Source organism: Lissotriton vulgaris, chromosome 5 (genome assembly GCF_964263255.1).
Source record: "Lissotriton vulgaris chromosome 5, aLisVul1.2, whole genome shotgun sequence".
NCBI lineage: Eukaryota > Metazoa > Chordata > Amphibia > Caudata > Salamandridae > Lissotriton > Lissotriton vulgaris.
Window position 1 is genome coordinate 131,333,084 of NC_141693.1, and position 1,153,433 is coordinate 132,486,516.

General features: G+C 45.2%; 1 protein-coding gene and 1 long non-coding RNA gene across 4 annotated transcripts; both read right to left on the reverse strand.

The window, feature by feature from the left end:
- Positions 1–329,130: 329,130 nt before the first annotated feature.
- Positions 329,131–803,750, reverse strand: RXRA (retinoid X receptor alpha). Of its 3 annotated transcripts, XM_086921053.1 has the most exons (14): positions 803,484–803,748; positions 626,741–626,863; positions 572,777–572,875; positions 457,946–458,202; positions 443,949–444,017; positions 418,949–419,099; positions 411,830–412,009; positions 387,802–387,858; positions 367,790–367,959; positions 357,115–357,244; positions 353,760–353,892; positions 352,667–352,758; positions 348,556–348,661; positions 329,131–336,274 (listed from the first exon to the last, which is right to left on the reverse strand). In XM_086921053.1, the coding sequence occupies exons 3-14, from the start codon at positions 572,790–572,792 to the stop codon at positions 336,127–336,129; spliced, it is 1,509 nt and encodes a 502-aa protein (XP_086777179.1). In that variant the 5' UTR covers positions 572,793–572,875; positions 626,741–626,863; positions 803,484–803,748; the 3' UTR covers positions 329,131–336,126. The 3 variants fall into 3 exon arrangements, with proteins under 3 accessions (XP_086777179.1, XP_086777181.1, XP_086777180.1); XM_086921055.1 differs by lacking the exon at positions 387,802–387,858 and having other exon boundaries at positions 803,484–803,750; XM_086921054.1 differs by lacking the exon at positions 626,741–626,863 and having other exon boundaries at positions 803,484–803,740.
- Positions 803,751–1,026,684: 222,934 nt separating this feature from the next.
- LOC147710366 (uncharacterized) lies at positions 1,026,685–1,028,391 on the reverse strand. The gene is made up of 7 exons (XR_015295619.1): positions 1,028,318–1,028,391; positions 1,028,127–1,028,209; positions 1,027,950–1,028,029; positions 1,027,797–1,027,864; positions 1,027,645–1,027,714; positions 1,027,478–1,027,557; positions 1,026,685–1,027,194 (listed from the first exon to the last, which is right to left on the reverse strand). It is a non-coding gene; the product is annotated as an uncharacterized LOC147710366 (long non-coding RNA).
- Between the last annotated feature and the right edge of the window lie 125,042 nt (positions 1,028,392–1,153,433).

Consider the following 1,153,433-nt stretch of genomic DNA (forward strand, 5'->3'; position numbering starts at 1 on the left):
GCTTAAAAGCAGTGGCTGCAACAAGTGTAAGTCTTGAACAAAGTGAGGGTATCATTATGGGATTTCCTGTAAAGGTATATGTACCTCATTCAGTTGAAATTCTTCTTACCAGAAGTAGGACTCAACATTTAACAAGCAGCAGATTAACAAAATATGAGAAAAGAATTCTGGGATCAGATAATGTTTCTATTGCAAGGTGCGTTAATTTGAACCCTTCCACACTGTTACCAGATGGAGTCGTTACTGAGGTAAATAATGAAAATGACATTGATCATGAATGCCTGGATGTTGTAGATTACTGCACAAAACCACGTCAGGACATAAAAGATGTTCCTTTGCCTGAATCAGACATAATCTATTTTGTGGATGGGTCTTGTTTGAGAAATGATGAAGGGATTCTGAGAGCAGCATATTCAGTGTGCACAGTTTCAGATGTTGTTGAGGGTTCACCTCGTGAAGGAATTCGTTCTGCTCAAATTGCAGAGTTAATTGGTCTAATTCGAGCCTGTGAAAAAGCAGCTGGCAAAAGGGAAACCATAGTGACTGATAGTCAATATGGTTATGGCGTAGTTCATGACTATGGACAGCTGTGGTCTCAAAGAGGTTATTTAACCTCTGCTGGTTCGCCAATCAGAAATGCAAAATTGATCAAGAGATTGATTGATGGCATTCAGTTACCAGAACAAATTGCTGTTGTTAAATGTGCAGCTCATAAGAAAGGCGATGATTACATCACTAAAGGGAATGCATATGCAGATGAAATTGCAGAGTACTGCGCGAAAAACAATTATTCAATCAATCAGGAAAAAGACAAAAGTCACACGATTAATTCTCTCATGCTAATTTCTGTAGTTGAAACATGGCAAGAAGTGAAAGATTTACAAGATGAGGCAGATGATGAAGAGAAAAACACATGGTTAAAAAATGAATGCAGACAAAGGGAGGAAGATGGAATTTGGGTTTACAAAGATGGAAGGCCTGTAATGCCAAACTGTATGATTGCTGACATGGCACGGATGTACCATGGTCCAGGACATCTAGGGAGAGATTCTATGATTAGATTATTCAAAACATGGTTCAATACAAAATTCAGAATAATTGCGGAGTCACTTTGCCAAAGATGTTTGACCTGCCAACAGATGAATCCAAATAGGAGAACTGTTGTAAGTTTGGGAACCATAGGGCGGGAGGGTGGTCCTTTTACCAGATTACAAATGGATTTCATTGAGATGCCGATGCATAACAGACTAAGATATGTATTAGCAGGGCCGGACTGGCATTTGCGGGCACCGGGCATTTCCCCGGTGGGCTGGAGGGGTGGGGGCCGGTTTTGTGGCCGCAGGGGGCCACTTTTCTTACAGCGTGCCGTTTTTTTAGCAGCGCTGCAAAATCGCCCTCTGTAAGAAAAGCGGTAGCAGTGCTTTGCCGGTAACAACCCCCTCCCCTTCCGGTACCTGGGCCGGTGGAGAAGCAACCTGCCAGGGCTGGTTGCTGGTCTCAGTCCGGCCCTGTGTATTAGTATTCGTTTGTCTGTTTTCAAGATGGGTAGAAGCTTTCCCAACTCATCACAATGACTCAGTCACTGTGGCAAAATTGCTTCTGAGGAAGATCATACCTAGGTACGGATTTCCAGTAACGATTGAAAGTGATTGTGGAACTCATTTTGAAAACAGATTGATGAAACTGATTTGTGAAGCCTTGAACATAAAGCAAAAGCTGCACTGTGCTTACAGACCAGAAGCATCAGGTGTTGTTGAACAAGTAAATGGAACTATCAAGAATATAATTTCAAAAATGTGTCTAGCCACAGGAGTGAAGTGGACAGATGCGCTTCCACTTGTCCTAATGTCATTAAGAAGTACTCCTGAGAAAAAGACAGGCCTTAGCCCCCATGATATTGTGATGGGAAGAGTAATGAGGCAAGCATTTGTTCCAGTTGGCAAATTAATGAGTATTAATGATAGTGCAATCATTTAATATTGCTAGAACCTGTCTGATGTAGTAAATTCTATATTTCATCAGGTGGGAACAGATGTAATCTCAAAGGAGAAAGTGCAAGCCCATGATTTATTACCCGGAGACTGGGTAAGGACCAAAGTTCATCGAAGAAGAAACTGTTTAGTTCCAAGGTGGCAGAAGCCGAGACAAGTGATTTTGGTCAAAACAACTACTGAATCACAGCGCCGGGAATCCCTTTGTTGGGTAGCTGTTTGCGCTATACAAAATAAATAAATAAAATAAAACAAGTGCTGTTAAATGCAAAGGGTTGAAAAGGTGGGTGCTCGTGAGCCATACAATTTGTGTACCACCTCCTGAAAATCCTGATGAAGACAGTGAAACAACAACTGATTCAGATTCAGAGGGAGACCCAGAAGATCCCGAGTCTGATGATCAACAAGAAAATCAACATTGAGAAAATCTAGATGAGAATCAGAACTTGAATGAAGAAGATCTGAATATCGAAACTAAAGAAATCAAAGGATTAAATCAACAAAGTATCTAGTCAGGGAGGTGACTCTGAAAGAAATGTGAAAACAAGAAATAGAAGTAATTACTAGAAAGACAAAAAGAGTAGTAAAGCCAAAGCAGAAGTATAAGTCCCCAGAGTGGACCTATATTATTATCCTGCCAATTGTAGAGGTTGAGAGCAGTAGTCGGGAAGACTTGGAAGAGCTCAGTGACAAAGATTGAAATTGTTTAATATTTTTATAAGGGTTTTGTTTCCTGGCATAAGGCTGAAGAAAATTTGTTAGGTGACTTTAGGTCGAAGAAATTGTGTTTAGTTGGAAAGCACATATTTATGTGACACAAGGTCGAAGAAAAGCTGTTTAGGGTTTTATTCTAAAAAAAAAAAATTTTAAAAGGGGGGATATAGTTTATAGTTTACTCACATTTTAAATTTTTGTTTTTTCTAAGTTTTCTAGAATGCCTAGATCAGATACTTCTAGGTGTTCGATACTTAAAAGATGTTGCAAAATGACTTCAATTTGTGTGATATTATTAATCCTAGTTTGGTTAATATTAGCTGTGGTTTATCCTTTTGATGTTAATAAGCAAAAACGTAAGACTAATATAACAAGTAAGGTAGATCCTAAACATGAGAAACATGCTGGCAAGTCTAACAGAGTTATTGAGCATGATCCAGTGATTCATCAAGATAGATCTGTTGGAGATTTCTCAAGCAATTCATTTTCAAGGCTTCTGTCTGAATATGTTAAAGTTATGAATGTTAAGGATTGCTATGTCTGTGTGAAACTACCTGCTTCTGTTTCAGAGGGAGTGACCTATAATATGTTACCTCTCACTTATGGCATTACTTGCAGTGCAATTGCTAGCTTGTTTTATCAAACTGGTCGCCTGGAATATTATTATTCAGATTTTGATGAGGTTTTTGCAAATCTTAAAGTTGTAAATAGCTTGAACAAAGTGAAACCTGCGAAACAGATAAGGGAATTCTTTTTAGTTACTAATGAACTCAACTATGAGTATGCATATAGAAATAATTTAACATGCAAAATGAGAGCAGAAGAAAAGACTTTCCTGAGCATGGTTGAGGAGAGAAGGGCTGTTTACAAGAGAAATGAGATGTTAAAGCATGCTAAGTCAAAGTATTGGCAAATGGAGGATGCTAAATTAAATAGTGTTAACACAAATGCTGCTATTCATATTGACGAACCAGTTAGTGGTAAATTTTGCATTAGAAGAGATAATACACTCTACGATAACTTTTTTGTGGGTGCAAGTCAATGTGAGGATACATATCGTATCATAGTGGGATGGGGATTTAAAGGTGATAAGGATCCAATTTTCCCGGGGATTTATTTTATTTGTGGCAATAAAGCATATTTTAGCCTCCCAGACCATTGGTATGGGACATGCTATCTTGGCTTAGTTTTTCCAAAAATTTTCCATGTTGACAGAAATGAAAAGGGTACCTTTGAATTTGGTGAACATCTGAACCTGAATAGGTACAAGAGAGAAAGTTTTACAGAAGTTCTGGGAGACATCTTTGGTGCTGTTATTCCTATGGTAGGAATTACCATGAATTCAATCAAAATTAGAAAGGTTTCTACAAATGTAGATAGGTTGTCAACAGATACTGCAAGTGGTTTCCAGTCAGTAAACACAGAACTTGTTGCTACCAGAAGCATGGTTATGCAGATTCGTCTTGCATTAGACATTCTGCTTGCAAAAGAGGGAGGAGTCTGTGGGGTCTTACATGTCCAACATTGCTGTACTTATATTCCTGACAAGAGTCTGAATATAGAGTCGTTTATCAAGAATATTACCGAGTTCCATGAGGAAATAGAATCCATGGAAGAAGAAAGCTTTACTGAACGAATTGGGAAAAGAATGGAGGCTATAAAAGAATGGTTTTCTGAAGTTGGAAGCTCCATCATTGGCAAAGTGCTCTATCCAGAAATTGTCATCATTATAGTGATAATGCTGCTAAAAATTAGCTGTTTGGTTCACAAAAGGAAAAAGCATCAGAAAGAAAAGAGAAGGATTTTCAAACTTAGAAAGGAACAAGAGAAGGAATACGAGTTAGAGGAAATGCGAAGGGCTCAGTTTGAAAGAGATGACCAGACAGCAGAAACAGGGGTTTAGGGAGACTAATATCGAGAGAATCCAATATGTGACGTCTCCAAATTGGGTGAAAAATTTTCTGAAATTTTTGGGTGTTGTTTGGTGATTTTTAAAATCACCAGATGAGGGAGTTGATGGAGCGAGCTTCAGAAATTATTTTATTCTGACTCGTGAAATGTATTCCCTGTAACATTAATTAATCTATTAATGAATTGTTGCATGATTTGTTTAACTAATCCAACTTAGTATAAGATTGCACACACTTGAACACGCCGGTCTAATGACATGTGCTCTTGTTGTATTTGGAGAAGTGTGGCTCACGGTGTAGAGCAGGCAGACCCGGAAGCTGAGGTCAGACCCGGGACCAGGGTTCAATTCCCGACGCGGCAGGGTCTTGAGCTCAAATGTCCACGGACTCGATAATTCTCGCTTCGGTGCCTGCTCTAATCATGGGTTCTCAGTCTGCAACTCTGGGCATTAAGCTTGCTTAATCTCCACAACGGCCCCCCTGCGGCGGGATGCCTGGCTTTCACCTTGGGGATGCCCTGTAGGGGCTATCTCACAGGGAAAAGCCAGGACGGGTTCCCAAGGCAAGCGCCGGGAAACCTCTGGGTAGCTGTGCGCTCAATAAATGCAATAATAATAATAATACATGATTATTATTGTTTTGTTTGTCTTGTTTGTCCTATTGTCCTTGTCACTATTAATATGCGGCTGATCATTTTATGGCATGTGCTTTTATTATATGTGCTTATATGTTAGTCTTATGTTGTGATTGTCTGTCTGTGTATTATTTTATCATCTTTTTACTCTTTCAGAAATATAAAGACTTCAGCTGGACTATATGAAGAATGGTAGATATTTTATGTGTTGCTTTATTTGTTTGCTTCTGCTAGATATCATTTATTAATGGGTTAATTATTAGCAATGGTCGGGTGGGTAACAGAAGGGTTTATTTTACCTGAATTAATCACCTTTTTGTGTTTGTTTAAATACTAGCTCGAGTGAAAGTTTGGGGCCTAGTGCTAATGAAAGTTGGTTGGCCTGACAAAAGGAGCAGAGTGCAACGTGACGATCTTGTCATTTTCAAAAAACTTCCACGCACGGAAATGTGCAGAAGCTCAAACAATGGTTGTACAGAACAGCTCCGAAAGCAAAAGCGTCAAGGCCGAGGAAGCGTGTAGAGGCAGCTTGGCTAAAATCCTGGAGGAAATAAACTGAAAAACTTTTGGTTTAAAGTATCAACTTTGGGAAGCCAGTGTTGCTTCGTCTCAATGAACAATGACATAATGATGTCATAGGGACTGATGCGTTGACCTCTTGGTGGTCTGATGGACGTCAACCAATTAGGTTGCTGTATTTTACTAAAATATAACATTTAGGGGCTGATTATGATCGCGGACGAACTTGCGTCCGTCCGCGATCACTGAGGAGGAGGGGACATCCGCAAGGGCTGCGGAGTCCACTCCTGTGCGATTAGGATGTGACCGCCACCCTGGCGGTCACATCCTCTGTTTTTAAAATTGCGGCGGGTGCGGCTTCAAGCTGCACCCGCGGCAATGTGAAAAATGCAGTCATTGCATTTGCATGCAGAAAGAGGCAGGCACCTTGCGGTGCCTGCCGCTTTCTGCATACAAATGCAGGGGGGTACCATAGGTACCCCCCATGTGCACCACCTACCCCCCCTTCACCTAGGGGGCCCGCAGTGGGCCCCCGCAGTGAAGTTACACATGCTTTTCCACGGCGGAAAAGCCGCCGCGGAAAAGCATGTTTTACATCCCATCCTAATCTGTCTGACGGTGTCGGAGAGACACCGTCACCAGATTAGAGCTTTTCCGCCGCGGTTGTAAGCCAGCCGCGGCGGAAAAGCTGCGGACGGAAACCAGGATCCACCAGCCATCCTAATGTGGCGGTGGGTCTTTGGTCAGTCCGCTGCGGTTTTTCCGCATCCTCTGGGCCGGCGGTGGCTTCCGCCGGCCCCGAGGATGTGGAAAAACCGCAATCCTAATGAGCCCCTTAGTTAGATTAGTGGGTCAGAAAGGTATAAAAGTTAAGCCTCTTGAGGGGAGCAGTGCTGACTGTTTCCTGAGGGCGAAGTGCTGTCCGATTTCCTATGGACACGTAAGGACTCAACTGTTTATTAAATCTTGTTTTCTTTTCAGGTCAGAAAGCTAACTTAGGGAATAGGGATGATGTTTTCTTTAATTCATTATTCTATGCAATGTTGATTGTGTCGAACCTTTGAGCCAATGATTAATTGAATAAAACTGAATTAATAAAATTAAATGTTTGATATTAATAAAAAGCTAATAAAGTTTATGAAATTTGAGAATTTTAAAAATGAAAGACTTTAAACGTCAAGCTGGTCTTGATTTTTGAGTTGTTACCATCAGTTTAAATCCGTTGGCCTCTATGGTCTAATTAAATGTTTCTTTGATAATTCATGAATAAAAATGTTATACTGCAGTTGTAAATATGTACATATGAGTTTAATAGTGTAGTGAATTAGGCCACATGATTCAGCTTCATGATTTTCTGTCTTTGTGCATGGGCCTGGTTATTGATTAGTTTGGTGAGTATTAGGTAGTGAATAGTGAGTTTAGTGACGCATGTGAGACAGAATTTCTATAGTGACGCTGGGACACACAAATAGAAGGGCCTGAAACAAACACTAGAGTACAACAGGATGACGTAAGACGGCGTGGGTGAGTGATTCACTGGTGAATGAAATAAATGAAATGAAATGAAAATGAGTTTTGTAAAGCGCAGAATAGCTGCCCGGAGGCGTCCCAGCGCTGAAAGCTAACAAGTGTTGCCCGTAGGGCTGAATACAGGAGGAGCAAACTATTTGTTAAACAGGAAAGTTTTTAAATTTTTCCTAAAAGAGGTGAAGTCCGAGTTGGACCTGAGGTGAAAGGGTAGACTGTTCCACAATTTGGCCGCGTTCAAAGAGAAGGAGCGGCCTCCTGATCTAGATCTTTTAACCTTGGGCACAACAGCCAGTAAGGCATTGGTAGATCGAAGTTGTCTGCTGGGAAGATAGGGGGTAATTAAAGGGCGACTGATCAGTGGCCCAGTTTCCCAAAAAGATTGATGAGCAACACAAAGGGATTTGAAGTGGAAATGCAGAATGGCTCCTATGTCTAGTCAAGTGTCACAAAAGTGAGGCAAATTCTTTTTTTCGATGTACTTTCCAGCGCTAGAAATAACGCGAAAGTAACGCAAAGCAATGCATACAGCTGGGCCAGGGGGCCTAGTATGGGTGGAGCATGGATATTCCATGTCACCACACAAGGCTTCTGACACTAAACCCTATTTACTAAATAAAGTATATAGGGTTTCGTGTCAGAAAACTGCACCCTTTTAAAGTAGGCGCAACAAAGCAGTAAGGCTTTCATTTTTCCTTCCTTTTCCGAATTTTTTACATGTGCTGCACTTTACAGCACACATACTAAGCCAGTCTATGCATAGTATTTTGTACTGGAAGAGTACCCTTCCAGTACAAAACCTATGCTAGACTCACAGAGACAGTCTTGCAAAGATGTCTCCGTGGCGCACGGCAGCTGAAATCAGCCCCGGCGCTAGGGAAATGGGAGTAAAGTGTCATATTTCTGTAAATATGGTTCTCTCCTCCTCTCTCCTTTTCACGCAGTGCACCATTTGCATCTGCTGCACTGCACTGTGTGAGTAAGTGGTAAATTTGGCCCTTAATATCTTATTATTCTAGTCCAAGAACTCAAGATCTATCGGTTTTAAAGGGGCCACCCAATGTGGAGAAGAACAGTTTTCTTTATCCAGCCCTGCATCTCTAAGCAGAAACAATAGATGTTCCAGAATGTTGTTTTGTCTGATGATGTCAGGTTGGATATAATGATGTATTGTGACATCGTGCACTTTGTGACCCCTTAAAGACATTTCATTGACAAAAAAGGTTGTATTCTAGAATGGTACGAAGACTTTATTAAGAAGTGAAAAGACTGGTCCTTCAAGGTGGCATGGTGGTATAATGTATGCCATAATCATAGACTGGATACTGCTTTTGTATTTCCTATTCATTTGGCAGCAAAACGTTTGGACCTTTGGCTTCCTATCACTTTATACCTTGATGTATGTGCTAAACGTTCTTTTCAATTGTGCCCTACTCAACAGGAAGTCGCTAAGCCTCCTTGATTGACCTATATGTTCCCTAATTCTTCATTAACTACTGTACTATATTTTTCCTGTTATTTACTGTATTTGGTTTTTTTTTATGCCTCACTTGTTCATTTGGAGTTTTCTGCAATTATTCGTTTTATTGCACTGCAATGACACCCTTTATTTGATCAATAAGCTTTTTCTGAACTGAAAGAAAGGCCAACTATGTAAAAAACCACAGAGAAACTGTAAAGATGAAGACTCAGGAAACGGTAAGTTGACTTTATTGAAGAAGTGGTACAGCCCACCAATGTGGAAGGACCGTGGAGAGGACACAACGCGTCAACTCCCAACCGATAACCCAAATAACACCAGAATCAGCTGCCATTCCAGAATGCCAGATGATCGCATCAAAATACAAGAGCACGAGGAGTGGGGACGGGTGCCCAGGGGGAACAAACGCGGGAAGAGGACAATCTAGAACTTTCCACTTAACAGAGACAAAGGTGGAAACAGTGCTACGTTTAGATAAAAGTTAAGTTAGGTATGGCTCAGGAAATGTGGAAAGGAAAGTTTGGCCGCATTATAAAATCCTTCCATTACTTCAGGATATAGACACATTTGAAGCAAAGTTCTTCACTAATTGGATGGTTGTCTGGTCTTATTTTACACGAAACAGAGCCTGGATTGGCTGGGAGTCGGTGAGAACCAAGTTATAATTGATGTTTTTTTGATTGTGTTTAATTGCATATGGTGCACAGTGATTGGGTGATTGTACTTCTGTGTTTCATTGTCTCTTATGGAAAATGACTTATTTAAAGTACCCCCAGGCAACCCACATTTTGGAAAATCGCTTCACTCAGACTAATTGGTGCTCAGCGACTTGAGTCACTTGCATTAAATGAGCTAGGCAGAGCAGCAATGTCAGAGCACATGAATGTCACGAAAGAAAAGAAGTCCATGCTGTAAGGGCTACTCGATGTGAAACTGGAACTCCCATCTCTCAGTAGAATCGATGGCAAGAAGCTTCAAGAGGACAACGCTTCGTATTCTCTTTTCACAGCCTGCCTGATGGGAAACAAGATGGAGGAGGCTTAATTGTGCACCCTGAAATTGTATGGTTGACTTTTATATACGTGCACCTAAATTTCTGTAAACAGGGGATGTTGGATGGCTGCATATTCCTGATGTTCAAAATCACCACAAAATATTAAGTTGCTATCTGGGTGGCTAATTTACAAGCCTATTGAGCCGCCTGTGCGTCACTTTGTTTGATGCAAGACCCATATCTACAAGTCCACGCAAAGCCACTTTGCGCGTCTTTCCATGGCATCGTAATTATGGAGCAAGGCAAAGCAGCGAAAGTCGCTGCGTTGCTTCACTCTGCGTCAAAAAGATGTTCCATGGGCGCTGTGGTGGGGTTTCCCACGCACCACCAATGGATTTTGACCCATTCCCAGATTTATAAGGACTTGTAAACCTTTGAATGCGTTAAAAGCGTACACTTCCCCAGGGGAAGCCGAATGATGAGAAATAACTTTATTTCTCCTCATTCTTTCCTCTGTCTATGTTTGCTGCGTTCTGCAGTGCACAGAGAAGGAGGAACACGCTTCCATTGATTGTTTGTGTGCAGGAAGGTGTCCCTTCCTGCACAAAAACAAATAATTCCTACTACGCAGACACCCTTGCACCATGGTGCAATGGCATTATAAAGATTGTGGGGGTTTACCCAAATTACCCTCCTCTGCCTGGGCAAGGAACACAACACTGGAAAGTACACAAAGTGGTAAGGAGGGATCAATATATATTGATCTTTTTATAATAGGGGACTATAAATTCCCCTATATTAGAGACAATGTCCTATAATTCAATGTGTTACTTAAACAAGGAAATGATCACCTACCATTGAAAACTGGATTACATATTTTAATTATTGTAATCCGGGGAGATACTTCATCCTGTTCATATAACACAATTTTCAAACGCAAAATACACAAACACACACATATATATATATATATATATATATATATATATATATATATATATATATATATATATATATACAGATATATACACATAACAAGGAAAACTAAAAACTGTATTCATACAAATAATTCGTAATAAGTCATTCCTTTTCACCCAATAGGTCAAACTAAGAAAGGAGTGTCCACCTATTCCATACAGGAAGTACACTCTGAGGTAGTCCTATCAAACACAATCGGTTCTCTTTAGTCGTGAACCTAAATTTCAAGATTGGGTCAAAAAAAGTAAATTTCAAAATTCATTCAAATAATATCATCAGACTCCTCCTTTTACAATGTGTAGACGCGGACGCGTTTCGGCCTCCAGAAAAATGTTGGCCTCCTCAGGACAAGGGTGAATGAAGAACTTAAATAACACGAATCAGGGTGCCTCAACTCGCACCAGGTAATTCTCGTGCAAAGTACTGTAGCGTAATCCATTCGCCATCTAAGACGCACTACTATAGGTCAGCAGTCACCTCCTCCAAAATCAGGAATATTTTCTTAGTCAAACCGGGAGCTAATCACTTTAACAAGTCTCCATCATTCTGCCAGCCAGACTCGCCTGCATCGTGCAATGGCGCCTGCATTGGTAACCGAAGCAGCACCAACGCAAATCAGCCAGAACGGCACCAGTGCAGTGTGAAAGGGCAGCAATGTGCCATATACCATAAATACCGTGCATTCCTGCCCTTTCCTTTTGACCAAGGACATCACAGCAAAGTGACTTCCTGCTCTGCGTCAAAAACTTGCAAATGAGGTCCTGGGTGTATACAGACCATATGACAAAGCCTATTTGGCCTTCTCCCGCTACTAGCCATTCTAAGGCCCAGATTAACAAAACCTTCCCACAACGCAGCACAGCACTTAGAGTTGCATGAGAGGGAGAGATCAGGAAAGCTACTTTACTGGTTGAAAAGGCAAGAACTCCACAAAAGACATGTGGGAGAAACACAGAGTGAGAAGGGAGAGCTGCTTGTTGAGCAATGAGCCATTGTCGAGGCCTTTGCCTCTGATTCTGGGGAGCCCGCGGAGTCCGGCCTTGATAATGCTGCGCTTTGGTGGCTATCACCCAGAGACATGCTAGATGCAAAAATCGGCACAGTTAGCTCTCATGTCAACCTTTTACGTCAAGCTCTACGAAAAGCGTTTGAGAGGATTACAGAGGCAGAGACTAGGGTGTCCAACGTTGAGGATTCTGTGATGTCCCTTTCGCAGAAGGTCACTGCACTCATGGCTGTGGCCAAAGACCTGGCAGCACAATCGAAGATGCGGAGGGCTGTTCCCACTGAAAACCTACGGTTTGTGGAATTTCCAGAGGACTGCAAGGTTGCCTCAATGGAGAAATTCTCACCCAGTGGCTCCAGTCGATTGTACTCCCAGAGACCCTTTCCTCCTGCTTTGTAATAGAAAGGGCCCATAGACCATTGGTGAAAAAGCCTCAATCTTGCATTGCTGGGAAGCGACACCTTCGAGACCACAAAACACCATATATGCTGCTCTTTCAGATGTATGTATGCTCCAATTCTCAAACCCTATTTTTTGACACCCTGAAAGAGGTCTTTTTGTGGACAGATCAGCTGGTTGCAATGAAGTCTCACACCCACCACACCTTGACTCAGACTCGTCCTTGAGTGACAGATGCTCTCAGCCTGCCAAGCCTGTAGGGAAACGTCAGAATCGGTCCCGCTCATCCTAGCGGAACATGCTTCGTCATGAATGCTAAGAGACCTCCATCGACACTGGGAGCTAAGATTGCACTCCTTTGAGATGTATTTGGGCTGACACTGTCTAGTGTATTTGACTGAACATTGTTCTTTGTGTGATCGTGATGTGGGCATGACTTATTCGGCTGCATCTTTGGAGCAACACGAAATAAAAATCTCTAGAGAAGGGTTCAGGTTGATTGTGAGACATAGGGATCCATTGGATAGGCCCTCCTCTCGGCCCCGCTGGGGTCAGTTGCTAGCCTTTTCTGCGACAGATACTTCAATGTTTGTGAGGTATAGGGGAAGGAAGGGATGGTTTGTTCTAATGTTTTGTTAGTTGTTACAATGCACAGGCCCTCGCGCCCGCTTGACCACAGCACTCTGTGTTGTCACCCTTGCCATTTCCACCCTAGATCTAGATGGCTGACACAGGGCCAATTGACTCCATCGGGCATGTCCGCGTTCTAACATGGAATGCCCCCTTTAGTCCTAGACAAGCTTAAGTGACGAGTAGTGCTTAAACAGGCTAAAAGGTTACAAGCAGACATTCTCCTACTACAAGAGGCACACCTCTTGGGGTCCAAGGTCCTGTGCCTAGCTAAATATGAGAACACACAAACATTCGGCTCTGGGTTCATGAACAGATCACATGGTACAGCTGTTCTCATCCATTGCAGCATCCCCTTTAGGTCCATGGTAGATATTATGTCCATGGTGGATACGTGTTTGTAGCGGGTATGTTTCCCGCGCAGCCACCTCGGTGGCAGTAATACATGGCAAGCAGGCAGGGCTGCTGTCAGGCCCCAGAGAGGTGGCTCAGAGCTTTGCCAAGTACTAAAAAGACCTGCAGCTAGACGAGCTGCTCACTGAAGAGAAGCTGTGTACAGCCCTGGGGAATTGCTTCCCGGAAAGGCCCCAGGACCTAATGGCTTCCCCAGTGAGTTTCTTAAAGCTTATATGCCGTAGTTGTGGGCACATTTGTTCGGGGAAGTCCATACAGCGCTTAAAAAGTCACTGCTCTCCCTGGGCTACTCATCACAATATAAGATGTGCCTTCAATGCCATGGCCTTTGCTGATTGACTGAGATTGCCCACAACTTTGCTATAGGCCGGCATTGATAAGGCTTTCGACTCCATGAACTGGGAGATCTTTTTCACTCTTTACCAGTGACTCAGCCTTAGGCCATGATTCCTTTCATATATTCAACTATTGTATACTGATCTAACAGCCTCAGTCCAAGTGGCTGGTGCAGTTTCTGCTCTATTTCCTATCCAATGAGGCATCAGAAAGCACAGCCTATTTCCCCCCCTATTGTTTGCCTTGGCAATGGAGCCTCTGGGTGCTTGGGTTAGAGTGGTACCACCCAGGTATGAGAATTTGAATGCTCTATGGGAATATCTGACAGAATTGCTCTATATGCTGCACCCAACGTATTCTTCATGACAGACCACGCGTCTTTGTGACTTTGTATTTTACAAATCATGCAAGTCTTTGGTGAGACCTCCGGACTGTATATGTATGTTCGCAAGAGCTGGCAGTGATCACAGGGGTCTTCAGTTCCCCTGGCGGTCCCCAACAAAGTATCTGGGTGCCCTGGGTGGGGCTAGGACACTTAGACTAGAGGCCAGACCTAGGGGGATGGGGGGATGGTGTCCCGGGCCGAAATAAGCCTGGGAGGAGGGCCAAGCAGTCCCCCTCCCGTTAAAAAAAAAATACTCACACTCCCTTTACATCATTAAAAAAAAAGGCCGGGCCCGCGGGATGGGGGATGGGGTCCCCAGGCAGAAATCAACCCTGGGAGTGGCTTTTCTGCCCTATTGAAAAAAATGCCTGGCCCGAGGGATGGGGTCCACGGAGCCAAAAACGGCTCAGGAAAGGGGGGCTACACAGCCCCCACTTAAAAAAAGATATTAAAAAAAAAAGAAAAGGAGAGGATGGAGCTTAGCGCACATCCAAGATGGTCGCCTGAGCACAGGGCTCCCCGGACCCTCGCCACCCTTCGCTATCTATCCTGAAGTTATCCTGATCTCTTGGACGGATTCTTTGAGATGAACCTCGGCTGAGTTCATAACTCTTTTCAAATCTTAAATCGGACTTGGGCAACCTAAACTGTGTCGATCTGAACTTCTTGGGCCCACCGGGAGGCGAGCCGGGGACTGGGCGACTCGTGGATCCGGGACGGAATCGAACAACAACGGCAGTGGGGTCTCCTCAGTTGCCCCTTCATCACTTTCGGTTTCGTTCCTGGATCCCGACACGGTCTGATTGTGAGACCGTATCCCTCGGCTCTGGGCCATTCCAGCCTCTATCTAATTCAACCACTGCCTTAACTCTGCAGCCTTTTGGATCACTTTTGTACTTTTGTTTTGGCAGTAAGAGCCGGCTTTTGTGGTGTATTGGTGCCCGGCCTGATGGCGGCCATTTTCACCAGGTCTCGCGGGCCCTTCTGGGGCGCATCTTCCAACATGGCTGGTAAGGGTGACGCTGAGAAGCGGAAGACGAAGGCACCTCTTCGTGGGGGACTGGTCCAGACTAATGTCATTGATCGCTACACTCAGCCCAAAGGATCCCCTGTGACTCTCCAGTCGTACCCCTGAGGATGCCAAAGAAGACCCTTCCGTCCCTGTTGATCTGTCCCTGCAGGACATCATGGGCGCCATCTCCAATATGAAGGACACCATCGGTCAGCAATACGAGGCACTGGCTCGTAAAATCGACACGGTCGCCATCGATGTCACCTTGATTAGGGCCGACCTGTCCAAGACCAATGAGAAAGTGAAGTCATTGGATCTGAAGACTTCCAGCCTCACGACCGATGTGTCGGAACTTCAGACAGAAGTTGGTAACTTGAAATCGGCCAATGATTTGATGTCCCATCGGCTTGAGGAGTTTGAGAACAGGGCGCGACGCAACAACATTTGCGTCATAGGTGTGGCAGAAAATCCCGAGCCTCACTCGGTAGATCTCCTGGTCGAGGATCTTGTCGTGAAACACCTTTCTCCCTCTGGACTCAGCAAGTTTTTCGCAGTGGAGCGTGCACATCGTGTGCCGGGTGGAAAGCCCAAGCCGGGCGCTCGTCCGCGGCCCATCATTGCGAAACTCTTCCACTTCAGAGATCGAGATGCGATCTAGCAGGCTTCGAGAGTACATGGCCCGGTAAACTTCGAGAACTCCTCTGTCAACTTCTTCCCGGACTTTACCCAACATGTCCAGAGACAAAGAATGGCCTTCCAGGGGGTAAAACGACGTCTTCAGGACCTTGGTATGAGTACGCTATGCTCTTTCCTACTAGGCTTCGAGTGGAGTATGAGGAGCGGACTTTCCTTTTTGATCGGCCGGACAATGTCAATGACTGGCTGGACACCCTACCTGGCCGAGGTGATCGGACGGAGCACCCTGGCGGTGCCGAAGGTGGTGAGCCTACACGGAAGTGACTTTTTTGGTCCCTGTCCTCCGAACATTAGACTTTTCTCAGCTGGGTTCTATTTCTTCCTAATATGTTTCATTGCGGTCCACGTCTGGGTGGCGGGTGGCGACGGGCCTCTTTCCTCCTCCAGGGTCTTTTTGTAGAGTGGGGTTCTTAGGGCGACAGGCACACTGCATGTTGGGGTGGCATTTTGGTCTATTGCAGGGGTGCAGGGAGGGGGGAGTTGTAACAGGTGTTGGTTGGGGGGTGGTTTGGGAGTGTGTTTTTTCCTTTCAAGGCGACAAATTGATCTTTTCCTTGCTTCAGGTGTCCGGCTCTTTGTGGGGTGACCTATGCTTTACTTGTGGGGATGGGGGGGTAGTGGGTTGAGGTTGGTATCATGGAACGTCAATGGATTGGGGATCGTATCAAACCGGGTGTTGTGTTACAATATTTGTGTCGTTTGTCTCCTGATGTGGTACTCTTGCAGGAAACGCATTTGGTGGGAAATGTGTGTCATGCTCTAAACAGGTGGGGTTACCGACTGGTTGCACACTCGGGGTTTACTACTGGTTCTAGAGGGGTTGGTATCTTGATCCGGTCTTCTCTCCCCATCGAGATAGATAGTGTTATCCTTGATGATAGAGGGCTCTACGCCGCTTTCACCGGTAGGTGGGAGGGTAAAACTCTTTCCTTGGTTACAGTATACATTCCCCCAGGTCTCCAGACCTCTACTTTCTCTAATGTTAGCCGGATGATGCTGGGCCTCCCTGACAGTCTCCTTCTTATGGGTGGGGATTTTAATTCTGTGCTTTCAGGCGGGTTGGATCGCCACCCTCCCAGGACGCTTCCCACTTCCCAATCTTGGCTCGGTGGGTTCTTAGGCACTTTTGGCCTGGTGGACTGCTGGAGGTTAATGCACCCGACGCAATGTCAGTACACCTTCCATTCCGGGGCCCATGGGAGTCTATCCAGGCTCGATTATGTCCACGGTCCAGTCTTCCTATGTCAGGGAGATCAGACATTTGGCCCGAGGTATTTCTGATCATTCTCCTTTGTGGCTTAGTTTTGACACGGGGACACACGCCGCGGGGCGGATTTCCCCTATCAACCCATGGTATTTGCATAACCCCAAGACCCACAGTAGTCTGATAAAGTCCCTAGATTCTTACTTCCTGGAAAATGAGGGGTCAGTCCCGTCCTCTGTGTCCCTGTGGGAGGCCTTCAAAACTGTCATTCGTGGCCAGGCCCTATCCTTAATAGCTGAGACCAAGAGGGCCCGGAATATCGAGGTTGAGAGTCTGGAGGCAGAAATATTTGAGCTGGAGGCCGACCTGGAATTAGGCGTCACCCGGGAGAGACTCCACGCCCTTAGTTTGAAGCAATTTCATTATAAATCCAAGGTTACGGATGCCGCCAAGACAATGTTTAGGGAACAGCAGGGTAGACTGTACGATGTTGGTGATAAGGCGGGCAAATTGATCGCATGGCTTGATAGAAAGGAAAGAGCGAATCGTGTGGTCCCCGTGATACAGACTTCGGATGGTGTGTGCGTGACTGACCCTGGCGAGATTGTGGAATGCTTTGCTGACTATTTTCGTGTGGTCTACTCCCCGGTGTCCGACAGAGACGAGGATGAATCTCGTTTACTGCTGAGGGACATTGCTTTGCCTTGTCTATATGAGGAGGACCGAGAGCGCATGGAGGCCCCGTTGTCGGTTGATGAGATTGCTACCGCGATCCGTTCCCTCCGTTCTGGTAAGGCCATGGGCCCTAATGGCCTCCCTGACGAACTGTATAAACTGCGCCTGGACAAAGTTGCGCCCTACCTTCGCGCAATGTTCAGGGAGTCACGTGAGCTTGGTGCCCTCCCTTGTGATCAGCGTTTGGCAACTATAGTTGTGATCCCTAAGGAAGGCAAGCCTCGTGATCGTTGTGCGTCGTATCCGCCTATTTCCCTACTGAATGCCGAGCCTAAGATCCTTGCCAAAGTCCTTGCCAATCGTTTACTCACTGTAATTTGTGACCTGATCCACCCGGATCAATCCGGTTTCATTCCGCACCGAAACACTGCTCTCAACTTGCGGCGCCTACACGGTGTTCTCGCTAGGGCGGAGTCTCTATCGGAACCGGCCACCTTGGCTTCCTTGGACGCCACGATGGCTTTTGATACGATTGAATGGCCATCTTTGGGCCACTCTGGCGAAGTTTGGCTTTGGTGCGGACCTTATTAGTTGGGTTAGACTTTTGTATTCAGATCCGTTGGCTCAGGTCATCGTCAATGGCAGAGTGTCCCGGTCCTTTGCTCTTGGGAGGGGTACGCGGCAGGGATGCCCGCTGTCCCCCTTGCTCTTTGCTCTTGCTCTCGAACCACTCGCAGCCTGGCTCCGTTGGGAGCCTTCGATAAAGGGCATCCAGTGGTCCCCCGATTTTGAAGATCGTGTTTCGTTGTACGCCGACGATATCCTTTTATACCTTACCTCCCCTCGTAAATCCCTTAACGTCCTGTTTGATGTTCTCACTTCTTTTGGCAAGAACTCCGGCCTGATTATCAATTGGTCCAAATCGTGTGTGTATGTCATCTCGGGCGGCCTTCCCCCCCTTGCCGAGTAGGTTTCCCATTCAAATCTCGCAATCAGGCTTCAAGTACCTGGGAGTCTATATATCGTTGGACCCGGTTGCCCGCTACGAGCACAATCTCCTCCCTCCTCTCCAACGACTGAAGGTGAACGTGGCTCAGTGGCTTAAACTGCCGTTGTCGCCACTTGGTCGAGTGGCACTCTTTAAAATTATGTTGCTGCCTCGCTTTCTCTATGCGCTTCAAAATTCTTTTGACGCTATTCCGGCGGCGTACTTTCGGGAAGTGGAAGGTTTACAGAGGAGGCTCGTGTGGGATGGTCGTGCTCGCACCGCTCTTGCAAAACTCACTCTCCCCTGGTATGATGGGGGCATCGCGCTCCCGAACATCAGGAGGTATTACTGGGCCTCTCAGTTGTCCGCCATCAACCATGCTACGTATGAACCTGGTCTGGCGCCTGCATTCGAGATGGACAAACATCAGTTGCCCGGTGGTAACTTCAATAGAGCACTCTACTCTCGGACCGCGGGGAGGAACCTCACGGGACCCACTAAGGTTGCGGTGCGTGTGTGAAAAGATGCAAATGTGGCTATGGGATGGAATGATCGATTGACGCAAGCGACCCCATTGTATGCATCGGAACACTTGGGATGCCTCTGGACAACGAAAGGTTTTGAGAACTGGGACATGATTGGTATCAGCAGAGTGGGTGATCTTTGGGTGAAGGGAGCGGTGAAGACCTTTGCCATGCTTCAAAGTGAGTACGAGTTGGGAGAACGAGAGTTCTTCAGGTATGTGCAGGTTCGCCACGCTTTGCTATCTGTCTTCACAGCTGGTGAATCTGTTCCTGAGTCGTCCCCACTCGAGGACCGTATACTTGATGGTCATCTGCCCGATAGTACAATCTCCTTGATCTACAAGAAACTAATTAACAATCGGGCAGACCTTCTTGTGCGTCTCAGAGAGGTCTGGTCCGGAGACGGGTTGGAGTTGGACGACGAGGACTGGTAGGCCGCCTTATCCTCCCCCAAAGAAGTCACCATTCCGGCCCGTCTCCGTCTCGTCCAGCTCAAGATTCTCCACCGTGTATATGTTACGGGTCCTCGTTTGGTCGCGATGGGTTTTTCCCTGGATGGGTTGTGTAAGCGTGGATGTGGTATGAGTGCTACCTTTCTCCACATCCTCTGGGAGTGCCGAGAGGTGGCGGCGTATTGGCAGCGGATGCATGCGGTCATGGAGGGTGTTACCGGGTTTGCTCTGCTGCCTGAGGCCCATAGATGTCTGTTGAATGTGTGGGAGCCAAATGATTATAACATTGCCCAGGACCGGTGGGCGGTACTGGGGAACATGATTATGAAAAGAGATATTGCGCAGTTGTGGGGTTCCCCGCGGCCTCCCACCGTGTCGGCATGGAAGGAGAATATGGACTGGTGTATGTTTAGAGAGAAGATGGTATATTTGGCTAGGGGCAAACCTAGGGCGTCGAGCAAGATCTGGGGTCAGTGGAACGCCTACCGAGGGAACATTTGCACACCTCCCCTTGAAGACACTTTGGACATTCCATCCTCCCCCTGATCTGGAGGTTCCTGGAACGATTTATTCCTTTTTTTCCTATTGTCTGACTTCCCCACTGCCTTCCCTTCCCGATTATCTTTCATGACCTCCTGATCTGTTATTTTGTACTGTGGGTCCCCCCCATCGGAGCTTGACAATGTCTATAACATCACTTGCCTTGAGCCTTTTTCTTTTGTTTTCTTCCTCGTTTTCCTTAAAAAAAAAAAAAAATTCTATATCCTGCCTACATCCTGTGTTGCCGAAAAGGTATCCTGTGTTAAGTTGGACCACAGAAGAGCGGTCGCTTCTTTGTGAACTACATACATTGCCTTACATGTCCTAGCGGCCGGCCCCTGTGGTTGTAGGCCCATACTTGTAATGCTATTTTTGCACAATGAAGTTTTTCACAAAAAAAAAGAAAAAAAAGAAAAGATCCTCCGGCTAGTCACAGGAGGCCAGGCCCCATTCACTACCACTCTGCAAAAGTGCCTCCTGGTGCACAGAGGGTTGGTGGACTAAGTCCCCTTGGGTCAGAGGGTCTTGGAGGCCAACCTGTTACCTCCAGTAAGTCCCACACAGTGGGATTGCTTAGAGGTCTTCGGAGGCCACGCCTCCTTTCAGTACAACTCTGCAAACGCGCCTCCTGGTGCACTGCTGGTTGGGGGGGTGAAGTCCCATTGGCTCCAGATAGTCCTTAGGAGCCAAAAAGCCCTTCTGTTACCTCCACTAATCCCACACTGCCTGATAGCTGAGAGGACTTCAAAGGTCAGACCCCTTTCACCACCACTCTGAAAACACACCTCCTAGTGCACTGCTGGTTGGGGATAAAATCCCCTTGGCTGCTAAGGGACCTTTGGAGCCAAGAAGCCCTCCTGTTACCTCCAGTAAGTCCCTTACAGAAAGATTCCTGAGAGCTAGTCTGAGGTACCGCCCCTTTTCTCCACCACTCTGCAAACGTGACTACTAGTTAAATAATCATAGAAATTCACTTAAAAAACCAAAGAATGCAGAGATATTATAGTTAGGAAATAGAATTTTAAAATCCTTAGAAATTCACTGAAAACACCAAAGTTGCATGGACATTTCTTTTAGGAAATCGAATTTAAAAAACCTTAGAAATTCACTGAAAAAAACAAAGGTTACAGGGACGTTATAGTTAGGCTGAGATTTCACTCATACAAAGTCAGTGAAATTCAGTAGTTATAGTTTCCTGAGTTAACCATAAACAATGCCCCTGCAATGCACTGCTTATGACCTCACATATTACATCACTCTTGACATGGTCAGTGACATCACTCATGACTGGTCAAATGACATCACCGTCCCAGTACCGTGTCCCCACCCTGAGCCCTTAAAACTAACCTGAGCCCCACTACCTTCACTGCGTCCTCTCCCGATCCTTCCTGTTCCTGGGCCTGCCCATCTTCTCAGCTTCTAGACCGTGCATTGCCTCAACCACACATATGCGTCGTTAAGACAAGCATGGTTGCACTTGCATTGGAATGGCAATCCTTGGCTCTGCTCGCATTGTTAAGGATGTTTGCCTTCACTCTTGCAATCACTCACCACTCACCTTCGAGCTTGTGCTTTTCAAAGTCATACCACCTGCAAACATCTTTTTCTATATTCCATCTAAGGTCCCTAAATTATTGTCTCTCCCAGCCTCCATCTTCAGCTTCAGTTCCTGTGGGTATCACAAGTACCTCTATTCTGGAGTCTAAGGGCTTCATTTACAAAAGTCCTGCGCCGCTGGAGCATCACTTTTTATGATGCTCTGGTGGCGCAGGCCTCCTAGTCATATCTATGAGGCGACGCAAAGCCACCCTGTTGGCTTTGCATGGCCTCCTTGATATGGAGTAGAGCAAAGCAGCTCAAAGCGACGCGTTGCCTTACTCTACATTAAGGAGGTGTTCCATGGGCATTGATGTGGGTTTTCCCACGCAACACCCATGGGTCTTGACACATTCCCAGTGTTACAAGGATCTGTAAACCTAAGAATGCGTCAGAACTGTGCGCTTCCCCAGGGGAGGCGTGACAAGGAGAAATAACTTTCTGTCTCCTCATTTTTTCCTCTTTCTATGTGTGTTGCAGAAAGAGGAAAATGCCTCCAATTATTGTTTTTGTTCAGGAAGGTGCCCCTTCCTGCAAAAAACAATTGTGCCAACAACACCATTGTGCAAGGGTGCATGCTTTGGCGCTAGGCACCGATTAGTGCGCAGGCAGAAGGGATAGGAGTGCACCATATTTCATTAATTCGGTGCATTCCTGCCCTTTCTGTTTGACGCAGGGCAGCGCAGAATGAGACTTGTGGCGCTGCCCTACACCAAAAAGTAGTTAAAGAGGACCTAAGAGTCTTCTAAGCACTGCCTGGCCTAGGGAGAAACCTCTTCTTTCAGATCACACGCTGCCTCTCCTCTCACAGCTGGATTGACTTTGCCATGCCGCTCAGCAGCGGCTCTCATGTCTCCTCAAGGGAGGCGAGAAATAGTTATACCTGCTCCTGTCCTGCCGCACAGCTCTTCTTCCTACATTTGCAGGGCTGATGATGAGTCCCTAAGGTGAGGTAAGGTACCATCATTAGGAGGCAGCAAGAAACTCAATATCACAACTCAGAGCTGTCCACACACTTTTGCTTTGGGTGGTGGGAGGTGGAAGAGCCAAGTCAAATACGTGTTTTTTTAATCAAAAAGTGAGACAGATACTCAAGATCCTCAAATATTTCTCGACACATCTTTAACTTTTTGAGAGTTTTAAAAATACCCAAAAACGTATTATTGAAGCGTTCCGTTGCATCTCTGATTTACTGGTGATGACTCCCAATAAATTGTGGGGCATATTATCAAGGGGGTTTATCTCCGCTTTTTTGGCTTTAAAAGCCAAGAAAGCGGAGATAAAATTATCTCCCTGTTACCTAGCTGTCGCTAACACCAGTTAGCGATAGCTAGTAGGAGATAGCGACCATCTTGGGCCCCGCTTTGCATGTCAGTGATATTTATCACTAATGACATGCAAAGTGGGCGGGCCAAGATGTTAGCGACTGGAAACAGTTGCTAACATCGCTATCTCCTATTAGAAACTTTTGGAGTTATTCGCGCTAAGCGCGAATATCTCCAAAAGCTAACACCTGCCCCTGAGCAGTTCTTAGCCATGTTATCCAATGGTAGGTGGATAACATGGCTAAGAGCATTAGCTCGGTAATGCATGAATATCGCTGACTTTTCAGCGATATTCATGCATTTCGGCCGATTTTTATAGCTTAGGAGATAAACCTTGATAATAGCAAGGTTCCTAAGCGATAAAAATATCGCCGCTAAACCAACATAGCGATAATTATCGCTAGTTGTTGGTAATATGCCCCTATGTTTCTTGAGACCACTATTGTCTCCTGACCCCAAAATCCCACCTCTGGTCTCATCAGGGAAACTGGTGCATGCAAAGAAAGACCAACAAGCTGCAGACAGAAGCTCCAAAATCTACTGGACAACAGTGACAACCAATCACTGAAAGTGAAACCCAGGGAAAGCATAATCTGCGAAACACGTGCTCTCATCAAACCCTTCAACTACATGAGAAAAGCCATATTAATAGCATACCCTTCTCTCTCTGTATCAATAATATGCCCTCATCTCTGGTACACCTGGAGCACGTATGGTAAGTCAGAGCTCTCAAGTTTTCTAATTCAATGTGTGAGTATCTTATCCAGTCTAGATTTTCTTTTCATTTTGTTTTCATTAGTTCATTTCATTTCATTTTCATTCTTTTAATTTTCTTTTTCTTTTTGTTTTCATTTTTCTATTCATTCTGATACCTGTGCCCCCTGATAATCTATCCCATTATATTTATGCCATTCTCACTCCTCTGCTTCTTAAGGACCACGGGATGTGTCAGGAAGATGCTGTTTCTCAGAAACAGCTTCATACAGGGAGACCAGCAAATTTCCCCAAAAATGTTGTGAATGCAGGAGAGCGAGGTGCCCTGGAGAGAGGCCTATTAATCACACAGAGGCTTAAGGCCAGCACTCTGTGACGCGTGCTGGCTTCCTGTAAGGCGCAGGCTTCCCCTTATGGTGGCCTTATGAATCTAAGGAGGACACTGAAAAACTAACCCCCAAGGAGATTCATGATTAGAAGAGGATGCAGTTTCAACCCCAGCCAAGCTTAGCTCATCCTTCGTTGGGTGGTCATGCCTTTTCCATAGCTGTCACCTCCTTCTGGGACTTACATGTGCCTCTCACATGCCTTTACAGATCTGGAACATTCCTATCCCTCTCGCCTCTCCCCAGCTCTGCTTCCCCATTCTCTTAATTCATCTCAGGCCATGTGGGTTTTCTTGCCTTGCCATATGTTAAGAAAATGGTTGTGTTTTTTTATGGTTGAGGAGTGTGCCTTGAACACCCCATGCCTCATTAAACGTTGTTCCTGAAGAATGCAAAATCTTGAAAGTACAGATTTTACCCTTACTAGTCACTGTGCCTGTTTCAGTTTATGTAAACGTGTTTCATTTTTACATGGACATTGCTCACGCTGCTTAGGGCACCTTGTTTACGGTTCCAACAGGTCTTGTTCATTAAATCATAGAACATTAAGCAAAAAGAGTGTGGGGCATATTACCAAGGGGGTTTATCTCCACTTTTTTGGCTTTAAAAGTCAAGAAAGCGGAGATAAAATTATCTCCTTATTACCTAGCTGTCGCTAACACCAGTTAGCGACAGCTAGTAGGAGATAGCAACCATCTTTGGCCCCGCTTTGCATGTCAGTGATATTTATCACTAATGACATGCAAAGTGGGCGTGCCAAGATGTTAGCGACTGGAAACAGTCGCTAACATCGCTATCTCCTATTACCAACTTTTGGAGATATTCGCGCTAAGCGCGAATATCTCCAAAAGCTAACACCTGCCCTGAGCAGTTCTTAGCCATGTTATCCAATGGTAGGTGGATAACATGGCTAAGAGCATTAGCTCGGTAATGGATGAATATCGCTGACTTTTCAGCGATATTCATGCATTTCGGCCGATTTTTATCGCTTAGGAGATATACCTTGATAATAGCAAGGTTCCTAAGCGATAAAAATCGCCGCAGCTCGGCGATAAAAAAATCGCCCCTAAACCAACCTAGCGATAATTATCGCTAGTTGTTGGTAATATGCCCTTTAGGGACATATTAACAAGGGCCTTATCTCCACATTTTTGACTTTAAAAGCCAAAAAAGTGGAGATAATATTATCGCCCTATCTACAAGGGGATGCTAACATGCATTAGTGCATGTTAGCAGCCTTTTCCCCGACGCCTCGCTCTGCATCTCTAATGAGATGCAAAGTGGGCGTCACTGGGCGTACCTCACACAGGGGGACTTGTAAAATATCGCAAAGTGCACATCGCGATATTTACAAGGCGGCCCACAGCATTTTAGCAGATGTTATTTTTTGGCGAAAACCGCGGTTTTTGCCAAAAACTAACGACTGCTAAAATCCTGACTAATGTATGTGTAACATGGGAGGTGGATTATTGTGTCACGACCATAGGGTCGTATCATCAAGCATATCGCCGTTTTGCAGGTCACATAGCTGAAAAACCAGCGATGTTCCCTGCAAAACGGCGATTTCCCCACTATCACTGGGATTTATATCGCCATTGCGCTATGCGTTGTTAATACAGCGCAAGCATGGCGATAAATTTCAGTGATAGTCGGCGTTAACAAAAAATGCGCTAAGCGCGGTCAGCGGTAATTAACGCTGATTCTTGTTGATTTGCCCCTAAGATAGTGGTGGTACGTGGATGGAGAATGTGACTGGGTTGATGGAGTGGACTGAAATGTACTGAGTTGACATTCATCATCCATAATGATGGCTCCCCTCCTGCATTGAGCCCTGGGGGACCACTAACAGCCTCAGGAAAGCACCAGACTCTATCAGCCTTTCTATCACCCATTAGTCAGGTCGATGCTACATACAAAATAAAAGTCTGGTGCCTCCCACTTGGTGGCAATTATGTCATGTTTACAATAATCATTTAGGAAGAAATACAGATCCACTGTTTTTCAACAGAAAACACGGATCCAGTACATACCACACCGGGTATCCCAGGCCCTTTACTAAGCCAATTACAATCTGTAGATCCTGTTCAATAGTTACCTCATGATCAGACTTTAGGGGGATCGGTTTACCAGCAGACCAATGCAACCCTTAAGTGCCAACATTATCATGTGTCATGGCATGGCCGGCACTCGGCATGGGCAGTGTGGGCCGCTGACCAGGGCCCCGCAGTCAGACCCCCAACTTGGGGCCTCGCACCAGTGTGACATAGTCAGGTCACGGACTGAAAGGTGCCATCTTGCAAGTGCGCCACCTTAGGGGCCCCCCTCCCATGGCCTCACTGTTGTGGTGTAGCGATGCGAACACATGGGTGGAGGGCAGTCCCAGTTGCAAGAAGGCATATTCCTCAATTTTGTCATGCAATTATGCCTTCTCCCCCCATCCACGTAATCACAGCGGGAGGACTATTGCCCGGCAAATTTGGCTCCCTGGCAGTTTTAACCATCTCTGGAGATAAGCAACCGTCACACCTTCAGCCCTTTATGAGCTGTTAAGAGATGCTTGTAGGTGGCTGAGAGGGAGGGGCTGCAGCTTCAGGAGCAGGGGCATCTATTGAGATTCAGACAGCCCTGAATGGGTCAAGTTTATGCAAATTAGAGGGGCCTTGCACATTCCCCTCCTGCCCAGGGTCCCACAAATCCTAGAACCGGCCCTGTGTCATGGGCTGTGCTGGACTACACTTCTTCACTCAGGAGACCAATGGGGATATTTAACATTTGTTGGCGCGGCATCACCTGCACAAATCAGGGGTGAGGCCACCTTTCCGGACTCCTGCTTCCCCTCTTCAATGGGAGCTTAGAAATGGAGGTACTGGGCTCCCGACTACAGAGACTATCAAAAACCTCTGACCGGATGGCCTGTCTGCCACAGGAATGACTGGTCATTGTTATGGTCACTCTCCCCTTTAATTAGGGTGTAGATAGGGAAATCACACAATGGCCCACACACACAGGAAGAGTGGCTATGCGTCAGGGATAATGCCTTTTGTTTCTGAAAAAGTTCCTGCATTGGAAGTTTGTTTTCAGAGAATAAAGGGGCATGTTATCAAGAACGGCGCTAAAATTATCGCTGCTTTAGCGACAGGAAACTGCAGCTAAAGCGGTGATAATGGGCTTGATAATATGCCCTTGAGAATTCCCATGGAAGTCCATGTTCACACCAGAACCTGGGCTGCTATGGGAATTCACAACGGCATATTATCAAACCCATTATCGCCGCTTTAGCAGCAGTTTTCTGCCGCTAATGCGGAGCTAATATTATCGCCTTTTCTTGATAATATACACCAAAAAACGTTGCTGGCAGGCGCATCACATAAGACGCTCTATATGTCCTAGCCCAGGGAATCATATATGAGGCATGGTGGTCCCAGGCTGGAAAATCCATAAAAGGCTTCGTGTACAGGGAGAAAACTCCCTGCATCTCATGACAATTAACTTTTTTTTCAAGAAAACGATAACACTTTTTGAAAAAACGACATGAATCCTTACATGTTATTTTCCCATGATATTTATGTCTGTTTTATTCTGTACTTAGGACCTCATTACAAGTTGCCTAGGGTTTAAAGAGGACATGCAGGGGTTGCAATTAGCAATTCCAGACGGTTTCTCCTCATTAACTCTGGGTCTTCTCTGAAGAATTTCCGGGAATGGGGATTTACCTTCTTAATCCAAAATTACCAGGTCAAAAATCGCAAACCGTTCTCATTTTCAGAGATTTTTCCACTCACACACACCATCAGTAGCTGAGGATGTGAGCGGGAGGGGGCACCGTGGACAATGGGCGGGAGCATGTCACAAAACCACGTAAATACCATATCAGAGGCAGAATGTGTGCTTTACAAAATTACAATAGCTAATAAAGCAACATCATATAAATAGGGGTTTATAAAAGAGGATTTCCATTTTATTATAAAAGACATTCAACGCTGTGTGCTCCTACGTGACACCTGTGTGCTAAAAGTATGTTTTCTTTTATTTGAACAATGTGTGGTGTTTGTGGAGAGGGCAGAACTCTTTTCCTTAAAGGATGTAATGTCTAGGAAAAGAGTGCGGGAGTCATGTCGGAAAGTGAGGTTATGTGATGGCGAGGCTTTGAGTGGGGAGATGTGAAATGCATCAATCGAATGTCTGGATGGGGTGTTTAGGGACATAACCTGCTAATTCATGAGCCTGTGTCTTGACACAGCGCCCTGAGGGATGTGCTTTGAACACTGTCCAGGTTCTGGGAGCCTCGCCTCGCTCTCTTCCCCTCACACCTCGTCAGGAGCAGCGGCTGAAGAGCCGGTGTCTCCGGGGGAAGTCTGTCTCTGGGTGTTAATGGCTCCCTCTGCCGCTCTGTGTTTGTTTAGCCTCTACCCCTGGGTGTAGGTGTAAAGTGGATGTGCGCATTAAGTGTGATCTGTGTGTGAAGGGGGGTGGAGGGGGGGGCGGGGGGGCTTGTGCGCTGATTCACGAGTCGAAGGCAGGTTTGACTCATGGGAAGCAGAGGTGGCAAGCATGAAAGGGCTCTGTGTGCCAGCACCTCCTGGAAGGAGGGACCAGCACCCGGCCAGTCTGATAATTAATCCCAGAGAAACCATGGCATTATCAAAGGGGACATCCAGGGAGAGGTTAAAGTCCAGTTCTCTATAGCCAGCCCAGCATCCCTAGCGCTCACCAACAATAAGCATTCCAGAATGTTTCCTTGTTTGATGATGTCTGCTTGGGTTTTGGGACCTCCTGTAACATCCAGCGTCAGCCAACGTAAAAGTAAAGTGGGGGCTGGAGGGGACAGGAAATAATTTTTTTAAGTACCTGTCACCGACAGACGCCTCCATGGATCTCTGCTCCCGGCGGTCAATGCAAAAGCATAGGCTCATTGCCCAATCAAGATGCTCCTCTCATGCTGTACCTAGCATGAGAGCAGCTCCAGGATTCGTCAGAGTGGCCTGGTCTGCCGCTCAAGCAATGCATGGGAGTCTGTGCTGTTTCTCCAACCCAGCTGTGCAACACAGCTGGGTTCGATATATAGAAGTGCGCATGTCAGTGTGGCTGGACTAAGATGGCCGGTCAAACCGACTTGCGCTCTTTACATTACCCATTACTCCTCCCACTTTCATGGCCCAAGCCGCCCCAACCAACACTGGCATTGGCTCAGTCAGACACAGAAAAGTAAAATTATATTATTGTTTGATTGTCATTTTATTTTTCTGTAACTGACTTTGACCAGTGGGTTGATGCTCCTCAACCATTAAGGAGGACCTGCACCTGGTAACATCCTTCACCAGACGTCCCCTTTGAAGAGATGACTTAGCTCACATTCCAACCCAAACACAGCTCATTACATCCTGTGACCCTCTATGTGCAATTGCATTACAAATATCAGTAGCATAATACTGGAGTTCAATGGTAGAAGATAACACACCAAGGGAGAAAGGGGAGACTTGGAATGAAAAGACAGAACTCGCACTTTCCCCGTTACGGACGGCTCTGGAAACTCTAGCCCACCCTTCCTTATAGGGTGCCTGTCCCCCGTCCCACTTAGTCACCATGCCATACGCCACATCAGCCCACTCCAACCCCGCCTCTGCAAACCACTTAAAACTGCACTGCCTGAACTCCTTCGCGATCAACTTTCCCCTAACCTCTCACCCAAAGCAAAAAAAAACTTGAAACTAAAACTGATTAAACAACATCCTGAATCGCTATTTGTGGACATCTATCACTGCGCAACCAAACGACAAGTAAAAATGGATCTTCTCTTCCACACGGAAAGACCCGAAACATGGAACTCCATCCTCAGACCGCAACTCAATATCACTAAAATGATTAACACGTCCCATAGCTGTAAACTGACTTTCTCAGCCCCTAACCTCACTAGGCGAAATGGGAACATCACTGCGACCATCTACTCCAATGGCACAGTCCTGATACAAGCTAACAATGACAACCTAGAAACCTTTGATGCTCTCTTCCCATCCCTCTGGGCTTCCCCCTCCCACGCACTCCTCCCCTGCCCACTCATCCTCCTCTCCCTGAAGAACCCGACCCGCCAACAGAACTCACCCTCCATACCGGTGCACCCTAGTAATAATACCTGCCTCCTGCCGCGAGACACCACCTCCAACACTACCAGAGAAAACAAAACCCCTCTACCCCCCTCCGGCAACCTCCCTCTCCCAACCCCCGCCCTCCTTCCCTCCCAACCCACTTTGAACAACCTCAACACACAATACGTGAATACAAGTCCCTCATGCAATTTAACATCCACGCCACAACATGGCCCCCACCTCCCCGCACCACCGACCCCGCCTAGATCGCCCACAGACACCTCACCCACTAAAAAGCAACCTAACAATGAAAGGCTCTCCCCCCCAGGCTTAACTTTACCGCACAAAGCACCCACACTGACATAGAGACTGGGCAGCGACTCACCATGCTAAAAGCCAAATTACCACCATAATCCAGGGTCTTAGTGAAATCCTTACCAACCTTGCTGCACCTATAAAGCCTCACCATTACCCTTCCTTCCCCTCTCCCTCTCAACAGAGGCCTCCCAATGATCCCCATCTGGAAGGGATCTCTAGCCCCCTCACTCATCAGACACAAACACCAAAAGAACTAGAGATGTCACTTCTGCGAGTGAAGGGGCAGCTCTCGCTTCCTCAGACGACAATCTTATTACTACTATCCCCCAATCCAAAATACAGGTGATGACTGGACTGGGAAGAGAACAGGACCCTCCAAAACCCCCCAGACCCCCGGCCACATGCACTATCACCCCCACGGTCTCCCTAATGATAAAACACAACAACAGAGACGTCCCCCACAAACTGCATGCTCATAAGCTGCAGATCATCCACAAGTATGCCACAGAGCTAGCAGAATCAATCCTCACCCACGACCTAGACATAGCATTCATCACTGAGACATGGCTAAATGACTCCTCCTTTCCACTCATGGATACTCTTGTCCCCCCTGGCTTTATTATCACCACAAAGATAGAAAAGATCAAAGGGATGGAGGCATAGCCATCATCCACAAAAACAATATTTCTGTGACGGAAATAGACTCCTTCACCTACAACACCTTTGAGTGCCTAACCCCCAACATTAACACTAGCAACAACAAAACACTCATCTGTCACCACATTTACCATCCCCCAGGCAACAACACCACATTCTCTGAACACCTGTCTGACCTGATTGCCCACTGCTTTCTCCGAGATATGAACAACCTTATTCTGGGCGACCTCAATCTTCACTGGAATGAAGAAAGCAACCTGCTAATCCTGAACCTGAAGGAGCTGCTTCACAGCAACAACCTTACCCAACACTACTTAGTAGAAACACATAACAAAGGAGCAATCCTAGACACATTGTCGTCCAGCACAACACTGTCATGATAGACCGCATCCTGCCCGTGGACTGGTCCGACCACCACTTAATCCTTTTCCACCTCACTCAACCTATCACATCTAAACCCCCTACCCAAGACCCTCCGAAATGGACTAGAAACTTCACCCAGATTAACATGACTGACCTAGAGGGAAGGGTTTACTCTCTCCTGACTGCTTCCACGGACGATCTATTCACAACAGAACTCACCGCCAACTACGATTCAGAAAAGGGGGTGGTGATGAACAGAGTGTCTGAATTAAGCAGACCACTCTAACCCAGTCCAAAGATCAGGGCTTGATCCATCACCGTTATTTATCTCACTGCACCATCCCAGCTCAGAACTTGGCTATATGCAAATCAGTCTGTCCCTGGCCCAGTGCATCATGGGAACAGGGCAGACTAAACTACCAAGCCAATTCTTCACCAGAAAGGAGACAAGCTACTGGGGACCGGTTTCTGGCATTTCAGCCGTCTTCGGCCCGGCTTGCTTGAATCCCGATGGTGCAGTGAGAAAGGGACTCATGTCTGAGTATACCCTGCCACACCTATAGTGGCCAAAATCGATTCAGAAAAGGGGGTGGTGATGAACAGAGTGTCTGAATTAAGCAGACCACTCTAACCCAGTCCAAAGATCAGGGCTTGATCCATCACCGTTATTTCTCTCACTGCACCATCCCAGCTCAGAACCTGGCTATATGCAAATCAGTCTGTCCCTGGCCCAGTGCATCATGGGAACAGGGCAGACTAAACTACCAAGCCAATTCTTCACCAGAAAGGAGACAAGCTACCGGGGACCGGTTTCTGGCATTTCAGCCGTCTTCGGCCCGGCTTGCTTGAATCCTGATGGTGCAGTGAGAAAGGGACTCATGTCTGAGTATACCCTGCCACACCTATAGTGGCCAAAATCGATTCAGAAAACCTCAGGGAACCTCAGGGAACCTCTGTGCTAAGGAAGCCTCTGCTGCCCAGACGCCTACCTGATTACCTGGTGAAATCTGTACCTTGCTGACTGCCCTCCCGCCTCCCGCCTCCCGCTGCCTGTCTCCCCTGCCATCTCGGAGCACGGTAGCCGAGAGGAGCGCGGTCGAGGGGGAAAACTACACTTCCCAGAATTCCGAGCGGCGCACGCCGCGTCATCTGCGCGCCAGGAGGCGCTGAAATAGCGCGTCACCCCGGTCGAGGGGGGGAACCTCTGTGCTAAGGAAGCCTCTGCTGCCCAGACGCCTACCTGATTACCTGGTGAAATCTGTACCTCGCTGACTGCCCTCCCGCCTCCCGCCTCCCGCTGCCTGTCTCCCCTGCCATCTCGGAGCACGGCAGCCGAGAGGAGCGCGGTCGAGGGGGAAAACTACACTTCCCAGAATTCCGAGCGGCGCACGCCGCGTCATCTGCGCGCCAGGAGGCGCTGAAATAGCGCGTCACCCCGGTCGAGGGGGGGAACCTCTGTGCTAAGGAAGCCTCTGCTGCCCAGACGCCTACCTGATTACCTGGTGAAATCTGTACCTCGCTGACTGCCCTCCCGCCTCCCGCCTCCCGCTGCCTGTCTCCCCTGCCATCTCGGAGCACGGCAGCCGAGAGGAGCGCGGTCGAGGGGGAAAACTACACTTCCCAGAATTCCGAGCGGCGCACGCCGCGTCATCTGCGCGCCAGGAGGCGCTGAAATAGCGCGTCACCCCCGTCTCGCGGGACGCGAGCGGGACGCCGGGCGAAGCCCGGGCCAAGGGCGGGCCCGTTTTAGCCCGTTCTAGACTGTGAGAGACTGGACTGGGCCACCCCTCTTACTCCCATCCTTTAAACCGAACTCTGGTAAGGTAAAACACTCCTATATTTACAGTGTAATCGGACTATTACTGTTATAGATATCACCAGGGCCTCGCTGCTAATTATTGTGTGACCGATATGTCAAAGCAAAAAACGCCTGTCACCCCGGCTAATACAATGCACAACTACCTGGTCCAGGTAGGGACAAAAATCAATAACAATCGGAGGTCCTCCTTGGGTATTGGGGATTCGCCACCTTGTGCTCAAATTAACCAATCAGGGGTATTTCAGTCTGTCGCTGATGATTTCACTGTCACCGACCCCATCGAGGACCCAAATGAGCGCTCTACAATTAATGTATCCATGGCCTCTACTGACCAACAACCTGACCCCTTTGCAGATTTAATTAACTTAGAAGATCAAGACAAATCTGTTACAATTGAGGAGTTAGCTATAGAGACCATTACCCCTCCTACACCGGTCCCCGCTCCAAGAGCCAAAAAAGGGATCACTAAGGCACCACCTAGAAGAGGCGGCCTACGCTCTAGTAAAAACAAACCTGCAACCCCTCCCAGACGAGCAAAGAAAAGGGCAGAAGACGGGATAAGGGAGGAAGAGTATGAAAATGTAGAAGGGGAGGACATCCTCCTAAATAAGCTCATGGGTATATTAGAGTCCAAACTATTAGGATTCATGAAACCCCTCATATCAAAAGTAGATCAACTAGCCAATAAGGTCAACAAGCTAGAGACCCTCTTAAGGAAAACTAATGAGGGGGTGGGGGAAATTTCAAATCTAGTAGTAACCAAATTCGAACAAATGGAGACTGTGGTAAAATCACTCGGGGTGAACATGAGTACTTGCTTACAAGCTCCTTCCGAGCAAATCCAACAAGCCAGCTCTATGCACGATAATACCCCTGACACGGCCCTAATTCCAGATACAGCCCAACTAGTGGGCAATACTATCCCTGAGATCCTAAACCCAGAAACTGCCCCAGTTGAACTAATTGTTGAAGCCTCGCCCCTGATCTTAGTACTAGCAGACACACCTTTGCTGAAAACTGGACAGATCGAGTCTCCAGATTCCTTAAGAAACAAGGCTCTCCAGTGGCTTAGTAGTAATATGCACATAACTCCCTGGGGGAAGGAAAAACTATCTGACGATCTGCTCACAGCAAGAAGGGTTAGGTGGATAGGTACTAAGGCGAAGAAATTCCAAGGGGATTGTGTGGTCTTAAACTTCAAGGGCCCTGAAGTCCTACCTGACGTCCTACGGAACATCCTCCCTCCACAACGTAGGACAGCTGAAATAGTTCCACTGACACTGGATTTCTTCTATAGCAGAAGAGGTCTAGTAGCTAAACCTAGCATACTAAGAACAAAATGGACAGTTGTGGGAAATAGTCTGGCCAGGTCCAATCCAGTATGCGAGTGGGGGCTAAACTTGGACAACCAATACTCTGTGTTAACTGACCTAAACGAGTGTGATTGACTCTCATGTGCCTCCCCCGTCCCTCTAGATATGCAGTTGGACCAAGGATATGCTAACACTCCCATGTTAGATGAACCTTCATTAGTCCCTGATGTATTCTGTACTTCCGTCCTAGAGGAAGTAAATAGAGTTCAGATAGAACAGGAAAGAATACTGGAGGTAATTGAGAAGTCACCAACATTGAGTAGAAATGTAACACTAGGAATAGATCCTGTAGAACCATTAAATATCCCCGATATTGACCAGACATACCTCCAAAAGGCTAAACCACAATTATCAATTATTTCTTGGAACATAGCTGGAATTACAAATAAGCTAAACATTCCAGACTGGGTCGACTTCATCAAGAATTACGATATTGTTATGTTCCAAGAAACTTGGTCGCTTACACCAATCTTCAGGCAAGGGTATTTGAACTTTTACGTCCCGGCCACAAGAAATCGAGTGGGACGTCCCTCTGGGGGCCTGTTAATTTGGGTACGCCAAACTCTGAATTGTTCGGTTAAACAAAGGTCCATACCCTCTAACGACATTTTGGCACTTGATATTACCTGGCAAAATGGTCAACATCTAGCCCTGTTTAATCTTTATTCAAGGGGAGTTGCCAGGGGTAAACCATCAGAGACCCTAACGTGCCTTGAGAATCATATTGAATTGCTACCAGACCCTACCCATATAATAATAGGCGGGGATTTCAACACTACCTTTGAACCCTTAGGTGAGGAGGATAAGATCCTGGCCGAAGATGAGGATACCAAGTGGGGAATTCCCCAACTAGATATCCCAGCAATTAGGAAATGGAGCACAGTAGCAATCCAACTGAAAAGTTTTTGTCTTTCTAGAGGACTTAGAGCAGTCAATGGTCGGGCATTGTCAGATTTTATGGGGAAAAATACCTTTGATAATGGTCGATCGGCCACTAGGATAGATTACATACTCCTGGATGTAAGGGCTTGGGATAAACTGGTAGATATGGAAGTGAAGGATAAAATTGAAAGTGATCACAATCCTCTGTGCCTGACACTACATACCTACCACGACAAACCCGAGCATCCTAGAGAGGATCACATGGTTACGCAGGACCTTGTAAGTTCAAACAACTCCCGACATTTGAAGTGGAGTATGCTCCTAGAAGATATTGCCAAAATAGAGACTCTAAAGAAAGTAGTGGTGGCCGAAGTTGCTAAGATTAAGTCTCATGATGGACAGACTGATTTTACTGACTATATGATGGCTGCCCATGAGATACTTTTTTCCAAAATCCAAAGTTTTTTCCTTAAAAGAACAGCCCCAAATAAAATGAAGAAAGCCCAAGAAACTAGAGGGTGGTATGACAAGAGCTGTAGGGCAGCACGAGATAATCTTAGCAGGGAACTAAGATCAGGAGGGCCAGTAGCAGTAAGGCTGGCAAGAAACCAGTACAGACAGGTTCAAAAATTAGCTAAGAAGCGTTGGGATGAGGATTGTTGGCGAGAACTCAAGGAGGTGTGTGCCTCCAAGGACTCTAAGCGCTTCTGGGCTTCAGTAAAATGGGCAAAGGGTGGCATAGCACCCCAGCCTACTAATAATGTCGCAAAAAACAGTTGGATAGAATACTTTCAACCACAGTATGCCCGTAACCCCTTGTTTAATAATGTTAGTCCTCCCCCGCAAGTTTACTACAAAGCACCTATATTTGTTGAGAGGGATGTGAGTATTGTACTGGACTGTGTAGCAGGGGGGAAAGCCCCAGGCATGGATGGAATTTCGGCTGATATTTTCTTATCGGACCGGAAGTCCTGGTGTAGCTACTTTACAATGCTGGCTAATGCGGTGGCTATGGGAGGGAAAGTGCCTGCTTCATGGAAGGGAGCTGAAATAATTCCCATATATAAGAAAGGTGACCGATCCCTGGCTAAAAATTACAGGCCCATTAGTTTGATCGATACAGCACAAAAGCTAATGGGCCGATTAGTGCAAAATAAACTGCAGCAATGGATCGACGAAAACAACATTTTGTCATCTTATCAAGCTGGGTTTCGGCCCTTAACTAGTAGCGTCGACCAAGTCCTCCATTTTCTAACAATCTATTGGAGAAATGTCACCTTGAAGAAGGGGACATTGTATGCAGTTTTTGTAGATCTAAAAGCCGCTTTCGACTTGGTCCCCAGGGAAAAACTCTGGCAGACCCTGGCGGACGCAGGCTTAAGCCAGGAATTGCTCACACTCCTTGTTCGCCTACACGAAAACAATTTTGCAAGGATACGTTGGGGCAAACAAGGAGATGTAACTGATCCCTTTCCGGTTGAACGTGGGGTGAGACAAGGGTGTGTCCTAGCGCCAACCCTCTTGTCTATCTATATAAATGGTATTGTTGAACATCTAGAGAAGATTGCTAGTGACGCCCCAGTATAGCTGGCTCTCGTGTACCAGTCCTCATGTTTGCAGATGATACACTCTTACTTTCCCGCACCCCCAGTGGGCTACAAAAAGTGGTTGATGCCTTTGGTGTATATTGTGATGAAAGGGGCCTGGAATTGAACACTACCAAAACGAAATTCATGTGCCTCAATCAGCAGTCCACTTTTAAGGGTGTAATAAAATACAAAGGCACACCCCTAGAAAGAGTGGACTCTTTTTCATACCTAGGTATCACTCTGCAAGAAAACATGAGCTGGAAACAACACATAACCACAACCCTACTAAAGTTTAGACAGCTAGCAGGCGCTATTTCCTTAAAACACCGCACCTCACTGACAAAGCCTGTAAACTGTGTGATGGAAATTTATTCCATGAAAGTCCTGGGGGCTTGTTTATATGGTTCTGAACTATGGGGGTTCTCAAACTTGAGAGAATTGGGCCGAGCGGAAAACAGGTTTTTACGAGGGATCGTAATGGTCCCCCAAAGCACACCAACAATCCCGTTAAAATTGGACCTGGGAAGGAAATCTGTTGAGGACATAGCGAGGCTTCGGCCCCTCCTATATTGGAGACGAGTTATGGTGACCCCAGAATTAGGCCACTATGCAGCAGCATTGATGGATGTCGTCAAATTTGACCGTTTCCATAGTATTCCATGGTTAAGGGAATTGCGGGGACTCCTTACAAAATTGAAACTGGACTTTCTATGGGACAACAAAGATCCGGCCTGCTTCCCTACTAAGGAAAAGCTAAAAGACCTATATTGGGAAATGGTATATTTTACAATGTTTAGTGACAGCACAAGCGCTAATTTTACATCTCGCTTTTTAAATACAAAAATGTACCCCTCTTATGAACCTTTCTGGGACCTAATTGAAAAACCATACGATAGAAAACTTTATTTTCAATTTCGCATTGGTACACTTCCTTTGAATGCGTTCAAGAGGCATTGGTCCCTGGCATGGGATGAGCATTGTCACCATTGTAATGAAGAAACTGAACACATCTCCCATTTTCTGTTTTGTTGTTCTCTGTACTTGTCCCCCAGACGTAAATGGTTAAAACCGGTGTGCTTAAAGTTGGGAACCCGAAGCCAATCTGAAGCCCTTAGGATACTTGAAACAGACTGTTCAACATTACTTGTGGTTGGTGTAGCAAAATTTTTGGCTTGGTCGTGGCTAATTCGTACCCGATCATTAACGGCTATTGCATCATAATGAAATTATGTAAATCTTCAATTTTGCTTTTTGCGACATGGATTATTGTTTTTTGTCTTTTAACTTACAGAAATTTTACTTTTTAAAGTGTAATAAGGTGTTGTAATTTCGATGTACTTTTTACTATGTATTATTCGACATTTAATGTTTAATATGTATTTTTAGAAGTATTTTTTATATATAGTATTTATTGTATTAGGGTTAGGTGAATGCTTTTATGACAAATGTCGAATAAAGCTTTATAAATTGAATTGATTCAGAAAAGGGGGTGGTGATGAACAGAGTGTCTGAATTAAGCAGACCACTCTAACCCAGTCCAAAGATCAGGGCTTGATCCATTACCGTTATTTATCTCACTGCACCATCCCAGCTCAGAACCTGGCTATATGCAAATCAGTCTGTCCCTGGCCCAGTGCATCATGGGAACAGGGCAGACTAAACTACCAAGCCAATTCTTCACCAGAAAGGAGACAAGCTACCGGGGACCGGTTTCTGGCATTTCAGCCGTCTTCGGCCCGGCTTGCTTGAATCCTGATGGTGCAGTGAGAAAGGGACTCATGTCTGAGTATACCCTGCCACACCTATAGTGGCCAAAATCGATTCAGAAAAGGGGGTGGTGATGAACAGAGTGTCTGAATTAAGCAGACCACTCTAACCCAGTCCAAAGATCAGGGCTTGATCCATCACCGTTATTTATCTCACTGCACCATCCCAGCTCAGAACCTGGCTATATGCAAATCAGTCTGTCCCTGGCCCAGTGCATCATGGGAACAGGGCAGACTAAACTACCAAGCCAATTCTTCACCAGAAAGGAGACAAGCTACCGGGGACCGGTTTCTGGGATTTCAGCCGTCTTCGGCCCGGCTTGCTTGAATCCTGATGGTGCAGTGAGAAAGGGACTCATGTCTGAGTATACCCTGCCACACCTATAGTGGCCAAAATCGATTCAGAAAAGGGGGTGGTGATGAACAGAGTGTCTGAATTAAGCAGACCACTCTAACCTAGTCCAAAGATCAGGGCTTGATCCATCACCGTTATTTATCTCACTGCACCATCCCAGCTCAGAACCTGGCTATATGCAAATCAGTCTGTCCCTGGCCCAGTGCATCATGGGAACAGGGCAGACTAAACTACCAAGCCAATTCTTCACCAGAAAGGAGACAAGCTACCGGGGAGTGGTTTCTGGCATTTCAGCCGTCTTCGGCACGGCTTGCTTGAATCCTGATGGTGCAGTGAGAACGGGACTCATGTCTGAGTATACCCTGCCACACCTATAGTGGCCAAAATCGATTCAGAAAAGGGGGTGGTGATGAACAGAGTGTCTGAATTAAGCAGACCACTCTAACCCAGTCCAAAGATCAGGGCTTGATCCATCACCGTTATTTATCTCACTGCACCATCCCAGCTCAGAACCTGGCTATATGCAAATCAGTCTGTCCCTGGCCCAGTGCATCATGGGAACAGGGCAGACTAAACTACCAAGCCAATTCTTCACCAGAAAGGAGACAAGCTACCGGGGACCGGTTTCTGGCATTTCAGCCGTCTTCGGCCCGGCTTGCTTGAATCCTGATGGTGCAGTGAGAAAGGGACTCATGTCTGGGTATACCCTGCCACACCTATAGTGGCCAAAATCGATTCAGAAAAGGGGGTGTCCCTTGCTCATTGCACCATCAGGATTCAAGCAAGCCGGGCCGACGACGGCTGAAATGCCAGAAACCGGTCCCCGGAAGCTTGTTTCCTTCCCAGTATAAGAATTGGCTTGGTAGTTTGGTTTGCCCTGTTCCCATCATGCACTGGGACAGGAACAGACTAATTTGCATACAGCCAGGTTCTGAGCTGGGATGGTGCAGTGAGCTAAAAAACGGTGATGGATCAAGCCCTGATCTTTGGACTGGGTAAGAGTGGTCTGCTTAATTCAGACACTCTGTTCATCACCACCCCCTTTTCTGAATCATTTTGTCCACCATAAGCGTGGAAGGGTATACTCAGATGTGAGTCCCTTGCTCATTGCACCATCAGGATTCAAGCAAGCCGGGCCGACGACGGCTGAAATGCCAGAAACCGGTCCCCCGAAGCTTGTTTCCTTCCCAGTATAAGAATTGGCTTGGTAGTTTGGTTTGCCCTGTTCCCATCATGCACTGGGACAGGAACAGACTAATTTGCATGTAGCCAGGTTCTGAGCTGGGATGGTGCAGTGAGCTAAAAAACGGTGATGGATCAAGCCCTGATCTTTGGACTGGGTAAGAGTGGTCTGCTTAATTCAGACACTCTGTTCATCACCACCCCCTTTTCTGAATCACCGCCAACTACAACACAAACATGACATCCATTCTAGATCAAGTAGCCCCCTTAAAACAAAAAAAAACAGGAACACCTCATCCAGATCTTGGTTCAACACGGACATTAACAACAAAATAAGACAACTAAGAGCTACAGAAAGACTATGGAGGAGCAACCCCTCCTCAAACCTACTCGAAGAACTCAAGCAACCCGAAGGAAATACAAAAAAACACATCAGCAGTGAAAAATCCACCTTCTTCTGCGCCGCCCTGGACAACGCAAAAAACAGGTCCAACAAACTGTTCAAAATCATCAAACAACAAACCTCCAAATCCCCCGGCATCCTCCCTACAGGCCTCTAAAGACTTGTGTGAAAACTTCACCAACTTCTTCAAAGATAAAATCACCAAGATTGAGCTCTCACTGGACATCAACATCAACCTCATCTGCAAAAACTTGCCTCCAGCAGATAGCTCGCCCAAGTACCCCACAAAAACCTGGAAGTCCTTCAACCCCATCCAGGAAACCGAGATCCTCAAACTGATCTCCACCTCCAAACCAGCCTCTCACGTCCTTGACCCGATTCCCACCGAACTGACCAAAAAAACTGAGTCTCTCTAGAGCCCCGTTCTGGTGCAAGATCATTAACAGCTCCCTGGGAACCGGTATCATACCTGAATGCCTCAAAGTTGGCCAAGGCACGCCACTACTAGAAAACACAGGCCTTGACTCAAAGGAACTGAATAACTTCAGACCCGTCTCCAATCTCCCCCTCCTATCCAAAATCCTGGAAATATGTATCCTCCAAGAACTGACTCAGCACATGGATAACATCAACCTTCTTGACCCCCACCAATTGGGTTTCAGAAAAGGCTACAGCATCGAGGCCGCAATCCTTAACATCACAGACGACATCCACAAATCCCTTGATGCTGACCAATGCTGCCTCCTCATCCTCCTAGACCTATCGGCAGCCTTTGACACAGTTGATCACCAACTTCTCATCAAGGCTTTACAAGAAAGGTAGGAGCTGATGAGGTGGTCCTACGCTGGTTCTCCTCCTTCTTACACAGCACTCACAAAGGATAAAAATAAAAAAACTTAACCTCCAACCTACACCCTGTCAACAGGGGCGTCCCCATGGTTCAGTGCTCTCACTTCAATTGTTCAACATATACCTGGAACCCCTCACCGCCCTACTCAAAAATGCTAACAGCCCTTTCCACCTCTATGCAGATGACACCCAAATCTATCTTGAAACCTCCTCCATTGATGACTTTCACAGACTAAATGTCACTCTAAAAGAAATCCAGCATTGACTGTCGCTTAACCACTTAAAACTCAACCAAGACAAAACAGAAATGCTCCTTATCTCCAACAAAGAGGAAAACCCTCATATTTCAGAATGGCTAAAAGCTTTGGATGCTCTTAACGGCAATCACACACTGACCCACTCTGTTAAATAATTAGGAATTGACATAGACTCAAAACTCAAGATGGCCAATAACATCAAGAACTCCGCAAAGAGTGCCTTTTTCAACCTGAAGTTACTTAACAAATAAAACCATTCATCCCAACCAACGACCTCAAACAAGCCACCCAGTCACTGGTGCTATCCAGACTCGACTATGGGAATGGCACCCTCACTGGTACAACAAAATCTCACCTAGCCCCCCTCAAAACTACTCTCAATGCAGCAGCTAGAATGGTAACTGGAAACAGGAAATACGATCACATCTCACCAGCACTCAGAAAACTAAAATGGCTCCCAATCGAACTGCGTGCCAGATACAAAACTGCCTGCCTCACACATAAAGCCCTGCACACAGGAAAACCTGAGTATTTGGCTGCCAAACTAAAGAGGGCTGGTCATACAAGGAACCTCAGGAGCTCCAGTACCCTACTACTCATCTCCATGAAAACACGCAAACAAAAATCTGCTGCATGGTCCTTTGCCGGCAACGCACCCAAAATCTGGAATGCCAACCCAGTCGGTATCAGGACTATCCCGTCCTTCACAAAATTAAAAAACAACTTAAAGTCCTTTTCCTCAACCGCTCCCTCCCGAAGGGATAGCCGCCACCAAAACGCTATCCCCTGCCTCTTCGTCTCCCCCTGACATTATAGCTCTAAGACTTACCTCCTCCCTGCTATTCGACCCCCAACTGCTTCTCCCCCCCTTAATTAGTTCCACCCCAAGACAACATGCACTCTATGAGGTTTCTCAGGACTCACGGACTACCTTAATGCTGCTCAGCACACTTGGACTTCCGAACCTATTATGTAGAATCCTGCTTTATTGAATCAACCCCAAGACAACATGCGCTCTATGGGTCCGATTCACAGAACTAACTTAAGACAAAATCCTAAACTTACTACCATTTTGATATTCACAGAAGGCTCTTACTCATTTCGGTATTCACAGTAGGAACTTACTCATTTCGGTATTCACAGAAGTTAGGACTCCTAACTTTAGGACTCCTAAATGCCTTCTGTGAATACCTAAAGTCTTAAAATTAGGATTTTTCTCAGTTTAGTAGTAGTAAAGTTAGGACTCCTAATTTCTGTGAATACCGAAATGAGTAAGTGTCTTCTGTTAATACCGAAATGAGTAAGTGCCTTCTGTGAATATTAAAATTAAAATTGGAGTCCTAACTTTACTACTGCAAAATTGAGAAAATCCTAATTTTAAGACTTTTGGTATTCACAGAAGGCATTTAGGAGTCCTAATGTTAGGAATCCTAACTTCTGTGAATTTCGAAATGAGTAAGTGCCTTCTGTGAATACCGAAATGAGTAAGTGCCTTCTGTGAATATTAAAATTGTAGTAAGTTTAGGATTTTGTCCTAAGTTAGTTCTGTGAATCGGGCCAATACTAGCTGTCTATATGCCACAGAATATTTTTCAAGGATATGTGCCTAATGCATAGTGGCCTTCAGGGCTATTGTCCTTACCATCTTCATAAAATGCTCCTTCTTCATATACATAAGCGCAAATTTCAGTCAGCCAGTCTTCATCTTCTTGCCGAACGCAAAGACAGACTTAGCAGATAGAGGGCCAGATCTTTCTCTTACCTGACAGCCAAAACATGAATCTCTGTGCCGTTGAAAATTAGGAAAAGCTCTAGTCATGATGATTTCTAAAAAATCCTAAAACCCTAATTATTTCAATTTCCCTAATCTGTTGCCACATAACTCCTCCACAGCGAAATCAGTTCAATTATGGCAGGGATGCCATTTTTGGTAGCTGATGTGCACTGTACATAGCATTTTGTTCATTCATTGCTTCTTCAGTATTGCCTGCTTATTTTCTTGATTCCCTTCCAACGGATCCTAGGGCCTTATCTACAACAAAGTATTGCAGCGCGGTGCCACAAGCCATTTGGCTGTGCCACGCTGCGTTACTTCGGAAGTAAAAGGATTCATCATATCTACAACGATATGACGGGTCCCTTTGCTCTCCCCAACGCTGGTGCACAATGGGCTGCAATGCATCGATGCAGGCACCCTTACACCGTGGTCCAAGTGTGTTTGCGTTGCATGGATGATTGTTTTGGCCAGGAAGGTATTGCTTCCTGCACAAAAACAATCTCAAGAGGATTAACATTCTGACACATTTCTATGTTTACGATTTCTCCTAAATCTGGAAATGCGGCAGAAACCATGGGTGTTGCGTGGGAACATACACAGCAACACTCATGGCACATCCCTTTCACATAAGTACTGTGTGTAAAGGGGCATGAAAAAGCGGGGTGGCTTTGCGTGTCCTTGTAAATATGCGGCATCAAGATGAGTCGCCGGAGCCTCACAAAAAGAGACGCACCAGTGGTGCAAGGCGCTTGTAAATAAGCCCCCCTGCCTCCACCCAGCCCCACAGCCGATATTGGCGGTCCTCCTTTTTTTATTTGATTTCCTCTGTTTACATTCTATTGGCTGACAGATGTGCGATGAAGGACCACCCCATGCACACTTCTTAGGTCTCTCTGCGCAGTCTCCCCTAGCTCAATCTCACTCAGGCTTGATCAGGGCCAATCCCAGTTGTCGGCTCTGTCACTCCATCCCTGATGAGATAAGGGACCTCAGAGCTTATGGTTTGCCCTCAGCTGCACTTATTTCTGGCAGGTCACTGTCTTACCCCAAGATGCCTCCATTATTCTCCATCACGGGTCCTCTTTCTTGGCCAGGTGTTTGAGGCTGATGGCGGTGCCTCAAAAGCCATAGAGCCATTGGGGTGTCTAGACAGCCATTCATCATATCGCTGCCCGGGCCTTTGCCGAAAGAAGGTATTTGTGGACTTCTGTTGGGATGTTCAGCAGAAAAAGTACAGAGCAATGCAGTGAGTCCTTGACAGAAGTCTTAAGAACGCTTTTTAATTACAGATACAACCGGCAAAGGCAGATAACTTTCACCCTGAGCATGGTGCCTGACTTTCACAGGTCTCACACATTCTCATATGCTCAGTAGGGCCCAGAAAACCTGCCAGATGATGACAGATTCAATATTTTGTGGCTAGAGGGCCTTCAGCCTAAGGCTGCCCTCACCTGCACACATGAGCCATTGTTGATTAGCTCGTTAAGACGTCATCATTTTCGGGTACTTCTTCCGTGCCACATAGTTAAACTCAGTGAGAGACATAGTAGATAGACTAATAAAGAAAACGTCAGATCGTGTGTCCCTGAGATCTTGAAGGTGTGCGCCATGTGCACTGATGACAGGCCATTTCACAGTTTGGCATAGAGATACCTTTAGAAGTCTCGCCAGCCTCATGCTTTCCAAACTAAAATCTGAATGAAAATATGCAGATAAAGTTGCTTTCAGTCAGCGGTCTTTACCCATTGGTCTCTTGAACTGTCTTTATATTTTGCTTCCTACCAACGCACCATTTAGCCAGGTCAATAGGTGATGGTGAACCCACTTCATCTATTGCCTGTCTTACACTGGGAGTGGCAGCATTTTGCCTGCTCACATGTGCAACCCGTTTACAAATGAGTGCACTTCAAGGCCATTGGCTGTTGTGCCTGGCTGGGGTGATGGGTCGCTTCTTTTATTTTTGTATTTTCACATTTTAGCCTTTTTTTTTAAATTTGCATATTGCTTATGTTTGTGCAAAAAAAGATGGGAAAACCCACGACAAGCTTGCCGCGGCCAGACCAGTTGCCTTTGCCAACGCTTATTTAGATTGATTCCACATTCTTGTTCCACAATCGCTCCGCTTGTCGGGGTTCTGTTTTTTTAAGAGGGAAACACGTTTTTAATGTGTTGGCGGCGAAGACGTAAGGGATTTGCTGAAATGACAAACTTGAAACCATTTTTGTTATTAAGTGCAAGCCCAGCTATTGCGAGTGCGAACATGATCTGGAAAGAAAATAAGCATACTTTTTTTTCGAAATTATGTTCTCTATTCTCCATTTGGAAAAGTCCAAGTTCAAAACCATCTGGGATTTTTTATCCCTTAAAAAAGCTGAAGTTGCAATTTCGCCGCGGTTCGATGCATAACAGTTTCCACTGTAAAATGGAAAACAAAAAATACAGAAATAAATGTTACCCTTCTTTCCACCTCCCCGCTTCTCCCACCTTTACCCATGCCCTCTCAAATTATTGTTAGTTCTTCTTTTTTAGCCTCAGAATGTGCCCACACTCCTTACAGCCATGCAGTGATCTCACCGCTCACTGCTCAGCCTACATACAACTTTTTCTGAATTAAGTGGAAAGTGTAAAATCAGACAAAATCAGACAAAAATGTTTTCTTGTTCCTAGTTTTCAATTTGCACCCCCAAGCTACCAGGAGGAGTAACATTTATTCCTACTTTTTGCTCCAGCACTTTCCCTAATGCTATGAGAAAAAATGGTTATAGAAACAGTGCTTCCTAGTTATTATCCATCAGGGGAGGAATGAGAGCTAGCAGTAGAGATGTCGACCTTGGAATCGGGGAACTAAAGCCCCCATTAGGATGGCACTTTGCCCGCCCGCCATCCCCGTGCAAAACGGGACCGCCCGCCATAGGAGCGGCGGTCTCGCCTTGGTAATTAGGATGCGCCCGCCAGTGTGGTGGGCGCATCCTGTATTTTTACCATTGCGGCAGGCGGTGCTGAAAGCGCCGCCCGCCGCAATGGTAAAAATGCACGTTGTGCATTTCAAAGCACAACATGACAGGCACTTTGGGGCGCCTGCAATGTTGCACTTTGAAATGCAGGGGGGTATGTGCACCCCCAACCCCCGAAGTCCCAGGGGGCCCGCAACGGACCCCCGCATGGAGTCTCCGCATGCCTTTCCGCGGCGGCATTGCCGCCACGGAAAGGCACGTCTGAAAGCCCATCCTAATATGGCTGGCGGTGTCTAATAGACACCGCCACCATATTAAACATTTTCCGCCCCAGTCGCAAGGCGACCGGGGCGGAAACGCGGCAGACGGTCTTTCCGTCCGCCACGGTCCACCCCGCCACGTCCCTTGCGCCATCCTAATATGGCGGGGGAATTTAGGTGCGGATGGCTTGCGGATTACCCCCGCCAGGCTGGCGGTGGCTACCGCCAGTCTGGCGGGGCAATCCGCCTGCCCTCCTAATGGGCCCCTAAGAATGAATCCTGACTCAGCGCAATATCCTGTGATTCTGGACTAATTCACATAATCTTCTACCCATAACAAATGGAAAGTTTGCAGATATGAAACTTTAAAAAAACAAAAAAAAATTAATCACTCACAAATTGACCAGAGACGGTAATATACACACTGTACCTGCTTTCTACTCCCCTGGTGCACTATGGTATTCAGGGCCGTACTGGCCATGCGGGCACCCAGCATTTCCCCGGAAGGTCACTAGGGTGGGGGCCGGTTTTGGGTCCCTGGGGGGCAGGGCCAGACTGGCTACCGGGCGTTTTGGCATGCTGCCGAGCTGGGGACTGATGTCACTGTGGTGGGGGCTAATTTTGTTGATGGTGACCTGCGTGTGCTACGATTTAAACAAAGCAAAACGAATTTTGTTCAGCACATGCAGGTCCCCATCAACAAAATCAGCCCCCAGCTCGGCAGCATGCCAAAACGCCCGGTATCCAGTCCGGCCCTGCTGGGGGGCCCTTTTTGTTACAGGGGGTCGGCAATATCGGCCCCCTGTAACTAAATCGGCCCTCGCAAATTGCTTGGCTGGACTCCCCCTCAACCCAGGGGGGATGGCGTCCTGAGCAGTTTGCCAGGGCCGGTTTCTGTTCCCATGATGGTATTATAGGAGGGGCTGCAGATTCTTGTGCAGCCCCTACTGTTATATTGATATTGCTTGTACTGCAGAGGGCGGTCCTCATTTGCATGGGGGCGGGGCTCATGGAAATTAGGGCATTACTTGGCCCGTGCACCCATGCCGCATTGGGCAAGTGGGTGCAGAGGTATACCAGTGCCCACAAAAAGGTGGTGCAATGTCAGTGTGCCTCCTTCAGGAATGTCCCTGAAGGGTTGAAAGGAGCTCCCATGGACCCCCCAGAAATTCTCCTGCAGGTGGGTGCAGTCACTCACTGCACCGCCGGCAAGGGTATCTCTGACCCCACTTCAAAGTTCAAGCAGATTGCCGCCGGCACAGAGAAACATGGAGCGGTTTGTAAGAAGCCACTTTGTATTTCAGTGAATGCGTTGCTCCAGGGCAGTGCAAGTTTGCATCTGACCTGAGGGCAGCGCATTCATCAAAATTGGGCACACTGCCCCAATCTGCGTCAGGCGCACCTTTTGAAAGGTGTTCCGTGGTGTAAACACACACAGCGCACCATATAAAACGGGCCCTGATGTTATGTGCAAACTGTAGCTGAACCAGGCGCGGTGCGTCCATTGGCAATGCAATTGTATTTGCCAATGCTCCTTACCTTTACCTTCCGTCCTCGACTACTTCCTCACCTCACGCGTCACGCTGCTGAAGCCTGGGGGTGGGGCGACACCGGCTGGGCTGCGGCAGCTTGTTTGAGTGGCACAGGGCTATAACCAGCCCGAGCATGCGCAGAGCACAGGCTTCCACCTTTACAAGGGACCCAAGGGTGCTGCTTCATGCCGCCAGGGCCGCGGCAGCCCCCGGGTCTAAATGGACGATCACGGTGAATACTAACTGTGCCCCTCCAGCAGGACCGGACTGGCCGTTGCGGGCACCGGGCAATCCCCCAGTCGGCCGCATGGGTGGGGGCCGGTTTTGGGCCTCAGGGGGCCGTTTTTGTTACAGGGCCGTTTTTTGCAGCATAGCTGCAAAAACGGCCCTGTAACAAAATCGGCCGAAAACCGCCCCCCTCCACCCCCAGGGAGGGGGGGCAGGCCGAGCACTTTGCCAGGGCCAGTTTTGGTTCCCAGTCCGGTCCTGCCCTCCAGGCGCAGTGCAGCCACTTCACCGGCACACACAGTCACGCTAGACCCTCTGCTGGTGCGTGTAGTGAGTTCAGTGATTGTCTGCTGAGTCTGACTGCTGGCTGGCTTCGTCACGTCATCACTGTGACCACCTCAACTTTTCTATCTTGCAATAAACTTCACACTTGAAGTTATTCTATTTGTGTTGTCCATCATTGCAACACTCGCGCAGACTAATTGCCGGCTCGCAACTCTTATGATAAAACTCGTGTCAGCGCGAAACGGAACATTAGGAGGAGGCCTGGAAAACTGACTATGAGGCCTGCGAGACGAGTGCCAGGGCCCCTTCTGGAAACGGGAAGAAAGGAAGGGAAGAGAAGGAGAGGAGAGTTGAGGAGGGGACAGGATGGGAGGGAGGGAGAGTAGAGAGAGGAGAATTGAGGGGAGGGGAGGAGAGGAGGGTAGTGGGAAGGGTAGAGAAGGGGAGGAGAGTACATGAAGAAAGTGGAGCTAAGGAGAGGAGGGGCGGGCTGGGCTGGGGAGGGTGACCGGCAGAGGAGGAGAGGAGAAGAGGGGTAGGGGATGGGAGAGGAGAGGAGAGGAAAGGAGGAAGGGAGAGAGAAGGTAGGATGGAAAGGCCAAGTACAGAAAGACGGGCAGGTTGAGCAGAGAATGAAGGGAGAGATGGAGGAATTAAGGCACCCACTTCTACAGTCTTTAAATATTACCATTCTACATACTGTGGTAATTACTGTGCATTAATACCTGTGTACCGGTCATTACAGATTTATGGCCAATCACTGTGTGACTTCAGTGAAGCCATGCAGTAGCGATTGGCCATGGCTGTGTGTGTGGTGACGTCCCAGGCGCAGCACAGCCCACGTCACCGGCGCACACAGTCACACTAGACCTAGTGCTGGTGCGTGTAGTGAGTTAGTGACTGTCTGCTGACTGCTGGCAATTGCTTTATTAACCTTCCTGCTTTCTCAAATTTGCTTGAAAGTGCACCATTTTTCTTCTCTTTTTTCAAAATTTTCTCTTATGGTTGTTAGACGGACCGGGAGGGTCGGCCGAGGACAAGGGGAGAGGTCTCCGGGGAGAGCCGTCTCCAGCGATCGTACAGACGAGTAACTTCCCCCCCCCCACAGATGTACACCACACAAAGATAAGATTCAACGTTCTTTATAAGCAATCTTTAAGTACGGTGGAATGGTACAAGGAGGTCTGGACTCAGGGGTCCCCTCGATTCTAGTCTCTTGGTTAGGGAAAGGGGTAGCGGGACAGTCTTGTTACCAATCTAGTAGGTGCGATGATAAGATGGATAGCTCACAATCCTCGAGCTCGGCGTTCTGGATGATCGGGCCGCGGCGGAGCCAGCAGGTCCCGAGATGATCGATGATAGCGACGGTCCGCGGCAGAGCCAGCAGGTCCCGGTGAAGGTGGTAGTTACAAACGGTCTGCGGCCACGCCAGCAGGTCCCGACGAGGATGAAGGCTTCAGAAGGTTGCGGCAGCGCCAGCAGGGAAGGGAATAGTTCGCAAGGCAGGGCTACGGCAGCGCCAGTAGTCCGTCAAGGATGAGTTCTTCACTGCGTCTCTCGACTCCAGGATACAACTCCCTTCCTGCTCTGGAGCTGCCCCAGTTATAGGCCTGGCGCCCTTTGATGTCCGGACCCTCGCATTTGGAGGTCGGGAGGTCCAGGATGAGGGAGTCCAGACACCCAGCAGGGGGGTGGAGCCAGCGCCTGGGGGAGCTGGGGGCGATCGGCACCTGGCGGGGGAGAGCCATCGACACTTCTTTCTCCCATTGACCTGCCAAGTGGTCCGTTCACCTCCTGGGTGGATGGTGGTGCCGGGATGTCGGGGCCTGGCCAGGCCCAGGGTTAGGGTCGTTCTGAGGCCACGCGGCCTCGTGGTGCAGGGTCCAAGATGGCGGCCAGGCCGGCCGAGGGGGCCGGTAGTGATTCGGCCCCATGATGCAGAGATGTCCGGGGGCAGGAGTCCCGTATGAGACGGGGAGCGGGTGGCTGCTGTGGGTAACACCTGGAGGGCCGGGTTCGGGCCCTGTCATGCGGGGAGGGAGCAAGCCCTTCACGTGGCCTGTCCAACAATGGTGGTTAGGGCTCACGGCGCAGTATGCCAATCAATTTACGCCCTACCACTTTCAATTGTCACCAGCTGCCCCTGAGCTGAACTATGGTGTTTTTGAGCCCATTCTTACCATGCTACTTGGAAAGAGGCCATTTGATTAAAAACAATACTGACCATTTGAACAGCAAACAGCGCAAGCTGCGTATGTGATAAGTGTTATTATTACCCTACTCAGTAGCAACAAAGGAAACCTCAAGCCTATGGGTTTATTTGTCAGTGGTTGTGCGGAATCTTGCATGGATATTGTGTACAGCATCCACAGGCTTTTCTAATGGTAAGTAAATCAACACAATGCTTTGTGTCATTTTGCACCACGTGAGCGCCCCTGCAGAATCACATTACCTAACCCTCTTGGTGCCTGCCCACTGCCCTGCAAATTAAAGACGGATGTGCGGTAGAATCTCAACCCAGTGAGGTCACATTCGAGTTTACCTTGTCCTACTCTGTACCTCACTCTAGTCGTTCACTTTCTCAGACTTTACCCGTTGCTTGACCATCCCCCACCCCCTTGCATGTTCTCTATGCCTGTGTTTTGCGCTTTGCTGCGGAATTTAAACGCGTGACCAGATGCATAGAAATAACAGACCTTCTCCTGAAAAATGATCCACCTCGCGCCCAGCCGGAGCTTCCTGCCCTGATGCCCAGGGGAGGAATTTAAGGTAAATATTATTAAAAAAAAAGGACTTTCCTTTGAAGGCGGGAGGATTAATACCTGCTCAGAGTTGCAGAGGGTAAAATAGGGGACTCCTGGTGGAGTGATTGTAAGGTGGGGAGGGGGATTCGAAGGTAAGACATGGGGCTGGCATTTCTCAAGTTAATGTGCAGCACAAGGAAGTGGTTTCACATGTTTTCGATGCTCGCAGTTGCTTCATTCCAGAGGAAGTCGCTAATTGAACTACAATCTTCTGACATTGCTTTTCTAAACTCCTTTCCGTCCAGCTCGCTCACCCCAATAAACAAGATCATGTTCCAATTTATGCCTAGAAAAAGTGTAGTCTGGGTCTGTTGTAAAGCATTCTAAAACCCTTAGGTCATTCTCTATTTGTTTTAAAAACAAGCATTAGCAAAGTCAACGTTTTAGGAATTCACCTTTGGGAATTATTGACTTTCCCGATGTTTTTTAGGGATGCTGTGCAGCACGGCTAAAGAGGAAGAACAAAAAAGGTGCTATGATGCAGCCTTAGCGGTCATGTCAGTTTTGTACATATATGCACCACACATGTAGGTGCCTATAAAATGTACAGGGCTTTTTGTGTTTTTATTTACTGATCCAATTTTTTGTTTTATTAAAGTGGTTTGGGGGAAGCAACAAGAAGGGCGGAGTTCGAAGCAGCATGGAGGGTACGGGGAGAAGCACACAGTGAGAAAGAAATGTGGAGGAGAAGCACACAAAGGCAAGCACAACACGGAGGATGTGGGAGATGAACACAGGTGAGAGTAACATGGAGTATGGTGGAGGGGTGAAGCAAAGTACACTCGGGAGGCAGAAGGAAAACACATATACTTTCATGGAGTGATTAACCAAGACGGAAAAAGGAGTGACTGCTTAGTAGCAGTAGAAGGACATAAGTAATGAGGCCATGCTCCAGGAGAGGGACAAACACAAGAAGAGTGTGTTTGTAGGCTGCTTTATTAAAATTATGGCACATACTGTGATGAACACTACATTTTCATATTCACACTACTCAGCAATTAAAATGCACATGGCAATCAAATATGAAGTTTACGCAAATGTGAATCTCCCTAACGAGCCCTCACCGTAGTGTTCACAGCAATATCCTACCATATAGTTCCTTTTCAACTTTCACATATTGTTTTTTCTATAGATATCACAGATGGTGAGCAGTCAAAATATCGAAAATTAAATATCGAACTACACTAATATCGAGGTGACAATATCGAAGGGACAGAATATCGATGTTAAGAATATCGATGGACAGAATATCGACCCTAAGGTAAGTAATATATTTTTTTATATCTATGTAAGTAAAATCGAAGTTAGTAATATCGATATCAAATATATCAATGTTACTAATATCGATGTTACTAATATCGATATTTATATTATTGTTATGTATTTTTTTAGGTATTTAATATGTATGTGTTATATGTGTTTTTGTTAAGTGTTCTACTTGTTTAAAAATATATGTATACAATTTTTATATGTTAATAATGTTTTTTAAAGTTATTTTTGTTTTTTAGTACCCTAGCGGGTTGTGGGTTTATAGGGGAATACGGTGGGAAGTAATTTAATGATACTAAATTAATTATTAATTTTTATTAATTTTTAGGAATTATAAATTAATTTTTATTATTTTTGTGTATAAGTTCTGTAGTGGGTTGTGGGTTATTAGGGAAATAGGGTGGGAAGTAATTTATTTGTAATTAAGTAATAATGTATTTTAATTAATTGGTATTGATAATTATATTATAGTTAATTAATTGATAATTGGTAATTAATTTATTCATTGGTTATTCATTTTTATTAATTGATTAATTGGTAATTATGTTAAGTGTTTTATTTTATTATTGGAGTATGTTGTGCGTTTATAGGGGAATAGTGTTGGAAGTAATTGAAATCTAATTAAGTAATTATTCATTTTATTGTTGGGTATTGATAATTAATTATTGGGCATTAATTATAAATTGGTAATTATTTTAAATTATACTTTTTTGTTATGAAAATTAATTGGTAGTTAAATATTTTTAAATATGTATTGATAAATGAAAGTAATATATTATTAAGTAATTATTAATTGGTAAATAATGTTTGATGATCATTATTTTTGATATAAAAAACATTTAATGGTTCAATATTTGTTACTTGGAAATTAAGTTTTAATAATTAATATGTTTGTTGTTATTCAAATTATTTTATTGTTCAATATTTATTATTTGGTAATATTTATTTATTAATTATTATTTATTGGTATTTAATAATAATTTATTGTTAATTAATTTTTCATTGGTAATTATGTTTTTTTAATAATTATGTATTGGTATTTGTAAATAGTTTAGAGTTATTTAACCCTTTCGATGCTGGTGACGAGCTCAGCTCGTCATCACCCATGGGTGTCGTGTGCTGATGACGAGCTGAGCTCGTCATGAATAATGTAAAATATGAATGACCAGCACAGCGCAAAAATCCCCGCAGCAGCCATGTGGTTAATAATGAATTCATTAATTATTTTAAAAAATTATTTTATTTATAAGTATGTTATTTTTAACTTCTACTCTATCCAACACTTTCCCAACTATTGCACTCTCTGGAGTTGGAATATTTTTACCCCTACGCTATGCAACACTTTTCCTGCTGTTGCACTCATGGAGTGGGAATAGTAATTTTTACCCTCCCGCTATCCAACGCTTACCCTACTGTTGCACTCTCTGGAGTTGGAATAGTAATTTTTCCCCTACGCTATCCAACACTTTCCCTACTGTTCCACTGTCTGGAGTGGGAATAGTAATTTTTACCCCGATGCTATCCAACACTTTCCCTACTGTTCCACTCTCTGGAGTTGGAATAGTAATTTTTACCCCTACGCTATCCAACGCTTTCCTTACTGTTACACTCTCTGCAGTGGGAATAGTAATTTATACCCCTACGCTATCCAACGTTTTCCCTACTGTTGCACTCCCTGGAGTGGGAATATTAATTTTTACCCCTATGCTATTCAACACTTTCCCTACTGTTGCACTCTCTGGAGCTGGAATAGTAATTTATACCCCTACCCTATAGAACACTTTTCCTACAGTTGCACTCTCTGGAGTGGGAATAGTAATTTATACCCCTACGCTATCTAACACTTTCCCTACTGTTGCACTCCCTGGAGTGGGAATAGTAATTTTTACCCCTACGCTATCCAACACTTTCTCTACTGTTGTACTATCTGGAGTGGGAATAGTAATCTTAAGCCCTACGCTATCCAACATTTTTCTTACTGTTATTTTTTTAAAGTTGGAATAGTAGTTTTATTCCCTCTGCTATTTAATATTTTTTGTATTATTTGAGTTAATGTAATATATAATTAATTTTCAAAATATTAAAAGCAAATTAAGGGGCATATTATCAAGGGGGTTTATCTCCGCTTTTTTGGCTTTAAAAGCCAAGAAAGTGGAGATAAAATTATCTCCCTATTACCTAGCTGTCGCTAACACCAGTTAGCGTCAGCTAGTAGGAGATAGCGGCCATTTTGGGCCCCACTTTGCATGTCAGTGATATTTATCACTAATGACATGCAAAGTGGGCGTGCCAAGATGTTAGCGACTGGAAATAGTCGCTAACATCGCTATCTCCTATTACCAACTTTTGGAGATATTCGCGCTAACACCTGCCCTGAGCAGTTCTTAGCCATGTTATCCAATGGGAGGTGGATAACATGGCTAAGAGCATTAGCTCGCTAATGCATGAGTATCTATTAGTTTTCAGCGATATTCATGCATTGCGGCCGATTTTTATCGCATTTGCGACAAACCTTGGTAATACCAAGGTTTATCTGCGATAAAAATCACCGCAGCTCGGCGATAATTTTTTCACGCTAACCAAGCAATAGCGATAATTATCGCTATTGCTTGGTAATATGCCCATAAGTTTTTAAAAATGTGTTATACATAATTATATAATTTTTATTTGTTATTGTTTTATGTGTATAGATGTATTTGTAATTTATAATATTTTTTAATAATTTATAAGTTATTTAAAGAATTATTAAAACTGATTATTAAGTAAGTATATATATTCTATATTTAGGGGCCGATTCGGGAAAAAAAGCGTCCGTCTGAATCGTATCCGGAGCCCTCTCCGTACGAGTCGTACACGTCCGTCCGAATCGCGTAGTATGATCTGTATCTCGTCAATCCGTCTGAAACGTCGCAAACCGTACAAATTGCAAGGGTGAAACCGTACGACACGAACCCTCACAGTGAACCATACGATTCGTAAACATGCTGTACGACCCGACGACTACAACCTGGACCGGAGTATGAAGACGCGATTTGTACGGTCCACGTCAGGTAAGGGCGATTCGTACGGACAACCACACAATCACACACACACCGTACGGTGCGTACACCCCATGATCGCAGGGGTACGGTGCGTACCCCTGCGATCATGGGTGTACTCACCATACCCCATGATCACAGGGGTACGCACCGTACCCCTGCAGACATGGGGTGTATGCACCGTACCCGAGGGGGGGGGGGCGTTCTGTACCTGTTTCGAGGCAAACTCTGCTTCTCCGGACGTTTTGGGCTCCCGTAAAAAGAGCGTCGTACGGTGCGTACCCAACACTAATTGTACTTGCTGGGTCAGGAAGACCTGCTTCGAACTGTTCGGATGTCACGTACAGTGGGTTCCGAGGGAAAATCGTGCAGAGATTAGAGTCGTACGGTCTTTGTCCGATTCGTACGGAGTCCTGCTCCTGGTACGAATCGCACTTCATCGTACGTACGGGGACGTTGCAGGGTACGATTCGTACTGGAAAAACGCTCGGTACGGCTATTCGGAGTGGTTTTTCCCGAATCGGAATCGGCCCCTATATGTATATGTTTAATTAATGTTTTATTAAATTATATATATTACCGATTAATTTTAAACATTATAAAATATTTTTAACTATGTGTATTTTATTTATAAGTATTATTTAGTTTATTTTACATATTTGTTTAACTAAAAAAACTATCTTTTTATTAACCATATTTTTGACATCGATATTTTTTCCCCCTATATTTTTGTACTTACCATGTTGTAGATAGGATATTGATATTCCTGACATCGATATTCTTGCTCTGATATTTTTGTAGGTCGATTTTTTGACCTTCGATATTTGGTCAGTGATCCAACGCAGATAAATCAGTAGATACCTATAAGCGATGTGTAAATTTTTCTTAATTTTTATGACAGCATAAATGTGGACCACTACTTTACATGAAAATAACAATTGAGTAATGAGTTGAAATAGTTGTTAAAAAATGAAGGACTTCTACAAGACTTGACAGCCATATTGAGTTAAAAGATGTTGGGGGCTAGGGTGGTGGTGGTGGTGGTGATGAGAGTAGTGGTGATGAGGGTGGTTAGAGTAGTGGAAGGATAGTGGTGGTGTTTTGGCTGGTGGTAAGTGTGGTGGTGAGGGTGAGGATGGTGAGGGAGTGGTGGTGAGGACGATTATGGTGGGATTAGCGCGGTGGCAGTGATGGTAATGTTAGGTTAATTTAATTTGTAACATGCACAAATCACCCACGAGGGGTATTTTAGTGCAGAGCCGATCAAAAGCAAAGAAGAAACTGCTAAGCTAAAACAGAACTGTCTTGAGCAATTTTCTAAATTTAGCATGATCAGTGCACATTCGAATATGGGAAAGTAACCCATTCCAATGAAGAGGGACTAGGTAAGAAAAAGACCTGCCCCTTGAATGGGATATTCTGACCCATGGGACTGTGAGCAGGGATTTGTCACTTGATCTTAGAAGTCTGAATGGACAATAATGGGTGAGCTTCGAAGATAGGTATCCAGGACCTTTTCCTATCGGATAATTTTGTTTCAAGCAGCACATTTTAAAGATAATTCTTTTCTGGACTGGCAACCAATTAAATGAGCTTCTAAGGGGAGAGGATGCAGCCCCGGAAGGAAGATTGCAAATGAGACGGGGATGGTGAGGGTGATGGTAGCGAGGGAGGTGGTGTTAGAGTTGTGGTGGTGGTTAGAATGGTGGGGGTGATGAATATGGTGGTGAGTCTGGTTTTGGTTATGTTGGTGAGGGTGGCTGTGGTAGTTAGGGTGGTGAGGGGTAAGGTGGTAGTACTGGTAGAATGGTGGTGGTGAGGAAGATGAAGTTGTTGGGAGTTATGGTGGGGGTTAGGGTGATGTTTAAGGTGGTGGTGTTTAGGGTAGGTGGTATTGCTGGTTATGTTGGTGGTTGTTCAGGTGTTGGTGGTTAGGATAGAGTGGCGGAGGTTAGGGTCAAGCAGTGGGATTAAGGTGTGATGTTGATTAGGGTGCTGTTGGCTGCAGTTTCATTAGGTGGTGTTGGTTCGGGTAATGGTGAGGAGGGTGGTGATAGGGTGGTGGTTCTTAAGATGGTAATGGTGGTGTTGGAGGTAGTGTTAGGGAGGTGTTTGGGTAGTGGAGGTGGTAGGCTAGGTCGGTTGGTGGTAGTTAGGTTGGTTAGGGTAGGGTAAAGTTAGGGTAGGGTGGTGGTGGTTAGTGTGATGTGGCTAGGGTGAAGGTGGTGGTGATGGTTGGGGTGGTGGTGGGCACAGAACAGTGATGGTTAGGGCGGTGGTGGTGACTAGGGTCGAGTTGTGGTGGTGGTTATAGTGGTTGTGGTTAGGGTGGTGGTGATTAGGGTTGGGTGGTGATGCTGGTGTATAGGGTAAGGTGGGGTGTTAAGGGTGCTGGTGGGATGTGGTGGTAGGGGAAAGTTAGGGCTCTGCTAGGGTGGGGGTTAGGGTATTGATATGGTGGTACAGTGATAGTAGTGAGTGTGGTGGTGGTGGGTAGGGCAGTAGTGGTGGTTTTGATGGTGGTTAGGGTGCTTGTGGTTAGAGTGGTGGGGTGGTGGTTAGGCTGGAAAAGTTGATAGAGGAGTTGTGGAGTGGTGGTAGGGTGGTGGTAATTGAGTGGTGGTTAAGATAGCAATAGGGTAGTGATAGGGTGGGGGGGTTGTTAGGGTGGCAGTAGGGTGATGAGAGTGGTGGTGATAATAGGGTGGCGGTAGTTTGGTGATAAGGTGCTGGTGGTAGGGTGCTGGTGATAGAAGGATGCTGGTGGTAGGGTGATGGTGTAAGGTGGTGGGAGGACGGTGGTAGGGTTGTGGCAGTGGGTTGGTGGCAGTAGTGGTGGTTGGGTGGTGGTGGTAGAGTGATGGCAGCATGGTGGTGGCACACATACGTATGCAGGAGGCTGTTGGGGAACAAGCAACAATAAGGGCAATAGTGGAAGAAGAAAGTACCTCAATCTCAGCGCAAGAAGCTTGAGGACACTAATGAAGAACAAGTAATCAGTACTTGGTTCATGCCATGGAAGAGAGAAGGGAGCAACACTTGGGGTAAAGGGGGAGCAAATTTGCACCGGGTTATATGCCTTGTTTAAAAAGAGAAAGAAAACTGACAAACTAATGACTAGAAACACACGTTGATTGTGCTAATCTGTTCTGATATTTTATTTTTATAACATCTTTTTTTATAGAGGGTATAAAAAAAATACCCTCTATAAAAAAAGATGTTATAAAAATAAAATATCAGAACTGATTAGCACAATCAACGTGTGTTTCTAGTCATTAGTTTGTCAGTTTTCTTTCTCTTTTTAAACAAGGCATATAACCCGGTGCAAATTTGCTCCCCCTTTACCCCAAGTGTTGCTTCCTTGCTAGGGTTTATCCTGAATCACTGACAGATTATCGATTTCTAAAAAATCGACCTACTATAACATCGAGTCTCTAATATCGATAGCACTAATATCGACACCCTATACTTAACATGAAAACTACAATAATATCGAGCAAACTATATCGATGCACAAAAATATCGTCTACATAAATATCGTTAGCATTATTTTCGAATACCATAATATCGACATTCAATACTACATATAACACACTACAATAATATCGAATACAAAAATTTCGATAGCACTATTTTCGTCTATATCAAAATATCGATAGCTAAATTATACTCCATTTTTTATATATAACACCAATAAATCTATTCTCTAAGTAATACACACATTTCTAACGACTTCACTAATGTATTTTCTAATTATTAAGTAACATTTAGTGTACTAAATTGTGTTTTCGCAAACTGACGAAATTTGTATATAAACTCTTTGTAAACATACTTATTTAATACTTAGTACTCATTTTACATAATCTTTATTTATTACAAGAGTTTTTTTTTACATAAATATATCATTTTAATTCCTCAACATAAACTATATAAGAAAATATATCTTAAATGTTTTACTTACAAAAAATTCAAACTAACCAATAGTAACTCGTCTTTACATATCTGACCAATCAGATGGCAAACTTAATTACACATAGACTATATAAACCAATCACAAACAGCCATACAAGTTGCAGGATATATTCTTCGTGACCACATACTGCCAATTTTGGGAGCACCATCTATATTCTTCTCTTCAAGAAAATTCGTCCTGAAACTACAAGTAAGTAATCATATAGCCCTGTTAATAAATTCTAATGTTTTTTGTCTATTAATTATAGACCAAGATTAGTAACCTAATTTGTTATTTCTTTACGTACTTTACCTTTAAACAGACTCTACAAACAAATCAAATTATACTTCAACTTCAAGATACAGGACACTTTAAATTTAAAAAAGGTATCTACATATGTTTAACATTTACTTAACGTTCTTTGCCAATTATTGCCCTAATTTAAAACTCTATACTTTGTTTCTTAGCCTCTAAATCTAAATACATAGTGTGAAGCCAGAATTTTTTGAGGAAAAAACTTTACAAAGCTGTGTAAAAAATGTTTTCTTCCTGTTCTTAAATATGTTTTTATGTGCTTATACTCATAATACATGTATCATCCTCGATTCTTTTTAGCAATTAAGTAACAATGCTTTATAACAAATGTGTATTATTTATATAACATATAAACGCATTAGTAATTTTCATCAACTTTCTCTCTAAACAGAACTGAAAGGTACAGAAAAGAGATAATTCACATCAAAGAACAAACATTCTGCTACTACTATAATTTTCTTGGTAAGATCATAAATAAAACATAACTAGTCTTTATAAACTCTATGGAATGTACTAGAAATAAAATGCCTCTTTTTATGCATCTGTTAGTATAATCTTCCTGTTCTTAAATATGTTTTTTTGTGCTTTTACTCATAATACATGTATCACCCCCGGTTCTTTTTAGCAATTAAGTAACAATGCTTTATAACAAATGTGTATTATTTATATCACATATACACGCATTAGTAATTTTCATCAACTTTCTCTCTAAACAGAACTCAAAGGTACAGAAAACAGATAATTCACATCAAAGAACAAACATTCTGCTACTACTATAATTCTCTTGGTAAGTTCATAAATAAAACATAACTACTCTTTATAAACTCTATAGAATGTACTAGAAATAAAAATGACTCTTTTTATGCATCTGATAGTATAATCTTGGAAATTTCTCTTTTTAAATTCAAATAAACAAAACTATTTTTAGAGACGTTATAACGTAAAACACAAGTTACCAAAAAACAAATTGTAACTTTTCCTATAACATACTTAATTATTTCTCAACAGACCGTGGCAATAGAAGAACAACATCTAACTGAACAAGCATCTACTTTCGATAAATAGAACATTACTGGTGGTAAGTACATTACTAGAAGAATACTAGCTTTATTTAAAATCTTTTATACATTTCAGATTGTATTAATATTTGTATATTAACTTTTCTAGATACCAGAAGTCAAGAATGACTGATGATGCAAGATTTATTACATCTCAGAAAGGCAAATTTTTGTTATGCTATATGGGCTACATTTATACTCAGGAGAAACAAAAAGACCTTAAAGTGAATTGGAAGTGTACAAAATATTACTCCAATAAATGCTATGGCCGTGCTACAACAAGGGAAACTAGTGTTATAAATAGCACTGAACATAATCACCCACCAAACATTTCGGAAATAGAAGTGAGATCCACTCTTGAAAATATCAAGGAATTAAGTACCAGATCAGAACTACCTACCAACGTAATTCTGAAAGAATTACTACCTAAAGTTCCCAAAGAAGCAAGAGGTCAGCTACCATCTATTGCTACCATTAAAAGAACAATAGCAAGAACAAAAAAAGCAAGTAGACCCAATATACCAACTCCTAAAACTTTTGAAGAAGTCATAATTCCGCCAGAGCTTGTAATTACTCATAATGACGAGCCATTTATATTTTATGATACTCATAGCAAGGACAAAAGAATAATCATGTTTGCAACTAATAACAATATTAAAAAATTAACTGAAAGTACTACTTGGATGATGGATGGTACTTTTTCTATATGCCCAAAACCTTTCTACCAGTTATACACAATTCATGGGCAATATCATAATACCTGTATCCCCTTCATATATTGTTTATTACCAAACAAACAAGGCACAACTTACTCAGAAATCTTACAAAAAATAAAGGAACAAAGTTCTGACTACTTCCCAATGAAAATCATCATAGACTTCGAGCAAGCTATGATTAATTCTATTTTGAAAACTTACCCACACACATCCATTCAAGGATGTTATTTTCATTTCAATCAATGTCTCTGGAGACATTTACAAAAATCTGCCCTTAGTGTTGAGCATGCAACAAATATAACTTTTGCATGCCAAATCAAACATCTCATTGCTCTGGCATATGTACCAGTAACTGACGTGGCCGAACATTACAATTTGTTAATTGAAAGTCCTTTCTACACCCAAAATGAGCAAAGACTCACCCCACTTTTAGATTACTTTGAGGACAACTGGGTAGGAAGACTACATAGGTCAGGCCACAGACGCCAGCCAAAATTTGCAATTCCCTGGTGGAATGTCTATCTACCAACACTCAACCAAGAGGCAAAAACGAACAATGCTGTTGAAGGTTGGCACAATGCCTTCCTCTCTTCTACTGGACGTACAACACCCACATTACACAAGCTAGTCACAGCTATACAAAAAGAGCAAAGCTTTCAGGAACTACGTATGCAGCAATCAGTCATACAACTGAAACCAAAACTCTCTAGACAAACGGCTCAAATGTATTTATATCTTCAACAGCAAGTCCAACTATATCCTACAACAAGAGGACTGGAATATTTAAAAATGATAGCCAAAACATTGAACTAATTGCTATAACTAAATTAATTGATATAGATAAAACAATATCCTTAATCTAAAAAAAACATATTTTAATATAATAAAAAAATATTTATTTAGTCTAATTTATTTTTTAACACTATTCTAAAAAGACTAAATAAATATATTATTATATCACAATGTTTGTTTTTAAAAACTGCTTCCATCCAAATAAAATAACATAAATTTATAACTTACCTTTAAATAGAACATCATAAAGATAATCCTTTACCGACAATACAATGTGTAAATATCAAAGACTTAATCCAACAAATCATTAATTATGTTTTCTTTAACTCTGCAAAAACTATCCATCATCCAAATTAAACGACTATTAAAATGCCATTTAAAATAACGACTGTTATCTTAAAGTGTGAAAAATATTTCACAGAACTCAAAATATAAAGGAAGAATGTAAATCATCTCCGTTCTAACAACTGAAACACACTTCCTTTCCCAAAAAAAAAATTTATCGGAAACGGAAATAGCTGTTTCAAAATACGAGAAAAAAAAACAGCTAAACAATCCCACCGACATAACACTAACGAGTATCCCAGAATATATAAACATAACATTCCTATGTATTTTTAATTTAATTAAATTATACCACATACTCATTAACTCCAACTATTTTAAATGGCTCAAAAAGTCGTGAACGAAAATACGTATTGATTCCACTCCATTATATGTAAATAGTAATACTTTAATTACCAACCCCAAAATAACAAAATATAACCTTTAATTTTAATTTACAATACTTTAAAAATATAAAAGTAGATTCGTACCTACTCAAAAGTGAACCTGCTTCCAACCGCGACTTTCCCTTTACCAAAATAACGCAAAAAGACAAAGAGTGGTTACAAAATAAACGATCCAAATTATATGTAACTGTGAAAAGTACTACTATAAATGTCCATTATTGTTATATATATAGCTTGAAATTATGTGTAATGTTAAAAAAATTGTATAGTATATTGTGAATAGAAAATGTTTTTGCCTGTATAATAATTATATATTACATACTTTTAATATTTATTACATTAAGTATGAAAAAATAAAAATATTTAATGTAATATTTATTAAAATTATTATATAACTAAATGTGTAATATTGTATTTGTTTATCAGATTTAATTGTTTACAATATGACTAATATGTGAAAATTGTTATTATTAAAACGTATTTATTAATAATAAGAATCATACATAAGAATATTGTAATGTTAAAAGAATCATTGATGATGATGTACATGTTCAAATTAGGATATTTATATTATATTATAAATTTAAAAGTATTCATATGTTAATATCATCATCAGTATATCACTATATGTATTAAACATTTGTGACTTATGGATTTCATTACACATGTTTGATGTTTTATTAAGAAACAATAATAGTATTATGTATGTATAATATCATACATTGCATTATGTGAACTAACCATTTTTTCTCTACAAATTAAAAGTACTTATCAAGAAAATTACTGTAAAATGTGATTATTAAAAGAACATTGTCCTCCATTTTTGTTTATATGTATACCAAAGATAGCTTAATAAAATGTATATATGTTCGTATATTTCCAGTGTTGAATAAAAAAATTTCCAGGAAAGAAAACTGGTGTCATTATTTTGTATTACCTATGACAAAATCATGTTTATGTATTTTTGCAAATGTATTATAACTGTAATGTTCTATCTATTTCTATATACCACATGTAAAAAAATAACATACTATACACTGAAGTTATAACAATTATTAATCATACACCCATATACATATAATATCAATATTTGAAAGACTCATAATTAAATTTTTTAATATTCCGACTCCAATAACCATTTACTTTAGTTAATTGCTTCTCAAAAACCGTGATTAATTTACAAATCGAAATGCAATCACCATTTAATTAGAGTAAGTGCAGGACACAGAACATATTAAATTTACTCTTCCAACTCCAATTAACAATTAATTTAATTAACTGCAGGACATTAAATAATAATTAATTACTATAAAAAGGCAAATGTTAAAACAAGAATAATGTAATATCATTAAATTTAATTTAATATAATAAATTTAATTTAAATAGAATCTTAATTTATGTTTTCCCTGTACCCCTATAACTAAAAACTGACCCTGAAACCTAAAAATACCCCTTTACCCACAAACTGAAAACTGACTCTGAAACCTCACAAAACTCCTTTACCCACAAACTAAAAACTGACCCAGAAACCTAAAAATACCCCTTTACCCACAAACTGAAAACTGACTCTGAAACCTTACAAAACCCCTTTACCCACAAACTAAAAACTGACCCTGAAACCTTACAAAACCCCTTTACCCACAAACTAAAAACTGACCCTGAAACCTAAAAATACCCCTTTACCCACAAACTAAAAACTGACCCTGAAACCTTACAAAACCCTTCACCCACAAACTAAAAACTGACCCAGAAACCAACAAATACCCCTTTACCCACAAACTAAAAACTGACTCTGAAACCTCACAAAATCCCTTTACCCACAAACTAAAAACTGACCTTGAAACCTTACAAAACACCTTTACCCACAAACTAAAAACTGACCCAGAAACCTTACAAAACTCCTTCACCCACAAACTAACTAAAAACTAACACTGAAACATTACAAAACTCCTTCACCCACAAACTAAAAACTGACCCTGAAACCTAAAAATACCCCTTTACCCACAAACTAAAAACTGACCCTAAAACCTTACAAAACTCCTTCACCCACAAACTAAAAACTAACACTGAAACATTACAAAACTCCTTCACCCACAAACTAAAAACTGACCCTGAAACCTAAAAAAAGCCCTTTACCCACAAACTAAAAACTGACCCTGAAACCTTACAAAACTCCTTTACCCACAAACTAAAAACTGACCCTGAAACCTTACAAAACACCTTCACCCACAAACTAAAAACTGACCCTGAAACCTAAAAATACCCCTTTACCCACAAACTAAAAACTGAACCTTAAACCTTACAAAACCCCTTCACCCACAAACCAAAAACTGACCCTGAACACTTAAAATACCCCTTCGCACATACACAAAAAACAGACCCTAAACGCACAAAATGTACCTTTGATAAAACTACCCACCCTGATCCACTATAAAGTCTACATCCCACTCCTAAAAATATGATACATTTATTTATTTCATATCTACTACATTATATTTTTTTGATTGTTTTTACTACATACACAAAATACCTCAATTTAGAACAACAACATAATAGTGTTCATAATTTCGCATTTACATAATATTTATATAAAATTTCGAATTGAAACTAAAATAAAACACAAGGCGAAATTTTTACTTCTATGATTGGAATATACTTTGTTTATACACTACCCGCCCTTATCCCCTTGAAAGTATACATCCCACTCATAAAATAATTAGCCAAATATTTTTAGAAAATATATAAAAATATTATAATTACAAATCTATTTTAGTACATACACAACAGCAAACTTAAAAAATAAGTACTATATTCGAATAAAATCGATATCATTTCGCATAATTCGAAAATTTTAATTTAAATTTTAAAATTTCGCAAAATTAAATGATTTTGCGAAATTTTAATTTATATAATTACCCTATATATTTTTAAAACAATAGCCACCCTTATCCCCTATAAACTCTACATCCCGCTCCTAAATTTATTGTACAAATATTATAAAAATATAATGTAATATTTTAATATTTATAATTCTTTTTTGTACATACACCAAAATTTCTCATAATGTTTAATGTACTCCCTAAATTTCGATCTAATTTCGACTACTACTACAAAAAAATTTTAAATATCGAAATTTAGAAATCTAAAGGAAATGCGAAATTTAAAATTTAACAATTTCACTATACTTTTTTAAAACACTACCCACCCTTATCCCCTATAAACTCTACATCCCGCTCCTAACATTAATATACAATTATTTAGTAAAAAATGAAATATTTAGATATATTTACACAATTTAATAATATATATCCAAAAGCAAAGAACAAATAATTTAACAATACTCAATAAATTTATATAAAATTTCGCTTTTTTAAATAATTTGAATAAAATTTTGCAAATTTAAATTTTTAATTCAAAAGCGAAATTTATTATTCCATATTTACACTATACTTTTTTAATACACTACCCACCCTTATCCCCTATAAACTCTACATCCCGCTCCTAGACTTCTAACTAAAAATAATAAAATTAAATGTAAAAATTACCTTATATATAAACAACATTTAACTAGATCATTACTTAACATACTTTAAAACATCACTTTTACATATCGATATTTTTGACAATCGATATTTTCTGCATCGATATTACTGATTTCGAAATTCATGTCTTCGATATTTTTGACACACACATAAATCGATATTTTCTACGACGATATTTTTGTTTTCGAAATTTCTTACCATCGATATTTTGGACTCGATATTATGGTACATCGACATTAACAACTCGATATTTTGACTGTCTACCGTTTATCCTATTAGGCAGGGGCCCCCTTTTTTCCAAAAATAGAGAGAAGGGAGCAAACCAGCACATGCAGACCAATCAGGAACCAGCAAATAAGAATGACAAAGAAGCTAACAAATGGTAAGAAATGGGAGTGCTCCAAGTCCCTGTAAAATGTTTTAAAAAACCCCACTCTCCCACTCTCTCCCATGGCAGAATAAGAAGCAGCCAGTTCTCCCTCCCCTAAGCCAATCACAATGCTGCAATGCAGCATTGTGATTGGTCTAAGCGCCGTGAATCGGAGCTCAGACATGAAATGGGGGCCTGGGCATGTTCTCCATGCAGGCTGTAATTCAGCCTACATGAAGAACATGCGAAGTGCTCATTACTGTTTGACCGGCCGGCCAAACAGTCATTGCGCACTTGGAGTAGGCAAACCACTCCTGTATGTATGTAAACTTGTAAAGCGCACTGTTACCTCGTTACGTGGTGTCCTGGCGCTGTATACCGCTGGGGAACCCGTCCTGACTTTCCCGGTGAGAGGGCACCCCCAAGGTGAAGCCAGGCATCCCCGGCGCTGCTGGGGCCGTTGTGGAGATTAAGCAAGCTATTGCCCAGAGTTGCAGAGTGGGACCCATGGTTAGCGTAGGCACCTAGGCGAGAATTATCGAGTCCGCGGACATTGACCCAAGACCCTGCCGCGTCGGGAATTGAACCCTGGTCCCGGGCCGACTTCTGCTTCAGGGTCTGCCGCTTCTAACCAGTGAGCCACACTTCTCCACTTTCTGAGAGCAGAGCAGCCCTGCACGCTCTGCCAAGCTGCACAGCAGGAACAATTACAATGATAATTACTTTGAGTTATTATAATTTTATTTTTTCTTTCTTTCACTGCTTTGCAGCAGTGGGGTGACGCTCCTCTGCCTTAGCGGAGGAGCAGCTACTTGAGTGATGAGGGTTTTACAAACTTTTTCTCGATGCTGAATGATAGTTGGGAGGACAAAATAAGTGCATTTTAATATGAAGTGCCAAGAATCCATTGACACCATGGGCCAGATATAAGAAGCTTTTTAGTGTGTGCCAAAGGTCGGACTTGCAGCATCAGACTATTTGCTACTGCAAAAAAAAGGCCTTTAGGTATGTACAAAATTCTAATTGAGATTGGGTAACAATTTATTCAATCACAATTTTAGTTTGCAACCAAAATAACGATTCAGTATTGGGAAGGGGTGTGTTTAGGGAATCCCTTCCAAATATCGGATCAGAATGATATGTATTAATGTTTTGTGTTCGAAATCCAAATCTAGTGAAAAGCTATTTCCTTCTTTGAGAATGTTGAAAAAATTGTTTTTAAGAGTAGATAATGGTCCTGTGTTAGTTACATTTTTTTTTGCATTCCGTTACAAAAAAGCCTGCTTTATTTAAAAACAATCACAGACATGGTGGTCAGCTGAACCCAGCAGGCCACCATGACACTGATAGCTGCAAATCTTAGGGGGTCATTAGGATGGCGGGCGGAAACAGTCCGCCCGCCACCCTAACGGAGATCGGGACCGCCCGCCTAAAGGGCGGGGGTCCCGACATTGGCATTAGGATGCGCCCGCCACTGTGGCGGGCGCATTCCTCAAAGTAACATTGTGGCGGGCGGTGCTCACTGCACCGCCCGCCACAATGTCAAAAACAAATGCACGCATTTGCATACTCGAAGCGGCAGGCACCGCGCGGTGCCTGCCGCTGCGATTATGCAAATGCAGGGGGGTACCACACGTACCCCCCCCGTGTGCCACCCCCCTTTGCCCGTCACTCTGGGGGCCCACAGGGGCCCCCCAGAGTGAACACCGCATGCCTTTCCGTGGCGGCATTGCCGCCACGGAAAGGCATTGGGAAATGCCTATTCTAATATGGCGGGCGGTGTCTGATGGACACCGCCACCATGTTATCCCTTTTCCGCCCTGCCGCCATGCGACCGGGGCGGAAAACAGGCGGGCGGTCTTTCCGACCGCTGCGGTCCCCTCCGCCATCGTAATATGGCGGGGGGGAATGCAGGGAAGGATGGCGGGCGGATTGCCTCCGCCAGGGTGGCGGTGGCCACCGCTACCCTGGCGGAGGCAATCCGTCCGCCATCCTAATGGGGCCCCTAGTGTGCCATAATTTGTGACCTTCCTCATTAATATTCATGAGGTAGGTCGAATTGGGAGCCACTAAGATTCAGTATTTTTGCTAAGTGACCTAATAGTACATGGGTTGGTTCGCAAAATATCACACTGGTTACAAAAATACTAGTCACAAATTGCAGTCAGTATTTTGCAACCAGTTCTTAGTACCACCACGTAGGGCCCATCTCAGGTTATCATTCTCTTCAAGCTCAGATGGCACCATTGGCGATGAGGACGTAACCTCTTCTTTGTCTTTGCCTCCGGGGGTGTAGCTTCAGGGTGGTGTTTGGGATGTAACACCCTCCACCCAAATAAATGCACTCTTGGCTGAGTAGCTGGGAATGCTGTGTCTGTTGGTTTTTAACTTGTTCTGCAGCCTTGAATGGAGGCAAATGTAAACTTTTTTAATTCACAAATATTGGCAGTAGTAGGCATGGATAGCTAATCTATTCTTAGGTTTCCTGACATACTACTGATAATCAGACACCCAAAACATGATGATACGAATGCTTGCACATAGTCTAACCATGGGCAATCCCTCCCCTTTGCATTTCAGACCACTGTATTTTTTCACTGACTGTGCCGCTCTAGACAAAGGTTCTCATTTAGGAAGTGGCAGACAGATTAATGGCAAACAGTGCGGCAATGGACTTTATTTCCATCACCTTGCCTTTACTCCACCTGCCACATTTAGAGATGTCCAGTGGCTCCACAGAAATCTCTATAGATTGGCAGGCACCGCCATCCTTGCAGTTCCTGCCACAGTAGGAAAAAATTACAGACTGCTCGTCAAATATAATAGCTGGTTGTTAGCCTTTTCCAAAGTTGTTTTTATTTAAAAAAATATATTTTCCCAAAGTGGGAGTTTATTAAAAACAACTAATGACCTCCACACGCTGGGAGTGTTCTCCCAGGGTCTGGGGGTCACTTTTGCATTTCTATCACCCCTCACCACCAGGATATACCTTTCACTGACAGACCACAAAAGAAGCCATCCGACCTTCCACCTGAAATAGGTCAGATGGAGAAATTTTACACTGATAGAACAAGTTTTTCTATGTCCTAACCCAGCTCAAAATTGGGTGAGCAGGCCTTGAGTTGGGCCGACAGGATACTCCATCGCCATTCCAATGGAGTACCTGCCTGCCAAATTCTAAATAAACCCCAGATGATCACCTAATGCAAATCATACTCACTCTGCTACTCATGAGAATAGTCCGTCCCAAATCTTTTTATCTCACCCAAATACCCTCTGATTTTATTAGTCAGGAAATTTGAAATTCATCCCCAAATCTCACTAAGCTACACCCCTGTTTGCCATACTTGAGTGTCACCATTATTGCAGTCATATTTTGTCTCTTATGCTCAGAATTGACCTGCATAGCTCTCAGCTGAGTCCCCAATCACCCTACTGTGCCTCATACACAAATATATTGTTTTCTTAGCCTTTACTTAGAGGAGCTTCTTAAAACAGGGTTGTACAGTGTAGGTCCGGGAGTTCTAGACCCATGCCACATTTTATGATTAACCAGCGACTAGGTCGAGGAGCTCCTTTTACATTGACTCTATTTACATTTATCTCCTGAGGCTATTCTGAAAGTGTGCCATGGATCAATCAATCAATCAGGGGTTTATATAGCACGCAACTCACCTGTGAGGGTCTCAAGGCGCTGGGGGAGAGGGGGGCGGCGGCTCCGGGTCAGTCAAAGAGCCAGGTCTTGAGGTTCTTCCTGAAGGTGTGCAGAGTCGGGGAGCATCTGATGGTCACAGGAGCTCGTTCCGGGCCTTCGCTGGGATGTAGTAGAAAGCCTTCTCGCTGGTTCTGCTTCTGCGGTTGCGGGAGACCGCTGCCAGGGCAAAGTCGGCGGAGCGGAAGTCCCTCTTGGGTACGTGGAAGGATAGTCTTTCAATGAGGTATTTGAGTCCGATGTTGTTGAGGGACTTGTAGGCGTGGGTGAGGAGTTTGACGGTGCCCCTCTTGTTGACGGGAAGCCAGTGGAGGCCTTAGAGGTGTTTGGTCATGTGCTTGTGTAGCGGTGTCCCGAGGACGAGTCTGGCTACGGCATTCTGGATGGTTTGGAGTTTGAGCAGAAGAGTTTTGTTGATTCCGGCGTAGAGAGTGTTGGCGTAGTCCAGTCTGCTGGTGATGAGTGCATGGATGACGGTCTTTCTGCGGTCGGGGGGATCCATTTGAAGGTCTTGCGGAGGATGCGGAGGCAGTTGAAGCTGGTGGAGGCGACAGCATTGATCTTGCGGTTCATGCAGAGGGAGGAGTCCAGGATGATGCCGAGGTTCCAAGCATGGTCTGTAGGGGTTGGTGAGCTCCCGAGGGTGGAGGGCTGCCTGGTGTTGTCCCAGGCAGTGGTGTAGGATACGAGGATGAGGACCTCAGTTTTCTCTGAGTTAAGCTTCAGACAGCTGTCCTTCATCCAGGCTGCCACGTTCTTCATTCTTTCCTGGAAGCATAGTCTGACGCCTTTCTGATTGTTCATGAGCGAGAGAATGCGCTGAGTGTCATCAGCGTAGGATACGATGTTGAGCCCATGCTGTCTGACGATGGGGACGAGGGGACCATATATATGTTGAAGAGCGTGGGGCTGAGTGATGATCTCTAGGGTACTCGATGCAGATTTCCGTGGCTTTCGAGAGGAAGGGAGGGAGTCGGATCCTCTGGGTTCTGTCGGAGAGGAAAGATTGGATCCAGTCGAGGGCGGCTCCTTGGATTCCCGCGTAGTATAGTCTGGCTGTGAGCGTGAGGTGTGAGACGGTGTCGAAAGCTGCAGAGAGGTCTAGAAGGATGAGGGCCGCTGTGTGTCCTTGATCCAGTAGCTTGCGGATGTCGTCGGTGGCGGCAAGGCGACTGTTTTGGTGCTGTGGTTGCTGCGGAATCCGGATTGGGAGGCTTCCAGGATGGAGTTCTTTTATATAAAGGCAGTCAGCTGGGTGTTTATGATTCCCTCGGTGTCTATGACCGTGAATGGAAGGAGAGAGATGGGCCGGTAGTTTTTCAGGTCTGTAGGGTCGGTGTAGGTTTCTTGAGGAAGGGTTTTACCTTAGCCCCGTGGTTCCCAAACTGTGCACCGCGGCTCCCTGGTGCGCCGTTATGAGTTGCCAGGGGCGCCGCGGCACGATGTGGGCAACATGAAGAGTTGAGCTGCAGGGGCTCTTAGAAGGGGTGAAACAACAGCGATGCCTCATTAACATGCAAAAGGTCTTTTAAAGACCTGTGAAGTGCTCGAGTGCAGCTATGTGTGCATCCGGGATGCTGTCTCATCCTGGGCTGCCACACACAATGGGGCGGCGGAGGGGAGGGGTGGGGTGGGTGGTGGGGTCGGGGGCTGAAGCCCTTTGAGTCCAATGGGTGTTGCGCGTCCGAGTCTGAGGGCACAAAGAGAAGACATGGAATGCTTTCTTTTCTGCGTGAAGTTGTCCCCCGCAAAATTTGTAGAAATTATAATCTTTAATGCCTTATCCCATACTTTCTGCATCTTTATTTACAAGGACCATATCCCTTGGAACTCTCACTTGTCACTTATCCTTGTGGAAAAATGTACCGAAACGTCTGCTCTGGCATGTGACAGCCCTGCTCAACAATATGCACATCCTAACTTTGCGAGTATGGAATATATTTTCCTTGTGGGAACCTCCACTTTCCCACGATTTAAGCATGGAAAAGGTTTTTGCTAATCGGGCCCTAGGATTGTGAGGCTAGTCCTGGAGGCCGAACAAGCTCTGTGGGCTCCTAGCCTTCCTTATATCGTTTATTGCTAGCTCCATCCTGTACCAATCAATAATTTTCTGCTGTATCTCGAGTCACCAGCTTCTGCTGAAAACTTTTAGTATTTTAATCGTTGAATGGATGATAAACCCTACTCCGAGCTAAAGTGCTATTTTAACGCAGGTGGCTGTTTATACCAATTGGTAAGATTAGAGAGGGAGTATTGTTTGACCCAGTACAGAGATCGGATGGGTTCATTTACACATGTTATGTTTGGGGTGAGTAGTATTGCTAGTCATGTGAAATAAATACTTATTGATGATGCCAGAGTTCCACAGTAGAGGTGAGGGCAGGCCCGAGTCTCTGCTGAAGCAATTACTTTATTTTCACAAGAACAAGGGAACCCAAAAGGTATATCATAGGGACCATGGGCAGTATCAATTTACAAAAGACAATGGTCCCTATATGTGGACAGGCTAGCAACAAATAATAATCATACACCTAATAAGTAGTATGTTTCTTTGTCCAGCCGGACAAGAATTTTATTTTAAATGATCAAGTTCATAGAGGGGGTTTTAAGACCAAGATAACAAGTGGGCATAGCAGTGACCCACAACATTTAAGACAAAACAATAAAGAAATGGCCAAAAAGGCAAAGCGAAAATCTGTCTGTATACTATTGTTCAGTGCTACAGACTCAATCTCTTAAACATAACCATACCATTGCATCAAACAATATAGCATTCATCATATTGCATATGGGGTTTTGTGGTCGACGACGTTTCGATGCCTTTTTAAATTATGACATCATCATCAGGACAAGAATTATCAGCATTATTGTTTTGTTCAACAATTATTAACACAATGCCTATTATCGCATTACTTTACATGAAGGAAATGGGAGGCAAGGGGGAAGGAAAAACAGAAATTGTATATAAGTATCAGCATGTAAGGAACAATTTTAAAAACATGGGTGACTTGAGAATTGCGGCGAGTGAAAAACCATGCATATAGCTGAGTGAAGTCGATAATCGGCGAGTGAAGGGGAAGGTGGTGTATGTGAGTTCCAGGTCTCTATTAAGATCAATAGCAAGTGTGAGGGTGGAAAATACTAGTCACGGTTACTCGATCGTTCCGGTGATGAAAAGGCTAAATCGTGAATGGCGTGAAAATTTACTGTGGCTAAGTTCATTGATGTGTCAATAATCGCGGGCGATGGTACGTTGTGAATGGCGTGAAACAGTTATTGTGGCTAAGTCATTGCTGTGGCAGTAATCGCGGGCGGTGGCAGGAGAAGGAACCGAGTAACCTACATGTCAGTTTACTCGCTGGATGCCTCGTTCTGGGTTACTGATGAGAAACCGCGGGGCTATTGGCATTCTGAGGAAAGAAAAATGTGACGTTAACGGTACCGGTCTTTTAATAAAGGCGGGGTGCCGGATCGAGGGTGAAGGACACAGTTACCTTTCAAAACAATTCCGGGGCTTCCATCAGGGTTGTATGAAATCGCCAGGAGTGGAGCGCGATGGCTCAATCTAAAACGGAGCGGGCGGTTAGATACTTGCATGTAAAAGTATCAGGGTGCTCCAAACAGAGTTACCGGCTGGCAAAAGTCACTTACTTGTATTGGCAGGAGCACTGTGGCTAATACGGCAGTCTGATGGGAGTGAACTTTCGAGCAACCATGCGAGCTAGCTAATCAAGCCTCATGGTCTCTAAAAATCGATGATGGACTTACTGTGACTAGGTACAACAGTGCGGCGGCCATATTGGAGTGGTGAAAGGGATCAGTGTGATTGTGTAAAACTAATAATGCAGCATGCATTAACCGCAATATGTGACTCCTTTAAAAAAACAGTTTAAATGATAGAAATGACATATGACTGAGATCACAATAAGGAGGTCCAGTCTTCAAAAAGATTAAGGCCTTTTCTGATACTGTCAGTTTTTAAAATCCAATGCAGTTCCTCTTTATCGAGCAATTGGGAGAGATCTGCTCCTCTTGGAGGTGGTTTGATAATAGAAACAACTGTCCAAAGTAATTCATCTTCGCTGTGGCCTTTTTCGTGGAAATGTTCAACTAGTAGTGCATTGGCCGTGTTACACCGGATCCTGCTTCGGTGTTGGCCAATTCTTAGTTTTACTTTCTGACTTGTCTGCCCTATATAAATAAGCATGCAGGGACAGAAAATTGCATATACCAAATTTACAGAGTTACAGTTGGAAAAGTATCTTCGGTCAAATTTGATAGTACCATATTCAAAAGATTTTCCTTCAATAGTAGAGTCACAATAAATGCAATTCCCACATTTAGAATGGCCAGTTAAAGGTGGGAGACCCCATGCATCATTTATAGTCATTTTTAGGGGTTGTTTAGGCAGAGATGCTCTTACTAGGTGGTCTTTGATGTTTATTATAATCGCAAATAAGGAAGATGTAGGAATCCCAATATTTTTTGCAATTCCTACATGAATCCCGTTTTGCAAGTCCTTAATAGCGATTCCTTATGAATCGCTATTAAAGACTCGCAAAACGGGTCTTTGATGAATCTAGCTGTTAGTGTGCGAAGGGAGCAGGCATGGAGAGAAGGGTAGTCTGAGGACACAAGGGGAGCACCATGGATCGAAGACACAGTCAGAGGACACGAAGGGAGCAGGCATGGAACGAAGTGACAGTCTCAATACATGAAGGTGACAGACATGGGTAGAGGGCGCAGGAGAGGTCACAAAGGGAGCAAGTATGGGCAGAACGGGCACTCCTAGCACAGGGCAAGCCACAAGGCATAAAACAGAGAAGGGGGAGGGGTGTATTAAATGAATTTCGGCATGCGTGTTTGCCTGTTGGGTGCATTTTTCCTCCAGTATGCAATGATAACACCGTCTTAACTTGGTGGAATTTAACTCCAGATTAACCGAGAGTTCTACTGGGTTTGGTCTAGAATAGATTCGAAAAATGACGATGGCCCTGTCTGTAAACGCACAATTGAAGATGTTTTTGTTAACAAAATACACTTTTTTAAAATTTCATTGTAAATGCATATTCCATATATTCAATAGGGAATACGCATTTACAATTACATAAAAAGAAAGTGTATTTTGTTTAAAAAACATCCTCAAATATGCGATAACAGACAGGGCCATTGTCATTTTTCTAAACTATTCTGGACCAAACCCAGTAGAACTCTCGGATGGTCCTTGAAAGGGGAAGGCATTCAAATATTACTGAAACATCAGTTTGGTCACTGGCTCCAATACATCCTCCCACGCCTGAGTTCACAACGCATTTACATTCTCGATGAGAGAAAAAGTATCAGCACATAAAGCAAAAGTTTGTTTATCCCCTTTTACAACTGTTATCTTTTTATTTTGTTACAAATATGATAAAACACCTTAATTGCATCCCAATTTATTCAGGGAAAACAACAGGAAGTACTCCAGAGGTCGGGCTTACATCCTCACCCACCCGTCCACCGGTAAAAAAATGGGGGGAGCCACGGCCAACTGCCAATTAGATCAAGGGAGCCACGGGTCAAAAAAGTTTGGGAACCACTGCCTTGGCCTGTTTCCGGTCACTTGGGCAGATGCGTGATCTGAGGGAGGCGTTGATAGTCCTTCCTAGTTCGCGTGAGATGATGGTGGCGGCCCTGTGGAATATGTGCTGCGGGCAGGGGGTCCGTAGGGGCTCCTGGGTGGCTTTTCCTCATGGTAGCAGTGATGAGTTTGACGGTGGCGGGTTCCCAGGATGTGATGGTAGGCCTATTGGCGGGAGTGGGTAGTCGGGTGGTGTTAATAGTTGGTTAGTTGAAGATGTCGTAGAGTGCCTTGATCTTTAGATGGAAGTAGGAGCTGAGATTGTCACAGAGTTCCTGGGAGGGTGTGATGTCTGTGGTTTCGCAGGTGGGTTTGGCGAACTACTGTATGATATTGAATAGTTCCTTGGCGTTGGTCACTTTGGTCTGGATCTTGTCTCTTATGAAGGTCCGTTTGGTATCTCTTATGCGTTGGTGGTAATCCTTCAGGGCGATCTTGTAGTTGTTCTGTGATTCTGTGGTTTTTATGTTTCGCCAGGTCTTTTTTAGGCGTCTGCAGGAGCGTCTGGCCTCTTGAAGTTCGGTGGTGAACCAGGCGGCTTTTAGAGGGCGTTGTTTGGCAGGGTGGCCGAGGGGTGCGGGAGTGTCGGCGCAGCAGGAGATCCAGCAGTGAAACTCCCTAGCTGCAGAGTTGGTGTTGTTCGTAGTGATGGGGGGGTTTTGATGGGGAGTGGTGCTGAGGTGTTCCTCTGTGACCTTGCTCCAGTTCCGTCGTGTTGGGTGCGGGCGGGCTTGGGTGCAGTGGTGGTGTTGAAGGTGAAGTAGACGCAGTGGTGGTCCTTCCAGAGTAGTTGGGTGGTGTGGATGAAGCAGATGTTGGTTCCTCCGGCGAAGATGGGGTCGAGGGTGTGACCCGCTCTGTGGGTGGCTGTGTTAACAAGCTGCTTCAGTCCAAGGTTTGCGAGGAGGGTGGTGGAGTAGGGGTTGTTGCCGTTGTCGAGGTGGAAATTCAGGTCCCTGAGTAGAATTTAGTCTGTAGAGGTGATGGCGTGGGCTCGGCAATGGTGGGTGCGTGGTGCGTGCGAGGTCCTGGCAGCTTGTAGATGAGGGAGCCAAGTAGCGTGGTCCTGGGGCTAGTCTGGATATGGAAGTGGACTGTGTTGGGTGCCCTAGCTATGAAATGCTTTACATGCTGCTAGTTAGTTAGAAACGGATTGATATGTGACATGTGAGGCCTCCATCAAATATACTATAGATTAATTTGGGTGTAGGAGGTATTGGCTGTAGATATTGCACTGATCGATTTCAACAAGTGCCCTTCAGAAAACTACACAGGAGGAAATATTGGGTGCCAGACAGAAGAATGGCAGTGGGATCTCCACTCAGGTCCCTCAAAGCACAGCAGTTGCTCTTTAAAAATAGCATTGGCACAACCAATAGGCACAATGAAAAAACAACACACAAAAATATTCACTTTCTGAATAGACTGTATCTATGAGATAAATAATTTAATGTGTGATGATTCAGTGTACTTTTGTGACAAAAAATAGTCCCTCATGGTTTTCAAAGAAAACACTCCACAGAAGAGGAATGACACACCAAACAAACATCCAATAGCTTGAGGTGAAAATGATAGGGTTCTATAGGTGGAGCCAAAGCCCACTTTATGTATATTAAAAACAATTGGTAACAGTAGGTGAAGCAATTGCTGTGCTGTAGAGACAGAAATAAACAGTCATCCCAGCTTTGCTATGTTAAGAACACATTTGGGGGTTAGAGGCCTAGGTGGAGACCATTTCTCTGCTTTCCAGTGGGCAACATCGGCAATTAATGTTGCCTCTGCGTACAGTATGCCAGTAATTTCCCACAAGGTGCCCTGGAATCGAAATGTGCCTAGCTATGTAACGGTAAGTTTCAATTCTATTAAGGACACGGAGGCGAGGATTATGCTATATCTTTCTTCACTTTATTCTATTAATTTCTCCACAGCAGCGAAAATCAACACATAACACTTTCTCTTCCATCCATGGAACACATCCAACTGGAAACAAAGCAAAGTTTAAAAAAATGCTTGAACGGACTACAACACCCATTAGTCCATCACATAACACCAGTCCATAGTCCTTCCTTAGTGTCAGTACATCCTAGAAAGGTACTTCACCCTGGTTGTCCCTCCTCTTTCTTCACGCGAACACCTCAGAGTCACTGGTCTTGTTTGGCACCATCATGCCCTAAAACACAAGACACCGGTGTAAAAATTCTGAGAGACAAAGGCTCCATCAATCAATGATAGTCATGTAGGCAAGCATTCGTGTACCAACTATACAGATGTAAAGGAATTTTTTATACTTACCGCCGTACGGGTGGGTTCGCACCACGGTGCCGGGGAGGGATAATCCTCGCCTCCGTGTCCTTAATAGAATTGAAACTTACCGTTACATAGCTAGGCAAATTTCGATTCTATGGCAGGACCGGAGGCTCCGATTATGCTAATTCAAAGCTTACTCACCACTAAATGGGCGATATCCACCACTGGTTTAAAGTAGAACTGTTTTTGCTGGAGGTGGGTTTGATAGAACTCTGGCACTGCTGCCACCCTGAAAATAGGGAATACACCTATTACTCCAATGCACACAAGACATATGCTCGTTTAGATTATCTACTTGCTTCCACATCACTCCAGGCACTCACGACAGGGGTAGAAATAGGTACTGCATCTCTATCGGATCATGCACTAGTGACCGTTGTGTTTTCCCTCCCACCTGTTTCGCATGTGACGCGGAGCTGGAAGCTGCAGGAACCACTGCTACATTGTAAGGAGGTGGTCACACGTCTCCAGGGGGTCATAACTGACTATCTCGAGCACAATAGCAATACCGACACCACAATGGTGACACAATGGGCAGCGTTAAAGGCAGTGTTGCGGGGGGAGCTCATTGCGATTTCGGCGGCAGACAACGCCGAACGCGCGCGTAAAAGATAGGAACCTACGCAACAGACGAAGGAGCTGGAACAAATACACCAGCGGAAGGGGGACCCCCGGGTTTGGAAACAACTTAAGGCTATACGGCACCAGTTGGCAGCGTTGGAACAGGACCGGGCGGAGTATGCTGCCTTGCGGTTGAAACACACATTTTATACTGGTGGTGATCGGTGTGGGCGCCTGTTAGGTAATAGGCTGCGCGAAGTACAACAGAGACAGGCTGTGCAAGAGATTTACTCGCAGGGGGAAGGGCGAGTTACAGAGGATGCTGCTATAGCCTCAGCCTTTAGCGATTTTTATGCCACCCTTTATGCTGGGTCTTCCATTGTGGGGGAGTCCTTTCTCGCCTCCATCCCTCTCCCCGCACTCACAAAAGAGCAGGCGGACCTTTTAGATCGTGACATCAGGCCAAAAGAGGTCATAACGGTAATTTCTTGTCGTAAGCTGGCTAAGGCGCCTGGGCTGGATGGCGTTCCAGCAAGTTTTTATAAGACATTTTGTGCGCAAGTGACCCCCCTTTTGACAGCCCTTTTTAACTAATTTTCGGAGCCGGGCACGATCCCTAGAGAACTACTGGATGCTACTATTTCCGTTATCCTCAAACCAGGGAAAGATCTCTCGCAGTGTGTGGGCATACCGTCCTATTTCACTTCTCAACAGTGACCTTAAGCTTTACAACGGGCATCCTAGCGGCACGGCTTGCGCCTTTTATGAGCGGTCTGATTGACCCAGATCAGGCCGGGTTCATCCCAGAACGCCAAACCGCTGACAAGACCAAGAGGGCCCAGCACTTAATAGAGAAAGCCACACGTACGACCAAATTCATGATACTGGCGATCGACGCCGAAAAGGCCTTTGATTGGGTCCATTGACCCTACCTGTAGCGGGTTCTGGTGAATGCGGGCATGGGGGAGAAATTCCGCACTTTTGTTATGAACTGCTACAAGTTCCCAACCACGACGATCCGGGTCAATGGCTGTACCTCTCCCCAGTTGGCTATTGAACAGGGTACGAGACAGGGGTGCCCGTTGTCGCCCCTGCTCTTTGCTCTATACATGCAGCCGCTGGCGCAGAGGCTGCCGCTGGATCCAAAGGTGCAGGGGATTAAATTTGGTGGGTACACACACACTCTGTTTGTATGCAGATGAAGTGCTGCTCTCCTTGTCCCAGCCCAGGAAGTCCTTGACGGCCTGTCTTGAATCCCTTGAGGCGTTTGCGCAGGTGGCGGGCTTTAAGGTCAACATGAGCAAGTCGTGGCCCTAGAACTATTCTTGGACGGGTCCACGTGGAAATTTTTGCAGGAGTCCTTTCCTTTCCACTGGTCGACTGAAGCAGTCCCATAGATTAATTACGCGCGGCTGCACCAGAAGATCAAGCGGTAGCTAGGTAGATGGAGACACTTTCCCCTGTCGTGGCCGGGAAAAGTGGCGGTGGTAAAGATGACGATCCTTCCCCAGATTCTTCATTTATTCCGCACTATCCCTCTGCGGCCACCGATAGGCTGGATTCGCCAGACTCTATCGGAACTGGCTCAGTTCATCTGGAATGGTAAAAAAAATCGGATGAAGCTTAGACTTGCGACGCTTCCCCCCGAGAAGGGGGGTCTCGGCTTCCCGGACCTGCTTCTCTACTTTCAAGCGGCTCAGCTGCGCTTCCTTGTAGAGTGGAGCAGATGGGAGCCGGAGAAGCATTGGCTTTTTCAAGACCAAGCGGTTGCGGGTCGCCCGCTTCAGGAGATCCCCTTTCTCCGCCGGCAGCATAGACCCCTGTTCTGACCGACTTTTTGCCCCTTTTCTTGAGTGAAGGTGATTGAAGGTGACTTTAGTCTGCTATCATTCTAATAAGAGGATTACAACCTTAGACAGGGCCTATTTACAAGGTGTTTAATGCAATCCCCTACTCTTCCTTTCATTTTAGGGCTTATAAATCTATGTTAAGGGATAGATTCCTTAGTATTAGTAGTAATCCGTCCTTTTATAAGAGTGCTAGTATATTTCTGATGGAGTTATGCTTATTTCGGGCCTTATAGGCCTCAAACGGGAGAGACTCCATCTTTCTTTCTGCCCCAGCAGCTTGAGATGCTTCTAGGTCAAATGTAATGTTTTAGTTATGAGGTGTTGTTCGCTTGGAGAGAACCGGCTCAGGCTGGCCCTTATCGAAAGACTGTATTTTTCTTCGTGCTGAAGACATAACATCATATTACACAAGACAGAGGACCCTAGTACATTAGGATCATGCAAATGATAGACATATACTAAATAGTATGTATGACCTTTGTCCAGGGAGACAGGAATTTATTAATTAAATATTTTACTGGTTCATATAGTAAACATTTTATACAAAAGTGGGCACAGCCTGTGACCCACAAAGGACAAGACAAAACAAGTGAAAGCAAATTATGTAAAGGCGCACAAGGCGGTCTGTACTAGTATTCAGTTTTACAGACTTGGATTCATTTTTAGCAAACCATTGTTAAAGACATTTTTCGACTTTATAAAAACATATGGTGCTTTAAGTCGTCGACGTTTCGATGCAACTTAAGAATACAAGCACAGGCTGTGCCCACTTTTATATAAAATGTTTACTATATGAACCAGTAAAATATTTAATTAATAAATTCCTGTCCGGCTGGACAAAGGTCATACATACTATTTAGTATATGTCTATCATTTGCATGATCCTAATGTACTAGGGTCCTCTGTCTTGTGTAATAGATTACTGCCCAAGGACCCTAGTTTTATTCCTTTTGGGTTTCCCTTGTTTTGTCTAAAACAGAAGACATAACATCAGGCCGGCCGGCTGAGAATGTGTCCTTGGTACGGGGAGGTACAAGAATTTGGTGGGCGGCAGGTTACTGGCCGTAACTTTCCGTGCAGGAACAAGCTTCCATATTAGCGAACGCATGAGGTAGTGAGTCAGTCAGTTCATAGGCGGCAGCTAGTCGTTAGCATCAAAGCAATTAATTATTTCAGGGCAGACAGTCGCCATCTTGAAGTCCGAGAAAGACCGAGAAGCTAATACTCGCTTAGAAAGATTGAAGTCATTTTAGTTGGAGCAGCTGGCGAGCTTTGACATTAAGATCAGAGCATACAGAGTGAAGCAGTTAGTTGAGAGAACGAAGGCCAAAGTGGTAGAAACTGATTTATAAGAACAGTCCGTGATTGAGAGGAGAGAGGAGTAGTGCAGAACAGCAAGAGAGCAGCTGATGAGACAGAGAATAAGAGGAAGGTTCCAGTGACTTGGAGGGAAACGGAGGAGACAGAGCATAGCGGTGCAGACGTGTATCCGTGACTGCAGAGGTGTGATTCTAAGACGAGCCAAGGCACAGACGAGAAGGGAACCCAGATGACTGCTGAGTCCAGACTTCATATTCATAAGGTGACGTCGACCCTTTCTTATTAGTGTGCACACACACATTCTAACCTTTCCTTTTCCTTTTCAGGCTATGTGTTATAGTACAGTATTATATTGTTGATATTGTTAATGAATAAAGATACCTCAGTTCTTAGTGAACTAGTGTGTATGTTTTATTATCTTATGGTAAAGTTAGCCTTTCTTCTAGTCAGATGCTGTTATGTGAACGGATGCAATTCCCATCCAGGTAAATGGTAACTGAATAATGAGGAGGAGAGGAGCTCTTGAAATAAGGAATAATTCCTACACAATGTAATTTGGCCATTACCACAATATATATATATATATAAGACATTCCCGATAGGTATTAGATGTATGAGAGAAACTTCCCAACAGAGAGAGAGCTGAAGGTAGTCATAGGAAAGTGATTGTCGTTGTGTAGCGGCGTTAATGAGAGCATTGACTGTAGTCGATGTGTATACCCACAAGATTGTGGCTTGAGTGAGCACCGGGAGGATACGGTGCATAGTGAGATCGCCTCTAGGGAAAGCGGCGTTAATGAGAGCATTGATTGTAGTCAATGTGTATACCCACAGGATTGTGGCTTGTGTATGTATGAAATAGTGAGAGCACTGGGAGGACACAGTGTGTATACCCACAAGATTGTGGCATGAGCGAGCACTGGGTGTAATCAGTGTGTAATGGTAAGTAATCAGAACTGCCTCAGGGTAGATTAGTCTGGGCCCATGTGGCCGTGAGACTATATTGTATGAGTGTGGTGTTTTAGAAGATCTAAGCTTGTATGTTGCTAATTCCCCATCCTTAGGTAGGAACACAGATACCTGTTGTAAATAGGTCCTAAGGAGGGAGGTGGTTACGTTTCGGCTGGGTTAGTGGTGTCTTGGTGAGCTGATTCTATCTGGTCCGAAAATCCGGTGGTTACAACCCCCCCAACCTGTACGCTTCGTACATTACCAGGGTCTCCATGGAAGTGTGGGATAGAACTAGAGTCAAACATGAGCTCATCTCTTTTCCGTCGCCCCTCACACCCTTGTTGGATAACCCTGATTTTACACCGGGGCAAGACTCTGTGGCCTTTGCAAGATGGCATCCGGCATCCGGCGGGGTGCCGCTCTTTGTATCATCTTTATGTGGAGGGGGTGTGTTATCCTTTACGGATTTCCGACAGGTGTATATTGTCTGCCTGAGTCGGAACGGCTCAGATATCTTCAGGCTCGACATTGGGCACTTAACGGCCAGGTGTGATCCACAGCCGACAGACATCTATGACCATATGAGTACTGGTTAATCACACGCAAATCCGACAAAAAGCTCATCTCTGACATTTATAGAATGCTATAAGCTAAATACACACACATATATAGTTCAGGGAAGGCACAATGGGAAAGGGAGTTGGGACGGACCCTCAGCCATAAAGAATGGGAGGATATCTATTACAGGGCCCGGCATTTCGCATATCACATGGGCCTTACAGACACACTCACTAAGGTCGCAACATATTGGTATTACACGCCGGAGAGGCTACATGAGATTGACCATTCCAGGGAGGTGACATGTTGGCGGGGGTGTGGAGAGACAGGCACACTGGTCCACCTGCTCTGGGACTGTGGTCGGCTTCAGGGGTATTGGAAACAAATCCTGGACCAGGTGATGCCCATTTTGACACTGAGATCCCACTGTTCCCTTCTTATGTACTGCTAGGGATACCGAATCCCATCACATATCCACTGCGCTCTCGTCGGGGCCGCTTAATATCTATTGCCTTGGGTTCTGCGATCCAGCATATCCTGTTGCATTACCGCACTGCACACACTCCCACATTTCAGGGCTGGCTCCATCGTTTGTGGCATGTGTTGGGCATGGAGAAGCTTTCCTTAACATTGGCGGGGGAGGGTGCTAAATATTCTGAGCTGTGGCAACCCTTCTTGCTAGCCTTGGAGTTACGAGAAGTTACGTGTCCTCGCTATCTGCGTTAATTGCGTCTGTCAGAAGTGGACAAGCCGGGAAAGAGTTAAGGGGGCAGAGCCTTTGATAAAGGTGTGTAGTGGACTTGGGACTTGGGTGGTGGGTGGGTTGAGGGGGGATTTGGTGGGTGTGGGGGGGGAATGGTTGTCTTTGGTAAAAACTGTTCGCATCTACAGTGTGCCCATTCTTGGAATTGGCTCTATAGCATGCCATGGCTCTGTCAGTTTTATTGCCTGAGCTTTCTATTCTATAAAGTAATGCGGGGCCGGGCCATTGTTGTCTATGTATGCCTCCTGAAATGTCAATAAAGAGATTTAATACTAAAGTAGAACTGTTTAAAAGTGGAATCTGAGGACCAATCTGCAGCTCGCAGAAGATCTTCCATGCGAGCGCCTAAAGAAAACGCCTTTGAGGCCATGGCACCTATGGCTGAATGAGCTGAATGTGTCAATACCCGCCTCCTGTATGACCCAGCGCACCCACCTTGCAATGGTGGGGGGGGAGACTGCCTTGTGCGGTTTCTTTAAAGCAATCAGGAGCTGCCGTTCGCCCAGAGGGCGATGATCTAAGGTTTAGTCCTCGTAGGCCTTTTGACATTGCACCACACAGAGCTTTGGCATTTCCGCAAAGACCGGATAAGAAATTGTTCTAGAAGCAGACTTTGTACGCCGACCAACCGTAAAGGTCACCCCATCCGGGAAAAAAAAACCTGCCGAAATGTCGAGTGCCCGCACATCCCACACCCTGCAGCAAGAAACCAAACACAACAACATGGCCAGCTTAACTGACAGCTCTTTCAAGGAGAGGTACCGGTTAGGTTGCTAGGACAAGAATAAATTGAGTACCACATTAACATCCCACAGCACCTCGGTTCCGGGGGTAATGACATAGGAATGCCCCTCAAGAGTCTGCACACAAAAGGATGTTCTCCAACCGGAGTTCCATCAATCGTCTCATGACCCGCCGTAATAGTGGAATGCATCGTGTTGATAGTGCAGTACGCCCTACCGTCTGTTGCCAATTCAGCCAAGAAGTTCAAGATGTGAACAATTCCTGCGACCACGGGATCAAGTCCCGTCGAATACACCAACGTAGCCATTTCGTACAGGCAGACCGATAACGCTTTGAGGTGCTGGTGGCCCATGCCTTTGATAACAGAGACTCAGCTGGTCTCGAAAGGCCGGGGAGCGACCAACATCACCTGAAAGGTGCCATGCCATAAGAAGGAGAGAGCCCTGAGAAACCAGGTGATGCTGTTCTCCTTCCGGATTCCGAAGAAGGGGAAACAGGGGGAGTAGGATTGGAGAATCCCAAGAAAGTTCCAGAAGAACTGGAAACCACACTTGGTACCTCCAGAGTGGCATAATCAACACCTCCTTCGCCTTCTGGTGACGGACCTGAGCCGCTAGGCGGACAATCATGGAGAACGGTGGGAATGCGTAACCTTTCTCCTGACTCCACTTCTGCAGAAAGGTGTCCGTCGCTTGTGCTAGCTTATCCGGCCTCCAACTGTAGAATCTTGGGAGTTGGTGATCCAAGCGTGACACGAATAAGTCCACTGAGAAGAGACCCCAAAGGCCGGACAACCACTGAAAGACCTGAACATCCAGCTTCCACTGACTGGCATCCTTCAGATGTCGGGAGTGCCAGTCTGTGACCTGATTGGCCCGACCCGGCCAGTACTCCGCCGTCACCGAAACGTGATGGGCCAAGCAAAACCCCCAGAAATCCTTCGCCAATTTCGCCAGGGCTTTGGACCGGGAGCCCCCCAGGCGGTTGATGTAATGCACTGCGGAGACATTGTCCATCTTCAACAGGACACACGAGTGCACCCTGTCCCTGGTCCAGCTCCGGACCGCTAAAGAACCTGCCAACAACTCCAGGCAATTGATGTGGAGTTCCTGCTCGTTTAACAACCAGGCGCCTCTGGTAGAGAAATCGCAGCAGCGGGCCCTCCAGCCCGACCTGCTGGCATCCGACTCTATGACGATGTTGGGGGCTGCCCCAAAGATGGCCCTACCATTCCAGACATCGATGTGGGCTAGCCACCACGACATTTCCTCCTTGACCTCGTCAGACAGGGGAACCAACTGGCTGTAAGACAATCACATCGGGGATGGTGCAATTTTAACCGTTGCAATGTCCGATAGTGTAGGGGCCCCAGGAAGATTGCCTGGATGGATGACGACAGCAGTCCTACCACTCGGGCAATCTGGCGGAGGAAAATGTGAGTTCTGGACATGGTCTGATGCAGCAGATGCCGGATCTTGGCCATCTTGCGAGAGGGAAGGCTCAAGAACTTGTGGACCGAGTCCACCACAAAGCCCAGGAAAACAATGGATTGCGTCGGGAGAGAACTGACTTGTCCCCGTTGATAACAAAACCCAAACTCTGCAAAAGAGAAACCGTCTGTCACACCTAACCGGACCAGACAAATCATCCGAACCCCTTGGCCCACAGGAACTACACTGCCGGATGGAGGACCTTTGTGAAGCAGCAGGATGCTGAGGACAGTCCGAACGGAAGGGCGGTGAACTCGTAAATCTGCTGCCTCCTTTGGAACTGCAAAAAACGTCGATGAGGTGGATGAATTGGTATTACCAAATACGCATCCTTGAGATCTAGTCTCGCCATCCAGTCACCCGGCAAAAGAACATCCCGGAGGAGATGAATCCCCTCCATTTTGAAATGTCGGTACACCAACCATCCATTGAACTCCTTTATGTTGATCACCGGTCGCCGCCCCCCGTCGGTCTTCTACACAAGGAAGATATTGCTCAAAAACCCCCGGGGATGCAAAACCGGCCTACAGATGGCCCCTTTGCGCAGCAGTTCGGAGACTTCCTCGTCGACCAGACGGGAGTCCGCCTCTGAGAATGAGATAGGCCGAGGAAGACTCCTTTGGTGGGGCGAATCATAAAACTCGATGTGAAACCCCTAGATTGTTTGCAAGACCCAGGCATCGGTCGTGACCGCCCGCCATGCCTCCTGAAAGGACGCCAGCCGACCCCCAATACAAACCTGAGAATGAGGATCAGACTTACTGCTGGTCGCAGGTCCGCCTGCGTTGTTCCGGTATCCTCCACGGCCACGGAATTTTTGTCCCCTGGTCGGATAAAAGTTGGTAAAATTGGTGGACCCCCCTGGAGCCTTGTCCCCTACCGGGATTGGATCAAACGCTCCGTCCATCATCCCCTTTTGTTTCGCTTTGTTCGCCCTATGTTGGCAGGGTATGCTCAGACGTGAGACCCTTGCTCACTTGGCCACTGGATTCAAGATAGCCTGGCTGATGAGGATCATGAATCCGAAACCGGTCCCAGGATGCTTGTTTCCGGTCCAGGGAAGACATGGCTTGGCAGTTCGGGCTGGACTGTTCCCCTGAGGCACAGGGTCAGACTGATTTGCGTATGGCCATGTCTGAACTGGGGTGGCTGAGTGAGCTAAAGAATGGTGATGGATTAAACCGAGATCAGTTGACTGGGCGTGAGTGTTTGATTTGCTCAAACGCTCCGTCCATCATCCCCTTTTGTTTCGAGATTGGATTGCTGGCCAGGGACGGTTGCGCGGCCCCTGCCACGACCGTCCCCATTGGAAAAACGGTTCTGGAAGACCCTTTTGATGTTGGACTGGGCCTTGTCCAAACTCGTGAAGGTGGCTACGAACTTGCTCAGCTCCTTCTCAAAGGGGTCTCCAAAGAGGCCCCCTTGCGCAACCGCCCGGCCTCCAAAGATGCCAGGTCGCCTAACTTGGGGTCCAGCTTGATGAGGAGCGAGCGTATCCGTTCCGTCGAGAGGGCATAGTTGGCTTTACCTAAAAAGATAATTGCCCGCTGTGCCCAATTCGAGAGGACGTCTGGAGATATGACGGAGCCCGACACCTTCGCCTCCTCCGCCATATCCAATATTTTCATCATAGGCCCCACTGCGTCAAGATGCTTGTCCTGGCAGGATCCCCAGGAACGATCTATGCCCTTGCGGGGGTCCTTCATAAACTTGGCCAGGAAGGTGGCCATCTTGGAGTCAAGCTCCGGTGTGCAGGCCACCTTCCCTTTCAAGGTGGGGCGAGGACACTCAGCCCGCAAACAGCCCCTTGCTTCCTTCTCCAAGGGCTTGCGGAGGTGACCAGCCACGAACTTGGCCATCTTGTCCGCAGGCGCCCAGGCAGCTGACCTCGGGTGGACTATGTCGTCCGGGTTAAGCATGCCTGAGGAGTCCTGGGGCAAGTCGGCCGCCAAACTGGACGGGTGCCAAGACCGCGAAGACTCCTCTTCGTCGTCTGAGTCCGCTGGGGTGCCCCCATCTAGGGATGGCGAGTCCGGCCCAGCAGATTCCGCGGGAGTCGGGCCGGAGAAGGCACAGGGGGCGATTTGGACGACTTAGCGACAAAGGCGTCCCTGAGGCGGTCAAAAGCGTCATAATCTACCCCCTGGGTCCCCCAGGCCCTCCTCCACATGTCCCTTCTTAGGTAACAGGGGACCCTCCCCCTGGGGCAACGTAGGCACAGGGCCAGGAGGATCTAAGCGGGCATGGGCCAACTTGGTGCATTCCGCGATGATGCGGTTCGTAAGGCGCTCCTCCATGGGCGCCACCACATCATTCACACATTTAAAACAGAATCATCAACACCCTGAAAAAATTGGTCATCCAATGGAATATATTGCTGCTCCTCCTCATAGTACTCCTCTGCACTCATACTGGCTAAATTCACACAACCGGAGGACACACCCTACAGCTCTGCCCAAAACTGAGGTAACACCCCTTTCCTCAGGGAGCCTGTAAACCCTGAGTAATAACCACTAATGTACAAGGTTTGCCTGCACTCCAAGGGCTCACTTCCCCTGAAACACTGCAAGTGGGGCACAAGGGAGTAATTCCTTATTAATATGGGCAGTCCTCAAGGCTGCAAATATGCGGGAAGCGGGATGAAACCCCGACGTGTGGGCTGTCCAGGTCCCAAGCCAGCGCACCCTCAGGCAGCTCCTGACGGGACACCAGCGGCCACTCGGCGAGCTAAAGGCTCTCGGACACAATACCTGCCCGAAGGCGATTCACGCGGCGTTGCCGCAATACAGACCCCCGCCGGGGCGTGCCAATAACAAATGCGGGATTACAGAGCCCCCTGGGGCGTCACGGTATGGCGGCAGGGGAACAAGGCTCTCCGGGCGTGTGTCTCGTGGCACGTCTCTCTCACTCAGAGGAGACGCGCCGCAGAGACCAACGAGACCAGGGAGCTCCCTCTAGCGGCCACAAGAGGAGACCGCACCACTGGGGAAAGCCGCAAAAGGCACCTGGGTCCGTGTGAAAATGGCGAATGGTACAAAATTATCCAAAAAGATACAAACTGAGATTGGACTAAAACAAGGCTGTGTATTAGCCCCCCCCCCATTTATTTAACCTCTCTATGGCAGACCTCTCACCCCAACTGGATCAAGCAAATACACATCCTCCGCGCTTGGGAACATTGCCCATAACGCATCTCTCGTACGCAGACAATATAGTTTTGTTTAGTCTGACCCGAGTAGGCCTACAAAGAACATTCAATGAGCTCCTAGTGTTTGCTAATACCAACGCACTGGAAATTAACAACACAAAAACAAAAACTATGTCAGTCACGAACTGCACACGGTATAAGTATCAATTCAAAATGGGAGAGACAAGCCTTGGAATAGTAAGTACTTATAAGTACCTGGGGATATACATAGACAAAAGATTACATTTTCAATTTCAGAAACAATATCTGGAAAAAAGGAAATGGCATTATTTATGCTTTTTGCGCCATCGCAAAGAAACTATATGCTCCCTGCTTCACGCCACTAATATCAGTGATGGCTACAAAGCTACTACCTGCAATAACCTATGCAAGCATAGTGTTAAATGGTAAAGATGGAAAACTCCTAGATTCTCTGCAAACAAAGGCCTACAAAAAAGTCTTCAGTCTACCACAGGCAGCAGCCCCGGCACAGGTCCGGCTGGAATTCGGCCTTATCAAGCAGGAGATAGTGAGAAAATATGCCATGATTAAAACTTGGTATAAACTTTGGCAGAATCGATTTAATACATTAAATGACGCCCTGTGACAAGCCTAGGAAGATGAACCAAATTCAAGCTACTACAAATTCTTGAAAATGGCGTTGAAGGATATCAAGATAAAGGAACTTTGGGCACAGAACCCTTCCTTCCAAATCTTCCGTAGCATAACAAACAAGGCGGCAAAGCTTCAATCATTATTGAACGACAAATGTACCTTAGCAAAAAGATCTCACTGCTGGATGGTTTTTTAATCCTATACATCAGTCCGACGGGCGGAATACCTCGGCACAACATACTCGCCCCACTTGAAACGCAAGCTGATGGCAACCAGATTTGGGGTATTACCAAGCCTGGTTGATCAACCGGCATGGAGGTATACAGGTGTCAAATCTTGTAGCTTATGTGGTGTAGCATGGCAAGATTTTATCCACCTCATATGTGTCTGCCCCATATTAAAATCGAAACATGTTTCTCTACTAAAAAAGGCTTTTAATGACAGAGGAATTCACACTTGTAGATCTGCCATCATTAGAGGACTTGGTACAACAGACCCTCAGCTGACCTGTAAAATTATGAAATTCCTATTATTCTATGAGAAAAACTATGTGGTACTGCCAATACAGTAATGTTTAGGATCTTTATTGCAATTTGAAAAAAATCTTTTTTTAAATGTTTTCAATGATATTATTTTCTAAAACTGTAACTCTACAACAATCTGACGTTACAGAATTACGAACAAATTTTAATTGGTCTCATGATAAGGACACCGCTTCCGGTTTTCAGGACTAAACAATTACCATTTCTTTTCTTTTTTGTTTTATATACATTTGTAATCATTTTATATTGATACTTTACTTGTATTATGACATTCTTATGGTTTTAATTAACTTAAACAATAAAGAATTGGAGTGGCCGGGGAACCTGTCGGGGAGAAAACACCAAAACGAGCAGAGTCCCCAACAAGGCGAGGCAGAGACCCGCCAACCAAGAATCCACAGCGTTTAAGCACACAAGTAACAAATGAGGACCAGAAAGCAGTAAAAAGGTGACTTAGCTGTTGCTGCTGAGCAGCGAAGAAAGAGGAGCGACAACCAGGGTGAAGGACCTTTCTAGGATGTACTGACACTAAGGAAGGACTATGGACTGGTGTTATGTGATGGACTCATGGGTGTTGTAGTCCGTTCAAGCGTTTTTTTGAACTTTGCTTTTTTTCCAGTTGGATGTGTTCCATGGATGGAAAGAGAAAGTGTTATATGTTAATTTTCGCTGCTGTGGAGAAATTAATAGAATAAAGTGAAGAAAGACATAGCATAATCGGAGCCTCCGGTCCTGCCATAGAAACCATAAGTATTTAACGACTCAGGTGGAAGATGTGGCAGTGTTTTGTCTAAACCAGGTGTATCCAACCAGTTGATCTTGAGTTACCAGTAGCTTGCTGACACCTTCAGAGTAGCTCACAGACTTGAGTTCATTTTTAAAGCGCCGGGTCACATTTTCCTTTTAAAGTTAAGGGAAGGCTGTGTTTATTTTACATTATTAGTAATCAAGCTGCAAATAGCAGGGCCTGATAATGAACATTGCTCAGTGAGGTTTAGGACCCAGGCTAGGGCACAGAGTTGAAGAACTGAAGCACTGAGGTATTTAACTCTTAAAAAGGTCCTTGTCAACTCAATTTTGGATTATGACAGGAAAATGGTGTATCTGAAAGCTTTTAAACAGGAGAAAATTACAATGAAAAGATAGCTTAATGAATAAGTTTATCCTTCATTTTAAAAGAGGTGTATTTACAAACAGCATGGCCCGCCTCTCCCAGTGGCCAGTGGACACTGTGCCATATGTATAACTGAAAAATACAGTATTTTGTTTAAGTGGGAGAACTTTAAAGTGCAGAAAAATGTTCCATATTTTGAATAACATTTGTCTGCACTTAAAATGTTTCCCATGAAATAAAGTGGTTGTATGTTTGTGTTATACATGTAACGTTGCCTATAGCGAAAGGTATGACATGTGCCACAAGTACATACAGCACAGGCTCTCAGTCACCCATACACATATATCACATTCATACACACACAAATTCCTACATCCCCAAAGACTACACTCTCACTGACATACATGGCAGCTCTGTCATAATGGTCCTAGTCAAAGTATTTTTCAACCCATAGCATCTGACTCTATGGACTTTAGCCTTAAAGTCAATAAAGCGAACGTAAGGGTGTCTAGTAAAAGTGCACAAGATGTTTAACCTTAAGTAGCTCACAATGATTTTCACTGAACAGAAAAGGTTGGATACCCCTGGTCTAAACTCTCTAAACAACCATATAATGAACCAATCATTTCTAGGGTAGAATAGTGTAAATGCATGTTTTAATTTTCAGATAGGTCACATCGTTGATGGCAATATCGCATTCTTACAGTTAACATGTCCAAAATGCAGTGACGTATGTCTGTTTTGGCTTCAGTAAATTTGAGAGTGTTTCTACTAAGATTAAATATTGGACTCTTAAAAGTTCCTAAAAGAATTTTGTTCAAAGCACGTTTCATGCTCCAGATGTTCTATCTAAATTTGCCAAATAAGTTTCACCACACTTCTTCGACAATAAGTCTCCGATCCATACCATAATGCTTTTCTCACTACATTTAGAGGGAGTAGATGTGTGAAAGATAATTTTTGGTTGAAATCCAGCTTAAATTGGAACAACATCTATTGTTCTTTCAGAGGAAACTAAAGACATGACTGCTTGATAAAAGTTTAGCATAGTCAGGCTTGTATTCACATACAAATCTAATCCTACATTACAAGAGACCTTCCTTGGAGGGAGAATGTTGCCTTTGTCTAAATGCCAAATTAGATAGATAGATGACATGCATATAAAAGCACCACTTGCCATTACGTTTAAACATTTTTCATCCTGCCCATGCAGCACTTGGCCCATCCTGTCTGAAAAAGTGTAGCCCCTACACGACCTCTACTTTTCCATTCTTAGTAAAATTTACTAATACATAGGGGATGTCCACAAGAGAGTATGTAGTCTCAGTTTTATTTCTAAGACACTGTCAATTTAAAGAGAATACCAAATGGAAAAGTGGGTCTTAGTCTCTGGCTATGTCAGCCTGAGCGCATGTCATAGTATTGTAATATAACATTTAAGCATTATTGCCTTTCCCCACAAGGAAAACCTGTCATTAATTATCCTGGCGGAAATTATGGCTTGAGCCTGGGCCTGAGCCAGTTATGAAGGCCCATTATGAAAGAAGGGTAATTGGCTGTTTGTATTGCTGCAGAGGCATAGTCAATAAGACTATTGTGCACTGCGGGAGCAGGAGCTGTTTCGAACATAAAGGATAGAAAAACAAGCATTGACAAAGTCAATAGGCCTTACCTATGCTAGATCTGTTGACTTGTTTTCAGTCAGGCTATATAGCAGGGTGACTGAAAGAAAATAAAAAGCATTGTGGCACGGTCAAGGCTTCTGTACAACATGCTTAAAAACACATTGAAGAAGCTGAATAGCTTTTTTTTTTACACGGGAGGGGTGCAGGTGGGACATAGCATCAACAACGGGTGGGAGGTGGAAGGTGTGAGGAGGCTGGTTGGGCACGCCAAGCATCAATGGCTGGGAGGGGGCTGGGAGTGGATGGCTTTGGGCATCACCTCAATCCAAGCACGATCAACACAAGGACAATCATTTTTAAAAATCTGTTCTCGGTCCATGCTCCACGGCCGGGAGAAACAAAGGAAGAGAAAGTGAAAGTGGCACCCGCTGACCAATCAGGAGCCAGCAAATATGAATGACAATGAATCCAACCAATGGTAAGTAATGGGCGGGCTCTGAGCCCTTTGTATGTTCTATGCAAATGTAATATCTCACAAGCAACAGAACATGCGCTGTCTTAGGCAAAACCTAAATGTGTCTCTTTCTCCTGTGGCTCTTCCTTACCCTCTCCAGAACCTGCAGCGGGTTCACAGATGGTGTCCGGAATGCTCCCTTTGATTTTGGTACATCCTGCTTTAGTTCTTGGGAATGTTGTGCTGACATTCTCATTTTTTCTAGAATTTTATTTTATTTTTTTTATTTTATTTTACAGAGTTTTATATAGCGCGAACTTGCCCCGAAGGTATCGGGTATCAGTGGGCTTTACATAGTACCAGTTGCTTTACATGAAGACACATTCATTTTTGTTAGGCACGAGGAGATTAAGTGATTTGCCCAGAATCACAGGATGTTCAGCGTCATTGCCGAGACTCGAACCCAGTTCCCCAGATTCGAGGTCGACCGCCCTAGCCGTTAGGCCAACTCTTCTCCTGTTGTAAAAGTGGTGCAGTTACACTCATAAACCATCTCACCTACTTGTTGGCATTAACCGTATTTATACGTAAGTGGACTTTTTATGCGAGACAAAAAGAACCAAAGAGGATCAAACACACATTCTCACTTCATCAGTAAGAGACCGTCTGTGTTTTTAGGGACCACCAACTTTGCCTGCCGACAACCGGAGCTTCGCCTGCTGTTCAGGGCGGATAAACGGGCATGCTCCAATTCATTAATCTGTTCCCTGAAGCCTCATCTTCTTCGTTGCAGGTATTGAGAATGAGCGGATGGTTCAATTGTTCAGGCCGAACCTACCACTGTGAGCGACTCATCACATAACTGCTGTCCAGTTGACTGGACACACAATGCAACCCAGCTCATGATTGTAAATGATCTAAGCTGTATTTATGGTTGCAGTGCGAAACATAGTACAACTCCACATCAGTAATTTAATGCGCACTGGCATTGTAAAGTTGTTTTCTCATGCATTGACAGTGTTGTGAAGTTCTCCCCCAAGAATCATCATTAATTTGGAGACAAAAGGCTATAACAATATCTGAAGCAAAGAACATCATGTTGAAAAAGGAAACATCGGTTATACAATGTTAAATTACGTTTTAACATACATTTTCTACCTATATAGTCATCATGGAAGATATGACTATACCACTACCTTTCCTATATTCGCCTGGGGAATCTGTAACAAAGTGGAAGGATTGAAAGAAAGGTTTTGAAGCCTACTTAGACATATGGAGAAATATTTACTGCTTCATGCAAGTTCACAATGCTCAAGTGTTGCTTGAGGACAGGTGATGATGAATTCTCAAACAACTTTTACCACTTTTTGGACTGGACAATGAAGAAAAAGACTATGATGACTATGAGGTGGCTATGTAAAAAGAGGAAAGAAGAAGTTTAATGAAAGGTTTACTTTTCTTAATGAAGGCAAGAATCAGGCGATTCAGTGAACAACTTCATGGCTGCTTTAAAACAATAGGCATCTACTTGCAACTTTTAAAGTTTTTATTATGAGATGTTTTAATATCAGTTGGTGCAAAAATGTATCAACAAGAAAATGCAGGCGGAATAATTAAATGCTGAGCGTTTAACTTTGCATAAAGCTATTGAGAAAGTAGGGAGAGCCGTAACCACAGATGAAGGATTGAAGGAAATGGCTGCTGCAGATGCAGGAAGAGTAGCAAATGTACAAGGGGCAATCTATAAAACTAATAAAGGAAAAATAGATACTCAATCTGATCTGAAAAATGGTAACTTCTGCCAACAAAGATATATCTTGGTATAAATTTGGCTTGAAAGGTCATTTTTCCTATGATATCAATGGTCCAGCTGGTGGTCAACTGTGTAGAAAATGTAAAATGGAAGGTCATTTTGCGAGTGCATGTAAGACTAAAGGTCGGAACATTCCTGGAAAATCAAGGAATTCTAGTGCTTCCATTGGGGATGACAACACTAATAGCATATCTGCAGAGTTTGTATTAGTGAAAGTGGTACTCCAAACAATAAAAGTACAGGTTAGGGCTGATTCTGGTGCTCACTACAACTTAATTAGAGAGTAGTATCTCGCTAAATTCTCTGACCATGTTTTGAGTCCTCCTGACATTAGGTTAGTTATTTATGGCATCACAGAGCATATATAGATGTCTTCTAAGGTGTGGATTGCTAAGGATGGACCTGTTAATACATTCGTATCCGAATATGCCAGACAAAGTTTTGGGTGCGAAGGCAAAAATTAATGCTATGCTTGATGATAATTAAGAAAAATGATTTCCAGAAGTGTTTAGGTAAGAGTTAGGCTTGCTCAAAAGATTTTCACATAAATTGTGTTAAAGGAATGGGTGACTCCTAAAGTTTAAAAAGTGCATTGTGTGCCTTTTGCAATGAGATACGTTGAGAAAGAAATTACAGAGATTGTGTGATAAAAACATCATAGAGGAAATTGAGATGTCAGAATGGTTAGCTCCTGTTGTTCTAGCCAAGAAGAGTAATGGATAGTGCTGATTGCATGTGGATTTCTGATACTTGAATGTAGCGATTTGGGTGATAGACATTATCTGCCCTCTTTGGAGCCGTCATCAGCATATCATCAAATCTCTTTGTAGCAGAAATCCAGAACCTTGACATCTTTCATTTCCCCTGAAAGAGTATATCTATGTGTGTGTATACCTTTTGAGTTAGCGACAGCTTTGGCTGTTTTCCAAAGAGCAATGCATCAACTGTTCCTGGGGTGTAAAAAATATAACATACTTTCAGGATGACATCATAGTATTCGGGGAGAACAAGAAGATTGAAGACAGGATTTTCAACACTATGTTGAACATTTTACAAGGTTTAACCATCAGATTGGGCAAGCATACCATTGGAATTGAAGGAGTGGAATATTTAGGGCACTGGTTAAATGAAAATGGTCTGTCTCTCAAAATGAAATTAGTTAAGGTCATTGAAGAAGCTTTATACCGCCATTGTAAGGATCAGCTGCGATCTTTTTTCGGACTAGCAAATTACTACTCTTGCTTTATTCCGATGTTTGCTGACAAAACAAAGTGCATGAGAAAATTGATGTTGAAAAACACTAAATTTGACTGTTGTGGGGGATGTGAAAGTGAATGTGATCAGTTGAAGAAGAGCTTAGTAACTGCTTTAATATGGAAGCCGTTTAACACGCATGAAAAAAGTAATATCAGCCCAGATTCTAGCAATGTAGGCTTTGGTGTTTTGCTGCATCCAAATCTTTGAGGGATGCAGAAGTAACTTATTCCACATTTTTGAGGGTGGTACAAACGTGTTGGGTAGGTACAAACCATTTTAATAGATTTGTGCAGGGTACTGAAATTGTTATTCCGGCTCATCATCATCTGTTTGTTGAGGTTTTTTATCACTAAGGGTGCCAGTGATACAGAAGGCCCCTCCATCTCTGCAGCGAGGTTTAGGGATGGGCTGGCTGCCGTAGCCCAATGGATGACGGATAATTGCCTGCAGCTTAATGCAGGCAAAACGGAGGTACTGCTCCTTGGAAAGAACACCAACTACTGGAACCAACACTGGCGGCCTCTGTCGTTAGGCACCATTCCTCCTCCCAAATCCCTGGTCAAAAACCTAGGTGTCTGGATGGATTCATCACTCAATTTCCAAACCCACACAAAAAGAGTAGCGGCCACCTGTGTGGGCTTGATGAGGAGCCTTAATCCGATACTTGGCTTCTTTGATTCCAAGGTCCGTCAAACAATTATACAAGCCACTATTCTGTCCCGCCTAGACTACGCTAACGTGTTACTCCTGGGCGCCAGCAAAGCTGAGATTGCGCGCCTGCAGCGCATACAGAATACCGCTGCCAGAACGTTGGTTGGACTTCCCCGTAGGTGTTCGGCTAGAGCCACTATACGGAAACTGCATTGGCTGCCGATTGAGTCCCGCATCCAGTTTAAAGCTCTTGTTATGATCTTCAAAATTCTCAAAACTGGACGGCCTGAACTTCTCTGCCCTCTCCTCTCCCCTTATGTGCCACAGCGCAATTTGCGCTCTCTTGGCCAACATTTCTTGACAGTTCCCCGCACACAGTTAGCTCGCACTGGTGGACGCTCCTTTAGAGTTCTAGGAGCCAAACTCTGGAACAGTCTGCCAGCAAACGTTCGCTCTATGGAAAACCTGTTGGCCTTCCGGCGAGCTGTCAAAACCTTTCTGTTTCCCCCCCTTTAGGTCCTTGATTTCTGGCTCCCTCCCCCCCAGATGATGATTCTGTGGTTCTTTAGCGCCGGGACGCCCCTTTGCTGGGGCAGCTGTTGCGCTCTACCAAATTTTAACTTAACTTAACTTAACTTAGTGCCTCTACACGAATATCACACTGGGTGATAAGAACGGTGGGATATAGTGACAAGATGTAGAACGTACCAGTCTTGGCAGACTGTCTGTCCCGGTTGCATTCTAAGGAATACTGTGGGTGTGAGTCGAGTGAGAAAGAATGGTTGGTGGCTTTCATGAATGAGGTCACTGAAGGATGCATCTCACATAATAATTGGGTTTGGGCAGTGAGGAAAGGTGTGGTGTTTCAAGAAATCAGAAAGTATATTTTATAGGGATGGACAGGCAGCTTCTAATTTTGCTGAATGTTATCATAATATAAGTATAGAATTTTCAGTGGTGGAGACATATTATGAAGAGGTGAGCTGTTGCTAGGGCCTGAGGTTTTCAGAGGTCACATTTCGACATTTGCTCATGAAGACCACATTGGGAAGAGTGCTACTAAGAATAGGGTGAGAGCTAAGTATTGGTGGCCAGAATTGAACTGAAGTGTGGAGAGAAGCATAAGAGAATTTGCACAGTGTATATCCACCTATGAAGACCGATAAAATGGATGTCCCTTAGAAAAAGATCAGGTAGGACATTTCAGGGTCATGTAGTGTGTTGGGTACATGTCCCAAATATACAGTTAGTTGTTGATTATTGTTGGAAAGGGAACCTTTTGCAGGGTTACCTCGAACCTTTTGCCTTCCTCCTCCTCTTTTTCTGACCTTTTTATTGGTTCTAGGACTCTGAGCACTTTCCCACTGCTAATCAGCGCTAAGGTGCATGTGCTTGTTTCCTAAACAGGTGTGTAATTGGTGTATTCCTAATTGGTATATTTAGCTTACTGGTAAGTCTCTTGTAAAGTGGTATACAATAGGCCTGTAACCTAAATCCTACTAGTGGGCCTTCAGAACTGGTTGTGTCACCCACACAAGAAGCCATTCAAACTTTTATCAGGCCTGCCATTGCAAGGCCTCTGTGCAGTTTACTGTCACTTCAACTTGGCTTTGAAAACCTCTTGCCAAGCCTTAACCTCTCCCTTAGTTACGCATAAATCCCCCCTAAGGCCCACCCTAAGTGACCCTTTGGGCAGGGTGCTGTGTAAGTAAAAGGACAGGTAGTTTTATGTTTTACATGTCCTGGTAGTCACAAACAGCCTATTTCATTTTTCACGACAGTGAGGCTACTCCTCTCATAGGTGGGCATTAGGAATCCCCTTACATACTTTTCAGTGGTAATTCCTGATTAGAGAAGAGTAGCTTTATCATGTTTGGTATGGTTGGAATAGTAATGATAACTCCTCTTCAATGGTAAAGTTGGATTTAACACTAATATTTTAGAAATGCTACTTTTAGAATAGGACATTTCTCTGCTTCTTACTTAGCTCTGAGTGCCTGCGGCTTGTCTCCAATCCACTTCTGGCCAGGGTGACAGATACACTTTGGGCACACTCTGTAGACAGCCACCACACAGGAAGAGCTAGAGATACACCTGCATTCCTAGGCTGAGAGGGGAAGAGGAAGCTCACACTTACATCTGAACAGGCTGTGTCCTGCTCTCACACAAAGGGCAAATGTACCCCCGACTGGTAGCATGGAGCCAGTGCTGGACTAAAAGAGATCTTTGTGCACTTCAGAAGGATTTTCAAAGTCAAGCCCCAGATCAAAGGCACTTTGGGGTATAAGTATTAGAGTCTATCAAATCAGCACACTACTGGACATGGAAGAAACTACGCTGGAGTAAAGGCTGCTGTGCTGACGGTTTCAAGGAACTGTTGCCCTGCTTGGTTACGCTGACATGGTGCCTGCTGGCCTCTGTCCTGCTACAAGAACTACAACTTTCCTTAGAGTGACTCCAAGGAAAGTCTTCTCTAGTCACCTTGCATATATTTCCTTTACACCGTCACCTTCCTGGCAAAGACCCAAGCTCCGCTCCGATGGGAGTCAAGCTCTTCACCAGGTAAAATCGCGGTTCCTGCTTTAGGGTGTGTGGAGCCCTTAATCACTCTGCCCCAGAGTGTGTAAAGAGGCTAGTGTTGTTCTATATCAGTGCAGGTGGAGCGCTCTGCAGTGTCCTCACCGCAGAGTGTGTTAGCGCTTCATTGCGTGCGATTCACAGTACCTTGGACACGCGGCAGCCCCCCTTCATGACCCAGGCCACCACCTGGCTCGCACTGCTCACCTCAGTCCCACTCATTACCATTCGAGCATGGATAGAGCATTCATACCATTCCTCGCGGAAACGTAGCACACATTATCCGGTGTGCCTGACACTGGAAGACTCTTCAGCTGTCCACGGCGGGACTGTAAAACAATTAACATACGTACTGGCATCCCCGCCATTGATTTCCTGTGGGCGGGCCACTCACCATGCGTGCTATAACAAATGCACCCTAGGCAGCTCGCTTCACATACTTAATTTCTTTAACTCAGACCAGAGCAGTTCTTAAGGACTTACTGTGCTCCTTGCAAATGAACCTCTATGGTTACATTACATCTCTGGCATTAAAATCAGGCCAGGGTGGCCCCAATGTTTCAGTGGTTCCTACCTTCATTTGGACTGCTAGACCTCTACTGCAGTCTTTGTGGTCGGGGCTATAAGATACAAACTTACCGTAAAAATTCTAAAACGAGCCCAGCTGAATTCAAAACATCACTTTTTCATTCACTAGCAATCTCCTACAATTTAAGGAGAACTGCTTCGACGATTAATCCTTTTATAAGTAATATTGTTGGTTTACCGTTTGGACTATTGCCATTTTTGACCTAATACTGTTTTTGGCCTGATTTAGTTAAACACTTAGGGCCTCGTTTATGAAAAGTGACGCATCACTGCAAGAAGACAGCAATGCTTCACTTTTCATTGCGCCCTCCTTGCCACACCAATGATGCATCATATTTACAGTATGACGCATCATGTTGCAAGGAGTTACAGATATGTCAGTATTTCTAACGTATCTGTAGGCACAAAAGTGACGCATTGCTGGAGTGTGTCACAAAAGTGACGCAACTCCAGCAATGGGTCATCATACATGGGCAATTTCTATGTTAAATATGCCTGTGTCAGTCTTACGCCTGCCATGAGGCAGGAGTAAGATATTGACGCATTTGCATCCTAGAAGTGGTGCAGTGAAATCTTATAGATTTCACTGCGTCACTTTTACGACCCTTTCTTGTGTCGGAACGCCCCCCATGCATACATTATACCTGGTGCAGGTATAATGTGGCGCAGGGGTTTTCAAAGTGACGCATCTGCCTAGATGCGTCATTTTGTAAATATGGCGCAACATGTCTACGCAACGGCGGCGCAAAAGTGACACAAGGGTCCATAAATAAGCCCCCCTATATCTCATAATTAGGGGTACCTGTTTTATGTTTTTTTTTTTTAATTTCCGTCTGTATCTATCCATATTTGTTTTTGGGCCATTTTATTGGTTTTTATCCATATTTATTTTGTGTTTCAAGAATAAATGTATCAGCAAAATGGTATATTTCTGCGTTTAAATAACCCTTCGATGTGCACTCAAACATGGATTCCTGTAATGCTTTAGCAAACTAAGCAGCCACGTATAACAAAAGACTACACTCAAAGGTACATATTAGCATCATACTACAAATATATGTTAACATATGGCTGTATTGAAGGAAATCTCATCCTGTATTTTAACCCGCCATGCTGTCTGCCTGCTCAGCTGTTGCCTAGAATTCATGAAAGGCAGCATGGAGAGTTTTCTGTCTGTATTTATCTGTAAAATTCAGTAAAAACGGGAAACCAGAAGCCCTACTCATAATCAACTGATTGGGTTTTTGTCGTTAAATGCTTGAAGAAAATTGGTGTGGGCGTATCGAACCACTTCTAATAGCGCTCCCGGCAAGATGCCTTTTGAGATCCTGAGAGGAAGGAGCCCAGGATGCTGTTGTCTACGGTTGCGGGAAGGAACACGTTGGATGACAATGATGTGAGAGACTTTCAGAGTGTTTGCATGAATGGTTTTTTGGCGACGATTGAGTGCATGTGAGGAAAGAACGTAAGAGGAATAAGGGTTTAGAAAGTTTATCCATAAACTGTTAGTTTGAGTGATGGTAATGTGTGGAATTGCAAAAATAGTGGCGAAATTGCTTACATGTCTTATGAATGGGGTAAGTGATGAAGGAGGTGAAGGAGCTGGGTTCCACATTCTAGACTTACTCTGGAACCCCTGGCCGATGGGTCTTTGTTGCCTGCTTGTAAGTGTGAAGGAGAGAGAAAATCATTAGTCAATTATACATTACCATTGACCATGACCATAAAGGAACACTGACTCCTGATCCAAATTTTAGTACATGTATTATAAAGCCAAGAAAATGTGGGCATACAAACACCTCAAGACAAGAGTGTAAAGGTACAGAGGCACTAATACATAACCAAACCTACGAGTGAAATTTAAACGGTGCAACATGCACAAAATAACCAATTCTAGAAACAGTACACAAATAATTATTGAGCCTACATCAAGAGCCCTCTTCATTGGCGGTTTGTAGAAAGAAAAAACACTAATTTGTCCCTACACTACTGCTAGGGTGACATCCTACTTAACATTTCCCCAGGCAAGTTTCCAGAAAAAGGTATCAGAATATGAAGTCTTCCTAAGAAGCGCACTCAAGTAGTATAAAGCTACAGAGCTCGTTCTAAGATGCTCTCTTCTCTCAAAGTTTGGCAGAAGTCGAGTCCCTATTGTATTGGGGTTAGGGACACTGTCCCTAACCCCAATACAAAAATCAAAGATCACACCCCCAAGCTCATCACGAGACCACCTCATCCATGCAGGTGCCTCTTGTAGGTAACTTTCCATGAAGCAACAGTGCTCTCTAGCTCTTGCTCAATGACCTTGGTTCTCAGACCTTCTCAGACGAGAAGGAACACCTCCTACATTATCAGCGCTGCTGTTCAAAGGCATCCTCTCCTCCCTATATCTGTCTAGTTCCTGAAACAAAGACGTTATTCTAACTAATGAGGATGAATGCTTGCACCTGCAACAGAGACGTGAGGAGAGGAAAATTCCACATACACGTGAATTCTATTAGCAACCTTCAACGTGAAAGTGAAGAGGGAAAAACAAAAATTAGGCCTACCGAGTTCGGCTAACATAAGAATAATGCATAACTTTAGAACATACGCACATATGAATCATTAATATCAACACATTACATAAGAATTAGTATCTAAAACGTTCATTAGTCATTAATATACTTCTACACGTTAAAGTTTCATCTAAACACGTACAATAACAACGTTAATTCTTTATCCAACATGAAGAATATGCCTCTCACTCCACTTACACGTTATTACAATACACGATCTAATAACTTAATGTTAATGTGACAACAGATCAATATGGGTGCGGACTAACTGTGATTATAATGCACCCCTACAAATGAAAGAGCAAAATTGCGCTGTATCAGAGGTATGAAGTTTTGTGATGGGACGCATCCAGATTTTCAAATTTTCCATCACAAAAGAACCTGTTGCATTCTAAGTGGTTGGATACATTTGTAATGTATTAAGTGTGTTCATGAGAATTATGGTTTAGTATTCTTAGTACCATGTTTCATGGTGTTTTGTTGTTTTATCTTCGCTGTCAAGGGAATGTACTTGGATTGTTTATTATAAGGAAGGAAGATGTGTTGCATCCTGCTTTGGTTGTAGGGAATGTTGTGCTGACATTCTTGTTCTGTTTTGAATGTTGAAAATGCAAGGGGACGCTGATGTCAGTTGGGTGGCGGCTCACCCCTGGTGGGGTAACACCTATAAACAATCCCACCTACCTGTTACCATTTTGAGTGATTATTCATCAGTGGATTTGTCAGAGGCCCAATCAATAAAGAACAACGTTTGTTTACAGTTTTAAACTGGCAGGGTCGTTCTTACAAGTGCAAAATTCTTTCCACCCTACAGTGAATGTGAACATTATTTCTGAAACAAACAGTTTTTTGGAGCAAATCTCAATTGAAATGAAAAGTCAGTCCTGCCATAAGCTTAACGGGCGCTTTCTATTAACGATATTTTTTTAACTTCCAATAAATTTGGTCTAGCTTGCAGTCCTTACCTCATTAATTATCACTTCCTTAACAGAAAAACCATGCACTTATCACTCAATGGGTCACCTAAGCGATTATCAGCAATTGTCAATGCACCTCAATGTAGTCCTCATAAACTAACTGGAATCTGCTGCACATCAGTCAGAAACCTAGTCAGAATAATGTTCACCTCTCCAATGGGTTTCATTAAATAAATTAAATTAAATAAATAAATAAAATATTCCTCTTAACACACCGACGCTGCTATCTGTCATCATTCTTCTTAGATCAATAACTTTCCTCGCAGTCTTATAGTGGTAATCAACTCACGCCAAACTTATATACACACAGGGGAAGATTTACTAACGTTTCATGCCATGGACCATGCACCAATGCGCAACTCAGGACCTCAGTTCCTCAAAAACGCCTTTCTTATTTATGCCCCCACCAGAACCCTCCGCTCTTCCATTGCCCTCTACCTACCAGTCCCGCGCACAAAACCTTCCTCCTGGGGAGACAGACGCTTTTTGGTTGCCACCGCCAGACTCTGGAATACTCTCCCCCTCTCCATTAAAAACAGTCCCACCCGCACAATCTTTAGGAAACAATTGAAGACTTGGCTCTTTGATCAATAAGTCTCCTCCAGCACTTTCCTGTCTGGATCTACAGTCCTCATGCGCCGAGACACCCCAGGGTATTTGCGCGCAATACAAATCACCTAAACATAAACATAAACAATGCAACGCAGGTGGGCAACTTGCTGCACTGTCTTGCATGAAGGGGAGTAATCAGGAATGTACCATATTTACAAAGATCTGGGCCCATATTTATCATGCTTTCACGCAACAAAACACAGCAAGACAACTTGCTGTGCTGTGTGAAAGGGAGAGGGCAGCAATGCACCGTATCTAGGAGATATGGCGCATTCCTGCACTCTACCTGCGCTGGCGCACAATCTGCTGTCTGGCACCAGCACAGGCACCATTGCATCATGGTACAAGGGTGCCTGCATTGAAGGCAGCATTGTTTCTGTGCAGGAAGGAACACCTTCCTGCACAAAAACAATCCTCAGAGGCTTTGTCCTCTGTCTAAGAGTGCTGCTAGAAAGAGGAAACAACAAGGAGAAATAAAGATATTTCTCCTCCTTGTGCCTTCCCTGGGAAGGCATAGCATTTTGATGCATTCCCGGGTTTACCAGTCTTGGTAAATCTGGGAACGCACCTACATCCATGGGTGAATGTGTGGGGACACCCACGCTCCACCCATGAAACGCCCTCCCATTGTAGAGCCACTTGCACTGCCTTGTGTTACTACAGATTTACCAAGCAACGCAGGGCCATGCAAAGAGACCTGGTGCTGCTTGGCAAATCTGACTTAGGGAATGCGTTGTCCTTGCGATACCCTTAGTGACACAAGAGCAATGCAATCACGTTTCAGTAAGTGATTGGGACGTCTCTCATGATAAGCCGAAGAAAGATCCTGCGTAGAACTGGGAAAACTGAGAGCTGAGAGAAAAGCTCCTGGGGCCTCATTTATGAGAAATGACGCATCGCTGCGTGAAAGCAGCGATGCGTCACTTCTCAGTGCGCACTCCTTGCGACATTCCCGATGCGTCATATTTACCGTATGACGCATCATGGCGCAAGGAGTTACAGATACATCAGTATTTCTGACGTATCTGTAAGCGCAAAAATGACGCATTGTCTAGAGTGTGTCACAAAAGTGACACAACTCCAGCAATGCGTCCTTTCACATGGGGCAAGCCCCATGTGAAAGGGCCTCCGTCAGTCTTACGCCTGCTGTGAGGCAGGCGCAAGATTTTGACCCAACGGTGCCCTAAAAGTGATGTAGTGAAATCGCATAGATTTCACTGCGTCACTTCTACGACCCTTCCATGCGTCAATACGCACCCCTTGCATACATTATACCTGCCGCAGGTATAATGTGGCGCAGGGGTTTACAAAGTGACGCAGTGGGTCACTTTGTAAATATGGCGCAACAAGGTGCATTTTTTATGCCACTGGTGCGTCACAAAAAGTGACGCACCGGCGGCGTAAAAGTGACGCACAGCCTCATAAATGATGCCCCTGGTTTCTAACCCACGCTGGTTGTGAAATGGGAACAAACGTTCTCAAAGGAGTCTCTCAATCTTTATCTACTCATTTCACCTCAGCACTAGCCCGACATTCTATTGCTAAAAAGGATTTCCCCTCTTCCAAGCAGTAAGTTTATATACTTAACCATAAACCTCATGATGGCTACAAAAGCACCAAAAATATTTACATAATTTCCCCACCCATCCCTACCCTCCTGTCTACAAGCTTGATCACTACTGCCAGTGGTCCCAGATTCACCAAAAAAGGGCACCCTTATGGAGAGACTCTCTTAACCCCTTCCATGCTGATGACGGCCGGGAGCCGTCATGGTACACAGTGCTCGTGTGCTGATGATGGCTCCCGTCGTCATGACCGCACCCGCGATCGGAATGTGCCGCATGGGCGCAGAATCGCGGCCGTGCCCAAGGGGTTAAAGTAAGACTCCCTTGTGGAAAGACATCTGTCTCTTAGGAGCCAAGGGAAAGAAATTTGTGTAGAATCCCCCCACACAGAGAATGCAGCAATCTCATCTTCAAAATATGCATTATAGTGGTCTAATAAACTTCATGGTAACGTCCTATATAGTGAAATACTCCCCTCTGGCACCAAAGAACAGCATCTGTTCCCTGCCTTACATAAACCGAGGATGCTACTATCCTGTTTCCAAGATGGTGTCCGTTTGTGACGCATGAGATGGCTTTGAACCAGTTCACTTCATTCACCTGAACTGACCCTCCTGTTTCACATTGCAATTTCTGGTCCAGCAGAACTGGGAGGTGCTGAGAAACTCCCTCCTCACCACTGTGGTATGTCTCGAAGGAGAACAGCCAGGGTGTTTTGGCCGCACCAGTTGCCCGAGGAAATTAAGATCAGACAGATATTTTAGCAGGCTGTATATTCCAACCAGAAACTTCCCAGTGTTAAGCCTTGCAGAGACCAACATGTGTGCAGCTGTAAATTGGAATGTCACACAACCGCCCGCTGGCGTCCCTGCAATGGGGCCTCGGTGCTTTCCACGCATTGCATTATACTGTTTTGGCAGCAATGCAAAAACAACTATTTGTACTGAACAAATACCAGTACCGAAATGTAACTTACATCATAAGCAATACAACAGCGACTTGCAAAACAAATGCACAGGCTCAGTTGGCAGGTATGAAGATCACTTACAAGGAGAGACGTTGATACTTTTATCAATCTAAGGGGCAAAAGCATCCAATATTTCTTATATTGGAAATCCATGGTAGAAGCTCTGTTTCAATATTGTATCAGCTAAGATAATCTATATACTCCAGAAAACTTTGAAAATATTGGGCTTATTTAAGTAAAAATGTCATGCCCTTCTAGCCTACAGCTTCTACAGCTTCCTATCCTAATAAAAAAGCATTAGAAATGCCAATATTTGTGGCTTTAATGTGCTGCACTTTGTATTCTCAAAGGCGCTCTGCTCACCCTGCACTCACATGGGCAGAGACTTGTACCACTGGGGTATTGGGAATAGGAGCAAAAAGCACAAGAGAACGTTGCCTGTGCTGATCCTGGGGAACATGGCACAACCAAGAGTGCATAAGACATGGACTGAAGGATGTGAGAGGTCGCATAGGGCAGAAGTAGAAAGCTGAGATACTCAGGACAAGTGCCAGCAAGTGCCTTATGCACTCCCATCAACTCAGAGGCAAGGAAGAAATGTTGTTAAGCTCTTCAAAAGGGAGTCCCAGTGAGCTTGTTGATATGCAGCAGAAGGTAAGTCCAGTGTTGCTGGAGAAACTAACATTTCTATTGAGAGCCGGAGGGGCTGGAGGTGTGTCAAACACCAGTGACTGTCAAGTCAACCACAGGTAGAGATCTCTGGTTAGTTCCCTAGAACCAACATTTTCATTTTATCTGCATTTAACTTCAGATGTTTATTGATCTTCCAACATGCGATGTACACTAGAGAGCTAACCTGCTCTTCTGGGCAACGTTTCAGAAGTGCACACACTGGTGCAGATTCTTCTCTTCCGGTTTGGACGTCGGTGTTGCAGTTTCAGCGGTGCACACGCCAGGGAGCTGACCTTACTTTCCACAATTTCACACACCGTTTCAGTGGTGCACACACTGGTGCAGGCTCTACTCATACAGTTAGGACATCGGTGATTCCAATTAGATCTCATAACGGTTGAATATCAGGTCTGAACTTCCTTCTTATGCAGCCTTCCTATGTACTCTTTCAATAGCGTGCATACATACTTTATTCAGTTTAGTGCTTGAGATTTTACATGCCCAGACTACATTGTAGTCTGGTACTTGGGTCTTACGCTTAGACTGCCTTCTTTTCTCTGTATTGTTCTTCATCTACTTTCACAAGAACTTTTTCTTTTTAGTGCTTAACCCCTTCATTACTTACCAAAGGTTAGCACTACACTTGCATGCTACCATTTTGCCAGGAGATTTCAGAACACTGAGGAGTCAGTTGAAGACTATGTTACAGATCTGCGTAAACTTGCTTTTACATGTAAATTTGGCAGCCTAACTGATGAACATGTCACAGATTAGTTCATAGTGGGTTGTGGCATAGAAATGGTAAGAGAGGAACTCTGATTGAAAGATGACCCTACATTGGAAGAAGTTCTTGTAGTAGCTAAATGTATAGAACATTCAATAGAGTGTATTGGTGTTATTAAAAAAGGAAAAGATTAGGGGGTTAATGAGATTAGAGAAAAGGCAGAGGGTTACAGTTAAACCTGAAGTGAGTGGACTCAAACATATGCCTGCAACTCTGCTTAAATGTAAAACCAAAGGGGCGTAGCCTAGAGTTAAAGTGATCTCTGTGGATGATGATCTTGGGGAAAAGGGTAATGATTTTATGTGTGGACAAATTGTGCTTCAAGTAGGTACCCACAGCAATGGTAAACACAGTCCAGTTGTTTGTGTTGAAGGAGAAACAACTAATGTACTTTTTGATTCAGGAGCAAAAATTACTATTATCTCAAATGAGTTTTTCTCCAATAAGTTGGCGCACAAAATCAAGTTGCTCCAACCTGATATCAAACCATGCACATATGGTGGGGAGCCGATAAAGTTGTGTGGATATTTTACAGGGGTTATAGATTACAAGCAATGCCTCACATGTGGTAAAGTCTATGCTTCTGAGAAAGGTGACTGCATAATTAGTTGGTCACATCAAGGTGATTTGGGGGTGATGCTTGATCCTGGCAGCACCTCACCCATACGACTCAAGGATCGTTCTTCCCTGGAAATTCATTCCTTTTCTGATCCACAATTGACCTCTCAACTCAAGGTGAAATTGCCCAAAGTGTTCAGGGATGGGTTAGGATGTTTGAAGTCTTACAAGAACGAAATCGCCTGGTGGAACACGCAAGGCCAGTTTGCTGTAAAGTTAGGAATGTTTCAAAGTGAGAGCTCACCTTCACACCAAGGAGATAAACCTTGACTTGCTCAGGGGTTAAGCAAGAAAAACTTGAAAGTCCCACTATCCGATTGACATCTGAACACCAACGTCCTCTAGGCGCTGTAGCAAAAATAGTCTGTGATACCGTGTCAAAGGCCACCAACAAATACAACAGGACTAAGGCTATCTGTTTACCATGATCTTGCCCCAGTTTGACTGAGTCCACTACTTCCACCAGTGCTATCTCCGTGCTATGGGGAGGTCTGAGACCTGATTGTGACACATGCATTAGAGAGTGGTTGACCAGGTAGCTAGAAAGCTGAAAGTTGATTTGTTTTCAAGCATTTTTGCTGTGGCAGGAAGCAAGGCAATAGGCCTCACAATCGCCAGCTGTAAACAATCTGCAGATGTTCTTTTCTGCAGGGGTATCCCCCAGCCTCCTTCCAACATAGTGGAAACTTGGCCGATTGGATTGATAGAATAAATACGTTAAAAGTGGGGTTGATCGACTTGAAAAGAACCCACAAGACTAGCACGCAACGGGAATCATCCAGTGAGCCCGACCTACAAGCCAGAATAGCCTGTTCAGATTACGCCATTGAGATCTGTGAAAATTCACAAAGATTCTTTTCTACTAGTCTTTTTTTTTCTAATCTCTATATTGCAAGAAAGAGGATTTAGGTTCAAGTTAGACACAATTCTAGTAATCTTGTCCTCATAAAAATTTAATAGATCTTGGCATAATGCAGTCAATGCAGTAAAAGACTGAGCAAGAGATGGAGGTTAGAGGGAGTGCCTGACCATGTTCGAAATTTCACAATAATTATTTTCTGAGAGAATGCATTCCGAAAAATAGGAGGCCCGAGCCTGTCTTAACCTGTGGTACTGCTTCAATTTCAGCCTATAATTTTCCTTATCCTCCAAAGAGTAGTTATGTCTCAAATGCCTTTCCTGGTTTTTACACCATTTTCTATTAGCAGCTAGTTCAGGGATGACCGAGATCGTCTCATTTGGCCACAGCCCTTTTTTAGTGCCAATTCATTTGCCATCTCTAAAAGCCACCGATTGGTGCCTAGAGTGTCAACCTCAATATCCCCGCTCAGTCTTGGTAGCGTATTAGCAAAGAGAGATTCCATTTCAGGTACTTTAGCCTTCGCCCATTTCCGATAATATCTCAGACTGGTGCCAGCCTTTGTCTTACTGGTAACATTGTCCCAGGTGAAATAAACAAGGGAGTGGTCAGATCAGGGAATGGAAAGAACTTTTTGGACTTCTAAATATCCATTTGATCAAATGAGGTCCAGAATATATGGCATGCCTGATGGGTGGGACAGTTTGAAACTTAATTTAGGTCAAAACACTTACGTTTTTCAAGTAAGGTGGTCGCTTGAGTGCCTGTGGCACTATCAATAGCTGGATTGAATTCACCCAGGAGGGTTAAGTCTGATTACTTAACTAAGTAGTTAGCTATTGCATCATCCAATGTGTTAAAAAATGTCCTGGGGAGCCTGGGGGCCAGTACACCAGAATCACTGCCACCTAAGATTGCACCAAGGTAGATATACAGAACACTAGGATCTCCACAGCTATTAGGTTGGGAAGTGGAAAAGTAGTACATTGAAAGAATTTCTAAACACAGTGGCTAAACCACCACCTCTACCGCACATTATGTCCTCATGGACAATAGAATAATTGGCTGGAAGAGATTAAGCAATCTAAAGTGCTGAAGTATCATTTGTCCAGGTTTCTGCTGAAAATAATAGATCAGTCTGATCCTCACTCCAAAGTCCCTCTCGCAGTAGTACTACTTAAAGCTCTTTTCTGTTTATCACATAATAATGTCTCACAGCAGCTGTGCTTTAATGCCAGACCTAAAATGAGAGCTTAGATGACCAAAAAGATAAACCTGATGGACAAAGGTGAAAGAACAACCAGGGTGAGTTGAATAATATAGGCCTCATTATTGAGGCCCGACACTTTTGCTCTGCCGGAACGTCACTTTTTTGACATTCCGATGGCGCAATGTGCCACTGGTATATCAATAAGGCCACGTACAGCCACCTTAGGTAGCTTTTCATGGTCTTATAAATATGTGCTCCTTTCACGCAGAAATCTGACCCCAGGCGCTTCATGGGTGCTGCTGAGGTCGTTCCTGGCAACATGTATGGCTTTTTGACACTGCCGTAGATTTACAAGAAATCGTAAGTCTGAGGAAGCGCCAAAAACCTACAGAGGTGTAAGGGTGGCACAATGAGGAGAAATATATTTATTTCTCCTTGTTTTTCCTCTTTCTAAGTGTGCTGCATTCTGTTACACACATAGAAAGAGGAAAAAGCCTATTGTTTTTTTCTGTGCAGGAAGGTTTTTCTTCCTGCACAAAAATAATCATCCCGCAACGCAGGCACTCTTGCACCATGGTGCAAAAGTGCCTGTGTGACGGCGCAGGGGAAAATGACAGGAATGAGAAATATCTAGTAGATACAACGCATTTCTGCCCTTTTCTTTTGCCATAGGGCAGCGCAGCAGGAAGGCCTGCAGCACTGCTCAACAGCCAAAAAAAAACATAAATGAGGCGCCTTATTACCAAGTAAACTGAGCAGATGAATTAAACTGCACTTACTTTCATTTCTAAAAGACCAACCAAAGATGTTTTACATATTAACACTTACTGTGACTGACAAGTCGCCCGTACAGGCAGGACCGATTGCAATGCACAACAAGACACACTGCTTAAAGTCCCAAATTTGTAGGTGGGTGACACAGGAAAAGAAACATTGTAAAGCTTTCAAACAGACAAGACCATTCCGAACAGAAACCCTGTAAATCAATATAAAACAGGAAAAAACTGCAACATGGTTGGATACATTTAGAAATTGTGATGAGTGGTTGTGGTGGTCGTCTTTGAGACAAATACAGATAAGAAATACAAAAAGTAAAAAACATATTGTATACATATTTTAGGGGGTGGAGAGTTATCCAGGTGTCTGGTTTCCAATTCTGAGGTAGGCTTGGCAGTGGAGAGTTTGACCTTTGTTGGCCCTTTGTAGTCACCTTTCAGAGAAGTCTAGGGTTCTTTAAGTTCACTTGTGAAGGAGTTCAAAGAGAGTGCCATGAGTCCAGTGAACAATATGATAGGGAGGAAGTCTGATGCTGTTTAGGAAATATGGGGAGCTTGTGATTGGTTGAGGGCAGATTGCAGGAGGGGATGTAACATGTGGTGCATTGAGAGAAGTAGCATGGGGAAGGACAGTACATGGCCTTTAGCACCAGGCTGTTTCTGGCAGATAGCCATCTCATTGTGGGTTGATAGGAAGAAGTGAAACAATGGGGCTCCTTTAGAGCCTGGTAGGCAGACTGACATCTCGATGAGTCGACACGCGCTTTTGTAACCTGCACGTGTCACTTTCTCCTGTAATGCACAGTTTGCTACCTCTTGTATTTGTTTGCTCACGGTTGTCACTTTTGCCTCATGTAACAGCGTTTGCTTTTGTAATTTGTTCACTTGTAATGTTCTCATGTATCAGTTCTGTTCCTATTGTGAAGCGCTCTGACACCTTTGCGCTATATAAAAACGCATAAATAAATAAATAAATTGCAGTGGTGCAATGGCCCTTAGGTCTGGCTATAGACAGTGTTAGCTGTCTGAAAGACCTCATTTCATGAATTCTTCAAAAAAGCGCAATAGGAGTACAGAGCGAAAGAATAAGTATTTGTCAGCCCCTTCAGACAGGAATTTTTGCATATTTTTTTTAAAGTTTGCCACTGCTTTGATGGGCTGTCAATCAAGGCCATGCCTTTTGTTGTCTCCTCCCTTTATATTTTTGTTTTGGGGAACCAATTAGTCCTTTGGTCAGGCAGTATGTATTCTTTAATGTATTTACTTTGATGAGACAACATTGTTATTAATAAGTTATCGTTTTTTTGCTTTCCTTTCGAGGTCTGCTGTTGGATGCCTTAGCCTGTCATAAAGGCACAGTGCTGTTGACAAATCACCCTTGTACATTTGTTTGTTTTACTTCGCTGTCATGAAAACATGTTTTTGTATTTAAGGCATTTTTGTTCACAAAGTGTGCCCATAAGCTTTCTTAAAAATGAATCAAAAACACTGATCCTTATTCAAAAGTATCAACTATGCAGTATTTTGATGTGTATACTGTTTAAAATCAAAATGCATAGTTCATCTTCTTTCTAAACCCTTTAAAAAATATTCTTCTCTCACAGCATAGTTCTAGTTACAGACGGTTTTAACCACCTTGCATAATCTCAAGCCATCACTACCCATTACACACTATACACCGCGACATAGTCCATACAACATGCAATCGTCAGAAAAGGACTTTGGTTCATCCATTGGTTTGTTTGACTTCCCTAGTCTACCACATGTAGCAAAAATGCCTGCTAAAGCTTACCTGCCAGTCCTACTGTCGCTATTGTACCATGCCTATCTACTTACATACCGACCTACCGTAGCAACCATATTACACCTATCATAGCTAACTTACCATATCATACCTAACCTACCATATCTAACCTACGGTACCTAACTTGCTATATCTACCTTCCATATCTTCTAAACCTAACCAGGCTACCTATCTACAGTATTATATACGACATGAACCATGCCTAACATACCTACCAATCCCACTATACCTTATCTAACATGCCTAACCTATCATACTCTTCCACCTGGCACACTTTCCATACTTACCTGGCTATTACACCCACTCTACCATACCAAGTCAACAATACCTGACAATATCTACCTTACCTACCTAATGTAGGTATCTAAACTACATGCCTAAATGTCATAATTATCTACTGTACCTACCAAGAATGTATACCGTTCCTACCCTACCATACCGACCTACCAAACAACCATACCTACCCAAAATACATACCTAAACTACCATATCTACCTTCTTTATTTACCACACATAGAATACCTAACTTGTAATACCAAAGTGACCATGCCTAACCTTCCATATCCAACTTACCATACCTAAACTATCTTAACAACCTATTATACCTACCTCCTATGTGTACCATACATAGTCTGCCATATCCAATTCATCATACTTAACCTACCATAACTGTCTATTATACTAAACCTGCTTTATATACCATATTGCATACCTAACCTACCATACCTGACTATCCATAACCTACCACACCCACCCACATACCATTGCTCTTTTGCCATATCTACCATGCATACCCATCTACCATATCTAACCTACATACCTGCCTAATAACTAACCTGCAAAACCTACTTACTATACCTACCATATGTACAACACCTACACTACCACACCACTCATACCTACCACTCATATCTACCATGTGTACCCTACCATAGTTAACCTAACAACCTTCAATACTCAACCTACCCTACCTAATCTACCTCCATCTATGTGGTGAATGTATCTCATGCCCTCACTGAGATGATAGTTTTGTGAAATAGGAGAGAGTTATGTTTATGTTGAATTGGACAACATTGAATAAGAAGTCACCCACCACTTCCCCATTACATCCGAAATATTCTTTTGCACAGGCTGCACCCTGTAATTGCCTGAAACTCTGGTCGGCCACGCCGGTTGCCCAGCTACACCTCTGACTCCCTCCTGTCCGTTTCGCTGACGACCAGTCATGCTGAGACGGGCAGCTCCTTCCAGCCTCAGACTCTGCACACCCCAGCAAGGTTACAGCTTACCTTGAGGGTACAAGGTGTGCAACACCAAGGCTCTTGTTACATAGTGCATTCATGCCACATCTTTCCCAAATCAAAGGGAAAGCTCACAGAAGGAATAAAGCGCTCACCACACGCTAAAGTTTCTAAGTACCTCAGGACAGGATACCAAGCCCTGGGAGATCCCTGACAGGCAACAGGACAGCACACAGGGTACTTGCAGGAGGACAAAAGGCAGTACTTCCAGCAGGCCAGCAAGGCAAAGATCTAGTGGCGGGTTCTCCTGGCAGCATAAAGCTTCTTCTCTGGCCAGAGGCAGTCTGTAGAGCCAGCAGTGTCTGGTTACAAGTCCACACAGTGTCTTTAATTATGGGGTGATATCCCCTATACTTATACTGCAAAATTCATTGTTCTGAGGCAATTCAAACACTTTTTAGAAGCTCCCAACACCCCTTTGTGAATCCTAAGCCTTGGCCCCAGACACACTACAGGGGGGCAGAGACGGCATTGTAAAAGGCAGGCACAGCCCTATTCAGGTGCAGTTACAATTCCTCCCACCACTATAAATGCAGCCAAGATCTAGTCTGCCTAGCGCTGAGTCACCCAGGAAAGGCCGGAAGCACCTCAACCCCCTTGTGACTGTCTAGAGTAAATGCACACCCACTTTCCCCTGTCATTCTAAACCAGACGGTGAATACACATCCAGGCAGGGCACACAGACTCATAAACAGACAGAAATGCTCAGTTCTAAAAGTGACATTTCTAAAATAGTAATAACAAATCCGGTTTCACCAATAAGCAGGATTTATTACTACTATTACAAACATACAAACATAGCCACGCTACCCCTTTCATATCAGAAATGACCACTGAAGCACATATCAGGGAATGCCCAGTGTAAACCTATAATAGGTCAGCCTCACAGCAGTGAGAAACCAAATAGGCTGTTTGTCACTACCAGGACATGCCACACAGTTAAGGCACAAGTCCTAGCCTTTACTTACACAGTACCCTGCCCATAGGGCTAGCTAGGGCCTACCTCAGGGGTAGGGGCGTTTCGGATGTGGCAACCACTTTGCATGCCACGTCACTGAAGCACTAACTAGCCTCGCAGGCCCAGCAGCAACAGAGGCTTGAGACAGGTTTGAAAGGCTACTTTGATGGGTGGGGCAACAACGCTGCAAGCCTACTAGTAGCATTTAATTTACAGGCCCTGGGTATATGGAATACCACTGTACAAGTGACTTACAGGTAAATTAAATAGGCCAAAAAGGTGTAGACCAATCTTACCAAGTTTACAAGAGAGAGCACATGCACTTTAGCACTAATCAGCAGTGGCAAAGTGCTCAGAGTCATAAAACCAACAAAAACAGGTCAGAAAAAAAGGAGGAAGGCTAAAGGTTCTGTGATGACCCTGCAAAAAGGGCCAGGTCCAACACATAGATATCAAAAATTGTGCAAAATGGATTTGAGCCGGGTTTTTGCAGAGCTGTAGCACTTTTGGAAATAAAAAAAGGCCCCAGTATATGAACTCATTTCCTCTTGAAGTAGCTAAATTTTCAAAGCTCCCTGTGTAAATTAGGCTCACTCCATAGTCTTATGGTCTTCCTGACAGTACATTTTCCACATGGTCCTCGCGAGACAGCCGGACAACTGCTGAAAACAGAGATGCTGAGGCCCTGCAATGAGTCAGTCCGGGTAGCAGCAAGCCAAGTGTTTCTCCCAGACGTGTGAATCATGTTTGAAAGCATTGAAAACCAGACATTACACAGAAGTAATAAAAACATTGTTGTCTCAGCTAAAACAAGAAACCAAGGAAAAGAGTGGTAGGTTCTCCCCACGCAAAGGTTTTTCTCACAGCACTGCCTTCCTGCTGGATAAATTACACTAGAGGCCTTTCTCCCAAGATAGGAGTGAATGTGACATTGTGTTGGGTTGGGCATTAGGACCCTGAAACAGAGAAAGGAACTGCATGACACCACTTCCTGTCGACAGTAAGAACAGGAAAGGGGAGAGGTAAAATGACATAATAGAATGCAGGCAAGGCTGCATGAAAGGAGATAGAGTGGCAGTGTGGCTCTGATAAAGACACAGCCTTAGTTCAGCTATTTGTTTCCTGTTGTCTGTCCTTACCCTTGACACACTGGTATAGGAGCCCCTTCAATCCTCCCTGGGCAAGGCTTCCAAAAAACAGTTATTTGTATCTTGGTATTGCCTTGATGCCTGAAGCATTCCTCAAAAGATATTTATTGTGAACATCAATACTAACCCTCCTAATGTCCATGACTATGCCCAAGTAAATCAGGGTAGCACAGACAGGGATAGCACCAATAGGAAATGCATACATTGCCAATAGACCTGATTCAGGCAGGAGACTAACAATTTGTTAACTGAAAAAGAAGCAATATTTTTGGATGTCTCCTGTCTGAAATTACTGGTCCTTTAATAGCAGTGAATGGGGGGAGAGGAGGGGGTGGACATTCTTCTGAGTCTTTTTTTAAGATCTCTCACTTTCCTCTTCTTAAATGTTGGCCTGTATGGAAATAGTCACAAGAGGCATCCAGGTTGCAACAAATGGCATCAAAAAAGTTCTTGCAACTAAGGGAAGGGGAGCACCGGAGGGTTAGAATGCCTATTGTGCCTGTGGTTCTGAAAATCCATGAGGTGGAGCTGGCATATGCATGAATTTCTCAACTTGCCATAGATGCTCAGGTTGGTAGAACACGGTCCGACCCAACTCTCTCAGCCGCTAATCATGAAAACAGCACATAACTTAAGAAAGCTTCCTCACTGCACCATAGGAGCGTCGCCCCACAGGAAAAATAAAATGATAGCACGTTATTATCATTTTATTTTTCCCATACTGACTCAGTTTTGTTATGTTTTAGCGGCTGTCAGCCAGCAGGGGGAGGAGCGGTGGGCACTTTCTAAGTGCGCATGACAGTTTAGCCAGCCGTCTTGGACCGGCCAAACAGTAATGCGCACTAAGCATGTTCTCCACCCGGCTGTATTGCAAGGTCGGATGGAGAACATGCACAGGCTCCCCCTCCTTGTCTGAGCACCGGCCTAGGCCGCTCGGACCAATCATGATGCTGCTGTCATGCTGGTGACAGCAGTGTCATGATTGGCTAGGGGAGTCTGGAAGCCTGTGTACTTCCTGCTTCGTGTGTCATCAACAAAATAACAGATGAAGGACAGAGGAGAGGCGGCGGGCGGCAGGTAAATGAAATGTTGTTTTTTTAACCACTTATTTCCCCTGCTTCACTCATAGTGCCTCGTAGCAGGCACCACTGTTTCCTTAACATATTCAAAAGGCAGAGAATGTTTGCTTTAACTATTGTTGGGTGTTAGATTCTTAAAAGGAGCGAAATTAGATATGAATCTGAAAGATACACTGTATGATAAAAACCCCAATTGATATGTGGTGTGGAAATTGGAGTAAAATCTGCAGGAATGAGGTCAGATTTTTAATAATATTTTTTTACGATTTGAATATATCCTTTGGTTTACGTTTACATTCAGGTCTGGTTCTCATTTGCTTTGAGGAAAAACAGGAGGCATAGGATTCGGACGCATTCCCAGCTTTACAAATCTTTTTTCATCTGGGAATGTGTCAGGTTCCATGGATGTTGCATGGGAACGCCCACAGCAACACTCATGGAACACCCTTTTCACTCAGAGTAATGTGTAAAAGTGGTCCCAATTTAAAAGACCATGAAAAGTCATGCAGGGTGACTTTACGTGATATTGTAAATATGGGTAAGGAATATGACTCATTACAACGCAGGTATTACTCCATGTTGTAAATTACAACATGCCATTGCATTGCATACTTTTACCACCCATATGCATTTACCATGCATGCCATTACAATGCAAAGGCATGCGTGGTAAAGGTATATATGTGGTAAAAGTATAAAATGTAAGTGACACTACCCTGCCCTACCCTAGTCCCTAATGTAGTACCCCTGCACGACACTCCCCAGACCCCCAATCCTCTCCATACATTAACACTACCCAGTACAACCCCCAACACTATCCTAAACCCTAAAACACTACCCTGCACTACACAAAAACCTCGACACAACCCTAAACCCTAAACCACTACCCTGCACTACACACACACCCCAACACTACCATAAACCCTAAAAAAATAACCCCCACCACAGGCCCAATCCCCCTTACCTCTTTCTCCTTGTGGTTCCTCACTCCTCCTCATCGAGGTGGATCGTCATTACATCACATGCGTTATAAAAGCACATGCGATGTAAAAAAATGCGTAGCAATGGCTACGCTTTGGTACATCGCATACGTTGTAACGCTTGCGATGTAATGACTTGCGGGGAAACAGCTGCGTTGTAATGGCTTTTTCCCATGGGTAAACCCATTTCACTTCCGGTGTGTCAGAAAAAGTGATGCACTGGCAGCAGAGTGGGCTTTTAAATGAGGCCCGCAGTTCCTAAAAGTGATGGATTCTTGCGTAATACCATCATGGGAGAATACTATTTTAGAATTAATAGTCCTTTCTAATAAGGAGAGGATATATACCACAGATTGAGGTTTAATCGATAGTTTGATGTGTGACTACCTTTCAATGTATTATGGACTAGATTCACAAAATGTATTCTGTCCCTTACCAAATTAGTAATTTTTTGGGAGCACTGCCTACTGTGTTTTTTTATCTATTTAGTGTATGTGCAGAATAATAAGAAATAAGCACATAATGGCCCAATCCAGAAAAAAGTAGGAAAAATATTGATGGAGTTCTCACCCTCTCCTCATCATATTTAGCGTATTTTTTTTTAAACACATAGGGCCTCATTTGTGAAAAGTGACGCATCGCTGCGTGAAAACAGCGATGCGTCACTTTTCATTGCACCCTCCTTGCGACATGCTGGATGCGTCATATTTACAATATGACGCATCATGTCGCAAGGAGTTACAGATACATCAGTATGTCTGACGTATCTGTAAGTGCAAAAATGGAGCATTGCTTGAGTGTGTCACAAAAGTGACGCAACTTCAGCAATGGGTCATTTAACATGGGCAAGTCCCATTTCAATGTGCCTGCGTCAGTCTTACGCCTGCTGTGTGGCAGGTTACGATATTGACACATTTGCGTCCTAGAAGAGGCACAGTGAAATCTCATAGATTTTACTGCGTCACTTCTATGAGGTTTACTTGCGTCAGAACGCCCACCCTGCATATGTAAAACCTGGCACAGGTGTCATGTGGCGCAGGGGTTTACAAAGTTACGCATCTACCTAGATGCGTCCCTTTGTAAATATGACGCAACATGGTGCATTTTTTACGCCGTTGGTGCATCACAAAAAGTGACGCTGCGCAAAAGTGGCGCAAGGGCTCTTAAATAAGCCCCATAACATTCTCAGGGATGCTCCTGGAAAGCTGTTCAAGCCATGTTACTCTCTAGGCCAGCTCCTTAACTCGCTGTACAGAGCTCTCCATAGCGCAGAACTCGGAACAGTGGGAATCGCATGCCATGTGCAAATGCACTTCTTGTCTCTGCTGGGATCATATTTTCCTCATAGAGAACGCCCCTTCTTGTACAAACCCTCCCCCCAGCAAATCTGATGGAGATATGTTCCCCTTCCCTCCCTAGGAGAGAATTTAAGCCAGCCCTGTGCTGGAGTAGTTTTAAATCCCTTGCCAGGATGGAAAGGGGTGGATTGTAGTTTGAGAATGCCCACACACTTACGTTTGAGGGTGTTCCCTAAAGTTCCCTAACCTTCTAGGTGAATCACTCCTTGGAATACAAACTGAGTATCCTTTTGAGTGGGATGTACTGCCCTGCACCCCTAGCAGAGATCTCCATCCTCTTAAATGGGCTTACACTTTCCAGGAATCTCTTTGAGAATTCCTGGCAATTGCAAAACATGTGAATTCGGCTGTTGCTCCCTTACCCCTCGCGTCCTTAAATTAAACAAATTGTTGTTCCTTTTTTTGGAAGCCCAGGAAGCTGCCAATTGCTGCTAGGCCGCTCCGTTTTACAAAAAAGCCCTTTTGCACAAGTAAAAAAAATCACTTTTTAAAAAATGTAGACCTTCAAATTTGAAAAAAGTTTATAAAATGGGGCCCGCATCATTCTGAAGATGCAGGCACGTATGGTGATGCATGCATGCGCATACGTCATCAGCATCGGTTCGCATGCAGAATGGGTGGGCCGCCAGCAGTCATGATGCAGACATGCATATGTTTGCGCAATTGCACCTTTTCTCCCCCAGCATCTGCAAACATCGTTGGGAAAGCCAAAAAGTAAAAAAAAAAAGGCGTTTTGGCATTCCTTGTTATTTATGTAGAAACAATAATATTCTGTCATTTAGAACATTAGTTCAGCTTCCCCTTGCTTGTACCCTAATCTGTTCGACCGATCTAACCATGCAGAGGTCGATACAAATAAAATAAAATTTAACTGCAGCATTTCAGTATTCACAGGCCGCTCAAAGTCACACATCTGCGGTTTTTTATTTAAGCAAATTTAACGCAGAACTAGCGTTCACCACAGGGAACATGTTTCCGATTTTAAAGTATACGATATAATGTTGAGTAATTACTCTTACGATTAGTTCAAAACTTGCACATCTGTACTGACTGTAACAAACACAATCAGCCCAGTTTATATGAAGGTTTTTGTTTCAAGCAGGAAAGAGAGAGCCCATCTGGTGGCCGGTCCTCTGGTCCCGAACTGAGAGGGAGCTGCCAGGGGCTGTTTGAAAAAGAAAAAAAATCAGCCAGAGTTTCTTCATAGCTTGCCAGTGACATCATCTAACATGGCTTAAATCTGCAGCGACTGGTGCAGGCTCGGGGGCCCGAGGGCTGTTGTCTTAATAAAGCGAGATCAGATGGCGCTCGCGCAACCCCCTCTCTCTCTTCCTGCCCTCACAGTCACCCCACCCTGCAACCTCCCTCCCACTTTTGGATAATGCTCTCAGCTATCTCGTGCAGGGCCTCAGAAGTGTCTTTTACAAAAAGAAAAATATTGAAACCTTGGCAAAGCTATGAGCCAGATTTACTAAAATTTTGCGTCATGGTTGCAACAATTTTGTGGCGCATCCAGGGCACAGAACGCTAGTAAATATTTACAAAGCCACGCAAGGGGACATTTGCACCGCCTTGAATGGCTTTCTAAGAAAAATGTAACACAATGCTGCAGGTTGTGCTGCATTGCGCTAAGTTTCATTCTGGGAGGCGTTCCATGGGTGGAACACGGGCATTCCCAGGCATCCACGTGCTCTCAACAAGGCAGGAGCTTCTAAGCAGACGAACAGTCACCGCCAACACTGTTCAACCCATATAATCGCCACCATGGTTTGTAGGGTTTTCTTTGATGTCACGGCTGATGGCACCGCCTTGGGACTCATCGAAATGGAGGTGAGCGTGAGCAGTCTGGGCGCTGATGAGTAGGGAGCCCCGACAGGGAGCTCCCGGGACAGGGATCGCCTTTTCGGCAAAATATCCCTGAAAGTGGCCCATTTCGATTCCAACACACCCAGGGAGTGGGTGGCTGCAGCACTGCGATTCCCCAGTGCCACCTGGCTGCCGTCCCCGCCGGTAATAAAGAGGAACCGCAGATGGCATCGGCGGAGCTACGTCACCCGCCATCACTGCTGCCGAGGCTGATCCACTGCCCGCGGCTGCCGGCACCTCCCCACACTACACACGGTGAGTACGGGCGCTCTCGGAGACCCCCAGCACTTCAGCGAGCCTTGCCTAGCCCCTCGCAGGGCGGAAGATCGGAGCGGAGTTGGCGGCTAGCGATGTGCTTCTTGAGGGGTGAGCGCAGCGCTGGTTGCATGGGGTCTCCACTGTCTGCTGTCACGCACCGCGGGATGGTAGACGGTGAGTGGGGGCACTGCTGATCACCCTGGTTTTCCCCCAGATGTTCTGGTATTGACGGTGGGGGGCTCCGATGACCTGTCCCCCCACCGGTCTTGAACTCTCCAGGTCAGATGCGCGCTTGCTGAGCACAAGATGGCGGAGTGCTCCTCGGCAGCACTTGCTGTTTAACAGTGGCTTTGGCTTCCCTCCTCGTTCATGGATTTCTGTCGTCCCTACCTATTCTGAGGCTCGCTCCAGTTCTCGGCTCTCCTTGTTGAACGGGTCGTCAACCTGATGTCCTTGTGGGACTGTGCCTGTGCACGCAAACAGCAGACATTCTACTGCCCTCACTTGGTGCTGTGACTGCGTCCCCCCCTTCGACCCCACTTAATGGAACTCTGCTCTCATGGTTTATGGGTCCTGACCTGGGTGCATCTTGCCATCTTGAGATGGTTTCTATTGATGCCCACAACCCGGGTCCGCCATTATGTGGATTCTTGACCTTTCCTTTGGTCCATTGGATTCCATCCTGCCGACCTTCAGTCATTTCTCGTTTGCTGGACTGCCTTATCTCTTTCTCCCCCTCAGGTCCCCCTCTCTCCTCTCACCAATCTCAGCCTCCGACTCTTCTCCCACACATACCGCTCTCTACCCTTTCTTAAATTTTTTTTTATTTCCCTGTTAACTCTGTAAATATGTGATATATACATGTCCAGCCTAATCGCTAGTAAAATGTAATCCTGAGTGACCCTTGACCTTGCTGGTAGGTCGCTCCCCCACCACACAGGTCCGCCTCTGTGTCCTGACCCTGCCCCAGCTGCCGCTGCTGTAGAAGTTGAGGCCCTCCTCCACCCGCAGGCTACCACCTGCGCCTCCACCCTGGTGGCCAGTGGTATGCCTTAGGTTTGTATCACTGTCGCTGTCTGTCTGTCTTCCCTGTACTGCCCATACTGTCTTCTGGTGTCTGTGACCACTGTTGCCTGTCTCCCCACTGTGCCTGCATTCTTATCTGTGCCCATTCTCTTGCCTTCTGCTCCCCTGATTGCACTCGTTTTTCTTGCCTTCTGCTCCCCCGATTGCACTTGTTTTTCTTGCCTCTGCTCCCCTGATTGTACTCGTTTTTCGTGCCTTCTGCTCCCTTGATTGCACTCGTTTTTCTTGCGTTCTGCACCCCTGATTGTACTCGTTTTTCTTGCCTCTACTCCCCTTTTCTGCCTCTGTGCCACTTGTTACCCCCCGTTTTTTGTCACCTTTCTGCCCTTTCTTGGGACCTTTGTGTCTCTGTGCCACTCGTTTCCCCCCGTTTTTTGTCACATTTCTGCCCTTTCTTGGGACCTTTGTGCCTCTGTGCCACTCGTTTCCCCCCATTTTTTGTGACCTTTTCTGCCCTTTCTTGTGACCTGTCTGCCTCTGTCCCACTCGTTTCCTCCCGTTTTCTGTGACCTTTTCTGCCCTTTCTTGTGACCTGTCTGCCTCTGTGCCACTCGTTTTCCCTCGTTTTTTGTGACCTTTTCTGCCCTTTCATGTGACCTTTGTGCCTCTGTGCGACTCATTCCCCTCCGTTTTTTGTGATCTTTCTGCGCTTTTTTGTGACCTTTGACCCTGCTTGCAGACAGGTCGCCTCCACGCCGCTGCTCGTCACCTGACTGCCTGGTTCCTGCCTCCTTGCTGCCTCCTTGTTTCCTGAGTTTTTCCCTCCCCTCTGCCCTGTGCACCAGTTCCCCCGCCCCCCTCGCCGCTCCTGATCCGACCCTTTCCCGCCGCTGCATCCCTGCGGCCTCCCCCCTGCACGCCTAAATCAATGCCCTCCTCTAGAAGCCCAAAGCGGACCCCGAGGACCAGAAGAACATCCGGCCCATCTCCCTGCTCCCGTTCCCGGCAAAGGTCATCGAGAAAATCGTCAACATGCAACTGGCTCGCCACCTCGAAGACAACAACATCTTGGACCCATCCCAGTCCGGATTCAGACGAAACCCCAGCACTGAGACAGCCCTCATTGCTGCCACAGACGACATCAGGCGCCAACTAGACAACGGCCAAACATCAGCCCTCATCCTCCTGGACCTGTCAGCCGCCTTCAACACGGTCTGCCATCGCACTCTAAAGACCCGCCTCCTAGAAGCCGGAATCCAAGAGAAGGCTCTTGACTGGACCACCTCCTTCCTCTCCGGAAGAACCCAGAGCGACTGCCTCCCACCCTTCCGATCCGAAGCCACCGACATCATCTGCGGCGTCCCCCAGGGCTCATCCCTCAGCCCAACGCTGTTCAACGTCTACATGGCCCCCCTCGCACAAGTGGCCCGCCATCACGACCTCAACATCTTCTCCTACGCTGACGACATTCAGCTCATCCTCTCCCTCACCAAGGACCCACACACCGCCAAAACCAACCTCCACGAGGGAATGAAGGCAGTCGCCGATTGGATGAGGAGCAGCCGTCTGAAGCTGAACTCGGACAAGAGGGACGTCCTCATCCTCGGACCCACCCCCTCAGCCTTGGACGACTCCTGGTGGCCGACCACACTGGGAACAGCACCAACACCCACCGACCATGCACGCAATCTAGGATTCATCCACGACTCCTCCCTCTCCATGTCTAAGCAGGTCAACGACGTCTCCTCCTCCTGCTACAACACCCTCTGCATGCTCCGCAGGATCTACAAGTGGATCCCGACCGAAACAAGAAGAGCGGTGACACAGGCCCTCGTCAGCAGCAGACTGGACTACGGCAACGCACTCTACGCAGGAATCCCAGCCAAACAACTATGACGACTACAACGCATCCAAAATGCCTTCCCCCAACTGATCGTCAATGTCCCCCGCCGCAGCCACATCACCCCCACCTGAGAGACCTACACTGGCTCCCCGTCGACAAGAGGATCATCTTCAAGCTCCTCACCCATGCACACAAAGCACTCCACAACGCCGGACCAGCCTACCTGAACAGCAGACTCAGCTTCCACATCCCCATCCGCCAGCTCCGCTCTGCCAGCCTCGGCCTCGCAGCTGTCCCCCGCATCCAACGGACAACCTCCGGCAGCAGATCCTTCTCCTACCTTGCGGCCAAGACCTGGAACACCCTCCCGGCAGACCCAAGAAATACTCGCCTTCAGAAGACTCCTCAAGACCTGGCTCTTCGAGCAGTAGCAGCACCTCCCCTCCCCTCAGTGCCTTGGGACCCACACGGGTAAGTAGCACGCTTTACAGGTACTCTGATTGATTGATTGATTGATTGATTGATTGAGCAAATCTATTTGTGTATATATATATATATATATATATATATATATATATATATATATATATATATATATATATATATATATATATATATATATATATATATATATGTATATAGAGATAACTCTAACCACTATTATATGTAGTAGACCCTTGTACTCACTCCCATTCCTATGTGATTCTTAGAGTTTATCCAGTTTCATCTCTTCCTTGTGTGACTTTACAACTTGCACAATTGCATTTTTTTCTGTTTGTATCTTTTATGTAACTCATGTAATCCTAAATCCTTATATTTCGCAACTGGTTCTTTTTTAAAGCACTCTGACACCTTCGGGTAATGTTCGCGCTATATAAAATCGCATTAAATAAATAAATAAAAATGGATTTCAGGCAATACCACATTTACAAAGGTTTGTAAACCTGGAATTGTGTGAAATGACTACACCTTCTAGAGGATGGCGTAACGAGGAGAAAAATCTTTTTTTCTCCTTGTTATTTCCTCTTTCTATGTGTGCTACATTCTGCAGCACACATAAAGAATGAAAACGCCTAGAGAGATTGTTTTCATGCAGGAAGGTGCTGCACGAAAACAATTCTCCTTGCACTGCAGGCATCCTTGCACCGTGGTGAAAGGGTGCCTGTGTTGGCACTGGGCTGCCTGAATTGCCCCAGCACTATGAGTAGCAGAAGTGCCCCATATCTTAGTAAATATGGAGCACTTTTACTCTCTCCCTTTCACGCAACGCAGTACAGCAAGTTGCACAGGGGCGTAACACAGGCCCCCCCATCCCCAGCGGTGCGGGGGGGCACCGAGCTACAGGGGGCCCCCTCAGCACAGTACACAGGCCTGAGTGCTCTGGATTAAACCTGGAGCGGGCCCCTCCTTGTACTTTGCAGGGTGGACCCTTAAACTTTTGTTATGCCACTGAAGTTGCCTTGCTGCATTGTGTTGTGTGAAATGTTAGTAAATATGGCCCAGTATCCCTGAGAGTGATGTCTTTATGCCGTTTGCTTTAAAGGGATGTGTAGGGAAGTCAGAAATCACACAAGGAGGTTGTAGTTGATAGACGAAAAAAACATTGCTGTCCAAATCATCCACCGATTGAGTAGGCCCATTAAACAAAGAAACTCTGCTCAAATTCCACACAGAACCACCATCAACCCTGACCGCATTTCTAAAAACTTCAATAACATTCCTAGGACTTGACCAAACAGGAAAACCTTTACTCACACCCTCTTTCTTTTTAATGCGAACAGAATAACCCACCTTAATAGAACGACTGAACGTAGAACCAATTCTTTTGACCATGTCATGTTTCATTTTATCCTTATACGACTGAACCCTATGTTGAACAGCTTCAAAATCTACCTTCAAACAATTTTCAAAACCAGCCAAGTTTTTCTTTAGCCACCAAGGAACTAACTTTGTGATAGGCTTCCGTCCTCTTAAAAGCTCAAAGGGAGTAACCAAGGTCACTGAGTTGGGAGTCCTGTAAGCTAACAACATAGATTGCAAAGCATTCCTCCAATTCAAATTACCCTTGATAGAAAGTTGTATGGCTTCTTTGATCACACGGTTGTACCGTTCAACCTGGCCATTTGCTTCAGGGTGGAAAACTGCAATCTTCCTATGAACAATACCGCATTTAACAAAAAACTGTTCCATTTCCTTGCTCACGAACTGCGGACCATTGTCAGTCACAACTTCCTGAGGAATGCCCTCTCTGCAAAAAATCTCATCTAAAAATTCTATTACTTGACACGAAGTGACCTCTTTAACCATCTTGACCTCCGGCCATTTGGAATAATAGTCTATAAGTACAATACCAAAAGCCTCCTGTTTTGGTAAACATCTAAAAGGCCCAATGATGTCTATCCCCAGTTTCCGCCAGGGACCTGAAGGTAAATCAATGGGGCATGGTTCTGGACGTAAAGCAACAGCTGTTTTGTCACCTTTAGAACAATAAGAACAGGAGCGCACAAAATGGTCCACACAAGAGTCAATACCTGGCCACCAGAAAGACTCCTTTAGACGTCTTCTGGTGAAAGATATCCCCAAATGTCCCTCATGAGCAATTTCAAGTAGAGAGTTTCTAATAGGAAAAGGTGGAACAATCTTGTCACCCCGAAGAATTAAATCATTTTCCACAGCAAGTTCTTCTTGAACCTTAAAAAAACCCATCATATTTCCAGATAACTTCCTCTGTTCCGGCCAATCATGCGCCAGATACTTCTTGACACTGCACAATTCCAAATCCTTACTCATTTCTTCCATCCAAACATCCTCCAGCAAGGAAGACCGTTCACCGCACACTAAATTGACATCAAGAAAAGTGAAAGCAACTTCACACTCCTCTTCGTTAACCACTCCAGAAGGGTTTGTATCAGAGATCAGTCTGGACATGCAATCGGCATGTACATTCGCCTTGCCCTGAACATATTCAATAGTGCACTGAAAAGATTGCAATCTTGAAGCTAATCTTGCAAGACGTGCCGACATAGTCCTGCCTCCACCTGGAGCCATGAGATACACCAAAGGCTTATGATCAGTTTTTATCAAGAATCTCGTACCCCACAAAAAAGGTCTGAAGTGCTCAGCTCCCCAAACACACGCCAGTAACTCTCTTTCTATGACAGAATAATTCTTTTCGGCATCTCTCAAGGCTCTTGACGCATAGGCAACAACCCATTCTTTCTCACTATCCTTCTGCAGAAGTACTCCACCCAAACCAGAAGAGCTTGCATCTACCATAATGATACATTTCACGCCAACAACAAAAGGTTTGAGACACGGAGCATTCACAATAAACATTTTCAAAGACTGAAAAGCATGTGTCATTTCATCAGTCCAAACGAACTTAGCATTTTTCTTCAATTAACACCTGAACGGGTCAACCTTTACCGAAAAATTTGGGATAAACTTAGCATAAAATTCGATAAGACCTAAAAAGGCCACAAGTTGTTCTTTCGATGTGGGCACAGGAGCATTCGTGATGCTCTTAACATGATTTTTCTTTGGTTTGATTCCCATTCCACTAATAGTATGTCCTAGGTATTCCACCTCTTTTTGCCTAAATTTGCATTTGTCAAGACGTAGTGTAAGACCTTTCTCCGCTAAAGCAGCAATCACACACCATAGATTATTGTCATGTTCTATGTCATCTTTTCCATGCACCAAAATGTCATCCTGAAATGCTATGGCACCACTCAAACCCTCCAAGGTATCCTTCATTAACCTCTTGAACACTGAGCTGCACTCGCCAATCCAAAAGGCATGCGACAAAACCTGTATAAACCCTCAGGCGTGATAAATGCAGTTATGTTCTTGGACTCCTCAGCAAGTACCACCTGATGGTAAGCACTGGCTAGATCAACGCACGAGAAAACCTGTGCACCAGCCAGTGTTGAAACCATCTCATGGAGGTTGGGTAAGGGGTGCGAATCCACCCAAATGGCACCATTGACACTGCGGAGGTCAATGCATAATCTGAGTTCGCCATTGGACTTAACCGAAATTACAATAGGGAAAACCCACGGTGACGACTTTATTGGTTCAATTATGTTTTTCTCACATAAATCTTTTAGCATTTCTTTAAGTTTGACTCTATAGGATAAAGGAACATTCCTTACTCTATGCCTCACAGGAATGGCATTCTCATTTAATTTGATGACATGTTCGAATCCTTTATACCGACCCAAAGTGCCACTGAAAACAGTGGGAAAAGATTTACGTAAATTCTCTACAAGTAGTGATCTATCCCCAGCAGCACTTGAAACATTCAACGGTTGCACAACATAAACAGGAGGATTAGCCCTGGGATCAATTTTCATCCCTAATTGATGTTGGTGTGGCCAACTTAAAAGCGACAACCCAGATCTTGACACATAAATATTTCCTGATATGTGTTGGTCAGAAAATTGTATGTTTGCAATAAAATAACCAATTAGATCAATTTTGTGGCCTGTGTAGCCACCAGGAGATACATCAGATTCAAGTAACTTCTTATTTGGAAATTTGTCTCTAAAAACACTTAAAGAAATGATGGTATACCATGCACATGAATCTACGAACATTTCCAAACTCACTTCATCAATAGTTATAATACAAGATGGAAATTTAGTGCAATCTCCATCCTCACATACATTGATAACAGTGTTAACTTGAAATGTTTCTTCATCATCCAATTGATAACCTTCGCAGCATTCATGTATACAATTCATCTTCCCCGGTAATGACCTACAAAATTTTGTAAAATGGCCCTTCTTGTAGCACTTCGAACATGTTTTCCCTAAAGCTGGGCAATTCTTACAATCTTCTAAATGTCCATCACTTCCACACCTAAAACATAATAGTTTTGAGGTTTTCCTCTCATATTTTTGATTCCTGAACCTGTTATCATTTCTAGGAGAAAATTCATTTCTCTGCAAAAAACTTTTCTTAGACTTATCCAAATCTTTAGGTACACTAAAGACATCACTTTTATCATTGCCCCTAATCTCCTTGACAAATTTCTCTGAGTGTTCTATAGACGTCGCAATATCTATGGCATTATTAAGAGACATATCAGAGGTTGTCCAAAGACGTTCCTGCACTTTTTTGTTATTAGTTCTCATCAAAATCTGGTCTATTAATACTTGCTCATAAGATATGTGTTCGAAATCACACGTAACAGCCAAGGATCTTAACGCTGAGACAAAATCCTCTACAGGTTCATCTGTACGTTGCTTCCGAGAATAAAAGATAAACCTCTCCATGACAATGTTCTTTTTCTTTCCATATCTTAAGCTTAACTGTAATGAGGCATATTCATACACATTAATGTTCCCCGGATTTACTAGAGCTGGTAATGTTTTGAACTCTTTCAAAGCTATACCACCCAAACAATGTTTTAAAAGTGACAGCTTCCTTTCTGGTTCACACTCCCCTTCTTCCAAAACATCTACATAAGCTAAGAAAACAGGTTCCCAAATCTCCCAAGCCAAGGGTGGTTCACCAGGTGATGACAAAAATGAAGGAGGAGGTACAATACCAGACATGTTAATTCACATATTTAACACACTATGTGTAAGTTTAAATGTAGAATAAGAAAATAAAAAATAAAAAAATAAAAATATATATAATTCCAAGTTCAAACTTTAAAGTCACAATAAAAAATTTAAATTACACAACACGCAGTGTGCGTGTCACTGAAAACCTTCCGATGGATAAATATCTTCAGTATGATTTATGATTTCCTCAGCGTGATGCAAAACACAATTAGACGATGACTCTGAGCGTTGTTGTGATCTTCGCTGTTATTTCACGATTGAGAAGCGTCTCAAAACAACGAGATCAGGAAGACTTGAAAGATCGTCTCTGAAAAGCTCGTCTCTACTGCTCCCAAAGTTGCGCGATGACGTCAGACGTCGCATTGATCAGCGCCGTCTCAAGTACTCATGCGCGAACCTATGCACGCGTATGCTGGTAACGAATGCTCGCGAGTCAAAGTTGGCGCTTTCAAAAGACGCCACAAAAAAGTAAGTAAATAATCCTTAAATTCCCTGTTGAGAAAACAATGATCTTCCACCTCCCTTAGAATAGCAGTGGTCCAACGCTGTTCCGTATAAATCTTGATAGCGCTGAACGATTCTTATGCAGAGGTGAAATTCAGAACAATAAAAAAAAAATTAAAATCTTGTTCCACCGAAGTCCCTCTGACGCAGGTAACGAAGATCCCGCCCGTCGCCAGTGTAGGGAAGTCAGAAATCACACAGGAAGGTTGTAGTTGATAGACGGAGTTTATTCAGATCCTCTCGCCTTCAGTTCCAAGTCAGTAATGCAGATAACAGTTCCAAACCTTAACTCCCCACATTCTACATATTCAAAGAATAACAGTGTCCCCAAAGCACGAGCTTGTGAACATATGTACATTCCCAACAGGATGTGTGTTCGTAGACTGGCCAGAGTTCAAGGTAGAAAGAAGCCCACATCCGCTGAGATAATTATGAAATTCTGAGGAAACATTTGGCAAATTTCTGCTGGAGAAAAATGTAAATGTAAAGTCAGCAGAAACAACTTTTAAAAATCATCAACATTTTTATTCTGGGTGGTGGCTATAGATAAATGTTCAGCATATTTAATTTCCACATTCCTGGATGTTCTGTGCAGAAAACAAAGGAATTTAAATATGTAGGGTCTTCTTCCTTACACCCGCCTTGTTTCAGATAAAATGACTGATATAAAGAGGCCGATTCACGAAAACAGTAGCAAATCTGCACCCTCAGATTGAAGTGTACATGCAGATGCAAATCTACTATTTTTTGTAATTTTGTAATTGTAGATATTTTGAAAAATACGTCTAGGGACTTTATTTTCATATTGATTTCCATTGAAGTGAAGGCAAGTTTTAGGTAGGAGAAAGCTAAAATCAAGCCATTTTGAGCTTTCAAAATTGGGAGTCACTTGCCTGAATCTGGTCTGTTGCCAAATATGTGCTAGGCAGAGGTTTCCAGGCACACTTCTGGAAATGTCATGTGGCTATTCCCAAGGGCTACTTTTCCCCATGTACATAGTTATACATAGCAGAGAAGTCCACAAAGATATGATGGAGCGCCATATGAAAACATACACTTTTTGCTTTTTGGAGTTGCGCTACCACATGAGCCTCGCTTGCAAGACACTCTTGTATACAGAAACGGGCTTGGAGCCGGCCCCTTGCTTACCATTTGTCGGCTTACGTGGCACTCTTCTTTAAAGCCTCGTAATTCGTCAAAGCAGGCTTAACATCATTTCCGTTCCTCTCTGGGGAGCAGGGACCAAGCACTGACTGATTAAACTTAATCGGGTGCTCGTGCAATCTTTTCCTGCCAGTATACAGCTAACGGACTTCAAACCTGCCAGAGGGGCTTTAATGAGACACCGGCACTGCTGCCTTCGCCGCTGCTCCACCGCTGCCTGTCACCTCCCCCCGCCGCAGCCTCACTCCATCAGCGCTGCCGCAGTGTGGGGGAGAAAGAGTAAAACTACAACTCCCAGTGGCCTCCGCGACCGAAAGTCGCGTTGAGGCGGAGCGCGCCAGGAGGCACTATAAATCGGCATTCACCTGCTGGGGAGCGGGTGCTCGGGCAATCTTTTCCTGCCAGTATACAGCTAACGGACTTCAAACCTGCCAGAGGGGCTTTAATGAGACACCGGCACTGCTGCCTTCGCCGCTGCTCCACCGCTGCCTGTCACCTCCCCCACCGCAGCCTCACTCCATCAGCGCTGCCGCAGTGTGGGGGAGACAGAATAAAACTACAACTACAAAGCTTTTGCTTTATAGACCACCTGGCCCTCTTGGCTCCTTTACTGAGGATTTGCTATCGATCATTTCCACACTGAGTCTTAGAGCAAAACACTGCCTAATACTCGGGGACTTTAACATCCACATGGATAAGGGCGAGGATTCTGAAGTGCAAAAATTTTTGGATATGACATCGTCGGTGGGACTTCATATGTACCTGCAGTCTCCTACACATGAGAAGGGGCATATTTTAGATCAAATTTTTCCGACCTTTCCGGTGGTCCTTTCCTCCCTTGCCCCAGTCCTCTGGTCGGACCATTTCCTAGCGGATTTTGCGTTAGTACATCAGCCAGTGGCCACCCGCATTTCGAAGCGGCTAGCTGCTCGCAGCTCTAGAGCCTTCCACAAAGTCACCCCAGCCATGATCACCCAGGCTTTAGAAACCCATCCTTGTGTTTTTACGGGTAGTCTGGAGGACGATGTGGTGTGTTTTCAGAATTGGCTCACTGCGCGTTTGGAAGCCTTGGCACCACCTCGCCAAGTTAGATTTGAACTGGCAAGAGCATCAGCCCCGTGGTTCCCTGCTGCTTTGGCGGCCAAGAGAAGGCACTGCAAGAGGCTGGAGAGAATTTGGAGGAGGCACTATGATACATCTGCTAAGCAGTCTTACAGAGTAGCAGTGAAAGAATATCACAGGGAGATCGTTGCAGAGAAACAATCCTTCTTGGCCAAAAGGATCGAGGAAGCAGATAGCTCCTGCAAAGAGATCTTTAAGATTGTTAAAGAATTCACCTCTCCCTCCTGCTGTACTCCTGCGTCTGCTTTTTCGGAACCTTGGATCATGGAGCTTGCAGTATTTTTTACTAATAAAATACGTACTATCCAGTCAGCTTTGCAAGGAACCCAGAACATCGTGAGTACAGGTTCAGCGGTCGACGGCCTTTCCATCCCCTGGTTATGCCCACCAGCTATGTATATGGATTCCTTGGGCCCTACCCTGCACTGTTTTCCCTCTATAGAGCCTCAGGCCTCGCTTGACTTTTTGTCTAGCCTGAAATCTGGCTCTCCACTGGACCCTTGTCCTGCCAAGTGTCTTGCGACCCTGGCACCTGCCCTTAACCCGATCATCAACCCTCTCATTAATGCATCTTTGAAGTCGGGCAAAGTCCCCTCCTCTTGGAAACAGGCCCTAGTTCTTCGCCTCATTAAAAAACCGAATGCAGATGCCAAACTGCATTCCAACTATAGGCCAATCTCGCTGCTTCCTGCCCTGGCCAAGGTCACTGAAAAGTATGTTCATACCACCCTTACCAACTTTGTAGAGGGTAACTCCCTATTACATCAGTCACAGTCTGGTTTTAGATCTAACCTGAGCACCGAAACTGCTCTACTTGAGGTAACTGAGACTGTGAAGGAGACCCTCGACAGGGGTGGAAAGGCCCTGCTTGTCATGCTTGATTTGTCGGCCCCCTTCGACACCGTCCCCCACGACCTCCTCCTAATTAGACTCTGGGAGATTGGGCTGCGGGGAACGGTGTTCGCATGGTTTCAGTCTTTTTTGGCCGATCGGAGACAAACGATCTGGGCTCCCCCTTTCTCCGCCCTGATGCCGCAGCTTGAGGTAGGGGTCCCGCAGGGCTCCATACTTAGTCCCTCCCTCTTTAATATCTTCCTTACACCTCTTGCGGCACGGGTGGAGGAGCTAGGGGCCCAGATCATATCCTATTCGGATGACACACAGCTCCTGTTCACTTGTGACAGGGGCTGTGACTTCGATGGAGCAGCCATTCGGAAGTGTTTGGAGTTTGTGTTTGACTGGTTCGGGAAAAGTGGCCTCAAATGCAACTTCGACAAATCCGAGATATTGTTCTTTGGTTGTCCTGCTGACCCAAGATGGAAGCAATGGTGGCCTTCGGCCATGTTTCCCCCTGCCAGCGATTCGGTCACAGCTAAGAACCTGGGTATGATGGTTGACAACACTCTTTCCTTCAAAGCCCAGGTTGCTGGCTTGACTGGGAAGTGCTTTGCCATCTTAAGGATGTTGCGTAAGTTTTTGCCCTATTTATCTTTGGAGCATAAGAAAATCACGGTGCAAGCATTAATAGGCTCGCGCCTAGACTACGCCAACATCCTTTACTTAGATCTTCCTGAATATCTGCTGACTCGTCTGCAGATAGTTCAAAATTCTGCAGCCAGGGCAATCTTCGGTCTTGATAGAGCGCGCAGTTCACCCAGGTCACCGAGTTCACCAATTACTTACACGCACTGGGCCCTGTCGTGCACTAATTTAATACACCATTGACATTTGGGGTGAACTGGGTGATGGTTTCTGTTGCACGCTTCTATGAGCAATTAAGGTTTGGTTTTACACCTCTGCTTACCATGTACCTGACTTACCCCAGGCACAAATACATATGACAGATCTGGAGCTATTAGGGAAAATAGTAGACAGGGATCCTAGGAAAAATACTCTTTATGCTTCAAAACATACTTATCCACAATTTTTCTTGTAAAATGACCACAGACACCTGATGAAGTTAAAAGTTTTATATATGAATTCAAAGAGAATATGCCAAGGCAAAAAGCGATAAGCAGAATAATACGTCACACATCAAAATCAAAAACACCAGATAACTGTGCATTAAGACTAGGACCATTTGAGTATATGGGAAAACTAAAGGTAGGAATTTTTTAGAACAAAACTAGTCACTGAAATTTAATACTAGGACATAGGGTATGAATGGGACCTAAAACATATACTTAACCTAAAATCTTTAAACTATTCTTGCTAAGTTCACCGCAATCGTTCTAAAGGAAAGGGAAAAATAGGAACATACTAATAATTTGACAGTTCAGCAAAGTTCTAAAGGTAGGGAGAGATGTGGAACAAGTCTAATAAGCAAAACATATATGGTTTGGCATTTCAAGAACGGATATCAAAAGTCAAGATTTATTCCTTTTTAGAAGAAGGAAATGAGTTTAAGTTAAGTGAGAAAAGACTATGAGAAAACGCGAACCTACCCCTTATATTTACCTAGATAGGAGTGAAGACTAACCCTGGCCACGGGTCAGTTCGGAAAGACGGGGACAGGACCCTCAAGGAATTGGAATACCAGGATGTGAGCAGGTACAGCCCACGGACAGATCAAGACAGGATACCCCTCAGGTTCTGGGTCGAGACTGGGCCACCCAGGGTACGACCAACACCTACAGCTTCGGACAGCAACGCCTGCGTTACCCCCTCTCCTGCAAGTAATCCGCCAGTAACCCCGATTGGGTTTTCGAATTTCCCAGCAAAGTGCTTCGCCAGCACTTAGGACTATTTCCACCCCTTAGGAGTTTGTGGAAAGTATGGACAGAGTGCTCCGCAGCACTCTCGGATTGAGCACCTATAGAGTTCGTAGGGTCAGTGACAGGTCTGCTACTCGGACAAGTCGGACAATTTTCCTAAGCTAAACTAGGGCAGTTATACTGTTTTGGGGTACCTTAGACCACCCACTAATGTTGCCAGTGACAGTTTCCCACATTATGATTGGTCAGGAGAGGTGGTGCGGTCATTACCACCTCCTAGAATTCAGTGTTCCCATCATTATTATTCAATTTTGCACACCCACCCCTTGGGTTCACGTTCCCATCCATAGAACACAATAGAAAATACGAGTGTCCAAGGCATAGTAACAAAGTCTCTGGGTTTCAAGGTGAGTTTCATCATCTTGTGCTGGGTTCTCAGGCGCATTGGGCTTCAGGAGCCAGCTGGCTGATTTCAGCTTCTGCGCAGTAGAGTTTCTCCCAGGTCACATGGAAATACTCAGAGGAGCCTCATCATGGCGCCGGTTATGAATTTTCCAGCCCCCAGAGACGTGATACATGCAAAGTAAGCGAGAACAAATTAAAATCACACATAAAATGGTCACACTGTATACCGTGATGAAATTCTAAACAACCCTTATTTTATAGTGACTATAGCATTACTGTTTAGTGCGGAAAGACAGATAGGCTGAAGCGGCGATAGCAAGCAGAGAGCGTGGTGAGAGACAAGCGGCCATTTTTGCATCATTGCGCATGTGCAATACAATCCCTCCAGAATGCGAGTGCGTCACATCACATGGGTATGACCGACGCATGCGCAGACTGAATTTCAGCGAAGCAGCCGATTCTTTAGTGCAAGCTTCGTTAATATGGAAAAGACATACGAGCAAGCATCCTGGGGACACCCGCGTGTTTGGGAAAACGTATAATAAATGACGAACAACTGGTTTAATAGGATTATACATTAGGCGAGGTTCTTGTATTAGAGCAAGGCGCTTTACGTGCGAATCCTTGCTCCATCAATCCCCTCTTTGATGATATTTACTATCATCACCGCATAAAGGAAACAGATGCCAACTTTTTCATTCATCCACATCACTCATTTGGATTTCAACAAACTTATTGTTGAGTTTTCTTTCAGCTTCTCTATGAGAGTGGTGATTTTTCACCTTTTTGTAGACTTAATTTCTTAATTCTTCTAATTCTAGTTCATCAATATTTCTCTTCACCCCCCTCTTATGCTCTAGAGACTTCTTTTTGCATTTCTGGCATTTGCAACAGATGAAGATAATCAATACGACCACACCTATCACAACTATTGGCATCAGTATTTTCCACAAAATATTTTTACCTAGGTTAGAAAACCAACTACCTATAGAGGAGAGACCTCCAGTCAGTCTCGTCCAGGCACTGTCAACCTCCAATGGTTTGAGTTCTTTTTCCAAATTAGTTATGTTCTTCACATATTGTTTTAATTCGATACTTTTATCAGGAATGTAAGTGCAACAATGTTGCGCTTTCAGCATTCTACAGACTCCGCCCTCTTTTGCTAATAGGGTGTCAAGAGCAAGGCGGTTTTGCAAAACCATTGATCTGATCGCAACCATTTCAGTATTGACCATCAGGAATCCAGCAGCAGTGTCCGTTGATCGCCGGTCCACTACTGTAGACAATTTGCAGATTCTATGAGTGTTCAGAACTACCCCCATTCCAGGTATCAGTGCACTAAAAATATCACCTATAATTTCACCTACACTTTCACGTTTACTACGCACTAAGCCATTAGTTTCTTCATCGCTTCCAGCAGCATTATTCACATGGTATATTTTCGGGAAAACAATGCCAAAGTAGCAGCTTCCATACCAGTGATCCGGCAATTTGAAATAAGCCTTGTTCCCACATATATATTATATTCCGGGAAACACAGGTTCTGACCCATTTTTGAAACCCCAACCTCCAATTACCTTGTAATTATGTTCACACTCGCTGGAACCGATGAATACATTGTTATAGTACTCTGTCTTTTCCCTATGGATACAAAGTTTCCCTTTTCGTTCAAAATCCAGCAACAAGGCAGGATTAGCTTCGCCTTGCGAGGTGTTATCCATGTGCTCAGCCCACTTAGGGATTCTATCCTTTTCGTCATTTGCCTTCTTTTGAAACTTTTCTCTCCTTCTGTCTGCCATCTTAATGAACATCTTTTCCTGCTCTTGCAGAGAACAGGTCAGATTATCTTGTCTTGCTTCATCTAAATCTATGTTGCCTATAGTCAGAAAATATTCTCCCATATAACGGGTCACGTCACTTTTAGTATGTACAAGGTTCAGGTGTCCTCTAATAGGAAGCTCAGAAAATACTACGTCAGCATTTGAATAATAGTACTGTAAAGTGCTCCTATAAAACAAGCTAGCTAAAATACTACAAGAAATTCCATAGGTTAAAGGTAGATGGTGATATGTCACGCCTTCAGCCACTGAGGTAGGTAGCTTCATGCAGACATAACAGTCCTCTATTTCCATAGCTTCTACGTAATGCACCAACAAGTTAGCAAAAACATTTAAATGTGTCCTGTTTCTCATTTTGTGAAAGTGTAGTCCATCCTCATCTGATGCTTCTAAATTAGGTCGTGTGTGTGTCAGTCTTACTTGTTTGTCGCGTCTTTCTAAGCTTCGTGGTGTTTCTGCAGTCTGTACAGCCCCTACGTCTACTGATTCTGGTTCAGTAGGGGACAAGTTAGGATTTTTACTTATCATAAAAGGTAGAAAAACTGTTAGTCCTATCCACATTACTATTAGCATTGCTATACTACACAAGCATATTTTACAGCAAGTTTTAAGACACCCACATCGGGACCTTCCAGAGACATTCGGATCAGACATGTTTATCTTACAGGTGGCTTTTGCTACCCCTCTTCGTTTCTTTGTACCAGTGGCTCACTTCGGGGCTTTCTCAAGGAGGGTCTTCGTCAGAACTCCGACCAGCGATGGACTCTTCGTCACTGTTGCCACTATGGTGGGGCTCGTCAATTTCCTCCAACACAAAGTAAGTCCATTCAGGGCTCCGATACAGTCGGTTCTGTTTCTTTACTCTGTCGCTCTTTCTTAGCGACTTGCCTTGGGCTGCCTTTCTTTCACTTTCAGCCCTTTTTCGGTCTTTCAGTTTTTCTTCGACTGTCTTTAGTCTGAGCCTCAGTCTTTTGACGTATCGGGGTGCACTTCTGCCTCCGTGCCTCCCGGTGGTTGAGGAAACTTGGCCTTCTTCGTGCACTCTCTTTACTTTTTGTTGTGGCACTCCTGTTTCCCTACCTGTCTGACTCGTTCCAGGTCTTTCATCTATTTCTTCTGCCTGGTCCCTAGTCTGACCCTGCTCAGATTCAAATCGTACTTGCTTTTTATTTCTCGTTGTTTTTATTTCGGTTGTCTGAGCACGTTGATCTATTTCTATCTGTTCCTGTTCATGCTCTTCAATCTCTTTGTTTTCTTCTGCATGAACGTCAGCTCTAATTACTATCTGTCCCTCCCCAGTCTCCGGAGTTTCAGGAGGAGTTTCGGTGTCTTTATCTGACCCTACTTGACCTACTTCCTGATCAGGTGTGATGTGATTCTCGTTGACCTGATCTTCCTCTTCTATTTCTAGCTCACCTGGACTATCCCACTCACTGTCTAAGTAGGAATATTTCCTGGTTCGTATTGGATCATGAACCTGGTCGTCGGCAGGGAACCATTCAACGTCTCGACTTGTGCTCGGCAGTTCGATGTCAGCTAGCTCCGGACTCTCCTCCTCGGGAGCTTCTTCAGCTGCGCTGCCTTCAGCTCCAGTCGCGTTTTCTCCAGTTACCCGCTTTGTGTGGCTGGCGTGGATCCACTTCGGTACACCAGCACACTTTACAGCAGTTGTAGTGACGAGGATCACTTGTCGTGGCTTTCCCCACCTTGGTTTCAGGCAACTGCTCCGGGTGTGTTTCTTTAACGCCACCCAATCTCCTGGTTGCAGTTTATGTGCTGGAGTCTTTGGCCACTCGTCAGCTGTCTCTCCAATCTGCTGAGAGAGAGAACGCACTTGGTCACCCAGCTGCTTGCAGTATTCTAGCACCATATCATCAGAAATGCTTAGCAGTTTGTGTCCGGGTACCCATGCCTGTCGCATCACTCTTCCCATTAACACTTCATGGGGGCTTAGGCCAGTTTTTCTGTTCGGTATACTTCTCAAACTCATCAGCACAAGGGGCAAAGCCTCTATCCAGTTCATTTTTGTGGAATCACACATCTTTGCCAAGCTGGATTTCAGGGTGCCATTTATTTGCTCCACTACCCCAGAAGCCTCTGGACGGTAGGCACAATGCAGTCTTTGCTTCATTTTAAATGCTTTACAGAGTTCTTCTAGGACATCGTTGGCAAAATGCCCACCTTGGTCCGTTTCGATTGTCTCAGGAATTCCGTACCTAGGTATCAACTCCCTGAGCAATAATTTGGCGGTAGTTAGGGCATCATTTTTCTTTGCGGGATATGCTTCCACCCACCGGGAGAATAGGCAAACTATGACTAGGATGTATCTATACCCTTGACACCTAGGCATTGTTATAAAGTCTGCCTGCATTCTGACAAAGGGACCTACTGCCTTTCCAACAGTACTCTGTTCTACCACAGTCTTTTTTCCCGCATTGAACTGCTGACACACTAGGCACCTCTGGCAAAGCCTTTCCGCCTGGTTCCTGAACTTTGAATTACAGAACACCTTGTCAAACATTCGACACATTGCGTCTCTTCCCATATGTGTTGGTTCATGTATCATTCTGATCATGGGGTCGATCAAGCTATCAGGCAGTACAGGCACCCCAGTCGAGTTTACCACCACACCATCATCTCTCAATTTGCATCCATTTGCTGCCCATCTGCCTTTTTCTTGCCTGTCTGTTGCCTGTTGCAAATCCTTTAATTCTTCCCACGTTGACACATTCTCAAACAACATAAGTTGGCAGCTGGTTCCACCCCACAACGCAATTTGGAGGGACATTTGGTATCGGGCACAAAACTGTGCAATTTGGTCAGCGTACCTATTACCGGCGGTCACATCATCATTCCCAGATTTGTGAGCCGCACACTTGACCACAGCCAATTCTTTGGGCAATTGGATAGCTTCCAGTAAGTTATGCACCACCTTTCCATTTCTGATAGGGGTGCCTGAGGAAGTCATGAATTCTCTTTGCAGCCATAATTGGCCGAAGTCATGAACAACCCCGAAACAATACTGGCTGTCGGTGTAAACAGTTATTCTTTTGTTCTTACCCCTCTTACATGCTCTGGTTAACGCGATGAGTTCTGCCACTTGTGCAGATTTCACCTCGCTCAGGTAAGATGCTTCTATGGTTTCTGTCAATGTGACCACAGCATAGGCAGCACACAGACTCCCACTCTCATGTCTCAAACATGAGCCGTCCACGAACATTGTCTTATCCCCATCAAGTAATGCTATTTCCCGGATGTCCGGACGGGGCTTTGTACTGAACTCAGTTAAATCGATGCAATTATGTTCCCCTTCCTCTTCCAGTTCTACATCCAGAGGGACAGGTAACAACGTCGCAGGGTTTAGGACATTGCACCGGGAAATGGTTACATTTTCAGCACCAATCAAGATTCTCTCATACTTAGTCAGCCGACTAGTTGTGAGGTACTGGGTCTTAGTTCTAGTCAGTAGGATTACAACAGAATGAGGAACATACACAGTGACGTGATGTCCCATGACAATGTTCTCACTCTGTTCCAGACTGACGCAGGTAGCAGCAACTGCCTTCAGACATCCAGGTAATCCAGCAGCCACCGGATCTAGGGTGGCCGAAAAATAGGCCACCGGACGTCTAACTAATCCGTGCTCCTGGGTCAGGACTGAAAGAGCACAATTCTCTCTCGTGTCACAGAATAGCTCAAAAGACTTAGAGTAATCAGGCATACCCAATGCAGGAGCGGTACATAGACAGTTTCTCAATGTTACCCAAGCGTTCATGCTTTCACTGTCCCAGCTGGCGGGGTCTTCTACTCCTTTCTTGGTCATTTTTATCAGGGGTCTTGCTAGCGCTGCAAATCCTACAATCCATTGTCTACAGTAACCCACAACTCCTAGGAACATTCTCACCTCTTTCTGAGTTCTGGGCAGTTCCATTGCTTTAATTATTTTGATTCTTTCTGTAGTAACTTTCCTGATTCCTTTTTCTATCTGGTGCCCCAGATACTTCACTGAGTTTTTACAAAATTGTAACTTGTCAGGTGACACTTTATGTCCTCCTTTTCCTAAGTGATTCAACAAGGCAATTGTGTCGGTGACACAGTCCGTTTGGGTTTTAGATGCCACCAATAGGTCATCTATGTTCTGCACCAAAACAGACTCTCTCGGCAGCACTAGAGTTTCAAGGCACTTCTTTAGTATCTGGTTGAAAATCGATGGACTTTCAGTGTACCCCTGGGGGACACGATTCCAGACATAGATATGACTGTCAAATTCAAAACTGAAAAGGAACTTGCTTTCTGGATGCAATGGGATGGAAAAGAATGCATGGCACAGGTCGATGACAGTGAACCATTCTGCATTCCAGGGAATCTGATATAGTATCACTGCAGGGTTAGGCACAACCGGACAGCAAGGCACAACAATTTGGTTTACCTTGCGCAGATCTTGCACCACCCGGTACTTTCCACTAGGCTTTTTTATCCCAATGATAGGCGAATTACAGGGACTGCTCATCACTTCCTCTATTATTTCTGCTTCGAGCAACCTGGTAATCTCAGTCGCTACTCCTGCTTTCACTTCTGCACTCATTTTGTACTGTCTGGTTTTGGGATATACAGCATTCGTTTTTATTGTTATCTTAACTGGGTCCACATTTGCCATTAATCCTACATCCTTTCCTGTGAAATCCCACACTTCTGGTACCACTCTTAACTGGAGCTCTTCAGGTAAATCCTCAACTGTTAAAGGTTTGATATCAGAATCTTGTCTGACCAACATCAGTTTGTACAGACCATCTTCATCAGGGGTCTGTATTTTGACGCCTTTTGGTGTGCAGTAGATGGTACAATGCATCTTGCACAACAAATCACGTCCTAACAGGTTCACGGGACTGGAATCACAGACTACAAATCTGTGCATTTCTTTGAAATTTCCTATAGAAATTTCCATTGGTTCAGTTACTGGGGTACTTATTATTTGATTGGAGACGCCCACTACTTGGATCGCTTCTCCCGAGAGGGGTAGGTTAGGAACATCCACTGTTCTTACAGTAGATCTGGTAGCACCAGTGTCCAACAGAAAGGTGACGTCTTTTCCCTCAACCTTTCCTTCAATGTATGGTCCAGTCTGGTCTACCGGTAAGGAGGCGCCAAGCACGCACTCCTCGTCCTCCCCTCTCAGGCCCCGTCAATCTTGATTTTCATAGAGGAAGGTGTCATTTAACAAGTACTGTGGTATGACTGCATCTCTTTCATTCTCGACTTCCCATACTTCCGCCCTCTCATTCTGCTGACCCTGATTCTTAAAATTTTGTCTAGGAGCGCGAGGTACTGGAGGTAATTTTACCTGTTGCTGGTTCTTTCTTGTCCCCTCTTTCTGCACCTGTGGAGTTAAACCATTTACAGGGGCATTACCGGCCTGCAGGTGTGGACACTCGTCTCTCCAATGCCCTATCTGGCCGCACCCGTGGCACGGAAACTTCTTCATAGCCTCTTCTCTACTCATTTTAGTTCGGGCCTTCCCTCCTCCCCCAACAGTGGCACTCTGAGCATTATTATTAGTATTTAATTTGCTTAACTGTTTCTCCTGCTGTTCAGCTAATTTCACCTGTGCCCACATTACCTTTTCTTTGAGAGCCTTCTTTTTATTTTCGATTTCATCTTCGCAGTATTTTGCGTACTTTAGAACATCATCTATGGGTTTTCCCTGCCAACTGATTTTATTATCTCGAATCCATTGTGATATTTCAGGTCTTAATCCTAACACAAATCTGTAACTGAAATGGGTCATGTCTTTCATGTCCACATTATCGATACCACTGTAAGTTTTGAATACTTGCAGTAATCTTTCATAAAAGGAATGTACAGTTTCATCACGTTCTTGGGTTGTTCTATCTATTCGGGTCCAATCTGTCTCTTTTGCGGGTACCTTTTTCTTGAGGTATTGTATGACTTGCTCATACTTCCTCATTACTTCAGGTGCGGGAGCCCCTGTTTTCTCATCTCTTGGAAATTCTTCACTGGGCCAATCAATTTCAATTTTGCAGTCGGTCCACAAATCTACAGGGACCACAATGTCGAAAAACCCATCCAGGTCTTTCAGAAGACATTTCTGAACTTTTATAAAGCGTTCAACCTGCCTGTACCAATCAACAGGTTTATCCCGTAATTTCGGAAAGTCATTTGTAAATGACACAATATCCTGTCGAGACCAAGGGACATGGACATACTTTCCTCCCGGGACCTCTCTCATGGGACACAATTTTTCTGCGGGAGTTACTTCTTTCAGCATATATTCTGACGCTTGTGATTTCGCTCTACTGTCTTCCTTTTTGTTTGCCCACCGGGTTCTCCATTTTCCCACATCCCCCCATTTCTGCAAGAGCTTTAATAATTCTTTTATCTGGATCTGTTTTCCCATCACATTCAAGCTTTCTAAGTCTTTGTCTGCAAAATCTACTCGGTAGGGTTTCTGAAGAATTTTGGAGCGACTGACATCTATTCCCATTTCTGTGGCAGTGTCCATTAACCTTTCGTGGAGCAATCTAGCGTTTCGGGTAAGATTTTTACTGATGAACAGCAACTCTTCTTCACTGAAGGAGTTTAGGCGTTCCACTCCCACATTTCCAGCCATCATCTCTTCTATTTCTATTCTTAATTTATATATTTCTAATGCTTTTGGTTGGGGAGTGGTCTCTTTCTCCAGCTCTTTGGTCCATCTGTCTAATTCTTCTGGGGATACTACTGTGGCACTCCTAACCCCAGATGCACCTTCGATCAACACCTCTTTTGGCCTACTCTGACTTCTTGCCCCCGACATGCTAGTCCTAGGTTCCCTAATGGGCAAATCCATCAGAACCACTGATTCACATTCACTCTCTTGATCGTCATCTATGACTACTTCCTTTCTCGAGGGTGGGATGCTAGGAGTAGGTACTATTGGGGAGATAACAGGAGGACGAGGACTGGCCAGGTTATCCCTATACAGAGGAATAGCTGGACCAATAGTTACTGGAATAGTCAGGGAATCAGGATGGGGATGTATCTGGGCAATGGTTCGAACTAAATCCTCTCGCTGTCTAGCCAGGGTCTCTTTCTCCTTTTCTCGTAAAGCCTTTTCTGCAGAATTGTCATGCAATACCTGAGGTACCAAGGGAGGATAAATACTTGGAACAGTCGGAGTGACCAATCGGGGTGGACCTTCTCCGAACGGCTGATAATTTGGGACCGTAGATTTAGGTCTACAAAACCCATCCCCGTCACTGACTTTACTGTCCGTACCCGTTCCATCTGTATCACTATCCCTCCTACATCTGGGATATTTTGAAAATGGGTTTGGAGATTGCACAGGTTCCGATTCTGCAACATAGGGAGGTGGGTTTTTCATTAACAAATCTTCTAGGTGTTCATCCTCTGAGTCCCCCACGGGCATTAAGTGATGGGTCTTTTCTTTACTTTTTCCTTTCCTCTCTTCTAATACCCCCATCATTGGAAACAATCCTTCTGTCATCATGTTTTGCCTCCACTGTTTCATTTTCTGCTCTTTGGTTTGCGCTTGAACCCTCGGATACCATTTACTTATTCCTTTGTCCATCCGGGGTCTATCTCTCTCCAGAGCCTCAATCTCCCATTCCTCCAGGGCTTCATACTGGGTCAACCTAGGTCTAGGGTGTAATTCATTCATGCGGGTCCTTAGGTTAAACAGGATCCGACCATTAAATGTACCTTCAACAGGGAATGCCAGGACTCCGTCATCTGCAGTATACTTTGCCCAGTTTTCTAGCCAGACACAGGTATAGTACCCTTTATCAAACATCATGAAAGAGGCAGGAGTATTTGGCGGGGGAATGAGCACACCTTCCCTCGTTCTAATGGGTTTATCAGTTTTGAAAAAATTCTTTATTTTATCAGTAAATGACATTTTCCTTTTTATTCCATACATCATGTGTGGTCTACCTCGCAAAATCTGATCCTTATGAAATCCTAGATACTTTGGATTTGGTATAAAATCTGGATACCACATATAATTTTCCAGACTCTCTTCTAACTCGGCCTGATTAATTTTGTTTACCTTTGTGCTTCCAATGCTAGCGCGACTTCTATTTCGTAGTAACCAATCAACTTAGAGAATACAAAATCCTTAACCAATGGGTGCGCGGCCTTTTCGCAAGACAGAGTCTCACGCTTCGGCACTCACCCCTCCTTCACAAATTCGGCTTCACTACACACCCGCTGTTTCGACCAATACCAGCGCGGCACAGAGTGACGTCAGAGCAGTCTTCCGACCGACTCCCTCCTTCACAAGGTAACGGAAACTTTTTACTCTCTCTAAAGTGCGAATGCAAATTTTAGTCAACAACACGCAACGTCTGCCACTATGTCTGAGTGTTCTAAAGAGATAAAAGAACTTTCTTTCGCTGCTAGTAAACCACTTCTGTCTACTTTTCATTCACTCTAGGTAGACTTCTTTGCCTACCCTCACACACGAGTAATATAGAACCCGTTATTCTTCCGACTCATCCACTTTTGTCAGGGATATGTACTGAGCCGGGTTTTCACCAGCGAACTATTTTACTTACCAGTCAAGCCTCGAAGACCCTACTACTCCTTCCGTATGCGACCCTTACTAGGTGATATCGCAATGAAAGTTTTATAACGGACTCGTAGCTATCATTTACTCAGATGCAAACAAAGGTCCTAATTAGTGCTTTCAGTTATTCCTAACCCTGCACTAATGCCTCAAACCAGTGACTTCAACAGCTAACCGGATTCTGCTCACCGATAGCTAAATACTTCCCCGGGGATTCGGACTACACTGAACACTTACAAACAATTTTTCGGTTAATATAGCATACACACTAATAGCAGCAATGCAATATTCATATACATAGACATATATATCCTTAAAACATTAAAAAAAAAAATCTTTAAATCGATGTAATAAAAATCAGCAGCATAGAAATTTCAGCAGCACATTTTATATTCACGGTTTATTTATCAGCTATCCTGTCTACCTAATCTAACTAGTCCAAACCATCCTCTGCTTACCAGAAAATTACTGATAGAGCGCGCAGTTCACCCAGGTCACCGAGTTCACCAATTACTTACACGCACTGGGCCCTGTCGTGCACTAATTTAATACACCATTGACATTTGGGGTGAACTGGGTGATGGTTTCTGTTGCACGCTTCTATGAGCAATTAAGGTTTGGTTTTACACCTCTGCTTACCATGTACCTGACTTACCCCAGGCACAAATACATATGACAGATCTGGAGCTATTAGGGAAAATAGTAGACAGGGATCCTAGGAAAAATACTCTTTATGCTTCAAAACATACTTATCCACAATTTTTCTTGTAAAATGACCACAGACACCTGATGAAGTTAAAAGTTTTATATATGAACTAGCGGCCCGTCCCGACGTTGTCCGGGTAAAAAAAGGCTAGGCAGCAATGGTTTTATTATCATTGTACATTCGTCCCACATGATAAGAGAAACATTTTGAAGCAGTGTCCCCAAAGGTCCGTTTTTCCGAATAGAGCATATTGAATCCCTTTCAAGGGAAACTGTTAGAGGCAGTTCAAAGGTAGAATGTGCTCTTTTCCCAGCTGTTAGCAAAGTGGCAGCTATTCCAGATGAAGCAACAGCTAGAGCCAAATTCCCAGAAGATCGAACTTTGGCAAGTATGAGGTTGATTAGGTAAGTCTTTCCTGTGCCACTGGGGGCGTCTATGAACAATAGTTTGCCTTGCTTCTTTTCAACACTATCAACTATGGTGTTGTAGGCGAGTTGTTGATCGGGAACTAAGTTAGGCAAGTGTTGAGCAAGGTAGTTATTTAGCTCTGGAATATTGTGTGCGGTAGCGATATTGTGGTATCCAGTTAGGTTAGTTCGGACCGCTGGCGGCAGGCTGAAATCTTGTAAGGACTTCTCACTTAATAGATACAGTGAGTCTTCAATTTCTATAAGTCCTTGGTTTATGATTTCATTGTTGATAGCAGCCCGTGCCGACGTTGTCCGGGTATGAATTGTTGCCGGCCAGTAGTATATTGTTTTGTAGGATTTCGTTTTGATAGCATTTCTTATCTGTGACAGGCCTGTGAAACGCTCCGATTCACAGTGCACTGCTGATGCACTTATGAGTGCGCGTTCAGTAGTGTGTGAACTCGAGTTTCCCTACTTTATATTTCTTTGCAATATTATATAGCGCAAACTCGACAACATGGCATGAGCACAATTTACGTTACAGAAGAACACATTCATTTGTGGTAGGCACGGGGAGACAAAGCGATTTGCCTGGAATCACAGGATGTTGAGCTGATGCCGAGATTCGAACGTAGCTCACCAGCTCTAAAGTTCGCAATTCTAGAACTTGTGGCGGGAGGTGTGTCTAAAAGTGTATGTTGGTGCTGGCCATCAATGAAAGAGACCTGTGCATTTTTCAAATGGGTGGTGAAAAAATATGAGTATGTTGCTGGAGATGTGGGCCGCCGTGCCACCAATGTACTTACCGGGGGAGGGTAAACACCGATTATTCCGCAACTTTCTTTCCGCATACCATCACTCCGCATACTTTCATTACGAAAGTACCATGACTCCGCAATGCCATTATAACGCATGGCATTACATTTTATATGCTTTAACTACGCATACATTTACAACAAAATTCGTTGTAAATGCATGAATGGTAAAAGCATGGTTTTTTAAATGTTTGGATAAGGTAAGTATGGGTATAGGGGTATATGTTTTGGGGTACTGAGGTATATGTTTTGGGGTGTTTGGGTATTTTAGTGGTTCAGATATAGTTTTGGGTTATGGGGTACAGGGGTAGTTTTAGGGTTTAGGGATAGGTATGGGTTTTGGGGTACAGGGGTATTTTTAGGGTTCAGGGCTAGGTTTGGATTTTGGGGTATAGGGGTATTTTTAGGGTTCAGGGGTAGGTTTAGGTTTTGGGGTACAGGGGTATTTTAAGGGTTCAGGGCTAGGTTTTGGGGTACAGGGGTATTTTTAGGGTTCAGGGCTAGGTTTGGGTTTTGGGGTACAGGGGTATTTTAAGGGTTCATATATAGTTTTGGGGTATAGGGGTATTTTTAGGGTTCAGGGGTAGGTTTGGGTTTTGGGGTACAGGGGTATTTTAAGGGTTCAGATATAGTTTTGGGGTATAGGGGTATTTTTAGGGTTCAGGGGTAGGTTTGGGTTTTGGGGTACAGGGGTATTTTAAGGGTTATGGGGTAGGTTTGGGTTTTGGGGTACAGGGGTATTTTAAGGGTTCAGGGCTAGGTTTGGGTTTTGGGGTACAGGGGTATTTTTAGGGTTCAGGGCTAGGTTTGGGTTTTGGGGTACAGGGGTATTTTTAGGGTTCAGGGCTAGGTTTGGGTTTTGGGGTACAGGGGTATTTTAAGGGTTCAGGGCTAGGTCTGGGTTTTGGGGTACAGGGGTATTTTTAGGGTTCAGGGCTAGGTGTGGGTTTTGGGGTACAGAGGTATTTTAGCGTTCAGGGGTAGGTTTTGGTTTTGGGGTACAGGGGTATTTTTATGGTTCAGGGCTAGGTTTGGGTTTTGGGGTACAGGGGTATTTTAAGGGTTCAGGGCTACGTTTGGGTTTTGGGGTACAGGGGTATTTCAGGGTTATGGGGTATTTTAGGGTTCAGGGGTAGGTTTTGGTTTTGGGGTACAGTGGTATTTTTAGGGTTCAGGGCTAGGTTTAGGTTTTGGGGTACAGGGGTATTTTTAGGGTTCAGGGGTAGGTTTGGGTTTTGAGGTACAGGGGTATTTATAGGGTTCAGGGCTGATTTTGGGGTATAGGAGTATTTTTAGGGTTTAGGGCTAGGTTTGGGTTTTGGGGTACAGGGGTATTTTTAGGGTTCAGGGGTAGGTTTGGGTTTTGGGGTACAGGGGTATTTTTAGGGTTCAGGGCTAGGTTTGAGTTTTGGGGTACAGAGGTATTTTAGGGTTCGGGCTAGGTTTGAGTTTTGGGGTACAGAGGTATTTTAGGGTTCAGGGGTAGGTTTGGAATTTGGGGTACAGGGGCATTTTTAGGGTTCAGGGCTAGGTTTGGGTTTTGGGGTACAGGGGTATTTTTAGGGTTCGGGGCTAGGTTTGGGTTTTGGGCTACAGGTGTATTTTTAGGGTTCAGGGGTAGGTTTGGGTTTTGGGGTACAGGGGTATTTTTAGGGTTCAGGGCTAGGTTTGAGTTTTGGGGTACAGAGGTATTTTAGGGTTCAGGGCAAGGTTTGAGTTTTGGGGTACAGAGGTATTTTAGGGTTCAGGGGTAGGCTTGGGTTTTGGGGTCTAGGGGCATTTGTAGGGTTCAGGGCTAGGTTTGGGTTTTGGGGTACAGGGGTATTTTTAGGGTTCAGGTTAAGGTTTGGGTTTTGGGGTACAGGGGTATTTTTAGGGTTCAGGGCTAGGTTTGGGTTTTGGGGTACAGGGGTATTTTTAGGGTTCAGGGCTAGGTTTGAGTTTTGGGGTACAGAGGTATTTTAGGGTTCAGGGCTAGGTTTGAGTTTTGGGGTACAGAGGTATTTTAGGCTTCACGGGTAGGTTTGGGTTTTGGGGTACAGGGGTATTTTTAGGGTTATGGGGTAGGTTTGGGTTTTGGGGTACAGGGGTATTTTAAGGGTTCAGGGCTAGGTTTGTGTTTTGGGGTACAGGGGTATTTTAGGGTTCAGGGGTAGGTTTGGGTTTTGGGGTACAGTAGTATTGTTAGGGTTTAGAGCTAGGTTTGGGTTTTGGGGTACAGGGGTATTTTTAGGGTTCACTGGTAGGTTTGGGTTTTGAGGTACAAGGGTATTTATAGGGTTCAGAGCTAGGTTTGGGTGTTGGGGTATAGGGGTATTTCTAGGGTTTAGGGATAGGTTTGGGTTTTGGGGTACAGTGTTTATTTATAGGGTTAAGATGGGTTAGTGTTTAAGGGTGTTGGGGTATTTTAAGAGTAAGGGTGGGTTATGATCATGGGGTGCAGGGGTATTTAAAGGGAGCAGGGTGGGATTAGCACACAATGTGAGACATGGCCACACGCCCCTAGTGTTTGTCACGCCCCCAGCACACGCCTCCAGCTCACGCCCACAGCACAATGCAGACACGCCCACAAGGGACTACTTTGCTGGCACGGTTCTTTTACCTTTTAAATGTATATGGTGGGCGTCTGTATAGCCTATGTCCTTCTGCAGCATCTGCCCTTTCCAACGCTGTATTGGGTGTTGTGATTGGCGCTGTGGTTCCCGAGTTTACCTTGCCTAAAGGTGCAAGTTCTCTCTTTATAATAGTAGTATAGATTCAAAGAGAATATGCCAAGGCAAAAAGCGATAAGCAGAATAATACGTCACACATCAAAATCAAAAACACCAGATAACTGTGCATTAAGACTAGGACCATTTGAGTATATGGGAAAACTAAAGGTAGGAATTTTTTAGAACAAAACTAGTCACTGAAATTTAATACTAGGACATAGGGTATGAATGGGACCTAAAACATATACTTAACCTAAAATCTTTAAACTATTCTTGCTAAGTTCACCGCAATCGTTCTAAAGGAAAGGGAAAAATAGGAACATACTAATAATTTGACAGTTCAGCAAAGTTCTAAAGGTAGGGAGAGATGTGGAACAAGTCTAATAAGCAAAACATATATGGTTTGGCATTTCAAGAACGGATATCAAAAGTCAAGATTTATTCCTTTTTAGAAGAAGGAAATGAGTTTAAGTTAAGTGAGAAAAGACTATGAGAAAACGCGAACCTACCCCTTATATTTACCTAGATAGGAGTGAAGACTAACCCTGGCCACGGGTCAGTTCGGAAAGACGGGGACAGGACCCTCAAGGAATTGGAATACCAGGATGTGAGCAGGTACAGCCCACGGACAGATCAAGACAGGATACCCCTCAGGTTCTGGGTCGAGACTGGGCCACCCAGGGTACGACCAACACCTACAGCTTCGGACAGCAACGCCTGCGTTACCCCCTCTCCTGCAAGTAATCCGCCAGTAACCCCGATTGGGTTTTCGAATTTCCCAGCAAAGTGCTTCGCCAGCACTTAGGACTATTTCCACCCCTTAGGAGTTTGTGGAAAGTATGGACAGAGTGCTCCGCAGCACTCTCGGATTGAGCACCTATAGAGTTCGTAGGGTCAGTGACAGGTCTGCTACTCGGACAAGTCGGACAATTTTCCTAAGCTAAACTAGGGCAGTTATACTGTTTTGGGGTACCTTAGACCACCCACTAATGTTGCCAGTGACAGTTTCCCACATTATGATTGGTCAGGAGAGGTGGTGCGGTCATTACCACCTCCTAGAATTCAGTGTTCCCATCATTATTATTCAATTTTGCACACCCACCCCTTGGGTTCACGTTCCCATCCATAGAACACAATAGAAAATACGAGTGTCCAAGGCATAGTAACAAAGTCTCTGGGTTTCAAGGTGAGTTTCATCATCTTGTGCTGGGTTCTCAGGCGCATTGGGCTTCAGGAGCCAGCTGGCTGATTTCAGCTTCTGCGCAGTAGAGTTTCTCCCAGGTCACATGGAAATACTCAGAGGAGCCTCATCATGGCGCCGGTTATGAATTTTCCAGCCCCCAGAGACGTGATACATGCAAAGTAAGCGAGAACAAATTAAAATCACACATAAAATGGTCACACTGTATACCGTGATGAAATTCTAAACAACCCTTATTTTATAGTGACTATAGCATTACTGTTTAGTGCGGAAAGACAGATAGGCTGAAGCGGCGATAGCAAGCAGAGAGCGTGGTGAGAGACAAGCGGCCATTTTTGCATCATTGCGCATGTGCAATACAATCCCTCCAGAATGCGAGTGCGTCACATCACATGGGTATGACCGACGCATGCGCAGACTGAATTTCAGCGAAGCAGCCGATTCTTTAGTGCAAGCTTCGTTAATATGGAAAAGACATACGAGCAAGCATCCTGGGGACACCCGCGTGTTTGGGAAAACGTATAATAAATGACGAACAACTGGTTTAATAGGATTATACATTAGGCGAGGTTCTTGTATTAGAGCAAGGTGCTTTACGTGCGAATCCTTGCTCCATCAGTCTAACTAGAAGATCTAGGGCCAGCAATCTCCTTGTCTCTCTGCATTGGTTGCCGATTCGTAAGCGCATCTTCTTCAAGACCCTAACTACAGCTTTTAGGGCGCTTCACAATTTCGGCGCTGAATATCTACAGAGAAGGGTCAATTTCTATCTCCCATCTAGACCTCTGAGATCTGCTGCCCAGGCCAAGGCTATCGTCCCAACAGTGAAGCGTGCTCGCTGTGGAGGTCGCTCCTTTAGTTACCTTGCACCCCGTCTCTGGAACACACTGCCCTTGACGTTGCGGACGTGCACCAATCTCTCGGTTTTTAGGAAGGGACTTAAAACTCATCTGTTTGCTTTGCAATGCTACTATGGTTAATTCTGGTTATTTTTTTCCGTTATGGCTGTTTGTTTGCTGTTGGTATTATGTGTGATGATCTTTAGCGCCGGGACGCTCTTTGGAGCAGCTGAGCGCTCTATAAAACAAACAGTAACATAACATAACATAACTCCCAGCGGCCTCCGCGACCGGAAGTCGCGTTGAGGCGGAGCGCGCCAGGAGGCGCTATAAATCGCCATTCATCTCCCGCATCGCGGGAGCGTGCGGGGCCGCCCGGGCTAAGCCCGGGCAAAGGGCGGGCCCTCTGTGGCCCTCATGGGCCTGAAGAGGCCGGGACGGGCCACCCCCCTTAACATCTACTCATCAGACACCCTGGACACAAGGTAACCTGCGTGCTAGGTACACAGTATATAGTAATACATCCACATCATAAGGATGAATAAAGTAAGGAAAACCCCGGTGGCAACGAGATCCACAACAAGATTAAAATCTGTTAGCACGCCACTACCTACCATAACCGCTATAGAACTTATGTTGCAAAAAACTATTGGCGTAGTGGCGGACGCCATACAGGACACAGAGAGACGACTTTCATTGACTCCGAACTTGTGCTTTCCAGACCTGTCTCTGCACACCACCGATAACACACACATCATGGACGCCACAATTAACTCCCAGGAATCCTTGTTAATGCAGTCATTTACAGATTTGCCAGGTTCACATATTAAAGATAACACACTGAGAGCTTTGTTCACACGCCCTGCTGGGAATGACATGGAGAGTAGTCCTCTGGTGTTGACCCGCCATGGCAACAATATAAGTTGTCTGCACACATCGTCTTCAGACCCAGAGGTCCAATTAGTGGAGGATTCAATACCTGCCACTCAACCCACGTCTGGGATAATTCATGATCCTTCAAGTGTAATTCAGCATCACAGGAAAAAACGAAAGACAAAACTCCCGTTGAGGAAAACCTATCGCCCAATAGCCAAACCGAAATATTCAATTAAAGATATATGGTCAAAACATAGACAGGCGAAACTTACCACAAAAATGACAGATACACTCCCAAGTGAGAAGAGTATTACAGAGAGTAACTCGGTTAAAGATCAGACAAGCCTGTTTTTATGTGCCCCCCCCCCTCTCTTTCGGTGTAACACGTAAGGCAACCAACACAACCAGCACCTCTGCACCCGGCAGCACCAGGGCAGGTAAAGCCTAACTGCTGATAGTACTTTGGACCTTACCCCCCTATCACATTAAGTCCTAAAGGGGACCCCAGGAAACCTTCTGCAGGCACCTGTATGCCGTATATGGGGTTTTCTCCCATAGGAAAGCATTCGCCATAAAGAGGCATTTAAGTGAACAGTTTACTTACCTGTGGAAATCGATATCTTAAAAAGTACATACTTGTTTAAGAAGATCTGGGTATCAAACTTTATAAAAGAAATAGGAGTTATTTTTCTAAACTGGTCTCAGACTTATTTTGAGTGTATGTCTCAATTATTGGCACTGTGAGTGCCACAAATGCTTAGCACTGCCCTCGGATAAGCCTAAACTGCTCACCCACACTACCACAAAAAAGAGCATTTAGTGTAATATTTGTTTTCCTCCGTAAACCAACAAGGGTTGTCTGGGCTCTCTGCACACTGAATCTCGTTTTGGTGCACTATATCGAGAGCCAGCCTCCTACACACTCCACTCAACACTACTCCAAGTGACGCCACTCCACTCTGCTCCATTCTACTCTACGGTGCGCCATTGAACTCTACTCTGCGCCACTGCACTCAACGCAAATGCACTCTACACCACTTTACTCAAAACGAATGCACTCTATGCCACTTCACTTTATGGCAATCTACTTTGCACCAATGCACTCTACACTACTATACTCTGCTGTGCGCCAGTGTAGTCTATGCCATTGTACTCTACACCAATGCATTCTACATCAGTCTATCCTACTCTCCACCAGTGTACCCTATGCCACTGCTCTCAACACTACTCTACTCTACAAGATTCTATGCCACTGCACTCCATGCCAGTGCACTCTCCTCCACTCTACTATACACCACTGCACTCTATGACAGTCTACTCTGCAAGACTGGACTCCATGCCACTGCTTTCTAATCTGCACCACTCTATGACAGTCTACATGCACCACATCACTCTCTGTCACTGCACTCTATGCCACTGCACTCTACTCAGCACTACTGTACTCTACTCCAGTCTACGGCACTACACTATGTCACTACACTCTACACTGCAACACTCCACCCTAACCTGCATCCCACGCCACTCTACCCTGCATCACTCCACTCTTTGCCACTTCACTTTACGTAACTCTATTCTGAAACACTGCACTCTCCGCAAGTGAACTCCACGCCATTGTTCTCTGCACCACTGCACTCTATGCCAATGCACTCTGCTCTGAAACAATGTACTCTGCGCCAGTCTATCACTCTAAGCAATAACATTCTACACCACTCCACTCTTCATCACTGTAATCTACCATGCGCCACTCCACTCCAATCAAAGCCACTGTACTCTTAACCACTTTACTCAGAACCAATATACTCTTTGCCACTACACTCTATGCAAACGACTGCACTGGACACCACTACTGTTGACGCAATGTTAATTGCATATGAAGAAATTAACCCGAGAATGTGTTTACCAGAGGACTCTAATTCATCAAGACCATAATGATTTAGCCAGGCTTTTATTTAACATTCTAAGACATCCTCTTGGTTGTAGGCTTAATCACCATCAATTAAACTAATAAAGTGAACTAATAGATTGCAGTGCTTTATGAAAGGCAAGACAAGTAGTTGAGTAATGCTTCCTTCGTAACATGAAGTCATCTGGTAACTTTATGCATATAGTGAATATAGTGCTGAGCGATGGCAACACAATACTATTTCCCCAAACATTCGGTCCATCTGCCCAATTTTGAGTTGAGTGGACTGCCAGATGACTTTTTTGGTTCCTTCCTGCCAGGAAAAAACTCCCATTGTGCTGGGGTTATTAGTTCATACTTTTCCACAGACAAACTCCTGCTTCGAGAGTTTGTTTTTGAAAAAGCGACAACTTTTATAAGTTCAGGTAAGCATCCCTCCACAATCTCGGATGCAAAAAAACGTTTAAATGGCTGTGTATAAACCACTGTGCCTCCAGTTCATGCAATCCCATAGAATTCGCCACAAGCGGCCAGCAGTGAAGTCTAAATTCGGAGGACAGAGTAAAGGCAGCGTGGCAGACATAAAGTCCTCCACCACCCTAACTTCTTTTACTCCATCCAACAAAGTCTACATCTGGGACATGGTACAGTGGTTCTTAAACTTTTGACTGAGCCCCCATTTAATCATTACTGGAATCCATAGACCCCAATGAATCATTAGTGGAATCCAGGGTCCCCCCACAGAGTCTTACAGGAAGTTGCGGTCAGCGACCCACGCAATTTTGATGACTTCAAATGCAAACAATATACAAAAAATACAGACAGAACCATTCATAAAAAACAAGTAAATTATGAAACATTTTAGTTGATTCACAAACAACTATAAAAGTCTTGCTTTAATATCAATGGGCAGGGGAAAGCTTTTCTAAATTCAATAAGGCCACCCATCATACATATTATATTCAGTTTGATGCAGTACTCCCACAAATCAATCTGGGGATATCAGCTTAATTAATGAGCCTCCAATCTCAAATTCCTTTGCATTTATAAAATGGTCTAAAATGTTAGGTTTTACATTTTGCTGGTTCATTTATATAGACTTTAGTAATCTGTAGATAGTATTTAATTTCACAAGCCATCACGGACTCCCTGAGTGGGCATCGTGGACCACCAGAGGTCCTCGGACCACAGGTTAAGAACCACGGCCATAGTATTTTGTTCTAGTAGGGTACCCTTCCAGTACAAATCCTATGCTAGACATTAAACACCCACCCTTGCACTACTGGGCAAGGATTTGTACATGGCACTAGGCAACCTAGAGTTCTCCAGCATAGGGGTGAGGTTCCGTGAATTCTGAACCCGTTTTATAAAGGTCATGGTTTCATTACGAATTTGATAGTAGCGGACCGTAACTAGTGAGTGCAGCAAGTACGAGTGATTTCGCCATGTTAAACCGATGGCTTCACTATGTATTTACGGATTCCGTTCTCAACCCTCGGGTTCCATTTTGTGTACGGCAGCCATTTTGTGGTTGCCCTCACATAGGCCGATGACTACGGCCGAACGAGTCTTTGGTACACGTACATTTTAGCTGACCCCTAGGTGACCTGAGCGAACTGACCCCGTTGCCTGTAGCTAACCTTGTTAAGCCAGTTCCTTGTCCGGTAGCTGATCGAGATTAGGATCAAAGAACAGGACATTGTTGAGTTTATTACACACGCACACACCCTTTATCTTGTTTCTCATCTGTTTCTGTTCCTTCTTTTATGGCCTGTTTATGGTTTGGGTTGTGGTCTTTTATTATGGGTTTGTCCGGCCTGTTCGAGAAAGAATGTTGGGCTTTCCCGTGTAATTGATGGTGGGCTGGACAACTGAAAAGTGGGTTTGTCGTCATGTGATACCTTTTGTAATGATGCTTATGATTGGACAAACTGTAACTAGTGGGTGTTTGTACGGAATGTGATTTTTAGCATAAAGGATGATGTCTCGCAATACGAAAATTTAGCAGTCTCTAGCGAACCTACTTGTGTCGTACTTCATAGACTTCTGTTCCTGGTTGCAGCCAATAAATTTGATCTTTAACGTCACTGAAAAGTATCCCGTGTCTCTGTATTCTAAGACAGGTGAACTCGAAGACTTTGGGCGTGCCCCTGGCACCGCTGGGTTCTAAAACCTGGTTCTTTAGTGGATGACAGTAGCAGTGCCATATATGTGTAGATATGATGCTGTGTGGCAGTCTCCCTTTCAAGCAGTGTATCACCTTATCTTACTGTGCTACGTGATTTCTAAGTAAATTTGGCTCTAGCAACACAGGTATGTGGAGAGGATTATGCATTAATTGCACAAAATGCGCTATGCGCTGATGTGTCTCAAGTCTACACCCTTCGGGCATATCAGCAACAAGAAGCGATAATCATCGCTAAGCGCGCCTAGCGCATTTTAACTTAACGCTGGCTATCACTGGATTTTATCGCAGAGATAGCGTGCTATCAGCAACGCTTATCTCCAATGCAATAGGAAATCCAGCGATAGAGGCGAAAATGTGCAATTATCACTGGAAACCCAGCGATAACAGCACAGCGATAGTCAAATCCTTGTTGATAGGGCAGGGAGAACTCATCCCTACAACCCACCTCCCATTGGACATAATGGGTAAGTCAAATTGAAAGCAGGCATAAACAAAGCAGCAATAAGCGCTGTTAGTGATATTATTATCGTCTCTAAGCAGGTTTGCGGCCAGATTGCTGATAGGAGTAAGTTGTGTTAGCGACATGTCTCACGTTATTTTAGTGAGGAACGCCTACTATGCATCTCATTAGCGCTGAGATGCTGGGCGTTAAGGAAACAGGCGCTGAGGCATGGACTCACGCGATAGCATGACCTTCATGATCATGCGATAAAATTATCGCCGCTTTTTGCCCGAAAACGGACGCTAAAGCAGCGATAATTTTATTGCAGCGCCTTGATGATATGCCCTGTCATTCTTCTGTAACTGAGTAATAGTAACTTACATTACTCGTTTGATACATCTGTTTGCAGAATGGGTTACTTAAATAGTAGATAGTATTCTTAGAATACCATCACGTGTTCAATGGGCATACGGAGACATTACCTGCATGATAGTGTTCAGACGTGCAAAGATACTTCGGGGCAGATTTACAATAACTGGCGCATCCCTCGGGATGCGCCAGTTATTGTGCTCTGCAGCTCCGCCACCTATGGTGCGCAGCATTTACAATGTGGCGCACCATGGGGCAAAAACGGCACAGATGCGTGACGCATCTGTGCCGAAAAGTGCGACGCAGCTCCAGAAATGCTCTCGGGCCCTAACTGTCCAATGCTGTGTCAAGCCTTACGCCTGCTTAAAGCAGGCGCAGGGGTTTGGCGCAGCATTGGCCTAAAAGTGACTGAGTGAAATCTTGTAGATTTCACTCAGCCACTTTTAGTAGGCGTTCATGCGCAGGAACGCCCTCCCTGCGCCGGAACGCCTCCTTATGGTGCAGGGCTTTACAATGTGACGCATCTCCCAGATGCGTCACGTTGTAAATACCCCACACCATGGAGCATCTTTTGCGCTGCCGCTGCGTTACAAAAGTGACGCAACGGAGGCGTAAAAGAGGTGCAATGGGCTTGTAAATCTGCCCCTAAATGTGTAACACTAATTAGAGCTGGAGCACTCCATATGCTGCTTGATTGCCAACCCATGTGCTGGGGAGGGCAGCTGTTACATAGCAACTGTTGAACATATTGTTGTGCAATGCTTGTTTTTCAATGGATGTTTTGACAGGAAGATTTGCGCAGTGTGGCTTACTTGATTAATAGGAGCTGTCAGGTGACATGAATTAATGTTGTTTAAGGTACCTTAATGTACAGGAAATGGGCTTACTGCACTACTTCTGTGAACAAGTCCCTAGGGACTCACACTCTGGGAATATTTCTCCACCCATTGATTATGGGGTTTGCAACCCGGAGACATTCATCTTCCCACAAGGTCTTTTTAAGTATTTCAGACTCCATTTTTCAATTCAATCCATCTTTTTCCGGGTTGAAACAAACCATAAAAGCACAAATATAAAAATGCATAAAGTTTTGTTATTGCAATGTATCATACAATTCATTGCATAAAGTGACTTGGTGCATAAAATATTAACATCAGACAATAAATATCATTAAGAAATGACAGCATGCATGTGGCATCCTGGGACAGTCGTAAAAAGAAGAGCCGCCCATCTAGTGTCCTCCACCTAGAAAAGTGTGAATGGGGCTTGGGCCTTGAGTCAGCCTATTTCCCAATTACTCTAACTTGTTTTACCACAGAGGCCGTGAATCTGTAAATAGTTGAACAAACCTCATCAGTTTGAAGCACCTGCAGGTGCTCCAATGGCTCTAAACATTTGCAAATGTTAAGACTCCTCAACAGAGGTTTTAGGATACCTATCTCTGTTCTTTATACAGGTCACAGAAGAAAAACAAGTGCAGATCACGACAATCTTGAATTGTATGGACATGGTATCAAATCTCTAGTAATGTATACATTTGCAGGATAGAATACCAAAGGATGAGCCATACCAAGCCTAAATCTTAACAAATAAACCCTCTGCTGGCGTGGCACTTTCCCTAGTATGGTTCCATGCTAGAGGCGGTGCTTAGCTGAAGGTATTTCAGACTCAAATCGTCCAATCTAGACCCTTCTGTAGTGCAGCACAGTCTGTTCTCCTTCTAAAGACTCACTGTTGTGATTTATATCCCTGTGCTTTCTCAGCAGACAGGCATGTACATATATGTAAAGTCCACAGATGGCCTTTTACCAACTACTGCAACATTCAGGAGCAAAAGCACAACAACAACCAACAATATAATGTAAAAGTCTATCAGCGACCGCTGAGCCTGTTACCAGGCGAGGTCGCCCCCACACACCCCTGCTACTGCCTCACTGGCCTTGCTGCCGGCTGTGCCCTCGTTTTTGCTGCCTCGCTTTTATTGTATTGTGCCCTCGTAGCGCTGACTCGTTTGTTCATTCTGTTGTGCCCTCGTACTGTTTATTGTGTTGTGCCCGCGTATTACTGCCCCGTTCATCTGTTGTGCTGGTTGTGACTCTGCTGTGCCCCCGTTCCCCCTTCCTTGCTGCCTGTCTTTATCGTTTTTCGTTTCTCTCCCACAGGACGGGACGACCCAGTCGCCACAGAGCCACCCCCTACCCTCCTTTCCCGCTCCTGCCTCCCTGTGGCCCCGCCCCCCTCTTGCCCATTCGCCGCCCCGCTCCCGCCACCCAGCTGCTCCTCCCTCCCGGCTCCTTCTTATGACGCCCTCGCCTACGCGCAGCGGGCGCGCCGATTGTGCGCCGAAGGCGTGCCAAAGGCAAGCCCGTCTGCGCCCGTCTGCGCCTGGACCGAGCCCAACGCCAGGACCCCTGGCCCCCACCGCCTATGCAAGACTACACGACAGACCTACGACGCCGCCGCCCTCAACGCACTCAATACCGGACGGAACCCCGCCTGCTGCCGGGCCACCCCGAAATGCTCTCACAGACCCTTCACCTGCAGAACCTGCAAGGTCACCTGCCTCAGAACATGCAACGCACCCGCCAAGCCTAGCACCAGCAGCAACCTCAAGTGCGTCCTTCTCAACACCCGATCCATCCACAGACACGCCGTAGAACTCTGGAACCTGCTCGACACAACATCACCAGACGTCGCCTTCCTCACGGAAACCTGGATGAACGCCACCTCAGCCCCAGACATCGCCATCCCAGACGGATACAACATCATCAGGAGGGACCGCATCAACCAGACCGGAGGAGGTATCGCCATCGTCCACAAGAACACCATCCGCATCAGGACCGACTCCAACGACATCTTCGCCGCCGCTGAGCACCTCCACTTCCAGATTCACACCGACCCAAAGACGACCCTCAGAGGCACCCTCATCTGCAGACCCCCGGGACCACACACACAATTCAGCGAAGACATCACAGACTTCATCAGCCCACACGCCCTCCCCTCCGCTGACTTCATCCTCCTACGGGACCTCAACTTCCACCTGGAGAACAACAAGGACCGCAACACCGCCGCCCTGTTGGACAACCTCCCCAACCTCGGACTCAAGCAACTGGTCAACACCCCCACCCACTACGCCGGCCACACGCTTGATCCCGTCTTCTCATCCAGCAAGCACATTACCTTCAGCCACTCCACCGGACTCCACTGGACCGACCACAGCTGCGTCCACTTCAGCTTCAGAAGAACCCCAACCCACCACCACCCGCAACAGGTTCCTCACAGAAGCTGGAGCAAGATCACCGCCGTCCAGCTCACCACCTCCCTCAGCCAGAACCCACCCGCCCGCACAACGGACCTCAGCAAAGCAGCCCTCAACTTCACCCAGTGGCTAACCTCCTGCGCCGACGACCTCGCACCACTGAAGAACCCTCCCAGCAGACCCAGAAGCAAGAAGGCCTCCTGGTTCACCAACGAACTCAAAGACTCCAAGAAGACCTGCCGCACCCTTGAGAAAACTTGGCTCCTCGACCAGACCACCGACAACATGACCGCCCTCAAACACGCCACCCGCAAGCACCACCAGCTCATCTGCACCACCAAAAAGAAATCATTGAAGGCATAACTGGACAACAACGCCCACGACAGCAAGGAACTCTTCACCATCGTCAAGGAGTTCTCCAACCCCAGCACCGGCAACAACGACATCACTCCCTCACAAGATCTCTGCGACTCTCTTGCCTCGTTCTTCCACCGCAAGATTGCCGACATCCCCAACAGTTTTGGCGCACCACCCACACACCCAACCGCCGAACCATCGCCCCCCACTGCCACCCTCCGCACCTGGACCACGATGACCACCGAAGACACAGCCCGCACGATGAACACCATCCACTCCGGATCTCCGACCGACCCCTGCCCCTACCACGTCTTCAACAAGGCCGACTCCACCATCGCACCCCAACTCCGAGACATCATCAACACCTCCTTCGACACCGCCACCTTCCCGGAGAGCTGGAAGCACGCCGAGCTCAGCGCCCTACTGAAGAAACCTACAGTGGACCCCACCGACCTCAAAAACTTCCGCCCCATCTCACTCCTTCCTTTTCCTGCCAAAGTCATCGAGAAGGTCGTCAACAGACAGCTTGCCGCCTTCCTCGAGACAAACGGATCCCTCGACCCCTCGCAGTCCGGTTTCAGAGCCAACCACAGCACCGAGACCGCCCTCATCGCAGCCACCGACGACATCCGAGCCCTGCTCGACAACTGAGAAACAGCGGCCCTCATCCTCCTGGACCTCTCCGCAGCGTTCAACACTGTATTCCACCGCACCCTAATTCGGCGCCTCACCAACATCGGCATCCAAGAGAAGGCACTGGAGTGGATTGTCTCGTTCCTCGCCGGAAGAACACAGAGAGTCCAACCCCCCATTTCGATCCGAGGCCACCGAAGACATCTGCGGCGTTCCGCAAGGATCCTCACTCAGCCCCACCCTCTTCAACGTCTACTTGAGACCTCTTGCCGCCATCGCACGCCAACACAACCTCAACATCATCTCCTACGCCGACGACACCCAGCTGATCCTCTCCCTCACCAGAGACCCCGACACCGCCAGAACCAGCCTACACGAAGGGATGAAAGACGCCGCCGAGTGGATGAAGGACAGCCGCCTGAAACTGAACTCAGACAAGACGGAAGTCCTCATCCTGGGACCATCGCCCTCCGCCTGGGATGACTCCTGGTGGCCCCCAGCCCTGGGTAGCGCTCCCAAGCCAACAGACCACGCACACAACCTGGGCTTCATCCTGGACTCCTCCCTCTCGATGACCAGACAAGTCAACGCTGTCTCCTCATCATGCTTTCACACCCTACGAATGCTTCGCAAGATCTTCCGATGGATCCCAACCGAAACCAGGAAGACGGTCACTCAGGCCCTCGTCACCAGCCGATTGGACTACGGAAACACCCTCTACGCCGGAACCACAGCCAAGCTACAGAAAAGACTCCAACGCATCCAGAACGCCTTCGCCCGACTCATCCTGGACATCCCCCGACGCAGCCACATCTCCGGCCACCTGAGGGACCTGCACTAGCTCCCCGTCAACAAGAGGATCACGTTCAGGCTCCTCACCCACGCACACAAGTCTCTCCACGACCTGGGCCCCAAGTACCTCAACGACCGCCTGACCTTCTACACGCCCACCTGCCAGCTACGGTCCACTAGCCTCGCCCTCGCCGCCGTACCACGCATCCGAAGAGCAACCGCCGGAGGCAGATCCTTCTCCTACCTGGCGGCCAAGACATGGAACTCTCTCCCCATCCACCTTCGGCTGACCCAGAACCCTCTCGCCTTCAGGAGACAACTCAAGACCTGTCTGTTCGAGCAGTGGCAGACCCCCTCCCCCAAGCGCCTGGAGAACCTTCCGGGTGAGTAGTGCGCTATACAAGTGTTATGATTGATGATTGATTGATTGATTGATCTTTTGCACTGCGACTTAGGATGCCAGACACTGACAATCTTTCAAGCATGTTCCTAAAAGGGAACTGTGTGCTAAGGGCCCGCAAACAAGGGACACTAGATAAATCTGAAAAGGAAGCAGACAGGCTAATGGGCAAGTCACAAATCTAAAAAGCAAAGACCCCATATCCCGTTTCTACAAGAAACATTGAGGTCTTCATTATCAACGATAAAAAGAGTCAAATATTCAGGTATCCAGTACTTGCATGCAGAGGCAATTTTTCTGTGAAATTCACCCAGGAACAACAGGTGAATAAGTCAAAGAGATACACTGGTTACAAGCAGTCATTGGAAATTGCTCTGTTGGATCGGCCCATGAGCAACAGGGGAGCAGCTCACAAACATGCATTGCATATGGGTAGTCAGGACCACACCACATGTGTGGACTAGTAACACCCAGCTATCAGAAATTATATGTAAAGTCCACCCTGCAGTGACAGGGAGCGACCAAAAGGCACGTACTGGATACAGGCAGTCTTCACAAATGCCCTGTAGGGTCAAGCCAGGACCAGCTTGTTCAAATCAGCAAAGCAGGTACGGGGCGCTAGAGGGCGCACGACCTAATGGCCGCACTTCTGTGAGGCTCTGGCTGCCTGGCCAGAATAATCCTTCGTTTCTCCTTTTAATCTGCAGATCGGCGCCTAAGAATCACACCGGAGTTTGGTCCACCTACGCTGCTGAGCCCGTCCAACTCTGGAGCTGATCTGAGAGCTAGCGCCTGAGATATGACGCCGTGAAATATCCCCGGAGGGCACCGGGGCGGAGAGCTGCTGCAGCGGACTGGACACCGGCCTACGCGAGGCCGCGGCCTTTCACGAGGCGTCCAGGCCTCGAGGGCGCGGAGAACAGCCCACCGGGTGTGCAGACCACCGGAGGCTCACCGGACATAAACGGAGGTGAGTCGCACCAACCTGGTTCCGCTGCGGGGTGAGGAGACGCTGGGAGCCGCATCTGTGCTTCGCTGGAGCAGCGGGCTGCATTCGGCGCCCGCCGCCCGGACCTTGCTCTCGCTGCCCTGCCTCACAGCGCACCTTCCAACTGGAGACCCGTGGCCCGTGCGGACCTTTGCTGCACCGGTTCCGCTGCGGGGAGAGGAGACGCTGGGAGCCGCATCTGTGCTTCGCTGAAGCAGCGGGCTGCAATCGGCGCCCACCGCCCGGACCTTGCTCTAGCTGCCCTGCCTCACGGCGCACCTCCCCACTGATGACCCGTGGCCCGTGCGGACCTCTGCTGCACCCGGGCGTGTCGGCTTGGGGACTGACGGATGGACAATAGAGGCCGCTGAGGTGTCTGCATTGCGGATCCTACCGGGGAGTGTTAACCCGCCCCTCCCCCCCTCGCGCCCATTTGCCGCCCGGGTGCTCCTGCTGCCGGGGCCCCCTTGACCATACCCCGGAGAACTGCTGTCAACGCAGGCTTGCTTGCTTTACCCCGGCCCTTGGGGACGGACGACGGAGGGGCTGGTCATCGCGCCGGCCCCCCTGCTTACTCCATTGACAAGACGCTGCCACGGTTGCCCCTGGGGCACTATATCTGGGACGGCCTGCGCGCGGGCTCTGCTCGTGGGGACTGACGGACCGCCCACTCTTTCCAACCACTGGGTGCCAACAGCTTGGGCACCATGGGCAAGAACGATGCCAAGCAGCCCAAACTGTCCTTCGAACCTGCAGCTTCGAAGAAACCAACGCGTGGCGCAACGGGCGCCGGGACCTCCACGGGGCAGCCAAGCACCGAGCCCCCTCCTGCGGTCATAACACCTGAACTGCGCCTGATCATCGAGGAGATGCGTCAGGGCTTCGCAACAGTTGTTGACAAGGTTGATCGGCTTTCTTCCAGGATGGACGGCGTAGTACAAAAAGTGGAGGTGCACGAGGAGCGGCTATCTGAGGCGGAGCGACGCATTTCCACGGCCGAAGACACTGCCGCGACGCACGACACACGCCTTACTCGCATGGACAATATCCTCAGGGTGATAGCGGCGAAGAATGAGGAGTTGGAGGCGAGAAGTAGACGCAATAACATCCGCGTCACGGGGGTGCCGGAGTCCACCAACACTGGACGCATGGAGGACTATGTTGAACGCATACTGCAAACGGCTGTGGGCAAGGAGGCCTTCTCGAGTCAATTCATAGTTGAGAGAGCGCACCGCTCTCTGGGCCCGGTCCCCAAGCCAGGAGCACAACCTAGGCCTATCATCGCCCGGTTACTCAACTACCGCGACAGGGACGTTGCCCTCCGAGCTGCCCGCACGCATCGGAATTTATCCTGTGATGGTGTGCAGTTTTCACTCTACCCGGACTTCACGCCCATGGTGCAGGACCAGAGGAAAAAGTTCCTGGAAGTGAAAAAGAAATTGAGGGACATGCAGATCGACTACGCCCTTCTGTACCCGGCCCGGCTCCGGGTGACCCATCAGGGCAAACAGCACTTCTTTACGAACCCACAGCACGCTGAGGATTATGTCAAACGGCTTCGCACTGAAAGGAGAGACAGGCGTAACGAGGGTGAGGATGAAGCGGGAGGGAATCCTGCTGAACAGGATGAATGACCCCTAACGGCGCCATCATGAAGTCTCTGCCACTCGCACCCTGTCGCACTGCTGGAACAGGGGCTGGGGGCTGCTGGCGGTGTCCCCGCCCTGGCTGCTCCGAGGCGGCATGCTCCTTCCGTGTTTGTTTTGGGCACCTGCCTCGCTGTGCCATGGACCCCCAGCGGACTACTAGCCCAGCTGGAGCGCACTGATCCTTACATTGACTGGCGCCTGGGGCGCACGCACTGATAAAAAAGCAGGTGACTGTGCGGGTGGCAGCTGGGAATGGGACGGGGTCACTGAAGTTATTATTGTTTTCTACACTTGGAGAGCTGTGGGTCCGGCACTGATGGCTTTTCGCTGAGGCTTACCTCTGCAGGACTACTTTAGGCCAGGCACCACCCCTTCTTCTCTGTCTTCCCCATATGGCATATGCGGGAGGGGAGGGGAGTGTTGGGGTGAGTAGACGTGTACCTCTGATGCCCCCAGGAGGGGATTCCCCACATGGTTTTACTATGGTTATTGCATACGGGGTTTGGGAGGGGGGGAGGAATTGTAATACTGGCAAGTTTGGGTTGCTTCAGTGGGTTGGGGGAGGGTTCGGGGAGTGGGGTTTCTGTTACTGTGAACGGAGTGAGGAGGACTGTTTACTTGTTGGGGGGGGGCTTGTTGGGAGAATGACTGATTGTGCGGATGGTAGTCATGGCATGTGTGTTGGGTCTGGACGTGCGGGTTGTGGCAGTATGACTGATCGGGACACTCGACGATGCTATGCGCGTTGGTTTTTGGTACAGGATGTGGCACCACAGGGTGCTGGAACTCTTTGCACTCATTGGGTACAGGGATGTGATGTTGAGCACGGGTGATCATATGTTGAATACTGTGTCTATAGTGTCCTGGAATGTCAGAGGCCTTAATAATCCGCGGAAATGTAGGAATGTGTTGGGATACTTAGATAAACACCAGGTGCAAATAGCTCTACTCCAGGAGACTCACCTTAATCCACGTTGCATCCCTCGCTTTGCAGACAGATGGGCGACTGTGCGGGAGTTCTCCTCCTATTCCACCTATTCCAGGGGTACTGCCATTTTGGTTAATAAACGGCTAGCGTTCCAAAAACTGGGTGCTCGGACGGATAGTGAGGGGAGATACGTGATCCTCTGGGGGAGACTGGGCACTGATGTTGTTATGCTTATCAACTGTTACGCACCCAACATTGACACGCCTGGGTTCTTCTTGACACTATGGGGACATGCACTTGAGGTCGAGGCCACACATGTAGTCTGGGGAGGGGACTTTAATCTTTCCTTGTACCCGGGGGCGGACAGGTCAGACGGTAGCGGACAGTACAATGCGAAAGCCAGGGAGGCGTTGCGGGGCATACTGGAGGAAGCGGGATTGTTGGACAGCTGGAGGCACTTGCACCCGGGGGCTAGGGAGGGCACCCACTTCACCACACATGCACGCTCGTGGGCCAGGATTGATTACTGCTTCGTCTCACGTGGTCTTGCTGGTGGCGTCGCCAAGGTGCGGCACCTACCCCGAACATATTCGGATCACTGCCCTGTGCTGACCGTCCTGGAATTGCCTGGATATGCGAGAATACGTCCTCCGTGGCGGCTGTTCCCTTCGGCCCTCCTTGACCCGGTATTCAAACAAGAACTTGGAGAGGAAATCGAGGCCTTCTTCCCTAGGAACAAGGGTTCTGTCGCTAGGGTTGAGACGATCTGGGAGGCTTTCAAGGTCACAGTGCGCGGAGTCACAATCTCTAAAAGCTGTGGCGTGTTGCGGGAAATAGTGCGCACGCTGACGGGTATTGAGTCGGAACTTAAAGCGTTAGAGGCGGAGATGGTTGGAAACCCTTGCCCTGAACTGGCGATGGCATTTAGAGCCAAGTTATCCGAATTTGAGGAGGAGGCGGCCAGGGAAGCCAAATTCCGTGGTAAGTACTGGACGGCTCGACGCTATTGCGAAGGAGATAGGCCGGGTAAAGTTTTAGCAGCGCTCACTAGGCACCAGCGATTTGCCACGCATATACTGGAAATCACTGATGGCGCAGGCAGAACTCATCAGGACACTAGGGGGATACAGGACACCTTTCTGCAGCATTATAAACGGCTGTATACCACGCAACAGACTGAAGAGGCTGACCTCGGTGGGTTCCTCGACGACATTGCACTGTGTTGGCTGAGCGATAGTGATAGGGCTTTCTTGGGGTGCCCTTTTGAGATTGACGAGATCCGAGATGCGATCATGTCACTCAGTAACGGAAAAGCCGCGGGACTGGACGGCCTACCGGCCGAATTTTATAAATGCTACATGGACATAATGGCACCAGTGCTGAAGGAGGTGTATGAGGAGTCGCTGGAGGAGGGGATACTACCGGGCTCTATGAGGGAGGTGGCAATCACTTCACTGCTTAAGCCGGGGAAAGACCCGAAGGATACCGATGCCTATAGGCCCTTATCGCTGCTGAATTGCGACGCAAAGATTCTAGCGAAGGTACTCGCGACTAGGTTATCCCTACTTATGACTACCCTGGTGCTGCCGGATCAGGCTGGATTTGTCCCGGGCAGGGCTACGTCCCATAACCTCCGCACCCTGTTCTCCCTCATACCTACAATCTCGCCGGACCTGCCGGTCGCTGCTGTATTTCTGGACGCCACCAAGGCGTTCGATTCGGTGGAGTGGGGCTATCTCCTGGCCATATTGGGCAGGATGGGCTTCCCCCGGATCTTCATTGCCTGGGTGACATTGCTTTACACCTCTCCAGTTGCTAGGGTCATCGTCAACGGAGTGCTGTCGTCGCAGATGCCGATCACGAGAGGGACCCGGCAGGGTTGTCCATTGTCGCCCCTGCTTTTTGCCCTGGCTATTGAACCCCTGGCTTGCAGGATCCGGCAGTTGCATAAGGACAGCGCCTTTAATTGCAACCAGAGACAGATAGGCATATCCCTCTATGCGGATGACGTTACCCTATATGTGCGGCGCCCGCAAGTACACCTCAACCCCCTAATGAGAGAATTCGTGTTATTTGGCGGAATCTCCGTCGTACACATCAACTGGGAGAAGTCGCAGTTCTTCCCCCTCACGCCCTCGGTGGCCCCTTTCCCCCTTGATTACCCGCTGGAGTGGTGTAGTACGGATTTGAAGTATCTGGGAATTGTTGTGTCACTCGCTAAGGAGGACACGGTCCGACTGAACTACGGGGTGGCCATCTCCAAATTAGCCGATAATGTAACTCGCTGGTTGGCCCTCCCACTGTCGATGGCGGGAAGGGCATCCCTGATAAAAATGGTCATCCTCCCACGCTTCCTATACCTCTTTCAAAATATACCCTATTACCCGGGAGCCTACTTCTTCAAAAGACTCCGGTCCGAACTGCTTCGCCTATTTTGGGGCGGGAAACAACCGCGCCTCAGCTGGAAAGTGTTGACACAACCGTATGACAGGGGTGGATTCGATGTGCCTGACTTGGAGGTGTGTTACCTCAGCGCGCAGGCGCAACATGCTTATTATTGGATCAATCCCACCCCCTTTATGCCTCAGGTGGCGGCTGAGGACTGGATAGTTCACCCACTGCCGCTCAAGGGCATGCTGCTGGGCCAGATCGGGGATGTTGAGACGCCTGCCACTACTGTAACTTGTACCATGGACGCTTGGCGGAGGGTGACTAGATTACTGGAAGCCCCCATGCTCTACTCACCGGCGCTGCCCCTTTCGTACCATCCGAAGTTATCCCTCCTGACGGAAAATGGATTTCATTCCATGTGCAACCGCATCCAACTTCATACCTGGGGGGACTTATTTCGTGAGAAGCAGTTCCGCACTAAGGAGCAGTTCTTTGGTGCTACTCCCCCGACGCCAATGGAGGTCTTTTACTACATCAGGCTCCGTCAGGGTATGAAGGAGATAATTCCTGGCTACCCGGGGGAACCGGATACGGTCCTGCCGCTGCACATCATGCTAGTCTCGGACGGCAGACATTTGGTGTCGAAGCTATATTCGGCCATTCGAGAACAACGGCCTCCTGCTCCGTCCAAGGCACGTACTGCCTGGGACGCTGACCTACCCGCTGCTCTCACTGATGAACAGTGGAGATACTGCTGCTCGGTTACCGCAAGAGTCTCCTCTAGTTGTAGACTGAAAATTATCCACTACAAATTTGTACAACGGTATTACTATACCCCGGTTCGGAAACTGCGATTCCAACTGTCGGATGACGACAGATGTGCGCGGTGCCGGGCAGAGGGCGCAGGTTTCCTCCATCTGGCCTGGGAATGTGGAGCAATTCGGGAATACTGGGAGCAGGTTCATGCTGCTTTGCAGGTGATGATCGACGGCCCTCTTGACCTGGAGCCGGTGGTGATGCTGCTGGGTTATACCAAAAACATTCCCAAATCGGATCGCAAGTTTGTCGATCTCGCGCTCCTTCTAGCTAAACGGAGGATTGCATGCAGATGGGGGAGAGGGAGGGCACCCAAGTTTAAGGAGTGGCTGGACGACCTTAAGTACTGCCAGGACCAACATGGCGTTTATGCGGACCTGATGCCTGCCCGCTGTAGACCCAGGGACTTTTGGTCCCCCTTGCAGGCTTACTGGCTGTCCCTGGCTGCCGGCAGCGACTCCTCTGGTGAGGACGAGCCGATACCTGGCCCATGAGCGTGAAAATGCACATTACACTGCACTCACCGCAACACATACCGCCCGATAGATTGGCCCTTGACCAACAGAGCTCCACCTCACATATTCCTCCCATGGTTGGTTCCCTGGGGCGCGCAGCGGCTCCCTATCCACTGGGCACACTCATACCATATTGTTACACTGGGCGCCGTGGTTGTCTCACTGGGCGACGACAGGGAGACTTCGGACCGATGACATTACGAACTCCTGGTTTTCCTTGTGGAGGGGATACCTGACTTCGAGGGAGGGGGGGTCCCCCCCCTTGCTAAAATTGCACAGCTAAGATGGCGGGGGGAGGGACGCAGGCACAGTGGCTTCTGACTCCGGGACATTGCTGGAATTCATCCATATTGTACCTTGCCCAGTGTAGACGATGGTTGTCCGCTGAATGTACCATGATCGATACTGTACAGGATAATTGCTGATGTTACTGTCATGACTATGTGCTGCACAATGTTAATAAAAAAGGTTTAAAAAAAAAAAAAAAAAAAAAAAAAATCAGCAAAGCAGGTAGGTGTTGCTCCCGAATATTATTGTCAGTAGGAGAGTAGTGTGGCAATATTTCCTTCTCTGCATAAGTCCCTTAGATTTGTCGCCCATACATTTGCTGATTTTGTTCTTTTACTTTCTGTATGTGTAATGTGAGCCTGTACATGTGCTCTGTGAGCATGAAATGAGGTGAAATTAGTCACAGACTTGGCGTGGTCCCCCCCCCAACTTTTTGCCTTCAGACCTATTGTTTTTACTGACTACATTTTTGATGGCCATATGACACTTGGCATTTTATCACTGCTAACCAGTGCTAACGTTATTGTGCTCTTTCCCTAAAACATTGTAACATGGTAGCATTGGCCCATACCTAATTGGCATATTTAATTTACTTATAAAGCCCTAGTAAAGTGCACTATATGTGCCCAGGGCCTGTAAATTAAATACTACTAGTAGACCTGTAGCACTGATTGTACCACCCGTTTTGGTAGCCCTTAAAACATGTCTTGGGCCTGCCATTGCAGAGCCTGTGTGTGCAGTTTAAACTACAATGTAGACATATTAAGATAAACCCTTTGCCAGACCCAAACCTTCCTTTTTAATACATATAATTCACCCCTAAGGCCGGCCCAGGACAGCCACATGGGTAGGTTGCAGTGTACTTAAAAAATCGGACATGTACTTTAAAATGTTATATGTCCTGGTAGTGAAAAACTCTTAAATTCATTTGTTCACTACTGCAGAGCCTATCTCTCACATTGGATAACATGGGAGTTACCTTAATGTATTTAATAAGTGTAATTTCGGGATGATAAGAGATAATCCCATCAATTTGATGTTTCTGGAATAACAATTTAAAATCCTACCCTACGATGAAGTCAGATTTTAAGTTGCAATTCTGAAAATGCCACTTTTAGAAAATGTTCTTGCTTTAGTCATTTGGTGCATGCAGCCTGTCACTGATAACATGACTGGGTGTAGTTGGCAGTTGGGATTTGTGTATTCCTCCTAGACAGCCACACAATAGGAGAATAGGTTTGACTGAGTGGGCATCACTGGCAGGATGGGAGGAAGGAACTGGGCCCAGCCTCACTTACACCTGAATAGGCTTAGTCCTATCTCTGCACACAGGGCTTCATACCCCCTGTAGTTAGTCTAAAGCCAGGGCAGGGAAGGCAGGGCATCTGTGTACTTCAAAGGCATGCCTCTAGAAGCTTCTCACCAGTTCAAAGACACAACCGTGTATAAAAGAAAAACCTCAGACACCACCACTTCAGTACCCTTCTGAACCTGTGGATACTCTGTCATGAAAAAGGACTGCTGTGTTGCTGAATGACTGCCTCTCTGCTGGACTACTGCTCTGAAGGAACTGCTGGCCTGCTGTGCTGCCCTACTGCCTGCTGCCCTATTGCCTGGGTGAGAAGGACTGAACCATTATCTCTTGAACCCAGAACTAAGAGTGACTCCAAGGCCAAGTTGGCTGGCCTCCTGATCTGAAACCTCAGGGACATAACAGGCGTCCAACCTCCTTTCACCTGCACCTTGACTCTGTCATCTGTGAGTCTACCTTGCCAAGTGATGCGACCACAGTCCTGGATGCTTGGAAGTGGACCTAAGGGGCATGCCGGTGAAACTAACACATCTCCTCAACTGAGCGGCTTCCCCCAGCAAAATCGCTGCATCACTGCTGCTTCGTGTATTGGACCCGTCGCTTCCACAGCCCTCGGACCCAGTGCTGCGCCTCCATAGTACAGGCCCTCACATCTGTCATCGCTAGCAGCCTAGACGACGACACTGGACTCTGCATTGCAGCCTCACAGCTACCTGGAACCAATGTATTGCTTGCTGCACACTGCATTTCCGACGCTGGACTTTGCATTGCAAGCCCCGTTGAGGTGATCCTCGATGACAATGCAACATGACCTTGCACCGTAGCCTCAATGCAGCTCAGAAACAACGCATTGCGTTGACTGAGCGAGCATCTTCGACGAGGATCCACACCACGTCCACAACCAGGATTTATGGGACTCTGTTCAGCAGGCCTATCTGGGTCCCTGTTGGCAGCACGCACTCCATCGTAGTCGGCCTTAACTTGTGACTTTGTACCAATGCGGCGTTTGTGCTTCTTGTCCATATTTTCAATAAAAACCTTAAAATTCAATATCACCTGTTCTATTTATTGGATTTTTTTTGTTTTGGTCTTCCCTTATTTATTAAATTAAGCTCTATTTGTTTACCTGGTGTGGGAGTCTTTTTTGGGTGGCGTTTTCAGTGTTTTACTGTGTGAAGTGTTGCACAAATACTTTACACATTGCCTCTAAATTAAGTCTGACTGGCCTGTGCTAATCTACCAGGATGTTGAGCACAGGTCAATTTGGTGTTTACTTGTGCCTTACCCTTTCTAAAATTGGCGTTGCTTCTTGACCAGGGCTTACACCCCAATCAACTAGTAGCCCAATTTCTACCACATTCACTCTGAGGTTTTTGAGTCAGAATTTGAAGCTACAAAGATCCCACTACAAAGAAGTTTTTCATCTCATGGAGCCCTCATAATCTACATGACAGCTGGGGACATCTGGAAACCAAAAAAGAGACTAAGTCCGAACATAGGATTTTGGACCAGGGTCAAGAGATGAATTCATTTGAGTAGCAAAGCCATCTCAGCTGCTACACAATTGAGCTTTTGTAGCTTTCAGTGCCAAAATTGAAGGCTTCAGTGGATGCTTGATGGCAGCATCTGATTTTGAGAGACCTTCACTGGTTTCAGTATTGTGCCTTGTCCTACCGGAAGAAACTTAGAACCAAAAAAGAATGAAGTCTTAAGGTAAAAGTTTTGACCAATGAGGCTCACAAGGCTACCCACACCCCTCTCCAAAACGATCGACCTGAAATCACATCTAGGTCCTGGGCACCTGAAAACATTGACTTTAATTGGTACTTCATTGTTTCTTGTGGTTTAAAACTTTAAAAATCCAAATCTACAATTCCACTAAACCATTTTGTGTAATTTTGCTAGTTACACTTTTCTTGTTGTTTCGAACATGGCTTGAGAAATTTATTGTGGGAGTTCTTAACTTCAACATTGTTTTGTGCTACACAATATGATGCCTTTCTTATGAGATTAGCCTGCTGCTTATGCCAGTGGCGGCTCCTTGAGGGAGTGCTGCGGGCAGTGGGGTGGGGCGGGGAGCGGCAGGGTGGGGGTAGTAAACTTCGGCATACGGCCGAACGGAGTTAAGTCAATAAATAAATAAATAAATAAAACGAATTACATTGCGCGTGCTGCATCGCCAGTGGGACAGATTTTCACAGTTACAATATTGTTCATTCGACCTACCAGGATTTAGGGACGGTCGCCTTTCTTCCCAAAACAAACTTTCAATCTTCGCTCCACATCGTTCTCCTTGTTTCAAGCTCCTCCTTTTCTTATGAGTTCTGGTGATGGTCCCTCCATCTTCTTGAGGAATCAGAACATCGTTGACTACCACTACGAACCCTAGAAAGATTGTACTATATATAAATGAGCCATGTTGTTCTTGTTTTTACGCTATACAATTTTTATCAATGAATTTCTTTCATGTGTATATAATAACTTTGATGAGAGCACCGAACACATTTTCTAACTACACACTCATTGCACAGTCACAAAGTAATTGTTTTCTTTATAAAAAATGTGTTTATGTATGACTTATTATAACTAATGATTAAAATAACAATTTGATTAAATTGTATTGATTGTATTGTTTTCAACTGTGGGACCAGGGTTTCTTGTACACATCCAATAAAAGTGTGGTAAGCCTCATGGAATAGTCAGGGTGCATTTGTGGGCAGCTGATTTTTCAATATTCAGATGCAACCTGTTTTTTAAGTAACACTTTTTGTCGTCAGCTAGTAAGTGCTAGAAGTAACATATTCACAATGGGGGATACAGGTGATTTGATTCTTGTAACATTGGCTATGGTCTCAGTTTAGATAGTAAACACCAGCATAGTCCAGGATCTACTCTATTCTGCTTCTACTAATGAAGCAATTATTCGATGGCCGCGATTCCTATAACCTTCTGTAGTGTGGGAGGGAATAGATTTGGTACTTCAGAGAAAGTATCTAGAAGTTGCCTTCTACTGCCTAGAAGAAAGCCATCCAAGAGAAAGATTGCTAAATACTCAGGGCCCGAAAACATTCTTATCTTCTTCCCTGGGTGGATTTAGAAAGCAGGAGGACATTTTTTATAAATCCACCCGTAATGCGACCATTTTATCCAGAAAGCAAGTATTGGGATACAATGGTGGTAGGTAGCCACCTTATCATGTTTGGTTATCTGCTTAGATATGAAATAGACTGCATGTTCCACTATTTTCCATAAGTGGATCCAGATGAAAACTTTTCAGTAAGACTAGTTCTTGAAGACGAGACACAATTTCGGGGTTACACTTGCAGATCAATAGCCATATTCAGGTGTGTTATCCTCTTTTGGACTTCACAAAGTGGGTTTTATACTGAAAGAGTAAGTTGTTTCGCCTCAGAAAAAAAGATTTTCCTTCTGGAAAAATATTTAAAAAAATCAGACTCTCACATGCCATGCCATTTTTCTGTGCATTATGTAAAATTGTGCAAGTGGAAATTCGATTACAAATTCACAAAAGTTTTCTAGGAGGACATCTGGAAACCTGAAACATGCAACTTTCACAGGTTGCCGGAAAAAACCTAAGGGAGTTCATCTGCACCCATGCAAGGTTATAATCTCGAGGTGCAGATTTGCTCATCTTCAAACCCAGAAACTTCAGAATTTTGAGGCATTGGTGGAATTTGTCGTAAGTTCTCCACAAAAAGCATACAAGCCCTGTCAGAGTTACTACTACTGAATATTAGGATTTTGCCCGGTAAATGGGAACAAGATCCGTATTTATGTGCACTGTTGCCTCCAAATGTGCTGATGGCAAACTTTAGTGTTTTTATATACCATGATACAGTATTGCTATCTTTGTAATTTTTCCTTTATGCATTACTCTAAATCACAGAAATATCAATACAGTAAATGCATATAATTGTAGCAGCACTCTAAGTGATGGTTTCAGAATGTTTTATTCGCAAAATGTTTACAGACATTGGCCTGTGAAAAATTTGAGGACAATAAGGCTGAAACCTACCAAGGGGCACAAGTACGGGATGCTCAGGCATGACCTCACAATATTTCTTTCACGTTTATTTCCAGGGTCAATCTCCTCTTCTCAAGGGGTGCTGTGGATTGCATGATGTCCTAACTGGCAAAGAACTTTGGCAACTTTTCTTAAAGGTCTATCTTTCTTGTCCAGTGCTAAACTAGTGAGATTCTGTCTCCAAACACACACTTAATTTACCAGTGTAAGATCAAACTAAAGTAATAGTTTTTAGGTAGAGCCTAGTTAGTGCACATGAGCTGTCTATATGCATGCTGTATCTACTCTGTAGACTTCGAGCATGACCATCATTTTAATTTCACTGTTTCCTGTTTGCTTGGCCGCTGTATTTCGTCTTCTCTTGCTGGTGCTGCCAGCTGCAGCCAGAGGTTTCCTGGAGGGACGAGGGTCCCAGGGACAGCCCGTCTTTCGCTCCACTGACGAGGCCATCACCCTGGGAGAGGACTGCAACTTCCAGGGTGCAACTTAGCCCAAACAGCTGCCGTGAGTGAGGGGGAGGTGTGTCCATCGTGCATAAAGCGCTGCCTCTCCACCCGCGGCGCGGGACGAAGCCCGGACCAAGCCCGGACCAAGGGTGGGCCCGTCTGAGACAGTAATAGGCTGGGCTGGGCAACCCCCTAAGAGTTTGATTCTAGGGACTCCTAATGTACAGTTTTTGGTACTAATGGGATTTGTCTGATGAACTTATTTTCAGTAAGTATCAGGGCATTGGATGGACTATGCCCCCAAAGTTCTTCCCCATATAAAAAAGCCGACCTGGCTTGTACTTTGCAAATTTTTAGCGGTGGGCTTGTGGCCTTCAAAACACAGCTCTTCTGAACTTTCAATATTCCCCCTATTGCCTGAACTAACTTCAAATTGGCCTTGTTTATTTGGAGGCCCCATTCCATCTTATCATTTAACGATAGGCCCAAGTAGTCAAAAATATGAACCCGCTCAAGCGGCCTATCATCCATCAATGGATGTGGGCAAGTAGTAGAGTTGGCATTGAAGACCATATATTTAGTTTTGTTAATATTAACTACAAGGTTCCTCTTTTTACAAAACTGACTGAATTCCTTTAACACTCACTGCATCCCCATTGGTGAATACGAGAGGAGCAGGGTGTCATCCGCAAACATTAGTGCGGGAAATATGCGTGATGATATTCTAGGGGAATCCAGATCCTTTACGGCAAGAAGATCTTCAATTAGACCATTTAGGAAGAGGGAAAAAAGGGTCGGTGCTAGCACGCAACCTTGCCTTACTCCCTTTCCAACAGGGAAGGGCGCTGTTAATTGTCCATTCTTGCCTTATCTTACTCCGGCATATGTGCCCTCATGGAGGCGTTTAAGTTGGAAACAAAGATATGGCAGAACTCGTGTCCAGCAGGATACTCCACAGCTGGTCACGGTCACCATTGTCAAACGCAGATTTCAAATCCACGAAGGTAAAATACAAGCGCCCACCTCCCAAGACCACATGCTTCCAGTAAATTAGCTGGAGCCTAAACAATTGGTCTACAGTTGAAATTTTGGCTCTCAAACCTGCTTGCAACGGGGTTAATACCTCACGGTCTTCCATCCAATCCTGTAACCTACCTAATAATACCCTCCCATAGATTTTCTGTGTAACATCAATAAGGCTGATGGGCCTGTAATTCGCGGGCTCAATCAGGGACCCTTTTTTATAGATAGGGCCAATTTCCGCGCCTGCCCATGTGGGTGGCGCTGGAAGGCCATGCAAAATTGCATTGAAGAGAGATAATAAATATGGGGCCCACACTATCTGCTCATTTTTAAACAAGTCCCCAGGGATTCCATCCAATCCTGGGGCTTTATTGGGTTGTAGCTTTGCTAAAGCAGATAATACCTCACCCATAGTACACAGGGGTATATCCCGTGAGGGTTCAAAGTTAAAATCACACAATAGAGCCTTACTAATACCTGAATCAATGGGCATGCTTGAGTATAGTTTCTTTAAATTTAGATGCCAGGCTTCCTCATCAATGTTTGGATCGATAGTGGTCCTACCCTCAATTTTTCCCGAGTGCACCAAGTTCCAAAAACTTCTACTATCTTTTTGATCTAAGGCGTTCTTGATAGCCTGGCATCTATCTGCTTCCCAGTCAGATTTAGCTTTTGTAATTATTTTCTTACATTCGGCCCTGGCTTCCTGGAATACAGTCATTGTCACCCCCCTTAAGTGAGAGCAACAGAGCTTTTTTTGATAAGCTACAGTTCCTGTTATACCAGGATTTTTTATCGCTGCCGGATTTATAATTATTAGGCCCACTATTAAAAAGTCCGCCAAAATCCAGACCATTTCCTGGTGGATTTTTCCTAGGTCACTATTAGGGCCTAAAGTCGATTTATTATCTGTTAAAAGACTAACTTTCTCTAGCAACGATATAATGCTCGTGTACAAATCTGACATGGTTTCCGGCGATTGATTTATTTTAGCCCAACAAATTTGTCTCCCTCCTTCAACAACAACCAAGTTATTTTGCTGGGCATTATCATGAGCTCGACCTGTTCCTCCCATCTGGAAATCTAGCATTACGACCAAAGAGTTGTGATCACTTTCACAGCGTACATCAACGCTGAAATCGGCCGCATTATGCCAGATCTCTACGCTAAGCAAAAGGTAATCAATTGTTGAGACTCGGCCAAGTCTCTCAAAAGTGGGGCACCCCGGGTTGTCGCCCGGGAACCATCCATTACAGGCCCATAGGGAGAAAGTCAGGGTTAAAGATGTTAGCTGAAGGACTAAAGGTGTCCACCCCCTGGTTGGGTAAATATTAGAAGCCGGAATTGACCATGTGGCGGCGTCCTCATCACTAGTTATGAATTGTGTGAGGCCATTAAGGGGCTCAAAATGACAGTTAAAGTCCCCCCAATTAAAAATAAATGTTCCCCTCAAGTGTACTGAGGAAATTTGCCAGAAAGTCTAGGGTCGGAGAGGTCACACCATGCTAGACTTGCCTAGAGTAAACATTAATAATGGCTAATTTCGGGAGATTACTGTACAGGAGGATACACGTAATATCTCGAGAATGCGTATCTACTCGCTTTATCTTACAGCCTAGTTGGAAACCCACCCATATACATAGCCCCCCGATGGTCTACCCTTTGGTCCCTTAACTGCCGCCTCACAATATGCCACAAACCCCACTCTATATTGTGGGTCTACGGCCCAAGTTTCCTGGATTAGGCAGATCTCATGGGGGTCAATGTAATCCCCCCAGTCAGGCTGATCTAATTTAGCTGCAAGGCCAGCAATATTCCAAGATAAAATTCTTGAGCCAACAGTGGCGAATTGTTTGCCACAACTAGAGTTTACCTCAAATCTATCAGCCAATCCCTGGATACCAGTTCCATTAGTGACTGGCACTAATCCCTCTAAACAATGGTCAACACCACCACTACCACGGTTTGTTGCGTTCATAACAGTAAGGTTCGTCGCCTCCCCCACTGTATTAGACAAGGGTGGTTTTCCATCATTAATGACCCGCTTCATTATTAGGGCATTTATGAAGGATTAAATCCCCATCGCCCACATCCCTGGGAATAACACTTTGTTTAGGCATTGTGTCCAAACAGATAGCGGAAGGTGCCAGTCAATCCACCAGATCCAGTACACTAAATCTGTTGCCGAGTGGGACAGGTGACAGTTGTACTCTACTCCCCCCATCTACTATCTCGTGTGGTACAACCGTCCCCCTAGACCTACCCCTGATCCATTCATACTGACCATGGTTGGGCATGTGATCTGGTGGGATGTAGAAGTAACTTAGGTTGCGAATCTGGATGGAAGAACGTAAATATTTCATAAAACCCACACAAACATGTCCAACTGCTCTGGGATCCTTAAAGTTGATAACAATACAATCCCCTACAATACTTTTTGGTCTACATCCTACCCAACTCACTCTTCTCACAAATAGGATATGACATTGGGCATCTCTAAGAAGGCGTCTATTATTGTTCAACCAATGAACCGTTTTGTTTTTTAATTGGGCATACGATTTAGCCTTTCCATGTTCCAGTTCTGGGACACCAGTCAAGACAGCAACGTATGGTGCACAATCAGGGGGTAGATCTAAGTGTGGATGAGAGTTCTTTGCGTCTATCCCAGCATGGTTTCCCTTGGGAGTTGTAACCACTTTCTGGGACTGGGCAGATCCCAACAACAATTCCCCATGTTTGTGATGCCTGTCACATAGTACCTCTGGGCCCACTAAGTCACTCATACCCAATGCTTCATCCCACACTACTGTGTGGACCATAGATTGCACAGCCTGGTTTGGATTCGAGGGGATATTAGAGCTGGCAGATGCCACAGAACCACTTAATCCCTCCCTCATTAAGTCATGGGATTGGCCACAGTTCACCATTTTATTCTTGATACCACCCAAGGTGGTCACCGTCAGTTCTTAAAATTTTTCGAGCCTGTTCTCAATTAATAGAAGTCTTTCTATTAGAGGCTGTAAAGAAGTTGTTATAAGACCACCTATTCTTTGCCAATAGGCATCCTCTATGTGGGGCAATCCATTAGGTGTGTCAGCCTCGTTCATACTGTTAACAGCAGAGCATCTCTCCTGGGGTATTTCAATAATAGGGGTTGCCATAGTGCTAGACTTATTTGGTTTAAGATTTTTGGGCTTTCTTCCCCTCTGCTGAGCACCCCCTCGCTTCCTCTTGGGGATTGCACCCTGCGTCTGCTCAGAAGGTTGTGGGGCATCTTTATGGCCATCTGTTGCACCGTAACAGGGCCACTAGTCCAATTTAATAGTGGATTACTCAACAATGGCACTAGTTGTGAGGACTCGCCATCTAGATTAGAGGATCCAGTAGCTATGACTTGCAGTTGGCAGATACTTTGGCTTGATAGCCTGGAAGCAAGAACTGTTTGAGGGTTTTTCTCTGGGGTGCATGCACTCATTAAACCCCCAGAGATGAACGTTTAGTAAAAGCAGGATCCATAGAGAGGCGACGCTCTGTGATGGCAATTTCATGGGCCAGAACAAATGTAGCCCTCGTTATCAATTGATCAAGGGTCCCGGCTACATAACTGACCACAGCAGCTTTCTTCCCCTTTCCCTCGTGACCAGACATTTCTCAGTCAATGAGTACAAAATAACCAGATGTAATTAAGACACCTGGTAGTTTGCTATGGGGGCATCAAAGGGGGGGGCCCAGTCCATCCTCCCCTGGTCTCCAACGGGCTCAAATGGCCCGCCCTTGGCCCACGCTTCGTCCAGCGCGCGCCCGTGCGCGTTCCGCGCATCGGGTGCTGCGAGGAGTTATGAAGCATCTGGGAGGGGCTGATGCGTCTCAGGTGCTGCGGGCTCTAGCTTCCTGGGACGTTGAGTCCTTCTCCAGCGGCGTTGCTGCGTTTTGCTAAAAGTATCCCGGGCGAAGCGGGTGCCGTTAGGAGTTATGAAGCGTCTAGGAGGGGCTGATGCAGCTCAGGTGCTGTACGCTCCAGCCTCCTGGGACTTTCAGTCCTTCTCCGGCGGCGTTGCTGCGTTTTGCCAAAAGTATCCCCAGCGAAGCAGCACCCGCACAGCGGGTGCCGCGAGGAGTTATGAAGTGTCTGGGAGGGCCTGATGCGGCTCAGGTGCTACGGACTCTAGCCTCCTGGGACGTTGAGTCCTTCTCCAGCGGCGTTGCTGTGTTTGGCCAAAAGTATCCCCAGCGAAGCTGCACCCCCAGAGAACTACTGGGAAGAAGGGGAAAACCGCCACCGGCATGGGTGAACACATTGAGGGACCATTCAATCTTGTAAAACAGAACGAGCAGATAAGCCTGCCGATAGTATGCAAGATGGGAACTTTTGGGGTAGACTTTAGATAATGATGACAACCCTCCTGGAAACCATCATGTTAAAAATAACCAACGTAGAAGCTAGGCTAGCTAAGGAGGAGCTGGTTAGCAGTAAACATTTAGCTATACCGGCAGATAGTATTAATCCAAGGGAACGTCCTCTGCCTAGTAGGGGGGCAGACATTGGAGTCGGACCATCTTCTAGCTCCACCGTTACTAGACAAACCCAGCACAGGAGTAAAACCCTTAATACTAACATACCTAATACAGCCATTCCCCGTTTGCACTGGGCTATATCCCCCTAAGGATGGTCTTATTACAGTAGTCCCTAATAATTCTGTTGTTATAGAAATAGGGGCACATATCGCCGGGAAGCACGATGGAAATAAAGAAACTGCAGAGAGAGGTATAAAACTTCCAGGAACAGCAAGATAAGCCCCATAGCCCTCAGTTAAACTTAAACCTACCCCCAGAAGCAACCCCGTATACGGCAGTTCTTGCAAATGTTCCCCCTTTACCTGAGAATGCATTTGACCATTCCCTTCATTATTTAACTATGAGGACTGGTTTAAAAAAAATCCCCTTTTAGACACCCCACTCTAGTATATAATCGTTTTGATGCCCCGTACTCCCTGGAAGACATTCATTGACTTCATCCTGGAATTTCTGCCAATCATAACTGTGTAACTTCTAGGCACGTTAATGGGGGTAATTCTGGATTGACTTTAACGGGTAACAATGATGTCCCCGTTAAACGTTCTGTTGATAGTGATAGGGATGAGGTTTGTGGGCCTATGGACCTGACGGCGGAGTCTCAGGCTGGTCTCCAGGGTAATTCGAATGACTTTTTTTCATCTAGACATTTAAACAAGGTCTCTGCTGAAAGCGAGGGAGCCGAAGTACGAGGGTTTACGGCTTCAAAGAATGAGATACAGATCAATACCCAGGGTGCATTAAACACCCTTTCTCCCCTTAGACATCCAAATGAGGGTTTACTGGGGACAGCAATTCACCCTCATAATTGCTCAGTGGATGTCAAATCCACTATTTGCAATATTGCTGGGATCTGTTCTAAGCTAAATATCCAATTGTGGTGGGAATTTATTTTAAATTTGAGGTTCTGTGTTTCCAGGAGACATGGACCAAGGAAGTGATACACCTGAACGGGTATAGGACATACCATATCCCAGCAGTCGAGTATCGGAGTGGTTGGGCTAAGGTTGGGCTAAGGTTGGGCTAAGGGCTAAGGGTTGATTGTGCATGTATATATTGAGTAGCATGAACACGAAGAAAATAACGATGCTTGCCAATGATGATTATCATCAACTAATCAGATCGGACATGTTCCATAGCTTTGGTTAAGTTTTATAATATTATTCCTCCAGGACAAGTGGGAACAGTCATAAAAAACATGACACAATCGTTGAAATTATTGGGTAAAAGTAAGACGAAAGACAATGTTAATACTCGCTGGGGTTTTTAACTGTACGCTATGTGAGAATGCTGGGGATAATTTATGTGGAGCCCTAAGGGAAGAAGGAGCATGCTTATCTCGTTTTAGGCATACTGTTTTGGGCGAGCAGCTAAACAAATTTATTTTCAGTTTTGATTTAGGCTTTGTAAATGAATTATGCCCAATGCCTGCCCCTTTGCCTTGGACATTTAATGGCAGGGAACTTTGTTCCACTATCGATTGCGTTTTAATATCCAGTAATCATGCACATAGCTTGCACTCCTTCGATGTCTCAGAGAACTCACTTAGTGATCATTTTCCTCTTTGTCTGGCTATTACATTAACCTCTAGAAAAATCTTTATAATAGCAATGATCAATTGCTACAAAATATAGCCATAGGGAGTATTAATGGGTACTCCCTCTGTTGGGCTATGGTAGATCAAGTAGCATTGATCCAACTAGTGCTAGGTAAATGTAAACTAAACATAGAGACGTGCCTGAGTGAAAAAGTTGCCCCTGATAACATCTTAGCTTCATTTCTGCTAATAACCAATGTAATAAGAGAGTCTATCATCAGATGTAAAAAGAGCAACGGATCCCAGAATGTGTGGTTTTTGATTCAAGGTGTACTCAAGCATATTCTCAGCTAAAAAAAGCTGCATAAAACCTGAGAAATATGCTGGATATAAGGTCCGCTAGAGGGACATACAAACAAGCATTAAGGGACAGGAAAATTACATTGAAGAAGGAGTCATGGGAGGCATTATATTCAGCCTCAGTAGCTAAAGACAGTGCATCATTCTGGAAGGCAATCAGGGCACCATTCTTATCCAGACAGGCTGGTCCGACGATCAAGATAGCCATAACCGAGGAACAGTGGATCAAGCACTTTGCTGAGGTATACAATGGTGAGGGAAATTCTGATATGATGGATAATAATGTCCAGGATGTTCATGGTACAAATCACTCCTCTCATCACAAGGAATTAATGTTTACCTTAGAGGAAGTGGAGCGAACATTCCATGCGAGTCTGGGTGTCAATCCTCCTGGACCAGATGGGGCCCCCGTAGATATGTTTAAATCAAACATTCCTCTGTGGGGGACCCTATTGGTACAGGTGCTCAATGCCAGCTGTAGCACTGACTTTCTAACCACGTGGGTAGAATCTTGTATTGTGCCCATTTTCAAAAAGTGGGACAGACAAGATCCGGGGTGCTACAGGCCAATTTCCCTGTTGGATTCCATAACGAAGGTAGCAGGCAGAGTTATATTTGAACGTCTTCAGGATTGGACTGATGATAGCTCTGTTCTGTCGGACCTTTAATATGGCTTCCGGGCCAGTGTGGGGATGGTAGAGCAGGGCTTGAATCTTTCTCTTCTGGTGGGGAAGTACACAAGGGCCAAGAAAGGGAACCTATTTTTAGCATTCATGGACCTCACAGCTGCTTTTGACTGTGTGGTCCACACTAAACTATGGTCAATATTAGTAGTTATGGAGGTTGATGTAAATATTATTTATTTTCTTTGACGTTTTTATAGTGATGCCAAGGCACGTGTGCGCTGTGGTCTGAAGTGCGAGTGCTCGGCTGCCCTTCCGATTAGGAGCGAAGTCAGGCATGGTTGTGTTCTGGTCCAGTTACTTTTTAATTTGTATATAAATGGATTGGGGGAGGCTCTCCTTAAAGATAATAAAGACTTCCCCCAAGTAGCCGGCTGGCCCAATACCAGCCCTCCTGTATGCTGACAATGCGGTGTTGATGTCTCACCCACTAGTAGGCCTCCAGCGCGTTCTGGATAGTGTTTGCCCTCTTTATGAAAGATCTAGGTTTAAGGGTAAATTCATCCAAAACCTTTATTATGCGCTGCGGTAATGGTATCAAGAAACATAAGGATATGTTTGTTGCAGTACAAAAGATTGGGGCCACTAAGAAATTCTCATACTTGGGCATTCTCTTTGCCCACAATGACACCTGGGCACAAGCAGTAGCAGCAAAAAAACTGGTACTTCTACGCACTACATCTGCCCTAACGGTCTTTGCCAGAAAACTGGGCAAAAGACCCCCCAAGGACCTCATTAAAATGTATAAGGCAAAGTGTGTTTCAGCTACAGTTTATGAGAGCAGGGTTGGGGGGTTTGTTAACCTGCTCCCAATTCAGAGAGTAGAAAATTCCTTCTTAAAATATATTTTATCTGTCCCGAATGGTACCTCAGCTTGCATCTGTCATGCAGAGTTAGGATTTTCCTTTATCGCTGATCTTATCAGGCTTGAGCCTGTCCTATTATGGCACAGGCTCTGGACTAAAGGGGAGGCCAAACTGAATAGAGATATCCTCTTAGACATATTAAAACTGGAGGGTGCAATGAGGATACCATGGCTAAGATATGTTTATAATTTTTTTTAAGATCTTGGCCATTTAGAGTATTTTACCAATCCTATCACTCTGGGGCAATATCAAGGAAGGAATTAAGAAAAGATGGTATTCTGCTGCTAGATACCCTTAGAATGTCCTCTGAGATCTTAAAACCCACAGCCCTGCATAATCAGATGGTTTTAATTACTTTTAATATTCAACCCTATTTAACCTTTGTTCCTGGTGCATACAACAGGTTTTTATTAACTCGATTTAGGTTGGGGGTCTTGCATCGAATAGTTACTTTTCCCATTATGAACGAATAGTCTAAAGACCTCCAGCCTTGCCCTTGTGATAATACCTCCCCTCAATCTACGATTCATGTTACTTTTTTTGTAAATTTTACTCTGTTGTAAGTAGCCTGCTTCTAGTACCCACTTTAAAACAGTATGGGCTCCGCCAATGTCGTCCTGCTTTCCTGGTACTACGATACCTAGAAAACGAGAATAGTGCTTTTAGGATAACAATTTTTCTGAAAAAAGTTTTGAGCCAAAACAAACACATACTTACCTGATTGTTTTTAATAAGATGAGGGCTTCTGTAAGTTTAATACTGTTTTAACTTTTTTGAATTGGAGTTTATGTAATACTTGATATGATTTGTAATGTATGAAATGTTTAATGTATTTCTAATGGTGTGCTTTTATGATTGCTTATTTAATCAATATAATAAAATCTTCTTTGAGTTTGAGTTTATTTGTTTTCTTTGTGTGCCGTTGTGAGAATCTGACTTTTCAGTGGTGCATTGGCTGTATTTGTCCATCCTTTTGGTGTTTGGTTACCTCCCAATGCTACTGGCCCAATTACATGTACTCATTCCCACCTGTCTATCTAGGTTAGTAGCAGTGCACTTTTTTTTTTTATTTGTTATCGTTTGTGTTTTTGGAATGGTATGTTTTGGCGCTTTTCGAGTGAAAGTTGTAGCATGTGTATACAAAGTTTTTTGATTAGATGTTTTTTGAGCCAACACAGCTTTTATTTTAGCAGCATGCCACTCTTCAGGTTTCATTATTTTTACAGGAAGTAGCATGTGTGCTTTTGGAGGAGGAGCGGGTTAGCATGTGTAAATAAACTTGAATTATTTATATGCTAGTGGAGCCCACATGGTTTTTGTTGTAGCAGCACGGCGCCCACTTCACGGATGCCACGATTCTGGTTTCATATTAATGTTTTGTTTGTTTAATTTTGTTACGCTGCCATCTTGCTATTTCCAGCTCCGAGTAGTGTGAAGCAAGTGGCGCAGGACCGGGTTCAGGTAAGTGATTTCTTATTATTGGAGCCCGCGCAGCATTTGTTTTAGCAGCAAGCTGTGCTTCTGGTTTCATATTTGTTTTTTAGGTCCCACCTGCTTGCCCCTCACCACCACTCACATAGGTGGAAGAAGTTACTATCGTGCAGAGCTGCCCACCAAGAGAGCATGGATCCCCTCACAGAGTCTCCCTTCCCCCACCAGCTTGGACTGCACCTTGGTCAAACACTACGCTGCCCCTGGCCACGACCACAGCATGTAGCATTTTCAGCGCCCCGCGAGACTGCACGCGAGCTGCATGGAGGAGAGGCGGTCACTCTGCGGCAGACCCTGTTTCACTTGTGCTTTAAGCAAGCTTTAATCGTTGTTCAACGTATATGAGCAAGTGCTCTGCGTGGTTTGAGTTAACTTTGTGTGTGGAAGTAAATTTTGTCTTGCTTTGGGCGTAGCGTGCGTGTGGCCACTTGAGGTTAACACTCGGACTAAGGGCTTGTGGTCCGTCTTTACTAAGAATCTTGCTCCCCACAGGTATTGGCGGAATCTCTCCATGGCCCATACAACTGCCAGCATCTCCTTCTCGATCACGCTAAACTTTTCTTCATTGGGGGCTAGGGACCTGGATGCGAAGCTGACAGTTGACATCTCGCCGGTCTCTGACCGTTGCATTAAGACTGCCCCTAGACCCCGGTCACTGGCGTCTGTCGTGAGGATTGACTCTGCACTGGGGTCGAATCCTTTTAGAGGAATGGTGGCACTCATCTCTTTCTTCAGTGACTCAAACTCCGCTTGTTCCTCCTGGCCCCATAGGAATTTGTTCCTCTCCTTGAGCAGCTGGCGTAGGTGATGCGTCTTGGATGCAAAGTGGGGTACAAACTTGCTGTAATATTCAGCCATTCCCAAGAATGACCGAACATCTTCCTTCTTGCTCGGGGTGGGGGCATCCTGAATCGCCTTCATGTTGGCTGTTTTGGGTTTGATCCCTTCTTCACTTACTTCATGACCCAGATACGTGACTGACTGTACTCCCAATTTGCACTTCGACCATTCCGCTGTCAACCCATTGTCCTGCAAGATTTTGAGTACTTTGTGAAGTTTTTCATTGTGGTCGTGCATGGACTTTCCCATCACCAAGATATCATCTTGAAAGAACTGGACGTCGTCTACGCCTTTCAGTAACTTGTGCATCATCTTCTGGAAGACCGCGGCCGCCGATGCTAGGCCAAACGGCATCCGTACGAATTCATAACAGCCAAACGGCGTGATGAACGACGTGAGATGGGTGCACGAGGGGTGTAACTTTACTTGGTGATAGGCCGACGATAGGTCCACTGTGGAGAACCATTTGATGTTCTTTGTCTTCGACAGCATCTCGTTTATGCGCGGTAGGGGAAACTTGTCGATGATTATGTTCTTGTTTAATTCCCTAAGGTCCACGCACAGCCGGACCTTGCCGTTCGGCTTCTGGGCCACCACCAAGGGAGAAAGCCACTCCGCACTTTCTATGGCTCTGATCACTCCTTCCTTTTCGAGTCTGTCCAGCTCCTGCTGTACCGCTTCTCTGCTCCGGAATGGGATATTTCTCACCTTGTGCACCACCGGAGTCGCTCCTTCTTTCAGCTTGATAAGGTGCTTGTATCTCGTCAGCTCCCCTATTTGGCCGTTGAATACTCTTGGGTATGCTCGTTTCCACGAGTCGACGTCATCTCTTTTGTCCATATCCATAAGCAGGATCTTCTTGATTCCTCCCGGGTTGAGTTGAATCCCTAAGGCACCTTGGTCTTTCCAACTTAACACGGAGGGGCCTTTCTCCGCTATGTATAACTTGCACATGGCTTGGCGGCCTCTGAACTCAAACGATAGGGGGCAATACCCCAACATCGGGATTTTCTGTCCAGTGTATGTGACGGGTCGCAAGTCCATGGGGTGTACATTCTCTCCGTGCTTTGATACGAACTTGTCTTCCCACACCCTTCTTTGTATTATGGAGATGGGAGCACCACTGTCCGCTATCATTTCCAATGGTATTCCTCCGATGTGCATGTCCAATCGGGGCTTGTCGGTTCCTGATAAGCATGGGCGGAAAATCCGTTACGCTCGCGGATTTTGCGGATTTTCGGGAAATCCGCAATCCGCGAGATTTGCGAATTTCCCGCAAAATCCGCAAATCCGCGAGCAGCGTATTTTGCTCGCGCTGCTCGCACTGTTCGCGTGAGTTCGCGCCCCGCGAATAAGTGCAAAATTGCAGAAATACGATCTTAGCAAAACTGAAAGTAACTACTTACCAGGTTCAAAAGTTCAGGCACATCATTAGTAGCCATTTCCTGTAGTGCTTCCTGAGGGGCCCCTCCAGAGTTCAGTTGCCAGTTGAAACTATTATGTGACCCTGCTCTGAACCTCAGAATAGTTACACATATGCCACAAAGGTCCTGAATTACAGCTAAGGGAGACAAGCAGGAGCCAGGCTGGAAGTTAAAATCCATTAATCAGCCCCTAATTCATTATTGTCAGTTGGGGCAGGGCAGGTGTTGTAACTAATTTTGCAACAATGAAAGCACTTAGCAAGTGCAAAAGATCACTAATCAGGGCGCACTAAGGAAGCAGGTGCCAGCTAAAAAAATATTCTGTGACACATTAATCAGCCCCAAATTAATTCAGGTCACTTGAGGCAGGGAAGGTGTGCTTTGCTTTGCCGAAAATAATGTACACTGGACAACCAGAGGGTGTGGTGATGAAACAGAGGGTGGCATGGGTGGGCCAGAGGGTGGCATGAGTAGTCAGAGAGTGGCAGTGGTGACAGAGAGTGGCAGTGATGAAGAAGAGTGTCCCAAACAGGCTGGACACGTAGAAACAACAAGTTCGCAAAACTTGCGACCCGACAGGTAAGTTCGCAAATTGCGAAATTGTAAAAACCCTCGCGAACTGGCAGAAACACGGGCGAACACAAAAAAAAAAAATCCGCAAATTCGCGGGAATTCGCGGATTTTGCGGATTGCGAATCCGCAAATCCGCAAAATTCGCGGATTGCCAATCCGCAAAATCCGCTCATGCTTAGTTCCTGACCCTTCCATCTCCAGAACCTGGACGTCTATGTACAGGATTTCTTCCAATTCTTCTGTTTCCTCCGACTCAGTGGTTTCGTCCTGCTGCTCTTGGTCTACGTACTTGATAGATGTTCCCTTGGGTTTGCGGCGGCACACTTTTTCGTAGTGACCGAATATTCCACAATATGAACATTTTGCCCGGAATGCTGGGCACACTTTATCGTTCCCTAGGTGCGTAGCACTCCCGCACCTGTAGCAGCTTTGACGTCCTCCTTTGTTCGCTCTCTGATCTGCTGGATTTGTAGTTTTTGGACGTCTGCTTTCCTGATTTTTCTGCAACTCTCTTTGCCTGGGACGCTCTCCTCTCCCTTGCGTCATTATCTTGCATACCGTCTGCGTACTTCCTGTTTCCTTTTTGGCGGCTTGGGCGCAGCGTTTGGACAGTTCGACCTTCTTTACCATCGCCCAAATTTCTTTGAGAGGGGCATCTCCATTTACCCATAGTTTCTCCTGGACATGGGTGCTTGATGTGTGCATGATAATCTGGTCCCTGATTAGGTCGTCATGTAGTGTGCCAAACTTGCATGTGAGTGCCAGTTTTTGCAGGGCTACCACGTATTCATCTACCGTCTCATTACTCTTCTGTTTCCTTTGGAAAAAATTGTAACGGTCAAGTGCAACACATACGACAGGTCTGAAGTGTGCATCCAGGTCGGCAATGGCGTGGCTGAATACGTCAGTGTCCGTGGCGTCCCTTTCTACTTTTACGATGGTGTCGTAGACCCTTATCCCTTCCGGGCCCAGATTATGTAACAAGATCTTTTTTCTTCTTTTGCTGGAGTATGGCGCACCTGCTTCCTCCTCCAACGCGTCGAGGTAGTTGAGGAAATATCTCTTCCAGTCCTCCCATAGCCTCTCCGGTTCCCCTGAATTGGTTAGGAAAGGCACGAGCTGTGTGAGGGACGACGACTGTACCGCCATGTTGTCAGCTCTACGTCTGGCGGGCTGGATGGGGATGGCTCTCCCCGGGGGGCTACCTGGCGCGGTTTGCCCTGCTGGGTCCCTTGCCTCAAGGTCTCCGTCACTGTCTTCTTCTTGCAGGGCGTACTCGGGAGCAGGTAGTGCCTGTGCGTCTTCCTCCCCTTCTGCCAGTGAGTCTGCCACCCCTTCGGGGCGAGTGTTGGACGGCTCCCTTCCGCCCTCTCTCAGTTCCGCCAGCTTGCCAAGCTCAGCTACTCCCCGCAGAGGCCGGTGTCCCCTCTAGCTCCTACACTGCTCCTCACTGCGTGGGCACTCTCGCTATGCTCGCTTGTGTGGCGCCCGGTGGGGCCTGTGGATGGGAGGGCTCGGCCCCGTGATTCTCGGTAACTGGGGCGCCTGCAGGCCTACCTCCTCACTCAGTGCTCCTGCCGTGCTCCGCTGCCTGAGGAACGCGCTGTACTGCGCTCGATGGGGTCCTCTGCCACGCTCCGTGATTTGTTATGCTGCCACCGCCGGTCCAGCTCCCTCGGCGTAGCACGCTGCGTGTGGGTCGGGCGTCATGCCAGAAGCCTCGTCACCATTGTAATAGTGTGAATTTACTTAGACCACACGGTGCAAGTTCAACTTGTTATTTATTTAAACGGAGCGCCGGGAAACACAACCATTTGCTTCGGAACGGTCGGCGCCAATGCCCTAAGATGGCCGCCTTCCGTTTCCGCTACTCCCCTTCCTGTTCAGCCTAGCGGAACACTAGAACGCTAAAGCGTTACCACAAGGATGTTCTTAACATCCGTTATATGCTACTTGAAACCTGCCTCGGGGCTTTCAGCCCCGCTATGGGTTGAAGCTCTGCTGCCACAAAACCAATGTGAGCAGCTTGCCAGTCTCCGTTTGTCAGCATGTATGGAGACAGTGGGTAACGTGTCATTTAGTGTATGTTGTTTTGTTGTTTCTTTTGTTTCTGGACCATCTAAGCGGAGAGTGCTGCGGCTGAGAGCGGCCATGCTTTGCAGGGGAGGTGGCGACACCGCATCAATTAATACCTTTGCTACAAGGCTGTCATAGGAAACCATTAGCTTACTTGCTGCAGAACATTACTGTACCTAACTCAGACAGGCATTGGCATAACCAATAGGTCTCGCTTTTGGGACCTTATAAGTATTTAGCCATGCAACAGTTTATGTTGTTGCACCAAGGATATTATGTTGCATAACTAAATACTTCTAAGTCCCGAAAGCGAGACCAATTGGCTATGCCAATGCTTGTTTGCATAAGGTGGACTCAGTACTTTGCAAAAAGGCGCAATCCACAAGTGTGGGACACTTTTATTTACAGTGCCTGGGCCTATTTTGATCCCAATCCAACCCTGGGTGGGTAATGTTTATGCATTGTCCTTAACCTTTATGCATGTCATGGGGTGTACATATGTACTTCTGTCTCATTGTTTCTCTGGCAGATGTGAGATGACTGTGAGATGAGTACAAAAAACACATCATTTCAATGTCAGATATCGAAAGAAGTGGCTGGTACAGCAACCCTGAGTTATCTTAGGCAGTCTGAGATTAACAGAACACAGGGCAATAGGGGATTGAAATGGGAGGGTAGTTTGCCATCTTTGACACCTCCAAAGTAGGCTTCTGTAGCAGCAAATAACCATTGCATGCTTCCATATCTGGAAGACTGATGCAGATGTGATAGAAAGATTCAGCAATTCTATCAATATAGGTGTTAACACAGGAGCCCCGAGAGGTCGGTGGCCATGTTTAAAATAAATACATGGACGTGATGCGGAAGGCCCAGATTACCGGGGGGGGGGGGGGGGGATATGCATGGGCCCAATATGACGAGGAGTTTCGGGCTCGCATAGCGTGGGACCCTGAGGCAAAATGGGGCGAGCTGGACACGGACCTGTGGCAGCATACGATGGGGCTACCTGGGTCAGGGAAGGCCATTTTTATGGCCAGCGGGCTACCCATAATGTATCAGCCCTTTCAGGGCCACCCCACCCGAGGAGGGGTGGGGGTCGGGGAGGGGACAGTCGGGTTCCAAAGAGGCCTGTTGGGATTATAATAAAGGATTGTGCACACGGGAATATTGCAGGTTCTGGCACGAATGCTCGGGTTATGGGAAGAGTGGGCATGCCTTGGTTAAACAACGCATTTATTACAACGCACTACCATTACATCGCAACCATTACAACGCAAACCATTACAACGCATTGCGCTGGGGGGCCCTCTAGGATAGGGAATATATTTAATTTACTATCCAACACCTTCCCTACTATCCACGGGGACTGGAGTTGGAATAGTAAATTAAATAATTCACTATCCAGCGCCTAAAAGCACTATGCGTTGTAGTGGTATGCGATGTAAAAATCGTGTTGTAACAGCAGGCGTTGTAATAGCCTGCGTTGTAGTGACACCAATCCGCTGGGTGGGTCAAGGTCAGCAGCAAAGGAACCAGGTGGGGCAGGCCGGGGGGTTTCGGTCAGGGAATCAGCAACAGATTGCGGGTGGGCGAGGGGCCAAGGGGCCTGGGCGGAAGGGCTCGTACACCGGTTAGAGTGGACAAGTTGGTTGCAGCCCTGCGGGGATATCCAGGCTGCAGAACGTTTGCAGGGTGAGGTTTCTAGAAGGGTTTTGACTTGGGTATGACAGACCAAGGACAAGATAGTGGGCTGACAATTTAAAGTCGGCAAAGGAACACCCTGAGGTGGTGCAAGACAAATTGAACAATAAAGTGAGTGAGGGCCGCATGGTCGGACCCTTTGAGGATTGGCCTCTAAAAAATTTGATTGTGTCACCTATTGGACTGGTGCCTAAAAAGGAGCAGAGCCAGTTTCACCTCCTTCAGCATCTGTCGTGGCCCGAAGGTGGCTCGTAAATGATTTCATTGATGAACAGGAGACCACGGTGTCATATTAATCGGTTGATGCAGCCATGTCACTCGTGGTGACCGCGGTCGCAACGGCGATGATGGCAAAGTGCGCCATTAAGTCGGCTTTCCGGCTGCTTCCAGTCCACCCAGACGATTGGGACCTACTGGGGATCCAGTTTAAAGGGCACTGGTATGTGGACAAAGCACTGCCGATGGGCTGCTCTGTGTTCTGCGCACTGTTCGAATGTTTCAGTACGTTCCTGCAATGGTTGTTCAAGGAACGGACGGGTCACCAAGGAGTAACTAACTACCTGGATGACTTTTTCTTTGTGTGCACCCCAGGCTCCGCGGACTGCCAGGATGTGCTGGACAGGTTCCAAGAGATCATGAGGGAATTGGGCGTGCCACTGGCACTGGAAAAGGCGGTGGGGCCCAGCACGGCACTTTCCTTTCTAGGAATTAAACTGGATACTGAGGCGATGGAGGCACGCCTACCAACAGACAAAAAGCAACAAACATTGGGGCTGCTGGCAGCTATGTTGGCATGACACAAGATCACAGTGATGGACATACAGGTGCTATTGGATCACCTGAACTTTGCATGTAGTGTTGTGAGAGTAGGGCGGACCTGTTATGAGGGCTTAATGCTGGGTACCAACACAGACAGTAAGTATGCCTGTATTAAAAATATTACGATAAGAGATCCTGTTCGATAACATATATACGGTATCATGGCACTGATGTTTTTTGTTTCAAATGTTTGTTTGAGTCTAATTCAGATCTATGCATATTTTAATCTGCAACAACTGTACATTGAAAAAGTTGACATCTTTACCATTGCCATGATACTCAAACAATGCATTACCCTTGCGTCACCAGGGCTCTTGTGTCTGCCAACAATAACATTTGTTATGAAAAAAAGCAGGCTCCACAAGGGATGTGACTGAGCCCACAGGAGTGTGTGGCCACAGAAAGTAGTGTGAAGTTGAGAGTTGAGAGCAGAAAAACTGTAATCTGGTGAGGTAACCCGTATCATGCCATCTGTCAGGGCTGACATTCAAGTTCCACAGCAATGTCATATTGTTTAATTTTGACTGTCACATTGCAAGTTTGCACCTGGTATGTGTGCATTACCACTACCACATTTTCATCATAATAAGTAACAGAAACAATTAAACCATGTAGTGTCTTGTTTCATCATTACCCACCTTAAAACAAATGCTGTGTAATTTCTGTACGTCTCTGTCTCCCCTCTGCTGCGCTTGGCCCTTGTGTTGCTGGTGTTGGTTGTCCTGGCTGGTTTTCTTCCTCAGGCTCACTGTGAGGTAGTTCCAGGGGTATGCCTCTAGAAGTTGCAAGGTTGTGCAACATGGCACGAGTGGCCACAATTTTGCAGCATGTATCTGGCCTGTACTACAATGCCCCTCCAGTTTTGTGGAGGAGGCGAAACCTACTTTTAAGTAAGCCAAAGCTCCGCTCAATCACATTGCGGGCGGAAATGTGCGCTGCATTATATTGCTGCTCACTTAGAGTACTTGGATTTAGGCATGGCGTCAGTATGAAGGAGTACACATTGCATGCGCTGTCACCTACAGGGTAGAAAGCAACAGATTACATTACTCACTGCTATGTTTCACCATGACCCAAGAGTCTGCAAGACAGTGTTACATATGTTTACCAAGCAGGAATCCTTTGCCAAAATCACCCCCAAGGAGACAAGTGTGTATGCCACTGTGTCTGAAGATGTAGGAATCATGTGTACTGCCAGGGAAACTAGCCACTATGTCTGTGATGATGTGTTTAGAATTGCAGATGACTTGTATATTTAGTGAATGGTATGATTTCCCATTCCTGTAAATGTACTCACTGAGGGGGGCATATGGCTACATGCGTCCCATCAATGCAACCAATTACGTGGGGAAATTGTGCTAACTGATAGAAATCAAATTTGGTTTGCTGCAATTCCTGTGGTGTTGTAGGAAACCTTATGTGGTGGTGTATCCTCTGCAACATGGTGTCAAGGAATGAGTTGAAAAAGCTCAATAGGGCACTTTGGGAAACCTCTCCAGTTGCAGCTATTACACCCTGGAAGCTACCTGATGCTAGGAGTTGCAGAGAACATAGGACCTGCACATGAGTGGGGATGGCATGTGTCCTGTGAGTCTGATGCTGCAGTAGGGTATCTAATTCAGCTATCAGATCATAGATCATTTCTTCATTCAACCTATATTTGTCATATATCTCTTCATCTGCCTGCCCCACCAATTTAACACGCACTCTAAAAATGCACTCCTGTATCCTCCTTCTTCTTTGTGCTGCTGCTCGTAGCCTCATCCTCCTCACCATGACGTACAGTGCTGCCATTGTGAAACATTCTGAGGCCTTATGTACCTGTTGAAATGCTTTTCCAATGGTTCCAACCTGATTAGATAGTATCACCTGGTTACCACCTGATTTGAATTGGTGGTATTTTGCGAGTGCAAAATTATGATTCCCAGGTCATTGGCAATTTGCAAATTGTTCATGCATAGGTTTGCAATTACCAAACAGTAAATCACTAATACAGATTCGCTATTTGACATTCACTAAATAGGTAATCGCTATATTTTTAAATACGAGGGAAAGTCTGTAAATTTGGATGATGCATTGCTTAGGGCTACTTTGCGATTGCAAGTGGCCGATTTATGCAATACGCTCTGTTTGCGAACGCAAAATAGCTTAATGCATGTGCCCCATTGTGGCCTATTTAAAAACTGCATCCATTAAATAGTAATACTAAAGGACTACAAAAAGCAATTCACTGACCTACAATGCAGAGATCTATGCATCCACCTCTGTCTCCACTAGCTTTTAGGTGCAGAGATCTCCGCCTAACTGCGGAGATTTCAGCACAAATAGATATACGTTTTGGTAGTAAATGTGAACGGGAAAAGAGGGATTGGCTGGAAAAAGCAGAATACATACGACTAAAAGGGAGGAGGTTTGAAAAGAGTAAGGAGGGGTTAATAAAAGGTTAGGGGGGGATTTAGCAACAATCAATAATCAAAGAGAGTGGGGGAGGAACCACATGAGTCTATCTACCAGTCTCCAAGAAAATTGTTTAGGAGACCCTCAACCACACATTCACGGCTGGTGGAGTATATTATCTCCGCTCATGTGATTCAGTGGATAGCATCATGAAGGGTCTATCACATGAGTGTCCTTTTCTCCAAGTGATTCAATAACTTCCAGCAGGAGGGAGACTGTCAGGGTGTTGACAGCAGTATATCTTTTAAAAATATCTCTTATCCAGTATGGAATTTGTTATCATGAAAAAAACTGGATAGGGATAAGGTTATAAATGGGTCAGTGTTTTTGTGGATAAGTTACTGGTCCACAACACCTCTTAATCAGGTCGACATGTTTCGGCCAGTGTGTGCCCATATGGGTCTATTGGCCTTCATCAGGACCATGTTGGGAAGGCCTAAACCTTAGGGTACTTCCTTAGTAATGTGAGTGAGTATGTTAACTCACCGTCTTCATCACAGAGCACACTTTGCTCGAGACAAGTTGTTGTTATAGACAGGCTTAGGTCCATAACTGGGAGGGAACAAGAAAAGACAAAAATAAAAATGCATCGTTAAACAATATAAATGATCCCCTACACACCCGTTGTGACACTCGTAGTTATCTAACTGGACTTCTTCCAGGGACACTGCTGACAAGTATGCATCCAGGTGTGAATAAAAACCATTAAACCTTAATGAAACTCAAGTTAAGCATAACTCCATGCTGCTAAGAAACATATCCCACAATGGTAATGAGGGGAAAAGAGGCATTTAAGTTCCTGGGGAGCAATGAAAGGATCACCATGGTGCTTCAAAGTCACCATTTAACTCACCATACAAAAGGGCTGTCCTGCGCAGTGCTTCCACGTCTCACTCTCGTCCCGAATGGTAGTCAGCTGCTTTAAGAATGTTTAAATAGTCTACCGGATTGCTTCCATTAGAAGCAACTGTTGGCAAACTGTATTAGATGGATGATGATACTGTTCCAGTGACGTGAATGGCCGCTATTAGCTAAGCGTGCGGCTGACGTAAAATAACCCAAAACGACCCAAAACTATGTTGATCGTTTTCGGGGTTGTGCAGATGGCCATAATTAAAAATTACTGTGCGGTTGCTTTCTTAATAAAGTGATTCATTATATTTATTGACAGGGGAGCACAAATGAAATGGAGATAAAAATACGTGCCCAATTATAATGGCCCAGGGTAATCTACAATGAATGCACAGCCTTTAAAAAAAAAATAGTAAACACAATAAAAATACCATCACGTGAAAATATGACATCTCTGGTATACCACTGGAAATGGTATTAATAATGGGGGTCCGTGCTGTATTCTCATGTACACTGGCCCATGGTGATCTATATGGAGAATACCTCATTTTGTAAAATACTAAACAAGGCGAAGATTCTTTCATGTGAAAAGGGGATATCTCGAGAATAGCGCTGGTTGTGATGTTAATAATCGTAGTCTGAAATATTTTAGGGTTGCCTTGTGTAGTCGTCATTTTGGTACGAAAATAATTCTCCGGGCAGCAATTCGCGCTCTACAAATTCACATCCTATCCTATCCTATCTTTGCGGATGAAGATTATTCACTCTTCCTATGGAGTATTCCAGGGTAGGGCTGATCACAGAACTGTCAATCAGGAGTGAACATTAATACATTTCAGGTTCTTCCAAATAACTCATTTAAATTCACTTGGTTCTCTCATTATGGGCTTGGCAAAAAGAACTCTTGGATTCTGAAGTCCAGTGGTCCAGCGAAACTGCAGGCCACCTGGTGGACATTCCCAAACGTCTGTGCCAGGGAGCAATTTATTTGCCTGTTTCAGCCTGTGGATGGGTTCTTATACTTTCTCTTTCTGCTTAAGAACTGACAGGAGACTTTTAGAAGGTAATCTCCAGGATCTGTCCAACTGACTATCCACCCTGAGTACGCACATTTGCATGTGTCTTCCCTCTGAGCAAATCAGCATTTTCTAAGAGCTGCCCCATTTAAATTCACAGTCTTTTTTTGGGATCAGAGGCGAGCCCAAGTGTATTTACCAACATCCTGGCACCTGTCTTGTGTATACTTTATGTCAGAAGCTAATGGTTCATTCACTGGCTGGTTTCAACCAGTTATTTTAAGGAAAACATTTTCACTGTCTGCAGGACTCCACCATATTAAAGGTGGATTCCAAAGATGTAAAAGGCACACATTAGTCCACATTAGCAGAGGGAATTTGTGGAAGTCAAGTTCAACACTGTTTGTGATAAAGCATTACTTCCCCTTCAGAAATTGATAATACTTCTTCCATGTCTCCAGTGTTTTTTTTCAAATAACAAAACCAATTAAAATTCATTCAATGCATAACTTTATGTAACTTTTAAATCATAACAATAAATATAAAATATTTAAATGTTGTCCCCAGTGCCTTTTGTCCACCCATTCAGCCCTTCCATTACCTCCAGTGATAGCTGGCTCTTCTCTACCCAGACCGGGGTTTGGAGATTTACCCTCCTTCACCCCATGTCCTCCGACCAGACATCAGCCTATAGGGTTTGTAAGTCATGTTCCACTCCCTATCCAGTCATGGCTTGTGCACCAGATGGTTGTCATGTAATCCATTTGGATCAAGCTGTCTGTATTCCAGGCCATTCATAAATTCACTAAACCCATGTGGGAGGTGTTGGAACGAGCAACTGTATGAGCATGCCTGTGTTAACTGTCATTACAAGGATCATGAAAGTAGGGTCACTTTGCGCATGGTTTTTCCTTTCAGCTGAGTTTTCTCGGTGTTACATGTCTTCTCATTGGTTTGAGTCTTGGGACCTTTGAGGTGGACCTTTTCCCCTTTTGTGCTTGATGTATTACCTGTGGACAGCTGTGATGGGTGAGAAGCCTCCGACTTTCACCCTGAGTAAGTGGGTTCGCTCAACCCTGTATATGGCTTATTGGCTGGCAGGACCTCTGCTGTCATTTTTAGTTCAGGGTTGCTCTGAAAACAGCATAGCCGCTCCCTGGCCAAAGACCAGGGGGCAGGAAATTATACTCAGCCAACCTTTTGATTTAAAAATGGATATGCACCCATCCACTAAAGAGTCAGATAATTGCTATTCACAAACTCCACTTCTAAAATTATTACAGCCAAAAAGGACCCAAAACAGGAGTACATTTACTCTGGCTCCGAGCTGGAGTAAGACCAGCACCACTCATGGCTAATCAAGGGTACTGCAACACCCTCCCATTGACCATAGACCATAATGGAGGTAGGGAATTACAATAGAAACCCATGGGAAATAATGTTAGAAGAATACATAAATACATTTATTGTGTTCTTAAAAAATGAAATATAAATTATAAATAAATACCATTTTTTTCACTACCTTTCAAAAATTTTAAACCTTTGTCACCAAGAAGCTTCAGATAAGTCCATCAATTAAAGCCTATACTAACTCTCTAGCATCATATAAATTTGCTGAGTAACCAATTGCACACATTTACATTTCTTCAAGGTAGCAGCCACCCTGGCCGGTGGGCTTCTCTCTTTTATCGCTATCTGCCTCTCCCGTGGCTTCACAGTACAGAAGACCCCGGTCAGCCAGAGGCCCCTCAAGGTCATCATTAACCATCCAGGAATGATTGTGTTTTTTAATCAACAAGTAGATAAACCGATTTTGTAAAATTAAAAAAAGAATGTGAAAGCTGTTCCCAATAGATCACGCCCACTTCGCCTACTGTCCTCAAACACTCCATCCATTGCTCATGTCTAGTTTTTTTTCTTTCTAAATCTTACCATAAATTGTGAAATTATACCCGATGCTAGGCAAAAAGGATTGGCATGTGACTGTCACTGCTGTTGCTAGAATGTTCAATGGAAGTTAGTGTGCAATGTAATCAGTTGTCATCCAGAATTCCATGGCAGAGGTTTGAGCATTCCTATATCTCGATGTACCTCCTTGCAAGAGATTCAATAAAATGTTAAGCAAGCATTGGCTCACATTAACATTAATGCGTCGCGCACAATGGCTTTTGCCAATGTTCGTGTGCAGATGGAGGAAGATGCCTAATACGATTAACAGCAACAGTGTCCAGGCAGCAGGAATGTGAGCAGAGTCCCGCCGGGCGGGCAGAGGAGCATTAAAGTGTTTAATTGTGTGATGAGTGGCTGCACTTCTCAGAAAAACATCTGAAAGTGTCACGATTTACCATACTTTACCTAATGTTAAATAGCCCCTTGTGCTTCCTAATAGAAGCAGAAGGATACACCCAACAGAAGGAGCATGAGGCTAAAATACTCATGTAGGTTGATCCAAGATGTGATTGACATCTTTACAGGCACAAGACAGAAAGGTCCTGAGACAAAAAAAAAGCTAATGGCTGAAGTGGGTACGCGATAACCCGTTATATCTGTACATTATATTTCGTTTTATAAACAAAACCTAACAATAAAAAAGGATCTGAAACGTAGCTGTTAGTTCGAACATGAAAAAAGTAAATATCCTGGAAAAGGACCTAAAATATATTTTTAGGGCAAAAATAGTTGTAAAAGAATGGATGTCTGTACCATACAGGCCCGTACCATGCATGCCTCTTCCACGCAGCCTTTTACCAGGCTTACCTTTACCATGCATTGTAAATATATATTAGGTAAGTGTGTATTTTTTTATAACTTAATTTATATTTCTACTTGTAATTTATATTCTATATATTTTTTAATATGTTCCTTTTTGTTTGGGCGGTACCCCCAAAACCCATGTTTTTCATTTATTCGCAACTTTCCTTTACCATTACCCACCCCTAAGCTCTAAGGGCCTTATTTATGAGAAGTGTTGCATCCCTGTGACAAAGCAGCGATGCGTAACTTCTCAGTGCGCCCTCCTTGCTACACCATTGATGCGTCATATTTACTGTATGACGCATCATGTCGCAAGGAATGACTGATACGTCAGTATTACTGACGCATCTGTCGGCGCCCAACTGATGCATTGCTGGAGTTGTGTCGGAAGCGTTACACAACTCCAGCAATGTTCCTTTCATATGGAGCAGGCCCCATGTGAAAGATCCTGTGTCAGAGCAGGCGTAAGGTTTTCATGCAATGGCGCCCTAGAGGGGGCGCACTGAAATCTTATAGATTTTAATGCGCCACTTCTACAAGCCTTTGATGCGGGGAATGCCCACTCTGCATACATTATACCTGGCGCAGGTATAATGTAGGGGTTTACAAAGTGACGCATCTGCCTGGATGCGTCACTTTGTAAATAGGGTGCAACGTGGCGCATATTTTACGCCGCCGATGAGTCACAAAAAAGTGGCACAATGGAGGCGCAAAAGTGACGCAGGGGCTCATAAATAAACCCCTAAATTTACTCTTATCTTCCTTTACCACCAACTGCCCCATGAACCCTAAAATTACCCTTACCTCTCTTTACCACTACACTCACCAACACCTTTTTATCAAATAACATAATAATTGTGTTAATTAAAAAATACTTAACGTGCATGGTAAAGGCAGGTGTGGTAAAGGGACAAATACCTGCATGGTACTTACCTGTGTGATAACAGCTGCGTGCTACAGTCATTGCGCAGTAAAGACTTTAAGCCTTATTTATGAGGCCTTGCGACACTTTGCACCGCTGGTGCATCACTTTCTGTGACGTACCTGTGGCGTAAAAAACGCGCCATGTTGAGCCCGATTTACAAAGTGACGCATCTAGTACAGACATGTAAAACGCTTTTTAGATATTTCAGATTTAAAAAGAGCCACACACGTCATTGCTAAAATGCAAGATAACCAGAAGTTACATTAAAAATGTTGACACACACCAATTTTCAACCATTGAAACAGTCCTGGTGAGTCTCGATTGGACCCAGAATACATCTTAACCAATTGTTAAGATTGCAGTCTCAAATGCAAATTGCCAGAACTGATTTATTTTTGTTGTAATTTTGTAGTAATTTTTTTTTAGTATAGTGCCATAACCCCCACGACTGATTCCCGACTTTCCCAGATATAGGTTTGCCCATTGACAGCTGTCTCTGTGGGGTTGATGTAAACGTTTCCAGATAGAAGAGTAAGTCATCATGTCGAATGGGTGAGAGGCGCGCGGGCCCCAGACAACGGCGAACATTCTACTGCATAAGCAAACTTTCCGAAACTCTGCTCGGCCTGGAAGCGATGTGCGCTCTGCAGCGGGCGAGAGCTGCACGAAATGTTTGCCAAACCATCTGTTACCATGGCGATGTTCTTTGTTGGCCGACTCAGCCAAGCATCTGTTGCTACTTGTGAGCGGATACATGGGAGCTTCTACTGGTACAATGCTGCCATCTGGTGGTGGACGACTTCCTCAAGAATACAAAAAACATTAGGTTTTGGATCAGAGAAAACACATTTTCCCTGCTAGAATATCAGAGGTGAAATTGGCTATAAGAAAATCAGGAATGTACCCTACATGCAGAAACTCTAATACATATTGAATTTGTGTCAGTGGAATGCAGAATGTGTAGAGTTTTGGAGTTTGATGCAGAAGGCAGAGCAGTGAGAGGGATTATACTAGAATGCCTGTGTTATCTGTTTCTACTGAATGAAGATTTTTTTTCCAACTTGTTCTCTTCACGCAGCCATCTTTATTTTCACAGGAAAGGTCAGATTTGTAAAAAAAAAAAAAACCCTGCGCAAAGTGTAGATAAAATATCCACAGATTTACGTGGATTTTATTACAGATCTTGGGTCTGCAGTCTGTTGGGGTCATGGCCCGTGGGTGTTCAGAGACCCACCAGAGATGGAAAGCCCACCTGCAAGATACGTACAAGTTCTGGTTGTGATGGGTTTATAAATAATACAGCAGGTTTTAAAGATGGTTCAGGCCCAGGACCTCCTAGAGGGATCATCAGAATGGCTGACATGTCGTCATATTTCTTCAGACCCTGGATGAGATGTGCTGCAGCATGAAGGCAACCAACACAGAGTCCGAGAGACCACAGAGCAGTAACCACCATCCAAATGTGAGAGTATGAGGGCTCAAACATCATTTATTTCTGGAATAAGCTATGTTACCTTCTTTAGAAGAGAGAACTATTGCCAGGTCACTTATCTGGCAAAGCGTTCCTTGCGGCTGAGGCTGAGTCCAGGGTGAATCTAAGGGACTTAACATTTGGTGAAAATTGGGCTTCAAAACCTGCATGGTTCATGTTTATGTAATTGATCTAGATGATATTATGTTATGGTATTGGTGTTTTTCTAGTGCACTAATCACCTATCAGAGTATCTAGGTTATCAGTAGCAGGTGTGTAGGTTGCAGTGTTTCTTGTTTACTGTTTTTAATTAATAGCAGGACATCTGTTTTGGTGGGTTGAACTTCAGGTAATGTAATTTGTACTTGTAAAGCGCACTAATACCCCAACTGGGGGGTCCTGGCGCTGTAACGCATACCGCTGTGAGAACCCTTCCTGGCTTTTCCCTGTGAAATGTCCACTCCTGGGCACCCCCAAGGTGAACCCAGGCATCCCAGCGCTGTTAGGGCCGTTGTGGAGATTAAGCAAGCTGTTGCCCAGAGTTGGACCCATGATTAGAATAGGCACCGAGGGGAGAATTATCTGGTCCGAGGAAATTGAGCCCAAGACCCGCCGAGGCAGGAATTGAACCCTGGTCCCAGGCCAGACCTCTGCTTCAGGGTCTGCCGCTCTAACCATTGAGCCACACTTCTCCACTGGACACTGGTAGACACTGGACCTACCTTGAGACCCTCCCGGGTGAGTAGCGCGCTTTATAAATGCAGTGATTGATTGATTGATTGACTGGACCACAAGGTCTGGATTATATGCAGGCAATGTTTGAGGTGTTGGATGCCTGAAGCAGAGGAGACTTCCAAGTAGAATCGAGTATCATCAGCATATTGGTGATTCTCGATACTGTTACCTGTGAGCACAGCACCAAGTGGCTCCATGTAGAGGTCGAAGGTACAGGTGACATTATTGAGCTCTGGGTGACTCCACAGGTGATAGGGACCTGGAAGTGCCCAGGTAAAAAAACTGGTGTTGGTTGGAAAGATAAGAGAAAAATAGTGAAGGGAATAAAAATAGTGAAGGGAATAAAAACAGTGAAGGGGATTGCAGGTGAATCCCATTCGCTCCAAGATTCATGTGAAGGTTGGTTGGTCAACTATGTCGAAGGCAGATGAGAGGTCTAACAATATCTAGAGGCAGGGATTATCTTCATCTGTGGTCATGGAAGCATCATCTACCATGCGTACAATAGCAGTCTTCCTGCTTCACCAGCATGATCTACAACCGACTAGTAGTCATGCAGGATATGGCTAGCATTAATGTAATTTTGGAGTTGAACATAGACTGTTTTTTCAATGATCTTGATGATGAACGGTACGTGGTTGATGGGCTGGTAGTTGGCGAGGGCATCAGGGTTTGGTGTAGATTACTTTATCTGGAGGATCTAGCCTGTCTTAAGAGCTTCTGGGAATATTGCTTGAGTAATAGAGAGAAATTGACAACGGTGAGAGAGCATCCCCACAGAGAGCTTTGATGAAGGATGAGGGCAAAACATTATCTTCTTTTTTGAGGGAGTTCAGCATGTCTTTGAAATATGCAAGAGATAGGGCTTGGAAGGAGGACCATTGCAGGATTCCATGGAAAGGAGTCTCAGATACAAAACAGCTGTGTTGTTCTTGATGTGCTGTTGAATCTTCTGTATTTTTTACTTGAAGAAGTGGTTGATGGCATTGCACTTTTCTGTGGAGTGAGTCTCGCATATTTTCAGTGCTTGAATATCTTGCAATGTGTTCTGCTTCCATTGCTGGTTCATCATTGATGGTGTTGGTGCAGTACTTTGCTTAGGCTGATATGATGAGCTGTCTGCATATTGTGAAAAGGGATTTCAGTATTAGGAGGTCCTCTGAGGTTCATTGCTGAAGGACTGCTTATTGTCGGAAAGGTCTTTAGAGTAGCAGAGTGCTAGAGGATTTAATTTGCACTTGCATGATTTTATTTGGGTCTGTATAATCACATCATTTTCCCAAAAAGTGTTTGAGTTGTTTATAAGGGTGTTGGCATTGAATGTGGAGTTCATAGGGTGAGAGATGTGTACATGCATTAGGTCATCTATTGGAACGCCTTTGAAGGATCTGAAGGTTTGGTCTCTATTGGGCTGACCTTGGTTTTCTAGTAGGATGCAGAGCAGGGCGATAGGTATGGTGAAGTGCTCAGTCCAGTGCGCTGGTATGGGTGGCTGGCATTCGATTTTTGGGGACATTGAAAAGGCAAGGTCAACAATAAAACCCTTGGAGCATATTGGTTATGTGACATGCTGTACCACATTGAGCATGTTGAAGAGGGTGAGGATAGAACTTTTTGATGTTTTTTGAGTTTATGTTGTCTGGGAGATTAAAGTCCCCCAAGGAGTGGTGTAGACATGCTAGATGGATAAGGTGTCGAGGAGAACTGAAAATTCATCAAGCAAGGTTTTTAGAGCGCACTACTTACCTGTAAGGGTCGCAAGGCGCTGAGGGAGGGGGTGTGAGCAGTTCTGTTGGGGTCATTCGAAGAGCCAGGTCTTGAGATCCTTTCTGAACGTGTGCAGTGTCAGGCTGTGTTGGATGTGAAGGGGGAGTTTGTTCCAGGTCTTGGCTGTTAGGCAGGAGAAGGATCTACCACCTGCTTTGACCCCGTAGACACGAGGGACGGTGGCTAGAGCGAGGTCGGCTGAACGGAGGGTTCTCTTGGGGGCATGCAAGGTGATTTGTTCATTGAGGTATTGGGGTTCGGTGTTGTTGATGGATTTGGAGGCATGTGTGAGCAGTTTGAAGGTTATTCTTCGAGGATTAGTCTGGCTGCAGCATTCTGGACGGTCTGGAGTTTGCAGAGGAATTTTTTGTTGATTCCTGCATAGAGACCATTTTCGTAGTCCAGTCTGCTGGTGATGAGTGCGTGGGTGATGGTTTTCATGGAGTTGTGGGATCCACTTGAAAGTCTTGCGAAGTATATGGAGGGTGTTGAAGCATGTGGAGGATACGCCATTGATCTGGCGGTTCATGGTGAGTGAAGAGTTGAGTATGATGCCGATGTTGCGTGCGTGGTCCACTAGGGTGGGTGGGTGGTTTTCCGAGGGTAAAGGGCAACCAGGTGTTGTCCCATGCCGAGGGGGTGGAGCCAAGGATGAGAACTTCTGTTTTCTCCAAGTTGAGCTTCAAGCAGCTGTTTGCTCATCCATGTTGCGACGTCTTTCATCCTTTCTTGGAAGTTGCGTCTGGTGATGTTGGGTTCCCTGGAGAGGGAGAGGATGAGCTGGGTGTCATCAGTATAGGAGAAGATGTTGAGTCTGTGGTTTCTGACGATGGTTGCGAGGGGGACATGTATATTATGAACAGTGTGGGACTGAGGGAGAATCCTTGGTGTACTCCCCATCTGCTCTCTGTCAGTCCTAAGAGGAAGGGCGGGAGTCTTAGTCTCTGTGTTCTGCCTGAGAGGAAAGATTGTATCCAGTGTAAGGCTGTTCCTCAAATGCCGGCGTTGTGGAGCCTGGTAGCTAGTGTGCGGTGGGAGACAGTGTTGAAAGCTGCTGAAAGTTCAAGGAGGATGAGGGCTGCCATGTGGCAATGGTCAAGGAGGAAACGGTTGTCGTCGGTGGCGGTGATGAGGGTGGTCTTGGGGCTGTAGTTACTGCAGAATCTGAATTGAGGGTTGTCTAGTATATTGTTGGTTTCTATGAAGTGTCCTGGCTGGGTGTTGATGGCCTTTCCGATGACTTTGGTGGCAAAACGGAGCAGTGAGATGGGCCTAATGTTCTTGAGATCCGTCGGGTCTGCGGAGGGTTTCATTAGGAGAGGGTTGACTTCAGCGCATTTCCATTCGTGGTGGAAGTTGGCAGTCTCGAGGGAGCAGTTGATAATTGGGTGTAGCTCGGGTGCGATGATTGTGGTGGCCCTGTGGTAGCTGTGCGTCGGGCAGAGGTCAGTAGATGCTCCAGAGTGGATGCTCTTCATTGTCTTTACGGTGTCTTCTGTGGTGAGAGGGGTTCAGGTGAGAAGGGTATGTTGGATGGATTCGCTGGGGGTGGGAGTAGAGGCAGTGCAGTGGTCTTGGTCATCAAAGTTGTTATTGAGCATCTTGATCTTGAGGTGAAAGAAGGAGCTGAGTTTGTTGCAGAGGTCTTGGGATGGAGGGGCATTGGTTATTTCGCTGCTGGGTCTGGCGAACTCTTGAATGATGGTGAAGAGTTCCTTGGAATTGTGGGCATTGGAGATTATTCTGTCTTGGAGGAAGTTTCTCTTTGTTGATTTGATGAGTTGGTGGTGTGCCATGATGGCTACTTTCTAGGCAGACTGTGCTTCTTGGGTTTTGCTGTTTCTCAAGGCTCTTTCCTTTCTGTGTACACAGTCCACACGATGGGTGCTGTAGCATGACGGAAGGAGGACGTGCGAAGATGTAGTGGTGAATCACATGACAAGGTCTGCGATGTCTGGTGCTTGGAGTACTGCCGAACGAGCATTAATGAGCATGAGTTGGAATATGTGTTTTGTATCTTGAGGGGGTGTGTGCAAGATTGAGTCTTTGTATTGTGTAACTGCTATGTGAGTGTTTGGGTCCCCTAGGTCTGGGTGTGATTTTGTAGATTGACAGTATGGGGCGCAGGGTGAGACACATGATTATATCTTTCCATGTAAGTTTCACTGGACTAGGCGTTCTAGACCAAGGTTCTTCAGGCAGTGCACTTATCTGTATCTGCCCTTTGGCTGATATGCAATGACGATGGGACTCTCTGAAGAGCTGACTGAAATAGGGAGAAGGCAGGAAGTTATATCACTGAGCTATGTCACTGGATGATGAGAAATCCAATCAGTCACTAAAGCTGAACTTTAGAGGGAAAATCCAGTCAATCACTAGAATTTAAGAGTGTGGGGATAGGGTTAGGCGCCACTCAGTAATAAACCTATGCAGTATTCAAAAGTAGATGTGGGTGAACATTTTCAGAAAAAACATGTGAAATCTGCAACTTCTAAATTACAAATACTGAATAGATTCACCAGATTATGCCAAATCTGTCTTGCTATGCAAAATCCCTTGGCTTTTGTAGCTTTTGGGTAGTTGTTTTGTGCAAACACGTAAAACAGCGCAAAATACCAAACCAGTAACAAACTTTTGCAGGTGAGAAAACAGCAAAATACCACTAATTGGTGCATTGTACAATTCCGGATTACGCTAAAAGAAATCTCCGAACTCTGGACTTGAGTTGAGCATGCTCGAAGGAACTGAGACCATAAGACTTAAAAAAGATAAGAAAGGCTTTATTACTAGAGTTGAGGTTCACCAGTGGTGGTCTACTCAGAGAAACCTCTGACAGTGGAACTTCGGTGCCAGCATTCTCTACAAGATAGAGAGAGGTCATAACTTACCAACTTACCAAGACGGAACATAAGACAGGTTTAACACTTCCTTGACCATACAGAGATTAAAACAACAAATAAAAAAAATCAGCAAGTGTAAATAGATCACAGACAATGCACATTCTGGTGACAAACCTTTTGCGGACACTGGCCCTCCATAGGCAGAGGTTAAGCACACACGAATTTGCAGTGACAAGATTTCCCCTTTTTGGATGAAATGTGCTTTACACAAGACTGAAATACACCACTCAAGTTCATTACCATGCCTTTTATGTACTCTGCACAGAGGAACCATCATTTATTAGTCTTCACCAGCCTGAGATATATCTTCCAAATTAAATCCACCATCACCACCCAATCAGTTAACAATTTCAGAAGACAATTTAACAGTCCAGTACATGTTTCTCCATTGGTTCTCTGCCTTGTAGACAACATTCTGTTCACTTCTTCACCTGATGCACTTTATAAAAGGTAGACTTTATCTTTGCATGCAGAACCTGGTTTCTTCTACCTAATCCAATATCCACCTCAGTTTTGAGTTCACAGACACACCATTTTTCAATCAAACATTTACTTGCATTTGCTTTAGGGCACATGTATCTTTCTGCAAAGCTCAACTGAATGCAACATATTATTTTTTCCTCTCTTGTTCTGTTCATCCCACAAATTTACCCAAGCCAGACATAACAAAGTGTTCACATTTTGACCCAGCAAGAAACAATCTATTACCTTTGTTACACTGTGAGGTGCTGTGCTATGTGAAAATAAAATTGTTCTCAACTCTTCATCCTCTGGCATTAGGCATTCTAATGCACACTAAATTCAGACTTTAACAATGCAATTGGTTCTTTCTGTTAGCATGTAGAATTGCGGGTGGTGTAAAGCAAAGTGATGCAGAATAATGCCTACATCCCGCTAAAAAGTCCTGCAACTCTGGAGATGTAAGTTGAATTTCATGGTCACTGGTAATGCTCAATGGAAAATTTTCTCTGTCAAACTGGTCCTTATCAGATGTTGAGATGTTATCTTATTTATCCTTACTTTTAGCAATTGGAATTTTAATACCCTTAATCTCAAAGTAATTAGATGAGTAATTGGTTAAAACAATCGCATAACCATGTGGACGTGGCCTGAATACAGAAATACCTATGAAATCTATGGACAATTAGGTGCATCAGTGGGCCTAACGGATTTTGGTGAAGATTAAAAATGTATCAAATAAAAGGCAGAACAGCCTATCAGAAAGATCATGGCTTGACCTCAACTTTTATTATGCCATTTTCGAGTAATGAATGCTTTTTAAGTTTCAAAGTCTTTGAGGTATGACCTCATTGCATGATGACATTCCCATCTGAGATTTAAATGAAGAACATGTTTTAAGAAGAGGAACATAATACTTTTTGCTGAAAGTTGTGAATATTTCAAGATGTAATGCTTTGGCATTACAAGAGAAATTAGTTTTATGCAAATATGAGTTACTAATTGGTTTATGTCATTTTAGATGAACGTATTGGACCAGAAAAAAGTCATATGAAATGTATTAAGAATGCACCTATTCAATGGGAAAATAACTATTGGGTTAATTCTTTAGAATGCGCGAGTATTCTTTACGATTTCTACCTGGTTGTGCATGTAAAACAAAGCCTTGAAGCAGTTTCTCAGGAAGAGGGACATTTTTGAGTGGAATAAGTCACATTAGAATTCTCTTGAAGGAGTCAAAAAGGATATTTTTTCTGGCCAAGCTCTCATCTATATGGGGAACAGACAATGGCATTTCGTACCCAGAGACTAGCAGATTATAAGGATTAAGGGCCTGATTCCGATGGAGCGTTGAACCCATGGTGGAGGTGAGATGGTGTTTGGGGACTACCGCACCAACGGTCCGACCGCCGTATTACAAATATGACGGTTGGTCTCCAGAGGACCGCCGCAACCGCCAGGGCTCTGTGAACCCTGGCAGTGGCACAGCAGTCTAGAGAAGCAATATGCTTGTGGTGCTGCTGCGGCACTGCCAAAAGTATATTGCAAGTTTCCCCACAGCCAGCCTTTTTGTAGCTGTGAGCCCGCCATAAAAATGCAGGCAGTGGGAAAACAAAGGGGGCCCTACAGGGCCCCCTTTGGCCCCTGTGCCTGTTCACTGTGCACATGTTGTGCCCCGTGTGTGCATGCAACCCCCTTTCCTGGACAACATGGACTGAACAGCCCATGCCGTGCTGGAATGCCTTTTAACACTCCCAATGAAGTGCATTTCTTTTAGGCACCGCCGTGGGACTGCCTCGCCACCTGCCCATCAGACCATGAGAAAACTCATAATCGGTCGTGCGGCAGTGAACTTTGGAGGTGTAGGAGCAGGCCGGTGGCATGGCGGCCTACTCCCACACCACTAAAATCATAATCCGGCCCTTAGTGTTCAGTAATGTATTCAAGCTTTAGGGCAGCTGAATTTTTCTAGCAATATTTTTGTGGCATTTCCTCCATTATTACAGGAGCTCATAACTAGTTTATCATTAAATGACTCGTCTGGTTCAATAGTGTTACATTTGCCTCTTTTATCTACAGATAGAGGTATGCCTCAAATCATATATCTTACAGCGCTCTCGTGTGTTTGCTAGGTTTAGGCTATATAAATATAAACATACATACAGACATACATTCATAGATACTTGTGCTGCCACTTGCTTGAGTTTTACTTAGTGTCCACTAACTATGTATATTTCTTATTTAGAAATGAACACTTTGTGAAACATTAAAATACTATAAATCCTCTTTGTAACTACTGACATAACCTGAGGATTGGAATATGGATCTAATTTGAACTTCAGCAGCCTTTAATGCCTGCACATTGCCTAAAGGTACACACTTTCTAATGTTTTGTGCCACTATTAAATTGTTTGTTCCCTAAAAGAATCTGTCTCATTCCATACTGACTTTCTTGAGTTGCACCAGGTCTGATATCTACCTCTCATAAATTAGCATCAGTCTATTCTTTAGCAAACTTCTTCTTGAGATTATAGTGTTTGGAGAACCTACGTCTGCCATACATGTAATGCTTCTGTTTTATGTGATGACTGTTTAACATTTGACTACCACGGAGGCCACGGACGGAGGAGGAAGCACAACAAGGCTGGTGGTTGATTGGACCCCCCCAAATACCCTTCCATCTAGTGTTGGCCCATGAGGCACTGTTCCTCATCATAATAAGCATACTACATGAGTATCTTGTTTAGTAAGGGATGTGTATTAGAATATTAATTTTATATCCATACACATAGTCCCCTTTTTTTTCACTTTTTTTGTAAATACACCCACTGTGGCGACTCTCTAGTGAGTGACAGGGGGATCTCTTACCCCGGTCCTGACGAAGGGGCATGGCGCCCCGAAACATGTCGACCCACACAGGAAAGTAAGCTCATAACCCCGCTTACTCTTTCCGACTTCACGTTTTTAACAATACCAGCCAGTGTTTATTAAATAGTTTTTGTATCACTAGGCCAGGTATTTTTTAACATCACCTTCATATCACTCCTGACCCCACTGACACTCACTCCAATTCACTCACATAGCACCAACTTTAAAAAGGTGCTCCAGCGTAGTCGCTTGTCGCAGCACTGCCCCGTCTGGCAGCCGGGTGGGAAGACCCTGATGATGAAGCATGACACCAAGGGCCCTTTTGGTGTGTGAGGGGTATTTTAAACAAATGTGTGTATTCCAGAGTCATCAGGATACATGCAAAAAAAACCTTGAGGTGGACCCTTTTGATTACAGTTGTTTAACATTTCCTCCATCATCATTAGATCTAACATTAGGTTATCAAAACTCTTGTATACTTTATAGTTCTGAAAATAATCCACCATAGCCCTTTTATCTTTCCTGATACCCTACACAATATTGTGAAATGTGCACCCCATCACAATTCCTGCATTGTTTACAATAGCTGGGCAAAAGTAACATTAGCACAATGAGAAGGAAGTCCTCATTTAGTGAAGTGTGTTTACTGATCGTAAGATGGAGCATACCACATCCTCAAGTTCCTCTTTGCTGTAAGTACCCTCTGTTTTTATTATGTCACAGCAATTACAGAGCTCTAAACCCAATTTACCTCTTTGACTAGTCTATAGCTTCAACCATGCGTTTTGCAATTGCTATTGTTTGATCCAAACTGGAGATTGTGCATGCTGGCAACCTCTCCTGCACATTGTTGCAGAACAATACACTATTATTTGATCTCTAATTAGTTGAACTGAGAACTTTTTCAGATTCCCAGAATGTTGCCAGTTTACCTGCTTCCACATGAATCCACTCCATGTTGGTGAAGCTGTGTGTACACCCTGGGTCTTTTTATTACTTTGCTGGACTCTGCTAGAAAAAGGATTCTGCTTAAGTGCTGTGGATGCAAGGTGTGGCATGTATTGTCATAAGTGGTTTAATTGTTTGATTGTCTAAATCCCAAACTAAATCCAGTATTCGTAAAGCACAAACTACTCACCCCTAAGGGTCTCAAGGCGCTGGGGGCTGTCAGGGAGATTAAGTGAGCTATGGCCAGGAGTCACATGGTGCTGAGCTGAGCTGCCGCCGGAGCTGGAACAGTGGGCCCTGCGCTCCGGAGTCAGCTGCCCTGGCGGCTGTGCCACACCTCTCACTTATGGGAGGTACACTCCTGCATAAGTTGCTCTTTGCTGTGAAGTTCTTTTCTTCAAAACCATCTGTAACTCTAAACATTGTGAGGCTGCCCTTCATGCTGATCTTCTGCAAATTCCAATACAGTGCACAAAGTGCCTCCAAAACATGGGAATCTGGTTCGTTATTTTATAAGGAAGTATTTCCATATTTCCAACCCCAATGGGTCTCTACATTGGCATCCACTAATAGCCACAGTTTTATTTAAAATCCTCACATTGGTATTCAAATGTCTACATGGGCTTGGTCTAGTCTATCTTGTGTTACACTTCGTTGGCATTTTGTTGACAGGACCATCCTGTCTTCCACTCAGTTTTTACTAACTGTTCCTGCTCAAAGGGAAATCTTGTGCCAACAGGAAGTTCTCATTCCTAGGCCACAGACTCTAGACACAACTGCCAAAGGTAATGAGGTAGCAACAGTACTTACCATTCAAAGTGCTATCAAGGCTGCCTCTTCTGATGACCACCTATTTGTGTTGGTTCAGTGATAGGTACTTTTTTTCCCCTTTTTGCTCGTTGTGCCTAGATGCAGCTAAATTCAATACGTGTACAATGTAAATAAGTAAAAAAGGACTTCAAGTAGCTGAAAGTCCAAAACCAACTTTCCAACTTTCGCGGAAGCTCATGTGGAGTGACTAAAAAACAGTGGCCACATGACATTGTGTAAATCAGCAATATCAATGAGAAACAGAAGAAAAGTATAACCACTGATAATTTGAGTTGGGGCTCATAACAATACAGCCACATGCAAACTCACACATCAATCTCCAAGGACTTAGAATACAGCACGGTTAGTCCAACATGGTCAGAGGAGAAGGAGCTTTTTTGTGTAAATCTGCCAGTGTACCACAAAAATATCCTAAAATATCATGTGGTGACACTAGACCTTGGTGGCAGACTTTCTCCTCGGCAGAGTTCTTCTTGAGACATCACTCCACAATCAGCCACAACCATGCATGTTCACAATCTTGAACGCCAGAAACATCCCAAAGTGTTTAGAAATTCTGTGACATGGGTAACCAAGAGGGTGGCTTGTGTACATGGTCCCAGCGACCACAGCTTGTTGCCAACAACAACATTTTAATAACAGAGAATGCTCTATTTTGTGAGCCTTAATCCACACCTTTCTCTCACACTCCTGCTGTGTCCCATATTCTCACCCTGACTACCTTAGATGATTCAAAATTCACCTTAAGCTTTTCCTGCAGACCTGTCACTCTATCTCTGATTTCACCCCCATAAACAAAATACTAGCTAGCCTGTTTCAACCAGAGAATTTAGACTTATGTCACCCAAGTATCTAGAAATGTATCTCCACAGTAGTAGAGTGTAGTGAGCTTATATTTCCTCACTGTGCTGTTCATGTCATTCATCTAATTAAATCAAGCTAAATTAGCAAGCCTGATGCTGTTCAGGAAAGTGCCATTAAATCAATGTAGCATCCCATTAGCTTCTTGGTGATCAACAGATATAGTCTTAAGCAACATTCCATTCATTCCTTTACTCCTAATCTAATGGCATAGCTGGACACCTTTATCTGTGTCAAACCATCTAGGAGAATCTACCCTTTTTTTTACAATAAATTGCTAACACTCCTGGCGGATACTCTGGGAGTCACCCACACTTCTGGCCATCAAAAGTCATAGCAAGCATGGCAAAATAATTTGTATTAATTTCCCAAAGAGCAGAGTTGGACCAAACACTTCAGTCCTTCTTTAGCAGCCAGCATATTTTCACAAGGACTATTTTCAGACCCTTGCCATTTTCAAAGCATTTTACACACTCGCTCACCATCATATCACTCACCCTATTCTACTCGAGCACCAGTAGTCACTTCCCACCGTCTGCTTTCTCTCATTTATATCAAGATATCTTTCATCAATTAACTCCAAGGTTCACTCCCTCACATCTTCTAGCAATATCACTCTCTTCTCCGGGCTTTTACACCTCGTGCAAGAGGTCTGCAGATGGGCTCCATTCATGTGCTACACACTGCGATAAACTAATCAGGAGAAACTTTTAGAAAAACACAAGCAGATCCACATTTTATTCTGAAGATGTGTTTCTTGTAGCAGGGCTGCAGGTATACGTGACAAATGAATGTTGTGCAGTGATGTCAGAAGGGAATTCTAGAGCATGGAAGCTGTTAGTCCCCAGTGTGTATACATGGTAGATTGTCTGTATGTGCCTTTACTGTCAGATAACATATTTTACAGATGTAGCAAAGTTGATGTACAAAATGACAAACAACAGGTGAATGTGCTCACTCTGAAATGGATAGTGATAAAAACTTGCATGTTAAAATACACACAAAATATCCTCTTAATCATGGAAACAAAGGTTCTGTTGGTGATTCATACCCTACCGTTGGGTCCCATTTTGATATCAGTACATGGGGAAGCATTGCTGGAAACTGTAGGTCTTGAATGTGGGAAATGTGCTACCCAATGAGACTCTGACTTGCAGCAGGATGAGAAATTTGCCTAATTCAGAGTATAATGGTTAACTTATCTGATGCTTGGTGTATACCACAAAACTGGGGATGACCGGAAAATACCACAATTTTGCCCCCAAACAAAGGGCCCGATTCACAGAAATAACTTAAGACAAAATCCTAAACTTACTACTTTTGGCATTCACAGAAGTTAGGATTTTGTCTTAAGTTTGTTTTAAGACAAACATAAGACAAAATCCTAACTTCTGTGAATACCAAATGTAGTAAGTTTAGGATTTTATCTTAAGTTAGTTCTGTGAATCGGGCCCAAAGTACTGCTCTATGCCTAAAGTAGCCTTGTTCTGAACTTCTGTGGAAAGAAGTCAAAAGTCGGTTATTAAAAAATGCATCTATTTTCTGCCGTGAATGGAGTTAACTGTTATTAAATATCTATTTTGTAGCATAGATAAAGATAATGTATTTCAAAATGCGTATGCAGGGCTCCACAGAATCAGAAAAAAAGTATTACTATATATATAAAGTTAAGGTATTATCATAATCTTCACATTTATATAAATGTAAATTAATGGTTCTTACGTATGCACATCCTAGAGAGTTCAAATACACTCAGGGGCATATTATCAAGGGATTTATCTCCGCTTTTTTGGGTTTAGAAGCCAAGAAAGCAGAGATAAAATTATCTCCCTATTACCTAGCTGTCGCTAACACCAGTTAGCGACAGCTAGTAGGAGATAGCGACCATCTTGGGCCCCGCTTTGCATGTCAGTGATATTTATCACTAATGACATGCAAAGTGGGCGTGCCAAGATGTTAGCGACTGTAAACAGTCGCTAACATCGCTATCTCCTATTACCAACTTTTGGAGATATTCGCGCTAAGCATGAATATCTCCAAAAGCTAACACCTGCCCTGAGCAGTTCTTAGCCATGTTATCCAATGGGAGGTGGATAACATGGCTAAGAGCATTCGCTCGGTAATGCATGAATATCGCTGACTTTACAGCAATATTCATGCATTTCGGCCGATTTTTATCGTTTCAGAGATAAACCTTGCTAATAGCAAGGTTTATCTGTGATAAAAATCGTCGCAGCTCGGCAATAAATTTTTATCGCTAACCAAGCAATAGCGATAATTATCGCTATTGCTTGGTAATATGCCCCAGAGATCTCAAGATATCGCTAGCTAGTATTCCACTTGTTTCGGAAGGGTCAGAGGAGAATCTAGAAACGAAGGAGCATATTACCAAGCAATAGCGATAATTATCGCTATTGCTTGGTTAGCGATAAAATGTTATCGCCGAGCTGTGACGATTTTTATCGCAGATAAACCTTGCTATTAGCAAGGGTTATCTCTGAAACGATAAAAATCGGCTGAAATGCATGAATATCGCTGTAAAGTCTGCGATATTCATGCATTACCGAGCGAATGCTCTTAGCCATGTTATCCACCTCCCATTGGATAACATGGCTAAGAACTGCTCGGGGCAGGTGTTAGCTTTTGGAGATATTCGTGCAAAGCACGAATATCTCCAAAAGTTGGTAATAGGAGATAGCGATGTTAGCGACTGTTTCCAGTCGCTAACATCTTGGCACGCCCACTTTGCATGTCATTAGTGATAAATTTCACTGACATGAAAAGCGGGGCCCAAGATGGTCGCTATCTCCTACTAGCTGTCGCTAACTGGTGTTAACGACAGCTAGGTAATAGGGAGATAATTTTATCTCTGCTTTCTTGGCTTTTAAAGCCAAAAAAGCGTAGATAAATCCCTTGATAATATGCCCCGAAGGGCTTTATTCATAGTTTGCCGGATGGGATACTGTGGCACAAAGATGTCTGCCGTATTACAACTGCATTATGGCCTAAGACACTTTGGTGGTGTATCCCAACTGCAAAACTCTAACTAAGCCTTTTAAATTGCCAAAATTATCATTATCAATTATTATGAATTTTCCTAAACCTGCGAAAACATGCTGCTAACTTCGGAAGGTTAATCTGACAAGAAGGAATACTCAGTTAAAGTCACCCTTTCAAGAACAGAAGCCATATCCTCAGGTGTGCCTTATATAAGGATAGATTCCCTGTTCGTTATTTTTTATTTCAAAATAGGTTCACCACCCGATATGGAATCACCACATATTCCTTGGGTGAGGTTGTGTTTACAATTTTCAAATCGACAGCAGGGGCAGATTTCTATGTACAAGCAGATGGTACCACTAGGTAGGTTGGCGCCACAGGTTGAAAAAGGATTCAGAACTCCAGAAAGTATCAGCAATGTCTCAAAGAAGAAATATTTGGCTGGCGCTCAGAATTAGAATATTTGTACCTAAAAAAATATTTCATTGGATTCAAACACCTCTTGAAGGAATCTTTCATTCTTTACATTTTCCTGTACCACATTGTTAAGCCCCTTTTCCCTTCAGATATTTTTATTCACAAACCGTTTTCTGGATTTTGCAACATGCTTGGATTGATGGACCCCATTAGACCACCAATTATTCGCTTGGTGGTATTGCTTGCTAAGAGCTATGACCATGAATTTCCTGTTCTTATTATTAAAATTACCTTTCATGGGCAGTCGGAAATTTCCAGCGCCGACAGCAAACATTACAGTAACCATTGGTAAATGTTAATGCACAACAGACATCCTTAATTAATTGACCAGGTATTTTTTAGGATTCATCATTCAATATTTTGAATGTAATTTCTGAGAGAATAACTAGATCACGAGATGTCTACCCTATGTCTAAAGTACAGACACCAATGCCAGGAAATCATTTGAAGTATTAAAGTTGGAATTTGTTCTCTAAAATGCATTGCTGTGAATTTTTCAATTTAATCTATGATGGATCTGTTTCATTTATTGTTACTAATGGTTGACATTAGGCAGATGTTCCCAATTTTCATTGCTCTTTTCACTCAAAACATAGCATAGCATCATGAGTTTGTGTGTAATTCCATTCTTGCTGTTTCTATGTTCATGAGCACTGGGCTTTGTTTTTGACATTATTATTTAGCTGCTCTGCTGATGCCAACACTGTGTAATGATGGGTGGTGCATTACTTGTAGAATCATAAGTTTGAAGTTGTATGGATTTGCGAAAACTAAATGCTGTAGATTGATTTTCTTGAAGTGTTATTCAATATACTCACTTTGATTTGTTGGTATTGTGAAATAAATTTACAAAATCTATTGTATTGACCCCAGTAATTCAGTTCCGCTTTAGTGCTCAAGTCAGAATACATTATTGTACAGATATGAAATAACTCAAATAGATTCAATTATGTGTAGTGGGATTGCTGCAAATTGATTCTAACCATACCCCCAGACTCAAGGAGTACATTTCGAATTGCTAAATCCCAATTTGTTATATAAATAAGCTCTTTTACACTTCTTCAAAGTCTTTCGCTGCCTATATTTGTTTTGAAGCCTCTGAGAGCTGTGCAAAACCATTTGTCACTGGTATTCAAAAAAGAGAGAAAAACGAGTATACTAGCCATTATTAACTTTCTCTTTGTGCAAAGAACTTGCTTAATTCATTTAGCATTCCAAAACTTCCCACCAATCAATGTGAGTTATTTCTTTGCTGACCAACCCTACATTTCCTTAGCAAGAGATCTCTTTTCCAGCTCCACAAATCTATTACCTTGACAAGCTTACCATTTCCTCTTGCACCACAAACTTTGCAACACATTTTTCCTCCACTCTCTTCTACGACTCTCAAAATTGCAACCTTAACAAACATTCCTCAGTGAATACCCACAAATGAAAGACGAAGCACAACCTTGTTAACAGCTGCAACCTTTACACATGGGCTGAGGGAGCATGCCCCATGCTTTTTCAGTCGCAAGTAGAGTGTCTGTCAAGGTGAACAAAGGTCAGCCTGACAGACACTCTTCTTCTTCAGGTCAGGCAGCCAGGAACTAGGCATGCACTAAATGTGCATGCTCCTGGCTGCCTCAGTTAAACTTTACCAGGCTGAGGATTTCACCGCCCTGTTTGCGTGACCTCGAGGGGAGCTTCACTCATTGTCTCAGACCTAGGTGCTTTAATTTTAAGTATCAACAACCTCAGTTTAAAAAAGAGGGTCCAAGGGCAAGTTTAACGACCCAAACTAGATATGTGCCCCTACTTCAATAACCATAACAATAATTATATCTAGGAGTCAGGAAGAAAAGAAACTCACTGTGAAAACCAAAACCTCAACATGCACAAACAAAACGTGGATTAATTAAAGGTGGAGACCCAAGTATGCACCCAAGTATGTCAAGAATATATGTGAGCTAAGGCTTGCGGGCATGGCTAAATTTTCCCATCAGTAGCCGCTCTGTACCGCCCTTATTGACATCATTTGGGTACTCCTTGCCCAGGAGACAAAGAAACACAGCCTATTGTTATTATTACGGCTGTTTGAAAAACCTTTTGATATAACGTGATGTCAGTACTAGATCCTATGGATGGTGTTTTTAAATATAAGTGTCGACTGAAAAAGCAGTGCAAAAAATAATAAAAAGTGTGAGTGAAAAATTTAAAATTGGATAATACTGAGTAGATGTTAGACTTTAATTTTTCTCTCAGTTTTCCAAATCTTAAAACTAATAAAGTGCAAAAACAGATTTAACATAATATCTGTAGGCAATGATGGTCGACATGTTTCAGCATTATAATGGTATAGTACCAATGCTTTCTTCAGGACCCGATGTTAGCTACTGCTATTATAAAGTGAAATTAAAAATGTCACCTGCAAAATCCAGGTCAAGTAAATCCACCACAGACTTTTTTTGCATCATGTTGAGGAAACGAACACACAGGAGAGACATAAAAAAACAAATACACATTAGCATATTTGTCGACAAATACACAATACCATGATGTAATCAGAGTTTAAAGCATCATGTTACGGTATTTCTTTAATATCACTACGTCAACAAAGTTGTACCACTGTAGGATATCATAGCCACTCATCCATTAGTTGTGGTGATGGCGCTTCACCCCACCTGGCTGCAGCTCAGGTATAGAGGAGCACCGCTCTGCAAAAAAATATAAAGAGACACTCGAGAGCAAAGATAGGTTGGGCAGTAATTAAGCGTTGTTTTATCATTTTTTGGGGGTTATCAACTTGTAGACTACGACTCGATTAGTCTCACTATTTTATAAGTCAATAAACTTCTTGGGAGAAGGGTATCGATGCCCCACAGGCTGATACACACTCTTCGGCAAACAAACTTTTTTGTTAATCATATGTACAACCTTTCACTAATGGACAGGGACTATATTTGTCCATTAGTGCGGTACAATAAAAATTGTTTTACTCTCCACCTCTCTTCCTTGACTTTTTATGGCTTTAAGGAGAATGTAGAAATCGAGGCACACCGTGTTTTGATTGAACTGGTTTGTAGCAGCCACAAAGGTTATTTTCAGTAAACCGCAATTTTCTTAAAGACGGCGCCATAGGTTAAGCCAAGTGTTATCTATAGGAGCGTATGAAGAGCACTCAGGCACTCGCGATATTGTTTAAACGCCATTTGTTTTGCAAGGCAAGTGCACATAGAGCGAACACACCATTCTGGGAATCATCAGAATCACTTGAGGCGTCCTCTGAATTGGAGGTCGCATAAGTGGAGCCTCCCCTACGCCCATTTCGATTGAATGCCGGTGCTGTATAGGACTCACTCGTGTAAGGATATATTTTCTCTGTAGAGAATTTGGCCAGATCTTTTTTAAATTTCTCTAACTTGGCAAACAGAATCATTTCTTTAAAATCCTTGTTATTTTTGTTGCTTTCTTCCTGTCCATTTTTAAATAAGGTGCTCTTCACTGTGGCTTTAATTTGTCCTTCCAATACCTGTATTTCTACAAGTATTTTGTCTGCTACTCTCTTTGCTGTTTTTATAATGAGGACTAACCAGTCCCGTGTGCACCTCCAAGCTATCATGGACCAGTCCCCGATGAACTCCTTGTCATCTAGGAATAGTCTTGGGGCATTGTTTAAAATAAGCCCTGAAGGTGCACAATTTCCACGCAGATATTCTGCCATAGTGATGCCATGAACTATGGTTCTAGAATGTGATTTCTTGAGTATGAGGACCTTAGCCCACCCATCCTCATTGCTACTAGATGCCACAGGAATACAGTCTAGCATACACGGGTTCTCATCTAGTATATTTTGTACTTCTGCATCTTCGAATGCCAAGCCCCAACTTGTAGCCATTTTTGAATTAGAATAAAAAACGAATCAAATGTGTCTAATAAATATCACCCAAACAAGGCGCTTAGGAATGTCTCATTTACAAACACTGAGTTAAATCATTAAGAGCGATAGGCAAGACTAATCGTATTTCGATTGTCTATGATTAAGAAAAAAGGACCCGCAGCCGCGGCTGCACTATAACTGTCAACAACCTCAGTTTAAAAAAGAGGGTCCAAGGGCAAGTTTAACGACCCAAACTAGACATGTGCCCCTACTTCAATAACCATAACAATAATTATATCTAGGAGTCAGGAAGAAAAGAAACTCACTGTGAAAATCAAAACCTCAACATGCACAAACAAAACGTGGATTAATTAAAGGTGGAGACCCAAGTATGCACCCTAGTATGACAAGAATATATGTGAGCTAAGGCTCGCGGGCATTGCTAAATTTTCCCATCAGTAGCCGCTCTGTACCGCCCTTTTTGACATCATTTGGGTTCTCCTTGCCCAGGAGACAAAGGAACACAGCCTATTGATATTATTAAGGCTGTTTGAAAAACCTTTTGATATAACGTGATGTCAGTACTAGATCCTATGGATGGTGTTTTTAAATATGAGTGGCGACTGAAAAAGCAGTGCAAAAAATAATAAAAAGTGTGAGTGAAAAATTTAAAATTGGATAATACTGAGTAGATGTTAGACTTTATTTTTTCTCTCAGTTTTCCAAATCTAAAAACTAATAAAGTGCAAAAACAGATTTAACATAATATCTGTAAGCAATGATGGTCGACATGTTTCAGCATTCTAATGGTATAGGGCCAATGCTTTCTTCAGGACCCGATGTTAGCTACTGCTATTATAAAGTGAAATTAAAAATGTCACCTGCAAAATCTAGGTCAAGTAAATCCACCACAGACTTTTTTTGCATCATGGTGAGGAAACGAAAACACAGGAGAGACATAAAAAAACAAAAAAAAACAAATACACATTAGCATATTTGTCGACAAATACACATTACCATGATTTAATCAGAGTTTAAAGCATCATGTTACGGTATGTCTTTAATATCACTACGTCAACAAAGTTGTACCACTGTAGGATATCATAGCCACTCACCCATTAGTTGTGGTGATGGCGCTTCACCCCACCTGGATGTCGCTCTAAATTTGAATCATTTGAGACCCGCAGTTCTAGTTCTGGAATTAGCTTTTTGAGTGTATTATTAACACCACTACTGATGTGAAAGACCAATACAACCATTCCAAGTGAGAGGGTTCCACACTTTGAAGTGCAATAACAACAGACTGGTTATTACTAGTATAGGCACTTGTATATCGAACTATGTAGATTGCATCAACATGTGACTCTAGCAATTCAATCGCGAGCGCATATAGGGCCCGATTCACAGAATGAACTTAAGACTAAATCCTAAACTTACTACTGTTTTGGTATTCACAGAATAAACTTACTACTTTTGGCATTCACAGAATGCACTTACTACTTTTGGTATTCACCGAATGAACTTACTCATTTCGGTATTAACAGAAGTTAGGACTCCTAACTTTAGGACTCCTAAATGCCTTCTTTGAATACCGAAAGTCTTAAAATTAGGATTTTTCTCAATTTAGTAGTAGTAAAGTTAGGACTCATAACTTTAGGACTCCTAAATGCCTTCTGTGAATACCGAAAGTCCTAAAATTAGGATTTTTCTCAATTTAGTAGTAGTAAAGTTAGGACTCCTAACTTTAGGACTCCTAAATGCCTTCTGTGAATACCAAAAGTCTTAAAATTAGGATTTTTCTCAATTTAGTAGTAGTAAAGTTAGGACTTTAGGACTCCTAAACTGAGAAAAATCCTAATATTAAGGCTTTCGGTATTCACAGAAGGCATTTAGGAGTACTAAAGTTAGGAGTCCTAACGTTACTACTTGTGAATGGGTGTCTGAATACATGTGAGAGTGTGTGTATGTGTGCCCCCCACCTCCCTGGTAAAATAATCAGCCACCCAATTGCTAATTCCCAATTCCCAAAGCACCTGCAAATGTGGGGTAAGATGAAATCCAAACGTTGTTAGAAAATAAAAACCACGTAGTTGTGGTCCATCTGGAAAACACAATGACTCTAACACTGCTGGAGCATCAATTTTGTGAAGCTCCGGAGGTGCAGTGTGCCGGCCCATATTTACAAGGCCACGTAAAGCCACCCTGTGTGGCTTTTCATGGCCTTGTAAATATGGCCCCTTTCACGCATTACTCTGTGTGAAAGGGGTGTTCCATGGGTGCTGCTGTGGGTGTTCACATGCAACATCCATGGAATCTGATGCATTCCCCTATTTACAAGGTTTCATACACTTTTGAATACGTCAAATTATAACACCTCCCCAGGGGAGGTGTTAAAGTGGGACAACGAGGAAAAATACCTTTATTTCTCCACATATTTTGCTCTTTGTATGTGTGCTGCATTCTATAGCACACATAAAAGGAGGAAAACGCCATCAATGATTGTTTTTGTGCAGGAAGGTGTTTCTTCCTGCACAAAACAATCATCCCTGCAACGCTGGCACCCTTGCACCATGGTGCAGGGGTGCCTGCACTGGCGCTAGGCAGTCAATTGTGCACCAATGCAGAGGAAAGCACAGGGATGCATCGTACTGCTGTAATTACAATGCTTCCTTGTACTTTCCCAATGATGCAGCTAGGCACAGCAAGATAGTTTGCAGCACTGCTCTGCGTCATTTTCTAGTACATATGCCTGAAGTCTTCTACATGGATCTTGAGGGCATGATTTCCTGCCCATTGTTCATCTTTTGGCAGGTCACTAGAAAGCTGGCATAGGTTTTCTTGATCTCTACCTCAGTGACCAAGACAATAGTGTGTCCACTAAGTGTCTCTCTGTCTACATGGATTGAGACCTCAGGGCTTGTCTAAGAGGTCGAGGTGCATGCATAGTTCACCCCTATTTTTACAGAGAGCAGCTAATGCCCTCTCTATCCAACCTATGGTAGACTGACTGTGGAAGCAGCATTAATTTATACTTAAGGGTACCCGGTCTTGGGCCTGAGCAGGCTCCAAAACCACAGGGTTCGACATGCATCGACCTGGACGCAGTAGGGAGTTGTTGGACTTAGCAACTATATCAAGGAAACCTTTAAAGTAATATAAGGTGCCTTGCCACATACACTTTATATGCTATAACTTCAGGAGTTTGGACAACTGGGACACAATAGCAAACTAGACCTTGTTGAGAATCTACTAGAGCTGTACACTACGCTGATTGACCTTCAACGGTCCAGTGCCTGCAGCACAGACAAAGGAACGTGACACCTGGCATGCCCTTATCTTCTTCACCGTATACAGTTTGGAACCAGGACCAGAGGAAGGGGAAGAACTGACCAGAAATTGTTTTTCGTGTAGGTTAGGGAATTCCTGCACAAAAACACAGGCACCAGGTGTAAAAGAAGCACCTCTAGAACCTCGGATCAGAACACTCCAGAAAATAGACTGCCCTGCTGTCTGAAGAAGAAAGATTGGACCTGCTTGCCTTGAACCTAGGCTCCCAGAAGTGACCCCAAGAGTTATTTGTCTGACCTCATGTTGAGCTACAAGGACACAAGCTTTCAGAGGCTTTCCTGTTACTGTCCAGCTAACCAGCACCAACTGGTCCTTACTGGACCTGCTTGAACCCTGCTGCTGGCCTCTGCTGGAGTGAGACCTTGTCCCCAGGAGGTGTGCATCAGATCCTGGACCTTTGGCTGGCATAAAGTGTGCTCCTTCTGAACTCAAGCTGAGGATGCAAAAGCTTTGGGCTCCTTGCAACCACAACGCACCTTCTTTGAGCTGAGGAACTACTTTCTATAATGACTGCCAAGTAAAAGCTACAGCAAGACCTGCTCTTGGTGCTGACAGTGAGCTCTGGTGTCGACAGCTATCACGAAGCTCCAGTGAGACCTGCACTTTGCAATAGCCCATGATTACTGCCAATGCAAAGCTCCGGTGACAACCAGCTCTGTGAGACAAAATAGTGACAGTACATAATGCCTGACCTGTGAAGAAAATGGCCCAAATAGGGTCACCCGGGTCACTCACGACCACCTCTCAGCCTTCCATACCAAATGAAGAGTCGGTCAGACAGTAGAGAATGCAAACCAATACTTGTTTATTCAAATACACTCACAGTGGAGCCCAGTCTGCCCCATCGCTTTGGAGTGCTGCACAGGGACTGACATCAGCAAGCATAACGATACATTATGTACACATCGAAACCAATGAAAGCACGCCCACCATGGAATTTTCCAAGCAGATGCAGCTGGCAGTAAATTACAAAGGAGTAAGTTTCAGTTCTCAGGCCGAGCACACATTATCTGCTATTCAAGGTGATTCTGCCTGTGCCCACCGCTAGACAAGTGGGAGAAGGCTTCCATCTAAGAAGAAAGGTATGCGTTAATAGGAAAAGTGTATTCATTAGTGTAGCAGAACTCAGCTCCGAAGAAACATTGAAAGTGCAGTTTCTCGGAAACGGCAAAGGATTAGTTTCGATTAAGATTTAAAATAGCGGCCATACACAAAATGGGGCAGCGAATGCTAACTTTACATAAACAATGCTACAGCATGTTTTCTATTCTAACACCTGCTCCTCGTGCCAACAATGACCTTCTTATGCAAACGTGAATGGCAGCTCCTTGCGTGGGCTTGAGAGGGTTATTCTTCAGCAGAACAATTCTGATCCCTGTATCTGACACGCACTCTATTATAGTTGGCCTGAAGTTTCAACTTTAACCCAGTCCAGCATGAACAGATTACCACGAGTGGCGCTTTGTGCTTTTAAGAGCTATTTTCACGTAAAAAACTGTCAAACTCTGACTCAGAGCGGTGTTAATTTTAACCTGCAATCATTGTAAAAAGTAGCTGCCAACCGCCACTCAGAAAAGTCCCTCGCCAAACATTTCTGACCTGCTCATTAGGAAGAGCTGTGGTACCTTCTTAGATTCAGTGTCCTGTCCAACGCTTCCTTCACTTGCATCAAATACAGCACCATCCTTCAGCAAGACAAATGTACCCAGGCTCCTCTAAAGAAATCGACCGCCTCATACTTCAACTCTGTGTGTTCTAACCTACCAAAACCTTCATCCTTACAGAATACTTTCATGTCCCTGTTGAATTTTCTTCCCACTTTATCAATGATGGCGAGCTGAGCTGCCCTCCTCCACTACCTCCGTGGGATAAATTCCATCTACTTGACAAAACATCCAGACCACCGTTGTCTGATTTTTATTAAGGCTTTCTTCATCTGTTTCAACAACGCTAAACCTTTACACATCACTAAGCCATTTCCCCTAAATGTAAGATGAACACATTTAGGCAGATGTGACACTGAAGTTGTTCAAACATTTCAGCAACTCTCCCCTATGCATCCTACCCTTCCCGTACCAAGAGACCTTAAACAAACGAGTCGTCGAGCCCAAGATTCAAACCTTCCCCATATGTATTTCATGCCTTTCAGCCCATTTCATGAACGATTGTCCGAGTATCCGTAATGATAAATCCGTCATTTCCTGCCCGACTACTGCACCTGAAAAGATACATATGTAAGTACCAAGGAAAATTACATTTCATCAATACACTTGATCCCCCAGCAGAACATACTGGCGATAGCAATCTGAAGACCTTTGCCCCAACTGCATTATCCTATCCCTGTCCCAAACTGCGCTGAGTTCGTTACCATCACGATCTTGAACAAATGGTTTCTGAATTCACCTGGGGCTTCCCTTAGCTTAGCCAAAGCCTTACTCATAATCCAAAGCAATTGACCGTGAGTCCCCATTTCCCAGTATATCTATAAAAACTGCCCCAAATCCATGGTCCTTAGTTTTCTTTAGCTTGAGGCCCCACTGGCCTGGACACAGGGCTGCCTCAGAGTAAGCCTTCAGTAACACTATTTTTCTTTTACCTCTTTTATCAGTTTTAGATTGTCTCAGTCTCCCCTCTACACTGCCTAAATCCCTCCTCCTACCCCCCACTTTCCTCCCATCCAACCCTGGCACTCCTTTTCCGGTGCAGCAAACTTTAAGGCAGAGTCCACTTTCTGGCAGAGTATAGTACAAACCAAACTATGGGGGTCATTAGGATGGCGGACGGACTTACGTCCATCTGCCTCCCCCGAGGTAGAGGGACCTTCCACATGGGCAGTGGCGGTCCCTCCATGCAAATTAGGATGTGACCACCACCCTGGCGGTCAAATCTCGTACCTTTAACCTTGCGGCGGGTGCTGCTTGAAGCAGCACCCGCAGCAAGGTGAAAAATGCATGTTTTGCATTTACATACACAAAGCGGTAGGCACCGTGCGGTGCCTGCCGCTTTGTGCTTGTAAATGCTGGGGGGTACCATAGGTACCCCCCATGTGCACCCCCCACCCCCCGACACCCTGGGGGCCCGCAACGGGCCACCAAACCCCAAAGACCACATGCTTTTCCACAGCAGAAAACCCGCCGCGGAAAAGCATGTTTCCGCATGCATCCTAATATGGCTGGCGGTGTCTGATAGACACCACCACCATATTAGAGCTTTTCCGCCGCGGGACCGCGGCGGAAAAGCTGCGGACGGTCTTCCTGACCCCCTGCCATCCTAATCTGGCGGGGGGTCTTTTAAATCACCGCAGCAGTGAATCTGCATCCTCCGGGCCGGCGGTGGCTTCCGCCGGCCCGGAGGATGCGGATTCACCGCAATCCTAATCGGCCCCTAAGTGTGTGACCTTATAAACTTTTGCAACATTTCTTGTAATACGATGTAAAAGAGTGCTGCTTCGTATATTATACAGCACAAATACCAGTAAAAAGTCAATGCATAAAAATAGCTAATTCAAAGGCATAAATCAGCCTAATTTATTTCTAAAGTCTCCAGGCAAACCACACTTGAAATGGAAACAATGACATAAGCTTTTGAAAATTATCTTGTCGCCATAGATGACAAATCGTTTACTGCTGAAAGAAAGGCTTTAATTTTTTGGTTGTTAGGAGATACCGGCCAAGATCTTTTTGATACTCCTCCAGAGGTTGAGGTGCCACATGGCTAATTTATACCATGGGACAAGTATAAAGAAGAAATTACATGATTAGAAAAACATTCCACAGAAGAACACGGTGTAATGCTGGAGCTTCATGGATCATCCAAACAAATTAATGTGGTCAAGAAAGAGCAAAGAAATACACTGCTGAGCTAAGGATTCTTGCAGCAAATTGTGCATTTATAGACCAGATTGACATTTATGTTAGAAATCAGTTTGTTTTTAATTGTGCGTTGAAAAAAGATTCAAGAACGCCTCTTAGTGTGCAGAATTCCTAAGTTGTCAGAGGTTTTAGACATTTCTAAAAGTATCGAGACGTGAACTGTCTCAGCAGAAGCTGTGGATGCGTCTAGTACTATACAAACGGTGTGTGTTCCACAAGAAAAAGACATGGGTGTCAAATATCAGGTGAAAACATTTTTTGCATGTTATTTGTGTGGGTCAAGGTAAATATGGGGAATAAAACAGACTGTCTGCTATTGGAAAACATTGCGGCAGTTGCAAAAATTAGAGCATTTTCAAAATGTTTGTAGAGTTAACAAGAACAAAGGTGAAAACGTAAATGCAGTCAGTAGAATTGAAAGAAATCTCAAGAGGTGGTTAAAAATGTAGTACTTACAATTGATGAGAGAGGATGTAGCCAAATGTTACACACATTTGAAGGACCATTGGGATGGGCACATACTGGAGAAGTAGGTATACATCCATAACTATCTTATTTAGTTTTGAGAATGTTGTGGAGAAAATTGGAAGGGAATTGAATGGATAGCATCAGATGTAAATTCTGAATCTTATGAGGGTTTTGATATAACTTTGGTTAGATAATTTTATCCGAGAATAGAGCTGTTAAGTTGTTCAATTGAGACCGACTTTTTGGTATTTAGGAAAAATGGGCATCATTTTAAAACACAGAACTAACCATTATGTGCTTAGTGGGAAACATGTCTCCATACACAATTTTTAGATGAAGACTGAGACACCACTCTGGATGGTTATAGTAAGGTGCTCCGAGATGTGCCCCTCAAGTATAGTTATTTCAAAATCCTTCTGGAGAGGGACCTAGGCCCTGGACCTTGGACCGCTATATTTGCCCTACTGCATGGCACCTCTGACCTCCCCTCCATGCCATAAAATGTTAACAAAAGGCTTTCCACAGACCTATTAGTGGCCAAATTGGCGATATTGAGTCATTGGAAACCATCCCAATCTCATCAATTCAGTCCTGTCTGGACAGCATGTATGATGTGACTGCTTTTGGAGAGAATCATCTATAAGTTAACCGATAAGCAACAGATCTTTGAAGATATCAGGGGTACAACCCTCAATGATTGCTGACACCTGTTACCCCCCGTCCGGGAGTACCTTGCATCTCTCATTTTACTCCCACTCCCTGGGGGATTCTCCCCATATTATCCTGGTTCCTATAGTTGCCCTCTAGTTGTCAACCCGTGCCACTCTCCTGCCCCACGGACCAAATGCTTTGCACCCCATGTCCCAAGATACGGAACCCACATGGAGTGGCCTGCAGGATACCAAGACTCACCAATGTGCCAATCCACCCTCACTTGCGACTTAGATCCAACAGGCCCGTTGGCAATTCTGCACCCATCGCTTTTCCCCACGTAAAAGGACTGTCCCTACTACCACTAATGCCCTCCCTTAGAATTCACCTTCCCAACTTATTTGAAGTTTATTTCACCACCTTCTACACCTGATATCTGAGGTTCTAACCTTGTTGTTTATTGATCTACCTCATATGGTTATTGGCCCCCATTGGGCACAGGTTGGTGGCACAAATGTTATACAGTTCTCCCAAACCTGGAAAAGTGGCTATATGGTGTGAGCGCAAATATTCTGATGACTCACCCTGAATACATTTTAAACCAGCCAGAGGAAGTATACACACTCAGTACAAACCAGTAGCGGCTGCTACGGGACAGTTTTGGTGAGGCGAGTAGGGTTTTAAAAAAACAAATACAAAATTAAAAGACAATAAAGAAAAAATAATTTACCTGTCGGCCTCAAACCTCTTCCGTCGACGACACAGAAAACAGGTAGCACATAGGCTCACAGACTTTCCTAGCCAATCACGATGCTGCTGTCACCAGCATGACATTTAACAACAAGGGGTGGTGATGGACAGAGTCTCTGAATTAAGCAGAATACTCTCACCCAGTCAAGAGATCAGGGCTAGATCCAACACCGTTTTTTAGCTCACTGCACCATCCCAGCTCAGAACCTGGCTATATGCAAATTAGTCTGTTCCTGTCCCAGTGCATGATGGGAACAGGGCAAACCAAACTACCAAGCCAATTCTTACACTGGGAAGGAAACAAGCTTCCGGGGACCGGTTTCTGGCATTTCAGCCGTCGTCGGCCCGGCTTGCTTGAATCCTGATGGTGCAATGAGCAAGGGACTAACATCTGAGTATACCCTTCCACGCTTATGGTGGACAAAATATTTAACAACAAGGGGTGGTGATGGACAGAGTCCCTTTTCTGAATCGTCACCAGCATGACAGCAGTGATGTGATTGGTCTGAGCGCCATGGTTCGGTGCTCAGACAGGGAGTGGGAGACTGTGCATGTTCTCCACCCAATCTGTTCAATACAGCCAGGTGGAAAACATGCTAAGTGTGCATGACTGTTTGGCCGGCCCAAGACTGTGCAATACAGCCAGGTGGAGAGCATGCTAAGTGCTCATAACTTTTCGGCCGGCCCAAGACTGTGCAATACAGCCAGGTGGAGAGCATGCTAAGTGCTCATAACTTTTCGGCCGGCCCAACTGTCATGCGCACATAGAAAGTGCCCACCACTCCTCCTCCTATTGTGTGGGCAGCCCAGCCCCGCCCCACTCCTACAGAGCTAGTAGTGAAAAATAAAATGATAATAACATGATGTTATTATCATTTTATTTTTCCTGTGGGGTGGTGCTTCTCCACGATGAGCCATTGCTGGTACAAACGAGAGAGACTGGTGTGTTTGTTGAGGAGAATGTTTGTGGAGAGAGTGAAGAGAGTGGACAAAATGACTTTCAAAGTTCAAGGCCTGTGGTTCTTAATGAGAATGGTTATGATCAAAGTGGTGGTGTGACAACTGATAAAAGTAAAAGAACACAGCGCATTCCAGTAGGGTCCAAATGACTATGGGGCAGATTTATAAGCCCCCTGCGCCACCAGTACGTCACTTTTTATGACGTACTGCTGGCACAGGGGGCTCTTCCATATTTACAAGGACAGGAAAAACCACCCTGCGGGACTTTTCCTCTTCTTGTACATACGGCCCCTTCACGTGCAGCACTTTGCGTTGAAGGGGCGTTCCATGGGTGTTAGTGTGGGTTTTTCCACCCAACACCCATGAAACAAGACACATCTCGCGATTTATGATAAATCGTAAATCTGGAGATGCGTGTGAATGCTACGGCACCCTAGAGGTGGCCTAGCGAGGCGCAACAATGAGAAATGTTTTCTTTTCTCCTCGTTTTTAGGTCGAGGACTCCGTCGCACTGCGTAAGCAGTGGGCGGAGCTCCGACATTTTATGTTTCTTAGTGTAGGGGGCTTGAACCCGCCCCTCTTCTCCATTGGCTGGCCTCGTAAATACTGGCCAGCCATTGGAGGAGATTGGCGTCACTCCCTTTAAGCCCCGTCTTTTTCGGATTCGAGGGCGTTCTTTCTATCTGTGACGTCATCCGTCACTCAACAAAAAACACGCCCGATTCCGAAAATGTCGGAGCCCCTTACATCCATCCGCTTGCTTCGTTGGCCATTCTTCTTCATTTTAAGTTACATTTGAATAGTCTGTAGTGTACACAGTGCCGGGCACACTCCAAAATGGTAGCTTGTTATATAGTGCGAACTTGGCCAATACATTTTGAGCGTTTTACACGAGCACCAGATTACTTCATACAAGGTCAAATACGTATTTATTTTCCAAGTTTAGTTAGGCATAGCAAGATTAAATAATTTTTTCGGAATCACAGGAGGCTTATGCCACCAAGTGTCACTTGAACACGCCTTCCTGCCTATCCGAAGCCGAGTGCTTACGGGGTTGCTCATTGGAATGACCATCTCTTTCAGGTCCGCCCCGCCAATAACATGTAAGGACTTGGAGTCTGATCTGCTTTCATTGGCCTCCCAATATGATAATGAAAAATTTGTCATAGAGGGGCGGGGATGCCCCGGAAGCGGCAGCTGAATGCACTACGGATATGAAAAACAGAGGGCGAGATTTACTTGAGGTGCACATGACTGGTTACCTGGCTGCTGCTTTCTCCCTTACTTTCAGATTATCGTTTCCACAATCTACAGCCATTTCTACGAGGAAGTTGCATGCTGGTTTTAACAGCCTGGATTCCTGCTCCACCTTGATTCCGTTGTATTTCCTCAGTGGGACTCTTGCTCAAACCTATTGCTCCTGGCTCGTAACACGGGCAATGCCTAAGAAAGACAACAAAAAGCAGGTACGGGCCTTTGCCAGCAGCTGTGTGCCACTGACAGTTAAAACCATACCCTCTTTCTCTTGGTATATTGTTTGATAACCTCGCTACATATTCTTTTGAATTTAGAGGGCAAGTGAATAATGTGGAGTGACTTTGCAGAAAGTGACATCACATTTCCATCCTTCCCTAGTAAATTTCTGCAGAGGTTCGCCTTCCACGGATCGCTCTGTGAGGTCAACGTTATTTGTAAATGGGAACGTAGACCTTCCATAACCACTTAACTAAGTGTCTGCCTGTGCCCATCTTGTAAACTGCTTGCACCAGTGCATGGGTGTCTGGTTCTGTCCCATTGATGACCAGTGTTGGCGTAGGTAATGTAGGATATTCGCATTTGTAAGAAAGTGGTCTGGGGAGTTTGTGTTAATTGTATAAAATCTTAGTGTGACAATAGTGTCCGTCCTTAAATAAATCACCAATGGTGGACACACCCTGGGCAAATATGGTGTATCAGTTTGGTAGGTGTGAGGGTGCCTATCAGGTTGGGCAAACCATTAAGAGGGATATTTGGGAAATAAGGAATTTATGGTACGTGTGAGCCGGAGTGCAACGTTCCAGTATGTAAGGGTGTCATAAACATCTGTTATTCAGCGCCTTGAGACCCATGGGTGATAAGTGCCCTTTACAAATACACGTGTTATGTTGTGCAAGAGTAAAGGCAAGTTAGGGGGCCTCGTACACCTGCGTAGTAGTAATGCATGTAAACTCCCAGTGGGCAGTTTGGACGGCATATACCCTATCTCTTGCATATGGAAATTTGCCAGCCAGTATGAAAGCCACTGTATTGGGCTGCAATGCAAAGACGCTGAATATCGAGGGCGCACAATCTGCCACTTTCCGGTGGCAGCTGCAGCTTTGAAAGACCAATGTAGTAGTAGCTCAGTCCTCATATTAGATCAATTAGAAAAGAGTCCAAAGTTTTAAAAACAGAACGCAGAATCATGATTGGAAAATTCACACAATATATAACGATTTAGGGAACATTACTATTTTGGAGAGGGCTAATCTGCCTGTCACTATAAGAGGCAGGGCGACCCAGAAATTCACCTGGGCTCTTAGCGCTGAGATGGCCTTATATAAATTCCTTTCGAGCACATCAGTGTGTGTTCTATGGATTTGAATGCCAAGATATCTAAACGTGTCAAGGGCCATCGGGATGGTTTCTGTGCTTACGGGTATCCTGTCTTGTGTTTCTCAGTGCAGCTAGTAGGGTATTCTAAATGTGTGAGTCTGTACATTTTAGTGATTCACTTTAAAAATAAAGTTTTTGTAGCATAGATTGAGTGAGCTGAAAAGCATTGGTAGATTCCATATTTTGTTGGCTGGTACAGTGTAGCCAGTAGCTTGAGATGAGTGGTGCAAGCTTTGTGAGGCTTTATACATAATCCTTAGTATTTAGTAATTTACTCTGTGTGGTACTGGGAGCCGGTGAATGTTCAGTCAGCGCTGGTGAGGTTGATCTAAAGTTTTCTGAGGTGAAGGCAGCTTCCCCCGGCTTGGTTTTGAATCCTTTGTGTTATTTTAATTTGAAACATTTTCAGATCTTCATGGCTATTCTTGCAAAAATCCTGTTTAGGGTAGATCCTTGTCCTTGTAAGTTAAGTGAGATTAGAACAACAGCGTGGGTTTTCTCTGCATGTACTGTTTCTAAATGGCGCTAATAGCCACAGTTTTTCGGAAGGGTCAAAAGACATCCTTGTCGACCATAATTAAAAAAAAAAAATTGTTACCCCGCCCCCTTCCCCAATTGTTGGTGGTTGGCCCAAGGTTTTGATCCACTAAATACAAGAGCGTTGTGTTTGTGCCCTGTAATTGAAAATTAGGGTTTACGTTTTCTCCCTGTTGCAGAATTATGTCCATACTCCAAGTGATAATGTGTTCCAAATAGACATGAACCTAGTTTAGGGAAAAGTGATTCATTTATGTTGAGGAAGATTTGAGTCATTCAGACAACAGAAACTGATGTTGATTTGTGCAGAGGAGGGGAAAATCATATAAAGAGTGTTGATACTTTAGTATCTCCCCAGGTTAATGCTTTCCACATGGACTGACTGACTTGCTGTTTAGGTCGAAGACTGCGTCGCACTGCGTAGCAGTGTGGGCAGAGCTCTGAGATTTTATGTTTCTTAGTTAGGGGGCTTGAACCCGCCCCTCTTCTCCATTGGCTGGCTTCCTAAACGGAGGCCAACCATTGGAGGAGAGGGGTGTCACTCGGTTCAAGCCCAGTCTTTTCCAGATTTGGGGCGTGTTTTTTGCGTTCTTTCTCACCGTGACATCATCCGTCACTCAGCAAAAAACACGCCCCCCAATCTGAAAAGGACGGGGCTTATCTACAGCTACTGCAACCGGAGGCTTTGGATTATACTCTCTTTCTTCGCTGTTTATTAAGACAGTTTCACAGCAGCCAATTAAAATGTAACATTTGAAAAAAAACTACATTTCCCAATATTCTCTTTATACGACGTCACCACTACTACTCCAATCAGATCACGAGTCTGCCAATAAGACAGTCAAGTGCTATCTTTCTTTGCTGCTCTGTCACAAAGATACGTACTCCTTTTATGCTGTATGCAATATTGCTTGTGTTTTTTGTACCGCACTTGAGGGCACGCAGTATACGCCCTCAGGGCTTATCGCCGCTTGCTCAGCATCCAATGTGGGTGTTTTGAAGGCTGGAAGCAGAGTGCTTGTTGCTTGGGCCTTTGCTCCTCCTTTAAGCTTGCCGCACGCTCCTTGAGCAGCGGGATACCCGGGTCATATCAGGTGGTACGAGCCATGCTGCCTCACATGAAGAGAGCCTTTCTCTCCACGCTGCAAATCAATATTGCCGGAGGGCTTGTAAAACGCTTCCTTACGCTTGTGTGGGCAAGATACACGCTATTACAGGCTTTGCCTGAGGGATTTCTCTGTCATCTGTCGTGCCTCCTGTGACCTGCCCATTTCTTCTGTCTTTCATTGACCGGGGATGGCCTCCTCAGCTGCCTGTGTCAGCATTTGTGCGGTCTACCCTCCCCTCCAAAAGCCCTAAAGCCCAATGTGACGCACCCGTTCCTCCACCTCCTCTAGACTTCGACACGGATGCTATCATCCACCTTCGCTCCTCTGCCTGGACCCCCTCCAACCAAGGACTGACTACGTCCATGACCATATCCGTAAAGGTAATGATAAGGCGGTCCGCTATAAGCGGTGATTGTGCCCGCCGTTTTCGTGCCTCTGTTTCCCTGCTTGTGATCCGGTGATTGTGCCCGCCGTTTTCATGCCTCTGTTTCCCTGCTTGTGATCTGGTGATTGTGCCCGCCGTTTTTGTGCCTGTTTCCCTGCTTGTGATCCGGTGATTGTGCCCGCCGTTTTAGTGCCTCTGTTTCCCTGCTTGTTGTATGTTGATCTCTTCCACTGAATAGCTGTGGATTCAGCATCTGTTATATGCTTGCTCCCCTGGCTGTTCTTGCTCCCCTGCCCCCTGGCTGTGCTTGCTTCCCTGCCCCCTCGCTGTGCTTGCTCCCCTGCCCCCTGGCTGTGCTTGCTCCCCTGCCCCCTGGCTGTGCTTGCTCCCCTGCCCCTGGTTCTCCAGTCCCCTTGCTGTGCTTGTTCTCCTGCCCCATGGCTGTGCTTGCTCTCCTGGCCCCTCACTGTGCTTGCTCTCCTGTTGTGTTTGTGTGTGGTTCTGTGTGTGGGGGGCTCTGTGTGTATTTAGGGGGCTCTGTGTGTGTGTAGGGGCTCTGTGTGTGTGGGGGGGGGGCTCTGTGTGCGTGTGGGGGGGGGCTCTGAGTGTGTGTGTGGGGGCTCTGTGTGTATGGGGCTATGTGTGTGTGGGGGGGGGCTCTGTGTGTGGGGCTCTGTATGTGTGGGGCTCTGTGTGGATGGGGCTCTGTGTGGGTGGGGCTCTGTGTGTGTGGGACTCTGTGTGTGGGGCTGTGTGTGTGTGGGGCTGTGTGTGTGGGGGGCTCTGTGTGTGTTTGGGGCTCTGTGGGTGTGTGGGGCTGTGTGTGTGGGGGGGGCTCTGTGTGTGTGTGGGGCTCTGTGTGTGGGGGGGGCTCTGTGTGTGGGGGGGCTCTGTGTGTGGGGGGGCTCTCTGTGTGTGGGGGCTCTGTGTGTGGGGGGGCTCTGTGTGGGGGGGTCTCTGTGTGTGGGGGGCTCTGTGTGTGGGGGGCTTTGTCTGTGTGGGAGGCTCTGTGTGGGGGGGCTCTGTGTGTGTGGGTGGCTCTTTGTATGTGTGTGGGGCTCTGTGTGGAGCTCTGTGTGTGGGCTCTGTGTGTGGGCTCTGTGTGTGGCTGTGTGTGTGTGACCCTGTGGCTCTGTGTGTGTGTGCCATGCTGCGACACTTCCTTGTGGGTCTGCCCCTATGTTTTTTACTGAAATGTAATATTTATTTATAACCGTAATAGCTTGTTTTTCTGCTAAAAGTAAGACTCCACAACACATTTCATTTTGATTGCATTACTCCTCAATACATTTCTTGTTTTTTTAAGTTATATTTTACTTTTTCTTATTCACTATGGAAAGGAAGCTGTGCGCATTGAGAAACGGTGCATTGTTTACTTCTATTCCTTGTTCATTTTCTGGAAAGGGGCGACCACTCGGTCCCCCCGAACGTATGGCAGAGTACCACGATCCCCCCGGGAAGCCATTTTGGGCGGGAGGCGAGTCTCGGCTGGTATGCCCGAAGCGGCGTAGCCGGGGCGCGCTTTTTCCCGCCCTAAAGTGGGCTGGCCTAGACACTGACGCGGCTGGCCACACCCTCGGGGCAGGCAGGGGCGGGTTTACGCCCGCCCTGAAGACGGATAAAAGGGGACGCAAGACCAGAAGGCATCCTCTTGTTCCTGTGCTCTGAAGCTGCACCTCCTCGCTGCACGTGAGCTCGAGACGGGACGAAGAGCCAATTTTGAGCATTGTAATCTTTCTTTTGTCTTTCAGATACTCTGTCGGAGAAATGCCCAAGAAAGGCGGGAAGAGTATGACGACTGAACAGATGCTTCGGTTTCTCATGAAGGAGATGACCGAGCTGAAGAAGCGGGTGGCAGAGAGAGAGGGGGAAGGGGGGCCGGAACGTCCTCCGGCCGGAGCAGCTCCAGGTGGAAGAGCCAAGAGGCCAAGGAGGGGAGCAGCTGGGGGAGACGTCCCGGTTCCCTGTACCCCGCTCGAAGCGCCAACCCCAGTACCAGTGGAGGGGGATCCGATTCCCGTGGTGGTCACCCCTGTGTCTAATGAAGATATGCCGCCCGAACTGGCAGCACAACTAGCAGCGTGGTTGGGCGAAGGTAGTGAGGACGCCACGGCTGTCGACGCGCAGGCGCTGATGAAGCAACTGCGTGAGAAACGGGATGCAGCCAAGGTATCCGCGCCGGCTGGAATTGTTGACAAGCCACAAGGGACGATTACGACCGCAGAGGCAGCGTCCGGTGCAGGTAAGCGGCCATTGCCGATTGCGAGGGATGAGTCAGCACCCTCTCGTAGGGAAAGGTTGGGTCAACATGTGCCTTTGGCAATTAAAGAGAAGATTTGGGCGGGGGAATATGTGAACATCTTCTCGTTGCTTGTTGATCATTATGAGGTGGAGCATGTTAAAGGCCAGAAAGACCTCATGCATCCGAGTGTTTGGCGCGCAAAAATGGCCGCCTTTAAAGTAAATGAGAATATTGGCAATTGGGGCAAAGCATGGGGGATTTTTACGTCAATCTTGGGGGAACGTAGGCCCGAGTTGCTTTCCGAGTTGCCGACCTATCAGTCGCGAATCATGGGGTACTCGACATCACACCAGGGTAACCATTGGTTCTGCTACGACAATCTTTTTAGAAAGGCTAAAGAGCATAATAAAAGTTTAACCTGGGATTGTTATGATTCTTTGACATGGGATAAAATGAAGGAGACAGGTATGTTGAAAATGCCATTGGTAGGGAGTAATGTTGGCGAATCCTCCCGCCAAAATGCGGGGACGCCCTTTCGATCAGGTACGGGTACCGACGATCACTCGAGACCTGCCGGCAATACAGGAAAAAGGGGGTTCTGCTGGAATTTCAACAGAGGTAAATGTACTAGGCCCCAGGGATCGTGTAAATTTAAACACGAATGTAGTGGGTGCGGGTCGTCCCATCCTGAGTCCACGTGCAGAGCCAAAACGGGTGATAACGGGGGTAAAGGAGGCGCCAAACAGGTCTAACATAGTCCGAGGGGCGCCTTTACCTACCCCGATTGATACCTTGGCGATGATTCCATGGCTCAGCGAATTCCCGGATCGTACTTCTGCTGGGGTGCTGCGGAACGGTTTTTCGTATGGTTTCCGCATCCCAGTAGGGGACTTTCAGGGTGTGGAAAAGTGTAAAAATCAACTTTCGGTCCTGCAGCATGCGACCGTGGTACAAGATAAAATCCGGAAAGAGGTTACTCGAGGTCGGGTCGCCGGCCCGTTTAGTGTACCCCCGGTGCAGAATTTTGTTTGTTCTCCTTTAAGGGGTGGTCCCCAAGAAGGACCCGGGTGAGTTCCGTCTGATTCATAATTTATCAGCTCCACGTGGTCTTTCTGTGAACGAGGCAATAGACCCGGAAGTGTGTTCGGTGCGGTACGCATCCTTTGATGAGGCCGTAGCCATTTTGAATCGCCTGGGGCCCGGGGCGCTGATGGCAAAGTCAGATATCGAGTCAGCGTTCCGGTTGCTCCCGGTACACCCAGACGACCAGCGTCTCCTGGGTTTCATGTTTCAGGGTCATTATTACATGGATAGGTGTATGCCGATGGGGTGCTCTATATCTTGTGCCTATTTCGAGAAATTCAGTAGTTTTCTACAATGGGTCTTCACGAAGAAGACGGGTTTCCAACATGTAATGCATTACCTTGATGATTTTTTGTTCCTTGGGGCAGCCGGGGATCTCGAATGTGGCCAGGCCTTGGCCGAATTTTGTGTGTTAATGAAGCAGTTTGGTGTGCCATTGGCACCAGGTAAGACGGTGGGTCCTGCGACTTGCCTCGAGTTTCTGGGGATCGAGTTAGACTCCAGTGAAGGTTGTTTTCGTTTACCAGCTGACAAAGTGTTGAAATTCAGGGCAGCCCTGCAGATGTGTGTAAATGGATCCAAAGTTACGCTGCATCAATTACAGCAGTTAGTGGGACAGTTGAATTTTGCCCTGAGGGTTATACCGATGGCCCGCCCCTTTTCCCGTTCAATTGCCCAAGCTATGGTCGGCCTAAAGGAGGGTCATCATCGCACAAGATTATCGGCTGAGGTCCGCCAGGACATGCGCATTTGGTTAGCATTTCTGGCGGATTTTAATGGTCGAGTCGTCTGGAACAAACCGGCCGTGTCCTCTGAAGAGCTGGGGCTATGGACAGATTCGGCAGGTAGCATAGGTTTTGGTGCCATCTTCGGCACAAAATGGTCGGCACAAAGGTGGCCGGCATGGTGGCATGACAATGGACTGACAACTAATATTGCTTTCCTGGAACTTTTCCCCATTTTGGTGGCCCTGAGAACCTGGCCTGTAGGGTTCAAAGATCACTCTGTGGTATTTTGGTCTGACAATATGACCGTGGTCGAGTGCATCAATAGCCAGGCAGCACGATGTAAACTGATTTTAAGACTGCTCAAAGAAATTGTTTTACTGTGTATGCAACTGAATGTGCTATTCAGAGCACAACATGTCCCGGGGGTAATGAATCGGGCGGCTGATGCACTGTCTCGTTTTCAAATGCAGGCTTTCTCGGGTTTCCTTCCCGCAGCGGACCCGGAGCCGGCACCCTTTCCCGAAGCTCTCTGGTCTCTCGGTGCCCCGAACTTCGTCACCTCGTGGGAGAGAGTCTAGCACCAAGAACGAGGAAGGCATATGAAGGGGCGTTTCGGTCCTATTTAGCCTTTTTGGGGTCTGGGAAAGAGGGGCTTTGGGGCCACGAGGAATGGGTAGTGAATTTTATGATGTCCTTACGTAGGGCTGGGAAATCGGTGGCTACGGCCCAGAGGCATCGGGCTGCCATTTCCTTTGTTGCCAGGGCTCATGGTATCCAGGACCCGACAGCGTCTTTCGTTGTACAGAAAGCGCTGCGTGGGTGGCAACGCCTTGAGGGTCGCAGAGTAGATGAGAGGCGCCCGATAGGTTTGGATAGGTTGGCCCAGTTGCTGGCCACACTCCCTGCCACATGTTCATCTCAGTTTGAGACAGTGTTGTTCCGAGCCGCTTTTTCGCTGGCATTTCATGGGGCGATGCGGGTAAGCGAATTGGTGGCAAAGAGTAAACAGGATGTGACAGGGGGTTTGTGCCGGGAACACATTCAGATCAGAGGAGAGACAATGACTGTCTCCTTTGTCAGGTCCAAGACCGATCAAGGCGGGATGGGTGACTGCATAATCATACGCAGGATTCCCGGGTCCTCCATGTGTCCGGTAAAGTGTTTAGAAGACTACCTAGCACGAAGGGTGGCATCATGGGGGGGGACCTTGTTGAGACACGCGGACGTCACCCCACTGACAAAATTTCAGTTTCAGCGGGTGCTTGCGATGTCAATTGCCGCTGCGGGCTTGAACCCGGGCGAGTTTGGGACCCATTCCTTTCGGATAGGGGCTGCTACAGAAGCTACAGCTAGGGGTCTTAATGTTGAACAAGTGAAACGAGTGGGGCGTTGGTCCTCCAATTGTTATAAGAGGTATGTACGGTTGCACATGTTGTAAAGCTGTAATGATGTACTCACGCCTCTTGTTTTTGTTTGGTTTTCAGTTGCGCAAGCCTACGAGGCGGGGCGGACTATGCAGTCGACCCAACACCGGGCCAGCGGTCAGACATCACCGGCTGTGAAAAAGGAGGTGTGGGTCGTGGGCCACTCATACGTGAGGCGTGCCGCGGACGTATTCAAAGCAGGTGACTTGATTCACGTAGCTGGGGAATACGGGTACAGGGTGTCCTTCTTCGGAAGAGGCGGTCTCTGTATTGACCAGTTTCAAGCATTCTTCGAGGGTTTGTTAGGGCGGACGAGGTCACCGCCGTCTATAGTCATAGTACATCTAGGGGGCAATGATTTGGTCACCACCGGTAGACGACTTCTCCTGGAGGCAATGCTTTCCACTGTAAGTTGGTTGGCGAGGAGAGTTCCGGGGTGCACAATTGCGTGGTCCCATATGATCCCACGAAAGGTGTGGCGGGGGGCTATTTCTGTTCCTGCTTTGAATCATTCTGTTAGAAAGCTTAATAACAAAATGAGTAGGTTGTTCCGTTCCGGGACATTGCATTCTATTTCGCATGGCTGTATTAATGATGACAGTATGTATTTGGGGGATGGTGTGCATTTGTCTCGGGTGGGGAATGAGTTACTCATAGGAGACTTCTTAGCATGGTTAAAAACGTTATAACATGACCTTTAGGTAGGAGCTTTGTGGGGGGTCCGGATAGCCGGTCAACTATCCGGCCTGTGGCGGTAAGGTCATGATCGGTGAGCACTAATTGGAAGATCCCTACGAGTGGGCGTCACCCAACAAGGATGGGAGCGCTCGGGAGAGGTGGCCATTGGCCCCTCAACGGGGAGGCGGTCCCTTCTAAGGATGGGTCGCCGAAAGAAAAGGAAAGGCGGTCAAGGCCCCTTCCTGTGTAGGAGGGGTTACAGCCCCCTCCTGGGGAATTTCCCGGGGCCAGTGACGTCTGCGACGGCAGATGTGGTAAGTTGTGCGGGGTTTGGGGGGGGGTCTACGCTACCTTCTAGATACCTCACACGAGTCCTCGAACGACCTTTAAGTGGCGTCGAGTTTTATTGGTGCCCCCGTCAAGTCAAGGGAAATTGGTAGTTACACTTGAGGTACGCCTCTGTGCTGTCGCCCCTCACAAGTGGGGGGGTATTTCTGGTTAGGGATCTTGACACCGGTTACGACCTTGCCGTTGGCCCTTAAACGTTAGGATGTACAATTTCAAAATTTCAAGTCAATGTTTTGTAGGATGTTAGTTCGGCTAGGAGAACCTCTGTATTAGAGAATCTGTTAAGGTTAGCCAAACGTCGCAATGTGGTAATGAAATTGTACATTAATATGAAACTGTTGATTTAATGTTTAATTTTGTTTTAATAAATACGGCCGGGGAGGGTCACTCCCTCCCTCTTCCAAAAACTTCAAGAACTGTTTCCGGTTTCCCTCCTTTGGGGATTGTGTTGAGAGGGGGTGGCGGGTATCTCAGCCATATGGAAAGGGGCGACCACTCGGTCCCCCCGAACGTATGGCAGAGTACCACGATCCCCCCGGGAAGCCATTTTGGGCGGGAGGCGAGTCTCGGCTGGTATGCCCGAAGCGGCGTAGCCGGGGCGCGCTTTTTCCCGCCCTAAAGTGGGCTGGCCTAGACACTGACGCGGCTGGCCACGCCCTCGGGGCAGGCAGGGGCGGGTTTACGCCCGCCCTGAAGACGGATAAAAGGGGACGCAAGACCAGAAGGCATCCTCTTGTTCCTGTGCTCTGAAGCTGCACCTCCTCGCTGCACGTGAGCTCGAGACGGGACGAAGAGCCAATTTTGACCCACCCACCAGCCCCTGAAGACAGCCAGTTGTTTTGAATAAAAGTTGATTAATAATTTTAAGTTCGTTACAGGTTGTGGTATTATCGTGTTGATTTTGAGTATGTAATAAAGAATGGTCTATGTCATTTATGTTTTGTGATTAAAGAAATTCGGCTTAGTGTTCATTTATAAGCATGCTTTTAATACGGTCATAGTGGCCAATGTTTTTTGTTTTAGTTTAGTAGGTTAGTTAGCATTGTCGTATTTATTTTGGTCGGGCGGTAAGGTCATGATCGGTGAGCACTAATTGGAAGATCCCTACGAGTGGGCGTCACCCAACACGGATGGGAGCGTTCGGGAGAGGTGGCCATTGGCCCCTCAACGGGGAGGCGGTCCCTTCTAAGGATGGGTCGCCGAAAGAAAAGGAAAGGCGGTCAAGGCCCCTTCCTGTGTAGGAGGGGTTACAGCCCCCTCCTGGGGAATTTCCCGGGGCCAGTGACGTCTGCGACGGCAGATGTGGTAAGTTGTGCGGGGTTTGGGGGGGGGTCTACGCTACCTTCTAGATACCTCACACGAGTCCTCGAACGACCTTTAAGTGGCGTCGAGTTTTATTGGTGCCCCCGTCAAGTCAAGGGAAATTGGTAGTTGCACTTGAGGTACGCCTCTGTGCTGTCGCCCCTCACAAGTGGGGGGGGTATTTCTGGTTAGGGATCTTGACACCGGTTACGACCTTGCCGTTGGCCCTTAAACGTTAGGATGTACAATTTCAAAATTTCAAGTCAATGTTTTGTAGGATGTTAGTTCGGCTAGGAGAACCTCTGTATTAGAGAATCTGTTAAGGTTAGCCAAACGTCGCAATGTGGTAATGAAATTGTACATTAATATGAAACTGTTGATTTAATGTTTAATTTTGTTTTAATAAATACGGCCGGGGAGGGTCACTCCCTCCCTCTTCCAAAAACTTCAAGAACTGTTTCCGGTTTCCCTCCTTTGGGGATTGTGTTGAGAGGGGGTGGCGGGTATCTCAGCCATATTAGAATGTTTGCATGCAACTTGTTGCCTAATGTCGAAGACAGGTGGGTGTTTGGATTCCTGGTGGTGGCTGCATGAACGTCGAGCTGGGCCTAGCTGATACTTCACCTTCATCTTTTGTCTAGAAATATTCACCACAACAAAGAGTGTGAGGGCCCTGCCAAGGGGTGCCACCGACCTACTGCAAAGTACCTGGCAAACTGCCTTTGAATTAGGCTGAGGGACGGTTCAGGAGGCGAAAGAGAAACTTATTTTATTCCGTTTCGCCCTTAGCACTGAACGTCCGAGTGCCATTGCTGTTCTTAGCGCCACTCTTAGACCTTCGAGGCGCCTGCGAACTGGAGGTATTAGACCTCGAGAACCCTCAAGCAAACTGCTCTAATGACCACCTGATAATCGTCAAGCGCCTACAGTGCATCTAGTTGGCAGCAAGCACTATACAAGATATATCAATTAATCACTGCTTAACTACAGGTTTCCCCTTTGGTACCGTTTTTAAACATACCCCCCAGCTGTCAATTTTAAGTACGTGGCTGCCCCTGCATAAGACACTCTCTTCTTTTCTTTCTGTAATTATGAGATGCAAATGTTTGACGTGTTTATAGTGAGATGGCAAGCCAGTGACTGCAGCTGTGCTGGAGGAAGCATTCCAGGGCCAGTGTGTTTACTGTAAAATGAAAGTTTTCCCAGAATGAAATCTCAGAAATTAGGGCCGGTTCTCATTAGCAACCACAAAGGTCAAAGCCCCTGTATGCATGTCACCAATTTAATCAATTACAGGCCCACCATGCTCATCAAGGGTGTGCGTGGGTCTGGGGCGGCCACGAAAATGCAAACACGGTCTTCAGAGGTTGGTACAGCCTTAGTGTTCTGTCTAATTCACAATGCTTCTTATTTTAAAATGTATTTTAATTCATTACCTTTCAATGTATGAGTTTATAAAGCTTACAGCACAACACTTCTGTAGATTTTACAAAGCTATTTTTAAAGGTACTTTTCATGTCTTATATTTACCTCACAAAACTGATTTTGAAGCAATGCATGTTCATGAAAGTATTTGCAACTAGTGATAAAAGGAAAATGGAATGGGTAAAATAAAAATTAAGGGACAAACTTATAAAGAATCAATAAAATGCAACCAAAGTGGCAGAGCTGCTTTGTACGAAAGGGAGAGCGCCAAATGTCTCTATTTTTCTCCCTGCCTGAGCTGGTGCACCTTGGGCTGTCTTGTTCCAAAGCACTCTAGCACCAAAGTGCCACTGTGTGTGATGTCAAGCATAGGTTTTGTACTGGAAGGAAGCGGAGAAAATATTTGCTGCAAATCCAGATCTACCAATGTTGGTACATAGGGATTTGTGTCAAAACATCACAGGTGGTTGCATCATAATAAGCATGGACCACCCATAATACACCCCTTAACTTTTGGGCTTATTCCACAGGCAAAATATATTTTGCGCTTGAAATCAAATTTGAAGTCAATACTTTTCGCCGATTTGTGTCCCTTCTTGAACTCAAACCTGATACAGTGTTGACGAATGTGGACCTAAATGTGGAAATAGAATCTCTTTTGAAGGGTCTCATTAACATAAGGAGCTCAAATCTATTAATTTTACACGCAAGATTAGTCTGCAACTCAAAAATATCGACTAGCTTACATTTTCATGGACAATTTAAAAAAAACTTCTGTCCTTCAAATGTTACCATTTTAGAACTAAGGCTGTATTAGGAGACAAGATGGGTCAACTGAGGAACTAGAACTGAAGTGAACAGAAATGGTGGACTTAGGTTGGGATCCTCCCATGAATGATTTAAAGCCCTTTAAAAATATATTATTCCGTCAATGACTAAAAATCCATACTTCCTACACATTTTTTAACTGGATGGGTTCATATCTGCATTAACACCTCAATGCTCTTTTGTTTTAGCCTGCACCATAGGAAATGTTTTCAACTCACCTCCGACTCCCTACAGAATTGTTTTCAGGAAGAAAATACTCACTTTTACCCTGAAATGAGAACGGTAGCAGTCTAGTTGCTCATAGTTCATTAGAACATTGTGGTGAAGCTACAAAGAAGACCTTTTTGAGGAATCTGCAAAAGAACAGTGTGGAATCAGCTGGCACTCAGCTGTCATGTTTCACACAGTATGCCAGACCTTATATTCTGACACGAATGAGGAAGAGATTTGAGAATTTATACCAAATGTGTCCTTATTTTACCTTTGCAGAGCTCTAACCGCAATTCCTATGACAAAGTGATCACCCTCATTTACATCAGTCAATTCAATTCAAAATAGTCTTTATTCGATATTTTTCAATCATAAAAAGACATTTACAAAATTGACCCCCCACACCCAGCAAAATACAAGATCCACAATAAATCATTTCAGTTTAATCTAAAATTATCAGACTAGCTCTTCTCTATTTACAACATTTTTAAATATGTTATATTAAAAAAGATTAAAAACAATTATTAAAAGACGAAATTCATCGATGCAAAATATATCAGTTGCTCAATACAGTGTGCAAAATCGGATAGCAGCATGTAACGACCAGCCCTGGGTTATTCCAAACTCATTGTACGGGCCCGAATTATCCACATCCAGTGAAGAAATTTCGACATGGCTATAACAACTGGCTGGGAGGTATCAGTTCTTAAAATCCTAGCAGCCTCACTAGCAGTTTTAAGGCCCAACTGAGCGCAAATCGGTTTTAGCCATGATCGTCTGGGTGTGTTATATTCTGGGCAGGCAAACAACACATGCCCAATATTTTCCTTTTGATCAGGACAAAAAGGGCACCCCGAAGTTTGATTCTCATACCATTTTGCAGTTAGGGCATTTAATTTTAGTGTCCCCACCCTCAATTGATGATACTTCTTCCGGTCCCCTGGGACAGTAATCCAATCCCAGTAAGGTTCTAGGACTGGTGCATGCTTGAGTTCTAAGAAGTCAGTAGTAAAGGATCGTTCAATACGACATCCAAAACACTTAGCCTCAACCATGCTCCAATACAGATCTCGTAGTATTTTCTTAGGTGGGAAGACATTCCTTACATGGTCGTCCCATAATGGAGAGAGACCCATAGCCATATAAATTGTTTTTACCTCTCTCATCCATAAAATATTTTGAGCTTTGTCCAAAGCTCTAACCTCGAGGAAACCCTGGGCGTACTGGGAGAGTTCTGGGGTAACCCATAATCTCCTCCAGTAGGCTACTGATCTGTATTTGGCTATATCCTCGAAGCTATGAGTTCCCAAATCATAGTGGAGAGGTATCAAAGGAGTTGATATTGGTAAGCCAGTAATGTTGCGGAGGAATTTATTTTGGGCTACCGTCAACTTTGTAAGGTTACTGGGCCCCCAGAGTTCAGCCCCATAGAGGACCGCTGCTCCAACTTTTGCATTATAAATCTTTAAAACCGGAGTAATAGGTCTGTATGTGAGGAAAATAATTCCTTGGTGAGTGCTCCTGTCAGTTGTGCATGCCTCGTAGCCAGCTGGTTGGTGTGCTGTTTCCAATCTAGTTTGTATGACAGGGTAATGCCCAGGTAATTAAAAACTTGGGTCTGTTCTAGTTGCACCCCGTCCATGATAACCTTCCCTCTGATATGTTTCCGTTTGTGCAGAATCATGAATTTTGTTTTAGTTGTGTTGATGACAAGACCATGGTCTGCACAAAACGCTTCAAAAACTCCAATGGCCTTCTGGAGTCCCTGTTGGGTCTTTGATATTAGTAGGGTATCATCCGCAAACATCAACAGGGGGATCAGTTTTCCGGCCAACTTAGGTGCGTCGGTCGGTTGTTGTTCGAAATACCTGATCACCCTGTTGATGTATAGCGAGAAAAGAGTTGGGGCTAGCACACATCCTTGGCATACTCCCCTTGCAATGGGGAATTTGTCAGTTACGCTACCCTGCTGATTCCATCGAACTTGTGCAAAATTGTTCTTGTGCAATCTGATTAGTAAGGACAAAATTTCATTTGGGATGCCCTGTTCTTGTATAACGTTCCACAACTTAGCACAAGGGACCAAGTCGAATTCTGATTTTAAATCAACAAAGGCTGCAAAAAGCATACCCCCCCCAAGAAGCACTACACGCCAATATAATAAAACAAATCTAAAAACTTGATCGATGGTACTAGTGTGACTGCGAAACTCTGCCTGTAAGGGTGACAGTATGTCCTGTTCATCTATCCAACCATGGATACGCTGCAGTTCAAGCCTCGCCAATACTTTTTGTATGCATGCGATGAGGCTGAAGGGCCTATAATTGCCTGGGTCCGAGCATGCCCCCTTTTTAAAGATTGGGATAATCTCGGCTCCCTTCCAAGTCTCCGGAATAGGCGAGCCCTTCGCAATACCATTGGCTAGCAGCTGGATATAGGTGGCCCAAAGGTCCTTGTCATGCATAAACAGATCTGCAGGAACAGAGTCCAAACCTGGAGCCCTCCCTTTTGGAATGTTATTTAAAAATTTTAGGACATCAGCTTTGGTAAAAGATAGGTAACTAGCACTCGCAGTTGTATTTACGAGTACTTCGCACCCTTCTTCGTCTCCATCCTCAGGAGCGAACTGGGACGCATAATAGGAAACCCATGCGTCTGGTGACACATGGTTCATGGGTTCTCCTCTTTTGGCCCCCCTTCCCCATTTGACGATGTTCCAGAAGGAGGTCATAGATCTTTCTTTACTAGCTCTTAATAGATCTCTCCAGTACCCTTCCTCCCATTCCCCCTTAGCCCTAGTTTGTGTTCTCTTATACATGACGGGCATCCTTTATCTTAACTATATATTTTGTCTTTACTGCATCAGACAGGGCCCTGTAGGCAACCCTACAGGATTTATCGTACCATTGATCCTCCTTCCTTGCTGCCCTGCACTGTTTTTTAGCAACTTTTTTGACAAAGAAGAATTTTAATTTGTTAAAAAACACATCATGGATCGTGCTAACATCAGATTCCGGTGTCTCCTTAGTGGAGTTGCTCCTTAATTCTATGATAGCCTGGGTTGCTAGGTCCCTCATAGCTGTTATACTTTGCTCGTTAGTTACACAGTTGGACCATCTAATACGTCTATTGTCATTTGAAAGGGCCATTTGGACGTTATCCCTCGATTCATCGCTTTTCGATAGAGCAAACAATTTAAATAACAGAATTAGTGGGTCGGGGTCACTTTCGGCCCTTGGCTCTATCCACATATCATCGACGCTGGACCAATTCTCCTTATTAATGAGGATATAGTCGATACGACTATGTGATATGCCATTATTATAAGTAAGGGCGCCCTGTTTATCAGAACCCGTTCTTCCATTAGTGGCCCGTAGCCCATGCTCCATATATAGAACTTTTAGTTGTAATGCAGCCTCTGTCCACTTTTTAATAGGTATTAAAGACAGCTGAGGGATTTCCCAGATATAGTCCTCTTCTACCGTAAGATCTATATCATGGTTGTCTAGGGGCTCAAAACAGCAATTAAAATCACCGCCAACTATAACATTGGCGTTCAAACAATATTGTTTTAAAAGAGAATCTAATTGGTCAACTGCCTCAGTGGATTTACCACCTGGTAGCCCTCTTGAGTAAATGTTAAAAATATAAAGGTCCTTACAGTGAGGTCGCTGTAATTTAAGCAAGAGAATATCGGGACTATAGTAGCCAGTTGGAGAGCAGAATGCCCACTATTCTGTTTTACCCATGTCACCAGGCCACCCTTTGGCCTTCCCCTTAAACTCGGTGTAGCCGGGATATAAAAATGTAAATATCCTTGTATAGGTTCTGGGGCTTTCTGCCAAGTTTCCTGGAGAAGGATTATGTCCTTTGTGTCCAGGAAAGTTAGCCAGTCCAGCGATGTCCTTTTACTTTTTAGACCTGCGATATTCCATGACACCAAAGTGTATTGTGCCGAAACATTAGCATTAGGGGATTCAGTGCTAATGGATTGGCTGACCATATATTGTTGAGATGGAATACTTTCACTCGTGTTATTCTCAATTCACACCAAGTTTGAAGATATTTTTACATTTAAACTATGATTAGTTATGTGGCCAGATCGGCCTGTAGGGTCATAAACTTCCTCAAGAACCACCAGAGTATCTTGTCTGCTCCTCGCTTTTATCTGGGATTTCGGAGTATCAACTATCACGGCGTTTATCTGGACCATCGGATCTCTCGCTAGGTAATCATCAGGGGGAGTAAGGCGAGCAGTGTTACGTCCCCTACCAAGTCAATCACAGTTATTCAACCCCGATAGAGCCTCATATCTGTTTCCTAAAGCCATTCCCCATTCATTACATGGTACTTTTATTCCTCTATTATTTCTAACAATGTCCCACACAGGTCCCGGAGTTTTAGGGAATGTTACATTTTGTTGTTCGCCATAGAAGAATTTGAGAGTGAGGGGGACAACAGTCCCAGATCTTCTTTGTGGCGGAAAAATATTGGTTAGGACATTGGGTAAAACAGCCAGGTGGGAAAAAGTCACTGTGACACAGTCTCCTCTAAACCTTTTTGGTCGGTTCCCAATCCAAGCAACCCTTTTCACCGTCTTAATTTCGCCCGCAAGCTGTTGCTTTCCTCCTGGTGCCATCTGCATGTTTTCTGTTAACCAGTGGAGTGCTTTACTAGACAACGATGCTGGGGATTCCGATTGACCATTCACTAGGGGTGGTACATTAGCCAATACCAATACCACTGGAGATGCCTCTTCTATAAATTGAAGGGGATCAATTTCTTGACATGTTACAGTCGGTATATTTGGTATTTCTGGGCCACCATCTGTAGCCACAGGATAGTTATTAGTACTTGTTGGAATTTGAGCTGGGCAAACAGATGGCGTCGGGCCGTTCCCCTTCTCTGTAGTACTCCCCACATTATCCTCAGCTGATTGAGCCGCTTTTGTTACTATTGTTGTTAATTTGTCAACCTCATTCAGAACCTGGTTCTGAATTCCATTCATTATTTTTACCTCTGCATTTAATTTATCGATTTTAGCAACTAGTGGCTTAATGATAGATTTGATTTTAGAGTCTATCATATCAGCAATCCTGTAAAGCAGATCATCGTCCCAGTTACATTTCTCGCTGTCATCCCCATGTTCAATGGTTCTGACCTTAGTTTTCCCGGGAGGTGTTGCTCTTTTTTTCCTCATTCCTGATCGTAGACCTGTCCGTTTTTGCTGAGTTTTCCTGCTGTTCTCGCAGGTCGAGTTTCCTGTTCAGAAGAGGAAGAGGGAGCATCGTCTGAATTTTGGACACATGTCTCATGGTCAGAGTCTATATTGTTTTCTGGGTCAGTTAAAGCTGAAGTTGCTATATCGACTGCCTGGAAGCTGTTTTGATCGTGGTTGTGACTTGGGTGTACAATGATGTCTATCAAGTCAATAGGAGCATCCAGCAATGGAGTGTCTATCTGTGGGGAAGTTTGAGTTGGGTTCAGGAGCTGCAGATTGGGAGACTGGCCTAACCCCAGTGACTGTCTCCTTTCGCTGTTGATTTTCGCAACCACCTGAACCAAGTAGTTGTCCATTGTTTTTGAAGCAATTGGAGGCTGTTTTTTAGGCATATTATGCACCAGATAGAAAAATTCCCACAAACAGTAAAGTAATAAAAAGTTCTCTTACTTGAAAGGCAGGGGGTATGGCCCAGTCCAGTCACGGACAGTCTTGGACTGTCTAAGACTGTCCGCCCTTTGTCCGGGCTTCGTCCGGGCGTCCCGCTCGCGTCCCGCGTTGCGGGCGATCCCCAGCTTTCTAGCGCCTCCAGGCGCAAGGTGGTGACGCGCTCACTGAGCGCCGAAGCAGTGCCCCCTGGGAAACCGAGTTTCTCCACACAGCGGCCGCAGGTGTAGATAGCGCAGCGGCGGGAGAACTCGGTGTTGGGAACCAGTGTCCGGCGGGAAGCAGGGAGGAGCTGCGGAGATTGCCCAGAGGTCCGGTGGAAAGTGAGTTGCCCCAGCAGAGTTTCACAGAAATGCCCAGCTGGTCGGGCGGTCCCCAGCTTTCTAGCGCCTTCAGGCGCAAGGTGGTGACGCGCTCACTGAGCGCCGAAGCAGTGCCCCCTGGGAAACCGAGTTTCTCCACACAGCGGCCGCAGGTGTAGATAGCGCAGCGGCGGGAGAACTCGGTGTTGGGAACCAGTGTCCGGCGGGAAGCAGGGAGGAGCTGCGGAGATTGCCCAGAGGTCCGGTGGAAAGTGAGTTGCCCCATCAGAGTTTCACAGAAATCAGTCTCCTCCAAAGGAAATTATTTCAACTCTACAGATCATATTCCAACAACATGACACTCAAGTGTGCCGCACAACTGTGATGAACACATACATGACAGAACCCTAGTTTTTCATTAGCAGTCTGTGGTTAAGCTGCAGTTGCACAGTAGTGAATTAACAGCTTCTGGAGTTCTCACGATAATTTCAATGAGAAAATCATGAGAGAAAACCATTTTCTTGCATTTATGGTTGCTCAGATACCTGCTGGGGATCAGGTTCTACCTTAAAGTCAACTCAAACAGTTTAGTAGCAAATTTAATCATATTGTTCTCTTAACTTTGTAAAAATATTAATGCTAATAATATGGTTTTCTTTAATGTCATTGTATGTTTGTTTAGTGTTATGTTTAATTTGTGGTTGAACTGTGTATGTTTTAAATTATTTAGAAATTATTGTTTCAAAAAATGTATTATTTGATTACACTTTTTTACTTTTGGATGCCGTTGGGTTTGTAGGGTAATAGAGAGAGGTGCTTTTCGATGGAAAGCAAATGATTGTATAATGTGTTCATTAATTATTGTATAAAAAAGTAATAATCCATTATTTTGTAAATTTCTGTCCTTTCATATGGGTTGTTAGTTTGTTGGGTTAGTTGGACAGAATATTATGTTCTTTCATTTATAATGTTAATTATATTTAGTTTATTGTTTGGTAATTCATTAATGGGTTTATTAATATGATAAATTAGTTATTAGATTATTTGTTTTTAATACTTAGATATAGGTTTTTGGATTTGTGGGAAAATAGGGTGAGTAGTGTCTTACTTAAAATATATTTAGTCATATATGTAATCATTTATTTAAAGAATATTAAGGCATTCATTATTTATTCTTAATGAATAATATATTTATAAAATAGTAGTGTATTATTATTCACAATTATATTATTGTTGAGAAATTTAGAATTGTTAACATTTGTAATATTATAATACTTACTTCTGCCTACTTCCCCTCCTGGGGTATAAGCCATCACTCAGGACTCTCCAGCCATCGTTGCCTAGGCTTTTCTTTAAATCTTACTCAAGGTGTAACCCTTCTCCGTGCAGTCAGCCTTGAGGTCTCATCACCAGGTGTTTCTTTTCCTGTTCCCTTGAGGGTACCAGGTCAGGGCTTCCTTGGTGGAGTTTGATGCAGGCTTGCGGAGTGTGTGACCTATCCAGCCCCAGCGTCTTTTCCCAATTTCCCGATGAGCAGAAAGTTAGAAAGTCTGCTGCCGTAGGTCATTTTTCTCAATGGTGTTGGCCAGCGGATTTGGAGGCTTTTCCTCAGACGGGTGTTGATGAAGGTCTGAACTTTGTTGATGGTGATCACTGTTGTCCTCCAAGTTTCTGCTCCCGACAGAAGCACCAGTTTTACATAGGTGTTAAAAAGCCTGACTTGTAGCGTTACGTTTTTGGAGCTCCAGAACCTCTTTAGCTAAATGAAGGCAGCCCTTGCTTTGCAGATTCTTGCCTTGAGAAAATTATTATAGGTATCATTTTATTGTAGTATTTTACACTAATATAGTGTGAAGTATAAATCTGGTTTGGGCATACATTTTAGGTAGTAATTATATTTTTTACAGTTTACTGAAGATAGATTTAGGCTTTTACGAAATTAATCGTATTAGTTTATTCCATATAACATGTTTGTTGTTATTAAATTTGACTGTGGATATCTGTAGTCAGACATATAATATTATCACTTTATTTTTAATTGGTATATATTTAATTTTTACTTTCTTAAAATGATTCACTACATTAAAAATATGATTTTAAGATCCTCATTATGATAGCATTCGGACTTTCGTCCGACCGCTATCAAATAGTAAATGGGACAGTCCGACAGGCTGTCAGCGGTCCCGCCATAGGCATTAGGATGCGACCACCACCACGGAGCTCGCAATGCCCATATTTTGCATTGCGGTGGTTGCTGCTGGCTGCAGCAGAGGCCGCAGTACAAAATAGGGACACTGCACATATCCCTGCACTATGTGGCAGGCACGGTGCTGTGCCTGCATATAGTGCAGGTATATGTAGGGGGGCACAATAGGTGCCCCCCCAGGTCCCATATCTGAGGGCCAGGAGGTAAGGGGGGCCTGCCACAGGCCCCAAATGTCCCTTTCCACCAGCCTTTTCATGGCAGACATCATAATCCCTACAGCGGTGCCTGACAGGTACTGCCACCATTGTAGGGATTGTGGTTCCCTTTGACGCACCGGCGTGGTGATTGGTCTTTCTGACCTCCATCCATCCGCCCGCCATTGTAATATGGCGTGCAGTATACTGCGTTGTGATGGCAGTGAGAACACTACCAACAGGCTGTTGGTGGCGGTCTCACCATCATCGTAATCAGGCCCTAAGATATTAATACTTTAATAAATTAAGAATTTTAAGGTTTAGTAAATTAAACGCAATTATTTTATCTATGGTGTATGTTTTACTTAAATAGTAAATATACAATCATCAGGTTTCCCTAATAGTTGTTGGATTGGCTATAGGATAGCAAATCTTAACTCCCATAAATCAAAAATATTCCACAACCATAGTAGGCAGTTGGTTGTTTGATAAGAGTAGGACTTTGCATTTGGGAAATCCATTTGTATACTGTAGGGCATAACTATTGTGCAAGGGTTTGTGTTTGGCATAGTTCTTCATAGGTATGTTTTTTGTAATATTTCTATAAATTGCTATAACATAGGGTAGATCCTTCCAAGAGTATCTAGAAGGACTTATGCCACCCTTTAGCTACCTTATCCATGTTTCCCTTCATGGGATAGTGTACAAATGTACGTATTTCCCCAGGTTATGTAGTACTTAGATGATGCCTGTGCTTTGAACTGCACATGATATAAACCGAAGTATTTTCATAAGAGCCTAAGAAGGGTGTTAGTTTTCCTCAATGATTGATAGAATAACAACAATGATTTTTAAATTGCTCATGTTAGTGCTGAAGAGTTTATGTTATCTGTTTGGAATTTTTTTACTGAATTAACAACTTGTACTTTGGTTATGTTTAGAAGGTTCTTATGTTCTTTCGCAATCCAATTTTTGTCATACAACCAAGGATCAATATTTGTCACTGCTTGAAATCACCTTAAAAGTTACCATAATCCCTCAAATTAGCATGGTACAACCAATAAATAATTTTTGGTGACTAAAATCTGTTATTACCCTATCTATATGCTCCTATTTGCGATTCTCAAAACCAGGCATTTACTACAAAGCATTTAAATAGGACTAACGTGGTGGAGGTTTTATGCAAACTTTCACTTAAATAGTCCCATGGTAAAAATATAATTTAACCAACAATTTAATACATTTCAATTCAAATATAAAGGGTCTGGTTTATAATAGCAATATAAGGGATGGGAACTACATAGAAGTTTTTGACCTGGGAGGAGTAAAGCCCTCTTCTTTGCCTCAGGTATTTAATACCAGTCAATAAATACCCAAGAGTGCCCTCCCACATGGATAATAACTGAGCAGGTACTCCCATATGCTATTTAAGTGCAGACTGGGGGGGACTAAAACTATGGAGTCGATTACAATGTCGTTCGGAAAAGCTCCGAATGGCATCAGGTTCGCCCGAATCCGATTCGGAACCTGCCTTTCCGACCAACTCTGACACTTTTCCGAACTACCGATAACGATGTGTGGAAACCATTCGGACTTTCCTACTCGATTCCGACCGGCATTCGGAGTAACTGAGTCGGTCAGAGTCGAATCGCATCGGTCAATTAGAGATGTCAGATTCGGGCACCCTTTCCAAATCGGTAGTTCTGACACAGATCGACTGTCGGAATCTGATTTTGAAGGCCTGTAGTAAGCCCTCATTCACCCGGGGGTCTCTGAACGGGGCCCATGGGGGTACCCACGGGTCTCCATGTGGGAACCCATGGGTCCCCCATACCATGCATGCACAGTATGGTAAACACCATGGGGTGCCCGCCACAGGGTGCACGATTTTCTGCATGCACCCCTTTCTTCAATGGGAGCCTGTGTAGTTGGTCGGAACACAGGCTCCCATTGAAGTCAATGGGAGTCCGACTGAATCATTTTGGGAACCATGGTAATCAGTTGGGCTGACTCCACGGACCCGAGTCGGTGAGAAAGCATTCCGAAACTGATTCGGTAAGAATGCTTTCCGAATTACTTCATATTCGACCTCTATATCTGGAAATGGCTTATTTCACTGATAACTTATGAGCAGACAAACATGATGTACTGATGTGTCTTAACAATTGTACTCAAAATGGTAACATCTGTGACCCAGACCCCTATTGTAAAAGGCAAAACATAAGTCATAATAATGTTAGTATACAATCAAGCTCACCAGAGTGTTTTTTTTCAAATATAGCTACTTAGACAATATTTGATATTTATACATTTTATTTGACACCTGATTTGATCAATACAGTCATTGATCCCATTTCTGAGTTCAGTGAGATATGGAACACAGGATTTCCAGTAGACATTTTTTCTATATATCCAGAGTTAGGGCCAGATTCACAAAGGTAAACTTACTCTTCTGGGTAAATTTACATTTTGTTTTTAGGTATTCACAAACTACGAGTTGATATTAAATTTACGACTGTGGAGACTTCACAGTTGAGGTGGAGAACTCCACACTAAGGGGGTCATTAGGATCGCGGACGGACTCAAGTCCCCCAGAGCATGAGGGAACGTCCGCATGGGCTGCGGCGTTCCCTCTGTGCAGATTAGGATGTGACCGCCAGGGTGGCGGTCACATCCTCTATTTTTAACATTGCTGCGGGTGGAGCTTCAAGCTGCACCCGCAGCAATGTTAAAAATGCATGCACAGCATTTGCGTGCACAAAGCGGCAGGCACCGCGCGGTGCCTTCTGCATTGTGCACGCAAATGCAGGGGGTACCATAGGTACCCCCCATGTGCACCCCCCACCCCCACTACACCTAGGGGGCCCGCAATGGGCCCCTGCAGTGCAGTTACACATGCTTTTCCACGGCGGAAAAGCTGCCGCGGAAAAGCATGTTCCCAAGCACATCCTAATCTGGCTGACGGTGTCTAAGAGACACCTTCACCATTTTAGTGCTTTTCCGCCGCGGTTGTAAGCCAGCCGCGGCGGAAAAGCTGCGGACCTAAACCATGACCCACCAGCCATCCTAATGTGGCGGTGGGTCCTGGTGGGTCCGCAGAGGATTTTCTGCATCCTCCGGGCCGGCGGTGGCTTCCACCGGCCCGGAGGATGCGGAAAATCCTCCATCCTAATGACCCCCATAATACGATATACCTGTCCTATGTGTAAGTTTGCCTTTGTGAATCAGGCCATTGGTGTTCGCCATTCAGGTGTTGTATTTATGTTGCATTGTTAATGAAGAGGTGCTCTGTGAATTAAAATAACATAAAACTATCATCCAGAAAAGAGATTCATTCCCTCAGAATCTTCTTTATTAGACATGATTCATGCTTATTCCACTGCAGGTGGAATTAGCAGGCAGTTGCACTATTGAGTTTGATAAGTAACAACCTAAAAATCAATTTTATATATTCAACCATGTTCTTTCATGAGATTATTTTCATTATTGTTAGACAACACTTCATGAAACTGCCCTTTTCCCATATTCTAACGCACAACATGTTTTGGGGAGACGTCTTTAGTGTGATTGTGTCCTTGGCAGAGATTTTTTAAGATGTAAAAGTATGATGGAGATCTTGTTGGCTCCATTGACTGAAAGCTTCCTCTGACAGCCCAACAGAGTTGGGGCAATCAGAGGAAAGGCATTACTGCCCACCTTAATTAGGGTGGAAGTTGTGATGTAACTTTGCTGTCCATGAGTTACAGAGAGTGTGCTTGGGAAATTTGAAGAGCTTTCTAAAGTTTCGTGAGCAACCGTCAAACCCTTTTTTGTACCTTGACATGAATCACCATGAAGGCAGTTCCTGTCAAGGTACAGAGAACACAGCTGGGCAAGAGGCCAGAGGTGATCTCTAGATTTGACAGACAATAGTCTGTCAGGATGATGGACATAACACATACAAAGTTTTCTACTATTGTTAAGAAAATCCAATCCCAGTAATGATTTTTTGTGCTTTAGCTTCAACCAGGTGGACAAATCAGGGCTCGGATCACCAGTAATATATAAATTAGTAGAAGATAACACTCCATGCATGTCCTGTTGGACAGTCTGAGCCACATCAACTTGCCCCAGGAGGAAGACAGGGAACGGAAAGGATTTCCAGGCAGAGTGGTCAACACCTTGATTAGAGACAAGGCATCATCAAACTTAAAAACTTTACAAAAACATGGAAATGGCTCAGTTGGATCAAATTGGACCATTTTGGAACCTACCACTACCAGCTCACAAGGTATACCACTTCATGTGAGCTCTTGGCAATACTAAATTGACTGGGTGCTGGGTCCTTTCAAAGCGTGTGGGCTAAAGTGTCATGCATATCACAGCCTGCACTCTCCGCATTTTCACCCTGAACGCCATCCTCGAATCAAAACAGTACCACATCACCTCAGTTTACAAAAACATGGACAGGTTTAGGTTAAGTAAAGATTCTATCAATCTAAAGAAGTATCAATTTCCCAATGTAATGGGTGCACCGGACTGCATCCTTGTGAATGTAAGCTCATCAGCAATCACTGCTCACCTCCAAATGCAAGAACACCTACTCTATCAATGTGTAGCCCATACAGATTTTTGAACTTCTTCTTCACCAATGTTGCAGCTAAGTACCCTGGGAGAGAACACAACTTAAACATCTTCCGCAGCTCCACTATCAGTCACCAGTTTGAGAGTGATATTTATGGAGATGTCTACTGCTTGGTAAAGTCGCCATGCTGTATACAAATTAACAATACTAAAATATTATGTGATAATTGTTATTGTAAATGTATAAAAAATAATCCAGTAGTATATAAAACAACACCTTACATAGCTGTGTCATGATGTTATGTGTCTACATTTGTTTCATAGTATAGAAAGAAATGCAATCAACATTGTAAATGTATATTAATATCGAGCTGAGATAGCTGTAACAATCTTCTAATCAGATCATTATTCAAAATGTATTCATAAAAGGGCATATGCATCAACAATCGGTAATACATGTCGGTAATAGCGAAAAAAAAGGAATCGCTATTAAGGACATGCAAACCGCGATGCATCAAACTATTCGGTAAAAATTACCGAATCAGTAAAAATCGCTATTAAATAGCGAAAGTACTTCAGCGAGAGTAGCAATTACCGAGTTAGCAAGTACCGATTCGGTATTAGTGAATCCGGTATTTGCGATTCCGGTAATAGCGAAAACAGGAAAATTACGCTACGCATCGGAAGCAGGCCGATGACATCACAACCAGGAAGTAGGACAGCCACAATGCATTCAGTGGTCGGAGTAGCACAGAGGAGGAGGCAGAGCACAGGAGCTGAGGACCCAGACAGAACCAGTAGCAACCAGGACTAGGGAAGCAGGACAAGATGGAGAAGGAGGCCCCCCAGCAGGGAAAGGACACACACCGAAAGCAAAAACGCAAGTTTTCTGATAAGGAGCTGGAAATCCTAATAGAGTGTGTGACCAGCAACAATGACCGACTGTTTGGGAAGTTGTCGCTGAAGGTGCCAGAGGCAGAAAAACGAAAAATGTGGCTGCGCATCAAGGACAAGGTAAATGCCTGCGGAGTCACCCATCGCAGCATCGACGACTTAAAAAAACGCTGGTATGACCTGAGTAAGAGGGCCAAGGAGAGGATTGCGCAGAGGGTCAAGGATGCTGCTGGCACAGGAGGGGGCACATTCAATGTGACGCCTAACACAGCCCTGGAGAATCTAGTGGAGTCCACCATAGAACCGGAAGCTGTTGTGGGGGTCACACATCTGGACACCTCTGGTGCTGTGGAAGGAGGACAAGGTAAGAAGCATGGCAGCGTAACAATGCAGCGTGTACTAGGTCCCTGCCCAATCCCCGATGCCAGACCCAGTGCACATGTAGCGTTGCCCTAAACACATACCCTCACCACTGTGTTGCACCATGGGAGTTGTAGTCAATACATGAATGGGTGCATGCCAGAGCCCAGAGATGAACACAGCAGCAAAGGGCCAAATGTCAGTCAGAAAAAGTAATTTATTGTGAGATGCCACAGCTATTTTCACATACTACACCATGATAATAACTATGCACTGTTTCACACACAGATGCATCCCCCATCGATTCTGACGACAGTGCCCGCCTCGTCATCTCTGAGACGCCAGTGTTGTCAGATGCGGAGTGCTCACAGGGAGCTGAAGCCATGTCCTCCCCTTCACCACCACGTCGGACGACACCACCACCATCCCTGCGGTCCAAGACACCACCACCACCACCACCATCCTTGCGGTCCAAGACACCACCACCACCACCAGTACGGGCCACTCCGCAGAGCCGCAGAGCAGATGTTCCCTCCCTGTCCGTGATGGAGTCGGATCACAGTTCAGCACCCCAAAATGTTCCACGCCAGGCTGTCGTCACTCCTACCAGCCAAACTGCAGCACGACAGCGCATCAGGCAGAGGGCTGTTCCCCCGGGTCGGGCTGCTGCAAGACCAGTCGATCTGTTCGAAGGGTACAGAGTTGTGGAGACCCGGATGCTGCGTGTCCAGCGCCTGCAGGGGAGACACATGGGTGCCATGAAACTCTCCATGACCAAACTTTGCAACAAACTAGGCAACATGACTGACGCTGTGCATGAGCACACCACTGCCGTAGCTGCCGGCAACAATGAAATCAAGCTTTGCCTGCAAGAACTGACACGTGCCGTAGTCGCAGGCCAACAAAGTGAGCGCCGGCGTCACAGGCAGATCATGCTGGCAGTGAATTCAACTAACAAGGCCATTAATAAGCTGTGCAACAGCACAGCTGTGCTGTCCCGCAGGTCTGTGTCCCTGCAAGTGGACCTAGGTCATTATTGTGGGGATGTGGCAAAGGCCCTTGAGAGGGTGACCACTGCAGTGGAGCAACTGCAGCCTGGGTCAGCCAGTGTCAGCAGTCTGGAAGCGGAAGAGGGGAGTGAGGCAGCCTCCAGTGTCAGCAGCGTCTCCCTGTCGGAGACCAGTGGGAGGAGGCGCAGTGGGCGCAATGCAACTGCCACAGACTCCCATCGTGGAGAAGCCGAGGAGTCACAGGAAGAGAGACTGGGGGTACGCGGCAAACGGAAGTGAACATGTGGCAAAGTCACACTGTCCTTGGTGACGTAACCATGGCCAGACTAAAGTGCTGCACGCATCACCCGTTCTGAGAAGGGACAATTTAAGTTAGACTTCAACTGCAGCAGCAGCATGTTTGTGTTACGTATATCTGCACCACTCAGGTGTCCATGCCCATTAAACCCTTGCAAATCTGATCCTGTTGTCAAGTCACTCTCTTACCTGTCTCAGAAATGATTCCGTGTGATGTATGTCCGCCTCCGTTGCCCTTCAGCTGTGTTGGGCACATGCGCCTGTCGGTGTTAGGGGGGTGGTTGCTGTGTACGTAGTTCATCCTCTCCGTCCACCTCTATGGGTATCCCCCTGCGTGTGGCGATGTTGTGCAGGATGGCACACACAGCAATGATCTGGCAGCAGGTCACTGGGTCGTACTGCAAGGCACCTCCAGTCTTGTGCAGTATTCGGAAGCGGCTCTTGAGGTTGCCGAATGTACGCTCAACCACATTCCTTGTGCTGATGTGTGCTCTGTTGTAGCGCTGCTGTTGCGGTGTAGCTGGGTTGAGGTAGGGATATTCACGCAATGCGTATGCGCTGTCACCTGCAGGATGGGGAGAGAATGGTAATCAGCATGAATGAAAATATACATGTGGGGATGGAGTGGATGGAGAGTACGATGATGCATCTATATGTACCTAGTAGGTGTCCCTCTCCAAATTCACCGTTGATCAGGCGCCTGTGGAGGCCACAGTGACGGAATATGTAGGCGTCGTGTGTGCTCCCGGGGAATTGGGCTACAAGGTCCGTAATGATGTACTTGGCATTGCACACCACCTGCACATTGATAGAATGATATGACTTCCGGTTGCGGTAAATGTATTCGGTGGCTGATGGAGGACAGATGGGGACATGCGTGCAGTCAACACACCCTATGACATGGTGGAATTGTGCCACCTGGTAGAATTCCTGTTTTTTGCGGGTCAGCTGCTGGGGGGTTGTGGGGAAGGTGATGTGGCGATTTATTAATGTCAGCATTGTCTCCAAGAACCGGTGGAAGAAGCGTGATAAAGCACTTTGCGACACGCCTCCAGTCTCAGCTATTACCCCCTGGAAGCTTCCAGACGCAAGCAGGTGCAGGCAGCATAGGACCTGCACATGGGCTGGTATGGCGTTGGTCCTATGGGTCTCGTGCTGCAGTAATGGTTCCAGGTCTGCTATTAGGCGCATTATCATGGCACGGTTAAGTCTATACTTGTCGTACACCTGTTCCTCGGTCTAGCCCAGCAGAGTGATGCGCACCCTGAAGATCCTGTCCTGGATCATCCTCCTGCGCTGGGCCTGGCCATTGATCCTCCTCTTCCTAGCAAGCACGTAGAGGGCAGCCATTTTGGTTGACATGTGGGGTTTCCCAGGGCATTTATGAAGGGTTACTGATTGTCAGCACCTGCTGAGGGGGTTTAAATTTTTTTTTTCTGTTCTTCAGTTTACTTTACCTCCTGATAGTGATTCCCCTTATTTTGCTCATGCTAAATAGCGATTTTAGGAATTTTCGGTGTTAGCGACTTTTCATGCATACCATTGCGATTCGTTAATAGCGATTCGGTATTTCCGAAGTCAGCTTTGGGGTTCGGTAATTCCGATTGTCTGTTTTGCGATTCGGTAATTTACCACTGGGGTTTTTTTAGCGAATCTTTATTTTTTACCGATTTATTGTTTGATGCATAGCATTTTCTGGTTTTGCATTCGGTATCGGCCTGTTTTACCGAATCGGTGTTTTACCGGGAGGTATTTTCGTTGATGCATCTGCCAGAAAGTGTTTTGTAACATCAATAGAACCATATGTGTGAACAAGACAATTGTTGAATGATTAATATTTGTACAATGTCATTCATATCATCATTGTGATGCAAAAAATGTGTTTAGAGCACCTGGTGGCCATTTTCTATTGATGAGTGACTCTCCTGGCTTGCACTCTCCAAAGGTTTGATAAAATGGGTCTGTGAAACTTGATTTACCCTAAATTTAATGGGTCATCATGTTGTCTTTTCAGGAGTTTTATTTTTTTTATCATTCATGGAAATGGTTCTTATTACTAATTTAGTTGGGGTGGACAGAACTCATGGAGTTTTACTCCACGGAATCATGCAGTGTTACATGAAAACTCCATGAGATTCTGTGGAGTTCTGCGAACAGGTGGAAATAGGCACGTCGCAATTTTTTGCACCAGGAGCTTGTTCAGCACTGAAAAATCATGCTGCACTAGAAGGCGCTATTTCTCGAGTTGGTTTTGCTGTCGCTCAAGTAGATTTTCTACTCAAGCTGCAGATTTCTCACTGCAAATGGTTACGATCGGCCTGTTGAGAAAACCTTGCAGGGTGTCCTCCTAGCGCCTAAAAATCACACTAGGGACTCCAATTCTCGCTCACACTCGCGAACTTACATGCATAACACGGAGTAGCCAAAACTCTGCAAACTCCACTGACGAAGCAGAATTTATCGCCCACCCCTATAATTTAGACATATTTATTCAAATTTTGTAGCATTTATTTATTTTTATTACATCTTATTTTAGCATAGGAGATGGACATTCAAAATGTTAACATGTGATTTATATTTTGATCTGGAACAATTGGGTGGGATGGTTAGAATTGTTCTAAGGAATATTCCACATATATTGGCAGAGGTTGGTAGAGTCGGACAGGATTACACCCTTTATAAAAAAAAAAGGTGGAACTGAGTGTGCCACCATCTATTGCAGGCCACTGGCATTGCAAGAACAAAAGGCACATCCAATATTGCTGGACTAGTGTTATGGCTCTTGAAGGAGAATTACATCGCATTTGGAAATAGGAGATTACGGACCAGCAGTTAAATATATTTTTTCAATGTTATTATGCTTTTAGTATTAAATAATTGTATTTCATAAGCAAAATATCTTACCTCTATATCTGAAAAGGTTTGCAATATGTCATATTAAGAATAATAAGAATTGGCTTGGTAGTTTGGTCTGCCCTGTTCCCATGATGCACTGGGCCAGGGACAGACTAATTTGCATGTAGCCAGGTTCTGAGCTGGGATGGTGCAGTGAGCTAAAAAACGGTGATGGTTCAAGCTCTGATCTTTGGACTGGGTAGGAGTGTTCTGATTAATTCAGATACTCTGTCCATCACCACCCCCTTTTCTGAATCATATTTCAAATGTGTCATTTATTTACACATTTGTCATATTTCAATAGACTATTTCATCATTAATCTAATGTATTAATAAGAATAAATAACATTATAATAAATCAGAAAATATAAACATTTTATTTTTAGTAATATTAACATTAAAATCATTTATTTCTAAGTTGATGACAACATTTTTTTACGATGAAAACTATTGAAGCATATAAGCAAACCTATCTTATTTTAGTTAGAATTTTGAGGAAATAATTAAAAAATTTTATGTCATACATTTGTAAAGTTTATAAAACAGGTATTTGAAATAGTTGTGCGTTTACAGGATGATCACCACCAATTGAAGTAACAGGCTTGAGGATAAGAGAGAAACAAAAAATCAGATAAGTACATTTCTTATTCTTGTTTCTTTTTGTGATTGTAAAACATTACTTGGATTTACACAAATTCTTTTCTGATTTAAAGTTTAAAAAAATGTATATTTGAACATAATGTCACCTTGTAGTATAAATGGCTTTCTAAAAAACATAGAGGCCTGATTTAGAGTTTTAAAGATGAATTACTCTGTCACAGATGTGACAAATCTCCAGTCCACCTGAACGACCGGATTTTCGGACCAGATAGAATCAGCTCACCAAGACACCACCAACCCGGCCGAAACGTAACCACCTCCCTCCTCAGGACCTACTTACCTCGGTACCTAGATACCTTCTCTGGGGATGGGGAATTAGCAATTTACAAGCTTATACTATTAACAACACCCCTAAATCCATAGGGATTACTAGAAACAATCAGTAATGGCTACGGAATTCCATATTCTACACCACACTCATACCTTATAGTCTCGCGGCAACTCAGGCCCAGACTATGCTACCCTCCTCCTCATAGTGAAGGGGGCAGTTCTGATCATTCACCATTACACACTGACCTCAATCAGTGCTCACGCAAGCCGCAATCCTGCGGGTATACACACCGTATCCTCCCGGTGCTCACTCAAGCCGCAATCCTGCGGGTATACACACCGTATCCTCCCGGTGATCACGCTGCCGCCACAATCCTGTGACGATACACACCGTATCCCTCCGGTGCTCTCACTAACGCTGCTAGACAACGCTACCTTCAACTCTCTCTCTCTCTTTGTTGGGAAGTTTCTCTATATATATCTAATATCTACTGGGGATGTCTCATACACAATATTATATTTTGTGTGGTAGATAGATAGTTCAATCCTCTCACACAAGAATGGCCAAATCACAACATGCAAAGGTTATTCTCTGATTTAAGCGCTCCCTGCTCCCTTGCTCAGTTACCACTTACCCGGACGGGAAACACATCCGTCCACATAACAGCATCTGACTAGAAGAAAGGTTAGTCTCATCATAAAAACAACACCTGCACAGTGGTTCACTAGGAACTGGGGTCCCTTTATTACACAATAGCAAATTATAATGATATAACACTGCAATATAACATATAGCCTGAAAAGCAAAGGAAAGAATTAAGATGTATGTGTGTGCGCTAATAAGAAAGGGTTGACGTCACCTTATGAGTACGAAGTCTGGACTCAGTTGTCATCTGGGTTCCCTTCTCGTCTGTGCAATCACGGACACACGTCTGCACCGCTATGCTCTGTCTCCTCTGCTCCCCTCCAAGACACTGGAACCTCTCTCTTATTCTCTGCTTCGTCTGTTTCACTCTCGTCGTTCTGCAACACTCCTCTCTCCTCTCTGTCACGGACTATCTTCACCTTCCAACTTCGATCTTATAATTCAGTTTCTGCCGCTCTAGTATTCGTCCGCTCCACTAACTTCTTCACTCTGCATGCTCTTATCTCAGTATCAAAGCTCACCAACTGTTCCAATTAAAGTAACTTCAATCTTTCTGAGAGATTATCAGTATTCGGTCTTTTCAGACTTCAAAATGGCGACTGTCTGCTCCAAGTTGATTAACTGCAAAAATGCTAACGACTAGCTGCCGTCTACTAACTGACTGAATGAACACTCCTACTCTCTGTACTTTCGCTAATATAGAACCCTGTTCATGCATGGAAATTTCCAGCCAGTAACCTGTCGCCCACCAAATTCTTGTACCACCCCGTGCCTAGGACACGTTCTCAGCCGGCCGGCCTGATGTTGCGTTTTCGACAAGAAAAATAGAGTCATTCGATAAGGGCCAGCTCAAGCCGGTTCAAGCGAAGAACACCTTATAACTAAAACATCACATTTGACCTAGAAGCATCTCAAGCAGCTGGGGCAGAAAGAAGGATGGAGTCTCTCCCGTTCGAGGCCTACAAGGCCCGAAGTAAGCAGAAAGATGAATAACTCTATCAGAAATATACTAATAACCTTACAAAAGGACGAAATAATACCAATATTAAGGAATCTATCCCCTAACATAAGCTTATAGGCCCTAGAATAGAGAAAAGAATAGGGAATGATGTCAAGCATCTTGTGAATAGGCCAAATCTAAGGCTCTAATCCCTCTATTAGAATGATAGTAGGCTAAAGTCACCTTCACTCAAAAATAGAACAGAAAACCCGGCAGAACACCACCCTATTTGCAAAGTCATTTATATCATATGACACTTCTAATAGGGCCGTCGGGATATCCGTCATGTTTGTGCCAAAGTAACCTGTCTACAAAACTTTAAGCCAGGCTGCACATTTGTAAAAAAATATTCTCTATGATTTTTCTTAATGCATCAGCAATATGTATTGATATTTATTGGCAACTAAATATATTGTATGTCATTTTCCACAAAATGGTGATGTTATGGTTGCACGAGTGCTAACAGGCACTTGAGAAGGTGATTTATTCATCTAAAGTTAAGTGTGTTGATTGTGATGGCTTTAGACACAATGCTGCTAAATTTCAAAGATAAATCCTCCTGGCAAGAGAAGAAACTGGAGTACAATATTGGTGGTTTTCTTGTGGTGATATGTTTTTTGGTCCTTCATGAGACATTCTGCTACTAGAACGATGCCCATAAATGAGGGCCTTTGTTGAGTCAAAAAAATCATTGCTACCAATCTGAGGGATGTTAAAGTGGGCTTAAAATACAATTCAGAAATAGTTTTTTGTTGAACAAAAATACAAGTGACTTAGCAAAAGTTGAAAGATGGGCTAGGTTTCTGTAACATTGAACTTGATTTTCTATCCAAGTAGCTGAAATTAATTTTTTATGCGGTCTAAGGCATATTTGTTCACTGTATTTTGCATAAATCATTCAAAAATGTTTTGAATATCGCTCACATCACAACTAGAGGTGGCATGGTGAAATTAATAATGCTGAATCTAAAGCTTTCAACATTAAATATAAAAATGAATTACAGAAAACAATATAATTCATGAGATTTTTAACAATGACAAATAATATGTAAAAATACTACATTGTCATCAAATGTTGATGAGATCAATGTGTTTTGAATGAATTATGCAACAACAACATTTTTAAATCATTGGCGCATGAAGAAAGACAATCTACTAGTAGAATTTCCAAAAAAGACTGGTCCTATTAAAGCAAAAGTCAGGCTTCAAACTACTCATAAAGTGAAGCAACAACATATGTGAGTGTGGCGTGTTTAAAAGAATAATGAAGATAATGCAGAGAATTGAGCATACTCAAGATTTAATATGTAGGTTATTAGGCAATATTTATGTTAAAGTACAGGATAGTGCCTTTAATTCAGCCAGTACTGGGAGACCAAGTTACTTACCTTTGGTAAGATTCTTCATGGTGCATATCCAACATCAGATCCCTCATCTTTAGAATATCCCCAAACGCCAAGCTGGATCTTGAATCTTTCACAGCAATCACTCCAAGGTACCAGCAGGTTGAGTCATCACACTCTACAGTGACCTTAAATAGAATACTGAAATGACAGTGTAGAGACGTATATAAGCACAAGCCCTATGGGACGACCTCAGTTTTTCTTCACACTTTCCACGCCCTCTGACAAAGACCATCCATGCCAACAGTGTGCAAATCTAACTTGTAGTCTGGCTACAATGCTAGGCCTTCACTCTACAAAATGGAGAGGAGGGAGGGTGGTGAGGAATTGGTGGTTACAGAGAGAATCCACACAAAAAGTGTTTTACCGAAGTGTATATATTCTTCTGATGAATATTTATAACCACAGATTCCTCAAAGTGGAATACATACCAAAGCTGTATCTCCCAGAAGGTGGAGGTTTCGAGGAGTGGACTCACACCAAGTAGTCCTGCAGCACTGATGAGTCTCAATAGCATTCTCTACAGACTTAACTGTTGAGGCAGTAGTGCTTGGTAACCTGGCAGATATCCATTAAGGGAACACCTTTCACCAACACAGTCACAATGGCCTTGAGCTCATTCTTGGCTAGGTTATAGCATGTTTTTATGCATGTGGCGATCAACCTGGACAGAATTTGTTTCTGCACCACCCTTCCCTTCTTAGCACTAGCAAAGCCCACCAAAAACTGGTTATTGACTCAGCACTCCTTTGTATGCGCAATGTAAAAACATAGAGCTCTGTTTGGATCCAGCTTGTGAAGACTCTCCTCTCCCTTTCAAAGGATGTGTGAAGTCAAAAAGGCAGGAAGGGTAATCAACTGGCCGATTTAGAAAGGGAACATAGGTTTCAGGAGAAATGAAGCACAAATCAGCAGCACCAATATGACAACTTCTGCAGCACAATGACACAGCGTGCAAAAGTGATCATGATGAGAAACACTATTTTAACAGATAGTTGCAAAAAAAACCTGTGCATGGACTTGAAAGGCATACACATCAAGAACAAAAGGAACAGGGTGCTGGTGGAAACATGTATGTGAGTAGTTTAAGAAAGTTCATCAAAACTGGTATTTGGTAGATGGATCTCTAGCTGCAAGAATTACATCCATTACTTCAACAGGTTAATCACAATTGCTCAGGTGCCGCCACTCAATCTCCACACCTGGAGGTGTGGGTTTGGGAGATTAAAGTGCAGGACTCAACCCTTTTGCTGATACAAGAGGACTTTCCAAAGAGGAAGACAGATTTGAGGTAGCAAAGGGAAGAGGTACAAAGGACCTGCACCCCCTGCAGATGGAATGTGCCCCCAAGCTTGCATCCTGTGGAAACTCCAGTGTGCAGCAATCGTGACAGTGCACATTTGCGGCAGGGGTGAAACATGCACCAAAGGCACATGTCACTGGTTGAAGGTGCCTGAACCACCTCCGGATGAAGGTACCATTTGTGGTCTACCATCTGATGTCTGCTCAACTTGCCTGCCCTTGTATTCAGTGAACTCCGCAAATAATGGGCTTCTTGGGAGACCACCTCTAGGTTCCAACATGTCCAAAAGCACAGCACTTCTTGACAGAGAGTCCATGACACCTCATGCCTTACTTGTTGCAGTACCACATGGCAGCTGTGTTGTCTGTGAGGACCTGAACTGGCCTTCCTTTGAGGGATAAAATGAAGGGCTTCCAAGCCAATTGGACCTGTGTATGTAAAACAATTTACATAAATCAAAACTCATAGGTCCTCGTCACTGAGGTAGATTTTTCTTCTTTATCTAAATTTCTTCAACCACTTTTTATAAACACGCAGTCAACGCGTTTCGCCTTACAAAGACTTCATCAGGGCTGCAACCCATAAAAGATGATAATGAGACACAACACAACATAAAACAACCACATAGAAGCAAATATAATACAGATCCATACACATAATCAAAAATAACAAAATCATACTAAGCCACAAACATAAACATTACAAATCTAGAACATTAAAGAAACGTTCAAAAGCAATGAAAACAATGAAAAATATATTGAAAACAACACTATGACGTTGGCTTAGAAACAGACATTTTAAAATAAAAAACAGCCATCAGACCATCAATTCAAGACCGCTATATCAAAGCCATGTTGCAAATAATGTTAAAACAAGTCTAACATTTAAGAAGAGAGGCATTTACATATAAAAGCTTCCATCTGGAAATAGGAACAAGTGTCCACATCGAGGGAATAAGGAAAGATATAAAAGATAAGAGAACATGCAAACATGAAAAGGAGATAGGAAAATATCTGTGAAAAACCATATTAGTGATCCAAAACAGGGTAGTTAACCAGACACCCACTATGTGTAAACATTCAGTTTACAAGGTACATAGCCACTCTAGTAAGCTTGATAGAACTTTGAGGGTCTTAAAAAGATTGTAAATCCACCGGTTCTCCACACACTCATAATACGCAGGGAAAAATCAACCACTACAACACAAAAGTTTAAAACTTCACCCAAATACAAATGAATCACACATCACGGTGCCCAAGGGAGTGAAGAAAGCGAAGGCACACACTACCACCCTCCATACATAAACTGCGACTTACAGCAAGGTAACAGCAATTCACCACTGTTAATCATAGATCTATTCAGTCAGAATATAATGCAGAATACTTAAACATGTAATTCAACATATCCACACTAGTTCCTTCCACACAGCTATATTATCATGCATAAGGCAACTGGCCAGGGTAACTCACAGGTCTTAAAAGAACTCACACAGCTATATCACAGTTCACCTACATGGTGCATGAAACATTTCACTTGTAACCTAGGTTTCCTTATAGCTCCATGTAATCTATGTGTCTCTAAATGATACAATAATGACCTCAAAGAGGAGTGTATCTACCTTATTATATGTACTCGAAAATGGGGGGATTTCTACAGCTGACAACAGTTGAATACAACAAGCAGCACCTCGAATCAAGGCACCCTGATTCATCAAATGGCTGCCAGTACATTAGTAAAACAAAAAAAACTGGGAGAATCTAATAAGACCCCATACTAGTCACCCATATAACACATGTATATTCTGACAAATGAAAAACGAAAACACAGTGTATGAATCCAAACTCACATCCTGTGGTTGGAGTCCTCACAGAGCGAAAAACCCAAACTATAGTACTGTTTTACCCTTTATACCTTAACCTTGTCAGACTTGAGATATACCCATGGAACCCACTCATCTAGCCCATAATGTGTGTCAAGCAAAGCAAAACTCATCCATGTATGGCTTCGACTAGGTCATGTCCCAAAGTAATCTACTGTGGTATTAAAGAGAGAACCAGAGTCTTTTAACTTCAGTGCCCCTCCTCGCCACCCCCGTAACTAGGCTGTTGGGGCAGCATGTTTGTACGGACCCGGAAATACTTCTCGCGCACCGACGAAACCCTTACGTGTGTGGTTGCTCACTCTGCTCCTCATAGAGGCAAAAAAATAACTAAGAAGGAACTAAGTGCCTCGCCCTTCCTGCCAATTAGACCTTTGGAACAGCCAGGTCTTACTGACCGGGAAGTAATTCTTGGACATCAACAAAACAGTCACGTGTGCTGTCACTCACCAAGTCTCTCATAAAGGCGAAAAACTAGCTAAGGGCCTGATTATAAGTTTGCCGTGTGGGAGCGGAGGAGCATACCACCGCCAGTTCCCACACCACCAAATCTCAACGGCAGCTCGTGGTCTGGAGGGCAGTCCTTTGGCGTTCCCACAGGTGTGCCTATTAAAGAGGCACCGCAATGAGAACACCAAAGCCTGTTCTTGATTATTATACAGATGGCAAGAGGGGATTTTGCGCATAAACAGTGTATTATAATATCAAAGAACTTGTGGATCCCTCTAGTTAATGCTCTAAGGTAAGATACCACCCTTGCCTACAGTTGTAGCCACGGACAAACAATGTATGTCTGTTTAAACAATTAAGAAATTCTCAACCTGAGCAATACTAGGGAGATATCTAAGAATCAATCAACCAAAGAACACTCTTCAATTCAATAACAGTAAATATCAATAGAAGTGTTTTTCCAATAAGTCTTCGTTATTTCTTCATTTTCTTTCAGTCACTCAGTACTATTCTTTCAATATTTTCATAACATATTGTTCATTGCCAATGCCATGCCAACACGTGTTTCGTCTAGCTTTGCAGCCAATGGACTTCGTCAGGGCTAGAAGCACGTAGAACATACATTTGATTACCATTATTGAAATCAAAGGTCCCATTGTGATACAAAACAAATATTACATATCCTAAGTGTTGTTAATGGACATGATTAACAAGTAATAGAGATCAATCTCTGACCACTATTTATCCCACATGATCCAAATAATGTTAGCAAACAGAATTCATCATTTCTACTGGCTCAGATTTTCTGAAAAAGAGCCTGTACATATGGGGGAATACAGCACTTTATCTCAGAGGAAGATTTAAAAAATACGAACGGAAATTGCTCAGCCAATGATTTAAAACTAGATCATCAGTTTGTTATGCCAGAGAATGTGAATAACCAGACAAGATGCTGTTAGTATTAATTTCTAGGCATCTATTTATATCTTACTCATCTAAAAATTAATCATTTAATGACCGATGTTGGACTTACCAGTAATTATTACTATGATCTGTAGATTGGCGAAACCACAAGGAGTACAAAATATTTTGAATCCTACAAAAATATAAGTTCATATTTAGTTCCAATATTTATTATTACCTATTAAAAGATCTATTGATTAAGAACTACATTCCTACTTGGAGTTTACTGAAACTAATTATAAAACATTTCAAATGCTCTGTACCGGTTTGTTTAATTAGTGAGATTATTGCTAGCCATCTTTAGTAGTGCACATAAAGCGTTACCCCCGTTAAGCAAATTAAAAACAACGATAGTATTTTTATTATGTTATTTACCTATTTCTTCAAGAAGAAAATTTTGCCCATATTAGTATGCTTCTGAATGTTAATATATGTGTATATCAGATGACCGCGTATTATAATAACATATAGAGACACACATATAGATAAGTATACAATGATGAAAATTATTATATTAAAGGTAGCCCTCTAATTAAGGGCAAAATAAGGCAAACCTTAGAGTACATGTTAACCACAAATTATTTTATGTACCTCGACTATAGTTAGTAGTCACCGAAGCGGACGATGCTATTCGGCTGAATAGAGGTAGTACGGTAATATAAAGGTATATCTATAGGGCGATATTACATATTAGTGGAGTTCTTCCTATTTCAAATATATGTTGTAATGAGCATATGCTCTCTTACTAGTAAGGTAAACCTAGATTCTAAAGTAAAGAGACAACATGTAACAAATAACCTTCACTTAAATTAATGGCCTTTAAAAGCGGGCGCTTCCACTCGTCAATTAGAAGTAGTAGCCTATCAGTATATCTACAAGGTGAAAGAAATGCGTTACTTACCTGTAACAGCAGTTATCCAGTATTGGTGTCTTTCATAGATTCACATGCCTGAATCATTCCCCGTCGTCGAGACGGGAGCCTCCGGTACATAAAAAAGTAATGTCCTATAGACATACATAGAGAAAATAGGCCTAAGGGTCTCCCCTTAGTAGCCTTTCCTTGTCCTTATGCAAAAAGGACCAAAGTCTCAGAGTCAGCCAATCAGCTCCGACCTCCCTCTAGAACCTTCCTGGGAGGAGCCTCAGTCCCTCAGATTTTCGTACGCACCCAGCTAGGTAGACGTAATATTGTTAGAGAGGGATGTGAGTCCTTCCAGGGGAGGCGGGAGGTTTGCATGTGAATCTATGAAAGACACCAATACTGGATAACTGCTGTTACAGGTAAGTAACGCATTTCTTATCCAGTATTAGGGGTGTCTTTCATAGATTCACATGCCTGAATCAGAGTAGTTAGCAATAAGATATGCACATTTGTGATGCAAACTTGCTCTGCAGTCATGTTAGACAATACACATATTATCATATAACATGGGAATAATAGCATAAGCAGAATATCACAAGAACAAAGAATGTGCATACCTGGATGGCGGGATGTAGGAAGGCTCACCTCACTGAAAGAGATGGCGAAGCACCGCCTGGCCCACTGCTGCATCCTTCTGGAGTTCGAGATCCAGGCAGTAGTGTCTGGAGAAAGTGTGCGGTGACTTCCAGGTCGCCGCTCTGCATATGTCCAAGATCGGCACTCCAGCGAACAGTGCTGCTGATGTTGACATTGCCCTGGTGGAATGTGCAGTAACATGATCGCTCAACGGCCGTCCGGCCTTGTCATGGCAGAATGTAATCGCTGAGGAGATCCACCTCGAGATGTTTTGTTTCGTGACAGGCAGACCCATTCTCGGTCTGCTGTATGCCACAAACAGTTGTGAAGATTTTCTGAAAGTTTTAGTTTTATCTAGGTAGAACTTTAGACATCTCTTGAGATCTAAAGAATGTAGTGCTCTTTCTGCTGCGGTGGAAGGGTTCGCAAAGAAAGACCGAAGGACTATCGGTTCATTGAGATGAAAGTCCGATGGCACTTTTGGTATGAATTTAGGGTTCGGTCTCAGCACCACCCTGTCCTGTCTGAACTGCATAAATGGTTCCTGAATGGACAGAGCTTGTAGCTCGCTCACTCTCCTTGGAGATGTTAAAGCGAGCAAGAGCGCCGTTTTCCATGAAATGTACTTGATGGATGCTCGATGAATGGGCTCAAAAGGATGCCTCATGAGTTGGTTGAGGACTAGATTGAGATGCCATGTCGGAGGGACCTTCCGAGGCCTCGGGAAGGATCTATAAAGTCCCTTTAGGAATTGTTTGACTAGTCTACTGGACCACAGAGAAGGTCCTGTGAAAGTTCTGGTGAACCGTGAGATAGCTGCCAGGTGAACCTTTATGGATGCATGTGCCTTTTCCATTTGAGAGAGTAGGTTTTGTTGGTACTGTCTGCTCTCGCTTTTGCCAATACCTCTCTGCATTCCTGCGGGATATTCAGGCTATAGAACTCTCTGTGCTCAGGAGCCAGGCCGATAACTTGAGTGATTGCAGGTTCGGGTGTTGGACCTGCCCGTTGGACATCGTCAGGAGGTTCGGGTGTTGTCGTAGACGAATCGGTGTCCTGATGGAGAGTCGAAGCAGATCCGAGAACCAGTGTTGTCTCGGCCGGAACGGGGCAATCAGGATCAGGGTACAGGGCTCCGCCTTCATCTTCCTGAGGAGCCTCGGGATCATCGGAAACGGAGGAAAAGCGTACTCAAACACGCTGAACCAACCGATGGAAAAAGCATTTCCCAGTGACCCTTGTTGGGGATGCAAGCTTGTGTAGTTTGGGCATTTTGCACTCCCCTTGGTGGCAAACAGGTCGATTCCTGGGGCTCCCCATTGAGAGAAGATGTGAGTCAGTGCACTGTCGCTCAGTACCCACTCGTGGGAGAGGGATCTTTGCCTGCTCAGGGCGTCCGCGATGGTATTGTCCTTGCCTGGTACATAGTCCACATTGAGCGTGATTCCGTGTAGTACAAGCCAGTTCCAGATCTTCTGCGATTCGCGTGATAGAGTGAGCGAACGCGTTCCTCCCTGTTTGTTGAGATAGTGCATCGTCGTGGTGTTGTCCGTTTTGACGAGCACCGGGGAGTTCTGGATGCGTGGTAGAAAGGCCTGCAGTGCCAGATACATGGCTCTCAGCTCCAAAAGGTTTATATGGAGCTGTTTTTCCTGAGTGTCCCACTTGCCGCTGATCCGAAGGTCCTGGAGGACAGCGCCCCATCCTTCCAGGGAGGCGTCCGTGGTGATCACCAGAGGTGTTGCTGGAAGGAGAAATGGCAGCCCTACGGTTAGATTTTTGCGGTGCCTCCACAAATCCAGACTCCTGGATATTTTTGGTGTTATCCGTACAATGTCTTCGAAAGAGCCAGTACTTTGAGTCCATTGGCTCGCGAGAGCCTCCTGCAACGGGCGCATCCTGAGTGTGCAGAGAGGGATGAGGAGTATACAGGAAGACATCATGCCCAGGAGTGATGTGTAGGTCCTGACTTTTAGGTTTTTCTTTGCCGCCACAGCCGTGGCCAGAGATAATATCTTGTCTGTCCTTTCCTTCGAGGGGAAGGCTCTTGCGCACTCCGTGTCCTAAGTCGCCCCGAGGAAGGTAATTTTTGTCGAAGGGATAATGCACGATTTCTTGAGATTGAGAGTTAATCCTAGCCTCTGAAAAAGATTGGTGCAGGCGCTGGAGGATTAGGTTGCGCCTTTTGCTGAGGGTGCTTTCACCAGCCAGTCGTCTAGGTAGGGGAAGACTTGGTGACCCATTTGACGCAGGAAAGCTGCCACCGGTGCAAGGCACTTCGTGAAAATCCGCAGCGCGGATTTGAGGCCGAACGGCAGGACCTTGAATCGATAATGTTGTCCTGCAACCTCGAACCTTAGGAATTTTCTGTGACACTTGAGGATGGGGATGTGGTAGTAGGCATCCTGGAGATCCAAGGATGTCATGAAATCTCCTTTTTCTAGAATGCCTAGTATTTCTTGAATCGTCACCATCCTGAACGATTGGCTCCGTAGGAAAGCGTTGAGCGCTCGGAGATCCAGAATGGGCCTCCATTTGTTCTCCTTCTGGCGTACAAGAAAGAAGTGGGAATAAAAGCCTTTCCCTTTTTGGGGCGTTGGAACTCGCTCGATTGCTCCCTTCTTCAGCATTACAGAAATTTCCTGGAGAAGCAGGCGTAGGTGTTTGTGTGTCCGTCTGCGTGGAGGTGTTTTGGGAGGGATGGTGGTGAATTCCAGGGAATGGCCGAATCTTATAATTTGGAGAACCCACCGGTCCGTGGTGATGTGTTGCCAATTGGTGAGGAAATGGGTCAATTTTCCTCCAATTTGTAATGAGGGATAGGGTGGCTGGACTGGCTGGAGTAGTAGGTCACTGGCGGCCGCCAGTGCCTCTCTTTTGATTCTTGCCTCTGAAATTTGATCTTCCGTAAGAAGACTGACGACCTTGTTGTTGTTTGTGTTGGTATTGATTTTTGTTATTGTAGGAATACGAGGACCTGTTCTGATAGGAACCTCGATAAGAGGACTGACCTCTGGATCTGTTGCCTCGAAAGGACTGGTTCCGCGTCTGCAAAGTACCCAGTGCTCTGGCAATATCGGTGTCCTTCTTTATGGTTTGCAGTGCCTCATCGATCTTGTCCCCAAAAAGGTGCTGGCCGTCGAAGGGCATGTCCAGCACTTTTGATTGTACCTCCTGTCGGAACGATGTCGCCTTAAGCCATCCTTGACGGCGCAGGACTACTGCTCCAGCAAGTTGACGAAAGCCGGTCATGGCAGCATCAATAGCACAGTCAATTATTTCGGCTGCTGAGGTTTGACCCTCCACAAGCAGAGCCTTGACTTCACCTTGAACAGTGTCAGGCAGTTCTGCCAAATATGGGGCTATGTCTTCCCAGAGTTGACGATTGTAACGCCCCAACAGGGCAATGGAGTTGGCCACCTTGATGGTCATGGCCGATGTTGTCGTGAATCGTTTTTCGATCGTGTCCAACTTCCTGCCCTCTTTGTCCGGAGGAGCCGACAGAGGGGAGGAAGGGTTGCGGGAGTTCTTCTGGGCCGCCTGTGTAACCACCGAATCAGGTTTGGGGTGTCCATTGAGGCAAGCTGCCGCTGTAAGTGGGGCTTTGTATTTTTTGTCCAGGCGTGGAACAACCGCAGGTACAGAAGCGGGTGTCAGCATGAGTTTCTTGCCTTGCTCCCTTAGGAATTCTATTATCGGAATAGATTTCGTTGACTTCTGCGTCTGCTCCTTGAAATCGTGTAGGAAGCATTCAGTTTCCGTCGATTCCATAACCATATGGAACCGTTTAGCCGCCCTTTCCACAATTTTATGGAAGCCGCCAATATCCACAGGTGGTGAATCTGCTTGGCGTGGTTTAGGTGAAGCTGGGGAAGATGCGACATACTCATCCTCCTCATCATGGGCAGAGTGTATTTCCTGGACCTCTCGTTCTTCCAATTCATCCTCGTCTTCATCTTCGTCTGACGATACTACCACCGGAGGTTGGATTCTCTCACGGTGGGTTTGAGGAGGAGGTCGAGACTGTTTTGGGAGTGACGCTGACGCCGGGTTATTTACTGTAGGCGTCTGATTCTCACTTTCCGTCGCTGGTGTTTCCGGGAAGCGTTGCTTGTAATCTTGTATAAGGTATTTCAAATCATTGACAATAGAGACCGGTAGGCATACCATTGGGGTGACCTCTGTGCGGACACTAGTGTGGACGGAGTGTTCTTGGTAAGTGAACTCCTCCTGTTCTTCGTCAGTGCTTTGGCATTTGACATGAAGGTCCGATATGGAAGTAGCAGGATCCAGGTGATCTTCCTCTTCAGATTCTTCACTTTGGAAGATTTCTGGAGGTGGCTGCATTTCCACTTTGCTCGGAGACGTGGTTTCCGGCGTAATTTGTTGTTTGGTAATCTTGCCAGACGCAGAACTTGATGTGGAAGTTCCTGTCGTCGTCGTTGGTGTTGTCGACGGTGGTAGCGTGAGGGACGACACTTCTACGTGCTTGGATTTTTTCCATGGTTCAGAAAGGGCCATCGTCGACGACGAGTCCTCCGTCGACGGTGTCTTCGTCGACGGTAAAGCCTTAGTTGACGGTATCTCCATAGACGGCACCTTGGTCGTCGACGATGACCTCGACGTCGATGTTGTCGTCGTCGGTGCACTCGTCGACGGCGAGCCCGTCGTCGACGTCTTCGTCGTCGATGTCTTCGTAGTCGACGTCTTCGCCGTCGATGCCCCCGTCGACGCCTTCGTCGTCGGTATCGTAGACGGTGGGCTTTTCATCAACGTCATCGTCGACAATGGGCTCTTCAACGACGACGTCGTCGTCGACGGTGTAGTCTTCGTCGTCGACAAGGTCTTCGTCGTCGACGACGATTTCAGCAGTATAACAGAGGAAATAGGTCTACCTGCTGACGACGATGATGGTGTTGTCGTCGTCGACGGTGAAGGTGACGACGCTGTCGTTGTCGACACAGTGGTTGTCACTGAGGTAGTCCTCTGGGCATGTCTGCTAGATGACTGAGCAGGCTTCTTAAAGGTCTGGGTATCTTTGACAGACACTGAAGATGTCGTAGATCTTGCCTCTGAAGACTTCTTTTGTGCCTTCCTAGGAGGAGTGTCTGAGGGGCCAGGGGAAACTACCCTTGGCCTCTTCTGAGAGACTTCTGAGGTTTTAGAAACGCTACCCTCTGAAGATTCCAGGTCGTCTCTATCCTTAAGCCTGTCAAGCCAGATGAGAAGGCGACCTTCCCTGTCCCTTACGGTCTTTTTAGGGAAAGACCTAAATATTCTGCAGTCTGCAGGGACGTGGTCTGGATAAAGGCAGTATAAGCACAGGGCATGCTTATCTTCCACATGGAGCCTTTTCTTCCCACATGAAGAGCAGGCCCTGAAAAGGGCTTTCTTCTGGGATTCAGACATTGTTGAAAGCAATGGAAAGAAAACACTTACTGCAGACAAAGTGGACTGAAGTAATCCCTGACGAGATTGTAGAGTGAAGAAATCACTTCCAAAAGTAATTAGATGATTTTGAAGGAATCCTGAGGAGAGCTCAGGCTGGGGACTCCCTAGCATAACGTGCGGTAGAAAATCTGAGGGACTGAGGCTCCTCCCAGGAAGGTTCTAGAGGGAGGTCGGAGCTGATTGGCTGACTCTGAGACTTTGGTCCTTTTTGCATAAGGACAAGGAAAGGCTACTAAGGGGAGACCCTTAGGCCTATTTTCTCTATGTATGTCTATAGGACATTACTTTTTTATGTACCAGAGGCTCCCGTCTCGACGACGGGGAATGATTCAGGCATGTGAATCTATGAAAGACACCCCTAATACTGGATAATTAGAGGTAGTAGCCTATAGGTATATCTACAAGGCGAAATTATATATTTAAAAACCTTTCCTGCATATATATATATTTTATAGTACACATTCGCCCTCTCATAGGTTAACTCTCTATCTGTACAAAAAACAGAAAATAGAAAGTACCTCCGCTTCGATTAGAAGTTCACCGTAGCGGGTGGATCCACTCAGAAGATAAGGGGTAAAGACTTCTAAAATTATCTGCAAGACAAAGGTAGAAACATTAAGAAACTATTCCTGCCTTTATGTGGCCGTATATTCGAAGTTCGTCTATATAGTCTCACCTGGTAAAAAGTTTATAATCTCGGCATCTGGGAGTCTTTTCAATACTGGCGTCTAGCATCGTCGCCATCTTGGTACAGGCTATTTATACGAATTTGTGCTTAAAAAGCAAAAAAGGACTAGACTCGTGTATACACCGATTCTTTTTAATGTTTGTCTAGAAGTTAAGAGCTTTAAAGTTAAAGTAAGGTGAAATCTTTATCCGAAATCCGTATTATGCATATATTAATCGTAATGATATATAGTATCAGTTATCCATTTATTTGTTAGTATAACATACTCGCACTTGTCTAAAATGTGCAAGGCTGGAAGTAAAGAATGTCGCGGACGCCATCTTAACACTGTCTTTAGATAGAAAAATAACCTATTTAAGTGTTATGGTAGAGATATTCGAACATTATAGGGCTGATTCTCTCATTAGATGACACCTACGTGTAAAAAGTGAAGTTAAAACCATACGTTTACTATATGGTGAATATAAAAGTAGAGGTCTACTTTAAAATAGTACACTAATGTGAACGTATTAATGAGAAAAAACATGCTATATGAATATTGTAAGTCCACAAAACTACTATAACGTAAGTGGTATCAAAAAATATATCCATACGCTATATATAATAAAATAAACAATGTAGTTCTATTATTCCTATATACAGACAGCGGTCGCCTTCTTAACCTCTTCGATGCTATTGACGGAACGGTTCCGTCATGAGCTTCGGTTGGCCTATGCTCATGACGGAACCATTCCGTCATGAGCCCGTTGGCTAATTAGAACGTTCAGCACAGCGCATGAATCTCCGCCGCGCTGAAGGTGTTAACCTAGTATACCTATATGGAAATATTACCTAAAAAGATCATGCAGTTCAGGGCATAAAGTACTAAAAATTATCAGTATGTAATATTCAGTGCTCTACTTTTCAAGTGTGGCAAATAACTGTCACCATCTTGACCTAGTATACCAAGTATAAAATTCTCCTTAGTCCTCCAGGAAATATTACAACCTTATTTTGATGGCCGTTATTTTTATCGTACTAGGATTTTAGTATGCGTATTAAATCTAATAGGGATACTTTAATTTATGTTCCTGTTGATTTCACCAAAATTCAGAAAAGCCAAGCAATCAGTCAAACACATTGCTATTAAGATACATCTCTAGTGATTACTAGTTACATTCTAAACCTTGTAGTTAGGATCACCATGTTTGCATATAACAAGTTTATAACCAATTAAGCTCTATCTTATACAATTCTAACACAAATTGGTATTTTCTTATTACTATATTCACTAGATATATATATATATAGCATCCTATGTCAATACAAGTACATTTTGTCATTTATTTAAGATAATCATGATTCAGAAATGCCAATACAATATCTTGACTAGTGCATATACTGAAGATAGAATAAAACAAACACTTGTCTCCATATTATGCTGGTCTCTTCATCCTATGAATTTTTCATTTCTCATCCCAGAAAGAATTGCATTTCATCATCGATATTTATACCCTGTTTTACTGCCTGTAATCTAATAATCCAACACACTTCCGCTTGTCTCGCTTTGAGTTCTCTATTACGCCCTCTCACACTTGGGGGAATGCTCTCTAATCCATGAAAGGAAAATCCTTTTGTTGGGCAGTTAGCTGCATGTAATCCTATCGGGTATCTCTGATCCATATTTTTAAAAGCTCAATAGTGTTCTGCAATCCGATCTTTCATGCTTCTAATTGTGCTTCCTACGTAAATTTTTTGGCACTTACACACTATAATATAGACTACATATTTTGTTGTACAATCAATATGCTGTCTTATAGCACAAGTTACTACTTGTGTAACGATATATCTGTAAGAGACATTAGTTAGTGATAGATTCCTTACCTTAGAATATCCCCAGGCGTCAGACTGGATCCGCAAACTTTTGCGTAGCAGTACCCTTGCTCGTCAGTAGGCGTCGTCTGCGTCTCCGCGTCCGTCGTCGGCGTCGTGGGCGCCGTGATGACGTCGTCGGAGTACTTAGACGACGCCTCCGCGTGCTGACGTCAGTTCTTAGACACAGCTTTTCCGCGCCAGAAACGCAGACCTATGCCAAAAACCAACACTGGTGCCATGAAACTAGGGCCCTGAAAGGGGATGACCTTAACCCTAGATATCGATTCACAGAACGGGGAGGATGGGTGGGTCGGTAAGGAATCTATCACTAACTAATGTCTCTTACAGATATATTGTTACACAAGTAGTAATTTGTGCATCTGAAAGAGACACGTTAGTGATAGATTCCTTACCTTAGAATAGATACCCAAGCAATACCAACCCCGTGGTGGTGGGTCTACGAACCAATAATCATACCAGAAAGTCCTGGAGGACAGAACGGCCAAAGTAGCCATCCCTCCGGACTTGACTGTCCAGGCAATAATGTCGTGCAAACGTGTGTAGCGAGGCCCACGTAGCCACCTGGCAAATGTCCTGCAAGGGCACACCTCGGCCCAAGGCAGTTGTAGTTGCTGTGGCTCGAGTGGAATGAGCCCTCAGCCCCACAGGGGGCTTCTTCTTCGCCAAGGAGTAACACGCCTGGATACACAAGATGATCCACCGCGAGATGGTCCGATTGTGCACCGCTTTCCCTTTCTTAGCACCCACGTCACCAACAAAGAGTTGGTCATCCACCCGGAACTGGCGTGTGCGATTCAAATAAAATGAGAGCGCACGTTTTGGGTCCAGACGGTGGAGCCTCTCTTCCTCTCTCGAGGGATGCGGAGGCGGAAAGAAGGTGGGCAAGGTGATAGATTGCCCAATGTGGAAGGCCGTGACTACCTTGGGGAGGAAGGAGGACCTTGTCCGTAACACAACCTTGTCCGTATGGACTGAAAGGAAAGGAGGTTTACAAGATAGAGCCTGGAGCTCACTCACTCTCCTGGCAGAGGGGATGGCTACCAGGAAGGCAGTCTTCAAAGTGAGAAGGCAAAGAGGACAGTTGTGAAGTGGCTCAAAGGGAGCTACATCAGAAATGTAAGAACCAGGTTCAAGTCCCACTGAGGCATCACGAAGGGAACAGGAGGGAACGTATGAGTGATGCCCTTCAGGAATCGATTAACGAAAGGGGACTTGAACAAAGAAGGTTGATCAGGCAGCCTCTGAAAGGCTGAAAGAGCTGAAAGATAGCCCTTGACAGTGCCTAGAGCAGAGCCCTGCCGGGCAAGAGAAAGAAGAAAGAGGAGAACTTCAGAAAGAGGGGCATTAAGGGGATCCACAGCCTTTGCTGTGCACCATGCCACAAATCTGTTCCACCTGCAGGCGTATACCGACTTTGTGGAGGGACGCCTGGCTGCCAGAATGATGTTGCAAACTTCAGGAGGCAAGTCAAATGGCCTCATTTGTCGCCGCTCAATCTTCAAGCATGGAGGTGGAGACTGGACAGGTTTGGGTGGAGGACCGTCCCCTGCTGCTGCGACAGAAGGTCCTCCTGAAGAGGCAGACGAACCGGGGGATCGACTGACATACTGAGTAGCTCTGGATACCAGTACCTTTTTGCCTAGTCCGGAGCCACAAGGATGACTTGGGCCCGGTCGTGCTTGATCTTCTTCAGCACTCTGGGCAGAAGTGGTATAGGCGGAAAGGCGTACAACAGACCGCAACTCCACTCGTGACGAAAAGCGTCTCCGAGCGAGTGCCGCCTTGGAAATTCCAACGCGCAGAACTGATGACATTGCCCGTTCTCTTCGGTGGCGAATAGATCTAACCAAGGCTCGCCCCACTGCAGAAAGAGACCTTGTGCCACGTCCGAGTTCAGACGCCATTCGTGATCCATCATGCACCGACGGCTGAGTTTGTCCGCTCTGGCGTTCAGAGAACCTGCCAGGTGTTGAACCACCAGAGTCACGCCCTGATGTTCCAGCCATTGCCAGAGGCGCAGAGCCTCCTGGCAAAGGGTCCACGACCCCACCCTGCCCTGTTTGTTCAGTACCACATGGCGGTGGTGTTGTCCGTGAACACCTGCACTACACTCCCTCGGACAGATGGGAGGAATGCCTTCAGTGCTAGACGAATCGCCCGCAGCTCCAAAAGGTTGATATGGAGCCGGGACTCCGCCGGAGACCAGAGGCCTCTGATCTCCGCCTCTCCCATGTGGCCTCCCTAGCCCTGGAGGGACGCGTCCGTCACAACTACGTGCTCCGGATGGGGAAGGGAGAGGGATCTGCCGCTGACCCAATCGCGGTCCGTGGGCCACCACTGCAGCGGTCTCGCAGTGCCCTCCGAGATCAGGACATGGTCGGACAGGTTGCCCTGATGCTGGGCCCACTGAAACTTCAGGTCCCACTGCAGAGCCCGCATCCGCCACCTGGCGTGATGCACCAGAAGGAAGCAGGAAGCCATCAGCCCCAGAAGCCGCAGCGTCAACCTGACCGAAACCCGGGATAAAGGCCGGAAGATTGGACTCAGAGCCTGTATATCCCGAATCCGCTGTTCGGGTGGGTAAACCCGAAACTGTGCCGAGTCGAGAACCGCTCCGATGAAAAGGAGCTTCTGAGAGGGACACATGTGTGACTTCTTTTGTTTGACCCTTGTTTTTAAACTGAGGCCACTCGCAGACTTGCACCACTGCCACCTTACCCCCACTCTAATTTGGAGAGATCACCGCGTTTTCGCGGGTCCCTGCCCACTGTCTCGTGGTGGTGGCTGTGGAATTTTAGTTTACGAGCTGAACATCATCTGCGCCGGCTTGTCACCCACGCACAATGTACACGACAGCCATTTTAGGTATCATGGTGTCCCTGTCCACGATCGATCGCCAGCGCGCTCCTCTGACCCTGTAGGCATCCTCCGCGCACCCTGGCTCCCCCCTCCCTCCCTCACATGAGCATAACCCTTCTCCTCCTGTATGACCCTGTCCTTGGCAAATCACGCCCGCGCCTGACCAACACCTCCTCTCCTTCCATGAATACCCCTCTGTTGATGAGCCATCCCTCCGATGTTCAATTGTCCACGCGGCATGAATACCACTCCTTTGATGACCCCTTGCCCCGAGTCCGACTGTCCACACAGATCCGAGGCCATCGCCTAAGCCAGGAGATACCATTTACTGCCCCTTATTGTATGAAGTCACTCCTCTTCAAAGGGGCCACTATTGATCATGGCCTCCCCACCCCAGGGGATATGATCAGGCGCACACATCCTAAGAATCGGCAGAACACTCAGCTGCGTGATGACCCCCTCCTCTTATCAGCAGGTTGAGGACCTCTATTTTGGAGGCATGTGGGGTGGGATTGACACGAGGATTACGGGGATGTTTTTTCCTTACTTCACAATATCTTGATTGTAATAAAGAAAGGTCACATGCCATAAACCAGTGTATAAGAGGCCAGGCCTCAGAGAGGCTGAGAGAGCACCTCGAGACGATACCTTGTTGTCTGATCTGATGTGTTCTGCTCCGTCGGAATAAAACTTCTGTTTCCTGCCTTCTGGTCTCCGGCGCCTGCCTCATTGCTTGGTAATTTGAATGGTACAAAGGCGGTTAGCGCCGGGCAAATCTTGAAAAAGGTCTTAGCCTTACCCTTTTTCCACAAGGGGTGGCCCAAAGCGTGGGGCCCATCAGCGACTCGTGGATCCAGTGGGAGAGGTCCCGACGACAGAGTGAACGACTGCAACGATCGGGAGAGCTCGTGTCCGATAGACCCTCGTCTGACAGCCGATCATCCGACCTTCACTAGATCCGAACAGACCTCTCTCGAGTGATCTACGGTCCTGACTGGGAACCATCAGGAGTGCCACGAACATCGCGAAGAAGAGAGGAGGATGGATTCGGAAGACAGGAAACCGTCCATGCGGTCCGGGTAAGGTCGTGTAAACACGACAAACGGAGAAATGATTGTTTGTTTTGGATAATACTAGTATTACACTTTGTTGATCCCTCTGGAGATTCACCGTCTGCAAACGGAGAAACAACAGGCTCTCTCTTTGCAAACAGTGAAGGATAGGTAACGCAGACTTTTGTCCCCATTGTAATCCGTCGTGCCTATCTTCCTCCCCCACTGTTTTCCCGAACTATCGTTCGTGGATTGTTGTCTGGAGATTCTCTGTCTGCAAACAGGGAAGAACAAGGTCTCTCTTTGCAGGTAGAGAAAGAGTGGGTAACGCAAAACTTTAACACGTCGTACCCACTTATTCTCCCCACTGATTGTTTGATTGACCGAACATTGACTGTTCGGTATTGGTTCTTTTATGTTTAAAGCATTTTATTAGAAAGGTACAGCACGCACAGAAAGCAGTGTACAAACATGCAATGGGTGCCGAAAGAGGCAGCTCAAGATCAGAAATGCTAATGTCCCAGCCCTGGGGCTGTTTCAATGTCCTGCTCTTCGCACCATGGCCCATACAAGGCAAGATAAGAAAAAGGAAAAACAAGAAAAAGGCATTGCCCTATGGGCTTGTACCTCTATTAATAGAACAACATGCCCCAACCAACTTCCCCCCCCCACCCCGTCCAGTGCCGTGTAACTTGAAAGCAATCAATCATCCATCCTCTCACCCACCCCGCGTACGCCCGCGAGTCCCCGGCAGTCTCCACCCAAATGAAACCCTGCTTCACAAAGGGGGTGTAAGCCTCAGTAGTCTGAGGTACCTTGGGCATGTGATTTCGGTGAATTCTGAAGCCAACAGTGAGTGAAAGGGTTGCCACAGTTCTTCAAAACCAGTCACATCTCCTGCTAGCGTGAAAGACATTTTTTCCATCCCCAGAACATGCCACAACCTATGCAGCCAACCCGTGCGTGAGGGAATGTTAGTTGTGCGCCAATGAATCAGTATGTTTTGTACCGCAGAACCCAGCATAATGGCAATCTGCCTCCCTCTCTTAGATTTCAGTGGATACATTAAGTCATTTGGTAGACCAAGTAGGGTATACGCTGGAAAACGGGGCAGTTCAATCTCGAAGCATTTATCAATCTCGTCTAACACTGTCGACCAGTAGGCCTGCAGCACTGGGCAGTCCCAGAGGATGTGTGTCAGTGTGCCAACCTGCCCGCACTCTCGCCAGCACCTGTCGCTGAGAAGCCTGTTCATTTCGTGTAGTCTTTCTGGGGTGTGATACCAGTAGGTGGATATTTTTGTGAAGGTTTCTGTGAGGCCTACGTGGTAGGCCGAGTGACGTGCTCTGAATGAAATACGTTCCCATTCTTTAAGGCTAAGCGTTCTCCCCAGTTCTCTATTCCATCGCTCTCTACCGGGAATGTAGAAGTGGGACGACGGGAGCTGAAGCAGTTTGTATAGGTCAGTGATAAGTTTGGAGTCTGAGGTGCGGGTAATTAGCCATCGCTCATATGGGAGGAGCCCCCTGTCTGCAGATACCCTCACACTCGGCTGCAAGGCCCAGTGTCGTACCTGCCAGTATCTTATGCGGTCAGATTCTGTTAACTGATAGGAATCTTTGAGGCTGTGAAAGGGGATAATTCCATCCGCCGCGTACATGTGGAAGAGTGCCCTACAGCCCCTGTCCCTCCAATGCGAGAAGGCCCCTTGTTCCATCCCCGGTGTAAAGTCGGGATTGTCTACAATCGGCGTGAAAGGCGAGGGAAACGTGGTGAGGTCAAACGTGCGGTTTGTGGCGTCCCATACTTTCAACGGGACCCGTGTTATGTAAGAAGCATATAAATTCGGGGGGCGGTGTGGGCGGCGGAGAAAGGGTATTTCTTGTAAAGGGCGTCCGGCCACCGCCTGATCCTGGAAGAGCCAGTGTTTATCGGACTCCCACCTGCTCCATTCTACCAGATATCTTAATTGGGCCGCTTGGAAATATTTGCGGAGGTCGGGAACTCCCAGTCCTCCAGTTTCCGGTGTCAATGTCGTGAGAATGCGGCGCATTCGGGGTTTACGGCCTTGCCACACAAATCGGGACACGTCAGTTTGCATTTGCGGAATCCAGCCCTTAGGTGGTTGCAGGGGCAGTGCTCGGAATAGATACAGAATTTGGGGTAAGACGGTCATTTTAATCGCCGCCACTCTACCAAGCCAGGAAAGCGTGCCTTTGTTCCATCTCCCTAGTTCATCTCTCACCTTCTTGCCAACTGCCTCATAGTTAAGGGAAACCATGTTCTGCAACGTGGGAGCTAACGTAATCCCTAGATATTGCACCTGATCCTTCGACCACCGCAATGGAAAGAGCCTTTGTAGGTCGTTCCTCGTGGACAGAGTCAGGGAGAGGTCCAGGGCTGTGGACTTCTCCACATTCATCCGAAAGCCGGCTACTTTCTCAAAAGCTTTGAGTTCCGCCATACAGGCGGGTAGGGCCTGCCTCGGGCTTTCCAGCGCGAAAATAACGTCGTCTGCGTAAAGGCTTATTACATGGGTGAAACCCCCCATTCGTACACCGGTCACGGCCACGTTCTGCCGCACTCGCTGGGCAAAGGGCTCCATGTAGAGCGCGAAAAGAAGGGGGGAGAGGGGACAACCCTGTCTCGTGCCGCGTTCGATATCAAACCATCGCGATCCACAGCCATTCACGCGCACTGCAGCAGAGGGGGATTTGTAGCAATTAAAGACCATGGTTCGAAATTTTTCTCCCATCCCCAGCTTCGCCATGACTTGTTCGAGGTAGGGCCAGTGCACCCGGTCGAATGCCTTTTCCGCATCGACCGAGAGGAGCATACGTTCCCCTGGAACACGTGAGGCCTTTTCCAAGACGTGAACAACACGTTTAGTGTTGTCCACAGTCTGCCGTCCAGGCACGAAACCGGCCTGATCCGGTTCAATGAGGCCAGGGAGGTGCTGCGCCAGTCTCGCCGCAAGAATTCCGGTGTATAGTTTCAGGTCTAAATTTAGCAAAGAGATTGGTCTGTACGAGCCGCACTGCTTCCTGTCCTTCCCTGGCTTGGGAATGACAGACACTGTCGCTCGTAGCAGATCTGGAGTGATAGTCCCAGGGCCAGAGAAGGAGTTGAATAGTGTAGTTAAGATAGGGCTGAGCGTCCCGCAGAACGTTCTATAAAAGAGGGCTGTATAGCCATCTGGGCCAGGGGCCTTCCCTAGTTTGAGCCTAGAGATCGCCGCAATCACCTCCTCGACCCTAATCTCTCTCTCCAGATAAGCTGCCTGCTCTGGGGTCAGGGACGGTAGGGTCACCGAATCCAGGTAATCCTCCGCGTCCTCCGTATTGGTGGCGTCCGCTCTATACAGCTCAGCATAGAAGCGGCGAAAGGTCTCGGCAATTTCGGCGTCCCCCGTGATCCCCTGTCCCGCCATCCCTGCCAGCTCCTTCACTTGGCGGCTCTGATGGGCCACTCTCAATTTGGCTGCCAGCAGGCGGCCGCATCGGTCTCCCCCAGTATAATATGCGTGTTTGAGGCGCAATGCTGCATATTCCGCCCTATCAAGATCCAATGAGGACAAGAGTTTCCTCGTTGCCTTCAGCTGTTTCCAGACTCTGGGAGCCCCAGTGCGGCGGTGCACGGTTTCTAATTCCTTGACTTTCTGGGTGAGTTCGTCCCGTTTCCGTTTCCTCTCACGGTTATCTGCCGCTGAGATCGCAATAAATTCTCCCCGTAGTACTGCCTTGAGAGCCCCCCACTGAGTCGACAGGGACGTATCAGCGTTGGAGTTGTGCAGCTGATAGTCCTTGATCGAATCCGTAATGCTTTGCACCACATCTCTCCTATGTAGGAGGGTGTCCCGAAGCCTCCAAACCCCCCTCCGGGCTGAGCACGGGTGGAGATGTAGGGTCCCCGAGACTGGTGCATGATCCGACAGTGATATGACACCCATTTCTGAGGCCGTGGCCAGGTCACGAACAGGGCCAGAGACCAGTAGATAATCAAGTCTGGCATAAGTTTTGTGTGCATGCGAGTAGTAGGAGAAATCAGTGTCAGTAGGGTGGAGTTCGCGCCAGAGGTCATGCAGATCGGATTCAACTAACTGGGCCTTGAGCGCCTGCGAGAGTTCCCCAGCTTGTGGGGATCGCTGCGCCGATCTATCTTTTGCGGAGTCAAAAACCAAATTAATGTCCCCCCCTAGCATAATGTGCGCGTCCGGTGAAGCCGTGACCTCCTCTAGAGCCCCGCGTAGAAATCTATCTTGCTGGTCATTCGGGGCATAAACGGAGCCTACAGTGAACGTGAGAGTACCCACTTTAAGTCTGTAGGCAAGAAGTCGACCCTTTTGTTCTACAAATTTGTGCAGCACTTCACCTTTAAACGATTTAGACAGAAGAATAGCCACTCCCGCAGTCTTAGTCGCATTGGAGGAAAAGAACTGTGTAGGGAAATGGAGGGACCTCATTCTGTGGCAATCATTGGCTAACAAGTGGGTCTCCTGGAGCAGACAGATGTCCGCCCGAGAGTTTTCTAACAAAGATAGGATGGCCCTTCTTTTCGTGGGGTTGTTTAAGCCCTTGACATTCAGGGTCAGTATCTTTAGTTCTGCCATGGAAGGAGTGGATGAATCTGCTTATGTGTGCGAACCAGAGCGTGCGAGAACAGGACGACCTCTAAGCACATACGAATATCTACACTGGCATACACAGACACCGTAAAAGCACTGGACAAGGTAACTTCTAACTCTCCCTCCCCAACCGCCCCCATCCCCAACTTTAAACAAACCTCCCCTCCCTGTACTCCCAACCCCCACCTGAACTCCCCCAGATCCCTTCTCACCACCCTCAGCATCCCCCGGGTCATGCTGCCCTCCCGCACCAGTGCACCCAAAACCACTTGAAATAGTCCCGGACAAGCCCAAACGGACCAGTCCGTGGAATGTTACCTTAGTGGACGTCCAGCCACACGTAGTCAAACCTTCACTCCCCCCCCTTCAATCAAAGCCCGCTATAAAAATACTGCTACTGTGAGTTCCCCCCGGAACGTAGTTAAGCGGTCAGTGCCACCTCCGGTGGACCTTCTAGCACCGTAGACGCAGTCCGGACCGCAGCTTCTTGTTCCGCCCTGATCGCAGGAGACCCTGGCCTCCGTGCTGGTGCCGCTGTCCTCCTTCTCCTGTTCGTGGCACGATGCCAGCCATCGTCAGCTGAGCGCCTCCGTCCAGGCGTCTGGGAGTCCTCCTCCTCTGTGGTGATGCTCAAGATTTCGCAGGCGTCCTGGAGGTTTCGTACATGGTGCGTCTCTCCCTGCCACTTAAAGATAATACGAAAGGGGTGCCCCCATGAGTAGGAAGTCTCATGCTGTTTAAGAAAGTCCGTCACGATCTTGAATGACTTGCGCTTCTGCAGCGTGATCGTGGACAGGTCTTGGTATAAGGCGACAGGGTGGTCCCGGAAAGTGAGAGAGCGTGCCTTTCGAGCCTCCGCCATGATCTTCTCTTTCAGCGGGAAATCTGGGAGGAACGCTAGAATATCTGGAGGGGGGCCATTAGCTCGTCTGGTGGGACCCACCCTGTGCGCTCTGTCAATCCTAATGGGGAAGTCGTCCCCCTCTCCCAAGACCATGCGAAAGAGTTCTTGCAGGTATCGAACAACGTCTGGGTTCTCTTCCGAGGGTGGCACACCCCGGACACGAATGTTATTTCTTCGTGACCTGTTTTCCAGGTCTTCGTTGTGCAATTGCAGGTCAAGGTGTTGTTCTCGAAGGGTCAGAACTTCCTGCTGGAGAAGAGTGATCTCTTCGGCTTGCCTGTGCGTGGAGGTCTCCACAGTTTCCACTCTCTCGCCTAGGCCCTCCACCTCCCTTCGGACCTCACGCACCTCACCCGCTACCTCTTGTTTGAGGGCTTGGAAGTCTTCCCTAAGCGTTCCAAAGAGAGATTCCAAAAAGGATCTAGTCACCGGGGGTTCTGCCGCTGCACCAGACTGCGAGCTCCCAGCTGCTCCGGGCGAGGAAGAAGCTCTGTCCCCCTTGGTCTGCTGTCTGTTGAGCATCTCCGGGAGTGTGCGGTCGGTGCGATCATTGCGTTTCCCTCCTCTTTGGCCCGCCATGATCAGGCCTCCACTCCCGTCTGTGCCGTCCTGCGCGTGGGATCCGGGCTTCAGGGAGCCTGGTCCCAGCCCGGCGCCGGCGGCGATGCGCGTCTGTTCAAAAGGACCCGACCGGTCCCGGCCGGAAGCTTCTCCTCAGGCTGAAGAAGGGTGGCGTCGTGGTCTTCCCCACAGAGGTAGCCGTTCTCGACCCCAGTCGTTACGACCCTTGATACTGTGGGTTCCGGTCGCCCACTCCAGTTCACCTCTGGCTATTCTCGGTGTCCGTGCGGCCCGTGGGTCCTCCAGGGGCAACCCAGCCTGAGCCCCCCGTGCTCGTTGGGTGCTCCGTAGTTCGTCTGAGAGTTAGCCGAGGTAACGGGCACGCCGCTCGTCTGGGGGGGCAGCCGTGTCCAGTCGGTGGCAGACCACCTCAGCCAGGGAGCAACCCCGTCGGGCCCTGCCTTAGGACCTCTCTGAGGCCCCCTCCACCGCCCAGCCAGTACAACGGCGTGCGGCGTATGCCAGGGTCCAGCCGGCGATGCGACCGCTTCAGGCGCTCTACTCGATCCACCACTCCTCTGGGCCGTCCCACCGTTAACCGCGTGTTTCCCGGCCTGCAGGCCAAGTATCGGTCCAGGTCACTTGTATATTGAGAGGGTCCACCAGGTGGGCAGCAATGCTCTTTTCATATCCTGTCAGTTTTATATTGTTCACACCAATTTGTTTCAGTAGCTTTTCGGCCTGTTTCTGGGCTTCAACTTTCTGTTTTCTGGTAGGATCAATAGCATCCACCATCCATTTGATGGTAAAGTAGGTCACTGCTCCAAAATTTGCCAAACGGACCAAGAGCCTCGGGGGTGCTGTATCGCCCGGGCGGAGGGCTGCTGGTGGTCCTGGGGCGCTGTGTGCCTGGGGGGTGATCACGGATCATCCACTGCCGCCCGCTTCCACTAGGGGGCCGCGCCGCCAAGCGCCGTGCACGGCCAGGCCTCCAAGCCGGGCGCTCGCGCAGTGTCTGCCCCGGTCCCCTCAGCACCTCGGGGCACGGAGATCTGCAGGTCCCGATTGGGAAAGTGGCTGGGCAGGCGTTCCGCTTACCGGACCTACGGTGGTGTCCGCCGGGCAGCGTGGGCGGCCCGCCCCGGACAGCTGGCTTACGGACTCTTCCCGGACACCTCACCACTCCGCTCCCCTACGCCCGGCTGTGCAGCTTGTCGGAGCCTGGGAACCTCCTCCACTTCGGCGGCGAGTCCGCACCGCGCCTCTGGGTTGACCGGCGCCTCGCTGTTCCGAGCACTGACGGACCCTCGGTCCTCGCCGATCCCGGGCACGGCTCCCGGAACACGGTGAATTGCGCACCAAATCGAGCGCTGGAAGCGGCAATCCGGTCGTCGCTCGTTCCCCTCTCAGCGGAGCAGGTCTGCGGAGCTCCGGGGGGAATACGCTGCTGAGTTAAGGGCTCGGGCTTCCGATGGGGCCGGGAGCTCTAGCCGACCACGTCCTTCTACCCCGCCATCTTGGCCACGCCCCCGTATTGGTTCTTTTGAGGTATTCACGGCCTACAAACAACGTAGAATAGAAATATTCTGTCTAGTCTTTATCCGCCGTGATAAGATAGGTAGTGCAGACCTTTGTCCCCGTTGTAACCCGTCATGCCTATCTTCTCCCCACTGATTGGTAGCCTGTACAGCCCGGACCGCTTATTAGAGATGAACCATCCAGCTCCACTGGAGGGCACCCCTAATAAGGACATGTTCACTAAGCATGGACTAGTTGCTATAGCTTATACTAAGCTATGGCATAAATATACAAAGAAGAACCCCGAAAGTCAGTGGCCACTGATAGGTTCCTTTGATGAAAATAAAATAAAAACATTAGAAATAGCGCTCCAGAAAAATAAGACCACGCCCACTATGCTCGATAGTATTGGCATGTGGCGCAAAGAAACGGAACAACGACAGAAAAGAGAAGAAGCAAAAATAGGGAAAGAATTACGAAAGGCAGCCCACCTAGCCGCCAAGCAACTAGAAGAAGAAATAAAAGAAAGAAAAGAAGCTGCACAAAACCAAGAATCAGGGTCGACAGGTCAATGTCCTGTTAGGACCCCCTCTACGCTCTACCCTGAATTGCCCTCCAAACAGCGGGCGAACGATGAGTTACTGCTAGGTCCCCCAATCATCTACATGCCCCCTCCATATGCTCCCTGCCAACAACGCCTGCAGGCCCTGAGTACGAACGAGAACGGCCTTAGCGCTAGTGCACCAGCCCTCATGGCCTCCGCACCAGCCACATTAGCAGCACCAACAGATGCCCCCGGCTAGCGAGCACCCACCAGCCAGATCAAACAGATTGAGCAAAGATGAACGGGATGGGATTGACAAAATAGCAAAGACACTAGTGGAACGAAGGGAGAGCGAAGAGTACACTATGAGTATGTATAACTCGCATGCCAATAGCCACAGACGGCACTTCATTTTGCGATTCAGCTACCACACCCTGAACGCATATGAGGATAGGTATCAGAGTAAGGGCCCCGCTAAACTGACCACACTGTATAGGAAGATTGATGTCGGAGATGGGACTGAATGTGAGGCGACGGATCTCTTCATGCAGACGCTTGAGGTCTTCCGCCACCTCACGGAACAAAAACCAGAAACCAAGGTTACAGTCCCTGAAACGACCTCAGTAGAGGTAGCCAACACTATGATGCCCATCAGAGAAGCGGCTCCATATTGGATTCCGCCACGTGGTCTGGGGACAAACGATGATATTAATCACGCAGATGCAAAAGGGAGGGTTGTGTACAATTGGGTTTATCAACCATGGGACCGACAAGATATCCTAACCTTTAGACAAACTCTTCCCGATTTAAGAAAGAACCCGACAGCGTTCTATACCGAGATGAACACAGCTCTGGGTTCAACGATAATGACTTTAGCGGACATTGACTTGTTTTTCGGGTTATGCCTGCCTGCTGACGTGTGGAAGCAAATCCGGAAGGCTGACCACACAGATCTGTTCGGGCACACCTGGGAGCAACTCGGTGAACTAGATAGACAGCGAGAGCCTGGAAGGAAACCTGTAAAAGACATACTAGAACTCCCAGACAAATTAGTTCAGAAGTTAAAGACACTGATCCCAGAGAAAAAGGTAGATTGGTCGATAGTCATGGCCTGTCGTCAGAAACCCCAGGAAGATGTATCAGAGTACTTCTCCCGATTCGAGACAGTGTTCTCCGACTACAGTGGCCAAGACATGACCACCGCAACCGGACAACACCTGTTTGTACAAAACTATGTGAAGGGTCTGTCACAGGAGGTCTCCCAAAAACTGCAGACGAGCGAGAGTAGTTGGGGGGCCTCCAAACCCGCAGCAATACTACAGATGGCTCAGTATTACGAGCACCAGAAGAATGAGAATGATAGGGCGTCCGAGAAAAAGAAGAAAGATTTGAAAGAAAGGGTGATGATAGCCCAGATACAAGGTATAGCGATAGGACGGGAACCCCACAGGGGGAACTACCAATCGACCGCCCCCAGAAATCCACCTCCTAAAGATAACACCCCAACACCCCACACTGGACGTAGAGACATTAGCAATGCGCCTTCTGCAAAGGATTCGGCCATTGGAAATCCCAGTGTCCGGTTCTGCTAGAGATGAACAGAAATAGGGACCCCAGGGATGCGGTGGGTGGTCCGAGAAATAGAGGACAAGGACGAGGGCACACAAACGACACCAACAATGACAGATCAGGGAGATCGAACTTATTTGACCGCCCCCGACAGAACCAGTATCAGCTATCCGACGGTGAGAATGCCCCCGATTTTGCATAGGACTGCCAGGGGCAAGGGAGGGATCCAGTCGAGCTCTGTGTTGACCAGCAAGGTCCTTATGTCACTGCTAAGGTCCTGGGTACAGAGTCTCCATTTTTGGTAGACACTGGGGCGACACGTAGTGTGTTATCGAAACAACTGATTCCAAGGGCACCCTTGTCTGGCTCACACATTACATCGATAGGTTTCGATGGGACGCCCTCCACTAACCCCCTGTCTGTGCCTATCACCTTTGACCTAGAAAGCAACACCACTGACACAACATTTCTGCTCTCCTCCAACTCCCCCGACGCTATTATGGGCATTGACTTACTGAAACATTTTCGAGCTACCATTAGGTGCTCCCCAGATGGAATCCGAGTCATCCTGTACGACAACCCAGACATACCCAAATCCTGCCCCTCACGGCACATGTGCTCCATAACTGATGCTGACCTGTCCTTGCTTGATACCCTGCCTCCGTACCTATGGGCCAAAAATGACTCCGATGTGGGACGAATGATGATTGACCCTATTCCTATAACTGTAAGACAGGACGCTATGCTCCCGAAACTCCCACAATATCGGATATCGCCCGAGGGCGAGAAGGCACTGGTAGCAATCATTCAGTCTCTGGTGGATGCAGGAGTGGTCGAAGAAGTAGTTAGCAATGTCTGCAACAGCCCAATCCTACCTATTGTTAAGAAGCAAGGCGAAGGAGATGAGAAAGCGTACCGCTTCATCATCGACCTGCGAGAAATTAACAAAGTGGTTGTACCTCAGTACCCCGTAGTCTCAGATATCACCACCATCCTGACCCTCATCCCGTCCACTGCCACCACCTTCACTGTTATCGACCTCAAGAATGCGTTTTTCTCTATCCCTATCCATCCGGACAGCCGTTATCTCTTCGGCTTCACCCTGAAATCCCGCTCGTACCGATTTTGCAGAGCTCCCCAGGGGTACACTGAAAGTCCTAGTATTTACAGCCAGGCCCTCAAAAGACAGCTGGACGCTGTCCAGCTACCGGATGGAGTGGTGTTGATCCAATATGTCGATGATATCCTTTTGGCGGCCGACACCACCCCACTTGCAATCACAGCCACTGTTCAACTCCTACACTTTCTTGCGGAAAATGGCCATAAAGTTTCCAAAAAGAAATTGCAGTTCTGCCAGCCGCAAGTGACATACCTAGGCCATCTCCTGTCCAAAGAAGGGAGGAAACTCACACCCGACCGGATCCAAACCATCCTAGACACCCCCATCCCAAAAACACAAAAACAAGTCCGCTCCCTGGTTGGCCTAACCTCTTTCTGTAGACAATGGTTACCCAATTTCAGTCTCATTGTAAAACCCCTACTTGCCCTGTTGGCCAAAGATGCCCCCTTCCCGCTCCCTTGGACCCCTGAGTGTCAAGCATCCTTTAAGGAGTTACGAGACGCCCTCTGTTCAGCGCCCGTCCTGGGAACCCCGGATTACTCCAAACCCTTCTCCCTCTTCACCCACGAAAGGGAGGGGTGTGCATTGTCTGTCCTGACTCAGTCTATAGGTCCAAAGCAGCGCCCTTGTGCCTACTTCTCCGCCACTCTTGATCCTGTAGCCAGAGCTTTGCCCGCCTGCCTTCGAGCAGTAGCTGCCGCTGCTGTCTCTATCCGTCAGAGCGAGGGACTCGTACTTTCCAACTCCCTCACTGTGTTAGTACCCCATGCAGTCGACACCCTTCTGAACCAAACCAAGACTCAACATCTGACTTGCGCACGACTGACAGGGTACGAATTGACGCTACTTGCACCCCACATCACACTAAAGAGATGCACGACTTTGAATCCTGCCACATTGTTGCCCCTACCTGAAAATGACCCCGACGCTCCTCCCATACACGACTGTGTGACCCTTACTGACGAACAGACTAGGAGTAGAGTTGACCTCCGAGACACTGCTTTCACTGACCCCGATGGAGAGCTATGGGTAGACGGCTCATGCATCAAACTCCCAGATGGCACCACTTCAGCTGCCTATGCAGTCACGACGGCCCGAACAGTAGTTGAGACAGCCTGCATCACACAACGATCTGCCCAGGCAGCAGAGCTGATAGCCCTCACACGAGCATGCATCATAGCCACGGGGACCACCGCGAACGTATATACAGACAGCCAGTATGCCTTCGGGGTGGTTCACCATTTTGGGCTCCTGTGGAGGGAGAGGGGATTCCTGACGTCCCACGGCACCACTATCCTTCACGGAGATCTGGTTTCTGCCCTGATTGAAGTGGCTCTCCTCCCCAAACGACTAGCAGTGATCAAATGCCAGGCACACAAGAAGGTGACAGACTTAGTCGGACAAGGGAATGCACTGGCCGACATCACTGCACGAACCACAGCTGAGAATAGGACGATGACACGCATGTATGTAACCAGGTCACAAGCAGAGAAATGGACCGACGCAAGGGAAATGATCAGAGACATCCAGTCGGCCAGCACCCCTCACGAACTGACTAAGTGGGCAGGGGTGGGTTTGAAGGACGATGAGGGCTGCTGGCGAACAAAAGATGCAAACAAATGGTTGCTGCCTGACTCGTACCTGATCCCCATACTGACAATGGCTCATTCCCCCGCACACATAGGATCTGCACCCATGATCGAACTCATTTCCAAAGTCTGGTACAATGATAAAATCCCCGACTCAGCCAGACGCCTAGTCCAGCAGTGCCTTATCTGTCTAAAGCACAACCCGGGAAAGGAACTGTGGTACCCCGGGGAGGGTTCGGGACCCCCAATAACCCCTTTGAGGTCCTTCAGATGGACTACATCCAACTAGAGAGATGCCAAGGCTTGAAATATGTGCTAGTCATTGTATGCGCCTTCAGCAAATGGGTAGAGGCCTATCCAACCCGTGACAACACTGCCATGACTACTGCCAAAGTACTACTGAAAGAATTCTTTCCTCGCTACGGCCTTTGTCGAATTTTATGGAGCGACAATGGCCCCCACTTCATAACCGAGGTTATCCAACTGATCCTAAAGGGATTGGGGGTGAAACAGAGATTTCACGCAGTCTTCCACCCCCAATCCGCCGGCCTGGTGGAACGCCATAATGCCACACTGAAGTTGAAATTGTCGAAAATAGTGGCCACCACTGGACTTAAATGGCCGGATGCCCTCCCACTGGCCTTGTTATCGATGCGCTCCACTCCCACCAAACACCATTTGACCCCCTACGAGGTTGTATTCGGGCGACCGATGAACCTCTGGACTGCTCCCAAACCAACCTCCATTCATGACGTCCCGGACGTCCTACTATCTGATTACTTGTGCAAGTTAACTCAAACATTGTCTGTCATTCATCAACAGGTGCAGCAGGCCATCCCCGATGCTTCCAGGGGCCCCGGCCACGACATCCAACCGGGAGATTTCGTTCTAATACGAAACTTCCAGCGGACCAAGAGTCTGGAACCCCGGTGGACGGGCCCCTGGCAAGTGCTTATCACCACCCGGACAGCACTTCGAGTGGAGGGGAAGCGGCACTGGCTGCACGCACACCACTGCAGGAAGATCTCCTCGACCCTGGCCACGACAGACAACGTCAACACCCAAGAAGAGCTCCTGAACAAAGATCGACCAACATTGAACTGTTATCCCGATACTGAGGCACTTGAACTTGCAAAATTCTCTGACCCCACTGTGCCAACCAGAGAAGGGTATTTCCTGCGTCGAAAGGAGGGAGCTTCGGCTAAGTAGGCCACGGACTAAGTGGAATCTCAGAACGGTGACCTAAACGCAACCAAGGGTTACCGGGAGAGAAGCTAAACGAAGTCTGTGGTTCTGCCCGCTACCGAGCCCCTTGAAGATGATGGAAGCGCCAGATAAGAAGATGATGGAAGCGCCAGATAAGAAGATGATGGAAGCAACAGGAAATACCCACTATAGAAATCCAAAGACTGACAATTTGCACAAATCAAAGACAATAGCCATCTTTATTGTCTTCCTCTTCTGCCTCCTCCTCATGACCTCCTTCTGGCTTCTGGAGGAAAGCGCACCGGCTCATGAGGCATTGCTGCCCACTGCACGACCAACCCCTATGAAAGAGCATCACCTAATCTCCCTGTCGCCTCAGCTCCGAGAAAGGCGCAGGGAATTGTGGAACAATTCCTTCGTGCAACTGTTGCACCAACACAACCTTGCTGCAAATGCTACGAACTGCTGGATCTGTGGGTTGCTCCCGCATGCCACTGGACACTCAGTTCACGGCTCCTGCCTCGCCTGGTTGATCCTCATGCAAGAGAGCCACAAGGACAACGCCACTTCCAGCCAGACGGTGTCGCACTTCTACTCTGGGTTCTGGCTGAATAAAACCGGAAAGACCTCTGCCCCTCTGTGTCCTGCGCTCACCGGCGCCACCTTCCTTAAAGACATTCCAGCCAAAGAACGTATCGAAGTACAGGTGCTCCACAATCCAGCTAGATCCACCTTCTCTCATCTACAAAAACAAACTACGGCCACTCTGACTGTGGCTCTGTCTGTTATCAATGTCACAGGTCTTGTGTGTCTCGAAGGCCAGGGAACACAGCTGGTGGGTCGCAGTTCCTGCCGGGTCATCAGAACATTGGACTCAGTCGACCCCCCTTCCTTTGTTGCTTCTCCAAACATGTACTTTGTGTGTGGCACCAGAGCTTACACCTGGCTCCCGAAAGGTTGGAAGGGTATCTGCTACATTGCCTTCGTTCTTCCCCCAACGTATGTAGCCCCTGCTACCCATCACCGGCAGAGGCGTGCAAATGACATTGAACAAGCCGACTCCACTGGAGCACAGTTCCTGGATGCCGCAAAGGGACTTGTTCCTCTGTGGGGCCCAATGGCAAACAGCCGCGCTATCCGACACCTGACCCAGGCAGTAGAAACAACGATCAACATCACGGCTGGCATCCTCGCTAACAACACGGCTGAGCTTCAGGCGGTCCGCCTTGTGGCCCTTCAAAACCGCCTTGTTCTAGATGTTGTTCTAGCCGATCGAGGAGGGGCATGCCGCATCATCGGATCTAGCTGCTGCACCTACGTGCCAGACAACTCACCTTCAGTCTACAAAGCAATTGAGCACCTCCACAGACTTTCCTCGGAGGTTCACCAAGAACAAGAAGGATGGTCGCTTGGGAGCTGGTTTTTGGACACTTTGAAGGACTGGGGTTGGAAGTTGTTTTCCTTCGTACTGATACCTGTTGTGATATTATGTGGGTGTTGTTTAGGTATTCAATGTCTGCCATCTTTGTGCAGCTTCGTTTCTAACTGTATGTGCCCAAAGACTTTGGACCTCCGAAATGAGCACATGAGTCCCCTCTATGAAGTGGAAATACGTGGCCTTATGGGGATAAATCCGAACTGACAAGTTGGCGAGATATGTTAAAAGGGAGGACTGTGGAATTTGAGTTTACGAGCTGAACATCATCTGCGCCAGCTTGTCACCCACGCACAATGTACACGACAGCCATTTTAGGTATCATGGTGTCCCTGTCCACGATCAATCGCCAGCGCGCTCCTCTGACCCTGTAGGCATCCTCCGCGCACCCTGGCTCCCCCCTCCCTCCCTCACATGAGCATAACCCTTCTCCTCCTGCATGACCCTGTCCTTGGCAAATCACGCCCGCGCCTGACCAACACCTCCTCTCCTTCCATGAATACCCCTCTGTTGATGAGCCATCCCTCCGATGTTCAATTGTCCACGCGGCATGAATACCACTCCTTTGATGACCCCTTCCCCCGAGTCCGACTGTCCACACAGATCCGAGGCCATCGCCTAAGCCGGGAGATACCATTTACTGCCCCTTATTGTATGAAGTCACTCCTCTTCAAAGGGGCCACTATTGATCATGGCCTCCCCACCCCAGGGGATATGATCAGGCGCACACATCCTAAGAATCGGCAGAACACTCAGCTGCGTGATGACCCCCTCCTCTTATCAGCAGGTTGAGGACCTCTATTTTGGAGGCATGTGGGGTGGGATTGACACGAGGATTACGGGGATGTTTTTTCCTTACTTCACAATATCTTGATTGTAATAAAGAAAGGTCACATGCCATAAACCAGTGTATAAGAGGCCAGGCCTCAGAGAGGCTGAGAGAGCACCTCGAGACGATACCTTGTTGTCTGATCTGATGTGTTCTGCTCCGTCGGAATAAAACTTCTGTTTCCTGCCTTCTGGTCTCCGGCGCCTGCCTCATTGCTTGGTAATTTGAATGGTACAAAGGCGGTTAGCGCCGGGCAAATCTTGAAAAAGGTCTTAGCCTTACCCTTTTTCCACATGGCCATCTTGGGAGGGGGGACATTGCCGGCGGCGCGGTTAGCGCTCTAGCTGTTAGGCGCTCGGCGAGCATAAAGGCAGGCGCTTGGGCAGGTGAGCAGCCTTAACATCTTGATTAGAAGCCAGGAAAGATCTCGCAATCACAGCTACTCTTTGGCTAGCTGTACTGTTTAATTCATTTTTAAATTGCCCCGTTTTGCTGATATCGTTTGATTTTATTTTCTCCTTTGTCCCTTGTTTTCAAACTGAGGCCACTCGCAGACTTGCACCACTGCCACCTTACCCCCACTCTAATTTGGAGAGATCACCGCGTTTTCGCGGGTCCCTGCCCACTGTCTCGTGGTGGTGGCCATCTTGGGAGGGGGGACATTGCCGGCGGCGCGGTTAGCGCTCTAGCTGTTAGGCGCTCGGCGAACATAAAGTCAGCAATGCTGACGCGCAGCGTCATGACGCAGCGTCATCGCCGGAATGTCAGGGGACGGACACAGCCTTACTGGCAGTAGTGGAGGAAGCAAGGAGCATTCTTGATACAGGAGGGTCAGTGGCAGCGATCCTCCTGGACTTGAGTGCTGCCTTTGACACCGTAAGTCACCAGGTGCTCCTCCAACGCCTGTCAGAGGTGGGTGTGTCAGGGACGGCCTTAAAATGGCTGGAATCCTTCCTCTCCAACCGCTTTTACCAAGTCTGGGAAGGGGCAGAGCAGTCGACCCTGTTCCCTCTTCAATGTGGAGTCCCGCAGGGCTCATCTTTGAGCCCTACCTTATTTAATATATACATGACTCCGCTTGAAAGAGTGGTCGCCCCTTCAGGAGTGAAGATTATCAGCTATGCTGATGATACTCAGCTGGTGATAGGCCTCACCCAGCTGGTGGAACAACCTGAAGTTTTGCATGACTGCCTTGCTAATGTCCATCGTTGGATGTCCCACTCTGCCCTAAAGCTCAACGGGGAGAAAACTGAGCTGATGCTCCTGGGTAAATCCAGTCCCTCCATTATTGCTAGCTGTTGGCCCCGGTCTCTGGGTGATCCACCATCTCCCAAGAAGGAGATCAAGACCTTGGGAGTTTGGTTGGAGGAAGATCTGTCCTTTAGGACCCACGCCAGGAAGACCGCGGGGGTCTGTTTTGGTCTGCTGCGGTCAGCTCGCAAGGTGTTGCCACTGCTCCCTGATCCAGCGAGGAAGCTTCTGATTCGCGGTTTAATCTTGTCGAGGCTCGACTACAGGAATGCGATGTTTCTCAGTGCTCCCGAAGCGACTTTTAAAACCCTCCAACAGGTACAAAATGCAGCCGCTAGAGTGTTGATGGATGTTCCCAGAAGACATTCAGCTGCCCCGGCCCTGAAAACGCTTCACTGGCTCCCCGTTAAGGAGCGGGTGAAATTTAAAGCGTTGTGCACGGCCCACAAAATTCTGCATGGTAAGGGCCCCCCTATTCTCTCCACTATGGCACGCCCTTATAAGCCCACACGTCCTCTGAGTTCGGATCAAAGACATCTTCTGCAGTCAGCTAGAGTAAGGAGAGCTCGCTCTGGGGGCAGGCGTTTCTCAGTGCAAGTGGCGACTTTATGGAACTCCCTGCCCCTTAAGATCCGTTCAGAGCCCAAGATCTTACTCTTTAGGAAACTTCTGAAGACTCATTTGTTTCCAGTGTAGCGATTGAGCTGAGCTTTCTTCCTTGTTCTGTTCCGCGCCGGGATGCTCCTGGGTAACTGAGCGCGCTATAAATTTTGTATAATAATAATAATAATAATTCTGCACATTGATGGAGAACCCCAGCTGGTGCAGGATTTCCGCCGTAGTCTGGAGGTGGTTGACGACTGGCTGGGGCGAGCCCGCCTTCAACAACCAGTCGTCGAGGTAGGGGAAGACTGAGACCCCTAACCTGCGCAGATGAGCTGCGACCACCGCCATCACCTTCGTGAACACCTGCGGGGTGCTGGTAAGGGCGAAGGGGAGCACGTTAAACTGAAAGTGCTCGTGGCCAACCCTGAACCGCAGGTAATGCCGATGGGCTGGCAGGACCGGAATGTGGAAATACGCGTCCTGCAAGTCCAACGCTACCATCCAGTCTCCTGGGTCTAGGGCAGCTAAGACCTGAGCCAGAGTCAGCATTTTGAACTTCTCCTTCCGGAGGAAGCCGTTGACGTTCCTTAGATCCAAGATATGGCGTAGGCCCCCTTTGCCCTTCTTGGGTACCAGAAAGTAGTGGGAGTAGCAACCATGTCCTACTTCTTTCCCAGGAACTCGCTCGATGGCTCCCTTGGCCAAGAGGGCCGAAACTTCCTCCTGCAGGAGCCGCAAGTGATCCCCCGATACGCGGTGGAGTTGCGGTGGCATGGCTTGAAGAGTCGTTTCGAAGGGGAGGGAGTAGCCCCTCCGGACGATCTGCAGCACCCACCTGTCCGAAGTGATGGTGCACCAGTGAGAGTGGTGATGGCGAACCCAGCCCCCCACTGGCGTCACATGGGCCGAAAAGCACGGACTAGGAGGGTTTAGAGGCGGATGCTGCGAGGGAAGGTGTGGACTGACCTCGCCATTGTCCCCGACCGCCGTCACGGCGGTTTCCACGGCCGCCACCGCGCTGGGTGTTAGTCTGCGGCGAGTGGCTTGCGTTTGCTGGCGCGGGCCGAGAGGCCCAAGGACTTGGCCATAGCCCTGGAGTCCTTAAAGCGCTCAAGCGCATGGTCTGCTTTGTCGCCGAAAAGGCGACGGCCATCGAACGGCATGTCCATAAGAGTGTTCTGGACATCTGCCGAAAAGTTGGCGGACCTCAGCCAGGCGTGGCGTCTCACTGCCACCGTCGTTGCCATTGCTCTGCCCAGTGAGTCGGTGGTATCCAGCCCACACCGGATCGAATACTTGGCTGCATCTCGGCCCTCCACCAGGGCTTGGTCGAGTTTGGCCCGTACCTCCAAAGGACACTCTGGCAGCACATCCGCAACCGTCTCCCACAGCGAGAGGGTGTAGCGGCCCAAGAGGCATGCGGTGTTGGAAGACCGCAGTCCCAAACTAAGGGAGGAGAATATTTTCTTTCCATAATACTCATACCTCTTGGATTCCCCGTCCGGCGGAGCCGTCAGGAATGCGGTCTGGGAATTAGAGGCCTGGATGACCAGACTCTCGGGGTGGGGTGGGAGGACAGGAAACATGGGTCGCCCGGAGCCGGGCGGTGTCGTCTGGCCACGTTCCTATCTACGGGCTAACCCGTAGCGGGCCTGGACCAGGTGTCCAAAAGAACGTCGGTCAAGGCCTCATTGAAGGGCAGCAGAGGCTCGGGCGAGCATGACTGCGGTTTAAGGACCTCTGTGAGGAGGTTAGTCCTCACGGCCATGACGGGGAGCTCAAGGCCCAAGGCCTTGGCAGCCCTCGTCAAACCCACACCATAGGTTGCCCCCTCCTCTGAAGCCACGGTAGGAGGAGAGACAAAACCAGTGTCTGGAGAGGTGTCCAGGCCACTGGCCTCCCCAAGGTCTCCGTCCCAGTCCTCTTGAGACTGACACTCCCTGGTCAGAGGGTCTTCAGACCCCTCCCAATCCTCCTCCTCACCCATCTCCTGATACTCAGGGTTGTAATTCAATGGGGCCCGTTCGTAGAAGTGGAAATCTCCAAACGGCGTCGGAACCGGAGCAAAGGAGGAATCGGGGGCGGCGCCGCCCAAGGACGGCGCCGGAGGCGACACCTGACGGACCGACGCCGGGGGGGTCGTAAGGTCCACCGGTGACGATCCAGAGCCCGAGGAAGGTCCAGCGGTGTCCCACGACACCGGCCCCGAAGGCGCCGGCGGCGCCGGGGCCGCTGGACCTTGCGGCGCCGGGCCCAAAGGCGCCAGCGGTGTCGGGACCGTGGGTGCCGAAGCACCCGACGGCGTCGGGGCCAAAGCCCCCGACCCGCTAGGGCCCCCAGCCAGGTCCGCTGGGCCCGGAGGCACCGAGGAGCCCGTCGGAGGAGAAAGGGACCTCATGGCCATGAGGAAGCGCTCAATCTCCTCCGGCGTCGCGTCCTGCCCAGGGACCGGAGGGTGTGTGGCGGGACAAGACGCCCGCGACTCCGAAGGAGCCGCGTGGGCGGTGTCACCCGAACCCCCGGCCGCATCGCGCGAGCGTCGGGGGGAGTCGGAAGAGCGATGATGCCTCTTCGACTTCTTGTGCTTCTTACCTGACGACGACTTCGACCCGGAGGAGTGGTGCCGACTCCCGGAGCTGTGGTGGCCCCGTCCCCGCGACCTGTCCCTCGACCTCCCGTGGGACCGGGACTGGGACCTCGCGCGGCGCGGGGCCGACTGCCGGAGTTCGAGTCGCCTGCTGGACCGCTCCTGCCTGGCTTTCGAAGATAGGGCCCGGCAGTCGGAGCAGGCCTTGTCGTCGTGGTTGACGCCTAAACAGGTCAAACACAGGTGGTGGGGGTCCGTGACCGACATCGTGCGGTCGCACTCCTCACAGTGTTTAAATCCGGGCATCCCTACGGCACCGATCGGAGTCGTTAGACTTCGAAGAATGATCAAAAAGTTAGTAAAAAATTGAATTGGGTATCTGCTCTTTCCGGATCTGCGCTGGCTGGCGCGGAAAAAAGAAGAACTGACGTCAGTACGCGGAGGCGGCGTCTAAGTACTCCGACGAGGCATCACGGCGCCCACGACGCCAACGACGGAGGCGGAGCCGCAGACGACGCCTACCGACGCGCAAGGGTACTGCTACGCAAAAGTTTCCGGATCCAGTCTGACGCCTGGGGATATTCTAAGGTAAGGAATCTATCACTAACGTGTCTTTTTCAGATCTATATGTTGATGATCCATTATACGCAAAATCTTTTTTCTCCTTAATTGCCATTCTGCACATGCTGCAGTTATAGCATTTAAATGAACCCACATTATATGTGTGTAGCCAAGTCGGTTTCATAGCATTTAAATGAATCCACATTATATGTGTGTAGCCAAGTCGGTTTCACTTTATTATCCCTAAGGTAACTAGGGCTAATGATATTGCCCAGTGTTTTACCTTTTCTATAGGCTATGCTTGGATATTTTGGGATACATTTTTGTAGTTGCACATTGTTAGTAAATGCCAATGACGTTTAAGGATGCCATATATTTTATGTGACCACGGATGGTATCCCATTATGAGTTTTACAGGCATACCTTTGGTATATTACTTATCTCGTGATTTCAATGTGTCAAACCTTTTCAATTTCTTAGCTCGATTTTTGGCTTTTTTAAGGACATTCTGGTCATAACCTCTAGATAAGAATCTCTCTTCTATGTCTGTTATTACATGTGTAAAATCGGCCTCGTTAGAACAGTTTCTACGTGCTCTGTAGAACTCGCCATAGGGAATAGCATTTATCTGAGTTTTCGGGTGGGCACTAACAGCATGTAATAATGAATTACAGGAGGTTTCCTTTCTATGCATTTTACTCTTCAGTTTATTACCTTCTACAAATAACTCCACATCTAGAAAAATCAAAGATACCGCACTGTAACTCATAGTAAATTTAATGTTATTTGTATTGTTATTTAGAAAATCAAAACATTCTATTAATTTCACTACTCCACCTGTCCATATTAAGAGGCAGTCATCAATGAATCGTCCATAATACATTATGTATTCTTGCCATTCTGCCCCTGATTGGCCCCAGATATGCATCGCCTCAAACCATCCCATAAAGAGACAGGCAAAGGACGGTGCAAATCTGGAGCCCATTGCCGAACCACATGTTTGTTGGTACCAATCTGTTTTAAACATAAAGACATTGTGTTCTAGGATAATTCTAGCCATATCTATCAGCATGTTAGAGTGATCCAGAATTCCACTGGTCTCTTGTATAAATAGTATTGCATGGCCTCTAGTCCCAATTCATGAGGGATGCTGGTATATAGGGCAACAACGTCTATTGTGACCATAATCATGGTTTCATCCCAAGGCATATCTTTGATAATATTTAGAATATGCTTTGTGTCTTGTATAGTGGAGGGCAGATTTTCTACATATGGTTGTAGATATGTATCTACAAATTCTGACATTTTCTCGGTCGGTCCTCCCACCCCCGACACTATTGGTCTTCCTGGTGGTCTAGTGGCGTTTTTATGTATTTTTGGTAGACAATATAGACATGGAAAGTTAGGTCTATCTACTGTTAAATATTTGTACTCGTCCTCATTTAACAACCCTGTGGAGTACCAGAGTTTAAGTTGATCATTAATCACCTTTGTGATCCTGAATATCGGGTTATTATAAAGGCATAAAGGCAGGAATCATTTCTTAATGTTTCTACCTTTGTCCTGCAGATAATTTTAGAAGTCTTTACCCCTTATCTTCTGAGTGGATACACCCGCTACCGTGAACTTCTAATCGAAGCGGAGGTACTTTCTATTTTCCGTTCCGTTTTTTGTACAGATAGAGAGTTAACCTATGAGAGGGTGAATGTGTACTATAAAATATATATATATGCAGGAAAGGCTTTTAAATATATAATTTCGCCTTGTAGATATACTTATAGGCTACTACGTCTAATTTCGCCTTGAAGATATACTGATAGGCTACTACCTCTAATTGACGAGTGGAAGCGCCCGCTTTTAAAGGCCACTAATTTAAGTGAAGGTTATTTGTTACATGTTGTCACATTACTTTAGAATCTAGGTTTACCTTACTAGTAAGAGAGCATATGCTCATTACAACGCATATTTGAAATAGGAAGAACTCCACTAATATGAAATATCGCCCTATAGATATACCTTTATATTACTACCTCTATTCAGCCGAATAGAATTGTCCGCTTCGGTGACTACTAACTATAGTCGTACATAAAATAATTTGTGGTTAACATGTACTCTAAGGTTTTACCACTGCTCCCTGATCCAGCGAGGAAGCTTCTGATTCGTGGTCTAATCTTGTCGAGGCTTGACTACGGGAACGCGGTGTTTCTTGGTGCCCCCGAAGCGACTTTGAAAACCCTCCAACAGGTACAAAATGCAGCCGCTGGAGTGTTGATGGATGTTCCCAAAAGACATTCAGCTGCTCCGGCCCTGAAAACGCTTCACTGGCTCCCCGTTAGGGAACGGGTGAAGTTTAAGGTGCTGTGCACGGCTCATAAAATTTTGCATGGTAAGGGCCCACCGATCCTTGCCCCTATAAGCCCACACGCCTATTGCGTTCGGACCAAAGACATCTCCTGCAGTCAACTAGAGTAAAGAGAGCTCGATCTGGGGGCAGGCGTTTCTCAGTGCAAGTGGCGGCACTGTGGAACTCCCTCCCCTTTAAGATCCGTTCAGAGCCTAAGATCCTACCCTTTAGGAAACTTCTGAAGACCCATCTGTTTCCAGTGTAGTGATCGTTCGGTGCTTCTTCCTGTTCTGTACTGCGCCGGGATGCCCCTGGGTAACTGAGCGCATTATAAATTTTATATAATAATAATAATAATAATAAGGTTTGCCTTATTTTGCCCTTAATTAGAGGGCTACCTATAATATAATAATTTTCATCATTGTATATTTATCTATATGTGTGTCTATATGTTATTATAGAACAAAGTCATCTGATATACACATATATTACCATTCAGAAGCATACTAATACGGGAAGGATATTCTTCTTGAAGAAATAGGTAAATAACATAATAAAAATACTGTTGTTGTTTTTAATTTGCTTAACGGGGGTAACACTTTATGTGCACTACTAAAGATGGCTAGCAATAATCTCACTAATTAAACAAACCGGTACAGAGCATTTGAAATGTTTTATGATTAGTTTCAGTAAACTCCAAGTAGGAATGTAGTTCTTAATCAATAGATCTTTTAATAGGTAATAATAAATATTGGAACTAAATATGAACTTATATTTTTGTAGGATTCAAAATATTTTGTACTCCTTGTGGTTTCGCCAATCTACAGATCATAGTAATAATTACTGTTAAGTCCAGCATCAGTCATTAAATGATTAATTGATTAATTTTTAGATGAGTAAGATATAAATAGAAGCCTAGTAATTAATACTAACAGCATCTTGTCTGGGTATTCACATTCTCTGGCATAACAAACTTATGATCTAGTTTTAAATCATTGGCTGAGCAATTTCCGTTCGTATTTTTTAAATCTTCCTCTGAGATAAAGTGCTGTATTCCCCCATATGTACAGGCTCTTTTTCAGAAAATCTGAGCCAGTAGAAATGATGAATTCTGTTTGCTGATAATATTTGGATCATGGGGGATAAATAGTGGTCAGAGATTGATCTCTATTACTTGTTAATCATGTCCATTAACAACACTTAGGATATGTAATATTTGTTTTGTAACACAATGGGACCTTTGATTTCAATAATGGTAATCAAATGTATGTTCTACTTGCTTCTATCCCTGACTAAGTCCATTGGCTGCAAAGCTGGACGAAACACGTGTTGCCATTGCATTGGCAATGAACAATATGTTATGAAAATATTGGAAGAATAGTACTGAGTGACTGAAAGAAAATGAAGAAATAAAGAAGACTTATTGGAAAAACACTTCTATTGATATTTACTGTTATTGAATTGAAGAGTATTCTTTGGTTGATTGATTCTTAGATATCTCCCTAGTATTGCTCAGGTTGAGAATTTCTTAAAAGCCTGTTCTTGCACAGCATGGACTGTACAGTTTATTTCGGGCAGGAAAGGGAGTGCATGCGGACAGGGGGGCACACCATGTGCCCCTGCATGCATCCTCAGGCCATGAGGGAACAGGAGGCCCTGTATGGCCCCCTTAGTTTCCTCACCGCCACAGGTTTCATGGCAGGCTCACCGCCATGAAATCTGTGTCGGTGAGCAAACTTGTAATATGCCTGGTGATGCTGCAATGGCACCACTAGCATATTGCGGCCTCACACTGCCACACCGCCACCAGGGATCGTAGATCCCTGGTGGTTTCGGCGGTCCTACCACAGCAGATGTAATATGGTGGTCAGACCACTGGTGCGGCAGCCCCTGACCACCACCACCCCTCCAACACGATTTTGGCAGTCTTATTGACCGCCAAACATGTAATTAGGCCCTAAGAAAAAACAAATGGGTTGCATCAGCATATGAATAAGTGTGATGAAAAAAACACTAAATGTCACCTCTATTTTTTTATCGGACCACACCCAAAATCACAGTTAAGGAAGACGCAAGTTTGCCTCCAACGCGAGCAAAGAACCACAATGGTTCCAATAACCCGAATAGTAAAAAATGCAGTCATTCTAGCATGTAGGCTCACCTCCAACTCAAGGGTTTAGTCAAATGTCTCCACCTCATATATGTTGTTTTCAATTAACCATCAAAACAAAAGGTAGAGCCACAGAGATTCTTATAAAGTGAGGTACAATCAAACTCTTTCGCCACATGTTCAAGCTAACAGTTGGTTTTATGATAAACATGAGTAAGTGAAAAGGACAAAGCAGAGAACGGACAAACAGGATTAAAGAGTATAGTAAAGAGATGCAATTTCCCCAGAGGAGGTAGCAGGTTACATAAAACCTTTTATATGTACAAAATGTCATAATGCATTATAAGACAACATATGTAATCACGTATGGCCAATAAGAAGCTGGCCATTAGAGGCGGCCAACTTGAGAGCATTGTTGAAGTGATTACATCAGATGGTGCAGGGTTGGGTCCATTGATGCTTTTGTTTGTTTAATATGCAGCTTTCTCTCTACTAGAAACAAAAACATCCTGATCTCACTTCTCCCAGATGGCCACTGCAACCTAGACACATTACATCCATCACCACTTTCAGCTCTGGGTAGGGTAGAGAGAACAGACTGCCACAGAACATGTTGGTGTCCACTTGCGAACTCCAATGCAAGGTTCAAATGTACAAGCAGATACATGCGACCATCAGAATGCATGTGACCAATTGTCTAAGAAGCCTCAGAACAGACCGCAATAGAACACAGGTTTGTGCCAGAAACATCAGGATCATACACTGAATGTACAAGACCCACTGTGGTTATGGAAAAGGGTTGAAAAACTTTGAACATCATTGAGTCCAGGACGGCCACCCATGCATCAGACGGGACTTTGGCTCACTGATGAAAAACCCCAGGGATGACATAAGGGCTACCATCATTTCCAGGTGGTCGGTGAGTAACTACAGCGAGCCCACCTTCAGCACCTAGTCATCAATGTATGGAAATACATGTATTCTTAACCTGCGAAAATGTTCTGAACAGGCTAGGAGTTGGATGATGGCAGGTCCTTGGAGTGATGACTGAATTAGGTTTCCGCTAATCGGGATTGGCAAGAAGGGGACAAATCCAGCAGTGAATTATTGCGCTTGTGGCATCACTTGTCATTCACCTTCATCTTCAACTTATGGTAAGATGGCGACCTGGAGTGGGACTAGAATTTGCACTTTATCATAAAGTTAACAAAGATAATGTTAATATTCAACGTACTTTATTAAACATGTCTTACACAACACTTTGGCACATTGTTCTCATCCAAAGAATCATTTGATTTTTCAGTTGTGGCCGATGTGTGCATGGTATTTTCTGTTGATTTATTGTGAAGAATATCTAACATTGACCTTTTAGGTGTGCTGTTTCCTTTAGATTTGCAGTGAGGGTGCGCGCAGAGGAAATAGTAGAATTTTTATGCAAAAGTTCTTGGTTATCTTTCCTAAGACCAATTAATCAATAGTTTCATATAAAAAAAATATGGTGAATTGATTAGCACTGAGTGATTGATGAAAATTATGTTTCTTGGAACGTCCTGCATTTATTTATTATATCACCAAATTTAAATTTTATCTAAAGGCTCTTGCATGTTCATTAGGGATACATCGATTCCATTTTGGAAAGAATATAAACCTCCAATTTTTCTGTAAGGGACTACTAAATATTAAAATAGTGAATGCCCTCTTCCATAATGTAATGTAAAAATGCCATTTGAAAATTTAGTTTTTTTAGTTTTATGCAATTTTTGAACGCAGTAGTTTTCATGTCAGAATTCTGATGAAAGTTCCATTCTCTTGAGACATTGGATGATTATTTATGGGTGGTTGAGTAGTGACTACTCTTTCATTAAATGCAATAACTGACAATTGCTCTATATCTATGTCCTGAAACATTACAAAAATGATATCATCTAAGTTGGACAATTATGTTGTCAATGAATCCTGTGACTCCCTGTATGTTGAATTCTTCAGCAACAGCCACATGTCCTTATGGAAATGAACGCTTTGGGCCAATTCACAGAAATGTGAATTTACATGTGCAGATTTACTCATATGTAGATCTAGTCCTACAATTAGGTGTAAATCTACACTTTCTTGTCATTCACCAATTTTGAGTGGAAATTTAGAACTCAATGTAAGCTTAGGAATGTCCACCCTTGATCTCCGGCCATAGGTTTGTGAATTGTATTTTGTAAAACATGAAATAGTACTACTGAAGTACTAATTTACTCGCTTCAAAATAACTTTAGCGAATCAGGCCCATAATTATCAGGGCATACTACTCTTCCTCCAGTTAACGAGCAACATAAACTGCTTTGACTGCTCCCCAGAAAATGTAGATGACTAAATTGATCTTGATATTTTTATATTGTGCAATGTTTAGTGCTTGACACAAGGGATCAAATATATCTAGACATTCTATTTAAGTACAGGGTTTCTTCATGTCAGGTGAAAAAAAAGAGCATAACAAAACACTAATAAAGAAGACTATTCCGTTTGTTCTTATGATGGGTATATTGTTATGTGTAACATTATATGTAGGAGGCTTGCACAAAATAATGTTTACTACCAACATCTATATACTGAGTTGTAAGATAATATATTTTGTGTAAGCCCCTGACTTATTTTATGCTCCATGTGGCATGAATGTAAGACCAATCTTTGACAACAAAATGAACAAGTTACTTACCTTCGGTAATGATATATCTGTAAGAAACAGTAGTTAGTATTAGATTCCTTACCTTAGAATATCCCCAGGCGTCAGTCTGGATCCGGAAAGTTTTGCGTAGCAGTACCCCTGCGCGTCGGTAGGCGTCGTCTGCAGGCGTCCCCTGCGGCTCCGCATCCGTCGTCGGCGTCGTGCTGACGTCGCTGGAGTATATAGACGCCGCCTCCGCGCGCTGACGTCAGTTCTTTGCACACAACTTTTCCGCGCCAGAACACGCAGAGCCATGTGAGAACCAACACTGGTGCCAGTTGAAACTAGGGCCCTGAAAGGGATGTCCTTAACCCTAGGTATCAGTTCGCAGAACGGGGAGGATGGGTGGGGCGGTAAGGAATCTAATACTAACTACTGTTTCTTACAGATATATTGTTACCGAAGGTAAGTAACTTGTTCATCTGAAAGAAACAGGTTAGTATTAGATTCCTTACCTTAGAATAGATACCCCAGAAATACCAACCCCGGTGGCGGGTCTGCGAACCAATACAATCCTACACCAGAAAGTCCTGGAGGACAGAACGGCCAAAGAAGCCATCCCTCCGGACTTGACTGTCCAGGCAGAAATGCCTCGCAAAGGTGTGCAGCGAGGCCCACGTAGCCGCCTGGCAAATGTCCTGCAAGGGGACTCCCCGGCCCAGGGCAGTAGTAAGCGCCGTGGCCCGAGTGGAATGGGCCCTCAGCCCAACAGGAGGCTCCTTCCGAGGCAAAGAGTAGCACGCTTTGATGCACAGAACGACCCACCGAGAGATGGTCTGTTTATGTACCGCCCGTCCCTTCTTCGCACCCATGTAGCCAACAAACAGTTGGTCATCCACCCGGAACTGGCGAGTGCGATCCATATAAAATGAAAGCGCACGTTTTGGGACCAGACAATGGAGCCTTTCTTCATCCTTTGAAGGATGCGGAGGCGGGAAGAAGGAAGGGAGGGTGATGGACTGCCCGATGTGGAAAGCAGAGACAACTTTGGGCAGGAAAGAAGGTCTAGTTCTCAGAACCACCTTATCTGGATGAATGGACATGAAAGGAGGTTTGACAGAAAGAGCCTGGAGCTCACTCACACTCCTAGCAGAGGTGATGGCAACCAGGAAGGCCGTCTTTAAAGTCAGGAGATGGAGAGGACAGGAATGAAGTGGCTCAAAGGGAGCACACATCAAGAAGGTTAGAACCAGGTTCAAGTCCCACTGAGGCATCACAAACGGAACAGGTGGATACATGTGTGTGATGCCCTTCAAGAATCTCGTTACAATGGGGGACTTTAACAAAGAAGGTTGATCAGTCAGCCTCAGAAAGGCCGAAAGGGTAGAAAGGTAGCCCTTGATAGTGCCCAGAGCAGAGCCCTGCTGGGCAAGAGAAAGAAGGAAGAGAAGAACCTCAGAAAGAGGGGCAGAGAGAGGATCCACAGCCTTTGCTGTGCACCATGCCACAAACTTGTTCCACCGACAGGCGTATACCGATTTCGTGGAGGAACGCCTGGCTGCCAGAATCACATCACAGACTTCAGGAGGCAAGTCAAATGGCCTCAACTGCCGCCGCTCAATCTCCACGCATGGAGGTGGAGGCTGGACAGGTTCGGGTGGAGGACCGTCCCCTGCTGCTGCGACAGAAGGTCCTCCTGAAGAGGCAGGCGGATCGGGGGACCGACTGACATGCTGAGTAGCTCGGGATACCAGTACCTTCGAGCCCAGTCCGGAGCCACAAGGATGACTTGGGCCCTGTCGCGCCTGATCTTCTTCAGCACTCTGGGCAGAAGTGGTATAGGCGGAAAGGCGTATAACAGACCGCAACTCCACTCGCGCCGAAAGGCGTCGCCGTGCGAGTGCCGTCTTGGAAACTCCAATGCGCAGAACTGATGACATTGCGCGTTCTCTTCTGTGGTGAATAGATCTAACCAAGGCTCTCCCCACTGCCAAAAGAGTCCTTGCGCCACGTCCGAGTTCAGACACCATTCGTGATCCATCCAGCACCGACGGCTGAGTTTGTCCGCCCTGGCGTTCAGAGAACCTGCCAGGTGTTGAACCGTCAGAGTCACGCCCTGACGTTCCAGCCATTGCCAGAGGCGCAGAGCCTCCTGGCAAAGGGTCCATGACCCCACCCCGCCCTGCTTGTTGCAGTACCACATGGCGGTGGTGTTGTCCGTGAACACCTGCACTACACTCCCGTTGACAAAGGGAAGGAATGCCTTCAGTGCTAGACGAATCGCCCGCAGCTCCAACAGGTTTATATGGAGCCGGGACTCCGACGGAGACCAGATGCCTCTGATCTCTGCCTCTCCTAGGTGGCCTCCCCAGCCCTTGAGGGACGCGTCCGTCACAACAACGTGCTCCGGTTGGGGAAGGGAGAGGGATCTGCCTCTGACCCAATCGCGGTCCGTAAGCCACCACTGCAGTTGTCTTGCAGTGCCCTCCGAGATCAAGACATGGTCGGACAGATTGCCCTGATGCTGGGCCACTGAAACTTCAGGTCCCACTGCAGAGCCCGCATCCGCCACCGGGCGTGATGCACCAGAAGGATGCAGGAAGCCATCAGCCCCAGCAGCCGCAGCGTCAACCTGACCGAAACCCGGAATAACGGCTGAAAGATGGGAATCAAAGCCTGTATATCCTGGACTCGCCGTTTCGGAGGATAGACCCGAAACTGCGCTGAGTCGAGAACCGCTCCGATGAAAAGGAGCTTCTGAGAGGGACACAGGTGTGATTTCGGCACATTGATGGAGATCCCCAGCTCGTGCAGGAGGTCTGCCGTCATCTGAAGGTGGTGGACGACTGTCTGGGGCGAGCCCGCCTTCAACAACCAGTCGTCGAGATAGGGGAAGACTGAAACCCCCAATCTGCGCAGATGAGCTGCGACCACCGCCATCACCTTGGTGAACACCCGTGGGGCGCTGGTAAGGCCGAAGGGGAGCACGATAAACTGAAAGTGCTCGTGGCCTACCGTGAACCGCAGGTAACGCCGGTGGGCCGGCAGGACGGGGATGTGAAAATATGCATCCTGCAAGTCCAACGCTACCATCCAGTCTTGCGGGTCTAGAGCAGCCAAGACCTGAGCTAAAGTTAACATCTTGAACTTCTCCTTCCGGAGGAAGCCATTGACGTTCCTTAGATCCAAGATAGGACGTAGGCCCCCTTTGTCCTTCTTAGGCACCAGAAAGTAGTGGGAATAGCAACCACATCCTACTTCTGGCCCAGGAACGTGCTCAATGGCCCCCTTGGCCAAGAGGGCCGTAACTTCCTCTTTCAGAAGTGCCAAGTGGTCCCCCGACACACGGTGGATCTGCGGTGGCATGGCTGGAGGAGTTGTCTCGAAGGGGAGGGAGTAGCCCCTTCGGACGAGCTGCAGCACCCACCTGTCCGATGTTATTGTGCGCCAGTGGGAGAGGTGATGGCGAACCCTGCCTCCCACCGGCCTCAGATGGGCCGAAAGCACGGACTAGGAGGATTTAGTGGCAGATGCTGCGAGGGGAGGGGTGTCCTGACCTCGCCGCTGTCCCCGACCGCCACCACGGCGGTTTCCACGGCCGCCACCGCGTTGATAAGTCTGTTGCGGCGCGTGGCTGGCAGCACTTGTGGGACCGCCCCTTCCTTGGCCACGAAAAGAGCGAAACAAACCCGTTTGCTGGCGCTGGCTCGAGAGACCCAAGGACTTGGCCGTGACCCTGGAGTCCTTGAAGTGCTCCAGCGCGTGGTCCGCTTTGTCGCCAAACAGGCGACTGCCATCAAACGGCATGTCCATTAATGCATTCTGGACATCAGCCGAGAAGTTGGCGGATCTCAGCCAGGCGTGGACATCGCCCTGCCCAGCGAGTCGGTCGTATCAAGACCACACCTGATGGAGTATCTTGCTGCGTCTCGGCCTTCAATCATAGCCTTGCCGAGCTTAGCCCGTACCTCCGGTGGGCATTCAGGCAGCAGGTCCGCGACCGTATCCCACAGAGAGTGCGTGTAGCGGCCCAAGAGGCACGCGGTGTTGCAAGACCGCAGTCCCAGACTCAGGGACGAGAAGACCTTCTTGCCATACTGGTCGTACCTCTTTGATTCCCTGTCGGGCGGGGCCGACGGGAATGCGGTCTGGGAAGTAGAGGTCTGGATCACCAGACTCTCAGGGGTGGGATGGGTGGACAGAAACTTGGGGTCGTCCGAACACGGACGGTGGCGTCTGGCCACGTTCCTATCAACAGGTGAACCTGAAGCGGGCCTGGACCACGTGCCCAAAAGAACGTCAGTTAAGGCCTTGTTGAACGGCAGCAGTGGCTCCTGTGGACATGACTGCGGTTTGAGGACCTCAGTGAGGATGTTAGTCCTCACGGCCGCGACGGGGAGCACAAGGTTTAAGGCCTTGGCAGCCCTCATCAACACCACTGAATAGGCAGCCCCCTCCTCCGTAGCCACGGTAGGAGGCGAGACAAAGCCAGGGTTGGGGGAGTCATCCAGACCACTGGCGTCACCCAAGTCACCCGTCCAGTCCATGTCATACTGACACTCGCGTGTCAGAGGGTCCTCAGACCCCTCCCACCCCTCTCCGTATTCTACATCCTCACCATATTCGGAATCAACAATGTAGACCGGCTCCTCGGGGTTCACAGGCCCCATCGGCGCCGGACCTGGCGTCGAACGACGCCGGTCTGACTCCGCGTCCGGATTCGGAGAGGGAATGGGGACAGCGCCACGCGGGGGCAGCGCCAGGGGTTGCCCCGATGGAATCGGCACCGGAGAGGCCGGTTGACCAGCCGGCGTCGACCCTGAGGGTCCCTGCGGCGCCGGGATCGGAGCCGTCGGCGGCGCCGGGGCCGGAGCACGCGACGGCGTCGAGGCAGGATCACCCGAACCGCTAGGGCCCCCGGACGGGTTCACAGGGCCCGAAGGCGCCGCAGAACCCGCCGGAGGAGAAAGAGCCCTCATGGCCATGAGGAACGCCTCTATCTCCTCGGGCGACGCGCCATGCCCAGGGACTGCAGGGTATGGAGCAGGCCGCGTCGGCGACTCACGCGGAGCCGCGGGGATGGGGCCACCCGAACCCCCGGCCGCATCGTGCGAGCGTCGGGGGGACTTCTTGTGCTTCCTACCTGAGGAATCAGATGAATGGTGACGACTCCCGGAGCGCCCGTGACGACTCCGCGACCGCTCCCTCGATCGCTCCCTTGACCTCCGGCCGGACCGGGACCGCTCTCGACGCGGGGCCGACACCCGGAGCTCGAGCAGCTTGCGGGACCGCTCCCGCCTAGCTTTATTCCTCAAGGCCCGGCAGTCGACGCAGGCGTCCACGTCGTGGTCAGGGCCCAGGCACCGGAGACAGAGTCGGTGATGATCCGTGACCGACATCGTCCGGTCACAGTCGTCACAGTTCTTAAAACCGGGCATCCTACCGGCACCGTAAGAAGAGTCAAAAGATCAAAAAACTTGGTCAAAAGACCGGAGTACTGCACTTCTCGGATCTGCGCTAACTGGCGCGGAAAAAAGAACTGACGTCAGCGCGTGGAGGCGGCGTCTATATACTTCAGCGACGTCATCACGGCGCACGACGCCGACAACAGACGCGGAGCCGCAGGGGACGCATGCAGACGATGCCTACCGACGCGCAGGGGTACTGCTACGCAAAAGTTTCCGGATCCAGACTGACGCCTGGGGCTATTCTAAGGTAAGGAATCTAATACTAACCTGTTTCTTTCAGATATCAATATCACCATATTTTGCATAATTTCAGATTGAAAATCTAAATAGTGAAGTGCAATTGATGGTGACATAATACAGTGGCCTATCAAAAACATTTATCAGGATTAAATAATATAATAAACAAGATTAACCCAATATTTGGAAAAAATGTAAGTCCGCATGAGATGTTATATTTTGTCTGAATTTCCTTAATGAATGTAGTTTATAGAAAGAGTACCAAATACTTAATGATGGAATCCATTTGAAGGCTATTATATGGTTGCATAAAATAGGCTGCATATTCATCATGATTGCAGGTCTACAGGACAAACGTTTGGTATCATCCCATGATAATGGAAATCGAGAGTTCAAACTAATAACCATCAGCACATTTTTAAATTATTAATATTAGTGTAGTGGTTCATTTTATAATGAAGGAGGCATCAGACACATCAATATAACATTTAAATATTTACATCGCAGATTTTACCAACTGCTCTCATAATCTGGCGCTTAACTGAGTATTTGGGATTGTCTAGCCATTAATGTTATTTGAAAGTTTTCTAAGTTGTATTATGCATTATTTTATAACAGATTTATTCAAAATGCTATCATTACAGATGTTATGTCATACGTGGCAAAATGTATAAGTTGAATAAAGTTAAAATAAAAACTAAACAATACAGAAACTTTTAGGCAAGGATTTTTTAAATAAAATATAGTAAAAATGTCAAGATATCACATTGTAACTAAATATTTAAATAAAATTATACCGATATGTTAAAGAATTATGCAATTATGGACATAGTATCAATTAATAAACATTAAAAAGTAGCAGTACTTTCAATGTCAGGAAATATTTTAAGAAAAAATAGAATATTTAATACATTCACATACAATATTGAATCATCATGTGCTGTGTTGTATTGCATGTCAACAGTGACAGGTCCTTAAATCCCCTTAGCTAGGTGAGGACCAATAACTGCTGCAACCTACTCCTCCAGGTGAGTCATAGTTACTTCCCATTCCGGACCATTGCCATTCTGGACTCTTGCCATATCTGCATGTTTATTGTGTGCTAATGCCTCTTTTGTAATCGTGCCTACTTTTTTGCACTGTGTCACAATCCTGCTTGTAGGCATTATACAATTTACCTTGTCAAGTACACCTTTCCACAAGGCTCCTTTGCATACTAGTGGAAGTTTCCATATCACAAACGTTGTTTTTCAGACTAGTATCCTGAGATATTAATATTGCAACCTCTTAATAAGACAACTTTGCCATCCATTTTCATAATTATTCCTGTGTGTCTTCCAATGTTGTATTCTGAGCATCTTTCTGAGCACTGTTTGTTCAGAGGGCTCCTGCTGGGCTGCTTGCTGAGATTCCTGCTGGGTTCCTTGTGCCTCCTATTTCTTTGAACAGTCTGACATTCTCCTCCTACTCTCTTGAATATTTTTGTGTTTGCTCCATGTTGTGTGTGCTTTTGAATACATGTGTGTGTGTGTGCGCGCGTGCACTTAGGGATTGAATGGAAGTGTGCACACCTGCTATCTGCAATATACAAGTTCTGTACATGAATTATGGTTCTAGAATATCCTAACAAAAATATCTGACCAAAATATTATGTCATAAACATTGCTTACTAAAATAATACCCCACTGGAGTTCATAATAGTAACAATGCACCAGATGGGGTGATACATTTGTAAAAAATATTTAGTCAGATGCTATTTTTCCAACTTCAATAACGCTTACGTGACACCTATTCTCAGTGGGGGAAGCTTGCACTGTTGGTGCCTGGCTTGGAATATGCGATATTACATCGCATGCGCTACAACGAATGCGATTACAATGACCGTGTTGTTACAACGCAAACCATTACATTGCAAGTCATTTCTACGACTTGGTGTAGGGGGCACGCTGGATATAGAAATAGTATACTTTACTATTCCAACTCCAGTGTGTGCAACAGTAGGGAAGGTGTTGGAATAGCAAATTATACTATTCCTTAGTTTAGCGCGCCCCCTACAGCAAGTCGTAGAAATGACTTGCGAGGTAACGATTTGCGTTGTAAGCAACAATATGATTGTTGTAACGACCATGTTGAAATTACATGCGTTGTAGTGCATACAATGTAAACGCTGTTTCCCCTGGGTTGTGTGCTTGATGAGCAAATACTGATTCCCATGGAGTGCCTTCTCTGTGTCAGTGTGTGCACCTGTTTGAGTTCTTAGGCAGGAGGTTGTACTGACATTCTGTAACTATTTTGAGTGAGAGAAGCCCTCTTTTCTAGTGAAGAGGTTAACCATGGTGTTTCTGAGGCACGTTTGCACTGTTTCTGCCTGCCGGATTACTGATGTGTCTGTTTTGCCTGCACTATACCTGGTGTGTGTGTTCTGCTGCTGCTACTACTACTACCTTTGCTGTATCTGTTTTATGTTTTTGAGAGAGGGTTGCACTTCTGATGCTCATGTGGTAGCTGTTTTATGTTAGTGATCAAATCTTAAGAAACACATGTGACTATACAAAAGCAAAACGACTGACATGGCCAATGTGTTTTTGTTTCCTACCCTCTGTATTTGTTATGCAACATACATTCAAACCCAGCAACACACATTCAAACCCTGTACAACATTTGCCTCTGTCCAATATTTCTTCTCTCTCATCTGCACTTGCCCTCGTCACCCCATTTTTAAGCCTTGGATAAAGACAACGTAACCTGTCTGCAGGCAAGACCTTTTGTTTCCAACTCCCATCATATATTTAGAAAAGGTTCTGCTGCTCATGGTTGGACAGCTTTGTTGTCCATCTCATTTCCCTCATCCTGATTTAAGGGCTTTCCTCGAATTCCTGTTTCTGTCTTGTTCAGGAGCATGTGGGTCTCACTGTGTTTTGAATAATGATATATGTATCCTTCCACTGGTGACATCAGATCTCATTGGATGGTAGGGACTATTTCCTCTCCTTCTGAGCCTACTGTAGTAATGTATAAAGTATGTAGCAATGTATTACTGCACCTTAACAACTTACTTTAGAATTGAATAGGATTTGTATCTCAATGCCTGTGTTCATTTGTATATATTTGAGTGGCACCATGGCAATAGAACCTGGGGCAAGAGATCTGATAGTTAAGGTGGTCAATTGCACCTGACTCAGCCCACTGGATGGATGGGACCTTTTACCTTCTTGGATTAAACTTACTTCTTCATATTCAACTTTGATTCTACTTTTATTTGATTACAAACTTAATTTTACACCTACCCTCTCCTCCCACATTGCATTCTTCCCTCTTTTCTTACTCTGATGCAGCGCCATCTTGTCCCCATGAGCCTCCTTGTTTATTTACTTTACCTTATTGCTGCTTGCCTCACTATCGCCGGTGGCCATCTTAAAATGAATCTCTGAGCTTGACCGCCCGTTCACAGTGAATGCACTTCAAGCAACAAACAAAAAAGTGGCTCAGGGTCCACTCCACGAGATTCACCAAATTGTGGCACTGTATGACCATTCTAGTTTACCAGACACGGCTAATGTATACAGAGTTTGTATCGGTCTCTGCCCAAACTTATAATAGGAAAAGGCACAAGAAAACACAACCATAATAAACAACTACCCAGAAAAGCGAAGTCAACTTGAACTGTATTTATATTTCCAAAAATGCATCTCCATTTAAGAATTTGTAATACCATTGTTCATCAAGAAAATACAAGTATTTCCATCTGCGGTTCTTTTGTTTCTCTTCCGTGACAACACAAACAGAAGTGAATTCACAGCAATGCACAGAAGATTCCTAGTTGCTGAAACAAAAACAACGGAGGCAGCAACAACAAGAACAGAAACACATTGAAGGAGATAGTCATTCTAAAATAATTCCTGCTGAAGATTTAATTAAAGTCTTTTGAAGGAAAAACGTTAAAAGAGCCCCTACGCGGACCCCCAAGCTAGAGTGACATTAATTCCAAAAATACAGTGTTGAGCGTCAGACAATATGGTGGTCAAGATGTGTTACATTAACTGCAATGTTACTTACAGCTTGGTGCTGAAACAAAATCACATTGTGGGCGCCCCGGAAGTTCGCTAATGGTCTTTATGTGTTGGACTACCTGTTGTACAGCAGTGACAATTTTAAGAAAGGCTGGTGGTATTTATTAGCAAAAATCCAAACTAGTAGTTTTTTGCCGTACAAAGGGAAGTTCGGACGTTATGAAATTGGTTGATTTCATAACAGGTCAACATCTCTCAATGACAGGCAGCACCGGGCCTGCCAACCAATCAGAAACAAAGGCATGTTGGGAAATATTCAGACTGCCTCTGATGTGACTGGATATACATATGAAAAAAGTCCTGAATTTGTGAAAAGCCAATCTTCCTCAAGGCTCGGACATTTGAATTTTTCTAGACAAGACTTGTCAACTTGGAATCCTGAAATGCAAATGCACTTTCAGAATTTTGAGCCAAAATGGTATCCGACTGAATCCAAATTATAATTGCATAAATTTCCCAAACTCCCTCTTTTTATCTTTACCATAAAAACCCAATATTGATATTCCAAAGACGCCCAACTTTTTGTTGTTAGCTCAGCCTAAATAAGCAGGCTCAAATAATTCCAGACAATGAAAATTGAACTAGAGTATGGCATTACCAACAAACACTGAATCTCTGGAGACTTAAGGGTCTGCTATTTTTTGCCTTTATCTCCTTCGCACAAGCTCCAAAATGTACAGACATTGAGTGTGCATCAACTAACAGAAGCACAAATAACCCAACAACAACTCAATCATTCAATACAGAAACACATTGTCGAAGAATACGAGACGGATAAAATTACATTCGTACAAAAATAGATTTTTGCTTTACTTTGCTGAAGCTTAGGACAATTTTTCACTCCATTTTTTTTATGTATCAAATTATTTCTTAATTTTTTTCTTGCCCTGACTTTGCATCATGACTAAGGCGTTCCACGTACGTGGCTGGGAGTCGGGTAATAGCGACTATCCTGTCATTACCGGTCATCTGAAAATAGATGCACTACCCGGTTGTAGCAGGTCAACTAACTTTTGCAACACCCTGCCGGGCCTCCATAAGAGTGGCCGCGCCACCAGCCACCTCGTGCACCTGAAAGAAATGAGCACAGGAAAACTGAAAAGAATGAATTTTTAATTAATAAAGATGGAACTGGAAAATGTTTAAGACACTAAAAACTGAATGGGATGAAATTTATGTTGGTAACTATATATAACTGAGGAAGTGTATATATACAGAATTTATGTACAGCACATACATGTATAACACACACATATATCACACAATGTATTGACAGGAAATGTCAAGTTCCCTATTTATTTACCTGATGGGGACATCATCAGCTTCTATGCCACCTTGTTTGATTGAAAAATAATGGAGAGGCACTACCTGTGGGAAACTGCTTGGCCACGAGCAGATTGCATGGCAGCCTGGGTCAAACGCAACCACCCACACCGCATAAAAAATGTTCATTGGACTGTTTAAAAAATTGTGGTTAATATTTTTTAAACTTGTTTTTTACTTATTCTCTATGCTTTATAAACATGATGCACAGTGTGACTGCAGTTCAAAAAACTGACACTTAACAAAGTAGATATCAGCTGCGCACTTACGAATGGCAACCAGGAAAGAAGAGATGCTGGCGCGCCAACACTTGATGTAATTATTCCTATCAATGGCCCATGTGCTGAAAAGGAACAGCTAACTTGGTATGTGAACATCTATAAAGCACACAGCCAAACTGTCTGTTCAGCTGATGCAAGTCTCAAAGCCATTTACCAGTCTACCCCATGTTGACCACCCTTCTCACCTACAGTTCAGTTAGAAAGCACATACTATGTTACAACAGAAGCTTTCTGCCTCCCAAAGATAAAATAAAGACCTGGGCTTGCAAGAAGAGGCTCCCTTCATTGACGGGTTTGCACACATAGGTTCACGCCTCAAGCCCTCTGTTTTCAAATTCATCTGTTCACTCTACAAATGCATCTGTTTTGCAGCTTGCCAATCATAGCTACCAATGGCTGTTTAATTTGGTAATTTATAACAAAGTTCATTGCCCTTACAAGCTACTCGTTGCCTCCACGGCCAACGGAATGCTTGCAGCACTTGCATGTCAAGCTCATGGGGAGAATGAGTGATTGGCATGGTGACCAAGGGAAGAGCCAAAACGGTGACAGAAGTTCACTTTTCAAAACCACGACAAACTGTCAAAAAATCTTTATATATTAAAAAAAGCAAAGAAATATTGCCAAGCTAAAAGTGTATTCCATATTTCTCTATGCTCTTTACTGCATCATTTATCATTGCTATCAACCGTTATACTAACAGTTTGCGTTTTGCTTTGGTTTCATAATCTTATTTTTGTATTCTCATTTTCTTTATTGTCATTCTTGGAGCTTGGCTCCCACCTGAGTTTCAAGTGTCCACTCGCCACAGTTATAAAGGCACTTGTTTTTTGGGCCTGGTCCCACTACTTGAGACACTCTAATTACTCAGTAGACTTACTTTATAGCAGGACTTACTCCACATATAGTTTTTAACTTATCGATTATTAGAAGAGCAGACAATTGGCCAAGTTTAGGAAATTCTGCTGGTCTATGCCCTGCAGCTCAAATACTGACAGGCAAAAAGCCTGACCAGGTTAGCTTTGAGCCATCGTCCAAAGGCATTCCCTCAACTCTGTGCGACTTCAACCATCTTGAACAATTTGAAGAGAACCCAATAAGTCAATTGTTGCACGTCACAATATCGAATACAGAAATATTGTGCGACCGAATATTCTAGCAGAAATATCTTGATATTTTGGTAGTCACAATTTGTGATGTTACATTAGAGTACCACAATATTTAGAACCATTGGTTGTCACACACACTCAGGACTGATTATCCAACACTATTTTATTTAAGATGTGAGGCCTTGTAATGTGTAAATGAGAGGTATTTTCCTGAATGGTCCCATCATTCGGAATGTTTTGATGCTCAGTGGGAGTGCCCAGTGACTAAAGGCAAATGTGAATAGATTAGCCAGTTAGCAACTGACTAGAACAAACTATGTTTTAAGTAATTCTTCTGCCAGGAAATGTTAAGTCAATCAGTAACATTCTTGTAAATTTGCTAGGGCATGATTCAGTTCCACCTTGGTGCTGTAAAAGAGAGAAGACGAGAATTCTGACGGAAAAGCAAGTCAAATTCTACACTGCAAAATCAGGGTACCTTAGACTATGCTTACCAGAGTCACAACATTAAGGTTATGAGAATATTCCAGATTTTGAAGGATGGCCTAGGAGCTGATGCGTATTCTATCTCCTTTATTTAAGATATCTGATCAACAAAACAAAATTGTGATAAAAATATAAAAAAAATAATTTAGTTAATATCCAATTTTTAAGAGATGAATACATTTAGATAAGTACATTTATTGTTTTCTCTGAAGTAATATGTGCCATTTTTACATTCTATATTGGTAACCCCTGCAGATTTTTTACAATGTTTTAATCATTGTTTATATATGTAGGAGAAAGGGTGGAAAATGTTTTGGAAGCAGGGCCCAAACAGATATTAATTGGTGTATAAAATATGCTTATAGGGTAAAGATTGATGGAATGATTGTGCCTGAGGACTGATAATAAGGCAAAAGAATTTATTTTGAGAACCCTATTTGGCAGTTCAGGGAACAGCGGTAAAGCAGCTTCAGCTGCAAGACAGACATCCTCCTGAGTGAATACCAGCATTTTGCCCCTGAATTGAGGGATGAGGTAGCCCTTCCCGATTTGCGCAGAATAGGAATACTACCTCAGAAAGTTCAAACAGTTTTCCGCAGCACTATATAGTCCTTTAAGAACAGTCTGCTTATAGCAGAACCCAAAAGTGTGCAAACCCTAACATATTTCCTGATATTTTAGAGAAATATTGTTGTTTTTTTTAAATGTTTAATGTAAGCGGATTGCTTTGGTATATTTCTATATTTTCCATGTGAGTTTTTCTAAGATTTGTGAAGAATAGTGTACAATACAACGGAAAACAAACATAAAGCAATTGACAACACAGGCAGATGTTTGTGAGGGTTTGCCACAGTGTTTGATTTCCTTTCTGTCGAGGTGTTTTCGTTGGAGTCGTCTGGTAAGAAACATTGCACCAACAACTTACTAGTTTAGTAGTTTTCACAATAAAAGTGGACCTAACAGGCACTATGCCACACTTTCCCCATTAAGTGTCTCCAATAAGTTAACTGATCTAACTCCTGCAGAAATAAATTATGCAGGTGCATTGCTATTACTGATAGGGGCAGTTTGGCCTCTGGATTTCATTATATTTCCATCCTATAAATGGAGAGTAAGGTCCAGATGTAATGGTTGTTTTTCAGGATTTACGGGCACAGTGTTCAGCCAGCACTTGTGATGCAGTAGCACAGCATTACAAATGCTAGAATTCTGCAAAAAAGTGTGAAGGAACTGGGCTACCACATACTTCCACCTAAAAAGCAGCTTGCCGTGGACCCCGTAGTTTTTTTTGTCTATTTCAAATTAAACTGATTATTTTTTCTCCATATTTGTGTGATGAAAAACACTTAAATCAATGTGTCCCTAGGATTTCTTCTGAATAATAAAGCTATTCCCCAAAACCATTTTACAGACAAATTAAGCCAGCTGCCTCTCTACGCTTACCTTAGGTCTAATCGATTAATATTTTCGAAATATTACGTATCTTTTTGAGATCATGAACTTTACAATTACACGTTTTACCCGCCTGCAGGCAAATGGTGCATTTTCACTGGTATATGGTGGGAAGGGTTTGAGCCAGCATGGCTCGGATAGGAAGAGAGAGCAGCTCTACATCAACCATTGTGTAGCAGGATCATTATTTCTGCAAACAGTTGTCCTTTTCCTTTGCTCTAGCCTAATTTAGCTCTCTTCTTACCAGAGAATGACTGCCTCTCTAAGTCAGTCATTTCTAATGGCAGTGAATTCAACCAAAGTGCATGAGTTGAAGAACTCGCATTGTTTTGAAATACCCTCTCTGGGGGTGGATTATTTCACCTGCCAAGGAAACAGGTTCTATTTGGTCAGACAACATTGAGCTGACTCTCCCTTCCCCAACCCAGTGTACTCTTCACCCACAAGAGTGGCTCGTGGGTGGTAGCACTGCGGAATGCTCCAACTCGCTTTTTATTTTAACATATTAGTGCTGTACTGTTGGTGTAATTCAATTTCTGTAAAACACAAAGGAAGGACAGTCCCCCTAGCTGGTGGCAACCCCCATTTAGATACCATATTGGCCCGTTTTCGCTGCTAATATTTACGAGATATGTATTTTGTTCATGGAAATACTGAAGGGTGGCTGGCTGAAAGCATGGGCATTGCTGGAATCAGTTCAAGCAGGCCAAAAATGTCCACCTAAAGAGACCAAAAAATATGCTTGAAGGAGTTTTAAGCTTTGACATTCTGGCAATCCATCTGCCATCACTGATGCCACCTCAAGACTAGACAAAAAATATGAAGAGCCTACGACAGGCAATCAACCTTTTGCTTGTGTATGGTTGCCAGTGTCGCTACAGATGCCAGTGAAGCATCAAAGATGGGTGAAGCCAGGACAGTAATGCTGATTGATGCTCCTCCTCACATTTTCCAATCTTGCCTTGCTGTCTACTGTTGGTGTGGCGCAGATGGAGTGGGGATGAAGAAAGAAGCAAACTCCATGATGGAAACAGCAATACTGAGGTGGGCTTGGAACTCGAGCAACTTTAACACATCGAAAGACATATACAACAAAACAAAACAAAAAAAATGCCGAACAAGAAATTGAAAAAAATGATAACCTGTGCATTCAAGTTGGCTCATGTTTTGATTGACTAGCTCTGTTACCGAGTGAGAACAAGAATCTTTGGAAAATATAATCAAACATATTTCACTGTACACAAAGGAAAGTCAGAGCTCTGTAGAAGAACAGCACCCACACCACACTGCCCCGAACAAAGTCCATTTCAGGTGTGGGAGGGCAATAATATGTTGCTCAGGTCGATTTCCCATTTCTGTTGCTGAAGTCTAGGCTCGGTGGGTCCTTTCCTGTTACCTCATTCCCACCTTCGTACATACAAGGAAAGAAAGGCCAAGGTGCTGCTACCCAATTAGTCTGTTATGTTTTTTTCTGGGTAAAGAGATACAACAACTCTTTTTTGCTTCCCTTTTGAGGAACTTCTTTTTCTTTCTATGACACAATGTGGTCCTCGGGACCCTGCTGATGTGCCAGGACATAGTTAAAGTACAGCTTCATCACAAAGGACAACAGAAGCTTCTCCAACAACGACCAATATACCTTTCTTTGTGTCGGCAGAAAAGATATGCAAAATCAAACCCCAGGTAAGAGGTTCACTCCATCCCCCGCTTCCGCCCCTGCAACGTACGCCGCAGCAGTTCATAGTTCACGAATGGGGTGCAGGAGCACATGTCTGCTTTGTAGTGCTATGGGGATGAGTCAAGGCACCTCCCCGACACAGGTGGGGACTCTGGTTGTGACGCTGCATCTGCGCCGGGGGGGAGGGACAGCGTTCTCTTACTCGTATGAAATATTGTGGGAGAGAGAAGATGTAGCCAGGACACACTCCTTAAGTCATTTGATGGGGCGCTTCCAGCATTTCCATCAGGAAGGTGTCAATGGGTGTGTCTCCTATGAGCTTGAAGAAGAAGAGGTGCTCCAGACATTTCAAGCCGATGGAGCGCAGAGCTGGGAGCCTCAGAAGAAGCTTTGCAAATCTGCAGGGACGAGAAAAGTCAAGTTAGAAAGTAAAAGAATGGAACAGAAGCCACCCAACCCTACATAATGCACGTGTTCTTGCTTACTGTTGGCCAGTGCTGCATACTAAAAAATGTGGATAATTATAATGGGGTGGCCCAGTGACCCTCAGAACCTGGGTACCAAGATTATGCATATAACAGTGGTTCTGTCGGGAGAAAAGTCAATTGTTTTGTAGACCTAAATGGTAAGAAAAACTATCAATGCATTTCACAAATTATTTTAGAAATACAAGTTCACCCTAGGGCAGAATTACTTGTTAAGGGAGAAATAGGGGAAGGAAGGAAGAAACACACACCGTTTTGGATTTAATCCGAAATATTCATTATTTTTAGAAAATCTGTCATAGATGTGGCATTGGTGTACATGAACATGGGTTGTCCAAAACAAAGTTAACAAAAACGTACGGATAAAAGATACGTGCTTAAGTGAATAATGGTGACTTATAGTTATATAACACCAAACATCACTGAGATATTCACACACAACATCAATAAAAAACAAATCTTCTTGTTCTGTTTCTTTTTGTTGTCACGCGTTTGGAAACGAAGGGAGACGGAAAAGGAGGCTTCCAGCCAGTTTTGAGACCTTATCAGGGGGAACAATCCATACAAATCTTGCAAAAGTATTAAAATGTATCACTGGATAGTGACGAAGTTAAAACTTGGAGTAAAAAGACCTTTTTGAGAAAGCTTTTTATTGATGGAAATGTATGGCCTTTTAAGCAAGGAAGAAACAAGAATAATAAGAGTCAAGGAAATTTCACAAGCCCTGAAGAAGCGCAGTGGAGCGCGAAACACATGTTGGCTTTTTCTGATTGCTTAAGAAAAATAATTGACAACAAAAAGAAACAGTACAAGGAGATTTGTTGTTTATTGATGTTGTGTGTGAATATCTCAGTGATGTTTGGTGGTATATATATATATATATATATATATATATATATACACACACAAGTGAAGATTTGTACACATATCTGTAACGAAGACAATTTGATTGAAATTGATGAACTGCAATTGTAAATGAATTTTGGAAATATGTCACGTATTTATACTGAATGAAAATGTTTTTCTACCAAGTTTTTTCTACCATCTTTTTGTATAGACATAGGACTTTTTAGGGAGGATATTTAAAAATGTATATTTATACATGGTTTTTATGTGAATGCAAATTTTAGGACTATTTATATTTATAAATTATTTATAATTGGATTTTAGACATGAATTTTGGATAGTATATATGTCATATGTATTGCTTTGGTCTTAGGTTCGAACATGGTGACTTGATCAAATGTACCAATTATTTATTATATTTATGGTCCTTTGCGAATTTGCACTACGTGAGAACATAGTATCTCCCCATAAAGTGATTCTGGTCTAGAAGAGAAAGATGTCAAAACACATAAATTTATTTGCAGATATATAGGATTTACAGAATATTTTAATGAGATATCTTAATGAGTACAATGTCTGGAAAATATGAAACAGAAATTAGATATTTTTATTTATATTGTGGTGCCTTTGGGAAGTGGGATTGAGTTTGAGCACGGTATTATAAGTATTTTTTTTAATTTTATCTTTTGTTATAAGGAATTAGTCATGCACAAATGTATTATGGGTTAGCACAATTACTGACAAAGCATTGGGAGAAGTACTGTAAATTAGCTTAGGTGACATCTGTATAAATTAGGCATTGAATCCGACATTATTTGTAAACCACATTGGAATACAAGAAACGTTAATGGATTAAGCAGTGCATTTAAGCAGCAATTTTCCATGCATAATATTCGAACTTTGTGAGTTACAAAGACAAATGATTTGTGATACCTAAAGTATTTAAATTGTGAAATGTAGTATTTCTATTATGCACTGTAAAGGGGGCAGGATGCACACCTAGTATTCCTCATTTCTCAAGTTTATCTTCTTATGTCTGAAATATGAGTGCTGATTGAATCAAGTGCCATGCCCTATCGGCACTAAAGTTATAAACATCGCTGTCGTGGGGCTTCATCTCGCCCCAACCAATCGCACTGCCGAATGTGCGATTTCCGCAAGTGTTTATTTGTTTATTCACCATAATCCAAGTTCATCCATGTACTCCATAATATTCCATACTCATTTTAACTTATTCTCAAATTTTTATGCGAGTCCACATGCTGTGTGTCTATGCCATTTCCGATTTTTTACTGTTCACACTACGTCTATCCGGACTTTTTGAATGAACAGGACTGAAGCATTAATTCATGTCAGGCAGCGTTTATTCTTTAAAAAGTACCCAATGCATTTCGGGCTCAACGCCCTTCTTCGGGGGTCACTGTGAATAGAATAATAAATAACCACAATCACAAATTCTGCTCGTAACTTCGGTATAACATTACCTAATACTAACCAATTATAAATATGTTGTGCGATAACAAAGACGTTTTTATCACTTTAGCAAAACCTTGCGCGATGAATACATATGTTACGAAAGTGACAGACAGCCTACCTCATCCATTCCTTCCTATTTTTAAATTTTCCTTATTTGTCACATTCCAATATTTTGAAACCAACCCCTCACCCTGTTCAATACACGTTAATTTCTCAAGAAACCTTCCTACATCCCTCCAACCGGACAGCGTATCGATTATGTTTCGCTTCCAACCATATGCTCATCAGTCTACAATCACCCTTTCCCCACTCGTAAACAGTTTGAGAAATGCCATGAACCTATCTCTCATATTTACTCCCCCACCTCCGTTCTTAAAACCGCCATTGTTTCAAGACGTCTCCTCTCTCTATTCCCTCCCTTTCACCCTCGGTAATTGGTACACTGAACCATACCCTTCAGAAACACTCTACTTGACCCGTACCTGCCATGCGTTGTTAAAAACCGTCTGTCCTACTCCGTCTTCCTTCCCATCAGTCTCCTTCCCATGATCCCTCTCTTATTTAACCATTCATTCTGTCTGCCCAATAGGGAGGGAATAGAGAGAGCGATGTTTATAACTTTAGTGCCGATAGGGCATGGCACTTGATTCAATCAGCACGCATATTTCAGACATAAGAAGATAAACTTGAGAAATGAGGAATACTAGGTGTGCATCCTGCCCCCTTTACAGTGCAGTTTGTTACAGATGCCCTACACCAGGATTGCACCCAACGGATGAAGATGGAGACGATTGATAAAAAATATTGATAAAAATGTTGGAAAAACTCGAGTCTGCATGCTAGGAGCAACAACGTGGTTCATTAATGACAGTGTTAGAGACGCTCAAGGAGCTTACTTTGAAACGATCATGAAAATGATATCTAAAATATTCACATTCATTTATTGTTTGTATAGTGCGATTTACCATTGTTTTACACTTTTTATATTTCTGAGTGCCGAATTGGTTCGCTTAACTGCGTCGAACTGAATTATGGTAAATGCAGTCACTCATGGAGAAAACCTACATGTAACACTGAGAGGGTGAGAGGGCGGGAGATTCAAATCGAAGAGCCTTATTGGGCAGACAGAATGAATGGTTAAATAAGAGAGGGATCATGGGAAGGAGACTGATGGGAAGGCAGACGGAGTAGGACAGACGGTTTTTAACAACGCATGGCAGGTACGGGTCAAGTAGAGTGTTTCTGAAGGGTATGGTTCAGTGTACCAATTACCGAGGGTGAAAGGGAGGGAATAGAGAGAGGAGGCGTCTTGAAACAATGGCGGTTTTAAGAACGGAGGTGGGGGAGTAAATATGAGAGATAGGTTCATGGCATTTCTCAAACTGTTTACGAGTGGGGAAAGGGTGATTGTAGACTGATGAGCATATGGTTGGATGCGAAACATAATCGATACGCTGTCCAGTTGGAGGGATGTAGGAAGGTTTCTTGAGAAATTAACGTGTATTGAACAGGGTGAGGGGTTGGTTTCAAAATATTGGAATGTGACAAATAAGGAAAATTTTAAAATAGGAAGGAATGGATGAGGTAGGCTGTCTGTCACTTTCGTAACATATGTATTCATCGCGCAAGGTTTTGCTAAAGTGATAAAAACGTCTTTGTTATCGTACAACATATTTATAATTGGTTAGTATTAGGTAATGTTATACCGAAGTTACGAGCAGAATTTGTGATTGTGGTTATTTATTATTCTATTCACAGTGACCCCCGAAGAAGGGCGTTGAGCCCGAAATGCATTGGGTACTTTTTAAAGAATAAACGCTGCCTGACATGAATTAATGCTTCAGTCCTGTTCATTCAAAAAGTCCGGATAGACGTAGTGTGAACAGTAAAAAATCGGAAATGGCATAGACACACAGCATGTAGACTCGCATAAAAATTTGAGAATAAGTTAAAATGAGTATGGAATATTTTGGAGTACATGGATGAACTTGGATTATGGTGAATAAACAAATAAACACTTGCGGAAATCGCACATTCAGCAGTGCGATTGTTTGGGGCGAGATGAAGCCCCACGACAGCGGTATTTCTATTATGTCCATGCCTTGTGATGTCATTGCACTTGCACTTTAAATTGCGAATGAAAATGTAGGAGGGCGTCATCTGATCAAGGGCGGGAGCGCCCGAAACGCGTTATGACAGAGGTGGCTGAAATAAAATAATTGAAGCGCAATAACTTGGGACCACGCTCGTTTTTATCTGTGAAGACTCGGAATTGCCAAATCGAGCAAGAAGATATATATATATATATATATATATATATATATATATATATATATATATATATATATATATATATATATATATATATATATATAAGTTTTAGAGATGGCGCTTCCCTCGTGTGGCCATGCAATGGTTTGTTAGGTCAAATGTAGTCTCAACCAACATCTAGTTTTTGCAAAGCGCGTTCTGTCAAATTTGACAAGTTAGTAAAGAATGTTATTTGAGAGATAGATTGCTTATTGTAGTGGAGCAATTCTTGGAACAATTTAGGGAAAGTATGCAAGATATCTATCTTATTAAATTACATATAAAGTTCTTCAATGGACCCTGACACTATGCACGGATGGGTCAGCAACCAGAATACCTACCTTCCAAAACAGTTCTTTTAGGCTGCAAGTATTTATTAGATCAAAACGTGCCTCATATGGAATGCAAGTAAAACATTTAAGTTCAGTTTAAGCAATAGGAACATCCTAAGTGAAATACATCTCTTAAGGCCATCCAAGAAAGTGTGAAGAAACATTGAAGTGTTGTCTGTTTTGTAAGTAGGCTGCAACTGCTGATAAATGTATGCATATCGATGTGTATGCTAAACTACATTTTTGCAAACTAAGAAGATATTATTAAGATTGGGGTAAGGATGGAAACACTTGGCCAGATTCCAAAAGGTAAGTTTGAATGTGTAGATTTACTCACGTAGATGTACTGCTGCACTCTTTTGATAATTGACACTTTCGACAAAAGATTCACATTTAAGTGCAAACTTAAGAGTATCTGCCCCATTAATTGAGGGTGAGGAAATTTCTACGACTGGATTCACAAATGCAAAGTTACTATTAGTAATTTCCACCTGTTTATGGAGATCTCTGCTACTGGGGTAAAGAGCTCCTGATGGGTTACTGTAGGGAACTTTAGTATAGTTTATTATTAAATACAATTAAGTTAATAAAAATGTAGAAGAACTTTAAATCAGTATTAATGAATACAGACCTATGACTACTTAATGACAAATTTATAAAACACTACTTCAAAAATTAACTTTGCATTTCATTGTATCTCAACTTAAATATTTTTTTTTAATTTTAAAATATATTTTAACAATACTTCACCCACCCACCCACACAAACATTTTTATTTAATTTTTGAACAAATTTGGTTATAAGTAATGGTTTTAATTAATTATAACAATTTGCAGACTTTTTAAAGAGATTTACTTTACATTTATGTGTACTAATCAATTTTTTAAAATTGCATTAAGCTTCTGTTTTAAATTACGAATTAACTTAATTTAATTACGTTTACACTAATTCCTGGGGATGTTAATGGGCCTAATTCACAAAGGTAAACTTTCACTTGTGTGCAAAGTTTACTACTTTTTGGCATATAGAAACTACTTGCAGAGTATTACGACTCTACACTCCTTATACTTGCTCTTTTAAGGAAGTGTGTTGCAGTTCCAGTGGCTGTCCATGTGTGGTACTTGACTTACTCAAATGCTGGGTTGGATTACATTTAAGCCTATTTTGTCTCTATTATCGCTGTAGTAGGATTAGTAGTGCATTTTGTGAACTAGAATTGTCTAAAGCTCTCTTCAGCACTGGTAAATAGTGCTTTGTATTCATCAACCTTTTCTATCACCCGCACTGCAACCATATTGAAAAAGGATGCCGTGTCAAACATCGTGGAAATCTAAAGTCACGCCACAACTCTTCATTTCAGAGTGTCAAGCTATTCCAAATATGCTTTTCCTCTTCTCTTCCTCTATTTTCTCATATTCTCCCTTAAAATCTGTCTGCAGCTGTGCTGAATGAAGTGGTGAAGGTGTGTATCCTACTTGAATGTTGTACCTCAAGAGTTAGTCTCATCCTATCTGGAATTGGAAATGGCCTCATCAACGTTACCTTCTTTCCTATCACTGGCTTTGCTGTATCGAAGCGGAAGCACATCTAAAGGTCTGGCGAGTAGCTGCCCTAATCTTGTCTGCGTTTGAATCAGTAAGTATAGTGCATTGTCAGACATCTGTTCGGATTAGGGTGCGTCTTCCAAATCATCATAATGAGAAACTGCTTGGCATCGAACCTCAATGGGAGTTTGTTTCTTGGCTCCTGAGATTGATTGTCTTTTCTTGGTTGATATTTTTTCAAGATCTATCTTCTTTTTAAGGTCATCTGTCCTCATGAGATAGATGGTTTGGAGTTTGCGCCTCCTCATGACTGATACTCACTTTGAGATCAATCCTCCTATAGCCCGGCGAGTGTCGGGTTTTGACATTGATAGTACCAAAAACATGAACTGACCTTAAGTTCAAATTGCTGAAATGATCTTTAGTTTTTGGAGTGGTGGAATGGGCTAAGCAATGTGGATTTCAAAGAGATCTCTGCAGCACAAATGTGTACAGGCAAGTGAGAATGGCTCTTTTCATTCACATGGGCAATTCCTGATTCAAATCTTTTTCAGGCAGCCCTCCTCTAAGCTGTCCTCAAATGCTTCTTCCAAGGCTCCTAGTGTGAACTATGATGCCTTCTTGTGTCAACCCTGCTTAGTGAGCCCAGCAGCACTCGCTTCGGACCCTAAAAGTCTTCTTATACTGAAAGGCTTTACAGGCGCAACACTTAAATGTGTCGTGAACCTGAGGCAATCAGATGTTGTTGACCATGATGGACATAATTAGCATGAAGTATTTTCAATAACTATCTCACGTCTAATGTGACCTCATCCATGTGACGTCAAGATTGCTGAAAAAAATCTTGACATTTTCAACTCTCGGGTTGACGCTGTGGTTCCAAAATCGGCTTTTGTGTGTCAATTCCATCCATTCCCAAAACACATATCTTCAAACCCAATCACGGAAGAGTCTTTGTCATTTGCATTGTGGGCTACAGGGAAAATCAGTAAGAATCATTCTAATGATGCCTGTAGTTGAAAACAAAGGCCTTCTATTTAAAAAAAAAGAAATATGGAATATTGTCAAGCAAATACTATATAGCAGCAGATAGCAGAGAATGTGAATCTGCAGTATGCATAAGCTTCAGGCCACTGTCAGTTAGTAAAGACAGCATGACTAGTTGGCCCATATCACCCTTGCACCGATGTGTGGGTTGCCATGAACACAGGTACCATTGACTTCCATATCCCTAAGGGCACTACGCTTGTTTAGGAAAAAAGAAGATAAAGTGGCCAGTTCTACAAGCATTTGCTTGCGCTGAGTACTTCAAGGAAAAGACGAGTGGGTTTTTTGTTGGTGTCCTAGATTTACATTTTGTCATTGTGAGCAAACAGCTGGATCTCATTGTACTTAAGTTCTCTTTACTTTCATTAAAGGTGCTACAAAACACATCTGGAATGAAAACATACACTTTTACATCATGCTCGATTTGGCAACAGCATAATTGCACATGTGATCTATATCTTTAAGATATAGAATATGACCTGAAGAAGGGATGGGCAAAAACTTCACAAGTGTCCTAAACTGTGGTAATTCTGGCAGTGTCATTCTGTGGCCACATCTACAGACAACAGGATGACAAGAGAGAAGGATATAATAACAATCCCACATGCCAACAAAGCATTTCTTTCTATGACCCTCTGGCGAATTGTATCCTGTGCTGTGGGAATGTGTATGTGTATGTGCAACCTTGTGGCGTCTTCAGCCTGCTGCTGCTGTTGGCAAGATTTATGCTAGTAAAGAAGGAGAAACACAACAAATGACACCGCTGGAGCATTTATTCAGCATTAAAACGTACTTTACTATACACCCAGTTACCTAAGAGAAAAGAAGTGGCTTCTACATTTGTTTTTCTCTCCACTTGCACAAGCTCAGTGCAAATAAAAACTGCATTTACAAAATGGCAGGAAGCCAGCCAACATGGCGCTGTTTGTGCTGAGCTGGCAAGACAGAAAGAGGCCAAGGGCCAGGAAAAACAAAATGGACCATAAAGCAGCCAGGAAGCTCCACGTTAAACTGAAACAGATGACAAGACGTGCACTGCTTGGGCGATTAACTGTGAAGTAACCAGGCATTTCAGCACAGTCTCACCACTGCCCAGTGAAGCCACATTTGCAAAGATGAAACTGGGACTGTTAGGAACAAATCTGAAGAAATCTCTCTGGCTAGGAAGGACAGACCAGGGGGAGATGGTGGTATGGTGCAAGGAAACACTTCTGCAGGGGGAGAACCACCACAATAAAGGGCAGATGGTTTTGTATGACACCCAACGCAAAACCTCACAGCGATGAGAGTAGCAGGAATGAGTTTGCACATATTGTGGAAGTGTCTGGATTACGTGTGCCTTTGTAAATTCCAACACTTATAGAAACCCTAATTTGCATGAGTGTTGGAATTATGTGTCTGGGTGTGATAAAATCCAACAGTCCGAATATTCCCCAGATAGAAATCAGCAGGAGGAACCCGATGATAGATATAAGGGGAAAAGGGCCCAAAACATACGGCAACAGGACAGGAGGATTTCAGGGTAGAAAGCACCAAAATCCATAAGTCATTCTCCATTTGAACGAGGAAGCTTGTAGGTGGCTATATTTATAGTGTCTGATTAAAGAAATAATGCCAAAGATATAATTGTTTATCTGGTGCAAAAAATAATGCTATTTAACAAAGGAATTCTACCATTATCTACATAAGTTCCCGGAGAGCCACGAGAACGTAATTCCTGGTGACAGAGCACCTGCCAGCATTGTCTATGTGAAGGCGCCCTTACACCTCTTGTGACATCTCATGGAGCGGTAACGTTAATATACAAATGTTGTTTTGCAGGATATACTAATGGTATATTTTGTCAACTGCCCTAGGAGGGTACAGAGAACAGTACTTGTGACCGGCAGGCATATGTACATTTATAATATCACCCAGTGAGGTGATGTACATTTATAATATCACCCAGTGAGGTGTAACAGGGATCGTTCTAGTCCTGAGGAAGAAAGCCAAGGGGATGGCTTCTGAAACATGTCGACCTTGTAGAGGGTGACTCATCAAAGTACACCATCTACACCTCCCCATTTTTACTATTCTCAGCTAGGGAAGTCAATAAAGTATATTTTTTTCCACTAGCAAGAGAATTTTTAAACCATCACATATTTTTTCACGATCCCACGCACTACACATATACACTAATCACTAAATTAAGTGCTCCCGCGTCTACCTAGGTCATAGCACGCCCGTCCCGTAGAGGGGCGGGAAGACCCCAATGATAAAGCATGACACTGAATCAGGTTTCAGTGTGTGAGGGGTATTTTACAATTTTTTGAACACTGTCCTTCCTGTAAGTAAAAGAAGGTCTTTAGATTTTTTCTGACACCATCATTTATATATGATTAACACCCTCCGTAAGATTAAACGTGCACATATGCACGTATATATGTTTATGTAGATAATGGTAGAATCCCTTGGCTGAATAACAATATCAAGAGGAGGACGATTATACTTTTTTTCCTCTTCACTACCCCCTTTGATTTTGTTTAGCAAAAAATATTGCACCAAGAGCAGAGCACTCATTATTGAGGCCTTGGGGCCTCATTACGAGTTTGGTAATGCGGGAGCGGGACCGCACCGCTCGCACCGCTCGCACACTGCCAAACCCAACTGTCCACCAGATCAGGAGTTTTCACCTGTCTGGCGGGCCGTTCTATGGCACCACAAGGGGAACGTCAAAGGCAGTACCTGCACTGCATGGACTGCTGCAGTCCATGTTTTGCAGGTGCTGATGTGCATCCACGCAGGGAGGCACAGTGGGGCCCTATAGGGTCCCGTTTGTCTCCTCACGGCCACACTTTTCTTAGCAGTCGCATCGCCATGAAAAGTGTGGCAGTGGAGAAACTCATAATATGCTTGGCGCCTGGCGGTTGCGGTGGTCTCAGGGAAGCCCGACCGCCCTGGTCACAATGGGGCGTTCGTAAGACCGCCACCACTGCGCCTCCGCACTAGAGTCGTGATAAAGCCCTTAGTTATCTGTTTAGGACATATCTGGGCAGGGGCGGCTCCTCCGCTAAGGCAGGTCAGAAAAAAAAAAACGACAATGATAATAACTCATTGATATTATCATTTTATTTTTCCGTCCTTGCTCAGCTTGGTAGGGGCGGGACTACTTTGCTCACAGAGCAGGGCATGGGGGGGGAGTGGTTTGTCCTCTCCAAGTGCGCATGACGCTTTGGCTGGCCATCTCGGGCTGGGAAAACCCTTATGTGCACTTTGCACATTCTCCAATGCCCAGGCTGCCAATCCCTGGCTAAACGCCAAACCACAAAGCCGGGTGCTTCATGCCCTGGAGTCCGAGAAGCGGGTGAAGAGGACCGAGAGGCAGCAGCGGTACACAGGTAACTGTTGAATTTTTTCTTCATCCCCCCCCACCTCCCCTCCCATACGCCGTTAACTACCAGCCGCCACTGTATCTGGGAAACAAGAACATGTGTATTACCACAAACTCACTTCACATAAACCACCTAGCACATGTGGTGTCAGCTGCTGCTGATCCTCAGCCATGTTTTCTCCTTGGCTGCGTGTGACTGGCCTCCTGGTGGTCTGAAAGGAACAGTTTGGTGGAGTACACAGAGAAATGCATCCACAAGTAGACAACAATTTCCCAGTACCACCACTTTTTAATGGAAATGGGATTCAATCGCATTCCTGGGAATCCTGTACATTTCCTTGATTATTCTGAAGATGGCCCTCTTTTTAATGCCATTTTGATGTCTTTGAAGTTATACAGTCTGCCAAAAGAAAATAGAATTGCTGCCTCACAAGCAACAGAAAGCTTTGCCTTGGCTAAAATCCTAAACTGATCACTGCACATTGCCAATGGGAGCTGGGTTAGGCAATGCAGCGACTACAGACTGCTATGGACGGAAGATCCAATGATGTTGCCTTTTGGTCACTATAGGGAGGGCATGTACAAAGCAAAAGATTGTTGGGTAGATGTAGATTAGCAGTACAAGCAATACAAAGTGGCAACAAGCAAGTACGAACAGTGGATATGGGCTCTGGGGGTGTTAAGTTTGTGATTTAATGTGCCTAGTCTGAAGTCTTCTAGGGGGCTTTTATCTTGCGAAACCAGCTGGCGGATCAGTGTGGACCAATGACCTGGACACCCTCCCTTTACGAGGGGACAGAGGAGGTCCAGGCAAGCTGCCATGATGCCTTGGTGAGCATGGGATTATTTCAGTTTCAGCAAAATAGGGAGGAGAAAACTATTTAGAAGTCTTAAGACAGTCTGAAATATACAACCATACTTTTGTGGCAGTGGAGAAAAGGGTCTTCAAGACTAGGTTTGAGGGCAGGGGTTTATGACTATGGCTAAAAAAGTAAAAAATTCTGAAGGAAATGTCTACAAAAGTACACACTCAAAGTCCCAAATGCTGGGAAAACACTGGTAGAGATAAAGTACAAAGACTAAGTAGGCCAGCATCTATGAGAAGGATGAAAACTAAAAAAGATAACATATTAACATAAACATTATTCATTTTAAGAAAACGTGAATTGAACTGCCTAGTCCCATACAGTAACATGCTGCTACATGGCTCAGTTGTCCTTCTGAGCAGATCCTAAGAGGTGCTCCATCGATCATTGCTCGGATACTCACCTCCCAGGCTGGTCGGGGTACTTGTGTTTGCAGTATGCTTCTAGTGACGCGTAGACCTTTTCCCGTAGTGCTTCCACTTCAGCAGGATTAGACAGCCCCTTTGAATCTAGAAAGCAAACCATTAACAAGGTATAAACACTGGACACATTTACTTTAAAGCGCGTGTCGTGTATGTCTTCATTCAAAACCATGAAGCTGTTCCTTGATCTTAAATAAATTGAATGGAAAAAAGAATAGCTTGTAACTAAAGGGCACCAGATCTCGTATTTTCCAAACATTTGTGTGCTTAGTCACATAATCCCTCTGGTATCATATCAGTGTCCTTCCTGTAGCTGTGAAATCTATTTTGAAACCTGTGACTCAGCAGAAGAGGCCCCTCAGGTGAATCAAAAGCTACTTTAATGCAACTATACTTACCAAAGTAATCCTCACTTTAAGATGAAGGAATTATGTGAATCTACATAGGATTCATGGAATCCCCAAGTATTGCTATGAACATCAGTTTACATTAACAAACCGGCAGAAATTTAAAAGCAGAGCTGCCTCAGGGCGGGCCTTTAGGAAATTCAGAATTAATGCCACTGAATTTAAACCCTCAAAAAACTACGTTTTTCTTCCTTCGTCTTCCCCCCTCCTATATATGAATGTGGTACTCATTGCAGTAGGTAATCCCTAATCATTCCCATATAAACTCGGTAGGATTTGCTCAGGACAGTAAACCACAGCTCCAGCACTATATAAAGAAATGAACTGTGCCTCGCTTAACACCTGTAACCAACTCAATTAAATAATATACAAAGCGACCATGGTTCAAGACTGGATGCACACTAGTGCCAATGTCCACAGGATGTCACTGGCCATGACTCGAGGCCAGGCATGGGTTTCAGAAAGCTTAATCCATGTAACGTGTCAAACGGCCACCAGTTCTTTCAATGGAGAAATGCATTTGGGTGTGTCGCTAACATCTCACTGGAATATGTGCCAATGGCCAAAGACAATTAGCTAACATTCAATGGCAACACAGAGTCATGTACAGCTCATCAAGTCTCAAGTCTCCAACCTGCACTCGTTTTATTCTGCGGGGCCTTCTGGACCTTGGTCTTAGAAAGAATTCTTTAATCAAACACTACTGACTACCACCACCTGTGCAACTGCCTGTCCCCGCGAATCCCTCTATTCCATCAAATACTTTGCCTGTTCCCTCCACTGTTACTGGATTGCTGTCGTGATTCTAAGTTCCTTCAGCTTTATCAAGAGCCCAGCCACATGTTCTGGGCCAAGGAGATCTACATACTCCACCATATTCAGAGACTTCCTCTAATTGACAATTTATACTATGAATGTGGCCTGAAACATCAAGAATCAATTCAAAAAAATCATTTTGAGAGCATTTTAATTTTTAGTGTCCTAATTCCCTGTTTGGGGAACCTGCTAAAACGTAAATGAAAGAAAACTAAATGACTGGCCTTGTGGGCGGCAATATGTGGTAATTTTTATGCTGGTCCCCCTTTTTTCCCCATCCCAAAGAATAACTCATTGTCTGGTGCTCATACAATAAAAACTCTGCATATAAAAATTAAGAAATGCCAGTGTTGGTAAGTTAACCTCACTGGTTATTAACTGTTTGTGATCAGTCACTACAAGAATGTATCATATGAAATCTTAGGAACATACCATTCAGCAAAACTTTCAAAGTTTCTGAACTCTCAGTAAATAGCTAGTATGTTTAGTGGCTGAAGAGAACTTTTTGAAAAATGACATTTATTTGCAAATTTTGCTCCAGGGCAAAAGTAAGAAGTTGGCCCTAATCATTAGCTCATGGTATGCCATAACAAGTCCTTGGCAGACTTTACTGTGTCAAGTCTCCCTCATTGCTTCACATCATGCGCTGGTCATTCTGACCCTCCAAGGTCCTGGCGGACGGTCATCACTGCCCGGCCAAAAATCAATCGATCGCGTACAGCTTTCATCAGAGCATGTTTTTCAACCTTCACATCTCCTTAAAAACATTCTTTATAATGTTTAACTGAAAACAATACAGTGGTGAAAGCTAGTCGCTGCTCTTTAGTGGTCCACTATGTCGTATATTTGGGTGATACGACATATGTTTTAGAAACCCCCACAAATAAAACAGAAGTGGTATGGTTACATTGAAAGGAAAAGTGATCTTGACGTTTGTTATTCATATCCACACGATGATTGCTTTCTTGAGGCAGTGATTTAATTCAGATGTGCCTACACAATCACTTACCTCGTGGTTGCCTGATGAAAATACTGCGGCAAAGGAGGACAATGTCTTGAAGATGCAGACCTAACTCCAACTATGAGAAGCCTTGAGAGGTCCTTCTTGGTAAAGTGTTTTTTTTTTTAATTTTATTTTTAGAAGAAACAAACAACAACCCCCCCCCCACCCCCCCCCCCGCGGCATCAAAACAGCACATATGCACATTGACAGACTCATTAAGACACAACTAGAAGACCAGAGGTCACACTGAGATACATAGGCTTCTACTACACTTTACAAAATATCAGACAACAGCTAGCGTCTTATGAGCATTGGGCCAGCACCTACTCCTCACTGCATCTCCCCCGCGGCTCCGGGGATGACTCCATCCTCCTCCTCAGTGCCCGAACCCATTGCTGAGAATAACTCTCCACTCGTTCGCAAACAGTGTTTTAGATCCTCTTGCAGCATGTATAACTCGGATACTGAGAACTACTCGGTATCAATTGTTCTGGTGAATGTTATCAAACCTATATAGTGCAAGGGAATTATTACATTTGATTTGTTTCCCAAATGGTTTCCCACCCACTCCTACAAATGGGAATCCACTACAGAGGTTTAACATCACATAGATGTCACTACATCAAAATGACTGCTAATAAAGCCACTCCTGATAATATCACTACTTGTAAAGAGATAAAAACATGAGTGAGTTTAATAGTAACAGTTGACCAAAGGGTTTTTGTTTTATATTCAGAATTATAAATGGGGGCAGATTTAAGCAATGGATGTAGATTGGTTTGGTTATTGAGTAGACTTGGGGCCAGATTTTGAATTAATGCAATATTTATCGTCTCTGATAAAAAACGATACCATGGGGTATGTAATTTATCAGGTGCGATAAATAACACCTGTAAGAGTTCATGGGAGATAACATGCAGATTTTGGTGTTTAACACACTAAAACCCGCATAATGCGGTAAATACAATATGTTTTCTCCTGTTAAAACTTGGCAGGTTTGCCCTGTCGAAATTTAACAAGGATTGAGTTATTTATTATTGTACACCCAAGTATAAGCGTTAAGGGTTTGGTTAAGGGTTAATACACTTGACGTTGTGAACAGCGTACTTAAGGTAGAGGTATTGTGTAGTGGTGTTCTTACTACTATAATTTTGATGTTATACTATCTAGGTAGTTTTATTTCAATGGACTTGTATTCTTTTTAATGAGGTACCTCCGCCCCCCAAGTACAGAAAGAAGATCTCTATTTTTGGGAGACATGGCTTAAGCCGCTTGCCTATATATTATACTTTTTCTATATTACTCTCATAAAAGAAAAACTGAAACTCTGTCTCCTATAATATGGAGTGGATGGGTAAATTACTACAAGCTGAAAAAGATATCTTAGAACCTGGTTTGGAAGGGTCAAATACAGAGCCTGATACCCCATTTCTTTTAATTGGGGGGGGGACTGAAATCCTTCTCTTTTCATATGGTTTGGCTGGAAAACTGCTACAAACTGAAGGGGTTTATCTTTTAGTCTTCTTTAATATGGTTTTGCTGGAGCAACTACTAAAAACTAAAACCTCATCTTGTGTAATATGGCTTGGGTGGGGAACCTAACAAACAGAAATATTATCTTTTTTTACTATTGATTAGCTAAGGAAATACTTAAAACCAGAACATATAGGGATGCGCATTCAGGTGGGACGAACCTCGAGAATGGAATCATACAAAACCCGCCCTTTGGGATGAACACCGCATGAGCATCATTCTGTCTTTAACCAATCACTATTATCATGTAAAGCTGATGCCTTGTGGTGAAAGGATGGACAAATGGAGACGGTAGGGAGCGAGATTGCCAAAATGCGTGGTATACTCCATTACCTGGGTTGAAGAGGACGATCGCCCGCAGACAGCCCAGCTCCGTCTTGTCCATCTGCATGTCCCTCATCTTTGATACAAGCTCTGTGAGGACCCTGAGGAGGAAGAAGAGATGCTGACTCAGCATTGTGCATTTAAAGCTGCAAACTTTGGGTTGACAGATAACACGAAGTACAAGTTCCTTGCCCAAACTCTCAAAACAACAAGAAGGACCTGGCACCAGAGAATACATTTCTATTGGGTGATGGGCTACCATGACTATATACACACACCAGTGGTATATATCGGAGAAGTGGCAGCTCCATTGAGGCACAGAGAGTTTGATACCTAGGAAAATATTGTGCATAGAGGCTAGATACACATATAAAGTTGGCACATTGGTAGGAAGAATTTAGGGGTGAGGGCTGTTAGGGAGACAGACAGGAGGCATGAGTGTCTTTACTTTAGTTTAAAAAAATCTTTTCCATCGTGATACTGCACAATTATCTAGAACTTTAGAAGTAGTCTGAGAATATGCAAGATAGAATACCATTGAAACCGAATTTAAGGACCTTTAACCCCTCCCCTGCTGATGACGGAACCGCTCCGTCATCAGCTACAGTTGAGCTGTGCTGATGACGGAGCGGTTCCGTCATGGCCCAGTCGCCGCGCCTGCGCGGCGCTGATTTCGCGCCTGCGCGGGCGTTCTAATGAGCGGGGCGGGTCATGACAGAACCGCTCCGCCACCAGCATAGCTCAACCGCGGCTGGTGACGGACCCGTCACCAGCATGCGGCCGCCGCGCGGCCGCCCCACCCCTTTAGCACTGCGGCGGAATAGCCGCCGCAGCGAAGGGGTTAAGGAAAATTCAGGTGGACCAAAGTGGTTCTGCACTATTTTGGGGAACTACATTCCACAAGAATTCAAGTTTTTTGTAGGGGGCCTTCAGTCAATTGTACAATACAATATACCCTGAACTGGGCTAGAGGGGCTCCGGGCTGGATTGTGGGGCTCGACAACTACATAAAGAAGACAATCAAACTCAGGCGATAGTCAGGTGACAACAGAGCTGCATGCGCAACACAGTGTGTAGACGGACAGATCAATGTGGAACAAACCTGTCAAAGATGGCGCCCACCCCGGCGCTGTGCGCGCTGTTCCGATGTACATGGAGGCCGGTGGCGAGCAGGATTCCGTCTTTCACCGCTATCGACCGATGGGAAAACGAGGCGATTAAGAGCTCATTCCAGCCTACACAGAAAACCCAGCAACCAAGAAAACACCATGATTAGCATACCATGTGCAGTCAAGAGAATAAGAACATGTCAATATATCCGGAGAGCTCCCGGCATGCAGATCGATGCCAGAACAGTTCTGTGTGAAATGATAATTTCGAATAATTTATGTCACAATAGTTTTTATTGTTGTCCATCTCAGTTTTATCAAATCATGAGAGCTTGTCCGAAGCGGCCACAATTTGAACCTGCGATCTTTTCATGGGATACTTTAGTATAAATAAATAAATAAATAAATACTCGGATTTGTAGAGCGCAGCTTATCACACGCGAGGGTATCTAGGCGCTGCCCATAGGCACAGGGAGACTGAGTGATTTGCCCAGAATCACAGGATGTTGTGCGGATGCTGAGACTCGAACCTGGATCCCCAGCTCCGAAGTCGGCAGCTCTGGCCGTTATACCACATCCTCTATACTGAGGGCCTCTATGGTCAGGAAGAATGGTTTCCAAGCATGAATGTAAAAAAGCGTTCATGGAAAGCCTGCATCATGTGGTTTGCATTTAAAGAAAGTAGAAAATAGCTGTTAAGGTAGGTAATGGGTATTTAGGAGCTGTAGAACTAGTTCCGCGATATGCCATGTGCTATTATGTTCATTTAAGAGTTTGAGGAGCTATATCCTTGATTAGCCTGGTGTATTTATGTGCATGCCAAGAGAGCAAAGAAAAAATCATGGAGTGCCCATGTGTAGCAATGCTTAACAAGGTTCGAAAAGCGATCCCGGAGAGGCAAGGTGTCAGTATGTGCATTTAATGAGTGTGAAAAATGGATTACTGATATGTCAGGAGTTGCTATGTGCATTTGACTGATGCAGGGAGTAGGTTCTGGATAGGATGTGTGTGGGTATGTGCATTTAATGAATCTATAGAATAGATCTTGAATGGAGTAAGTGTTCTTATGTGTATAATGAGTGTTTAGAATAGATCATGGGTAGTCTAAGTATAGATATGTGCATTTAAAGAGTTCATGAAATAGATCTTGGATAGGCTATGTAGGTAACTACATTTAAGTGGCGCGGAGAGTAGATCTTGTATCTGGTATATGTGCATTTCATGACTGCATAGAACATATCCTGGCGATGCTGAGAAAGGGTTTGTATACTCAACAGGTTCAGAGAATCCATCCAGGATAGGCCGGTTAATCTACGAGCATTTCACTTGTCCTTTACTTACCACTTAAACAACACACAGTTCGTGTAAGTGGCCTACCCCTGGTAGCCGCCTCTTCCAGATGCTCTGGGCAGGTACATGTGCGCGACCTGCCTCCCAGCCATTCACCTTCTGTGTTATTGCAGTTCCATTACACAGTGACTGCACGAAGGGACACGTGCATCTCACTTAGATAAAGTCCAACACCCTGAATGTTTCATGAGCAGCTGCATGCTGGCCTCCCAGCACCCTGAATAATGCATTGAGCGACTGTTTTTAAACTATGTCAGGGGACCTGGTTCTGGGCTGCCACAATGAATGCAAGGGGCTCTGATTCATGACTCCATTTTCACATCTAGCTTTGCTCCACTTATCCTCAGACACGCCAACCTTTAGGCGAATAAACATGTCCATAAACTAGTAGACCACCACTCTCTCGCTTTCGCGCTCTCATTCGTGCAAGTTCTCTCTTTCTTTTTGACTTCACCAGAGTGACTCTCAAGTTTTCTAGGTCGTGATCTAACAAGAGGCAAAATTCATTTGTCATATTTTCATGCGTGTGATTAAGTAGAATGTGGCAACAACAGACATTTGTACATGTAACTTCATATCCTGAGTCTCAGAATCATGCTGTGGGGGTTCTACATTGTTAAAGAAAACTTATGAAAGGGGACGTTCTTGCCGTGGGGGGGTTGAGGGGTGAAGCTAGATTGTCAACGTTAGTGTAGGGACGAGAATGTGGGGGTGCGAGGTTAGGGTGGGGCCATTAAAAATCATTAATTGAACATCCACAAAGTGGTAAGTTTGTCAGAGTTCAAGATACATTTGCAGATGAATTCACTCCCTAGAAATAGATGAACATGGATCATGCCAGAGAAAGGATCTGGTGGCATTCCATGAAAGGAGTGGTCTGAACGACCCCACGTGTACTAGGTGCAATGCAACTGGACGCGGCATAGGGCGTATTATCACAATCCGATAAATGTTGCGGGTACTAATTCGGATTTATTCAGCTGTTACTCATGAAAAAGGTCCGCACACAAATTTGGCAGACTGAAGTGCGCCAGGAAATCTAATCGCTCGTTGATTCATTGTGGTACACTCTTTCTTCATTCCTAAAGTCAGAAATATACTCAGCAGGCAGGGAAACCCCCACGGCAGCACACCTACATCTTTTTCAAGCGCCCACAGTTCTTGCTTCAAAGATGAGGCACTGTGAGGCAGATTTACAAGCCATATGCGCCTCTTTTACCCCGCCGTTGTGTCACTTTTGTGACGCAGCGGCGGCGCAAAAAATGCACCATGTTGCGGGTATTTACAACGTGATGCATCTCTGAGATGCGTCTTGTTGTAAAGCCCTGCGCCATAATGAGGCGTTCTGGCGCAAGGGGGGTGGAGGGGCCTTCTGGCGCAGGAACGCCTCCTAAAAGTGTCTGAGTAAAATCTACGAGATTTCACTCAGTCACTTTTAGGCCAATGCTGCGTCAAAGCCCTGCGCCTGCTTGAAGCAGGCGTAAGGATTGACGCAGCATTGGAAGAATAGTCCCCCCAGAGCATTGCTGGACCTGCGTCGCGCTTGTGACGCAACTCCAGCAATGCGCCGCCTTAACGGCACAGATGCGTGACGCATCTGTCCTGTTTTTGCACCATGGTGCGCCGCATTGTAAATGCGGCGCATCATGGGTGGCGGAGCTGCAGCGCACAATTACTGGTGCATCCCTGCTAATTTGCAGGGATGCACCACTAATTGTAAATCTGCCCCAAAGTGCTTAAAGATGGGGAGAGGATGTGGACTTTGGAGCTGGGAAACCAAGATTCGAGCCGCGGGGTCGACTCCACATCCTGTGATTCTGGGCAATCACCTAATCTCCCCGCGCCTACCAAAAACAATGAATGTGTCCCTGTGTAAACGTAACTGGTGCTCATGTAAACCGCTCCAATACCTTCGGGTCGAGGGCGCGCCATATAAATCTGCAACAACAAAAAAGTTGGGCACATCAGAGATTCGGTACACGCTGCGCGCGCTCTTACCAGCCCGCAGCAGAATGACTTGATCGTCCAGAGGCAATTCAGAAAAGTGCGGGATCCTCTTTGCCCATTCGACTAAGGTGAAGAGCTGCTTGTCTGCGGCCTGGCAGATGTTGGTTACCGGGTCGTTCGGCTAAAAATAAACGCGCAAAAAGTTAATAGGTTTTATCTTTCCTGCGGGCACTTAGCAAAGGTGCATGGCATCAGCCCACAAGCAAAGCTGTGAGCTAATTCCAGGGCGACTCAACACCTACACCGAATGGCCACAGGGTGGCGCCAGAGCACAATAAATATTTTGAACCGCGCGTTAGCTCGCGATTTGAGAATTTTGTAGAGGGGCAGCAGTGTTACATTAACCTGGACTGCAGACAGTGTGGCATTCTCTATCGATCAGCCATTCTCTGGACCAAAATAATATGCAGACTGGTATGGAACGTATGGAATATTTAAAAAAAAGAAAACATGAGATAATCTGAGAAACCAAATGGAGAGATACTGGGGCATATTATCAAGCCTGTGAGCTAAAATTATCGCCGCTTTATCGGCCGAAAACGGCCGATAAAGCGGCGATAATGGGCTTGATAATATGCTCTGTGGAATTCCAATCGAAGCCCATGTTAGATGTCTTCACATCTAACATGTGCTTCGATTGGAATTCGATAGAGCATATTATCAAGCCCATTATCGCCGCTTTATCGGCCGTTTTCGGCCGATAAAGCGGCGGTAATTTTAGCGCACAGGCTTGATAATATGCCCCACAGTTCGAAAGGGGGAGTAAAGGAGGCAGAGGGGAAATTACACGAGGTAAACAAAAATTACGACAGATAAGGCAGAAAAGTTGAAACAAAACGACAGAAGGGGAACACTAGAGCACATGATAAAACAAAGAAAAACCTATGATGGACATAAAGAGAAATAAAATAAAAGAAAGCGCATTTTGAGGGATAAGAACAACATTTTAAAGCATAGGAATTATAGTAGCGTATTTTTAGTGCAAGTTTAATGAGTATAAACCGGAACAAACTACTTCCTGCAAAATAGTTCTCTGTGAGGGTTTAAAAGAGTCACTTGTTAAACTTTCACAGCTAAAATATAAACATAACCATTATTCCCCATTTCCAGTGGTAAGGCTTTTTGCCTCTCTTGGGCGAGCCCTGTCTGTTCCCTCTGGGTCCTGGGTGGGGACGGGGCTGTGAGTCTGCCTGCAGCTCCTGAGTCTCTCCCCCCATGGTGTTACAAGGTGAGGTGTTTCCAGAGCTGATAATATTGCTCCAGGGGTCACCAGTAGCTGCGAAGCCGTATGTTTTCTAATAGTGCAGCAGGAAACTCATAATGGGTCCCTAAATGTCTCACGGCAACCAGGTAAGGACATATCCATCAGAAGAAACAGATCTGACAGAGACTACACACGGTGCTGGTTTGCGAATTGGAGCCAGTGAGTGTTGGAAATGTGCCCTTTCTTGAGGATCACCCCAGATTCTAGCCCTATTTTTGTTAGTTTTAGAACTCTGTGCAGTTTACCCCTGCTAACCAGCAGTAAAGTGCTGGTGCTCCTACTTTCAAAATGGTAATAAATTGGTATACTAGATGCCATCATAGCTCACGAAGACACAATCACTATTGACCATATCCTTCCTGCTGACTGGTCAGACCACCATATCATTCTATTCCACATCAATCAGACATGCCTCCATCTACCCCGTACACAGGAATCCCCCCATTGGGTGAGAAATCTAAGACAGATCCCACTTGCCGACCTGGAAAAAAGGTTAACCTCACTCCTTCTCACCACTGCATGCGACCTTTCGATAACTGAACTCACCTCGCACTACAATGCAACAATGACTTCCATTCTCGACCTGATTGCCTCCTGGTAACAAAAAAACACCTGGACCATGTCTTCGAGATCTTGGTTCAACAATGACCTAAACTTGGAAAGAAGAAAAACTAAGAGCTGAAGAAAGACTCTGGAGAAACAACCCGACCATTATCCACCTCGACCTGCTCAAATTCGAACGAAGGGAATATAAAAAACACATCAAGAATGAAAAATCCTCATTCTTCTGTGATGCACCAAACAATGCCAAAACTCGACCAAAAGAACTCTTTAATATAATTAGACAACAAACTTCCAAGCCCCCCTCTTCCTCAGTGCAGGCCTCCAAAGAACTATGCAGCAACTTTGCCAATTTCTTTAATGAGAAGATCACCAAGATCTTGCTCTCCTAGGACGACAACCGCAGATTGCCCAACATAAGCCCACCCACCAGTAAAGAAGACCACAACCCACCCAGGCACCCCCCTCCCCCATCAACTGGAAATCTTTCGCTCCCATCTCAGAAGTAGAGATCATCAAATGGATTACCAGTTCCAAACCCTCATCACACTTCTCGGACCCTATCCCTGCGCAACACGTTAAGCAGCTCAAACTCACCCAAGACCCGCTCTGGACCAAGATTATAAATAGCTCCCTAAGTACCGGAGTCATGCCAGACTGTCTCAAAATTGGTCAAGTAACGCCACTACTAAAAAAAAACAGCCTCTGACCCCACCGATCTTAACAACTTCAGGCCTGTGTCCAATCTCCCATTTTTCGCCAAAATCTTGGAAAGATGTGTCCTCCTGCAACTAACCCAACACATCGAGAGCAACAACATCCTAGATCAATCAGGCTTCAGAAAAGGTTGCAGCACTGAGACAGCGATTTTGAATGTCATTGATGATGTTCATAAATCACTAGACACTGGTCGATGCTGTCTGCTCATTTTCATGGACTTATCAGCAGCCTTCGACGCGGTTGACCACAAACTGCTCATCAATGTACTGTGGGAAAGGGTCTGAGCGGATGAGGTGGTCCTACAGTGGTTTTCCTCCTTCCGTGCAGAACCGCACCCAAAGAATACAAATTGCAAAACTGCACATCAGACCTACGCCCTGTAAATAGGGGTGTTCCGCAAGGTTCAGTTCTCTCCCCATCACTATTCAACATCTACATGGAGCCTCTCTCAAAGATACTCAAAAATCTAACATCTCTTTCCACTTATATGCAGACGATACCCAGATCTACATAGAAATATCCTCCATTGATGACAATCAGAGACTAAACATCACCCTAAAAGAAATCCAACACTGGTTAACCCTCAACCACCTGAAACTCAACCAAGACAAGACGGACATCCTCATCATAGCCAACAAAGACCAGACCCCCCAAGTCACAGAATGGTTCAAAACCATTGACACTCTCAATTGCAGTCGCACCCTGGCAGACTCCGTAAAATCACTGGGAATCACTCTGGACCCAAACTTAGACATGGTCAAACACCTCAAGAACACCGATAAGAGCGCCTTTATTAACCAAAAACTGCTCAACAAAATAAAACCATTCATCCCTCCCATTGACCTCAAACAAGCTACTCAATCCCTGGTATTGCCCAGATTGGACTACGAGAATGTTACCCTGACAGGCACAGCAAAATCCAGCTGAGCTCCCCTCAGAACAACTTTAAATGCAGCAGCCAGGATGGTCACTGGAATAAAAAAATATGATCACATCTCTACTGCTTTCAGAGAGCTAAAATGGATCCCAACAGAAATGCGTGCCAGCTTCAGAACAGCCTGTCTCACACACAAAGCCCTGCACACTGGTAAACCTGCATACATGGCCTCTAACCTTAAAAGAGCCGGTCAGACTAGGAACCTCAGGAGTACTAACACTCTACTTCTCATTCTGCCAAAAACTCGCAAACAAAAAGCCACATCACGCTCCTTCTCTAGAAATGCGCCCATAATTTGGAACTCCATCCATATCAGGGCTAACCCCTCCTTTCCTAAAGTCAAAAGTCAGCTCAAAGATCTTTTTCTCAACCATCTCTCCCGAATTTGTACCTGGCGCTCTACATCGAACCTCGCACAGGGCAGCACACAATCACTTTATTAAGAGGACCTATACTTCACCTACCCCTTGTCTCATTCCTTTGTCCCGCCTCCCCGAACTGGATTCGTCACAAACTCAATGTGTTTCTTTTTTACTCTTTATGTTTGAACTGTACTCGGCACAAATCAATATGTTGTATTATTATCACTTCTTGTGTCTGATGGCATTCTGATACAATGTTGTAAAGCGCTCCGATACCTTCGGGTCTGGCTAGCGCTATATAAAAATCTAAAAATAAAGTCTACACTTGACTGGTTTATTTAATGACTTTAAGTCCTTAGTATAAGGTACCAAGTGTATCTACAGCCTATAAATTAAATGCTGCCTGTTGACTGCATCGTGGCATCCACTGCTGTGGCCCTGTAAAGCATGTCTCAAGGCCCACCATTGTAGCATGGCTGTGCAGTTGTAAAACTGCAAATTCAACCTGTCAAAATAACCCCTTTTGACATAAAAACCCTTTTTAACCCCTTCCCTGCTCATGCGAGCTCAGCTCGTCATGAGGCACACTGGAGCTGTGCTTATGACGAGCTGAGCTCGTCATGAATAAAGTAGAATAGCAATTTCCAGCACAGGATGGGAATTGCCTTAGCAGCCAAGGTGTTAAATATTAAGTCACCCGTAAGCAGGTTTTAATGCCAATAAGGCAGAGTGCATGGTATTTAAAAGTAGGGCGTGTAACAGTTTATGTTAAAGATGTATTTACAGTGAAATGGCCTACAAGCTATTTTCTCTATAGCAGGGTTGACTGTTTCATAGGAAAGCACTAGGATACAATATTAAGTTCAATAAATGTTATCTCCAGCTACGAAACTGCCACAGATTTTATGTTTGGACTTTTAAAAATATGTATTACTTGAAAGAGGTCTCCTCTGTCACAGGCAAATATCAGCTGACACTTGAGCAGGGCCATTCTTTAGTTTTGGCAGGCAGGCCCCAATCACAGTGGGTTTCTTTTTGACATTACAGTGTCAAAGCCTGTGTGGCTGGTCTGCTGGGTCAACATATAACATTTTTGGAATACTTCAAAGGAGGGAAACATAATGCTAAAACAATTTGTGTGTAACACTGTGGTTGGTAAAAACCCAGCTTTTGTTCTACCAGACTTCTGTCTCTGAGGATGTACGTTGTTACAACGCATGCCTTTACAACGCAGATTTTTCAACGCAAGTCATTACAACGACTTGCGTTGGGGGGTGCTGATAGTGAATAGTTTAATTTACTATTCCAACTCCAGTCCCCGTGGATAGTAGGGAAGGTGTTGGAGAGTAAATTAAACTATTCCCTATCCGAGAGCACCCCCCGGGCACAAGTCGTTGTAATGACTTGCGTTGAAAAACCTGCGTTCTAAAGGGACTGCGTGGTAAAAGTTGCGTCGTAAAGGATGTTTCCAATCTCTGAGGTTGTTGTGGGTACGGGACCTGTCGCAAACTGCATTTTAGAGTTAGGGGGAGGATACTAGCATTACCGTGATATACTCACCACACAGCCCCAGCCCTCAGAGCCCAATACTTTGGCCATCTTAAAAATGCCCAAAGTGGGTAGGGTTTACCCCATTTGTTAGGACCGCCTCAGGACTTATTCCCATCCACTAGCTTCTGCGAGGCATAAATGTGGCATCTCCAGACTCCCACTTTGGAACCCTCCTGAACCTGTGGAAGATCAGAAGAGGGCTGGACCTGCTGTCTCAGACCAGAGAAGAGCCCACAGGACTGGACAAGCTCTCCCTCTTGTACCTAGGACAAATAAGTGGACTCCGAGAGTCGTAAGGCTGGCCTCCTGTTTAAGCTAAAGGAATATAATAAGCTACACGAGGACTCTCTTTTCTTCCAACTGCTCAGATGTTCAATGGTAAATGGACTTGGACCGGATTTTGCTTGACATCCTTTGAGTCTCTGAGTGCCTCCCTTGAGTTCCTGGAGGGGTAGCTTTAGAAGTGTATTCCTGTGGTGGATTGGGACTTAAAGGACTAAAGTCAGAAGGTAAAATCTTTGACCAAGACAAACCAGGTTAATGTATCGGACATGCGCTCTACTGTGGTCAGAGACAAATTGCGTCTAGGACCTGGTCTACCATGACAACTGACTATCATTGGCACTTTGTGCTTATTGGCACTATTTCCACTTAATACTTAAACGAAATGTATCTCCAGTTCCCCTAACTGGATTGCTGTCATTTTGGTGTCATTTTGTTCCTTAAATTTGACTCTATTTTTCTAATTCGTTTGGCATTTTTTGGTTTTGCATTTTGACTTTGTTACTGTTTTAGTACTACATACATAGTTTATACATTGTCTCTAAGCCATCAGCTCTGTGCAATAGTTACTCGGGGGTGAGCTCAAGTTTATATAGTGTATACAGTGGCTCACCCTGACAAGGATTGTGATTATTACTTGAGGTAGGTACTTACCCCACTCAACAAATATTTCAATTTCTTACAGAGAGCATCGGTGCACTGGCTGCCTGAAGGCTATCCCTGCCTCCGACAATTTCCAGTCCCTGAACTGTGCACAGTAATCTTGCATCCGAGTTGAACTGGTCAGTTGCCCGTTTTCCCAGGTTGGAGATGTCTAGAGGGGTTTTAGTATTCACTGTTCTGTACAATTCTCCCCATTTGTTTTTCCTTTGTTGCTTCAATTCAGGTGCCATACCTTCCATACTTGTCAGTTTCTGGCGCTTTGAAACCATGTTCTAATGTCATAATTGAGACAAGGCTCATGCTCCTAGATTTTCATATCCCTCTGCAAGCTGTCTGGCAGATGCATGAGTCTGACTACTAAATCCTCCCACACATTTTTCTGGAACAATAATGTTTGTTGGTAAACTTTTATTGTCTGTACAGCTGTTTCCTCCAAGCACCTAGACACGATCTGGCCACTCACTGAGTCCAACTTTGTGGCTTACGGGCAAGCTCACAGTCACGGCCAGCAATGGGCAGGGCTTCCAATCTGTGGGCTGTTGAAGGAAGGGTAGATGCTTGTTGCAGCACTCAACACATTAACCCGTTGCGTGCTCATTACGAGCTCAGCTCGTCATGAGGCACGGTTGAGCTGCACTCATGACGAGCTGAGCTCGTCATGACCGTTGGAACGTTCACACGCGGGGATAATTTCCCCGCTGTGCTGAACGTTCGAAAACGGGTGTGGTCGTGACGAGCTCTGCTCGCCATGAGTGCAGCTCCACTGTGCCTCATGACGAGCCGAGCTCGTCACAAGCACAGCGGCGATGCGCGCAGCTCCCCCCCCCCCCCCGCACAGCAGGTGAAAACCCCCCGCAGCGAAGGGGTTAAAAAGGATCCGCTAGCTAAGCTATCAGAATTGGGACATCACGCCGTATCAGGGTATCAAAGCAGAGGCATTTGTTGCCCAAATGAGGTAGCCTGATGGACAGATGACTACAGCTCACAGAACTCAATCAACTGTTTCTTTTATTAATTAAAGCATGGGCTGGAAATACGCTCTGGCAGTTGCTTGGTGTCAAATGGCTGCCCACATAGGGTGGCTCAAGCAACCCACACGCTTGTTGTGGATATGATTCTGATGGATAGGCCTTGACAACATTAATTTTGGCATGTCAAAAAGTACTGGGTAACCCCTTAGAACCCCTTAGATGCCGGAGGCTTGTTAACTGCTTTACAGCTCCATCCTGATGAAGGCTTGATATAATCATCCTTGAGCAACAACACATCGATGCTACTAAAACACATCATTCAGCATGTGGACTAAATATGCACACACAACGACCCGACTATATGAATTGCAATTATTCACATCAGATAAACCATCCTGTAAATTGAATTAACTTTGCATCTCGTACTTTAAATGATGTGTGTTTATAAAGATAAATGATATATATATATATATATATATATATATAAAGTAAATTCGGACACTTTAACCACCGCTCTGCCCCAGTTCTCACAAATAAATTTCATCATAGAACAAAAGTGCAAAACACTTTAGGCACTTGTGACCTGTCTTGGTGACTAACCCTCAGTTATTAGGAAAGAAACAAAATACTAAACTGAATCAGAGAGCAGAGAGAGAGAGAGAGAGAGAGAGCAGAAATGTCTCCCTGAGACACGTCCGCTATAGCAAAATCTTGGTTTTACAACCAGGTCTGTTGTTTGCTGGGCACTTAGATTTATTTTAAGTCCAGTGCCAAGCGAGGCAAGAGAGTACAGCAATGCTGTTTACATTTTTTTTACAAATGAACCATTCTGCTGTTTTTGTAAATTGGTGACATTAAAATTTAGAATTAGTGTGGAATTGGAAACATGGGGGGCTGGTCCATATTCACCAATGGTCATAACAGCTCTAAATACCTGGACTTAGATAATAGTTGAAATGGGCAGAAATGGTACCTGCCTCATGGCAGTGTACTTGAGGATTGCTTTTCAATGAACTAAGCTTGGCCCTCTCCCTTACACATCTACAAGAAGGGCCTCTAATCTGAATGATACCAACGTTGACAGGCCCTTGCACTCTGACGATGCAGCGGCCTACGTCATAACTCCAGGGAGTCTTCAGAAGCTGCTGTGCACACAGTTTTATACGAAATCAACTTAATGCTGCAAAGCCAAACGTGTTGGTACAACTAGGAATGCATGTGAGAATGAACCATGGTTCTATTAGAGGAGCTTTAAGAGCAAGGTCCCTTGCATTACTACTTGGGTGGCATGTATGTTCAAGCTTTCGATTAGACTCATCCTGTAAAATCTGGATTAGCAAAGCTCAGTGCTAACAGCAGAGTCTGTTCTGATTCAGCCTTTTGTATGCTGGGAGTAAGCCTCTGAATCTTGCATCCTTTTGTTTTAAAACTGTATTTAATTATGGGCTGCCTGTACATCATTTTACACAGTTAGGTAAGGCATTAAATGCTCTCCTGACCCCACGAACCCAGCTATGTACAATGCAGTATACACATTCGCTTCTGTAATTCATGTATTTTGCACCATTTGCTTGAAACTCAAGAACCATGATTTCTAAAGAACGTCACACCACACAATGCACCAAACAGAAACTTGCAGTCAGCGAAAGCTCCATGCAGCCCTGGTGTGCACTCCAGTTTTGAACACTTTGGGTACTTTTGGTATCATAGAATACCACGTATTACATAAATTGTGCAGGAGTACATAGGAGCATTCCCTCTTTATCTTGGGGCTTAACCACTCACAAATCAGGGTAGGTCTTTGCACTCCATCCACATTACAAATGCAGAGGTAAAGAAGCTGTCGGGAATCCCACCAATTGTACCCCACAGACTGCACTCCACATAGGAAGTGGTGCACCACCAGTTTGCGCCCATGGGGTGCTCCTTAGGAGGCTTGGCCAGGGGTCCCAGGGAACTCCAAGCATCCCTCCGCTGGTTGATTTACTCACACACTGCACCCTCCTTGAACCTGAGGCCGGGTCCGCCAACTGCATTGGAAACTGGGCCGGCGGTTTCAAAGTGCTGCTTCTCTCCCTTAGTCAGAAATACATAAATTAATTCTCTCCTTTCTCTGGTATGTCTTGTATGATGCTGTACAATTATGCACCCTTCCCCCATTGTGATTGCAGGCTTCTGTTTCCTGGTGGTCTCTGTCCTCCTATATTCTCTACAACCTATGCTTGCTGGCCAATGGTTGTTGGGTCCCCAGTGGTAGCCCAACCTCTATGTGGCATCTCTGAGGATGGGATTGTCTGTTGGTCACTCTGGACAGCTTTATCTTTAGTATGCTGGACTGCATCACTAACCAACAGGGTGGACACGTGTAAAGGCCAACGTATGCCCAAAGGCAGCATGGCACGGACACTAACCCAAAAGCACAGAGAGCAGGCGCATCAACGGAAGGGATAAGTATGACCTCAACGCGTTCGGCTTCAGGCTAAGGTGCTCCAGTGTTCCTTCCTGTCTCATCTCGGGTTCTCTATAGGATGTTGTCTTCCATAGAATGCCTGGTGTATTGCTCCTCTATTCCACAGTAATGTTGAATGGTCTCTGTTCACAAGAGACAGCAGTTTGAGAGCACCAACGTGCCTATGGCAAGCCACCCATCTATACCACCTCCGCCAGGCCTTCAGCTGGGTGTCCTTCCCATGCTCCAGAAATCAGCACCAGAGCAAAACTGCTGAGAAGCAGCAGCCAGGGTTCTCAGGGAAGGGGGTTCCACCACATCAACCCGCCAGCTGTGTGTTTCGGTACCAAGTACCCCAGGTTCCACACCTATGTTTAGTTGGGAGGTCGACAGAACGCATCCTCGCTAGACACCAGCTTGGCCATCCTTGGGCTCGAGCACTGCCCGATCCCAAAAGGCATCAAAAGGCGCAGCAGAGAACATAATAAATTAGTCACAAAACTTTTACCCCTACACATACCATGTTATACAAGAGGTGGAAAAGTGCAACGAAGGGAGGTTGGGGAAGGAATGGCTGGACATGGGTATGGCGAAGAGTGGGCAAAAGCATCAAACAAGTCAATCAATGCAGCCTCTCCATGCATCATCCTTGCTGATAAGCAAGCTTCCTGGAGGAGGCAGCAGCTCGAGCTGTCACTCAGAAGAGACAACTTCTTTGTAAGCCATTCTATGCTTTTGATTCCAAGAGAGGATCACAAAACACGATGGAAAAAAGATTAACAAGGAGATGGCTGGTATTACTGCAGTGACATATGCTCCCTCAACAGAAGTAGCCCCTGGTAGCACTAATGAAGCATTCTTTCTGTTGAACTAAATTAAAAACGAAGAAAATATGGCACCACTCACCGAGCTGGGGTTCAATCCCATGTTCGCCTCAATGTAAGTTTCTGTCTTTGGCTCCACAGCGAGCTCAGCTTCCAAAATCTTCTCCACCGGCATTTCTTCGTTGGCACCACTCGTGGACTCCACCTCGTTCTCGCCTCGATCTTTCCCCCTCTGCCGCTCCTCCTGAACAGCTGCATCAAACAAAGAGAAAGATGGCGTGAGCAGCGGTGGTCAGACACCTACTGAGCACAGCAGCACATCACTGGAAGCGACTGGACCTCCAGTACAGATAAGTGAGTCAATAACAGCCAAAGGACCAATAGAATCGAACAGCGACTCGTCTGACAGCAAAGGCATCAACAAAACAGAGCAGTGAATGAAGAACAATTTGGGCACACACAGAGGAATCCAACATGTCATTGGCTACCTAGGCACCCACAGGACTATCTGGCATGTCATTGGTTACCTAGGCACTTAGAGGGTAATCCAGCATGTCATTGGCTACCTAGACACCTAGAGGTTAACCCGGGACCTTGTTGGCTGGCTAGGCATTAAGAGGTCAATACAGCGGGAAACATCCTTTAAGATGAAGCCGGAATAAAGCTGTGCCTTCACAGCGCCAGCAACGGAACAAATGCGTCTTTACCATGCATTTGTTCTCCAAGCAAGTCATTACAATGCCTTGCTTTAGGGGGCGCAATGGTGGAGTGGTGTTGGAATTAAAGTCCGAAACCTTCCCTACTGTTGCGCCGGCTGGAGTTGGAATAGTAAATTAAACTATTCCATTATCCAGCGCCCCACTAAGACAAGTTGTTAAAACGACTTACGTGCTAAAGATGCATTTGTTCAAATGACGGAGTTCCCCAAGCATGCGTGGAAAACTAATGCAAAATTCCATTACAATATAGTATCTCATTGGCTGCTTAGGCACCAAGATGGCAAACCGGCATCTCACTGGCTGCCAAGGCACCTATTACACCCACAGTGCAATCCAGCATGTCACTGGCTGCCTAGGCAACTAGAGAGCAGAGGAGTAAGTCTGAGCTACTACAAGCACCTCCAGAAGCTTGCGCTGAAGTCAAGAACGGACTGGGCACCTACAAAGCAGAGTAGCGAGTCAAGTGAAGCCCAGCCATTAACTGAGCTGAGGGGTCAAGTCCAGGCAGGCCCAGACAGAGCTCAGCTCTGAGTTAAGAGTGGTTCTGCCGCTAATAAATATCAGAAGTGAGTTACATGGCGACCAGGGACCTACAGTTCTATTCAGAACAAGCAGTGCTTTAAATGGGCCGGTACTGTCCGGTACGGAGTACCGGCACTTTTTTATTTTAGGAGGTAGAGTACTGGCACTTCTCAAGAGAAATGCTATACATTTAATTGGAGAGTACCGGTACTTCTCAGAAACAAGCAGGTACTCTGGTGCAGAGTTCCTCCACTTCTATTGTTCCATTTCTAGCACTGAGAACGAGTGTTCAATGTGTGCAGTTGAGTCGTAATTTATCGCTTTCCTTCTAAGTTCCCCAGTCTCAGGTGTTATATCGCACTGTGGTCCAAGCCCGCTTTAGGTCTGGGTCCCTGCCGAAGGAAGGAAAACATATCAATAAACTGCAGCACATCAGCCATCTCTGGGCGCCGCCTTCCTGCCTGATGGGAAACATGTTGAAAAGTATTGTGAACGATGCCTGGGTCCATGACACCGACCCGGCCCATCTAAGGATATTCTAACCCAATGGCCCTGCTCAAACACTTCCCTTGCCAGGATAGGCCTAAGGGTGGAGAGGGCGTTTGGTGGCCAACCTATCTCTCTGGCAAGAGTGACATTCTGGATTCCCTCTGTGGTCCAGAGTGTGGAATATGAAATGTATGGGTAACAGCGGCGTAACGCAAGTACCTGTGATGCAAGGGCGCCCCAAACCTTTCAGGAGACCAACAACCTTTCAAGAGCGGGCCCCATTTAGTCAAAGGAAAATGCATGTCTGTGAGATATGGGAGACTAATGGGGTTTATTCACATTCTGCAGGGGGGCCCCCATGTTTTTGTTGTTTTAGGCCACTGGTGGGTAACAGGAAAAGACACTTCTTAACCCTGTTTTTACATGCATGTAGCTCATTTGTTTCCTACTCCGCTCCTTCCTCTATTTCCATAGCCTTAAGCGACAGCTTACGCATGCGGATGTTTACAAAGGCGGCCACCAATCGCATGGAGATGTGTAATCAAGGGGTTTAATAGGAATGCTGGCTACAATGCATAACATGTAAGAGTCTACCGCGGTGAACACAAAAGCCACACCCGCTTCTAAAGCCCCAATCGGGTAGAACCATACCTGCTGTGCCACTAAGTTACCCCAAACCAGGTTCCAGCCCTGGTTCGACCAAATGTATGAATGATTTCACAACCACAAATAGCTCTTGTCGGAGAGAGGCTGATTACTCCAGTTTTGGGAAGCTGGCCAGCACATGCCTCCAAAAAAGTAGACATTAAAAACAGAGAATAACGAGGAAACATGTCAAATGTAAGAAATAATTAAGTCATTTAATTGCCAGACTTTCTGTCCCTTCTCACACTCTCCAAAAAAGACAATGTACTTTCACACTGGGCAAGCAAACCAGAGCTGGGAGCGGGCAGGGCTTGGGCATGCTGCCAGGTGGTACAGAACATCCTGACCCTGCACCACTGCTGGGACTGGAGGCCAACGCTCAGGACACAGCCCTGCTCCAGCTCCCTCCTCACTGGGAAGAGTTCAGCCAGAATCAACCACGAAAACAATTACTGTTGTTGTACTTATTAATTATGTTTATAATATTGCTATAAGATGAAAATAAGAAAAAGATGCAGAAAGTCAAAGAATAGTGAAAAAAGGGATGCTAGTTCTATAAAAGCTTCGACAGTGCTCACTTCTGCGGGTCAAATTGCATTAAAATTCACCAAAAGGTGCTCTAAAAGTATAGGATCCCCCACACCTGTATTTTTTCTGTGCAATAGTGACTAACAAAATATTTGAGGAAAAAATGAGTGGGGCTTAGGCGCCATCAATACAATGTCCCAACCGGGTAAGAACAGCAGTTTAAGGACATATCGGAACATTAGTTCAGTATGATTAATGAAAAGATGCTTTAGTCAGGCTTTATTTTGCACACAATGTCTAGACCGGATATTGGTGCAATTTTGTAATGGGGGCATTAGCCCAAAAACTAACACAGGGCAAAACCGGTACCGCTGTGGTCTGAATACAGCGGCAGTGTTATTCCCCATTTGCCTCCCACAGCAGGGCTGCACTGTGAATGCCCTGTATTGGTTGTGCGTTTCGCACCATGTTACAATACTAGTGGTCCTTGGTGTGTGTTTTAATGTTTGCACCTGCCAGTGTCAATGGTTCATCATCCCTGGCAGCTAGCTGTCTGTCTCAATTCTGCAACAAAATAATGAGAAAACATATTTCCAGTCGTAAACTGCTGTACAAAGTTAGCCTTACACTGACAGACGGGTACAGGACATTTGCAGGTCCCACGGGTATATTCTGGGATGGTTAGTTCAGGTACAGGCTGCTTATCCTTCATTTTTTGTTGACTTTTGGCAATTATGGGCACAGGGTCACTGGTGGGCAGCACTCAGTCCCTTGTAATGAATCTTAAATGCTGACATGCATTAAGAAGACCCACTTTTTCTTTACATTTCCAGCAGATGTGAACAGATCACTGCTGCACTTGCGGCCATTATTTAAACAAGCATTTGCAATGCAATAGGTCTCGCAGCTGCGAGAGTTTAAGCTATTAGTATTGTAAGTAACCAACGTTTCCAATAGTGTACCTGCTTGATTCACATGTGAAAACTAATACAAACCCTATATAGCTATTTTAAGGAAGTGTACTTTTGTATTCACATCATAACACGTTACAACTTGTAACAAGCATTGACAAGGTCACACGTTATAATTTCTGAAAAGTGTTTATGGAGAATGTTTTTACTAACCGCAGGTATAGCAGGTGCAGCAGCAGTGCAACCTTTTCTAACACAATTCAAGTTGATGTGTTTAATGGGAGTGTGAGTATTTATGTGTGTGAGTGACAGAGTACACATGTACTAAAGACTGCAAGGTATACTGTGAGAATGAGTGTGAAAGTGTGTAAATCGGTATGTGAGAGAATGAGTGTCTGGGAGAGAATGTTCGTGTGTGTGAGTGCGTGTTTGTGTGCGAGTGTATGTGTGCTATGCTTCCAAGAGTGCTGCTGGTCTGGCATACTGGAGGCTATTCTTGCCTTACGGTCAAGGGCACTAATGGCATATGGATCAATGGTATTACCCATGGCAAAATGCAGGCCCTGACATCCGGCACATCATTCTTGGCATAAGAGACTTGGTACTCGTTTTTCGGGGGACGGCAGATGGCACAATGCTGACCCCTGTATACTGAAGGTAATTTTTGCACACAACCCATGACTACTGGGTGGAGTATCCATTACATAATTCTGGCACTGGCTTATTGGATGCAATCCATGGCACAAGGCGAACACCCACAAAACAAAATATCCACCTTGGCATAGTGGAAGTATTTTGTTTACTTATGACATTTGAAAAAATAGGATCTACTCTTCGGAAAGGCCAGGCTTTCCTGGCACACCATGAAAGCACTGGGATATTGCAGGGCCAATGGTGTTTAGCAAATGTGGCCACATTTTTGAAAACTTGTCAGGGGAGAAGCCCACTCTTGCTGAACCCCACCTACAATAAGTTTGTTTACTCGTTTTGCTTGCAGGAATTCAGGGGAAGTATCACATCCACCACTTATAAAGCTCTTTAGCCAGCCTGGTGAGCAGAATTGCAGGGTGTAGAGAGGGCAGTAAAAGAGTCAAGTGTACACTGTGACTGCAGAAAGGAGGAGCTCAGGGATTTGGCAGTGAAATAATAGCATTGTCCAATCTTAAAATAGCTATAATCGCTTGCATTTCAAAAGTGGCTCATCTTGTCACTTGCTTCTCCTGCCTGTAATTTTTCCTGATATATAGTCAAATTTGGGCCATGTGGTCCAGGCTATTTAAAAAATTCAGAATCTGCCTCCCATGGCTGTTAGTAGCTGGTTGTGTGTGGGCTGCTGCAGTTGGGGAGGGCAAACTGACACTGCCGGTTACTACAGGAGTGAGGTTTGGCAGGAGGTTGTTGGTGCTTCTGCAACTGGCCGTCCCATCGGAGCACTGGGATGGGAGGGCAGAGCTAACGACTTATTCTGCACAGCACAAATGTAAATGGGGAAGAAACTAAATATGCACAGACGCCTTTGCAGCATTGCGTGGATACCATGGCCATTTTGAAAGAGAGAATATCCTTACTGTGCAGCTCTATACACCAATAGGATTAGCCTATAAATAAAAACATGGCCCACTCTGTAGTTAATGCACATAGTGAGCATGTCATGACGCTTCAGCAATATTATCAGCCAATATTATTACAGCATGGTGGAGGAGTCCTCCGACTGTAAACTGCCACATCATTACCTATTTGTAGGTGACCAAACTCCCCTCGGGAGCCAACAGCAGCATGACAAGCACTATTTCTCAATGGCAGCACACACCTGATGCCCAAACAAGTACTCTACTCAAGGTTACCAATATATGGTAAAACAAACTTCCTCTCTCAGGTGTGCTTCTCAAGACTCTTCATCTCACTCTTGCAGAATCCTTTTTGTCTTTGCTTTATCCCTTTGTCACACATTTCCCACCTTTCTTGCCCTCCTTTCCCCCTTTTGTATTTTTCTCTCTCTTGTTCTGGAACAAACTCTAATGAGTACAGGGCTCCAAAAATGAGAGCAGGTGGGTGCTACCTGCAAGCACCGCCTCAAATTAAGCGCTGCCACCAAGCCAAATATTTCAAGAACTGTATATAAGAGCTGCCACAACCATGAATATTTTGCAACATCCCATTGGTTAAACAAAAATTGTACCTTCTGTCAACAATGGGTCAGGAGAATTTTTTTGAACTTGCAATGATAAGCAAAATTTCTTGCCACAAAATGAATCAGTGAATGGCAAAAGGGTGTTAGATTTCTTTGTGAAAACGTATGTGCTTTGGATTAAAATCGGTATACACTGTTTTTTTGCTGTCACTCTACTCAGCTGTGAGTAGTTTAGGAACAGTGTCAAATCTTCTAAAAACATGTTTGCTATATTACAATACAATATAATATTATATAATACAAGGCACTTGTAGAGTGCACAGCTACCTCTGAAGAGGCGTCCAGGCGCTAGCGGTAGAGGTCAGAAAAAGGCAACGATTAATAGCCAAACACTTAAGTGCCCTCTAGAGAGGAGTCAAAAAGAGCAGAGTTTTAAGATTCTTTATGAAGACAGATTCAGAGTTGCTGCTCCCCAAACTGATAGGAAGAGCATTGCACGGTTTGGAAGCGAGAAAGAAAAGACCTGTTGCCTCTTCTAGCCTTAGGAAGGCGAGGCAGCTGAAACAGGTTGAGGTTATTAGATCTCAGGGATCTGATTTGACAATAGGGCTCAAATCTCCTCCTAAGATGGAGGGGTCCTTTTTGCATAAAAGGCCCTAAAATAAAAAATGAAAGCTTTAAATTGGATCCTTCTGGTGACTGGCAGCCAGTGAAGATGGTGTAGGTGGCATGAACCGAAACACGTGGAGGAGTCTTCAAGATTAAGCAAGCAACTGGAGTTCGGCATTGCTTATCAGCATTACATTAGGTATGCTGGCAAACCCAAATACAAGCTATTGCCATAGTTCAGTTTGGACGTAACCAAGGCATGGACAATCGTCTTGCGAAAGTCTTCCAGGATAAGGTAGAGCATCCTTTTTAGTGACCTAAGTGGGGTAAAACATGTGGCAGAGATAGCCTTAATTTGGGGCCCAAATAAAAGATTAGAATCAAATTTCAAACCTAGGTTTCTCACCATTGGTGCCGGAAGAGGGGGAGCACCTCATTCTGTCAGCCCTTCAATATTATTGGAAATGGGGCAAGAGTAGGAGGTGCGATGTATGATTTCCACCCCACCCCTGTCATTGTCCACCTGGTCAATGTGCTTTATTAAGAAATCAGGAGGAAAAGCCAATTATTAGCAGCCGAACAATCTTTAAGCCATGTTTCTGCTAAGAACATCAAGGTCCAGTCGTTCTCAGCACGTAAGTTAAAAACATCAATGGCATGTCTGGTAGGGATCGACAGTTAATAAGGCAAAGAGAAAAGGAAACGCAGGAGGGAAGAAAAACCATAGCACTGGCCCCACTAAGAGGGGTAGTTCCCCCGCCCCTACCAGAGGTCGAGCTAAACTTATTCGAATGGTCAAGGGAGAAATCACAAAGGGGACATTTGTTCCCACTCACTTATCAACAGGTGCCAGATCACACACATGTTTAAAGGAAGCAGTACACAACTCAGCAACTCTACCTTTGAATTCACCCGTATTAGAGCATGGTGGCAGGTCTGATCGGCAGCAAGGCTGGCGCTGGCCGCGGTCCGGACGCAGACAGGCGCAGACAGACTTGCCTTTGGCATGCCGGCAGTGTGCCCGCTGCGCGCGTCCGCGGCATACTGTAGCTTAAAATATATGGGAACCGCGATTCAAAAACACTGAAAATGATGTCTCCAAGTGGTATCGCGGCCACAATGCAGAAGCGTATAGTGCTTAGCACAGAGTGCAATCAAAACAGTATTGCAGGTCAGTAAAAGTGTCCAGAAAGTTAAATAATGAGGCGTTTTTTAAGAAGATTCCCCCCAGAAGTTCAAATTCAAATTTAATTATGCAACAGTCATTAAGCAGTGCACATGTAAATGTAAATGTAAATGTAGTTGAGCTTATATAGCGCACAGCTACCCGCAGTGGGTGTCCCGGCGCTTGCTTAGGGAACCCGTCCTGATATTCCCCTGTGTGATAGCCCCAGCGGGTATCCACAAGGTGAAAGTCAGGCATCCCGCAGCGAGGGGCCGTTGTGGAGATTAAGCAAGCTATTGCCCAGAGTCGCAGAGTGTGAACCCATGAGTCGAGAAGGCACCGGAGCGAGAATTATCGAGTCCGTGGAATATTTAGCCCAAGACCCGCCGAGGCGGGGAATTGAACCCTGGTCCAGGACTGATCTCAGCTTCCGGGTCTGCCGCCTCTAACCCCTGAGCCACACTTCTCCACATAAACGTTAAAATAGCAGAGAGCTAACTGCTGGGTGCCCGCAGCATACTGTAGCTAAAATAGTTATGGGGCTCGCGATTCAAAAACACTTGAGTGCGCGAAAACCTGAAAATGGCATTTCTAAATGGAACTGCGGTCACAGTGCAGCGCATCGTGTGCAGCACAGAGTGCAATCAAAACAGTATTGCAGGTCAGTTATATCAGAATATCTGGTTTGTCGAATATGCTTCAATTGTACAGCTTGTCACTTCTTTTTCTCATACCGACTACGATAGCTCCGATCCCATTTCTGGAAATGCTTGTCCAGCCCCATTGCCAGAAGTATGAGACCCCCTCGAAGTTAAGGTCTAGTTGTGCCCCTGATGGACAACCCCACTACTGCTCCCTCCACAGGCATATTTCTTGCTACTCTGACACATATTTTGTTGCATTTCTTGTATTGTGAAGCAAAAACAAACAATGGTATGTCAACTGTGGACTTCCTGTTCAAACTGTGCATATGTAACACGGTGGCACGTCGGCGGGTCTGGCAAAGCACTTCCTTAATAAAAACGCAAAATAACAAAGCAAAAAAATATTTGAAGAGGCTTGAAAGCATCAAATTCATTATATTAGGAGCCACTCTTGCACTGCAGTTCTCCATCACCATAGTGTATCTCTCCACATAGTGCTGCTACAAAGTAGATCCATCTGAAAAGGTCACACTGACGCACTTTATTTCAGCATGGGATTAATACTGTGTTTGCTGCCAACGGGATGATGCAAGCAACACTGGCAAAGGATTAATATCATCTGTTGAGATCAAGATGGTGCACAGCACGTTGACAGGATTTCGGGGTACTTCGAGGTGACTTTACGTATAGAGGAGTATACTGAGGGGACTTTGGTGTACCTCATGGTGACCTCAGTGTAACTGAGTATGTTGACGGGACCTTGGTGTACCTCACTGTGACCTCCGCTATAAATGGTTTGTTTACATGAGGTTGATGGAAACTACATTGATATCAAGTTAACAGTGGGTGTTCATACCCTTGGATGGCTTTACCCCTCCCATGCTCATGACGAGCTCAGCTCTTTATGAGCCACGGTGCTCCGGAGCTCATGACGAGCTGAGCTAGTCATGGCCCGTGGAACGCTAGCACGCTGGGCTAATTCCCCTGCTGTGCTGAGCGTTCCATTAAACAGGCGTGGTCGTGACGAGCAAAGCTCGTCATGAGCACCGGAGCACAGTGGCTCATGATGAGCTGAGCTCGTCATGAGCATGGGGGCGCTGTGCGAGCCCCCCACCCCCCAGCACAGCAGGGGAATAGCCCCAGCATTCAAAGGGTTAAGAAATGATTGTCCATGCGCACAGCTTTTTATATAATATTGATACTGTCTGTGTTGCAGTAAGACTCCCAATGTGTTCATGATAGTGACACAGGGTATGTCTTTTTATGCTTTTTTTAACAGAGTTTTATATAGCGTGAACTTGACCAAAAGGTATCTGAGCGCTTTAGAAGAGCACCAGTTGCGTTACATGAGGATACATTCATTTTTGTTAGGCACGGGGGATTAAATGATGTACCCAGAATTAAAGGATTTTGCGCGTCCTTGCCGAGACTCGAACCTGGTTCTCCAGATTTGAGGTTGACCGTCCAAGCTATTAGGCCACATCCTCTCCCATACACTGAAAAGAGAGAATGCCTAATCGGGTTTGAAAAACAGCAAGTTTACAAAAAAGCATTCAATATTACATTCACATAATGTGAAAAGGGTGTATTTTGACACAAGGTCGATATAAACTGTGTTGGCATAACCTGGCATGGTGCTTACGCAAGACTGATGTACAAAACAACTAGCAGTGCTTGAAGACCTACGGTTTGACATAGAGTAAGCATGTTGATATAGGGATGGTGCCAAGCATTATAATGTTGAGGGAAGGTGAGGAAGAATCTATTCCCAGCGCTTACCTTAGGCTGACAACACTGTTGATGTTAGGCTGATACAGCACTGGTTACCGGAAGGCTGGCATTTAATTAGGATATTATTAAAGTAACAGATGGAGCGGGGGCGTTCACAAGCGTTGGAACTTTAGATATAGGTAGATAAAGAAACTGATTAAAATGTGGACTAAAAACACCTTTTTTAATTTATAAAGTAGTTTTTCTAGAGGAACTATATTAAGATCAGCGCGATATTAATAAATGAATGTGTTATTTTATTATAACCAGGGTATGCTGTCTGAAAACTGCTACACCTAGGAACTAGATACCTTTGAAGACTAATTAAAAAATGCTGATGCAGGGCTGGATGTTTTTCAAACAAAAAATGTCAAACAAAATGTATATGTGATGTATAAGGTACAACTTCGATTAAACATTTAAAGAGACCGCTCAATATTTTACTATCACACAAATCCTGCACATTTGTATAGCAGCATCTAAGGCAGGCTTCTCCGACGAGTAGATTGCAAGCTTCTGGTAAGCTCTATAGCTACCTACAAGTAGCTCTCTTGTGTTCAGCCCACTCTACTGAATTAGATATTTTTCCTTTGCTAAATTAATTCTATGCATCCCAGTATTAAGAGCCTATATTTGAGACAACAGTATGCACATTTTCAGACGTCATACGCTGATGTTTGGAGAAATATGGTTGAATTTCCTAAATATATTTAAAGCTCAATGTTTGAGTGCTATATTATGCAGTACTGGGGAGACCTATTGCTATTATTACATTGGTGCCAGGGGCTTTGCAGCTATGGCTGTCACATGTATCGATAAATCTATGTTTATTTTTACATTACTGCTGGCAACCCTGCCTGATTCACTAAAGTGATGTGATCCCTGTGTTGTAAATAGCTTCTGTGTATTTAGTCTGTTTTCACTGTTTCCTACATGGAGCTTTAGCATGTTCTTATTGTAATGATTCCACCTAAGAATCCCAGCTGTGTCAGTTGCTGTCTGGCCAGATGGTGATCTGCTGTATTTCTCTGTGCTGCGAATAAACCTGTCTTCAACAACTCTCTACCTGCTTGGATCTACAATTATTGTTTACTACATTTTGGCGACAAGGACTAGTATCTGGCCAGATATTCAGAGCCGCAGTGGGACAGAAATTTACAGAATAATTGCGGCCTTTCACCGCAAAAGAATTCCGTGTGCATTATCTGAGTCATCTGTCTCATCGCCCTTTGATATTTGGATTTCGCGTCAAAATCGTGTCAAGGTGAGCGTTTTTCACGTTATTTGGAGGATTTTATTTAGACTATAAACTTCCTTCAATCAGTTACCTTGTTGCCTGGTTACTGATTCAGTCTGCCCCGAGACCTCCATTCTTCTTCGTGACAGTAACGCTCCTCGCGCAGCCTGCTTCCAGCGCGATCCCCATGATGCGATCCTTGTGACGCCGACCGCGTAAGACGCTACTCGTCTATTCATCTCTCGCGAGAATTCGACAATAAACGCTACTCACGTCTGATGTCAGTTTCCTTTGGACGCTGTTCTCGCCAGGATTCTACAATGAACGCTACTCACATCTGATGTCAGTTTCCCTTCAACGCTGTTTTCTCTCTATTTGCAGTTTTCAATCACCTCGGAGACAGCAAAATTCAACGCGTTTTCTCTAACAGACATCTGTCTCATTTTGTTTGATTCTGTAAACATTCATCGCAAGCATAATAAGTAAGGCAAATGTTTTTTATATTGTAACCTGGTTAGTGTGGAGGTTTATCACTCGAATAATACTCTCTTTATTTGTGTGTTTATACAATTACCAATAGTTTACAGTTAACTATGTCACAACAAGTCAATGTTGCACTTCCACCACAATTTCTCAGTGAACCAGGTAATCCTTCCACCTCCTGGGAGGATTGGATTGCTATGTTTTACAATTATATTGAAGCATTGGACGGTGAAGATTTTTCTCCTAAAAGAAAAAAGGCACTTTTGATGACAACTTTAGGTAAGGAAGGTCAGCAAATATTTAAGTATTTACCCCAAGTTCTACCTTCAGGATCTCAGTCTCCGCTTGATGAATTTAAAGAAGATGTCGCTAGACTTGAGACTAGATTTGCTAAAGAGGAGAATCTTGTTTTGCAAAGATATAAATTTTATAAGAACAAACAGCGAGAAGATGAATCCATTGATGACTTTGTCGCACGTTTGCGAGAACTCTCTGTGAAATGTAGTTTTGGCCAGATGACAGATGAACTCATTTGCGATCAACTAATTGTTCAATGTAACAATCGGAAAATACAGGAACGCTTATGGGCAGCAAAAAACCCAACTTTAAAGGTTGCTATTGAACTTGCGAAAATAGTAGAGGAAAGTGAAAATGTATGAAAGAATTACAAAAGAGTTGTCTCGATCTCAAAGTTGCTGAAATTTCTAACAAAACAGTTGTCTCTAGTGATAATAGCGATACTGAAAGCTGTGCAGTTGCTCTAGTTAGGAAAAAAGGGTATGCCTTTCAAAAAAAGAATGCCAGTCAGCAGTATTCTAAGTCTCAATTTAAAGTATGCTCTAGATGTGGTAGCAATTCACATTCTTCAGATGCGAAATTTTACTTCGCCAATAATAAGGAGTGTTTAAAATGTGGCAAACAGGGTCACTTTGCCAAAATGTGTAAAAATAGAAGCAATACTAGAGTGACTGTGGTGAATGATTATTGGGAATTGAATCGAGATGTCAACAAATTACTTGTTCTACATGATTCTATATGTTCTTGTCAAGACAGGAGAGAAAGAATTCTCAAAGCTGAATTTATAATTGACAAAAAACCTGTCAGTCTTATGGTACACACTGGTTCTAAATGGACCATCATTCCGATGTCATTGTTAAAACAACTATGGGGTCAGAGAATTTTATTAGATTGTGATATTTTTCCTTCTGGATATCAAGTAGAAAAAATTTGATCTTCTTGGGTATTTTGAAACTGAAATTATTTTCAAGAACAGATCTACACATGGTAAAATGTATGTCTCTGTTGATGGACCGGCCATTTTGGGTCGTATTCATCAATATGATATTCACATAGTTATAGATCCCAGGGCTGAGGAACCTGTAATGGTTGTGAATGATTCTGATGTGGATGATGTTCTTTTAAAGTTTAGCAATGTCTTTAGAGAACAATTGGGAGAATTACAAGGTTATTCTCATAGAATTTTGTTAAAAGAAGGGAGTGTCCCCATCCAACATAAAGCAAGAAGAGTTCCTTTTGCTGTAAGGAAGGAAGTGAAGGCTGTTCTGGAGGAAATGTTGCAAGGGGGGATTATTGAGCCTGTAGAGGCATCTCCGTGGATTTCTCCTGTGGTGATTTTCCAGAAACCTGACAACAAAATCAGATTTTGTGTGGACCTTAGGTCACTAAATAAGTGTGTAGTTGCAGATGTTTTTCCACTACCTAACATTGGGGAGCTGGTCTCTACCTTAAAAGGCGCTAAATTTTTCAGCAAATTAGATCTCAAATTTAGCCTGTTTTCACTGTTTCCTACATGGAGCTTTAGCATGTTCTTGTTGTAATGATTCCACCTAAGAATTCCAGCTGTGTCAGTTGCTGTCTGGCCAGATGGTGATCTGCTGTATTTCTCTGTGCTGCGAATAAACCTGCCTTCAACAACTCTCTACCTGCTTGGATCTACAATTATTGTTTACTACACCCTGCTGGATATCTTGACTGGGGGGCCCAATAATATAATCTTGTCCCATATGCTAATTATTACAACACAAATAATATTAGTAGCTCAAAATGATTTTCATTGAACATAAGTAGCACTTATTACAGAAAAGGTTGGTGACCACTGATCTAAAGGCTGTAGTATCAGATCGATGAGCAAAAACTCAGAGTGGGAATTCTAGTGAGTGTTAGTATGGAAAACAGTCTCAAAAGGTAATTTTCTGAGTTGCAAAATGTCAGCGCAGTCGTACAATGACAGACTTCATCTAACTTGTCCGAACAGGCACATATCACCGTGACACGCCTCTCTTTAAAAGGCTATGTTGTTTGGACATGTGCCACTTCAGCAATGAAACTTGACTACTGGACTATGGAGTGCCAAATGTACAGATCCATTTCTCAGAGCAGGACAGCCTGTAAACTATGTCATGGGGCTACTACTAGGCTGGAAACAGAGAAGCTGAAACACCAGTGGGATTAACAAGCAATCACCCTTATTTTTACAGATCTTTCAAGAACTCACCCACGCAGAACTCCTGAAATATTCTCGTTGTATCTGGCAACAAGACTGCAACCAGTTACTGACAATTTCTGACACAATATGCAGTCATGGATCCAACATTACAGAATGCCAGGTCACTTATATTACTTGATGAAAGAAATAAAAAAGGTAACTCTGTTATAATGAATTTAAAACTGAGCTGCAGGGACTGGACACTGCCACCACAAGCCTCACCACCAACAGAAGACCAGGCCAAAAGCAAGAAAGCTTGCTACACTAAAAAATGTGCTGCAATCTATTAAGTCTGGCTCCCCGCAGGACCCCCTGCGAAACTCAGACTTTTAGACGACTCTGCTTTAACTGTAATTCTAAAGCTTCTTAATACCTCTCTCTGAGTGAAGGCAACGTACCCCAAAATTGGAAGCACGCTCTTGTTCTCCCCCTCCTTAAAAAAGCTGATATGGACCCTTCCTGGTGGTCTTTCCTGAGCCGGGAAACCCCTCGGAGTAGCTGCACGCATTATAAGTCTCTTAAATACATAAATAAAACAAAAGCTTACTATTTGCTTCAGACCAACACAACTAGTCAAGAAACACATTTTCAAATGCCCATGCCTCCAAAGGTACACCAACAGATTCCAACCAGCCATGGGTTAGAGTCTAACACCGCATAGTCACCGCATGCATGGATTACTACAAAACTGCATAAATAGACCACCCCTGAATACTAAACTAAAATCCATGAGTACAAAAACACGCGGCCAGAAAGTGCCCTTTATGACGAAACCAGAACACACAAAACTCACTATAACGTCACATCATTACCGCCAGGTGCAGAACAGGATAAATTCAAAGTAATAAGTGCCATGCGCAGACCGTCCGGGGAAACAGTCCAAGATACCTAGAGAAATGGACACTACTGTCTAACTAGCACTACAACAACACATATAAGGTAAAAATCTGACAGTGGATATTCAAGCAGATTAAGTAGAGAATCAAGCCTTAGTGGGTGCAGGATCACAGCTTTGAAGAACCCTTCAATCCTATCAGAGGGCCCAGGTCAGCTGATTGCTCTCCAGGAAGAGTCTAGAGGAGAAGTCTGCAAACATTTTTGCTCTGAGTCCTCTAATGCTAGCAATGAAAATGCACCCTATGTTCTTTTTCATAGTTAGACTGCCATAACTGGGGTCCAGTGCCCCCTCACCAGGGATGGGGTGACTCCTGTGCTGTGAAACAGAGAGCAGAGAACTAAAGAAGAAACATGCCATCTCACGTAGGTGCCCGCTACCTCAAAGAAATGTAAATGAGTGCAATGGTTGGAGCCAGTGTAGGTTTAAATTAATGGTGTCACTTACCTTCATGGTGATAAGTATTTATTCTTTTTGAGAGATAATATGTGTGTCCTTTAAAAAGGAGTGCACTGTTTTAATGGACACATATAAAAATATTTACTCTCGATATAGTCTGAATGGTTGTCACTAAAGTTTATATTTTACAAGGACTTGTTATTTCTTGAACAGTATTTTGCAGCAGCCTATTTTGTAAAGTGTAATACAATTTTAAAATAATGACATTCACAGTCCTTTCTGTCAAAGACTGGGACCTTGTAGCACTATAAACAACTCACTGTTCCTCACTACACCAATCAGGATTTACTTCTGTGACTCTCTGGTCACACACAAAGACATCTGCAGTCATCACATTAGCCAACTGGTGTTTCATAAGGTAAAAGAGTATATTTCCCTTTGATTAGTTTAACTTGCTCTTGTTTTTCATTTGAGGTGTGTCATGTTTTTATATGTAGTCACCCAAAGGTGACAAAAAACAATAAAATGCCAATTTTTTCCTTCTTTTTAGACATGTCTTTGACTCGGTCTTCACACTCACTGACCCTGCCCATGCTACTCAGTAGTACCGAGAAGTAGGAGAAGTGTGGCTCACTGGTTAGAGGAGGCATACCCTGAAGCTGAGGTCAGACCCGGGACCAGGGTTCGATTCCCAACACGGCAGGGTCCTGAACCCAATTGTCCACAGACTCGATAATTCTCGCTTCGGTGCCCACTCTAAGCACGAGTTCACACTATGCAGCTCTGGGCAACAAGCTTGCTTAATCTCCACAATGGCCCCCCCGCGGCGGGATGCCTGGCTTTCACCTTGGGGATGCCCAGCACGGGTGATCTCACAGGGAAAAACCAGGACGGGTTCCCAAGGCAAGCGCGGAGATGCCCAAGGGTAAAATCGAGCACTATATAACAACACACATACATACATACATACATACATACTGTCCTCAAACTTTTTTTATCGGCTTTAACTGCTGCATGTAAATAAAGACAGCCTAGGATCGCAACTTTCGTGCTTCCAGGTTACCTTCATTTACATGTAATTGCAGACCCATTTTGTGCCCCGCCGCCCGGAACACATCCACGGCACCCCGAGCGAGCGCGCCCCACAGTTGCAAGACCTCTGATCTAGAAGATGTTGTGATCAGATAATCTTCAAGAAGTAGCAAGTTACAACAGACTCAGAGCCGATGTACTAAACATTTTTAGGGTTGCAACAGTTCGAATCACTGTTTGAGACCAAAAATGACCTTTTAAAATGTACTTAAGGCATTTACCGACTACTAAAATGGGTTTGTGACTCAATACTGAATCGCAATTTGGAAGGGGTGTGTTGTGGCCATCCCTTCCTAAGTAGACATTCAGTATCAGATGTATAAATGATTTGCTACCATAATCCTAGCCACAAAACTATTAAAAAGATTAAAACCCCCAAACTGGGGTGTTAACCCATCCAGAAAAGGGAAGGAATCCATGTTGAACCCCTTTGGCTTTGTGAATATTGAAAAAAGTTTGAGGAAGAATAGGCAGGGCTGAGAGGAACACTGTCAACTCTCAATTAAAGTTTAATAAAAAGTAAAAAACAAATTTTAAGTGCAGTCCTATTTCCTATAAGGAAAAGGGTTTGTACTTAAAAAATAACCTGAGGTTTCTTTATTAAAATACATTTACAGAAATGGTGGCTTGCTGATCCTAGCCCATCAGTCTTTTTCCCTGTCAGGGCAAATGTCCCCAGCCCAGTGATGTCTTGAATTTGGCCTAGTCAAGCAATCGATAGCAAGGAAAAGGAGCTTTCATCAAACTCTGCTACAAGCTAAAATAGGCCAACAGCGGGACCCTGAATCATCATCTCTGAGCAGAGATCACCAGCGGAGACCACTCTGTGGCTACGGACTACCTTAATACCTCCCTAGCTGCCCTTGGCCTAGCAGACCAATGGGAGACATCCTCCAGCTTCTCCCAAGTCAAAGCCTTATTAAACAAGACAGTCAAAACATACTCGTTGCTGGCAGACAAAGATGCATTTGAGTTGCAGTGCCAGGCCTGGCTCACAATGACGTCATATACCAAACTAGGACCGCAACCACACCTGGGCTCCGGCATCAAAGCCCAGATTAAAACATCATTCCTAAGATATTGCTTGGGCTGCCTTCCATTACCATTCCATCTGCCACCATGGAAGCGAAGCGGCGCAAGAGCTTTGCCGACTCTGCGGAAAAGCTCCCGAGACTGGGGTTCATCAAATCTGTATATGAGAGGCAAACCTAAAAGACTGAAGAAGCATTTTAATATCACTTTGGATCCAGAGGGGTTTACAATTGCTGAAGGCCTGCTAGTATAGCTAGCTTCAACTCAACAGACACCCAGCTCTGCTGCAGGCTCATAAAATATCTGATCAGACTTGAGCAGAAAATCAACCGGCTAGCTGAAGCTACGATTCCCACGGCCATTCAAGTCCCCTGATCAAATTTATACGCCTTGCTTTATACTTGTGCTGCACTGTCACTTTAACGTCTACCGGTAGCTTAAGTTTAACTGCCGGATTTGTATCCTATGGACAATGTATCACAATAAGCACTTGATCTTTGTATATCTCGCACTATGTCTCTAACTTTTGTAAACTGCCTTTTAATATCTTTTATGCCTTCAGCCTAAGAATATTTAAATGATATATATATATATATATATATATATATATATATATATATATATATATATATATATATATATATATATATAATGTTTTTATGTACATACTCAGTGTAATGGTTTTGATTAACTGTGCACTTATATTAAATAAACTGAAACTGATCCTAGCAGGCCATATAAAAAATGGGAGTGGGAAGTTTTTTGGAAGGTCATCTCATCTTCCTGAGACTAATCATAGATTCAGACAAATAAGAGAGATACCTCCAAACAACATCAATCCCCTCATTCTTTGTTTTTACAGCACAAACGGGGAAGCATCACCTGGTTTTTACTTAGAACTCTCACTCCCACCACTGCGTGGCACGCTTCATCCTCGAGTTCACGTCTGGTCGTCTATTACCCATGAATGGGTTCAACCCTTATCCTTTCACAAATGGAAAGGAGAGCTCTTGGATTTAGAGTCTGTGGGATCAAGTTTATTAAAATATTAAAATAGTCTTCAGCTTCCCTAATACTACCTTATTTACTTGAGAGCCGCTAGACTGGTTTAAAAACATACAGAGATGTGAGTGGAGAAAGATGTATCTCCCACATTTAAATATGTTGATATGTTTCAGCCGGAATCAAAAGTGCCCCTAAGGGTTTACCGGCTTTCTTCAGGACAATGAAGGATCGTTATAGATTAGACTCTCTTGGAGTCCTTCACCCTTACACACTTGTGCATTTGTTACGAATGTATCATTCACACATATACAAACCAACAATTTGGTTGACTGCGCTCGGGTAATTCCCAGCACCAGTTAGCTGCGAACAACATGGTAAGAACATAAACATATTCACTCAAAATTAAAGTCCGCTTTGGCGAACTGTCTATCACTGAATACTCTATTTCCTGTGTTTTCTGTCCATAGTCTGGCCATTAGGTGTTCGTACATATGGAACCACGAAGCCACCATTCGTGTGATTTTAGCCCATCAGTCTGAGTCACAATTTGCAACCTACTTCACGAATATTAATGAGGTAGGTCGTACTGCGACCCGCTCCGATACTTCATTTTGGGAACCAACCTATTGGGACTTCAGTCAGTTTGCAAAATTCCATCACTGGTCGCAGTTTGAGGCTAGTTTCTGCGACCAGTCCTATAGAACACCTGGCCCTGAGTCCCTAGAAACTTGAACTCTACATGTGTCACCTAATTTCTCACCAAATTTGAGCCTCTCTTAATCCCTGGTCATATGTGTCTGTGATTCTCAGCTGCCACCAGTCTTGATGACAAGCATTTGTTGGTCTGTTTGAGTTGCCATGCAGTGCTCTGAAGTGGTCACAAGCAACATATTAGCAGCTCTATGCAAGGAATGCATGAAATCGAAATTTGTTGCAGAAGTTCAATCAGACATGAGTTTGTGCGCTCCACATTCTAACCTAGGTGCCTGTTTCTCATGCCCAAGCGCCCATGCCCACTGTCCGCAACGGCCGCAATGCATCATGTATGGGTTTAATTTAACAAAAAAAATCAATATATATATACACACAGCGCTCCCACTCTATAAGGTTGTTTTGGGGGCTTTATTTGCCCTGTGTTCAACAAATTATTTTAAGCTGAGGGGTGGTGAGTGGGGGTAGCTTTACACAGCCGGCTGGGAGTGAAACAAACAGCCTTATAAAGAAGGAGGCACTGACCTTAATTTTCTCTGCTTCATCAATGAGCAATGCATCGCTGCATGGCAGCGGCATGGAAAGAGTTAAATTGGAATACCTTGCTCCTCATGCCTTCCCAGATGTCTTGTGTGCCGGGATGGATGGGGTTCCATCCCTGTAACAGAGTAAAATAAAAATAAAAAATAAAAAAATGCGTTATATTTTGATAATTTTAAATGTGATTCAAATGTCTTATATTATCACAATACATGAGGGAAGGCAGAGGAAGGTAAAAGGTCTCGGTTCTGTGAAGAGCTCTTGCTAGCCCACTCTCTGAAACAAGGTACATTTAATAATCTTTGTACCCAGCAAGGTCAATGCCAGTGAAAAGGGAACCTCGGGTTTTTGTGATGATGGGAAGGTTGCTTTCCAAGAACAAGAGCCCAGCCCTGTAGAAAGCAGAGGCTAAAACAGTAAAATGCAAGCAATCTGTTGTGTACAAAAGCGCCTGACCCCCGCCCCTCCAACTCCCAAAACACTTGGACAGTCAAGGTCAAGAAATGCCAGATTTCATCATACCAACACCAGTACCGGCACACCGCTGCCCTGTCGGGGCTTTATCAAAAATGCAAATACTTCACACTATTCACTAACTACACTATCTATTATAAGCTAGAGGAAGACAAAAAATGCATGCTCTCTCTGATCTTCACAATTATTATCTGAAAAGTTGCAATCACAGATTCCCGACTTCTGGAAAGAGAGGGACAAACTTAGAGAATTGGCTAGTTCCAGCAGGATGCATGAACATACTGAGCATGGGAAAGGACCACTCTCTCTGTAATGAAGCCAGCCCCCATATATTTCAGGGTAATGTTTAGCTGCCCGTCTTCTCAAACTGTATTTGCTGCCCACCTGGCGCTTAGGATAGAAAAGGTGCCATAATGTCAGGGTGACCCGCACACAAACAGCCACCCAGGTATGCTACGAGTCCCGGCCGACTAATACCTGGCACGGCGCACTGCAAGGATTTAAGTGGTAATGTTGCAGGTAATCCCATAGTCTCCATTTACATGGGGTCTTCTGTCAGATCGTAGTAGGGGCGAGAGGCTCAAAGGGCTGAAACAAAGTTTGCCACCGGCACTAAGGGAATTAGGCATACCCCAACACTTTTACGTATCTTAAAATTCAAACATTCAAATTATGAAGATTTAATACGTAGAACCTCGGATAAAGCCATTTTCAAATCTAAGACAAATACACATAAAAAAGGTGTGCATGTGTTATTCTGAAAACATGTCTGCAGCTACATGATAAATTCAAATTTAGGCAGTGGGGCTTAAAGAGGACTTTCCGTGTTTTAGGTGCAGACGTGAGCTCACGTAATGAGGCGTGCACACAGACATCATCACACATATATGCACTTTTGAAGAATGAACAAAAGACGCTGGGAGAGCCAACAGTTTTCAAAGGCGAGGCTGAGTGGCTTTGCCAATGCTTGTTTTGACATATTACTGTGGAATGCCATTATTTGGGTGGATTTGAAAAATCCGAAATTTCAGATGAATTAACAAGCAGGATAGCTCAGTGAGTTGAACCTTAACCACTGATACAGGCTTTGATCTCCATGTCCTAAGTTTGAATCCCTACAAGGCTGACTCAGCCTTCCATTCTTCTGCAGGACAGTAATTGAGTACCACAAACTAGGTAATCATAACATCCGGTATTTTTTCATTCTTTTACAGCACATAGAAACAGCAGAAGATGTGTGTGAAGCACTATTAAAAAAACAAGTTATTACAGTATTTGGATCAAAACTTACGTACGGCCTTCCCTCTTGTAAAATAGGACCCATAGCCTACATCCTTTCGCCCCTTTTGTTGTCTAAGTGCCTTTCTTGGCTTCATGTACCCCCTGGCTGCCAGACAGTGGATCACGTGAGGCCACTCACTAGCATTTCATGAGCAGGGGGAGGGGAGGGGGGGTTGTTGGGTGGCGCAGCACTGCCCCTGCTACCTGACAAAAGTTAGAATAAACACGTTTGACACTTTCTGTTCTACAGCTGACACTACTTCCTTCCACTACTAAGGACTGCAGAGCACATTCCAAAGTGTGGAATCTTTTGTGGCAAATATCTGGCCTCTGCACCCCTGCTTTATATCCTATGAACTTGCAGGTTAGGTCTTCCAAGTCTTGCCTGGAAGATGCTGCTATATTTATGTATTTATTTTGCTTTAGCTGAATGCTTATTGAAAACAGCAGCGCTGTTGGTCACCAATTATTACTTATCCCCTGTCTATGCACACTCAGGTTGGGGCTGAGGCGATGTGTGTGTGTTGGGGGGGATGTAAAAAAATAAGGATCATGCACTGTGTTCAAGCTGGGAGGGCGGGATAAGGCCCAGGGTCGCCATGGCTTACAGCTCAGTCTCTAGAGCATGTATTGTCCCAAAATGATATTTTCTTGTCGGTGCCTGACCCTTTAATGGAGGGTCAGGCTCTTTTATTCCTCACCATTCCTGATGTTGCTTCCATGGTCCTCCTGCTTTTAGCAAAGTAAGACAATTTGTAAGTGCTATTTTATGTAGAGAAATCTTTGCCAAATGTTTTGCCTCTGGGCTTTAAAAAAACATGCAATGGTTCTCAATATTAAAAATGTTATTGAAACCGACAGATAATCGCTTCATTGTTAGCGCATTTCACATTCTCTGGTTCACCAGCAGACCACGTGACTTCCAGTAGTCTCAAGGTTTGCATCAAATAGTATCCAGGCCACAAAAATGTTGGCCGACCGAAGTGCCCAATTAAACTTCCCACTAAATCAATGCAGATTAGGCAAAAGTAAACAAAACAGCAAGGCCCCGTTAGAAGACATCTGTTACTGGTATTCTTCCTGTGGTCTCTAACCTCTTGGAGAAGCTGTCCCCTCTGAGCGCAAGTATGTGGATGACATATTTTTATTTTATTTATTTTAAAAGTTTTATATAGCGCGAACATGACCCATGGGGGTATCAGAGTGCTTTACAGATTGGCAATATGTACATATGTAGCGCTAAGCTGGCTACAAAGCAAGGGAGCGCTGCATAAGGGAGGGTGTTTCAAAAAAGTATGATCAGAAAATAGAGGGTGGATCAAGGGGTACAGGCTGGGGAGGGGAGAGAAGAGGGGGAGGGAGAAAGCGAGAGTTGTGGCATGGAACACAAATGGTGAGATTAGAAGATACAGTGAGTGAGGGGGTCTTCATGGGAGGTCCAGCAGCCGGAAGTTTGCAGAGTCCTTCATTTTTCCAAAAATGTATGTTAACATACAGAGAATTTAAGGTCACTCCATTGCCTATCCAATCTGGGCTGCGGGGCACCAACAATCCAGTAAGTCAAACAATCTAAAAAGACCAGCTATCATACACCCAAGGCAGCGGCTCTTATCTCCAACTGAGCAATTTCAGCCACCTCCAGAAATACACAAAAATACAGAAACAAGTATCCATCAACCCAATACACAAATTATGTATGGCAACTGTTATTTCATTTACAAAAAATATATATAAAATCGAAATTTTAATTTCAGTGGCAAGGTTAAAGATTCCGATATTTGGTTTTATTTATAAAAGTGAACGCAATACGCCTGGGTCTAGCATACCGCTTTGCTCCTTGTGCAGTGTATCTTTTTTTCGGGCGCATATCCGTGCTTCAATCGAGGCACCAATCAACTATTCTAAGTTTTCTTTGTTGTACTTGCACTGCTCCCAGGATTCAGGCAAAGGATACCAGCTTAATTTTTATTTATCAATTTCAAATTCTTTCACATTTACAGGGTGTTTTAAAAAGTTCAATTTGACTTTTTTTAATGTATATATACTTTATGAATCACCTAAAATTACTAACGGCCACATGCATCAACCTATTTAGGAAGTGCAAACGGTGCGAATCGCAAAATTCGGCCATTTGTGATTCCTAAATAGGTTTTTGGGATGCATCAAGCATTTTTGGTAAAATCGCTAATTTTAGCGAATTCCAAAAATGCGATTGCTTTTCAGGAATCGCAAATTTGCGATTCCTTAAAAGCAATGCATGATTAATTTTAAAATTGCGAATTCGCAATTAGGGGGTGCAAATTACCACGAGGTTGAACCTCGTGGTAATTTGTGAAAATGTGTTAAAATGCTCTAATTTGCATTTAAAAACACTGTCATGTTACAGACACACAAGTCCTTAGGACATGTGTGTTTGAAACATGCACTCCAAAATACATTTCAGGGGTGCAGGGGGGTTCTTTGGATCCCTCCCTGCACCCAAGGAATGCATCAACATTTTGCGAATTCTAATTTGCGAATTCGCAATTCCCATTGATTCCTATGGGCCTTTTGGCCCATAGGAATCAATGGGAATTGCGAAATCGCAAATTGGAATTCGCATAATATTTGCGATTCGGTAAAAATTGCGATTTTTACCGAATCGCAAATATTATGCACTTTCAATCATGCATCCCGTTTTGCGATTCGTTATTTGCGATTCCTTAAAAATCACTAATAAGGAATCGCAAGACGTTTTGTTGATGCATGTCACCGTAAATGTTCTAAGCAGTCGCAGTTCTCTTGAGTAGGTGCTACCGAACCACAGAGGTCTGCAGACCCCAGGCCACTCAAAGCCATGCTTCGTCATTTCTAAAGTTGCACCATACAGGGCGACACACGCAGGTGATGGCTGAACATCACTGACAGATTTTTGACTTCTGACTAATTGCATTTAACTACTTCGAAGTAGGGCTGCCAAAAGAGGAAAGGCTGGAGCAGCTTGCCATGGGAAATCCCTTTGTAAGTGTTCCTCATCCCAGTCATTACTAGGCGAGCTGGCTCCGCCCCCAGGGGCGTAGCTGGGGGAAGGCAGGGGGTTGGGGTGTTACACAACCCTAATAAATGCACTCTGTAAAAAATAGTTGGGAGCAGGTGTGTTCAGCTGTGTACTGTGAGGTGTCTGTGGATTTCACCTAGGATTTTGATATGCATACACAGACTAAAATACACACACACACACACACACTTCCTCTTTGTTTTGAAGTTCTTTAAAAATGTTGGCTATTTTACAAAATATTTAGTTTTAAGCAGCCCTTTAAGCCCCTCTCGTGCACTCTGCTAGTCGTATAATGTATTTTAACATTAAATGCCAGCGTGATTGTTTGGAAACCTGAAGCTCGCCACCCACCAGCCTCATCTCCAATCTTACTGACCAACCAACATCCCTGTCCGCCCCAGGACAGTGCCTCCACTCGCAGACAGCCCCTTGACGAGCATTCACGGCTTTGAGTTCTTTTCTATTTTATGGCAGTATAAAAGGCGTCTTCTTTTATCTGCGTTCTTGTCGGCATTCCTGGCTTCATGCAGCATGTATGACCAAAGCATGTCATTCGGCTGGCTCCAAGAGTCTTTTAGTTCCAACTCTTATCTCGTGACATGAGAGTTCGGAGCCAAGAAATGCTAAATAAATAAGCCATATTGTGGACTAGGTTGAACTGCAAAATGTAGCACAGAAAGAGAGCTTCACAACGGCACAGTACAGAGCCAAAGACTGGCCCTGAAGGGGTGAAAGAATTCATCTCAATATCCAGAGTGCAGTTTGGGGCTTTGGTAAAGGGGACAGTTAATGTTGCAATGATGGCTTGGATGGTGACATAGCCGAGGATTTTGTCTCATATGAGGGAAGTAATAAAATTCCAGGAGAAGCCACAACACTATAAAGAAAACTTTGTTGTACGTTACACAGGTCCACAAACAGAAAGCCTTCATTCTATGACGTGTGTTAAGAGTGTATTAATCAAAGAGTGCACAGATCAGATAACATTTTCAAGGTTCCTAGCCAAAAAATATACTTTCGAAGGATTTGAGGATGATTTACCACAAATACTTAAAGTGAATTAAATTTTAGCCAGCATGGCTTTTTCTTCTTTGGCCCCGGAAGAAGGGTCCTTGACAGATGCAGTGGAGAGAAAGGTAGCTTTAAAATGCATATGAAATATTACGTCTCCCTAAGCGCTAGCACGTACATGGCTTAAGTTTCACAAGCACTACTAAAGGGCTTCAAAATTTCGTGCCACTGTATGTAAGAGAGAAACGACCTTCTGATCAAAATAGAAAAATTAGCACTATTCTTGTTGGATACTGACTGCATTTGAGTCATCATGCAGGGCTTCAACCGCAACGGGAGGCTTGGAAGCCAGGCGAAGATTGTTGTGGCTCAATCTCTGGAAAACAGATCAGACTAAGAGATCTTTATTTCATCGATTGCCCTTTATGGGACCAAAACGCTTTGCCATACAATAGACTGATATGGTCCAAAAGTCGGCCGAAGAGAAGAAGTTGCTTCATACCTTTTGGGTTTCTACAGGGAGGTAGTTATTTTTTTCCAGAAGAAACCAGGTCAATATTGGCAGGACACAGAGTGTCCCTTTCAAGGCAAAGCCCGTGCTGGGGGGGGGAGGTGGGGGGGGGGGGGGGGTGGGGATTGCTGCTCTTTCTGTCAAAACTCAAGTCTCAACCAGGTGGTCCCCAGAAAGGATCCGAGTCCTCACTATAAGGGCAGAGGGAGAAGGGTAAAACAATCCTATCCAAATGGCAGGCAGTAATAAAGGAGATAAAGAGAAAGAACAGGTGGACAAAGACAGAATCAACGCAATCATCAATTGGAAAAGGTTAAAAGCAATTTGGTATGCTCTCCAAACATTTGCAACTCATTTAAAAGAAGAGTTAGCCCTGATCAAGAAAGACAATCAGTGAAAAGTTATGAAACAAACGAGAGGGTAAAACAAACAAAGCTTTAGCGGGAACTGCGTCCGGAATTTTCTTGGGCAGAAAATCATCCGGCAACCTTGACAGTGATGTATACTCCCAGAATTCAAAACAGTCAGGCAAACAGGCTGTCGCAACTTGCCAACGTCAGCGTCTTATCACTGGACTCCGATCATTTTTAGGTGATAGTAGAGGTGTTTGTCAGTCCGTGGATTGATCAGTTTGCTTCGTTGAGCAATGCTCCTCTCCCTCAGGTTTGTTCAGAGATATTCTGTCAGGTGGTGTGAGTGGTGGACGCACTGCCAGTTCCGTGGCTGTATGGGATACTATATGTGTTTCCTCTCCTGCCAAAGTACTACAGAAGATCCGGGATGAGACGGCGCAAGTACTTTTGGTTGCTCCGTTCTGGCCTCAATGTCCACAGTTTCCACTCCTGGAGCAACTCGCAGTAGGAGTTTGTTACCACCTTCTGTTCAATCCTCCTTCTCTGCAATTGCCATTGCTGTCACCAAGACAGTTAGTCAACCTACATCTAACAGCATGGGAATTGAGAGGAGTGTACTGCAAAATCTATGCTGTTCTACGGTGGTTGTAATGGCTATTCAGGATTCCAAGAAGCCTTCTACATTGTTGGCAGTGGGCACATTTTGAAAAATTGGGTCCGGATAAAAGGCGACAAGCAAGCTCTTGTGATCAGTTCAAGATTCTGGACTTCTTAAGAAATGACTTTTTGTTAGGTCTAGTAAAGTTTATTTTTTCCGCACAATGGGCTACAATTAAGAGGTTTAATGCAGTCATATCTTGACGTTTCCGAGGCTGTCCCACCAGCTTCTGGGTTACTAAATAGCTTCAGACTTAAAAATAAGGTGTTCTCTACACCAGTAGTAAATAAACTGGGATCTATTGGTGGATTTGAGAGGTTTGCAACAGAAGCCCTTTGAGCCTTTGAACACAACATATATTGCCTGGATCGCCCTTAAATTAGCCTTCTTAGTTGCAATAACCTTTGCCAGGTTAAGTGGATTAGGATACTTGGTAATAAATGATCATATCTAAACATTTTACCAGATTGGATTGTAGTAAGATCTGATCCTAAATTTAAACCAACGTTCCAAAAACAACTGCATTATGCACATGTGACAGAGGTTGCAGGCGCAAGTATCCCTGCTTCTTTGGATATTAAAAGGGCCTTGTTTATTTATTTCGAAAGATCTAAGGACTTCAGATTATTAAATGCTTTACTTGTGCAGTATGGTGCTGCAAACAACATCCTCAAACCTAAATAGATGGGTTAACCTTCCATCTTACAGGCATACTTGATACTCCTTAGCACACGTGTAGTATACACTATTGCAAATATATACATGCGTTTCCACCATACATTTCACACACAATCAAAATAATTTTCATTCCTTTTATTCAGGGTTGGTTGGTGTTTATTTCTGGAGACGTCACAGCCGACACGTGTTTCGTCGTGTAAGGGAATGTAACCCACGACTTTTTCGAGGCTATTCTCCGAAATGTAGTTCGTTATTTTTTTAGGTGATAATTCCAACCCTCAAAGGGGTTCTTGTGGGGATATTGTACGTATTAGGAAATCTTCATCCGTGTAGTAACCAGAGTGTTGGTTAAGTGTATGGCAGCTTTTCGCTGCTATCTTTTCCGGAGAAATATTTGCCTCTTCTGCTTCTTCTATGTTGCAGTGGATTAGGATCCTTGGTAATAAATGATCATATCTAAACATTTTACCAGATTGGATTGTAGTAAGATCTGATCCTAAATTTAAACCAACGTTCCAAAAACAACTGCATTATGCACATGTGACAGAGGTTGCAGGCGCAAGTATCCCTGCTTCTTTGGATATTAAAAGGGCCTTGTTTATTTATTTCGAAAGATCTAAGGACTTCAGATTATTAAATGCTTTACTTGTGTAGTATGGTGCTGCAAACAACATCCTCAAACCTAAATAGATGGGTTAACCTTCCATCTTACAGGCATATCTATCAGCAAGAAGATAAGATGCTAACAACTTGCTAGCCGCTCGACAAGAGCAGTTTCAACTTCTTGGGTAGAATATGCAGGAGTGTTGCTACAAGAAATCTGCAGGGTGGCCACCTGGTCCATTCCAAACACATTTGTATCACACTAGAGATTAGAGTTAACCCCTTCAGCGCGGCGCGAATTTTCGCGCTGTGCTGAAGGTTCTAATGAGCCTATCGGCTCATGACGGAACGGTTCCGTCATGAGCACAGCTCAACCGACGCTCATGACGGAACCGTTCCGTCATGAGCATGGAAGGGGTTAAACAATGACAAATCTGTCAATTTGCTACTGGAGTGTTACAATGCTACAATAAAGAAATTGCATGCATGTTCTGTGGGTTAAGTAAATTTACCCAGAAGGGAGAATGTTGTTGGTGTAAGAATTTAAGCTTGAAAATATTCTTGCTTAGTAGTGATTGGGAAAATAAATTGCAAAGGGTTAATGCAACTTACTCAGACGTCGAAGTGGGCAAGGGTTCAACATTCCCAAGCTTTAATAATTTGATCAAATCAGTTCCCATATTTTTTACTTTAAAAAAAAAAAAAAACATCGTCCCTGAATGGCTGAGCTGCTGCAGGTCAAAAGGGAGAAAAAGAATCTCCTCTAATGTGAAGTGAGAGAAGACAGAGGCAGATAAAAGAAACTTTCTCTCCAGGGTGCCTGCTACCTGAAAGAAATATAAATGAGTGCAATTGATTAATCAGCAAATCTAAAGGCTGATTGGGAGCCAGCATAGGCTTTAATTGATAGAATGTGTAATTTATTTTTAAACTAATAACTTATATTCACTATGCTTTCTGTCACAGGCTTGTACCTCATTGCACTATGAAAACATGTCACTATTCCCCAGTGAACGGATCATGACTGAAATCAGTGACCGCCAAGTTACACCCACAGACATCTGATTCACTAACCGAACGTTCCTATCCAGAAAAATGTATTTTCCACAAATAATTTTAAGTTGGATTTATTTTCATGTAATGTGTGTGTGTTATATTTTATATGGAGGTACCTGTAGGTGAATATCCGTCAAAATAGTTACATAATATTGCATTCTTTTAGCTGCATCTGACCCCACCCTCAGACGCGCTGACCCCGCCTATTGTAGTGAGGATCACAATTCCCACACTTCTCTTTATGAACTTCGACCGCTGACCTTACAGGCAATATTAAGCAAGAGATCAGGCAGGGCAGGGAGTCAGACTACTGGCCACCCATCACCGTTTTTTCCATGGCCTTAAGATCAGCTGCGGCCCATGCAGGTAAGAGTGATGGGGGAGGTAGGGATTTCGACAGACGACGACAAGGGAAAATGTATTATTTATTTAATTTTTCCTGGTGGTCGTCTGTCAAAAAAAAAAAAAAAATGCCCCCACCGCTCATACCTGCACAGGCCTCTCTGCTTAAAATCAAAGTGCTGTTGGCGGCAAAACCTTGACATGGGCTTACGATAAAGCCAGAAGCAGGCTAGGGCTCCATGTGGGAGACCAGATCTATAGATTAATTTACAGCGTATAGATATATTCTAGAGCTAGTAGGTACAGGTCATATGGCACCATTCTGTGCAGACTTTAGCTGTGTTCCCTAAATCAGGTGAAAAACGTTTATGGGGTTAACCAGCCACCCCCTGCGACTCGATTTTGATTGCTGAACACCGGCCAGGCCAACAGGAAAGGTACTTTCGCATCCAACACATCTAACAGCATACAGGCCCAGCTCCAATTCACCGGTGAACGCTTTCGAGGCAGGAAGTCCGGTCAGCTTCAGCCATGCGTTCCACCGCGTCCTTGTCAAAAAGGGAAACAGGAGGTGAAACCCGCCTTTCTGGGTGACGAGTGAATCTTTGAGACCTATGTTGGTGTCTTTCTCTCACTGACCTCTAGGTGTCACTGCTACTCCAAAATCTATCTGCTCACTCCCAGACTCTTCTCCCGCCGACTGCAGGCAACAGACCCCGCAGGGACCCATATGGCGAGTAGGCAGACTGCAGTCCCCTACTTCATAATGCTGAACTTGGAATGACCAAAAAGTAACACTGCTGAAACTGTACCAGACCGGACTTTCACCCTTTCAGGACAATATGTGAGTTTTGATCCCCAACCCCTACACTGCCCGCTTTTCAGCGCAAGCCTTAGGGAAACTGTGCGTGCATGTAGGGTGGTGTGACCCCCAAGACCTGGGCCTCGCAGGACAGGCTCTGATATGATGGTGTTTGCACTAAAGATCACAAACAGTTCCGGATTCGATGGAGACAAAATTCATGACCAAGATCACCAGTGCGCAATACCCAACGAGGGGGTTAGAAGTGGTGGTGACCCCAATCCTGGACAGAAGCGGTTTTATATGTGATGGTGCCACCCAATCCCGGACTAGAAGTGGGCCGAGAAGTGATGGCGCCCGCGTGCCCCATCACGATCACAAGTAACGCTGGTTGCGAGTGATTCTGGGTGGAATGTTGACCCTTTTCACTATCACAAGTGGCTTTAGATATGATGGTGACCCATTCGCCATTAGAAATAACGCTGCTTGTGATGCTGGCCCTTGTCCCTGTCACAAGAAACTCTGGATGTGAAATGTACTCATGAGGAATAACTCTGTATGTGATGGTGGCCCCATCCACTATCCGAGGCGACTTTGGTTGTGATGCTGACCTTTCTTACACAAGTGACTCTGGATGTGATGGTGACCCTTTTCACTATCACAAGTGACTCTGGATATGATGATGACCCATCAGGAATACCTCTCGATGTGATGGAGGTCCCATTCACCATCAGAAACAACTCTTTTTGTGATGCTGGCCCTTTCCCCTGTCACGAGAGACTCTGGGTGTGATGGTGACCCCCTTCCGGTTTCGGAGCAGGTTACGATTGTCCTTGTCGGGAGTGGCTACGGGGCAGGCTCGCAGTGACTCCACTGCATGTGATGCTCCCGTCACTGACAACAGCAGCAGTGTTGGAAGCAGCCACTTGGGTGGGACCGAGAGGCCAGTTAACTCCCCCGTCTCCTCCTCGCAGGGGGAGAGGGCAGGGAGCACCGCCGGCCCCCCAGAGCGCTGGCGCTGCAGGGAGCATGGGAAAGGGCCCTCGCGCTGGTATTTCCTGCCTCCTGCGCGCGCCCGGTTCGGAGCCGCGTGCTCGTAGGAGCAGCGCACGAGAGGCGTCCGGGGCAGGGGTGAACCAGAGGCTACCGGGAAACGTGCAGTGGAGTATGAGGGAAAACAAACAGCGCCACCCAGCAGCGGCGCGGGGCAGCCGCCACCCCACCCTCCTGCCAGGCAGGCCGCGGCAGGGTCCGTGACTGCACGGACCTGGCATCAGGAGGCACGTGCAGCAGCAGAATGGCATTCCAGCGCGAGCGCCCAAGTGTAAAGTGCAAACTAAAGAGGGAGGGGGTGGTGACGTGTGGAAAACACCAGGGGGTGAATGAGAGAGCCAGGCACTGACTGACAGGAGGAGGGGTGGAGCCAGTGAATGGAGGGTACACAAGACAAACAGGGAGAGACACAGCGAGACGGAGAAGAGGAACATGAGAGAAGGGAAAGAGTGAGGGAGAGAAAGAGAAGCAGAAGATGAACGATAGAAGGGAGTGTTTAAATCGGAGAAGATAGAGCGCAATGGGAAGAGAGAAGATTAAAAAGAGCGATGAACCGGGAGTGAAGAGAAAAAGAGAGAGAGAAGGGGGAAAATAGAGAGAGAAGGGGGAAACGAGAGGCCAGAGGAAGAGGGGACGGCGGTATGAGGAGAGAGAAGAGAAGTTTGGAGAGAGGAAAGGAAATAGAAAAAGAGCTCTCGGGAAAAAGAGGGAAAGAGAGTGAAAAGGGGCAAGAGAGACAGAGAGAACAAGTGACGGTAGAAGAGAGGTACGTGGGGGGACAAAGGTGGAAACGGGAGAACAACAAAGTATTTCAGTGTAAAACGGGTAAATAGTGAGATTTAAAAGAAAGATATGAAAGGTAAAGGACCCAAGAAAACAACATTTATTCAGAAGAGAAGAGGAGAGGGAATATATCGGAGGGGAGTTAAGTAACGAGGAAATAAAAGGCAAGTCTGAGAGGAGTTGGAACGAGTCAGCACACGGACGACTGCTGCCGCAGCACCAGAACCACTGAAACAACAGCACAAGAACAGACCAGGATCCACGTCAGAGTATCCAACCACAATACCAGCCAAAGAACCACCAACCGACTTAGAGTCAGGCCCTCCAATAACTTGCCTTTGCCTGACGACGTCATGCTAAAACAAGCACTGGCAAAGACAAAAGGTCTCTCATTTGTGACCTACTAGACTTGCCAGTGGTCTGAGAAGAAAAATGCCGATCACATGGTTGCCCGAGTCCTTTTGTAGGCTGGCAAACTTTGCATATGCACATCTACAAAATGTCGCAGTTCTTTTTAAATCTTTTCATTTATCAATCAGTTGGATCTGCAATTAAAAAGAAAACACATCCAAAAGTATTTTTATTAGAGCACGGGTGGGAAGCAATATGGAGGGAGGGCATAAGCATAACAAGGAGCCAGAAGCAATACGGTGGGTGCGGTTGGGGAAAAGCAGCACAGGCCAGCGGGTGGCGGGAAACACCATGCAACTGCGGATGGCGTCAGAGAAATGAGAAAACCAAATGGGTGAGAGAGTGATCGCAATGTAGATCGGCAGAGAAAAGCAAACGTGCCAGAGAGAGCAGCTTGAAGCTGGGTGGAGAAGCACACACGGGAAAGAGCATTACGGGACAGGGTTCAAGCACATGTGATAAAGAACAACACGGAGCATAGAAGGGGGAAGAGAAGCACACTAGGGAGATAGCTGAAAAACACATGCACTCTCATGGAGTATTTAAATCAAAAGAGAAAAGCAGTTCCTTAAAGGTGAACAGTGGAAGGACAAAAGTAAATTGGTAATGCTCCAAGTGAGGGACAGACACAAGACGGACAAGCAAGCCTTCAAATAACAAGCAGGCAATTGAGAGTGACAATAAAGCCAACCAGCGGTAAGCAATGGGTGGGCTGCAAACCCCCCTATGTTATTGGTAAGCTCACAATATGTATTTTGCAACCAGAAACCTGTGCTGTCTGGTCGGTAGAACCTAATGACACAGACCTTAGAACAACACATTGTTCGGAGCAGTTTTTGAAGTCAAAAAGAGTGTTTTGCAGTGAAGTATTATAAATTACAATACATCATGTTTCTAGTGTTCTCATTCTGTGGATGACACAACTAATGTTTTGTTCTTCTCAACACTTGGTTGCCAGGCCATGCCACTGTTCTGCACCATCACCAGTTAACAAAGTTTTACTGAGCATTCAAGTTCGGGTAGGTCCTGTTTGCCTTGACGTGAAGTAAGGGTGCTTAGTGGCAATGTGTTCTGTCCCAAAAGCCAGGATCCTCTGATGGAACCCTGCATGGAGGGAGAAGCCTGGATCAGCATTCAGTGCCAGGAAGTCTGGGCAAACCGCCATGGACGCAGTGTATGGTAATGGCAGCAGAGGGTTGAAGGGGCCTTGGTGGGGGCTGGAATTGCAATTTAAATGGAGACCTCATCCTAAAGCGTGACTACAGCCGGGATTGATGCTCGCTATGGGCAATAAAAAATCTTTGGCCTCATGCTCTTTTATGGCTTTGGGGAGCAAAAGGCCGTACTTTTCGCACAACCTCAACTCAAGCTTCGTCCTCATAGTCAGAGAGAGCTTGGTGGGTCCGAAATGAACATTTGTCCATTATAGATGTGACAGGGGTTAAAACTTCAAGAAAAACAGATACAGTTGAAGAAAACCCATGGCAAGCAGCTCTTGATCTCTGTCGAACAGCATGAAAAAAGGAAGAAATGATAGTGTGCAAGGATTAGAATCTATGGTTCCAGTGAAACCACCAATGTTGCTTCTGGCGCTGTGATAGACCCATCCAGTGCGGTAGAGGTCTGTAAATATTTTCAGATCATGTACAGCGCCTGGAGACATTCAACTGGTGAGGATCCTGCAGGTAACAACATCCATTAGAAAAGAAACAACAGACTGAGATAAAGCAACAGGAAGTCTTAGTTGGTGGGGAAAAAATAGCAGCCAAGAGCTAGAATCAAGACTATAGAGCTTTGGTATTTGGCACCCCAGAAAAAGCCTGGGACCCTCAATCATTACTTGCTGTTTTTTTATTATTTAAATAACTGCTTTGCTGGAGATGCATTGCCCTGCTTGTCTGGAGCTAAAACCTAACTATAAATCAAATGACACTGATACATCCAATTCTGGGATTGCTGGACTAGTTTTAAAAGTCATCGAAACCTGCACACGCTTTGTAATAAGTAAAACCAATTGACACTGGAGGGCTGCACATTTTTGGCGTAAAACAGTAGGTGGAAACGCTCTGGGCTTAATACACTAAGTTTGCAACTAAAAAAATGCTCCTCTGGTCACCAAATCGGTACCACATGCTGGCTTTTTTTCAGGCCGATTTACCCGCCTTTTGCGAGGGCCGCGGCTCGCACGTGACCCGCGCAGAACGAGCTAGAACCCAGGCTCAGCGCGCGCGCTGCCCACGTCTCCGGCTCCGCCTCACGCGCTGGAAAATCGCCGTCATTGCTGACATTTCTGCGGACCACGTGCTGCCGAGTGTCCTCGACTCACCCCATACATCAACCGTGACAGGTACTTAAATTAAGCACAAAACAAGGCAAAGGAAAAAAAAATTATATCTTCCTAAACGCTGCCGCGAGAAATTCTTGTGTGGAGAATCATCATTCCTTTTACAAAAGAGGCTGCTTCCCCGCCCTCTGCCTGGCCTCTCCCCTGAGACCGCACAGGCAGGCAGGCAGGCAAGCCACGCGAGAGCCGGCTCCACGCTCACGGCAAGGCGTGCACAGAAACAACACACCGCAGGCCGAGCCCAGCACGCACAGATATCCAACGGGTACGACCAAGTAAAGTGGTACCCTCTCTTGTAACAGTTACACAACCGGGGACGTTTGCTGGTCGCAGTATTAATCTGGATTCAGTAAGTATTTTCAAGAGAGACTCAGAATTGATCCCATGTGCAGAAAAAAAAAAAGATTAGAGTGTCACAGACATTCCTCTCCACTCCCCCTCCCTGCAGCATGTCAACAACCACCATGGACCTATCTCCCCCCACCAGGCAGGCGAAATGGATGCCTCCCGTACACTTCAATGGGCTTTAACATCTTTCACCCTTCAAAACATGTCAATCTCGCCCTCCAAGAACACTGACATGATTTTGCAGTATGCAAAGTCCAAACCAGTGCTTTAAATGGGCAGGGACTGCCCGATACTCAGTACCTGCTCTTCTGAACTCTGCTGCAATACATTTAATGGGAGAGTGATTGCCGGCCCTTCCCAGAAGCAAACTGTACTGTGGGTAGTGAGTATCAACACTTCAGTATTTACATTTAAAGCACTGGTCCTGACGCGATCAGCGGTACCATGCAGCGGTCGTGCAGTTTAAGCGGTTTGTTCACCTGTAAGGCAGGCATCAAAGACTCCTGTCTTGCACATGGAAAGGTGAACTTTGGTGAGTCTTTCCCTTTTCACTCCAGGTATCAGAAAGCTACCTATGTAGTGCTATGAAGTGACTTCCTGCCACAAGCTAACACTTACAAGCCTCTATCCATATGGTTGTTTATAAGTGCAATCATTAATCCTGGAAGGAAGGATTCAAGAATCTGTGAAGTGAAGGGCAGCCTAAATTCAGTCCAAAGGAAAATATTTTGAACAAAGTATGGTTTTAAGGCCTTTACTGAACTTAAGGTGATCAAGACCAGCCCTTCAAATGGGCTGATACTCACTAGTACTTTGTAGAGGCCCTTCTCAGTTTTCTCCTAGAGTACCAGAACTTTTCCTTGAGTAAGGAGAGTACCAGTACTCCTAGTGGCAACAGGGCTCGGGCTCTGAAGTATGGGTATGTGCAGCACAAAAGCTGCTGAAAATGAGCCTTTCAGATGGGATGTGTTTGTGCCACTCTGACAAGCAATAGTGTATTCCTGTGCAGGGATGCTGCTGCATTGTTATTTTCTAATTGGCAACGCAACAGGAATTTGGAGATGTGGCTAGAGCGGTCGACAGTGGAACTGAGGAATCAGGTTCAGATCCTGGTGTGGGGTCATCATCCTGTCATTCTGGTCAACTCACTTCAAGAACAAATTACTTACCTTTGGTAATGCCTTATCTGGTAGAGGAGCCATGAAGGACACTAATCACTGGTGTGGAAAACTAGAGACCTGAAAGGGATCATACCTGTCCCTAGAAATCTTTTCAAAGAACGGGGAGGATAGGTTGGTCGATAAGGAATCTGCGGCTAGATATAGTCTCTACCAGATAAGGCGTTACTCAGGGTAAGTAACTTGTTCATCTGATCGAGACGTCTAGCCACAGATTTCTTATCTTATAATAGATATCCAAGCAATACCATCCCGGTAGTATGTCTGCGGACCAATTTCATACAAGGAAGTCCTGCAGGATCGAATGTGCAAAATGCCCATCCATATGGACCTGACTATCCAGGCAGTAATGTTGCAGGGAAGCCCAGGTTGCTGCCTGGCAGATATCAAGGACCGGAACTCCGTGGACTAATGCATTGCTCGCACCTTTAACTCACGTGGAATGAGCTCGCAAGCCTTGAGGAGGCTGCTTCTTGGCCAATGCAAAGCAGATTTTAATGCAGAGCAGGACCCACCTCGAGATGGTCCACTTCTGCAAATCCCGATCTTTCTTCGCACCATCATACCCCATGAAGAGATAGTTGTCCACCTGGAACTCGTGTGCGGTCAAGGTAGAGCAAATAACATTCTTTTTGGGTCCAGATTGTAGATTTGCTCCTTTTTTTAGAGGTAAGTGGAGCAGCGCAAAAAGTAGGCAGTGTGATAGATTGGCCACGTGAAATGGAGTGACCACTTTTGGGAGAATAGATTGAGCGGTAAGGTGGTTTGGATGACAAGGCCTGCAGCTCACTCAGTCTACGGTCAGATGTAATAGCCACAAGGAAAGCTGTTTTAATGATAGGAAACCTGAGTGGACAATCATGGAGAGGCTCGAAAGCAGCACACATCAAATACCAGATTAAGGTCCCACTGAGGCATGATAAATGGCGAAGGAGGTAAAAGATGAACAAGACCTTTAAGAAACCTATTTGCAATAGTGGATTTGTAAATTGAGTGTTGGTCAGCAAAGTCAAAAAGGTATAAAGAGCAGACAGATAAGCCTTAAGAGTGCCTAGAACAGAGCCCTGCTAGGCAAGAGAAAGAATGAAAAGAAGAACTTCAGAAAGGGGATCAAAGTATTTTTCTGTACTATGCCACAATTTTTTTCCAATAGGAGGCGTATACCATCTTGGTGGAGGGACACCTGGCTGCCAAGATGATGTTGTAGACTTCCGGAGGAAGGTTGAAAGCTGTCAACTGTTCTGCTCTATCTCCATGCAAGAAGGTAGACACTGGACAGGTTCGAGTGGAGAACCCTCCCCAGCTGCTGCAGAAGATCCTCCTGAATGGGCAGCCTGATCGGAGGATCAATGGCCATGCTTAGTAACTCGGGATACCAGACTTTCTGTGCCCAATCCTGAGCCACAAGGATGACTTGGGCCAAGGGCGGTACTTGATCTTCTTGAGAACTCTGGGCAGGAATGGGATGGGTGGAAAGGCATTTGGAGGCCTGTGCTCCACTCAAGACGAAAGCATCTCTGAGCGTGCGCCACCTTCGAAAACTCGAGTGCGCAAAACTACTGACATTACCCGTTCTCAGTGGATGCGAACAGTTCTAATCATGGCTCTTCCCACTATTGAAAGAGAACTTGCGCCTCCTCCGGGTGGAAATTCCATTCGTGATCCGCTAGGAATCGGCAGCTGAGTTTGCCTGTTCTGGCATTCAGAGAGCCTGCCAGATCTTGAACTATGAGGGATATGCCATGCAGTTCCAGCCATGTCCAGGGACGCAGGACCTCTTTCCTAAGGGTCCACTACCCCACCCCGCTCTTCTTGTTGCAGTACCACATGGTAGTGATGTTGTCCGTGAACACCTGCACTAGCCTTCCCTTTCTACCCTTGATAGAGGGTAGAAAAGGCTTTCAGTGCCAGATGGATCACACAGAGTTCCAACAGGTTGATGTGGAGTCCGGATTCCGTGGAGACTAGAGTCCTCTCTGATCTCAATCTCTCCCAGATGCCCGCCCATCCCAGCAGTGACGCAACTGTCACTCCTGTGAGATCGGGTCTGCTTCTGACTCAATCGCTGTTAGTTAGCCACAACTGTAGATCTTTTGCAGTTCCCTTCGAGACAAACATGACAAGGCAAAGTCCTGGGGTGTCCAACTCACGCATAGGAAGGCCTGACCTGATCCTTGCCAGATTTCCAGGATGTCCACAAAAGATACATTTATATCCATCAATTCTAGATGGAAACCATTTAAAATGTCAGTGGTTATCTTGAAAGTTTGGTGTGGATCTTGCTTGTATGAGCAACAGAAAGAAGCTGGGAACATCCACTGGCCATGTATGCATTTTGCTTTTGAAGACTGGAAGTGGATTTTGAGGGACCGTGAAGTAACAGCCAAATGCGATTTTTCAGATCCCTTGCAATAAGTTGCAGTGGAAGGACTAGGAAATGTTACTAGTTCCCGTACAACTAAGAACCTCATTACAAGCGCCTGTAGTCATGTTGTAATATTGGTTGCAATATTACTTGGCACGGGAGATCAATAGTTCTCTCCCTGTAATCCCCCAAGGAAAGGGAATAATATTAGGAAATTGGTACCACCAGATGTGAAGCCTTAATGCAGCCCTTTTACCAGTTACAAAGTCCTCCAAGTTTGACCCAGAGGGTTTGTCCCCAGATATCAAAGCTTTTGCATCAAGCATGCAGGCCGTGCTCATTATAAAGTGGGGAGGGCTCACCAGCATCCATAAATACTCCTAGTCCTGCACAACAGGCAAGCAAGCTACAATCATCTTCATGGAGCTCCTCAAAGGAAACTTCCCAACTCAGACCCCGCCCCCTTCTTTCTCAACTACAAGCCTATAGGCCACAACAAGGACTTCATTGATGAATTATCTGATCTCCTCACCATCTCTTTCAGCCAACAGGCCCATACCACTAACCTAAGTCACTTAAACCTCCCTGACAACTGAAGCATGAAAAAGACACCCTCCCCAACTTCATCAACACAGTCAATATTGTACATCATGACAAACATCTACATACTCCACATGCCACATCCAGACCTTGTCTTCGCAGCACCAACAACCATCCAGTGCAAGCCTCCCATACCCTTAGACTGACCACCCACACTGTCATCCCCATCACTGTGCTGATCATCCAACTACCACAATAACGTCAAAACAAGACCAAACATTCAGGTCCTTCAAAGACTTCTCTATATACAACCCAAAGCTCAAACTAATTTCTCATACTGCCATCTCTACATCTGACATCAACACCTTCTAAAACTCTTCAAATTATTTCAGAAAAACCGGATGAACACCAATGCAGCTACTACAACTGGAATATACAGCCAGAAACCTTCGGCACCTTGATACCTCGGAGACCTTACCAACATCATAAGCTTCATCCGTGGACAAGAAATAATATGAAAGAAAAACAGAACCAACAATAACCTTTACCTTCTGAAGTCAGTCCGTGTAACATGGAGACAACTTAACACATGAGCCAAAGCTAAATACTATTCCATCACCGTCAATGAAGCTGTCAACAGAATCAAAAAACTTGAAAGCAATCAAGAATTGTGCCATCTACCTCCCTGGTCCTGCTATTATACACTCCAGAGAAGTGCAATGCCATCATCTGACAGCACATAGACAACACCAAGCCTGTTTCTTGCCTAGAACACACTGCTTCCCTCTCAATGCTATAATAGTACCCTGCCTCTGAAATACCCTGCTGACACCCTCAAGTACACAGAGTATGACGATGAGAACCTACCTTCAATTTTCATCACTGCCTTCTTTTTTTTATGTACTCAAGGCCTTCACAGCTGTCTCTCGACTCATAGGTTTAGCAAACGCTGGAGGTTCATCAGGGTATCCTGGTCTCTGGACAACAGGATGGCATGTTTGTTAACCTGTGATAGGGGAATCTGCGTGTGCCACGAGCAGCCACACGTTAAGTGTTCATGACAAGGAAAACCCACACGTTAAGTATTCAAGACAAGGAAAATAGGGGGATTCATTGAACTAGGGCGCTGCCATAATACCCTTTGTATTTTATTTGTGGACTTTGTAAAGTGCTACTGACGCTCCCATGGTGGCCCCTGAGCACTCTTAGTGAGGAACGTTTGAGAGTGAGTGGTGAGATGCAATGATGTATGTGTGCAAGAACTTATTGAAAGAAAACTGGTTGACCACTGGCAGAGAGTAACAGAGCATCCGCACAAACGCTGCTGAATTAAATCCCCAACAAGATGATAAAACCCTGAAGAAGACAAGAGTCCTGAGAGCCTCGCTGAAGAAGCAAAAGCCAGTTTTAGGGCATGACTGGGCAACAATGGTTCTGCTATGACGTATGTTCTAATTAAATGTTTTTGTCTGCTATGATGGGCTATTCCACAATCCATGCTTAAGGGACTATTTTACATGTGAAAAGTCCACTCAATCATCACGCTGTTTGCCACATTCAATTCTTTATCTCTTATATGCATTCTATGTAGAAAGGATCCCTTTTTGGTACATTCCCCCACACTGGTAAAGCAAATGGGGCAGACTTTACTATGATAAAGAGAATTTGCGCTTGCAACCTATGTTTAGACTGAGCTAAATCTTTGGAAACTGACGCGTAGGCGGCCTGCTGGAGTCTGGGCCTTCTGTGCTGGGACACTTGGCTTTGAAGTAGCTAAGAGTTTTACAAGCCTTAATATTATTATTATTAAAGGCCACTCTGCCAACGCTTGTATTAAAAGGCCTCTTCCTGGTCTGACACTGGTTGCTTCTTGCATAATGCTGCTTTTCAAGCGCTTTCCTCTTGACAGCATGAGAAATGTGCTGCTTGTTCATAAACACTCTCGCAGGAAGCGCGACGCTATTGACAAGTGTCTTCCCGGAGCTGGGTGTAACTCAGTTACTAATAATATAAAACTGCAAAGTCTGCAACCGGAGACAATGCTGGGCACGTCCATTACATGATGCACAACCCCAGCCCTTAGTGCAGCGCACTGCAAAATTCTCACAACAGATACAGTGAGGGAGGACAGCTCAGCAGGATTTTAAATTAGGGCCAACATGTTCCTTTCATCTGTGCCCCACTCATTCCAGCTAGCCCTATCCATATATGTTTGAAGCACGACCATGTATAGGGCAGTGGGAAGGCAGTGTGGTAACCTGCTGCTCATGTGACTGCATGGGCCGCAGTCTGCAGTAAATTATACAGATGTTTTTACGAACATCTATGCTCCATGCAGTTGTCCCACAGCTAAGAGAACATGGGACATGCGCCTCCTCTTCTCCAGACAAAGAAAGTATAGGCTTGTCTTTAAGCACACTACTCACGTGTCACTCACTGGCGTAAATGTTCATACCTGATGCCGAGGCTCACTCTTAGCTCATCCTAACAGTTACTTTGACTTTACTGAAGTCTCACTCGTGAAAACCCATCTTTTTGTTCCTCAAACCACGATCCTTTTCAATCGTCAGACATTACTATTGCAGTCCACTGGACTCTGACATCTCCATATGGGACATTTCATATTAAGCATCTTCAGTCAACCCCTGTGCCCTGTAAGGTACAGGGGGCTAACATTGTCCAGATTTGCTTTAGCAAAAAAGTTCTCTGTATATTTACCATTTTTCTTTGATTTCAGATGCAAATATTCAGGCGACAAATCTAAGACCAACATCTTATTACAGGGGAAAAACAGCAGTGCAACGTGGTAAAATGCGGCCAGGTGAATATTTTCTTAATTTTCTACCACTGTATGAACTGCTGGTGAACTTTTCAAAGTCTTCCTTCTGAAATAAAACCTACAGCTCCACTGTTTCAGACATTTTGCAATATGAGAAATCGGCCAATGTGTGCCCGTTTTTTAATTCAACTGTGAAATGTTCGTCCATCTCTGGACACCAGTCTGAATGGATGGAAGTCGCTGCGATTGATAATAAGATTTTCACGCCAATCCATCTTTTTGAAAGCACATTGGAGCTTCACCCTTTTTATTCAGTCCCAAAAATCCTAACAGCATTTTTAAAGTGTCCCTCAAATTGTCTCGTCTTCCTAGAAATGCCTCTCAAAATGTTTTGGAATGGTGCATCCATGTCCTGCTGTATAGTAAAACACCATTTAGTTCCCAGGGTGCCTTGAAGGATTAGGTATATTTCATTGACCCCCAAATTCTCTCTGGTCCCTACTGCATTGACTTGAGTTGTTGCGTAATCCTCGCCCTCACCACAAAGCTACTGTTATGAATGACATAACGGCAGGCCTCTCATTGGCTATCTCTTTGAAGATGGCAAGGTTTGGACACAGGAGAAGTCTGCAACATTCTGAGCTGCTTTCTTGCACTGTGATGGACAATCACGCCTCTGAGGAGGACCTCAGGCCACAGGGATCTCATACAAAACCATCCAACGAGCACCAGAAGGGCAGCGTACGTGCTCCCAATCCCATGTGAGTCACTTCACACTGTGGGCTAGAGAGAAACATGCATCCACTTACCTCCGTTGAGCTGACCAATGGCTCAAAATATGACAGGCGCCTTTGCTCAGACATGACAGGAGAGTTTGCTTTGGAAGCCTTCTTGCAAGACAACAGGGATCATTCTTTGAGCTTAGGCTCTAAACGAGAACGAGCAATAGGGGCTCTCAAATACTGCAAGATGGTGGTATTGGCAACCCCCAATGCCCCGACTCCGTGGCAATAGCCCATGCAGTACCATCCAACTGGGATTCCTGCTCTGTGCCCAAGAGTACATGGCTTACATCCAGGATTTAGGCTTATGGCTCAATTTCTTGAAGCTTAAATATACAAAAATGAAAACTTACCTATGCAGAAACTACACTGTCTGTAAGAGACTTGCATCAGCAGTGAAATAAGCTCCAGAACTGGAACATGTATGGACCAACCAAGCCGCTCAATCTTTATTGGGAAATACCATCTTCAGGTATCTACTTTTTTAAAGCACAATGCCAATAAGTACCATTTATATATTTATTTTTCTGGGTGATTATATTTTTGGAGATGCACCCCACTAAAGTCTAAGAGGCAGACAGAAGCTGGAAGTGCATACAGTTCTGGGCTCAGTCTGTTGAGGATTGACTTGGCATGCCTGCATGTCCCAACTCTAGCCCTCCGCTTACGTGCGACTGTACAACACCCGTGATTGGCTTACCTTCCCTCTTCATGCCCATGGCAAGGCACTTCTGGTACCGGCAGTACTGGCAGCGGTTCCGCTGGCGTTTGTCTATCAGGCAGTCTTTGCTGTCCCGGCAGGTGTAGCTGAGGTCTTTCCGTACTGTTCGTTTGAAGAAACCTTTGCAGCCCTCGCAGCTGTAGACCCCGTAATGTTTTCCTGTAGGGAGGAGTAGAGAAAGGAGCATGTGGGTGATGCTACATCTGGCCAAAGACCTCTACAGGCATGCAGTGTATTATCTGACACATGAAGATGTGCTATATGTGGCTGCAACTGGCAGGCATGTATTGCAGTCATGCCCAAACATTGCTGCATGTGGCCGAAACTTGCTCAAAGACAACATGCAACAAATCATTCCAGACCCTGTTTCATGAGGCTGCAACTGACCCACCAACTTTATGTAATTCCCTAACTCCTCTGTGTACTGCCAACATTGATTCGAGTGCACAAACCCTCTCGGACTACAAAATATAATAAAACCAACTATATGTGACTGCTACAAAGAGGTGCCAATTCCAAATCTAACTATGTGTGGCCAGAACTAACCAAAGACACATAGTATAAACTATGTCACGTTCCTAAATCACACCACGTGTGCCCACGCAGTGCTGCCACCTGGACTGTACCTGTTCTGTGAGTGTAAGGGAACCACACATTGGTGCCACCTGGGCTGCACCTGTTCTGTTCTGTGAGTTTGAGAGAACCACGCAGTGCTGCTACCTGGGCGCTACCTGTTCTGTGAGTTTGAGAGAACCACACATTGCTGCCACCTGGGCTGCACCTGTTTTGTTCTGTGAGTTTGAGAGAACCACACATTGCTGCCACCTGGGCTGCACCTGTTCTGTTCTGTGAGTTTGAGAGAACCACAAAGTGCTGCCACCTGGGCTGTACCTGTTCTGTGAGTGTAAGGGAACCACAAAGTGCTGCCACCTGGGCTGTACCTGTTCTGTGAGTGTAAGGGAACCACACATTGGTGCCACCTGGGCTGCACCTGTTCTGTTCTGTGAGTTTGAGAGAACCACGCAGTGCTGCTACCTGGGCGCTACCTGTTCTGTGAGTTTAAGAGGCTCAAGATAGGTTGCCTACAGAGCTGTAACTTTTCTATTATCTCCTATGGGACAATATTCTTTAGATGATATTTAAGATACACGTTTGATGATATTTAAGCATTCTGGTAACAATATTCTGAAACTACACCTTCTGAGGGAAACTAACAGTGCTGCTTCCAAGGGACAAATAGCTTTTAAAACAAAGTCTTTACCAGGAAGCCTTTACCATGTAGGTAACTATGTATAACTTCACAATGGTATCTCACAGGGAGAGCCAGGAAGGGTTCCACAGCGTTATACAGCGCCGGGACGCCCTGTTGGGGAAGCTGTACGCTTTACAAAATACACTACAAAATACAAATACAAATATCTGTACCACACAGCCTTTACCATGCAGGTAAGTATGTGTAACTTCACTATGCACGTCTTTACCAAGCAGCCTTTACCATGCAGGTAAGTATGTGTAACTTTACAATGCATGTCTTTTCCACGCAGGTAAGTTTTTTTTGTTTTTCTATTATATAATTATGTTATTTTAAAAAAGGGTTTGGGTGCTGGTATGGTAAAGGGGGCTGAGGGTAGTTTGTAGACTTAGGGTTCGGCAATGGTAAAGGGAGGTAAGGGTAGTTTTAGGGTTTGAGATAGGCAGTGGTAAATGGAGGTAAGGAACATTCGAGGGTTTAGGGGTGAGAAGTAGTAAAGGGAGGTAAGGGAAATTCGAGGGTTTAGGGGTGAGAGGTGGTAAAGTGAGGTGAGGGTAATGTTAGAGTGTCGCAGTGGGTAGTGGTAATGAGAGGTCAGTGTAATTTTAGGGTCTAGGGGTGGGTAGTGGTAAAGGGAGATATGGGTCATTTTAGGGTATAGGGTTTAACAATAATAAAGGGAGGTAAGGGTAATTTTAGGGTGTAGTGTGGGTAGTGGTAAAGCTGAGGTCAGTAGAAAATGAAAAGCATGGCGAATTTGGAGGGGGTTCACCCCCCCAAAAAAGAAAAAATATATATATTTCATATATATGGGGGTTGCCTCCCCCTCAAAAAATATATATTCATTTATAGTTACCTTACATATACTTAGCATGTGTGGTAAAAGCAACTGCGTGGAAAAGGCATGTATGGTAATTGCATGTGTTTTAAAGTCAGCCCCCCCCCCCCCGAAATTTTTTCTTAGCCCCTCCCGAAATTTGGCTCTAGTTGCGCCTCTGACTCCATCTGTGTCACCTCGTTCCACTACCTCCTCCATAAACAATTGGGGATGGTGGGTTAGGGGACAAGGTACCATGGACGGAGAGCAGTAGAGAAGGAAGGGGGAGAGGACGGTTATAAGGGAATGTGGGAGCACACGGACAACACAGTACGTGGGAGGAGCTGGGCAAGCACATGGCAACGGAGGGTGGGCGGGTGGGGCCTGGGCAAGCAAATGGACAACGTGGGGTGGACGGGATGAGCCAGGGAAACACATGAACAACAGAGGATGGGCAGGAGCAGCGAGTAAAGCACATGGACAGTGCCGGATTAAACCTGTGGAGGCCCATACGCTGTCGAAATTTCAGGGCCTCCCTCGCAAATTATCTCCTAATACCCAATGCACCGGATTTTTTTACAAACTGACAGCTGCCAGAAGATGAGCTTTTAGGAGACAAGCTGTTATGTGAATCTGATGTCTCTGGTTTATGTACTTTAAGATATATTTTGAGCCGTTGCCTACTTTGCCTATTTGGTAATTTGGAACTGCACACGGACAACAGAGGGTGGACGCAAGGAGACAGGCGAGGAACACAGAGAAGGGAGAATTACAGACAGCTGGAAAACACACACACACTCTTGTAAAGTGGTTCGACAAAATGAAAAAAATATAGCCTGAAAAAGTGAGCAGTGTAAGGACACAGTAATGTGTCTATACTCATGGGAAGGAGAAACAAGAAGAGGATGGAAAGCTGTCCCTCAAGAGCGACAATGAAGCCAGGCAACGGTAAGCATGCATAGTCTGTGGCGAAAACTCAAAACCGGACATCATCGCATCTCTTCGAGGCTTCTTTAAGCTCTCTCTCAACCCGCGCCGATGGTTAGTAGTTTGTCTGGAAGCGAGCGCCGTTCCCAGCGGATTAACAGCCTTTGGGTTATGGAAAGAGCGGCGGAACTTGGAACCGGAGTGAAGAACACATCACTGTCAAAAGTAGGAAAAAGCAAAACATCCCCATGAGGCCACCCTCAAAATTACAGCATCTCTATGGCAACCCCAAGGCTGCAGAAGTAGGAGGCAGCGCCATGGCTGCATGTCTTCGTGATGTTTACCGACAAGAATGTCTTCTGCCTCACAGAGACTCAAGGATGACGGCTATATGCGGCCGGGCTTCACCCCAACAACTCCTGTGTGTCCAAACAAAAACCCTGGCGGGAAGGGGAGGAAGAAGAAAGAAGGGAGAGAGACAGAGAAAAGAGATAACGGGAGAAACAAGTTGTGGAGCGGAAGAGAGGAACACAGGGACGACGAAAGGGGAAGAGAAAAGGGGAAACAGAGGTGAGGAAGCAGATGCGCAAAACAAAGGAAATGACGGAAAATCCAGGAAGGGGAAGGAGATAAGCTGAAAGAAGGCAGACATAAAAAGAAAATGAAAGTAAAAGGGACTAGGGAGACAAGGATGTAAAGGGGAGCAAGAAAAAGAGAAGGAAAAATAGGGAGGAAGTCAAGGTGGAAAAGGGAAGCGAGAAAGGATGAGACAAGGACGGAAACAAGGGAGCAGCCAGGAAAAGCACAACGTGCAGCAGGAAAAAAAATAAGCAGATAGAGACGAAGACATGTGGAGATTCAAAGCAAATTAAAGAGGAAAGTTAGCAAAGTATGGAAAGGAGAAGAAAAAGTAAACAGGAAAAGATGCCGAGAGCTCCAGGAAAGCAGTAGGATACTGGAAAGTGGGGACCAGAGGAAAAGAAGACAATATAAAACAAGCATTGGCAAAGCCAATAGGTTTCGTGCTCGGGCTTTGCCAATGCAGACCTTTCGGAGGGTGAAGGAGCACACGAGAGAGAGCAAAAAAAAACACGCGCCCAGAGGCAAAGCTTAAAGAAAAGGAAAAATTGTTTCCTGACGTGGAGTAATGGAAAGATGCACAACGTCCAGTCTAAAGGATGGAATATGAGCTAAACTACAGAGGAGGGACAAACCCAGGAAGAGAAGTCTCTGAGTAAGATGCAAGGTAATGACGGTGACACGAAGGCATGCCAGCTGACCCCAAGTCGACTTCCCTACGTGTGCTTTTATGATGTAAGAGAAACTTTAGGTTGTCTTGTATTTCATAATGAACATCCTACAATGTGGGAGCCCTTTGTCATGCATAACCCTTGTTTTATCTACTCCCACCTAGGTTTTGGTATGATGGTGGACCCTACTTTTAAGTCTTCTTTCTCTACATACTCTAGTCTAATGTATCATGATATGTATGTGAGAAGGCTCCTTTGTACCAATTATATGGAACGGGTTACCAGTTACTTGTAATGTTTGTATTACAGCAAACCTTATACTTGTTTTGCATATCATATTGCTATATGTTTATGCACTCAATAAAATACTTTGAACACTAAAAAGAAAAGCATAAAAAAGCACCATTGCGGCAAAAAGATTAAATATATATATTGTTCACAACAGGCGTTCCACAACAGACGTCTAGAAGCCGTCCATAGGTGAGCCGTACACAAGAACTAGAAATAAAGGCTCATTAACAACTGAAATATACCTTCCACTTAAAGTTGTTGTTTTTTTTTTTTTTTAAAGACCTTGGTTGAGGCGTCATGTTCTAGATAAGCTGCACCTCATGTGCATCGTTCCGCCGTCATACAACAGAGTACGGTAACTTTTTGCCACGTGCTATACTTCCCTATCAGAAATGATCTGTGATTTCTAGAGGAAGAACATGCGTAAATCGCAGACACCCAAGCACTGCAAATAGTTTTTGCTAGAGAGCCATCTAAGCGGTGTCGTCCTGCGTCTTTATTAATCCACATTATCTTAACAACATTGGCAATAACAAAAGCAAGTATATCTCGCAAAACATGGAACTCACGTCTTTGACTTATCTATCATCCCGGATGCAAGTAACCGTATGCACCTGAACACCTGTGAGGGTCTAAGGAGGTCCTCCTTTAACACTCATGTAAAACTTACCTTTGGCAAGCGGATACCGAAGTCTCACCGTCGCATCTTTCCTTGGAGGGGAACATAGGACATTGACGGAGGGAACCGAGTAAGTCAATTAGGGATCACCATGGGAAGTAGCAGCTAATCTTGGTTTAGCCTTGGGTACTTCTATCAGTGCCCTTGCTATCCCTGGTCTCAGGGCTCTACGAGGCAGCGTCAGGAACAAAAAGCAAACTGGGCTCCAAAAATCATGTCTGCTGCATTTAGTTTTCATTTCAAATCCTTCCACTAACCCTTTAACAGCAAATAAGAGGATATTGAGGAGCTAAGAGTGGAACGCAGGGACAACCCAGGCACTATTGGTGAGTCAATGTCTATCGAGTAATCGTACATAAAAGACATCACTGGGATTTAGTCTGGAATGTCCTTATTCATTGCTGTGGATTAGAGACTGTAGTTTTAGCTTATGATCTACTGTATCACCTAAGACAAACTGAACACTGCATGAAATGACAGAACATGTATGTGTTGCCTTCTGTCTGGCAAGTGACCTGCACAGGACCCCTGTCTGTCAAGTTTGTCTGTCAACTTCAGGTCACTCTGCTGAACAGGGAAAGCATGCTCAGGCGTGCCAGGCACAAACACGGCAGTGTGCTAAGCACAGACTGAATCCTCCCCAGCAGATAGCATTCCTAGCTATCCATCTCCAAAAACTCTGGCTACTTTACCCTCCCTGCTATCCATCTCCAAAAACTCCGGCTACTTTACCCTCCCTGCAGACACCGCTCCCAAAGAGGATAACTGGGGAGGGTTCTCCTGTGCGGCATCAAGACATCACAAGGCAAATAGCTTCCTACATACCTACATACCAGATTCCTTATTACATGCAACACATTTACTGATAACACACTTTCCCGTTCTGCCCCTTGCTTACCTTAAAACCCTCAGGTATCCTGGGAAGGACATATGGTGCAACATTTGCATTTGGACAAACTAGATAGTAGTGCCACAGTCACGTTATATTCTGCATACGTCTTTGCTTTAAGGCAGCAAGATATGCTCACGTGTACGAGAGACCTGCCATAAAGACATTATACTATCCCCTAATGTGCGAAATCCTTGGGTAGTTTTCTAGGTCTAGCTTAAAAGCAGAGCTGTCTGCCAGGACTATTCTAACCTATTCTTTTAAGTATGCTTAAAAGTGGCCATTGGCTCCGCCTCGCTTAAGGAAGTGGTTTCCTCTCACCCCATACTATTGGTAGTCTGGTGTATTATTCTACTACCTATGTAGAGCTTGTATTACAATTCATGTGGGACTAATTTACATCTCAAAAGTAAACTGAATCACAACACATTTAATTCCTTATGTTATAGATGCACTGTATACGTTAAGCAGTTGTTTTTTCTTTTCTTTTCATTGCAGCAAGCTTTTAACATTTTAGTTAGAACGCAGAAAGCAAGCCTAACTGTTTGGCTTTGTCAATGCATGTTTATTTTTATGAAGCCTTATAAAAACATCTTAGCTTTCTAGGTGCCTCACAGTGGCCGTGTCTGATGCTCACGGAGTCCCTATCCATCCTGCTTGAAGTCAGGCCAGAGAGAAGACATCTCCTACTGATAGGACGTGGTTGGAGTTGGAGAGGTTGTCTGTAGAAGACAACCCTGTCACCCGGCCTCCACTAGCCAAGAAGTGACCACTGTGCTCCATGCTTCCAGGGACCACGTGAGCGCGAGCGCAGCTACTCAGAACACTTTCAAAAGGTTCTGGGGTAGTCACACGTGTGGGGGAGACTGCAGTTCTTTTTGTGTACTGTGAGAGCTCCACAGGGATCTATGCAAGGATCTCAGCATAAAACAGGTTGAAGACTTGGAGGTGGATGGTGCGGTTGCCCTCCTGTTTGATGCCAACTGGTGTTACCTGAGGATCGGTCCCCGCAGATGGCGCAAATGTGCTTGGTGAAGGACGTCATGGCTCCAGAAGGGTGCATGGGCACTTTAAGGACCCCATTTAATCCCAGGGGGGGTTTGATATCTTCCGGGCTGTTCATGGAGCTCATCGGAGAATTGAGCTACAAAAAAAGAAGGAAAGAGCACAATCGACCACATTAAAAACAAGAAGAAAAACAGAGACACCACTCTCATCGTACAATCAACCCAATGCCAGCCAACTTTCCGGTCACTAAGGGCGAGCAAGGGCTGGGTGCAACGAGCTGCCAACATTTCTTAAAACTCTGTACTGCCCACATCCTGCTCAATTAATTTTAGGAGGCAAAGCTGTACCACATGTTATTACACATCACTGCAAGGCTTCTAATTATAACTTCTTCATGAATGTGGATTTACAAAGTAAAATTCATTATGCAAGTGTGTCGCTGAATAGGACTGTTAAGAGAGATAGACAGGACATGAAACAATAAAGAAGAAACATAAATAGAATTGACAGAAGAGATAGATGTAAGTTATAGAAGGGATGTACAGACAGAAGAGAGAAGAGACAGACAGAAGAATAAACAGAAAAGAGAAGGGATAGGACTGAGAGGGAACTGCATAGACAGAATAGGGAAAAGGCAGAAAAAAGATTAAAGATATAGACAGGATAGAAATTAGATGTGATAGAAAAGCAGAAGAGAGAATATACATAATAAATAAACAAAAGAGAATTCAAATATAGTGAAGAGGAGACATAAAAGAGAAGGGAATGACAGGCTATAGATGAACTAGACAGATATAGGAAAGATAAGGGGCAGGCAAAAGAAACAGAATGACAGACAAAAAAGGGATATGGAGAAAAAAGAGGACAAGAGAGAAGGGACAGAGAGGCAAAGGGAAAAACATACGAGAAACAGAAAAAAGCTGCATTGGGAATTGTCAATAACAAGATAGAAGGGGCAGACAGAAGGGAAGTGACAGGGAGATTAAGCGGTAGACCAAAAAGACAAGATTTAGAGAGAGAAAGGGCACAAAAAAGAGAGAATATATAGACATAAGGAAAAGGATAGACAGAATAAGAAATGGTGCAGACTAAAGAACGCAGGGATGGACCAAAGAGAAAAGAGCTAGAGATAGAAAAGGGGTGGGCACACAACTGAGAGAAGATGTAGACAGAAAAAAAGCGAGGGGGGTAGACAAGGAAAGAAGGGATGTACCAAAGAGACAGAGAGAGGAGAACAGGTGGGCAGAGAAAAGACAGGCGATATGGACAGAAGATCACTAAATAATATATAGGAGTGATAAACAGAATATAGACTGATAAACAAGACCAACTTGATGGTGTCACTGTACCCTTTCATAACACCAGCTAGGTCTTACAGCAATCTTAAAACTTCTTAAATATGCACATAGCATAAAACACAAAGTGAACCAACGTAGATCCCAAATGCCGGGTATTGTTTTCAGGAGCATGGTTTATCCAATCTAACACCCAACATGCAGCCACCTGTTTTTACAGGGGATGGTGTGTGCAAAGATATTGATACCGCTCAGTGTCTTCTTGTGACTAAGCTTTGTCACAAAGCTCAGATGGGTCTATGCACAAGCTAAATCTGTCAGGTACACAAGAAAAGAAGCCTCATATGCCAGTACACACTATGCACTGCATTTGCTGCTCACGCCCTACCGCCTGGAGATTACATTAAAAAAAATGTATTATTAACACTCCCCTAAAGGAAAAGTATAAATGTCAAATCTGTTTTTAAGTGAAAATGAAAAAATATACTGGAAAAAGCAAAGTGACGTTAATTCAAATCGGTAAAAGATGAAATTATGCTTGCTGTAAAGATCAATATTACAAATTGGGTTAGGTCTAAGATAAGAAGTAGCGGTAGGGTTTAAATAAATGTAAGGGATATGTTAGTATAGCGGTAGGCTGAGAATCAGAGTTACAAATAGTTTGGTTAGAGCTAGGGATAGAAACTGTAAAGGGTTAGAAATAGTGTTAGGGTTGAAATTGTATGAGGGTTTGGGTTTGTGAAAGGGCTAGTGTTAAGATAAAGTGAAAGTTTGGGGTTAGGTTAGACGTTAGAGCTAGTGTAGGGGCTAAGATTAAGGATTGGAGTTAGGGTTAGGTCAGAGCTAGTAAAAGGTTAGGATTAAGGTAAGGTTAAGGGCTGGAGTTAGTAGACCTCCAAAAACCAGAATTTTGTTTCTAGTTCCAACAGGTCTAGTGACTTGAATTATCTTGTTGACTTCACTGTAATGTGCTTGATCCATACATAAACTCGTCTTAAATTGTGTGATACTACACAACTATGTTATTTCACGAGTCACCTTTTTCTTCATTGTCACATATAAGAGCACCTTCAAATATGAGTTTATTATGTCTGCTGTACAAAAAACTCTTTAGTGTGATTCAATACACTAAACGTTTACTCCATGTAGAATAAAAAGCTAGCCCACATATTGGCGTACACATGACTCCTAACTTGCCTCCTAGTTCACCCATAGCATTATCATCAGAGGGGGTTCAGAAATGCAGAAATGTTCCCTGTTCGTATTTCAATGCTCTCACTTTCAAGAAATCTATTACTAGAGCATGATGTGGTAGTGCAGGCAGATATTTTCCATTGAACTGGCCACAAACATTCCCACCAACATGCAGTTTTGCTGATCAAACTGTATAGTGTAAAGCAAATATTTATCATATGCACATCAAGTACAGTATTCAGATTTGTTTTGATCCTATTAAAATCTTTGTTTCCATCTCACTTGAGAATTTTACAAAAGTGCTTTTCTAAAGACAAATATATTCTTTGAAGTGTTTTCTATTTACTGAAATACATTTTGAAATCTCTGTACAATTAATTTCCAAGCTATTTAAAGGTGTGCACAGAACAATTTTAAGATAGTTCACTTTATAAAATCCTCTAACTCTGCAGACAGAGATATAAAAGTAAACACCAATCTCTAGGATAAAATAATCAGCAATCTGTAAGAGGACATGAGCTGACATTTGACCTCTGTCTTTGAATGCACGGAAAATGTGATGAAATAATAACAAGATTTAAAGGTACCTTTATTGCTCATTCACTTTCTGAATGAACAGAACACCTGTTCTTTGCCAGCTGGCGGTCACTTCCCAGCCCAGCCCATTAGGCCCTAAAAATAGCTCGCCCTGTTCAAATCTGACTCGACATAGCAAGTGGAGGAGTAGATTTCGTAATGCCTGGTTAGGGTTAGGTTAGAGGTAGTGTATTAGGATTATGGTAAGGTTAAAGTTTGGTGTTAGGGTTAAGTTTAGGTTAGAGGTAGGGTATGGACAAGGATTATGGGCAAGTTAAGGGTTGGAGTTAGGGATAGGTTAAATTTAGGGACAAGGCTATGACTAAGGTTCGGTTGAGGTATGGAACTCAGGTTAGGTCAGAGTTAGCCTTACAGTCACTGATAAAGTTAGTGTCTGGATCAGGAATGTTAATGGGCATTTTTAAAGTTATGGAATTCTTTATTATGGGTTCTTCAAGACAGCCCACTTAATGTTAAATAATTAATTCATTTGTATTCGTTGTGAAAAGAGCAATTGTTCACTATGACATTCGTTATTTTCCCACAGATCCCTGTTCTAGGACTGTTGCTAGAAAAGAATATATTCAGAAACGAATACAATGGTAAGCTGCGAAATTAATTTCAAGTCGTTTCCAGGCATTATGTTTTATTAATTTCCAATTACTATGAGGGTAAACTCAACAGGTGAAGGGTTTCATGGCTGCCACTTTGAATACCTTCCATTTCGCTTTAATGTGCACTGATTCAACTAATAATATTGGGTGAATGAGACTGGAGGGAAGGGGGCAAGAACGTGATGTGTACGACTGACTGTGATCACAAAAACGATTCGGGTATGTGTGCTTGTGTGTGTATACAGCAATGATTTCATTTGTATGTTTGCAAATTTCTTTGCAAAACAAAGGACGGTCCCTGCTGCTGCAACCTCTGTATTACCCTCAGGTAGTCAAACCCTGGGTCTGCTGGACCTTGGCGCACATGGCACCAAGAAAAATGCAACACCCTGCTGACAATTTGGTCCTGTTTTAAAAGCACAATTAAACCAAGGTTAAAAAAAACTGCTCAATGGCTCTTTGCAAAAATACAAAATCTAAGAAAAATTCCTATATACCAATTATGCAACCTTTCTGCTGGATGTCTTCACATCTGCCTCCATCTCAAAGATAGGCAGTAGCATGTAACCCTAGATTCAATGGTTTTAGTGGTCTGCTTGTGGTCATTTATAGAGGGTCATAAGAAGTCTCTTTCCTGCAGTCAGGAGAGCTTCTGCACAAAGGCCACCCCATCCTCTATCCGTCCTAATATGGGGAAAAGAATCTACTTCCACCCTATTTAGATTTCTAGAGTAACAAGACTGGGAGATATCTCAACTCTTCTGCAGTGACGGTGAGTGTCACAAGGAATTTCCTTCTGAATGGAGCCCTCCTTCGTTGCTGAAGTTGAAGTTGGGGGAATTTATAAAGCGCACATATACCAAAAAGGTTTCATGGCGCTAATACAGTCCGGCACAGAACAGGCAATCGAAGATTGTCAGGGAGCGCGTTCCAAAACCTAGGAGCCAAAAGGGCAAAACTCGACCCCCCATGTTTCTTCCTAACAAAACGTGGGACAACCAAAAACTTCTTGGAGGAAGACCGTAAATTTCTAGGAGTGTAGGTTAAGAGCCTGGATGCCACATATTGGGGAGCTAAGCCCGCCAAAGATTTAAAATAAGACACCCCAGTTTAAATTGGCATCTATGGGCAACCGGCAACCAGTGCAGTTGCCTCAAAAGCGGAAGAGCTTGATGGAATCTGGACCGACTATAAATCAGCCTAGCAGCCTGATTTTGAATAAGCTGTAGTCGGCTAAGTTCAAAAGCAGGGATGCCAATATAAAGAGAATTGTCTTAATCAGCATAAGTTCTTTTCGGTGCACCACTGCAACCCTGCCCCAGGATCCACAGTGCCAAAGCAAGCCCTGCCAGGTCTCCACGCGTCCTACCGCATTGGATCATCACACTGCTTCTTCTTCATGCCACTGGCGTCATCCACCACACTCATCTGCCAAAGCTGCCAGCACAACCTTGGTACCCAAATTCCTTTGGCTGGTTCTTCCATGTTTGGTGTTTCCAGTCTGTGACATCTGCCAAGTCTTGCACCCGCCACCTCTGTAATCCTGGCATGTAATTAGTCTCAGCTGGCATGGCACTATTGCCTAAATTTTAAACGTCCTATGAATTGGAGAGGGCCTTCGATGACTGGTATTGGCCTCTCTGGTAACTTATCAGCATATACCACCTTCTAGGCTTGACCCTCTTGGTCCTGGACTATTCCTTGGTGTACCACAGAGTTTCGATAAGCAAGTGTCATCTGGAGCTCACAGAACTCTCAGCCGATCCTGAGGTCCATGCACGAGAATTTCTATTTTCAAACTATTGTATTTTGCTAATTTTGTCCAATATGTAAAAATAACATGAACCAAGCCAGACACCCCCAAAAGCATTGGTTGGTTAAATGAAAACTGAAGGCTGAAAATGAGTTGTTGTCTATGACCTCGAGTTGCACGCTTAATTTAGATTAAGGGGCTACCCCTTATGTATAACTCTATGTCATTATGGACAAGTGGCTCAGCACTTCCAAGATAGCAACCATCTGAGTTTAGAACCGGACGAACTTGTGTTTTTCAGGTTCACGCACACAATGTGGTTGTCCCTCCTCTGCCATACACAATTACATAAATGAGCAACACCCGGTTCGGGCTGGTCCTGTTGGAGCAGGGTCCAGACTGATTTGCATATGGCTGGGTCAAAACTGAGGTGGCATGGTGGGCAAAAGAACAACAGGTTGGAATTATACCTTGAGCGATTGCTAGTGGTTAGACTTATTGTAAGCATCCTCCCATCACCTTTGCCCTGTTTGAAGGTGGGCAAAAGAAAAATAGGTTGGAATGCTAGCCCGTGCAGTTGCCAATGGTTAGACAAATTGCAAGCATTCCTCCCATCACCTTTTGTATGTTTGCTATGACAATAGGCCAACACCTCTGGGCTGCTGTGAGGATAAGTCAGCATCTTGGGGTTGGAATTAGGATAAGCTAAAATCACTGAGGTTGGTATGAGGAAGAGCTAAAACCTCTGTGGATGCCATGAGGATACGTCAATTCTGCGTTGGTTGGTATGAGGATAACCAACACCTCTGTGCTAAGTATGAAGAAGACCTCTTCTCTGTAGAAGACCTCTGAGGTTGGCACAAGGATAAGCCAACACCACTGTGGTAAGTCTAAGCATGAGGTAACACCACTGTGGTAGGTCTGGACGTGAGCAAAACCTCAGCGGTTGCTATGAGGTCGAACCTGCACTGCTGTTGCCGAGATGTAGCTGTAGAAACACATCTGTGATTGTGATGGAGCCAATAGCTCTGAGGTTGTTATGAGGGAGAGCTATCAACTCTTGAGGGTGAGCTAACATCTCTGTGGCTAGTACAAAGATGAGCCAACACCTATGTGTTTGGCATGAGGATGTTACAGTGTGTTCCTCCTATTTGCCACTGACCTAGATCTCATTGTGTTAAAAGGGACTGGAAAATGCATGCAGCCATTTAATATTTGACCGCAATTCACTGCATGTGTCTGTGCACTTTTTGTTCCTCGCATGGTTTTCCTTCCACAGCAGAGCCTGCCAGTTCCCTTCACTCTGGTGCATCTCTTCTTCTGGATCAGCACAAACAGTCCAAGGGCACTGGGCTTAGCATCCTCTGCTCTCCGCACCATATATATACTGTCCATTCATCCACTCTCATCTACCCTGCTGTGTGGAGGCAGCAACAGTCACTTTTGTGGAAGCTGCTTAGGCTTAATTTCTGTTTGATATTGCACTTTATATGGGGAGTGTTTTATTTTTTTATTTAGCTTCTCAGTGTTTATTCCCATCCATAAATTCCCATATCATCTTTGCCACAGTGCATAACAGAAAGATTGACGTGGAATTCCATTTGTGCTCAAAAAGGCATTCCTAAACAATATCATCGTGGTTGTCTCTAACTTTGGAATGTTCTTTTCTGCGAATTTGACATTACTCTCTCTGGCGACTTCCACTATATATAACAAATTGTTGTCAGCACTTGCAGTGCTCTATACATCCATGTATTTGTGGGGTGAGTTTACAACTTCATGTCCGCGAGTTATCAAAATCCAGGTCTGGGCTTTCCTATTGCAAGTCAAGACTACGACTACCTTATTGCATTAATCCGCAGAAGGAAAGTTCAGGACTTTTCAAGAGGATTCCTTGTGAGTCCTTGGCTCACTGTAGGGGCTTGGCAACTGTCTAGAGGTTTCATTTACATCCGTGTCCACTGCTTCTACCTCCATAGGAGCAGCTTCATCAACACTCGCTTCCAGACAGCAGAAAACTCATCGCGGGTGGCGCGACCAACGGTTGGTGCAGAGATGTCAGAGACATATGACTACTTGTCAAGCATCTTATGCTGCTCTCATACTGGGGATGTTGACAGGGAAAACTTCTTGCCATTGATAGGAAGGGTATTAGCATCGGCCCGACCTTGTTATAAATTAAAAACTGCTATTCCAAATTCCAAGCAAAAAAGGAAAATATAATAAAACTCTCAGGATCCAGTCTTTGTCACCACTACATTTTGCCTTTTGGACAAGAGATACACACGTGTTCAAATGTCCAGAGCATTACTGAAAGACTGTGTTGTCCTACACAACATTAAGCACAGTTGTTTTTTTATCAATTCTAGACTAGGACAGACATCACACATAGTAGTAAAGGGCAATCCAGTTTTTTAAGAATAATAATGAAATCAATCACCCTGCTCTAGTAAAGGGCAATCCAGTTTTTTAAGAATAATAATGAAATCAATCACCCTGCTCTGGCTTCAAGAACTGACAGGGAGGCAGGAGATATTTTTTTCCAGAAAAAGCCCAAACGCTCCCACTAGTCATAAAGTCTACTAAAGGTAGGAGCCAACTACATCTGTTAATACCTTCCCCTGTACAAGCAACACCTTCTTCAATTAATGTCTTTGTGCCCATTGCGACCACGGCATTCAAGTTCCCGTGGACCAACTGGCTGCCAATAACTAGGAGAAACAGCAGGTTCCTGGTGTGAACAAAAGAGGCTGGTCGACCACAAAGAAGGCAGATAGGGAGGAGGAGAACATGCAGTAAGTAAGAAACTAGAAAGAGCGGAAACAATAAAAAAAGAAGAAAACGGGGAGAGTTGACCGGTAGTGAGGAAGATATAAAAGCGGGGAAGTAATAAAAGACACTATGTGTAAGAGAACAGTGAGAAGCTACAAATGGTAAAGTGCAAAAGCAGCTTAAAGAGACTGAAATGGGGCAAAGAGCTTAAGAGAATGGGATTGAGGTTACAAAAAGTAGACAGACGAAATTGAAAAATGGGAAAAGAAACCTGCGAACTTGAAACAAATGAGGAAGGCGGAAAGGACAGCAAGGGAGAGGGGAGGCAACAGGAAGTCAGACTGAAAAGATGAAGTCATACAAGAGGCAAAAACAGATTTTGAGACACATTTTTTTGCAAGGCATTTGCAGAAGAATGACGAAATATAGTGAGATCTGAACTTGTGGTCAGACTCGAGAGGTGGAAGCTCTTGCTTCTCTGAAACGTTTTGTGATCCGAGTTGTGAAAGAAACTAAGGCTTTTTAGGTATGAGCCTTCAAGGGATAAATGAGTACAGCAGTAAGTTTGTATAATGTGCAGGCGGTTGGCTCTGAGGTTAACCCGAAGGGGTAAGAGGGGCTGCCAAGGCTCGTGCTCCTGGGGGCGTTTGAGTTGTGTAGATGTAACGCTGTGTCTCCAAAGGAGTTTGGGTGATTAGGGATTCCCTTCCTGGATTAGTTAGGGTAGGTCTGGACATGAGAGAATTTGGAAAGTAGAAAGCAGGTAGGTACAGCTTAGGCATGGGCAAACAGGGGGCTTGAGGCTGATAGGAATGAATGCCTTGCTTAAATGTTCCCATTAATAACAGATTAACTCATTGACTTTGGGCTTCAATCTTGCGTTATGCTGCATTTCATCAGCCTGGATACATCTATGCAAATTCTTGCATATGCACAAAAGCCAATTTTTGGCCAACCTTGATTGCTTCTATTCAGTACCCCCGCCAAAAGGTCTAGAATACAAGAGTGTGCAAGGCGAGTCAACATTTGTAAGTTCAGCACAAAGGAATGAACCATTCTGTAGCCATTGACATTGACAATAAAATGCAATACATCTTCAACCCCTATAAAAGCAACATCCCCTTACAGACTCTGCTAATAATTGTACCTAGAAAGCACAGCTATTGTGAGTCAGGGCAACCAATGTCAATGAACAGAGACCAAGGCAATGGCTAGTTGTCCTTAGTGTCTTTTGGGACATCTACGCTGCTGGTGTGACACAGAGATACAGTACGGGTCACTGCTTTCTCAGGGTGATTAATGTGCCATCCGTTGCATTCCTATTTATTGAATTTACTGATTTATATGGTGCAAAATTAGCGCTTGAATGTTATTTGTTTTGGGATCCATATAGGAGCGGTCAGCTATGCAGGATAAGCAGGCTGTAGGACCCCGAGCAGCGAATTATGAGGGAAACTATGTATAGACCAGTTTTACATACATATTGGAGTAAAGTAACAACTACCCTGATAGCCTGCACATCCCCTGCTATTCCTTCTAACTGGGAGGTCCACATACTACATCTTTTTGGACGTAACAAGAAGTACAGGGCTGCCAATAGATTCCTGGACCTGGGGCTCATAACAGCCAAACACTTGATTACCAAGCGTTGGAAATCCCCTCTATTACCTCATCCACTAGCCTGGCGTCGTCCCCTGTTAAACTGGGCTAGGGCGGAGGGGACGACACTGCATAGGGAAGACGTTCTCGGCATTCGTATATTCCCACTAGCGCCGCAATGGGACACAATGGTTTCAACACTCCAGGAAATGGTCACTACCACAGAGGATCCAAGCATGACCTCTTGGGCCGCTATCCTTAGTCAATCTCTCACTGGAGGGGATGCTGGGTAACACTGACTTCCTAATCGCAATGATCCTACTGTATTAAGACTCCGTCTTTATCTGATCCCGAAGGCTCTGGCCTCCCATACTGTATTAGACATGGCAGCAGGTCTCAAACAACTACCCCCACCCTTCCTTGCTTTGGGTTGTCCTCCTTTTGTTGTGCCCTATGCCCCCAGTTGGGTTCAATTTGCACTATATCCATGCTGTCTGCATGCAAGCCTTTCGGTGCTGAAACACTGTCCTCCTTTAAGAGAGTCTTTTTCTAGTATCTCCAAAGATGGGCAATATAAATTACTTCCCCAGGTGTCGTGTCATGGTGATACAGAATTTTGGATCAATTGCTCTGATAATTTAGCCGCATTATTCTTTGGGTTAATTGTTGTCTTCGTGAATATACTGGCATTTTCCAACCTTGGTTATGGCGTGGGATGTAGTAAGGAGATAAGTTGTATAGAAATTTTGAGCTCCCGTAGACTGTAAAGAAAGTGAAGTGAATCTACAGTTATATTTCAGGGCTAACGGCAGTGGCGTCACTAGGGGGTGCGGGGGGTGCGGACCGCACCGGGTGTCACCCCCCTCTGGGGGTGACACCAATCTAGTTAGTCTAGAGTGTTGCTTAGCGCTCAACTGCCTGCCTGAGCTGAGTGCCTGGCCACTAGTGTAGTAGTGCACTGACAGTGACTGACTCACTGCTTTAAGCCTTTAGTGCAAACTGCAAACGCACGCCACCGCGCCACGCACGCACGCACTGAACCAATCGTCTCTGGTGGTGCGATGCGGATTCGCGCGACGTACCACTACCCCAGGCCAGCACTTTGGTCCCCGGGCCGTCAATCTTAGCTCTACCAATGACGGCCCTGGGACAGCCCCCGCGCGCTGTGCGCACTGACCTGCTGACGCGTGAAGGCGCGGTCACGCACTCACGCACCCGCCCTGGAGGTCGGAGAGACAAGGGAGAGTTGTGCGCGGTGCGCCGAGGTGAATTAAAATACGACGACATCATCTGCACCACCATCTTCTGTCTGATATCGCGATTCGCGAGCCGAGCGCCGTCGTGGGCGGTGGTCTCTCTCATCAAATTTGGGACGGTGAGAGACAGTGAGACTGAGAAATGATATCATTTATTAATTTACTGATTTACTTATAAAACTTAGTTGTGACCTGCCGGTTATACACAGTTCAGAGCAATGCGGGTTGAAGAGGGCATTAATCCACGGAGCTGTTTTAGAGCCACACAAGTTTAAAGTGTTTATTTCACGCCGTGCAATATATGTGTACGGCATTCAATATAGTGAAACGCCTACATGAGATTATTTCAGGGCTTTTTGTAGGTGCAATGATATTTAGCAATGCAATATTGAAGTGTTCTCATGATAGATGTTTTTGTAATATTTTTCTGATACGGGCCCTTGTTAGTATAGGGCCAACTGTATTCTGCACTGAGAAAAATGAAAGCCGCAAGCAACACGGTGTGACCATATGCCACTTACCATACGCAGATGCGTATAGAAGCCACTTTAACCCACTGCACTACCTTTCTGGCATTAGAAGCGGAGACCTAACTATTAAACTGACTCTGCCTGATCTCTGCAAGCATTTCAGAGGCTCTGGTGTATTGTGCTATCTTTCTTCCTGCACAGATAAATCGATTTTAGGGAGAGGTATGGCTGCACTTGCAGTTCGAAAACATGTTTTTAACACGCAGAAAAAAGGTGAGTTTGATCTCATCTACACACATTATTCACGCCTTGCTATATTGTGTATTTTGGGGAGAGTTGGTGTGGTTCCTTCTGCTCACAGCACTTTTCATCTACCTTTGTGTTTAAGTCGGCCCGGTGGCTCAGTGGACTAAGGTGCGCACAAGTTTATCCTTTCCTCATAGATTCCTCTCGCAGCGGAGCGCAGCCTTTCATCTTCATGAGGCCGATCAAACCGCAACATTGGATGCACACATAGAATCTGTTATTAGTGCTGAAGGCCCACTTTAATAACTGCTGTGCAAAACCTTGATGCTGTGGCTTGTAACTGTACAAATATATACAATACCAATATTTATACAGAGGTCTGTATCCAGTTACTGAGTAAGGAGGGACTTGAGGTGGTTGGAAGATGGAAGGGAATGGTTTTGGGTGGTGGGTGGTCAGAAACAGAGTCCATCCCAGGTGCGCCTTTGGATTTCCTTAATTTCCCTCTTCCTGCCCTGATTTTGAACCTGTAAATAGTTGCTATAAAAGTGCTCTATCAAAACCAAATCTGTCCAATCTTGAGTTTTGAGTAACGGGGGCCTGCCATAAAGGTATCTGTACATGTGGACTCTCTGTGGGGCTACCAGTGGGCATGCATTGAGAAGCCAACCAGTGCCCCCAATGGACAGCAGCAAACTCAACAGGAGGGGCAAACACTGGGAAAGGTATCTGCACGATAAAACAGCCCAAGTGGTTCATGCGCTAGCTGCAGATGTGTGTGCAGGTTATGTGTTTGGAGTGAACAGAGTGCCTGCTGTAAAGGTTTGTGTATGTTTTAGGAGGTTTGATCTATTGTAAACTTTAAATTATAGTTTTAGGCACTGCAGCTCAGGGTATGTGTGTGCCCCTGCATTAATGTATATACAGCTTGCAGGGACCGAAGGGGTGCGACCATGGTGACAGAGCACAGACACTTAGTGAGTGAAAAAACCTATGTGTAAACTACAAGTTACAGGTTTGATTACTTGCTGTTAATGGAGTGGCTTCATGTGCCATCTGTGAAGATCTCTGTATTCATCCCGCAGGACAAGAGTTTGAATCGAGAAAGATAGCATGGTGGTTGGAGTGCCTGTTGTAATCATCTGAGTACACAGAATGGGGGTTCGCTCTGACTGCTTCTGTGGCCAATGCAGCCCGGAACGTCTGTCCCCACTACACCTGGTGCTTTGCAGCAGTTTAAATATCTTAGAGTTTCTGGTTGCTTAAATGGGTGTATTTTCTGATATTTATATGTTCCTCTCGTATTTATTGCTTGATTTTGCTTGTGAGAAATTGTCACTCATAGTTGTTGAATGTCACTCATAATTACAATGATATTATGAAAATGTCACATATGGCAATCTGAAACCTTGGCAGCTATGAATATGATATGAATACTTATGATTATGAACTAAGTAAGTTAATGTGGCAGTGCAGTGGCAAACAAATGAACTCAGATTCAGTACATTTGATTTTGATTTTTTACTGGCACAAACGAAAACACGGCCCTCTTTGGGCGGGTGTACGGTGCACCAGGCTAAGCTTTCTCCTTCCTAGGCTTGGGCAGTCACGATAGCGGTAATGGCATTTGGTTTGCTTTGATACTTACACGTCATCAATCATTTCACAAGTGCCACCATTGCTTACGAATGTAACGTTTGTTCTTGTGTTTGAGTGTCTGCCATTGCAGTATTATCCTTCTACCCGCGTTTGGTAATCCTTTGTAACATGATGATGCACACGTCATTTTTCTCTTGTTGTAACACACTGTTTGCTACCTCCTACATTTTGTTTGCTTTAGATAATTGCACAAGTGCCACCATTGCCTATGTAACGTTTGTTGTTGTGCTTGAGTGTCACTGTCTACCATATATTGCAGTATTATACCTACTTTGTTTTCTCTCGAGCAGACTTCACTTTAAAATAGTTTATTGGGTTAGACTACTGTAGACACCTGGTGCAGAGATCTTTGTTTACCCAACAAATTCCAAAGCATTGTAGCTGTAAGATAACTTTGGTGGTGAATACACTTGATGGTGAGATCTGTGTGCAGTCTAGTTACAGGCCAGACTCATACAAAGTATAAAGAGTTAATGTCCCAGCTGCAAAGTGAAGCATGCACCATGTAATGTAATGTAAATTGATACTTGTATAGCGCACTACTCACCCTCAAGGGTCTCAAGGCGCTTGTACGAATACCGCTGTGGTACCCATCCTGGCTTTCCCTGTGAGGCGTCCACTCCTGGGCACCCCCAAGGTGGAGGCCAGGCATCCTTAGCGTTGTGGGGGCCGTTGTGGAGATTAAGCAAGCTATTGCCCAGAGTTGCAGAGTGGGACTCCATGATTGGAATAGGCACCGAGGCGAGAATTATCAGGTCCATGGAATTTTTGAGCCCAAGACCCGCCGAGGTGGGGAATTGAACCCTGGTCCCGGGCTAGACCTCTGCATCAGGGTCTGCCGCTCTAACCATTGAGCCACACTTCTCCACCCCCATGCAGGTCACAGATTTGTATTTTACGTAGGAAGCTCAGCGAGTTACTGCTTTCATTGCAGACATTCTTGAGTGAGATAGGTCTCAGGTTACCATCCTTGTAATATACCTGCTTAATGAATTATGAACCATCTTTAAAGAATTGCATGCTAACTGCAAGGTATAAGTTTAGAAACAGTGCTTTTTTTGCTCAGTATTTCATTATTCAAATTTTTCAAAAAAGTGTTCCTTTAGTAATAAAGACGCATTAGTAATCGCTTTTATACACTGTTATTAGTTTAAACTCGTGTAGATAATGATCTGGCATTCAGACAGTGGATGTGAAGCTCTTACATTCAGGGATTGGAAAATTCAAAACCTGCCTTCAGTCATAGTTTATCTTTTAAGCATTTGTAACCTGCACACATGTCACTTTTTCCTTCTGTAATGCACCATTTGCAACCTCATGTATTTTGTTTGCTCACAATTGTCACTTTTGCCTCTTGTAACTTAACGTTTGCTTTTGTAATTTGTTCACTTGAAATTTTCTCCTCATGTTTCATTACTGTTCCTATTGTGAAGTGCTCTGACGCCTTTGGGTAAAGTCTGCGCTATATAAAAACGCATAAATAAATAGAAGACCATGTCCGGCCCCACCCTTCCAGCCTCCTAGGCTAGTCCTGACCAGGGTGGTGCATTGTGCTTGCAGACAGTTGCACACGGCCGGCTGCATGATTCATTGCACAAGGCAGGGAGCAGGCCAGGCCTTTCCTTAAACTCTTCACTTCACTTGCAGGTGGTTCACTTAACAGGTAGTTCACTTCATACGTATACTATGAAGTGAACTCCTTTGGCTGAAATATGCCTGCTTTGCTGGCCAGTCTTCATCCTGCTGCCTTATTGTCCATCCTGGCAGTGGCAGTTTTATGTCCCTGTGCTTTTGGCTGTGGATTTGTATTTCTGCTGACTTGTGATTTGTTATTTTGGCCATTCCCTCGGTTGGGGCCCTGCTTCTCTGGGTACACTGGCTGTGCCATTTCTCTTTTGGGTTTCTGGTCTGTTGGAGGTAAAATCGGCGTTATGGGGTTACCAGTTAGAAAATAGAGCATTCATGCTGCGCCTTTCAAGTGCCCACAAAGAGAAGAGAGGCACCAGATTTTAAAGTGAAAGAGACAGTCAATCACAAGATGAAAATATTGTTCTGTGATTTCATCACATGCAGCAGTAAAGAGAAACTGTATTAACATATATATATTTGCCATCTGTGTCCACTGGCGGACTCGGAGCGGAGGAGGTCCATGCGGTAAGTCGTGAGGGGGTGACACCATGAGTTACCCGCACCGGGTGACACCAACCCTAGTGACGCCACTGGCTAACGGGAACCCGTGCACCTATTTTCAAAGCTGGTGTGATGGGAGTTCTTACTGTTCAAGCCAAGGCGTGGTTACTTGGCACCAGCACAGCTCTTTCAGAATCAGGCCGACGAGTCTGGGCCGCGGGAAAACACTACAGCTCCTTCACAGCCAGTGCGATGTGCTGCAACCTCTTAGCGTTAAATGAAAGTCTGGGCCACTTGGATACACTACAGCTCCTTCACAGCCAATGCTGTGGATCCTACTTAAGGTTGACGGAAAGTCTGAGCCACTGGGAAACACTACAGCTCTTACAAATCCAGACTGATACAATCCAAGCTCTTAAGGTGAAAGAAAAGTCTGGGCCACTGGGAAACACCACAGCTCTTTCCCAGCCAACATGATGTGATCCAATCTCTTAAGGTTAAAGGTAAGTCAGGGCCGCCCACAGACACTACTGCCCTTTCAAAGCTAGTGTGATGTGATCCAACTTCTTAAGGTCCAAGAAAAGTCAGGGCCACTGGGAAACACCACAGCTCTTTCCCAGCCAGTGTGATGTGCTCCAACCTCTTAGGATCAAAGTAAAGTCTGGGTCACTGGGAAACACCACAGCTCTTACCAAGCCAACATGATGTGATCCAATCTCTTAAGGTTAAAGGTAAGTCAGGGCCGCCCACAGACACTACTGCCCTTTCAAAGCTAGTGTGATGTGATCCAACTTCTTAAGGTCCAAGAAAAGTCAGGGCACTGAGAAACACCACAGCTCTTTCCCAGCCAGTGTGATGTGCTCCAACCTCTTAAGATCAAAATAAAGTCTGGGTCACTGGGAAACACCACAGCTCTTACCAAGCCAACATGATGTGATCCAATCTCTTAAGGTTAAAGGTAAGTCAGGGCCGCCCACAGACACTACTGCCCTTTCAAAGCTAGTGTGATGTGATCCAACTTCTTAAGGTCCAAGAAAAGTCAGGGCACTGAGAAACACCACAGCTCTTTTCCAGCCAGTGTGATGTGCTCCAACCTCTTAAGATCAAAATAAATTCTGGGTCACTGGGAAACACTTCCTCTCTTTCACAGCCAGTGCTACAGGATCCAGACTCTTAAGGTTCACACGAAGGCTGGGCCTCAGCTCCATCAAAGCCGGGTGATGAGACCCATCTCTAATGGCTCAAGCAGACTCTGGCTGCAGGGTATGGTTCACTAGACTCTCTGGGGCTGCTTCACTGGGGCCACTGTGAACTCTTTCGACACCAATCCAGCCACAACAGAATGAAAGCCCTAATGGGTTTCAGAAGGCGGCTCGTCTGTATCAAGGGGGTGAATCCTTCTTCGCACCATGTGTTGATGGTTTGTGTTTGTTTGTGGCCTCTGTGATCTGGTGAGGAAGCAAGAGCTCTGAATCGAATCTTAAAGTGCTTGAGTATGTGGGGAAGTAACCACTAAGATAGCTCAGTGGGTTAACCCCCAGCTCTCTGTGTAACCTTGACCTCACAGGTTTATGTCTTGTCATAGATAATCAGCCTGTTACCCTACCAACCTCAAGAGTATATGTTTGCTTAAATTAGTGCCATGAAGCAGTTCAGTTTGTGAATTTTGCAACATACGTGGTAAGAAATATAACGATCTTCAAATCCAGATGCAGAACGGGTTTTCAGGTGCTTTGATTATTGTTTTTCTTTTCCAGTCTTATTTTGACTTTGCACGGTATCCTCTGTACACGGATGTTGACATGGTTCACTCTTTATAAAACACTAAATTAATGTTACATGATGTACAATGTTTCTCGCACCTCTCCTCTCCCCAACATATTTGGAGGTCATGGTATATACGAGTCTGCTTCTACTTCCAGACAAACCGAGGTCACAGCCAGCATTCTTTAGATTTAGGAAAAGTGGCATACGGAACTTTATTTCACACAGGAAAAATTCTGCATAATTCAGAATATCATGAACTTGCATAGTTAGGAGCCTCCCTCCACTGGTAGAAGATTTACTTATTCAAACTGATTGCTGAGAATTGTCTTGCAAAAATGAAATTTGAAATTTTTAGTGAAAGTAAAAATCTTTAAAGGACAAGAATATTTTGCAAAGGTTTGCCCATTTTCAAAAATGAATAAATGTTACCTGGTAACTTTGAAAAAGATAGCTTATTTTATCGTATAAATGAAATAGCTAGGAGTTAAAAAACTGAAACTGGAAATTTAGACAGAAGGAGGGTCCAATGGATATTTTTGTAATGGGTTTATTCATTGCAATGTCATAAAATCTATTTAGTGTTCAGTTTGACTTCCTGGTGGAAGAGAAGCCTCACCGTGGGTTGGTGAAAAAAATAGTTTCCCCCAAATTTGAAGGAATAAAACTGTTCAAATAGCCGTAATTTTTTTTACTTCACACATTTTGAACTTGGGAGAACTGTATTCGCCAGAAAAATAGATTATTACGTGCCCTCCAACAAGAGAAGCAAAGGTAGAGCTCGCTACTCTGGCAGAGGTTCAAAGCAACTGTTAAATGAGGGAAAGTAACTTGTCTAATCAGAAAATATAATCTGCTTTTATATTTGTCTGCTCGGGCAGAATAATCCAACAAAGTGAGAGAAAAAAATGGCTGTATTGTTTGTCTACACTTGTCTGGGTGTGAAGTATTTTGAGGCTGAAACAGGCATCCTTAGGAACTAAAAAGCTGGAAAAAAAATCTAGCTCAGTACCCCGTTGAAGGTACCCAGATGCAGGTTTGAGAAGAGGAGTTGCCTCAGTTCTTGTCAAAGGTAAATCTTCAAACGGTGGCAGGCTTCCAGCTACAACATGTCACCCTTGCTCAAAGCCACAGCAAATCTTGCAAGTGCCCCGAATTTTCAAGTACTTGCATGCCACAAGTCCATCGTTTTCACCTATATATCCTCAAATTACACTCTATTCAGGCTTCTGCTTATGTTTCAAGAATGCCGGACTTCAAGCAATCACTATATAATTCCTGCCAGGTGGGTATCACAAGGAGCTATAACTTATCCAGTAACACTGGAGACCTCAAATGAAACAGAGGTGGGCTCTCTGACATGGAGGCAAGAGGAGAAGCAGAGCCAGACCTTCCCTCACCTGAACACACACAGTTACCTATGTGATGGTTCAAGATTCACAACGTCAATTCCTACCAGCCGAGGACAGTTAGGAAGGGCTGTCATCAGGCGACCCTTGCTTGGCATTAACAAAACAAAACCATTTTATATGCACTTCAACACTACACAGCAATATGAGAATGCTAAAAAAGGAGCATGGGCTAAGGACGGGGTGATAAAGAGATGCCTGGAAGGAGTTGTAGTTCTTCGAGAGGAGCGAGAAGGGCTTCTTTGTGGGTGAAGAATGGCCAAAGTATGTGAAAATAAAGGGGTATAAATCGCTTCACCCCAGGAAAAGGGTATGGGCGACTAAGTTTACACAACAAGGTGGCTTTAAGCTTTACATGCCAAGATGCTGGCGAGGGTGGAGCTCCTTCACAGACCTGTTCACCAGTGTACCACTGCTGATGCACTATGCCCCATCTGCTTGAATTCTCAATTGATTATCAAATGGAGGCTTATGAGATCGCGGTGCAGAATCAAGGGTGGCAAACAGCCAACTCTTGCCTCACTCAGGTTGTTGACTGGTGCCAGCTTCCAAATGCCCGATCCCGGATTACCAGCCACTTCCTTGAACAAGCACCTGAAATGAACACCATGAACCGTCTAAAGTCCAATGAAACTCTTGAAGAATAGAAGTCCTTGTGAAGGACTGAAGAAAAGGAGTTGGTGAATGCAAGCATGCAGTTATTTCTCCAGGGACAGCTCTATACAAAGTATACGGGTGGGGATCATGCGGCACCAGCAGAGACTCCACTCGCCTAGCCAAGGGCAGGCTATACATCTTAACAACTCCAAACCTCCCTTCGATCTTGCCTCCGAACATCACACCTCCTCCTAAAGGGGCTAAACAGTAGAACGGACATGTTCTCTCGTGCGGAACATTCATAAATCTTTACGAAGTTCACAATGGCAGCAGCCATCATTTGCACCTAACTGGGCTGCAAGACTAGACTGCATCCAGACTTTACATCTGTATGGGAGCATGGGATCTTGGGAGTGGTCCCCCTGATAACTATGTTACTGAAGTGGATTAAGTATCCTGTTTAATTCCTTGAGGATGCTCTGAGTTATACATCAAATATCTAAACTGGCTTAAATAAGTATCTCATAAATGACTGAACCACAGCGATCAAATGCAGGAACTCGTGGCAGCATCAACCCTGCTTACTTCAGTTGTTTCCATGGCAGGCGTGGTGCGCTGATGTTGACGCGTATGGATTCATTCTATACCTTTTATGCACAGCGGTTCGAGCAGGATCTCACCACTTGTAGTGTTTTATGTGGTGACTCGGGCTCATCATTGTCTGTAAATGAGGCAGCGTGAGGGATCTGGTGGCTGGACGTGTTAGGTCATCAATCCATATTCTGAGGGTGCCCATTATATGAAAACGTATCAATTTAGCCTAATAATACCAACCATTATACTTCTGCATGGATGATAGTGGTAGTAAATCTGAAATCGAATTCATCCAAAATGAAGGTACGCTTTTTTCATCCGGTAAGGCTCGACTTTCTGTCTAGGGTATGGTTATATACTATACTAACAGTGCTGTTATCCCACTGCTGGCCGAGTCAGCCGAATCACTTGGGCTTTTCTTCATTAAACTTTATTCTATGGTGAGGAAAACCACGTTGCTCTCTTTGATGCTTTAGCATAGTGGCCTACATTGGTTCTCTTCTCTCAAAAAAGGCAGCTAAGCTGCCTTCATCAGTTGGCCTAAATTTGCTGTGTTACCTTTCCGATCAATAGTACCATCTGCTGTCTGTGTAATTAGCAGGCTTTGGGAAGTCTGCCTTCATTATTATTGCAGCTTAAAACATTGCAAAGGCTTCCAATGCAAGCATACATCCAGCTGCATTTGAGATGCAAGAATTATAAGGTGATTGTGTTTCAGCAGACCCCCACCCCCACCTGATGGCCGAGTTAAAGGTATCAATCAATCTACATTTTGCTTGCAAGAACAGACTGGCCAAGCTCAACATTTCTTATGTTAAAATCACTTGAGAAATCGTGTACATTTCTGCTCATCACCAGGATCTACATCTTTGTTGAGAAATTCTCACTCCATTATGTCTTTCCGAAAACAATTGCAAATCTTCTGAAGGAACATTTTAAGTACCCGTTTCCTTTCCTGAATGTGTGGTAGACTATGGTTCCTCTCACTACCTTCTGTTTACTGTTCTCTCTGGCTGGAGATTCTCTTTCTTATTTTATCACTCTGCAGATTCTGTATTTTTTTCTATACTGCTTTTGGCATACAGGTAGCCCATGGGTCTACACACTATTCGATAAGTTGATAAAATAAAATAAAGTACAACAGTGCCCCGATTGCTGGAGAAGATACACAAGCACCATTGACACAGATCCTTCCTTTGCTTACAGTAAAATACCTTTGAGTCTCTTGTAACCTTTCATAACTAGACTTTTTAGGCAGAAATTTTTATTAAAGAAGCAAAATGATTGGTTTTTACTAATTGTGTTTGCAACCGAAAAGGTAAAGCTTAAGTTTGATAATTGAATTTTGGTTTTAAACGAAAAACAAGCATAATTCGCTATGTGCTTCCAAAATCACTGGAGAACAGAACCAGCACCCAAAGCTGCTTCTATTTACAGAGAGACTTTCATAAAAGACATCAAAACAATCACCATCAATAAAAGTGATCTAGTCAGCACTAAATGATACTTTGTGTGCATACAATATTAGATACGTTTTATGAAATGAATTTTAAGTCAGAATATCTGGATCAAGCACATCTTACTTTAGTACAGGTATGTAATCCGATGCAAATGTCTACTAAAGTTGATAATGTTTGACAGTATGTGTCTAAACTTTTACAAATAATCAACTTCTTGCAAAGTAAGTAAACCTCTCCGTCTTTCTTGTTACTCTTCTTCCTTCACAATTTATTTTTGCGTTTTGCCTTCTCTTTACCATTATTGTCTCTTAGGCGTACTTACTATTCAATTGTTCAAGATGTTTGGTGGCCATTTTCACTTGTGGGTATACTGGAATGTATTTACTAACACATGGGCCCTAACTTGTAAGTTGCCACCTCCCCACAGTCTTTTCTGACGTGCCCACACTCATCTATGTGCACTGGGGGTTTTCTCACTGCACAGATGTAAGCCCTAGTGCTCAGGTGTCCCAGTTTAAGTGCCACTGAGCAGCATTTCAGAAATCAATGTGGAAGGAGACTTTTTTCTTAATATAGGCCCTGTGTTTGTCCATTGTTTGGTGATTCATACAACATGATGCTTCCTCCTTTGTGGTTGGAATACTTAGATTTTGTAATATTCTTCATCTTGACTAATTATAGCAGTTACCAAATAAAAAACAAAATAAAAAAGGAAATGGGTGCCTGTTGCTGGGAAACAGGAAGTTGGGCAGCTTCCCATACTACGATATCGCTCCGGTGCCAGCATGATGGCGCGTTGAGCGGTGCCGGGAAGCGTGACAGCTGTGGTTAGTTAAGGAGGGAAAGGCACAACAACTTCTCTTTTGCAGGCTTCATATACACTACAACAGGACAACGTTCACACGCGTAGAAGGCGGAAGCCACCAGGCAGATGTAGAGGATACGTATTTATTAATACGTTTTATATAGCACTATGTGCTGGCTTCGGATTATTTCACAGGTTTGTGAGATAAAGCAGGTGCACAGCTCAAGAAAGAAGGAAAGGGTGGCAGTACTCTAGTCAAATGGGCAAGAACCTGTGTCTGAAACTGTTCAATGGTGACCTCAGAACTGATCAGTGTTCCATTAGAAGCAAGTATTGGCAAAGCCAATAGTGTCGCCTTTGAGGACCTATTGGCTTTTCCACGGCTGTTTGCTGATGCTGTGCAGCATTGGCCGAAAGAAATAGAAAAACAAACTAGGGAAAAAGGTGCGATGAAGCAGATGCTATCCGCGTCATTTCATAGGTGCATTCATGCAGTCACCACGCAAGTGAGATTCAATTAAATTACGCAGGTGCCATTTTTACCAATAGAAAGATGGCGCAGTCATTTTCACTAGTGTGAAACCGCTTTCTTGAGGCAGAGCAGCAGGAAGCAATTTGCTGCTAAACCGTTAAAAAATTCAATCTAAAGGAAAAAGGATTGCGGGCCTGGCTGGAGCAACAAAGGAGATGGTCGGGGAGGAGGTTGGAGGTGGTGGGATGAAATTAAAAACATTAAGCCGGATTGGGGAGGGAGGGGAAAAGCAGCGCACAAGGGAGAGAGCACCACCGGGAAGAAACACATGAAGGAGAGAGCAACGAAACATGAGGGATGATTGGCGTATGAGAAGTATGCTTGTTAGATCGTGCAGCATACAAGGGACAGAGCACTACACTTCAGGGTGGTATTTAGCTGGCAGTGAAGCACGAGGGAGAGAGCTGGAAAACACAGAGTGCTTAACCAAAAAGAAATGTAGTTTCCTTAAAAAAAAGAGAAGTGAAGCGATATAAGTCAGCCAATAAAAAGGATGGTACAGAGGGTACGCTCCAGGGAGGGGCAACCTCATGAAGTGGGAGGCAATGTAACAAATAAGAAGCAGGCAAATGAGAGTCACAAATAAGCCAGCCAATGGTAAGCAACGGGAGGGGCAGTAAGCCCGCTGTAAAAATGTTAAGTACTCAAAAGTTTCTTTCGCAAGCTTGCACTGTCTGGTAGGTAAGATCTAAAAAAGTCAAACTAGTTCTGTACTAGGCCTAAATATTTCTGACATCAGAGTTTTCCTGAATCAGCTGGAGCTGGGCTCAGATCTCAAGGAAGATTCAAAGTGCCCACGGTCCTGGGTCTGGCATTCCCAGGGACCAACCGCTGTGTTTCATCTTCAGCTGAGGGTTGGCTTCTGGCTGGAGTGCACTGTGGAATCCCATTTTCATGTTTTGCATTTTTGTACATGTATTTGTATAAAAGTATCCAAGTTATCAAAACAGAACCCCTGGATACTGATTTTTATTAGAACAGAGCTTCACACTGGCCCTGTGATAAAGAAAAGGAGATGCTTGGAAACCCCATCTTTTCTGAACAGGCTTTATTAGAAACAGTGTGTTGTGGCACCAAGTCGTGCAGAAAGCTCTTTTTTGTCACAGCGGTGCTTCCTGTATGTTCCAAGTTGTCACAGTTGTGCTTCATGCTAAGCCTACCTTGTCACAGACGCGCTCCCTGCGAGTCTTCGGCTGTCACAGAAGCACACCATGTGAGCCCCATGTTGTCGCAGTTGAGCTCAAAGAAAGCAGTGTGTTGTGAGAGCACAGCTTGCTGCAAGGTCTGAATTGTTATAGAAGAGCCTCGTGGAGCCCTCATGTTTTGACAGCAACATTCTTTGAAGGCAGTGTTTGCTGGACGTCCTGTGTGTTAAGAACAGAGCTTGCTCAAAATCCCATGTTTTGAGAGCACTGTTTGCTGACAACCCAATGTTATCACCTCAATGCTACGTGGAAAGTTTGCGCTCTCACAAACGTCCTAGATGGTCAGGACGGTCCCAGAAGTTTGCCTGGACACTACCAACTATGTAACTTAACCATGCATGGCCACAAAAAAGGTGAGACGGGACACTATACCTCATTAAAATGTAAATGTACAGGAATTTATATAGCGCAAATCACCGAGCGGTTTCTAAGCGCTTGCTTAGGGAACCCGTCCTGGTATTTCCCTGTGAGATAACCCCAGCAGGGTATCCGCAAGGTGAAAGCCAGGCATCCCACCGCGAGGGGCCGTTGTGGAGATTAAGCAAGCCCAGAGTTGCAGAGTGTGATCCCGTGAATCGAGTAGGCACCGGAGCGAGAATTGTCGAATCCATGGACATTTTAGGACTCAAGACCCCTCTGAGCCGGGAATTGAAACCTGGTCCCGGGCTGACCTCTGCTTCCAGGTCTGCCTCCTCTAACCAGTGAGCCACACTTCTCCAGGCACAGGCTTAGGTAACTGGTGAATTACAGTACAGCAGTTAGGGTCTTTTTTTACATAAATGTTCAGAATAGATCCTCATAACACTTTAGAACATTCCAAAATAGCTCATCCAGACCCCAAATTACTGCATTGTATGTTAACGTGGGAACGATTCAAATATTTGCAGACAAGCGTCAAGGAACTTACAAAAATATTACTAACAGAGCATAGCAAATGTCAAGTTTAATACATGCTTTCTGCTTCTTGTTGATGCAAGCACCAATATAAGACCACATGCAGCACTTAGGAACACTTCAAGCACACAGGAAATGTGTTTGTATATGAAAACACTTACATAGTCACCTCCCCTCCTCTGCGTGATGTCAAAACAGTCTGTGGGACGTTGCGCTGCATAAGAACACCTCTTTGGAAAAAAAGAGGTGTCAGAATTTCACAGTTTCACAGTAGCAAATACAAAATTGCTTATCGTTTTTTTTTAATATATGCATCTTTTCCAAAGACGTTTTCCAAATTAATTAATAATGGGTGGCAGAACTGTTATATATACATAAATACAGGTATCACATAATGGCTTGATATCTTCCAAAGTAGCCAATATCTTGTCTAAAGCATACCATCTCGGTGCTTGAGGCTATAAGGTTGTTCAGATCTGCAGAGGTACAGCAGGGTTCTAAAGGGATAAATGTCTTCAGGGACCGAAAGTATGCACTTTGGAAACTTTTTGAAACATAAAGAAGTAAGTGCCTTATTTGTTGACCAATGTGGGTTGTACTTCTCATTTTACCATTCATTCTGAGTGTGAAACCAAAGGTGAGGGGATTGGAGCAAGCACTAGTACACTAGGCCAGAGTAGTTGGTGGAAGGAGAGAAACTGTGCTGAGGTAGATGAGGTGTAGCCACCTCTCATCAGTCTGGAATTGGGCTTGTTGTGTCCAGGAAGGAGGAAGTACCTGTGCTAAAGGGACTTATCTGGGAGGGAATAATGTCTTAGCTTTGAAAGAAGGATGCTGCAGTGGCGTGCATTGAATAAAAAAATTGCGGCTTGTTTTTTAAACTGTGCCTTGTGCCATTCTATGACCTTAGGTTAGGGTGAAGTAAAACAGGCTGATGAAGGGGATTCCTGCAAAAAGGTGTAAGGGACACATTATTTGGACACACTCTTGGGAAGAGTGTGAGGCCAATGGTGTGGGGAGGAGCGAGATACGAGTGAAGTGAAGTGTACACACTCATTGCAGAGTGCAGAGACACAAAACGGAAAAACATAACTGCTACCTACATTGCAAAGGCAAGAGTGGAAGTTAATGTCCTGGCTAATTGTGTCCAATCTTCCAGTTCTTAAAATACACAACTCTCACCCTGAGTACCTGCAAATCTGCAAAGAAAGCCAGTGGTTTTGCACTAATACATCTTCTGGTGAGACCGTTCCTGTGCACGCTTTTACATTGTGTGTGAATAAACAAAGATGCTCATGCATGATTTTATCGATTAACCCAATCAGGAAATAGTTTAGACACCACCTTCTCCCACGGGCCATCTCCTGCAGGGCGGCCCGGAAGTAAGTGCCAGTCCCACCCAGTCTCCCAGCCCCCTCTGTGAGCCCCACACACGTCGGCATGACATGTCAGTCCCTTGCAGCTCCTCCCGGGCCTGCAGAGGTAACGAGGCGCGCTCTAATCGCAAGTGACACACGGCGTCTGACTCGAGCCACCTTCCATCAGTGGCATCTCGGCTCGCGCGGGCACGCCTCAGTGCGCCGGCTGCGCCTCCCTGCCCACTTCAAGGACACAGAGAGAGGTCACGCGGCTGCTGCAGGTACCCGTTCCTCGCGAGGCCTGGCCACGGCCCACGGCGCGCGCAAAGTCTGCGCGGCTACAGACCTGGCCGTCCCTCACCCAGTCACCCACGACCCCCCCCACCTCCCCCCGTGTTCGTCCTGGTGCATTCTGAATAGCGGCTACTAGGAAAAAGAGCGGCTTCAAGTGGGCACTCAAAATGGGCCGTATCGACGTCAGCCCACGTCTGCGTGTACACCGTGTGCCGCGTCTAGCACGCGGCTCCCTGGGCTCCGTGCCCCCTTTGCCATCCAAGGCTTTCCTTTCACAAAGAGCAGAAATCTGCTTCAGTAACAGGAGCCGAATGAAGGATTTCAAAACGTAGAACTGTTTACAGTTCGTACTTTTGCGCTCTGGCGAGATTAGCTGTGATCGGTATAAAGATAAGGAGTCACACTTCTTCATACCACGTCTTAAAGACGTGATTACACTACAATGCTGTTTGGCAAAACGAAGAAGGCCTCTATAGTTAACTGACTCGTCAATTATCCTTAATTCCACTTTCGACAGTGTAATTAAAGATTTATGAAGGTCATTGTAACGCCTTTCATTTATGATGTGCAAAAATGCCAACAATTCATTGAAAAATGAAGTGTGGAATATCAGCCGACACTACAATTCCCAGAATGCATTAGATTGTTGAACTAAAGCTCAGGACCACAGTCACCTTACCACTGGTCACGAGAAGATATCTAGTAAAGCTTGTGTACTGACATTGAACTTTTTCCGCCACCTCAGGGATCTCCAAAGACTGCAGGAATTTAAAAGACAGAACAATAGCGAAACCACAAACTACAGAGAGGGTCACAGGGAGAAAGCTGTCAGCAGGGAAGAAGACGAGGGGAAGCACAAGGGTGTGAGAATGCATCCCGCAGGGTCCCTTTCCCTGTCTCCGGAAGCACAAAGTCAGTAATTTAATATCCACCCACCACCATCACCATAAATGTAGGTACTATGCATTCCCTCACTTGATGCTTAAGATTTTGTTAAAGGCTGACTAGTTTCTTCACTGTTGACTCCAAGATATTCCTCTAAAGAAGAGAACAAAATTATATAATTCAAGGCCCTGGAAGAGAGTATTGCATGGCGCAGTGACACTGACAATGGGAAAGGAGGTGTACCCACCTGGTATTCCTGTATTTCCATGCTTCAAAGGGTGACAATGTCTCGCTGAGATTCCAGGCAGGTTAAACCAATCTGCTCTGGAAAAGGTACAGAAGCGGTCTCAGAGGGTAGCCTTCTTTATTTTCCACTGGAAGACATGCAGGAGTTTGAGGAGGAGCTCTGTAGAAGTTCTGGAGATGCAAGGGGTCTCCTATGTCCAATGTATGATCAGTCTTTCATTTTCCAGAAACCGCAAACCGTTGCAAAAAGGCACACACGTTCTGGTGCCAAAGAAACACTTTGGGTCACGGTGTCAGCATGAGCTCCAGATGGTTGGCACTATAGCAATGTTACCTCACCCCAAATGAGGAAATCTCTGTTCTTGTCCTTTAAATGCTCTACGTGGGAAATTAACCAGGAAGTGTGGAGGAAAATACAACGCCTGTTGAACCAATGCAAGTTCTGAGTGCAATCCAAAGGGTGCAAAAGATGACTTTTGTTTGCATTCTCCACAGACCCATCCTTGCAGGGTGAAATCGAAAGGCCTGTCAACTACCATACCATCAATCCTACCGTAGTATGGTGAACGGCACAAAGTGTCCCTTTTCATATCCTGGGCGCCAACTCACAGCCAAAAGATGAGTGTCTGTTTGCTAGCCCTGGTGGCCACCATTGCACGATGACGTGGAATCTAGTGCCAACCGAATCACAATGACCCCGTTTGCACAGTTACACAGAATCTAGCATCAAGTGCACAAAGTCACTGTCACAACCCTCAGACTGTGCAGTAAAGGATCCACCCTGATACAAAGTGGTCAATTCCTACGCTGCTGCTGCATCTCCACAGAAAGAAGTTAAGGGACTGCTCCCAAGATCTGGATCGCTTTCTTCACAATCTGTGATTACCACATCCACTGGGTTCAATGGATTGGAGTGCCTGTCCTCCACTCTGGAGGGCACAAAGGAGCATCTTCTTACAAGGGCTGAGCTCCTTCTCCATAAGATGAAGTGGCATTTAGTCTTAGCCCTCAAAACCCTGGTTACCTTCTCCAGAAAGTGAAATTAGTGCCATAATCACTATCTGTGCAGGATTACGTGAGACGGTTGTCAGCTCACAAGGCCCAAAAGATTCCTCTGGAGGCTGAACAGCAGTATTCACTCCAAATGTAGTTTCCGCTCACAAGCCCGGATCAACACCTCTATGGAGTTAAATGTGTATTCGCTCTTAAGCCTTGACCCACAACTTCAAAGGGTTATCTGAAGTTTTGCTCCTAAGCCCTGATCAACAGCACCAACGAGTTAAATGTAGTGTCCGCTCCCAAGTCCTGATCCACAACTTAAGGGTTAAATGTAGTATCCACTCCCTTGCCCTGATTAACGCCTCCACATGGTTAAATTTAGTATCCACTCACAAGTCCTAATCCACAACTTCAAAGAGTTAAATGTAGTATCCGCCACTAAGCTGTTATCACTTACTCCTTGCCGTCAAAGAGAATATCTTCTTCCATTATCTTCGTCGCCATCTCACAGGACAAAATGGAACAGACTGCCAGCTCCCAAGGCAAAATCAAAGCAACACCAGAGGGTTAGGAGTATTAATTTCCATATTCAGGACCCCACCTCCAGAGGATCAAATGCAGCATCCGCTCCCAGGCTACGTCCGCCACTTCCACATGGTGAGAGAAGATATTCAATCCAAAGCTTGATCACCACCCTTGATCATCACCTCCACATGCAGAGCAAGAGTATGCACTTCAGGACTCCTGATCGCCACCTGCACAGCTGGAACTGGAATTAGTATCGACTCCCGGCCCCCAACTTCCACCTCCACAGGATGAGCCACAAAGAGTATCTGCTCCTTGCCAGTGATAGCGGCTTCCGCAGAGTTACAAAGACAGGACTGGTATCTCCAAAGGCTCGAACTTTACAACCCTATGATGGGAGGGCATCTTAGATTCCATGTCTTATAGGATGATGTCTGCTCATCGAAACAGGGTTTAAAGATACACACCCACAGAATCACACCAGTGAAGAGGGCTGTAGTACCCAAATATCGCTGTCTGGAACGATCCTGGTGGCAGCCAGATGGGACTTGTCTTAATTGGATGAAGAAAGCCAGCACACAAGAATAAGAATACTCACGCCCTAGTGGGCAGCACTTTAGTTAATCGTCGGCTGATAATTCTCCTGTGCCAGCCCATACGGTGACAGGTGGCAGAGCAGCCAGAGATCCCACGTCTCCTATTTTTAAAAAAAGGCTAATCTCTTTACAGCTTTGGCTTGGGGCGGGTGTGAGTGGGAGATCTGTATAATCTTTTAATCAGCTCCACTCTGACAGACACTAATAAAGACACTTATGCCACTGTAACAAACAGAAATAAACAAAGAGGGATGCCAATACTGAACGTATCTTTAAATGGGTAAAGTAACCACCAGAGCAAAGACCATCCATCGTATCTCATTCATACCTTCCAAACATCCACATAATACATACACGTGCATACGATTACTCTACCCCCTTGGGTACGGAATAAACAAAGGGGTAGAGTAATAGGTCTGCTGCAATTATAAACCAGGGGATTCTCCTCAGGGCCAGGTTTCTCACTATGGAGAGTATCCAAAGAATAAAACACCTTTATGGCATACGAGCCAGTCAATGTCAGGCTTTGATTGGGAGGGCAGGTACAGCCGGGGGGCCGGAAGATGAAGCGGTTGTTGCGTCCAAGGAAAAGGATCGCGTCGTGTTTTAATTATTTCAGGAAGAGTAATGGCCTCGGTAAGGCGGCAGAGTGAATCCGAAAACAGTCACCGGCGTCTGCACGGGCACTATTCTCTGGCGCGTGCCAGAGAATAGTGCCCGTGCAGACGCCGGTGACTGTTTTATTCTTTGGATACTCTCCATAGTGAGAAACCTGGCCCTGAGGAGAATCCCCACCCACCTTTAGGGATTCGAAACGCGTAGGCCCTTTCATGTATTGTGTCTGCTCCCTGGTTTCTGTCTTAGTGTGACGACCCTGTCATACTATTGCTTTATAATTGTTGTGTATATATTGTTTGATTTCGTCATTTGACTTTGAAAAATATACTGACTGAAACTGTTATATAAGAATTGACTGTAAAAATCGTTTGTATATAATTGTATATAATTGCAGCAGACCTATTACTCTACCCCTTTGTTTATTCCGTACCCAAGGGGGTAGAGTAATCGTATGCACGTGTATGTATTATGTGGATGTTTGGAAGGTATGAATGAGATACGATTGAGGCTGGTATGTGTGTCTAAATTTTAATACTTCACTGTTTGTTGTCTAAAAATAGTTGTTATGTTCTTCAAAAAAAGTTTAAAAGTATATGACTAAAACAAATATACGTTTTCATAAAAATAAACAATAAAAAGCTATTTAATAGCATATCTTAGCTCTGACGGATGGTCTTTGCTCTGGTAGTTACTTTACCCATTTAAAGATACGTTCAGTATTGGCATCCCTCTTTGTTTATTTCTGATTTTGGCTCAGCCATACTGACTATGAGCCGACCCCAGTTGTTCTTAGACTGTAACAAACAGACATACACACAATCACCGGTGTTAACATAGAGACAGACAAGTTAGCACATGGCTGTAGCAACAGAAAAACCCTACAGACTCTAAAGCCTACCACTGAGATTGGTGTAACAGTTTCACAATAATGTTTTTTGTTATACAAATTCATAGAACTTACTATACTTTCATGTCTTTTGGTGTGTAATCTAACATTATACCTGGCTCATCTAGGATATTACAAAAGTAGCAAATTTACAACAATATTCTCGCAGTCCGATTAAGCCTTTTAATCCAGCTAAAAACTTCAGGATGGTTGTTCAGGCCCATATTACTATTACTATCATAATGATCATCCACCGACTTGTGTTTTGAAAACCTGGGTAATCCAAGGACGAGCCCATAGCAGGTGCTACTCAATTAGACATCAATACCGTCCTGGAGCAATGTAAAAGAAGACTATGACAAAAGTCATACAGGAACAACAAGCTGTCAGTTTACAGAAAGATTGATAGCAGCGATTATTACTGCAGAACGTTTGTCAGAAAATATAAGGTTAACTGAATAGAATTGTTTTGAAATTCTTAATCGAATGTTGAGACTAGAGAAGAACAGAAATGAAGCTAATTAAATGTCTTATTGTCAAGACAAAATAAGAGATCAGAATGAAAACCAAATGAATGAACACAAACTTGTGCCCTCGTGAATATTTATTTATTTATTTATTTTGAAAGTTTTATATAGCGCGGACAAGATCTTCGCAGATATCAGAGCGCTTTACATAGAGGGGTACATGATGGAGCATAGTCATACAGATAAATCAATAGATCAAACAGTACAAATAGGTGGCTGCAAAGCCAATCATGTGAGCAATAAGACAACTCATACAAATAAGCGATGGGGTCAAACATGTAGTACAAATCAGTGCAGAGTATAAACAGAGTTCGAGATAATAGTTCAAGTGTATTTAGCCATGAGGATAGCTTTTACTTCTTTTTTAAAGAGTGTAGTGGAAGAGCTAAGCCTGGTTTCGGGAGGGAGTGAGTTCCAGATCCTAGGCGCCATTCCTGAGAAGGAGCGCTTATGTGTTTTTTCCTTCCGGAATCTTCTGCTAGTCCTGTTTTAGCAGGTATCTCCATATGTTCTCTGGCATCCATTACTCAACTACTGCCATTGGTAGTCTGATGCTTGCAGCTGCCTCGTATCTGGTTATTCTAAGGCTGCACATATAACCCACAATCTGGAGGGACAGCTCTGGAAAACTACGGTTTACGATCATGTGTCTGTCTTAAAAAAACTTCGGCATAAGTCCTGCAACGTATTTGAGGAAAACACTGAAGGTATAGAGAGGCACTATAGGCTCGAGAAATCATCTTTTCATCTGAACACAGTTGTGCGTACAAATGGTTAAAGTGATACCTCAGTACATTTTAGGGTTTGCAGGCTTAACCTTTAACAAACTTTCAGTGGGTGCCACTCACTTTCTCTTTGTCTCATCTTCCCTGACCCCAGAAGCTTTTTGAAGACACCTAAAACAGGCAAAAATCACTATATAAAATGAGCAACACAATAGTTAAAAATCTTTCTCTTTAAACATTTTTGTATTGACTTGCAGAATTGTATGATTTAGCCGATGTTATGGCTTCATGTGCTTCTATACTATCAAATGTACATAATTTTGTATTGAAATATAATTTGTGCGTGTTCTTGTACAGTACTTATGAAAACAATTGGCAGGTAAATGTTCTCTCTATAGAAAACAGCAAAACTGAGCGGGGCGTTTCCTATCTGAATTCCAGGTGTTGTTTACCTGTTTGGTGCTACATAGCCCCAGTTGAGCAGGTAAACTGCATCATTCAAATGAACACCAACATTTCGAATAGGGATGCAGACAATATTTTGTTGCGTCTTTTGTCATTGTTATTTTGTGGCTATTGTCTTCATAAGAACATCCGTCATGGTTTCGTCAAGTCTTTACTTTAAGGATAACTCCTATCGGGAGGATTCTTATATTATTATAGTCATCAGTCCATATAAAGTCCATATAAAACTGAGACTAGTGCTACTAGCTGACGCATTAACAGTAGCCGTAGTAATGGCAGTAACAGTATTTATTTAACACACGTTTACCACTGGAGCAGCCTTTGTTTATTGTGAGCTGGGTCGAATATGCATTCCTATACGACACTGAGATTTAGCGCACATTGGGTTCAAGTTAAGGGAGACACATTGTGTCAACTGTGTTGAGAAGGGTTGTTTGGTAGCAGCTGGCTTGGAGTTGCTGTCTAAGAGTTAAACTCAACAACTTAATGAAGAATTAGCTAGGTTGGCTCGCAATATCCTTTCCAGTATGGCAGAGAGAATGTTATTCCTTATAATACATAGTCACACCATCACCCTTCCCACAAACATCTTAAATTCTTGGTGTGTTGCTCCCTCATATGAAAGAGGTGGTATGGCTGCAGACGTGAAGTTTAAAAGTGGATTTTGCAGTGCAAAATTCAAAACTTCAAAAAGCAGGAAGTAACATGTTGGAAAAACATATTAGAATTAGTTTCATGTAAATCAGATTTAAAATGGGCTGACGCTCAGAATGAGCAGCAACAAGCAGAGATTCTTTATTTCCAGTAGTAAACTATTTACAAAAAATAAACTTGATGTTATAAATCTCTCCTTTCTGCTGACCACTGTTCATTTTAGGAAAATTGATTATAATAGTACAAAGCCAGTTCTACTTTTCCTTTAAACTACTGCTACAATGATGCTTTCACATTGGCTGCTTGCTCTGGCAGCAGGCACTGTGACATTACAACTATATTGAAATTACGTTATTACAGTTGATCAGCTGCACCATTTTCTTGTTACAGATGTATTTTCCTAATAGATAAATCACAACTTTACTGTAATAAGGAAATTAAAGATAGAATTTTATACTGAGATTGCATCTTCCCATATATTATAAGACCATATTACACGTTAATCAGTATGTACTTTATATAACATGTTGACTTTGAGTCAGTTAGCATGAAAAGCTGTTTTCTTTGAAGTGCTGTTAACAATGGGCACTGATTGGAATTTGAAAAATGTTCAGGGTTTGTGTGTCTTACGAGAATAAATTGATGATAAACAACAGACAACGGAGAGGGCCAGTTATTTGTTATTTAGGCGATTCTTAGGTAGCAGCGTTCGAACCCTATAATAATGGATTCCACACTTGCCATATAATTTGGACCATAAATGACATAACTTGCAGATTTCACATAAAAATGTGTTTCTACCTCAAATGTATGAAAATAATATCAACATTTATTGTGCCACATAATTTGCCTTTTTCATGCAAAATTTGTGTAGCATTGCCACATAACTTTGACCTCCATGCTGTAAAATCCTAGTGTCCTGACAATGGTAAAACTCTGATTTGTGGCGTGGGGCTGTCCTGCCATTACGATGATGAAGTCTATATTTCACTGGAAATTGTGAAATACTTTCCATATTTCACGGTTCCCTGTGAAATATGGATTTTTTTATACCACTGCATTTTGTACAATAATAGCACCAAAACATGTAACACACACAGACACACGTAGATGTGGAGGATGTAATATGCTATTTATTGCCATTGCTGAGTGTGGGGAGGGACCAATGTTCACAGGCGGCAAAGAGGCAAAGTCGAGTGGACTTGTGAGCCTCCCCTCCCTTAACAATGGCAATGAACAGCACAAAGCCCTCCTGACTTCTGCAAATAGGGTTTATTCTATGGCATTTTTCTGTCTTCTGGATTTGAAAAAACAGTCTGTAACCAAAACAAGGAGTCAATGGGAGCTAAATTTGAGCAATAAGCCAAAATCGCTTTGAAGAGTCCTTGAGATTATTGGAAGAGTTGTTTTCTTGTATAAAGTATTTGTAAAATGAAATCTAAGAGGACATATGCAGTACTTTTCCAATGTACTTTTTGCTTTACACTGGTAATAAAATGGAATGCAACTTTTGCTCTGTAGTATAAATGTGTGGTTGTTGGTGCAATTGCTGTAAATAACATACTCTATTGAACCACAATTCAATCTAAAGTTTACTGTCATGGTATATATATCTACATATATATCGCCACACTCCGCTTATACTTTTCCTTTGGATGGAAAAAACAGACGACGAACCCAATCTTGGTGCCATTCAGGTGTTTATTTTCAGTGAGCCACCTTTGCTGCCATGACGCATTTCGGTCAAACTCGGCCTTGATCCCATGACAATTGCCACTGTGTAGTTATGGTTTACAAGTCCTTTCCATTGAAAAGGTTTTTATTAATTTTCTTATGACTACTGACCTTGTGGACTGGTATGTATGAAACTTGCCAATCTAATAAGTCAATCAGCTACATTTCGGCATGCCAAGTTTCGTGAAGATCCGTCCACAGGAAAAAAAGTTAAAATAGGAGGTGAAAAGTGATTCATTTCCTATTTTAGCTCCCATAGGAAATTTTGCTGAAAGATAGAAAAAACACTAAATGGATTAAGATCAAACTGAGTAGAATTTTACTCAGAAAGTGTGCTTTTCTTTATTTGGTGTAACCCATTCAGTAGTTTTGGGATATCTGCACTTAAAAAATAAGTGTAGGGCAGGATTTAAAGGGTTAACGGTTTTGTATATCTTGTCAGCTAAAAATCAATTTTTTAATGTGTTTATAAGGTTAGCTCTGTTTGACAAATATGCCTGAAATTTGACAGACAGTACATTCAGATGACTATTGATATTTGCGAGAGGGTGTAGTTTAAAAAGGAAGGCGGCAAAGAAAGTGTTCATTTGCTAATAGGTTTTCACCATATGATGAATCTGCGCAAAATTTGGAAGGATTCATTTGAAATTGGAATGTCAAATTTTGTGCCAATCCATAAGAGGGAGCATAGTTAAACGGTCAATACAATTTTCATTTACTTATCACTGTGGAACTGTTTGATCAATCTGTGTCAAGTGTGGCAAACAGTTACCAAGTGATACCCAGTGATGATATATTCGGTTTCAAGAAGATCCAGCGGGGGCTCAGCTAAAAGAGAGAGTCAAACATATTTTTTATTTTTTTTATTTTACGGAGTTTTGTATATAATTTACTAATAACGTTGGCATCGTTTATGAATCTACAGGAACTTTGGCAGGAATCCTATCCTGTTTAAACTTCTAGTATTTCTACGTTTGTGCAGATCCACCAGGAGAATACGGAGTTAAAAATGCGTGGCAAAGAGGTTCACTTGCTAATAATAACTCTGGCACTGTTTGATGAATTTGCACAAAATTCGCTCGAAGTTTGGATGGATTGTTTTTTGATTTGTATGTCAAGTTTTGTGCCAGTCCATCAAGGAAGGGGGCAAAGTTAAAAGTGGGAATGGGGAGATAAAATTTCTGTTCCTTATAAAATTGGCAAAGTTTGGTGAATTTGCATCAAAAGTGGAAAGCCGTAAGCAAGTTACATCAGGAGCAGGAATTTCTGTTTAAAGGGGGGGGGGGGGGGGGGCGTCAAAACATTTTTTGTTTGTTAATAACTTTGGCACCGTCTGAAGGATCTGCATTAAATCTGCCAGAGACTTTGTATGTTTAGTCTACTATTAGTTTTCTCAATTTCAAGGAGGGGGTAAAAGCAGTGTTCATATGCCAAATCATTTGACACTGTTTAATAAATCCACACAAAGTTTGGCAGCTGTTTAATGGGTCTAGCTATCTATTGACTGTCAAGTTTTAAGCAAATTCGTTGTGTGTTGTGGAGGGGCAAATATAGGGGAGGGGCAATAGCATTTCATTCACTAATAACTTTGGTGCTTTTGGATTAATCTGCATAAAATGTTGTGGCTAGCAAATTAAGCTTAGTGCAAGGCCAGCAAAGCCCTGTAACAGAGACCTCTCTGTACACAGAAGGCGGCATTGGTTCCCATTGCATAACCGAAGGATCCACACAGTACAGAATAGGCACATGGCAAGCCGTGGCCAGGACGGGTTTGGCACAGGGACTGGCCCAGCTGCGCACAGCCAAAGGCCATACGCACCGTGGGTTGGATGGCCTTGGCAGGTTACGAACAGGCCATGGCAGCAAGCCCCACCATTCGCAGCTAAAGGGCTTGTGTAGGTGGGGTTTAAAATACATTAAATCATTAAAAAATGTAATTCACTGAAAAAAGTTAAAAAGTGAGTTAAGATTTTGTCTCAAGCTTGTTACACTTCTGAAATCTAACAATTATGGTTAGCAACGCACAGAACATTTGCTATAACTTGCTTCAACCACAAGGCTCCAAATACCAATTTGGCAAAGGTACAGAAACAAAGGAGCTATCAAGAGTACAACAATGCACCATGACAGGTGAGTGAGTTATGGCGTGTTCTGTGTGCGCTAACGAATTTTAGAGGTTTGACAAATTTGAACTAGAACCATAACTTACATTTGATCTGTATATATATATATATATATATATATATATATATATATATATATATATATATACATTAAAAAAAAGAAGAAGAGACCTCTGGGTAGTTCTCAGTTTAGGTGGAAAGCAGCTCCTGTTAGAGCACTCTCAACAACAGCGACACTCTAGATCTGCTCGCCTCAAATGTCTGCTTTTCTATCAAAGTTTTTAAGCATAGGATTAGCACAGTGCTATCCATGCCGAGATAGAAATGGACAACGTCTTTTGTCATTCCTACAGCAAAGTTTTTAAGCATAGGACTAGCTCAGTGCTGTCCTTGCCAAGCTGTACAATGACAAAAGCCATTTATCACTCCAGGCACAGTATTACAGCATTGATTCGGTAAAATACCAACTCAAGCCAACCTGAAATGAATAAAAGCAACCCCTGACACAGTGTTTCGCTCTAATTAGAGCTCTTCAGAGAGGTATAACTTTGTCCAGACACAAGGGAGCACCCAGTATAAGTCCAAACAAAACCTTTTCAGGCATAGAATGACGCATAAATTATGCAAAAAAAAAAGAAGAAGAGAACTCTGGGTAGTTCTCAGTTTAGGTGGAAAGCAGCTCCTGTTAAAGCACTCTCAACACCAGCGACACTCTAGATCTGCTCGCCTCAAATGTCTGCTTTTCTATCAAAGTTTTTAAGCATAGGATTAGCACAGTGCTATCCATGCCGAGATAGAAATGGACAAAGTCTTTTGCCATTTACACAGCAAATACATATATATATATATATATGTGTGCATGTATATACATATATGTATTTATATATATATATATATATATACACACACACATATATATTTATAGTACACACATTTATATATAGTACATCTATATATATATATATATATATATATATATATATATATATATATATATATATATATATATATATATATATATATATGTGTGTGTGTGTGTATAGAGAGAGAGAGAATAATTAGAAATAGAAATATACACTGATTAAGCACAATTATTTTATGACTCATATTGAATGAAGGGAAAATTAATTAGCGGTAGCTGAAGTTTATACAAATCAGTATGGCAATTAGTTGGGGTACATAAATCTTGGAGCACCAGACTAACTAGTAAGAAATAGGAGATGTCTTGTTATTCCCCAAACGCATACACAAAGTGCCTTTATAGCATTTTTTGTGGGTGTCACACACTAGTCTGTAATTTCATTACCAGTGAAATTACAATTTCTCGTAATGAGGTAGTGCGGATTTCTAGAAAATATCTGACACCCATATGGGAAAGCCAAGGGGCAGCAGCTTTGATTGATGACCAAGTTCTGCCTATTTATGAAATGCAGTGCATAAACCCAATAGAAGCCCATCTGGTGGAGTTCCAGCTAGAGGACTCTTACATTATCTAAGGAATTCATTCCATCTCTGGCACTCACCTGTGGGCTGCTGGTTCCATAACCGAGGGTGGGGGTTGAAGGGACGGACACGGAGTGAGGGCCCATGGGAGAATTGATGACTGAGAAGGGGGGGCCCATACCATTCAGGCCCCCGATGGGTGAATGGAGCTGGTTGGGCGAACTCAATGTCGGGCTGAGGCCAGGCCCACCAAGGGAGGGATGCAGAACAGGTGCGGTCATGCCAGGCCGCCCGCTTGGGGAATTCAGCGATGGCGGGCTGACTTGCGTGCAATAATCTGCAAGAAATGAAAGAAACAGATCAGAACATTACTTGACAACTTGTGATACAAAACCACTTTACATTCTTGACGCAAATGCATATGTATCATATCTCAGGTGCTCAGAGTCAAAGAACTGCTCATGCTACAGTGTTGTGTCCAATCCTGTTCTTGTTCCTGATAAACATGTCAGAGTGAGAACTTGTGGCATGAGGCTGGCCCGTTTTGGCATTGCTTCAAAGTTGGCTCCAGCGGCAGGATTCTCCCAATAATATAAATGATACCTTGTTCTATTAGTAAAAAGAGTGCACTTTTTGCCAATTCTTAGTGCTTATGTTACAGTTCCCACAATAAAATAATGTAATACTATTCTTTTATCAACAGAATATGAAAGGCTGAGTTGAACAAACATGCTGATGGGCCAAACCAGTAGAGAGGGCAAGAGAAACTAAGGTGGGAAGTGATGGGCCACAAACCAATTCACCCAGCCTTTCGCAACCAGTGATGGTCCCACACCTCTCAGCAGGTAGGAATACTTCTTCAACATGAAGACGTCGGTTTTACAGGGATCCAACATTGATAATCAAGACTTATTTGTTACTAAATAAAAAGGGGTCTCAGAAAGATTACTTTTGGCATAGCAGAAATGGACATGAAAGGTGAACTCGAGCCGAAGGTGAGCTGCTTGGTACCCCAGACAGGGGAGGAAAGTGATAGAAACGCTGGGCAGCATCCTGTGGGTTTCTCTGCCAGGCTCAAGGCCCACACTGCTGGAATCTCACAACAGCCATGGGCCGCAGCCTTGAAGTTGTCTCTTTATTGGGTGGAGTGTTACAGGAAACAGGTATCTTGAGAGTGAACTGGGGGGATCCCAGAAGGAAGACAGCTGATGGCTGGACACACTTCAACCCAAGAACCTGTTCTTCTCGAAGCCATGGACTTGAGGGCGCATCCATCAGAGGATGCTGCGTGCAGAGAAAGGGTACAGAAGTGGGCTTATGCGGTGTCTTGGCCACACATCCTTGATACAGGAAACTGGACCAAAAGTGAGAGTCCTCCGCACAGGCGCTGCTTTCCACTTTCCAGAAGGGATTTTGCACACAAAAAAATAGCCAAAAATAATACGCTAATTGAAGGAATCCATCTCCAATAGATGCTGTTTAAATTCGGATTTATTGTGACAAGGCAAGTCACCTACAACTGAACCCCAAAGGTGGCAGCAACAACTGATTCCAAGCTCCCCAACCCAAGAATACAACACTAATAAGGTATGCTGGTTTGGAATCTTTTCTCTTGGTTGTTTTTTTCCTCCAGTCAGACTGCTTCAGCCACACCATAAACACCCCTTTTCAGACAAGAAAGGATTCTTTTGCATCAGAATAATGGTGCCCGGTACTTCCTCGCCAGCATAGACGAAAGGGGCACATCAACAGACAAAGGAATGAGAGTGAGTGTGTGTGAGTGTGTGTGTGAGTGTGAGAGTGTGAGTGTAAGTGTGTGTGTGTTCCGGTCAAACCATAGCCATATAAACACTAAGCTACACTATGAGTTAGTAAGTGTCGGCAACCCATTGCCCCTTCTACAGAAAAACCTACCATTCCTCAAGAATATATATTTTTAGTTCAACATTTTAAGCGCATACAATACCATAACACATTACACTTTTTAGATGTTATTGATAATTCAGTAGCTTGGATCCCCTGCTGTAGCTACGTGTGTATCCTGCAAGTCCCAAAGCTCCAGAGGGCTTGATCAGCTTTTCAATTTCAGAAAGGCTGCCAATAAAATTAGAACTATTACCATACTTCAAGGTCACACAGTTAACCTATATTCTGTGCAATATCCACAGTCCGTGTTACTCAACAGGCCTCTCTCTTTTGTTTTTAGGTTAGCACACCTTCAGCTTTTCCTAGCTTTTTGTCGATGCTTGCTCTTGCATGGTACCAACCACTGCTTACTAGCATGCTGCAGCCTCAAGCTTTCAATAATTGCTCTTAACCACTGTTCTTTAATGAATGTGCATGATTCAATTTGGGGTCAAAGGTCATATTATGTACATTACTGTACTGCCACTGGGTTAGGGTGCGTGATGTCACTTCCAGAATTCCTCATTTAGCTGGTTAACATAGTGGCTGTGAGCCAAAGTGTAGCCAGGGCACTGGAGCTCGGGTGGAGCTAACTGAATCAAGCAGGGTGAGGTGAGAGGTCCTCCTAGTACTTATCCATTCACCAGTATGTTATGTTATGTTACGTTACGTGGGTATTTATATAGCGCACGTACACCAACAGGTGTCTTTTGGTGCTGGGGCGTCTGAGTGAGGAAGAGTTAAGCAGAGTAAGAACTAATTGTAGGCCAAGGTGAACAACCAGGTCTTAAGTTGTTTCCTGAACCCTAGGTAATCAACCTGAAGCCTGAGGGAAGTAGGAAGTGCGTTCCAGAGCTTTGGACCCAGAAAAGAGAACCAGGTTCCACCAATGCGGTTACGTCTGATTCTGGGCACCGTCAGAAAGTTCTGATGCATAGATCTCAGAGTACACTTGGGTAAGTGCTTACTGATTAGCGAGACATTGAATCTAGGGCCAGTTTCTTGAGTAGCTTTAAAAAGAATACAGCCAGTTGTAAACATAGCTCGCTGCTCCACTGGGAGCCAGTGGAGATCTTTAAGCAAGGGGGTGATGTGGCAGCGTCTGTCCTTAAGGTAGATGATTCTGGCTGCTTGATTCTGGATCATCTGAAGACGATGTCTCTGGTATTGTGGGAGGCCTAAGTAAAGGGCATTACCGTAGTCAATTTTAGATGGAATAAGGGCTGTTGCAATTTGGGTAATGGCTTTTTTTCTTAAGAAGCGACTGATCTTACGCAATTTGCGGAGTTGGACAAAGCAAGCAGATGTAACTGAGCCAATTTGGGCACTCATAGAGAGATCTGAGTCAATATGAAGGCCCAGACTCTTTATCACTGGTTTAGGAGTAGGTGCCACATTTAATTCAGGGGGCCAGTAGGAGGGAGTCCAATGGGCTAGTTTACTATTGGGAACAATTATCTCAGTCTTTTCAGAGTTTACCTTTAATCGGTTGTTGTTCATCCAGGTTTTTACATACATCATAGAACTCCTGACGAAGTCTTTAGATTCAGTGGAGTTCTCCAGGGCAAAGATTAGCTGCATGTCATCAGCATAATTGAAGATCTTTACCCCGATCTGCCGAAGACTAGAAATCAAGGGGCGTATATATATGTTAAAAAGAATCGGCAAGAGGGAAAAGCCCTGTGGGACACCACAGCTCAATGCTACAGTTTTTGATTTAAAAGGCGAGAGCTGTTTGCGGTCCTCTAAAAAGGATCTGAACCAGTCAAGTGCTGAACCCCCAAGACCTGCTGCGGCAATGCGGTCCAACAATATTTTGTGGTTTACGGTATCAAATGCTGCAGACAGGTCAAGGAGGATCAAAGCCTGAGTGCAATCAATGTCAGCCTGTCCGTTAAGGTCATCCATAACAGATAGAATCACAGATTCAGTGGAGTGCGCTGGACGAAAGCCTGCCTGATGGGTGTCCAAGAACTTGGTGGCTTCCAGGAAGGAACTAAGACAGGTAGCTACATGAGTCTCCAGCAATTTAGCAGCAGCGGCTGGCATCTACAGGAAGAAGGGTGGGGGGGGAGAGGCGTGCACAAAATAAATAAAAACTTTCCAGGTGAATGTGACGTCCCCCGCTCAGAAACTAGAAGCTGGAGCTTGGAACTCCAATAATCAATCAGGGCGCTTCTCTTATGCTGTGAGAGCAGCGCCTTGATTGGATGGATCAGCCTCACTCGGCGCTCAATGGCACCCTTGAGGCCTGCACTGACTCAAACTCAGCTTTATTACAACAGCTGGGTTAGAGATGTTTAAAGCATGCATGTGGGGCTGGCCGTCTCAAGATGACCAGCTAAAAAGACATGCACTCTTTAAATATAAGTGCACAGAGAGCCCACCCTTCTCCCAGCCGCTGTCACTCAGCAGCAACCCCGCCCCCCAACCAGATGCTTGGTTCGGGACGGGGATGAAAAATAAAACGATAATAAATTACCATTTTATTTTTCATGGGGTTTTGGGGGGATTTTATGTGGGGCGACGCTCCTCTGCTCCAACGGAGGAGCCACTCCTGCTATTCACAGAGAGGCCTTGCCGTGGGTGAGAACCGCATAGCCCATGGTGGCAAAGGTGAATAAAAACACTGGATTTGCCTTCAAGGTCCTTGCTTTATGAGGTGGATATGTATTAATCTTCTTGTGGTGTCCAACTCTGATCCACATTTTCAGACAACCACATGATAAAAAAATGATAAACAACAAACCTACACAGAACTTATTTCCAGAGTCAGTGGTTATCCTGATAACCTGACATAGATGTGACCCTCGCGGACCAATGTTGGACACCTCTGAGCTAGGGATTTTAGAGAAATGCACTGAGCTTGTTTATTTTAACGACAAAACAGACACGTGGAGAGAGGTTTAGCCTGGGTTTCCTGAAATCCATAGGGTGGAACTGATTCTACTGCTCTTGGTAGCTCAGACCTTGACCAGGAAGTACTATTGATCAAAAAGCCTGAACCTACTAGGTGCTCAAAGATTAACCCAGCCGAGCTCCTTAACCCGACAATACAAGGTGGAGCACTGCACTGGGGGTGATGGCGAGCCAAGAGGTCGATTAAAAAGTCAAAACACGGCTCCGACCCCTACAAGAGACGCGGAGGCCTCACCTGAGAGATTTTGATTCCCGCTCTTTTCTTCTCGTGTTTCCGTAAAGCATGGGCACCCGGGGAGGGAGGTGGGCGGATTGGCAGGAGGGATGGAATTGTTCGTGACATTGCAAAGCTTTTTATTTGAGAATGCGTGTATTGCTGTAACAATAAAACAAATGTAAACCTGAAAAAGTATTTTTTTTAAAACACCGTCCAGTCTCTTCCAGTTTTTGTACAGAGGTTTAGAGGAGTGGCAGGGGCTTCGAAGCAACAAAGCAGCTGTGATGGAGCTAAGCTAAGACGAAAGCGCCAAATGAAGACAGCCTTGTCAGAGCTCTGCATCGGACAGCTTATCCTTTCAACTGGTCCACGCGTCATCTGTATATTTTACCTACAGCCCTAAATGCTGAGATTGACATCTCTTCAAAAGGACGGGTTCAGACCTGGCTGGCAAAATAGAAAACTCAAAGCAGAAGACGTTTTTGGCATATTTTCCCGGGTTCATTTCAGGATACGTTTTTAGCCTCACGCCTCTAAGCACTATTACTCACTAAATGTAAACATGCTTCTTCTCAAGTAAAAAAGAACGTCCCACATCGGAGTCAATTCATCCTCGAAAGTAATCCGAAGACTCCTCGCCGAGGCCTTAGGCACACGAGCCGTGTGCTCCTGGACGTCCCACCGGGGCTGATGCGCCCCCCCCCCCCCTTTCAAGGACGCTTCAAATGAAGCACATACTGGGAGTCACACATGGTTTTTAAGCAATACTGTCCAAGCTTACACTGTCTTTTTTGGGGGGGGAGCGGCATCAGACGCTCTACCCTGCAGCGTCTGAGGTGATTGGTACGTCCTGGGGTAGCAGGGGGTGGGGTTCATAGGTGACGTGTTGGCTGTGGGAGACCCTCTTTAGGGTAGGGAGCCATCACAGCTTGTTGTTTTCCCCTATAGGTGCTGTTTTGGGTTTGTGTTAGGGCTTAGGGCTAGTTGCAATATAGGTACTGTTTTGGGCTTTGGGGATTAGGGCTTAGGGCTACTAGTTGTATAGGTCCTGTTTTGGGGTTGCGTTAGGGCTTAGGGCTTCTTGTACCATGGCTGCTGTTTGGGGGTTGCGTTAGGGCTTCTTGTAGTATAGGTGCTGTGTTGGGGTTGCGTTAGGGCTTAGGGCTAGTTGCAGTATAGGTACTGTTTTGGTCTTTGGGGATTAGGGCTTAGGGCTGCTAGTTGTATAGGTGCTGTTTTGGGGTTGCGTTAGGGCTTAGGGCTTCTTGTAGTATAGGCGCTGTTTTGGGGTTGCGTTAGGGCTTAGGGCTAGTTGCAGTATAGGTATTGTTTTGCCCTTTGGGGGTTAGGGCTTAGGGTTGACGTCTGAGTGTAGGCTTGCTTTACTGTTTAGGGCTTAGGGTTGAGGGAAGTGTTAGCGTGCCATATTGTAGGTAACTGTTTTCTGATTCAAGGGTCAGGGTTTAGGGTCGGGTGAAGGGAAATGCGCATACGGGTAAAAAATGCAATTTAAAAGCATGCTGGGTGTCTATATGCGATGTGAAGGTATTTCGCATGCTATACAAATGCGACATAATGGTATGCGTTGTCATTACACACGATCTAAGGGGACATGCGATGTTAAAATTACGATGTAATGCCATACGATGTAAGCGTTTGCGATGTACCATCATACATCCATCTACCTACTGAACAGTCAGGCAAGCTGGGGAGCGGGGAAGAAGGGGGGGTCAATGTAGGGCAAGGGGGTGACGTATGCTGGGTCTTGGGGGTTAGTTTGGCTGAGACCAAAGTTGGGTAGAGTTAAAGCAAACGGTTTTTGAGATATTTTTACGTTGGGGGTGATTGGTTGAGTGATACATATATATATATATATATATATATATATATATATATATATATATATATGTGTGTGTGTGTGTGTGTGTGTGTGGTGGGGGGAAATCGATTGGCTCCAAAATAACTAACCTGAAATAAATGTAATACGGAAGACGAGGTTAGCAAAGACGTCTAAGCCCTTTCTTCATAAAACTACATTTTCTTGGCCATGACATCTCCCTCCAAAGTAACTCCTTCAAGCATGTGCACGTCCACATAAATAAGCAATCACAGCATCCCTTGAAATTGCTCAGACGGCACATAAGTAAGTTATCCCCAGCCGGGATTTTAAATTAAAACATTTCAGTTCTAAAAAGTGGGTAAGGGACTAGATAATTAAGGCTTACAAAAAACAGCAGAGGATATTAAATGACATGGAAGAAACTGACATTTTTGTTGGTGGATGACTCAGGCACAGTGAATGAAAAGGAATGCTCTTCTCTCAAGCCCTGTTCCTAAGAGCTGCATAGACACAGTATGAAAATAGTAATATATTGCTGAGGAAGGTCATAGACAGGTTAGACAACTCACATTGCACATTCAGCCACAGCCCTCGGCCTGGCCCGCTAGCCCACTGCACTGTCAATGCCAGAATTACCAACCCATGGTAGGCGTCAGAGAATTTAGTGGCTGATTAGGATGGAGGTGAGACCTCCACTGACAGCCCGTCGGTGGTGCTCTCACCGCCATCTTAAGCAAGTTTCCCGCCTGCCACATTAGGATGGCGGGCAGTTTGTTGGCAGTCAGAAATACCAACTGCTAAGCATCCGACGGGCTCCTTGAGCCCGCCGGTGCGGCGGAGGCGGTTGAAGTCCCTACCATGGGGACGGTGCCTGCCATCAATTGTGTGTCTTTTGCTTCCTCGCCCTAAGTGGGCCGGGTATGCCTAGACGTAGTTCCCGGGCTCACTGTGCCACTAGATTCAAGCTATCCTGGCTGAAGGGGGGTGAAACTCCGAAACCGGTCCTAGGATGCTTGTTTCCCGTCCAGGGAGGACCTGGCTTGGCAGTTCGGGCTGGACTGTTCCCTTGAGGCACAGGGTCAAGACTGATTTGCTTATGGCCAGGCCAGGCCACTGGAGTGGCATGGTGAGCAAAAGAATAATGGTTTTAACCCAGATCTCGTGACTGGGGGAGAATGTTTTGATTTGTTCTACATTCCGTTCATCAAATATGTGTCTTTTGCCTATTTTACATTACAGCGGGTGCTGCAGCCAGCAGCACCCGTTGCAATACAAAATATAGGCATTGCGACCGCCGTAGTGGCGGTCGCATTGTAATGCCTATGTCAGGACCGCTGACAGCCTGTTGGGCGGTCCTGATTCCCGATAGGGTGGAGGGCAGACGTAAGTCCGCCCGCCATACTAATCAGCCCCTTAGTTACTTGAAAATTACTTTCAACTCCTTAGGCGCGTGGCACCCCAGGTGAAGCCTGGAGCTTAGCAGAACTGCGGAAACGGTTTAACCTCTCTGGCCCCACACTAAAAAGGTAAGATCTGGGCTTTGTTAAACATATATAATGCTCAATGCATCCCAGGGGCAGTGTATGGGGCAGAGATCTGGGATTGCCCAAATGCTTCCTTGCTCCAGTCTGAGGAAAATAGCCTTTGTCGAATGTTTTTATACCTTCCTCCAACATCTTTGCGCTATATCGCTCATGCGGAGCTAAAACAACCATACATGGAGGGTAGGGTTCGTCTGGCACCCCTGCTGCTATTGGTTGGCGTATGGACTAATCCCCATGGTAGGCTTTGCAGAGACATTATCCTGGATTGTCTTGGCTTGGACAATGGATGTGCAATACCGTAGCTGGGCTACATATCCAGCTCACTAAAGGCCCTGGGGTTGTCCTCTCTCTTTTCTTCTCCTGTTAATATAAAGAAAGAAGATACATTTCGGGTTATGCAACTACATCTGCAGTCCTGTGAAGACACTAGACTCGCAGTTGAGACCAAGAAATGCACAGTGTCTTTTTACTATAGGTCACTCGACTCTCACGAGCCACTCTTCTATCTCTTGCTCGAATTAGATATTTAGATTGAGATATATACTCTTCCTATTTAGATCTAGTACAGTATGGCGGCTTCTGTGCATTGCCGGGCCGCATGCAACCACGGGAAACTCTGCTCCATCCTGCCCTTGTGATGGCATTTCGGAACAGTCCCCGTTGCACTATATGTTTTTCTGTAACAATTTTAATCATGCAGGAAAGCACTTTCTTAAACCATTGTTAAAAACCCTTGGCCATCGCAGGTGCAAAGAGGCTTTACACCACTTGCAATTGTTAAAATTCTTGAATATTTGCTTCAGCATATGTTCTTTTTTAAAACCAGCTATTACAGCTAGGAGAACAATGGAGGGTTAATATTACTCCGAATCGAAAGGGGGTTTTCTTTTAATAGTGGTATATAAACTTGTGTCATTTTAATCTCATATTATTGTGTAAATCAGAACTTTAGAGATGGTATTTTACTGTTCTGTATTTTGGCTGTCTTGTGATTTTTATCCAGTCTCAATACATCAAATGTGGAATTTTTATACCGATGAATTATCATATGTGGTATATCATTCCTCTTTGCCTTTTATGGCCGGATTGGCTGAATAAAGATCTTTGAATTGAATACCAACCTTATTCGAGTAAGGCATGCCCGCCACCCCCATCACCAACCTCGGGGGTAGACAGACAGGGCACTTTGTTGGTATCTGGCAGACCGCTGTCGACATCAGAAGAAGGTCCATAATGTCACAAACTAGGTCATCTAATCCACAAACCTAGAGTTTTCAAATCATTAACTGCTGACAGCGAAGTGGGGACACACATCCCTGTTACAGAAGTGAAAAGCCTTTTTTCATCTCTCCCGATGATGCCCAACAAGACCAAAACGGATCTGTGGAGCATGTGATCCAGTTTAGAGGAGAACACACTAATGGACAAACTCGAAACTATTTTTTTCCACTTCATGTACATCTTCAAAGTTCACTCAGTAAATAATTGTGGTTTCATTTCTTTGCGTTACCTAATTTCAAAGGTGAAATCATACACATTTTTCCATGTAGTTTCTGAGTGGCTTTTCCAGATAAATATTATTTTAGCCTCTTGCAAAGTCACCAGGCGGGGTTGTATTTCTTTACGCCCTTAAAAGCCTGGAGACATTTAATGGATGTCTAACTCCCTGGAGCACGCAACCGACAAGAAAGCAGGGAAGTGATGCTTTTCACCCTGAGTGCTTGAGAGCAGTCTGGGTCTCAAGGAATGGGCTGTGCTGTGTGGCCAGAGCCACTACTGAGGGGGACTCAGGGCAGCTGTCAAAGACATCCCAGCAGGATGTGTGCAAGCACTTCTAATGTAATCACGATATAAAACTGACATGTATTCATCCAAAACCAACTCGCCACACAAGTACAGAACTTAGATACGTGTATGCTACCCATAAAAATAGTATCAAACATGGGCGAAGACTAAAAGTCTCACCTGTACCACAAGGGCACAGATATGTTGGCTCCCCCCCCCCAAGAAAGCCATCAAATCAGAAGTAAAGGGCACACACAAAGGCCACTCACTGTAAGTCAACAGTGGGCACACACGAGAGGCCTGTTGCCAACAGGGTGCTGAAGCAGTCTGCAGGTGAAAACTAAATGCAGAATAACCCATGAATGTGTAAGATGTGATCGCACTAGGCTTTCCCTTATGGCCCCAAAACACACGGGGTAACATGCTAAATTTGAAAGAAAATCTCAACAGGGCATTGAAGCTCTAGTTCCCATAGATTACTATACAATCTAGAAATACATTATTAACCACATTTGCAAGCTGTGATGAAATTTACCTACACATAGTATCACATTCTTTCTAATTAACATGACGCTCAGCTGTGCCATTAAGAACGCAAGGCTTTTTAATTTTGCCTATCAGCCCCCATTCTTTGCAAAGGCTGCTGGTGTCATCTGCTGACAATGAAAGCTTTTTCAGCGATGGCATTTGTAATTTCACATGGCATTTTCTAGTGATAAAGGGTTCTTCCAAATGTCCTGGGCTAATGTCACTGTTTACAGGCTCAAACAATTACCAGGGTAACTCCAGGGCTCAGTGTAGCATGCCTCTCTAGCCAGGGTCCTTATGTTCAGCAACTACTATTCTTTTAAAGTGAAAAGGCGATTCTGTAATCTCCATTTGGGTTTCACACTCGATAGTAGCGTTTAATGGGTCTGCCCATCTCTTCTAGCGCTTATTGGCTCCACCAACCTAAAAAGTTATTCATGATAAACCCCGACTCCTGTGCCCCCGTTTGAAAAGCTGGTGGAATTACGAGCTGTCGGTGCCACCTGGCCCCCTCTCATGGTTTTCAGACCGACCAGGTTTTCTTGGCTAATGGATGCAGGCATGCGCCATTTTAAGTATGGGTCTGTGGGCACCAGCATAAAGAGCGCCCGCTGCTGATAAAAGTCAGACTGACCAAAAGCGTCACAGAAGACATAGGGGCCACTTGGTAGCTATGCAACGGTCTAGTGCTGTATAGTGCTTCAGGTCCATCTCTCCATCCCCCCCCCCCCCCCCCCCCCCCCACCAACAAGAGAAAACATAGAAACCATAGCAACACCAGGAGAGAGTGCATACATTTTCGTCATCACTTCCTCGCCGAGCCTGGACTTAATTTAGCAATTTTTCTGCAGTACAGTGACAGTGGAAAGGGTTCCTTTTACCGGAACAGCCAATGTTGTAATGGCATGTGGGTCTGGCTAATGTGCAGCTTTCCCCACACAACTCTGGCCCTGATTAGAGTCAGGTAAACAGAATTCCGTTCACCCTGCTCACAACTGGCCCTGTGCTCCCACACCCGATCCTCCAAGATGTGAGAACATTGGGCACGATTTTACTGCCCAGTATTACTGCATAAGGCTGTGCCTGCTATTAGCAGCCAATTCTCGGGCCCAGTTGTACCCCGTTTTTTTTCCCTCTAGCATGGAGAGACCATTCAATGGTCAGAGCAAATGGTAAATGTGTGCACTGCTTCGCTTCAGTATAGAATACCGCAGAGTCATTCTGTGTCTGCAAAGTTATTCCACAATCTCAGGGGTTTATCGGGTAAAAGGAGTAAAGGTGTGCGGAGACATCTGCCGCACGCAGTAGTTCTGACCACCCGAATCTTCAGACGTGTACTAACTCACAATCAGGGCCCCGTACAGAGTGAGTGGTACAAGTGACCATGGGAGGCGGAAGACAGTCTACCCAAATAGCTGTGCTTGCCTGAGATGTTAAATGAAATGATAAGTAACACAGAGTTATTAGTTTGCTTAAAACAGAGATGGTGACACCTTTATGACTCCGTTAAAAATGTGATATGAGGTTATCTCACTGAGTATCATATTGGAGCGGGGGTGGATGGCCAATGCCTTGTCAAACACTCAGATCATTCCTCTGTTCCCATCTCTACCTTAATAGGGACATAAGCCATCACTGAATGGAGCCTCTGTACCCAGGTGATGTGAAATGCACATTATTCATGAAATGTGCCTCATAGCTGCATTTACAGCCAGGGGCCTCAGTTAGATACTTGTACAGTTGTACAGTGAAACACTTGTACAGTTGTAACCTCGCTTTGCAACATACACAGCTCCAATGGCCTCCGTCCTCACAGTACGTAAGATTGACAGCCAGAGCCCCTGCACAGGTATCTTCAATTTGCGTGGTGTTGCATGTACGCTCACAAGCATATCCTTTGCCAGCAATGTGTACTAACCAGTCTGGATGCTCGGCTCAGTTACACCTCCATAGTTCTTGGGTTCCTATGATACACACGTCAAGCTCTACCTACGCTGTCTGATGCTCCATCTCTTCACATTGGCACTTCCAGGTTCCCAAAAGATCCCTATCATCTGTAAGTCTTCCAGGGTACCATACGGTCCCCTGTTGTCTTCAGCCTCTACATGGAGTCCTTGCACTCTATTCACAGATAACAGCATCATTCACCCATATGCTGATGAAATGCAACTCTACTTGAAAGTCTCCACTGCTTCAGACACTCAGTGCCTCAAACATCGCCTGCACATCCTCCAGACCTGGAAGTCCAGCCCCTACTTGAAGCTCAACCCAGCCACACAGAATTCCTGCTAATTGCTAAGAAGAACAGACAAAAACAGTACAAATCTGGCTCAATGACTTGAATCTTGAAGTCTTCAAAGCCCAACTTTCAGTGAACTCTAAGTCACTTAGGTTCACCCTGGACACCACCTTTATCCTCAAGGTGCACACTGGCAAAAAAACACAAAGAGGGCCTGGTACCAGCTCTCCCTTATAAAGAATGTGAAATAGTTTCTTCCATGAAGGGACTCCGAACTGATGTTCAGGCCCTCGTACGTTCGTGTCTGGATGGTGATAAAGCACTGCTCTATGGGCTCCCGGACACCACACTGGCTATTACACGCTGCAGCTCATCTCATCCAGGGCTTGAAGAAATATGATGACAAAGCCGAATTCTGATGTATCTCCACTGGCTTCTCGTGACAGCCTGCACCATCCTTCAAAACCAGCTGCATCATTTACAAAGCCATCCCAACCCGCAACCACGCTTATCTTCCAGACAAGCTACCCATCGCAGACGGTTCTTAGCACACCAGCAGCCAGGACACCATCGGACACCATTGAGTAAGAAGAATATGCAAGGACTCAAAACTCATCGATGAACCTAGAATCTGAACAACATCCGTGTATCCATAAGGACCTCCCCAATGCAGATCTGAATCAGGAAACAGTTAAAGAAACACCCCTTTACAGAACACTACATCAAAATTCATTACCTGTCCACAAACCAGCTACCTCGCCAATCACTTGTTGACTTTATGCTCATCTTTGACCATGTACAGTGCTCCGCTATCATTTGGCTCGGTGTGCGCTACAGAAATACTGCATACATACATATCCATCCGACACGTAGTGCACTTGTCTGCAACATAAACCATAGCCTTTTTCCAAAACCTGTTGCACTGTTCTTCATTAGCTCGCCCCCAAACACAAACACCATGTCTGTGGTGTGTTTGGGGAATGCTATATTTTCTTCAGTGACCACTGGGTCTGGTAGCTCTGTGGACTAATGCAGGGATCTGTGCTTGAATTTATGATTATAGGTTTCAGTCCTGGACAACCAACTGAACCTTTCATCTATTTTACCGAGATTGATCAAATTAGTACCTCTAAGTTGGGTAATAACAAACAAATGTTATTCCAGGGCCAAGATACGCTTTGGGTGAATGTGTGCTTTTCAAATACGTGTTATGTTTACTAATATTTCAAAAGGGATGAGGTAAGAAACATACATTGAACTCTAGTGAAAATTATGAGTGTAAAAGGATACCTTTTCTGTGGACCTTTAAAAACTGCACGACACAAACTAAACTGTCTTCATAACTTAAATAACAACTTGAATAAAGGGAACCACTACCACGTGTTGAGTGATACTGCAGGTCAGAGGAGTTCCTTAATCCTCGGAGTTGACTTTCAATATCTTTTTAACAAAAAGTAACCAGCTGATAGATTCCTATTTTGGTGGAATTAACTTTAGCAGTGAATAAAATAAACTCTCAACACATCTTCTTACCAGCCAACCACTGTGAAAGTTCATGGAACATTGTTCAGAAGTTGGCAAGCTTAGAAGCCGGTTATCCTAGTGGCAAGCTGCGAAACCAGTTATCGCTTCGATTAAACTCTTTAATCAGCAGCAGTCATTTTGCTCAACGACCTGCCTTTCACAGTGTCACAACCTCACGGTAATAAATTAGAATTGCAATGTCCTTTTACTGTGCAATATGGGGGTACTTCATTTCATATAATACATGAGCACAAAATTACCATTCCTGAACGCTCTTTTTAACACTTTTCTGTCTGGTTCTCTTTGATAAAAGAGATACTGTAAACCCACTTATACAGAATTCTGGGGGAATATTTACTGTGTAAATAAACAACATACATGTTTTATCATTTCTTGCAAAATATATTTTAAGCAAAATAATGTGTTACTTTCAAAAGTGGCTGAAGTCTAGAGTGTTGTGTAACATATAGATAGATGTATGCTTCCCTTTTATGAATTTCAACAGTGAAATAAATAATGAGCCAAAAATGACTCCTTACCAGCTAATGCTGATTAATTTTCTGAAAAATAGCAGAAGATACGAAAAGCTACTTAAACATTTCATTGCTGAAGTAACAGTTCTAATTTTGTTCAGTGATTTTAGTGCTCTAGTAAAGGCCTTGTGATGTCACAACTCAAATAACTTTATTAGAGTAAATAGTAATCTCACATCTGGACCACTGTTAGAAAATTAGAGATAGGTGTCTATATGGTAATTACAGTTTTTCATGAATTATGATTGGAATTAACACCCAAACCAATAATGTTCTTTTTGTTCAGCATGTCAGGATTAAAGGTCTAGTAAGCCCTATGAACATGTGACTGTAAGGACTGGTGCATATCTTAGCATCAGTCACCTCATCCACTGAGCTATCTTAACACAGATGAAGTGAGGTATCTCGCACCAGAGTATCCACAGTGAGAAATGCTTTGCATGTAGGCTTAGCTTTATTTTGCGGAATATATCCTCATGGTAAGCAAACATGCAAACAGGAGTCCATGCTATTTGTGCTCAGCTCCTAGCGGGGGCAAGAGCTAAAGTGGGTGCAAATAGCCTGCAGGCCTATTTTTAGCAGAACACTGACAAAATAGCGAACACAACATTATCGGGAAACAAGAATATCGTGTAAAAAACTTAAATGACAAATATATTGTCTCCCTATACTTATAATGGTAAGTACAAAAATACCAAAAAATATAGTTTGACACTAATATAATAAAATATATATATACAAGCCTGCGGGTCAGGCGAAACGCCTCCAGGGTTCTGACAAATAAAACTTAATTTGTCTGGTACATGGTCTCGTCAGCGTGTGGTCTTTCTACTCGTTGTGGCATTATTTAAAAGACCCGGCATCGGAGGTCTTTGATCAGACGAGACACCTGTTGATTTGGCGGCGGTGACTACTTCTGAGGCAAGGAGGGAAGGAGATATATATATATATATATATATATATATATATTTTAAATGTATATACATATATCCCTCACAGAGTTTGCCTGCAATGAGGAACCCACACCGGTAAGTTCAATAACCACAATTTGATGAAGGAACTGCTTTCCTGACAAACAAAAGTGCTTCGCTTGAGTCTAGTCCCGCCCGACGCGTTTCGTGCAAACGCACTTCCTCGTGGACTGCAGGCTTCAGCTATGGTACAGTTCGCGGCAGTTTACTCAGCCTACTTTTCAGTCAAATATCAACGCCCATGTGGGCGTGGCCATCCTGTGGCATGATGGTTAACGTAGTGCTGCCAATTAGTCCTCAAGTGAGTCTCCGTGAACAGACCCTTATTCCTCACATTATTTCCACAGTGGGTTGCGAATAAACATTCCTGAACGTCTGAAAAGCCCATCACCGTTGCTCCATCGGGCCAAACCGGATCCCAAAGCCACTCCGCCGGTTGACGGTGCAGCGGGACTATGTCAGCAGGCACAGCGGGGCTTACCTCGCGGATCAGGCTGCGCCGCACAAATCCATCACAGAGTTTGCCTGCAATGAAGAGCCCACACCGGTAAGTTCAATAACCACAATTTAATGAAGGAACTGCTTTCCTGACAAACAAAAGTGCTTCGCTTAAGTCTAGTCCCGTCCGATGCGTTTCGTGCAAACGCACTTCCTCATGGACTGCGGGCTTCAGCTATGGTACAGTTCGCTGCAGTTTACTCAGCCTACTTTTCAGTCAAATATCAACGCCCATATGGGCGTGGCCATCCTGTGGCAGTCCATGAGGAAGTGTGTTTGCACGAAACGCGTCGGACGGGACTAGACTCAAGCAAAGCACTTTTGTTTGTCAGGAAAGCAGTTCCTTCATTAAATTGTGGTTATTGAAGATACCGGTGTGGGCTCCTCATTGCAGGCAAACTCTGTGATGGGTATATATATATATATATATATATATATATATATATATATATATATATACACACACACACACACACACACACACACACACACAGGTAGGTTCAGTTACGCCATCATTTATTAATTGAAGGAAAACAGTGTTCTAGCAGCGGCAGTGCCTCGCACAAGTAAAATGTCCTGCCCAATGCGTTTCGTGATAACAATCACTTCCTCAAGGGCTGCGGGCATTCTGCCCAGAAGCAACACAGCAATCTAATTGCACCCATCTTTAAAGTATTTCTCCTGTCCTGATAGGCATGGCAACCCCCGTGGCCTGCTGGTCTTTGGAGTGCAACTCTATTCCTCCCAGTGGAATGCTGTGTACTTACTTCAATTTGCATAAATTAAAGTCCCAAGTGGGTTGAGGCACACTGCAGATGCCTGTCATGCCTATACAATCCTCCAAAGGCAAACGTGTTCCTCTAGCCACAGCGTATATATACATATATGTATAATGTAACACTGATATAAAAAATAAATATTACAGTATATACATTTTTGGGTTATTTTTAAAATGTACTAATATAAAAGACATTTACTTAAATAAAATATAAAAAATTATAAAAATTATATATGTATATATATATATATATATATATATATATATATATATATATATATATATATATATATATATATATATATATATATATATATATATATATATATATATATATATACAATTAATAATAATAATAGATATTTTTTTTTTTAAATATTGAAGTCTGGGAATAATAGATATGCTATTCCCACTCCAGTCTGTGCAACAGTAGGGAAAGCGTTGGACTACGGAGGGGTACAATTTACTATTCCCACTACAGTTCATGCAACAGTAGGGAAAGCATTGGACTTCAGAGGGGTTAAGTTTACTATCCCCACACCATTCTGTGCACCAGTAGGGAAAGTACTTCACTTCAAACACATAACATATTTGAATAACCCAATTCATTTACAACAAATATAAAACTCTTAATATTACCATTATTAATTAACCACATAAAAAAGTATGTGTGTGTGTGTATATATATATATATATATATATATATATATATATATATATATATATATATATATAAATAAAAAACAATTTACATGATTATTAAACAGTTTAATACTTATCAATTGCATTTTTTTATTACTTAATTAACTTCCTCACACTATACCCCCACAAACCTAGCAGCCCACACTTAAAATATAACTAAAATACATGAAGTATAACAGAATTAATGATCAATTAAATAATTATTCATATACGGTAATAATTAATTGATAACACGCCCTATACCCCTAGAAACCCAGCAGCCCCCACCTATTATATAACTTAAAAATAGAATTACTACACAATGTAATAATAATATTAAATTAAACAATGAATAATAAATTAATAATTCATTGTTAATTATTACTTAATTACCTTCCCGCCCTATACCCCTACAAACCTAGCAACCCACTCCAACACTATAAATTACTAGTAGCAATTAAATTAAAAATTACAAATCACTTAAAATTACAAAGTATATTTTAAAATGTTATCAACATTTGTACAAACAATAACACTTACAATTAATATATGAACTAAAACACATACAGATAATTTAAAAGCTATGGGTGTTATTACGATGGCAGACAGACTTTAGTCCGTCCGCCATCGTCACGGAGTTTGGGACCGGCCGCCTATATGGCGGCGGTCCTGCACATGGAATTACAATGCGGCCGCCACGGTGGTGGTCGCATTGGGCATGTTTACCATTTCGGCAGCACCCGCCACAATGGTAAAAATGCAAGTTCTGCATTTCCCTGCACTACGTGGCAGGCACCAGGTGGTGCCGGCCACATGGTGCAGGGAAATGTTGGGGGACACCATAGGTGCCCCCCAAGTGCAAAACGGTAGTGCTCCTGCTTAAGGGGGGCCCGCTTCAGGCCCACAAAGTCAATCTCTGCCAGCCTTTGAATGGCAGTGGAACCTCCATTCAAGGCAGGCGGGGATGAAGCAACCTATTGTGGCAGACGGTGCCTGCTAAGAACCACCACCATTCCAGGTATGCTTTCCGGGTCCGACAGGCAATCGTAACGATTGCCTGTGTCGGACCCGTGGTGGACAGGCTTTCCGTCCGCCAGCACTCCGCCCACCATCCTTATCTGGCGGACGAAGAATGGCCGCACGATGGCGGTGAACCCGTCACCGGCATGGAGCCGGTGGCGGGTTCACCGCAATCGTACTCACCCCCTATATTTTTTCAACTATATTATTGAAAACGATATTAACAATTATATTCTTGACAATATTATTTACCTAAAAAAATAGAAAAGAAACCCATCAATATTCTTGACACCAATATTTCTGCATCACGATATTTTTGTATCATATTTTTCCCCCGTAGGTACCTCAATGAGGTGTCCCAGCACTAAGGACAGTTGTCCAAAGCTACAAATGCAGCAATTAAGCTTCCCTACTTCCACTCTTAAAAAAACAAGTTTTAAGTTGTTTCCAGTAGTGGCTCCTCCATTATGGTGGAGGAGCGTCGCCCCACCTTCAGTCAGTGTAGCAGGCACACACATTCATAAAATGGTAATAAATACCATTTTATTTTGTGTGGCAGACTTGCGCAGCTACAGCGAGAGGGTTGGGGGCATGGCTGAATAGTGCAATTGCACTATTACGTCAGCTCCCTGCCAGTGCGCATATCAGATTGGCTGGCTGCCTACAGCCGGCCAATCTGACTTGCGCACATTAGAGCCTGCAATCCCAGAGCTGAGAAACAGCCCAGGGATTGCAGCCGCAGGCCCCCAGCCTCAAAATGAGCGTTGCGTTAGCCTGCTCCAACCAATCGCAGCTTGAGGATTGGTTGGATTTGTGTGGCACAAGGAAGGAAGTCTCTCCTTTTCCACTCCTAGGCGCTGAGGAGAGTGACAGAAGAGAGAGACGGCGACCAGACCCTGTGGCCAGCAAAGGCAACATATATATGGTGAGTTTTTCGGGCATCGCGTCTCACCATATTTTAATTTTGCTGGCCGCAACTGGTCCTTTCCTAAAAACACACTCGGACTGGATTTGACGAATCGTCAGAGGCAGGGAGTTCCATAGTTTCGGTCCCAGGTAGCCAAAGGAGCTCCCATCTGAGTGTGTTCTTTTAATGTTAGGAACATACACCAGCCTTTCTCCAATCTAGCTTAGATTTCTAGCTGGTGTGTATGGTCTGACCAGAGATTGAAGGTACGGTCGTTCTCTTTTTGTAAGTGCCTTGTGATAATAGTTCAAGGCTTCAAAAGAGGTCCTATGCCTAACCGGCAATCCGTGCAGCTTCTTAAGTGCGCCCCCCATTGACGCACGTCTAGGAAGGTTCAAAAGAAGAGCATATTCAAAATACAGTTTCTAGCACTTAAGCTGAAGTATAAGTGAGCATGCAATGTTAACACATGAATGCATCTATTTTCCAGCAGAACCCTACGCTGATCTCCTCTGGACTCAGACAGATGCATGTGAAACAGAAGGAAGCCATTGTAAGAGTGGAGAAAAGATTTTCTACTGGTTGGCACTCATTTCTTGCTACTGGAATGAACAGCTTTGAAAAACATTTAAATGGAGGGTTTGGGCAAAGGCATAAATAAGTGTGCTTTTGTAACTGCACCAAACGAAGGAACATTCGTGCATGCAGTGCTGGAATTCGGAAAAAACGACTGCGGGAACCCACAAATTGGGGGTGAAGAGGCATGGACGGTGGCGGAGTCACGAGGGCTGGAAACAGACATCGGCCTATACACGTGTCACAAAGAATTTGGCGACAAGCACTAATGTGAAAGTAAATCTGTTTTTTCGTACTTGATGGTCACAAACAGTGCATTTTAAAATAGCTTATGTGGTTAAGGCATCTACTGAAGCGATCTCTGTGTACACAGCAATTTATATGCAGGACCACTTCAATTGTGTGATTCTGCGGCTGCTGCTTTTTTCACATAACTATGCATATGTGGCATTTGCCACATGATCCATCATCTGCTGCACAATCTGTAGATTTTAGCAAAATAAATGTTGTTTCTAGCTCAAATAAATCAAACGTTGGCAACAAGTTTGCACACAGTGGAAGGCCCCTTGCAATGGTTAACTGGTCGTCTTTCAGATGTTTATTTCTGTATTTAGTATTTACACTGGTACTAATTAGATGAAATCTTTGTCCAGACACTATTAAACAGTGTAAAAATAATTAAGTTATACAGTCAAAAAAGTGCTGCATCATGCAACTCAATTTGCCTTTTCTTACCGCATAATTTAGTAAACTCTGCTACATAATTTGGTGCTCCTCTGCCGCATAATTCAAGTGGCCATAGCTATATGGTGTACGAGTGGAACGATAACAATATTACTCAGTTTATTTGCTGTAGAGACCTGTGTGTAGTGTAGTAACAGCTTTTACTCATCATAAAATTGAATAGATATTTAATGTGCCTACTGGAGAGGAGAACATGTAGCAGGTAGGGCACAGGTATTGTTGTTATCCAGATAGCTCAGTGGGTTATTGCGTCTGCTGCGGAAATCTTGGTGTGATGCAAGATACAATCCTTTCAATATAGCTTACTGAGTTATAAACTGGCATCAAGGAGCTACATGCAAAAAAGCAAAGCTTGAGTTTAGAGCCTTACTGTTTTTTTCATCAATGGTTGATGCTCCATGAGGGCTAAAAAGGGCTCCTTTAACCCCTCCCATGCTCATGACGGAGCCGCTCCGTCATGAGCATCGGCTGAGCTGTGCTCATGACGGAGCGGTTCCGTCATGGCTCTGCCGCCGCGCCTGCGCGGCGCGTTCTATTGAGCGGGCGGGGCCTTGACGGAACCGCTCCGTCACGAGCACAGCTCAATCGCGGCTCGTGACGGAGCGGCTCCGTCACGAGCATGCGAGCGCCGCTCGCCCCCCCGCCCCCCTAGCGCTGCAGCGGAATTGCCGCCGCAGCGAAGGGGTTAAGCGGTTTCAAAGACTTGTTAGAAAGTGCTATTTACATCTTACGATCTTGCAGAGCATGCATAATTCCACACAAACCACGCCCCCAAATCATTGTTTTAGCTGATATTCTTACAGTGCATACGTCTCTCTTTCACAGCAAGGTTGGAAAACTCAGAACATGCCCCAAATCAAAGTTTGACATGTGAAGTGACAAGCTCATTGTCTTTGTGCCCTAGCATCAAGGTGTTAAAGCGCCAGCTAGCCCCCAGTTGGGATGAGTAGGTGTGCAGAAGACCCTTTTATTGAGGCATTAATGTACAGTGGGAACTGAAATTAGGAAGTACTCCCCCCCTTTGAATGATGACGCACTGAATGTAAAGCACACAAAGTGCTGTGCTGCTGAATGTGCCCTGGTGTCGGCACCATAACAAAGTCTGCATGTTTCCCTAGGGGTCGGAGGATCCCCGATAAGGCTCAGTGATAGCTGCCGGATTCCAGATCTGGTTGGATCCCATGTATTTCCAGGTCTGCTTGTTAACACACACGGATAAGTAGTCGCCTTGGAGACTGGTTTTAATCCTCCTCTGGATAATATTAGCCTTCATTGGAATGATTGGCTCCTGTAAACTATATGCTATTTACCGTCATATCCGGTTCAGGTATTATATATGCAGGGAGGATTAAAAAAAAAAGGTAAATCATCAAACAGTAGTATTTTTTTCCATTTGAAGCCTTCACTTAAAGAAGCAAAAACAAGTAAAAGCTTCAGAAGTATTTCAGAGCTGCCTCAACTATTCTTACATTGGGCCGGATTAATTGATTGGTGGCCGCACACTGTCTTTCACTGTCATTACATCCGCCACCCTAAAGGGCTACTCCCCATCATATCTATACCGTCAGAAGAACTGCTGTCCCTGCAGGTCCTCTGAAGGTACTACAAGATGGGTGCATGGCTGCCGTCTCTCAGTAGGCCACGCACCAACATTTTGAGGCCGATTACGATGTCAGTCCAAAGCTTTCCAAACACAGTCGGAGGCTTTTCAACCGTCACCATCAATTTGCGGTCTGACCGCCCGATTACAATGCCGGTGGTCGGAACGGAAACCGTCCGGTCATTCCGATTTGGTTCCGACCGGCTCTCGGAGGACGATCGGAACCGCACCGTAATCCCCTATGGACGGCGTTTCCGCCCTCAGGATTCCAACAGCCTTTGCATGTCAGCCTTTCCGACACGGAAAGGCTGTTGGGAAGCGACTTTTGAGAGCCCTAGCAGGGCCTCCTTGTCTTCACGTCCAACGGTTGGTGGTCGAGGGGGTACCCCCTTGTAAAGCCCTGCACTCTGTGGCAGACACCTGCAGGGTGCAGGGTTTTACACACACACCATTTCTCTATAGGATCCTGTATTACAGGTGGTTTAAGGTGTAACATACGCTCACACAGAGAAGTGAGTATGCTACTGAACAGTGTTCGGTCGCATCTTAATCAGGCGACTCCGACCGAAATCGTAATCAGCCCCTTTATGTTTTTCAAAAACATACGCCCAGTGCATATTATTGAAAACAACTAATGACTTCCCCACCATGGTAGGTTCTTTTCAGGATGTTAGGGAAAAGGGGTGACTTGGGGGGAGGGCGGGGTTTGGGAGGGTGAGCATTTTTCTTTTATAGTGTTTGAGATTGCCAGGTTTTTGTCTTCTAAAAGTGAGTGGGGAATCATGAGGGCTACGCAGTAAGTGCCAGACATCATAATTACAGATGGTATAATACCTATGCACATCACAGTACAGCTCTGTGAGTAGGATGATCATCTGTGAAAGAGCAGCTACTAGAACCCACCCTATGATGTTCACAGCACTAAACAGCTGTCTACAAAGACGCTCCACTTTACACACGTAGGCAGCACTTTCAAATTATAATTTAACTGATTACTATTGTGTGTCAATACTTGTTTCCACATAAACAGTTCTGAGGGACTCTCTTAACTCCTTAACCCCAGCGCGAATTCCGCGGCGGTGCGGGAGTTCTAGTCAGTGGGCGGGCTGTGTCGGCCAACCAATGTGCGCAGCACTAGCCAGGTAGTGCCTGCGACAGCTGTTGCCCGACGCACACACGGAACTGGTTAACACACCTAGGTCCACTGAGCCCCAGCAAGTAGACTACAAGTCAAACCGTAGACTGCAAGAACAAAGTCTCAAAAAACTCAACCATATTTAAAAATCTCCCTAAACTGAAGCATTCCAACGTCTCTTACATTTATTACTTTCCAGGCTATCGTCCCAACTTAGGTGGGGCTGGATGATGGACACGAACACCTGAATGAGAGGGGACGTTCTAGGACAACGCCCTTATTTGCATTAAATAGCAGTCCTTGCCAGGGTCTTCTGAGCAGGGCTGAAAATCTTAGACTTAATGCAGCAGAAGTGTTGGTCAGCAGAAATGGGAAACTATTTCGCCCTTAAGCAAAAACAAAATCCTTCGAGATAAGACCAGATTTATGTCAACATCAGTTCCTGGCAAACTGCTTGTTTTGTGGCCCAGGGTCCATAGGTTGCATCTGAACAGATCGAATTATTATTCTCCTGCCAAAATATGATACACTGCGCACTCCAAATGTAGCTAACTCGAGCAGTCAAAACCACCAGGGCCTTCAGTGGGATGGTAGGTAACAATGATCTGGAAACAAAAGCTCTGCATAAAACCAACTCTGGAAACAGGTCCTGCAAATGAACTTTCAACCCAGAGGTGTCTTTGGGGTGTTAGAACCCCTAATACATTTATTTTCTGAGGAATACCTGGTGAAGTGTCTGTCAAATTTCACCTGGGATTTCTGCATTCACACACTGACAAAAACCACACCCTCTCTTATCTCTGTTTTAAAAACCCTCAGAAATGTTGGTTATTTAACAAAATATTGTGTTTCTCTCAGTTGGTACTCCTACCAATCCGCATTCCTCTCTCTTTCCACTGCCTCTGAGGCCCCTCTCATTGCCCTATAAAGTATTTTAACTTTGTATGCAAGCGTGATTGTCGGAAATCTGAAACTCACCCCCCCCCCCCAATCTACTGACCAAGCTACGCCCCTGCTTTCAACCAGAAATAATTGGTGGTCGACGAGTGAATGTTCAAGGATTGCTAGAGAATTCTGGAAGTACACACCACCTGGAAGTGCAAGGACAGATGGAGTATACCAAAAGTAAACAGCAACCAGGTAGAACGAAAGGAGTATACTAGAAGTATTTGACCACCTGGAAAGACCACTAGATGAAAATCACCCTGAATTATAGTCCTCAAGTCCTAGCCAACTTCACTCTCTCACTCCTTGGTATTGCACCTCCTTCTATGCATTACCTTGAAAATAAAGGAGCTGGGAGAGGAAAGGGAGCTACCGTACGAGTAAATGCCATAAGTTCACAAAAGTGAATGGTCACCAGATAGAGAGAACCGTGGAGCAGTCGGTAGTGGACATTCACCGGAAATAAGGGGTAACAGTTGTCCGTCTTAAATTTACAGATATATAGCACAAAGTGATCTATGTAGAATTGATCTGAAGTGAAAACAGACACTACAGCTGCACCATTTACTCTTCCAAAAACAAACTAGTGTCTTTTTAACTATTGGGATGTGGGTGGGAGTGCTTTGGGGTGCTATCACTATGCAAAATAGGAGTTGCTGCGATGCAACAGGAACTGAAGTAAGTAAGGTCCGGATACTGAAGATAATATCCACACCCTAAATTTACAATCCTGGGCACAATGGGTTAAAGGGACACTTTTTATCAGCACGCAAAACATTTTTGAGAAAATTAGAGAGAGGAAACGAGTGTGGTTAAATAACAGCAATAAAGAAAAACATGGACAAGGTAAGAGGGGGCGTTATGAGAATAAGAAAGAGTATTTATTCGACACCAATTTCACACCTTAGTCGGAACATCATTTTTATTTGTTTTTTAAAACAAAGTCATGTATAGATTTTTATGGCTCGATAAGAGGCTCGAACCTGGTTTCACAGCACCAAAGTTGGCCGCGCTAACCGTCAGACCACATCCTCTCCCCTTGTGTGTGGCCCTGCAGTTTTGATGGTACATATTCACACCAAAGTCATGTATACATTTTTACAACTTCGTGCCGTGAAATAAACGGGTGACCTGGAATAGACGCACACATTTCTGCAGCAGATGCTTTAACACACTGAACTATCTCAAGTCATTTGAGTTTGCGGAGTTGATGTGTGTCTGAAAGGGTAAAGAGAACCGTGTCAAGGAAGTGCGTCTAGGTCCAACATAACTGTCTATTCGCTACTGGTCAAATTTCTACGCAGACAACCTTTGACATATGTACGTGGCCAAAAGCAATATATTAAATTGCATTTGCTTACAGATTAGACTATTGATTAAAGAAACAACTAATTCTGCGTCCAGCACTCCTTGCAGGACCCGGCTATAGTATTGACCAGCCAATCCTGGCGCTGTATGCAGCGCCGGGATTAGCTGGGGGGGCACCATGACTGCTCACCCAGTCGCCCAGTGCAACCCCGGGGGCTGCGGCCCGCCCCCTGGTCCTCTCTCTAAGGGGAACTGCACAGGGGGAACAGGCTAGTTTCTGCCCAAAAATCCACTTGAACAGCTGCAGCAGGCCCAGCCTCCCCCGCACGCCCCACCCCACCCCCCCCAAACCCCCCCCCCTTCGCACTTCGAAAAAGTCGGGTGTCTCCCGGATTCCCGGCCGGCGGGTAGCGCGATTATTTTAATATTTTCATTTGTATTTTAGTGACGACGCGGTGGGTCCATGGAGCTTAGTGGTGCTACGCCCCTACGCCCCAATGGAGCACCGCGCCTGGTATTGCATACTGTGAACTGTATCACAGCTACATTTCTGGGTGAGTTCAGATTATGGGCGGGTGTTTATAATGGACCACAATTGAGAGCTCTGGAGTTAAAGCAAGAAGCAGTGTGAGTTTCTCACTATGACCTTCAGTGGGTCATAAAGGTGTTCCGAATACATGTGCATCCAATCCTTGGCTTCTCTGTAGAGCACACAGAGCAATAGGCATATGTGCCAACTATACCCATGTGGGAAAGTGTGAGCGGGAGGTAGACAACTGCCGAAATATTGACACAGAAGTTTAAAAAAGGCAGCGCTTCCAGGTGAGTGGGTGCATTGTGTGTGTGTGTGGGGATGGTGAAGTGAAGGATTTCAAGGAAGTATATACACGAGCGAGAGAGAGAGAGAAGAGAGGGCACTGAAGAGGAAAAAGATGCAGTATGAGCTATGCAGATGGAGGATTTCAGAGAGATGTGGAGAGAAAAAGAGCACAAGTGTCTTATGTAGGAAAGTGGCGTGAAGGGAAGAACGGGAGTGACTGAGACACTCCAAAGACTACTACTATAACTACTTCCATTAGCCTGTAATGATGTTCAATTCACAGTGTCATATTTTCAGCATTCCAAAATACCCGTCGGGTGGTCAGGAGGCATTGGATTTTAGTATACTTGTTTTAAGCCATGCCTTCATTTATGTAGGCTATGCCTCTTGGAAAGGATTCTTAGACCATGCCCCTTTCAGAGATCCTCCCACATTTTTCGTACCAATTAAAGCCCTGGAGAGAGGTGGAAATAAAAAGAGTTATAAGAGAAATAAAAAGAGTGTGAAAAAGAAATAGCGGGTACAAGAGAGGGAAATAAGGGCAGACGGAGAGAACGAGTATGAGCAACAGGGTGGGCGGGTAGATTAAAACTCGACAGAAAGGCAGAAGCAGTTCCTCCATGAGAACAGAGGGGCGCCACCACCACCCCGCAGGCCCACCCCCCACACACACACAGCTGCACCGAAAGCTGGAAAAATAAAATGGTAATAAAAGGAGTTTATTTCCATTTTATTTTTCAGGCTTTCTTCTGAAAAGAGAGGATAGGGTGGGCCCTTGGGTCTTTGCTGCTGACTGGCAGCAATGACAGGTGGCCCCTTCAGTATGAACTGGGCATGTCGGTTTGGCCGGCTAACTTGCTACAGCTAAACTGGCATGTGCAATTCAAATTTTCCAACGCTGCTGTCTCAGGTAGCTGGGTTGGAGAGCGGGCACAGGCCTTCGGTGCTCTTTAGAGCGCTGAGGCAGCCTGCTCCAGCAAATCCAGATGCTTTTCTCATGCAGCATGAGAGCAGTGTGTGGATTGGAGAAGGACCTGTGGGAGCTGTGTGACCTTCCGCTCGGAGGAGTCTGGAGCCGGGGTCTGGAGAACAGAGGAAGTGCAGTAAGCCAAGTGAACTTTTTTTTCATTTTTTACACGTTTGCGTTTATTTGTAGATGTTTTAATTGTCTTTATGTCGACGCACCATTTTTGTGGGTCAAAAACCACCGCTGCAGAAAGGAACGGGGTACATGAGTATGCGAAGAGGGAAAGAGAGAGATGTTTGCATTGGTGGAAAAAGGAGATTTAAGTGAATGTGCTCCAACACTGAGGCAGAGCAAAGCAATATGTTTGAGTGGGAGGGGTGTAACAAGAAAAAGGAGAGAAATAATTAAAGTTGTATTAATATAGTAAGAAAATGTATGGGTGAGACAAAAGGAAAGCAGGGGAGAAAAAAATGAGAAAACCAACAGGAACAGAGTTAAAAAAAAGTAAAAAGAAAAATATGAAGAAGAAGGGAGGAAATTAAAAAAAAAGCTTTACGGGATGGAAGGATGGAAGAAGGAAAGAAGGAAAGAACAATCAATTTACTAAAGGAAAAAAGAAAAATTGTGAAAGATAAAATCACATAGCCAATGTGGAAGACAGGAAGAACGAAACAAAGAAAGGAAATGTACTCAAGGAAGTAAGACAAGTGAACAAACAGGCAGAAAGAAAGAAAGTATAAAAAGAGGAACCATACTAAGAGAACGAAAAGAATACAAAAGAATGAGAACAAAAGAAAAGGAAACTAGAGGTGGGAATGCCAATGAAAGCTCAAGCCAAGCTCGAGCCTGAAACCTCACCATGGCTCAGCTCGAGGTCCTGTTGGAACCTCGAACCCATAACGAGCCGAGGTTTCATGTGGCATCTGCCTCCCTCCCTCTACCTGGGGTATGTTGTTATGGACAGAGCTTCCAACGGTGGAACTGGGTAACCAGGTTGAGCCTGGCGTGGACCAAAAATGTTGTGATTCTAGGCAAATCACGTAATTTCCCCATGCCTATAAACAATACATGAGTAAAGTATCTGGTGCTCATGTAAAGCGCTCCAATACATGTGGGTCGAGTTTGCACTATATATTAAAAACTTCAAAAGAATGCACTGAGAGGTAAACCTTAACGTAAGGAAAGGCAGTTATGTTTATTGGTTGATTTGTACAGAGTGAAGCCATAAAACCTGAATAAATAACGACATTCCTGCTTACATTACGTTATTTTAGGCAAATATTTTATTTCGCCAACATTCTTTTTTCTTCATATTGATATGAAAGAACATTCAAATATGTGAGTTCAGGCTACCTGCTGTACAAAAAAGCAGACCATCTCAGTACAGTGCTATAAAGTGCAATATTAACCGCAAAACTTCCACGAGTTAAAGAAATACACTTTTAGAACTCAGAAGAAAGTTTATCATAGGTTACGTAGTTTAGCTGTATGATTTACATAACTAATATTTTCAGGGCTCGGCCAGTGCACGGCCTGTGAGACACGAGCCATGCCCTTGGCTCGGCGCTTCCTGTTCATGTGAGGGTTCGCTCACCTCTGAAGGAAAGAGCTCGAGAAACAAAAATAAAGATGTCTTGGAGAAAGGGTGGAAACAAACGCATGAAGCAAGTTAAGGCGCAAGAGCCCAAGAGCGAGCAGTAAATGCTGTCCTGACTTCCAGGCGGACTGTGGGACAAAGGCGCTTGGAGGGGAGGAGGCCGGGGGGAGGGGCGCTAACAAGGCTTGTGCTGATAAAGCACCGCGGCGGCTCAATCAGGGGGGCTGTGCGAAGATGTCACAACAGAGCCGAGGAATTCCAGCCCGCTGCTCCCCCCTCGGGCCCCGCGGCGAGCCTGCGCGCACAAAGCGCCCCATTCTGTGCCAGCGTCCTCCGGGTGGGCACGGGCAAGAATGGGCGCAGTGTGCGAGCAGGCCTTGTCTCGGGGCGGGCTTCTGTCAGTACAAACACGGGCACTGCTAGGGCTGCCGAGGCCCGTCAGTGGGACTCACTCACCAGAGCCCCGGCGGCATGCACGTGATCCCCGAGCAGGACAACTACTGCCTTGCGTTATTTTCAGACTTTCACCTTTATTGCTCTTTGCTAGTAATAAAATAGCTCCGCGAGTTGATACATGTCGTCGAGATGAGGCAGCCTGCGGGTTTGCAGCAGAGTCGGTAAGTGCTTCCGGTCAGTGTGGAGCGCAGTCAGCTCTGACCCTTCTTGTGCATGTGACAGTCCACTGCCTGCTTCCGGGCTGTGTGCATGGACAGTCACCCCTGCACTCAAGCTTGCCTTTGGGAGGTCCAGACCCTTTATGCTTCCTGTGTACGTCACCTGTGCACTGCAGCCCATGCACCTCCTGCCTGCACACACTCCCTTCCTCTGAAGCCCCGGGCTGCCTCCGACGTGCACTACCAGCGCCCTCCCGTCCCGTCGGCCTCTGCCCTGTGCCGGCCCGGCGCCCAGGCGCCCCGTGGGACACGTACTCTCACATTCCTGGCTCTTGGCCCATCAATTGTGAATATTCTGTTTTGTTTTCATCTTATTAGCGCCAAGAAAACTACGGTTTCAGGCGCGCCAAACAAGTATTGTACATACTTCCACATCCATCTGAGACACATAGTGTCTCTTCGGTACACCACCTCCCCATGACGTTTCTGTGACCTACTGATCCCTGTGACCTACTGATCCCGCAAGCACCACCAGCTCATCCGCATCACCAAGAAGAAATCACTAAAGGATCGACTGGACAACAACGCCCACGACAGCAAGGAACTCTTCAGCATCGTCAAGGAGTTCTCCAACCCTAGCACCGGCAACATCAACATCACCCCTTCACAAAATCTCTGCGACTCCCTCACCTCATTCTTCCACCGCAAGATTGCCGACATCCACAACAGCTTCGGCACACCATCCATGCACCCAACCGTCTAACCAACGCACCCCACCGCCACCCTCCGCACCTGGACCACGGTGACCACCGAAGTCACAGCCCACGCGATGAACACCATCCACTCCGGATCCCCGACTGACTCCTGCCCCCACCACGTCTTCAACAAGGCCGACTCCACCATCGCACCCCAACTCCGAGACGTCATCAACACCTCCTTCGACATCACCACCTTCCGGGAGAGCTGGAAGCACGCCGAGCTCAGCGCCCTACTGAAGAAACCAACAGCGGACCCCACCGACCTCAAAAACTTCCGCCCCATCCCGCTCCTCCCCTATCCTGCCAAAGTCATAGAGAAGATCGCCAACAGACAACTTGCCGCCTTCCTCGAAACTAATGCATCCCTCGACCCATCGCAGTCCGATTTCAGAGCCAACCACAGCACCGAGACCGCCCTTGTCGCAGCCACCGACGACATCCGAGCCCTGCTCGACAACGGGGAAACAGCGGCACTCATCCTCCTGGACCTCTCCACAGCGTTCGACACTGTCTGCCACTGCACCCTAGTCCAACGCCTCAGCAACACCGGCATCCAAGAGAAGGCACTGAAGTGGATCATCTCGTTCCTCGCCGGAAGAACACAGAGAGTCCGCCTCCCCCATTTCGATACGAGTCCACTGAAGTCATCTGCGGCGTCCTGCAAGGATCATCACTCAGCCCCACCCTCTTCAACATCTACATGAGACCTCTCGCCACCATCACACGCCAACACAACCTCAATATCATCTCCTACGCCGACGACACCCAGCTGATCCTCTCCCTCACCAGAGATCCCGACACCGCCAGAACCAGCCTCCACGAAGGGATGAAACACGTCGCCGAGTGGATGAAGAACAGCCGCCTGAAACTGAACTCAGACAAGACGGAAGTCCTCATCCTGGGACCATCACCATCCGCCTGGGACGACTACTGGTGGCCCCCAGCCCTGGGCACCGCCCCCAAGCCTACAGACCACGCACGCAACCTGGGATTCATCCTAGACTCCTCCCTCTCGATGACCAGACAAGTCAACGCCGTCTCCTCTTCATGCTTTCACACCCTCTGCATGCTCCTCAAGATCTTCCGATGGATCCCGACCGAAACCAGAAAGACGGTCACCCAGGCCCTTGTCACCAGGCAACTGGACTACGGAAACACCCTCTACGCCGGAACCACAGCCAAGCTACAGAAAAGACTCCAAAGCATCCAGAACGCCTCCGCCCAACTCATCCTGGACATCCCCCGACGCAACCACATCTCCGGCCACCTGAGGGACCTGCACTGGCTCCCCGTCAACAAGAGGATCACGTTCAGGCACCTCACACACACACACAAGTCTCTCCACGACCTGGGCCCCAAGTACCTCAATGACGTCTGACCTTCCACACACCCACCCGCCAGCTACGGTCTGCTAGTCTCGCCCTCGCCGCCGTACTACGCATCCGAAGAGCCACCGCCGGAGGAAGATCCTTCTCCTACATGGCGGCCAAGACATGGAACTCCCTACCCATTCACCTCCGGCTGACCCAGGACCACCTATCCTTTAGGAAGCAACTGAAGACCTGGCTGTTCGAGCAGTAGCGAACCCCTTCCCCAAGCACCTTGAGACCCTTCCGGGTGAGTAGCGCGCTATACAAGTGTCATGATTGATTGATTGAAAATAAAGGTGAACGGGCCAAACTAACACCTCCTATTTAGGAAGGAGGACGTTCATGTGACAAACAGCTTAAAGTGGCCCGGTGGGGGCCCCACCACCCCCTGCCTGAGGAAGAGTCATACTCTTTATCGTCAGGCTTTGCCCCACGACAGAGACAAGACGGAAAATAGGGCGAAGAGAAAAAAAATCAGTGACAAACGAGGCAAAGCAGGACTAGGAAAGAAGAACCAGCAGGAGTGAAAAGGGGAGGCGGGAAGTGTAGGGTGGCGGAAGAAAGAGGAAGGGGGAATTAAAACTAGCAAGAGAAGCAGAAGGGAAATGAATTAAAACTAGGTAATCCGTGACCCCAGCATTCGGCTGTACTGGAGCGAGTGCCAGTTGTTATGCATAACATAAAAGGAGCTGTATGCTTTCCTCCTGTTAATTTTAGAAGGTTGAGGTATTAAACGGATCCGATATATAATTCTTGGTTGCATTTTAAATACCGTCCTATTTCCAATTCCGGCCTGTGCACAAATATGGCTCAGTGAGTTAAACTCTTGCAGATGACATCTGGCGTGATCGGCAGATCACAACCTCCAATCATGAGAAATGCCAATCCGGCCTTCCATCTTTCTGAGCATTTTTGAAACTATAATCAGGTAAACTGGAATTATGCGGCAGAGAAGGGCCAAATTATGCAGCAGGGTTGAGTCATTTATGCAGCAAAAAAAGGCAAACTATGTGGCATAATGTGGCACGTTTTAAGATCATTTTACACTTGTTAACACTCTGTGAGCTTTGTTTGCACCTAATTAGTACCAAATTAAAACCCAAATATAGCAGTAAGCAACAGAAGGGTGGCCCCTCTGCACGGCAACACGTCGCTGCATTTGTTGTAACTTTTGAACCGTTAGACATAGAAAAACATTTATTTTTGTTAAAATCTTCAGATTATGCAGCAGATGATGGATTATGTGGCAACACATTTACAAATATGCGAAAAACACAGAGGCTGTACAATCGCGTAATTCTAGTGGCCATGACTATAAATGAATTTGGAAATACGAACGCCTGTTGTTTACAGCACTTAGAAATGACAGAAGTGCGGTTTGAAGCGCTACATAAAAATAATCAAGCTATGGAGCCAGCATTCCAGGATGCACAGTGCATGAGTCTCTCTCACTCATCCCATACAATCCTTTTCCTTTAAGATATAATAACCTCCCTAACACCACATGCTGGGGTCCAAATTCAAAGTCCCACAATGTGCTTTGCGGACAATGACCTGTCACATACCTAGGACCACACAAGTGCACCGTCCACTGTATGCCACGACAGAGGGACAGGCCTCAGCGACGCACCCACCTCCTGGGTGGTATCTGATTCCACGCACGCTCCGTCGGTTGTGGTAACGTGAGTTTGTCCTATAAAGTGATTCCACCACCTCCACAAAGGTTGGACTCGGCCGGCTGGGGCACCTTCTCAACTTTCCTCCTCTCAAGCTACGACCTGGGCCTTCCGGGGTGTAAGGTGTCACTTGGCCGCCCCCCAGCACGCGGGTAAGGTCTCCCCTAGACCCATCACCTGTAAATTGAGCCTCCTGGATTTTGGAAACCATGAGACAAGGTGCTCACCTTAGTCCTGCGGATAGAAGAGGCTCTGAATGATTCGGCCCCATCTTGGGGTGTATCATATTGCTGGACGGTCTGGTTGCAGGTGAAGGCTGCCTTTCACTAGGTACTGGCTCGGTGGGGGCTGGGGAGAAGACAGGTGCCTCCTAGTTGAAATGGAGGGCTCCTATTACTTGGTTCTTTTTGGAAAAATGGTTCTAGTTGCCTCTCATAAACAACCAACCTGTGCAGTTCCTGGAGAACATCGCACCTCTACATTGTGGGGCCTGTTATGGTGGGGTGTCTTGGTCCAGCCATGCTACAAAGCAAGGTAAGTCAACAGGTCTAGAGTGCTTCCTAGTGGTGATGCCAAAGATACAGAAGAAAGGTCCAAGAACGGCTTCATTCAGTGCACTGGGAGTGCCTCAGAAAGCAAAATACTATTTTGCTTGAGTGAGTGATCTAAATCCCCTCACTATTCTTCTAGATCAGAAAAGGGCCTCTGGCAGCTCTTCACAGACGCTTATGTAGCGCATGGTCCATAGGGCCTCTTCTAACCAACACCCTGCACATGTACCTTTACGAATCACCAACCTTCGGCCAAAGGGCCTCATCTGACCAACACCCCGCACGTCTCAGAATCACCAGCCATCGCACAGGTGGCCTCTTCTAACCAACCCCACGCTTTGCAAAGTGATGGTGAAGGCTGCTAAAGAAGGACATTTATTCCGTATTTAGGAGAGTGTTATGAGCAAATTATTTGATGATGCACGGCGCACATGCAAAAACTGAAATGTAATTTTGAAAGGTACATAACAGCTGTCACGCTGTCCCATGTGATGGTGTGCATGTTGTTACACATTTTATCCCATGCATAAAGGATGAAAGGCTGTTTTGTGGCGAATTAACTGAGAGCTGCAGGTTTCTCCTGGATCTGAAACCAGTACTTGGCCCACTGGACTATTTCAGGAGGCGATGAAAGGCCCAGGTGCAGCAAGAAAAAGTAAAATCCAGGGTCGGTCCTTGAACGGGTTCCATACTGACCAGCCAAAGGCTACTGAAATGCACCTGGGCAAATCATATTTTACTGCTGCCAATTAAGGTGAGGAGAGGCTGGGCTGGCAGATATGTATTTATAGCTGGCTGGTACAAATATGAGTCAGCGCACTGATGATGTGAGCACATGTTCGCACAGACTCATTTCCAAGGAAACCATTTTGCTAACGACGAGGCAGATTGTTATATGAGATAAATCTGTACTGCCATGTTAAGTAGACTGTGGCACACCTTGGGCTGGACGCATGGAGCAACTTAACCCGTTCTACACCAGCACCACGCAACCTGGGCGCGCCTGCATCCGCAGAACAGCGGTTAACACTGCACAGCCTGAATCCGGACAGGTAACTCTGCGGGAGGCGGCAGCTGGAAGTCAGCCATAGTAGGCTTCACTCTTATACCTGGGCCCTGGCCAGGGCACGCGGATGACGTAACAGACACCCCTGGAACCACATACCGGGCTCCCAGATACCTGTCGCAGAAACCTACACCTCAAATGATGGCAAAATCTCCCTATAATCGTATATTATGCCGCATAATACTATTTTTGGCAGGAAGTCATTCCATGCTCAGGTCTCTCGTTGAACTCTCTCCCACGGTCACTTTAGCTTGAAGCAGACTTTAGAGAGTGCTATAGAGGAAAGAAACCACATCTCTTCCTCTAGTTCTCATTCTAGTCTTAACTAACATGCCACTGAACCATGCCTTTTGTATCCTGCTGCTAACTCCTTCTATCCTGTGCTAAGGCTACAAAAGGCAGCGTAAAGTACATTTACACAACTTGTACAAAGTGCAAGAGATGACAGATCCTTAAACTGCAGGGCACTGCAACGGGGGTGCCTGCTTAAACGTCTCCAACCGATGCCACTAGAATACAGTCAAGCATGCCAACAATCACTGTTGAAGAGTTAGAACATCATTTTTAATTTAAACTCAGCCCAAGTTCATTGGAGCGCTTTATGTGAGCACCACTTGCATTACACAAGGTCACATTCATTTATTAGCCACGGTGATAATTGAGGAGCCCAGGATCACAGGATGCTCTGATGATGCCGGGACTCAAACCTGATTCCACAGTTTCAAAGTGACGCTACGTCTTCTGCCATGCCCAGATTGCTCTCCCTCTTTCGGACATTTTTTTATTTTTATGTGTAGCACAAACTCGGCCGAAGGGCACTGGGGTGTTTTGTGTGAGCATCAGTTACATTTCACAAGGTCACATTCATTTATTAGGCACAGGTAGATTAACTGATGTGTCGAGGATCACTGGATGTTAAGCTGGAAGCCAGGACCCGAACCTGGTTCCCCATTTCTAAATCGACAGCCCTTGCTGTAACGATTTGCTGTCCCTTCCACCTTTAGCTTGTCTGCTGCATCCCACATCCTTCACACAAATGTTTCTGATTTTCCTGTGTTATGTTTTTGTCAAAAAGGAGAGGTTGCATCATTCTTTCTATAGCGGAATAGTGATAAGAGGTAAATAACATAATTTAAGGGGTAACCATCAGAAGAAATCTGCTTCAGCATTTACTGTGTCTCTTTTTCAATATTTGCCTTAGATGTTTGCTTTGTGCACCCAGTATATTCTCTAATTTAGCTTTGATCATCAGGGTACTGCTTTCAGTAAAATGCAGCTTTAAGTTCCGGATTGCTCTCAGCCATTACTTGATGCTTCCAACCCCTGAGCGGATCAGCTGTCCATGCTTAAGTGGTGGTAGCTCATTAAATAGCCTTGCAGTAGACAGACTGCTGGCCTGATTCTAGGGTTTATTAAAAGTTCCTACCATACAACCTCACATGCAAATAATGATGTTTCTACAGTTTTGCATCCTTAGAGTGCAAGCTATCTCAAAAATCTACTCCAAGTTCCTAACATCCTACAGGGCGTATTTTCGCTATGACTTAAAACTTCATATTATGACCACCTCTTCATCTTTCATCCTCTGCATGCCTCTTCTCTGAGTGCAGCCCATTATGCATCATGTGCATGTTTGTCTTCATCCATATTTTTGTGTTTCTGCAAATTGCCCACAACTCATTTCAAAGATCGCCACCTGTCCTACTTCGAAAAGCACACGCTGCACATTGACAATGCGCTTATCTGCTATCCCCTCTAGTGTCTGCCTGAAATCACACAACCCCCACTAATGATCACACCCACATCCCAGTAATTTAATCAACAACAAAGACACTGAAGTAAATGCATGGAAGCGCATCTTTGAAAGCACAAGACACATCCGAATAACTAACAATAGCCACCGCTTGAACCACTAACCTTGGGTTACGGAGCAGCGTGCTGCCCAGCATAAAGCGCTTCAGCACCTCAGCAGGCGTACTGAGTGCTATATAAATAAAATTACAATAATTATTCACTGTTTTCAAGCAGGCCCTCATAAAACATTTATGTTATCTAGTGAACTAAGCTTGGGAGTTTAATAGAGTTTAGTTTTAGAACTGCACCGAAATACAATACTCATATGGTGCCTTATCTTCATTTTTTATGTTATTGCATATCTTATTTATGAACATAATGATTTCTATTATTGGGCAGATTTGTTGAATGTTTATGTACTTCTGGAAAAAGTTTATTAAAGAAATTTGATAGTTTTGTCCTGTCCACTGTAAATATATGAAAATATAAATCATAAACTTTGAACATTTTGCCTGTAATGGTCTGAAAAGAAAATTAGGAGCTTCTTTAGCTGTCTAGCGAAGCTGGAAGTTGGTAGGGTTGAGGAGGAGTCTGGGGCAGTGGATGGCACGCTCTGTCTCAACCTTATCAGTCTTTCCTAGGCAATGGCCGAGTCAAGTCCTCTCAGGCCAGTCTGGGCTGATATAGTCGACTGGGCCCCAGAAAGCACAGGTTTGCAGCAAAGACTTTCAATCTGTCTTTAGGCCAGCCAGGGCTAGCATGTGACTGACTCTGCCCCAACCTTACCTATTGCCCCTTCAAACGCACTGGACAATGTAAGTCTTCCAATCTCCCTTTAGGCCAAACCGACCTGAGATGTAAGTGACTCCACCTGAACCCTACCGGCTTTTCAGAGGCACTCACTTTCACAGACATCTCCCTGCAGACCAGTCCGGCCTGGCATGCGACTGAATCTGCCACAGCCCCGCTGGCCTTTCCTGGGACTGGTTTGTGGAAGGGTATTCCAATATGTCTCTTTAGGCCAGTCGAGCCTCACATGTGAGTGGCTGGGGCCCAGATCCTTCAGCCCTTGAGGTGGCAAGCAGGCCTGTCATCATGACAGTTGTCACAGTGCAGTATCTCTCTGTGAATGAGTACCCCAGGGGCCCTGCAAATGGAAGAATGTCCGCGAAACATTCACACAACCCACTAGCAGGTAGAAAAGCGGCAACGCTGGTCCCCTTTGCGTCTGTCAACGCGACATGAATGGGCGCAGCTGTTATGCACGAGGCTGCTCGGGCTTTTATGGTAGCAGCTCTATGCAGATGGAGCTTGGGTTTCCCCAGGCTAAGTAGAATTACAAATGTCGGAAACACTATCCGGCCTGTTCGTGCTTTCACTTGAAGTACTAACTGGAGACTTTGTACTGGAACCGTAGACCTTGCCGTAGAGTACTAAAGGCGGCTAGGAGGCAGGCGTTTCACTTTTAGGTCTTGCCTACCAGATAGTAAAAGCTGTTTGTCAAAAGACCTATTGTCAGCTAACAATGGTGGTTGAGCCCGTCCACTGCTTACCATTGGTTGGGGTTATTGTCACTCTCATTTGCTAGCTATTAATTTGTTAACTTGGGCATGCTATAATTCCTATAGCTGCGTTTGTCCCTCCCCTGATGCTTTGCTAAATTACGTGAGTCCTTCCACTGCTTTCTTTTCATGTATAATTTATTTTTTTCTTTTTAGTTAAGCACTCCACGCAAGAGCATGTTTTCCAGCTGTCCCCCTCCTGTATCTCTTCCCCTTCCACTACACTCCATGTTGCTGTCTCTCGCTCGTGTGCTTTCCCCCGACCCCTGTCAATGCAGCAACTCTGCCTTGTATGCTTCTCCCCTCACTTCCTCCACATTTCTCTCTCGCCTGTATCCTGTGCTTCTTTCCCCGCCCTGCGTGTTGCTTCCCTACCGACACCGTCAGTATTGCTTCCACCAACCCAACCAACCCCTCTATGTAACCCCCCTCCACCCGCTCACTCTGTATTGCTTCACCAAACACTAAAAAACACTAAAAAAAGGCCTTTTTATTTTAAAAAAAAGCATCTGCGTCATTTTGCAGGCAATGCCTGGTGTGTGCTGGCAAAATGATGGGGCAACCACGTCATAGGCTTTTCCCACAGCTCTTTAGCCATGCTGTACAAACTCTACTTTATGACATTAAAGCTCGGAATGCTGAGAAAAGTCATACACTCGCACAATTACGTTACACAGTCCAGTTTCCTGTTCAGCTGAAATCTAGGAGCAATAGTTATGTTTCCATTTTTTCCACCCCCCATGCCTAACCAATGCCACTGCATTCTTCCCAATTTCCCCAAATGTCCTTGAATTTACTGGCACAGCAGCGATTTTTGTAGATCATCTTTTCGACTACCATCGACTAGTCCATGCTGCATGTCTATTCCTCGATCATTGGTGGGGTGCGGGCGGTGCCCCTTCTTTGACAATGCCCCACCTTGCCACTATCAGGCCTTGGCTTACAATTTACTGTATTTGGATACGTCTGTGGCCTCGTATAATCCCAGGAGTACAGGTCGAGCTGGCAGTGTCAAAGTTATTTATACTGATAGTTCTAGTTCTTTACATAAGACATGCCAATAACGTGTCAGACTCGGATGTTCCCATAGTATGCGGATAAAGGTGCCCCTTTGTCCACATTCCCTGACTCACTTGTTTCCCACCGAAATTTGCAGAGTTGTACTTTTGTGTAGTATACTGTATAAAGAAACTTGGGAACTGTACTAGCCTAAAATTGGCTTTCATCGATACCCATCAAGAAAAGATGGTGGCACTTCACCCTCGTTATCCACAATCGTATTGATATCCAGTTCTGACCTATTTGGTAGGTCATTTAGGTCTCACTCTCTCTGTAGATTATATCCTGGACCTGCACAAAGAGGCTGCCCTTTTAACTGTGTCCAATAGCCTTTCTTCTAGAGAGGAGTCTTCCACTGTTTCCTCCTCTGAATCTAGACACAGATGTTGAGCTTGTCTCAGCTGTACGTACTTGAAGGTTTTCAATTCGTGCCTATCATACTGAGGTTGCAGATGTGTTAATGGTCTCCTTCCATTTTCTTACCAAACCTCACCTCATACAGAGATTCCATGATATCCAAGTGTGTGAAGCCTTTCTTGGTATTCTGCTACTGTGGTTTTGTGTTAGTCCATAGTTGTGTGCCGTCGTGTTCTTCAACCCATTTCTCTGCTGAGTTTTCCCAAGGTTCTCATCACAGTGGAGGTTGCCAGTGGTGTGTTATGGCCTATGGCATCGCCATGAAAAACATCTGGGTAGTCCTTCTGATTTAATGCATACCGATCTATCTCTTCTGAGGGCAGGCTCATCTTAAAGGGACAGACGCCCCATTCTTCACTGTGCTGAACTGGGCCACACATTTTCAAGGCCCGCTTGATTGTAATTGGTTTCAATAGTCTTAGATATTGGCCAGGTTCTCAAACCACTTCTTATCCGTCCCCTACCACACAACACACTCTGCATAGACTCTCCCTCCACCTTTCTGCACACTGCACCATGTTGGCCCAGGAACTAAGGCAGGGCATTGACAGTAAAAGTTAGGCTGAGGAGTACACAGTGGGTGATTTTGCTAATGTTAACGTGATGAGGGATTCCTCAGTTGCACTATACCTGTGCACGCCTCATTACGGTACATACAGCTGTACACATGGTGGTTCTCCAACAAAGGTGGCATCTGGAAAAAAGTAATTCTTGTTCTAATAGTTCCGTTGTTTTGGAAAAGACCAATTTTTCAATGCATAACATCAATTAATGTAGCAGAGTAACCGTGTGGCTGGTTGACGGGATACTTGATACTTGAATAAAGAAATACCCCATTGACCTGTTCAATGACAGAGGACATCAGCTTTCATAGCTCTCTCTCGTGGCGTCATTCAGACAACCCATATGTTGGTATGCTAGTTAGAGGAACTCAGTTGCTTTGTTCTGTAAACTTAAAATCAAACACCTGGTGACTGCAACCTATATACTTATATTAATAAACAGTGCTTCATCCAAAGCATGAATCTCACTGCCCATCCTTACCTACTGCATGCCCATGACATCTTCTGAATTAAGTGTTATACAAGATATTTCAACTAAAGAGAAGGCCTGTCTATGTTCAGCAGTCAGACAAGCATTAGTAAAAACAATAAGTTTGCTTGGCATTTTGAATTTTAAGTACGACGCATCGGCTTTGCACAGCTTGTTGCTTGCAGCTTGGCTGTCGGGTGAAAAGGCGCGGCCCAGAACACTAAAAAGCAATAGCACGGTGGCGGTGAGATGAAAATGAGTCTCCAGGTGATCTTCTACTGGCTATGCCACAATTCAGGAGTTGGTGAAAATCTGAAGATCTGATATTGAGGTGCACACCGAAAGCCTCAGGAAATAGCACCCACCGATGCTCCTCTCGAGTGACTTACGGGCGATGTACTTGAGGTTTGGCTGTCTTGATCTGCAAAGGTTAGGCTCACACTCACTTGAGACTAATGGGTGTAAAAGATGGTTGAAATTGAATAAAACACGACTTCTTTAGGTATAAAATGCACGTGTAAGATAAAGGACTTAATGTGGCAAAGGTGTAATGAGTGGGAATACTTCAGAGGTGCAAAACAGCCCCTCATGCATTTCAATAAAAGTCCTCCGGGAGGCGGAAGGATTCTTCAAGCAGCCATTAGTATGAGGTACTAGATAAATTTGTAATAATAGGTAAACAGGGAGCAGCAATGTCAAGCCCGACCAAAAAGAGACTCCACATGGGAAGTAAATAAAAGAGTCTCCCACTAGTATTTCTCAAAACATTCTAATGTGAGATTCACTCTGAAGTAAAAAAAAGTTTATATATATATATATATATACACATATACACACACAAAATCACATAATGTGGAATTTTTAGATAGTGCACAAATTTTGCTAGATTAACTACAATTTCACCACCTATACTGCACCAACTCCAAACTGTCCATGAAATCCTCGAACACTAAAGGGATAAAAAAGAGGGTTCCAGTTTCATCTTAGCCGTGAAGCAGCACGAAGGCTCAAATTTAAAGCATGAAAGGAGAGGCGCGCCTTGACCAGGTGCGAGGAAAGTGCGCTACCAACCCGATCCCACAAGTTTAGAGTGTTTATAGCTTCTCTAGCACATCAGAGTGGAAACCTCTTCCACGCGAGAGTGTATGTTTTTCCAGTGGCAGGCTGCCAGCTTTGTCAGTGACATCTAATATCACCGGGAAAATCAAAACGCATAGCCCAGCCTCGCGGGAGCCAAACCCACACATGGAGCGGGGCTCGCTGGGGGTAAATGTTCCTGCCCTTCACGTGAACCAGGAGAGCTTGTAAAGTTGGTGGTTTTATTTAAATTCCTGGGACATCTGGTGGAGATCTGTGAACCACAACCACAGAGCCATGCTGGGGCCATGCGTATCACTTCTGACCTGGACAACCTGATACTCTTAACACTCGCTGGATCTGAGGAATGGGTGGAAGGACACATGAGGGACGTTCACACCCCCAGCCTGAATTACACTCTCGGCCCTGGAATTCTGGTCTAGTGCCAACCTCAAGAAGCAAAGCTCAGAGAATCGTTCGTGCACAAGGAACTGTTTCTGTAGCTCCCTGCAAGAAAAACACGCTGGCCCAGATTGACAAATTTTTCATGAGGTGCAGCAGCAACCAAATCTGCTGCGTTGCGCAAGGAGAAAAACACAGCACATTGAAAATCTACTAAGATTAGCATGCTGTCAATCCATGCGAAGGTTGCCTTGTTGCATAACGCATAGCCGCACGCCATGGTGCAGAGGTAGGTGTGTAATGTTTAGCATACGAGTTGTACTGGAAACCTATCCTTTCAGTACAAATTCCTGTGCTTAGACAAACTCTGAAGGATCCCAGGCATTGGGTGTGTGCAGTACAGGGCAGCACACATGATGCACTATTTTTTTCGAGAAAGGAACACATTTCCCTTTTTAGGTTTCGCCTAGCGGAAGCTGCGCTCTGCGCAGCTTTTCCGCGCAGGCGAAATCCTGTTGAGAACTGTAATGTGGCTTTTGTTCGGCCCTCGTCCTTGATTGGCTGGCTCCGTAAACGGAGCCTTGCCATTGGACGAGGGGCCTGTCCGTCAATGCCGGACCAGACACGGGGGCGTTCCCGACATTCTTTGGCTTTTGCCGACGTCACGCGACGCCGGGAACGCCCCCGTGTCTGGTCCGGCATTGCCGGCACCCGTCTTCCGTCGTCAGCGTCTCTCCTCCCCCTTTCCCACCCCCTCCCGCTTGTTTCTTGGTGCCCGCCGCGTCTCGCCTCCCCCTTTCCCGCCCCCTCCAGCTTCTTTCCTCATGGCCGCCTTCCTGCTCCAAGGCCGTCGTCAGCGTCTCTCCTCCCCCTTTCCCGCCCCCTCCCGCTTGTTTGCTCATGGCCGCCTTCCTCCTTCCCCGCCCCCGGAGCCCGGACACAGACTCAGCGCGGCGGCTGCACTCCACCCGGACCCGGCTCCTGGCCGGCGGCTGCACTCCACCCGGACCCGGCTCCTGGCCCCCTCACCCTACCGAAACGGTTCCAGCAGGTTTCTGGGGCCTAACACCCCCGTCCAGCAGGTAAGAACGGCACCCCGGGAGGGAGGCGGGGAAGAGACTCAACCCCATTCTCCCTGCTTACGTTGCCATTTCTTAATTTGTTGAGATGATCCCAGAAGCGTGCTTGGTTTGGATTTTTGAGAAACTGAAAAACGGGAGCCTATTATTTTCAATTCCTTTAGCAAATTCTTATCAATAAAAAGAACGCTAAAAACAACGTTATAGCGTTAATGATAAACATCACTTTTGAAATTGTAACGGTATCTGCAGTACAATCACCGTGTGTTACCTGATAAACAGCCAGATGCAGCCCGGAAACTGTGTCTGGGACATACATGAACTCATGCGATATGCGACCACATACAATGCGGGAAAACATACATCCGGCGCTCCACAGACATGCTGTTACCTAGGGAGGTGAACAATGTGAAACTAGGACGGAATCCGGCGGCACTTCGCTATGACCGTTTGTTGATATTTTATGTATTAAACGCTGGTCATTATCACAGTCCGTTACAACCAGTGACCCTCATGGTTGGCTGCAATACTCGAGACGGTGGGAGTAATAAATCAAGAATGTACAAGCGTTGAAGTGCGTCATATGTACTTATATGTTCGAGCATGTCCTGGTCCTGCGACTCGCTTTAACTGCTTTAAGATCAGCGACGCTGTAACACGGGAACAAGGTGTCCCGCTTTGGTTTAGTGAAGCAGGACGGGTGGTACAATGCCTTATAAATCCAACTGCAGTCACAGTGCATGCCAACTAGTTTATTTTATTAACATGGCGCGGAATGCATTTGCAATGAAATAGGTCTCTCGTTTGCTAGTTTGTCTAACCTTTAGCCGTGCTGCACAGCAGCTGCACTGCTCTGAAAGACATTGGCAAAGCAAAAGCTTCTGGCATAGCCAAGAAGTGTTGACTTTGTCAGTGCTTGTTCTTTAATATGTGTGTCACAGTGTAAGTGGTAAAACGCGAGGAGGCAGTAGCGTGACCTACAGAATTGCATTCAGTTTCGAACTGAGGGCTGACGGACACATCGTCATCCCCCTCCCCCCCCCCCCCCCCCCCCTCCGAATGCTGTAAACATACTGTATTGTGCTGTGCTGACGAAGCACCACTCCAGTCGCCACCTGTCTCTCCTCTTCTGCCCGCCGGAGGCCTCCCCTCGCTGCCAGGACTGCTGCACAGAAATGGGTACAGAAGGGGGGCAGCCGGGCAATTTTAGCACCACCCTAATATCACATGTTTAGGGCGTTATTCCGTTGTGTGGTGGTTGAAACAACTCTCCCCATCAGCATGTGTCCTTTTCAATTAGCCCACATACACAGATTTAGTTAATACACATTTATTGAGGTCGAAAGAGCGGGGTTGGACCAGGAGAAGTGGGATCTCGGAATGTTTAAAAATAAGATAAACATTCACGTTTACATACACGTGTTTGTACTTTTAAACTTTACAACCACGCTTCAAAAATTCGCATTGTCAAGAAAAGCGAAAAACTCTTCGATACTACCAGCTCATTGTTGTTAAATGCTGGTCGCAATGTATTTGTATGCTCGCTTTTGATGTTTCGAATTTTACTGTATAGAGGTTGCAACCTCGGCTGTTTAACACACAAACATTCCATCAAATCTAGAGCTGCATGGCCAAGCGGATGGTGCCCCGCTAGGACCATTACAACATGTTTGAATAGTTGTCTCCAACCAGTTTGGACAGTCCAACTGCCTGTGCGCTCCCAAACACTAACCGCCTTGGTCGCCTAGATGAAGACTCTATGTGTGAGTTGCGCACATGACTGGTATGTGGAGCAGAAGCGCTGCTATTCGGAAAGCACGTTGTAAGACTGCATGTCAGTGGGAAACTGTGTGTTTTAGTAATATATTTATTTAAAGTGAGAAGTTTTTAAACAGAAATTGAAAAATCATTCCTGCCACCGACCTGATGACATTTCAATTAGTGAAGTAAGAGGCGAGTCGGGGGTCATGTGTACCCTGTAGGTGGGCTAGGTACAAATTTTACATGGAACATAATTGTAGTCTATTAAATCAAAGAAAAAAGAGTGCCTCTAATAAGAGAAATTCTGAAAGCACATTGTTTTTATATAATTGTCTTTTATGGTAAACTTTTACCGAAATAAAGATTTTTTTGAATTGAATTGAATTGAAAGCACATATTTGAAGGTGTTCTCATGTGCTATGAAGAACAAGGCGGCTCAGTAAAAATAAGATATTTGCCCAAGATCACACAATTTGAGACCAGTTTATGGACCAAGAGCATTACAGTTAGGTTGAATAGATTATTCATGTAATCAGACCTGCAGGTCTGGTAAGGTTTTTATGATTTTTCAAAGCTTGCTACTGATGGAAAACCCATCTTCTACTGTTGATTACACTATCCTGTGGGCCATTCAATCATTTTCACAAGTTTGGGTGGCTGAACAAGGGATGCCTTTGCAATTGTGTGTCAGTTACTGTTGGTGCTTACTGACCGGGGACTTGTCTTAGGTATCACCCAGAGAGGAGCAAGCACATCAATTGCTACTTGCAACACTTATTTGCAATAACAACTCTAGACATGCCACACAAATGCTCAGTTGTCTGCAAGACCCATTGATACTCATTCTTTACAAAATACACAAAGTGAGTTTTGACTTTGCTCAGAGCAATATTGGACTTACTTTCATAAGTGTTTTAATTTCAAAGGCCCTTGATTCAGACTGCAGGCTATCAGTTGCTTGGGCACCGACATTACAACTCTTTTCTCTTTATATATCTTTACATAAAAGTATATCTGACCATAGATATGATCATGCGACCTTTATCAAAAAAATCCAGTAATGGATATATGATACGGTGAGAAAGGGCTACCTGTTCTTAATGGTGGTGGAGTAAGACGATTGTTTAACATGTATGCAGAGCATCGATTTTTTTAAAGGGAGAGCTGTGTTGGGCTGAGAGCTGTGTGGGCTGTGTTGGGCTGAGAGCTGTGTGGGCTGTGTTGGGCTGAGAGCTGTGTGGGCTGTGTCGGCTGTGGGCTGTGTGGGCTGAGAGAGCTGTGTGGGCCGTGAGAGCTGTTGGCAATATAAATAACAATGCCATTTATTTATAAGTAAAAAAAAAAGAAATGTCATGAGCAATGCCAATAACTCTAACTTTTCCAAAGGCGAAACCATTGCATTGTAAATGCTTGTTTACAAATGCTGCATGTTTTGATGTAAAGTCCATTCTGGCTATGTTGGACCACACTTTGCATCAAAACCTAAAGGTGTTTGCTCTGATCCACCCCAGTAACGCTCCCTTGACACAAAGTGAAGCAAAGCAGCTTAAGTTGCTTTTTGTGCTGAGAAAAGAGCACATTTCCGGCACAAAACACCTTTAAAACCGGATAGCAAATACAATGCAAGGCTTTGCCCTGTTATGTGACTTACACCGTACTGTATTATTGTATAGCACATTCCGACCCATTACAAGGATCCCAAAGCACACTCGGAAATGTCAAGTAAGTGGCAGCTCACCTCATTGTGTCATTTTCATGGATCACAGCCGGACCAGTTAGTTACTAGGTCGCTGCATCATATTCAGCATAAGCAAAATGCATTTGACGACTAGCCCGATGGGGTTTATACGAAGATGAGGTTATTCGACCACCTCTTGTCTAAAGTGAGTGTGAGGTGGTGTGGGATGGGATGGTATGCAGTGGATCCTTATCTCATGCTGCCCTCCAACCTCAATTGCATCAGCTATGGTAGCAATGTCTGTTGAGATGTAGTGTCTTGTCAGACACTACATTATCAATAAGGTACTCTCTATCCCCATCCCCACACACACACTACCTGAAAATGTGCCAGTTGAAATGGTTGTTTGCAATGTTCTTGGCTGTTTCTTGTCTGGGTTGCTTGATTCTATTGTCTCGTTTGAAGGGCTGGCGTGTGAACCTGTAACCCCTGTTGCAGCTGCCATCAGCGAGAGGTTTGGGTAAAGTTGCTGGGAAAGCATCTTTTGGCACTTTATTCTACTCTAAGACATGGCCATGTTGTTACTCTATGGCGGGGGCACCCTGGGGAGTTTATGAACACAAGTTTATGGGTGTTCACAGACTTTTCCACTGCATATTTAGCTCTGAGAACAGAGATATACTCCTTTCAAGTGCAATAAATTCATTTCCAGAGCTTAAATAGGAAAACAACATCCCCTAAAAATGGTGGGGTGAAGGCAAAGGAATTCACCCAGAGAGAGAATTTTACTAAAGAATATTGATGAAAGTGAAATTCCAGTCGTGCACAGGCATGCACAATTGGACACTAAATACAATCTCACAAGAGAACTGCTTTAGCACAGACATAACAGGCAATTCACTAAAATTGCGGCTGGTACTCTAGGAACCCTAAGACTTTTTCAGGTTTCCAGGAGTTTCAATTCTAAAATTGGTAAATCTGCAATGTGGGATCAAATGTAAAGGTACAGATATACCATTTTAAATGGGGTCCAGTCTGCCATGGTCTGTCGCAGGAGGAAGCAGTTCAGCAGCAGTCTTTCTGCTTACGTTCGTGGCCCTGCGAGGCGGGATGTCGAGGTGAGAGGCGACTTACCACACTCTACGCGGAGACTATGGGGAAGACCCAGCTGTTCCCCGCAGTCCTACTATGTGGGCGTGCAAACCGACAAACTGTGGCGTCAGTGCTAGAGTCTGCAGAGTACTATCTTAGGAAACAGTGTGATATCAAAGCCACAGGCGTGACTCACTGTCACACTGTGTCAGCTGAGCATCAGACTGTCGCAGTGAGCCATGCCAACCTCTGCCCTTATGCCAGCTCTCCGCCAACTGGCAAGCCCACGTCAGTCAAGAGGGGAAGCACCAAATTCATGGCAGCTAGACTACAGCCTACTAGAGCTGTTAAAACACTCAGAGTGGCAGACTCTCACCGCAGACAAGTGACACAAATCTCATCTGCACTTTCGTTTATACTTCGTCCCACGCTGTAAGTCATTCAGCTTCGCTGTAAGTTCCCAATAGTGATTTGTACTATAAGGAAACAGATGAAATGGGGCTTAGGGGAATGCTTACTTGGGTTTTATCTTCAACAGAGCAGTGTGAATGATGAATTAGGTCTGGCCTAGAAACAGCTTTAATGGTATCGCCAGCCTCAGGTATACCAAAAATGCATAACTCCCCAAAACATACATATTAACAAATGCAAAGGGGCTTTGGTTCAGCATTCTTCATCCACTGGTCTGTCCAACATTCATTCACAATCTGCCCACCACAGCATGGAGGAGTGGGGCAACTTAGTTTAGACATTAGCGGACGGTGCTCTTACAGGCCACGTATGCATATTCATCTAAGAAAAAAAGTGCACTTCGGTACCTGGTCTGGTGCTCCAATGCCTTTTTCCTTCCATTCCTAATACAGTGGCAACAGGTATTCTTTTTTGTAATCTTTTCATTTTTGTAGCACATGCTTACAAAAAAAACATACAAAATAACCAAGGCAACATCTTGACCAGAGCCCAGGCCTATGGTCATTGACAATGCTTGTTTTATATAGGGCTTTAGTCAGACAGATTACCGGAGACATCTGTGGTGTCACAAGAGGAAGCATTGACATCACAGATGGATTAACTGACATGAGAACATAGATAACTGACATTATAAAGAGGATTTCTGACATAAGTGTGAACCTTGAAGTCAGACTGATGACACTGCAATTAGAATCTATAATCGCAAAAGGAATGTTCGACGTCCATCTCAAGAAGGATCGCTGACATCACAAGAGGAATGGCTGACAGCATAAAATGGATTTTTGACATCACAACAGGAATCCATGATAGCACAAGCAGGATCGCGGTCACCACAACAGGGCTAGTCAGCACTACAAATGACCAACACTGACATCACACTGGAATTTCTAATGCCATAAGAGGGGTGCTTGGCAGTGCTAGAAGGATCACTGATACCACAAGATCACTGACGCCAGAAAAGGTCTAGTTGGTGTAATCACGTCCAATGTTTCTGCCATCTCAAAAGAAGTCGCTGACATCAAAAGAGAGCTCTGTGACTTCATAAGAAAGATCACTAACATCACAAATAGGTTCAAAAACATCCAATTGGAGCTGCTGACACCACAAGATGGATTCTTGAGATTATAAAATGGATCAATGTCATAATAAGAGGAATCATCCGCATCATGGGAACAGTCATTGACATCACAAAAAGGATTAACATCTCGATTATTCTACATCAAAAGTAGCATTGCTAACATCACAAAATGAATAACTGACATCACAAAAGCAATCAATGGCTACATCACAAGAGAGATCCCTGACATCATAAGTATGATCCTTGACAGCATAGAATAATCGCTGACTCTAGAAGAGGAGTAAAAGACATGTGATCATAAAAGAAACATTTTTTTTGATTTAGTTGTATTTATTTCTAAAGTTTTAGATAGCGCGAACATGACCAAAGAGGGTATCAGATCACTTTACATATGGGCAGGAAAATGGAACAGGTAGAGCAAAACAACATTTCAGGAGCGATACAGGATGTTGCAACACTAACGTGAAGTGAGAGAGCCCCCTAAAGGACAAGGACGACATGTCAACAAACAGAAGCATAGATAAGAAGTAGTAAACACAGGTGAAGAGAATGCGTTATAACGTGGTCTGGAGGGTAGAATTTGTGAATTCTAGATCACAAAAGTATTCATCAATAAGACTTTAACTTCTTTTTTAAGGGATTCAATCTAGTTTCAGGGGGTTCCAAATTCTCTGGGAAATACCCGAGAAGGCATGGTTGTAGGTTTTCTTCTTATGAAATTTCTGTAGTTTCAGCAATAAAGTGCTGGCGCTTCTTGAGAATCTGCAGCCACCAGTAACTCGTTTTTTGTGCAAGGTACGGTGGGGTGTTGAAATGTAGGCCTTTGTGTGTTATCCAGGCAGTTTTTAACTGAACCCTTGCCTCATACTTCAGCCAAATTAGAGATTTCAAACAAGGAGACATATAGATCCTGTGATGAGCCTTGCAGAAGAGTTAAGAGAGGCACTTAGGGGAGCCAACATCTATCTAGGTAGACCACAGAGGGTTGCATGTTCATAGTCCAACCTGGAAATGACTAGGACTTGAACAGCATGGGATGGAAGGGTTTAATTTTTCTGAAAATGCTCATTTAGAAGTTTGCTCCTCTGCTGGCAGTGCCAATGTGCTCCAGCATGTTTCGGTTCTTATGTAGCAATATTACCAGTAAACTTGTGGAATAGATCAAGTGTGATAGACAGTTAAGAGCTGGTTGTTGTTTCATATATTCTTTAACAACAGGACACTGGTTAGGTGGAGCGATTAGAAGGAATTCCATTTTGAGAGCAAATAGTTTGACGTGGTTGGAGGCCAGCCAGTTTTGGGTTTCATGTAAGTTGTGTTGGGAGACCTGATATCCTCAGATGAAGAGATTTTCAAGTACAGTTGGGTGTCATTGGCAAACATGCGATAGGGGATATTACATGATGTCAATATTTCTGTTAAAGGCCCCATGAAGAGGTTGGCTGAGAACATGTACCCCTGTGGTACCCCTAGTGAACCCGGTATGGAATTGGAAAGTGACTGATTGACCTTGAATCTTTGCATTGTTGTGGAATAACGAGGGGAACCCGTTTAAGACGGACCCAGCTAGTCCCACCCTGCGTTCCAGAAAGTCTAGGAGGCTGTCATATTTGACAGTATCAAAGTGGACGAGAGGTCGAGAAAGATTAGAAGGCAAGATTAATTATGATCCAGCATTGTTAACGTGTCCTCAACTATGTGTGTAAGGACCGTTTCAGTGCTGTGACCCTGACTGGACTGGTCTAGATGGAATTGATCCATGCGATTACATAGTTGGACATGGACACATTTCTCAAGGATCTTTGCCAGAGTCGGAGAGTTGGTGATTAGGCTGAGGTTCTTAAAGTCCTTGTAGTCCGCCATGGGTTTTTAAAAATAGGGATTACGTGTCCCGACTTTAGGCAATCTGGAATCATGCCTTAAAGTAGGGAGGCATTTACTATCTTGATCCAAAGTTAGAGTGTAAACTTCCTCATCTCATTGAAGAAATTCCCAGGTAGAGGGTCCCTGAAATGGCCCGAGGATTGACAGTGTTGTAAGAATATGGAGGATGGTGACTTTGTCAAAGGTTTTGCATTTGTTCCAAGAAGCATTGTTTTTGAGAGTGTGTCCTGTTGACATTTACATCAGGAAAGGGGAGAAGGAGATATCAAGAGGAATCAGTGACATCACAGTAGGAATTGCAGCGGTCACACTAAGAAAATCTGACATCAAAAGAAGGATCACTAACGTCACAAGAGGAATCACGGAGATCACAAGACAAATTATTGACAACACAAGATTGATGGCTGACATCACACTGAGGAACTGCCAATATCATAAGCAGGATCTGTAACATCACAAGAAGACTTGCTAACACCGCAAGAGGTATGCACACATCATACGGGTTGCTGCCCTCACTTGAGGCATCACCGACGTTACTAGTGGCACTGCTAACATTACAAGATTTGCTGAAGTTAATAAAGCCATCTTTGACATCACAAGGATCGCTGACATCACAGTGGGTTTGCTGACATCACAAGAACGGTTGCAGACATCAGAACAAGGCTCGACGACACCAAAAGCTGAACTGATGAAATCATAAGACAACTCCCTGCTACTACAGGAGGACTGACTGACAACACTGGAGTTCCCGGAAAATATAAAATCCCATTTCTGCAGGGTTTGCAGCTCTGCGTCCACCCGGGTGTGAGTATGGTACTTCCCTTCCAGCTCTTAGATCACACAGACGCGAGGTCACGCGCGCCCTTGTAAGCACGCCTTTTAAAGAGCAGGAGGAGGTGTTTGCAATCTCGCTGATTCATGAGACCCCCAAGTTCACGAGCAGGAAGCCGATCTCTAGGCCCTTTATTAGGTTTTGCCTCGCCGAAGGATGCGCTCTGCGCATCTTTTCGGCGCAGGCGAAATCCTGTTGAGTTCCATAGTGTGGCTTGGTTCGGCCCTCGTCCTTGATTGGCTGGCTCCGTAAACGGAGCCTTGCCATTGGACGAGGGGCCTGTCCGTCAATGCCGGACCAGACACGGGGGCGTTCCCGACATTCTTTGGCTTTTGCCGACGTCACGGGACGCCGGGAACGCCCCCGTGTCTGGTCCGGCATTGCCGGCACCTCCCTTGTTTTTCCTCGTGGCCGCCTTTCGTCAGCTCTCTCCTCCCCCTTTCCCGCCCCCTCCCGCTTCTCTCTAATGCCCGCCTTCCTGCTCCGGCCTTTCCTTTCCCGCCCCCTCCCGCTTGTTTCCTCATGGCCGCCTTTCGTCAGCTCTCTCCTCCCTGGCCGCCTTTCGTCAGCTCTCTCCTCCCCCTTTCCCGCCCCCTCCCGCTTCTCTCTAATGCCCGCCTTCCTGCTCCGGCCTCTCCTTTCCCGCCCCCTCCCGCTTGTTTCCTCATGGCCGCCTTTCGTCAGCTCCCGGCCTCTCCTTTCCCGCCCCCTCCCGCTTGTTTCCTCATGGCCGCCTTCCTGCTCCAAGGCCGTCGTCGGCCGTCGTCAGCATCTCCCAAAAAAGTTCAAGGTACGTGTGCTAGCAAACCTTTTTTTGTGCGTAAGAGCGCTCAAGTTATATAAAAAAATTTTTTTTTAAAAAGTAGCAGATGCCTGCATTTCCGTTTGGCAGGAAGGGAGCGTAGCTAGTAGTGTTGCCGAGTGGCTTCAATCACCCGAGATCCACACCGGGTCTTCCCCCTTTTTATTAACAACTGGACCCGTGGACCTGGCCACTTTTTCGCGTGCATAATAAATAACTTAGTGTTGCATGCAGCGCGTGCGGAGCTTATTGGTATAAATAAAGAATAAGAAATCAAATTACATAGGAGGAACACGAGCAGCTAGCAGGCGCAGGAGGGCTCTAGACGGGCCTTCCCCTCTGCCCACAAGTTTTTTCTGCGGATACCGCGGACCGCATTCTTATCCCCGGCACCCACAGATGGGACCGAGATACCGAGGTGGCGACATATATAGGGGAATGGAACCTGCAAGCACATTTCGAGGTAGTGTTTACAGAAACCCAGCTCAACGCATCCTAAGGAAAGGGCACAAAAGGAACATGGCGTACCGAGCAAGGTCCGGTAAGAGAGTACAAAATGTATGTTAAGATTCTTTCTAAAGCGAGCAGAGAGGCTATCCCGCCCCTCGGGCTACCTTAGTAGCAATGGTGCTCTAACTCAAGAATATAGAGTTCGAAAATGTCCCTTGGTCATGGTGTGATGAAAGGTCAGGAATCATCCGAAATTAAAAGTCCCGGCATAGAGGACCACTTCCACAGGCCACGCAAATAGGCTTAGTCACGGCACCGCAGGTTCAAGGTGGAGCAAGGGGTTATCACACCTGTGTAGTTAGTTGGGTCATTTGAATGCCTTACTGCGGAATTATCAAAGCTAGAGAAGTGATTTATTGTGCTACTGAACGAATGAACATAAGCAGTTGAAGTACTCTCTTGAACGATTCTGATTGCTCGAAATAGCGTGGGATTTTTAGTCACTAGGTTAAAAAATGTATTTATAGCATTTCAAAAAGCCTTTGAGTCCAGCGGGTGTGAAAACAGCTGGACACTACGCAGTGGGTGCATTACCGGAATACGTTCCTTGCCACCTGTTTCCAGGCGTCCCATTGTGAGGCAGCGCCTGGTGGCTCAGTGGACTACTGCTTCCATTGCCGGGGCCTGTGTCCGACATCATGGTCACAGGTTTAAGTCCCGGCGGGTCCACCCAGCCTATCATTCATCTGGGGTCGATACACGAGTACGAGTTGGGTAACAAAAAAGAGGTGTTGTTCAGCACCAAGGTGAACGTGCGTTGTTAAAAGTACATATGTTTGGTTATGTTCAACGAATGAATCTGTGTGCCCCTGCTTGTGCCTCTGTGTGCCCCTGTTGTCTGCTTGTGCCTCTGTGTGCCCCTGTTGTCTGCTTGTGCCTCTGTGTGCCCCTGTTGTCTGCTTGTGCCTCTGTGTGCCCCTGTTGTCTGCTTGTGCCTCTGTGTGCCCCTGTTGTCTGCTTGTGCCTCTGTGTGCCCCTGTTGCCTGCTTGTGCCTCTGTGTGCCCCTGCTTGTGCCTCTGTGTGCCCCTGTTGTCTGCTTGTGCCTCTGTGTGCCCCTGTTGTCTGCTTGTGCCTCTGTGTGCCCCTGTTGCCTGCTTGTGCCTCTGTGTGCCCCTGTTGCCTGCTTGTGCCTCTGTGTGCCCCTGCTTGTGCCTCTGTGTGCCCCTGTTGCCTGCTTGTGCCTCTGTGTGCCCCTGTTGCCTGCTTGTGCCTCTGTGTGCCCCTGTTGCCTGCTTGTGCCTCTGTGTGCCCCTGTTGCCTGCTTGTGCCTCTGTGTGCCCCTGTTGCCTGCTTGTGCCTCTGTGTGCCCCTGTTGCCTGCTTGTGCCTCTGTGTGCCCCTGTTGCCTGCTTGTGCCTCCGTCTGCCCCTGTTGCCTGCTTGTGACCCTGTTGCTTGCTTGGGACCCTGTTGCTTGCTTGTGACCCTGTTGCTTGCTTGTGACCCTGTTTTCGTGCCTCTGTTGCCTGCGGGGGGCTCGCAGCGAGCCCACAGTGTGTGGGGTGGGGCTCGCAGTGTGTGGGGGGCTCTGTGTGGGTGTGTGTGTGGGGGGGCTCTGTGTGGGTGTGTGTGGGGGGCTTTGTGTGGCTGTGTGTGGGGGGGCTCTGTGTGGGTGTGTGTGTGGGGGGGGGGTTGTGTGTGTTGGGGGGCTCTCTGTGGGTGTTGGTGTGTGTCATTTGCAAGAGATAAAGCTAGTGGCATTGTAAATGACAATGCCATTTATTTATGTTAAAAAAAAAACATAAATAAAAATAATGTCAAGAGCAATGCCAATCGCTCTAACTTTAACAAAGGCAAAACCATTGCATTGTAAATGCTTGTCTGAATCAGGGCGCGAGGGGACGGGACACGAGGTACTTCAAGAGCCAGTGAAAGCAGGGCGGGCAGTTTATCACCCGCGCCTGTCACTTCCCTGCAACCTCAGTGGCCACCAGAGCTGGCACCCTACCTGGCTGTGAACTAACGAAAACATCCCCTCCCTGAGTGGAGTCACTGACCCCCCAGCAGCAGGGGCCATTCATCAGGCCGCGCGCGCGCCCTGCTCGGCTGCGAACCCGGGCACGTCCACGCGGCCGGCCCGGCCTCGCCTCCACGCCGTCCTGGAGGGAGGTTCACAAGTTCAGCGGCCCCTTTACCACCCCACTGCATTTCACTTGCAAATTGTTGGAGCGTTTCCTGAGCAGGGAAAGGCGGCTGAGCTGTTGAAAGTCTGAACAAAAACGCGCCGCCCGGTCTGCAAACCCGGAGGGCTTTACAGGGGCCGGTGAATGACGCCACAGTGGTTTTTAGGGGGAGGGTGCATACGTCACGTTAGTGACAGTGACGCGTCGCTAAAGACTAGCTTCTCTTCACTGACTGGCTGCAGAGGAGGGGCGCTTGCGTGGCCTAATCCTACATTCTAGTTAGGGATGTAAGTATTATTTTTGCCTGCAAAGTTTTCCGTTGTTTATCATTTTTCCCCATTGCAAAGTTGTCATAACCTGGAGTTTATTTAACGCCTAGCTCGGCTGGGTCATTTTCAAGCAGGTTCAGCCCAGCCACATTTTGTCTCTGTTAGTTTGATATCGCATTTCTACTACGCACAGTTGCACTGCACATCAGATCAACACTTTTCTGCGATGTTTATCTTATGTAGAACATTTCTGTTAATTTTCGATAAGAATAGTTGCTTCCTAGCTTTAAGCAAAAGTCATTAAATTCATGCAGAAGTGGCAAAGTAGAAAACAAATGAAATCTATACAAACATGTCCGTAGATCTTTAAGGCGCAACTTGCAAAAAGATTCAACTTTGTCTACATATAGTTATAATCAAAGCTCCACCCACGTCATCGCACTTTGTGATCCTGGGCAAATTATATTTCCTCCCTGTGTCCTTAAGTGTGAAAAATTCGGACATCTTATTGGTAGTCCCAATAGCTGACACGAACCAACACGCCACTCAACCAGTGAGTGGTAGCTGGTGGCAGCCCTACATCGGGGCAGGTGACCCACCTCAGTAATTCCCACCGCAAACTCAAATGTTTTAAGGAAAAAGTGTTATGAATCTGGCTCTGACTGCCAAGAGGCTTTCAACCTCAAGCCTTCATGTTCATCCCTCAGCCTCAATGTGGATCCCCCAGCTCCCACATTCGCATGGAGCCCTCCTGTTCACCCCGCCTCCATGCTCATCCCCAACAACCATGCTCAACCCCCAGCATCCATGCTCATTCAGGAACCTCCACAGCCATCCGCTGCCACAATGAACACCCCTCAGCCTCCACGTTCAGCCTCCAGCCTCCAAAATCAACACAGAGCCTCAATGTCCATCCCTCAGCCTCATGTTCATCCCCCAGCCTCCATCCTTACCTGTAGCCTCCACACTCATTAATCTACCTCCATTCCCAGTACCTGCCTCCCTGCTCACCCCCCAGCCTCTAGGTTTAACAGAAAGGAACAGGAGAAGAGCAGCGCTGGAGGTGGCATGCAGTGTAAGGGGAGAAAAGGCCAGGCTAAGAAGGAAGTATGAGTTACGGATTAGAATAAATTATAATCCTGGCCTACATACAATTCTTCATTGTAGTTGTAAAGACTGTTTTTGCATATTTCATAGCCAGATACTTTATCCTTGACGTTTTTTAACTCTGCATTTTTATCTTTAGGCTTTTGGACTCTACTTTATTTCATACAACCTGACACTTAGGCAACTGTTTGGGTTGGAGCCATACTGCGCACTTAACAGTGCTAGAGATTAGGCCCAATGGTTATTCTTGAAGCGGGATGAAGTAGCAATGTACCTTGTTATGGAGCTGCAGAAGATGGGTCTCAGGACACCTTTAGTCAAAGGCGAAACTAGTGCCAAATTTCGGGGGAGGGGCTAATAAAAATTTCGTGAGGGCCTAACTCTTCCAGCAATAGTGAGAGTGGAGATGCACGGGCTCTAAGAAGGGGTGAAAAACAACAAAGCCTAGTTAACAAGTAAATGGTGAATTAAAGACCTGTGAAGTACTCATAAACTGTTCGTGTGTGTACCTCGGGAGCTGTCTCAGCCCGGGCTGACACACATGACTGGGGGGGTGAGGCTGAAGCCCTTTGAGCCCTAAGGCGGTGCACGCCTGCCTTTAGTGAACCCGGACCCCTCTATATCCACGTTGTGAAACAGAGGATAAGACACTGCACGGACAATGGCATACTGGGTCTTTCTCTCACACTTGTAACAATCAAGAGTTGATGGAGCTTCCCTCCTTAGTAAGTCCTGAAGAAGTCTGCAGATTGTGGGACGAAGCAAGAAGGATCCTAATTGTTGTAAAAAATAAAAAAATAAAGTAAACAACGCATACAGAGAACTGACCACAAAGTGTCTTGACCACAAGCCCAACTTCCCACTCTCTGCACCTGTCTGACTCCTCTGTCTCCGCTTTGCAGGGGGGGTGCCAAAGAATATGACCAAAACCAGCCAGAGAGGCTATGGGAGAGTAAAATGTTCGACAATCCTACACTGAAATGACAAGATGAAACACTGTCTGAAGACAGGTACATTTATAGGAACACAAGTACAAGTAAAGCCCAGACATGGTTTAAAAGGACTGTACAGTGAACAGAATTGTGAACAATGAAGTCAGATGGGACCTTCTGCATGTAAAGAAAGAAAAGCATCTTCTGCAATATGGAGGCAAAAGTAAAATTAAGAAATTGAATGATGTTCAAAACAAAAGTAAAACAATATGGCAGTGGCAGTAATGCTTTATCTCACTTAAGAAAAACACAGGATTGGCAGTTGTGCTAAAAACCAAGTGTATCTGATTATTTGGGAAAAAAAACTATAAAATAAAGTAACCCTGTTGATCGAAACATGTAGTGAAATACGGGAGTAAAACCTTATGGCATTATCAGAGGTTTCCATTCTTTAGACTAGCCCTATTGCACTTTCTAATGGAAAAACACACAATAATGAGTTTGTTTAGGTCAATTTAATTGTATTTCATGAACACTGCAATGTTTACCCTATTCCCTTGCTGTTGGTAAGATTTAAATACTATCTGTGCATCCACTTAAATCAGATATGACTATGAGCAAACATGCATGGATTCCAAAGATGTGGTGCGGGGAAACCAACCTTGGCACAATTGACCTGTCCAGGATGCATGGGTGGATCCCCTTTCAAAGCCAGCGATGGGCAGTATGCTGCCTGGGCACAGTTTTTGATGAATTTGTTGCCATCTGTTCTGGAATCCTATTAGTGCCCTGAGATTTAAGCTAGAAAAGAGAGACCTCTGGGTTGGGTTTGCTATTGATGAAGACGGCTACCGAAAAAACAGATACAGTTTGCCATGGCCGGACTGGCTACTCTGACACCCTGCCTTTTATCTGGTAGGCTGTAAGTCACTCGGCTGTTTGCATAGAAGGATTGGCTGCCATGACCCAAGGACACTCCCTTGGCCCCATTCTAGGAGAGGTTGCCTCCAGTGTGGGGTTGGTTTGTACACTTTTGCTAGGGCGGCTTCTGGCTTCCAGTCCGGCCTGCATCTTACCAATAAATACACCTTCTTGTAATAGTTAGAGTTGTATATTTCCATAGCTCCTTCATAGCCCCAGGTCCTTGTTCTCAGCTTTATCCTGACCAGGCTTTTTAGAGAATAGGACAAGTGCCAGCTGGGTCTTGTATTTGCATTGAATGGCATGGAACCAGTTGGCAACTATGCAAGAACTTTACATACTGCCCTTCCAATGAGAGTGATGATGTTTGATGCAGCAACCAATCTTTCCGGTTTTAGGTTTCCCTGAACACAGCATGGAAGCCACAAGACCTCATTCAATTAAATCAGAGGTACATCGTTTGTCCTTTGGAAGACTTCGCCGGCGTGTTCAAGTGAAGAGAAGAGATTGCATTTTTAACACAATTGATCTTATTTTGGGGTCCGTTAACTAACTGGAAATGAAGCAATGTGTATGCAACATAAACTTGATGGGAACGGCACTGATAGCTGAAGGGCTTTTGCTTGAGAAAATTAATTGGACAACAAAAAACAAATCTAAAGCGGCAGAAACTCCTTTACGTATAGTTAGGTTAAATGCTAGACTCGTTTTTGCGGTGATCGGTGACTTTTAGGTGTTTTTTTTATGCCTTTGGTCATTTCAGGGAACTATGGGCCTTCTGGGGTACCTCGTCTGAGCCTCACAGGCATGACTATGACATGATGATCAACAATCACAAAGCCACAAACTACCCAGCCTCCTGCAAACATTTATTTTTAAAGTATTTAATCTGCACTTAGAGCTCAGCATTTGTAGGATTTGGATCACACCATTGCCATAAACATCTGTAAGTTATCCTGCATATCTGGTACACACCCTCAGCAACACCCTGTGCATGCGTACACACACACACACGGTCAGATCTTGCATACCTGCTACATACCCTCATTCTGACCTTACACAAACATTTGATTAGATCCTGTACATTTGGTGCACAGCCTCGGCAAGTGTGTGCATACACTTGACCAGACCAGCCAGACCATGCAAACATGCTAGCTTATATCCTGCACATCACTGCACACCATCAGCAAGACCCTGCAAACACTCAATCATATCCGGTACACACCCTCCGAAAGAGCGTGCACACACACTCATTTAGTTCCTGCACACCTGCTGCACACCTTCCCCAAGAGCTTGCACACATACACTTGATCAAATCCTGCACATCCCCTGTACACCCGCAGTCCCTGCACACACACTCAATCAGATTCCTGCACATCCGCTGCACACCTGTAGACCCTGCACACACATGCAATCAGATCCTGCAGATTTGCTGCACACCCTCATCAATACCCTGCAAACATATGGCTTTTTGTTACAAGGGCACCCTTTTTCATTCCTGGATGTTGCTTTCACATATCATTGTCATTGTGTTGCTCTAATTAGCTCCATGAAAATGTACCACGCCTAGAACCCCCAGAATGCACTGATATGTAAGGAAAGTCCAGGAACGAAAGAGAAGTCGAGTCCCAGTGACCAGGAGCCATCTGGTCGCCCTACGCACACACTGGATCAGATCCTGCCATCTGCTGCACCACTTCAGGCGATGCCCTGCACACCCACAAAAAATGCTGGATTGAGCACTGCCGCTCTGAACAAGGCACAGGGGGCCTTGCACCCCCTAGCCCTAGCTGCACCATCCGAGGCGCAGGAGATTCTCAGCACAACCCTGGCCACACTCTGCACATCTGCAGTCGCTTCATGCTCCGCATGGTACCAGAATATCACAGTCACAATATCCTCTGACATAAACATCACATCCCAGATATCGTGAACCGAAATATCGCAGCACTAGAGTTACTAATTGAAAACCTAAGTGCAATAGGACAAAATAATTATGTAACACGATATTCTGCCGTACAACCTTCTGAGCAATTCTGATCTTTCTCTGCACACCCTGACAGCATGCAGGTGGTACAATATTATTTTTTTAAATGCTGATGCCTGAACGTGACCATTTCAGTTTTAATTTATTCTTACTGAAACAAAGTAAAGTTATTATTTGTTTTTTTATTACTGTAACCTTAAAACATATTTTAAAGACCAAGGGAGGCCTAAAAATAAAAAAGTAAAAATAAAAAATAACTGTTAGCAAAAAAAAAGCAATGACAAATTAACATATTGCTCTACCATCTCTGGAACGGATGTCCACTTAATTTTAGTCGAATATGCACATTGTGGCGAGGCGAAATATCAACAGTCACAGTGCACGACAACCAACGGCAGAGTTGGCGGGTTCACTGCACCATGCGCAATTCTGTTTTTGGAGGAAGCAAAGTGTGAATGGCATTTGAACAGACAACTGGATGAAGGGGGCTGACCCAAATCCCCACCATGTATCTACAAACGCATGTATTTTATATTCATAAATGTTTTGATTACACAAGGCTAACGAGAAACCTAAAGTAGTCTGTAGGCTAAGCCTAAAAACTGTACTTCCAGCTAGTATCTGTGGGAAGGTGGAGGTCATAAGCTGCCCGAGTCATTTATACCTCCCCATGAACCCAGAAATGTTGAAAGTAGCACAACAAAGCTTGGTGAACAGTACTCAGCCACAGATGTTTGACGTAAATTGCACCCTGTAGTCAGTGTCCAGAGCCCATCTCAACCCAAACTAACTTGAAACGTAACCATTCTGCTTGCCTACCTTCAGAAGCAGCACAGGGAACCTCAGGAGACTCGGCCTTCGGGACTGCCGCCAATTTCGAAACCTGCATTGGGATATTGAACCTCTATCTGGTCTATTCCCTATCCGAACGTGATGCTCAACTCACTGCAGCAGCACACCTTGAATGAACATCAGTGCAGTTGTCTCTGTTAGCCCCAACTCCCATCACGACCTCATTGGCCGCTGCTTGTCAGGAATAGCGAAGTCAGGAACAATTCTCTAGATCCAAGCAGGCATCTTCAGAGCATCGCCAAAGAATATCGGACTCACAAGCTCCATCGCAATGCCGTGCAGTCGCAGACTAGGCCTGCCCCAATGTCATAACCAGTGAACCCCACTCCATGGCCATGTTCTGTTCCTCAATGCTCTCATTATGGTAACACTCCAGCACCGCACAAATGTCCCAGTGTCAATCTGCGCATATAAAAGGTGATGCTGGCAAATTCTGCCGGCCACAGAGGCTTTCTGTCTCCTATTATTTCATTTTAATAAGGAAAAAGGCACACACATGGTTACCACTTGTAAACACCTTTACTGAGACTTCCAGAGTGGAAAATTTAAAACAATGCCAGGTGTAAGGAAATTTAGCAGGAGGCATGCTGACAGAAGATCTTTGATCCAGTGGCAAAGGGTAAGCTGGACTAGATTTCAGATGCACGTGTGGGATCACTAGCCAGGACCCAGCAGGAGATGTACTGGCTACTTAGCAACAAGCTGTTTGGTGCCAGACATGCCCAGAAAGAGCATAAGGGCTCTTGAAGAAGAGGAGCAGAAGAGAGAGGAACAAGAAAAGTAATACTTACATGAGAATCGTACAACGTGCACCTGGATAGGTTCAACCTCAGCACCCTTCCAATTCAGATCCAACTGATGGCTTTTGATTAGGGGTGGGCAGAATTTGCGGAATTGCGGTACGCAAATCTCAGCGCAACGGTAAGAAATCTCCGCGAACACGCAAAATTCCGCAAACATGCGGAATTGCTTGTTCGTGATGCTTTTTTACTGTTCGCAATCGCTGTTTGCGTGCTCGGGGAGAAATATCTCGCGAACACGCATTTGAGTACGTGAACAAGCAAAACATTTTGCGAAGTCGCGGAATGCACAATTTTGCGTTCTCCGTGGAACGCAAAATTACCTAAATTCCGCAAATTCCTCGAACTGAACGGAATTTACCGCCCCGGCCTACTTTTGAACAGCACCCACGATCCGACAGGATTCCACTTAAGCCTTTGACAGACATACTCAATTGGTGTGTGGTGTTTGATTTCCCCCATATTGGTTATTAACTATAATCAATAAATGAGAGCATCAGAACACCACCCAACTTGTAGGAAAGGGCTGGGTAACATTGGAGCACTCTTTCCTGGATGGCAAAGTGTACAGCTGGAGAATGTAGTAGGGAACATGAGCTTATAAAATATGTGGGTTACAATACCCCCTCTTGACTCATCTCTCGGTTCACATCCTCACCAGTCCATCTTTTTAAAACAACATGGGTCAGTTACAGCAGACAGGTAATCGCAGGTGCACAAATACCCCAATGCAAATTTCATTCCGAATCAGTGCTCATCATGTTCTTACACCAGACTTATCAAAGATGAAGAACGTCATGGGCAAAAATATTTTGCGCATAATTTGCATGTTACCCCCTATTTTAATAAACTTGCGCTCGCTGTTAACGCCAGGTGGTGCACCACAGACAATGGTGTGGTGCAATCTCAGGCGGGCAGACTGGGTGGTACAGGATGTTTTGCTGGGGGATTTTCAGAGCGGCATGTTAATTTTCAGTTCCTAATAGTGGGGAAATCTGGTTTTTGCAAAGCAATGGGCCCACTGGCACCCACGCCACACCCACTGGCTGGTCTGCCCACAGCTATTAATAAGGCGGATATCATTTGACATATCCTGAGAACACTGTGCTCTGCGGGTTTCACTCGCTGAGAAGACCTTGTTTCACACCTTCTCAAACCCTCTTCTTTGTGGTAAATGCCACAAAAGGCCAGCTTTGCTGAATGATTTCAAGGTACTGGAGAATACTTCACGTCCTGTAGAGGTCTGCTGCTTTCAACACAGAGTATCCAATCCAACACAGTTGGTAAATAAGAGACCACAGCAACATAAATCATGCATACTACAAAAGAGGAACTACCAACAGCGCAAACTCAGTGTGCAAAGGTCTTAGAGTAGGTCCTACTGGCTGTAATGCCAATCTCCAGCTTCCAGAAAATTATTTCCAATCAAACAAATGGCTTATTACTTGTGTACATAATTTACTACACTTATCTCTTTTTTCATCTTGCTTTCATTATCTACACTACTCCAGCTATGTTGCTGACATATAAATTATGTTCTCTGATCTTCAAATAAGTCCCTTAGGGGTAGCCCTGATGCAGTACCTGTACTCCACATCTAGAGTTGTCCGTCAGCCCTTCTGTCATGGTGGTTCCTGTCAGTGAGTTAGAAGTTTGACGGACAGCACCGTCAAACATGACGGCATCCCATTAAACCTCTTACAGTTACAGATGTCCGCTCATCAGTTCTGTCCTGATGAGACACCAGTATCAGATGAGGGTCGAAATGACAGATATAATATCAAACAAACTACATGGTAACACTGTTCTATCACTTTATTGTTCTTTACTGTTAGTTAGGACCATACAAGGAGTTTTGTATCACAGTCACTCTTCTTTTTATTACTTTCGGTTATGGGTTTCTTTTTTCACTGGAACACATCACACCGATCGTCACATGGCAAAGACCGGGATAACAATTATTTTGCTTATGCAGTGGTGTTACCGCATAATTTACTGAGTTACATGGCATTTATTGCATACAGTATTTCATTCTGATTATTGAGACTGGATGTGAATGGAACCAATGAATTCCACTGTCTATAAAGAGTCACCAATGGCCAGGGTTCCTATTGGTTTAAGGTGGATTCTTTTTCAGTAATTACATCACTAAGCAGAGTGGAAGCCTGGAATTTGAAAACCCAAGCACACCTCAACAAATAAGGCCCATTTTCTAATCGAAAATCCAAACTCTCAAAGAGAGATTAGAGATTCATTCTATAACCAATCAGAGGGGCATTCTGGAATCCAAAACTCAAATAAACCCTCCTTAAGCAGAGGTACATTCTGGAGCCCAAAACAAAGTCACATATTTGATGTCTGGTTGAACTCTGGATTTAAACAAGAGGATACTCTGGAATCAAAATCGCAACCAGACCTAACTCAAAAGACATCCTTGGTTCCAAAACATAAGCAACATTATCAACCCAAGGGCCATTCTGGAATTCAAACCCAAACCAGACATCATCAAATAAATGCACACTCTCAGTTCAAAAACCTAACCAGACTTCCTTCACCAAAGAGATAAAGATTCTGAGACTGAAAATATATGCATGTTCCGACAAACAGAAGGCAAAGCTCAAAATGGCCGATTTAAACAAAGTGGTATATTTAATTCAAAAGTTCAACAAGCCCATCGCCTACAGGATATTCTAGAATCCAAAACTGATCCATAACTAATCAATCACTGAGACATCCCCGGATCGAAATCCTCAGCACCAGTATCAAACAAAGGAGCTTTCTGGAATTCAAATCACAAGCAAGTATCATTAAACAAATGTGATTCTGAATTCAAAATGCAACCAAACCTCAAACAGAGCGGCATGCTGAAATTGAGAATATAACCAAACCTGATCAAAAAGAACATCATTATGGAATTCAAATCCCAAACAGACATCATCAAACAAAGGTCAAATTGCAGATAAAAACCCAACCAGACCTCAAACCTCAAACAGCTGAAAGATTCTGGAACTGAAAATATAAGTAGGCCCCATCAAACAAAGACATTCTGGAAGGGTAAAACCTGTGCCAACCTTGTAAGGCTAAGGGATACTCTGGAATCCAACCCCAATCAGGCATAATTAGGAAAAAGATACATCTTTGAATCTGAAGCCAAAAAAGGCATCATCTAACAAGAGACAGTCTGGACTCAAAACACGAGCCACCATCATTAAGGTGTGTTCTGGAATCTAAAACCCAATCAGACATGATTAAACAAAAGAATATCTTGAAAACGGAGACCAAAAAGATATAATCTGGAATCCAGTACCCAAACCAAACTTCAGGCTAAGTGATACTATGAAAAACCACCTCAACCAGACCTCCTCAAAAGGAATGATATCCCAGAATACTTTTTGTTGGTGTGACAAATTAGAATAAATGGGCTGATGTATTTCTTCTTTTCACTGGAAAGATACGAAACAACAAACTTCCCGGAGTGGGACTTTTGGCCTAGCATGGCAAAGAACTTATTGCACAAAATGAGAGTGTATTCCAGCAGTTTTCCATTTTCCTGCATTGTACACCAGCTGACACACACAGCACAGTTATGTGTGTGTCATGCAGAGACCAGAAGTAAAACTATGCTCTACCCCCTCCCTCTACTTTTACATTATTATCCCATTGCGGAGGTTTTCTTGCAAATCAGTGAACTACTATTTTGAAGAAAAAAAATCTTAAGAACTGGGGCTGTGAAACTGCAGGCCTTGGAAAGCCACAATTCCAGCCCCTCCCCTAGCGCACACAGGAAATGCATGCAAGAGCCTGTCTGTCTCTAGCCTCATTTCCTCCTAACCACATCTGAGGCTCTTTTGAAACCAATATGCTGTGTGCAGGCCGAAAACACACAATCATGCCCCGCAGAAATCCGCGACGCGTTCTCAAAATTGTCCAATTGGCTCGGAAGGGGGATTGATTGTGGAATCTGTTTCCAGTTAACCAATGGGACAGATGGGAACAAGCATACTTTCCATGGTAGCCATTAGTGTGGGTGAGTCAGTGCACACAGGTGGGTGCAGCAAGTTGCATCAGGCGTGAGCAGCAATCCAACGCCTGCACCTGTCGTCACATGAATCCCAAAGTGCTGGAAGTCGCCGTGTGACCACACAATGCACTAGAGATGCAATAGTGCCGAGTTGCCTATGGGTATTTGCGCCCTTTATAAATTGTTAAAATAAATACCAAAGCGTGGAGTTAACTCTATGTGATGCGCACCCAGAGAAACCTCGCTAATTCTAGCAAGGCGCACAAATAGGCTATCCGGTTAAATACTTTTGCAACCCAAATGGATGCACGACATTAAATCCATGCAATGCAAATGGGGCATCCAGTTAAACCCATGTGATGCACAAACAGGCTAACCCCATTTCATTCAGCGAGAGGCTAAATGGGACAACCCTGTTAAATCTATGTGCCATGTAAACAGGGCAAACCCATTACATTTTTGTGATGGGCAAACGGGGAAATGCTTTTAAATCCAAGTTTAGCGAAATGGGGTTACCCCATTAATCCCAGGTATAAAAGACAACAACAACGCCCACAACTAGCTTGAGCCATTTGGCAGCGGCAGGTGGTGGTGCACCTGTACTTTCCATACCTATTAGAATTTGAATGCCATGTAAATGAGAGTGTAAGTAGCCAGGCCAGATGTTGCCTGCATCTTCATAATACTGCAGTCCCCCTGCACTGTCTGTCAATGCACTTTAAATGCACTTTCACACTCCTCCATATGACACAATGTCCCCTCATCCACATGTTGTGTGTGTATATAGCGCCCAGCATGCCTATAGACTTTTATTCATTCACCACCGTATCTTTAGACATGTAGTCATTAACCGTTGTGTGTCAAAAGTGTCTGTTTCATACTTTATGATGGAATTTCTTGACACAAGTGTTTTTCCTTGAGATACTAACCAGGGCAGGTGGATGCAACCTAGAGCATACGAAAGACATTGGATGTTGAGTCAGTAATGCTATGGAGGAGGAACCACCCCCCCCCCTCAAACCCTACCCCCCGCCAGCAACAGGTGCAAAACTTGGAAAATAAAACCATAATAAACCATGTTTGTTATCGTTTTATTTGTCTCTTACCTTGTAGTCTTGGGGCGGTGCCACAGGATGACAAGCACCGAGGGGAAATAGTGTGCTTTATTACACACAGTGGTTTGGCCAGCCGTTTCAGGCCGCCCAAACCGTCATGCGCACTGAAGCCGTCTCCAACCCAGCTGCATTGGTGGGCTGGGGAGAGAAGGCACAGTTGCCTGGTCTCTCTGGGAGCATAAATCAAGGGCGCGCAGGCCAATCCCTACGCTGCTCTCATGCTGTGAGAGCAGAGCAGCATCAAGATTGGCGGCAGGGCAGGCTGGGAGCCTGTGCCTGCCTGCAGTGGCGCAAGAAGAACGGCGATGAGGCAGGTTTCAGGTGAGTTTCTTTTTTAATTCATTTTTTTGCGCCCCTACCCCCGCCACTTTGTATGGACAGCAGCAGCGTCTGTGTGGACTCATTATGTTATATGGTATAAATGTACTTCACCTCCCAAATTTAAAACGAACACCGGTGGGATGGCACTTCTTTATAGGGTTGCCATCTTTTTCAGAGAAAAATACAGTCATCTGCATGTTTTAAAGTTCTTGGTGGACAGGTAAATAGTACTTACATAAAAAATGTGAATACATACGGAATATTTAGGAAATATTCATTTACAAATAGACATATGATAATTGCAAGGAAGATTTTGTTCCTCCGACGAGGCCCTGAGCGGGATAACGCTTTTTGGGTGTTGTATGCAGACATGGCCTTTTATCATGGCACGGAGAGGCGATCGCCACTGGTAGGACAAGGCCCTTAATGTAAAGACATGAAGCGGACTGAAGGTAGTACATTGTGAAAACATTGCACTCGTGCTAAAAACAGAGCAAACACATGTTGCTACTTTTTTCCATATATGATAATGAATAGAGCAAACAGATTTTTCTCCATTCCTCATTTCTTCAATTATTTCCTCACCACTGGAGAAAAGAAGAAAATGAACTAATTGCAAAAAAAAGATGACGTCTATTTCCCCAAAAATATTTACCAGATTAATAGAGCTGTTCAAGCAGTGCTCCGTGAATAACAAGTAGCGTCGACCCCTATGGTAGCGCCAGGTGTCATTGGTTTAGCAAATCAGGGCAGTTCTTGAATATTTAATGATGGCTCTTTCAAAACCTATGACTTGAGCAAATCAGTGAAAACTGTGCTTTAAAATGCACCATTAGACCAATTTATTTCAACAATATCTCAAGGGGCGAGGGAGGGGCAAGCAGAGAGGAACACCCTGAAACCCTCCCAGAAGAAGTGAGGGTCGCTGGAGTTCGAGCCTAGTATTCACCCCACTACTCTGGAAGGTGAACAGCCGCCTACATTGAATGCAACCAGAGAATGTAAAGGGGGTGAAAGGCCCAGAGCAAAACACTTTAAACCGTTAAACAAAATCCTCGCCTTTAGGGCAACTCTACATGACATATTCTCTTGGCGGAAAGCATCTCACCTTAAAGAGCAGGGACTCTTTCACGAGGGAGGGTGCGAGTAGGAGGTTTCTTTGCCACGTCCTCTTGGCTTGCTGACTCGGGTGAGACTTGCACTATGGCAATCTGGAGGGTCAGTTTCCACTTAGGGATCTTGGTCTTCCTTTGCGTCAATTGCTTTTTCTTCCGTTTCTGCAACTCAGCTACCTTTGCTTAACATGTGTTAACTTTACCATCTACCCGGGGCTGAACCTACAGCAGAAGGGATGTACTACTGAACACTGCTTATAGCGCTTTTCTTTCTTGCTTTCTTTCGTTTCTTCGAACCGTGGACCCTATAAAGTGGCCACAGCAGGAGCAGGCACAGGCACAGGCACAGTGCTTCAAAAGGGCTGATACTGTCAGGTACAGAGGACCTGAACTTTAATAAGTTAAAAGCGAGAGTACCAGCACTTTTCAGCAGAGGTGCAATATCTTTAAGAGGAGAGTTCTGACACTTCACAGCAGAAAACATGTACTCGGGGATATTGAGCACCTGCACTTTCATATTCACATTTCAAGCACTGCACAGACTTTCTGTTGTGATTCGGTTCTTTTGAAAAGGGAGAAGATGAGTTATGTTTTTATTTCATTATGCGTAATTATGTGCTCTCCGAATTCTTGAAATGTATTTTTTAGGTTTTGGAATTTCTGGGAGCAGTTGCCTGGAGGATGCTGAGCAGCTAAGAAGTGCTGTCGCTGGCAGGTGTTTCAGGATTGGAATAAAGTTCAGTTTGGCAAATCTGTCTTGGACTACACATTACGCATATGGTTATGGGTAAGAGGAGAGACCAGGGCATATTCTCCTTTGCTGGCGCAGCACTTCCTGTTCTTTTCTGCACTCCCAGAACACTACAAGTCCATCATTAGGTGCCCAGTAATACACTGCAGAACCTGTGCAGTGATTTTCAGCCTTTTAGGAAAAATAGCATTTCGAGCACTCCCATTATAATAAATACAAGCATTTGTAATGCAATAGGTCTCGCATTTACGAGATTTGTAGGTATTAGGATGGTAAACTAAAAGCAGGCACTGTGCTGAAACAAAGCGCAGAGCCTGTGTTGCTAACATGAAAGCGGGCGCTGTGCTGAAATATAATGCAAAAACAACTGGAATGGCATAGTGAGCAAAAAAACAATGCATTTAGGCCCAGATCTCTGCACTGGGGTGAATGTATGACATTGTTCTGCATTCTGTTCTTTTTGCATTTGTGCTGAAATATAAAGCACAAGGCACGTCTATATAAAAGGTATGCACATGGCAGCCACATGAAAGCGGGCGCCGTGCTATTACGTGAAGCGTGGTGTCCGTGTACAAAAAAGTTATGCACACTGCAACCCATAAAGTGGGCGCCATTGCAAATGACTAGCAGGAAATACAACAGGTAGTCCCTAACGGAACACATAACCACATAAACTGTAGTTGGCCGGTGCTCCTTGTCGTAAAACGGAAATGATGTATCGGGAGCATCAACCAATAAGGAACAAGGAAAAAAGTGCAAAACAAGAGTGAACCAATGGCAAGCAGCAGACAGGATTACACTCCGTACAGTGATCACAGCAGGTCTTCCAGAGGCCTTACCTTTCCTTACAGGGACATTAGTGTATGACATTTAAAAAATGGTTCTCTGCCCAGCCCTGCATCACTGACCATCGTCTATAATAGGCATTCCAGAATGCTTCTCTGTGTGATGATGTATGTGGGGAACTACATTTACAACGTAGCATTACATCGCAACATCCTTTACAACGTATGTTACTACAACTCAACCATTACATTGTATGTCACTACAACGCATGACACTACAATGCATGTCACTACAACGCAAGCATTACATTGCATGTCATTACAACGCATACCATTACAACGCATAGTACCCCTACACTATCCAACACTTACCCTAATGTTGCACCCCCTGGAGTTAGAATAGTAATTTTTACCCCTACACTGTCCAACACGTACCTTAAATGCAATGTAATGGTACGAGTTGTAATGGTATGCGCTTTAAAGGTATAATGCGATGTAATGGAATGCGTTGTAAATGTAGTTAAAAAAAATGTGTTGTAATGGCATGTGTAATAGATTGTAATTGAATGTTAAATGGTTTCTTTAAGATGTGCCTTTAATATCTTCTTAATCAATCAAAGAAGACTACATTCATCTGTTTACCACAGCATGCGTTGTAAATGTATGCGTTGCAAGGGACGTTGCAGTGTAATGTCATACATTCTGTACTGTGACATCATTTCATGGATGGCCTCTTGAAGGGAGCCTCTTAGCGGGGCAGATGTGTGCCTGTGCACGCCACTAAGGAAGACACAGTAACTGGGGGCACACCCTAGGCCCAGCACACTGCCTACCTCCCTGAAGCCCGAGGTGGCCGCGAACCGCTGGACGGCTGCTGGAGGACGCTTCAGCACTGCCGACGCCTGGCAGGGTCCCCAGGGTCATTATGCTCCAATAGAGCGCCGCGTCACGCCTTCTGTACTCTTCACGTCCACTTTGAAATACTGCAAAGGAAATTGCAGTGTTAGTTCAGCCAGCCTCGGCCACGAGAATGCTCCAGGGAAAAGCCTGGGAGTGGGCAGGAGGCCAGGGGGTGAAGCAGAGGCTCCAACCTCTGGAAGCCAAGGGGCCAGCTACCTCATCGGAGCAGCTGACCCGGCCTGGCATCCTGAGCAATGCCTTGGAGTTGAACAAACAGCCTGCAAAGAAAATGGAGGTACTTTGTGTCTCTGATTTAAATGATGCTATATTTAGCCCACCTGGACGTGACTTGGTATTTTAAAATCTTCGAAGCGATAACAATCCGCGGCAGGCTGGAATAACAGCTCTGGTGCGCACAGAAGGAGCGGAACAAGTGGAAGCGCGAGGGCCAGCTCTGCTGGAAAATGCTGTAAAATAAGGAGCAGCTCCGACGATGTTCGGATATGTAATCTGGGGAACCCCTTTGGTTTTGCTTTGTTCGCCCTAAGTTGGCAGGGTATGCCTAGACGTGAGGGTCCCTTGCTCACTTTTTCACTGGATTCAAGCAAGCCGGGCTGAAGACGGCTGGAATGCCAGAAACCTGTCCCAGGAGTCTTGTTTCCGGTCCAGGGAAGACATGGCTTGGCAGTTCGGGCTGGACTGTTCCAATGAGGCATAGGATCAGACTGATTTTCATATGGCCATGTCTGAACTGGGGTGGCGGAGTGAGCTAAAGAACGATGGATTAAACCCAGATCAGTTGACTGGGGGTGAGTGCTTGAAATGTTCAACACTCCATCATCCCCTTTGGTTTTGAACCCCGTCTAATCTCTGAAAACATTCCTTTGGAAGTCACTGAGCTGCTCGGTTTGCTAAAACCGTAAATCTATCACACGCGGTGAACAGTGACCATGTAAGGTGCGTGTGCCAAGGTGATAATCCTACCTGGAGATACAGTACTAGGAAGAGAAATTTCAGGCGTGGATCCACGAAACTGGAAAGAGAATCCCGCATGCCCATTTGCACGAAATGTGTGATCCTGGGCATTCAGATGAGCTCCTTGTGGCTCAATTCAGTTGTCTACCATAAAATGAAAGTGTCTGGAGAGACTTTACTTGAGGGATGGGGGGATTATTAAACCCATGCGAGGACCGTATCGGTCCTCATAGTGTTGGCAAACTGATAAACGTAAAACCAGATAAAGAATCTCTGTGAGGACCTACACACTTCAGGCACCGGTCCCTATAGTGTGCTTAGGTATTTTTTAGCAAAAAACGCCACAATATACACTTGGATGCAGCAACATTTTCAGACATAGTGGCACTTTACTTTCTGGGACTTTTAAGTGAGAATACACTGGTACGGAGTAAAAATAGCCCTGATGAAGCTCCTGGTTTAGGAGCGAAACACATTGGCTGTTTTTCTCAACATAAACCAAATGATTCAATAAAAAACTCTGATTAGACACAACTCATCCATGAAAAAACATTTTTTCGATTGGACTATTATGAGTTGACTTGCATGAAATACGATGCATTTCTGGTTTGTGCCTCTCCAGGTGACATTGTTTATGAATTTCAGGTCTGAGGGCAACCAGTCTTTGGAGGTGGGCTCTACATCTGTGCACACAGAGTAGTTGTTCAGAAGGTTCAGGAATTCATGTTCTAATTTGTCCAACCAATAGCTGGTACAGTAAAACTAAAAGCACAGTTATATTTGCTTCTATCCGCTTTATAACATAAACCAGTATCAAGGCACATGTGGAGAATAGTAAATACAGACTCCATTACAGTCAATGGCCAGTCATCATGTGTATAGCTTTGACATGAGAGGGGAAAAAAAGAGAGCAAAAAGCTTAAAATTCAGCAACTGCGAAGGAGACTAGAGCAGCTATGGGCTAGCTCCGCTCTATAATACAAGGGTCTTTGAGGAGCACCATAGGACAGGGATAGAAAGACTCTGCAAGGCCTAGTCTAATCAGGTCGCTGTTACGTGAGGTCATTCTCAGCAGTCTGAAGGGCTTGCACAAGATCTTTTATCCGGATCATAAAACCTTACAAAAACATAATCAAATGTAATCTATTCGGCTATCACCCTAAAAAGAGGATACACATTGAAAAAAACAATGCATATGAATTTTACCACTACAAAGATATATATCTTTATTTTAGCATCATTCGCCATGCCTTTAGCATCAGGCAACAGAGGCTACAACACACACCTTTTGCTCCCAAAGAGTATGCACCTCTAAGAGTTGCATAGGGCTTTGTTCACCCTAATACTTTCAGCTTGCTTATGCTCTCAGCTCTACTCCATCGTCTTTAATCCTCCTTTCTTACCCCAATGCCCACATAAATGCCCATGTCAGAGGCACAATCATAAAATCCCTTCTGATATGCCAAGTAGCGCTGCAATCCAACGACAGGGACTCCGACAGCATCATAACACAACAACCTGGACAGTGAGGCACATATAGAAAACACAGCAATTTCGAAATGTCCGGTTACACATCGACCCATACAGAACAAACAGTGATATCTTCCAAGATTTATTTATTTTACTTTCACACTAGCTCAAGCAAACCATCTGGAAACGGAACAGTGAGCAAACACTATACCATCCACACACAACCAAACGCCAACAAACAACATACACTAGCAACTGTGCCTTTGGTTCGCAAAAACGGATGCGTAGATGCAAAAACTGCTGAAAAAAGTGTTCCTAACAATAAAATAACAAGAAACAACATCACACCATCTATTTCAATGCACCTTCCGGGGTTCTTACACTCTACTTCAAAACCCAGAGCATGAGATGTCTCCTCAAATCCAAGCAGGCCACGAGAAATCGGTTAAACCCTCAACCCCGCCGCTGACAGCCACAGTGCATAACTGCTGTCACCTACCTACCCTCTTTTAATTCACTTTAAAGGGAGGCACTCACACTCCAATAATACAGGCGTATTTTAGCAGGGACTCCTCTGGCCTGTGCAGGATCTGGAATTATCTGGGTGGGAATTGCTGAAACCTGGGTCCTTAAATTCAATAAGTTGCTTTTGATGAAGTCCAGTCCAACCGGCCACACACTGTGGCTGTCACTTCTCCCGTAAGGCCCTATGTGGCAATCGGCCTAGCTGCTCCAGACAAGAAGAGCATGTGTAATATTGATATAACACGAGGACGAGCCTTCTAAATCTATGCGCAGGATGACATATAGCCGACGGCATAAAGCGCGACAGCTTCTAAAGGTTGCACAAGCTGCCTCATCTCAAGTGATATATACTGTGTCTTAATGCAGTCTACCTCGTGCTCTCAGAGTCCACTCAACGATTCATCAGCGGGCTCTGGTAATGGCTCCCCGCTGGAGGTAATTCATAATATGTGCAGTTTAACAGCGCAACAAGAGCCGGGTAGAGCTCGTGTTTCAACAGTTGGATCCACTTAGCCTGGGGTGGATGATTAAAAGGGCATAGGAACACAGCATACACGTGAACTGCTCGCTTGTTTAATTATGGCATGCACAGACGCGCTTGGCTCATGGAATAATCAACCGTCTCTCCCTGGTTACAACAACTTTGAGCAGGCTTGATCTGTTTTTTGTTATTTTCATCCTTAATGCTTGCCTCATCGCTTAGGAGGAGGCTGAAGAGTATTTCATTTCCTTTATAAGATGATTGCATAGTTTTGCAATCAAACCATTGTGTGTTAGATAGAGAGCTCGGTCTGTGATTGGCGTCTTCAGGTGCCCCGGACAAGCCCTTGGCTCGGGTTTGAGCTACCAGAGCATAAAATGGGCCATCAATCATCTTTTCTGGTCTGCAGGGTGCCTCCGTTCCCTGGCATGAGGCAGTCAGGATTAGGGCCACAGTACACGCTAGCCTAGCAGGACTACATCTTAGCATCCATTGGTCGCAGTCAGGCTTTTCTGCTTCTATCGAGGCATTTTGCACCTCGCTAGAAGAGCCAAGGAACTTCACAGGCCCATGTCTACCAGCCACATAAGGGGTTTTCTTTCGTATGGGGCACCTTACAGTCCTTGTGGCTCCTCTGTACATGGCAAAGGGGCAGAAGGGTTCAGGGGCGGGATCTTTGAAAACATGGAAGATAGAGGATTACATATTTGTGATTACTATATTTGAATATGGGGCTACCAGTTTTTGAACCTTTATGCTATGCTAGGCCAAGTTCAGTGGAAGCGCTGAGATGTCTCTGGGCACTTGCAATACACAGATATTTGGGGTCTTAGCCTGGCCAGTATGCCATGGTGGGCAGAGGGAGTTGTTTTGGGGCAGAGAGGCCCCAGCAGATTGAGATGGGGATGTCCACTGACACAACAATAAATCATTGGGTCAGGGTGGGTGTGTATGTACCCACTAGGCATGGTCCAACTCCAGGTTGATCACCTAAAATGGTTGTCATCTTCTGATCAACTGGGCCAGTGTTTACCCAAGAATGACAGGAACCGGTTCCTCTGGGCATCTCAGGTTTCCTCACAAGGATGTCAGGCTAGTTCTGCGGCAGTGCTGATGCGATCCTTGTGCAGCAGGTTCCTTCTGGTCCATGGACTAAGAAGCTGACGTTGAAAATGGCCAGAAACGTCAGGTGTAGGCTCTGACAAAGACATGTCTTACCAACTTGGTCTCAAATTGAGGCGAAAGGGCAGCACAAAGAACCTACCAATGCCTGGGAGGTACTCTGCAGGCCCATGAAAACCTTTGTGGTAGAGATCTTCAAAATACTAAATGCAGAGACCCTCGAGCTAATTGGTTCAGGGCAGCTGGAGAGGGATCTAGCGCCCAATCACCAAGGAGCACTGATTTAAAGTTTAGGTGACTAGCCAATCTGGAAAGGGACTAATTTGTAGGCTCCATTAGTTTGCAAACTATTTTGGGATCCTTAAATGATCAAACAGAATGCTAGCAGCTGATCACGGGGGAAATGCCACCACATCCGCTGAGCTAGCCCTGTGGATTTTACTGCACTTGGGGAGTGAGGATGGTCCAGTTACTCACGCCTGGACTTATCTTGACCCCAGGAGCAGATCTTGACCACGGGAGTTCAGTTAAAGCACTACCCCGAAACTATAACACAATACAATCAGCTTAACAGTTTCCGGACAAGTAAACAGGGGAGAGTAACTCCTTGAGTTTAGAACATGCTGCACCCTCAGTACCACCCAACCAGCCAGAGCTTAGAGTTGTCTTGATGAGCATCGAGAGCTGGGACCAGGCTGGTCATTGTGTCCAAGACAATCGGATAAAAAAAACAAGAACAGAGAGGCATTTTTCAGAGAAAAATTTAAAAATAACATCTAAGGCAGCTGTGACATAAATCTCAGAATTTTTGGCCTAAAATATGGATCTTTATTAATGGACACATTTCACTTCCTGCCCACAAACGTTCAGAAATTAAAGGCACCAGGTGCAGAAGTTTGCAGAAGTGAACAAGATGCATTATACTTTTTTAATTGAACTGGAGTACAACAGTGCTTGATTTGCAATAAATAAGTGGTGGGGTTCTCTTCAGGAGGCCACATTTCCCCTGCCACCACTGCCAATGATAGTAACAACACAGGTTCTAACATTCACACTCCTACAAGTTTGACAGTTTGGACTATTTCAGTAGCCCAAAGCAAAAAGATTGGCTAGGGTGGAAGGTAAAATTCATTTTCAATGTATATTGAGTTAATAATTAACTGTTGTTGTGGTCATCTTGAAATTATCCAGACAGCGCCACCTTATGGCAGACTATCACAGGCCCAGGTGCTGACAATTAAGTGCCGGTGCAGAGCACTGGAAACCACCGGCTCAAATTAAGCACTTATTACACAGCTTGTCAATATCAAGGCTCAGCTATCCTGATCCCTCTCTCTTGAACTCTAACAGTAAACGTAACCCCTGATGACTGCTCCCAGCTCATTCATAAATGTGTTTATAGCACAGTTTGGACAAAGACTCACCAGAAAAACACAATTTGGACAATGTTCAGGGATTTCATGAGTGGTTAATTTGTGGCGGTGGTTGCATGTGGAGGGCAACAGCAATCACTGGTGAGGATCGGAGCTCATTATCAGAGTTTGACTCAGCTCGAATCCCAGAAGGCCAGAAAAGAGATAAACGAGGAGGAGGATAAAGTTAGAACAGAGACAAAAGGAGAAGCAGGGATGACAAAGAGTTTGTAAAAGTAAGACAAAGTGACAGGAATTATAGGGTGGTAGACGTAAGAGGCATGAATGAGGTGGAAACAAGAGTAAGCAGCCTTGGTATTGTGACACCTCAGTGTTCAGAAGCACCTTTATGTTACCGTATCAGCTAGTAATCAGATGTACTATGCACGCCTCCAGAGTAGAACAGATAAAGACATCGCTTTTCTATAATCCATTAATACTTGGTACTCCGTTTTAACAGGCACGGGGTCTGAGGCGCGCGCACACACAGGAAGAAACGTGTCCAAATTCATTTGGGGAATGCAGCATTTAGGCTCAGACCTCTCGCTGCATGGTGTTTTTTTGTAATAATGGTCCTCGCCAAATTTTAGGCAGGAGGGTGGCGATGGCAGGGTTATTAGCATGCATACTTTTGTTGTTTCCCTTTCTCCTATACAATGCGGGACCTTGTTGGTGTGTTCCTAATATCTATTTACATCTCTCTCCTCTCGTCTTACAAAGTTTGTCTCCATTTCTCGTCCCTCATCTAGGTAACAACAACCTCAATATAAGAATCACCTCAAAGGTAATTATTATACTTGGGGAGTTGAGTCCCAATAGATTAAATGCATGAATTAATTAATTAATTTGTTTATTGCATAAATACTTAAACTTGCACCTCAGTATCAAAAGCAATAAATAATATGACACTTTAAAAGACAGGAACAGTGCTGCCGAGGTCTCCAACGTTAGTGGCTGGTCCCCTTGAAGTGGCTGCTGTTGTCATAGTTGTGCAGAGTGAGCCAGTTAAAATCTGTGGCTAATGACGGTAGTCTTGAAAGCAAGCTGGCTAGTTGACAAGGTGGTTGAAATAATGACCAGAAAGATGATGCAGCCAGTAGATGCGTGTGTCTAGCAATGGGCATGAAAGAAATATCTGGATAAGCACTGCTGGAATGCCCATGTAAATGCCCTAAAAACTTCCGTGATGCTCAGTACAGCTAAGTGCCTGGTCTGTTAACATACCGACTTTGGCAGAGCCCCCTGCTTGAATACAGGACACACATTTCACTGCAGCTGCTCATGTGCACTTCTGTTTCAATTCTGATTGGTTTTTTTAAGTGTTACTTGATAGTCTGACTTACAACTCAGTCAGTTTGTTAAGGTCAAGTCAGGTCGAGCCAAGGTTGTTTGACAAGACAGAAAACCTGGAGGGCAGATCCCAGCGAAACAATTTGCAGATTTTTAGCCTCTGGCAGAATAGTTAAACTAAAAAACAACTAGTCACTGTAGACAAACAAAAACATTTTGGGCAACTCTTGATAATTCTGAAAAGGAGCATCTCCTTTCAAGGATTCAAGGATTCAAAAATACTTTATTCGGTTAAAAAGCAAAATAACCATAAAAGTAGCATGAAAGGTACAATTTACAAGAGGTAGAGTAAATTTTTTTAAAAATCACGAGAAAGAAAAGCAACAAGATTAAATTCATGTATACAATAAAAATGATCAATCCATTTGAATTGATTTGCGACACTTAAAAACTAATTTTAAAAATTCTGCAATTGAGGCAACCATAAAAACAGTATCCATTTTCTGGCACTCTATGAACGCTAGGCGGCATCTATATACATTTAAATCTTTAAGGATAGGGATGATAAGTTTCTTTCGAGGAAGAGTATAAAATGTACAAAAGAATAAAATATGTATATCGGATTGTTGGGAAACATCATCACATGGACAAAGACATAAATCCTTCGACCAACAATTCATCACGGGGAACGATAATGTCCTAAAAACAATATTCAATCTAAATCGGGTCAGGAGGTACCGTTCATGATTGGACATATACAATGAGAGATATGGCTGCAATTTCTCTCCACATAGGATGTCCTGGTGGGCAGAAACAGTCTTTTTTCTCGCCTCCTCTGTATATCTCTTTTCCTTGAGGTATGCCATACACAGCATCTCCTTTCTGGATAAACCACATTTTGGGTAAATTCTGCTCTAACAAAAAAAAAAGGGGGCTAATCATGGTTTTAATCTCGTTCCGAAATGTTAGAAATGGCTGACGAAGACAAACAATTCCTGAAATATTAGGAAATATGAAAACATATAATTAAAAAAAGAAAAAATAGGTTTTGGGGCACGGTAAAAGTAGAACCAGATTGCGGTAGACTGTTTTGTATGTCTAACTCTACAGAGAGAGGAAGATGCAATAGAGACAGGACAGAAAATAGAAAAGACGAAATAACCAAAAGAAAATAAAGACGAAATGGGAGAGCTAACGAGGAACAGTGGATTACATAAAAGAACGCAAAATGACAGGCATAAAGTGGGAAAGAGATGGATGAAAATGAAAGGAGATTTTTGGGTCTTTTGTTTTCTCATCATGTTGTGAGAAAGAAGTATTTTTGGGTCTGTGCCAGCGATGAGTGACTGTAACTCACAAGCACCTTGAGCGCTGCCAGGCAGATTTAGGAGGATTATGTATAAGAACACGAAGTTAGTGCTGCACCCAGGTTTCAGTACAATGGTAGTAACAAGTTAGGGAAGAGCTAGACCACAATGAGGAAATGCTCTAAACAAAGAAATAACAAACATATTGTGCTGTTTCCATGCACGCGCTGGATCATTCACACATCAAGAGAAGGTTCACTTTTAAACTACCTTCCAAAAACGTCTATGGTATTTCTGAGCACTAAATACCTCAATGTGCTGGTCTCTGCGTACCAGTGTGAGGCTAGTGTAAGAAACATTGTCCCCCTAGACTAAGTGTCATTTAATCCGCTGGCCCCTCCTTCGCCCATGACTCAGGGGCAACCTTTCATGCTGGTCGGGGAAATATGGTGGCCACATGCTAGTGCCCGACCTGTACCTTCCCAGCCTTGCCAGGCCCTGGGAACAAACTCTGGCCAAGGTGTTTGTGTGAGGAATGACTTGTGGGTGAATACTTTAGTCAGTTCTTTCTAGGTTTGAAAGTTTAGTGACATTTCCTTTTATATGTCCTTGTTTTCTTGCACTGTAACCTGGATTCACAGCTGGGCCCAAAGCTGAGAACTTACCAAAGCGAGTAGTAGTACACGCCATGAACCTTTGAACAAGGACATTGACATGGGGTAGCAAGGAGTAGCACCTGCTAATCCTGGTTTACCTTTTGTCACCCCATGTTATTAACCTCGTGAATTGTAGTTGCAGGAACAAGAGGTAGCAAAAGCAACAGAGAATAAACAGGTCTTATATGACCCTACTTACGTTTGCTGTTTCTACTCCTTTACCCTCAGCCCTCAAGCAACCAACAGCTGGTGAGAAGCTGCGGGTGGGATTAAAGGTCAACCATGGGATGTCACTGGCAGTCAAGGGGCATGGATGGCACTTCCCACTCCTGGCATTTCGGTCTATTGATTTCTATGCCAGGGTGGCGCACCGTAAAAACTACAAACCTCTTTGTTGAGTTGGTAAATGCATCCACATGTTGGTAGGTTCATTGTGGGGCAGGGGTGAGGAGGATGCATCACTGCAGGCTGTATGTGACTTGATGGGAAAAGCAGGCCTTACACAGCTTAATCTAGGCATTAACTCAGGGGTACATACCGAGTTCAGGAATGTGCTCTGTAGACAAACAAAAACATTTTGGATAACTCTTGATAATTCTAAAAAGGAGCATCTCCTTTCTGGAGAAACCACATTTCGGATAAGTTCTGCTTTAACAAAAAAAAGGGGCTAATCGTGGTTTGATTCCCATACAGAAATGTAAGAAATGACTGACGACGTCATACAATTCTTGAATTATAAGGAAATGTGAAAACATATCATTAAAAAAAGAAAAAATAGGTTTAGGGCACTGTAAAAGTAGAACCAGATTGCGGAAGACTGTTTTGTATGTCTAACTCCAGAGAGACAGGAAGATGCAACAGAGACAGAACAGACAATAGAAAATGGGAGAGCCAACGAGGAACAGTGAATTACATTTAAAAAAAACGCAAAATGACAGGTATCAGGAGGAAACCAGATGGATGAAATGGAAGAAGGAGAAAAAGAAAGGGTGCGTTGAGTAGTGGTCGAGACCGACGGAAGAGGGAGTGGGAACGCAAGGCCACGTGTACCACTAAGGTGTGCACCACATATAAAAAAGTGCATGGGTCAAAAAATTACCATAAGGGAGGAATCAGTAGCTTTGAGGGCTCCACAGGTAGCCAACTGATTTTTGCTATTTTGCACCAGTGAACTCTAGCGCTCCTGAGGCGGAAGCCGGGAGCTAGGCACTTAAATCTGTTTTATTCTGTTTTTACCCTTTAAAAATTACTGCTTTTAATGTAAAATTGTGTTAGCTCCGTAATTTACCTGCTCAATTGTGTGACGCTTTCCTGCTGTTTGTTACAGCTGGGCGCTTCCAGTTTGCTATTTGCACAAACCGGGGGACGATTTTAGGGTCCTCTTGGGTGAATAACGGTTTTGCAAAGGGCGACGACTTTGGCCGCCATTTGCAACAGAAAGAACGCGGTCAGCGCTCTAGCGCTCGGGCGAATCACAGCCCGGGCGTATAAGAGCAGCAGGCTGTCTGCCACTCTCCTTGCTATTTTGCACCAGTGAACTCTAGCGCTCCTGAGGCGGAAGCCGGGAGCTAGGCACTTAAATCTGTTTTATTCTGTTTTTACCCTTTAAAAATTACTGCTTTTAATGTAAAATTGTGTTAGCTCCGTAATTTACCTGCTCAATTGTGTGACGCTTTCCTGCTGTTTGTTACAGCTGGGCGCTTCCAGTTTGCTATTTGCACAAACCGGGGGACGATTTTAGGGTCCTCTTGGGTGAATAACGGTTTTGCAAAGGGCGACGACTTTGGCCGCCATTTGCAACTGAAAGAACGCGGTCAGCGCTCTAGCGCTCGGGCGAATCACAGCCCGGGCGTTACTTATGAAGCCTGACTTCCGTCCGCGCAGCGGGCGGGCGCAGCGGGCGCGCCGATGGCGCGCCGGAGGCGCGCCAGAGGCAAGCCCGTCTGTGCCCGTCCGGGCCAGTCCGGGCCGAGGGCCAGCCACTATGCCCGTGTTTCCCCCCGGACCTATAAGGTATTCTAAGGAGGATCTACTGTCAATTCAACTCTTGGGCAATTCTGGATGCCCGCACTGGGTGGGTTCTAGCCCTCCCTTTTGCCGATGCCCTGTCTGCCCGGGCCCTCACAGTGGGGAGTCAATCGGTAAGCAGTTGAGTAGAACTCTGCAGATGGCTCTGCTGAACTGCAGATCGCTTCCGAAGCATGCGGTCGAGATCCACCTGCTGATAGAAGACAGTAAGCTCGACCTACTCTTCTTGACGGAGACATGGTTATCCCCTCACTCAGACTTCGATGTTGTATCAGCGCTCCCCAGCGGTTTCAATATCCAATGTCTGAACAGAGACAAAGGTATGGGGGGGGGACTTGCCATAATCCATCGGGAGTCTCTGACCTGTAGACTGAAGGAGGGTGGAATTTTAGATGCAGAAAGTGCTAGCTTTAACATTCAGCTCTCACCCACCCACTCCCTGTCAGGTCTTCTCATCTATAGACCCCCGGGGAGTCTAAAACACTTCCCTGACTCCCTGTTGGAAACCTCCCTATCAGCTGCCTCTCAGGCCCCGAATTTTTTGATCTTGGGCGACTTGAATATACACTTCGACGATCCCAAGGACAACTCTGGGGCTGAACTGATTACTAACCTTAGCTCCTTTGATCTTGAACTGACAAATAAGGAAGCCACCCATAATAAAGGTCACCTGTTAGACCCGATTTTTTCTAACATTCCCCAGATCAAAGTCAAACCACCCTTGCCCATATTATGGTCAGACCACTTCCTAGTTCCTTTCTCATGGGAACTCCACCAAGGAGGAATCAAGATCCCTTGTTCCCGTACGCTTCAAAGGCCATGGCCAAGGCTGTCAGTAGACAATTTGTCAACTGCTCTCGAAAAATCTGCTCCCCCCACAGAATCCGATGTTCTTCAGGCAGACATAAATTTTCGAGACTGGCTCACTAATTCCTTGGATTCGGTTCTGCCTCTTAAACCCTGTACAAAAAAGAGCAATACGTTTAAATCCCCCTGGTTCTCGCCTGAACTAAGAGACCTCAGGAAAGATTGCAAAAGAGCCGAGCGTGCCTGGCGCAAAGACTGGGCACCTATTCACAAAACCGCATACAAAGCAGCCCTTAAACTCTACAAACTAGGACGACAAAAATCTAAAGCTGCCTTTTTTGAAGAAAAAATTCGTCTCTCCTCTAATTCCTCCAGAGAAACATTCAAAATTGTGAACATGCTTCTTAAAGTCCCAGACCCCCCTTTGGTCCAAAATGACCCAGTACTGAGATGCAACCAGTTGGCAGAATTTTTCGACACCAAAATTCGGAAAATTCTAGACAGCCTCCCTCAAACCTCCATCACTGAACCTGTCGAGATCCCTCCCCCGGACCCTACCTGTCCCCAACTAGAGGCTTTCAGCCCCATCTCCAAAGAAGATTTTTGTAGTATCTTTTCCACTATTAAAAGCGGCTCTCCCTCTGACCCAGCCCCGATGCACATTCTTAAACAAACTTTAAACATCATTGCCCCGGTAGCCACGGAGTTACTCAACTCGTCGCTATCTTCGGGCATAGTGCCCCCGAGCTGGAAACAGGCCAGAGTTAAAACACTTTTAAAAAAACCAGGACTGGACACCTCCGATCTGGCCAACTTTCGCCCGATCTCGCTTCTACCTGGACTGAGCAAAGTGGCCGAAAAAGTGGTGAATAAGCAGATCTCCGAGTACCTAGAGGTTAACCATCTCCTCAGTGACTCTCAGACTGGTTTTCGCCCGGGTCAGGGCACAGACACCGCCCTTTTGGCGGTGACTGAAGAGGTTAGATGCATCTTGGATTCAGGGGGATCAGTAGCTCTGATCCTCCTGGATCTGAGTGCTGCATTCGATACTGTGGATCATGCTGTCCTGGCCCAACGCCTGGCCTTGCTGGGCATTTCAGGATCAGCCCTCAAATGGTTGCAGTCCTACTTGGAGGAGAGATCCTTCAGGATCTGGGAAAATGGGTCCATGTCAGAGCCCTTCCCTCTTCAGTGTGGGGTGCCGCAGGGCTCCTCCCTCAGCCCCACACTGTTTAATGTCTACATGGCCCCGCTGGAGAAGGTGATAGCCCCATTCGGGGTTAAAGCTATAAGTTATGCTGACGACACGCAGCTTGTCGTTTCGCTGTCGCAACATGAGGGCAGCCCGGTTGATCTCCCAGATTGTCTTACAGCCATTTCCTCCTGGATGTCCAGCTCAAAACTCAAACTGAATGGATCTAAGACGGAGATCATGCTCCTAGGCAACCAATTCACCTCTCTGCCCCCTGAGATGTGGCCTGCCTGTATGGGAGATCTTCCCCCCCCTAAGCAGCAAATAAAAAGCCTCGGGATTTGGTTCGAACCCCAACTGACCTTCAAGACCCACGCGCAGAAAGTGGTTGGAGGCTGCTTCGGCTTGCTACGGGCAGCTCGAAAGGTACTCCCTCTCCTTCCATTTCAATCTAGAAAGTTATTAATCCAGGGCCTGATCTTGTCCAAACTGGATTATGGTAACTCTCTTTTCCTCGCAGCCCCTCTTGCTACCATCAAGACTCTTCAGCGAGCTCAGAATGCCGCAGCCAGGTTGCTGATGGGGGCGCCGAGACGGGCCTCAGCCAAACCATTGCTGAATGCCCTGCACTGGCTCCCCATCCAGGAGCGTGTCTCTTTCAAGTCTCTTTGTATTGCACATAAGACCTTGCAAGGTAAAGGCCCTCCAGCCTTGAGAGGTTTGATCCGACCTTACAAGTCGACCAGGGCCCTTCGCTCGGATGGAGAAAATCTGGCCATTGTCCCACGAGTGAGGAAAGCACGAACAGGAGGCCGACGGTTCTCTCTGAATGTGGCAAATAAATGGAATGCTCTCCCTAGAGAACTCCGAATGGAACCGGATCACTTGAAATTCAGAAGAGCACTTAAAACCTTTTTGTTCCCTACCACCCTCTAACCTTGCTTTGCTTGAGTTCACCAGGTTCAGACTAGGATTAGCGCTGGGACGCTCCAGGGCAGCCATGCGCTCTACAAGTCTAAATCAAATCAAATCAAATCAAATCAAAAAAAAGTAAGAGGTGTGGAGGTAGCCAGGGGTAAGAAACAAACACACAAAGAGGGTTAATTAACAGGGTGAACGGAAGAAGGGGGTACAGGTTGGCGCAATGTGATAAGACTGAAAAATCAGATACTGGCAAAGCCAATACGTCTTACTTACAATATGAATGAATAAATGAGCTGATTTTTAAAGAGTGACAGCTGCCCCAAAGGGTGTCCCAGTGCTAACCTAATAAGTAATGACACGATTACAGCACAAAGTAACACTTAGGTGAACCACCAAGTCTCTGAAAATTGATCTCTGATTTGACGGGGCAAAAAACAAGAGGAAGTTCATTGCTAGCTTTTGTTGCTATGTGGAGAATGATCTTCCTCCCCTTCTTTGCTGTTTAAACTTTGGGATTTTAAATAATAAGCCCTTACTTGATCTCGGAAGTCTACTATGACAGTGGGGAAGAACACTACCCTAGAGATAAGCTGGACCAATGCGCTCTGTGAGCAGACAGCAGTGCAATAGACAGAAGGTGTTTATCGATTGGTAACCAGTGCGGCTGTCTGAGATGATGTGACATGGAGCAGCTCTGAGCCAGTCCAAGGACTGAGCGCCCTGCCGCCTAGTGAGTCTCATGTAGTCGACTCAACAAGACCCAAGTGCAGCCTGTAGACATAATCAAGTCTGGAGAGGATTAGAGCATATTTCATTGATCTACGCGCCTAAAGCGGAAGAATGTCATATTTGTTTTGAGCATTCAGGATTGAAAAGTATGTGCCTGGAACTGTCATCACTTGGAGACGAAAAGACATCTCATCATCAACTCTGAAACCCAGAATTCTAGCTGTAGATAGTGGACGCGGTGACCAAGGCAGGTCTTCTGGTTGGAAACATCTTCTCTAGGGCCTACTAGGGGGATCTCTGTCTTTTCTGAGCTGCAGTTAAAACAGCTATTATGCATCATCTCAACGACTGCTGTTAAATACATAATCCACTGTGTGAATTGCTCGCACTAGGCTTACCCGGTGACAGACGCTTTTCTAGGGACGGGTCTGGGCAAGTGCAGCTAGCAGGGTTGCAAGCCTCCCGTGTGAAGCGCTTGCCAGGACTCGAGAAGCTGCTTCTGCTGATGCCCCATTTGCCCTGATCAGTGGCAGAGTGTGACCGCAGGCGAAATGTCATGTATGATCATAAGATTGCTTGCAACAGACAGGCAAGTTGCCTGTTGCCAGCCACTAAAAAGCAACCAGGACACTTTTTTTTTATCAAGACTGAAATTCACCAAGTTGATCTGGACAACTTGGGGAACGTTGTTCATTATGAAACATTTATTGGATCAGCTTGAGAGAAAAGTTTTTTTCTTAAAAGGTTTTATCCAGTATGCTTTTTGTTCAGATTACAGTTTCCCCGTGTCCTTCGAGTCAGCAATTTACAGCACGGACCAGAAGGGAATAATCTACAATCCCACTTATAATACGTTGAAGGATAAACAAACTGTAAACTGGACCATTCCAGAACTTCCAGAATGTTCCAGGTCTTCCAGAATGTTTCAGAACTTCCAAAATGTTTCAGGCCTTCCAGAATGTTCCAGGCCTTCCAAAATGTCCCAGGCCTTCCAGACTGTTTCAGGTCTTCCTGAACGTTTCAGGACTTCCAGAATGTTTCAGTACTTCCTGGGACGTCAAGGGCCTTCAGCAGGATTAAAAGGGCCGGATTAGAATTAAAATGTAAACGCTCTGTACATCTCCATTTACTGATGAAGAGACGTTCACCTCTGCCCATTAGCTTCACTTTACACTCCGCTTTAGCACGTTATTAAGCTACGGAGCAGGCACATTACAGGGCAAGGTCATGTAATGAACATATGAGCACATGAAACTGGTTTAACTCAGTGTTTGGAGTGTTTCGCAGGAATTATTGACTAAACGGTAGCTCTCTGGGCACGTTCATTTCATACTGAGAGCAAAGGTATTGTATATTCCAAACTCACTTTAAACTTTCTGAAGAACTTGGTCACATATTAAGGTCACTCTCAGTCTAGGACAAACGCAATGATTGATTGAGGAGTGTGGCACGTGTTGAAAATGTTACACTCTGAGATGCAACTTAATTTTATTTGTAGTTTTACATAGCGCTGACATACGCTGCGGTATTAGCACAGTTACATCCTAAAAGTGTTCAATTCTTTTAGTACAAACAGATCACAGTACTGAAATGGCAACAGTGGGAGGAGAAGCATGCATCATGGACTTGTGTGCATTAAGAGGTGGGTAACCATAACTGGGCAAGAGGGAGCCATAAGTGGTAACCATAACAGTTCTTGATAGAGCATTATAGTTTATCACTTTTAATGGAAACCGAAAACTACCATGGGCTTTACACCACATCGGTATTACCTTTTGATATTTAAATCTGGCGCATTAGAATTGTATTTCACTTTAAATTATATAGGGAACTTCTATGGTCTTCTAAAGAGAACATTAGTTGAGGTCCAAACATTTCTTGTGTAGGGCAAACCATCCAACCTATATGGAAGGTAAACTGACCCTGGCGAAACAGAAGTAGAAGTAATCCCCTCTTGACCACTTACTGGGGAAGACAAGGGCACTAATTTCTTAGATCCTCGTGCTACTACAGAAACAATTATCGTTTAGCTCCTTTCTGCATTTTTATCAATGTGGAGTTCCTCTCTATTTGTGCCCAATGTTGTTCGAGATTGCTGTTAGCATCAGCTATGCGCAGAGACTAAAAGTGACAGCAAAACTTGGAAACATTTGGGATGAGGCTTGTAAACACCAGCTCCTTTTTAGGGTGCATATCTGCAAATTGAGCAAATAAAAATAGAGGACAACCAATTCGGAGGATATTTACCCCAAGTTTCAGAGCAAGGCTGTAAATGACCCGAAAGGGGACAGAAGTATACATTAAAATGGAGATCCTTTCTGAAATAATGCATTATTACGAGCATAACAACTTTGCAAGATAGGAATGGGAATAGTTTTGTAGAATATGTTTTCTTAGAGTAAGTTGCATAATGATCTTCAGTAATTGGCCCATCTGCTGACTCTTTACACTGCCGGTAAAGGGGAACTTATTCGTCAACTCTAATATGCAAAATATTTAAACTATTTAGCAACTTAATGCATTTTTTTTTAAAGATAATTGCTTAATTGTTTACCAAAACGTCATTTGTTTTATGAAACTGGTTGCTTTTTTCTGTATTTACTACTATTTTGTTACAAATGTATTTGTTGTGTCACGATTTGATATGTGACAAAAATATTTATTGATATCACAGTTTGGCCAACGTAGGCTTGTGAAACTAGGTCGCTAGGGCCAATAACAAGTTAGTTTAAGAACCAAGTGTTTTGCTTCCAGACAAAAAAAAATTAAATCCATGAGAGACGATAGTGACCAGACTCCATAAAACCAGGAACAAGGATAGACGACCAAGTAAGGGGCATTGATAAGAGAAACAATATTTGGATGTTATTCTTACTACAGGAGATTTGGGGTGTGATCAGGGTTAGTCTTTTTAGGAGTACTGCTTGGCCTCTCTGCTTAATACTTGAATACACTGGGCCCGATTCACAGAACTATCTTAAGACAAAATCCTAAACTTACTACCATTTTCGTATTCACAGAAGGCACTTACTCATTTTGGTATTCACAGAAATTAGAAGCCCTAACTTTAGGAATCCTAAATGCCTTCTTGCAATACCAAAAGTCTTAAAATTAGGATTTTTCTCAATTTAGTAGTGGTAAAGTTAGGACTCCTAACTTTAAGACTCCTAAACTGAGAAAAATCCTAATTTTGAGACTTTCGGTATTCACAGAAGGCATTTAGGAGTCCTAAAGTTAGGAGTCCTGAATTTACTACTACTAAACTGAAAAAAATCCTAATTTTAAGACTTTTGATAATCACAGAAGGCATTTAGGAGTCCTAAAGTTAGGAGTCCTAACTTTACTGCTACTAAATTGAGAAAAAGCCAAATTTTAAGACTTTCGGTATTCACAGAAGGCATTTAGGAGTCCTAAAGTTAGGAGTCCTAACTTTACTGCTACTAAATTGAGAAAAAATCTTATTTTAAGACTTTCGGTATTCACGAAAGGCATTTAGGAGTCCTAAAGTTAGGACTCCTAACTTTACTGCTACTAAATTGAGAAAAAATCTTATTTTAAGACTTTCGGTATTCACGAAAGGCATTTAGGAGTCCTAAAGTTAGGACTCCTAACTTCTGTGAATACCAAAATGAGTAAGTGCCTTCTGTGAATACCAAAATGGTAGTAAGTTTAGGATTTTGTCTTAAGTTAGTTCTGTGAATCGGGCCCTCTATATTTACCGATTAAGCTCTAGCACTTCGCCAGGCTATATACAAAAAGCCCTCATGGGTTGTTTGTGTGCCCCCTGCAGGGTAAAGGTTGTCACAACTCTGTTGGCCAAGTCTGAAAAAGGTCTTGCCACAGACTCTGATTGTGGAATCCTTTGGAGTTATCCGTGCAAATGTCCACAGCCACATTTTTATTACAAACAATACCAGTGTTGTACTCCAGATGTGCTGACCTCGGATGCAGAGAAGCCAATCATCCCCCCTCATTCTTTTCAGTACTTGAGGACACGCAACCTTCACATCCTGTGCTACCTTTGGTAGGCAGAAGGAATGTTGGCTTTCTCATACTGTCGAAAAGAAAGCTTACAGGGCTTTGGCAGGAAGAGCGCTAGGTCACATGACAGGAAGTCCTAAAAGGCAACATTTCACATAACAGGAAGTCTACGGAGCACTCCTAACATTGTGAATGTGTGGCTGCTGACACAAAGCACACGATGCAAAACACGTATACACGCAAGGCGCATCCCATTGGCCTTGCCAATGCTCCCTCCTTCTCTGTCAATTCGCTTTTTTTTGCTTATTCCTCAGTCATCTTCACGCCACCAATTTACAACCTCTCTGCTTTTTTCTCACTTGTTATGTCACATATTCTCTGTTTCATATCATCTAAATCACTTCTCCGACAGACTCCAAAATTAATCCCATAGTCCACAAGAGCTAAAGTGGGGATTGCATCTAAACCTACTATGGCTATAATGTTGTCTATGTGTCATCTTTAAAGTTTTCATCCCCAATTAGGGCCATACAGCAGCCATGTCTTATTCATTGCGACACAAGGCTCCCTATCCTTTGTGGCATGAGGCTGCGGATGACACCTGTCTGCATCTCCTTCCTAATACTCAGGGAAAAGCAATGTTTGGCATCTGAAAACCATCAGTGCCTGTAACAAGGTTTGTGGAGACTGTTTTTTGATGTAAGATGGCATCAGGAGGCTGGCAAAATCAGCAAACAGACGTGTGCCAACAGCAATTTGTGTTACTGGATCTATGGGACCTGGCAATGCGCGTTACTGGGCCAATGGGAACTGGCAATGTGCGTTACTGGGGCAATGGAACCTGGCAATGCGCGTAATTGGGCCAATGGGAACTGGCAATGGGTGTAACTAGGCCAATGGGAACTGGCAATGTGCGGTACTGGGCCAATGGGACCTGGCAATGCGCGTTCCTGGGCCAATGGGAACTGGCAATTTGCGTTACTGGCCAATGGGAACTGCAATGTGTGTTACTAGACTAATGGAGACTGGCAATGTGGGTTACTTGGCCAATGGGAACTGCAATGTATGTTACTGGACCTATTGAAACTTGCAATGTATGTTACTGGACATATAAAAACTGGCAATGTGTGTTACTGGGCATGCGGGAACTGACTGCCTAATCCATATACCCTGCTTGTTATCTAAAGCATGGTTTAAGGTGCCACACTGGGATTCAAAATGCACTATTTTGCAATAATTTTCCAATGATGATCCTGGGAAGAACAACAAGCTCCCTGTAATGTGTTTTAAAAAAATAACATTATAACGTTCTGCACTGGATTAGTTGCTCTCAGTGTTTTAAAATGTGCCACCTGCAATCATTCCCCCAATATTTCGTTGCGAAGCCCATTCTAAGGCAGTCATACCATGGTCATTGTACTGACAAACTATGCTAAATTGTGTTTGTAAATACAACACTAACATAAGGAAATTCTTTTTCAAACACCAACTTCATTATAACAGGGGCTGGTGGATACATCTATGAAGAAGGCTGGTAACATGCAACATGGCTGGACAGGCTCATAGAAGCCAACGTTATTTCTAATTACCTCGCTGCACCCTGACCAGGCAGAACATCCCACATTGAGCTAACATAGAACACTAAGGATCTGATTACGAGTTTGGCGTTCCTGGAGCGGGCCACCACACCAGCGCCACCCTCCAGGATCGACAAACCTGACCACCGGCTGCATGCAGATTACGAGTCGATCCTTCAGAATTCCCACGGTGGTGCCTATTAAAAGCACCGGAATGGGAACGCCAAAGCCCATTTCTTCATGGCATAGACTGTAAAGTCCATGTCTTGCAGGAAATTGGGTGACTGCACACAGTGGAGCGCAACATGTGACCCCCTGGAGGCACCCCTTGGCCCTGAGGCAACAGGGTATCCCCTTTGTTTCCTTACAGCCACAATTTTCATGGCAGCCTCACTGACACGAAAACTGTGGCGGAAACCTGTAATATGCTTGGCGGTGCCGCAGCGGCACCACCAAGCATATTGTGGACTCAAGACCACTGCACTAATGCCAAAGACAGCAGATCCATGGCGGTTGCAGCGGTCCCATGGAGGTCCAACCACCGTACTCGTAATACAGCGACCGAACCACAGGTTCAGCGGTCGACGATCGCCACCACACCTCTACCATGAGTTTGGCGGTCCTTTGGACCGCCAAACTCATAATTAGGCCCTAAGCCTGGCAGCTATCAAACCACTCTGAACAGCATTAAAAACAAAGGTGACATCCTCATCACTAAATGCAACAGAAGATATCAGACAAGAGCATCACATATGAAATCCAGTGCAGTTCACCAGCAACCCCAAAGTCTCATTATGACTATGGGTTGGTGATAAATTCCGCTTCATTGGCGAAATTCGCAATGTTTTAGCCACTCTGCATTACGCTTTTAACGCAGAGTTCCGGCCAAACTCCGCCAACCGCCACATGGCAGAGTTTTCTCATGCATGGCTCGCCTATAGTAAATTGGCGACCGAGAATGGGCATCCCCTAGTGTACTTTTCGGGCGTAGGAGGGCACCCAGCAAGATTTTCTCAATGCGTGCGATCGAGGGCGGTCGCGACCACTCACATTGAGAAAGCTGCTGCTCGAGTAGAAAATGTACTCGAGCGCAGCAAAGAAGCAGCACCCTCTAGTGCGCTGGGTGGTGACATTCATACTATTTCTGCAGCGCAGAACAAGCTCCAGACGCAAAAAATCTGAGCAAGCACCGCAATATGAGGATTTCCACCCATTGGCGGAACTCAGCAGAATCTTATAGAGTTTTCATGTAACTTCCATGAAGTGAAACTCTGCGAGTTCCCGCCCACCCTAATTAATAATGACTGCCTGGCACCAGGTATCACACTAACCTAAGAAAGCTAACGATAAAGCTCTTGCTGATCACACCTCCCACAAAAAGCTACACTCTTTTAGTTCAATAAATATTAGGTTGCAAACCAACTATTTAACACCACCTCTTACAGTGTTCCTTCTGCTATACACGAAAAGTGCATCTTTTCATCATAAAATTGACAGAAAATGCTCTCAGTGGCAAGTGAAAGGGTGATGTTGCTGTATCTGTTTACAAACCCTATATTGACATTTGCGACTAGCTGTGTCACTTTTATACATTATGATGTGAGTTTGTGTAAGTGAAATACCACCCAATTTGTGCAGTGCAGACAATGGACGTGCACACCTGCTTTTTGCGCCTCAAGCACTTTGGTATTACAGAAGGGCCCACAGACACCTGTGCACTGCCCTTTGTAATAAAGATAATTCCACCACACATGTAGTATGTTTTCACAGTCTCAAGGAGGTGTTTTCTCATCTGCATAGGGCCATCGCCCCATGCCAATGAAGACACAGTTTGCCTCTGGGCCTCTGTGCCCAGGCCGTGTTGGAAACAAAAAAGCAGAAGAGGCCATTAGGAGATACACTGACTGTGTGCCACAAAGAGAGGGGCGCTGACTGTGCCCCGAGGACACCCCCGGGATGGGTGAAAAGGGGTTCTATGGCGCTCCTATGACATCTTCGAGACTCATTTAGGGAATTGGAGACATCTATTTGCCTCTTGCTGAGGAGCTGCTGGATTTTTGAGAGAAGAGGTTTCAGGTAGCCACAAGGTGGGGAGAAAAGATGGTTTCACATTCTTTTAGTTTTCCCATCTTATCCTCATCCTTGTCAGCCCGCAGCTTACGTAGACATGCTAATACATTACTGACACTGATTTCTTCTCTCTTTTAGCAAACCCATTGAGTGTTATAAGACAAATCTGGGAATTTATGTCAAGAAAGCCAAAGATGCTTTTCTTAAATAAAAACCTCCATGACTTGCTGGAAGGAATCACGAGAGATGCGGAGCACTGGAGAACCCGGCCCTTGTTCTTCCTGGGCACAGCAGCCATGTTCAAAATGATCTCTCTGCCTAGGTTTCCATACACCGTTCAAACCACACCATTCAAAATCCATCCTGGTTTCTTCAGGAAATTGGAGACCCCAAACTTGCCTCTTGCTGTGGAACTGCAGGATGACACGGATAGCTCTGATTGAGTTGAGGAGGGGGGTGTAGGACCGGGGCATGACCCTTCCTGATGTCAGAACATACTACAGCGCCACGCAGTTGCTAATCATTAACAACTTGGATTGGCCAGAAATTCAACACTATTGGAAGGAAATACGAGATTGCATGGGATCAGTGTAGGGAAGGCCATCTGTGATCACAGCCAACAAAGTTTGCAAGGTATCAAACTGTAGATTACCTTTCAATGGACAGTTGCAAAAAGGAGTATTGCTAGAATGTAAGGAGTGCAAGCCCAGTTAGCATGGAAAGAAGATATATGGTAGCAGGAAAGCTAATTTCTTCAAGTAGAGGCTGCCCCAAGAAATGGGGTACGGCTTGTAAATTATGGCAAATTAATCATAGACTGATTATGTCAGTATGACAAAAAGATATGATTATCTCAGATATCTGAGTGGTAAGTGGGCCAGATCTCCCTCAGCGAGTAATGAGTGGGCCCGACAGAAGCCTATCAGTAACCAAGAGGCTGACAGTCTGGATGGAGTGTGCCACTTGGTGCCAGTTGTTTGTGTTTGTTTATGTAACCAAATAAAAATAATTTTAAATAAGTAACAATAGGAGAGTTTTATTACTGATGGGTTCCAAGGAACGCCCTAAAAGCTTCCTTCCGGTGAGAGATAACGCAATCGGGCTCAGAACCTGAGCTGACACCATCGATCAAAACAATATTCTAGAATACCTATAATTGGTGATTATTCGCGATACAGGGCTGGGCGTAGAGAACCACATTTCTCTACTCTGCATGGCTCCCATAAACAGGAACAAAGCCAAGCTGGCATTTTTTACTGGTAAAGATTGCAAAGGAAAGTACTTGAGCACATTGAGTCTCTTGCTGTTATGAACTGCAGCCTCTCAGCTATTAATTGTTCGATCTTTTGTGATGACGTTATTACAAATAGTTTGCTTTAGTGTGTTTGCGGTTTAAAAACACTTTTTTATCACTGTAACCGTCTTGATATAATTGTTCCCTGAGCAGAGCAATTTGTTTCAGATCCTGTGTGGGAAAATGTTTTTCCTCTAAGGGGCGGGGCTCTGTTATGATTAGAGAGGTGAAGAAGTTGACTTTGAGAAGTATGTTGTGCCAGGTCTTGGCTGTCTCTACTTACCTTGTAGGGTTTCTCTTTTCCTTTCTCTCTGTCCCCTACTGTTTCTCCCACCCTCCAAATGTTTTCATTGGAGCCATCAACCGGCCTCCTGCCCGGACGCTGTCTGTTTTCCATTACTAAACCAATTCTGGGGCTCTGGCTGACACAAAGCACGTCTCAATTGTATTGTCGTTTTTAAGCCATTCTTAAAACTCCGGAGACATTTCTGAAATACTCCCACCTGCTCCAAGTCTCTATGACGGCTCCTAATAGTGTGCTCGGAGTAGAAGGAAGGTTGGCGGGAGAATGCTGGCCTGCAAACTGCAAAGGCAGACGGGCCTGGGCAGAATTAACCATAAATATCTTTTTATATGGTGCTTAATGCCAGTTCCCAGATCCTCCAATTGTAGCAAGAACGAAACAGAGGCTCAAGATCACACAGTCAGCTCAGAGGTGGAAGACAGACAAAGAAAAAGTTCTCCCGACTGCATAGCAAACAACAACTAAGACAAATGTCCTCCCCAAATGGTAATTTCCCAACAGGAAGATTCTTCAGAAAAGCTGGCGGGACTGAGGAAGATTCGGTTACATGTACAGGGTCTTACTAGACATGCAACTGATTTTACCTCAATCATATGGCTACATTAACCTGTCAGAAATTCTTCCCAATTTTCTTGTAAAGCACTTCTCCTTACTGCAAATGTATCTTCTTGGAACAGGGAATTAGCCAGCTCCTCCTTAAAGGGTTATTTTCAACGTTCAAAATAATTTCTGATAGGAAAATGATTCCAAGTTATCCATCCACTTACCTTGTATCTTTTATTATGGAATATACTCCGCGATCAACAAAAGCTTAAAGTGTGCATGTCTAAATTTTCATCAAGGAATGTCCATTTCTAAGCTTCTGATGAGCCTGCCCACTGTTTTCTTCTTTGACCTTTACATATTGATACAGAAGGAGTGTGTGCTTTGAGCAGTCTGGGCAATGTTTACTGCCCCAGGTACCCTGAACTAGTTGTTTTTCCAAAATTAGCAGTTTTGGTGAACAATAATAATGAAATGTTAATGACTAACAGTGGGCTCCGTTGAAAGGAAACTGCCTGGAAAATTAAACTAGAGACAAATGGGGCACGGTGTTCTAATAAACGTTTACGGGCAATTATCTTTCATTGCAACATGGTCTCTGAGGGGCTGGAGATTTTGACCAATCGGCGACCACTATTTCAGGGTCCTACCAGGCTTAAACTGGGGAAGTATCCAAATACAACTGAATGGCTTCCGCCTTCCTCTCTGAATGGCTGTTACAGTTGTGCACTTCAGTGTGAAATGTACCACTACATCTGTTTAGTTACAGCGATACTTGCCCACCGTACATGTATATGCAGTAGGCTACAGCTCTTTTGACAGCCCTTCTCCGCTGGATTACTCAGGATGATCATACTTTTTTGTTGGAGGCCTAGGGCTGTCAGAAACCCGCAACACTTGACTCATAAATTAAACAAGCATTGGTAAACCCAATTTGACTCATCTTTGGGCACTAATTCGCCAATGGTTTTTAGCAATATGCTTCTGTACATACATTGCACATGCTATGCAAGTCAATATTGTTAAACTCTTTGCTTTAGTGCAATTTTGTATTGCAATTTCTAATTACTTCACTGGGGATTGGCAACGCCAAGACGTCTCAGCTCCAAAAGGCTGAGCCATTGCATTTTCTAATGCTTGTATGGTACATGCCAGATTATTTGCACTTAGATGTCGCAGTGAGTTCTGGTTCTGTATTACAAATAGTGCACACTTTCCCTATGTGCACCACAGTACACCGTTAAACAGGTCTGCTAGGCACAAACAGGAACAGTGCACCCTATTAAAGCGAATGTGTTGCCCCCAAGGCATGTGCATTTAGTGAAATACAGAGAGGCTGCTTTAAAGGCACCCTGTGTCTCACAGTGCAGGTGGCATGCCGCCTGCACTTTGTAGAGGGTAGAGAAATCCCCTTGCAGGCAGGTGCAGTGAGTGACTGTGCCCACCAGCAAGATGATGTCTGGGGGCTGTCCTTAGGACCTCTCTAACCCCCTCCAGAGGGCTGCCTTCAGGAGCACACTGACAGTGCACTACTTTTTTGGGTAACACTTTCAGTGCTCCTACTTAGGACATGTTTGCCTCTGCACTGGCGTCAGTAATATGGTATGGGCACAGAGGCAAAGTGATTGAGTTCCCTGCAAATGAGAGAGCGCCTCTGAAAACACAGCTGGCTCTATATATGCACCTGTGCTATCAGTATTACAGAAACGGTCGTACAAGCATCTGCAGCCCCGTTCTCTAATGCCAGGCTGCCCAGGGCCGCACAAATTGGGTGCATATGCCCACTGCACCACCCCTTGGCACTTTCTGTAATATGCCCTTGGATATGAGAGAGAATTTAACATTTGGCACAACGGAGTGTTTTGGAGCTGAGGCTGACGGCAGTATAGGCCAGTGGGCCAAAACAGTGTTCCGATTACATGCTGATCCAAATACCAGGTCTTTCTCGAATGCCACATAGTGATGGTCATATATGTAATCACCAATTCTAATTATTTACAACAAAATTACTGTTGTTACTCTAATATATCAGACTACTAACACGCACTCAGGGTATGTGATACATCTGGATGCAGTGCCAGCAAACTCATAAAAAAGCCCCTAAAAGCTGGTCAGGCAACCTGCTGTGTAAGCAGATTGTTGTAGCTAACATGTTTTAAGCCACACCCTTAACAATTAGGCCATGCCCCCTTTAAAAACCCACCGCCTTACCTCTTTTCATACTACTTAAAGCACGGGGTCCACAACAGACATTTGCCTACAGAAAGCTAAAAGCTGTATGTAGGCGAGAACTAAAATTGTGATTTTGTAAAACTGTGGAGTCCTTGGAGTCAAATCTAAAACTAGTGGAGCTTAAAGAAGGAGTGACCGCTTTGCTACTCTGTATCTCTCATTTTGCTGCAACTCTGGGAGGGCAGGAGTAATGTTGGTGTTATGGGGTCAGATGGGGAAGTCATGCCAGGGGCTTGACCTCCTCTCCTGTGACATCCCAAGCAGAATTGGAGTTTCTGGGGGCTCTTGGTGCCAACACACCTCTTTAGAAGTGAAGCTGTAGTGTTTGTTCCACGGCAAAGTTGATCCAAAATTCGTGCAGATTATTTGCTCCCTGGCAAAGCAGATCAAAATATCCTCATTTTCTCTGGGAGTCAAAAGGATAAACATCGGTGAGAGACAGCAATTTGGGGGCAGAAGTAATACAAAAGACTGGGGCGGTGGAATCAGAGAGGACGATGCTTGGCGAGAGTAACAGGGGGGCTGAAAAATACACAAAGGGAGTTATGGCAGCAACATGGGGCTAGGGTGAGGGGCAGCAACACAGAAGACACAATGAGGGAAGTAATTAATGGGGAGAGAGAGCAACAGGAGGGCATGGCAAAGCGTAATGGGAGGTGAGGAGGGAAGGAAACAACAAAGGGCGCGAGAGAGAAGCACTCTAACTGAGAGAGAGGAGAGAGAAACATGGAGCATGGGGGCGGTCGTGAAAGTAATAGGAGGGATGTGGCACCATCATAGTGGCTGGAGGTAGGGGAAGCAACAGGAGGGCGCAAAGGAAACATAATGGGAGTCGTGGGTGGGGAGAACCAACACGAAAGGTGCGGCAATGGAAGCAATCTAATGGGGAGAGAGAGAAACAAGGAACGTGGAGGTGGTGGTAGAAGTAACTCAGAAGGCGGGGCGCAATCAAGGCGGAGGTGGGAGAAGCAACAGAACGGCACAGGGTAGCAACATGGGAGGTGAGGGGATGCAACACAGAGTGCACCAGCAGGCAAGTAAACCAGTTTGGAAAAAGAGCCATGTATAGTGGAGGAGGAGAAGTAAAAGTGTGAGCGAGCAATGAGAGCGGGCAGGGGAGAAGCAAACGTGCACGAGGGAAGAAGAAGCACACTAGGGAGACAACTGGAAAACATGCACTCTTGTGGTGTGCTTGAGACATAAGTACCATGTCCATGCGCCATGGGCTGGGCAAACACAGGAAGAGGAAGGAAAGCCCGCACAGGCTAATGAATAAGAAGCAAGCAAATAAGAGTAACAATGAAGCTAAACACTGGTAAGCAATGGGCAGACTCTAAACCCACTGTAAGCTAACTATATGTCTCACAACAGTCAGAGCACATGATGTCTTAGGCAAGACTTCAAAATAGACCAGCTGAGCCCATAAACAAGTGCCTTTCAGGTCATTGGTGGACAGAGTCTGACAGACGCCCAAATAGCCAATCAGAATACTACAACCTGGTGTGCTTAGCCAATAGAAACTGTTTGAGGCTTGGGTAGGTTGTCTCTTCACCTGACCTGGGACACAAAAATCCTACAGCTCCTTGCACTAGAGACGGACAGTTGTTTGCAGTAATTTGTATCCACGTGCATGTAAGGGAAAACCAGAAGTCTTCAGTCCCGCAATGCCGAGTAGAAAACCTAGCGCAGCCTGTGGTTTAAAAACATAGGACTCTCAGAAGCACATGAGAGGAGAGGATGTGAGAAACTCAACTATTCTTAATCTGTGTGTTTAAATCAGCTGTGTCAGGGAAACGTTCTCTCTGCTGTGGAGCACATGTTGGGGGTATCTGCTGCAAAAGCAGCTGCTAATGGGACTTTTTTTTATATTTAAAAGGATTGTAATAACATTTCAATCAATATTGTTTCTCATCATCGTTCTGAAAATGTCCAACCCCCTTGAATTCTTTCCTCTTTATTCTCTCTTTCTTCTTCTTTGAATATTTGGCAGAATTTTAATTAGTAGTTAACCTGTTCATTATAGCTTAAGGTTTCTTGAGCATAATACTATCACTATTTAGTCACTGTTTGTAAAATATATTTTTCAACCCCTGCTTTCCCACCCTCCCTTCTCCTTTCCCATATTATCCCTAAAAATGTAAACAGGTTACTACTCTGCTTTTGTTGCCTACTTTAGTTTGCTTACAATTTATCCTTTACATTGTTATCCTTTAGGCCTATGTTGTATTGTATTGATATTTTATGACCAATAAAGCTTATTAAACATAAAAAAAGGATTGTAAGGAATAAAGCACAGGAAAGAGGGGGTTTTGACAGACGCTCGTCTTACATGATAAAGCCTAGTGTGTGTTATTCCTTTAGAAAGTGACAGAAAGGAGACTTTTTCACCTAAATGAGGGTCCCTCGCAGATGGCAGTAAATAGGCAACCACGTGCATTTTCCCTGAAATAAGTCTATATTACTTGCAGTGAAATAATAGGGCTGCGTGTGCATCAGCTTTCAGAGGTGTAGCAAGGGAGCCCTGGGCCTTGGGGCATCCCCATGCCTGGTAAAATGATTTATTGGCATTTGCAGTAGAATATTTACTCCACATGGGACCCGGTGCGGCTGAACCTGAAGGAGTGCATCTACGTCCCTTTCACTATCAGCATTAGCACCAAAAAGCCATGTCTAGCTTGCATCCAACCACATGCTGCATTCTGGGATGTGTAGTTCACTTTCTAACATTCTGACATATATGCGAACCTGAGTCATCCTATAAACCTCACCCAAAAAGGCTCATTTTAATATAGTGGATGACAAGGGTTTCACTCATTGCAAAAAGACAGTCCTAAGGTTGTGTCTGGTCACGTGTTAGAGAGAGATAGTAAATGGAAGCCTAGATGGACATGAGATGGACCCTGGAGAAACCCATTTATGAAGCATGGGGATGTCCCCAAAAACATGGCAAACTATGGGGCAGTTGATCAAATTCAGGGGGACCATGACAATTTGAGAAGCACAAAACTTGAATATGTACTATTACAAATATCACTGATGTAGAAGTCAACGCAATGCCACTAACACCAATAATAAATGATAGTGTTAATTATGGATGTGTCAGGGCTAATTAAATCTACTAAGACAAATTCTGGACATGTTTTTATTCTTATTCATGTCATAGTTCATAACTGTTTAGTTCTTCAAAATCAATAAAACGAATTTAAAAAGATGCAAGTATGCAAAGTCTGAGAGCGACCAGGTCTCAGAGAATCCGACCAGCTTAGGTGATCACTGACAGAACAAGAACAGTCCTGGCCAGGTGTCTCAAAGACAGCCCACCTGCTCTACAGAGGGGTTATTCAGACAACAAGGAGATGCACTGTCCTGTGAAAAGACCCAACCTAGACATTTTCTCCTCACTAGGTAACATGGTGTGATGTCATTTTTCTAATTCCATTATAAGGCTAAAAGTGTATGTGACATTTCTTCCTGTGATGTCACTGTTATGCTAACTAAAGAAAAAAAAACTTTAGGTGTGTTTTCTTTCTAAAATATATTTTTCATCACCTTAATTTAGGTTTGTACACAGGAGTGGTACACATGGGGCTGGCCCTCATGTTGTCCTGAAGAAAAGGTGTAGGGGACACCTTGAAACATTGACAGGATATTAGGCATCATAACCACATAAATGTTATTTTTCCTTTTATCTACCCCCTTTTATTGAACCAGCTAGAAGCAAGAATAAAACTTTAGCTCACTAGTTAGGTATTTCTACTATCACAATTCACCACTCCACCATACACTGCACCACACATAGTTCCACAAATCAGTGCTCCTACGTCTCTTTCGCAAGTCGCAGCACGCCACAAGCAGTAGATGCTTGGGATGGCCCCATTGATGAAGCATGTCACCTAGGGGCAACCCTGGGTGAGTGAGGGGACTCAAGAAAATAATTTTTCTTTTCTGAAAAGGTACACCCAAAATCTGGGAAAACCTTAAAACCTTTTCTGGCTGGGTTTCCACGGTCCGTCATATATAGATCGTTGTGTTGTACTTTAAACTTAGGAGGTTAAACCTAGCCATATCCTTCTTCTCCCTCCTTTTTGAAAAGTCTAAACATGGCAGCCATGTGCCTTCAATAAAAAGTTTACATTTAAAAAACATGCAGTGATGTGGCTATTTTAATAGTGTATTTTTTTCTATTTTTTTAGCAAGCCTTTCCCCAACTCTATGCATTTTTTTGTATTATTATTTGTGTTGAAGACCTGCAATGTTACAATATCACCTAAACACTTATAAACAGCAACTTGTAAACAGACAGAAAATAAATCCCAGTGAAGTGAAGGCAAAATAATTACTGAAAAATGCATCAAAGAATCACACAGCAACCCAAAGTACACAAAAAATATCTGCATATACCTATACATATGTATATATCTTCACGTATGTCTAGTCAACTATTTACACACACACACATAATTATTATGCATCTAGTTCGCACCATATAAAACCCACAATTAAATAAATAAAATAAGTATATATGTGTATGTCTGTAAAGTGCATGGATGCAACTGATTGGTGATGTAGAATCTTTTACATCTGCACAAAAATAAAGATATGCAATGCTTTTACTCCGTTATTTATTTTGAAAATATAATTTCTCCGTTCTTGGCAGTTGTTTCATAAACTGAACGGAGTATAGTGTGCATGCCCCGGGCCAATGTTTGTTGTTACCAAAGTGTGCAAAATACTCCATGTTGTTTAGCCAACAAGGCAGATACGCGGCGGCTGCAGCAGCTGAGGATAGGGCGCCCTCTGAAAGTGAACTTGACTTTGTCTGCCCCATTTTTGTATAGTGCTAAAAATGGGTGAAGCAAAGCATTGGCAAAAGCGCTTGAACCAGATGCAAAAAAAAACAATGCTGTAAGACACCGCCTTCGTGTATTTGCATGGGAGACGCCATCTGCGAACCAGTGAAGATTCTAGAAGTCCTCCCATCGTTCAGAAGAGGTAAACAGTTGTTTCTTCCGCTTGTCTGATGTCATACAGCGCTCCGAGCCCATACTAACCGGATGCCAGCGATATACAAATTTCTTCCTACCATAAGGTTCTATTAACATCTGAGGACTAAGGGTGTAAAATCTACACTAACCTATGAACCTGAACTACCTGCCCACTGGAGCTACCATGTGCCGGCTTCTACGGTACATATGACTACATGCACCCACCTGCTTAGGGTAACCTACACCTGAGCAGAGAGATATCTCTCATCATTCAAGATGACGTCCTGCCCAAGCGCCTCAAACGAACCAGTTTTGAACTCCAGAAGTTGGTCCCATGTTCCTTTATCCTACTCGATGATAGAAACTGCCCACACAAGCAGGCATAAAGAATGCGCTCCACTCGGTGTGCCACCCTAGCTGTCCAAGAGTTAGAGGTCCATGCCCCCCATATGATGCACGCCCCCCGCTGGGGAGCTAAACTCCCCTGCGAGGCACATTAGCAAAACAAGTACAACAAGAGCTCTGGGAGGAAAGAACCTTCCACAAGACCATTCTTAATCAACAAAATTAAAATGGATAGTTGTACAAGCACTTCGAGTCCATTTTTATTAAAATTGTATACTTGAATAGAAATAGAATAAAGACATTTGTGTTCTCAAGAGCTTCTCTTTACCAGCAGTTGGTTTCAGTTGCTCTTCCCTCAATGATTGGAGATTATGTTTGTTATGAATTGATTTGTTGATTTTTCCATATATCTGTTCATGACATTTCTGTGGGTGATCAAATCACTTGTCTGTTCCCCTTCAATTGATTTTTTAAATATAAAATAATCTATATTTTCATATATACTAGGATTTCCGTGTGTTCTTTTCCCTTTGCTCAATTGAATGTCAAATCTTTATAGATGTGTTGTTGACACGCCTGAGTAAGATTGATCACAACATACTCCAGAACTAATGCTTATAAATAAATGAAGCTATTGAATCAACTAAATCCCTTGTAGACACCCTTTACCTTACATTGTTCACTGCCCAAGCCTACAAGGGTCTATTGGGTTACCCCTTCTTATCGTATTTGAAAGGGTATTACAGCAGAGATGTAGGGCCTACAGACAGGAAGCGGAAGCCATAGGGTAGGAGGAGAGAGGAGTCTTTTTGTTGAATGCGTGTTGAGTGACTGTAGTTTTCAGAAGAAATATTGAATGTGTGATGGTTGAACATGCTTTTCGGATGTAAAGTAGTTCTGCATGCAGCCCAAAGAAAGCAGAAAGGTAAAGTGAGACAAAACAAACACTAATGGGCTGACTCAAGATGTGATTGACAATGTCTTAATCCAATGTTTATAGGGTTCTGAGACAAAGAAGCTAATGGCTGAAGGAGGCGCGCCCAAAGCACACTTTATCTGTATTTCACATCATACATGAAAATGAGTAAGATTCTGTTTTCATCCTTGTCCACCAGAAGACCATTTGGGAATGAATGACTTTAACATGGCCGCTGGGACCTATGCCTGATACTTTGAAGGTAGTACTATTCCTGGGGCTGATCTCCATTTACAGCTCTGAGCAGTGAGAAGCGGTGAAAGCGGAGGTGGGGACAACAGACCTTGCTACCCGTAAGGTGGTTCTACCCTCTGAGGCACCTGGGCTGCGGCTCACATGAGATTCCTCAAGAACAGCTCTGTTTTCCATTGGTGCCAGGGTGACACGAATATAAGCTGTGATGCTACGCCTGGCATGCCAAGCCTGACACTCATATAGTGGCCCGCAGTCACCTTTGGGTGCTCTCCGATACCGTCACCCCACACAGTGATCGCTCCATAAATACTGCCTGTACCTGCCTAAAATGACAGCCGCAACAAACCCTCCTGCGTCTCTCCTGACCTTATCTCACTCCTCCACCTACCCCCTACCCGCTCTACTCTTCTCCACTTTCCTGCTACTGACCTTTGCCCTCACCAGTCCTGGCCCTTAGTTCCCACCCTGTTTATCTGTGAATTTTCCCTCGTCAATTGAGATCTAGCTATTTTGTCTGATGCCCGATGGAGCTACCTGGTTTAGCTATAGGGGAGACAGTTTGGGGATTCCCTCCTTGGACGTCACCTACCCAGTCGGTCTTTAGACAGACTTCCTTTCGTCGCTCCTGTCGTCTCTTCGTGCATCCTCCCTCTATTTATGTCTCTCCTTCTCTCAATGTATTGAGACTGAACTATTTTGTCTGATGCCCGATGGAGCTACCTGGTTTTGCTATAGGGGAGACAGTTCGGGGATTCCCTCCTTGGACGTCACCTACCCAGTCGGTCTTTAGACAGACTTCCTTTCGTCTCTCCTGTCGTCTCTTCCCGCATCCTCCCTCTATTTATGTCTCTCCTTCTCTCCTGTCTCAATGTATTGAGACTGAACTATTTTGTCTGATGCCCGATGGAGCAACGTGGTTTAGCTATAGGGGAGATGGGCCGTGGATTCCCTCCTTGGTCGTCACCTACCCAGTCGTCTTTAAACAGACTTCCTTTCGTCTCTCCTTGTTGTCTCTTCCCTTATCCTCCTTTTCTCACCTCCCCTGCCCCCTCCACCACTTTTCTCTCTCCTTTCTCCTCCTAATGTATTGCCTATTTTTTGATGCATTGTGTAATTGTTGATCTTTTTCTGTTACTTTGTTGATTCTCATGTAAAGCGCTCTGATACATTCTGGTCTAGCCAGCGCTATACAAAACTCTTTGAATAAATAATTAAATAAAACAATAAAATAGGTTAGAGATTAGGAAAATAAAATCTGTTTTGTTAAATTATCTACAAGTCCAAGTAAATGTGCATGTCAAAAGTATTCTGCACCATATATAAAATACAAGAGCCATATTTGTTCATGGCAATCCCCGGGGGTAAGCACCACCTACTGTTTTCTCAAATTAGGTGGCAGGTGAGTTTTGAAGAGTCATAGTGAAAGCTATATACCGCGGAGATAGATGGTAGTACCAGCAACTGGACGGGCATCAAGGGTCAGGGTGCTAGCATTAGAGGAAATGGGCCCAGTAAAAATTTTGAATAAAATCTGGACTTTTAGCATGACTTAACAATGAAAATGGGCTATTAATAATACTAATAAGCACACAAACCCCTTGCCAAAAAGGAGTGATAATTACAGAAAGAGGAATTATCTGAATGACAAGAATAAAACATCTGTGGATTCAATCCTGAGAAATGCAAACCACTGGATCTTCAGAATGTGTCAAATCAAAAGTCGTCTTCTCCTGAATACACACATCAAACTGAAATAGTTAGACGGTGAAATAAATCCTTGTCTTCATTTACGGCCTGAAGGACAATACAATTTAGGAGAATAATTGACCAAACTGCCTTTATTCTAACCTTCGTGCATGGTCACCTCTTCCTAGTCTTTCACGCCCCAGCTCAAAAGCTGGTATCCTAATTGGACAATAAGAGGATTTCACTTCAAGGTACGCCAAACGTACCCCAAGATGATGTCATAGAGGAAACAAACTCAACGTGTGTCAGCATGAATGAAGTAGTACATGGCATTTTATTCTTAATTTGGACATTCGTCTTTTGTAAACAAAGTGCAGAGATGGTGACAGTACTGCCAAAAACAGCATGATTCATCGCCCCTCAATAAATAATTAACATGCTATGCACATATATGTAACACATGATCTTTTCCCACTACTGTATCCTACCTACCCTAATTGTATAGCGCTCTGATACCGTTTAGGTCATGTTTGCGCTATACAAAACTTTATAAATAAATACAAATAATGACATGCACAGAAGCAGGCTCAATAAAAACAGAAGCAGATCTGCCTTTCTCTTGGTCAGTGGTCATGGGCTATTGAAAAGGGATCTGCCCATCTGTCACTTTCCATATTGACTGTGAAGGTTACACAAGGTCAATGCCTCTTTTGCCAAAGAACTGCTGCATTCTGCCCTTCTGGAACATTACTCTTATGTCTAGGGAGCTGGCTGAAGAGTGAACTCACAGTGGTGCCCCTGGGAAGGAGGCTTGTGGCTAATGAAAAGTTATCCTCGTCACTGGCCTAAGTATTGCAATCAATCTAAAATAAGCCATTCTTCTACTTTACATTTGTAACCAAAACATTAACGGGTCCTGGCCCAATTTCAGGAGTACATTTAATCCTGTCATTATAGTGATTTATGCCACGGCTAAGCATAATAAAACCCTTGCATGTCCTTTCAAATTGACTATAAGTCATCAATATTGCACAACCAGCACGAGCCCCTGTCATGTCTGTTTCTTTTTTACTAATTCAGTTCTATCTCCATGAGTTTCGTGAACAAAATCTGCATTCGATTGTGCCTTTTCAACCTCCATGACAGTCCTAATTTATTGCAGAATTCTTTTTTTTTTTTAAATGTAAAATACGTAATGCTTATTGGGGTGGTACAAAAGGAGAACAAATATAAAGCTATACCCATTACGTGTACAAGTTTGATCCACCTATTTGTGTGCTTGAAACACCTATCAATCTCGTGACATCATGAGCGACATTTGTCATTCAACCCTGTATGCTACGGTAAATTGCTTAGTTATATGTCTTTCTGATTCTCTTTTCAATCATCTAAGCATTCTGTTCTGAATAAGGAACTTGGTCTCACTCCCTCGATCCAGGCTGTAATATAGTAGCGTAATGTAAACTTGAAAATACCAGCATACCCGACTGCCTCTCGAACGTTGACTCGAGCACTCTTTGTAGATTTAAATACATAAGAGAAGGAATATTACTTAAACTTAAGGAAGCCGTTTCTTCAAAAGCCTCAGTCTGGAAGACGCGATACCAGATGACTCAGGAAACCAGGTCGGCCAAAATCTCATTCTACTCAGACCTTTGGGATTCCAATCAAGACAAATTTCTTTCCTTTTAAAAAACCGTAATGACTTGCACTACATCAATCCCTGTAATTCCTGCCATTAATAGTCTCTAAAAGGGGTCACCGTTACAAACATATGTTGTCCTAAAGAAGGTCTTGCGAGTAAACAACATAAGACCGAAACGTGAACAGTAAAGTCCATCTCTTGGCTGGTTATTAACGACGCTTTTGGCTTTCACTATAAGAACTATAGGAGTCATTTGTCATTAATATAATTTGATTGGACTTTCTATTCAGATGTTTGATAGGACAATTTATTTATCCCTTTGACATTTGAATTTCCGATTTTGATTTAATCTTCGAAATGATTTGTACCCTTTGAATTAATTTTTTACATATATAAAAGAATCTTTTGATATAAAGATTACCCGTGTTGCTGCTTTCTCATTTGATTTTAATACTCACAATAAGGTTGTTTCAGATAAATGACGCACAGATCCCAATGTGGTTAAATCAGATAAATTGATATTTGTAATTTCTTCAATCTGACCTCTGTAAATTGTTTGACCAAAACAAATTCCCTTGCTGGTATTTTCAAGTTTACATCTCCTGCCCGAGCCTGCAAGGGTATATTGGGTCACCCACCATTCTTAATCAATTGTAATATAGTAGCAGTAAAGTCTGAACACATGTGTAGCTGTCTTATGTCTAAGCTAATATATGTGCACTCAGATACAAGGTCATCAGTGATGTAATATGTGACGTCATCAGCAGTGCATTGCGAGCGCGCAAGTTATAGTTAGCTGAACTAACTAAAAAGGAGGAATTTCAATGATTTTGTATGAGTGAAATGTCCAGCTAACTATAACATGTGTGAAACCTATGTTTTTCAGTGAATTTCTAAGGTTTTTTAAATGCTAACTCCTAACTATAACGTGACTGAAACCTATGGTTTTTTCAGTGAATATCAAAGGTTTTGTAAATGATTATTTTTAAATGTATTGTCATTTTTTATACTGATTTACTACATTGTTTTAAAGTATTTATTTTTAGATATTTTATTTTTTAAATTGCATTACATATTTTTAATATAAATTGAATTTTTTTTTTAAATATTGAAATTGTAATATTTTTTATTTTATTTTATATTTTTTTAATTTATATATATTTTATATAGAAGGCAATGATATCCTAGGGAAGGAAATTCAAGGTACTGGTAAGTACGGTTAAAATTACTTTTCAGGAACAGTAGTGAGCTGAAAGATGCAGCACTGAGGTCTCTCCTGATAACAGGTGAGTAAATCGGAATTCGTAGTTCGACTGATTTTAGAGCAATTTTTTAAAGTTCCAAAACTCCACACTTAGAAGAATTTCCAAGTGAAACCAGTCAATGTTAGCCTATAGAAGGAAATTCAAGTTACTGTAAGCTGCGCCTGTGAAGGCTGGTCTCTTAAGAGCCCAACCAAAATACGATCCTTGGAAAACATCGTCCCTGTCGCACGGCCTCGTGCTGTATCGCGAGATCTCCGTATTTGGTGCCTTAACGTGAGATCTCTTGTAAAGCACCACCTGTCCATCTATGACCTGATAGATAAAGAGGACCCCGATGTTTTCTTAATGACAGAAACCTGGCTCCAGGACTCTGACTCTGCCATACTGAACCTGGCATTCCCCCAGAACTACACCATCTTCACCTCTAATAGGACCACAAGAGGTGGTGGCATTGCTATGGCTGTCAAATCCTGCTTCCCAGCAGAATGGAAGCCATCAGGACTACCCGCATGTGAAAGCGCTATTTTCAAAATCGCCTTCTCCCATCAGTTCACCTTCAGCGGGCTGCTGGTCTACCGCCCCCCCGGCAATGACTCGGTATTTAGATCCGCATTGGCCGATATGGTCAGTCCTATAGCATTGGGCTGTGCCAATTTTAACATCTTGGGTGACCTTAACATCCATTTTGATAATGGGTCATCCACTACTGTGAGCTCCCTGTTGGCCGACTTGGAAGCTCTCCAACTTACTCAGCTTGTCACCCGTCCAACCCACGTTGGAGGCCATATCCTTGACCCCTTCTTCTCCACACTTGACGGGTTAAGGGTGTCAGATCCAAGGAGGATAGGGTGGACTGATCATCTACTAGTAGAGGCGCTCTGCCCGGTCCATGACAATCCTTTTATATCCAGGGAAAGGCTAACCCTCAAAAGGCCGTGGCACAAACTTACGCTGGAAGAGTTCTACGGTACATTAGAGCGGAAACCTCTGAACAATTTCACTAATGTGGAACAAGGCTACCAACAGTTCTGCATGTGGATCACCGACGCCTTGGACTCTCTGATACCTTTACGATGGGCGAAAGGCCGGACAAAAACACCTAGTCCCTGGTATAACGAGTCGCTGGCAGAATTGAAAAAATCCTGCCGTAAAACAGAGCGGGAATGGAGACGATCATATGACCCTGCTCTGAAAATCCGGTATTTCACTGAGGTGAAACTTTACCACAGAGCTATTTGCAGAGCTAGAGCTGCATTCTACGCCCAGGAATTTGCCACCAGTACTAACCGCTCTAAACTGATTTTCAAGGTACTGAAGGACCTTATGAAAAACAGATCCTCATCAGAGGCGATTTGCACAGATTCACACTGTGACAAATTGGCCTCCTTTTTTGTGGAGAAAGTGGAAAAAATATACCACGGGTTCGACACACTCCACCAGGATCGAGAAGCCACTGTTTCTGATACATCGGATCATGAGCCCTTGGCTATCTTACCTGAACTGTCGGTTGAGGCCTTTGATAGACTCAGCCTCAGGGTCAAATCAGGCTCCCCGGCGGACCCATTAAAGCCTGCCTTCATTAATACACTTTCTCCGCTGTGTCGAAACCCCATACTGGATCTCATTAATATGTCTCTGTCTTCTGGAACTGTACCCGCGGCTTGGAAGCAGGCAGTGGTTACTCCCATACTAAAAAAAGCTAACTCTGACCCCCGACTGCCAGAAAATTACCGACCTATCTCCCTGTTGCCTTGGATCGCCAAAGTAACAGAAGCGCATGTCAACTCGGTTCTGTCGGAGCATCTGGCTTGCAACCAGATTTTGGATTCCAGCCAGAACGGCTTCCGGTCAGGACACAGTACCGAGACGGCACTACTTTACATCTTGGAACACCTACGCCAGGTACTTGACTCAGGTCATACTGCAGCGCTTATACTATTAGATCTAAGCGCTGCTTTCGATACTGTGTCCCACCAAATACTTATCCAACGCCTACAGGAGGCGGGAGTGACTGATGTCGCTCTCCAATGGTTTCGGTCCTTTCTGGCTGATCGTACTTTTAAAGTGGCTATACCACCTGGCCAATCCACCACTTACCCCCTGAAGATGGGGGTTCCACAGGGATCTTCGTTGAGCCCTACAATATTTAACCTCTATGTGAAACCGTTGGCTGGTGTCGTCAAACAGTGGGGTCTTACGATGGCCTCATATGCGGACGACACACAGCTAGCGGTGACACTTAGCGGAGACCCCGAGGTAGCAGCTCCGAGATTCCGTGCGGGTCTCTTGGCAGTAGCCAGCTGGCTTCGCACCAACTGCCTCCAGTTGAATGCCACCAAAACGGAGGTATTGGTTCTAGGGAAGCACGCTGAGCTATGGGGTAACCAGTGGTGGCCGTCGGAGCTTGGTGTCACTCCTATTCCAGTGGATGGAGTGAGAAATCTAGGAGTTTGGGTGGATTCTGCGCTCACCTTCAGGGACCACACCAAGAAGGTGGCTGCCACGTGCTACGGAATATTGCGTGGTATTAGGCCAGTCTTGAAGTACTTTGATCCCCCTACCAGACAGCTTGTAGTTCAGGCCTCAATACTATCTAGGCTGGACTACGGCAGTTCACTGTTGTTAGGGGTGAATCAAGCGGAGGCCTCTAGGCTCCAAAGAGTACAAAACGCCGCGGCACGAGCCATTGTGGGCCTCCCCAGACACTGTTCAGTGTCTGGTACCATCACGGCCTTGCATTGGCTCCCGGTCAGACAGCGAATCATGTTCAAGGCGCTGTGTCTGGCCTTCAAAATTCTGAAAACTTCTTCGCCTCCGGCACTTGTTACTCTACTCACGCCCTATGTGCCGTCGAGATCTTTAAGATCTGAGGGGCTTCATCTGGCTGTCTGTCCACGCTTTAGGTTGAGCAGGATGGGTGGCCGTTCTTTCAGGGTGCTAGCGGCAGGCCTATGGAACTCGCTCCCAGTTCACATTCGAGCTCTGGAGGATATGTTCGCCTTCAGGCAGGCGATCAAAACTTTCCTCTTTCCAGTTCCTAGCTAATTTCTTTTGTGTGTTATGTTACAGCATCTGTCAAAGCGCCAGGACGCCCCTTTGCTGGGGCAGCTGTGCGCTATAGAAATTTTAATAACATAACATAACATAACATAACAATTACTTTTCAGGATCAGTAGTGGGCTGAAAGATGCAGCATTGAGGTCCCTTCTGATAACAGGTGAGTAAATCGGAATTCGTAGTTCGGCTGATTTTAGAGGAATTTTTGTACGTTTCAAAAATAGACAGTTAGAAACTTTTCTGGTGAAAACCACACAATAGATTCCTATTGAAGGAAATACAAGTTACTGGTAATAATCTAAAACTCCTATTCAAATCTATATCCCAGTTCTGGGTGCCCTGCGATGGACACATGCATACACTACTGAAGTCTGAGCCATATCTCGTCCTGCTTTTTAAGGGCTTCTCCTCTCCTAGAACACTAAGACCAGTCAGTGTAAATCACAGCACCTTCCATCAATAGAATTTGAACATCCCATACATGTTTAGAGGGTAAATTCATACATGTATAGAGGGTATGCTTATACATGTTTAGAAGGTATGTTTCAAGAAGGTTTTACCTTCACAGGAAAGTATGCCTTCATGCTCCCAAGATCACTAAACAGATGCCTCAGTGGACACTCAGAATGGGCTGTGAGCGCATTATCTGTGGTATACCTTCCATAATGTGCTCCATAAACACCAGTAGGAAGCTCGCTCTGAGCACCTCCATGAAAACCTTCAGGGCTCCATTGATGTCTGAAATCTGGGAACTCTTCCAAGCGCTGGTGATGCACAGACAATCTGCCCTTCAGCATCTTCTTCAGCAGAGGACTTAAAAATTCCACAACTACTGCCAAGTCGGATACTGCAAATTCTATATTGGGATTTTCCAGTTACATTACGGTACCAGAAGCCTTTGCAGCATTCCAGTGCAGGTAAACATTGCTCTGACTTGCCCTTACTATCCCATCCCTGCATGCCCCTCTTCCAGGACACTGCAGCTCTAAAGCTGATGCATCATGAGTTTTCAGATGTCCACCTCCTATCGTAGAGACCAACATATGGCAGAGCCCCGAGCAGGAGCACCGCCTGATGTTCCTCTGCAAGGACCTGATGCAGCCTCTATAAACAGCCCCACTTCTACTGATTCCAATCATGCAGCATTCTCTTAGGTTTCAGTTCAGACTGTGTTTTAAGTTCTGTTCCGCAACAATCCCACCCATGCAGTGCAGGCCTCATGTCAAACTTGTAGCAAGATGCCCCGTGTGGGTTTGACTGAGAGTTCTGGTTTCTGTTTGGCTTAAATGGGGAAAATAAATATCAAGATGATGGATTACACACACGGTATCTGGTCTCTTTCCCCAAAGAAAGGTTGCTGTCAGGAATTATCTTCTTGAATCCCATTGGAGTTGGGATGAGCAGAGAGCTGGGACAGGCGCAAAAGTTTCTCGGAGTGGGACTAAACCAAGACAAAACGTGTACCACATTTTCACAAAACAAACGATTAGTCATCAACATCGAAAATGTGCACAGCCAAGCTATAACCTGCAATAGGATTGCTTACAGGAATCAATTTTCTGGTCACAATTTTCCAACATATAAAATCTCAATCAAATTATCATTAAATCTTTACTCAAAAAGGTGCTTAGAACTTAATACAGTGGTTGAAAAGTTACAAAAAATAGTGTTGCGTGAAAAGCGGTCAAACTTACTCCGTTGCCAAGACATCTTTGTGCTTTACAGATCCAGCCAGAAGATCCACTTCACGCTGTTCGGATACTTCGGAACTGGCTGTGTCTCCGCACCACATGCTGTTGTTAGGATTTAATGAAAAGAAAGAAGAGAAATAAAGGTTGATGGGATATATAGAACTGTCACCTGTCCATAGAAATGAACAAACATGGAAGTGTGCACAATACGCTATCTCCGCCATCCCCTCCCTGTCAACACTGTGATCCAGGATGAAGAAGCCCAAGGTGGACAACCAGTCAGCAGTCTGATGACACTCCAACACCACAAGAACATCTTGGGGGAAGAAGCCACACGTCGGTCCAGACTGTCCCATATACAACCCATGGACCTGTGTTTACACTGGGTGGGGGGATGTTATCCAGGTTACAAATGTGGTAGTCTACATTTGAGATTTTAGGAAAATCTCTGTACGGTTTAAATACGTTTAATGATACCACAGAAACTCTAGGGGTCGACAGAGGCAGGGTCTCCTAAACAGGGTTTAATTTCAGTTAATTCATTTTTTAAATAAATTATATTTGCTAATCAGTTCTATTCAAAAGGGGTACTGAAATATTTGCGAAAATAGAGTCAAAATATCTACATGTCAGCAATCAACATTAACATGACATTAAGTTCGGTCAAAAATGTGAAGCGTAAAATTAATTTAGCTAAGGTTTAAGAACGTTATAGTGCAGGCACTTCGAGCTAATACTTTAGCCGGGAAATTTCAAGAGTTTTTATGTTTTTGCGCAAAGGAAGTTAGACTGTTTCCCTACAACCTTAACTGAACCTCAACCCTCTCTTTCTTTCAGTAGAAAAACAATGAAACAGGCATACATGCAAACACCCACCACTGCCGCACCATCGCTGCTGCTGCCACCACACCCACCACCACCACTACCACCACCACCACCACAAACTGCACTGAAGCTGTAGCTCCACCCTAGAAGCAAGTAATCCAGAGAAAACCCTTCTTTACGTTTTGCAAATAACTTCTGCACCTTGATGAACGTGAACTAAACGCTCCAAAAACATGTTACCTCCTTTTGAAAATAATTGCTGGTACTGCTACAGGTGTTTAAGAGTGATGAGGGATCTTAAAACAAATGGGTCTACCCCAGGCTTCTCCAACGAGTAGCTCGTGAGGTACCGGTAGCTCTTCAGTTACTTGTAAGTAGCTCTCCTGTGTGCAGCCAAAATAAATTAGAAGCTTTTGCTTGGTCGAATTAAAATGCGTATACCAACATTTAAAAGCCTGTATTTGAAATGAAAATGCGTGTATTTTTAAAATTCATAGCTAAAAAAACAGTTTAATTTCCAAACTATATTTAAAGCTGATATTCGAATGGTAAAAATCAAACTGAGGGGGAGATTATTGCTACTATTATTAACTTTGTCCTAGGGGAACTGCTGGTATGGCTGTTATGCATTACCCATGTAAAGGGAATCCACATTGACAAAGCATGTTTTACATCACTGCTGGGAACCATGCCTGATGCACAGAGGTGATCACTGCTGGTAATCTTGCATATGGTGGGAACAATGTAATCTGGTATGATGCAGTTACTCAAACATCTCTCATAATATTAGTAGCTCTGGAGGATTTTCATTCAACATAAGTAGCACTCATTACAGAAAAGGTTGGAGGCCCGTGGTCTGCACGAAATGCCAATGTTCATTTTTTGGATAGTGTTGTGCAAAAGTTTCCAAACAAAAGGCACAACATTTTACACGCACATATAGTCACATTCTTTTGTCTGCTTTCATAAATGTGGGGCAATTATCTTCAGTAGTTTGTTGTAAGATTCAGGGCCATATTCACAACAATATTTTAGCCATGGACGTACGTTTGCGTCACAGTAAGTTTTTAATCACTGAAAATACCTCATTTTCACCTGCAGGGAATTTACAAAGGGTTTTCTGTTGGGCGTACATGCATTTGCGACTGAGGATTTCCCAGCCAAGAGTAAGGAGAAACCTGCAGTAGTAAATCCTACTCATTCTACATGCTTCAGCTTGTAATTCGGAAAATCACCACAGACATGGACATCTTGGGCATTCCCAAACTCCATGATCTCACATGTTGCCACCTTGGCTATGGTCAAAGATTTTCTGAGCCAAGAGTATTAACGTCCCTTTGTAATAGGGCCTTGACTTCCCTCTGCGGGATGGGAAGGGGAACAGACTACCTCCAAATTAGCTGCGGGTATTAGGGAAGTACTTTCTTCGTGTGGAAAAGGTTTTCCCCACAGAGGAAAAAACTCTGCACACTTGCACAGGGGGCTGGATTCCCCTGTGCCAAACTCTATACTGTATAGATTTTTGCACATGGGGCATAGTACCCTGTGGGGCGTGTCACATGCTATTTCCAGTAATACACCTGGAAACTTGCATATTTAGTAGTAGGTAATCCAGAATCCAGAGGAAAAGCCGGTTCAGCCTTCCTGGTGCACTACTTGGAATGCCAAAGATTAAAAAAAACATAAATAAAAATATGTGATCCTGAACTGCAATTTCAGCTGTGCACAAGTGAACTGAGTGTTGATTAGTAAGGTTACTCTAAACAACGTGCTCTTGGACTACATTCATTTTCATTGAGCTAGGCAGACAGGGCAGGGGAGGGCAGACGAAAACACAGATCGGTAACGGGACAAACAGACAGATCAGACAGATAGATAGAAAGATAGATAGATATAGCTAGATAGACAGTGAGACAGACAGATAGGCAGTGAGCTAGACAGACAGGTAGATATACAGTGAGATAGATAGATAGACTTCAAGCTAGACAGACAGACAGAGATAGACAGACAGGGAGATGGACAGATAGATAGATAGATAGATAGATAGATAGATAGATAGATAGATAGCGCGCTAGATAGATAGCTAGACAGACAAATAGACAGACAGTGAGATGGATAGACAGACAGACAGATATATAAATAGATAGATAGAGAGAGAGATAGAGAGATAGATAGATAGATAGATAAATAGAGATAGATAGATAGATAGATAGATAGATAGATAGATAGATAGATAGATAGATAGATAGATAGATAGATAGAGAGATAGAGAGACAGAGAGACAGAAAGACAGACAGACAGACAGACAGACAGATAAGGCAAGACAGGCAGGCAGGCAGAGAGATAGATCTTAAGAGCTTAGGGCCTCGCGCTGCTCGCCCCCCTCAGACAGGCAGATGCTCGGCTCTTAGCCGCGCTCTTCATCGGATCAGCTGCGGCTGCATTTAGATCAAAAGCTGAGCCTGGCGCGAGTCCAGACGCGGGGATGCGGGTGAGTATCAAGACACCGCTGTCCCTCGGGAGTTAGAGGCAGTCCTGTGTGCTGGTGGTCGGAGGGGCAAGCAGGTGACGGGATCATAAATGTGGAGGTGAAACACCTCACCTGGCCCCACTAACACTTCTCGATTTCCGGTTTTTACTGGGAGGAGGCAGGCGGATATTGCTGGGTTTTGAGCAGTCCTGCAGACAGTCCACACTCTCTACCTCTGAACACTCCTACTACCGAGAACTGAAGGGACATCCGTGCGTGGCCACGTCCACCATTCTTCTTTGAAACTGAAAGTGTTTCCCCTGCCAGCTTCTCAGTCATTTATCTGCCGGCTGCCCGCCTGCTGGGCACTCCATTAATCAGCAAATATTTAATGAGCAAGCAAAGGATTGATATCTTGGCCTGCCCACAAAGGGCTCCCGGGAGGCCCAGCCCATGCTACTTAGCAAATAAAAACCGAGCCTAAGAATTCAAAATAGACGAGCATTAACTGCCCAAGTGGGGAAATTACATGATTGGAAAAAAAGAATCACATCTGTGCCATTGTAATCTTCCTAACCATCTACCAGAGATGCCACAGTGTGTGGTGTGTGTGAGAGAGAGAGAGAGAGAGAGAGAGAGAGAGAGAGAGTGAGTGTATATATATACATATATATTTTCAGAGTGCATTTGTAAATTTGTTTATAAACGAGTGCAAAAAGTGACATTTCCCATCTTAACTACCACAGAATGATTTGCTCTCTTCTAAAAAAAAAAAGGGGGGAACCACCTTTGGTGCTTGGTTTTGCGTGCGGCCCTTGAGAACTTTTAAAGAATGAATGTAACAAAAAGGGTGTCTGAGACCTTGAAAGTAAGGGACCATCTCTCAGGGAAGCCAGGAAGGGTTTCGCAGCGGTCGAAGCGCGGAGATACTCCCCCGGGAGTGATTCTAGCGCTATATAAACACGCAAATTAAAATTAAATTAAAGGGTTATAAAGTTAAGAGTACTGGTGATTTTCCCAAGGTCTATGAACCCTGGATTTGCAGACTATCTACAGCCTCAAATAAAAAGATTCTTCCATACATTGGACGGGCTGTGGGAGATCTTTTACCTGTCATCCATTTCGAGTCCATGAACTGGAGTCCTCTGACTGACGTGCTGTAAATCCTACAGATCTTTTGCAGTCGCCATTATTGAACGCTAAAAAAAAAAAGTGGAGAAGCACAAGATGGCGAGGGGTGCATCCCCTGATCCGCCGCGGCCCGTGCAGCGGTCCCGGGTGGAGGGTGGGGGTAGGGAGGAGGGGGGTATGTGGAGGTTTCGACGGACAATGATGAGTGAAATTTTATTATTTATTTCATTTTCCCTCATCGCCGTCCTTGGAAATCTCCTCCCGGACCCATCAGCAAGAGGATCACGTTCAGGCTGCTCACCCACGCACACAAAGTGCTCCACAACATGGGCCCTGAATACCTCAACAACCGCCTCTCGTTCTACACCCCCACCCGCCAGCTCCGGTCCACCAGCCTCGCCCTCGCCATTGTCCCATGGATTCGTGGAACCACCACCGGAGGAAGATCGTTCTCCTACCTGGCCGCCAAGACATGGAACTCCATCCCTGCACACCTACGACTGACCCAGGACCACCTCACCTTCAGGAAACACCTCAAGACCTGGCTATTCGAGCAACAGCGGCACCCCCCCTCCCCACACAGCGCCTTGAGACCCTCATGGGTGAGTAGCGCGCTCTACAAATGTATGGATTGATTGATCACTCTTACCTGCAGGGGGCGCTGCTCCCTTGATCCCATCGCTAAGGTGGGGGTTTAGAGAGCGAGTTGGCAAAAGGGACTCCTCTATCCGGTGTCAAGATATTAACAAATTCAATTTTGATGCAATGTTCATAGAGCTTGTGGCGGGGCTTGTGGCCTGAGTCGAGGACCCAATATTTGTGAACCCCACCTCAGGGTTCTTGAACGCTGTGGTTCATGCACCCATGCTGGTCACCCTGATGGGTTCGCAGACCTAGGACTGGGTTCACAAACCTAGTACCCAACAATAATCCACCAGTTGGTAAGGGTTTGGAAACCCACAATGGGGTTTGCAAAAACCCCCACTTTGGCAACCCATGACAGATTTGACGTTGGACCTGGGCACAGCAAATGGCAAGCAAAAGTGTAGACATTGTTCTCCACAACACACATCAAATGGCAAACAGCAGTAAAGCAACCACTTTTCATGACGGACATTCAACTCACAAATAGCAATGGAGTCATAACTGTTATACTGTCACTTTCCATGATGTTAAAAAGGGTTCCAAAGACAACCGGTAACCAAAGACCCTTTTATGTTGCCCGGCGGTATCGCCTCTATGACCCACCAATATTAATCAATGAAGAAGCAGGCGCTGGAGACTGGAAGGCAGGAAACGAGGATTTTATTCTCTCCGGAGGAGAACACATCAATTCAGACAGCAAGTATCGTCACGAGGTGCTCTCTCCACGTCTCTGAGGCCTGGCCTCTTATACTAGGGTTTATGACCTTTATTGCACATAACACATTCTCGCAATACTTTAGTACTTGAAAGAACATCCTCGGAATCTCCCCTTCAGGCCCGTTCCCACATACATTTACAGTTGGATTCCCCACCCCGGTCACAACAGGTGATGGTTGTCGCACAGCAGGGCATTCCGCCGATTCACGGAATGCATGGGGTTGATCGGATCTCATTGGGTGGGGGCTTTGATCGGTTCGGGGGTCTTTTGATGGGGAGGGGAAGCTTCCTACTGTACGGGGTAATAAACAGTATCCGTAGAGCCAGGTGGCGGCCTGGGAACAGGGAAGACAAACGGGGACACAGGAAAAGGGGGTTTGCATCAAAAGGGTTTGAGGCCATGAAAGGAATGAGGGGAGGTGTCGCGCTGGGAACAGGATGGGATTCCGTGGTGAAGCTGCGCTGGAGAGGGGTTTATGACCCAAGGCATGAGAGAGCGGGGGTTGTCAGCGTGCGGGGGAATGCTTGCGAGGTTAAGAGAGAGAGAGACGCGCTGGCTATCAGCGAGGGGCAGGGAGGCCATGGTGCTCAAAATGGCTGCCGCTTACGCGCACGAATGGGCTTGGAAAAGGGGCAAGATGGCGCCGATAATGTTCACCAAGTTTGTATTTATTTTCCACAGTCCTCCCTTTAACATTTCCAAGACATCTTGCTGGCCTATTTCCTATCTACACCTATATGCAGCGATCATAAGTAAGGGAGAGGGGACTTAGGCGAAAGAACTGTACATAAACATCACATTATAAACATCATATTGAAAAATCTCATCATTTAGTAGGCGGGTTCATCGTTAAGTTGGTTGCAGAAAAAGTCATCGTAATGCGATATCAGACTAGAATTACGTAGCGAGGGCGTTGGGTACAGATCATAGAATAAGAACTGGTAAGTTATCATATAAGTAAGTCCTTTTTGTATACGGCGGGTGCATAGTCAGTCCAATGGTGATTGGGAGAGAAAGGAGATACAGTAAAAAAAATATCAGAGTTCTCGTTGTCCTTTGTCGTCTTCTGTCAGCACTGTTGAGCACCTGGATTACCTATCAACAGAAATGTTCATGTGGATTGAGTTGTTGGGGGTCTGCGGGTAGGGGTGCATTCTGTTTGGTTTTCGTCAGACCTCGTAGGAGAAATGCGTTACGGTTTTGGAGCAGGTGCATCTTCTTCCGTAATGCAGAGCATAGATTTTGCAATGGAAAATGCAATTGTTCCAGAATTGTGAGATCTGTTCGTTTCTTGAGTCTCTGTGGTGGGCATTTCCTGTTGCTTCCATCATCTTCAGGGTGCTTGGTAGCGGGCAGAACCACAGACTTTGTTTATCTTTTCTTCGGGGGCGACCCTTGGTGGAGTTCTAGGTCACCGTTCTGGGATTTAACATAGTTCGTGGTCTACTTAGTCGGAGCTCCCTCCCTTCTGACGCAGGGAGTACTCTTCTCTGGGTAGCTCAGTAGGATTTGGAGGAACTTGGGAGTTCGGGTGGAAAGGTGCGGGTGTGAACAGTCCTTATGGTAGGTCGGAGGAGGAGGGGATGGAGCAAGGCCAAGTCGGGAACAGATCAGGGGGACGGAGGGTTTGCGACAGGCGGGTCCGTAACCATGTTCAGAGAGCGGGGACTTTTTGGCACACGTTGATCATAGAGCAGGGGCTTCAGGTCAGCCCTTTCCTTAGCTTTGTTTGAAACAGTGCCCCGTCCTGCGACTCCTTACTGCTGTGGTCTCGCCTCGGCCTCCGTCGCTGATGTTCCACCATCCGCAGTCAGGCCGCGTGCTCCCACATCCGGTCTCTTTCCCCTCCGACAGTGATACCCTTAAATGAGTGTTGAAAAGACAGTCTTTAGAGATTTTGCAGAAAAAGGCAATTACATAAATCTATTTTCTCTCCCAACACCAAGCAACTGGGGTAAGCACTCGCTACATTTGAGATTTTTGCGGCTAACGTATAAACAATTGATGATGGATTTGCTGGATTCCTTACAACTTCCTTTTGTTGGCTAATTCTTTGACGCTTTGATGATTATTACGTTCATTTGTCATATGTCTATTATAGTAGATGTCAGTTCTTCTGGCAGAGACCCATTTCCCTAGTACGAGTCTTGCAAGGCTAGGCTGGTCTTCAGGGCCTTGTATTTTACAAAAAGTGCAACGTGCTATTCACCATAGTCTGATAGGCATCCTTCTGAGGGATGAACATAGGCTAAACAAGTCTTCATTACATCAAAACATCTTATTTTCAGCAAGGCTTACAGCAACAAGGTCTTTCGATTTTCGATCTAATTTTTAACTTTGCATACATCTTTCTAACTTTCTATATAAATCCTCGCAACCTGGTTACTACAAAAACTCGGGGGGGGTGGTTTGCGATAATTATTAAACTTATCCTCGGGGAAGGTGGGATCTTATGAAAAACGATTAGGAACACAGCGAATCGGAGCAAGGGGCGTTTTTCAAGTTCTCGTTCAGGGCAGCTGATACCAAACTGGGGGCATTTTGGGTAGATGGGGGTGCCTCGATCATTTCTTACAGCTTGGGGTACGGAGACAATTTGCAATGGGGATGGTCGCATTACCACAGACACATTTTATCATAGAAGCCACTGACAAATAGTTCCCTGAGAGTGGGTCAAATTTAGGGAACCTTAGTCGTCTTACCTGTCCCTTTCCTATCGGCCAATTTAAATTTCATCCATATTTTAGTAGAAAAGGAGAGGTAGTAACGTGGTACCGATACAATTTTATTTAGGACAAATTTGTGCAAATACTTGTGGTATTTGGGGCCAATCAGGAGGTGCACCAGGTTCGCCAATTAGGTGCCAGTTGCTAGGAAGAGGGAAAGTGTGGAGGGGTGGAAGAGTGAGTGAGAGAGAGAGAGAGAGAGAGAGAGAGTAAGAGAGAGAGAGAGAGAGAGAGAGAGAGAGAGAGAGAGAGAGAGACAATAGGCAAAACAGTACACATGGGACATAGAGAATGACCGTGTATTGTTTGGGCTATTCAGTGCGTTACCCAACGTTAGACGTTTCGGGTCTGTGTTAGGATGTAAAAAAGCATGCAGTTTTGGGACAGAAAAGCATTAGATCTAGTACAAAAAGGTCGTGCATTGGGTAGGGCGTCCTTTTTGTGTCGTCTTGCAGCGGTAGTCCGTTTTCATGCATCGGGCGTGACGTGGTTCCAGATCCCTTATGATACTCTAATCGGGATTCTAATGTAACCTGCAGAGGGAAAAAGGGGGAAAAAGGGGAGGTAGGGGGACAACATTCGAACACATCAAATGTATGGGCACGAAAGTCCTTTACTTACCACATACTCGTACTTATCTCTTCGGGATATAATCCCTTAGGGTTTTGGTTTCCTAAAGTCATGGGGGCAGGCAATGTGATAGGTGGTTCATGGGGAGGTTCGAGGATGGCATTAAGGATCGTGTGTAGTGAAAACGCTAAAAAGAGGAATCAGAGGTGCCTAGCGTGAGGTACCCGGTTTTGTAGATGTATCCGGCCATCGGGATCCCTAAATCATTCCCAAAGCTGTGATGTTCTAAGGCATATCAGTTCTTCGTTCAACCCTGTACCTTAGTACCTTCGATCACCATATCTTTATAACATTTTATCAATCACACCGTTTTACTTTACCCATTCTCAGAAGTCGAGGTCCTTCTTCATACGTCAGTTCCTGAGCTTAGTCGCATATCTTGGAGGCAGCGTATCATACCTTCGATTCGACCATCAACCCAGGGCCGAACAACCATTTCTCGGATAACCTTAAAAAAAGAGCAGAACAGTTGCGCACAGAAAAACCCTCCCACCGATACCCGCATTTACAAAAGTATGCGATGCCTATCCATAGCTTTTTAAGACCTTTATTTGTAGAATTATTCAGTACGTGAAATGTGAGAGCGCAATTCATATTTTGGCCTGACATGTCGTCGATGGAAGCACATACAGTAGGGGGTTATTTTGTAGCACAAGAACATGTAAAAAAGGTCTAATTAATTATTTGCAAGTAACCAAAAACATTTCATTGCGTGACGAAGGAATCAGGGGCATTTCAGTTCATAAATGGAAACACAGTCAAGCTCATCGTAATCACATTTCCTAGATGTAAACCGCGGGTGTGCATCATGAGCGACGTTATGTATCAGTTACAACAAATATCAAAAATAAATTGTTCATTGAAATCAACATTTTACGGAACCCTTCTTAAATGTTCGCCAAGTGAACCCTCCTCCCTTTAACATCGAGTGCGCAATGGTTCGTATATATATATATATATCTTAGTACATCAAGTTTCATTAGCTAAGGAACACCACGAGGCATCCGTTAGTTTCCATTGATACCAGCGCCATTTTGGGCGAGGCCGATTTAGTCCGGAAGTAGCATCAGGGGCAAAATATCCCCGACAATTGGCGGTTGGACCAGAGTCCCTTTCGGCAGTTCAAAAGAAAACTGTGCTAACAGAGGGGCTGGTGGTGTGGACCGTCAATCAAGAGAGGGAGGGGGTAGAGTCTCTCTTACCGGGTCATGTTGATGTTCAGCCGGCACTTGCTCGAGTTCGTTAGCCCATAATGTTCCTGGGTGGTTCAGACGGAAGCTGATGCAGACACGAGAGCACCGCCCTCTTGTTGCTGTGCCGTGGTTATGTCATTTGAGATCAATGCAACTGTTCCTCACCGGAAGCCTGAAGGGGCCGAGGGCTCTTGGGACTTTGGTAGAATCTTCAAAGTCGAGGGGATGTTTGTCGATGGTGGGGGCTTGCGCCCAGGTGGGCAAGTGCCCGAGTTGCAATTTCGGACAAAGTTACTCCAGCGGTCTAGGCCCGCCTTTCGAGGGCCCAGACGCCATTTTGAGACCCTGCAGCAACCGCCCTTCGTTGTATCTATCAGGAGAGGAAGAAACTTCTTGTGATGGCGAAAGACGGAGCATCATGTTGCTGGAGCAGGACATTTTGGTTCGGGGCGCCAGGGTGCAGCAGCGGAGCCTTCATCTGGGGGGGTGAGGGAGGCTCGTCCGTGCCGCCTTCCTCTCCCGGCGCATCCTACGCCGTCCCTTTGAATCAGGGGTGCACATGATGACCACCCTACACCCCTGATTCCGACTCTTGGGGGACCACTGTACATCCGGTGCTCCGTAAATATGCCCGTCGGACATTGTATGTCCTGTACTAAGGAAGTATACTAGTCGGGCATTGTATGTCCTGTGCTGAGAAAATATACCAGTCGGGCATTATGTGTCCTGTGCAGCGTAGGTATATGGCCGTCGCCCGGCTGGAGGACATCGGCGTCGGGCCAGGGCAGGGAAGCCTCCTACCTGTGGAGGTGGAAGAGGCTCGTCCGCGTCGCCTCTTCCTCCCTGCCCACCCTGCATCCGTTCGATGGAGAAATTCGTGATGGCCGGACCAGGAGATACAAGGGAGGGGGTCATTTTCATCCGCCCCCTCCCTACTCGCGGTCCGGGGGACGCCATCCCTGGAAGGGTAGTATGGGAAGACCATTTCATTGCCTGCCGTGTGGAGTCTCCAGTACCTTCTCGCCAGCGATCTTTTTTTGGCCCATGGTTGCTGGCAGGCCCCGCCCCACACGTGCTATGTGTTTCGGATGGGCGGGACCATCGAACTGTTACATTGGAAGACTTCCGGAGTGAGCATAATATGTTTTGTATTTTTCCTATTAGTAAAGTTTGTTTTTTAGAGAGTTCTACTAGTTATTCTATTTACTGTTGATTGTGTGTTTTACCGTAATTAAATCCTAAGTTATATAATAGACGCTTGGCTTTCTTGAGTCTTTTCTCTAACGGGGGGTTGTTTACACTGACCTGCAGTTGTGTTTGTTTTTCAGAGTGGGGGAGCAACAGAGAGCAATCAGTCCCAGAACTCTAACATGTCGTTAAAATTGGTCTGACGAAATCTGTGCCACCGAGCATAATCAAACGGGGTGGTCCTGTCTGTTCTGTCTGCACTAGTCTGATTGGTTTTTATCTCACGCCTTTTTCCTTTCTGTCGGTCCGTCCTTTCTGTCAACCCTCCATTCTTACCTATGCTTTGCAGAGTCGGGCATTGGGCTTTCCAGTGTCCAAGACATTTACAGAAAGCACATTGGTTTTGTTTTAAATCTGTCCGTCCTGTGCGTAATGTCGGGGGATTACCTTCGGGTCGTTGTGTTCCGGGGTTGGCTTGTCGGCACATCCCTTTACACCGTTCGCTTTTCATGTCTACTCCTCGGGACTGTGCCATCGCTGGCCCTTCCCTTTGCCTACTAGACGTTTGGAGGGTAATCCGTCGTGTCCCCTCACCTTTTCTGAATTCGTCGCCTTCCCTTCGTTGCGTGGCTTCTTTGCGCGACATACCGAGACTATCGAGCATAATAGGTGTTGTTTCATTCCTACGAAGGGCTATTTCTACCGTTTCTATTTTGTCAAGATCAAAGGATCCTCTCAGTGGCCACTGTCTTTCTCGATCCTTTTTCGTATATTTATGCCACAGCTCACTGTAGGCTATAGCGATTAATCCATGCTTCATGAACATGTCCTTATTAGGGGTGCCTTCCAGCGGAGCCGGATGGTTCATCTCTAATAAGCGGTCCGGGCTAAACAGGCTACTAACCAGTGGGGAGAAGACAGGCATGACGGATCACAATGGGATAATAGTCAGCACTACCTATCTTATCACTGCGCGCAAAGACTAGACAGAATATTTCTATTCTACGTTGTTTGCACGTAGTGAATACCTCATGAACCAATTCTGAGCAATCAATGTTAGGTCAAAAATAAAAAATCAATATGGTCAATGGGGAGAATAAGTAGGCTCGCAAAGGTTCGCGTCACCTACCCTTTCACTATCTGTAAAGAGGGGACCTATTTTTCCCTGTTTGCAGACAGAGAATCTCCAGAAAACAATCTATAACAGTTAATCAATGGGGGGAAGGGGCAATTGTTCAGTGGGGGAGAAAGATAGGTCCGACGGGTGCGTACCTATCCTTCGCTGTTTATAAAGGGAGAGCCTGTTGTTTCTCCGTTTGTAGACAGTGAATCTCCAATAAATTAACAAAAAGTAATACTAGTATTTTCTCAACAATTATCAATCACTTTCAATTATCTATCACTTTCGCAATTCGTCGTGTTTACACGACCTTACCCGGACCGCATGGACAGTTTCTCGTCTTCCGAATCCAGCGCCCGATCGTCCTCTTCTCTTCGTACTTCTCGTGGCACTCCTGATGGTTCCCAGTCAGGACCGCAGATCACTCGAGAGAGGTCTGTTCGGAACCAGTGAAGTTCGGATGATCGGCTGTCAGACGAGGGTCTATCGGACAGGGTACCTTCCGATCGTTGCAGTCGTTCACTCTGTCGTCGGGACCTCTCCCACTGGATCCACGAGTCGCTGATGGGCCCCACGTTTGGGACGCCAATTGTTAAAAAGGGTTCCAAAGACAACCGGTAACCAAAGACCCTTTTATGTTGCCCGGCGGTATCGCCTCTATGACCCACCAATATTAATCAATGAAGAAGCAGGCGCTGGAGACTGGAAGGCAGGAAACGAGGATTTTATTCTCTCCGGAGGAGAACACATCAATTCAGACAGCAAGTATCGTCACGAGGTGCTCTCTCCACGTCTCTGAGGCCTGGCCTCTTATACTAGGGTTTATGACCTTTATTGCACATAACACATTCTCGCAATACTTTAGTACTTGAAAGAACATCCTCGGAATCTCCCCTTCAGGCCCGTTCCCACATACATTTACAGTTGGATTCCCCACCCCGGTCACAACAGGTGATGGTTGTCGCACAGCAGGGCATTCCGCCGATTCGCGGAATGCATGGGGTTGATCGGATCTCATGGGGTGGGGGCTTTGATCGGTTCGGGGGTCTTTTGATGGGGAGGGGAAGCTTCCTACTGTACGGGGTAATAAACAGTATCCGTAGAGCCAGGTGGCGGCCTGGGAACAGGGAAGACAAACGGGGACACAGGAAAAGGGGGTTTGCATCAAAAGGGTTTGAGGCCATGAAAGGAATGAGGGGAGGTGTCGCGCTGGGAACAGGATGGGATTCCGTGGTGAAGCTGCGCTGAAGAGGGGTTTATGACCCAAGGCATGAGAGAGCGGGGGTTGTCAGCGTGCGGGGGAATGCTTGCGAGGTTAAGAGAGAGAGAGACGCGCTGGCTATCAGCGAGGGGCAGGGAGGCCATGGTGCTCAAAATGGCTGCCGCTTACGCGCACGAATGGGCTTGGAAAAGGGGCAAGATGGCGCCGATAATGTTCACCAAGTTTGTATTTATTTTCCACAATGATGCGCACAGTAACCAACAAAAATCAGTACAGCTATTGATGTCTGTGAAACACACAGCAACCTGCAGACAGTAGTGAAGCCATCACTTGCTGCCTTGCACAGACCAACCGGCAAACGCCAACAGAGCCATCACATTCCAAGACACAGGCATAGCAACCAGTGGACAGAAGAGTCATTACTTCCAATGAGATACACACGGCAGACAGCAGCACAGTTGCAGCCATGCAAAGCAGCAGCACCCCCCACCTGGTCGCTCTCCCGGATCCATGGGCGGCTCTTACACTAGGGCGGAGGAGCGTCGCCCCACTGCTTTCTCGCAGTGCAAAAAGCAGAAACAAAATTGTAATAACTTTTAGTTATTACTATTTTATGTTTGGTTGCGGGTGGGCAGGGCGGCTCTGTGAGCAGGCAGGGCAGGGGAGGAGTGGTGTGCCCACTCCCGAGTGCGCAAAGACTGGTTGGTTGGCTCCCTGGGGTCGCCCAAACCAGTCATCTGCTCTCTGCCCTTCTTCATGCAGACTGCAATGCAGCCTGAAAGGAGAAAATAGCCTCCCCATAAGTCCCTGGCTGGGTGGCGTCCTGACCAATCACAACCCTGCGCTGCATCGCTGTGATTGGCTGAGGGGAGGGAGCCTGGCTGCCTGCTACCGCTTACTGTTCCTGCCAGAGGCAGGAGCAGAGAAGACTTGGGACCCGGCTGGCTGAAAGGTAAGTTTAATATATAATTTTTATTATTGAATTACCCACCACCCAATCTCCCCCCCAAACCACCAGCGAGGCATGACAGCAGCAATTGTCCGGATCCCACAAACTCAGACCATGCCAATTTCACGTTTCTGGAAGAATTGAGGCCGCAGATTACTAAGCAATTTTCTAATTTGCAAGCGCTCCTTCAACCAACATTTCCTTCTTTATTTCAGAAGCCTGTGCCCCCTTACCATAGCCACAAGCACTGTGTCCTACATTCAGTGCTGGCAAGTCGGCCCAGGTGACATCACCATGGGTGCAACCACTCAATCACATTCTGGGCATCTGCTTCCAGCCCCAGCTGGAGGATCTTCCACTTCCGGCGCGACCAAATCTTTTTTTTCTGGGCAAGAGTCTGCTTCTAGCCCGCCAGGTGACCATTCACTTGCGGCAAAAATATTTATTTCATTCAAGGCAAGAATCCAGCCCATGAATGAATTGATACCCTGGGTGAAAGTCTCCACCCTTCATTGCAAGGTGACCACACCCACCAACTTCTTCCGAGCCACAGGCTCTGCCCTTGTTTGGTTGCTTCCGGTTCAACCCAAAAGACCATTGCAATAGCCTGGCAGTACCCCCTGGGCACGGAAGGTCATCTGGTTATTTTGTTGTGGTGTGTACCCCTCCGGCAACCTGCCAAGTCTCTGGTATCAAAATGACTTCCGTAAGTTTCCTATGCCTCTTCAACAGATATTCCTTGGTGTACCCAATCTCTACTCCTTGCTTTCTCAGAGGATGGGAGTGTGGGTGGCTCTCCTCTGCAAAATCCCCAGGAGAAAGAGGGCCCCTTGCAAGGCACCTGCGGTTAAATACCCTCCACCCACAAGGCCAAATTCCTATAGGTACATTTACGACTGGTCTGAACCCAGTGTCCCACTCCAATGCCCAGTAACTTTCCTGCCTTTCTTTATTCTTCTCATTACCCCTGCCCAGTCCGGGTTCTGCTCACTGGGGATGGCCTCCACCAAGGCCCCTGGTCCAGCGATATCCCCCACCCATTCAGGAAGGGGGGGTGAACTTTGGGGCTAAACCAGTGCAGTAATCACCTGCCACGATCAACATGGCAAGTGGCAAATACCAGTGCAGCCATTAGTTTGCATGATGCACACAGTGGCTGACAAACAGAAGGAGGGGGACACAATTTTCCACTACACTCACCGCAACTGGCAAACACCTCCTCTCCAAGAAGCACACAGAATTGGAGACAACATTTTCCAGTCTGCACACAGCAACAGGCAGTAACCCCACCAAAGCACTTAACATCAGCCACACAACAACAAGAGTCAGAAGTGCAGAGCAGAGGATGAGTTCAGGTAGTCTCAGGATCTCATGAACAGGTACAGTGAGCACGTGGGGCAGCCACTCCTCCCCACAGAACCTTTGTGAGTGTTCTCTGCAGCTCCTCACCTCTCCCCAGCAGCCACATCCACCCTCCTTCCCTCTGGGAGTGAAGTAACAAGGTTAGCAGCCAGGATTGAGGTCAAATGCAAGGCACATGCGAGGAGGCCTGTCAGCAGCCAGCCATGGGAGTTCCCCTCTGGCTCTCGGTTATTGGTTACCGCACATTCACAACACTGTTCCTACAGGTCTGTTTCCAGACACACGCCTGCGTGCACCCACATACGTGCCTCGGCCTGGCCGCGCCTTGAAAGTACACAAGCTGCTGTGAGCTGGAGAAGGGGCGGAGGCCTACAGATCAAGGAATACTGCACGGGCAGCCTTTCAGCCCAGCTCCAGCCAGAACCAAGAAACCAAAGGACGCAAAGGCGTGGTCAACACTCTAGGGGACAGATTTATCAAACTTTCACACAGCGCAACGCAGCGAGATACTTGCTACACTGCATGAATGTGCCGCGTTTATCATCATATGGCGCATCATATGGCCTGTCCTTTCCTTGCACTGCTGCACCTTTGGCCGCCCAACGCAGACACTCTTGCCTCATGGAGCCAGGGTGCCTGTGTTGCATGCAGGATTGATTTTGTGGACACCTTCCTGCACAAAAACAATCCTGAGAGGCATTTTCCTCTTTCTATGTGTGCCGCACAATGCAGCAAACTAGAGAGAGGAAAAAGATCGATATTTCTCCTCCTTACGCATTCCCAGGTGTACCAGTAGTGGCAAATCTGGGAATGCACCAAAATCCATGGTCGGAGGCCTGGGAACACCCATGCTCCACCCATGCATCGATTCCCTGAGGTAGATGAACGCAAGGCAGCAATTTGTGCCGCCTTGTGTTACCCCAGATTTAGCTAGTCATGTATGGCCGCGTAAGGTGGCCTTGCGTGGCTCGATAAACCTTTAGAGTTGCATCACCCTTACACTCCTTTGCGCGGTGCACGTTCGGCGCAACACTACTCTAAATATGGGCCTTGGTGTCTGATGGACGGTGTGCATCCCGAAAAAGACCAGACACTTGGGGTCAATTCACAAAGGTCTGTGCAAGTACATACAGTAGTGCCACCAGGATACTACTTCCGGTCCTCATAAATGACATTCACCTGGATAAAGCACAGATCTATGCCTATGCATCTTCTACTTCTTATGTGCAGAGTTCTCCGCTGAGAATGCATAAAAGTTTGCACATGCGGTTCAGTATTTCAGTTGTAAAAGTTGGGGTGGCAAACGGAACACAGCAGCTACCTACTACAAAGCATCAGGATGACAGGGGAAACAAAGGGAGGGATATTGGGAACAAAATCTACAAAAAGGGTATGTTGGTTACAATATACAAAAGTTACACCCACTTAGCTCTGATATCCGACAGCGTAACGTACACATAGAATAAAGTGAACGAGTGCATTCAATGGAACATATATCACAAAGAAATGACTTGAGACCTCCAATCCTGGCTGGAGAAAATGTTGCAGGACAGTTAGACAAGGTAACAGGGATATTTGCGCTGTCCCCCAGCCTGCAGTGAAGGAGGGGAAAGAGAAGAAAAGGTATCCGGCTGCCCGCCAAATTGGTGCAATGCACAAGAAGTGCTACAAACAGGCTCAACTCTACTCCAGTGAAGACTTGGAGTAAGCCACACACCACACGCGAGCACTCAGAGGTCCTGCTAGGAAATCACGTAGAAATCAACAAAGGCAGGGAATAACAGCAACAGCACAAAAAAATGGGAAATGACCGGCATCCATGGAAAGTAAATTGTAAAAATGTCAAAAAGAGTTAAAGGTAAACTAAAACAAATAAAATGATTGTAACTTTAGGCATATAGCTTTGGACACTGCAGACGCCAATATAGATCATACTCTGCTACATAACGTCAGCCATTACGAACCGACAAATAAATCACAGTGTAAAATGTAAACAACAGATGCACGTACATTGTTGATGAATTATAAAAACATATGAATAATCTTATAGCTAACATTACTTCACATACACTCAGATACATCATAGCACATTGCATGTCACAAACAAACACATACGATGCACATAAGACACACAATGCAACTGTGGCTTTTATCTGAGGAAAGCTCATGTAGTGGGCTGTATTTATGGTTTTCCACTTGTGGTGTTAGCGAGGTTGTTCTTTTTTTCCTCACATAATGCCTGTTTTCCCTACTCAATTCATTGTTGTACATAGCATAGGTGAAGATCTCTGCCAGCCTTAGGTACTAAGAGCATAAAGTTGCTTATAGTAACTTTACGGTCCTAATTCGAGTCGTACGAGTCCCGGTCTCTCATCTAAGGGGAGCAGGGACACAAGCTGCCACTATTGGACATAAATATCTGCCCAGAAATGTACACCCAGTTAAAGATGTGAACCTGTGGACGAGTAATTTATGGCCAGCGATTCACCTTTGCCTATTGGGCGCCTAGATTCGTAAATTGAATTTTAGTAAATGACCACAAGAATCAAACTGTGCTTGTTTTTAGAGTCCTGTGAACTGTGCATTGCCATAAATAATATGTGATGCCATTACATAATTTAAAATGTTAGTTTATTTCCCTCTGGAGGATGAAAGATGAGTCATCCCAATAAAATTCGAATTTATGTTCTGCAGGTGTGCAGGTTTACACAGGTCTCTGCAGTAGGAACATTAATTCAGTGACCTACCTTGAGCCCTCCAATTCACATCAAATGCAGCATACGCTGGAAGAGGAGTTCATCAATCAATCATGGGTTTGTAAAGCGCAGCTACTCACCCGCGAGGGTCTCAAGGCGCTGGGGGGATGAGGGGCGATAAGCTTCATGACTTGATTATGTCATTATGTTTTTTTTTTGTGAAATCGCTTCCAACCACCCTATTGTGGCCTTACAGCACTTTGGTACATATGGACATAAAAGAGGGGAAACCGTAGCACATTTGAAGGAGACTGGTACTCCGGAAACCACCCACCAGTTCGGTAAAGACGGGGAATACAGGTAGACCCTCATAGCAGAACAGATCCCTAAATGATGACGAGGGACTGAAGATCAGTGAGAGTTCTGAGAAGTCTTGAGAAGGGGGCGTGGCGGGTTAAGGGCGTCTAACCAGTTAGACGTAGAGAAGAGGTTGGATTATTGAAATGAAAAGGTGAAGAGGTTCTGTCTGTACGTATCTTCTGAATTTATGACAGTCCTATTCCACTCCCATCTTTGAATTCCTTAGGGAAGAACCCTGAACATGGAACGCTCATCCACCAAAAGTTTGATCGGTCAGGTAGATGAGCGAAACATGTTGGCAGACCTGGGTTTTCCGACCAGTTGATAAGCGACAAACAGATTGGCATGGTATTTCAATGAGCAACCATGGGTCGCTTTTTATACAAGACAAAAGGTTTTCAAGGCTATCTTCCTTCTACAGGCAACCAGTGGAGGAACCTGTGAATAAAAAGACTTGATGGTAGATGCTGTGAGGCATAACAGGGCTATAGGAAAATTAAGCATATGTGATATGTGAATACTTGTACCCAATCTCCGCAGGGTTTCCAGAGAAGCATCAACCTATCGGAAAATCTCCCATTTCCCCAGATTATCAGACCACCTCGGGATGCTGTAAATTGTTTTAAGGGGGTGTTTAGTTACAATCCGGGCGTCCTGCAGTTAGTGAAGTATGGCTACTCCATACAGTAGCCTGTATCATTCCTGCCAGATAGAGCTGAAATACAAGGATACAGCAGTGACAGCTAGAGGTAGGTCCTAATAATTTCGAAAAGGTTTAACTAGTGGACATTCTTCAAGATGCAAGGATTTTTAGCTGCGTTTTTTCCTGCCTAAAACTTGGTCCAAGCCGGCCAGCACACATGATGCCACCGTGTGTAACATCATCTGCACCCCCCACTGCCAATGCCAATGCATTTGTTTTCCACAATTGCTGTGTACAATTCATTTTGTCCTCTCTTCCAACTTATTGTAAAGCGCTCTGATATCCTTTGGGATCTTGTTCGCACTATATAAAACTTTATAAATAAATAAATTAAATAAATATATAATCCTGCACATGGATTATTTCCTTACTTTTTAACCAGAGGCCTTATTGCAGTGTCGGTTCGAAAGAGAATTAAATACAGAGGACAGTTTCAGGCTGTGACACAATTTTTGTTGAAAACAATGCCTATAAATGTTTGCCCCTCTCATATAACATTTTTCTAATCCAGTTCGTTTTAAGGCCAGTGCCAGAAAAAGTTCTTATCCTACAGATATTACATAGTGCGCCACAGAAGAGCTTTTGATTTCATTTGACTTTGCATGGAAGGTGTCACTTTCAGAAACAGGCTTGGGTAGATGATTTCTAAGCTCAAGGAGCCACTGAAGAACAGAAATGTTGTGAGAGTTGGTGAAACTGAGGCATCTCAGACTTTAGGGGCTATCGAATCCCTTCTCCAGCAAGCAATGTTAGCAATGTGAGAGGTTTCGGAATCGTAGAAACACATGCTGGTCTGAGGAGAAGCACCAGATTCGCTATCTGAAAACACACACAGAGGTAAGCCCTGTCCCTAGGCAGAGTTCATTGCCAACAGTACCATATTCTGCATGAGGCTTGTGGTAAAATGGGTTGAGGAGGTACTGCAATAATCCTTCTCCGGTGGAAGAAGTAACAATGTGGCATTGGGTTGGTACAAGTACTTGTGTTTTTGGGATGCTTTGTGGAGATGCATCCCTAATTCCTGTCAATTCTCTAAGTAAGGTTTGTGAAAATAGAGCATTAGGCGGAGAGCCAGGTTTGAGTATATTCAGTGGGGAGCTGTAATCCCTCCCATGGATCAACATGGGGTGCTCCCTACGCAACACATAGGCGTGTTTTCCTTGGCGGGGTCTCCTTTGCATAGGCAGCTTTGCTTGGGAGAAAGGTGGGAAGGGAGTAACCCATGATGCAAGGTGGTGTTTAGCCAATCCCCACCCACACGTGTAGCCTAGTCTGTAGGTTGATACCACCCAAGTTCTAACACTATGGTTACATTTTCCATTGCTGGAAGAGGAGCGAAAGCAGAGCGGATGAGCTGCTCTAACTGTGCGTATCTGGTCCATCCTCCTGTCACAACAAACAGTGGTTTAACGCGCTTTTAAAGGCTGGGGTCAAATTTCCCATCGCCTCTTGCTTCTAGGGAATCAAATCTTCCTTCAGCTTCTGCACACAATGGGAAGGATTTGGCAGGGTGGCTAATTTGCTGCCTGAAGGGAGTGATGAACTTAATGCTCGCTTAAGAAACGTATACAGCCTAGAGGTGGTGTCAGATCCACTTACCGAAAGTGTCTGTGATTTCAGCCGTAACCTCGCCGCCGTCCCTTACCCTGGTCTGCAGCTAGTCAGCTATGGGTCCACACAACCGCTATTAGCCGCAATGGGACGGACGTTGTCGCGCACTCAGAAAACAGATGGATTCACCACCCTTTCCTTTCAGGAAAATAAACAGCTAGACTACAAACTATGCAGAAAAAGAATATAAAAGATAAAAACAGAATACACAAAGACAAAGCCAATAGGACTGGCTTTTAATTATGCTAGTGCTTGTAAACACAGGCATTCGCAAATGATATTTACATGTGTTTTAAGCACAAATGCTGTTTACCACATTAGAGCCTGCCCTACTTACTGCCTTTGCCAATGCTTGGAATACAGTAGCAACGAGGGATTGCTTTCTGTGCAGAATGCATATAGGAGATAATGAACTGGACGTGACAAATATTGTGACGAGTGAGTGCCCTTCAGAGATGTAAAATAGTCCCACATGCAATCCAATGAAACACTTCTTGGAAGGCAGAAAGTTACACCAACTAGCCAACCGCATGAAGTAAGAGAGTAATACTGCTCTGAGTGGATCGAAAGCCCACTCAATGTACATTTTTAATAACTGGTTACAATATGTATTGCAGGCAGTTCAGCTGTGAAGCCAGACATAAAAATAAGTGTTGTCTGTTACGGTTCCCTTGCCTATTCCTGCGGTAAGCTATACTACTCTGATAGGTACTAGTGAAACCAAAATATGTGCAGGTGGTGCAGCAATGTCATTCCTGGTGGTGGGGGGGATATACTATATATCCAAATGTTATATTACCATGCCAAGACTGGTCATTTCTTGCTACTGTGCACTGGCAATTAAATAAATGTATGCCATGCTTGTTTCTAATCATGCACTAAATGAATAACTGGTTAGGTATTTTCTGGCACAGCCTGGACAATATCCCACTAACCCAATGTACAACGGTTTGTTACAAAATAGGTTAAAAAAAGAGTGCTTGTGGGTGCCTGGGTTTCACCGAGAATACATCCACCTTAATCTAGCGAGCCAGCCACAAAGCTCACTTTTCTGTTTCGCAAACTGACGTGGTACCCCACCATGTGCTCCTGTGCTCAGTATGTACATACAAACCTAAATAAATTCCTTAGGTATTGGTACAGTTCGATATGGGCCTATCATGCCTCAATCTTTGCTCCGCCATTGTTCACTGTATCCAAAAAGCCTGTATCAGATATCATTCCGGAGTCAGGTGTGTACTATCATCCGCATAAAGGTGACTTTAAGAGCTATGTCTCCTTTACATTAGCGCCGGATGATGCTGTCTCTTGGATGGCATTGAGGAGGACCAAGACCGGGTGAATGTCACTCTTTACAAGACTGAGATAGAGATTCTTCACCTGGAGCAATGAATGCTGTGGTAGGAGAGGCTGCTGAACTCCCACTAATCACTAAGGTTCCTTTGAGCCATGTCTTGAAGGTAGTCATTACACAAGACCTCTTCAGCATCAGCATCCAACTGGTGCGTCAACTAGTGTGCAGCCCTAGAGTGATGCATTTTTGTCAATGTACCTGGAATCCTGCAATGCCCTATACAGGGCTTTGGCTAGTATGGAATGCAGCAGTTAGAGTGCTGCCCTTTTTGTGCCCAGCCTATATTGTACGTAAACAGAATTTGCTTTCGTGTGCCTTCATGCTGTGTTCTTTATCTCAGGACAGATTGCAAGATGCTGCCCAACACATGCATTAGCTCATGGAAATCTTTCTAAGGGACGGACGAGGGTGGACTCGGTTTCTCACTGGCTGCATCCAAAGACTACAGGTTCAAACCGGCAGGATGGCCTCTTATGAGCAGGTATGTCCTCAAGCTTCAGATGCAGATGTCTATCACACGGGATCACCTCGCCTACGCCCACAGCAGATAACACCAGGTAACACAGCAGAGATAAATCCTGACCTGTAGTAACCCAACTTATCATCACGCAAAGGTTACTCTTAACCTCGTTCCATCTACAAATCCGAGACCGAACAGCAACATATCTCTTCCAAAGCGAATCAATCTAGAGCCACATCTCTTATTGCCCCTCAAATACGAGTAGCTCTTCAGAGCGGCATCGATGCACGTCAGTCACAGACGGACTGTACTACCCCGCTCTTTCGGTGCTGGTTTTTTGCCATTGATTTATCCAGACAACAGAAAAGGAAGTGAATCATAGAAAAGCCAAGTTGAACCAGTTCCTTCCTCATTGCACCAGGATTTGTTATCACTGCACACTCGCTCCGATACTTCAGCGATCTCCACAATGTGCTGCTCAAAGAGTGAGTGAGAGAAACACATTCAGCGAATGTAGAGTATCAGGGCAGGGGAAATGTCTGGTGGAAGACCCACCTTGAATAGAGCTAGCCTTCTGATATACACAATTGCGTGGCCCTGTGGTTGACGCAATGCAGGTCAAAGGTTCCGCCCAGTGGAGGCTCTATCCGCTATAAGCCGGCAGTTCCAAAACATCTACGGGAGGCAAGGAACCAGGTATATGCTGGGCCAGGAGATCTACTGGTTTTCTGCGGATCTCCCAATCCAACAGACACTTGACTCCAACAGACTCCAAATACAGGCTAGCAAAATCTTAATCTTACATAAATGTATTACTGTCAACATTTTAAGCTGTATTTAATGCCTAAATTCACCCAACATGACTTCACACATTTTCGGATTGGTTTACTTTACACCAGTTCTAGGAAGGTTTGAGGAAAATGCCTCCTACGGACTTTAACTGCATTTCGAAAATTTTGTATGGAGATATTTACATATGGTCGAATTGTTATAAGTCAATGTTTTGAAGCCCATATTTTTGCAAAATATATTTCTGCAGTGTGAGATTCTAGTGTCTACCAAAATAAGATCCAGATAATGTAAAACTGCAACTCACATTAGAGGTATGCAGATGAGGAGGATTGCATACATGAATACCATATTTGTATGTTTACATCATGAGGGGAACTTATATACCTCTGCGGAAAGACAAAAGCTTGGGGTCTAATAAGAGAGAAGTGTGTGCCTCCCCGTGAGAAGTGTACTGTTAAAAGCAAACTTGGGTCGCCACAGGGCCTTAAAGGATGAAATACATATTCTGAGAGACACACAATAGAATGCAGAGTTCTATCACCTCCTATGAATGTGGCAGAGTACTTTTACAATGACAAGCATTCGTCCAAAGACTTTTGTTTCTCTTATGAGAGTATGATGTTTAAAGGCCAAACTTATATTGAAATGGCATCATAACTAACCTTCTATGCCGCATACCTGGCTCTGTGTGACAGTACAAGCCAGTGCTAGGAGACACTTAACAACCTTAAGAGACTTATGAGGGACGCACCCTCAGGGTGGCTCTCTCACTCCATGTCTTAAAGACCCTATTTCCAGTCACAGACTTTTGTGTGATAGCGTGACGCATTCTGGGTGTTCTAGGTCTGTTTTGCTTCCACTGAAATAAATAGACGAATACACCTGAAATCAATGATTTGTAAATGAAGAGTTAAGGAATGGAGGCAGTGTTCATATTGACCTGGAGTGAGATGGTCACCCTACTCACAGCCAATATCTCTCCCCCACCCTAAACACTGCCCATCTCACAAGGATACCAGCAGCTTCTGCTTGGTTGATATAAGACCTGAAAATAGCCAGTTCCTATACATCAAATGATATTAGGTGACTCTAGGCTGGTGCATATAACTCCATGGTGCTTACAGTTACTGTAAAGATTCTCAGACCTCCAGCCAAATTCCTCTTGAACGCTCTACATTCTCAGAAGAACATCCATTTTGGACTTTTTCCTGTTTCGGCTCTACCTAGTGATGGTGTCAAAAGACAGAAAAAGTTCTGCTAGGTTGATGTGTTTTACATTCATTGCATTTCATTTCATTGTGATATGCGCACCACAGCATTCGTCAGTAATGAGAGTTTAACTCAGTGAGCTATCTTTTTCGCGTCCCATCCCAAATCAAACTTTGGTATGTATTGAATATCTGCATAGTGCTTGGTCCCCCGGTGAGGCGCTAGAGTGATTTGCAGACATGTAGCCCCCTGCGCCCCCATTTTGTGGCTAATGATTTTCCAGTTGCTATAAAGGACAGGAAAATATTTAAGATATCAACACTTCTTTAATGTATTCCTCTGCTACTACTGCTGAAATCGGAGTACACCGCATCACAGGGAACGACTGTCTGTTTAAACTTATATTTGGGCACAATGAACACAGAATTGCTACTGCTGGACTGCGAACTCTGCTCAGGCAGTAGAGAAACAGAGGATTGCGACTGCCTTTAAAAAGCCGCAGCGACCCATTTTGTTCATCTTAAAGCTGGATGTGACAGCCTGGGCCGGAACGGATGTAACTAAGTGTGACAGCTACAGGGATGGAGCGGGCTGCTACTTAATGGCTGACTGCAGGTAACATCCAGAGACATTCATTCGGCACTGAAAAAATTATCCTGTGTCAAAACAAGGAATATAACACAGAAGAGACATTGTTGGTTCAATGGTCTTGCTTGTGAAAAGAATCCGTTTAAATAATTGAAAATAATTCAGTTTGAACAAAGTTCTGAGTGTCTAATTTTTTTAATTACTCTTGTACAACAGGGGCCGAGTCTGCCCTCTTTGAGGAACCCAAGAAAAAAAGTAATGGAGGTAATGCCTAAAATACTCTCTGGACCACTGTGCATAAAATGATTGAATAATCACTGGACCACATTCCATTCTAGCATTTATTTTGCTCACTGTACCTCTATTGAGAGAAACCAACCAACAAACATGTGGCTTGATCCGCTCCCTTAGGAACAATCCAGACCAAATTCACCAGCCACATCACTTCTGAACAGTAACACAAGCAAGACCAGACAAAGGCCTGGTCATTCTGACTGATACGTACCTACAGGGACGGCTCCTTCACTAGGGAAGAGGAGCATCGCCCCACTGCTTTCTCGCAGTGCGTAAAAGCAGAAACATGAAATGGTATTTTAAATATTATGTTATGTTTCTGCTTCTCGTACTGCGACAAAGCAGTAGGGTATGCCTGGTTGGGGGCGGGCGGGCAAGTCGTGGAGGAGTGGCTTGCCTAATGCTGTGGGCCTGGAATGTTTGGTCGGCCCTCCGGGCTGACCAAACCTGTCATGCGCACTCTGCCTTTTCTCCATGTAGGCGGCATCAAGCCTACATAGAGAAAATGGCCTCCCCATAGGCGTCCGGCTGAGGGCCATCCCCACTAATCACAAAGCTGCCATTGCAGCATTGTGATTGGTTTAGGGTGAGGGAGGGAGGCTGCCCATGGCTGTTTTCTGTTCAGGAGAGCAGCAGGAAAACGCAGGACCCGGCCAGGAGCTGAGGCGGCGCGGACCCAGGAAGGTACTTTTTTAAACTTTTATTTAAACCCGTCCCGCCTCCCCGAACACGCACGACACAACCACCCGCCACCCTACCGGCGAGACATGCCGGCCGCAAATGCATACTTTTCAGGGCATAACCTAGAATGATTGTATCTACTTAGTCCCTATACGTAATGGCACAGACAAAGTAAGAAACAATGGACTGGAATGTGGCACGTGGGATTACCAGATGCTTGGATTTACTCTCAAGCATTCCATCCATTCTTTTTCTGGAGCACTGCACTATTAAACTGGTATTTATCCAACTATTTTTTTTAAGTTTGAAAGAGGGCCTAGTTCTTCCTGCTTCATTGTGGCTGAATGTCCTTTCAAAAATAAACAAAAAATTGAATGTTCAACATCTGTGCAGTTAAACCAAATCTCAGCATGCAACCATGAAAGTAGGCATGCTAAAATAGACGTTTGTTAAATCTAGAGCACAATTGTTTCCATCCAATTCTTTTGTTTATAGAGGGTATAAAGTAACATTTGTCCTACATTATAAGGATATTGCAAGTCACCTAGGAGTTCCACTACCATACAGAGACCCACGTCCGTAGGTCGTGTTCTTTATAAGGTTGCTTATTAAAGTACAACAGCAGAATACATGGCCACACCATCACCCTTTTCAAAAATTGCTTACAATCTTGGGTTCTTGCTCTTTTATATGAAAGAGACAGCATGGATACAGACATGACGAATAACAGCGGAATCTGCAGTGCAACATTAAACAGGCCAAAAATCTGAGATTAATATGTTGCAAACAGATATTAGAATTGGTTGAAAAGAATTTCGTAGCTCAGAATGCACTCAAACATACATGGATTCTTTCTTTCCTGTAATGGCCCAAAGTGTTAAACAAGCATTTGCAATGCAATAGGTCTTGCATTAGGAAAGTTTGAGCTATTGGTATTGTAAATGACACATTTTTTATTTATGTTTTGTTTTTGAAAATAGTGAAATTAATAGCTTTGTCATTTAAAATGCCAATAGTTATAACTTTCGCAAATGTGACACCTATAGCATTTGTAATGCAATATGTGTTGTATTTACGTGACTTACATGTATTGATATTACAAATAACAATGGCTTTTATTTATTTTTTTCAATAATTAATACTTAAATAAAAAAGTTATTGTAATTTATAATGCCAATAGCTTAAAGTTTTGTAAATAACTTTTGTGAAGATTATGTTCAGTGTATTTTATTGTGACGAAAATCCAAGAACAGAAGTGAAATATTAACATCTTTTTGTTACATTTGTAATAAAGCTTGAAACATTGAGCGAACATATTTGAACCAGGTGTTGTTGATGGTTGCACAGATTGATGCTGTGGTGGCGCTGAGTGATGTTGTAATGGCGAACGAGTGATGCTGTGGCGTTCAGTGATGCTGTGGTAGTGCATAGTGATGTTGTGGTGCCCCTGAGTGATGCTGTGGTGGTGCGGAGTGATGCTGTATGCTATGCTATGCTTTGTTTTGCTATCCTATGTTTTGTTTTGCTATCCTATGTTTTGTTTTGCTATGCTATATTTTGGTATCCTATGCTTTGATTTGTTATGCTATGCTATGTTGTGTTTTGTTATGCTATGCTATGTTTTGTTGTGTTTTATTATGCTATGCTTTGTTTTGCTATGCTACGTTTTGTTGTGTTTGGTATGCTATGTTTTGCTAAGCTATGCTATGTTTTGTTGTGTTTTATTATGCTATGCTTTGTTTTGCTATGCTATGTTTTGTTTTGCTTTGCTATGTTTTGTTGTTTTATTTGTTGTGTTTTGCTATGTTTGGTTATGCTATGTGTTGTTGTGTTTTGTTATCCTATGTTTTGTTATGCTATGCTATGCTTTGTTTTGCTATCCTATGCTTTGTTTGTTCCTTATGCTATGCTATGTTTAGTTTTGCTATCCTATGCTTTGTTTTGTTATGCTATGTTTTGTTGTGTTGTGTTTTGTTATGCTATGTTTTGTTGTGTTTTATTATGCTATGCTTTGTTTTGCTATGCTATGTTGTGTTTTATTATGCTATGCTATGTTTTGTTTTGTTATGCTATGCTATATTTTGCTATGCTTTGCAATGCTATGTTTTGTTGTGTTTTACTATGTTTTGTTATGCTATGCTTTGTTTTATGTTATTTTATGCTATGTTTTGTTATGTTATGCTATGTTTTGTTATACTATGCTATGTTTTGTTTTGCTATGCTTTGTTATGTTATGCTATGCTTTTTTTGTTTTGTTATCCCCTTAAGTGCTGCCTCGGTGCATTGGCCGACGGCAGCATTACCTCCCCAGTGCTGCGCACGACCATTGGACGTCCATTCAGCACTAGTTCCAATGGACAGCGCAGCACTGGGGAGAGATGTTTAATAGCATCTATGAGGTTAAGCTATGTTTTGTTATGCTATGCTTTGTTGTGTTTTGTTATGCTATGCTATGCTTTGTTTTGTTATGCTATGTTTTGTTTTGCTCCTAAGCTTTGTTTTGCTATGCTAGGCTACGTTTTGCTATCCTATGCTTTTTTTGCTATGCTGTGTTTTGTTATGATCTGCTATGTTTTGTTATGCTATGCTAGTGAGCGTGTGAGTGTGTTTGAGGGTGAGTGTGGCTGAGTGAGGGTGAGGGGGTGTGAGGGAGTGTGAGGGTGTGTGAGTGGGTGTGAGGGTGAGGGCGTGAGGGGGTGTGAGGGTGAGGTGTGTGAGGGTGTGAGGGTGAGTGAGGGTGTGTGAGGGTGTGAGGGGGAATGAGGGTGAGAGGGGGTGAGGGTGTGTGAGGGTGTGTGAGGGTGAGAGGGTGAGTGGGGGTGAGGGGGTGTGAGGGGGTGTGAGGGTGAGGGGGTGTGAGGGTGAGGGGGTGTGAGGGTGAGGGGGTGTGAGGGTGAGGGGGGTGAGGGGGAGTGAGGGTGAGGAGGGTGTGTGAGGGTGAGGGTGTGTGGGGTGTGTGAGGGTGTGTGGGGTGTGTGAGGGTGTGGGGTGTGTGAGGGTGAGGGGGTGTGAGGGTGAGGGGGTGTGAGGGTGAGGGGGTGAGGTTGTGTGAGGGGAAGGGTGTGGGGTTGTGAGGGTGTGGGCTTGTAAGGGTGAGGGGGTGTGAGGGAGTGGGGGTGAGGGTGTGAGGGTGACGGGTGTGAGGGTGAGGGAGGGACAGGGTGACGGGGGTGAGGGTGACGGGGGTGAGGCGGTATGAGGGTGAGGGGGTGAGAGGGTGTGTGAGGGTAAGAGGGTGTGTGAGTGAGGGTGGGTGAGGGTGTCCGGTGTGAGAGTGAGGGGGTGTGAGGGTGAGAGGATCAGAGGGTGCTTGAGGGTGAGGGTTGAGGGGTGAGGTGGTATGAGGGTGAGGGGGTGTGTGAGGGTGAGGGGTGTGAGGGTGACGTTGTGAGGGGGTGTGAGGGTGAGGGGGAGGGTGGGTGAGAGGGAATGTGAAGGTGAGAGGGTGTGTGAGGGTGAAAGGGTGTGTGAGGGTGAGAGTGTGTGAGAGGGTGAGTGAGGGTGAGGGGGGGTGTGAGGGTGCGAGGATGGGAGGGTGAGGGGATGCGAGGGTGAGGGTGTGTGAGGGTGAGAGGGTGAGGGTGTGTGAGGGTGAGGATGAGGGGGTGTGAGGGTGAGGAGGTGTGTGAAGGTGTGAGAGGGTGTGAGGGTGGTTGAGGGTGTGAGGGTGAGTGAGGGTGTGTGAGGATGTGTGAGGGTGAGAGGGTGCGTGAGGGTGAGGAGGGGTGAGGGTCCGAAGTAAATGGTGGCAGGGCAGACATCATAAGACAGAGATTAGACACTGCGTGGTGACTGCGTTGGTCAGTTTCAGAATCAGGAGGGGCAGAGTCAGCAGTCTGCGAGGAATCAATGTGTTTAGAGTTAAAGCATAGCGGATGTAGCATTACAGCTAGCAAGTCAAGTGTTTTCAAGCTGAGTGTCCCTAGAGAGATGGCAGCACAGCAACAGCTTTTGAGGAGCAAGGCTACTGTAAACAAGCACGGTAGGCTTTCACTTTCGTCCAGGAAAAAAACAAGAAAGGTGCAGAGAACCCCAAACAAAACGCGGCTTCACTGCCAAATGGATGCAATAAAAAACAAGCTCTCGGCATTGCTGTGGCGGGGGCGGGGGAGCGGCAGCCTTTGAAGTCTGATGCTGAGGCACAGACAAATGGTGGTGTCTGATTTGGCTGGCGATGTGCACGCATATAAGGGTGGGAGGGACATTGGCGAACGAGGGGTGAGGGTGTGTGCAGCCTGGTGAGCTAAAGAGGCAGAAGAGGTGGAGAGCGGCGCACGAGTGCGTGGTTGTGTTCACATGCACTGTGTCCGATCCGCAGTTTTGTTAGACTTTTTAGGTCGCCTACTATAATATCGCCAACAAGCATTGCTAAAGCAATGCCTTAGGCTCGACCTAAAAAAAAAGTGCCCTTTTGCTATCATTTGAAAAAACAAATTAAAAACTTATCAGAAGAATGAAAAGCAAGTTCTTGGTTTGGTTATTTACACTGCAGCTCTGTGACCTTCCTTTCACTTAAGCTGCTGGCAGCAAGCATTATGATATCCCAACCCAACTGTAATAACTACAGTTGAGTAGCTAGTGAGTTCTTTATCACAGGTGACTAAAGGTGTTTCAGCTCGATTGTAATATACAGTATTATAGATGGGTAACAGCGGATAATGGGGAGGTTTTTCACCAGGGGGTTTTGAGTGATATTATATAGATGATGCGAGCAAAGTCTGAGTTGTCTAGAATGTCGTTCAGAGTCAGAGGTGAAAAACAGCCCTGTTATTCACTTTTCAACCATTTATCATTTTATTTAATGTATGGCACCCAAAATCATCTTCCTGCTTTCAACTGCCACAGGGGCAGAGAAGTAATAGGGGGTGTACACACCATAGTTTCTACCCCGTCCCAAATGTTAAAAAAAAAAAAAACTGGGGTCTCCATTCATGCAACCCACTGCCCCCTGTGCCATCCCGCCCGCTCCCCTCACGAAGCTCCCCTTCTGACATGATCCATCAAAACAGAGAGCCAGGGAGGTGCTCAGAGGCTCTTAGAGAGGCTGGTCAGAGCAGTCTGAAACTCCTTTATGAATTGGAGAACGCAAAAGGGGACCCTGAACCTAGTAAAAGGATACGGGGGAACAACCCACCAGGGAAGTCAATAATAGTAACAACATGAACGGGAAGTTCCCATTTCTTTAAAGGACCAATAAGTTCCAATATAAACAGTTGCCCACAAAAATGCTGGTGATATCAATTCATTTTATTCTCAAGTACATATATATTTATAAAAAAAACTTCATTACTTCAGAGATTCTATTGACATATATAATTCATATCACATCAGCCAAGAACAACAAGAACCAATAAAAACATTTTATATACAATAGTCACTCATACCCTCAAGCGTACACACATCCTAGAAAACACCACATACATCAAGATACCGTCAACTACAACCACATTCTCAGCAGACAAACAGAAAAGTTGTGGGCAACTGTTTATATTGAAACTCCTTTATGACCAAGGAAAAGTGGTGGGTAAAACTTTAGATACCTGCTGTTACTACTCATAGCAGTAAATAACCAAATTTGGAATCTTGTATTCACACTATGTCTCCCATTGAGAGCCATTCATAACAAAGAAATTAGAAACAGACTTTTATTAAAGGACTGAAGGATCCCAAGTGGGAGACATTTTTATTACACAGGCAAAATCCTCGTAATTTACGAATATGACATCACATGAAATTCCAGCAATTACTTGCAATTTCATATTATGCAATTTTTTATAATGTCTCCCGTCAGTACCTTGCAAGACTATTGCACCAAAATGTGCACTCATGTGGAAAAAGTGACAAAAGAAACCAGAAAACAACATTTTGCGTTATTTCATGAAAAGAAATGACGCCATTTTCCACAACTTTACTAATATTTCGGCCCCCCACTACTCACCCAAACCACTCATCCTTTCTATCCTCCACCCCATATCGCCTCCCCCACCCTAACACCACCACTCATTGGAAAGTGCAGTAATTTTTGGCATGTCAACCATATTGCATAATATATATCTTTTTCAACTGCCAAAAAAAAAACTTTACTATAATGAAAACTATTTTTTGTCCTACCAAATCAAACACTAGGTGATGCAGCCATCTCTTAGGCCTTTGGAGTCCTGACATCTCACTCAATTTGAGAAATTGTTATTCTCTAAGAATGATGTCAGAAGGATTGTTTCAGAGCTCTACACAATGTTAGTTGAAGCCACTAAAGCCTACGAGGGCCATGGTGGTGACACTGAGAAGCAGAGCAGTTTCCAAGAATTGAAAGACTTATTCGATCTATACCACAGTGACTCATAGCGCATATAGGGAAGCAATAGGTAAAACGATGCTGCATCATTGACACTGCACCCCATCGAAGCTCCACACCTGGGATTCTTGCAAATGGAACTCGTGTTGTCGAAGGTGTGTGGATAAATGTACGCTGGTATACACCCCCTAGCAGGGCCCATTTCAATCAATTGTGCTGGATTCTACTGATGCCTTGTTTGGAACTTCTTTTTAGGTCTCGCGCCTAGCATTGCAGTGCGCAGAACGAGACCTCTTGTAAGGGGGTTTTGAGAGCTGACCATACGCTTGTGCGTGTGATCAGGCTTTCGCCACCGCCATTGGCTTTATTTTTTTTTTCAAATAAAAATAAGGAGCCTAATTGGGCAAAGGTGGGCGCATGTCCTGCCTTTGCTCTGCCCATTCCCGTCTGTGGCCAGGACACGCATCAGCGCGCGGCACAGACGACAGACTCCCTCGACCCCCCCCCCCTCCTCTGTCCTCTGTGGTGCGCACGCACCTCTACTTTCAATTCCCGGCACTGCATACCGCTTTAACGAGGTGTCAACCATCCTGAACAATAGAAAGCGTGTCTCGGTTTTCTTTGGGAAGCCGTGTTTACTTGAAGCCTGCCTGGTTCATGTCATGTGACAGGGTCTTGCAGGACAGTGTGTGCCAAAGGGCTGAGCCCAGCTGATGCGCTGAGGCCGAAGAAGCTGCAGATAAGTTTGCAAAGCCGTCATTTTCAGAGTTGTCTAAAGCGCTAATCATTAGATGCTTCCGTTATCATCCGAGCACCAAGGAGGCAACCCTACAAAGGCGAGCCCCCAGCTGACGTAGCTGTCTGCTTCGGAGCGCGAGCCACACTGCTGCAGCCTGCCGCGGAGTGTGTGCTACAGTAAGCACGTGTGTGCGTGCCTGTGCCAGCAGTGAATTCATAGCACTGTATTCGGAGCTCTCCGCCGAGGCGAGCGCGTGCTCCAAGCACATGGAGCCAGGCAGAGCAGCTCGGTGCAGAGCGGGGGATCTCTTTTTACAAACCGGACCTTCTCCCCGTCCGGGGATAGATTCTGGGATTTCCCAAAGAGCTCGGGAGGGCTGCAACTTCGGTAAGTGAGGACGAGTTCGGAGTCTGGGCTACTCCCTGTCAAATCTTGCATTTCGAGCAGTGGCTTCCAAAGAGCGCTTGTTTTTTGTGTGTTCATTGATGCCTTTTTTAAATCTCAATTCTTTATTAATTCTTCAAAATACGACAAATAATGATCAGTAGTCAAATATCACCACGGAGTGCGAGCATAAGTTAGCTTGTGTAAGTATGGGTGTGTGCATGAGTGTCAGCGTGTGATTAATTGGTAGGTGTGAGTGTCGCTTGTGTGCAAGTTGTGTGTGTATCCGTAAGTTGTGTGTGTCAGCGTGCGTGTAAGCACGAGTCAGTGTGTGCACCAGTTATGGTGTGTGTCAGTGTGTGTGCAAGCTGTGTGTGTGTGTGGAAGCATGAGTGTGCCAGTGTGTGAGCAAGTTATGGTGTGCGTGTGTCAGCATGTTGTGTGTGGGGAGAGTCTGCGTGTGTACAAACTATGTGTGAGTGTCAGTGTGTGTGTGTAAGCACGAGTCAGAATGTGTACAAGGTATGGTGTGTGTGCCAGCCTGCTGCGTTGAGTCTGTCGGCCTCTTCCCGGTCTAGGCGAGGAATGCGCTCATAGTTAATGTGCTCATAATTAATGTGAGGGGGTGTAAGGATGGATGGTGTGAGTGAAAGGATGGATGAGTGAAAGGTAAGAAGAGTGGATGGAAGAGTTAAAGGGTGAATGGTTGGATGTGTGAAAGGCTGGATGTCTGAAATTATGACTGGAAGAATGGAAGAGTTAAAGGGAGTGTAGATGGATGAATGGCTGGATGATGGGTAGACAGATGGGTGAGTAAAAGGGTGAATGGATGGACAAATGAATGAAAGGGGTATGTATGCGTGAGTGAAAGGGGTATGGATGGGTGAGTGAAATGATGGTTGGATGAGTGAAAGAGTAAATAGATGGATGTGTGAGTAAAATAAGTTGATGGGTGAGTGAAAGGTTGGATGGATAGATGCATGGTTTAATGAGTGGTAGGATGGGTTGAAGAGTGGATGGATGAACAAGAGCTTCCCTTTGCAAGGCTGACCGCGCTAACCTATTTATTTACTTTGTGTACTTATTATCACACTGGCTGCCTTCACAGAGAACGAGGCAAATCTTGTGAGCAGAGCACAAACTCATCCTGGCGGATCGAGCTCCCCTTGTGCTTCCACCTATGGACAGCGCTGCCGTTTTATTGATTGCTGCTTTCATTATATTTCAAAGTGTTAGCACGTAAAGCAGTAAGTAGTTCGAGTGCCATCCATGAGTATGTGTGTGTGGGCAAAATGTGGGTGTGTCAGCATATGTGTAAGCATGAGTCGGTGTGTGTGAAGTTGTGGGTGCATGCATGAGCGCCTCAGTGTGTGTGCATGAGTGTGCCAGTGTGTGCACATGTTATGGTGTGCGTGTATCAGCATGTTGTGTGTGGAAGAGTGTCAGCCCGTGTGTAAGTTGTGTGTGAGTGTCAGTGTGTGTGTAAGCACGAGTCAGCGTGTGTGCAAGGTATGGTGTGTGTGTGCCAGCCTGCTGTGTTGTGAGTCTGTCAGCCTCGGCAGGACCCCGGCTCTTCCCCGGTCCAGGCGAGGAATGCGCTCTTCTCCCACATCCTCAGCCAGCCTCCTCCGGCACTCCCTCCTCCTGCAGCCTCTTCCTCCCCAGGGACAGCGGCCCTTCCCTGGCCCATCCCCAGCCTGCCCCACATCCTTACCCAGCCTCTCCAATCAGTGGCCTCCACCCCAGCCGCTCCCTGCCCAGGGACACCGCACTGGCCCTCCCCCAGCACACCCCAATCCATCCATCACTGCTCTGTAACACCTACCCTGGCACCCAAGGAGCAGAAGGCGGAGCGCTGCACCTACCCTGGCACCCAATGTGCTGCAAGTTGAGGTGCTGCACCTACCCTGGCACCCAAGGTGCTGCAGGCGGGGTGCTGTGCCTACCCTGGCACCCAAGGCGCTGGAGGTGGGCCTGCTGCGCCTAACCTGGAACCCTAGGCGCTGGAGGTGGTGGTGCTGCGTCTAAGCTGGCCCCCAAGGCACTGGGGGTGGTGGTGCTGCACCTACCGTGGCCCCCAGTGCGCTGGAGGTGGAGGTGCTTCGCCTACACTGGCCTCCAAGGAGCTGGAGGTGGGGGTGCTGCATGCTCACCATCTATACATTCCGTCTTGCATTTTAAGATCCTTTTTTCATATTTTTTATTAATCTATTTACACCCCTTTACGTTTACATAGACTTAGCTTTACTGTACAGTTGCTATAGAAGCTTATAGTACGGTGTAGTGTGCACTTTTTTTCTTTAAATTATCCCTCCATTTAAAAAACATACCTAAAAAACATTGCTATTTACAATGCCAATAGCTCCAACTCCAACAAATGTGAGACCTATTGCATTGCCAATGCTTGTTGCAATTTGTGGTACTCACTAGCTAAATGCTCCGTAGAAAGATGTTTCCTCCATACTCACTTATGGGTAAACACATCTAGTTGGCAATATGAGGTAAAGCTAGGGATCCCGATGTGAGGTAGTGGCAACACGCGCTGTGGGAGTTGATGGGGATGGAGAAGATTACCTGGTCACTGCAGGGGAAGGCTAACGCCTTTGAATCGGATTGGATGTCGTTCTTAAAGCACTTCAGAATTTAGAGAGCTTTTGTGTCACGAATACCTGGGGTTCTGAGTTTAATCCCAACAGAACTGACACAACTCTTACGGAATGACACTCTTGAAGCAAAAGCTTAGCAGAGAAAAGTAGTACTGAATAAAGGTGCTTTAGTTGGTTTCACACCCTTCAAGGTGGAGGGTAGGGCCAGTGGGGTTGGGATGGTGTGGATGGGATGTCTTTTTTGAGAGCACAAATGAGGCATTCCTGGGCGGAGGGAGAGGCTGTTGTTAAGCTTTACTCGCTGACTATTGCTATCCCGGATTCTGTTTATTGTTGTGCTGACTTACTGTTCAAATCTAATTTAAAAAAATTGATCATACTATTAAAAAACAAGCATTGGCAAAACCAATTGGTCTAGGCTCAGCAGTGCTGTTAGCTTTTTTTAATGCTTATTGCAGATGCGTGCATCCATGAAGACGTCTACATATGCATGGCTGACAATCTTGCAATGTGTTTTATGTTAAACAAGAAAAATACATGTTTCAACAAAAGTAAGCATGCACAAAAATGGAAGCAAGTGGCCCGCAGCACTTAGCAACTACCAGGATCTGAATAAAATATATATATATATATATAATCATCTCGGGCGCAGAATGAGGGGAAGGAAGACAATATCGAGGAGACTGGAAAAATAGCGGGAAGTGAGTACGATGGAATTCTGAAAGTAAAATAAAAAGGGTCCCAAGAAAGCAGCGGAAGGATACAAATCATCCAATCTGAACACTGTGAGACCGAAAATCTCTTAGGCAGGACAAACGTAACAATGGGGAGGAAAGCCATCAAAACAGGAGCACGCAATTGAGATGGACAAAAAAAGACATCCAATCATGAGCAAGGGGCTTACCCAAAGCCCCCCCCCTAAGTATATTGGAAACAACAGGTCTACCTACTGATAGCTGAAAATATAAGATGCATTAAAAAAATAGTCATTGCAAACAGGAAACTAAGGAACATGTATATTATAAATTAATAATGAGGAAGAAGAGTGGCCGTATATCACAATTCATTTACAGGCTCGTTCACACGAATGTGGAAATCCCAGAGACAAAAACATCTCAATGCAAATAGAATTTGTACCCAATTTACCTCTTGGTGTGGAATAACGTCCAAACGTTATGTTTTACCACTTCTGAACACACTACCCCAGGTAAAACCTTACATTTGACAGAAAAAAACGTCAATGTAGCAAAACAATGCACTGCGTGTGCAACAGCAAATTACTCTAATGATGTAGTGCCAAAGAAAATATAGTAGAAACTAATTTAACAGGAAAACGAATTGATTTAAATAACAAGAAGTTGGAATAGAAATAACAGGATTTCTGGCCTTTCAAACTTAAAAATTTGAACTATGCTTGAGGCAGTTTAAACCACTTTAAACTGCACGATGAACAGATGAACAAAATAAATACAAAATACGCTCACTCTATAAAAAAATGTATTCTTAGAGTAGGATTTTTTTTACCTGGACCAACTCGTTTAAAATTATTTTTAAACCAATTCATGTTTCACATGTTTTCACAATTCGATTATTTCATAGTTGTCCTGGAGCAAAGCAAAAACTTTCTGTAACTGGAATGAGGCAAATCCTTTTGCCCCGTCCAAATTAGACAAGCAACACCAAATGCGCACGTTTTGTCCTGGTTTTTGTCCGAATATCCGTTAGTTGTCTTCCGTTTCAGTAATAACTTTTCTTAATGGTCTTCGTGATGGGACAAAGCGGGGTCTAGTGAGTGGCTGCTTAGTTAGTCTGCTAATGGGATCAGCCTCTTTTCCCACAAATATAGGTCTTTCATTACTAGTGTGAAACGCGCCCGAGTCCTTCAACTATAAATTTTGTTTAATTGACTGTGTTTAAACTGTTCAAAATTCTATGGTTTAATGTTTATCCATTAACCCTCTCCCCCCCGCACTGTGGTTGCCCTCCTCGGGGGGAGTGAGGTCGCCCTTGTTTTGGGTCCTGGTTAGGTCACAGAGGTTAAACAGCGCACAGAAGCTGTTGAGTGCCAATCCGAAATCTTGAAAAGTGCTTTTGTGAGTGAATCTGTCGAACCACACTTCACATGAGCGTCGTCAACGGCACAGCAATCCGTTTAACGTTTAAAGGCAATTACAAAATGGGAAGAAAGTGCTGGTCAGTTAAATGTTTACTGCCTTAGATCTGATTCGTTTATTTCCCACCGCGTCCCCAGGCTGGGTACTTTGGGGGAAATTTGCAACTTGTGCTGTAAACGCTCGGACGTCAGATTTTACTTTTACTACCTGTAGCTCGCTTAGAAATCCATTATTTTTTGGAATGTGTTTTCCTTCTACAGAAAAGAAAATGGTGGAAAAAAGGCCCAATTCCTGCAGAAGGATATAGAGTGTTGCAGTATTCCAAGTTCCCGGCTTTCTGCCCAGACAATGCACGAAAAACCAGACCCAATCCATCCTGGAAGGTGTGACTGGCCTAGCTATTCTGATTTGCCAGCTGCCAGTAAGAAAGGTCAAATTTGAAGCATAGAAGCGAATTCTGATTAGCGGAAAGAGGGCCAATCAGAAGTGTGGAAACCATCTCCAGCTAATCTGATTCAATGAACAACGACTAATCAAGATTCGAAACAGTCCCCTGTTTCAGCTAATCGGATCAGCCCATCAGAATTGGTTGCAAGTCAAGACATTTGATTACTTGATTAGCGGGAACTCTGGATAGATTGGGCGCCTATATGAAACAGGACTATTATGTTGCCCAGGAGATATGGGTGGTATGAGCATCAAATATTTCCCCCATTTAAGATGTTTACTGTTCCAGAGGGAAATATCTGAAACATTACCAAACTGAAAAAGGCTAAATTAATTTTTGGGTGAAAAAGTTAGCATTGGCTACTCGATACACAAACATTATTGTGCTCAATCTCAGAGATAGATAGGCACCAACCCATGAAGTGGATAAAATCACCAACCTAAATATTTTAAATACATGATAAAATTGGGGTAACTTGTAAATGAATGGTTTATTACCTATATATTGATCTCAAAACTTGCCAACCCTGAAGTCGTCCTGATCGGGTATGTTTTTAGATCTACTGGATGTATTCTCAACATCACCAAGCATGGTAAGCTTATCTACGGTAATCCACTGGATCATGCATTCCCCAAGACTCAGATTCAGAGCAACATATTCACAAACCCTGCAGTAACTCTGCATTCCAGCAAGGTGAATCCAGAATACAGACACACTGCAGGGAGGGAAGTGTTCTGGACCCTAAATTGGGAATATTGAACAAGGGATCAATAATGAGGCACGGGCTGCCAAGTAAACTCACCCTACCACGCACCGCAAACACAGCAACCTAGCTAATCTTCAGCTCAACGTGTGCTTTGCCACGCGGGCGTACGTAGAATAGATGAGGGCCCGTTAATGATCAGCCAGCATTTTCTATTTGCAGGGCACAGAGATCATCCAAGTTCTACAACTTTCTTTTTTCGTCTGGTGCGTCAAGAGTCTTTGCCCACCACCGCCGCCTCCGCAAGCCACTGCTCTGGACTTTGCCACTTCCCCTCCTCCCTCTGGCAGCACGAGGTAGCCTTGACCCAGTCCATTTCTGGAACATAAAGAGCTTTACTGTTCAACAACAGGCGCCTACTTTGCTGGGAAAAATGAGCACATGTTGTCCATCTGCCAAGACCAAGCAACACAATTTCCAGAGCATTGAAGAGAATTCGGAGGACCCTAAGACCTCACGCTTTAGAGTCCCCTGTGAGTGGTAATGTTGTAGCTTTCGACGACTTTCATAAAATATTCTGATCTAAGGAGGTTTGTGCAGAAGTGCCACAATGACATAAATGAACTACTCACTCCAACATGTTTAAAAACAGGATTTTATAATACAAATATATAGGAAACCTTTTAAGCACACAGCTGATCAAAAGTCCATTGCCACAACTTCAATAAATCCATATGGAATGATTATGACAGCCACGTCTCTGAGCCAAGCCTTTCCAAAGCGTGGGTCTGAGAGAAGGGTGGGCTTCACAAACCCACAACCACAACCTCCACAACCACAACCACAACCTTCACAACTTAGGAACACCGACTATCAGCAGCAGGAATGTCCATCAGAAAACTGCGTGCCCAGCAGTGGGAGGCCAGAAAGCATGGTGCTACAGAAAAAAATGGAACCTGTTTGATACAACTGTTACATACTAGTTTCCAAAGGAAGGGGTGGTGCACAAAGGTGCCCCTGTCACTGCTCACAATAGGTCTAGACTCTAGAGGATCAAGAGATTCTTCACCTGAAAGGTAAGAATTTATGGGAATTTACAATGTGAACCCTAATTAGACCACACCTCAGAAGTATCTAAACTAGGACTAGATGCAGTATTTTAAACTCAGGGGTGGGTTTGTGGAATGTGAGTTGCTAGGGAATGTCACGGTCAAGAATCCACAGCTCAAAATATTCTCTAAAAAACTATTGACAAAGCAATCATCAAAATACAAAGAGTGTAAAGAAAAATGACATGTACCACTATGATAGGTGCTCTCTGGTCCCATAACTCAGAGCATGGAGTCTGAAGCCACACAAGTATGGAAAAGGTGAATATGGTGCAGCATACACCAAATAGCGTTTTCTAACATTTAACTATTAGTGCTAGTGTTTAAGGGGACAGGTAAGCATTATCTGCTAAATTCTTGCAGAACACCAAACTGCCTCCACGATGACTTAGTTTCTACTAGTCGGGGTTGGTCTAGACCAAATTGTGTTTCACCTAGTACTCAAACTCAATCTAAACCAAGAAAGGCCGTTCCTCCTTATATTTGCACGTTTTCCCACCAGCATAAATAACCCAAGCTTCTCGTAAAGCAGAGTAAAATGCCTCTGACACTGGGCAAGTGAGGTGCGAATCTACAGCAGTGATGGAATGAGGGAAAATATAAGATTAATGGAACTGGATTGGGTAACCTGCTTTACATGTTTGGTGTTAGAGGAAGTAGAGACCACCATAATTACCAGTGCACGCTTTGGCACAGCTTCCATGTCACCCAGTGTAAAGTGCAGGGGCTCAGATTATAATGTGATCCGTGGTCATAGTGCATGGTTGCACGGGCCTGTCCTTGTGAGACGCAGGCCTCTGTTCCTCATACTCTGTAAAATCAATTTCTACTCCACAGAGGTTGACAAGGTAATGTTTGTGACCTGGGTCTTCGACAAAGATGCCAGAGCAGCTCGGAGGTGGCACAGAACAGGTAAAGAGGTATCCAAAAAGAAATGCTCCTGTATGAATGAGGATTACTAGTTGTTCTGGGCAGCAACTTCTAAGCACTGCCAAACAAACCTCACCAATAGAGCCCAAAGGCAGATTAAACAAAAATGCAAAAAAATGCCAGGTTCCCCCGGCACCTGTTGGCATGACGATTTCAAGCAAGACCAGGTGTGAAAAAGAAGGAAGTGGCAGACAGGATAAGCTGGGCAGAGAGAGCCTTGTGAAAAAGGGGGGAGGGTGTGGCTTAACGCCGGAGCTGCTGACTTTAGAACTAGGGAACCAGGTCGAGTTTCGACGTCGGCTCAACATCCTGTGATTCTAGGCTAATCACTTAATCTCTCTGTGCCTACAAAAATTAATGTGTCCTTGTATAATAAAACTGGTGCTTACGTAAAGCGCTCCAATAGCTTTGGTCGAGTTCACGCTATATAAAACTGCAAAACAACAACCAAAAAATTAAGAAGTACATCTCAACTTGGGATGGAAGGCTCACCGACCATTAGAAATTTGAGCATCAATAACTTTAAACCCTGCAATCAAAATCTATGCTACGACTTATGGGCCGTTTGTCCATTTTGCGAAAGAACTAATATTGAAATCTGCAGATGATCTCTAAAAAACAGAAAACCATGTGTTTTCCATGGAGGTGTATTGCATGCACACGAGTTACCATTTTAACAACGAAGTGGAATTGAAGCATGTGCGGAGATGACTTTTAAGACTATAGACGGAAAATGATAAACAATGTGAAGCTAGGGCTGTGCCAAAGAGCTTCTCCTACAAAGTCGAGCAACATATATAGGTTAACTCCATCCTAACATCAAGGTGGGTGACATTTTTCGATTTCATGGAGAAAAGTTTTGACCGCACCGAGATATCCCACCCGATATGGCTGATGGTTTTATTAACTGATCAATACATTTGGTGATTACAGTTACAATAAAAGTTGATCTGGAGCCATGCACTGGGTGTTCTACGCTGCAAGAAGTTCTATTCTCAAAGGAGAACTTCTGGAGGTGCTGAAACACTACACCAGTAAGTGACGGGTTGCCAGCCACGAGTGGTAATCTCTGCTCGCAGCCCTGTGCAGCACCAGGAATATTTGCCAGTATCACACAGGCACCATTAGCCCCATTTTTTTAAGAACAAGTATAAGGAAAATTAATAGGTCTGGCCTTGGCAAGCGTGCAATGTATTTACTTATTTTAATTTAAGGCGTTTTATATTAACGCGAAAATGACCGGACAGGGTATCAGAGTGCTGTACAATTAGCAGTCAGGTCATACATATTAGAGAAACTGCAAGAAGGAATAAGCGGGCAGCAGTACAGAAACATATACAGATATACTATACCAATCAGCTTGGAAGATCCAGATATGTCCACATGAGAATAGTCACACAGAAAAACTTTAATAATACTAGTGTAGGAGTCCATTCATCAGAAGCATTATTACTTATTTTTTTAATGAGGTAATTGAGGGGTTTGTCCTAGTTCCAGGCAGGAGTGCGTTCCACATTCTTGGGGATAGACCCGAGAAGGAGTAGTTGTACGTTTTCTTTTTGTTGCACTTCTGCGGTTTCAGCAATAGGGAGTTAGCACTTCTCAGGGAACGACTACCACCCGAAAGTTTGAGTTTTTTGGCCAAGCAGGGTGGTGCAAGGTCTTGTGTGTCATGCAAACTACATTCAACTGGATTCTTGCTTCAAACGAGAGCCATTTTAGATGGATTAGGTCTGGTGTGATGTTAAACCGATCCTCTGGACCATGTGATGAGCCTAGCAGCTGAGTTCAACATGGCCCGAAATGGAACCACTTTACTTCTGGTAGGCTTGCAAGAGTAGTGCTCCTGTGATCTAATTTGGAGATGACTAGGGATTGGACTGCTAACTGAAAATAATCCGGTGGCAAGAAGGGTTTGATTTTTTTTAGTGTGTTCAGTTGGTAGTTGGCTCCACTGGTGGTTGCACTGATGTTATCTTGCATATTCAGGTATTTGTCCCAACGTTATACCTAATGATCTAGTGGTCGATAACGTGCGGGTCGCCGTTGAAAGTAGTGAGTTGTTTGAGCCATTCTTCTATGGGGGAATTGTGGTTGTGAGGGGCGATCAGGAGAATTCAGTTTTGAGAGTGTTAAGCATGAAGTGATTACGTGTCAGCCATTGTTGGATTTTCAGTAAGATGCAGTTAAGCACATTGATATCTTCGGGTGAGGACATTTTCAGATATAATTGTGTAACATCAGCATACATGTGGCAATGAAAGTTTGAGAGCTTCAGAAGTTCGGTAAGAGGTTCAATGAACAAGTTGAATAACGTGGGTGAGAGCGTGGATCCTTGAGGAACTCCAATTGTGACCAGTGTGGTGTCAGATAGGTTTTGATTGACTGATTCTTTGTGCTCTACTATGAAGGAACAAAGCAAACCAGTTTAAAACTGGAGCGGAAAACCCTGTTCTCTTCTAAAAAAGGTCAATCATGCGGTCATGTTTGACTGTATCCAAAGCAGAGAAGAAATCAAGTAGTGTAAGCAGGCAGGGATCGTTCTGGTCCTGCATTCTCAGGGCATCATTGACAATGTGCGGTAAAGCCAATTCAGTGCTATCACCCATTTTGAAGCCGATTGATAACTGCTCCATGTGGTTACAAAGTTGAAGGTGTACGTATTTCTCTGATAGCTTTGCAAGTGTCCGGATATTGGTGATTGGATGGTAATTGTTGAGGTTAGATAAGTCTGCATTTTTTTTATTTTTATTGGGGTGACATGTGCTATTTTTAAGCAGTCAGGAAACAAGCCCTCGGAGAGATGCATTGACTATCCTAGTCCACAGAGGGAGTATGGAAAGTCAAAGTTGTTTGATGTTCTTGGCGGGCAAAGGATCCCTGAAGTGGCTGGAGGGTTTTATAGATGTTAGTGTTGTGAGTAAATCGGCTTTATCCAGGATCATAGAGGCATTCCAAGTAGCATTATTTTTAGTGGTTTGGCCAATAGGAGGGGGACTAACCTGGAGCTTTGCTGGTAGGAGACTAAGCCGGACCAGGGTATGCAGAAACTGTGAGGCTAGTTTCAGATCAGATTCAATCACCCTTGTCTTTTCAATAAATAGGCTCACTATTGCTTGCCAAGAGCCAGTGTCTACCGAGTGGTGGTTAGATTTGCAGACTGTTGTTTGATGATTTCAAATAGTTTTTTGGGTCTGTTTTTGCCCAGGTCTAGTTGCTCCCTTAGGTATTCTGCTTTGGACCTTCAGATGTGTTTGTTATAGGAGCTACTTGTCAACCTTAGGTGTTTGAGATGTCCGTAGGAGGGAGAATTCTCTATAATCTCTTTACAAGCCTTAAGGTGCACCTTTCCTCATTCAGGTTCCCGTTGAACCAGGATTTGGAGTGCTGGCTCATTATTCTTTTTAGCTGCTTCGGAACAACCGTATCAAGTATGTCTGACATGGATTGGATGTAATGTTTAGTAAGATCATTCACATTCATCACATTTGTGGGAGGTGGAAGGATGCTGTTACGCATAGGAGTTACATTTGTAAGATTAATATTCCTCAAGTCTCTGGACCAACGTTTGTGTTTAAGAGGTTGGCCTTTCTAGCCAATACCTGATCCAGGATGAGGAGGACGATTAGGCAGAGGTCAGACCTGTTACAGGGGGTCATGGATTCAAGCTAATTTGCACACATATGCAATATGCAACAATATAAACAATATATACAAATAAAGTAATTACCCAGCAGCCCATGCACACCAGCTGTGGCTCGGAAGTACACGCCATTTCTGGAATTTGTGCACAAGTAATGAGTAAAATGTCACTCACTATGCTAAAAAGCCAATGGATGAACTACCTCATGCTTTGGTAAACGGAAGCAAAATTTGAATGACAGCTGAACACATTTATGGTTGATGAGATGTGACAAAAAGTCCCTTCCTGTATGTAATTATATGTATTTTTACTGTGAATATTTTGGAAAACTTGTAGCTAGTGAAACGGCTAATGCAGTCTGTAGGCCAAAACTAAGCTGGCAACGTTTTTAAAAAGCTATGCAAGGTGAGAGATGCCCATCTTTGCAGCTTCGCACATATCTCCTTGTAACTCAATAGGTAGTATCACAGAATATATTATATGTATCTGCCCAATAGTTTCAAACAGCTCTAGAAAGGTTTTTTGTAGGATGGGGAGCTTCTAAGGCAGGGGTATTCACGGTAGGTCTAGGCCGAAAGGTCTGATCCAGATAAGCAAGATAAGCACCCAGTGTGTAAATAAGTTTCAGTGTGATTGACGGCATGTAAATGTATTTTACTTGGATCCATCCTCCTGGAACGACATTGGACACCTCATATCTAAGACATGTTAAAAAATAAGAATTAGGTCCACCACTGCAGCAGTCTGGGTTCTGGCGTAAGTGAATAAATACATAGCACCCAAGGTTTTCTTGCCGCATAGGTAGTAAATCACAGTTGCTGGAGTAATCTAACCACTTGCAGATCTGACCTAAGGGAAAGGGAGACACAAACTAATCTGTTGTGCCATGCCTGTAAGCTGGAAAGAGTCATTTCTTAATTTGGCCCTGAGCCAGTCTGGGATGAGAGGTGGAGAGTATAAGGAGGAGGGAGAGGGCACCAAGGCAACACAAAATCTCTCTTTCTTTCCTCTGTTTATTTCAGTTCTTTGAGTCCCGAGCTATGGTGTCTGCTGGCCTTCTAGTGCCGGAAGCTGCTTTTTGTAGGCTGTGTGGGCCAGACAGCGGGAACGCTCTGTCCCCTTAGGGACCGCTCTCCTCGCATGGAACGCAAAACCGCCCTCTTCCCGTAACCCGCTTGCACAATCCAGAACACAAGATGCCTGGGCCTGGCGACACAGAGAAGCAACAGAGTCTGTGGTGTGCACATTACAAATGGACAATTTGAATCAGTAAAAAGGCAGAAAATATCAGTATCAGATATACTTTTTGGATCAAAGCAAATGAGACCACTTCTTACTTTACCACACTGCCCTGAAAATAGATTCTGATAGCTCGGGCGGTGGCCTACTAGCCACAGGTTTTAACAGAGAGCTTGCCTACTTCCTGTTCGTATATATAAAAGTAACCAGAGAAAAGATGATGGCTTATTGTTCAATATTTCTTTCTCTGTCCCTCACTGCCCTGCAGTTCTGTATACTATGTTTTTGCTCTATAGTCTGTTTCTTTTTTACAATTGCCTTCTTCTAAATCTACTTTCCTTTGCTCCCATAAGGCAGTTACACTTGTATCTTCCTAAAAGTGTCGAGAGTTCACCTTCTGTTTATATCACACACCAAAAAGAACAGAAAATGCAAACGTCCGGCTTACCGTCAGTATGATGAGCTATATATGTATGTACATGTACAAATACATGTACATACATATATAGCTCATCATACTGACGGTAAGCACAAAAACACTATGCCATGGCCGCTTGGGCGCAGGCTGATTTGTGCACTTTCCTGACCGGAATGGCACAGTGTTTCCAAGAGGCACACAAGAGAGTATCGGGAAGCAGTGTGCTGCATAAGGAAAGAAAACCTCCAAACTTGTGTCATGGCACCACGATCATGACCAGTGTCCTTCTGTAAGGGATGTCAGCAAGAAAAAAAGGTGAAGCGTCCAAGGGCACTGTGGCACCCCTGAAAGTGGTCCCTTGTCAGGCACTGCCAAGGTGGCAAGACTGCGGGGCTTTCGATGCTTGGAAAGGGCAGGCTGTGCTGTGCACTCACACCTTCACGCATGTTGCGACACCGCATACCTACAAGGCGAAATCATTACATTACATGAGTATTACATTTGTGATTTATTGTGACCCCTAGGCAGATTTGCTGAGACCCTTAATAGGGTCAGACTAGCCCATACGGCAATCAAGGCAGGGCCCAATGGGCTGGTCTGACAGGCTGGTGTGTGAGCCGTTTTTTTGACTGTTTGTGGGCCTGTTTTATAGTCTGCTGGGCCGGTGTTTACTGTCAATTTCCCTGATATTAAAACAAACATTGCCTGCAGCAAGCTCGAATCCATGCAGTTTTCCATATCTTGCGAAATACTTACACAGCGTGTCTTTACACGTTCAAAACTGCCCCAATTTGCAAACATGGGCCATTTTTTAGCAAACTAATTCACTAATGGGGCCAACTTTATTCTGGTGCCCTAGCCTATTTTCTGTCCAAGTCCAACCCTGAAACTGGTGCGTCATACTGTAAGGTCATCCCAAGACCAACGTGTTAGGTTACAATATCTTCTAAGCACTACATGCCGCCAAAACCTTCTTTTAGATACCGGAGCCTGTATATTCCCTTCCACGACACTCATCAATTAATTAGAATAACTAGGCTGCCAAGGAAAACGTGTTGCATTTTATGTACTAACCAATGCATCCCCGCTCCCTTCCCTCGATCTATTGCTTTTTCTTTTTTTGGTTCCTTGGCTTGACATTGCTCCCTCTAGCCTCTTTCTTTCGTCCTTCCGGACCAAATTAGGCAGCAATGAACTGTCTGAATTCCTTGCAGGGCTCCCAGGCCACCCTTCCCGCACATGCTCATAAACGGGAGCGGGGCAGTTATAATGTCACCCCAACGGGGCTGAAAAAATGAGAGCCGGACCACCAGGCTACCGAGCACCCAGTGTTCTTGCACAGGGGGGCGGTGCCCCTTCAGGACACCATTGTCCAAGCCAGAATGGACTGGGCCACAAGGGGGATATGAAAGGCCAGGTCAGGGGGAGACGGACACTGGGGCTTCCAAAGGGCCACTGTTATGTTGGAAGGAAGATGAAAGCAGGCTGGAAGTTTATGGAACCCTTTTTATGTGCCTAAGCCAAGGCAGCTCAGTGACATTGCTTAACCAAGGTCAACACACAAGGCGGTGACACAACAGACTTGACAAAGACTCAGTGAGCGCTGGCGAGGGAAGCTTCGGCCACACCATTAATCTGAGCATCTGGGAAGCTAAGGGCAGGTTTGCGCATGAAGCATGACGTCCCATCAGGCGCAGGGGTGTCAAAAAAAAGCAGCCAAACTCTGGCCTGCCTTTAGCTTGCAGTGTTTCCTACTTTCCCTACATACGGGCACTTTGACAGTTTTCTTTTGTAGGTGTAAATTTCCGATGGTAACTCGTGGCCATGGGTTTATGTGAGTGTATACCCTTCTTAGCCTTTTCGCGAAAGTACTTCGAAACCGTGTCTGCCAGTAACTTAATGAGCATTGTGTATGCAAGTGTACACCCTGCAAGTGACTCAACACGCATTACACCACATACGAAACAGTTACAAAAGTTCTGCTTTCCACACGAAAGTCGAACTTGCACTGAAATTTGCAGCCTATGTTTATTTCGTTCATTTTTGTCAAGTAATACCTTCGGTTCGATAGAAAAAGCTTTGCGACTTTGCCAATCCTGGTGAACTCACTGAATCACTGGACAGCGCCGGGTGGCTTTAGCTGCCAGCCTGGGGTTTTTTAAGCAGCTGGTGCTGGGGGTCACGTGATGCAGAACCACAGCCACACTTCATGGGCCCCGTGTTACACAACTACTAAAGCAGCTGATTTGAGCAAACCACTGTGACGACTTGGGAATCTCTGACACTCCAGAACCAGCGTGTGCTGAGCACAGGTCATTCATTGGACTACAATTACTTCAGCGTCCAGTGAAGAAACTCTCTTTGCGTCTAGTGTGCACATACTATTTTGATGTTATTGTTATATATAGCGCCAATGTGCTGTTTTCTGCGCCCAGGAGTGCCATGAAGAACAATAACGATAAAACAGTGAACAGCCAGAACTGGAAATACAACAGCTGAAAGTGGAAACCGCGGGTGGGCGTAGTATGCAGGAAATGCATTCCACAGCATGATTGTACGAGTGACGTCAGCTTCATTCTGCGTGGTGCAAGGCAAAGGCGCGCAGGACCAACGATCCTTGCCCAATGTTCCATTTATGGGCCATTATTGTTTACCACTGGCGCAGTATTACAAATGTTCTTGCCCAATTGTTATCAATCCTATTTTTTTTCTCCCATTTACCGAGCAGATGAATAAAGGCAGCAACAAAGGAAAACACGGATTTCACTTTTCTCGTTACTAATCTGTAGGGCCGCCCTTTGAACCCCGGAAAGCGAGCCTCGGTTATTGAATTACACGACTGAGCGACTGCCACCTCCCTCCGAGCACCTCCCAGTGACCCGCCACATTACCATTATGCCACTCGCCTACTCGCCCTGACGCTTCCCTGCGCCCCCATGCACGTCTCCCTCCCACACCAGCGCCGTGCACGGGCTCAGCCGTGCATTAGCCTCAGACACAGGGGCCGCGGATTCCTCTCCCCGGGCGTGTCCGCCTCAGCCGGGCCAGGTGCCATTCAGCAAGGCTGCCTGCACTGCAGAGGAATTTCAAAAAGAAAAAATGGTTTTTAGATGTCAGAAAATGGGCGCACTGCCAGTATGGAAGCACTGTAAGACAAAGTGGGAGGTGGTGCAACTGGGTGAGTGGACAACCATATAACCACTCAAAGGAGAAGTCAGCAAGCTGTGCTAATCCTACGCTATAGAGAGAAACCTACCCTATGCACACACTCAATAAGTACAATGGCCACAATGTGGCTTAACACAAAAGTCCAATATAGTGCAGAGAAACAACAGTAATAGACAGTAATAAATGGACATGTGTTGAAAAAGGTCTTGGTTTCCGTGTTTAATGGAACAAAGCTTGAAAACAACCAGCCGACACGTGTTTCATCGCATCTCGCGAATCTTCAGGGCTCCAATGGTTGTGCTTGGACCAATAGGTCGCTCTTCCGGTGATAATTCCGACCCGGAAGGGCTCAAGACCAGCAAATTTCAATATTCAAGTAAAGTAATAAAGCTTGCAAGCGTAGTGCGCTTTTGTTGGTCACCCGGGAGAAGATGAAATGATAAAAAAATAATATCGGTTCACTCAATATCTCAGGGTTTGTAGATCGAGGACTGAAAAGAGGTTGCTCTATGGCCTCGTGTTAGTTCGATGTCTGAAAGACGTCTTGTTTCTTTTAGTCCCCCGGGTCTCTGTGTTCGAAATGCGGAGTGTGTGCATAGGGTAGGTTTCTCTGCACTGCAGAGGAACCCGGAAGGAGATGGGAGGGGAAAGGTCACGGACGGCCGCATAATGGGCAGCATGGAAAAGTGGAACATCAAGGGCGCGTCTCTCTGCTGCTCTCGTGCTCCCTTCTAGGCATGCAAATTAGGGTTGTGCACACTTGCATACGCGCGTGAAGTCTTACATAGACTGTAATTATTGGCCCCTGTAGTCCACAGCTTCCCGCATTTCCTTTGCTTACGCCCTCTTGAAGTTCCCACCCCAAAGAACTTTTAAGTATTTCCTGAGTTCAAGTTGTTGCTGACAATGAATGCGCTGATTTCTCATCAGTTAACTCTTAAACCGTTTTTCTCGTGAATCTGAAACCGGGGGGTTGTTGGGAACTCTCTCGTCTAAAAAACAACACAAACAAGCAGTGGCAATAGCAACAGGTCTGGAGTTGGCTAACAGCCTTTTTGCATTCTCAATTCCGGTTTTGTTTTGACATGTTTTTTTCACACGTTATTGTTGGACCGACTCCAGGGCTCTATTCCCAATGTAAGAAAAAGTTGTCCAAAAGCAAAAATATTTGTAATCTCAACAAGCACACGTTCGCGGTAGTCCTTTGCACTTTATCTGCAGATGTGCCCCTTGTGAAACGGAAGCAGGCTGTCACACACCGTAAGGTTAGACAATTACAAAAGTGGGCTGAACCCCTGCTCCTTGCTGTAGTGATTGGAAGAAAAATGGGAATTACACTACATAAAAAACCATTTGGAGAGCTCACTGAATGCCTAATTTTTGTAAAATGAAAAGGCTAACACCAGACCTAAAATAGAGCAAAAGTCACAAATCTAACACGAAAAGCACATGGAGAAAACTTTGCAAATCACAGGTAGTAATCATTTGTGCATAATTTACGCAAAGGAAATACTTTGAACTTTGTGCATCCCTATTGCAAATGTTTCATTCAGTTAGGCCCATAGCTCACATCTAACAATATTAGCATTTGGAAAGTTCACAGTTGCTGCCGTTCCTAAGGCACCGTAAAGCATTCGCAGCCCAGGCATCCTTACCATATGACAGTGGGGTTTACAGTGACTGCTTGTGTTTGGTAAGTGGTTAGGTTTGGTTAGCTTTATCCAATGTTTGTTTAATAATGGTTCTCACTGGTTAGTGTTAAAAAGAAACCAGGTCTGCCAAATATTTTTATTTTACTAAGTTTTATATAACGCAAACTTGACCCGAAGGTATCAGAGTGCTTTACATAGCACCAGTTGCGTTACATGAGGACACATTCATTTTTTTTGTTAGGCACGGGGAGATTAAGTGATTTGCCTAGAATCACAGGATGTTCAGCATCATTGCTGAGATTCGAACCCAGTTCCTCAGATTGGAGGTCGACTGCCCTAGCCGTTAGGCCAACTCCTCTCCCCGTTTCACTCCAACTGGTAAATGGTTGTCCAGTGCCTTTACTGAGACGGTTACACGTCTGTCGTCAGCTAATTATAGAGTTTTGGTGAGTTTTGATAACACAGGTAGTCACCTTTAACCTACTGCAAAAGTTGTACACACAACAATCACAATAATTTACACCCATGTGGATTAAGTGGAGATGCAGTACTGCTTTGGCTGTATTTCAGAATAAAGTTAAAGCACAGAGTATCAGTTTGGAGACAGACAATGCAGTAGTCATAGACTTTAATCTGTAGCAAGCACTGGGGGAAATGACAGGCTGCAGGGCGCTATAATCAGCTCTGGGCGATATCTTGAATGCTGGGAAACTGGGGGTATTCATATGGCTTGTCGGCTGGTGAGGGCCTAGATGGAGAAGCTGCAACACAGTTAAAATCAGGCCCCACCATACGTACACCCAAGAGAGAAATGGAAGGAGCATATTTCAACTCAGGAGGAAGAGGGAAAATCAAAGGCTCCAGAAAAAACAGATATCAGGCTCTTTTTATTGTGAAAACACCAGAAAGGGTAGGCATTTTGGTTTGTGGTACTTTGGTTAAATATTGGGTGCGGACACCAGACAGGTCTACAGGGCAGGTGTGATAAAGGAGAAAGAAGCAGGCAAAGACACAACAGTTACAGGCAGGTGAGCGGACACACATAAAGTGTCATGGAAAAGCCCAAATACAGTGGGGTCAAGATCAGGAGCCAGGTAGAGTCTTTGATTAATGCACTGGGCATGAAGAGACAATGATAGCGCAACCACAAAGAAAGAAAGAAAGGTGAGCGGGCAGCGACAAAGGAGAGAATGTAACAGATAGCTCAGTTCGGTGATACTACAGTTAGACACGGGAAGGGTTGTCAGGCAAAATTAGAACAGGAGGTGTATGTAGTGACCGACCATGATCCTAAGGAGTAAGCTAATGCCACCAGATAATAAATATTATAATTTACATGCATCTTAAAAGTGTTCACTCAAGAAAATTTCAGCAAAAGAATTGCATTAAAAAAGCCTTTTATCAAATCGCCATTGATTGGGTTTGCAACCTCGGATAGGACTGGTCAGATAGGACTGAGTTAAGTGCGGGGTATGAACTATGATTTCCAGAAGTGCGGTCAAGAGACTACGACAGCACATACATTTTATTTGCAAGACAGCCATCAACACTCGTATGGGACTAAACACTGCTAGGGGCAAGGCGATACTCACCCTGTCTAGCAGGGCACTTCAACCGAAGATCTCAGAGCCATTAGTGGCTCCCAAGTGGTTTGAATCTGGCTCCCAACGTCCTGCAGTTGTATTTTTGCAATCTTCTAGCTACAAGAGCCCCAACTGCAGAGGAAAGATAAAAACAGCCTTCAGAAGGGAACAAGTTGACAACCGTCCTCTCAAGAAGCCACCATCATGTAATACACCCATCACAAACACATCTTCATTTTTTATCAGCTTGAGAGCAGCAAACTCAAGGCAATATTGGATTCATCAATAATCACATATATAGTGCCTTCCAGAACACATATGCAACGTAATTGGGAGGGCTCATTAAACCCACACTACCACACCTTCTATTGTAAGGTCAGATATCAGAAATATTCAAATTTCTAAGATTTCATGTAGAAATGTTCTCCTGTGGTCTAAAGAAAGGCTTAGTGGTTTTATAAACTTTCTTAGCAGTTCTGTCCAGCTTATGGGAATTACATAGCCCACATACACTGATGCAGTGTTTAAGTTCTTGTAAACCCTTATTTTTGTCTTATTCACGGCATACAGCGGTGGCGTCCAATGTACGCCCCGGGCAGCTGGTTACTCGCCAGATTATCTGAATAGCTATTGACTGTGTAAATGATTGTCATTCAGATTCAGTACCTGAATGACTCTTATTTGGCTATTTTTAGTATTCCCCATTATTTGATTAGAGCACAGTCTGCCATTAGTATGGCACGGTAGCACCTTTTGGTAGTCTTATTAAAAATTATATATTCAATGCTCTACATTTGGCATGATCCGTTTATAGTGCATATGTAAATGTGTTTGTATTTATATAGCGCACTTCTACCCTGAGGTCTTGTAGCGCTGTATTCATACCGCTGTGGAACCCTTCCTGGCTTTCCTGTGGGATGTCCACTCCTGGGCACCCCCAAGGTGAAGCCAGGCATCCAAGCACTGCTGGGGCCGTTGTGGAGATTAAGCAAGCTATTGCCCAGAGTCACAGAGTGGGACCCATGATTAGACTAGGCACCGAGGCGAGAATTATCAGGTCCGGGGAAATTGAGTCCAAGAGCCGCCGAGGCAGAAATTGAAACCTGGTCCCAGGCCAGACCTCTGTATCAGGGTCTGCCGCTCTAACCATTGAGCCACACTTCTCCACTCTCCATATACAGTGGACATCACTAAAAGATGGAAAGATGATTTCATGTTTTAGCCAAAAAGAATGATGGTGATCTGTGCTTTGACAGCAATACCGAATCCTACCTCAAAACCTCCTAGTACTGCAGCGTAAGTAACTGTGCATTTCCATTTGGCTTTGCAGATAGGGTACCGCTGACAAAGGGATAAAAGGCAGAGTTGTTTTCCTGTATGTTTGACCAACAATCTGATAAAGTAACACATGGGCAGTGTTTTGAGTTGTATGGTTGTGGAACGCTTCCCTGATTTATGGGGAAAAATGCTATAATTCGAGTAGAATCTACTGATTACTATATTCTACTATAAGAAAAGAAAAGAAAAGGAGAAAGACATTTCTACTGTTGGTAATTCCCAGCCTTTGGCATATTCTCCTGAAATTGGAAGATACTCTATTAACATTTAACTTAAACCTAGTCTTTGTTAACAAAACAGAGAGAACGAAAACACGATACCCACTAGTACATTTCAAGCTGCGCAGAAATTCCTTTCCTGCTCCTTCCTCTTTTTTTGCGCCCAAGAGTTTGGTTTGGCGCAAGTAGGTATTTACATAATTATGAGTGAATATAAAAACCTCTTTTATATTGCTTAAACATTTAATTGGGCTCACTGGTCAGTTTCTACAATTCCATTTGGATTGTCTATATGATAAAGATAAATCAGAGTTCAGAAATACATTTGATTAGCAAATGCAAAATGCCAGTTTATCCTGCAAACCTATGTATAGACTTGCATAAAACCTATGTCTTAACTTATGCATTATACTTTTACGTAGGCACATTACAATGACAACGGAATCCCCCACTCTAGAACCACTCAAGTCAATGATCATAGAATTAAAGTTTTCAAAAACTTTACCTGGCCACCAACAACTTTTTTCTAAGCAATATTTATAAGCTGCTGTACAAACCCTATCTGGTAAGTTGTTTACTTACTGGAGACACAAAAATATATGAATTTAGTGGTCAAACTCAGCAATTCAAGTCTAGAGAGAGGAAGACGACTTATGACGTTAAGAAGGATATGAGGTAATCAATATTGTGGAATGTCCGACGCAACAATTCAACCTTTCATTCGTTCTGGGCTACCACGCCACAGAAATCAACTCCTTGAACACTAGTTTTCTTCTCCTTTAAACCAGTCATGTGGCATTTTTGTTGCAATTAGAATACACAAATGACCCTCTAAAAAATGGATTCCAGACAGATGACATGCGCAGGTCATTTCCCGCTGCTGACATCATCGCTGTTGCATGCGTGGGCAATAGGACCATTTAGTGAGCAGCAATTTCCACACCTCATCACCCTTGAAAATTGTTTCTCTACAGTCTCTGTGTCTCTCTGGCAGTCTGGTTTCTGTCCTGCGCTGATTCAATTGTCTCCCTCAACAATCTTCTCGCTGCAACCAGACCTACGTTGTAAGTCTTGTTGTTTTCATTTTTTCCATCTGTTGTTTTAATTTGTACCCCAGGCTATATGGTTAATATTTATATTCTTATCTTTAAATGTTCAATCTCTGTTTACCAGGGATTAATTTAAGATTTTAAAATGGTCTTAACCCTAACAGTCACAAAGCACCAACTCACCGTTTAACTAGTAGACTGTGCAGCATTTTTCTAGCAAGGGTCCAGAAAAATGTCTTTTTAGAGACACTTATTTCTAGGCTCTGCCAGATATGGGTGAGTGGACAGTGCATGCATATCCACAGGAAGTAGTTGCCACTTCCTCCTCGATCCCAGCTCATAAGGAAACTGAAGGTTGGTGGCTGCTAAATCAGTACTTCAGGTACAGGCGCATTACAAATACAACTTAGCTTAGTACTGCCCAACCCCTTCGTAAAATATGCTCTGTAACCACATTTAATAGTTCTACCCTTCCCCAACTGTGACATCATGGAATCTGTGTCAAAACACGCTTGTGTGTGATACGGTTGGACTCATGTATGGTGTGCGGTATGACTGTTGCCTTCTGAGAGAACATAATCAATGCACAAAGTGGTGGTCTCCAGCACTTTGCAAGGCAATCTTTGTTTGCCTGTCATTGAAACCACTAATGCACAGCCTCAGAGAACCCATAGCAGTTTTCCCTTTCTCGCTTCTGCAAAAACCTGCTATCGTGAGCTCAGCCTTACTCTTAGCCAAACTCATGGGATAACAGGCTTCAAAACAGTCTCACATGTGGGCAACATGTGAGTGTTTGTGCAAACACTCATATCTCACTGCTGCGAATACCTTGATCTAGGATCTGTAGGATTTGGTCACAGACCTGGAAGATGTGTCACAAGGAACTCCACTGCCTTGCACCAACCAGCCAAGAGGAATAGACCCAGGGCTCGTGGACCCTGACTTGCTGGCGAAGTAAAATTCAAGGACAATACAATCTTCATCCTCTCAGTAAAGTTCTACAGGACTGTTTAAAGTGCAAACTCGCAGTAAAAATATGTTTGTATGAAGATCTTTAAAAAAAAAAATACTTTTACTGGATACCGATTGCATTTTAAAAGAATTGCACCCCGTGAACATAGCGGCTCAGTTTTCTTTCTAGGTTTGATATTGCTTTGACATAACATGTTTCAGTGATAAAAGTGGTAAAATAACTGGAGTCTCTCTAGAAGTGACAATTTTGAAATAAAGGAGAGGTGTTGTGTGCTTTTATGATTCTCAAGACTGGAGTACAACCGTTTTTGCTGTTGCTTACTGGAAAGCTGCTCTATAAATCAAAGCATGACCAGGCTCCAGAAAACTAGAAACCTGAAGCACTCAGCACAAATCTTTATTGCAACATAATCACCCTAAGAAAACTCCCTTCACAGCATACTATTCAAAGACCTCTGCTTTCCCCCAGTGAACCTTAATGAAAGATGACTGAAGTGTGCATCGTGGTACATCAAGCTCATCAACAAGAAAGACTTCATGTAATATTTTTACTTTAGCATTTACAGGTTTACATTTACGGAGGTGGATCTGGAGCAGAAAAGGAAAAAATAAGCTTTTGTGAATGTTTAGGCAGAGGCCGTGGTCGCACATGGAGTTTTTTCAGTATGTTCCAAGGCAAGTTAACCCTTTCGATGCTGATGACGAGCTCAGCTCGTCATCACCCACGGGTGTCGTGTGCTGATGACGAGCTGAGCTCGTCATGGTGCCACTAAAATGGCATTTTCCAGCACAGGGGGGGGGAAAACGCCCAGCAGCCATGTGGTTAAAGATCAAGCAGAGCCAATACATCACAAATATAAATAGTATTTTCTATTTGAAAAAAATGCATTCTAAAAAGCATTTGCCCACTTCATATGCACTCCAGATATTTGCAGAGCAGGAAACGGAGTCACCGAGAGTTGCAATTATCGCCCAGAGTTACAAGATGGAAGCCAACATTTGCACTCAAGTCTTCTATCTCTCTACTGCATGGTTTAGCAACTGGACTGTATAGGCCCAATCACACGAAAGTAACAGATAAACTGTGTTTGTTACCCACATACTTGTAGGCAAGAGAGCCCATGAGTGATCATATCTTGGCTGACAGAAAACATGAGGCAACAGTAACCACCAGCCAGTAGATTATGTGAACACACTGGCTACCCCAATCTCGAAAACATAAGATCTCCTAGGCCACCATGTAATTATGAGACAGGGACCGACGTTTTTACAAAATGTTTTCCTCTCCAACATATTACCTCAACTGCTAATGTATACTCAGAATCCTTGCATTAGAGTCATAGTTTTACAAGGTGCTACGCTGTCTGGAGAGACTCTCTGATTGCAGCTTCAAAGTTCTGTGTCGACCCTTGTTATATACCAAGGGTTATCCTTCTAAAATGAAGGCAATAAGGAAGACTTGGATAACTTATCGGGTCTGTCGGGCAACCCCAAACTTAAAGCCTTTGTTGTCAGCTTTACAAGTAGAGGATCTGTCGCAAGATTGAGAACATTTCTTTTTCACAACCTGGGAATCTCTCTTGGCGAAGGAAGGGCAAAAACAAGGCCCTGTCCAAGTTGCTCCATCATGCATTTGCAGGTGAACTGAATCACGCAAGGCTCATATAATGATCGGAGTCATGAAATAACTGCACAATGAGACAACACTGAAGCTGCAGCGTGACATGCCTGGAGAAGAGCAGTACACTGCTCAGTCCCATTGGTGACGTCCCGGGGTATGACACTGGATAGGTGACGTCAGTAGGCTACCAATGCACTCAATCCAGCCACCCTATGGACAACATGAGACAAAGCTGGACAATTATCAACTACAGCTATTGCCTCAGACCTCCCTGATAACTCAGGACAGTAACCTCAGTCCTAAACTACTGTCCATGTACAACTTTTGATTACTAATTTCACTTACATGATTGGGTTTGAGTTTGGCACAGCCAGTGCACTCGTTCTACCGCACACACAACTTCATTGGTATTCCCAATCACACTATGCAAATATTCCAAAATATTACCTAACATATACAAGTAAAAGTCAATAAATGGCAAAAAAATCCCAGTTGTATTGGGAAAAAACAAGATATTGCATTTGCAATGTTTTCCACAGTTGGGCGGGCAAATGAGGAGGCAGGGAAAGCCCGGAGGTCAGACTCCACTTGCTCTCTGTGTACATAATCAGAGGAGCAGTAATGCACTGGAGGGTCAGGAAGACAAAAGTATTTCCATACTTTTTTTATTTTTTTGGATGAATGGACCTATGCAAGGATTTTATGTCGAATTTCTGAAAAACAAACTTTATATTTACATTTTCAAGACTGAAACCCCACGAGGGCCAAGAGGAAGAGCCGGGTGACCAGTGAGCAGGGACATTATGAATACCTAGAGAGGTCTGCATGCACATGACACCACCAGGTGACCACGCATACCCAGGACTGTAAAGAATGACAATATGCACTCAGTGGAAGGTGGTGTAGTGTGTTTACTAAGAATTGCACAAGGAATGCACTATATCAGGTTATGCAAGATTTACACCGTGCCAGGTAGAGATTAGAAGCACTTGAAGAGGGGAAAGGCTATCACAACCACACACACTATCAATTAGGGATGAATCTGTATTTGCTGCTTCTTGGCACAATGTCTCCACAGCCACACTGCACTATCCACACAAAACTGTCTTTCTCTTTCACTATAATCAACAATTCACGGGGAGGAGGGGCACGGAACCATTTCCAACCCAAGCAACTGACATATTTTGCTGTCGACAAATACAGCTGTGGCGGTAGATAGGAGTCTCTGTGGACACATGGCAGATCCATGTGCTAATCCCCAGCATGGGCAACATAGGAGGATCTCCTCTTTTGCCAGGCACATAAAATTTCTATGTCTTAGTCGTGGGTCTTCCTTAAAACGCCTGGTTCTAGCTGCAAGTTCTGACCAGCTGGAGATTCCGATCTGAAGAGACCTAAAAATGCTGAATGTTTTCCATATTTTTTTGCTTTCTTCCTTTGGAATCACTCCAACTAAAGCCCATTCCACTCTTAGAACCACCGCTGGACCTACCCTTGGCCAATTCTTTCAATAATATACAAAAGCTAGACAAAGGTACCGCTGGTGACTGCAGCAACTCCCTTATTCAATCAGCTGTACAAAATGTGAAAGTCTTGACATCTTTTGGGCTTTCAACTGATGTTTTCTTTTTTGGACCTTCAGGGCTGCCATGCGGGATCTGTCATGTGCCCGGCTACAAACCTGATGCCTGGCCGGGGTCCTAATGAAACCTATCCGTCAACAGTTCCCGCTTCCCAGCTGTGGCACAAGCATGACATCACCCCTGCCGTATCTCAAACCTGTTCTGGTCTTTCCTACTTTCACTGAAGGGGTGCCAGATTTTTAAGTGGAAAGTAGGGTGGACGGCACTGAAATTTCAAAGTTTAGGTTTTTTCTTTCTTCATAAATGAGGGCCCGAAATATTTCACCGCTGATGTATCCCAGACTTTACCACCGCTAAGACCTTCAAAGACTGTGTTTTCATAGTTTCTTAGGCATGGTGCTCAGAAAGCAAGGGCGGGCCTTGCTCGCAATGAGGACATTCTACAAGCAGCAGGGAAAGGGTGACCTGAAAATACTACCCCCAAGATGGCGGCACAGGTAGACTGCCACCAGTGTGCGCACATGGAGAGTCCTGTTGCATGAGGGACATGAATGTATTGCACAGCCAACGTGAAACTGTCACATTTTTCAAAACCCATACTGCACCTCTTTGAGGGTCAATGTAGTCTGTTACCTTCCAGTGCCATCACAAATTACCACAACATGATGCAAGACGGCGACAAATGGCCTCGAAAACTGTGTTGTTGCTAAAGGAAGAGTCCAAATGGCAAAATATAATTTTGCCTGATGCTCTGAAAACCTTTCCTCGGAAACTGTCTGATGATGATAGCACAATTTGTTGGCTGTAAACAAGAAATAATAACCTAAAGACCTGATAAGCAAATCATAACATCAAATACATCATGAAGCAAAACGTCCAGAAAAACGAAAGTGTTCTAAGAGCACTACAGTACATGGAGTGGGCCGTCCTGAACGTATACATGTATGGGGTATTGGCTTGGTATGCTCCAGCCATCCTTTCATCTTTGAAATGGGTGACTAGTGCTCTAAGTTACCTAAAACAGCACATATAAAAAGATCCTCATTGCCACAGGGCATTCTCTCGCATGCCTCATGCAGCTCTCGGACCCACTCAAGTGGTGAAGAACAATACAGTTTGTTGAGCGCCAACAATGTTAAGAGAATTTGACTGAATTTTCCCTACTTTTTCAACCCCAGATTTATTTTGTAAAGAAATCACACATGGAACTCTAGTGACCCTCCGCCACGTTAAAAAGAGGAACAATTTGGTGCACATGTTGTTTTCCTTTTTCTTTTTATTCTTTTTTTGGTAAAGATTTTTTTTTGGGTAGCAAGTCGTTTGCTTACTATCCTTCAGCCTTGTGAGCCCACTTTAGGGCTCAAATTTGGGGTAGGGCGCAATAGTACACAAGAGCATAAGCCCCACATCACAGCAAAATGGTAAGAAACGCTATATACGATTTTAGAGGAGTAGGAGGGGACACAATAGTACAATCATCTGTAGGGCTAGAGTCCTTGTTAACAAGATGTGTATACCTGGAAGCTATCTGTAAATCTTGGTCTGCATGTTGTGTTTGCTGCATCAACCATCTACCATGTTCTTCATTGCATGGGTACAAACTCATAAAAAAAAATTAAATAAAAAGAGGAATGTTTTAAGAAGCAACTATTATCCTTCCAGTATGGATAGGTTGTGCTACAACAGATAGCACCAGGCGTCTTCGAAACGCACATAGTGTGGGCACACAAATCTCCCCTAGTTTGTCAAATATACATTTTCAATGTGCTAGTTGAAATACAGATGAGGGAACCTCCCTAAGAAGGGAAAAAGATGGACATGGACAAAGCCTATACAATCTACTGCCTACAAGACAAATCTGATTGGGACAGTACCGCTTGCCATGCATTATTTAGCCATAGATATGGGTGAGGAGTATGCTCGTAAGCCGCACTGTAGCCTTGGCTGGCAGCTAGTTGATAGACCCAACAACAGATGCCATTGGATGAAAGCTCCTCAATACAAACATCGCCTGCCGGGGACCGTCTGCGGCTTTTGACGTCATTTCATTGGGGATCCTAGCAACGGCTCCCTAACAAGCATTCATACTTAAAAATGGCACACTGCAGCTTCAAATGGACTCTAACCTTGAAGCAGGGAACAGCATGAAATACTGTAACCACGAATGTACATAAAAAGTACTTTTCTTAAGTTAGGAAAAATTAAGACAGCGGTGCAACAAGCTAGCTTCACGATTTCCCCAGCGAGCTCACACTCTGTCCTTCGACACAGAGTACTTACAGACATCCATTTGTATAACAACACCTGCTGCAGAGGTTCAACATGCTTCTTTCTCTCTGCAAACACTTCAGGTAGCAACAGAAGACACAACGGGAGACTGTAGGAGCATGCCACTGAGCCACCTGAGACGACAGGCTCATACCAACCTTCAGGAGCATACAAGGTATTTTATTAATTTATTTTCAGGCACATTAGAACATTGGAGGATAATGATTGGTGGTCCAACAGATGGCACAGGATGCCTTCCGGAAGCCCAGAACCACAAACGTGATGATCGGCCCTCTTTCTTAAAGTCTACGTTAACACAAGTAGAAGAGTCTGACCTGATTACCTGTTGTATGCATATAAATCCTTGTGTCAACAAAGTAACAGTCTAAATAGGCCAGGCGGCCTTGAGCATACACCTGAAAAGACAATGCTCATTTTTATTGTGAATTTTCACTTTCTGCCTAGCATGCTGACTCTAAAGCGCTCTATCCAAACCGATATAACAGAAGAGCAACCCTAATGTAGAGACATGAAAACATATCAAATCATATACAATAAAGTTTGTAGTATGCAAGGGCCTTCTACAAAGTAAATTAACATTAAATTACAAACTCCTCACAATTCATGTCTTTAGCAAAATCGGGATGTTTAACGTTTTTTGGGAGCGAAGCTAGCTGGTTAGCTAATTAAGTTTTGCATAAAATGTGTGAAAACTTTGCAGCTTTTGAAGGGACAGTGTTTGTTTCCCTCATATTTCCCTGGTCTGCTTACCACACCTGCAATGTCAATCATCCACAGTACGTCAAGATGTCATTTAAGACCACTGACTTTCACTAAAGGTCATTTCCTATAGGAACCAGATCTAACATCTGATTGTTTGAAAAGACCAAAGCACTGTTTATTAATCCATAAGCAATTATAGGCCAGATGTCTCATTAGACTGGTCGCAAAAACTGGTCACAATTTTGCAACTAATATTTTTGCAACCAGTATTGATTTTTGCAAACCGACCTAAGTACTATTAGGGCAGTTTGTAAAATACCAAAATGGAGTGGTTCGCAATTCGACATAACTCATTTATATTTATTAGGTATGTTGCAAACTGTTAGGGCCATATGTATCAAGCCTTTTTCCCGTTTGCAAACGGGCAGATTCTCAGAATCGGCCCGTTTGCGAATTGGAAAAAGCCTTTTGGGATGTATCATCAACAACAGGCCATCGCAAAATAGAGAATTGCAAAATTTGCGATTCTCTATTTTGCGAATGCAATTAAGGAATTGCAAATTGCGATTCCTTAAATGCAATTCTGGAAGCACCAGAAATGTGCTATTTGTCCTTAAGAACTTGCAAATTACCACCAACTTCAAGTTAGTGGTAATTTGCGATTTTCTTTCAAAAACACTTTTTTGATTTTTAAAAATGCCATATGACACACATACATGCCCTTTGGGCATGAATGTGCGTAAAATGTGCACATATGCATATTTCAGGGGTGCAACAGGGTGTCCTTTTGGCACCCTTGCAACCTTGAAATTGCATTCCCAATTTGCGATTCTCTAATTGGTAATCGCAAATTGAGAATGTCTTCCCATTCATTCCTATGGGCCTCCTAGCCCATAAGAATGAATGGGAAGGTATTCCTTATTTGCGAATCTCAATTTGTGATTCGCAAATAAGGAATATGTAGGATTCGCAACATTTTTAGCAAATCCTACATACATTGCATTTTGCGATTCTCTAATTGCAATTTGCAAAAAATTTCAATTTGAGAATCACAAAACTCATTTTTGATACATATGGCCCCATGTCAGTTATTGCTAAATAAAGAAACTTTTTTGAATGCAACCAGATTTCCTTAAATACAAAGTTTGAAAATAAAAAATTGCCTTTTTTGAGAGCTGGTAGTGTCCCCTGCACCACTGCTTACTACCCTAGAAACGTTATCACCATTTTAGGAAGGGGTCAAAAGTGGACCACTTCTCTTTTGCAAACCAGTAACTTCACAAGTGGTTTGTGATCGGAATTAAGGTTGCAAACTATTGATATATATGCTGCCAATTCGCCTTTTTGAAGGGATGCTATAAATGTGCCCCTTCCAAACTGCGATTCGTTATCCATTTCCAAACACATTTAGCGATTCAGAAAAACTGTTGCGAATCGCTTAATGGGTTTAGTAAAGTGGAAAAAGGGCTTTAGTGTACGTGAAGACTTCTAATTTAACGAATCAGAGTGTTTGCAAATGCTAAAACTCTGTACATCTGGCCTCGTTGATCCACAGACCCTGGCAGGGACTTCTTAACACTTGACTGCTGCTCACTAGATCATTCCACAATTCTCTCAGCCAACTTTCTGGAATCAGCTATGTGTGAGCATTAACAAGAAGTATCTTCCTGTTAACACCCTGGAATCAAAAATCTGTTCTTCAAAGGGCCGCCATCAAAGGATGCTAAAATAACTGATTGAACCTCTGACTGAAAGGAGGCTGCGCCTCACAACAATGGAATCATATTTCAGCCCACCAGCATGTGCATCAGAATTGTGCCCATCATACGGCATCATGGGAAATCATTTTATCCAGCACTGGTATCAGACAGCTGCCAATCACCACTGAGAACAGAAAGCCATCTGTCATTAGAAAGAAGTCCCGTGGCAGATTGGCAGTCATCCATCCTTGGAGTCAAGGGTTGCCCATTTATACTAAGGAAAGGAAAGATAGCCCTTATCAGTTGCAACAGGGTTTTGCCCATCTTGGCTGGCAGTAGACTTGTATTAGACAAGCACATATAGACATTGGCATCGAACAGCGGTCTGCCAAAACTGAGAGTAGATAGCTTCCCACCAAGAATGGCACCAGACCGCTTTCTATGAGCGCTGGCATCGGACAGTTCATCAACTTTGGTATGACACAGGTGTCTGCAGGCCTGGATTGGCATTAATGCATGAGGTTGCAGGCCATCGACACTGGCATCAGATGGCTGCCAATAAAGGCTTCAGATTCACGTTCACCAACACAGGCATCAGGTGGCTATCCACTAGTGCTGGCATCAGAAGGAGGTCTATGAAAACAAGAATTAAACATCAGTGACAGTGGCATCAGATGGCTGTCCACTAAAACAAGCATCAGATGGCAGCTCATGAAGGGCATCAGATGGCAGCTCATTAAAAGGGAACTAAAACACTATCATTCGACAGGGGCATTAGATGCCTTTCCATTATCATTGGCACCACATTGCTTTCTACAAACATTGGTACTACACTGCTTTCAGTCAATACTGGCATCAGATAAAAGCCATCGGATGCCTGCCAACACTGGCATAAGAAGACTGTACATCTGAACACGAGGTTACCCATGAGCACTGGCATGAGGCCACTTTTCATTGCCTCTGGCATCAGAATGCCAGCTGACCATGAACAATGGCACTAGAAAGCTTTTCTTCGACGCTGGCATCAGGAGGTTTTCCATGAACAGTGGCACCAGATTGCCATCCATTAACACTAGCAGCAGAGAGATTTGTGTCGACAGAGGAATCAGAAGCTCTCTGCCAGGCATTAGAGAGCTCTCTATATAGCACTCACATCATAAACATGCAGGCATCAAAGCGCCCATTCATCCTCTGGCATCTGAAGGAAGTTCATTCAACACAGGGGTCTGGAAACTCTGTGAGCCAATAACATGGCATTAGACGCTGGAAACGAAAAACTCTTGCCAAAATGTCATGTATTAGTAAATTGTGATTTTAACACATCAGCGTCAGAAACCTGTACATTCACACCCAGCAATCACAACACTGTCCAGATAATACGGAAGAATGGCAGAACTGGTCACGTATGCCCAGTAGCATAAAAACTAACCATATATAAAAGGTTGTCATAGGAAAACTGTTCTTGTATGTTCAGTAATCAAAATGATGATTTAACACTGTGGCATTAATAAACTAATCAAACATGCTCAGTAATCAAAATATTGTCCCAGTGTGGCATAGGAATTCTATCCATGTATGCCCAGAAATATGAATACTGTCCATAAAGCACTGAGGCACATAAAAAGTGTTCATGTAAGCCCTGTTATCTAAACACTGTGGTATAAGAAAATTGTCATGTACCGCCAAGTTGTTTGAAAAGTGTCCCTACAATCCTGTGGCATAGGAATGCTCTTTGTGTACACCCAGTAGTCTTAAAAGAGTCCATATATACATGTGAACTAAGAACACTGTTCATGTACAACCAAACATATGAAAAGAGTCCATATAATCCAGTGAAGTAGGATTACTGTTCATGTATGTCAAGTAATCTGAAATGAGTCCATATGATCTTGTGGCATATTAATACTGTCCATGTATGCCCAGTAATTAAAAAAGTGTCCCTATAATCTTGTGGCATAGTAATACTGTCCATGTATGCCCAGTAATTAAAAAAGTGTCCCTATAATCTTGTGGCATAGTAATACTGTCCATGTATGCCCAGTAATTAAAAAAGTGTCCATATAATCTTGTGGCATAGGAAAGTGGCTCAGGTATGCCCGGGAATATGAACACTTTATATGACATTGTGGCATAGAATATTGTTCATGTACGCCTAGTAATCAGATGTAGTCCATAAAACTGTGGCATAGGAAAACTGTTCATGCATGCCCGGTAATCTGAACAGTGCCCATATGACAGTGTACCATAGAGAAACTTTTCCATATTTCCAGTCATTTGAACACGGTTTCTATCTGTGGGATAGGAAAACTGTTCAAGTACATCCAGTAATCTTAACATTCGCAATATAACACTGTGGCACAGAATACCGTTCATGTTCGACCAGTAATCTGAACACTCTATCTATATGATATTGTGGCATAGAATACTGTTCACGTACGCCCAGTAATCTGAACACTGTCCATATAAAACTGTGGCACAGGAAAACAGTTCAAGCACCCCCAGTAATCTGAACACTATTTACATGACACTGCGGCAAAGAATATTGTTTGTGTATGCCGAGTAATCAAACGTGGTGGATATAAAATTTTGGCATAGAAAAACTGTTCATGTACGCCCAGTAGTCTTAACACTGTCCATATAAACCTTGGTCCTAGGAAAACTGGTGTGGCTGGTTATCTAAACCTTGTCCATATAAAAATGTGGCGTACGAAAACTGTTCATGTACACCCAGTAGTCTAAACACTGTCCACATAAAACTGGGGCATAGGAAAACTGTTAAATGTGTGGCTAGTAATGGAAAAAGTTCATATATGGTCAGTAGCCATATATGGTCACAGATCTATATAATACTGTGGCAAAGGAAACCATATCCCCAAACCGCTGCTAAAAACTGTTCATTGATTACTTTATTGCCATCAGCAAGCTATGCAATTGACACACTAGAGTCAGAAATCTGACCCCCAGGCACTGATATCTAAAGGCTGCTACAACAGTCTCCCTACCCACGACACCTGAAATCCACCGCACACACCTGGTACCTGAAACCAGTCTGTCTCCACTTGGTACCCGACACCTGTCCATCTACACCGAACATATGAAAGCTCTCCAGTTACAACTGGTATCAAAAAACCTGTCCGTCAACACTTGGTGCCACATTACAGAAACATGGTACTAGAGCAAAAAAGAACACGCACAGGCAAAGCCAATAGGCCTTGCTTTAATCTGCTAAAACATGCCAACACAACCATGCACAGGGCTGCTTGAACTGCAACCACAACTCCTGTTTAGAGAATTTGGGCCAGACACACTGGCTTTGCAATTCTGGGGGGAAAGTAGCATATGGGATGTGTCTGTGTAGATAGCACATATGAGATAAAGAAATGAATGTGAGAAACTGTGATTGTTGAGTTTACTATTCAGATTCAAAACAGCCCCTAGAGGTGAACAGCATGAGGTCCGAGAGAAATACTACTCTCTTCGGATTCGAAGGCAACTCAGTGTTTATTTTAAAGACCTGATAACATAAGGCAAAACACAGCTGCACTGTCAAGCCGGACCTGAAAAAAACAGAACAGATGGGGGGGGGGGGGGGGGGGGTTCTTGCAGATTACACCACAAACAGTCATAAAAAATAATAAGACTGCTAAGCATATTAATACATACACTTCCTAAAAATTATTATCAAAAGTGCCAACTGTGCAGTTTTAAAAGTGCTAAGCAGAAAATGCGGATATATTTCACAATGGCATTAAAGTAAAATTCCAGTGCATTTGATTGCACCAAAAGACAATCAACATTTAAAAGACATATAGTTCCTGGAGCAAAGTCATTAAAGTGTTAGGTATGCAATTTCAAAGTGCCAAGTGCAAAGCGCAAAGTGCATATATATATATCACAATACAATTCTGAATAAATATGGTTGCAGAGGGATCCTATACTTGCTATCGGCAGACATTTTAGGATGAATAATTCCAACTTGATTTTCAAAATAGCCGCAGTTTATGATGCCTAAATGTAAATAAGCATTGTCAAATTGCATTCTTTCGATAAAGTACAGCAAGGATCTGCTCAGATCAGTCTGATCTCAACCCCCAAAATCGTATTTCTCCCCTGCTTCAGGTCAGAATGAATGGAACACAGTGCTTTAAAACATTTTTTTAAGTCTTTCTTTCCTTACTTGCATCTCACAGTGTGAGGAGCGGACTGGGCCTAGGAGGGGGTGGGGCCTTGTACCGAAAAGTACATATAAGGCACTTTTGCCCACACCCTGCTCCCAAGCCTCCCCTCCAAAAACAAAAAAAAAAGCTTGCTGAGGCTGGTGCCGATTTTCCTGGGGTGTTGTCATCACACCGTAATGGACATCGACAGTTCGAAGCCTTGGACAATTCTACTATTTACAGTGGTTTTCAGCTCGTTTTCCCTGTCACAGTGTGATATCGACTCCTCATCGGGTGACCGTGTGATGGGAGCTGATATCGTGTGATGCGCGGTGGCACCGTGTGAGTTGGCATGTGTGTAGGTGGTTATGTAGATTTCCAAAGTGCAGTCATTGTTGTTGACCTTGCCAGTAAAAATGCAATGAACCACCAGCAGTGAGCTGGAGCTGGACTAATGCCCAAATGCCTTGAGCAGCCTAATAACACTGCATTCACATCTACTGAGTAAGTTTTCCTCACGGAAACCCACACACATCTCAGGACACAGTCCCAGAATGTTTTCACCCTGTTACATTCCACTTATGTAGCAAAGCATGGGTATATTATGCCATCCATTGAGCATACAGTTACATTTACCGAAAATTAGGGCACATAGAGCTTTAGAACTAAGGCCGGAAGCTTCCAAACATTGCTCCTGAGTTATATTCACCTAGTTCTCTTGTGACCATTCAGTTTGTATGGCTCGAAACTGAACCTGGAAATTAACCACTTATAAACGCAGCCACTATACCCATTGTTTCTGTTTTGTATGGTGCCCGGACCACCTCCTGAGTTGTTTCAATTTCCAGAGGTTGGTATTTCCTCCAAATGGATGCAGTCTGGAGATATATCAACCCTCCTGGACCCAAGGCGTCAGGGAAAAGAGCTGAACTACTTCCCAAAGAATCACAGCCTCATTAACTATGCAACTTTCCCCAGGTTACACTTCTCCAATCTAGTAGCTACGTTGAGCAACTCGCCGGGCCACAAACTCTTAACGGGAATCTCTGCATGGATACTAGGGATTCGTAGCCAATGAAATAGCTGCTTCTGCTTTTTTCGAGGAAGATTAGGGTCTAAACGAAATAAAGCTCCTTCACACATGATCCAGAGAAAAGAGTTATCAAAAGTCTTACACTTTGGCAAGTCAGCATATCTTGCACAATTTACCAAATGGGCCACGAAATAATACATTCTCCAATCTGGGAGGGATAAGACTCCTTGTTGATTAGGTAAGGTCAGTTTCATCGAGCTGATTCTTGGACGGATATTTTTCCAAATAAAAACACTAATCAGCCCATTCAACCATTGAAAAACTAATACAACATGCAGGGACGGGGACGCACTGTTCTCTGTGCAACCATGCGCTTAATAAATGACATTAACTAACTAACTAACTAACTAAGGGAATTTATATTTTTAAAAAAGTTTAGCAGAGACAAAATATGTACTTGAACGAGTGCCTCTCTGCTGACTACAGAGATTGCCTTCTTACCCCACCCATCCAGCAAGTTAGGCTAGGCAAGCAAAGCGGGTCGTTTAAATGATAGAAATCTTCATATCTTTTGGAGACCCTTATACCCAAATACCTAATTCACTTTTACTGATAAATGCTCTGCAGACCTAGGGATATGGCTGAAACATCAGTGTTAAAAAGAAGTAGCTCTGTTTTAGAGATGTTGACTTGATACCCAGAGAATCTTGAAAAATGGGAGAAAAAAATAAACAGTTTTTGAACCCCCCCCTTTTCAGCTGTCAAATATAAAATGGGGATATCTGCATATACAGTTTTAGTTTCAATATCCTGTGGCTGTCGCTTTCACTTTCAAGCTCTGGCATAGAAAACAAACCAAAGCCTCAATGAAGAGGGAAAAATGAATTAGAGACAAAGGGCAACCCTGCCTAATACCCATGGAAATCTGTAAGGAGTCTAAAACCTTACCGTTAAGAGACATTGCGGCGGATGATCCCTGATACATTGCGGCAATTGACCTTGTGAGCTGGGTTGTAAATCCCATTACCGCTATTACCTGAAACAGATAATCCAGCTCACAAGGCCAAAAGCTTTCTCAGCATCAATAAACAAGACCCCTGCAGGTGTTTCACCAAAATTGAATTAGTCAATTGCCTCAGTTAAATGCGAGTCATAATAAAGTTGGCACCCAAGAATAAACCGAAGCTGGTCTTTCTCGATTAAAAAAGGTATAACTTCGGCCACCTTAGCTCCTAATATTTTCATTAAAATGTTATAATCTGCATTAAGCAGAGTGATCATGCGTAATGAATTTAAATCATCTGAATCTTTGTCCTTCTAAAGAAAGCAAGTAAGAATGCCTTTACGGAAAGAGGAGGGAGCGGGCCACCCTTCAATATATTCTTAAACAAAGCCCTAATGGTACCTTTTACTTCTGAAATAAGGATCTAGTAACACTCTGTTGAAAACCCGTCCTCTCCTGGTGCTTTCCCTCTGGGCAAAGCTCTGACCACATCCTCTATCTCTGATAATGTTATATGTATGTATGTATGTATATGTATGTATAGGCATTTATATAGCGCACTACTTACCCGGAGGGTCCCAAGGCGCTTCGACCGCTGCAAAACCCTTCCTGGCTTCCCTGAGAGATGGTCCCTTAATGGGTATCTCCAGGGTGAGACCAGGCATCCCCGGCGGTCTGGTGGGGCCGTTAGTGAAGATGAGGCAAGCTAATGCCCAGAGTTGCCGAGTGTGATCGCTGATCAGAGTGGGCGCCGAGGCGAGAGAATTATCGAGTCCGCTGACCCTGGTCCAGAAACCTGCCACGCCGGGAATCGAACCCTGGTCCCGGGCCGTCCTCTGCTGCGAGCACGATTTTGTGCTACTTCACTAGACAGCTTCAGGAGGCAAGTGCCAAATAGAAAACCTAATATATCACTCTTATCTAGAGGTTGGCCAGCTGTATCTATGCATGTATATATGTATGTATGTATATATATATATATAATGCTGATAGAATTCATCCTCAATTAAAGAGGCCTCCTTCAGCAAAGTATCCATCGATGGATTTTGAACTTTCTCTATAACATTTTTAGCTTGTTGTGTTCTAACCTGCCAAGCTAAAAGCTTCTAACTTACTTTTACTTCCTGATATAATTGTTGCCAATAAGTTCTGTAATTTATAAGTTACTTCTCCATCAAAAACTGCTGTAGCTTATGCTTTGCTAACGCTCTCTCCTTAAAATGTAGAGATTTAGCTACATGAGAAAGATTCACCTCAGCCAAATGGAGATCCTCTGACAGCTCATTGAATTTCATGTTAGCTAACTTATTAGAATGGATTTGAAAAGTGATACTCTCCCCCTCATAGTTACTTTAAAAGCTTACCAAATACTACCTAAAAAGGAAAAGTATGGATTTTTTTCCTCAAAAAACAAAATAGCCAGTGGCAGCTGGAATTTAACGGGTGGGGAAGCGGGTCGCGGGTGGAGTGAATAAAAAAACAATTAAAACACGTACTTGTTGCCGCTTCTGCTTCCTCTCGTTCCTCTTCGCCTGCTTCTGGGCAGAAAGCCAGAAGCACCCGGCTCCCAGCCTCCCCATAGCCAATCACAACACTGCAATGCAGCGCTGTGATTGGACTGAGTGCCGCGGTTCAGCGCTCAGCCAGGAAATGGGAGGCTGGGCATATTGTGCACCCAGGCTTTAATGCAGCCTGGTGCAGAACATGCAAAGTGCGCATGACAGTTTGGCCAGCCTAAGACCGCTGGCCAAAGTGTCTTGCGCACTTGGAGTGGGCAAACCACTCCGGTCCGGCTCTGTGAACAGAGCAGTCCCGCCCCAACCCAGCTGAGCAAAGACTTAAAATAAAATGATAATAACATTGAGTTATTATCATTTTATTTTTTCCTTGTTGGCCTGCTCAGTGGGGCGACACTCCTAGGCCTTAGCGGAGGAGCCGCAATGAAAATAGCTTGCGCCTTCATTTGTGCAATAAAAGGTTCATCAGCAAGTAAAACTCTAATTAAAGACCAGCATTTGGGCATGGTTGAGTAGTTAGAAAAGCACAGATCAAAACTGATAGTAGCTTGATCCAATAGAAATGTTGATCTCATTGAAGAGGCAACAATTGGAATATACTTGGAAGTAAGAACTTAGTCTATCCTCGAAGCTGAGCAATGACGAGAAGAAAAGAAAGCCTAGCACCTTGTCTTCGGATTAACAACTCGACAGGGAACAAACAAACTATGCTCCTCCTTATTTCTCTGCATTGCCCTTGCCATCTTAGGTTTACACCGAGGGATAGATCTTCTACTTATATCAACTTTTGGGCGTGGAGCAACATTAAAATCACCACCTATTTTCATGGGTTGGTTGGCCAAATGAAATGACAGCTCATATAATGACTGGGGATTGTCTAAAGTTGAACCATGAAAAGAAACTAAAGAATCTCTCTCCCTGTTACTATGACTTTCTACCACCACCCTTCTGGCAAATCTATCTGCCACCTGTCCTACCTGACCCTCAAACCTCTTTCCGACACCCCTCTAAGAGAGACTGAAGCTGACGAATGGCATAATAACTGCAAAGGCGACCAATTAACTGAAGATATTCTAGATTTTCTAATATGTGTCTGCTGAAGTAAGACCACAGACGCCCTTTGCTCAATAAGCCAATCCATAACTGCCCGGCACGTCTGAGAATTGTTCAGGCTGTAAACATTCACACAGACTACACTAATATTCCCACCTGCAGTCCCACATGACATATGCATTTCTGAAAATCATCAGTGAACCGCCGCCATGCACCCCATCCGCGCTCCCTACTTAACTCACTTGGATGAACCCATTGCTGCGAGAAACCATTCCCCCCCCATGCAAATACTCGCCCCGGTCCCACTTTGAGATTAACGCCCTCCCCCCAGCTTCTCAAACCAGCAAACCTGTGCCAATCACTCATTACTACACCCAAACCCTCATGTAACAACTCCGCAGTGCCCACAACCCCTCTGTCGTGACGGTGTCACCCTGTCACGATCTCACCCATTCCCTGCAATGGTGCACTGCTGACACCTTGCTCTGTACCCTAATGGCCCGGACTGCCCCACTTCCCACTATTTATGCTAGCCAGGTAGCTACTATAATTCATTATTGCTTGACGAAGTACATTTCCTACAAACAAAATTAGCCAATAATCCATCAGTTTTTCTCTGGTATAAATCTCATGCAAATATTTTTTATGCGGACTGATTATCATTAAACACCTTGAATTGTCACAAACAAGGTTCTGAGTCTAGTCGGTTGTGAAATCTTTGCTTGACCAATGGCAGCTTGAAATAAACAAAATAAATTGTGGAAATGCCTTTCGTTGCTTTGAGGTCTCGTATGTCACAACGGGGAAAACCTATGTAACCAGCCCGTCTCTGATTTTAATATCTTTATGTTTAATAGCACTATTCAACACCTTTTGTCGCATCCTATAATCCCCAAAATTCACTAGCATAGTATGGAGAAGAGATAAATCTGGATACTCTTAAAATGGGACACGATATGCACGTGTTATCATCAGGTCCTCCGTGTTACCCATCAAAAGATGGGTACAAATCAAGCCACCCATGTATACAACAGCTGTTGTATACAGCTTTCTCCTCCACCCTTTCAGGTATTCCGACCAATCTAAGGTTAGACCTCCTTCAGCTATTTGCTTGGACCTTCACTTGTTGTTTCACAGAGGCAAGTTCCTTTTGTAGAATAGAGTTTATTTTGGAGAGCGTGCTTTGGGTATCTTCAAGATGCAAGATTCTGGCTGTCATTTCTTCCAGTTGTGCCCTCAAAGTCTCAATTCTTTTTTTTTCAATTTCCACCATCTGGACACCCAAAGTTAGCTCTAATGAATTTTGACCAGATGTGACCTCGACCAAGATAGTCATTAATAAGGAGTCAATCTAAGTGTCAGCCGGACCATTCTCTGCACCCTCTTAAACCAGCTGTGTTAGCGTAGATAAATGTTTTGAGGGGGTGTTACCCTCTACCACATTTTCCAATTTGAAGAGGATTGCTGCCTTTTCCGGATTTGAGGGAGTTTGAGATGTACCAAGATCACTTAACTGATTAGCCTGATGGGCCCAAGCACTGAGCTTTGCCCTCTTTGGCTAGAATGTTCACCCCCGAGTGGCTGACAGAGTTGGGGATTGTGAAAGCTTTGCCTGGTTTGTTAAAGACCGGAAAACCTTATCAGCGCCAGCCTGGGTTGGATTTTACTGAGGACGGGGAGGGATTAAGGTTGTTGCCATAGGAAATGCCATGCCCTTTCCCATATGGTCAGGCCCTGTTGCCTCCGACATAGCCATGAAATCCTTGCCACAGCCTTTTTCTTGGACCACCTCCATGTTTCCCCCTTCCGTACTCCTTGCCAGAACTTTTCTTGGGGGAAGATCTGTATCCACTCTGTAGGCATACAGACCGCCCATTGCTTTTGATTTGTTTCTTCGGGTGTCCTTCCTAAAAGCGTGCTTATATGTATGTAATCTGTGTTTTCTGTCACTCCTTCTTGCGTCTTGTTCCCTCCCATGGACCAGGGGTCCATTGCAGGTATCCTTTCAATTGTGTCTATTTCATTTCGTGCATGCACAGTATTTCTTTCATTTCTTTCAACCTGTGTTTTGGGAAGGTCCCTCTTTGTTTCTTTGTAGTGTTGATGCTCCTAGCGAAATTTCAGTAAACAGCCCTGTAAATCTTGTCCTTATCTCATCACATTTGCTGTTTTCTGAGGGAGCCTGTTTCCTCCACCCACACATTCCCTCATCGCTGCTTTTCCCCTCCGTCGTCGGCCGCTCTTTATGTCTCCTCCCCTTTGAGTCCCGCTATAGCTTCCCGGCCCTTCGTTACAACTGCTTTCAATGAAGAGCTACACGCACACGTGAGACCGCCAATCATCACACAGAGGCACAACGCATTAACAATAGGTATTGCAACCTATAATCCCCAACGCAACCATAAATGCAAACCCCAAACTTTACCGCTATGTATTTTATAAAAGGAACCGTTAGTGCACAGTCTTGTGGCTAACCTGCATATTCCAAAAGTTAACGTTCAGGAGCAAGGAAAGCAGTTGTGTGAGCAATCTTCTTCGCGCTGCGTCACATGACTCAAGCTCGCTAGCGGGTTGCGCAGAGACAATGCTGCAAGAGGTGATTGATTTACAGAAATTGATTTACATTTTTTAGGTCAAACCGCATCAGCAAGACTACAAAAACTAGCTACCACGTCAATCATATGTAAAGATGGCTCTGCCTTGACAATATACAGAGCTCCGCTACCTTTCAATTAGGTTTATACATAAATACCTTACACAAACAACCTCTGTACTTAACGGAAGCTAAAATAAGGCCTCCCACTGAAAGAACCAAGCCTCGGTGTGCAGTGTTAAAATGGCTTAACAAAACCATGTACTATAGCTCGCTGAACACATGCCAAAGGGAGCTTACATAATCTGCAGTAATGGTTTCCGATGCCATTGAGGTAGTGCAGGGCATTAATGATTCAGCTGGCTAGCATCAACACTAAATATTTGCAAAGCCAATAGGTCTGCTGAGGCAGTTAATACATCCAGCATACATCGCTTAATAAGCAAAACATTCAAATCTATTTTATTAACACAAATATTCTACACTTACTATCGACACAACTACCGTAGAATAGAGGGAAAAAATAGAAACTCTTACAAAGGCGACACGTATTGGCTTTGCCAATGCTTGTTTTGGTAGCGAAACTCCAGGCCTTTTCTTCAGTGCGAAAGTCCAAACGTTACCATAGAGCGCCCCTGAGTTGACCCCTGACTTATACCTCAACATGCTCATGAGCTCAGGGAGAATAAAATAAGTACATCAAACTAGGTTAGAGGGATCAAAAGGAAGCCTTGCACCTATGCCTTACCAGAGGTGCTCCAACGGTGTCTCCCATGTCCCTAGGGGGCCACTGCTGTTTCCCCAAGGCGAGCCAGGCAAATGCTTTAGGGACCTTGTGTCACTCAGCCTCCCCCGATCCAGCTTCAGTCTGGACTCATCAAAATCAACGCCGGCGCCCCTTGTCGCTCTGAATCCTGTCTAGGCGGCAGGTATCGGCTTCATGGGAGAAATTAAAATTTCAGTTCCCCAGATTTTTGACAGGTAGCTAGGTTAGGCTTTTCCTAGATGCAGTAGAAGCTGGGCGCTGACGTGGGGAGGGTCAGGGTGGGGGGTAGTAAACTACGGATTACGGCCAATTAGAGGTAAGTAAACATCTAAATAAATTAAACGAATTTCGTTGCGCGCTGCATCGCATTTGGCGAAAATAAGGTTTCTCCACTTTCAAGTGTATTGGATAAGACTACATATGAGGCAAAATCAGTTTGATTCTTTTTCTGCAGGAAACAAGAGCAAAACCAGTTTGCTCTACTTTTTTTAAAGTTTTATCCTGTCAGTATGATTTCTTTTTAATACATCTGTTTCTCACTTAAACGTGTGTTTAAAATAGGTTTCCTATCTGTTTTTCCACTTTTGCCCTGGTGTAGTAGATATTTCTCTAAAATGGAGTGGGGCAAAATTCGAACTCTGTAGTACACAAAGAATGAAAATGTTTCTTGTGCCCTAGTGAAAAGATATCTCAAGTCTGCCCATGTACATCTGGTATCGGAAACCTGTTTACCTACACTAGGCATCGCAAGCATGTTCATAGACACCTATGCTATGGTAGGTATATTTTTATAGCGCACTAATCACCCGTAAAGATAGGTGGAGGCATTTAATTGAAGAGACAAGTCTTCAGCTTCGGAATTGGAGGAGAGACATACAGGACCTGATGTAGTGGGGGAGGTCTCATCTGTGACCTCATCCAAATAGCTAGTTGTGTGTGAAAGTGTGACCCACACATGCAGTGCTCATGGCCCTTTTTTTTTTTAGGTCGAAGCCTTTCAGACTTCTCAGCTGTTAGGTTTGCTAAACACATCTTTGGGACATTCAGAAAGTTTCCCTGGAATGCATTCTGTCTGTTGCTTACTATTGGCTTTGTGGTTTGTAACTCACACTTTCTAGCTTTCTATTTGCTGACTTTATTTGTTTTAGGCTGTCCAGCAGGAGTTGATCCCTCCCAAAGAGAAAGCCTTTTCACAGGACTTCTCCTTCTATTCTTCCATAAGTGCCCCTTTCTATAAACAGGCCTGCAAATCTTGTTCTTATTTTGTCGCATCTGCTGTGCATTCATGGAACGTGTTCAAATGTCAGGCTCTATTTTCCAAGGGAGCTTTGTGTTTTACTTTTTCTTTCTCTGACTTCAAAGTGGGAGGATTTATGAGACAACCTTGCTGAATACTCGGGGTAGGATAGGGTTTTTTTCAGTGCACAACAACATCTAAATTAACTTTGGAAGTATTTCAGAATATATCAGAATTAAGGAAGCACATTTTTGTTAACTCTGAAGTCTGTTGGAAACAATACTTTAATATCATCAAAACAAATCAATACACTAGGTGACGCCATATCCACACATTACAATTGTGTGTGATATAGCTGTATTAGTAAAACTGTATGCCAGTGCAAATATAATGGACATTTCAATGGAAAATGTGTTGTTTGAAATGGTAGTGTGGTACCACACCGTACATACTCCACTCTACGTCACACCACTCTACTCTGCACCACTCCACTTTACACCACTTCTCGTCACTGCACACTACTCTACTCTGCACCACTGCACTCTACACCACCTGACTCTAAACCACTCTACTCTGCCCCACTTTACTCTATGCCAATGCACTCTTTGGCACAGCACTGTACACCACTCCAGTCTAGGTCACTCCACTCAACAGCACTGCATTCTATGCCAATACACTCTATGTCAATGCACTCTACTCCGTACCACTCAACCACACCCCTGCACTTGGCGCCGATCCATTGTACGTCACTCTAATCTACTCTGCACCACTGCACTCTAGGCCACTGCACTCTACACCACTTTACTTTATGCCATTACACTCTACGCCACTCCACTCTACACCATTTCACTCTACTCTGAAACAATCTACTCTACACCAATGCACTCTACACCACTGCACTGTATGCCACCCTACTCAATATCACTGCGCTCTATGCCACTCTACTCTAAACCACTGCACTCTATGCCACTACACTCTAAACCAATGCACTCTACGCCACTGCACTCTATTCAAATGCCCTCTATGCCACTCAGCACCACAACACTCTACGCCACTCTACTCTGCAACACTTTACTCTCCGCCACTGAACTCTCCGCCATTCTACTCTTCACTACTGCACTGTATGCCAATGCACTCTACGCCACTCTACTATGCATCACTGCACTCTTCATCACTCTACCCTATCCAGCTGCATTCTACCCCACTCCACTCTGTGCCACTGTACTCTATGGGCCAGATGTAGGTAAATTAGATTTACCGATTTTTAAGTACCGAATTTTACCGATTCGGTAATTAAAAATCGGTAAATCTAAAGGGTGGATATGTAGGTATTTCCAGATGTGGAAATACCGAATCTGTAACAATCGGTATTTACCGATTCTGTAAATACAGGATCGGTATTTCCCATTGATTCCTATGGGCTTTGAAGCCCATAGGAATCAATGGGAAATACCGATTCTGTATTTACAGAATCGGTAAATACCAAATTTTGCAAGGGTGCAGGGGGTGTCACTTTGACACCCTCTGGCACCCCACAAATAGGCATGTGCGCCATGTGGCACACAGACATGCCCTAAGGGCATGTCTGTCTGTCACATGGCTAGGTGTGCATGCACACATGTGCATGCACACCTGAAATCGGTATTTTACCACACAATAGGATTGTGTGGTAAAATACCGATTTTGTAGGGCCTTTGGGACTCAGAAGAGTCCCACCTACATCTGAGATTTACCGAATCGGTAAAAATACCGATTCGGTATTTTACAGAATCGGTAAATTTACCGATTCAGTAAATTTACCGATTCTGTAAAATTGTGCCCCTACATGCCAATTCTTGAATACCGGTCGGTAACGGCCGAAAATACAGATTTTCGGCCGTTACCGACCGACCTACATCGGGCCTTATGTCACTCTACTCTATCCCACTCTACTCTGCACCACAGTACTCTATGCCACTGCATTCTACTATGCACCACTACAATCTACACCTCTGCATTCTACGCCACTGAATTCCATGCCTTTACACTCTATGCCACTATACATTACACCAATGTACTCTACTCAACACCACTCTACTATACTCTATACCACTGCACTCTACAACACTCTACTCTGCACTCTATGCTACTGAATTCTATGCTAATCTACTCTGTACTACCGATGTGCCAATGCACTCTACGCCACTGCACTGTATGCCACTTTACTCTGCATCACTCGACGCCACTGTACTCTGCGCCACTATACTCTACCCTGCACCATTGCAATCTACTATGCAAAACTAATCTATGCCCTTGCATTCTACGACGCTTCATTGTACACCGCTGAATTCTATGCTGCTGCTGCACTCTACGTCACTATACTCTGCAACACTCTACACCAGTACGCTCTACACTAACTAGTCCACTCTACTCTATTTCACTCTCCTTGACTCCACTCTATGCAACTCCAATACATGGCACTCTATGCTATTATACTCTACGACACACTACTCCACTCTTTGCCATTTCACTCTACGATACTCAACGCCAGTTTTCGCTACGCCACTAATTTTTAGCCATGCTGAGCAGCAGCCACGCAGGTGTACATCATGGCTAAAACACATTAGCAAACCCAAAGGTGGGACCTGTTGGCTTTGCCAATGTTTTTTTGTTTTTGTTTTTAACAACAGTAACAGGACAACTGTAATTCGCAGAAGTCTGTTTCGCACAAGCAATACTACTCATGCTGTGGTTTTTTTCCTATGAGGTTTTCTCCTCTGGGTGAGAAGAACAAGTTACTTACCTTCGGTAACGATATATCTGTAAGAAACATTAGTTAGTGTTAGATTCCTTACCTTAGAATATCCCCAGGCGTCAGTCTGGATCCGGAAACTTTTGCGTAGCAGTACCCCTGCGCGTCGGTAGGCGTCGTCTGCAGGCGTCCCCTGCGGCTCCGCGTCCGTCGTCGGCGTCGTGCGCCGTGATGACGTCGCTGGAGTATATAGACGCCGCCTCCGCGCGCTGACGTCAGTTCTTTGTACACAGCTTTTCCGCGCCAGAACACGCAGAGCCATGTGAGAACCAACACTGGTGCCATTTGAAACTAGGGCCCTGAAAGGGATGTCCTTAACCCTAGGTATCAGTTCGCAGAACGGGGAGGATAGGTGGGTTCGGTAAGGAATCTAACACTAACTAATGTCTCTTACAGATATATCGTTACCGAAGGTAAGTAACTTGTTCATCTGAAAGAAACACGTTAGTGTTAGATTCCTTACCTTAAAATAGATACCCCAGCAATACCAACCCCGGTGGTGGGTCTGCGAACCAATACATTCCTACACCAGAAAGTCCTGGAGGACAGAACGGCCAAAGAAGCCATCCCTCCGGACTTGACTGTCCAGGCAGTAGTGCCTCGCAAAGGTGTGCAGCGAGGCCCACGTAGCCGCCTGGCAAATGTCATGCAAGGGGACTCCCCGGCCCAGGGCAGTAGTAGTCGCCGTGGCCCGAGTGGAATGGGCCCTCAGCCCAACAGGAGGCTCCTTCCGAGCCAAAGAGTAGCACGCTTTGATGCACAGAACGACCCACCGAGAGATGGTCCGTTTATGTACCGCCCGTCCCTTCTTCGCACCCACGTAGCCAACAAACAGTTGGTCATCCACCCGGAACTGGCGTGTGCGATCCATATAAAATGAAAGCGCACGTTTTGGGTCCAGACGATGGAGCCGCCCTTCATCCTTTGAAGGATACGGAGGCGGGAAGAAGGAGGGGAGGGTGATGGACTGCCCGACGTGAAAAGCAGAAACTACTTTGGGCAGGAAAGAAGGTCTAGTCCTTAGAACCACCTTGTCAGGATGAATGGACAGGAAAGGGTATTGGACAGAAAGAGCCTGGAGCTCACTCACTCTCCTGGCAGAGGTGATGGCAACCAGGAAAGCCGTCTTTAAAGTCAGGAGACGGAGAGGGCTCAAAGGGAGCACACATCAAAAAGGTTAGAACCAGGTTCAAGTCCCACTGAGGCATCACAAACGGAACAGGTGGATACATGTGTGTGATGCCCTTCAAGAATCTCGTTACAATTGGGGACTTGAACAAAGAAGGCTGATCAGGAAGCCTTAGAAAGGCTGAAAGGGCCGAAAGGTAGCCCTTGATAGTGCCCAGAGCAGAGCCCTGCTGGGCAAGAGAGAGAAGAAAACGAAGAACCTCGGAAAGAGGGGCAGAAAGAGGATCCACAGCCTTTGCTGTGCACCATGCCACAAATCTGTTCCACCGACAGGCGTATACCGACTTTGTGGAGGGACGCCTGGCTGCCAGAGTTACATCACAGACTTCAGGAGGCAAGTCAAATGGCCTCAACTGCCGCCGCTCAATCTCCAAGCATGGAGGTGGAGACTGGACAGGTTCGGGTGGAAGACCGTCCCCTGCTGCTGCGACAGAAGGTCCTCCTGAAGGGGCAGGCGGATCGGGGGACCGACTGACATGCTGAGTAGCTCGGGATACCAGTACCTTCGAGCCCAGTCCGGAGCCACAAGGATAACCTGGGCCCGGTCGCGCCTGATCTTCTTCAGCACTCTGGGCAGAAGTGGTATAGGCGGAAAGGCGTATAACAGACCGCAACTCCACTCGCGCCGAAAGGCGTCGCCGTGCGAGTGCTGTCCTGGAAACTCCAACGCGCAGAACTAATGACATTGCGCGTTCTCTTCTGTGGCGAATAGATCTAACCAAGGCTCTCCCCATTGCAGAAAGAGGCCTTGCACCACGTTCGAGTTCAGACGCCATTCGTGATCCATCGAGCACCGACGGCTGAGTTCGTCCGCCCTGGTGTTCAGAGAACCTGACAGGTGTTGAACCGTCAGAGACACGCCCTGACGTTCCAGCCACTGCCAGAGGCGCAGAGCCTCCTGGCAAAGGGTCCACGACCCCACCCCGCCCTGTTTGTTGCAGTACCACATGGCGGTGGTGTTGTCTGTGAACACCTGCACTACACTCCCGTTGACAAAGGGGAGGAATGCCTTCAGTGCTAGACGAATCGCCCGTAGCTCCAACAGGTTGATATGGAGCCGGGACTCCGCCGGAGACCAGATGCCTCTGATCTCTGCCTCTCCCAAGTGGCCTCCCCAGCCCTGGAGGGACGCGTCCGTCACGACAACGTGCTCCGGTTGGGGAAGGGAGAGGGATCTGCCTCTGACCCAATCGCGGTCCGTAAGCCACCACTGCAGTTGTCTCGCAGTGCCCTCCGAGATCAAGACGTGGTCGGACAAGTTGCCCTGATGCTGGGCCCACTGAAACTTCATGTTCCACTGCAGAGCCCGCATCCGCCACCGGGCGTGATCCACCAGAAGGATGCAGGAAGCCATCAGCCCCAGCAGCCGCAGCGTCAACCTGACCGAAACCCGGGATAGCGGCTGAAAGATGGGAATCAAAGCCTGTATATCCCGGACCCGCCGTTCCGGAGGATAAACCCGAAACTGCCCCGAGTCCAGAACCGCTCCGATGAAAAGGAGCTTTTGAGAGGAACACAGGTGTGATTTCGGCACATTGATGGAGAACCCCAGGTCGTGCAAGAGGTCTGCCATCATCTGAAGGTGGTGGACGACTGTCTGGGGCGAGCCCGCCTTCAACAACCAGTCGTCTAGGTAGGGGAAGACTGAAACCCCTAACCTGCGCAGATGGGCTGCGACCACCGCCATCACCTTTGTGAACACCCGTGGGGCGCTGGTAAGGCCGAAGGGGAGCACGATAAACTGAAAGTGCTCCTGGCCTACCGTGAACCGCAGGTAACGCCGGTGGGCCGGCAGGACGGGGATGTGAAAATACGCATCCTGCAAGTCCAACGCTACCATCCAGTCTTGCGGGTCGAGAGCAGCCAAGACCTGAGCCAATGTCAACATCTTGAACTTCTCCTTCCGGAGGAAGCCGTTGACGTTCCGAAGATCCAAGATAGGACGTAGGCCCCCTTTGTCCTTCTTGGGCACCAGAAAGTAGTGGGAATAGCAACCACGCCCTACTTCTGGCCCAGGAACGCGCTCGATGGCCCCCTTGGCCAAGAGGGCCGTAACTTCCTCCTGCAGAAGTGTCAAGTGGTCCCCCGACACACGGTGGTTCTGCGGTGGCATGGCTGGAGGAGTGGTCTCGAAGGGGAGGGAGTAGCCCCTTCGGACGAGTTGCAGCACCCACCTGTCCGATGTGACTGTGCGCCAGCAGGCGTGGTGATGGTGAACCCTGCCACCCACTGGCGTCACATGGGCCTGAAAGCACGGACTAGGAGGATTTGGAGGCAGATGCTGCGGGGGGAGGTGTGGCCTGACCCCGCCGTTGACCCCGACCGCCTCCACGGCGGTTTCCACGGCCGCCACCGCGTTGGAAGGATTGTTGTGGCGCGTGGCTGGCAGCACGTGTGGGGACGCCCCTTCCTTGGCCACGAAAGGAGCGAAACGAACCCGTTTGCTGGCGCTGGGTCGAGAGACCCAAGGATTTGGCCGTGACCCTGGAGTCCTTGAAGCGTTCCAGCGCGTGGTCCGCCTTGTCACCAAAGAGGAGACAGCCATCAAACGGCATGTCCATCAAGGCATTTTGGACATCTGCCGAAAAGTTGGCGGATCTCAGCCAGGCGTGGCGACGAATCGCCACCGTCGTTGACATAGCTCTGCCCAGCGAGTCGGTCGTATCAAGACCACACCGTATGGAATATTTAGCTGCATCTCGGCCCTCAGCCACAGCCTTGCCGAGCTTCGCCCGCACCTCCATGGGGCATTCTGGCAGCAGTTCCGCGACTGTGTCCCACACAGAGTGGGTGTAACGGCCCAAGAGGCATGCGGTGTTGCAAGACCGCAGTCCCAGACTCAGGGACGAGAAGACCTTCTTACCATACTGGTCATACCTCTTAGATTCCCGGTCGGGCGGGGCCGACGGGAATGCAGTCTGGGAAGTCGAGGCCTGGATCACCAGACTCTCAGGGGTGGGATGGGTGGACAGGAACTTGGGGTCGTCCGGACACGGACGGTGGAGTCTGGCCACGTTCCGATCAACAGGCGAACCTGAAGAGGGCCTGGACCAAGTGCCCAACAGAACGTCTGACAAGGCTTCGTTAAACGGCAGCAGTGGCTCCTGTGGGCATGACTGCGGTTTAAAGACCTCAGTGAGGATGTTAGGCCTCACGGCCGCGACGGGGAGCTCAAGGTGTAAGGCCTTGGCAGCCCTCATCAGCACCACTGAATACGCAGCTCCCTCCTCCGATGCCACGGAAGGAGGAGAGACAAAGCCAGGGTTAGGAGAGTCGTCCAGACCACTGGCATCCCCCAAATCACCTGTCCAGTCCACGTCATACTGACACTCACGTGACAGAGGGTCCTCAGACCACTCCCAACCTTCCCCGTACTCTACATCATCTCCATACTCGGAGTCAACGATGTAGACCGGCTCCTCGGGGTTCACAGGCCCCATCGGCGTCGAGCCCGGCGTCGAGCGACGTTGGTTCGACTCGGGGAGGGTATGGGGACGACGCCGCCCGGAGCCGGCACAGGAGAACCGGCGCCGCGCGGGGGCGGCGTCGGGGGCAACCCCGATGGAATCGGCGCCGGAGCGGCCGGCAGACCACCCGGCGTCGACCCCGAAGGCCCTTGCGGCGCCGGGGTCGGAGCCTTCGGCGGCACCGGGGCCGGAGCACCTGATGGCGTCGAGTCAGGGACACCCGAGCCGCCAGGGCCCCCAGACGGGTTCACTGGGCCCGAAGGCGCCAGAAGCCCCGTCGGAGAAGTGAGCACCCTCATGGCCATGAGGAACACCTCAATCTCCTCAGGCGTCGCACCTTGCCCAGGGACCGTCGGGTATGGAGCAGGCCGCACCGGCGAGTCTCGCGGAGCCGCGGGGTTGGGGTCACCCGAACCCCCGGCCGCGTCGTGCGAGCGTCGGGGGGAGTCGGGGGTACGATGACGACGCCCCGACTTCTTGTGTTTCTTACCTGAAGAGCCCGTCGAATGGTGGCGACTTCCGGAGCGTCCGGTGCGGCTCCGCGACCGCTCCCTCGTACGCTCCCTGGACCTCCGGCCGGACCGGGACCGCTCTCGACGCGGGGCCGACACCCGGAGCTCGAGTAGCTTGCGGGACCGCTCCCGTCTAGCCTTATTAGTCAGAGCCCGGCAATCGACGCAGGCGTCCACGTCGTGGTCGGGGCCCAGGCACCGGAGGCAGAGCCGGTGATGGTCCGTGACCGACATCGTGCGGTTACAACCGTCACAATTCTTGAAACCGGGCATCCTATCAGGCACCAAAAAGAGATTTATAGAAAGTTAACAAACTAGGTCAAAAGACCGGAGTACTGCTCTTCGGATCTGCGCTAACTGGCGCGGAAAAAAGAAGAACTGACGTCAGCGCGCGGAGGCGGCGTCTATATACTCCAGCGACGTCATCACGGCGCACGACGCCGACGACGGACGCGGAGCCGCAGGGGATGCCTGCAGACGACGCCTACCGACGCGCAGGGGTACTGCTACGCAAAAGTTTCCGGATCCAGACTGACGCCTGGGGATATTCTAAGGTAAGGAATCTAACACTAACGTGTTTCTTTCAGATGTTGACAGTTTAGGGCATGAATGCCCAGGAAGTCTGTGAACACCCACAAACTTTTAGGTATGTCCGAATTTACAAACCGTTTTTCAACCCCTTGCTATCTTGAAGAGCCAGATTTACTCTTTTCTAAGGGCAAGAGCACATTTTTTTAGGACACCACTTACATCACCTGACAATCTATGTCAGAAGATGACGCAGGGAGGTGGTACTCTCTGAAGTACGCCATTCATTGGCTGGAGCAGGCAGCCCTTCCTGAGGATTGGCTATTTTGTCCGACAGTCACCCATGGATGGGCGGGCGGGCATCCATAAACCATCGGGGCACTTTGAGGGATACGTCCGTGTGAAAACCTATGTCGGGACAGGCCTTGAGGCCTACCGTGGGCTGTCAGCCTGAATCCAAGGAGTGCTAGACAAGGGCAGGCTACCAGAGACCGCAATGGACTGACTGACATTGAACCCCTCTCAGCTGGAAGCCCCCTGGCTGCTCAGCAGGTGCTGCTATGATGGGCCCTCGTACCCCACACTGCACATCAACCAATGTTCTTCATTGATTGATCAGTACTTGTAGAGTGTTCCAAAGACTGGCTGCTTCATGGCACTAGGAGCAGGTGCAGAAACAGAAGAGGCTGAGGGACTGTTCGAATGGGGGTCCCAGGGGCGGACCCCTTTCAAGAGTGGTCCTAGAGGTGCATGGGAAGGCGGTCCACCCTGGGAGAATCACAGAGCAAGGATGCTCTCTTTCCCCGGCCCCTACCACCTGCAAGACGCCATCCTGCACTCCCATACTCAGATGGTCAGTGCGATAAAAGTTCACCTCTGAGATCTATTGTGACCTACAGGTCACAGGTTCAAATCCCCCAAAAAGCTGACTCGGCCTTCAATCCTCCAGCGGCTGGTAAAATTGATACTTGTATAGCGCACTACTCACCCGCAAGGGTCTCAAGGCGCTTGTACGAATACCGTTGTGGAACCCATCCTGGCTTTCCCTGTGAGGTGTCCACTCCTGGGCACCCCCAAGGTGGAGGCCAGGCATCCTTAGCGTTGTGGGGGCCGTTGTGGAGATTAAGCAAGCTATTGCCCAGAGTTGCAGAGTGGGACTCCATGATTAGAATAGGCACCGAGGCAAGAATTATCAGGTCCGTGGAATTTTTTAGCCCAAGACCCACCGAGGCGGGGAATTGAATCCTGGTCCTGGGCTAGACCTCTGCATCAGGGTCTGCCGCTCTAACCATTGAGCCACACTTCTCCACAAACTGAATGCCATTAAGTTGGATGATTGGTAACACATGTATTTAAAGTGCGTGGAAACACCTGCGCTATAAAGCGCCTTGTGGAACAAGTTAATAAAGCGTTGCTCTCCCCCTGGTGATTTCCCGCCAGACCATCCCTGCAGGCTGACCTCTCTCACCACGCTGGGCCCACACGCTGCTGCACATTCACTGGCACCAGTGTGTATCCCTTTGTTTGTCACACACTCCACTGTAGGATTCTTCGGCACTGTAAGCAGTGCAGCATTCCCAGTCATCATCACCCTCTCCAAGGGTCACAAAGTGTGTGCCAGCAGGCCTCGGCATTCAGGGGCCACAGCGTGTGTGCCACAGGCCTGGGCGTACAGGGGCTACAGCGTGTCTGCCAACAGGCCTGGGCGTACAGGGGGCCACAGCGTGTCTGCCAGCAGCCCTAAAAGTACAGGGGCCACAACTTGTCTGCCAGCAGGCCTGGGCGTATAGGGGCTACAGTGTGTGTGCCAGCAGGTCTGGGCGTAGAGGGGGGCACAATGTGCCTGACAGCAGGTCTGAGTGTACAGGTGCCACAACGTGTCTGCTGGCAGGCCTGAACGTATGCAGGCCACAACATGTGTGCCAGCAGGGCTGGGTGTATGGGGGCCACAACTTGTGTACCAACAGGGCTGAGTGTACGGGGGCCACAACGTTTGTACCAACAGGCCTGGACGTACAGGGGGCCACAACATGTCTGGCAGTAACCATGAACGTGCAGGGGCCACAGCGTGTGTGCCAACAGGCATGGACGTACAGGGTGCAGCACTGTGTGGCCCCCAGCAGGCCTAAGTGTAGAGGTGCCACAACGTGTGTGCCAACAGGTCTGTGTGGGTGTACAGAGGGCCACAACGTGTCTGCCAGCAGGCCTGGGTGTACATGGCCAGAAATTGTGTGCCAGCAGGTCTGGAAATACAGGGTGGAGGTCCAGGGCAGGGCTGTGATTAATGGGCCAAGCTGTGACAGAGTATCTACACATTTCTGCGCTTAACCAGCCCTTTCTATCGAAGGGTGTGTTTATAGTGTTCATTTCCACACATATAGTTGATGATATACTGGGTATTGCTAAGGCTATCTTCGTTGCAGTTTTACATACAAAGCGCAAACTTGGCCCAAGGGCATTAGGGTGCTTCATGTGAGTGCCCGATTACATCACTAAAGGTCAGATATTTTTTTTAGACTCGGAGAGATGCAGTTATTTGCCTGGGAGCACGGGATATTGAGCCGACGCCAGGATTATTAGAACCTGGTTCCCAAGTTCCAAAATCGACAGTTTTGGCAGCTAGGCCACATCCCATTTATCTTACCGGAAATTCTCTGCTAGATTCAAACGCCATCTTGTTGCCCCTCATTCCGAGCCCCTGCGCGAGGCACACGTACAAAATAAGGAGAGACGTTCTGAGCCCAATGCCTTTTGAATCGAAGGATTAGGTCGACCCTTTCACATTTGGACTGTCACATTCAGCGAGGATAAAAAGCAAGAACTCATTTAATCTAGCAATATTCCTGCAGGCGCCAAATCTTTCACACACGTACTAGCAGAGCTATACTTTCTGAAACCTGCCCTATTCAGCAAAGAAAGCTAGAGCATCTGGATAAGTGGTAGGTTAAGGCCATTAGAGCCAGCTGTCCTAAGGCATAGGGACACATAGCCACATGAACACCGAGAGTGGACAAAGTAGCCAAAAGGAAGCACCCAAACAGAAAAATGCCATTTTGCCTGATCTTCAACATTCTTGCACTGAAGCGGTTTGGTATATTAGAGATAGGCAAATATATATTAATGAACAAGTGCGTTCATATTTATAGACAGGAAAGTACACACATTTTGAGGTATGAATATGTAACAAATAACTGTAAACGTATAGTTATACATGCTGGAAATGTGTTCACAGGTGAAGACACCAGCACAGGGACTGCACAGAACTCTTTAATGGTCTATTGGCATTTCAACCAATATAGAAAGAAACCATAAATCTTAGGTCCATGTTAATCCAAGAAGTGTCACATGAGGAGAAGAGTCTGTTAGCAGATGAGGGTTGGGTCTCTGGTTAAAAAAAGACACTTCCAGAGATGAAAGAACTGCGTAAGATCACAAGGAAAGAGTCACAGCTTGGACCGCAGGACCCGTGTCATTAATCGCCAAATTATGAAGAACAAAGCTCTGCGCCCCTCCACGGGCCTGTCTGCGAAAGAGGAGCTTGAGCTAGGCAACGTGGGTATTCAATAAGAGTAAGTAGCAAAACAATGTGGACGAACCCACTGGAAACAACTAACAAAGCTCACTGTTGTGATGAGCAATGTCAGGGGACCATTAGGTTTTCTTAAAAGACCCCTCACACACCAACCTGGTTGGTGTCATGCTTCATCATTGGGGTCCTAACCGGGTGGCCGAGTCCACCCCATCTCCCAGGATATATATACACACATACATATTTACACACATATATATACATACATATTTACACACACACACACACACACACACATATATATATATATCATTTTATTATATATGTATTTATTAAGTTTTATATAGCACGAACAAGACCCTATAGGTATCAGAGCACTTTACATGAGGGGGATAGGTAGGATATAATTGCGGGATCAAGAGCCAAATATATATACAAGAGAGGATCAGACACTAAAGTTTAGCAAATTAAAAAACTTTACCACCACTGGGAGTCAAAAAAGTAGTAATCAGCATCAGCAGATGAATAACAGTCAGGTTTGGGATCTAGTGTGGCAGTGACTTTCTAGCGCTGAAAATAAGCCTATATTTACATAGGTAGACACAGGGCCTACCCACTTTGCTGCCCTTCTCTGCAGGTAGCATGTAGCTGACCTCCTCCTGAGTTGCATGAAAGAAAAAAGAAACTTTACTAAACTTGTTTCAGACTTCAGAGGCGCCTTTTGGCACGAGGGGGAGACGCCCCAACCCTTCTTTGAGGGGTGCCTTTACTTTTATTCCAACAACCGGAACAAGTATTCCGAATTGAGAAGAGCGTCGGGCGCCGGGGCTGTCTTTATGGCCATTCCTGACGAGAGAGCGCTGGTCGCAGGGCACGCATCGGTCTAAGGTTCACCTACTGTACTCGCACTCTCGACCAGCATCGCCTCTTTCGAAACTCTTCAGCCCCGACCAGCTCGGTTTCTGCACTGTATAAATACCGAAAACATCCAAGTTCTCCTCAACCAACAATAAAGTTAATATGAAGCCGCCTCGCTGGCAGAAGACGCCCTGGGACACGTCCAGAATGTGGTCTCCTGAACTCCAGCAGCTGAGGCAATATTGCAAGCTGTTTATTTTTCCCTCCAGATCATTGGTTTATTTTTATAAATTCTTATTATCATGTGTTTCTCTGCTCGAGGAGTCACGAGCAGGACACAAGCAGCTTTTCCTCTCGGCTCTGAGAGGGATGTGAGGAAGAATCGGCCACGGTCACTCGAGTGTCAAAACCGGCTTTGAAACCGATGGTTTCTGACCCCCACCCCCGCCTACACCCCCCCTCCCTCCCACCCCAACGCTGAAAACAGGGGCCTTTATCCTCTTGTCCAAACTCCCAAACACTTTTACATCTCACTTTCTGATGCCAACTTCAATGTTAAAGAAGTTGGAAAAGCTATTTTCCTATACCTTCAGACATAATATGCTGTGGTTATCGTACAGATATAGTACAGCTAGACACACCATTAGAGGCACAACTCCCCAAATCAGATGGAATTCCTACTCCAGCCACACTGATGGTTGGAAATGGACTGCAAAAGACTCAGAGGATGGACGGAATGCAGAGCAAATCAAACATTCACCCCAGTACAAAGATCTGGGTTAAGTCCATGTTCTTTTGCTCACCATGCCACCCCAGTTTGGAAATGGGCTGCTGCATGTGAGCCCAGAAACGACCCACTGCTGGTGAATAAAAGTTATTTGACTGTAAACTATGCTCCTCAGCATGGTCACATCTGAAGAGCGAGATCCTGTACCCATCACCCAATCAATAGGGATCCCTGCCCCTTCTCCTGGACTTTGGGGGACCAGCCACGACATTTGACTATAGAGCCGAGGGTCTAGCGGGAGGCGAATCCTTTGAAGACATGCTGTTAAAGCAGACCTGAGTTGGATCAGGATGAAAAGAAATCATCTGACACATGGATGGCCAGGTTAAGAGGGGTGGCTCAGCAGAGAAGCATAGAAGAAATAATATTGAGCAATATTTCTTCATAAATTCGACTATAAATGTATCAGACAGCGAGAGTTGTCGAAGATTTAAAAATGTTGCTAACCAAAACCATCATTTCTGGAACTAAAGTCTAGTAAGAATGAGCGCAGAGGTCTGAAGAGTTTAGACTTGTCATCTGGGCTAATGAAAAGATGCGCCCTCACTCTCTTTTAGTATTTTACAGATAAATCCGCACTTCATTTCATTTTTGCCAACCGTGACTAGCAGTTGGTACATTCTGCTCGAGTCTTTTAGTAACAGACCAATGACTGAGCAAGTCTGCACACGGTTAGGGTGACAGGCCGCCTTTCAAGCACACAAAAGACGTCGAATGTGGATTCGGGTTTGTTAAATGGAACTAATCAAACACTACGTCTTCACCACACTTATTAGCCAGAAATCAAAAGAAGGTGGATCAAGGGATTCTGCTTCTCAGAACCTAAGGAGTACTTTGCAGCAGGCTAATCTACAAGCCAGGGCTACAGTCCAATCAATGATCATGTTTTAAGAGGGAACAAGTGTGTTAAAAAAAAAAAACTGTAAAAAGAATCTCTTTTCTACACGATCGCCTCAGGATTTTGGTTACCTTGTTAACGTCAAGTCAAAAGAACAATTTCCCTTTGGAATGTCTTCAAAAGCACACTGTCATTCACTCATATCGAAACCATCCAATGTATCCCAATAAGTATTGCAAAATCACCAAAGCTACATACAGAATATTTTTATTCAATGAATCCCAAATTCATCTATAATTGTTAAAACCTTCTGTTGCAGAAGTGCATTAAAATATTTAAAACAGAAAAACAACATATCATTATTTAACAATCACATATATCAAATTGCATGTACAAAATAACACTCCTAAAATCAACAATTTAAAAAAAATGTATTCTAAGACTCTAAATTAAACTGGTTTGGTCACCGAACAATTGCATTATGGATAACGTTGTGCTGACCAAGACATGACTTGTTGATTAGTGTAATCAATTATAGTAATTTTCTTCTGTCTAGTTTAAATCTCCCATTTTTTTATTTTATTTTTATTTTAGTAGTGTTATTTTGTACATGCAATTTGATAGACGTGATTGTTAAATAATTATATATTGTTTTTGTGTTTTAAAATATTTTAATGCACTTCTGTAATAGAAGGTTTTAACAATTAAAGATGAGCTAGGTATGGTCGCCGAAGCTCAATTTTAACTGCTTCATATTATGCTACGATAGTGATTCTTGTAGAGCGCAAACGGCGACACATAAGAAAGAGCATCCTGGCACTGCGAGCTAATAAGGTCACCGCACAAAATTAACTTTAAATCAATGTTAAGCATAAAGCACGGTTCTAGGTGACTATCTGAAAGGAAGGTGTGAAGAAATCTCTCCTAGGGTGCGCAGTAACGCATTCCATTGTTTTCTGCCTGCTGTGGAGCAAAAAACTCTGCCTCAGGAAAGTTATTTCTTAAATCTAGGGATCACCAGATTATGATCATTGGCTGAGCAATGAGAGCAGTTAGGGGTACACCATAAAATGTTTTCCTGCAGATACAGTGATCCCCTGTTATGGGCTGCCTGATGCACCATCGACAGGGACTTAAATAGGACCCATTCCCCAACAGGCAAACAATGCAGTTTATAGTTATGCAGTCACATGTGTCCTTCCCTCCGTCCGAATAGCAAACGAATCACGTGGTTCCAAAGCACCCGCAGTCCTGCTTTGGAAATGGCTATGTAGAGGCTGTTACAATAATCAAATCTGCAAAGAATTTATGCTTATGCAGCAATTTTCTGCCCTTCAAAACTCGAAAATGGGAACACTTTTCTTCAGTAACTTCAGATGAGAACATCCAGTAGACACAGTTTTACTTATCTGGTCTAATGGAGATAACCGGTCATCAAGATACACCCCTAGGTTCTTCACCACTGTGTTGAGTAATCAGTGGACTGCCAATTCCATGGACCATCAACTATCTAATTGTCTTGTTATGAACTAATGACCAAGAACCAAAAAATCCGTCCCTTCTTTATAGTGACCCTTAAAATGGCCCTCTATTTCAATGCACTTCAACATAAATTTGCTGTTTCTCATTTTCTGGAGAACCAATCACTGATTCCTAGTCACTGAAACACTGCAGCAAAGTTATACACCATGTAACCTTCCACCTCAATAGTACCATGAAAAAAGTCTTAAAATTGTGAATTACCCTAAACATTCCACAGATATAGTTTACAAAAGCAATGTTATCCGGTGCTAGGATAGGTTAGGATTCCAGGTAGTTTCTGACTGGGAGGGCCAGGTGGATGAAATAAGGGGCTTGCTCAAATGACCGGAAAGTCATTCCCGATGGATATTATTACTTAAATATTGTTGTCTCAAGGTCATGCCGGTGCCTACCGTTCATGTATTCGCTGGTAATTCTATGTGTTGCAAGTTATCAGGACACTATAAACTATATTGCTGCTATTCGTACCTTGACTGTAAAAGGTGTCATTGCTTCCTTTGTCAGTCCTGAGACACAGCAATCTGCCATCAAAAGAGTCTAGCATTTGTCTCGGGAAATGAGGAGCCAGTGATTGGTCAGAGACAGGCCTGTACAGCGGCAGCTCCTCTGCTAAGGCAGAGGAGCACCGCCCCAGTGCTCTTTGAGCAGTGGAAAAAGGAAAAATAAAATGATAAAACCTCAATGTTATTATCATTTTATTTTCCCATACTGCGGCAGATTTACAGCACGGAGCGGGGCTAGGCTGTCATTACAGCCAGCAATCGGACGAGTCATGGGCACTTAAGTGCGCATGATGGTTTGGGTGGCGCTTTCGGCTACCCAAACTGTCATGCGCACTTTGCATGATCTCCACCCAGACTGCATTACAGCCTGGGTAGAGAACATGCTCAGGCCCCCAGTCCCTCTCTGAGCGCCGAACCACGGGGCTCAGACCCACAGCGCTCAGACCAATCACAATGATGCTGTAAGGCAGAGTTGTGATTGGAATGGGGTGCTTGAGAGCCTGGGTGCTTCTGGGAGTGTGGAGCCGAGGTAGACTGGAGAAGAGGCGGCGACCAGGGTTCAGGAAGGTCTTTTTTTTTCATTGTTTTTTTTCTAACCCCGCTCCCCCGCCCCGTTCCCTTGCAGCCGCCACTGGGCCTGTATGATTTTCTTTCCGGGGACACTGGCCTATCATCGGCATAAACAAGGACCGACATAGCAGAACAGGCATGGTGTGTTGCCTGGCCAGGGCTGGGTTGAATACAGTAGGAGTTGGGAGGGAACACTTGATCGGAACAGTGTTTCCAAGGGAAGCAGCAAGAGAAAACTAAGTACATCTCAAAGGCTGTGTACTTTTTTGTTTCTGATCACTAGTGTGAGTCCCTCCTTTACCTGTACAGCACTCCCTTTTACTTTGTGGCAAAGGCAGAGTAAAATAAGTCCTGGAATTAGAAACTGCCCACACCGCAGTCAAGTACTAGCAATTTCCTTATAGTAAATGTAGAAAATGTGCTTAATATGCGTCAGGAAATTGGATCCTGTCCCTTTCACTAGGCTCCTACCCTCGCCCAGGCGGAAAGAGCCGAGACTGGACTCCAGGCCTGCTTCTACCCAACTCTCATTTCGGTGGTTAAAAATTCATTAACGAGAGCAGATCGGCATTCTATCTCTGCCTTAATTAAAGAGGGACCGCGGAAATGCATTTTAAGCAGCGATGTCATTTTCTAATTGACACGGATACATGATAATGGGAACTACTTAAATGGAACTCAAAACTGACCCTTTTCTCCCTCCGATGACAGGCTGCGTTTCGACTTCAATTTTTAATCCACTTATGAAATATTCACATGCGGCAACAGTGGAGGGGCAGCAGCAGCGGCGCGACACTCTCTCAGGTTGCACGAGATTCACTTTCTGGTGCCCTGCATGCACTATATATAATGATAATCAAACATTAACGCCTACAAAAGGGGGCATTAATTTGAGATAATCACCTACTGTAGTTTACGATTCTGACTTACCTTAAAACCGAGGGGGCATACTGTTGCGAACCCAGGGTGAAGTACTTATAAGCTATTAAACCGCAAAACTATGCAAATTAGAGCAAGGTTTTATTTTTATTTTTTTCTGGGATGTGATTCCCTGCTATGCTCAACACCGTGGATCCTGACATTCTCAAATTCTACATTCAAATTCGTATACAAATTCTGATTTAAATGGAAGCCCAGTAATATTTTCTTTTGTTGTGACAGGGGCAGGAATTTTAATTGAGAAAAAAGTGCGAAGCACATATCTGCTTTACTGAGCTCTGTGACATGTGTGTTATGTACAATTCTGTCTTGAAAACGTCTAACGTGAGTAAATGCGTATTTACTTTATTTAGGTTGGGATGAGTTATAATCACTAAAGTAAGTGTTTTATGTTAGCTACTTACTGTATCGAGTACGATATGAAATAGATTACCTATAGTACATATTGTGTGAGCGAGGTATTTGTGGTGTATGTCCATTGCAGTCAAAATATTAGACTGTGTAAAAATACTGTCTGTTCGTTTCTGGATTAAACCTATGAAAAAATTAGCTGAATGTGTATTTTGAATGTAGTAAAGTTCGCGGGGAGAGTAGGACCTTCACTGTAGGAATTGCTGAATTAGATTGACTTTTAGTGCAGAGGTCGTAAAGGGTGGAATTAAATATCGTAAGCATAAGATGAGATGCAGTCATATGATTTGTAGTTGTCACACATATAATATGATGTCCATTCAATAATACATAAGATAGTGTGCTTCCATAGGCACTCAGTGTTACATCTTTATTTATTAATGTTTTGTTATAGAGTGTGCATCTTATGTGAAAGTACATTGTGTGAATACAATGAGACCTCATGGAGCTTTCATCCAGCATCATATTGTTTGGTATGCCTCCAATGGCGTGTTATTTGATATGAGTCTTAATGTTACATTAGATGATGTGTATCCAATGTAAAGCTATGTGGTAGGAATTCAGCCTCACGTTAGCAAGTGTGCCTCCAATGCCAAGTTATGTGGTGTGAATCCGATGTCACATTAGATGGTGTACCTCCAATTCCACGTTATGTGGTAGGAATCCAATGTCACGTTAGATGGTGAGCCTCCAATGCACGTTATGTGATAGGAATTCAATGTCACATTAGAGGGTACGTATTCAATGCCATGTTATGTGGTGTGAGTCCAATGTCACATTAGCTCGTGTGCCTCCAATGCCACGTTATGTGGTAGGAATCCAATGTCACATTAGATGGGGAGCCTCCAATGCCAAGTTATGTGATGGGAGTCTTAATGTCACATTAGATGGTACGTATTCAATGCCACGTTATGTGGTAGGACTCCAATGTCACGATAGATGGTCTGCCTCCAATGCCAAGTTATGAGGTGTGAATCAAATTTCATGTTAGACGGTGTGCCTCCAATGCTGTGTTATGTGATGGGAGACTTAATGTCACATTAGATGGTGTGCATCCAAAGCCATGTTATGTGGTAGGAATCCAGTTTCACATTAGATGGTGTGCCTCCAAAGCCACGTTATGTGGTAGGAATCCAATGTCACATTAGATGGTGTGCCTCAAATGCCACGTAAAACGTTAAATAAATACGGTATTTGTAAAAAGCGAACTAATCACCCCTATGGTTCTCAAGGCACTGGGGGCAGTCGAGTAAATTAAGTGAGCTACTGCTCAGAGTCACATGGTGCTTAGCTGAGCTGCCGCCGGCGTGGGGTATCGACCAGTAAGCCCCGCGCTCCAGAGTCAGCCGTTCTAGCCGCTGCTTCACACCTCTCCTTCCACATTAGAGGGTGTGTGCCTAATGCCACATTATGTGGTGTGAATCCAATGTCACATTATGACGTGTGCATCTAATGTCACATTATGATGTGTGCAGCCAATTTCACAGCAATAGGGTGCGTCTGTAAAATGATGTGCATAAAACAAGTCATATGATGTGCAGTCAATGTCGCAACAAACAGTGTGCATACAATGTCACGTTACGTAGTCTGCATCAAATATTACATAAAGTCGTGGGAAATGAATAGCACAATGTTATGTTATGTTATGACTACTTTTATGCGCACGACTCACCCGGGGGCATCTCGGTGCTTGCTTAGAGATAAAAACCTGAGAGCAGAAAATCTAACCGACAGCAAAATTAAACCAGGTAAGCTTTTAGTTGTTTCCTGAAGGTACTATATATAGAAATTAAACGCAGGGCCATAGGTAATTTATTCCAGTATCTTGGGGCAAGGTACGAAAAAGCTTTGCCCCCTGTGTGACTAAGACGTATACGGGGTACCTGTAAGAGGGCTAGTGTACCGGATCTAAGATTTCGACAGCGTGGAGTGCATTCCATTTCTTGATTTAAGGTGTGAATCATGTGCTATGTATGGTGTTCAAGCAATCGCATGAAATTGTGTGCATCTTATATGATGACATACAGTGAGTGTTCACCGTGTATTGTACATTACGTATATCCTATAAGACTCATGTAATGCTGCCTTCATCCAATATCACATTTGTGTGCAGCCGCTTTTCTAATATATTAGTTGCCTCCAATTTTAAGCTAAAAGGTGTGTAAAGACTTAGATAACTATATAAAATTATAAATATCCTATGCCATAACACAGTGGAATGAGTCACCTTATATAGTGTCCATATCCTCGTGATGGGATCCAAGCCCCATGTCACGTTACATGGTCTGCATCCAATGTCACCTTAGGTGCTTTGCCTCCTCTTGCACTGTATGGGTTTGGCGTCCAGTGCCAAGTGACATGGTGTTCACTCACGCATGTCAAAGTATGTATTTCAAATAGAATGTCACGGGGTGTGCTTTAGTGTCTTGTTAAATGGGGGCCAAAAATAAGATGAAGGTTTGAGGCAGAGGGATGATGGCCGTCCCCAAGGACACATTGTCAGGAGGCAGCTGGACGGAAGCCCAACATATAGATGCTGAGTTCACACTACTTCCCGCAATGATACTCTGACGGGCCAGTTCGCAAAAGCATTTATGAGTACTCCTGTCTGACTACTTCAAGTACTTATAAAATCCTTGGTGAATTGGCCCCATAATCGTTAAGCTAGCCGTAAATGAATGTTTGGGTTTTGGTGGCTTCCTGGTTACTTTATCTCTCTTATTGGCACGTATGAAAAATATGTTTCCTACTCCTATGTATTCCAAACTGAGCGTCCAGTTCACAAATGAATTTATGAGTATTACATGAGTACTCTTTCAAGTACTTGTATGGCCTCTGTCAAATGCCCCGTAATATTCAGCTTTTCATTGCACTGACTTGGAATCTCAAATTTGAAAATGATGCCTACAGGATAATCAAACCAATCATGGTTCACTTGCTGCTGCCAAGCCCTGGGGATCTATAGCCAATTTAAACTTAGGAGGAGTGTTCTGCGTAGGCCAAGGACCACTGCAATCTAGGCCAAACTTTAAAATGATCATTGATTATGTAAAGGATTTGCATTTAGATTCCTGAAAACTATAGCGTGGATCTGGACTTCCTGAACGTATGTTGGACACCCCTACACTATATTCTATTTTGAGATATCTGAGCACTCACAGGCAAAACCTTGGTTACTGGTCTTTGTCATTAATATTTCAGGACAATTGCTGTTGCCGCCCACAGAGGAGTGAGACGTGAAGGCTGGCAGGTGGGTACCCTTCTGAACCGCATGGGTTTTGGGAAGGTAGTTTTTATTTGTCTCAAAGGTACCACGACCAAAGGAAGGGCAAACAATGCCAGGGCCTATTGAATGTTTGCTAGTATAGTCAGATTAGCAGGATTGCTATGGATGTATCTGTATGTGCGACAAAGGGTAGGAGGCTGCATTGCCTTTCCTTGTGCTTGTCTCCAGGGGGACAGCCAAGCTTCTAGAAGATATTGGTGTACAGAACATGGATGTCACTCAAGGCAATGTCACTTCTGTTCCATAAGGTAGTCTAACGGATAGCTTTCGCTTCTTTACCCGGATAGTTTACTATTGTGGAACTCCAATGTTGCACGCTGTTTGCCTTCTCTGTTTGTCTTGTATTTTTTTTACAGTACTGACTACACACCCTCACACTACACCAAACCGAGGGCAAACAGCACTTCATAACACTATCTATAGTGATGGTTCTATCTATCTGAAAATACATTTTTCTTGGTGTACACCCAGAAGAATGTTACGATCAGCAAATTCTAGGACAGTCAACGTCCCTAAATTCAGAAGAAAAAACTGGGGAGCTAGGAGCTTTATCCACATTACATCTCAACTGTGGGATAACCTACCGTACCTGCTTAGAGCACAGTCTAACCATTTCAGCTTCAATAAAGAACTGAAAACCTGGTTATTCTCATATTCGGTGTGATCAGACATAGGCCTTTCCTGGTGATCAATGTTAAGCTCTGTCCACTCACTTCCCTGCATAGCAGACTCAGCCCCAAGATGCCTTAGGCATTCATGCGCTATACAAAATCTCTCAATCTCAATATGAATATCTCAAGAACTATTCAGTGAACCATTGCCCCAGTGAACCGAGCCCATTAAACACAGCTCCCATCACAGTATGAACCGTATGTGGACCTCGCCTACTGGACTGTTGCAGCGGAATAAATATAGGGACCAGGCAATCAAGAAGATGACTATTGGAAGAGACAAGAGGGGAAACCTTGAAACAAATGATAAACACTAGCTCGAACACACTGGAACAGGAGAATAAAAACATGGACTTTTGCAAACACAGAGGGAACTCTTGCACAGTCCTGGAACCGGGGACAGGTGGCACAGGGCCAGGTGGAATGCTGTTCAGACCCAATAAGTATTTGAGCAGCATAGCCGAGCTAGAAAATGTATCCAATGAGGAAACTAGACTAGGCCACTCTGTTAATACGCCTGATCATAGTTTTACCAAAGGCCGGCTATCCAAGTCCTAACAGCAAATAACTCTGCCCACCACCAGCATATCTCACTCAAGACATAAGAGGGCACCACCCAGCCTGTGTAGTATGCTATCCATTAAGAACCTAAGCAAAGGCGGAGATGTCGCATAACGGCCAGAGACGCCGACTCGGGAGCTAGGGAACCAGGTTTTAATCTCGGCATTGGCTCAGCACCCTGTGATTCTGGTCAACTCACTTAATCTCCCCACGTCTATCAAAAATGAATGTGTCCTTGTACAATGTAACTGGTGCTCATATTCCAATACCTTTGGGTCGAGTTAGCGCTATATAAAACTGCAAAAAATAAAATAAAGTGCCTACACCTCCATAGCTGACGTGGGTTAAGAGGCGGAGCAGAAAACACCCACCCCATACCTCCAACCCCTCGACTTATGACTTATACCAACTACACATAGTTGGATAGCAAGTTGCATGACATTGCCGGACAGAATTTGCAGGAAAACCCCCATAGTCATTCCACACCACACACATTCATGCTGCAGGGCATGCCCACCACAGATACCCCTCGATGGAGCCCTCACCCCCGTGGGCAAAGCACTTAGAGCGAACTGGTGCTATAGAAAATAAACACAACACAGCAGCCCAGATCACGCTTTCAGGCCGCAAGGGCATTAAATGCAAAGCCCGTGACTAAAGCTTCACCATCGCTGGACCTAAGACTTTGTCTGACCTGTCCTCCTCTCAAAATGAAGTGCATTTTGAAACTCGAGACCGTTAGACCAATGGGCCACACTTACTTTTGCCTGGCAATATTAAACTTACTATTTCTTTAGTTTAGTCAGTGTAATGTTCACAGAAGGAGCCGAAGAAATATGAGGTAGCAAATGGAATAAATGAGAGGGTTAAAAAAGTAAACAATGAAAAGAGAAATTAAGAGGAAGTAATTTTAAATAAGGAGATATGGGAGAATACGAAGAAAGGAAATAAGGAACTAGGGATGAAAAGTAAGGAAGACAAGCAAAGAAGGTGAGGAGGAATCAAAAAAGAAAATGACAAATTAAGTAAAAAGGACAGAAGTAACAAAACATAAAAGGCTAGGAAGATGAAAGGAATGCGAAGACAAAAAGAATGAAAGGAAAGGAAAAAAAGAAAGATCGGAAAGAAACAGAGAACCACAGAAAACAAAAGAAAGTGAAAACCTTAATACGAAATAAAGAAAACATTGAGAAAAAAGAATAAAGACAGGAAGCAAGAGATAATGTAGAGAATGAAGGAGTCGGCGTTCCTGCCTGTGATGTTTAGATCCCCCTAGCTCCCTTTCGCTGTCTCGCTGCTGCGTAGTCTCACTTTGGCTATTCAAAACGAATAAGAATTTTCAAAGCTAAAAATGTCACTGGACCTGAGGGGATGTGCGCTCAAAGACGGAAGAAATTAAAAGGCGATGTCTGCGAAGTGAGAGGCAGCCAGAACATCTTGTTTATGAGCAGCTCGAGCCTCGCCGTGGCCGGCGTCACGGCCTGCGTGCCTACGTCACGTGCCCGAGACTGCCATTTCAAGGATGCACCACGGGACATCTGACAGATGTAAACATTCCGAGCTGTGGCCCAGATGGCGCTCGTAGAGGTGCAGTGAGCGAAAGGCAGCGTGCTGAGGCTTCTGTGAGCTAGGCGCAAATTCAAAGAGGAAAGCGCCTCAGCCAGTCAGAGTCCCAGCACTGACCACTTAAGTGCAATATATATTTTATTACCACTGGTATTTTAAACATCATCCGTTGCCTGTCAAAGTCAAAAATAATACATTAATATACCAGAGTGGCACTGAAGGAATCTGAAACTTGTATGAAGAGCTCAAAAGGCGAATTAGACTCGTGCATTTCTACAGGAGTAAGCTCCATAATATCCAAAAAGAGGTGTCCGTAGGGGTCTGCGTGGACACCAGAGTAGAACTTCCGAATGGCCTCCCCAGTGCCATACAACAGACCCTCTATGTCTAAAATGCTGGTAAGCTTGGCTATTTTTATATAACTCATTTTTTTATTATTAGCTTATAATTTTGCCGAACTGTTTTCACAGTCAGACACTTTACACCATTTACAATTAGTATGTACTAATCTCATTATTAAAACACTCCCTCATTTCTCCCTCTCTCCTTTTTTGGTTCCAAGCCTGGGTGACAACCCAAAGCATCGACACACAATCTCATCATGAATTCCTCCTCTCTTCCCACCAAGGCCTGCCACCAGAGAGCCCATATTTGCTGGTATTTTCTCATGCATCCAGAGGCTTTGTAAACAGTTTCCTCTACTACTGGCCAATTATCAATTCCTCTGCGACATTTTGCCAGTTTGGGGGAAAGAGTGCTCCGCCATTTCCACGCTATGTCTTGCTTAGTCCCTTGGAGCCCCACCCTTATGGAAACAAGGGAGGTCACTGTAACCCTCCCAGTTATCGTTGATACCCAATATTTCTATGTAAGGAATTGATGTAACTGGCTGTCTCACCGCTACTCTCAGTTATCGATGAATTTGATGCCCGTAATGGGTGATCCTCGAGCAATTCTAAACAATGTGTTGCAATATGGAGGAGGGTGCCCTGTTGCTGCTTACACTGCGGGCAATTGAGGGATGGCACTTTGCATATCCGCCAAAGTCTAGTAAGCGGGGAAAAAACTACTGTGGAGATATCTGAAATTAATTAGCTTAAGAAGTGAAGAGATGGTCAGTGTGCGGGGCCATATTTGCATTTGTCCATTTCCCATCTTTAAGCTACCAAAGGTTACAGTCACATTTCTCTCTCTAAGTTGTGCAAAAAGATCTGACTTGACAGGCAGCAGTGGGTTTTACCCAGGGCATAGGGCCAGTTTTATATCTTGTCCGTAAGCATACTCCATCAGGCGGCCCTGTGGAGAAAGGGCCGCCTGAGGCAGATCTGTAATTCCGCCCACTCTATTTAGATGGGCAGAATCATACAGTTCAGTGATCACTATTGGCCACCACCATGAAAACCCAGGCGGTAAGGGGCCATGAAAGCTGCTAATTTCTCACCTTGCCATGGGAGATGACTCCAATGGTAAGGAGAGCATTGTATATTTTCTTTTTAAACGAAAATCCAGTTTGTGGATTTTCTTTTTGAAAAGAAAAAAAGAAAACTGTTTGGTGAAGGAGCCCTGTACCAAACAGCTTGGCAGTCATCTATAAATCTGGCAGGCAGTCCCTCCACTAGGACGACGGAGTAATTTACTCTGTCGTCCTGGCACAACGGGCCATCTGCCAGGAAATAAATCTGGCCCATAACCGTCTGCTAATTGCTCGTCAGATTCAATATGGCTGAAAGCCCAGATGTCTCCCAATTTGGAGACACCAACATGTTTAAGGTTCCAAGAATAAAATTCCTTCAAATTGGTTACCCGAGGGAGCCATGTCTCTTGCCAAAAAGGAGTTTCATTTGTCAACTCACCCTGTCATTTAATTTGTTTCAGGGCAAGATTCCAGCATATTAAAGGTGTTTTCGAAATTGGCGGTAGGGCATGAGGGGCTGGCGTTCCATAAAACATGTCATGTGGTTTACATGGTTCCAGGAGACCCAGTTCGAGCCCCAAAACAAAATCATTTCTATCACAGAAGAGCCTACTGTTAATTGAAATTAGTTGGGAGATCCAGTGATATAGCTGGATGCAAGGTACTCCCAGCACACCGTCATAGGGAGCCCGCACGCACCCGTCGACCCATAGGAACTTACTTTGCAGGATTTGTATGCAATGAAAGAAATGTACTGTAAACAGTGCTCAACTTCCCATATTGGATAGTGGTAGAGCGACCCACCCATGAAGTTCTAGCATTGTACGCCTGAGCAGCGGGCAATGTTCTCATCCCTTCTCACTACCATGCCACGGTACCTAAAGTGGCCATCTACTATGTGCAGAAGAGCGTCTCCAACCAAGCCGGAAACCCTCTCGTCACTGGCATATTAAGGACCTTTCCCAATTCACCCTGAGACCTAAAGCATCTCCGTAGGTCTGCATGCAGTATTTGAAATATATATAGGATGCAAAAGTCAGGCTAACTGCACATACATGAGCAGGTCATCCGCGTACAGCTACACCTTGTCCTCAAGTACACCTCTCCTCTGGAAGCCTATTGGTTGAGCATTGCGGCGTAACCAGGTACTCAGTCACCTGTGCAAATAGAAATGGTGAGAACGGGCAACTTTGGCATAGACAGCACACCATTTATTTTCACTATGGCCCAGGGAGCTCTTATAGTACTGCAAAGTATTTCAGAAAAAGGAAACAGAAGGCATCATAATGCATGAAAGGCCAGTGGACCATGTCAAACGCTTTTGCAAAGTCTACTGAAAGTTAAGCTGCCGGACCCTCGAGTTCACCCGCACGTGCCAGTGCTCGTTGAAGGCACCCAAGACATGCAGAGTGCTTCTCACGGCCAAAAAGCCATTCATTTTGATTCCAGTAAATGAGGGTAAAATCATCCTGGTGAGACTAAGACTTTGACTCGAAGCATATACTTTAGCCAGAAACTTTGTTTCAATATTTATCAGTGATATTGGTTAATAGGGAGTGCACTCGTTAAGGGTTATACCAGGTTTCAGGATTAACGATATGAGTGGCACCCCTTATGACTTCGAGGGAGCGTGGCAGTGCTAAATGCTTCTTCAAACACTGCCTGCAGATGCAGCAGCAGCAGTGAAGTGTACTTTAGGAGTAACAATAATAGAAATCCAATGGGCTGGGAGTCTTACTGGCGGGTATCATTAATAGCTTAGTAAATCTCATTAGGTTCATTGGATGGTCTAGCTCAGCCCGATCTGCCTCCGAGGGTGCACAGAAGGTAAGATCCTCTACTATTGGGTGCTTCATGCCTACAACAGAGTGCAACACTGACTGCGTCAGTAACTAACTGCCCTGTATCATCCATGCTTCAGTGTCCCTATTGGCTAGCCAATAGAGCAGTTTACCTGCTTTGTCTTCTCGTTGGTATATTCTGTGTTGGAAGTGTAGCTAAGCATTTTGGACAGAGTCTAGCATTTTTTCCTTTGGAGCACTTCTGAATGTTTTAAGCTACTTGTGCATATCATCTGCATGTGTAATGAATGACTAGTAGTGCGTCCAATTTTCTAATCTGCTCTTCTCGTTCCTATATCTCATGCTCCCTAGCTCTCTCTTTCCACATGCAACAGGGCATTAGGACATGGACTGCCCCATGACAATTGTTTTAAATGCTTTCCATAGGGCCCTTGCAAAGGGACAGAGACCTTGTTGTGTTCAAAATACTCAGCAATTATATCTCTAAGTATCAGCCGGCTGCCCACAGCACAGCCACCAGGCATTCAACCTCCATACCCACTTCGGACTCCTGTCTCTTTCTTTAAAGCCTATCTCGATTAGTAAGTTATCAGAGACTCCCGTAGGGAGGGTCCGCACCCAAGGAATGGTGGATGACTCCTCTACGGGATGAAAATGTGATCAAAAGGTTAAGAAGAGGAAAGGTGTCCTGCATTTCTTCTGTATATCAGCAGCGCCACATATCAATAAGTACCAATGAGGTTGCATATTTCCTGACAAGCTTCTCAAGGAGGTTGCACTGTGCACGCCCAGAGTGCGTCTCAACACTAAGTTGAAGTTTCCCCCCAAAACAAAAACAATTGTCCCTGGTGACACATCCAATATAAGACTGGAGATGCGTTTGAGTGTACTGTCCTTCAAACTGGGAGTCAAGTATATACTTTCGAGTGTCCATGCGCGTCCCTCAATTTGCCTCCTAACAATGACAAATGGACCCAGACAGTGTCTGTATTGCAACAGGATGAAAGGGAAGGTTTTACCAGAGGAGAATTGTAACCTCTCTGGAACTCCGGGTGAATCCTGAGAGAAATATTCTTGTACAGCCATATAGACCAAGGAAGTCATGCTCGATTCCAAGAAAATGTGTGTCTTGAAACAGCAATAGGGCGTTGGGGGCCTGTTACTTGGTGCAGACCATGACCACTCCCATTCACTTTTGTTATTTAACTCAATCACGTTCCAGGATAGCAGCAGAAACACAAGGCTGACGCTCCCAATACTCCTGATGCTCAGTAACCTAACTTGGACCATGAATACATATTTGTACTTAAAGGACTGAAAGGAGAACTTAACAGACCTCTATAAACAACAATAATAATAGTAATCCTTTATACAATGCACAAAATAAACGGAATTATCTCGAGCTGCCCAATAATGGATGCTATGATTACTAATGTTAGAATTCTTCAAAGCTATTTACAGATTAAAAGGTGCTGTACATAACTCACAATCAATAAAGAAATATTACATGACAACATGTTATCAATTGTACATAAATCTCTACAGAAATGCAAAACTCAGTACAGCCAGAATTAGTAAAGTAAGATCAGATTTGCAGACATTAAAAAAAATCATTCTCGTATGAGATGAAGGCTACAAACAAACATATCCCTTCATAGTCATCGAGAAGTGCCCGACCAGCACAGGAAACAAAAAGATAAAGATCTTTAATACCGTCGTATGACAGAACCATGCATGGCTAAACCACTTGTGCCTTAACAACGTGGTCAGAATAACAAATGTGTCTTAAACATGCATTACTTTACCACGCAAGTCTTTACAACAACTTGCCTTATGGAAAGCGCGGGACTTTGGAACAGTATAATTTACTAATCCAACTCTAGGCTGCGCAACAGTAGGGAAAGGGTTGGACTCAAAGTCCAACAACACTTTACCAAAGGCATGTCGTTGTAACGACACGCATGGTAAAGGGATGCGTGGTTAAGGCGCGTTTGTTGTTCCGAACGAGTTGCACAGTCAACGTGTGGTTTACCCATCGTCGTTATTGCGTTTTCCCCTTTAATAAAAAAGAGTTTACCAATTTGGCAGCCACTGGTTGGTTGATGCCCACAGTCTACAGGGTTGCAGGAAGCAGCTTTGAGAGAACAGCTATCCACTAATTTAAACAAATGCCTTCCATGACCCCCGCTGACATGGAGAGCCTTGCTTGTATGCTTTTCCATATACAGGGTGTCATCCACACACCCAGCATTAAGTAAGGACTCCACACGTCATCAGAACCAAAAGCAAGAGAGCAAAAAAAACAAGCTAGGGAAAGATGCCCCAATCCGAGCCTTTCTGAAACTGAATACACTGTTCCAATCTTGCCAAAAGCCTCGCTTCAGCAAGCACAAGAGAGCCAGCCATCCACCCGCCCGAGGAAGTGTACATAGGTCAGAACTGAGCAGCTCCTACAAGGCCTGCTAGCGTTCAGCAGCACTCAATTCCATTCCACTCTACACAAGACCTGGAAGGGAGACACCATTCTGAGTGTCATCCATCGCAATGCCTCATAAGTGCATCACTCCAGCCAGGGCTGCCAAATGCTGTCACGCGGCACCCCTGCAACAATGCCCACATTCAGTCTTGCAACTTATCACCAGGTCAACACAAGGTGCACCAAAAAGGTTCGACTGCTGACTATGATTCTCACTCAAAATCCAGAGGACAACCCACTACTAGGTACAGGCTGTTCATCGTCAACCCATCCATAGTATTCACTGAACCCTAGATGACCAACACAGAAAGACTCGAAGCCGGGGTCAAGACATCGGCTTCCGAAGCAGCAGCATTTGTTTGAAAATCGCCCCAATACGATGAAGAACTGCATGACACATCGTCTTGTCAGGCAGCACCAGTAGACCATTGCCTCCTCCAGACCCATAAGCTTACACCAGAAGGCCCTAACATTGCCAGATTCAGAATCCACCAGCTGCAGTGAATTCATCATAAGCAGCCAAACACTTCTTACCCACATCTTGGTGCCCGAGCTTCAGATCGGACAGCAAACCTGAGGCTGCCACCCCAAACCAAGACTACTGTACCCATAAAGGACCCACACGCTCCCCCTGTTACTTATTCATGCCACCATCACCCGCACCTTCAAAAACAAAGGGTGACCCCTTCAGCCTTCACCCAGAAAAAACATGGCCTGACTAGATCACGCGAATAGAAAGAAGCTGTGATGCAGTTCAGGGAGAAAGAAACAGACCCAGAGGTGGCCTATAAAACTAGAAGAAACAGGCTCATATGGAACCAAACTCAGAGGAATGAACAGACCCAGGTGCGTCTCAGTGACAAGGATAAATAGACTTAAAGTAGCACATGGAAGAAGTAAAGCGAGGTGACGTGACCCCAGGGAAGAAGATACACAGCGGGCCAGTGAGCCAGCCAAGAGAAGTCCCGGCAGCCCAGGCACTGCCCGAAAATAAAGTTAATCTGAAGTACATTGTGGACGATAAGTCCACATTGGACTCTATGGAGGAACAGACTACAAGCAAGCCTCTTCACCACAGTCTGCAAGATCACCAAGAAAATAAGGGCTACAAAAGCAAAACAGTACCACTCATCTGGAAAAGAGACCCTCACCACCAACATGGAAGAAGGAGAATGAACCTAGCACTAGCACTGTCTGTCAACTAACTTCAATTGCACCTTGAACAAGATGTTTGAAAAAAAGGGACAATGGATTAAAAGCAGGGGACAAGCTATACTCAGGATGGAGCTACCACTCCCTGTCAATAACTCACTTCAAATGCACCGTGAACAAGATGTTTAAACAAGAAGGAAATGGATTTCAAGCAATGAAACAGAACAGTCAGTGAACACGCTTTGCCAAAGATGGAGCGCAACCAACTAGGACATCAGGCAGTGGAACTAGCACTGCCTGTCAACAATTCACTTCAAATGCACTGTGACCAAGATGTTTAGAAAAAGAGAACAGAAGATATCAATCAATGGAGCGAAACAGGCAGTGGTTGAGCTGTGCCTGTGATGAAGCTGAACCCACGAGGACATTTGGCGGAGGAATAAAATAAACAACGCCCTATCTGCAACAAGTGATTGACACAATTGACCAAAACCACAGAAAAGACCACAAAATCTACCCACCCATGAACAGTGGTGCTTTTACGCATTAACTGTTACGTTTGGAGAAATGTAGTTATCGTACATGCGCGCACCTCACTGCATGTGCGTCCCAGACCCTGAAAATGGGGAAAGACTAGCATTTTGGGACTAACTATCCCAGTGGACACCAGGTTATGGTTGTCCGTGGCCCATTCAATAATTCAAGTAAGGGGACTATGTAAATCTTGCCTGACCTTCTGAAATCTGAGATAAAAGGCGCCACCGTCTGCATTGTGAGCTGAAGGGGAAGAAACAGAACATGACAGTTTTCCAAGACAAAAGCAAAACATTTCATATCCTGTCTCCACTGACAATTGGGAGATGCTGCCTGCTTCCTAGGCAAAGCCTGGAACTGTGAGAGGTGCACTAACATGTCTAGAGGCTGCAAGGGTGACGCATACATTGGATCAGTTGAAAGCCATCCCATCCTTACCTAAATGATAGAATTACCACGTTAAAAACATACGCTTAAAATGGGTCTATTTTTACTACCTGTAAACAGACCCTTTTTTTTACATATACCAACCAAGCAAGTTTACTATGTTTTAAAATCTTGTCACTGTCATTTAAAGCTGAACTGACACTTATCATGTGGAAAAAATACATGTGCAATAGGTAAACTTTCTTCTAAAAATGTTTTCGTATTTCTATGTGATGAAATCTAAAATGTTTGCTGTTTTTGTATAGTGCTCATACAATCAAGCGGCGGCATCAGAGCAATGATAAAAACAATGATCGTTTAACATTCCTGGATAAAAAGAAATTATACTCATGTCCCACTCTCTTTGGTATATCACAAACATATGCAGATGACATGACACATCAGCAATGATATTAATTCTAAGAGCTCTCCATACAATGAATGCAAACATATGGCTGTATAGGTTCCTAAATCATTCTGTGCATTGCTTAATGTCTGTTTTCGCATGGCAGATCAATTTAAATATTTATAAATCCATGCATAATTGTCGAAATCTAAGCTCGCGCAGGATCTCAAACATCACAGCTGCACTGGCTACAGACAAGAAAGCTGCTGACATGAATGTGTAGTTTATATATGAAAAAGTATACTGTATACTACACATGTACTTCCAAACATATGTAATAAATGTCTGTTGAAGTGTGTACCAAGCTTTGACCAGAACATGGACGGCAGGGGATGTGTCTAGACTGCTGTAATCAGGGACTCCATTACTCCCAGTGCAAGCCTTGCAGATGCCTGCCATCTGGTCGGTCTTCATTTCCGGCTGAACGCTGCACATGCACGCCTTTGCAATCAGAATTTAGGTGTGGAGGGCAGGAGAGAAGCAAAGTACAATGAATGGCAGCATTACCAGCAGTGCCAAGGAATGCCCCAGTCCCAACTTCAATGTCTGTCAGCCAGAGAGGCGAACAAACCAACAAACTTCACCCATACTGCTGCTTCTCAGATCCTACCCTTCGAGCTACAAAGGCGGGAATTGATGCGTTTAGACCAAAAACTAATGTGTAAGAAGAAAGCTACTGTTAGCATCATTGACGCAGGGGAAACTTACTTCATGGGCAGCAAAGTGTTTTTACAAAGAGAATTTTTACTACAACAGAAGATTCTCAGACGTATATCCTGTGCACAACATTGTCCACATTACTGAAGTAGGTCGTAATGGCAAGAGATCTAGCAACATTAGCTTGCACACACTGCATAGACATTACATTAAATATTGCAGTATACATATTTTGAAACAGAGGATAATTTAATTTGCTGAGCATCACACACATTTTGGTCAGATGCTATACAGCGATTAGACCCCAAAGGGGCTTTTAGCAAAGGTAACTTACATGTTTGAGTAATTTGCATGTATAATGTAATATTAGACATTATATTAACCTTACAACTTTTGGCTATTCACAAAATCTGAGTTACCCAAAAGTGTAGATTTACGCGCTGGAGTCAAATTAACGAGTGCAAGTTACTACAGGCAAAAAACAAAACAGTGCAAGTCCGGCATCACACATAGCCAACCACTGATATGCAACATCTTCCCCTAAAAAAGAATGCACTAATAATTCTTAAAAGTGAGGTGTTCAATTAATTATTAGTAATGTAATTACATTTTAATGAAAGTTAATGTCACCTTAATTTTTAAAATTAAAAAGGTTTGCTCAAATATTTTATGAATAATAAATGTTTTATTTTGAGGTATTTGTTTTAACATTGAATTATATTTTACACTATTTTTTAACAACTTAATGTAATTGAACGTTATTACCTACAGTTTTTATTTGAAGTCCCTACCGCCATTATGTCTATGGAAGTGTGTTGCAGTACCGGTGTTGGGCCATGTGTTGAGTTGAACTCACTCCAGCTCTGAAAGATTTGAAGTCCAGCACCAATCTTTAATCTGCACCTTTATTTGCAGATCTAGTTCTCAGTCTTAGGCCTGTTTTAAAAGTTCAGTTTTCAGACGTTCCCTTTAGAGTAGGTAGCTAAGCTGAACTTTGGTGCTTGGGTTGAGGCTGCTTTCTAGTTTAGGCCCATGAAGGACCTGTGATCTGTTCTATGCCTCAGATGATGGTCCTTGTGCAGGCTGATGACAGAATGGTAGCAGCTGTGACTGTAAATAGCCTCCCCGCCTTACCTAAGTCTACATCAACCTCATAGAGAAGAAGTAGAGCTTCATTCTTCCTAGGTTGGTAACATGAGTTTCATTAAGAATGACTAACAGTAACAGTTGTGCAATTCTGGGAACACTGCATGCAATTATGTTAAAAAGAAAACCACCTATGTATTTAAAATTATATCTTGCACCTTCACCTACTCCAATCACATGCTTGTATCTGTAATCTGATCATGGTTTGACCAGACACACCATACTGTACAGATGAAGCGCATCATGTTGTAGGTTCTACAATAATGAGCTGGTAAGACATTGCAGCAGGCGTGACATCAGGCGTCCAATCCGAGATTATTATCCAGTTAAGCCCCACCAGTCTCTCTCAGGACCATGGGTCACTGGAAGACTCTGGAGGAAGAGGAGGACTGTAGTGTCCTGAGATGAAAGGCTTTCAGGAAGCATTCTGTAGGGGCACTAAAATACTTCAGATTCATCTACGAGGGAGCAGAATAAGGTAAATACGTCCAAACATGGAGAAAACACAATGAAAAAATCATGGATTACAACAAGAATTGGTGGTTCAGTCCTGGGAGTGCATGCAGTAGAACAGGGTTCATGGATGGGGAGGGAACTAGACAAATAATAGCCAATCAATTTCTTCCAATCACACCCACTGATTGCATTAGGGATCTCCACTCAGTGTGCACGTGTGCACAACTCAGAGAATCTGCCAGATTCTGTGAAAATCTGGGTGTTGCCAATGCACAATCAAAGGCGGCCCAGGCTGAAAATAAGCCAAGGGGTGTAGCAGAGGATGGGAAGATGTGCAGGTGGAATCGCACTGTGATGGCAAGATGTGCAGGTGGGATGGCACTGTGATGGCAATATGTGCAGGTGGGATGGCACTGTGATGGCAAGATGTGCAGGTGGGATGGAACTGTGATGGCAAGATGTGCAGGTGGGATGGCACTGTGATGGCAGGATGTGCAGGTGGGATGGAACTGTGATGGCAAGATGTGCAGGTGGGATGGCACTGTGATGGCAAGATGTGCAGGTGGGATGGAACTGTGATGGCAAGATGTGCAGGTGGGATGGAACTGTGATGGCAAGATGTGCAGGTGGGATGGAACTGTGATGGCAAGATATGCAGGTGGGATGGCACTGTGATGGCAAGTTGTGCAGGTGGAATGGCACTGTGATGGCAAGATGTGCAGGTGGGATGGAACTGTGATGGCAAGATGTGCAGGTGGGATGGAACTGTGATGGCAAGATATGCAGGTGGGGTGGCACTGTGATGGCAAGTTGTGCAGGTGGAATGGCACTGTGATGGCAAGATGTGCAGGTGGGATGGCACTGTGATGGCAAGATGTGCAGGTGGGATGGAACTGTGATGGCAAGATGTGCAGGTGGGATGGCACTGTGATGGCAAGATGTGCAGGTGGGATGGCACTGTGACCTTTTGGACAATAAAAGTGACGCCCTCCAACTGAAATAATGGTCTGAACACAGCTGTGAGTCTCTAAAAGGTTTGCCAAAGCTTTAGAATGTATAGGAAGGTTCCGCCAAAGAAGTCTGGATGACTAGGGATCTGTGCACGAGGGTATAGTCAGGGTTAGGGAATAGGGCCAGTGAAGTAGGACCTAGCACAACGAATAATGATCAATGTGAGGAAGACCAATCCACCAGACCTGAAATCCACTGTACCCACAAGAAATAACACCTGCATCACAGTGTAAACCACTATAAACCTTTCACTGAGTATGGCCCTGGCATAAAGGAAGCCCAGATGACCCACAGCAAAGCATGCTTCCATGCTGCCGGACCAGGACAGTGTCCTTACAGGGTGCATTTATTTCTGGCCTCGACTCACAACCAGTCAGGATTATGATGCTTTCTCAAGCTCTAAATATTTAGGAACTCTGTGCATGAAAATGATTTTGTGCTTGCCGCACAAACAGACGCTACTACTACCATCTTTATGTTTCTCTGGATGAAAGAACATGAGGCTGTGCGTGCATGATCTGAGTCAAAGCATTAAAAATAACTGAGCGGAGAGCTCTCACTTCATTACTTGCGACAGAATTGGGTCTCCCGACAAACACCAACTGCGTCTTCGGAGAGCCAGGGACTTTGTTTCTCCTATGAACACCAGATGAGCAGCATGTTGGCTCGCTTCAACACCTAGAGAAAGGAAAATACGCCAAAAAAGAAGCACGCACTGGCAAAGCCAATAAGTCTCACTGTTTGGCTGCCAATGCACACCTACTTTCTTTGCTGATGTTTTTTGTCAATGTTGCTTAGCATCATCAGCAAAAAGAAAAGCTTCCTGCTGATGCCTTCTAGCATCACAAAAAAAAGAAGAAATCGAAGCGATGTCTTTGTGCACGTACGTCACTATACACAGCAAAAGCAAACTGGTGTGGCCAGCGTGCAGATTCCAAGACTTTGGATCTTATTAATGGATGGACTCCACTCAAAGAACGGGGAGGATGGGAGGGTCGGTGAGGAATCTGGGGTTAGTGATAGAGTCTATACCAGAAAGGGTGTTACGAAAAATGAGTAACTTGATATTCCAAGAGACTGCTAACCGCAGATTTCTCACTTTCCGAATAAACCTATTTAGAGGTGGGTCTGTGAATGAACTCAAACCAGAAAGTCCTGTAGGATCACGCATGAAAAATACCCTTCTCTGCCAACTTGGCCGTCCTTACAACAGTGCTTCGTGAACGCATCCAGGGAAGCCCACGTAGCCACCTGACAGATGTCTGACAGGGATTTTGCGTGCTAAAGCAGTGGTAGCAGCTTTGGCCCGGGTAGAATGAGCACACAGTCCCTCCAGAGGCTGCTTTTTAGCCAATGCATAGCAGATCTAAATGCAGAGCACGGACCAGCGGCAGATTGTTCTCTTCTGCACAGCCTTGCCTTTTTTCACTCCAGCAAACCCCACAAAGAGCTGATCGTCTACCCGGTGGCCTTTGGTACGATTCGTGTAGCAGTTCAATGCTCTCTTGGGGTCCAAGCAATGGAGTCACTCCTCCTCCTTAGCCGGATGAGACGGAGCATAGAACGCCAGCAAGGTAATGTTTTGGCCGATGAAGAATGGCATTACAACCTTACATATGAACTATGCCCATGTCAGGAAGAACGTGGTGTACGGCAGATCAACACAGAAAGCTTGAAGCTCACTCATACGCCGCACCAATGTAATGGCGATGAGGAACGCTGTCTTAAGGGTGAGAAGCAAGTGAGCAGTTGTAAAGCGGCTCAAAGGGAGTGCACATCAGAAATGTGAGGACCAAATTAAGGTCCCACTGAGGTATGACCAAAGGAGAGAGAAAGCAGCCAATGTTGGAAACTTTTCAAAAAGTGCATAACAACGGGAGACTTAAATATAGAAGTCTGATCTGGTAACCTCAGAAAGGTAAAAGAAATAAGCTGAAAGGTCAACGTTAAATGTGCCCAGAGGAAGGCTTTGCAGGGCTGAAGGCAAGACAAATGTCAGATAGTTTGGCCTGAAGGGTGTCAATCTGGCGTGTGCCACACCAAAGCGCAAACTTGTCCGAAGGGCAGGCCTGTACAGTTTTTTTAGGGACCTTTGGCTGCCTAGATGGCATCAATCACCTCTAAAGGAAGGTTGAAGTTATTCAGCTGTCACCGTTCAATCTCCAGACATGAAGGTGAAGACTGCAAAGGTTCTGGTGCACAGCCCTGCCCTGAGACTACGACAGCAGATCCTCCCAGAGGGGCAGCCTGATCGAAGGACAGATGCTCAAGCCCAGGAGTTCTGAATACCATATTCTCCTAACCAATCGGGATGGATGACTTGTGCCCGATTGGTCCTGGTCTTCTTGAGAACTTGGGGCAGGAATGATATTGACAGAAAGGCATTAATGAGTCCTGAGTTCTACTCAAGGTGGAACGCGTCTCCAACCGAGAGATAGCTTTGAATCTCCAAAGCTCAAAAATGCCGACATTGCACGTTCTCAGCGGTGGCAAACCGATTGAGCAAAGATTCCCCCCATTCGCGGAAGAGACCCTGCGTCACCTCACGGTTTAACTGCCACTTGTGATCCGCTAGGCGCTGACGGCTGAGCTTGTGCGCCCTTTCATTCAACTAACCTGCCAGGTGATTCACCACCAGGAAAATACCTTGAAGGTCCACCCCTTCCCGAGGCGCAAAGCTTTCTGGCTCAGGTTCCGTGACCCTACTCTGCTTGTTTGTTACAGTACCACATGGCGGTGGTGTTGTCAGTGAGCATCGGTACTAGCCTTCCCTTGATGAATGGAAGGAAGGTGTTAGGCGCCAAGCGGATGGGCCTCAGCTCCATTTGGTTCATATGGAGCCTGGATTCCGCCGGAGACCAGAGGCCTCTGATCTTCATCTCTCATAGGTGTCTGCCCCAACCTAGATGCAATGCATCAGTCACCCCTGTCAGCTCTGGGTGAGGTAGAGAGAAGGGTAGGCCACTGACCCATTCACGGTCCAGTAACCACCACTGCAGTTCTTTTGCAGTCAACTTGGAGATTTGTACATGTTCTGAGATGTCCCTTCGATGTTGGGCCCACTGAGACTTCAGGTCCCAATGCAGAGCCAGAATATGCCAACTGGAGTGCTCGACCAGCAGAATGCAGGAGGCCATCAATCTCAGTAGCATCAGAATCTACCTCTCTGAAATTTAGGGTCAAGGCTGAAAGAATAGGATCATAGTCTGGACTCTTTCCCAGGGCACAAAACCGAACCATGTCTATAATGGCCTTGATGAAAGGAAGCATCTGAGAAGGGGTCAAGTGTGACTTCGGCAACATGACAGTGAACACTGGAGAGGACAGGAAGTTTGAGTAGTCTGGTGGTGGTTGACAACTGCCTAGGGTGAGCCCTCCTTTAACAGCCAGTCATTGAGGTAGGGGGAAAACTGGCACCTCTGAATATGTGCTCCCACCATGCCATCACTTTGGTGAACACCCGAGGGGCATTGGTGAGACAAAGAGGAGATCAGCAAACTGAACATGCTCCTGTCCCACCACGAACCGCAGGTACCACTGATGGACATCTGTGAAGGGCATTTGGAAGTAGGCATCCTGCAGGTCCAACGATACCATCCAGTCTCAAGAGTCAAGAGCAGACAAGACCTGGACCAGTGTGGGCATCTTGAATTTTTCCTTCCAGCGAAAGGGTCGGAGATGGTGCAGGTCTTAAGGCCTCTGTCCTTCTTGGCACACGAGTAACAACCACAACTTACTTCAGGTGCACAAAAAATATAGAAAACAGTGATGGATGGAATGCTTGAATTAATCTCAGCCACTGGTAATCACTCGGACCGCATCCATGTCACTTTAGTCCAAACTGAGGTGGCATGGTGAGCAAAAGATCAATGGGTTGGACTGCTACTCTGAGCGATTGCCAGTGGTTAGACTTATTGCGAGCAGTCTCCCATCATCTTTTGTGTGTTTCATCTACTTCTGGCACAGGCACCCTCTCTACAGACCCTCTGGCCAAAGGGCTTGCACTTCCTGCTGCATCAAACAGCATTTTCATGCTGGACAACTGTACATCACCGAAAAAATGGTTGACCACAGCAAAGTGTGGCAAATAATGGCAACACGGATGCCAATGGCCTGCCAGATGGAATCGTTGGTGTACAAGCCACAACGAATTGTGAACTTGGCCGCAACTTGGCCATTCTAAATGGCCTGAACAAGGACTGGTCGGAGGTCTTCTAGAATGCCACGGAGGACCTGAGTCACCGAGTCCCAATAAGCGTGGCAGTAGCATCCCAGGAGATAGCTGGCATTCATCAGGCAAAGGACCAGGCTGGTCAAAGAAAACGCTTGCTTCCAAAACATTTCTATTTGCTTGGATTGCTTATCAGGCGTGTAGTCAGGAACGTATTGGGATAAGACCTGCCCATGGATGCCTGCACAACCGAACTTTCAGGCGGATGGTGTGGAGAGAGGGGCACAAATTCGCCTGGGGCAGGATGATGGCACCTTACTATTTGCCTGTTGATGGGGGGGGGCCAGAGCAGGGCTTGGCTCCGGCGCCCAACAAGGTATCTGTCAGTGCCTCATTAAATGGCAGAAGGGGTTCTGAAGATGTTTATCCCAGATGGAGAACTTCTGTTAACACATTTGTTTTAACCTCCAAAGTGGGGAGAGGGAGGTCAAGAACTTCAGCTGTCCTATGCACCGCGATGGCATAGGAGGTGGATTCCTCTTTGGCTGGGCCAGGGGGGCGAGCGAAGACTGATTCAGGGGATGTATTGAGACTGCTAGCCTCCTGCAAGTTGTCGTAGCAATTGTCTCCAGTATAGACTTCAGTGACCTCATCACCTGCGTCACAGTCATTGCCCGAGTGGGGGAAGTGGTGCATCAATAGTGGTCGAAGTGGGACATGCTGCCTCGGAGTCGGGGAGTACGATAAATATCTCCTCATCCGGCATTGATAGATTCAGCACCAACATCGAAGTTCCAGGAACCGGCCTACACCTAGAAGCCGGAGGTGGGACTGGTATCAGAGAGCTATTGAAGTAGTGACAAGTTTGAGGAGGAACCCGTTGGCAGTACACAGATGGAGGCCCTTTCGCCTTCCTCGGAGCCCGAAGGCACCCCAGACGGAGTAGGCAAGGATCCGAAGAGTCAGAGCATGGCCTTGCAAAGTTCTTCAATCTGTTTAGGAGTTGCAGACAGCCCTAGAAACTAGGGTTGTGCCAGCACCAGTTGCAGAATTGGTTCTGATGTCGACAGACTCCAGCAGCAAGATTGAGAACAGTGGTGCCCCTCCTATGACTTCTCAGGTGAATGAGAGTGGTGAGAAGGGTCCGAGTCCCGCTTTGATTCCATATGTTTATTTTTAGACTTACCGGACTATTTAGATCTTGACAAAGACTGACCTCTGTACCAGCTTTGTTGACTTCTAGAGTGAGAACGGGACCAAGACTTAGACTGCGACTTGGACCAGTCCTGTTGCGGGATCTTCTTATGCTTAGCGATGTAGAGTTTCGCATCACGGTCTCGAATGGCCTTTGGAGTTATTGAAGTGCAGTCGCTGCAAGCCTGAGTCATGACTCAACCTCAAGCACCACAGGCACTCATGATTTGGGTCTGTCACATACATTTGTTCCCGACAGTCCAGACAGGGATTAAAACCTGTCATTTTTTTGGGGAGACATTCCCTTGCACACAATGAATTTTGGATAGAAATGATGAGGTGATTGTCTCGGAGAGTCAAGAGTGTGCTCACTGTCCACATTTGGTGGCGCAGAAAAAACGGAACTGATATCAGTGTGCAGAAGCGGCACCTATATAGGCTTCACACGCCATTTCTAGAGAGGAACAGCTTCAGTCATGAGCCACCCGCTGCCACCTACCGGTGCGCAGTGGTACGCCTGGGGAATGTTCAAAAGGTGAGGAATCTGTGGCTAGATGTCTCTATCAGAAACAGGTTACAAGCAAAAGGACACTCACACTTTTAAGTCAAACCTAAAGATTGTTCATAAAGACAAGAAGAATCATTATACAGAGAGCTGCAAATAATTCAAAACCATGAAAAACACAAGAAAGAGGGAACTTCTTTAGCTATCACGTCTCTCCAGTAGGCTGGTACCAAACACGCGGTCCAAGTTAATTTCCAGTCTGCAAAGCATCTTGGGACAGAGTAGTCTGCACATTAAAGAACCCTTTGTCTAAACAATTTTAAAAACTCTGTAGTAAAGAGAAGTGAGTAGGAAACAAATGGAAGCAGTTGTGTGGCATGGTCGACATGGTAGACAGAAACACACAGACACTGCTACTAGTAAATTGCATCAATGGCTTCTGCGTTTACTGTCATCAAGCCAGGATGGAAAAAGCAGATGTTACCTCTAAACTAAAGATGAGGATGTGTGTCTAATTCTCTCCGTAAAAAAGTTCAGCTAATAGTACATTTCACCTTCATGTGTGCCAGTCTACAACCCACGCAGTCCATTCTGAGGTGGTGCCAAGAATAGTAGGTGAATAGGAGTGCCTCGCAGGCTCGCCATGGGTCTAAAGCGCTACATAAATTCTTAAACCCGACACAACTCAATCCCTGCCTCTCGTACAGCAGCGAATTCGCAGCCCACCTCATGAATAATGAGGAGCTCCTGCAAACCCTTGCTCTCGCTTCTAGCACAACTCGTTAAGCGCCTGCAGCTTTTTTTGCAAGTCCTGGTTTTCCACTCTGCCAAACAAATCCTCTTGTTTTCTCATCGAACTGAATGACCCAGATTTTGTAATGATTAGATCCATGCGGCCCGCCTACGACTCTAATTGTTTTTATGCTTTCTCTGTTTCTCATGGAGAAATTTGCATCAATAATATTATTGTACAAACGAAAATACAACCTGGGAAAAGTCATTTAAACTGCAGAAAGCTAGCCATCACCTGCTCCCTGCACATCTGTGACCAGAGCCACACATTTCTAAAATGTTTCTCTGTTTTTGGACTGCTTTGTGTAAACTATTCAATGTTTATGTACTTTTTAACACAAAATGTATAAAGAATTGTGATTAAAAAAAAAAGAAAAGAAAAGAAAAGTAAACTTTCGAGTCCATCATTACACATCAGCCCGACAGCTTCGCGAGTTCTCAATCTTGCTCCAGTTCTGAAACTAATAATGAAACAATGGAGCGAAGATGAGGGCAGAACATACTACTCACTTTATGAAGTTCGGTTACTTCAGTGGTGCTATCTACACGCAGCATGGTTGAACAAACTACCTAGTGGACAGCACCGGGACTGCTGCTGGAACAAAGCCACCTAGTGGACAGCACCGGCACTGCTGCTGAAACAAAGCCACCTAGTGGACAGCACCGGCATTGCTGCCCAGAACTTCTATCTTAGTAAGGCCAAAGGCACATGCAATAAAAAGCAGTCAAGGTTATCCATCAGCCCACAATGGATCAAAGAAAGGTTGGCAGGTAATCTAGTGGGTATGGCTGGCACAAAAATAGGGTAGATGCCTGGTCCGAAACAAAGAGGAACAGCTCTTTCCCTTTAACAGATGGTCATGGTCCCTGTTCTGAATATCGCTGTCAACAAGTGGGGCTTTAGTCCAGTTGTATACATTCATATCCCTGGTGCTGTGTCTGCAAGCACACACGTTTTAAAGAGCAGAGTGTGTGCTGTGTCCTCCAGAATTCAGTACATTTTTCAAGATACCACCAGAAATGTTTCAACATATGTTCAGAGATTTTTCAAAATGATCTCCTATCTATCATTCATATCAAATCTTTTAAATTCTACAGTCACACAACAACCGCAAGAAAGCCAGATGCCCCCTGTAATTTTCACTGCCATCATGCGTGGTTGGTGTGAGCAGTAGGTTCACGCCTCAGCACAGGGTCCACTGGAAATCAAACTTTATATTCGGATATGCTATGAAGCGTCACACCTAAAGAAACCAAAATGAAGCCTCTTCTTCCTTCTCTGTCGATCCTTTAATGTTGTCTGTGTGTTTCGTTTTTTTATATATAAGGGAAAGGGACATTCTATGGCCAGCCATCTTGAGTTAAAAGATAGTCTTTCGAATGAGCCAGTTTGCAGCTGTAGTTTTCTTTGTTCCCAGGTATAGGTCTCTGTATTTCATACTCATCAATGATGTTTTAACCATGCAGCAAATGGGTCTCAGGCTCTCGCCTGCGCCTCCGGATTCAGCTCGTCAGGCGTTTTCAGCAATACAGAATCACCCCGTTTTATGGAAAGAGCGCTCATAGTTAAAGATGGCGAGGCAGATGGCTGCCAGTTTCAATCGCCATTTCTCTGTCTGTTTCAAGCATTAATCCTCTCCATAAAACGACGGTAACACGAGCCTTAGAGCTGGAAGAGATGGGTTTAGGATCAAGCCCGTTCATTGTGTTGACACAGTTTTTGTTCCTAGATTACACATGTACCGCACACATGGGACAGGGAGGGTGGACCTCGCCAGCCTCGGGCTTGGACTGAGAGCTGCACTGAAAAGGGTTTGGACATGCATCAGTTTTAAACCCAGATCCCAGCCGAGCACCGCAAATGAGCACCACGGAAACCAATCTTGTGCCAGATGTTTTATTTCAGTTTCGAATTAACTTATTATCCCAAAATATTCAGCCCAATTTGACATCTGGTGCATGCAATTAGTAATAAAAAACTTTTTTTCTGTGTGCTTGCACATCAGAAAAAAATGGCATTCGTAACCTAAAGTAAGAAAATGTCAGGTCACTTTTCCCGAGTGTAAAACTGGAACAACAGCTCCTCTGATGCCCAGTGGAAAGGATCTGTCCGTATTTTAAAGAAGTTCTTCAGCAACTTGTCAACCCGCTCTGTAAACCTCTCCTGGGGAAAGTCTTTGCACCGCATCTTGGCATACGAGTTCAAATGAGATGCGTCCTAAAAGCATAGCGCCCATTCAGAAAGGGGAGTCAGACCTGGGTGGGCAAATACATTAGTTTATGACTGCTAATTTCCACTCATGAAGCGCAGAATCAAAAATGTTATTAATCTGCATTTATATTCATTCTTGCGAGCACACCTGGTCTTGGGAAATGGGGGTGGATAGTGCAGTGGGACCTGTGGCCGCTCCAGGGTGTGCCCACCTTCAAATGTTTGTGAATACCCACATCTCGCTTATTTGGGAGTATTCACCAAACTTTACCACCCTGAAAAAGGTCAGTGATTTACAGCTGCAAAGTGGGAGTGAAAGAACATGAGGTAGTCTTCCAGAGAACGCATACTCATCCCCTAGAGAGTGCAAACCCACATGTTACTGGCCACACAATGCTATCATGTCAGCTTGAATGTACACGGTTTGCTGTGCTCCAGGTAGTGTGCACATAATGCTGTACATTGTATTGTAATGCACCCTTCTACAGACTAGGGGCTGAGCTAGGAGGGACATTAGCTCTTGGTAGGGTGTATGTGTGATGACTTGATGCAAATCTACTTCGACGTGTAACTTTAACTTAATAAACCTGATTAACAAGTCCTGGCATGGTTCGGGCAATGATAGTCAAAGATCATTATTATGTGTGTTCATGATTATGTTTCGCTTTTACTGCATCAAACTGGCGTACCCAGGGTGTAACTACTAAGTTGGGAGAATCCTGGTCCACTCCAACTTCCTCCTATCTAGGGGCTGGTTTGAAGAAAGTCCCCCAAAGAATAAAGAGGCTCCATCTGCAATGCCACACTGTTCTGAAGGGAGTTCAGAGCATGCTAGGCACTCAGCGGAAACGCCTTCATTGTCTAATTCTTCGCGTGTACCTCTGGCAACATTCCCAATCAAGGGATAGACGCACCTCTCAGGCACGCTGGCAGGTGAACGCAAGAGAAAACATTTCTGGTCAAGGAGGGCCAACGTTGGCACGGCTACCTGGCCTGCTGAGCAGACCACCGAGAAAGGTTAGGGCGTCGCCCTGGGAACGCGAACAAAGACTCACTGTCGCTCTTTCACTCAAGAACATGCTCACTGCAGCATGGGGCTTTGGTTGGTTGTGGGGAAGAGAGAATTTACGAGAATAAGTGATCTACAGCCCGCTCCTTTTTGTTCCAGGAGGCTGGTCCGCGTTCAGAAGATGACATGCGACTATGAAGGAAGACTTTCACAGTAACCTTGTGGTCAGGAGGATCAGGGAACCGGTAATAAGAGATGGACATCATGTCCCCACAACAGTTGTACTGCAAAGCCTTGGCACAGGTCTTGGGAAAGAGTAGCAGTAGAAAAATGTCCCCCAAGGTCTCAAATGCATCCCGCCCTCTGCCTTACCGCATCCGGCAGGACAGCCATAAATATATCTCAGTCCTAAAGTATGCTAATCTTGTGATCTCTCTCGGAAACGTGCTGAAGTCAGGCAAAAATGAGCCCTTCACAGATTTATGATCCATCCAAAATTTGATTAAAGGGCTTTGTGATTCTTCTAACCACATCTTCATTTAGGAAAACTCTGAGAGGTCAGCAGCTCTAGCTCGGAGGCAGATTTTTTCCCCCCAAACCGTGGAAAGTTGTATTGCTAGGGGATGTGCAAAATTATAGGATTACAAACAGTACTAAGAAAGCACAATTCATTCCTTTCCAAGGGGTGCGGTTGAGGAAACACATAATTAATTTTTTGTACAGGCCAACATCGCCATGTAATGTTAATAAAAAATAAACCATTTAAGTTTACTAACATCCAATGAATAAAAGAAAATCATAAACAGAGTATATATATTGAACGATAAGTCTTCAATGGCCGATCGAAATGTACTCGCTGTATGGCTAAATATATGTTTAGTGATATTTGGAAGAAACTGGTGCATCTAAATGATAAGTGTTCACACCATTGAACTGTAAATGACAACAGATGAACTTGTTTTGCAAACATGCACGGGGGTCAGCCCTAACACAAAATAAATGCATTCACATGTTTTTTTTGTTTTCAGTTCTTCTAGTAATTTGGAGTTTCTGGATTTTTTAGACTGGCATTAAAAACTTGAGTGTGTGCCCATTGGAGCCATTCTATTCCCACAAGAGGTACTGGATTCACCCCGTAAGAATGTTTGTACCCCAGGGAACCAGTGCCCGCTAGGACCATTGCACCACTCCAGAAATAATGTACCCACCCTTTGTTATAGCTGGTGGTGCATGTGTACTTGTATGAGAACCTGTCAATCATGTCGAATGGGCGCACACCTCATCACCTTGTTGTTCTATAGCCAAAGCCTAAGTTGGGCTCCCCATAGACGTCAATGCAGGGGGCTCTACAGAAATCCACTGCTGACCCTAGCACTGGCTGCTGCCCATCATAGTGAAGTCAACGAGTACGCAATGCCTGCATGGACAGAGTGTCATGAATGATAAGGAATATTACCCTTAACTTTATTCATGGGAATGTACCAAGTCTTGGGGGCGGGGGGGGGACTATGATGTCATGAGCTGCGGCCTAAAGCTTCCCTGTGGCACAGAAGCCAGGTGACTTGGAATCTCCTGATCACTGGTAAATTTGAAGGGTCAATGCATTGCATTTATCTAAAACATCCATCATGTGCCAGGGAAGTCACACGCATCACAGAATGTGTCCAGTAGACACCATCGGCAACTGAGAAGACCAATCCAAATCCCGATTTTAGTGAAACAGAAACATCAGAATCTGTTTATGTCACTGCTGTGGCCATCATGAGAAACAATGTGCCACAGAATGTGCAGGCTAAAAGTCCAATACTGCAGACGTTTATGGTCAAAGTTCCGCTTCCACGGATTATATCCATTTGGCTATTCATTGTATGTGTCTAGAAGGCATACTCTTCAGCGCTGTAGTATCGGAAATCATGCCCAGTGTTACTGTTCCATAGAATGCCTTCCTATCATTTGATGGGACAAACCAAACAATAACAGCACTGGTACTGAGCAGCAATCTTGCTCATCACTGACAGAGTGCAAGCCCAGATGTTACTGGCCACAGAATGCTATCTTATCAGCTTGCTGTACTCCAATTACTACGCGTGTAATGCTCTACAATGAATTATAATGCAGATGATACTGCCTTCCAGAAATTCTATGCATGCAATATTTATTGCCCATGAGATGACAAAGGCACATCTCAGTGCCTGTCGGGGCGAAACTGTGCATAACACTTCCCATCAGGCTTAATATTCACATAATCCTAAACCGTCAGAGTTCTTACGTACATGCAGCTACTCATCAGATGTAACACGCATCTAATACTCTCATCACACTTTGAATGCACACAAAGTTATCCTTCAGGTCTGAAATGGTCACAGTGCTGCCTTGTAAGGAGTTCATATACCCAGGGCCCTTCTTATCATCATTAATATGACCATAATGGTTCCTTCCAGATGCAACAAACACATCATGGTCCCCGCCAGATGCAACCTGCACATGATGCTAACTGCCAGATGTGCTATGAATATAATGCTACACATCAGTTACTCCGCACAATAGGCCTTCCATCCCAGATAATATGCCGCCTGCTCAACACAGGATGCAGTTTTCATAAACATTTCTTTCCCTGCTGTATAGTGTAAGTGGACTCACACACTCAAGTACGTTTTTCCGGTAATTTTTTAGAAGTGTAACTCACTACTCCATAATGCTAGCTTAAAAAATACAAAATAAGCTTTGACAAAGCCAAAAGGTCTCACCTTAGGGACCTATTGGATTTGACAATATCTTTTAGCCATGTAATATACAATCTTCAAAAAAGAAAAGCCTATCAGATAATTTTGTAGGTGCCCACACCATGCATGTGCGCGGCTACAAAATGAAGCAGCCAACTTGGATAGCCAAGTAAAAATGAAAACATTTGGCAAAAGCATATTTTTCATTAGAAAGCGGGTAGGGAGAAAGCAATATGGGCAGTAGTGGCGTAGAAACGCAGGTGGGGTGAAACAACAAAGGCCGGGGTCACAAAAGCAAAACAGGGAGACCCTTTAGGTCTGAAGCAACACGAGTGGCTAGAAGCAACAAGGAAGGCGCTGTCTGGGGGAAGCAACACAGAGAGACTAGTGGAAAGCAAACAGGTGAGAGAGAGCAACGTGGCGCTGGATCGGGAAGAAGCACAGGGCAAGGAAACAATGCAGGCGGGGAGGACATAAGGCTGAATGCATCATGGATGGGGCAGGCAGGGACCCATAAGGGTGTATCAGCACAGAGAGGGGAAGGGAAGCACAGTAGGAATGTAGCTGAAAAACACATGCATTCTTGTGGACTGTTTAAACAAAATGAAAAAAGTGGCACTTGAAAACCGAGCAGTGTGAGGACACAGTCACGCGTCCATGCTCCAGGGGAGGGACAATCATAGGAAGAGGAAGAAAAGCAAACACACGCTAACGAATAAGAAGCTAGCAAATGGGAGCAGCAATAAAGCCAACCTATGGTAAGCAATGGGCGGGCTCTACGCTCACTATAATCTAACAATACGTCTTGCAACAGACAACCCAGGACTAAAAGTCAAAACCTACTGGTGGGAGGGAGGGTGCCGGCTCTGCTTCTTCTCTTCATCGCACCAGAAGTGAGGAAAGATGAGGGCCAGAAAGAGCTCTTCCACCCTCCTCTGCCTCAACTGTGGTGCCACCGCCTGTTCAGTTTTGTCCTTGTCGCCCCACTACTGACATGCCTAGGGCCAGCAAAGGGAAAGCTCTCCTCCGTGGTTTTGTACTCATTGTCTCACTTGTTTCGACCCCAGGCCAGAGGAGGGAAGCCTTTCCTCCCTAGTTCCGACCTCGCTGCCCCACAAATGCCATGCCAAGGGCCAGCAGACGGGAGGCTCTCCCTGTCCTCACTATCCCTACTTCTTCAGTGGCCAGGGCCAGCAAAGGGGGGTGGCTCTCCTTCACAGTTCCCTCCATCCGGCCCGCTTGTTGGGTGCCAAAGGACAGTAGAGGGAAGCCTCTCCTATCTAGTTCTGACCTTGCTGCCTCACTGATGGCAAGCCCGTGCCAGCCAGGGTGAGACTCTCCTCCATAGTTCTGCTCTTGCAGACCAGTTTTTGGTGGCGGGATCCAGCAGGTGGGGTCTCCTCCCTAGTTCTGGCCTCGCTGCCTCACTATTCCAAGCCCAGATCCAGCTCTACTACCAACTTCTATCCTCACTGTCCCATTTGTGACATGCCCAAGGCCAGCAAAGGGCGGTTCTCCTCCAGAGTATTGTTCTCGCTGCCCCACCTCTCACGTGCCCATGTACAGGAGAGTAGAGGATCTCCACACGGGTTCTGTCTCCATTGCCCCCTACTGAGGCTAGCACAGGGTAGGTTCTCCTCCCTGTCCCAGCTCTACTGAGGCTCTCAGCTATTATTGTGGACTGAGTTATGAAGGACACGAACCAGAGCAAAACAATAGCCGTCTACGCTAGGGAAGCCTCCCCGTACTACTGCTGCATCGGAGGCCTCACAGCAGGACCAAGTGCCAGAAGTGGACAAGCAGGACTCTCTACTTCAGCATGGAGCTCCTGCTGGACAGCGGTCTAAACAGAATTATAATGGATGGGTTTAACATTTCACAAGTTGTTCTTCATTCTAGACTGCCACCTTCTGAGATCTCAAGTCCCATGGCTTCACCTGTCTTATGCTACTGAGATTTTGCTCTAAATTACTGCTTTTATTTATAGAAAAGACACCTTTTTCAAATGCAAGACTCTATTAACGTCCATGAGGTTAATGAGTGAGGTCCTCAGACACACGGCCGGCTAAAGTATTGGAATCACACCTGGCGAACATTAGATTAGGACGACTTGACTTTTGTGTTGAGCGCTTCATATCTATAATTATAGCCTCATAGCGCTGCAGGTGGCTACGAATGAGCGAGGACCTCATGGCACTGCGAAGATTGGCAGACCAGAGTCTAGTTCTGTGTTAGGCAGTGTGGTTGGGTTGGAACATTTGTAAGGGTGGCACAAGAGAGATGCCCAGGCAGGCCTTACATGCAGAGAGGACCCAGTGAGCAACAAAGAATGAATGCATTCAAATGAAGTATATTAAAATAGGCACTATATCTGTATCCGCATACAATTCCAATTTATTCTCTGTTTAGTACAGCGAGCAATGAATAAACTCCCACTTACATGTTTGTATTTATTGAAGCTAGCCCAACAGGTAAGAGAATGAAGAGGAAGTGCTGCAATTATACTGCTTATCGGAAAGACTTAAACTGGCTTACCAATAAAGTCAGAATCAAACTTAAACTTGCCTGCCTGGCACACAAAGATGGATTTGCTCCCCATCTGAGGAGGTCAAGAGAACTTACAAGTGAGGACACACCTTCTTACATCCCATCTTCTGGAAGATCTCAAGTTCAAAATCTACTGTCCACCAAATCAAACTTTCTCATTGGTGGCTACTGCTTTTCCAAACTCTTGGCCATAGGATCTAAGAAATCAACCTGCCCGCCTGGCCCTCAAGAAACCAGTAAACGCTCAATTATTGATTTTATTCGTATACAAGGTCGGCCACTGTTCCCCAGCCCTGACCACTATGGTGTACTCTACGCTCTGGTTTCATAGTTACTTACTTGTTCCTTGGAATCTGATACGCAATGTAAACATGACGTAATGTATTTCACAACTTGGTTCTATTTAGAGTGCTCTAATACCAGTGTTAAGAAAAAACTTGTATAACACGAATATGTGAAATCAATGTAAATTGGCACTATCACCTGATGGGAGGTTTCTTCTCATGTGCTTTTAATACCTTGGCCTTAAACTCTTGCAAACTCTCACAATATGAACACCCACAGCTGATTACCGCAAACAGTAGACACCCAAAGGTATTGTGCTGACAGGTCCAGGGTGTTATGCTTTATAATATCGTATTTGTCAGCACAATAACACAAGTTGTACAGTAACACTGTCACTTAGATGTGGGAGAATGGGTAAACTCTCTGAAAGCTGTACGTTTTGGCATTTTTTTTGTTGTTGCAGTTTTATATAGCGCAAAATCGACCCGAAGGTATCAGAGCGCTTTACAGGAGCACCAGTTGCTTTATAGGCGGATACATTCATTTTTTTTCAGTCACAGGGAGATTGAGGGATTTGCCCAGGATCACAGGATGCTTGAGCCTCCCGCCAGACTCAAACCTGGTTCTCCAGCTTTGTACTCTTTTAGAACTGAGTGAAAACGCCAGACCCTTCCACTTTCCCTCAAATTAAAAAAGTACAAGAAGTCTGGTAGCTACAGGTAAAGTGCTCAAACCCACAAGAGTCAGCGGCACATAACCTCTTATCATAAACCTCTTAACTGTACAATAACTATTTACTTAAACACATGCATATGTTATGGCTTTACATTGTCCTGACCCACGCAACCAAAGCCCTTTATATCTATCTGAATTGTTGAACACCTCTATTATACTATAGGTGCCTGGTTATAAGGGCTTATGACTCCTGGGACTTGGATCCCTCCAATAATTGAAGCGAAGAGCTCTAGGTTCGGGCCAGGACTTTTCACATTGTTTACTAGAAAGACAATTTGTGAAATAGAATTATTAGAATGTCTAAGATGTTAGGGAGGGGTCCGACAACACAAAGCAGCAAATGCAAAGAGTTTCTCACTTGTAAGACCCTTATCCCCTAAGCATCAAACATTCAATACTGACCCCCTCTCTCAATTCTTGAAAACATCACGAAGCAAGCTTAGCTTCCCTATTTTAAAATACTTAAATTCTAAGTCATTTATAAGATCAAACTGCGTCTTACTATTTGGAAAATATGCACATGATTAACAATAGGTAAAATAACCTTTACATGTTTTTTTCACATTCCTTTTGTGCTGCTATCTAGTTTATTGTTGTTTAGTGCAGTGCTCAGAGAATAATTAGGTCTCTGCAAGACACTGATGAAAATATAATACGATCACAAACCTCTGAGGATTCTGCATGTGGCTCATGTTTTAAAATAGATATTGTAAACAACGTGTTACATCTATAAATAATATACATTGCCATGCTGAGCCATGACTGCAAAGATGAGGTAGGGGCAGACCTTTCTATGGTGAAGTGAAATCTTTGCACATTATCTGAGCAAATTATTCCCTCATTTTTTTTTTTTGGTACACTTTGTTCGAGGTTTTCAGGGTTCAAAGAAGAGCAGCTTAGGTGTCCATCGCTAATAGGTTAGCCCTATACAAAATTAGTTAATAAGTGGCTTATTCATGGTATGCTATGTTATGCAGATTTGTAGAGCACACTATCACCCAGGAGGGTATACTGGAACTGAGCAGGTGCGAGTCTAGCCAAACTAAGGGTTTGGAGGGACTTTGCAGAAAGCCAGGTCTTCAACTTCTTGCGAAATTCAAGATCTGATTAGGAGGCTCTTCTGTGTAGCAACAGGTCATTCCATTCTTTAGGAGCGATGAAGAAGGTTCGACCTCCAAATCTGGTTTTCCGTATTTTTTGGGTTGTGTGCAAGTTGGAGTCTGGATAAGCAGAGGTGCGTAAAAAGAAGAAGCGATTGTTGAGGTATGCTGGGCCTGTACTATGTAGTACCTTGAAAGTGTGGGTGAGGAGTTTGAAATGTGCTCATTTGTGTAAGGGGGGCCAGTGGAGCTCCTTCATGTGTGGTGTGATGTGATGTGGGATTTGAGAATTATTATGGGCGCCGAGTTCTGAATGGTCTGCCGCTTTCGGGTGATTTTGTCGTTGATCTCAGCATAGAGTGTGTTCCCGTAGTCCAGCTTACTTCTAATGAGGGCATGTGTGACGGTTTTTCTGGTGCGGAAAGAGAGTTGTATGAAAATATTCTTCCGCATCTTCGGGGTATAGAAGCATGAGTCAGCGACAGCATTGACTTAGGCATCATGTTGAGTTTGCTATCAATGACTATCCCAAGGATCTTAGCGTGGGTTGTGGTGGTGGGTGTCAACCCTAGGTTGTTGGCCACCAGATGGAGTCCCAGGGTGAAGTGCTCTTTCCCAAGATCACAATTTCGGTCTGATCCATATCCAGCTTCAGACAGTTGGTCTACTCCAGTGGACCATTTCAGTTGCACAGGCATTGAACTTAATCTGGGTACTGGACATCTTCATGGTTCTGGAGTCTAACAGCATTTGTTAATCCTTGGTCTCTTGCATGAACTATCAAACACGGTGGTAAGGCATCCTGTGGGACAAGCTTGGCATTTCACCTCGAAGAAGCTGCTCACTTGACCTATGCACCACCAATAATTTGGTGAACCTGGGTAGCAGGCACAGTACCATGCTGAACTAAAGGAAGGTGCATATAGCACAAAAGCCATCTGTACACTAATGAAATCTGTCAGTTGTTTCCCTCGAGCTGTATTACGCCTCAAGGATTGGTGGACCGTAAAAAAAATAGGCACTACGTAAAAAAGAACGAAACCTCGTGCAAAATTGATTGACTCTGCTCTACACGCAGTCATAAATACGCTGGATAATGTGTGGATTCTATACAAATGTATGTGAAGGAAAGGTTGTGTCGGTCCTCTGTCAGCATACTTGGTAGTAGACCCCAGTGTTCTTACAATCACTTCATCTTGGTAGACACAATGAAATCCGCTAACCACTGGCACAGTAAGACGCTTTCAACCACCCCCAAACACACACAGTATATATCTGCAGATCCTTATCTGCTCTCAGTGCGCAAGGCAGACACATCCGAAGGGGTTGACTAATTTGGCACCAGACTGACACCATATGCTTCTGATATTGAAAGATGTGTCTGTATTCAGCAAGAGCAGCAACAGAAAGCCACTTTTGGATGCCTCTGTTAGGCATGTATTTCCCCTGATCTACTACTGAAGCCTTTCTGTGTCTGTTCTTCACTCTCTCGAGCAACTTATATCTTCCATAGTTTATATATTTAGAGTGCTGTAGGGCCCCTCCAGAGTCAGCATCACATGCTTTACATAAAAGTGAAGGCCATAAAAATATAGAAAATCAAAATGTTCTGGAAGGAAAAGTAAAAAATGAATATGTAGGTTTTATGGCAGTTATCCAGTTCCAATATTTTGGTGCAGCATTTAAGAAAGATAACCTCCATCTCCCATTAGGGGTTAGACCACCTTCTCCTAGGTATACACACTCCCACTGCTGATCAAAGAATGTAAATATTGGACCTAGGACTAGGTGGCAGTTCAGAGTTCTCACTGGGATTCGAGCTGTGGAATGGAGGTTTGGGCATCCCCCCCCCCCCCCCCCGCCCCCCTTTACACGTCCAGGTGAGGAGTCAAACGCCAGGGCCCCAACATCCCTCATAGGGCCAAGGCGTCCCGTCAATACTGCACTTATGATAGACACAATTCGGAAAATCAAACAGGAATCTTTGCCTAGCAGTTTTCAGCCAATCTGGCTGGCCAGTGCTTCAAAAATTCACAAGAAAAGTATTAATTTTCCCAGGGAAGGACAGAAAGGAAGAACTTCAAGAGTTATATAAAATCCCAGGCTTTATCAGTAATTACTTGCTTAGAAGCTCAAGTCATTAATATCGTTACTGTATGAACAGTTAACTCATTTAAATATATTGAAACTTAAATGAACAACAGTATAAGCAGAAAAGGATAGTGTAATCAAACATGGGGAGGTAGAAGAAGCCATCCTTCCCAAACCTGGCTTCAAATACTTTTTTGTTGGATAACCTACATCAGCATTCCCTGCCAAAGAGAGCTGCAGAACTATCATTCTAAAAGAAGAGGTTAGTGGAGGTTGATCGACAACAACATGATAGGACGAAATGGAAGCAATCACTTTAAAGTTTAAATGTATCTATGCAAGCAGATCAGAGAGACCAATGCTCGTCTTTGCTCAACATTACAGTCCACATATGCAGAATTCCACATCTCCCCACACCAGAGTCGAGGTCTGAGCAACAGTGGAAGAGTGCAGGATAAGTTTTCAATATGGCAATGCTGAAATCATGATTCTAAATCCATAAAAAAAATGTGAGGTAGCAATCTCAAACCTACACTTCTGTGAGGTACATTTTATGCAACACCTCTAGCTTCCCTCCCAAGTTCCTCCCACAGCCTGATCTGAGTCTTGCAAAAAGACTCCGTCTAAGGCAATGAAGGTTGAATATTAGGCCATGTTTTGTCTGAATATCACATTGCAAAACTGGAAGTCAATTGCTGCAACAGAACATAAAACAGTGGATGGAACTTCTATAGCCAATGGAAGACAAATGTGTGACATACTAGATGATAACAAAGGGCATTCTTAAATTCACCAATCTTCCAGGAGAGAATCCTAGATGGAAATCAGGACACACATATATACAGCGTACCCTATGGCCTTAAGACATTTAGACAACCTGCCACATGCGTACCCAACAACATCCAAACATCAGTGTGAAGTATGGTTTTTGATGAAGGAGGACAAAATTTCAAAGCCAACTACAAACCTTAAAGGTTTGTTCACATTTAAGAGTGTGATGCACAGTTACACATGAAATAAATAACAAGGCTAGCGATAAGCTAAAAGATTTCATCACATGCCCCAGGCATGTAGAGCACTTGAGACGTTGCAAAATATTAACTGGGTACTTTGGTGCTCAAAGACTAAACTCTCCAAAGAGCTTCAAATATTATCAATTATTAAACCCTCCCACGCTGGTGACGGAACCGTTCCGTCACGCCCCTCGGGTGGGCCGTGCTGGTAACGGAACGGTTCCGTCACGGCCCGCTCGCCGCACCTGCGCGACGCTGATTTTGCGACTGCGCGGCGCGTTCTTTTGAGCGGGCTGGGCCGTGACGGAACTGTTCCGTCACAAGCACAGCTCACCCGAGGGGCGTGATGGAGCGGTTCCGTCACCGGCATGGAAGCGCTGCGCGGCCCCCGCCCCTTAACACTGCGGCGGAATAGCCGCCACAGCGAAAGGGTTAAAGGATAATTTCAGTTCGAATTCTGATTTCCATTGTACAGTACAGGACACCCCAGTGGGCATTTTAAGACGGTTAGGAGCTTGAAACCTTATACGTATTTGAAAGCCTGGGTTTGGAATCATTTGTCAGAGGCCTTCACTCTGGCTCTACTGACCCACCTTCCCCTTTATATCTGATCTAACATGAAGGGTTTTAAAGCCACACAGAGGCATCTGAAGAAGAAAGTGACGCCTTTAAACATGCCAATCTCAATAAGTCACAATGGAACTTTTTTTAAAGCATTTAGAAACTTTCTGGGATTAAAACATATATGTCACTGTTGTAGATTATGCTAGGTAGAGCGTATCATCCAAGAATGCATGGGTATCCATCTGGGAATCCAGTAGACAGAGAAGTTCAGCAGACAGACCGAAGAGAGAATATGGCAACAAGGTCCAGCGGGTTCCCACCGACTTGCAAGTCTCTTCTATCCAGAACTAACTTTTCCTTTGCGTTCTTCAAGCACGATTAAGGACAGCTCATTTACAGTCACATGTCTTCTGCTACCACCACCCTCAACCTGACCTTCTCAAGTCTAAAAACAGGGACACACCTGGTAGTAGAACCTTTTCCACCTCATATGAGGATCATGGACTTCAAGACAATGTTTCGTGGCTTCCCCTTCCATTCCGTGTCACCAGAATGGATTCAAGGGTTTATCCCTTGCAGCCAGTTAGATGCAGAGGATCGGAGAATATTTTGCCGTGCCAATACACACTCAAACAGAGGCTGCCAGAAGAATTACAATAGTTTGAATCCGCCTCAATTCTATATTTTAGGGAAGAATGTATTTTCTACAAATTCAAATATGGAAAAACTCAAATTCGGAATTTAAAAAGCAAATATAGGTATGTTAGAGCCAAATCTCATTATATGACTTCAGTGTCCCAATGAAGCCAAAATTACCACCTTCATCCCATTCTTCGATGTCCCTTTGGAACTCTACTACTTCTGACACTACCGTTGAAAATGAGGCAGTCTTAAATGTGGCCCTTTAGCACTTGTCTTGGATGAAATGGATTTGTTTGTTTATATAACCACTGCAGGTAAGAACCTCGAGTACAAAGAAGCACCGGCAAAGGCAATAGGTCAGGATTAGATTTTGACTCTTGACAAAAATGTTAACAGAGCCAGCTGGGGTAACAAAAGAAAGCAGAACAATTACTTTCTCTGTACAATTTAGCTATGTGATAACGTATTTAATGTGTGATCATCATGGAGTTAGTTTAACGTTAAATAGTCATCCATGCCTTGTAATACACACCCAACGAAGGAGGGGGAAGGGCACACCAAGTAACTAGCATACGAGTGAAATGCTCCTCTTGATTCAGCCAAAGTCAGCTTTATGTATAGTTTAAGGAATTAGAAAAACATGTCACACAGACAACTGTGCTATCAAGATAGGCCTAAAAATGGGTCTGAAAATTGTGGTTTAATCATGGAAATCAAAAAGATGGTCCCTGTTCCTTACTACTCTTCAAGATACACTAAACAACAATTTATCAGCGAGAGGGCACATCTATTACACCTGGATATGTGACAGGACGCCGCCCTTCTCTGCTGCACACGAATGGAGGCCTTTGCTTCTATAAATAAACGACCGATAGTGAAAATTAGAGACGGAGACATTTAAAAGAAATGTGGCCCATCATTAGCCTTTCGCCTTGTTCTCACTCTTCGCTTAACTATTTATGCACACCCCTGAGACTGGGCATTCTTATCAGCTTGCAGCTGTGACTCCTCCAGGGCGCAGCCGTAAATGTCTCGCATTATCTGCTGGAGTGTGGGCTGAAAGTCAGACCATAACATTAACTAAAACCAAAAACATCAGATGACTCGGTTCCAACCACTGATGATGGGACGAGTGGGTAAAAGCATCGTAGCCGCACGTCCATCCACCTCTGCATTTTTGTGTCTACGGAGCCAACTCCTATATCAGTAAATTCTTCACAGCGGACAATCTCTACTCCACCCTCCCAGAACTCAAGATGGTCCAACCAATGTTTTTGCCAAATTGGCAATCATGTGTTGATGTCTCTCCTCTCACTGCGTACAGACAAGATGTGTAGTGTGGAGCCAAGTGCCTGCGGTCTAGAGTTAAGGCTCTGGGGCTTGAGCCAGGAATCACAAGTTCAATTCTCTAAATCCTAACTCAACCACTGGGTGCTGTGGTTTGCGAATCCGACTGACTAATCGCATTTCTCCTGTTCCAATGGCACGCAGCAAGAAGTCAGAACCCACCTGTCTAAACTTCACCGCTAAGCGATAAATGTACCCCAATGGATTAATGTTACTGTGACAAAGTATTGTATTACATGTTACCCTTATGATTTTCACCCTCTATGCACTTGAGCTTTATTAACTCCGGACATTAATTTGTTGTTCAGACTTTAAAAATATACATTTACTCCATGACTACTAAAACTCCCTCCAAGGCTTAACAATCACGTATCACCTTACATGGATACTAGCACTATTATGTCTGCTGCCGGGCAATTAAAGGATTACTCTGATCCGGAGCTTTCTGTGGCTATCCATTGGTGATTCCTCCAAATTTGAAGGAAAAAAAAAAACCTAAAAAATACATTGGACACATACACACATTTATGAACACACTTGCTGGGTTATGGTACGCAGAATATATATATATATATATTCTGCGTACCATAACTATATAAATATATATATATATATATATATATATATATATATATATATATATATATATATATATATTCTGCGTACCATAACTCAGCAAGTGTGTTCATAATCGAGGGATTGCAGGAGCCCTGATGTTATCAGCAACATCTTGTTTACAATGGAAATTAGACAGACAATCGTCGTTACTCCAAATCCTCAAATCTCGTCACGCTGAAGTGTCAAGAGAGAGGAAGGCTGCACGTTCCCTTGCCCAGGCTACTAAAAACCCAAGTATCTCCCTTCTGGTAGCCCCTCAACAAGCTCACTAATTTTATCGCCACTGGCATGCTAAAATTCAGTTTTTCCCCATTTCTTCTTGAATGCTTGACATTTTTTTGTGTGATTCACTAACAAAAACAACTCTCAACTTCTTCTTGTCAATGTTGGGCATGCAAAATGTAATTTTGTGTTTTTCCTTCTGAAAAACTAGTGTGTGCAACTGTCAATGTTTTTGCCTTTAGAAATTTGCCAATGCTTTTTTCTACAATGTTTTCAATGGATACCATGTTACACTATATGGTACAATCTAGCTAAAAGCAGACCAGACTGTGTAAACTAGGCCCTACGGCTCGGGAGGATGTCAGAAATGAAGAAAAGGTGTAGTAAGGGGTAGGTGTGCACCTTCAGGGCGAGTCCAAGGGTGAGTCGATCCAGTTTGGTGTCCAGCCTGGTGGACATGGAGATCCAGAACCGGGGAGCGATGGCAAAGAATGTAGATTCTCCAAGTGTGGGGTAGAGAGAATCTGGATTTTATTAAGGGCACTGAGGCTAGCATTATGCACCATGGAGCGTCAAGGAGCAGCAATGAAAAGATGAAGATGGCTGCTGTGACAGAGTTTATATGTGTCATGGACATTCTTTTTATTCCGGGAATTTTATGTTTTGTGATGCCATTCTTTGAAGTGCTGCAGGAGCTTGGCAATATAAGTTGATACATAATGCTAGGCTTGGCTGTCATGAAATCTGCAGCTTCTTTATTTGGCAGAACGTTCAGCGGAGAGTGACTTCCTGTGACATCACAAAGCCGTCCCCTTTTACCAGCCTATGAACGATTGCTTCCTTTGGGTCAGGCCGCACTAAGGGCTTCTTTATTTCCAACTGCAGCCACAGGGGGCGCCCTGGGCGGTGCCACCTGCCCTACTTAACCCCTTCGCTGCGGCGGGAATTCCGCCGCAGCGCTAAGGGGGCGGGGGGGGTCGAGCAGCGCTCGGATGCTCGTGACGGAGCCGCTCCGTCACGAGCCGCGGTTGAGCTGTGCTCGTGACGGAGCGGTTCCGTCACGAACGCGCCCGCTCAATAAAACGCGCCGCGCAGGCGCGCCGAGCGGGCCATGACGGAACCGCTCCGTCATGAGCACAGCTCAACCGAGGCTCATGACGGAGCGGTGCTGTGCTCATGACGGAGCGGCTCCCTCATGAGCACACAAGGGGTTAAGAGGTGTAAACACAGGTAAAACCCAATAGTAAATAAAAGGCAGAGGCCAGAGTCAAACAGTCGAGTCAGGGCATTTGAATTCGATCCTTCTGAACTCTGAAGGGCACAGAGGGGGCCTCTCTTATCCCAGAAAGAGTCTCTAGAGAACAGACACTAATGCATTAAATACACATTGGGCAGATTACGGTAAAGGGCCTTCATGGAGGGGAAACGAATTAAATGTGCAATAGCTCGCTCACTGGCAAGACATAAACTGCAACACGTGTGCGTTTTTCCCTGGCCTGCCCAGGCAGCGAGGGGGGAGGGGGCGATTCCGTGGCCGGGGGCGCTCAACGCACATGAAGCTGAGGGATTTCATGTTCTGTTTTTATTACGCTTAATCTGTTGAAGTTTTTTTTCTGCATTTTCTGAGGATCGCTTGCAGGACTTCTTGTTAAGAAAGGCTTTGAAGAAGAAAGGGAAACGTCGACAAGCTTCGACTTGAGGCTGAAGGCAGCTGAGGAGAGGCACAGAAGAGCCGAAAAGGATGTGTGCAGATGTGTCACGTCGGGTGAAAATGTCTCTGTACCAGGGAGGACCCTGTCCACGAGTTGTAGGCCATACATTCTGGCAAACATTGACAAAGCCAACTGGTCTCGCTGTGCAAACCCCCTGTGGCCACCACTATTGGCTTTGGAAATGCTGATGTCGGATTTTAAAATGCATCAACACTGGCAAAGCCAGTAGTTATGACCATGCCATGCTAAAAGAGTACAAAACGTTGTTTTCCGTATTTTTAAGATGGCACCCTTGTTGACATTGGCTTGGGTCATTGTTTTTCGTAAATGCTGGCCTCTGATTCGTAAATAGGCATGTTACTCCCGCCATGGTGCCGCTTTGTCTGCAGTTGTTACCTCCGATAACAACTGGACCTTTTACTTGGCTAGTTACACAGTCTGCGTTATAAGTCGGTGAGCACTATTTTGTTTATTGACTAATGGGGACAATGGCGGCTGTTTTTTGTATTTTCAGCGTGCCCACACAGGACAATGGCGTACGCTTTTTTTTGAAGCGCTATGCCGCTCTAACTTTAAAGGTGCCTGCCCACAGCACTCATGGTACAATGGCAACGCTTTATTTAAATTATTACTTTTAAGAAGAACGTCGCACCCATTTCAGGGACACCACGCTTTCTTTCAGCTTTAAAAAAAAAAAATATTAAACTTACATGCTCAGCGTGGCGCCAGATTCAGGGCCACTGCGCTATGTTTCTTTTATTTTCTTTAAACTTTAATGGTGAGCGTGGCACCCGCTTCAGGGACACTGCGCTCTGCAATACAATAGCTCTCTCTTTTGCCAATGTTTGACCTATTGGTATTGTAAATGAGAATGCCTTTTTTATTTTATAAAAGGCATTGCCATTTACAATGCCAATAGCTCAAAATCTTGCAATTCCGAGACCTATTGCATTGTAAATGCTTGTTAGTGTGTACCACTAAGGGAACAAGGATGTGGTCTTGTATACCTTACACTGCCGCTAGATTAAAGCTATTTTTTGACAACTAACATCTTTCAGTATTGGTTTCGTCCACTTCATTAAAAGACCTAGAAGGGGGGCCTGGCTGATAGGGCCGCTCTTGTCATTTCTAGTGTAGGAATATTAGAGATGCTGCATAAGAGGTGGTAGGTGCAAAGGAATGCAAGGCTCGAAAGGGAAGAAACAGCACTTCCTGTTGAGATTCAGGTAAATAGTATCACTACAAACAGAAATGGGACATGATAGATAGACAAGCGTCTGCTCCCTCTTATCTCCTGCACATAAATACTGTACACATCCTAATACATGCACCACTGGAACGACCACGCACCCCTATAGGACTGCAACAGCCCAATGCCGCAGTAAATGCACAGAAAGACCCATGTCAATGTGCACGCAAGATAATTAAATCCATGTGCACTGTTTATGTGCGGATCTGTGGTAAAAGCAGCTCTCTACACTGCAACAAGAAGGCACTATACTGTGGTTAACATCTAGTCTAGAAAAGGGCTTTGAAGTAAAAAAAATAAAAAATTATGCTATACTAGCCAACAAGAAAGTACAACCATCATGTACGTAATTTACGTTACACTAGCCAACAATAAAGTACGACCATCATTTGAAATTAAAATATATTTGTATTTGCCTCTAAAAACTTCTTACGAGAATTACAACTATTTTCCAACGCCCTAAAAATGATTTAAACACGAATTTCTGGAATGACATAGAAAACAAAAAAATCAGCCTCAAAATATTACCTGGAGTGCTGCTGGCAGCCCCGGGGTACTGCAGGTAGGAGGGGCAAGGTTGAGCGGTAAGTGTGCTATGGTGATAGGTTGCAAAGCAAAGATCCTGCTTGGGAGGATCCAGCAGCCACTGTGTATCTCCGGGAAGGAAGGGCTTCCTCAGATGAAGACTGGTGAGGTCTGCCAGAATCCTATAGGCTAGTGCAGTGCAAGGCAGCCTACCTGCAGGTTTGTGTGGGAGGTGGACAGCAGGACTACTGCAGGCCGCAAACAGAAGAAACGCATCCAGCACTTTTTGGATTGTAATGCTTGTCAGAAGTAAATACACTACCAGAGACACAGTTTTAGAACAGCAATGGTACACTAAGAAAATATAACAAACCTAACTTCCAAGATCACCCTAGAATATTACATGTTTTATCTGTGTGAATTCAATTGTTTTTGTTGCAAGTAAATGGAGTATGTTTTCAGAGGTCTAGGGCAGCTTTTAATGTACAATAATGTGAAGAAACGCTGTCGCTGCCTTGACGACCTTGAGACCTGTTGGAGTCTTTGCTTTCTGCTGCTCACCCTCCCGCCTCCCGCTGCCCGACTCGACCGACATCTCTGAGTACGTGGTGGCTGTGAGGAGCGCGGTCGAGGGAAACGGGAACTACATTCCCCAGAAGCCCAAGCGGCGCACGCCGCGTCACCAGCGCGCCAGGAGGCGCTGAAATAGCGCATCACCCCCGTCTCGCGGGACGCGAGCGGGACGCCGGGCGAAGCACGGGCCAAGGGCGGGCCCGTTTTAGCCCGTTCTAGACAGTGAGAGACTGGACTGGGCCATCCCTCTTACTCCCACCCTCTAAACCAAACCGAACTGTGGCAAGGTAAAACACTTTCATATCTACAGTGTAATTGGACTACTATTGCTACATATTTCCAGGGCCTCGCTCCTAATCATTGTTTGTTCACTATGTCAAAACAAAAAACGCCTGTTACCCCGGCTAATACTATGCATAATTACTTGGTGCAGGTAGTGACAAAAATTAATAATAATCGGAGGTCCTCCCTGGGTATGGGGGATTCGCCACCTTGTGCTCAAATCAATCAATCAGGGGTGTCTCAGTCTGTTACTGATGATCTCATTGCCATCGACCCTATTGAAGACCCAAATGAGCACTCAGCAACTAATGTTTCCATGGCCTCTACAGATCAACAACTCGACCCCTTTACAGATTTGATTAATTTAGAAGATCAAGATAAATCTGTAATAATTGAGGAGGCAGTTATAGAGAGCAATACCCCCCCAACACCGGTCCCCGCTCCAAGAGCCAAAAAAGGGATCACCAAGGCGCCACCTAGAAGAGGCGGCCTACGCTCTTGTAAAAATAAACCTGTAACTACCCCTAGACGAGCAAAGAAAAAACTAGAGGACGGGATAAGGGAGGAAGAGTATGAAAACGAAGAAGGGGAGGACACCCTTTTAAATAAGCTTATGGGTACATTAGAGTCCAAACTATTAGGATTAATGAAACCCCTGATATCAAAAGTTGACCAACTAGCGAATAAGGTCAACAAGCTAGAGTCCCTGTTAAGGAAAACCAATGAGGGGGTGGGGGAAATATCAAATCTAGTAGCATCCAAATTTGAGCAAATGGAGACTGCGGGAAAATCACTCGGGGTGAACATGAATACTGGCCTACAAGCTCCTTTAGAGCAAGTCCAACAAGCCAGCCCTAGGATTGATAATACCCCTGACATGGCCCTAGTTCCAGATGCAGCCCAACTAGTGGGCAATAGCATCCCGGAGATTCTAAACCCAGAAACTGCCCCAGTTGAACTAATTGTTGCAGCCTCGCCCCTTATTTTAGTACTAGCAAACACACCCATGCTGAAAACTGGGCAGATCGAGTCTCCAGATTCCTTAAGGAACAAGGCTCTCCAGTGGCTTAGTAGCAACATGCATATATCTCCCTGGGGCAAGGAAAAATTATCTGACGACCTGCTTACAGCAAGAAGGGTTAGGTGGATTGGTACTAAGGCGAAGAAATTTCAAGGGGATTGTGTGGTTTTGAACTTCAAGGGCCCTGAGGTCCTGCCTGATGTCCTACGGAACATTCTCCCCCCACAACGTAGGACAGCTGAAATTGTTCCACTGACACTGGATTTCTTCTATAGCAGAAGAGGTCTAGTAGCCAAACCGAGTATATTAAGAACAAAATGGACAGTTGTGGGAAATAGAAGGGCCAGATCCAACCCAGTATGTGAGTGGGGGCTAAACTTGGACAACCAATATTCTGTGTTAACTGACTTAAATGAGTGTGATTGACTCGCATGTGTCTCCCCTATCACCCTAGATACACAGCTGGGCCAAGGATATGTTATGTCTTCCATGTTAGACGAACCTATACTAGCCCTAGATGTACTTCGTACTTCCCGCTCAGAGGAAGAACATAGAGACCAGGTGGAACAGGAAAGAACATTGGAGGAAACTGAGATGTCAACAACATTGAGTAAAAAAACAATACTAGGAGTAGATCCTTCAGAAACAACAAATATTCCTGATTCTGTTCAGACACACCCCCAAAAAGCTAAACCGGAATTATCAATTATTTCATGGAACATAGCTGGAATTATTAATAAACTAAATATCCCAGACTGGGTCGACTTTATTAACCAGTACGACATTATCATGTTCCAAGAAACTTGGTCGCTTACACCAATTTTCAGGCAAGGATATTTGAACTTTTTCGTCCCGGCAATAAGAAATCGAGTGGGACGTCCCTCGGGGGGCCTGTTAATTTGGGTACGCCAAACTTTGAACTGTTCGGTTAAGCAAAAGTCTATACCCTCTAACGACATTTTGGCACTTGATATTACCTGGCAAAACGGTCAACAGCTAGCCCTGTTTAATCTTTATTCAAGGGGAGTTGCCAGGGGTAAACCATCAGAGACCCTAACGTGCCTTGAGAATAACATTGAACAGCTACCAGACCCTACCCATATAATAATAGGCGGGGATTTTAATACTACCTTTGAACCCTTGGGTGAGGAGGATAAAACCCTGGCCGAAGATGAGGATACAAAGTGGGGAATTCCCCAACTAGATATCCCTGTAATTAGGAAATGGAGTACGGTAGCAATACAACTGAAAAGCTTTTGTCTTTCAAGAGGACTTAGAGCAGTAAATGGTCGGGCAGTGTCAGACTCTATGGGGAAAAATACCTTTGATAATGGACGTTCGGCCAGTAGGATAGACTATATACTCCTGGATGTAAGGGCCTGGGATAAATTGGTAGATATGGAAGTGATGGATAAGATTGAAAGTGATCACAATCCATTGTGCATGACACTACATACCTACCATGACAAACCCGAGCATCCTAGAGAGGACCATATGGTTACACAGGACCTAGTAAGTTCAAATAACTCCCGACATCTGAAGTGGAGTATGCTCCTAGAAGATATTGCTAAAATAGAGTCTCTAAAGAAAGTAGTGGTGGGCGAAGTTGCTAAGATTAAGTCCCATTATGGACAGACAGATTTTATTGACTATATGATGGCAGCCCATGAGATATTTTTTTCCGTAATCCAAAGTTTCTTTCGTAAAAAAATTTCCATAAATAATACGAAGAAAACACAAGAAATTAGAGGGTGGTATGATAAGAGCTGTAGGGCAGCACGTGACAACCTTAGCAGGGAACTAAGAGCAGGGAAGGCAGAAGCAGTAAGGCTGGCGAGAAACCAGTATAGACAGGTTCAAAAATTAGCTAAGAAGCGTTGGGACGAGGATTGTTGGCAAGAACTCAAGGAGATATGTGCCTCCAAGGACTCTAAGCGCTTCTGGGCTTCAGTAAAATGGGCAAAGGGTGGTATAGCACCCCAGCCTGCTAATTATGTCGCAAAAAACAGTTGGATAGAGTACTTTCAACCACAGTATGCCTGTAACCCCATGTTTAATAATGTTAGTCTTCCTCCACAAGTTTACTATAAAGCACCAATATTTGTTGAGAGGGATGTGAGCATTGTACTGGATTGCGTAGCAGGGGGGAAAGCCCCAGGCATGGATGGAATTCCGGCTGATATTTTCCTATCTGACCGGAAGTCCTGGTGCAGCTACTTTACAATGCTGGCCAATGCAGTGGCTATGGGAGGGAAAGTGCCTGCCTCTTGGAAGGGAGCCGAAATAATTCCTATATATAAAAAAGGCCACCGATCCCTGGCAAAAAACTACAGACCCATTAGTTTGATCGACACAGCTCAAAAGCTAATGGGCCGACTAGTCCAAAATAAACTGCAGCAATGGATCGACGAAAATAATATCTTGTCATCCTACCAAGCTGGGTTCAGGCCCCTAACTAGTAGCGTCGACCAAGTCCTCCATTTTTTAACAATTTATTGGAGAAATGTTACCTTGAAGAAGGGGACATTGTATGCAGTTTTTGTAGATTTAAAAGCTGCTTTCGACCTGGTCCCCAGGGAAAAACTCTGACAGACCTTGGCGGAAGCAGGCTTAAACCAGGAATTGCTCACACTCCTTGTTCGCCTACACGAAAACAATTTTGCTAGGATACGATGGGGCAAACAAGGAGATGTAACTGATCCCTTCCCAGTTGAACGTGGGGTGAGGCAAGGGTGTGTCCTAGCGCCAACCCTCTTCTCTATTTATATAAATGGTATCGTTAAACATCTAGAGAAGATTGCTAGTGACACCCCTGTAATAGCTGGCTCTCGTGTTCCAGTCCTCATGTTTGCGGACGATACACTATTACTTTCCCGCACCCCTAGTGGGTTACAAAAAGTAGTTGATGCCTTTGGTGTATATTGTGATGAAAGGGGCCTAGAATTAAACACCACTAAAACGAAATTCATGTGCCTCAACCAACAGTCCTCTTTTAAGGGTGCAATAAAATACAAAGGAACACCACTAGAAAGAGTGGACTCTTTCTCATACCTAGGTATCACTCTGCAAGAAAACATGACCTGGAAGCATCATATAACCACAACCCTACTAAAATTTAGACAGCTAGCAGGTGCCATCTCGTTAAAACACCGAACCTCATTGACAAAGCCTGTAAACTGTGTGATGGAAATTTATTCTATGAAAGTCCTGGGGGCTTGTTTATATGGTTCTGAATTATGGGGTTTTTCAAACCTGAGCGAACTGGGCTGAGCTGAAAATAGATTCCTAAGAGGGATCGTAATGGTCCCCCAAAGCACACCAATAATCCCGTTAAAACTAGACCTGGGTAGAAAACCAATTGTGGATATAGCGAGGCTTCGGCCCCTCCTATATTGGAGACGAATCATGGTGACCCCAGAATTAGGCCACTATGCAGCAGCATTATTATTATTATTATTATTATTATTATTAAATTACACTTGTAAAGCGCTATCTACCCGGAGGCCTCGTAGCGCTCTTGACTTACTCTTTATTATTGCATGCGCAGGGCAGATCAGTGTGCTTTTGCGTACAGGTGTGTTTTGAGGGTTTTCCTAAAAGCAAGATGATTGGTGATTTCCCGAAGAGATGGGGGGAGGGCATTCCAGAGCCTAGCCGCGTTATGTGAAAAGGAGCGACCACCCCATCGAGCCTTCTTGACTCTGACGGAGGTGGCCAGCTGAAGGGAGCCAGAGCGGAGAGAACGTCCAGGCAGGTAGGGGGTGGCCAAAGTCTGCAAGATTGCGGGACCAGTGTGATGGAAGGCCTTGTGTAAAATACACATAGATTTAAATTGCACTCTCGCCGCAATAGGGAGCCAATGGAGCTCTCTTAAGGCATCCCTGGCTGACTGTCGGCGAGGAAGATTGTAGAGGAGGCGGGCCGCACTGTTTTGGGTGACTTGGAGCTTTTGGATGACAAAGGAGGGGGCTCCCAAAAAAAGAGATTGATGGATGTCATCAAATTTGATCGTTTCCATACTATCCCATGGTTAAGGGAGTTGCGGGGATTACTCACAAAATTGAAATTGGACTATCTATGGGACAACAAAGACTTAGCTTGCTTCCCTACCAAGGAAAAGCTAAAAGATTTATACTGGGAAATGGTGTATTTTACAATGTTTAGTGACAGTACAAGCGTAAATCTAACATCTCGCTTTTTAAATATAAAAATGTACCCCTCATATGAACCTTTTTGGGACCTAATTGAAAAACCATATGACAGAAAACTCTATTTTCAATTTCGCATTGGTACATTACCTTTGAATGCGTTCAAGAAGCATTGGTCCCAGGCATGGGATGAACATTGTCACCATTGTAATGAAGAAATTGAACACATCTCCCATTTCTTGTTTTGTTGTCCACTGTATTTATCCCCCAGACGTAAGTGGCTAAAACCGGTGTGCTTAAAGTTGGGAACCCGAAGCCAATCCGAAGCCCTTAGGATACTTGAAACAGACTGTACAACATTATATGTGGTTGGTGTAGCAAAATATTTGGCCTGGTCGTGGCAAATCCGTACCCGATCACTAACGGCTATTGTATTATAATGAAATTATGTATATCCATAATCTGTCCTTTGCGGCATAGACTATTGTCCTTTGTTTGTTTTTTAACTTACGGAATGTGACCTTTTAAACTGTAATAATGTGTTGTAATTTTTATGTACTTTTTATTATGTATTATTCGACATCTAATGTTTAATATGTATTTTTAGAAGTATTTTTATAAATAGTATTTATTGTATAGGGTTAGGTGAATGCTTTTATGACAAATGTCGAATAAAGCTTTATAAATTGAAAATTGATAATATGATGAGGAACCTCTTAAGTCTATGGCGTTGGATGTGTCAATATTTAACATGAAATCATGATAAACAGCAGCAATGTGGATCCGCATTGGAATAAGATTCACAAACGCTGGAGCCTACTGCAGAACTGTCTACTTTGAAGACATAGATCCAAATCACAGGTCAGGGATAATTTAACCTTCAATACTTTAAAAGGCTGATAAATGGAGGAAAATAGCGATAGGCAATATTACTGCCTATTATTTCAGCTTCAAGGGACAGTTCAATCGAAGGAATCTGAGACATAAAGGTTTGTACGATAACATTGATATGGTTACTAAGAATTTGTTAGCAAAAACCTGGGCCTCTGGAATTGCGGATAATGGATCCTTTACCCTACTACTCCAGGTAGATCCCCAGAACAGGGAGCACTTAGGTAGGGGGTGCCCAATGCCAAACACACCAGCAGGTGTGATGGCACCTCATCTCTGCCCAATTACTGTCTTCATCCTTCCACAGCGCCATGCAACCAATGGGTCAAGAGCCACTCCCCTACACTCAGGTCAGGTTGGACAAACTGCTGAACGGACAACCATGCACTGACTCAAAAAGGACCTGGTGCTCTCCCACATTCTTTCGGGCAACCCCGAGTCCCTATACAAGGGGACCCTCCGAAGTAGTATCTTCACCTTGGGTGATAGGCACCTGTCTATACATAGGCTTTCCTGACCTCCATGCTCTCCAAGTCTTTCTCCCACAGAGCATACTGACCCAATCAAATTTCAGTCACTCCCATACATCCATCTGTCCAATCACACAACTATGATGTGCACTACGGCAGCCAATCCCTGCCCATGAATTCCATCGATCTGCCTCTATTGCTAGGGAATCCTGCAATTCTCTCGCCTACTCTAGGCCATGTTGGGCAAAAGCACCTCAGGGTCCAACAACAGCAGACACACAGAGTACGCTCACTGTCTGAGAAGTAACATTGGTCCTTAGTACCTACTCAAAGCATGAACTTGTACCTTCAATCTGTAGAGCGGTTAAGAGAGGGAGCCCCACATCCTAACAGCTGGCTCGTAATGCCTGGTGTCACTCACTGCTTTATATCACGCAGATGCAAGTTGTAAATAAAGATACACGGATAAACAAGACCCTTCATTGGAGTCGACTTCATGTGATGCCATTGGGTCAACAGTATATGAATTAATTACTACTGCTTTTATGATTTTGGCAAGATGTCATCTCTGAAAAGAGCAGTGTTGCTAGAGTACAACAAACACACTTTAGAGTGTGACAACTACATCACATGGTGAGGAAGGGAGGGAAAAATGGCTTCACACTAGGACAGAAAATGGTCTTTGCTCTGATTTAGTCCATTTGCGGCCCCTTGCTGTAAGTACAAACATGAATGTCCAGCGTTTACATGGCACGTATTGCCTCTTCTTTGAGGCCTCAATTTTGGGAGAGAAGAAAGAGGGGCATAAAGAGAAAAAGAGATTTGCTAAATTAATAAAAATACTTTCAAATAAGCAAACTGAGATCAGAATTCCGGCCCCAAAGCCTCTACAGTTAAAAAAACACCTCAGTGGGTTTGGAAAGTCAACTGAAATCGCACAAGAGGTTAATTTTTTCCTCTCCATGGCATTCACAGCCCTGGATAGGGATTAGAGATGAGAGAGTGTGGCTTGCGCTGCAGGGGCTCTGGGCAGATGACGCAGGTGGAAGTGGCCACTGAGGTGGATTTGTGGCTTTGCTGTAGGCGGGGGATTGGTGCGGTCACACCGAAGGAAATGTGAAGAAAAGTCACAGGTTAGGAGGCCTAGCACATCAACAAATATAGAGAGCTGAGCTTTGGTCCTACTGATACAATTATGTGTGTTCTGCAAACACAACCCCTAGCGGTGCATTGCACTGTTTACCTGTATGAACATCTTCAGTAAGGCAGATGTAAACTTGGAAGATTCATATAACTCGGTTACATTATGAGGCGTTTGGGCCAGGATTGGGGATAACTAGGAGGTGCTGTGGGTGGTAACTTGGAAAGAATCTGTGTCTACGATTGGTGGAGCCGACGTGACTGGTCCATCTTATCACATGGTGAGAGGTGGCATCACCCTGCTTCCCTGAGCATATACCACAGTCTCCTAGTGCTCTACCATGAAGGGCTCTTCTATCACAGTGCCACAGCTAACAACTGCAAAAGTTTTCAGGGAGTAATTGTGAACCCCATCCTAGATCCCTGCTTTCTCTCAAGCGTCAGTTGACGTGGCACCATTTATCCAAGGAGAGTCTGAGCTAACTAATGTTAGCCTGATGCTCATGTCCGCGGTCAGGGGAGCTGTGCCAGCCTTCGGAAGTATGGAATGAACATTTATCTGCAAAACAAAAATCCAACCCACCTAAAAAATAAACAAGCTTTGGCATAGCCAATAGCTTTTGGGACCTTATAAGTATTTAGTTATGCAGCTCAATATCCTTGGTGCAACAACATTAACTGTTGCATGGTCAAACACTGAGAAGGTCCCAAGGGCGAGACCTATTGGCTATGCCAATGCTTGTTGTAATTTGGAGTGGAATTTTGAGGTTTACTGTGTTGAATGCGGCAGAAAGACCGCGTAGCATGCTCAGCGCCTCATTCAGAGCTCAAGTAGATCGTCCCGCATATTTACTGGTGCATTGAGTCTCGACCAGGATTGATGCATGTCCAGCATGACTTGTGAACCGGAGCATTGTTGGAGTCTGGAGTTTTTTGTTTTTTTGTTAGCAGAGTTGTGATGCAGAAGTCCTGTGTCTCACAGCACCCCAGAGCATCAAGGAAGGGTCACTGACGGCCAGGCGGACTACAGCAGGCAAAAGGCATCAAACATGCACTCCTCTACACAAATACACACAGGACAGGCATCTACAACCTCAAGGTATTCACCCTAAATGCCAGATAATGAGATTCCTTCAATGAGCCCCAAGGCCATATTACACGATGCAATGTCTACAAATGCCCAACCTCTCGAAAAAATGGATACAGCTACCTCAAATGACCCTGAAATCTCAAAGCTTTCTAAAAATGGATGCAACTTCCAGCAAATATCCTCGAAATGAACATTTTCAGCATGACAGCTCTTGTTTTGCGGGGTCTGCCATCAGGAGCCGTTCCTTTCATGCAGACTCCCCGTGGCTCACTAGGTAAGCATGAAGCTCACATCGCCGTGCACCCAGCCTCAGATTGGGCAGACTCAATCAATGGCCTGTTTGGCGTTAGAGTCTGGAGTAAAGAAGCTGTCTATCACTGCATACAAACCTTTGTTTTGGACCACAGCTCTTAAATGTCACGCCTGTTAACCCTTGAAGCTTAATACTTCTGACCAATTTGCTCGACAGAGGGCTGGGAAACCACCGAACACCTTTCAGTAAAAGTGTGTCCTCTGAGCAGGTAAAACAACTCTTCTGACAAACAACTGATCGGCCTCCCTTCCTCCCTCCCTCCGAGGGAGCGTTCTCCATAAACAAATTGTCTTTACAAGCCAAGGGTGTGATGCTTTGCTTTTTCTGTACTCCGTGTACCACGTAAAACATGTTTTCAAATCTCTCCTCAGCAGCTCTGCACGCAGCAGAGCGCATGCCAAGTGCTATCTGTCGGCCTTTATGGGGCTCCGGCAACTCATTAGGCTCCGGGAACATGTAATTGCGGTGGGTCGAGATGGCGAGGCCCGGAGCGCTCACTGGAAAAGCAGGTTTCTCTGCCCTTCGCTGCCGTCCCAGGAATGCAGCTGTCAGGCAGGCCTCCAAATGTACCTACCGCGGGGTGGGTCTCCGTGCAGGCCAAGGGGGTGGAGACCGGGCAAGACGTTTGGAGCCACGAGACTTTTATCCCGGGCCAAGAGACCCTGGCCTGAGTCTCGGCTCCACCTTTTACAATCTGTGATCTTAGAGGGACCAGTATTACTGAGGGAAACGCAGCCAATTCGTGGCGTGCCACAAATACGTGTTAAATAACAATTGAATACTTCAAAAATACTCCGGTTGCTAGGACAGCTCAGGCGCAGCAACGAGGTAAAATGCCATTTTACCTGGGGCTGCAAAGCTCTGGAAGCAGGGCTGGAAGTCTGCACAATCGGTTTATCCCGGCAGTTCTTAATTGAATGAATACTTATTCGTGTATTATGTTCTTATTTCAAAGCCTCCGATCTTCACTCAAACAAGGAGTCCATCTAATTTGGTGGGCAAGTTACCAATTTGGAATTTAAAGAATATGTATCTTGTGATTTCCAATGAACATAACTGCACTTTGTAACCCAGTTCATTATGCTGCCAGGTAGCGCTTACAAGAAGGCGAAGCCCATATTAAGCACTATATAATACCTTTTGACTCTGATCTTTAGACTGCCAAAATAGGTTGCCCTGAGAAGCAACTGGAGACCCTATGAAGCGCCCAACATAAAATAAACTGCAGAGTTGCCAAGTGTCCATCTGTCTTGTGTGACCGCTCCAACCTGTCCAGCCTTGTAGACAACAGCTTGTTGTTGTATAACGGGTTTTGTAGGTTGCCATTTAACACTGCCAGTGTGGTTTAAGGGTTCCCAGTTGACACGTGTTAGCTAAAATTCCAGGACTTTCCCAAGGGCTCATTGGACCACTTGGCAGCTAGGAAACTGGGTCAGAAATGGCGAAATGGCTCGGTTGCAGGATTGAGGTAAAACTGCATGTCATACATGTTAAAAGTTTAGTAAATAAATCAGCCGTACTATGAAAATGACTTAAAAGAAAACGTTGACATAGTATCTGCAAGGGAACGGAGCACAGTAGGTCTCCTATGGGGATAGACCTTTGACGAAAGTGTGACTATAAGGCCTCCACCTCCAAGACCCCCGTAGGGAGCTTAAATCCTGCCATTCCGGGGAAATACCTCGAAGAAAACAGCGGCAGGTATCAGACGTGTCCCTTATATAATAATAACATATATACTAGTGTGTTAAATGTTAATTGCAAGACACCTTTGCACTCAAGTCTCTGAGGGAAGTAACCTCTTCGCAGCTCACCCTGACGAAAGCCCAGGAGCATAAATAGGCCAGAATTAGGGCTGACACATGTTGGTGATCAGTTACGGTCATAGGACCATCACATCCTCCCACCCTAACACAGTCTTTTTAACTTTTCCCTCCCATTCCACTAATAAAGGATACTTTAGGCGTGGGAGAGGAATTTTTATCTTAACGCTACGCCCCATACCAAAATATCTTCATACATGCTCCCTGAAACACGGTCGAGCCCACCCTTACCCCTCGGAGACAGGGTGAGCCCTATGATTAAGCATGTCACTATTAGAGCGAGTGAGGGCTATAATAACAAAAGGGTCTCCCTCCTTACCATCTCTCAACCAAGGGACAACATTGAACTCGCCAGTGTAGCCAGGTGCAGGCTCTTTTGGGTGTTCTGTGTTTTTCCAGAACCCCCCTCTTTATCATTGGTCGTTGTTTGTCTCCCACCTTCCCCAATCCCATCTGTTGCATAGTGACCTTGCCAGGTTCCAGGAGGGATATACTTTACTTCTAATAAGTGATTCATAGGGAGGATATATCCCTTCCCACCACCTTAGGGAGGCCCTCTACCCCCATCAAGGCCCCACTGAGGCCCAGATTTTTTGTGAAACCAATCCCAGGTGCTAACAGTGCATGTGTTAATCGTGCCTGAAAACTCAGTGTACAAAGACAGCAGGCTAGGGGGAACAACCTTTACAACGGCGTTGTTACCACGCAAGACCTTTACCATGCAATTCCTTTACCACGCAAGTCTTTACAACAAAATAATAAGTATATACCAGGGAAGTGTGTGTGAGTATGTGTGTGTGTGTATGTATGTGTATATATATATATATCTCCAATCCAAAAAGCTGAAAACTTCTCCAAAGGAACCCAATGAAAAAAACAGCAACACAGACTCTCTTTTGCTTCAAAAGCAGTATTATTTATTTAGCAGTGATCGGCAACTCATGACCAAGGGACTAGGTCCCTAAACGCGTTGAGTTGCCGATCACTACTAAATAAATAAAACTGCTTTTGAAGCAAAAGAGAGTCCGTGGTTGCTGTTTTTTCCATTGGGTTCCTTTGGAGAAGTTTTCAGCTTTTTGGATTGGATATTTGAGGCTCACCCCCTCACCCCGGACTGCTGTCGTAAGTGGTAAGGACAAGGTGTCCTCGGCTTTCACCGAGTTTGACTGTGTGGAGATATATATATATATATGGGATTTAGGAGTGGTTGAGTTTAGGGGTTATGGTCGATAAAGGGATATATCTATATGCTCACATATATATATAGGTGCATACCTATATATATATATATATATATATATATATATAAATATATATGTGAGGTTCCGCCATGCAATTTGGTGGTCAGGAAGTGTTGGTATATATATATATATATATATATATATATATGGTGCGGGCGGAGCTCCACTTCCGGTAGGCTTTTGGGCCAACCCCCGCACAGGTGTATGGGCGGAAAAAGGTTGGCATAACAGCACAGCCCCTTGGAAATAATATTGAGGGGGTAATGGGTGCCCGGGGGATAAAACCTTCTGGGGAACAGGGCCTCCTGTGCAAAGTCATTCCTGTAGGACCTAGTACGTTGTTGGACCAGTCATGACCTTGCTCATAGGCTCACTTCAGAATACGCTGAAAAGCAATAATGTATATAATTTAATTATGTCAGGAATTGCTATGTATTAGATAACATGTTAAGGCTAGCCAGCTGAAAGGATGTACATATTAATGTATACACATTTTTGGTGTACTGATGTAATGGATTGATGGACGGTTCTTTTCTGCGTATTGTAAATAAAGTCAAAGTCAAAGTCAAAAGATTTATATAGCGCGCTACATACCCAGAGGGTCTCAAGGCGCTTGAAGAAGGGTGGGGAATTACTTGTCGAATATCCAAGTTTTAAGTTGCTTTCTGAATGCTAGGTGGTTCTGAGTGAGACGAAGGTGAGTGGGGAATACTGTAAATATACTTTTTTAAATCTGTTTTGTTATGTTAGAATAAAATACGTCTTGGGTTTTTACGCCCCCTAACCCAAGACATGGTGATGATGTGATTGTAGGCCTCGGGGGAGAATGGAGGGGTTGGGACCCCTGAGGGCCGGGGGATGGCAAGTGGTACTTATGAAGAGGGGACTCCGCAGTACTTGGCCATATCATGCACGTGCAGGGCAGTAGGGTCTAGGCAATTGGTCAACTTCCATCGAATGGTGAGTTTACCTGCACTCTGTCCAACCCCTCCACCGGATGTTCTTCTGTATTGTCCAAGGCGATCACCTGTGCTTTGGAACGTCTCTTCCTGTAGTACATCAGTGCTTAAACGTATTTGAAAAGAGTTTTCACCATTTTGCCAAAATGGGGCGGGATTAAAAAAAAAGATACCTTCCACAACGTCCGAGATCACGAAATTCTGAGTGTTCCCCAGCATTAGAAGGGAGTGTGCAAACCAGGGAGTAATGCATGGAAGAAGCGACATACAACTCACCCCCCCCCCCCCCCCCCTTATCTTTAAAGGTGTACGCCTATTCTAACCCTCCCCTGGGAAGGGCTCAGTGACGCCGAGTGTAGGGGGGCAGGTGGCAGACTTACTTCAGCCCCTGGCTTCCTGCTGTGATAGGAGTCAATAAGATACACCCTGCTCCTCCCAGACTGGCTGCACCTCCTGGGAAGGAGGGGGCCATTGTCTCCTAAACAATTGGTTGGTTTGTTCTAGCGCCAGGCATGCATGTCAAACGCTTCAAGGCACTGATAGACTCCTAAATGGGGGCGACCTTCCATGTTAGCAAAGGTGTTTACCCAAAAAAAAAACCTTATCTGCAGGTGCCGATGGGATCGAGGACGCAGTCTGCCCGCAGCCACTGATAATCCAATCACGTTAGAGAGCACCCAGACGGGAGTGTGCGGTGGGGGGGGGGGGGGGGGGGGGGGGGGGGGCGCAGGGTTACTGACTGAGAGCACCTGAGCGTCATTCAGTCGAGTGGTCCCTAAAACCCCCAATGGCGCTGTAAAACCAGCACGTTTTTTATCAGACGTTACGCTCACACAGAAACAGGGAAATATGCTACAACCGTGGATAGGGTGTGATTACCCAAAAAGATCGGAAATGTTGACCCGCAAGTAAACGACGTTGCAGGGGTACAGAAAATCCACAGGAATAATTAAGGTTTTCAAGCGCGCACCTCAAAATCTGCGACTGTCGCGGGTTTACAAAGGCACTGCTGGAAAAGCTTTGTTCATTCCGAAAAACGACCACCTACATTTCCTATAGGGCTTCGTGGGGTCAATTGAAAGTCCGCTGTTTTGGGACAGATTTTTAGCAACCGATCCCGTCACTCCTAACTGAAGTTTGCAAATCAATCCGTGGCAGTGCCGGAGCAACACGATTTGCACCTGTGTGGCTTTTCTGATGTCAGTTCTACTCGCCCGTTATCAGTACACGTCCGAAGAAGATCAGCCCTAAAGTGACCCCAGGACAGGCTTCCTTCCAAATACTTTGAGCGTCATTTCCCTCAACTCAATGTGGTTGAAGGAGGACAGGAGTATGCCATATGTGAAATTTCAATTACCCCAGCTTAGCGCGCAGTTTCGCGAAGTTTGTGGCGCGGCCATTATGCGGAATTCCCGAAATTATGCCACGCTGCTACAATGCGTAATTACGTCGCGTTCATGGCAACATTATAGAGCAGGAGTATGGAAACAACACGAATGACTTGAACAAGAGCAGTACTTTTCTTTTTTAGGTGCAATTTCTTTTTTTGTGCGAAATGCATCTTCATGTCCAGAATAGACAAGAACGTATTTAAAGTAAACAAACAAAGCGCCAAATGTCATAATTGCATTTCGGGTATAAATGCTTAATTTTGTGTAATCTTCCTGAAAATTCCACACAGTTACGCAAAAGCAAATTATTACTCAAATGTTGTGGGTGTCAGCAAGCTCTGAGACAGAGCTCATGAGCTGAAGTGCTTCAGCAAACACAAGAATGGCAGGTGTGAGGCAGATTGAGTTTCTGCGTTTGTGAGCAAGTGCATGTCTGTTCATGTGCTCGTGTGTCTGTGGTCTTCCATTCATGTATATGTGTGTGCATGCGTTTGTGTGCGTCTGTGTATGCATGCATGCATTGTGTGTGTGTGTTTTTGTGAACTGTGTGAGTTTTATGCACATTTGCAAAGTCACTACTAAGGTCCACCTTCCCAAATGAGGCGAGTTGGAATTTACATTATTGTTAGATAGTGTTTCTTAAGTACAACTTCTACTACTGATTCAGCTTCTGAGCACTATGTGTGCGTGTGTAATAGGCACTTTATGTTATGTATTTGTACACCATATTTCTGCCATCACTATGCCCACGTACACCTCTTGACAGTCTGCCTTGGTTCCTCTCTGCATGCTCTGGACGCGTGTGTGTGTATGTGGTGTGTGGTTCAGTGACCACTGAGAACCATCGATTCCTACTGAGAGGTAACATCCTGGTCTTGTTGTCATATTACAGATGTCAAAGGGATATCCCACTTTTCTTCTTTAAATGTGTGACTAAAACCTACCGATGGTCTTTAAATACACAAGGTCATCGGGCATCACAAAAAAGTGCACATCCTTCCTAATCGCGACTGGAATCAACCTCTCAGGCGAGCATTTAAAGGCGTGGTGACTCAAGCACTCAGGAGAACTGGCAACTAATAACACCGAGACCAACACACCTTCTCCACCTGGGATATTTCTAGCCTCCACGTAGTCATTACCATCATGGAGCTTAAAAACCCAGCAGCGCGTCGATTGGAAAACCAGACCTGGCCAAACCATCGCACAGAACATGGCGCCAAAGCCATCCATTTGAAAAAATAGAACATCCAACCTGTAGATTAAACTCCTGACAACATAATCCCTATCAGAACCAACAGGAAGTAAGTGAACCCACCCATCACCATCACACACAAAACACTGAACGGCTACAATAGCCAAGGCAAAAGGATGCCTCCCAGCTACGCACTCCAACATAACTGGCTGTGAAATGGACAACCAAGCAGCGCTATCAAATGACAGGAAGCAAAGGTTTACCACATACCCACCATGAATTCAACACACTAATAGCAATCTCCGCTGATACCCGCTGTGACTCCAACACACCAATAGCAATCACCTCTGATACCCACCGTGACACCAACACACCAATAGCAATCTCCGCTGATACCCGCTGTGACTCCAACACACCAAAAGCAATCACCGCTGATACCCACCGTGACGCCAACACACCAATAGCAATCACCGCTGATACCCACTGTGACGCCAACACACCAATAGCAATCAACTCTGATACCCACTGTGACTCCAACACACCAATAGCAATCACCGCTGATACCTACCATGACTCCAACACACCAATAGCAATCACCAAAAAAAGATCCACCATCACACAAACCATAAAAATTGAGACAAAGACAAAACTCAAAGAGAAACCCCCAAATCATGTGCAAAGGAACTCTCAGACTGTCAAAAGTGTTATGAATTTCTGCAAATAGCAGAAAGACGCTGTACAAACGTTGAATACATAACTTCCTCAGAGGGATGCACTTTTTGCAACTGCCGTACTCATCATGGTTGACCCTGGCAAATTTAAGCAAGGGTGCTCTAACATGGGTCCTGAGGCTAGATGGAGAGATCACTGCATGGACCACACATACACAGGCACAACATTTCATAGCAGGACGGCCTCAAATCTAAGGGTTCAACACAACGCTGCAAACCGAGATACAGCGTCAGGTAAGATTTGTGATGGTAGCAAGTTGTACTGACTCAAGTAAACGGTCTTCACAAATAGCAACCTGCACCAATGCGGTCTGCACCAAAACAACACAGTGGACTTTTGATGGGCATCACCTAGGAAAGGAGATTCATCAACAACAGATATCAGCAACACAATCACAGGCAGGAGTCGCACAACATCGCAAATGCATTTCTAAGATATCTTCTGTACTAACACAAGAGAGCCCAGAACCAAGAAAAACTTTAAAAATGTGTCTTAAAAGAATGACCTCTGAGGAAAAGCAGAGCAGATAAGATGCCAAGGAGTTTATTTACAGGTGGAAAATAATGAACCCGTGTGGCAGCACCATGCTGATTGGCTGGTGAGCCCTGAGGGGCAAGAGTGGTACAAACGTTTGGATCTAATACGTGTCAAAGGTTTCACACATTCTACAGCTGGAAATACAGTGACACACTCCTTGTGGAATTAAAAAATTGAATTTACAAACAAAGACTTGCTTTATCAAAAGGCCCAAATTGACAGCAAAAGAGAAATTCCAAATCCTCATTCAGAAAGTTGTCACAGAATCAGGATCATAATGACTGTGGTATCCAAAGTTTCGGAATGAAATGTTGACTAACTTGGTCTACCTCTCCTTACACAATGATGACGTCACACTGAATTTAACATATTAACCTAACAGAAAAATACACATTGGGACCACCAACAGCAGCTCTTCACAAGCTGAATAAACCCTCGGTCTGTGATGGAAACCTTGGGACCAGTTATAAACTTAGCACTGCAAAATCAATGGCAGATTGTGTTTGACAGAAATGCCAGTTGCATCTTAACTTTATGCCACAAGCACCCTGATGATCATTACAGTGTGCCAAAGCCATATTCCGGGCCAGTGAATCTATTTGATTCTGCAGTCACACTTCTTTTGCATAATTATAAATTTGCTGCATTTGCAACATAATTAGACAGTATTACAATGTGTAAATGACAAAATAATGTATACTATTAAAAAATGCTGCATAATTTGCCTTTTCTTGCCGCATAATTTGATTTACCCAGCGGCATAACTTGGTGCTCCCGTGTCACATAATTCCAGTGGCCCTAGGCATATTATTAGCAAGGCATTACCAAACAACCCACACTGGCCTGCACCACACCAGTGTGCACCTGAGGACCATGCCATCAATAGACCACGTCACACCCTCTTAAGCAAAGCAACGTAAGATTTATCAACCCGAATTGTCATGCATGTAAAAAGAGCATTTTCTCCAGACCACGAACCACACTGGCCAATGAAAACTGTGACCTCATTCAGCATACCACTCCATGCACTAAATACACTCCAAAGATTTACAAAGATCAAACTCAGGACACAGAATAAACTACACAACCCACTTCTAAACCAAACACAGAGCAAACCCTCTAGGGACCGCACACAACCACCACAACAGACACGCCTGATGGTACTCCCAGGAGTGCACGACGCGCTTCCCATATTCCGAATGTACTACAAAGCCCCAACACCAGCAGCAAAAAGATGTACAACTGACAACAGCATAATGTTTCATATTAGCTAAACTGCGGACAATGAAACACGGAAACCAGTTTGAATCCCTGCATCCCCACGTTGACACCATCGTGTGATCCTTGGCAAATCACTGTTATCTCCACTGTTATCTCCCTCAGTTTTCTTCCGCCAATAAAGGGAGTGTCTGCAAGACGCTGAACAGCAGCATTAACCGCTGTTAAGAGTTCTTTTGCGTTTGCTCTTCAGCTGCAGCGACTGCCCTCATTTCAGAGGGCCGTTTTACTGCCTTATTTCCTGCTTTCTGCCCCATTTCACCTACGCAGGACTGCTGAGCCAGGCAATTGCTTTATAACTCTAGGGTATGCTTTCTCACTCAGTGATTCGCGGAACAGCTTCCTAGCTGGGGTGGAAGGGGTGGGGGGCATCCATAAACATACCCCTCTGCCGCTGCCTCTCGCAGAATGTCTGTCCCTCACCAAGAAAATAACATTTCTTGGGAACGAGGCATCATTTGAGCGTCCTGGCCGGAAAGTCCGTCAGACCGAAGGATGTTTCCTCTCCGACACTGCTAGCATTTGTTTCCGAGGCGGGAGACACAGCGACGAGGAAGGCGCTGCGCAGGAAAGCGCTAGATCGACAGATTAAAAAACACACACACACTTTCAATGCTTCAATTACCCAGACATTGGATGACTCAGCAACAATGGCTATATTCTGAGAAGTACTTTAAAAGTGAACTGCTCTGGCTGGAGGTGACTGTACATACAATGAACATCAACTATAGACAGTCAACTTTTTCCTTTACTCTTTAGACAAGTAAAACTGAAAATAAAATAGGTTTTTTCTAGGTGGGAGTTCTGCTGTTGGTAATGCCTCACAGACAACAGGGATTGGTGGGGGTTTGCACTGGCTTCCAGGTTTCATCACAGACCGGGGACTGGTTGTGTGGGGGAGCTGTGATGTGTAGGCATTAGTGTGAATATAGTTGATGTTTCTGTTAGTGATTGGATGTGTTGTAGCTAAGCTGGGCGTGAATGGAGGTATTGACTAGATGGGTAGGTGCTACCTGGCTTGCTGACTGTGGGTGAAGTTTGCATGTGTGTGTATTCTCTTGCAATGATGGGATCTGAGGTCTCCACCCTGCTGGCTTCTGTGTCCTGCCCTGGGCACATGTCCTGAGATCTGTTCAGACTTATTCTCTTCTATGTTGGTGTGGGGCGCAGGGCTAGACAGGTGCTGCTGTGGGGACACTGGCACCACCACTGGGCCAGTAGAGCAGAGTCCTTCACCACAACCAACCTTTCAGAGGAGGTACTAAACTTTCACACCAAATCGCTGGCAATCACTGCTTACACACTCGGTAAGAACAAACACATTATGTACTGGTGTGCTACGTTAGGGTACTTGGATGTGTAAGGTGCGCAATCTGCCCTTAGTTTCACACAGCAGCACTAGGCCGGGGTGAGACGTTGGCATCACAGACCGGGCTCGCAGTCGCCTTGTCAAGTGTCCAGCCAGTGATATGAGTGGACAGGACCCTGTGTTAGTGAATGTGCCAACTTCATTGAGTTGTCGGTGAATGTTCTTGCTCTAAGATGGGCGAGACGGGAGAGCTGTGCCAAATGCCATGGACACCATTTACAATGAGACCGGTGCCTAATGCCACGGAAGTATATGAATGTGTAAGACTGTTAGGGCTAGCAAGTGCCCTGGTGACTTCATAGCTAATTAATAGGACAATTGGGATCATTTGATGTATGTGCACCTTGCTAAATTCCTTCTACAAACTACAGCTACCCTGGATATGCACTGAATGAGCAAAAGGAATCAATTGTTCAGCAGTTTCCACAAAATGTACTATGATTAAAAAAAGAACTGCTTCAGAAACACATCCCCCACCAAGAGCCCTCAGTACATATGTCCATATCTTTTGAGAAAAGCTGTCTTAGTACCAGTTTAATACACCAATATAGCAATAAGCAACAGTAAGGTGACCAGTCGCCCTTTGCAAAGGGCCTTCAACTGCGCAGCAACACATGTTGCTGCATTTTTAGTAACTTTTGAACCGTTTGAGCAATATCTTTTTTTTTGTTAAAACCTACAGATTATGCAACATATTATGTGGCCAATGCAGTAAATCTATAATTAGGCGAAAAACACCACATCATCGCATATTTTCAGTGGCCCTGACGCACACTGTTGCATGTATGTTTATGCATACCCGTACATATGCATCTTTACATTTATGCACACAAGTATTTTGAATGTATGTTTGTACATTTTTATCTTTTTGTGAAGGTGTGTACATCTTTATATACACAAGTTTTTTTATAACTGTGCACGCATATATAAAAAAACATTATGCACATCTGTGCGTCTTTGTATCAGTGCATTCACGTAGGTTTAGCTTTATAGATCTATACATGCATGTATTTAGATTTATATTCCTATTTCTACATCTTCTGCAACTGTTTGCATGTTTCTTTGAATGCATCTTTGTAGTCCAGCTAGACTGGATCAATGAAAGAACCCTCCGTCGACCTACGGAGAAAATTATTATTTTGCTTTATAGAACTTTCACCCACCAGGGGTACCCTTTGGTGGCTTGCTTCATCATAGAGTTTCTTCCTCTTCTGTTGCAGAATGAGACGTGCTACAACCTACGAAATGCACTGGAGCACTTTGTTGAAAAAGGAATAGGGTAGCGAGTGGGGGTAGGTTTGCCTTCACGTTTAATCAGGGCGCCAGTCGGTATGATTAAAAACTGGAAAAGTTAGGAAGACCCGGGCTTTAGTTACCCATACTTCCTCCTAGGATCAACATGTTTCTGTCACTTATGTTCCGAAATGCTCGTGGCTTTTGTAAGGACTGATTATACTACCACAACCCACACCTATGCCATAATGCGGAAGTAACTGGTAAATGTACCATACATATATCAAACACACTTAAACCACCTACTTGGTGTCCATGAATAGGTATATATTAAGATACTTAACCCCTTCGGTGCTGATGACGGCTCCCAACCGTCATGAGTCACGGTCGGCGTGTGCTGATGACGGCTGGGAGCCGTCATGACCACGCTCGCGATCAGAATGTCCAGCACCGGCGTGGAATTCCAGCCGCAGCTAAGGTGTTAATAGTGCTCTACAGGTACAAGGAGGACAGGCATGCCCGTTGTCACACAAACTCTAAGGTCCCCATCTGGCCTGCTCACCTAAAATACCTCTGTCCATGCCTGCACTATTAAGTTTCTTATATCCATTTAAAGACACCAAGTAGATGGTTTAGGTGTGCTTCCCGCAAAGGAACAGAAAGGAACTCTATGATGAAGCATGCCGGTGACAGTTCTTTAAAGTGAAAGGATTCTTCTCTTCTTAGGTTAACGGAAGGGTTCTTAGATTAGTCCAATCATGTTGGGCTCTATAGATTGTGTAAAATTCTGTGTCAGAGAAGGGTTAGTCCATGCTCTAAAGCACCTCTTCACTCCCCATTAAATTAGTTTATGGCATCCCTAAATATATACATACATTTATGCATTTTTATTCACACTCGGATTTCTACATTCAAGCTCTAAAGTAACTTTAAATCACACTCTACCGTGCACAGTTTTGTCATCAATTAGGTATTTCATATTTTATCAATGATGTTACAGAACACTTTATGTGAGATGAGATGTAATATGTGGGGTAATTAGCTGTGCATGGCCAGGGCGCAAGTTATAATTACTTTAGAGCACAAGCTTTAGTTACTATAGATAATTATAATTGGCGAATTTCAACCTGAAAACGTTACGTTCTTACTGAAATTTTCCCCTAACTATTAACGTTGCTTTAACTTGTTTTTTCTTCGGTTAATTTCTAGTTTTTTTTAACAAAGTAATATTTTATTACCATACGTAAAGCCATCACCCCACCGCGTACGGCCTGCGGCCAAACCCTCCATCGCAGGCCAGCACCTCCAAACCGCACACAACCTTTGACCGTGCATGGCGTGCGGCTGGGTGCAGGGACTGGCTGACAGGCCATGCGCCAAACCGCTTTAACCACTGTACCCCCCACTGCACGCAGTCTTCGGCCGTGCACAGTGGGATTGAACAAAAGCACTGGCCCGCGGCCAGGCCCTGCCCCCACACCCCTACAATCATGTGCAATTCCATTCAGCAATTTTTTTGCGGTAGCGTTGTCAAAACATTCTATGGAAAAGGCATTGGGATTTTGAATTTTGGTACTCCCCCTTCTTCTCGGGTCCTAATTAAGGTATCACCCCAAAACGTTCCATGAAGAAACTAGACACAAAAGAGCACTTTTTTTCCAAAAGTTTCATTAAGATTCATCAAACTGCACCAAAGTTATTAGAAAACCAAAAATGGCATTTCCTAATGAAATGTAGACCTAACTATCCTCATATCATGCATGTACATCTCTGTACGCATGTATATTTATTTGTACGAGTGCATGTATCATTTTCCATATAACCATGCACTAAAATACTGTGTCTGCTAGGGAGGGCTCAGTTGGAGCCTAAATTAGCCCTAGCTACCAGGAAGTCCCATTAATATGAAGTGATGCAGCTCCACATATGTGCCCCTTGGCTTGCACGGAGCAGGTGCCAAGTGGCAGCCTATCTGCAGCAGCACGCAATTTCCAGACCCCTGTGAGTCCTTTCCACTCACATTTACATTTAGGCGAGATTTCCTCCACAGAGGATAAAGTGAACATAAAAACACAAGTATCTTGAACACAACTTTGCCCATTGTTTATGCTCCCAGTCTCAGAAAATCCATGAATCACTAACTATATCCAATTTCCTCAGAAATGTCTAATCTCACACCATGAGGCAACACTTCTATATATAAAAGGGAAAGCCTATATAGAAACATACAGTCATGCAGCTATCATGCTGCCTCCCAAAAGGTCAGAGCTATGCACCAAAATCCAAGCACTATAGCTAGGTCCTGTGCAAAATGAATTTAAATTACTGAAATTAAGATCATGTGTAATTCACAGCTCCTTTGTCGCTCCTCAGCAAATCCTATAGAGCATTTATCATGGCTGCCTATTACCAGCGCATGCTGTGGGCACTCCTCTATCACTGAGCGGCCATTCAGAGCCTTTATCGTGGCTGCTAGTGCATGCGGTTGGCACTCCCCTGTCACTCAGCAGCCATACAACGCCTTTATCCTAGTTGCCTATAACTAGCGCATGTTGTGGGCACTCCTCTGTAATTCCTAGAAAGGCCTGATACAGCATTTCTCCATATGTCTTCAACTAGTGCATGAAGTGGGCATTACTCTGTCACTCCCCGAAGGTCCCTGTACTGCATGTTTTCGGGCTTCCTTTACCTACTGCATGGTGTAGGCACGCCCCCGTCACTCCGGGACATACCCTATAGAGTATTTATTCCCATTATTATTATGCCCATAACTAGTGCATTCGGCTGGGACTCAATCAATCAATCAATCAGGGGTTTTATAAAGCACGCTACTCACCCTTGAGTGTCTCAAGGCGCTGGGGGAGGGAGGGGTGGGGGGAAGGACTCATCTGCTTTCTACATAGAGCTGCCGATTTTATTATGTTGAGGCCCATGTATTACTCCCGGCCTCTGCACCTACCTAGAAATCTTTCTAATTCTGGGCAAATCACTTATTGCCCTGTGCCTAAAAAAAGTGAAATTTATTTGTATAACTATTACTTGATGTACTCGGTCTTATAGATAGTCTACCAACACCCCCATTTAATGTACTGACCTTTTCCTTCCTAGCTAGGTTTGCGCAATATAAACACCAAGTCATACATTCATACAATACATACCAGATGTACTCGGATCCTTTACCATTGCTGGCTGGACATAGTTTACTCAGTAGAGGAGTTTGGGTGTCTCCCAATTTGGGAAGTGGGGCCCTCACATATCCATTTGGGTGTCATGCTTCATCATAGGGCTTGCTCCTCGTCATGCCGGCACTGCAATGTCTGACGGGCACCCTATGAGGGGCTCTTTGTCGGAGATCTTTTTCCCAAGACGTATAGGTGAGGTGCATGTGAGGGGCCGGGGGACATAGTTTGTGCCAAGAAGTGACAGATTTCTATCTGGGTTGAATATATATGTGAGCCTCTCTGACGACTGTTTTTGGTTCATGCAGTGGGCTGCTCCTCTGTCACTCATGATTTCTGTATAGACACGTTCAATTAGACACATTTAATTGCTAAGTTTTAGCTCTTGATCCTCTTCCCATTAACATTTGCAAAGGAACAACCTAAGCCATGATAAGACCAATACCGTAGTACCTCGCACACAATACCAAAATGCCTCCCACACAGGCCACACTGGAGTCTTCCAACCAAGCACTGTGCGGAGACCACTGCTATGGACACTCAGGCTAGACACTAACACTTGTCCCACGGAGGCACACTGCAAACAAACACATTTACACCCAAGGATTGTGCTGATAGCACAGCTCTGCCACTCCTGCAGGATACTAAAACTTTTCCCACTTAGGCGTACTGAAATCTAGACATGCTGGATATAGTATCTAGGACCATGATTTCCACCGGCCCCCTCTCCCATGTTTACAAATACCAGGAAAACCACATATAAGGGAATACCCAGGTATTTTGAGGTATTTTATTGTAGAGATCCCAAAGTGCTCCCTGGGATAGGCTCGAGACATTCCTGGTTTTTAGGGACCAGGATGAGATCCGATGATGAAGCATGACACCAATAGGGTGTGTGAGGATCTAACAAACAAACCAACACAGACTGTGGACTTGTGATAACTGATCTCCTTCTTCCACTTAGGATACCATGTTGTGATATTTGTGTAAGATGGAGGGGGATGTATCCTCGGCTTCCCTCTCTTACCCCTGTTTGTAGCACTGGAGTGACCCTTTCCTATGTATTGGTGCATGGTTTTAGCATGCGTGGAACAGACTGACCAATCACTGGACAGACAGATGCATACATTGTGCAGACAGATGCATGCACTGGACAGACGGATACACAGGACAGAGCGATGGATGCAATGAACAGACAGACGGATAGGAAACACTGGGTAGTTAGATGGAGTCATTGAACATCAGATGCATGCACTGGACAGATGGAATCATTGCACATCCATTGCATGCACTGGACAGACGGAAGGAGTCATTGAACATCAGGTGCATGCATATAGAACAGACAGATGCATGCACTGGACAGACGGACGGAGTCATTGAACATCAGGTGCATGCATAGAACAGACAGATGCATGCACTGGACAGACGGACGGAGTAATTGAACATAGGGGGCATGCATAGCCTGATGCATGCATTGGAAGGATGGAATCAATTAATATCAGGTGCATGCGCTGAACATACGGACACCAGCACTGGACAGACAGATGCACTGGACAGATGGAGTCACTGCGCATCAGGTGCATGCGCTGAACAGACACATGCTTGCACTGGACAGACAGATGGAGTCACTGAGCATCCGGTGCATGCATAGACAGACGAATGCACTGGACACAGATGCATTCGACAGAGAGACGGATGCACAGAGCAGGCAGACGCATGCACTGTGCTGGTGAATGCACTGGACAGACAGATTGTTGCTTTGAACATACAGACGCAGGTACTGGACAGATAGATGAATGCATTGAATAGACAGACGCATGTACTGGACACTTTGGACAGACAAGCGGATTCATAGGACAGCCAGATGGGTGTATAGAACAGGGAGATGGACGCTTTAAACAGACAGGCGTATGCACTGGAACGACTGATGGATGCACTGAACAGGAAGACGCATGCTTTGGACAGACGGATGCATAGGGGAGACAGATGGGTGCTTTGAACAGACAGACGGATGCACTGCGCAGACACATGGATGCTCTCAACAGACAGACGGGTGCACAGAGCAGGCATAGATGCTTTGAACAGACACATGCCTTGAAAAGGTCATCTCAGTGAAGCCAAGCACACACCGACCAGTGCGCCAGATCTCCAGCCTGTGTGCAGGGCCCTGGCGGCACAGGCCCTTGCAGGGACATTCCTCCAACCCCGGCTTTAGGTTTAACACCCACCGCGTGAAAGCAACCAAGCCCCTGGCTGGATTGATTCCAAGGGCCTGGGATCCCGCAGGTTCAATGGGACAAAGATCCATGAAATGCTGTCGCCAGGCAGGTGACGTTTTTATGGCGTCTGAGTCTGCGACGGCTTTTCGTCTCAGCCTGAAAGTGTACGAGGGGCCCACGCGAAGCCCTTGAGAAAGAACCCCCCTGGGAAGCAAAGAGGCGAGAGGCAGCTGGGAAATCTATTCGAGTTTTATGAGTCATAAACATCAGCTGCACCTTTTCATCCTGCCCCCGCCACAGCTACCCCCTTGCCTCCAGCAACAACCGCTGGAAAAATAAATAAAACAAAATAAAAACACTTGATTTACGGCCAGCGACGGTCACGAGTCACCAAAATAAAAAACACAGAGCAAATATTTGAGCAGTGAAAATAGCAGGGCAGGATTAAAATATGCTTTAAAGTTGTTTTTCTTCATAATTCCTCAAACGGGGGATTGTTTTTTCCTGTCGCATCAATGACCGCGTGGCCAAAGTCCCAAACCGAGGGAATGCTAAGCATCGCAAACACAAACAGTGCGATCCAGAGCACAGCTTAGGAGCAGCTGTCAGGCCAGGGGCGCGTGCTCGACGCTCGTGCACTGCGCAGACCCCGGGTCCTGTCACTCCGGGGGCGGTGGGCGCTGCGCTGCCCCTCGTGCCACAACAGGCGGGACGTGTACTGCGCAGACCCCAGGCCCGTGTCACTCTGGGGACGGTCACGCGGCGCTATCCTTCGGGCACCGTGTCACTGTGGGAGCTGCGCAATGTACTGCGCCAGACCCATGTCAATCCTGTCACTCAGAGAGGAATGTGCTCTACGCTAGCCCCCGTGCCACATGTCACTCTGGACTAAACGTGAGGCATCACGTCAATCTGAGAGAGGTAAGATCTGCACTAGATGTGCCCTGAGCTAGGCCCATGCCAAAGGTCACTCTGGGAGTGATGTGTGCTGCACGTTACTTTGAACAGTATATCACCATGTGAGTTGTATGTGCTGTACCAGACCCATGAGGGATGCGCCTTGTGCTAGGTCCCAAGTCCCTCTAGGAGTGATGCGTGCTGTACTAGGCCCCAATCCCCATGTCACTCAATGAGGGATGTACCCTGTGCTAGGCCTCCACGCCCCAAGTCACTCTAGGAGTGACATGTGCTGTATTAGGCCCCATGTCACTCTGGGAGTGAAGTGTGCTGTACTAGACCCAGAGGTATCCTATGACTCTGGGAGTGATGCGTGCCGCACTAGGCCCAGATCCCCATGTCACTCTGGGAGTGAAGTGAGCTGTATTGGAACCAGGAACATCATGTGGCTCTGGGAGGGATGTGCGCTGAGCTAGACCCCAAACCCCATGCTACCCTGGGGTGCTGTATGTTGTACTATACTTCAGGCATCATATCCATATCAACCTGTAGGGGTGTTTGTATACACTAGACCTCGGGCACCATGTCACCCCGTGTGGTATGTGCTGTACCTGACACTGGTGCAATATCAACCACCCTGGGAGCAGTGTGTGGTGCACTAGTCACCTAAACCATATTACTTTGGGCGTAACGCATTCTGCACTAGGCACGAGTGTAAGTGTTGCGTGGGGAGGCCTGCAAACCTTCAATTATCAGTATCTTTATTTGTAGGTTCACGTATACATCTCCAGCTGACCGTCTTGCCAGCCTGTCAGCCTCCTAGCTTCTCTCCCCATTCCACTCTCATGTCACTTAGCATCACCACACTCTACATTCCTTGCATAATCCCACGTTAACACCACACATCTCCCTCCTTATATTATCCTGAACCTTGTTTGAACAATACACGTACAATATAATTCATACCATAATATCTCAACAGTAACTGGCGAGTACCTTACAATATATAATAATCATAATGCAATGCAGTATTTAGATGTTTCTTTACAAATAATAATAAAGCATACATCTTCATATTTTTCTCACCAACTTGCATACTTCCATTTGTTATAATGCTGTACATTTTTCTTTTGTGATTTCTAGACTCTTTTGTTCACTTCTTCATGATCAACCCTTACATTCCCTCTTCTGCTCAAACATACTGGGCATTCCTTCCTGCCAGGTTCCCTTTCTTTGAAGGATACAAACAGCGACTCACAAGTCACAGAATGAAGAGCTGTCCTATGTCCCCAAATCCTCCTCCTTAACTCTTTTCTCCAGAAAAAACTATTGGCCAAAGACAACTGGATATTTTCATTTGTTAAACGTTTCATCATCTCTATCAACCCGTTGGCCTGTGGTCAGAAAAGGACTACCCTCTCATGGACTATTTCCATACTGGAAAGATAATTTGTCATTTCCCTAGAACATTGATACTCAAAGTATGGCCCGGCCCGGTGGCCGCATGCGGAGCACAGCTGCACTCAGCTCAGCTGTTGTTTAGTAGAGGGTTTTAACAATAAAAAAGATGTTAAATAAACAGGCAAGCAGGTAGTTAAAGGATTAGTGGTGTTAAAGAAAGGAAGTAATTATTGGGCCCTGCACCACTTAACTTGAAGTGCACCTTCATTTTTAAAGTCAAGTGTAAAATGTGATAAAAGTGGATTTAATTAACATGCATAACCTTTTCACTATAGTGCAACGGATAATATAGTGCTTTGAGCAATATTATTTTAAAAGTTATAGTTTTCACACATGAATTTAGAGACATTAATTTCTCCCCCAATCTGCCAACAATACCAATAGTGAACTAAAAAGGCAAGTTGGTTGTTATGTGCACTCTTTGGGTGACCTCCGTTCCTATTATACAAGCAAAACATTATCATTTATTAAATCAAACACAGAAGGTTTTGTACATCGCACATCCTGAAGTCATGTATTTTGAGTTCCTTGTATATGTGATAATGAAGAAAAACGAGGGAAAGTGAAAAAAAAACTATTGCCTGGGATTACAAAATTTGGTAAAGTGGGGAAGCTTCCACACGGGAGCACGTTCCTTGACCACCCTACCATGGAGGGACAGGGTCTGAGCTTCGGTGAAGAGGATGCAGCAGCTATCATGAGAACACCATCGCTTTTTGGCATTGATGTAGAGCCGGCCTCAGGAAGCAATACAGCCGAGTGGCAATCATTGTCAGATCTGAAACGAGAGTGGATACGAATAACGATACATGGGATTATGATGGCGGAATATTTCAAAGCCAAAATAGCTCCCAATGGCTTGATAGTAAAAAAATTCCCAAGACTTTTTTGGGAAGATGGACAATTTAAGATCGAATGGTCGCAGGTCTCGTGGAAGTGCACCCATGACCTATTGATCCTGATAGTAAACACGGCTAAACGACTAGCAGATGCACTGTTGGTCCGCATCCAGGCAGCTGAGGCTGCATTAAAGACTGCGGTTCTTAACCCAGGCTTTAAAACCAAATTGACAGAGTTAAACAAAGAGATGGCGGAACACAAAGAATATCTCATGAATCAAAAAGTAGCAAAATTGCAAAAAGATATCAAGAGATTTTCTAAAGAAAAAGTCTATCCCTACTTGAGAGATGACTACGTCCCCCCTGGTACTAGCTATAACTCTGACTCAAGCACTACTTCTTCTAGAAGAGGGTCGAATAGTGGCTCTGACAGTAGTGAGAACAACGACACCCCACAGATGCCACCAAGGGCCAAAAGGGGAAGAGGCCGTGGACAACAAAACTTCCAAAATTTTCCATACCAGGGACAACAAATGGGTCCCCCATTCTGGCACTTCCCACAATTCCCCCACTTCCAACCAGCTTTGGCCCCACAATACCCCCCTTTCTATGCTCCACAAAACTCTACAAACCCACCTTTTTTAGGCAGAGGTTGGGGCAGAGGGCGAGGGCGAAAAAGAGGGAACGCGCCAGAAAAGAGGGTGCAATGGGAGGATACACGCCCCCAAGGGATGGACACCAGGAACACGACCCGATCAGGACCAAAATTAGTCTAGTGGTCAACTTGTCAGATCGTATCCTCACTGAGGGAGAGGAACAAGCCCTCCAAAAAGGGTTAGGCTTCGTCCCCACCCCGAGGACCGACCTATTCCAACAGACCAGGGAAATCAAATCGTTTTTCCGGAAAATAAGACTTAAGGCCTTCTTTGAAGGCAAAGCTTGTGACCCTATTGAAGACTCTGGTTTACATAACCCTTCCACTTTTACACCACATAATGGAATGGTTCCAAACGAAGTCTTGACTTTTGAACAAGCAGTACTCAAAGAAATTAACCAGCTGGACAGACAGACTCGTCACTCGAACATCTCTAATAACGAAATGTTGGTTTTAAAATCACTGGCAGAAGACCCCCTCATTACCATTAAACAGGCAGATAAGGGTGGAGCAACAGTCCTGTTGAATACTGCTGATTATGATCTGGAATGTACCAGACAGTTAAATGATCGCAGGTACTACACACCTATCCCCGGTGATCCAACCAGGCGCCTACAGACCACTATCACAGGGTTGGTGATGGGTGCTGAGAGTGAAGAATGGATCTCCAAAAAAGAGGCAGAGTTCTTAATGAAAAGGGACCCCCGGGTACCATATTTCTATATACTACCCAAGATCCATAAGGGAACGAGACCAGTACCAGGGAGACCAATCGTGTCAGGGATCAATTCAATTCTAGAGCCACTCTCACAATTTTGTGACCATTTTTTACAACCACTGGTTAAATGCATCCCCTCTTACGTCCAGGACACAACAGATGTCCTGCGCATTCTGAACTCCATTCAGGACACAACACAAATTGACCTTTTGATTACTCTAGATGTGGAGGCCCTCTATACGAATATTCCACAGAGGGCCACCCTAGAAGTAATAGAGGAAAGATTGGGGCAACAAACCTGGAATTCTAACACTCCACAAACCTTCATCATGGAGTGCGCCACTCTTGCACTCACCGAGAATTACTTCGAGTACAAGGGACAATACTATCACCAGACCCAAGGGACCTCAATGGGCAGTACCTTCGCTCCTTCGGTGGCCTGTCTGTATATGGCAGAGTTTGAAGATAAGCATATACATCACCAGTCTAACCCTTTTCGAGATAATATTCAAGTATGGAGACGCTTCATTGATGACATCTTAATACTCTGGACAGGCCCCACAACAGCCCACGAGGAGTATTTTGAATGGGTGAATACACTGAACCTCTTCTTACATTTTACCATGTCCTCTTCACCTAAGGAAATTGCATTCCTTGATCTTACTATCAAATTGGAAGATGGGTCCCTCAGTACTTCGATGTACAGAAAACCTACAGACCGCAACAGTCTACTTCACTATAAAAGTCACCACCCCAAGGCCCTGCGCTCAAACTTACCATTCGGACAATTTCTCCGGATACGGCGCAATTGTAGCGATGTGACTGATTATAAGAAAGAATCCTTAATGCTTTCCAGGAACCTCCTTGACAGAGGATATCCAAAAAGCGATGTCTACAAAGCTAGAAAACGGGCTCGGAATAACAACCGAGAAGCTCTACTAGAGAGACAGGAGAGTACACCGATCGAGAACCAACCGATCACTTGCGTCACCACTTTTACCCCTCTGTCTAATAAAATCAAACAGACCATTAAACGTCACTGGGGGATCCTTAACACTGGTGACCTGGATATGGAACAACCTAGGTTTGCTTTCAGGAGATCACAGAACCTGAAGGATATTCTGATCAGTACCAGACCAAAGAAGGTCACAAAAGAGACACAACAGACCCTTTGGCATCTACCTCCTGTCAGGGGCCACTACCCATGTGGCTCCTGTGGTGTTTGCAAATATACCTCAACAGTGAAAACCATCAAACTTTCGGAGACCTTCAATTGGGAACTCAGGCAACACACTAATTGCAATACTACACATTGCATTTACTTACTGACTTGACCATGCAATTTGCAATACATTGGGATGACCACCCGTCCCATTAAAACCCGCATTATTGAACACCGCAGCAATTTTCGCTGTAAAAAAACCAATACAAAAATGTGTAAACATTACGTGGAATGCAATCATAGTGAAGAGTCCTTGAAATGGGTCATCTTGGAATCCAGCCCAAATTCCCCAAAAAATGCTCTCTTTATGAAGGAGCAGAGATGGGTCCATCGCTTATCCTCTGATAGCCATGGATTGAATGAAGATATTCCCTGGCATTCGCTATAAGTCAACCCTTATCAACTATCTTACACTGATATTGGCTCCCCTTTAATTTGGTCAGGCTGAGGTTCCGTGACAATTGTAAGTGGTGTTTTCGACTCGCACGAATATAGTCGAGTCTGGTATCTCTGAACCGCAAATGACGAGTTTAGTAAGTGTGCGCAGTTTGGCTGTGCTAACTTAAACCGTTCGTTTGTTATGTGGGTTTTTCATCTGTACCCACGGGTTCCATCTTAGATACGGCATCCATTTTGTCTCTTGCCCTCAAGTAGCCAGCGAACGGACGTTGTCCGCTTCGCGACCCTGGGACTCCCAAGATATCTGCGGAAGACACATGTTCTTTGTGAGTGTCTTTATGACGAGGGGTTGCTACTGTAAGGCAGATGGCGCCGCTCGAGGCTCATCTTGCCGCACGGACTTATTGTCTCAGCCGTGCATCTCATTAGGCACGTCCCTTTGATGCCTGTATCTCGTGTTTCCAGATACCTCCCCTTTTACACCCTTTCCGATCTCCCACTGTCTCCGTCTTCCTCTACACCTGTCCTTGTTCCTATTTCGATCTGTTTTACTGCTGATTGGAATTCACTAATGGTGGGAAGATGGTTTTTACAGTTGGGAACCGCCAAATGTTTCCGCACTTATGTTCCGGACCTGATGTGTTTCAAAGTGACCAAAGCGACCCCTCTGGGGGATAATGATGGGAACCGGGTTGTAAACTTTTGTGTTCAATGTAATCCTATGGGTAAAAACTGTATAAAAGGAGCGATCCACAGAACCAATTTGAAGCAGTCTCCCCAAGTTGCACGCTGTGTACTTGTCGTGATCTCTGTGTTCCCTGCAGCAAATAAACCTTGAATCTTTGACGTCGAAGGAAGTGTCCCGTGTCTCTGTGATTCGTACGCCGGAGCAGGTTACCCACGAAGGTTTCAGGTGTTGTGCCCTGGCACCGCTGGGTCTTAAAGAACCCAGTCCTTCAGTTGGCGCCCAACGTGGGGCTGCATCAGTGGTACCGGTCCAAGCCCGACGATCGTGAGGAACTTCGTGTGAAATCTCCGAGGGAAGGTGCACTCCGCTTCATCGATCCTGTTGTCGAAATAAGTGGCCCGAAGACTTTTCCCGCGAAGATTCCCGCCTCCGGACGGCTGCGACGGACTGCTGCCCTGACTGTAGACCTGTTTTGGCGCCTGGCGTAGACCTTGGTATAGCGAGACGATTGACGGGCCTTCCTGGTGACGCCATCGATCTTTGAGTTAAGTATTTGTGGGTCGCTCCCAGAGTTCTTGGTTGTTGACACTTTAGCGAGTGTTTTTGTTGTTAACGCTGTGTGAGTGTTTTTGTCGGTGACACTTTGCTAGCGTACTTTGTTGTGTTGTTTGACGACTGCAGCCTCCAAAAACCGAGGGTTTTGTTCTTTGCTGGGACTTGGTAAATCCCGTAACCCTTGAAGTTTGTGAAACTCGGCTAGTGTGCAAGATGCCTGGTCGCAGTACTTTGTTTAGTTGTTTCAGACCTTGTGGTATGGATTCCCGACTGGAGGACTCGTGTCCGATACCTCCGGTTGGAACTTCCACGTATGAGCTCTATAGTAAGCATGGGCTAGGCCCAGTTACCTTTAACGATTACTGGATTAAATATACGAAAAAGGACGGCGACCTTCGTTGGCCACCTCATGGTAGCTTCGAGGCCCCGATTTTAGATAATCTAGAGATTAAATTGTTCGAAAGAAAGTCAAGGTCGGCCATGTTTGATGCCTTTCGGTTGTGGCGCAAAGAAGCCCGACAGAAAGAAATCAGACAGACTAAACGTAATCAGCGAGATAATGTTGCTACCATAGTGAAGAAAGCAGAGCAATTTCAGCGAGATAAGGAGGTTAAGGATAAGGAAGTGTTTGACCGATTACAGCATATGACTGTAGATAAATGTTATCCTGCTTTGCCTACGGAGTCGGAAAAGAAGGACGAGCCAGTTGAGGATCCCTTAATGTCTTATCTTATGAAGTCGCCACCTCCGTACGTACAGGGTACCGCAGCTCCTGTGGTCCCTGCCGTACCTGTTCTTCCGCCTATTCCTCCTCCGCCTGTTCCTCAACCTGCACCCGTTCTTCCTACTGTTCCTGCTCCTTTGCCTGTTGCTATCCCTACTGCTCCTCCGCTTCCACATACTCCTGCTCCCGCTACTGCTTCTGCTCCTGTTTTGTTAACCCCTGCTGTTGCTACTGTTTCTACTCCTTCTCTTGTTAGTCCTGTATCGTATGCTTCTCCCTCTACTCGTAGTCGCAATTCTCCTCTTGCGGCTAGCTTCTTTCATTCGCTCGGACCTGTTCATGGGTCCGCTGGTTCCGATGGTCCTCAGAGACGTAGTCAGCTTCCTGGAAACAGAGAACGCGTTGCGCTGTATAACATGGCGATGGGTTGGATGGTAAATCCTCAGAGAAGTCCACCCCGTGTTGTCCTCGAAACATTTTGTCAATTCAATATACCGACCCAGAGATATGTGTTCAACGAAATGTGTAAGTTCCTGCATGATCAAATAGCGGCCGATGCGCCTGACGAGGTGCTCACCGCTCTGTCTGATCTCCAGCTTCAGTTCGCAAATGGGCTGATAGTGGATACCAACGTTCGACGTGCTGTCGAACGGTTGTTATCTTTTCGTCCCGCTCCTATACCTCAAGCTTTGTTTGTTGAGGATGTCGAAAGATTGCCAGATGAGTCTGGTCAATTCCCTATGCGTGAAGTTCCACCGGTTTGGATACCAGCAAATCCTAATGCTCAACCTCCGGTATTGGCGCACTTCCAGAGAGTATGGATACATCTCCCATGGAAACGCTCGGAAGTGTTACAGGTGAAGCAATCTTTGCCTGACCCACGCAAGAATCCTACAGGGTATTACAAAGAATTATCACAGCTTGTAGATGCTACGGTAATGAATCTTGCCGATATCGATATGTTGTTCGGCAATGTCGTACCGCAACCGGTATGGGCTAAGATTCGCCAGGAAAATCACCCGGCTGAATTAGGTGGTGCTTGGGCTGCCATTGTAGCGGCAGACGCCGGACAAGTAGCTGCTACTAAACCCGACCAGTTGATTCTTGACCTTCCTCAAAGGATTATTACGCTAATGAAAACTCTTATGCCAGCTATGAAGGTGAACTGGGACAAATTGTCAGCCTGTAAGCAGAAGAAAGATGAGAGTGTTTCCGACTTCTTTACGAGGTTTGAGGAGGCATTCATCGACCATAGTGGTCAGGATATGGGCACCGAGGGTGGTCAGAGATTGTTTGTGGATAAATTTGTTTCGAATTTATTGCCCGATTTGAGCAATAAATTAAAGAATTCGGAAAGTGCATGGGCCGTTTCTACTTCGGCTCAGATATTGGCTACGGCACAATACTATGAGAATAGAGAGAAAGAAGAGAACGACCGTGCTGATAAAAAGACGAAAGAGCTCAAAACTAAAGTGTTGTTGCAACAAGCGTATCCTCCGCGGTCAAATCAGAATAATTCGCAACAGAATAGGTCACAGCCACAATCGAACAGATCCCAAACCCGTAATGACTCCTCCTCCCAAAGATCCTCGTTAGGGTACAATCAATGTGCTTATTGTAGACAGGAGGGACACATTAAATTCAATTGCCCTGTTTTGAATGAACGTAACAATGGTAACTCATCTAGAGGAGGTCGTGGTGGTTCGCAGCAAACATCACGTGGTAGAGGTCGTGGTGCTCAGAATGATCGCTCAGATAACTCATCTAATTCTAATAATTGTTTCGATCAACGTGGATCATCGCAAGGACGATCTGCGCAGTACAATGTAGACGATTATTACGTCGATCAGGGAACTGACGACAGTAATTACTAGGACAGCCAAAGACAAGGAGAGGGAGTGGTATCAGTTCCGGTTGATCAGAGAGGGCCTTACGTCGCAGTTGCTACATCGGGCGTCGTTGAGCCTTTTCTGTTGGACACTGGTGCAGCGAAAAGTTCTATCATGTATTCGAAACTCCCTGGCGCACCTTTGTCTGGCTTAACAAATGTTTCCGTTGGATTCTCTGGCACCCCCGTTAGCAATCCAGTTTCGCGCCCTTTGCCCCTTAAAATTGGGCCTCGTGAGCTAGAAGCTCCGTTGATTTTAACCACGGGTTGTGGCGAAAATCTTTTGGGCCTGGATTTGCTTAAACGTTTGTATGCAACTTTGTATTGTTCTCCTGCGGGTGTAAAGCTTACGTTAGGAGAGAGGGTTGTCTCTCCTATGTATTTGTCCCTCGATAAGCTCCCACCGGAATTGAGTTCTCTTCCTGCGTCTTTGTGGGCAACAGGTCCAAATGACGTGGGCCTGCTTGATATCTCCCCTTATGTTGTTCAGTTGAAATCTAATGTGCGACTGCCACGTATTCCCCAATATCGTATCTCCCTTGATGGTGAACGAGCACTGTTAGCGATCATTTATGATCTGATTGAGAAAGATGTTATTGAGGAGACTCGGGGAAACGTGTGCAACAGCCCTGTGCTGCCCATTCTTAAACGTACCGATCCTTCGAAACCGCCTGTTTATCGCTTTGTTATCGATTTACAGGAGGTAAATAAAATTGTGGTTCCTCAATTTCCTGTTGTGCCTGACATCACGGCGCTACTGACTCTGATTCCAGCTTCTGCATCGTGGTTTTCGGTGATTGACTTGAAAAATGCGTTTTTCAGCATCCCGATTGCCGAGGAGAGCAGGGACCTTTTCGGTTTCTCTCTCGGTGGACGCAGCTTCCGGTTCAAACGCGCTCCTCAGGGCTACTGTGAAAGTCCATCTATTTACAGCCAAGCCTTGAAGGGTCAACTGGATGCGTTTAGGTTGCCGGTTGGTGCGGCCTTGATCCAATACGTCGACGACTTATTGGTGGCTGCTGATACTCAGGACATTTGCAAAATTGCTACGGTGTCATTGCTGCAACATCTCTGTGAGTTAAATCACAAGGTGTCACCTTCTAAACTCCAATATTGTTGTCAAGAAGTAACCTATCTAGGTCACTTATTGTCAAAGGAGGGAAGGAGATTGACCCCAGAGAGAATTGCAGCGATTGCGCGAATGGCTGTGCCAAAAACCCAAAGAGATGTGCGTGCCTTTCTAGGTATCACGTCGTACTGCAGGCAATGGATTCCTAATTTTTCATTGCTAGCGAAACCATTGGTGGCTCTTACGTGCAAGGATGTTTCAACTCCTTTACCATGGACGGAAGAATGTCAGAAAAGTTTTTCTGAACTGCGTGATTCATTGTGTTCGGCTCCTGTGTTAGGTACTCCTGACTACAGTAAGCCGTTTACGTTATATGTTCATGAGAGGGAAGGTTGTGCTTTGAGTGTCTTACCGCAACCTTTTGGTGGTAAGCAACGTCCATGTGCATATTTTTCCTCGACCTTGGACCCAGTAGCTAGAGCATTGCCGAGTTGTTTACGAGCAACAGCGGCAGCTGCGGTCTCCATCCGACAATCAGCAGGATTGGTCATGGATAATATGCTTACGGTGATGGTTCCGCATGCAGTCGATACTCTTTTGAATCGAACGAAAACTCAGCACTTGACGAGTGCGAGGTTGTCTGGGTACGAGTTGACGCTCTTGGCAAGCCACATTCAGATAAAACGTTGTAACGTTCTGAACCCGGCAACTTTGTTACCAATTAGCACAGAGTCAGATGAAGTAGCAGAACATGACTGCTACTTGAGGACTGAAGAGGAAACGAAAGGTCGAGTGGACCTTAAAAACACCCCATTGGAAGATCCGGATGGCACTTTGTATGTGGATGGGTCATGTTTTAAGTTGCCGAATGGCGATGTGACTACTGCTTATGCTGTTGTAACATTGAATACTGTTGTTGAGACTGCAAGGTTGAATCAGAATTCTGCCCAAGCTGCAGAATTGATTGCTCTTACTAGAGCGTGTGTGTTGGCGAAAGGGAAACGTGTGAATGTGTTTACCGACAGTCAATACGCGTTTGGTGTTGCTCACAGCTTTGGACGATTGTGGAGAGAGAGAGGTTTCTTGACGTCGCACGGTTCGAAGATTCAGCATGGCCAGCTTGTGAACGATCTTTTGGATGCATTGACTTTGCCTACGCAAGTTGCGATTGTTAAATGTAGTGCGCATCGTAAGGTGACGGATGATGTTGGTCGTGGTAACGCGTTTGCGGATGAGACTGCTAAGGAGACTGCCCGAAACCTTAGCACTCGGATGTATGTGACGAGTTCGGTTAGGTGGCCTACAGAATCGAGTATGTGTGAAGACACTATCGAGAGTGTGAAAGCAATTCAGAATGAGGCCACCGAGACTGAAAAGGCGAAGTGGAAAGAAAGCACGGGAAAGTTGGATGCGAATGGTTGTTGGATTGATTTGTCGGATCAGAAAAGATGGTTGTTGCCTGATGCGTATGTGCTGGCCGTTGTGACAATGGCGTATGGGTTAGCACATATTAGCGCGAAAGGTATTTGTAAGTTGCTGGCTCCTGTGTGGAAGAATGATGGCATTACGAAATGTGCTGAACGTCTGGTGAAGAATTGTATGGTGTGTATTATGTACAATCCTGGCAAAGGAACCCCAACTCTTCCTGGCAGTTTTGCTCCCCCTTCGTATCCCTTTGAGGTGATTCAATTGGACTTCATCCATATGGAGCGATGCAATAACCTGAAATACGTTTTAGTTGTGGTTTGCGCATTCTCCCGATGGATCGAGGCCTATCCTCTCAAAGACAATACTGCTTTGTCTACTGCGAAAATCCTACTGAAGGAATACTTTCCTCGGTATGGAATGCCTAGAGTCGTGTGGTCAGATAACGGAAGTGAGTTTGTTGGAAGTGTGATGAAGAGTGTGTGTAAGGGCCTTGGAATTAATCAAAAATTCCATAGCGCCAATCATCCCCAGTCAGCTGGATTGGTTGAAGGGTACAACGGCACCCTTAAACTAAAGCTAGCGAAGATTCAGGCTACGACTGGTCTTTCGTGGCCTGACGCTTTACCTTTGGCATTACTGTCAACTAGGGCGACTGTACACTCCCGAGTAGGGCTTAGTCCCTATGAAATAGTGTTCGGCCGTCCTGCGAATGTGTGGGGGGTTCCTAGGCCAGGAATGTTTTCTGATCTTGAGTACCCAATGTTGATCGATTATCTACATGACTTGACTGCTAAACTGAGGTTAATTCACCAACAGGTTTACGACGCATTGCCGACGCAGACAGAGGGTCCAGGCCACCAGCTCCAGCCCGGAGACTGGGTGGTGACAAGGAACTTTTCACGCAAAAATAACCTGGACCCGAGGTTCACCGGACCCTACCAAGTGCTCCTGGCCACGAGGACTGCCGTTCGTCTTGAGGGACGTAAGAATTGGGTGCATGCCACGCACACCAAAAGAGTCCCCATCCCTTTGCCGGCAGACCCGTGGGTAAGGAGAGGCATTGCGTCATCTGAAACAGAAACATTGCCGGCGTTTGTGCCTTTTAGCGACGCACAGCTTGTTGACGAACCCTCAGCGCAGCAGAAAGACACTGTTGAACAATTAGCATCAAAAGACTCAAGACCAGAACACTCAACTGATCAGCAGGACGCTGTCTCTTCAACGGATCCTTTGTTTGACGAGCAGACACGTCCTGGGAAAACCCGATACTTTTTGCGATCTCGCACTAAGGACAAATAAAAAGATCTTGCTTTGCTGTATCGACGATTGCATTACCCTGTTTTCCGTGATCAGTTTTGAACTTTCGTATTACTGTAATTATTTTTGTACATATATTTTGAGCTTCATTCCTTGTACCTTTTTGCTTCCACAGCTGAGAGACTTTGTTTTTGCATACATACATATTGTGCATTGAAGGCCGTAGGGCCGCGCGCGTACTTCCTTCTGGACAGTAGGTCTTGACGCTAGGTTAAAGGCCGTCGGTTCCTGGGAACTCCTAGGGATTGACTATTACTGCACAGAACGAAGTGCGTCAAGAAACGTTGCGGACAGTCGTAGGGAATGGCATTCTCGAAGCTGAATGATTTGGAGGGAGCTCAAGTCCACAGATTCAAGCTGCAGCAACTCAGTCGTACCAAATGTTTCATATTCCAACTGTTTGTATTGTTCTTGACTGCTTCTGCATTATTGGCGGGTGGGGTGTATTACACGATGTCTTACTTCTTACCTGCTACACCTACTCCTACTCCTTACCCTAATCTTACCTCTACTGCTTCTCCCCATTCCTTTCACATGTTACCGGAACACGAGCAGGCTAGACGTGTAGAATTCCGCAACAATTCCTTTATTCAGCTCCTCCATCAGCATCAGTTAGTGGTTAACACTACTAATTGTTGGGTGTGTGGGTTGATGCCACACACTACGGATAAGGGAATTCCATATCTGGTGTTACCGTATAGTTCCCAAGGGTCAGCTCGAGCATTTCAAACAATGTTTCGAAGCGCACTGGGTTTCCACCCCATTCGAGAACCACGTTCCCCCTACTCTGGTCCTACCTCGTATCAAAAACCTTTGTCGATAGCAATAGAGGATTTAGATAGTGATATCTATGATCCCTCTCTTATTCCTGAGGAAGAAGTTCAGGCCTATAGGGTCCTAAGTAGAGGTGAATATAGTGTGTTCACTAGCGAAAAGCAGCTTAAAAGCTCGCCTCCGATATGGGTCGTACCCCACACTGGTAATTTTTGTCTTATGGGTCGTGGCCGAAGATCGCAAGCCCGACTTGGAGCAAGTGCTTGCACTGAAAATTACATTCTGCCGATGTCCTCGTCCCCTGTGTTTCTGGCTGCCAAGGGTACATACTTTATCTGCTATGATCGTGCATACACATGGTTGCCCGCAGACTTCATGGGCTCATGTTTCATTGCAAATCTGTTGCCTCCGACGTTCACTGTAGATGCCGATTATCATAAGACTAGAGTTGTACGAGGCGTAATTAGCGAAGAGGATACTGCCGGTCAAGAGGCAGGAGACTTTTTCAAGGGTTTCCTCCCGTTTTGGGGACCTATGGTCAATAGTAGGAACCTGAGACAGTTGACTCGAGTGGTAGAATCGACAGCTAATATTACTGCCAGTGCCCTTGGTAATATCACCACAGAACTTCAGGCGGAGAGACTTATGACGTTACAAAACCGTATGGTTTTAGATGGCATCTTAGCAGATCGAGGTGGGGTATGTAAGGTGATCCATTCGAGCTGCTGCATTTTCATTCCAGATAATGCTCCTACTGTCTATCAAGCCATCTCGAGGTTGCATAAGATCTCCGAATCCATACACGTGGATGTAGGGGATTGGACGCTACTTGGATGGTTTTGGGGCCTGATGTCGACTTGGGGTTGGAAAATTCTGATGATCATCGGAGTCGTTGTAGTGTTCCTGTTCACGTGTTGCCTTTGTGTACAGTGTGGTCCTGCCTTATGTGGCCTCTGTGCTACAACGTGTATGAGACAACCATCTGTTACCAAGGGGACTCGGTTGGACAGAGCTATGCTACAGCAACACCTCGATGGTCTGATGAATATCGAATATGATTCCGACTAGTGCTTGCCTACATGAGGGCAAAAGGAGCGTCTGAGGTTCCGTGACAATTGTAAGTGGTGTTTTCGACTCGCACGAATATAGTCGAGTCTGGTATCTCTGAACCGCAAATGACGAGTTTAGTAAGTGTGCGCAGTTTCGCTGTGCTAACTTAAACCGTTCGTTTGTTATGTGGGTTTTTCATCTGTACCCACGGGTTCCATCTTAGATACGGCATCCATTTTGTCTCTTGCCCTCAAGTAGCCAGCGAACGGACGTTGTCCGCTTCGCGACCCTGGGACTCCCAAGATATCTGCGGAAGACACATGTTCTTTGTGAGTGTCTTTATGACGAGGGGGTTGCTACTGTAAGGCAGATGGCGCCGCTCGAGGCTCATCTTGCCGCACGGACTTATTGTCTCAGCCGTGCATCTCATTAGGCACGTCCCTTTGATGCCTGTATCTCGTGTTTCCCGATACCTCCCCTTTTACACCCTTTCCGATCTCCCCACTGTCTCCGTCTTCCTCTACACCTGTCCTTGTTCCTATTTCGATCTGTTTTACTGCTGATTGGAATTCACTAATGGTGGGAAGATGGTTTTTACAGTTGGGAACCGCCAAATGTTTCCGCACTTATGTTCCGGACCTGATGTGTTTCAAAGTGACCAAAGCGACCCCTCTGGGGGATAATGGTGGGAACCGGGTTGTAAACTTTTGTGTTCAATGTAATCCTATGGGTAAAAACTGTATAAAAGGAGCGATCCACAGAACCAATTTGAAGCAGTCTCCCCAAGTTGCACGCTGTGTACTTGTCGTGATCTCTGTGTTCCCTGCAGCAAATAAACCTTGAATCTTTGACGTCGAAGGAAGTGTCCCGTGTCTCTGTGATTCGTACGCCGGAGCAGGTTACCCACGAAGGTTTCAGGTGTTGTGCCCTGGCACCGCTGGGTCTTAAAGAACCCAGTCCTTCAAGGCTTGGATTACATATAATAATGACACCCTCTGTTCATATGACAAGATTCCAGGTACATTCACTAGATCTTGGCTGACACTTTTTTGTATAACAATAGATAACCAACACGAGTGGTAGCTCCAAATCGTGTGGGACACATCCCCATGTCAACCTGTTTAGACCCTCGGGAGTTGTGACACATCACTTTTGACCCCCCCGAATATGACCGAATATGACCCGAATATGACAAGTTGTGTGCCGAATTTTACACTGTTAATATAGTGCATCACCGGGCATATTATGCGGGCTAAAAAATTCCAAATAATAATAAAAATAATAAGTATTGACACATGCCTTGGTAGGGTTGCAGTTCCTAATCTCGCAGTGACTACGCGACCAAACCCCCACTGGCTGTGTTACATTTAGGGCCACATCACCTTCTCCCCGTCCCATCATTGCCGACCCGTTCACAGAATACATCACGTGACTTTTTCAGAGTTCGGAACTACATTTCAAAGTAAATGCAAGATTAGACACTCCGAGCGGCCGCATATAAATTACGCTTGGAACTACATGGGTATTGGTTGAATGGAATTTTTGGCCGCTCATTCTCAGACAATCTAATCATTGAGCCACACATGCTGTAGCTTCCCTAATACACGCTTCACCATTCCATCATGGCCGCTACAGAAACCACTTTTGTCATGTGACCCACACGGAAGGGCGCCATCGGCGAGGCTCCACTCTGCCGGTTCCCTTTAAATAACAAACACCGCCAGACCTACCCATCTATCCGAACTCGGCGGAGATGGGTAGGTGCATCCACGCATTCACGGGCTGACTAAGGTAAGATGGGACTACTCGACAAGACTTGGATCCGCTCAGTCTTTGTTAGCTAGTACTTTACCTTTTATTTTCGCCCCGTGGTTTAACATTTATTTCGCATTGCAGCCAAACCTGAAGGCTTAACCTCGTTGAACTGGCCCGCCGAGCACTCATGTGGCTCTTAGACCTTGACCATTAGGTGAGCCATGAGCCTGTATATACTTTGTTTACCTGACAGTATAGAAAAATAGGTGGTGTCACTTATATAATTATGGAACGACTTGCCACTGAACTACATTGATGGTGTTTTTAGATAATACTGCTGCTTTTAATCACTGGTTTTTACCATAGTGCTTTACAATCACAAACACAGTGTGAGTGTGTGAGCCTTACACTGCCCGCTGTATTCACCTGGCATGTATAGGTTGGGTACGTCCCCCAACACCACCCTGAGCATGCCTCACTGTTTTTTATATTCTGACGCTGACCCAGCCTGCTCCTTTGATGAGAAATATATTATTATTAACGATCTGTTTTTTCTCATTAACTAGGCATAGGACTTTCCACTAAGGTAAAATACACCTACACCACATACATGACACTGGCATGTTGATGAGTTCTTTTTCTTCTTTTTTTCTTTTCACCTTTACAAGGTCCTGATGAATCGCAGGTGACTAACCTAAGTGCGAGAAACATGTTGACCAATTGTTTTCTAAGGCCTCTCTAGGATTACTCTACCTAACGTGGTGACACCTAGCGAGCCGCCCTTTTTTCACTGGTTTTAATTGTAGTAGGGGGACCCCCAGAATAAAGTTGTTTCCGGCATCCCCTGCTGCATTTTAATCACTACACCGAGCCTACCTGCTACTCTGCCCACACACCCGCACTTCACCATAGGGCTGTTGGATAACAAAGATCTCCGCTAAAGAGCCCCTCCTCGAGGTGAGCCCGTTGGGGATTGCACCGCCCCCCCGACGAGGAGCAACCGCCAATGATGAAGCATGACACCCTTTTGGGTGTGTGAGGCAAATACATCCAACAAAATGGATGCCTAAAGGTGTACTACCCACACCTTCGGTCACGTCAGCTTTTCCTAATCTTTCCCTCCTTTGAGGAACAGTGCAGCACCCCCTTTTTTGTTGAAGCTGGGATGAATCCCAGCTTTTCTGGTCTTACATTGTGCAATTCAGCAACCAGAAGTGTATGCTTTGCTTCCCCTACACCCACCTTACTGCCAATGTCCCCTCAAACCCCAACCTTGGCTCAACCGCACACCACTAGCATCAGTGCAGCCCATGGTCAGTTCACAGACCACACCTTTTGGCACAAGGGAAAATATTTGCAAGTACCCATGTCCTAAACAAAAATTGTACCCCGTTATCGGATGCAATGTCTTTAGGTATTCCCATTTCACTGGTAACTTCCTCAAAAAATTCAATGACTCCTGCTGTGTTCCCTTGCTCGATAGTTTTTATAACAAACCATTCAGTGTGATAGTCTACCAGTACCAGGTTGTATCTGTTTCTTGATCACAACCTTGCTGCAGGCAACAGGAAATCAACAGCCAACTTTCCCCATGGTCTTTCAGGGAAAACTATACATTAGAACGGAGGCTGCCTTATTACCTTGGTTTTATCATTATTGCATAAACAACACAATTACTCACCCTTTCCTCAATGTCCCTGTCCATGACGGGCCACCTGAATGACTGTCTCACTTTCCTATTCGTTATCCATGTCCCAGATGTTACTTATGCACAATGTTGATAATGAGTGTTCGGACCTCATCAGGAGGGACAAGTTGATTCCTCCTCATTAATATGATTAGTTCATCCTTGACTTTGAAATATTAATTAAATACTTTACTCAATTTACTTTAGTAACCCCATCCATGTACAACTCTCACTTCCATCTCTTTCATCACCAAATCCTTCTCCTTTTCAGCATTCCACTCTTCCATTTTTAGTGCCTTTTACCCCTCGATTACACATTGCTCTCTACCAAACACCTCTACAACAACTTCCTCCTCATTCACTGGAATTCTTGATAAATTATCCACCACCACATTTGGCTGTCCCTCACAAATTCCACCTTAAAATTATAATGCATTACTGATAACAACCATCTTGATACACATGGTATGACATTCCCTTCCAAACCTCTTCCCCTTTAACCCTTTCGCTGCGGCGGCTATTCCGCCGCAGCGCTAAGTGGGAGGGGCGACCGTATGCTGGTGACAGAACCGCTTCGTCACCAGCCGCGGTTGAGCTGTGCTGGTGACGGAGCGGTTCCGTCATGACCCGCCCCGCTCATTAAAACTGCAGCGCAGGCGCGAAATCAGCGCCGCGCAGGCGCGAAATCAGCGCCGCGCAGGCGCGGCGGCCGGGCCATGACGGAACCGCTCCGTCATCAACACAGCCCAACCGTAGCTGATGACGGAGCAGTTCCGTCATCAGCAGGGGAGGGGTTAAAAATGTAGGTTACAGGTTTGTGGTCAGTCCTAACCTTAAAATATAAACCCCACCTATTAGACCTAAAGTGATTAATTCCTCAGCAACAAGCTAAGGCTTCTCTTTCCATCACAAAATATGTGGTTTCTACTCCTTGTAATGTTATGGATGCAAAACCAACCACATATTCTGTACCATCTTTGATCTGTGTTAGTATGCACCAATCCTATATTACTGGCATCCATCATAATGTATGTCTTTCCTGTAATGTCAAAATGTCCTAGAGTGGGGGCTTGTAAAATGCTTCCTTTTACTTTCAAAAATGCATGCGGACTCTCCCCACTTCCCACTTAAATGCTGTGTCGTCCTTCATCAATTTCCTCAAAGGTTCTACCAATTTCGCCAAATTTGTTTAAAATTGTGAGCAATATTCTGCGAGTCCAAGAAATGACTTCAATTCTTCTTTGCTAGATGGCCTTGGAGTTCTCTATAGCTGTTATTATACCATTTTTTGGTTTAATCCCTTTATAACTTATGACATGTCCCAAATACGTCACTCCTACCTTCTGAACTGGCATTTTTCCTTTTTTTTTTTTCAATCCATGTTTTTTCCGAATGCTTCATTACCTCTTTGAATAAATGATCATACTCACTTTTACTCCTTCCTACAATGAGTATGTCATCCTGGAAGCACAATATCTGATCCATGTCTCCAAAAATGTTCTTTATTATTCTTTGACATACGGAAGAGGCTGAAGCCAGCCTAAAGGGCATCCTTTCAAAACAGAAAGGCCCTAATGGAGTTACGAACGGTGTCAGGTGCCTCCACTGCATGTGCAGATTGACCTTATGATATACCGCTGACATGTCCAAAACACAACAAATTACTCCTTTACCGTCAGTTTTTAGCATTTCCGTATACTAGGAAATGGCTGCCAATCCACCCATGTTTCTATTCAGATCATGCAAATCTATACATAGACGGAGCTTTGCCCCTTCTTTTGGTGCTACAACAATCGGCGACTACCATTTGGAGGCTTTAATAGGCTTAATAATCTGTTGTAATAGTTTATCCAACTCGTGTTGCAAAGGTTCTCTCATCATATTTGGAATTTCACTTTATGGACTACTGGTATTGCATCCTTCTTCAATATAATTTTGTGGGGAAGAACCTTTTAGTAGGCCCAATTAATCAGAAAACACACGCGGATATTTCTCCATCAAATCATACTGATCCTCAGAGTATTTCCTCAAATTTATCTCTCTCTGCCACCATCACCAGTTCTTTTGTATTAGGATTTATCATTATGTCTAAATAACTTTGATGGTGCCATCCCAAAAAGTCTGACCCATAGTCTGAAATATATACCTGTTCTATAGACAGCTTTCTCCTTGAATCTGATCGTCATCCACTTGATTATTAGATTCTCTATTCTTCTTGCTGTATACCCTACGGCTCTTAAATCTGACTTGCACAACTGCAAATTCTCAGCATGTATCCACTTGCTTTCATAAGTTTTCTTGAATACAAGCATAAACTTCCCGAGTCCACCAACACCTTTATTAACTTGTTATTCAATAATACCCAATAATGCAGCTTCCCTAATTTGTCAGTACTTTCTAGTTTCACTCCCTGCAGCTCCATTATCTTTCCACTCCACAGATTAGTGCTGCTACCTGAATCCTCCAATTCTTCACATATCGTTAGAATTATCTCCTGAATACTTTCACAACTGTCATGAATCTGTTGTTCACCTGAATCTTTGTAATCTTTGTCATCAACCTCTGTTCTGCATGATTTTGCAAAACGCCCTCTCCTTCCACAATGTCTACAAATTGCAGTTTTAGCTGCACACGTTGTGCTGGCAGCAATATGACCAGGAGCCCCACAATGAAAACACTTCACCTTCCTCCAATTGGTACTCCTTTGTTCATATCTCCCTCGGTTTTGATTTTGAGAATCACTATTTTTTTCACATCACTCCCTTTACTACTTTCTCTTTTACTCATACACAGTTCCATTCTCATTTATTGTACTTTCCTTCTTAACTTCATTTGTAATATCCATTTCTTTTAGCCACATCACAGTGTGTTCCTTCACCTTATCTATTTGAATGGCCTCTTCTAGATTAGGGCCTTTAATCTGAGGTTTTTCTTTTATCTTCTTGCTATTAGTGCACGTCACAATTTGGTGTCTCATCAATCAATCGGTCAACTGCTTGAAACAGCAAGACAATGTTAGCCCTCTCAATGCAACCACATATCACATGATGTCCTCATCCATTTTTTGTGCTCTTGAAAAGAATATATGATGCTTCAGAACCAGATTGGATTTTGGAGTGAATTGTAAATCTAACATCTACATAGACATCCCATAAACATTATTGGACTCACCGACACTCATGCCTAGAGACACTTCTGTCAAGTCTTAATAAATTATTCTTCATTCAACGCCTAGATGATGAAGGAGAATGGCTTGTCATCTAAGGGCGGTCCAACATGGTAGGATAGCACAGCTCGCGCTCCCTTACTGCCTATGGCAGGCTTAAAATGATTTAAGGCTAAAAACCACTATATTAAAGATTAAAAGTCAGCACTTTACTTGTTTCCCTTGCTTTACTCCTTTTGGAATCTTTCGGCATTCAAAATATATAGTCCAACATTGTTATGTAGAATGAAGAATATCGTTTTTTTAAACCCAGGGGTGGAGAAGTACACAAGTCTGTCCCCTGCACAGATAGTTCCCCTTGCCGCCAATGTTCAGATGAGGTCTGCGCACCTTCAATCATAAGTAACTTTATTTGTAGATTCACCTGACCTTCTTGTCGTCCTCCCAGCTTCCCAGCCTCCCACCTTCTCTCCCAATTCCACTCTGACGTCCCTTAGCATCATCAAATGATACATTCATTGCTTAATCCCCAAAATTATCACCCCACGCTGACACCCTATTACTCTTGGACTAGTGCATGTTGCATTAGACACCAGCACCATGTCATTCTGGAAGTAATGTGTGCCGCAGTAGACACCGCCAACATGTTACTGAGGGAGTAATGCATGATGCACTGGGCACCAGTACCATGTCACTCTGTAAACAGTGCATGTAGCATTCACTATGTTACTGCGGGAATGATGCCTGTTGAACTAAAACCAACGCCATGTTATTCTGAGGGTGGTGCGCGCTGCACCATGTCACTCTTTGAATAGAGTGCGCAGCACTAGGCAACTTTACCATGTTACTATCGGAGTAATGTCCACTGTACTGGACACCTGCACCACTTTACTCTGGGTGTAGTGCATGTTGTACTAGACACCAACCGCATGTCACTCATAGTAGTATGTGCTGTACTAGACACTGATGCAATGTCACTCTGGAAGTGGCGGGTGCTGCACTAGACACCAGTCCCATGTTACTGAGGGAGTACTGCACACTGTACGAGACACCTCCACCAAGCAGTAATGCATGCTGTGCTAGGCAACAGTACCATGTCACAGTGGTAGTGTTGTGTGCTGCACTAGACACCCACATCTGCTCTGAACTGCCAGTGTACTCTATTGTTATTTACTGTCCTACTCTTACCATGTCACTATGGGAGTGGTGCGTGCTGCAGTAGACACCAGAACCATGTTACTGTGGGAGTAATGCGCACTGTACTAGACACCTGCAGAGTGTTACTTCGGAAGACATGCATGCTGCACTAAACACCGGTACCGTGTCACTGTGGTAGTATTGTGTGCTGCACTAGACAGCCATGTCTTCTCTGAACTGCCCGTATACTCTATTGGTTTTCACTGTACTACTCTTAGCATGTCATTCTGGGAGAGGTGCGCGCAGCACTAGACACCTGCACCATGACACGGTGAGTAGAGCACACTGCACTGGACAACATTACAACGTTACAATGTTACTGCCAGAATAATGCACACTGTACTAGACACCTGCACTATGTTACTCTGGGAAACATGCATTCCAATTTAGACGCTGTACCATGTCACCTGGGGAGTGTTGTGTGCTGCACTAGATACTTGTGTCTTTCCTGAATTGCCTGTGTACTGTACTGTTATTTACTCTACTACTCTTACTATGTCACTCTGGGAGTGGTGTGTGCTGCACTAGACACCTGCACCATGTCATAGTGAGTAAAGTAGTGTTACGGCCAGGGTAATGCGCACTGTACTAAACACCTGCACCACGTAATTCTGGGAGACATGCATGCTGCACTAGACACGGTACCAGGTCACTTGAGGAGTGTTAAGTGATGCACTAGACACCCATGTCTTCTCTGGACTACCCGAGTACTCTAATTGTATTTACTGTACTTCTCTTACCATGTCACTCTATCAGTGATGCGCGCAGCACAAGACTTTGATCACCATCCTAGTGGCTGAAAATAGCTATTTCTTCTATCACCTTTTTGTTTTTCCCTCAGGAATTACCCCACCACTCTGTGATAAGTACCATTTCTCTGGTGTAAGAAAATCCTGAAAGGATCAGTGCAGAATTTCTGCTTTTAAGGTGGCGTTGGAAGTCAACCTGTGCATCTCAGCCTAGTAGTCCGCATCCTCGTCAGTAGAGATAAAATGCAGCTGCACTTTTGTTTCTACCAGGTGGCCCCATTCGACTTCACAGATCTAGGAAAAGTCTTGACACCCTGACACAAATTTATGATATATGCCACCTATGTGCTCTTGTGGCCACATTTGTAGGAGGATGCCTTGTCATTAGCCTCCACTTCAGAGAAACAAAATTGAACTGAAGCGGTTTAGGGCTATATCGTCAACAGAGAAAATTATTCTTTGAAATGGGCTACTGAAAATATGTAACTACTCTATTACTCTAAATCTAATCTACTGAACAGATTAACATTCAGATGTAATTAATCTACCCCTATTGACAGAACTGCCCACCATGTGATGTAATCTACAGTACTAATCTTACAATGTACTTACTACTGTACTATGTACTCTAGAAGTGAAACTATCAAGTCAAACTGCTTATGTTAACTGGACCTCTGAAAAGTTTGAGGCTTACTGTCCTACTCTACTAAACCGACCTCGATTTTAAATGCAATTAAACTGCCCGTCTTCTTTCAACTGCCCGTGTTCACTATTGCTATTTACTGTGCTTACTATGAAAACTCTAGTAGACACCCTTGAACTGAAATGTTCTCCATTGTTATTTACTCTATGACTTTTGCTGTTTAATCCACTAAGCCAACAATCAATTGAAATGTAATTAAACTGCACACGTCTTCCCTAATCTGCTAATCTTCTCTAATATTTACTGTATCATTCTTACTATGTTTAATATACGAAACCCACCTTAAATTTAAATGTAATTAAACTCCCCATGTATTCTCTAAACTGCTCAAGTTCTCTATTATTTACTGTACAACACTTAAAATGTTTATACTTCTAAAGTCACCTTGAACTATTATGTAATTTAACTGCCAAGGACTTCTCTGAACTACCAATGTTCTCTGTTATTTACTGTATTACACTTTTTTTAAGTTTAAAACAATTAAGTTTAATCAAGTAAAAGACAGAAAAAGAAATACAGTAAGAGTACATATATGATATGATATGAGAACATATGATTGTACTTGAATGTATGTTTACATTAGCAATAAAAAAGAAAAGACGAAGTAGAGGAAAATAAAAAAATGTAAAATGGGTCTGGACACTGTTAGGAGTATAGAAAAATATTTATATTTAATCTATATAAACAATGCTGAAAGCAGAAAAACGGAATGTCAAGGAGGTTTTAAAATCTCTTGTTCCGAAGTGGTGCGTACATGTGAAAGTTTTGCATGACAATCAATACATTTCGTAACTGGGGACCATAAATGTAAACGTTTTACAGCCAGAGACACAAGGTATACATAAGCAGTGTCCAATCTATGCTTGTGACACACAGCGTACAACCAAGCCTGGAAAGAGAGATCAGGTAGATTTTTCCAATGTTTGGTGATCTGCTGAAATGCTACTCCCAAAAGTAAATCCAAAACTTGCATATTTTAAGGACATTGAGACCAATCATCAGAAATCGAGCCCAAAAAAAATTAGCAAATGAGAAGGACACAATAGATTTAAAGATTTGTGTGATTTGTTTCCAAACACATTTCTAGAAATCATATACAAAAGGGCAGGTAAAAAGTAAATGTTTCAAGTCTGCACTTGTGGAGGAACACGGCCAGCAAGTATCAGGTGTATCAGCATTAATCTTATGAAAAAATATGGGGGAAAGAAGTAATCTATTCTAAATTTAAAAAAAGAGTCTGTGTAGCATTTGCTGCTCTAGAGGATGTTCTTATCTTAAGCCAAATTGTGTTCCATAACTGAATGGACCAGTCAACTTCTAAATGACCTTCCCATACCATTTCCACTTTAGTCTTTTCCCTAGGAGATTTTAACTTGCGTAAACAGGCATAAATAATTGATGCTTTGGGACATGAGCTTAGAAAAGCATGAGTGATGTTGGAAGTAGTATTGGACGAAACAGCAGTGAGAGAAGCCTGATTAATAGCAAGGCTTAAAGCATTGTGTAGCGATTGATATTTAGTGGAAAATGAGACAAGAAAAGCAAAAATAGTACTAGCCTGAAGAAAGAATATGATTTTATCATTCTGGATTAACTGATGAACCCAAAGAATACCTTTCTGCCTCCATGATTTCCAATAAATGGGTTTACCTTTAATCAATATGCGATTATTATGCCATATGGAGGACTATAAAAGTGATACCATGACAGCCGAGTAATCTGATATGAATGTACCTAGTCATTTATTTGTGTGTTTAACAATAGGAGTAGATAGCTTCTGAGGTTTCCGGGTAAATGACAGATATTCTTGAAAAGAGAAGGGAGTGAGATATGAGTGTTCAAGTTTAACCCAAAGAGGAGAATCCAGTGAGGAACCTATTAGCCAATGAGATGATTGACACAGATTGAAAGATTTATGGTAGGTAGGAAAATCTGGAAGGATGACTCCACCCTTAGATTTAGGGCGAATACATTTTGTTAATGACATACAAGCATTTTTGTTATTCCAAAGAAAAGAAGATAATAAGGAATTCATTAAAAAAAAAATCGGTAATGCAACAGGAATATTAGAGATAGTAAAAAAAAACAATCGGAGATAGCATTATCTTTATAGTGTCCGACCTTCCCCACCAAGAGAGGTATAAGGGGTGCCACTTGTCAATCAGGGAAGATATTTTTAAGGAACATTTATCCAAGTTAATGGATATTGACGTTTTGATTGATGTAGAAAAGTACATACTTGGTATTTTATATGTTTGGTGTTCCATTTAAAATTAGTTATTTTTTTGCTGTATTACTCTTAATATGTTCAATAGTAAAGCTACCTTGAATTGAAATGTTCTCTATTGCTATTTACTATACTACTCTTAGTATGAGCAATCTACCAAACCTCACATGGAACTGAAATGTAATTAAACTGCCCATGTTGTCTATTGTTATTTATCGTAACACTCTTACTATATTTAAACTAGTAAACACACCGTGAATTGAAATGTTCTACATTGTAATTTACTCTTACATTTCATAATCTAGTATACCAACCTTTCTTTGAAATGTAATTAAACTGCCAGTTGTCTATAAACTGCCCATATTCTCTATAGTTGTTTACCGTACTGCTCTTGCTACGTTCACTTTTGTTATTTTCTGTACACTCTTACTATGTTTAATCTACTAAACCACCTTGCATTATCTGTGCCCCTGTATTCTCTGACCTACTGAAGTTCTCTATTTTTATTTACTGGGCTGATCTTCTAAACCCATCTTAAGGTGAATGTGCTCTATAATTATTTATTGTACTATTCTTGCAATATAAATTTACAAGACCTAACTTGAACTGAAATGTAATTAAACTGCCCTTGTCTTCCCTAAACTGTTCATGTCCTCTGTTGTTATTTACGGTACCACTCTTATTACATTTATTCTACTAAACCCACCTTGAAGTGAAATGTTCTTCATTGTTAATTACAGCACTACTCTTATCATGCTTAATATAAGCCCACTTTGAATTAAAATGTAATTAAACTGTCCATGCCTTCCCTGTACTGCCTGTGTCCTCAATTGCTATTTACTGTACTACACTTACTGTGTTTAAACTACTAAACCCACCTTGAATTGAATGTTCTCCTTTGTCATTTACTGTACTACTCTTATTTACTGTGTTCAATCTAAGCCCGCTTTGAATTAAAATGTAATTAAACTGCCCTTGTCTCCCTGTACTGCCTGGGTTCTCTATTGCTATTTACTGTACTACTTTTACTACATTTAATCTACTAATCCCACCTTGAACAGAAATGTCAATAAAATGCCTATATACTCTCAGAAATGTCCACGTTCTCTATTGTTATTTATTGTACTACATTTACAGTGTTTATACTAATGAACTCACCCTGAATTGTTATTTAATTAAACAGTCAATTATTTCTCTGAATTGTCCATGTTCTCTACTACTTGCATTATTACTCTTACTACGTTTAATCTAGTAAACAATCCTTGAATTGAAATGTTTTCTATTACTATTTACTATGTTACTCTTCCTACGTTTAATCTACCAAACTTCACATTGAATTGAAATGTAATTAAATTGCCCATGCCTCACCTGAATAGCTCAGGTTATCTATTGCCATTTACTGTACTCCTCATACTGTGTTTAATTTGACCAGTCTACCTTGAATTGAAATGTTCTCCATTGTTATTTACTATACTGCTCTTCCTACATGTAATCGTATAAACAGAGAGTGAAGTGAAATGTTATTAACTGCCATGGTCTTGTCTGAAATAGGCTGCAATATCTAACAAGGGGTGACCTCTAGCATGTCAATGTCTTATAGGTGTAAGTGTCCATTACCGCTCTCATATCTGCTTCAAGGTCATACGTGAGCACAAAGACAAAAACAAGGTAAATGCACAACTCTGGTCCTCATGTAGCTGTCAGCACTACCCATATAGGCCATACAACAGAGGCGCTCTTCCATCCACGGCACTTCCACAGAGTAGCATTCTACACACCATCAAAAGTGCATTCATGCTCCATCGAAGCTAAGAAGCTATATCAGTTACAATAAAAAAAGTATTACTACTTGCAAAAAAGTTTGTTTTAATATTTTTCAGAATTTGTAGGGGTTCAGTTGCGTACACATGGAGAAAGCAAAGGTATTTTGAATTCTGGATCCTACTGTTGAAGATATTTGTCCTGTGACACCCATTATGCTCAATACCACTTGATGGTGCCCACTCCTTATGTTTAGAAGGGTGTTTAGAGTGTGTGATGTGGTGTTGGCTGGATCTTCGCATGTTGGATGTCAGCGTGCAGGATTCCATGCAAAGAGAAAGGCTTGAATTTGAGCAAACATAACTCTTTTAAGGAGACTACTTGAATATATTCTGTCTTTTGCATACATTGCCCCACATTTCAATATTTCATCAGGATTATTCTATGGCATTTGTCTTTACTTTGGCAAGCCAAGCAACCTTGGAAGAACACACCAAGTAATTTTCTGCAGGTGCTGAACTGCTGTGGGTAGTTCCTGATGAATAACAAACTAACTGACCTGATACTTCAGGCTGTACTGCTTCTATTGAAGCAGGACCAAGAATGATTGGCATATGTCTGGTCTTTATCTACACCTGCAAAGTGGGTGAGAAACTATGTACCGGAATGCGGCCCATTCAAATGTCAGTGGCTGAGATTTATTCAAGCATTCCTTCCATCCCATTGTTGCTTGTTATAACAGATGCCCTAGATGCAACAGGTATACACAAATGTGGGTTCATTGCTCACTGTAACACTAGATTCAAGTTATACCTCACTTGATGAGGCGGAAGTAGGTCGAAACTGGTCTGGGGAATGTGGCCCAAGCAAATGCCAATTACCTCGTAATGCACGCATTTCTTCTATGAGCCCATTGTGGTGTTGTCCTGAGTGTGTTGGGAAGCCCAGGCATGGGAGGCGCTCTCACTATGCCACAGGACTAGTATACCTTAGTGACAAAGCTTAAGCAGACTAAAGGGGATACTTGTGTTCTGCCTGGCCCGGACCTACCCTGTGAGTTCGGGTTGGACTGATTCATTCGAAGCATGACCAAAGCCTATTAACATATGGCTGCTCTCTGTCCAGAGTGGCATAGTGGGTAAAAACAAACACAGCCTGGAATGCGGACCAGTACGATTGCCAGTAGCTGACATTAATTCATCCATTTTGGTTAAGGATACCGCAATTCTTCACCACCAGCTCAACTCGATTACAGGCAGAGCATTAAAACTTTGAATATCAGGGTAAAAAGACAAAAATCAGGACTGGGTTGGCTACCTTCGGTCTTTGTAGGTGACAACTTCAGCCCGGAATGTGCAGGCCATGGTTCTGAAAAGGAAAGGAACCTTAGGAGATGGGTCACTGCTGAGCAGGTGGGAAATAGATGTGCCATAGACAATACACTGTGGGCTGTGTAGACTTGGAGTGACACGTGCAAGTTATCCAGCCTGACCCGAGCAGCCGCTGGCTTCCACAAATAATACGCCATATCCTTAAAAAGCAGTTGTAAAGTATTATTCAAACATGTTCCTTTTAAAGCCAATTCTCTGTTTCCTAAGGTTTCTAATACACTAATAGGCCAACCTGAACATTTTGTATCCCGTTTCCTCCCTGTTGCTGTTTCACCTTTAAAGTTGTGAACACATAACATCTAGTCCACGTATTTTTCACATTAAATCTTTGTGTGTGCGAGAAACGATCGCATATTTTGAAATCCACATAATTTAGCACATTAGAAATGCAATTCAGAACGTATTTTAACATACGTGAAATGCATATTTAGAAATGCCTTACAAAATGTGTGACTATCACTTAGTAGAATACGTAAATACAATCAAAACATATTGTAGTGTGGCAAACAGAGATGTGAAAAATGCTAGTAGAAACGATTCACTAAAATTACATGTATGTTACATTTTTTCACCAAGCAACAATACTTTAGCCCGTGCAGCAACTCAGCCTGAAGCTTTTTTTCGACCTTTGCTCATAGTAAAATGTTCTATGCAACAGCTTTACATTGATGTCATCCTATAAATGTGCTGGCTTTAGTATTGTGTTCATTTAATTCCTCTCACCCAATGTTAAATCATTTCTGTTGAGAATAATAAACTGAATAGAATAAATGGTGGTGTAGATATAAATGGTGAATAGAATAAATGGTGATGTAGACCTATATAGTTCCTAAATATTAACTCGATATATGTTTTCACATTTGCTAACTAGCCTTTGTTTCTGCGCTGAAACTCACATGTATCTTTAGCTTAGGTACGAGGTTTCTCATGGGAACCTTCCTTCATGTAACAATTGTACCAAGGGACTGTATGATTTCGGAAACGAGACTGCAGACTGTGGGAATCGGAAGAAGATGCATCATTTGACTGACAACACCACCTTACAAACCGTTCTGCTTGGACATCGGGGGAAGGCGTCAATATGAACCAATACATGTGTTGAAAGGTTATAATAAAAAGCGTTGCTACCTAATTAGACACCACACCTCTACTTTCCCTCTAACCCATCCGGTAGTCTTGTTGATGAATTTTCTCCTGTGCCAAAGACTCTTCTTCGTGGAAAGTTGATTCCTTTAGACCTTTGAGGTGACTTTATTTATTAATTTCCTGATCGATGCTGCAGCACAGATCATTATTTCTGAAAGTTGCTACTGTAGCTTTAGGCAACTCGGCTGAGTTTCCAGAACTACTCTTCAAGAAGAGTTTGCCTTTCTATTCATCGCTCTTTCCAGCAGAACTCTTTATGGGTTCTTAATTAGAATAGGTCCTTTCAATTAGCTTATTGTGTTTCTTTATGGAACACATCTCGATTGCTAATCTCTAACCTTCTTTTATAGTTCTGTATTTTTTCTAATTTTAATAAAGATACTTGAAACCCTAACCACATAGTTAAAGCCATTAAAACTAAACCCACCCTCTCATTATTTCTCCCCCCCCCCCCCCCCCCCCCGGAGTTTTACATAGCGCAAACCTGACCCGAAGGTATCAGAAGGTATCATTGACTTAACGTATTCCTTTAGGTCCATAATGTTTAATGACCTTACTTTGTAGGTGGCTCTAATTCTCAAAATAGTGGAAAAGGTCCATTGGGCCTCCCCCGGAGCCTGGAGGATTCCCCATTATGCTATTTGAAAGTGGGTGTATTTTAAAGTCTGAACTATGGCGGAGAGGCCTTTTGGGCACCAGCACCTGCAACAGGTTAAAACGCCCAAAGCGCAGAGAAGAACAAAATGAAAGGATCTGGAACTAGCATGGAAACCCAGTCGGCTTCAATGAGAAATGTACACGTGACGGGATCTGCTGTGTGGGAAGAGACACAACATTATCCTAAAAAGGCGTTTAACAATCCTCCTGTGTTTACCACTGCTGCCCTTTAAATACCTATTTTGTTTGTTTCATTGTTTGCTGCGCCTAGAAGCAGGGCCGGCGGCACTTACCGACCCATAAATAATTCAACAATACAAATGTTTGTGGGTGTGGGGGAGACGGTTGTGCGGTAAGAACCCGTGGAGTAAAGGGGCTGTGTGCTCTGTCTCCAGTGGGGCTGGCGGGGCTGCTTGTGTCCTCAGATAGATTCGGCAGAGGGTAATCGAGCTGGGGACAGTGGAAGGGCAGGCAATGTTTTACCCAAATCATTCATTGTTTTGACACAAATGATTCGGTAGGTGTGCAGCTTACATCTGAACAAATCACTCCCTCCCAAAACCTGGGTTGATCACATCATAACAATGACAAGAGGAGGAAAAAAAAGATCTGAATATGGAAAGGGTCGAAATAATAACAATAATAATAATATACATTACACGTGTGCTCATAATCTCAGTACTACAAATACAATAATAATATTATTACTATAAATAACAGGAATGATATCAACAATACCTGCACTGGTATTGTTAACGATGTTCATAATAAAATCATAAATGAGCCAGCAGGGACGGCGATAAACCGTTGAAGATAGTTCTCATAATTTGCAGTACATTCACTTGAAATTTCATTTTGTTAAAGCATTAGCTCGGCTTGGATAATGCTCCTTGAATTGTTGACACGTGCATACGTTTACCCTTTTAAATGTTTCTAGGACTGTGCTAAATTCAAGCAAGTTAACATACTTTAATGGAATTTTGTCATTTCTTTATGTTGGGTTAAATAATACCTGCTATTCACAGCGCTACAAAAGGGCAAAACGTTGCAATACTCACTGTAAAAAAATGATATATATTTTTTTTAACCAAAATGTTCAGGTATCACAGTCTGGCGGCTTCGCAGCGCTGTATATAATAACATCAGAGCGGAGGAGCCCCGCACTCTGTTCCTTCGGCGGGTCGTTCCCTGGGGTGAATGTGTGCTTGTTACTGTAAGGCGGGTGTGTGTCAGAGAGAGGAGGCCCTGTCACCCTGGCTACCAACCCAGGGCCTTTGTGGTTAGTCATGTTCAATGTCTAGTCTGGGGGCCGACCCAGGAAGCGTTACGCCAGACCGAGGCTGGACCAGGCAGGTTATTATCGGCCCATTCACCTTCCTCTTCCGGGGTCACGAACCTACAGCCACCCAATCAAACCGGGTAGCAGACCTCTTGGAAGCTTCGCGAGCTGTGTCTTGAAGGCCTCGCCTGTCCTCAAGTGAGATCGCTCGTTTGTTTATTAATTTGTGGGGTAAATGTTTGTTTTCTTCGGGGTTTATATTTTTGTGCATCGTTTTCGAGTACATGCCTTGTGCCAGTTAATTCGGAGCAACACCTTACGTGAGGCAGCTGGATTGTCGATTCTGAGCTGCAATGTTCTTTTTTTTAGCCGGTTTAAACTTCAAAACTCCACCTTCTATGTTAACCTAAGAGTCCTTTTGCCGAATTATCAGCACTCCAACTCAGGCGCGGCAGCTCTACGTCACTCGGGTAACGTTCTGTTGGCTCACTATTGGATATCACATGGCATCTTCATTCAGCTAATTAAAAACTCAAAACTAACCAGAAAACTGGACTAGTGTTTGGAGAAAGGGAAATATCTCCCAGATCCTTTCAGCATCTTGTAAATGCATAATATGATTTGTAAACTGACCAATCTGTCTGCAACAGACACGAATGCCACAGTTCAAGACCTCTGTGAACAGCAGTTTTGCTTCTTTACTTAGATGGTCTTAAATGTTCTAGATAACTTGTGCCTTTAACGCTGCCAGGATAGGACCTGTACCTCGGTTTTCACGTCTCACCTCACTCGACCATATTGCAAATAATATAGGAGGGAATATAGGAGAATAGAAAGGAGCAGATGGAGAAAGTTGAATCCAAATTTCAGAATAAGCCTGACTCTTCCTATATTGCAGACCACAGACAATCATGCCCGTGATGAGAGCCTTCCCTAACTTGGACCTGTTTAAAACTATTGTTCCATTTCACATCTCCCTGCGACCCCCGAGTACCTGGAAAGAGTGAGCACTCACAAGTTTGTGGAGGTGTCAGGTTGTTTAGATGAATTTCAGGCCTATGGACATTCCTTAGATTGCACTGAATCTCTTTTGGGATCTTTTCAATGTCGAATCCGCTGTCAAATCTTTGAAAACTCAAAGAGGTCACCACCTGGATCCTCCTCTATCCGTCTTTGGTTTCTGACAACATAGTCAAGACATCTTTGACAAGTGCAGAGGGGCTCAGTCCATCTGTGTCTGATCTGGATTTTTTTCTATATTAACGACAGTTTTACGCAATCACATCAACACCTGATACCTAATATGTTGGTTTCTTCAGGGTTTTTACAGTCACTGCCCTTTTCAATGCCAATGCCATCCTGTGGCAGCTCACCCACACAATAGAGTTCCATTTACGCATGCATATCAATGACACCCAGATTTCATGCACCTGACATCCCAACTGTGCATAGACTTCATGAAGAGCCAGTGGTTTAAATTATGCTCAGGTAAGATTAACATTCTGGTTGTGAGTGATAGTGATGACCTAAGCGGTGTCTTCTTGACCCTCACCAGCTGAAAGTTCAAAACTTGTGATGCATAATAAATGAATAACTTTCTCATATTGCTCAGTTTAAAGCGGTCCTATCTGCCTATTTATTTCTCTTGTAGTTCTGAAAGCAAAATTTCTGTATCCAGCAATACATCGGTTCCTGGCTTGACTATTGTAATGTCCTGTAGATGAGTTTGTCTGAACCCTGGTCCAAAATACAGCTGCTCAGCAGCTGGTGGGTACCCATACATGAATCGGGTGTCTCTCAATTTATGGGGATATTCTGACCACTGTTGAGCAGATGGTTCATTTTAAGGTCCTAGTCATCACTCATCCAACAATATCTAGCTCTTCTAAGCTACTTCTTAATTCTGCAAGCAGGGCATTTTTCTCTACCCATTTTAAAGGGGCCTTCCAATGTAAATAAATAAATGGTCTCTTCTCTCAGTGCTACACCCCTAGCAAGACACTAACTGTAGGAATTCTACAATATTTTTTTTGTTTGATAATATCAGGTTGGGTTTTGAGATCTACTGTGACATCATTCACTGGTTGGTCCATTTAACCTGCTAACGATTCCATGGGTTTGTTGCCAGAACAAACCAGGCCAATCAGTCTTGGTTCTTACCTTCACCTTTTGTATTACACTACATATTTGCTTTCAAATCACAGCCAACTAAAAGCTGTTTCTGAAAACATTTTAAAATGATATTGTCTGTAGTCCTCAGCAGCGTGTAACTTACATTAAGGAATGTTAATACAAATGGCTGTAGCATAGCAACATTGATTAAACATGAGTTGCTGAAAAAATATTCTTTTGTAATAATACATTTCTGAATTATCTCTTTCATGATTTTAATTCACATGAATGACCTTTTACTGGTGTTTTTCAACTTTCTTAAAAATATAATCAGTTACTGCATTTACAAAGGGAGATTATTCTGGCACATATTTCTGGCCTTCCTATCTACAAAGTGTAGCACTTTAATTTCAATGAACTTTACTTATAAAGATATTCAATTAACGGCAAGTCTGCCAGAATTAAAATAGAATGATTATGTTTAAGTCAGTGTAATGTAAGCCAGGTACTTCCAAGAAAGTTTCCGTATAAATGCATATATAAATCTCATTATAATCCCAATGAAAATTCTTGTGTACCAATGGATGTTTGATCATTGAGGGTTACCTTTCAGTAAGGGTTGAATCGTGTTAATTGCTGAATGGCTATAGAGTTGTCCAGTATCGCGGGTTATTAAGATTCGGTCACCACGTTTTTATATGGTTGTGTTACTTATCCTAAATATTTATAATAATTTATAGCTAGATATATCAGTTTTCTAATTGGTCAAGGTTACCCCTTGCTACATATATATCAGAGCAGGACTAACGGATTTGCATATGGCATGTTCTCGTCTCAGGTGGTATGGTGGGAAACACATAATGGACTGGGATACGGCACTCAGTATTTTCCTTTGGCTGTTATTAAGGCCCAAGTATTGGTGTCTGGAATGTATTTAAGCATCACACCTATTTCTTTTTGGTTTTCCACAGATTCTTTGGGGACAGCCTTAAGAAGGTACCAGGATGGTGTGAGATCAGCAGAAGGGTCCTGGTAAAAAGTGATGCAAGGATTTGCACTAGTACAACTTCCACAAAGAAAGTGCAGTGGCTTCTGGCCGGGGTGGTGAGGGGTGCTCGAGAGCAGGGTTTCTGTGGAGTTTTTACAATGGTGGCCGAAGATTCAAAGGCTTGAAGAGGAAGACCAGTGGGTTTTGGAAAAAGAAAGTGGTTGTAGTTAGCAAAAAAGATGAAGGAAGACAGGTAGGGCAAAGCTAGCAGAGACATGAAGAACTGGTAAGTTAAGGTTTGCACAGTCATTTAGAATCAGTGGGTCCACGTTGGTGGCTGATCTATGAGAGGAGGGGTCATGTCAGGAAGTTGCTTAGCATAGTCCATAAGGTGCTGCGCTAATTTGTTTGTAAATGCAAGAGCACTTTTGTTCACTACACAATCTCAGTGTCTATCACTGGTTATGCCGTGCAGCCAAATGCATTTTTTGGCTCCCTATGGCAAACACAGCCTTTTGGTCAAAAGGTGAAACTTTTCGTAACATTGGTCACCTACATAAAAGTCGACTCTGTTCCATTTGTGGTTGAAATACCACATCATTAGCCACACTTCAACTTCCATGGTTTGTGACATATTCCCAGATTTACCAGAACAGGTAGATCTGGGAATGCGCCAAAAAGATACGCCTTCCCAGGAGAGGTGTAACGAGGAGAAATATATTTATTGCTCGTCATTACTTTCTCTTTCTATGTGTGCTGGATTTTGTAGCACACACAGAGGAATATGCCTCTCAGGATTGTTTTTTTGCAGGAAGGTGTCCCACGGTGACTTGCTGCACTGCACTGCGTGGCAAGGTTGTAAATAGGCCCCACATTATTTACAACAGTAAATTATAAGTTTCTTAGGTCCTGTAAACAGCAGTTGATACAACAGCACAAGGTCATATTCTTCATTTGTTTAACCATCAAAGGATAAAAACCCACCTGCGTATGACCCACAGGTCGCACATCTTTCTCCGCAGCAGGTGTGTTAACTAGGCTACCTTGCTATCCACCAGGAATATGCCCCTTAACGCCATGACAACATGTACCGAGCATACATAAAAGACACACTTAACACTCCGAGATAATTTGCATTTCAGTGGCTGCTTTTGCACAGCCATCGCGATGGACTGTGTGGTTTGTTTTGTGCGAGAGAGAACTGGAGGGCATGTAATGTATTTATCTGTAACTTTTTTTAATTGTTAGTGTCACTACTCTCTGCATACAGTACTAATGGCAGAGTATAGAGTCCATTCAGGACACAATGGGTGCAAACAGGCCTCTAGTTTTATTGGGCCCGATTCACAGAATGAACTTAAGACTCAATCCTAAACTTATTACTGTTTTGGTATTCACAGATTGCACTTACTACTTTTGGTATTCACAGAATGAACTTACTACTTTTGGCATTCACAGAATGCACTTACTACTTTTGGTATTCACAGAATGAACTTACTCATTTCGGTATTCACAGAAGTTAGGACTCCTAAATCCCTTCTGTGAATACCAAAAGTCCTAAAATTGTGATTTTTTCATAATTTAGTAGTAGTAAAGTTAGGACTCCTAACTTTAGGACTCCTAAATGCCTTCTGTGAATACCGAAAGCCTTAACATTAGGATTTTTCTCAGTTTAGGAGTCCTAAAGTTAGGAGTCCTAACTTTACTACTACTAAATTGAGAAAAATCCGAATTTTAAGACTTTCGGTATTCACAGAAGGCTTTTAGGAGTCCTAAAGTTATGAGTCCTAACTTTACTACTACTAATTTGAGAAAAATTGTAATTTTAGGACTTTCGTTATTCACAGAAGGCATTTATGAGTCCTAATTTCTGTGAATACCGAAATGAGTAAGTTCATTCTGTGAATACCAAAAGTAGTAAGTTCATTCTGTGAATACCAAAAGTAGTAAGTGCAATCTGTGAATACCAAAACAGTAGTAAGTTTAGGATTGAGTCTTAAATTCATTCTGTGAATCGGGCCCATTGCCTTTAGCCCAAGAATATTAACTCTCGAATTTTAGCGTCAAACATTCCAATATGAAGAGCCTGTATATGAATAGTGGCCAATACACACTTTAATTGGACCATGTTAAACTGAATTTACAGCAGCCTGCTTATCAGGGTGTGGTGTTTTGGCTCAACACATTGCCTGGCTGTGGTAATTCAGGACTCCAGGGGCTAACAGATGAATGATTTTTCAAGCAGTTTTTTTTTAATTACAAGTTGCCTTCCTAACAAGGAATCATGCAGTGCTCAAAGGTGTAATAGGGCCCAGAAAAAAAAAATTATATATATATATTTGGTCAGTAAATCTGGAAAAAGACCATGGTTAAGATGTCAATGGTCTAGGAAGAAATGGAACTAGTAGAGCTAGTTGCCAATGTCAGTGGGACTGGTCCTTCAAGTGCTCGCATGGACCCTTTGTCCCAAAAGCTAAAATTTGTATTATGGGTTGATCTTACTTGAGTTCCAGTTGTAATGGAATTTGGAGTTGGAATGTCGCTACAGTCGTTCTGGCACTACATTCTGGGAAAGAAAGAGCGTTCGTCTACCTTGGACAAGATGGTGGAAGAGCCGTTTGCTGTCCTTTGCAAATAAAACTACAAACCTTCTTCTCCCGATACACGTCTTGTGTTGTTATTCACAACACGTTTAGGTGAGAAGGATGGGGTACAGAGATGAGGCTCTGTGTGGACCTCAGATCTCTCAACAAGAACGTCTTTATTTTATATATTTTTTAAGAGCTTAGAAAGCGCGGAGTGACCCAAAAAGGTCTCCTGGGGCTATCAGCGGACAGTAACAGGGCAAAGAGAGAGAATACCTAAGGTGGCAAGGGTTCAGTCGAGACTGCTGAAAAGCATAGTTTTTAGGTCCTTGCAAAACTGAAGCAGTGAGTTACAGGATCTGAGCAATCGGAAGAGAACTCCAGAGTTTGGGGCCTAAAACAGAGAAGGAGCGTCCACTTAAACAAGCTTTGTGAAACCTGGGCACTGTGAACAGTGCGAGATTGGCTGTTCTTAGCGCTTGGGTAGGGACATACAGAGACACCAGATCTTGGATATAAAAAGGAGCAAGACTGTGTCTAGTATGAAACATGTAACACAAGGCCTTGAATTTGATCTGTTTATCAACCCTCAGCCAGTGCAGTTTATGAAGCTATGGGAAGACGGGAGAGTATCTCATCAGACGGAAAAGAAGGCGAGCAGCTGCATACTGGATGATTTACAAGCTACGAATCAAGGCTTTATCAGCACCCAGATACACTACATTCCCATTGTCCAATCTGGATGTAACCAGGGCCTGCAGCAATGTTCTCTGTGAGCTTAAGGGGAATCAGCCAGAGTATTTTCTTAAGCCATTTCGGAATGGATAAACAGGAGGCTATAAGCTTGGAGACCTGCGGTGTCAGGGAGAGCTTTTTATCGATAATGAACCCAAGATTCTTAACCTTATCCACAGGTGCGGGTAAAGGCCCTAGTATGGCGGGCCAGTGGCTGATTCCCCAGAGTTCAGGTTTGTTTCCCAGGATCAGGACTTCGGTTTTATTGCCATTGAGTACGAGGGCGTTTCTGTTCATCCAGAAGGCGACATTCACCAAGCCTTGCCTGAGAGGGCAAGAATCTTTATTTTGAGCGTCCGATAGTGAGAAAATAATCTGAGAATCGCCCACATAAGAAAAAACGGTGAGACCAGAATTTTAAATCACATACATCAAGGGGCATAGGTAGATGGTAAATAGTAGAGGGCTCAAAATAGAATGGAACCCCCAAGGTCAGTGTTAGCGTAGTAAAGGTGTTGGTAGCTGATGAGACCTGAAAAGTTCAATCTTAGGATAGTCACTTCAAGGCAGTGCCGGCAATGCCTGAAGCCTCCAATCTATCCAAAAAGAGTGGAGTTGTGAGTGGTAACGAAGGAGGGGAGGTGAATATTAACATGTTTTTCCAAAATTTTGGAAAAACAGAAAGAAGCTAAACTGGTCTAAAGTTAGACCAGCACTGAGGGTCAAGGTCCTTCTTCTTGAGCTGAGGGAGTACCAAGGTATGTTTCCAATTCTGAGGTACCACACCTGTGGTCAAGGAGGAATTAAGGAGATCCAAAACTACCATGCGGGCCGCCTCCTCAAGTATTCTAAGTTTGAATGGTGGGAGGGGATCAAGCGAGGAGCTGGATTTAATGGTAGCCAATAAAGTTTACAGTTGTGCAAGATCCAAAGGGGTCCAAGCATTGATTCCCATGGGTGTGTCTGACTTAACTGTGCTGACCATCCCCTGGACGTGGGACTAATAGACCGGCTGGTTGCGACACATCAATTAGGGGTGTCAAAACTATAGAAGCATCTGCTTCTAGTTGCCGGTGAATTGTCTTGACTATGTTTTGAAAAAACAAGGCCAGTTTGGCACACTGTTGATGGGAAAGGGAAGGGGGCGGTGTGAAAGACATAGCTGCAGACAGATCCTTTACTACTTTAAACAAAGTATTTTGACAGTTATTGGCATTAGTAATCAGTTCTGTATAGTACACTGCCCATACAGATTTGCAGAAGGCATGATTTTTTTTCAAGGTTGTTACATATTCAGCCTTGGCCACAGGTGTGTAATATTTCCTCCAGACCCTTTCAAGAGCTTTACATGCCTTTTTTTCTGAGCGAAGGCTGTCATTAAACCAGGGTGCAGGAGGGCACAATCTGCCCTGTGACATAGATGATCTTGGCAGAATTAAATCCGTGGCCCTTTCGAGCCAGTGGTGTACAGTAGTTTGGTCAGAATCCAGAGCAGGTATGGTATGAAGAAGTAGTTTGTTTAATTCCAACATGTCCAATTTGGCCCAATGCCTCTTAGTAGTATGTTGGATCGACCAAGTGGAGGAAGAGAAAGGCACTGTAATATTGAACGGTACTGCAAAATTGCAAAATGGTTGGTCCAGCTGAGTTTGACCGGGGGGGGTCAACAGAGAAGGCGGAGAGGTTAGAGAAAATAGGGTCCAAAAGATGGCCTGCAATGTGGGTGGCTGCAGAATTCAAAAGAGAACGATTTAGAGAACTCAAATCCTCTATTAAGGTTTGGAGTCCTCAAGATGCAAATTAATGTCACCAAGCAGAGTGAAATTAGCTGCCTTTAAAATGTGTGGTGCCAAATAATCTGGTAAGCTTACACACCAGTTACATCTTAGTGGATTGTTTCCCACTCCTTAAAATTCAAGATATGCGAGCACAATTGTGTGACTCCAAGGCGTTTTTCACCATTGAGCAGCATATCACCAAATATATTTGTGTTCCAATTCTAGATCTTTAACCGCCTTTAATACACCTTTTGGTGCATACAGGTTCCTGAGACTACCTTTCGGTCTAGCGTCGGCGGCATCGTTTTTTCAGAAACGAATGATTAAACTTTTGGTGACAACAAACAGGTTTTGGCTTACAAGGACAATACAAACACAAGGAGATGATGGATGGAGCGCTGTAACTTTTCAGACACTCACCTCCAGTCACAGATCTGGGTTTAATTCATCATTGTTCTTTAGCAGTTCGGGCTGGACTGTTCCCATGAGGAACAGGGTCAAGACTGATTTGCATATGGCTGGGTCTGAACTGGGGTGGCAAAGTGAGCTAAAGAACGATGATGGATTCAACCCAGATCTAATAGTGACCAGGAGTAAGTGCCTGAAAAGTGTTACCTCTCCGTCCATCATCCCCTTGTGTTTGCTTTGTTCGCCCTACGTTGGCAGGATATGCCCAGACGTGGGTCCCTTGCTCACTTTGCCACTGGATTCAAGTTAGCCTGGCTGATGAAGGGTGTTACCCCGAAACCGATCCTGGGATCCTTATTTCCGGTCCAGGGAAGACTGACTAGGCAGGTTGGGCTGGACTGTTCCCATGAGGAACAGGGTCAAGACTGATTTGCATATGGCTGAGTCTGCACTTGGGTGGCAAAGTGAGCTAAAGAATGATGATGATCGATTCAACCCATATCTAATAGTGACTGTGGATGAGTGTCTGAAATATTTCAGCACTCCATCCATCATCTCTGTGTGTTTGTTTTGTACAAGGACAATATCCTGATATTCACAACCAATGAGAATGAGCATTTTGGAAGCTTTAGACAATGTTTTGGCCACACTGGAAAGACAAGGTTTGACTGTAAAAAAGGACAAATGTTGTTACCAGAGGTGGGTTATTTGGGGAACATTTTGACTAAAGCAGGTATTATTAAACCCACATCGGATTTGGTTGATGCAATTAAACAGAGCCCCGAAACTACAGAAAATGATCAGTTAAGATCCTTCTTAGGTTTGTGTGAATATTATTCCAGATTCATTCAGAACTTCGCTTTACAAACTGAACACCTTAGAAGAATTTTGCACAATGGGGCTGAATATGTTTGGGGGTCTGAGGAACTTGAAGCGTTCAGTTTTGAAACAATTGATTGTTGATGCTCCTGCATTATGCCCATTCAAAGATAATGCTAAGTCAATTGTGATCTTAAATACTAGCAGGATTGGTCTTGGGGCAGTACTGTCACATTTGATGGAAGGGAAAGAATGTAAAGTAGCGTTTGCCTCCAGATGCCTGTCTGTGGCTGAGTGTAACTACAGTATGATATAACGTGAGGCATTGGCTTGTGTGTTTACGACTATACATTCTTCTACATATCTGTGGGGACGCAAGTTTTTTCTCATTACAGATCACAAACCTTTAGTGTTTTTGTTTCCTGCGAAGAATTTAAGCAGGGCTAGTCTCTGGTTAGTGAGGCTGCTAGCTAGAATATATGAATTCAATTTTGATGTAAGACGCATTCCAGGTGCAAAGAATGCCAGGATGGGTTTCCTTCCCAGGTGTCCAATTCAGAATGTGGGTGAGGAGGTCATGGTTGATAAGGATGAGGGTGTTGTTGGGATTGTGGATGGTGTGGTAATTGCCAGTAAAGCTATTTCGTTTTTGGAATGGAAGGAGTGTGCTGAGAAAGTTGTCAAGTCAAGACAGTTCATCACCAATGGTTGGCCTGAGGAAAGGAATGTGAGTGGTGAAATCAGATCTGTTCCAAGGTCAAAAACGAGCTGTCCATTGAGGGTGAACTAGTGCTGTAAGGGAACAGGCTAATTGCTCCAAGTTTCTTAAGGAAGTGCATGGTAGATCTTGCACATCGAGTTCATGCTGGCAGGATCAGCACAAAAAACAGGGTGTGGGACTTCTATTTGTGGCCGGGAATGGACAATGAAGTGGATGTGTGGGTGAGCCAATGCACATGTTGTAGCCAGGGAGACAAATTCCTGCATGTTTATCAGACTCCTCTGTGCCTAGTCGAATATCCCAATGGCGAAGTTGGATATGGATTTTGTTGGTCTCATGTTTGATTTACCAATCTGAATGAGATATTCCTTGGTATATGTGGATTACTACTCTATGTGGGAAGTTTATGAAAGCACCCAATATGGAGGCAGTGGTAGGGCTCATGTCGTCCTTGTTTGAGAGGGAGGGTTGTCCCCAGATTATTGTTACTGACAATGGGGTGCAGTTTAAGTCCTACGCCAAGCAAGAATTCATCAATGACAATTGTATCAAATGTCTCACTGTTGCTCTGTATAGTCCCCAAAGGCAACGGAAAGGGCAAGGGAAGCTGACGAGCTCGGATCACGCACCCACGCGCCTTGAGAGGTATCAACCTGAGAACACTTGGAAGCCTGCACAGCAAACCCCTGAATATCCTACACTCTGCTGATGAGGAATAATAATTCCGAAACACCGGTGTCCAGAGTTGGTGCTGCAACCTTGCTAAAACACACGAATCTTCGAAATAGCGCACACGCTACAAAGACTGCATCTACCGTGATGCTCCTAGGGTTCACCCGCTGGTGGGTGGAGTCGGAGTGCGACCCATGACTTTCAGTTAAATTGGCTCCCTCAAGCTATGAGCTGACTAGCTCGGATCATGCACCCACGCGCCTTGAGAGGTATCAACCTGAGAACACTTGGCAGCCTGCACAGCAAACCCCTGAATATCCTACACTCTGCTGATGAGGAACAATAATTCCGAAACACTGGTGTCCAGAGTTGGTGCTGCAACCTTGCTAAAACACACGAATCTTCGAAGTAGCGCACACGCTACAAAGACTGCATCTACTGTGATGCTCCTGCGGTTCACCCGCTGGTGGGTGGAGTCGGAGTGCGACCCATGACTTTTTTAAGAAAGAGTTAACTGAATGTTGAAGGAAACTAGGTAGCATTGGCTTCTGTGGTAGATGGACCATGGGCTGTCCAAGATAGGCTGTAGAGCTACCTTAATACCCCAATTGCTTCCACAGGAGTTTCACCTTTTGTTTTGTTGAGAGCCAGGCATTCATCTTGTGATTTATCTCCTGCGTGGGTTTTATATAAGACTGAAGTGAACAAAAGAGTTCCTAGTCGTGAGGAGGTGCGAAGCAAAGTAAGAGAAGAGCAGGGGAGATTCAAGGCGAGGTTTGACACTCTACGCAATGTTAAGGATGTTGTTTTCCATGTTGGTGGTTTGGTGAAGATTAAAAGACCTCAGGGGCAAAAGAAGCCAGATTCCAAGTTCTTTCCAACCACACGTGTGTTGAAGGTTTCTAATCACGCCATATTGGTTGAAAATAGCAAATGGTGGAGCAAGAGTAAGGCAACGCTAGTAAGAAGGGAACATGAGAGTGGTTCTGGTTCATGGTGAGAAAAAGAGACCTAGGGAAGTGTCAGAAACCGAGACTATGTGGTGGTTGAATGATGGTCTGAGTGGAGCTGGGCAGTTCGAGTTATCCTGGGTCATCCCTGGGTTTAATAATGTGGGAGCAGGACATTCCCATCCCATTCATGAAAGTGTGTTATCTCCTAGTTCAGACACTGGCCTAGCTGGAGAGGCTATTAAGGATAACCAGTGCAATGTGGCTGATCCATTGTGTTTCTCAACATAAGGAATACAGTTCTTCCTGCATATTTATCTGAATATGTTTTGTACTAATTATTTGATCTGTGTGACTAGGATCTGTTTTCCTTAGTTTCGTTTTTAGTCCTCATTATTGTTTTTGTATTGGTTTAGTTATGTATGGTAGTTACTTTTTGTTAAGGTCTGTTAAGGGGAAGATGTGTTATGGGTTGCTCTTACTTGAGTTCCATTTGTAATGGCATCCGGTGTTGGAATGTCACCACAATCGTTCTGGCGCAACGTTCTGGCGAAGACAGTTAGTGTACCTTGGATGAGTTGCTGGAAGGGCAGTGAGCAGTCCCTTGCGAAATAATTTCAAACCATCCTCTCCTGACACCTGTCTTGTGTTGTTATTCACAACAAATACTTGAATGTTGAAATCTACCAGACATACTCAAGAGAACTCAGGAAAGTTCTAGCTTGAGAACCAGTCCACAACATTTTTGAAGCAGGCACATGATAACAGAATTGACATTTAGCGCACCTGTATTTAATTTTCTCATCTTATGGCGTGGTTAAACTGACATTAAAATTACACTGGGCCAACTACGTCAAAGATGCAGTTAAAATAAACCATTGGTTGACTTGATAATGTGTAATTAACTCTGAGCCATATGCAGAGACACTACCACGGACTTCGAGACCACTGGATTATTGGGGGCCACTAAGGGAATACGTGGCTAGCCTAGATACAAGTGATCAACTGCATCAAATATCAGTCCCTACGGTTTGTTCAATATCTATTGGGAAGGGAACTGGACCACTTGAAATTGCTGACTTATGGCGGAACTTGCAACCACATAAATGGACTGAAAGTGGGTGCCAGGGGAAGACAGGTTGAACAATATACACGAAGTTTACCAATATCAAATATGTTGAAGGGCTGATGTATTCTGTCATGTAGTTGGATTGTGGTCCGAGTTGTATACAAGTAAAACCTATTTAAAACAAGCATTGGAAATGCAATAGGTCTCGCATTAGAAAAGTTTGAGCTATTGGTCTTGTAAATGACAAATATTTTATTTATGTTTTGGTTTTTAAAATAGCTAAATTGATAGCTTTGTCATTTACAATGCCAATAGTTATAACTTTTGCGAATGTGACACCTATAGCATTTGTAATGCAACATGTTTTGTATTTACGTGACTTAGATGGCAGCTCTGGTCGTTAGGCCACATCTCTAGAGAGATGTATGAAGTACTGAGGAAGACAAGATAAACTGCACTTCAATAATGATGTCGAAATTAAGTTAGTACCTCTTTGATCGTTTTACTGCAAAATTTTGAAAATTATGAGACTCTAGTTCAGAACAGTTCGAATTTAGCTGTAGGACAAGGCAACGCAAGAAGTGCCAGTGCAAAGTGTTGGAAGTAACTGTGGCCAAGCATCTACTGTAAACAGAGGCCACGTTGTCAGTAAACTTGGGAAAATATGTAGCCTGGCCCAACATTAAAAGTGTTGCAGTCACTGGGTGTAGGCTATTAAAAACAAGAACAGAAGTGAAATATTAACATCTTTTTGTGACATTTGTAATAAAGCTTGAAACATTGAGAGAACATATTTGAACCAGTTGTTGAATGGTTGCACAGATTGATGCTGTGGTGGCACTGAGTGATGTGGTGGCGACGAGTGATGCTGTGGTGTTCAATGATGCTGTGGTAGCGCAAAGTGATGTTGTGGTGCCCCTGAGTGATGTTGTGGTGCCCTGAGTGATTCTGTGTTGGTGCTGAGTGATGCTGTGAGGATGCGATAGATAGATAGATAGAGGGAGGGCAATAGATAGATAGAGGGAGAACGATAGAGTGAGGGCGATAGATAGATAGATTGAGGACGATAGATAGATAGATTGAGGGTGATAGATAGATCGATAGATGGTTGTGTGTGTGGGGGGGTTGTGTGTGTGCGGGGGGGTGTGGAGGGGTGTGTCTGTGGGGGGGGGTTGTGTGTGTGAGTGTGTGTGTGGGGTTGTGTGAGTGTGTGTGGGGTTGTGTGAGTGTGTGTGTGGGGTTGTGTGTGTGGGGGGTTTGTGTGTGGGTGTGGGGTTGTGTGTTTGTGGGTGTGTGGGGGTGGGGGGTCTGTGTGTGGGGTTCGTGTGTGGGGGTGTGTGTGTGGGAGGTGTGTGGGGGGGTTTCTGTGTGTGGGGTTGTGTGTGAGTGGGGATGTGTTTAAGGGGTTGTGTATGGGGAGGACGATCAACAGATGAGAGAGCAAGGAGAGAGTAAGAGAGGGAGGAGAGAGAGATAGAGATAGCGAGAGAGAGAGAAAAAGGGGGGGAGAGAGAGGAGAGGTATAGAGGAAGGGAGGGAAATAGAAGGAGGGGGAAGAGAGAGTGGGAGATAGAGAAAGAGAGAGGAGAGAGACAGAAAGAGAGGGAGGAGAGATAAAGAGAGATAGGGAGGGAGAGAAAGGGAAAAACTGAGAAAGACAGTGGGGAGGGAGAGCGAGAGAGGGGATTAGAGAGAACCAGAGAGGGGGAGAGAGAGCCAGAGAGCAGGAGAGACAGAAGTGTGAGGAGAGATAAAGAGAGAGAGAGGGAGTTAGAGAAAGAGAGAGATAGAAAGGGAAAGAGTGAGAGAGAGAGAGAGGGCGAGAGAGGGGGAGAGAGAGAAAGAGAGTAGGAGAGACAGAGAGAAAGAAAGCGAGAGACTATGCGCCCTGGTGGGAGCTGTGGGAAACCGGTTCAAACAAATTCTGTTGAAAAGAAAGGGTGACATACGTAACATTAGATGGATTCTTGGAAAAACAGGGCGGAAATTAAACCACAAACCACAACAGAGACAGCCCACTAACCAGAAGGGCCGTTAGAAGGCTTTAAAAGCCCCCTCGGTGCATCAGAGGAAACACAACATCGCTCATGGCCTGCCTCGCTGCTTCACTGCCAAATGGGATCCCTCCTCAGCCTACCCCAGCACCAGTCACAGGACAAGGCCACGCGTGAAATAACACATGCAGAAGAAGGGTGTCCAAGTTTAACTTTAGTAATGCTTTGTTACCAAATAGTCATCAGGAATTACAAACTATAAAAACTCTACCTGCCATGCAGACTGCCAAGCGCTGAGAAGCCTAAAATGAACATGGCTTGCATGCAGAGCCCATGTGCACCATTGTACTGAATAAAAGATGGTCAGCAGAGGCGAGGGGAGGGGAATCCAGTACTCCCTTGTTTTGTTAATTGTGCAAGGCCGAGCCCCGGTGGGGGCGTGGGTGGTGCCTCAGCACGTGCGAGATAACGAAGGATTAGGAGAGCGCTGGATTGATTTCAGAAAATTGCCATCTGAATAACCTGCATTTCACAAAATATACATGCGCACGGATTAGAAACATTTCAGTTTTTAAAGAACCTGAATGGACATATAGTATATGTGCAGATTATAATATAATGTTTATTAGCTTGCCTTCTACTTTTTTACGTCATTATGACAAGTAGGCTGAGCCAATGAAAAGCCCTTTCTCCTGGCAATAATGTAATAACACTGAATGTGACCCGCGCATTAAGTGTTAATGTGTGGGTGGGTGAGCTTGTACACGTAACAGCATTCACCCGGATTCGGGCTTCTGTGTTTTTGGGCCACAATTATTTTTACTGGCACTGCATAACTGGGTTCATGTTCATGTTTGTGCTCCCACTGCACAAAATGTAGAGCCACATAAAGCCACATTTACGGGTCCTTGTGACATAGCGGATTCATCACAGTCAGCCTGGAACTCGGACGAAAAATGATTTATTTTGCAGATGGCGGCAGCAACACTGATCACGGTCAGACTTAAAGCCAAAGGGCCCTGACAAAGATAATTCAGCTGCGAAAACGGGAAAGAGGTACTCATGCCCCACATGAATTAAACCCGACAGAAATGGAGCCACCGCCATTCTGTGCAAGCTTGAGAGAGAAAGAGCAGCGCAGGATGGGAGAGAAGAACAAGTATGAAAAGAAGAATATTGAGAAAAGGAGAGGGGAGGACGGAGAGATGGGAAAAGAACGGAGAGAGAGGGATAGAGAGGAGGCGGAGAGGTAGCGAGACTTGGAAGTGTAGTTAGGACACTAATGGGGGTGGGGCAGTGGGGAGATTAAGTGACAGCAGCCTGGCGGCAGTGAAAGAAGTGTAATTAGGGGGAGGAGAAGTGAGGCCGGGTGTGCTGGAGAAGCAAGACAGAGGGAAGAGAGAGAAGGGGAGGGGGCAGGGGAGGGGGCGGAGCGGGGAGAGGGAACAGACGGAGGGAAGGCAGATAAGGGGAGGGGGAGGAGAAATGCGACACGGCGGGCAGGGGAGGGGGCGGAGCGGGGAGGTGTGAAAGCAGCAGGGGCCTGGAGTGGCTGAGGGAACTGATGTGCACGCGCTTTTAAGCTCAATGCGCATGCGCATTGAGCTTAAAAGTCACGGGCACTGCAAGGAATCGCCACGATTCCTTGCAAGTTGGACAAAGAGTGGATAAGTCCCCATAGTCTCGCTTGCTCGATGCGCATGCGCATCGACAGGCGAGACCTAAAAAGGGATAAACAGAGTAAAACCCTATAGTTATTTAAAAAAGGAAGAAGAAACCATTGGTCTTCAGATGGGAATTGACCAGTAGCACATCATTCTTCGTCCACAGTCTGTCAAGAACACATTCCCAGGGTGTTGCCACCAAGAAAGATAAGATTAATATGTTGTATCCATTTCTTTCCTCTTCTTAACACATAGAATGTTATTTTCTTCAAAAATATATGGACACAACACCTACATTTGCTAACCACAATCACTATTATAGAGTCCTAAATAACACTGTATATTCTTCATCTAACTAAATCCAGACCCAAACAAAGAGAGTGTACAAGTAGTCAAGAAACTCAACAAACACATAACCAGAAAGTAAAAAGTAAATTATAATTTAAGAGGAAAAAAGATACAAAACAAGAAGGTTGCACAAGAAAATTTAGCAGATACTGTTTGTAGTAAACCTAATCATACATTTTACATATTGTCTTCAGATAGAGTAAGCTTCCCTTGCGCTCTCTAATGCGGAATTGTTACTTGGTCCACCATGACTAAGTTAGACATTTTAGGCTGCCAAGATTGACATACGACTGTCAGTTACTAAGTAGGTCTTTATGACCACCATTTTACCCTTGATCAAGAACTTGGGAGAGACTTCCAGAAAGACTGGCTTCCCGTGACCTCACAAAGCAAGTATTGCTTCATACAGAGAGTCACTTTCCTAGATTACTATCAGCCTGTGTACGATTCTCTAGTTTAGTGAAGCTTATTAACTTCACTGTTGGTAGCTCCTAGGGCCTCATACAGTGACCGCACAGAGAAACCAATCACTTCTGGCACCTCCCAGGTCATCATACAGGAACCACACAAAGACGCCATTCACTGCTGGTCCCTCCCAGGGCCTTATAAAGGAACTGCAAAGAGAGGCTAGTTGCTGCTAGCACCTTCCATGTAAGCCTGGGCGTAGTGCGCGTAGCCGCACTCCGCGGAGCTACGCGAAGATGCACTTGCACTCCGCGAACTACGCATAACTCCGCGAACATGCGTAGTAGCTTGCTTGACCCGTTCGCGAGCCGTTTTTCGTCTTCGGGAGCGCCGTGGAACTCTGGAACCTGCTCGACACCACATCTCCAGACGTCGCCTTCCTCACGGAAACATGCATGAACGCCTCCTCAGCGCCCGACATCGCCGTCGCCATCCCGGACGGATACAAGATCACCCGGAGAGACCGCGTCAACCAGACAGGAGGAGGCATCGCCATCGTCCACAAGAACACCATCCGCATCACGACCAACTCAGACGACACCCTCACAGCCGCCGAACATCTTCACTTCCAGATACACACCGACCCCAAGACCACACTCAGAGGCACCCTCATCTACAGACCCCCAGGACCTCGCACACAATTCAGCGAAGACATTGCAGACTTCATCAGCCCGCACGCCCTCGCCTCCGCTGACTACATCCTCCTAGGGGACCTCAACTTCCACCTGGAGAACAACAACGACAACACCACCACCACCCTGCTGGACAACCTCGCCAACCTCGAACTCATGCAACTGGTGAACACCCCCACCCACTACGCCGGACACACGCTTGACCTAGACTTCTCCTCCAGCAAGTACATCTCCTTCAGCCACTCCACCGGACTCCACTGGACAGACCACAGCTGCGTCCACTTCAGCTTCAGAAAGACCACGACTCACCACCACCAGCAACAGGTTCCCCGCAGGAACTGGAACAAGATCACCTCCGACCAGCTCACCACTTCACTGAGCCAGAACTCTACCGCCAGCTCAACGGACCCCAAACAAGCAGCCAACAACCTCACACAGTGGATCACCAATTGCGCTCGCCCAACCAGCCTCGACCACTCGCAGTCCGGCGTCCGCGCCAACCACAGCACCGAGACCGCCCTCATCGCAGCCACTGACGACATCCGAGCCCTGCTCGACAACTGGGAAACAGTGGCCCTCATCCTCCTGGACCTCTCCGCAGCATTCGATACGGTCTGCCACCGTACCCTAGTGCAGCGCCTCAGCAACATCGGAATCCAAGAGAAGGCACTGGAGTGGATCATCACGTTCCTCACCGGAAGAACCCAGAGAGTCCGCCTCCGCCCGTACAGATCCAAGGCCACCGAAGTCATATGCGGCGTACCACAAGGATCATCACTCAGCCCCACCCTCTTCAACGTCTACATGAGCCCCCTCGCAGCCATCGTACGCCAACACAACCTCCACATCATCTCCTACGCCGACGACACCCAGCTGATCCTCTCCCTCACCAACGACCCAGGAACCGCCAGAACCAACCTACACGAAGGGATGAAAGACGTAGTCGAGTGGATGAGGAACAGCCGCCTGAAACTGAACTCAGACAAGACGGAAGTCCTCATCCTTGGATCATCACCCTCTGCCTGGGACGACTTCTGGTGGCCCCCTGGCCTGGGCAGCGCACCCAAACCAACGGACCACGCACGCAACCTGGGCTTCATCCTGGACTCCTCCCTCTCGATGACCAGACAAGTCAACGCCGTCTCATCATCATGCTTCAACATCCTACGCATGCTCCGAAAGATCTTCCGATGGCTCGCCACCGAAACCAGGAAGACGGTCACACAGGCACTCGTCACCAGCCGACTGGACTACGGAAACACCCTCTATACCGGAACCACAGCCAAACTCCAGAAAAGACTCTAACATATCCAGAACGCCTCCGCACGACTCATCTTGGACATCCCCTGACACAGCCACATCTCCGGACACCTGAGAGACCTTCACTGGCTCCCCGTCAGCAAGAGAATCACGTTCCAACTCCTCACCCACGCACACAAGGCCCTCCACGACCTGGGCCCCATGTACCTCAACAACCGCCTGACCTCCTACACTCCCACCCGCCAGCTACGATCGACCAGCCAAGCCCTCGCCGCCGTGCCACGCATCCGAAGATCCACCATGGGAGGAAGATCCTTCTCCTACCTGGCAGCCAAGACTTGGAACTCTCTCCCCATCCACCTCCGCCTGACCCAAGACCACCTCTGCTTCAGGCCGCAACTCAAGACATGGCTGTTCGAGCAGTAGCGGACCCCCCTCCCCCAAGCGCCTTGAGACCCTCTGGGTGAGTAGCGCGCTATACAAATATCCTGATTGATTGATTGCCTGCATGCTCGGGATGTGTAGCGCGCAAAGTTACCCATGAGGTTTGTCCCGCCCGCTCGCGTCCCCTTATTTCCGGTCACTACTAACGTGTTCGCGAGTTATTCTGTGCCAGATTGCAGTTTCTGCGTGTTCGGCAACTCGATCTTACCGACAAGCATCCTCGCGCACCCGAAAATGCTATTGAGCGCGCGAGAACTACGCTACGCAGCAGTTTGCGGAGTATTCGACAACTTCGCGTTCTCCGCGGAGCGCGGAGTTGCCGAAACTCCGCGAACGGAGCGTAGTTCTTCGCCCAGGGCTACTTCCATGGCCTCATGCAGAAGACTCGCAGAGAATCCAGTCATTGCTCACACTATATGAGGGCCTGCGAGGTGCTAGAACCTGGGAGGTGCCAGAAATAAACAGATGTGGCAGATCGCTTGGAGTTTCCAGGCTGTCTTTAGGTAAAGTGTCTTGTGTGAAGCCCAGAAGATACATCAGAATCCCTAATGCCTAGATACAAGGTGCTTTGACATGCAGAAAGTAGAAAAACATGGCTATGTGTGCTGAAGAGCAGTCTCCTATCACAGCAATCTGGCACATACTAAATCAATCTGGTAACTCTAAACATAGAGTACAAGTCTAATTCATGCTGGGGTTGGCAGGAACCACACTACACAAAATCCATACAATGCAGATGCATTACCCACACCAAGATCTTTCCTTAACCGCCTAAACTTTAGGATTACTTTAGTTTGTAATTAAAGGGGAGGTTATTTGGTCAATGCTCAACTCGTCTCACTGTTCCACAGTAGCCACCGAGAGGCAATCTTAAGCAACAATACAAATGCTCAGAATCCTGCTCTAGCTGTTGCCTGCTAGTTCTCTGGAAGAGGCAGCAGCTGCTCAATCATATCCAGGGCAGTTGTATACTGCTTTGAACATTTATATTAAACAGAACACCCACCTGTTTGGATATCTCGGCAGAGAATACTGATAAAAGGACAGCAGAAAATCCAAGTCCCCCTAAACTAGCAGAAGGTCTCTAAGGAGAAAGCAGGGAGCTCATGATACATACCTCTCAAATAACACCAAAACTGATCAACCTGCGACATTGACACAGCCTTCGGTCATATGTATGTAGTTCTACACCAGCTGGCACGCCCAGTTCTTAGAGCGGAGCTGTCCCCGTCACCCCCACAATCACAGGCTTGCCTCATTCTGCTTATATAAATGTTGTAAACTGAATTTTGATCCTGGAAAAACAATAGGTATTCAAGACCAGCTGCGTTGTTTATAAATCCCTATATGGCAAGAGCCCAGCTTTAATCTCTACTTGTTCCATAAATGCACACCCACCAGCAATCTAAGATCTTCGTACTTCAATCTCCTTACCATTCCCTCCTTTAAAAAGAAGGCACTTGGCGGCTCTAGCTCAGGCGGCTCCTACGAGTAGCTCGTGAGCTACCAGCAGCTCTCCAGCTACCCGTGTGAAGCTCGTGCATCTCAGACTTCTAACATGGAAGCCTTTGCTTGGTTATATTATTATTTGTATGCCTAAATTGAAAAGCATGTATTTGAGACAAATGTGTGTATTTTCAGAACTCATAATCTGATGTTTGGAGACAAATGGTTCAATTTCCAAAATCAATGTAAAGCTATTATTTGCGTTGGAGACATTTATTACTGATATTATTACCCTGGTGCCGGGCTGTTATGTTTTACCCATGTAGACGCATTCCAAATTGATTGTGTGTTTTTTACTTTACTGCTGGCAACCCTTCCTAATGCACTGATGTGATCACTGCTGACAGTCTTGAATGGACTATCACAGCACTTAACAGTAGCTAAGAATAATTTTCATTGAACATAAGTAGCTCTTATGACAGAAAAGGTTGGAGATCCCTGCTTTAAATTCTTCGAACTTGCCTCTCAAATATGGAACTCGTTACCACTAGAAATTAGGATGACCACCCTGCTACATCAGATTAGACAGCTCTTGAAAACATTGCTTTTTAAACGGGCATACGTCTGAAATCGTGGGCAGTGTGTTGTGTTCTACCGCCAAGAAACTGTTTGGTGTACGTGTGATCTATAAATTACTATATCACAACATAACAATAGGTGTAAAAGAAGCCTCGCCTTTGCGCAATGAGCGATGTATAGCAATTAGCTTTGCCAATATCCACATTTGTCGGAAACAGATTTTGATCACGGCAGCTCTGTTTGCTCCAGAAGATACCCTGCACAGGGCTATTTGTTGTGGTTTGGTGGCGGCCATTGTTAACCATGCTATATAAGGGCCTTAGAAACACTTTGTTTAGTTTTGTTTGGGCCCGCGTTGTCCAGAATCTTAACTTGCATCACTTCACCAAGTGTGATACATTTGTAAAACGTTCAGAGCCCTGGTGCGAGTAATGGGGTTTTTCTGGTATTACTACATTCCATGGCTGGAACTTTGTGTAATAGGGCCTGAAGAAGGGCCGGGGTTATCAGCATTCTGGGAACTGAGAGAACACCAGCGAGAAGGAGGAGAGCATGCGTTTCAACACATCATAACAAAGTGTATACACACAACTGATTCTGTCTGGTATCGGCACTCCGTATTGAGGCCTTGTATCTGCACTACGCAAACCTGATTGTAGATCAATACAAACTGTTGTGTCAGTTATTGAAAATAGAATGTGAATCTATGTATTGTACTGCAATTGCATACGTACGTAAGAAAATGTGTGCGCTCGGAATGCATATATATTTTTAAAAATCGATTACATATAACAAATGTTTCTTTATGCATTATACATAGGTGTAAATATGGGTAACAATATATAGGGGTGTATGCTTTGTACTGAAATGCTGCTAAGTGTAAGGTTATATGTGCATACGTATCTATACGACATGTACATGTGTACATAGATGTGTGAGTAGGTATGTCTGTCTACTACTTCAGCCCTCCCTCCCCTGACTAATCCCAAAACTTTCTGACTAATATGACATTCCAAACTCTTCCCTCCTCCCACCCTGTATCCAACTAACAGGCGCACATGTCGACACTCCCAATAACAGCTTCTCTGTACTGATCCACCTCAATCTATCTCTACTGAGCACGCGATCCCAGGCGCTCACACTCGAAACACTCACCACTACCAATCCTACAGGGGCGAGGGAATCCCATATTACTCATCTACCTATTTACATCTAACATTGGGTTTTGGAGTAGGGTGGTACTTGTCGCAAAGCGCTTTAAGGCCTCGTCAGGGGTAGTAAGTGCTATATAAATACAATTTACAAATAAAACCAGTATATATACAAACAGGAAGTATCTGTTGTTGGACAGGGGGAGAGAATAATAGTTTGCCATACAAAAAATATGAGACAAACTAGTGAGAACACAGGCTCTCGTATTATTAAAAAAAAATATGATCAAAAAAGCAAATTAAAACAGAGATACTTGTTACATTCAATAATAAAGAGATGGCGGGCCATTTACCCAGAACACAGTCCACAAAATCGTCAACAAACCACTAACCAATGTTTTTTCAGAAGCTAGGGGTGGGAAGGTAACCGACCCCCCTCCCCCACCCTGACCCGCCCCCCCCCCCCCCCTTCCCTCAAACCGTGGTCCGGTGCTCCACAAATCAATCTTAAAGCTGTCGTTAAATATTGATAAACACGATGGGGGGGGGTGTAAATTATTGCCCTTTGCAGTGAATGTGATCTTTACAATTAAACTGCATCAATGCCCCTAATGTTCAGAATGGCTGTTATTACCACCAAACGTTTTCCATTAAAAAGATTTAGAGGGGGAAAGACCGGGGCTGTGCCCTCCTCGGCGCAAGGTGCCCCTTGGAGTGGAGCAGGAAGTGAACTCATTTCTCAGAGAGTCCGAGCCCGCCGACACTTAGTAAGTGTGTCACCATTCCCAAGGTGCCGCTAGAGTGTTGATTGGTGAGTTGTACGACTACGAGGCGCTTTGGGTCATCCAGGCCCATTCTAGTAACTATTGATCTGAAGGCGGGAGGTTTCTAAACCAAGACGGCGTCTCGTGCGCTGGGAAGTGTTTGTTTGCACAGCGCCACACGTGTGCATACTACTTAGCACAGCGAATCATCCTGGCTTTAATACAATGATCAAGGGACTGCACACGTATGAAACGTCAGCTAGTGGTGGGTGAAACATTCCAGAGGAGAGTGAAACACGCGAAATCCACCGAAGAGAAACTTCACTAAGCCAGAACAAATCCACCACTTTCTTAATAATCTGTTCCCCCTGGGCAGAAAATGAAAACGGAGGCGATAGGATGAATACATTGGGGAACGTGTATTTGAGATTTGAGAAACCTGACACCCTTAGAAAACAAAAAAAACACAATTCCTATAAAATATGTTAGTTACTAGAGACGGCATCGTTTCACAGCTCTACGTACACACTGCACAATACACACCAGGCATTTTCTCTCAGCGTCTGAATAACAAGTGTTGGTCATACCTAACGCTTTGGTACTCATTTGACAGATCTTGAAAGATGAGAGGCTGATTATTCCCTGCCAGATTTAACCTCGTCCCCTGTAGCCCAGGCGGGGCACCTGCGCCTCATGCTTTATCTTGGAATTATCTCACTAGCCCCGAAGAAAACGTGTACTTTACCACTATACAAAAGTCTAGTCACAAGGTCAGGTGATTATAATTAATAACTGGGGACAGAAACGAGTTATTTAAACTTTTTATAATGGTTTATACGGAGAAAATCCATGCACTGTGCTATGTTAAAAACTCTGTCGAACAACAATACAACTGACTCAGTTACGGAAAACTGCAGGGGGAGGGGAGCTGTATTTTAACTCAATCTATAGAACCCTGTGTGTCACAAAACGTTAGTGGTGTATGTATAGAGAACACCTCTACCACTGGCGTGGCCTCTTAGGGCTTTGTCGTGTCTGGAATGTGTCTTCCAGTGCAGCTCTGGTCTGTCTGCAATTTCGAATGTCTCGAGGGAAAGCGCCTTGGCACCTGGCCCCTGGGAGCATACATGCTGGGGTCAGGCGAGGTGACCGCTGGTCCGGGTTGTGTGGGTGCTATGTTGATGTGTGTGCAGTGTACGCGCGCCCACAGGCATCCAAGTGACTCATGTATTTGTGTGTTTTCAATAGAGCGGCAAGGCCCTGACTGGCATCAGAGCGCCTCGCAGACTGAGTAACAGAGCGCATATGTCACTTTTTCACAAATGAGAGTGTATCGCTCGTCCATCGCTCTTGGCAGCACTAGTGCTTCGAAACGGTCTAATGGTATGAAGTGCTAAACGACGAGCGACAACACGCACATTAATGGGGAAACACATTTAGGAGTGCGAAACAAAGCTATCGTACAGAACTGCTCTTTATTGGGAAAAGGCCGGTAAAAGACCAGAGAAGTTTTGTTTGGCAGTGGCCACCACCAGCGTGGGGGCTGCAAGCCTCCCCTGCACCGCTGAACTGCCCCTCCCGACGAAAGCGCTCTGATTTCAGCTAGAGGAATGTCAATTCCACGCGCCCTGCCAAGAGTTTCATTTTGGGAAGCTTGCCCGTGGTGGAGAACTAACCCTAAATCTCCCAATCATTTAAGGGAATAGAAACGTAAGACAAAGGCAAGACGTGGTCTAGTGCCCAAGTTGCCACTACTAGAGGCACGCAACTGGGTTCTAATTCGGCCTTTACCATCTGAACAGAAACTGTGTGATCTTGGGCAAATCACTTCGTCTCACTGTTCCTCGGGTGCCGTTAAAGTTTCAACCGAGAGTACTGTGCAACAAGTCGAGTTCCAGGGACAAATATTATACAGAAATAATATAATATTCAGCATCGAAGCACCTAAAAATAGTTTGGTACGCAGTGTCAAGCGACGCTAATATGTTCACTAATACTCCCAGGCATAAAAAATAAAGTTGTTAACAAGTAGTATCGCTGCAGTAGTAGTATCTGTATTGTCGAATATCCCTTTCAGTTACATGAATGTGGGAAGTGCTCAGAAGCAACTATTACGTGGCGCTCCTTTAATGACAAAATCTGTGTAACTAAATGCAGAAGTCTGTGGGTGTAAGTGATAAACTGAGTCAAATTTGCATTTTTAACACGTGACCATGAATTCTAAAGTACTTTTTTTTCTGAGCCAACAAACTTAATTAAGTGGGAGTTTAAAAGGTTAAAACATCGAAACTAAGACCGACCAATTCTTCACTCTTTCAAATGCACTGGAACAGAAGGCCCGACCGGAGGTACACACCAGGGTCCAATCACGCTCTCGGTATTTCGCTTAGAGCCACGGCATTCTAGGAGCTGTACTCTTAGTTCACTTCAATTGAACCACTGATCCCTTTCTGGGGAAAAACGAGCTGTAAACGGTCACTCTCAGATCCGCAAGAAAGCACCCCAAATCGGAATGCGCCTCTATGCCATAATAATGGTACTGAACGCTGTTCAAATTCCAGGGACACAACCGGTGCTTTCAACTGAAAAATAGGAGTACTGCCACTCACTATCTAGAGTACCGGTCCGCCTTCGAGAAGAGCAGGTACTCTCCTATTACATGGATTGCAAACATGCAGATGAGTGCAGGGTTTTGTAAAATGAAAGAAGTGCAGGTACTTCCTGCCGGACAGCACCTGCACACTTAAAGCACAGAACAGATCCTCGAAGAAAAGCCCCGAACCGGGCACAGGGGAGAGGGTTACAGTATCCTAAAGGGGGGCAGCGGGCATTACATGCAGTGCCACTCTTCGTCCAGCCTCAGCTTCCTGGTTTCGGCGTCTTAGAGACAAACACAGACCTGGTTATATGTTTAAGGCACATTTCGGCGATGTCTCCCAAGCTTCAGAAAACTTCACGGGACTCACCGACCCGACACCAGAGCATCCCAACGGAGCCCGGTGGGGCCCAATCACTGCCATGTCAATGGACTTGCGCCGGGGCCGGGGACGGAACCCTGTTCTTACGATATTTGAACACCCTGGGTACGCAATCAGGCACGTGCACCCTGTTGTTGTTTCTGCTAGCTTACGACCAGTATGCAAACCCGTCTAGAATGCAAACCCACATCATGTGATCGCCAGTCACCCATCTTATATTGCTCATATTATCTACAGGCCTAGGATTGTTTACTTTACTCCCTTTCTTACACTTTAGAAGCACTTTCATTTTCCATTTTCTTATGTCTTTCCACACAGGGATCGGTGCTTATTCACTGTGCGAAATACCGACGCACTTCGCACAACATCGGGGACTTGATTTCGACAGCCGACTCCGTCTCGGTGACGCCAACCCTCCCAGGCTGCGAGTAAACTTCAACTTAAAACGCACGTTATTCGCATGCCTGGCTTGTGATCCTCCGCAGATCACAGAAAAAAACTGTGCAGGTTACGGGGAATCTGCTGAAAGGTGGGCTGCGCGTATTCAAGAAGTTCCTTCTTGGAGCAGAAATCTATTATAAACCCTCCCTGCCCGAGCCCCCGCCCCCACCCCTGTACCCTTGACTTCTCTCCCTGCCAGCCTCCATTCCTGTTTTTACAACTTCGTGGCCTGCTGGAAGTGCAGTAAACCTTTGATCCCGGCCCAACAAACCTCTGCTTTGGCACTTTTAACCACATGGCATTTTTCCTGCGCTTTCTGCTGGAGTCTGAACGCACCCCCTTGCCCCCCTAGACAGACACTGCTCAGAGACACAGTATTAAACGTGTTCCCACCACATCTCTCTGCCTGGTATTCCAGGGCCCCCTCCCCCCGAAATACCTTCGCCAGCCCAGGCACCCAAGGCATTACATAACAAGCCCGTTGCTGACAGCCTCCCTCCCCACCCTTCCCCGCCAGCCTCCTGGTTTAAGGCTTTAAAGGGAAACAATCGCGCGGCTTCTGTGTTTAGTGCACCATTACCGATGCACGGTGTGCATTCCACGGTGCACGTGCCGCCCCCACGGTGTGACAGCTTTGCACACGCACGCACGTTGCAAAGAGCGGGGCTGGTGCATTTCGAAAGGGGTGTGTGCATGTAAACAGGGGCACGAGACATCCCTACCACAACACAAGAATGTCTGCTGGACTATACCCCCCAAGCATGAATTTAGCCCCCACCACGTACAGGCAGCCCACCCTCCTCCCACCGTTTTCCTGCAAGGAATCCGCGGTCCCCTGGGTGACCATATTCACCCGTTCCTGCACAAAAACACCAACATTCTCTCTCTCCTGCTTTGCCGCGAGAAGTTGAGGAAAATGTCCCCCTCAGACCCTTGCACTTCTGCCGTGGAAATGAGAGAATCGTCTGACAGCAAGAGGGGCATGCCACCCTGCCCACAGGTACCCCCACCCTGCCGGGGGTGGACACTGCCCCGGACTCCCCCAGCAGCCCACGTCCCTCAGATTACCTTGTGGAAGAATTTAGCGCAACCCACCCCCAGCAGGGCACAAACACTAAAATGATCGCACAGGAAAGTGCGCAAACTCACCCAGCGGCAGGAAACGCTTGCTGTCTTCCATTCCCAGCTAACTCATGCCAAAAACTGGAGCAAAACAAGTACTGGAAAAATGCACCAAAAAAGAGAAAAAAATCGGGTTGAAACGTGAAAATAAGAAAATCTCGGCCACTCCGGAGTCGCAGGACGAAAAAGGGGAGAAAATATGTACAAATCCAGTGGTGTTTTCAAGCCAAAAGCGGAGAGAGTTGCTGCAAACTCACCCAACAATGTAACTAAAGTACTCGTCTGTGTGTGTGTCTGTCTCTGTGCTCAACTACTGAGGCTGCACTGTACTGAGGGCCCCTGCCAGGGGGGGAGCGACGGCCAACCGGCTCCGCAGCAGCGACAGCGGCGCTGCTCACTTCAAGCCAGAGCTTAGCTCAATGAAATCAACATGCAGGGTCTGGGCTGCATGTCTCGGACCGAACTAATGCGGCGCAGAGAAAAGTGGACGAATTTGGCACATGCTTAGGACTTGCAATGCCAGATCGTCAACCCTTACTATGAGATCACACCAAGCGTGTTTGAGTTATAGATTTGAAAACTGACAATGATAGAATTGTGCATTCGCCACTAATAAAATATATTGCAACACAGGCACCATTCTAAAATCTTGTGCCGAGCAGGAAAGCATACATAAATGCACAACAGGTCATGTGCATTATTGCACAAACCGTTGGGGCTACTTTAGTTAAAAATAATTAGGAAAATGCAGAGTATGAAGTCACGCGCTGCCGAAGAAAGATTCTAATCACACAGAGAAAATGCAAATAAAGGGATGGCCCTGCGGCTCGGCGCCTCCCGCCTTGCACGGCACGTGGTTTCTAGGAGAAGAAACACGTGCCACTTGGATGAAAAAATCAGGAGTTTTTCCTGCCTGAAAATTCGGTGGCATGGTGAGGGTTTGAATAAGACAAATTCTTTGGACTCTGTAGGATGAAATGCTGAGACAGCGTAGGCGGTTTCAGCGTTTGTAGAGATCTGTATGCACCTTCCAATGTAGTAGGTGCTCGAGGTCCCTGCCTTTCATCCAGTGTGTTGAATGGATAGATGTATTGTATTGTAGTTGCATTTATATAGCACTTACTACCCTTGTCGAGGCGTCAAAGTGCTTTTGCGGTGAGTGGTACGCTACTCCAGAACCCATAAAGGATTAGTGGTGAATTAGTATAGTGAAATATGAAAGTAATTTCAGTTGAGATATGTTAGTCAGTTATTTGGATTGAGAAGGCTAGTGGAGGGTTAGAAGAGGAAAAAAGGTTTGCATTTATATAGTGCTTGCTACCCCTAATGAGGTATTGAAGCTCTTTTTCGGCGAGTAGCACGATACTCCGGAACCCATAAAGGTTTAGTGGTGGATTAATATAGTGAAATATGAAAGTCATTTGAGTGGTGGATATGTTAGTCAGTTATTTGGATTGAGAGGGAAGGGTCTAGATTTTTTGGGGGAGTTTATAGCTGTAGGAGGGGGTTTAGGGTGAGTAAAAGGGAGGTGGAAGGGAGTCAGTATAGGGAAATATGAAATTAATTTGAGTGGTGGACATGTTCTGTTTTTTGGATTGACAAGGAATAATAAAAGGATAGAAGAGGGAAGGGTCTAGAATCTTTTTTATTTTTAGTTCATAGCAGTAGGAGGGGGTTTGGGATGAGTAAAACGGAGGGGGAAGAGTCAGAGGTAAGGGTTCAGAAAAGCTTGTTTGGGAGATCTGAATAGTAAAATAGGAATGAGATGATGCAAGCAGGGGTAGAGGAGGGAAGAGTCTAGAAAGAGTTATTTTGGGGATGATAGTAGTGGTATAGGGTTTGGGATGAATGAGAGAGTTGAGGTAGATAATATATTGAGATTGGTATAGGGTGAGAAATAGGGTAGTGCATTGGATATGCTGAATTAGAAAAAAACGAATAAATATATAGATACATAAGTACATGGAGGGTATATATATGCATTAGGAAGGTAGTATATGTAGTTTAAGATGCATTTAATACATTCTGGTTTTCAAGTGTTGTACTTTAAATGAATGTATTTTTTATTTTTTGTAATTCAATAGTGAAGTAAGTAAGTGCTGGTACTCAGTATCACAGAGTACTTGCTTTCTACTGAGAAGTTCTCATACTCTCCCATTGCAAGCGCAGAGCCCCTGCTGAGAGATAGTTGTACACCCCCTGAAACAAAGACAGTCAGAGACACAACAGTATCTGCATACTTAAAGCACCGCTTTCAAGTAAATACTACACTGGCTATTAGTGGTATCCTATTGCACAATAATTCTGTTAGTGGCTATTCTTTATAAATACGTTGAATTTTGGGCTGAGATTAGTGGGTCCAATTCACAATCGCATTTGCACATGTAAATTCATTTTGCACGTCCTAAAGGATTTTTTTGCAGTTAAAAATTTGAATTCACAAAACGTGAATTTGTATTGATAAAGGGATTTGCTCACTTTAGATAATCTTGTTGCTATAAATCAATTAAAATTTGTGGAGTAACTTGAAAATACGTTTGTTAGAGGGTGTTTTGTTTCATGATACTGACAGCGCTCTGGCACTTACAACGCACTCTCTTAGTAAAGTCGTCAAAGATTTTCCACCCCTTGGCCGTATGGACCTTTGTTGGTTGACCTGAAGCACTGTAAGGTAGAAGACATCAACAATACATTTGTAGATTGTGAAGCCAATGTGACTCCACAATAAGAACCAGGAATCACCAAATATGGTTAAAAGGGATTTTATATTAGATTACTAATCAATCCGGTACATAAGCAAACCAAAAAAAAGTTCAAAAGATAAAGTAATACTGCCGGTAAGCTGCAATATCTCAGTAGATTGACTCGTTATGAAATGAGATACATAATAGTGACAGCCACAACAATAAAGAAATAAATTGAAGCAAACAGGTTTCCATAAATAAACTCCCCATCTCTCTTCTAAACATAAATAAGGGATAGCTACCTAGGGTTTCTATTTCGGGAGCAGAGAAGGTGTCAGCGCGATTAGACTTCAGTATAAGTCTTGGAAAAATAATAAGTGTTTAGCCTAAAGCTTCACACTCACAAGAATAAGGCTGGCAGAGAAGTCTATCCCTCTCAAACTCAAAAGGGAATCTGCCATTCTAACTGTGAGAACACCAGTTAAAATAATAGGAGATTCAGAAATGTCCTTATCTCCTTTCAGACTAACATAAACCAACCAAATTGTTACCCAAAAGGAGCATCTGCAACATCTTTTAGGTTTCTCATCACATTGAAACTTGGACTGTAATTTGCAATCTTGAACATCTCCCCTTCCTGGTACATGACGAACAGAAGGCCTCTTTCGACCATTAATTCTCCACCTTCACTGCCAAGGTCTTCCCTTCAGGCCTCACTATCAGCAGTCTAATACAACAATAAGCCTTTCTCTAATTAACAAGTATCACGATTATGCACCTGCAAAGAGAGAAAAGAATATGCTGGCAGGGCTAAATGTATTTCAAATGAAGCCTACGGTGACCAGATTTTGAGGACCAAAAACCGGGACAGGCTTGAAATAAAAGTAGGACTAAAGCCTTTAGTCTTACTTCTATACCTGGCCTGGTCCGGTTTTTGCGTACCATTGTAAATGTGTGCCTAAAAACAGTAGACTTGTAAATGTGTGTGTGTGTGTGCATGCTTGTTTGTGTGTGTGTGTGTGTGTATATATATATATATATATATATATATATATATATATTACCTACTGGCGGTCGCCAGTAGGTATATATAGTTAGGACCTAGTTACCATAGGAAATCCCCAACATTCTATTGGGAATAACTTTGGCGCCGATTGAGGAATTTGCATGTAATTTTCCTTAAAATTGCTCCGCTCCTTCCCTGAAAGTTTCGGGGGGATTCGTCAAGTGGGGGCCGAGAAAAAAGGGGGGTCCCAAAACGTGTTTTCCCCATGTTAATTTCCATAGGGACCTTTAGACACGGCTACAGCCCGAACGGCTGAATGGAATTACACCAAACTTGGCAAAATGGTAGGGCCTGGTATGCAGGTGTGCCTTTGCTATGTTTGGTGAAAATCCCTCCAGTAGTTCTTGAGAAAATGAAATTTTTCAAATGGCATTTTCGATGGGACCTTTAGACACGGCTACAGCCCGAACGGCTGAACGGAATTACACCAAACTTGGCAAAATGGTAGGGACAGGTATGCAGTAGTGCCTTTTCTATATTTGGTGAAAATCCCTCCAGTAGTTGTTGAGAAAATGGAATTTGAGCAAAATATGTATCTAAATGCGCTCAACATTCTATTGGGAATAACTTTGGCGCCGATTGAGGAATCTGTGTGTAATTTTCCAGAATTTTGGCCAGCTCCGCTCCGGTCCTTTCCTGAAAGTTTCGGGGGGATTCGTCAAGCGGGGGCCGAAAGGAGGGTCCCAAAACGTGTTTTCCCCATGTTAATTTCCATAGGGACCTTTAGACAAGGCTACAGCCCGAACGGCTGAATGGAATTACACCAAACCTGGCAAAATGGTAGGGCCTGGTATGCAGATGTGCCTTTGCTATGTTTGGTGAAAATCCCTCCAGTAGTTCTTGAGAAAATTAAATTTGAAATTTTTCAAATGGCATTTTCTATGGGACGTTTAGACACGGCTACAGCCCGAACGGCTGAATGGAATAACACCAAACTTGACAAATTGATAGGGACAGGTATGCAGTAGTGCCTTTTCTATATTTGGTGAAAATCCCTACAGTAGTTGTTGAGAAAATTGAATTTGAGCAAATTATATATCTATATGCGCTCACCGTACGCGCACCGCACGCGTACCATACGCGTACGTGCGCGTACCCTTACGTGCGCGAGCGAGTTTCTGATTGGCTGGCAGTCGACTGTCAACATTCCAAACTGTCCAAACCAGGAAGTGTTGGCCACCATCTTGTTTTTCAGGAGAACTGAGGCACAAGAGAGTTCAAAACAAGAGTGGAAAACACAAAAGGGGGCAGGGTAGAGACCCCCCAACCCTCTAGCCCTAATCAGGGGGTCCCAAAAGGACCCCCAAGGGCAAAAAAAAAAATTCAAAAAAATCACGGGGTACGTGCACCGTACGCATATCGTGCGCGTACCCGCGATTTTAAAAATAAAAACATTTTTTTTTGCACTTGGTGGCCCTTCTGGGACCCCCTGAGAAGGGCTAGGGGGTCGGGGGGGTCTCAACCCTGCCCCCTTTTCGCGTTTTCCACTCTTGTTTTGTGCTCTCTTGTGCCTCACTTCTCCTGAGAAACAAGATGGCTGCTCAGGTGGTCCCAGAAGGATAATAACATATATAAACGTTATCCGCTAATAGAATTAGCATTTACAAAACCTTTGAAATTTATTGAAAAAAAATATAGGTTTCACACCTGATATAGTTAGGAATTAGCATTTAAAAAACCTTGCAAATTCACTGAAAAAACCATAGCTTTGAAGCCTTATATATTTAGGAATTAGCATTTAAAAAACCTTGCAAATTCACTTAAAAAACCATAGGTTTCAGGCCATATATAGTTAGGAATTAGCATTTAAAAAAACCTTGCAAATTCACTTAAAAAACCATAGGTTTCAGGCCTTATATAGTTAGGAATTAGCATTTTAAAAACCTTGCAAATTCACTTAAAAAACCATAGGTTTCAGGCCTTATATAGTTAGGAATTAGCATTTAAAAAACCATTGAAATTGCTCCTATATAGTTAGTTGTACTAACTATATTTCGCGCACCCGCAATTCACTGCTGATGATGTCACATATTACATCATTCATGACATGGTCAGTGACATCACTGATGACAGCACTGATGACATCTCAAATGACTTCACTGATGACATCACTGATGACATCTCATTTGAAATCACTGATCACATCACTGATGATATCTTTCATGTGATAATACGATGCACCTCCTCACACTCTAATATAACCTTTGATACACCCAGTGTTAAATACAGACTACCATTCTTGAAACCATTGACTCACCAATACCAGTTACTACATACGCACTCACTGATTCCTAGGTCTACACACACATTCACTCATTCACCCATAGAATCACTCATACATACAGTCACTCATCAATACAACACTATCATATGCACTCATACACCTATACAGACACTCACACACTGCCACTCATCCATGGAGTTACTCACACACCTAGTCAGTCATGCAAAGAATCAATCACACTTCCATTTCCTCAACTATACAGTTATACACACAACACCTTACTTATTCAAACATATACTAACACATACTTACTCAATTATACAATCACTGATACAAATACACAATGATCCATACAGCCACTCGCACATTCACTGGCTCTCATGTATAGCCATTTATATATGCCAACTCTCACATGCACTGTGTTTTACATATGTACTTACTTGGACATGTAGCACTGAGATATCCATTCACTCACTAACACACCCATGCACACAGTCAACCGCCCATATAGCTGTTTCAACATGCACTCTTGAACTCATACACCTAGTGAATCAACTGCTCACACATCTATGCACAGAGTCACACACCTCCCAGCCACCCACACACACACTCAGTCTCCCATTCAAATACTTGGGCACCCAATCAATAACCCATATAGCCACTCATATAGCTACTGATCAACACATGCAGCAGCTTACACAACAACAGGCAAGCTCACTACAAACAGACATACTGATGCACACATTCAGACAGTTTAGTCACTAACCCATGCATTTAGTAAGACACATTTAATCACTCACTCATGCAGTCAGTCACGCACCTACTAAATCCTTCATCCAGACACTTATACATCCACTCATTCTTCAATATGTAAAACATATTTAAACTTTACAGAAACACACAGTCACTGGATGATGTCATCAGTGATGTCATCAGTGATGTCAAATGAGATGTCATCAGTGATGTCATTTGAGATGTCATCAGTGATACGTATAAACAGAGATGTGGCTTAGTGCACAGCAATGGTTTGTTGGAAAAGTTCTAGTAAATTTGTAAGTTTATGAGGTTGGGTGCTCCACCAGGTAGCGTAACCGTCCAAGTACGTTCAATGAATAATACTTGGTTAGCGCACAAACGTCGTAAGTGCGTCCCTGCGGTTGGGCACACCTTTGGATTCGTCACAAAGGACAGACTCCGTTGTTTTGTATTTGTTTTTTTTATTGTTGTTACAAGTTCAAGCAATTCATTTGTGTCACACTTTCATTTATCGAATATTTAATTTCATATCCTCATTTAATGGATTCCAGTGCACATTTATGGTGAAAAAACAAACGCTCCGATGCATTTCGGGCATGGCCCTTTCTCAAGGAGCTTTGTTGGTGAAAATAACATCATTGGTATGCGCCATGATATATGACATTCATCACACAAGATTAGAAGCAAGAAAACCAGGAAAAAACGTGCAAAACATGCAAACTATATCAGTGTTGTTTGGATTAATTCATGCTGAACGTGTATTGTCATGATCCGTGAAAGTGCATAGTGACATTGCGGCGTGTCGGACGACTGGGTGTTCAAAAACAAAAACGAAACATACCGGGTGATTCCTGGTGACAGCGAGGTTCGGGGCATTCACTGGCATGCGCTGTTGATAAAAGAAAACAGCGAAGATTAAAAAAATAACGTGACGCGGTGGCTGGTCAGCAAAGTGGCTCGAGTCGATATCGTAAATTAACTTACTTCGGTGTGAAGCTGAAAACATTTCAAGGGCTCTCTTTCTTTCATAGAAAAGTCGTATCAAAGGTTCTCCTCCTTTCGGTGCGCTGAGGTAACCTGAGCGTAGGTGTGCCACCGCGTTGGTGGGGAATTTGAATCTGACGGGAACCCGGAAAGGTTCGTGGTGTCAGGAGATAGAAAACGGACTCATGGACCTAGTAGAATTTGGCGGCCATCTTAGCATGGGTCAAGTGATGAACGATGAGAGAAGTGCAATAAATGCACTATCTTCAAGATAAAGGGAAACGGGGTGTACGGGGTAGAAACGACAACGTATGTGAGTTTGAAAGCATGTGTGTAATGGTGAAATGTCACAAAGTCACGGGGGTTGCACAAAAAACATAAAACATAAGAAACGAAAACAGTTAAACAAACCACTCAATTTGCAATGCAGTCCGATATCGTACAGATCTTTACAAATAACAGCTACGTTCAATACGGTCATTAAGGCCGAATGGTTTCAAAGATTGTAATCGATAAATCCAGGCTGTCTCACGTTGTAGTAGAGTTTTGTTGTTGTCTCTGCCTTCTCTTTTCTCAACCAACTCTAATACCATGAATTTAAGTTGAGCGATGTTGTGTCTCTGTTCCTGGAAATGCGTGGCTATGCTGGATCGTTCATTTTTTGTCCGTATATTAGATTTGTGCTCGTTAAGCCGTGTCTTTATTTTCCTCTCAGTTTTCCCTATGTAGATCTTCCCACATGGGCACTTTAGTAAATAAATAAGGTTCATAGAATCGCAAGTAGCATTTACATTCACCTTGATGTTATATCCCCTCATGGGGTGGCTTATGCTGTTCCCTCTTATTATGTTGTTGCAGCTGTTACAGTTGTAACAGGGAAGTGTTCCATTGTATGTGATCTGTTTTGTGGATTCCCTTGACAGTATCTCTTTTAGATTGACTGCTCTGGTATAGGCAAAAATGGGAGGGGCTTTAAACAATTCTTTGAATTCAGGCTCTGTGGCGAGTATGCGCCAGTGGTTCAAAATGATTTTTTTGTATTGGCTGCTTTGAGTGGAGTATTGCGAGACCAACACCATTCTGTTGTCTTCTTTTTTAGTTACTCTAGTGAGAGTTTCATTGCGTGAGATGGAATTTGCTCTCTCAGTGGCCTTGGCTATGACATCTTTGGGGTACCCCCTGTTCTGAAATCTGATGCCTGTTTCTTTCATGCGGGTGCGACAAGTTGTAGGATCCGAAGTTATTCGCTTAATCCGCAGCATTTGACTATACGGAAGGTGTTTTTTGAGGGAATTCTGGTGAAAACTCGTATGATGAAGAGTGTTGTTGCGGTCTGTGTCTTTCCTAAACATATTGGTTTCTATTCTTCCTTCTGTGAATTCAATGGATACATCCAAGAAACTTATGATGTGGTCGCTGATGTGCCAGGTTAGTTGAATCCTGTTGTCTTTGGTGTTTAATTAGGTGAGTGCGGCTTCCAATTCGGCCCTTGTGTCTTTCCATATGAAAAAAAGATCATCAATGTAACGGACGAACATTTTAAGATTGTCTGTCCAGTTTCTGTTGCCATAAATAAATGTGTTTTCAAACTCAGCCATGTACATGTTAGCGTAGGTTGGCGCGGCGCAATTGCCCATGGACATTCCGGACAGTTGTAGGTACCAGTGCTGGTCGTAAGTAAAATAACTGTGGTATAGCGTGTAGATCATCAACTCATAAGGAAAGGTTGTAAGGAGGTGGAAATATCACTGTTCAAAATAGCTTTTTCCACGGCGTCAATCCCTCCGCCGTGTGGGATTGATGTGTATAAACTTTTCACATCAGCAGTACATAGAATGAGGTCTTCCCCTTCTTCTATGTTGACTTCAGATAGTTTGGCCAAAAATTCGGTGGTGACTTTTATATAACTTTTTTGACTCTTAAGCAACGGCTGTAGATATCGGTCCAAAAACTTACCCACCGGTTCATGGATGGAATCTCTGGTGGAGACTATCGGTCGGAATGGTGGGTCCACCATGTCTTTATGAATTTTGGGAAGCATAGTGATCGTTGGACTTCGGGGATGTACTACCATAAGGTATTTCCTGGTCCTGTCATCAATGATCTCTTCATTGACAGCTTTGAGGATAAGTTTCCTTAGTTCATTCCCCGCCAACGCGGTGACACACCTACGCTCAGGTTACCTCAGCGCCCTGAAAGGAGGAGAACCTTTGATATGACTTTTCTATGAAAGAAAGAGAGCCCTTGAAACGTTTTCAGCTTCACACCGAAGTAAGTTAATTTACGATATCGACTCGAGCCACTTTGCTGACCAGCCACCGCGTCACGTTATTTTTTTAATCTTCGCTGTTTTCTTTTATCAACAGCGCACGCCAGTGAATGCCCCGAACCTCGTTGTCACCAGGAATCACCCGGTATGTTTCGTTTTTGTTTTTGAACACCCAGTCGTCCGACACGCCGCAATGTCACTATGCACTTTCACGGATCATGACAATACACGTTCAGCATGAATTAATCCAAACAACACTGATATAGTTTGCATGTTTTGCACGTTTTTTCCTGTTTTTCTTGCTTCTAATCTTGTGTGATGAATGTCATATATCATGGCGCATACCAATGATGTTATTTTCACCAACAGAGCTCCTTGAGAAAGGGCCATGCCCGAAATGCATCGGAGCGTTTGTTTTTTCACCATAAATGTGCACTGGAATCCATTAAATGAGGATATGAAATGAAATATTCGATAAATGAAAGTGTGACACAAATGAATTGATTGAACTTGTAACAACAATAAAAAACCAAATACAAAACAACAGAGTCTGTCCTTTGTGACGAACCCAAAGGTGTGCCCAACCGCAGGGACGCACTTACGACGTTCGTGCGCTAACCAAGTATTATGTCATCAGTGATGTCATCAGTGATGTCACTGACCATGTTATGAATGATGTAATATGTTACATCATCAGCAGTGGATTGCGGGTGCGCGAAATATAGTTAGTACAACTAACTATATAGGAGCAATTTCAATGGTTTTTTAAATGCTAATTCCTAACTATATAAGGCCTGACACCTGTAGTTTTTTAAGTGAATTTGCAAGGTTTTTAAAATGCTAATTCCTAACTATATAAGGCCTGAAACCTATGGTTTTTTAAGTGAATATATATATATATATATATATAATAATGATATAATTGTGAGGAACTCGGACAAAGGGGGTAACGTGGTGCTATGGTCAAGGAAAGAATATATCAATGAAGCTCAATCACAATTAAATGATCGAATGTGTTACAGGCTAAGCAGTGCTTCAGCTACTAAAGAGACAGCAAATTCCTTTTATATGAAATTAGTAGCCTGGAAAAGCACTGGGCTTATCTCCTTGGATGAGTATAAATTCATGAGAAATGACCATCCGATCATCCCAAACATCTATTTTATACCAACAATTCATAAGGATGCATCAAAACCGCCAGGGCGACCGATAATATCGGCAAGAAACAGCCTGCTGGAAAATACTTCACGATATATAGATTTTTTCTTGCAAGAAAGTGTGATGGGACTTGCCTCATACCTAAGAGATACGAGTGACTTTTTAAATAAAATCAAAGACTGTGAATGGGAACCTAATTATTATCTTTTAACATTGGACGTATCCTCTTTATACACCTGCATAGACCATAAGGATGGTCTGCGTGCCCTAGAATTCTTTTTGAACAATAGAAATGCCACTTGCCCTCAACATGATATTATGCTTTTAGATATGGTTACATTTTGTCTTAACATTAACATTTTTTTGTTTAACCAGATGTACTATCAGCAAATGCGAGGGGTGGCAATGGGGGCCAGCTTTTCCCCTAGCTACGCCTGCATCCTCATGGGCTGGTGGGAGGAGCTGGTCCTCAAAGGCACACACAGCAAACAGTATGATGACCATGTCAGGATGTATTACAGATACATTGATGATTTATTTTTTGTGTGGGATGGAACTGAAGAAGAAGCCAAAACATGGGTAGATGGTCTGAACCAAAATTGTATTAATTTACATTTTACCTCTACTGTTAGCCCATCTCAGATTAATTTCTTGGACGTTCAAGTACAGGTGGTAAACAAGAAACTAGAGACCAAGCTATTCAGAAAGGAAACAGCCGGGAATTCTATTCTGCATTTTACGAGCTTCCATACTCGTCATTTGATAAGCAGCATCCCCTATGGGGAGATGCTGCGCATCAAACGAATCTGCAGCAACCCTGCGGACTTAGTTGAGGCTCAACTTGGCTGTAAACAAAGATTTTTAGCTAGAGGATATCCTCTTAAAATCATACAATCAGCCATAGATAAAATGCAGAAATTAGATAGAAATACTCTATTGGTCCCAAAAAAGATCAGAGAACCTATTGATATGACTGTTGGTAACCCTGACACTGTGAGACTAATAATTCCTTTCAGCTCACAGGAAAAATAGATATCCAAAATCATAAACAAGAATTGGGCGCTAGTAAGCAGTGACCCAATAATAGGAGCTGAGATGCCAGTAAGACCCAGCATAACCTTTAGGAGGGCGCCATCAATGTATGGGGACTTGGTCTCTAGCAATCCCGAAGTGTCACCATCAAACGATTGGCCTATAAAAAGTAATGGCTTTACCAAATGCAGGTCCTGCAAGGCGTGCCAATATGGAATTAATAAAAAAAGTTATTGTACCGCTTTCAGCAGTAAAGAAATCAAAATATCCAAACCCCTGCACTGCAAGACGGAATATGCCAATTACGTCTTAGAATGTAGCTGTCCCCTAAGATATGTGGGCAGCACGAAATTGCTGGTGAGCAAAAGAGTGTTGCAACACATACGAGCCATCAAAAACTGTGACCCAACTTATCCTGTCGCGTGACATTTTCGCGAGGTCCATGACAATAATTTAAATAACCTCTCGTATTATGTCATTGACACCATCCCCAAAACCAAAAAGGGTGGCGACAGAGAGCAGGCAATGAGGAAATTGGAGACACGGTACATACTTAACTTTGATAGTAAGAATCCTGGAGGCCTTAACAATACGGAAGACCTGCACACTTGTTTATGAATTTATAATACCCCGTTTAGGTTTGAACCCGTAAATCCTTCTCTGTATTTTGCCTTCTGATAATCAATTAGATATGCTTTCCATTAACAAATATATGAATTTTTGTATTGCCTTTGTGTAATAATAATTAAATAGAACTATCTATAGGAGCTGCCCTTTCTCCATATTGATGATCATTTTCAAATTTTAACATTTTAGATGTTTTACACTATATGCACTTTATTTTACGGGTAATGGGTCTTTTGTTTAGTTACATGACAAAACTTAGGTGGTTATCATTGTAATCATTTAGAATGAAATCAGCGTTTGAAATAATGCATTTATGCGGTTATTATATCATACATGAAATGTTTTACAGCAGTTAAATCCACTGATTCTTCATAGGGTCCATGTATCAATTTCATTGATCTGATATATTTAAAGCTCCCTTTTTCCGATGGAGATTTTATATATTTATAAAGATAAATCTATTTTTGTATTTGTAAATAGATATTAAGTTAATTTTTGAGATTTTTTGGCTTTATGTAAAAATCATGAAAGTGAATTTATCTGAACTATTTGACCTTTCTACGCTTTACATTGCTACATCATATGTTTAAAAAGCATTGACTGATATACAGGCACCGAAATGTTTTGTTTATGTCTATTATTCACCTTAATCACGTGCAAAATAGTGCAGCTTTATATTTGGTCCAGAATCCAACTAGCGTTGTCATGTGATCAAGCCACTGAGGTGGTGAAACGCGTAATGGCCGACGAAGAATAAACTGAAGTTTTTGCACTGAAACTGGGTCCGTGTCTGCTTACCAAGGAGACGAAAGGTGGTGTGTTGCAGCAACCTTGATATATATATATATATATATATATATATATATATATATATACACACACACACACACGCATGCGCACACACATTCAAGGCTTGTTCCCTTTAAAGGGCAGAGTAGGGTCACACTGGTGGCTAGCCTTTGTAGAAAGAGAAGGGAAATCCAGAGAGAAATTGTGTCTCTTTAATGGATTTCCTTTCGCACCACACTTATCCTTCTGCAAAAAGGGTTCCAATAAGTTCTTTAAATGGGCCAGTAATGTCCAGTACGGAGTACAGCCCTTTTTAGGTCGAAGGCCTAAAAGGCTGCGCTTGCGCAGTCTTAGGCCGGAGATTTAATGATTCTGAGTAGCGCCGAAGGTCCCGCCTCCGTGCCCCATCTCTCCTTCATTGGCTGGCTTCCTAAACGGAGGCCAGCCATTGGAGGAGAGATGCGTCACTCCAAACAAGCTCCGTCCTTTTCGGATTTGGGGGCGTAATTTTTGATGTTCTTTAGACAGTGACGTTGTCCGTCACTCAGAACATCAAAACCACGCCCCCAATTCGGAAAAAGTTCAGGAGCGCCGGCCGCCATTAAGCTGTTTGTTGTACATGAGGTAGGTCGCATGCTCCCGCTGTCCTCGTTCCCGCCCCGAATCCGAAAGTCGTTGTGGCCGCCGTTTTGTTTTTGCCGTTTTATTTTTCTTTCCATGTTTTGTTTTTGCCGTTTATTTTTCCCGTCCCCTGAGGCTCTCCCGTCCCCTGAGGCTCTCCCATCCCCCGAGGCTCTCCCGTCCCCCGCGCCTCGTCCCCCGAGGCTCTCCCATCCCCCGAGGCTCTCCCGTCGAGGCTCTCCCGTCCCCCGAGGCTCTCCCGTCCCCCGCGCCTCGTCCCCCGAGGCTCTCCCGTCCCACGAGGCTCTGCCGTCCCCCCCCCGCGAGTCTCTCCCGTCCCCCCCCACCCCCCGCGAGTCTCTCCCGTCCCGCTGTCCCCCTCCCGCCCCCTCCCTGTTGTGGCTCCCGCTGTCCCCCCTCTCGCTGTTCTGGCGATACGAAACCGCTCCCGCTGTTCGTGGCTCCCTGTCGGCCGTGCTCCAGCCCTAGGAGTCACACTCCATCCCCAGGCTCGCCTGTGTGCTCCAGCCCTAGGAGTCACGCTTCACCCCCGGATCCGATGTGCGCCACCATGATGCCCTCTAACAGACGCAGTCCAGCTCCATGCCCGACTGCCTGCACCAACATGTCACCGATGCATTTTACAAGCCCTTGGTGGAAAGCAGTTATTTGGGGGACTGCCCTACACGAGCGACGGCCTGAAATCAGTGACCCATATCCTCATTAAGTAAGCTTCAAGTCGAATTACTTACAGTGCCAAAATATAGCCCTTGTTACTTTTTAAATAATGTACATTTTAAGGTCATATTTTTACCATCAGAAATATATTTTGAACTTAGGTATCTGATCAGGACAGAGTGCTGTTTCTGGGATGGGCAGGCCTAGTGGTGAGCCGGGAGCAGGCCGGGCGAGCAGATGTCGTAGTATCACAGATGGCCTGTTCCCTGTGTATTGAATGGTGCGAGGGGAGGAGGTAGTCGTGAGTGAGCTTTTTTATATCTTATTTTTTTCACTTTGTTTCTGGGTCACTTAAACGGGTCCTGCTGCCGCTGAGTGCGGGGTCGTCACACTGCAGTAATTAATATCTTAGCACCGAGGCCGTCGTAGGTAAACCTCGTCCTACGTGCTGTTTCTTGGATGGGCAGGCCTAGTGGTGAGCCGGGAGCAGGTTGGGCGAGCAGATGTCGTAGTATCACAGATCGCCTGTTCCCTGTGTATTGAATGGTGCAAGGGGAGGAGGTAGTCGTGAGTGAGCTTTTTTGGGTACATTGTTTTTAAACTGCTTTTTATCACTGGAAATATATATTTAAAGACCATTCAGAATGTGAGTGCTGACGTGCAGCTATGGTCCGGTTCGTACAATGCCTATTGCATGGATCAAAAAACTGTGGGAAATCGGACTCGGACATGAGTCCCAATTCTGTAATTCTTGATATTACTTGCCTTTCCACTTGGTGTCTCTATACGTTTAATTTCAAACTTATTATAAAGCGTTGCACAGCCCCTTGCTCGTCAAAGTAATGAGAAATGCAGAATTTAGCAAAAATAAACATACTATGCGATAAGTACTCATTTGATGCTAATATTTATGGTTGGGAGTTAGTTTACATAAATGCAAGTGGCTAGTTTGGTAGGATGTCTCCTCCTCATCAATCCCACAGACCTGCCTGTTGCATTGGCGCGTTTTTATTTGAAAGAGAATGACTGTGTCCATGGTACATAAGTCTTTCTGGCCAGTAAACCCATCCACAAAATAATAGCACTATTTCCTATCTATAAGGTTTGTGAAATCGGCAAGCATAACATTGCTGTGAAATGTTAACGTTTCTAAAGTTGTTTTCTTCACCCGGACAGACCACTATCCCTTTCAGATTGTATGATTTGTATAGTGGCAGTTGACCACTCTAAATGGATGCCCTAACCATAAAGGGAGTGGCTGGGGCCCATGGCAGGTGAATTATGAATTACTGTTGTGCAGTCTTACTAGTGGGTTGTTTTTGATGGCCCATCATGGGGCACTTCTTATTCTCCAGTCCTTTTTGTTGGAAAACCTAGCAACGGTGTATATTTGTATTGCACCAGCACACTACTCTGGATGCCTCGAAGCAGATTGGAGTATGTGGGTCATGGTCTACAGTAAATCTACTGCATTCAAGTTTTCTATTAATTTTTTTTTACGCTGGTTGAAGTCTCGTAAATGCCCTAGACCCTGACTTGCTCTTTATCAGTGTTGACATTTGTATGCATTGATGATGACATCGTAGTCCTCAATAAGTCGTTATGAAGACAAAGACTAAACAAGGTAGATTTCTGATTTAAATATTTTCTACAATTTGTTATGTCCTAGTAAGGCAAGATTCACTTTACATTGCCCTTCTGAGCAGATAACACACAATGGGCCATTTTCACTTCTACAAACCATTACATCTTACTTGTTTTGGACTGTGAAACTGGGTGTTCTCAGTATAGTCCCTTGAGCTTTTCACTGTATGCAGCTCTGGGGCTAGGAAATAAATCGTGCTCTCACCAGAGACATCCGTGTGTCCCCAGCAGGGTCCGTGCGCTCCCACCTCTGACAGCTCTCCCGACCTCCGTACTCCACAGGGGCAACATTTCCGCACAGGCCAGCCCTGGGAAACTACACTCGGAGAGTAGACACGTTATCTGGGGTGATCAGCTCCGATAGTAAACCCAGCCTCCACTTACAGGCGCTAGGAACTGGGCAGTGCTGTATTAATAGCCTTCACAACCACAAACTCCGGTGCACCACAGCTAGACGTGCACTCATTACAGTCTGGTCCCTCCTCGTCACTCTGTCACCCTGTTGTCACTGTCTCATCTTTCCTGCCCCTTTGTCCATTCACCACAGGCAGCGTTTTATTTTCAAACCACAGAATCCATAAAGCTCCTCTCCACACCCGTCCACTACCATCAAAGAGTAACGTTATGCCAGTGGTGTAACGAAACTTGAGGGGGCCCCCTTGCAAAGTACATGCAGGAAGCCCCCTTCATGGTCCAGGGACAGTCCGGAGCTCTCAGATCAGTGACCCCTCCTCCCAAGCTCGGCATTATTAAAGATAGAGCTATTGGCATTGCTCATGACATTTTTTTTCATTTTTTTTATTTTTCAAAACATAAATAAATGGTGTTGTCATTTACAATGGGAATAGGTGAGCATTAGAGAGTAGTAGAGCGTTTTCGCGGACACAAAGCCACACACACACACACAGACAGAGCCATGCACACACACACACACACACACACACAGGCTCTGACTATGTGTGTGTGGCTCTGTGTCCGGGAATACTCTCTACTACTGCCTAATGCTCACCTATTGCCATTGTAAATGACAATACCATTTATTTATGTTTTTTAAAAAAAAGAAAATGAAAAAAAATGTCATGAGCAATGCCAATAGCTCTACCTTTAATAATGCCGAGACCATTGCATTGTAAATGCTTGTTTATTTTCAGGAGGAGAGTACTGGCACTTCTCAAGAGAAATGCAATACCTTTAATTGTAGAGTACCAGCGCTTCTCAGAAACAAACAGGTACTCAGGTACGGAGTACCTGCACTTTTATTTTTCCATTTTAAGCACCGGCTCCAATGGTATGCTCAATCAAGGCACTAAATAAAAAAACAGAACATTTTTCTGCTACACGCGGGCACTACAGAAAAACCGGGACATTTTCTTAATTTGGGGGATAGTGTCGGGACACTTCTTCCAAAATCGGGACCGTCCGGGGAAATCCAGGACCTCTGGTCACCCTATCGAATGAAGCCTGTAGTCAGGCTAAGTTAACTGAGCAGTTAATATGAAATCAAATATATGATTGTACAAACACGCATATAATGTCAAGAATAACTGTAAGACAGGAGTAAAAGTATATGATTTCATGCTTCAGCGGAACATTAGAGTACACATGTATAAATGTCTAGTCCATACAATGATTATAGTTCATTAAGTAATGTCACACACGGAATGTCATAAGTATATGATTGCATAATTGTATCAAATAAAGTGTGGAACCTAAATTGCGCTGCTCCATTCCCCCTTCTGATGGCGATATTAGCCATCACAACAACACATGAATGTTTTGAAACACAGAAATGTGGGTTTGTCCAAATCAATCCGCACATCTACTTACTTGCATAAATGGTGAACAATACCTTAATACTACATACGTTTAGTCCGGGGTGCTAACTACGGTATCCAACACCTACCCACCAAAGTGTTGCTTCGCCCATGGTTTCAAGAAATCCTGGTCAATCAATTTCAACTCTGCACCAGAGCACACCCAATCACTATATCTATAATCCAGTTAGTCTGTCTTGCACAAGTAAATCAGCATATTAATGAGTCCTTCCAAACATGTAGTTCAGTTTTCCACAGTTGTCAATCAAAGGAAGGGATCAGGTCACACTCTTCAATCAGATCTGTATGTATTTTATTGTCCAATCAGATAATTGTTGATACAACAGCAGCCGACGCGCGTTTCGCCCACAGGGCTTTTTCAAGGCTTCGAGATATGAGCTGAATCAGAAAATTCGTACTTTCTCCTAATTTGTCCAGGTGATATTTTAATCTTGTAATACTTAAAATCCAATGATGGAAATAGATAAATTGAGGTGATGTAAGTATAATCACTCTCTATAATTCCCAGAGTGCAGATAATAGTCCTCTTTTTCGTTCAAAGATGCTTATTCATCATATATTTTTCAGCATCATTCTTAATTTTTTCCCAGTGCCCGATCTTGATACATCGGGCAAACGTGGGACAGCGTCTTAAGTAATGTCAAGATCCCTTTCGGTGTGTATCTGTCTACTGCGTTGGTCCCTGAAAGTCCCATCCTACATTCCTTTAGGACTAGGAGGCTGTCATGTTTGACAGTGTTGAAGGCTGATGAGAGGTCAAGTAGGATAAGAAGACAGGATTCATTCTGATCCAACATTTTTAGTGCATCATCAACTATGTGTGTGAGTGCTGATTCAGTGCTGTGGCAGAAGCCAGATTGGAATTGATCTAAGAGACTGAATTGGTCAATGTGGTTGCATAGTTGAGCATGTACACATTTCTCAAAAAGCTTTGCTAGTGTCGGAATCAGGGAGACTGGGCGGTAGTTCTTTGGGTCTGAGAGGTCCGTTGTCATTTTTTTAAAATGAGGGTAACACTTTAGGCATTGAGGGATCAAACCTTGAAGTAGTGAGGCATTAACTATTTTAGTCCAGAGAGGGAGTAAGGACATTTTGATCTCTTTAAAGACATTCATTGGTAACGGGTCCTTAAAGTGATTTGAGGGCTTTAGTGCTGTTAGGATTTTGAGGATTGCACTTTCAGCAAAAGTTTTGAATATGCTCCACGAAGCATTGTTTTTAGGGGTGTGAGCTGTGCTACTTGTTGTCTCAGCAATCCGGGGAATGTGGGTGATACAATGAGGTGTGAGAGGTAGATGCTTTGTAGCTGACTGCTTGTCATTTTCAATCTTTCTTGTCTTTTCCATGAAGAAGGAGGCAAAGTACTCACAATTTGGATGAGGTTAGAATCCGTGGGCTAAGTGTTGAGTTACTTATTGGATTGTGCCTTGACTAGTTTGAACTGTTTTTTTGGACAATACCTAGCATTGTCCAATTGGCTTCTGAAGAAATTTGCTTTCGAGCTTCTAATACTTTTTTTAAAAAACGCTCTTGTGTGATCCTAAGAGTTTAAGATTATTGAGGGATGGTGAGAATCTCCACGCTCGTTCAGCTAGTCTAAGCTTACGTCTTTCTGGATTGAGGCTGCCATTGAACCAAGGCTTGGTGTCTTTGGTGGACAATCTTTTTAGCTGCATGGGTGCTATTGAGTCTGAAATTATCAGCATGGAGTTGTTGTCATGGTTTGTGAGGTTATGGACATCTGTCATATCTGACGGAGGTGTAAGGATGATATTGCTGAGGGATGTCAGATTGTTCAGGATAATATTCAGCATGTTCCTCTTCCATTGTTTGGGCTTCTTTGGTTGACCCTTTCTTGTCTTCAGTGTTTCTGAGATGAGGAAGGTGATGATCTGTCCAGTCACAAGGGATGATAGATTCCAGTTGGATGATATTACTCTTGGCAATAATAAGGTCCAAAGTAGCCCCTAAGTTATGTGTAGGACTGTTGAAGAATTGAGTCACGTTGAGGTCAGCTAAAAAGAATTTAAGGCTGTTGACTGCTGGGTCATTAGGGTCATTCCAGTGTAGGTTGGAATCTCTGAGGAAGATGCCATGTTGACCAGCTTTTGTTGAGATGATATCCATCATCTATTCTAAAAATATGATGTTGTCACCTGGTGGGTGATAAATCGTGTGCAGAGGACACCATGGAATGGTGTTGCTCATAATGTCAATGCATAGGTATTCACATGAGGATATGTCCATTTTATATGACTGGTTCACTGCAATATTGCTTCTGTGTATGCAGGTGATACCTCCACCAGGTCTGCTTGGTCTATCTAAACTAATGATGTTGTGATTAGGTGGCACTTGTAGGTCAAGTGTAGGTGATGAGGCATCATTTAGCCATGTTTCCGTCAGGATTAGTATGTCTAGCTTGTGCGTAAAGATGAGGTCTGCCATGTCATCCGCATGTTTCACTGCCGATCTGCAATTGAGTAGCATGCATTTCAGGTGTGGATTGATGTCAGCAGCGGATGGCTAAGTGATGGGTACTTGTTTAAGGTTCGATGTGTTTATGACTCTGTGATTGGGTCTTGAATCTCTGTGTGGTTTGTAGGAATTGTTTGGATTTGGTCCACACCGATTCTGTTTGCGGGGTAAATAGGATTATATGAGAGAAGAAGGAAGTGAATGTCCCTCTCTGTAAGTGGATCCTTCATTCTGAAGAGCTGCGAATAGGCACAGGGTAAGGAATCATTTGTTATTACAGGTGACTGGATACCAAGACAGTTGAGATCCTGTTGTCTGTGGAGTGTGAATTAGGTCTAGTGCGATAATTAATATCTAGGGTGTACCTGTGTCTTTTCCTCTCATGTGTTGTGTTGTTCCCCCTGGTGGCCAACTCTGAGGTGATGCTTATAAGGCTTTATAGATCTGCCTTAAGTAATTTCAGGTCCTGTGCTATCATGCTAAGCCTGGCTTGTAAAGATGTGTGAGAGCAGGTGGACAAAGAGTGGGCCCATACGTCAGGAGATGTGGTGCTCGTGGCTGACTCACCTCTAGTTCCACATCCTTTCTCTTTCTTCCTATTCATCTTTCATGCTGCACTTTCCTTTTTGCTTTTATACGCATGTACCCCATATAGATTACAAACATACAGATTGCACAAATGGCAATGATTACAAGGGGTCTCAAAGTGGGTATCAAATTATCCCACTTCCTAAGTTTCCAAACCAATTGCCTACTGCAGCAAACCCATTTCCAATCGCTTTCCAAGCACCTGTAGCTTTTAACTCCTTTAAATGTTCCTATAAGTCTGTAATATTCTTAATGTATTTCCTCACCTCCTCATCTTATCAGGAATATAGGTACAGCATTGCTAAACCTTCAACATCTTACATTCGTCGCGAGAAGGATGTCTAATGCAAGGCAGTTCTTCATTACCATAGACCTCATAGCTATAATTTCAGGGTCCCTGGACAACAATGAATTTTCTGTCCTGGTAGCCAATTAATCAACTATAGTGGACAGCTTTCTAATTTTGAGAAAATTCAAAACCACTCCTACAGAAGGAAGCAATGCACCAAATACACCTCCAACCATTTTATAACCACTGCTGCTCTGTTTGGTTCTAACCTGTGATCTCCTCACTGGATCATCCAGGGTTCTCCAAAGTCGGTTCTGGAGGACTGGATCCATGTCAGATTTTTAGCACATCCCCATTTAGATAGATGTAGTTATCTCAAAAATCTGACATGGATCCGGCCCTCCAAGAGTGACTTGGAAGAACCCTGTTTTACATGATAAATCTTCTGGAAGACAATAGCCACATAACGTACCACATCACACTCGGGGCGATGTAAAGTAGGCATGTTCTCCACACACATTATAAACTTCAGGAATAACAGGATCCTGACCTCTCATGAATAATGGCCAATTTCTTCCATATTCAAAAATTTGATCACAGTTGCTCCTTCCTATAAATTTAGTGTGTACTACAGATTTATCTCTACGCACACATAGTTTTCCCTTGCGTTTCCATTCTAAAGTTAGCACAGGCATAACTCCTGGCTCTTGATGTTCTAATTCTTCTTTAGCCACCTGGTTATTATACTTTTGATCCTTCCCTGTTCTCCATCAAGCATCCATCGCTCGTCACCTGTCTTCCACCAAAACTAGAAATTTTTTTTCCACATCATTTAAGGAGCACGTCAAATCATGCCTATGCGCATTAGCAGTATCTAAAGTTGCAATGGGTTTAAAGAAACAATCAGCTATATCCATCTCTTTAGCATTGGGGTGAGGATTCAAATGTTTAAACATGGGGACTTCAGAAAATACGAAATCATAATTCAAGAAATAACACTGGAAATGGTCTTGTCCATATAAAAGGCTCAATATAAGTCCATATGTAATGTCATCTGTAAGAGGGATATGGTAATAGGTAATACCTTTTGCAGCTGAAGCAGGTAACTGCATTCACACTTTACAATCCTTAACATCCATAGCATCAATATATTCTTAAAGCAACTTAAAATAAGTGTTTGAGAAGAAATCTCTTCTTGATGAATTTACATGTAGTGCCTTAAATTTAAATGTATGAAAACTACTGTCAGTAGGAATTGGGGTTCTAGGAGTACTCTTAGATACAGGTTCATTTGGGTTGGGAAATGTAGGTGAATATATTTCGAAAAGCAAAGCAATTAGTCTTACAGTAATACATCAGGTTATGTAAGCCAATGTCTATTATGATTATCAGTTTCCATGACTTCACCAGAATCAGACCTTGAGTAGAAAGTAATAGCAAACAGTTTTTTAACTTGTGCAAATGGCAAAATCAAAGTCCATGAGTCGGATGGTGAAATTAGTTACAAAGTCTTCATGAGTTTTCCCTAACCCTACTCTGTCTTCTTCTTAATTACACCCTTATACCCCTGCAGCCTCAGGCCTAGAGAATCTTCTTAATTCTTTTTAAACAAAGTTCATTTAAGTGTCTCTAATGAAAATAAAGATCAAAGTTCAGTTAAAAAGGCCCTGCCACTTGCAACTCTGATCAGTTTATTCAATTGCAAAAACACATTTAAAACAACATTCAGTAATGAACTCAGGTTCTTCACACCCTCCCAGGACCTTTGCAACAAACTCGGCTCGTACTTCCATCTGAAAATCAAGTCCCTCTTTGACAACTTCAACAAATAGACACCAGACACTGAAACCACTCCTTGCTCCAGCAACGACAGCCAGCCTTCCATCTCCGCCTGGACCTCGGTCACCACAAAGACACTGCCACGACCAAGAAAGGCATTCACTCAGGAGCCCCCACGAACCTGTGCCCGCCGCACATCTTCCACAGAGTCACTGCCGCCATAGCACACAACCTTCGACGCACCATCAACGCCTCTTTCGAATCCGGCACTTTCCCCGACAACTGGAAATGTGCAGAAGTCAAGCACCTCCTTAAACCACCCTCTGCAGACCTGACGGACCTCAAAAACTACCGACACATCTCTCTCCTCACCTGCACGGCTAAAGTTACAGAGAAGATCGTCAATGTCCAGCTAAAGAACTTCATCGAAGAGAGCTCCATCCTCGACCCTTCCTAATCTGGATCCTGCAGCAACCACAGCACTGAGACCGCCCTCCTCGCCGCAACAGAGGACACCTGCACTCACCTTGACCAAGGCCACACCGAAGCCCTCATCCTACTAGATCTCTCTGCAGCTTTCGACACCATCTCCCACCGCACTCTCATCTCCAGATTCCACGATGCCGGCATACAGGGAACCCTCCTTGACTGGCTCTGCTCCTTCCTCACTGGCAGAACCCAAAGAATCAGACTTCCGCCCTTCATCTCTGAACCCACAGAGATCAACTGCGAAGTACCCCAAGGATCATCGCTCAGCCCCTAGCTCTTCAACGGACAGCATGGACTCAGCATAGTATCCTACACCAAGTGCACCCAGCTCATCTTCTCCCTCACAAAGGATCCCCTCACCACCAGACTCAGCTTCCAGGAAGGAATAAAAGACGTTGCATCCTGGATGAGCAGCAGCTGCCTGAAGCTCAACTCGCAGAAGATAGAAGTCATTGTCTTCGGACTCACCCCCTCCACGTGAGACATCACCTGGTGGCCCACCTCCCTCGGAAACCCCCCCTCTCCTAGGGACCACACCCGAAACCTCTGCATCATACTAGACTACTCTCGAACCATGACCCGACAGATCAACGCCGCCACCTTCACCTGCTTCAACACCCTCTGCATTCTTCGCTAGACCTTCAAATGGTTCCCCCCCCCAAATCCAGAAACACCGTCACCTATGCACTCATAACAAGCAGACTGGACTACGGAAACGCCCTCTACGCCAGAATCAACTAATCCCTGCTCCGCAAACTCCAGACCATCCAGAACAATGCGGCCAGACTCGTCCTCGGATCCCCACAACATGAACACATCACACTGGACTACGGAAACGCCCTCTACGCCAGAATCAACTAATCCCTGCTCCGCAAACTCCAGACCATCCAGAACAATGCGGCCAGACTCTTCCTCGGCTCCCCACAACATGAACACATCACCCAACACCTTCGAGACCTCCACTAGCTCCCCGTCGAGAAGAGAGTAACCTTCAAGCTACTCACCCACGCCTACAACTCACTCCACAACACCGGAAGCCAATACCTCAACGAAAGAGTCTCCTTCCGCACACCTAAGAGAAACCTCTGCTATGCCAACCTCGCTCTTGCCGAAAGCCTGCACATTCGTAGAGCCAGAGCGGATGAAAGAGCCTTCTCCTACATTTCCGCAAAGACCTGGAATGAGCTCCTGATCATCATCAGACAACCCCCCCCCCCCCACTCTGCATACCTTCAGGAAGAGCGTCAAGACCTGGCTCTGTGGCTGACTCTAAGCAATCCCCCCCCCCACAGCACCTTGAGGCCCACACAGATGAGTAGCATGCGTCCCAATTTCCTGATTGATTGATTGATTGAGGTTGACAGAGGTTCAACTGGGAACTCAGTAATACCCTCCAAATCACAAGGGTGCAGATGTACGAAAATGCAATTTTGCATTTCCTAAATAGCAACTCCTCAGAATTCACTATTTAGGAAATGCAAAATGATTTGCATGAAATATCTGATTTCCTAAAAGCGATTCCTACAGAGTAAGAATCGCTATTAGGAAATAGGAAATCCCATGCCATTCGTGTCAATGGGTCGGTTTAGCATTTACAATATAGTGACTTCCTATTAGGAAATTGCTATTTTGGATATTCCAAACCAACGATGGCTATGGGCACAAGGCCCCCTGTGATGCACCCCCCAAATAGTGGTGCAAATGTAGAGCACACATATGCCCTAGGGGCATGTGTGCAGTCTACCGCACTTCATAAAGAGCATCTTTGGGTGCTTTTTAGGGCTCGGCCTACGTCAACCCTGCGTCAGCAGGGGAGGCGGAGCTTCGAGCTCTTATGTTATAAAAAAAAAAAGTTTCTTTAGGGGTCCGGGCTGCAACATTCTTTAGTGCGCGCGCGTTGTTTATGTCATCTGCCTAGTGATTCGTCTTCGCTGTGCTGTCTATTTAGTAGCCTTGACGTGATTGGCTATATTTACTTTTCGTCCGCCATTTTTTTCTTTTTCATGGCATTTTCTGTGTGGTTACGCGCACAAGCGACTTATTAATCTTAATTACGAGCTGTCAGAGTGCCCGTGTAATGCAATCCAGATGGTCTGAACGGTGCAAGTGCTTCCAGACTAGGAGCAGGGTAGATCCGCGAAGATGAGAAACACTGAGCGCAAGACGGGCGCGAGAGGTGCACCCCGGGCCGTCTCAGCAGGAGGCTTTCACAGGAGCGTGTTTTTGTGCGACGGGTTCGATTCCCCGCCTGGCACACCACAGCTCCTCGCGCTCCATGCGTGCACGCAACGTTGCACATCCTAATTAGCAGCGCTTGTGAGCAGAGCTCGCTCGCATCCCAAGAAACTCGAAAGTCATCACTTTGGGATTTCCTGGCACGAAGCAAATTGCCACCGATGGAGCGGCTGCTGGAGGTTGCCAGCACCAAGGGGCCCTTTGTGCGCGGTAAGCAGCTCTCTGGTCTGCATGAATGGGCTCAGCCGAGCATGGCGCTGGCAGAACACCCCGGTGGCCGTCTCGTGGAGATAGGAGCCGCAGGTGAAGGTGTTTTGGAGATTTACACATTTCACAGAGAAATGATTTACTTGTTGGTATTCTGCCAGTGTAGTTAGGAAATCGGTGCTTTTGCCATTGTGTCTCAGAAAGAGGGCCGCTCTTGAACTTTTGAACTCCTGATTCACAATTTCGTCGGGAACCTGATTGATTCCGAAGTGATTGCACATCTGAAACCTCAATTTCAGCTGTGTGTGAAATAGTTTCCCACCGTTTTCACCCCAACACAGTGGGTCCCCGAAAGCATCCCATTTTAAAAATAGATTTTCTCAGATTGACAGGGAACAAAGAGGTTCCTGGGATTTTGCCTCGCGTGGGTCAAGTCAAGACATTGTGTTGGAAAGCGCTGTTGCTCGGTACCACACAACAATGTGAGTGAAGAGTGAGTGTGCAGAGTAGTGAGTAGTGAGTGCAGAGTGAGTGTGCAGAGTAGTGAGTAGTGAGTGCAGAGTGAGTGTGCAGAGTAGTGAGTAGTGAGTGCAGAGTAGTGAGTGCAGAGTAGTGATTAGTGAGTGCAGAGTAGTGAGTAGAGTAGTGAGTAGAGTAGTGAGTAGAGTAGTGAGTAGAGTAGTGAGTAGAGTAGTGAGTGCAGATTAGTGAGTAATGAGTGGAGAGTAGTGAGTAATGAGTAGAGTAGTGAGTGCAGAGTAGTGAGTAGTGAGTAGTGAGTAGAGTAGTGAGTAGTGAGTGCAGAGTAGTGAGTAGAGTAGTGAGTAGTGAGGTGAGTAGTGAGGTGAGTAGTGAGTGCAGAGTAGTGAGTAGAGTAGTGAATAGTGAGAAGAGTAGTGAGTAGAGTAGTGAGTTGAGTAGTGAGGTGAGTAGAGTAGTGAGTAAAGTAGTGAGTGCAGAGTAGTGAGTAGAGTAGTGAGTAGTGAGTAGAAAGTAGTGAGGTGAGTAAAGTAGTGAGTAGAGAGTAGAATAGTGAGTAGTGAGTGCAGAGTAGTGAGCAGAGTAATGAGTAGAGTAGTGAGGTGAGTAGTGAGTGCAGAGTAGTGAGTAGAGTAGTGAGTAGTGAGTAGAGAAGTGAGTTGAGTAGTGAGGTGAGTAGAGTAGTGAGTTGAGTAGTGAGGTGAGTAGAGTAGTGAGTAGAGTAGTGAGTAGAGTAGTGAGTAGAGTAGTGAGTGGAGAGTAGTGAGTAGTGAGCAGAGTAGTGAGTGCAGAGTAGTGAGTAGTGAGTGCAGAGTAGTGAGTAGTGGGTTGAGTAGTGAGTTGAGTAGTGAGTAGAGTGAGTAGTGAGTAGTGAGTAGTGAGTAGTGAGTAGTGAGTAGAGTAGTGAGTAGAGTAGTGAGTAGAGTAGTGAGTAGAGTAGTGAGTAGAGTAGTGAGTAGAGTAGTGAGTAGAGTAGTGAGTAGAGTAGTGAGTAGAGTAGTGAGTAGAGTAGTGAGTGCAGAGTAGTGAGTGCAGAGTAGAGTAGTGAGTAGAGTAGTGAGTAGAGTAGTGAGTAGAGTAGTGAGTAGAGTAGTGAGTAGAGTAGTGAGTAGAGTAGTGAGTAGTGAGTTGAGTAGTGAGTGCAGAGTAGTGAGTAGAGTAGAGTAGTGAGTAAAGTAGTGAGTGCAGAGTAGTGAGTAAAGTAGTGAGTGCAGAGTAGTGAGTAGAGTAGAGTAGTGAGTAAAGTAGTGAGTGCAGAGTAGTGAGTAGAGAAGTGAGTAGTGAGTAGTGAGTGCAGAGAAGTGAGTAGTGAGTAGAGTAGTGAGTAGAGTAGTGAGTGCAGAGAAGTGAGTAGTGAGTAGAGTAGTGAGTAGAAAGTAGTGAGTAGAGTAGTGAGTGCAGAGTAGTGAGTAGTGAGTAGAGTGGTGAGTAGAGTAGTGAGTAGAGTAGTGAGTAAAGTAGTGAGTAGTGAGTGCAGAGTAGTGAGTAGAGTAGTGAGTAGAGTAGTGAGTAGTGAGTAGAGTAGTGAGTGCAGAGTAGTGAGTAGTGAGTAGAGTAGTGAGTAGAGTAGAGAGTAGAGTAGTGAGTAGTGAGTAGAGTAGTGAGTAGAGTAGTGAGTAGTGAGTGCAGAGTAGTGAGTAGTGAGTAGAGTAGAGTAGTGAGTGCAGAGTAGTGAGTAGAGAAGTGAGTAGTGAGTAGTGAGTGCAGAGAAGTGAGTAGTGAGTAGAGTAGTGAGTAGTGAGTGCAGAGTAGTGAGTAGTGAGTAGAGTAGTGAGTTGTGGAAATTGACTAAAATAACTCCCTTTTCCCCTGGTGTCCCATCATGCACCCTATCCGCCCTGACATCGACCAGGCAAGCCGATCCTCCTACTTCAAGCACAAAACCCGTTGTACCCCCTCTTGCCTGCTCTCTTTCTCATAAAGCTGATACATGCTAAAAATATAGTCCAGCTACCATGTAACCTACGGGTTTCCGTCCCATTCGATGTTTTTCCTTTAGACCAGAACAGAGTCAGTCGGATAGGTGACTCGGAAAACCCCCCCTCCCTAACTCTGTCACCGAACGAGCAGCTCTCGCTCGTCAATGATTTCCTAGTTTGCGAGCACAGCCACGGGTTGGGTTAACAACCAAGGGAAAACATAATCAAGCACACGATACTGCCACAAAGAAGAATAGTTTACTACAGCCCATTCTCCTTCTTCCCCGCTGCACACACATACCATTGTGAGACCTCACCACCCTTGTGTACGAAGCAAAGAACGCACAATGCCTCGTCCTCTTTACCTTTCCGACAGAAATGACCCTGTGACAATGCCTCGATTCTCTGTCCTCAGATACTAGCAACCCTGTAACTTGTTACCTCAAACACCCCGATGCAATATGTTTGTCTATGTGTAAATGCTATTCAGGTTATTCTTTAAACAAGAACAAGTATGCTCTGTCTTCTATATGATTACATCATGAATGATTGAATCAAGTCTAAGGGAAACTCCTTCTTTCTTATTGTACTCGTATTGTATAAAAGTGCTGATATGTTTCAAGCAAAGTAGACTACTCCTGAACCCGCTTGGTGAAGGAGCTCTCCCTTAACTCGAGTTCTGGAATAAAACCCTTTCAACTCGAAGACCACGGACTCTGCTCCTCATTTTATGCATTACCTTTTTCTTGGGTAATTATAGAAATTCCGAACGGCGTAAATAACTAGCTTTTTATTTACCACATTAATTGGCACCTGAACAGGAACGCTCCCTCTTCCCTATGCGCCGGCGATGTAAGTCGGGTCCTTGTCCCTTCCATACTTTCGACGGACTTCAAGTGCACAACAGCGGGGTGTTCCCGCTAACTCCCTCGAGACGAGGAGGAGGCAGACTGCGACTGATCATCCACACGAGGCGGTGAAGAAGATTGCGGAGCGTCCCAACCCAGAGCCTGACCAGTGAGAACGCCGAGTCCGAGGTCTTTGGAGCCCCGAATTCCTGCGCAAGCGTCAAGAGTCCGATGACCAGGTCTTCAAGTTTTGCTACTTGGTGAGTACCACTGAGATAGTATAAAGACGGGTTCCATTTTTGGAAAACGGTAAAGACGTGTTTCATTCGTGAAACCGGTATGGTTGCACTATATTCGAGTGTATAAAGTGTTCGTTTTTGTTCTGTATATTCCAAGTCTTTTAAATCGTAATTTGTTGAGTTTAAGAATGCCTCTGTTTTCCAAATTACGTGCAATTGGCACCAAAAAGAATCTATTAGAGAAACCAGTTAAAGTTCCGCCTAGAGATACTCCTGGATATTTTATGTACAACAAACATGGATTGAGTGCCATATTATTTTTAGACCTTTGGGTAGACTATACCGAGAAATTAGAGATTGTGTATAGGTGGCCTGCCACAGGTACATGGGATATAGAATGCATTATGAGAGTGGAGGAAGAGTTATGGAAAAGAAAGGCGAGGCCCTCACAGACAGAAGCCATTGAGTTATGGCGTAAGGAAGCGCATAGGAGGGCCCAGAAAGAACTAGGGAAAGTCGAGAAAAGTAAGAGCATGTCGGAACAGGCTAAAGAAAAGCAATTACAGGAAGAAGGTGAGAAAGTACTAGCTGATCAGGTAGAGAGAGAGAGAAATGCCCTTGTTACTGGGATTTATCCCGTTTTGTCTGAAGAAATTGTAGAAGAACACCCCAAGTCCCCAGTGAAAGTAATTCCCACTGCTCCCGAAAGTTTCCTCCCTGCCTATCTGTCCGAACCACCTCCCGCTTATGTAAACCTGCCTAGAACACGCCCGTCCACACGTGCTCCTGAACTAGTAGCCGATGGTTCCACCTCTGATTTAGGAGTATCCGGGAACGGGGCTGAGGATAAAGACGATGTCCCGCCTCTTGAGTGTCCTTACGACCCCGAACCCGGTAATGGCCCAATTTCCACGATATCAGAGAGATTAAGACTAGCCGTGGGTCAACTCCAAAAGGTCCCTGATATAATGAAGCATTTGGATAGAGTTTACGAATTCATATGGACAGGTGAAGGTCCGGATACTCTGATCCAGGTCATGAAAAACAGAAAAGTTCCCATCAGAGGACTGCTCCTGCGGTTCATCATAAATTGTCTGATTCGGGAACTAGACCCGGGTAATGGAAGCGTAGACTCTGAGTTAATAGACCTTAGTGACCAGGTGCACAGAGGAGCACACGATCTGGGACATCAGATCGACAAAGTAACTAAAAGACTGGTTAAGAAGATTGTCACCATTCACTCTGAAAAAGTCACACAAGAGGACGACTCAGAGGAAGATAATAGTCCGACACTAGATAGAATGAATTTCCTGGGTGTAGCGCGACATTGTCCTGGCCCCAAGTGGCGAACCCCGCGAATGTCGCAGAAAATTAAAAGATTAGATCCTTCTTCAGAAGATCTTTTCCAGTCCACGGAAAGAGCCCTAGATGAATGGATGGACAATGAGCCTCCCCTTACTCAGCAAGAAAAAGAATTGGCCTGGTCTGCCACCCATTGGATATCACAGCATCGAGTATATGGCCCAGATATAATAGCGCAAATGTTTTTGGCTCTCCCCCGAGCCGAACAACGACTAGCAAGTATTTATATGGTCCAACACCTGGCTACCTTACACGAGAATAACTTCCACCGGCCAGACAAACTATACAAATTGTTACAAGAAGTAGTGACAGATAGATGGAGGTCTCGGGGACCGGAATTGATTAACACCATTCTGGACCTGCGCCTCCGTTTCCTGCAACTTACTTTAGCTTCATCAGATCATGAACCTTACAGTATAGGCCAATATCCTTTACGAGAAGTCCACCCCATACCCCAGCCAGATGGTACACTGCAACGAGTACATGTGTATACTCCCCTAACCAAGTTAGAGATAATGGAAATGAAAAAGATGGTGCCCTCTCACGAAAAAGATCCCGGAGGATTTCATAGGGAGTTGAAAGATATCCTCCAAATGGGTAGTTTTACATATCCAGATATAATAATACTCCTTAAAGTAATTCTACCTACTGGCATATTTGACAAATTGAAGGAAAAGGATTGGGAGATGGATGGTAAAAAGATCACGTGGACTGCCCTAGAACAAGAAGAGACAGACAGAAAACCAGGTGAAGGTTTAGGTGAGCGCGTAAGAGAACTGCCCAGTCTCCTCATACAGGTCTTGCCTCTGTTGTTGACAACGAAAAAGGAAGATTGGGATGCCATTTCTGCCTGTAAACAAAAGCCAGACGAAGATACGGGTGATTACTACACCAGATTAGAGAAATGTTTTTCTATAAATAGTGGTCTCGCACATAGCAGCGAGGCATATCCTCATCTTTTTGTGTCCAAATTGGTGGACAACGCCTTACCCCCCATAAGGAATAGAGTGTTGAAAATTGAAAGTACCTGGCAAGCAAATAGTCCTTCACAAATGTTACAGATGTTACAGTACCACCACAATGGAATAAGGGAGGAACAGGAACAGGGAAAGAAGAGAGTGAAAGACACAAAAATGAAGGCACTGGTTGCGCAGACGGCACCAGTAAACACAGGCCCCAAAGGTAATGTGGGGACCAATAAAGGTACTTGCAACTACTGCAAGCAGCAGGGCCATTTTGTGAAAGAATGTCCAGTTCTGAAACATAACATAGCGACAGGAAAGACGAAAGAACGCACTCACACTCCTAGAACAGGTAACACTCAGCAACCCCAAAACACTACACCGCCACAGGTTCAGACTCCTGTTGCTGCCACACAGATGTACCAGTACGCACAGTCAGATTACCCTGAGTTTGAACCATGTGCATGAGACAGCCTTGAGAGAGAAAGTGACTTGTCCCTTATTCCAGTTCCAGTAGATCAGAAAGGTCCATATGTACAAGCTCACTTACTAGGACAAGACAGAAAATTCCTCATAGATACGGGGGCGAGTAGGACTACCATAAGTCATAAGGAAGTCCCAGAGGTTCCTCTCTCTGGCTCACATAATATATCTCTGGGCTTTTCAGGAAAACCGATCATAAACAAAGTATCTGAACAAGTCTCTTTAGGAGTGGGTCCTCTGACACGTACTACTGATCTGGTCCTTACAGAAACGTGCCCAGAGAATTTGCTCGGTATCAAGACACTCAAAGAACTAGGAGCAGTGATATGCTGTTCACCGGAAGGAGTAAAATTGTTCCTACGAGATTTCAAAGGACATTTCACAGTCAAAGAATTCGACCCCAGACTAAAAGACATCCCGCAACATTTATGGGCAAAAGGCTCGACTGATGTCGGATACATGGACATCACCCCACATCAAGTCACGCTCAAGGAGGGTGTAGTCCTACCCCGTATACGACAATATTAGATTCCACCCGAGGCTGAACAAGCCTTACTAAAAATAATCCAAGAACTCATAGAGCATGGTGTGGTGATCGAGACTGATTCAAATGTTTGTAATTCTCCAGTTCTTCCAGTCCTTAAACGGACTGACCCCCAGGCACCCCCGGTCTACCGACTGGTGGTTGATCTCCGAGAACTGAACAAATGTGTAATCCCACAATATCCGGTGGTCCCAGATATCTCCTCACTATTGACTGCCATAGATCCCGAAGCTGCATTTTTCACAGTCATCGACTTGAAGAATGCGTTTTTCAGCATTCCTATACATCCCGACAGTCAATATCTTTTCGGATTCAGTTTAAAAGGACGAAGCTTCAGGTTCACTAGAGCTCCCCAAGGCTTTACAGAAAGCCCAAGCATCTACAGTCAAGCACTAAAAAGACAACTTGACAGTATCAATATGCCTGTCAACACAGCATTGATACAGTACGTAGACGACATCCTCGTCACAGCTAGGACAGAACCAGAATGTGAAAAAGCATCTCTCACAGTCTTACATTTCCTGACAGACAAAGGTCACAAGGTGTCTCCCTCAAAATTACAGTTCTGCGCACAGCAAGTAGCTTACTTAGGACATTTGCTGTCGAAAGAGTGTAGGCAACTAACACAAGAACGAATCCAACTGATTTCAACAATTTCACAGCCAAAGTCACAGAAAGAAGTTCGCGCATTCATTGGTCTCACTTCATATTGCAGACAATGGATCCCTCAGTATGCCCACATAGTCAAGCCACTTATACAGTTAACCACAGTGGAAGCAGCCACTCATACAACTCTCCCTTGGACATCAGAACACTCCCAAGCATTTGAAGCTCTAAAACTAGCCCTGTGTCAAGCACCAGTTCTGGCAACCCCGAACTATAGCAAGCCTTTTACCCTGTTTGTGACAGAACGTGACGGAACAGCACTATCCGTCCTCACACGAGACCAAGCAGGAAGAAACCGACCCTGTGCTTATTTTTCTAGCACATTGGACTCCGTAGTGCAAGCTTTGCCTGCATGCCTGAAATCCGTTGCGGCTACAGCCCTGGCCATAAGACAAAGTGATTCAATAGTGTTAGGACATCCCCTGATAGTACAAGTGCCACATGCTGTGGAAGACCTTCTGAACAGAACACAGACCCAATACCTGACTGTAGCAAGACTGACAGGATACGAACTAACGCTCTTCCAGCCACACACAGAGATCAGACGATGTAATGTATTGAATCCTGCTACCCTTTTGCCCTCAAGCTCAGATGACACGACACAACATGACTGTGTGGAAATGATCGACGTAGTGACAAAACCAAGACAAGACCTAACAGATGTCGCACTCCCAGATCCTGATGTAACACTCTATGTGGATGGATCATGCATGAGGACAAGTGCTGGAGAGTTAGTAGCAGCCTATGCAGTAACAACGGACTGTAAAATTATAGAGACCCAAAGAATTGACATTCTGTCAGCTCAAGCAGCAGAGCTCATCGCTCTGACACAGGCCTGCATATGGGCAAAACGATTGAAAGTGAACATCTATACCGATTCCCAATATGCATTTGGTGTAGTTCACAATTTTGGAGTGTTATGGCAGGAAAGAGGTTTTCTTACCTCACATGGGGCCAAGATACAGCATGGTCCCCTGATTCAAGCCCTACTAGATGCCATACCCCTACCTACAGCCATAGCTATTCTGAAATGCAAAGCACATACCAAAGCTACAGACACCATATCTAAAGGAAATGACTTAGCGGACCAGACTGCTAAACAGACAGCCCAGAATCCAATGGACACATCAGACTCTCAGTTACCCACACAGACTGTCACTATGGTAGTGAGAGACCCCTTGAAAGATGTGCTAGACATTCAGACACATGCCACTGCAGATGAAATAAAGAAATGGACTGAACAAGGAGGGGTCCAGACAGATCAGGGTTGGATAACCAAAGACCGAACAGTATGGTTTCTCCCTGATTCCATGGTACAAGTCATAATTGACACGGTCCATAGCCCCGCCCACCTAGGCGAGAAAGGTATGCTGGATAGTTTACGGAACATCTGGTTTAACAAACATCTGAGAGCTGCAGCCAACCAAAAAGTAAAAACTTGCATGATATGTTGCCAATTTAATCCTGGTAAAGGTTTACCAGTAGACCAAGGTGGATTCCAGCCTCCTGATCATCCTTTCGAAGTCCTCCAAATGGATTATATCCAGATGGACAGATGTAGAGGGTACAAATATGTGCTAGTGGTAGTGTGTACACTGACACGATGGACTGAAGCATACCCCGTCCCAGACTATGGTGCCCAGACAACCGCTAAGCAATTAGTGAGAGAATTCTTCCCCAGGTACGGGTTGCCAAGGCTCATTTATTCGGACAATGGACAGCCTTTCTCCTCCAAATTGATGGAGGCTGTTTCTCTTTTATTGGGATATTCCTGGAGATTCCATTGCGTCCGACACCCTCAGGCAGCTGGCCTAGTCGAGCGGCATAACCAGACTTTGAAAACAAAACTAGCCAAAGTATGTGCAGAAAAAGGGATAGACTGGGTCACTGCCCTCCCGGTCGCTCTCTTTTATATGCGAATGGTGGCACATTCCCGAACGGGACTGTCCCCTTTCGAAGTAACATTCAGGAGACCTCCTAACATCTGGGGTGTCCCTTCTCCTAGAAAACTGACTGACATTGATTCTAATATGTTGACAGATTACCTGGCTTCCTTGATGTCTGCACTCCAATCTTGTCGTTCACAGGTTACAGCAGCATTTCCAGACCACACCACGCCTGAAGAACACGCCATCAGGCCCGGCGACTGGATTTTGGTCCGAAATTTCGATCGTACCAGCCTCCTGGAGAAGAGATGGACAGCTCCTAAACTGGTCCTACTGACCACGAGAACAGCCGTCAAAGTAGAAGGACGTAAAGGATGGCCCCACGCTAGCCACTGTCGGAAATTGTTTGGACCTACACCCGCAGACACTGTGCCCTGTTCAACAGCTACAAACGCCCCGGATATAATTTCACCAATTCCAGAACTCACTCCTCAACAGGAATACCGATCGCGGCTGCGATCTCACCAAAAACAGACTAAAGACATTGCACCTGATCATAACGCGCCGGTGGCTAATTAAGCCCGGGAACAAGCTCTTGGTGAAGCGGCTGCTGGGAGACGTTTTGATCTCGTGTCCAGAGACATCTTGATACTAAATCCATAGACATTATGAGGAGAAATGACGCGGTGCGTCAATGGAAAAAGACTAATTATGTAAAATTATTGCATAGCAGGTTCTCGATTTATCTGTTTACAATGTTGCTTGTTTGCTGTGTAGCAGCCTGTCTAGGATAGATCTTATGTACAGTTTTCCCTCCACATTCTTCCACGTTTGTAAAGAATACCACTATGCATTCCCATGTTGATCTTACCCCACACCTCGAGGACAGAAGAAAGGAATTTATAAATACTACATTCATTTCCACCCTCCATAAACACCAGCTCATAGTCAACAAGACACACTGTTGGGTTTGTGGCTTGATGCCACATTCCGTGCATAAGGGAATGCCCTTTTTAGGTCTCGCCTGGAAATAGCATCCGAAGGATGCGTCCAGGCTGGAGACTTATAGCTAGCTGACACGGGGGAATGAGGGACAAGAAACTGTCACGAGCTTATCCTTGGCTGGATTGAGCTGCGTGCACGAGCTTTCTGCCTTCAGCCTTCAGTTTCTTTTACAATGTTTCTTTTTCTTTGTGTGAGCTTGCCTTAACCGACAATGTTTCTTTCTTGGTGTGATCGTTGTTTCACTTTCGTTTCCCGTGTTAGACCGTTTTGTTTCTCGTCTCAGACTAGAGTGTGTTTGTTCTGAACACGAAATATGGGGCACAAGGCACACATTCACTTGACACGAAGCAATCAAACAGCAAAGAGCACATTTTAAATACAGCCGTCCGACTGCGTGCAATCAAACAGCACAGAGCACATTTTAAATACAGGGTCACTTTTCAACACAAAATAAATAGAATATCATGTGTCTTTAACGCATGCCTGCCTGCCTCAGGGATCACGCCAGCAACTCCCCGGGCGGCGGCGCCACACCTCCAACTCCCGGCGCAGCCCAGGCAGCAAAGCAACAGAGGCTGTCCCGGTGTGTGCATGAATGGCGGTGGCAGTCTTCAGGGCGTCGGGGCAGCTCCTAGACCAAGCCTGCCTCAGCTCGAGCCGCCCGTCTCAGGGTTCCTGCCTCAGGGGAAGGTCCGGTCCGGGAAGGTGCTGTGTCGACGGGAGTCGCAGCACACACGCCCCAGCGCCTGCTCGCACATCCGGCCATCGACACTCAAAACAGGGGGGGTGATCCTCCGCAATGTTCGACCACCCTAACCCACACACCAGGCGATCACTCCGCTACCCCAGCCAGGGCCATCCTCACCGCTATTTCGCCATCAGCCGGGATCCTGTCTCCGCAATCTCTCGGCGGGGCAGGGCGCCCCCGGGTGCGCAGCCCTCACGCCGCGAGTCCGCTCACCAGCGCAGGCAGGATTGTAGGGACACCCAGGTCTGACCGGCGACTTCCGGTCTCGGCTTCCGGCACCAGTGATGATCTCGTGCTTGCCCTCTGCCTCCCGCTACTATCTCTGCTGCCACTGCTGATACCGTGATCCTCAGAGCCCCAGGGATTTTCTGAGATGCCTCTTGCAGTACGCGGTTAGTGGGTGAGCTCCGTACCTCAGGTTCCTTGGTAGCAGCTCGCGGCCGCCTCTCGCCTCTCACCGCTGCCGCATGCATGCACACGCATTTACACTTACACGCAGGCACCCAGACAGGCAACCCCCCACAGTCACACACACACACACACGCATACACACAGACTCCAAGACACAGACACACACACACACACGCACGCTCACACACATGCACAGCCCGTCGCCGCACGCGCGCGCGCACACACACACACGCCCCCCCCCAACAAGGCGAAGCCCAACTCACCGGCTTCCTCGGCTCTCACCGGCAGCAGGACTCTTCCTTCCTTCTTCGGCACCGGGGCGCAGGGTAGGCTCCTGCCTGCTCCGGTGCTCAAAACAATCGCGGGCTTCCTCGGCTCTCACCGGCAGCAGGACTCTTCCTTCCTTCTTCGGCACCGGGGCGCAGGGTAGGCTCCTGCCTGCTCCGGTGCTCAAAACAATCGCGGCTCTTCCGTGGGAGGCGTGGTAGGCTCCCGCCCTCCTACTTCCTGTTTCCGGTTGTCCCGCCCGGCCTGCCTGACTTCCTGGTCGCAGGCCGGCGGCGGACTGCAGCACGCGCCATGCTTGTTCCAAGGAGAGGCCGGCGGCTTGAGCAGGGGGATGGGCAGTTTGGTGTTTGCGTGGTATAGGGAGGTGAGAGCCCAGCAGGAGGACGACAACTTGGAGTTTGTTCTCATTTAATTATATTTAATTAGTGTTCTGTGTATTTGTCAGCCTTTTTAAGACTTTCCAGTGCGGACTTCCAGCGCTGTTACGATTCATTGGATGATGAACTTGAACGTTCTCCGCCTTAGTTCCTGAAAACGCCAGGGGCACGTTTTACTTTTCCTTTCACCTTGTTGAAGGTATTAGTTACAGAACGCATCCATCCATTCAGCAGGCAGGATGGTCTTTAGGGGAACCTCCAGCGCCCTTTATATAGAACAAAACTAGAAATTCCCATTGGTGTATTTGGCTCATCTTTCGTCCCTCTTTTATCAGTGCCCGTCTCACTCGCCTTCTCTTTTCTAGCGCCAGCCAGACAGCAGATGTCCGCCTGCTCGAGGTTTTTTGTTTGTTGCTGATTGTATCGCACGCTAATCTTTGAAAAGAAGTATGGTGACTCCTTGCAGCAGACAAATGCAGAGTGCAGAGTGACAGTAAGTGCAGAGTGCGTGCAGAGTGAGTGCAGAGTGCGTGCAGAGTGACAGTGAGTGCAGAGTGAGTGCAGAGTGAGTGCAGAGTGACAGTGAGTGCGGAGTGACAGTGAGTGCAGAGTGAGTGCAGAGTGAGTGCAGAGTGACAGTGAGTGCGGAGTGACAGTGAGTGCGGAGTGACAGTGAGTGCGGAGTGACAGTGAGTGCGGAGTGACAGTGAGTGCGGAGTGACAGTGAGTGCAGAGTGACAGTGAGTGCAGAGTGACAGTGAGTGCAGAGTGCGTGCAGAAACAGTGAGTGCAGAGTGCGTGCAGAGTGACAGTGAGTGCAGAGTGCGTGCAGAGTGACAGTGAGTGCAGAGTGACAGTGAGTGCAGAGTGAGTGCAGAGTGACAGTGAGTGCAGAGTGACAGTGAGTGCAGAGTGACAGTGAGTGCAGAGTGACAGTGAGTGCAGAGTGACAGTGAGTGCAGAGTGTGTGCAGAGTGACAGTGAGTGCAGAGTGCGTGCAGAGTGACAGTGAGTGCAGAGTGCGTGCAGAGTGACAGTGAGTGCAGAGTGACAGTGAGTACAGTCACTCAGCACCACCACATTATCACTCAGAACCACCACAGCACCACTCAGAACCACCACAGCACCACTCAGCACCACCACAGCATCACTCAGCATCACTCAGCACCACCACAGCACCACCACAGCACCACCACTCAGCACCACCACAGCATCACTCAGCATCACCACAGCCCCATTCAGCACCACCACAGCATCACTCAGCAGCACCACAGCACAAATATGTTCTCTCAATGTTTCGAGCTTTATTACAAATGTCACAAAAAGATGTTAATATTTCACTTCTGTTCTTGGATTTCGTTACAATAAAATACACTGAACATAATCTTCACAAAAGTTATTTACAAAAGTTTAAGCTATTGCCATTATAAATTACAATCACTTTTATTAAGTATTAAAAAAAATTAAAAGCCATTGTTATTTGTAATATCAATACATCTAAGTCACGTAAATACAAATGTTGCATTACAAATGCTATAGGTGTCACATTTGCGAAAGTTATAACTATTGGCATTGTAAATGACAAAGCTATTAATTTAGCTATTTTCAAAACCAACACATAAATGAAAATTTGGTGAATTACCATTAACATATTTGACTTTTTTACTAAGATATTATTGTACTCTTTTATGCAAACAAAATTTAGATACTGCATAAATAAGTTTAATAAAACATATTTTATATGTAGCTTTTTATGTAAAAAAAAACTATAGCACAAAGCAAAAAACAATTGCCATTTACAATGCTAATAGCTCAAACTTAAATAATGCGAGACCTATTGCATTGCAAATGCTTGTTCTCCCTCCCGTTTGGTTATTCAGGATCCGCCTATGCCTTAGCCATGATATTCTCTGCCTCAGTCAGAAACATTCCCCCGACCAAATTGAAAAACGAAAGTAATTGGAACGAGGTAAAGACCAAAATAGTAAAGGCTGTTTCTAAAATGGTGGATCTTACTGTTACCTGGGGGAGGGCCGAAGATCACAAAAATATCAGTTACTCTCAGTTCCATGACATTGCTTCCTTCAGGGAAATGTTTTCCGTCGATCAAAGACGGACAGATCAAGGGGGTTGGGTAGTACCGCAAAACGGCCGGTTTTGCATAAGAGGGAAAGGAAAAGGGGAAGTAATGGGGAACAGCGAGTGTGACAGGACATACACACTGCCCGCTCCCGATTTTCCGACCATAGTAACTGCCCCAAACACCTATTTCATTTGTGGACCCCATGCACGCACCTGGTTGCCCCAAGGCTGGTCTGGAAAGTGATACATCGCATTCCTATTACCACCAACTTACACAGCCCCTGCCAATTACCACCTGATTGACCCTCTGACCCAAGTTAAAAGACAACGAAGGGGGGTCATAGATGCAGAAGATACTACAGGACAAGAAGCTGGAGACTTCTTTAAAGGTTTTCTCCCTTTCTGGGGACCTATGGCAAATAGTCGCCACATCCGGCAACTAACCCGTGTAGTTCAGGCCGCCATAGATGAAACAACTGGCGCCTTAAATAACATTACAGCTGAGGTAGCTGCAGACAGGCTCATGACACTGCAGCACCGTATAGTTTTAGATGTCCTGTTAGCCGACCGTGGTAGTGTGTGTAAGGTAATAGGGTCCAGTTGTTGTGTATTTATTCTGGACAACACCCCATCAGTTTATTCTGCTATCTCCCGCCTTCATGTTCTATCCGACAATTTGGATATGGACACCGGCACATGGTCCCTGACCGGCTGGTTGTGGGATCTTCTGTCCACCTGGGGGTGGAAGGCACTAACAGTCCTAGGCCTCGTTTTGGCCACTATCTTCACCTGTTGCCTCTGTGTCCAGTGTGGCCCCGCCCTTTGTGGACTGTGTGCCACTTCCTGTACTCCTCGTCCACGAAACAGAGAAAAGAAAATTGAAATAATCATGTTGCAGGAGCAAGTATACGACCTGATGAATATAGAAATTGATTAAGAATTTCTGTAATAGGGTTTCTATGGGACAAGGAGGGAATGTGGAAATTGACTAAAAAACTCCCTTTTCCCCTGGTGTCCCATCCTGCACCCTATCCGCCCTGACATCGACCAGGCAAGCCGATCCTCCTACTTCAAGCACAAAACCCGTTGTACCCCCTCTTGCCTGCTCTCTTTCTCATAAAGCTGATACATGCTAAAAATAATGTCCAGCTACCATGTAACCTACGGGTTTCCGTCCCGTTCAATGTTTTTCCTTTAGACCAGAACAGAGTCAGTCGGATAGGTGACTCGGAAAACCCCCCCTCCCTAACTCTGTCACCGAGCGAGCAGCTCTCGCTCGTCAATGATTTCCTAGTTTGCGAGGACAGCCACGGGTTGGGTTAACAACCAAGGGAAAACATAATCAAGCACACGAGACTGCCACAAAGAAGAATAGTTTACTACAGCCCATTCTCCTTCTTCCCCGCTGCACACACATACCATTGTGAGACCTCACCGCCCTTGTGTACGAAGCAAAGAACGCACAATGCCTCTTTCTCTTTACCTTTCCGACAGAAATGACCCGGTGACAATGCCTCGATTCTCTGTCCTCAGATACTAGCAACCCTGTAACTTGTTACCTCAAACACCCCGATGCAATATGTTTGTCTATGTGTAAATGCTATTCAGGTTATTCTTTAAACGAGAACAAGTATGCTCTGTCTTCTGTATGATTACATCATGAATGATTGAATCAAGTCTAAGGGAAACTCCTTCTTATTGTACTCGTATTGTATAAAAGTGCTGATATGTTTCAAGCAAAGTAGACTACTCCTGAACCCGCTTGGTGAAGGAGCTCTCCCTTAACTCGAGTTCTGGAATAAAACCCTTTCAACTCGAAGTCCACGGACTCTGCTCCTCATTTTATGCATTACCTTTTTCTTGGGGAATTATAGAAATTCCGAACGGCGTAAATAACTAGCTTTTTATTTACCACAGAGTAGTGAGTGCAGAGTAGTGAGTGCAGAGTAGTGAGTAGAGTAGTGAGTAGAGTAGTGAGTGCAGAGTAGTGAGTAGAGTAGAGTAGTGAGTAGTGAGTAGAGTAGTGAGGTGAGTAGTGAGTGCAGAGTAGTGAGTAGTGAGTAGAGTAGTGAGTAGTGAGTAGAGTAGTGAGTAGAGTAGTGAGGTGAGTAGAGTAGTGAGTAGAGAAGTGAGTAGAGAGTAGAGTAGTGAGTAGAAAGTAGTGAGTAGAATAGTGAGTGGTGAGTGCAGAGTAGTGAGTAGAGTAGTGAGTGGTGAGTGCAGAGTAGTGAGTAGAGTAGTGAGTAGTGAGTGCAGAGTAGTGAGTAGTGAGTAGAGTAGTGAGTAGAGAGTAGAGTAGTGAGTAGATTAGTGAGTAGAGTAGTGAGTAGAGTAGTGAGTAGTGAGTGCAGAGTAGTGAGTAGTGAGTAGAGTAGTGAGTAGAGTAGAGTAGTGAGTAAAGTAGTGAGTGCAGAGTAGTGAGTAGAGAAGTGAGTAGTGAGTAGTGAGTAGAGTAGTGAGTAGTGAGTGCAGAGTAGTGAGTAGTGAGTAGTGAGTAGAGTAGTGAGTAGTGAGTAGAGTAGTGAGTGCAGAGTAGTGAGTAGTGAGTGCAGAGTAGTGAGTAGTGAGGTGAGTAGTGAGTAGTGAGTAGAGTAGTGAGTAGTGAGTAGAGTAGTGAGTAGTGAGTAGAGTAGTGAGGTGAGTAGAGTAGAGTAGTGAGTAAAGTAGTGAGTGCAGAGTAGTGAGTAGTGAGTAAAGTAGTGAGGTGAGTAGTGAGTAGTGAGTGCAGAGTAGTGAGTAGAGTAGTGAGTAGAGTAGTGAGGTGAGTAGAGTAGAGAGTAAAGAAGTGAGTGCAGAGTAGTGAGTAGAGAAGTGAGTAGTGAGTAGAGTAGTGAGTAGTGAGTAGAGTAGTGAGTAGAAAGTAGTGAGTAGAGTAGTGAGTAGTGAGTGCAGAGTAGTGAGTAGAGTAGTGAGTAGTGAGTGCAAAGTAGTGAGTAGAGTAGTGAGTAGTGAGTGCAGAGTAGTGAGTAGTGAGTAGAGTAGTGAGTAGTGAGTAGAGTAGTGAGTAGTGAGTAGAGTAGTGAGTAGAGTAGAGTAGTGAGTAGTGAGTAGAGTAGTGAGTAGAGTAGTGAGTAGAGTAGTGAGTAGAGTAGTGAGTAGTGAGTGCAGAGTAGTGAGTAGTGAGTAGAGTAGTGAGTAGTGAGTAGAGTAGTGAGTAGTGAGTAGAGTAGTAAGTAGTGAGTGCAGAGTAGTGAGTAGTGTAGTGAGTAGAGTAGTGAGGTGAGTAGAGTAGTGAGGTGAGTAGAGTAGTGAGTGCAGAGTAGTGAGTAGAGTAGTGAGTAGAGTAGTGAGTAGTGAGTGCAGAGTAGTGAGTAGTGAGTGCAGAGTAGTGAGTAGTGAGTAGAGTAGTGAGTAGTGAGTAGAGTAGTGAGTGCAGAGTAGTGAGTAGTGAGTGCAGAGTAGTGAGTAGTGAGTAGAGTAGTGAGTAGTGAGTAGAGTAGTAAGTAGTGAGTGCAGAGTAGTGAGTGCAGAGTAGTGAGTAGTGAGTGCAGAGTAGTGAGTGCAGAGTAGTGAGTAGTGAGTGCAGAGTAGTGAGTAGAGTAGTGAGTAGTGAGTGCAGAGTAGTGAGTAGTGAGTAGAGTAGTGAGTGGAGTAGTGAGTAGAGTAGTGAGTAGAGTAGTGAGTAGTGAGTAGAGTAGTGAGTAGAGTAGTGAGTAGTGAGTAGAGTAGTGAGTAGTGAGTAGAGTAGTGAGTAGTGAGTAGAGTAGTGAGTAGAAAGTAGTGAGGTGAGTAGAGTAGTGAGTGGAGAGTAGTGAGTAATGAGTAGAGTAGTGAGTAGTGAGTGCAGAGTAGTGAGTAGTGAGTACAGAGTAGTGAGTAGTGAGTAGAGTAGTGAGGTGAGTAGTGAGTGCAGAGTAGTGAGTAGTGAGTAGAGTAGTGAGTAGTGAGTAGAGTAGTGAGGTGAGTAGAGTAGAGAGTAAAGTACTGAGTGCAGAGTAGTGAGTAGAGAAGTGAGTAGTGAGTAGTGAGTAGAAAGTAGTGAGTAGAGTAGTGAGTAGTGAGTGCAGAGTAGTGAGTAGTATAGTGAGTAGTGAGTGCAGAGTAGTGAGTAGAGTAGTGAGTAGTGAGTGCAGAGTAGTGAGTAGTGAGTAGTGAGTGAAGAGTAGTGAGTAGAGTAGTGAGTAGTGAGTGCAGAGTAGTGAGTAGTGAGTAGAGTAGTGAGTAGAGTAGTGAGTGCAGAGTAGTGAGTAGTGAGTGTAGAGTAGTGAGTAGTGAGTAGAGTAGTGAGTAGAGTAGTGAGTAGTGAGTCGAGTAGTGAGTAGAGTAGTGAGTAGAGTAGTGAGTAGAGTAGTGAGTAGTGAGTGCAGAGTAGTGAGTGCAGAGTAGTGAGTAGTGAGTGCAGAGTAGTGAGTAGTGAGTAGAGTAGTGAGTGGAGTAGTGAGTAGAGTAGTGAGTAGAGTAGTGAGTAGTGAGTAGAGTAGTGAGTGTAGAGTAGTGAGTAGAGTAGTGAGTAGAGTAGTGAGTAGGACATCACAGGCAGCAGCTGTGCAAGCTTCTTACACTCACCAGGAGACCACAGGCAGCTGAGGTGCAATCTTCTCCCACTCACAAGAACGACATCACAGGCAGCAGTAGTGCAAGCTTCTTACACTCACAAGGAGACCACAGGCAGCAGAGGTGCAAGCTTCTAACACTCACAAGAAGGACATCACAGGCAGTAATGGTGCAATATTCTCACACTCACAAGGAGATCACTGGCAGTACACACCACATGAACACACTCCATAACACATAGTAACAATACATTGGCATTTACAATGCCATTAGCTCAAACTCAAATAAATCCGAGCCCGATTGCATTTCTAATGCTTGTTTATATTGAACTAAACAAAATAGAATCCACTCTAAAGGTGGTAGTGATCCCTACAGTGGTGGGAGCACACAGTGTTGTTTTGAATACCCCTCACACACCAACAGGCCCCTTGGTGTCATACTTCGTCATCGGGGCCTTCGCACCCCTCTACGGGATGCGGCGTGCTGCGACTCACGAATACGTAGGAGCACTGAAAGTGAACTGTGTGTGTGTGTGTGTGTGTGTGTGTGAGAGGGAGAGTGAGTGGTGAGGTGAAAAGTGAAGGTTAAAAAATATCTGGCTCGTAGGAAAAAGTTTTATTACGTCCTCGGCTGGTATTATTAAAAGGGGTGCAAGATGAGGTTGTCAGTTATACGTTTTAGGGTATATCAACCTCGGAAGTGCGTCGACACAAGAGGGGTGCGAAGGCCCCGATGATGAAGCATGACACCAAGGGGCCTGTTGGTGTGTGAGGGGTATTCAAAAAACACTGTGTGCTCCCCACCACTGTTGGGATCACTACCACCTTTAGAGTGGATTCTATTTTGTTTAGTTGAATTGTTAGGGGAGATCGAATCCACTTCCTCCTCTCCCTCCCTCCTCCTGTTGAATTTTTGCTTTTTTAAATTGCACATGGTTATCATCGACTTGGAGTCAATGGTAATTGCTTTTCCTAAATTCCCTATTCACATTTAGGAAATGCTTTGTACATGTGCATAGGAATCGCAAATAGGTAATCCCTATTTGCGATTTCCTATTTAGGAGATCACAAATTGCATCTTCAACTGTGTAGAAATCACAATTTTGACTGCTTAATGGGCTTTGTACATATGAAAAGCTCATTTAGCATTTCTTAACAGCCTAAAATAGCGATTCGGCCCAATCACTATTCACTGTCATTTGCCACAAAGTATGTTCATTCAGGGGATGAGTACCTCCAACAAGGTACTCTAGCTCTTTTTGATCTCCTGAGTGTAGATTGTTTGTCTTCACTGTCACTCAGACAGAATTCTCAAAACCCTCTGGGATAGTACACAGCACACCGTCTCAGCCAGATGTCTCCGGCTTCCACTCTGCTTGACACAGCACTAGGTCCTTCATCAGGGTATGAATCTGTGAAACAATGGAGCGGTGCACTACCCGAATGTAGTAGTATTCAATAATGAAGCACGATCAGTAACTTCGTTGATATTGTCTATATTAAAAATAGATCCAAATCAATAGAAAACAGATATCAGCCAACGCGTTTCGTTCATGGAAATGAACTTCGTCAGGGCTGGAAAAGGAACACAAATTAAACACATCAATGCTATGTCATATATACAATAGAAAATCCACATGACAATACTTCACAACAGAGAAAAACGAAGAAAAAAGCCATCTGAGACTTTGCCCTACCACAACATCCCACCAGGCACAAGTAGAGGGATTCTAGGCAGCTACACATGTTTAAATATGGTCCATGTATTACACAGGCGTGTTAAGCACCTGGGATCGTGACTCTTCCCGTTGGTGACTTATATGATTTTAAAAAAAAATTTTTAAAACAGATTTTATTGTATGAACTCACATATTATGCATATCTCTGTCACCCAGAGACAAATGCCACCATCACTGTATCAGCTATACCTGTAATCACATTGATAACAATGAATATCCATTAACGCCCCCGCCCTGAAGAGATATTGCCACAGGATGTAATCAATATGCAACCCCCCCCACCCTCTCCCCCTCCCGTACCCTTCCTGCGTACCTGCTCGCCCACCTGACGCATAAAATAGCAAAACATTAACATGCCATGTACGATCCATACCAACTGCCACTGTTCATAGTCCGTGTCCTCATATCGTCAGGAGGGTGACCTCCTCGGGTGGCGGGTCTAGGTCCAGACCCCGGTAGTCCGCTCACCATTTCCAAATTTTGAAATGCTTCCGGGGACAGCCCCCTGCTAGAAATATAGGTTGTTCCATGCCCATGCAGTAATCCATTCCATTCTTCCAAGCTGTGAGTGACAGGGCCTGGGGGGCTTTCCATGCTTTCGCAATATCCCATTTCGCCAGTGTAAATCCTAACAGCATTAAATGGCATTTATACCTTTTTCCCCCTACCCGAGCCATGACATGCAGCAGTGCAAGTTTGGGGTCCCTCTGCATCTTCCAGGCTAATACTTCATCTAGGCAACGATGGACCCCATCCCAAAACCTTCACAACTCTACCAGTCCCGCCTTACACAGCCGCTGTCTGGTGTAATATGTGCGGTGCAAGTATCTGAACTGGATTAGTTGCAGGCACGTGAATATGGCCGCTCCACTGGGACTTTCGAGGGCTTCAACCCAATCCTCCTCGTCCAGGTCCCCGACATTCTGCTCCCAGTGGGCTTTAAGGCCACTCAAATCCGAGGAGCAATGCCGCACTAACGTCTGATAGATAAGCGAAAGTTTTTTATCTGGCAGTTCACGCATGAAGATTTTCGCTTCGATGGGACTGAATTCAGGGATCTGCTCCAGGCCAACCAGAGAGGGCGCCAGGGCATGGCGGAATTGGAGATATTTATAGAACTGGGTGCGGGGCATCCTAAAGTCCTCCTGTAAGTTCGCAAAGGATTTAAGGGTATCTCCAGACAGAACGTCGCCCAGGGTGGAAATGCCAATGGCGTCCCAGCCCCTGAAGCCCGTCAAGGCATCCAACTGCGGGAGCCTTCCATTGCGCCAGAGGGGGGTTTCCTGCGTAAGGACATTCCACCAACCCGTCCGCTGCAGCGCCTGCCTCCACACGTGAAAGACCACCTGTGTGGCTGATGGGAGGGACCTCCGAAGGGGTGCTGCATACAGCAGAGTATGCAAGGGCGCCAAGCCCATTAAGTGTCTCTCAACAGCGTAGGCCGGGTCCCCCCGGTCGCTATACCACCAGTCATTCAATACTAGAAGATGCACCACCTGATAATACGAGAGCACGTCCGACGTGGCCAGGCCACCGGTGTAAGTTGACAAAAAACACGTCTGTAGATCCACCCGGGCCATGCCCCCCTCCCACAAAAATCCGCTAAAAGCTGAATTAAGCTGCCGAATCCAGCGGGGGGAATCACATGAGGATGATTCTGTAGTTGGTACACCAGGCGTGGGAGCGCCACCATTTTGAAATTTGCAGACCGACCGAGTATAGATAACGGCATGCGCGCCCAGACCTTCAGGTACTCGCGTACCCGATCCCACACGGGAGTGATGTTGCGTTCCCGGGATATAGCCGCGACCTCGGATAAGAAGACTACCCCACTCCTCACCCCCCCTCCTCCTTTTAACCCTCAAACACCAGTATTCAACATCTCGGCTGCCCTACTCAACACCCGGTCAGCTGTTCAACACCAGTACGAGCTATTCGACTATATTGACACGCATGAACCTGACCTTGTTTTTAACCGAGACCTGGTTCAGAGCGTACTCCCTGCCCAACGTTCTAGCCGCATTGCCCCCTTCACATTCTGCCATCCGAGCGGATCGGCTTGAGGGCAAGATGGGCGGAGGAGTAGCTTTGATAGCTCGCGCTGATCTGCATTTTCAGATTCTTCCCTCCCCCGTAATCCCAGAAGTGGACTACTTGGTAGCACGTTCGACCTCATACCAAACCCCTTTGACCTGTGTCCTTATTTACCGCCCCCCTCAACTCACCTCATCTTTCATTCCCTGTTTCCAAGATCTCCTAGCTACTCTGGCGATAAACAATTCGTCAGTTTTAGTCTTAGGGGACCTTAATTATTGGCCTAACGACCCCGCCGAAACCTCCCACTCTAAGGATTTCACTGATCTTATGATTAGTCTCAACTTTGTACCTTACATTCATAGCCCTACTCATATTCATGGTCAGGCACTGGACCAAATTTGGGCCCTAAATGTCCCTACAACGCCCCCCATTATCTCTCCCTGCCCTTGGTCGGACCATTCTCTCATCTCCTTTTCCCTTGCACTATCCCCTGAGGTTAAGTCCCCGCTCCCTAAGAACATCTGGATCAGGAAATGGGGAAAAGCCGACATGCCGTCCCTCTACTCATCCTTGTCCGAGACCAGCCCTGACCTCTCAGGCCTTGCAGCCCCAGTTCAACTCGAAACCATTAATAATTGGCTGACTCAATCGGGCGACGAATTTGCTCCCCTGAGGCGGATTACGGTCAAGCGGGCCCATGCAGCTAATAGGTGGTTTAAGGCGAAAAAACTAGCTGCACGGAGAGCTGAGCGAGCTTGGAGGAGAGCCTATTGTCCTTTACTAAAATCCGCATACCATTCTGTCTTACAGACTTATAAAAAAGGCATCCTTGAGGCTAAGACTGAATACTACTCAGGCAGGATTTTAGCGGCAGAGTCCCAATCCAAAGAGATCTTTGCTACCGTCCATGAATTGGCAGCATCTGACAGAGCTACGGCAATGATCCCTCCCTCTCAACATCTGTGTAACTCGCTAAATGAGTTTTTCATTGAGAAGGTCGCACAAATTAAAATTAATATACCACCTCCTTCGTTAACATTTGTTAATCCGTCCCCTCCCCCTTTTACCTCCAAATTGGCTAGCATCCCTTTGCTGACCAAGGACTCACTCCTCCCTTTGCTTCGGCGGGTGAAGTCGGGTTCCCCCTTGGATTTTGGTCCCGCCTATGTCTTAAGAGAGATTTTTTCGGCCTGCCCCACCCCTCCCCTTACGTTCCTTAATGACTCACTAAGCAATGGTGTTGTTCCCACCCATCACAAATCAGCTGTCATCATCCCGATTTAAAAAAAAGCTGGCGCTGATCCCTCGTCCCCATCTAATTACCGTCCCATTTCCCTTTTGCCCTACTTGGGAAAGGTCTTAGAAACCCACGTTACGAGTACCCTGAGCACTTATGTGGAGGCAAATCATTGCCTCTCCTCCTGCCAGGCGGGTTTTTGACCTCTACACTCCACGGAGAAGGTAGTGATCTCAGTGATGGATGGACTCCGCGAAGGTATTGACACCAACCTTTCGCAAGCCCTTGTCCTTTTGGACCTGTCCGCCGCTTTTGACACGGTGGATCATTCCATCCTTCTCACTCGTGTCAGGGCGGCGGGCATAGAGGGCTCTGCCCTCTCCTGGCTCAAATCCTTCCTGTGTGATAGGGCACAGGCTGTCCATCTCGCTGGCTTTGCTGCCTCTTCACGAAAGGTGGAGTGCGGCGTCCCTCAGGGCTCTTCTTTATCCCCTCTTTTGTTCAATTTATACATCTATCCCCTCATTTTTATGTTGCAGCAGCTCGAGGTCACAGTGTTTAATTACGCCGATGACCTCCAGCTTATTTTTAATCTCTCTCACTCCCCCTCTTCTGTTCAGAACTTCCAAACTGTTATGTTATTCATCCAAGATTGGATGAACTGCAACCACCTCAAACTCAACCCTGACAAGACAGAGTTGGTCTTGACAGGAGGTGGTTGCAGTCCCTGGTCCCCCTCGTTTTGGCCCCTTTCACTTGGTGTCCTCCCCCCTCCCGGTCCCTAAAGTTAAGACCCTTGGGATTTTACTTAACTCCGAACTCTCTGTAAACCCCCAGGTCAGTTCGGTGGTTTCTTCTTGTTTATTCTCCCTCCGGACAATTAGGAAGATATCCCGCTTCTTCTCCCTTTCGGCACTAAAAATAATTGTGATGGCAATGGTGCTCTCGCGCCTCGATTATGGGAACATAATCTATAACGGCGCACCGGCCTATGCCATACACCGCTTGCAGCTAGTGCAAAATCAGGCTGCCCGCCTGATCCATGGGTTGCCCAAATTCCATCGAGTCACCCCATTGCTGAAATCATTGCACTGGCTGCCTGTGAGGGAGCGGGCCTTATTTAAATTAGGCTGCCTCACCTTCCAGGCCAGGATGGGCACTGCCCCTGAGTTCTTATGCTCAGCCATCAAACCTTACCTGCCGGGCAGAGAACTCCGCTCTACCCACATGGCACTCCTGGCCACACCCCACTTTAAGAAAAAGAAAGCAGGCGGGGCGAAATTTGCGGCCCTTGCACCTGTCTTTTGGAACTCCCTCCCTATGACACTTAGATCCTCAACCTCCTATTTGGAGTTCCGGAAGAACCTAAAAACCATCCTTTTTTCCAGAGCTTTTGCCGCCTAGCCTGTCTTTTTTGTTGCTGCTGCTGGTCGCAGTCCTCAAAGCGCCATGAAACCGCTGGGTATAAGCGCGCTCAATAAATGTTTTTAAATTAAAATTAAAAAAAAAAAAGACTCCCAGGTACTTCACCCCATCCGTCGCCAACCGGAGGCCCGATGCCCAGTCCCCAACGCTCTGCCGGTCACCCAACAGCCACAGTGTGGATTTGCCCGGATTCATGTAGAGGCCGGAGGTCTCGCCAAAAATCTGCAAAATGCGCAGCAGTCGCGGCCCAGAACGGTCCAGGGCTGTGAGAAAAAACAGGACATAGTCAGCGTACAACGCTATTTTATCGGTAAGACCAGGCGCCCATCGGAATCCTTTGAGTTGAGCATCAATGCGCACCCATGCCGCGAGAGGTTCCATGGCGAGCGCAAATAAATATGGGGAGAGGGGACAGCCCTGTCACGTCCCCCTCTGGACCGGGAACGAGCGAGACACCGCGCCTCCGACACGCACCGATGCCGTAAGACCTGTATACAACTAGTGGACATACGCCAAAAAGCGTGGGCCAAGATTTAAGCGGCTCAGCAGGGCAAAGAGATATGTCCAGCTGAGGGAATCAAATACCCTGTCCATATCTGCGAGGAACAACGCGGCCTGCTCCCCCAACTCTCTCCAAGCTTACACCGCCACCTGAGCCCACCTGATGTTATGGCGGGTAGCCTGCTGTGGCATAAACCCAGCCTGATCCGGATGGATCAAATCTGTAATATGCGGCTTGAGCCTGGTGGCAAGGGCCTTCGCCAAGATTTTGACTTCGGTGTTCAGGAGTGATATTGGACGGTAGGACCCATGGCTCTCCGGGGGCCTCCCAGGTTTCAGAAAAACCACCACCTCGGCATTGCGCCAATTCGGTGGGAGTGACCCGCTCTCGCATGATTCTTCAACGACCGGCCGAAGAAGCGGGCCCAGCTGAACCGAAAACCTCCGGAAGAATTCACTGGGGAATCCGTTGGTTTAGTTCACCCAGGGCGGCATCCAACTCCTCGTCAGTCAGAGGCTGATCCAGCAGGTCCCTATCCTCATCCGAGACGGCTCTTGGCGGGAGATCATCAATAAAGCGCTGAACAGTGTCGGCTTCCAAACACTCCAGGGGGGCGTTGTCAAGGCCTCAGAGTTCTTTGCAGGAGCAGGATCGACGTAGCTCCCAATGCCCGCCCACCGGTGTCACTGTATGAAGCAACGGAACCAGCAGGGGGGAAAGGGGAAGTGGATAAAAGAAGAGACACTCCGGCCACAGCTATCTTCTAGCAGCAGTTGGAATCTTCTATAGTCTGCACCCACTGCTTCGTGAAAGCCTAATGCACAGAAGAGAGGGACATAAGCAATCCACCAGTTCTTATCTAACTCGGCTATACACTAATTAGGAAAGAGCCTACCAGCTGTGTCTGGAGTAATCGCCCCTCTTCTGTAAATGAGTGTTATGTAGTGGTTCACAAAGGGAATTCTAATAACTGTAAAACAAGAAAGGCAATTTACATTCTACTCTCTCTCTCTCTAACCATTAAGACTTTTAGCTTACTAATACCTTTCCAACTAATACCTGAATTTCCTTCTGTGACCTGCAGAGGGTTTTATCCATGAAATTCTGACTCGGTAGATTTGTGCAATAGAAGTCTTGTCAGTATGATCCCTGGATATTGCCTCCTTCAGCGAAGCGCGCAAAAAGGAACAGGGAAGGCAAGGGGGGAAAGGAAAGGAAAGGAGAAGCGCTTTTCAAGGGAAGGACAGTTGCAATGTACCGAATCTTATTAAGCAAACACTGTAATTCAAGAGTACAATACCGACGTTACTTTAGCTTCTTAGTTCGAGATGATGCCAGCTCTCTGGTCGTGAAGGCTTGACAGTTGGTTTTGCGCCGTACCTCAGAATGCTTCAAACTGTGTCCGCTACTGAGGCTGGAACTCTTCTTCATAAATGATAGTGCCAGGTAGGAGCGCCACCGCTGACAGAAGGGTGAACACTCTAAACTCGCCCCAAATGCAAGGAAACTAAGGTTTAAACTCAGAGGCTAGTTATACTTTAACCTATCTAACTAATAACTGGTTTTAACTAAACTAATTGGCTCCCATCTTGACTTTAGACGCGGAGCCTCAAAACGAAGCTGCTGCTTCCGAAAAACTTCAGTTGAAGTGCGCAGATTGAATCTCGCGCACTTCGGAAATGACTAGAGTGTGTGAAAGCGTGACTCAGTTCAAAATCACCGCTAACGCGGCGGCCATCTTAGGAGTGAATAATCTTACACATTAACCCATAGATTAATCTTGTTTGGCTTTACAAACACATGTGTCTTCTGAGGGTTTTGTGTCTAGGCAGGAGTTGTGCTAGTGCAATGATATGTTTCCTGACAGTACCCCCTCTCCAAGACCGTTTTATCGGTCTAGGTTTGGATGGATATTGTTCATGAAATCTTGTTAACAATTTCAGTGCATGAAGGTTTTCTACAGGTTCCCACGACCTCTCCTCAGGACCATATCCCTTCTAGTCTACCAAATAAAATAATTTCCCTTTACGGAATTTAGAGTCCAAGATTTCTTTGACTTCATATTCAGTTTGACCAGAGATAGCTAGAGGAACAGGTGGTCTAACTAAACAAACTTGAGGTGTGGTCTTCTTTAGCAGAGAGACATGGATAACCGGATGGATACCAACTGATGCAGGAAGTTTTAATTTCACAGTAAGTGGCCCCAGAACCTTTTCCACCATGTAAGGACCTACAAACCTAGGCTGAAACTTTTGGCTACCTTTCAAACGTAAATTATGAGAAGACAACCAGACCCAATCCCCTGCTTGATACTGTGGTGCAGGCCTGCGATGTCTATCAGCATATTTTTTATAAGTCATCTTAGCCTTAATCATATTTTCTTCTGCTGACTTATGGAGAGAAGTCAAATCTCTTATCAAGTTCTCAACTGCTGGAACCTCCAGATCCTCTGTAGTCTGAAAAGGGTTAGGATGATGGCCATAATTTAAGTAAAAGGGAGAGTAACCTGTGGAAGCACTCTTGGCATTGTTACAGGCAAACTCTGCCATCCACAACATATCTGACCAGTCCCCACCCCGCTCAATGAGGAATAAACGCAGATACTGCTCAAGTTCTTGATTGATCCTCTCCGTCTGAGGATGGTAACTGGTAGATAATCTGATCTCTATTCCTAGTCCCTTCAAAAATGCCTTCCAGAAATGAGAAATAAACTGAGAGCCCCGATCTGATACAACTACCTTGGGAATCCCATGTATCCTCACAATGTTTTCACTGAAGAATCTAGCAATTTCCTTAGCCGTAGGAATCCCCCTCAAGGGAATAAAATGGCTCATCTTAGTGAAGGTATCTACAATTACTAAAATGGCATTATGTCCTTTACTAACAGGTAGGTCAACTATCAAATCCATAGAAATGGTGTGCCAAGGATGAGGTGGGGTGGGAAGAGGTTGCAACATTCCTTGGGGGGCCAATCGACTAGGTTTTCCCCGGGCACATAACTCACAGGTCATCACATATTGTTTGACATCAGAAGACAAACCAGGCCACCAAAAATAACGCTGAACTAAATCCATAGTCTTAGTGACTCCTTTATGTCCTGCCAGCGGTAGATCATGACAGACCTGAAGAACCTTCTGTTGCAAGGTTGGTGTAGGAAGATAAAGAGCTTCTTTGTGAAAGGGTAATTGATGTGGTATCTTCCTATCTGCTCCTTGAGCCTGCCATTTATGCATTTCCTCCAAAGACAGACAGTTACAAACTTCTTCTTGAAAGTTATCCACTGAGATGGTACAAATGATCTTTGTTTCCGGAATAATTGGTTGTGGATCTACAGGATGCTCTGACTCTTCAGTATGAAGTTGAGATAAAGCGTTGGCCTTCCCATTCTTATTGCACGATAAGTGATGACAAAGTCGAAATCGGCAAAGTACAAAGACCATCGTAATTGTCTTGGGGTCAAAGCCTTTGCTGTCTTTAAAAACTGCAAATACTTGTGGTCTGAAAATACAGTGACCATGTGCTTAGCCCCCAGCAAGTAATGCCTCCAATCCTCAAATGCATCCTTCACTGCTAAAAGTTCTTTTTCCGCAATGGTGTAATTCAATTCCGCGGGACTAAATTTCCGAGAGCGGAAAGCTACCGTATGAAGCTGCCCAGTACTTCGATGTCTTTGCGATAGCACCCCTCCAATAGCCTGATCTGAGGCATCAGCCTCCACAAAAAAGGGTTCAGTGGTGTCTGCATGTAACAAAATAGGAGCAGAAGTAAATCGTCTCTGCAAGGAAGCACTGCTCCTGGTTCCAATTCTATTGTACAATCATAGGAACGATGTGGTGGAAGTAATTCGGCCTCTTGTTCACTGAATACTTCTGCAAAATCTTGATACTCGGCAGGAATATTCACCGCATCAATGACTCCAATTGATTGGCTTCCAAAGGAAAGTAAAGAAGCTTGTGATGGTCCTTCCAAGTTTCCACCATCCTGATAACAGTGTTCTTTACAAAAAGTAGATTGCATCTTTACTGTGCGATTTTCCCAATCGACTGCGGGGTTGTGTAGAGTTAGCCATGGAAGTCCAAGGATAAGTTGAAATTGTGCGGCATCAATCAAATTAAACTGGAGTATCTCCCGATGCCCATCAGCCTGGATTATTTCTAAACTCTCAGTATGACTGGTGATCGGACCCGAGGATAAGTTGGTCCCATCGACCGCACAAACCGGCTCACTTCTTTCCTTGCGAATTGCTTGGATTCCCATTCTGTGGGCGTATTTAATGTCACAGAAATTTCCGGTGGCTCCAGAGTCTAACATAATGGCCACACCAGGAATTTCCTGATCCCTGAATTTCAAAGTCATGTGAAGGATGACATGTGGAATCAAGGTTTGTAACGTATTCATTATTGAATGTGTATCTGGAGTCGTCTTTTCATCTTTCGCCATCAGAGCGACCCCTTCTACTGATGGTTCAAGGCGTTTCCCTTCAGCGGAGTCTTTGGTCGTTTAGTGCATTCTTTTACGAAATGCCCAGAGATTCCACAATACAAACATAACTTCTTTTGTCTCCGTAGCTCTTTTTCCTCTTTACTCAAAGGACCCCGCACAGCTCCAATCTGCATGGGCTCCGAATCATTTTTAGTCTTTTCACTTTCAGAATGCATTCGTCGAATCGAGGAAAATTAATCCTCCAATCTTTCTTTTTCTCTCCTTTGCGCTCAGAGTTCCGAAAATCTAACTCCAACACCAGATCCACTAAAGCAGATAGTTCCGTTGGTCGATTGAGAATTTGAGGCAAAGTATCCTTGATTTCATCTCGTAACACTCGGTAGAACAGCGCAGCTCTCTTTTCTTCGGGCCAGTTAGTTTCAATAATCAATTTGTTAAATTGAGTCAAATAAGTAAGTAAGTCTCTGGATCCTTGACGAAGTTCGAGCAGTTCATTGTCGGTGGCCTGGGATATTCTTCTTCTGTCAAAAATCCTGAGAAACTCGTTCTTAAACAAATCAAAGTCTTGAAGGAAAGGGTCGTCCCTAGAAACTAGAGGCATAGCCCAATTGGCAGCATCTCCTCCTAAATAGGACAGAACAAAAGCCATCTTGGATTGGGCATCAGGAAATAACGTAGGTCGACACATAAAGTGCAACGAACACTGCGTTAAAAACAATTGAGCTTTCTGAGGGTCCCCTTGGAACCTTTCCGGGGCTGCTAAAGGAATTAACGGGGAGACCGAGTGAATAACCTGAGCTACGGAGAACTAGCAACTGGGTTTCCCATAACCAACCCCTCCACTCTTTGGGATAAAACTCGGGTTTCTTGGCGAGAAGCTACCAATTTTTGTTTAAAATTTTTATTTTCCTCTCTGACCGCCCCAATCTCACGTTGTATTCCCGCCAACATTTCTCCTAACGCCTTGAAATTAAACCCTTCAGCCATTCTGCTCAGGCAAAGACAATTCTTGGGCACTTCAATCTGTCAAGGCCTCAGAGTTCTTTGCAGGAGCAGGATCGACGTAGCTCCCAAGGCCCGCCCACCGGTGTCACTGCATGGAGCAACGGAACTAGCAGGGGGGAAAGAGGAAGTGGATAAAAGAAGAGACACTCCGTCCACAGCTATCTTCTAGCAGTAGTTGGAATCTTCTATAGTCTGCACCCACTGCTTCGTGAAAGCCTAATGCACAGAAGAGAGGGACATAAGCAATCCACCAGTTCTTATCTTACTCGGCTATACACTAATTAGGAAAGAGCCTACCAACTGTGTCTGGAGTAATCGCCCCTCTTCTGTAAATGAGTGTTTTGTAGTGGTTCACAAAGGGAATTCCAATAACTGTAAAAGAAGAAAGGCAATTTACATTCTACTCTCTCTCTCTAACCATTAAGACTTTTAGCTTACTAATACCTTTCCAACTAATACCTGAATTTCCTTTTGTGACCTGCAGAGGGTTTTATCCATGAATTTCTGACTCGGTAGATTTGTGCAATAGAAATCTTGTCAGTACTTGTCCAGTTCCCTGGATATTGCCTCCTTCAGCGAAGCGCGCAAAAAGGAACAGGGAAGGCAAGGGGGGAAAGGAGAAGCGCTTTTCAAGGGAAGGACAGTTGCAATGTACCGAATCTTATTAGGCAAACACTGTAATTCAAGAGTACAATACCGACGTTACTTTAGCTTCTTAGTTCGAGATGACGCCGGCTCTCTGGTCGTGAAGACTTGACAGTTGGTTTTGCGCCGTACCTCAGAATGTTTCAAACTGTGTCCGCTACTGAGGCTGGAACTCTTCTTCATAAATGATAGTGCCGGGTAGGAGCGCCACCGCTGACAGACGGGTGAACACTCTAAACTCGCCCCAAATGCAAGGAAACTAAGGTTTAAACTCAGAGGCTAGTTATACTTTAACCTATCTAACTAATAACTGGTTTTAACTAAACTAATTGACTCCCGTCTTGACTTTAGATGCGGATCCTCAAAACAAAGCTGCGGCTTCCGAAAAACTTCAGTTGAAGTGCGCAGATTGAATCTCGCGCACTTTGGAAATGACTAGAGTGTGTGAAAGCGTGACTCAGTTCAAAATCACCGCTAACGCTGCGGCCATCTTAGGAGTGAATAATCTTACACATTAACCCATAGATTAATCTTGTTTGGCTTTACAAACACATGTGTCTTCTGCAGGGTTTTGTGTCTAGGCAGGAGTTGTGCTAGTGCAATGGTATGTTTCCTGACAGGCGTATAGAGTCTCGTAGTATCCGACGAAACTCTCTGCAATCTCCACTGGATCTAGCAAGGGCTCCCCCTCAGGGGTCACTATCCGCGGTACCGGCTGAGCATGCATGATTCTCTGGCAAAGACGGTGCAGCATTTTGCAGGACTTGTCGCCCCACTGGAAACCCGACTGCGGGTCGCCAACCAGGCCTGCCTCGCCTCGTCCATCAAGACCGAAGCGTGTTGTTGTTGCGCTAGCACCAGCTGTCGCCGGGCCGACCCGCCATCCACCTCTCGGGCTATGCGCTCCAGTGCCTCCAGCTCTGCCTCCCGTCGCACTAAGTCCCTACGTCTCTCCCTTCGGGCCGCCGCGCACCAGGATATGTCCACTCCACGCAAGGTAGGCTTCAAGGCCTCCCAGAGAGTAGTCGGGGAGTCAACGGACCCCTCATTCGCAGACAGATAGTGGTCTATTTCCACCGTAAGGTGCGCTTTATATTCGTCCTGGTTCAAGTGCCAGGCCGAAATCCGCCACCGAAACGGTTGCATAGCTGGGCCCACACGAAGCGCGGCAAGCACCGGCGAGTGATTTTGACAGGGCCCGTGGCAAGATTTCCACCGAGGCTATGCAAGAGGCACACCACCTAGGGATAAGAATGTAGTCCAACCTGGAGAACGAGTCTCGCGCCGCTGAGAAGTATGTATAATCCCGTTGCGCACCATGTTTGTATCGCCAAGCGTCTAGCCAGTCCAGCCCTGTGATTAACGCTGACAGTCTGGTGGTGGTTCCCTCACTCCCCTGATCCTGACCCGCTGCCCCCCTCCGCCATCTATCGCAGCCTTTGTCCACAACATTGTCCAGTCCCCCCCCCCCCCACAATAGACAAAGAGTCGGGCACCTCACTCCACAGGGATATAATCTTTTCAACCAGTGGCCACTGAAGTGGTGGAGGGGCATAGACGCAACCAAGAGTCAACCTGTCTCCGCCTATCTCCCCCTGCACCACCACGTATCTACCTTGTGTGTCTGTCCAGGCTCGCTTATGAATGTATGGCACCCTGCGGTGTATAAGGATCGCCACCCCCCTTGAGCCTCTTTTAAAGCCGGAGTGAAATGTCTGTGTGTAACCTTAACGCTGCAGGCACAGTGCTTTGGTGCCAAGCAAATGGGTTTCCTGCAACAGAAGAACATCAACACCCACCCTTTTTGCATACTGAAACACGGCACCCCGCTTAATTTTGTCTAGCATCCCTCTCACATTCTAACTCATGACTCGTAGCGATCCGGGGCCTACCCGCCCTCCCTCCCTAACAGTGGACATTTGAACAATACAACAAGTACAGTACTAGAAGGTCCAGCATCCAGCCAGCATGGTACATGGCAAACAGCAGGCAGCAGAGCGCACGCAAGCAAGGCCCCCCCAACATCCCAAGAACACCCTTGCCCCCCCACCCTCCCCCCACCCCGCACCTCCCAAACATGGAAGCACCTGTTGCGGACTGATGGCCGCCAAGCTCCCAACAGGGGAGAAAGCGCTGCATCCTCCAATGGATCCCCCAGTAACAACCCATAGGAACCAGGCCGTCACTCCCACCCTCCCATATTGAACAGGACCGGCTCCAAGCCTAAATCAATATTGCACCTGGGCTTCCATTAATATCATATACATTGGTCACCGTTCATGTCTCTCTGTCATCAAGGCACGTCTGGCTGCTGATCCTGTGTCTGGTCGGCCTGACTTGCGGCCGAGCCTGAGCGCGAACTCCTGCCTGATCGCGATCCCCTGCCTCGCCGACGCTGATCCGTAGACCCTCCCTGGCAAACCCACTCAAGGAAGAGTCCGATTCTCCTTCCCTGGCAGTGTTAAGCTGAATTTTAACCGTCTCATCAGTCCACTGAAACACTTCTTCTGGTGTGTCAAAGAATAGCGTGCGGGACTTGTAGACAACCCGCAGCCACGCCGGATCAAGTAGCGCATATTGGAGCTTTAGACCACGGAGACGGGCATTAGCGGCGAGGAAGGATTGGCGCTGCTGCTGCACTAGCCTCGTGTAATCCAGGAAGATCATAATGGTGGCGTTGTCGTTTATTATAATCTTTCTGTCACTCGTTTTCCCATTACACTTTGTGATCTGCTTAACATCGTTTTTTACCCCAATGTCATTATTGTTATAATCAATGTATAATCATTGTTCACCTCAACGTACTCTACTTTACATTACTAAGGCCCTTTATGTAACCGTTTTCTTCACCTTCTTGTCGGCATATGTTTTTTCTTTTTTCATGACTGTCATTGTTTACACCAATGTAGATTGATCTCTTAAGGTGAATGACCATTCCAATATGGCCGCCGTTATGTGTTTGTACACTATGTTTGTTATTTTCCGAATCCGTTCGTGTTTGAGTTTAATTATGTATTCCCCACACTTGACTATAGGCATACCACTAATTTGTTTTCTTGGGGCTTTGTCTCGATAGACCTTTGGTGTTAACACTGTACGTTTCTAACATCGGCATGGTTACCCCTCCGTGTTTTGGTCCGTCCTTTATTTCACGTAACTTTATTTTCTTCCGTGTTCATTCACGGGACGCTGACCTACGAGCCAGATTGACTATGCGTCCTTTAACGCACGACATTTGGTATGCCTCGAACATGGATTTCTTTAGTTTTTTATTTCTTAGGCGCGCCACTCGTAACGCGACCTGCCCTTGTCACTCGCTTGTTTACTTCGTGTGTTTAAACACTATTCTTTACGTTTTCAGGTGATGTGCTTATGACCTTGGGTTGCACATATCTAATAGACTTCATGGGCTTTACAGCTTCACTGCCCATTATAATCTTGGTTTCTTCGGCATAAGGTTACCCAGACTTTTTTTACTTCCATTTCATCACGTGGTTTTCACTTTAACTCACTGAGATTCTGATTTACCCTCACATTCGGATTCCTGTTTTTTATTAGTCACTTTGTTGACTCCAATTTCGTGCTTGTTTCTCCTATACATATTTGAGTACTAATCCACTGGTTTGGACACCTATTTAGTTAGCCTTTTTTCATTGTTTAGTGAAGTGTACATATTGGCTGGCTCCCCTCCCTGATACCAAGTCTTTCATTTTCAGATTGTTTATCGTCCCCTGATGAAGGGCCACGTCCCGAAATGCATAGGGATATTACCGATGCAATTGGATGTTGTTGATCTTTAAATTGAGTGCACCGTTCTGCTACATTGTCACTATGATGTAATATGTGACCTACCAAATAAATTCATCTTTAAATGGACTACCATTGAAAAAGATATAGCTGTGTTCCTGTACCTCAACTACAAATATTGGAACGTACTATAAGGAGCCCTAGTCTCATACAGGTGTGCCCTAGGAAGTAGTGCAGGTGTTTCCTGCACTCCCCTTATTCTTGAGTCTCTTTAATGTAAACATCATGGAGGGCATGGATGGCATGGGATTGTGCTGATTTGTGTATGTTTTTGGATTTTTATGGGGTGTTCATGGGGACTGGCCATGTGGGTGGGGGCCATTTTGAGTGCTGGTACAGGCAGGCCCTGGCCAGGGGTAGTGAGTGGTGCATGGGCCTAGTCTTTCTGTGGGGTGTCTTGAATTTAAACATCATGGAGGGCATGGATGGCATGGAATTGTGCTGATTTTTGTGTGTTTTTCGATTTTTTGGGCTGCGGCCTTTTGCCCAGGGGTAGTGAGTGATGCATGGACTGAGTCTTTCTGAGGAGTATCTTGAATTTAAACATCATGGAGGGCATGGATGGCATGGGATTGTGCTGATTTTTGTGTGTTTTTCGATTTTTGGGGGTGTTAATGGGGACTGGCCATGTGGGTGGGGGCCATTTTGAGTGCTGGTACAGGCAGGCCCTGGCCATGTGCTGGGAGGCAAGGGGCCATTTTGAATGCAGGCAGTGTTCTCAGGCCTGCACCCATTTTGCCTAGCTTTCATCCATTATGCCCAGGGGTAGTGAGTGGTGCATGGGCCTAGTCTTTCTGTGGGGTGTCTTGAATTTAAACATCATGAAGGGCATGGATGGCATGGGATTGTGCTGATTTTTGTGTGTTTTTCGATTTTTTGGGGTGTTCATGGGGACTGGCCATGTGGGTGGGGGCCATTTTGAGTGCTGGTACAGGCAGGCCCTGGCCATGTGCTGGGAGGCAAGGGGCCATTTTGAATGCAGGCAGTGCTCTCCGGCCTGCACCCATTTTGCCTAGCTTTCATCCATTATGCCCAGGGGTAGTGAGTGGTGCATGGGCCTAGTCTTTCTGTGGGGTGTCTTGAATTTAAACATCATGGAGGGCATGGATGGCGGGATTGTGCTGATTTTTGTGTGTTTTTCGACTTTTTGGGGTGTATAACTGAACTGATGTTCCTCTGTCTTCCATTGCTTTTAGGTGCACAAGACTCAAGAGAACCACCAGTGCCAGGAAGAAGTCCTGCAGCGGTGTGTGTGTGTGCAGCATAACGTCACGCGACGTCCCGTCTAGCCACAGACAATTCTGCAACTCGTGCAACTGCGGCCTGCTGTTCTGACCTCTGAAGAAGATGGCCCCAAAAAAAGTTCCTCGTAGCTCCTCTAACAAGAAAGTTGCCAGTAAGGAGCAGAAGAAGCAAGTTACCAAGGAGACTGGTGTGCCGCCCGCCACATTTTTTGGAAATACAAAAAAAAGTACGCCTGCCGCAGCGGGATCTGCTGGGGACCAGGCTGAGAGCAGCACCCCAGCTCCATTGGGCTCAGTGCCACCACCACCACGCCAACTTAAGTCCAAGCCCTTGAGTCCTGCAGAGGCAGCCAGTCTACTTCTTCAATCACCATCGACCAATGATGTTGGCTCATCGCAAGAAAGTAGCAGCAATGTCCCTCAATCAACACAGGTTGTTGTAACTCATCTGACGAGTGTTGAACAACCACAGCCGCAACAACAACCACATGTGCAAGTACAAGCCCAAGTACTTGTGGAAGGAGAGGCAGCGCAAGGAGATGCGCAAGCAGAGGTGCATGGAGGGGCACAAGTGCCCACAATAGTTGTTCCTCCCGAAGTAGGGGCAAATTAGGAAATCGACATTCAAGCAGAGGTATCCTTTGATGAAGCCACTCCTGATCATTCATTGTCTTCCACATCCCTAGCAAGGAAAAGATCAAGGATGGTGTCTGCATCTTCTTCAAGCCCACCTCCTTCTGATGATATGGATCAAACTTGGGAACCACCACTGCCGTCTGAGAGTGTGGCATACCATGATCTGACAAAGTTAGCTAAGCGTAAAAGGAAGGTCCCCGAAAGTCTCATAGTTATGGAGTGTGATGACGCTCAACAAGAAGTGGTGTATACTCCTGCTGATGAAGACTCTCACGACGACGACGCAGTCATCATACACGTCACTCTAGCCTCAGCGGGCATGCAGCAAACAGACATTTTGACCCTAGCCCGAAAAGCTGCTGAGCGTGATGATGTTGTCGACGAGGAGGCAATGGGAACACCAACATCATTGGAGTTAACTAGTACACCACCTACCGCTTCCATATTTCTTTCTTGCCAGAAGGGACCTCCATCCACCTCGACCTCAATTAGTGGTGGTGCAAGTGCACAACGTAGTAAAGTTCGGCAACACACATCCTCCACTTCATCTGGCATTAGCAGCATGACCACCACCAGTATCGCCTCCTCTGGCCTCCACAGACATTTCAAGTCCACAGTTTGGGACTTCTTTAGTGTTTGCCCAAAAAAAGAAAACGTAGCCATTTGTAGCATTTGTAAGCTTGCAGTTAGTCGTGGTAAGTTTGGTACCAACTATGGTACCGGAGGCCAGAGAGGTCATCTTGAGAGACAGCACACTGTCCAATGGTCGCGGGTTTTGCGAGCAACCTAGGAGTGGGGGAGCAGGCAGCAGTAGCAGAACGGCGGCGGCGGCGGTGAGCGGCTAGAGAGCGAGGAGAGAGAGCGGCGGCCGCGGTGAGGCACGACAACCGCGAGCCGCGAATTACAGGAAAGCCTCAGGAGAAAAGCTGCCGTGTCCCGTCAGCCAAGCACTGCCTGTGGACGCCGGTGGATGCCCTGCACCGACGCCGACACTGGGAGCAGCTGGCTCGCCTCCTGACAGAGGCTGCGACCCGACCGCCACCTTCTACTCAAGGCGGGTGAGTTGTTGTGGGGGCAAGCAGGCGCGGTAGCAGAGGCCGCAGCCTGCATTTTCGGGGGCTGCGGGGGGGGCCTTGGCTGTCATCCAGCGGCCGTGAGCAGCAAATCAAAGAGGCAGGAGCCGCAAATGTCAACCCAAAAGCGGCAGTAGCTGCGAAAAGGAACCTAAAGTGGCAAGATCCGGGAAAGACAGAGTAATAACAGCAGAAGCCACCAACATTAATTTTAAGGCAGCAGGAGCCGCGAACAACACTTTTTAAAGCAGCTGACACAATAAAGACTCCGGTTAAGTAAGTGGCAGGAGCCAATAATTCTTTTAGAAGCAGTAGGAGCTAAATTGCAGGAGCTGTGAACATCACTTTTAAAGCAACTGATATAATAGTGACTCCGGTTAAGTAAAAGGCAGGAGCAAATAATTCTTTAAGAGGCATTGGAGCTAAAATTGTCTGTGTGACTGCACGTCAGTTTGGAATTAGCAGCTAGTAGTCAGCGGAAGTAACCACTGGCCCCCTCAGTGTTTCCTGTTGCCAGCAGAGAGCCAGACCGCAGGATCACCATTACACAATCCCGCAGGCAGCGAGCAGCAGCGAGTCCTCCCACTGCACATCTCCCCTCAACTCCAAACGCCGAACACAGAGGAGACAAGGAGATTGGGGAGTGCGGTGGATTCTGCGTGGTACTACGGTGGCGTTTGAAACAGGAACAAGCTTTCGCCCCAGCTGAGACTCCAGTAGTGGCTCGGCTCGGCTCGGCTCCGGTTCCGGAGTGGTTCGGCTTGGCTCCGGCTGGCAGCTGTGGGCTGTGGCAAGAATATCACTCTCTTCGACTGCAAAAGGGAGGTGAGGCAAGGTATATACACGTCGGCATAAGGAGCTGGTGCAAGCTGTGACATGAGCATCTGGTAGAGGCAGTGAGACGGTGAGGCGAGCGCGGTTGCCGGTAGGGGCAACCGCTAAGTAAGAGCCGGGGGTGTGACCAGGAGAGGGAATCCGACTAGGTCTGCTTCACCTGAGGTCCTCCCGTGTGCTCCGCTTGCCTGATTTTCCCAGACTTTTGCAAAAGCGTGCAAGCTGCCTCTAACCTCAGTCATAGAGCCTATCTATTGGAGACTGGCTACCCCCGCAATTACTGCAACGTAGTTCCCTGACGGCAGCTGCACCAGATCCACCTAGTGTTATGCCCGGTGCGGTGTACAAAGTGGCTACACAGTAGGGGAGCGAAGGGTGCAGACAGGCTTGGGAGGGCGTGTGGTTTGCGTGTGGACTGTGCAGTCTGTACCACCAGGCTTGAGTTACCTCGTGAGCATCTTGTAGTAAGGGGTTGTTCAATACTTGTATTGCCTGGGCTAGGGCTGGGCTAGGGCGACACCCAAGGTCCAAGACATAATAAAGCCAAGATTAAGACAAAGATCAAGATAAAAATAAAGATAAGTCAATAAAAAACATTTTCGCTGGTTATATCATGAGGTCTGGGAAAGTGAGGAAGGCTCCAGGGGATAAGACCCCAGCTATACGAGGCACCCGCAAACGAAAAAGACTGGAAGAACAGAATGCCAATAAAGCAAAAAGTTTTATACAAAACCCATTGATCTCACCAATCGCCTCGCTGTTTGAAAAATCAATCCAAAACAAAATGTCATCATGCGCTCGATTCCAGTACTTGAAAGACCCCGGGGATGTAGTGTTTTCATCAACGGAAGGAGTCCAGGGCCTTTTAACACCGATAGAGCCCATAACTGAGATCCATCACAGGGAACTTCGGTTGGATACCCCAACCAAAGCCTCCTCAAACTTTTTTGTGTCTCCTAATAATCCATCGAGTGATATAAGTCAACATACTGATCAGACGGAGAGTTTATGTAACAAGGAAAAATCAACAGGAGTGTGGGGAAAAAATCATGAAGTTACAATAGCAGCATTAGTTCACAATACCCCGGTGATCAAACCAAAGACATCCTTAAATCCGCAGTCCCCAGATCTGTCAACAACTGTAAGACTGAGTCAAGCTCTTCCGGATCTAACAGAGCCTACAGCTATAGGGGGAGCCTACAGCGCGGGTTCAACGGAAGTGGCCTGTTCTAGTCACAAAACAAGCTCATTGTCAGACAAGGACGACTGGAAGGACATGTCGGTGGGGTCCTTCCCAGGAAAAGGGGAGTCAGAGGGGGGAGGAACAACCGAGAGTGTCATGGAGGTCAATCATCTGGCAGATGAGGGTCACATGGAACATCTACAGAGACCAACGGGTGCCAGGGAGTCTGAGACTTTATCATCAATGAATAACACATATTACATAAACCACAAAGATCCAACTAAGGAAGAACCCATGACTAAATCGCAAATGGACTCGGCTTTTGTGAATTTGGTTGCCCCTCTCTTAAAAATCTTGCAAACATCTGTAACAACTATGACAATGCAATCAGATAAATTGGACATCCATATCGATCTAATGAGCATTATTGTAACCAATATTGCCGGGATAAACACAAAGCTGGACAACTTAAATAGCCTAATATCAAGAGCTCAAGCCCATACGTATCAGGTACAATCCTCCTGTTCCTGTGGCCCCGTTTTGGATAAACTACATACTCTCCCAGTCATCTTAGAGCAGATTTTAACCCTAAACCAAAGATTAATTAATGCAGACAAGACGCAGGTTGGTAGGACCAGTGCCAAGCCTGAGCTAAACTTACAGGTCGATGAAAAGACTACCAAAGAGACCTGTACCAATGAGGTTAACATGGCTTTGGCTAAGACTAATACAGGTGATGTCATTGACATAATAGTTGAGAACGACGCTGGAAATAACGAGACCACAAAGCCAATGGTAACCAAGAGACAAAGGAAAAAAGAGAGGAAAGCCAGAAATAAGAAAAGTAGGGTCATTCCAAACAAGGATAGTGGATTATATCCAATCTTTTCGAATCTGAACCAATGTTTGTCAAAATCAACTGGTAAATTTGAAAGCTACACAGAGTTAATAATAAGTAATGAAACAGCTAAAGGAGGTAAATCAGTGTCCAAAAATGCTGATAAAAACCTCCAGAAATCTGACACACTTACTAATTCTAAATCTGTGGGAAAAATACAGCAAACCGAGATGGCTGGCACAAATCATCAACCTATTTTAACACCTAAAAGAGAATGCAAATATAATGATAATCAGAGCACGCAGCAAGAAGCAAATTATAACATCAACCATACTGAAGTCATGGTCCCAGGTTTGGATAAGGATGTTAAGAGGGGTCATTTACAATCTTGTGGGAGTATAGTGGAAATAAAATCAACAACACCACAGGTGGATGTTCAGCCAATAGAAAAAAATACTGTCCCTGAATGTCTAACTAACCTCGCACAAATGTTAAACCATAGTGATGAGGGTCTAAAGGGAATTCCAGCGCCTTCGACTCAACCAACAACGGACAGGGCAATCATAATCAGAGAGGTTCCATCCAATTACAAATGCCAAGGACTGAATGTAGACTCAAGCTCCCCGTCGCAGAGACCAATAAGACTCGCCGTAAAGAACTTAGAGGTTGGTCAGGCAAATATGGAATCAGTCATCCCGCCAAGGCCGCTTAATCACAATGCCTGTGTTGAGCTGAATAAAGTAATTTGGTCACCAGAGTATAAGTCCCAGGGAACACATGACATACTAAATAGGAGTAATATTCTGAAGTTACTGACAGAATTTGATGACCTAAAGGAAATCAACACGGCAGATCTTGAGCAGGTACAATTTTTAAAAGGCCCCAATGAAACATCAGCGGAACATACTCTAACAACCTGGAAATCAACGGATATAGCAGAAGCAATCATGAGGAAAGTGGATATCTTTCAATTGTGGGGCATTAAAATATCTTATCAAATTTCCCCTCGATACCCGCCGCCATTGAAGAGGTTTTGCGGAGTTCAAGTTACTAGGAAAATTGACGACACACATGTTAATCAAAGGAAACCAGTTTATTCAATTCTATTTAATGCAAAGGGTAGAAGCGACCCACCACCACTACGTGAAGAACTAAAACGGGCAAATGCCGAATCACAGAGTACACTAGACAATTGGAAATGGCTCCCTGGTATGCTAAATGCAAAAAGGCAGGTGTGACCGTTCAAAACTAAACAGAAACAAGACTTTAACAAGGATATTCATCTAGTTTCATGGAATATTGCAGGTGCTAAGAGACTGCTGGAAGGAGGGTTTCCTCTGAAAGAATGGCACGGCTGCGATATAATTGCGCTACAGGAAACCTGGCTCCGAGAACATATAGCACTTGCTGGGTTCATTCATTATAACGTAGCAGCAGAAAAACGTAAAATCTACGGCCGTGCAATTGGCGGCCTTTCAGTATATGTATCCTCATCTTTAAAAATGAATTCAGTACAATTACAATCACCGGATCCCAGTATTCAGTTAATTAAATTAACAGATCAAAGTAATAACTGTAACAAACCAACAATACTGGTTAATTATTACACACAACCAAAAATCAAGGCGAAAAAACTAAAGAATGAGTCATTGTGCAAAGTCATAACGGATCTACGGGCTACTGATCCACTCTCCAACCTCATACTAACGGGTGACTTTAATTCCAATTTGATTTTAACACCTACAGACGATGATAAACTATTATCTGATAATATCTATTGGGGAGTTCCCCAACAGTGGGAAGGAGGTGCTGGTCCACGTAAAGATAGTCTAGCAATCCAATTAGTGACTGATTTGGAGTTTCTAGGATTGCGAGTATTGAACGGGAGATATTCCGAAGATCAACCCCCCAGGAAAACATACTATGGTCCTCATTCTCAAAACACGTTGGACTTTACAATGGTTAGTCTGTCATTAATCCCCTTGGTGATCAATTTTAAAATAGAGTTTACCTTGTTGAGCGATCATGCAATGCAACATAGCTTTTTTAATTTGAATAAGGAAAGACTGCAACCGTCACACTTACCAGAAGGCCAGTTAAGTACTGTTAATTTGAAACGGATAAACTGGTCCAACACAAATGATCATGAATGGTTCACTATAATGAAGGACACACTGATTGAGATAAGGAGTTCCCCAATGAACGCTATCCAAAAATGGTCTCTTTTTCTGCAAAAATTAAAATCAAAGATGAAGCTGCCTATTACGAAACCTGATCCTGAAGGACCAGGGAAAAAACACCCGAAAGAACTACGAGACTTGCGAAGACATCTTAGAAAAACTCAAAGGAAGCTACAATCGGCAAATCATGGTCCAAGCCAATGGGCCTTTTTTAGGGCTCAAAGAAAAGAATACAAAAATATGATCTGGGAATATAAAAGATCAATAAACGACAGCTTTTGGTTAAAACTAATCTATAGCTCAAAACTACAGAATTCTAATATATTCTGGCAAACAATAAACCAACTAACAAGACCTTGTAACGTCCTGAGTTCTAATGTGCAGGAATCGGAGTGGGCAGCATTTCTGGCATCTAAATTTTCGGTCACTCCGGAAAAAACACAAAGTAGTGACCTATGCACTAAAAATCAAAATAAACTGTGTTATGTAGAAGAAAAAGGGGGTAAATCGTTGTTTAGAGACCATAGCGATTCAATAAGCTCGACCCCTAAGAATAATCCATATACGGCGGAAGAAATAATTAAAAGAATCAAAAAAGGAAAAACAAGTGGGGCGCCAGGCCCGAATGGCATCCCACAAGCGGCGTACAAATATGCTCCGGAATTCTGGGGACCTTGCCTGGTGGAACTATTCTCAGACGTACAGAACATGAACCAAGTACCAGAGAGTTGGAAAGGATCAATATTTACGCCGATTTATAAAGGTGGGGACAGATCCTTAGCAAACAATTATCGTTTGATAGCGTTGCAGGACATCGAGGCAAAATATTTTGCTTCTCTACTCTTGGATGATTTGGTCGCATGGTCTAGTGAGGAAGAACTGATTCCCCTAAATCAAACGGGGTTCAGGAAAGGGATCGGAACAACAGCAAATATCCTATCCATAACTATGATTGCAGAGAAGTGCATGAGTAGAAAGCAGGATCTGAACATGTGTTTTATAGATCTTCAGGCGGCCTTCGACAGTGTGGATCTTAATCTGCTGTGGGCGAAATTGAGATCATGGGCAATTCCTGAGTGTATCCTAAAGGGTTTGCTGCTATTTTATTCTGATACTTGGTCGCAAGTAAAAATTGGTGATGGATCACGACTGTCGAGAAAAGTTCCCACAACCATGGGCCTCAAACAGGGGTGTGTTCTTGCGCCACACTTATTTAACCTCTTTATCTCAGATCTCTCTGCAAAATTGAACCACTGCAATGCCCACCCACCAAAACTTGGCGACTTACAGCTCACGCACTTGGCTTATGCAGACGACATTGTCCTTCTGAGCCTAACAAAGGTGGGGCTAACCAGATTAGTAACGGAACTGTCGGTCTTCTTGATGGCAAACAAGTTGTCATTAAACATTTCAAAAACGAAAACTATGTTGATCACTAACCGCCGTGGATTGCATCATGATATATGGTTAAAAGGAAAACCTCTAGAGAAAGTCTCGGTTTACAAATATTTGGGATTTTATATAGAGGACAAACTTAACCTAAAAGAACAGAAGAACTATCTGATACAAAGAGCAGGTGCTCTGATATTTGGACTAAGTACCTTGGCAAAAAAATTGGAAGGGCCATCACTTAAACCCCTTCTAACCGTAATGGCAAATAAAATGCTCCCAACCCTGACCTATGCAAGTGTTGCAATGCACGGAAAGGATGCCGACCTACTAAACATCCTGACAACTAAAATATACAAAAAAGTATTACGTCTCCCACGCACGACATCACCAGCGCAATTACGACTTGAATTTGGACTAAAAAATGAAATACCGGGGAGACAATACTCTTATATTAAGGTCTGGTATCAGATCAAGCAAAAAGCAAGTAACAACAATCTGAATACCTACCTATGGCAAGAGTTTAATTCCCAAAAGAATTCCAAAGCAAATCAATATCTCATGCAAGCTTTGGAGACAACCTGCTCAAAAACCCTATGGGATAATAATCTGTCATTTGTTGTCCTAAAACAGACCCTAAATAAAGTGGCCAAACTTCATTCGTTAATCTTGGACAAAGAAAAGTTCTCCCATCGTTTGCACTCATGGGCTGTGATAAATGGCTATAAGACATTGACAGCTGCAAAATACCTGGAAACAACTTACTCTATTTTTATTAAGAAAAAGTTGATGGCGTTGAGACTTGGTGACTTTCCCACACGAGCAAATGAACCTGCCTGGAAATTGCTTGACGACGTTTCTTGTCGACTGTGTGGTATCCCTAAAGAGGACCTAATACACATAATTTGTCACTGTAAGATGCTATCCATGGAACGGTCACACCTAAAGGAAAGTTATCGGTCCATGAAACTACGAACATGTAGATCAGCCATTATTGGAAGCCTGGATACTACTGCTCCAAGAATACACTGTAAGCTGGTGAAGTTCTTGCAGGCATTTGAGAAACGTATAAAAACAATATGAACAATTAATGCTTTGAACTTTTTTTTAACATTGTAACATTTTTTTTTAGCGACAAATTTGTAAATTTTATACTTGTGTGTGACATTCATCAAATTGTTATGGTTTTAATTAACTAAACAATAAAGTTTAAATTTCAAATTTTCAAATTTCAAATTTCAATGGTTTGCGCACCTAAAGGAGATCAAGGAAGCCCGAATTGGAAGTCAACAAACTGTATACGTTCATGTTTCATCTGATGATGACGAGGAGGAAGAAGTGTCAAACACTTCACTTACACCCAGTACCCCTGTCAGCACACCCCCTGTGAGCCACACTAAGAGTGTGGGAGAGAGTGAGACACCAATGCGAAAAAGTTCATCATCGAGTGTAACTGGGTCGAAGAAGTCCGCATCATCATCCCGTAAAATGGTCCAGCCCACCATTAGAGCCACGTTATTTTCAGAAGCGCCATTTGATCGCAACCACCCACTGACGCGTCTGTATAACACTAAGTTGGCTAAAATGCTATCTCTGGACCTTCTCCGTTTTTTCTTTTGTGGAAGGGGTTGGTTTTCTAGAATTAGTGGCAACGCTCAGCCCTAAATGGAAGGTTCCTAGCCGGTTCTATTTTGCCAGAGTTGCGGTTCCAGCACTACATGAAGATGTGCTGGAGGTGATTGGGGCAGCTTTACAGAAGAGTGCTGTTCACACTATACATCTGACAACAGACATGTGGACCAGTGGCGCAGCCACTGATTACATGTGCATCCCTGCACACTGGGTCTCTTTTTCAGGGGTTAAAGCAAAGCTAAACGCAGGTGTTGACCCGGACAACGTTTTTAAAGCTTCTCGGAAACATGCAACACTAGCCATGTTTGGCATGGAGAAAAGTCATACAGGAGAAAACATTTTGAAGGAGTTTAACACAAAGGTCTTTCAATGGCTGTCCCCAAAAAAACGCACGATTGGTTATGTTTCCACGGATAATGGCGCCAATGTAGTTAAGGCCATAGAGCTGGGTAAATATTTCAGAGTGCCGTGTTTGGCGCACTGTATAAACCCGGTTGTTAAAAAATTCTTGAGTGAAGAAAGTCCAGTGTGCGAGTTAGTGACCACCTGCCGAAGAATGTGCAACCATTTCAGCCATTCTTTTAAGGCCCAGAAGCATCTGAGGGGCCTGCTACATGAACGTCGAATGCCAGTGAAAGCACTCATCCAGGAGGTGCCAACACGTTGGAACTCAACCTTCTACATGCTTGAGCATCTGTATGAGCAGTTTACGGTACTCGATCAGTATTTCTTAACACTGGGTACAGCTCAGAAGGACCTGAGGCTAGATGCGGCGCAATGGGAGCTAGTTAAAAGCCTGACAGGCATGCTTCGTCCTTTTGAGGTCTTCACGCGTGCAGTCAGCAGGGAGGACTGTAATGTGGGAAAAGCTATCCCATTGTTGTGCATGCTGGAGCACCAACTGAAGGCGGTGTCTTCTATGTTTCAAACAGATGAAGAAAAGCAAGAAGCTTTTGTTTTTGCGGAGAAATTATTACAGCGCCTACTTGGCGATGAACGTCTTCAAATGATCCATTCAGAACAGCATTACATTTGTGCTACTATTCTGGATCCACGCTATAAAAAGGCACTGGCAGGCAGAGCATTCTTTGCTTTTGGTGACGCAGATGTTAAAAAGTACAAACATTGGCTAGCTGTGTCAGCCATGAGGTTTGAAAGAGAATGGCAGAAAATTGAAGGAAAAGGCAGTACATCAGCAGGCCATCCCAAGTCAAAAGAATCCACTTCTGCACCTGTGGCTGTGGCAGAAGTGACCTCTCAGCCGTTAAAGACACCGGCAACCGGATCATCTGCACCAGACACAACAGTAACATTGGGTGAAGAAGAGGATTGGCTAACTCAGCTTGGGTTTGCTTCTCAAAAGGTCCCAGCAAAAAGTAAGCAAAGTGGAGGAACGGTGGAGAACCTTGAGTCGATGGTGCAGGACTATCTGAATGACTCAACAGAGGTCTATGTTAATGCTGACCCATTGGCGTATTGGCATGGAAAAAAAGAATTGTGGCCAGAGATCTCCAACCTGGCTATAAACTACTTGTCTTCCCCACTCGCAAGTGTGTCTTCTGAACGTGTTTTCAGTGCTGCTGGTGGCATTGTAACTTGCAAAAGGACCCGCCTCTCGCCCAAAAATGTGGAGAGGTTAACAATGATCAAGATGAATCAGCACCTCATACCACCAGATTACAAAGTACGAGAATACCGCCGGAAGAAGACGAGGAGGACAGCAACTTAGATGAGGGAATTTCTTCTCTGTTAGGTGAACTACTCCCGCCTGAATTAGCAGAGTATGAGGACGAACTCTTATTCCCTGACACCGAGCCCTGAAAATGAGCCAATGAATCAATAACTTTCTTTTTTGTCCTTATTCACTTTTATTCCTGTGTGTCTGTCTTTCTTTGTTTTGCACAGTTAATATAATTAAAACTTTAATCACCTAATCACAAAAACAAGCCCATCAGCAGAACTTACTCCACTTATTTGCTTATTGATTTGAAGGTGCCGCAGTCTGCATTCCTCAGGTTCACAAGTTCACAAGGACATGCTCCTCTATCCTCCTCCTCCAGACTCCTATTTCCCTCAAAGCAGAGGGCTGGATTACGCCCAATGAAGAAAGACTCGGCACTAGTGGGGGTGTTCTACTTCTTTGAGGGTGAGTTGGCGGGTCTTGGGGCATTGCTGGGAAGGTCTAATACCGGATAAAACTGGTTTGGACAAAATCTGACTTGAAAACGTTTTTGCCTTTTTGCTCATTATCATGTTTTCTGGGGCCTGTTTGGGGGGCTTCCTGGTGTTTGTGTGTGGGTTTCGGGGTCTGGGAGCACTGCTGGCACAGTCTAATGTTGATTGCATTTGTTTTCTAGGACATCCATGGTGAAAAAGTGGAGTCATGATCTAGCTGCACAGCGCGTTTGGACAGAAGGCCGAAAAATATTGTAAGTATGAGATTTCCCATTTTTGGCTGTTTGGGGGTGTTGTGCTTTTTTGCGGGTGGGTTGGCGGGTCTTGGGGCATTGCTGGGGAGGTCTAATACCGGATAAAACCACTTTGGACCAAATCGCAGGCGAAATGTTTTTTGCGTTTTTGCTGACTTGCTTGTCTTTGAGGTGCTCTTTGGGGGGGGTTCCAGGTGTTTGTGGGTGGGTTTTGGGGTCTGGGAGCACTGCTGGAACAGTCTAATTTTGATTGCATTTGCTTTTCAGGAAATCCATGGTGGAAAACGGGAGTTATGGCCTAGCTGCACAGCGCGTTTGGACAGAAGGCCGAAAAAAATTGTAAGTATGAGATTTTCCATTTTTGCTTTTTGGCTGTTTGGGGGTGTTGTGCTTTTTTTGCGGGTGGGTTGGCGGGTCCTGGGGCATTGCTGGGAAGGTCTAAAGCGGATAAAACTGGTTTGGAAAAAATCCATGCGGAAAAGGCTTTTTGTAACTTAGGGTTCGTTAGGGTTAGCACTAGCAGCAGGATTGCATGTGTTTCGGGGTGTTCTAGATTTTTGCAACTGAGTTCTGGGGTTTTAGAGCACTCGTGGGAATGTGTTATTTTGCTTGCAAGTGGTTTGAATACAATCCACGGTGGGTAAGGGATTTGGGCCTACTTTTACTTTTCAAAGTACGTTTTGTCACCAGTTTTCTACTAGGCCTCGTTTTTTGAGATCTGATTGGGGGTCTTCTACATTTTTGCGACTGGCTTTAGTGAGGGTCTGGGTGGGAGCACTGCTGGGAAGGTCTAATTTTGTTCTAAAACACAGTTTACAGTACACCTAGCTTGAGGGGAAAGATCGGCTAAATTAATTTGCCCATACTTATTTATCCTTCAAAAGGAGACTCAGACAGAGTACGCACTTTCAAAAATATTGTACTGTCTATTAGGAAACTCAAAGTGTGACTTTTTGCACTACACAGCGTACATACCTTATATTTATTTGTCAGTGGTGTTCTAATATCACTTCCTGTTTTTCCATCAATAATTGCAGGCCGGGTTTCAGTCTGTGCAATGGGAAAAAAAGGATGAAGTCAGGCTTCACATTAGCGAGCCGCAATTCAGCATCTGCCAGGCAGGCAATGGACAGGGTGTCTTCTGGTCACCAACATTGATGGGCAGAGCGTCAGCTGGAACGGAGGCATCCCGCTAATAAGAGGAATGGTTTGATGTATTCAACTTACCAAATTCAACATGACAACTACAACAACATACAGATACAGTATCCGTTCTTTTCTAATTATCTTTAAAGTAATGTTATTGCTGTGAACTTCTATGAGTGTGAGTCTGCATTTCTTGGATCTTTGCTTTTAAATTCATCCCTACAGCCATTCTATAGGTTTTACTTCTGCTATTTTTTAAACCTAATTTAATGTAAGAAGTGTTTCTCTGAGTGCAGAGATAGGCAAGTGAAAACGATGCAGCCCTGTACTGTCGCACTCTGTCATTCACGGTTGTCGAAATTACTACTTACTTTTCAGTAACCATGCATGCAGTAGTGCATGCACTTCCTTTATGTCACTTAAAAGATTTATGGTTAGCTTTGTACCCAAAGATTTCTTTATCTTCAATTATTGTTTGTCCATGCTGTGCTTTTTTTTTCTTCTCTCAACAAAACTTTTCCCAAAAAAAAAACATTCCCATCCTTTTTCAAAACCCTAACCCTCTTCCCCCGAGGTGTGTGGTTTTGATTGAAGTGTAACTAAATGACAGCAATAATTCCACACACTTGCTGGGGAGGATAAGGTCATAGCAACAGGCTGGTGAAGGAATCCGAGGATATATTCTATTCTTACTCAGCTTGACACTCAGTCACTATTGGCAAAGGAAGCAGATTTTCATGTGCGCCATCAACTTGATAGGTCATCAAGATTAGAACATCCTCCTCCTAGACGTGGCAAATTATTACGCTGCTGTGTCCTTCACCTTCGGTACTATTTCTTGTAGTAGTAGCCAATGTCAAAGAAATTCAACGCAAGTACTAGTTATACTTTCAATACTTTACCCTTTGTTAGGCTACATTGTGGCACTGTTCTAGTGTACTGTCACCTGCTATATTTTCTATTGTACCGTTCTAATGCTACGGTAAGGACAAACAAGGTTTCATTTTCTTTTTTTTCAGATGCTGCAACTGCCACTGTGTAACACCACTAGTACCAAAGCAATGATGACATTACATCCGCCCAGGATTGCCAACCTTAATCGCCATTTGCCGTGCAGCCAGCCCTGTGCCTAGCCCTATTTCCAAACACAAATTACAGGTAAGATAAGCGTTTGGGGGGAGGAAGTATAATGGAGTATTAGGAGAGACGAGAGACTGACGCTAGTACTAGTAAAGTCCTAGGACTATTGAATTCACTTACACTGTGAGAGGCACTTAGTTTTGAAAACATTTGGGCAATTAATTACACAACTTGAATCAAGATGCCACTTCAGTTTCGCGAAAACAAAGTTACTGTTAAACCCCCACCCACCAGCATCAAAAGCAGTAAAAAAAAAAACATGTATGCTAAGATAAAGTTTAAAGTATATTTATATCCCTGACAAAAATAATCTCCCACAAGACCCAACCCACCCCCACTCCCTAACCCCAACGAATGTCCGTGAAAAATCCAAAAAAGTGAAAAAACCCAACTCCCAATTCCCACCCCCCAGAAGTCTTTAAAAAAGGGGCAAGGGACAGTCTCTCCTCTTACTGCTGGCTGCTGCTGTTGACTTTCCGGGCCAGGTCAGAATGCTCCTTGCGGAGGGTCTCGGGCAGGGTTTTCGTGTTGAGCAGCTCCTGCTCGAGGTAGGAAACCCTCAGGGAAAGGCGGTGCATCCGTTTTTTGCAACTGCTGTGGGGGGCAGCTGATGTCTTTGCTGCTCGGCGGTGGCAGGTGGCTTCGGCAGCGGTACCCCGGCTCCGTACCGCTGGAGACCTTCTGCGCTGACTGGGTGACCCAGGGAGCGCGGAGGAGGATGCAGCTATGCCGGTAGATGTAGTTGTAGACTGCGTGTCCCCCTCCTCCCGGGCCACCAGCCGCCGATATTCAGCGACAGTGGCCTCCAGCCTCCATTGACGGGCCCGTCTAGCCAGCTCCTTCCGGGCTGGTTTGGAAGGAGCTTCTATATGAAGAAAGAAAGACATAGTCTGTAACCAATGCTCTTTAAGATTAACACAAAATGATTCAGCAGAAAGTTGTGTCACAGTAGAACTAACTATTGTGGCCAGTATCTATCTAACCTCCCACTTCTTCACCCTTGCTCTAACATTAGTGGGAGTTTAAGTAATAAATTCTACGAGCACTATGGACTCACTCCATTAGAGTCGACTATGACAGCACACCTGTCTTATTCTTCTTCTTCTCTCTTGTTTAGCAAAATTTGTATGTTAACTTCTGCAAGCCGGCATAATGCCAGCGCAGTCAACTTCCACCTGAGAAAAACAGACGCCCGCCATGATGACTGAGACAGACTTGCGTTACTGTACCAGTCCAGTACATGCAGGTGGTGATGCTCTTACTTTTCTATTACGGGTGGCACTGAGAATACTCTGTTACAAGGGCTACTGCTTAATTAATTTAACTTTCACCCTACAGTGCCAATGAATACTAGAAAAGGAAAATGAAGAAGATAAATAATCTGATTCTCAATCACTGCACTTGGTATGTATTAGCTTACATATGGGATGACTTTAGGTGCTTTGCTTTTTATTGAGTGAACAGTGATACATCCACACATGAATGACCGAGTTCTACTAAACTTATTAACAGAGGTAGTGAGTGGCCATCGTAATAGCGAGATATATGCTGTGCTTGCAATACAAACTACTGCTGCTATTCATGGTAGTATTCGGACAAAATTACAACTTCTTTTCCTTGCCTTTCCTACAGCGGGACGGACGTGCGGGTCTGGTGTTACATGCTCTTCAAAGTAACACTTAGTTCATCCAGTGACCGTCTACTCTCTCTAGATACACATATGCTATCCAAGAGTCAGATAGTACCATGATCCAGGCATCCATCCATTCAAACTATGGGGCAGATTAGGATTGCGGATTTCCTGCATCCTCCGGGCCGGCGGAATCCACCGCCAGCCCGGAGGATGCGGGAAATCCGCAGCGGACTGAAAAAGACCCTCTGCCAGATTAGGATGGCTGGGGGATCGTTTTTCAGTCCGCAACTTTTCTGCCGCGGTCGCCTCCCATCCGCGGCGGAAAAGCACTAACATGGCTGGCGGTGTCTATCAGACACCGCCAGCCATATTAGGATGTCTGAAGGAACATGCCTTTACACGGCGGCATTTCCGACGTGCAAAGGCATATGGATTTTTGTTTGGGGGCCCGTTGCGGGCCCCCAGAGGTGAAGGGGGATAGGGGGTACACATGGGGGGTATTTATGGTACCCCCCTGCATTTGCCTGCACAAAGCGGCAGGCACCGCGCGGTGCCTGCCGCTTTGTGCATGCAATTGCACAACTTACATTTTTATCATTGCGGTGGGTGCTGCTTCAAGCAGCACCCGCCGCAATGATAAAAATACAGGATGTGAACGCCAGGGTGGCGGTCACATCCTAATTACCACGGAGGGACCGCCGATGCCCCTGCGGACGGTCCCTCCTACTCTATGGTGGCGGACGGACTCAGGTCCGTCCGCCATCATAATAGGCCCCTAAATGTCAAGCATTCTTCTTCATGTCTCTCATCTGGACAATCCTTACGTTTTCTCACGGGGAGCAGCACACTATGCAGTCTGCAATCTCAATAAGTAAGGAATATAAGAGCTTACCACTGCCCGCTACTACCGTGGCAACCCGCACAGCAGTTTGGTCCGGCACTTGCACCGCCTCCTCCCCAGGGCTTTCCTCCTCCACCTCCGCGCTGGGCCCAGCACCAGATGTTCCACCTACAAAGTACATTTAAGAATGTTAGATGTCATAGACATACACCACTCACTAGTATTTTGTCTAGGAATGAAGAAATGTGAATACAGAAACCAATCTAATAATTTGTGACTGTCTACTCTAAAGTAAAAATGTCCCTTTTTCCAGGGAAGGGTGTTGTCTTGCTGCACTTTTTGGCACAACTGATGAATGCTTGCTTTTTAACACGCACCATTGAAGGACTGGGTTCTTTTGGACCCAGCGGTGCCAGGGCACAACACCTGAAACCTTCGTGGGTAACCTGCTCCGGCGTACAAGTCACAGAGACACGGGACACTTCCTTCGGCGTCAAAGAGTCAAGGTTTATTTACTGCAGGGAACACAGAAGTCACGACAAGTACACCACGTGCAACTTGGGGAGACTGCTTCAAATTGGTTTTGTGGATCGCTCCTTTTATACAGTTTTTTACCCATAGGCTAACATTGAACACAAAGGTTTACAACTCAGTTCCCACATCTAGCTCCCAGAGGGGTCGCTTTGGTCGCTTTGAAACATACAAGGTCCGGAACATAAGTGCGGAAACATTTGGCGGTTCCCAACTGTAAAAACCCATCTTCCCACCATTAGCAAATTCCAATCAGCAGTAAAGTAGATTGAAACAGGAACGAAGACAGGTGCAGAGGAAGACGGAGACAGTGGGGAGATCGGAAAGGGTGTAAAAGGGGAGGTGTCGGGAAGCACGAGATACAGGCATCAAAGGGACGTGCCTAATGAGATGCACGGCTGAGACAATAAGTCCGTGCGGCAAGATGAGCCTCGAGCGGCGCCACCTGCCTTACAGTAGCAACCCCCTCATCATAAAGACACTTTCAAAGGACATGTGTCTTCCGCAAATATCTTGGGAGTCCCAGGGTCGCAAAGCGGACAGCGTCCGTTCGCTGACTACTTGAGGGCAAGAGACAAAATGGATGCCGTATCTAAGATGGAACCCGTGGGTACAGATGAGAAGCCCACATAACAAACGAACGGTTTAAGTTAGCACAGCGAAACTGCGCACACTTACTAAACTCGTGATTTGCGGTTCATAGATACTAGACTCGACCATATTCGTGCGAGTCGAAAACACCACTTACGATTGTCACGGAACCTCAGACGCTCCTTTTGCCCTCATGTAGGCAAGCACTAGTCGAAATCATATTCGATATTCATCAGACCATCAAGATGTCGTTGTAGCATAGCTCTGTCCGACCGAGTCCCCTTGGCAACAGGTGGTTGTCTCATACACGTTGTAGCACAGAGGCCACATAAGGCAGGACCACACTGCACACAAAGGCAACACGTGAACAGGAACACTACCACAACCCCGATGATCATCAGAATCTTCCAACCCCAAGTCGATACCAGGCCCCAAAACCAACCGAGTAACGTCCAATCCCCTACATCCACGTGTATGGATTCGGAGATCTTATGCAACTTCGAGATGGCTTGATAGACAGTAGGAGCATTATCAGGTATGAAAATGCAACAGCTCGAATGGATCACTTTACATACCCCACCGCGATCTGCCAAGACGACATCTAAAACCATACGGTTTTGCAACGTCATAAGTCTCTCCGCCTGAAGTTCTGTGGTGATATTACCAAGGGCACTGGCAGTAATGTTAGCTGTCGATTCTACCACTCGAGTCAAATGTCTCAGGTTCCTACTATTAACCATAGGTCCCCAAAACGGGAGGAAACCCTTGAAAAAGTCTCCTGCCTCTTGACCGGCAGTATCCTCTTCGCTAATTACGCCTCGTACAACTCTAGTCTTATGGTAATCAGCATCTACAGTGAACGTCGGAGGCAACAGATTTGCAACAAAACATGAGCCCATGAAGTCTGAGGGCAACCATGTATATGCACGATCATGACAGATGAAGTACGTACCCTTGGCAGCCAGAAACACAGGGGTCGGGGACATTGGCAGAAGGTAACTTTCAGTGCAAGCACTTACTCCAAGTGAGGCTTGCGAACCACGACCCACGAGACAAAGATTACCAGTGTGGGGTACGACCCATATTGGAGGCGAGCTTTGAAGCTGCTTTTCATTAGTGAACATACTATATTCCCCTCTACTTAGGACCCTATAGGCTTGTACCTCTTCCTTAGGGATGAGAAAAGCATCATGGATCTCATCTTCCAAATCCTGTATTGCCATCGATAACACCCACTGGTACGAGGTAGGACCAGGTTTGGGGGAACGTTGTTCTGGAGTGGGGTGGAAACCTAGTGCGCTTCGAAGCATTGTTTGGTATGCTCGAGCTGACCCTTGGGAACTATACGGTAACACCAGATATGGGATTCCCTTACCCGTAGTATGTGGCATCAACCCACACACCCAACAATTAGTAGTGTTAACCACTAACTGATGCTGATGGAGGAGCTGGATAAAGGAATTGTTGCGGAATTCTACACGTCTAGCCTGTTCGTGTTCCGGTAAAATATGAAAGGAATGGGGAGAAGCAGTAGTAGCAGTAGAAGTAAGGTTAGGGTAAGAAGTAGAAGTAGGGGTAGGAAGCAAAAAGTAAGACATAGCATAATACACCCCACCCGCCAAGAATGCAGAAGCAGTTAAAAACAGTACAAACAATTGGAATACAAAACATTTAGTACGACTAAGTTTCTGCAGTTTGACTCTATACGCCTGCGTTCCTTCCAAATCGTTCAGCTTCGAAAATGCCATTTCCCTACGACCGTCCGCAACGTTTCTTGACGCACTTCGTTCTGTGCAGCAATAGTCAATCCCCAGGAGTTCCTAGGAACCGACGGCCTTTAACCTAGCGTCAAGACCTACTGTCCAGAAGGAAGTACGCGCGCGGCCCTACGGCCCTCAATACACAATATGTATTTATTTAGCACAATATTTCAGCTGAGGAAGGAAAAAGATACAAGAAAAAATCTTAATATATGTACAAAACAAGTGTCAATGATACGAATTGTTCAAAGTTGATCAGGGGAAACGAAGATATTGCAGTTATCAGTTTCAGCAAAACAAGAAAAAAATTTATTTGTCCTTAGTATGAGAACGCAAAGAATATCGATGTTTCCCGGGACGTGTCTGCTCGTCGAACAAAGGATCCGTTGAAGAGACAGCGTCCTGTTGATCAACTGGTTGATTTGATCTTGAGTCTTTTGCTGACAATTGTTCAACAGTGGCTTTCTGCTGCGCTGAGTGTTCACCAACAAGCTGTGCGTCGCTAAAAGGTACAAACGCCGGCAATGTCTCTGCTTCTGTTGACGCAATGCCTTTCCTCACCCACGGGTCTGCCGGCAAAGGAATAGGGACTCGTTTACAATGGGTAGCATGTACCCAATTCTTCCGCCCCTCGAGACGAACGGCAGTCCTCGTGGCCAGGAGCACCTGGTAAGGTCCAACAAAACGGGGGTCCAGATTCTTCTTGCGTGAGAAGTTACGGGTGACTACCCAATCACCCGGCTGGAGCTGGTGGCCTGGACCCTCCGTCTGCGTCGGCAAGGCGTCGTAAACCTGTTGATGAATTAATCTCAGTTTAGCAGTCAAGTCATGTAAGTAGTCAATCAACATCGGATACTCAAGATCAACGAATATTCCTGGCCTAGGAACCCCCCACACATTCGCAGGACGGCCGAACACTATTTCATAGGGACTAAGCCCTAGTCGGGAGTGTACAGTCGCCCTAGTTGACAGTAATGCTAGAGGCAAAGCGTCAGGCCACGAAAGTCCAGTCGTAGCCTGAATCTTCGCTAGTTTTAGTTTAAGGGTACCATTGTAACCTTCAACCAATCCAGCTGACTGGGGATGATTGGCGCTGTGGAATTTTTGATTAATTCCAAGGCCCTTACACACACTCTTCATCACACTTCCAACAAACTCACTTCCGTTATCTGACCACACGACTCTAGGCATTCCATACCGAGGAAAGTATTCCTTCAGTAGGATTTTCGCAGTAGACAAAGCAGTATTATCTTTGAGGGGATAGGCCTCGATCCATCGGGAGAATGCGCAAACCACAACCAGTGGTTAGAATCAACGGAGCTTCGAGCTCACGAGGCCCAATTTTAAGGGGCAAAGGGCGCGAAACTGGATTGCTAACGGGGGCGCCAGAGAATCCAACGGATACATTTGTTAAGCCAGACAAAGGTGCGCCAGGGAGTTTCGAATGCATGATAGAACTTTTCGCTGCACCAGTGTCCAACAGAAAAGGCTCAACGACGCCCGATGTAGCAACTGCGACGTAAGGCCCTCTCTGATCAACCGGAACTGATACCACTCCCTCTCCTTGTCTTTGGCTGTCCTAGTAATTACTGTCGTCAGTTCCCTGATCGACGTAATAATCGTCTACATTGTACTGCGCAGATCGTCCTTGCGATGATCCACGTTGATCGAAACAATTATTAGAATTTGATGAGTTGTCAGAGCGGTCGTTCTGAGCACCACGACCTCTACCACGTGATGCATTCTGTGAACCACCACGGCCTCCTCTAAACGAATTACCACTATGACGATCATTTAAAGCAGGACAATCAAATTTAATGTGTCCCTCCTGTCTACAATAAGCACATTGATTGTACCCTAATGAAGATCTGTTGAAAGAGGAATCATTACGCGACTGCGATCGATTCGATTGCGACTGTGATCTATTCTGATGAGAAGCATTCTGATTAGAACGCGGCGGATATGCTTGTTGCAACAACACTTTAGTTTTCAGCTCTTTTGTCTTTTTATCAGCACGGTCAGTTTCCTCTTTTTCTCTATTTTCGTAATATTGTGCCGTAGCCAGAATCTGAGCTGAGGTAGAAACGGCCCACGCACTTTCTGAATTCTTCAATTTATTGCACAAGTCGGGCAATAAGTTCGATACAAATTTATCCACAAACAGCCGTTGTCCACCCTCAGTACCCATATCCTGTCCACTATGATCAACGAATGTTTCCTCAAACCTCGTAAAGAAGTCTGAAACACTCTCATCTTTCTTCTGCTTACAGGCTGACAACTTGTCCCAATTTACCCTCATCGCTGGCATGAGCGTTTTCATTAACGTAATGATCCGCTGGGGAAGAAGTTCAATCAACTGATCGGGTTTAGTAGCAGCCGCTTGTCCAGCGTCTGCCGCTGTAATAGCAGCCCAGTCACCACCTAACTCATTTGTGTGATCTTGGTGACGAATCTTGGCCCATACCGGTTGCGGTACGACATTGCCAAACAACATGTCGATATCGGCAAGATTCATCACCGTAGCATCTACGAGCTGCGATAATTCCTTATAATACCCAGCAGGATTCTTGCGAGGATCGGGCAAAGTTTGTTTCACCTGAAGCACTTCCGATCGTTTCCATGGGAGGTGTATCCACACTCTCTGGAAATGTGCCGCTATTGGGTTATTAACATCGGTATTATCAGCGGGTACCCAAACCGGCGGAACTTCACGCATAGGATATTGGCCAGACTCAGCTTGTTGGCGTTCAAGATCCTCTACAAACAGTGCGTGAGGAATAGGAGCTAGACGAAAAGACAGCAACTGCTCGATAGCACGTCGGACATTAGTGTCGACTATCAGTCCAGTAGCGAACTGAAGCCGAAGATTAGACAGGGCGGTCAGCACCTCGTCAGGCGCAACGGCCGCTATCTGATCATGTAAAAGTTTACACATTTCGTCAAACACATATCTCTGAGTCGGTATGTTGAATTGACTAAATGTTTCAAGAACAACTCGGGGTGGATTTCTCTGTGGATTGTCCATCCAACCCATCGCCATATTGTAGAGCGCAGCGCGTTCCCTATTACCAGGAAGCTGACTACGCCTCTGCGGTGGGCCATCAGAACCAGCGGACCCAAAAACAGGTCCGAGCGACTGAAAGAAGCTAGCCGCAATGGGAGAATTACGGTTACGAGTAGAGGGACAAGAATAAGACACAGGACTAACAAGAGAAGGAGTAGAAGCAGTAGCAACAACAGGGGTTAACAACACAGGAGCAGTAGTGTGAGCAGGAGTATGTGGAAGCGGAGGAGCAGTAGGAATAGAAACAGGCACAGGAGCAGGAACAGTCGGAAGAGCGGGTGCAGGTTGAGGAACTGGTGGAGGAACAACAGGTGGAAGAACAGGTACGGCAGGGACCACAGGAGCTGCGGTACCCTGTACGTACGGAGGTGGCGACTTCATAAGATAGGACATTAAGGGATCCTCAACTGCCTCTTCCTTCTTATCTGACTCCGTAGGCAAAGCAGGATAGCATTTATCTATGGTCATACGCTGCAGCCTCTCAAACACTTCCTTATCCTTATCCTCCTTATCACGCTGAAACTGCTCAGCTTTCTTCACAATAGTAGCAACATTATCTCGCTCACTACGTTTATTCTGTCTGATCTCTTTCTGTCGGGCTTCTTTGCGCCACAACCGAAAGGCATCAAACATGGCCGGTCTAGATTTGCGTTCGAACAACTTCATTTCCAAATTATCTAAGATCGACGCTTCGAAGCTACCATGAGGTGGCCAACGAAGATCGCCGTCTTTCTTTGTATATTTTATCCAATAATCATTAAAAGCAATCGGGCCTAGCCCATGTTTGCTATACAGGTCATAAGTAGGAGTTCCTACCGGAGGTATCGGACACGAGTCCTCCAGCAGGGAATCCGCACCACAAGGTCTAAAGCAACTGAACAAAGTACTGCGACCAGGCATCTTGCACGCTAGCCGAGTTTCACAAACTTCAAGGGTTACGGGATTTACCAAGTCCCAGCAAGAACAAAACCCTCGGTCTTTGGCGGCTGCAGTCGTCAAACAAATACAACAACAAAGTACGCTTAGCAAAGTGTCACTGACAAAAACACTCACACAGCGTGTACAACAAAAACAAACACTAGTGTTTACAACAAAGACACTCGCTAAAGTGTCTACAACAAAAACACTCGCTAAAGTGTTTACAACCAAGGATTCTGGGAGCGACCCACAAATACTTAACTCAAAGATCAATGGCGTCCTCAGGAAGGCCCGTCAATCGTCTCGCTATACCAAGGTCTACGCCAGGCGCCAAAACAGGTCTACAGTCAGGGCAGCAGTCCGTCGCAGCCGTTAGGAGGCGGGAATCTTCGCGGGAAAAGTCTTCGGGCCACTTATTTCGACAACAGGATCGATGAAGCGGGGTGCACCTTCCCTCGGAGATTTCACACGAAGTTCCTCACGATCGTCGGGCTTGGACCGGTACCACTGATGCAGCCCCACGTTGGGCGCCAACTGAAGGACTGGGTTCTTTTGGACCCAGCGGTGCCAGGGCACAACACCTGAAACCTTCGTGGGTAACCTGCTCCGGCGTACAAGTCACAGAGACACGGGACACTTCCTTCGGCGTCAAAGAGTCAAGGTTTATTTACTGCAGGGAACACAGAAGTCACGACAAGTACACCACGTGCAACTTGGGGAGACTGCTTCAAATTGGTTTTGTGGATCGCTCCTTTTATACAGTTTTTTACCCATAGGCTAACATTGAACACAAAGGTTTACAACTCAGTTCCCACATCTAGCTCCCAGAGGGGTCGCTTTGGTCGCTTTGAAACATACAAGGTCCGGAACATAAGTGCGGAAACATTTGGCGGTTCCCAACTGTAAAAACCCATCTTCCCACCATTAGCAAATTCCAATCAGCAGTAAAGTAGATTGAAACAGGAACGAAGACAGGTGCAGAGGAAGACGGAGACAGTGGGGAGATCGGAAAGGGTGTAAAAGGGGAGGTGTCGGGAAGCACGAGATACAGGCATCAAAGGGACGTGCCTAATGAGATGCACGGCTGAGACAATAAGTCCGTGCGGCAAGATGAGCCTCGAGCGGCGCCACCTGCCTTACAGTAGCAACCCCCTCATCATAAAGACACTTTCAAAGGACATGTGTCTTCCGCAAATATCTTGGGAGTCCCAGGGTCGCAAAGCGGACAGCGTCCGTTCGCTGACTACTTGAGGGCAAGAGACAAAATGGATGCCGTATCTAAGATGGAACCCGTGGGTACAGATGAGAAGCCCACATAACAAACGAACGGTTTAAGTTAGCACAGCGAAACTGCGCACACTTACTAAACTCGTGATTTGCGGTTCATAGATACTAGACTCGACCATATTCGTGCGAGTCGAAAACACCACTTACGATTGTCACGGAACCTCACCATTTTCCTCATAACAGACAGAAGCTTCACTTCTAAGAACAAATCATTAGGACGAAGAATTTAGATCCAGTCTACAAGAAGATCAAAGACGATTTAGAAAAAATCTAATGAGGAACGCTAGGAAAAAATAGGTACTCTATATTAAAATTAAAACTTACCGGGGCCAGCAAAGGAGCCCTCGCCTGACCGATCCTGGCCTTGTTCAGCAGCAGCAGCAGCCTCCTCCAAGGCCCTCTTGCCCCTGGGGGGAGCTGATGTACAACATGAAAGAAAGAAAGACCAGAAAACATGAATGATATTTGTCAACCAAATCAAACATTTCAAAAGAACAATAACAAAATATTTTGGCAAAATGGCAAATGGACAAGTATTCCACGGGATATATTGACCTATCTCATGTGGTCTACTACGATATTAGTATTGCTTGATTTGCGGACCGTCAACTTGGAAAGTTATGTAACTCACTAAACAAACTACTAAAAAGGTTCGCCTAGGACTGGCAGGCAGCAGTCCGCAGCACGCGAAGTGACAGACAAAGTCCATCGTGATTGCAGATCAGCGACAACACTAAAAAGTTTCCTACTACATTAACCAGTCATTAAAATACTGAAACTATCAATCCACCACCACTATTTCTTCTTATTGTCAGGTGTACAAAAGAAGGACTGGACTTGAGTCTGTAGGGGCTGATTTAGAAGCCCCTTGCGGCTCTTTTGCTCCATTGTTGCGTGACTTTTTTGATGCACGGCAGAACAAAAGAGGCGCCGTGGTGCGGCGTATATTAACAACGTGACGCATATGGGAGATGCATCACGTTGTAAAGCCCTGCGCCATCAGGGGGTGTTCCGGCGCAAGGGAGGGCGTTCCTGCGTAGGAACGCATCCTAAAAGTGGCTGAGGGAAATCTACAAGATTTCAATCAGTCACTTTGAGGACAATGATGCGTGACTCAAACCCTGCTTGAAGCAGACGTACGGCTTGACGCAGCATTGGGGAGATAGTGCATCCCAGAGCATTGCTGGAGCTGCGCCATTGTTGCGACGCAACTCCAGCAATGCGCCGCCTTTACGGCACAGATGCGTAACGATTCGGTGATGTTTTGGGCCCGTGGTGCGCCGCATTGTAAATACGGCGCACCATGGGTGGTGGTGGCGTGGCGCACAATTACTGGCGCATCCCTGCTACTTTGCAGGGATGCACCTGTAATTAAAAATCTGACCCTTAGTGTCTAGCATTACGCAGTTCTTTAAACTACACTTGTGCATAATTTCACAGGCCAATGAAATGAACACAAAATCGAAAACAAATAAGCATAGTAGCAGCGCTACTGAGAAGGAGAGCAGTGCACCTGAAATGCTACTTTGCAGGGATGCACCTGTAATTAAAAATCTGACCCTTAGTGTCTAGCATTACGCAGTTCTTTAAACTACACTTGTGCATAATTTCACAGGCCAATGAAATGAACACAAAATCGAAAACAAATAAGCATAGTAGCAGCGCTACTGAGAAGGAGAGCAGTGCACCTGAAATGCACAGAAGATTTTGAAATATAATTTACCTACAATGTAATCAGCAGCATTATTGCTCTTGGTAAAAAACAAAAATTTGCAAGATAATAACACACAGAGCAGGAGAAAACAGAGTAGTAAAGAAATAGCTACTACTACTCACCAAGCCCGGGGATCTCAAGGCCGAGCAGGTCGAGCAGATCGCGTTCCCGGTCCAGGAGATCCGTCCAACAGTGGGTGGCCTGGTTGTAGGTGCACCGGACCCGAGAGTGTTGGTACATGGCCCGTCACAGCTTCTCCCACCGCTTCTGGCGCTCCTGGATCCCGTACCCGCTAGCGATCCTGCCGCCTGCCATGATGGTCCTGGGGAGGCGGCGCTGAACATAAAAAACTAGTGCGGCCACCTCCTCTGCGCTGAAGATCTCCCGGGCTGTGACTGTCTCCCCCCTCAAACGCCCGCACGGGAGGCGGGCACGGGGTGCGGGACCCTTCCCCTTCTCAGGATGCTTCACGGCTCCCTTTACCATGGTCTGGGCAGAAAGGAAGCTAAATAATAAAGAAGAAATAGAATATGGAAGAAGAAAAGAAAAGAGTTTCAAAAAGTAGTTTCAAATTAACCAAAAGTAGCAGAAAACACAAAAATATAGAGCTAGAAAAATAGAGGGATAGATAATAAGTAAAATAGATTAAAAAAATTTCAAACAAGCAAAGGATGGCAGAGATTCAGAGAGGACACAGAAAGCATGCCCAGAACCATAGCAATGAATGAGAAACAAGATGGCCGCGCCCGTTCACCACCGCGTGGGTAAGTTCGCGCGAGATTTTCCTCGCGATCACACGCGAAATTGTACTAGCGAGCCGCATACTTTGCGAGATTACACATCGCGCCCGGAAGCGGAAATACGTCATGCAAACAAGATGGCCGCGCCCGTGAACGACCGTGAGGGTAACTTTGCGCCGTTGCGCTACAAGCGGCTCGCTAAAATGTACAAAATCTTGCGAACTAACACGCCCCAAAAAAACAAATCACATATTCGCACGAATTTGCGGCTTTCGAATTCGATCTCGCACAAATTCGCGCCCCGCGAATCCCGCGAAATTGCAGAAAAACGTGTTTTGCAAAACTGAAAGCACTCAGCAGGTGCAAAAGTTCAAACTCATCATTAGTAACCATTCCCTGCAGTGCTTCCTGAGGGGCCCCTCCAGAGTTCAGTTGCCTACTTGCAACTATTCTATGACCCTGCTCGGACCCTCACAGCAGGCTCATAAAATAGCTACAAGTAGGCCACAAAGGTCCTGGGAAAAAAATTGCACTGCAACAGAAAGTAAATTACAGATAAGGAAGCAGGTGCCAGACTGGAAGTTTAAATTCAGTGACACATTAATAAATCAACCCCTAATTAATTTGTGTCAGTTGAAGCAGGGCAGGTGTGCTTGCTTTCCCCCCCCCATAATCTACAGTGATAAACCAGAGGGTGGCAGTGATGTACCAGAGGGTGGCATGGATGAACCAGAGGGTTGCAGTGGTGAAACAGAGGGTGCTGTGAACCTGTGATGATGAACCAGACGTAGAAACAACATAGTCGCGACTGTTGCGAGCTGACCAGTAAGTTCGCAATTGCGAACTGGTACAAAACCCTCGCGAACTGGCAGAAACCCTTGCGAACACAAAACAAAATCCGCAATTTCACGAGAGTTCGCGGATTTTGCGGATTGCGAATTCGCGAATACGCAAATTTGCGAACGCCAGATTCGCAAAATTCGCCCATGCTTATTTATCATCCCTGTGAGAGAAACGGCTAGTATGGTAAGTGAAACAAGCACATAAACAGCATGAGTAGCAGTCTGTCAGTTCCTGCTAGCCATTAGAGCTCATGGTGAAGCTACTGTGGAGCTCAGAGTAGCTTCACCACTGAGCTCTTATGGCCAGCAAGAACCAGCGTTTTTTTTTTCATTAATGACAAAAGTGATGTAGTCTGGATTGCCATGTTCCTAGACTAGGAGCTGCTAAATTGTAAGCAAATTTGAAGTAAACCAGTAAATGAGCTGGTTGTTTGCATTGGTCATTTTAAATGCAGGTATGTTTTTGCATTTACCAAATTCAGGACGGCACACCCGATACAGGTGGAAGACTCCAGATTTGTAAACCCACTAATGGCTTTATTTTAGCTACCTCCCGCCTTAAATTACCTCCAGTTCTTTACAAGTCAATAAGAAAAACAAATTCCTCCGATTATTTTTTTTAAATCTCTCTCCTTCCTTCCAAATGTGGGCTTCTATGCAGATGTAAAGTATGTGGAGGACGTAAGGGTTTTTTGCAAGTTATGGCATATCTATTTAAAAGGCTAGTAAAGTTAATACAATGAAGGCTCCGCTACATCATGCAGCCCGTTCCACAACTATTTCTTCAGACTAACCACCGTCTCTGTCATTATTATCTTCCATTTTAAAATAGTAAATTCTTGGCAGAAAAGAACGGTGTTTGCCTTTCGTTTTAATATATGGTTGCATATAATTTAGAGGGTCAGAAATGTATTTGCAGATAACTAATTTCTATTTTGTGCTCAAATGGGAAGTCACATGTTGTTGTTTGGATGTTTCATTTTTTTCTCTTTGTTTCTCCTTTTTTCTTTTATCATTTCTTTTGTATCTCCCTGCCTGAAAGTGCTCTGCTTTGAGAGTCATTTATTGTTGGTGAAATGCAGGGAATATATAAAACATGTTAAAATGCACAATACTGGACAGTTAAATGACATCTCCACTGCATATCAAAACGATTCTACTATTTTATAATCATAAAGAACAGCCCCCATCCTTTCTCTTGCTATTGCTGCAGTAAGCTGTACCTGTGAATATGCTCTTTGTGGCATTTTACATTACCCTTTACAGATTGCTTTAGACTAACAAAGTAACAACCTGTTTGATAAAACAAACAAAAATAAATTTCTTAAGAACCATCTCTTTTTCTAATGTGCTCATCTTGAAAATGATTCAGAAAAGGGGGTGGTGATGAACAGAGTGTCTGAATTAAGCAGACCACTCTTACCCAGTCCAAAGATCAGGGCTTGATCCATCACCGTTTTTTAGCTCACTGCACCATCCCAGCTCAGAACTTGGCTATATGCAAATTAGTCTGTCCCTGGCCCAGTGCATCATGGGAACAGGGCAGACCAAACTACCAAGCCAATTATTATACTGGGAAGGAAACAAGCTACCGGGGACCGGTTTCTGGCATTTCAGCCGTCTTCGGCCCGGCTTGCTTGAATCCTGATGGTGCAATGAGCTAGGGACTCACATCTGAGTATATCCTTCCACGCTTATGGTGGACAAAAATGATTCAGAAAAGGGGGTGGTGATGAACAGAGTGTCTGAATTAAGCAGACCACTCTTACCCAGTCCAAAGATCAGGGCTTGATCCATCACCGTTTTTTAGCTCACTGCACCATCCCAGCTCAGAACTTGGCTATATGCAAATTAGTCTGACCCTGGCCCAGTGCATCATGGGAACAGGGCAGACCAAACTACCAAGCCAATTCTTATACTGGGAAGGAAACAAGCTACCGGGGACCGGTCTCTGGCATTTCAGCCGTCTTCGGCCCGGCTTGCTTGAATCCTGATGGTGCAGTGAGCTAGGGACTCACATCTTCTATCTACCTTGACTGGCAGTATATCTCCCAAGGCTGTCACTTTCCACGACATAGGATAACACTCTAGTTCTTTATTAAAGCCCTATGCAACACACAGCAAATGTTATGTGGGTTTTGACTGTGTGAGCTTGTTTGAGCTTTTGGCTAAGAATAAAGATTCTCCAAATAGGTAACATATATATCAGGAGTTTATCAAATATGCAGAAGCTAGCATTAAGCATGAAACTATTTAATCCCCCCTCATAGTTGCAACTTTTAAAGATCGTAAAGAACAACTAAGACTAAAGAATGCACCCGCAGTATGACCCTCAGTCACACTGTGGAATCTCACTCTTAAATACTCACAGTGATAAGTTCCTTTACTGATCCTCTCCTACATAAATGACGAATTCTATTCTATTTCTCCAAGAAACCTTCTTCCTGACCCTGTAACCCATTTACTATCTATTCAGTGAACAAATGTATCCATAATCAAAATGTCCCCAATAGCATGGAAACATGCCAATGAAACAACACGTTATAGAAAAGTATATCAAACCCACACATACACAGAAAATAACATTTCATTTTATATTAAGATCATTGCACTGTCTCTTCCATTCCATTTTTTCTGTTTTTTCTCACCAAGCCTACCACTCACCTGAAACAAGTGTGAAGAGAGGAATAATTGTAGCCTCTGTGTCTTTAAATAAATCCCAAATCTTCTGTCTCGTGCTCATTATTTTATGTCAAGATGTTAGGCTAGCAATATACATGCTCAAAGCTTTTTTAAAGCCAAAGATTAAATATTCTCAATTAGCTTCAAATAAACAGACGAGAATGTACTTGGATTAGACAAGTAAAATGCTTTTAAAACATCTTCCTACCTCCAACTGATGAAAACTTGTTATTCCCATTGCCTAACGGATTGAATGACCTATAAACACGCCCACATCTATAAAGGCTTCTCTTATAGCTGTCTTCACTCACTTTGCCTACATAGCAGAAGAAAATGCCTTGAAAGACTTTGAGAAGTAAATTAATAACTGTTTCCTCACCTGGAGGCATAAAACTTGATCACTCTCATCTCATTTTCTTTCAAACATCTCACCTCACACTATTCCGTTAACTTTGATAAAAGTAATGAAAGATCATTGTTGACATTGTCTTTGTTCTTCTAAAAGAAAGAAAAGAAGTCTATCCGCAGTAAAAAGCCTCAAACTTACCTCCAGCGCTGTCACTTCCGAAACAGTATGAAATGAGATTAAACACAAATATCGTCACCTAAAGCTGCTTTCATGTTGAAACCCACTTGAAGGCCAACCGCTGTCTAAACATTTTACTGTTGTACCTAGGCTGTAGCGTCTCGAAAGCCTTCTGCCTTCCATAATCCCTTTAGTTTTCCTGTTACCCATTATTCCTCGGACTGGGAAATAGTGGATTTTCTGGCGGAGTTCCTATGTTGAGATTTTGCTGAGAAGTCTGACTTGAGGTGCTGTTCCCAAACAATTTGGAGGGTACTTATGAAAAGGATGGAAGGATGCTGTGAGTTGTGTGGGTTTATGGGGAGTTTAGGGTGAGTTTGCGAGGTCGCTTAATGTATGTATGTATGTATGTATAACACACTTGTAAAGGGCTTCTGTCACCCAACGGGCATCCTGGCGCTGGGATCAAACAGATCCTGAAGCACAGTCAATGCGGTGTCAACAAAAGCTACCCTACTTAATATGCTGTAGGTGAGGTGTATAGTTATACAATTCTGATTTGGGGCTCATTTGGTGTTTTGATCAATGTTGTTTTGATGTAATATTCTTATTTGTGGTTCTGCTTTATTATTGATTGGTTTGGTTATTGGGTTTGTCGAAATCCAAGCTCTTGAGCTATTATGGTTCACCTGTTTGCATAAGGTTGTGAGTAGTGCAGGGTTGCACATGCAGACTTAGGGGTCTCTCAATTTAACAAGCTTTGCTTTTTTTTTGCCAATTAAAAAAACATAACATTAAAAAGATTGTGCAATTGTACCTATCTCATGCTGTTTCATCTCACTTCAATAGACAATAAACTGCTAGTGAAAAGTACAGTTCCACCCGATGTACGGGTGGTTGTAATGTCCATAGTGCTCCTTCAAAACGGGACATTGCACCTTATCAGTAGATGTGCTAGAACTACAACTTTTCCTTTTCATGGTTGCATCTCTAATCTGGGTGGATGTATTTTGATCTTAAGTGTGCAGGTGTAAAGCATTGCCCAGGGTAGTTTGCAGTTAGACTGGGGTCTGCATAGTGTGCATTGTGGTTTAAAACTGTAAAGCGAATGGTGCTGTTCTCTCTGCTTTGGTGTCTACTGTATGCAAGATTTGCCAAATCCTAACTGATTTACTTATTCCAATTTTAAGTTAAGCAGACAAGATTCATTTAGTTTCATTTAGTAGATTTGTTGGGAAAGGGCTTCGCAATTCTTTTCTTCCTTCACGGAAAGGTTGCACTGTGAATGATTGACTTTTGACAGAGTGGCGCTCAGATTGGTTGTTGTTCCATAGTTCATTTAGAGTGATTTTCAGATGATTTTCAGTAGAAATATTGGGTGCTGTGCTGAAAAAGCCTAACGTTTCTGTTGTACCTTCTATTGAGGGGTAAACATTACCTGCTGAGGGAAAGCCTACATACAAAATGAAGACAGACATTGGGTTTTATACGTGTACTTGGATTCCTGAATGGGATGAATACACTGCCTCGGATAAACACTTACAGTTTTCTTTAGAGAATACCGTTAACATTAGGTTTTCTGAGACAAACCATAAATGATAAAAAGTTAGCTAGACCTACACAGTTTGAGGCACTGAACATATGGGATTGAATGGCAACAGAGTAGGAAAGCAAGAAAATTACAAAGACAAGTGAAGGGCTCCTTTAGACAGTGGGTAGAAAACAAGTAGGATTGACAAGAGAAATGTTGGAGGGAGGACACGATGGAGGGTGTAAGAGTTTTTCCTGCAATAGTCAAAGAAACAGATAGTCAAAAAGAAATCAAATGAGGGAGAAAAACTGAATAATCATTCAGAAGAGCAGGATCATTTTCAAAATGATCTTCTGAAGTCCAGACCCCCTGCTTATACTGATAGGACGGAGGGAACTGGTCCTGGTCTTTGTGGAGTACCAGATATGGGTGCGGCAGGAGAAAGCACAGAGGTACAAGTACAGAGTCCACCTACAGATCTGGCTATAAAAACAATAGCAGGTGCCTCACCTGAGCTTGCATTGCATTGCAGCGTACTAGTAGAGAGTCTCAAGGTGCTTCTCAAATTCACATTGATTTGCCTGTTAATACAGTGGTGATTAAAGAGACTCCTGAAGAGCGAGCTATTAAGGTTGGACTTTTAAAAATTGAATTTGGAGAAATGTATAGAAGGATAATTGATGTAAACAGATTATTGACCTACAATGTTGATGAAATAAGGTACCTGCTTAAAGAAGCAGCTAGATCTGCAAATGATGCACATGATAAATTAGAAGAGTTAGCTGATGAATGTGAGGTTAATATCAGCTAAATGAAAACCATAAGCAAGAATTGCAAAATGGATTTGACTCACAATGAAACAAAGGGATTGGGTTTAATAACTTCAAGAGCTCACATTAAAGGTTTAATTGAAAAGACAAGGAAATGGAGTGATTTGAAAAAAAAATACAAATAGTGGGTCAGCAAGTAAAAAGGAAGCCAAAGAGTTAGAGAGCAGGGCGAAGGGATCAGCTAGTGGTATAGAAATCAGCACATGAACAATTATGTTGTTTCCATTAACAGAAACACATGGAGGGAATTTAATACATGTGCCTTGGGCGACAGATGATCGTTATGCTTTTACTACAACTTTTCCAAGATTGGAGAAGAGCCTGATAGGTGGTATAAGGAAGTTCATAGGTTCAACGGAATAACCAGCTAGGCTTGCTCCTAATAATGCTCCCTCTGAGGAGGTAGCATTACACATATATGCGTTTTAATGAACATTCGAAAAAGAAGGTGCCTGAAAAAAATATTAATTGCCCACAGATTCTGAGAACTTAACAAGAGTAGAAAGAGTCAGTGCATGCTTATTATGAGAGGCTTATGTAGGGTTTTCAAGAAGCATACCAGAGTCGTGGATCCTGAGAAAATAGTGTTAGTGATTTAATTTCTGCTTTTCTTACAAGTTTGGATTCAGAGTTGAGCAATCATTTACAATAAAATGAAATGTGCTGACAGACAGAGTATAGATGAGAATTTGAAGCCAGAAAAATACTGTAGTGACTGAATTGATGCGAAGCAGAAGAGAAGCTGATGGTTGTCCAGACAAAGCAATTTGAGAGGAATGCCTGGAATCAGTGATAGGTTCGGATTTGGGAATCTGGAAATGCTGGAATGAATTGGATGACTTAGATGCAAGGTGTGAAAATGGGAAATGGGTCAATGCGAATGCAAGGTGGTGGAACAGGGGTGATGAATTATTGTAGAATGGATGCAAAAGTTGAAATACCAAAGAGTAATACTGCTTGCAATTTCTGTGGCAAAATGGGACACTGGAAATGCAAAGGTAGACAAGATACAGATATCATTCCGGAATGAATTTGTTTCACTACATGGTAAAGGCGCTATGTTGTAATGCCTGCGTTGTAAAAGATGTTTCCCCTATTTAATACATGTGCAGTTATCTCTATTCCGTTATAAGAATACAATGTGCATTGAGAAGTTTTGAACAGGTGATTTCTGGTAGTTGTGGTTGTAGTTTGAGCACATGAATATGTATCTGTTATTGATGCACATAAAGTACTCTCCCGGATTAATATATTGAACTTTCTCTGATGTGGACCGTTTCAAGGCTTCAGTGTAATTGTTTGAAGAAATCAATACGGATTATTTTAGGTATGTTCAATCGGTTATTGAGGCAATGCTTTTGAATTACATTTTTAAATCAATTAGTGAGTTTTTAAATATTCTGATATGTAGTCATATCAAAATTATTAGTGATTATTTCAAGTAGGTCTCATCAGTGATTTATTCAATGCCTTGTAACCACTTAGACCCATATGTACAATATTCCCAAATAATGATTCCCAAATAGTGAAACCGTAGAAATCGCTATTTGGGAATTGCAAAAGGGAATGCATTTAACCTGTGATTTCCTAATTGCGGTTCCTATGGAATCTCATCGCTATTAGGAAATCCCAAATTAGGAAATCACAAATTTGCTGTTTCCTAATAGGAAATGTTTGATTCAAATGGCATACTGATATGAAACAAAGGTGGGGAATGGCTGAGGTGAGATGTTGGGAGATGCCAATCCAAGCCAAGAACCCCTGCATCTTGCACTAAAACTTGAGTCCAGCCCTGAATGATGAAGTGGTGGATGGGCAAGATGGAAGCAAGCTTGTAGAAAGAGTGCAAACACATTAACACACATGTTCTTCTAATGCAGGCCGTGTACTGTGGGCTGGCTCGTGGATGAATGTGTACTAACACTTAGTGCATCATTGGCACATAACCTAACTGCCTTGGAAACCATACACAAAATTACTGCAGCACAATAGATGCTAACAAACAGGAAACAAACCGAAAAACCGTAAATTTATCATTAACAGAGTACACTAGGCCAATATGTTGGAGTGGGGAAATAAGAAAGAGGGAAATAAAACTTAAACAGAGATATTACTTTATTCTACTTTTTAAGTACCACATCTCTAACAAAGACAAGCATCCCCCACCAGACAACCTTGCAGCCAAGAGTCTGAGAACCCTGGCACTTAGTGGTAGCTAAATAGAGTGAACGAGAGCTCAGGTGGTGAGGTATAGTTAGAGATATATTTCAGGCCTTGGAAACTGTGACATAAAAAGAACCCGCAGAGATGTCGGAGCAATAGTAGGAGCATAACATCTAGAAAGAAATAAAGAGATAAGTCATGCAAAGATTAACCGTCTATTCTGAAAAGTGCTTTAAATGTATGTTAATGTTCCAAAACCCATTAAAACGTGTAATGGCTGGATTACATAAACTGGGCTGGTGCAATTTTGCACATATATTACAAGTTTACATAGACTACGCCAGCCAGTGTTTCCAGATTTCAATGGTAGTGTTGTGCAGTTCCCACTAATCCATAGGACCTACGCGTTTGTGGACAACATAAACTTTGGGGGAAGTGCCTAGACTGATTCCAAGCACCCTGCAGTGTATGTTGGTCTATAGACCAGCTAGCTCAAAGTACCACCATAAGTCCCCCTAACCCAAAGAGGGAGCAAATGGTTTCTGACCACCACTTAACATGACAAGCCAGACCGCTCAGGGATCGTGGTAACAAATCTGGAACCTTTTCACTCATGAACACTTGTTCTCAGAGAAGTATACAGAGAATACACAATGGAACGTTTTCATATATATTTATTGAACCAATGTTATGCTTGTAGAGAATAAATGTGCTGCGATAATCAGTAGACAGAAGCAGACAAAAGTGATTACAAGCACCAAAACGGTAAATAGCAGATACAGTTCCACCATGGTGCTAGGACAGTGTTTATATCCGTTATATCGCTACCGTGTGGGGTTCCTCAAGGCTCATCCCTTAGTCCGACACTTTTCAACATCTACGTGTCGGACCTTGCTAGTGTCATCAAAGCACATGGGATGAGCCTAACCTCATACGCCGACGACACGCAGCTCGTTCTGGCCATTAAGGATAATGGTCAGGAGGTGGCCGAACGGTTCCAAGCTGGTATGATGGCAATAGGAGAATGGATGGCAGGTAACTGCCTAAAGCTAAACTCCGACAAAACGGAGGTGGTCATCTTTGGCAAGCTCTCACCATCCTGGCCCACAGCCTGGTGGCCATCAACTTTTGGCACCCCACCTTGTCCCGCCTCTAAGGCCAGAAATCTGGGAGTCATGTTTGATGACCAACTCAACTTTATGACCCATGCTAACAAGGTAGCTTCCACGGCCCATTACAAACTCAGGATGATTAGAAAAATCTTGCCTTTTCTACCTGACACGGCCGCCAAGACCCTGGTTACATCATTGGTTCTTACCTCCCTTGATTATTGCAATGGCCTTCTTCTAAATGCACAAAAAAGAGTCACTAAAAAACTACAGACTGTACAAAACGCGGCTGCTCGCCTGTTATCCAAAAAACCCAAATTCACCCCCATCTCAGATACCCTGAGAACCTATCACTGGCTGTCCATCCAAAATAGGATAAAGTTTAAAGCCATGTGTATAGTGTACAAAGTGATGCAGGACCAGGGGCCTCGCTTCCTTAAAGATCAATTAAAACTCTACAATCCAGTCAGAACACTCCGCTCCTCTACACTCAATCAACTAATCACTCCACGCAGCAGAACAGCTACTTGGGGCGACCGTCGTTTTCCGGCCGCAGCCTCTAAGATCTGGAATTCCCTACCTCATTACGTCAAATCCAGCTCATCACTCCTACAGTTTAGGAAACAATTAAAAACTTGGTTATTTGACCAGTAACTCACATCCTCAGCTCACCGTACCTACTTCTTAGGATAGACATTACTGCAGTCTAGCGCCGAGACACCCACGGGTATTTGGTTGCGCTTTAAAAAATGCCAGTAAATATGCAGGCATATAGTACAAGGTTGTAATCAGTTGTTCTCCTACTATGCAATCCCCAAGCTGTGTATGTCTAGAGTGCATGTAGGTATGGAGCCAAGAATCCCCCTATGGGATGATTCAACCCCATTATCTGGCGCAAATAAAAGTAGGATCCCCTCTTGGTAATGACTTGGACACCCCTCTTGGAAATGTCAGGCAGCTGCTTGGCGAAACCATAGCAAGCAGGATCTTTCTATGTCAACTCCCGGAAATGCTTATTTATTTATTTATAATGAAAAGCATCCTTGCGATGTACACGCAGATTGGCATTGTTATGGACATGTAGATAGGCCTGTTGCCCCGTGATTGAAGATAGAACAACATTTGTACATCGTGTGTAAAGGCCTTGTACTCAGTGTTTGAGGCATCGTGATAAGGTTGCGCGAAGCCAGATGTATAAGCAAAGCAGTTTCAGAGAAATTAATCCAACATTGTCACACACACAAATATGTGCAAAAGGTCACTGCAAATAACGTTCTTGTGCAGAAAAGAGGACAATATAAGAAAATGTGCACCACTGCCACATGGGCCTAACTCAGGCACATAACAGTAGCACATTGCCAGTGTAAATTTTCACCTATATCTCCATGTTACATATATGGCAATGCGGGTCGTGCAATTTTGTAAGGCAATGCTATAGGACTACTTCCACCCTTACCGCGGAGGGGTTCAGATTGTCCTCACAAAGGTGAGCCTGTTTCCAAGAGAGAAGGAGAGCAGCATCATGTTTGGACCAAGGTTGTGAGAGATTTCCCGATGAATATTATGTGTGTGAATCTTTACTATTGGGCCTTTTTGAGCCACTCTCCAACTCAATGATCTATATCACACTGAGTCTAGAGTTCACGATAAAAGGTGTTCTGGATATTCCGAGCAGGAATTATGGTGGGATAGCTCCAATATATCGAGTGCACTTCATGCAATATCACCACTACATCATGGGACATTACATCGTTAAACTTAAGTATTATTATAAATAAATTAAACTTAAAGGTTCAATAATTTGAAAAGATGGTTAGGATTACTTAATTAAATAAATAAGAAGGTGGGCTCTGGGATTTACCCTCGAGTTGTTGTAATGCCCACGATGAAGAGCTGCCAATATATACCACCCCATGATGTAGCGGCTCTCTATTCAGTGACATACAACTGCATTGTTCATCAGCAGTCTCTTGTCAATATGAGCTATTTCTACACCTCATCCTTTAAGCTTCTAATCAGTAACCAGATTCAGCTGCTTAAATTAAGGGTCCAGTGATCGTCCAAATCAGATTTGGTGTGAGGAGGTCCACAAAGTGCAGTGCTAGAGCCTAAACCAGACATCCACAAATAGTATGATTAAACCCTGTATCAACACAATGGAATCCTCTATAAACTATCTTTGTAATTGCCCTGAGTGAAACTGGCCTGTTATGTTCAGTGTTGTACCACAGCTCTGTAATACACAACTTAGAGGATCAATAAGCAAGGGATGAGTCAGTCAATTATCTTTATACGATTATTAAAAATCATAAAAGAACGAGCATAGTTACATAACAACGTTTCATCAGAGCACAAATTGGTACAAAGTTAAAACAGACAATCATTATTTAAAAAACACTAAAATCACAATGAGTCATACAAAGATATTAAAAATGATAAAAAAGATAAAAAAGGGGCTTATTAAAGCACAAGACATTTAGATAAACGAGATAAAGAGGGAAATCATTATTCAGGAATAGGGTGCCTAAATCGTGTACGGTGCTTGTTTAAACGTGCTCCTGCAACTAAGAAACTAGCAACATGAAAAGCTACTTTTACATTAGGAAGGAGTTGCAAAAACAACAGGGCTGGTTTTACCTGAATAAAACCTTGATTACGTAAGATTGGAAGCAAGTATCTTTTTCTAATTTCAGTATAATGTCCGCAAAACATGATAAAGTGCATTGTGTCCTGTGTGGAAAAGTGGTCACAATCACATGGTTCAGCATCATCAGGTCTATTCCAAATTCTAAAATTGCCCAGGATGAAATGGATCAAATCAAAACGAAATCTCGTTAAAAGGAAACGATGATAAGAATTAGTTACCAGGAAGAGATATGGTTCCATTCCTGGAACAGATGACAACATACAGTGTTTCCTTACCATGTTTTTTTTTAGCTCTATAACTTCCCTCTCCAGGACATATAGATTTATCAGGGTATTTTTTACTGATTTAAGATCTTCATAACTTATCACATCTGGAGATGAAAAGAGCTCCGGACGTCCAGCTAAATTTAGCTGCGTTTGTACGTGTCTTACCCACGGGATGAAAAGGGCTCTATCCAAGGCTAAACAATCTTTTACAATAGTGTGGTTTAAGGCAAGCTCCTGGTTAAGCCAAATTTTCATCCAACCAATCACTGGGGCTAGTTTTAGAGTGTCAGATATATAGCCCAATCCTAGCTCTGTGTGTAGTGCAAAAGTCGAAGTCGATTGGGGGACAGAAAGCAGGGATCTCAGAAATTTATTTTCTACTTTCTGTATTTTGTCAGAACTAGTGTACCCCCAAATAACAGAGCCATACTGGGCAAGCATTTTGCTTTATAGACTTTGATGATGCTCTCCATGGGACGGGCGCCTAGTTTTTTAGCAAAACCTAGCAACCCTGCTGCCGCTCTTGCAACAGCGTTGCTTTTAACTGAGTGCCGAGGACCCCAGGTGCCCTTTTCATCAAAGGTCACTCCTAAGTATGGGAAGGAAGGGACTCTCCTGACCTCTTTCCCAGCACAGAAAAATGTTTTCGACTTTCTTTTCCTGCCTGAGGCTCCAGCAATCATTATGTGAGATTTCTCTGTGTTGATTTTCATGTCCAAAGAGGACATAAAATCTCCAAAAGATAAAAGGAGTTTATTTAACGCTACTCCGGAGCGTGCCAGGAGAACTGCATCGTCCGCGTACAGGAGGACAGGTATCTTTGTCTCGCCTGCACGCGGAATGTCAATATGGGATGTTGCCATGACTGCCTCCAAATCATTTATATAAAGGGTAAAGAGGAGGGGGGCAAGGATGCACCCTTGCCTAACCCCCCTCTCTGACTTAAAGTGACAAGTGCATCTTCCTTCCCTAGTTACTCTGACCGAGGTCACGAGGTCCTTATGTAGCTCAGCTAGGTATCCAACCAATGGGGGGTCGAGGCCCATGGCCAGAAGGATCCTCCACAGCTTATCCCTGTTGACCAGGTCAAAAGCTGATGAGAGGTCCATAAAGGCCATGTACAGGGAACCCCCCTTGACGGTTACGTATTTGTTTAAGATTAATTCTAGATTTAGGCACTGGTCTAAGGTTCCTCTTTTGGCTCTAAAGCCATATTGTGCGTTGGATAGGACACCCTTCCTTTCTAAAATCTGGGTCAGTCTTCCTAAGAGGACTCTTCCCAAGATTTTAACACTTGAGTCGATGAGAGAAATTGGCCTGTAACAGGCCGGATCTGTCCTCTGTCCTTTTTTTAAATTTGGCACTATCGTCGACCTGGCCCAGCTAGAGGGAAAAATGAACTCCCTTGTAGCATTAAAAATATTAGTGAGAATCTTGGAACTTAGTTCGGGAGCACTCTTAAAGAAATCTGCGGGAACCCCGTCGGGCCCCGGTGCCTTTTTACAGTGTGTATCGTTAATTGCTTTTTTCACCTCATCTTGGCTAAAAGGAGAGATGGGAGTTGTCGGTTGTGTGGATGGCATTTCACATTCTGAGATAGTGTGAGTACAACTATAAATGTTGCTGAAATGTGTCACCCACTGTTCATCTGGAATAATGCAGTCTGCTCTCTGATTATCTAGTCCCGCGAAGTATGGATGATTTATAACTGCCCAAAATTTTGCACTATCTCTCTGTGTTTCAGGCAATAATAAATCACTCCAGGCCTCGATTTTTATCTCAGATTTCCTCACTCTGATAGCTTGATTGTATTGTTTCCTTAATGACGCTATCAGCTCTCTGTCTCTGGGTTTATTTTTTAGAGCCTTTAGGAGGATTGAGTGGGCCTTGGAGCAGTTTGAGTCAAACCATCTGGGGCCCCCAAACCTATTTAGCTTTGCCTTTACAGTCAGATCTAGATTGACCTGACGGCAAATAACATTAAAGGCCTCAATCATGGTGGCACTAGAGTTCTTATTATCCAGACAGGTGGCGACCTCCCCCTCAACTTTAGCCAAAGTTTCCTGTAGGAAGGTGATTGGGGTTACTTGATCCCATTTCAGCCTCCGATTCTGATCTCTCAGAACTAGTTCTGTCGCACATAAAGCGTCGATCTTCCTTTTTACCAAGACTCCCTGAGCTATAATCTCTAAAATCACAGGATTGTGATCGCTAAAAACTGTAGTTTCTACCTTATAATTAATTACTTCAGGCAGAATACTAGGAGATAGAAAATTATAATCTATAATTGTGCCTGAGTCATTGCCCACATATGTCGGTCCCCTCGGGCCTGTAGGGCAACTACATGTGGTGGCCAACGTCCGAACGCTGGTTGGGATGCGAGTTGCCCTCTGCGACAGGCCTGGCCCGCCATTTTGTCCTCGGTGGAGCAAGACCCTTGGTGTCCCTACTTCAACGGGCGTTCCCCCCCGGCGGCGCTCTGCCAGCCGTTGGAGACTCATCGACGCCGATACCTGCTGCTAGTGGCCTGGGATCACATAACTGACTGTGTGGAGTGCGGCAGCCTACAGGGCACGAATGTCGGGGAACCGAGGATCGAGGAAGGGGGACCGCACCCTGCCGGACATGCTCAGCAGAGCCCAGCAACAGCGAGACAGGGCGCAACCGTCCCCAAGCTCTTCTAGAGCCGCAGCGGACCCGACTGGGGGTGAGCCCCCCCGTCACGAGGTCCTTCATGGAGGAACTGTTCAGTTCGCTTAAGGCCGACTTTCAGACGCTGAAGCAGGAGGTGGCCAGCGAAGTGCGCGAGGTCCGTAGAGAGGTGGAGGGCCTGGGTGAGCGGATGGAGACGGTGGAGGCAGCCGCTCAACGGCGGGACGAAGAAATTGTCCATTTGCAGCAAGACGTTCTCCGTCTCAGAGAGCAACATGTCGAACTCCAGGCACACAATGAGGACCTGGAGAACAGGTCGAGAAGGTATAACATTCGGGTCCGAGGTGTGCGGTCCGCGGATGAAGGGACAGACTTGACGGGCTACCTGAAGGACTTGTTCAGGGAGATCCTTGGAGAGCCTGCGGACTTCCCGATCCGAATCGACAGGGCCCACCGAGTCGGTGGACAGCGACAGGCGACGGCACCTCCACCGGATATCTTGGCCTACCTCCCGGATTTCCCGGTGAAGGAACGCATCATGGCTGAAGCCTTTAGGAAACAGCCATTGACCATTCGCGAACGGCCTGTGGCGCTGTTCCAGGACCTGTCTGCTATCACCCTACAGAAGCGCAGGTCCTTCAAAATCGCAACGGATTTCCTGCGAGAGAATGAGACGCCGTACTCTTGGGGGCATCCCTTTCGCCTCATATTCCGCTGGAACGGAGTGCTACACCAGCTGCGCTCCTTGCAAGATGTCTGTGGTGTCCTAGGTCTCACGGCCGCGGAAGAGGGCGACACGACACCGGGCTGGAGGCGTTCTGATCGAAGAGGACGACGGCGGTCGGCGAGGAGGAGATCGACGGCGAGCGCTGGACGGCCGGACTCACCCACTGTCAGGGCGGACTTGGCCAGCGCCCTGAGAGAAGCGGCCAGGGACTCGGCCGCCACGAACGGTGTCGCCATGACGGCGTAGACTCACTCCGGGGGGAGATGGACATAGCTTCTTCGATGCCAGGTTTGGGGGTTGGAGGGAGGGTCGAGGGAGAGACGGGGAGGACGAGTGGCCGGACGTCCACTTTTTGTACTTTCCACAGACTTGTCCGTTTTGGGACACGACTGGGACAATGGGTTGTTTGAACGTGAGTCGGGAATTGGCTAGTTGCCATGGGTCTGTTTTGGTTGGGGTTGGGAGTTGTTTGGGGGTTGAAGGGGTACCGTCCAATGTCTCAAATGTTATTGCTTGGTTCTATTTTGCTTGCCCTGCGTGGCTGTCCTGTGCCCCCCCCCCCGCTCATTGACTGCCCGCGGCTTAGCGCTTCCGGTCCCTTGGGGGTATGTCTTCACTGAAAGTAGTGACCCTTAATGTTAAGGGTCTGAATAACCCTGTGAAGCGAAGGGCGATCCTGTCTCTGCTGGAGGGGACACAGGCAGATATATGCCTCCTGCAAGAAATCCATTTACTATCACGGGATTGTCACAGGATGCGCTCTAATAAATTCCCAACTCAGTTTTTCTCCTCTGCTGCTTCTAAGACCGCGGTCGTGGCCATTCTGCTAGCGAGTTCCTTCAGGGGGGAGGTGTTGTACAAATTTGCGGAACAGAAGGGGAGGCTGTTGGCGTACCGCCTCCGGCTGGGGGACACAACGTTCACTGTTGGCTCAGTATATAGCCCAAACGACCACCAAGAGCGCTTTCTGGACTCGGTGCTGGTGGACGTGACTGCCTCTCCTGATCGACATGTCATTCTAGGGGGCGATTTGAATATAGTTTTTGATTCTACACTCGATAGGTCAGCGCAGCGATACCCGCAGACTGGGGAACTTTCACAGGCTGGGAAGGCTCGAATCACTGAGATGGATCTGCATGATCTCTGGCGCACGCTCCACCCCACGGATAGGGACTATTCCTATTATTCACATGCGCACCGGACCTACGCACGGTTGGACTACTTATTGGTTAGTGGTCCGATGTGTGCTGCTGCTACGGCGGCGGACATTGGGGTCCTGTCGCTGTCAGATCATGCGCCGGTCGTGGGCGCATTTGCGCTGCCGACGGCCTTCCCCTCTCGGGGGGTGTGGCGCATTAGGGACACCCTCCTGCACAAATAAAACGGTTGTGAAGCATATAGAGGAAGCGATTCGGGACTACCAGGCACACAATGATAACTCGGACACCTCGCCAGCGACACAGTGGGCGGCGCTGAAGGCGGTTCTTAGGGGGGAGTTCATTTCCATCCCCTCAGCTGAAAACAGGGAGAGACAGCGCAAGAGGGAAGAGCTGACTTCCCAGGTCCGGGAATTGGAACAGGTCCATCGCCGTACAGGAGCTCCTAGGGTGTGGAGGCAGTTGAAGGCTGCCAGGAAGCTCCTGTCGGCATTGGACATGGATAGGGCGGAATACGCGGCGCTGCGTCTAAAACATGCGTTTTACACGGGTGGGGATAGGTGTGGCAAACTCTTGGCAAATAGGCTCCGTATCGCGCACCAACGTAACGTAGTGAAGGAACTGCTCGGCACTGACGGGGTGGCGGTCTCTGATGACGCCGCGGTGGCAGAAACGTTCTGCAGTTTTTATGAAGCGCTCTACGCCGGGGAACCCCCCTCGTCACAGGATGCCACGGAATATTTGGAGTCAGTAGCCCTTCCGGCACTGGACCCAGCACAGGCGGAACACCTCGAACGTAACATCCACGTGGAGGAGGTGATATCAGCGATAGCCAGGCTCAAACACGGGAAGGCTCCAGGCCCGGACGGGTACACGTCCTTGTTTTATAAAACCTTTTGCCCGGTCGTTACCCCTATTCTCACCCGCCTGTTTAAATCCTTTTCCGAGCCGGGGGCCATCCCACCAGACCTGTTAAGGGCAACGGTCTCAGTGATCCCGAAACCTGGGAAAGACCGGGCCCTTTGCGGCTCATACAGGCCTATCTCGCTCCTGAATGTCGACCTTAAGCTGTATACAGGGATTCTAGCATCTAGGCTGGCCCTGCATCTGCCGGGCCTGGTTGAGGCCGATCAAGCTGGCTTTGTGCCTGGCAGACAAACCGTCGATAACACTAAGAGAGTAGCACACATTTTGGAGAAAGCTTCGCGGATCCCGGGTGAACGGATGTTGCTAGCGGTGGATGCCGAGAAGGCATTCGATCGGGTTCACTGGCCTTATCTCGAGCAGGTGCTCCGGAAACTGGGTGTTGGGGACCAATTCTGTTCGATGGTCTTCAATTGCTACAAGTACCCTTCGGCGACGGTGAGGGTTAATGGGTGCAGCTCCCGCAGTTTTGCGATCGAACGGGGCACTAGGCAGGGATGCCCGCTTTCCCCACTCCTCTTTGCTCTCTATATGGAGCCGTTTGCCCAGAGAATTCGCCAAAACCCGGATGCGATTGGGATCAAGATGGGGCAGTTTATCCACACGGTCAGTCTTTATGCGGACGACGTCCTGTTGACTTTGGATGATCCTAGACGGGCCCTCCCCGCTTGTATTCAGGAACTAAACGCTTTTTCGAAAGTGGCTGGTTTTAAGATGAACATGGCCAAGTCGGTGGCTCTGGATGTGTCCCTGGCCGCGGATACTAGACAAGATCTGCAGCGGCTCTTCCCCATGCAGTGGTCATCATCCCTGGTGCCGTATCTGGGGATTCTGCTAGCGCCCACGTTGCTTGCGATATTAACGGCCAACTATGCCTCTCTTAGCAGGAAGATCAAGGAGGAGCTGGGCCCCTGGAGTAAAAGCCTGCTGTCCTGGCTCGGCAGGATTGCGGCGATCAAGACGACGGTCCTGCCCCAGATCCTATACCTCTTTCGGGCCTTGCCGCTCCAGCCTCCTGTGGGCTGGATTAGACAGACACAGGCCGACATCGCACGCTTCGTCTGGCAAGGCCGCAAGCCGAGGATGAAGAGGGTTCTTTCCACGCTGGCCCCGGAGGCGGGGGGCCTTGGTATCCCGGACCTCCGGAAATACTTCCAGGCGGCGCAGTTGCGCTACCTTGTGGAGTGGAGCAGGTGGGAATCCGACAAACACTGGCTCTTTCAAGACCAGGCGGTGGCGGGGCGCACCCTCCAGGAGGTTCCATTCTTGCGCCGGATTCATCACCCCCCCAACCTCTACGCTTCTTTCGTCACGCGAGTCCCCTTGAGGGTGTGGGACGCGGTTAATGAGGTTCGTGAACTCACCACGTTCCCTTCGCCTTTCACGCCGATAGCAGACAACCCTGATTTCTCCCCCGGGATGGAACCAGGCACTTTCTCCCACTGGAGGGCGGCGGGCTGCCGAGCGCTCTTCCAGATATATGGACCGGAGGGGGTGGTCCCCTTTCAGCAATTACAACAGGAGTTCCAATTGCCTGAGTCAGATAGGTTGCGGTATATGCAGGTTCGGCATTGGGCGCTTCAATCTCAGGTGTGGGGCTCTGCTGACCGCCAGATAACGCCATACGAGCGGTGGTTGGTGACCCGCGCCTCTGATGCCAAGCTAATCACCGATCTTTATAAATTCCTGCAGCCCCCTCCGTTTCATTTCTATAACCCGGGCAGGGAACGCTGGAATAGGGAACTAGGAAGGACACTTAGTCATAAAGAATGGGATCAAATTGCGCACCGAGCGAGACACTGTGCATATCATACAGGTCTCACGGAAACACTCACCAAAGTGTCCACGTATTGGTATTATACCCCAGAGAGGCTACACGAGATGAATAGGCATATCGAGAAGGAGTGCTGGAGGGGTTGTGGTCGGGTTGGGACCCTTACACATATACTTTGGGACTGTCCCTTGTTAGAAGCTTACTGGAGGGAGGTTCTCGACGAGATTGATGTTCATTTTGAAACTGAATTGCCACGCTTCCCGGCGTACGTATTGCTGGGCCTCCTGAATGGCCTGATGTACCCGCTGAAGTCCCGCAGGGGCAGGCAAATTGCGATAGCGCTGGGTTCAGCGATTCAGAACATTTTGATCCACTGGCGTACCGCCACGGTCCCCTCCATCACAGGTTGGCTGCACAGGCTTTGGAATGTGCTGGGTATGGAGAAACTATCGCTTATGGTGGCGGGGGACGTGGACCAATTTGATGAGCTATGGCAACCTTTTCACGCGCTTTTAACTACAGAATTTAGGGAACTCACCTGCCCGAGGTACCTCAGACTTCTAAGATTAACACCACCGGTGCTTTCACCTGACTAAGGGGACACAAGACCTGGGCTCACGGGGAGGGGGGTGTGGAGGGCGGGCAGGTTGCGTTATAGCCGAGTATTGGACGGGGGGGGTGGGTGGGGGTTGGGGCGAGTTGGGGTATTTGGAGGGAGGCGTTCTGGGGGTTGGTGGGGTTGGTTTATTGCATTATTGCCTTTCCTTTTCTAGTCTGCTGAATGGTGTCGACTGTACTTAGCTTTTATCATTTTGCCATTGGTTTTCTTTCTTTTGCAGTAGCTTTGTCCACCATCGCACTCGTAGATTTATGCTCAGCTCATCACTCGAATGTATGTAACCCTACTCCCCATGTTTCCTTACCTTCTATGTTTTGTCTTAATATAAATGCTTTAAACCTAAAAGTAGCTAAGAGCAATTCCAAAGCCTCACCGCGTGGTGTATGTTCAAAATGCGGTGGGAAGGAAGAGGGGGAAAATTCCTCATGTTCCCCGTGGCAATCCACATGGCATGGGTGAATATTAAAGTCTCCCATAAGGATCACCTCATACCCGTGGGCACTGTTCTCACTGTGGGTGGACAGGAATTCCTCTAGGGTTACCAAATGCTCGATTGAGGTTTGACTGACGGGAGAATTATTAAAGTTAACAAATAATATGGGATGGGAATTTGATGTAGTTAGTTAAACCGCTAAACAGTTTTTGGAGTTGGACTTAAAATGTCTTGGTTTTCCTTGGACATCTAGTGAAATGTATATAGCCAAACCCCCCTTTGCCCTTCCTGCTTTGCTAGGGTCTGCGGGTACATTAAAATGAGAAAAGCCATCCAGGGCCAATCCATCTGACGTTTCCCATGTTTCTTTAAAGGCAAGAATATCATAGGATCTAATTATGTCCAGCCAGTTCTTATCGTTAAATTTGGCTCTAAGACCAGCAATGTTCCAGCTCATGGTTCTACAGACCCTAACGCCTGCAGAGTACTGAACTGATGGACCAAGAGCAGGCTGGGGTCCTTCTACCTCACTATCTTGTCTTGGAGAAAGTCAATCGTTTTGATCCATGAAAGATAACGGCGCATAGCGATTGAAAAGTTCAAGTGGTTGTGTAACTGGATTAAACAGTAATGGTTGATGACGATGAGCTGCTACGTTGTGCCTTGAATCTTGTCCCCATCTAAAGTTCAAATCCCAGTTGTTGTCCCACCCTAGGGCAGGGGTCCTTGGGTAAGTAACATTCTGCTGTTCCCCATAAAAGAATTTTAAAGTTAGGGGAACCACAGTACCCCGTCTGCGTTGGGGAGGAAATATGTTCGCAAGAATATTCGGAAGAACGTCATGATTTGAGAAGCTCACTGCCACACAGTCCCCTGTAAACTTTTTCGGCTGATTGCCCAGCCAGGGAAATCTGGTTGCTGACTTGATGACGCTTGCCAGAGGATGGTTTCCCCCTGGTGCTAGCCGCATATTACTAGTTAGCCAATGTAGAGCTTTGCTGCAAAGAGAAGTGGGGCTTTCCACTGTTCCCCCTTCCAGCGGGGGGACGTTTGCGAGGACTAAAACCACAGGTGTGGCTTCAACTATGAATTGCAGGGGGTCCGTTGAATGAGCTTGTGCTTGTGCTGGAGGGATATTGACCGAAGGGATTGAGTCTGTTGGAATATTGACTAATATAGGATAGCAGTCAAAGTTGGTAAATGTGGTGATGAGTTCTCCGCGGGCAGTTGGTTTCCCTCTCCGTCGCCCACATCACCTCCAACAACATTTCCCCCAGTGTTGTTACTCAGATGTGTAACTATCGTAGTTATATTTTCAACACCACCTGCAACCAAATTATGGAGTCCACCCAGCTTCTTAACCTCTGCTTGCAGTTTATCAATTTTGGATATTAGAGGTTTGATAATAGTGTTGATTTTTATCTTGAGGAAATCTGCGATTTTTTCAAAGAAAGCCTCCTCAAAAGTGTAATTTGGTTTATCCTCAACACTGTTCGCTTGTTTGGATTTTGGGGTAGTAGCCCTCTTCCGTCTTGTCCCTGAGCGTAACCCACCCCGCTTTGGTGGATTCTTAGTGCATAGTCGTTTTGGCCTGGCGGCGTGCCCTGTAGGAGACAGCTCATCCGCAGAAACACGAGTCTGTTTCTCTTGTTCAAATTCAGTGTCAATATCTGTGTCGCCCTCAGCCTCAGCATTGGGACCCTCAGAGGCCGGGGCTACATTATCCGGTGTGCCAGGTATTCCTTGGGAAGTAGTATTAGTAGTAGTGACCACGCTGTGAGCTTCTTGCAGCTGGGTGTCATCAATCAAGATAGATACAGATGTAGAAGGGGACAAACATCGTAAGTCAGGGGATTGACTCAACCCCAGAGACTCCCTCCTCTGCATATTTATCTTCTTAACAGTCTGAACAAGGTAATTGTCAATAGTGTTTAGCGGGACTTCATCAAGTTTTTTAGGCATAATTGGAAGTAAAAACAAACTTAATGTTGTGTAAACAAAAAGAAAAGTTAATAGAGTCTTGCGACAGCAAGTCTTACTTGAGGGATGGATCACGAAAATATTTCCTGCAGCGTTTCTAGCCCTGTCCCTGCCTCCTCCTGCCGATGAGGGCCGTAGAGGGCCCGCCCTTTGCCTGGGCTTAGCCCCGGGCGTCCCGCGACGCGGGGGTTTGCCCTGCTTTATGGCGCCCTCGGCGCTGTCTGCGCTGTCTGTGCGCGTCACCCAACGCGCCGCCGCGAGGCCTGCTGGGTGTTGTGGTTCCCGGAGCGGCGGCGCGGGTCTCTGTGGCAAGGTGACTCTCGGCGGTGGCGGCTTCTCCTGCTGCAAGGCGGCGTGGCAAGGTAAGTGTCCTGTGGTCTCCCAAGCAAGGGATGAATGAATCACCTGTCCGTTTTTAGTTGAATACACATTCACCAAGCTTCGCCCCTGGCCATTGTGAATGATCCTGATGCATTTTGGGTGCCTTTTGAATGTTTGTACCTGGGTACCATCAGATCAGAATCAATGGTAATAACATTTCTTAAATGGCCAATTAGCGACTAGTCGCAATTAGGCTATGCTATGTACATGCAGTACAGACGTGCAAATAGGAAATCCCTATTTGTGAGTTCTTATCTTACGAATCACAAAATGTGAATTTTACTGGGTAGACATCGTATTTTGCGATGCCGCATATGCCTTTCATACATACCAAAAGGCAATTTTTCATTTCTTAACTGCCCAAAATAGTGACTCGGATCAATAAAAGATGCACAATAGCTTCGTACATATGGGCCATGGTGAGTTCTAAAAACACAGTTATTTATAGTCCCATGTGGATCTGAGGTGTGATATATGATTGTTGGAATGGATTTCGCTTCTTTTTTTCTGATTTTCTCTTTTATATATAAAACGTCTGACTTTATGCTTATTATTAGTTGCCAAATGTTTATTGTTTTTGAGGATGGAAGTTGGGAGAATACATTTTTTGTTGATGTAAATAGGTATAAGCATACTGTGAAAAGGTTAATAATGTTTATTTAAGCAGTTTGGGGTGGATATGCCAGTGATGTTCTCGTAATTATGAATACCTCTTGAGGTATACTATCAATGAATGACAATATGTTGATGACTGTATGGATCAAATGAAGTATGTAACATATGACATGGTCCCAGTTTTGAAATATTTTGCTTGTTAGGAATCAGTGCAACTTGAGTCTCTGTTGTAGATATTCACATAATTAATTTGAATATATGTTTTTGAAGCCATGAGAAATACTGAACAGAGCCCTAAATTCAAATTGTAATTACATTTTTCTTACAGTACACTATAAATATGTAACCGTCATCAAGTCCTGCGGATGGTCCCTTGAAATGATTAGTGTGAAACATAAACTGAAACAGTTTTTGAAGTTGTGTAGGGTAGTATATAGTTGTGATCAAACGTGTAGTGGGTCAATTTTTGGAAACACAAGGAGGGTGTTTTTTCTTCCTCCTGTGTGGAACGTAGGCCCTCAAGCTCGCTTCCTTTTCTATGTTTTTTTAACTTGTGTTATGCCTATTGTATTTATGTTTTTTAGAAGGAATTAAATATGGGGTTATTGGAATGCATGTGTATTGTGTTTATGTTTTTTAGAACGGATTAATGATGGGCTTATTGTGACACTTGTTGATGGGCCGCACATTAGTTGTCTGTGGCTTTTAGGTATTTTGATATTGCGTTTTCTCTATTTACAAAATTAAAAAGGTTTTCTGATATACTGGTGCTGCTCTTGAGTTTGATTCTATTTTGAAGAAATTGAAGTCGGATTATTTAACCCACTGTTGAAGTTATGTAATGTTTAAGGGACATTTCCTTGATGTGATTATTTTTCTGCGCAGAAACAGTTTTGCATGACAATTACTTCAACCCCTGCAGCCCCAGTGTTGCAGCAACACATTAAAAATAAACTTCCATATTGTCCCAGGTACCAACAGAATACATTGATTCTAAGTAATGATTCTCATCAGTTTTCTACAGGAAATAATTCACAATGATGGTGCCTGAGGGGAGGAGGATTGCATATTTGGAGCAGTCCTAGAGGTAGACCAAAGTGGCCCATACATTGATGATTAATTTAATGGCCATTCCATTTCATTTTTGATTGATAAGGGGGCTACCTATTTTACAATTCATTCTATGGAAGACCCATACCTAATCTTCTCAGGAAGAGAAATCCAAGTGTAGGGATCAGTAATAAGCAGATTGTTAATTAGGTTACAGCCAATGTCCCAGTTAAAATAGGGCAAATGGAAATAAACACCTATTAATGTTGTGTGATTCAGGTCCTGTGAATTTGTTAGGAAGAGACTCGCTTTGCAAAATTAATTGTGTGATTTACTGCACATCGGATGGTGTTGTGATTAAAACACAAGATGAAGATATTGGGGGTGATTACGATAGTGGTGAACCCACCACCGACAGGCTGACAGTGGCTGGTTCACGGCCATCATGAGGCCATTTTCTGCCTGCCATATTATTATGGCTGGCGTTACCTGATCGCCAAGGTACCACCTGCCATAATAATATGGTGGGTGGAAACTGGCCTCACAATGGCGGGGAACCCGCCACGGCAGCCTGTCGGTGGCATGTTCACCGCCATTGTGAGGCCATTTCCCGCCCGCCATATTGTTATGGCGGGAGGTACGATGGCGGTCGGAAACTCCGACTGCCACATATTCGACCTGCTCCTTCACCTGTCGGTACAGCGGAGGGCTTCCCTAGTCCTAAAATGTCAGTGGTGCCTACCAGGCACTGCCGTAGGGATTATGATGGTCCATCCCCACCAGCCTTTCCATAGCGGTTCACCTGCTATGGAATGGCAGGTGGGGATGGACTTTGGGGGCCTGTAGCGGGCCGCTCTTTCCCCGGGGCACTTTGGTTTTGGGGTGCCCCCCCTACATTTCCCTGCACCATGTGGCAGGCACCGCATAGTGCCTGCCACATAGTGCAATGAAATGTGAAATGTGCAATTTTTACATTGCGGCGGGTGCTGCTCCCAGCAGCACCCGCCGTAATGTATAATATGGGGAGTTTGACCGCCGTGGTGGTGGTCGCATTGTAATCAGTCTTGTGGGACCGCCACTTTGTTGGCAAGGGGGGTCCCACTTCCCGATACGATGGTGAACGGACTGAAGTCTGAAGATTCAAGGGTTTAAATATTTCCATTTCCAGCTTTAACAAAAGATGTCTTATCTCTGGATTTAAGACATGTTGTTAAAAGAGAGGTGTGGGATTTCTTTGGTGAAGAGATGAGACAAATAAAAAGTGTTAGACCACTTAAAAGTAGAGTGAGATCTGATGCACCTTTCACCAGAATTGAACAGTATAGACTTTCAAAAGAGACAGAGGAAAACAATCCTTTGGGAAGTGTTTGTTAGCCCTTGCAGCTCTCTTGTCATTGGAATAAAGAAACTGAATGGGAAGTGACATATAGTTCAGGATTCAAGAAGGATTAAAATCTTTGTTCCATGTTGTCCAGGGATACCAAATCCAGCTGCAATTTTGTTCCAAATGTCTTCAGATGCATAATGGTATACAGTCATTGACATACGCCAAGCGTTCTTCTCCATACCTCTCCACAAAGAGAGCCTAGTACCTTTTGTATTTCAATTCCAAAATGACGTTCTTGAGGAGGAGCTTCGCCGGCGATCAAGATGGCCGCGTGAGCTCGGAGCTCCGAAGACCTCCCGATCCTCCGCAATAATCCTGATGCCTATCCTGTCCCACAATTGTGGGAATCGATTGCTGAGTGGGTCCTGATGCGGCGCCCGCTTTCGGGGTGAAAATCGGACATTCCTGGACCCCGTTAGCTCGACGGACCTCGGTGGCTCCGCCCGTGACACTGGTCTATTGCTGTGGTGCGCAGCGGTGCTCCCATGTGGGCGCTCCTTTGTCTACGCCTGGATCCTGCGGTGTGTGACTCCGATATCTGAACTCCCTGAGACTCGGTTGGTGTATCGGACCCTGGCAACATCATTGAGTGTGTGGCGCACCTCCCGCTGGACTTCTTGGTCCCTGTTGATCATTCTGTTGGACGCGCCAATATGGCGGGCAGGGGGGACCTGGACAAAGGCAAGTCCCAACGAGTCAACAGAAAGCCGACCCAGTCCCAATCTACCATCCCAGAGCGCTTCTCCCAGTCGAAAGGCTCGCCGGTTCTGGCAGGCCGTGCTAAAGATCCGGCTAGGGATCGATCGCCGGAGGATTCTGAGATAACGCTTCGGGACGTTATGGGTGCAATCACGGGAGTAGAATCAGAAATGCATACTCTCCGAGAGGAACTGTCCAGTAAGGTCGACTCCCTGAAGATTGAGTTGAACCTCATCAGAACTGACCTCGGGAAAACCAACGACCGGGTCAAATCGCTGGACCTTAAGACGACTAGCCTGACCACTGATGTGTCGGATATACAGACGGAGGTGCGGGACCTGAAACTGGCGAACGGTATGCTGGCGCGCCGGCTGGATGATTTCGAAGGCCGTGCGCGACGCCAGAATGTCCGCATCACTGGGGTCCCGGAGAAGGCCGAGGAGGACTCGGTGGAACTTTTCGTGGAGGACCTGGTGCTTAAGACCTTGATGCCCGGAGGCTTAAGTAAGTTCTTCTCGGTGGAGCGGGCCCACAGGATACCGGGGGGACCGCCGAAGTCAGGCGCCTTCCCTCGCCCTATTATCGCACGGCTCTTTAACTTTAGGGACAGAGACGCTATCCTGCAGGCATCGAGGACCGCGGGCCCGTTGCGTTTCCAAAACTCCGAAGTTAACTTCTTTCCGGACTTCACCCAGGCTGTGCAGAAAAAACGTCAGAGTTTTACTGGGGTGAAACGGCGATTGAGGGAAATGGGCCTGCGGTACTCCATGCTCTACCCAGCCAAGCTTCGGATTGAGCGTGACCACCGGACCTTGTTTTTTGACTTTCCGGATGAGGTGGGACACTGGCTGGACACCCTTCCCCAGGAGCGACAAGAACCGGCTGACCAGACGGAGGAGGCTACCGGTGGCGCGGAAGCACAGGAGTGATGGTTTTCGGTTTGACTTTCCGCTAGCTGGGTGACCGTATGGGACCTCAACTTCAGACATTGCTGCTATTGGTTTTGACTTCTTTGTCATTAATATGGGGGATGACGGGGGGCGATAGGATGTCTCCTTTCTCCTCTGTAGACTTCTTGTAGATTAGTTAAGGGGCGACAGGCACACTGCTAGTTGGGGTGGATTATAGTCTAATGCAGGGGTGCAGGGTGGGGGGTAGTTGGGGTGTGATTTTTCAACTTTCTTTTCTGTCTTCTTCTTTGTTCTGGCTGAGGGTTCCTTGGACTGTTATGTCGTTGTGGTGGGCGCCATTACGGGGGGTGGGGAGGGGGTGGAGCTTCCTTGACGATGGGGGGTAAATCTTTAAACTTGTTGAGCTGGAATGTCAACGGGTTAGGGGACCGCATTAAGAGGGGTGTTGTTTTGCAGATGCTTAAACGCTGTTCGCCTGATGTCATTTTCTTACAGGAGACCCATCTAGTGGGACACACTTGCAAAGCACTGAGCAGACGTGGATTTAAAATGGTGGCACACTCGGGGTTCTCCTCGGGATCACGAGGGGTGGGCATCATGGTGCGCATGTCCCTCCCGTTGGAGGTGGAGTCAGTGACTGCGGATGAGAGAGGCAGATATGTGGCTGTGGTGGGCAAATGGGAGGGCCGTACTCTGGTTTTGGTTTCAGTTTACATTCCCCCGGGGTTACAGGAAACTACTTTTAGGGATCTGGCTGCCGCCATTTTGGGACTCCCCGAGGGCCTGTTGTTGGTGGGTGGGGACTTCAATTCTGTTGTGTCCGGAACCCTGGACCGCTTCCCATCCAGAGACCTGCGTCCTTCCCAGTCCTGGTTGCCTGACTTTTTGGGTTCGATGGGGTTGGTTGATTGCTGGCGGTTGATGCACCCCTCCCAGCGACAGTACACGTTTCTCTCCGGCGCACATGGTAGCCTATCTAGGATAGACTACATTCTCACCCCGGCTGCCCAGGTGCAGTCCGTATCCACGGCGCGTCTCCTGGCTAGGGGTATCTCGGATCATTCCCCAGTTTGGGTTTCCTTTGATTTTCAAATCCCCGCGTCATCGCGAGTGGCTCCCATTAACCCGTGGTACTTCCGTGACCCGAAGTCCAGGTCGCTACTGACCAAAGCAATGGACCGGTACTTTGCCGAAAACACTGGCTCAGTTGACTCAGCCGTCTCCCTCTGGGAGGCTTTCAAGACCGTGCTGCGCGGCGAGGCCTTCTCCTTGATTGCGGAGGCCCGCCGCCGGCGGGATGAGGAAGTTGTTCGGCTGGAATCCGACCTTGCGGAGCTAAACTCCCAATTGGAGCTAGACCCATCTCCCGAACTGCTTCACACGCTCTCCCTTAAACAGTCCGAGCTCCGCGCGTCTGCCACGGATGCGGCGAAAGCCCTGAGCAGGGAGCAACAAGGTAGGATATACGACGCGGGGGACAAGGCTGGTAAGCTCTTGGCGTGGCTAGATAGAAGGGAACTTGCGTCTCGAGTGGTCCCGGAGTTGGTGGGCGCGGAGGGCGTCACCTTGACGGACCCGGCGGCGATAGTTGGGTCCTTCGCGGACTATTTCGAGGAGGTCTACGCCTCAGCGGACCCTCTTCCGGAGTCTGCGTCTGCCTCCTTTTTGGAAGGTATAGAGCTTCCCTGTCTCTCGGACCTTGAGCGAGACGACATGGACCGGACGCTGACGGCGGACGAGGTGGCCTTGGCTATCAAATCCTTGCGTTCTGGCAAAGCGCCGGGACCTAACGGCATACCGGTTGAGCTCTACAAACTCAGGGCTGACTCGCTTGCCGGACCTTTGTTGAACATGTTCCTCGAGGCCCGTGCTGTAGGAGAACTCCCCCCAGACCAGCGGTTGGCTACCATCGTAGTGATACACAAGGAGGGGAAACCGCGCGATCTTTGCCGGTCTTACCGACCCATCTCCCTTTTGAACGCTGAGCCTAAGATTCTGGCTAAGATACTGGCTAACCGGCTAGTGGGCGTGATCTCGGACCTGGTCCACCCGGACCAGTCCGGCTTCATACCGCACCGGAACACAGCGCTCAACCTGAGACGACTTCACGCAGTAATGGCACGTGTGCACCTGATCCGTGAGCCTGCGGTCCTTGCCTCTCTCGACGCCACTATGGCTTTCGACTCGTTGGAGTGGAATTACCTGTGGGCTGTATTGGCCAAGTTGGGGTTTGGACCCGCATTCGTTGGCTGGGTCCGACTACTGTACTCTGCACCACTGGCCAACGTGGCGGTTAATGGTCGGCTGTCGGCCTCTTTCGCGCTACGCAGAGGCACTAGACAGGGTTGTCCGCTTTCCCCGCTTTTATTCGCTTTGGCACTGGAGCCATTGGCGGCGTGGATTAGAACACACCCCGATATCTCTGGCATATCGTGGTCCCCGGGGTTTGAGGACCGGGTGTCGCTCTATGCTGACGACATCCTTTTGTACCTCACTTCTCCCTGTCACTCACTCATAGTGGCTTTCGATCTCTTGAGGACCTTTGGGGCCCACTCGGGCCTGGTGATCAATTGGGCTAAGTCCTCGCTGTATGTACTGTCCGGAGATACGCAGCGTCTCCCCCGGGGATGCTCAATCCAGGTAGCCCAACAGGGCTTCCGGTACTTAGGCATCTACGTGTCGCGGGACTCCCGAGCCCGTTATTTACACAACCTCCTTCCACCGTTGGAGCGGCTGCGCCGGGACGTCGAGGGCTGGCGGAAGTTGCCGATCTCCCTTATGGGCAGAGCCGCCCTTTTTAAAATGATGGCGCTACCTCGCTTCCTGTATGCCCTGCAGAACACCCAGGACCCTGTGACAGCCAAATACTTTGCGCAAATCGAGTCCCTCCAACGAGCGTTGCTGTGGGACGGCAGGCCGCGGATTTCGCTGGCCAAGCTGACTATACCGAGCTATGATGGGGGTATTGCGCTGCCCGACGTGCGGCGATATTACTGGGCGTCTCAACTTGCGGCAATCAATCATGGCCTCTACGGCCCGGCGGCTAACCCAGGCTATGCTATGGATCGATGGCTCGTGGGGGACGGGAATTACTATAGAGCGTTATACTCTAGGTCTCTGGATCGGAAGCTTACGGGTCCCACTAAGACTATGGTTCATATCTGGCGTGCAGTTACTAAAACTTTGGGCTGGCACAATAGGGTTACTTTGGCCACCCCGCTGTTTGACTCGGACGTACTGGGGAAGCTGTGGCACACGAAGGGCTTCGACAGGTGGGACACCATCGGGATATCCAAAGTTGGGGACATGGTGGCCAGGGGTAGGGTCAAGTCTTTCGATGCGTTGCAATCAGAGTACCAACTGGCGGCAACGGAATATTTCCGACATGCTCAGCTTAGCCATGCTCTCTCCCCTTATGTATCGGGGGCGGAAGCGATCCCCGAATCATCTCCCCTGGAGGATCGGGTGTTGGACGGCCATATGCCGGACAGCGCTATCTCCCTAACCTACAAAAAACTTATTAATGTGCGAGTTGACTTGCTGGTGCGATTGAGAGAGCTTTGGGTGCATGATGGACTTGAGGTGGATGATGAGGATTGGCAATCGGCGATTTCCTCTCCCAGGGTAGTGGCAATTTCGGCGCGTCTCCGCCTGGTGCAGCTGAAGATACTGCATAGGGTGTATGTCACCGGCCCCAGACTAATACACATGGGGCTGTCAACGGATGGCATGTGCCGAAGGGATTGTGGAATGCTTGGGACCTTCCTACATATCATATGGGAATGCCCTTGTGTGACCCGATATTGGGCGCGTGTACATGCCGTGATGGAAGAAGTAACTGGTGTGACCCTGCCGGCTGAGGCCCGGAGATGTCTCCTTAACATCTGGGGCCCGTCTGATTATAGTGTCGCGCAGACTCGGTGGGTCACCCTGGGCTACATGGTGGCCAAAAGGGATATCGCCCAGAAATGGGGTGCGCCAGCTCCCCCCTCGCTCAGCCTCTGGGAATCAAATATGGACTGGTGCATGCTGCGTGAGAAGACGGTGTATGTGGCTAGGGGTAAGCCTAGAATGTGGATGTCTGTGTGGGGTGCCTGGAACTCCTATAGGGGCGACATCTGCGACCCCCCCGTGGAACTCGATTCCGAGACCCTGCCTTCCCCGTAGTACTCCCTACCCGGGACTCCACTTTGTCTCCTGCTGTGCTACCCCCCACGTAATTCACAGTTGTCATTCTTCTTGTGCACAACCTTGGGTGTTGAGCCTCCGACCCCCTCCCGCTACAAAAGCCCGCCATATCTGTACTGCCCTCAGCCTTCTTCTCTTTCTTTTCCGCTGTTTATCGTGCTTCCTGCACGCCTTTTTCTCTTGGCCCTTTCGGGGCCTTTCTATCTCATGGTTTATTTATTTTTAAGTTCACTCTTATTTAAAAATTAAACCTGATTGCTTCTGATTATTGTGTTGTGCACGACCTTTCCTGTTGACTTCATGCTGCCTGGCCTCCGGGATGTATGGCTGAATAGCGGTGTACTTTTTCTGCAAATAAAGGTTTTCCAAAAAAAAAAAAAAAAAAAAAAAAAAATGACGTTCTTGTTTGGTGTAGGATTCCACAAGGACATATTGAAAGTGCTTCAATTTTTTATTCAAACCCTGACAAAAGAGAACTGTAAACATGACACAGTTGCTTTGCTAAATCAATTGGCTGACAGTGTTCACAAGCTTTCCCCAACAAAGATATAGAAGTTTTTAAAAAAGAAGTAATTTATCTTACTCAGCACATTGAAAAAAGTGCAAGGAAAGTCTCAAGTGAATATGTTTCTGCACTTATGAAAATGAATTCTCCTACCACACAGAGAGACTTGAGGACATTTCTGGGAATTGTTGGCTATTGTTGACAGTGGTTTCCAACTTGATTGCAAAACCTTTAATAAGGCTGAAAGGACCTGGTACCATTTGACGAAAGTCTTCAGAGGTATTCCAGGTGTTAAGAGGGAGTTTAAGCAATGGATCCGCCCTTGAAATGCCTTATTATAATTTGACCTTCTTTTTATACTGTCATGAGAGAATTGGATGTGCATTATCAATTCTTACCCGAAATCGTGGGGATAAATGGGCTCAGTAACCGATCTTTCAACTGTGTTGGATCCAGTAGCTGTAAGTCTTTCTAATTGTTTAAAATCGGTTGTAACTGTTTGTTTTGGCTTTTAATAAAGTGAAGAAATAGTGATGGGCCACACTTTAATTGTATATATCCCACACTCAGTTGAAATCTTATTGACATGTGCAAAAACACAGCACATGACAAACGGTTGATAAACCAGATATGAGCTTGTAATATTGGTTGCAGAGAACATCGCAATGAAGAGGTGTAATTCACTTAATCCAACAACACTGCTTCCTATTTCAGACAAAGGATGTGAAGATGGACACTGATGCAAATGATGATGTTGATGATGAACATGAACATCGTTGTGTCACAGTTGCTGAATTATGTACCAAACCAAGACTACTTTTTAAAGAAACTCCTCTGGAAAAGCTGCCTATACATTATATTCCATTTATGAACTCCTTGAAGCATCCTATCTGCCGATTGTAACTCCAACGCAAGTGGCAGAATTGGTTGCATTGACAAGAGAATGTTGATTATCAGAAACCACATTAGTGGGTAGACTTGCATTGAGCACAGCTGGAGTACTAACTCAAATAAATTCAGAACTAATTGCTATAAGAACTATAATGATACAAAACCGAGGTACTAAGAGATGCTGCACTCTTATTCATGATAGTAGTTCTATTATTAACTCTGATATCAGAAGTATCACTAATTTCTCTCCTAAACTTCAATCTTGGAAGAGCGAGGCTTATTGGAAACTATAGAAACTATAGATTCCTGAGTTAGTCGGATGTGGGAGTTTGGTAAGGTTGGTGAATGGATTGATAATCTGGGTCGGGGAACTTTATGTATAATACTAACTCCTACAATAATTATTATGATTTGTGCAATTATTTTGTTTTTATTGCTGAATTTTCAGGATGCCGGATTACACATTGTGGTTATACAAAAGTAAGGAAATCATCGAAGAGAAAGTGTGATGCGTAAAATATCAAAGACAGTGTTTACGTCCAGTTAAAGATGAGGGGGTTTGTTAAAATATGTGAGAGAGTTTGTTAAATATTTTAGGTAAGAAAGCTTTGTGTGGGTGTTGCATGTGGTTTGTTTTAGAACTTCAGCTTCTAATTTGTGGAAGCAGGTTCAGTAAATCTTAATTTTAAAAATCCTCAAGTAAATTACATCTAAATAGAAAGTGACTGAAATCTCAAGTTTAAGAATAATGGGGGCTGAGGTAAGCATAGAGCTTTAGGATGGGGAAAGATATGTGGTAACTCAGGGAGATACTGTGAGGTCACTTGAAAATAAAACCGGCAGTTTGCACAACCAATTGGCACGAGGCTCGTGGCATGGGTCTGGGGCGCAGAGACATGCTGTGCTCTTGATGCATAGGCAAAAATAACAGTTGATGGACAGAATGCAGAACAATGTCATACATTCACCCCAGTACAGAGATCTGGGCCTAAATCCATCGTTTTTTTGCACTCCACACCACCCCAGTACAGACATGGCCATATGCAAATCAGCCTTGACCCTGTGCCTCATGGGAACAGTCCAGCCCGAACTGCCAAGCCATGTCTTTCCTGGACCGGAATCAAGCATCCTAGGACTGCTTTCTGGCTATCAGCCGTCTTCAGCCAGGATAGCTTGACTCCAGTGGTGTGGAGAGCATGGGACTCACGTCTGAGCATACCCATCCCACTCTGGGTGACAAATGCAAAAATAACAGTTGATGGACAGAATGCAGAACAATGTCATACATTCACCCCAGTACAGAGATCTGGGCCTAAATCCATCGTTTTTTTGCACTCCACATCACCCCAGTTCAGACGTGGCCATATGCAAATCAGCCTTGACCATGTGCCTCATGGGAACAGTCCAGCCTGAACTTCCAAGCCATATCTTTCCTGGACCGGAATCAAGCATCATAGGACCGGTTTCTGCCTATCAGCCGTCTTCAGCCAGGATAGCTTGACTCCAGTGGTGTGGAGAGCATGGGACTCACGTCTGAGCATACCCATCCCACTCGGGATGACAAATGCAAAAATAACAGTTGATGGACAGAATGCAGAACAATGTCATAGATTCACCCCGTGGAGAGCATGGGACTCACGTCTGAGCATACCGATCCCGATCGGGGTAACAAATGCAAAAATATCAGTTGATGGACAGAATGCAGAATAATGTCATACATTCACCCCAGTACAGAGATCTGGGCCTAAATCCATCGTTTTCTTGCATTCCACACCACCCCAGTTCAGACATGGCCATATGCAAATCAGCCTTGACCCTGTGCCTCATGGGAACAGTCCAGCCTGAACTGCCAAGCCATGTCTTTCCTGGACCGGAATCAAGCATCCTAGAACCGGTTTCTGGCTATCAGCTGTCTTCAGCCAGGATAGCTTGACTCCAGTGGTGTGGAGAGCATGGGACTCACGTCTGAGCATATTTTTGCACTTGATGCACTTGATGCATAGGCAGCACAGCATGAGATCAGGAGAAGAGTCTGCTCAAGCTCTGTATTGCCCAAGGGTATTCTGTAAGATCCCTCACAGCGACTCACGCTGATTCATTGCATATGAAATGAGGTATCGCAGATGTTCTCGTGAGTAGAAGGCACCATTTTGAATTGGCCAAAAAACTAATAGGATAGCACGTGTAGCACCCTATCACAATATTTTGAATTGTGATAATTTGTTACAAATAACAATCACTTTGAGAAACATTGTTCTGGATAGAGGAAGGTCTGTTGCCTTAAGAAACAGAATTGAAGCATTAATTTAGGGTTAATATGTATGAGAAAATAAAATAAGTGAAGATAGTGTTGGTAGGAGTTGATTTTTGGATTTTTACTGTACAATGGATCCTGAGCAGAAAAGTAGTTTGGAGATGACTGGTACTATGTTAAATGATGAATTGGTTAAAAGGTTAATGCAGCATAAAATAAAAAAACAAGTAACGGAGACTTTGAACAGTGTTTTGAAAAATAGGAATAGGAAGGATTGAGAGTCAGGAGAGGAATTATATTCCTTATCAGACAGAGGAAGAGGGAAGGAGTGGAGAAGTAGGAAAGAAAAAAAGCAGGTAAAGAAGACAATTCATGTGGAGGACATCTTGATGTCTACGAAAAGAAACGATGGGTTAAATGCCATTGCAAAGAAAGGTGTCTTTAGCGGCACGCAAAGAACGGGTGTCCTTGAAGGCACACAGAAAGGGTGTCCTTGGTGGCCCACAAGAGGATGAATATTCTGACAGAAATATGAGTAATAAATCGTTGACAATGATAAAGAATAGGATGAATATGTATTTGACGTACATCAAGATGTTAAATTCAATTATGAATTTGACTATTTAGATGTTGCTTGCTCCTCAGAGGCAATATGAGATCCTTTTGGAGGGGAGACGTTTTCTCCTTTAAGCAGAAGACACCTGAGTAGTGGTGACTGGTGGCCAATGGATCCTGTGGAAAAATTCATTAAAGAATAGAATTGCAAGCCCCTAGATAAGGAAGTTAGGAAAGAGATGAAGGCGAAGTTCTCTCAAATAGTCATTGAGGAGAATGTGTGCAGTACACCTAATTTGGATCCAGAGTTGATCCATTTTTTGTTCTACTTGGGTAGAGGTCCAAGAAACGGCCTGGAACTATCCTTGAAAATATGCCAAGACAAGGTGTTGAACGTTATGGGCCCCTTGGCCAGGAAATTAGACATGGCTGAGGAGGCATATGTCAATGAGGCCTTAGTTGACTTAGAGTTGTTCAGAGGATGGAGCCAGAGAGCTGTTGTCATGTTGGGGAATGTGGATGCCAGATTGTTGGCTGAAAGAAGACGGGCACTCCTGATGAAGATAAGTCCCAAATTGGAAGACATGGCACAGAAAGAGCCAGGTGAAGATGCTAAAGGGTTGCAACTCGGTGAAGGTCTTGTTAGGAGTCTTGGGAAGTATATGGCCGCTTTTATGGCTTTGGAGAGTTTAGGTTTTTTAGTGAACAAGGAAAGATCTGTGTTAGTAGCTTCACACAAATGGAGTTTTTAGGATTCCAAATGGTTACGGTGGAGGTTATGTTACTGCTTCCATAGAGGAAGATAAAGTTGATAAGAAAGGAGATTCTACATGTTTTAAAGAGGGAGACTCTAACATTGAGAGATCTGGCCCGGATAGTAGGTTTGCTGTCTTCATCAACTCAGGCCATTTTTCCAGGATCCCTTCATTACCGTGCAATGCAGAGGTTGAAAGGTGATGCTCTAAAGAAAGGGATATGGTATGGAGACAGGATTTTGCTGAGTGCAGATGCAAAGTAGGAGTTATATTGGTGGTTGAACAATATGGAGGCCTAGTATGATTAAGTACATTTTGGTTGTGCTCCAAACTATGTACTGGAGACAGATGCAGGTCTGAAAGGATGGGGAGCATGGTTAGGAGAACAACAGACAGATGGAGTTTGGACAAGGAAAGAGAAGGGAAGAAAAGTTGAGTCAGAAGACAGTCCCATAAACTGTTTAGAGTTGACAGCTAGGCTGAATGCGCTGAAAAGTTTCAGAGGATTTTTAGAATTACCATCAGTTTTGTTAAAGATGTACAGTATATCAGATGTTGCTTATATCAACAGATTAGGGGGAACCAGATCCCTTGAATAGACAGAGTTAGCAAAGGAGTTTTGAGTTTGGGGTTTTTTGGTAGGAACACAGAAAAACAGTGAAAGCAGAATAATTACCAGGGTTATAAATTTGACATCAACTTGGAATTTCAGAAATATGAAGGATTTCAGTGACTGGAAGTTGGACCAGAGGTATTTTTGCAAGATAGATGAAATTTGGGGTCCACTGGAGGTGGATCTGTTTGTGAGTCGACTGACTTACCAGGTAGATAATTATTACAGTTGGATGCTTGATCTGAAGGCATCAGCGGTAGGTGCATTTCAACAGTTATAGAAGGGGAAAAGAGCCTATGGGTTTCCCCCTTTTGCGATGATTCAGAGAGTGCTTTTGAAATTGAAACAGGAAGGATGTCAGAATGTATTGGTGATGCCATTTTGGATTCCGCAAATTTGAAGGTTTTTTTTTATAACAGATTTATTGAAAGTTTGCACACATTCCGCAGAGCTCTGCTCACCAGAGACATCTGTAGGACAAATATACCACATCAATTGAGATGCAAATGACTTTTCTTTTCTTTGAAATACATATATAAACTATGCAATATGAAACATCCCCCTCCTATCCACCCTCCAACTCCACCCTCCCGGATCCCACCCACCCAAGTCGCACTAAGTTCGTCACACGTCTCTCCATATTGAACAGTAAACTGGCCATCTGCATGTCCCTATACCATGGTCCCTTCATGTCACCTTCGTTAGATCTTCCCGGTCTACCGGCGGCTCTAGCCACAGGCCCCTATAATCAGCTCAAAAAACACAGTTGATGGGCAGAATGCAGAACAATGTCTTACATTTACCCCAGTACAAAGATCTGGGCCTAAATCCATCGTTTTTTTGCACTCCACACCACCCTAGGTCAGACACTGGCTATATGCAAATCAGCCTTGACCCTGTGCCTCATGGGAACAGTCCAGCCCGAACTACCAAGCCATGTCTTTCCTGGACCGGAATCAAGCATCCTAGGACCGGTTTCTGGCTATCAGCCGTCTTCAGCCAGGATAGCTTGACTCCAGTGGTGTGGAGAGCATGGGACTCACGTCTGAGCATATTTTTGCACTTGATGCACTTGATGCATAGGCAGCACAGCATGAGATCAGGAGAAGAGTCTGCTCAAGCTCTGTATTGCCCAAGGGTATTCTGTAAGATCCCTCACAGCGACTCGCGCTGATTCAGTGCATATGAAATGAGGTATCGCAGATGTTCTCGTGAGTAGAAGGCACCATTTTGAATTGGCCAAAAATCTAATAGGATAGCACGTGTAGCACCCTATCACAATATTTTGAATTGTGATAATTCGTTACAAATAACGATCACTTTGAGAAACATCGTTCTGGATGGAGGAAGGTCCGTTGCCTTAAGAAACAGAATTGAAAGATTAATTTAGGGTTAATATGTATGAGAAAATAAAATAAGTGTAGATAGTGTTGGTAGGAGTTGATTTTTGGATTTTAACTGTACAATGGATCCTGAGCAGAAAAGTAGTTTGGAGATGACTGGTACTATGTTAAATGATGAATTGGTTAAAAGGTTAATGCAGCATAAAATAAAAAAACAAGTAACGGAGACTTTGAACAGTGTTTTGAAAAATAGGAATAGGAAGGATTGAGAGTCAGGAGAGGAATTGTATTCCTTATCAGACAGAGGAAGAGGGAAGGAGTGGAGAAGTAGGGAAGAAAAAAGCCAGGCAAAGAAGACAATGCATGTGGAGGACATCTTGATGTCTACGAAAGGAAACGATGGGTTAAATGCCATTGCAAAGAAAGGTGTCTTTAGTGGCACGCAGAGAACGGGTGTCCTTGAAGGCACACAGAAAGGGTGTCCTTGGTGGCCCACAAGAGGATGAATATTCTGACGGAAATATGAGTCCTAAATCGTTGACAATGATAAAGAATAGGATGAATATGTATTTGACTTACATCAAGATGTTAAATTCAATTATGAATTTGACTATTTAGAGGTTGCTTGCTCATCAGAGGCAATATGAGATCCTTTTGGAGGGGAGACGTTTTCTCCTTTAAGCAGAAGACACCTGAGTAGTGGTGACTGGTGGCCAATGGATCCTGTGGAAAAATTCATTAAAGAATAGAATCGCAAGCCCCTAGATAAGGAAGTTAGGAAAGAGATGAGGGCGAAGTGCTCTCAAACAGTCATTGAGGAGAATGTGTGCAGTACACCTAATTTGGATCCAGAGTTGATCCATTTTTTGTTCTACTTGGGTAGAGGTCCAAGAAACGGCCTGGAACTATACTTGAAAATATGCCAAGACAAGGTGTTGAACGTTATGGGCCCTTTGGCCAGGAAATTAGACATGGCTGAGGAGGCATATGTCAAGGAGGCCTTAGTTGACTTAGAGTTGTTCAGAGGATGGAGCCAGAGAGCTGTTGTCATGTTGGGGAATGTGGATGCCAGATTGTTGGCTGAAAGAAGACGGGCACTCCTGATGAAGATAAGTCCCAAATTGGAAGTCATGGCACAGAAAGAGCCAGGTGAAGATGCTAAAGGGTTGCAACTCGGTGAAGGTCTTGTTAGGAGTCTTGGGAAGGCCGCTTTTATGGCCTTGGATAAGGCACAGGGTAGTGTGAGGAAAGTGTTTTGAGGTAGTTTTTTTGGTAGGGCCAAGGGATTCAAAGGTCCTAATACAGTGACCAGTACAGCAACCAATAGAGAGGAAGAGTATTCCAGCCCATGTTAGCTGTTTGCCCAAATAGAGGAAGAATGGGCAGACCAGGCATAGGGAGGTTCTCATGCGGTCGTAGCCAGACTCATTCCGTAGGACAAGGTGTGTAGGGAAGATTATGTTTGGTTCTACACTAGAAAAAGTAGGGGGAAGTTTAAGACATTTAAAAAAAGCATGGGAAAAGTTAACACAGGATCCCTGGGTGTTGGAGACAACACAGGGGTATACAATAGAGTTTGTAGAATTTTCTACGTCAACAAAGAAAGCAAAGAGAGAGAAGGATTTCGGAAGAACAGGAGCTAGTAGTGAATACAGAAATAGAATCAATGATACAGAAAGGTGCTCTAGTCCGCATAGCGGAGATAGCGAAGTGTTTCGTAAGCAATATGTTTTTAGTCCAGTAAATGGTCAAAGGATGGAGGCCAGTCATAGATCTCAAGATAGAGGGAAACCATTGTTTGAGAGCTTTATTTATGGAGAAAGATTGGATAGTGAAATTGGATCTAAAAGATGCTTACTTCACTGTACCAATGGGAAAGGAGAGTCAAAAGACTTTGCAATTAAGATGGAGAAAACGTCTGCATCAGTTTCAATGCCTTCCATTTCACCTATCTTCAGCACCTTGGTGTTTTTCAAAGATGATGAGAGTGGTTGTGGCATATTTCCAAAAGATTGTTTATTTAGACAACATTTAATTATGTCACAGGATTAAGAAGAGCTGAAAAAGGATTTGAAACAGAGGTTAAACTTTTTGGAGAGTTTAGGTTTTTTAGTGAACAAGGAAAGATCTGTGTTAGTAGCTTCACACAAGATGGAGTTTTTAGGATTCCAAATGGTTACGGGGGAGGTTATGTTACAGCTTCCATAGAGGAAGATAAAGTTGATAAGAAAGGAGATTCTACATGTTTTAACCCCTTCCCTGCTCATGACGAGCTCAGCTCGTCATGAGGCACAGTTGAGCTGTGCTGATGACGAGCTGAGCTCGTCATGAAACTATAATGATCAAGGATTTTCAGCACAGGAGGAAAATATCAGTAGCAGCCAAGGTGTTAAAGAGGGAGGTTCTAACATTGAGAGATCTGGCCCGGATAGTAGGTTTGCTGTCTTCATCAACTCAGGCCATTTTTCCAGGATCCCTTCATCACCGTGCAATGCAGAGGTTGAAAGGTGATGCTCTAAAGAAAGGGATATGGTATGGAGACAGGATTTTGTTGAGTGCAGATGCAAAGTAGGAGTTATATTGGTGGTTGAACAATATGGAGGCCTAGTATGATTGAGTACATTTTGGTTGTGCTCCAAACTATTTACTGGAGACAGATGCAGGTCTGAAAGGATGGGGAGCATGGTTAGGAGAACAACAGACAGATGGAGTTTGGACAAGGAAAGAGAAGGGAAGAAAACTTGAGTCAGAAGACTGTCTCATAAACTGTTTAGAGTTGACAACTGGGCTGAATGCGCTGAAAAGTTTCAGAGGATTTTTAGAATTACCATCAGTTTTGTTAAAGATGTACAGTATATCAGATGTTGCTTATATCCACAGATTAGGGGGAACCAGATCCCTTGAATAGACAGAGTTAGCAAAGGAGTTTTGAGTTTTTTTTTTTTGCTAGGAACACAGGAAAACAGTGAAAGCAGAATAATTACCATGGTTATAAATTTGACAGCAACTTGGAATTTCAGAAATATGAAGGATTTCAGTGACTGGAAGTTGGACCAGAGGTATTTTTGCAAGATAGACGAAATTTGGGGTCCACTGGAGGTGGATCTGTTTGTGAGTCGACTGACTTACCAGGTAGATAATTATTACAGTTGGATGCTTGATCTGAAGGCATCAGCGGTAGGCGCATTTCAACAGTTATAGAAGTTGAAAAGAGCCTATGGGTTTCCCCCTTTTGCGATGATTCAGAGAGTGCTTTTGAAGGTGAGACAGGAAGGATGTCAGAATGTATTGGTGATGCCATTTTGGGTTCCGCAAATTTGAAGATTTCTTTTTTTTATAACAGATTTTATTGAAAGTTTGCACACATTCCGCAGAGCTCTGCACACCAGAGACATCTGCAGGACAAATATACCACATCAATTGAGATGCAAACGACTTTTCTTTTCTTTGAACTACATATATAAACAATGCAATATGAAACATCCCCCCTTCTTCCCCCCCTCCAGCTCCACCCTCCCGGATCCCACCCACCCAAGTCGCACTAAGTCCGTCACACGTCTTCTCCATATTGAACAGTAAACTGGCCACCTGCATGTCCCTATACCATGGTCCTTTCATGTCACCTCCGGTAGATCTTCCCGGTCTACCGGCGGCTCTAGCCACAGGCCCCTATAATCAGCCCAAAAAACACAGTTGATGGACAGAATGCAGAACAATGTCTTACATTCATCCCAGTACAAAGATCTGGGCCTAAATCCATCGTTTTTTTGCACTCCACACCACCCTAGGTCAGACACTTGCTATATGCAAATCAGCCTTGACCCTGTGCCTCATGGGAACAGTCCAGCCCGAACTACCAAGCCATGTCTTTCCTAGACCGGAATCAAGCATCCAAGGACCGTTTTCTGGCTATCAGATCTTTTGACTGGGTGTCAATGTTTGATTGATTCAGATGCTCCGTCCATCACCGCCCCCTTTTGTACCGCTTTTGGCCACCATAAGTGTGGCAGGGTATGCTCAGACGTGAGTCCCTTGCTCACTTTGCCACTGGATTCAAGAAAGCCGGGCTGAAGACGGCTGGAATGCCAGAAACCAGTCCTCGGAAGCTTGTTTCTGGTCCAGGGAAGACATGGCTTGGCAGTTCGGGCTGGACTGTTCTTATGAGGCACAGGGTCAGATTGATTTGCATATAGCCATGTCTGAACAGGGGTGGCAGAGTGGGCTAAAGAACGGTGATGGATTAAACCCAGATCTTTTGACAGGGTGTGAGTGTTTGATTGATTCAGATGCTCCATCCATCACCACCCACTTTTGTACCGCTTTTGGCCGCCATAAGTGTGGCAGGGTATGCTCAGACGTGAGTCCCTTGCTCACTTTGCCACTGGATTCAAGCAAGCCGGGCTGAAGACGCTGGAATGCCAGAAACCGGTCCTCGGAAGCTTGTTTCCGGTCCAGGGAAGACATGGCTTGGCAGTTTGGGCTGGACTGTTCCCATGAGGCACAGGGTCAGACGGATTTGCATATAGCCATGTCTGAACTGGGGTGGCAGAGTGGGCCAAAGAACGGTGATGGATTAAACCCATATATTTTGACTGGGTGTGAGTGTTTGATTGATTCAGATGCCCCGTCCATCACCACCCCCTTTTGTACCGCCTATAATCAGCCTAGCGTTTCCAGATTTTATAGTGCTTTCGTGGGCATCCCCGGGCTACAAAAATCGGCTGCTCCATCCCCATACAGAAGTCTGGTCCTCTCTTCCACCCCACCACAGAAGGGGCTCGCGGATCCTTTCACACTCTACATTTGAAGATTTTGATTCAGAGGAAATTATTGAAATTGGGTCATCTTCAAACCTCCTACTCACAAAGTGATTGTCACCATTCAGATAATTCTGTGTATGCACCAGGAATGGACAGACTTCATAACTGTAATAAGAACATTAGAGACTGTTTTTTACACTGAGATTACAGTCCCCTGTGTATTTTACTTATCTATCTATCTATCTATCTATATTCACTGAATAAAACTAAGGTTAACCCTTTCGATGCTGATGACGAGCTCAGCTCGTCATCACCCACGGGTGTCATGTGCTGATGACGAGCTGAGCTCGTCATGCAAACAGCAAAATGGTAAATCCCAGCACAGGAGGGGGAAAACGCCTAGCAGCCAAGAGGTTAAAGTGATTTTATAGCTAGGTAAAAAATTCCATTAAACCATACCATTCAACTCGGGCACCCGCCATGCAAGGTTTTGTCATAAATTATGTAATTGCAGATGTTGTGGTGATATTATCAATGATGTTGTAGAACATGCCATGAGCGACATAATATGTAAGGTAATTAGCAGTGCATGGCAGGGGCGTGAGTTATAGTTACTTTAGGGTACAATTTACAGTTAATTGAGATAACTATAACAACTGAATTTCAGTGGTTTTGTTTGTTTAAATGGTATTTTTAACTGACATTTTCACCTGTCTATAACGTGCCTTTAACTTTTGGTTTTCAGTGAATTTCTATTTTTTTAGACAAAAAGTAAGATTCCATTGCAGTGTGTGATCTGGGGTTGGGCGCAGGGCCTGACCTGCGGCCAAGCCCAGCATCCAACCTTCTGTGGGCACTCTACCCCCACCCCCAGCAGCGCATGGCTTTGAGTCCCCAAATCATAAGATTGGTGCCGCCATATCTTTCTTGATGTGGTGACAACCAACCAGATCATATCTGAGGATCTGTTGGCTCAGCGGATCCTCTGCGGCTTCGACATACATTTTAAACCTTAATTCTCATTATAACACACACCCGACCTCCACTGCACACCAGGGATATCAACTCAATTGACACCACCAACAAAGCATGGCAAAAACTAGGGCAGCTGGCAGATAAATTGCCTCTATATGCACCGGCCTTATCGCTAAGTCATTATCCTGAATTATCTGTCACCAACGAAAAGGTAGGCTTGAACCTGCTGCACCAAGTAGAGATAGACACCATGGGAGATTTATCTAACAATGGGGTGTTTAAGACGGCACAAGATCTGACGTACATCACCAATCAAATGCTGCTGTTCCAATGCACCTACCACAGACTTCAGGGGGCAATGAAGAAAGCATATCCGGGTTTCCCGGCTGAACCACCGCAACTAGACACACTACAGCTTAGTGTCACGACTATACACCACAGCACAGGCTGAGATGAAAACCACAACTGACAGGGCATGGGAAAGGTGGGACAAAGCCCTTGACACTACGCTCAAGGAGGAAGAATGGCGGACCACTTGCGCCCTGACTCCAATGCTCACACCAAATGGTAATCTTCGAATCCTACACTTTAAATATTTGCATCAGGCATATTATACACCTGTGAAACTGTTTAAATATGGCTTACGCACTGAAACGTGCTGTAAACGGTGTGGTACTGAGAGGGCAGACTTCATGCACCTTGCATGGCATTGTTTTAAAATACAGGCTTACTGGATAGAAGTCACCTCATTGTTGACGGAAATGGTGGGTACTGATATTATATGTGATGCTAAAACTTGTTTGCTGGGTATAATAAGGAATGCGTGGGCCACGAAGCGAAAATTCTGTCTGGTTTCCCTTTCGCTTGCCAAACGGAGAGTCTCCTTATGTTGGGAGGGCAAATTGGCACCAACCCGAAAACAATGGTTTCGAGACATGGCCTACTGCCGTGACACATTGCTTACATATGAGGAGGAATTACCAGCAAGATCCCGCCCCAAAGATTACTGGCGATATCTCACGTCTTATTTAAATGTACATCCCTTTGACTAACAGCACTGTAAATCTCTTTTGTTCTTAGCATGTTTTTGCCGGATGTTTAAGTGTAATGGTTCCTAATATATCACGTATCATATAATGGGTTGATGAATGCGGTAGTGTAAAAGTCCGAAATGTTTTTATGTTTTAACTGTCTGAAAATTCAATAAACAGAATTTAAAAAAAAAATAATAATTAATTCTCAAAAACTACTGAACTAAATTACACCACATCACAAAAAGCACCCTTTCTGGACCAAGATCTAGCTTTCTGCCAAATTTGTGAAATTCCGTTAATCAGATTTTACGGTACCGCTCATCAATTCTACTATGGGAAAAGCTCGTTTTGGGACCCCCCCCCTTTTTTTCTCTGTCCCCACTTGACAAGTCACCCGAAACTTTCTAGAAAGAAGCTGCGGTGAATGAGACTGTTTTTGTAAAGTTTTTGGAAGATTCATTAAAGGGCGTCAAAGTTATAAGCAAACACAAAAAGCCTTTCAATCAATCAATCAATCAATCAATCAATCAATCATGGGCATTTGTAAAGCGCGCTACTCACCCGGAAGGGTCTCAAGGCGCTGGGGGGGAGGGGTCCGCTACTGCTCGAAGAGGCAGGTCTTGAGGAGCTTCCTGAAGGAGAGATGATCCTGGGTCAGCCGGAGGTGGATCGGGAGGGAGTTCCATGTCTTGGCTGCCAGGTAGGAGAAGGATCTTCCCCCGGCGGTGGCTTTGCGGATGCGTGGTACTGCGGCGAGGGCGAGGCTGGTCGATCGTAGCTGGCGGGTGGGTGCGTAGAAGGTCAGGCGGTTGTTGAGGTACTTGGGGCCCAGGTTGTGGAGGCCCTTGTGTGCGTGGGTGAGGAGCCTGAACGTGATCCTCCTGCTGACGGGGAGCCAGTGCAGGTCTCTCAGGTGTCCGGAGATGTGGCTGTGTCGGGGGACGTCCAGGACGAGTTGTGCGGAGGCGTTCTGGATGCGCTGGAGTCTTTTCTGAAGTTTGGCTGTGGTTCCGGCGTAGAGGGTGTTTCCGTAGTCCAGTCGGCTGGTGACGAGTGCCTGGGTGACCGTCTTCCTGGTTTCGGTGGGGTTCCATCGGAAGATCTTACGGAGCATGCGCAGGGTGTTGAAGCATGATGACGAGACGGCGTTGACTTGTCTGGTCATCGAGAGGGAGGAGTCCAGGATGAAGCCCAGGTTGCGTGCATGGTCCGTTGGTTTGGGGGTGGTGCCCAGGGCAGGGGGCCACCAGGAGTCGTCACAGGCGTAGGGCGATGGTCCCAGGATGAGGACTTCCGTTTTGTCTGAGTTCAGTTTCAGGCGGCTGTTCTTCATCTATTCGGCGACGTCTTTCATCCCTTCGTGTAGGCTGGTTCTAGTGGTGGCGGGGTCGTTGGTGAGGGAGAGGATTAACTGGGTGTCGTCGGCGTAGGAGATGATGTTGAGGTTGTGTTTGCGTGCGATGGCTGCGAGGGGGCTCATGTAGACGTTGAAGAGGGTAGGGCTGAGTGATGACCCTTGTGGTACGCCGCAGACGACTTCGGTGGCCTCGGATCTGAACAAAGGGAGGCGGACTCTCTGGGTTCTTCCGGCGAAGAACGAGATGATCCACTCCAGTGCCTTCTCTCGGATTCCGATGTTGCTGAGGCGCTGTACTACGGTGCGGTGGCAGACTGTGTCGAACGCCGCAGAGAGGTCCAGGAGGATGAGGGCTGTTGTCGAGCAGGGATCTGATGTCGTCAGTGGCTGCGATGAGGGCGGTCTCGGTGCTGTGGTTGGCTCGGAAACCGGACTGCGAAGGGTCGAGGGATCCGTTCGTCTTGAGGAAGGCGGCAAGCTGTCTGTTGACGGTCTTTTCGATGACTTTGGCAGGAAAAGGGAGGAGCGAGATGGGGCTGTAGTTCTTGAGGTCGGTGGGGTCCGCTGTAGGTTTCTTCAGGAGGGCGCAGAGCTCGGCGTGCTTCCAGGTCTCCGGGAAGGTGGCGGTGTTGAAGGAGGTGTTGATGATGTCCCGGAGATGGGGTGCGATGATGGAGTCGGCCTTGTTGAAGACGTGGTGGGGGCAGGGGTTGGTTGGTGATCCGGAGTGGATGGTGTTCATCGTGCGGGTGGTGTCTTCCGTGCTGATCGGGGTCCAGGCGCAGAGGGTGGTGGTGGGGGCGTTGGTTTGGTGGTTGGGTGCGTGGTTTGTGCACCGAAGCTGTTGTGTATATCGGCGATCTTGCGGTGGAAGAATGAGGCGAGTGAATCGCAGAGGTCTTGCGAGGGAGTGATGTCGTTGTTTCCGGTGCTGGGGTTGGAGAACTCTTTGACGATGCTGAAGAGTTCCTTGCTGTTGTGGCCGTTGTTGTCCAGTCGTTCTTTGAATGCTGTCTTCTTGGTGGTGCAGATCAGCTGGTGGTGTTTGCGGGTGGCGTGCTTTAGGTCCGTCATGTTGTCTGTGGTCTGGTCGTGGCGCCAGACTTTCTCGAGTGTTCGGCAGTTCTTCTTGGAGGTCTTGAGTTCGTCGGTGAACCAGGGGGCTTTCTTGCTTCCGGGTCTGCTGGGAGGGTCCTTCGGTGGTGCGAGGTCATCTGCCAGTTGGTGAGCCACTGTGTGAGGTTGCTGGCTGCTTCGTTGGGGTCCGTTGTGCTGGCGGGAGGGTTCTGGCGGAGGGAGGTGGTGAGCTGCTCGGGGGTGATCTTGTTCCAGCTCCTGCGAGGAACCTGTAGCGGGTGGTGGTGGGTCGTTGTTTTTCTGAAGCTGAAGTGGATGCAGCTGTGGTCAGTCCAATGGAGTCCGGTGGAGTGGCTGAAGGAGATGTGCTTGCTGGAGGAGAAGACGGGGTCAAGCGCGTGGCCGGCATGGTGGGTGGGGGTGTTCTATATAACAAAATAAGGAGTACCACCATAGATAAGGCTGGAGAGCGATATCGGTGGGATGAGATTCTAATGAAGAAAAAGAAGAAGTCCTTCTTTGTTTTTAATGAACCCCTCACTCACCGACCTGGTCGGTGACATGCTTCATCATCGGGGCCACCTTGACAGCTGAGTGCCGTCAAGGTGTGCTGCAACACCTGGGATACAGTGGAGCGGGTATGTGAGTGATGAATGTAAAGAAAAAAGTCAGTGAGTTAAAAAAAGTCAGTGAGTGATCGTGGGGGTGTTCACCAGTTGCTTGAGTCGGAGGTTGGCGAGGTTGGCCAGCAGGGCGGCGGTGTTGCGGTCCTTGTTGTTCTCCAGGTGGAAGTTCAGGTCCCCTAGGAGGATGTAGTCGGCGGAGGGGAGGGCGTGCGGGCTGATGAAGTCGGCGAAGCCTTCGCTGAATTGGGTGGGTGGTCCCGGGGGTCTGTAGATGAAGGTGCCTCTGAGGGTGGTCTTGGGGTCGGTGTGTATCTGGAAGTGGAGGTGTTCGGCAGCAGTGAAGGTGTCGTCGGGGTTGGTCATGATGCAGATGTGTACGATGGCAATGCCTCCTCCAGTCTGGTTGACGCTGTACTTCCGGGTGATCTTGTATCCGTCCGGGATGGCTATGGCGATGTCAGGCGCTGAGGAGGCGTTCATCCAGGTTTCTGTGAGGAAGGCGACGTCTGGTGATGTTGTGTCGAGCAGGTTCCAGAGTTCGACAGCGTGTCTGCGGACGGAGCGGGTGTTGAGCAGGATGCACTTGAGGTGGTTGTTGCTGGTGCTCGGTTTGGCGGGCGCGGCGCAGGTTCGGAGGCAGGCGAATTGGCAGGCTTGGCAGGTGAAGGGTCCGTGGGTACGTCTCGGGGTGGCTCGGTAGCAGGCGGGGTTCCGGACGAAGTTGAGTGCGTGGAGGGAGGCGGCGGCGTAGGTCTGTCGTGTGGTCTGGCGTCGGCGGGGGCCAGGCGTTCTGGCGCTGGGAGCTGTCCAGGTGCGGACCGGCGCAGACGGGCTTGCCTTTGGCGCTCTTTGGCGCACAATCGGCGCGCCCGCTGCGCGCGTTTCTTGCGCGTTCGCCATGCGTCCTCCATATGAGGGGCTGAGGGAGGGAGGAGCAGCTGGGAGGCAGGAGCGGTGTGTCGAATGGGAGCGGCACGGGGCGGGGCCGCAGGGAGCAGCGGTGGGAAAACGAGGGCGAGGCGCGAGGCGGGAGGCGGGGGGGCACAGAGGGCAAGGGAAAGCGAGGGGGAAGCAAAATGACAAAAACAATTTGCCTATGGAAACTTTGTCCAAAGTATAACGACCCATTGGCGACTTACAATTTCATCTGTGCAGTTATGGATAGGCCAGTATTTTCATAAAAAAGCACGTTTTGTTTTTTATAATAACTTTGGCACTGTTTGACGAATTTGCAAACAGATCCGTAAGCTGTTGGCAAACAAAACAAGGGGCGGGTAGGAATTTCCCAAAAGTGACATTCATCATTATATCTCCTTTACAATTCTTTGCTCCTTGATATGAAAAAAAGCTGAACAGAATTACATCACGTTTGACAGTAAAGTAGAACCTTTCTCCAGGAAATTCCTTTGCTCGGTTAGGCTAAATCCTTTTAGTAGTATTCCAGAAATTACTGTCGATAAAGTGATCCCGATCTGGACATGAAGAGGTTAAATGTTAGAAATATCTGGACCATTAATCTGCAGGTTCATGAATCCAACGAGTACTCTGTTGAGAAAAATTTAACAAAAATAAGGTGACAGGGTGAGCCTAATCTGGCCCAGAGGATCATGCAGGCAGAGTCCAAAGGGACTCCTACCTGGCAAACATTATTTTCTGTAAAAGGATTTTTATTGTAGGTTTGTGAATCCTGTCCCAGATTCACAAATTCTAGCCCCTCCCTTGGTTCCCGGTCCTTCTTGGGCTCTCAGGATTTGCAAATTCTGTAATTTCTGAACATGATCAGACACACATAAAGGTTTTATTATAATCAAAGCTGAAGCTAACCATAACTTCACTTTAATCTTTGGCAACACCACATATCGCTATGTACATAATAAATGTTGTGGTTCTATATACTTAATAAATGTTGTGTACTACCAAATATTTATTTGCGTATTCAGAGAAATTAGCAAAATCAGAAGGAACCACCCCGTCGTGGGATTACTGATATCGCTAAGTTTTGCATCCTGATTTTGCCTTCCCAGTACAACAAATGTGAAACATCTTGTATACACAGGGTTTTTTCACAGTCACCACTTGCATTTTGCATGGGATAATGGAGCATGAAATATAATGGTGTAATGCAGATTGAGTGCACCGCTTATGGAGTGAAATTACATCACACATTGTGGTTTTACCAGCAAACCCCAATTGTGTGTTTTTGTTATTTGCATAAAGGTCTAGGCAGGGGCGGGCTGGCCAGTACATGGATCGGTGGGGTGAGCAACTGAGTGGTGAGTGGGTGCATGTATGCAAGCAAGGCACGTGGCAAATAATAAAAACTAATAAAGTCACTTACCTTGCATGCTGCACTTCGTATGTCCTCCTAGATTCGGTCCCTGTTCAGTCAGCTCCACAGGCTCCACCCGCCTGGCAATTCCCCATACCAATCCTGGTGCTACTCTCAAGCTGGTAACGAGCATAAGAGAAGCACTAGGATTGGATGGAGTGGGCTGGCTGGACGAGCATAAGAGAAGCACTAGGATTGGATGGAGTGGGCTGGCTGGACGCTCCCTCAGGCTTTGTATGTATGTGCTTGGTCTCCACCCAGCTGCCTAAGAAAGCTAGTAGCTTCAAAGTGCGCATGTCACTTTGGCTGGCACAAGAGAGCTGGCTAAACTGACGCATACTTTGGAGCGTCCAGCCAGCCACGCTACTCCAATCCTTTATGCTGCCAATCCGCAGCAGAGGAGGACCCACCTCCATTCTCCCGGCTGGGGGCAGGCTGGCAGCTGCAGCATGCTAAACGTGAAAAATAAAATGACAATTAAATCATTTCATTGCAATTTTATTTTTCACATTTAGCGCGGCTGCAGCGGGTGGGGAGGCAACACTCCTCTGCCCTCACGAAGAACCCGCTGCTGGGTCAAGAGAAACCTCTCGACAGGTAGTAGGAGCTCAAAATTGTTGTAGGAAAGAATAAAAAATATTCAAAAGAGCTGATGAGTGAAAACCTACCTCTTTGTGTAAATGCATTCAGCTTTACCACTTCCTTTCCTGTACTCACACAGAAAGTTACCACCCTAATTACACATCTGGAGGCTTGCTATTCATATTCGAGCTCTTGTACAGTTACTGCTCCAGCGCCTGTCATTTTTGCAGACTCGCATTTTCAATTTGGGCACCGATAAAAGCTGTAAGACTTGTTTATAAATGGTGTCAGGCAGCAAACAAGCGTGATGAATAAGTATGGAGCACAAGATGTGGTTTAGCCACAGGGAAATCAAAGATGAGTTCTGAAATGATTAACCCTGCGCAGACACTATGTTCAGTTGCAATAGTATCATTGTGACTAATAAGCACCAGAGACGCCTTGTGAGAAAATTCAATTCCAACCACCAATGACCACAATTCCAACCACCAATAACCACAAAGCTTCTTTTGAATCAATTATCGCTCTTTTTGCTTCAAAACACTTCCGTTTCACCATTGAAAGTGTTTTAGACAAGGTATCTCCTCCCACATTTGTCCTGTCAGCAGCTGCTACTTATCTGCCGCGCGGCTGATCTGTGTTGCGTGAAAGGGAGAGAAGAGAACAGCGCCTTATCACCCAAAATATGGCGCTGTTCTCTCTCTCTGCACGGTGCACTTTTGGAAGCCATGCACCAACGCAGACACCCTTGCGCGACAGTGCAAGAGTATATCCGATCCCTAAAGCATCGATTTTATACTGGTTGGGGTCCCTTCCAGTACAAAAACTATGCTTTAAGATTTGTTTCCACTTGGTATGTGTGCTGTACACTGTGAAATAATGGAAAGTAGTAAAACCAATGAGAAATTAAAACATTTCTCCTTGTTGTGCCAGCTGTCAGGAGGCGTAGAATGTTGACTCAAATCCCTGTCCATGATTCTTTGGAGATAGGCATTTGCGTCAAACCCATTGGAGGTTGAATGGGAGTGTCTATGCCACTGGCGTAACAAGAGGGGGCCTCCCTGCAAGGTACGTGGAGGGGCCCCCTCCGGGCTCAATCAGAAGCTCTCCGGCCAGAGAGCTGTGCTCAGGCGGCCACCTGGAGCTTGGGGGCCCCCGCAGCCCCGTTGGGGGCCTCCGCACCACCGGGGCTGCGGGGGCCTGTGTTACGCCCCTGGTCCATGCACCACACATGGAACACACTTGACACAAGGTAATGCAAGACAGCACAGTGGGCAACTTTGCGTTACTTTGGGAGACTATTCAACGCAATCCAGTTTTGTGTTGGATAGCAAATCTCACCTTAATATTTTCAGTCTGGTTTGTTTTAAAAAGTATTGTGGGGTTTATGTAATTATGGTACGCAGGCAGGGTTCCAAGGAATGTTGGGAATGGAATGTGGTTGCGGGGTTGACACGAGGCGGTTAGAGCTGGGCCTTTCAGAGCAAGGACGTTTGCAGTTTGCTCTACTATCTTGGGCTGTTTATGTTGCTTAATAAACAACACTACATTCACGTTTCGTGTGGAACCTCCTCTTGTCTACAAAAAGTAACTCAACCTGATGCAAAGCATGAGTAAATATGGGCATACAGGTATTCCTATGTCATTAGGTACTTCTAAACAATAGTGAACTGAGGAGAGTTAACCAATATTAAAATATCACGCCATAGTGGAATTATACACCAACTGACAAAAAGGACTGACTTTTTCCCCACTCAAACAGATGAAGTTTCCTTAATCCAGAAGAATTTGTGCTCCAGGCACTTATGTTATTTTGGACCCACAAACCCCTCTCCAGTTCAAGGTGGATCTGGTGTCATTGGCATACATATGGAACTGAAGAGAGTAATAGTCAATGGTCTGCATTGAGGGCATTAACCAGCAGCAGGAATTCCTGGTATTATTCACAGGTCTAGTTTCCAGCTCGAGTTAATTGAGCACATCTAATTTTGTTGGATCCTGTTCAACAGGAAGGTGCAGATCCAACTTGGCAATGTGGCTGACACTCTTATTGTGCTCCTAACTGGTGCACTGGACTCTGGTGATCCATATCATCGGAGGGTTATCACAAAGGTCCAAAAAGATCAAGGCCACAGTCTGATCCTCATCTAAGGCAGTGAGAGATGATCACTGCTATTTGTGAGCACAAATTCTGTACTTCACGCAAGTCTGACGTCTGATTCCCCTTCATGAAGCGGACTGTACGTCCACGTACTTTTGGAGGTTATTTTAAGTCAATTTTTAATGTTTGAAGGTGTTTTTTGTAGTTGAGTGTTTAATACCTGCCTCAGCTTGGTGGCACCCATTTGTGCTGTAAGGAGGCATTGATCGGACAAGTGGCCACAGGAACCCCGAGAGGAGGAAGTGTTTGGTTTAAGATGAAGAGCACCGGTAGCTGAGCTGTTTGGTGCTTTGAGTTCTTACTGACATGTATTGTGCTTGGTTCCGGTGCATTGTTTTGCAGTAGCTGAGCTTTGTATTAAGAATGGTCAAGGGATTAAAAGTAGATGATTGTGAGATTTTGATTATTGGCTTTTGGATTTTGGAGATCCTTCATTCGAAGAAGGACATGAGATCATGTCAACGCTGGTAGGTTTTATTTTTCACATTCTCCAGATTTGATACTCTCTGAATATTTTGAAGAGCTCACAAGTCAGAGTTATGTTTTTGTGATAGTCTTTGTTAGCTATACATTTTCCTTGTCTGTCTCAAAGTTGGTTCTTCTCCCTCTACATTGAAGATTATGAGCGGGTTCTGTGCATAACTATCCCGTTCTTTAGGGTGCCGGGGTGAAAATATACAATTTCAAAGCCCCTTGCTTAGTACACTAGTGGGAATAGGAGCTACACAGAGGCTGAGCCTGGATTGGTCTTGAACTGGTTAGCCTAGAGAGATATCTTCATACTCTTGCCTCTTTATATATCGCTGGGGACCTTACCACCTCTCAACTCAATGCAGCTATGGATTTCCTCACCGTCCCACCACTGGTATTTGGTAAAAAGCAGCACCCACGGCTGAAGTCGAGGTCCTCAAAAGGCTGAATACAAATGGCGGCTACCTATCCATTCCACCCCATTATGGTAAATCAGTCGGAGACGTTGCACATGATAAATGGAAACAGAAAGGTGGTTGAAACAAGCTGATACTGCTCCAGCAGCTCGCTTTGCCAGGGGGAGACCTTAGGCATGTGCAAGTTGTGCACCTGCACAGGGCCACCAACCCCCAGGGGCCACCAAGCCAATATATATCCTTAATATAATAATCCTCTGAGGATGGATACACTTTTGCGTGGCGGCCTCCGGTTCTGTTTCCACTTCCAAACACCCTGACCCCCCCCTCTTCACTGGCCTCCCCGCTCCACCCCGCCCGGACCCCCTCTTCCGGGTCCCCCTACCTACGCTCCCTGCCCAGGGCCACCATGAGCCTAGAGCCTCTCCTGGCTTTGCGCTTGTTCCCTCACCACATAGACAGTCCCTTTTTTGCCTAGGCTTTCACTTCTTCCCCTACCTCTATAACATTTTATTCTTGGAAATAATAGCTCTCATTTGATCTGATAAAAACAACCACACGCGTACATTTCTCAAATGATTCTTTGAAATGTATTTATGCCGGGGATCTGGTGAGGCACTGCTTAAAAAAATGCATTGTTTCTGATATGTTTGAATTAGGGCTGACTAAGGGGTCGATTAGGATCGCGGACGGACTTGAGTCCGTCCGCGACCCCAGAGTATGAGGGAACGTCCGCATGGGCTGCGGCGTTCCCTCATGTGCGATTAGGATGTGACCGCCACCCTGGCGGTCACATCCTGGATATTTAACATTGCGGCGGGTGCTGCTTCAAGCAGCACCCGCCGCAATGTTAAAAGTGCATGTGTAACATTTACATGCACAAAGCGGCAGGCACCGCGCGGTGCCTGCCGCATTGTGCATGTAAATGCTGGGGGGTACCATAGGTACCGCCCATGTGCACCCCCCACCCACCAACACCCTGGGGGCCCGCAACGGGCCCCCAAAATCAAAAGTACACATGCTTTTCCACGGCGGAAAAACCACAGCGGAAAAGCATGTTTTCAAATGCTTCCTAATTTGGCCGGCGGTGTCTGATAGACACTGCCAGCCAAATGAGAGCTTTTCCGCCGCGGTTGTAATCCGACCGCGGCGGAAAAGCAGCGGACAGAAACCAAGACCCACCAGCCATCGTAATGTGGCGGTGGGTCTTTGGTGAGCCCGCAATGGATTTTCCGCCTCCTCCGGGCCGGAGGTGGCTTCCGCCGGCCCAGAGGAGGCGGAAAATCCTCCATCCTAATCGGCCCCTCTTTGTTGCAAAATTCATAATGTTTATTTTTTATTTTATCACCTATGAAAAAAATTAAATGCATGTTTTTATCAGGAGACACTGCATTAGGTATTATGTGGACACATAAAAATAAATTATTTTCTAGGATGAATACTTACAGCAGCTAGTCTCCCAAGAAAGCAACGAGCTCACTGCTGCATGCCCATACCAGCATGACATATTTCTGCACCCTTTTGACCTTGCACTAGTGTTTATCCCTGACCTGGTCTTAAAAAGGTTGTCCCTTGTTTCTGAAGCGTATCCCTACAAGATGCAGACGCCGGTCAGCTAACCAGTGTCTGCTTGTGGTTCCCAAAACTTGATGCAAGAGCCTGGGTAAGGGATTTTTAGTGCGAGCTGCACTGCTGTGGAATGCCTTCCCTTGGGAAATCATCCCTCTCCAAACACTAGTTCATTTCCTAGAGGCTATGAAAACATTACAGTTTGTTTGCTTAAATCGCCTTGTTTTGTTCTGTCTCTTGTTCCTAGTTCTTTTCGTCATGGAGTTGCTCTATGAGACGATTTGGTTCATTGTATGTAAATTAAATTTAAATGAAAGCAACACAGGCGTGACAGTTCCCTCCTAGCGCCGATCCCTGCAGGAACACTGCCTCTTAGTGTGTGGTGTTGCACTGCTAAAGCAGAAATACAGAATGTTTCCTGCACTGATCTTTTATTTTCATTCTTCAGTGCTCTGACCAACAACAAACATGGTTCAAGTATTTCTTACATCTTCTTTTCTCGCCTATCCAGAGTATCTACCATAGACAGGGAGACCGGAATTATGCAGCAGGGGAGGGCCAAATAATTTGTCAGGGTTAAATAAATCATGCGACAAGAAAAGACAAACTATGCGGCATAATGTGGAGCATTTTATGATGGTATTACTTCATTATTTTGTTGTTTTAACACTTTTTAAAACACTGGCTTGGCATTGGTTGCACCTTATCAGTACCAGTTTAACACCTAAATATAGCAATTAGGAACAGAACAAGAATATTTAATTATAAACAAAAAGCAGCAGCCGCATATTTGCATAATTCCAATGGCCCTGACGATAGGCACTTTTTGAGTGCACACATTGGGCTGGATTTACTACTGTTTTGAACAGGCACCCACATGATGCAACTTTTGTGTGCAAAAGATTTGGTGTCAAAAGGCACTGCAAGAGCAGTGCTGTATGGCATTAAATTGCAAAGGCCGATACCCGGTGCAAAATAGGTGTTATGAGTCTGGTACTACACGAAGACAAATGAGTCAATGCATACCCATACCTACCAAAGGCACATGAAGAAACATGAACTGCTGTTGCATATAAAGTGATTTGTTCCTGGGAGTCCTGTAAATCATGACAAATGTACTCAGAGGGCATGTCTTGTGTACAAAAGTAAAAAAAAATAGTAATCAATTGCCTTTGAGCCATGACAGTCATAAGTCACATTAAGGGGCAGATTTACAAAGATGGCAGGCAATGCAGCGCAGCACCCAAAGTTGCTGCGCTGTGTTGCGTGCTATGGAGCGAGCAGGAGAACACCATATCTACAGAGGTATGGCACTCTCCTCCCCTCTACCTAGCACCGCCGCACACTCAGACAACAATCAGGCTGCCGTGCGCCATGCACACACCTTTGCACCATAGTGTTAGGGTGTCTGCATGAGTCTAGAGGTAGTGCACTTTAAAAGTACCTTTCCAGTACAAAATAATATGCATAGAAAAAAAGTAATACTTTCCCCACTTTGTTAGTGTGCTGCACAGTGCAGCACACATGCAAAGTCTGAAAAGAAACTCCTGCTTCAGGTCCTTGTGCACGCTCCCCCTCCTAAAGGTCTCCTGTGAGATTGCCCTAGTACGCTACCTTCTGCTGCCTGTCTACCTGTTGCTCTCTGTTTGTGCCTCCTCTTCTCATTTCTTGCTCTGTTTTGCATTTTCTGCTCATTTTTATGCCCTCTGTTTTGCCTTTTCTGCTTGTTTTTCTGCCCACCATTTTGCCTTTTCTGCTCATTTGTTTGCCCTCTGTTTTTCCCTCTTCTGCTCTGTTTTGCCTTTCTGTTTGTTTTTCTTCCCCCTGTTTGCCTTTTCTGCTTGTTTTCCTGTCCTCTGTTTTGCCTTTTCTGCTAGTTTGTCTGCCCTCTGTTTTGTCGTCTTTTTCTGCCCTGTATTTTGCCTTTTCTGCTCCCTTTTCTGCCCTCTATTTTGCTCTCTTCTGCTCTGTTTTGCATTTTCTGCTTGTTTTTCTGCCCTATGTTTTGCCTTTCTGCAAATTTTTCTGCCCCCTGTTTTGCTTTTGCTACTTGTTTTTCTGCCCGCTGTTTTGCCTTTTCAGGTCGTTTTCTGCTCTCTTTTTTGCCTATCTGCTTGTTTCTTCACTCTTCCTGCCGTTTCCTCCTCCCGCCACCCAATGCCCCGCCCTCCCCCAGGACCTTCTAGTTGGAGGCAGCAGGTGGACCCCATTGTGCAGGTCCTCGTGCCTGCTCCTCCTGCAACAGTTCTCCTGTCTAGCTTGCCCGCATACCACTACCCTCTTCTGCCTTTCTACCTGCTGCCCTCTGTTTCTGCCTCCTCTGCTCGTTTATTGCTATGTTCGGCTTCTGCTCATTTTTACGCCCTCTATTTTGCTTTTCTCTGCCCGCTGTTTTGCCTTTTCTGCTTGTTTTTATGCCCTCCATTTTGTCTTTCTCCTTGTTTTTCTGCCCTCTGTTTCGCCCTCTCATGCTCTATTTTGCCTTCTCTGCTCATTTTTCTGACCTCACTTTTGCCTTTTCTTCTCATTTACTGCTCTCTGGTGTGCCTTTTCCTGCTTGTTTTTCTGCCCTCTATTGTGCCTTTCTGCTAATTTTCTGTCCTCTGTGCCTTTTCCACTAGTTTTTCCTCTGTTCAGCCTTTTCTGCTAGTTTTACTGCTCTCTGTTTTGCCTTTTTCTGTTAGTTTCCTGCCACTTTGCGCCATTTCCCTCCTCCCGCCACCTAGCATCCCGCCGTCCTCCAAGGACCTACTTAATGGAGATAGCAGTGCAACCCCATTGAGCAGGTCCTTGTACTGGCTCGCCTGAGACAGTTCTCCTGTCCAGCTTGTCCGCAGTCCGCTACCCTCTGCTGCCTGTCTACCTGCTGCCCTCTGTTTGTGCCTCCTCTGCTCATTTCTTGCCCTGATTTGCCTTTCTGCTCACTTTTCTGCCCTCCATTTTGCCTTTACTGCTTGTTTTTCTTCCCTACATTTTGCCTTTTTCTTCTATTTCTTCCCACTTCCTGCTGTTTCCTCAAGACATGGATTTTCGACAAAGACCTTGCACCCCAGGGTACAGATACCCCCTGGGGTGACGATGCCATGCTCTACAAATGCTGATTGAATAATGCTTCAAAGTGACGTCATTTGTTGGTGCAAAACCCTGTCTATTATTGTTAGTAGATAGGGTTTGCATCATAAAGCATGGGTAGTAGCACAGGAATACCCATGTGACAACCATGTAACACCCCTCTGATGCTGGGTAACACAAACCAGCACTTTGCACTCCTTTGCATTACTTTTAGGCAAACTTTCAGCGCAAAACAACTTTTGTGAAATCCAACAGAAAAGTTTTGAGCTGGTTTGCATAGCTTTGTGACACAAACACAGCGCAAACTGTTTGTAAATCTGGGCCTTAGTATCATGCAAACATAGCACTATTTACGTTTATTCGAACAATGACATCACCCTTGAAGTGTTATCATGCTGAATAATATTTTCGTACAGCATTTATCAAGAAGAATATGCAAAGGGAGCTCCAAATATGTGTATAGAACATCTACATGTAAGAAGAGGAAGAAAACATTATAAACAAATATATTTTCAGCCAATGCTTCATACTAAAATATGAAAGGTCATTCTTATAGGTGTCCAGCGGTGGCCGCTTTATTAGAGCGGAGGAGCACCGCCACCCTGCCACCACCAGCAAATGAAATGATAATAAAACGGGTTTTAAATCTCTTTTATTATCGTTTTATTTTAATCCCCTGGACTTGCCCCCAGGACTCTGATGAGTCTTGGGGGCTGGTCCAGGGGATGACACTGCTGGTGGGGCAAACGTGGGCACATCCCTCACTGCGCATGAGGTGTTTGGCCGTCCGTCTTAGGCTGGCCAAACCCTCATGTGCAGTGAAGCTCTCTCCAGCCCCAGCTGCATTGCTGGGGCTGGAGAGAGCAGGCCCAAGATGCCAGACTGCCAGGGAGCGCAAGTTGCCGGCACTCAGGCCAGTCCTGCAGGATTGACCGCAGTGCAGGCTCAGGTTAGGAGCTTGTGCACAGGGCCAGAAGCACGAAGATCGTGATGCGGCGGCGTTAAGGTACGTTTTTTTTCAAATACATTTTTTATTTGTTTTGCCCCGAACCGTCCACCCTCTCCACCTCCCTCTTTTGGCTAGTTCGACCCTCACTTTGCCAGAGGACGATCCACTACTGTAGGTGTCTTTCTATTTTTATTTCTCAAATTCACATCTAAGCTGAATTAAATTCATGAATATTGCGTTTTGTCTGCAGTACCCACTGGGTCCGCCTTTTCTGCTATAGCTTCTCCACCCATTCTTGCTTTAAGTTCACTGGCTACCCTCACTGGGCAGCACATGCATCCTCTGCTGCTCTTGTTGAAGGAAGGCGCATTACCTGCGAGATGATCACATTCGCATTTGAAAGGCTATCTCTGTCCTCTCACCCAGTTGGCTGTCTAACTTGTGATTGCCTACAAAAATCAGTCATGAAGTAATTTGTGTTTCACCAGTCTGCCATTTGGGATTATACATGGCCTAGAACCACTTGTCAAAAGTTGTCTAATACATTTTAAAAACTGCTTGCTTTATGTGTAAAACCAAAAGTAAACTTCTCACACACATGAAAATTCTTTTGTTTTTTGTTTAGTGGAAAGTTTTATACAGAGTTTCACAATGCCATAAAGATCAGAAATGACAGCACCCGAGCAACCTTCTAAAATATAAACCATAGATTAAAGACAGGTGCAATACACAATTCTCTAACATATACAGGACAGATACAACACAGCAGCCGTGTACCGTGCAGATATGATTGGTGGGCAGCTTGCCGTGTTGGGGGGTTGGGGGGGCATTCGACAGATGACCATGAGGGAAAATTAAATAAACAAAAAGTTTTTCCTCGTCGTCTGTCAAACCCCCCACCCCCTCGACCTCCCCCCCCCCCACCCAGCCCCACCGCCCAGACCTGTACAGGCCGTGGCTGCAAAACGGGTAGCTACCACACTAAAGAGGGAGAGAGCGAAGTTAAAGGACTGTTGTGCACTCTGTGCTACTAGACTAATGTATAGAAATACAAAACCCCTGGAAAAACTGCAAAACCACTTATGTAGTTACATACATTATGGTATTTATTTAGGACAATGAACCCTCACCTACCTAGGGTGGTATGATTCGTCCGCTGGATCCACATCTAGCACTAGTAAGCATCTAAGAGAACTACTGTTCACCGGCTGTATGGCTCCTAGTTATGGGTGCCCTAATTTGGGAGAGTTTTTATCCCTGGTGTCAACATTTATGTTCTACTTTTGTCAGAACTACATAAAGATCCTGTGTGGGTGACCGGTGTCTCCCTAACACAAGATTAAGCACAGGAGGTTCGAACAACAGACCCTGCTTCTCTTTCCCGTCAATATGTTTCGGCACTAGAAGATTGCCTCTAAGGGATCTGGCACCTTCCTCAAAACGGTATGTATCTCATATCAAATATTGTGACACAGTCCCTGGTAGTTTAAAGGGCATTATATAAATGTATTCAATATATCTTTTATTTTTTTATAAGATGGGGCAACAGCAGTGGAAATACTCCTCCTTTACAGAGCAGGTGCCCCTTGGGCAGAACAGTGCAAGCTTCCCTCCTTCAAAGAACACGTATAGCTTGAGCAGTGCAAGCTTCCCTCCTTCAAAGAACACGTATAGCTTGAGCAGTGCAAGCGTTCCCCGACACAGGACAGACATATATTGCGCAGCAACAACTCAAGTTTTGCTTCTTCACAGAACAGGTACAGCATAGCAGCAGCAAAGTAACTTCCCTCTCTCAGAGAAAGCAGCAAATGTAATTGCTCACAGAATGCGCACAGTTAGTGCATGAGTGATATCTCTGTAGATGTGCGTAAGTCATTTAGAGGAGTGTGTAGGTGGATGAATCAGTGAAAAATTGAGTTCTGATGCCATTCTCAGTTAGGTTATAATCCATCTTGGGGTTCTGAAAGCTCTGCTGCCGTCACTTGGAGACCTGCTGATTATATTGGTTATTTGGTTCAATTCCCCGCCTCGGCGGGTCTTGGGCTCAAAATTCCACGGACCTGATAATTCTCGCCCCGGTGCCTATTCCAATCATGGAGTCCCACTCTGCAACTCTGGGCAATAGCTTGCTTAATCTCCACAACGGCCCCCACAACGCTAAGGATGCCTGGCCTCCACCTTGGCGGTGGCCAGGAGTGGACGCCTCACAGGGAAAGCCAGGATGGGTTCCACAGCGGTATTCGTACAAGCCCCTTGAGACCCTTGCGGGTGAGTAGTGCGCTATACAAGTATCAATTTACATTTACATTGTATGGGTTTAATAACACAGCTTTATTCGATACGGGACTTGTAGCCTACAATGATGCGGGAGTCGGGTGGTCTTCACAAACTCCCCCGGTTGTTTTGTAATTGCTGCTTCACAGTGTTTTGACCATAATATGGGGTGGTATGCTTCTGGCGGGGAGGGAGGGGGGCCGGGAGCCTGTATGATATCTCCTCCTCAACTCTTTACCTTCTTTTAGGCTTTAGTTGTGGGGCGACAGGCACGCTGCTAGTGGGGTTAGGCCGTAGCCATTGCAGGGGTGCAGGGTGGGGGGAACGGAGGAGGGTTTTTTATTTTGTCTTTGTTTAGTTCTGTGGCCTTTTTCCTTTCTTTTCTCCCTTTTTACGAGAGGCAGGTTGCTTATCCTGAGTCGATCTCTTTCACATAATCTGGGTGTCTGCTATGGTCTTAATTATCCTGAATCGTGAGTTGGACGGAATCTGCTGGCATCAGCTTAACGGGGTTGTGGATCGTATTGTTACTCTCTTTTTATATACCTATTCATGTTGACGTCTTGTACACTGATTTTACTGTATTGGCTTATTCGCCTACTCACCGTTGCAATGTATTCCACTGTATGACACCTGATATGTGTAATATTTCCTCTTGTTTTTCTTCATTCAATAAAAATATATATATAAAAAAAAAATCCTTGGAAGATCTGCATCCCCATATATACAAATTTCGATTTTGGCAATAACTTGCAACTAACTAACTGATTTACACCAAATCACAAAAAGGTACTTCCCTGGAGCATCATCTACCTTCCTGCAAATTTTGTGTATTTCTGTTTAGTAGCTCCGGCTGTAGCCGTATCTAAAGTTCCTATTGAAATTAACATGGGAAAAATGTGTTTTGGGACCCCCCTTTTTCTCGGCCCCCAAGTGATGGATCACCATGTACCTTTCAAGACAGCAACTGGAGTGAGTGTCAGACTAATTTTAAAAATCTCGCTAGGATTCGTCAAACAACGCCAAAGTTATTACCAAATGAAAAAAAGGTCTTCCTATGGAAACTACATATATATTACCTACTGCCAGTAGGTAGTTATAGTTAGGACCTACTTTCTATTATAAAAGCATTTTTTGACTTGGCTATAACTTTGGCGTTGTTTGACCAATCTACATGAAATTTTCCCCCAAAAAGTGTCACAGTGGGTACTATTGTTATGGAAAGCTTGGTGGTGATCCGTGCAGTGGGAACCGAGAATTTGGGGCACAAAATAAGGTTTGTTTGTAATGTTAATTCCCATAGTAACCTTCAGCCACACCAACAGCCCGAACCACTGAACGGACGTACACCAAATTTGGCAGCGAGGTAGATGTCGGTTCAAGGAATATATATTTGAACACACTCGCCAGTCACTGTTACAGACTAATGTACACACTCACAAAATCACTTATACACCTATTCACATTCCCACTCACACAATTACACATCCAGTCCCATACCCCAGATACTCATGCACCCATTCAGGTACTCATGCACCCACTTACAGACTCACTCGGAGAGTGACACACCCATGTACAGACCCACTCAGAGACTCACGCACTTACTTAGAGGCCCACTCATGCGCACAGTCTCATACCCACTTAGAGACTCTTAGACCCAACTGGGTACTCATGCACCCACTTACAGTCTCACTCGGTGAGACACACACCCATGTACAGTCCCACTCAGAGACTCATGCACATACTTAAAGCCCCACTCAAACACGTATGTACTCATAGACCCACTGAGACACTCACACACCCACTGAAAGACCCACTGATACACTTATACAACCACTCATAGATACACTCAGACACCCATACACCCACTCACACACCCATACAGTCACTCACACACTCAGTCACAAAACCTCTCAGAGACTTATGCACTCAGTCACTCACTCATACACTCAGAGACTCACACACCCACTCACAGTCACTCAGATGTACACACACAACTCACTCACCCACTCACACATCTAACAGACCCTGCAAGACACTCGCCCTCCCAGTCACAGAGCGACTCAGACACTCATGCATGCACTCAATCACTCACCCATTCAGAGACCTATACTCTTACTCACAGACCCATTGAGACACTCATACACCAACTCATATATCCACTCAAACACTCACTCACAGACCCACTCACACTTACACACCCATACAGTCACTCACACACCCACTCACAGACCCACTCAGAGACTTATGCACCCAGTCACTCATAAACTCAGAGACTCATGCACCTACTCACAGTGCCACTCAGAGACCCATGCACCCACTCACAAAACCACTCGGACACTCACACTCCCAGTCATAGACCCACTGAGAGACTCATGCACCCATTCACTCACCCACTCAGACAACCACTTAGACACTCATGTATCCACTCACAGATCCAGGCAGTCACATACTTACTTACAAATGCACAAAGGCACTCATGCATCTGCTCCCAGATCGACTGACAGACTCATGCAACCCATTGAGACACCGATTCACCCACTCATAGATGCACTGAAACAGTCACACAGTTCCTTACAGAACCACTGATAGACTGATGCACGGTCTCACAGATCTACTCAAATACTTATATAGTGAATGAGAGACTTACTGATACAGTGATGCATGCAGTCACAGGTTCCTCTGAAAGAGTTAGACACTGTGCTATAGAGATATTAAAGGAGTTATACATGCCAATATAGAGTTATTTAGATAGTAATGCGTTTAGTGTGTTGGTGATAATTTATTTTGCAGTTATACATTTTTAATAAATGACGTCACTGATGACATCACTGGTGACATCTCAAATGACATCAATGATGATATCATCCAGTGATTGTGAGTGTTTTTTTAAGTTACTGAGTGTTACACATATATACTAAGGTAATTTGCTGTGGAAGTGCCTGTTTGGGTAAATGAATGGGTGTGTAAGTGGTATATAGATGAGTGACATGGTATATAAAAGACTGTGTAGAACAGATAGTGGGTGTGTGAGTTTTTGCATAGGTGAGCAAGCGGGTGTGTCAGTGCATGTATGAGTAAGTGAATGGCTGTGTGAGTATCTGTTTAGTTGAGTAAGTTGATGTATCAATGGTTATAAATGGTGAATGAGAGGGTGTTTGAGCAGATACATAAGTGTCTGTATGGGTGAGTGACAGGGTACATGAGTGGCTGTCTCAGTGCATCAATGGGAGTGTAAGTGGGTGTATGGGTGAGTGAGTGGGTGTATGAGTGGCTGTATTTGTGAGCGAATGGATGTTTGAGTGGTTGTATGGATGAGTAAGTGAGTGTGAGAGAGCTTGTATGGGAAGGTATGTGGTTATCTCAGTCACTGTATAGGTGAGTGAGTATGTGTATTAGTATAGGTATAAGTAACAGAGTGGCTGCATGAGTAATTGTATGGGTGAATTAGTGGCGGTATGAGTGACTTTATGGGTGACTGAGTACGTGTGTGAGTAGGTGTATGTTTTATTGATTTAATATGCCAGTAGCTGTAGGGGTCTGTGAGTGGGTGTGTAAGTGTGTCTATGTTTCCATAACTGAACATGTGACTGGCTGTATTGGTAAGTAAGTAGGTGCATGAGTGGCTATATATGTGAGTTAGTGGTTCCGTTAGTGGCTCTATTTATTTATTTATTTATTTATTTAGGCGGTTTTGTATAGCACAAACAAGACCCTTGCGGGTATCAGAGCGCTTTCCAGATCAAATATAGGTAATGGCATATACAAACATATACATATAAATACAGTGATTTATGTGAATACAGTACTGGGAACAATTAGAGATTAGTACATAACTACAGGAGCGTATTGGACAAGTTCAAGTGAATTTGGACATGAGAATCTATTTCAGAGGCCGCAGATAGATTAAGTCTCGTTTCTGGGGGTAAGGCGTTCCATATCCTGGGGCCATTCCTGGGAAAGTAAGATTGTATGTTTTTTTCTTGGAGAAACGTTGTGGTTTAAGTAGAAGGTTGTTAGAGCTCCTGGTAGACCTGTTACCGCCGATAGTACTAGTTCCTCCGGTAGGTACTGCAGGGTTTTGTGATGTAATGCTTTATGTGCTCCACAGGTGATTTTTAACTGGATTCTGGCCATTTGTGGGTATGAAGGGTTTCAATTTTCTTAGTGTGTTTATCTGAAAATGTGCTCCTTTTGTTGCAGCGCTGATGTGCTTCAGCATGTTTAGCTTATTATCTAGGGTTATTCCCAGAGATTTAGTGGAATCAATGATGACAGGTTGACCGTCGAGTGTAGTTAGGTGCTTCATCAATTAAGAGGATTTCTGTTTTTAGTGTGTTTAGTTTTAAATGGTTCTTAGTTAGCCAGGTCTGTGTTTCTTAGAGCCTTGAGTTAAGGGACTTGATGTCTTCAATAGATTGGGCCTTAATGTAGAGTTGTGTGTCATCTGCGTACATGTGATATTGGATAATTGCGGAGTTGAGAAGCTCTGTGAGTGGTTCCATAAACAGATTGAAGAGTGTTGGCGAGAGGGAAGATCCCTGGGGTACTCCCAAAGTGACAAGGGTGGAGTTAGATAATGATTGGTTGATCTTACATCTTTGTGTTCTATTTTGGAGGAAAGAAGTGAACCAGTTTAATACTGTTCCAGATAGTCCCATTCTATGCTTCAGGAGGTACGGTAGGTTGTTGTGTTTGACTGTATCGAAGGCTGAGGAAAGGTCAAGGAGGATTAGCAAGCAGGCTTTGTTTTGATCCAGTATTTGTAATGGGTGAGTTGATGTGTTACTGGCTGTATGGATGAGTGACGAGATGTGTGAGTTTTTTTTATGGGTTCTGTGAATGAGTTTGTTAGTGATTGTGTGGAAGTGGAAGTATGACATGGTTTATGGTGGTGTAAGTGGGTGTATCAGTGTTTCTCTGAATGATGTCATCAGTGATGTCATTTGAGATGTCATCAGTGATGTCACTGACCATGTTATGAGTGATGTAATATGTGAGGTCATAACCAGTGCATTGCGGGGTCATGAGTTATAGTTAGCTCAGGCAACTATATCTGTTGAATTTCACTTGAGTGAAATGTCAGGCCAGTGGTTGCGTGCCGCTTCAATATTACGCTCCACGGTCCCAAAGAAACAATAAGGACCAGCACTCACGTTGGTTCAAAAATCAATTGGGAATTAAGAGTCATGGAGAAAGAAAGAAACACACTACTGCAGAACACACATACATCCAGAACAGACAGAGATTCAGAAAACCTGAGACTGATAACGAATTGCTCGAGTGCAGAAGGAAAAATAAGAACAATCCTGTGTAGGAACTGGAAAACACTACAATCAGATAGTGTGGTGGGTAGGGAACCCCAGACTATCCATAAATATAATTTTTGAAAATCTAGATCAATACGAGATCATTTAGTGGAAAGTCAATTACCCCCAGTAAAATCAGGCTCCAGTCTACAGGAGCTACATGGTTCTTATCCATGTGGAAAATGCAAAGCGTGCACGAGTAGCAAAAGATTGGTTTCATATCTAATCCCAAATTGCCACAAAGAAAGAAAAGTTAGGAAATTCATGACCTGTACCACAACCCATGTGGTTTATTGTCTGGTATGCCCATGCAGCAAGCGCTACGTGGGTAGTACCATACATCCGGTAAAAATGAGAATCCTGGAACATCAACGAGCAATAGCAAACAATGATGCCAACTACCCCGTGGCACGCCACTTTGCAAGTCATCATAGGAACAATAGGGCACTCCTACAGTTCTTCTGTTAAGACTGTATCCCTAGTGATATCAGGGGAGGAGACAGGGATAAAAAATTACAACGCCTGGAGTCGAGGTACATTATCGATCTTCAGACGATGTTTCCAAGTGGCTTGAATGGAGGGGAGGAGCTGGTAACTCATTTGTGACGCAAGCATTGAGGATATGATGAACATTGGTGTGATTATGAAGGACATATGATCAATTGGATCTATAGCACTGGTTTTATGAGTTAAAGTGGGAATATTGAGTTATGTGGTTCATAACACTTACTTATGCCCATACAGGGCGATATGAATGATGTACATTCATCATAAAGGGTCTGAGTACTTATCCCATCTAAGGCAGTATAGTTTGAATGCAATCAATTAGGCCCAAGTGAAATGTGTAAAAACGGGCACGCAATAAGCTGAGTAAAAAAAATGATTTAATTAATTTCCCACTGGATGACATTGTTGGTGGCACGAAGTTGAGACTGGATATAATTGTCTCCTTTTAGATATATATCTCAAAAATCATGTTGATTTGTTTTTTAGTTGCAATGAATTGAATTGTAATCAATTATAATGAGAAATCAATGAAATGATTAAGAAAGATATGAATTGAAGATGAATAGCACATTTCAATATGGCGCTTACTATCTGTGAAAGAAATGTCCTTCTTTAGTTTCTGTTATTTGAACTATATGTATGTCTCTTTTCACAGCGCCCATCGACACTGACGAAGGCTTAGGCTGAAACGCTTTAGTTTTGAATTTTGTGCACAAATTAAATCCCGATTGGATTTTGACCCAACGTGAGTGCTGGTCCTTATTGTTTCTTTGGGTCTTCTCTGGACTGGAAACAAGCATCCTGGGACCGGTTTCGGGGCATCACCCCTCATCAGTCAGGCTAGCTTGACACCAGTGTCATGGAAAGCACAGGACCCACGTCTGGGCATATTTATCCCACTCAGGGCGACAAATGCAAAAAAACAATTGATGGACAGAATGCTGCATAATGTCAAACATTCACCTAAGTACAGAGATCTGGGCCTAAATCCATCGTGTTTTGCTCCCCATGGACTGTTCCCATGAGGTACAGGATCAAGACTGATTTGCATATGGCTGGGTCTAAACTGGAGTGGCATGGTAAGCAAAAGAACAATGGGTTTAACCCAGATCTATTGACTGGGGGTGAATGTATGATTTGCTCTGCATTCTGTCCATCATCTGTGTCTTTTTCTTTCTCGCCCTAAGTGCAACCGGTCCCAGGATGCGTGTTTCCGGTCCAGGGAGGCTTGGTATGTCTGGCTGAACTGTTCCATGAGACACAGGTTCAAGACTGATTTGCGTATGGCTGGGTCTTAACTGAGGTGGCATGGTGAGCAAAAGAACATGGATTTAACCCAGATCTATTGACTGGGGGTGAATGCATTCTGTTTATCATCTGTGTGTCTTTTGCTTTCTCACCCTAAGTGCACCAGGTATGCCCAGATGTGAGTCACTGGCTCACTGTGTCACTGGATTCAAGCTAGCCTGGCTGATAAGGGGTGATGCCCCGAAACTGGTCCCTGGATGCGTGTTCTCGGTCCAAGAAGGACCTGGTATGGCAGTTCGGGCTGGACTGTTCCCATAAGGAACAGGGTCAAGACAGATTTGCATATGGCTGGGTCTAAACTGGGGTGGTTTGGTGAGCAAATTAACAATGGATTCAACCCAGATCTATTGACTGGGGTGAATGGTTGATTTGCTCTGCATTCTGTTTATCATCTGTGTGTCTTTTGCGAAGTTGTACCAGGCATGGTCTGGGGCCGCAAAGCAACCTCTTTCATAAGCTCCAGTAAGACTTTCCAAGCTCAGGCTCTGTGTTGCAAGTTCCCATGTGAGTCATGTTAAGTGTTCGTAGTCGAATAAACATTTTATTGCCCAGTGGGATGTGTAGAGAAAATATAGGAATTTGGGGAGAGGTACCTCCACTTCCGCTCGCCTTCACATCGAGGCACCGACGGAGAGAGCGGGGCCTCATACTCCCGAGCGGTTGCCGGGTGAGGTGAGGCCATCACCCACACAAAGCTGGGAAGAAGATTTATTACTTCCCCTCGAGTGGACGCTTAAGTATTCTAAGTTTTTGATATGGATGTAACTTTTCAAGTGCATGTTTGTCCTTCTTTTACTATGACGTCTTGTCTGCAGTTGCAGTAGCAAGATTAGCCATACAAGGTCCTGAAGAAAGCCGGGTTAGATGCCCTGAAGGCTGAAACATGTTGACCACACTATGACCACACTATTTAGCGCCAGAGGGTAGTCTTACTACCTAGCGTGTTTTTTAATTCTTGACACTCGGACTTCGAGTACAAAGAATATTCTTTGAAGTTTGGGTAGCCAATTTTAAATTATTTTTTGAGCACTGCACTCGTCTCTTTAGTTTTTATCACTTTTAGGATACACACAATGATCATATCTTTATGACATCTTTTCCCGTACCGACACTATTTGGTTGGACTTGGGATGGCATGATCATTAAATTCCCACATGACGAAAACTCCACCACATGGGTGGTCTGATGGGAATCTTATCAGCCCCCTGTCGCCAAGAAGTCTCATGTTGGGCACCCGTGTTTCACGTCTCACCCTTGGTGTCGCACGTGAGATACTACAGACACACACTTCCCTTTGACTTGATCTGCTCTTTTGTGTTTTGTATCTGTAAGACTGGGGAGCGAGCAGACAGGTCAATAAACTGTCCCCCCGACCCTCCACATACCCTGTTTTGTTTCTTAGAGGTACCACCTTTACCAACACCACTCTGCTTGCAAAAGACAGGGAGAGAAAGACCCAGTACTGAAGAATTGAACCAATTGTTCTTGAGTTCTGTACACTGAGATAACGACTGAGTCGCCTCTCCAGGAAAAAGAGAAGTCTAAAGGGAACAGCTGTGTGTAATCAGTAATAGTGAGAAAACCTGATGTGTTTCCCTGCCCATGTCCAGATCTATATTATGCATCAATGCACTAATGTCAGAGGAGAGAAGCCAGTAACTCTGACCTTGGATGTCTTATCCCTGTACAAACATTGTGTCAAACTGACAAAATACCATCCAAGGCCCATCTGATGTAGGACCACAAACAAGGATGTTCCAGCAAATCAAAGGCTTTCTCTGAATACAAAACACAGAGATGCATCACTGAGAATAATGCCTTAAGATTATTTGAAGTGGCCTTGCCAGGGATAAAACCAGATTGGACCTATAGAACAAGTTAGATCATTAAAAGGCTAATTCTGTTAGCAAAGACTTGAGCCAAGATCTTATTGTCCATGTTCAACAAGGGCAAAAGTCTATAAGAATCAACATCTCTAATATCTTTTCCAGGTTTTAGAATAATCGAAATCAGGGCGTCTTTTGTGGCAAAGGGGACAGCCCCTAACTCAAGGGCAACCTGATAGAGCTCCAGCAGTCACAGGCCAAGAAGTTCCTTGAACTCATTGTAAAATTCTGCCTTTAGGCCATCCGCCCCAAGCACCTTGCTTCCAAGGAAGACATTTATGGCCTCCTATATTTCACAGAATGTAATAGGTGCTGATAGGAATTCTCATGTTTCAACCTCCACCCAAGCCAGTGTAATATCATTCAGGAAGGCATCTATTTGATCATCTGGGAGTAATAGTTTAGAAGTGTAAAGATCTTTATAATAAGCATAAAAAGTGTGGAGAATCGATTCTGTGCCAGTCATAGATGCATCTGTTTGCAAGTGCAACCTTGGTACCAATGTTCTGTCTTGTGGACCCCGCAGGAGCCAAGCAAGAGTTCTACTGGATCTTTCACCCTCCCCGTATACCCGGGCACATTAATGCTTACCCAAGCAAGCCACTACCACGATTTGCCGCCTCTCTAAACTTGATCAGCAGTCCATCAAGAATAGTGAATGAGACAGTTACACCTGATGTATCTGTCAATTTACCCTTCAAAGACTGGAGTTGGGCACAGAGAGATTTTAAGACCCCAGACTGCTTAGAGACCGCAAACCCACAAATATAGACTTTAAATGCTTCCTAGACTTTCAGAAAAGCGCAGACTGATCCATTATTTGTTCAGAAGAATTCTTCAGTTGCCTATGTGATATCCACCCTGCGCCCTGTAATGCAACTGAGGGGAAGCACCACGGCTTATAAGCCTACAGGGGGTCAGGGACCTCAATCACCAGGGCAGCCGGGGAATGGTTGGAAAGAATTCTAGATATATATTCTATATAATACATTCATACACTAATGTCAGAGGAGTGAAGCCAGTAATCAATGTAGGATCATGGGACAAGGATTAAAGGAGTACACTGCTGCATCATATCTCATCTCCCACCAGCCATCAACCCAACAGTCAAAGTGAAGCAAATGTTTTGAGTGTGAACTGCATTAGGTCTGCCAACTTTAAGAGGGTTGGCAGAGTTTAGAAGTGGATCCAGCACAAGGTTAAAGTCATTCTAACCAAAGAATGTTAGTATTGCCTTGGTTGAGGTACTGTAGAGTGATGTTGTCAAAGAGTGTTTATGTTTAGGGCATAGAATCCAATGAGTGTGAGGGCACTGCCAAAGAATGAGCCAGAGAGTCAAATATAATGTCTCATGAGGTCCAAATAAACAAATAAATAAACAAGCTCAACTGCAATGGAAAGGGATCCCTTAATCAATATCGGTACACCAGGGGTGTAAGAGCTGCATGAGGCAGATATTAGTAGGCCCCCATCTATCAGCAAAGAGATGGGTCTCTCCAGGGGCCATATCAATCTCCTATATAAGGACGATCTCTGCTCCAAGACACTCAAGCTTTGCCAGTATTGGTCCCTAAAGCACGAACAGTCCACATAATTAGTTTGATACCATTTGCTAAGGCATGTCAGGGAAGAATTGGTGAGGATAAATGTCATGACTGTTCCGAACAACAAGCAACATGATTTTCTACAAAAAATAACAGTCAACAAAATCTTTGTATTATAAACTATGAAAACAAAAGGATTTACAAAATCAAATACAGTAGAAAGAGTTCCCCACCACCTCACCCACACTGAACACCCCAAACTTCAGTGAATGAACCCTAGTAATCAAAGTTATCTCAACTGGTGATTAGCTCCAATGAGGCATAGTCCAATGCCAGCAACCCTTTCCCACCTTAAAACAATGGTGCAGTAAGGTGGTAGATAAACAGGTGCACTGATGTCTAACAGGCAGTTGCAACCAGACTAATAACTTAAAGTGGGACCACTTTAGTATAAAACGCAGAGAAGGTGAGAATGCTCACAAGGCATACACCCATCAAAAAACATTGAATGAAATGAGCTGGCCAGAACATGTGTTATATATAATAATCAAAAGCCGAAATGAATATATTATAAGCTGCAAAAAAGAAGTGATAAATTATATTTATTCAGTGTCCACAAATTATTCTCTGGAGGCGTAGGTGGTGTCCATTGACTGGTTTTGTGTGTTACAGAGCTTTCTCTCCTGTAACCGGAGACGGTCTTCACCCAAGGAATACAGTGCACCCATTCAACCAAAAGTACAACTTTTCAGGGAACAGTATTGCATGAGGGATTACAGGGAGCTTGATCCTCGTTGGGTCGGGGGTGCAATACCCAACGGGCGACACCTCAAAGAGGGGCTCTTTGGCGGAGATCTTTTATCCAACAGCCGTTCAGGTGAAGTGTGGGGCCAAGAAGGTGTAGATGTGTATGTGAGTTTAAATTAAGCTAGGAGTACCAGGATCAAGTTTATTCTGGGGGTCCCCTGCTTCAGTTAAAAGAAGAGACTAGTCTGTACTCGATGGATTTCTATGTTTCCTTCTTCGAGACTCGACTAGTATGTGCAGTAAACGGTCGACATGTTTCTCCCATGTGTACAATGACTAACGATTCATCAGGACCTTAGTAAGAAGTTAGTTCATAAGGAAAACTGTCTAAGTTATATGATCTGCCTAAGTATCAGAATTTAATACAGACTGTGAAGTGATCAAATTAGTGTACCTGTGTTGCGCTGCATCGGCCTATATTGGGAGACAAAAGGGAGCAAATCACAACAGGTTTAACATCACAACCAATCTTGGGTGACCTTGTACAAACAGTGCTCCATGCTAGTGAAGGTGCAGCTAGCATGTGGGTTAAAAGCACTTTTGAGTATATTCCTCAGTGAGCACGATGGTGAGCATGCCCCTGTGGAAAAATACAGTTAAAAACATCAGCAGCAATATGGTAGGTTTCAAGGAACACCTAACTCACTTAATTGGTCATGCATGCGTGCAACAACAGTACCCGGCGGGTTATACATCGGGTAAACGACCTCTGTAGTTTGGCTGGGTACGAAAAGAAAGTAGCAATTGACATAGTGGTACAATCGCCTACTTAGATAGCTAATAGTGAAAGTCATCCTCCAAAACTGGTTGTACTCTGCAGGTAAAGTAACAGGCCATCAAGTAATCGGCGCGTGATCCCATAGTGGAGGAACAAGTGAGACCGCCAATTGTTGGGCTTAACACTCATGTACTTAGTCTACTGTTTATTTGTTTAGGCAGACCCCCATTATGTGCCGTGTTAAACGAAAAAGCGCTGTGGACTACGTCACCCAAGTTGCAACATAGTTAGCTGGAGCTAGCTGGAGCTATTCCCTGGTGACATGCTTATGTCAATCGCCAGTGCCCGGTAAATGGAATCGGCCCTGTGCCCAATGACTCTGAGTTGGTCCCTGACAACATGCTATATGTATAATAGCCATCGCCCGGTTACTGGATTTTGCCCCATGCCCAAGGTCTGCAAGCTGTGGTGGCGTGCTTACGTCAAAAGACACTGCCCGGTAATTGGAATCGGCCCTGGTCCCAATGACTATGAGTTGATCCTTGGTAACATGTTTATGAGCAAAGGCCACCACCCGATACCTGGATTCTGCCATGTGCCCATAGTCTAAGCGTTGTGCCCCGGTGACGTGTTTGTGTCATGAGTCAAGGACCGGTAACTGGAATCGTGCCCAAAGACTCAGTCCTGGTCCCTGGTAGCATGTTTTATGCAAAGTGGCCATCGCCTGGTTAATGGATTAAGCCCCGTGCCCAAGGTCTGCGAGTTGTTCCATGGTAATATGTTTATGTGAATTTCACGCACCCAGTTAAAATAGTCGGCCTCGTGACCATCGTTCTGAAGGTGGCGTGTTATTTGATAAGGTTGTTGCTCATTATTATTATGCCCAGATGTCCCCCTCACCTGTAGCTCCGGAGGAGTCGGGGACTACAGAAGAACCAGGACTAAGTCATGGGGGACCAGGAGGCAGCGACGAAGTCGCGGCACCTCTCTAGACCACCCCCCTCTCTAACTACGGGATGATGGCTCTCCCGTCTACGGGTTTGCCGAAGCATGCTGAGCGTGTGCTCTGGTGTGATACTTACTTCTAGTCTCCCGTGTGCTCGCTGTGCGACCTACCCCTCTCCACCGGGTCTGGGTGGTGATCCGCTGTCCGGCGGCCATGTTTTTAATTAGTGAAGCGTGCCACCTGATTACGCTAAGGGGCGGGAGTTGCATCGCCGTGCCAAGAGGTCACGTGATGTGTATGGTATAGCTGGCGGCCATGCTGAAATGGTGTAAGAGAGAGAAGAGATAGCGCTCCCTTACAATGCTTAGTAAGGCCACGCAGCCGTTCCTCGCAGTGTGAATAAACACGGGTGCCCCCTTATCGCATCGCTGTTGAATAGGGGCAAAGTAGTGTAAATTAAATTAAATGAAACTAAACCCCGTCATCGTTCCAAAATCATAATATGGGTACCCCATTGAGGATTGTCACTGCATAGTTGATGAGAAGGGATAACGTGCTATATAAAGGGGATATGTCACGTGCCTTGTTAATATGTAGTGTCCCGTACTGACTGGTAGTGTTATGAGCAGAGCGCTTTTGAGTGGACCCACTAAATAGCTTACTCCTTGGTTGCGGCCGGCGGCAGTGATGGAGTGGGGAGTGCTCGAGCTGGACAATTCAGTAATGTATTACCCTGCAGTGGTAATTGGGCTTGTTATGGGTACACTTATGAGATTCATGCTACATTGTTCCAGAAAGGGATATGTGTTCACAAACAAAATCAAGTCAGGTCAGACCCTGGCTTAAAGAACCTCTCGCTATGTGTCTGAACTAGCTGAACATAAGGAATACCTTATGAAGCAAAAGGTTACGAAGCTACAAAAGGATATCCAACGATTTGCCAAAGAAAATGTCTACCCATACCTGAAGGAGGACTATGTCCCTCCAGGAACAGGCTACCTCTCAGTCTCTAGCGCTACTTCATCCAGAAGAGGCTCAAACAGTGATAGCAACTCTAGTGGAGACGATTGGCAGCCCCAACAACGCAGGGGTAAAAGAGGGGGGAGATGTGGACAATACAACTATCAGCACCCTCCCTACCAGGGACCCCCTTTCTGGCAATACCCAGAGTTTCCACACGCACTACGACAATATGGCCTCAGTATCCGCCACAATTTGCCCCACAAGGTGGTAACCAACCTTTTTTAGACAGAGGCTGGGGCAGAGGGCATGGGCGTAAGCGAGGAAACGGGCCAGACAAGAGAGTCCAATGGGAGGCAACGCCGGCCCAAGGGATGGACACCAGGAGCAGAACCTCCAGGAAGTAAGTTTGGTAGTGAATCTTTCCACACACCAACTTGCACAGGATGAAGAAAGGGTTCTACAGAAAGGACTCGGGTTTGTCCCAACCCCTAGAACTGACAGTTTCCAACAAATGTGCAAGCTACAGAACTTTTTCCATAAGATTAGACTAAAGGCATTCTTTGAGGGGAAACCCAGAGAAATAACTGAGGACTCAGGCCTCCACAATGCGTCTACCTTTACACCCCACAGTGGCATGGTCCCTAACGAGATCCTAACTTACAAACAGGCAGTACTCAAGGAAGTCAGAGCACTTCCCTGGCACAACAACCACATGAACATCTCCAACACTGAGATGCAGATCTTGGAGTCCTTAGCCAGCGACCCCTCCATAACAATCAAGCAGGCAGATAAGGGGGGAGAAACTGTCCTAATGAACACAACGGACTATGACACAGAGTGTCTGAGACAGTTGGGTGATAGGCGTTACTACACACCTATCCCCAGTTACCCCACGGAACAACTGAAATGTACTATTTCAGGATTGGTTGAATCAGCTGAATGACAGGAATGGATCAGTAAGAGGGAAGCCGAATTCCTAGTGAAAAAAGACCCAAGGGTGCCATATTTTTATGTACTCCCTAAGATTCACAAGGAGACCACACCAGTTCCTGGTCGCCCTATAGTGTCAGGGATAGATTCAGTGCTGGAACCATTATCACAATTCTGCGACCACTTTTTACAACCCTTGGTCAAGCACATCCCGTCCTACATTCAGGACACCACAGACATGCTACGACTGTTGGACGACTTTGAGGACAGTGCCCAGATTGACTTCCTAATCACCCTGGACGTGGAGGTCCTCTACACCAACATCCCACAGAGGACCACACTAAGGGTGATCGAGGAAATATTGAACGCTAGCCTATGGACATCGCTGACACATCCAGCGTTCATCATGGAGTGTGCGACACAGGCGCTCACGGAGAACTATTTTGAGTTCAAGGGACAATATTACCATCAGACGCAGGGCACCTCGATGGGGAGCACATTTGCCCCAAGTGTGGCCTGCTTGTATATGGCTGACTTTGAGGGGAAACACATCTTCCAACAGACCAACCCATACCATACCAACATTAAGAAAAGTTTTATAGATTATATCCTGATTTTCTGGGTTGGCAACAGGGATACATACATTGAGTTCTTTGGCTGGATAAATACACTCAATCATAAACATAAACATAAACATCCAACTTCACTATGACCGCCTCATCTTCCTACATCTCATTTCTAGATCTGACAATCATGATTGAGGGTGGCCAACTTAAGACAACAATGTTCAGAAAAACCACTGATCGGAACAGTCTCCTTCATGTCACATGTCACCACCCTAAAGCACTGCGGGTCAACCTGCCGTTCGGGCAGTTCTTGAGAGTCAGGTGCAATTGTAGCAGTCTGGCTAACTACAAAACCCAATCTACTATTCTGTCTAGAAATCTGAGTGGCAGAGGCTACCCCCGCAGAGAAATAGCAAAAGCTCAGAAAATAGCACAGATCAACCACAGGGAAGGTCTCTTGGAACGTAGGATAAAAAATCCCACAGAGAACGAACAAATGACATGTGTGACAACGTTCACACCAGCCTCCAATGAAGTGAAGAAAATCTTAAAAAGACACTGGCAGATCCTCAACACGGACAGCCTTGTCCTTGAACCACCCCGGTTTGCGTTCAAAAGATCCAAGAATATCAAAGACATCCTGATCCAGACCAGACCCAAGAACAATGCAACTGGGCTACAAACCACACTATGGAAATTACCCCCGGTGAAGGGACACTATCCCCGTGGTATGTGCAGCACATGCCCCCTTACAACCACACACGAAACAATCCAACTTACTGACTCCTTCACCTGGGAATTGAGGGGGCATACAAATTGCAATAGCTCCAACTGCATATACCTCCTGATATGCCCCTGCAGATTGTATTATGTGGGGATGACAACTCGCCCAATAAAAACACGCATTTCCGAGCACCGTAGTAATTTTCGATGCAAGAAAAACAACACCAAGATGTGCAGACACTACATTGAACTGAGTCACACAGCTGATTCTCTGAAGTGGCTGGTTCTGGAAGCTAATCCCAGTACATCTAAGCAAAGCCTGTTCTTCAAGGAACAAAGGTGGATACACCGCTTGGCCACGGATAGTACAGGGCTGAATGAGGACATACCGTGGAGTACTCTTTAGGATGACCCCACCTGGTATATAACAACCCAGACTGTACTAACTGAATGTCAGACACATAGCGAGAGGTTCTTTAAGCCAGGGTCTGACCTGACTTGATTTTGTTCGTGAACACATATCCCTTTCTGGAACAATGTATCATGAATCTCATAAGTGTACCCAATTACCACTGAAGGGTGATACATTACTGAATTGTCCAGCTCGAGCACTCCCCACTCCATCATGGCCGCCGGCCGCAACCAAGGATTAAGCTATTTAGTGGGTCCACTCGAAAGTGCTCTGCTCATAAAACTCCCAGTCAGTACGGCACACTACATATTAACAAGGCACGTGACATATCCCCTTTAGCTAGCCTGTTATCCCTTCTCATTAACTATGCAGTGACAATCCTCAACTGGGGACCCATATTATAATTTTGGAACAATGACGGGGTTTAGTTTAATTTAATTTAATTTACACTACTTTGCCCCTATTCAACAGCGATGCGATAAGGGGGCGCCCCAGTTTATCCACACTGCGAGGAACGGCTGCGTGGCCCTACTAAGCATTGTAAGGGAGCGCTATCTCTTCTCTCTCACACCATTTCGGCATGGCCTCCAGCTATACCATACACATCACGTGACCTCTTGGCACGGCGATGCAACTCCCGCCCCGTAGCGTAATCAGGTGACACGCTTCACTAATTAAAAACATGGCCACCGGGCAGCCGATCACCACCCGGACCCGGCGAAGAGGGGTAGATCGCACAGCGAGCACACGGGAGACTAGAAGTAAGTACCACACCAGAGCACACGCTCAGCATGCTTCGGCAAACCCGTAGACGGGAGAGCCATCATCCCATAGTTAGAGAGGGGGGTTGTCTAGACACGTCCCACGACTTTGCCGCTCCCCCCCCGGTCCCCCATGACTTAGTCCTGGGTCTTCTTGAGTCCCCGACTCCTCCGGAGCTACAGGTGAGGGGGACATCTGGGCATAATGATAATGAGCAACAACCTTATCAAATAATACGCCACCTTCAGAACGATGGGCTAGGGCCGACTATTTCAACTGGGTGCGTGCATTTCACATAAACTTGTTACCATGGAACAGCTCGCAGACCTTGGGCATGGGGCTTAATCCATTAACCGGGCGATGGCCACTTTGCCTAAAACATGTTACCAGGGACCAGCACTGAGTCTTTGGGCACGATTCCAGTTACCGGTCCTTGACTCATGACACAAACACGTCACCGGGGCACAGCGCTTAGACTATGCGCACGTGGCAGAATCCAGGTACGGGGCGGTGGCCTTTGCTCATAAGCATGTTACCAAGGATCAACTCATAGGGGCCTATTCACAGAACTAACTTAAGACAAAATCCTAAACTTACTACTTTTGGTATTCACAGAAGTTAGTATTTTGTCTTAAGTTTGTCTTAAGACAGACTTAAGACAAAATCCTAACTTAAGTCTGTCTTAAGACAAACTTAAGACAACATCCTAACTTCTGTGAATACCAAAAGTAGTAAGTTTAGGATTTTGTCTTAAGTTAGTTCCATGAATCGGGCCCATAGTCTTGGCACAAGGAATTAAGGGCCCCGCAGGCACCAAATTAGTGACAGGTGAGGCAACAGGTTGTAGTGGTTCCCTCAGTGCCCTTGGCACCAACACTCAGCGCCATGGAACGATTTTGGGGGATGCTTGGTGGTTCCGGGAGTGGAGCTCCCTGCCCAGGCAGCTGTCTTAGCCAGTGGTTGGCCACACCCCATTAGTACTGAATCAAGTTAGCTTTACTGGTTGTAATTCGTTTCTATTTAGTTGCTGGAGTATCTAATGACCCAGATTCCATCATAGTGTTTCACCACCCCTTAATTATTTGCAGATAGTTCATGATTTCTTTTTCTTGGCTGTGCACTTCTGCGAACTAGCAGTCTTGTGTTGACTTTCACAAGTTGTCTGTCATGTTATTTTCTGTCTTTGTTCTTTTATTTGTGTTTTTTATGTTTTTTTCTCTCCTAACATATCATACCTGTAATACATATTCTGATTTATATGTGAAGTCAGTTGTAACTTTGTTGTATTATATTTGTTTATGCCTCACTTTAGGATTATAACATGGAATGTCAATGGTACGAAGAGCAGTTTTTTTTAGATCAACACTATAGCAGAGACCTCTGTGAGCATTATTTGGGATACTTTTGGTACAGCATCAAGAAGGTTCCTCATAGGTTATGTCCCATCGAAAAGGAAAATTGCAAAAAACACAGTTGATGGACAGAATGCAGAACAATGTCTTACATTCACCCCAGTACAAAGATCTGGGCCTAAATCCATCGTTTTTTTGCACTCCACACCACCCTAGGCCAGACAATGGCTATATGCAAATCAGCCTTAACCCTGTGCCTCATGGGAACAGTCCAGCCTGAACTACCAAGCCATGTCTTTCGGAATCAAGCATCCAAGGACCGGTTTCTGGCTATCCGCCTTCTTCAGCCTGGATAGCTTGACTCCAGTGATGTGGAGAGCCTGGGACTCACGTCTGAGCATACCCAGTCCACTCGGGGTGAAAATTGCAAAAAACACAGTTGATGGACAGAATGCAGAACAATGTCTTACATTCACCCCAGTACAAAGATCTGGGCCTAAATCCATCGTTTTTTTGCACTCCACACCACCCTAGGTCAGACAATGGCTATATGCAAATCAGCCTTGACCCTGTGCCTCATGGGAACAGTCCAGCCCGAACTACCAAGCCATGTCTTTCCTAGACCGGAATCAAGCATCCAAGGACCGGTTTCTGGCTATCAGCCTTCTTCAGCCTGGATAGCTTGACTCCAGTGATGTGGTGAGCCTGGGACTCACGTCTGAGCATAACCAGCCCACTCGGGGTGAAAATTGCAAAAAACAGTTGATGGACAGAATGCAGAACAATGTCTTACATTCACCCCAGTACAAAGATCTGGGCCTAAATCCATCTAAAAGGAAAGCGGCTGATAGAGATACATTAATTGTTTTGGATCAAATCAAGAAGTTAGAATACATGTTCTATACCTTAAATAATAACAAGGAGTGTTTGGAACGGCTTGTGGGACAATTATGAGTTTAATAAAAAAACACAGAAAGTGCACCGGCCTTCATGCTGAAAGGTCACAATAGTTTTTAAAGGGGCAAAATAATTCAGGACAGTTAACTATTTAAAGAAAAATACAAATCTTATGTTAAAAATATACTAATTACTGAAAGATCCTCAAATATACAATTACTTTGCTGTGAATAATGCAGATCTTTATACTCCTGATATAGGTCCTGCAAAATAACTTTTAAGTGATTAATTAATAGAATTAGAAAATTCTAAGCCTTCCAAAATTTATTTAAATTCTATAGCTAAGGATCTGGAGGTTGGAGAAAATGTATTCTGCCCTCACAAAATTACCTAAAGATAAAGCTACTGAACTAGACAATTTAATTGTGGAATTTTTCATAAAGCTTTCTAAATGTTTGGTCCCTAAATTATTTGCTCTCAATAATAATTATTTGTCCATTGAGAAAACAGAATGTCCTTTCACAAAAGCTATGTTGAGCCTCATCCCAAGGAAAGATAGTGAGAATACTTTATGTAAAAATATCAGACCTACCTCTTTCATTAACATTGATTGTAAATTATTTGCTAACATTATAGCTCTGAAAATTGACAGTTTCCTGCCCAAATGGATTAGTTCAGAACAATCAGTATTTGTGAGGTGTTAAGTAATTGCAGGTGATTCTAGAACTTTTTAAAATCTCATTCAAGGTGCTTTGAAGATGAAAGAATCTATTGTGGCTATTATGCTTGATGCTGTGAAAGCAATTGATTATGTTTGCTGGCAGGTTATGATGAAATCTCTCAAATGGTATAGATGTGGCCCAAAAACAATAACATATATTTCCTTATTATTGGCATCTCACAAAACGTCTGTTTTGTCAATGGTGTCCAGTTCTGCTTCTTTTCCCTAAGGAGAGGTACTAGACAAGTTTGCCCTCTTTACCCTTGCTTTTTGTCCTCTTACTAGAACCCTTTCTACACTACAAAAGAAAGTCAAATCTATTTGTTACCCATTTCAGAAAAAGGAGGATACATTTATGGCTTGCACAGATGTTGTTTTGAGTTATGTTGCCAAACCAGTAAAGTCTTTGTCAGGTTTTTTTTTCACGAACTTAAGAATTTTTCAGAAGTGTCTGGTGGCAAATATAATGTTGAAATCTGTGAGGTTGTTGTCTTCAAGGTTTTAACTTTAAACAATTATTTATTTGAGACAGCTTTTTCAGGTTTTTGGCCAGGTTTACGATAATATTGAAATAAAACGTTTAGACATTTGGTATTCACATTCTATCAAGAGTAGACTAAAAGGCTTGAGGGATTGCGGGTCACAAGGCACCTTCTATCATACCTTGTTGGAGTGCCCAGAAATTATGCAATACTGGGAGGCTATCATGAATACTGTTACACGGGTTTGTAGCCCTACTGTCCACCAGATCCCAGGCGTTGTCTCCTTAACATTTGGGAACCAACGGACCTTAATCACGCAGCACTAGACTGGGCGACCTTGGGTATGATGCTGGCTAAACGTAATATAGCACAGAATTGGGGTGCACAAACAATCCCTATGCTTAGACAATGTTGTGGGGACATGGATAGAGCAATGGTGGCAGAGAAAGGTGTTTTTGTCTACAGGAAATGCCCCAAAAAATGAAGTCGTATATGGGGCAAGTGGAATGCCAACAGAGGGAATATCTGCACTCCGCCCCTCGAGGAAACGGACTCAGACCTAAGTGCCTAATAGACAATCTCCAATATGAATAGGGGGGTTATACCCAGTAGAAGTCACGGGGACCTGGGCGGACAATTAGTGATAAGAAGGGGTCCCAGTAACATAGGAACACAATTTACACGGTACAATAGAAATTAAGCAAAAAAGCAACTTGAACCACAATGTTTTATTCACAATGTGGAGGCATATTCAATATACATGATTCAAAACAATCAGTGGTTATTGTACAGTGCCCCAAAATGGTAGAGAGGAGGGGAGGGTGTGATTGTGTAAGGAGGTAGTGAAGAAGGAGGGGAAACTTTTTGATACTGGTGTAATCGAAAAATATGACAATGATTTACATATGTTACATAGAACTGTACATAGAAATAGGACCGTTAGGTTCATGTAGCTAATTTAAGAAAAAATCATACTCCACAGGGTTCATAAATGAAAACAATTTGGAGTGGAGTTGATATAGACAAACTGGTCGTAGTCGACGTTTCGACCCTTAAAAATGCAGACAATGATATTCTTGCTGTAGGGTCTTCATCAGGACATGGGGAAGGGACACGGAACCTATTTAATGATAAAATAGGGTTACACTATAACAGTCATCACCCGAGGGCCCTAAGAGACAACTTGCCCTTCGGGCAATTCCTACGTATACGCCGAAATTGCTCAAACAAAGATGACTATTTCAGAGAATCGGAAGAACTTAAACAGAGACTCGTAAGCAGAGGTTATCCCAAGCAGCTAATCAAACGAGCAAGGAAAAGGGCTTGGTTCTACCCCCGAGAGGACTTGTTGACCCCCAAAGTCGACTCAGATCAACCGGAACATAGAATAGTATGTGTAACTACTTCCAATACTAAAAGCAACCAAATAAAACGCATAATTAACCACCATTGGGAACTTATATCCGATGATATAAAGCAAAAAAACCTCCCTCTACATGCTTTCAAAAAAGCGAGAAGCATCAAAGATCACGTGGTCCACTCTTTTCTCAAAACACCGATGGATCCTACTGTCACTACATTGTGGAACCTACCCCCGATAGTCGGCCACTTCAGATGTGGCAGCTGCAAAGCATGTGACAGCACCATCCAAACCAAAGAATTCACTTACCGTCATCATAAGATCCAAATGAAGACGCATACCAACTGCAATTCAGTCAATATCATCTACGCCATCCTGTGTCCCTGTCCTTTGATATACATTGGCCAGACACAGCAGAAAGCAAAAGTAAGAATACTGCAACATATGAGCAGAATTCGGTGCCAAGTACCAGGGGCTCCATTGGTTGATCATTTCACCACAGTTGGACACTCACCTGAGAGCCTCACATGGGTTATTATTGAAAAGGCCATGCTGGGACCTAGAGGAGGTAATATCGCCAACATCCTCAACACCCGGGAGCTAAAATGGATATACACATTAGACTCAATTGAATCTGGGCTCAATGAACTCGATAGCTCCTTCTCCCAATTAGCCACCCTATCTTAATTAACCCTGATCAGATTGTGATTTGACCTTATCCTCATGTGAGTGGTACGTCATTTCTCGTAAATTGGGATATTGTACTATTGCATAACTATTTCAGATCTCCTGTGCAACAAACCTTACAGGTTTTCAACAACTGATACTTATGTTATTCAATTCCCTGCTTTTTCTGTTAAATGATGTGGTCTTTTATAGGGGTGGGCGGCCAGCTACGCTCCGTCTGCGGAGTGTGCGTAGTGCCGCCTACTCCGCATTTTGCGGAGCCGGCGGAGCCAGGCGGCACTACGCACGCTCCGCAGACGGAGCGTAGCTGGCCGCCACCACCTCCCTCCCGCCCTCCCTAAATACATTAAATTAAAGGAATAAATTAATTTAAAACACACTTACCTTGCCGGCCGCTGCCCGCCGCGTCCCCGGGGCTCGCTATCTTCCGTCTTCCGTCTTCTTTCGTAATGCGCATGCGCGGGCGGCCGCGCATGCGCATTTTCTCGTGAGAAATGCGCATGCGCGGCCGCCCGCGCATGCGCATTACGAAAGAAGCCGGAAGATAGCGAGCCCCGGGGACGCGGCGGGCAGCGGCCGGCAAGGTAAGTGTGTTTTAAATTAATTTATTCCTTTAATTTAATGTATTTCGGGAGGGCGGGAGGGAGGCGGGAGGCGGGTGGCGGGGCTGGCGGCCGGGTGGTGTTTGCGGAGTGGGGCTACGCGGAGTGCGGAGGTGGGCGTAGTTTCTCGCCCACTTCGCGTAGCTCCGCGAAGCCCCACTCCGCCAACTCCGCCCAGGCCTAGTCTTTTACCCTCATGGGAGAGGTACACCACTGTGGATCCAATATGTGGCCCATACTCTCATCTGAGAGGTACTCCATGTTTTGTACATACTGTATTTATTATGTTTCCTCTCCAATGATCATTTTGACAAGATGTGATTATAAATGTCAGTATTAATATATTTGGTGCGTTCCATCATCTGTAAACTACCGCGCAATATACGTAATGCTGACCCGTGCTTTGCTTCTAAAATATCACGTCTAGGCTTAGACGTTATATCAACCCTTTCTGAATATATGTTCCTAATGTGTGGATGATTGTGAGCAACGCGCACAGTCTGTTCACTATGCCTATAGATGACTTTTGGTAACGTAGCAATCCCAAATAGTCTGTCTACCATGTTGATACGGTCCAATGGATCACGTGATCCCGTTCCCTTGGTGATATTTCCCAAACCGGAACCCAATTTCGCCATTGCGATTTGGAGCAGCGATCAGGACGTGATTCACTCCGTACCGGGTAAGCATCACTAACAATCCTTAAACCATCGTACTGGCTAGTCAGAGTCCTTTCTCACGGGTATACTCGCCATGTCCCTAACTGAAATCCAATCCTTACTTTCAGATATCTCTTGATTGTAATTGAAAAAACCAACCCCAGTCCCGTCGGACGTGTTTCAATACGACGATAGGGTGAGTGGTTTTCTTGCCTGCGTAATGACGAGTTGCTATCTGGAATTGTTCCGGATTCCCTAAAAATGGCCAACTATTATTGTATTTGACAGAATTGGCTTCATCGTGGAAATCTGAACCATGACCTACATTTGCAACAACAGAGACCTTGCACAATGGTGAGTCATCCCGACCCTGTCAGACCAACCATGTGACGTACCTACACCCCGTTGTATTTTATTACAATTATATCGTCCCTCTACCAATTTTAACCCACAGATCTACTAGATCGACTATAAATCAGACGACATCAGCTCCCAATCATACCACCTTGTGGTGAGTGCGACATCTGATGAGTGGTAGAGTATTTTTGAACCTACTCAGATGTTATATTGTCTATGATTTCACTGGCTCTAACCCCTAATTGTTTTCTTCTATAAGTGTGTTGTCCATGTCCATCGATAACAATCAGCCCTTTTCCCAACGGCCCTCGGCTTCACCAATTTAAATAACTGTGACGTTTTTGCGATTTTGTCAGTCTTTTCCTAACTTTAGCGTTGGCAGAGTCTAGGCGACAATATTCTAATTAGACTATTTTTTCAACTATGAAGTGTCAACAATATGTGATTTTTCCTGGCCCTAGTAATATTCGGGCGGGATTATGCCATTGCTCATTTGCTGTTGTGCTTTTTGTTCTTACTTAACATGGGGATAATTTACCCGACTTTAAAACCCTATTTTATCATTAAATAGGTTCCGTGTCCCTTCCCCATGTCCTGATGAAGACCCTACAGCAAGAATATCATTGTCTGCATTTTTAAGGGTCGAAACGTCGACTACGACCAGTTTGTCTATATCAACTCCACTCCAAATTGTTTTCATTTATGAACCCTGTGGAGTATGATTTTTTCTTAAATTAGCTACATGAACCTAACGGTCCTATTTCTATGTACAGTTCTATGTAACATATGTAAATCATTGTCATATTTTTCGATTACACCAGTATCAAAAAGTTTCCCCTCCTTCTTCACTACCTCCTTACACAATCACACCCTCCCCTCCTCTCTACCATTTTGGGGCACTGTACAATAACCACTGATTGTTTTGAATCATGTATATTGAATATGCCTCCACATTGTGAATAAAACATTGTGGTTCAAGTTGCTTTTTTGCTTAATTTCTATTGTACCGTGTAAATTGTGTTCCTATGTTACTGGGACCCCTTCTTATCACTAATTGTCCGCCCAGGTCCCCGTGACTTCTACTGGGTATAACCCCCCTATTCATATTGTACTTCGTGCAGAAAATGCTCTGCGAGGTTTCATTTCATGTTCAATTTATTTGATCCTAGCACAGTATGGCTGAACTCTTATCCTACTCCGAGGATTACATAGATAAATTACTAGAGGATCCCAAAAACGTATTTATTTCCTCTGATATCTCTACTATTGATTTCACACTTAAAGATAAAATTTCCCGTCTTGAGCGGTTGGAAAAGAAGCTGGTCCGGACTCGGTGGCATGGTCACCTCCTCACCAAATACCTCAAAGAAAACATCATCCCTATTGGGTTACAAATAAAGATCGAACCTGCCATATTTGTGGAAGTACCAAAATTCAGAGAGGGATTCAGTCACGTTGCAAACAACTGCTCCCGTCACTGGATGGTCCTTGGCGTGGAAACCGCCGCAGAACAAATCCATCTAATCACTGCAGAAATTAAGACCCTAAAAGAAGAAATAGCGGCTGATGCAAACTTTGCCAGCGCTAAGGAGACTTTAACTACCTTAGAATCAACACTAAAGGATTTCGATTTAACAACTCAGAATCGAAAACTGGAGAAATTGGCTCGCGACATTAGGTTGTACGACAAAAAGAAGACCTATCCCTATCTCCAGGAGGATTATTTCCGACAAGATAACCAAGGTAGATTCACCAACCGAGGCCGTGGTGCACCAAGAGGTAGACGAAACTATTACACCTTCTCGGACTCCTCCTATAGCTCGGAGGGCGAGCAAGAACAGCCGGGACCCAGTTTCCAGCAAAACTATCCAGACTCTGCCTATCAGCAGCAATATCAGTATCAAAACCCTCCTTTTTTAGGGCAACGCCAGGGGACATGGCGACCCCCTCGCGGCAGAGGCAATACTTGGCAACGCGGCCAACAACGTGGGTCTCAACAGAACACAAATGCATGGAATGGAGGTCGTGGCCAACCACAAAAGCAGGTACATTTTCAGACCGAACCCCAACATGGGGAACGTGTCACCAGGAACAAAACCTACAGATGGTAGGCAACGATGAGAACTATCCTCGATTAAGACTATTGGGCGGCGCCCCAGAAGCAGCCGCGAGCCCTGTTGTAAACATATCCAAGCACACTCTGAACGAACATGAAATCAAGGTACTGGGAAAAGGATTATCATATGTACCCACCAACCACCCGAATGACTTCACCATCCGTGCGGAATTATTTCAGTTTTTCCGCAAAATACGGTTAAAATATTTCTTCCCTAACTCAGTTCCAACTACGCAATCTTCAGTAACTGGGCTAAGACCTCCATCAACCTTTGTACCATTCAACAGCGTCATGTCTCACAAAATACTGGCCTATGAATCGGTGGTATTACGTGATGTACTACAGCTACTTGCCACTAAGTGCTTTACAAGATACAATACTAGTAAAGATGAGAAATTGGCCTTGCAATCGCTAGCTCGCAATGAGCAATTGATTATCAAACCTGCGGACAAAGGTGGTGCTATCGTAGTGCAGGACGTCACTTCATATGAATCCGAAATCTATCGCCAATTGAATGATGGTACTAGCTATCAACAACTACGAGCAGACCCATCCAAAGCCATTGCTCTAGAAATCCTTGAGATCACGAAGGCCGGCCTGGACCTAGGCTTCCTATCAGAATTGGAATTTAACTTTCTTAACAAACAGCACCCCCGTCTGGCTACAATTTACACCATCCCGAAGATTCATAAATCCATGACAGACCCTCCGGGACGTCCAATAGTATCGGGCTGTGGATCCATACTGGAGCCTTTGGGAAAATACATCGATTTCTTTCTCAAACCGCTTGCAGAGGCCACACCAGCATACCTTCGCGACACCATGCACACCATAAATATGGTCGAAAACTTATCCTTTGATGTACAAAAACAACGTTTGGCGACCTGCGACGTCGTATCTTTATACACGTGCATTCCTCAACAGGAAGCCTTGATGGTTATTACTCGTTGCCTGCAACAACGACCAGCACCTGTTCAAGTGCCTACTGAATTCATTGTGGCTCTACTACGTATAGCTATGACCAAGAACTTTTTTATCTTCAGGGATAAATTCTATATCCAAACATCGGGAGTAGCAATGGGAGCTCCCTTTGCACCGGACGTAGCTATTCTATACATGGCTGCTTTCGAACAAGACACTGTGTTAAATCAGGTGAATCCATTCCGGGACCGTCTTGGCCTCTGGAGAAGATACATCGACGATATCCTGTTGATATGGAATGGTGCTTTGGAGGAACTAACAATGTTTTTTGATTGGTTGAATTCACAGTCTCAATTTTTAAAGTTCACCATTCAATCCGACAACCATCAAATAGATTTCCTTGACCTTACCATCTATGAAAACTCTGGATACCTACTAACAAAACTGTACCGTAAACCAGCGGAAAGGAACTCACTGTTACACTATAACAGTCATCACCCGAGGGCCCTAAGAGACAACTTGCCCTTCGGGCAATTCCTACGTATACGCCGAAATTGCTCGAACAAAGATGACTATTTCAGAGAATCGGAAGAACTTAAACAGAGACTCGTAAGCAGAGGTTATCCCAAGCAGCTAATCAAACGAGCAAGGAAAAGGGCTTGGTTCTACCCCCGAGAGGACTTGTTGACCCCCAAAGTCGACTCAGATCAACCGGAACATAGAATAGTATGTGTAACTACTTTCAATACTAAAAGCAACCAAATAAAACGCATAATTAACCACCATTGGGAACTTATATCCGATGATATAAAGCAAAAAAACCTCCCTCTACATGCTTTCAAAAAAGCGAGAAGCATCAAAGATCACGTGGTCCACTCTTTTCTCAAAACACCGATGGATCCTACTGTCACTACATTGTGGAACCTACCCCCGATAGTCGGCCACTTCAGATGTGGCAGCTGCAAAGCATGTGACAGCACCATCCAAACCAAAGAATTCACTTACCGTCATCATAAGATCCAAATGAAGACGCATACCAACTGCAATTCAGTCAATATCATCTACGCCATCCTGTGTCCCTGTCCTTTGATATACATTGGCCAGACACAGCAGAAAGCAAAAGTAAGAATACTGCAACATATGAGCAGAATTCGGTGCCAAGTACCAGGGGCTCCATTGGTTGATCATTTCACCACAGTTGGACACTCACCTGAGAGCCTCACATGGGTTATTATTGAAAAGGCCATGCTGGGACCTAGAGGAGGTAATATCGCCAACATCCTCAACACCCGGGAGCTAAAATGGATATACACATTAGACTCAATTGAATCTGGGCTCAATGAACTCGATAGCTCCTTCTCCCAATTAGCCACCCTATCTTAATTAACCCTGATCAGATTGTGATTTGACCTTATCCTCATGTGAGTGGTACGTCATTTCTCGTAAATTGGGATATTGTACTATTGCATAACTATTTCAGATCTCCTGTGCAACAAACCTTACAGGTTTTCAACAACTGATACTTATGTTATTCAATTCCCTGCTTTTTCTGTTAAATGATGTGGTCTTTTACCCTCATGGGAGAGGTACACCACTGTGGATCCAATATGTGGCCCATACTCTCATCTGAGAGGTACTCCATGTTTTGTACATACTGTATTTATTATGTTTCCTCTCCAATGATCATTTTGACAAGATGTGATTATAAATGTCAGTATTAATATATTTGGTGCGTTCCATCATCTGTAAACTACCGCGCAATATACGTAATGCTGACCCGTGCTTTGCTTCTAAAATATCACGTCTAGGCTTAGACGTTATATCAACCCTTTCTGAATATATGTTCCTAATGTGTGGATGATTGTGAGCAACGCGCACAGTCTGTTCACTATGCCTATAGATGACTTTTGGTAACGTAGCAATCCCAAATAGTCTGTCTACCATGTTGATACGGTCCAATGGATCACGTGATCCCGTTCCCTTGGTGATATTTCCCAAACCGGAACCCAATTTCGCCATTGCGATTTGGAGCAGCGATCAGGACGTGATTCACTCCGTACCGGGTAAGCATCACTAACAATCCTTAAACCATCGTACTGGCTAGTCAGAGTCCTTTCTCACGGGTATACTCGCCATGTCCCTAACTGAAATCCAATCCTTACTTTCAGATATCTCTTGATTGTAATTGAAAAAACCAACCCCAGTCCCGTCGGACGTGTTTCAATACGACGATAGGGTGAGTGGTTTTCTTGCCTGCGTAATGACGAGTTGCTATCTGGAATTGTTCCGGATTCCCTAAAAATGGCCAACTATTATTGTATTTGACAGAATTGGCTTCATCGTGGAAATCTGAACCATGACCTACATTTGCAACAACAGAGACCTTGCACAATGGTGAGTCATCCCGACCCTGTCAGACCAACCATGTGACGTACCTACACCCCGTTGTATTTTATTACAATTATATCGTCCCTCTACCAATTTTAACCCACAGATCTACTAGATCGACTATAAATCAGACGACATCAGCTCCCAATCATACCACCTTGTGGTGAGTGCGACATCTGATGAGTGGTAGAGTATTTTTGAACCTACTCAGATGTTATATTGTCTATGATTTCACTGGCTCTAACCCCTAATTGTTTTCTTCTATAAGTGTGTTGTCCATGTCCATCGATAACAATCAGCCCTTTTCCCAACGGCCCTCGGCTTCACCAATTTAAATAACTGTGACGTTTTTGCGATTTTGTCAGTCTTTTCCTAACTTTAGCGTTGGCAGAGTCTAGGCGACAATATTCTAATTAGACTATTTTTTCAACTATGAAGTGTCAACAATATGTGATTTTTCCTGGCCCTAGTAATATTCGGGCGGGATTATGCCATTGCTCATTTGCTGTTGTGCTTTTTGTTCTTACTTAACATGGGGATAATTTACCCGACTTTAAAACCCTATTTTATCATTAAATAGGTTCCGTGTCCCTTCCCCATGTCCTGATGAAGACCCTACAGCAAGAATATCATTGTCTGCATTTTTAAGGGTCGAAACGTCGACTACGACCAGTTTGTCTATATCAACTCCACTCCAAATTGTTTTCATTTATGAACCCTGTGGAGTATGATTTTTTCTTAAATTAGCTACATGAACCTAACGGTCCTATTTCTATGTACAGTTCTATGTAACATATGTAAATCATTGTCATATTTTTCGATTACACCAGTATCAAAAAGTTTCCCCTCCTTCTTCACTACCTCCTTACACAATCACACCCTCCCCTCCTCTCTACCATTTTGGGGCACTGTACAATAACCACTGATTGTTTTGAATCATGTATATTGAATATGCCTCCACATTGTGAATAAAACATTGTGGTTCAAGTTGCTTTTTTGCTTAATTTCTATTGTACCGTGTAAATTGTGTTCCTATGTTACTGGGACCCCTTCTTATCACTAATAGACAATCTCAGCATCAGTATACCCCACGAGGACGATGTATCTATAGCGTGTGTGGGACTGGGGGCTTACAGGCAAAGTGCACTCATGAAGTTGTTATTGATGTAGTGGTGCGGCTGTACTTACTGTGTGTATTTACAGTATTTGAATCCTCTGAATCATTATCAGTTACTGAAAAAAACTGAAAAATATATATATTTTTTTAAAAAGAGTACTCTAAAATATAATCTTGGTAAAACCAACATTTCAATCCTCATTGAGAAATAGTCTCTTTTATGGTAAGGACATTAAGATACCATCAAGATTAAGTTTCTTCTAATAACAACATTTAGATTTTTTAGTCTTACCAATTCAAATTCATGGAGCATTTCAGGTTTTCATTCAACAAAAAAAGTTGAGGGGTTCTTTGGAGAAAGTACCTTATTTATAGTTTGGCCGATGGGTTACTCTATCAGAAATGTGACAGCTATCTGGTCTACGTTATTACAAGTGGATTGTATCCTAAGGCATTTATTATAAGGAGGACGAGAAATGTGGTCATGTTTTTGATTGAGTAACCCCCAGTCAGAGTCTAAATCATTCCCTTTAACTCCTTTGATGGAAATGATAAGATATGGCAACATATTGAGCAAGCCAATGTTACCCTCTTTTCATTCAGGGAAGTTTTTTAAGGCCCAACCATTGTGGTTAACTCTTTATAAATTCATTAGCACACCAAGAACAGTTCCTCTCAATAGTACTTGAGAGGTAATACTGGTTATATTATATTCTGGAAAAAGTGGATGTCTATCAGGATTTGTGTGGTTTCTTGTATTATTAAAATTGTTCACCAATTACAAATAGTCACGCTGCTGTTACAAAAATAGGCATTTGTATCAAGACAAAAAAAATATACAAATACTTGATATCTTCTGAAGGTAGTTGGAGAGAAATCATATACTGAGCAAATGTGGCAATTCAACTTTGATGGAGTCTGGTCAATATCCACTTGTAATAAATTGTATTCTGAGATTCAGTCAACTTCCCACTCAGCAAAAACCACCTAAACATTATCATTATTTAATATTAAATTGAGTTAGACACCAATAACTTTATTTGAGATTAATGTTCTTAATCAAGAAAGATGCTGATTTTATGAGATACATAAGTGTATATTCATGCACATGTTCTTTGCAGGTTCAAAAGTTCAACAGTTTTAGATTGGGGTTCGGCAGTGATTACATACTGTAAGGTAAATTGATAGATATTCTATTAGGTTTTTCTGCAAACTATAACATTCAACTGGAAAACAACTGATAACATCTCACATAAAGCATGGAGGAACTTGTATTTTAGAACCAACGTTTGGACAGACATTGTTAGACCTATCAGCCTTAGAAAGGTCTTCCACCAAACATTTTGCCTCACCTCCTCCATTTTTGCTGGATTTATTTTTTTGGGCCATAGGACTCTGCACTTTACCCCTGCTAACCTGTGCTAAAGTGCTTTTGCTCACTCCTCTTAAACATGGTTACATTGTTACCCAAAATCGCATATTTAATTTACTTGTAAGTCCCTGTAAAGTGTTATACCATATATCCACGGCCTGTAAATTAAATGCTACTAGTGGGCCTGCATTACTTATTGTGCCACCCACTTAGGTAGCACCTTAAAACATGTCCCAGGCCTGTTGCTGCAGCCTGAATGCAGCCGTGGACTGCCATGTCGACTTGGCATTTAACATTCCTTCCAAGCCTTTAACTCCTCTTTTAGTACATATAAGTCACCTCTAAGTTACGTCCTAGGCAGCCCATAGGGCAGGGTGCTGTGTAGTTAAAAGGTTGAACATGTACATTTACGTTTTAAACGACCTGGTATTGAATACCCCCTAAAATTAGCTTATCACTATTGTGAGGCCTACCCCTCCCATAAGATTACATTGGGGATTCATTATTACATTTAATACGCTGAAATGTCCAATTGGGAGCTGGTAGCTATGTCATGGCTGGTGTCTTTGAAATTGTGGGTACAAGCCCTATTTAATGGTAAAGTCGGGTTTTTGATCACAATTATGAAAATGCCGCTTTTAGAAAATTGTCATTATTCTGCCCTTAGCCCTTTTGTGCCTGGCATGAGTCACATGACTGGGTGTGACTGAGAGACTTTGTAAATTCCTCCCAGAACAGTCACACAATAAAGTGGGCCTGAATGGGTAATATTCTGGCAGGATGGGTTCGAAGCTAAGCACAGCCTCAATTACAACTGAATAGACTGTGCTCTGTCTTCACACAAAAGGCCTGACAACCCCACATTGTTACTGCAGCCAGCTTGGAGCCAGGGCAGGGGAGGCAGGGAATTCCACATACTTCAAAGGTTCTGTCTAGAAGCTTCTCCCACTTTCCAGAACCAGGGTATAAAAGGAGGACCTCAGACACCAACACTTCAGTACACTTCTGGATCTGTGGAAAGTCTTCCATGAAGAAAGACTGATGTGCTGCTGAAAGTACTGCCATTTTGCTGGACTGCTGCTCTGAAGGAATTGCTGCCATGTTGTACTGACCTGCTACCTGCTGCCCTCTTGCCTGGGGAGGAAGAACTGGACCTGCAACTTCAGCTTGAACCCAGGACTACCAGAGTGATTCCAAGGGCTAGCCTGCTGGTCTCCTGATCTGCACCTCAGGTACATGAAAAGCTCTCCAACATTCTGCACCAGCCCCTAGACCTCACTAAATAGAGTTCCTATAGAGCCCCATCTTGGACTGTGAAAACGTACATTTCTCTATCCATCGGCCCCCTTCTACCACCATCTCAGGGATACTAGTGTATCGCCCACCAGGACTGCAACGTCGTTTCTGTGATTCCCTAATGGACACCATTTCCTCCCTTGCATGCTTATCCCCGAACTTCACGGTCTTGGGAGACTTGAATCTCCACTTCGATGACCTTTCCAATAAAACAGCTGCGGATCTCAAAGCAGACCTAGCCTCGCTAAGTCTCGAACTACAAAGCAACCAACCCACCCATAACAAGGGCCATTTATTGGACCCCATATTTACCAATCTCCCGAGATTAGTAGTAAATTCCCCTATCCCTATCCCATGGTCAGACCACTTCTTAGTCCCCTTTAGGCTAAAACTCTTGGCTGAGGCACCCAAGAGACCCCCCCTCCCCCCCCCCCAAGCACCCTCCCGTCCGTGGAAAACTCTGGACATAAACTCCTGGGCACAAGTACTCTCTTCCACCTTACCAGTACTGGACCCAGACCCCTCCAGAGCAGATGTCCAACTACACGAGTGGATCAACCAGTCCCTCGACGTTACCCTGCCAGTCAAATCCCTCCCCAGTATAAAGAAAACAGCCAAATCCCCGTGGTTCACCCAAGAAGTACGAAATCTCAGGAAGAAATGTAAAAAACTCGAGCGCCTCTGTAGAAAAAACTGGATGACGGAAAGCAAAAATGAATACAGGGCTGCCATCAAGCAATATAAAAACTGTATAAAAAAACACAGGCAACTTTCTTCGAGGAAAAGATATCAGCGGCAGCCAGTTCGGCGAAAGAAACTTACCGCATAGTACGCTTACTCACCAAAATTCCAGACCCCTTACCCACACCCGACCCTTCGGGCAACAGATGTAACCAGCTTGCTGAGTTCTTTTCGTCAAAAATTGACAAAATTCTCATTTCACTCCCTGGCCCCAATTCCTATCAAATCCCAGCCACCCCCCCCCCCCCCTGCCCTGAGGCGCCACGCCTCCGAACCTTTCCCCAGATCACCACAGAGATATTTTTGTCCACCTTAAAAACCGTAAAAAGTGGTGCGTCTTCAGACCCAGCTCCTATGAGCAAATTAAAATTGGTCGCCTCCACGGTTGCCCCTCCTCTCACTGACCTCATTAATGCCTCCTTTAGACTGGGCTCTGTTCCTGCCAACTGGAAGAAAGCCACTGTCAGGGCTCTTCTAAAGAAACCCCACCTTGATCCCTTGGACCCAACCAACTTCAGACCCATCTCTCTTCTCCCTGCTATCAGCAAAGTGGCCGAACGAATCGGCAACCACCAACTCTCCAATTTCCTCGAAGCCAATAAACTCCTGCGCCAATCTCAGACAGGGTTTAGACCGGGATAGGGAACGGACACTGCTCTGCTAGCCATGGTCGAAGAGGCAAGAACCATCATGGACGCTGGAGGATCAGTGGCAGTGATCCTCCTCGACCTAAGTACCGCCTTCGACACGGTGGATCATGCCATCCTCATCCACCGGCTAAGTTTGATAGGAGTCGCCGACTCCGCCCTGTCCTGGATCAAGTCCTTTCTGGAAGAAAGAACCTTCCAAGTGTCGGATGACTCCACCGCGTCCAAAGCCCTGCCACTTCAGTGTGGGGTCCCCCAGGGCTCCTCCCTGAGCCCCACACTTTTTAACGTTTACATGTCCCCTTTAGAGGACATTATCGCCTCGTTTGGCATAAAAACAGTCATGTATGCCGACGACACCCAGCTGGTGGTTTCTATTAACCAGCGGAGCAATAGCCTAGATAATCTGGCAAACTGTCTCGAGAGTGTTTTCCATTGGATGTGCGGATCTCGATTAAAACTGAACGGAGAAAAATCTGAGATACTTCTCCTGGGGAACCCTCACAAACTCCCCCCATCCTTTTCTTGGCCGCCATGCATGGGAACGCCTCCTACCCCTAAACCCGAAGTCTTGGCATTTGGCTGGATCGAGACCTTAGCTTCAAAACTCAGGCCAGAAAAACCTCGGGCACCTGCTTTGGCCTCATTCGGATGGCGCGAAAAATCCTCCACCTGATCCCCTTCCAATCAAAGAAACTGCTGATGCAGGGGTTGGTAAACTCCAGACTGGACTATGGCAACGTCCTGTACCTGGGGGCACCGGCATCAGTTATTTTTAGACTGCAATGCGCCCAGAACGCTGCTGCCAGACTCCTAACTGGAACCAAATCAAGATGCTCGGCTAGACCAGCACTTAAGAGCCTGCACTGGCTCCCAGTCAAAGAAAGGATTACCGGAGGGGAGGAGCTACGCTAGCAAGCAAGATGGCCGCTTAAGCTCCCGGCTCCGCCGACCTCCGCCAGCAGCTCGTATATCCTGCAAGTTATCCTGATTTCACACCGGACTCCCGTATGTGGGAGGAGTAGCTGACTCTGAAGGCGCAATCCCGAACTTTTTATCATACCGGGTGACAGAGATATGCCATGTTTCATTCTTGGCCTACCCCGGAGCTGAAGCCGGGGCCTTGATTTCCAACCCATCCGGGTTGGAATTGAACAACATCGGCTGGAACCTTGGGCTTTGTCCGGTCTCCCGAACGGAGATATAATCTTCCTGGTTTTTGACGGCGATTTCGTATCCTGCCTGCAACACACATGCTACGGCGTGTCGCATCGTTTGCTGGCCCCGTATCCGACGCCTGGAGACACAGTAAGCTTGCGGTGGGGGTGCGGACGGGAGCCCTGATCAGCGGCGAAGGAGTAACATCGTGAGGTGAGAGCGCCCGTTGTTGGTGTCCGCTCCAGATTTGCCTGCTACCCCGGAGAAGCCGGCCTCCGGGGGTTTACATCCTGATCTGTTGCTTGCGAGAGGAGATGGAGGGGACAAAAGACACGCCACCGCTGCACGCCGTAATGGCGGCCATTAGAGCGCTCCACTCACAGATCATCGTCAACTACCGGGCACTGTCGGTAAAGATGGACGATCTTTGCCGGAGACCGGACAGTGGCTTTTGGCCATCATCGCAGCCAGCGGTGCTACCAACGGAACATCGTATATCCGACTTCGAGGTCCCTGTGCAGGAGCCGGATTCCTTTGGCGCGGCGGATTCCTATAATACAGATCGCGCGCCCGTGAACATTGTCAGCGTTCCCTGCTTGAGCCCTATCTCGCCGAACATCACTATGGACAACCTTGACTGCCTCAACAAGATCTCCTGTGACTTTTGGAGAGTTTTATCATCCTGCCACGCTTTTCCTCGCTTGCTTTGTGTAGACTGTGAACTTTTATCCTTTAATTGGCTTGTTCGTACTGACTTGAATTTCCATGAAAGCTTTACCGCTCTCACTGCTGCTGTGGCCTGGGTTACAATTGCTCCAGTGAACACTCGTACTGGCCAGGGTTAACTTGTGGGGCTTTTCAGGACACGGGACAATAATGTAATTGGTTGCTGGGATTGTGACCTGTGAACTGCGGGAGTCGGTGGTATGTTTGGTATTTCCCCGGATTGATTGTGTATTTCGCTGCCCTTTCTTTTGAATTTGTTTCTGGGGGGTCGCATCTGGTGGGGGGGAGGGGAGTCCGGGAGTGTGTGTTTTTGTCTCTCCTCCTCCGCTGCTTTCTTCTTTTAGGGATGCTTCTGGGCGACAGGCACGCTGCTAGTGGGTTAGGCCGTAGCCATTGCAGGGGTGCAGGGTGGTGGGGGGGTTTGTTATTTTGCCTTTGTTTTGTTCTATGGCCCCTTTTTCTTCTCTTCTTTCTTTCGGGTATTCCTCTGGGCGACAGGCGCGCTGCTAGTGGGGTAGGCCGTAGCCATTGCAGGGCAGCAGGGTGGGGGGTGTGAGGGGGGTTTGTTATTTTGCCTTTGTTGTGTTCTATGGCCCCTTTTCATTTTCTTTTTCTCGCAGGGTCCGGTCGCGATAACTTTCAGTTTCATCCTGATGTATATGAGTGGGCGGGGTATGGAGTGGGTGGCTGTGATGATAGATAAGTAGCTTAGTTCCTTACCCTTAGTGAACTTACTGGCGCTTGCGTTTTTACTGTTGGCCTATTTTGATCCACGACTGTTTTCACACCTACCCGCATATTTTATACCTCCGAATGTGTAGCTCCGGCTATCCTGTATCTTCTTCTTTATCTCGTTCTGGGGGGGGGTTAAATATAAAAATGAAACCTTATTCATATCCTTGATTCGATATGTTTCCGATACATCGCCTATCCTTTACCGCTGCTGGACCCATGGGTTGTCGGCTGAAGAGCTGTGTTATTGGCATTACTGATCCGTGTTACATGCATGTGGTACCGGCCCCTGCCGCTGCCGGGCTACTTTTGTATCTTGTGTTGAACGATATAATAAAATTTTTCAAAAAAAAAAAAAAAAAAAAAAAAAGGATTACCTTTAAGACCTTATGCATCTCGCATAAAATAATGCAAGGCAGAGGCCCCCCGATTCTGAGACCCTTCGTTAAACCCCATCATTCTAAAAAACAACTCCGATCTGACTCCCTCTCCCTCGCCAGCGTTCCCAGAATAAAAAAGTCCCGATCAGGGGGGCGCTTGTTCTCCTACAACGCCCCAAAACTGTGGAACGCCCTCCCACTTGCCATGCGGAGAGAACATAACCTCCTGGCTTCTCGGAGGCAACTTAAAACTTGGCTCTTTCCATAAACCTGTCAATTCTTCTACTCTCCCCTCTGGTACTTAGGTCATGTCAGCGCTGGGACACCCTAGGGTAGCTACGCGCTTTACAAATCCCAACTCAAACTCAAACTCATTCCTGAAACCTAAATTGTACCCCTCAGGCCCTGGACCCTTGGTGTGGCTTGGGGAGCTGAAATCAAAATGTTGGGCTATTCACAACTACGAACAGCCCTGTTCTCACTTAGATCTCCACGCTCACACCGCAAAGCTCCGTCAGCCCAGCCTACGACCCCCTGCCTGCTATTTGCACTACGCTGACAGCCTTGAGTGACGCTCTTGCTGCTCTTTGCGGGTCCTCCAACACGAACGTGACTTTAGGCATGGACTTTGAGAAGGTAAACTTCAGCAGGCCTAACCTGGTGACCGTAGCCGACCTGCGCTCTGTCGTCGGCCTGAAAACTATGCTCTGGTCCAGCGGCTGAAATTGTGACCAGATATCCCAAGTTGGCGCTTTGTGCTTTCTGGCACTATTTTTATGAAATTATTTTAAAATTCATAGCTCTGGTTCGCCTTATTGGAATTTTGTCGTTTAGGTGTCAAATAATTAATATTTTCTTAGCTATCGTAATAGAAATGTTCAATTCTATTAAGGACTCGGAGGCAAGGATTACGCTTTATCTTTCTTCATTTTTATTATCAGCAGCCATTACTTAAAACCTTAACAGCCTACATTTCCCATAAACCCAAGGGAAAGAGTCACAGTTCACCAAATGTTAACATCCAGTCGGATGATGCCAGGACCCCTCCATAGTCCCACAGCGCTGTCGCTGTCTCCTCTTATTTCCGGCGACTGCAGACAGAGAGTATCATCCTTAATCCTGTTTTGACCCTTCGGATCCTAGAGCCATATTGAAAACATTTTTATGAAACTTGAAACCGGAAAATATGTATAACACAAATCAACAAGTGTGCACAATATATTCTGATTTAGTAAAACACCATGAACATGCGAGTGAAAGGAATTTCCATACTCACCCTAACGAAAGCACATCCCACTCAAGGGAGGGAACCATGTGGGTGGATTAATCCTCACCTCTGTGTCCCTAATAGAATTTAAACTTTCCATTACAATAGCTAGGAAACGTGTCATTCTATGGCAGGACCGGAGTCAAGGATTATGCTGGTTTAAAGCTTATCCACAACCAGCAAAGCAATGGCAGGTACTGGTTTAAAGTAAAACCTTTTAAAAGTGGAGTTAGATGACCAGTCAGTGGTATTGAGGATATCCTCCAGGCGAGCCCCAAGAAAGTGCCCCTTGGAAGCCAATGCTCCTTTGGCAGAGTGTGCCCCAAACATTGTGCTGTTAATGCCAGCTTACTGCATGACCCACTGGACCCATTTGTAAAGTGGAGGAGAAGTGACCACTCTGAACAGTTTGTGTAGTGCTAAGAGCAGTTGCTGTTATCCATGGGGACATTTCACCTCACATAGTTTTGGGGAATCTGGAAAAGAAGGATAGTCTACCGAACAAGAGTTACATTTCGTACTTCTTGAAATATTGGAGGTGACCCCTTCTGGGGTACATACTCGGCTCGTTATATCCAGAGCTCTGACATTCGAGATACGTCTGCAAGAGATTAGGCAGAGGAGAGTGGCTAATTTAGCCGAAATCTCTTTCTGCAATAGGTATCTATTTGATCACCAAGACAGAAATAAGTTGATGACCTTGTTAATGTCCCAAAGAACATAATGTCTGGGTTCCAGAGGAAGGGAAAGGCGAATGCTTCTCAAGGGGTGCTCACCTACTCGGTGATCGCCCACCTGTGAAGGGCCAGCCGAGATCACTGATCTAAAAGTATTGATCGTTCTATTGGCCAGGCCCACTGAAGCAAAGGAGATGAGGAAGTTCAGGATGTCGACAATCTCTGCCCCCCTGAGATCCAGAAGTTGTGTATGACACCAGCTCATCAATCTAGTAGTTTTTCTGCAAACTATAACATTCAACTGGAAAACAACTGATAACATCTCACATAAAGCATGGAGGAACTTGTATTTTAGAACCAACGTTTGGACAGACATTGTTGGACCTATCAGCCTTAGAAAGGTCTTCCACCAAACATTTTGCCTCACCTCCTCCATTTTTGCTGGATTTATTTTTTTGGGCCATAGGACTCTGCACTTTACCCCTGCTAACCTGTGCTAAAGTGCTTTTGCTCACTCCTCTTAAACATGGTTACATTGTTACCCAAAATCGCATATTTAATTTACTTGTAAGTCCCTGTAAAGTGTTATACCATATATCCACGGCCTGTAAATTAAATGCTACTAGTGGGCCTGCATTACTTATTGTGCCACCCACTTAGGTAGCACCTTAAAACATGTCCCAGGCCTGTTGCTGCAGCCTGAATGCAGCCGTGGACTGCCATGTCGACTTGGCATTTAACATTCCTTCCAAGCCTTTAACTCCTCTTTTAGTACATATAAGTCACCTCTAAGTTACGTCCTAGGCAGCCCATAGGGCAGGGTGCTGTGTAGTTAAAAGGTTGAACATGTACATTTACGTTTTAAACGACCTGGTATTGAATACCCCCTAAAATTAGCTTATCACTATTGTGAGGCCTACCCCTCCCATAAGATTACATTGGGGATTCATTATTACATTTAATAAGCTGAAATGTCCAATTGGGAGCTGGTAGCTATGTCATGGCTGGTGTCTTTGAAATTGTGGGTAAAAGCCCTATTTAATGGTAAAGTCGGGTTTTTGATCACAATTATAAAAATGCCGCTTTTAGAAAATTGTCATTATTCTGCCCTTAGCCCTTTTGTGCCTGGCATGAGTCACATGACTGGGTGTGACTGAGAGACTTTGTAAATTCCTCCCAGAACAGTCACACAATAAAGTGTGCCTGAATGGGTAATATTCTGGCAGGATGGGTTCGAAGCTAAGCACAGCCTCAATTACAACTGAATAGACTGTGCTCTGTCTTCACACAAAAGGCCTGACAACCCCACATTGTTACTGCAGCCAGCTTGGAGCCAGGGCAGGGGAGGCAGGGAATTCCACATACTTCAAAGGTTCTGTCTAGAAGCTTCTCCCACTTTCCAGAACCAGGGTATAAAAGGAGGACCTCAGACACCAACACTTCAGTACACTTCTGGATCTGTGGAAAGTCTTCCATGAAGAAAGACTGATGTGCTGCTGAAAGTACTGCCATTTTGCTGGACTGCTGCTCTGAAGGAATTGCTGCCATGTTGTACTGACCTGCTACCTGCTGCCCTCTTGCCTGGGGAGGAAGAACTGGACCTGCAACTTCAGCTTGAACCCAGGACTACCAGAGTGATTCCAAGGGCTAGCCTGCTGGTCTCCTGATCTGCACCTCAGGTACATGAAAAGCTCTCCAACATTCTGCACCAGCCCCTAGACCTCACTAAATAGAGTTCCTATAGAGCCCCATCTTGGACTGTGAAAACGTACATTTCTCTATCCATCGGCCCCTTCTACCACCATCTCAGGGATACTAGTGTATCGCCCTCCAGGACTGCAACGTCGTTTCTGTGATTCCCTAATGGACACCATTTCCTCCCTTGCATGCTTATCCCCGAACTTCACGGTCTTGGGAGACTTGAATCTCCACTTCGATGACCTTTCCAATAAAACAGCTGCGGATCTCAAAGCAGACCTAGCCTCGCTAAGTCTCGAACTACAAAGCAACCAACCCACCCATAACAAGGGCCATTTATTGGACCCCATATTTACCAATCTCACGAGATTAGTAGTAAATTCCCCTATCCCTATCCCATGGTCAGACCACTTCTTAGTCCCCTTTAGGCTAAAACTCTTGGCTGAGGCACCCGAGAGACCCCCCCCCTCCCCCCCAAGCACCCTCCCGTCCGTGGAAAACTCTGGACATAAACTCCTGGGCACAAGTACTCTCTTCCACCTTACCAGTACTGGACCCAGACCCCTCCAGAGCAGATGTCCAACTACACGAGTGGATCAACCAGTCCCTCGACGTTACCCTGCCAGTCAAATCCCTCCCCAGTATAAAGAAAACAGCCAAATCCCCGTGGTTCACCCAAGAATTACGAAATCTCAGGAAAAAATGTAAAAAACTTGAGCGCCTCTGTAGAAAAAACTGGATGACGGAAAGCAAAAATGAATACAGAGCTGCCATCAAGCAATATAAAAACTGTATAAAAAAACACAGGCAACTTTCTTCGAGGAAAAGATATCAGCGGCAGCCAGTTCTGCGAAAGAAACTTGCCGCATAGTACGCTTACTCACCAAAATTCCAGACCCCTTACCCACATCCGACCCTTCGGGCAACAGATGTAACCAGCTTGCTGAGTTCTTTTTGTCAAAAATTGACAAAATTCTCATTTTACTCCCTGGCCCCAATTCCTATCAAATCCCAGCCACCCCCCCCCCCCCCTGCCCTGAGGCGCCACGCCTCCGAACCTTTCCCCAGATCACCACAGAGATATTTTTGTCCACCTTAAAATCCGTAAAAAGTGGTGCTCCTTCAGACCCAGCTCCTATGAGCAAATTAAAATTGGTCGCCTCCACGGTTGCCCCTCCTCTCACTGACCTCATTAATGCCTCCTTTAGACTGGGCTCTGTTCCTGCCAACTGGAAGAAAGCCACTGTCAGGGCTCTTCTAAAGAAACCCCACCTTGATCCCTTGGACCCAGCCAACTTCAGACCCATCTCTCTTCTCCCTGCTATCAGCAAAGTGGCCGAACGAATCGTCAACCACCAACTCTCCAATTTCCTCGAAGCCAATAAACTCCTGCGCCAATCTCAGACAGGGTTTAGACCGGGATAGGGAACGGACACTGCTCTGCTAGCCATGGTCGAAGAGGCAAGAACCATCATGGACGCTGGAGGATCAGTGGCAGTGATCCTCCTCGACCTAAGTGCCGCCTTCGACACGGTGGATCATGCCATCCTCATCCACCGGCTAAGTTTGATAGGAGTCGCCGACTCCGCCCTGTCCTGGATCAAGTCCTTTCTGGAAGAAAGAACCTTCCAAGTGTCGGATGACTCCACCGTGTCCAAAGCCCTGCCACTTCAGTGTGGGGTCCCCCAGGGCTCCTCCCTGAGCCCCACACTTTTTAACGTTTACATGTCCCCTTTAGAGGACATTATCGCCTCGTTTGGCATAAAAACAGTCATGTATGCCGACGACACCCAGCTGGTGGTTTCTATTAACCAGCGGAGCAATAGCCTAGATAATCTGGCAAACTGTCTCGAGAGTGTTTTCCATTGGATGTGGGAATCTCGATTAAAACTGAACGGAGAAAAATCTGAGATACTTCTCCTGGGGAACCCTCACAAACTCCCCCATCCCTTTCTTGGCCGCCATGCATGGGAACGCCTCCTACCCCTAAACCCGAAGTCTTGGCATTTGGCTGGATCGAGACCTTAGCTTCAAAACTCAGGCCAGAAAAACCTCGGGCACCTGCTTTGGCCTCATTCGGATGGCGCGAAAAATCCTCCACCTGATCCCCTTCCAATCAAAGAAACTGCTGATGCAGGGGTTGGTAAACTCCAGACTGGACTATGGCAACGTCCTGTACCTGGGGGCACCGGCATCAGTTATTTTTAGACTGCAATGCGCCCAAAACGCTGCTGCCAGACTCCTAACTGGAACCAAATCAAGATGCTCGGCTAGACCAGCACTTAAGAGCCTGCACTGGCTCCCAGTCAAAGAAAGGATTACCGGAGGGGAGGAGCTACGCTAGCAAGCAAGATGGCCGCTTAAGCTCCCGGCTCCGCCGACCTCCGCCAGCAGCTCGTATATCCTGCAAGTTATCCTGATTTCACACCGGACTCCCGTATGTGTGAGGAGTAGCTGACTCTGAAGGCGCAATCCCGAACTTTTTATCATACCGGGTGACAGAGATATGCCATGTTTCATTCTTGGCCTACCCCGGAGCTGAAGCCGGGGCCTTGATTTCCAACCCATCCGGGCTGGAATTGAACAACATCGGCTGGAACCTTGGGCTTTGTCCGGTCTCCCGAACGGAGATATAATCTTCCTGGTTTTTGACGGCGATTTCGTATCCTGCCTGCAACACACATGCTACGGCGTGTCGCATCGTTTGCTGGCCCCGTATCCGACGCCTGGAGACACAGTAAGCTTGCGGTGGGGGTGCGGACGGGAGCCCTGATCAGCGGCGAAGGAGTAACATCGTGAGGTGAGAGCGCCCGTTGTTGGTGTCCGCTCCAGATTTGCCTGCTACCCCGGAGAAGCCGGCCTCCGGGGGTTTACATCCTGATCTGTTGCTTGCGAGAGGAGATGGAGGGGACAAAAGACACGCCACCGCTGCACGCCGTAATGGCGGCCATTAGAGCGCTCCACTCACAGATCATCGTCAACTACCGGGCACTGTCGGTAAAGATGGACGATCTTTGCCGGAGACCGGACAGTGGCTTTTGGCCATCATCGCAGCCAGCGGTGCTACCAACGGAACATCGTATATCCGACTTCTAGGTCCCTGTGCAGGAGCCGGATTCCTTTGGCGCGGCGGATTCCTATAATACAGATCGCGCGCCCGTGAACATTGTCAGCGTTCCCTGCTTGAGCCCTATCTCGCCGAACATCACTATGGACAACCTTGACTGCCTCAAGAAGATCACCTGTGACTTTTGGAGAGTTTTATCATCCTGCCACGCTTTTCCTCGCTTGCTTTGTGTAGACTGTGAACTTTTATCCTTTAATTGGCTTGTTCGTACTGACTTGAATTTCCATGAAAGCTTTACCGCTCTCACTGCTGCTGTGGCCTGGGTTACAATTGCTCCAGTGAACACTCGTACTGGCCAGGGTTAACTTGTGGGGCTTTTCAGGACACGGGACAATAATGTAATCGGTTGCTGGGATTGTGACCTGTGAACTGCGGGAGTCGGTGGTATGTTTGGTATTTCCCCGGATTGATTGTGTATTTCGCTGCCCTTTCTTTTGAATTTGTTTCCGGGGGGTCGCATCTGGTGGGGGGGAGGGGAGTCCGGGAGTGTGTGTTTTTGTCTCTCCTCCTCCGCTGCTTTCTTCTTTTAGGGATGCTTCTGGGCGACAGGCACGCTGCTAGTGGGTTAGGCCGTAGCCATTGCAGGGGTGCAGGGTGGTGGGGGGGTTTGTTATTTTGCCTTTGTTTTGTTCTATGGCCCCTTTTTCTTCTCTTCTTTCTTTCGGGTATTCCTCTGGGCGACAGGCGCGCTGCTAGTGGGGTAGGCCGTAGCCATTGCAGGGCAGCAGGGTGGGAGGTGTGAGGGGGGTTTGTTATTTTGCCTTTGTTGTGTTCTATGGCCCCTTTTCATTTTCTTTTTCTCGCAGGGTCCGGTCGCGATAACTTTCAGTTTCATCCTGATGTATATGAGTGGGCGGGGTATGGAGTGGGTGGCTGTGATGATAGATAAGTAGCTTAGTTCTTTACCCTTAGTGAACTTACTGGCGCTTGCGTTTTTACTGTTGGCCTATTTTGATCCACGACTGCTTTTCACACCTACCCGCATATTTTATACCTCCGAATGTGTAGCTCCGGCTATCCTGTATCTTCTTCTTTATCTCGTTCTGGGGGGGGGGTTAAATGTAAAAATTAAACCTTATTCATATCCTTGATTCGATATGTTTCCGATACATCGCCTATCCTTTACCGCTGCCGGACCCATGGGTTGTCGGCTGAAGAGCTGTGTTATTGGCATTACTGATCCGTGTTACATGCATGTGGTACCGGCCCCTGCCGCTGCAGGGCTGCTTTTGTATCTTGTGTTGAACGATATAATAAAGGTTTTCAAAAAAAAAAAAAAAGGATTACCTTTAAGACCTTATGCATCTCGCATAAAATAATGCAAGGCAGAGGCCCCCCGATTCTGAGACCCTTCGTTAAACCCCATCATTCTAAAAAACAACTCCGATCTGACTCCCTCTCCCTCGCCAGCGTTCCCAGAATAAAAAAGTCCCGATCAGGGGGGCGCTTGTTCTCCTACAACGCCCCAAAACTGTGGAACGCCCTCCCACTTGCCATGCGGAGAGAACATAACCTCCTGGCTTCTCGGAGGCAACTTAAAACTTGGCTCTTTCCATAAACCTGTCAATTCTTCTACTCTCCCCTCTGGTACTTAGGTCATGTCAGCGCTGGGACACCCTAGGGTAGCTACGCGCTTTACAAATCCCAACTCAAACTCAAACTCATTCCTGAAACCTAAATTGTACCCCTCAGGCCCTGGACCCTTGGTGTGGCTTGGGGAGCTGAAATCAAAATGTTGGCTATTCACAACTACGAACAGCCCTGTTCTCACTTAGATCTCCACGCTCACACCGCAAAGCTCCGTCAGCCCAGCCTACGATCCCCTGCCTGCTATTTGCACTACGCTGACAGCCTTGAGTGACGCTCTTGCTGCTCTTTGCGGGTCCTCCAACACGAACGTGACTTTAGGCATGGACTTTGAGAAGGTAAACTTCAGCAGGCCTAACCTGGTGACTGTAGCCGACCTGCGCTCTGTCGTCGGCCTGAAAACTATGCTCTGGTCCAGCGGCTGAAATTGTGACCAGATATCCCAAGTTGGCGCTTTGTGCTTTCTGGCACTATTTTTATGAAATTATTTTAAAATTCATAGCTCTGGTTCGCCTTATTGGAATTTTGTCGTTTAGGTGTCAAATAATTAATATTTTCTTAGCTATCGTAATAGAAATGTTCAATTCTATTAAGGACACGGAGGCAAGGATTACGCTTTATCTTTCTTCATTTTTATTATCAGCAGCCATTACTTAAAACCTTAACAGCCTACATTTCCCATAAACCCAAGGGAAAGAGTCACAGTTCACCAAATGTTAACATCCAGTCGGATGATGCCAGGACCCCTCCATAGTCCCACAGCGCTGTCGCTGTCTCCTCTTATTTCCGGCGACTGCAGACAGAGAGTATCATCCTTAATCCTGTTTTGACCCTTCGGATCCTAGAGCCATATTGAAAACATTTTTATGAAACTTGAAACCGGAAAATATGTATAACACAAATCAACAAGTGTGCACAATATATTCTGATTTAGTAAAACACCATGAACATGCGAGTGAAAGGAATTTCCATACTCACCCTAACGAAAGCACATCCCACTCAAGGGAGGGAACCATGTGGGTGGATTAATCCTCACCTCTGTGTCCCTAATAGAATTTAAACTTTCCATTACAATAGCTAGGAAACTTGTCATTCTATGGCAGGACCGGAGTCAAGGATTATGCTGGCTTAAAGCTTATCCACAACCAGCAAAGCAATGGCAGGTACTGGTTTAAAGTAAAACCTTTTAAAAGTGGAGTTAGATGACCAGTCAGTGGTATTGAGGATATCCTCCAGGCGAGCCCCAAGAAAGTGCCCCTTGGAAGCCAATGCTCCTTTGGCAGAGTGTGCCCCAAACATTGTGCTGTTAATGCCAGCTTACTGCATGACCCACTGGACCCATTTGTAAAGTGGAGGAGAAGTGACCACTCTGAACAGTTTGTGTAGTGCTAAGAGCAGTTGCTGTTATCCATGGGGACATTTCACCACACATAGTTTTGGGGAATCTGGAAAAGAAGGATAGTCTACCGAACAAGAGTTACATTTCGTACTTCTTGAAATATTGGAGGTGACCCCTTCTGGGGTACATACTCGGCTCGTTATATCCAGAGCTCTGACATTCGAGATACGTCTGCAAGAGATTAGGCAGAGGAGAGTGGCTGATTTAGCCGAAATCTCTTTCTGCAATAGGTATCTATTTGATCACCAAGACAGAAATAAGTTGATGACCTTGTTAATGTCCCAAAGAACATAATGTCTGGGTTCCAGAGGAAGGGAAAGGCGAATGCTTCTCAAGGGGTGCTCACCTACTCGGTGATCGCCCACCTGTGAAGGGCCAGCCGAGATCACTGATCTAAAAGTATTGATCGTTCTATTGGCCAGGCCCACTGAAGCAAAGGAGATGAGGAAGTTCAGGATGTCGACAATCTCTGCCCCCCTGAGATCCAGAAGTTGTGTATGACACCAGCTCATCAATCTAGTCCACGCCGATCGATATTGCTTGACCGTGCTGTCAGCCCATGCCTTGGAGAGGAGGGATGCAGCCTGTTTTGAAAGGCCTTGATCGTTCCAGCATTCCCTGCAATCCTCCATGCCATAAGATACAATGACCCCCTCCAGCACCGGAGGATGGGGAAAGTTCAAGAAGAACTGGATACCAAGCTTGTGATCTCCATGTCGGGTTACTAGGACGATGTTTGTTGCTTGATGCCTGACCTGTGCTGAGAGGCGCATGATCATCACGAATGTGACGTGTGTGCCAGTCGGCTGTCTGGTTGGTCGCCCCAAGGCGATATTTTGCTGTTACTGAGTCCTGATTCTGCAGACAGTAATCCCAAAAGTTGAAGGACAGATCCGCAAGGTTCTTGGAGCAAGTTCCTCCGAGGTGATTTATGTATAGGACTGCGGCCATGCTGTCTATATTGAGGAGGACACAGCACTGCACTTGATCATTGGTCCAGCAGCGGACTGCGAAGGAACCCGCTAGGAGCTCAAGGCAATTGATATGCATGGATTTTTCTTCCGCCAGTGTAGAAATTCTCACACCTCGCTCCCCAACCCGTGCCGTTGGCATCGGACTATATGCCCAGGTCCGGAAGATCGCTCAACCATTCAAGGCCTCCATGTGAGCCAGCTACCACTGGATCTCCTCCTGGGCGTCCTTCGATAAGGGGACCTCTTCAGAGTACGTCAGTCCTTTCCTGAGATGAGAGGCCTTTAATCTTTGTAGGTGATGGCAATGAAGGGGCCTGGAATATAGCCTGGATTAAGGACGACAGGAGTACCGCTACTCTTGCCATCTGGGGTAGGGAGGTGGAGGGTAGGTTGCCAGGCCACGCAGTGTCTGATCTGGGTCATCTTCCGTGAACGAAACCTGAGGTTGGCCCGAACCGAGTCCGATTCGAAACCCAAGAACACCAGCGACTTAAGTAAGAACTGAATTATTCTGGTTTAATATGAATTCTAGGGACTCCAGGTGATAGACTGCCATTTGAAGATATCACGAGGGACTCCGCGGGCAATGGTCCATTTGGAGAATGTAGCCAAGGTAGATAATGATGGAGACACCCTGAGCCCTGAGAAACTCTACTACCGGACGCATCAACCTGGTGATGCACCAAGGAGAAGAGGACAGACCGAAAGGGAGTGTGGTGAATTAAAAGGTCTCCCCCGCCACTGAAACTGGAAGAAGCGGCTGTGAGGACGGAAAACCAGGACCGTGAAATAGGCGTTCTTGGAATCTAGACGTGCCATCTACTTGCTGGGAAGGAGAAGATCCTGTACCAGATGGATGCCCTCCATCTTGAAATGCCTGTAAACCAACTATTTCATTGAATTTCTTCAACTTGTTTACCTGCCTCCGGCCGCCGTCCATTTTGTCTATGATGAAGAGATTGCTTAAAAATATCCCCGTGCGAGGGGACGTCCTCACAATTGCCCATTTGTGTAGCAAATCCGATACCTCTGCGTCCACTAGATCGGCCTGAGTGGGAGAGAAGACCAGGGGAATCAGCGTTCTTTCTTGGTAAGGGGAGCCATAAACTATGCGGAACCCTCGCACAGTTTGAATGACCCAGAGGTTGATTGAGAGGGCCTGCCAGTTGTGGAAGAAATTCCCAAGTCTGCCCCCCAGGCACTGCTGAGGGAAGGACTGAACATTCACCTGAATTAGTTCCCTAGTTATTGCTGCTGCGCCGTCCTCCTCTCGCACCGTGATGGTGGGGGTACCCAGGTAGGGTAAAAGTTTCCAAACTTGGAGGCATCCTGGTACCGGACCCTTCCTGTTGTCTCGATCTCTGGTGGAGGCTGGGTGCAGAGCGCGGCCGGCCAAACGCTCCTAACTCGGCCAGCCCCGGTGAAAACCTGAGGCGTAAAGATGTGCTTTATGGATGCCTGCGTCTTATCCAAGGAGTTAAAGATCTGGACAAATTTACCCAGCTCCCATATGAATGGGTCCCTGAGCCACCGCCTTTTGGCAATGGGGCCTTCCTTGGAGGTCCCCCAATTTAGGGTTGATTTTGATGAGGAGAACAGCGCCTCTCTTTGGAGGTGATGCAATTTGCGTTCCCCAGCCGGATGATGGCCCGTTGGGCTTAACCTGATAGGCCCTAAAGAGAGATAAGGCTCCCTGATTCCTTACCATCCTCCTCCATATCCAAGTTACGGGTTAAGGGGCCCACCTAAGAGCTTGTTCTGGGAAGCCCGATATGACTGTTCGATCCCCGTCTTGGGGTCCCACATGTATTTTTCCAGGAAGGTGGCCATGCGTTCATCTATGTCTGGCGTGAGTTCCACTTTGTCTCCCAGAGATGGGCGTGGGCACTATGCCCACGGGCAGTTAAGGACTTCCTTGTCTAGTGGCTTACCAAGCCGCCCCACGATATAGGCCGCAATCTTATCTGCAGGGACCCATTCCAAGGAACGAGGATGCAGGAGGTTCTCCGGGTCTAGTATATCTGATGTGTCCTGGGTGGCATTGCCCACTGGACCTTCGGGCGTGTGGCAGGATGAGGGGCACCAGTAGTGGGAGTCTGACTCATGCTCTCCCTTTTAGCAAGAGGGTGAATCCGGGGCCCGAGGAGGTGAGGGTGAGCAGGGGAGGCAGGAAGCACATGAGGGCTGCAACCCTGAGGGACCGGGCTCTGGGGAATCCAGGGGCAAATGTTGTTCGTGGGTCATAAAGGCCCGCTTCAGCCTGTCAAATGAGTCCAAATTGCTGGCAAATACAGGGACACTTTTGCATTTAGAGAGCAGTTGGGCTGGACAGGTCCTCCTGGAGGTAAAAGGGGTGTAAGCCCTAGACTGACTTCCCTTCCAGGGGGGTTTGAAGCAGATCTCTGCGTACTGCAAGATTGTCTTCTCCAGGGGGGGCTACTGCCAGTGCCACTGCTTTCGTGATGGAGGCATCCATAACCCCACAAAAGTGGACGTCAATGGGGAGGTAGATAGTGTCATCCTCTTCCAGGTAAATCTCCTCTATTAACTTGTATTAGCCAAAGTAATGCAAGGCACCGCATGGGGAATTCCCAACCAGGATGGTCCCAGGGACGCACAGGGCTTATGGCAGGAGCAAATACGCTGGGGACCAAGCTGATTCAATGGGGGTTATAGACTAGGGGCCTTCCCCAACCAGTTACTGCAGCCCATGGGGGCCAATAACAGGGCCAGGCCCTGAAGGACACCACTCTCCCAATCACACTTCTTTGGGCAGAAGTACTCTCCTGGACAGGTGTCCGTGTTTGTTAGAGGCAAAACGCACTGAGCGCTGAAATATACAGACCTTGTGAGGGCGTAGAGGCTTGAGGGGCACAAATTTATATTAGCACCCGGCCAGACATGGTGTCAGATTACAGGCACTTTAATAAGCGCGCCAGCACAGGTCAACGAGACGCGCAGAACTCGATTGGAATGCTGCATCCCCTGGTGGCCGGAGACCAACACCCCAATGGCCCCAGGCGCCGCAGTGCGTCAAATGAAACTGACAGTGGCCGCGGAGGCGTAACAAGCTTTCCCAACAACACACAATGTCTGAACACTGCTATGAACGTTTAACATACAAATAAATGGGAAGTCTGTTAAGATTTTAAGTATTGGCTGCTGTTAATCAAAACGAAGAAAGATAAAGCGTAATCCTCGTCTCCGGTCCTGAAATAAAATATTTTAAAATTGACTCTTTTTCTAATTTGGTTTGGGATTTTTCTTGTGTTGTGGTCTTAATTTGTTGCTATTTGTATGCTGCATAAATACTTTACACATTGCCTCTGAGTTAAGCTTGACTGCTCTTTGCCAAGCTATCAGAGGGTTAAGGGCAGGTTATATAATGGCTTTTTGTGGTTCATCTGCAAAGGATTGTGGTGGTTGTTTGACCAGAACTCACACCCCAGTCAACCAATAGCCCAATTTCTAACAGACATAATATGAATTATTTGTCATTAGCCATTTAAAAAGATAAAATCTGGTTACCCATGCTTAACTTTCTGAATAAATGTTCACTGTCTCCGAATGTAATTTACATTTGCAAACCTCCATCATTTAGTGATATATGATATGGTTTGATGTATCTGATGTTTTTATGAATATGTATTTAGATTGATTATAATGGTGTTCTAATGTAAATAACATGTATTTTGTATTAACTCTCATTCTTGTTCAGGAATATCACCTTTCCAACTTCATTATATTTATTTAGAATAGTCTTTTCTCTTTCTTTCTGTCTTCCATTCGCTTTACCTTTTCTTCTTTATTTCTATATTCTCTCCCTCTTCTCTTTTTCCTTGTCACCAAGTTTATTTCGATTTACAAAAAGGGGGTGGTGATGAACAGAGTGTCTGAGTTAAACAGACCACTCTTACCCAGTCCAAAGATCAGGGCTTGATCCATCACCGTTATTTATCTCACTGCCCCATCCCAGCTCAGAACCTGGCTATATGCAAATCAGTCTGTCCCTGGCCCAGTGCATCATGGGAACAGGGCAGACTAAACTACCAAGCCAATTCTTCACCAGAAAGGAGACAAGCTACCGGGGACCGGTTTCTGGCATTTCAGCCTTCTTCGGCCCGGCTTGCTTGAATCCTGATGGAGCAGTGAGAAAGGGACTCATGTCTGAGTATACCCTGCCACACCTATAGTGGCCAAAAACGATTTACAAAAAGGGGGTGGTGATGAACAGAGTGTCTGAGTTAAACAGACCACTCTTACCCAGTCCAAAGATCAGGGCTTGATCCATCACCGTTATTTATCTCACTGCCCCATCCCAGCTCAGAACCTGGCTATATGCAAATCAGTCTGTCCCTGGCCCAGTGCATCATGGGAACAGGGCAGACTAAACTACCAAGCCAATTCTTCACCAGAAAGGAGACAAGCTACCGGGGACCGGTTTCTGGCATTTCAGCCTTCTTCGGCATGGCTTGCTTGAATCCTGATGGAGCAGTGAGAAAGGGACTCATGTCTGAGTATACCCTGCCACACCTATAGTGGCCAAAAACGATTTACAAAAAGGGGGTGGTGATGAACAGAGTGTCTGAGTTAAACAGACCACTCTTACCCAGTCCAAAGATCAGGGCTTGATCCATCACCGTTATTTATCTCACTGCCCCATCCCAGCTCAGAACCTGGCTATATGCAAATCAGTCTGTCCCTGGCCCAGTGCATCATGGGAACAGGGCAGACTAAACTACCAAGCCAATTCTTCACCAGAAAGGAGACAAGCTACCGGGGACCGGTTTCTGGCATTTCAGCCTTCTTCGGCCCGGCTTGCTTGAATCCTGATGGAGCAGTGAGAAAGGGACTCATGTCTGAGTATTCCCTGCCACACCTATAGTGGCCAAAAACGATTTACAAAAAGGGGGTGGTGATGAACAGAGTGTCTGAGTTAAACAGACCACTCTTACCCAGTCCAAAGATCAGGGCTTGATCCATCACCGTTATTTATCTCACTGCCCCATCCCAGCTCAGAACCTGGCTATATGCAAATCAGTCTGTCCCTGGCCCAGTGCATCATGGGAACAGGGCAGACTAAACTACCAAGCCAATTCTTCACCAGAAAGGAGACAAGCTACCGGGGACCGGTTTCTGGCATTTCAGCCTTCTTCGGCCCGGCTTGCTTGAATCCTGATGGAGCAGTGAGAAAGGGACTCATGTCTGAGTATACCCTGCCACACCTATAGTGACCAAGTTTATTTCAGCTTTATAAATTAGCTTATCACTTTTTATGTTAGTCTTAATTTAAAATTCCTGAAAGATGTCCTCATATATATATTGGAATGAATTCATCGCTACAGGAAAATTTTCTAGGTGCCTGTTTGAAATGTTACTTTTCTTTATTCCAATAAAGTTTCTTAACTTAAAAAGAGATTATTCCACTGAAAATGTATATAAGTGCTCCAGTCTATGCTATAGCCTAGAAATTGAATTGCTTTGTATGCACCTGAGCTTATTGCTAACTTGGAAATAATGCATATCTAAATGTATCCTTTTAATCCTTCGTCTGAAATGAAAAACTGCAATTATCGGTCCCAAGTGCTACATATCTTATGAATGAATCCTGGTAAATCCGCACCTCTATGCCTTAGAAGGAAAGGATCAGATTGCTTCTAATGTGGGAAAGGCCGTCTGAACTTTCCTCTGTGAACACAACTCATAGCTCGTGGGGTTTTATGTTTGATCATTGTTAAGTCTAGGATCTTCATCCGAAGATGTCTGCAGCATATTAAGAGTGGAGGCGGTGGATGCTTATGGAAATTCTGTACGCACCCAATGGGTACTGGATAGACCAGAAGAAGGAAATCCTTTGCTCATGTTGGAGTCACTGCAGTGATAACATAACACTAGCCTTCCTGCAGGACAGTTAGGAAGAAGATGCATTTCATTTTTGCGAATGGAAATAGGTACCACCTTAAAATTAAATGTCATAAAATTGACACTTCTGTAGCCAGAGTAGGGACAGCAGTTATGGGCAGGCTTTGCCTTTAGAGGCACTTCAATGGATACTACGTACACTGCATACACTATCCAGGGGGGGTGCCTAAGTGGCCATGCTACCCTTGATTTATGCCATTGGCTGGGATAAGACATAAGGATACTTGCGGTACCCTGATGTGATGTGATGTGATGTGATGTGATGTGAAAGGCATTTATAAAGCGCAGCATACACTATACAGTTTCTTGGCGCTGAGGCAAGGGACAGAAAGTAACTACCTGAGGGGTGAGAGGGAGAAGAGGGTAGAGGCAAGGGTGAAGACGAAGAGGAGTGGGGGGACCGGGAAAGAGGAGGATATTTGATTTTAATTGTACGCCGAGCGGAATAGGTGAGTCTTGAGGAGGGATCTGAAGTGGGTGTAGAGCGAGGCCGACCTTATGTCCAAGGGGAGAGCGTTCCAGAGAAATGGAGCTAGAAACGAGAATCTTAGGCCGCCCCATTTCTTGCGCTTGACTTTGGGGACTTTGAGAAGAGCCAAGTGAGCCGAGCGCAGATTGCGGGAGAGGACATACGGATGAATGAGAGAGGAGATGGGCCTAGGCCGGCTAGAGATTTAAAGACGAGGCAGCCTAACTTGAATTTGCAGCGTTCAGAAACAGGGAGCTAGTGCAGGGATTTTAGCAGAGGGCGGATGTGGTGGTGCCTCGGTTGATGGAAGATGAGGCGAGCCGCCTGGTTCTGAACAAGCTGCAAACGTTTAAGCTGGTAGTCAGAGATGCCTACGTACAAGGAGTTGGCGTAGTCAATTCTGGAGATGACTAACGCCAAGAGGGCCAAGGTAAGGGCTTCGGTAGTGAAAAAACGCGCGATTTTCCGGATTTTGCGCAGTTGGAAGAAGCAAGAAGAGACAGTGGCATTTATCTGAGGTTTTATCGAGAGATCTTTACTGATGATAACCCCCAGACTTTTGGCCGAGTCGGTTGGGCGGGGGGGATGGCCCAAGCTGGTGGGCCAGAAGTTGGAGATCCAGGGATTGGAAGGCCCTCCGACAAGAACCAATTCGGTCTTGTCGGGGTTGAGTTTCAAGTGGTTTGCCCCCATCCAGTTGCTGATGTGGCAGAGGGTAGTTTGAAAGTCGGAGACTGACTGGTCCGAGGAGTCGATGTTAAAGACTAGCTGGATGTCGTCCACGTAATTAAACGCGGAGACATTTTTATCTCGGAGAGAACTGATCAGAGGGGTGAGGTATAGGTTAAAAAGGATGGGGACAGAGAGGATCCCCGTGGCACGCCGCAAGTCAACAAAACCCTGTCCGCGGAGAACTGGGATAGCCGGACCGCTTGTTGGCGGCTGGTAAGGAACGAGCGGACCCAGTCAATGGCAGTACCCCCGATCCCAGCCTGCCTGACACGGTCGACCAAGATGATGTGGTTGACCGTGTCAAAGGCGGCCGACAGATCCAGGAGCACCAGAGCCTGACTGGTGTTAGAGTCAGCTCCCCTGCGCAGTTCTTCCATGACAGAGAGTATGACCATCTCTGTAAAGTGGGTGGTTCTGAAACCGGCCTGTTGGGAGTCAAGAAAATGGGACTGCTCAACAAACGAGCTCAGGATGTTAGTGACATGGGTCTCGAGCACCTTACCGAGGTAAGGGAGGAGGGAGATGGGGCGGAAGTTGCTCATGATCGTGGGATCAGCTGTCGTTTTTTTAAAGATAGGTACTACCTCGGCTGTCTTGAAAGTACTAGGGACTAGGCCGGAAGTGAGGGAGTTGTTCAGTAGTGCCAAGGGGGGAGCAGGGCAGGCAGTAAAGGCCTTGCGTAGGATCTTGGGGGGACAGCAATCAGTGGGAGATCCTAAGGTGAGTTTGCTGAGGAGGGCGGGGAAGTCCGCCTCCGAAATGAGGGGAATCTGAGTGAGAGAGTGGGGGTTAAGAGGGTCAGCGTGGGAGTTAGTTGGGGGCCCAGAGGAGTCAGATAGGGGCGGCACCGAGATGCTGTTTTTGATTTTTGCGATCTTCTCAACGAAGAAGTGATCGAGAGAGTCGCAGAGCTCCTGGGAAGGGAGAAGTTTGATGGAGACCCTGTCGGGGTGGGATAACTCCTCCACAATCGAAAAGATGTTTTTAGCTTTGTTAGCTGACTCCACAATTTTATTGGAGAAGTACGTGGTTTTGGCTAGCGCAATGGAGGATTTATACCCTTTGAGTAGGGATAAAAACTTTAGGCTAGCTTCGGGGGCATAGTTTTTGCGCCAGTGGCGCTCGGCTTGTCTGAGTCCGAGTTTAAAATTTTTTAAGGTCCTCGGAGAACCATTTCTGAGCGTCATGCGGGAGTCTGATTTTGATCCGTTTGAGGTGGGCAACCACGTCGCTGGCAGACTCAAGCCAGTGGCTTAAGTTTGAGGCATGAGTGTCTATTGAGTCGGATTCCGGGGGAGGGAGGTACTGAGTAGGTCGATGAATTGGCTGATGTCAGCTTTATTCCAGTTTCAGGCTGAGAAATTGGTTTCCAGGGGCCTGCTGGGACAGGTAGGAGTTTTGAGGGAGAAGGAAATAAGGAAGTGGTCAGACCAAACACACAGCAGTATGAGGGGGACCGAGATCTCTAAGTTGGAGGTCCAGACCTGGTCCAATGTGTGGCCTTTCGTATGCGTGGCAGTGTTAACATGTTGACAGCAGTTCAAGCTGCGCAGCAGGTTGGAGAAGGCCGCAGAACCGGTGCTTTCCTTCTCATCCTGGGGCGAGTAGTTAAAGTCTCAGAGGACTAGAATTTTAGAGTTGTTGATGACTACCTGGGATAAAAGATCTCCGAACATAGACGGAAAGTCAGGCATGGACTTAAGGGGGCGGTAGACTAAGACACAAGTAAGGGGTGACGCTGAAGATTCCAGTCAGAGTGCTAGGCAGTCGACCTGAGGAATAGACGATACGGTGAGGATGGAAAATCTGATAGAAAGCTTGATGATGGCTGCCACACCCCCTCCGGGTTTGCCGGAAGTCCTGTTGGCTTGAAAGATGTAGTAGCCAGGTGGAATGGCAGCCAAAATGTCGGGGGAGGATCCGTCGTGCAGCCAGGGTTCAGTTAAAAACAGTATGTCAGGATTGTCGGTGTCTAGAAGGTGATAGATTTCCGTCTGATGTTTTGCTAGTGAGCGGGTGTTAAGGTAGCACACTTTAAGCTCAAGACTGGGGGGTGAAGTACGGGGAGGGGAGTGAGAGATGGATTGAGGAGGGGTAGAGTCCATGCAGGCGTCAAGCTCAGGAAAGTTATTTTGAGCGTAACCCTGAGGTAAGGGCCAGTGGCTCCTTACATTCCTCCCCATGTTGGGTATATCCTACACACATTCCCAGGCCTCTACCATCTTGACTGAACAGGGCAAATGTAGTCTCGTATTCTCTGAGGGAGGGAGGTGGGGGGGTGTATTTTCTTGCCTTATGGTGATACCCACCAGCATCCACCAATCATTTCATGGGACGTTTCCTGGTTGGTTGCATTTTATGGTAACATCAAGGTCATTAAGCTGTGTGGTGTCCCTTAACACTCTAGGACTTCCCTGTTTTTTCCAGGTGGAACTCTTTCAAACCATGAGACATTTTCAGTCACTGTTTTACCTTTTTGGCGTGCCAGTATCATGGTGACCTTTACTTTCCTAGCAATCCATGGACCCTTTTTGAATGGTGCTCTGAACTTCCATCCTTGATGCCAGTTATAGAGGAGCACTTTATCTTCTGGCCCAATTTTGTGAACACTAAGAATTCCTGGTCTGATTCATTTGCTTATTCGTTCTCCTCCGCCTTTCTTTTGTGTCTGCGATGTGCAGATCCCCAGGCTGCCAGGCGGGGCCCACTAGAATTCTGTCGCACACTGTCCTCTTAAACACGAGGGCCATGGGGGAACACTTAGTCATGCTATGTGGGGTGTTATGTTATCCTCTCAAGACGTGATGGAGACTACACTCGAAATCTTCCCCTTGGCCAACCCTTATCCAGATGGCCTTATTGAGGGTGTTCATTAAGCACTCTAAATCTGTGTTGGCTAGGGGTCACTGTGGCTTAGTGTTATTGTGTTTTATTGCTGCTGTTCCAGATACTTGCTGAAGACTGTCCCTTGAAATGGGAGCCATTGTCTGGTCTGATTTCTGTGGGTAGGCCAAACAAGGCAAACATCTTCTCTAGCAGCGGGTGGATCCTGTGACATGACATCAATGTAGCTAGTACAATTATCGGGTATTTGGAGTACCCATCAATCATCACCTCACAGTCCTGCTGGGGTCATCGACCATTTTTCACTTGCTTAATGTAGGAAATCAGGAAAACCTCTTTGTTCATCATCATAGGCACTTTGTCTTTCCTATCTAGTGACCATGGAGTGGGAAGGTTGTTCCAGGGTTAACTGTGGCAGCACAGATGTGCTGAATGTGGCACAGCTGGTGGAAATGCCGGCATCCCTTGCTGTACATTAGCCATGCCCACGGGTCACTAACCTTATGTTCTTGGTTCTCAATGGCCGGTGTAGGCAGGGCTGCTGGTGGGGGTGTTGTGGTCGCAGAAAGTCACTTTTGTGGAAACTTGTGTGTGTTCTGGAGGGTCTTCTCTATGCCTCCTGGGGTCTATGTAGGCCATGAAGAAGTACTGAGGTTGCACAGTGGTTCAGGGGTGTCACATTTGCTCTGTGCCTGACTTTCAAAGTGGCTTGGTAGTCTCTTACCTGTCACTACTGGAGGTTGTTTGAATTTTCTTCCTTTTTAGTTTTTGATTCAGTATCATTGCTTTCTACTTGTCTTCCCTACTTCTTCTTTCTAAATTTCCCTTTTGACACTCGCGATCTCTGTCCCAGTGAGACGTGTGTGGTGGCGGGTGGCACGTCCTCCGCAAGCGAAAGTCTAGCACGTCCCAGCAGCCGCTGGGAGTGTTATGGCGATGGAGCGGGGATACCTGTTTCACCTAGCAAAGGGGGGAAAATGCACTGCACAGACTAACCCTGACCCACAAGTCTGCTTCTCTGAGCTGACGGAGGGGCCCTGGGTGCAATGGCTCAGCGGTCCAATGCGGGTGATGTGGCCAGCCATTTTGACTTCATAAAAAATGGCGATGGACGCTCCCTCAGATGCCTCCTCAGTCGCCCCTACAGTGACAGCAGCTGTGGGCAGGCCTTGCCCTCAGATACACTGCAAGAGAGACAGACTGGAGACATAAGATACACTACCCGGGAGCAGGCCGGTTCCAGGAATTTTTATCTGGGTGAGTCAAGGGTGCGATTGGGTGGGCCAATGCGGCCCAATTTATAACAGTTCTGAAGGTAGACCACAAGCCCTTGAGTTACACATGAACATTGATTCACCAAAGTGCCTGGGGTAGTGGAAATTACATCACACATTCTTGACCTTAATGAGATCACAAGAAGTGACATCATATGATCTTTGGCCCTTAATCTTACTATGAAGGGATGTCAAGTGACCTTAACTCTTATAACATCACAAAAATTGACATCACTTAAGTTATAATAAAACATGACTAATACAATATTAGAACGTTGAAAAATGTATGTTTTAGATACTGCTTGTATGATGGAGCTGATGTTATATGAAAGGAGATCATTAATCGTTTTTCTTAGTTTTACATAAAAAATTATATGCTCATCTGAAGAGAAAAAGTCCACATTCTTAGATACTGGTCGGACATTTATGATTCCCTTGTAGCTGCTTATGCAATGATGCATGTACTGCCACTATGGGAATATTATAATGTATGCCACATCCTACAGTATATTACTGTGTGCATCACACACAGACTAAAATACAGAAAGACCTTCAGAATCAGCCGGGTCTGGTTGACTAATGCGTCCACTGTAGGGGCCTGTGCTTGATCTCATGGTCACCAGTTCAAATCCTGGTGTATCCACTCAGCCTTCCATCCTTCTGAAGTCAATAAAATGAGTACCATTGAGTTGGGTAACAAACATCTGTTATTCCGTGCCAAGATACCCTTGGGTGAACGTGAATTTTACAAATACACATGTTACGTTAGATATTTGAGGTGCAAAAGGATGCTCACAACTCTGGGCTCTGGTGCCACTGCACCTGCTGCATCATTGGCAGGTAACACCCTGTCCGCACTCCTCCATACACACCACCTAATGGCACCTTGCCTCTGACATGAGGTATGGTTGACAATTGCCGTTTTCTTCCAACATGAATATTTGAATGTCCCAGCCAGTGTAAAAATAGAGAAAATCACCCAAAGTCAGCATTTTTCCCCTTTACAGTACATACTTAGAACAGTATTTTTTAAAACAATGCACTTTAAAATGTGTTCTAGAGGTTCCTTGATTACGCCTGACTAGGGTTGCCACCTGGCTGATTTTTTACTGGCATCACTGGTATTTTACTGTCCCAGCTGGTACAAAAAAAAGCAAATCCTCCTAATGCAAGTATTTTTAGCCCTAATCTGTAACTAATTCAAACAGCAAATATAAATGGAAAACACTTTAAAATGGATCCTAGAGCTGCAAAGATTCCTGACTATTAAATATAGTAAAAACGGACGGAAAAGTCATGGTACAAATGTATACATACAATTTTATTCATAGCTCGATTTAGCATCATGTCCATGCCCGTGCACACTCTTAAAACTACAACAAATAGCCGGTATTTTCTTTTGGAAAGGTTACAACACTACCCCAGATCGATAATGAATGTAAACAAAGTAAAATGCATGACAATGTATGACCGTCCTCATGGCCTCTTCTGCCGACTGGGAGGGCCAAAGGTCCTGTTTGAGTGGGCCTGACCTACCGGGCCTGTCCAGGAGGGAGCCCCAAGTGGGCACGCTACCTTTTATTGACCCCTTTGGCCATGCCCAGCAATGCAGGTGCCTGCAATGTCTTCCACCTGAGATGAATTCGTACAGCTGCTATGCAGCAAGCCAATCAGATGGTTCGGTTTGTTGAGACACTCGGCTAGCAGCTGCTAGTTGCAGCCATGCCCTAACCCGTGAACCGTGCAGAATAGCCTCTCACTCTGGGGGTTGAGAGTATACGAAATCCACCAGGCATCTGAGTTTTATAATCTGAATTAATTAAGTGCTCATTCATTATTATTGCGGAAATATCACATATTCGCAGCTAGAAGTACAGCAGCCCTGAATGATGGACGCACACCGTTATATTGACACAAATGCATAGATTCGGTCTTGCACATTAGTGTCTTTTGTATGCACAACTTGCTCAGAAGCAGCCGCGTGACACGTGGCACGTGACTCAGCCACAATAAAAGATACTCGAATATGAGAAAGGCAGTGGGTTTTTCATTGATTCGCCCCTTCACTGCCCCTGACAAGCACAGTCTCCACGTACAGACTTATTTAAACTCACATTAACACTCCATACATTTTACGCTCCATACATTTTAGACTCGTAGATACATACCGACACACACAAGCTCATAGATGCATTTACAGACTCATAATGTCTACAGACTCATAACTAATAAACGACATCCCTGCCCACAATCCTGCACCTGAATGCATGCTCTCTCATAATTAACAAGCAGTTGACACACACTAGAGCCACACATCCCAGCACGTGAACTCACTCCACGTTCACATTTGAGGTGCAGAAGGACGCTCACAGCTCTGGGCTTTGGTGCCACTGCACCTGCTGCACATCTCCATACCAAAGAAAGGCTGAATTTCTATCTCTCTCAGGATCCCACCAGTGCAGTGGTGTAACTCAAAATGATGCCCCCCCCCCTGCAGAATGTGTTGAGGGCCCCCAGAATCTCCCATATCTCATACACATTCATTGGTCTTGGGCTGAATGGGGCCCCTTGAAGGGGATGGGACCCCTGGAGTGTTGAGACCCTCGTCTTTGCACCTCAGGAGCTGCAGGGGCCTACGTTACGCCCCTCCACCCGTGTGTATAAGTTATTCACATTAAAACCAATCTTTCCTGACCATGTCAGTGCGAGTTCTACAGATATAGGAAAAGATTTATCACATGAGCAACATTTGCATAATAGACTCCATGTCTACTGTAATAGGCAGTTGGGATTGAGAACAGCCATAACTCTCTGCCACTCTCAAATGTGATTTAAATATTATAAATGTGACGTGGGGAGCATTTATGAGACAATAGTGGTTATTGATAACAGCCATAAAACCTTGCGGCTTCGCACCGAGGAGTATGAGGGATAATCGCGTCATTTGCCTAATGTTCTCCCTGGTAATGCATTGAATGAAACGGCACTTCATACAATAGCCTTCCTTCTCCCCACCAGTCTTATTTTATGTCTCGCCGTCGACGGCAGTCGGGGCCAATGACTTCTTCGCGCCATGATGCCCGGCTCGCGGGCGGTTGCGGCTTATTGGATGTAAGGCCATCCAATAGCATAGCAAGGATGCCAAGCAAGGAACATGAACCCTTTGACTGCTGTCGAGGTAGAAAAATACAGCGTTGTCAGGGTTAAAGGGGCTGTTCAGTTCTCTGAGCCCTGGTGTCACTGCACCTGCCTCACCAATGCTAGTTAGCTTCTGTGGCCAACCTCTGCAAGGATGCTGAAAACCCCTCTTAAAAATATGGGATCTGGTGATTCGAAACTGATCCGTCTTCGATTTGCCCCATTTTTGTAGTGTGTATAGTGTAGTGGATCAAGACTGGAGCAAACCCGTTCAGGCACAGGATATATCTCAATGGCTGGAAGCACATTCACTAGGATCATATAGTGAGGTTCTAAGCAAGAACACGCCTTTTCGCTTAATTGTCTACCATATTTACGAAGCTGTATTAACTCGATAGCAGTTAACCAAGCAAGAGGTGATAACTAAGGGGCAGATTTACGTTTCTTGGCGCATCCCTGCAAATTAGCCTTACCCTTGCGCCACCACAGGTGCCCTACATTTACAGTGCGGCGCATCATGGCGCATGGATAAACAGATGCATGTCGCATCTTCTGGTGTAAGGTTGTTGCAGTGCTGGAGTTGTGTCGCGGGCGCGACGCAACTCCAGCACTGTCCCAACCTGGCCTATCCACAACATGGTGCGTCACTCCTTATGCCTGCTTCAAGCAGGCGCAGGATTTTGACACAACATGGCCGTAAAAGTGACTCAGTGAAATCTTATGGATTTCACTGCATTACTTTTACGTGGGGTTCCGGCGCTGGAATGCCCACCTGAAACCTGACGCAGGTTTCATGTGGTGCAGGGCTTTACAACATGACGCATTTCCCTAGATGCGTCACGTTGTAAATAAGACGCAACGTGGTGCATGTTTTACGCCGCCGTTGCATCACAAAAGTGACGCAACGGCGGCGTAAAAGTGTTGCAAGTGGATGGTAAATCTGCCCCTTAGTCTGCGGCAAGGCTTAAGGTTTGTACCCTAATAGGTTTCAGAATCTAATTCACCTCTAGCAGTGAGTTTTCAAATGTACTAACATATTCAATGCTTTTTTTGTAATCACATATTCGAGGCTTTTTCAGGTGTTGATGTAAGATTATTTCCTTCTTGTTAGACCTGGTATCTTTTTTTGTGGTTTCCCATGTCTATTTACTTCTGACCTCCTGTTTTTGACTGTGTGCTGAACTTTGTTTTGGCTGGTTTTAGGACTCTGGGCACTTTACCACTGCTGACTAGTGCTAAAGTGCAGGTGCTCTGTGTCTAAAATGCATTGGCATTTGTTTTCCCCATGATTGGCATATTTGAGCTACTAATAACTCCCTAGTACATTGTACTTTGTGGGCCCAGGGCATGTAAATCAAATACTACCAGTGGGCCTGCAGCACTAATTGTGTTACCCACATGAGTAGCCCTTCAGACATGTCTCAGGCCTGCCACTGCAGAGCCTGTGTGTGCAGATTTATACTTCGATGTCAACCTGGCCAATTCATCTTCTTGCCAGGCTCAACTCTTTCCTTTTATTACATGTAAGGAACTCCTAAGGTATTCCCTGGAAAACCCAATTGACAGGGTGCAGTGAATTTAAATGGTAGGGCATATGATTTTAAGTTTTACATGTCCTGGTAGTGAAAAACTGCTAAATTCGTTTTTCACTACAGCAAGGCCTATCTCTCCTATAGGTTAGCATTGGAGCTGTATCTTCCAATTGGGAGCTGATAGAAAATGGGAGTTTGGTGTCTCTGGACTCACAATTGAAAAACACATCTTTAAGTGAAGTTGGTTTTAAAACGGCAGGTCTGAAAATGCCACTTTTAGAAAGTTGGGGAAGGCTTGGGTCCTGTCACTGTCCGGCCTGGACCACTCTTATGAAATAAACAAAACAAAAAGCCGGGCAGCTAGCGTCTTTGCAGTAATACACAACCTAGTATACACAATTGCTAGGCTGGACAACCATTTGTGTTGAATCACTTTTTTTGTTTTATAAAAGATTATGAAAAAAGTTTTTTAGCATCAAAAGATACACCACAACATATACAGAAATTCACAAATACATTCAATAGACCGAATAAGACAAATAAAGTCAAATATTCAAAACAAAACAATTGTAACGAACAATTACCATGGACAACTGTACAATGCCTCAAATTAATCAATCGTTGAGGCACCAATCCTGAATATAAACTGAACAAGTGGACTAACGGCATGAAATAATAGCCTACTTGTTACAACCTACACAAGATACACAGTAAATTTATCACACGGTGCTGTAAATAGGAATAACACAGGAACTAATCAGCAGTGTAAGAATGTGTAAATTATATTCCTATTAAGCCCTAGTTATTTGGTATCTTGGAGGTTCAGGACGTCGACGCGTTTCGAACCCAATCACAATTAACGGGTTCTCCTCAGGACATGGACTGGGGGGTCGTTGTCACTGTGAAATGATTAAAAAACGGTATAAATGGAGGGCTAGCTAACATGTACTCTTCGCTCTGACTCAAACACTCAAAAAACTTTTAGAAAGTTGGCATTATCCTACTTTAACTATTCTGTGCCTATGCCTGTCTATGGAATACATGTCTGGGTTGGATGACAGCTGGGCTTTGTGAATTCACTCTAGACAGTCACATACAAAGGGAGCTGAGGTGTGCCCTGCATATCCTGATGGCTCATCACCAGGCGGATGGGTCTTCCTGAGCTAGAGTGATGGGAGGAGTTGATACTTGCACCTGAATAGGGCTGTATACCCTTCTGTAGTATGGCTGGAGCCAGGGCCAGGAAGGGCAGGATCTTTTACACTACAAAGACTTTTTGTTGAAGTCTTCCTACTTCAAGGAATAAAATGAGTAAAAGTACTGGACCTCTGACACTATATACTCAGAACACTTCTGGACTGAGGACATTCTGCCAGGAAGAAGTGCTATTATTCTCAGGGGCAGCTCCTCAACCGGAGGAGCGTCGCTTATAGCTTTCTTGCAGTGCAAGAAGCAGAAAAGTAAAATGGTAATAGCCTTTAGTTATTACCATTTTACGTTTGGTTGTGGATGGGTTGGCAGGGCTATTCTGCAAGCAGGGGAGGAGTGGTGTGACCACTCCTGCCCTGAGTGCGCGAAGACTTCTTGGTCGGCCCTCTGGGGCCGCCCCAACCAGTCATGCGCACTCTACCGTTCTCCATGCAGGCTGCATTACATGACCTCCCCATAAGTGCCTAGCTGGTCGCCATCCCGACCAATGACAACAATGCTTTGGCTTAGGGCAGGTAGCCTGGCTGCTTGCTTCCTGTTCCTGCTGGAGGCAGGAGAGCAGGAGCTGAGAAGTCGCAGGATCTGGCCAGCGGGAAGGTACGTTTAAATTATTATTTTTATTATTAAATTAAATACAGCCCCCCCCGCATGACCCCCAGCACACGACCCACACCAGCGAGCCATGCCGTTCGCGACTGGTTGTACTGCCAGGAGGAACTGCCACTTTGCTGTTTGCTTTGCTGTGTTGGCCTGTTGTCTGCTGCTTCCTACCTGGGAGTGAGAGGACTGGACTTTGCTCTCTGCGTCCTGCTTCCAAAATTTCTCCAAGGGCTTGAGTTGAACTTAGGTCCTGTTGGAAGTCTCAGGGCCATCAAAGATTTCACCTGCAGTACCTGGGCTCCTCTACTGTCTCCTGTCTCCAAACGCTGCACCTTCAAGCTGGCATGCTCAGTTTTTAAGGCCCTCTTGGATGCAGCCCCTGCGTTCATCTCTTCTGTCTTGACTCGCCACATTCCCCTTAGAGCTCTTCGCTCAGCATCTCTCAACCTCCTCGTGGTCCCCAAATTCAAACGGAAAAAGCACAGTGGTTTGAGCTTCTCAGTTCTTGCCCCCTCCACTTGGAACTCCCTGCCACCCTCACTCCGCCTATGCCCCAATTATGGCAGCTTTCGCAGACTATTAAAAACCCTGCTATTCCAATCTGCCTACGAATAACTCCCTCGCCCTAGTTCACTGTACCTGTCAAAGAGCGCCATGAAACCGTTGGTGAAAGTGCGCGGTATAAATAATTTTAACGTAACGTAACGTACTGAGAGCCCACTCTACCAAGTGGTGCCAAATCCAGTTCCTGGGCCCTTGGAAGTGAGTTTGCTGTGCTAAAAGAGAATAAACTATCACCTCTACATTGAGTGTGACTTTGGAGCTAGCGTCACTCTTCAACACTGCACTGCTGCCTGCACGGGAACCGTGGTCCCCGCTCAATGCAATGACTACGGCTTGCAATGCAGGCCCGACACAGTGCTCCAAAGATCCTCCACAGCATGAGCCTCGAGAACCTGCATCAACAAAGTCCTTGACGCCTGGCTCCGCTGCTGCTCCTGTGGGCCCTGTGGTGTGACACTGACACTGCGAAATCGAAGCTTCAAGGCTTGACCCTCGATGCTTCATCAACCCCACACCACTAGTGGTACCGCTGATTCGCTGCCAATGCCGCATTACCTCCCCTGCACCCTGCAACATTCCCCAGCATGAGCTCTCAATGACTCTGCACCGCCTCCAGGAACCAACGCCTCACTTACTTCAGTGATGCCTCACCATCCCGAGCACTGACGTGCCAATGACCTGCATAGCAGAAAGGAACCAATGCCGCACTGGCCTCAGTGACGCCTCACCTCTTTGGTGTCTTGCAACATATTTGTTTTGTCATCGTTTCCACGGTACAGTAACTGTTCGCCGACATCCCGAATTTGTGGATTCAATTCCGTCAAGCACGTCATGATAGCCCCGCCCTGAGCTATTGTGTTTCTTAGCACTAGAACTGCATTTAATTTTGCAAAATTCGTATCTGGACTTGTATATGTTGGATTTTTGTTGTTACTCTTGATTTACTCAGATAAATAGTGGCTATTTTTTTAAACTGGTGTGGAATACTTCTGTGATGTTTTCACTGTGTTACTATGTGTGTGCGTGTGTGTGTGTGTGCACAACTACTTTACTCACAGCCTCTTTAGATTAGCCTGACTGCTCTGTACCACGCTACCCGAGGGTGAGCACAGGTAAACTTAACTTAGTATGTAATACATTTACCCTGAATAGTGTATGGATCCGTTCTTGGACAGGGTGCAAACTGCTGCCAACTAGAGACCCGACTTCTAACACTTCTCCTTAGTTCACTGGTAGTGGACGACTGTACTACTGAATGTCGTTCCCAGAACATGGTACAAGGATATCGAGGTCAGGATATTGTGTGATAAAATATCTAAAGGCAAATATATATAGGGAAGTATAGATTTACTATCCCTAACTGCACATCCATGTGCCTTGAAAATATATGTACCATGAAGGAATATATATGTGAAGTTAGGTATAGAAAATCTAGACTTACTTACCTGTCGATATTTTGTTCCTTAATATTGTATCCCATCAATATTCTGGGGTGCGATAATCAGGGTGCATACTGTAGGGGACAGGTTTCCACTTCAATAAAACCAGCACCCTAATCATTTGTTATGTGTGGTGGACCTCTCCGCCCCAAAAAATATAATGTATTATATATAGCTGGAAGCTTCTTTATTATTGTTACTGTACCAGGAATATTTTGACAAGAATGGAAGTACAAAACAGTAGTTGAACAGAAGTTCGCAGCTCAGTGTTGGTTCGGATGGCTGGTGGATGGTCGGAATTCATATGACTGTACAAACAATTATTTATTAAATATACATATTTACAGAGACAGAGTTAGTGCAGAAAGAAAGTGCAGAGTCTGGTAATTGTTGTGATTAGGTGTTCCTCAAGAGGAGCCTTGGAAGAGGTGAGCAGAGAGTGTCACAAGTAATTTTCTAATACCATTTCTAGTGCAGGAGTACCAGTGAATAGAAAATCCAAACTTTAGTGCTGCAGATGGCAGTTCATGGTGGAGGAATCAGTTATGGCCACGAAAATCAGGTTCCAAAGCTTAAAAGAGATCTGTTCTTCATTGAAAGCTACCTGGGCTTGGGCCAGTAACATGAGGTTTCTGGAAGGCTTCTGAAGAGTCCTTATGGCAAAGTTTCAGGCCTTGTACAGAGTTGTGAATCAGCGTAAGGACAGACCCACCAAAGGACTGTTCGAGTAATGTGGAGGTTATCAGTGTCTTGACTATGTAAAAGGGATTATATAGGCAGATTTTTCATATGTTTAAATATTGAAATCGGACTGCTGTGCGTGTGTTAGAAATGAATGAGAGTGCTGTAGCATTTTTCAAAATATGCAAATGTGTAAATATCGTGTGAAAATTATTTGCTAAAATTAATGGTTTTAATGATGCATAGAGCTGTAACTGGTGACTTAATGATATTGCACGTAGAAAGTGTTTGCTATGTCATTTAGAAGTATTAGTATTACTATGAAATAGTTATGCCACATTCTCGTGTGAGCAAGAAACAACTAAGGGCTGGCTCTAATCAGTAAGGCTGAGCCTAAATCATTATATAACAAACAGAATTGCCAGTACTGATATAAATCGCTTGAAGTCAGCAAATAAACATCCAGAACTAGAAAAGGAAATTGCTAATCAATAGCTTTTTATTTGAACAAAGTTCATGAAAAGAACATTTCAAATCAATTCTTCAGTTCATCATAAAAAAAGGAATTCTCCTAAACAGGACACATAAAACATTAGAATATAACTATGTATCAACCATTCATTCAAGATTACAAGCATATCACAACCAAACTGTACCATTCAACCATTTAAGGAAAAACATGTAATACAATATATATACAATGTAATACAGGGGGCTAGAAAGAAATGAGAGAAAGAAAAGGCCACAGTCTGCAGACGATTTTTCAAAAATATTATGACAGATAATTTATGTTTAGTACATTCCTATATATCAGACAAAGTGGTTAAAACTCATTGAAGTTAGTAATCCTGGATAATGTACAACATAGAGCTGCAGGAAAAATTCATTCTATGACCAGCGGCTCTCGCAGACTAGAGTGTGGCAAGGCCTACGCGTTTCGAATCCCACCAAATTGTTTGGGATTCTCCTCAGGGCCTAATGTGGTTTCTAAAAAGAAAAGAATGAAACAAAGAAAACAAATATCAGAAACACAAATTAGTCAACTAAAGTGATGAATGCAGGACATTACACCAAGGGAGTTTGCCTAACAGCCCAAGCGTGCCCCTAGCGGCTAACTAATGGAGGAAAATACAGGGTATTTTGGTGCGGACCGTAGTTCGTTGGGATGTCTGAATCAGGGTCTAAAAGCAAATAACATGCAGGTTGGCAAAACGAACTAAATCGGCAATATTGCTTTAAGGGAACTAATGGGGTTCCTAATGTTACTCACCTTTTGTGTAGGATAAGAGATATGTCATATAAGGTGTCCTAGGAGAGAAGGTAAAACGATGTCGGATGGAAAACGTGGACCTATTTAGACAATGGAGAACTCTATATTAGAATGAAATCAATGAATTGCATGGCGGAGTTAATCAGTTAAAGCAAAATGGTTCTCACCCCTAATTAGACAAATTTGTGTTTGGGGTCTCGGCGGGGTTGACAGTCTTTCCGTGATAGGTTCAGTATTCTAAAAGGAAGAAGACAGGTAAATGGAAATGCGGTAGAACATCTCGTACGCAACAGCGCTAGTTGGAGGACGGGCTTCTTACCGATTACGGGGCTTTGAGCAGCCTTCACTGTGTGAAGTTAGTACAGTCGGGCGTATGACGGCTTTATACTAGAATGAAAAATGTTGGACATGAGATTACAATGTTTAGTAATTATACGAGGTTCGGAATAGACACAAACATTGAGCATATTACCAAAAATGTGTTGATCATCACATCCGTGGGTGGTAGGTACTCAATATATGAAAAGATCGAAGGAAAATATTCTCGGGTCCCTAAAAAAATAATTGTGAAAGTGGTCACAACTAGGATCTACGGGTTCAATGGAAATCACAGAATCAGTGCAATTCAAAACAAGTAACAGAGGCTTACCGCAAAAGATGCGGAATTCAATTAGAAGCCTGGAATTGTCTCGGGGGAAGTCAGCGCCCGTGCAGCATCATTCCGTATAAAAACTGGAATGTAAACAAAGTGTATATCACAATACAACGTGGACACAGGCATACAAAGTTGTCGGAGGGGGGGAGCAGGGAGGCGGGGGAGAGAAACGGGGGTGCACTTACTAGCGTGTTCGGCCACCGCACAAACCGACAGCGTTGAAGCCCCCGCTATACCTTAGCGCATGCGTCCTTCGAACAAGGGAGGGAGTGTCTACATTTCTTTTAACGAGGCTTGGTAGGTGGAGTCCCACCTTTGAGGAGGGAGGCGGTCAGGGCCCGCTTCGAACTGGGCCATGCTTCGAGCCGCGCACTGTGGGGAGTTACACAGAAACAACGGACTTGGAATAATTGCAAAAAAAAAGGGTCTGGAGGGTAAGCCCTGGGCGGGGGGGGGGGGTAGTTGGGGTTGGGAGAGTTGAGGGAGGGGGCGGGGGGAGGACTGTCCAGCAGGGGTGGAGAGTGATCCTTGGTTCAACTGGATGTGGGCCACGGCAGAGGGAGCGTGAGAACTGAAAAGCAGCACTGCCAATTTCCGAACACTTGGTTACTGTGACCCAACACAGTATTCTTTGGCGCGGATTGCCCCCCCATGGTATCGCCGCTCAACCTCCGGGGTGTGAGCTGAATGGCTGTGTGACACGGATGTGGGGAAGTCGCGCATTCCTAAAGCGACGAGGGAAATGGCTCGTATATACTGTATGTATCACTAACCTTGCTGCAATAAAAAGATATTTACAAAAATAAATAAATAGAGTGGTCGCCAGTTTGCCTGATTTAGGGAACACCTCTACATCAAGAAAAGCTATTTTAGTAGTTGACTGGGTAAGACTGAATTTTATGTCCAATGTCCTAGAGTTTAGCCATTGGTGAAACAAGGACAAGTTGTCACTGCCTCCTGTCCACACCAAAAACACATCATCGATAAATCGAAGCCAGGCTCCAATGTGTTGGTGAAATGGGTTGTTATTATGTATGTAGGTATTCTCATACATAGACATAAAAAGTACTGCTAATTCCGGTGCAAAGGGGCAGCCCATGGCTACCCCTTTCACTTGGTAGTAGAACTCTTTGTTGAAGCAGAAATAATTTTTCTTTAATGCAAAGGACGCAAGGTCCACAAGGAATTTTGTTGATACTCGCATGGGCCAAGGCCTGGAATCCAGAAAAAAGGTTAGCACTGCCACGGCTTCATCCTGGGGGATCTGAGTGTATAGGGATGTCACGTCTAGGGTGACCAAAGTGTCTCTATTCTCACAGTAATCAATTGTCTCCAGTTTATTGATAAAGTCTGTGGTGTCCTGTAAATAGGATACCACCTGGCTCATGAATTCTTTGAGGAAACAGTCTACGTACTTAGCAATTGGCTCAAGCAAAGAACCACAACCTGCCACGATGGGTCTGCCTGGCGGATGGTCTGGGCTCTTATGAATTTTGGGGAGTACGTAGAACATGGGTATTTTGGGGTGCTTGATTTGTAAGTATTCAAGTTCTTTTGGACCAAGAAAACCCTTGCTCAAAGCCTTCTTGTATTAGGACGAACAATTCATTCTGGAGCTCTGTAGTAGGATCTTTTCCTATTTTTCGATAGCAACTAGGATCATCTAATTGCTTCATCACCTCAGCTGTATAGTCGTTCACATCCCATAGCACTATAGCACCGCCCTTGTCGGCCTGCTTGATTATAATCGAAGTGTCATTTTTAAGATTGTTTAGGGCAGTCATCTGATTTTTGGTGGTGTTAAATTTGACAAATTTTCTTTCCCGTTCCATAGCTGAGATGGCAGACAGGACACTCTTTTCAAAGGTCACTAGTTCTTTCGGAATCTTGTTGGCTGGTGGGCAAAAGGTAGATCTATTTCTTAGACCCGTGACTTCCACAGAGTTTTGGGTCGGACTTTCACTAAAAAACAGAGTGAGTCTCAGTTTTCAGCAGAATTCTATAAATTCGGATTTCATCTTGACAAAGTCTGTCCTTTTAGAAGGAACGAATGACAGACCCTTTGCAAGGATACTTTCCTCTTCCTGTGTGAGAACTTTTTTAGAGAGGTTAAAGATGGGCGACGCTCCTAGTTTTTGTAGTGTTGGCGGCGTGTTTTCATTTCCCAGGGGGTTGTGTATCTCACCCTGCCTCTGGGGCGTGTCTGGCCTCTCGATAAAAAAGAAGAAGAGTTAGATGATTGGTTCTGCTGTTGTTGATTGGAATTCCAGTTGCGGTTCCTATTGGGACGGTTATACTTGGCACTTGTGTCGCTATCAGTACCCGAAGATGACGTATCCGAAAAAGAAATAAACTGTTTTCTCGATCTCCCTTGGTTGTCTTGGAGAAAACGTTGTGATTCTGCCTTAGAATAAAAGTCTACCTGTAAGTATGGATATATATTGTCCAGTGAGAAGCTTTTATTATCGTTCTCAAACTGGTTAGTTTTCTGTGTGATGGTATAGTCTTTAAATTCTTGTATCTCCTTTGCCACCTTATCCAACAATGCCTTTGCATCAGCTATAGTGGGATTAGTGCTAATTTCGGCCTCTAATCTCGCAATTTCTGCTAGTTCTTCCTTCGAGATTCTTGCCGCTGTTTCGACTGTTAGAACCATAAGGTCCCTGCTACATTTAGTTTCGATCAGGGAAAAACCTTTTTAGAAAATCGGATCTTCAGTAAAGATTACTGGTATGTTTTTAATTTGTAACCCACCTGGGATGGTTCCTTCTCGAAGGTGTTGCAGCAAAAAATGACCATGAAGGTCTGTTCTAATCTGCTTCTTTTTTAAGCGGATCAGCTTATCGGATTCATTAGAAGATGTTGCTGTTTCACTCAAGGAAACCGAAGAGACATTCTCGTGTGAGACGCCTTTTTATTTTAAATGGATGCAGTTTGTGGACTTCTGCTCATCCGATTCTAGCTCATTTTTCCTATCCCTGTCAGCGTTCCACTGCAAACCATCTCTCCCCTTGTTTCCGCGGAGCAACAGGTGAATGACGTCAGTATTTTAAAGATGGACAGATGTATTGTAAATGAAGGTTCCATGGTGTACTCAAAGTATCATTTTCAAAATCTTCTGCTGGAAGTGCCACTTTTAGACGTGCTGATTCTATAAGCCATTGTTTAAGAAATGTTTTATTTTGTGATGAGCATCTCTGGGAGGCAGTTGCTGAGGAGTTATGCAGAAGATTTCTCTTACCTTAAGAAGCAGGTTAGTTCTAATAATTGTAATGTTTCTGATTTGCCAATGCTGCCCTAACCATGATTAAACTAGGCTGAATTTGCAGAATCTATTGTTAGCTTGAGTGATTTGCCTATGAGACCTCTGGTTTCTGCTCCTCACGGATGACTTACCATTTTCCTCGGGGCTAGTTTCCATTTTGTTCCTGAGACTCTGTTCGTCTGTCCGTAGATTGGGCATTGTTCCTCCTTGCCTCCCCGCTATTACTCCTTCCTCCCCTCCCTCCATCGAATTATTGTAACATTGTTTATGTGTACTGTACCCTACTATGCTCTTGTGTCTGATAGAACTTGTAATGCAACAATTCTAAATGTAAAGCGCTCTGATACCCTCTTGGGTCAAGTTCGCGCCATATAAACTTTATAAATAAAATACCTTGATGGGCTTCCCTGCTCCGGTGATAGAACATGGACAAAGGCCCTCTATTGCAGAGGCACTGGTCAGGTCTACACCCCTCTGAAATTAGTTGTATCCCTCTTTAGACACTGTCCTGAGCCACTGAACTGATCCATGGGGGACCCTTCTCCTTTTTGGTGGACCCCATCTGTGCAGCTCCTAACCTTAACTTGTTCACATATGCACACTAGGGGCAGACGGTACCACCATGGCCTACAAAGTGATGTGGCCTATTCTGCCCTTTGGATCAGAATTCTGTCCCCAACCCAAGAAAAACTCTGCCCATAAGGAGAGCGACCAACAGAGACCATGATAGTGAAAAGAGTCAAGAGCCACGCCACAGTCATCCAGATTTCTGTAACCTCTGCGGTTTCTCAGAGGGGGGGGGGGGGGGGCAACGGCCCAACGTGTTAAGCATCCTATTTCAACTCTCCCTCCCACCAGTTCATGGGTGTTATCCTGAGACTGGCTGCTCAGCCCTGGGTCTATACCGGGAAGCTGAGCAGGGGTTCAGTGGTGGGTTGGGTGTGAACCAAAGTCCTGCAGGGGACTGCCAGGTGCACATCTCCTGCACTCAGTCTCTGTGACAGCACAGGGAGCCCCTCCAGGTCAGAAGTGGCCTCGCCAGGGTCAGTCTTGTGGATGCTCTGCTCTAGAACTGGCAAACCCTGATCCACTGAACATTTCTAAGGTTTAGACTATTGTATATTCCGATCTAGGAGTTTGAAGGAAAATGGAACCGAACTCTTAAAAGCAGTCCAATGTGTCGGCTCTGTGGAATTGATCTTGCATCCCTAACACATATTATATGTATTTGCCTCAAATTGTAGTCTATACGGAAGATACATTTATGAGGCCTGCATAAAAATGCTAAAATAAGATCAACTATAGCTGCTGTTAGATACTCTTTTAGGCTGAGGGAAGGCAATGCAATAATAATGATGATAACATTTTTAGATCAGGCTTATAAAGCAAGATCTGCGTAAATATCTGTACACAATGGGAAGTAACACAGATTTTAGTCAACAGAGTACCAGACCTTCTTTTAGAGACAATACATTTCCCCTGCACAAATGAAATTAATTGTATGCGCTTTGCTCATCTGGCACATTTGCACTTTAGTTCATTAGTGAAGAAATAGACTGTGCTAAAGAAGAATATGGTACACAGACAAAATATCGATTTTTTAATATCGATAAGCAAAAATATCGAAGTTTAAATATCGATATACAAAAATATCGAAGGTAAGTAATATCGACAGTCTAAATATCGATATTGGTATGATATCAGTAATATCGAAGTTGTAAATATCGATGTTAATAATATCGAAATTAATAACTTTGATGTTACTAATATCTATTATTAAATACATTTAGTGTATATTATATTGTATTAATTATGTTTTATAATTTTTTTTAATGTTATTTTATTAAATATTGTGTTTTAGTACTGTAGCGGGTTGTGGGTTTATAGGGGAATAGGGTGGGAAGTAATTTAATTATGTTAAATTAATTATTAATTATTAGGAATTATTAATTAATTAATTGAGAATTAATTTTAAATTATTTTAATTAATTTATTAATTGATAAATATGTTCTGTAGCGGGTTATGGGTTTATAGGGGAATAGGATGGGAAGTAATTTAATAATAATTAATTAATTGATATATGTTTGTACATATTTCAAATAATTAATTGGTAATTAATTTCTATTAATTAGTTAATTAATTATTATAATTTTTTATCATATTTATAATTATTAATTAGTTGTTAATTAATTATTATTAATTATTTTATTAAATTAATTAAAGTAATTTTTATATATATTATTTATTGTTATTAATTAATTAATTGTGCAAAATAATATTAATTATTAAATTAAATTAATTACAGCAAATGTGCTAATATATTTATTTTATTGTTATTGTTAATTAATAATTAATTGGTAATTAAATAATATTAATTAATTGTGGGTACAGGGGTATTTTTAGGGTTCAGGGTCAGTTTTCAGTTCATGGGTAAAGGGGTATTTTTAGGGTTCAGGGTCAGTTTTCAGTTCATGGGTAAAGGGGTATTTTTAGGGTTCAGGGTCAGTTTTCAGTTCATGGGTAAAGGGGTATTTTTAGGGTTCTGGGTCAGTTTTCAGTTCATGGGTAAAGGGGTATTTTTAGGGTTCAGGGTCAGTTTTCAGTTCATGGGTAAAGGGGTATTTTTAGGGTTCAGGGTCAGTTTTCAGTTCATGGGTAAAGGGGTATTTTTAGGGTTCAGGGTCAGTTTTCAGTTCATGGGTAAAGGAGTATTTTTAGGGTTCAGGGTCAGTTTTCAGTTCATGGGTAAAGGGGTATTTTTAGGGTTCAGGGTCAGTTTTCAGTTCATGGGTAAAGGGGTATTTTTAGGGTTCAGGGTCAGTTTTCAGTTCATGGGTAAAGGGGTATTTTTAGGGTTCAGGGTCAGTTTTCAGTTCATGGGTAAAGGAGTATTTTTAGGGTTCAGGGTCAGTTTTCAGTTCATGGGTAAAGGGGTATTTTTAGGGTTCAGGGTCAGTTTTCAGTTCATGGGTAAAGGAGTATTTTTAGGGTTCAGGGTCAGTTTTCAGTTTGTGGGTAAAGGGGTATTTTTAGGGTTCAGGGTCAGTTTTCAGTTCATGGGTAAAGGGGTATTTTTAGGGTTCTGGGTCAGTTTTCAGTTCATGGGTAAAGGGGTATTTTTAGGGTTCTGGGTCAGTTTTGGGTTTTTGGGGTACAGTCGTACAGGGTAAAAATTAAATAAATTTAAATTAAATCAATTAAATGAAATTATAAAATATAAAATTACATTAAATTATTACGTTTTTAATTTATTTTAAATGTATATGTATTAGTTTTAATTTTTTTATTATGTTTTAATATTTTTATTTAATATTTGTAACATTATATGTATTTTATAATTATTTTAACATTATTATTAATACATTTAAAAAAACGATATTTTTAATTCCGATATTTTTGTACTACGATATTATTTTTTCGATATTTTTGTACTTACCTTGTTAGGGATAGGATTCCGATATTTTTGACTTCGATATTTTTGTCCCGATATTTTTGTATGTCGATATTTTTGATTTCGATATTTAGTCAGACATTCGAAGAATATAATACAACGATAGATGGTTGAACAACATAGATTTAACAAAGTATTGGACCTGACTTTACAGGCTAAGAAAACCAGTTGCACAATTAAATGAATTGTATACGTTTTTGCACATATGGCACATTAGCACTGTAGTACATAAGTGAAGTAATAGACTGAACTAAAGAAGATCATAATATATTGACATACGGTTGAACAATACATGTAAATCACCGTAGAAGATGGAACGGAAATTGCATTTATTACTAGGAGTGTATGTATTGAATCTGCTTGCTGTATCTTGGAGGAATTTAATTTGCACATTAGGCACATTAGCAGCTTATTATGAAAAGGTAATAGACTGCACTAAATATGATGGTAGTACAGTTGTAGATGGCCGAATAATGTATGCAAATCATTGCATAATTAGGGAACACGCAGAATGTTATACTCTAAGTGTTTGGCCAGAATAAAGTTTTAATCGCTGAATCTTTTATATTATTGTTACATTTATTTTTTAAATGATATATACCATGAGGTCATATTTTTATTGTAATCAATTGATTAATACAATAAATTCTATTTACTACTAAACTGGTCCTCCCACTGTGGGTGTCTCCACTTCCTGCCCCTCCATCTGGGCCTTTGTGCTCTCCTGTTGGAAATAGTACTTCAAGAAGCCAGAGCTTCCAGGGGCATTCTAGCGGCTGCCCCGCCCAACTCTTCTAACCTGTGTGATAATACATTTTGCTGCATACAGGCAATGGGCATATGTAGAACAACTAGGATCCTCCTCAGGCTCATCTACTTACCTCACTCCAGGGACACCAAAGCCAAAGGGCAGAAGATGTCCTGCCCATGAGTCTGAGTTACCCTACACACCTGTCCAATGTACTACTCTGTGGAAACCAGTCTTTGCACCACCATAGTATGACTGGTACAGGAATTCCTTAGGTCAGTATCAGTGAACCCTAACTGTTATCTGATGAAAGTGATGACTCCCACTGTTAAGTATCATAACTTTACCCTTGGAACCCACCTCCCTGTAAAGAGACACCAGGGCATGCTCTACCCTTTGCTTCCGGGGGCTAGCTACCTCTAAGGCCATACTGCACACTCCTGTAGAGATCCCACCAGTGGGTGGTTTCTTGGGATAGTCAGGGTTGCCCTGCTTGTGTCCTAACTAGGAACACTCACAGCAATGAGATTGGAAATGAAGTGCACTGGGCCACTGCCCACCAGAACCCCCTACCTGTTTCTCAGATGGGACACAAGAACCTTTTCCTCACACCTTATTCTGGGACCTGTCTGTGTCACCTTAGACCTCCCGCTTACCTTTTTTTGGACCCGGGTGCTGATCCAGAGGTCTGTCTCTTTCCAAGTTCTCAGGGTGAAGTAAACTTGTTATTAATCAGGTAATGGCATAACTCTGGAAAACAATGACTGAACATGTGCTCTCTGGAAAACAGATGTAGAACTCCTCATAAGTACTTACTTCACGACCCTTCACCCAACCATCCAGTGCCTTGCTGAAATACTCCACAAAATGTACCCGAGACTGGCGGGGCAGCTTCTGGCTGCACCTGAACTTTAGCCTATACCTTACAAGAGTGAGTTCATACATTCAGATAAGAGTAGCCTTCTTGGGGGCTGTGGCTGGTATTTCATCCTTAGGGCCAACATAGAATCTCTCACCTCTGAAGGCATGTGCCTCCACAGACTGGCACCCCAATCTCCCTCATTAACCCTGTGCATTTCTAAGGCTACCTCGTAGACCTCTCACCACTTATGTTATACCCACAACAAAGGTGGGCACCAGGTCCAATAGCCACCAAAAACAAATTCAGAAAGGCAGAAGCGGAGAAGGCAAAAAATGTATGTGGGGGTGACCCTGCAGAGATGGCCAGGTCCAAAAGCCACCTTGAAAACATTTGCAGACTTACTTGTGTCAGAGACAGGAGGAAATCTATTTTTCAAATTTAAAGGCAAAGGAAGACACCCAACTCAAGCAGAGGTATAGTTAAAAAAAGATAATGAGTTGATTCACAAAAGCAAAAGAACAGTAGTACTACAGTAATGCTCTCAGAAGGTACTCTTAGATAAATATTTGAATCGGTCCCAAAACCTCCAACTCTCTATTAGTAAAAAGGCAAAGTGGACATAGTCTACTTTATTTGTACTAATTGTATATGAATATTCCCTAAATATTCTAGTTGTAATCCCCTTTTTAGGACTCGCGCCTAGTCTGGCAGTGTGCAGCATGCTCGCGCAGCACGAGACCTTTGGTACGGGGTTCTGAAAGCTGACCACACGCTTGTGCGTGTGATCAGGCTTTCGCCGGCTGCCATTGGCTTTCGTGTATTTTTTTTACAAAAATAAGGCACGCAATTGGGCAAAGGCGGGTGCATGTCCCGCCTTTGCTCCCCCATTCCCATCGGTGTCTAGCGACGCATCAGCGCGGCACAGACGACAGGCTCCCTCGCCCCGTTCCTTTGTGGTGCGCGCGCACCACTAGTTTGTTTAGTTTTCGCTGTCGTGACTAATGGGAGGGACGTTTTTAAATTGAATATTTACGCTGCCCTAGTATGGATTGATTGGCCGTGCTGAAGTTTATTTTTACAAATTTGTGCAAATTGGCGAACTATTGGTGATTGGCAGCCGAAAAGAGATTCTCCAACCTTCCGCATTGATAAACACTTTGTCAGTTTTACATTTCTTGCACGGGATTAACTATCAGGACTTCAGAGGGGGGAGGAGGGGTTGACGTTGACTCTTTAGGCTGCACTTGTTTTTGCTCCTGCAAGTCCCCGTGCAAGTCCCAACAATGCGGGAGGGCCCCCCAGCCTCAGATATTCCCCAGGGGGCCGAAGGGCCGCTGCAGCAGGATATACAGACGACTCCTACCTTTTGCTATGGTTACCTTCACGGGACTCCGCCGCGGCCCCCCACAGGTATCATACACAGGTCACTCAGCCATCCTTGACACGGGATTCTTCTTAGGAGGCTGAGAGGGGCGCAGCTGCTCACCTGATCATCCCAGCCGCCCTCCTCATAGACCACAAACAGGCCCGCACCACAACAGGCTGCACAATGGCGTCACCCCAAGTCAGGGCCAAGTGCAAGGCACAGTCAGTGTTGTGCCGTAGAGCCACAAGCGATCAGGGCCAGCCACCTTGCCCAACAATTCAAGGGCCACAGGCGATCTTCAGCACCAGGCACCCGCCGGTCCCCAGCCTCCACCCCCAGCCTCCACTCCCAGGCCTAGAGGCAGCCGAAACACCACTCCCCACCCCCGTACCAAGGCAAGGCGACCAGGGCGCCAGGCTCCACTACTACACAGCTTGTTTTATTGATTCATTTACTACCAAGCGCGGGGACACCACACTCGGTTTGGAAGCCTCCTTGTGTATATGTTTGCAGACCTGCTCCGCAAGAGGCCCACGAACAGTAAGGATGGCGCTCAGGAGGTTGGCACAACAGTGGCACAGTGAATACAGGCGAGAAGGGAGGACCTCGGTAGGGTGAGGGGGCCGATATACCACCATGCACTGGGGGAGGGGCTAGTGTCATAGGCTCTCAGGAGGCTCACAGTGAGTACAGGCGAGGGGGGCTAGGATCACAAGTGCTCAGGACATTGACAGAGCAGCAGTACAATGGCTGTAGATAGGGACACTCGCCGGGGGAGTGCAGATGTTACCACTGGGCAGTGCGGGCATGGGTGTAGTTTTATTAGGGCCAAAAAATCGCAGTGCCTGGCAGAGCGATCTTGGGCAAGAACTCCTTGCGATCTCTGTTTCTCTTTCCACCCTCTACAGGGATCTGCAGGAGCATGTTTCACTCATACACAGATGTGCATGTGTCATTTACACAGTACACACAGTTTACCCATGTTTCTTTAACCCTCGCACACATGTATGTGCCCTTCTGCTTTATTAAAATGTCCCCCTCATCCCCTCTCCTTCACTATAACAGGGGTGGAGTGTGATTTCTCCCTATGACTGTCTCTTTGTCCCGCTGGTTTACTCCGGATGAGCTTTGCTTGGCATCCCTCTCTGTCTCTGAGAGACCCTCTCTCACACAGGCCCCTGTGTGCGCATGTCTCTCTGGCAAACGATAACCACGTCTCTTTCACCATGTCTGTCCTCTAACACAGCTCCCAAACACTAACACTCTCCCAATAAAAGTTCTGCCTCCATGCTAAAAAGTGCCGGGAATCTCCCACTAAAAGTATTTCCTCTGCGGCGAGAAGTGCAAGTACTCTCCCTCTCCAATTAAAAAAGTGCGGGTATTCAATACCTCTGGACACCTACCCATTTAAATCACTACTTGTATTGCATCCCCTTCTATTGCTGCACCTGCACATTGGCCCTGAACCTTGATACTTGCCCAGCACCCTACTTTCGTCTCTTGCACTCTCTCTCGTACCGTTTTGTGTCTCGCCCAGAGCATTCCCTGCAGGCTTTCCCTGCTCGTGCCCTCTTTCTGCATCTGCAGTGCTCCATATGTCCATCCACTCCTGTTTACCCTGCATCCTTGTCCCTCTGCCTCGTCTGAGCTCTGCTCCCCCTTCCTACATGAGAATCCAAACCAGGACCTATTGTATCCAGCGAGAGAGCCATTGTGCTTTAGTAACAGTCAGGGCTTTGTGGCTTCTTGTTATTCCAGATGGTTCTTGGTTACCCTGTGCACCCACTGTGATATTGGGAACTCTGTTGGTCATGTTAGCCAAGTGCCCTGGGAGTATGACAGGCACGTGCTCCATGGCCTTCATGTATATGGGTGCATGGCACTGCGCAAGTCAGGTCTCTAAATACCACCCCAGTGTGTGTATACTTTCTAATGAGAGTGCACACACAAAGTGAGCAAACTATGTAAACCAGCGGATCTTATCTCAATCGGGGACCTTAGCCTATGGCTGGAACAATGCTACAGGTATCTCCTTTCATTCTAAACAAAACATGAAGGTCCTTGGACTACACTTGGACCAGTTCATGGTGACCGGTCCTTTCTCTTAGTATCACCACCTTCACGGAGAGGCCTTCAGGTTCTGGCTAGAGTTGAGGTCCAGCGTTGGTATCCACTTGGACTCTGGAGTCCAGAGGATCAGATGAACCTTTCAGTCACTTCTCTTGTGCTGTTGCCAAAAGATATCATCTCAGAATGACACAAGGTATTTCACCCATATTTTAGCTTATTCTATTCTTTTCAGTTGATGGTATGGTAAGGTATGCTATTCTGGCAAGATGTTGTCTTCCTGCACCCCACCTAGGCTAAGGGAAACGTCTTTGGGTCCCAACTCTCTCCAAGTCAAACAAGCGTTTGCATTTCAATAGGTCTCACATTTGTGAGAATTTAAGCTATTGACATTGTAAACGATAATGCCTTTTACTTATGTTTTGAAAACCTGCAAGTGGTGCGTAAACACCTTACGAGAAGCAATGATGGCAATTAAAGAGGATCGGTTACTACCAGCCTTGCTTGTGATAAGCAATGACTATAAGTACAACGCAGGTGTTTATGCACCGCTTGCACGTTTTCAAAACCACATGGATAAAAGGCATTGTCATTTACAATGCCAATAGCTCAAACTCACGCAAATGCGAGACCTATTGCATTGCAAATGCTTGTTGATGTTTTGGGGCCAGTTCCAAAAAGCATGTAAGAGTTATGCAATGTGATTTTATGTTATGTTATGTGACTGACACTTAATAAAGCGAACGCTTACCACTGTTTTTTTGGTGCTGAAAATGTGATCTGTGTGAAGAACTGAATAGGAGGGGAGTCACTCCTCAGAGTTAATATCAACAAAAATAGGCATGTCTGAACAGCCATGTTTTTAAATTCTTTCTGAGGTTCATAAAATACGTTTCTGCAGGTATATGGGCTGGAAAAGAATTGCACTGTGCAGGTGCCAATACTAGGAAACTATAACCTCCTGATTTTGTATAGCATATCTACATATTCATTAAGATTAATCTGCAGATGATGAGCGCAAGGCATGTGTAGGTACATATCAAGAGATATCTTTAGCCACAAATGCTATGTAATTCTTTAAAGATCACACAACATGTTTTAAACTGCATCCTTTACTTCACCTATATTATAGAAATTAGGGTTGGACCCATATAGTCAGTGGGACCTGGGTAATTGATAGGTGTATATATAGAGTGGTTCCAGACAAAACACAACCGATATAAGAGAATCACAATGTTTAAGTTAAATTAATTCAGAAGAATAAATCCTTTAAAGTGCAAGGTGTTTTTATTTTCACCGCACCAAAGTCAATCAATGATCAAAAAACCTCAATGAGAAATATATACACAATATACACAAGTTCAATACGCCCACAGGGAAAAGGGGGAAGGTACTAGGGAAGGGGTACACATTTTATGATAGTTTAACATCACTAATCAAAGTTTTTCATGTGCATGAATCTACAGATCACTATCACAGAAGTTAATAGATCCCCATACGTGGGGTCAGAAAACAATGTGCAAACATCAAAACAACATTTCAAATAGAAGCTCCTATTCAGCTGTATACATCTGGCTATCCTTGGGAGTTCTAGATTGTAGAAAAATGTCTACGTTTCGACCCTGGGATTGTAGGACATTAGATCCTTACTACGCGGGTCTTCGTCAGGACGTGAAGGGAGGAAGGGGAGGTAGGGTGGGGCTGTTTCCTAGACAAAATAGAAGTATATTAAAACCGGTCTCAAGAAGAGTCCCAAGATAGTAATTCACAGGAAGACCTGTTACGTTCAAGGTATCTACATTTAAATTAAATTAAACTAAACTACAAAAGGAGGAAGAGTTTTTATACTGAGGATCGGATCATGAATTACATAGAATTACCTGGTGAGCAATCAAAAGGTGGCCTGAACAAATGTCCCTTGTCATTGTCGTGACGTAATTATGCCAGTATTTGTCCGTATCTAAAGACCATGATAGAAATGATGGCAGGGGCGCCAATTAATTATTATTATCGCCACAGAATTAACACTCAACAGTAGTCATCAACGTTGCTTGGTATAGAACCTACCCTTGCATTAAGGCATGGTTTGATGAAAGGAATCAATCGTATTTATTCTGGACTGCACCTCCATCGTTATGGGGTAGAGTATTGGAACTCAGACTGTTACTTAATACATCTGAAAATGCAAGCGTTAAAAACGGAGTCAGGAAAAATACATTAGGGACAGAGAAAAATCAATGACAGGTGTAGTTGGTGATAGAAAATTGTTAGCTGGATCTAACAGAAGTTGTTTGATGTAATCCTCAGTATAAGAGAGGACCTCCTTGTCAACCATAATGGTTGAATGGAAAACAAATTGGAATACAAAAATTTTTTACAAAGGAAAATTCAATGGGTTTGAGAGAGGGAACCTCGCAGACCAGCGTCTGCTCGAAGTATATTATAGAAATAAGGGTTGGACCCATATAGTCAGTGGGACCTGGGTAATTGATAGGTATATATAGAGTGGTCCCAGACAAAACACAACCGATATAAGAGAATCACAATGTTTAAGTTACATTAATTCAGAAGAATAAATCCTTTAAAGTGCAAGGTGTTTTTATTTTCACCGCACCAAAGTCAATCAATGATCAAAAAAACTCAATGAGAAATATATACACAATATACACAAGTTCAATACGCCCACAGGGAAAAGGGGGAAGGTACTAGGGAAGGGGTACACATTTTATGATAGTTTAACATCACTAATCAAAGTTTTTCATGTGCATGAATCTACAGATCACTATCACAGAAGTTAATAGATCCCCATACGTGGGGTCAGAAAACAATGTGCAAACATCAAAACAACATTTCAAATAGAAGCTCCTATTCAGCTGTATACATCTGGCTATCCTTGGGAGTTCTAGATTGTAGAAAAATGTCTACGTTTCGACCCTGGGATTGTAGGACATTAGATCCTTACTACGCGGGTCTTCGTCAGGACGTGAAGGGAGGAAGGGGAGGTAGGGTGGGGCTGTTTCCTAGACAAAATAGAAGTATATTAAAACCAGTCTCAAGAAGAGTCCCAAGATAGTAATTCACAGGAAGACCTGTTACGTTCAAGGTATCTACATTTAAATTAAATTAAACTAAACTACAAAAGGAGGAAGAGTTTTTATACTGAGGATCGGATCATGAATTACATAGAATTACCTGGTGAGCAATCAAAAGGTGGCCTGAAAAAATGTCCCTTGTCGTTGTCGTGACGTAATTATGCCAGTATTTGTCCGTATCTAAAGACCATGATAGAAATGATGGCAGGGGCGCCAATTAATTATTATTATCGCCACAGAATTAACACTCAACAGTAGTCATCAACGTTGCTTGGTATAGAACCTACCCTTGCATTAAGGTATGGTTTGAGAAAGGAATCAATCGTATTTATTCTGGACTGCACCTCCATCGTTATGGGGTAGAGTATTGGAACTCAGACTGTTACTTAATACATCTGAAAATGCAAGCGTTAAAAAAGGAGTCAGTAAAAATACATTAGGGACAGAGAAAAATCAATGACAGGTGTAGTTGGTGATAGAAAATTGTTAGCTGGATCTAACAGAAGTTGTTTGGTGTAATCCTCAGTATAAGAGAGGACCTCCTTGTCAACCATAATGGTTGAATGGAAAACAAATTGGAATACAACATTTTTTTACAAAGGAAAATTAAATGGGTTTGAGAGAGGGAACCTCGCAGACCAGCGTCTGCTCGAAGTATATTATAGAAATTAGGGTTGGACCCATATAGTCAGTGGGACCTGGTTAATTGATAGGTATATATAGAGTGGTCCCAGACAAAACACAACCGATATAAGAGAATCACAATGTTTAAGTTAAATTAATTCAGAAGAATAAATCCTTTAAAGTGCAAGGTGTTTTTATTTTCACCGCACCAAAGTCAATCAATGATCAAAAAAACTCAATGAGAAATATATACAAAATATACACAAGTTCAATACGCCCACAGGGAAAAGGGGGAAGGTACTAGGGAAGGGGTACACATTTTATGATAGTTTAACATCACTAATCAAAGTTTTTCATGTGCATAAATCTACAGATCACTATCACAGAATTTAATAGATCCCCATACGTGGGGTCAGAAAACAATGTGCAAACATCAAAACAACATTTCAAATAGAAGCTCCTATTCAGCTGTATACATCTGGCTATCCTTGGGAGTTCTAGATTGTAGAAAAATGTCTACGTTTCGACCCTGGGATTGTAGGACATTAGATCCTTACTACGCGGGTCTTCGTCAGGACGTGAAGGGAGGAAGGGGAGGTAGGGTGGGGCTGTTTCCTAGACAAAATAGAAGTATATTAAAACCGGTCTCAAGAAGAGTCCCAAGATAGTAATTCACAGGAAGACCTGTTACGTTCAAGGTATCTACATTTAAATTAAATTAAACTAAACTACAAAAGGAGGAAGAGTTTTTATACTGAGGATCGGATCATAAATTACATAGAATTACCTGGTGAGCAATCAAAAGGTGGCCTGAAAAAATGTCCCTTGTCGTTGTCGTGACGTTATTATGCCAGTATTTGTCCGTATCTAAAGACCATGATAGAAATGATGGCAGGGGCGCCAATTAATTATTATTATCGCCACAGAATTAACACTCAACAGTAGTCATCAACGTTGCTTGGTATAGAACCTACCCTTGCATTAAGGCATGGTTTGATGAAAGGAATCAATCGTATTTATTCTGGACTGCACCTCCATCGTTATGGGGTAGAGTATTGGAACTCAGACTGTTACTTAATACATCTGAAAATGCAAGCGTTAAAAACGGAGTCAGGAAAAATACATTAGGGACAGAGAAAAATCAATGACAGGTGTAGTTGGTGATAGAAAATTGTTAGCTGGATCTAACAGAAGTTGTTTGATGTAATCCTCAGTATAAGAGAGGACCTCCTTGTCAACCATAATGGTTGAATGGAAAACAAATTGGAATACAAACATTTTTTACAAAGGAAAATTAAATGGGTTTGAGAGAGGGAACCTCGCAGACCAGCGTCTGCTCGAAGTGTATTATAGAAATTAGGGTTGGACCCATATAGTCAGTGGGACCTGGGTAATTGATAGGTATATATAGAGTGGTCCCAGACAAAACACAACCGATATAAGAGAATCACAATGTTTAAGTTAAATTAATTCAGAAGAATAAATCCTTTAAAGTGCAAGGTGTTTTTATTTTCACCGCACCAAAGTCAATCAATGATCAAAAAAACTCAATGAGAAATATATACACAATATACACAAGTTCAATACGCCCACAGGGAAAAGGGGGAAGGTACTAGGGAAGGGGTACACATTTTATGATAGTTTAACATCACTAATCAAAGTTTTTCATGTGCATGAATCTACAGATCACTATCACAGAAGTTAATAGATCCCCATACGTGGGGTCAGAAAACAATGTGCAAACATCAAAACAACATTTCAAATAGAAGCTCCTATTCAGCTGTATAAATCTGGCTATCCTTGGGAGTTCTAGATTGTAGAAAAATGTCTACGTTTCGACCCTGGGATTGTAGGACATTAGATCCTTACTACGCGGGTCTTCGTCAGGACGTGAAGGGAGGAAGGGGAGGTAGGGTGGGGCTGTTTCCTAGACAAAATAGAAGTATATTAAAACCGGTCTCAAGAAGAGTCCCAAGATAGTAATTCACAGGAAGACCTGTTACGTTCAAGGTATCTACATTTAAATTAAATTAAACTAAACTACAAAAGGAGGAAGAGTTTTTATACTGAGGATCGGATCATGAATTACATAGAATTACCTGGTGAGTAATCAAAAGGTGGCCTGAAAAAATGTCCCTTGTCGTTGTCATGACGTAATTATGCCAGTATTTGTCCGTATCTAAAGACCATGATAGAAATGATGGCAGGGGCGCCAATTAATTATTATTATCGCCACAGAATTAACACTCAACAGTAGTCATCAACGTTGCTTGGTATAGAACCTACCCTTGCATTAAGGCATGGTTTGATGAAAGGAATCAATCGTATTTATTCTGGACTGCACCTCCATCGTTATGGGGTAGAGTATTGGAACTCAGACTGTTACTTAATACATCTGAAAATGCAAGCGTTAAAAACGGAGTCAGGAAAAATACATTAGGGACAGAGAAAAATCAATGACAGGTGTAGTTGGTGATAGAAAATTGTTAGCTGGATCTAACAGAAGTTGTTTGATGTAATCCTCAGTATAAGAGAGGACCTCCTTGTCAACCATAATGGTTGAATGGAAAACAAATTGGAATACAAAATTTTTTTACAAAGGAAAATTAAATGGGTTCGAGAGAGGGAACCTCGCAGACCAACGTCTGCTCGAAGTATATTATAGAAATTAGGGTTGGACCCATATAGTCAGTGGGACCTGGTTAATTGATAGGTATATATAGAGTGGTCCCAGACAAAACACAACCGATATAAGAGAATCACAATGTTTAAGTTAAATTAATTCAGAAGAATAAATCCTTTAAAGTGCAAGGTGTTTTTATTTTCACCGCACCAAAGTCAATCAATGATCAAAAAAACTCAATGAGAAATATATACACAATATACACAAGTTCAATACGCCCACAGGGAAAAGGGGGAAGGTACTAGGGAAGGGGTACACATTTTATGATAGTTTAACATCACTAATCAAAGTTTTTCATGTGCATAAATCTACAGATCACTATCACAGAAGTTAATAGATCCCCATACGTGGGGTCAGAAAACAATGTGCAAACATCAAAACAACATTTCAAATAGAAGCTCCTATTCAGCTGTATACATCTGGCTATCCTTGGGAGTTCTAGATTGTAGAAAAATGTCTACGTTTCGACCCTGGGATTGTAGGACATTAGATCCTTACTACGCGGGTCTTCGTCAGGACGTGAAGGGAGGAAGGGGAGGTAGGGTGGGGCTGTTTCCTAGACAAAATAGAAGTATATTAAAACCGGTCTCAAGAAGAGTCCCAAGATAGTAATTCACAGGAAGACCTGTTACGTTCAAGGTATCTACATTTAAATTAAATTAAACTAAACTACAAAAGGAGGAAGAGTTTTTATACTGAGGATCGGATCATGAATTACATAGAATTACCAGGTGAGCAATCAAAAGGTGGCCTGAAAAACTGTCCCTTGTCGTTGTAGTGACGTAATTATGCCAGTATTTGTCTGTATCTAAAGACCATGATAGAAATGATGGCAGGGGCGCCAATTAATTATTATTATCGCCACAGAATTAACACTCAACAGTAGTCATCAACGTTGCTTGGTATAGAACCTACCCTTGCATTAAGGCATGGTTTGATGAAAGGAATCAATCGTATTTATTCTGGACTGCACCTCCATCGTTATGCGTTATGGGGTAGAGTATTGGAACTCAGACTGTTACTTAATACATCTGAAAATGCAAGCGTTAAAAACGGAGTCAGGAAAAATACATTAGGGACAGAGAAAAATCAATGACAGGTGTAGTTGGTGATAGAAAATTGTTAGCTGGATCTAACAGAAGTTGTTTGATGTAATCCTCAGTATAAGAGAGGACCTCCTTGTCAACCATAATGGTTGAATGGAAAACAAATTGGAATACAAACATTTTTTACAAAGGAAAATTAAATGGGTTTGAGAGAGGGAACCTCGCAGACCAGCGTCTGCTCGAAGTATATTATAGAAATTAGGGTTGGACCCATATAGTCAGTGGGACCTGGGTAATTGATAGGGATATATAGAGTGGTCCCAGACAAAACACAACCGATATAAGAGAATCACAATGTTTAAGTTAAATTAATTCAGAAGAATAAATCCTTTAAAGTGCAAGGTGTTTTTATTTTCACCGCACCAAAGTCAATCAATGATCAAAAAAACTCAATGAGAAATATATACACAATATACACAAGTTCAATACGCCCACAGGGAAAAGGGGGAAGGTACTAGGGAAGGGGTACACATTTTATGATAGTTTAACATCACTAATCAAAGTTTTTCATGTGCATGAATCTACAGATCACTATCACAGAAGTTAATAGATCCCCATACGTGGGGTCAGAAAACAATGTGCAAACATCAAAACAACATTTCAAATAGAAGCTCCTATTCAGCTGTATACATCTGGCTATCCTTGGGAGTTCTAGATTGTAGAAAAATGTCTACGTTTCGACCCTGGGATTGTAGGACATTAGATCCTTACTACGCGGGTCTTCGTCAGGACGTGAAGGGAGGAAGGGGAGGTAGGGTGGGGCTGTTTCCTAGACAAAATAGAAGTATATTAAAACCGGTCTCAAGAAGAGTCCCAAGATAGTAATTCACAGGAAGACCTGTTACGTTCAAGGTATCTACATTTAAATTAAATTAAACTAAACTACAAAAGGAGGAAGAGTTTTTATACTGAGGATCGGATCATGAATTACATAGAATTACCTGGTGAGTAATCAAAAGGTGGCCTGAAAAAATGTCCCTTGTCGTTGTCGTGACGTAATTATGCCAGTATTTGTCCGTATCTAAAGACCATGATAGAAATGATGGCAGGGGCGCCAATTAATTATTATTATCGCCACAGAATTAACACTCAACAGTAGTCATCAACGTTGCTTGGTATAGAACCTACCCTTGCATTAAGGCATGGTTTGATGAAAGGAATCAATCGTATTTATTCTGGACTGCACCTCCATCGTTATGGGGTAGAGTATTGGAACTCAGACTGTTACTTAATACATCTGAAAATGCAAGCGTTAAAAACGGAGTCAGGAAAAATACATTAGGGACAGAGAAAAATCAATGACAGGTGTAGTTGGTGATAGAAAATTGTTAGCTGGATCTAACAGAAGTTGTTTGATGTAATCCTCAGTATAAGAGAGGACCTCCTTGTCAACCATAATGGTTGAATGGAAAACAAATTGGAATACAACATTTTTTTACAAAGGAAAATTAAATGGGTTCGAGAGAGGGAACCTCGCAGACCAGCGTCTGCTCGAAGTATATTATAGAAATTAGGGTTGGACCCATATAGTCAGTGGGACCTGGTTAATTGATAGGTATATATAGAGTGGTCCCAGACAAAACACAACCGATATAAGAGAATCACAATGTTTAAGTTAAATTAATTCAGAAGAATAAATCCTTTAAAGTGCAAGGTGTTTTTATTTTCACCGCACCAAAGTCAATCAATGATCAAAAAAACTCAATGAGAAATATATACACAATATACACAAGTTCAATACGCCCACAGGGAAAAGGGGGAAGGTACTAGGGAAGGGGTACACATTTTATGATAGTTTAACATCACTAATCAAAGTTTTTCATGTGCATAAATCTACAGATCACTATCACAGAAGTTAATAGATCCCCATACGTGGGGTCAGAAAACAATGTGCAAACATCAAAACAACATTTCAAATAGAAGCTCCTATTCAGCTGTATACATCTGGCTATCCTTGGGAGTTCTAGATTGTAGAAAAATGTCTACGTTTCGACCCTGGGATTGTAGGACATTAGATCCTTACTACGCGGGTCTTCGTCAGGACGTGAAGGGAGGAAGGGGAGGTAGGGTGGGGCTGTTTCCTAGACAAAATAGAAGTATATTAAAACCGGTCTCAAGAAGAGTCCCAAGATAGTAATTCACAGGAAGACCTGTTACGTTCAAGGTATCTACATTTAAATTAAATTAAACTAAACTACAAAAGGAGGAAGAGTTTTTATACTGAGGATCGGATCATGAATTACATAGAATTACCAGGTGAGCAATCAAAAGGTGGCCTGAAAAAATGTCCCTTGTCGTTGTCGTGACGTAATTATGCCAGTATTTGTCTGTATCTAAAGACCATGATAGAAATGATGGCAGGGGCGCCAATTAATTATTATTATCGCCACAGAATTAACACTCAACAGTAGTCATCAACGTTGCTTGGTATAGAACCTACCCTTGCATTAAGGCATGGTTTGATGAAAGGAATCAATCGTATTTATTCTGGACTGCACCTCCATCGTTATGCGTTATGGGGTAGAGTATTGGAACTCAGACTGTTACTTAATACATCTGAAAATGCAAGCGTTAAAAACGGAGTCAGGAAAAATACATTAGGGACAGAGAAAAATCAATGACAGGTGTAGTTGGTGATAGAAAATTGTTAGCTGGATCTAACAGAAGTTGTTTGATGTAATCCTCAGTATAAGAGAGGACCTCCTTGTCAACCATAATGGTTGAATGGAAAACAAATTGGAATACAAACATTTTTTACAAAGGAAAATTAAATGGGTTTGAGAGAGGGAACCTCGCAGACCAGCGTCTGCTCGAAGTATATTATAGAAATTAGGGTTGGACCCATATAGTCAGTGGGACCTGGGTAATTGATAGGGATATATAGAGTGGTCCCAGACAAAACACAACCGATATAAGAGAATCACAATGTTTAAGTTAAATTAATTCAGAAGAATAAATCCTTTAAAGTGCAAGGTGTTTTTATTTTCACCGCACCAAAGTCAATCAATGATCAAAAAAACTCAATGAGAAATATATACACAATATACACAAGTTCAATACGCCCACAGGGAAAAGGGGGAAGGTACTAGGGAAGGGGTACACATTTTATGATAGTTTAACATCACTAATCAAAGTTTTTCATGTGCATGAATCTACAGATCACTATCCCAGAAGTTAATAGATCCCCATACGTGGGGTCAGAAAACAATGTGCAAACATCAAAACAACATTTCAAATAGAAGCTCCTATTCAGCTGTATACATCTGGCTATCCTTGGGAGTTCTAGATTGTAGAAAAATGTCTACGTTTCGACCCTGGGATTGTAGGACATTAGATCCTTACTACGCGGGTCTTCGTCAGGACGTGAAGGGAGGAAGGGGAGGTAGGGTGGGGCTGTTTCCTAGACAAAATAGAAGTATATTAAAACCGGTCTCAAGAAGAGTCCTAAGATAGTAATTCACAGGAAGACCTGTTACGTTCAAGGTATCTACATTTAAATTAAATTAAACTAAACTACAAAAGGAGGAAGAGTTTTTATACTGAGGATCGGATCATGAATTACATAGAATTACCTGGTGAGCAATCAAAAGGTGGCCTGAAAAAATGTCCCTTGTCGTTGTCGTGACGTAATTATGCCAGTATTTGTCCGTATCTAAAGACCATGATAGAAATGATGGCAGGGGCGCCAATTAATTATTATTATCGCCACAGAATTAACACTCAACAGTAGTCATCAACGTTGCTTGGTATAGAACCTACCCTTGCATTAAGGCATGGTTTGATGAAAGGAATCAATCGTATTTATTCTGGACTGCCCCTCCATCGTTATGGGGTAGAGTATTGGAACTCAGACTGTTACTTAATACATCTGAAAATGCAAGCGTTAAAAACGGAGTCAGGAAAAATACATTAGGGACAGAGAAAAATCAATGACCGGTGTAGTTGGTGATAGAAAATTGTTAGCTGGATCTAACAGAAGTTGTTTGATGTAATCCTCAGTATAAGAGAGGACCTCCTTGTCAACCATAATGGTTGAATGGAAAACAAATTGGAATACAAAAAATTTTTACAAAGGAAAATTAAATGGGTTTGAGAGAGGGAACCTCGCAGACCAGCGTCTGCTCGAAGTATATTATAGAAATTAGGGTAGGACCATTTTTTCAGGCCACCTTTTGATTGCTCACCAGGTAATTCTATGTAATTCATGATCCGATCCTCAGTATAAAAACTCTTCCTCCTTTTGTAGTTTAGTTTAATTTAATTTAAATGTAGATACCTTGAACGTAACAGGTCTTCCTGTGAATTACTATCTTGGGACTCTTCTTGAGACCGGTTTTAATATACTTCTATTTTGTCTAGGAAACAGCCCCACCCTACCTCCCCTTCCTCCCTTCACGTCCTGACGAAGACCCGCGTAGTAAGGATCTAATGTCCTACAATCCCAGGGTGGAAACGTAGACATTTTTCTACAATCTAGAACTCCCAAGGATAGCCAGATGTATACAGCTGAATAGGAGCTTCTATTTGAAATGTTGTTTTGATGTTTGCACATTGTTTTCTGACCCCACGTATGGGGATCTATTAACTTCTGTGATAGTGATCTGTAGATTCATGCACATGAAAAACTTTGATTAGTGATGTTAAACTATCATAAAATGTGTACCCCTTCCCTAGTACCTTCCCCCTTTTCCCTGTGGGCGTATTGAACTTGTGTATATTGTGTATATATTTCTCATTGAGTTTTTTTGATCATTGATTGACTTTGGTGCGGTGAAAATAAAAACACCTTGCACTTTAAAGGATTTATTCTTCTGAATTAATTTAACTTAAACATTGTGATTCTCTTATATCCTTTACTTCACCGTCAGCCAGTATAATTGTTTCACATTTAGATCTCTTAGATCCTTTAACATAAGCTGTGCTGCTGCATTTTGCACCACCTTTAATTTATTTAGGTTGCTTTTAGGAGGTCCTAAATATGTAAGATTCGTGTAAATAGTCGAGTCAGTGATAGCTACCATTACAATTAAAGCCTCCACAGGGAAATAGGGTATTAACTTCCTAGGAACTCGCATCAAGAATATGCATTTTGAGACTACAGAGTCTATCTTGGGTTTCATTGAGCTATTATCTATGATCACACCCAAACCTTTTGCTGATTTCTTGGGTGTAGTGGGAGGGCCCATTTCTGAAGGGCCAATATTGATAGGTTCAAAGGATTGGTAAAGGAGTAGGGTAACAGTACTACTTTACATACTTGAAAACTCCTTTGTGAATAGGCCCATCTGCATGGCAAGAATACTTTCACCTGTGTAGAAAAAACAAATCACATTGAACAGTGCAAAGCACTTGCGCATTAGATTTACACATGCGGACCTGAATGCTTTCTACATTACTTTATGCATATGCGTACTCCTGGAGAACTGAGGGGCATATTACCAAGGGCCATTATCGCCGCCTTAGCGGGACTTTTTTCCGCTAAAGCGGTGATAATTTTATCGCCCTATTACCTAGCTGTCGCTAACACCAGTTAACGACAGCTTGTAGGAGATCGCGAACATCTTGGGGCCCACTTTGCATGTCAGCGATATTTATCGCTAATGACATGCAAAGTGGGCGTGCCAAGATGTTAGCGACTGGAAACAGTCGCTAATATCGCTATCTCTAATTATCAACAAAGCCTTACTTTTGGAAATATTCGCTCTAAGCGCGAATATCTCCAAAAGCTAACGCCTGCCCAGAGCAGTTCTTAGCCATGTTATCCAATGGAAGGTGGATAACATGGCTAAGAGCATTGTCACGATAATACATGAATATCGCTGATTTTTCTGCGATATTCATGCATTTCGCAGGATTTTTACTGCTTTTGAGATAAACCTTGATAATATCAAGGTATCTCAGCGGTAAAAATCGTCGGAGTGCGGCGATATAATTTTAGCCGCTAACCATGCATAATGATAATTATCACTATTGCTTGGTAATATACCCCTGAGACTATTGCAGATTTTCAGGACTACTCCAGTAAATCTTTATGAATTCCTAAAAAAGTTGGAAATTTGCTCTAAATGTAGGCGTAACCCTAAGAAAACCAATTTCTGACTTTTTTCGCAAGACTTTTGTGACTGACAAAATGCCTGAAGTGATCCTAAAAATCTGATGCAGATTTCCAGATTTGTACTATGTTACATGATGCTATTTGCTCCCTCACTTACACTTAGGTGTATACATATGAATGGACCTCTATGGTGTGACCAGGAAAAGAGGGCAGATCTTTTCAGAAGCTCTCCTCTAACCTGCGGTTAACCCTCTGAAGTTGAAGACACATCAATTCTGTAGGCACTTTATGTAGTCACTCTGATTCGGATGCCTGTGTGTCTCAGCGTGAGTGACTATGGATTCACACTGAAGTGATGAAAGGGATCTGAAGACAATGACATGGATGTAGAATTCATCTCTGGATCACAGTTCTTTTGGTTGTTGGATATCTCACCGTTTTACCTTGTAGTTGCTCTGTTCGCTGACATGTATACAAGTATGTATGTGTTGTTTGTAAAGCCACCGATGTAGTCAAAAGGAAGTGGAGGGCTGAACAGGATCAAAGGCAAGGATACAGTCAATAAACGATTGGAGGGGTAGCGTGTTTCTTGGAGCAGAAGCCTACTTCTACTGCATTTTGATGTAGTGTTCTTTAAAGAGGTGCATCTTCAAATCCTTCCTAAATAACAGCATGGATGGGGCTGACCTGATGGATACAGGGTCAGTGTTCCAGATCCGAGCTACGTATGTGAGATAGACCTGCAGTCTTGTTTTTTTCTTTATTACACTTCTTAATCTGCAGTCTGATGGCGCCTTGGCTGTGGGTGTGCCAAGAACCCCCAGAAAAGTTGAGGTTGTCTGCATGCCAAGCATGGGTGCTGGTTATGATAGCTTTGTAAATGGTGCAGATGGTTTTCAAGGTGGAGCCACTATAGTTTCAGGATGAGGGGTGATATGGGGCCATATGGCGGTGGCAATCCGCCCGAGAAAAACCTCCGCCCGCTCTGCATTTACCCCCTGCCACATTACATGGCGGGGGGCACCCTGACGGACTGAAACACCGTCTGCCGGTTTTCTACCCGGTTGCAGAGTCGACCGGGCGGAAAAGCTGCTAACATGGTGGCGATGTCTGGGAGACACCGCCATCCATATTAGCATGTCTGCGGGGTTGTGCCTTTCCATGGCAGCGATAGGCAGGCGGTTTTCGCCATTGGGGGCCCGTAGTAGGCCCCCTGGGATTCGGGGGTTGGGGGTGCACATGGGGGGTACCAGTTCCATGCACAACATGTCAGGCACCGCGTGGTACTTGCCATGTTGTGCATGGAAGTGCACAACATGCCTTCCTGGCATTGTGGCGGGCGGTGCTGAGTGCACTGCCTGCCACAATGTCAGGAAAGCAGGAAGCGCCCGCCAGTGTGGTGGGCGCATCCTAATGACAACGACGGGACCCCCGCAGCATCGGCGGGCAGTCCCAATCCCGGAAAGGATGGCGGGCGGACTTTGTCCGACCGCCTTCCTAAAGACCCCCTAAGTGCCTTTTCTATTCAATTGTTTATATGGCTCATCTAATTGTCTAAACAGAACATTCTGCATGTGTCTTGGTTGTTGGAAAGCAAGCTTGCAGTTAAATAAGTAAGGGTGGCTCCTAATAGGCATGGAAGGGTCCGTTTGGGACTGCTTAACCCGTAGTGTATTATATTGTAATCACAATCATGTTGGGTCTTCTACCCTTGCAAGACTTTCAATCACATTATGACAAGTAGAAGCTACTCCAAAACCCATGGTTAGTAGTTAATTAAGTGGTTTTTGCTTAGTGAGTTTAGTCTTGTGTGCTCAGAAACAAACCTTAGATGTCGTCCTTGCAGGGGATTTGTTGCACAGGACATGGCCATACTGGTTGGACCAGCTCTGTTTCCAGGACGGTAACACAGACCCTTGCAGACCCTGTGGCATTGGGGACCTCAACCCCTTCATGGTCCCACAAACCCTTAAGAGGGACCTATTCCACCCAAGGAATATCAGTGACATATGGGGAACTCAGGGGCCCCTCCACATTCTGCAGAAGGGGCCCATCATTTTACGTTACACCACTGACTGTTGCATCTCATAAGGTTCTCATTCCTGAGGTCAGTAGAGGGATAAGGACAGTCTGGGGGGACTATCACAGGTGCTGGAGGAAAGGCCACGTGTTTCAGCATCAATTCAATCGCGGTTGGGGAGATGGAGCACTTCCATCTATAGGGTCGCTCGCTGGGCAAGTAACAGCACACATTGAGACCCAGGCTTCTGGATGGCCTAATAGGTTGCTAGGCCTCAGAAAGTGGCTGAGAATGGACAGACAGTGAAATTAAGCTGCCGCCTGCTTCTCATTGGCTTGTGAGGTAACATGGCCAAGTGAGATCTTCAGATAGGTTCCCGAACTGGTAAGCTTCCGTAAGAAAGAGCCTTGATGTGTGACAGGATTTAGACCTTTGTTGAATGTTTGATTGGGGATAGGATACATACCTTCCATTTATTTGTAGGCATCAGAAGCCATGGAAGCCCCATGATACAGGGCGATAGTTATTCAGTTGCAAACTTGTGAGAATAAAACAAAAAAAACTGAAATTAACAAGTTAAGGTTTGCTCCAAAAACCATAGCTCACACACTTGCCATATTAACCACAATTGCCACACCAAAAGTAAGGTTTATGATCTGACAATATGTGTGACAATACACAGGAAAACTTCACAAAATGGGGTTTATTCACAAACTGCATTTTTTAGTACTTGAGTAGTATTAAAATAGTACTACTAAAGTACTACAAAATGCTATTCAAAATACATCCCCATCTCTCCTACTCATTCTATGGCGAGAACCCCACACATGTGAGTTTACTACAAAGGGGCCCGATTAATATGTCGGACCGATTAATATGTTGGACAGACCGGAGTCCGTCTGACATTGGTTTGGAACTGGAACAGAACAACCTCCTGTCGTCGGTTCCAGCCAAGGAAGAAGAATGCGACCGAACCCTGTTTGGTCGCAATCCTATACTTTACAATAGGAGCATGCGTTCCCAACAGAATGCATGCTCTCCTTGCAAAGAGCAGAGATGCAGTTCATCACTACACCTGGTGGCAGGCACGCACCGGGTGCAGGGATCAACAGGGAGGCACCATATGTGTCCCCTAGGCCGCTATTCAGCATCCTTGCACCCATGGGGCCCTGCTGGAGTTCCTCCAAAGTCAGATTCCCAATGCCTTTCTGTGTCAGAAAGGCCAGCACTGAAAGGCAGTTGGCATCTGCCATCGTAATGTCTCAGCTGCAAAGAGCCGGCCGAGGGATTACTGCAGGGTTTCTGAATGGGGGACGCGCTCTCTGAGCCCGTCGGAGGCCATTCGGAAAACCGCTTCGGATTACCTTCTGACCGACTCCATCGAAATGGACTGGTCGGAAAGGAATTCGACCACCTGATTACGATGTGGGCTGGAGGGCTCTGACGGATGGTCGGAGCAGTTCCAGCCTGCATCGTATTCGGGCCCTTAGTAGTAAATGTGGGAAGGACCAGAGAGAGTGCCTGGAAAAATGGTATACTTACTTTTAAATGGGAGTGGTTTAGGGAGGCGTAAGGAGGGGTTTAGAAAGGGATAGAGAGGGGTTATGGAAGGGGCATGCAACCACCCGCAAAATAGTAAACCCATTGTTTTTCAGAAACTGCACTTCCAAAGTTATTACAGCCAAAAGGGACTCACAATAGAAGTAAATTTCTCCAGATTAGAGGTTGAGTAAGTCCAACACTATTCATTTCTAACCACTGGTACTGTAACACACTTCCTTAGAAAAGAACGGAGGTAGGGACTTAAAATAAAACCTCACAGCAAATAATGTTCCAATAAATTAAAGAATTTAAAATACTTATAATTTAAATTAATATAATGTAGTGTTAAAAACAAATCTAAACATTAAATATACTTTAAGAATCTTTTTGGAATGCATACATTTATGTAACATTATTTTTTATTAAAATAATGAAATTACTTTTGATTAATTGTGTAGCTCACTTTTAATAAGTATTAATGCATTATCAAAAATACATGTTTAACTCTAGGTGCACATTTATTTTTTAATTTAAAGTTCCCAAAAATATTTTATATATAAATCAATCTGTTGAAAATATTTAAAGATTTAATTCAAAATTAAGTTAATAAGGTTGTAGTTTTATTAAATTCTGTTCTGCATTTAATATATATATGTCTATCTGAGCTCTTTAGAATAGCAGACCAGACTGTATCTGGACTTCACTGATAGAAGACTTTTCAAATCTGCTGATTTCTTTTGACCAGGGTGTTGAGCTTCATGCTTGAGCAACCATACATTTTTCCTGGACCCTTAAACTTGGTTCATCTTATGCTGACACCTTCTGCATAGAATTTACCCTGCCATCTATGATACTTTATTTATAATAGGACGTTCCTTTATGGAACCTGCATGGGTGCTATTTTGCTTGCTGTATGTGATTCCACGTGGCATCTTTTTCCTTACAATATCCAAATTCAGGCTGCATAATCATTTAAATATGTATGCTCTTACAATATATTTTCCTCAGTTTTGCTGATTGATTTAACTTGTAATCTGAACTAAATTTAAAACTTCAATTTTAACCCATGTAATTTTGTTATGCAGGCAACTAACACCCCTTCTTACTTTTGAGGTATTCTGCTGGTTGGGGGCTGTTTGTGATCGCGGGGCCCCGCCGGTAGCGGCCGCCATCTTTGTTTGGGATCGTTTTACTGGAGTGGAGCCCTGAACTCCACCCTCGCTCCGCCCCTATTTAAACGGCCTCCATGTGTCAGCGCAGCGGACGAGCGCAGCGGGCGCGACGTAGGCGCGCCGGAGTTGCGCCTGAGTTAAGCCCGTCTGCGCCCGTCCGCGGCAGGCCGGGGCAAGGGGCATGTTACTCTGCTCCCCCCCTTACCTACACTCGCTCAGCCCTTGTCTCTGTCCACGACCCCGCCCTCCCCCCCCCCCCCCCCCCCCCCATCCGTCCCTAAACTGCTACTTCACAACCTGTTCACGACCAGAACTACCTTCCCGGAAATCGTTCCTTCCTTCCCCGACCAATGTACTCTCACTCTGCACCCTTTGGCCCGGAGCCCATCATTCCCTTGCTCCTCTTCCTCCCCACTGTCGTGATGTACCTCAACACCCGCTCTCTGGTCCGCCACTGATCAGAAATCTTCTACCTTCTGGATTCAGAACAGCCGGACGTTTTGTTCTTGACTGAGACCTGGCTCACAGATGACTCGTCTCCAGACATCTTGGCAGCCATCCCCCCAGGTTATTACATTCTGCAGACCAATCGCCCTACTGGTAAAGCGGGCGGCGGGGTTGCAGCTATCATCAGACACCCCATCAGGTTTTCCCTAGTGCCCTTTCTCAGCATTTCCTCGACAGACTGTCTCGTACTAAGACTGGAGCAGCCTGGGTTTTCGCTCATCTGTGTGCTGATCTACCGTCCCCCTCAACCCATGCCTGACTTCTCTATTCAGTTCGGCAATCTGATCACCCAGCTTACCATCAGCAATTACAACGTGCTGGTCCTAGGCGACTTTAACTACTGGCCGTCAGACACTCACGAAACCCCTGACTCACGCGCCTTCTCTGATCTTATGCTGAGTCTCAACTGTACCCAACACATACATGCACCTACGCATGTTAAAGGCCACATTTTAGATCAAGTCTGGACCACCTCTCTTGCCATTTCTGTTCCCCTCGTCTCTCCCTGTCTCTGGTCAGATCACCACCTCATTACCTTTTCCTTAGCTATGCCCCTCCCTTTCACTGCTGCCCGCCAATCCAATTTCCTGGCACGTAATTGGAATAAAGCTGACCTCAACAAATTTACTGCTCTTCTGAGCTCTTCGTCCCCACCCATCACTGGACCCAATACCTCCACTGACCTTCAGTCCAAAACCCTCACACATTGGCTTACCACTGCGGCCGACTCTGTGGCACCTTTAAAACCTGTCAAGACAAGGCGCAGACATGATGCCCAAAAGTGGTTTACCGCTGAGCTCAGCGCACTCAAACTCAGTCTCCGCCAGGCAGAGAGACACTGGCGCCGGGATTACTCCCCTGAATCTAAAGAGATTTTTTCGCTCCGGCTGAAGGAGTACAAGAAAGCAATCACTGCGGCCAAATCTTGCTATTTTTCAAGCAAAATCTTGAACTCCTCCAACAAATCCAAAGATATTTTTTCCATAGTGGATGAACTATCTAACCCGGAAAGAGTTGCCCTAGCCCCCCTCCCCTCCCAATCCCTGTGCGACTCCCTTAACCAATTTTTTGTTGAGAAAATCATCAAAATTAAAACCAGCATCTCCATTTCTCCACCTGCTCCCACACCTTCTTGTGTTCCTAGTTATTCTCACACTCACACTCTTACTCACATCCCTCTCATTTCAAAGGATAACTTTTCGTCACTCCTATACAAAGTCTCCTCTGGTTCTCCCAGCGATTGTTGCCCCCCCTCGGTTCTCCGAGAAGCCTTCACCTCTTGTCCAGACCCCCCCCCCTTGCTCTTTTGAACAACTCTTTGACCAGAGGGGAGGTTCCTGGGCCCTTCAAACAGGCTGAGGTGGTCGCCATTCTAAAGAAACCCTCGGCAGACCCTTCCATCATGAGCAACTATCGCCCAATCTCCCTTCTCCCTTTTCTCAGCAAAGTTCTAGAATCGCACGTCACTCAGATTCTCAGTTCTTTTGTGGAAGACTCTGGTGTCCTGGACCCCCAGCAGGCTGGATTTAGACCCGCGCATTCAACAGAAGCCGTCATTCTTTCTGTTATGGAGGAATTGCGCAGGGGAGCGGACGCTAACATCTGCCAGGCTTTGGTCCTCCTGGACCTGTCGGCCGCCTTTGACACGGTCGACCATGATATTTTGGTCGACCGTGTCGGAGAGGCCGGCATCCAGGGTACCGCCCTGGCCTGGGTCCGCTCCTTTCTGACCCAACGCCATCAAGCTGTCAGACTATCCCAGTTCTCTGCTTCCCAGGTCAAACTTACCTGTGGTGTCCCGCAAGGCTCTTCCCTATCCCCCCTCCTTTTTAATTTGTATCTTTCCCCACTTATCCGTGCCCTCCGGCAGTTCAATGTCACAGCGTTCAACTACGCTGATGACATACAACTAATTTTCAACATTGATTCCTCTGCTGATTCCATTTCTACTTTCCAAAACACCCTCTGCTTTATCAGCAATTGGATGAGCTCAAACCATCTGAAGCTCAACCCCGACAAGACCGAGCTGGTTCTTGTCGGGGGCTTTTCCAACCCCTGGGACTCCTCCTTCTGGCCGGTCAGCCTCGGCAGTCCACCCCGCCCTGCCAACTGTTCCAAAAGTCTGGGAGTCGTCATCAGCAGCGACCTCCCTATGACGCCCCAGATCAGCGCGGTAGTCTCCTACAGCCATTTTCAATTAAGGAAAATTAGGAAAATCTCCCGGCTACTTACTTTCGAGGCCCTTACCCTAGCCCTGCTAGCGCTAGTAATATCGAGGCTCGACTACGCCAACGCGCTCTAAGTTGGCATTCCAGCCTACCAACTTAGGCGGCTTCAGCTGATCCAGAATCAGGCTGCCCGCCTGATTCACTCTCTTCCAAGAGACCAACATGTTCGCCCCCTCCTGAAAAGCCTTCATTGGCTCCCGGTAGCCGCCCGTTGCAAGTTCAAGTTGGGCTGCATCATTTTCAAATCCCTTGCCGGTCAGGGCCCCCACTTCATCTCTTCCCTCCTTCAACCCTATGTTCCCCCTCGCACTCTCCGGTCTTCCCAACTGGCCCTGTTATCCACTCCCAGATACAAGAGGAAGAAACACGGCGGGCTTAAGTTCTCCTTCCTGGCCCCCACTTTTTGGAATTCCCTCCCTCTGCCGCTCAGACTGTCCACTCCGTACCCCAAATTCAGATCTTCTCTCAAAACTTTTCTTTTTACTGAATCTTACCAATAAACGTCCTCTGTCGCTTCTTCATCTGCTCTCTTCATTATGGCGCCAAGAAACCTAATGGTGTTAGTTGCGCCTTATAAATTTGTTTAACATAACATAACATAACATAACATTGTTAATGAAATCCTTAAGGTGTTGACACCATCCTCTCCGTCATTGTTGTGGAGACACATTGGTTTCACTGTACTTCAAATGTTTTGCTCATGTTAGCTCCTTTTTCACACTTCAAGATGGCCATCAAAGGTCCATATGACCAGTGGGGAATTCTCTTTGATGATTTTACTAAGAAGTTTAGATTCAAGAGCCCTGAGCTCAATCACCAGCCACTGCAATGTGGCGCCTATGTTCATAATTTAGTCGGTCTTTGACTTTTGCTATAAGAATTTTTATTAATAGATGTGTGCTTCACTCATGAAAAAAGTTAACGCTGAACACATCTGGTGACATTTGTTTTTGCTTCAGTTTGCATTAAATCAATGTGTAAGTAACCCAAGAGTGCAACTCATTCTGCCTTGAAGACTGTTCTTTTAGATTGTTCTATGGGTGCCTCATTCCTGGGACTGGCTCCACCTTTGTGGAGGCCATTAGGCAAATGTAGAGAGGAATCTTTATTGGAATACTGTTTCATTCGATCACCCTCCTAATTTTCCTTCTTCTCTGCTTGCTCAGGTTTCCCTTGCCTAATTTCCCGATTTTTCCATGTTCTATTTGTTTGTTTGTTTGCTATTGTTCAACTCCATCCTGTTGCTGTATTGTGGCTGCCTAACTCTTTATTGTCCTGGGGGTCATTGCAGGTATCCCGGCAGACAACTGATCTCATGATCATCCCTTCTACCCTGGATGCCGGTAAAAAGCTGATGCATTAATTATACAGTTTTCTCCTTTACCACTACTCACTATTGCTTATGCATTGAAATCTCTCTCAGTTTTAGTTCCATAACATACCTGACAACCGGCCACAGCCTGAATCCCCCATCAGACACCATGCTATTCCAGGTTTTGCCAGTACCGGCATGCAACAGCAAGCGCTCCTCTTTCTTCTGGTTCTCTTCCCCCATTTTGCTCTTCTTTTCAGTGAGAGGTAGTTATCGCAGTGATACCTCCAGAAAAAGATGGCGACCGCGGCAATCTCAGTGGAACGATGTCTCCGTCCAAAGTTTGACACCTGTGATGAAAATACATGTTGTGATATTTTATTTTATTAACAGGGAGGGTGGCTTTGGGGAGCCCCACAAGGTCCTGTGGGTCAGGGTAAGCGTATACCCTGTTTACTTTTTCAAACATGGTGTTCAGTGCACCATGTTTGAAATGGCAGGTGCAATTGAAACATTTCCTCAATGCCCACCAATGAGAGCACAGTGGATTTACAAATCCAAGGAGGATTTGTAAATCTGCAATGGAGAGCAGGAGAAAAAAACTCCCTAGTCTAATGGTGCGCCTTTCATTTTTTATTTGAATGAAGAATTCCCTCATGGATTTGAGAATCTCCTGAGGGTCTGCAGTGTAATGGTCCTACTGTCTCTAAAATGTAACCTTTTTTAAATGCCAATTTTTCAAAAACTACTAAAGGGATTTAAAACAAACCACTCAAAGGCAGCTTCTTTGGTGCTATGAAGAACTCAAAGTGAATGTACATTTTGGAAAGTTTTGTGCATATTCGACTAATGGTGGTAAAGTTATTAACTCCTTTGGCGCTTATGACGAACTCCGCTCGTCATGAGGCACAGTGGAGCTTTGCTCATGACGAGCTGAGCTCATCATAACTGCCACAGTACACCCACGCGGGGATAATTCCCCTCCTGTGCGGACGTTTTACGGGAGTTGGCAGAGTCATGATGAGCTCAGCTCGTCATGAGCACAGCGGCGCCGCATCGCGGCAAAGGGGTTAAGGAAACAAATAATGATTTTTCAATGGAAACTGTGACTTAAGCATAAATAGAGTCAATATATATATATATATATATATATATATATATATATATATATATATATATATATATATATATATATATGTGTGTGTGTGTGTGTGTCTTTGTCTGGCTTCTCTCCACTTCCTGCAGGGGGCTACTGGGAAAATGGTGCGCATCTCAAGATGAGCCAATCACAGCGACTGTGCCAGGAACTGAGATGCATCAGCAGCCAAGTGCACCAGATCAATTGCCATACCAAAGTGACAGGTGGAAAGGAAACTGGAGGCATGGGAATCCTACACCATTGCCCATTAGTCTTGGGTATCATGAGCTGCTGATAGCCCTCTTGTGGCACTTCACCCACCCGTTCATGGGGGAACTTAATTTCCCCAACATTTACAGAAGACCCTCCAGCTGCGAGCAAGCTGTTGAGGATGCCAGGAGCCCCTTCGCTGAGGTGCACACACGATAGCTATATTTTCCAAGTCAACTCTTGCATGTCAGTTAATTACTGAGGAATTTGATGACATGTGGGTGATAGATAATTTTATCTAACTCACTTTGGGACTACATGGGTACCTAGGGAAAAACGCCATAAACACAGTCACTCTTATCTTCATCCCTTTACAATATACATCCATATGACCAACATTGATTGCATGCATATATGTAAGAGCGACTTCATTCTCGTAGTAAACACATTAATCTAAATAGCAAATGTCTTTGTTGAAGGTAATGTCGGATATGCCCTCTCTCCCCACCTTCACACACCCTTCTGATGTCCAACCATCCTAAGGCACCTTAGGGCACCTACTCACACAAGTATGCGAGCTATCATTGAGCACACTTATGGCATCTCAAGCTGTTCTTCAGATCATTTGAGGAGGCCTTCTCCAGTACTCCCCACATAGAATGCCTATTGCACATGATCTCATGAAGACTTGGCTTAGATGTAGACTTTAGCCCTGAACAACAGCCCCGTTCAGGATCCCGGGGTGGGACACCGAACAGAGGTCAGGGTCTGCAGGTGCATGTCTGGCTTGTGGCCTCACAATCCACCTGAGCTGCTTGCATTGATGAATGGTTGACTACAACCCCATCCACATATACCCTCCTGAGACACCACTATTACAGCACAATGAGGTCACAAGCAAACTTGCTCTTGTAAAAGTATTTTACGTCTGCACACACTGCACGCACTTGCTCATCAGCGCAAACATCTAAATACATCATGCACCCACAACTCATCCCTTACACCCCTTATGCAGTGTGCAGAGTGACGCATAACACATGCAAGTGAACATACACATATCTCAGTTTATCAATTTTTCTATTTCAGTTATCAAAAATGTTATGTGAATGCAAATGGCTGTCAGGTACCACTGGGGCGCCAGTCATCAACCATGGCATGCTCTGCTATTCACTCTCTTTCCATAGTGATTGTGCCTATGTGGCGGATTGCTCCGTCTTCATTAAGTAGATGGAGAACAATGTGGCAGTGACAGAGAACTGAGTAGTGGGTGCAGAGTGTTCCACCAACTGTGACAAACAGGAAGTTACACATAGGAACAGTGAGTAGGCATCCTGACCCATCCTAGGAACACTACAGAATCCTCCTCCATCCAGCTGCTCCTTTCTGCCTCTCTCTCACACTCTTTCCTTTCACTCATTGGTCCCTCCTCGCCCTCGCTCTCTCTTTATTAATCTGTCTCTCTCAGTCCCTTCTCTCTTTCGCTCTCTCCTGTTGTCTCTCTTTTGCCATTATCAGTTCTTTTTCATCCCCTCCTCTTTCTCTTTTTCCCTCCACTCACAGGTTCCATCTTCATCCTCTCTTTCTTTCTCTATTTCAACTCTCTCCCGTTGCTTCCTTTACTAGTTCCCTCTTTTCCATGGCTTTCCTTCGCTCTTCCTGTTTCATCTCTCACTCTCTGTCTCTCCGCTTCCTTCCTTATTCCCTCTTCTCCTTCACTTTTCCCCCTCCAACTCTCCTTGTTTCATTTCTTTCTCTTTCATTTCCTATCTCTCTGATCTAGCTCTGTCTCTCACTTTCTCTCTCTCGCTCTTTGTTTTCCTTGCCGCTACCTTCTCCTTCACTTTCTTTATGTATCCATCTTTCCATATTTCATCTCTGTCTCTTTGCTTTTCTTGGTTTCTCTTACCTGTCACTTTTTCTCTTTCATCCTTTCCCCGTTGTATTATTCGCTCACTCTCTTTTATCCCTCCTCTCTCCCACTCTCTCTCGCTCTCTCTCCATCTTAAATCACAATAATCCAGTTATGTTATTACTCGTGGAAAGATAAGCACGTGTATCTAATTTCCACGGTTTATTCATCCCTTCTCTGGAGTGCTTGTTTTGACAGGCTTTTTGATTTGCTGTGATTTTTTTCAAATTGAATTCACTTTGACTGTTAACTTCAAAGAAGCATTTTGTGTCACCATTTTCATAACTTGGGGGGAGCTACGAAAACCCCAAGCAATGCAAGAGATTGCTCAGTTGCCTCTTGAACTCATCAGAATTAAATGCAATTAAAATAAATACATGATGCATAACAAAGGGTTTAGAGGATAGGGGTACCCTAATCAGGTGTTGGACATAGCAAAAAGGTAAATGAAGAAAATGGAGCTTCTGATCCAACATGAAAAATATCTAAAAAAAAGAGGTGTAAATATGGCCAATTACTACATTTAATAAAGAAGCCAAAAGGATCAGGAAACCATCAACAACTGGCCTAGTAAGGGTCTTCTCCTTCAATTAGACACAGACCATCTATGTTATTAGGTTCATATTTACGTAAGCTTTTTTTAAACTCAATTTCTGTTTATTAAATTTTCCAAATAAATTACAGTGTAAATGCAATGGAAAAGAAAAAGGGCTTCTTTAGACATTTCCATAGCAGTAGTAGTACACTTGGGACGCTATGCAAGCATTCCAACCCAATTGTCCAAGTCTTCTGGAAAGGTGGGAGTTCAAGGTGTACAAATTGACTCCTTTTAAGGAGCTTCAGCTTGATAAAGCCTGCGCAGAGGCCTGTGTCCCACTGACGTTTGATGATGTGCACCCATTTGAAGGGTGAGACTAGTCAACAAGTAAGATCCGGGCCTAATCTATAAGCTGCTTGGCCGCACCAGTCATGTGGCGCACCAGATACCAATCTGCGTGAGTCATGGCAGTCAGGGATGTTGGGCAGATGTTCAAGATGACCACGTGGTAGTAGTCAGGTATTGGGTGAATGTGAATGTGAATAGGCTTTTATAGAGCGCACTTACACTCCAGGGAGCATCTTGGCGCTAGACATCACTGTCCCGGAAAGAAGAAGGGGGGGATGCTGCTTGAGGTAGATCATATTCATAGATCCTGGTCTATGAATAAAGTGTAGGGTTAGATTAACGCCAAGCAGAGTGAGTCTTCGGTTTTGAAGATCCATGTTTTGAGCGTTTTGCGAAACAGTTTTTCGGAATGGATCAAGCGCATTTGTGGTGGGAGCTTGTTCCAGGCTATGGCTCCAAGTACTCCGATGGATTTTCCACCTTTTGTGGTTAGTCTAAATTTGGGAACTGCGAGTAGGTTTCGGTTGGATGATCTGAGTGACCGTGAGGGAGTGTATCTTCCAAACCTTTGGGACAGGTATGTCGGTCCCGACTGGTGGTAGGCTCTGAACGTGATGAGCAGGATTTTAAAAAGCACTCTTTTGTGGATGGGTAACCAGTGCAGGGTTTTGAGTGCTTTTGAGGCAGATGATTTCCTGGGTAGTCTTAGCACCAGGCGGGCGGCGGCGTTTTGAACCATCTGCAACTTGTGCAGGACGGCTCTGTTTGAGCCTGCATAGATGCTATTGCAGTAGTCTAAGCGGGATGTGATGAGGGCTACTGCCACAGTCTTTCTAGCTGTTAGGGGAAGGAGGTCGAAGAATCTTCTAAGACCTTTGATGATATTGAAGCAGGACCCTGCCACTGTACCTGCTTGTTGCTTAAAGGATAAGGCTTCATCAAACCTTATCCCAAGGTTGCGGGCCGACGTGATGGTGTTTGGAGGAATTTCGGCGTCTTGGGGCCACCAATTGGTGGGGGAGAAAAGGTTGTTTTGGCCAAAAGGGAGGATTTCAGTTTTACCTGAATTACATTTAAGGTGGTGCGTTCGCATCCATTCAAAGGTTGCCGTCAGACAGTTTCTTAAATTTTCCTCCGCTTTACAAGAGTTGTTATCCAGTACTAGGATGAGCTGGGTGTCGTCAGCGTACGATATTGTGCTGATGTTAAAGGATGTGATCCCTAGAAGTCCTTGATATGACTCAAGATCTCCTTCCAAAAGACTTTTAAGGAGGGGCACGCCCATTATATATGATGGAAGTCGCCAAATGGCACATCACACCCCTGGCTCCAGGGTACATTGTGCGATGACGGACTGGGGTATAATGCCACTGAAGCATGACCTTATAGGCTGATTCTTGTTGGCAAATGCTTCTATGGGTTCGTGGGACTTCTTGACAGAGTAGTTCCCACTGTTTCTGGGTGATGTCAGAGGCATTATCTGGAGACCTTCCAAAGTTTTTACATAGGAGGTTGTGTGATATCAAACTCAGGATCCTTTGGTTGTAATAAAAGTAAAGTGTGTAAACACCACATTCACAACGCCCTAACATACTAAAGAATAACCACCAATTGTTAAATTGCTTGTAAAACAGCCCTTGGGAGCCTACTAGACGGGGTACTGCATGATGTCATTTGTGTAATTTCCTTTTGTGTAATTGTACAAAACTTTGGAAACATTTAGCAGAATTATGTAAAGTGCTAATTCGGGATTTGGGGCACATGCATCAAAGGAAATTGCATTCGCAAATGGCGCGATTCGCAAAATTCAGCTATTTGCGAATGCAATTCCCATTTTTGGGATGCATTAACATTTTTGTAATTTTCGCAATTTAAGAAATCGCAAACTTGCGATTTCTTAAATTGCGATTGCATTTAAGGAATCTCAAATTGAGATTCCTAAAATGCAATGCATCAAACTCAAAAAACTTGCGAATTCGCAAATAAGGGGAGCAAATTACCATTAAGTTGACCTTCATGGTAATTTGCGAAAACTTTGAAACATGCACTAAAGTGCGTTTTTCAAAGTTCATTTTTACACACACACATGCCCTTGGGGCATGTGAGTGTGCAAAATGTACTTCTAAGCAGATTTCAGGGGTGCAACAGGGTGTCCATTGGACACCCCTGCACCCTTGAAATTGCATTCTTAATTTGTGAATTTCTAATGGTGAATTGCAAATTAAGAATGTCTTTCCATTCATTCCTATGGGCCTCTAGGCTCATAGGAATGGATGGGGAGGTATTCCTTAATTGCGATTCTCAATTAGAGAATCGCAATTAAGGAATTTTAAGAAATCACTATTTTTATAGCGATTTCTTGATGCATTGCAGTTTGCAGTTCCTTAATTGCGATTCCTTATTTTTCGCAATTAAGGAATCGCAAAATGCAAAATTGATGCATGTGCCAGTTAGTGCTTTATTTTTGGAGATATGTATTCTCGCTTCCATTCTGTGCTAGGGCTGCATTTTGTGCGAAAAAGGCACAACAACATCCACGAACAACAGCCGTTCGCATTCTGTTCATTCACGCTGTTCCTCTGGTCTGCCCATTGGACTTTTACCAGAACGGACTTGAAATTAGGTGGCGACGTGTAATGGCATAGTTTCATGAATATCACATAACAAATGTAACACGAAATACCAGAAATTGGATGGTGGTGGTGGCTGCGTAGTTTGGTTCCAGCATCATTTCCTTTTCATTGGACTTAGGTATCCTCTCAGCAGCCAGATCCCAAAACCCCAAAGCGATCCCAGCGATTCCTGATGGCCCAGGCTTTCCTAGTGGCCGAGGTACCACCATCTCAGTGGTGACGTACGGGCCTCTGCCTTGGACTTGTCGTTGTCCCCTTCCACAGCCACATTTTAACTAGAGGCCACTGTGTCCAGTCCAGTGAACTGGAAATGGAAAAATGGATATATGCAAAAATGTGAGGGGCATATAACCAAGGGCCTTATTGCCGCTATAGCGGGAATTTTTCCCGCTAAAGCGGCGATAATTTTATCGCCCTATTACCTAGCTGTCGCTAACACCAGTTAGCGATAGCTAGTAGGAGATAGCGATCATCTTGGGGCCCACTTTGCATGTCAGCGATATTTATCGCTAATGACATGCAAAGTGGGCGTGCCAAGATGTTAGCAACTGGAAATAGTCGCTAACATCGCTATCTCCTATTACCTACTTTTGGAAATATTCACGCTAAGCGCGAATATATCCAAAAGCTAACGCCTGCCCAGAGCAGTTCTTAGCCATGTTATCCAATGGTAGGTGGATAACATGGCTAGGAGCATTAGCTCGGTAATGCATCAATATCGCTGACTTTTCAGCGATATTCATGTATTTCGGCCGATTTTTATCGCTTTTGAGATAAACCTTGATAATAGCAAGGTTTATCTGCGATAAAAATCAGCGGAGCTCGGCGATAATAATATTGCCGCTAAGCCAACATAGCGATAATTATCGCCAGTTGTTGGTAATATGCCCCTATATTTGTACTAGAAGCCTAACTTTATCTTATGAACACTAACACCACATTTTAGCTATGTAGTCCAAGAAATAATGCACATTTATGCACAACTCTGTGTTCATGGGAATCGATCAAAATGCAAATAATATAATTGTGTTCAATTTATGCAACTATAAGCAACATAACACCCGTTGTCGAATAAAAGCGGCGCTACAGAAATTGTTCATCAATTAATCAAGGACATAAATGTTTTCTTCTGCAAAAAACTCACATTAATAAACATATTTCTGTTTAGATTGAACAAACTACTGTCAATAAAGACACTAATCAATCAATCAATCAATCAATCAAAGACATTTATAGAGCGCACTACCTACCCGTAGGGTCTCGAGGCGCTTGGGGGGGGGGGGGGGTGCCGTTACTGCTCGAACAGCCAGGTCTTGAGCTTCTTCCTGAAGGAGAGGTGGTCTTGGGTCAGGCGCAGGTCGGCCTGGAGGGAGTTCCAGGTCTTGGCGGCCAGGTAGGAGAAGGACCTTCCTCCTGTAGTGGCTCTACGGATGCGTGGGATGGCGGCGAGGGCGTGGCTGGCAGATTTGCTAATCTTTCATGCAGCGTAGGTTTCAGATTTGATGCGCTGGGGGAAACAATGAAGGGGCTATAAAGAAGAATGATTCAGAAAAGGGGGGTGGTGATGGACAGAGTATCTGAATTAAACAGAACACTCATACCCAGTCAACAGATCAGGGCTTGATCCATCACCGTTTTTTAGCTCACTGCTCCATCCCAGCTCAGAACCTGGCTACATGCAAATTAGTCTGTCCCTGGCCCAGTGCATCATGGGAACAAGGCAGACCAAACTACCAAGCCAATTCTTATACTGGGAAGGAAACAAGCTTCCGGGGACCGGTTTTGGCATTACAGCCGTCTTCGGCCCGGCTTGCTTGAATCCTGATGGTGCAATGAGCAAGGGACTCACATCTGAGTACACCCTTACACGCTTATGGTGGACAAAACGATTCAGAAATGGGGGGTGGTGATGGAAAGAGTATCTGAATTAAACAGAACACTCATACCCAGTCAACAGATCAGGGCTTGATCCATCACCGTTTTTTAGCTCACTGCACCATCCCAGCTCAGAACCTGGCTACATGCAAATTAGTCTGTCCCTGGCCCAGTGCATTATGGGAACAGGCCAGACCAAACCACCAAGCCAATTCTTATACTGGGAAGGAAACAAGCTTCCGGGGACCGGTTTCTGGCATTACAGCCGTCTTCGGCCCGGCTTGCTTGAATCCTGATGGTGCAATGAGCAAGGGACTCACATCTGAGTATACCCTTCCACGCTTATGGTGGACAAAACGATTCAGAAAAGAAGAATGGTCTGCTGCTGGTGTCATCTGCTGTGGTGGCGCACAAGCAACCTACCTTGTATGACGCGCAGCCATTTCAAGGCGCAATTGTACGCTGTCTACTATAGGATTTGTAATGGTGGTGGAATACCATTCCAGGTCAAGTTCATATGCGTAGTCAAACTCAGAAGCTTTCCATGCTAAGGATGTCTGCTGTGCACTGCAGCCTGCATGCAATGTTGTCCTTTTTTGTAGGAATGATCACATTTCTCCATGTTCGCACCTACTTCAAATAGGCATTAGTTTTGATGCAAAACCCTCTCTGGCTATTTTGGTGATTTGGACTTCATACCAAAATCTATGGTTGTTGTTTGTGCTAACATGCCCCAGTAACACCCTGTTCAAGCAAAAACAGTTTTTGTGCTGAGAAAAGTTCACCTTTCCAGTTCGAAACACCTTTTGTGAGGGGTAGTGTCTAGCATGCGCTCATTTGGACTGCTTTGCGCTACTTTCTGCTACACTAGTGTTTGCTCAAACCATTAGTAAATCTGAGCTCATATATGCCTTTATTGAATGACCCACCTACCTAGCAAACCACACCTCTATTGAGAGTGTGACACTATCACATAGTAGACACTTAAAATGTGCACCTTCTCCAATCAAACAGCCATGCCATACCTTAAGATGCCTCTCCCAGCCCATATTGCTTCCATCATCACCTTCAAAGTCTTCGACATTTCATGAAACTGAGGCAGGACCCCCCATTGAAAAGCTGGTTACATGTCAACCATCACATACACCAATATCTATGGTAATGCCTTGTACTTTGGGTTACTGAAGTTTCCAGATTGTAACATAGTTAACAGGCATCAGAGTTAATCTGTCAAGACCTGTTTGGGAAGGAGTCGGGGCCACGCGCCTCGAAGAATGCCTTCGGTCAAGTTCAGTTGCAAGGACATTAAATATAATAAACCTTAACAAACTCTTGGTGCCCCCCTTTTTGGTTGACATTAATTGTATGCTTTTAAACTATGCTATTTTAGGAAGCAAGCTATGTTTATGCGCTCTATTTAGCATTTATCACTAGTGTTTGACTTATTAAGCAACACATTTATGAGAAATTACACATTTATTTCTGCTTTAAAGCAGTCACGGACAACCTGTTTAATTACAGCTTCAACACAAGGACAGCAGGCATGGACTCCCCAACATCTATGACAATCACAACGACCCACAAAGATAAAACAGGACAGACTCAGACAGCCATCCCAGCAAAGTGACCATATCAATGACAACTGTTGAGCTTTACAAAGGGATATCACCTAATGAAACATTACAAGGCTGCTTCATTTCCCTCTAGCTTTCCTCTACTGTTTGACCATCACAACATGCACCCTTAATGAATTTTAGCATAAAGTACGGTATGTATTGAGGAGCAACATGTGTACATATGTTTACACATTCCTCTGAAATGTGGTTTCCTGATTATAAGCTTCCTGATGTCGATTACGGATCACTGACATAATATTGATTACACTAATATAGAATTACACAAATATCGAGGATAAAAAATCAAATACAAAAATATCGAATTCCTATCTACAAACAGGTAAGTACAAAAATATCGAATCAAAAATATCGTTAAAAAAATATAGTTAATCAAAATATCGAATTTTTTAAAATGTCTTAAAAATAATTTTAAATTATTGAAATAATAAAAATAATTAACTAAAATATACTTAAAAATACTTAACCTTAAAATTATTAAATGATTAATTTAAGTTATAAAAAAAATGTGATTTTTTAACATATATATATATATATATATATATATATATATATATATATATATATATTAACATAATATTAATCAAAAAATATACAATATTTTTACCGTAGGATAGCCGGAGGGTAAAATTTACTATTACCAATCCAGTGGGTGCAACAGTAAGGAAAGCGTTGGATAGCGTAGGGGTAAAAATTACTATGTACACTCCAGTGAGTGCAACTGTAGGGAAAGCGTTGGATAGCGTAGGGGTAAAAATTACTATTCCCACTCCAGTGAGTGCAACAGTAGGGAAAGCGTTGGATAGCGTAGGGGTAACAATTACTGTTCCCACTCCAGAGAGTGCAACAGTAGGGAAAGCGTTGGATAGCGTAGGGGTAAAAACTTACTACTTCCACTCCAGTGAGTGCAACAGTAGGGAAAGCGTTGGATAGCGTAGGGGTAAAAATTACTATTCCCACTCCAGAGAGTGCAACAGTAGGGAACGTGTTGGATAGCGTAGGGGTAAAAATTACTATTCCCACTCCAGTGAGTGCAACAGTAGGGAAAGCGTTGGATAGCGTAGGGGTAAAAATTACCATTCCCACTCCAGTGAGTGCAACAGTAGGGAAAGCGTTGGATATTGTAGGGGTACAAATTACTATTCCCACTCCAGAGAGTGCAACAGTAGGGAAAGCCTTGGATAGCGTAGGGGTAATAATTACTATTCCCACTCCAGTGAGTGCAACAGTAGGGAAAGTAAATACTTCATATATTAAAAAAAAACAAATTAAATATGAATACCAATAAAAAATTAATTAAAATTAATTACCAATGTAATATAATATAATAATTAATCAAATAAAAATGTATTATTAAAATGCATTACCTATTAATACAAATTAATTAACAATTAACAATTAATTAATTAGCAATTAAAAATTACTTAACAATTAATTCAAAATAAATAAAAATGAATAATTTAAAATATTTATTTAATTACAATTAAATTACTTCCCACCTTATTCCCCTACAAACCCACAACCCGCTACGGGAAATACATTTATAAAATTAACATAATTATCAATTAATCAATGAATAAAACTGAATTGCCAATTAAAATGTAATTAATTACCAATTAAAAATTAATTAACAATTAATTCAAGATAAATACCAATAAATAAATTAAAATATTTAATTGATTATAATTAAATTACTTCCCACCCTATTTCCCTATAAAACCACAACCCGCTACGGAAAATAAATTAATAAAATTAACATAATTATCAATTAATCAATTAAGTAGAATTAATTGCCAATTAAAATTGAGTTAATTACCAATTAAAAACTAATTAACAATTAATTCAAAATAAATACCAATAAATAAATTTAAATATTTAATTAATTATAAATACATTACTTCCCACCCTATTCTCCTATAAACCCACAACCCTCTACAGAATTAAATTACGCAAAAATTAAATACCATAAAATTCATTACTTAAAATAAATTATAAAATAAATATACACTTTTCACACATAAACTAACATACAAAACAGTTAAAAAAATTCGATAGTATTAAAAATTCAATTTATTTGATACCATTATTATACACTTCGATATTTTGACCTTCTGTATTTATGAAAATCGATATTAAATTACTTACCTTAAATTCGATATTTTTGTTGACTATATTCTGTCCATTCGATATTTTGTCCATTCTATATTTCGATATTCGATATTAGTTCTATTCCATATTTTTGATTCGATATTTTGTCTATATACCATCGATTACATGGCACTTTTTGCCAGTAATGAGAGTTCACACTGAGCTGTTGCCAAAGTCTATGGGCCCAATACACAAAGATAAATTGAGACGAAAGTCTAACTTTAAGACTTTTGGTATTCACAAAGGGCATTTACTACTCTTAAATGCCCTTTGTGAATACCGAAAGTTGAACTTTACAACTTTCGATATTCACAAAGGGCATTTACGATTCGCAAATGCCCTTTGTGAATACCAACAAGTCGTAAGGTTAGACTTTCATCTCAGTTTACCTTTGTGAATCGGGCCAAATGTCTGTATATTGAAGTGGCCAACAGACCAGGGGTTCAGAGGCATCACTGAACAGTATGTTACAATGTCATCTTGCTAATTCATGCCAATCACGGTATAAGCATCCTTAAATACAGAAGAATTTGTTGAACAGAACGCATTACCCTTTGCAATTTTGTCAAAACCTAAAATCCCGATTCCCTTTATAAAAAAGTGTACTAATTACTTTTTGTCTTCTGTATTCCTGCTGTAATTTGCCAGAAGTGTGAAGAAAGATCAGGCACATATCCAACAAAAGCCCCCGCCCCGTTCTTTCTTCTAGGCTGGAGTATTATGGAACTGATGTCAATTCTTGAAATGCAACAACCGGTGTTGACTTTTGGAAGACACCTTGATTGTTTGGGGACAGCAATACCACAATTGCTGTTGGTGGAACTTCTTACCTGTAATGTATGTTTTAATCGAAAATATAGACATATGTAGAAGCTGGTTACCTCCGCCAGTTCTTAGACTATAGTCAGTGTGAGGAACTTCCCATTAGGGTACAACCCAGTTAGCCCTCCAAGGCCCTATCGAGCGAGCTAAGAACATGCTTTAGGCACAGTTGTCGTTAGAAGCCAGAGGTTGTCCAGCAATGGGACTTCAGGCAAGCATAGGCACATTGCCCTAGAGTATTTATCCACTTTGTGCCATTCCTACATTGTGCAGATCACCATATTTATGTGCAGACTGGGATGTGCAGCTATTCCTCTCTATGCTGCAGTATGCGCCAATCCAGATTTTGGGTGGTATCAATATCAGGCAAAGTGAGTTCGTAACATATAATAGTAGAGCTCGATGTCAGGCATTGGTAACACTCCACTTAAGGATCTGGCCGGCAAGATCTCCCAGGCAACTTGTTTACCCGCCCACATCAGCCTGTCCAACAATGGCCTCACATTTTCAAAAATGATCAGTGAAGTAGACTAGGGATGTTAATAAATAAATAGAAGATCCTGGGCAGTATGACCATCTTTAATTCCACGTGCCTTGGATAGAGGGAGCGGTAACCATCTTTTGGCTAGATTTACTTGTCCTTAATCGTGTCATTGTCTTCCCGGTGTTTCCGAGTGCCCAGGTACCCACAGACACCTCCCTGCAACGTAACCGCAACTGTATCGTGGGCACTCCATTTTCGTCCTTAGAGGGAAATCTCTGATTTGTTTCAATTAATATGAAGCTGATAATTCCTCAAAAACTATTTATCTCCCTAACTATTGGTGATACATTCTCATAAGGTTACTTAACATAAAGAAGACTGTAACCAAACAAATGCTTTTTTTTGCCCCAAACCAAATATTTTTTTCTCACTTCCAGCTGCTGAATGTCAACCACAAATAGAGACTACAGAAGCTTTTCATATGAACGCTTTTAATTGCATGGCTCCCAAGGTAACTAGGTAGGTAGCGAACAGTCAGAACTTCTCCTTCTTGTCAATGTAACATCCCATAGATGGAGGCCTGTTCCTCAACAATGGGGGGTTGGTAACCATACCAGTGCATGAAGATACAGACTGCGTCTAAGTTCTATGTGAACAAACTAAGAGTGCTTAAAGGATGGTTAGTCTTGAGATGTTGACGGTCTATATAGAAACTAGGTATTTTCCTAATTTCAAGGCAGGGACAGAGGTACTGGCAGTTTCTTCAATGCAGGCTTCTCTGTAGACCTCTGGTCAGTTTTACAGCCCAAGATGGAGCTATTTTGCCCAAGTGTCTAACACACCACCACACGACTTCACAAGAAATGGCCACGGTCTGGGCTCGGCTACATAATAAGACTCAATCACTGGTCTCCAAAGACCATTAGCACTGCGGCTTTTGCAGAGTGCTTAGCCAGATAGGCCTTGGGCTACTCCTTGATGAGAGCAAATGTTCTTTTCTGTTGTATTTAATTCGAACATGGTATTCTGATATATGGCTTGATTCCGATACATGGCTTGAAATATCAATATCTGTGTGTCTCTTTATAGGCTAGTTTATCATGGATAGAACAACAACCGGGGCACATTACGGCCAGGTTGTGTGCCATTCTTTTCCTTAATTTTGTCGACCTCAAACTAGATTATTAAAGGATTAGAACGGTATTGGTGACATAAGTGTCTAGTACTAATGAATGCCTCGGACCTTCATAGGCTTTAAGCCAAGGGCAGAAACACTACCCTAGCCGTAAAAGCCCCTTTTAATTTCAATTTTGCAATAGGGTGATCTTAACAAAAAGATCTGAATAGAAAAGTCTTTTTGAACAAGAAAGCACTCTCTGCTCTATGTGAAGACCTCAGTATTTTTGGGATGGAGTATGTTCCAGAGGGAGAACGTATTCTTGATTGTATGTTGACATGTTGACTATAGAAACATCGTCTTACCTACATATTGCTGCCAAAATTTTGAGGACTAAATTATCAAGAAGGTAAATGTATAGTAACCTATAGTCATTCACCTTCTTGATTTTGCAACACAATATTAGGGTGGAATATTGTACTGTTATCTTTTATCTTTTTCCCACTCCCCCTTATGGGTAGTTATGCTCTGTCTGTGAATGGCTAGTACTTAGCCTAGGATTGGCTGCTTGATCTAACGTCTGGATAATCCCTTATGGGCCGCCAGTAGCTTGGCAATTCAAGCCAGTCAAAAGCCCTTTTGGGAGGTATTATCCTAAACCATACTGGTCCACCATCCCTTTATAATGCTGCTGTTGCTGTCTTTGTCTAGGCGAGGCAGCAGAATGAACATGTTAGCTCATAGGGGCTTTATCTAATTTAACGGAGACACCTGCTTCATATAGTGACCTCGGCTTTGCCTAAATGATGCATGACTGTTAGTGGGAGATTAATGAGTAAATGAATGACTGAGTGAGTAAATTAATTATTATTTATCATTATTAGGGGATTTGAAGAGCGCAACAGCTACACAATAAGTGTCCCGACGCTGGCAGTAAATCAGATCCCCAGCTGATACGTGAATCTAGAAAGCAGACCCAAAGAGTCAAGTTTTGGGTGAACGTTTAAAGGCCTGGATGTCCTCTGTGAAACAAAGCTCTGCATGAGGGCACTCGAATCATTTAGAGACAGGTAGGAGTAGGAACTGACACTCCACTTTTTCCTTCTGAATGAAGGAATCACTAAAGTAGGGAATTGGAGGATCAGAGTGATTTAGAAGGATGATAGGGAATAAGTCTACTGGACAGATACGGATGGCCAGTATGGTGGAAAGCTTTGTGTGTCAAGACAAGCCCTTTGAACCTTACATAGTCCTGATAGGCAGCCAGTGAAGTTCAAATAAGGTTGTATGTGGACTCTCCTGGAAAAGCGCAGCAGAAGCCTAGCAGCGGTGTTTAGGACCAGCTGTAGTCTCTTCAAGAGATAGGCCAGCAAACCCCAATATAGTGAGTTTGCATAGTCCAGTTGTAAGGTGACCAGGGCCTGGATTACTATGCTTTGCTGCAAAATGGGGAGAAGGCAAGGGAACTTTTTTTAGCAGTTCTAAAAGGCTAAAACAGTAGCCAACCACACCTGCCATCTGGGTTGCAAAGGATGCACTGCTATCAAATTTCACCCCCAGAGTGCGCCCCAGTGGTGGGGGCAGGAGGCGGCAGGACATCATTTGGCCAGAGATTGTAGTCCCAACTGGGCGGTAGAATCCCAAAGAGCAGGATTTCAGCTTTGCTGGTGTTACGCTGAAGGCACCTATCGTGCATTCACTGGAACACTGCCAACAGGCAGGCCTTGAAATTGCTCTGTTCATTGGGGGTGTTTTCATCCATGGTGAGAAGCAATTATATATCATTGGCATATAACACAATTTGTACTCCATATGATTCAATCAAGATCACCAGTGGGGTCATACGTACATTAAATGATGTGGGTCTCAGTGCTGACTCCTGTGGGACCCTAAAGCCCAACGGTTCTGATGCTAATTGACCCATTTGAACAGATTGGGATCTAACCGCTAAAAAAGAGAGCAACCAGATCAGTGTGCAGACAAAGACACCAATGTCACCCAGACGATGTAGGAGTGTATTGTGCAATACCGTGCCAAAGATTGTGAATAGATTGAGGAGAATCAGTGCCACTGGACTACCCCGATTCACCTCTAGCTTAATCATATCGGTCACCTCCTGGAAGGTCGCCTTGGTGCTGTGTGAAAGGCAGAGAGTCTTCTAAGACCCTCAATGCTGGCAGGTGCAGGATTCCACCTCTAATTCACTTTGGGTTCTCTATCAAAATAAAGAGGCAAGCGCTGGAAACTGGAAGACAAGAAAAAGTTTTATTTCTCATGAGGAGACCACGTCAACTGCAGACACTGCGATGTCTGAGGGAGGTGTTCTGCTGATAACTCCTTTGGCTCTTCCTTTCATACAGGTTTCACACAATGCATTTGTTTCAACAACATGGTTACACAAGCTTGGAGTCCAAGCCCCGGGCAGGTTGCCACACAAGCCCAACAGTAATTCTCTTCTCACCCAGGTCAAACAGACAATCTTATCTTGTAGCTGGACCTTGCTTCAGGGTCTAAAATATGTGAGACCGGCCAGATCTAAGAGTCCGTTCTGTTGATAAAAACAGGTCCCATTGTTGGTAAAAACAAGTCTTGCTGTTTGCAGTGCAATAAATCATGTTTGCAAGAGTCTTTTTGGTATTTGGAACCTGTTTGTGTAACTAGGTGCAGTGAGAGGTAGAGTGTCCAACGGTTTGCCTGTAAACAGAGATGAGAGGAAAAACGAGTTTGTGGCAGCAAATGGCGCTGATGTTTGTCGTGGCAATAGAGTTTATAGCCCCCAGCTCACATACCAGGTCTGTCAGAGGGTCAGAGGGATGCTAGTAAGGGCAGGGTGAAACAAAGGTGACCAACAGAGTACAAAATGGCTGCAATAGATTAAAATGACTGCAGCTTATGTGCACATAGAAATTTCCACCAGACAAGATGGCACAGGTAATGTTCACGATTGTCATTTTGCTTTTAACAGTCGCCCCTTTGAACATAACTAGCCAGCTTGTCAGTCTATTTCGATCTCCATAACGTCCAGTATCTCTTGATCATACATTACTCTCATTTTTGTTAGCTGAGTGTCCATAGTCTTAGGGTGCAAGGTAGTTATGCAAAGAGAACACAAAGGTGGTATACAGTGTCTACCTAAACAACAACCACATATTGCCAATACTATGACCAAGAGAATTATTGATATTTTCCAACCCCACTCCTTCAAGATGGCCCAAAGCCAACTTCCTATTGTCCAAGTCCCTGATCCTTGATGAATTTCTGAAGATAGTCTATGGAGATGTTCGATTGCTTCATAGACAGAAGGTGAATTATGAGGAATGTATACACAGCAGCTGGCACCGATGATGCAACATGCTCCTCCACGGTCCGCTAGTACCACGTCCAGGACCATGTGATTTTGCAGGGCAACCAGATGGACCGCTTGGAGCTCAGCAGTGTTGTTGGTGAGGATGCCAGCAGTGATGTTCAGGGCGGTCTCTACCCCTTGAACCAGATGTCTGATGGCTCGGCTGTTTGCCATCGGACCCCATAGCGGGACAAGCCCTTTTGCTGCGTCAAGGAACTGTGATGCGGCAGAGTCTGCTTGATCAGTGCCTTTGGAATGCTTTTCTCGATGATGCTCTGAGGGGCTGTGTAGGTTGATGGGAAAACAAAGGCGATGTAGCATGTGCCCCCCAGTTTCTTGGGAGCCAAGTGTAGGCTCTGGTTCCACAAACAAAGTACATACTGGGTGATGCAATAAGCGCTGGAGGGTTGGCAGTGTTCAAAGCCCTTACAATGCTACAGGTGCTGTGACCCACATTCTTAGTCCCACAGCCTTCAATGCATACAAGGCCAGAGACATTCACCACAGATAGTGCCACAGTCAGTGTTGCAAAAGTTATTTTCTTCAGGAAAGAAAATGTGGCTCTATTAGGATTATTGAACACTTGCATTTCCACTTGTTCTTTGGAGGGGACATTCATCGGGAATGTCGCATTGGAGGTGTTAGGACAGAAAGGGGTGGCTGTTCTTCCTGTTTTGGTTTGCCAGAGCTCGTTGTAGAACTGGGCGATTGTTCCGTCAGAAGTGGCATTGTCTTTGTAACTTTCTTGTAGGAGCATCATCCAGGCAAGGCTAGATCCGTGAATAGAAAAGGACGAAGGGATGAAAGGGATGTAATGTTCAGTGGCATGTGGTAACAGCCCACAGACCCAACAGTTGGTAGCATTGGTGGCAAGATTGTGCTGGTGCAACATCTGCATGAAAGAATTATTCCAGAATTCTTTGCGTCGTTCTCGGAGATGTGGCGGTAGTGATACCAGGTAGTGTTCTTTCTTGGTGATTGGCTGCATGGTGGGTGACAATGTTCTGTATGCTGGTGCATTCTCTTCAATGATCCAGAGTGCGACCATTAGCAGGAGACAGGTGAGAAATGCGGCTACAAGTGCAATTGTCTTTGTGCTGTGCAAGTTATAAGTCTTGGTGTCTTTGCGGTGGCTTTGCAGGTGTTCAGGTTCTTCCATCATCTTCGAGGAGCTCAACAACTGTTATGACCACAGAGTTTTTGTCTGGCGCTTTCCTGGTAGTGTTGTTTGACTGTGCTATTGATCTGAGACCTTGACTCAGTTAGTGGCCTGGTCGTTGGATGTAGGAGAGTAGGGTCTGCTATCCTATGGTCACCCCAATTTTTGCTTTTTGCTTCACTGGTTTTCGACTTACTGAGGCTGTGGGCCTGCTAATCAGACCCCCAGCCTGCTGTTCTCTCTCTAAATTTATAATACATGTGCTATAGGTACATACCACAATTGGAAATGGACTCCTTGTCAGCCCCTGTACCATGCACTATAGGTGCTCAGGGCATAGGTGCCACCAAGGCCTACCAGGGGCTGAAGCATAGCTTTTTGCCACCCCTGGCTGGTTCTTAAATTGACACAACTTGCTGATCACTCAGCTGGGGGCAAGTGGGTGTAATCACCCCTTGCTTAGGTATAGTATACCTATATCTAAACCTATATCTGGACACATATAAACCTGTGAGCCACTCCTATGGAAGGCCTCATCAATCCTGGAGGCAGAGTGCGTGGTTTTATGTGAGATGGAGCTCTGGCATGAGCTGAGCCTGTCTGCAGCTGTCGGGAACAACTCCCTAAGCTGATCCGGGATAATGCCATACCATATACTCTTAAGCGCCTTATAATCCTCGCGGTTATATAGCAACTTTGGTTTGGCTTTATCAAAACATGTCGTGTAAGGTGTCATACGAATTGGAATATACTACCCCCTCGCCAGTTCTGGCGACGGGGGTAGCATTCCACCCTTCTAGAGGGATAAGACATGTTACTTTACTGAAACGCGGTTGATTTAAAATTGAGCCTCAGATCCACAAAATGGATGCCTCTGCCACAGACACGGGTCTGGCCTCCTGCTGCTGGCCGAAACTCAGCAAATGGTGGCCTGGACAAAGGGTTTCCTGTCGCAGGGCGGTGTTAAACCACCCCAGACAGGAGATAGTGGATTGTAGTAGGGAGGGTTCAAAGAAACCAGACACTGCCTGGGGAGCACAAGGCTGCCCCTTGCATAATCCGGCCAAACCGGTTCTGGGGCATCCCAGCCCCAGTCCCAGCGTGGCCTGGATCAAAGGAAAGGGGTGTAACCACCCCCTTCCTGGGTCCCACCCATAGGAGGGGACCTAGCAGGATGTCCAGCCCACCAGATTCGAATAAGAGTGGGAGCAGTGCCAATGCAACTCAGATCATCCTGAAGAAACATAAGAAACGAATTCTGGACCCTTCGACATTCTATTCAACATAGAAGACGGAAGAATCTCCCTTGTGGTCAAGGAGTGACCACCCTGTGCAAACAGGTACCAACCAGCCCTCGACCCTTGCTTTGTTGCAGTTCCTGCCGGAACTCGAGCGACAGAGATCAACGAGATCAAGCTTGCCTGCTTTCTCCCAGCCCGATCCACAGTCCCTGCAGAGCTGAGACCAGTGGAGGCGACCGGAAGCGTGGGGCACGCCATCTTGAAAAGGCCACGAGACGCTGACCGTGCAGCCCACGAGTGACCCTCGAAGCTGTGCACCGGGGTTTGAGAAGCCCCCTCCCCGAGCTACACTTGCACCAAAGCTACCCCCTCCACACTCGACGAGTGCTGCGTGGGGCCCTTCTGCTTGTGTTGGCTTGACGCGTTGGCCCGGTCACTTGCCAGCTGGCTTGTGGCCCCTGTGCCGACGAAAACTTGAATACGACTTGCTTTTCTGATTGCTCCAGATCTGCACCAGCTCCTGTGAAAAGGAGTCCCCACTCTAACCCTCCTGGTTTGAGTGAGAAGCAATCTCTCGGTTTCGCGTGGATTGCTTTTGCCAAGTGCTGTTTGCTGCAATCTTGAAGCCGATGGTGCTGACGGCGAGAACCTACGTGGGACAGATCGTGACCTGCTTCTGGACGTCGCAGATGCCCCAGAGCCCACGTGACTGTGGAGAGAAGCCTCTCGACAACCACCTGATTGCGCCCGACATTGCCTGGTTCCGTCCTGGTTCCACCCTGGTCACTGCTGAGTGACCCAGACTCTGTCCCCTCTGCTTTCAGGTACTTTTCGACTTCGATCCACCCTTGGATCACACCGGACACTTCTGCTTCACATCGCCTGCAGCTTCTACAGCTCCAAGCACCAAGAGCCTGCGTGTCAAAACCCGACGCCACTTCGACCCTGTGCACCCACTTCCTGTGGGTGAGGTAACATTGCAACGCCGGTGTTCCCACACTGGTACACACCTCTAGGGTCTGTGTCTTAAGTTTTGTTCCTCTAGGTTCAGCGGAAGTATCTTTAAACTCACTTTGTGTAACTTTAACGCACCTTTGACATTGCATTGGTGCAAGCCGCACTTTCCGTGCTGCACCCGAATTCCGTGGGCTACTCCCGACTTCAGCATTGCTAGTCCTGACTGCTCCCAGCGATTCTCTAGGCCCTAGGCCTAACCACTGTTCGATTGGTATCTCTTATACCACTTTTTTAGTATATGGTTTAAGTGGCCACCGGCCCTCATCCAAAATTGTGCAACTTTGTATGTTATACTGTGCTTTTGATTTAACGCTTGTGCCCCTTTCCTCATAAAGAGTACTGGGGAGTAATTTAGAAATAAATACATATATTTTTATAATATATACTTGTGTGGTGTCCTTTCATTTGATTACAGGATTGTATGTGGTAAAACAGCTCGCTTAACACAACCTCTTAAGTTAAGCCTTTAAGGCTGCTTAGTCCATGCTACCTCTAGGATAAATTGTCTAACAAGGTTGACTTACAACCAGACATCTTTGGGGTTTGTTTGGACTGATACCAAGTGGTTCCAGAATTGGAAACACTACATATCAGGCCAACTTCTCACATTGGTGTGCAGCGGTGCGGATTTGAGCTTGCTGTTTGTTTTACCATTGCAATCTTTATATCAAATTGAAAGATCACATCAAGTACCTTAGGTACATATAAATCAAAAGCTTAGCATATTAAGTTCTACTGAACTTAGTAGTTGTAGATTAAAGGGATTAGCACACCCTGACTACAACTCACTAGCAAGGTACAGTAGGAAAACACTTAGTGTAGGTAAGTGCATCACTTACACCTCACTAGCAGTCATGTCTGATACAGGTGGAGCCTCAGGCTCTGCTCCTGTAACAGTTGACCCTCTCAAGGCAACTTCCAGATATGACAACCTTAGCCACAAATACCTGAGTGCCTTGTGCACAGCCAGGGGGCTAAAAAAGGGCAGAGGCCCTACCATTCCTTCCCTGATAGCTATCCTGGAAAAGGATGACTTAGATAAGGTGAGTCAGGCTCCCTTAGATTCAGGTGAGGGGATAAACTCCCCTGAGCATGAGGATCTTCCAGATGAAGAAGAAGAGGAGGAGGAAGAGGAAGGCTCAGATGTAGAAGAGCCTGAAGATCAGGATCAGAGGGTGACCCAGGTACAGGTTGGCAGGCTTAACCAGGCCAACCTAGACCTACATGGGAATGGAGAGGGCCAGCACCTCCCCAGATCTCATAACCTAATTCTCCCAGGCAGCAGGAGGGTGAGATCTCAATCAGGGGACTCTCATGTTTCTAGTGCCTCAAGAGAATCTCAAAGAGGGATGACTCCCTCCCAGAGGAAAGAGCATAGGGCCAGAATGAGGGCTGTCCAACTCCAGATAGAGAGGGAAGACTTAGCCTTGGCTCAAGCTAAACTTGCTTTAGCAAGAGAAAGAAAATTGTGTGGCTTAGATGCCACTGGTGGCAGCAAAGTTCCTAAAGAAAAAGACAGGGCCTATGATAATAGAAACCTGACAAGAATTGTGCCCCCCTACAAGGAAGGGGATGACATCCACAAATGGATGACTGCTCTTGAGAGGGCCTGCATGGTACAGCAGGTCCCTGAGGATCAGTGGGCAGCAATTTTATGGTACTCCTTTTCTGAGAAAGGGAGGGACAGGCTCCTCACTGTTAGACCTGAGGATGCCAAAAACTACTCTGTCCTGAAGAGTGCTCTTATTGAAGGGTTTGGCCTAACCACTAAGCAATACAGGTTGTTGTTCAGAGACACCCAAAAAGCACAGACTCAGGACTGGACTGATTTTGTTGATTGTGCCACTAAGGCTCTGGAGGGTTGGCTGCAGGGAAGTAAAGTTTCAGACTATACAGGATTGTACAATCTTATGATGAGAGAACAGATCCTTAATAACTGTCAGAACCAGCTGTTGCATCAATACCTTGTTGACTCTGATTTGACCTCTCCCCAAGAATTGGGAAAGAAGGCAGACAAATGGGTCAGAACAAGGATTAAGCAGAAAAACCAGAACCAAGGTGACCAGAAGAAAACAGACCAGAAGGGTGGGAATCAGAAAGATAAAGAAAAGGACCAGAAGTCTTCAGGCCCCCAAACTAGCAATAAGGAGGGGGGTTCCCAAAATGGAAACAAGAAAAAGAAGAATGATGGCCCAAAGAAACCTTGGTGTAATACCTGCAAATCAGTTTCACACTGGGGCAGTGAATGCACTAAGAAAAATCCAGTTCCTACCACTGCAGCTCCTAAAGCAACTGCACCCCCTAGTACAGTCAGCAGTGGTAGTGCACAACCTAAGGGGGTAGTAGGGTTAACCTTGGGTACTGAGGTGGAATCTGGCCTAGTCAGAATCCCCACACAGGCAGTTCTCCTATATGATGTGGACTTATCTTTGACCACTGCAGTGAGCCCCAGTAACCTGGGCAAATATAGGCAGACTCCCTTAATCAATGAGAAACTGGCTCAGGCCTACAGGGACACTTGTGCCAGTGTCACTATGGTGACACCAGACTTTGTGGACCCTGGTCAGATTGTACTAGGTGAAAGTTACCTAGTGACCAATGCAAGCAACTCCACTACTTCACATAGTGTGGCTGTTGTGAACTTCTCCTGGGGAGGGGTAGATGGCCTAAAGAAAGTTGTTGTGAGTGCAGACCTCCCAGTAGACTGTCTGTTAGGCAATGATCTTGAAAGCTCAGTTTGGTCAGAAGTGGAGTACAGGACTCATGCAGAAATGCTAGGGATTTCAGCTCATGTCCTTGCAATGACAAGGTCTCAGGCTAAGAAGTGCCTTCCTGAACCAGTGGTGGATCTTGAAACAATAGACCAACCACAACCCAAGAGGAGGAGCAAGAGGGTTAAGGCTGTGCCTTCCCACTTGCCCCAGGTTGAGGATCAAGTTTCACAGGAAACTGATTCTGCAGTTTAAGAGGAGACTGTCTCTGAGGAGCTTGAACCTGATCAGGTTGAGTTTCTGGGGACAGGGGGACCCTCAAGGGCAGACCTGGGGCAGGCCCAATTAGATTGCCCTTCACTGGAACCCCTCAGACAGCAAGCTGCTGCTGAGGCTGCAGGGAATGCTCAAGGTGCCCATAAAGTTTATTGGGATGAAGGACTCCTTTACTCAGAGGCTAGAAACCCCAAGCCTGGTGCCACCAGGAGGTTGGTTATACCTTTGAAGTTTAGGGGTTTCCTTCTTACCTTGGCCCATGATATTCCCCTTGCAGGACACTTAGGCCAGAATAAGACTCGGGACAGGCTTGTTCCACACTTTCACTGGCCTCACATGTCAGAAAATTTCAAGGAGTTTTGTCGCTCCTGTGTCACTTGCCAAGCCAGTGGTAAGTCAGGTGGCACAACAAAGGCCCCCCTGATACCTGTGGTGGGGGTACCCTTTGAAAGAGTTGGAATAGACATTGTGGGTCCCATGGATCCTCAAACAGGATCTGGGCACAGATGTATACTGGTGGTAGTGGATCATGCCACCAGGTACCCAGAGGCAATTCCCCTGAGGACCACCACAGCACCTGTGGTGGCAAAAGCCCTCATTGCAGTTTTCTCAAGAGTGGGCTTTCCAAAGGAGGTTCTTTCAGACAGAGGTACTAACTTTATGTCTGGATACTTAAAAGCAATGTGGAAAGAGTGTGGAGTAAACTATAAGTTTACCACACCCTACCATCCACAGTGCAATGGGCTTGTTGAAAGGTTCAACAAGACCCTAAAGGGAATGATAAAAGGTTTACCAGAGAAGCTTAGGCGGAAATGGGACATCCTTTTACCCTGCTTGCTCTTTGCTTACAGAGAGGTCCCACAGAAGGGGGTTGGCTACAGCCCTTTTGAACTTTTGTTTGGCCACCCTGTGAGGGGTCCATTGAGTTTGGTGAAGGAAGGATGGGAGTTACCTCTCAAAAAGCCTAAACTAGACATTGTGGACTATGTACTTGGTCTCCGCTCCAGGATGGCTGAATACATGGAGAGAGCATCCAAAAACCTTGAGGCCAGTCAAGAATTACAGAAAGCTTGGCATGACCAAAAGGCTGTTCTGGTTGAGTCCCAGCCAGGGCAGAAGGTGTGGGTGTTGGACCCAGTGGGGCCAGCAGCTCTCCAGGACAAATGGACTGGACCCTACCCTATCATTGAGAAAAAGGGAGAAGTCACCTATGTGGTTGACTTTGGCACCCCTAGGAGCGCCCACAGGGTGCTCCATGTAAACCGTTTGAAAGCATTTGTTGACAGGGAGGACATGAGTCTCCTCATGGCCACAGATGGGGAACAGGAGGAAGAGAGTGACCCTCTCCCAGACCTGCTTTCCCAGAACCCTGATGATGGTTCAGTGGATGGAGTAGCCTTGGCAGGCAGCCTCACTGAGCAGCAACAGGTGGACTGCAGACAGGTGTTGCAGGCCCACAGACATATGTTTTCACTCACACCCAGCCAGACTAATTGGTGCACCCATGAGGTGGACACTGGTGACAGTCTGCCTGTGAAGAATAAGATCTACAGGCAACCTGACCATGTCAGGGATTGTATAAAGGCTGAGGTGCAAAAGATGTTGGAGCTTGGAGTGATTGAGCCATCAGAGAGCCCATGGGCTAGCCCAGTGGTCCTTGTGCCAAAACCTCATACCAAAGATGGGAAGAGAGAAATGAGGTTTTGTGTGGACTACAGAGGTCTCAATGCTGTCACTAGGACAGATGCCCATCCCATTCCAAGAGCAGATGAGCTCATTGATAAATTGGCTTCTGCCAAGTTTCTGAGCACATTTGATTTGACAGCTGGCTACTGGCAAATCAGACTAGCTGAAGAGTCAAAAGCCAAAACAGCATTCTCTACCCCTAGTGGACATTATCAATTTGTGGTAATGCCCTTTGGTTTGAAGAATGCACCTGCCACCTTCCAAAGGTTGGTGAATCAAGTCCTTGCTGGGTTGGATGACTTTTGTGCAGCATATCTGGATGATATTGCTGTCTTTAGCTCCACCTGGGAGGATCACCTGATCCACCTGAATAAGGTTTTGGAGGCCCTGCAAAAGGCAGGCCTGGCTATCAAGGCTACTAAGTGCCAGATAGGGCAGAGCAAGGTTGTGTACTTGGGCCACCTAGTAGGTGGGGGTCAAGTTCAACCACTGGAGAGCAAGATGCAGACCATACAGGACTGGGCTCCTCCAACTACCCAGACACAAGTCAGAGCCTTCTTGGGCCTGACTGGGTATTACAGAAAATTTGTAAAGAACTATGGGTCCATTGTGACACCATTGAATGACTTGACATCCAAGAAGATGCCCAAAAAGGTTCAGTGGACAGTTAGCTGTCAAAAGGCATTTGATGACCTGAAGAAGGCCATGTGCTCTGCACCTATCCTGAAGAGTCCTGACTACTCCAATCAGTTCATTGTACAGACAGATGCTTCTGAGTTGGGGGTGGGAGCTGTGCTTTCACAACTTAATCAAGATGGTCAAGACCAGCCCATTGCTTTTATTAGCAGAAGGCTGACCCCCAGGGAGAAACGTTGGTCAGCTATTGAGAGGGAGGCCTTTGCTATGGTTTGGGCCCTGAAGAAGTTGAGGCCATACTTGTTTGGTACTCACTTCCTAATTCAGACAGACCATAAGCCCCTCTTGTGGCTAAATCAGATGAAGGGTGAAAATCCCAAACTGCTCAGGTGGTCCATTTCCCTACAGGGGATGGACTTTACAGTGGAGCACCGCCCAGGGACTGACCATGGTAATGCAGATGGTCTCTTCAGGTACTTCCACTTAGAACATGAAGACTTATCTGGTCAAGGTTAAGTTTAATGTCCCTGCGTTTGGGGGGGGGGTTGTGTAGGAGAGTAGGGTCTGCTATCCTATGGTCACCCCAATTTTTGCTTTTTGCTTCACTGGTTTTCGACTTACTGAGGCTGTGGGCCTGCTAATCAGACCCCCAGCCTGCTGTTCTCTCTCTAAATTTATAATACATGTGCTATAGGTACATACCACAATTGGAAATGGACTCCTTGTCAGCCCCTGTACCATGCACTATAGGTGCTCAGGGCATAGGTGCCACCAAGGCCTACCAGGGGCTGAAGCATAGCTTTTTGCCACCCCTGGCTGGTTCTTAAATTGACACAACTGGCTGATCACTCAGCTGGGGGCAAGTGGGTGTAATCACCCCTTGCTTAGGTATAGTATACCTATATCTAAACCTATATCTGGACACATACAAACCTGTGAGCCACTCCTATGGAAGGCCTCATCAATCCTGGAGGCAGAGTGCGTGGTTTTATGTGAGATGGAGCTCTGGCATTAGCTGAGCCTGTCTGCAGCTGTCGGGAACAACTCCCTAAGCTGATCCGGGATAATGCCATACCATATACTCTTAAGCGCCTTATAATCCTCGCGGTTATATAGCAACTTTGGTTTGGCTTTATCAAAACATGTCGTGTAAGGTGTCATACGAATTGGAATACTACCCCCTCGCCAGTTCTGGCGACGGGGGTAGCATTCCACCCTTCTAGAGGGATAAGACATGTTACTTTACTGAAACGCGGTTGATTTAAAATTGAGCCTCAGAGCCACAAAATGGATGCCTCTGCCACAGACACGGGTCTGGCCTCCTGCTGCTGACCGAAACTCAGCAAATGGTGGCCTGGACAAAGGGTTTCCTGTCGCAGGGCGGTGTTAAACGACCCCAGACAGGAGATAGTGGATTGTAGTAGGGAGGGTTCAAAGAAACCAGACACTGCCTGGGGAGCACAAGGCTGCCCCTTGCATAATCCGGCCAAACCGGTTCTGGGGCATCCCAGCCCCAGTCCCAGCGCGGCCTGGATCAAAGGAAAGGGGTGTAACCACCCCCTTCCTGGGTCCCACCCATAGGAGGGGACCTAGCAGGATGTCCAGCCCACCAGATTCGAATAAGAGTGGGAGCAGTGCCAATGCAACTCAGATCATCCTGAAGAAACATAAGAAACGAATTCTGGACCCTTCGACATTCTATTCAACATAGAAGACGGAAGAATCTCCCTTGTGGTCAAGGAGTGACCACCCTGTGCAAACAGGTACCAACCAGCCCTCGACCCTTGCTTTGTTGCAGTTCCCGCCGGAACTCGAGCGACAGAGATCAACGAGATCAAGCTTGCCTGCCTTCTCCCAGCCCGATCCGCAGTCCCTGCAGAGCTGAGACCAGTGGAGGCGACCGGAAGCGTGGGGCACGCCATCTTGAAAAGGCCACGAGACGCTGACCGTGCAGCCCACGAGTGACCCTCGAAGCTGTGCACCGGGGTTTGAGAAGCCCCCACCCCGAGCTACACTTGCACCAAAGCTACCCCTCCACACTCGACGAGTGCTGCGTGGGGCCCTTCTGCTTGTGTTGGCTCGACGCGTTGGCCCGGTCACTTGCCAGCTGGCTTGTGGCCCCTGTGCCGACGAAAACTTGAATACGACTTGCTTTTCTGGTTGCTCCAGATCTGCACCAGCTCCTGTGAAAAGGAGCCCCCACTCTGACCCTCCTGGTTCGAGTGAGAAGCAATCTCCCGGTTTCGCGTGGATTGCTTTTGCCAAGTGCTGTTTGCTGCAATCTTGAAGTCGATGGTGCTGACGGCGAGAGCTTACGTGGGACAGATCGTGACTTGCTCCTGGACGTCGCAGATGCCCCAGAGCCCACGTGGCAGCGGAGAGAAGCCTCTCGACAACCACCTGATTGCGCCCGACATTGCCTGGTTCCGTCCTGGTTCCACCCTGGTCACTGCTGAGTGACCCAGACTCTGTCCCCTCTGCTTTCAGGTACTTTTCGACTTCGATCCACCCTTGGATCACACCGGACACTTCTGCTTCACATCGCCTGCAGCTTCTACAGCTCCAAGCACCAAGAGCCTGCGTGTCAAAACCCGACGCCACTTCGACCCTGTGCACCCACTTCCTGTGGGTGAGGTAACATTGCAATGCCAGTGTTCCCACACTGGTACACACCTCTAGGGTCTGTGTCTTAAGTTTTGTTCCTCTAGGTTCAGCGGAAGTATCTTTAAACTCACTTTGTGTAACTTTTACGCACCCTTGACATTGCATTGGTGCAAGCCGCACTTTCCGTGCTGCACCCGAATTCCGTGGGCTACTCCCGACTTCAGCATTGCTAGTCCTGACTGCTCCCAGCGATTCTCTAGGCCCTAGGCCTAACCACTGTTCGATTGGTATCTCTTATACCACTTTTTTAGTATATGGTTTAAGTGGCCACCGGCCCTAATCCAAAATTGTGCAACTTTGTATGTTATACTGTGCTTTTGATTTAACGCTTGTGCCCCTTTCCTCATAAAGAGTACTGGGGAGTAATTTAGAAATAAATACATATATTTTTATAATATATACTTGTGTGGTGTCCTTTCATTTGATTACAGGATTGTATGTGGTAAAACAGCTCGCTTAACACGACCTCTTAAGTTAAGCCTTTAAGGCTGCTTAGTCCATGCTACCTCTAGGATAGCTTGTCTAACAAGCTTGACTTACAACCAGACATCTTTGGGGTTTGTTTGGACTGATACCAAGTGGTTCCAGAATTGGAAACCCTACATATCAGGCTAACTTCTCACATTGGAGCTCCCTCCTTTCGTCGATCGTAGGTTGTACCCTTTCTTGGATGGCACCGTGGGTGCGGGAAATTCTGATAGTTTAAGGGTGTCTTCTTGTGGGTAGCAACTCAGAGCTGGTCGGTTTTTTGCGAGTACTTCCTCTTGCACCTCCACCCCTTCACTGGTTACCAGGGTTGGAGGGACTCGCTTGCAATGATGAGCGTGCTTCCAGTTTTACTTTCCTTCCTCTCGGAGGGCAGTTCGGGTGGTGATCAGGACTTGCCAGGGGCCCGTCCACCTAGGCTCTAGATTCTTCGTTCTTTGGAAGTTCCGAATCAATACATGGTCGCCTGGTTTTATTTCATGTCCCGGGCACCTGGATACATCATGCAAGGCTTGCTGAACCTGTTGGTGGATAATTGTTAGCTCGTTTGTCACTTTATGCAAATAATCCAACATTAATATATTCTGGACATCGTTAATGGAGGTGGATCTTGGTGCCGCCCAAATGCTCATAGGCCTGCCGAAGACCACCTCATACTGGGCCAGTCTGTGTTTGGTTGGGGTGGAGCACATTGATAGCAATGCCAATGGGAGACGTCGGCCCATTTCAACCCGGTCGTGGCAACTATTTTGGCTAGTTTTAGTTTCAATGTTGCATTGTGTCTCTCTACCAGGCCCACTGATTGGGGATGGAAGACGGCATGGAACTTTTATTTTACCCCCAACCCTCTCAGTATGTTCTCTATCACCTCGCCTACGAAGTGGGGGCCGTTGTCGCTCCATAAAATTCTGCAAAGGCCGTATCGGGGGAAGAATTCTTTCAGCTATACTTTTGCAGTGGCTAAAGCGGTATTGTTGCGGGTGGGATATGCCTCCACCCATTTTCTAAAAGCGCACACAACCACCAGGACATATTTTAGGCCATGGCATCTCTCTAGTTGGATGTAATCCATTTGAAGGACTTCAAAGGGGTGGTAAGGGATTCCAAACCCTCCCCGTGGTACTACTGTCCCCTTCCCTAGGTTCTGTTGTAGACAGACTATACATTGTTGTACTAGGCGTTTTGCAGATTCTGCTATCTTGACATTAAGCCATACTCTGCTGATTATTTCAATCATGGGGGTGGAGCCTATGTGTGCTGGTAAATGTGCCATGGTCAATATGGGGATGAGGTAGGCATTGGGTAACAGACATTTATTTCCGTCTTTAGTTCTCCAGCAATCTTCATCGTCTTTTAGTCCCACCTTTTCCCACTCGGTCAGTTCGTCTTGTGTGCCTGTAGTCTGTATGTCCCTTACAGTGGTCCTAGCGTCAGTTCATTGTTCAGCTTATGACTTGGTCACATACATTCGTGTTGTAGTTCTTTTTCCTGCCGTGGCTCGGGCAGTAACGTCTGCTAGTGCATTTCCCTGTCCAATGAGATCAGTCACTTTCCTATGTGCTTGGCATTTTATCACTGCTAACTTCTTGAGGAGGAGGACTGCTTGCGTCAAGGCGGAGACTAAATCTCCATGCAGGATGGATGTACCGTGTGAAATCAGGAACCCTCTTTCCTTCCATAAGATCCCAAAATGGTGAACCACCCCGAAGGCATATTGGCTGTCGGTGTATATGTTAACTGTTGTGTCCGTCGCTAAGATACATGCTCGTGTGAGGGCAATGAGTTCTGCAGCCTGGGCTGAACGTTGGGGAATACGGGCTGTTTCCAGAACGGTTCGGGCTGTGGTGACAGCGTATGCAGCTAAGACGGTGCCGTTGGGGAGTTTGATGCATGTACCATACACCCGTTTGGTTCTAGAAAGGCGGTGTCTCTGAGATCTATTCTACTCTTGGTTTGTTCATCGGTTAGTGTCACACAGTCGTGTAGTGGAGTCACGCTAGGATCATTTTCGGGTAGGGGTAACAGTGTGGCTGGATTGAGGGTGGTGCATCGCTTTAGGGTAATGTGTGGTGCTAACAGGGTCAACTCATATCCTGTCATAACGCTGTGGAGGAAAGCGCTTCACGTTCCTGGCGTCCAAACACTGGAAACACTTCCATTTCAACTCAGAGGACTGTCAAACAGACTGGCGTTCAGGAAGGAAATTATAATATGGCTTTTTTCTAAGTAATAATAAGAGGCTCGAAGTAAATGCCTGACTCTAATGCAGCGCCAAGACGCCTCGGCAGTAGTGCGCTTTACAAGAAAATCAGTCAGTCAGTCAGTCAGTCGGGCGCTAGTCAAGTGTTGGATTTTGGTTTGGTTTAGTAGTGTGTCGACTGCATGGGGTACTAAAACAGTGACTGGATTGGAGAGCACGATTTCTTCGCTCTGGCGTATCATTACTGCTGCAACTCCCACAGCGCGCAGGCACGCTGGCAGCGCTCTGGCTACTGAATCAAGGGTGGCAGAGAAATATGCACAAGGGCGTTGTTTGTGACCAATTGATTGTGTAAGGACAGACAATGCACATCCTTCCCTCTTGTGCGTGTAGAGGAAGAATGGTTTGGAGTAATCTGGGGTTCCTAGGACAGGTGCTGAACAAAGGGCATTGCGTAGTTCTTTAAAGGCTGACTGGCATTCGGGGGTCCTGGGAAGAGGTGAGGGGATGTCTTTAGCTAGGAGGGAGAGAAGGGGTTTGACAATGAGGCTAAAGTTCGGTAACCACTGTCGACAAAATGAGGTGAGACCTATGAAAGAGCGAACTTGCTTCTGATATTTGGGGACAGGGGTGTCTAGAATTGTCTGGATCCTGTCAGGTGTGAGTTTCCTCCCTTCTTTTGATAAAAGGTGACCCAAATAGGTCACTTGTGATTTACAGAACTGCAATTTCTTTCGGGAGACCTTGTGACCATTCTCAGCAAGAAAATGGAGTAGTTTGATGGTGGCTGTGATGGCTATTGGTATGGTGTCTGCTGCTAGAAGGATGTTGTCTACATATTATATTAGTGCCACTCCATCTGGCAATTTTATGGTGTCTAACTACCTTTTAAGTGCCTGGCTATAGATGCTTGGGCTCTCTGTGTACCCCTGAGGTGCTCTGCAAAATCTGTACGAACGGGAGTTTAGGGTGAATCCAAATAGATAGCGGCTGTCCTTGTGTATAGGTATAGAAAATAATGCGTTTTTGAGGTCAATTACGGTGAAGGTGGTGGCAGTGGAGGTGATTAAAGTCAAAATTGTCATGATGTCGGAAACCACTGGGTATTGGGGGACTATGATTTTGTTTATCTCCTGCAGGTCAATGATGAAGCGGTAGGCCTTTCCGTCTCCCTCCCCGTGTCTCTTTACAATCGGTAGTATGGGACTGTTACAAACGTTGCTCACTACTTCCTCTACCACCGCTGCCTCTACCAAAGAGTGTATGATCTCTGTCAATGCCTTCTCACCCTCTGGCGATATTTTGTACTGCAGTACTTTCGGTAAGGTTGCGTCCTGTCATGTTGTTACGTGTACTGGGTCAATCATCATTCGTCCTACATCTGAATCTGCCCTAGCCCATAAATTTGATGGCAAAGTGTCCAGTAAGGATGTGTCAGTCTCGGAGATGGGAAACGTGCTGAGAAGGGTTCTCTCTATGGTGCTGGGGGTTGTCATACAGGATGACACGCACTCCGTCTGGTGAGCATCTGATAGTCGCATGGAAGTGTTTCAAAAGGTCGACACCCATAATGGCGTCTGGGGTGTTAGAAGAGAGGAGGAATGTTGTTTCAACGCTATTGTTATCAATGTTAAAAGGGATCGGTCAGCACCAAGAGTTGGTGGAGGGCATACCGTCAAATCCTATTGAGGTCACATGTAAGCCTGACAAGGGTGCCCTTGAAATCAGTCGTTTGGAGAGTGCACTACGTGTTTCTCCCGTGTCTACCAGAAATGGCAACTTTGTGCCCAGGACCTCAGCAGTAACATAAGGGCCATCCTGATCAACATAGAGCTCGACTGGATCCCTCCCTTGCCTCTGGCTGTCCTATGCAAAGTCATATGTATTGTCATAATGTGTCTGTTGGTACTGATTCTGTTTGGGATGGTCAAATGCGTTCCCTCTTCCTGGCCTTTCCTCGCTTGCTTCACTCGCAAACCCTCTCCCACGTCCTCCTCCTCTCTGTCCACGTGCAATATCCCCCCGCCCCTCTGCCCCTACCAGATATTCTTTGCAAAATGCACATCGATCCTGTCCTAGGTCTTGGCGTCCTACATATGATGTTGATGAATTGTTTCTAGGTGGCTGTACTCTAGGGGTATTCTGCTGGTATCCTCCCCTATATTGCTTCCTTCCGGTATTCGCCCCCTGGAATTGTGCTACCATTATCCTTTCCTTCAAGTCCTTCTTTTTCCTTTCTGTAGCCCTGTCATTTTCGTTTCTCTGATGCTCATTGTACTGGGCCATTTGGAGAATGGCCGCCGGTTTAGATGCTGCCCACTTACTTTCGCTGGCTTGTTATTTCTGAGATACATCTGGCAGTAGTCCTTTGACATAGTTCTGCACAAATAAGCGGTATCTGGTTACATGTCTTGTCCACTGTAATTGGAGAACACCATTTCAAATCTGGAGAAATACTCTGAGACATCCTCTAGTGGTTTCTGGCGGCACGCGGTTACTATAGACCAGTCTATCTTTTTCTCTGGGATCAGCATTTTCACTTTCTGCACTATTTTGTCAGGGAGGTCCAATATTGCTTAAACCGGTTTTTGACCAGGGTTCCGCTGTTCATCTAGTGTGTTGAGTTGTTCCCAGATATGACCAAGCAGTTCGGTATAGTCTACTTTCCTAATCTGTTTCCTCACATCTGCTGGCAAACATAACCTGAAGAACAAGTGTATGTCGGCAAGTGTCATTATTGTTGATCCCAGAGCGGTACCTAGCTCGGAGTAAAAGGTGGTGGGGTTCTTTAGTAAATCCGGTAATGATTTACGGAATGTCAAAATGTCCTGTCTGTCCCATGGCTGATACACCTAATTATAGACCACCCTTCCTCTAGCGCCTTGGTGGTTCATATCATCATGAGCCCCTTGTCCTCCAGTAGGTACCCAATAAGGGGCAGCTTCTTTTATCGGCATCATGCTATCTAGTTTTCCACCGGGGGTCCTGCTATCTTAGATGTCCTGTCCTTATCTATCCGTCCTTGTTCCACGAGGTGACGTAATACTTCCAGTGTGGATAAAAAGAGTTCTGTAACATCGTTGTCGCTTTCATCTCCGGTGTCTACCTTCCTATAGAGAGCCACTAGTCGCTCGGGCCCTACATCTTGGTACTTCTCTTCATAGGCAGTAAGAGTGTGATAACAGAGACGTGCAATAAAATATTGTTTGTGGTTTTCAACATAGGAGTTGCATATGTCAGTTACATACTCTTCTGTCTCCTTCCTATCTATGAGGGATTTAACTATTTTATCAATGCCTGCTCGCTCATTTTTACTTAATCGCGGGACCCTGGGCACTCCTCTTTTGATCCTACCTCTACTACTGTATTTTTTGATGAGGCATTTGGTGTCAGTGACTCGGTGGGAGCAGAGGCGGTGGAGACTGAGGCGATCGTGCCATCTCCGGCTATACTTTGGTGGTCCTGGTGTTGTACTATGGGATGAGTAGGGGCATAAGAGGGTGACATGTATATGATTGGGGGACCTAACAATAAATCATCATCTCCCCTTCGTTTTGCAGGTAACTCGGGGTAAAGAGTTGAGGGCGTTCTAATAGGGCATTGACCTGATACTTTTGATTTCTGTTCCTTTTTATCAATTTCCTTTTCTTTTAGTTTTTGTTCTAACCTTTTACAGGCTTGGTAAGCTGATTTTCGCGTTTCTTTATCTTGTCTAGCTTCATCTCTTTTATTTCTTTGAGCTGCCTCTTTTCACAATAAACCAAAACTGTCAAGCATGGCTGGTTTAGTTTTCTTTTTGTGAAGAGCTAATTCTAAGGTTTCTATTTTAGCGAGATCAAAAGATCCTGTCAGTGGCCACTGATTTACCTGGTCCTTCCTAGTATATTTATGCCATAGTTCGCTATAAGCTAGGGTGGCTAATCCATACTTTACATACATGTCCTTGTTAGGGGTGCCATCCGGTGGCGCCGGCTGACTGATCTCTAACAAACGGTCCGTTCCAAAACAATCAAACAATCTAGAGAAAACAGGCGTGACGTATTTATCGGTCAAAATTAATATCTCAATCAATCAATTTAGACAAACAGTCTGCACTACCTGTCCTTCGCTGTCAGCAGAGAGAGAGAATATTCCTATTCTTCGCTGTTTGTAAGCAGGGAATGTCTCAAATAACTCAATATAAAAAAAGGGAATACTAGTATTTCAATCAAACTACTCAATCAATCAATCAATTTAAGTTGTTTTTTCACAACCTTACCCGGACCGTATGGACAGTTCTTCGTCTTCCCTTTCCAGCGCCTTATTTTCCTCTCACTCCAACAAACAATGCGGCATTCCTCTAAGATCCCAGTCAGGACCGCAGGTCACTCGTGAGAGGTCCGTTCGGAACCGGTGAAGTTCACTCGATGTGCCGCCAGACAAGGGTCTTCTTCAGGCAGGTATACCCCAATCGTTTTAGTCATTCACTCCGTCGTAAGGACCTCTCTACCAGACCCACGCGTCGCTGTTGGGCCTCACGTTGGGCGCCAATTTGTGAAAGGCAGAGAGTCTTCTAAGACCCTCAGTGCTGCCCGGTGCAGGGTCCCACCTCTAATTTACTTTGGGTTCTCTATCAAAATAAAGAGGCAAGCGCTGGAAACTGGAAGACAAGAAAAAGGTTTATTTCTCATGAGGAGACCACGTCAACGGCAGACACCGGGATGTCTGAGGGAGTTGTTCTGCTGATAACTCCTTTGGCTCTTCCTTTTATACAGGTTTCACACAATTCATTTGTTTCATCAACATGGTTACACAAGCTTGGAGTCCCCGCCCCAGGCAGGTTGACACACAAGCCCAACAGTAATTCTCTTCCTACCCAGGTCAGACAGACAATCTTATCTTGCAGCTGGACCTTGCTTCAGGGTCTAAAACATGTGAGACCGGCCAGAACTAAGAGTCCGTTCTGTTGATAAAAACAGGTCCCATTGTTGGTAAAAACATGTCTTGCTGTTTGCAGTGCAATAAATCATGTTTGCAGGAGTCTTTTTGGTATTTGGAACTGGTTTGTGTAACTAGGTGCAGTGAGAGGTAGGGTGTCCAAGGGTTTGCCTGTAAACAGAGATGAGAGGAAAAACGAGTTTGTGGCAGCAAGTGGTGCTGAGGTTTGTCGTGGTAATAGAGTTTCTAGCCCCCAGCACACATACCAGGTCGGTCAGAGGGTCCGAGGGATGCTAGTAAGGGCAGCGTGAAACAAAGGTGACGAACAGAGTACAAAATGGCTGCAATATTATAAAATGACTGTAGCTTATGTGCACATAGAAATTTCCACCAGACAAGATGGCGCAGGTAATGTTCACGATTGTCATTTTGCTTTTAACAGTTGAAGCCCGGGCGAAAGCTCAACTGAGAAGGGTGGAGTAACTTGTTCTGCTCTAGATAGGCTGGTAGTTGTTTATTGATGAGCTTCTCAAGTATCTTGGCGAACGCTGGCAACACAGAGATTGGATGAAAATAAGCTACGTTAGATTTGTCTGCTGAACTTTTTTTCATTAGTGGAATGAGCTTGGCCTGTTTCCATCCACTGGGAACTGTGGCCAACCTAATGGGCAAATTTAGTAGCTGATTTAATGGGGGGAAAGGCTTTTTGTAACTTGATTTATCTTCTGGGAGGTACTGGCGCCTCCAGCTTCTACATTTTTACAGTGTTTACGGAGCTTCTTAAGATCCTTATTGAACCATTGAGCAGATTGTCGTTTTGTTTTGGGGGTGTTATCTCTTAGTTTGATGGGTGCAATGCAACCGGCCGACAGTGTAAGCTAGGCATTCACAGAACTGACATCAGCCTCAGTGTCCCCACTCATGTGAGGAGGATGATTGCCCAAGACGAGGCTGACCTCAGAGGGGGAAACAGTGGCCCAGTTTCGGCGAGGTAAAGCGGGACACGTCCTGCGTCTTCGGAGCCATGACCCACTTACCAATTGAAGTAAATAAGGGAATGACCGGAACAGGCCAAGGGTTTAATGTATGACACCAATACTTTATAGTTAGAAAAGATGGTATCTAGGATATGGCCTGCTATGTGAGTGGGGTGGGTAACAAACTGCTGTAAATCTCAGGAAGAAGGGTTTTCCATAAGGAGCTGGCCGTTTGCATCAGCGAGAGAAGCCACATGAATATTGATATCCCAAGAACCATACAATTGGTGTATTTCAGCATGTATTTTAGGAGGGAGTCACACAGGGACGACAAGAAATCCCCTGCATGCCCTGGAAGGTGATAGATCAACCCACCAGCTAAGGTTTGGATGGTGGAGAGTGTGAGGCAGAAACCCATAGATTCTGCCCCCAAACATTCTTTGGTATCAAAGGTGGCACAGTTCAAGGTGTGTTTATGAATGATAGCAATAGCTCCGCATTTTTCCCAACTCTATTGAGGTGCAACATAGATTAAAATTCCTGAATGGCAAAGTGCCGCATGTGGAGCGGAGCTATCTGACATACATGTTTCTGTGAGGAACAATATGTTGCTGTTATCCCTGCTTTGTATGTCATGAATGTGTAGGGTGTTTTTGTGCAAAGAGCAAACATTGTATAGTAAAGCACGTGTCAGAAGTCCCTTATGGGCGTGTTGAGAGCTACCAGGAGGTAAACGTAGGGTCTTAGCAGGCGTGTCCAGTCTGGGGAGAGCAGTGGAGCACTGCTTGCAGGTAAAGAGTAGGGCCCATCCCAGGGAGTTCAACCTACCTGGGCAATAAGGCTCTATTCTGAGGGAGTAAAGGTCGGAGGCCAAATAAGTGATACGCTGCTTGTGTGGGGTGATACCTGGGAGAGGAACACCAGGACACTAGTGCCTCATCATGGAGGAACACAGAGGAGTATCTGAAAACTCCACCACATCCCATGCCCCATTCTTTCTTCCTAAACGATGTGTGCTCCTTTGCAGGCTAAGTGAGCAAGCGACTTCTGAAAAGTGTGTTTTTAAGATTTTTGATGTAGCACAGACCTACTTCCATAGAGAAGTTTTGTTATAATTGGAGCACCTCTCACAAAGACTGCTGAACATTGTGGTTGAGATCCAGCTGGTACCAGATACAGCAGCCAGATTGTAGTGAGGAGGGGAGGGAGGGCGTATAATTATGACAGCTCTTAAGAACATACTACATGTGGATTTTTGCACTTCACAGATTAACATTGCACAAATTTATAATTTTATGCACCAGCATTGATTTACTCAGAATCTCACTTTACAAGAAGGCAGGATTAGAATCTACTTCTAAAACATTTCACAATTAGAAAATGAGTCTCTATTCTCCATCTAAAAGTGGCAGACAGACACACAATTACCCTTCCCCAGGATTCTTTACAGCAGCACTGACACATTAATATAATTTGGGTAACTAATCTATATAGCCCTCCTCTTTCAGATCTTGAGTTAGTTAAAATTTGCAGAGCATCGGTGCAGGAAATGCATATTAGATATTTAAGCAGTGAGGAAATATATGAAAATTGTGTGCATTGTAGTAATGCAGCTATGAGATACTGTTAGGTTGCTTGGTGAACATCTTGTGATCCATGTGGCAAGGCTGTATAGAGCCATTCACCTACTTTATCAAATTTTGTAATCCCAGGAAAATATTGTTGTCTCCATCGCAGTGTGAAAGTGTATGCACTGGACATTGCACCCAATTATAGGGCACAGAGGATAGACATGCCATGACTCCAGATTTTACTGCTGGCTACATTACAAACAGGGGCATAGCTTCGGGGGTGGGTTTGGGATGTTATACCTCTAAAATGTGATTATGTAGTAAATAGCTGGATACAAGTGCTTTCAGTCTGGTATCGTGAAGTGTCTGTCGGATTCTACCCAGTACAAATGCTGTGCTGGATCATCTGTTGGCCAGAGCATGCTACACTTGTGTAATGTCATTTCTGGGATCTTATGATTTTAGCGCATGGCTTAGACCACCTGTAGGAAATGTAGTCAACAGCAAGCCAACAAGAGCTGTAGAGTAATAGGGAAGACTCAGGAAGTCTGTAACATAGTTGGTCACTTCAGTTTGGGGGGAATGGCAGTTCAGTGTAAGTTGGTGGAGAGGCGGAGTACTTAAGTCGGGGAAATATCTGGCACCTTCAATGTAGGAAATGGTTGGTAACTATGCTTGGAGAGATGGCTGGTTAGTTCAGTTATAGAGATGTCGGATTTTCTCACATTCTTGGGCCTTCTCTCCCTCCATAGTTGCAGTTCACATCAGTGTTAAGTAAGCATAACAATGGAAGGTCTGAGTACCATTTTTGTTGGACTAAGAGCTACAGGTTTGTTTTTCTTGATATTGCTTGATTTTGTAAATTTCTAGGGAATGTCATTACTTTTTCCTAAAATGGCTCAAAACATAGCCTGGCCAGCGTAGTGTGGAAAATCACTTTATTTGGGAGGATGACTATATTTATTTATTCAATTTGTAAGAATAATTTCCATGTGTTACAAAATGAAATCAATTGCCCCCCAAAAAGTTGATCCTACTCACTAAAACATCTGAAATCACTCTTATCGATCATGTCTGAAATGTATCTGTGTGCAAAGATTCAATGTGTTTTTTTGTCAGAATATCATTGACAGAAACATAGTCTGACATAAGTAATGTTTCAAAATATTGTTTACAAAATATTACCCTGTTGGTTCTATTATCTACTCCAGCACAGTGACATTTTTTTAAAAGATATGTAGGGCACAATATGTTTGTCAAATGATATTTAGTCCACAATGTTCAGACACAAAATCTTCTTAATATAGTTGTTCATCTAAGCGATTGTTAAATAGCAATTGACAGTGTTAATAATATAAATACCATTGGTAACATGGAATTCAATGTTATCTTGGAAATAGATCCTTGATTCAACCGCACCACACACAAACCATTGTGTGAATGGTGTGAAGTGCGGTGTTTGAAACGAATATCTAAAAAAAATATTTATATTGTGATACAAATTTATTGTTAGTGGGAATAGTAAATCTTACCCTTTCGTGTACAACATCGTCCTAAAAATGGTTTACTTTGAAGTGGGAATAGTACATCTCACCCTTTCAGTGTGGAACACCTTTCCCAAAATTGTTTGTAGTTTGTGCTTTTCTACCTTGATGATAACTGGAAAATATACTCAGAGTAACAATCTCAAAAGTTGTAATTATCAAATTGTTATTGCATCCCGTAACTGTATACGTGGTAGATCTCCATGGTATTGTTCACATTGATCAAGATGCAGCCAAAACATGTTTCGCCCCTTATTGGTATGCAAGCCTGGGGCTTTTCAAGGATGAAATATTAAAATATGTTTATGATAGGGTTCCTAATGTTTCTTTATTATTATTGATCCTTTTGTGTGGTGCCACACTAGATGTGAAAACAATAGATGTAAAAACACCACACACATGCCTCCTTAACTGTATTCTTAAACTTAGGTGAGAGTGAATGAGTTATTTAGGTATAGTGTACTTTAATAATAACGTCAGATTTGTGTTATTGTTTAATTCATAAATTGTCCTGAAATGGCCCTCAAATATAGGTGAACCATGGTGTTATTCTACCGCAGGAAAATTTGTGAAAATGACTACAAAAGTACATTTATGCTGGTTATATGATACATTTGTCATCCTGGTATTATCAGCTCTTCAACTTTTATAGAATATGAGGAGGAATAAGATTGAAGATTATTACTGTCATTCATGCTGGCCGTTCAATTCTATGCTGTATAAGTCTGGTATAATTACAGTATACATTACAGTACAACAAGGCCCCGTTTTACAGCGGTGGCTCCTCCGTTGGAGTGAAGGAGCGTCGCCCCACTTAAATGCCCCCCAAAGCCCAAGGGATGGAAAATAAAATGTAATTAATTACCATTATATTTTACATCGTCCCATCCTGATTCAAGTGTCAGGGCTGGGCGGGGGGGTCCTGCTGAGTGGCAACAGAGAGGAGTGGTGGGCAGAGGGTTGCCTGTGCACTGTTTAATGTGTGCATGTCTCTTCGACTATCTGTTTTGCGATGGCCATCCAGACATGAGTACTTTAAAACTCTCAACGCAGCTGTCTTAAGACAGTTGGGTTAAGAGCAAGTGCAGGCCTCTACTACGCTGAAGAGCACAGAGTAAGAGTGCTCTCTCCAATCAGTGAGGTTCCGTGAATTCTGAACCTGGGTCATAAAGGTCGTAGTTCTGTTACGATTTTGGTAACAGCGAACCGTAAACAGTGAGTTCAGCAACTATGAGTGTTTTCATCATGTTACACCGATGGATTCACTGTGTATTTGAAGATTTCGTTCTGAACCATGGGTTCCATTTTGTGCATGGCAGCCATTTTGTAGTTGCCCTCACATAGGCCGATGACTTTAACTGACTTTTGAATGACCTGAGTGAACTGACCCTGTTGCCTGAAGCTGACCTTGTTAGACCAGTTCCTTGCCCAGTAGCTGATCAAGATTAAGGATCAGAGCACAGGAGATTGTAAAGTTTGGTATGCACATACACACCCCTTATCCTACCTCTCATCTGTTTCTGTTCCTTCTTTTTATGACCTGTTTACGATATGGGTTGTGGTGTTTTATTATGGGTTTGTCCAGCTTGTGTAAGAAGGAATGTTGGGTTTTTTGCATGCTTGCAAAAGCTAGGACTGCCCCCTTTCTTTTATGGTGAGTTTTGTAACTCTAAAACATATATAAGGCCTCTGTCCTCTGTATTCCTCAGACTACCTCATTCATTTGCTACGGCTTCTGTGTGACGTGGCCTCACTAATTAAGTTTAATAAAGATGTATTTTCATATTTCAGCTTCTGTGCCAAGTTCTTTATTGATATTATTAGGACCCCTGAGAATGAAGATTTTGGATTTCCTCATCAGGGCACTGCTCAGATGCTGGATGTGAGCAGTCCTAAGGCTGGCCAAGGGAGTTACAGCATCCAGTTCCTCCGTAGGCGAAATAAGAGTTCTGGAGCAGAGGATGTTGTGTTTATGTAAGTGCTTGATTTTTTAACGTAATTTTGCGTGCGTATCCAACCCCCTCCCCGTAGATGCCAGCCGCCACTGCCCTTTTATTGACTATGGACAATATTTACAGTTTAATAGTGGAACCATTTAGCCTCCATGATGCAGAAGATGTATATTATATTGCCGTACAATTGTTAGCAAGGGAGTAATTAGGGTAAGGATCAAAAATCCAGTTTTTGTTCTGGTCAAAAATAAATAGCAGGTGTAACATCCTTAAGATGTACAGTTTGTAAGAGAAATTGAACAGTAAATGCTATATCCACTCTAGCTGGTCCTGGTGTACTTAAAAAGATTGGTCCCCGTGATTAGTTTGCTTACCAGTATTGGGCGCTAGGCCGAGTCCTAAACTTGTGGCAAGTGATTGTCTCTGCGGTCCTCTCCTGGTGTGCCACCTCTTGTCAGTGTCGGGGGGCGCAGGAAGGGGTGTGCAGTGGGTGCTGGCCACCCCGGGCGTCATCACTAAGAGGGGGGTGACAGAATAGCAAAAATATGTGTTTAAAACACATATTTTTGCCATTTTGTCAAGCCGGGGGTGACAAGAAATTTTCCGCACCGGGTACCACCTGACCTTGCTACGTCACTGTCAGTGTCTGAGCCCGGCGCCATTTTAACGAAATGGTGGAAGCTTAGTTCTTTGTTAGGGTTCATATGTGCCGTACTGTGAAGGCTCCAGTTGCAGCTGGCACCAATATTGGAATAGTGTGTACCTTAAGAATGAAACTCACGATTAATTGATTCGGTTTTTCGGGCTAATTTATGATTGCATTTTCCTTTGAAGAATGTGGAAAGATTTTTTTTAAATAAATTTTGTGTGGGAAGCATTCGCTCTGGTAATTTATGTAATGTTTTGAGAATGTTTCGATCCTGTGTATTGGGTGTATAATTCCCGTTATGTGGATACATTCCATAATCATAAATCCATCCACACTTCTATTTATTTTTTATTTTTTTTTAAATCTGTTTTTTATTGCAGAATTAGAAACCACAGAATACAAAGGTTCAACCAGTCCACTCGTAATGTCCCCTCGTTCGAGCATTAAAACGTATACCATACACAGCCATTCAGCCCGCATCCCGGAGGCCGGGCGGCGTAGTACCTTAAATAGCAGGAAGGCATCACGGTGAGTGTCCCTTAGGGACAATGGTCGAAAGATCATTTTACGTATCTGCATTTTACCCCCCCGCCCACAACAAATAACGTCGTCAGCCATCCCACATGTGCAGGTCAGTGCTACCAGTCGCTTCCCGACACGTCCCGCGCACTGTAGGGCCCACCTTACCTGGCCCGCGCTCCCTTACCACCTCCCGCCCATCACCTACGCCCCACAGGCCCTTCTCAGCTCAGTGTCGCCATCGCGGTCAACCAACCTCCTGGCTTCCGGCCCCCCCCGAACTCCCACTAAACAACCCCCCAGTGTCCCCTCCCCGGCAACTGCTAGTGGTGTGTGTCCCGTCCGTAAGTGTGGTATGGATCCCGCTACAGTGTCAATGACAACTCTGAGTAAGTACGCCTCGCAGTGTCCACAGGTCCCATTCACTCAGTCCTCGTCTTCCACTAAAGAGTCACGCAAGGCTTGCACCACCAATTCCCACGCATGCGCTGCATCCAAGGCTTTCTCATTACCAAGCTTAACAGCCTGTTTCATTCGGAGCACACTCTCACACTCAGACCACCGCAGCAATTCATTCTTCCACCTCCTCACCGACGGCCCGCTCCTGGACTTCCAATGCCATGAGATCTCTCTTTGTGCCAGTATCAGACCCAAGTCAATAAATTTGCTCGTCACCATAGTGTGTTTGGTATGCGGGAACCAGAGCAACAGACACGCCGCCATGTCGAAGTCCACCTCCCTGTCGGTCACATCGTTTAGGAGGTCCCCCACCTCCGCCCAGTAGGCCTCCAAATGCGGACAACCCCAAAACAAATGATCCATGTCCGCTTCCGGAGACGAACACCTCGGGCACCGTGCGTCCTGCACCTGAAAGTACAGCCGTATTTTTTCCGGAGTCAGATAGGCCCTATGTAGCACAAAGAAATGCACTTGTTGGAAACGCGCATTCCTCGTGCCTTTCCATGTGCGCCGCAGAATGTGGCTCCACACCGTGTCTGGGATGGGCCTGCCCACACTCTCCTCCCATTTAGCTTTGAGCCCCTGGAGCGGTTCCAGTCCCTCGTGCAGCATCCTGTTATGGAGGCAGGTCACAGCCTTAAAGGTGCCCGCTCCCATCACCACATACTGGCACGCCATAGTTGTGTCCGGTTCTATGAGCCCTCCCTTCCAGTGCTTCTGTATAGCCGCCACCACCGCCGCATGCAATAGGAACCCCCCGTCAGACAGCCCGAACTGCTCCTGAAGCACGCCGAAGGGCACCAAGGTCCCGTCGACATACAGGTCTCCCACCACCTGGAGTCCTGCCTCCTCCCATTCCAGCAAAGGGGACCAATCGCCCCCGTGTGGTAGGGCCGTCAGCATGCCAATCGGAATTTCCGGCGCATATGGTCGAGTCGCCCTCGCTCTCCTAAGACTCCTCTGCCAGCACAGCCTGAGCGTCCGTTCCTCCATAGTGAGGCCCCGCAGCTCCAGCTTCTGCTGCATAACAATATAAGACAGTACATGGCATTGTATCCCCAGCTCTCGGTCACCCTCCGGTCCTCTAAACACCCGGGCCACATGTTGCGTGAGAACCTGGAGTTGCGCCGCCAAGTAATACAGCTCAAAATCAGGAACCGCCATCCCCCCCTCAATCTTGGGACGTAGCAACGTGCTCAGAGCCACTCTTCGGCGACCATGTCCCCACAGGAAACCAATAATCATCGTCCTCGGGGAGGAGCCAAGATGGCCGCGGAGACGGACGTGTGATCTCCCGGCTCCCCGAGCCCTTGCTTCCCGCACAACAATCCTGCTCCCTATCCTGTACTTGTGCACCGGCGGATTGATGGGGGAAGTTTCCTGATTCCGGAGGTGTCCCTCCGGTGTCTCTACCCGCCCGGCTGCCTGAGAAACGTTGAGAGTTGCGTAGGGGATGAACCTGGCCCTGGACCCGGGACCTGCTTCACAAAGCGCCGCCAGCGACTGCCGTGGCCACAGGGGCCGACTACCTTGGGGCGGCGCAGACCTCCTGGGCTGGCCGACGGGAGAATTGGCTTTTATGATAGGCGCTCTGGTGACTGTGACTGCTTGCCGTCGGTAAACCTGACTTGCTCCTTCCCACTGAGAAAAGCGGTGGGATACCCACTCATTGTTTCTCGCATGCCGAGGGCGCCTCAGTAGCCATAACTCCCTCACTGCCTCGCCTCTCCTGTGTCGGTCGGCAAAGAGCCCCCCCCCATTGTTTGCACCCTGCGAATGCGGACCTGTCCTGCCTCGGAGGAACGGATCATTTTCTCCAGGCGCCGGCTCTGCCGGAAATCGTTGTATGCTCGATGGTGGGATCATGAGAGGCGGCTCCTCTGTGGTGATGGCGGGTGGCGCCCTGGCTTCTGCCCGACAGTTCCGGCTTGCATCTACCTGGGGAGCTGACTTGACTGAAGAGGCTCATACCACGGAGGTAATGGAGGAACGCTCTCAAGTTACCCTCGCCTCTGTTTTCCTGGCTCTAACCGAACTGCGGTGTGAATGGCGCACGTACTTGCTACAGCTGGAGGAGAAAGTCGATGGCTGCCTGTCTGGATCGGAATACATCCTGCCCATCCTCTCTCCCTGCTCTGCTGAACAGCCTCCGCTGATCCCGGTCAGTGAAACATTGTTGCCGGGGACGTGTGGAACTACTCAACAGCTTTGCGGTGTTCAGGAGCACGAGCTACAATGTTCCCGCTTGTGTATCGCTACAGTGTCTCTCTCCCCAACACGGAGAGCAACCTCTCCCACGGAGTTCCAGGGGCTGCTGCTACGACGTCTGCCTATCCTGCCTGACTGTGCTTCTCTTGTGGGGACTTCATTGTCTACCGTGCTGTGTGGTATTGTGGCTTTCATCATGCTGCTTTATTTAAGTACTGACTTTGGTTGGGACTGGCGAATTTTACTTAGTCCTCGGACTTTTCTCCATTGCCGAGTGTGGCCATTTTGTCCCTTTGTTCTCGTGGGGGTGGGCTCTCCCCTTCTTGCAGGTTCAGGCTTCTCGGGGTGGGCGGGCGCAGGGGGACGTCCCAAATCGGGCCAGGGCTAGGCTTTACTTAATGTGATGGATGCATGGGCGGGCGGGGATCGGGTTGGGACTGCTCCGGCTTCCTTTGCCTGTTCCACCAGAATTGTTCCTCCCCTTCCGCATGACGCTGATCATTTATTCCACAAGGCGATAGGGTTGCAAGTGGCTGGGAGTCCGGGAGATCGGTTACTGTGTGGGCTCCTCCCCGCCTCCTTCTTTTGGGAGTGGTAGATCAGCTTGTTCTTTTCTTCCTCCCTATATTCAAGAGTGACAATTTTTCATTTCTTTTTGTCTTCTTTTTCCTTCTTTCTACATTTTCTTGCTGTCTCTTCCCCTTTCTTCCGACTTCTCTTTCTTACTATATTTCGGGTTTATAGGGCGACAGGCACGCTGCTAGGGGGGGGTAGGCCATAGCCTCTGCATGTGTGTAGGGTGGGGGGTTATATTTCATTTTTGTTAGTTTCTATGGGACCTGTTTTTGTTTCTTCTATGATTTTATCTCCTCTTGTCCATGTTCGGGCGTGCTGGGTGATGGGTGGCAGTGGAGATATGATTGGGTTGTGAGTGCTACTTTGTAGCGTAGATATTGTGAGACCATCCTGCCTGGCGGGGACTTGATTATCGATATACGAATTGCTTTGATACAGTAGCCAATGTCGTGTCCCACCTGCATGGACCTTGTTCTTCATTTCTTATTTTATTAGTACGGAACACTACGATCTGAACTCGATAGTTGCATAAAAAAACTTAAAATTTAACCTTCAATCCTCCTGTGACACGGTACTGCGACGTTTTCTAGTTTTTCCTTCTGCTGAATGTCCGCGGTTCTGCTGCATTACTGTGTCGCCATAATGTAAGCTGTAGTGCTAACTGAGAGTTCGTGGCCGGCCGGATGGTTGTAGGCCCGTATTTGTTATTTACTTCATGCACAATAAAGGTTTTCAAAAATTAAAAAAAAAATAATAATAATCATCGTCCTCAGATCCCTAAAGATCCTCCGAGGGATCCAAATGGGCAACGTCCGGAAGTAGTACAGGAGGCGGGGGAGCGCCACCATTTTCAAGAGAGCTATCCTGCCCAATACCGTCAGCAGAAGGGTCGACCAAAAGGACATGCTGCCCCTCAGCGCCCGAACGCACCGGCCAATGTTGCCTTCTAACAGGTCCGTGGTCACATGATAGATACGGACTCCCAGATAAGTGAAGCAAGATGGCTCCCAGACTACCCCTAAGTCACGAGCAGGGCCGGGCGTCTCCGCTCTCAGCGGGAACACACAGGTCTTCGCCCAGTTGACCTTAAGGCCCGACAACTGGCCAAATTCCGATAACAGGTCCATCGCTCCTTCCAGGGCCCGCTCCGTGTCGTCTAAGTACAGCAACAGGTCGTCCGCATATAGCGAGATGTGATGTTGCCGCCCGCCGCTATTTATCCCCGCGTACCTGTCACCCGACCTAGCGTGGACCGCCAAGGGTTCCATCGCCAGAGCGAACAGGAGGGGGGAAAGGGAGCACCCCTGTCTCGTGCCCCTACCCACCGGGTATGCCGCAGACACCAAACCACCCAAGCGTACTCGCGCCGTCGCTGAGGAGTACAAGACCTTCGTCCACCGGCGGAACCCATCACCTATGCCAAACCTCTCCAGCACTCCATCCAGAAAGACCCATTCTAAACTATCGAATGCCTTCTCTATGTCCACGGATAAGACCGCTTGGGTCCCCTCCTCGTCCAAAATGGCGTCCATGATCCCAACCAGGCGACGGGTATTCATCGCCGTGCTCCTCGTGGGGATAAACCCCGCCTGATCCCTGTGTACCAGGCCCGTCATGTGTGGTGCCAGCCTGGCAGCCAGAATCCGGCTCAGGATTTTGTAGTCCACCGTCAGCATGGACAACGGGCGATAGGACCTCACATCTGTTGCATCCCTGCCGGGCTTTAGGAGCGGCACAATCAGAGCCTCCCTCATGGACCCAGGCAAACCCCCTGACTCATAAGCCTCCGTGTACACCACCAGCAGTCTGGGCGCCAAGCTGTCTACAAACTGTTGGTAGAATTCTATTGGTAACCCGTCCACCCCGGGTGTTTTATTCCGAGCCATATTTTTAATGGCCACCCGTATTTCAGTAAGCGTGATCGGACCGCCCAACTCTTTCGCGTCCTCCTCGTCAAGGACCGGAAGCTGCCTCGCCCCTAGATACTCCGCAATTTCCTGAGCCTCCACTCCCAACTGACTCTGGTACAATTCCTCATAATACACACGAAAGCACTCCAGCACCGCTGCCTGAGAATATACCTTCTCCCCCAGTGCGTTGTTAATGCTAAGGACCGGGCAGCCCCTAAGTTCAGGGTTAGCGAGTCTGGGCAAGAGCGTGCCCACCTTATCCCGCTCAGCATGCGCTCTGATGGCGTATTGCCTGTAGTCGTAACACCTCAATCGTTCCGTTTCGGTGGCGACCACCTCCTTCGCTGCCAGCAACCGGGCCTGTAAGTCTGGCCTGGCCGGCCTGCGCCGCTCCAAGTCTCTCAGATTCTCCTCCGCTTTCGCAAGTGCATTCAACACAGTCGTACGAGCATTCGAAAACCGACCCAGACACACCCCTCTCACCACCACTTTCATCGCATCCCATTCAGTGGACCTACACGTGGCCGTACCCTCGTTCTCGCCAAAGTAATTATCGATGCCCTGTTGGACAGCGTCGCTAAACACTGAGTCCTCCAGCGTGTCTGGCCGGAGCCGCCATGTTGGAATCGCCGAGCGCTCCCGCTGCCACTGGATATGTACCAATAGGGGATTATGATCCGAAATGGTTCTAGCCAAGTATTCTGTGTGTGAAATCAATGGGGCCAGGGACCCGCCACATAGCACTGAATCTATCCGCACATGTAGTGCATGGAGGGCTGAGTAAAAAGAATAGTCCCTGGTGTCCCTGTGCTGTTCCCGCCACACATCCAGCAACCCCCACCTGTCCTGCCAATCCTTCCTGTGCATGGCCAACTTACGCACCGGGGAATCAACAAGGGGGGGGTGAGACCTATCCAAACCCACATCCGTAATCGAGTTAAAATCCCCCCCTAGTACCACCGGGCCCGCTAGGAAAGAGGCTAAGGACCCGGAAAGGCCATCAAAGAATCGGACCTGATCAGTATTTGGCGCGTACACACAACAGAGAACCACATCCCTACCATACATCCTCCCCTCCACCGCCACAAACCTGCCATCAGGATCCACCACTTGATTCAGTACCTGGAACGGTATCCCCGCTCTCACCCAAATCAGTACCCCCCTGGCATATGCTGAGTAAGTGGTGCCGAACACCTGGCCCCGCCATCTTTTTTGCAACGCAGCACACTCCTTTTTTGTCAGATGGGTCTCTTGTAGCATAGCAATTTGGACCCCCCTTCGCACCAGATATGCGTGCACCTTGTGGCGCTTGACCATGGTTCGTAGCCCCCGGACATTCCATGTTAGGCATTTTAAGCTAGGTAACGTCCCCATACCAGCAGCAATCAGTCCAGGTCAAACAGCGCCAGTCCACATCCCCCCAAAAGCAGTTGCCCCCCCCGAAACAAACTCTGAAAAGAAAAACACCCCAAACCCCACTCCCCAGGACAGAGCCTACAAACCCAGTGTCAGCCCCGATCCACACCTCAAACCAACCACACATTCTCCTAACCTGTGGTCTCCACCACAGAAGGCCTTAAGGGCCCTAGGGGGGTGAGTTATCGCCGACCCCAGCTGGCGGAGCCCACGCCCCGCGCTCCCATCCCGTCCCGTCTACGTGGCACCCTATCCGGCAACCCACCCATCACCAACAGGATACCGCCCTACCATCAGATCTTGTCCAAGTCCCAACACAGTCTCAACCGTGAAATATCCCATCAGAAGTCTGGGGGGTGACCACCGGCCCCTTCGAGCTTTCCGCTTCCGAAAGGTCCTCTCCTGTCCTGCTGCCTTCTCCGCCAGAGTCCGTCTCCACCAGTTCACTTTCCTGCTGCGATCCCGTGATGGCCGCCGTCGCTGCGAGCGCATCCCTCTTTTCCGCAGCCATTTGAGCCTCCCGTTTCTCCCGCTGACGCCTATTGCGGGACCGGATGCGTTGCGATTGTCTGATCTGAGGCTGTTTAGGCCGGTCTCGCCTACTTTTGTGCGACCGATCCGTCCCCGCTCTGTACGACTCCAGCCACTGCCATGCCTCGTCCGGAGTCTGAAAGAAGTGCGTGGTCTCATCCAGGATGACCCGCAGCTTGGCCGGGAAGAGCAAGGAGTATTGAATGCCCTCTTCTCGCAGCTCCTTCTTCACTGCCAGGAACGATGCTCTGTTTTTTTTGGACCGCCTGGGTGTAGTCCGGGAAGATTGTAACCCTGCTGTTTCCCACCTCAAACGGGCCCGACATCCGAGCCCTCTGGATGAGGAGGTCCCGGTCCTTATAATGGAGGAGCCGCACCACCATCGGTCGGGGGGGGGGCGGCCAAGCCCTGGCGGGCGAGCAGGCACCCTGTGGGCTCGTTCCAGGGTGAAGAAAGGAGTAAGCCCCTCCGGCGCCACCACAGTTCGAAACCAGTCCTCCATGTAGGCCACCGCATCCTCCCCCTCAATTCGTTCCGGCAGGCCTACGACCCGCACGTTGTTCCTCCTATTGCGGCCTTCGGCATCCTCCGCACGTCGTTCCAGCGAGTCCAACCGGGCCAGGATGTCCGTGATCTTATGCTCCGCGGTCACCACCGACGGTTTCAGGTCCAATAGCAGCTGATCATGGTCCTTGACCCTATCCGCCAGCTTCGCATGGTCCGCTCGCAATAGCCCCAACCCCGTGGCTACTTGCGCAATGTCCTGCTGCAACGCCTCCTTGGTCGAGGTAATGGCATCCAGTATGGCATCCAAGCGTCGATTCAGTCTCTGCTCCTGGTCCAACTCCTTCGGGGGGGTCTCGCCCATCTGGGACGGCGCTGCTAGGTCCCCCTGTCCGTGCTCCACGGCCACCGGCCCTCCCGTGGCCGCCATCTTAGGGTGCTGCGCCACAGGCCAGGAAGCCCGTCCAGTCCCGGCACTCGTGGGTCAGTGCAAACTTCCTAGTATCGAACAGGATCAAGTGCCTCCGCCGACGCCCGCAGTTCCAAGGGCCAAGTGGGTGAGCACTGTCCGAATTGCCCCCTCGTGATCCTGGAGGAGGAAGGGAAAAGGGAGGGATAGCGGCCAGCAAGTGTCCCCAAAGTCCGAGCGGGGTCGGGTCCCCAGTCCCCCGATCGTCAGGACTGTCGCCTCAGTCCCTGCCGCTTCGATCTCTCGGCTGCAGAGCCTTCCACCAGTCGGCGCCAAGTCAGCTCAATGTCGATGTCCGGAGCTGCCCGGCCGCTCCGCCGCCATTTTCTTCTCACTCTCGGCGACACCTCAGCCGTCGCCCAACTGGGTCTCTTCGGGGCCAGCAGTCCCCCGGCAACTTTCTATCAACGCCCAGTGGTCCCCCTACACTTCGTAGGGCAGGAGCGTCGACCACGGGTCGCCCAGGGTGAAGAAATCAGGAGAATTAGCGGGATTCCGCGCGGAGCTGTGCGCTCACGCCGCTATCCCGATCGGCGTCCAAGCCACGCCCCCCAATCCATCCACACTTCTAGTGCATTAAATATCCTGGCTTTACATGCATATACAGTACCAATTGACAATATTCATACATTCTTAATAAATTGAAAAAAATACAGTCAAATCGTGTTTACCGCCCATGTGTATATATATATATATATAAGTTTAACTGGTTTTATTACATTTTTTTACCATTTCTATGAAAATAGTCTTCATTGTGACCTGTATTTGGCACACTATTAGCACCATTTAGATTCAGATTTTGTTTGTATTGATCAGGGTTGCCTTCTGTTGTTTGACGAACAATGTAATATCTTTTTAATGGATGTGGTAGTTTATGTTTAATTTTATGTAGTGTAATGTGGTAGCCTAACTATACATAGTTAGTAGTAGTATGTAATTGTACATATAGTCATGTGTTGTACTATCTTTGTAGTGTTGTAATGTTATGTTTGTAATGTATTTGGGATGTATGTATTGGGAGGGTAGGTATGTAATTTTTTTTACAGGTTAAGTCAGGGTGCAACATTTGTAGCTATTTGTAATGCGTTTTGTTTTAAAAGGAAATTAATTTGATGTAATTGAAACTAACAATATTTTTACATTTCCTTTATTTTATTTTCCAGATTTCCTGGAGCGGATTTGGCCTGAGTGCTGCAATCGTGTCCTTTTTATTGTGCACAGGGCGTAGTATTTGGCCATGCCATGTGCCTTGTATATAAAGTCTCTATTGAGCAAAGGACATATCTGTGGCCATGAACAGAATATTCTGCACCCCGGGAATGTAATCCAGTCATGCCATGTGCACAGTAGAAACTGGACCGAGCCCAGACAGCATATGTACAGCCAAATGTCCTGTATGTATTGTGCCTGAGTGCATGAGTAATAAGCATCAAATGCTGTACAAAGGGCATGGCTTTTTGCCATACCCAGTGAGTGCTCAGTAAATAACAAGCTTATGACATTCCAGACATGGCCATGTCATGCCCATCATGTTATGCACCCAGGCCATGTCCTTCTGCCATGCGTTGTGCACAGTGTATAGTGGTCCTTGTACACACAGGGCATGTTCTGTAGCCATACTGTTTAGTGCTGCATGCATCCATGCTGTTAGCACGTACATACTAGACATGGACCATACAAGCCATGGCATACAACCATTCCCAGTATGTCCTACCTTTGTGCAGTATACCAGGAGTCTAATCCACATAGTCATCTTCTGAGTTCATCTCTGTATGTTATTTAATCTATAGTCACTCAAACCACAGCAACCCATTAGGCAGTGCTGAGAGCCAGGACACCCTTGGGTAACCGTTGCGCTTTAAATGTGAAACTAACATAACACAACATAACATATGCGCAAAGAATATAAAATATACAAGCTGTAGGCCAGGTAAAGCACAGCAAGATTGTATACTATTAACATGTTGTGGGTGGGACATGGATTCCAGCTATACCCTGAGTGTAATACCTTGATGACCTTGACATTGTTCATAGTAAATGTAAATGTAAATGTACAGGAATTTATATAGCGTAAATCACCAAGCGGTTTCTAAGCGCTTGCTTAGGGAACCCGTCCTGGTATTCCCCTGTGAGATAACCCCGGCAGGGTATCCGCAAGGTGAAAGCCAGGCATCCCGCCGCGAGGGGCCGTTGTGGAGATTAAGTAAGCTATTGCCCAGAGTCGCAGAGTGTGAACCCATGAATCGAGTAGGCACTGGAGCGAGAATTGTCGAGTCCATGGACATTTTAGGACTCAAGACCCCGTCGAGCCGGGAATCGAACCCTGGTCCCAGGCTGACCTCTGCTTCCAGGTCTGCCTCCTCTAACCAGTGAGCCACACTTCTCCACTTATTACGACCCGGGCATGTCCTTGTGCTGCACACAGTGGGACTGCACTCACTATACAAGGCATGGACTTCACCTTGTCCTATATACTGACTGTGCAGGATATTCCCTGTGCACTGCACATACTGGCCAAGTGTCCACAGTGCAAGACCATGCTACTACTACTACTACACTTAGTCATAGGCCATGCTCGGAAGGATGACATATTGGAGCTAGTCCACAGAGGCATGTGTATGAATGCGGAATGCTTGGCTGTGTTCTGTGTCAAACATCAACACGGTCTACTCCACATTGAATATTGCCTACAAATATTTTGTGCAGCACATACTGGCAGGGGCATTTCTCCATAGGGGCAAAGGGGCGTTGACCCCCTGCCTACCAGCAATTGTATTGCACACATGATGACAGCAGACAGGAAGTGTACTTCTGGAGGTGTGGTTTAATGCCTCGACCAAATGGGGCTGTGTATCTGAACTATACATGTCAGGTTAGCCGATATTTTCCTTGTGGCCAGTGTGACGTGCAGTTCAGGCTTGCCCAGTCATTGCTCTCCGTGAGCTTGGGAACCAGACACAGAGTCCCATTGGTCTCGGATGGGGTGTTGTGTTCGGCTGTCCCCACCCAATCCTTGCAGTGCTCTTATGCTGTTAACTATTATTTACAGCATGAGTGCAATGCTTTCGTTGGCTAAAATGCGCAGTGCTAGTTTCCCCATGCACAACATGCAGAGGTCTTCAGTGCAGCAGACAGCGGGGGGGATTTAAAAGAGTCAGCCCTCAGTGTGGAAAAGAAAATAAGGCAATGTGAATTTTTTTTAAATAATTTGAGTCCTGTGGGATGGAAATATAACTAGTGCTCATGTTGATCTCTCCCATACTGTGTGAGGTTGGTGCATACTATGTAAAGAACAGGGGAAAACACAATATATGTGTAGCAGCAGCATGCTTCTAGTGGCAGTGTACATCAGAAAGCAAAAGACACACAAAGGATGGACAGAATGTGGAACAAATCGAACATTCACCCCAGTCAAGAGATCTGGATTAAATCCATTGTTCTTTTGCTCACCACGCCACCTCAGTTTAGACCCAGCCATATGCAAATCAGGCTTGACCCTGCTTCTTGTGGGAACAGTCCAGCCGAACTGCCAAGCCAGGTCCTCCCTGGACCAGAAACAAGCACCCTGGGGCTGGTTTAGGGGTATCACCCCTCATCAGCCAGGCTAGCTTGAATCCAGTGGCAAAAAAATGATGTATTCAATCCAGATATCTAGACTGGGGGTGAATGCTTGATTTGTTCCACATTCCGTCCATCATTTGTGTGTCTCTTGCTTTCTGGCCCTAAGAATGCCGGGTATGCCCAGACGTGTGTCTCAGGCTCACTGTGCCACTAGATTCAAGCTAGCCATGCTGATGAGGGGTGATAACCCAAAACCGCTCCCTGGATGCTTGTTGCTGGTGAAAAGTAGATGTAACTAATACTCATGTTGAGCGCTTCCATACTGTGAGAGATTTAGTCTGTGCTATGTAAATACTAGGGAAAAACAATAGACGTGTTGCAGCAGCATGCTTTTAATGGCCTTGTGACATGAAAACTGTATCCTATGTATGCATCACCATTTTCAAGGGACATCAGGCTGCTGGTAAACAACTTTTACCACAAAACTTTTTCCCTGCAGGGAATTACAACGCGATCGTTACAACAACCGCGTTTTAATTCCGCATACCATTACTCGGCAAGTCGGAACAAAGACTTGCGGAGGGGGGGTGAAGGTGCTGGATTTAAAATCCAACACCGTCCCTACTGTCCACACAGACTGGAGTTGGAATAATAAACTGTACTATTCCAACACCAGCCCCCCCCCCTCGTAACAACGACTTGCGGGGTAATGGTATGCGGAATTACAACGCAGTTGTTGTAACGACCGCGTTGTAATTCCCTGCGCAGAAAAAGACTGCGTGATAACAAGGTATATTCCCAGCAGCCATTCTTTATTGGGCTGGGTCCGCACAGTACATAGCCTATTGACATACCCTGTTTGTACTGTGCAAAACATGTTGTCTTAGGCATGTGAGCTATACATACAACGCCTTTACCCTACATTGCATTGGCTGCATCCTGTATGTACTGCAGAAAAGTACTAGGCATGCCCATGCCCTTTGCAGACTTCATATTGAGTTTAGTCCAAACAGGGCATTGTCAAAGGCACAAAGGCCTCAAGCTCATTGGATGTGGTATCTGGACATGGGGTGAGGACTACGGGTGCATTGGAATGTACACAGCCACACACTTTCCTGGAAGCGTGAGGTGAAGTAGTTCCCTTTTTCAAACTATTTTCTTATGGATCCTGCACTTAATTATTCTTATATCGATCTTCTTCAGTGTAGTGTATTTATTCCCTTATATGTCTTTACGCTTCCAGTATTGGCAGTTTTTGCCTCAAATTGGTGCAGGAAATCCAATTATTTCTTTCCCTGCCCTTGTCTGTGTGGAGTTGTTGTGATACTGAATCTTCGGCGTTAGAGTCTTCACCGCGGCGGCATGGCTTCCAGGAAAGACCGCAGTGCCCTGAAGAAACTCCCTGGTAGGGAGTGAAACGCGTTGGCTGACCTTTTTTGTACACTACTTGGTGATCTGTATTTTAAGAATGGATAAAGATAAATAAAGAACTTTTCTACTACCTAAATGAAACGCTTTGTTTGGACTTCTATTTGGTGCGCCCCCACAAACATCAAACAAACCAGCTCACAAAGTTATGTTGTGCTGTTGTGTTCTTTGAAATGCAGGGCCTTGAGCTCATTTCTGATGTGCATGAGGGATGATACATGGTAGATATCAACTGGGGTGTAGTTCCACAATTGCAGATGAAAAAGGCTCATTCATGAGAGCTTTGTGGACCCTCTTGAATGAAGAACTGGATGGTCTTGTCCTAGAGGAGATCTGAGCGACTGGTGGGCTGATTCCCCTTGAGCATCTTCGGTCCAGGAGCCCGCCCTCACAAGGCCGAAGTCAGCGGAGCATGGCCTTTATGACTGCTGACTAGTTTGTAATTTAAGAAAACACTGCAGGGTACCACTTAGAGGACCATCTACTCTAGTGGATAAGTTAGGGCAGCAAGTTAGACACTGCTCCACTGTCCTGGGCCATGCAGCCAACCTTGGACCTCATCCAAAACAGCAAGTCAAATATTTCTTAGCAAGAGACCTCTATTTGATTTTGTGGATCGCGTGTGTTTAGCTCATGCATACATTATAAATGTAAAGTGAATATAAATGTTTTAGAAAATCAGGCCTTTGTGCTCCAGTGCCTTGTCTCTGTCTGAGTTGCGCTATTTTAAGAGGAAAAACACATGCCACTTTTTCATGTATTGAGATTCGGAGTAGACAGGTACAAGTATTTGATTAAACACGGGTGTGAATTGCCTTTTATTCATGTCTACATGGATATTATAGCGTGGTTTCATTTAATGTAAGCAGACAAGTGCGTGCCTTTGAAAACTCTTAAGTGCACTTAAAGTCCAAGAATCCACACGAATAGCCCGTTACATTTTTATATCAAACAATTGCCATTTAATCAATTTTAATTTTTCTTTAATGCTCTTTACATAGAAACATAGATATGTGGTTAAAATACCAGTCAGGTATCAATCCCAAATGTATTGGCAGATTAACATTTAAGGAAAGCATTACTAGCCACAAATAACTAAATATTGGATGAACATATTGTAACCTATCGTTTTTTAAAACGCATCTATATATTTTTATGCTGAGATTACACCTCTCTCTCTCTTATTCTGCAAACGACCCGAAAGTACAGATGTTGTTATTTATTACCGATATAAATAGAAATGAATACTCGCAGGTTTTTATTATTATTGTTAATATGATCAGTCATCGTTATTTTCATTGTACTTTTACCACTATAACTTATACTAACAATAACAATACATGAAGATGAGTGATTATAATAATTATGATAGTAAAAAAAATAAAAAAATAATAAGGTGTTGCTCCCAGGGGCACTCAGCCCATGCAGCAGTATGGCAAGCACAGCTGGCTAAAGAATAATCTGGAAGTGCATAATAAAATCACGACAGAATCAATACCTGCACCTTTCAGAACATGACAGGTGACGTAAAGAGTACTGTTGTTGTTAATAAGATAATTAAAATACTTCGTTTTGGAGCGAATGGAGCATCTGCCCAACACAAAAAAATCACTAAGGGCGTCATAAAATAGCAAAAAACACCAGCTGTTTGCTAATGCCGTGCATGCGCCACCATTGCTTACGTAACGTTTGTTGTGTATGAGTGTCTGCCATTTATTGCAGTACTATACCTCAACTCATGCTTTGTACGCTTTTGTAGCCTGCACACGTGTCACTTTTTCCTCCTGTAATGTACCTTTTGCTACCTCTTGTATGTTGTTTACTCGCAATTGTCACGTTTGCCTCATGTAATTTAACGTTTGCTTTGGTAATATGTTCACTTGTAATCTTCTCCTCATGTATCAGTACTGTTCCTATTGTGAAGCGCTCTGACACCTTCGGGTAAAATCCGCGCTATATAAAAACGCATAAAATAAAATAAACCAATGAAAATAAAGTCTTAAAAGCTGAAAATATGATTAAACAGGTGATGCCTCCCCACCTAAAAAAGATGTCATCCCATGTGTGCAGAAGCAGCCGCAGGGCCACCTCTCACCCCGTCCTCGGGCTTCTCCTCGCGGCCAGCCTCGGACGCCAAGGCGGCGTGTGGGCCCGTCGGAGACCCCCTTCCGGAGCTGCGGCGGGCCTTCCTCGGCCACACCTTCCCGAGCGCCCTCGGCGCAGCCATGTTTTGGTGTCGGTGAAGTCACAGCCTGCAGAGGCGGCTGCCGGAGGTCACAGGCGGGTCAGGGAAGGGGCAAGGAGTCCAAAGCCAGGTCTTGTTGTCTCCCGCGCCCATGCCTGCTGCCCCCCGCCCCTCCTCCCGCACTCGCTATCGGAGCAGACACTTGGCTTTCCACAGGGGGCCCGGGGCCGCCCTGACACGGCCATACAAACCCTTGTCACCCCCCTAGTGACTGATAGGGACTGCACTGACAAGAACTGATGAGCCGCCTCCCATCCTGATAAGGCCAGGGGGCGGGGAGGGAGGAAAAGAAAGGAAGGGTGGAGAGAGTGAAAGGGGTCCGGAGGAGCAAATTTAATAATTCCCCAGCTTTCCCCCGAGCGCAGGCCTAATGGGGTGCCCAGGGAAGTGCTGCTGGGGCCTGGGGAATTCATCCATCTTCACCCCTGCAACAATTCCAGCAAATATATTTGTATGTAAAAAAAAAAGGAGGAGAGGGAAAGAAAAATGATAGAGCCTTTGTTGTGTCAGCCTTGTTATTCCTGGGAGAAAGCGTCCCTTTATTCCCTTTTTCTTCTTAACTGGGTTGTTGCCATGCAGTAGCAATCTGCCATCAATGAGGGAGGAATCCCTGAGAAGAAAATAATTAACACGGGTGGCCTGGGCTGCATCTGTTACTTCAAGTTATTTTTTTGTTTAGATTTTTTTTCAACACATACCTAATTGATCAAAGATTCAGGGAGAGTAACATGGCCCCCAGTCTCACTTCTCCTATATGTATATTTAAAACAAGCATTAGAAATGCAATAGGTCTCGCAGCATTAGAGTTAGTGCTTTTAGAATTGTTTATGGGTTTTTTTGTAAATCTTTAGCATGAGGTTGAGTGAGGGTGAGGGGTTGAGGGTGAGTGAGGGTGAGGGGTTGAGGGTGAGGGTGAGTGAGGGGTTGAGGGTGAGGGGGTGAGGGGGTGAGGGGGTGAGGGGTTGAGGGTGGGTGAGGGGTTGAGGGTGAGGGGTTGAGGGTGAGGGTGAGTGAGGGTGAGGGTGAGTGAGGGTGGGTGAGGGTGAGTGAGGGTGGGTGAGTGTGAGTGAGGGTGAGTGTGGGTGAGTGTGGGTGAGGGTGGGTGAGGGTGAGGGGTTGAGGGTGCGGGGTTGAGGGTGAGTGAGGGTGAGGGGTTGAGGGTGAGTGAGGGTGAGGGAGGGTGAGGGGTTGAGGTTGAGGGGTTGAGGGTGAGTGGGGGTGAGTGAGGGTGAGGGGTTGAGGGTGAGTGAGGGTGAAGGTGAGTGAGGGTGAGTGAGGGTGGGTGAGTGTGAGTGAGGGTGGGTGAGTGTGAGTGAGTGTGAGTGTGGGTGAGGGGTTGAGGGTGAGGGGTTGAGGGTGGGTGAGGGGTTGAGGGTGGGTGAGGGGTTGAGGGTGGGTGAGGGGTTGAGGGTGGGTGAGGGGTTGAGGGTGGGTGAGGGGTTGAGAGTGAGTGAGGGTGAGGGTGAGTGAGGGTGAGGGGTTGAGGGTGAGTGGGGGTGAGTGAGGGTGAGTGAGGGTGAGGGGTTGAGGGTGAGTGAGGATGAGGGGTTGAGGGTGGGTGAGGGTGAGTGAGGGTGAGTGTGAGTGAGGGTGAGTGAGGGTGAGTGAAGGTGGGTGAGGGTGAGGGGTTGAGGGTGATTGAGGGTGAGGCGTTGAGGGTGAGTGAGGGGTTGAGGGTGAGTGAAGGTGAGGGTGAGGGTGAGTGAGGGTGAGGGGTTGAGGGTGAGTGAGGGTGAGGGGTTGAGGGTGAGTGAGGGTGAGGGGTTGAGGGTGAGTGAGGGTGAGGGGGTGAGGGTGAGTGAGGGTGAGGGGTTGAGGGTGAGGGTGGGTGAGGGTGAGTGAGGGTGAGGGTGGGTGAGGGTGAGTGAGGGTGAGGGGTTGAGGGTGAGGGTGGGTGAGGGTGAGTGAGGGGTTGAGGGTGAGGGTGAGGGGTTGAGGGTGAGGGGGTGAGGGGGTGAGGGGTTGAGGGTGAGTGAGGGTGAGGGGTTGAGGGTGAGTGAGGGTGAGGGTGAGTGAGGGTGAGTGAGGGTGAGTGAGGGTGAGTGAGGGTGAGTGAGAGTGAGGGTGAGTGAGGGGTTGAGGGTTACACAAGGGAGCATTCGTATTATAGCTGCATTAGTACCTGCAGTGAAGGGAAGTGAAAGTTCCTTCCTCTGGGGCAATGAGCTAAAACAATCTAAGACAGGTGCAGAAGTTTCTATCAATTGCTAATGAGTAGATCTGGAGAACACTGAGAAAATACAGAATAGACAATCCCTGTTCCAAAAATTTGCTGAAGCTTGATAACTATACTCTGAAAAATCTCTATGCATCAATAACATTAACACAACACATTGAAGATTTTCTGGAACGGATGGACCTGGAGAGGTGTAATGAAAAGGGAAATCTGAACAATTTTAATTTGTACAACTAATTGTGTTCTAATACAGGAACAAAAAACAGCCAGTTAAAGGAAACAAAGTGTACTGCACCCGGCGGGAGAATATCATCCAGAGACAGACCTCCCCGAAGTAACAGGTCTGCGCTATGCGGTTTCAGCTACAACTGTAAAATGTGATCATTGCAAGGTTGTCCTAATTTTTTTCAATTCATGACCTACCAACAACATTAACTGCTTCTGCTCTACACCAGTTAAACAGACTACTAGATTGCAATCTCTTTGAAGGACTAACAAATACATTAATTACAATTCTCCAAAGCTTTTTTTTCGAAAATTAACCAAATTTCACTACTGCTGGGACTTTATTAAAATATATATTTACCAATGGAAAGTTACAAAACTCATGTACCATAACCATGATCACATATGAGCATTACTTAAAGTCTGTAAATGGGCAAGCATAAAAAAATAACGCATTCAAGAATTTGACAACTCTAGTCCCTCAGTCCACAGAGCAGTTGGATTTTCAGGAGAGATAACAAACCTGCAGATATCTTGTACACGGTTGTCTTTTAGAATTAGTTCAATATCTTTTCAATTTCTCTAGCTGACTAAATTCCTGTGACATTCCGAGTCCACCGAGTTTGTGTGTAACCGGATGGATTTCGGGTGACAGATCTTTTGGCAAAAACGCATGACCGGCGTGAAGCGAGGCCAGCTTGAATATCCACAGGGCTCTCGGGTGATGTGACACCTTTGGGAGGACCCTTCGATCCATTCAGCGGATCGCGCTGACAGACTTCACTGGCGATTGGTTTCATTTTAAAACTAGGTCCTGCTTTCGCATTTTTTAATGAGACGCTTCATCTTTCGTACAAAAACCTTATTGTCTTGTAGTGAAAGCCTATTTTGTCCATATATCACATGACGCATGCAGCGTGCATAGAACTCAAATCAATTATTTACAGAGGGAAGGCTCAGGCGCCATTTCCTTGGCAACGAAAGCCGAATGCTAAATACTTGCATTTTACTCGCCAAATACTACAGATTACTCATCTAAAGCACGCTTTCTCCTGCTTAAAAGGTCTGTAAATTCAAAACACTCTCTGCTCAGTGTAAGTAAGCTAATATTATCACTAGGATCCCTGGCATACCGGAGGCTTGGAAAAAGAGGGGACCCTTGTTTTTTTGTAGCGAGGCCAAGCCGCATTGCTTAGCAACAGCCCCAGAGGCCCGCTAGAATCCAGCCCTTGTTTTCAACCTTTTAGTTCTGCTCCGCAAATTGCATTTAATGCGGCCTAGCAGGGCGCTGGTCAGCGTTGGGGTCAACAAACCTCTCCCAGTAATAGCAATGAGGCTTTGTTACTAGAAGTCACAGCAGGAAGCCAGAGAAAGGAAACGCCGCATATGTAAACAAGCGCTGGCAAAGTTCCTTGCCGAAAACGTGCAGGCGAGGTGCGACACGGCAGGAAGACGGAAGGAAGAGAGGGGAGGGGGAGGAGAAATGCGACACGGCGGGAGGGGGCGGGCAGGGGAGGGGGCGGAGAGGGGAGAGGTGCGACACGGCAGGAAGACGGAAGGAAGAGAGGGGAGGGGGAGGAGAAATGCGACACGGCGGGAGGGGGCGGAGGGGTAAACAAAGACGGACGTGCACGCGCCCGTGACTTTTAAGGTCAATGCGCATGCGCATAAGCTTAATGCGCATGCGCATTGACCTTAAAAGTCACGGGCACTGCAAGGAATCGCCACGATTCCTTGCAGTGCAGATAAAGAGTGGATAACTCGCAATACTCTCGCCTTGCTCGATGCGCATGCGCATCGACAGGCGAGACCTAAACAGCTGTATGAGATTACTGGGTCATGCTGTCTGAGAGCCCTTTGCTCAAAGATCACTTGATACAAAACTCCTGTTTATCCCTCATTCCCCCATTCCTTTCTAGCATTTTTAGAGGGGTCTACTTGCAGTAAACAAACAACCTATCCTACTCTCAAGATTTTGTTTTTATCATTGAGGTTTGGTGATTTGAGAGGTTGGAATCAGGAAGCTTCCAAGTCATTCAGTCTCAGGTTTTCTTAGCAAGCGTGACCCTCTGTCAATATCTAGTCATCCTATTGGTAGTTAACTGCTCTATAAAAAAAAGCACCTCGTCAACTTCAGAAACGTTGACCACATTTCTTTTGATATAGGTGTATAACATAGGATTAGGACTGGGCGTGAAATTCCGCTCCACTCGCTGAGTTTCCCACTCTCGTCAACATTAAATTGGTGAGTGTGAACAGGGAAAATCTCACTCCAGAACCCCCTCCCAATTCTATTTCTCACTGCGGGCGTTTGCGGATGGTGACTACCGCTCGTGTTGAGAAACCTTCAGTTCGCGTTGAAGCTGCTGCTCGAGTAGAACAACTACTCAAGCGGCAGAAAGAAACCGCGCCCTCTTGCGCTGCGTTTGGTTCCGTTTATGCTGATTTTACAGCACGGGACAAACACCCAGTGCTAAAAATCAGCACGAACGGTGTGACGTAAAGCACTCTGCCGCTTGCCGAACTCCGCATAGTGTGGCAGAGTAAGTAAGTAAGTTTATTGCTTGATTAATTAAAATCTTAGCAGTACACACCTCAGTAAAAAATGTATAAAAGGATACATATATGTGACATCATTTCATATTGTCTTAAAAAAACAGAAAAAACAGTGTGATGAATATGCATTAAAATCGACCAATTTTCTGGTTAAAATTACATACAGTTAGTTTGTGATGAAGGTATAACATTTAAGAAAGAAGTAAGGGTAAGTCCCCGTCTGGGGGTGACGCCAGTATCCGTAGTTCTAATAGTCTATTGTGTGGTCGTGGACGACTGCCTCAGGATCAGAACATAGTGGGAGTCAAAGAGAGTTGCCAGTGTGGCAGAGTTTTTTGTTCACTTTCGTGGAACTCTGCGAACACCGTTCAGGCCAACGTAGGATATTGTTTCCCTTGGTTTGTAAATTACTGATAATGCTGAATTTTACCCATGAGTATCTACAATGTTCTGTTTGTCTTTCCCTTTTAAAATAAATTAGAAAGCGAAATGACATAACACATGGTTGCAAAGTACACCTTTACCTGTCAGTATTTTATGGCTGAGTAACAGATGTTTATTGTCACTCAACTCAATGGTGTGCACTCTGTCAACTTGAGAGGATGAAAGGAAGAGTGGAGCTGCTGGGATTCAAACCTGTGACCTGCCATAAAACGAAGATTCCTGAAAGGGATGGACTTGGCCACTCACCTGTAGACAGACTTGGACCAGGGATTAATGTTTAAAAAAACGTTTCTTGGGAGAGATTATGAGAAGGTATAAGTGAAGTGCGCACAGGCATTTTGTTGAAGAGTCTTACCCAAAGAACTCTGTTAAATTATTTAAATAATTCCTGTCTGCCTTGCCCGGCTCCCCCTCAAGACATCAATGACAGGCTGACCTACCATTCCCCCCAGATGTTTATGCCAAAAACGCTTGGCCAAAAAATACAGGTGCAAGGTTTCATTTCCATTGCTTCATTTCCAGTCACAACAAGCAGGGGTGTGCTGTATTGGTGTCCTGCAATTGAGACGCGCTTAGTACCTATATATCTGTGAGGCAGACATTTGTAAGTGCAATTTTAGGGGCCCCTCAATAAATTTCTCAATTTTTATGTTTTTCACCACTGACAGTGAGCCATGCTGCTCTTTACCAGCTCATCAGAAGACAAGCATTTATTTGTTTGGAAATCCCATTTGTTTGACTTTTTGTAGTGCTGGAAGGGAATAGACTTTTGCAAGAAGTGACCCTCTGCCAAACATTCATGTGAGCTCTAGTCAAGGTCACAGATCTGGGCTAAAATGAGACAGTGTATATTTGTATTCTGTTTCTTTTTAAGTGAAACGTTAATGAATAGTTTTTCTATCGTATTCTTGTTCTGCCATCTACAAAACTGTCTGTATTTCTGCTCTGATCTCAAAGAACCTTTTTTGATTTCACTTTTTCATTGCGTTTCGTTCCCAGTCATTTGTAGAACATTCTTGTGCACCTCGTCTGCATTTATTATGTGTGGGATGATAGTTAACAAAACCATACCTGTAAAGACAAGCAACCCATCACAATTCTTCAGCCTGTGGTTTGTCAGAAGGATTGTAAATCATACAAAAAGCATCAAAGTTTTCCAATTCACCCTGTGATCTGACTTTCCGTTTCACTTTTTCTTTCAGATTTCTGTGTGTAAATTTAAGAATACAGAGGGGAACCTTCTCTCCAGGCGTTTATGTTACCTTCCCAAATTCTTTCTTTCAGGATTTTTTGTAGTTTTGATTCATAACCAAATGTCATGGAAACGTTGAGGCTGGGAAACGAGAGAGCGGGTGGGTGAGTTATGGACAGTTCATTAAAAAAAGAGGGGGCATGAAAAGGAGAAAGGGACATTGGGATATCTGACCTATGATAGTAATTTGTTTTCATATAGTGATATTAGAACATTGGAATGTTGGGAGCTCCATTTAAAACAATGGAGTGCTCTGGGCTTATAATGGCTGGTATAAGCCTGGAGCTCCAACATTCCAATGTTTCTTTGTTCACAGCTCTGGCTGTGAACAAAGGCTTCAGGGAGCCTGAGGGGATTCCAATCCCCTCACCTTCCCAAAGGCTTTGTTTTTTTGTTAGAACATTCTGTCCTCTAGTGACAGAATGTTCTAATAGCCTTATAGCCCTTCGTAGATGGGCTATACGCTATTAAAGTCCCTCTCCCTTGTTAAAGGCCCTCGCCTTCGGCTCGGGGCCTTTAATGCTGGTGAGGGCCTTCAATAGCCGGTATAGCCCTCTACGGCGGGCTATAAGGCTATAATATTGCCCTTCTGTCATTACTGAGCGCTGTAATTAACAGATCTATTACTCAGTTTAAGGTACTGACTTTAGCATCCACAGTGGGCTTGGGGTCCAGTTCTGCCATTTATTTATTTATTTATTTTGAAAGTTTTATATAGCGCGAACAAGATCTTTGCAGATATCAGAGCGCTTTACAATGGCACGGGGGTGATAGTCAAGGTACATGTATACTGGGATTCAAAGTCATGACGTCTCGAACACCACATTTACAGCTGCAAACATTCAGCTACGTGGCATATTAAGCAAGCCTACATCATTTAAGGCATTGTTCTTTATCTGTTATCACATTTACCAATCTGAGATATTTCTAAAAAACAGACTCTGATTCATTAAACAAATCATGTGTCTAATTTAGGCAAGGGAAAGATATCCTTTCAGATACACGTACGCAGAATATTATAGCACAATAATTAATGACTTTGTTTTGTATTAGTTTACGCGAACATTTTAGTCCTTTAATGTCTTTCTTGGCAAATCATCAATTAATCTCTGTGCACATTCCCTTTTGAAAAAACTCATAGATGTTGCCCTCCGTGTAACAAAAATGTACATGTACACGCACCTTTTCAATAAAGTGCTTATCTCCGTTCACCTGCCCTTTCCAGCCATGTTTTAAAACATTTCCCCGCAGGTCATTGCGTGTGTTCTGCCTACGCAATTTAGAGAGGCTGGAATCACCTCTTCTCAGCCTCTAGCAAGAAGCCACCGCTCAGCCTCCGATCTATTAGTTAAAAAGTGTTTATGTATTGAATGGCTTGCTCAATCAAAGCATTAGTACACCAGCATTTGTAGAGCGCAACACTTTCATCCCTAGGGGTATCTGGGCGCTGTGTCTCCGTCGAAGAGCCAGGTCTTGAGTCTTTTTCTGAAGTCTTCCAGCGAAGGGGCTGTACAGAGCTGGAGGGCAAGGTCGTTCTAGGTCTTGGCAGCGATGTAGGAGAACGGAGCGGCCACTGCTGCGGCTGCGACAGATGCAGGGGGTGTGTGTGAGGGTGAGGGAAGAGGAGTGCAGGTATCTAGATGGTTTTTGGAAGTTCAGTCGGTGGTTGATGTAAGCATGTCCTAGGTCATGGAGGGCTTTGTAGGCGTGCATGAAGATCTTGGATTGGCATCTCTTCTGGAAGGGGACCCAGTGGAGGTCTCTCAGGTGGGGGCAATGTGGGTTTGTTTGGGGAGGTCAAGGATTAGTCTGGGTCCAGCAGTCTGTATGGTCTGGAGTCTTATGAGGAATTGAGTGGAGAGGCCGGCGTGGAGGGCATTTCCGTTGTTGAGCCATCTGGTGACGAGGGCCTGTGTGACAGACTTTCAGGTGTTTGTTGGGATTCATCTGACGAGTCTGCAGAGCATGTGAAATGTGTAGAAGCTGGAGGAGGTGATTGCGTTGACTTGTCGGTTCATGGTCAGTTGGCTGTAGAGGATGATGCTGAGGTTGTGTGCATGGTCGGTCGGTGTGGGTGTAGGTCCAGCTGTGGTCCCATGTGAAGGTGTTCTTCTCGAAGACCAGTACTTCGGTTTTGTTAGAGTTGATTTGGAGGACGTTGTCGCTCATCCATTTGGCTACGTTGGTTATGGCGTTGCAGAAGTTGGTTTTGGCATTGGAGGGGGTCCTCAGTGAGTGAGAGGATCGTTGAGTGTCGTCTGTGTAGGAGATTATGTTGAGTCCATGGGATCTGATGACATCTGCTAGGGGGTAATGTAGTTGTTGAACAGGGTGGGGCTGAGGGATGATCCCTGTGTTACATCGCATATGATGTCTTTGGGTGCGGTGGTGAAGGGAGGAAGTCGGATGCTCTGTGTGCATCCTGTAATGAAGGAGGTGATCCACTTGAGGGTGTCTTGCTGTATGACTATGTTGTAGAGTCTGTTGATGAGTGTGTTGTGGGAGACAGTGTCGAGCGCCACTGAGAGGTCGAGTAGGATCAGGGCCACCGTTTCTCAACAGCTGAGGAGTGTTCTGATGTTATCTGTGGTGGCAATCAGCATGGTCTCAGTGCTGTGGTTGGCACGGAATTGTGAGGCACCCAGTAGGTGTTTTTGTTGCAGGAATTCGTTGAGCTGCTGGTTGATGGCTTTCTTGAGTACTTTGGCTGGATAGGGGAGCAGGGAGATCAGACAATAATATTTGAGATTGCTGGGGTCGGCGTAGGCCTTCTTTAGGAGGGGTTTGACATCTGCATGTTTACACATGTCCGGGAAGGTTACTGTGGAGATGGCGGTGTTGAGGATGCTGGTGAGTTGCTTGCTGATTGGGTTCATTGCGAAGTTGTAGAGATGGTAAGAGTCGGTGGGCGACCTCAGAATGAATCGAAGACATAATGGCTGCGGTGGTCCAGGTGGAGAGCAGAGATCAGGTGGTGATCGTTTGGCTGATATTTGCTGGTTGGTTGAGGTCATTGGGGTTGAGGGTGGTGTGTTGGAGGTTGAAATTGTTGTAGATTTTGGTGATCTTGCTATGGAGTAGTCTGAGAGGGTGTTGCAGAGTTTTTGGGGGGCCTGGTGGATGGTGTTCTCTATGGCTGTTGGGTTAGAGAATTCTTTTACTATTTTGTAGAGTTCCTTTGTGTGGTTGGCCGTGGAGTCGACGCAGGTGATAATGGCTTCTATTTTGGCTTCTTTGATGTGCCAGTTACCCTGCCCTAACGTGCTATCATCTGCTCTTCTGCACTATAGCGCCAAGACGCGGCGGCATTCGAGCGCTTTATAAACACTTCAGTCAGTCAGTCAGTCAGTCAGTCAGTGATAGCTGAAGGCTGTTTTGTGAGCTCCTCTGTCAGCCGCATTCTTGGTGGTGCATCTTTGTTTCTCAAATTGGTGGCAGTTGCGCTTGCTGTTCCTGAGTTCTGCTGTGTACCAGCTGGCATGTTTTGAGGTCTTGATGAATTTTGGAGGTTTCAGTGGGATGACTCTGTCGGCGTTGTCGGTGATCCAGGCGGTGAAGTTCTGGACTGCCTGGTCAAAGTCTGTTGCGGCCTCAGGTTGGGAGGTGGTGAGGGCCTTTGAACACTGAGTTTTGGTGACCTTGCTCCAGCTGTGGTGGGAGAAGATCTAGTGTCTGTTGATTGTATGCTGTGTGTCGGTGATGGTGAAGTGTACAATGGTGTGGTCAGTCCAGCTGAGTTCTGTGGTGTGGCTGAATTTGATTCTGTTGCTGGAGGTGATAATGTGGTCGAGTCTGTGTCAGGCTTTGCATGGGTTCGGTGACTAGTTGGGTGAGGCCATTGTTGTTCAGGTTCTGCAGGAGGGCTATGGAGTTGGCCTTGTTGATGTGGAAGGTGAGGTCACCAAGTAGGATGTAGTGGTGAGACTCGATAGCTAAGGGGGCAATGAGGTTGGGGATGGCATCGCAGAATGTTGCTGAAGGTACTTGGGGTCTGTAGGCAAGGTGGCCTCTTATTGTGGTCTTCGCGTCAGTTTGTAGTAGGAAGTTGAGGTGTTCCAGGAGAAGTGTGGGGTCATCGTTGGCAATGTAGCATCTGATGGTTTCCTTGAAGATGATGGGGATACCTCCACCTTGTTTGTTGGTGCGGTCTAGGTGTATCATCTTGTAGCCTTCAGGAGTGGCAGTGGTGATGTTGCGGTTGAGGAAGGGTTGAGCCACATTTCAGTGATGAAGTCAACATCCGTGGAGAGGGTGGTGATGAAGTCCCAGATTTCCATGGTTTGTTTGCAGAGTGAGCGGGCGTTGAGCAGGATATAATGGACTGGTAGTGGGGGTCCTTTAGTAGATTATGGGGAGGTGACGTAGCTGTTGTTTTGGTGTCCAGGGTCCAGGTCCAGGAGTTTCTTGGCGATGTATTGTCGGGTGGCAGGGGTCCTGGTGCTGGGCGTTACCTGGCAGGCGGTGCATCAGTGGCACATCCGCTGCATGCGCCCACTGCATGGTCATGATGTGGCCTCCATTAGTGTCCTGATAGGGGGTCCCAGTAGTCATGGTCACCAGGCAGGGACCTGGAACAGGCAGCCAGAGGACAGGGACAGCAGGCAGCCTGGGGCAGCGCAGGGGCAAGGATAGCAGGTGGTGCTGGGAAAGCAGGCAGCGCAGGAACAGCAGGCAGCAACAGGGACAACAGGCAGCACTGGGGCAGGGGACATCAGGCAGCACAGGGCAGCAGGGAGTTCAGGGACAGCAGGCAGCATAGGACCGGAATTGCAGGCTGCACAGGGGCAGGGACAGCAGACAACGCAGAGGCACGGACAGCAGGCAGTGCAGCAGGCAGCGCAGGGACAGGGACAGCAGGCAGCACAGCACAGCACAGCACAGGACAGGGCTTCAGGCAGTGAACGAGACAGCAGGCAGCGCCGGGGCAGGGACAGCAGGCAGCACAGGGGCAGCAGGCAGCACAGGTGCAGCAGGCAGGCAAGGACAAGGACATCAGGCCATGCTGTAGCGGGAATTCCGTTCTCCTACAGAACTGTGCGTAGAGACCTGGAATCTCTGTGAATTAGGATGGCCCAAAACTCACCTCAGTACCCAAAATCCCCTTACAGAGCTAGCTACAGTGTCTCATTGGTCATAACAAACTCCCAATGCTTAGACAGACCAGAACATGAACTTAGATTACCTCAGGTATCGTGGAACACATGAACACTCTTTCGTTATATAATCATTACAAACCAGAACGTGGAGTAAAAGAGGACACATGCATGTTTGAAATATTTATTTACTAATGCAAGGTTTTCAAACGCAGTATCTTGTACAATACTAACAAACATATTATAAGCAACAAAGTTATCAGCATAGTTACTAGTCCATAAAAGGCGAATGGTGACAGCATACTAAGATGCTGTAATGAATAGGAATTAACAATACCTAATTCACACCCTCCCTATTTAGCATAGTATTTTATATCTATGAAGGTCTCATTTGGGTTTTAGCAGGGCGGGCCCATACCTCATAATCTCAGTGGCAGAGGATCACATCATCTTCCACCAGCTCTCTGCATGCAAAGCACCATCAAGTGTGTCTCGTGTGTGTGCAGCACAACAATATAAAACCCGCCTAGAGCCAGATTTTGGCAGCAGCATGTGTGTTATGTCTATGGACGTGCTAAGATCAGACCTCACAACAACATGTTAGTTATCCTTTCAGCCTTCAGCACTCACTGTGCAGACAGCGTACCGAGCAAAACTGATATCAGAACAATAACATATTATTTCTCAAGTAAATCATGAAGCTCTTCTGGGTTGAAAGCTAAAACAACAATTATGTGTTGTGTGCAAAATGAGGCAGAAAGGTAAAATGGCGTTTAAACATTTAATAAGCTCATGCTAACTTAACACAGTATATAGAAAAGAAGTACCTATATGACACCCCCCCAATGATCCGAGCACGGACAAAATCAAGGAAATGTAACACCAGAATAGGGGCATAACATGAAAGCAAAGTTCAATAATAATGAGCTAAGCTAATCTGAAAAGTCACACATGATGGCCTATAGTGTCCAAAATAAAAAGGTTCAAAACCCCCAAAGATAAAGTCAATCGGCCTGGGGCATATAAAGTCAATAGGCCTGGGGCATAAAAAAGAACTCAGTATAAGCTAAAGGCACCATAAAAAAAATACAAACTGGTACGTGCCTAAATAAAAGGATTCCAAAGCATCTCAGGGCAGGACCGTATATGCAAAATATGCAGCAACAGCTTCTAAAATGAAATCACTGTCATCATCCGAAAATAGTTCAGCCATCCAATTAAGCAGTGGAAAAGAACATACGTGTTCGTCCAGCATTTGATCCTCTAGCAGCATCAGAGGACAACTCAGTGGGTTTTCCAGAACGCTATGTGCCAAGAACTCGTGCGCCGCTGCGAGTATGTCCCAATGACCCATTAGTCCATGCATCGCTGCCAAGGCCATAATCCTTTCGCCAGAACAAACCAACTCGTGAGCAACTATGGGGCTCATCAGATGATTAAAATCGACGTCAGGAGACACCGTCAAGCAGAGACACAAATCAAGGGCCCATTCGAAATCGCAGCTCAGGCAATGAAAAACAAGCTGGACACATGTGAAATAGGAAAATCGAAACGATAATCCAAAAGCCGTGCTTAAAGTCGCAAGCGGCAGGGTGCCAGAGTAATCAAGCATCTGGTTGCAAAACAGCAGTAGGAGGGGCTCTGCAGCTTCCATGTTTAACAAAACTAAATATAATCAAAACGCCTGCAGCTAATGCCAGCAAAACCGGGAAGCCGCCAAACAGACTCGAAAATATAGAATGGAAAAAGCTGGGGATGATTCCAAATATCTTCTCGAATGAAGTCAAGAGACCACTGCTAACCAATTAAAAAAAATGAGCCAGGCCAGAAGTGGAGGAGGCATTAAAGATTTTGTAAACCAGCTCACTGAAATGTACGGAAAATCAGTGTTCAAAAGGGCCTGCACCTCTGTGCGCGTGTTAGCTATGTGAAGGACGAATGTTTCTCGGGCCGAACTCAGGGCCACTTCTTTTTGAAACAAAAGGGCTTTTATTCTAGTCATACCATTGAACTCTGCTTTCAAGGTTGGGATGCGCGGCCAGATGGAAACAGCTGAACTCCCATGTGTAGGGGGATACAGAACGTTTTTGCAACAGACGACACGCTCTGATACAGTTACCACATAAGCGACCCCTTTAATTAAACCACAACACTCCTCGTTGTTCAACAGCAAATAACTACCATTCGCCAGTAATGTGAATGTGGGAACTATTGCAGGAACTGGGGTCCCTTTTAAAAAACAGGCTAAATTAGGCCAGAGACGCTAGTCAAAAAATAATTCCCTTTGGGCGAATTAGCATAGACACATAAGTACTTACAAACAAACGATAAACTCACCAATATCACAAAATAACAAGGAAGCAATGAGAGTAATGAAAAATTCAATACACGTGAAAACACTATGGTAAAATTAAGTCTTGGGACAATTTATTAGCATACATTATATTTTGTTAAAAATTGGGAAACACATGCAGGACGAAACAATAATAAATAAAACCAACATTCCAATAAAAAGGAGCTACAGGAAAAAGGACTAAACTCAAACAAAACAATTATTTTGAATTTTCCTTGATTTCTTATTCCAAATTCACTCCTTAAGCATCGACGCGTTTCGGCGGTATAGTTAGTATATAACCGCCTTTATCAGGACAATTGTACAAATGTTTCCCAATACTTCTTGGACACAAAAAGGTTTTTCAGAGTATCATAAGGGGTATATTGCCTCCTTATCCTTTGCAGGAGATATTCGTCCAGCGAATTATCTTCTTAGCATGTACAATATTCTGAATTAAAAGAGTAACAAGATCACGCATTGAAAGCAAGCGTTGTTTGTTAGTTAAATTAAAAGGTGCAAAAAGAGAGGAAACGTTCATGTAACTCCAAGGCACACGACCAGCCTTAAGCGTCTGCAGGGTCCAAGCAAATTGCATAATAGAACGCAATTGATTCTGACCATGGTACAAAACAGACACTTCATTATGTACGATGTCAACAACAGATGATACAATATTATTCATTGTGTAAATGCGGGAAGAATGCATGTTAATACTGTTATCTACAACTGCAAGCACTTTTTCCAAATTAGCTTGATCTATCGCTCTTAGGCGCTTAGCAGCCTCAACCTGTGAAGTTTTCCAGATTTCATTGTAAATTGCATAAATCCACCTTTTAGATCTACCATTAGCCGGGCCCTTTATGAAGTCATTTTAATCCACATCATCAGTCAGTTTGGAAAGATGTAATTTAACAGCAGCTAATGTAGAATGTTGTAGCCAATTCTGACATAACTTGCCCACTGAGTAAGTGGTGACAGTATGGTCAGCATCAAAACGGGGATCAGGCCTGACTTGTGTAAAACCTTCAGCTAAACCCAAAAAGCGACGTTGGCAAGAATCAGAGCTTCTGTGCCACATAAGCCAACCCTTCGGATCCCAACTGGATATATTGAAGGATGCATTGTGTATTAACGTTTGCAATTCTCGAATGGAAAACTGGGTATAATTATTCAAACCCGAATATTCTTCTAAATCAGGAAAAGAAGGGGTATTCCATTTTTTTGAAGTAGCCAATACAAAGCATGTTGTCTGGAAAATGGTAGAATTTAAAAACAACATATGATTTGGGATGAGACATGCACGGTGCAGAGCCTCAGTGCCTTGTACCTGCCAATATTTAGAACCCCAAACCGATTTAAGGTCAATGGTTTCCTTCTATAGTTCATAGCCATCTGCAGCTAATCTGTCTAGAAAGGACTTTGAATACAATAATTTAGTATCGGTAAGTCTAACTTTGGATATGGGCTTTTGTGTCATTTTAAAGTAAAAGGACTCAGGACTTGATTGATTAAAGTCGGTAAAATAAGTATACTTTTTCAAAAATGTACTTGAGCTGCCTTGTAACGGTGCCGGGCAATGTTCCCACTGTGTGTAATTTACAGTACCCCTTCTGGAACTTGTTTTATGCAAGAAATGATTACCAAAATGTTGTAAGCAAAATAAATCACCATAATTAGCAGATTCTAAATACAAATCTTCAGCATCAAAGGCAGCATAATATTTCAAATCAGTCAGTCAGTCAAAATGGCTTTATTTCGATATAAAAAATATCTTAAAAAGCATACAGCATAAAAACATTGTTAAAAACACATTGTTAAAAATAGAACCTACATATAATGAGTTGAGAAACCCACAGTATGCATCAATAGCACAATCCTAACTGCAATACGGTGGGGTAATAGATTAACTAAGACGGTCTGTAAATACAGACCTTAATTAAACAATTTGGCGAAGCCAGTTTGACCTTATGCGCCAAGCCCATCCTAAGAACTTGGCTATGGCACATACATATAACGAACGAGTGTCCGTCTGTAAAATTCTTAGGGCAACACAGCACTGCCTGGTGCCCAAAACCAGGCACACGGGTTTGATCCACCGTCCACGAGGTGTCTTGTAGGCAGGGCATTCGAAGAGCATATGAGGAATGGATTCAGGCCAAGAGGGACAAAAGGGACAAGAGGAAACAGTTTGGTATGGTGGTTTCCACCGGGAAGTGAACTCCCTTACCGGGAGCATGCCAGTTCTAAATTTAAAATAGAGGGCTCTGTCCCAAGGGGTTGTGATAATATTCAAGTAGATCTCGCGCAGTGGGACATCTTTAATCAACAAAAAAGACCTGGATGATCTGCACAAGTTGGTGTTGGTGTTCCTTTTGGCCGTAATCCAGGACCAATAAAGTTTTTTGAGTTCTAGCTTTGGAGGGGCAGTCCGCTGGTGCCAAGCCTCTCCCAGCCCTAAGTTCAACAATAGAGCTTTAATGTCTCTAAGCCATTTCACTTTCGCCCAGCTTGGGGAATCCAGGATTTCTCGCAAGCCCTCAAATCAGAAAATAATGACTCTACGGCCTGAACATCCCAATCATCAGAACGTATGTTTTGTTTCACCACATCCCCCCATGTTCACTCTGAGTACATTAGGGACATTAACCACTTCAGTTGGGCCATGGATTTGAAATTTAACTGCATCCCACACAATCCCATCAAGAACCGGCCAAGCAGTGATGTTCACAAAATTCAAGTCTCTCTTTAGTCTGTGTGCAGAATGGGACGAGGAAAGGGGGGCCAAAGTTCCATTAAGATGCTGAATGCATGTTCTCTCCTCGACATAGTATCCATCGATCAGACGGGAAAAATAAAACACAAATCCAATTGACATAAAAAGATAAACTGAAAAAAGCACCAGCCAAATATATGTCCATGGAGGGACCAAAAAATGCTTTTTAAACAACGTGGCATATGTTGCAAGACGTGAGGGCTTCTTCGAATTTACTGAAACAGAGTCAAATGAGAATCGGGATTCTGTGGTCAAACGTGTCTGTATATCAGGCATCGACAAATCAGCAGGATAGGCATAGTCTATGTCATCAATGTTATTAACGTGAAAAGTATTCAATAAAGAATTGGAAATAGCAGGCATCTCGAAGGCCACTTCCGGCTCAGAATTTGAAATAGTGGCCAACACAGAATTTCTCACCACCGAAGGACAGGAGACTGCCGGTGTCATACTATGAAGAATCGAATTTGACATTGTCAATTGAGATAAACCTGTTTTCCTTACGACCTGGAAGCAGGGGCGTAACACAGGCCCCCGCAGGCCCCGCATTGCGGGGGGGCCTCGGCGCTCCAGGGGCCCCGACCCTCTCACAATAGATCATGGATTTTAATGGTTCGCTGTGCGTACTGCGCACGCAGCTTCTTTAATAAATTAAATGGTGGTGGTCCGGCATGCAAGGCATGCGTGCCTGGGCCTGCCCCCCGCTGAGGCTGTTAATGAATTGTTGCACGGGCACCGGTCGGGGCCCCTGAGGCACTTATAAATGGTGCAGGGCCCCGGCCGGGCCCCTGATGCTAGATAGAATGGTGTGCGGGCCCCGGCCGGGCCCCCGTGAGCGTGAGGCTCTTAAGAAATGGTGCAGGAGCCCCGGCCGGGTGGGCCCCTTGAGGCTCTTAATCATGGTGCGCTAGGCTCTTATTCTTACAATAAATAAATGACAGGGCGGGTGCGGCGCGCTTCGCACTGGTTTCACTTTCTGCCTTCCGTTCCTTCCGGCACGCGTATGCACGTTGGGTGGGGGGCAGGGGCCCGGGGCAGGGCTAGTGACCAATGCCGGGCCCCTGATTATATTTGCCATGACTCATGACATGCGCAATGAGCTCAGCCCACACGCAATTAAAACTATGCGTTAGAGACTGACTAAGGTGTGGCATCCTGATCTAAGAGAAGACCCAGCAGCCAGCAACGCTCCTAAGCAGGTAAGGACTGTTCGAAGTCCACTGCGTGACTGGCCGGGCCTTGATCCATAATTTTAATTATTTGCACCCCGGCCCCCTACCTGGCTAGCGTCGCGCTAGCCGCAGCCTCTGCCCGTCCCGCTTGTGGCCTTGCGCCTAACAGAACTTTGAGCTGCAGGCCTGGCTCATGCCCCTCAACATTGCTAGCACCGCTCACTGGGCACACTGTTCCTGTGAAACAATGCTGCTCGAACCAGTTCCCTGGTGAGCAAAATCTGTTCAAAGGAACCATAAATGTACGCAAACCAAGGATAGCCAAATAATGTACGCTTGTGTAAAACAAACTACACACGGGCCTAACTACACACCACAAAACAGGGAGACCTAATCGCAAAATGTATAGTTCAGTACAGGCACTGCGCAACGCCATCTATTTGTGTTGATAAAAATGGCTCTTCTTTTTTTAATGTAAATCAGACCATTTGTGGCATTGGGACCGGAAGTCATTCTCTGTCCCCTCACAGCAAACCCAGTTGCACGTGCTCGGGCCATCTCCAGACACCCCACCCAGACCTCGGGTCAGGTGTCAGGTGAGTCTGCGTCCAACGGTCCGAGGCTTCGCAGCTCTGCAGATGACGCCCGCTGCTTTAAACTTGACCCTTGCTGGGAAGGTCCGCCAGGTCAGTTCCTTCAGCAGCGGACAATATGGCTCGGCGAGTTAAAGGCACACATCTGACATTTGCCTTGACCTGCAGATCACGAGTTTGAGTCTCAGCAAGTCCGCCTCATCTGTCATCCTTCTGAGGTAGGTCTACTCAGCTCCATTATATAGCATCACAGTTATTCACCAATTACAGCGCTTATAAGCATCGGAGCTAGGTTATGAGGCATACTATAAAAGAAACGAGGTAGTATTATCAAAGGCTGTCTCTTGATGGGGCAGGACTTTCATCGAGGAGTCCACAGAGTAGGGCATTATCTCCATCAATGAGGACATGTCCCAATGTGTATGCCTGCATTGACATTTAGGAAGTGGTGGAAGGTGTTCCTTGTCTTCCCAATACACATATGATGTGACACAGGTTGTGCTTTGTGTTGACTTGGTGTTGAGGGAGATGGCTGAATCGACATGGAAGTCCTTCCACTGCCCTGGCAGTGAGCCAGTGTTAACCATCTTTCTTTGTGAGCGAGTTAAGGGTACTATGCAGGAGTGTGATACATGCACGCAGAGCACGAGGAGGTGTGATACAGGCTCACAGAACGGAGCATAACGTCACACGAAGCGTGCGTGTATTACATCACAGAGATTTGGTATGATATTGCACAAAAAGAGCTTGTAGTGCAGACAAAGTGCTGGTGAGACGGGTGCAAGCAGTGGTTGTGGGGGGAGTACCGAGAAAGAGCACAACGGAGGCAGCCTAAGTGGGACATAGTTGAAGGAGCTGCCATGGCAAAAACCATGCCTCCAAAGCCTCATATTAGTCCTGGACTTGCAGTGTGGGGCTGGTTTGAACATTTCTCCACGCTTCTCTAGAGGTGGGCGAGCCACTGAAAGCTCTAGCCAGCCTCGAGCTTTAGTCTTTCCCTGGCTCACCTCAAGATCCGGTTGGAACCCCGAGCCCATAACAAGCCGAGATTTCATGCAGCTTCTGCCTGCCTCCCACGCTCTAACCTGGTGCACAAGAAGGTAAAAACAAAGCTTTAACATTTGAGGAAAAAGGAGAGACTAATAGATACCTATTAAGTGGCCGATTTCCTCGAAGTGAAACAAGAAAACCTTGAGTAATCGCTGCTTCTATCTTTACCAAACTGTGATCTAAGGCAAAGGTTTTATTTTACCAAGCTACCTTTTACTATCACATATGAAAGCACTTTCAAATACGTGAGTTCAGAACACCAGCTGTACAACAACCTATTGCGTATGATTAAATAGTCTATAATGTTGCTCTGGTATAAGAATACAGGCCACATACAGGGTTCACACGAGCACTGTCTTGACTCTAAGTGCACTAAAGGCATTGTCGCCAGAGTGGGACAAATATGGAGCTAAGTTCATGTTTAAAAACTATCACTTTTAATAGTGAAATGCTACAACATACATGATGCATTAATGTCAAAGCTTCAAAATATTAAAGAAATACCCTTCTTTGAATATTTAAGAGGTGTTATCATGTTTTACGTGATGCCCCGTGTAGGATTTGCATGGCAAACATTTCCAGGGCTCGACTCGTGCACGGGGTCTAAAAGCCATGTCTGACCTATTGCTTGGCTCTGGTTCAGCTCCCCCTATTAATGTGTTGGCTCTCCCACATCTAACCGTCTCCCTGCAGGACCATACCAACAATACATTACCGAAGGCCCAACTTTTCTACACGCTCTGCCTGCCCCTCTACACTACGTCCCCTTGCACGCCAGTATCCAACGTGCTGCTCTCTCACACTTGGCTCCTCCTCTTACCCTACACTCAGGGCTGGCCTTTAACATGGGCGAGTCGGGCTCAGGCCCAGGGTGCCAATATTCTGAGGGGCACATGGAGCTGTGTGCATTAAGGTTATGCCAACAGCAGTGCCCGTCTCTTCTTGCTCTAGACTTCTCCTTGTCCCTGCCTGTTCGTTTCTGTCTGATTTGCCAGTTTAAAGTGGTTTTAGTCCTTCATTATCATATGGAAGGTAATGTATTTAACACCCCTTTAGCTCCTTTCCTTGCCCTCCCTTCACCCTCTGACCCCTGCTGGCACACATCAACCAAACCATCATCTCCATGAGGCAGCTAAGCTATTGGTAATTTAGGTGAGCTGGGGGCAGTCCGGGGATGTTTGTGTTCAGGGTCCAGTCCCTGCTCATCTAAGTACTGCCCACTCCGATCCTAGTAGGCAGGAGAAGGAGTGGTTCGCGGGTGGTGGCGAGCCAGGCGATGACCGTCGGAGTGTTTGTGGGTGCGGTGGGTGGCTGGTAATTTGGACTGATATCTGGGAGGGAGGGCGGGCATCATGGTGGGGCCCGACCGGCAGTAAACAGTGTTAGTGTGTGTCTACAGTGTCTCATCTCCCTGCCTGCTCCAGCTGCATGGCTTCTTACTTAGCCTCCCTGCCTGCTCGATCACCCCTCATCTTGATTTGACTTTTAGTGCTACCAGAAGGCTCCGATACCTACCGAACAAGAGAACAGCAATAATCGGGTATTGAACGTGACATTTGTGTTCACAAACCAAACATGCATAGTCACACAGCATAACCCTTTTTTGAAACGCGGGCCGGACGGCATGAATCATGGCTTGTTTTTCTATTTAGTATTTAGCAGCAGTGAGGAGGGGGCATGTTTATCTATTTAGCAGCAGTGCGGGGGGAGGATGCTAAAGGGCAAGAAGGCAGTTACACAAGCTAATTTGGGGGATAAAAGCGTGCTCCGCTCCCATGTGTGCTGCTTTGCTCCTGGGGGGTTTTAAATGCAGAACACATATCTAATGAACGTTCCCCCATTATGCTGAAGTACTTTAGCACAGCCACTTAAACATCACCACAATAAAGGAAAGGAAGGGAAGGACACAACTTTGTTCGCACAGGTACATAATTCACCCACTCTCCATCCAGTGAGCCAGCAGCATTCTCCTTTCATCTCGAATGAGTATCCTCCATTACCCCCTCTTGCCTTCCCCATCAGTGTTCTGAAGCATCCAAACAGTTTTCTTCCTCAACCTTGTTTGTCTGCCTGTTTTGCAGTGCTTACTAATAAAGACATTATGATTGAAATTGCTTTCTCAGTTCAACCCTTGACTGTCGCTAGTGTGTAGCATGCAGATAATTCAACAGTCTATTTCTCCTGACTTTCGCAGGATACTGAGTTATAGCTTGTGTATTTCTCATGTATATTGTCAGTCGAGTTTTTATGGAATTGCAGGTTTGGGTTTGTCTTTCAAAGTTTCAAGGTATTGTCCATTCTGTTTCAGACCCTTCATAGTTGTTCTTTGTTCTTCAGCCATAGGCAGTTCCTAAGACATTAGGATCACTCCTTGGTATTGTTCTGATTGCTGCCTCCGTTAAATAATCTGCTTTTGACTGTATTGTTGCAAATGGCATAGCGTGTATGTTAAGAGTGTTTCCAACTTTCTCATTAGAACTTACAGAAAGACAATATAGAGGCATTTCATTTAAATGTTGGAGGTTTCAAAGCAAAATATGCTAGATTTCTGGGTGGTAGGGCAAAGTGGTACATGGTGGGCCGCGCCGTCGGGGGGGGCCCCCTCCATGTGCTTTGCAGGGGGGCCCCCTCAAGTTTCGTTACGCCACTGCCTGGAAGTGGTGGTAAAATGACTGTTCTTCTGCTCTTCACTCCAAGAACGGGAACCGGTGCTCGATAGGAAGGACCAAATTCTTTCTTGTTATCGATCTTCTCTCGAACCAGTTCTCCAACTTTGGGTAGCCAGCCAACTACCGGGATCTGCAACGCATCATCCGATGTGGAGGGCAAATGTTCCTTTGCAAGACTGTCTCTGGTCTTTTGTAGATCCTGTAAAACATTGCAATGTTCATCCACGTCAAAGGCGGTGGTTCGAGCCACGCAGTCTAGACCGTCGAGGTCAGGGACATACATCTTGATACCAAAGAGCATTCCGTACGGGGTCCGCTCACCCAGAGACCTTCTAGGGAGATTGTTTAGAGCACGCTGCGCGCCATTAAGGTGGGCTAACCAGTTTCTGCCAGTGCCTATAACTCGAGCTGTCAAAGATTGCTTTAAGTCACGGTTCATTCGCTCCACTACACTATTACCCTCAGGTCTGTATGGAGACGAAAACTTGACTTGGACCCCCAACGAAATCATAGCATCCTTATACGCCTTAGAGGCAAAATCCGGACCCTGATCCGAATGGAAGGTACCACAGGCAAAAATCCCTACAAAGACACGCAAATCTCTTATGACAGTCCGTGAATCAGCGCTGCGATGTGGCCACACCCACACAAAGCGTGTGCATGAATCAACTGCTACTAAGATGTATTTATACACAGTATCAGAAGAAAAAGGACTGCAGTGATCTAAATAAATGCAACCCAGTGATTTATTAGATATGTACAACTGGGTCTGAGGTGGACGCGCAGCAGTCGAAGGTTTGATCTGCTGGCAAATGTCACATTGAAGGACATAATCACGCGTCTGTTTGTACAGTCCCCGCCACCAGAACCTCTGTTGTAGCTGAGTTACACTGGCTGAGACGCCCGCATGCGCAGACGCCACACCTTCATGAGCCGCTGTAATCAAAGTAGCTCTGCGATCCGAGTTGGGAATCAAACGTTCGCCAACATCAGGAATTTTCACATAAGGAACCGTATCAGGACTTAAGTGGTATGTGTACTTCTAAGGGAACCCCGCAGGATATTTACCTCCCTTCTCAGTGGCAGCAACAGCCGCCAAGATGTCATCATCTATTTTACTTTTGGACCGTGTAACTGCTGCAACTAAGTTTTTCGATACTGCAGATTTCGCCGCTTCATCAGCAAGCGAGTTACCGACAGCGTGGACCCCTACACGCTGATGGCCGACAGTATGAATCACAAACACAAGTGGCAACTGCTCTTTAAGCTCAGCCACTCGGACCCAGATCATTTTATGTTTTATTGTGCTACCCTTGGAATCACGAAAGTCATTCTGAATCCAATAGATCAAGTTCTCATTGTAAGACTGGACACAGTAATAAGAATCACTCAATATTAGAGTCGACACACAAGGATCCGCGTACTCCAATGCAAGCATCAGAGCACGAAGCTCTGCTAATTGTGCAGTGCAGTCCCCTAGTGTCTGCGTGTGCATGACACTGGACTTGAACTTGTCGTTCACCATGGCACCGACCACAATGGCGCATGCAGAAACGTAGGCATGTTTAGAACCATGCGCAACCAGCGCCGAACCATCAGTGTAAATGATGCAATGGAAATCCTCCAGGGGTCGCATTGCTAAAGGAGCCGGATGAACGAATTCATACTGCAAGTACTCCTGCGACCGTAATGAGGCCTCAAAAAGAAACGTGACATCCTGGGATGTCAAGGATGCCGGCCATTGAATCCACCGAGGGTGCAAAGCTTTAGAATTAGGTACACTGGCTTTTGTGACTGCCTCCAAGGCAGGACACGGGGTAGCAACCAACATGCGCTTTCCCTGTGACAAGGCACGTTCCTTAAGAATTGTCATCTGCACAGCCGTCAAAACTTTCTCCACTGTGGAAAAGCGCAATTCAGCCGAAGTGTACAAGTGCGACTTGTAAGCAATAGGTACTGTGTCTCCTTCATTAAAAGTCAGGTACGTGAAACCCACTGTCCCAGGGATAATTCTTATCACCAGGTTAGTCTGGTTATCACGAGTCAGTAAGAATTTAGAAGCGAGCAGATCAGCTTGCAAAGACTGCAGAACAGCCGAATGCTCAGGCAGCCAGCATGATTTGGAAAAAGATGGTTGTATCAAAGCATACAACGGCTTGATACGCTGGGCATATTCCGGAATGTATGTCCTCCCGAAATTCAAGAAGCCCAGTAGTGATTGTAATTTTTTCAGTGTTGTTGGACCGCGCAATTGTGCGCATTTCTCCAGGAAGTGAGGAGCCAATCCCTTTCCCTCATTGTTGAGCTCGTAGCCCAGAAACAACACTGTGAACTCTGCAATGTGCGATTTTGCAAAGTTGAATTTGTAACCTAAGGCGGCAAAGGCACAAATAATCCCATTGACTCAACACAGATGCTCCCAAAGTTCGTCGTCTGTGAGATATATGTCATCAACATACAAACAAGCATCTGGGTCGATTCCCTCCAAGAGGGAGACAACGCGGGCAGTGAAAATCCCAGGACTATTCTTATAGCCCATAGGCAAACGCCGATATTGTTTTTGGACACCGCCGCAAGTAAAGGATGTCCATCGGGAACTTAGAGCATCCAATCGATGGGCATAAAAACCGTTGGAAATGTCAAGCGTGGTTTTGAAAAGCTTACGCACAAGACTATTCACTAGAGCAGAGCCGTGGGTATTCTGTACTGCGCAGTTACGGCAATGCAAGTTTAAATGCCGGTAATCCAATACCAAACGATATGAACCGTCTGGCTTGTTCACAGTGAATAGAGGGTTATTCATTGGCGACACACAGGTTTCTATCACACCTTGATATTCCAATTGTTCAAGGATAGCTGCGACGGAAGCCTTCGCTTCTCGCTGTATGGGATATTGAGGTTGAGGCTGCGGCTTAGACCGTAAAGGAATCTCATGGCATGGGGACAATCTATCCCAACCACATTGACTGCGATACACAGCCGGTGCTAGAGCCAGAGCCCACTCTTCTGCAAAGTGCAGCGCATCCTCTTTCGAGACTGTGTTCGCGAAACTGGGGAGGATCACTTCCTCCCCTCGCGGAGCAGCGAGCACAAAAGGTGGGGGCCAGTCAGCCTCCGAAAGCAAAATGTCATATGTAGACGAAAGATTTTCCCAAAATACCCCTTTAATGGTTCGCTGTATGTCACCCTCGATGAACAGGACAATGTCAAAAAGTCTATCAGGGGGAGCAACTCTGGTATCAGCTGTTTCAATGACAACATAAGTATCAGTCGCTTTCACCCTCAGTAGTGGACGGAGGGCCTCTCTCACTATGGTAATTTCCGCCGCGCAGTCCAGCAAGGTCAGAGCCCATGTCAGATTCCGAAGCCGCGTTCTCACTATCTGGGGCATATCGATGCGCTGTTAAGGCTGCGACTTTCTTCTTGGCAAACTGCGGTCTCTTAGGCGTTGAGCCTTACAGCTTTTCTGCACCGTTCCTCGGGCGGGGCTGGTCACGTCCTTGCTGGCCACCCCGACCCCTGCCGCCCCCTCAACCACCAGTTGTCGGGGCCAATGAGTCCTGAAAGGAACGAGGAGAGCGTTGGTCAGAAGCCTGAAAACGATCAGGTGTTTTAATCATGGAGCGATTGCGCAAGTCATAAGTACTTTCCGACTGCGCAGGCAACGGAGACGCAGGACGAGAACTTTGGGTCTGTTGTTGTTGCTGTTGCTTACCCTGTTTCTGTTTTTTAGGCCAATTTTGTTTTTTGGACTTGAACGTCAGTTTCTGAAGCTTGTCCCTGGGGCTGATTTTTCTCTTTAACAGAAAAAGGCTTAAGTCCCTTGGCATTGCGACCCACTGTTTTATAAGCCGCCACAATGATCTTCGCTAACTGTCGGGGTTTCTCGGCATCGGGAAGCGCCGCTAACGCGTTAGCCACCTGAAAGTTCACTGCATCTCCCTTGACATTCACAAGGATCAGAACGCAAACCACATCAAAAGTGCCACACAGGCGCATGCCCAATTCAACCGCAGACTCCGGTCCGTGAACATCTTGAACACGTTTAAGGACCAAAGACAGCACTGACATAGACGGGGTGCCGTAGCACCTTGCATAGACGGCTGCAAAAGTCTTACCCCAGGACTCACAGTCAACAAGCTCAGGGGACAAATCTTTCGGCAAACTCAGCGTAAGAATCCGGTGTTTTTCACCCGGAGTCGTATTAGGAAATACAGCCTCCAGCTGGTCAAATTTCTCGGCAAGCCAGAAAGGAAAATCATCCTTATCCTGGGGCTTCTTGCCCATGACCGCATTCACCATGACAGGCCTGATTTTTAAACCGCCATGTCCGGCTGGAAGCGCCGCACCCCCCGGAGCTCCACCCGGAAGATTACGGCCCATGTAATGCACTAAGGCTCTAATCACGGCAATCGCGACTACATGTAGTCGTCGGAGTTCAGCCACGTTACAATTGCCGTGTAGAGGATGAGGAGTAAATCCAGCCAAAACAGGCCAACTATCGCCTGGAATGGACAGTGGACCTAACCTCGGAGCGGATACAGAATGGGGTAGGGCGCCACCAAACCAAACTCCATGCTGCCAAACATCAATAGGAACTTCCTGAGCCCTGTACGGAGTATACTCATTAGGTACAGCTGTGGGAGTGTACGTGTGGAACACACCAGAATTAGCGTCCACTGCCGGAAATGTCACCCAAGAATAAAACAGTTCGTATGGATAAGCATGTTCCGCACTCACCACCATGATCACAGCCAAGTCATCCAAAGGCACATTGTACATCCGCAAATTATCTCGCACCGCAATGCGACTGTGTAGCAGAATGTCCACGCCAGCCATGACTGCACAAGAAATAAGAAAAACAAAGCAAACTTTGTAGCACAACTGGGTAGTAATTCAAGGAAACCGTTTTAGAAAGAATCAAGCTTGAAAAGACCTATTACAAAAATAGGTAGGTTTTTCCGACACCACCGTTTTCCGGAAACGACAGTGAAGGGGTTAAGGTTTGAATGATATACTACTCGAGTGTCATGATATAAGGCACCCAACGTATGGGCACCATGTAGCGGGCATTCCGTTCTCCTACAGAACTGTGCGTAGAGACCTGGAACCTCGGTGAATTAGGATGGCCCAAAACTCACCTCAGTACCCAAAATCCCCTTACCGAGCTAGCTACAGTGTCTCATTGGTCATAACAAACTCCCAATGCTTAGACAGACCAGAACATGAAGTTAGATTACCTCAGGTATCGTGGAACACATGAACACTCTTTCGTTATATAATCATTACAAACCAGAGCGTGGAGTAAAAGAGGACACGTGCATGTTTGAAATATTTATTTACTAATGCAAGGTTCTCAAACGCAGTATCTTGTACAATACTAGCAAACATATTATAAGCAACAAAGTTATCAGCATAGTTACTAGTCCATAAAAGGCGAATGGTGACAGCATACTAAGATGCTGTAATGAATAGGAATTAACAATACCTAATTCACACCCTCCCTATTTAGCATAGTATTTTATATCTATGAAGCTCTCATTTGGGTTTTAGCAGGGTGGGCCCATACCTCAAAATCTCAGTGGCAGAGGATCACATCATCTTCCACCAGCTCTCTGCATGCAAAGCACCATCAAGTGTGTCTCGTGTGTGTGCAGCACAACAATATAAAACCCGCCTAGAGCCAGATTTTGGCAGCAGCATGTGTGTTATGTCTATGGACGTGCTAAGATCAGACCTCACAACAACATTGTGTTTAGTTATCCTTTCAGCCTTCAGCACTCACTGTGCAGACAGTGTACCGAGCAAAACTGATATCAGAGCAATAACATATTATTTCTCAAGTAAATCATGAAGCTCTTCTGGGTTGAAAGCTAAAACAACAATTATGTGTCGTGTGCAAAATGAGGCAGAAAGGTAAAATGGCATTTAAACAATTAATAAGCTCATGCTAACGTAACACAGTATATAGAAAAGAAGTACCTACATGACAATGCAGGGGCAGCGTAGGGACAGCAGGCAGCAACAGAGACAGCAGATAGTGTCAGAGAAACGCAGCGCAGGGGTAGCAGGCAGCGCAAGGACAGGGACAGCAGGCCATGCAAGAGCAGCGCAGGGACAGCAGGTGGTGCAGGGACAGCCGGCAGCACAGGGACAGGAGGCAATGCATGGCAGGGACAGCAGGCAGCAACAGAGACAGCAGGCAATGACAGGGACAGCAGGCAATGCAGGGACTTGGGTGCGGGCACAGTACCTTAAGCTAGGGGTCCGGCATAACAGGGCTGACCCATCCCAGCCTCCTCCGGGCTTTGATGGAGACGGACTGGCCCGCCCTTGGCCCAGGCTTTGCCTGAGGTCCGCAGCGTGTATCCCGTGATGCAGAAGCTGCCTGGGGCCTTTATCCAGCGCCGGGAGGCGCAAAAATGCAAAGTCCAGCTGGCCCACTCCTGGGGCTGCTGGGAAATAGTGTTCTGTGTGGTCCGGTGGTGGGCGGGCGTTCGAGGCACTCTCAGCGCGGTTTGAAGGTAGGCAGCACCAGGAGAGGACACAACTCCTGCAGGGAAGGGCAGAAGGCGGCTTCCCGCGATGAGGGATCCGCCCGTGGCCTTTATCGGATAAAGGCCACCGGCGGATCCCTCATCGTGAAAATGCTGTCCTGATGGCCCCGCCTCTGGGGCTGCTGGGACATGAAGTCCTGTGTAGTTTGGTGGGAGGGTGTTCGAGGCGCTCTCAGCGCGGTAGTACGAAGGTAGGACCAACAGGAGAGGAGACACCTCCTGCAGGGAAGGGCAGAAGACGGCTAGGAAGTGCTTTATCTCCTTCTGTGCTCATGACGGCTCCCGGCCCTCATGAGTCACAGTAGGCATGTGCTCATGATGACCGGGAGCCATCCGAACGTTGCCGCTCCGACCATGCGGTGTTAATTCTCCGCCTGTGTGAGAGAATTAATCAGTGGGTGGAGTTTGGACGGCTCCCGGCTGTCATGGGCACATGCCCACCGTGATTTATGACTGCCGGGAGCCGTCCTGAGTACGGGAGCGCCACGCCCAACCCCTCCCCCCCTCGCACCGCGGCGGAATTTGCTCTGCGGCGAAGGGGTTAAGATTCAGCACAAAAGGGAGACAACATAACATCTTAAAAAACAGACCCAGAATCTTGTTTTCATAACATTATGTATGTAAAACAAGCAACATTTACTAGAGAAAAAATATACTATAAATGGGCAAAAACACTTTAGTTAGACATTGAAATCTTTGTCATTATTACAACATTTTGTCTACTGGTGTGGGTGTAAACAGCTCCTTAAATGCTTGAATGGTGCAAATAATAGATGCCTGGTAGGCGGGTGATATTTTCGATTTAGCCTTTGACTTCATTTAGATCGTTCATGCTGCATTTGGTCGGTGTAACATTTGATCAGTTTGAGCAAAAACACATTATCTTTGCTAGAATCTGCATATTACGCAGCAGATGGTGAATTATGCTCCAAGTGCTGCAAGTCCTTGATTATGCCGAAGCAGCAAAATCGTCTGCTCTAAGGCCTAATGATAGCCAATCAGTATTTAAACTTCATTGAGCATACTCTTAAAATACAGCAAACATTAAAGTCACTTGAAATACTTTTTTTTACAGTACGAATAAAATGTCCTACTGCATAAGCCACATCATATATTACATTTTTCTCACTAATTTCGTAGCTCGTAAACAGGATGAACAATTACATTTGTAAAACACTGGGTGAAGAACAATAAGACGCATACTGAAGGTCACAATCAAACATAATATGATACCACATGAAGGAACAATTTAAAAAGCATATACATTTTTCATAAAGAGACTTAATATGTGACATAAGTTCCCCCATGTGTCACCCTATATTTATGCCCTCTCTTAATCTGAAGAAGACATATCTCACTGAGGGATATGGAAATAGCAGCACATGTTTATTGTTTTTTTTTATTGTATTCAGAGATAACAAAGTTTCATGTCAGTGCACTAGAAAATGTTGTACTTGATTTAAGATGATCCCAATATAAGTTTTCTAATGAAACATAGTTGTAATCACCTTTTACCTGAAATATTTAGTTTCTTTCAAAGGCATGGCTAACCAGCCATAAGGTGATAGTCATCTCTTATATACAGGATTTAAATTCCTATGAAAACCCTCAAGGAGAACCAAGAGAAACATTTCAGAATATTTTTCTGCTTAAATGCCTTCATATCTGATCAAATAAGTGCACACAGCTGTTTGGTAGTAAAGCTCAAGAAAATAACACCAGTGCTAACCTAAGTGCTTGAATCATCCAAGGAGAACTAGTGTTTTCGTTATTACCATACTTTCAGTTTCGATGAACTGTAAATAGTCATTCAACATTTGTAAAAAGCATTGGTAAGACTTTTTATGCATTTGCTTTTAAAAGAGGACTAATTAATAATCCCCCATACAGTTTGTTAAAATGAAGCAAGGCTGACTTATTATTAGAAAGCTTTGCTTTTGTTTTCTCCAGTGAGAGTTTCAAGAAAGATTGTTTTTTATTTCAATTCTTTATTAAGGTTTTTCAAAATTATATAAACAATGATGAATAATCGAATACCTTCCTATAAAGAGAAGACGCCAAGTTTCATTATGAGACGTGAACAAAAATAATTAAAAAAACACAACAAAATACTATGAGATAAAAAAATTACAAGTACCACATTTTCATACATAGACAATTAATATTTTTATCTAGACAAAATGTAGAAAACGTGTAAACCCATCAGCAGTATATGTACAATATATAATCAGAAACATCCTGAACCTATAAAAGGACTCCACACATGAAAAGAAATGACGTAAGTTGTCATTAAATTTCTAAATAATTTTTTCATGTTAGCCACGTCAAACATGCCTTCAAGCCATTAGTGGAGTGTCAGAGTGACATTGGTCCACTAAAAATGTTAGATATTAACTTTACCTAGGCTGAGAGCAGTAGAAAGCCATTTAAAGGCATACATGTATATATGTGGTAATTCTGAATAATTAAGTAGAAGTGATAAACGTTTTGTAAGGAAGAGGTTAATAGAAGAGTGTGTGTAATGCTTATCACATACTGTAATGTTAATTGATGTAGAATGTCCAAGTCAAACTTTGAGTGCTAGTTCCTTT

Bases quoted from the DNA above. Each gene is read 5' to 3' on its own strand.
- RXRA (XM_086921053.1), bottom strand. The intron at 412,010-418,948 runs GTAACACCAGTT...TCCTCCCTACAG, and splicing joins CTGCGGGGACCGATCCTCAG to GAAAACATTACGGGGTCTAC. The intron at 353,893-357,114 runs GTAAGAGCGCGC...TTTTCTGTGTAG, and splicing joins AGTCATTCTGCTGCGGGCTG to GCTGGAATGAGCTCTTAATC.